Raw genomic sequence first — 1,147,654 nt, 5'->3', positions numbered from 1 at the left:
GTGGATCCAGAGGATCAGATAAGACATGCTTCGGGCGAAGATGGCCTTGCGTTGCCCCGTCGCCTGGGTCGGATATGCGAGGACAATAACAGAGACACAAGGTAAGTTTATTGATTTTGTCATGTAAAAACGGAAATCAGATTCATTGGAGTGTTCGTAAGTTAACAGCTATCGTTGCTTTGATAAAGCCAAGTCACGCTTACCCTTGCAGTTGCCTGATGTTGACCGCCTTCTGGGGACTCATAGCGTGATTGTTGCCGCCCACTTTGAGATATGTACGTGAACTCTTAGGTTACACTTTAATAACGACTATCTTTCCCTAAGCCATGGCTATAGTCTGCCGGTTTTTGGGTTAATAATCCACCTGCAGCTATTCATCTGTCCATTGTAACCCCCCTCGCCTAATTATTCTGCTTAATCCCTCTAATTATATCTTGAGTGATATATATAACTAGTCAGGTCATAAGTATTGTCACACAGTAAAAACTTTTCTTTTAGAATGCTGGCCACAAAAAAGTTTATTGAATTCGAATTTCGAATTGTTCATGAAAATAAAAATGTATACTTTTAGAATTTTACTCATTTTTAAATATGGAGTGGACGCTTAAAGAAGACCGTGTTGCAGTTATTGCGTTGCATCGTTGCGGTTACGCGCCAATTCAAATTTTTAACATACTGAAAATTTTTAATATAACCAAAAGATTCGTTTATCGTACCATCAAACGATACAATGAAGACTCTAGTGTAGATGATAGGTCAAGAAGTGGTCGCCCTCGGTCTGTTAGGACTCCAGCCGTGATAAAAGCTGTGAAGGCGCGAATTCAAAGAAATCCCAAACGTAAGCAGAAACTGTTGGCCCTTCAGATGGGGTTAAGCAGAACCACGGTGAAAAGGGTGTTAAATGAAGACTTAGGGCTTCGGGCATATCGAAGAAAAACAGGACATCGTTTGAATGCTCGTCTAATGGACCTGAGACTGAAGAGATGCCGCGCTTTGTTGAAGCGGTACGCGGGAAAAAAATATCAGGAAATTCTTTTTTCGGATGAAAATTTTTTTACCGTAGAACAGAGCTACAACAAACAAAATGATAGGGTGTACGCACACAGTAGTGAAGAAGCGAGCAACCGTATTCCGCGTGTCCAACGAAGTCATTTTCCATCCTCGCTCATGGTATGGTTGGGAGTTTCTTATTGGGGCTTAACAGAGGTACATTTTTGTGAGAAAGGTGTAAAAACGAATGCAGTTGTGTATCAAAATACAGTCCTGACGAACCTTGTGGAACCTGTTTCTCATATCGTGTTCAATAATAGGCACTGGGTATTCCAACAAGATTCGGCGCCAGCTCATAGAGCGAAGAGCACACAAGACTGGCTGGCGGCGAGTGAAATCGACTTCATCCGGCACGAAGACTGGCCCTCCTCTAGTCCAGATTTGAATCCGTTAGATTACAAGATATGGCAACACTTGGAGGAAAAGGCGTGCTCAAAGCCTCATCCAATTTGGAGTCACTCAAGACATCGTTGATTAAGGCAGCCGCCGATATTGACATGGACCTCGTTCGTGCTGCGATAGACGACTGGCCGCGCAGATTGAAGGCCTGTATTCAAAATCACGGAGGTCATTTTGAATAAACTTTAGTGTCATAAGAATCTATGTTTTGTTAAGTTCATTTTGGTATATGAATGGTTACATAATGAATAAACTTGTTTCAATTATTTTACATTAAACATGTGACAGAATTTATTACCTGACTAGGTATATATAGCGACACGTATATTTAGGCCGTGTCCTGATTGGATCTGAGTGTTTGACGTCAGAGGTCTTCATATGATAATAATCTATAGGGCCAGTAATGAGAAGATACGGATGTGCGATACCGGCTTCCTTGATCCACTTTTCAATCATCAGTAGGCGCTTCTTTAATCTCTCATTCGCGTTCTTGTCTTAAGTAATTGCTTCGATGGATAGATAAGTCCAGAGTCTTTACTGGTTGGTAGCACCATCGGTAACAGCTTCAGGTGAGCCTTGAACTTGTTTCCTCATCTTCGATACTAAATTTTGCTATACATAAAAAAGTAATTCGAAACTGAAGTGAAGCTTAAATTAGAAATCTATAGTAATAACTTTATTTTGAAGATCAATTCTCAACGCTATTTTAATATTAAATAAAATAAATAACAAAAAAATAGTTTATATTTGTAATACAAAAGAGTCATTTCCAACTGTAATATGACGCTTTGGAGTAACCAGATGATGACCGAGCTTTGCTTGGTTTTTTTTTATAACGCCATCTTGTTGTGTCTTTAAAGCGGTTAGTTGCCCTCAATTAAGAAAAATAGTATTATTATTCGCCAATAGATGTCGGGAAGAGTTGATTATTGAAAACACGAATAAAACAACATTTTCTGAAAATAAATCGTAGCTAGATCGGTTTATCGCCCCCGAAACCCCCTGTATACTAAATTTTATGAAAATCGTTGGAGCCGTTTCCGAGATTCAGATTATATATATATTAATATACAAGAATTGCTCGTTTAAAGGTATAAGATAAATAGTAAAACGTATTGAGAAGACTCTTTGGTGCATAAAAACAGTCCCTGAAAAGAAATGGTGTTCCATTTAAGCAATTTAAAGTCTAATCAATCAGGTTATGGTTACAAATGAACATAAGTTTTTTTTTGCAACGGGGAAAGTAAAACAGCTGAGACTAATAACTAAAATCACGGTTACGTATGATAATATTATCATGAACATAACTATGTACGTGTGGATACTGTTTTCTCAAAATGCACAACGATATTTTAACATTTTTGCGCTTCATTAAAATTTAAAAGTTAAGCTTCTGTGTGTACAGGTAGCAACTACGGACTGCAGATATAACCCGGAACATTTTAATACCATTGTTATACTTCACAAGTGGAGTCATAACAGTTGATCCCGATTTTATTGCAGTTTCAGATGCAATATGCGCACTAAGTACTTTTCACATGAGTGTACTTTCCATTGCAGGTAGCGCGGATTCACAATGTCCCCTTCAATTAATATGTTGTTTTATAGAGGTTTTAACTTAAGTATATTCAGTGAATCGGCTCTATTGGATACCATTTTTCGAGTTACTGGATAAACTTTATTGATGTTTTAAAATCATACCGTTTCTTCTTATTACGTGGACTGATGAATGAACTCACGGCGCACCTGATGTTAGGTGGTTACTGGAACCCGTAGACATCACAACATGAATGCCAACACCGACCTTGATACATGTGGTCAAAATCTCAATTTTGTAACAGCTAAAGTAAAGTAACACAGGTTTTCTAAGTATATTTTTAGAGGTTTTGTACCCTTGTACTACAACGCTTATTTGTACTCGTAATGACGTAATGACAATCGTCACGCTTAAAGGTCTTGACCTGGTTTATCATTAAAGTACTGACTTCCTTTTAGTTTTAAATATTAAATTAATTTAGTAGGTAGTGGATTTGTTAACTTTTGTATTTTAATTTTATGACCGAACACAAGTCAATTCGAGTTACAATTAATATTAACAATTTAATAGAAATCTGAATTTTTCAGTGACAAAGAACTGCGATTTTTAAATACAATTTCTTAGAATATTGATTATTTTGTACAGTTTTCTCAGTGCAATGTACTCAACCAATACTTCATAAAGCTACATTGTGAAGAAGCGAAAGTAAAAGAAAATAATCGGGAACAGGTGTCAAAGAATCCTTTTATATCGCTCCCGACCACGCTCGCCAATGGGTAGTCGTAAAAACTTACCACTTCATCGAGTGGGTTCCCTGAATCGGGGGAGAGTCGGGCGCGATCGGGAAACTTCGGGTAAGCTCGGAACGTTTGGGCGGGAGGAAGAAAATTCAGTATCGAAGCACCGCGCGCAAGGATTGTCGTCTCTGTGTTTCATTTCCGATACTGTGCAACATCGTCAACTGAGTTCATTGTTTAATTTTTTTTGATAGTGATTTTTTTCTGTTTCAGTACTCACGTGTGGTTTATTTGTGTTTATAGTGAAATTGAGTTGTGAACAAAATTAATTTAACTTCAACGAAAGCGATGTTAGGGTGTCCCATTAAAAGTGCGACACTCACTGAGGTAAGAGGATAAGGTTCACAAATTAAATTAAGAATGTAAAATTTTACTTACTCGTACTAAAAGTAGGTTCTGAGACTATTCAAATGAAATTCCTTCAACTATACTACACCATAAAACTTACATTAAACTGTTGGCAATATATGACATCCCCAATGCTAAAGTCGTAGCATTTTACCAATTTTGTATAATAGTATTACTGGTTGTAATTAATTATCTTCAACATAATTAATGTCATAAGTATCTTCAGAAAAAGAATTTACATTTTTCACAAAAGAAAATCCTAAGGCATATTTTTTGTTTTACACGCGGTAAAAGAACTTCAAAGGGATTTTATTCCATAGAATATACATATTTTGAGTTAACTTACAATTTTATAATCCCCAAATGCTTTATGAGATTCGACAAAATAATTAATAGGGCAATACCTTTTTTTTTAGGTCGATACATATTTTTCTTTGACATTCCTCGAAGTTGCCTGAGGATCAAAAGACTAAGTAAATATTATTTCAGTAGCTTATTTGTGACTTTGATGTCTTTAAATATTATTGATGATTATGTTTATACATATGTACTTATTACTAGGTAGCTTTACGGACTACATAGATTCATCCATGCGAAATCACGAGTAGGTGCTTAAGAATACGAGGATTGAGTAGAAAATTAATAATATATGTGAGAGTATGTTTTGTTGTTGCTTAGATAGATGGACCAGCTCACGGAACACCTCGTGTTAAGTGATTACCGGAGCCCATAGACATCTATAACGTAAATGGCGCCACCCACCTCGAGACATGAGTTCTAAGGTCTCACTTGTTTTACAGTATAACGGCTGCCCCACCCTTCAACCGAAACGCATTACTGCTTCACGGCAGAAATAGGCAGGGCGGTGGTACCTAACCGTGCGGACTCACAAGACGTTCTACCGCCAGTAGTTACGCAAATTACAATTTATCGTGTTTGATATTTATTTTACACGATGTTATTCTTTCACCGTGGAAGTCAATCGTGAACATTTATTTGTTAGGTTCGTATTCCGCATGTGTAATCCGTGTTAGGATTTTTTCCATTTAGTGATAAACATTGTTACATTTATATTTTATAAACTTAAAATATATTACGGTTCACCGTGGTGATTGTCTTGCTTAAACGTAAGCTCTCATACATCTCGAACTTAGTGTATGATAAAACTGTACAAATTTGAAATTAAAATTCATTTGTGTATGTACTTTTTTGTTTAAAATAAGGTACAATAGACTGTTTAATTAGTAATACGTGAATAATAAAGGTCCCGCCCTGCCCAGTATTTTATACGGCAGCCCCATTCATGGCTTGATGAATGCGTTGTTACTTGTTTTGTTAATCTTTAAGGTCGACAATAACAAAGATCATTGGTCCCTTTCAGCAAAAAATTCCTTCGGATAATTTAAATTTATTCAATTCGGTAAACGACGGTGTTGGCTTTTTTTGATCTATTAATTATTGTAGGTATACACTAAATATTTATAGTCTTTCAAGATACGAAATACTTCCAATTACTTCCCGTTAATCTCATCATGAACAATACTTTATTACAATCCATCAAACTTATCAAATAGCTAATAGCTATGCTAGCTATGTTATGTTAGCTAGCTAATGAATCAATGTAACATTAACCCGACTGCTTTAAAAGTAAGAGTAAAAAGCGAAAAACAAGCTTTGTCAGAAATAAGGTATAGGAGGCGGGAACAAGTAAATAAATTAAATATATTTATGTGTAACGCTTGCGTTCGAACACAATTATTTAAACCATTAGTTTGTATCCGCTGCAATATTTTTAGGAATCTTTTTGTATAATTTAATTAAAAAAAGATATGTTCACCTTTCTAGATAGATAACGATCTCTCGGCTCAACTAGTCTTATTAGTGGTTATAGGGACAATTCTATATATATTTGAACATATCTTTTGGAATAATGTGGTTTGCGAATTCTTCATTTATGTTGTATTACTAAAAAGAAAAAAAAAACTTTTTTTTTAATTGAGAATCTGTTTCAAATATTTCGTCTCTTCGGTAACAAGCATTGCAATCGAGTGATTTCTGCATTAATAGCCGTGCCACGTAGTAAACGTCGTATAGCAACTGAACTGTAATGCCTTCGAGGCAGCGACTGCTAATTGGAAGCTCTGCACTGTTGCAGTGGCGTTGTGTTCTCCTTGTCAATTTGTACAAACGATCACTTCGACTATAAATCAAAGGTTGTATCTATATACATATATATATATATATATATATATAAGAATTGCTGTTTGTTAGTCTCGCTAAAACTCGAGAACGCCTGGACCGATTTGGCTAATTTTGGTCTTAAATTATTTGTGGAAGTCCAGAGAAGGTTTAAAAGGTAGATAAATACGAAAATGCTCAGAATTAAAAAAATAACAAATTTGTTTTCCCTTTCACGTGTCCCCCGTCGGACGGATTCCTTTTGTTTGTTTTAAGTTTATTCTATACAAAAGCTTAGGCCTTTTATTTATCGATTGAGGCACTACAAAGTCTGCCGGGTCAGCTAGTTCGAAATAAAAACAAACGATTTTATCTCTTTCTGTTGCTTTATTAATGGATCGCAAACTTTAACGTTGCCTTTTCAGTATTAAGTAATCATCGAGTTCGTCATCGTTTTTGCAATTCGAAATTGCGCGGACGGAGGAGTATGAAACTTCCCAAACTTAAAGAGAATATAGAAAAGGAGTGCAGAATGCTAATATTTTCTTTAAATTATGCATTAAAAATACATTAAATCAATATAGGAAACATTACACACACTATCATGTATTTGACACACACACGCATATATAACATATTGTTTTGTTTATTGTCAATATCTGTGGACAAATTGAGAATATATTATTTATTTATTTTTTCTATAGCGTACTCTTGGAGAAATCTGTAATTACAGAAATAAAGTCTTTAACGATAAAACCATAATGATAGTCTAACTTATAGTTTTAATCAATGATTATAGTCGGATTTCGACTACTGAGGGACCACTAGAAACATGAAAATCGTCGCTAGTTACCTTGAAGTATTATGTTGAAACATTATAATTATATAATTTTGTTGTTATTCTATGTGAGATGAAAACACGACCCACCTGGTATCAAGCGGTTACTGAGTAGGTAAGCGACTACAGTAGCGTATAGAGACAACAATGTGAATGTCACCACTTACTATGATACTAATGATGTTTAGGTGTCAAATTGTGTTTTAAAATGACCTTGGACCCTTCGAACCGGAAAACATGAATGCTTGTGGCATAAATAGGTAGAATGGTAGAGCATGGATGGTTGTTCAGAGTACCTACATTTTATAATCATACCAGTAAGTATCCGAATTTATGTAATTTTTGGGTTTTATTTTACACAATGTTGTTTCTTGATCGTAAATGTCATTTGAAAACACGTACTAGATGTCTCGACACCTATTGGGCGATTGATTCTTAGATTTAACCTAATATATAAATAAAAATGCATACTTCTGATACATCCTCATTTGTTTGAGATAATAAAAATTGCTCAATCAATCAATAGCTTTTGTGCAACATCAAATTGTTATGCTTAATATAGAATGCGGTGAACCCTGTTGTTACTAACCAAGAGTAATGTAAGTTGTCAGGGATCAAATCCTGTGGCAGGTACCAATTTATCTCACTCAATACGTAGCTAAGTAAGTACCGTGTTCAAGGCCGCCATCTACAATAACGGAAATAATACTGTATAACATTTTATGATCAAATCAAACTAGCAATGTATATAATTTCGGAATCTAACTTTATTTGTACTGAGTGCTTCTTCAGTTATGCCTTAGCGCGTTTTGCTTTCAAAAATCCAGTTAAATGCGGTTTTTTTAAATACTTACGTTCATAGAGTGTTAGAAGGCTCAAGTCCTGGACAAAATTTAAGCCCATGCATATTACCTGAAACTAAATAATTTCTAAATATATCGTTGACTGTAAGAGGCGTATGGTTCATATGAACGCTTTCTTGTCTGGTATTGTTTGTTATCCTTCTGAGATTTTCTCCCGTCTATTTGGAACTCGCTCTCGACATACAAAACTGACTTTTCTGATCTACTTATAGTTATTTCATGAAGAATGATTGCCGCCTGACCTTTGCAAACCTTAACAAGGGTTACCGGGACAAGGTTTCGCTTGTGCTACGTTTGTTGATATAAATGAAACATTTGTTCTAGATTCTTCCATCTATTTTATGAGAGATCACTTCAAAATTGTTGGTTTGGCTCGCTTGCCTTTGCTATTTTGATTAGTTTTGTATGTACTTACCTAAATAATCAACAGCTGAACACGAAACTCGTAATATGCGTGGAATCGTAGCAAAGTTCACACAATCAATTCCGTTCGAAATGGAGTGAATTTCAACTGGAAAATTGTGTTTCGAAACATACTATTATAGTATATGCCAAAATCGAAGCACGCTAATTTGATAAGTTATTGAACAAACGTCCAAGCTACGTAACCCGATGCATATTTCATGGAGTTTTATTGGGACGTTCTGAAGTTGTGAATGCACGGTCATGTACCTACGTTTATTGGCTACAATCGTCTTCTTGAAAACTGTCCACTGAATTCGAAACTGGGAATCGATTTTACGTAAACTGTAGGTACGAAAGGCTTGTAAGTGAAATTTGCAGTTATTAGCATTGTACCATACGGATGTATACAGGGTAAGGACTAAATTAGTAGATGAGCACTAAGCATCAATCAAATCTTTTTTATTTTCAACTTTTTAATTACTTTCAATTTGGAATACGTATATTATTTTAAAAACTTCTTTAGATTTTTCGCCACTTTACATATTTTTTCCTGTTCATTATTTAATTATTATTACAATATGGAATGGGTTGATAAAGAAAATAGGATTGCAGTGATCGCCTTGCACAAAGTGGGTGTGGAGCCATCGGTCAAATTCCAGACACTTCAAAAGCTTGGTATCAGTCGTATATTCGTATATATTATCAACAAATACAACAACACTTCGTCTGCTGTTAGAACTACAAAGGTTGTTAATGCTGTTAAAGTCAGAATTCGTCGAAACCCCATTAGGAGGCAAAAATCTTTTTGCGAGAAATGAAGATTCCCGCTAGGACTCTGTCACGTATTATAAAACAAGACCTGAAGCTCGGTGCTTATCGTCGATATACAGAACATGCCCTAAATCAATCTTTACAATTAAAGAGAGTGGATCGATCAAAATGCCTTCTGTCGCGATATGCAGGTGAAAGGTACAGAAATATCCTTTTTACCGATAAAGTGTACGCTCACAGTTCCAAAGAAGCTGCTCAAGTGGTCCGAAAGGTACAACGTGGTCATCATCCTGCGTCAGTGATGGGTTGGTGGGGCGTGTCTTATCAAGGAGTCATAGAACTACATTCTTGTGAAAAAGGAGTGAAAACTTCAGCCAAAGTGTATCAAGATACAATTTTGGATCATTGTGAAACCTCTCAGTAGTACGCTTTTTAAAAATATACCGTGGGCTTTCCAGCAGGACTCTGCATCTGGTCACAAGCCACGAACTACCCAAGCCTGGCTTGAAACCAATGTTCCGAACTTTATAAGAGCTGAAGACTGACCCTAGCCCAGACTAGCCCAGACCTCAACCCTTTAGATTTCGTATTAAAGTCAGTTTTAGAGGACATGTCCTGCTCTAAACGACACGGCGATATTGAGTCTCTTAAAAAATCTTTGGAGCAAGCAATGGCAAAATTTCCCTTGGAAATAGTGCATAAATCCATAAATTCGTGGCCAAACAGATTAAAGGCCTGTATAAAAGCCAAAGGTGGCCATTTCGAATAGAACATATTTTAATTTTTTGCTGTAACTTTAATAAATATATAGGTATAAATTTTAATAATATTACATTACTTCATTAAAAAAAGTATTTTCATTTGTAACAGAACTTATGGCTGGACTAGATATTTTACTGGTGGGCGACTTGTGAGCCCGCACCGGAGCCATTCGCCATCACAAAGCAAAATCCCCACCCACTTTGAAACCTCATGTCTAAATCTCAATTGTCTATAACGGCTGTCCAACCTTTCAAAAAGGGAACGCGTGTCTGCTTCAGAAATAGACATGGTATTGATATAATTATGCTAGGTATTTATGTTCGTAGGTACATTCTAATTGTTCACCGCCTGTTAGCAATGTAATTCGTCATTGTCGTTTACAACCGACGTTTTTGTCGGACTTGCTAGTGGTTTTAAATGTTTTAAATAAACATTATTTTGCAATTCCCGAATAAAGTTTAGATTATTAGACCCAAATACATTTTCCTACGTTAGATCGAGTTCACCTATGTGTTACTCTCGTGCTCTTGTATAATAACAATTATTAACAGCCTACATTTATCGGCTCGATTTATTTATAGAGTTACGTTTTCGAATACTGTTTACTTAATGCTTGACAGACTCGTTAAATTAGTCGAAATAATATTGACACTTCGAAAATTGTAAAGTTAAAAACTCGCGCTCGTTTTTGGATTAAACATTATTGACACAGGTACATTTGATTCGCTTAAACGATAAAATATGAAATACGGTACTTAACCGAATAAGTAGGTAGATACTTTAAGTTAGTAGTAGTAGTAGTAGTAGTACTTTAAGTTAGGAGTAAGTAGATAGATACTTTTTTAGATATTTTAAGTTACTTTTAAAATATGTTTCTTTAAAAACTATTATAGTATTAAATTATATCTTTGATCTTTATTAATCAGTCACACTACTATCATAAATAATATTAAAGATAAAAAAAAAACATTAAGTTTTGTCATCTAGGGTAGACCGATATTGGTCAGTTTCAGATTGCAATACCGCATAACTCTATGTAAATTGGGATCGCGGATTAAAAAAATGCCACCCAATTCCCATGTTCGCGGTTACAGATTTCTTTATTCACGGATCTAATCAGCACATCGGTACATATACATTGTTAACAAGGATTCCAATATGTAGGTGGGCTGTGAGCTCGTCCACCCATCTAAGCAATAAAAAAAAAAAATCCAACCGAATATCCTTTGTAAACGCGCTTTTCCATATTAACGATTTCAGTATTCGCGGCATATTTACGCAACGTATACCCCGCGAACCTAGCATTTACTGTACTATCTAAATCTATGAATTTTGTTATTAGTTCTTCAAAATTTTCTCGAAAGCAACTGCTATGTTCCGATTTTGGTACGGTTCTCTCGAATGCATCGCATTAATGCAAATTATTTCAAATAAAACTTTTCATTTACTACTAGTGATTTTTTTATTTGTTATCTATTTTTCATTGTATTAGAATATGGCCCGCCTCGATGGTGAGAGGGCATTATCATTCGTGAACCTCGTAATGCCATGGCCGTATCTAAGCCGGTGTAGGCAAGGTATGAATCATGATATTACGCCGAAGATTGCCATAAATCTCATTTGAAGAAATTTATGTCATAGTGCTCAGGAAACGTCATTGCAGTTATTCCACAGCCGGATGGTACGTGGCAAAAACGATAACGGACATGAAGTCGTCGCTGTCTGAAAGATAAGACGTCCGGTGTATTCGTATCAAGCAACCTCACTATGCCGGTGTTCATATTCCGCAAGCAGGAATCTGTTGTTTTTAGATACTACGTACTTGACATATATTTATGATCGACTTCCACGATGCGGGAATAAAATCTAACCAGCGAAGTTTACAAACGTAAAGAATATGCTTCATTAATCGTGGTACGGCGCATTGAGAGCCCGCATGGGTAAGTACTATCCTGACTGTCTAAGCAGTCATACGATTTGAAGGGTAATAATAATAATAATAAATAATAATAAATATTTAATAACAATCACGCCACGTTAACTGGTCCCGTGCTAAGTTCGTAAAGAACTTGTGTTACAGGTACCAGATAACGGAAATAAATGTAAGATTTTTATTATACACGTACATATATTTAATATACATCCATAAACCTGGAAAAGACATTTATATTTATCATACAAATATCTTCCCTTGGCGGGATTCGAACCCGCGACCCCCTTGTGTAGTGACCATGTCACTTACCACTACACCAGACGATCGTTGAGGGTAGCCTCATGGTGAACGTAGGCATTCGCGTTGTAAGTGTTGACGGACTCTGCTGACCATTTTCGGGCGTGTATGATATACCATAATAAAAATTAATACACATTCACTAATTGAGCCGCAAATGTTTGCCTACATACAAATCTATGTTACTGCAAATTTTCGCAGTGCTACGATCCGTAAAATTGTCTTCTTGGCAATCGTACGTGAACACTGAACATTTCGCGAGGCCTTAATCGCTGTAAATAAATGTATTAATGTGTACTAAAAACGCTTTATAAATATACAAATATATTTATATTGGTGTAGTGAAGTTTAAAAATAGTCCAAAGTGCAATAGCTAGTCATCTGCCGAGTAGCTGGCCAGTTCGTTAGTCACTAAGGGGATTATCGTCGCTCGGCCGGACTCGACTTCCGTGACATGTTAACACATACATTTGTGTACGGCAGCCACTACGCTTGTACCATTTGGCACGTGATTCAACATACACCAACCTGCCGCAAACGTAACACATTCGATAAGTTATACATGTACCGCAAAACAACATTCATTTCTGGTACCATCGTACTAAGTTAAATACGATATTGATAATGGTTTTTGGGAAATATATTTACTTGTAATTTTAGCATATTTTTTTCGATGACAATATTGTTACGTGAAAATGTGCATCTTTGATATAAATTATAATTATTATTTCGAATTTTCTTAACTTACAAACAAAGGAGCTAGTGCCTAGCTTGTAAGTGAAGTCAATGGGCACTGGAATGTTGTCCGGTCACCGTCCTCGCCGAACCCGTCGTTTCCGACGAAGAGCTCGGCGAGTAAATTAACCCATAGATACAGTCCACTGAGTTTCTCTCCAAATCTTCTCAGTAGGTCGCGTTTCTGATCCGCTTGTAGATTCATGGAAGCACTGCTCTTTCTACGGCCAGTGTTAGCAACACCTCTGGTTTGAGCCCACCTACGCGCTAGGGTAACGCTGATATAGCCTCTCAAGGCTATCAGCATAGGTAGGAAAAAAAGGAATGTTGAATGTCCCCCGCCTCCGAATTGTTGTAAAAATCGCAACGATATACAGAGGAATAAATGCTACACTCCTTTCAAATTAAGTTATTTTAATTGGGTAGATGTTTCAGACGCGAGTTCTAAGTCTGGATTGTATTGTATTACGGTTGTTCCATTCTTCAAGTCGGAGTGCATGAGTGTGTTGCGACATAAATAATTAGCATCGTGGTACCTACTAATACGAACTTCCTAAGATCTTGCGAGTTAAATTTGGTTACTTTTTTTTACTTTTGGTTACTTGGTGGTTTGGTTTGTTACTTTTGGTTATTTGGTCCTTCACCGTGGAAGTCAATTGTAAGCATTTGTTAGATACGTATTCCATTAGAAAAATTGGTACCTGCTTGCGACATTCGAATACCGGCACAGTTGCGTCGCTTGATATGAATGCACCGGGCGCATAGGATAATGAAAGCCTGAAAAATCATGAAGACTTTTTAAAACTATTATTATTATGATCCCATAAACTAAATGGAAGATAACAATGTGGACTATAATGTTCTCTTTTAAGAGATTTTCATAGCTAATGCTTGTGATTGTAAAATTATAACAAATTCATAAAACTTTATCATTTTTCCACACACATTTCCTACATAAAGTCAATGATTGGGAAAACGCACTAAGGATACAGGGCTTTATCCAATATTAATCCTGTACCTAAAAGCTATGTCTCGATGGAATATTGAATAATAAAAATACCGTAACCTTTTCCAGATATGTATGGGAAGATAATAGTTTTTACGAATAGCGTATGTTTTCGGATGTGGGTCGATGTGTGTTAAGCTACAGTCCGAGAGAAATATAGTCTAACGTTGGGGAAAAGACGGATTTAATTAATTCGAATTGGTCAATATAATCATTACAATAAGAGTATTTCTTATTTCATAAATGTCTTTATTATCAAACTACCTACTAATGAATAACATCTGACGTAATTCACTGAGGGTACAACGTTATCGACAAGATAAATTGATCCGAGCCCTTAATTTATTAAGAATATCATGCCACTCAAGACAGGACAGAATCTAATTATGACTTTCGTAAATTTTAATCTTCATCATTCTTCAAATTAATGAGCCGAGGAAAAGTTAATAACTTCAATATCGTGTTAAGGAAATTTGTGTTTTTTAATAAAAATACTTACTTTTGATAGTACTTCTAAATCCGGATAATTATCCGGATATCCACTTTCGATAATAAAATATTTTGTATATTATAAATAGCTTTTATAGAAATAAATGAAAAGCATTGTAGCTATTGTTTTTAAACTTCTTTATCACATGGAGCTTACGCTGGAAAAGTCGGCGTTGACAGAAACAACTGTTTAGATAGAACAAAAGGCCTAACTGGGCCACTTACACTGTCTCGCGTCGCTCTACTTTACCTTAGTACGAGTCTATAAGTTACTAGAAATACTTCAGTCCACGCAACTCAGTAGATATTAATGATAAGTTACATAAGTTTTTTCTTCGGTGTTCGCGAGTCTTAGACGTAATTAAAACTACTTTTACGCAATATTAAGCCGCTTAAAAACCGCGTTATTAAATCGTAAAATATGTTTTAATTAAATCACATAAGTGTAGTTCTTACTTTTAGTGAAGTACAACTTATAAAGTAGAAACCAGAAATTCAATTACAATAACCACAGGATTTTTTATAAATTAAAAGATTTTCACTTACACTTATTGCAAAAATACATAAAACTATAGTATAGTATTTTTGTTTGCAATAAAATATATTTCATCGAAGTAAAAAAAACCATATTCCGTTCAAAAATAAATTTTACTACGTCGCAGTCATTATACTCAGCATCAAAAAAGGACATGTGGTTGAGCTATAAAATTTTATGGTATGTCTCAGCATATTAGCTCATGGCTTGGTTTTTTTTTATCACAAAAAAAATGAATTGCAAATCTTCTTCGAGCCTTACGAGTATTGCTCAGAAACAATTAGTTTTTGTACAAATTGAACTTGCTTTTAACGACTGGTAATATTACGTTGTTTTCTTGAAATTGTTTGTGCTATTATAGTCAAAACATTAATTTTAAATCATTCGTGGTCACCGAACATTAAACAGCAATAAAAATTCGAGAAAGCAATACGTAATAAAATATCCCAACTCGAAACGACGCTCAATTATGGTGTAATAAATTTATATTAACGACAGTTAAAATAGTTGTACGAATACGGTGTAGTTCGATTTGTGCCTTATACTCGTAGTAAAGGATTGGTATTGTTTGAAATGTTGAGAAATGACGAACTTTAGATTTGGCTTACAGTCGCCCTCAATATTTTGCTTATTTATACAGCGAACAGGTAACGTGCTTACATACGTTTGTATTGATTCGGCCTTCGAATACCGCTTTTGTATCGATTGACTACCAATGGCTTTGAAATATTAAATTCGTTTAAGTAGTATATGAAGTTTTCATGAGATGTGAGGTAATTCAACGTTAATTTCGGTTTAGTACATTGTTTAGCGGTTCGTATTGACAATGTATTTTATTAGTATTTGATAAGTTTCCAAATTGAAGCAGCTGGATGCGACGCATTAATTACCTTCCGGACATTATTAAAATTATAGGTAAGTACTTCAGTATCGATAGAAGATGTTCGCTACTGAAGTATCTATAATTGAAGTTAAAGTAAATTTAACTGTGTTGATATCACGTTACATGTTCCACGCAACTACACATTATTTAGACTAGGAGAGTAATTGTATTTGAAATGTAATTTTATGTTGAGATGTGTTCCAGTAAACAGGGATGTGAGAATACATATTGTAAGAGATCTCGAGCTACGTTCTAAGAAAATGGTTCACGATGCCTAAAAAAACAAAAATAGGTTTTCTATTAGTTGTTCACAAAATCGATTAGCATTTTTATTGACAGAATTATAAGGCTCAGAGCCATTGTAAGAGAGAATAAAGAACACATATTTTCCCAACAACCTTGTTTGGCATTACCAAAGCGCTTAAATGTTTACCAAGGAAAACGTGTAGCAAGTTTAAAAGACACGTAGCGGAAAGGTTTGAAATAGAAATTAAGCATTATTAGCATTCAGTGGTTCAATTTGATGGCAACACCAAAATGGTTTAAAAAAGTTACTTCTGACAACTGCTGTCAAGCTGACTTCCGCTCGAACGATGTTCTGTTTAAGATGTGGTATCCCAGCAATCAAACCAAACGGCCAACCAAAAGAAGAATAGCAGTTCAAACGGAGTTCCCAACATATTCAATAAGTACACAGACTGCTTTGAAAAATTGATTGATAATATTGATTTTATGTTCCAATATATTTTTCAATAGAGAAAATTATGAGACGTTTGTTTGCGGGCGGTAAGCAATATCGACGAAATTAATAAAAGACATGGTCATAAAAGGATTTTATGGAATTTTGTATGATAGTGGCTTGGGTTTCTGGTAAGGGTAAAAGCTATAAATTATTCGGCCACAACATGATACCCCCGGGGCAAACTTTCTGCAACATAATCTTTTGGGAGTTCACCGTTAGATTTAAAAGAAACTTTTGTTAGTATTTTTCGAAAAAGTATTTTTCCATTTATAGGAAGAAAAAAACTGTTTTGGTTTTCAAATGATTGGAAATAGCACTCAAATTATGCGCCGTATGATTAGAGGTGCAGTGGTGCAGTCTAGATTTAGTTATTTCACTTACACCTAAATTAAATGCAAAATCGGCATAGAATAGTGCTTCAGCAACTTCAAACTAGCTAAATTATATACATAATAATATGACTACGTAAACGCAAACAATATCATTTGCGTAATTACTGGTACGAATAAGTAGTAGGGTGTTTTGTGAGCCCATTTAGGTAGGTATTACCACCCTGCCTATTTCTGCCGCTAAGCAGTAATCGGCCCGGTTTGAGCGATTAGACATTCTTTAATATAAAGTGCCATCGAAACATAGACCTCAAGTCAGAACATGTACGGGTTCCGGTGGTTATTTAGCATCATTTGTGCTGTCAGCTTGTTGACTTTACAATTTGAGAATAAACTACGCTTATTAGTAATTTCCGCCCATCACCACGTAAACAAGTAATAGTTTCAGAATTTCCTATATAGAAGTTTACCTTTCCCTAATGACAAGTCATAGAGTTTTTGATTGTTTAGGCGGATGTTTTTGACAGTTCGTTTGTCTGAGCGGAAGTAAGGTATTTGAGTTGATATACAGTTGGAATTGCTATGATTCTTCTTGGTTGGTGTTCGTGTATTTTCAAATAGGTTCATGGTAAGTTTTCTCGTAGGTAGGTTTTGTATATTATATAACTAACGCAGTGACTAACGCAGTACGCTAGTATTTTGTATAGCTAACGCAATATTTAGATACTTTTTTGGTCGGAGTTTCATATTTAAAATTTGTTTTGATGTTTGTTGCCAAAGAATGTCTGTCTTTTTTCAAAATCATCATTAATCCAAAGTAATTCACTACTAACCGTGGGTATTGTAGATATGTACGTGAATAGTCGAAAGTCAAATAATAAGGTCTATATTTGACTACTGGTAAAATGTGTTAATAGGCACGCACCGCACGGGTAACTACCACTTTCCAGCCTATTTCTATCGCAAAACAGTCAAGTGTCAAATGTTGTCAACAGACAGCTATTTTATAATAACGGTAAGCAGTGGTTTGGCGAAGACCCTGGCATTGCTGACGTTTGCTGACGTCTGCTGGCAAGAAAAAATAATATTTATGCTGCGACCTCATTACTCTAGGTGGCTAGCGGCATTGACATTTTGATGTCTATGAGCTCTTGTTAGAGACCAGCAGATTTAATTAGTGAAGTTTAATTTCATACAGATTTAATGATAAATATGGTATATTTAATATTAAATGATACAAGTATTATAGCTGAAAGCATTTCTCATGCTTTACTTGCATTAATCTGTAAATCATAATAAAAATAGTTTTTTTTTTTACGAAATCGGGCCGTGGAAACCAGAGCGGAGCGCAGCCATCGTTTTAAATATTAAAAGTATTTGCATTACAATTCATTGTGTTTGTGCAAACTTACTCAGGATTCCGTACTCTGTTTTTTAAGTTTTTCCTTCATATTAATGGATTATTCGTGATGGTAAAGTGATGTTGTTGTATTCTTTCTGACAATTTTTATTTATTTATTAAGTTGCACCAACGAAGTGATCATCAATACAAAACATTGAACAATTGACAAAAGTTCATGGCAGATGTCACCTCATTTATAGGTGCAATCGACAGTGCATTAACAACAAAAATAAAAAATTATATAACTAAGATTTCTTTACAGGTGATTAATTGCTTAAGATTAATTTATATTTAATTGGGAAATGATGATAGGGAGTTTATTAAAACGTATCAATCAAATTTAATCTTTGCATTATTATGGCTCTATTTTAAATTTGGGGACTGCTAATACGATGATTTATATTTTTAATCAATGAAACATCTTTTGCATTTGATGAAATTCAATTTCCTAGTCTTTACCTAATGATCGATATTCGACCATAATCACTGACATTTCAAGATTTAGATTAATTTAACAGACGGTTAGAATGATGACGGTAGACGATTTAACAGATTAACGGTATTTTCCGTTTTATTATTGAAAATTAAAAAAATCTGATTACTTCCAAAGAGATAAAGAATATTCTGAAGTATTTCTTTCCTTTCTATGGTATAACTAATTTATGTGTATTATCTATGTATTATCTATGGTATTTCTTACCTTCTCGTTTCATTATATTTTTCATTAGATCGTAGTTAAACTAATCAAAATCAATTTTTAAGGGATTCATCTTTGGGAATAACGACAATCTTCCACGGGTGTACATTTCTCGGTAGACCGACGGTCCTTATGTTATGGTTTGGAGCTTGTGTAGATGCAAGCTTATCTTGAAACTATCTTGTGTTTCTACGAAAGCTGCCCGTTACGCCCTCTACAATACCAAAAAAAAATGTGTATTGGGTATTGTAAATTACATAACCAACGAAATTGTTTGATATCGTCGGCTAAATTTTGATGAAATAGGTACTTTGGTAAGGTACTCCGATGACGGGTAATAACTGAGATTAATTACACGTGTTGTCACAAGACGCTAATGTTGTCAGCGGATTATATGGCTTCCCTTTGACAAGGGTCAGCCGGCCCTGTTTGTTCGAACTTTCTGAAACAATAACTAGAACCCGTTTAAAACAACTTTTAGCTGGATTATGATTCCAATGAAGGAATGTTTTTGTGGGCGGGGCCGAAACACCCATCGAAACTTTTTTAATTTCCACCCAAGACGAAGCGCTTTGATGAAAGTTTTATCATGTGAACTCGCAACAAATTCTTATCGAGTTGAGTTGCACATATTCAACTTTCAGCTTGCCGTGAAATGTTCGAGTTTCTCGATAATTATTTTACTTTCGAGTAGGGAGTCTTGTGAAAACAATTGAATACAGGCGAACGATGAAACGGTACCTTCAAGTGATTCGTGACGAGAATCAATTACGGCCGTTTTTCTCGTTCGTTTTGCTCTAATGCAAAGTCATCGTAGCTTAGAAACAGCATCCAAAATTCTGATAAAATTACGCGGGTAGCATAATAATGAATTGCCGACCGGTACTTTTTATGATATCCTTTAATTTTGACCTTTGAAATTTAAATTATTCGTGAATTCCGGATGGAGTTTTTTAAAATATTTGCTCAGTCAGTTTTCTCGCTAAGTTTCGGCTCTTCATTTAACTAGATCTTTTAAGGGAGCCTCTGAAAATGTGTCCCGAAGGATTATTTAATAATTTTAGTTATAATTAATGAAGTGTAGCCCAGTTAGTTACAGTTCTATGATTAAGGAGCTACGTTTCCGTCAAAGCGATTCCCATTACTGGACAAAGTTTTTAACAAGGATCTTTGACGAAATACGTTTTACAGGAAAGTTTTTGAGGACAATATTTTCCAAGAGACCTTTACAGTATTAAATTAAAAAGTTTACAATTGTCGCAACCGTTCCTATTACGCAAGTTTTTACTCTGAAGAATCAAATGCAAATCAGGATTACTGTTTTAATGAGTAAAATAGTGGGAATATAATATATATATATTATTGCTTAGATGGGTGGACGAGCTCACAGCCCATCTGGTGCTAAGTGGTTACTGGAGCCCTACATCTATATATGATAGACATCTACAACGTAAATGCGCCACCCACCTTGAGATAAAAGTTCTAAGGTCTCAGTATAGTTACAACGGCTGCCCTACCTTTCAAACCGAAACGCATTACTGCTTCACGGCAGAAATAGGCAAGGCGGCGGTCCCTACCTGTGCGGACTCAAGAGGTTCTACCACCAGTAAATTAGTTAAGGTACGCAAACAAACTCCTTATGCATATAATGTTAAGAGCTTACTCAAACTCAGCCACATAACTACGTGGATAACAAAATTGAAGTCTAAATTGCATTGACCCGACGTCTGTTATATTCTTCAAGTTGGTGATACCCGTCATTGTGGACTTCTAGTCTGCCCTGCCCTATACCGTATCAGTACATAAGAATTTACTGGATAATACATTAAAAAGTCAGGTATGACAATAGATGAGAATATTTTGCTAATATTTCTAGGACGCCTAATGGCATACTTTAAAAATCCTGCTTAAAGTCCTTTGACCTGATTTTTACATTTATGCTGTTACTTAAATTTCGTTATTTTATGAAATAACCCTGAGTACTTTATGTTCCTTCTCAGGACCGCTTTGTAGGTTACCTCAATGAAAAACAAAAAATAAATGGGACGAGAATACGAACCGAGCCAAATAATCAGTTGAAATATTTGAAATCTACGAATATAAATTGTGACGTTGAGTATTTCACGCGAAATCCGTTAAGGGTTTTCAAACTGACAGACACCCTTGAGTACAAACTTGTTGGGCCCTCCCAGCTTGCGGTGAGCACTGAGGTCACGGCGTGCGACTCGAAAATGCCGTATCGCAGACTAGCGTGGTTCCATAGTTTAGAAGATAATTTCAAACACTAGTGAAAGTCTTTTCCGTATCTATCTATCTATCTATCTATATATATAAAAATGAATTGCTGTTCGTTAGCCTCGCTAAAACTCGAGAACGGCCTGACCGATTTGGCTAATTTTGGTCTTGAATTATTCGTGGAAGTCCAGGGAAGGTTTAAAATGTGAGAAAATATAAAAAAGCTCGGAATTATATAAAAACAAACAATTTTGTTTTTCCTTGGATGTGTCCCCTTGATGTGTCTTTTATTTATCGATTGAGGCACTACGGAGTGTGCCGGGTCAGCTAGTACGTAATAAAAAAAATGTGAGCCGTCACGGGACGCCTGGCAGATGTGAAACATCGACATTATTTTGTAAAAGTAATATACAAAAAAAAACAGATTGGATTATGGTGGAGATACAGAAAAAAACAGATACAAACAGGAACTAAATATTTCATAATGATAAAATAAAATATTACGAAAAAATAATTTGTTTTCAAGTAAAACACAGGTTGTGTGTACTGTAGTAAACAACACTGTATACACTACGGAGTATACACTATAGGTATCCGAGCTCAGTGTAGCGAGAGAGATCGCTTAGCGCCGAATCGAGTGGGAGAGAATCGCACAGTCGATTGCGCATGGCGACGCGTCGCCACGGCATGCGTCGCCACGCCAGAAATCGGTTTTACGTGCGGCTATAGATGTTTCACATCAAAAATGTGTTGTTGAAATGCCATAATCTATACTAATATTATAAAGCTGAAGAGTTTGTTTGAACGCGCTAATCTCAGGAACTACTGGTCCGATTTGAAAAATTATTTCAGTGTTAGATAGCCCATTTATCGAGGAAGGCTATATAACATCATGCCAAGACCAATACAAGCGGAGCACCAATAAAGAATGATTCAAAATCGGGGTTTTAATCCCTTTTGAGAACTTCCACTGCGTGCGCTGCGGAAACGGTTAAAGTTTCGCTAAAGTAATGTATTGGGGGAATTGTTCCCCTTTAAAAGATCTAAAAAAAAGGCCGCGATATATCTATATGTTAAGGTTAGCTCACTATAACGTTTTTAGGCTAACCAAATTTTGTTCTAAAATAAAGCATTATTTGTGAACTATTCCACGCGGACGAAGTCGCGGGCAAAAGCTCGTACATATATATTTTTTGCCAAGTGGCAGCTAATTACGATCTAAGATCTTCAGAGTGGTCGACGTATAAAGAAGAAATTAACAGCATGCAAAGTACTCGTAAAGTTCGGAAATTTAATTTCACGCAAATTACTTCTAGGTAGGTGAAATAATTTTTCGGACTAAATTATAATTACGACATATTACATTTTTATTTGGATTCTACACAAGACATGATATTTCTCCTCGTCTTTTTATTTCATACATATATAGTATTATAACAAATAAAGTTTATATTAGGTTGCGGAACAAGCTTTTTCGTATTTTATAAGTAAAAATTTGCAAAAAATTCTCTTTGGTTGTATTTTTGTTATCTGGCTGGTTTTGATACCATCAAACAGATCAAATTTTGAAAACAGAAAAACGTAATAACGGTTATCTATCAGTTTTTTATTGCTTTCGTTGGACGAGCGTACGAGCCACCTGATGTGAAGTGGTTACCAGAGCCCATAGACGTGCAATCCTCAACTACTTAGAGAAAGTTCTCAGTTTTATTGGTAATATATAACGGCTTCTTACCTTTCAAAACCGAAACGTATTACTGTTTCATAGGAGGAATAGGCAGGGTGGTGGTAGTACCTACCCGTACGAACTCACAAGACGCCCTACCATCAGTAACTACGCAAATTATATTTTAACATTTATTAATTTTTTTAATAAATTTTTATTAATAAATTCTTCTATTGTTTCAATAGAAAAAAATATACCTGGTTGCGGGATTCGAATACCGGTACCGAGTTCGATACGAATGCACCAGGCGTCTTACCTTTCATGCCGCGATGACTTTATGTCCGCCAAAATTAGTCAATCTACGAATATCTACGAATAATAATACAATCGATTCTGAATCTAATTAGTTGATCTGTTATGGATAATATTAATAGGATATTTTTAAAAGTGAAGAAGGATAGGCATAAGAGTATAATAGTTACAGTATACCAGAAGATCTAGGGGTGACTACAACACAGTTGAAGAAGTCTGGGTATATGTATATCTGGTGGTAGGACCTCTTGTGAGTCCGCGCGGGTAGGCACCACCACCCCGACTATTTCTGCTGTGAAGTAGCAATGCGTTTCGGTTTGAAGGGTGGGGCAGCCGTTGTAACTATACAGAGACCTTAGAACTTATATATCAAGGTGTGTGGCGCGTTTACGTTGTACATGTCTATTGGTTCCAGTAACCACCTAACACCAGGTGGGCTGTAAGCACACATCTAGGCAATAAAACCAAAAGCTCGATATATATACGAGTATGTGTGCGAGACGAGCTCACTGACAAAAACCGAATGAAGAGCTGGTGCACTACCGGGGTTAGGACGCTGGAGTTTCAAGGAAACCGGCTGAAGGAGCCGACCCTCACTGTTGGCTGGGGTCCATGCCGTCTCATCTACGATCACGAAATAACTATAGCCAAACCCGGTATAACTCGAAATTAAGTGATTCTGTGGATATCGTGGGAGTAAAAGGGCATCGATTATTATATTATGAACTTTAAGCACCAAGAAAAACCATCGATTCTGAAAGAGCTAATCAAACTCAAAGTCTAATTAAAAATGACAACGAGCTATAAAAATGGCAAATGTATATTTATCATTAAAAAAGTGTAAATAAACTATGATAAAATTTCTTGATTTTGAACAACAGATACAACAGTGCGTTTTACTCGATCAATAAAAATATATCCGTATTTTTTAACATATCCCTATATTATGATGATTATAAGCATTTAAGCAACTTATCGAAGTGTTTACTTATTCAAGGTTTTATAAGACCATGTTCGCTGTTTCTTTGCCAACTCTAAAGCTAAAATGAATGTCATAGTATTGCTATGAACTACTATGAAGCATTTGAAGTTATAGTAAGATGCTCAATACTGCAAGAAAAACGCTTTGTTACAACTACTAAATACATGAAATACCGAAAGTCATTTGTTTAAATAACTTGCGGTCTAATATCGTGCCTTGATGTGTTTTATTGTTTGATAACGTGTCTTCAAAATGTAGTAATACACAAGACATTCACATAAACGGCTTGGAAAAGTATAAAACATGAAAATATAAATAGACATACCTAGTAATATTTAAATGTAAATAGCTCACTGAGTCTCCTGGCTAAGAAAGTCAAAGTGAATTTTGGCTTCCTGTCTCCACACCGATCTGTGGGCTGTAAAGCGAGTAATAGCGGGAGAGGGACTAAGATCGGGAGGTATTTTTGTGGGATTCCTAAAAGACATTCATGGTTAATATTTCTGCTTTCAAGAAAGCTTTGCTTCTAAATTGAAAGAAAAATGTTCAGTTACTTTTAATACTTAAACTATTCGCTTGAATTACCTTTCTTTTCGGTAGGCAGCGGCTTGGCTCTGCCCCTGGCATTGCTGAAGTCCATGGGCGACGGTAACCACTCACCATCAGGCGGGCCGTATACTCGTCTGCCTACAAGGGCAATAAATAAAAAATCTTAACCGGTAGTGTTATTTAAATACTCGTCTCATGTTTGAAAGTCAATCTTTTAGTTTACCCAAATGTTGTAAAATTACCTTGTATTATGTAAAACATCCACGATAATAGCAAATATAAAAACTTGGTGTCTGTGCCGAATGGGTGCACATGAAAACCAGAGCTGAATACACATACATATGTATGCATAAATATACATACATAGGACAAGTCGTCAGCAGACCGAGAGCGAGCAGCCGCGCGCAACCTTTCGTACACAACCTTCTGCTCTGAAAAATATTGCAAGGGTTTTATTTCCCGCGGTTTTTGTGGAATTCATGCCAAAGAGAAAGTTCAAGAAACAACGCTGATTTGTTTACAGATTCATTGATTTATTTTGGTTTCTAAATTTTAAAGTGACCCGAAATTGATTATTAGTTAATAGCTCGTGGTATGTGGATACTGATGGTACAGAATACGTGGTACTTGTCTCTGTAATCACAATGAGATACAGCATGTACCATATACTTTAAGATAGTCGTAGTGATATAATAAAAAGATAGCATAAAGTAATTTAATATAAGAATAAAAAATCACGTCTAGAATATTCTACGAGGTTTAAATAAATTTGTTAAAAAAAAACATTAAATTCCGAATTCATTAACGACTGATTATTTTTAAAACACCAATCTTAGATAACTTTAGTATGGCAACAAATCTATTGGAATGCAAGTTTTATTTTAAATTTTTTCGAGGAAATCATCATATTTGTTTGAACATTTCTTACGTTATAAATTAACACTTTAAGATAGAATTTAATTTCGTCTTGTTTAAGAATAGTAAGATTTACAGTTTTACAAAACTTGCAACAAAGAGTGGAGAGGCCGCGGCAGCACGCAATCGCGTGATAACGAAAGGGCACACTGCAATTACACGCCGAATGACCCGAACTCATTCCGCACGCAAATGTCGCCGTTAAAGCGAAGACCTCAAATTGGTGTGTAAAAATAAAACAGATAGGCACATGTGCGAAAGCGTTTCTTAATGCCTTGCTTCGTACCGTAGTACACTTGTTTTTATGAGAATTGAGATGAGGAATGCATAGGAATACTCACAATCACACAAAGCCCAATGGAAAGGATCATGTAGGAATTGTCTCGTGAGATCGATACAGGATTGAGGAGATTGGCAAGAAAAAAATAATATTATATAGTCATTTTTACTAATGTATTTTTGACTAATAAATGAATATTAACTTCAAAGAGCTTCTCAACCCCTAAAGTTAGAGCATTACAAAGGTTTTTAAAAGGACTTTTTCTTTAATGATTTGTGTCTTTTTATTATTTTACCTTTAAAAGTTAAGACTTTTGAATTTGATTGAAATTTTAAAACATTTGTAGCATTTTTGTCTGACTGGTAGGTATACTTACTGTCCGACATAATTTTAAAAGTGTTTGATGATAAAGATAATTTTGTGAGAGCTTTTCAATTCGAAAATAATTTATATACGTATATAGTCTACTAAAGATCTACTCTAGACAATGAGAGAAAGATGAGATATCCTGTCCGGAAGTAAAAAAAATATATGTAGGGAAATGGCTATAGTAATCACAATTACGTAGCGTCACTACATTAGTCACTAGTTAATTTATGATTTAATAATTATAAGGGTGGTAAACTCAACATCATCAACTTAAGCGACACGCAAAATACATAATTTTATTTATTGGTGAAAATTTTTTGAGTATTGACCAACATTTATAAAAGAATGTCGTTGCAGTCGTCGTGGCCTAAAGGATAAGACGTCCGGTGCATTCGTGTTGAAGCGATGCACCGGTGTTCGAATCCCGCAGGCGGGTACCAATTTTTCTAATGAAATATGTACTCAACAAATGTTCACGATTGACTTCCACGGTGAAGGAATAACATCGTGTAATAAAAATCAAACCCGCAAAATTATAATTTGCGTAATTACTGGTGGTAGGACCTCTTGTGAGTCCGCGCGGATAGGTACCACCGCCCTGCTTATTTCTGCCGTGAAGCAGTAATGCGTTTCGGTTTGAAGGGTGGGGTAGCCGTTGTAACTATACTGAGACTTTAGAACTTGTATCTCAAGGTGGGTGGCGCGTCTACGCTGTAGATGTCTATGGGCTCCAGTAACCACTTAACATCAGGTGGGCTGTGAGCTCGTCCACCCATCTAAGCAATAAAAAAAAAAAAAAAAAAAAAAAAAAAAAAAAAAAAAAAAAAAAAAAAAAAATGTCTGAAATCAGCGATGATTTGTTTCATTATTGAAGACTGTTAAAGGGTGGCTTAGCAATATTTTGTTTAAAAGGCTTACAAATCATCGGTCCATTAACATTATGAAGGATGTAGTTAAGCTTCTTAACAACACCTTGGAATGGCTTATTCATTAAAATTCACAGCAAGGTCCACACAGGCGTGGCTGGACCGTTGCTGGCTATACTTGTATATGACTCGAGAAAATCTGTACCGTGTTCCATGTGATTAGCAGTGGCTACTTTCTATAGAAAAAAATACCTGTTCCAATTGACAAATAGGCATCAAGTAGTAAAATCAACAGAGGATAATTCTAGAGGAGAAGTAGGTTCATATTTTGTTAAAATGCTAGATTTATTATTTTAGAAAGATATGTAACACCCAAAACAATATTTTTCTTCTAATTTATAGAAAGACTTACAACGAGGTAGAAGTTTTTAACTATTTTAACACGAAATAAAACTACCTTTTGTGTTTTAACGAATTGTAACACCAATTGCTCCGAAAATATTCTAGTCAGCCGTTAGGAAAGACGATTCTCGATCCCAGAATAATTTTGACAATACAACCACCCAATCTCACGAGATAACCGCCTAAATTCGCTGTATCCTCAATTTAACCAATGCAATATTGTTTTCTCAGAAAATTCTTAAGATCCCCTACGGATGCGTCGTTTTATTGTTTAAAAATCACAATTTCTAAGAATACGAAACACTTTCTGCAGATTACCTCGCCAACGGCTTCAATTATAGCCTTTACCTAAATACTGTTTACTGTTAGCTCAGTTTAACTCAGTCAGTCAGCTTTTTAATTTTCGTCTATACCGCATCTTTTCTAATGTTGGATGATCAGCCTAGTATTTTATTATAAAACTAGCTAGCCCGGCAGACTTCATAGTGCCTCAATCGATAAATAAAAGTCTTAAACTTTTGTATAAAATAAACTTAAAACAAAGAAAAGGAATCCGTCCGACGGGGGACACATCAAAGAAAAAACAAAATTGTTATTTTTATTTAATTCCGGACATTTTCATATTTATCTACCTTTTAAGCCTTCTCTGGACTTCCACAAATAATTCAAGACCAAAATTAGCCAAATCGGTCCAGCCGTTCTCGAGTTTTAGCGAGACTAACGAACAGCAATTCATTTTTATATGTATAGATATATCCATTTAAGTCTCATTAAATTTTGACTTAGACAAAAAAACGTTTTTGGCATAAACTTACGTTGTAATATCTTAACGTGTAAGGAAAAGACAATAAGTATCAGGAAGTCAGTCTTAAATTCGATACAGAATTAAGTGGTAATTTTGGTTCCAGGTTTCACGGTGTCGCCGCAAGCCGAGAGCATTAAGTATTTGAGGTGAGCTTGCAATTTGATGTTATTTATTTATACTAAAGTTGGCTGAAATTAACTTTGCGAAATAAGCACCATTATTAAACGATATGATTATAATTTAGAGACTAAATAATCTCAAACAGTTTAACATATTTTTATTATTTGAACAGTATTTATACTACCTCAGTCATTTACCTTACCTTTTACCTTACCTTTTACTATTACCTTAGTCAGTTACCTTACTCACAGCCCACCTGGTGTTAAGTGGTTACCGGAGCCCATAGACATCTACAACATAATAGCCACCACCCACCTTGAGATATGAGTTCTAAGGTCTCAGTATAGTTACAACGGCTGACCTTTAAACCGAAACGCTTTACTGCTTCACGGCAGAAATAGGCAGGGTGGTGGTACCTACTGGTGCGGACTCACAAGAGGTCCTATCGCCAGTAAAAATGTATGGTAAGTAATGACTGCAAGTATAATCCTAGAAATTGTGGAGTAACGAGAAAAGGGTCTTTTACACGGTCGAACAAGCTCAAGACCCATTGGTCCTACCTAACCAGAACTTATAGATATTACAATGAGAATTCCACCATTATAGTGAAAGTATTTCGTAAAGGTGTGTTAAGTAAAGTAATGAAATGCACATTAGAAAATAGTACGTGCTTAAGGAATTTGAACACCGACATTGTCGCATCGCTCGATACGAACACACCGGGAGTCTTATCCACGACAACTCCCTTACATCTTGTACACTTAACATTTAACCTTGTACCAGTAAGTTTTAGGACCCGAGATGAACAATAGATAAACCTTAGATTAATGATTGCTCTCCTTATATCCTTTATCCTTTTTGAGTTGTTTGTATTTGAAAAACGCTTTAAAAATAATATCCCTTTTAATATTAGAAAATTTAACATTTTATATTTTTTATGTCTAAATCACTAGTTCGTTTCGTTTCCGTGAAACTTATTCTTTATCTTTTATACCATTAACACAGATTAAATTGGCTAAAAAGATTAATGTTCTTTTCAAACTATATATAACACGGAGCAAGAAAGAATATATGTATTTACTAAAATTCATCGGATACTAAAAACTTAATAACTTAGCGTTCTTACTCATTCTATGATATACATACCACACGAAGTCAAATAAAAAAAATACAGGTGGTTTAAAGGATGGGATTTTTTTGTCCATTTAATGAATGTATCATAAGATGCATTTTTAATACAGATTGGGGCATATTATGTGTTTGATAAAATTTCATGATAAATTCAAATATTAATTATCAAAGACGAAAGATGATGAAGAAATACAATACCGATAATCCGATCTTCATGGAAACTCATTTACTTTAAATGAACAAGACAAGATAAATGAGTAACGTAGGGCCGAGGACGCCTACCTCGTTGAAATAAAATAAATGCGTAGTTCGTCTTCTCTGAATTAATAGTTTAATTAAAGTGTAAATATCTGTCGATAACTGTAGTGCTCTATACGACTGGGCTCTGAATTGTCTAACTAGTGATGGATGTGCAATTACATGAACACAATGTTAATTTCGGTGTTGTCAGCGGAATTATTAACTAAAAATAAACCTAGCTCGAATATACTCGTATGCATATGATCGTACAAAACGAGTGTTTTGGAATAATTTCCAAAATAAAGTATCGTGTATAATAATTCCACCTGTGTCTCATGTAAGTAATAATAGAATCAATCGCGACATGAATTATAGAATTTGAAAAGACCTCAACCGACTTAGCTTTTTTTTTCGTTTTGTAATCACCTTGACGTGACTTACTTAAGCTCACTCAGAAGCTCTATGAATAGACTTTTTTGTAAATCGTCACAATCATGCTCATTTTGCTTTGAAATTCAACTTAATTTTAACATTTGCCAAGAAGAAATAAAACATTCGCATTTTCTTTGGAGGCAGGTCTTTAAAAGGCTGAAACGCGAAAACGTAGTCGTAAATAATTGGGACATTTAACCCCGGGACATATTCAATGGGAAGTTTAGCACACAAATGAAGTATTCTGAAGGCTTTTGTGCACAAAATGATTGAGTTGCTTCGTGGCCTCGAATAAAATATTACGCCATTTTGTGCAAAAAATTATTTAATACGCTTTAATATTTACGCACTAATTATGAAAAAATCATTGAGAATCGGTTTTTAAAAATTATTATTTAAAGTTGTCAATTGAGTTATCAAAGGAGACTGAAACGATTACATACATTTTTGGGCCCGAATGTAACGTGATGAAACTAATATGAATTAATAGATTCAGATTTATCAGTACCTTGCTGAAAATTATAAAAGTTTTCTCAATCTGAGAGCCGAGTTAATAAAGATTTAGTAAAAGTTAGGTTATGTTACAATCTCTTTAAAAGAGCTGAATAATAACTTATTTAAGCATAAGTAAATGTTTATTATATCCATTGGATACTCTTTTATATGTCATATTATGAATGAATATCAATGATATATGGAATATGGAATTGCTATCCCACAATTCACACAGCGATCCATAATTTCAACAGTATCCAATGCAACAATTTCAAGTCAAACGTGTGAGCGATCTTCAGTGTCCAGTGCAGAAGCAATTGTCGTACAAGGCTGGCAGAGTTGGAATCCGTAATAATAAAGCAGTGATCGTTGAAAATATAAAAACAGCCTGATAGATACACACTCAAAATGCGTCGAAGATACAAAACGAGTAGAGCAGAAAAAACCAACAAGCGCCAAAAAATAATTATATAATCTATGAACAAACGTCATGTCAGCTTACTGTCAAAGCTGTCATCAAAAATACAATCGATTTTAATCGATTTGAAATCGATAATCATATTACTTTGTTAGGTAATAATAGACTTTTTCTTCATTTATGTATATAATCGCAATTAAATCCGGCGCATACCGCACTTGTATACAACAAGTATAAATCGCTCATTACTTTGCATTAATTACCTAGCGCAATGTTTTTCTTTTTATAATCCTGTAATCGATTAATTAAATCGATCACACCGTTATACCGTCAAAAACTAACTTTCTCATTTTTCTCCGGTCCCAGAAAGAGGATTGAGGTGATTCTTTATATTCTTATATAAAAAAATATGACAAATTTTTTAGACTACATTCCAAGTTATTACATTTTTGGCCCACGATTTTCCGTCTCCTTTCTTAAACTTAATTTATCAAAATAAGTAACTCACATTTTTAATGACTTACGTTTGTTTGTTCGTTTTTGCCTCTTCGTGCTCGTGTCAAAAAGTTTTGTATTTGCGCTTTTAGACAGACGATCATGACCCACCTGATGGTAAGTTGTTACCGTCGCTCACGGTTATCAACAATGCCTAGCCAAGCCACCGTCTAATGTTTTTGTTGGTATTACTTTGAAAGCGAATAAAAAACTCTTTGTTAATTTTTATTAAATCGATTTTTTTTTAACTTAGGAATTTAATATTTTACATTGAAGAAAATCATTGCCAAGTGAGCATGATGGCAATTTTTTTTAAGGGATTTTATGACCTGGTAACTAAGATCTTTAAATCATGTCTTATTTTAACTTATATTCTTATTTTTATGAAAAATGATAATATGGAATGAAATGAAATGAGATGAGATGAGATGATATGGGATGAAATGTAATCTCAGTAAAATGGTGGTCATATACTGAGATTTTTTCAGTAGACTTTTTGAGGATCGCGGGAAGTTAGGTTCAGCGGCTTTGTTTCGTTTTTCCACGTTTGTACACTTTCACAGATATTAAACAGTTAATAAACCGCCATTGTTTCACATTTAAACCCGAAGAAACAGAAATCACACAACTTCATTCCTCGCGTTCCCGCCAAAGAGTCCCATGATGGCCATTACATACCTAATGTAATAATGATGGAATAAACGATTATTAACTAGATAACGAGTATTATTAGAGACCTAATTATTGGAGGTATGGTAATTATTATTGATGAAGTCGTCGAACTCTTAGTCGTGAACCAATCCGTAGACACAACTCACTAAGTTTCTCGCCGGATCTTCTCTGTTGGTCGCGATTCCGACCTGTGTACTTAGTGCGAGTTTTTTAACGTTTTCGGCAGTGTCATATGCCTTTGAAAAGTTTATCGGCTGCCGTATACCCGACTTCTTCAAGAAAGGCCTTAAAAAATTACCACTGCCCTGGCAGAGATGTGTCGATACCATGGGTACATATTGTGACGGATAGAAATACAAAATATTTGTTAAAAAACGGCTTTCAACTGTCTGTATGCTAAACGACAACATCATAGGCAAATACCTAATTTTTATGTCAATAAGTATTACTAATCTGAGTAACCATTTACATATATTAATTTATTTGAATTTACGACAGAGAAAATTTAAGGTTTCATTTGTAAAAAACTCTCGTGTGTGTCTGTCACTCAAATCACTATGATAAAAATTAAAAAATATACTACTAATATACTACTGTACCAATAATATAAACACTATATACTTACTAAATATATATCACATTTTATACTGTAAGGTATTATTATGTAATACATCCGAGGGACTACGTGTATACTCGTATAGCCTGTATTCCATTTTACATATATGGCAAGCTGTGTTCGAACTCGATTACATTTTTTAGATTGTTAGAGTAAACTAATTATTAAGGTTTTCAAACTATTAATTACTATTAGTAATTGTGATGATAGCATAAAAGTTCAGAGTTTGTCTTTATTTTTCACAGGTGGAACAACCAGGGTATGACGTCCAAAGGTGAAGACGATCGCTGCACTGCGGGGTGAACAGGCAGTTGGCATGTGGGTTCTAGTGATGCTCGCCCTAGCGGCGGTAGCCACAGCCGATTGCCCACGTCACTGCGAATGCAAGTGGCGCAGCGGCAAAGAATCCGCACTATGTGCACGCGCCGGACTCTCATCTATCCCTCCACGACTAGACCCGACCACGCAATTGCTAGATCTCTCAGAAAATCGACTACCGACTCTACGTGATGATGTCTTTGCCTCAGCGGGACTTCTTAATCTTCAACGTCTTTATCTTCCTTCATGCAGCGTCCGAACTATACGTCAATATGCCTTCCGCGCTCTAGTGAATCTCGTTGAGTTAGATTTATCTCGAAACCGACTTGATTCAGTGCCATCACACACATTTGATTCCATACCCGAACTACGTGAGCTAAAACTGAGTGGTAATCCAATAGCAAAGATTTTAGATGAATCATTCACTTCATTACCACATTTGGTACGCCTCAGTCTTAGTTCTTGTAAGGTTGCTGAAATAGAGCTCCGGGGATTTACTGGTTTGGAGTCGTCTTTAGAATATTTGGAGCTTAGCCGGAATAAGCTACAGGTTCTACATGTTGCAGTACTAGCATCGTTACGATCTTTGAAAGGATTAGAATTGGCAAATAATCCTTGGGAATGTACTTGTGCATTGAGACCTCTACGTGATTGGATGATTACAAAAAATGTACCAGCAACTGTGGTGCCAGAATGTGCATTGCCTCCCCGATTAATGTCGCATTCTTGGGATAGATTGGACTTGGAAGACTTTGCGTGTCAACCAGTGGTCAGTGCTTTTTCAAGTAACTTGAAAGGAGTGGAAGGGGAACAAGTTGTATTAGTGTGTCAAGTAAAAGGAGTACCAGCACCGAGAGTTCGCTGGGTACGTGCTGGTCGATTACTGGCAAACACTACTTCTAATGTCAATTCTGGTAGAGCTTTTATGTTACGTAGTGAAGGTCATACGAGTAATTTAACAATAGTATCTGCTGATATTCAAGATGCTGGATCGTATACTTGTAGTGCCGAAAATCGGGCAGGAAAGGCTGAACTTACTTTGAATTTAGTCATAGAGAAAAAACTGGAAAAAACAGCATTTTCTATCTTTAATGTAATTGTAGGCCTAATTGGATTTATTGGCCTTCTATTAGTTATATTAACAACAGTAATGTACGTGATGGGTTTTTATAAAAAAAGACAAGTGGATCGATGGGATCAACAAATTGTAACAACGAGTCATCGTGACGATACATATGAGAAAATTGAAGCTGGTATAAAAAATATAGTCGAAGTACCAAAGATACTACCTAATGACAACAATCGTAAAAGAGGCGATTATAGAAACGTTCCATCACACGACCCAGAAGATGAATTAGAAGGATATCTGCGAGGCGATTTGCAAGAGGAAAGGGAATGTGCGATATCTCCACCTATTGAACCAAATTGGCGAAGATCAGATTTTGAACAAATAACAAGAAAAGTTAACGTAGAACAAGATTTACACATACCTCAATATAGCGAATACAATTTACGGTAAGATACGCGATTTATATTGTCTTTCTGATTCGGAATTTTTTTGTCATAATTTTACGATAGTATTTATTTCACTTGTAAAGTAATGTTAACGATTTAATTTGTTGGCAATCTATTACCAATTCCCGCAATATTAAAATATTAAATACACTATCGTTTTTTTTTAATATTTTGTCGCGGCAAAGGCAGACAAACTCATGGCCAATCTACTATATAATAAGAGGTCAGAGTCCTAAATGTAATAAAAAAAATTATTGCTTAGATGTGTGGACGAGCTAACAGCCCACCTGCTGTTAAGTGGTTACTGGAGCCCATAGACATCTACAAAGTAATTGTACCACCCACCTTAAGATATAAGTTTTAAGGTCTCAAGTATAGTTACAACGGTTGTCCCACCCTTCAAACCAGAACGCATAACTGTTTCGCAGCAAAAGCAGATAGAAGTGCGGTACTCCTGGATGGTAAGACTATTGTAAGCCTAGGGGGCTGTACATCATCGTACCTATTTATCGCGAAGCATTTGTGCGTGAAAAATTAATAATTTCCGTAATTACCTGTAAAATACATTTACAAATAATGGGGGCCCACGTAGGTGATAAATAAGCGTTGTAAGGTCCTTTGAAACAAATGAATTCATTTCACTACATTCATTCATTTACAATCAAAAACCATTTTTAAATTCAAATAATGTGTTGTCCTCAGATGTGACGCAACCCCAGAATCGATCCAAAGCTCAAATTCAGCAGGAATAATGAATCCGCATTTAGAAATCCTGCCGGACAATAAGAGATTTAACAATAATTCGAAACCTTGTCATCGTTCGAGACCCCGGGATCGTTTGGACAACGACCTCTCCGGTAGCGACAGTGAAAAAAACTATCCTGATCTAATAGAAATGAGTACTTTGGGTACCTCAAGCTATTTGCAAAGCGAGATGAAGCACGATCCCTATCATTTTTACACAATTCCTCGAAGAAAAGAGGGCGACAGTCGAAGTCCACTTCTCAATAGTCGTAGAAATAGTTCTGGTGGAGATTCTGCATCTTTTCTTGATAGGTGTTATGAAAAGTCACGACGATCATCGGGTAGGCGGTCTAATAGTTTTTTAGATCTTTCTACCGGTGGAAGCCGAGTAAGGCGTAATCCAAGCCTTCCCGCTTCGCCTTCAAGGGAGCAACCGACTGTTCCGTCCGCGACGCCCTTGCTAGACCTATCTGGGCTTCGAGACTACTCTCGCGCAGGTCAGACGTTGGACGATTTTGATTTTAGAGCATCACAATTGGAGAAATTTTTAGAGGAGTACAGAGCTCTACGCGAACAATTATCTAGAATGAAAGAAACTCGCGAAAATTTACAAAGGACAAGGGCTGCAGAAAATGATGAATTACGGTCGATTTTAAAAGGAAAACCAAGTATAGCTGTCACTGAAACATCTTCCTCGGTCGCCTTAGCAGATGCAGCATCGCCACTCGCTCTCAGCCCCACAGAATACAAGACACAACAGCAGAGGCCGGAGTGGCTAACGACCTTACTATATCGAAACTAATAGAGCTTTTGTTATAAAAATAAGTTTTGTATGTGATATTTGGTGAGATCGGTGGATTTATAAAATTAAACTGCATTAGTGAGTGCTGTATAAAATGATAAAATTCGGAACTAAAACATTAGTTCATTCATTAAATGACTGTTAATAGAATATAAAATTGTAAATACAATTTCGGAAGTGATATCTATGATCAAACATAATAATTAAGTTATTGTTTATAGACAAGGTGCAAAATGCATTCTTTCAATGTTGAATTAAAATATATCAACTTCAAATAATATTTTTTGTCTAATTATTTTCTTAGGGCATTTTCGAAATATAATAGATCTATTCAAAGTTTTCTGGAATTGTAGGAATCTAAAAAAAATGTATTAGGACTCATTAAAAACGTATAAGGTGATCTACGTCTCAAAAAGCGGGGACAACGATATTTCACGTGACCGAAGTGAGGAAAATGGATTTCAAAGCTAACGTAAAAAGTTTATGTAACAGCCGCCAAGCTCGTTAGTGTGTAGGGTTGAAGGGGATGCGAGCTTTACGCCTGAAAGAACCTCCAAATATTAAACTTGATTCCAATGTCACATTTTGATGGATTTGATTTATCATGTCATTTAAAACGTATCTATAACAGTTATTAAATCAAATAAATAAGCCAGGTTTAGATGAGCTTACAGCCAGATTCATGTTAGCCGGTATATGGATCTTAGTCATTAGGTCGGCATCCGAATGATAATAATATAAGAATAACTGGTTTAGGTATTAGCCTTTTGTTTCCATGCCAATGTTGTTCTTCATATGTAACCATTTTCACTAACCATTACTTGAGCCATAAGTTTTCTACCTAGGTATGATTTAGATTTTGGCAAATTATATTATTAGTATCAGAATATAATGTATCTACACGTATATCTATTGAGAGCAACTTTATAAAGATACCAGCAATGACATTTAATATATTTTTTACTTCTATCCTTTTTCAATAAAGAGCTAGGACAGTAATTACACTGTAAAATGTAGTTCATAGTTGTGTAGTTTTTATTAAATTTTTTATTACCTAGATGGGTGGACGAGCTCACAGCCCACCTGATGTTAAGTGGTTACTGGAGCCCATAGACATCTACCACGTAAATGCGCCAACCACCTTGAGAAATAAGCTGTAAGTTCTCAGTATAGTTACAACGACTGCCCTACCCTTCAAACCGAAACGCATTACTGCTTCGCTGCAGAAATAGGCGGAGTAGTGGTACCTACCCGTGCGGGCTCACAAGAGGTCCTACCACCAGTAATATTAGGTACCTACCACAACTCGTCGCCGTGAAGTGTCAGAACCATGACGCTCCGCAGCCATCAGTCTGTTCCGCTCTGCACGACGAGGATACGGCACAGCGACTACCATGAAGAGCAGGCCACGAGCATATGCTCCAATGTGTCTTAAGTTTTATTCGCAGTAGTGATATTCTGCCATCGGTTCAGTTCCGACCCGTGCTATCCCGATTAACCATAGATCAGCAACTGCACCATTTGGAAAACTACAGATCCAGTGTGGACTGCCTAGATTGGACATTCGGCGCTTAAACCACGCTTGGATGGGTATGCGCTTCACCTCGGACGTAGGTTTTATCTTGTCATTAATAATTAGATGCAGCCCCTCACTTTAAACTGAGTTTCGATGCCCGTAGCCTTCTGTGGTTTAAAAGCTTCCTTGGAAGCTTTTTCCTTAACAACAATTTAGGGACCTTTGAGGAGTTCCCATGCAAGTAGCTTTGCTATCCAATCTAGGATAAGCGTATATTTAAACGGTGAGTCCACTTTAGTAGGTTTTATTTTTAAATATGAGACTTGCCTTCACGCTTTGAAGTTTGACATTGTCAGATTAATCGAGAACATCGTACGTCCTGAATTTAGATCATGACCTCTTTGAAAATAGACATTTTTTTTGAAAAGAACATTTTGTTTTAACGCCGAAAGTTAATTAATTAATGGTAATTAGGCCTCCTGTATTCCTGGAGTGGACGTGGCAACAATGACGGCATATTTCATAGATTCTCAGTCTCCTCTAGCTATTAACATCTTGAAAAGAGAGGCGTGGACATTTTTTTATGTTAATCGTGACTATCTGAGTAGCTCCCTAAACGAAGACACCCGGATGTGCCGGTGACAGCGTTTACGTTGTAGCTGTCTATGGGCTCCGGTAACCACTTCAGACCAGGTGGACTGTGCATTCGTCCACCAATATCAAGGTAATAAAAAAACCCTTTTCTCCAAATGTATTTTTTTATAGTAATAGTGTCATAATATTATGAACATTCAAATAGGTTACAATATTTTAAATTAACGACATAAATAAATTGATAAAACAAAACTAATTACATCTAAGTCTACGCGGAATAATTCCCAAAGACATTCATCCCACGACGTAGATTGCATTAAAAGTAATTGTTTGTCCACTTTGCTTATTAATTTTAATGGACTTTCAACACGAGAAGATTGGTTTAAATTAGATGAAAGAGTTGTTCTAGTCATCAAATTCAATAGAATTCCGAAGGGTTAAAGTACCTAAGGGATTTTTGCTTATGTAGGTATAAATTGTAAATATAAGGTAACAAACTTCTTCAATTAAGTTTTCAATATTAGAATCAATGAAACTAATTCTTTACTATGAAATGTATAATAAGTAATAAGGAAATCAAAATTAACATTTTCACAGTAATGTTTAAATTCTCGACTGAATTTCACATTGTGAACTTTAGGGCTAAGTGAACGTTCATTTCTGTTTCCCAAATTTATGAGTTGGTCGTATGTGACTACGTGACAGAGGCGACAGTAACTCAATTTCTGGCCTTTCGTAGCCAGCACTATGGCACTACATTTCTCCATTTTCAAAGGACGGATTTAGATGGAATCCTACACGCTTTAACCATCGCACCCGGCACGGAGGGATGTTTCGTAATAACGTGGGTGGAAATTTAAATACCAATGACTTTTGTATGTAGATATAATTAACAGATGTGGCAATTAGAACAACATATTAATATTACCGCGAACTTTGATATTACATGGCGTAGAAGATTCCGAGTTCTAAGAACATTTATCTAGTTGGCGGTTTTATTACAATTACACTTGAATTTTTAACTCAGATAGAAAATATACAGAAGCGGCCTACATTAATATAAGATCGCCGTATTTACAATCAGATTTTATTCCAATACTTTCTCAGTGCATTTACGAAATTTCTGCAAACGACATATTTTTAAGAAAAGTTAATATACAGGTTTAGTTTACAACATTTATTAATGTTGAGTGCACCGTGAACAATTATTAGCTAAACAAATATTTATTAGCTAAGGTCATGGTCGGACACAAGCAGATTTTCGGCTCACGTGGTTTTAAGCGATTATCGAAGTCCATAAACATCGCACCAAGAATGTCAGTGAAGTTTGAACTGTTTTGCATTAGCGCCTATCTCACTTTTAATACTCAACTAGGTGGAGGATAGTACAGATAAAATCCTGCTATCTAATACTTACTACTAAGAAACATTTTCAAATAATTTTGGCGATCAAATACAAAAGAATGCAATAATTAAAACAGGCAGTTTAGCGCTACACTATAACTGTTGGATCTAAATAACGAAACCAATAGACAATACGAGTTTGCAATTACAGCTGTCCAAACGAATTGTGTGCTCGCCAATAAAAACGATACTTTTATTGTTGTTGTAAATTGCCTTTCCGTTGTCGAGACAGTGTCGTCGCTCCCCGCGTCCTAGTCTATAACTTCACGTTGACACAATGTTATTGTCCAGTAAATCTGGCATTGCTAAGACATCATGCTGATAATTTTTTTTGCTCGTTGTTTCATCTATACTATATTACTATAATAGTATTAGTATAATATTATAAAGAGGAAAAATTTGTTTGTTTGTTGGTATTGAATAGGCTCCGAAACTACTGAACCGATTTGAAAAATTCTTTCACTGCTTGGAAGCTACACTATTCCTGAGTGACTTTTTTGAAACAAATTAGGGATCCTTACTAAAACTCCAATAATGTAACCCAAGGTGTAAAAAGATTACCTAAAATATTCTTTACATCGCGTGCCCTGCGAAAACTATTGACGATAGAATAAAATAACGTACTACGTCTTTGTAGAACACATTATTATTTACAAAAAGTGTCGCGACAGCATATGTCTAACTATTATAGTTATGCCGCAATAAGTGTTCTTTTATTTAAAAAAATAAAACCACGTCAAATATTGGTGAAATTTTTGTTAAAGACCCGAGCGGAGCCGGAGCGGGTCGCTAGTTATTTATATACATAACTATTTATGTAGAGACCCCAGGCTGCAGTCTCAAATTGTGGTGAACATAGAAGTCCTGGCGACCATTTCTGGCTGGAACGCATAATTGCTTTGCGATAAGAAGCTGATATCTACCCCTAATAGGAATTATTGAACAATTAACAGAGTAATGTAAGGTTTAAGTCATCAAAGTATTAAATTTTATAATGAAATACGTACTTAACAAATGTTCACGAATGACTTCCACGCTGAAGAAATGCTTTTCGGTTTGAAGGGTGATGAAGCAGTTGTTTTACTATGAAAACACAGAGACTTAGAACTCATATTTCAAGACGGCTGATAGTTATTACGTTATATAAGAAAAAAAAAAACTTTATTTTTATTTTTTTATTGCTTAGGTGGGTAGACGAGATCACGGCCCACGTGGTGTTAAGCGGCTACCGGAGCCCATAGACATCCGCAACTTAAATGCTGCCACCTACCTTGAGATATGAGTTCAAAGGTCTCAGTTTTTACAGTACGTGGGTTGCTCCACCCTTCAATCCGAAACGCATTACTGCTTCACGGCTGAAATAGGCAGGGAGGTGGTACCTACCCGTGCGGACTCACAAAATGTCCTACCACCAGTAATTACGCAAATTATAATTTTGCAGGTCTGATTTTTATTACAGGATGTTATTTCTTCACTGTGGAAGTCAATCTTGAACATTTGTTAAGTACGTATATCGTTAGAAAAACTGGTACTTGCCAGTAACATTTGAACACCGGTGCATCGCTAGATATGAATGTACCGGACGTCTTAACCTTTAAGCCACGACGACCAAAATGCTTAAATCATCATGTATTTTATTTAAAGTTGTAAATCTATTTGTACAACTGATTTGCTTACCAAGAAGGTTCAATTTCGTAATTTGAATCTGAATTTCGTAGATTTTCAGGAATCTGAAGATGTGTTTGAAAGCAATTTAGATAAGGGTAAGTACACAGAATATATGCAAGGTCAGTTTGTAAAATTCAAAACAAGCATGACGTTCAATTGTGAATTCAATGTTATTGGTACGAGTCCGGTCATCTTAAGTGTTTATAATACTTTCTCAGCATCTTTACATTATAACCTAGTGTCTCTTTCTAATTGATCGTCCCTTTTTTTTGATTCTTCAATCTTGGTGGTAAATCATGCTTTGAATTTACATGTGCGATACTTGTCTAGTTCCTGTTTCTGCCGTCAGCACATCATGCGTAGCCGTTTCAAGAGTAAGATCTAGGGTCTAGACGCATGTTGTTTCCGGTTTTTTTTTGTTTCAGATTAACAACAAAAGGTTTTTGTTGATACCACTAAGCCTTGCAGCATCGTTTACGTTGTGGTGTGTACTCAAATTCACAAAATATTTCTGAAGATTCCAGTTGTACCGCGTCTGAACACGCATACGTTCATAGTTCACTGGCGATATGCTGAATGTATTTATTGCGATTTGTAAAAATGTTTGAACGTAAAAAAATCTATCGAGCTAATCCTCTTGGATTTGTTATACTGAACAATTAATCTTGGATTTATTTCTGAAATCGTCGTTAAAAATCTTATTATCGGAAATTTAATTCAAAACTCAATTAGCCGTACCAACCTAGGACATTTAATTTAACGGTCTTGTACACGAAAAAGATATAGAGAAGTTAATAATGTAGTTACCAGTCTTCTAGTTCAAATTCTGAAAAGGAAAACGAAAAGAAAAAGAACATTAGAGATAAAGCGTTCATGAAAAACGCTGTGAAAAAGATTATAGTTAGCCACTGAATTTAATTTATCTCTCGCTCAAGCGACTGCTGTAAAGCTATAAACAATTATTATATTTGACCTTTTCCGATAGTCTAGTTTCTTTTTATATTAAAGCCAATCCTATAGGAGTAACGTTATATGGAAATATCGATACTTTGACGGGCAAATGCGTAGCCCATCGGAGGCTCCCATCTTAAATCGTTGAAACCTTTTTCCTTTTATCACAAGTTAACATAAATATATGATTTGTTTTGTAATTTTTCTTTAGAGGTAATTAAAGTCGTAGCGATTTGTTGGGATAGCGTAATGTTTCATTAAAATCAAGAGTATGTTTTTATTTTACTGTTTAATGTGATAATGAATTCACGGCCCAGCACTAGGACACTGGGGCGGCCCAGGGACGGCCCACGACTAGGACAAATTTTCAGCTATATTAGAATAAAGGCGATATCACTCTTCATGTACACGTACGATCTCTTCGCATGCGATCTTTTTGAACATTTGTTCCAAGAAGGATCTTTGGTTCTCTCTGTATTTTATGTCGCTTGTTCCACGGGAAATTCTCTGGGAAAATGCTTCTGACGTAAAATGTTCTTGTCATCTCCATTTTACAACCACCCTACCGGTGCAGAGTTTATCTTTGTTTCTTAGAGCCGCCGAGTTCATCATCTACATTGCGTTTTCTAAAACTGTATTAATCGTGGTAGTGCGCGCGAATATATTCCTGAAAATCGAAACAATACGTTGTACTAATTAAACTAAGGATGAATGCGTTAAAAAAAAAAGTATATCAAAGCTACAGCGGTTTATATCGAATCAAAATTTACGATCTCTTATACTCAATTTGTTTGCTTTCATAGGATTTCTTGGGAGGTGTGGTGCAGTGGTTTCCCCTTGCCTTCTGCACCGCAGTGATGTTGTGTAAATAGTTAGTACGCCCTGCTGCCGACGCCTAGATATCCGGTTTAAGTAGAGATTACCGGACCCCCTTTTTATCTCCCGTCGGCTTGTCGACCTAGCTGATGGTACAAATAGCCACGAAGGGCTTTCAGGGACACGATCTTCAGCAATGAAGTATTCGACTAAGAAGAAAAGAGAAGAGAGTACTCAATTTAATTATATGTAAACCTAAACATAAATCCCTTGAAGATGTATCTACTGATTTACTGAAATCATTGGAGGAATTTTTTATTGCTTAGATAGGTGTACAAGCTCATGGCCCACTTGGTGTTGAGTGGTTACCGGAGTCCATAGATATCTACAACGTAAATTCCGCCACACCTTGGGACATGAGTTCTAAGGTCTCACTTGTAAAAGTACATAGTACTATCACATATGGTGGGGCTAATAAAAATAATTTTGTTAGTGCTGTTATCTAAATTCAATATTATACCCGGCATCTACCTCTCTTCCTCCTATACCCTATAAGTTACGGACGCTTCTAAGTTATTGTATTTCCATTTCGTTTTCATTATACAGGATTAGTCTTGTTTCCGAAGCAAATTTGTATTTTTTCTCTCGCTGTTCCACATTTCATAATCTAATTCTTGTTTATTAATATATTTTTATTACATAGACGGGTAAACAAACTCACGGCCCATCCAATGTTAGGTGGACGGTAGCCCATGGACGTCAAAACGTGAATGCCGCCACCCACATTGACACATAAGGTCTAAGTCTCCATGGTATAGTATGACAGTTCTTATTTGACGGGTGAGACAACAGTTGTCTCACCCGTCAAATAAGAACGCGTTAGTGGAGGTACCACCTCTCCGCGCTTATAAGACTACCAGAGATAGTAAAGGTTATTATTTAAAGTGACATTTATGTTAATACAAAGTTTTGATATTAGTTCTCTGGTGTATTGCAAATATCAAATTATAATAAGATAGTAATGTATAGATATATATTCGTATATAACAGTAATAAACGTACGGGTAAGCAAGGAAAGTAATTAATCAAATTATTACGGCTCGAGAGATAATTATTGTCCTTCCCCTTGATGGGATAGATTTGTGCTCGATCGCTTCCAATCATTTGAAATGGTATGAATGCGGATATTTGATCACAATTATCTTAAGATACGAACTATATTGAATTTCATTAATAGTTATAATATAGGAGGAATTCTAATAAAACATAATTAGTACACGTCCCAGAATTGCGCCACGTCATTTTCGCACTACTATAGTGCAATTGGGATAAGTTTTTACTTATCAGTACTTCCAATCAGGTACAAAATTAAAGCAGAATAAAAAAAAAAATGTTTTTAAAAATATATAATGGTGTTGATCTTTAACTAAGCAAATATTTTACTTAGGTTTTTTTTAATTATCTCCAAAAAAATATACGTCTAAACATCTTAAATTAAAATTCCTAAATTAAAGTCTGCTTCAATCTCCGCAGATCTCTATTTCTGACTGTGTAACTCCTACCAGTGAATTTATCGGCTTCTTATTAATTCCTTTAATAAAATATAATTTTCGCTTAACACTATTTTTCTTCCCAACAACATTATCTGTCCATCTGTCCATCATTGGAGTTCAGGAGTTGTGAGGTCTTTCATTGTTACTATTCTAAGATAATTAATAACTTAATCTAAGAGTTGCAAGTAAACTTATTATTATGTGTGTTTATTATGTGTGTAAGTATATTAGTATGTATTGTATGTAAGTATGTATATTGGTATATATTATATTATGTAAACGGTATATATCTGTTTATTATATGTATATATTTTCTATAGTAATGTATTGTCTATGGTACACCGCAACATACCTGCTATATTTTTATATTTTACAGAATTTCTGTAAATTAAACGGTTGTCTGGAAGAGATCGCTTTTAGCGATAAGACCGCCTATTGTAAATATGTGTTATTGACTGTTTTTTTTCTTGAATGTAAATTGTGTTGGTGTGCAATAAACTGTATTCTCTCTCTCTCTCTCTCTCTCCCTCTCTCTCTAAACTTAAGAATACACTATTTGTGTTATATACTCCTATATACGGAATACTATATTTACGGAAAGGAAAAACAAATACCACAGTTTGATTATGTAATTCGATGGGAAGAATTCAATTAAAAGTAAGATACTGAAGATGAAACCAAACTCATGATCGTGATCCCGATGAATCTTGAAAATATAAAACGGTTCCAAGAACGAAAGAAAGCTTACCAACAATGACTCGATTGGTTTGCCAGACCCTTTGATCAATGATTGGAAATATCCTTTATTATTATTATAATTTTAAGATCTTACGATAGGAATATTGGGAACATAAGACAATACATTTAAAACGTATGTATTTACAATGGATTTTATTCTTTGGACAATTTTTATTTCGATTTTTGAAATATTTGATTAGACTAATGCTAAGAATACTAAAACTTTTTTAGAGCCTAATTTATTTAATTAACTAAAAAGTATTAATTAAAATTTGTGAATGTTAATTTAATTTTAAGCGTCCATAGCCTAAGTGAGACATTCGGTGTAATCTTATCTAGCGAGGGATGCGATGGATGCCACGGCTTGGATCCAGAGATAGGGCCTTTTGTTCTTAGTTAACACGACCGGAAATGTGCACACGAACGACTTCCATTATCAAGCAATCATATCTTGTAATTCAAACCTATAAATTTGATAAAACTAGGTGATTTTTAATGGCAGGCCTTGCTATCAGCCCGGACGCTTTTGTATTACCGGTTTATCTATTTTTTTGTCACAAAGCAGTCATGTTTTCCGATTTAATGGGTAAGATAATTAGGTTTTTAATTTTTATTAAAACAATGAATTTGAGACCTTAAACTTAGCACCAGCAGAGCTTTGAGCTCGTGTTTGACAATAAAAAAAAACAGCCAACCTCATTGGAACACTGGGTGACTAGTGATTGTAAGAATTAACGTTTCATATAGCCCTGCTTGAAATCTTAGGTACTTGTCGCAGTGCCGCCTGCGACTGACGTTATGAAAGAGGATTGCAACATGCAAACGAGTTCTACAAAATTCTCATAACTTGAACGCTCTTAAAATGTTTCTAGTTTGTAACGTGCAAACGGAATAAAGACTTTCTAAAATGTATATGTTTTTATTTCCTGAAAATGTGTAGATCGAACGTTATAGTAAAATCTTTTTTGGTTGTTCAAACGATTTGGGGATGTAGCGTAGCCGTTTCGGCAATTGTGCAATCATGGTCAGTTTTTTTTTCACTGCCTTATCGTTGGTAGCTTAAGGGGCTATTTCAACTACGTGCGGACCGGATAGTCAACGCAACATTTCACGGCCTTCGCTCTTGATGCTACAGAAGGACGGCATAAAATTTCAGAACTCTACGTATTCTTAACAGATATTTTACGTTTTCAATAGTACTGTACTTAAATAGTAAAGAGTAATTCATTCGAATAGAAAAGATTCACTCTGGTACAAAACGATAGACTTTTTGTAGGTGTTTCCAAAATATTATGTTTGTTTATTATGAATTCTATTCTATTCTATTAGCTCACAAACGTCTACCTCAAACTATGGTATTTGTGATGAGAAGATTTTACGTAGCTTTCCGAACGCTGCCCATCCGAGCTGGATACGACAATTGATCTATTGTTCGAAGTTGGACCTACCTAGTAGGACAGTTTGTCCCAGGTAAATAAACTCGTCAACAACTTCGAGCGTAGAGCTTCCGATCTTTACTTATTTCGAATATTACCTGCATTATAAAATCTAGCGTTTCTGCACGTAGCAATCGATTGGCACGCCCTAAATTTTATGTAACCAGTATTCAGTTTAGTAGTTCTAATAATTTCCAGCTTATCTAGTAGGGTGAGTAATTGTAAACACTATACTACGAATAACTAAAATAATTCATTAGCTATAATAAAATATGTGTGAAACATGAGTTTAAGCAATGCTATATTTGGATAACTTTTCAATTAAATACGTTTCGTGATTCGCGTCACCGTGAAATTCTCTGGTCAGTTGATTGAAATGTTTTTATCGATTTTCCATGATCGCAAATGGAAGTCGATCGTATCCTTCGTGTTCTTTTGCGCAGAACAAAGGAGTTCATTTGAAACTATCGTAAATAGAATTGACAGTGGTATCATTTTTTTTCGAGAAAGAAGTAAATCCGGCCGCAAGGGTCGCCGCTGTCATTTCTTCGGCCACAAACCGACCGCGCGCCACTCCGGCCGCTCGTTTAGCGAAATGACGGACGGACCTTTTTTATCTTGCCCAACCGCAATTTGTTGCTGGCGATCTCCGTTTGCGATACACGGCCTCGCTTTCGTACCTGATACCATGTAAATTGGTATTCTATAAAAATTTCGCTCTTTTGGTATTATTGATTTCATAATTTTTTTTTTTTTTTTTTTTTATTGCTTAGCTGTGTGGACGAGCTCACAGCCCACCTGATGTTAAGTGGTTACTGGAGCCCATAGACATCTACAACGTAAATGCGCCACACACCTTGAGATATATAGTTCTAAGGTCTCAGTATAGTCACAACGGCTGCCCCACCCTTCAAACCGAAACGCATTACTGCTTCACGGCAGAAATAGGCGGGGCGGTGGTACCTACCCGTGCGGACTCACAAGAGGTCCTACCACCAGTAATTACGCAAATTATAATTTTGCGGGTTTTCATTTTTATTACACGATGTTATTCCTTCACCGTGGAAGTCAATCGTGAACATTTGTTGAGTACGTATTTCATTAGAAAAATTGGTACCCGCCTGCGGGATTCGAACACCGGTGCATCGCTTCAACACGAATGCACCGGACGTCTTATCCGTTAGGCCACGACGACTTCTAATAAAGTATCTCATAAAGTATCATAATGGGATTTCTCGTTAACGATATGGCACTATCACAATAAGAATATTTTCTGTAAAATTAAAATATATGATTTTGTGTGAATTTTCATGTACACAACTAATAATTTGTTACTTTTCACTTCTGCACAAAGGTTGTTTAAGCCTACGTAAACATACTTAAATAACATTGAGCTTCTCATAGGTACCAAACACGATGCACCATAAGACGACAGCTTACTCACAAAAAGTATCTTGGGTGAATTGGAATTTGCATAACTATTTTTAGAATAATAGACAGAGTATTTAATACAATTTTAAAGTTTAGTCTAGAGTGTACGTAAGTAACCTAAGGATTACTTTTGAGCAACCCACAACCGTTATTTTAAATTCACTGACTTTATGATTTTATATCTTAAGATGGCCTATGGTATAATATTCTTGAGTATGTGTTATGTCGCTTAACGTAGGCTGTGTTCAGTCCATGCGAATGGAAATTGATTTCTTGTCTAGATATCAACGCCATTATCCATTAGGATGGTTTTTAAGAGGAGTTATTAAAATATGAAGTGTAGTTTTTGAGTTTTCTGCTTTGATCTTGTGCTCTGTTTGGAAATATTTGATATAGTTACGCCGACAGAGGCCGTTTTTCTTTTTAATCGTTTCACTCTTGACAGAGCGGTTGTGATTATCAGATTTTAAGCGTCTCACGATGTCCACCATTTTCCCTGCTCGAGTCAATTTTCTCATTTAACAGATCTTCCACTATAGTCTTAATTTAGTTGTTTCACGTTGCTAGACCAGAGGTCAGAAGAAGCTTCAGGCACCTTGAGGTGCAAATAAAGTCTAGTGCCGACGGCAAGAGGCAACCACTGCAACTGTTATTACTATCCCTATGAAAAATTGTTATGGAGGTAAATAGAGACAGTTATATAGTCTTTAAAAACCTATTCTTTTTTTTTATAGCTTAGATGTGTGGACGAGCCCACCTGGTTTTAAGTGGTTACTGGAGCCCATAGACATCTACAACGTAAAATGCGCCACACACCTTGAGATATAGTTCTAATAGTTACAACGGCTGCCCCACCCTTCAAACTGAAACGCATTACTGCTTCACGGCAGAAATAGGCGGGGCGGTGGTACCTACCCGTGCGGACTCACAAGAGGTCCTACCACCAGTAAAAATATAAATATTCTTCAAGTTTCTTGCTACATGTATTTCCTCTTAATATCAATACACTCATCCGATCTTTCACTGCAATACAATTATATGAGAAGCTAAAATTAATTTTCATTTGAAGTATTTCTTCTGCATTAAATGCATCGAACACAATTTTTATACCAAATTATATGAGGTCGCTGTCTTCCAAAATAAAATTGAGTTCTAAAACGTGCGATCGTTTCAAAAATTCAAACAATGCTTTTGGTAAAGCAAAGATGAGAAATTTTATTGTTTTCAATTTTAACGCAACATTGTTTATTTAAAAGTCACGTATGAGTCAGTTTCCATATTATATTCCGAATAGCTGTAGTTTGAACGGATAAAAATGTATCATCATCGGTATTGTGAAAAAAATTAAGGCAATTCGTCTCTCTCTCTCTGGTATTTTTAAGACCATGCAAAGCGAACAAACCTTGTCCTTTCCTCTCATAAGCGTAGGAAACACCAATGTAAATAAATAAATGATCAGAAACCATTTCAGACTCGGTCTTCAGGCCGCAAACTAGGATTCTTTGTATTACGAGAAACGTATACATACGTATACATAAAGAGGACCTATACATACAGTTACATACAGTTATTATATATACCTTAATCTTATATAATATAAGAGCAAACGGACTATCACATGAATATTTGGCCAAAGTGAGAATCCAACTTACGACCCTTGACTACGGTTTCCGCGCTTTGGAATTGAGTAAGTGAAATTAGAAGTCATTGCGGCCTAAAAGACAAGACGCCTGGCGTGCTCGTATCGAGTGATGCGATTACGCCCCTGTTTACGTCTCGCAGCTAAGTATCGATTTTTCCATTGAAATACGTAGCTCACTTTTGTTCACGGATCAATTTCACATTGAAAAAATTACATCGTATAGTAAAAATCAAACACGCAAAAACTATAATTTACATACTATATTATTGAGATAAAGGCCTCAAATTGCAAAGTGGGTCGTTTGCATTCACGTAATGATGTCCCGCGTATGTCATAAAAATGATCTTAGAAAGTTCAGTTTTAAATTCACGGTCTGATAATCGAATGGATGCGCTTTTTATTCAAGTCTTTAAGTAGGGTAAATAAAAGATAGTGCTACACAAGAAATTCACCAAAACACCGGTTTTCTAGATAAAAATTAACGTAACTTAAAAATAATTATCAGGGTTAATGAGTACTTATCGTAATTTTCAGTGTGTAGGATATGCACTACCATGATTTATGTTATAAATATATCTGACAAAAGAACGTTGACCTAAAAGTAAATAGAATTGAATCAAAACAAAATTTGTACCGTTCACAGAGATTGTTAATCTATAATAATATTATAAAGCTGAAGAGTTTGTTTATTTGAAAGCGCTAATCTCAGGAACTACTGGTCCGATTTCAGAAATTATTTCAGTGTTACATAGCCCATTTATTGAGGAAGGCTATATGACATCACGGTAAGGCCAATACAAGTGGAGCACCAATAAAGAATGCTTCAAAATATGGGGCTTAAATAGCTCCTAAACATTCTATAATTCAAAAATATTTTAACTTTTTACGTAAATGAAGTGGGGGCAAAATTTTGCGTTATGCCAAAGTAACTATTCCACGCGGACGAAGTTGCGGGCAAAATGTAGTAAATAATAAAACGAGACTGGTATGCTTTCAAGTAGGTCCCTCTGTCCCCTTTAAAATAACTGTCGTTACCGACAATAGCAGCCGTCTGTGGTCGCGACTTTCTTAGCGGTGAACTTTTTCAATTCATGTCATGTTTCATATTATTTTCCGCAAAAAGCAGATCTTTTGACTTAACAAAGAAATTTCTGAACGCCTAAACTTGCTAGCGCGGTATCGAGCCGACGCGATGTGTTTCAATAAAATAAAAGTTTGCGTTGCTGTGTACGTACGTACTCTTTTTATTTTCTTGCAAGTCATAAGCTTTGTAACTTAGAAAATTGCTCGAGTATCTACTTGCTTTCATTCCGTAGAGATTGAAAATAAATCGGTTTATTGTGAAAATATGAAATGAGTTTGTGAAATCATAAATTGAGTTCGATATTATTAATATTTTTTGTTGATGAGAAATTACGTAATTGGTTTCGGAGTTAAAAATGTTTGGCAATCTAAATAATTGTTATGTATTATTTTCTAAGCACCACGGGTCACTGGACCAGAGTTTATCTGGAATAATGTCTCATTCATTTATCCCCAGCGAATTTCCAGATATAGTATTTTGAGATTAACGTACGACCTTACAATGTAGCCTCAGAGGTAGTCAAATTCATGGAATTGCTGATCCACAAACGGCTTTGACACCTCAAAAGCAGATGGACTGCATTTCCGTGTGCCATAGAATATAGTATACAGACCAAGGAATCTAAGTATTAAATTATTATTTCTTTTGCCTTATAAGCAGACGATCATACGGCCCACCTGATGGTGAGTGGTTACCGTCGCTCATGGACGTCAGTAATGCCAGGGGCAGAGCCAAGCCGTTGCCTACCGTTTAATACTAAAAATGTGGAACGCTTCACGATTTTGCGTGTCATCCTTCTCTGTATCGTTCCAATTTTAATATATGTACTGCCGAAGCAAGTACAAAAAATTAAACTTAAATTCAACTTTTATTTCTAAATTAAACTTTAAAAATTAAACTTAAATCGGATGTTTGATTATTTAAAAATCGTTGCTTTTCAGCTGTGATTTGGTTTACGGCCACAGTTCGCTCGCTATTGAATCCAACTCGAACAAAACAATGAACAACTTAGTTCTAAACTGAAAACAGTTGAATCGAATATCCGAATCCTCGTGCAACTACATTTACGTTTGTCGAATAACGAAATACAACTTAGTTTTTTAGTTTGTAGTTTTCAATTTGGTTTAAAAGCGTTAGTAAGTGTCTATACTGATTTTTGTTTATACTGTGACGTGATTATATAATAAATATTAACCTAAAGATTACAATTATAAAAATGTATCATTTAATGCATTAGATCCCGATCATTTAACATTTATTCATTCAGAAGATCCCTGTGGAATGAAATCACTTCGATACGAGCGCTAGAGACGTACTTCTCTAGACATAATTTAAAAAAAAACAGTCTTAACTAGTAGTTGCAGCTTGGTAATGTTTCTGGCATGGGAATATACAATTACTATTAAATGTCTGAGAATTAAAAGGCTTGCTCGATTTTTGGCTACTTAAGAAACCTAATTTTACTATCTTGACCATATGCGTTAGATAAAGATAAAGATAAGGAAGCCTTTATTAACAACCTTAATTCATATTTATTTATTTATTTTTAATTTATTACACTTCATGTAAAATTTACATTGGCGGACTTAATACCTAAGGCATTCTCTACCAGTCAACCAAAGGTAGTGCAAAGTGAATAGTGGTAGGTGCAATGAAATTTATATTAATTTACAAATACATACACACAAAAAAAAGTATATACATACATATATACACAATCACATATACATGCATACACAAATACATACATACATACACACTTACATATTTAGGTACATACTATTCATTTTTTTCTTTCTTTTCATTTGACATCGGCTAAGATTGTTTTGCGTTATACGATCTTAATTGGATGGATGGTGTGACAGTATCGATTAATTACTTTTCAAACTGAAACTTTAGATTACCTGGATATAGACGGGAACATACTCGCGCGGGTATGCAATTTGCCCCTTCCTAACATAGAAAAGAGAATATCAGGAATTAAGGAAATTAAGTAGAATATAATTTTAGTATACTACTGCTTACTTTGCGATAGGCAGCGGCTTGGCTCTGCCCCTGGCATTGCTGAAGTCCATGGGCGACGGTAACCATCACCATCAGGTGGGCCGTATGCTCGTCTGCCTACAAAGACAATAAAAAAAAAAAGGTCTATAGAAAAAATCGTATTTCCTATCACTAAAATGGTCTGTGTATATAACACCGACTAGACTTGAGATATTAAAACTATTTTTTCACCATACGTCGCTGCTAATAAGATAAACATCCTTTATTAGAGAGAGCTTTATTATATACCAAAACACAATTTACATTAAAAAAACAGTCAAAAAACAGATATATTATTATACAGTCAAAACCGTTTACTGCGACATCGTTTAGAACAACATGCCGGTTATAATAACCTAGAACAAAGGTCCCGGCTGAATGCCATATGACCGCCTTATTAAAAATATTGCTTTATACGACATTGGTAATAACGACATACCTCATAAAACGACCACATTTAACTAATATTACGGAGAATTAGATCTGTTAGAACGACCGGCTAAGCTGTATTGTAAACAATTTCAATAGGTATCCACATTTGTCTTCAATGGCTTTTAAAATCAAGAAAGAAAACAATAGGATTTAGTTTAGTGTAGGTTCTTTTCTAATTCTTAGAAACAAAACACGTGCATGCGGTAGTCAAATCCTGCTTCTTCATATCTCTTCAGTTAGTTTGTTACTTATCTATACACAAGACGCACCAAAACTTTGTGGAGTTATTCGTGAAACTTTCAAAATGTCGCAAAGAAAAAGAAAACATATTAACATTGAAGAAAAATCGCGTATTATGTAAATATATTTTTCCAATAATTCCCTATCGATTTCTTTTTATACTTGCACGATACACATTAAACATCACCGGTTGTTACGACTATCGGTTTTTACGACTGAATATGAGCAGTCCCTTCGATGTCGTTATAACAGATTTTGACTGTATACTGCTTTTCCTTCTCCAATTTATATATTGATTATTATTGATATGTGCTCAGAGCTAGAACTGGGCAGTACCATCAGTTTATTATTTACTTCTAATACCAATATAATTTTTCAACTCGATCATCTTAATTAGGAAAGTACCAATTGCCTCGGTACATCTAAGGTTTTGACTAAATGTTTCGAAGTACACGGCGGAATTTAACATCGCACCCGATGTTGCAGTGACATTGTATTGATATTTTGAATTGAATAAAATCTGAAAGCACCTGAGTGATATACAAACATTAGGGCAAGAACAGCTGTTCAGTGTCTATACTGTCAATGTGAAAAAAAAAAAAGAATAACCTAACGCTTTTTAAAATACAAAAGAGTGAAGAGAAAGCCGGGAAATTCCTCCTATGTTTCCTCAAGCGTTTCTCATACAACGTAAACAGTGGAACGGGAGTCAATTTTCAAAAACGGCATCGTTAAAAATAGTGGGATGCTAGTAACAGTGCTGAAGGGAACTCATTACCGAACTCCTTGAGGTACTATTTCGGGTGAATGGGAAGGCGGCGTGGTGAGATAGCGCGCTTATGAGCGATATGACGACAAACGAAGTGCACCTTCCCGCCCCACACCCGCGAGCTTCGCGCAACTCATCACGGTACATTCAACGGGATCCTTGATCCTTACAGTTCCACGATTCTGTGATGTCGGTAGCTATATTCTTGTTTTTTAAATTTTAACTTAATTAAAATTATTCGTTAACCATTAAAAGAATTTACTGGACATAAAAGATTTCAAAGCATTCTTTAAATGTAATGTTGTTTTAACTTAGCTTGAATTTCAAAACTTGTTGATTAAAACATCACATGATTATCAAAAAATAACACAAAAAGCAAAGGTGGTTAAAAATATATTAGTTATCTCCCTTCGCAATTTTAATCTATTTGCTTTTCATTTATTATCATTAACATTTGTCTATGTATTGTATCTATGTATTTGTAAATATCTTAATATTTGTAAAAGGCAATTAACGATCATTTCATCACTTTCATTTCTAAGTAATATAATTATAGTTGTTTCAAATATGATGAAAAATATTTTACTCTTTGTTAAAGGAAACAGGATGGCTTCGACGACACAAAGAAAACACCACAGACGTCTAAGTTGATATTAGATTGAAAATTCAATATGACTTTAGAAACTGATCGGTTATTTGAATGTGACACGTTATTTCGACTCTAGAGACTAATGCTTTATAATGCAAGCCTGCTTCTTCTAGTTGAAGTGATCTTTTTTATACTATGGTATTTTAACCCGTCGCTTGCGACGAAGGGCTCGACGAGTAAATTAACCCATAGACACAGCCTGAGTTTCTCGACGGATCTTCTCAGTGGGTCGCGTTTCCGGTCCGATGGTAGATTCTGCGAAGCACTGCTCTTGCTAGGGCCAGTGTCAGCAACGCCCCCGGTTTGAGCCCCGTGAGCTCACCTACTAGCTCGGCGAATCTAGAATAACCGCTCGAGGCTACTAGAATAGGCAGGAAAAAAAAGATTCCATTTTAATAGTACAAACATAATGTCACACGTAGGATTTTAATCAGGCTCTTATTACTCCCAATAAATACAATATCATGAAATCTAATAAAATTATGTTTATTTAATATCTAATTACATGAGAGTCCCGGAAATTTATAAAAAAAAAAACATAAATTTACAAAACACTCGTTCAATCTCGAATCTTTTTGCCTCGTGCTTACGACGTTGGTTGTCTTCGAATATAACATTAGTAAAATATTCCGATTTCTTTCTTTTACGAAGTTGAACGAAAAACAGATAGGATTTTGAGATTACAACGGAAGTCGAACAAATGCAACAAAACAAAAGACGACTACGCATTCATTACAAACGTATATATTTTTCAAATGAGCCGAAAAAGGAGAATGGACTTGAACAAAAAAATATTAGGTTCCGTGTCGAGAGTAACGAACACTGTTTAATTTTAGAGAAAAGGGATATTCAAAATAGGAACCGTCGGTTTGCGGTCGGGAGAAAATAGAGCGAGGAACAAATTGCAGCCCGACTAAGATAAAAAGGGCCCGTCATTTTGTTAAACGACTCAGAGTACGACCCGGGGCAAATAACGTAGGAGCCGGATCCACTTCGATACTATACAGACTTGAGCAAAAACTGCTCAATTAGCTAATTATTCTCATTAATTGAAATAAATTTTATTTCGAAGGTTTGACATAGTTTTTTTGTTTTAAGTAAAATCGAATTGCTTGATTCGAATTTGAGATAAGTTTCCTTAAAACAGTCTATTAACATTACTGTTCATTTATTTAAAATTTGATTTCGTATTGTGGTGATGATATTGTGGGTCATTTTTATGACGTATATTGGGTGATAATTTTATTTGAGCCATTTTAAAAATATCTGCATAATTCACCGTAAAATTTACGTAGAAGCATAATTTGTGAATTGAAGAGCACGGCTGCTCAATGAAACAATGGTAAAGCCGTAAAGCTCTGTTGTGAACAAATACTATTCAGAACATTTGAGTTTCAAGGACTCATTAACTGTTATCACAACAAACAGTCGCACAACTTCGCATCCGAGCGAAGAGATGTATGAAAAGCTCTTTCATCGCGCACACTCTTTGTCTGCCCCCGAATTCATGTGTAAACTGTCAGGACGGAGACAAGCTCTGATCAAGTGTCTGTATTTGCAATAAAAAACTGTAACTCAGACCCGTATTTATTATACACTGGTACTACTGAAGAGTTCATCGAGCACTCCATCATTATGTATTAATAATAGTCTTACATCAAAACTAAGTCAGCATACACTCTATCTTACTTCTTTCCAATTCTTAATCTTTCCAACTTGACAGCGATTTTTTTTTTTTTTGTAGCTGTGGATTTTATTGATAGCTACGGATTTTTATTATTTAGTTCTATAAAAAGCCAGATATATTATGATCAATGATCACAGCCAAAATTCGACAAATAATTTGGAGTTTTACAATTTTGATTCATTTGCTTAGAGCACTTTTTTTGAAGATTTGAAGATTAAGAGGAGAATTGATTAGTAAAAATAGCCCATAGATATTATATCTATTAATAAACTCCCGCCAAGTGATTACGCTCTCGGTTGACCCAATTATACTGAGGATTTTATCTCATCGATTGGCAATAATCGATCGTGTGCTTAGCACTTAAGGTTGTTGTTGTCTTGTTTCAAATACTATGATGATAATAATATTTATTTTTTAATCTAGTAAGATAAATAATGACAATAAGCAATTTTGATAAAAGTTCACTTGATCAAATAACCTCATTCGATTAATAAAAAAGTAATCTACTAAAATGTTTGGAAAAAAAACCAAAATCTTAATTAAAGTAACAGAAGATCGTATCTGTTAATACTTACAAGGATGTCGATCCATTTCCATTGACAAATTACTTGAGCTCCGATAGTTAGAAATAAAGAAAGAAAATGTACATTACGTAGATTAAGTAGCATTTTAGGTAATTTGTGGCTCTCACAAAAAAATTGTTAGTGCGTGACCGATTGTGTTGATGGCCAGTGCTTTTTCTTGAGAGCGAACCGAAAATTCATTGAACAGGTAACATTTAAAGTATAATTGCACAAGTCTCCAGTACTAAGTGAGATAACTAGACATCTTTTGAACGTATAATGTTGAAAGGTAATCAATACTGGAAACATTTTTATTGACGGTTATTGATTGTTCTGGCCTTTGTATCTCATAATCAAATGAAAATGTATTAGACATTTTTCATTTCATTATGAACTACATTTTATGGTTTCAAATCGATCTTATTAGTCTTACGTAAAATTAATAATTTAAGTGTAATTAATCTAATTTCAATTAGCTTTTTGTGGAAGATATTTCTTTACGAAGATATTTCTTCTTTATGTACGGCGAATTTTTTTCTTAGTCCTGCCTATTTTATTTTAGTAAGCTAGAGAAATACGTAAACACAATTTTTACTGCTAATTTCAATACTACAAAGTTTCTTTTAATAAATTAAACTATATTAAATAAAAATAAAAAAAAATTATTCGACGTAAAAACTACGATTTAATTCTATGATCACAATTACATAACACCATAGAGAAAATAATAGAATAAAGATCATCAAAGTATCCTAAATTTATCTTATAGTTTCATTTATATATGTTTCAGCTACAGAACTTGGAATTCGTTTAAACGTGTCAGTTAATAAATGAGATGGCTCAGCTGTTTCTTTGGAGAAAACGTTTTCAACACCTCGAAAGAGGAATTACTAACGCGATTACAAAGTAATGCGTGCAGATACTCGTGCAGTCTTTGTGAGACTTCGTTGTCTTGTTCACGACTTGAAATATAATTTTCATCTTGCATATTTCATCTAAACGTTTTGTTTTTAATTATTATTGGCGCAGACTGCAGACTGCTCATGGGCTATTTTTTTTAGACAATAATCAGCGTATAAACATCGCAACACAAAATGCTGATATTTGTTTTTTTACTCTGATTTGTATTTAAATGTAATTTGTAATATCTTCTTCCTTGTTGGATACTCATGGCAGAGTAGTCATGGCTGTCGATGGACAGGGTTGCGTCTCGTCGTCGCCTCTCGTATCCAAAGCAGCCGCAAGTCGAGCGATGTTCCTCCATTGGAGGCGACTATTGGCATCGCGAGCACTTATTTTATTGCTTAGATGGGTGGACGAGATCACAGCCCACCTGGTGTTAAGTGGGTAAATGCTCCACCCACCTTGAGATAAATAAGTTCTAAGGTCTCAGGTATAGTTACAACGACTGCCCCACCCTTCAAACCGAAACGCATTACTGCTTCACGGCAGAAATAGGCAGGGTGGTGGTACCCACTTGCGCGGACTCACAAGAGGTCCTGCCACCAGTAACTGCGATGGCTTTCGTATTGCTGGTGATGAGGTCAATCCAGCGCGTGACGCATCGACCTCGAGGTCTTCTGCCTTCTACACAGCCCTGTATGACAAGTCTCTCCATTGAATCTTCCTTTCTGGAGATGTGTCCAAAGAACTTGAGAATTCGTAGCTGAAACAACGAGAGTCTACTTTGTATACGAAGTTCTTTGAGAATGGAAATGTTGGTTCGAAACGCTGTCCACGGAATTTTCAGCAGTCGTCTCCAACACCACATTTCCAAGGCATCGATTTTCCGGCGATCCTGTAATTTTAGCGACCATGTTTTAGCCCTATATAGAAGGATTCGAAATACCAGACATCTCATTAGTCGAACCTTTGTATTCTTGGTTATAAGTCTGTCTCTCCATATCTTCTTTAATCGCTCTACCGCTGATCGTGTGATAGCGCATCGACGCTGTGTTATGTTAAAGCTATTTAAGCCTACTAAATTTAAAATGTATTCTAAATTACAGACGCAGTGTAATTTCCATGATGCAAAAAACGGGTAAAGAGGCACAAGAAGAACAGCATTTCGTAGAATTAAGAAGTTGACTTAAAATTAAACAGACAAAAGTGGACAGACAACGTGCAATAAAAAACATGTCTTAAGTAAAAGCCATAGGGAATATAGTTTAGAAAATAAGAAAGATAGAAAAAAAGACCACTAGCACTACTTACGGAAAATGGGAAGTGACGGTAGTTTAACTAGAGTTGTATACCCCTTTCTTATGATATATTAATCGGCCATTACCGGGCAGGCGAATCTAATCCTAATCTAATCCCTTGATCTGATTTTTTAACATAACGAATACCCGATGTTTAAATTTCTATAAGTCGTTGTTAACATATGTGTATTTGAGAATCCAATCTTCAACCGTATGTTCTGAAATTCTGGTCACAATACAACGAAGCCAAATTTTTTTGGAAGTTTTAAAAATATATCCTTAAAGCGTGATTTTATCTTGCGTGAGAGGCATGGCGGTGGTGGGTGGGACGAGACGGGAATGTCATAATCAAGTGCTCGTGGTGCAGCATAACAAACAGCTCAGTTAATTTACGAGTTCCGATTCTTATGACAGGCACATTAAAAGATCCTCGCGAGAGAGACTCTCGGTAATTTAAATTAATTAACAGAACGAGTGCACAAATTGTTTTCGTTTCAATTTATTTTCGGAGCGGTGACGGGAAACTCGAAACTTCGAAATTAATTAACAACAGATTGTACACATGCTATAATTGTTGTCATGTGAATATTATGTTAGTTTTTATGCAATGCAGCTTTTTTTTTTATTGCTTAGATGGGTGGACGAGCTCACAGCCCACCCAGTGTTAAGTGGTTACTGGAGCCCATAGACATCCACAACGTAATTGCGCCACCCACCTTGAGATATAAGTTCTAAGGTCTCAGTATAGTTACAACGGCTGCCCCACCCTTCAAACCGAAACGCATTACTGCTTCATGGCAGAAATAGGCAGGGCGGTGGTACCCACCCGCGCGGACTCGCAAGAGGTCCTACCACCAGTGACAAGCTTCTCTTAATAAACGTTTTAACAAAATCTAGAAATTCACAATTTACTGTTTTTCTTATAGAATTAAAATTGATGCCATGATTGAGATCTTCAAAATATTAAAATAAATGAGAAACTGTTCGCGCCGTATTTAGCAATGGAAATTATTGTGCACGTTACTTGGAATAAGCGTTATTTCGAATAAAAGATGTGTTGCATTTTTTTTTATAAAGGGGATCTTGTGTTCTATGTATCATAATGACAACTTATTTTATTAATAGCCAAGACGGGAAGATCCCTACATACGTCCGTCATTCATCTGAGGAATATCATAAACATCGCAAGATCATTATCACTACCCATCTTTAGAAAGAAGCCAAGTTTTAATTGCATTGCAATATCTATGTACACCAGCCTATCTAAATACATAGCGAACTAATAAATTGTTACAGTATTTTGTGAATGTTATATTATATATCTTATATCTTATATCTTAATGTGAATAGCGGTATATATATGTTTACTTTCTTTAGAATTCGGCTATTTCAATGAGCGACAACAGCTTTATTGAAAACTAGCGGCCCGATCCTTTTCCGCTCGGGTCTTTAACAAAAATTTCAAATATATTTGACTTTTTTTGATTTTTTTAAATAAATGAACACTTATTGTGGCATAGCTATAATAGTTAGACATTTATTATGCTGTAGCGACACTTTTTGTAAATAATAATGTGTTCTACAAAGGCGTAGTACATTATTTTATTCTATCATGAATAGTTTTCGCAGGGCACGCGATGTATAAAATATTTTAGGTATTTTTTTACACCTTGGGTTACATTATTGGAGTTTTAGCAAGGATCCCTAATTTTTTCAAAAAAGATTATTTTTTTTTTTTTTTTTTTTTTTTATTTAAGGTCGCTTTTTAACAACTAGGGTCATTAACGACCACAGTTTACAGTATCATTTTAAGTTACATTGACTTCGACATCATACTAAATTATACAAACCAATGATCTTTAAAAAACTAAGGGTCTGCTTATACCCATCTTGAGTCAGACAGTCTGTTAAATTATCAGGGAGTTTACAAAATTGTCTTTCTATATCATATGCTTTACATTCAATTAACAAGTGTACCACAGTTTGATCCAAACCACACTTACATTTGTTTTTATCTGTTTTGGTAATAAGATGTATGTGAGTTAAATTTGTGTGTCCAATCCGCAATCTTGTAAGAACCACTTGGTCTTTTCTTTTAGTTAAGGAAAAGGAAAGCTTATCAAAAATTGAATTTCTAATTTTAAATAAAAATGATGTGTTCTCAAATTTCCAGTGATGATCCCAAAGAGTTTTAATTTTGAACTTGAGATGTTTTTGAACATCTGATGCAGTGGAAATGATTAGCTGTACCTCTTCAAAATCACTTGTTGCATTTTTGGCTTCCTGGTCAGCCTTTTCATTACCGGCTATTCCTTGGTGACTTGGAATCCAGATAATTTCAAATTTGTAACCATCTTTTAATAGATCTACCATTTTTTGTTTAATTTCTAAAATAAGATTATTTAAGTTGTTTAGGTTTTTTAACGCTGTCAAACATGATTTCGAATCAGTGTATATTATGTATTTGTCTGTATTAGGTTGACTGTGTATTAATTCTAAGGCCTTAAGGATAGCTATTCCCTCACAACTGAATATAGAATTAAAATTTACTAGTCTATACCTGTAGTAATTATTAGCAGATACTACTGAACAACCTGAATGTCCATCTTTTACAGAACCATCTGTGTAATAAATTTTGTAACCTCTATATCTATCATTAATTTCACAAAATAAGTTTTTATATATACACTGAGGGGTATCACCTTTTTTATAGTTGGCTAATTCAAGGTTAACTGGCAATTCTAAGTTTTCCCATGAACCAGAAGTAAGTAGTTTTTTTGTAAATAATTTTGGAATTTTAAGATTCAATTCATCTAAGTATTTGACTGCTCTGATTCGTAAGGGTTGAGGTAAATTAGGTTTGAGTTCATATTCAGTGTCAACTGCTGTTACTTTAGTGTAATAATGGTAGGTGGGATTTTCAGGTTGAGTTAATATATTTGTTACATATGTAAGTATAAGTTGTTTCCTTCTCAATTCTAATGGCATTTCACCAGCTTCAACTAGGATACATTTAATGGGGCTTGTTCTAAAACCACCAATACTTAGACGAAGAGCAGTATTTTGGATACTTTCTAAGGAATTTAGTGTTCGTTTTTTGGCGGAATCATAAATAATGCAGCCATAATCTATTTTCTGCCTGATCAGAGTACGATATAATATATTAATTAAGCAACTTTTTTCTGACCCCCATCCAGTGGATGATAAGGACTTTATTATGTTTAGTCTTTTATAACATTCTGATTTAAGGTTATTTATGTGTGTATTCCATGACAGTTTTTTATCAAATATCAAACCTAAAATTTTTAAATTGCTTACTTCTTTAATACTATGATTATTTAAGGTTAATTGTGTGTTTCTAAATACTTTTCTTTTATTTGTAAATATCATAAATTCCGTTTTTGTTTTAGAAAATTTAAATCCAACTCTTTCTGACCATTCCTGTAAATTATTAAGTGTATTTTGAATAAGCTTCAAGGTAGGGCATAATGTTCCGCCACTACAAATTATTGTAAGGTCATCGGCAAATAGGAAACCCTTCACTGGTTTTTCAATATTATTAAGAACGTCATTTATGGCCACTAAAAATAAAATAACACTTAGTACTGAACCTTGGGGTAGTCCATTTTCTATAGGGACAGGATCAGACATGTAGTCGTTAATTCTGACTTTCATCGTTCTACTTGAGAGAAAGTTCCTGATAAAAGCTAAAGTATTGCCAACAATGTTAATATTCTGTAATAACTTCAGAACTCTGTGCTTCCACACCATTTCATATGCCTTTTCGATATCTAAGGCTACTACCACTGAATAATTACTATTTGCAAAACTATCGAGTATTTCACTTTCAATATTGATCAAATAGTCAGTTGTTGATCTGTATTGCCGAAAACCATACTGAAACGCTGAAAGATATTTATTGGTTTCCACATACCACCTGATTCTTTTGCTGATTATTTTTTCCAGTATTTTACACATATTGCATGTCAAAGATATGGGTCTATAGCTGGATTGCAAACTTGGTATTTTGCCTGGTTTTAAAATTGGAATAACCAAAGCTTCTCTCCAACTGTCTGGGAATACTTGTTTTTTATATACAAAATTATAAAGTTGAAGTAAATATTCTAAAGCCCTCGCAGGTAAATGCTTAATTATAATGTTTGGTATATTATCTGGTCCAGGGCTGGAGTTTTTGGATTGAGTAATTACTTGTATCAATTCATGTAACGTTATGTCATCATTAATTGGGTTAGAGTTTTCAGTAATATTAAAGTTTGAATATGTCTCTTGATAGTTTTTGTTATCAAGGAATTTTGGATCATAATTTTCAGAGCTAGAATTTGTAGCAAATGTTTTCGCCAATAAGTTAGAAATTTCCACAGGATTAGATGTAAATGATCCACTATTTTTTTCTAGAACTATATTATTAAATTTAGTGTTTCGATGACTAAGTTTTTGTATCTTTTTCCATATATCACCCACAAGAGTATTATTATTTATAGATGAGACCCAATTTTCCCAAAATTTTTTTCTATTTTCTTTAACTAGTCTTCTGCAATAAGCTCGTTTTTTTTTATAATCAATTTTGTAATTTGAATTAGGTTCATTTCTGGCATATCGCTTAAACAGTTTAAATGCTTTTTTAGTTTCTTTAGTTGCAGTTTTACATTCATCTGTCCACCAAGGTAAGTTATTTTTTCTTAATATCCCGAACGTTTTAGGTATAGATTTTTGTGCTGCTTTAAGAATAACTTCAGTAAATTTTTCAAGGTATTCATTGACAGAATATTTAGGCGTATCTATATTTAAAGCAGGTAATTCTGTAATATATTCATTAATCTCTTCACTAAACATAATCCAATTGGCTTTATCAGTCTTCCATTTTTGTGGTACTTTAATACTTTCTGGGACATTATCATTAGAGATTTGAGATTTAATTAAAATTGGAAAATGGTCACTATCATATAAATCATCTAAGGCATTCCATTCAAAATATGACATTATATTTTGTGAAGCCATTGAGAGGTCTATATTACTAGTGCGACCAGTATTACTATCAAAATGGGTGGGTTGTCCATTATTTAATAAAGCAACATTATCATTTTCATCGAGCCATTCTGCTATTATTTTACCTCTACTATCACATTTGTTCGAGCCCCAATAAAAATGATGGCTGTTAAAATCACCTAAAATTATATAGGGTTTTGGTAGTTGCTCAATGAGCTTATTAAATTCTTGTTTATCTAATCGATGACTATTCGGTATATATATGTTACACATTGTAATTGAAAATGGAAATTTAATTTTTATTGCTATTGCTTCAAGGTTTGTGTTTAATTTTATTTCCTCAGGAATTGTATGAGGTTTAATATAAATGACTACTCCACCACTAGCCCTACCACTCTGTGTTCGATTTCTATAAAACTTTTCATATCCTGACATAAAAGCGCAATAGTTGGAGCTAAAATTAGTTTCTTGAAAACAGATACATGTTGGCCATGTATGATTTACCAATAATTTAATATTTTCAAGTCTCTTGAAATAGCCATTGATATTCCACTGCAAAATATCCATTCTAATCAGATATAGAAATTTATATTAATTATTTTAGTATATAGTTTGTTATAGTGTGTATAAATATATATTGTTGTTGTGTGTATAAATTATTTCCTATTTGTGTGAAAATAAAGTTTTTTATTCGTCTCTGTCTGACATCAAGATAGGGTTAGGGTTTAGCAATTCATGTAGTTTCCTAGATAGGCGTGAACATCTATTTTTCAAACTTTTGTTCATTTTACTATGTAGTTTGTTGCACATTTTTATGAGATCTTTAACATTATCTGTATATGAAAATACTAATTCTCTAACATTTTGTTTTCCACTTGAGTTTTCTAATAAACTGATAAATTGGTCTAAATTGATAGGGAAGGAATTTTCTTTAATTAAATCTGTCATATTTTCACGAATATTGTCCCAAATTTCCTCATTAGTCCGGGTGTCAGTTTTCTTTAATTTTTTTTGTGTTTTCTTGTTTATGTCAACATTATCTTCTATTGAGATAATGCTTCCTGTTTCATCAGTCTCAAATTCCATCTTATCTGATTCATCATTTTGTAGTTCTTCATTGATTCCAGTTTTTGAAGATTCGGTTATGGTAGGTGAGTGAATTCGTTTTTTTCCTTTTAATGGGGTCGGTAAGGAGAAACCTTGTAATTCATTGAAAGATTCAGTTATTTCATTGTCAGTTTCTTTTTCTAAGTTTTGTTCATTTTGTGTGCAATTCTTGGCTAAATGACCTAATGAATTACAAGAAAAACATTTCAAAGCATCGGTAGAAGTATAAATCCAATAGTTGGTTCCTTCGAATGTTACTTGAAAAGATTCTGGCAGGTGAATTTCGTCCTCGGGACTAATAAAAAGTTGTCGCCTAAAACTCAAAATGTGTGAGAAGCCTGGGTCACTCACACCAATTTTCATGAAGGTTATATATAGGTGACATAATCTTTATGCGTAGTTCTTCAAATTTTTGTTCTATAATATGATTAGGAATGACTGGACAGACGTTAGATAGGACGATTCTTTTATTTCTTGTAATTAACGGTTTTATTTCGAGTGCGTTGGATTTTATGTTAACTTTTACTTTTTTATCGATTAAGTTGTCGGCCGTTTTCTTAGAGTCTAAATAAATGCATATTCTAGCATTCGATATGCGTGATATAAAACGAATGTTTGCGGCTGGTGTTATAGCTGATAAGGCAACAAGATACTCTTTAAGGGTTATTCCGTCAATAGAATCCAATATTATGGCTTGATCTTTTTTTGGAAAACATGTTGAAGACGTTACGTTGGCATAACTTGATGGTTTGGGTGTTGATGGCATCATTGTGGGTTGTGACGTTGTTGGTTTTTGGGACGTTGGGTGACTAAACATTATTTTTGTAGGGGCTCCTGTTTCCAGGAGTAGCCCTATTTAAATACACTATGATCACAATTAATGTAGGGTACTTCACTAACTCGTAAGTAGACAAAACACGACTCCGACTGAACGACGTGCGGCACGCGCATCCACTGTGACTACTCGAATGAGACTGTGAAAAAAAGATTATTATAGCCTATGCCACTCGGGAATCTTGTAGCTTCCAAACAGTGAAAGAATTTTTCAATTCGGTTCAGTAGTTTCGGTGCCTATTCAATACAAACAAACATACAAATCTTTCCTGTTTATAATATTAGTAGAGTATAGATGTGGTATCATGAGAAAATAAAATATGTTTATAATATAATAACAGTTTAATAAAATAAACTTATCAGATTACATTTAGCTAAGCGCAGTAGTGTATTTGTTTTTAAAATTTCCATTCATTAAGACACATCAATATCTAGACATGGTAAAATCCATTGTGTATATTGAACAAAAGTAAAATACAAGTGAAAATACAAAGGGAATAATTAAATAAGAGTAATTGCAAGAACTTCTTCTTTATAATTTCTTCCTCATACTTGAAACGTGTATGTAACCTATTATTTGCATGAAATAAAAGGCTTATTATTATTATTATGTTGTATTCAACACTGCCACGCCTGGGAAGACGGCAGGACACACTCCGGCGAGGTGGGCAACAATCGGCCGGAGCGTTAGGGACTATTGGGAGAGAAACCGGCGAACTATACGGGCATTGTCGAGCAAGACTGCTTTTTGCATTTGGGCCACCACCGACTTTTTGTTGAGACCAAGCCTCTCGAGATGTTTTGAGAGGCTTTTAGGGACCAAACCATTCACCGACACAACTACCGGGATTATTTCTGTAGATACCACCCTCCACATGTCGGTCACCTCGTGCGCCAGGTCCAAATATTTGGTCTTTTTATCTGCCTCGGCCCGCACGAGGTTCTCGTCGTAGGGGATGGTGATATCCACCAGAAATACCCGAGACTCCGTCTGGTCCATCAGCACGATATCAGGCTTATTCGCAAGAATAGTCCTGTCCGTAATGATGGGCCGGTCCCAGTAGAGCTTGGCACGGTTGTTTTCGAGTACAGCGTCCGGCTGGTACTTATAATACGGTAGCCTCTGTTCGATGAGGCCATACTTAAGGGCGAGCTCTTGGTGGAGGATTCTGGCTGCTTGGTTATGTCTGTGCAAGTACTCAGTGTTAGCAAGCATAGAACAACCAGAGGTGACATGTCTGAGGGATTCACCCGGTCGGCGGCATAATCGACAGATGTCAGCTGTCCCATCCCTCAGAATGTGCTTCCTATAGTTGTTCGTCTTGATAACCTGATCCTGTATTGCACAGACAAAACCTGTATTATTATTATTATTATTATAATTGCAAGGACAGCATGGATTTAAAAAAATCTCTATGTCTGATTATTCGCGCATATTTCGGCAGCTATGTCCTTGCTGGTTTTCCATGTAGTTTCCACAGGTACAAGGCGGATATTAGCTTGGGGCAGAGTTGTTTCATAAAAATTGGAGGCTGAAAAAATCTTCATTGAAATGTTTTGGAATTTACTTTAATTTACATGTTAAGGTTTTATAAAAAATACAAATTTGAATACAAGAGTTTTAATTCTCCTGTAAATGACGTTGGGTATGACCAAACCACTGACTAATTTTGATAAAATTTCAAATGAAAACATAGAACCCTTCAAAAAAATTTTTATTGCTTAGATGGGTGGACCAGCTCACAGCCCACCTAATGTTAAGTGGTTACTGGAGCACATAGACGTCTACAATGTAAATACCGCCACCCACCTTGAGATATGAGTTCTAAGGATCAGTACAGTTACAACGGCTGCCCCACCCTGCAAACCGAAACGCATTACTGCTTCACGGCAAAAATAGGTGGAGTGGTGGTACCTGCCCGTGCGGACTCACAAGAGGTCCTCCCACCAGTAAAATATAGACTACTTTTTATCTCAGCTCTCCTCTCGATTTTCCGCCGATACAAAGTACCTATATAAATAAAGTATAAAAATAGAAGTGTCAATGATGGACTATTATTTATGACAGCCACCTTATCGACTTGTAATAATCGCGATAATACTCGTACATATATGTGCCGCAGAAACGCGCGTTGACAATAATAAATAGAGGCGTCAAATAAAAGAGTGACTCGGTGCTCTTCAAATGTAAATCTCTCTCGTTGTAACGGGTCGACTTACTGAAAAATAAGACGCGGGTCGGCGAGATTGTCGCTTCTTATTTTGGTTGACTCGAAAAACTTTTGAGGTGACGCTCCGGAACCTTCTGTAGGATTTGCTAGGTGTTTATATGTTGCTCTCAGAGGGACAGACAATAGATTCACGACTACGTACTAGACAAGACTTAGTTTCAGAGAGACTTGAAGCTCTTTCAAATGCATACAAATATTTTCTCAGTTTTCATGGAGGAAATTGATATTGCTGTTACGATAACAATGCTCTTGCAGCTTGAAAGGTTCAGTACATTTTCTGCAGTCGCCTGACATTTTATAAATTGAATTCGATACGTTGACTACATATGTAACAGCTGACATATCTATCTACCTATCGATCTATTTTTAAACATCAAAAATTTCTTCTTCCGTTAATAATACCGAGATGATGTGGTTTTTTAATGATTTGAGTTCAACAAGATTCATTTTTTACCGACTTGATAAAAATAATAATTGTTTTATGGGTGTTGTATATTATTACTATACTATACTTATATTATTACTATATATTTATTTTGTTTATATTTACTACGATTTTTACATGGAATTTTATTCTAAGTCGTCGTCGTGGCCTAAAGGATAAGACGTCCGGTGCATTCGTGTTGAAGCGATGCACCGGTGTTCGAATCCCGCAGGCGGGTACCAATTTTTCTAATGAAATACGTACTCAACAAATGTTGACGATTGACTTCCACGGTGAAGGAATAACATCGTGTAATAAAAACCAAACCCGCAAAATTATAATTTGCGTAATCACTGGTGGTAGGACCTCTTGTGAGTCCGCACGGGTAGGTACCACCACCCCGCCTATTTCCGCCGTGAAGCAGTAATGCGTTTCGGTTCGAAGGGTGGGGTAGCCGTTGTAACTATACTGAGACCTTAGAACTTATATCTCGAGGTGGGTGGCGCATTTACGTTGTAGATGTCTATGGGCTCCAGTAACCACTTAACACCAGGTGGGCTGTGAGCTCGTCCATCCATCTAAGCAATAAAAAAAAAAAAAAAAAAAAATATCTCGTTTCATAATTTAACATAAATTTACTACGACAATATTATTATTCTATAGGTGATCCGATTTTGATGAATCTTTTCTATTTCAAAGCTGGTAATTTGTCAAGGTCTGACCAATAGTTTTTGTTGAATTCTTCTTTCTTTCTTTCTTTTTTTCTTTTATGTAGAAATTGTGAGTTTGTATTATTTTTATCAAATAACTAGTGAATACTGATTGGAATATTGAAATATCCGTTAATTTTATAATAGTATTAGTATCTAAATATTGTAATTGGCTTTTCGCTTGTTAGCAAATGAGCCTCGAAAGAGTACCCCTTTACACTAATAATGGAAATACTAGAGTAAAAGTTTTAAACCAACATCGCTTATTTTAGGGCATTTATGTGTTTTTTTACTGGTGGTAGGACCTCTGGTGAGTCCGCGCGTGTGGGTACCACCACTCTGCCTATTTCAGCCGTGAAGCAGTAATGCGTTTCGGTTTGAAGGGTGGGGCAGCCGTTGTAACTATACTTGAGATCTTAGAACTTATATCTCAAGATGGGTGGCGCATTTACGTTGTGAATGCCTATTGGCTCCAGTAGCCACTTAACACCAGGTGGGCTGTGAGCACGTCCACCCCTCTAAGCAATAAAAAAAATGTTGAATATTTTAATATGATATAATTTAATGAAATGTTCTCATTTGTCGAAGAATCAGCAAAGCTAGCGTAGTTTCGTTACAATGTTACGACAAAGCGAAAATACCTGTCTATTGACATTCGTTCACGGAACTAACAAGGGAAATGCATTTATCGATACTGATCTGGATTCGAACGTAAATATATGTAGGAAAGTGCCTTGACATATTATTCCGATAATACACATTACAAATAAAGCCACAATATCGCATTGACACTAACGATAAAGAATTTTACTTTAAGAATAATATTATGTAAGTATTATACTGAATATTGAATATTTTAAGGGAGTATACAAACAGTACACTTGATATATCGAAGTGTATTAAATTTATGTTCGAGACAGCAAATTGTCGATTTAAATCGTCATGCCTATTTCTGTCGTACAGTAGTAACATACTGTATTCCGACCTGGAGAGTGGGACATCAATTATTCTTATGTAGACTTAAACTTAATGTCTCAAGGTAGGTCAACGTTAAACACCAACTGAACTAGTTCCTCTACAGATGTATACACAGATAAATAAATTCTAAGCACTAAAATAAATCAACTGATTGATTATTATCGAAAGAGATTTGATTCGATTCTATACGAATCTGGGTTAATTCTATATCTTCGGTAATACAAGAATATTTTTTCTAGTTCTAGTAATCTTTGATATAAATTAAGATGATTTAAAGTAATTTGCAAATTTTATGCATGATGATGATATATTAACAGAGTTTTTCTCTGTTTCGTCTCTGTATTGAATTAGTATTCCGAGTCTGTGGTAAAGTTATGATCATTTAAAAGAACCTATGAAAGCCTACTTGAATAAAATAATGTTTTTGGCAATATGAGGCTTCAGATAATGGTAATATCGTTAACAGAGTCGCGGAAAACAAGAATAAAAGCATTAAAATTTATATAATAGAACAAGACACATAGTCAACAAAAGGCTTCGTAACTGTCTCTAGAGCTTGTGAAAGTTTGCAATTATTTAAGACTGTGAAACTTTCGGGCACCTGGCTTCCAAGTAATCTCGTTCGTTTATTGTTTAGAACAGTGCAAAGTGGAACATAATACTAGTGTTTACTAGGACGTTACACCGGATCGTCCGATAGATAAGTCTCAGAGAGTAGTTATCGGACCGCAAGGGCAGTAAAAGCTAATTGGTGGGGAGGCAGTTACGAGCAGAACGTTAACGCGGCCTGGGATTGGGGAAATTAACCACTTCCGAGCGACCCAATTGGTAGACTATGATTACTTTGTAATTTGTGACGGGCTTTCGCGATTTGTGGCGTATTTCGGTTTTAGTTCCAAAACTGTCTATGTTTAAAATAAATTCGGTGTAGGCTTGTTTGTTTATCGTGTTCTATGTCTGTACGTTTGTTTGATAAAGCAACTTTATTTGTCATTGAGAAACGTTTTGTGGTAAATCCCTATCAAACAAACCACGGGCAAACAAGTCGTTATCGGAAATGTATTTAATATATTATTATATAATATTTCAAATTGCATGCGTGGCTGGCATTAACTGGTAAACTATAAAAACTACATATAATATAATATAATATAATATAATAAGATAATGAGTGATTGGATTTGATTAAGCTGTTTGAAAATGATCGATCGAATTTTGATCAATCAAAATGTGGTTTCTAAACCATATTTTAACCAACCATCATTCTAATGATGATTTCGAAACTTAGATTTAAGGTTATGCCCGGTTACGTACGTTAAATTCTAACCAGCAAACCGACAAAAGTACAAAAACTAATTTTGATGGTCTGTTATGTAAGATTGTAAAAAATTAATTTATGTATAATGGACATATTTATATCAAAAATAATCTTAGTTGAAGCAGCTCGAGGAAATATTCATACCTTCTTGTAGCATTTGAATCCCGTAATCGATACGTGCACATCGAGCATCTCTCCAATTAGGCCACGGCGACGTTTTGTTGCTCTTTATTTTTATTAGTATTGCGTATTATGGCTTAGACACCCGCCTACGCAATACTAGGAACGAGCTCACAAGCCATCCAGTGTACAAACAGCCCCAATACTTCAAATTGGAAGGAAAACCGTTTCGCAGCAGAAATGATCAAGGTAATGATGCTTAATTGTGGTGGCTTATAATACGCCTTACCGCCAGTGGTTACGTTTTTGTTTTTCGGGTTTATTTTTTATTACATCTTTTTATTCCTCCATTGTGGAAGTCATTAATGTCAGTCACACATAATAAATTTTTATTTTGTTAGAAAATTTGATAGATATTGATATAGAATACAGTTATAGTCGCATTGTTTGCTTCAAATATACCAGGTGGGTGTCAAATTCTTTACCACGACGACTTCACTGTTCGCTTCATTCCAATTTAATACAGTGAACTTAAGATAATATTTACATTTACATTATATAGATAAGTACATACAAATATTTACATGCATTTGATAATGTATCTTTGAAACATTAGGTATAAAATATAAAGTTAAATCAGATAAAGAAACTTCTTGGCATTCAAAATTAAACCTTGAATTAATTTTGCTTAGTCATAGTATTTTTCTTGTGGTAAAAATATATATTTACTATTTTAAAAGTCAATTGACTTTCACACATCGCATTTACAACAAATGCTTGTTACAATGAGTAACTTGTACATTAAATGAGAAAAATCATTATAAAAACAATTCTCTTTTTTAATAAAATCACCTCTGTTGTGTTCTCACTATTTTTACTTTCTAGTAAATCTAGAAGACGAGAAGACCTATTTTAAAGTCTTAAAAGATTGATTCGACTCGTGAAAATGTATAAGCATCTATATTATAAATAATACAAACATGGCGACCTTCCATTTACATGAAACAGATGACAAAGGAATGCGTATAAAGTACATTTCCATCTTGTTAGGTAGCAACAAAGTGGAATTATTCAAGAAATACCAAATGAGTTAGAGGGACTCAGGACCACTCGATTGTGCCAGAGTAAGATCGAACGAGAGTCCGGGTCTTTTTATAGTCTACATTATTGAGCTATAAACCATAAAGGCCTCTGGGTTTATAAAGGCTAAAACAAAACACAAGGCGACCGCATATTTCTTGTTTATTCACTCCGAAGTACATTATGTTCCGCAATGAACTGGAGTGAGATTTTTACGGAGCACCTTTTAATTTTCTCTGTCAGAGTGAGTGTGTACAAGAAGGGAATTTAATATTGACAAATGGAACTACGTGAAATAAATGAATGAATTATCTTCAATTCCCTGGTCCTGGGTCCTGCCTTGAAAATAGGTAAGGATAGGCCGGTCGTATGCACCGGGCACTCTCGGCTTCTAGGCTTCCCCGTCGAGGACGGTAATCCTCAGGGGTCGGTCCTTGGCCCTCTCCTGTGGAACATTGATTACGACTGGGTTATTACTGAGCGTATTTTTCCACGCGGGCGATACCTTGATCGTGCCCGGGGTAAAGACTTACGCGAGTCTGCCCATCTTTCCTGTGCGTGGTGGCGTTGGTCACCGTTAGGACCCGTAGGCTAGATCGAAGGCTGTTTTATCAAGTGTTACCCACAGGGTAACACTTAAATCTCAGGTCCTGTCGTTTCACGGGGCTCGAAGAGCGCCGCCTTGGGGGCCACCTCATGATCGGAAGTGTCCGCGTCGAAATCGAGACGACCGGGTTGCGGTTCTTAGATTTCGTGCTGGACGATCGTTAAAGTTTCCGCGCTCAGTACAAAAAATGGTTCCTCGACTGATGGCGCCCACCGGCTCGATAAGTCGGCTGTTACCGAACCGTTGGGGCGGGCCGCTGTACAGTGGAGACTTCTTTGTTGACGATCGCCTCGATGACCCGTCGGTCGGGCGTCCTCGGGGTAGTGCCTCGAGTAGTGTGCCTAGTTGTAGTGTTAGCTGCGAAAAATCTCCTACGCTGCACGGGATCAGACCCTGAGCGGAGATCGGACGTTGGGTGAAAGAGTGCAGGAGGAGTCGTTTGAAGGGTAGGGTTCTAAAAATATCCCTGGGCCCGCGGTCTGCTCCCAACATCTGTAGACCGTCAAGTCCCACGTACCCCGTGTTTCCCCTAGGCACCGACACCTCGAAAGAGGTTCGGCCCCCTGTCCAAAAAAATCCATTCTTTCGATCAACCCATTTTCTACACTGGAGGAAGGATAGTATTCGAGATAAGTTGAATTCTTAAGTACATTTCAAATAACATCTCAATCTTAACTTTAAGTAATTTTATATGTAGCCGTATCCGTTTTTCACTTTATACAAGTATACTTGAACATCCAATATACTTATTGGATGTACTTGTCTTCAATTTTCATTTCATACGATTTCTAGAAGTAAAACAGGCAGGGTTTCTATTTCCGATTCTTATCAAGACTACTTATTGAGATTTTCAAAAACCTTATAAAAGTTGTCTGACTTTTCGTGAAAATTGTGAACTTAAAATGGAATAAAAGAAAAAGCGAATTTTATATAATAATATATAAGTTTACCTATATTTAGTACCTATTAGAATTTCTGATGTCCCAGGACAACGGTAATCCCTTCATAACATATATCCTGCACTTCATGCTTGATAGATAAAAAATCTTCAAATGTTCGAAATTAATTTGCTGCAGCTGCCGAAACTTGTTGCACTACAAAAAAAAAAACTAAACATGTGGTAAAGTGTGATCTAAATTCGTTCCAGATACCATTATTTTTTCTGTTTCTGAAATCATGGATTTCAATTTAAAGGATTGTTGTTATTCGAAAATTTATTGAAACTTCGAAAACTTAGTTCACCGGGTTAGTTGCATTTATTTCACCGCTGTCCATGGGCCCCTGCAAAAGAACGGTTTTCTTTTTGGTTTTATGATCTATTTATTTTTTACTAACAAAGTTATCACAATATACTCAAAATGAGTAAATGGTACATTATATAGACCAAGTGTGTTCAGAAGTACCGAACAAATAAAAAGAGATTCCACTGTAATGTAATTTAAATTCTTATACACATAACGAATTTTGTATTCCCGTAGGTGCGATACAATTACGATTCTTTAGTATGATTAAAACTCTTTGATGGTATCAGCCGTCCGCCAGGGTCCGGTCTAATTCGCTTCGGGTGTTAACGATGTCAATTATTTTCACCGTTTGAGAGGCGAGCTCAATAAAATTGTAATATTGAAATACGTAAATAGAATAAAGGGAATTACTGATTTTGATTCAACTTTCAATTGAGATGAAACGGCCTCCGTAATATTATATTGTTATGAAATATTTTATTTTGTATTATTTTTATATTATATTTAACTAATAGGTTAGGGGAAAAGTCTTTTCGCATTATAGTATGTATGAACTTGTAATAAAATCTCTTTGGCTATACTTTTTGTGTCTGGCTGGTTATGGTATCATTAAAAGTTTAGATTTTAAAGAAGATAATTCCAAATTCAAATTAGGAAAACGTGTGATTTTTATTTATTTTTCGTATTAATAATCATTAAAAATTTAAATATTAATAATATACATAAATCAAAATCATATTTCGTTTATGCGCTCATATTCTTAAACGTTTTAAATTTCCAGTTTCATTTTTATTTAACTACCATGCATTTGTTTACTGAGTTGCAGTACAAAAATAATTGAACAAAATGAAATATCTTGTTAAGATTCGATTTGAGAAATGGTTTGTTTGTAGTCGTCGGTCTATCGGTTTCGGACTTTAGGCCATAGCTGAATTATGTTGAAGTAGAACAGATTACAGATACAACGATACAGATACGATACAGATTACAACGTCTGCTCTACCCTTCAAACCGAAACGCATTACTGCTTCACGGCAGAAATAGGCAGGGTGGTGGTACCTACCCGTACGGATTCATAAGAGGTTCTACAACCAGTAATAAGACATATAGACAGACAATACTCCACCGAAGCGACGAGCGGAATTTGACGCATTAAGAGCGAAGTAGATCGGCTCAGTGGAACGCCTTGTGGTACAATACGTGGTTGAAGGTTCAAGACCGCGCGGCCTTTACCGAGAGAAAAATGTTGAAAATATATGTTATATTTCAATAAAACGCTTTAATAAGCTTTTCCCGCCGACCCGGATACCTTTCTTCAATCACTTTAAGATCCTGACGGAACTGCTCTTCTGTCTTTTTTTATTTATTTTTATTGCCCTTATAGGCAAACGAGCATACGGCCCACCTGATGGTTTCCAAAGCCGGATGTTTTTTTGTTTTTTTTTTGCTTAGGTGGTACGTAGCAAAAAGGTCTCTGGATTGTGTCGTGGAGGAACGCAGTGGCTCCAAGTTGTACGGACGAACTGTACTCCGATGGCGGGTGATGCGATGGCTATTTTCCTCACCTAAATTATACGAAAATTTAACCAGAAGATAGCGGAGATAATATAACTCGATACTTGTATTTACTCCCAGAGTCTGAAAGTCTGTCAGCATATTTTGCACAATTTTATGATTTTGCGCTATAAGATTACGTAGGAAATTTTCGACTAACAACACAAAAAATTTCCAAGATTCATTTTCCGGAATGATGATAACTTTAATAAAATCTGTATCTTTCATTAACTGCCGTATTTGAGGACCATCAAATATTCCACCTTTCAATTTTTTCTTAGTAGGGCTTCGAAAATATTTTAAAAATAATTAAAGCCATCTCTTTCCTTGTCTAACGCTTCGATAAATTACTTTATCATTCCTAAATTGATATGTAACGGTGGAAGTAATATAATTTTGACTCTGTATGCCAACGACTCCCTAATTACATTGGCTTTACTGACCGTTAAAAAAATCTTACAGATCAAACAAACATCTTGTTTTCAATGAAGATGCTTAGCTCTACGGTCTCACATACAAATGAAGCAAAGGTATTTCGTGTATCCACTTAGTTGATTGAGTAATTAAAATAACAAAATAAATAATACAATAAATTTTATTACTAACAAACTAAAGAAGGTGCGACAAAAACAATATAAAATTAATACAGTATCTCCACAATAAACATAGATGAATAACAAATTAGCTTTTGTTAACACAACATTAAATAGCTTTAGGTATGTACGCAAACTATCTTGGTTTTCATAATAACGCTCTTTTTATTTTCTTTATTTTTCTTTCAGGCATTATTAGAGTTCTAGACGTTGGACATTTTCCGGATGCGAACTGCAAGCGGAGCGAAGTAATAACAGACGAACTCTTCCGAAGACAGCAAAAAGTCAACATTCAACTTTGAGCAAATCTATCAAAAGACGTAATGAACTTTTTTTAGCTGTTAGTCCATTTTTTTTGCAACTTTACTTTTTTTATATTGCAAGCGACGGTCCTCTGCTGGAGTATCGGGGAGCCGTGATCAGAATCCGCAACAACTAAGTTTATTAAGCCGTGGGTTTCGTAACTACTCGAGTCGCTTCGAAATTCCCTCGATGGGTCGTCAATATGAATATTATTTTTAGAAGTTTTCAGATATTTTTTTATTTAAATTTCCTCACTGAATTGTGACTTTGAGTTTTGTTTCAAATTCCTCTAATTGCACTGAACTTCAGTAATTGGTTTTGAAATAATCTATCAAAAACTAATTAGGGAGAACTTAGATTGCTGCGTATTCAACAAATAAGTGTTTGTGATATTTCCGCAATAGTTACTACAAGTCTGGCCCAGTTTCACTGTGCAGAAATATCATTGTTTGGCATTCCGTTGGTTTCTATTCGCTTGGTCATTGTAATTATTTATCACATTGAAATGAAACTTGAAACAGCTCACTTTTGATCGTACTTGTTACATTTTGAGTTAGGTACGTGTTAAGTATTCTAACATATTATAATATATATGTCGTGGATAACGATTTTTAGTAATATTAAGACGGTGGTTTTGATTATTATTTTAAATGATGAAATGTTGTTTTGATAAATATCACAAAATGAAGGGTAGACTCCGTAACGCCACAGTATAAAATGGCGGTACGTGGACAGAGTCGTGGCATTCCGTGTCAGACAGTCATTCCGTCCGTCTCAGTCAGTGAGTCTCTGACAGTCAGTCAGTCAGTCGGTCTGTCGGTATGTGGAACGAAACTGTCGGTTTACCCTGTCATTGTGAAAGTTGTGTGTGTTGAGTTTCAATAATTATTATTCAAAAGGTTTTATTGACTTTTTTATAAACTGAGTTCAACCACGATACGAGTGATGACGGAACCTACCGCTCAGCCATCCCTGACGTGTGCCAACATATATAATAAACGCAAAATAGTTAGAAATATTTTAAATGTCACAGTGCAACGTGGGATGCTTAAACTGATATTTAATATCTGATATATTATGATGAAATTAAGCTAATAGAGTATGCTGATACGACGGCCAAGCAATGTGTTAAAAGCTAATTTTAAATACGTCGTAATGAGTTTCAAATACACTATTGTCATTATCAATACATATGTAGGTACATAATATGTATATCCTAACTTGATAGCGATACCAATTGCTCGTTGGATGAATAAAATAATTTTAAAAATCATCTAATCAACTAAGAGCATTTTTCATCCATTTGACACTAGAATATTAAGGCTGGCTTGAAATCAAGGTCTATAGTTTTTTTTTGTTTGGTTGTCATTCGTCGGGTGGTCGCAGATGGTGCACCATGCACAGACAGTTTCGTGTACCGAAGCGACAATTTAAACATCCGCAAACTTCTAAACTTTTGGCGTCCTTACAGAAATAATGTGAAAACTTTATCTTGTTTTGATCACCAGTGCCATGCGCTAGTCTTATGTTATGGTTTGTTTGTTGCTCTTGTGCGAAGTTAAGAAATTTTAAGATAATATTTTAAAATTCAATCGTTTATTTGAAACAATCCATAAGAAAAGGATATTTCTTCTCAACAAAAAAAAAAAGGCCCGTGTGATAAAAGGTTTCGGAAGAGGCACTCGTTTCGTAGACCCGGATGTTGGAAACGGATATGTGTGTGAAAGCAAGAGGCAAAGCCTCTTCAACCTTAAATTATAAAGGATTCGAAAAAAGCGTTTTATTACGTTTTATAAAACATCCTTTTTTATTACAGTCGACTAAATCAAGAGCATAGGCATAGAACATAGGGCAACATAAATGCTAGCGTGGTTCTTGTATATGTGTTTTTGCTATGGATGTCCGTTCTTGACAGCACCTTAAAAATCAGAACTTGAGCTTTACGAATAAAAATATATTTTAAAACAGACCGGAAGGACGTAGAGAGTAAGGAAGGGCACTCCGTAGAAATGACTTCGCAATCAACACGACGATTTACACCGCAGCTATTTAGTGCCCGTTAGAGGATGGTCGCCATCCAGTCGGACAATGATCTTCTGCAGTTTCGGCTCCCCCCAGAGGGTCACTACGGCATTGAGGATTAAGCCCACAGCAGTCCAAAGTGTTGGCCCCTGAATAAAGTTAGTAGACATTAAATAGTAAGTAGTAACTACTTTGCATATAATCTAAGTGCAAACGCTCGTATGAACAAGAGGAAGATCATTTCACTTTCGCGCTCTCGACTTGCTAGCCTTATCCCCGCACGTGATGTTATGATGTGTGACGTCATCAAATTTACTTTCTCTTCTTAGAGTTCTTAGACCCTGTCTATTTTAGTCGAACACAAACTACTGTATAGATTTGTTTTTTTTTTTCTATGTTTCACTAAAATGTCTATATTAGTCTGATTTTCAAGTGAGCATGAACTGGAGAATGTGAAATATGATGCGAAATGGGCTAAAACGTTTCTTTGAAAGCACAGTCGTTAGAAATCAAAGGAGTCGCAGTAACTATGCTTAACCAACCGATAATTCAGGAAAAAAAATTCACCCATTTTAAATTCGAAATAACTGAAGAAGGGATGTAAAGCGTTGACTTTATTTTATTCAGGTCAGTTCCTGGCCTTTGGTAAATGGGCCTGTAGCTGTTCTTTTTTATGTAACTCTTGTTAAGTAAAAATGTTGCTTTTGAGGATTCCGGTATTCAAAAGGATAAAATCGGAAACCTCTAAAGGTCATTTTGGTGTCCATTGGTTTGTCTATTCGTCAAAGTCGTCGTAGCCTAAAGACTAAGAAGACGTTTACAACCCATGCCGGTGTTCAAATGCCGCAGGAAAGTATTAATTTTTTCAATGAAAAACGTACTTAACTCATGTTCACGAATGACTTTCACGATAAAGTACGCAGCAGCGGTAAAAAAGCAGTAATGCGTTTTGGTTTGTAGGGTGGGGCAGCCGTTGTAACTATACTTGAGACCTTAGAACTTATATCTCAAGGTGGGTGGCGCATTTGCGTTGTAAATGTCTATGGGCTCCAGTAACCACTTAACACCAGGTGGGCTGTGAGCTCATCCAATCATCTAAGCAATAAAAAAAAAATCAAAGCCCTTTTTCTCAAGAACAGACAAAAGGTGTGTACAGTTGTAATAAGTACTAAGTTGTACGGCAGAAGGAAGTCATGATAATTTGAAACTTCTCAGCAAGACTATATAATCGAACTAAATTTTTTCACTAATTTATAGGTAAAATCTATGAGATATTTTCCGTCGACATTGCGTCATTGACATTGGAAAAACACAAGTTAGCATTTAAGCACACCTAAACCAACGCGGCAAGTAAGCACAAGTAGAGTGAAAATTCGGAAAATATATTATTTTTATGACGAAGAAAAATAACAATTTTATTTAATAATCTTTTGTTTGTCGATAAAACGTTAATTACTGCGTAGAAAATGTATAGGGGATTAATTTTTTTCGACAACAAAGACTGGTTTATTTCTCCGACGTGCACAATTAGAATGGCCAAATCGCGTTGTCGCCGTACTTTTTGTATTTAAATTGAAAAGAATTATTTTATATGAAACTAGTAGTTATTATTATTTACACAAAATAAATTCCTTCGGTGTTGAAAACTGTTATTATCTTATTCATTCTTCTTTATTTTTTTGGCTCCGGCACGGTTTGTACACTAGCCAGCGTCGAGTAATAAGATTTTTATAATTAGCCGTTATAATTATTTACAGTTTATGAATAATAAAAAAAGAAGGAAACTGTTTATCTTCATCATCATCATCATCATCATCATCATGAACAGCCCACAGTCGTCCGCTGCTGGACATAGGCCTCTCCCAATCTACACCACTGAGCCCGGTCTGCGGCTCTTCTCACCCACTTCTTGCCGGCCACCGTGCGGAGGTCATCGCACCATCTATAATCTATTATCTTGGCTATTATTAATATCAATGTAAGTATGAATTAAATTAGCAGCGTGGGACGGTATAAATAAATTAGGTTGAGAAAGTAATTTGATTAATAATTAACTATGCAAATGAAAATATGAAGTGATAATATGAAACATGGCATCAAATGAAATTAAATGAGATGAGTTGATATGGGATGAAATACCTATATAATCTCAGTAAAATGGTGGTCATGTACTGAGGTTTTTTCAGTGAACTTGAACGAAGCCCTGCTCTTGCTAGGGTCAGTTTTTGTAATTTTCTCAAGTTGAGCTCATAAGTTCAGCTATCGGTTCGCGCATAGTTGGAATAGCCCTTTAGGTAAGGTACCCAACGATTAGGTAGGGTAAAGAAACGAAAGAATAAGGAAGACATTGATCTTGGAACGAAGTTCCTTATAAGACAATGCAGAGGGGTACCCTAATCGGGAAAAAACATCCGTAACGTAAGATTTTTATCCAGCTCTAGCATATTTTTGTATTAGCATATATATTTTGTTGGAATTATAAGATACGTTGTTTTCGAGGTTGTTCAATTGGCTATGTAACAAACATAATGTTGTATTCATATTCCCAAAATATCTGAATAGTGAAAATAGCATTTGCAGATTTGTAGGTTATTTATTTTATTTATCATACATGTTCCATAACCTTGCGAATTCCACGCCTCTTCTATCGCTTAAGTTGATTGTTGAGCAGTTGTGTGAATAGTTTTTTTTTTATTGCTTAGATGGGTGGACGATCTCACAGCCCACCTGGTGTTAAGTGGTTACTGGAGCCCATAGACATCTACAACGTAAATGCGCCACCCACCTTGAGATAAGTTGTAAGGTCTCAGTATAGTTACAACGGCTGCCCCACCCTTCAAACCGAAACGCATACTGCTTCACGGCAGAAATAGGCAGGGTGGTGGTACCTACCCGTGCGGACTCACAAGAGGTCCTGACACCAGTGATTACGCAAATTATAATTTTGCAGGTTTGATTTTTATTACACGATGTTATTCCTTCACCGTGGCAGTCAATCGTGAATATTTGTTAAGTACGTATTTCATTAGAAAAATTGGTACCCGCCTGCGGGATTCGAACACGGTTACATCGCTAGATACGAATGCACCGGATGTATTATCTTTTAGGCCACGACGACGTTTTAACTAGAATAGTTTATAATTAATACAAAAATTATAAAACCCTTAACCTAAAAACTTGTAAGTAACTTATAAGTAACCGTACTTATATACCCCATTTGTTGTGTGTTTTAATGTTAGTACAGTATAGTATTTTAATCATTCGTGCTTATTTATTAAAGTTAATAGTAAAAATCCTGTTAATGATTTGCTTAACATAGCTACATATTCTGGGCGAAATTTATTATAATCAACTTTTTCCCAGAGACAGCATCAGGTTGTCCTCTGAATTTATCCTAAAATAACTTTGAAGTTCAAAATTTTGTAACCAATACCCTAAAAATTAAACTATTTTCTGGTCCGTATAGAATTTATTTGATAATAATTTTATGTGGAATTTTTTTTCCGAAAAGAATTGCTTTTGGATCCGTAAAACGAAGAGTGTTTTGGTATCTATAAAAAGTTCATTGTTGATCATCGTTATCCTTTTTAAAGTATACAGTTTTACGGATACCGTCTTCATTAATCTAAAATGTTTTCATTTAGTGAGATGAGATAATTTTCAAAAAAATATATTTTAGTATTTTTTTTATTGTATATCTATTTAATATTTTCGGTAGGTGTTTTCGAAACCCAAGTATGAGAATAGGGTTGGCGTTCCGCCAGCGTAATCATCGCTGAGTAATAGCTAAGTATTTGCTGAGCGTTTGTATTGCCGCCAACTAAATTCGCACACATTTGTTTACTGTAATTAACATCTTATGTAGATGTTTCAATAAAAACTACAAAAAATATACCTAGTCAGGTCATAAGTATTGTCACACAGTAAAAACTTTTCTTTTAGAATGCTGGCTACAAAAAAGTTTATTGAATTCGAATTTCGAATTGTTCATGAAAATAAAAATGTATACTTTTAGAATTTTACTCATTTTTAAATATGGAGTGGACGCTTAAAGAAGACCGTGTTGCAGTTATTGCGTTGCATCGTTGCGGTTTGAAACGGGTCTCTTAATAATAATGAAATGATAATACTTAATAATACTTTCTATGTATGTATGACTATTCTATATCTATCTAATTCTATTCATTTTCATTTGTATTCGTTCGAGAAAATACCATATTATATGCTTAGATAGCGCCTAAAATTAATTAATAGGCTCTATTATATTTTATAACCAGTTATTTTCAAAACTGTTAATTATTTACTTAATCTATTAAATTACTGCAACCGATGTCAAAATCTGATACACTAGTTCAAAATCTGTGATAGTTAAATATGTTATAGTAAAATATAAAAAAAAATTGTTAAATAGATATTAAAGTTAAATTTTACCATATTTTTTTTTGTACTGACGCCTTTAAATAGAATCGAGTTTTAAGCAGTACAATAAATCCAAATTAAGCTTCACATTAAATAAATGTGAATCTAATTAAAACAAATACAAAAATTGATCCATCTAGTGACATTATGTAAATTTGTAGGAACCTATAAAGCCGTTGTCATATTAATTATCCTCGATCTTATACGCACGATGGATGAGAGCTAGTTATACCTACACCATGTGATAAGATGGATTAATGGGAATGCTTTTATATAAACAGAAAGCCCAATTGAGGGTCCACATTAAGGGAAATGCGTCAACCCGTGTCAAATGAACGCAAGCAAGTGACCGTTTTAACGATATCAACATTAAGCCTTCTTCATAATTCAGTATTATTCGTTCGAATTATACTAATCTGATTGATTTTGCTACATTATTTAGAGGTTTAATTTAAGTAATTAGTATAATCATTACTGCACAAATTAGTAGCAGTACATATATTAGTCCAGTATTCTTTAAAAAATTACAGATATTGTGTCAATAAATCTAAAACATTACATGTGTATTAATTAGCCGAGACACACCTACTTCTATTGCATCATATAACAATTTAGTATTTCAGATCCTGTACAAATTTGTGATTTAATATAACTAAATACTTGCTGAGTAAAAATCGATAGTATAATTTTTAAATGCTGATACATTCGAGTAGATATTCTTTTTGGTCTATTAATTAATTAAATTACCGTTGGAGCTAATTGTTAATACTGAACTTTTCATATTCATCAAAAAATATGTCGGACTCTGGTGTCTCTGCAGAAAAAGAGAAAGAAGAGGAAGACTGACATCCTCCTCCTCCAATTTCTCCCGGGAGACTTTGCCTTGAAAAAGGTGCGCGAGTCCATAGGTGCCCCATAGAACCGACTACCGATTAAGCCCCATCGAGCTCCACCACACCAGCTAGAGGAAACCTACGGTATCGCATAGTGCGTGCCGAAAGTCCGACTTCGCCGGTACCCGACCTGATGATAGAACGGGGTTTCATCCCCGGGAAAATCCCGAATTTCGTCGTCTTGGGAAACACACCGTGAGCCACACCGTGAGAAACACACAGGAGCCATCTTGTAATAATTACATTACAGAAATAGTCAGGGTGGTAGTACACGCGTTCCGATTTGAAGGGTGGGGCAGTCGTTATACTGTAGAAACTGAGACTTAGAACTCATGCCTTAAGATGGGCGGAGGCAATGAAGCGGTTGATGTTAGCAATAAAAATAATAATTTCGTGTTATTGCTTTTTAAATAGATACATTTGTTATAGGAATACCTACCATACATCTAATATGTATATTATAAAATAGAATTTTATCAATATCTTTACATTTGAAGTTTTTCTGTGTTTATTGCTAAAGTACATTGTTCTTTATCTATACTAATACTAATAATATTATAAAGAGGAAAGATTTGTTTGTTTGTTTGTATTGAATAGGCTCCGAAACTACTAAGCCGATTTGAAAAATTCTTTCACTGTTTTAAGCTACGCTATTCCCGAGTGACATAGGCTATAATCTTTTTTGAAAAAAATTAGGGATCCTTACTAAAATTCCAACAATGTAACCCAAGGTGTAAAAAAATTACCTAAAATATTCGTTACATCGCGTGACCTGCGAAAGCTATTGATGATAGAATAAAATTATGTACTACGACTTTGTAGAACACATTATTATTTACAAAAAGTGTCGCGACAGCATATGTCTTACAATTATAGTTATGCCGCAACAAGTGTTTTTTTATTTAAAAAAATAAAACAACGTAAAATATCGTTGAAAATTTTATTGAAGACCCGAGTGGAGCCGTAGCGGGCCGCTAGTATAACATAAATAGCGACTTTTCTTTAGATTTTTGAAAACCAGTTGACGGGTAGGAATCGCAATTAGCAATTTCACAAAACTATTGAGTTAGAGTCGGCTTGAACATGAAATCTTTTATGGTGCGGTTGAGGGTTAGGCTCTCGGTTCGATTTCAATGGTTCTATTAAATACGTACGTAATTGGGGTGTTCCGAATCTCAAAACGCATTTGATTCGCTAGCACTGCAATCGATGTATAGAATTGCAATTTCTCGATGTTATTTTAGAACGATTTGTTTTTATTTGGAAGTGTTTTGGCAGTTTGTTTGTATCGGTACCAATGTGATAATCATAAATTTATGTCGAATGTTCTTAATTTAATCTCAAGTATGATTACTACATTAAAAAAGCTGAAGAAGGTTTTTTGTCACGATAATTTTTCCAATTTTTTAACTCTAAGTGGCTCTCTTTTAAACTTGCAAAAATTTCACTTAAATCAAATAGCCTTTCACCCGTCGATGTGTATTTTAAAGACATAGAAAAAGTAAAATTATTAGAATATATTTTCTTCGGTTTTCGCCAGTCATAGACCTAACTAAAACTGATTTATTATTACAATTACTATTTATTCTCGAGTTTTTTATTATCATTATACCTAATAATATAATATTATATTTCGGACGTTTCAAATATTTATACAGTTTTCGTGGTCACGAAGAACTGAGCCAAAACATAGGAAATAATTTAATGATAATAAAAAAAACGCGAGATTAAGTCTTAATAGTAGTTGTAAGTAGTATAAAAATATCAGTTATTGTTCAATTCATGAAAACGAAGTATTTTCTTCTTTACTTTGGTCAAAACAGGGGTCCACATATAACTTTTTTTGTTGTTGTTATTAAAACGCCTTAATCATATCTTAGATATTGGCTAATCACTGAATCAATTAGCTTAAGGAAGACAAATGCAAGTCTAAATCGGACTGCTGTACAGATAATTGATTTCCATCTATTGTAATAGGTTACTGTCATATATAATGTGAAATCAGCCTAATAGATAGTGAGTCTATTAATTGTGGCATAGTTTGAAATATTAAAAATGTTTAGTTGTAGAGTACATAACCGATAGATTGTAAATATGTTGCCAGTTATGGCATGGTGTGGTTCATATGTTGTATAACAAAGTGGATGGCGGCATTTTGTAGTGATGTCTATGGGCTCCGATAATCGCTTAATACCAGGAGGGCTGTGAGCTCGACCATCCGTGTAAACGATAAAAAAAGTTTCACGAAAAAGCGAAATGAGAAAGATTATTCAATTACATGGAAACGAGTTGGTAGGTACGCATGAAATATTTTTTATTTATTTTTTCAAGTAAATGTGACTAAAGCGCGTGTCAACATATATAGAATTTATAGTCAGGGAATTCAGTGATGATCTGATTTTAGAAAAATATTTAAATTAATTTTCAGTTTAAAAAAAAAATTCTTTAGACATTTACACGCTTTACATATTATCTATTAATTTTCAATTTATTCTCAATTGCTTTGCATCCGCGATAGGATTAAATGTCAATATACATATTTGAAGTCTTTAAAAATTGGCAGTTTTCATGCCGGCCTTATGGTACTTTTCCAAGCGGCACCTAGACATTAGAATAACAGTATAAATGAATGTCTACCTAAATCAGCAATATTATAAAAAAAAATTTCTTTTTTGGATTTTTGAACAAACCTATACGAGTTCTTATTCGCTATAGTTGCTAGTAGCTATAGCTAACACATGCTATGCTGATGAGTCGTTTTTTTAATAATTGTAATGTCTGGTTTTACAATAATAATAATCGGTTGTGTTGTTTCTTATGTTTAATTTTCTACGAATGTGCACGCTAATTATGTGAAAATTACAAGGACAAGGAGAATATGACAGGCGATGGAAAAGTAGAAATATCTTTTTCTTAATATATGGTCGTTGCTATTACATGTTCATTGCTTAAGCAAGTCGTTGATCACATAGAGGCATGTAAAATATTTCTAATAGCTTAAAACGAAACACAGATAGATTAATAGACATAGATAGAGATCATAATGTAGAATTGGGATCGTTGCGCATAAAATTAAACTATTCCAATGTTTCGGTTTTACTGTTCTCTTATTATAATTAATTCTAATTATTATTAAAATTAAAAATTAACTGACCACTTTATTCACCTTGCTAATTTTATCATCCTCGCCATCTTGTTTTTCTTCTTTCATTCTCTTTTCCCTTTCTTACCGTTTTCTCTCATTCACACTCCACACTCTTTTCATACCAATTCCGTTCTTACCGATCTTACAATAATAATATTACATACTATACACTCGGATTCGCCACTAAGGGTTGTTCGTGTCATATGTTCCAATTTTGTGGAAAAGGCTGCTGACATTGAAACATCTTTATTTCCCAATAGGAAGGTTGTGCGTACACTTTATATCTTGGACCACACTGTGAAGTACCCGTTTTATAGATTCGCTCATAGTTTTGATCTAAAACGTAAATGTACAATTTATTTCTTCCATCTACTTGAAGTAACGCTAATATTATAATAATCTACTACACTTAGTTATACCAATATTAATATTTGCTCTCAATAAATAATGCTAGTTTCTTGCTTTATTGAGTTATTATTATTAGATGTGATAGTTTTACAATAAAGTGCTCTAAATTCAATATCTAGTTTCCAGATATTTACTACTATTAGCATTAGCGAACTAGCACAACAACCCCAATACTTTAGTATTAGAATTTCTGAATCTATTAGAATTTGAGGAGGTATATTTAAGGATATAAGGCGGTTGCTACCAAGTTAATGCGTAAAAACGACCTATACGTGGTATTTTTCGAGACAGTTTTATTGAAAAATTGTGTTATATTCTAACATTTTAGATTCTTACTTGTTATCACAGATTGTTACAAAAACATTTATTGCATACTAACAGGTGAATATAAAAATTTAAAGCACTTTCGCTCACTGTTTTCCCTATCGAAATATTATCGTGTGTAAGTTTACGACATTGCTCGTGTTGAGCATAACCACAGAGCAAATTATATTTAAGCATATACAATATATATTTTTAAATATTATCATGAGCATGGGCAAGCGTCATCCCAGCTTGCTTTCCCATTAATGCGATGGGAAAACAAGCTCACATCCAATATGATAATACATAGGTTTGAAAGACATGCCGTTATAAAAAAAAAAGTTATTATAGCATAAATATTTTAATTTACCTCACTATGCAACCTAAGTACTGTACATGGTGAATGATTTGGCAAAACACATCCTCAAGCCAGTAGCTCAATATTAAAAACTTTTTCGGTCTACTTTCGTGTTTACTTGTCATTTATTGTTATATAAGTGTGTTTAGTGACGTTGTAGTGAATACATAATTTCGTGTAGTTTTTTTGATATTTGATGTTTTACGATCTAAATATTAATTCTGTAATTAATGTAATTCTGTAATTAATTCATAATTACATAATTAATATTGTCAATTTAGCATCTAGAGACAGCGTTATCAGCTAAGTAAGCGGATATTTCATTAGACTCTAGAGCTATCTTCTAGCGCAACAAGGGCGTAGAATAGAAAGCCTATATTTTATTCAATAACTATTTACTATGTAATGGAAAATTAAATGGGTACGTTTAATTATTTACTATGTACCTAATGGAAAATTTAATGGATACTTTAGTATTAGAATAAACATAATTCTTCGAAGAACAACAGTAGTCCCATGCATGTTGCGGCAGTAATTTCAAGATTAAATACTTAATATGTACATATATAAACGGCCGTGTAGCTACTGCAAGTAACATTTGCTCAGCTTAGTTGGAGACATTTGTAGATTTTTCGATTTGCCGCTACACAGGCGGGTGGCGCGATTGATTGACTTTCCGATGCGAAGACGTAACGTTTCCCATTTATATGAAGATATCACAAGTTCCTATAAGAAAAATTGTCACGGGCGTTTCGAATTTTTTCCAATAAGGCCAAAACTTTATTACTTAGAAGTACTATATAATAAAATTATAATAAATAATGTAACATTAATTTCTATTTCAAATCATGACCTCAGTCATTTCTTTATACATATTTCTATCTGACAGCTTTATTAGGCACATTGAAACTAAATTTCATAGTGCTTACGTGAAGATATCTATTATTTATACATTGACTAGCGACCCGCCCTCGCTTCGCTTCGGAAACTGTAATTTATTATTGATTTCTCCACTATTTAATGGATGTTATTATACATATAAAGCTTCCTCTTCAATCACTCTATCTATTAAAAAAAATCGCATTAAAATCCGATGCATAGTTTTAAATATTTAAGCATACATAGGGACAGACAGATATAGATAGGGACAGAGAAAGCAACTTTGTTTTATACTATGTAGTGATTAATCATCAAACATCACAGAAGTATCCATGGAAAAATCATAGAAGAAAATTATTCTAGAATAAAGTTTGAAGTCAAAGATAGACCATAAAATTATTATACGTTTGAGATTCATTTTGAATGCATCGCAAGTCCGCTAATTACGAGCGCGGACAGTCGCGTTCCTTCGAGTTTTAATGAATGCGAGAGAATTCAATATTCGTACATTCTATTTTGCTGAGAATTTAAATTCATATCGCGTTCTAGTGGGACGGCAAACGGTAAGTATTTGCCGGAGTTTGTACAAGTTACTATATTCGTTGTAAAATGACAACGAACATGTGTGTCAGATGTTTAACGATGTGCCCGCAAAAACTAAACAAAGTTTCAACTCAGTCGACACGAACACAAACAAATTTAATAAACCTAAAATATTTTTCACATAAAGGAGATTCATCTTCGAATTTGAACGGAACAATAGTGCTACAGTAATGTGAACGGAAAACAATATTTCTATACTAATATTATAAAGAGGAAAGATTTGTTTGTTTGTTTGTTTCGAATAGGCTCCGAAACTACTGGACCGATTTGAAAAATTCTTTTTCCATTAGAAGCCGACATTGTCCCTGATGATAATAGGCTACTTTTTAAAAAAAATTTAAATTTTTTTTTTGGATTCATGTCTATTTTAATGTTTCCGAAGCGAAGCGAGGGCGGGTCGCTAGTATTTTATAAACTAAGTACTTAAATACTTGTTGTCAAATGATATCATTATTCGTGAATAGGCAATGTTGCACGGTGGTAGTTACAGTACGCGCGAATCAATGTATTTTATTTGAGCAACATTATATGTGACGCAAAAAATGAATTTACAAGTTAGACAAAATGTTTAACTTTTATTATTATGTATATCGGCACCCCTGTTATTTAGTTACCTAATATGGTTAGTTTTAACTGTTTCCTAAACGTTAAAACTGTTGGATAACTGTTTTATAAGTCCAACGCACGTCAACAATCGCTTATGACGATATTCAGGAAAATTAATGAACAAACTACCCACAGTGTTCTACTATACGAATTACATTTGTCGCACAACACATTCCGATTCCAACAGCCGAACGGTGTGGAGCTCTCGGTTGTTGTTCACTTGAATCTTATACCTTTAAACGAGCAATTCTTGTATATATATATAGTCTGAATCTCGGAAACGGCTCCAAGGATTTTCATAAAATTTAGTATACAGGAGATTTCGGGGGCGATAAAGCGATACAGCTACGTTTTAGTTTCAGAAAATGTTTTTTTATTCGTGTTTTCAATAATCAACTCTTCCCGACATCTATTGGCGAATAATAATACTATTTTTCTTAATTGAGGGCAACTAATCGCTTTAAAGACACAACAAGATCTAGTTGTAATAAATGGAATTCATTGGAAAAAAGTTTTAATAACTATCACTATGGAAGGCAAGGGCAATAATAAAGAGAATGGTATCTGAGAGGCTGACGTAATCATTTTAAAAACGCTATGGAACCTGCCTCTGCGTCATGTACGTTTATGAATCGGTGCTTAAGTATATCTTATATCTCTATTAAGTCATTAACTTATAGTAGTGGTACACAATATTTACAAAACCTAAAAGGCTTACTATCGTTTTATATACAACTTCATATGTTATCGTTTAAGATGCATACTATAATAATATAGCATGTAGCATTTAGGATTTTGCAGCTCATAGCGCTTGCTATAAACGTTCGATATTTTAGCACGACTACAAAAGTTCTTAACACGTAGAACCATTAGGATCGAGCACGACACATTGTAAAACACGTACACATACATGTATACACCTACATAACATTCATATGTGTATTTTGCTTCACGTATTGCAGGATAAAAATCTGATTTACTGTATTGTGTATGTCAACAATATGATATGATTTAAAAAAAACATTACATTGAACATCTATTAAATATTATGCATACAAGAAAACAAACACAAGAAGATATAATAAAAAATATAGGGATACATTATGGTACATAGAAAAATACGAAAATATATTTTATTACACCACCACTGACGTACACAGCATTAGTTTTACGTTTTCAGGGATAAAATTTGATACGTACTATTTTAAGCTCAATTTTTTCCAAAGTATACATTAATTACATACAAGTATACATACATTAATTACTTCAGTCGTTATCTACCATTATAATGGATTTAAAAATAGTGCCAGTACATATTATAAGCCTATAGAAAAATTAGTAAATAGATAGCTATTTTATTGCTATCATTTTTAGGATCGGATAATTTAGACAAAGGAATCGAACGATTTTTGTAGTTCGTAAACATTATGTCTATCTATCTAAATATTAGTTGCAACAGAATAAAGGCTTATATATATGTTATACAATACGATAACAATTTTTAATGGATTTTCGTAGATTAGAATTACAACATTAATTTAAAGGACTAATACCTTACCTTACCAATACCTAATTATAAAACTGACTAACTTTTATAAGCACCTTCGCTCGAGTTAATCTAGAAATAACAATTTTTATTCTTAAGTTTTTTTTTGTTTATTCTCTGTATAAAAGCGTCATTATTTGGAATTAGCCTCTTAGGCTACCATCGAATAGGTAGAAAAAAAACTCTCTTTAGAACTGCTGCGCAAATCGTCCCTTTGCCCCCAAAAAAAATCGTCCCTTAATCAATATAATTATTATTAATATATTAACATTTTATAAACCTTGCGATTTAGGGCCAAAAAACACTTACAACTTATCTATTTTAAAATGAAATTCCTATCTCCATAATTCGATCGATTCGAAAACTGATAAAACTTTCCATCCCGTTTTCATCCTCATTACGCCGGAAAAAAGGGTCCGAACCGAACCGAAAACTTTTATCCGCTTTAAATTTCAAGGACGACCAGTATAATATATTGCTTTTTTTTGTCACTGATTTAAAATTCGCCTTACCGAGTTCAGTGCGATGGCAAGTTTCAGTCTATGATTATATCGAGATTTATCTGGCCAATTGATCAATTTCAACCAGGTCAACCGCCTTTGCTAAGCCTCCAGTACGGATGGACTGCACGCGGACGGCATTAGGAGGTAGAACTGTAATAGAAACGAGGTATTAGGATAATTTCAAACAATTCATGAGAGCGCTATCTATGGAAGATATGGTACAAATACAGTATCAAGTATAATATAATCTGTAGAGGTACTTAAATAACAAAGTATGGTCAACATTTATTTTTATTGAATAGATAGACGGACGATCTCACAGCCCACCTGGTGTTAAATGGTTACCAGAGTCCATAGACATCTACAACGTAAATGCGCCATCCACCTCGAGATATAAGTTCTAAAGTCTCAGTATAGTTACAACGGTTACCCCACCCTTCAAACCGAAACGCATTACTGTTTCACTTCAGAAATAAGCAGAGTGGTGGTGGTGGTGATGGTAGCTACCCGTGCGGACTCACAAGGGGTCCTACCCCCAGTGATTACGCAGATTATGATTTTGCGGGTTTGATTTCACCAAACCGAATGAACATTACCGTTCACTTCCCATTCTATATGAATGGCCAGACTGCTGTCTTTAATGCTCCCAAAAACACACATAACCCTTGAACGCTAGCAATATACACAGTTAGAGAGAACCTTATGAATAAATCTTAAATTACCATTCAACTTCACTTAACGATAAGTGAAGATGACGAATAACGAATAAGTTTTCTAAAATAACAACGAACATCGCACGCTAACTACAGATAAAACGTGGTAAAATTATGAAGTTCCCTTTAAGAAATCCCCTTTAAATTCGAGAGCACAAATCGACGGCAAAAAATGGATTTAATGCTGTAAAGGGCAAGGAAATTGAAAATTGTGCCACGGAATATGAGGCCATTACTAAGGAAATGAGCTACGTGAATATGTTTTAAAATTTGTTACTCAACCGGTCTATGCGAGAATTCCCACCTGTGCTGTGTCTTTGTTACTTACCATTATGCTTGTACTAATCTTAAGTGGTAACCGTAATTACTCTATACAGGTGTGTGCCATTTTCAAAGCTATTATTCTGTTTGCCTTAGTACCAATACATGACCACAGACAAATTTTGCCTTCTTGCCTATTTCTACGGCGAAACTGTTAAGTTTTTTTTTTACTAGCGAAGAACGATATAACGGGTACTGCTCAAAATTAACATTATTTTTAAACATCGGGAAGACAGAATGAGTAATAAAACATAAAAACATTGGCAGAATCCATTTACTAAGTTTTTTTTATTTTTTTTTATTGCTTGGATGGGTGGACAAACTCGCGGCCCACCTGATGTTACCGGATGGTGTTTACCGGAGCCCATAGATATTTACATAGACATCTACAACGTAAATGCCGCCACCTACCTTGAGATATGAGTTCTAAGAGTTTTAACAGTACAACGGCTACCCCACCCTTCAAACCGAAACGTATTACTGCTTCAAGGCAGAAATAGACAGGGCGGTAGTACCTACGTTAAATTTATAAAAGAATAAATGGACACCTATTTCTCTCTTTGTCTTTGCATTTAATTAAGACAGACGTAGAGCGGAACGCAAGCGAAAGCAGCCGAGACGGGTTGACGTTTCGGTCTTCCCATGTCCATTGAGGAGATTAAAAACATCCTCTGCAAAAATGATATTTAAGCGGTCGCTGTGACTAAATTAACTATAGATGGATCGTCCATAAAATTATTTATTTCTCATCACGAAGTAAATCGCCTTTCAACCATTTTTGGATTCCAAAAACTTTACTCATAAATTGACCGTTTCAATTGCAAATTATGTGCGACCTATTATGAAGTGCCACAAATCAGATAATTCAATTACTTGGGAGGTACTCGGCGGTAAACATAATAAAGAGAAAGCTAATTCGCTTAGCTCACAATTATTACGAGCCGAGATAAGCCACCGTTTAAATTTACTATTCGAAGATAAAACATTTCCTCTTCAGGAATTAGGAAACTTTTTTGCAAGTGGGCAGATGGCGGGCGGTGAGCTTGTTATGAATAAATTTGCCTAATGGAATGAGATTCGATTAAGTAGGTATCTATTACCGCCCGCATTCCCTATTAGGCACGTCATCACAACGAAGTTTGCTCTCAAAATCGATATTTGAGTGAGTCACTTAAGGCGTCGTCGAGTTAACTTTCTTGTGGTTGGCAAAGAAAAAAAAAAGTATGGATAAAAAATTAGATTTGACTCTGGGTTTTATCCACAACACAACTGACAATTTAATCAATCGCATAAGGCGTTACACTCTAGTCAAGGATCGTGGAATCTAGAATAGTATGATGTAAATGACGAAATTTATAACCTACTAGCCGTACTCGCCCGCTTCGTTGGACATTTAAAATTAACATTATTATTTATTGTCATTATTATTAAGGAGTCCAACACTCAAATAGGTATTAGCCTATCCATTAAGTACATGTATTTTCTAAATGGTTACCAAGTTTCAAGTCAATCGGATGCATGGTTCAGTAGTTACCACGGAACAACGGATATACCTATATATATTAGTATAGATGTTCAATATCAATTAGCTAACTTCAAAAACGATATATGAGTCTGAAATTTCATATTTTAGCGATTAACGCGATTATTGCGAAACCTGAACAACGTTACAAAGTTTCAACGAATATTTAAATGCTATTGTTAGATTGTTCATTGAAGTTGCGTTTTAGTAAAATTACCTATTGTTGCCGATTGTTCATGAAATGCCGTGACCGTAATATCGTAAGCGATTTGATGGTGTGCCACACCAGGACGTCCTAATGAGAAAAGTTGGATCGTCTCCGTGATCCTCAGAAACAATGCCAACACTCAACAATTTCCTGACACTGGACAATCAATTCAAAAGCTTTTTGAGCGTACGACGTTTGCGAACTTTTGTGTTTACGAAGCGCAGATTTTTTACGAAAAACGTCTCAAAATAATTTATCGTCTTTTGATAATAGCGTGAATAGCATAAGCTAAAACCATTTTTGTGTTCCGAATGAAGAAAAAATACAGGAACAATGGTGGTGTTTTTTTACACTTTTTCACGTTGCATTTTTTTTTTAATTCAGAACACACACGGAAAATAATCGGAAATAAGGCATATCGTCATATAGCGAAAGATGTATTAGACAGATGTAAATGCTCTGGGGCCGCAAATGGAGTAAGTTTGAATAAATAAAGCCCTACAAAAAATTATTTTTAAATTTTTATTCAATTTTTTTAAGTCATTCATACAAAGCCTTGAACAAACCTAAGAAATAGTCAAATTATTTGAGACCTAAAGCCTCAGGGTGGAAGGAAGGAAATGACGTTGTCGCGTCTATGGGCTAGGGTTACCGATACCAGTAACTATGACAGTAGCCATAACGTGATCTCATCGAAAACAAAACGAAAATTACCGGTAATAAGTTTGGTGTAATTTTTGAAGTGAAACTTCTTTAGGCGCATGAGGGTAAAATTTTACAGAAGTCACGCAGGTATGCAACGGAAGTGACATCAAACTACTATTGAAATTAAGTACTTGTCAAAATATGTCAGTAGTAGTAGTTGTTGTATTTTTCCAACTGGAAAGGCAAATGTATCATACCATACAGCCTAATATTTTATAATTTTTTTGTGAAAAATGTTAATAGGAATTGAAATGAAATGAAAAGAATTTAGAACATTAATCAAATAGCATGAAATTAAATTAGTCAATTTAATTGGCAAAATATTAGTCATTTACAATTTAGAAATCTAAACATAATGTGACTGTCAACACTGAGGTTTGATTTTGACATTTGACAGACTTTTGGCGGGAACATATTTTCCTTTTTCCTGCTTTTTCCCTTCCTCTAAGTCTCGGAAATCTAAAATTTTCTAAAATATAATCTAAAATAAAAATAAATCTAAAATATAAGCAAGACTTATAAATTAGTTTGCCAAGAAAGTTTCACTTCTGACATGTGTACTTTGTACGCACGCACATTTTTTAAGCATGTGAAAGCTATTTTTATAAAATTACGAAAAGTTAGTCAAATTGTTCTAGTGGTAAGTACCATAATTATCAGTTACCAACTACGATAATGATTCTCGCTCAGATGTAGTTATTTCTGGAACCCGTGGTATAGGACAGATTTTAGCCTAGGACTTTACATAACTTTAGATTTCTTTTTCCTAATAATAATTCTCAAAACATTTCATTGAGACGCTTTAAAGATTCCTTTAAGAAATGTTAAGTGAACTTTCTTATGTAAAAGACAAGTACATTTATCTAATTTCATTCTTTCCTTTTATATTTCGAAGCGGGTGCCGGGGGAGTTTGTTTACTTGTTTACAAAAGACCATACAGAGCGTCGTGTTTGCCTTTGTTCCCGTAATTACATTGTTACTTTCACACCGCACCTGTCGCCGTCAAATACTGCTGACAAATTTTCACATTATAAGCTTAGAACTTGTTCAAAAGAACAATTAAGAACTTCAACTAACGGCTTTTCCGTACGTTGTAAATCTTTTCCGAACTGTTTGAGTGTGAAGAAGAAGTTTTATTAAGTTACTGTACATTAAGCGTGGTACTAAACAAATAGTTTGTTTGAAAGTGAGTCTGATTCGTTGAACACCATTCTATCAGAATTCCTCTTAAGATTTCTTTTCTTAAATAGTGAAAATGAACAAACGAATCAACTATTAAGTTGACTTCTCAATTGGTTAAAGATTGTCTCGCCCTTCGAACCGGAACAATGATTGGTTCGCTGCAGAAATATCAAGATTGTGGTACTCACCCATGGGGATACACAATACGCTCTGCCGCTACAAGAAATGCAAATTTGTTAATTTTGCGTGGTTTTATTTATATTAAGTTCTTGTTTCGCGAAAAAAGCTAATCGGCTTAGATTTGAAATAACGACAAAGTTGCATTATTCGAAAGCTTACTAGATTGTTGTGATATTATCGATATTATTATTCACTACTTAGTTAGTAGTAAAAGTTAGTTTGGTCAGAACGACGAAATCAGTAGTAAGAAGTAACCCGGGGGCACTAAAAATTAGAATAAGAAGATTGAATAATGAAAGCGCGTTTTGCGGTAGGAAGTCAGATTTTTGCATCTATTAGTCAGGGTTCGCAAGATGCCCTTCCAATACCTAAGCTTGGAATTAGTGACATATCTGAGAGCATTAGATCTATGGATTTCAGAATGATAGCAATAGCAGCTTAAGGAAATCAAGGGCATGTCCGCTACCTTTTGTTGAATAACCGGGCAGGCTATTATTGAAACATTCTGGTTACTAGATAATTTTTCCAATTTGTTGGATCAATATTCGATCCCAGATAATATTTATTCGTAAATATGTAAATAAAACTTTAATTTGAAATTACAATTGGATTATGAAATTCATTGCATTGTATTGAGTACGATTGTGGCGCGATAGGTTAATTAAATTTTATAATTAGTCTCCGTATATCCATCCTCCATAGTGTAGCGGTTTGGTATATTATAGTTACGATTTAACATCACACAGTGGCCACCACCAATGTGAAATGTTAGTGTAATTACTATAAAATTAGGCCTATATTTTTGTTTGTTTATGCGTAGCTTTAGTTGCTTTAAACCACATAGCGAATTTTTCGGAATTTTTTATTATCAATTATGTAATTAATTCCTGGTAAAATCTGTATGCATATTATATATTTCAAAGGATGTAGAGAAAAGTCGATGTTTGTTCTTGATAGCGTATAAATAAATTTAATATTTTAAGGTGCGTTTTACACGCCAGACGAGTGGAGCACAAATTCGTGTAGTTTTTTCCCCTACTTACTTATTCGCAAGTAGCCTAAGCCTCCAGCTACGCCCGGACGGCTAGGTGAGCTCACGGGCTTAACCTGAGAGAATTTGCTAACACTAGCCCTAGCAAGAGCAGTTCTTCGCAGAGTCTACCACCGGATCGGAATCGCGACCCACTGAGAAGTTCCGGCGAGGAACTCAGTGGCCTGTGTCTATGGGTCAGTTCGCTCGTCGAACTCAAGGGCTCAACCTGAAAGAGTTTGGTAATACCAGACCTAATAAGAATCTACTACTCGATCGGAAACGCAACCCATTGGGAAGATCGTTATCGACGAGTTCGACAAGGACAGCGACCGGTGCTTGAGAGACTTAAAAGCACCGAGAGTTAATCCAGGGGATCCGACTAGACGTGTTTCGGGTGACGACGGCGGCTCTGCGTTGCCCCGTCGCGATCGGACAAGTTCGTGTAGTGTTGAACCGACCACGCCTCGAACGACCGCGCTTCGAGCGTTTGGTTCGACTGTGTTCCACCTACTGTTGGTTTTTTGATGAACAAAAAGGGATTTGCATCGTGCTGGCTCTACGCTCGTGCTCGTGCTTGGAGACAGACGTAGCTAATCGCTCGAGTATCGTGGGTACGTGGGCAGAAAATGTTCGTTTGCAATTGGTTGGATTATATCAAAATTATCCAAAATTATTGGAAACAAATCAAGACGATTACTTTAAGCTCTTAAAGTCAACAAAGTCATCAAATTGACTAAATCTGTCTTTATGTAAAATTTCAGAACCTTAGCTTCTTAGCCTCTTAGCTTTTATTACTGATATTGGCTATAAAAAAAAAAAATTTGATTATATTTGTAATTAGTAGTAAGTATTCTATGACAAAATTTTGCATCCTTGGAAATTACTGAATGGCTAATGATGAAATCATAGAAGTATATAAATTAATTTTCGACACACGAAAACTGAGCATGATGCTCCTAACATATTTTCGCCACTAAATTGGGTATATTTAGTTCAATATAGTTAATCTAGGTGTTTCTGTAAAATATGCTAAAGCTCAGATGCAAAACCGGGACACTCGCTAGTATTTATATAAATTAGTGTCCGCCTAGTGGTCGGAATTCGACCAAAATCGATAATACTGTTACTCGACGATTAGTGTTCATTTTGTGCATTAAATTTTTGTTTCGTTTTATTATCTTATTGACATTATTTCTTGTATACGTAAGGGAAACACTTTGACAAATAGACGAGAAAAGGGCACTGTTTTGTCTTTGCCTATTTATAAATAGATAGGCAACATCAATGTGAGTTGTCAGTTTTTGCCAAAGAAGTGGTCCCTTGTCAAAATAAAGTCGTTTCGCTGACACAGTGCACAATTTTTCTTACACGCTGGATTACAAACATAAATAAGATTTGATAATATATTATTGTAACTATTTCTATAGATTAAAGTTCCTTTTTCTCTGGTATTTTTTAGTTTATTTATTAGTTTTTGTCGTCAAGGATGATTCAGGGGTTATTCGCCGCCATTTAAATATTGTATTACCGTCTTATTTTTATTAAAATATTTGTTGGCATTAAACCATTTGTAATTAACAGAAAGAATTGACTGTATCTTGAGGTGTAGCTGTTTATTTAACTTAGAGTTATATTCATAGTAGTCCTATAAAATATTCTATTAACCTAACAAATTTTAATAGTGAAGACGGTTGACACTTATCTAACACCTGGGATCCTCTTTTAGTAAGTTGGTAATTCATCACAGTTATTATTGTTTCAGTCTCCGAACTGGATAGAACTTTTTAAGGAATCATAATAGTAATTATTTTGATCCACAGTACCTACAGATAGTAGTAGTGAAATGGAAAAGAAGGAGTTGGAAAAGAAGGACTTTTTTCCCCTATCTATTCCAGCTATGCCCGGACGGGTAGGTGAGCTCACGGGATCAACTACAAAGAATTTACTAACACTAGCCCTAGCAAGAGCAGTGCTTCGCAGAATCTATCACTGGATCGGAATCGCGACCCATTGAGAAGATTTGGGGAGAATCTCAATAAGTTGTGTCTATGTCTTAGTTCGGTGTTCGAAATCTGTAGACTACAAGCACCGATAGTGGATCCGGACGATCCGACAAGACATGATTCGGCCGACAGCGATTTTACGTTACTAGTTTTTTGTTATAAATTTCCATTAGAAGATGCATATCAACCTTAATAGACTCACAGAAAATAACTGGGATCTAAGCCTAAACTTCATAGGCGCGTATATCTATATTATAAATTATATTATATCTATATTATAAACTAACAAATGCGATCCCCAAATATTAATACTCCCTTTCTTAATATAGCTACTATAGTTTATCCTTTAGCGGACATCAATAAGCCGAGAGCCCGTGAGTTATTCCACTCGCGTAACAAAGAAATTCTGTAACAACAACGAAATCACTTATTTGCTGATCGGATATTGAAGAAATAATACAATTGTTATTATGGTAAATGTATGCTGGCGTTTGCGCTTTGTTCAATTTGATATGTGAAATTAATTAGAATAAATTTTGATCAAATATAAATATGATCATTCGTTCTCTGTGGAAAGTTGTTTGTGCATTTGATGCGTTGTTTAACAATAGGATTGAGACATTAATCTTATATTGTTTTGGGAATTCACACGTCCAAGCTGTTAAAGCCAGGTGACAAATGAGTTGGATTGGACTAGCAATTGAAAAATTAAGGCATTTTGAGGCAGAAAGGGAAAGCGATTGCAATTATTATTTAAGTTGTTTCAAGATTAAAAACTGTCAATTTTCGGATCATAATAGAGTGAAGTTGGAAAATCATCACCCGTAAATTCCTTTTTGGGTGAAGTTAAATATTCAAAATACAGAAGGCTGTTTTAAGGGGATATTCAGTACATCGATAAGGGTACTGTGGCCTACGGGACCCTCGAGATTACTATTATTCCAACACCAAGGCCAAGATTAAATTTAATGAAAATTCATTCTGAGTCTGGATGTTTTAGCGGTCGGCGACAAGGAATTTTGAAATATGAACATTTTAATTAGTACAAATCGCTTTCAATCTTGCTAGCTTGAAAGTAAAACTTTAACCATTGATCTGGTTTCTTAGTTCTTGTAGACTGGCAACGCACTGACGTAGCATTTAGATCAAACCAAAACGAGTTTTTGCTTATGCAATTAGGCGCTTTTAAGTCCTCATTACTTTACGACTAATTCGGAATACGGTTTCAGCTTGCTAAGAATCGGCATCGGTGTTGATGTGATGAACGAAACTATCATAGTTTCGTTCATCACATCAACACCACATCACACAAAAATTACGAAATATTGTTAAATGTGTAATACATACAGTTAAGACTACTTGAAAAACAAACGTCTGCATCTGTCGCCGAGAATTGATCAAAGACCTGTTCATTTTTTGACAGTATTTTAGGTATTTTACTTCACTGTTTTAATTTATTTTTATATATTTGTTATAATATAGTTTTTAAATTACTTTATTGATTACAGTCTGCTCATTATATCGTAAGTAATAGTATTACAATAATACTTAAACACCATCACGGATATATACATATGTACATATTAAGATTAAATACGCAATTTTGTAAGCCAGTTTAGCATTTTAGTTTCTTTTAGTTACTTAAAAATTACAAAAATAAAAATACAATAATTATAAAATTATAATTGAAATTCATGCATTACTACATATAGCGTTTTCACGCATAGCTCTCAAACTAAAAGTCCCGATCACTCTTACTAAAATGTTGTTTAAATGGCTGAATTTTTATCATGGTATCTTTGTGTAGTGTAAAATTATTAAGGTCTTAAATTTACAACTGTCTTTACTGAATCGTGTTTCGGTTACACCTTCACTACATAGTATAAAACAAAGTCGCTTTCTCTGTCCCTATACCGGTCACCGTTCTCGTCGAAACCGGTCACCGTTCTCGTCGAACCCGTCGCTTGCGACGAAGGGCTCGACGAGTAAATTAACTCTCAGACACAGCCCACTGAGTTTCTCGCCGGATCTTCTCAGTGGGTCGCGTTTCCGATCCGGTGGTAGATTCTGCGAAGCACGACTCTTGCTAGGGTTCGTGTTAGCAACATCATCAGGTTTGAGCCCCGTGAGCTCACCTACTAAAGTTAGGGTTACGCTGAAATAGCCGCTAGGGCTATCACCTTAGGTAGGAAAAAAAAAAAAAAAAAAAAAAAATGTCCCTATATCTGTCTGTCCCTATATATGCTTATATCTTTAAAACTACGCAACGGATTTTGATGCGGTTTTTTAATAGATAGAGAGATTGAAGAGGAAGGTTTATATGTATAATAACATCCATTAAATAGTGAAGAAATCAATAATAAATTACAGTTTCCGAAGCGAAGCGAGGCCGGGTCGCTAGTTTAATATAAAAATACATTTCCAAGGGACTAATGAATTATTTATAAACATTAATTATTTCGGACATAGCTAGTTCTAAATAAAAATTTACAGTTGCGTTAATTAAAAAAACTTTATCATGTTACCTACCCAATAACGAAAGGGGAGAGCATGCATTCGCATAGTCACGTGCTTAGAACATGACAACTTCGTTGAAATCACCGTAAAGGTATTTACCAAACATTTCATTAGCATAGATAGGAAATTTCGTGATAATTAATAGTCTCTGCTACTTTGAGAAATGAGGGTTACGTCTGACCACTTCATTCTCGTTTGACAAGATTAATGGAATGATGCCACGCAAGCAACAATGTTCCAAATTAATATTTTTAAGTAATCATTCAAACATATCATTCGTATTTACTAAGAATGAGATTTCGACACCAGCTTTAATTCAACATACAAGACCGGCACTCATTCTCTTTATTTAAAACTTTTAATTATTAAGCTGTTACTAAAAATTTTTATCCGTCTGGAACTATGATTTAATAATCGACTATACGCGAGATATTATATTTTTGGGAATACTGTAACTAAAACTTGTAGCTTATGACGGTTAAAATCAATGTAAAAACTTTTCTATTTTACAAAATGCAAGCAATAGGTACTACGTGCTGCATACCTACATATCAATGTTGATACGATGTGAAGTTAATTTTCATATCGTTAACTAAAATGACCACACTAACCGGAGATCGTTTAACCCGATTACCTGGACATTGTTTCTATTAAAAACTTTTGTAATAACAGAGTTCTGTACTGGTTAGGAATAGTGACTTATCAAGACTTTCTCTCTGTACTACAATCAATTTGTCTACAGCGCTGGTATATTAACTGAATCAACTCTTCATTGGCGGTAGTTCTCTTGGTGGTAGGCAGAAGAGATGAAGCATTTTTTATTAAGCTCTTTGAGGTATTTGATGCAATCTATAGGAACATAAGTGCGGCACTAATCAGACACAGCATCAACACTGTCATGGTTAGCTGGATTGAAAATATGCTAAACTTGAAAGGGTTATGTTCTAGGTCTTATTATCCGCGGACAATGGATCCAATGTATTACTGATCTCGAAAAGGAAGAGCATTGTCACCTCTTCTATACGGAATGGGAGTAAGCGACCTCATCACTACCCTCAACGCAAAACACTGCTGATATTGATCTTCGTTAACTACATTAACTGTGAGCTAGCTACCTCAACGCTGCAAAAAATGAAAAATAGGATATAGCATTTTAGTGGTGGTAGGGCATCCTGTGAACCCGTACGGGTAGGTACAGCCACTTTGCTTATTTCTGCCGTGAAGCGTGATGCGTTTCCATTTAAAGAATGGGGCAGCCGTTGTACTGTAAAAACTGTGACCTTAAAACTCACTTATCAATTACCGCCACACTTACGCTGCCACTTAACACCAGGTGGGCGTGAGCTCGTCCACCCCATGAGTAATATTTTTTTTATTTTCACAATAGACTTTGCACGTTCACCTAACCTAATTTATGAATATTGCTTTTCGCTTATGTTGAGTTGATAAAACTGCTTTACTGTTTCAAGAGTGCTTCTTTAACACCATTTGTGCTGAAATGAGCATGAGTTGTATTCGACCACAATCGTCTACCGGTAACATATATTGAATAACTTAAAACTAATAATAACAAAGCGTTAGACGCGTAACTGCTTCTCCGATTTTCGTAAACGTACATAGTATATGCACAAGAAACAACAATCTTTTAATAATGTAGGTAACGACATCAAGTGTTGTTACCGCAGTGAAAAGCCTTTGTTTTGTTAATTACTAGGCCGGGGGCCAGACAGCACCTGCTTTTACCGCACCAAAATAAACTGCCGGACTAAATTTTCCGTATTCAAATTAAAAGATACATCTGACTAACAGTGACTTCCCGTTTTAAATGGAATTTCGAATTCATGTGCACTTGCGGCTTTTACCCAAATTCACATTATTTCTTTGAATAACTGGGAATGTATTTCAACCGTAAGCAACATATATTTTAAACGTAATTGGAGGATATTGTACCTTTTTTTTCTTGCGTTTCAGCGTTACGGAGTCTCATGAAAATTTTCTTGAGATACCGATATTATCTTTTTTATTTATAATCACGACTGAAATCATTTACGCCGTGTTTTGCTGAATACATTTTTTTCCTACCTATTCGATGGTAGCCTATGGACGGGTAGGTGAGTTGGCTCAACCTGAAAGAATTTGCTAACACCAGACCTAGTAAGAGCAATGCTTTGCAGAATCCACTTCTCGATCGGAAATGAAACCCATTCAGAAGATCGTAATCGACGAGTTCGACGAGGATAGCGACCGTTGCTTGAAGGACCTAAAAGCACCGAGAGTGCATCCGGGAAATCCAAACCATGTTTCGAGCGACGGTGGCTTTGCGTTGTCCCGTCGCCTGTGTCAGATATGTAATTAGCGCAGGCCACGTTAGAAGGTTATCGTGTCGCGCCGCTTTGTCGAAGTAGCTTTCTGATGCTACCTTTAGATACTTACGCATCTGTGGTAAATTTAGATACTCGTGAAGGTAGACATTCCTCTGAACGCGCTAATTTGAATAACACTTAAGTAAATCTTTAATTATGTGCCCATGCCCATTTTCTATTTATTTATATTTTTCACGCATTTTTGATATTTTTCAATTCAAACTCTCGTAATGTAATATATTTATAAAAATATAATCTAATATATAAAATTCTCGTGTCACAGTTTTCGTTGCCATACTCCTCCGAAACGGCTTGACCGATTTTGATGAAATTTTTTGTGCTTATCCGGTATCTAAGATAATCGGCCAACATTTATTTTTCATCACCCTAAATGTTAGGGGTAGTCCACCCCTAATTTTTTTTTTTTTTGTATACAAAATTTTTAATTTCTATTTTTTTATGATACAACATACAAAAATACATACAATCCTCAATTTTCACCCTTCTACGATCAACCCTTATTTTTTAATAGCCATTTTAGTAATTTAATCATTTTTCCTCTCCGGTCGAAAACTGATCAATCGTCATTTAATTAGTTATCCCCGCCAGATGTCTACAGGTGTCACTTCTGACCCAGTAAACAGCACGGAGTAGGGATGAGAACGAACCGGTCTCCTTTCTTTCTCACTCCCTACACAGTTGTCGGCCATCATTATTCGGTCAAGCCGTTTCGGAGGAGTATGGCAACGAAAACTGTGACACGAGAATTTTATATATTAGATTATCACTTTTAATAAATGAAAACAATTAATGTTTGGTGTTTTGTTATTTTTAAACAACATTCCCTCATCGTTCACAGCGCTCCAGGCCTTTTTCACTCATATTCCACATCCTTATACACTTCCAATAAGTTAGTAATTTTTTTTCTACACTAGAAATTCTCTAGAAATCTTATATATGGCAAGACAACGTTTGCCGGGTCAGCTAGTGTATGTATAAAACTCTCGTAATATGTATATTTTCAAAATAGCTTTATAATATTACGCTAAGTATTGTAATTTTATTAACTGTTTAAATAATAAATTTAGGTATTAATAATACTATATATTTATTTTTTGTTTACTTAAACGAGGTAGTTTGAGTGCGCAGTGAAATAATATTCTGTATTTTTAAAACGGTTTAAAAAAAGTCATAAGTTTTTATATAATGCCGTAAATACTACACAGAGCAGTTGAAGGTGGTGGAGGTTTTTGCCTTGCATGCAATGTATCAGGAACAAAAATTTAGCATACGTAAAATTACTTACTATAATCACACGTTATTTGTGCTTAATTTCAAACATATAAAGTGTTTTTCGTTCACTTAAAAATAGAAGTTGCATGATTATAGCAAAATTTGCATAAAGATTTTTTTTACTAGTGTCCCGCCCTCGCTTCACTTCGGAAATTGTAATTTATTATTGATTTCTCCACTATTTAATGGATGTTATTATACATATAAACCTTCCTCTTCAATAACTCTACCTATTAAAAAAACCGCATCAAAATCCGTTGCGTAGTTTTAAAGATTTAAGCATACATAGGGATAGATATAGAGACAGAGAAAGCGACTTTGTTTTATACTATGTAGTGATTGCTTAGATTGGTGGACGAGCTCACAGTTCACCTGGTATTAAGTGGTTACTGGAGCCCATAGACATCTACAACGTAAATGCGCCACCCACCTTGATATATAAGTTCTAAGGTCTCACTCAGTATAGTTATAGTTAGTTGCTTGAAGATATGAAATGGCAAGTAGCCATGCAGATAGCAATGCAGGTTCTGTTTAGTAAAAACCAAAAGTTATATGTCCGCAATTCAAAAAGCCTTAAAGATTTCAAAAGAATTCACGTTAACGCCTTTCGTCTTGTCCAAGGAGGAGCGTGCGCTATCACCGGTGGAAGCGCGTCAAGTGTACGCTCTTACACCGTCCTTCCTCGCGAAACGACTTCCCTAATAAAACTACGTGCTAACATTTCTAATCACAAACATTCGTTCAAGACATTTAATATAGCGATGTTCATTTGTTTATTGACGAGGCTCAGCATCGACCCACTTAATCATTGGTCAGTTTACAACATAGGCTTTAAAAGACTTGATTATTTTTTATCCTACCTAAGCCTTGAGAGGCAATTTCAGCGTAACCGTAACTAGGCGCGCTCACGGGGCTCGAACCGGAGTGATGCTAACACTGACCCTAGCAAGAGCAGTGCTTCACAGAATCTACCACCGGATCGGAAACGCGACCCACTGAGAAGATCCGGCGAGAAACTCAGTGGGCTGTGTCTATGGGTTAATTCGCTCGTCGAGACCTTCATCGCATGCGACGGGTTCGGCGAGGACGGTGACCGGTGCTTTGAGGTACCACAAGTACGTTGAAAACCTCACACGGTTCACGGGTGAACCTCATGGCCCGGACGGTTCAATAATACAAGGTGATCACCGTAGCCTGAATGAAAATACTCAATTTTTCATTTAGCGTTCAACGTGTTAAAAATGTTTCATTCGATCATGTAAATGCAATGAAAGAGATTTGTCTCTCGGTTTCGCTCTCTTTTAATTTGGATATTAAAAACATTACATTAAGAGCTATTTTTATAGATCAGATCAGATGGACAGATGGCATTGGCTATGAATATTCATACGATGGGATGGATAAAAATAATAGGGATCAATATTATTATTTAGCACTAAAAAAATAGTTGAGGTCAACGAACTTACGAAATATCGATTTGTATACCTGTATTTACGAAACATTATTATTTAAGCATCCATGCTTAATCAAACTGCCTTATCCTCCCCTTTAGAGATTATGAAATTCAAAAATACCCAACTAGTAATATTTCCATCTAATTTTCATATCCACTAGTAATCAGACAGCCATCGTACTATTTAAAGGTTATTTAATATGTAAGATAAATTTAGACAGTTCTGTATAAAAGTTGAAACCGCAAAAGAGTGATGATTTGCGTAAAGCTCATATAGGTATCACCAACATACATCTTTATGTAGGGAAGCAGTTACGATTCGAAGGGCGATCGATCGGGTCGTTTTTTATAAGATTTCAACACTATATCTCAAAATGGGTGATGGCTTTCATATTCTATTATTGTCTATGGTTTCGAGAAACCACTAAACTTTGAATATAATAAAAATAAAGCGTTTAGTAAGAACGTAATACACAATAGTGTGTATACATGTAAGGTAGACAACAATAACTATAAACCCACCCTCGCTCAAGCTCCCCACGCACTTCAGACACAAAAGTCCCGGCTAATATTCCACACGAACATACTCAGAACTGTCTCTAGAAACTCTGGAAAGAGATCGCATACCACGACCCCATCAATAATTGCATTTTAATTTTTTCACTTTATCATTCACATATTTTAATCAGAAGCTATTTAATCAGAATCATTAATTTTTTTATATATATTTTTTACCTATGCAATTTCCTCGTATTGCAAAATTATATTGTTTCAATATTCTCGAGATATGTTTTTTAAAGATATTCAAGAGGCGCGTAAGAGTTCCTCGGTAAGGTGTTTAGGCTGCGGTGCGGCTAAGGTGTTTAGGTATTAGGTGTGATACCCACCTGTGTTGGCTCACGAAGCGACTTACCATCACTCGTACAATATTTCGTGCATTATATATAAATACTAAAATTTGCTAAATAAAAGCAACGCTTTAGTAATAGCCAAATAATTAATTTAGCTCTATCATTTTCTTTTCAACCATTTTCCGATTCAGTTCAGCAAGTTGATTTCAGGGAAAAACTGTCAATTTACGTAATTACATTATTAAACATTTTTAATCATTTCAAGGCACGAATGAAACATGAAAAGCGCATTTCCTAAAGAAAATTTTCATAAACTTCGCAATAGCAAAAGAAACAGTCCAGACCTACAGTTTACCTATTTACTGAAACCAAGATGCAAATACAGAGAGCGCAGACATTACTGTAACTGTTTTTGTGGAGTTTTTTTCGTTTATTAATCCGCAGTAGTTTTCTGCATCTGTTTTGTTTTCACATCGCAATTGTAATTGTATGACCAACAAACTGCGATCTTAACTGTCTATAGCTTGTTCACAAACCGAGCGTACTTAACAATTTGGATTAAAATAAAAAAAATACTTAACTTGCTGCTTCATTAATATATTGACGGGTCGATGCATAAATATCTCCGGTTGCCATAATTCGAGCACTTTCCACGATATTGAGTATCATATTTTATACGAAAATTAAAATAAAACAAACATAAATCCATCCGATATGTGAAAAGGTCGTATTTCGTGGAGTCTTCCGATCTAATAAAACGAAGGCCGACGATGTGGGAATTACAGAGCGGGTATTAACCACATTATCACGGGCATATACGACGGTGGTCTGTTTATCGAACCTTAATCCGGGGGTCTTTCGGCCGTTTGTCCAGATTTCTTTGGTAACTAATTAACTTTCAGTCGATCGCAACAAGTCAAAGCTTGGGGTTCGCAAATCTTTAAATGGTACAAATCTGTAGGTCGGTTAGTGAGTAAACAAAAATATATCGTCAGTGCAGCTACTAAGACAGTAAATACAATGGCTGTACATTTCTTTTTGTCTTAATTAATAGCAGGAGTAATTCAAGGATTGATAACGAGGTAGACCATGTGACTATGAAAACGTAACCTTTTCAAAATGTCGGAAATAATAGAATAACAATAAAAAATGGAAGGTTAAACCATAATAGTAGTTTCGAAATGTCGAAAATAATAGAATAACAATAAAAAATGGGAGGTTAAGCGATATAAGTAGTTTTAAGTAATTATGTATTACAATTTAGCAAATTTACATAAAAAAACATTTATTGTTTTCATGTGAAGAAGTATAAAAATTAACAAACGAAGACAACACAAACAAATTATGTTAGAAAATAAAGTTTGTGTTGTACCTTTATATCGTTACCAACATAGTATTAGTTTACGTAGAGTTTTCCAAAAGCGACAACAGGATATTAATGAAATAAAAATCAAATTTCATCTTGAAAAATGTTCTCGAATTTGTTGTTTCCATTATTGTGAAGCTGTAAATACGATGAGAAGAATAATTAACCAATTGAAAATTGTGTCAAATATCTCTGACCTGCTTATTTCTGTATAAAACGTTCACTCAATCCAATTTCAGGGGTAAGGTCGTCTTGTGAGCCTTCACGGCACCACCACCCTGGCCGTTTCTGCCGTGAAGCAGTAATGCCTTTCGGTCTGATGGGCGGAGCAGTCGTTGTACTGTAAAAAACTGAGAGTTAAAACTCATGTCTTAAACTGAGTAGCGGTATTTACATTGTTAATGTCTGTGGACTTACCGCTTAAGACCAGGTGGACCGTGAGCTCGTCCAACTGTTTAAGCAATAAAAAATATTTACAACCTTTATAGCAAGAGAATTAAGGCTTTGTCCTAAGTTTTTTAATATTTGTGGCTTCGTATTCTGTCAGCTACTGTATACAGACCGTTAGCTAATATTTAATATTTTAACCGCGAATTTTCCCCATCAATCGTCTATTATATCTCGATGATTCCGTCTCTCGTAATGGACATACACTCAATTAGGTTTTATTGCCCGAGCGCCGTTCAATTTAACGCCTAACATCGACCACACTCCACCGAGGCACCTATTTATTTTTATTGACGACGAAAACACACAAAACATTTCGTTCTCGCTCGCGATCAGCTTTTTATTTATTTTATTCAATTTTCATTTTTATTTATTTTCGCTTTGCTTCGGGACAAATTCCATTCTGGCTGGCATTTCAGGAGCGGAGGATTTGTATAGAGTTAAATTTTTTAAGTAAATCGCTGTAATGTTTGGTTGTTAAATCAAATTTATCATACGAAGGGTTGGTGCGTGCTACTTATGTGTTACTTATTGTTACGCAGAGAGTAAGTTATCTGTTTAAAAAATAGAAAAGGATATAATGAATTGTAATGGGCAACAAACAAGCTTAGCAAATTGTATAATTAAAAGCTTATCACTAAGGGCAGTTTTTTTTTGTGTGACCACAATACGTAGCCCACATGGGTACAAGATTAAAACGATAGAAAGAGCAGGCGAACTGGTCGTGGTCTACAGAATAAGACGCATTGTGTATTCGTATTGAATAAGAGGACTAAGCTGGTCTGCAAATCCCGGAGGATGGTATTATAGATACAAAGTTTTCTAATGAAATACGTAGGTACCTACTTAATATTTACAGATGACTTCCTCGATAAAAAAAAACATCGTGTAATAAAAATCTGGTACTGAATTGTTAATAAGGTAAAGTTCTATGAGCAACTTCTCTATGATTGTCTGTGCGAACTAATATGTCGCGGGCCCTTAGTTACGCTGTAAAGGTATGATGTTAATTTAAAATTGTAAAATATATAGGCTAAACTGTTTCTAATTATGCACGTCCTAACATGAATACTGATCATAGAGCATCTAGTCGCCGCACGGATAAGTAGTATCTGTTCTATTTTTATAGCGATGGGTTGGCACAGTTTTATAGGTATCTATACTAATATTATAAAGAGGAAAGATTTGTTTGTTTGTTTGTTTCGAATAGGCTCCGAAACTACTGGACCGATTTGAAAAATTCTTTTTCCATTAGAAGCCGACATTGTCCCTGATGAACATAGGCTATTTTTTTTAAATTTTTTTTTTTTTGCTTTCATGTTTCCGAAGCGAAGCGAGGGCGGGTCGCTAGTTAATAATATAATAGGTATTATAGGTATTAATTAAGACTTACACCACAAGTCTTAACATGTTATGGTAGCGTTCACGTTGTGAAGTCTATGGACTCAGATAACCGCTTGACAACAAATGATCCACGGCCTACCCATCAATACAAAAAAAAAAACTTTTGTATTAAAACTCACGTTCTGATGTCTATGGACTCCAATAATCGTTTGAAAATAGGTGGTCCTAGGTCCGTCAATACATATTCGAAAGAAAAAAAGCAGGCTTTTTTAGATCTACTTTTTATTATTACAATAATTTTACTATCGTAATAGAATAGTTTCATCGCGAATATATGTGTGTATTTATTATCAGTCCTCCGTAGCATTGCCAATGCTGTAATGCTTGTGATTTAATTTATTGAAAAATTTACGAAACAGTACAGGATAACCACAAGTTATACTGTGCCTACAGTTTCTGAACAGGTTATGTAAATGCTAATAAAAATACGGTGATGTTATCGTATTTTTATAAGGACGGAATTTCTTACTAAAGAAATAGATGAAATTTCTACTAATATTCCAACCAAGTAAATTCAAATGTTTAAGTCTTCTCCTAAAATCACATACAGCAAGCTGATTTCAATTAATTTCCTATTTGGTATTTTTTTTTTTTTTTTTTTTTTTTTTTTTTTATGATTGACGGATTACTGGTGGCCCGGAGGCCTTTCCAGTTTCACCAGGACAGGTGGGCGAGCAAAGGCTCAGCCAGAGGGGTGGGATTTGCTAACAGCTACCCGAGCGCCTCCGAAGGAGACCTAACAGCTCAAGAGCAGCTGCTTCGCGAATGAATCTACTACCGGATCGGAATCGCGACCCGCTGAGAAGATCCGGCGAGAAACTCAGCGAGCTGATTCATGGGTTAGGTTGCACGGCGAACTCTTTGTCGAGTTCGACGAGTACGGTTACCGAGGTCTCTAAGCCTGTTCCTAGAGCTGAAGGCGTCTAGTGCGAAGGTTACTGGATCTGATGGATCCGTAAGGACGTGTCTAGGGCGTCGACGGTGACTGGCTCCTGCATGATCAGGATTCGGGGAGTAGTCAGCGGCGGCTACGATAAGGCGATTATCATGACGCATAGCCTTATCGAAGTACCGTTCCGACGCTGACTTCATGTATTTCTGTATAGATTCGAGGCCCAGGTCGTCGTGTAGGTCAATGTTCCTCACGAACCACGGAGCTCCGACGGCTAACCTGCAAAAGCGGGATTGTAGAGATTGAAGGGTGTCTATGTGCGTGCGGGCCGCGTGAGCGAACACCACACTCGCGTAAGTCATGACGGGCCTTATGCAAGTTTTGTAAAGTGTCACCTTGTTCCGAAGGGACATTTTACTCCGCTTACAAATCATGGGGTAGAGTCTACCGAGAATAAACGCGGCACGGTCACGGACTGATTTTATATGCGGGCGGAATGTCATCGATGCATCCAGGGTAACGCCCAGGTACTTGACCTTCCTGGCCCAGGGTATGGATTGACTAAAGAGAGTAATCGGGGGTGTGAGATTCCTCCTCCTAATACGGGAGGAAATCCGTGTGGAGCTTCCCCTCTGAAAGAGCACCGCAGTACTTTTCGCTGGGTTGATGTCTATGCGCCATTTTCGGAACCACTGTCCTAGGGCTAGGGCTGCGCTCTGAAGCTTCTTCGCGATTAGGGACTTGTTTCTACTGGAATAGTAAACAGTCGTGTCGTCGGCGAATAAAGCTAAATGGGTCGGCGGCGACCGGGGAATATCGTTAACGAATAAGCTAAATAGGAGGGGTGAGAGGACAGAGCCTTGCGGGACTCCAGCTGTGAGAGGTCGTAGGGAGGAGCGGGTTCCCTCGACTCGATATCGAAAAGAGCGGTTCGACAAGAAGTCCCGTATGATGAGCACGAGACTATCCGGCACACCCATGTTGAATAGTTTGAAAATCAAACCGTTGTGCCAGACTTTGTCGAACGCTTTTGCGACGTCGAAGAAGAGAGCTCCCGTGTATAACGGTTTTGGTCGATTAAGCCCCACAAGAATGTGCTCCGTGAGGCGGTGCACCTGTTGAACGCATGAGTGATTTGTACGGAATCCGAATTGTTCATCGATGAGAATGCCCTTGGATGAGACGAAGTCTCTGAGGCGTTTGTAGAGCAGACGCTCATACAGTTTGCCTAGAGACATGAGGAGGCTAATCGGGCGGTAGCTCGTCGGATGATTTTTTGGTTTACCGGGTTTATGTATGCCGATAACGTCCGCTTCTTTCCACACCGCGGGAAAGATACAGTTCGCCATAGCGGCATTGAAAATAGATGCCAACATCACGATGAGTTGGACGGGTAGAAGTTTAATAACGCGGTTGGATATACCGTCGGAACCGGGAGCCTTGCGAGGACGTAGGTCTTTGATCAAGTCTTTAACTTCCATCGGGGTGACGGGTGGTAACACATCAGAGGGTGGCAAGGAGGCTCTGCGTTCTACCTCACTGCCTACTAATTCTACATGCACAGGGTCCACGGATTGAGTGCTGGGCGTGCACTGGGTTTGCAATGTATCGGCCAGCAGCTCTGCTTTTTCGTCATCATCGAACGCCGTGAGTCGGCCTGAGGGGCCTACGAGGGGGGGCATAGTTACTACCGTATCCGATTTGAGAGTACGAGCTAAGCGGTAGTAAGACCTTTGGGAGGGCGCGAGTCCTTCTAAGAAATCAGACCATCTGGCATCTCGGACTTCGGCGATGCGAGACTTTACGTCGCGTTGTAGGGCACGCATTCGAATACGATTTTCCGCGGTAGGATACCTGTCGTAGGCGCGTATCGAGGCGTTCTTAGCTCTAAGGAGTTCCCTAATATCGTCGGACAATTTGAAGCGGTGAAGGAAGTCCTCCGCTACAACTTGTTTCGATGACCTATCTAATGTCGAGGTGATGTGTGACGTTAAGATGTCTATGGCTTCAGCGGTATCCTGAGGAGACGGGGTAGAGTCCGGGCTAAACGGTGGCGATGGTGGATCAGATTCAGCCAGGCTGATGCCCAGCGTGTGCCAATCCACCACAGTCCTCGTGACGGGAACGGAATCGGGAGCGCGACCGAGCTTCATAACGACGGGACGGTGGTCTGAATCTAACTCTGAAACTACTTCGATCGAGTGTAAGCGCAAAGTTACGTTTTTTAATAACGCTATGTCGAGTATATCCGGGCGATGCGCGATATTTAGCGGGTAGTGAGTTGGGATTAGCGGAGCGACGATATCGAAGGCGAGATCATCGACTAACGCGTCAAGCCGCCTGCCATTCGGGGTTGTGGTGTGTGAGTTCCACCTAATGTGTTTACAATTTAGGTCGCCCGCCAGAATGACAGAGCTCCCCATGCCGAGCAGCGCCTCGATATCACTGCTTAGAACGATCTTATCCGGTGGAAGATAAACGGACGCGATAACGATCGGCGCGTGTCCCGTCAGTGAGATTCGGCACACTGATGCTTCGATATTAGCGAGCGCGGGAGGATCGAGTGGGACGCAATGCAGGGCTCTTCTATAGTAAATGACGGTACCACCACCACGAGCAGAGAGCCTGTCGTTCCTGACCATGTTATAGTTCGCGATTTTAGGGTCACGGCGCGCGGGCTTAAGTAGGGTCTCCTGCACTAAAAAGATATCAATTTGATGGTCACGCAAAAAGTCAGAAACCTGATCACGCTGATTTGCGAGACCGTAAGCGTTAAAAAATCCTATCGTTACGGATAGGGGCTTTATTCTACTTATATACGCCATTGATTACCGGCGGAGAGAGGGGAGGACGTACGTATTTAATGACGCGTATACGTCGGCGTATTCTTGCACAACGGCGATAAAGTGTTGTGCAGTGGAGGCAGAGCGAATGGCGTCGCCCAAAGCGTTAACGCGCTCAAAGTTGATCGACTGAAAGAAGTCGATCGCTAAAGCGAGATTGTCGGACGCGGTCGGAGGGCAAGTCGCGGGAGAGGGACGAGTCGCGGGGGCGGGACGAATCGCGGAGGAGGGAGTTGTAGCCGTGTTCATGTACGGCAGCGGTTTCGCCCAGGCCGAGACACTGGGCACCGGCGCCGGAACGAACGCTGGCTTAGCCTGCGACACAGAGGGTGCCGAGGCTTTGATGTCTGGGCCGGAAGCTCGGAGGCGGTTTTGGCGGGCGACGCGGCGATTTATTTTCGGGGCTCGGGGGCATCCGCGGTAATTTGCGGGGTGACCCTGTGTTCGACACAGGACGCAGCTAGGCGGTTCTGTCGCGGTTTTTTGATCGCGAGTGCATAGGGCCGTGGCGTGATCGCCTAAGCACTTGACGCATCGGGGGCGCGCGTGACAGTTACGGGAAGAATGCCCGTATAATTGGCAGTTATGGCACTGGCTAGGTGTGCCTTTCTTGTGTGGGGTTTCGACTGCGATTCCGGAAAGGCTACAGACCGTTCGGATGTTGAATATTTGCTTACCCTCGGGGGTAGGCTGGAGGGCGACGAGAACCATATTATATGGCTCCCTTCCGCGGCCTGTGTGCATGCGGTGTACGGAGTTAACCGGTAGGCCTTGTTCGAGAAGGTCGGCCTTGACGAGCTCGGCATCCAACTCTTTAGGGATGCCACGTATAACGGCACGGAGTTCGCGCTCCTCCTGGAGCGTATATGTGTGGAAACTTATACGCTCCTTACGGAGGTAAGAAGAGAGGGCCCTATGGTCGTCGGATGTTCGAACCTTAATTTGAATGCCGTTCGCAAGGTTACGGGCATTCGTAAAATTGATATTTTTGGCCTTAAGGGCCAGGGAAACTCGTTCCCAAGCTGCCTTCTCTTGAAGGATTACCGGGGGAGGGGTCTGGGCTTTATTTTGTGCCACCGGACGCGGCGACGGAGTGGCACGGGCTGGAGGCGCAACGGGAGTCTGAGGGCGGGGGCGCGACGCGTTCGCGGCTTTGCTAATTTTAGCGGCCGCGGGAGCTCGAGACTCCGCGGCACGCTTCTTACCCTTTTGCACCAGGGTGAATCCATCCGTCGATGAGGCGGGAGTGAGGTCGACCTCCATCTCCGAGTCAGAGTCGGAGGACGAGGAGGCGGGCGCAGGTGACCTACGAGTAGGTGTTTTGGACGGCGCGACGGAGGCCGCGGATGATCGCGCTGCTGGAACGGTGACCACGGCGGACGACGCAGCAGTTTTACTCGCCAGTATAGGCGACGCGGGAACGGCAGGCACGACGGAGGCTGCGGTGCTCGATGCAGAAGCTTTGCACGCAGGTACAGGCGACGATATTTGGTATCTAGCTCTCTAAACAATATGAAGTCTAAGAAATTAAAATACTCTATTCAAAAATCATAAAATTCGAAGAAGCTTTTTTAATTTTTATAGGAGAAACATCAAAATGAAGTGCTTGTACTTTATTATAAAAGTAGCGTCCCTCTTACAGTGTTTTTTTGCTACCGTAATTACAAGGCTACGGTACTTGATCGGTCCGTCACCCCGATGGAAGTTAAAGACTTGATCAAAGACCTACGTCCTCGCAAGGCTCCCGGTTCCGACGGTATATCCAACCGCGTTATTAAACTTCTACCCGTCCAACTCATCGTGATGTTGGCATCTATTTTTAATGCCGCTATGGCGAACTGTATCTTTCCCGCGGTGTGGAAAGAAGAGGACGTTATCGGCATACATAAACCCGGTAAACCAAAAAATCATCTGACGAGCTACCGCCCGATTAGCCTCCTCATGTCTCTAGGCAAACTATATGAGCGTCTGCTCTACAAACGCCTCAAAGACTTCGTCTCATCCAAGGGCATTCTCATCGATGAACAATTCGGATTCCGTACAAATCACTCATGCGTTCAACAGGTGCACCGCCTCACGGAGCACATTCTTGTGGGGCTTAATCGACCAAAACCGTTATACACGGGAGCTCTCTTCTTCGACGTCGCAAAAGCGTTCGACAAAGTCTGGCACAACGGTTTGATTTTCAAACTATTCAACATGGGCGTGCCGGATAGTCTCGTGCTCATCATACGGGACTTCTTGTCGAACCGCTCTTTTCGATATCGAGTCGAGGGAACCCGCTCCTCCCCACGATCTCTCACAGCTGGAGTCCCGCAAGGCTCTGTCCTCTCACCCCTCCTATTTAGCTTATTCGTCAACGATATTCCCCGGTCGCCGCCGACCCAGTTAGTTTATTCGCCGACGACACGACTGTTTACTATTCCAGTAGAAACAAGTCCCTAATTGCGAAGAAGCTTCAGAGCGCAGCCCTAGCCCTAGTACAGTGGTTCCGAAAATGGCGCATAGACATCAACCCAGCGAAAAGTACTGCGGTTATATTTCAGAGGGGAAGCTCCACACGGATTTCCTCCCGGATTAGGAGGAGGAATCTCACTCCCCCGATTACTCTCTTTAGACAACCCATACCCTGGGCCAGGATGGTCAAGTACCTGTGCGTTACCCTGGATGCATCGATGACATTCCGCCCGCATATAAAATCAGTCCGTGACCGTGCCGCGTTTATTCTTGGTAGACTCTACCCCATGATCTGTAAGCGGAGTAAAATGTCCCTTCGGAACAAGGTGACACTTTACAAAACTTGCATAAGGCCTGTCATGACTTACGCGAGTGTGGTGTTCGCTCACGCGGCCCGCACACACATAGACACCCAATCTCAACAATCCCGCTTTTGCAGGTTAGCCGTCGGAGCTCCGTGTTTCGTGAGGAACGTTGACCTACACGACAACCTGGGCCTCGAATCTATCCAGAAATACATGAAGTCAGCGTCGGAACGGTACTTCGATAAGGCTATGCGTCATGATAATCGCCTTATCGTTGCCGCCGCTGACTACTCCCCGAATCCTGATCACGCAGGAGCCAGTCACCGTCAACGCCCTAGACACGTCCTTACGGATCCATCAGATCCAATAACCTTTGCATTAGACGCCTTCAGCTCTAACACTAGGAGCAGGCTTAGGGACCCCGGTAACCGTACTCGTCGAACTCGACAAAGAGTTCGCCGTGCAACCTAACCCATGAATCAGCTCGCTGAGTTTCTCGCCGGATCTTCTCAGCGGGTCGCGATTCCGATCCGGTAGTAGATTCATTCGCGAAGCAGCTGCTCTTGAGCTGTTAGGTCTCCTTCGAAGGCGCTCGGGTAGCTGTTAGCAAATCCCACCCCTCCTGGCTGAGCCTTTGCTCGCCCACCTGTCCTGGTGAAACTGGAAAGGCCTCCGGGCCACCAGTAATCCTTCAATCAGAAAAAAAAAAAAAACTTGATCGGTTTTGATTTTAGTGCATAATTTGTTGATAATAATATTTTTACCATAATTACAGTGTAACAGAGGGCCTAGCGTTGCTAGGGCAATCATATCATATCATCGTGTCACCCTGCAAATTATATTTGTATTAAATCATTTCTATCTTAACAGTTGGTCTAACTACTAGCTCATGGCTTATCCGATAGTGGATGCTAGAATCTAGAAATATCAAAACGTGAATGCCACCAACCTTAAAATACAAGGCGGAAGTCATTTTTATGTTGTACTGTCCCATGAAATCAAAATATCTGAATAATTCGTGGCAGAAAATAAGGATAGTGTACTTATCCATACGGACTTACAATACGGCCCACTACAATCGATTAAGCAAAATTACAAATTCTGCAGGATTGACTTTTACTGTATGAATATTTTTAATATGGTTAGGTAATATTATTTTATGTAAGAACACATGTGTATCTGATTATACAATGACATCCCGTTTTCTTTACTGGTGGTAGGACCTCTTGTGAGTCCGCACGGGTAGGTACCACCACCCCGCCTATTTCTGCCGTGAAGCAGTAATGCGTTTCGGTTTGAAGGGCGGGGCAGCCGTTGTAACTATACTGAGACCTTAGAACTTATATCTCAAGGTGTGTGGCGCATTTACGTTGTAGATGCCTATGGGTTCCAGTAACCACTTAACACCAGGTGGGCTGTGAGCTCGTCCACACATCCAGGCAATAAAAAAAAAATGCTTACGAGACTTATATTTGTACAATAATTTCTCTAGAGATGCTTGTTTTTTGTGTTTATTATATTATAATTATATATTATAATGTAATTATTAATCAATTATAATATGTACATACATTTTCTACATGTCAAATAAAATATTGACATTTAAGGCATATAGAATATATGAAATAAGGAATAATGAAATAAATATAGTTGTATTTTTAGTATGCTAGCTACTACAAATGTGGAAATTGGATTAAAAGTGAAACAATCTAAGGATAATCAAAATATTGCAATATAAGATAAATAATATTATAACACTATAATTAGCTACGAATACGGAACGACGGTACTCGATTGTAATCGATGAACTTTCCTAATAAATGTTCGATCGATCATTTGAAATGGTTCCACTGTTAGATAAGTGAATAGTTCTGAGAAGGCGTTTGTGCTCGCCACATCTAGCTAAGTGATTATTGTCCCGCAGGTGCAGTTCTGTTTAATTAATCTACTTTGGACACCGTTTGAATATTATATATGCGTAGTTTAATAGTGCTGTTATCTTCTGTCCTGAATTACAATATATAAAATATATTACTATAATAGTTTAGATTATTTGTAATAGTATTATCATGCAATAGTTCGTTATATTATTATTTAGAATCCATCATTCCCGTCTGTATCATGTTTCATTAAAATTCAAGCATGTTTCTGATATCTGTGATACCATCAAGTTCAACTGACGAAGACGCTAGAAGTATAATCCTATTGATACCAATAAACTCAGAGAATTTAGAGACTTTGGATCTTTCATTACAAATACTGTTTACGATACATTTCGTTTCTTGTTTTTTACTGTATTGAATCGGCCATTGACGCTCCCTTGTGATCATCGCTAAGCTTATTAAGTTTATTAAATTTATTAAAATGACTGGTGGTAGGACCTCTTGTGAGTCCGCGCGGATAGGTACCACCACCACCCTACCTATTTCTGTCGTGAGGCAGTAATGCGTTTTGGTTTAAAGGATGGGGCAGCCGTTGTAACTATACTTGAGACCTTAGAACTTATACCTCAAGGTGGGTGGTACATTTACGTTGTAGATGTCTATGGGCTCCAGTAACCACTTAACACCAAGTAGGCTGTGAGCTCGTCCAACCATCTAAGCAATAAAAAAATATAGCAATTTTCAAAACTACTCGCGTTGATGAAACTATATTGACAAAAACTATCCCTGAAGTTCTAAAAATAAGCGTACAAGTTTCAATTCAACGGATTAATGCCTTAGCAACAAAACATAGAGGATAAACATAAAAATAAACATTAATTTTATATGTGTACGTAGATTACTTATTATCTTTATCTTCCCGTGGGAGATCTCATCACATTATTGTAGACGAATATTCATTAGGAATATTTGAAAAGCAGATATTTACTTTTATTTTCGATTTCCATAACTGACTTTTATATTATCTGGGGACATAAAGAACAAATATTTTTTTTAACAGTTATGTATTACACAATCAATTGATTTTATTTTTATATTGTCGATTTGTGTGTTTACGCTGAAATCGTTTTCAAACAGCCACATTACCATTATTGTTAAACGTTTTTCGTGTTTCTTTTGGCCGTTCATGAGTATTTCTTTTGTTCGATTTTGTAACAGAACCTACTACGAATAATATAATAAGTAATTTATGATAATTGTATCCTAAAAATATGTTGGTTTATACAAATGTATATTCGTTCGTTGACCTTGAACTTTGAAATCAAAAATTTTTAGTTACAATATTTTCGAATACTATTAATAAAAGTATTTTTACCGAATAATACATTCTTACTATACTAGGTCTTTAAAAAAAATCTATAATCTAAATACTGAATTATAACTACTGAACCATTCATCCGATTGACTTGAAACTTGGTATCCATGTAGAAAATACATGTACTTAATGGATAGGCTAATATTTATATAAATGTTGGACTCTCTAATAATAATGACAAAAAATAATAATGTTAATTTTAGATGCCCAGCGAAGCGGGCGATTAGGGCTAGTAATGATATAAATCTATAAATTTAGAATGTTTAACAAGTGAACAAAGAACTTTAATGTTAGTTTAACAAAAACACAAACATGCTAACGGTAAATTAAATTGAATTCGTGAGACACACGAACAGATATAAAACAAAAAAAAACAAAAACTTAAAAACATACATTTTATATATTTGAATAGGAACACAATACATACATACGCCACGTCTACAATTCACTGTAGGTCCATTGTGACGCTTCTCTACGTGCTTCCGACTGGCGTGCACCGCCACAATGGAAATTGATATGTGTACGCAATCTGCACGCATATGTAACAATATACTGTACTCATAAAAACGTGATCATTATTTTAGGAAAATATTGTTGGAGTGTTCTGATATTTTTTTTGTAATTTATACGATTTTTCTGGTTAATAAATGTGCTACGTATGAATTTATTGAAAATGTACCTGATAAATAAATGTTAATGTAACTACATTGCATTTAATGTTCAGTTCAGTTTTGTATAAATCGTAGCGTATTATTTTTTCTTAATTTGTCGTGCCCAATTCGTTGTTATCATTTACAATTTTTCGTTTATCGTAAATAAATGATAACCCACAAACACAATTAATAATTACTTAATCAATAATGAATTTAATTACTATTATTCGGTTGCTCAACGCTGGTTTTGTGCGCCGTTCAATCTCTGGATTAAAGTTAGTGTGGAAGCCGAGATCAAAATAGCAGTCCTTCAGGAAACTTTAGTAAGTAAACTTCTGTTTTGAATACCTTATAACTTTAGAACATTGCGCTATGTGCTGTTATTCACCAGTGAATTCCGGTCACGTTGTTCTGTATGTGATTAATGCAAAATATATGAAGTAGACTCAATTGTTAAAACGACTCTGTGACACCCAATGAATCTTAATGTCATATATTTGTATCGCTTCGCTTCGGAAACATTAAATTTTATTATTGATAGCTGAGTCCCGCGATGTTACCTGCGATTATTGTCGTACCGCGGATGACGCCGCGGGGCGAAGCTAGTCTAAAAAAGTAGCCTAAGTTACTCCTTATATCATCAGCTACCTATCAGTGAAAGTCTCGTCAAAATCGGTCCAGCCCTTCCAGAGATTAGCCGGAAAAAACAGACAGACAGACAAAAACTGTAAAAAATGTTATTTTGGTGTATGTACCGTATATATATTCATAGGTTTTTTTTTTTCCTACCTCAGCTGATAGCCTTGAGAGGTTATTTCAGCGGAACCATAACTAGTAGGTGAGCTCACGGGGCTCAAACCTGACGACTTTGCTAACACGAACCCTAGCAAGAGCCGTGCTTCGCAGAATCTACCACCGGATCGGAAAAAAAGCGGTTATTTCAATACTACAAACAGACACCCTAATTTTATTTATATGTATAGATTATCGATCAGTTAGGATCAGGCTTAAATTACGTACTACAAACGCTTCTTTAGTTGTCATATACATATTTTTGGGTGTTAGATGTATAAATTAAACATATTAACTTTATTCACACTCTGATTTAATGTGCCAATTTTACATTGACGCGTCTTATTCAACTACCCCTCCTCGACTGCTTGCATTCACTTTTAAATGTCTCACCCGACCACAGAACACTATTACTTCTAGCGAACACCCGGGTATCCGCTCTTGACCGGTCACGTGGCTTAGTCACGTGACTTTAAAATCAATCAATTGAGCAACTAATAAACAATAATATTTTAATGGTTTTGCGACATAAGCTTCATCTATCTATCTATAAGTATATATAAAAATGAATTGTTGTTCGTTAGTCTCGCTAAAACTCGAGAACGGCTGGACCGATTTGGCTAATTTTGGTCTTGAATTATTTGTGGAAGTCCAGAGAAGGTTTAAAAGGTAAAGATAAATATGAAAATGCTAGGAATTAAATAAAAATAACAATTTTGTTTTCCTTTTGATGTGTCCCCCATCGGACGGATTCCTTGTCCGGATTGTGTTTGTTTTATTTTATACAAAAGTTTAGGTCTTTTATTTGTCGATTGAGGCACTACGAAGTCCGCCGGGTCAGCTAGTATTTAATAATAATTCTTCAAATCTACAGGATCCTATATAATCACAGTAAGATAAATAATCATAAGCCTTACAATATTTTACCAGAACAGCATCCGTATTTGATCAGATAAATAATTTTTGAGCAAATACGTATATTGTCAACACGGTACTCGTCGCGTAAGTATCGTATTATGTTTCGCTCGGCTTACATCGGAATTGTTCGTATCCCATCTAAGAGTTCTTGCAGCTTACAACTCAATTTCCTTTGGCAAATCCTGGATCAGGAGAGATACGCTTCAGCTATTTTATGAATACATCAGGGTGCATGCACAAGACGTGCCTAATCAACTTTCTGATACATATTCAGTTAAGCTGAGCATCTGTTTTGTCTTTTAAATAAGGCCGTGAAAAGATACGATTTGAATTTTTTCAGTATTATTTTCTTCGTAACGTATTTTCATTTATCTCATTTTGAATTTTATTCAAGAAATGCGGTAAATTTAGTTTTAATAACGCCAACGTTGCTGGAATACACGAATTAATTGTTAAAAGACCAGATCTTTTAACAATTAATTACAGTGCAGTGTTACCTTATTGCCAAACGAAAACCAATTTAAAACGAAAAATGTATTTTGTTTTGTGTTTTTTTTAGATATTCGCACGACGATTACTGAATAGTTTCCATGCAGTCCTCAAGAAATCGGTATGATCTTTCTGTAGTGCTTAAACTGTATCGATAAATCGTATTACTTCTTAAAGCAGTTACGTTGGGCAGAGCCGTATAAAAAAGTTGAATAAATAAATTGGAGTATTGGAGTGGGGGGAAAATTTTGATATCCGTAAATTTCGGGAGAGCTTTAACAATTTTTTTCACAAAACAATTTATTACAAGCATCAGTTGATTAACCTTTACGTCACATGTAGAAATTCAATAAGTTTATCAAAGCATGGCACCCTTTATATCAATTTATTCAGAAAAAAGGGTATTGTGTAATTATTTAGAATAAAATAAGCTATCGGGGGTAACGTCCCCACAGGGGGCTTATGAAACGAAGCCCTTGCTCGTGATAAATTAATAGCCTAAAAATAACCTTGAATACAAACAACTGCAACACTATTTAAAGGGTTATTATGTTTGTTGGTATATAGCAAGAACATGGCAGTGCTATGATACTAATGCCAAATAAGGAATATTATTATCCTTAGATAAAACGAAGCACTCGAACGTAACAGCTAAGCTTAGTAACGTGAAGGCACTAGATAAAAATTATACTGAGCCTCACGACTTAATGTATAAAGCTAGTTATTTCTTATTTTATTTATTAAGGTTTTCAAGTAAAATATACGAACGAAGAAAATGTGGCATTTCCTTCGGCTTTCGCGATTTGTAAACATAATTAAATCTATGTTTAATACGTACTTTTGGTTACACATTTACTTACACATTGTCATCAGCTTTGGAAATAAAATCGCTGAGTACACAATTCTTGTGCTAGGCCCTCAGTGTAATTAATAAATTATAGTTCAGTTGTTTTTTTTTATTACCCTTGTAGGCAGACGAGCATACGGCCTACCTGATGGTGAGTGGTTACCGTCGCCTATGGACTTCAGCAATGCCAGGGGCAGAGCCAAGCCACTGCCTACATTCTACACGTCACTCTCAACGTAATGGTGCAAAAAATCTAATAATATTCTTTTTTCTGGTGGTAGGACCACTTGTGAGTCCACGCGGGTAGGTACCACCGCCCTGCCTATTTCTGCCGTGAAGCAGTAATGCGTTTCGGTTTGAAGGGTAGGGCAGCCGTTGTAACTATACTGAGACTTTAGAACTTGTATCTCAAGGTGGGTGGCGCGTCTACGTTGTAGATGTCTATGGGCTCCAGTAACCACTTAACACCAGGTAGGCTGTGAGCTCGTCTACCCATTTAAGCAATAAAAAAAAAACGTGTAATATTTTGAATTACGAAATAAATCAATTTGTATTACATACTGTGAACAATTAAATCATTTTCTTTTGTTTTAAAAAGACAATAATTCTGTATAACAGCCCGGTTTAATCTCACTTGTTTTTTTTAATTGTCATTACATTATTTCCGCCGTTTCGAACGCTTTGCAGTTCTCGTGGTCATGGGCGACATTGAAAACGTGAGATTTAACCGTAAAATTAGTTTTAGTTGTATGAACCTACAATGCACAGACGGGCTCCAAACTAGTTCGTGTAACCTGTATCTCAAGCAAGTTGAATTACGGCTAATCCATTTAAATGTCATTACTGCTCGTACTAAGCACTGAAGAATGTGTGCATATTATATTTACACTTAAATAAGTAATATGTTCTTAAGTTGTTTTTGACGTGACAACGTCTTATAATTCGATGGAGCCGGCTGCACGCACGAAAAAACATTTTTTTTTATTGCCTTTGTAGGCAGACGGGCATACGGCCCACCTGATGGTGAGTGGTTACCGTCGCCCATGGACTTCAGCAATGCCAGGGGCAGAGCCAAGCCGCTGCCTACCGACTCATTGAGGCGTTCCATTTAAGGCTTGAAGTGCAAGCGAGAGCGTGCAACGAGCGGCAAAGAGGCACAATCGGCCTCCGCGTTCGGCAGGGTTCGACATCTGTCTCTCTCCTACTTGAGTGAGCGATGCATCCACGTAGACAGCTGCTATACAATAATACATTTACAATGACATGTTTTCGTCAAGTATGAAGTTCAGTGAAAAGTGAATGTGGTGTCAATTGTCCATACAAAATATCTATCAAACAAATAAAATTAAAATTTTCTTTTGAAAAATGAAACCATTCCATCAGTATTTTCTTATGACGTTGTCACGTTCAACTATCGTCAGTAAACTGACTTTACAGACAACCGATTATTTATCATTTGTTTCCTGTCCATTTGTGCACGATAATCGTACCTATTTAATTAAATAAATACTCGTAATATATTCTTCTGTCGATTATTTCATTGTTTTTTGCTTCTTTAAAACCGTGCTTGATAATCTCCACGCTGAGTATTTGGATGTTAGTTTTTAATACTTGAAATAAACTGAAATATTCCTCAAAGTAAAATTAATTAAATGGAATGAAAATTTAAATCGTGTAGATGACAGATTTGTGATTTATTAGAAAACAGGAAAAATAAATTATTTTTCCATAGTAAAATTATCATAACCTTATTTCCTTATCCCTTCGAATCTCTGGAGAGTAAAGTGAGCTCGGTCCACCCACCCACATTTCTGCCGCTACATCTTTTATATGTTCTAGCTAAAAAGCCTGAATAATGTAACGTTTTTTTTTCTTTTCCTACCTATGCTGATAGCCTTGAGAGGCTATGTCAGCCTTACCAGACGAGTGAGCTCACGGGCCTCAAGCCTGGCGAAGTTGGTAACACTGACCCTAGCAAGAGCAGTACTTCGCAGAATCTACCACCGGATCGGAAACGCGATCCACTGAGAAGATCCGGCGAGAAACTCAGTGGGCTGTGTCTGTGGGTTAGAATTTAACGTAATACTAGGCTGAACTAAAAGTATCGGGAATGGAATATTTCCACTGTTCCTGTCATATTAAAATATTTTTAATTGAAAACTCCTTGGTTTTAAAAATCGAATATTATTTATTTATTTAAAAAAAGATTCTTGGTCTTGTCACGAGGTTTTGTCAAACTTGTTTAGTCGTTGAGAAAATTGAATTGACTCGAGAAAATTCAAGAGCGATGATTTATTATGACTTTCGAAGTGGTTTAACACAAAAACAGTGTGTTGACCGGATGATTTCTGCATTTGGTGATGAAGCCCCATCCAAAACCACAATTTATCGCTGGTTTGCTGAGTTTCAACGTGAACGTGTCAAGCTCAGTGATGGCCCCGTCAAGGTCGTCCAAAAACTGCAGTCACCCAAGAAAACGTTGATGCTGTGCGTAAGCTGATTGAGGAAGATCGACATGTGACATACCGCGAAATTCAGGCAACTTTAGACATTGGCATGAGTCAAATACAAATAATCTTGCATGAACAATTAGGTGTAAAAAAGTTGTTTTCCCGATGGATACCACATTCGCTCTGTGAAGAGCAAAAAGCGGCTCGCGTTACTTGGTGCGTCAGAACTCTCAAAAGATTCCACGCAGGATCCTCAAATGCTGTATACAACATTGTATCAGGTAACGAATCCTGGATATACGCGTACGAACCCGAAACAAAAAACCAGTCACGAGTTTGGGTGTTCGAAAATGAGTTAAAGCCAACAAAAATTGATCGTTTACGGAGTGTTGCAAAAAAAATGATGGCCACGTTTGTCTCCAAAACCGGCCATGTTACGACTATTCCTCTTGAGGGACAAAGAACGGTTAATGCAGAATGGTATGCTAGCATTTGTTTGCCACAGGTCGTTTTTGAACTCCGTAAAGAGAACTGCAACCGCCGCATCATCCTCCATCACGACAATGCGAGTTCTCACACCGCGCACAGAACAAAAGAGTTTTTAGAGCAAGAAAACATAGAATGATTAGACCATCCGCCGTACAGCCCCGACCAAAGCTCTAATGATTTCTATACTTTCCCTAAAATAAATAATAAATTGCGTGGACAGAGATTTTCATCACCTGAAGAAGCTGTGGATGCCTACAAAACGGCCATTTTGGAGACCTCAACTTCCGAATGGAATGGTTGCTTCAATGATTGGTTCCATCGTATGGAAAAATGTGTCAAATTTCGCGGAGAATACTTCGAAAAGCAATAAATACATTTTTAAATAGTAATGTTGTGTCACTTCGTTAATTCCCGAAATTTTCAGTGCCGCCCTCGTATGAGCACAATTGCATTAAAACTAACAACCAAATTTATTTTTTTAATTTTGTTTTGTAAACGTAATTAATTCAATTTCAAACGACCACAACCAAAAAGTGAACCCATTTTTTTTACGTTCAGTCAAATATTTTTTACTAAAGTAGTTTGAACTTAGTAATTATAACATAATGCACATTACTAAAAAAAATGTCAAAAATTTTAATCAAAAATACAATAAAGTATGACCCGCCATTAAAAGTTGATTCATAAAAACTTTAATGATGTCATAAATTTAATGCGTCTTTACGTCTTTACATCTCAGTTTTGTGACCCACTTATTATAAAACTTCCTCGTACTGTGTTCTTTTTTTGTACAATAAAGCCACAAAACGATTTTATACTCAATCTTTGATAGTAAAATTTGTTGAAACTCTGCCAGTCAGGTACTAGAGAACATCGCACAAAGCTAATGTCCTCGCTTGCTTTTCCACGTGCTTTAAATGCCTTGCTATACTTATACGTAAACGGGTGGGACTATCAATTTTCTAACCTGTCAAAGGTACTTGTCGTTTTCGCAAATTCCTGTTTTTAACACCTGCAATATAAAACAGATGCATTGAAGATAGCTGAAGGAATCCTGTTAATTATATCGCAACGAAATTTTTAAAGCATGACAAAAAAATTACAAGTGTAATTTTCGATACATACAACCATCTAATCTATATATATAAAAATGAATTGCTGTTCGTTAGTCTAAAACTTGAGAACGGCTGGACCGATTTGGCTAATTTTGGTCTTGAATTATTTGTGGAGTCCAGAGAAAGTTTAAAAGGTAGATAAATATGAAAATTCTCGGAATTAAATAAATAAAAAACAATTTTGTTTTTCCCTTGATGTGTCCCCTGTCGGACAGATTCCTTTTGTTTGTTTTAAGTTTATTTTATACAAAAGTTTATGTCTTTTATTTATCGATTGAGGCACTACGAAGTCTGCCGGGTCAGCTAGTCACTATATAAACATTTCATTAATTAATAACAAAAAAACAGTCATCATGTTCGAGATCAGTTCTAATACACGTTGAATTTTATACATTTTAATTCTCAAAGCCCATAGAGCGCTACGCAAACTTCATTCAGCCCTTCATTTCCATGTTAGAAGCCCGAGCCAATCTAACTTGTAATTAAATCGGTTTTAATAGCATACGAGTAAGACAGAGCAATGATTATGTCACCCGTCGTTACCAAAATGGCGGTGGTCGTCATTAAGCCGAAGTGCCCTCGTTTAGGTCCGCGGCGCGTAAACACCGGAGGAAGGAAGACCCGCTAAAAGCTTCGGGTGCCGTTGCAGCTTGCAAATTAGCCACGCTCTCTGAATAAAACACGTGAGCACGAGCTAAGAGATTACTTCCTACCGTACCATACGTTTGCATACGAATGTTATGACGAATGTGATTCGGTAATGTTTTCCCTCTTGAAACTAATGGTCTTACTTACGCGATTTGATTTCAGTCGAATATGCTCCCCGAAAGTATTGGGAGTCAGTCATATGAAAAGGATTTGCTTAATTTTGATCATGCATATTTTCAAGTTCATTTTTACTGGTGGTAGGAACTCTGTGAGTCCGCGCGGGTAGGTACCACCACCCTGCCTATTTTTGCCGTGAAGCAGTAATGCGCTTCGGATTGAAGGGCGGGGCAGCCGTTGTAACTATGCTGAGACCTTAGAACTTATATCTCAAGGTGGGTGGCGCATTTACGTTGTAGATGTCTATGGGCTCCAGTAACCACTTAAAACCAGGTGGGCTGTGAGCTCGTCCACTCATATAAGCAATAAAAAAAAGCATCAGTGCGCACCGCATGTGTTCAATTTGAATATAATGAATTTTGAAAATATTTTTGAAGAAATCTATATATTAATACATGAAGCAAAAACTTTGTATCCCTTTTTACGAAAATTACACGGATGGAGGAGTATGAAATTTTCCACACTTATAGAGAATGTAGAGAAGAAGTGCACAATTTTAATATTTTTTTAAAATAATGGATAAAAGATACATTAGATAACAATAAAGAAAACATTACACACACTACATACCATGTATTTGACGCACACACGCATTCATACTATTTATTTATTGTCAAACTTTTGTTCTTGACGTCTGTTGTCAAATTCAGAATAGATTAAATATTGTCTGTCTTTATTAATATTTTTTATAGTGTAGTCTTGGCAAAATTTGTGATTATAAAGGTATAAAATACAATCATAATAGTATACAAACTTACAATTTCAATTAATTATAGTCGAATTTCGACTACTGCGGGACCTCTAGTAATATAATGAATGTACATGAAAAGAACGGTAAGTCCCTTAACATCAGGTGCACTGTGAACTCGTCTGCATATCTACAGAAACACAAACCATGAACGCTAAAAGTTTTTGGCTGCAAATATTTGTAAAAAAAAAAGGTTTTGTAGCTTTATCCGGCTTCTGTTCTCAAAGCGAGGTAAAAATACGTATGAGTTTTATCACTAATCTTGAACATAAACACGAAAAGTTCTATCTGAAACATGCTAACATTTTATGGGTGATGCTTGAATGAAACAGCAGACAAACAAAAAATATTTACATTGTCACGAAAGTGACTTAAACACCGTTTTGTAATATTTTTTTTGTTAATGTAATAACAATCATCATTAAGTAATCAAGTTTTGATCGGCTCCGATAATCATATGATACCGGATGAGGTGTCAATAAAAAATTGTCACAGGATAATAAGAACATTTCCAAAAACTAGCAATGGTCACAGCGAAATCTAGTCCTAGAATAAATGGTATGATAAGATACTTTTTTAATATTTTCAGTGCCTAAGCTTTATCAACTTTCCTAGCTAGACGTTCCTAAGCCTTTCAGAAGACATATTGAATTTATTCCACAATTATATTTGTTTCAATGAAAAAGTTACCTTAAATTTCAGTGGCCCACGTAACGACGTCTAGGTGCCGCAAAAAAAGTAATCTGCTAAATTGACCATACATCCCGGGATACACTTTAATGAAAGAATAAGCTTAAGTTCGACGACAGAGCGGCTGAGCGAAAGCCTGATGGCCTCAATTGTGTGAGAAAATAAGGAAGCTAGAAATAAATAACAGGATATTAGAAGATAGTGTTGTGGGTGTATACAATCAATTCTGCTTTGGTGTATTACGGACTGTTTTAATCTATAAGAGGCAGAGCACCTGGTAATCGATTTGGGTCGCTATAACGAGATCTCTTTCGTAATTTACTATTTATAAACCGTATTTGTAACCTCAATATAGATATTCTAGAGAAAATCGGATATCAGAGACAGCAAAAATTAAGCTCAATTTTATTTGTCAACGAGATGAGACAATTCTGACAATTCATGCTAGATACATAGAGGAAGTGTAAAAGTAGCTCCGATAATTAACAAATTAAAAAGCGGACGATTAGCATGGTATGGACATGTGATGCGTAAAGAGAAGATGCATGTGACTAAGAGACGTATGGAAGTGGTAGTGCAAGGTAGAGGAGGAAGAGGTCGACCGAAGAAGACATGGATGGAGTGTGTGAATGATGATTTGAGAGAGACAGGAGTGAGTGTAGAGATAACGGCAGATAGAAGAGAATGGAATAGAAAAACTCGCTGTGCCGACCTCACCTAGTGAGATAAGGCGGAGAAAAAGAATAAGATGAGAATTGTCTTAGTATAAAGTCTACTATATTATTACCCTTAAATTGAAATCACAAAACAAACACAAACACACTTTTGAACTATTTTATTTGGGATATTTTATAGTTGTCAATTCACGTCTTTAACTTCATAGTTTCGATTACGTTTGTACTTAAGTCGCTCCATTCGAAGATATTCTTTACAGCTGCTTTATACGGCTTTTCTTTATGTCGACGTTCTTTAAAACTTTTTCCTCGAAGGGCGAGTTTTACGCCATATCAAATGTTCCGGAGATCATAAATACGCTTCCGAAAGCATTGCCGAACACTCACGAACACTGCGGGTTAGGGTTTCAAAGAAATATTATTTCTGAAAGGATGACCAATAAATTTGATCTAAAAAGTATGTATTCAAAAATACTTGTTTTTCAACTCTGTAAAATTTACAGAACCCATTAATAGAACCGTACGTAGACACTTATACGTATGAATATATTTCTGAATTAAAAATTAAAAATTAAATGTTTTTTTTGAAACAGGCAACAGCCTATAGCTGTGAAGAAATAAACTTAACTGGAGCTGGAAGAAGTCTACGTTACTGAGCCCTAGGCAAGGATCTTTCTTTGTTTGTGTGTTTAGATGTTTTTGTTTACGAGCTACGGCCTATCCGATGGGCCCTTTTGCATAGCAACCATGTCAGGGTCGCAACCCAGCCAATTCTTTATCTAAATAAGAAATAGTAGCAAAAACGGTATCGACAAATCATATATTTTATCTAAATGCTACATCAAAATCGTAAACAAGACTTTAAGTGACTACTCACCATCAGATTCGGCGTATTCCTCAGCGGTTCGTTCGATTGTTACGAAACTCGGTATAGTTATTATGGATATTCCAGGAAAGGTTTCTATCATAATACCGTTAACGTACAATAGGTGACGCCCGAGTAATTTCAATAAATCGATGTTTTTGTGGTTGTTTCGATCCATGTTTTTGAAACGGGAAAACCCACTTACGAAACAAGAACACCCGGAATAATAATATGATTAACAAGAATGTGTACATTATGTATTAGAGAAATTCAAATCTATAATTATTATAAAATCATAAATTGTAGCAGCATATAACATTACATTTGTAACGATTATTTTCAGATGAGCGGTAGGTACGTCTAATAATGCATAGTAATGCATACGTAGATTTATTTACAAGTTTATGAACTCTCTGAAAACTTCAAATGTACTAAAGGTGATTCTGCTTGGATTGCGGACTCGTAGGAGAGTAAAGCAGTACAAAAACACAATAAAACTTATATTAACAGAGCTCAGGGAAATAACCCGTTGGTGTGAAACGCCTAACTTCTACCGAGCGTGATAATATTTTAAAGCCTTAAGTATTTTTTTTTAATATTTTGCTGGCTACATAGCATTTAAAGAATACCTTTTAGTGTTGCATTCTCGACTTTTGATATTACATCTTTATGTTGTATTTTAGTACTCTATTTACTACAAGCGTGAACTCATTATTGTGTACGCGACTTAAAATTGAAATACCTACTTGTCAAGCGGTTTGAGTAAACAACACTAAATGTCAAACATCGCGCTTAAAACCGCATCAAAATTAGTTCAGCCGTTGTCGAGGTTTACGTTCATAACGTCATACACACAATGTGTTCCAGAAATTTTATTCTAAAACGCTTAAAAATTTATTATAGATCTAGTAATGAGATAAAGTAGAAGGCGGAAATAAAAACGAAACAACTAATAAATGTAATAAATAGCTGGGAACAAATCACGCACGGTCATCCGGATCAAAATTAGAATTCTCTACATTATTAGTACCAGAGACTGACAATATATGTAGTACTTATATACATTTAAATATATTTGACGGAGTAACTAGGATTAGCGGAAATGAAGGATGTAATGGAGGTGCAGGTTTTTTTTTTATTGCTTAGATGAGTGGACGAGCTCACAGCCTACCTGGTTTTAAGTGGTTACTGGAGCCCATAGACATCTACAACGTAAATGCGCCACCCACCTTGAGATATAAGGTCTAAGGTCTCATGTTTTAGTTACAGCGGCTACCCCACCCTTCAAACCGAAACGCATTACTGCTTCACGGCAGAAATAGGCAGGGCGGTGTTACCCACCCGCGCGGACTCACAAGAGGTCCTACCACCAGTAAAAGGATCGGCGGTGTTTTTAAAAGGTGTAACATCAGCATTGCTAACATTCTCGTAAAGTTCTCGGAGGTTCTAGCAGGGTCTCGGAGAGCCTTCTCTAAGGTTTAACGGAGTGACTTGTGACGTCAGCGACTGGCGCCACGTTGTTTTTACAAATGAGTTCATAAGTCATGAATTCTCTTGAATACTGTCTTAAACAATTGTTTACTTGCGTAACATTTAGGAAGCAGTTAACTTTATAACGTTAATAAACATCCAGACAAAGAGCAAATGAACCTGTTCGTCATGCGAATGTTTGCCCGATGTGGGGATGGAACCCACGACCCTCGGTGCGACAATTACGAGCGCTAATTACTGCACCACCGAGTCAGTTACAAATGTATAAAGTGCGTGCATATAACATACTATTAGCCTTAAAAAAACTTATACGGGTTACTTGAAAGCCTTTTTTCGAACAACAACAATTAAGATGCGACGACATTCTGAAATCATTACAAATAAATAAATAAATAAATAAATATTTACTAACAGTCACGCCACGTTAACTGGTCCCGTGATAAGTTCGTAAAGAACTTGTGTTACAGGTACCAGATAACGGAAATAAATATAAGATTTTTATTATACACATACACATATTTAATATACATCCATAGCCCTGGAAAAGACATTTATATTTATCATACAAATATGTTCCCTTAGCGGGCTTCGAACCCGCGACCCCCTTGTGTAGTGACCATGTCACTTACCACTACACCAGACGGCCGTTTAAATGAAAATGTAGCGGCAGGTCTTGCACGATGTTGAACAAGACATCGGGGTACAATGTGGCGAGAGATTTACAGCCGACAAACTTAGACGTCGCTAAGGGACCGCCCTCAGAAATGCAGACAAGACACGTTCAACTTTGTATGTCATTAAACTCAGGTCGGAAATTAAGTTCTTTAAAAAAAAACTGATACAGACTTCCTCACCTTAACCTGTATTATTTCATTAATGATAACTGTTAAACTAAAAACAGATGGTGATTTCTGCACTCCTTCATATATAGCTGGAAAATAAGTGTTTGAGGACTTGGCTCTTACCAATACCAAGATTTCACTTTAGGCAGATCTACTAATGTCAGCTAATGTAGACACCGGACTAAACGTGACTTTTATTAGTTATAGCAAAGGCGTGCATTACGTCAGTTAACTAATAAAAACTTAGTTAAGAATTTAATTAATGAGCCTTCGATTTGCCTTGAAGGTTCCGTCGGCCGGGCGTCCTTGGGGTGAGCTGCGCCGTCTGGTGGTAGTGGTGACCGCGGTAGCCCCCTTACCTCATCCGGGCCTGACCTCGGAGGGGATCGGACGCTTGGCCGAAGAGTGCAGGGGAGTCGTTTAGTGGGTAGGGTCCTAAAAACATCCTTGGGCCCGCGGTCTCGCAGTCGCGGACCAGTCCCACATACCCCGCGCGCTCCCTAGGCGCGGTGACCTCGTAGGAGGTTCGGCCCCAGGCCCGAAAAAAAAAGGAATTTAATTAATATAAAAATAAAATGTAATTTATTCGGCTTACGCGAACAGTAGACATAATTAAAACTATTATAATTTTATTTATGTTACATCATTGTACTGTTACGGTTTAATTCGAATATAAAATGGAAATGTATTCGAAACCTCGAATATAATATTATAACGAGAATAAAGTAGTTTAAATTATAAAAAATATGGAATGAGCTAATAAGAGTTACATTTTTTTAGGCGGATTACGAGGCGTTGCCGTTTTGTGTTCCCGCATGATGTTGCTATGGAATTTGCATCGTATAATATACCGTTCACCACAATGTACGAACGAAATAGTGCAATCTAGTCTACTTACTCTAGCTCTAGTCTAGCACGAAATGGAAACGCTTTCAAAGCTTCATTTCATAAATAATGATGTCGACGTAAATGATTATTGTATTGCTAACGTTTTTCATTGCACAGTCAGGTCGCCGAGTAATATATTGTACAGTGTGTTAGTTTCAAAAAATTGTAAACATATAGCTCGGTTTCTCTTAATAACTATTTAAGAAAAAAAAAACTTCATTTTAGCTGTTTAAAACACGACGACTTTGCATTTCCCAAGAGGAGAAGCTAAACCTAAATCCCAGCGTTATAAGCGTAAACATTTCTCCGTAAAGGGTTTTTAAAGGAAATTAAATGGTCATACCCACTTAAACCGAGTGGCTTGCAGCATAGACGTTGCAATTCTACCAAATAAGGCTCATTACAGAATGTTCATTTGATAGTGCCATTTAATTTCATTATATTATTAAATCCAGCGTAATGGACCTTCAGTATACATACAAGCTTCAAATAGGCTTCTATTTTAATGAAACTAATTTTAATACTTACGATTTTATACCGGGTGTATTATTTTTATTTTATAATTTCCATACTAAGTGATAGACGTCAATGATTACCAAAACTACATAAAATATACTAGTAAATCGTCGAAATTGTAAAAGTCGTTTTAGCTATTTATTAGCCTTTCGAAAAAAACGATATTAAATTAATCAGTATGTTTACAATTAAAACATATAATTTTTTCCATTCATATGGCGAACCATATTTTACTGTTCAGATTCTGTGGCTTACTTTAAAATTCACCATGATTGATCGCACTTAGAAGGCACTTTGCCTGACTATGCACGGCAAAGTCTGAAACAAGCTTTATAAACGTTAGTTGTTTTGGCTATCATCCAACTGCTTGTTAAGGAAACTAGAGAATTTCGTGAGCCCCCATTGTTTCTTGTTTTGTACATAAAGGCTCGACAGTCATACTGAACTTCGTGACTGGAGTTGATAGATTTGTAATTAATTCAAAAAATATGTGTATATTTGACTAAGCAAACAAAAAATAGATGTTTGTCATCTTGGTATTCTGTATGTGGTATTTTTTGGTAGTTTTTACAATGGCCGAACATATAATGTGCTAGATGACAAGTTTGGGTCTAAATCAAATTGGGTAGATAAATGGTTATGTTACGATTACAAAAAAAATCGAGATTGGAGACGGATGTCTCTCTGTATGCACTTTGTCTTATATTTCATGGGGAGTACTGACAATTTTTTTTGAAATAATGGCATCATCCCTTTTTATCATTGTATTATCTATCTGGGCAGAAACCAACCTAAAACTAACTTAATTTTAAGGTATTATTTACCATGTACCGTCCTGTGTTCTCTAATGAGCTCCTCTCTACATTCTTCCCTTAGCTCTAGTTCATGACCTATTTTAAATCAGTATTACAAAGTCCTCGGCGGTTGGTAGCTGTTTGTTTGTTGCACATGCCCATATTTGTTCATAATACATTCTTAAATACTAAGTGTATAATATATGTTCAAAGGTATAGGTAATGTCTAGTTTATGGCAACTTGACAAGCGCTGTCACAGTCATAATATTAGCAGTTCTCTTAAAACCTCGGCTCCCCACTACGGTGTATTTACGCTCATGAAAAGAAAAAAGAAAAAAAAACAAATAATTCATAATAAAATAATACGGATGTTTTTTCGTTTACGGATTTTCGACATGACATGTGACTCTCCCTCTGCAATTACTTTTAGGTTTGGACCCATCGGTCGCAAAAGGCGAGCGCTATATTTATCACACTTCGTCTTCCGTCCATTACCACGTTTGGCCTCTCGGGACGTTTACACAGGGACTCATTCATTTCACTGCACGTGTTTTTTTTTGTACTATATACTTGTTTTTATGTTGATTACTATTTTATGTATATTTTTTTTGGTATAGTTTTTTTGGAGTTTACTCCTTTAGAATCGATTTACATATATAGGCCCGGGGTATGAAAATTATGGGGACCAAAATCGTACTAGCATGTCACACGAAATGCGTTATGCGCCTGATTGGCTCCTGATTGCGTGATGCGTGCGCGCGCCAATCAAAATCGTACTAGCATGTCACACGAAATGCGTTATGCGCCTGATTGGCTCCTGATTGCGTGATGCGTGCGCGCGCCAATCAGGAGCCAACGCGCGGCCGCGTTATTGCAGGTGACGCCGGGCTGCTGCGCCGGCAGTCCGCCACAAAGCCTCGTACTGATCGCGCGTTTCTCTCATTATTGTATTTTCATATATTTGTTAGTCGTTTGTTTTGTGTCTCGTTAATTTGTTAATAATCTGTAGTGTATCGTGTTGTCGTAATATAGAACTATTTCTCGTATTGTTTCGTTTAATTTTTTATATCCAGTAAACTCCAGTCGTGCGTCGGAGCGGACACACACACTTTTTTTCTACCTATATAACATATCTATCAATTTGTAAATTATTATCTGTATGCATGTTTTTCGTAAGTATGTATCCCTAATGTATTCATGATACTTATGAAACTTGGTACAGTTGTTGTTGGCACCTCGGGAAAAGTTGGGATTTTGGTATTATCAACGAATGATAAATTTTACGAGAATAATTTCAAGAAATCAATATTTATCATACAATTTATTCTGTCACAGCGAAAAGTGAATATATTTTCCTAATAATTTATAATAATTATTATATTAAAAAACTATCTGTTCTGGATGTAATAGAATACTGGCTATTTCAATTTATTCTACGTTAAATTTTAAATGACAATAAATTCAATTACCAAATAAATTATGTAATTATGGAAACCTAAAAATGACCACAAACTACGTGTGGTACGTCTTTGTGAACTTACACTTTTTAATTCTCATTTGATATGCCAAGCTAGAACAAACGTAGCTACGGCCAACAAAGAAAAACTCGACCCGACCCGATGCGACGTCGTTAGTGGCACCGATGCTTTATGACCCTGTTCATTCGGATCCAGAGAAATTCTAATAAGACAAGATTTTACTAGAGACGGATCCTTCTTTGATTGAATCTCCCTTTACAAGCAGGGGACCGATCGATTCGTTCGACAAATTTGAATTTTATTTCAATCGTGGAAACGTTTATTTGCAAGCCTGAATTTGGTTAGAGTATAACATGCTAAAGTTTAATGGACTCATGTTAATTAAGCTCTGGGTTTTGTGTTCAGAAACTTATTGGCCTTTTGTGATATTGACAAAGGCGATGAAAAGTTTATTTTAAGTTCATCTGTTTTCATGTTTGTGAAACATTTAGTAAATTCTGAAATGTTTAGACAAATATCGGGACTGTTTAATATTTATTCAAATCAGACAATCACGGGAATATGACCTTTTTTACTTGAATAGAAAATCCGACAAAAATGCAATGAAATGAAACAGCGCCGTGGTTTATGCAAAGCATAACGAAGTTAAGAAGTATAGTTTGAGCGAACCAAATAGGCAAGGAAAGACAAAGTTAGAATGTTTTGTAGAGTTTTGTAGAAATCTATTTGAGGTTTTCTTGCGCGTATTTCGACACTGGGAAGATGACAAAATCTGCTGATTTGGAATGGTAACTATGTCTGGCATAATTTGTTAATGTGATGATATAGCAAGGACAAGGATAAACCTCTGGATTAATGGTTACGAAGACCAAGATTTCTGTAGGTTTTATCTCCAAGCGCTATGGTGGTCTCATTGAAGGCGGTATTTGTAGATGACGAGATAGTGTCCCACGGGTTGAAGGATCGGGCCATTGCTAGCCCAGTACCTAAAATCTAAAACAGATAGATGTATTGTATCGTATTGGAAACATAATACATTTTTGTTTAATCTCAGTTGTGTGGACTAATAAAATACATACAATATATTATTCAGCCACTTTCGCTTAAAATTTTCTAACCCTGACCAATTTTTGTCGAAGTAGCTTCACTTGAGCAATTAAGAACACGGTATCCGGTTCTGAAACTTTACCGGTAGGACGAACAACCAGGGACAACGACCGCAAAGAAAACTATTAAGACAGTACTGCCTTTACCTGGCAGAACTAATACAACGTTATCCGCTCCGCTGCTATCTCGAGGCAGGCTATCTTGAAAAGACATCCTAGGAAATAAAAAAAACCTGTTATTACTTTCGTTATTTGTTTTTACTAATGAATTTTCCAGTTAACTTTTTTTTTTTTTATGTTAATGCTGGTTGGTTTTCAACAATGAAAACAGAACAATAAAGAAGCGAATTCACTCATAAGAAATACTAGAAACTCAGATAATGATATATTCAAATTAACCAAATATGAATTTGTTATAATCAAGAAATTAAATTATCTATAGCTCAAGTCAAAGCACGATTTTCATTTAAAAACGTTCTCCCTCAAAGCTAGAACACGATAAAGGGGGAATAGAAATTCGATTTGTTGAAATTGACGCGGTTTACGGGAAAATATAACATGGAAATGTAAGCGAATACCAGTCAATACAATCATGTATTCAATTTGTGTAAGGATTACTTTTACTGTGTCGTCTTGCATTTTATTTGGTCCGTAAGTTTACCGTAGCTGTACGAAATTATTTTGGGATTTTTTAATGTAGCGAACGGATGTTTTGCAATATCGATTGCCTTGTTGTGGATGAGCTGATGATCTCAGAGCTTCCCTAGTGCTAAGTGGGTACCTTCGGTATTGACTGGCTGGATCCAGCCCAGAAATGAATGTTCATTATAGTTAATGTTTTCATGCAGATATTATTTGACTTATTGTAAATCACTGTCATTGTGTGTTTAGAATTAAAAAATTAAAAATTTCGCATTTTATATCTAAGTATAAAATGTTTTGATGAAAATTTTCAACTTGAGGTTGGAAAGTGCAAAAGATATATCTCACAGTGTCCCGCCCATTCCGCTTCGGCTTCCTATCCTGGCTTTGTCGCACAAAGCATTAAATCTCACGGAGTCTCCTCAAAAGTAGTTTTCCCACAAATTTTAATAATCTGCTGAATCTTTAAATTTCATTTTGCACCAACACGAGAACCAGTAACAAATATAAGCAAAATATCCTAAGATTTTTTTCCAATAGGTTAAACATTGCATTAAAATTCTATTGTTGTTGAAAACTCAACATTTTGATACTTCTGTTCGAAATAAAAATACCTTTTATACCTAATTAAATTATTGTTACATTTCAATCCTGTATTTGTTTTAACAATAAATCAGTAATACTCTAATCTAGCCTTATGATTCTCCAAATACATGGTATTCACGTATTTAAGTTTCCTAGCGTACTACCTGTTTACACGTTAAGGGTACAAGCCAAAAATCAGTACGAACCTGTGGAAATATATAATATTAGAACGCATTAACATTTTCCATACGGTCGATGTAATATATACGTCTTCAGTAAATTCCACGGAACAGCGTCCGGATCCGACGTGGGTTAATTAGGTTTCATTGTTATAATTGGAGGAACATGGACAGACACCATATCCTCGCATTACGAACTCTATTTATTTATTATCAGTGCCCAGAAAGGGTATTGTTTTCTTCGAGCAAATAACATTTTTCGCTAATGCGTTGTGCAAGTTCGCGGGCTACGTAGTCGGTTGTGTCGTGGGAAGGACGAGTAGCGATAATTTTCACGAAAATGGCCGCCTTGTCGACAGCAGTGCCTCTGGTACGAGCCCGGATGAAATAATAACCACATTATGATTTTAGACAGGCCACCGCTTAAAGTGGTTTAAGGTGACGCAAAGTGAGGGCCTGGCTTTGTGCCGCCGTGAAAAATGTAATCAGGATGTCCTCCCTCTCTTGTTTCGTTAATTTATTTTTTCCCAAGGTAAACGAAACTACTTCTTTTGTTTCGTTTTCGATATACCTTTTTCGCGTTGGGATCACTTCCATAATATTTCATGCGCGTTAATCGTGTTTCTATATTTCTTTGTATTTTCATCTTTATTATCGCATTTATCAAGTTCTTAAAAACGATGGAATGCTGATAAATCAATACTTCACTCAATCAATTTTCAATTCATGTAAATTTATTGCAAAGGTGCTTGGTCGAAACTCACCGAATGTTTCAATGTATTAATTAATCTGTCAGTACAATGCCCTAAACCTTAAACTAATATTCCATTAAACATATAAAACAACCAAACCTATCATTTGGAAACAGATAAACATAGGCAGATATTCCCAGTAATTCCATGAACTTCTTCGAGTACCACACAATTACATGACCGACGACTCGAAATCTACTTAGGTATAGACACGGTAGGGTGAATAATGTCACCTAGTTACAATGTTTTACTGGTGTGAGGAGCTCTTGTGAATCCGCTCGGGTAGGTACCACCACCCTGCCTATTTCTGCCGCGATTAATGCGTTTCGGTTTAAAAGGTGGAACAGCCGTTGTAACTATACTGTTACTGCCCGATTAGCCTCCTCATGTCTCTAGTCAAGCTGTATGAGCGTCTGCTCTACAAACGCCTCAGAGACTTCGTCTTATCCAAGGGCATTCTTATCGATGAACAATTTGGATCCGTGCAAATCGCTCATGCGTACAACTGGGGCACCGCCTCACGGAGCACATTCTGCTAGGGCTTAACCGACCCATTATACACGGGAGCCTTTTTCTTCGACGTCGCAAAAGCATTCGACATAGTTTAGCACAACGGTTTGATTTTCAAACTTTTCAACATGGGCGTGCCGGACAGTCTCATGCTCATCATATGGGACTTTTTGTCGAACCGCTCTTTTCGATATCGAGTCGAGTCGAACGCTCGCCGCTCCTATTTAGTATATTTACTAACGACATTCTCCGGTCGCCGCCGACCCAGTTAGCCTTATTCGCCGACTACACAACCGCTTAGGTACTACTCGAGTAGAAACAAGTCCCTAATTGCGAGGAAACTCCAGAGCGCAGCCGTAGCCTTAGGACAGTGGTTCCGAAAATGGCGTATAGACATCAACGCAGCGAAAAGCACTGCGGCGCTATTTCAAAGGGGAAACTCCACACGGATTTCCTCTCGGATTAGGAGGAGAAATCTCACACCCCCGATTACCCTCTTCAACCAACCCAAAACCTGGGCCAGGAACGTCAAGTACCTGGGTGTCACCCTGGATTCCGCCCCTATATAAATTCCGTAATATTCTTCCGTCATATTCCATAATAATTCCGCATTTACGTTGTGTATGTCTATGGGCTTCGGTAACCAATTAACACCAGGTGGGCTGTGAGCTCATCTAACCGTCTAAGAAAAAAATAATAAAAAAACCCAGCATTAGATACCAAATGGAGGTTTGAATACTATCCAGCTTATACTGATATCCAGCTTTTCAAATTTCCAAATTAACTATACTTTGGAACTTACCCGGGCCGGACTTATGCCGAACACATCGCGCATTGCACGGTTTGTATTTGGTACATAGCACACACCTATTTAAGAATCCCTATTTAAATACTATGTCGTCATAGATGCGTAGGTTAAAGAAACTACTTTTCAGATATCGTGAAGGGTCATTAAACTTTCGGATGCCATTTAAAAGTCAGTGAAAGCGACCAGTTCAAAAATAAATCTTTTACAATGTTAGGAATTTATTCAATGTTTTGAAAACATTTAGTATTATTGTTACGCGCTGGGGTTCGGGATAAATAAAATTCTTCCGAATTACAAGTTAACACTGTATTCAACACTTAGAACACTTAAAACACTTCACTACACTTTAAAATTCTCAATTCGCTTCTTTCGCTTCGAGTAGTTGCGATTGCTGACTGACTGCGTGCCATCCCTGCGACGCTTTTATAGTCGATACCACATCCCTAGAATTGTCGAGAATATTCCACACATCTCTAGTATTGTGTTTCCGCTATCTGACAATAGATGGCGTTACACTTCTCGAGCGTTCTAGGTGCTACTAGATCCTTCCATATTCGTTCGACTATTCGGCTATAGATGGCGTTACTCTTACAGGCGTAACATTATACACATTCGCTTTCATCAAGATTGCTTACTCTGTATACTATTTTTAAAGTCATATTAAAATTTATATCTACATAATTTAAAAACATAATTTCATTATATATATTATTACCTGTTTGATTAATCAGGACGTATGTAAATAAAATTGTGGCGAAAGTAAAAGCACTTCTAAAATAACGAACGGTCATGACGATAATTGCCAATCTGTGTAACTGTTAATAAAGTAATTAATGATAAAACAACACTTAGCAAGATAGGAATAAAGTTTAATAATAATAATTAAAAAAAAAAACATTGTAGATATTTAATCAAACAAAGAGGAAATGAAAGCTTTCACTGGTTACAAATTATAGAAATTATCCATAAAATTTTGACGGGGGCCTGCTCGAGTACGGAGATACCATCACATCGGTGTTGTTAAAGTAACAAAGAAATTAATTTCCTTCGTCTCGGCTTTCAGAAGTAATTATTTGAAAACAGATTGCGCCTGTCACTAGAGGAGGAGGAGCCGTGTGCTTACAGATCTGTAGCACTTATTCCGTTTTCGTCAAATCATTTACTGGTCGAGTCTTGTTTATTTTTCCTTTCCGTCCTTGAAGAACTGCAAAGCCTAAATAAATAGGAGACTGAAAATAATTCTGACACACGGGTTTGCTTAGGGCGAATCAATCGAAACAAGTCCTGACGAGTACACTTGGATTGTACATTTGCATTAATAAAATTGTTATTAAGTTCTTCAAGTTATTATTTAAGTTTGTTTTTCTTATTATTATTAGCCAACATACTAATGTCTATTATTAATGTTATGAAAAATAACAAGATTACTAAATATTTGTTTAAATCAAAATTAATATTAAAATGTTACGCGTAATAAAAACGCGCACATTTTGTTCGGTGAGATCTTTGTCAAATTGAAAAGTTTTATTTTATAAGAGCGCACACAGCTTCGGTAAACTTGAAAGGCGGAACAACAAAATTAATTACGTTTTCGTAACAGTGAATGCATGTGTTTTAGATTGAGAATAAATCAAAATTCAAACCGAGAAAATAATAATAACAGAGAAGAGCTGTGACTAAATAAACTAAGGAAAAATTTCGACTTAGTTATTCGATATTACGATATTCTTAAACAGTAATCACAGAATCTTTTTTTTCTGCCTACCAAAGCTGATATCCTTGAGAGGCTATTTATTTCAGCGTAACCTTAACTAGTAGGTGAGCTGACGGGGCTCAAACCGGAGTGGTGCTAACACTGACCCTAGCAAGAACAGTGCTTCGCAGAATCTACCACCGGATCGGAAACGCGACCCACTGAGAAGATCCGGCGAGAAACTCAGTGGGCTGTGTCTATGGGTCAATTCGCTCGTCGAGCACTTCGTCGCAAGCGACGGGTTCGACGAGGACGGTGACCGGCCACAGAATCATACTCTTATAGCTAAACATGAAAAGGTTTTGGGGTAAAAATTTTTATTCATTTTAGTAAAAACAAAAAAAAAAAACCACAAATCTACAATAGTTCAATAAGGCATAGTTTATAACACTACTGAATATTGCCGTTCACGTAAATAACATAAATCTGTTAACTTTTCAAGCGCCACGGCGGCGTGCGTTGCTTCACAACAGTTCAATCAATACAAAAATACAGGATCGTAGATGTTGGTTGATAAAACAAATATTTCATTTTAAACATTTTCATGTCACTACAAATTTGGGGGTTCGCTATGATTACTTGTAGCTACTATTATTATTAAAAAAAGATGAAGATACTTGCACCAAAGATGACAGACAGCAGTAGCAGATTCTCAAATGAATACAAAACTGCAGTTTCCTCCAACAGCAATTGCATAGGGAAACTGAAAATGGAGCCTAATTAAAATTCAAGCACCTCATACACAAAATAGACTCGTAGCCTTTTCATAAAACTCGAAGTTACTTTCTTAACTTTTCACTTAGAACGCCACCGGTTTCCATCGCGTTCATGAATTACATAATACATACATTATATAGTTAGTTGAACGAGAATAAAGGCTTTCGGTTATATTGTTACGGTATTTCTAGCTAGCTCTATTACTCAGTAGTAAGGAAAGTTTCTTTGGATTTCCTAATTTCAAATAAGTTTAATATTATTATGATTTCAAATGTACAACACTAAGTTTTCGCTATTGTTTTCATCGTACTTTCAAAGATTAAACAAAACCCATGTTGTCTTGAGCTGTATGTGTTTTTATTGCAATTTATATGTTAACGAGCTCACGGCCCACCTGGTGTTAGATGGTTACTGGAAACCATAGACGTCAGCGGTTTTTTATGCTTTCAAACACGAAGGAACGAATGCTTCGCAGTAGAAATGCAGTACAATGCGGCACTTATATCTCTATGCTACGTTTTTTTTATTGCTTATATAGATGAACGAGTTCACAGCCGACCTGGTGTTAAGTGGTTAATGGAGCCCATAGACATCTACAACGTAAATGCGCCACCCGCCTTGATATATAACTTCTAAAGTTTCAGTATAGTTACAACGGCTGCCCCACCCTTCAAACCGAAATGCATTACTGCTTCACGGCAGAAATGGGCAGGGTGGTGGTACCTACCCGCGCGGACTCACAACATATCCTACCACCAGTAAAGAACCTGTAACCTATGAAATACGTCCTATTATCAGTATCGTATTTATTTAGAATTTGTTTTGAACACACAAACCAAACCAAGTTTGTATTTAATCATTGTGAACCGTAAGTCGTCTAACTTTAAGAATGTATATTTTTAAAGATTATTGCAGGAACTTGGATAATAATAAACGTGTGAAGAAGTAGGCGCTTATTGACAACGTTACTTTACTAAGTTACTTAAATACTTATCACTGTAGTAGTGATACTTATCGTGTGTATATCTTAGTGTGTAGTAAATACTTATCACTGTAGCAGTGATAAGTATTACGCCGACCGATCCTATATTACGCCGACGAAATCTTATTCAACCACTATAGAGCCTTGGAAATTTCTACCGCACGTCTCAAAGTGTATGACAGCATTCAGGTTGTATCTTTATGTGTTGTATATTGATGTGGGTATCTGTCTATCCGTCTAGAACATAAAAAAGGGAGACACGTGGACACCACGTCGTAACCTCAACAATAAGATTAAATGACCGGCGTACTATCAAACGATGTGACTATGCCGACTATATACAAATTCCAGAGTATCAAGGTAACAGGTACCAAGTTTCATTTTAATGCAACATGTAAATAATGTTAACGACTTGAACGACGAAGATAGAACATTATGCAATAAAATTCAAACCCGCATAAATTGAAATCTGCGTAATTACTGGTGGAATGGGCATCTTGTGAGCCCACACGGGTAAATATCGTCACCCTGCCTATTTCTTCCTATAGGCAGTCATTTGAAACTTTTGAAAGGAATCATCATGTCTCAAGGTGGTTAGCGACATTCACGCTGTGAATCCGGTAACCACTTAACACCAGGTGAGCCGTGAGCTCGTTCACATGTTCATGGAGTAAATAAATAAAAATCGGGATTCCGCGAGATCGTTGATCCCGTGGGATAGCTGATTTTAATTAAAATACATTGCGCTACTTCACAATAACGGTAACAAGAAATCTATATATATAAAAATGAATTGCTGTTCGTTAGTCTCGCTAAAACTCGACAGCGGCTGGACCGATTTGACTAATTTTGGTTTTGAATTATTTGTGGAAGTCCAGAGAAGGTTTAAAAGGTAGATAAATATCAAAATGCTCGGAAATAAATAAATTAAAAAAATTAGTTTTTCCTTTGATGTCCCCCCCGTCAGACGGATTCCTTTTGTTTGTTTTAAGTTTATTTTATATTTTACAAAGTTTAGTTCTTTTATTTATCGATTGAGGCACTACGAAGTCTGCCGGGTCAGCTAGTACACTTATATATAAATATACCTTTAAAGGTTCGCGCGTCAGGAATGAACTACTAATGTTTTCAGAAATTTAACGGTCAATACTTTTAAGAATATTTTAAAATACTTATTACGTATTCAACAAAATATTTACTCGTAAATACTTATTGGAAGTTGGGCTCCGGTAACTGTCATTACCTTACCATCAACTTAATATAAATTAAGTGCAGAAAAAAGTCAACTATGACAGTAAGCGGAAATTCTTATTCTAAGTATTTACGAGAGAAATACCTAGAGAAGAGAGCCGATTAAACAAAGAAAATATCGCTTTAAACCTCTAGATATTAGATCGAAGTCTTCATTTTATTATTCCTACAAGCTGGAATGGACAACCTCTCGAGAAATAGACAGGGCGGCATACCGATCGCTGCGAGCTCACGACACGAATACCACCGATTTACGTAAAAAATATAGCAATAACAATTAGAAATAGCTCGTTATTAAACAACGGATGTAACTAGTACTATATTTTAGTTTTACTACGATAATTCATTCACCACCAGACAAATGAAATACGACATAACATCACAAAGAAACAGAAAATCGTACTGTTCCTAAAATGAACCAAGAAAACCTCATAATTTATCATTGTACCTTTTATTAAGTTCTAAAATGTAAAAGTATTGTGATTCATATTCCGTTGAATATGCAAGAAATGAAGAATATTCATAGCCGGCTCGTTAGCGGGGTCGCCTGTATTTACGGAAAGTAATATTAAATGGCAAAGCTTTCATATTTAGTTCAATTTAACACTGTGTTTTGTAATTGAGAGAAATTTAACGTAGTCGTAATATATGTATGAAAGCCATATCAAATGATATTACTAATTTATTTTCATTTAAGATAATAATATGTTCTATAAATATTGAGATATTAACTGAGATTTTGTTAACAGTTTGATTATGTCGATAATTAAAATGGAACGAAAACAATATCTATTTCAAATTGCCTTCAAATAACACTTTTTATTAAGCCGGGGATTCTATTAGCTTCTGTACAACTGAGATATTTTGGAATTTATAAGAGTCATTGGTCAAATGGCTAAAAATGATTTACTAACTGAAAATTTTTACCTTCTTGAAGCACAGGCTTTGTAATATGGCGTATGTGGATAAGTCCCACTTTACTCTGATTTGTGTGACAGCACAAGTACCGATATATTTTTTCATCAACGTTATTTATATCTGCAACTTAGTTTTATAGCGTCTTTGGTTACACAAAGTGCTCGAAGCGTCTTGTAGGGGTTTTGAAAAAATACAATCATATGTTATGGCGTTTTCGTGTAACGGTACGTACGCCTTGTGACGTTTCAGATGTATACGATAAAGTATTGTGAAGGTACGTTCCTTCATGGGTGCTTTGATAAATACCGGTTACGGTAAGAAGACGCTGTTCAACCGGATGTACGTTCTGTTCCATCTGTAACAAATGTAAGCTTGTATATTACAAGGAAAAATCTTTTTACGAACAGAAACGGTTGCCAAGGAAAGAAAAAAAACAACGTAACATCACTATTTGCGGAGGAAACGAGAAAATTACGTCGTCATTGCGAAAAATAAATAGTTACAACAGCCATTTCTTAACCAAATTGAACACCTCGTCAAATTGTGAAGCACAAGAACTGTGTGACCCGACGGAAGCCCGACTACTAAATTGTCGTAAACAACAAATTTTAGTGTAATCTAAACAACAGTGATAGAACATTTACGACCTACGGAACTGATCGCAATATCAACGTTATCAGATTCTCGATCCGAGATGAGCTTTGTGCCCGTAACTACGTTCCGGTTCGGGGGACAGGAAACCCTCTGAAATTACACTCATGAATGATGAAAGTCACATTCATATCTGCTCATTCGTACTTATACTCGTAGTTTGAAAGTGTATATATCTGTGATTTCAGAAACATTTGTACCATATTGAACTCAATACTGTCCCTTTATTACTTATCTATCTGTTTGTTTGCTCAGGATAACGTCCGAAGCGAGTGAACTGATTTATACGTTACTTTGGTCGCCTGGTAGTATGTTTTATATTTAATAGATAATAAGATTTATAAGAATTTTATACTTTTAAAACGTAACACGCGATAAAAAATTCAAGTCTGTTAGTAGGACAACATTTAAACATGGTGTATGCCCATGGTGTATGCTTCGAGTAAGCCCAGTCATACAAAAGCAATTTCAATAAATTACACTGAATCACTCTTAATATTGGCAATCCAAAATACGTATCCACGTCCCATGTCATTTACAGAAACGGTCAATCTTAAATCACGAATAATTAATTTCATTTATTTTATTGTCTGCGAACAAATCGTAGTTTACTTCCAATTTATGTGATCGACACATTTTTATATAAATCAGAACGGGTTAGGGAAAAAAAACTAAAAGTACTGTTATTTTCTTCACTGAACTTTTTCCTAAGATATTTTATTTTGTTAACAAATTCATTAATTGATTGAATCAGCAAATTTTAAAAACCCCCCGTAGCAAGTCTCGCGGTCCTTTCAATTTGCAAAATTAATTTTATTTATATTATTTTTATATTTTGAAATTGAGACTTATCTAAAACTGAGTAGTGTACTAGAAAATTCTTTTAATTTACTTTTTTACCTACATTTTCCGATAAGAGTTTGTGTTTTTATCTCCGATATTTAAGAATTTTTTGGCGCTTTGTTGTACTTTGTTGTCTTAGAAAAAAAACAAAGCATCCATTATTCCTAATGACCTTACATAAATAAACAATCGTGAACAAAATAACATTTCGAATTTGGGAAGATTTTTTTTAATTTGTTATAAAAATATTTTTTTATCAGTACATTCATTAAGCTACTCCAAAATCATTAAATAATAACAGAATAAGTTTGTGGGGTTTTGATGATATTCAGTGATGTATGGAAATTGTATGGAAACGTCATATAAAAAAAAATACATGTATGCAATTCACACGTGGTAGAAGTGAAACCTTCCAAAATTAAAATACAATTATCCTAAACGTCTTAAGTATATGTAAAATTTTGTCATTAGTAAATAATTGTAAGGTAGCGCCCTCTGTGAATTGATATTTTAATTTCACGTATAATCCTAAATTAAAATTCACTACAAGAGCTTTCATACACACGTTAGTATTAAAAAATCTCACAGATGACGCTGTATTAAATAGTATGTATATTTCTGTCTCATTCTTTGCTGGCTTCATCCTACACATTTTTGTATTTGTGTCTCTTACCTGTCGTTTTTTCCGTTGCATCCGGTTTGAAATCACAACGATTCTAAAGAAGTTTTCACTTCAATATATTCAAATAGATACATTATTATAATAAATATGTGTTCGGGTTTGTAGGGTAGCACAACTATTAACAATATGCAGCATTTATATTTTGATGCTTGCCGGGTCAGGCGTTGGAGTTGAGTTATAAAATAAAATCAAGAAACTACTCATACAGGTTTGTGATAAAGAGCTACTTACTGGTAATTAGTCCAAGGTGCTTTAGATTGCATTTTTTATTTATTCTGATAATTGTTTTTATATAAATAATTGAAATATGTCCTCGGAGCTATTTACTTATGTATGTATAATATTTTCTATATCCATTATTGCGAGATGAGTAAAGGAAAAATTTGGATCTGGACAAAAGAATAATTCAAAACCTCTGAATATGCGATCATTTTAGCTTCGCTTAACATACGTATCTGATTGATGGAAATCTTGTGGAAAAAGCTGCCGATGAATCCAATAAATGACAATGGACATTGAGAAATTCACTGAATGTCAAACGTCACGAAATATTTGGAATCTTTTCAATACCACATAATAAATAGCTTTCTGTCTGGACCGGGGGGACTACATTTTATATGGCGTAGTAGTCCGATACCTGTTTGTAACAGTGGGATAAAGGTATCTCATATTCTTCGTCAAAATCGATTCAGTAGTTTGGACGTGAGCGACGATAGTTTTGTTCAACATTCGATTTTAACGAAACAAAATTCTATTCCATATTCAATTCCAAATTCGTGTCAGTGAAAACGTGAAAATATGTTCAATAGTTCCGGAGATGAGCGGAAACAAACAAACAAACAAACAAACAAACAGACAGACATAAAGTAATAATAGAAATCGGCTGTTTTCGTTCTATTTTTCTTATTTAATTTATTAATTTACAAACACACCGCATTCTATTCATTTATTGTTTACTAGCGACCCGCCCTCGCTTCGCTTCGGAAAATGTAATTTATTATTGATTTCTCCACTATTTAATGGATGTTATTATACATATAAACCTTCCTCTTCAATCACTCTATCTATTAAAAAAAACCGCATCAAAATCTGTTGCGTAGTTTTAAAGATTTAAGCATACGTAAGGACAGAGAAAGCGACTTTGTTTTATACTATGTAGTGATGCGTCTTGATTTATTAAGTGAATTTTAAAGAAGGATTACGAAATAAAATTTGGAAGCCATGTCTTAAAATGGATCACAGGATTTATGTTGTGACTGATGTCTGTGAGCTCCGGTAACCACTTAAAGTTAGGTGAGCCACCCATATAATGCAATAAAAAGCCTCTCTCACAAATTGGAATCGTTGAGGAAATGAAGTCGCTAAAGTAGCAATTTATTCACAGACTTTTTCGCAGCGCAGTTCAGTTCCGATCGCAACGCTGTTGAGCCCGGACGCGTTTTCCTGAATAATTGTCGCTGCTGTCGCGATTGTGTGTCTAGTTTGCACGACATCGTCGTTGTCGCTTTGATCGCGACTTTGTTTTGCATTCCGGACGCTCTGTCGCTGGCATCGCGACCTTGATTCAGAAAAGCGTAATTCGAGTTCGTAGTTCTGCAATCGAAAACGACAATTTCATATTATCACCAAAACATCCAATCCATTGTCATTATTATTTTTATTTATCTATCATTTTAAAAAAACAGTCTCTTTCGAGACTAACCCCCACTGCGATCACCGCTTGTTGTGGCACTCACAACCCAGTGGGGCCCCCACCTTCCCAAACTCTCCACCCCAATCCCAGCTGACTGCCGTTTTCACGGCATAGGCATCCCCCCCCTGCAAATCACTGCTGGCTGGTACAGCGCAGGGGGTATAAATCCCACTCAGGGGACTCGCCTTTCGGCGAGTTTGCTTAAGTCCCGGGGACGCCCCCCCCGGGCACACACTCACCATGAGTGACGCCAATGGCGCGCTCTTCTTTAAGTTCGTCCGCGACGTCTGTCCGGACATAATCGCGAAGTTCGAAGCTTACAAGGCCGGCCTTGACGCGCCGGCACTCCGCGACTCTCCTTTGTCGCCCCCCGCGCCGGTACCTCGCGACTCGCCGATGTCGCCCCCCACCCCCGCGCCTGCGTCGATCGCGTCTTGCGCGTCATCAAGCTCCGGCTCCGACTCCGAGTCGGAAATGGAGTACGAGTCCGCCGCGAGTCCCCAACCGGGAACCTCGGAAGGGTTCACCACCGTCGCGCGCGGGAAAAAACGCGCCCGCGCCGTGGAACCGTCCGCGGCGCCAAAACAACCGAAGGCCGCGAACGCGTCGCGGCCTAAAGTCGTGGTCTCACCCGACTCCCCTCGCCGCGCAACCCCGTCGCCGCGCCCCGGGCCCGCGCCCGTCCGAAAAGTTCCCGCGCCGCCGCCGGTCATCCTGCGGGAAAAATCTTCTTGGGATCGCGTTTCCCTGGCCCTTAAGGCCAACAAGATAAATGTACTCCATGCGAGGAATATTCCGCATGGAATACAAATCAAAGTAGAGTCATCCGACGACCATAGGTCCTTGACAGCATACCTCCGCAAGGAACGCATAGGGTATCATACCTATGCGCTCCAGGAGGAGCGCGAACTCCGCGTCGTAGTACGCGGAGTCCCGAAAGAGCTCGACGTCGAGCAAATCAAAAATGACCTGGTAGGTCAGTCCTACCCCGTCATAAGCGTGCACCGGATGCACAGCGGGCGCGATAAATTCGCGTATGATATGGTGCTCGTAGCACTAGAAGCCACACCGGAGGGCAAGAAAATTGCCTCATGTCTCCGCACCGTGTGCGGCCTATCGGGGGTCACCGTAGAGGCCCCCTATAAACGCGGCACTCCCGGGCAGTGCCACCGTTGCCAGTTATATGGCCACTCCGCGCGTAACTGCAACGCGCGACCGCGTTGCGTGAAATGTTTAGAAGATCACGCGACCACCGATTGCTCGCGCGTGAAAGAGACCGCGACGGAGCCGCCGAGCTGTGTACTCTGCCGCAAGCAGGGACACACGGCCAACTACCGTGGATGCCCCAAGGCTCCACGGAAGCGCCCGGCAAACGCGCCCCCTAAAACCGCTGGCCCAAAGACTTCGGCGCCCCGCGCGCCGAAACCGGCTTTCGTACCGGCTCCGGTGCCCACCGTCTCCGCGTGGGCGAAACCGTTGCCGTTCACGAAGGCAGGAACGACACCGGCACCCCAACCGCGGTACGCGCCGCAACCTCTACTCGCGCCGCGCCCCGCCCCCGCGCCCGCGCCCGGTCCCGCGCCTCGCCCCGGCCCCGCGCACTCAAACGATTTTACCATTATTCGCGACTACATCGCCGCGATAAACATAGACCGCATGCGTGCGTTCGCCGACGCCATGCGCAGAGCGGTCACGGCCGAAGACCGCCTAAACGCGACGTTCGAGTACATCGACGTCATCGAGTCCGTCCAGCGCACGCTGGTTTGATTACCGGTAATCAATGGCGTGCAACGGTAGGGAAAAACCGCGTTCCATAAAGTTAGCATTTTATAATGCTAACGGACTCGCGCGTCAGCGCGATCAAGTATATGAGTTTCTCCGCGATAATCTCATCGACATCCTTCTGGTGCAGGAGACCTTCCTAAAGCCCTCGCGTCGCGACCCCAAAGTCGCGAATTACGTCATGGTTAGGAATGACAGACTCTCCGCCCGCAAGGGCGGGACTGTCATTTACTATAGGAGGGCCCTGCACTGCGTCCCTCTCGATACTCCCTCGCTCTTACATATCGAGGCGTCAGTGTGCCGCATCGCGCTGACGGGACACCAGCCGATCGTCATCGCATCCGTTTATCTCCCCCCTGACAAACCCCTCCTGAGCAGTGACCTCGAGACACTGTTCGGTATGGGGGACGCGGTCATCCTGGCAGGCGATTTAAATTGCCACCACACTAGGTGGAACTGCCATCGCACGAATGTGAACGGTAGGCGTCTCGACGCGTTCATAGACGACCTCACATTCGAAGTATTCAACCCCCCGACCCCCACGTGCTATCCGTACAACGCCGCGCGTCGTCCGAGCACAATAGATCTGGCACTGCTGAGGAACGTAACTCTGCGCTTGCGCTCCATCGAGGCAATGTCAGAACTCGACTCAGACCACCGACCTGTCGTCATGCAGCTCGGTCGCCCACTCAACCGCGAACCAGATACGAGGACCATGGTGGATTGGAAGAAGCTGGGCACGTGCTTAGCTGACACCGCTCCACCAATCCTCCCTTGCGGCCCGGATTCAACTCCATCCCCCGAGGACACCGTCGAATCCATAAATATCTTCACTGATCACGTCTCAACGGCGATCACAAGATCTTCAAAGCAAGTTGATGTGGAGGACTGCTTCCACCGCATCAGACTTTCCCCCGATCTTAGGGACCTCGTTAGAGTTAGGAACGCGGCAATCCGGGCCTACGATCGATATCCCACGGATTCAAACCGGACTCGGATGCGTCGCTTACAGCGGGAGGTCAAATCCCGCTTGAGCGACGCCCGAAACGAAAACTGGGATAGTTATTTAAAAGAACTCGCGCCCACTCACCAAGCATACTGGCAACTAGCTAGGACCCTCAAGGCCGAAACTATAGCCACTATGCCGCCTCTCGTACGCCCCTCAGGCCAATCACCGGCTTACGATGACGATGACAAGGCAGAGTTGCTGGCCGATGCACTGCAAGAGCAGTGCACCACCAGCACTCAACACGCGGACCCCGAACACACCGAGTTCGTCGACAGGGAGGTCGAGCGCAGAGCTTCCCTGCCGCCCTCGGACGCGTTACCCCCCATTACCACTTCCGAGGTTAAGGAGGCGATCGATAGCCTACAACCACGGAAAGCTCCCGGCTCCGACGGCATCCGCAACCGCGCGCTTAAATTGTTACCAGCCCAACTGATAACGATGATGGCCACCATATTAAATGCTGCTATGACGAACTGCATCTTTCCCGCGGCGTGGAAAGAAGCGGACGTTATCGGCATACACAAGCCGGGCAAACCGAAGAACGAAACCGCGAGTTACCGCCCCATCAGTCTCCTCCCGGCGATAGGCAAACTTTACGAACGACTCCTTCGTAAACGCCTCTGGGACTTCGTATCCGCGAATAAAATTCTTATAGACGAGCAGTTTGGATTCCGCGCCAGACACTCGTGCGTCCATCAAGTGCACCGCCTCACGGAGCACATCTTACTAGGGCTGAACAGGCGGAAACCCATTCCGACAGGAGCCCTCTTCTTCGATATAGCGAAGGCGTTCGATAAAGTCTGGCACAACGGTTTGATATACAAACTGTATAACATGGGAGTGCCAGACAGACTCGTGCTCATCATACGAGACTACTTGTCGAACCGTTCGTTCCGATATCGAGTCGAGGGAACGCGTTCCCGGCCCCGTCACGTCACAGCCGGAGTCCCGCAAGGCTCCGCCCTCTCCCCGTTACTATTTAGTTTGTATATCAATGATATACCCCGGTCTCCGGAGACCCATCTGGCGCTCTTCGCCGATGACACCGCCATCTACTACTCGTGTAGGAAGAAGGCGTTGCTTCATCGACGACTTCAGACCGCAGCTACCACCATGGGACAGTGGTTCCGGAAGTGGCGCATCGACATTAACCCCACGAAAAGCACAGCGGTGCTCTTCAAAAGGGGTCGCCCTCCGAACACCACGCTGAGCATCCCCCTCCCGACTAGGCGCGTCAACACCCCCGCCCCCGCCGTTCGCCCAATCACGATGTTCGACCAGCCCATACCGTGGGCCCCGAAGGTCAAATATTTAGGCGTCACCCTCGACAGTAGGATGACATTCCGCCCCCACATCAAGACGGTACGCGACCGTGCCGCCTTCATTCTAGGACGTCTCTACCCGATGATATGTAGGCGAAGTAAAATGTCCCTTAGAAATAAGGTGACACTCTACAAAACTTGCATACGCCCCGTCATGACCTATGCAAGTGTAGTGTTCGCTCACGCGGCCCGCATACACTTAAAATCCTTTCAAATTATTCAATCCCGTTTTTGCAGGATAGCCGTCGGAGCCCCGTGGTTCGTCAGGAACGTCGACCTCCATGACGACCTGGACTTAGAGTCCATCAGTAAGTATCTTCAGTCGGCGTCCATGCGCCACTTCGATAAAGCGGCACGACACGAGAACCCTCTCATCGTGGCCGCCGGTAACTACATTCCCGATCCTGCGGACAGAATGGAAAGCAGTCGACGTCGCCCTAAACACGTCATCTCGGATCCTCCTGATCCACTAACGGTGCTTTTAGGTACTTCAAGCACCGGTCACCGTTCTCGTCGAACCCGTCGCTTGCGACGAAGGGCTCGACGAGTAAATTAACTCTCAGACACAGCCCACTGAGTTTCTCGCCGGATCTTCTCAGTGGGTCGCGTTTCCGATCCGGTGGTAGATTCTGCGAAGCACGACTCTTGCTAGGGTTCGTGTTAGCAACATCGTCAGGTTTGAGCCCCGTGAGCTCACCTACTAAAGTTAAGGCTACGCTGAAATAGCCGCTAGGGCTATCAGCTTAGGTAGGAAAAAAAAAAAAAAAAAAAAGACTTTTTCACTAGCTGTATAGATGTATGGAAATGTTGTCAAAATTGTTAGGTACCGTAATACTGAAAAGTATGACAGCCATATATAGCCCTTAAAACTTATTAAAAAATTGAATGCACTGATAGAGTTTTTTTTATTGCTTAGATGGGGGCCGAGCTCACAGCCCACCTGATGTTAAGTGGTTACTGGAGCCCATAGACATCTACAACGTAAATGCGCCACCCACCTTGAGATATAAGTTGTAAGGTCTAAGTATAGTTACAACGGCTGCCCCACCCTTCAAACCGAAACGCATTACTGCTTCACGGCAGAAATAGGCACGGCGGTGGTACCTACCCGCGCGGACTCACAACAGGTCCTACCACCAGTAATTACGCAAATTATAATTTTGCGGGTTTCACTTTTATTACACGATGTTATTCCTTCACCGTGGAAGTCAATCGTAAACATTTGTTGAGTACGTATTTCATTAGAAATATTGGTACCCGCCTGCGGGATTCGAACACCGGTGCATCGCTTCAACAATGCACCAGACATCTTATCTTTTAGGGCACGACGACTTCGTTTATTTAGATACGTAATTGATTGAATCTTTATAATTTTGTTTTGTTTTTCTAAGTAGGTGATATATGACGCAAAAATGTAATTGTATCCGATTAATGAATCAAATTAACCTCTAAAATATAATTTATAAGAATTTGAATTCCTGCTAATTATCTCACTTCGGAAAACATGTGCTTGGACACTTGCATTATACAATGCGCTGCGCACATAGCTTTGTGGTTTGTGTTAATTAAAATTAATATTTATTCTTAATCACAGTACGTAATGAGAGTCAGGCAACACGTAGCAGAAATTAGACTACTATTATTAATTAATAAATGGTAAAAACTAGTATCAATAAAATACTGAAATGTAAGAAGTTACGGATTTAATACAATTATTCCTATTAATATTTAATAATAATTATTATATTACATTGTGTTTTTGTATGTATATTTATGAATATATGATTGGACACCGCGTGTAATTCGTTTCCAAATGATTCTTTTCCACCTGATGGTTGTCTGGAAGAGATCGCTCGTAGCGAAAAGACCGCCAATTGTACTTTTTTTATTTTTTGGTGTGGGTACAATAAAGAATACTCTCTCTCTCTCTAATATGCTATATATTAACAAAGTCGGCATCAGAATCGGCCGTTTAGTGACTGTGCATTTCTCTTAAGATCAAACGAGGCGAGTGCTCACATGTACATCTTAAGAAATTTTATTAAGAATGGTTCAAACTCGCAAAAAAATGTCGCTTAAAAAAGTCCACCAAAGAAAATTATAATAAAAGTATGTTATAAATTTTTCCGCATCGTGAATGTTACTTTTCAAGAGAAATGTAAATTTACGAACGTAAGTTCATATTCACAGTTTCAATCTCCGTTCCTCTTATGAGCAAGCAAAGACTAGGATTGAGCTGGTAAATTCACGTGGTTGTACAGCAAAAAAAGTGAAAAAGAAATACAAAAGGCACAATCCAGCAATATTTCAACTGCTGATTCACAACATAATTTGAACGCTATGCTCTGGAGCTTAAAGGTCACCGTAGCTTTTATTTTATGTTAGCAAAAACGTTCGTGAGCTTCATTTGGGCAAAGGGAGGTCAAACACTTAAACTCCGGAGATACAAGATTGCAGACGAGTTGAAGCAAACGAAGCAAGCCTTATGAATCGCTTTCGTGCATGCGAAGGGGAATTTTGAGGGCCGCCATGTAATAAACCTACTCCTTTTTTGTGATGTAGGTACAATGTGTAATCGCGAAAGTCAGTATCACATTCTGCGGTATTACACTCAACGTTTTATGTACTCGGTGAACGTGTATCGCATTTTACTTACAACGCTACTAAAAAAAACTGTCTTGATTATTTTGTAACATGTTTTTTTTTTATTGCTTACATGGGTGGACGAGCTCACAGCTCACCTGGTGTTAAGTGGTTATTGGAGCCCATAGACAACACGCAAATGCACCACCCATCTTGAGATATAAGTTCTAAGGTCTCAAGTACAGTTACAACGGCTACCCCACCCTTCAAACCGAAACGCATTACCTACTGCTTCACGGCAGAAATAGGCAGGGTGGTGGTACCCACCAGCGCGGACTCTCAAGAGGTCCTACCACCAGTGATTACGCAAATTATAATTTTGCGGGTTTGATTTTTATTACACGATGTTATTCCTTCACCGTGGAAGTCAATCGTGAACATTTGTTGTGTACGTATTTCATTAGAAAAATTGGTACCCGCCTGCGCGGACTATCAAGAGTTCCTACCACCAGTAAACATCTTGCACACAATACATCGTGCTAATATTTTTACGTAGCCACTAATATTATGAATAACAGCTAATATTATGAATAGTTCAAGTATCTACATACAACAGACACAAGTCCTTGTTTCCACTCGATTTATTCACTTTGAACGAGAATTTGAACTGTGAACTGTTAGCACAGGTATCTTGTTTTGAGACCTATAATTGGAATGCTAGATGTATTCGAATACAGGAAATTCATTGTAATATTAATTACTTAGATGGGTGGGCGAGCTCATTGCTCACCTGGTGTTAAGCGGTTACGAAAGCCCATAGACATCAACAAAAGTAACGCCACCCACCTTAAGACATGAGTTCTAGGTCTTAGTTTTTACAGTAGAACGGCTGCCGCACCAATTAAACTAAAACGCATTACTGCATCACGGTAGAAATAGGCAGGGTTTTGGTACCTATCCGTGCGGGTCACAAGATGCCCTACCACCAGTAAAAAATCAGACGATGTACTCAGATATTAAATATAGTTTATTTTGTAAACATGAAAAACAACTTCAAAGGTAGCGTATTGGTATATTGGCTCACTTGAAACAGAAAAGAAAAGCGTGTGAACAAACAAGCTTTTTCCAGTCGGAAAGGCGTTGACGAGACGCATCACCTATTTCTAAAGGAGCGCAAATAAACGCACCTTCAGAGTGCGTCTGAATCGACACATACCTTCAACCCCCACTCTATCAACAGAACTACACAGAAGAGACGGTCTCTATAATGAACATTTCCCAAGCGTGAAAGCTTATTACATTCTATAGTAAATTTAAAATATATTATTATAGCATAATACAAAACATATGGCTACATTTTAAAGAACCAAATTGACGAATCAATAGTCTTTAATTAAAGTTCGGAACATAATAATTATAATCTTCGTTAATTAACAATATCTAAGTCGTATAAACTAATCATAGAAACACGGATTATTCACATTAATGCTCAAGTTATAATTGAGATTCCGTTACGAAAACATCTTTTGCTGCTTCGATCGTGGAACATTTAATAATCTGAATAAATCTCATCAACCGGTAGATATTCATGGGAACGTTTCTAATTACCACGACCGGGTGCCGGCGGTTGATTTTGCCACATCATCAAAGGGTTTGCAAGTGACATCGGTCGTGTATAAAACTCTTTTTATGTATCTCAAACAGACAAGTAAATTGACGTTACTGTATTGCAGCTTTATAAGATACATATATCGGTACTTATATGAGTATAAAACCAATGCTTTCATGTACAGTGGTTTCTTTTTGCTAAGCAACTTATCTGTTTTTTAATAAAATACATTTCAAGTTTGTTTTTAATGCCCTTGTAGACAGCGGTAGGCAGCGGCTTGGTTCTGCCCCTGGCATTGCTGAAGTTCATGGGCGACGGTAACCACTCACCATCAGGTGGGCCGTATGCTCGTCTGCCTACAAGGGCAATAAAAAAAAGTCGAGCTAACGGGCCACCTGATAGTGAGTGGTTACCGTCACTCATGGACGTCAGTAATGCCAAGGTCATCATAGCCTAGCCGCTGCTTATTGCTAAGTACTCTCCACAAGCCTCGTTTGAAGTTGGACATGTCATAGCGCTCGCATAACACCATCAACGGGAAATCTTTCCGAAGCCAGATGGTGTGTGGCAGACAAGATCTTTGGAAACGCAGTGTGGATGAACGCAGGGAGTCTAGGTAGTAAGGATGGACCCTGTTCTAGTGGCAAGCGGTGCTAGGACTCACGGCATTTTCTACATAAACTTGCCTTTGCCCTCCAAATGACTCCCATATTTGATATTGTTTGAAATGTCTACCCCAAGTATCCAAATACTCTTAGAAGATTACAGATTGCAGCTACTTCTTACAATTCTGACACTATGACAAAGGGGCCCTTCTTCGTATTGAACGTTCAAGTTTTTTATAGTTACTATAGGCCAATGAGGATACGGCGTAACTATTGACCAGTCACCATCACCCTGGACTGCTGTAAGCACTGCCAAGTATCTGACTACTGAAGAGCAGTAGTAGCGTTAAAAAAGAAACTTATATCGTTATTCTTGTTCATAATTTATACCACCTGCATATGGCAGTATTTTATGACATGTATAAAATTTAAGCTATGACACCTTAAGTTTTAGTGAGTTCCTGTGTAAATTGTAAGACTTCGAGAACTTTGAAGTGCGATAAAAACGTATATGGCAGTTTCTATGTTCTTAATTCATTTAAACATTGCGCAATAACTGTTTAATTTTCTTCAAGTGAGTTTAGTTACATTTTACTAGAGTATAATATCATCAATTTAAAGAAATTCTATTGTTTCTTAAAATTCAGAATGGTGTTTTAAATACTATATTAAATTGTTTTTCTTAAGCAGGGTAGACTACAACATGGCTTTACTCCGTAAATTACCAACCTCCCATGCGTGACCGTGAATCTATAATGGCGATAAAAAAACTTAATAAGTAATTTTATTTAAAACTAGTTTTATTTTGCGAAAGTAAATTTACTGCACATCTGAAATTATCAACAAATTGAGGAATGTCCTTAAAATATGTTTAAAGACTTATCAGACTAATTAGTCTCCTTAATTAGTTTGCTCACGAGCAAAGTTCACGAACGAAGCGCTCTAAATCTAGCTTCTGAACGAACATTAATCGCTTGCAGAGCAATTGCTAGTTTGTCTGATTAATAAAATATCTCGCTTCATCCCCAGTTTTGTCTCCCGGCGTCCCGCACTCGTAACAACAGCTTTGAGATTTTCTACTCTAAAAGCTTAGCGGAGGGCATGATGGATTTGCGGTAATAATAGAGAAGACGGTGACTGATAATGACTCCTGCAGTCTCTACAAACAAACAACTACGTGCAATTAGAAACTACTATTTAAAATTATAAGCTTTACTTGCTTTTATTCTTTCACCCTCACATCCTTTATGAACACAATTTGTTATGTTCACCAAGCGTCTTAACTATTAAGACATTGATTTCCTCGCTTCTGCCCAATGTGCTAAGAGGATTACACGCCGGCCGTGGTCCTGAGAAACAATATTTGCTAATTTGCCTGTCATGCCACTTGTAGAATGGACTTGTCGTGGCGTGCCACACACTAAGTCCCGAGCCCTTTGGCTTCACGATACCATGGAGAGCCGTCATGATAATCGCCTTATCGTTGCCGCCGCTGACTACTCCCAGAAACCTGATCACGGAGGAGCCAGTCACCGTCGACGCCCTTACGGATCCATCAGATCTAATAACCCTTACATTAGATGCCTTCAGCTCTAACACCAGGAGCCAGCTTAGGGAGGGACCCCGGTAACCGTACTCGTCGAGCTCGACAAAGAGTTCGACGTGCAACTAACCCATGCATCAGCCCGATGATTTTCTGGCCGGATCTTCTCAGCGGGTCGCGATTTCGGTCCGGTAGTAGATTCAACTGCGAAGCAGCTGCTCTTAAGTTGTTAGGTCTCCTTTGGAGGCGCTCAGACAGCTGTTAGCTGTTACCCCTCCTGGCTGAGCCTTTGGTCGTCCACCTGTCCTGGCGAAGCTGGAAAGGCCTCTGGGCCACATTCGGAAGTCGGTAACGAGTAAAAGCTGCTAATCATCATTCGATTGGCAACGACAAATCATAGTGAGTGATGCACCACTTCTGTGAGTACATGATCTTGCAAGTGAAGAGAGCGGTCTTCTTTCAGCATCAATCCATCAAACAAAACAAACTAGTATCCAAGTTCCTTTGCTTATAATTGAAGAGAGAATATCATTCTGATTACATTGCGCAGTCTGTTCTATGTATTTATATTTTTTGCATTGCCGCGCTCGACTTTTTTATTTAGTAATCTGTGACGTTAGTAGTGTGTGTAGTTAGCTCTTGTTTTCATGTTGTTTTCAAATATACTTTTTTGTCGTACTGTTAACATTTAAATTTAGCCTATTTTTCCGCTGTTTGGAAAATTGCTGTAACATGTCATAGTGTGTTATAAGAGATTGCTGTACATGCCTGTAATACAGGCTTACATACCAGTACTTAATTTTATACATGTTAAATTTAAGCTTGAATGTTTTGTGTGTATTGCTGTTGGTGTGTCTAAATAAATAAATAAATAAATAAATCCATCGAGCCAGGGACCGAGATAGGGATCTAGCCCGAATCATAGCTCCGTAAGTTTTCCGCGTTCACTCCGTAAGCCACTTTGGGGTCTGCCAAAGCAGACCGCACTGCCCAAGCAACAATAGGGTATCCCGAGTTGACAGTGTCATCAAGACGGGCTTCGAATAACCCACCGATGAGATGTCTGGCGTTCGTGGTGCTACCAATTGCTAGTCCAACGTCAAATGGAGACAGAGTGGTGGGGAAACAGTGACGGTTTCGCGGGAAACGCGTTACTTTCCCACAATTTGCATCAGCTGAATTTTATCTAAATGCGAGGCTCAGCCGTAGGTAGGTTTATAAAGACATGTGTTTTAGCTACTACTAAATAAGTAAATAAATAAATAAAAACATGAACAACTATGGTACAGAATATTTCTCGTAGGCAATAAATAGCAAATTAATAATTCAAGTGTGCTCAAAGACGTGGCAATTAATTTGTCAACCGTTGAACAACGTAATCATAATTACAACGTTAACGTTTGCTTGAGCGTTTATCGAATCTACAATCGAATGCTTATTCAGCTTTCGTTTGGGAAATTAGGCCGGTGCGATGGAGGCAGGCGGCATGGCGGCACCCTCGAGAGTTTTGCAAATAAATACCACGGTCCTTGAATAAACACGACCCGTGATTGCACGAATATATTATCTGTAGGTTTAGCTTGTACACGGAAACTGGGAACAGCACCACTACCAAAGATATTCTAATTCCTGGCTGACTGAATAAATTGTAGCCGGTATGATTGTATCTTGTTAGATATCATGCTTTTAATGTTATTTGTTTGAGTGCAGTTAAATTTAGTACGATTCGCGAGTTACTAATTATTGTATAGTAATTGCGTAAATTTTAATAGAGTATTTGTTTATTTACAATTTCTTCTTATTTATTAGTTGTTTATATCTTCTTAATTATATGTTTTTATCAATTGTCTTACAATTTCTATTTAAAGGATTTCGAAGATTTTGCTGATATTTTTAAATCATAGAAACATTTGGTTTTGATTCTTGAAGTTTTAACAGTAAAAAAAAACACAAAGCAAACTTAAGCAATCGTCAGAATCATAAATTTGAATGAATTCAACCGTCGCCATTCTTTTTAATGGTTGCCAAACGACTTTTGTATAAATGAATAGGAGTTTTCAATTAAAATGGAAAATTGAATGTAATCCTGTTTGATAGCTTAGTGGCGAAACAGGGATACTGTAAGCGCGGCGATGACAAAAGACTGCAATTAAATTCGGGATCTAAAAGCAGTTAAACCGATTTCGTAAAACTTTTAGGTTCTACTTGTAATCAAACATCGTGTCATTACGAAGGGATAACCGAATTTAACCACGCAATTTGCGTTCGAGCCCTCGTTCGGACTGATTGAGTATTTGTCTGCTAAAATATTTTATGCAGAGAATTTCTCGAGTGTGTCGACTGTCGAGAATTGAAATTATTATCTAAACCAGTTATACGTTTGGTGGTTCTTACTTGGATTTTCGTTTTTGAAATTGTTTCAGAGTGATTTTCGGCTCTCTAGATTTATCTCCAATTAAGCGACGTAATCCTAAGATTTGTGTTATTATTGTTAATGAAACTTTGCTATCCAATTTCTTGGAACTCTTTTGAAAAAAATGAAATACACCCGTATAGGACAGGTTTATCTCGGCTGCGATCCTAACTAGTTATAAGGAAATCGATGTTAAACGAGGGCTCCTGTAATAGTCTTCAAAAGTACACACGCGCATTAAGTATTCTCGTACATTGCACACTCATGTGGCTAATGGTATCCTTCGGGGTGTATCCTGTTATCCAGACGACTTGGGACCAGTATATCCTAAACTTTACCCGAAACCATTTTGCAATATTAATGTACTCTACGTGGTAATATTACGAATCTCTCTATCTATAACATAACTTGAAAGTGGATATATTAAGATAATGTAATCATGTTTCTAATAATTAATCATTAATGTTCTAGCTACTCTACATTCTAATTCACTATATTCCTATCTTAATTGCCAGCCTTATTTAAAATACATCTAGTTTAAGCCTGAAATGTATGATTAATCTTGTCTTGAAATTTTATCTAATCCGCTTACTGAGTAAGCAGCTAGCTAGATAAAAACACGTAAATAATCCAGAGTTGCACAAAATTAAACTAAAAAATAATCCGGGGCGAATAAAGATTACAAAACCAGGCTTGTTAGTCATTCGTGCGGCCACACTTCCCAGTAGTCTCACACTGTAATATCCGCTTCGTGTTATTAATTTATGACCGACACAGAAAATAAAAATCTCTTGCATTTTAGATTGACTCGGTGGCGCAATAGTTAGCGATTCCGATTGTTGCGCCAAAGGTCATGGGTTCGATTTCCACGTCGGGAAAACTTACGAGTCATGAACAGGGTTTTTTTTACACTTTGTCTAGATGTTTATTATCAATATATTTGTACGTTTAAACGTATAAAAGTATGTATATTAGTTTCTAGTTCCCATAATACAGGGAATCCTAATTTGGGGCTGGATGACTATGCGTGACTTGTTCCCGATAAAAAAAAAGACGTGTGGCACTCGGGGACTGCCGCGGTAAAGCTATTGCAAAGCATTTTTTATCAACTTATGCAATTACAATTAGACAATAATAATTTAATATTAAAACACTAATAAAAATAAAACCAGGCTATATTTATAAACATTAACAAAAGCAAACTTTAACTGTCCCCTTCACACTCATAAGCTAGACCACGTGAGAGAGAGATGGGCAGACTTTTCATGATGCCTATGCAGTGCGACGTCACGCCGCGCGCTTATTCACAAATACTACACCAGCGCAACGTGTGATTGTGTTGAACGCGAGCTACATAGTAGGCGTAGTGGTGGTGTCAGGTTATTTTCGTTACGGAATTTCTTGATTCAATCGCCGCGCTGAAGGCCCGCGATAGAAGCTATGCAACAGCTTAAAAATTACATTAAGTAAAATGGCACGAGCTTTATTCGAATTAATTTTTTTTTTGTTTACTTTTGATTAACATCTTTTTTGTCACAAATTATCGTGTGTATAGTTGGTAAAACAAAATGTCGTTTCTCGGTTGGGCTTATAGTTTCTTTAGTATTATTCAGTAAAACGTCTTAATACTAAAGGAAATACATTTTTGTTATAGCTTTGAGATGGTCTGAGGATCTTATATTATGACACATAGAAGCGAGTCCGGCCGGAGATTGATCAGATGAAATTATGGTAATGTGATACTGGCTTACTCGAGGGGAGTTACGACTTCGATTTCTTTTTTTTTTTATTGTTTAGATGGTTGAACGAGCTCACAGCCCACCCGGTGTTGAATGGTTACGGGAGCCCATAGACATCTACAACGTAAATGCGCCACCCACCTTTAGATATAAGTTCTAAGGTCTCAAGTATAGTTACAACAGCTGCCTCACCCTTCAAACCGAAACGCATTACTGCTTCACGGCAGAAATAGGTGGGGTGGTGGTACCTACCCGCGCGGACTCATTATATTACTTTCTAACTTTTAGTTAGAGCCAAATACGTATATGGTAGTTTTTTTAGCATATAAATAGGAACGAAAGAATGTTTGAAAATATAAAAGTAAAAATAAATGTGTTTGCATATATTAGCGTTCATGACCATTTTTAATTAAATTTAATTAATTAATATTTTTATTGCCTAAATAAGAAAGAACTCAAAACTCATTTGGTGTTAAATTGTGACCGAATCACACATACATCATAACCTTGGGTCATGAGGTAAAAGTCTTAACTGAACTATATAAAGACCGTGGTGGGAAGGGAAGAGACCCTTCGGAACCATGAATATCGACTTCGAGGTAGAAATAGGCAGGATGGTGGAACTTAGCCGTGCGGGTCTCAAACTACGCTCTACCCCGATTAATTGCGGAAATGTATGTATTTTGCTTTGATTTTTATAACACGATATTGTTCCTTCATCGTCTTTCGCTTCGAACATCTGTTAAGTAAGTTTCCCTAGAAAAATTGTTATCTGCCTGCGGGGCTTGAACACAGCCTTAGCCGAATCACTTGACGCCAGTACCCCGGGCGTCTTATCAAATTATGTTACCGTTGTCTCACCTTGTAACTGTTAAGTAAGATTAAATATTTAACTAATTCCGGTCCTGTTTGGGGAATCTAAATAAGATTTCTCATTAAGAAGGTCATTCAACTTTTAAAATATATATTTTTTGCACTACATGGGCTGGTGTTAAAATGCTGAACTGACCACACTTAGTGGAATTAACACAATAAGATAGATCTTAATGCGATCTTTGCCATATTAGCATAGTCCCAGTCATAGACATCAGCAATGTCGAGGCCACAGCTGAATTACTGCCTACCGCTGAATAGATTTATCGAATCTCATTTTAAGAGGAATATGTTATAGTGATCAAAGACCGTGCTAGGGAATTCATAACAGAGTAGGGTGGTGCGTTACTTTTTGGGATGGACCGCTTACGGATAGCCCGATAGTCTTGCCGCTTAAGCATGATGCGTTGGCGAGTCCGCGGTCTTAGCGGGCAACGTGAATGTGCGTAGCAAATATTACATCACGAGATGTATTTTAGATCTACGCGGCGGTCCCAGGTGGTAATGATCTGCTCCGGTGCCGGATGATGTTACAATAATAAGTAATTAAAGCTATACCCGAAATTATTCCGCAATTGGACGCATTCGAAATATTTTTGTGAATTCCAGTCATATTTTAGATGCTGTTATCTGTTACGTTATGTTACATTCTATGTTACGTTTTGTTATGTTCTAACGAACTGGTAAACATTTCGATGGAACGTCGGAAGTGATTTGTCTTACGCTAACTTAATCAGTCGTATAAAACTGTTGTTAGCTACCTTTTTGCCGCAAAGCAGTAACATATTCCGATTTCAAGGCTGGGGCAACCGTTGTACTATAGAACTGAGACTTAAAAATTATTTCTCGATGTGGGCAGCGGCATTTACATTGTAGAGGTATATGGGCTCCGGTAACCTCTCGACAACAGGTCGGCTGTGAGTTCGTTCATATGTCTAAGCAAAATAAAAAAACATACAAATACACCTAGCTAAATAATGTATGTAAATATAATTTATAAAGTTGGAAATGAATGTAAATGCGTTCGCTAGATGCCACATTAAGCACAAATAAAGAGCTTTCTCGCTTTCATTTGAAATTATTATTCTTGAGAAGCTTTTCGTTTGTAGTGCGAATGAAGGGAATGCTTTTGTTTACCCGTTTTCAAATTACAGATGAGGAAATTGAGAATAAGTTAATGGCTATAGTTAATTTGAAATCAAATAGCAACACCATTCAAGTTTTGTTGTTAAAAGGCTCATCTCGTAAGCGATAAAAAAAAACAAAATTAATTTTCCTTTTTTTATTTAATCGTTAACCATTTATCTGAATCGGAGGCATCCTGCTTATTACCTAAGACTTAGCTGGTGTAAACGAGTTACCAAATTGCAATGTCAATTCTGGTATTCGCCTTGAGACATTATACCGAATTCTCATTTCTATTATATACTGTCTGATGAACTCATCTTTGTTTAATACTTCACTATTAAATTTTATTGCCTTTTGTTTCACTTTATTTCACTTTTACACTAAACACAATATTGCAAATTACCCGAGTACAACAATGGCGGAGAATTTTAGGTGCGTGAGAGCAGACGCAGACACTAACGCGCATGTGCACTTGTACCCAGGGAGAAAAAATTACACTCTCTTCCCTGTACAGCGGGACGAAAATCGAACTTTCGGCGTCGGTAAGAGAAAAAAAGGTATGATTACATAGCTGCAGAAATTTACAGGAGGATGGTACCTATCGCCCAATACCTACACTAGATCATTAAGGACACACTAGTTTATATAACAATCGAAAAAAGCAAAAAGCAAAACTACAGACGAATCCCTATAAAATCTTTTATCTATACGTAGATCTGACCTTAAACTCCTCATATGTATTCCTGAAAATATATTGGATATTCGGTAGTCATACTGACAAAATTAAATCGTTCGGGACTGTTCGGCGTGAATGATTGTCGCGTAATAAATGATCAGCACTCGACATGCTCGCTTTGTGGATACACGTGACCGAACAATGAACACCCGTGCGAAAATAACCAACTTATGTAGATATGAATCGATTCGAACAGTTTGTGTGACGCTGAAAATTCAATTATTTCGTTCGCAGCGGCTATTACGATGACACACATTCCTTTTTTACGGATATTAAATCAAATAGTTAGCTACTACTATAATTTTCCAATAAAGTGAGAGCCGTAATTTTCGCTATCGTTTTTAAGCGTGTGTTTTTTTTTTTTTTGGTCAGGAGGAAATCGCCGGACTTCCGCCCTCCACTGTGGATGGAGGGCGGGGCATGTCAGAGTCGAACTGACTAAAACCTCCTGTCGCTCAACAACCAACGTCCAAACCTCGCATGAGACAGAACTCATGAAGAGGCAGAGGGGGGAAAGTGAAGCGTTTAGTGCGGAGCACATCTCTCCCATCACCCTCCCCCTCGGGACGCCGGACCGGCGGTCGTCGGCGCCACGACCACCAGCCCTCTCGGTCGGCAGGCTATCCGAAGCCCGCCTAGATGGCGCCGGTTAGAGTGAGCTATCCTACGGAATACCCCGCTGGACCAGAACCAGCGTGAGTCGAGGATAGCCGGCCTTCCATCACCCGGATGCTCTTGCGTAAAACGCGTGCAGAGCAGCTTGCACGTCATCTTCTTAGGCCCCCCTCGCCGGTCCCCAGACCTACATGTGAGGGGGACCCGAAACACTTAGAGGGCCAGGGCTTGGGCGAGATCCACCTCCCTGGCCCCCGCTCGACGGCGGCGGGATTGTGCGTCTCTCACGCGCCCCGCCGCCTCCTTCTGCGAGATGGTGCACTCGCAGAAGTCGAGCATCGCCTTCCACGACTCGTCGTCGCCGAGCATCGATGCCACAACACTCGGCAACGACAAGTCGTTTCCTGTTTTTGCGACGAGGACACGGCACCACCCCTCCCATGCGGGGCAGGCAACGAGCGTGTGCTCCGCCGTGTCCAAGTCGCAACCACAATGGTGGCACTCTGCCGTCGGCTCGGCTCCGATCCGGTGCAGGAACTCACCGAAGCAACCATGCCCAGTGAGCACCTGCGTGAGCCGGAAAGTGAGGCGTCCTCTGTCACGATTCACCCAATCCACAAGGACCGGGCGAATCGCCTCGACGGTCCTACGACCGGCCGAAGGATCAGCCAGCCGTCTGGACCATGACTCCAGCACGGAAAGCGTGTGTGTGAGGTATTTTTTTGACAGTTCAGAAGAAAAATGATGACAAATTAAAACAATTATTTATGAGCGTCTCAATATTTTATTCTAAACTTTTACTACCTCTCCGATCTTTTGAACTCGGTTTGTAATAATGTGAACAAAAAAAAAAATCTTATACAACACAGTACTGTTCTTTAAAGTGGAATAATTTCCGATAGCTTGCCTCCCTCCCTCGCGATGTAATTATACCAAAGAAATTGAGCGCTTAAGAGAAAACAGGAAAAAAATACCCTCATGTGCTGCTGGCTTTGTGTACTCGTTTTGAGTTTTATCTTGTTTTAATTGAAACAAGAGGTGGGAAACTTATTTTAATAACTTTGAGCTCTTAACTTAGTTTTTATCTTTCTTTTCTTTAACAACACGCGCTACTTGTACTGAATCTGTCTAGTCTAGTAACTTTGTTAATTAATTTATTTTTCATCTAAATTATATACTACCATTAAATAATAAAGAGGATCTAGATTATAGGCATGTCATCAGTTAGATATGACAGTATTTTTGTATTTAAAAATAATAATTTTTATTATGTATTTTATTTTTGAAGTCGTCGTGGCCTAAAGGATAAGACGTCCAGTGCATTCGTATGTAGCAATGCAACGGTGTTCAAATCCCGCAGGCGGGTACCAATTTTACTAATGAAATACGTACTCAACAAATGTTCACGATTGACTTCCACGGTGAAGGAATAACATCGTGTAATAAAAACCAAACCCGCAAAATTATAATTTGCGTAATCACTTGTGGTAGGACCTCTTGTGAGTCCTCACGGGTAGGTACCACCACCCCGCCTATTTCCGCCGTGAAGCAGTAATGCGTTTCGGTTCGAAGGGTGGGGTAGCCGTTGTAACTATACTGAGACCTTACAACTTATCTCGAGGTGGGTGGCGCATTGGTAGAATAGGTGAACGTTAGCCATATTACGAAGATGTCATTATACTCTGTAATAAAATTTTCGCCAACTTAATTCGCCCATACGCGAGTGTACTCGTACAATGTAATTTTTATTATTTGTTATATGAGACCTTTTTCGTTCTGATACATTCAGACTAGAGCATTCTTTTAATATTCTGAATCAACACCTCAACTGAAAAATAAAGGTAGTCTCAGGTAAGTTTGTCTTATTCATTTATAAGCCAGAAATACAATTTTACTGGGCATGTAATAGATACGGTAATAACGCTTATTTATAAGTTTGCCTGATTACTTTTCGTAGCATTATTCCTTTACTGTGGAAATCACCCTAGTCAGGTACATAATTAATGGGAACATGTAATTCGTATCTACTTAATCTACGCAGAGATTCATTCTTTATTTGAGAGTTTTGCTTTATTGCTTGGCCCAACAAATATTTGTAAAAATATATATACCTAGTCAGGTCATAAATTCTGTCACATGCTTAATGTAAAATAATTGAAACAAGTTTATTCATTATGTAACCATTCATATACCAAAATGAACTTAACAAAACATAGATTCTTATGACACTAAAGTTTATTCAAAATGACTCCGTGATTTTGAATACAGGCCTTCAATCTGCGCGGCCAGTCGTCTATCGCAGCACGAACGAGGTCCATGTCAATATCGGCGGCTGCCTTAATCAAGGATGTCTTGAGTGACTCCAAATTGGGATGAGGCTTTGAGCACGCCTTTTCCTCCAAGTGTTGCCATATCTTGTAATCTAACGGATTCAAATCTGGACTGGAGGAGGGCCAGTCTTCGTGCCGGATGAAGTCGATTTCACGCGCCGCCAGCCAGTCTTGTGTGCTCTTCGCTCTATGAACTGGCGCCGAATCTTGTTGGAATACCCAGTGCCTGTTATTGAACATGGTATGAGAAACAGGTTCCACAAGTTTCGTCAGGACTGTATTTTGATACACAACTGCATTCATTTTTACACCTTTCTCATAAAAATGTACCTCTGTTAAGCCCCAATAAGAAACTCCCAACCATACCACGAGCGAGGATGGAAAATGACCTCGTTGGACACGCGGAATACGGTTGCTCACTTCTTCACTACTGTATGCGTACACCTTATCATTTTGTTTGTTGTAGCTCTCTTCTACGGTAAAAATTTTTTCATCCGAAAAAAGAATTTCTCGATATTTTTTTCCCGCGTACCGCTTCAACAAAGCGCGGCATCTCTTCAGTCTCAGGTCCATTAGACGAGCATTCAAACGATGTCCTGTTTTTCTTCGATATGCCCGAAGCCCTAAGTCTTCATTTAACACCCTTTTCACCGTGGTTCTGCTTAACCCCATCTGAAGGGCCAACAGTTTCTGCTTACGTTTGGGATTTCTTTGAATTCGCGCCTTCACAGCTTTTATCACTGATGGAGTCCTAACAGACCGAGGGCGACCACTTCTTGACCTGTCATCTACACTAGAGTCTTCATTGTATCGTTTGATGGTACGATAAACGAATATTATGGTTATATTCAAAATTTTCAGTATGTTAAAAATTTGAATTGGCGCGTAACCGCAACGATGCAACGCAATAACTGCAACACGGTCTTCTTTAAGCGTCCACTCCATATTTAAAAATGAGTAAAATTCTAAAAGTATACATTTTTATTTTCATGAACAATTCGAAATTCGAATTCAATAAACTTTTTTGTGGCCAGCATTCTAAAAGAAAAGTTTTTACTGTGTGACAATACTTATGACCTGACTAGTTATGTCGGATTGAACTCTTCCCGATCATTGTGTCCTCGTGGTTAGTCATTTGTAGTTTAGACTCGAAATAAGAACTCAAATAATAGCAGACTAGAAACACTGGGATCTCAGAGTTGCGTGCGATCGCAATGGTGCCTCCAAAGAGAATGCTTTCTCTCTCAAATTACTGTCTAGTCATCCCACCGTTATAGACTAACTCTTCAAATTCAACTCGTCATCCACAGATTCACTGACCCTTGGCATGCGTCATTGTCTATTGAACGAGTTAATAACAAGTCTACCCATAAACAATTACGATCGCAGCGCCATCTCCGCTTCCACCCAGGTAATTAACCTGACGTTTCCAATCTAATATATCACACGTATTTCCACTGATGCTCCGACATATATGTTTAGTGGCAGTAGCTTGTACGGTGGCCACTAACGATCAAGTGATATAATATTTCGGTCTTTGATAAATGAACAACAACAAAAAATTGAAAACACGGAGTCTTATTTCTGGGTAAGGTACGTGGTGAATCCCTGTGGCTACAACGGCAGTAAAAATGATAATAATGAATGTTCACGTTTCAATGACGCATATAATTCTTCATTGTGTAATATATTCACTCATCTAGGTCGGCAGAACTGCGAGAAGCTAGAGTAGCAAAAGTTACAAATTGGTTTATTACGGATAACAGGACAGAGTTGCCATGATTTAGTGCGAAGTTGGATGATTTGAGATGCACAGTAAACACAGCCGCTCGCTCTCATCTTGAGTTATAATTTTCACTTAACTCCTTCGAGATGAGCACACGAAAACTTCGTTTATAACAACTACAACAAATCTTAAGTTTTGTCTCGTTATCTTATACCTAGCTACGATTTTTTTTTTAGAAAATGTTTTTTTTTCGTGTTTTCAATAATCAACCATATCGATAATTAACTTTATGACTCTTCCCGACATCTATTGGGGAATAATAATACTATTTTTCTTAATTGAGCGCAACTAACTGCTTTAAAGATACAACAAGATTACGTTATAAAAAAAAATACCGAGTAAAGCTCGGTCATCATCTAGTTTATTTTAACTAGCGTTTGCCCGTTGGCCGAAGTTTGACCATAACCATTGACATATTCATTTTATGTATTACATTTCTGTTTTCTCTTTTAATTGTTTGATGGATGGTAAATTGGTTACTAAACAAAAAACCAAAAGGACAAAGTATTGAAATGTTTTGTCTTGCGTATGTATATTAAGTAGAAACGTATTAAATTGCGTATTAAAACATAACAGAGATTTTATGGTTTTTATAACGACGCTTGCACCTGAATGTAAGTATTGTACTTTTTGACGAAGCATGTTGCGGATAATAACATGTACTTTTAGGTTAAGAATATTGTGTTCTTTTTTTTTATAATAAATAAATTGATTTTATGGTTTAATCTCGCTTTTATTTTATACATATTACATTTCGGACGTTACAAAAACTTTGTACATAATTTACGACTTCCGAGCTTTCGAATATACACTTTGTAGTTTGACGTAGGTCATATGATTTTACACGATTAGAGTCTCTGGGACTATTCTTCAGAAGATACGCGTATCTTTATTAAAAGTTCTCCGAGCTGTGGTTGTTACGGCCGTTTTTTTTCCAATTTCTCTGCGTAGTGTAATATCACTATCTTACTTTTCTTTCTATCTTTATTTCTAATTCAATCGCCTCACTGGTGGAGTGGTTTTCTTTTTTTCTTTCTTTTATTGCTGAGATGCGTAGACGAGCTCACAGCCCACCTGGTGTTAAGTGGTTACTGGAGCCCATGGACATCTACAACGTAAATGCGCCACCCACCTTGAGATACAAGTTCTAAGGTCTCAAGTATAGTTACAACGACTGCTCCACCCTTCAAACCGAAACGCATTTACTGCTTCACGGCCGAAATAGGCAGGGTGGTGGTATCAGACTCACGAGGTCTAACCACCAGTAACGTGACCCCTGACATCTGTAACAAGGGAACCGGGTTCGGTTTCCTATCGGATAGTTTATGTCATAGGCCACTTCAATGAAACCGCACTTTTTTTTTTCCTACCTAAGCTGGTAGCCTTGAGAGGCTATTCCAGCGTAACCTTAACTAGTAGGTGAGCTCACGGGGCTCAAACCTGACGACGTTGCTAACACGAACCCTAGCAAGAGCCGTGCTTCGCAGAATCTACCACCGGATCGGAAACGCGACCCACTGAGAAGATCCGGCGAGAAACTTAGTGGGCTGTGTCTGAGGGTTAATTTACTCGTCGAGCCCTTCGTCGCAAGCGACGGGTTTGACGAGAACGGTGACCGGTGCTTGAAGTACCTAAAAGCACCGTTAGTGGATTGGGAGGATCCGAAATGACGTGTTTTGGCGACGAAACGCACAAGAGTTCGTGCATAGAGCTCGAAAAAAATAAATAGAATAAGAATCGGATTCTGTGTTTGCTTATTTTTCTCAGGTTACTAGAAAAATGCAAGCGTTAAAAAATGTCATGATTATGTGTGTTCTAAAAACGACGCATTAGTAGTATCGCGGCCAGTGACAGTCTCAAATATTTTAAGATTTCAGTTTAAAGTGTAAGAAAACAGTTATTGATAACCGTTTAAAGTCGTCAATGTGGAATCACAAATATTTCGAACAATTTTATTTTATAATCCTTTAAATAATTTTGCGTAAAATTGGGAAGTGCCTTGTTTAGTTACTTATCAACAAATTGTAATTTCAAAAGGGCACCAGAGCTTGATGGCACTCATCGCCGACATCAAATATTCTGTTAAACTTCGTTTTCCACCTGCTTGCGACTAAGTGAAATTAATTTATTCTGTTTTTGTCCTCGTCGAAAGTACATGGAATGTCCAAATTATTTAATGCTTTTAATTTTTTGTTTTGTGTATTCTCGAAATCGGCACAAAGAGTTGTGAAACTGTAATTTGAATAAGACTTTCAAGTTTTTCAAGAGAGGTCAAGCCCTTCTTATCTAGCCCTTTTAAATTTTAATTGAATCTTTGCCATGAAACATAGATCTTATTTGTTATTATTGTGCAAAATGCTAAAAAAAATAGTAAATCATTTTATATATCACTCCAAGAATATAAGCTTATATCTTTAATTAATTGAAATTATATATCAAGAGCGAGGGATGAAGTCTCCCGCAAACGTGTATAAGCCTCATATCGTTTCACACAGGAACATACAAGATGGGAAATATCTTATTCACTCTGATGTTTAACATATAAATTGCTATCAATTTTTTTGATTTATATTTGAGCGGCTGACTCTGAGAGATAAGACGGTGATCCAAGAATCGCTCTCTCGTGCTTTTATTGCCTTAATGCGGACTGGTATCCGACGAAATGGTAAAAAGCGATTATTTAAAATCTCTTTAATACCGAGCATAAATCACAAACGATGAGCATTTTCATACCAGGGCTAAAGATGAATTATATATCCTAATCTGTTTGTGTATCTCTTTTTGGTATATGGATTCGTTCAGAGCTTAGATCAGTGCGTGCGGTTGGACAGTGCAACAGAAAAAATTCTTAACAATTTTGTTGCTGCATTTTGTCTCAATTCCCAATCTTCATGCACTATCATTATCATCATCATCGTCATTAGCCCACAGACGTTCACTGCTGGATATAGGTCTCCCCCAAGGTTCGCCACAATGACCAGTCCTTGCTTCCAGCGCAGCTTGCATCCAGCGGATTCCCGCGACCTTTAGCGAGTCGTCGGTCAACCTTATCAGAGTTCAACCACCCCACGCTGTGTATTCCGGTGCGCGATCACCACTTGAGAGCTTTTCGGCCCTAAGTATAAGAACAAAAAATTATGTAAGTTTTATAACATTATATGTCAATATAATCTAACTAGTCAAAACTAATTTTATATTACAATCTATAAAAATAGTATACGTTAAGTCATGACCTATGCAAGTGTAGTGATCGCTCATGCAACCCGCATGCGCTTAAACTCTCTCCAGGTCATGCAATTGCGTTTTTGCAGGATAGCCGTCGAAGCAATGTTATACGTGAAAAATGTCGATCTTCACGACAACTTAAATTTAAAATCGATACGTTACGGATTCAAGCAACAGTCATCGTCCTCGTCGAATTCTTCAATTTTTAATTTTTATTATTTTTATTGCTTAGATGGGTGGACGAGCTCACAGCCCACCTGGTGTTAAGTGGTTACTGGAGCCCATAGACATCTACAACGATAAGGCGCCACCCTACCTTGAGATATAAGTTCTAAGGTTCTAAGGTCAAGTATAGTTACAACGGCTGCCCCACCCTTCAAACCGAAACGCATTACTGCTTCACGGCAGAAACAGACAGGGTGGTACCTGCCCGCGCGGACTCACAAGAGGTCCTACCACCAGTGTTCAATTATGAAGAAGAGTTTGATGAACGAACTAACCGACAGCCACAACCCACTGAGTTTCTCGCCGGGTCTTCTCAGTGGGTCGCGATTCCGATTCGGTGGTAGATTCTGCGAAGCACTGCTCGCGCTAGAGATAATATTAGCAAACTCCCTGTTTGATCACCGTGAACTCTATGTATCAGCCATAGCGTAACTGGAATAGTTAAACTACCAGAAGATAGTTAGGATAAAGACTTTTGTATTCTTTGAAGACTTGACTATTTTAAAATAAAGCCATTTCGAATTATAAATAACTATTTTAATAGATTTTAGTACACTAGATAAGTGGTTGAGAACTGGAATGATTTGATGTGTCTCTGATAGGATTTAAAGGTAGGTATGCAACATTTTTGCACTTGCACCGGAATCTCCTATAAGTAGTACCTTAGTTGAGTAAACATGAATCAGAAAAAATAGGAATAGTTAATTAGTCGGTATCAAGGGTTTTCCAAAAATATGTACCCGCAGCTCTCGGCCCAGGATTTCGTTAAGATAACTCGAGTGATGGACGTCCGCATAAATTGCAGTAACTGTCACGTCGAGAACAAAGTATAGATACGGACTTGAACAATTCCCTGTTGTACGAGTAGTACTTCAAAGAAACTGCGTTGAAAATATTAAGAAGGTTTTTTTTTATATTATTTCAAACCGTATCTGTCAGATTAGTTTCATATTTCTGAAGTTTTTTAATTCGTTATGATTCACTTTTGAGAGAAACTATGTTTTCAAATTTTAATTTTTGGTACATACAAAGTATAATTAAGTATAATTAAAATTTATTTATTTAGTCAGTTTTCGTGTCCATGATTTATATGATTTTTGTTATGGAAGCAGTTAGACTATTGTCTTGTAAAATAATTCAAAACTCTATCTAAGTTCATGACTTTTTTCATGACTCGTTTCATGACTTTCATAAACTTTTTGTCAGTTCCGCTCTGGCAAAAACACTGGGCGACGCACGCATTACTCATCAAGCGAGGGTAGGAGCAGGACGTTCTCTCGAAGTGTGTCCGATAAAGTTATTTATGTAATCTAAATACAGCGAAGCTTAAGTGAAATTGTAGTTATAACGGAAGTTTCATTCAAAAGTGTTTAGATTTTCGGTGAAAGCCTATATTTAATAGTGGTTGTCAATTAAGGTCGTGGTTAATAAAAAATTGCACTGTTGTCGAAACTAAATCAACAGAAATAAAATCAACTGCCTAGGATAAAAAGAAGTAGTCCTAATTTACCCTGCACAATTTAACGAACATCCATAAAAATATTATGATTATTATTTATTACCAGCTGACCCGGCAGACTTCGTAATGCTTCAATCGATAAACAAAAGACTTAAGCTTTTGTATAAAATAAACTTAAAACAAACAAAAGGGGGACACATCAAAGGAAACACAAAATGTTATTATTTTTATTGAATTCCGAGCATTTTCATATTTTTCTATCTTTTAAACCTTCTCTGGACTAACACAAATAATCCAAGACCAAAATTAGCCGAATCGGTCCAGCCGTTCTCGAGTTTTAGCGAGACTAACGAACAGCAATTCATTTTTATGTACATAGATAGATTATTATTATTCCTTATTCCCTTACGTACCTTATATAACCCTTAACTGCTAATCATAACATTACCGTCTTCAGGATGTGAGGACGATCTCACGCTCCAGTTTGTATTAAGCGGATAATGGATCTCGAATAATTAAATATGTGATTATTTCGAGGCAGGAATGGACAAAGTGATAATGCACACCGATGCTGTTTCGTATTACAAATAAGGTGTATGGTATCGGCAAAAATAACCGCCGGTCTAAAATTGATAACGACTTATTGTGTGTCAGAATACATGGCAAAAAAAAACAAAAAAAAAAACATATTGTTGACGGCACCGGCGTACGGTGCTTTGTTCGTTTGACGATTAATTTGTTTCCAAAAAGCAATTATTCACAGTGAAAAATATTCTATAGAAGAAAAGTGTTTGTGTTGGGTTGTGCTTGAAACGGGATACACGTGGACCTATGCGACGATATGTCAGAAGGACTTAAACAAATAACACAATTACGTTGTAGATGTCTATGGGCTCCAGTAACCACTTAACATCAGGTGGGCTGTGAGCTCGTCAATCCACCTAAGCAATAAAAAAAAATAACATACCTCATATTAATATAGGATTCCGTTGATATTTAAATGAAAAGCTATTTTAAAAACTCAATTATAGGTTAGGTACCACCGCCCTGTCTATTTCTGCCGTGAAGCAGTAATAATGCGTTTCGGTTAGAAGGGTAGGGCAGCCGTTGTAACTATACTGAGATCTTAGAACTTATATCTCAAGGTGGGTGGCGCATTTACGTTGTAGATGTCCATGGGCTCCAGTAACCACTTAACCATCAGTAACCATCTAAGCAATAAATAAATAAAAAACTCATGTCTCAAGGTGGGTATACTATATGTTCTAGGTGACTATGGGCTTCGGTAAACACTTACCGGGAGCCGTAAGCTCGTCCATACATATAAACATTAAAAAAAGAATAAAATGTTGTTTAGAACTAGAGGTGGTAGAATTAAAATTTCCACCAAGACGCAAAATAGGCGACAGGAAGTTGAGTAACCACCCCGTTTTCAAAATATCTAAACAACTGTATTTATGTGATAAAATTAATAAGAAACATTAAGTGTCGTTCGTCTCTAAATTGCTGTTTATTAATAGGAATTCTGTACCCAGCGCATTCGAGTGCCGCTCTGGCCAGGGTCAAAACCTCCGGCCTCCGGAGACCCATCTAGCGCTCTTCGCCGATGACACTGCTATCTACTACTCGTGTAGGAAGAAGTCGTTATTGCATCGGCGACCCCAGACCGCAGCAACCCCCATTTGATAGTGGTTCCGGAAGTGGGGCGCATCGACATCAACCCTACGAAAAGCACAGCGATACTCTTCAAAATGGGTCGCTCTCCGAATACCACTTCGAGCATCCTACTCCTAACTAGGCGCGTAAACACCTCCGCCATTCGCCTCATCATCATGTACGACCAATCCATACCGTGGGCCCCGAAGGTCAAATACTTAGGTGTCATCCTCGACAGAGGGATGACATTCCGCCCCCATATAAAAACGATACGCGACGAGCCGCATTCATACTAGGATGCCTCTATCCGAAGATTTGCAAGCGAAGTAAATTGTCCCTTAGAAATAAGGTGACACTCTACAAAACTTGCATACACCCCGTCTTGACCTACGCAACTGTAGTGTTCACTCACGCGGCCCGTACTATCTTAAAAACCCCTTCAAACCCTTCAATCCCGTTTTTGCAGGATGGCCGTCGGAGCCCCGTGGTTTGTCAGGAACGTCGACTTGCACGACGACCTGGACCTAGAGCCCATCAGTAAGTATCTAAAGTCGGCATTAACGCGCCACACCACACGAGAATCCTCTCATCGTGGCCGCAGGTAACAACGTAGCCGATCCTGCGGACCAAATGGTAAACAGTCGACGTCGCCTATCCACTAACGGTGCTTTTAGGTACCCCAAGCACCGGTCAGTTTCTCGCGCGATCTTCTCAGTGGGTCGCATTTTTTATAACATCGTCAGGTTTGAGCCCCGTGAGCTCACCTACTAGCCCGGCGAAAAAAAGAAAGAAAAAGGTCAAAACAACGTGTAAGCATGTGATTTGATTTACTTTCACTAACGAGATTGGTGGAACAGGGATTTCCTAAAGTAGGTTAAGAACACGTTAGAGGTCGGCAACCTTTTGAATCGGAAGAGTCAAGAATTATAATTTACAAAATTTCAAAGTTTTTCAAAAGCTACAAAAATTTTACTTGCCAACGGTAAATAGTACTTGCATAATTTTTTTTTCCATAATAAACACGAATCTAATTTATTCATGAGAAAAATATCTATTTATTATTATATAAGTTGTGTTTTTTACATCAAATCAGATAATATATTATTATATATGGTATTATTAGATAATCACCGATTATTTAAGTAAAAAATGAAAACAAACATTTGCTACAACAATGGGCTTAAAGATAGAAATGGTGCCCAATCCTCGTTAGTCGATTCAGAACAATTTTTGGTGGGCCGTATGCTCGTCTGCCTACAAGGGCAATAAAAAAAAAAAAAATATTGTCAAATACTACTTTATAATCACAGATTTCGCCAAAACTACGCTATAGAAAAATAATATTAAAGACAAACAATATGTACTATTATATTCTCAATTTAACCACAGACTTCAAGAGTATTTTCTTATTTTTTATTTATTTCTTAGATGGGTGGACGAGCTCGCAGCCCACCTGGTGTTAAGTTGTTACTGGAGCCCATAGACATCTACGACGTAAATGCGCCACCCATCTTGAGATATAAGTTCTGAAGTCTCAAGTATAGTTACAACGGCTGCCCCACCCTTCAAACCGACACGCATTACTGCTTCACGGCAGAAAAGGCGGTGTAGTGACACCTACCCGCGCGGACTCACAAGAGGTCCTACCAACAGTTATTACGCAAATTAAAACTTGCGGGTTTGATTTTTATTACACGATGTTATTCCTTCACCGTGAAAGTCAATCGAGAACATTTATTGAGTACGTATTTCATTAGAAAAATTGGTACCCGCCTGGGATTCGAACAGCATCGATCAACATGAATGCAACGGACGTCTTATCCTTTAGGCCACGACGACGTTCAATATTCACATACAACAGACCCTAGTCCTTATCTCCGCTCGATTTATTCACTTTGAACGAGAATTTGAACTGTGAACTGTAAGCACAGGTGACCTATAATTGGAATGCTGGATGCATTCGAATACAATATCCATTTTTTACAATTTAGTTTATTTCACACTCCTATTAAAATTTTAAACAAACTTACTTTTTAGTTAATCATGCTAGTTATTGCGAAGCGGCGGTATTTATGCGTGTGTGTGTGTCAAATACATGATAGTGTGTGCAATGTTTTTGTATTGATTTAATGTATTTTTAATGCATAATTTAAAAAAACATCAACATTCTGCAATCTGTACTTCTTCCCTATATTCTCTATAAGTGTTATAAAATTTCATACTCCTGTCCTCCGTCTGCGCAATTTTCGTAAAAAGGGGTACAAAGTTTTTGCTTCACCTATTAATATATAGATACTCGTATCGTCCGATTATTAAAAGCCTACCTGAAATTCTTAATTTAGCCGTGCAATATTAATGATTAGACCATTAATCAAAATTGTTTTTAATGTTAAGATTTTAGATTACTTTTATATATAATAAGTTGACGCGACGGCGGCTGCGGTACGTCGAAAAACCTCATGGGTGAAGATCACGACCCCTGCCCAAAAAAAAAGGTCATCAATACGAATTTTGATAATTACTGGTGTTAGGACCTCTTGTGAGTCCGCGCGGGTAGGTACCACCGCCCTGCCTATTTCTGCCGTGAAGCAATAATGCGTTTCGGTTTGAAGGGTGGGGCAGCCGTTGTAACTATACTGAGACCTTAGAACTTATATCTCGAGGTGGGTGGCGCATTTACGTTGTAGATGTCTATGGGCTCCAGTAACCACTTAACACCAGGTGGGCTGTGAGCTCGTCCACGCATCTAAGCAATAAAAAAAAAAAAAAAATTAAAATAAAAGTTAACCACTCATACATCAAATAACAGAACGACGAAAAGTTTCACAGTCACGGTTTAAGGCAATCGTAAATTGTTACAAAGAAAACCGGTAAAAGTTTGAGAGTAACAACAGCGCATTGTTTGAAACGAGGAAGATATTGATTCAATTGTCGACGACATCGAGATCGCAAACGAATTGTTTTTGTGGAACTATTGTTCTCCGGGACAATAGTAGTAAACGGTGTTTCCATTCGAGTGAGATATCATTTCAGAGGTAGCCGGCGAGACGCGTAAGTGTAAACACGGGGGCGCTACAGGAAGGTATTTGTCGTGCAGCCTTGTCGCTCTTTCCTTTCATCGTCGTGATTAATGACACGTTATTTTTCATTGAAACAGCTGCTGCGTATTTTTTCTACTTTCAAGTCTTCTGTTCCATGACGTGGACCTATTAGTCACGCTCTGAATACATCTCGATGTGAATTTTCAAACTTATTTTTCACTTCGCCTTCGACACCGCCGGATATTAGTACGCGTTCAGTTCGGAAATCGTCAAATAAAACGTTTTTTTTTATCTATTCAAACGTATGATGAAACTATTTAATTAAAAAACGAAAAGCTATTTATTATTAAACGCAGTACTAGCAATAAAGTTCACAATCGCGCGATCAAAAATTATATTTATGATCGGTGATGCTACACGCAATGTTTTAGCTAGTTTACATTTTGTTTTGTTGTATATGATGAGTGAACGAACTCACAGCCTACCTAGCGTAAAATGTTTACCGAAGTCATAGACATTACAGCGTCAATGCCACCTTGAGACATGAAGTCGAAGATTCAATTCTATTGGTCGTAATGGCTGTTCCTCTTTTCTAATTGGAACGCATTGGACTGGTTTGCGGCAAAAATAGGCAGGATGTTGGTACCTATTCGTGTGGACTTACAACACACCCTATAGCTATACTGAATAATACTGAGAAAACGCTACTGCCTGTTTTCCGATGAAACTTTTAGTCATCTTTTATTACATCCACGGAAAAATATGAAATAGGAAATTCAATTAAAATGAGTTAAGAGACTACAATAGATAGGTACAATAGATCACAGTCTTACACGATGTTAGAGGGAGGGCTTTTAATTACGGCTTCAAAATTTGACAGAGCGAATAAAAACCGATTTCCATTCCATTACTCCTATTACAAATCGAAATGAGGTTAACAAAAATTTTCGCCAAAAAACACAACTGAACACAAAAAGTGTTTTTTAAAAAATTACAATATTTCCTTTTCCATTCATCGATACGATTCAAGCACGGAAATAACAAAACGTTTACCTTTATTAAAATCTACGTCTGTTAATTTGTATGAGCATCGATAGGTTGACGGGGATGGCTGATGATGGCCGCTGGCGACATTTTCTTTCATTTCCGCTTTACGAGGAAGTTTTCGACTCTTCCTGGCCTTAATGGACTCAAGCGATTTTCGGTACATATAAAATGAGAATTTCAAATCGTTTTCGAAGATTATGAAACGGCTTGTTCTATAGAATTGTAAAACGACGTTTCTTTGAGATGATTTTAAACTCGACAATACACGAACTACTGCTTAGACCAATTTGCTTGCGATTCCAAAATACGAATGATCACCATCAGTTTAATATGAACTCTAGATTGGAAGCGTTAATCAGCTGTTATCTCATAAAATTTAGATTTCAACTCACATCTTAAGGTGGTATTCACATTGTGATGTGTGTAAATGGGCTCTATAACCACTCCACATAGATAAGCAGTGAGATCGTCACTCTGTGTGAAGTCAAAAATAGTTATACAAGAGAATCGTGTTAACTATTTATATCCATGCATAACAATATACGGGCCAGGCTTTCGCTGGCTCAAGCTGCTATTGTCATCGTCTGTCAATAATAATGGTATGCTCATTCAAGAGTCACAGACGGTCAAGAATTTACGACAGTATTATCCATTAATAAGATCATTGTTCAGACATTCACAGAGTTAATAATATAGAATTCTGGCAGCTATTTGCCACCGGCACGACTAGGTAAACAGTCCCCTAGCTCTAATTTCACAAATTGCTGCGGTAGAAACGCGCCCTTAATATATTGAGGGAGCCTTTGCCCCGCCATAAAAAGGGCTCACTCAAATCTCCGGAGACCTAATTGTAGATATGTACTTAATAAGTTTTTCTCCCTGCCGTCAAAGGATAGAGATGTGCAAATGAAGAAATAAATTAAGGCTTAAATTGTTTAAAACAAATTTATTTAACGAAATATTCTAAATTACATTTAACGGATAATATTTAGTCATTATAATTGGATGAGGCTGCATAGGATTGATTAACATCGGTACAATATGGTGGAAGCTGTTACCATGAATCTGATTGCAAACGTAATTGCCGTAGTTAATTAGATACAGTCATCAATAAGGTATTTCATTAACTACGCTATGAAACAGACAAATTTACATTACCTACGATTGATTTTACAACAACCACCACTAGAAAAAATAGCATTTTCCACCATATTTCAGGCAAGTTTATATTATATGTGAAGTCATATTATACAGGATAAGCTAAAAACAGAGACCAAATTTGACGATATGATAAATTTAAATCTCACTAACGATGATCAAATAAAATGGTAATTTGTAAATCTTCATGTGACTTGTAATCATGTTATATTATCTGTATTTGATTTTTCCCCATCACAAAATATAACGTTTTTGAACTTTATGTTTTCGTGATTTTTATACAGAGTTGCGTTCATATAAAAAGCGCATCTCACAAACGAGTCCACATAATTGCAAGATTGAGATTTAATTTAATGTCATTTTACAAACTAAACGACAAGCATGCAAAGAGTGTGCGATCACTGAATTTGTTAAACCTACAAAAATACTTGAATTAGTCACTTGACAAGAACGAAGATGAGATCATTACTTGGCGTACAGAATAAAGTTTTTGGTTGAAATTGTGCATTCAATTAAAATATTCCTTGAAACCTTACTTTTAATCATATTTCACTTATGAGGATCGAATAAATTATATTCTTATTGTGGCAGATAATATTCTGACTATGGTATCGAGCCGCAAAACGTAATACAATCTTACAAGTAACTAATCAAACCACTAAAAAAATGCTTGCGTTCAAAACGAGAAAAAATAATAATATTTAATCAACATACAAAAACCAATGAAATAAATCCGTTTAAAATGAATCCAGAATGATTTTAACACAAAGTAATTACGTAAACGGCGTGTAGATTTAGTCGTAAACAACTCCGAACATTATTGGTACGATTGTATGTGGATGTTTTTGTTTCCACAAAAACTTTGTGAAAGCTAACAAAGCTAACTGCCAGAAACGAAAATTAGATTTGAATTCCCATAGATTGAAGTTGAGAGTAACGAACAATTATGAATTCTGTAAACAAAGTTGAATAATTAACTTACTTTTGGATAAATAACCTAACCCTCTGTTATCGTTCCATTCGTGTCTTTTTGTTACTGTTTTGTCGAATGTTAGGTTATAATTTTTTTTTTTTACTGGTGGTAGGACCTATTATGAGTCCGCGCGGGTAGGTACCACCGCCCTGCCTATTTCTGCCGTGAAGCAGTAATGCGTTTCGGTTTGAAGGGTGGGCAGCCGTTGTAACTATACTTGAGACCTAAGAACTTATATCTCAAGGTGGGGGGCGCATTTACGTCGTAGATGTCTGTGAGCTCCAGTAACCACTTAACACCAGGTGGGCTGTGAGCTCGTCCACCCAAAAAAAGAAAAGAAGAGTATTTTCGGCGATGACAGCGACGACGTCAACGTAGACCTCATCGCGGGTCGTCGTACCATCCTTCTGGTGTCAGCGCGCTAAAAGCAGTCGAGAATCGCCTACCGGGACTGCCTGCTTACCTGTGCGAATTGCTCAGTCCGAGAGGAGTGCACGGATCGCATTAATGGTCCGTCGCCCGTAGGTGGGGTCCGAGAGGCGGCGAGACCACGCCTCAAGCATAGCACGCCGCGATTGACACTTCCGCGTGGCTCCCCCCTGGAACAGAGATCGCATCACCACGCTTACTCCACGGCGAGCGCCACTGCTTCCAGGTCCCAGGGAGGCGTCTTGGCGAGCACACACCTAGCCTCGAACGAGACAGTGACCCTCGAACCGACCTGACCGCAATCGCGCGCTACGGACGTCGCAAGGCCACGACGTTATCGCGGGTCAGGGCGTGATACCACACGGAAGCCCCGTATAGTACCATCGACCGTACCACCCCCGTGTAGAGGCGGCAAATCACCGCGGCGAGCCCCCCGACGTTCGTCAACAGCCGACTCAGCGAGCCAGCGGCCGCCATCAGTCGGGGACCTTTTTTTTTACTCTTGCCTGGAACGCATGACTTCGCGGAAGAGTAATTAACAGAATTCTTCTACCTACTTTTGGTTCCCTACAATTTGCACTACCGTGAGTTTAGTTTTTGCGTTTATGATTTTGCATACTACGAGTAAATGCATTATCCTGTTAGATACTGTTATCGGATGTTTTAAATTCCGTTTTAAGATTCTAATCACTATTATTTTCTATAATCCTGTGTTGTTTTAAATATGAGCTGTGTTATAAATCGTACGGACAGAGCAATTCGAGTGGATTAGAATGTAATTGGTCCTGTAATTTGGCCGCATTGCGTTAAATTAAGTTTGAATTATTGGCCAAACGTTTATTAATTTAGACTTGACATGTTATTTATGGTAATTGCCGGCGCAGTTGTCCGTTTTGGACGCTGGATTTGGTTTGATCTGATTGCTTTCAAATCACGTACAAACTTAAACGTAAGTCAAGTACTTGGTGATCTGTCTACTGAATTTAAATGAAGACACTCAAATTTACTTATTGAGAACTGTTTCATTGTTATTTCTCAGTTAGCGGAGCTATATTTTATTAAGTTCACTGATCTGAATGTAACCAAGCAAGGGCATAAAATTGGCATTAAGAATAATGATCAAATGACCTCAGACCTTTTTTTTGCATTTACGCGTGCTTATAGTAAAGTACGTGTAGCTGATAGCCAAGGAAATGATGTATAATTTTCGAAATAACTAATAAATTCATTTGTTATTTATTTAATATATTTTTGTACACACAGCTCTTAGAAAAAAATACGACAATTTAATAAAGTCGACATTCATGTTTATTTATGAAATAATGTATTGAAAAAGAATAAACCAAGTCGAAGCGTTCATTTCTACCATACGCATACGGCTAATCAAACTACAAAACCCACAAACGGGTACATTTCGACAAGTGATACGACTGTATAATGTTTCATTGCCAAGAGGGTATATAAATTGGCCTTATCGCAGCCAAGTATAACGGGAGCTCCATACATTTAGGGCTGACAGCAGTCCGTGTCTCAGTCTAGTGGTTAGCAAACCAAATCACGCAATATGAACTGCATTCGTGAATAAGCCGAGATTCATAATGCATAATTCCGTTGTCTTCCATCTACCATAAATAAACACTGCTTATACTCACAGGTACAGTTTAGGTTAAATTTTAATAAAGTCAACAGTGGATTTGAATGCAAACAGTCGATGTAAATTGTCAAAAACCTATTCGCGTGTGGTAAGCCCGTACGGGTAGGTACCATCGACTTGAGTATATCTGAAGGATGGGACAAAAGGTTGTTATCGGTATTAATATTGTAATTTCCATTAGCTTCAGTAATAATAGGTTGGGGAAAAAGTCTTTTCGCATTATAGTGTGTATGAACTTGTAATAAAATCTCTTTGACTATACTATTTGTGTCTGGCTGGTTTTGGTATCATTAAAACTTTTAAATTTTAAAGAAGATAATTCCAAATTCAAATTAGGAAAATGTCTAATTTTTATTTATTTTTCGTATTGTCAAGATTAGTGAATCTAATGAAGAAATTCGATACATTTTAAAATTTTACTACAAAAGAGGTAAAAATGCAACCACGCCACGAAAAAATGTTCGATGTTTATGGACCTAGTGCAGTGTCTGTAAGAGTAGCACAAATTTGGTTTAAGCGTTTTCGGTCGCTCTATTACCGATAAAATGGATGCCATTTTTGAAAAAGTGGAGCAAGATCGGCATATCAGTAGTTAAAACGTAGCTGAAGAACTGGAAATTGAACACAAAACAGTTTTGGCGCCTTTAAAAAAACTGGGTACACAAAAAATCTCGATATTTGGGTACCTCACGAGCTCACTGAAAGAAACCTAAAGAACCGTGTACTTATTTGTGATTCTTTTTTACGACGTAAAGAAACCGAACCATTTTGAAGAAGCTGATAACTGATGATGAAAAGTAGATCACAAGAACGTGCGAAAAAGGTCGTGGTCAAAGGCCGGTCAGGCTTCACAGACTGTGGCGAAACCCGGGCTAGCTCGCAACAAGGTGATGCTGTGTGTGTGGTGGGATTGGAAGGGCATTATTCATTACGAGCTGTTACCACCAGGCAGGACCATCGATGACATGAACTGTACTGCAAACAACTGATGAGATTAAAGCAAGAAATTGAGAGAAAGCGGCCGGAATTAATCAACAAATGGGGTGTGGGTTTTCATCTTGATAAGTCTAGAGCTCACACATCTTTAGCCACTCAGCAACAATTAAGAAAGCTTGGCTGGGAGGTGTTAATGCATTCGCCGTACAGTCCTGACCTTGCACCTTCAGATTTCCACCTGTTTCGGTCTCTTCAGAACTCTTTAGGCAGTGTCAGATTAACATCACGAGAGGACTGCCAAAACCAATTGTCGCAGTATTTTGATCAGAAGCCCCAAAATTTCTATAGCAATGGGATCATGTCCCTACCTACAAGATGGCAAAAAGTTATCGAACAAAATGGTACCTACATACTTTAGTTAAATGTAAATAAAGTATATTAAAAAATGCGAAGAAGCTTTTTCCCCAACCTATTACAACTCACAGCTTACCCGGTGTTAAGTGGTTACCCACCTTGATACATGAATTCTAAGGCTCACTTTTACAGTCCAACGGCTGCCCCATCCTTCAAACCGAAACGCATTACTGCTTCACAGCTGAAAAAAAATTGGGTGGTGGTGCAAGACACCCTGCTACTAGTAATTATGCAAATTATGTTTTTTGCGTGTTTGGTTTTTATTATGCACTGTTATTCCTTCATTGTGCAAATCATTCGTGAACATTTGCCAAGCAATTAGTTCATTAGAGAAATTGGTAGCTGCCTGCAGAATTCGAACATCGGCACAGTCGCATCACTCGATACGTACAATAAGTAGACATATACTGTTTACATATAATATGAAATAAGTACTAAAAACACTAAGTTGCTCTTCTAGATCTAAGATATTAAATCTTAAGTTGTTATGTTGATAAATATTAGATTGTTGATAGAATACTTACATAGTTAAGCAAATTCGTGATTTAAAAAAATATGGCTCATAAAGCAATTTCAACAATAACATAATTTAACAGGTAACTTTTATGTATCACGGCGACCACGTAGAACTCTTGCAAGAGCCTAGAGATTTTTCTTTGAGGCTATACCCGCGCCGCCCTGACCGATCGTAGTCGCTAGAGCGAGATCAAACGAAATGGAGCGAGTATTCACTCAGTAAATTTCGCTTAAGCAGTGCTTACACTTTCTTTTCAAACGAAGTTCTAAACTTTCCTTCTATTTTATTTATCAATCTTTGTACGACTAGATAATTTCGATGGAAAATCCTAGATAACAAGAATTTACATTTGCGAAGACAACCTCAGTGCCAAAATATTAAAACAGGGGTAAAGAGCTTATTATATGTATAAGCTTTATAATATTTATAAATTTTTAAACTATGAAGTTTGTTTGTGGATGTAGTAAATGCCTACCATTCTTTTTTTCTACTAGTCATGTATAAAACATAATACATTTTCATGAATAACTTATGTGAAGAAGGAACAACAACATATACTTAAAAATATGTTTTATTTTATTTGCATAATCTCTGGTAGTTAGAAAATTTGTGGGGCTGCACAGGAGACACTACCGTTTTGCATATTTATGTCGCAAAGGCGTTATGTACTTCGGTTAGTAGGGTAGGGTCACTATAGTGATTATTCCAATTCAGTTAAGATTTATGTCAACGTTTGTAAAATGGCTGACGTGTCCTAGATTAACTGAAAATGAATTGCTTTTCAATTCTAAAACTTAGACTATAAAGATTTAGCGAAAAATAAGATTATGAAGAATATAAATATCATGTTTCTCCACACCAAACAAAATTATACTTAGTCTGGCCATAAATACTGTTACAATTAAAAATAAACAAAATATTACGCTTGGTATTAGTAAAATTTTTGTGTACCGGGCTATTAATAGGTGCAATGAGACCTCCTCTGCTTGTGACAGAAAAAGATCTGGCCGTCCACGTAGTGTTCGTACGAAAAAGGTGGTCAAAGCAGTAAGGGAAAGAATTCGAAGAAATCCTGTCCGAAAGCAAAAGATTTTATCTTGGGAGATGAAGATAGTACCTAGAACCATGTCGCGTATTTTAAAAGATGAGTTAGGACTTGCAGCCTATAAGAGACATACTGGTAATTTCATAACTGATTATTTAAAAGAGAATAGGGTGGTAAAATCGAAACAACTACTGAAGCGGTACGCAAAGGGAGGTCATAGAAAATTTTTGTTTACGGATGAAAATTTTTTTACAATTGAGCAACATTTTAACAAACAAAATGACCGCATTTATGCTCAAAGCTCTAAGGAAGCTTCCCAATTAGTCGACAGAGTGCAATGTGGGCACTATCCGACTTCAGTAATGGTTTAGTGGGGTATTAGCTATGAAGGAGTGACTGAGCCATACTTTTGTGAAAAAGGTATCAAAACATCGGCACAAGTGTATTAAGATACCATTCTTGAGAAGGTAGTGAAGCCCCTTAACAACACCATGTTCAATAACCAAGAATAGTCCTTCCAGCAAGACTCGGCGCCAGGTCATAAAGCTCGGTCTACGCAGTCTTGGTTGGAAACGAATGTTTCGGACTTCATCAGAGCTGAAGACTGACCGTCGTCTAGTCTCGATCTTAATCCGTTGGATTATGATTTAGGTCAGTTTTAGAGAGTACGGCTTGCTCTAAACGCTATGATAATTTGGAGTCCCTAAAACAATCCGTACGATTGGCAGTGAAAAATTTTCCCATGGAAAGAGTGCGTGCTTCTATTGATAACTGGCCTCAACGTTTAAAGGACTGTATTGCACCCAATGGAAACCACTTCGAATAAGCTTTTTATACTTTAAATTGTTTTATATTTATGTATTAAACTAACACACTGTAAAAGTAATAAATGTTATTTGCAATAGATTTTTTTTTCCTTTGTCTCAGTATTTATGGCAAGACTAGGTATATACTGCGTTATATTTCGTAATTTATTAATTCTCAGGTGAAGCTAATTCAGAGGCACCTTTTAATGAAAACAAATACTGTGTTTAATCTTATATTGATAAGCATAACTTTTAAATATTTTAAACGAATAATCCTTTGTTTCATTCATTGGTGAAGTTTGAATTCTCAACTTCCGCAAAATTACCATTACCATTCCATACCATTATCCTACCAATACCATTATTTCATAAAATTGACGCTAATAAAAAAAAAAAGAGTAATTCATGAATTTAGGGAAATATTGCGGATCAAGCAGAGATAAGCCTGAATAGCGTAATATGTGTAGGTATACTTTTACCAACAATTCTGAACCGGTATCAGATTTGTACATCAAGGTATAATAGATTACGTGACATGGATGTGAGTAGGTATCAGATATTGAACTTCGCAAAACTGTTTGCTCCGAACAACTATACATATTACGCAAACAAAATATTTTCTCAGGTTTACCAGGTTGTAGACGTGATTAATAACACTTTTCGGGTTTAAGATCACGTATATTTTAAGATGTTTTGATTACTTTGTCGTTCAAATAATCACGAACTACTAAGGTTTTAGTTTCAAATTTAGTATTTAAACATCGTGTATATCGGGTGGGTGGTCTTCTAAGATTTACAAAAGTTACTATTGATGTTTGAGGAAGGCAGGGAACGAACGATATTCTGAGTATGTTCGACATTAATTAATGTGAAATCCTTTTTTCTGTAGATTCGCAGACAAGCTATTAGACCATTTTGTATTAACGGAACCCATAGGTATCAAACTTTATCAAGGGCAGTAAAAAAAAAGAAAAAAAAAGAAAGCGAAACAAAATGCTGGGACTTGCCAAACTTTTCAGATGGACCCTGGAAAAAAGTTCTCTGTACACATGTATGTATGTACATAAGTCCAAAATAGATTGAATCTGAAATGATATTGAAAAGTCTATGATAAATCACAACTAAAATATACCGACAAAGTTGTTCATATTTCAGTTTGAGTCTAGACGATAAGTCTACTTCAAAGGCTAGACCAATATGACGGATTAAGGTAGTCGATTTCCGATCAATGTATGTTATAAGTATTCTTTGCTAATATAAATTTTTATTTCAATAGTACATTTCTCTAAATAGAATTTGTTTGACAAATATTTAGTTTGAAAAGACTCCGTTTGAGCCATTTCCCTGGCAAGCTTGATCGCAATCTTAATCATATCCGTTCAAATACGTTCCGAGTTTAGTAAACGTAATCATTGAATTAAAGCTGTGCCGTAAGCATGTCGGGGGCAAGAACATATAACTCAGAAGTGGAGTGCGACTCGCGGCCCATAACATTCAATCGTCCGCACGGAGGGAGAATTTTGATGACCTCAAGGAAAACTTTCCGTCAGGGAACACTCTGTATAAATCCGGGGAGTCATGTCGGGATTTCCTAAATCGCCTTTTTTATTTATTGCCGCGCTAGTACAGTAGGCAACCGTTTACGTACTGACGTCGTGTTACGGGGTACGTGATAGTATTTTGTTGGACGGGAGATATACGAGCGAGCGTTCGTCTCAATTTCTCGTGAGTCTCTCAGGTCTGATGTGTTCAGTTTACTCACGTGAACATTAACGTTTTATGTTTACATCCGTCACGGGCGTTCTCGAATAACGTACGTCTTCATCTGTCTTGTAAAAGTTAATAAAATGAACGTTTTGTGAATTGAAATTTCGTTAATAAAAGTTTATGTTCGTGTGAATGAAGCCGTACCAGACAAGCACCACGATTAAGCATTACGTGAACCATGGGCTAGCCATATTAGATAGAGAAGCAATAACCGTTGGGCTAAGCGTGTTCTTGAGTGGAGATCGCGAATTAGCAAATGTAGTGCAGGACGCCCTCATTTTTACGAGCCCCTAAACATCACATCGTAAATGCCGCCACCTACCTTGAGATATGAGTTCTAAAATCTCAGTGTAGTTACAACGGCTACCCCACCCTTCGAACCGAAACGCATTACTGCTTCACGGCGGAAATAGGCGGGGTGGTGGTACCTACCCGTGCGGACTCACAAGAGGTCCTACCACCAGTGATTACGCAAATTATAATTTTGCAGGTTTGGTTTTTATTACACGATGTTATTCCTTCACGGTGGAAGTCAATCGTGAACATTTATTAAGTACGTATTTTATTAGAAAAATTGAACGTCTTATCCTTTAGGCCGCGACGACTTACAGCACTCACCATGGAGGGTGACTGGTAAGAGCCGGATGAGAGTAGCCTAGGATCGTGCTCAGTGGTCTGCAATTGGAGAGACCCACGTCCAGCAGTGGACTGCTATAGGCTGATGATGATGATGATCCATGAGCTCGTATACTGAACCGGTATGAACGGAACAAAAAATTTAAAGACCATGGATACCCTTACAAAGCATACAGAGCGTCTCCAGAGATTATCTTTTCTACCAGACCTACAGCATGGTGCTCTGGAATGAACTCTCTTTGACACCTCCTCAGTGGTGTAGCATATCCCGCTGAGTTTAAATGAAAGTATTGTATAGTTGTCCTTGCTTATCCTGTATACATTGGCAGAGAGTTCTTACAATTGTAAGAACTCATCTCTGCCAAGGAGGAAATGCTAGTTTTCCTTAAACGATAGTAAAATTACAATAATAATAAACTTTAGATAATTAAAAAATGTGTAAGAAACGATTCTATCTACATAGTTACTTGAAAAAAACCGAGTAAATAAATTTAGTGCCTAAAAATATGCGTAGATGGTAAGCTGTGTAAACAAAAATAAATTACTAACTCAATATTTGTAAAAGGTAATAAGGTAAACAAAATTCAAGTCATGTGCCTAATCGGTGTACCCGGACGACCATTTCGCAAAACGATTTCATTTAACATACTTTTTCTTTGTTTGGGAGAACTTCACACTACAATATTGTGTTGATGGACGGGCTTATACAACATTTATTTCAAGCTAAATCTCACTAATTGAATACAGTTAACCATAACTGTTTTAATATACGGTACAACTAACAATAGTTATTTGATCTTAAAGCGGCCAGATAATCTTTCAACAGAGAGAATCCTACCTCTTTCACTTCTCGTAACCCAAATTTCCTGCCGATTTCTATCTTAACAACCGGTGACAGGGCACTGATTGATTGGTCGTGATAGCTCTAGCAAAAAAGTACTGCAGCGAAATAAAGATGCGTCAAATTATGAAGGGTACAATAGTGTTTTTACCGACTTAGGCTTGAGTCTCTAGTTCCAAGGTGGCCGGTAACATTCTGGTTAGCATTCCATCTAGACAGTGCGATAATATGATATAAGCTAGCAAAAAAAAAACCAATTCCAATATTTGAAGCACGCATAAAATAAAATAAAAAATTCTAAAGGCAATAATTTAGCTTCGCCTTTCACAGCGCTATGCTTGTAAAGCATATTGAAGACCTATTCAGGAATGTTGTAAAAAAGATTTGCATCGAATACCGTTATTGTAATTACTCAGTGCAAACTAGTGCGAGACTCGAGATATTCATTGCTTTTACTAGCATTAGATTAATTCTCCTCACCTCGACGGATTTGAGGAAGGCGGTTGGCCCCGGTAGTAAGCTTCGCTACAGCGCGTCCTTCCGGCTTGCTCTCGACTACTCCCACGTGCCTCTTACGACCTTCCATCTTATTTATTATAATATTATACAGACACTTTTAGTGCAACTGCCATTATGTCACCTTCATTTACATAGTACATGTGAGTTCAGTTACCTGATTATCATTCTAAAGTCTCTATTACGACGACGATGTGTCCATTACTTGAACAAAACGATTCATAGAAAGAAAATATTTTTTGAAGAGTACGTACTTTGTATTTAAATACTGCGTTTCTCTTTTAGCCTTTGCGACGGTACTCGTTCTATAAATGAGCGTGAACGTTCAAAGTAAAAATTATTTAAATATCGAGAAAAGTTAAGGGGCAAATGGGGAATGTTCGGTCTTTGAAATCTCTTAATGGACGTAAACGACATCGTGAGTACAAACCGACGTTTGTCACATCACTAATGGTGCGGAAAATCGCAAAAGTCCCGCTCTCCAACAACGTCTGAGTTAAAATCGATAAATTGAAAACGAATAGCGCATAATATATTAACCACACTCGAATTCGTACGGAGATTTTATATTATGTGATTTATACGAGCTGCATCTGAAAGGGAAACAAATTGTCACGACAGAATCAAATGTAAAGTTTAAGACTCTAATTCTATCAAGAAACAACAGCAAGTGGTTTCCTTAATAAAACCGTTTGAAAATGACTGTTACCTAATTGACTATTTTAAATGATATTAGTCTATTTATTAATGTTTAATGTGTAACATTGATTTTTCCGGTTCCGGTACTCGTATCATACATGTCATAGTATTGTCGCTCCGAAAATAATCGCACAAATAAATAGATACAAGGCAAGGTTCGTTAAAAATTACTATTAAATGTGAGTACGAAGGTGCCGCGAAGTGTTGAAATTAGTCACCGCCACACAACTATTGGATTTGACAAAAACACGGACGAAAACAAACCAACAGTATTTGGAGGTTAGAATATTGTTATAACCAGAAAGTACACACACTAACGTAAAACTACTGAGATCCTGTCAAAGTCACCTCGTACGCAACTATCAACGTCAGTTCAGTGCTGCCAAGGCTATAATCTAAAATAACCTTAAATAATACGTTCCATTCCACGCAAAAATGGATGAACAATTTGAACTATTCTTCGAAAAAATTAAAACTGAAATGAAGAACCAATCAGATTCTATAACAAGTACTATTATGGAAAAAATTGGTGAAAAATTAGAACCTGTGATAGAAGAAAACAAAAAATTAAGAATTAAAGTTGAGCTTTTGGAAAAAAAGATAGAAACTTTAGAGAGAGACAAAAAAAACAACAATATAATAGTCCACGGGCTGAAAGAGGGAGAAAAGACTACAGAGCAACTGCTTAAAAATACTAAGGAAGTATTTTTGAAAACATTAAATATAAATATTCAAGATTGTGAAATAAACAAGATTTATCGTATAGGGAAAGAAATCAAAGGTAACAAACCTAGGCCGACACTCTTATCCTTTGTTAGTGGATTGAAAAAAAACGAGATATTAAGGAATAAGAAGAAGTCGAAGGAAATAACATTCACAGAAGACTACTCTAAAGATATTTTAGAAAAGAGGAAAGCACTAATACCACAATTAACAGAAGAAAGAAATAAAGGCAAAATCGCTTACCTAAAATACGATCAACTCATAGTAAAGGAAAAATCAAACACATATTATGAGAAAAGAAAAAGGGAGGTATCTACTTCTCCGCAATACTCTCAGCCAAAAAAACAACAAATTTCATCTTCATCGAAGGAGATAGTGAACGTATATGACATGATGAGAGCTAGGTCCAACTCTCTTACCTCTACAACCTGTTCAAGAGACAAAAAATCATAGCAATTGGATATCGGCGAACGGAATCAAAAAACAATCTGTAAACAACTTTACAAATCAATAATAGCAAACAACCCTCCCCCAAGCCGGCTGGTCCCCGTGGGGGAAAAAGACCACAACCCTCCAGCAAAAATTAACATTAATAATACAACTAATGCAACCAAAACAACTGGCATAACAAAATCACTACAACCAACCCTCAAAATTGGAACATTAAATGTAAGATCACTAGCTACAACAAAAAGCTTTATAGAACTAACGTATATGTTGCAACAAATAAAAATCGATATACTTGGCTTAGCAGAAGTTAGAAGAATGGGGTATGCAATTGAAGAACATGAAAATTATATATTTTGTTACAAAGGTGAAACACTCGGCCAATATGGAGTTGGATTTTTAATAAACAAAAAACACAAGAATAACATTGTCAGTTTTTCAGCGTTCTCAGAACGAGTCGCTCTATTGAAAATAAAATGCAACAACCAACTGCTTTCAATAATACAAGTATATGCACCCACTGAAAAAGCTACAGATGAGGAGATCAACTCGTTCTACACAACTCTACAGATAGCGCATAGTCACACAGGAGAAAGCGTATTCTTAATCGGTGATTTTAATGCAAAAGTTGGCCAACTGAAAACTGAAGACAGTGAAAACTTTGTTATGGGAAAATTCGGTTACGGAAATAGAAATGAAAGAGGAGAAAAACTAATTCAATACGCACTGGAACATAAGCTGTCAATTATGAACTCCTTTTTTAAGGCTCGAAAAAACCGCAAATGGACTTGGCTCTCCCCTTGTGGTAAAATAAAAAATGAAATTGACTTTATACTGTCAAACCACCCCAAAAGGATTAGAAACATAGAAGTACTACATGGCTTTGGATTCAGATCTGACCATCGTTTAGTTAGAGCTACGTACACGTTAGAACAAGGTAAGAAGAGCAGAACATCATTTAATGCACAACCTAAGCTACTAAGGACAAATGAGGATACATCTTCATACTTAAAAAACCTTGAGATCAATATACGTCAACTGGAAACATACCAAGAAGAAGATATTCAACCTTTTTACAACAAACTAGCTAACATCATCAATACTAGCCTTGCTTGCAGATCAAAAAATAAAGAACAAAAAATGATTAATAAAATACTTAGCGAGTCTACAAAAACTTTTCTCACAAGACGAACGGAACTGCTAAAAATAAAACAAAAAACGAAAGAAATGAAGGAAGAACTAAGCACACTATTTAAAACTACAAGTAAGGCAATAGATAAAGACTACAAAGAATATAGACATAAAATCATTGAAAATAACGTAAACGAATACAGAAGTACGAAAAAAGCCTATAAGAAATTGAGCACACACAAAAATTGGATTCAGAACTTAAAATCTAAATCAGAAGAAACGAAAACCAGAAATGATATCATGAACTGCGCCACAAACTTCTACAGAGAATTATATTCCGAATCGATTTCTTGTATTACTACAGTCGAAGCAGCAATAGCAAACTCTCAAAACACGAATGAATTGCCACCAGTAGATGAGAAGGAAGTCATAAAACATATCAGCAAACTTAGACCACATAAAAGCCCTGGTCCTGACGGCATACAAAATGAAGCACTGAAAGCTGGCGCTATCCTACTAAGTCGGCCACTTATGTATTTATTCAACAAGGTTCTGAACATAGGCCAAGTACCGATTCAATGGAAAAGATCTGATATAATCCTTATATACAAGAAAGGAGACCCTCAAGACATATCTAACTACCGCCCGATTAGTCTTCTTTCAAGTGTATACAAACTGTTCACGTCAATACTACAAAGCCGGCTGAGCCCGCAGATAGATAACTATCAGCCAGTAGAACAAGCAGGGTTTCGTTCTGGATTTTCTACAACGGATCATATACAAGTTTTACAACAAGTAATGGAGAAATACAAGGAATTCAACAAGCCACTTTACATTGCTTTCATTGACTACGCCAAAGCGTTTGATACGATCTCTCATGATGCTATTTGGGAAGCGCTGAATAAATGCTACATAAACGAAAACTATGTAAGAGTACTGAAAGACATTTACGAAGGTAGCGTAAGCCAAGTCAAACTGGAGACGCGAGGTCCTGATATACCGATCCGTAGAGGCGTAAGACAAGGAGACCCTCTCTCACCTAAGCTGTTCATAATTGTACTACAACACGTTTTTGATAATCTTAACTGGCAGGCGGAAGGGATTAGAATTAACAAAGATCGGCTTACACACCTCAGATTCGCAGACGATATTGTCTTATTTTCTGAAACAAGCAAAGGATTAGAAAGAATGATAACAAGTTTAAATGAAGAAAGCGAAAAGGTGGGCCTCAAAATGAACGAAAATAAAACAAAAATAGTTACTAATGATTATATTAACGCCATATACTTGAAAGGAAAGCCGCTTGAATATGTGAGCAATTACATATACCTGGGAAAACAACTATCATTCGATGACAAAAATGAAGAACTAGAGGTGGAGCGGCGTATCAACATGAGTTGGAAAAAGTTTTGGTCCCTGAAGGAAATCTTGAAAGGGGAATTCCCCCTTTACCTAAAGAAAATTGTGTTGGATACCTGTGTCCTACCTACTCTTACATACGGATGCCAAACGTGGACATTCAGCACCAAAACAAAAAATAAACTAATAACATGTCAAAAAGCAATGGAAAGAAGCGTACTAAAAATAAGAAAAATACAAAAAGTAAAAAGCGAAAAAATTAGACAAAAAACTAAAGTTATAGATGCCTTACAATATGCTTTAAAACAGAAATGGCAGTGGGCAGGACATATAGCAAGACGCACAGACAAAAGATGGACATTACAGACAACTATGTGGAAAGGACCAAAAGGAAAAAGAAGAAGAGGGCGCCCTAGAAAAAGATGGATAGACGATATAAAAACGATAGCAGGAAGCGATTGGATAAGGAAAGCCATGGACAAAGGGATTTGGAAGAAGCTGGAGGAGGCCTTTACCCGAGAAGGGGTTCCGATCATTGATACAGGAGAAAGCAACGTTAGCGAAGAAAAGAAAATTAAAGAAATTCTACCCTAGTATATTTAGATATTAAATCGCATGTAATACATTATCATTATGGATTGGAAATAAACAGGCTTTATTATTATTATTATTATTATTATTAATGTGTAACATTTATTAATTAATTAGTCTATTTATTAGTCTATTTATTAATGATACAGGGTGGCCCATAAGTCCTTTGATATGAAAAAAAATTATTAAAATAAAACTAATTACATTATGAATTAAATTTTTATTTACATAAAAAGCTTAAAAAACGGGAATTATTTTTTGAAAATAACATCTCCTAAATGTAATCCGTTGCGATCACGGCACTCTTGCAAACGACGTCTAAAATTGTCGATGACTGCGCGGCACGTCACTGCTGAAATGCTTGTCATTTCTCTGCGGATGTTTTCTTTTAGGGCCTCAATTGACCGCGGGTTTGTGTCGTATACTTTAGCCTTAAGGTAGCCCCACAAAAAAAAATCCATCGGGGTCAGATCTGGACTACGTGGAGGCCAGGAAATGTCTCCTCTCTTAGAGATAACTTTGCCAGGAAAAAGTTGACGGATAACGGGCATAGCAGTGTTAGAGGTGTGAGAAGTGGCCCCATCCTGTTGAAACCACGTCCTGGCATTAAAGCCTGAAAAGTTTTGCAATTCTGGTATGAAAAACTCTTCGATCATAGCCACATATCGCTTACGAGTTGACTGTGTCGGATTTTCGCGAATAGACTGTGTCACTGTGTCTATGTTTTGTTCCGTACGTGACGTCCTTGGGCGACCCAACCGCGGTTTATCTAACGTCGAACCGATCTCCTCGAACTTAGCAACCCAGTTCTTAATCGTTTGAAGAGTTGGAGTGTCGTCAAAGTTGTGTAAACCTTTGTGTTCTCGAAATTTACGCCGCGCAACGGTTGCCGAATTGTCGTTTTTATAAAACTCGCGCACACAAAACGCACGGTCCGCTCCGGTAAAACGCTCCATCGCGACTAAATTCCCAGAAACCGAAGTTACTCCCCCCGCTTCCCCTGCACCGCTCACGCGCGCCCTGTTCGTTTTATTCAAATTTTACTTTTCAAAGGACTTATGGGCCACCCTGTATTAGTCTAATATGCTTTTTTTACTGTTTTTTTAATGTAAATTGCGTTTTGGTGTGCAATAAAGTGTATTCTCTCTTTCTCTCTCTCTCTATTATATTATTTCATAAATATTCCATTTATCGAAACAAGTACAAAAAAAAGGTTGAGAATCACTGCTGTACTGGTACGAACTTACAACACAATTTGCGGGTAGGCACCTCAATCCTGGTTATTTTTACCTTGAAGCAATCATGCGTACCAGTTTGAAAAATACGACCGTTATTACAATCCATACATACGCTCATTTCGATTTTAATAACTGGGCATTAGCAAACCGATACTATGAGATATTTCATAAATTTAAAACCACAAACTATTTGTTTCTAGTTGTTTTATTTCCAAGAGATTATTGTGCTTGAAAGTAAATTTTCCACAAGAAGTTTTTTAACTAAATATTAAAGTTTTCATATTTGAATGTTCTCATTGAGACATACGAGCGTATAATATTATATTTTCACTCGAATTATATTTTAACTGATTAAAGTATACGTAATAACATTAAATAATAGTAAAGCTTAAAGAAAAAACAAATTTCACATTTGATTTCCCGAAAACGTTAAAATCATTTAGCAGATTTGTTTTTTATTAAAATAGAAAAATACTTTTGAATTACTTTGTAAGCCTTGTAATATCGTTCAAATATTCAAAAGAAAATCTTTGTACACACGAAAAAACGAGTTTCGGGTTCTTTAAAAATCGTGTCAGTTCACCCGTGGCAAAATGCGTAAACATAATTTATACAACTGTAGCCTTGACAAAATCGTATACATTCATACCACAAAAGCGTAGGGAACGCTAAGATTATACGCCTGATTAAATATTTTCGCTCCAATGCAAATAAAGGCAGTACCTATGGAGGAAAATATTCCCGCGAACATTTCGATATCACGCACATGGCGTACACTGACATGTACGCTTATATTTCGCATTTGATTTAGATGTTTATCTCAGATTCTGTTTCAATGTACCGTGACTTCCGATAGCAAAGTATAGTTCATGGATCCAATGCTAAGCTTAGGTCACGTGGATTCAATTCTAGAGGCCAAAAGCCTTTATCCTTTGACACTGTGAACGATTTGAAAAAAATGCTAATTGATATTCTGGAGCGAAAAAGGCAGTTTAAAAATTTTAAAGCTCGCTTACGCCGGCCGTAAGTCTTAAATCCACGTGAATTATAAATGGGTCACGTTTCGGATGGATAAGCACTACCTACGGTTCTAATTTGAATAAAATTTATCAAAGCAACATGAATGCAAGAGGTGACCCAAATACGTGACATCTCGTGTAAAAAACGTAGGTGAGACTTATTAATGTCGCATTATTCTGTCCGAAAAACCTCGTTGGCAAAAACTGGACCTTTCTGGCTGTCCAAATGACAACATTAAACTGAACGAAGAATTTCGCAGGTCAGGCTTGCTTGAAATCTCATGTGTTGACTTTAGTCACATCTGATGTGCTCATTCGTTTTAATAGTACTTATTGTAAATCTTGTGCCCTCTGGTCATTAGGTAAATCCTTGGCTGTTCTAACTTTTGAAATTAAGTGAATACGCTCCTAGTTTAAAGCAAAAAAAAGCACCCGCATAGACAATAAGCCGTTAAAATTATATTTTTAATGCTCTTCATTCTGGTCAGGATATCAAGCGGTCTTGAAGTTGGAGCAAAATATATTGAAAAATTCCGTCAAACTTTCTATAATATTCACTTAGAATACTGTATTTTTTTTGTTTATAATATTTTAATCATTAAACGATTAAAATGACTCGGCTGTTTACAAGAAGGAATTCTAGTACACGCAGCTATGCAACCAATGACATTCGATAATAAAGACTATTATCCTTCCCAAGAACGCAGTGAGGGAACCCAACGTTAACAGGAAGGAAGTTATGACGCAACTGCCTACTGTATTGAACAAAATTGCTTACTCAACCCTTACAGGGTTGCCGTAATAATTTTTCATGAATTCGTGAAACAATCAACGATTTGATGTGATTTATTGTTTTAATCACAAGCAATAATTAGCCATAATTACTTCCAAGTTTTTTACATCCCAACTGATTCTCATCGATGTTATGCCGAGACGCTTACTGTTTAATCCTGATTTAAGAGAGGTTTCAGTTGTATTCGTCAATTAAAATTCTGTAACGTTTATATCTACTCTATTGTCTATATAATATACTCTAAAATATTGGACAATTCAGCTACAGAAACGAATAATATGACGATATATAAACTCAGTGAAAGTGATGCCCTAAAGTTTTGCCCTAAACATTGTCGAGTTTTCGGGGCTGACTAGTTTTTTTATCGCTATCTTGAGACTTGTGGTTAAAAAATAAGCTGAATAACAGTTACGGCTATCTTCCTCTTCAATGCAGCAAGCATTATTTATCGCCAGAAAATGGCGCTGACGAATAACCAGCTCCAAATTAGTTTTCAATTTGAACGCTTCATCGGTATAATTATTGGTGACTACCACGCCCGGGTTTTGTTAAGGTTGGAATGAATTGAGTTGCTATTTTTTTCCTACTTTATCATTGGTAACCACCTTGAGATACAAGTTCTAAGGTCTCAAGTATAGTTACAACGGCTACCCCACCCTTCGAACCGAAACGCATTGCTGCTTCACGGCGGAAATAGGCGGAGTGTTGGTACCTACCCGTGCGGACTCCGAAGAGGTCCTACCACCAGTGAAAACAACGGACAAGACAACGGAATAAACGACAGTACACCCTATGTTTTGTGCACTGTGCTAGCCGAGTATAAAATAATTGGCAACATCCTTCGTTCAGACCGTGACTGTATTTGTACGGAAATTGCAGACACATAAATATCTTTCAACCCTCCTAGAGTTTCGTTTGAAGAGTAAAAGCTGATATGTTACTGGTTTCAGCCCGATATCCAGAGATGAATGGAGACGGAACACGTTCACGGCATCATGTTTGATGATCCTGATGCCACTCTGTTCACGTGACAAATGCTTGAATCTCGGTATTGACATTCTCAAGATAACTTTGCATTTATGCAAAGTCCGAACAATTACATTCGGATCGTCCGTCTAACGAGTAATTTCACCCGCTCAGTCGAAGAGATTCCCTGTGTCGTTTACCTATCAAAGGAGCTTGTAAAAATACGTTTTTACGGGGATATTGAATGTGGGGTTAATAATTTTTGATTGTCCGCATTATAACTATAAATACGACTACTAATATTATACGGTAACAGAAAAAAATAAATTAAAATTTTTGCGGCCCTTGGAATGCTGATCTCTGCATATCTGTAAATTTTACGGCCATGGATTGACAACATGTGCATTACGAACTCTTTTGTTCATTATAATAATTATCGTGAGCAATCAGTAAAGCCATTCATTCTGAAGCCGCACTTAATACAAAAAAGGTCCAGTCAACACGTATTTACCTAAATAACTATTTATGAATGATCATCATTCTAGATGTTTAATAGTGCCCGATTTACAACATCGGTAAGTTTGTCATAACGTGTTTGTATATTTATATTTTACTATGTTACAATACTACTTACACTACTTACGTTTTTCATAGTTAATATTATGAAAGAAAATGGGCAAAAATATTGTCATACATAAAACTATTGCTTTCTGTCGCGTAGATTAAATTTATTCCATCAATATCACAAAGTATTAGTACCCCTACCAATATTCATGAAATGAGCGATGAGACCGTTATTTCATTACTATTTGGTACTCTGACATAAATTACCATAAAATAGATACAATAGCGATGAAGCTAAGCGTTACAAAGATCTTATTGTCCGGCTCACAATACTGGTCGATGATATACGTCGATGAAAAATATCTCCGCTCAGCCGAAATGAGGGTCCCAAGAATAGGCAGGATTAGGAATGAATAGGTACGTACATAAAAGAATAGTTTGAAAATGTCCGTGCTGACTTGTCGAAAACCCGTCTATAAATACAGGAAAATATTTGAAATTGTAAGTACATTTAGGTTATAATATGGAGGTGAACCTTCCAACCTTCTCGAGCACCCAATGTACGTTCAAGATGATGACGGAAAAACGAATCAAATATAAAAACAAACAGGACGCGTGTTGTAAGTGACAAGCTGTACGGCAATCGTAAAAGAATCTTTGTTCAGTGTTGGATATATTTTGTGAAGTAGCATTTTCCGCGCTTCACTGACATCGAACAAAATATCCGGGGAAAACACTTGTGAAGCGGAGAGGCAAAATCTTCAACATCGTTATCTAACCTCTCGCTAGATTACGTGAAGTACCAACATAAGGAACGGACTTCCCGGGGAAAATTTAACAGTCTAAATGTTTGTTTGTTTATTTAATAACAGAATTAAGCTTGTCTTGTAAGCTATTAACATACAAAATTTTAACTTTCGTAACAATTATGATAAATCTGTATTTCACTGAATTTTCTTTGCTTACTCATCTAGCTTCTGTGTTTATAATGAAGTAAAAAAGAAGTTGAATGTCTGCTGACATATACGCATTTTTTTAATAAGGCATAAATCTTCTAGATTACGATAAAACTGTACGATACGTCACGATATTGAAGGACGGCTTTATAAAAATGCTTGATTACGTCAGCCCTATCGTAGCATGGATCGGTCTCGAGCTCAAAATTTCGTAGAGGCATAAATCTACGGCACGGGTACGCATCGTATTCGCCCGTCGATTATCACGCGGGAAGCGATTTCAGCCGTCGACACGCACAAGCTACGAGCGATAGCGATCGCGAGTTAACTGATCCATTGACGTCACAGTATACTTTACAACGCAGACATCATGTCTTCATGAGAAAATAAAAATGTAAGAGACGATAAAATGTAAGTAGTACTTACGGGTTGATACGGCACAGGATAATTTACGTAGGCGACATAAATGTTTTTCAAGGCATATACAGAATGTTTTTAAAGTTTATCAACACAGTACGAAATTAATATTTGGAATGAAAATATAATGTGTGACTGTGCCTACGTTTTTTTTGGTCAGGAGGAAATCACCGGACTTCCGCCCTCCACTGGGGATGGAAGGCTGGGCATGTCAGAGTCGAACTGACTAAAGCCTCCTGTCGCTCAACAACCAACGTCCGAATCTCGCATGAGACAGAACTCATAAAAAGGCAACGGGGGGAAAGTAGAGTTTTTAGTGCGGCGCACATTTCTCTCATCACCCTCCCCCTCGAGACGCCGGTCCTCTCGATAATGATCTACGTAATACATAATCCGTTCAGCTTAATGGTCTAACTCGGTGGTGCAGAAGCTAGCGGCCCTGACTGTTGCGCCGAAGTTCGTGGGTTCAATACCCACATCGAGCAAATATTGATTGTGTGATGAACAGTTTGTTTGCTCTTTGTCTGGGTGTTTATTATCTATATATGTATTTATTTAAACATATGCATATAAGTATGTTTATCAGTCTCTGATGCCCACAACAATAGTCCTAAATTGAGGCCGGATCACCGTGCGTGATTTGTTCCCAGTTATTTATGTATTTATTTATTATATTTAAAAGTGGATTTAAGTAAGCTCCTAACAAAAAAATCAATTTGTTCTGTGGATGATTCTTGACATAATTATTTCATTATCTTCCTTACTCTTTCCCTTTAAAACAGATAAAATTCTATTAAAAATGATATTGAAAAATATAGTTATTGTACTATTTTCGCATTATGTGCAGTGTGATTAAAGTAAAAAAAATATTGGATCAACGCCTAATACCCTCGGGAGTTTTCTTTATATCAAAATTGTAAGGTGCACTGAATATGAACAATAACTGTCTATTTAAAGCTTAAATTACGTCCTCTTTATTTTAGCCTTAATTTTTTTTTAGAAAAGAATATATTAGACTACAATTCACGTTTTTACTGACTTATTTGCGCCATCGAGAAATCGGTCCATCTAGTATTCATTAATTTTCGTACTAATTCAGACTAAGAATAAGAAATTTATGAAAACCTTGAAACATGAGGTCTAGGTCTCAATAGTATTGAAATAACTGAGATATCAGAGATAGACAGGATGTTAATATGGCCCGTGCGGGCTTACAATACATTCCACGATGAATTGATCCCGATAAACAATAATATTATACATTGATTTAGCACTGTAATGGTGCTGCTGCTCATTCTCCGGCGAAACCTTCAACCGCCATTTACGAGACCGACAGGATAAGACAAGCTTATTGTAGGTAATAACTTTAGTTTTATTGAAGACTAGCTGACCCGGTAGACTTCGTAGTGCTTCAATCGATTTTGTATAAAATAAACTTAAAAAAAAACAAAAGGAATCCGTACGACAGGGGACACATCAAAGAAAAAACAATTTGTTTGTTTTTATATAATTCCGAGCATTTTCATATTTATTCACCTTTTAAACCTTCTCTAGACTTCCACGAATAATTCAAGACCAAAATTAGCCAAATCGGTCCAGCCGTTCTCGAGTTTTAACGAGACTAACGAACAGCAATTCAATTTTATATATAGATAAAGATCTAAGGTGAAAATAATTTCATGGAAATTAGTAAGAAAATCTATGCCGCTAAAGCTTATCGCTTGTGGCAAATCGATTCCGACGCGACGGCGTCGCCGCGTCTGTAATACTCTCTCTAGCCTCTAGGTAATCGGATAGCGGCTTTCAGCGAAATTTTTGCTGTCTATTTATAAATTGTTCATGAGTTTTCGAATCACAGTTTGGTAGAATTATGTATATATAGCGTTAAGGGACATCGCAAGCTAAACGAGACACGGGGAGCGTTCTGTTGCGATTTTAGTATTTTTTATATTTCTCCAGGATAGATTAATGAACTTAAAGGGTGATCGCAAGCATGGAACTAATGAGGCAACAGAATTTTAGACGAAAGGACGACATGTCACGAGCCTTGGTTTTAATTTATTCTATTTAGTCTGTCATGTGGCCCTCGTATTTCCTTCACAGTGATAAATTATGCCGTCGGACATATGATGACCCATTAACAACATACGAAAGGCAACTAGTTAGTTGAAAGAATTGAGTAGCATAATTATTATTGCCTCTTACTTGATTTCAGTGTAACATGCGTGCACAATAAAATGTAATATCATAATTCAAGCATGTATATGTCGATTAAAAGATAACCTGTTTAGAGCAATTCTAAACATGAAGTTTGTATAACTATTTTTTGAATTTTGATATAGAATAATAATTTTGACAACACAGTAATTGTAAGTCAATCAACAATTCAGGTCGTACGTGCACGTGTTGTAACTACATTAAAATAAAATTAAAATAACCTTCTCTCTGAATATATCGAATTATTGAAGCGACCAGCACAAATAACAGTCCACGCTCTACACAAACCAAGGTTTTTTGACTAATATATCAAAACGAATAAAACTAAGTAGTAAAATTTAATCTAAAGAGCAAATACAATTAATACGACTAATATTATTAATTAAGGAAGAAAACATTTATACCTAGACTGTGTGAACTAACTTACAAAAAAAAAACGATTCCACTGCCTTGTCATACAACCATCAATGTATTTAAAACAAAAAGTAATAAATCAATGTACGAAACAAAATAAGTAATAAAGTGGCGTAAAGATAAATACGAAGGTACTTAGCGACGTACAATCTTACCTACTCGTAACAAAGTTGATAAGCAACTTTCTGTAAGCTTATTACATAGTCACGTTTGACAAATTCACTTAGATTCTGGTACTGACGCGCGCTTCCGGCAACTTTCAACTCCGTTAGTCACAGCCGAGTTTCAAACTGATGTAAGGAAGATTGTAAACAAGGCGGAAATAGGTTTTACCTTGTGATGAATCGATACAAACTTCCCTTTGTGAACATCCCAACAGGAAAACCTGTAATGTTAATAATTCTGATAAATTTAACGTCACGTTTGATGAATTCGTCAACGTATGCTAAATACATTTCTATGTGTATGTAGTACTTATTATCTTTACTTGAAGGAGGATTGTGTTAATCCAGTTTAGTGTTGAATGTCGATTAAACTAAGTTAGCTATGTATCATTTAGTTTTGCTAAACAAAGATTAAGCAAAAATGATGGCGTACTTAATAAAACGGCTAAACATGATAACGCAATTAACAGTACGTTTTGATTTTCATTTTTTAATTTTAGTATTAAAAATAATGGCTTACCTAGAAAATCTAAGCATACACGCATTACCGCAGCTTACTACATACACCGCTGTTTAGAAAATTATATAAACGTCCACTTACGATGTTATTAATTTGTTTATATCTCCTAAGTTTTAAATGAAATCAAAGACGAATTAATAAAAACACATTTACCTTCAACCAAGTGCTACTTTAAATGTATTATCATCGTATCACGATCGAGAACGTGTACTACTACATTGCTTTTTTCTGTTATGAAGAATTCATGCCTTCTAGTTTGAAGGACGGACTTCAATTGTACCGTATCTCAAAGAGCCTGGTAGTCTTTTTTATGAATGTGGGTTTACCGGTGGCTCAGAGGTCTTTCCAGTTTCACCAGAACAGGTGAGTGAGCAAGGGCTCAGCCAGGAGGGGTGGGATTTGCTAACAGCTGCCCGAGCGCCTCCAAAGAAGACCTAGCAACTCAAGAGCAAATCGCGACCCGCTGAGCTATGGCGATCAATAATTAATAGCACATGGGCCGTGAGCTCGTTTACCGGCTACAGAAATAATAATAAAAACGAATATCAAATTATATTTATTATCTGAAGATGATGCAAACTTATTTTGGAAAATAAATTCAATATTCTCATAATAAAATTCTAATAAATTAGCTACTGCATGGAATCCTATCAATATATTAGGAAACTGAGTATTTTGTTAGATTCACTATTAAGGTTAACATGAACGTAAGTTCTGGCATTAAAGCAAATTTCCATCTACATAGTTCACGTGATCTTTTATGCGGCCTGGCCACATTGAATCATGTTCATTGGACGTCCTATTCACATACAGCGCAGTTAAAGCGATCCGTGATTGCTTACGTATACACACACACATATACTCTGAAATGCAAATCGTAGCCGCTGAATCGCACCAATTTTATTCGTAGACCATAACCGCTCTGATTCAGCTGTATACGTACATATTAATTCTGTTAGCCATTTTCAACTGATTGTTATGCAGCAAAACCGAAAACGCGCTGTAATTAGAAATGAAACTGATATCATTATATTGTTGGTTAACGTTGTGTTGTTGTGGGTGTTTCCGTGTGAAATACGAGCTAACTAAATTGTTCCGTGCGGAGGAAATTTAGTTTTGGGGGGGGGGGTACACATGTAGACCAGACAACCCGTGGTGTTAAGGGGTTATCGACAGTCACAGAAATTACAACGAACAACAACACAGAAATTATATTTTTATACGTTTAAATCCTAAAGTTAAGTTAAGTCGTAGTGTCACGTGATGCTTGTCCATTAATGGGAATCCCCTTCTACGATTTCGATGTGAATTTCCACACAAATTGAAAGAAGCGCTCATAATTTTGAAACACATCTCTGGAGTCTTCATTGAAACATAAAATCGAGTCAGACCTGACTTTTAGTCATAACAAAAACAAAGAGAGTAAATAAAAGCAATTTCGTTAAAATCCGTTACAATCTGTACGTGAACTGTTTACAAAAACATCGTTTTGTTCACTCAACCCACGTTGAGATTTTTGAAGAAAAATTAAATTTGTGAAATGTAGCGTTTTTTTATTTATTTATTTCAATAACACGAAATCTCAGTTTTATAAACAACCCATTTGTAGTAGAGTTTTAAATTACTTGTTTATTTATTTTCTTCATAATGGTCTATCAGATGATAAGAGGCATCATCATCGGCAATGCATGTTATCCATTGTCAAGAGCACAAAATCATTGCTGATTATCCGTCACAGCGTTCGCGGAACATCTTGAACAGAAGCTCATAGATGGTTAATACCACCACCCTACCTATATCTTTGGAGGGTGGGACATCTGTTACAAAAAAACATACGCTTCGATCACATCTCTCAACTCTCAACGACTCCGCTAACCCCTTAACAACAGGTGGGCTAGCTCGGTCAGTCATCTACTGAAAAACTTGCGGCTAGTATGTATTATGGTATATAAAAAGCAAAATTTCTTTCGGCACTATCTTTTCTATGGACCGGGGTATATAGAATACACATTATATATACACAAAACATATACCACAAAACGCATTGGTAGTACATTAGACTAATACAGTTAAATAACTAGAAGAAGGCAGAATATTTTCTCAAGAGATAATAATTTCCTGACTGCACTGTGACTATTATTAATTGCACGAAAACAGACGAAGACTTTCCAAAATGAAATCTTTTATATTTAAAATAATCAAGAAGAAGTCTTGCAAATCTGCAGAGTGAATCTCAAGGAATACTTTGGAGTTTGAATACTTTCAAGGAATATATTTGATAAACTTATTGCGTGAAATTGATATGTGTAAGAGGGGAGTGAGCGCAGAAATGGTGTATGATAATGGAGAATGGAAGGAGAAAATATTTTGCGCCGACCCCAGTTGACTGGGAGAAGGGCAAGAAAATGATGATTTAATAAACTTATGCTATCATTTTCAGTTGAGCGCCTGAAACAAAAAGTTGTCATTCTTCTTACAGAGATTTTTCAGTCTGGAGCTATAACTGCTGATTACTTGGGACACTGACACCACCAGAACCTGTTTTTTATATAGCGTTTTTGGAACGAAGTTCCTTATGGGACGATGCGGAGGGGAACCTCTAACCGGGAAAAAACGTCCGTAACGTAAGATTTTTATTATTTATGCATGGTCTTAGTATGATGGCTATACAGTGTCTAATGTATAGTCTACTTGATGAGGGTTATTATTATTATTCGTTTAAATAGCTGTTTCTTTATATATTATTGTTTTATATTTTTTATAAATCATTGTGAACAAAATAAAGTTGTGTTTTGTTTTTATTTTGATCAATAAAAAAATCGTAATAAAAAATTTTTATCCAACAAATAATTTTCTTTAAACCTCGAATAGAACTTGAAATTGATATTTTTATAATAAGGAACTTTGTTCCTATCCGGTGTCCCACGACACCACACTTCTTTTTTTTTTTTAAATATACTTTACTATATCTAAAAGAATGTTTAATTAATCAGATTTGTAAAAAAACATTATAATAAATAACAATAGCAATTTTATTTAACCAATTTATAAAATTTAGCTAATATTTACACAAAAATTTGATGTTTAAAATATTTAACAACAGCAACACTTATTTTTAGGTGACAAACAAAAATTACAATATATTTTACCTACATTCCGTAGACAATCAATCTTAAATAATAGCAGCAGAGCATTTTAGATTTCAAAATAATTGTTTAGAATTGTGCGAGTAACCATGTCTATTTATCTTATTCTATAATATTTTATTTTACTTATTCGTCCTCTTTAATAATATAAATTTAGGATGCTGTTCTTTTTTTTTGTTGCCTAAAGTTGTGGACGAGCTCACAGCCCACCTGGTGTTAAGTGGTTACTGGAACCCATAGACCCATATAAGTTCTAAGGTGTCAGTATAGTTACAACGGCTGCCCTTTCAAACCGAAACGCATTACTGCTTCACGGCAGAAATAGGCGGGGCGGCGGCACCTACCCGTGCAGACTCACAAGAGGTCCTACCACCATTGTTTGCAAGATTTTGTCAATAACTTTACATATAAATTTAAAAAAAAACCAAGTACAGAAAACATGTTATACAATATTATTGTATTTTAATTCTGGGTTATATACTTATAGTATACTAAGGCTTAACACAACCCGACCTAAGAGTTCAAGAGATTTTAATCCGTAGCTCAACTCTAAACAACTTTAAGAAACAAAATTAAGTATTCCTCTACAAGAGAAACGGGATCACAATTAATCTTGTCATTTTACTCTCGAAATAATAGCAAATTTAAGAAAAATAAAACTGATTTGTTTTAAATTAACTAACCGATGCCACATTACTGATTAACTTAAAATAGTCTGCTGGGCAATTATCACAAACAGTGGGCAATTTCGTTTTGCATAGAAAACCAGATGCACTATTTTACCTAAGCGGTGAACATATCAATGTATCAATGCTCCACGGTGTTTCCCGAGCGCTATGACATGTCCCTCTTCAAACGGGGCTTGTGGAGAGTATTAAGCAGTTAGCAGCGGCTTGGCTCTGCTCCTGGCATTGCTGAAGTCCATGGGCGACGGTAACCACTTACTATCAGGTGGGCCGTACGCTCGTCTGCCTACAAAGGCAATAAAAAAAATTATATTTCAATAAATATCAATGTAATATTCTAATTTTGCAGTAGTTTTAAAACGTACAAATAGGTTTAGTCAAAATACTAATTTAATAACTTTAAATTTATTACAAACCAGCGGCTCGCTCCGGCTCCGCTCGGGTCTTTAACAAAAATTTCAACGATATTTGACGATGTTTTGTTTTTTTAAATAAAAGAACACTTATTGCGGCATAACTTTTAGTTAGAAATATGCTGTCGCGACACTTTTTGTAAATAATAATGTGTTCTACAAAGTAGTTATTCATTATTTTATTCTATCATCAATAGTTTTCGCAGGGCACCCGATGTAAAGAATATTTTAGGTAATTTTTTTACACCTTGGGTTACATTATTGGAGTTTTAGTAAGGATCCTTAATCATTTTCAACATTTCAATATTATAGCCTATGCCACTCGGGAATAGTGTAGCTTCCAAACAGTGCAAGAATTTTTCAAATCAGTTCAGTAGTTTCGGAGCCTATTCAATACAAACAAACAAACAAATCTTTCCTCTTTATAATATTAGTATAGATTAAAACTTAATAGGCTAGATTTCAATATATATTTTTTTTAATTGTACTAGATTAATGCTTATCTATATCGATAGGCAGATCTGCTGACATGTCACTTGGAGCTGTCTTTTAACACGTTGACTGCCACATAGGTCACCGGTGCCCTACGCGGCGCACTGAAGTAATAATGACGATTTCTCTCTTCGATCTACATACTAAAGCGCCGGAATGTCTAGTAGTCTCTGAGAATGACGAATCCGCAGATACTAAGAATAAATCTATTTTTTAAAAGACCTAAAAGTCTAAAACATACACTAACAAACAAAAGAAGGCAAAGTTAGGTAATCCAGGCCCTTGGTAACAGAAATCGACGTTATTACTTCAGCGCGTCGCGTAGGGCACCGGTGACCTCCACGGCAGTCAAAGGGTTAATAACCATAACACCACTCACCACCTTTTCTAGTTTTTATGATTTCCTAACTTTAGCGGAACGAGCTCGTGATCTACCTAGTGTTAACTAGCCACTGACCGCCAAAGATGTCATTATACCTCTTACAAAACTTAAGACATAATAGACGCGGTTGTATTGGAAAAGTTTATTTATTTATTTCAATCCACTGATAGACGAATTCACCGCCCGACTGGTATTAAGCCATAGATAGATATATACTTAATATGGTTCCTATAGTACTTAGGAATTACCACGTTAATCCCGCCAGCTTAAGACGCTAGATTGAACTATGAATTATCTATATATTAATACGTGAAGCAAAAACTTTGTATCTCTTTTTACGAAAATTGCGCGGACGGAGGAATATGAAATTTTCCACACTTATAGAGAATATAGAGAAGAAGTGCACAATGCTAATATTTTTTTTAAATAATGCATAAAAGATACATTAAATCAATAAAGAAAACATTACACACACTACATACCATGTATTTGACGCAGACACGCATGTATACTATTTATTGTCAAACTTTTGTTCTTGACCTCTGTTGTGAAATTGAGATTAAATATTGTTTGTCTTTGTTAATATTTTTATAGTATAGTCTTGGTGAAATTTGTGATTATAGAAGTATAAAATACAATCATAATAGTGTACAAACTTACAAATTCCAATTAATTATAGTCGAATTTCGACTACCGCGGGACCTCTAGTCTATATATTAATACGTGAAGCAAAAACTTTGTATCCCTTTTTACGAAAATTGCGCGGACGGAGGAGTATGAAATTTTCCACACTTATAGAGAATATAGAGAAGAAGTGCACAATGCTAATATTTTTTTTAAATAATGCATAAGATATATATTAAATCAAGAAAGAAAATATTACGCACACTACATATCATGTATTTGACGCACACACGCATGCATACTATTTATTGTCAAACTTTTGTTCTTGACGTCTGTTGTCAAATTAAGATTAAATATTGTTTGTCTTTGTTAATATTTTTATAGTGTAGTCTTGGCGAAATTTGTGATTATAGAAGTATCTAATACAATCATAACAGTGTACAAACTTACAATTCCAATTAATTATAGTCGAATTTCGACTACTGCGGGACCTCTAGTAATGTATATTAATACACAATATAAATTAATACATTAAACGTTTCATTTCAGATATCTAACTGCTAATTAAAATAGATAAGCAAAAAAATTGCCAACCTAAAGAAAGAGGTATTCGTATGTGGCTAATATATAACGGTCTTCGTCTCTCTCCGCCATCTTATCCTTAATCCAATATAAATAAATATTTACTAACAATCACGCCACGTTAACTGGTCCCGTGCTAAGTTCGTAAAGAACTTGTGTTACAAGTACCAAATAACGGAAATAAATATACTATTTTTATTATACACATACATATATTTAATATACACCCATAACCCTGGAAATACATTTATATTTATCATACAAATATCTTCCCTTGGCGGGATTCGAACCCGCGACCCCTTGTGTAGTGACCATGTCACTTACCACTACACCAGACGGCCGTGTAAAATATGATGGAATCACCTCAATGTGTTTCCTTATTGTAGTGGGATGTCGCCTACACTTTACAACTGGTCCCTTGCTCAGGTCAACCGTACCGCCTGTGTGATTAGTTAAAATCAAAACGATAAGATGTGATACATATTCCCTTTCGCAACTTTTGACTGGTGGTAGGATCTCTTGTGAGTCCGCGCGGATAGGTACCACCGCTGTGCCTATTTCTGTCGTGAAGCAGTAATGCGTTTCGGTTTGAAGGCTGGGGCAGCCGTTGTAACTATACTTGAGACCTTAGAACTTATATCTCAAGGTGGGTGGCGCATTTACGGGCCTGTGCACACCACGTTTTTTTTAAACGCGCTTTAGAAACACGCGGCCACGGCGCGCTTTTATCCTACAGAGCGTATCGCGTCTGTATCGCTAAAAACGCGCGTCGACAGCGCGTTTAAAAAACATGGTGTGCACAGGCCCTAAGTTGTAGATGTCTATGGTCTCCAGTAACCACTTAATACCAGGTGGGCTGTGAGCTCGTCCACCCATATAAGCAATAAATAAAACAAAAAGATTTTATTCGACGCAATATTACGTTTATTAATAAAAACATTACATAAGAGCTGGAATAAACAGTAAAGTTTTGGTCGTCGTTATTACAATTATTTCGAAAATATCCAATGTCCGAGTAACGATACGAAATCGTAGCTTCAAATTCTCGAATACTATAAAATCCCGATGAAACTTTTGGTGTATTGAATCCAGCGAGCACTCGAGTTAATTCATTAAATTACTCTCGGGAACTTTGGAGAATTTACGGATTTTTTCTCTGATAAATTTTAATTCACTTGAAAGATAAAAGAATAATAGAATAAAAGGAAATAGAATCAATTATTACATTCGCTTTATCAGATTTTTTTATAGAAGTTATATATTATAGCGGGTTTTGAGCAGGAACTATTTTTAACAGTTTCTGTATTGTTTTAATAGACAGACTGGTTAACGGTTCACAGCCCTCCTACTCCTCCCTCCATATTAAGTGGTTACCATTGCCCATACTAGTATAGAAATGCTAGCCATCAATACGTAATAATGGTAGAGCGTATTTCAGACACTCACAGATAAGTCTCGCTTTTCTGACTTCTACTACAGTCATGCATTACGATCTGGGTATTTTGTTCCCAACTTATCCGCCTAAGGGCCTAAGAGGCTATTTCAGGCTATTCCTAGACGTGTGAGAACAAGACAGCCGTGATACGATTTAATTGAGACCTTAATCTCATTTCTCAACGCAACGTTGCAAGGTATATGAGCTCTGGTAAACACTTACCACCAGGCGAACCGCGAGCACGATCACTTATCTAAGCAATCAACAAATAAATAAACATCTCTTTGGAACACTAAGACTTTAACCAATCATTAATTAATTAGTAGTGAAGTTTTTGAAGTCGTCGTGGCCTAAAGGATAAGACGTCCGGTGCATTCGTATCTAGCGATGCAACCGGTGTTCGAATCCCGCAGGCGGGTATCAATTTTTCTAATGAAATACGTACTCAACAAATGTTCACGATTGACTTCCACGGTGAAGGAATAACATCGTGTAATAAAAACCAAACCCGCAAAATTATAATTTGCGTAAACACTGGTGGTAGGACCTCTTGGGAGTCTGCGCGGGTAGGTACCACCACCCCGCCTATTTCCACCGTGAAGCAGAAATGCGTTTCGGTTCGAAGTGTGGGGTAGCCGTTGTAACTATACTGAGACCTTAGAACTTATATCTCGAGGTGGGTGGCGCATTTACGTTGTAGATGTCTATGGGCTCCAGTAACCACTTAACACCCGGTGGGCTGTGAGCTCGTCCATCCACCTAAGCAATAAAAAAAAAAAAAAATTACTCAAAAACGCATTTGCCTTGATATTATTATACAGAGTACGTATAGCAGAGCATATTTGTTTAAAAGTTTCATAATTTTCTTGAAAGATCTATTTTGAAACAGATATAGCGATACTCCACAATCTGACATTAATTTTGTTAGATACGAGGGATACGCGAGTGAAACACTTGGCTGCTATTAACACACTGTCCTATATTTGTTGTAATACCCCGTATGCGTAGGCACACGCACACATACTTAACATTCCTCCCCTTAGCTTAGATATAATATGTACATAACTACTCTAAACAAAACAAAAGATTATACTAAACTTAAAAAGAAACTTATACTAAAAAAACTGCTTATAGTTAACCCTAGGCCGATTGCGTTTATTCCGTGATGTAAACTCAGGTCTGCTGGCGTTTTGTCGTGCGGGTATGCCATCAGAGCCTTCTTCCCATCCTCGTCGCCACTGTTAGATACGAGGGATACGCGAGTGAAACACTTGGCTGCTATTAACACACTGTCCTATATTTGTTGTAATACCCCGTATGCGTAGGCACACGCACACATACTCAACAAATTTTAATTTATACTGAATTTTACATTAAAAACTATTCGTTGTTAGAGTAATAAGTCCAGTCTAATAATAGTATACGCAACGACTTGAACATCTAAAAAGTACTAAGTAATTACAAAAATTCAATTTCAGTAAGAACGCGCACCAGATGTACAAGATATATCTTTCGTATTTTCTATAAATGAAACTATCCATAAAGCAGATCACAAAAGAAATATAAATCGTACCATTTTGCTAACAAATGCGGGTAAGCGATGTTCCAATCTTATGTTTGTTCTGACATTCTGGATAACGGCAGTTTTTCTTTATTGTTCAACGCCATAATGTCATACCATGATATTAAATATCGTCTATTTGTTTCCCCTAAGGTTTTTGCTGGAGAATAATAAACTATGAAACGTTATATGTACTATACGTCCTTATTGTTTTATTCAATGAAAATTACATGGCCTTAAAAATATTCTCGTGAAATAAAACCTCTATTTCTTTCATCGAATTATTTGTACTTCAGATTTTACATGCTTATAATATATAAAGAAATAGTTAAATAAAAAATCAAATCAAATATTTCAAATGCTTAAATATTATTTTTTAATTCTAAAATGTTTGGTGGGTACACATTCATACTTTTTAATGAAATTATTTAGTATTGCGTCAACGGTTAAGATATTATTCGGAATCATTCAGGATAATTCATGAATCCTCATATTTGAATCGTAAGCACAACATCAAACGGATTTACCGTATTATGTATTAGTATAATATAATAATATCTGAGAAATATCAGATAATTGTATTTGAGATATAATTTGAAATAGATATATCTTTTGCAAAGGTCGCGCATTTATATGTACACGTGTTTATTTTTTGTTGGTTTCTCAAAGCTCGACATTTAAACTGTAATTGTTATTAATTGCTTAAATAATAGTCTGGCCATAAATATGTACTGTTACATAAAACTTTTCTTTTTTTCAACTTTTTCATTATTTTGAATTTGGAACACGTATATTATATTAAAAAATGTGTGCGTGTACTAGTGTACACACGTAAGAAGTGAAACTTGTTTATGGCCTTATTTTTCGAAAAATGATCTACATGCAACTTTCTAGAAATTGGTTAAATAAAGTTAAATTAGATAAAGTTTAAACAAAAGGATTTTATTATCATAGACATGAATACAAAAAAGTTAAATTAGATAAAGTTTAAACAAAAGGATTTTATTATCATAGACATGAATACAAAACAGATGGCGCGTAACGGAAAAATGTGACGCGTAACCGAAAAATGTGACGGTAAATTTTTTTCCAACGCCGATAAGGAAGTTTCACTTCAAAAACTTCTTTCGATTTTGCGCCATTTCACTGTTATGTGTGGTTATTATCAAATTAAAATATGGAAGGGGGGTTAAAGAAAATAGGATTGCAGTGATCGCCTTGCACAAAGTGGGTATGGAGCCGTCGGTCATATTTCAGGTACTTGAAAAGCTTGGTATCAACCGTATGTTCGTATATCGTACTATCAACATAATAATATACAACAACACTTCGTCTGTCGAAGACCAGAAAAGATCGGGGCGGCCGCGTACTGTTAGAACTACAAAGCTGTTAAAACCAGAATTCGTCGAAACCTCATGAGGAAGCAAAAAATCTTATCGCGAGAAATGAAGATTACCGCTAGGACTCTGTCGTGTATTATAAAACAAGACCTGAAGCTTGGTGCTTATCTTCGATATAACGGACATGCCCTAAATATATCTTTACAATTAAAGAGAATGGGTCGATCAAAACGCTTTCTGTAAGATACGCAGGTGAAAGGCACAGAAATATCCTTTCCTTTTCTTATCCTTTCCTCATCCTTAAAAACTTTCACGATTGAAGAACACTACAATAAGCAAAATGATAAATTGTACGCTCACAGTTCTAAAGAAGCCGCTCAAGTGGTGGGAAAAGTACAACGTGGTCATCATCCTGCGCCAGTGATGGTTTGGTGGGGCGTGTCTTATCAATGAGTCAGAAAACTACATTTTTGTGAAAAAGGAGTGATCAGGATACCGTCTTGGTTCATGTTGTGAAACTTCTGAGCAATACACTTTTTAAAAATGTTCCGTGGGCTTTCCAGCAAGACTGCACCTGGTCACAAGGCACGAACTACCCAAGCCTGGCTTGAAACCAATGCTCCGGACTTTATAAGAGCTGAAGACTGGCCCTCATCTAGCCCAGACCTCAGCCCTTTAGACTTCATATTATGTTCAGTTTTAGAGGACATGGCCTGCTATATAAGCGGCACGGCAACATTGAGTCTCTTAAAAAAATCTTTGGAGTAAGCAGTGGCAAATTTTGCCATAGAAATAGTGCGTAAATCCATAGAGTCGTTGCCAAACAGATTAAAGGCCTGTATAAAAGCCAAAGGTGGCCATTTTGAATAGAATATTTTATTATTTATTTGCTGAGACTTTAATAAATATGTAGGTATAAATTTTAATAATATTACATTACTTCATTTTTTTAAATACGTTTTCATTTGTAATAGAACTTATGGCTGGATTAGGTATATTGTATAAATTTCTCATCAAATCCACTAGTATTTAAAAAGTTAAAAATAAATATTTTGAAAATGTGATATTTATTGTGATAGTTATCCTTTCGTGCCAAAATGTACATATATCTGGGCTTGTAATGAAAACTAACCTACTTTTTTTACGTTTCTAAAAACAACTCATTCAGCACACGCTCTATGTTAAATTAAACAGTTATAATTTTCATTGTGTTTTGTATGATATACGTGTTCACTTGTACAAAAAATCGAAGCCCGACACATCATTTTAATATCATTAATATCACATGTAACAATCATGATTTTGAATTATTTATAATTCATTAAACCCATAAAATTTATTTTAAACCTAATAAATAAACCCATAAAATTTAGCTTGTAACTCTCAACTAAGTTACAACCCATAAAATCTAGATAGGTTACAACATTAACTTGTTTCCAAGTAAAACGGTCTTAATTACACAGCTCTTAGAACAAAGATTACACACGTAAAAGTTTAGTCGCTGTCAGGCATAACTACGTAACTAATTTGCAAATACAACGATTTGAAAACATCAGATACTCAAACCGACCTAATTAAACATCCTTTAAAATGTATTAGGTATCTGTAACTATAAGGGTAAAATAAACAAAGGAATCCACGATGATGAGTAGGTGTTTTCTCAATGTATCTTTCAGATAATAATCGATATATATATAAATGAATTGCTGTTCGTTAGTCTCGCTAGAACTCGAGAGCGGCTGGACCGATATGGCTAATTTTTGTCTTAAATAATTAGTGGAAGTACAGAAAAGAATTAAAAGGTTAGATAATTATGAAAATGCTCCAAATTAAATAAAAAATAACAATTTTGTTTTTCCTTTGATGTGTCCCCCGTCGGACGGATTCCTTTTGGTTGTTTATAGTTAGATATGCTTAGTTTATTTTATACAAAAGTTTAGGTCTTTTATTGATCGATTGAGGCACAACGAAGTTTGCTAATCGATAATATATTTAGGGTTCATATTTACTGTGCTTTGCAGAAAAAAAAAATGCCAGAGTTGTTCTACTTGCAATATACTATCACTAGCGAATAAGATAGGATCGCAAATGCTTCTGAATTCAGGGAATCATGAAAGTAGGTAGTAGGAAAACTGTTGATTGCTTTTGATAGGGCAATATTTGCATACCAGTAACTTACGTTTACTAACTGGTCATTATAGACCCTCTGATCCTGGGCCAATTTGATCAAATGCAAAATAAAAATTACGTCAAACTAGACCACATATGTATACAATTGATAAATTAGCCATAAAGATTTGTGATCAGGTCTTATACTGTAGTACTTTTTATAACTTTTAGAGTTTAATCCCGCCCATGGCCACAGAAATTGCAAAGTGTTGGAAATTAAGCGATCAAACTTGTTTCCATTAAACTGTACTAGGATAAAAACATAAAGTGTAATTCCTGTTTTCATTATGCTGAGCCTTTTTTCAATACGAGCTATTTCATTAATTTTTCCAATTACAGAGATTTTCTCGTTGTCAATTTGCAAAACAACGAAGTAAACATTTGCTAGAAATTTTCAAAAAAAACCTATAAAAGTTTGGTTGAAAATTTTCTCAGCGAAGTTACTGATTGCAAATTTGAGTGAAGAATTTGTAGCGCTTTTCGTGATGTGGGTAACGCGTTATGCGTAACAGAGGGAAAATGATTGATGTGGGTAGTTAAAGTAGATCTTTTCGATTTTTTACTGTCAATATGTATTTAGCTAACCCATAAATATGCATGTATGTATTTTTATTTTTTATGGCTTAGGTGGGTGGACGAGCTCACGGCTTACCGGGTGCTAAGTGGTTACCGGAGCCCATAGACTTTTACAACGAAAATGCTGCCACCTACCTTGAGATAAGAGTTCTAAGGTCTCCGTTTTTAAAGTAAAACGGCTGTCCCACTCTTCAAACCGAAACGCTTTACTGCTTCACGGCAGAAATAGGCAGGGTGGTGGTACCTACCCGTGCGAACTCACAAGACGTCCTATCACCAGTAATTACGCAAATTATAATTTTGCATGTTTGATTTTTATTAGACGGTGCTATTCTTTCACCATAGAAGTCAACCGTGAACATTTGTTAAGTACTTATTTCATTACTAAAATTGGTACCTGTCTGCGGGATTCGAGCACCGATAATCGCTAACTAGATACGAATGCACCGGACGTCTTATCCTTTAGGCAGCGAGGACTTCAAATTAGGTGTATACAAACAAATATAAAGTACTAGCTAAAGTTCAATTTTATTATCATACTGTTTTTTTTTTGTAGGAATTGCTTTTATTGAAGTGAAACTTCCTTATCGGCGTTGGAAAAAAATTTACCGTCACATTTTTCGGTTACGCGTCACATTTTTCCGTTACGCGCCATCTGTTTTGTATTCATGTCTATGATAATAAAATCCTTTTGTTTAAACTTTATCTAATTTAACTTTTTTGTATTCATGTCTATGATAATAAAATCCTTTTGTTTAAACTTTATCTAATTTAACTTTATTTAACCAATTTCTAGAAAGTTGCATGTAGATCATTTTTCGAAAAATAAGGCCATAAACAAGTTTCACTTCTTACGTGTGTACACTAGTACACGCACACATTTTTGAAGTGAAACTTCCTTATCGGCGTTGGAAAAAAATTTACCGTCACATTTTTCGGTTACGCGTCACATTTTTCCGTTACGCGCCATCTGTTTTGTATTCATGTCTATGATAATAAAATCCTTTTGTTTAAACTTTATCTAATTTAACTTTTTTGTATTCATGTCTATGATAATAAAATCCTTTTGTTTAAACTTTATCTAATTTAACTTTATTTAACCAATTTCTAGAAAGTTGCATGTAGATCATTTTTCGAAAAATAAGGCCATAAACAAGTTTCACTTCTTACGTGTGTACACTAGTACACGCACACATTTTTTTGTATTTAGTATTCCAAACAAATTTCCATTTAACTAACAGCACAGGCTTATCTGAAACAAGAAAAATAAATTTCAAAAATATAGATAATATATACCATTAACTAGGTTATAAAAAAGTTATCTTTGTGACGTAAAACCCACCGTTAAAACAGAGAACAAAAACGAACTATTAGTTAATGCGTTATAATAATAGTGATGTGTTGATACCATAAAATGAGTGCCATTAAAATTCTTGGAAAATATTTAACCGTTGTCAGTAGCGCCATCTGCTAGTCGATGTGTCCAACATTTCAATTCAACGCGTGTGTAACCTAAAAAGATTCACTCATATTTGAACCCTCAAGAATGTTCTGTTTCGCAATTTTTCTACTTTGTACAAGAAGATATTGGGAATCAAGAAGACGATCGCAGCGCGCGTATAGCATCATTTATTGATTGTGGACCAACGAGCGCAGTCGGAGCCCTGAAACTTACCTAGCTACTACTACTAGCCCTACTTTAAGACAAATATTTTTTTTGTATGGAAACTAGCGACATCTTGTAGCGGACGCCCCTAAACTTATGTGTTGTTAAAGTTAAGGTATTTAATTAGTGTATAACTAAACACAGAAAATAAAATAATTATAAATCATACATATTTATTTGCTAAAGACAAATCGACTAAATTTTATCAATTTGTGGTTTCTAAAAATTTACAAAATCCTTCATTAAAAATATAATAAAGGATAAGTAATATGTTACTGCCATCTACAGGAGTAATGAGAAACTAATTGAAGCGAAACCGTCTAGTGGCCGACGCCCGTAATCAATAATATTGGATGCTCAAGTTGCTTATCTATAACTAACTTATGTGTATTATCTATGAGCGCAGTTTTAAATAACAACAATTATCACGAACTTTGTTGCGTATTGATCATGTAAATAAAAAATACCAAAAAAAATATTCCTACTATAAACTGAAAAAGATACTTATTACATAATCCAAAAAACATATTGAATCTCATTTGATAGTCGATTAAAATTATTTTAAAACCTAAACATGAAGTAATTGAAGTACCTCGTATTTTTTACTTTACTCATCCGCGAAGTAGTCATGCTTTCCGTTTGGAAGGATGGAACAGTCGTCGGCGCTATTATCGCGCTCACTATTTTAAAGGAAGCAGATACAACTGGCAGAAACGTGACTAAATATTACTAACTGATTTCATCCTTAACAAAAGATGGCGCTACACGTAACAACCCCTCGCCTCTATTTTGTGATTCGAAGAAATATTTTTGTATGAATTTATTGATCCAGACTTAGTGGTTTAATATTTGAGACGCTATCATTCTACAATTTGGTAGTTTTATCTTGGCAGGTTCGATATAGGTAGTAATTAAGCAATAATTATGCACATAAAGTGTGATCACGAACGACTTTCATAATAAGAATTCTGTCGTTAATTTTATTTTAAAAATAAATGCCAATTTTAAGTCGACAATTTAATGAATTTGTTTTTAATTTTTGTCACCTTGTAATTATTAATTGAGAATCAGAACAGGCAATCCATAAAGAATTTCGGTAATAATAGTTGATAATTTGATATTCATTATATTATATTTAATACAGTACACCTATCTGTATTTGGAAGAAATCAACCTGGGTAGAAGAAACAAATATGGCTAACAATATTTTAATTCATTTAAACTCAATAGCACAACCATAAGAAAGAATCATTAACACATACAAGGTTCAGGTCGCTGTTAAGATCTTAGTCTCACGATAAAGCTCTACAAAAATCAATGAATTTTATTATAGCTACACCAGTGGACTTTACAAGTCAAGCGCTAGAGCGCTTTTTGGCACGATAATGAGGAATACTCAGATTTTGCAGCAAGCAATGTGGATAAATATTACTTTCAATTATTTTAATTAAAGATGATATATATTGCTCGCGCTACTCTATTCTTCGCCTATTTTATTGCGTTGATTGAAATTTTATGATCTTGTTAAGTCAAATTAGGTAGGTATATATTTTCTGGAGAAAGAATACAACTGCCTATTTTTGGTATTTCATTCGCGCTACCACGTATTGTCATGTGATTTTCCAACATTCTCTCCAGGATTTATACGGATAAACTCTAAATAGACCACTTAATATTCAAATTTATTAAACTGCTAAGAATATAACCGTGCATTACTGCACAAGCGAACCCAAAGTCTGTTACTCACTAAATTTTTCAACAAACTCCTTTCTATTGAAACTTTTCCAGATATGTAGAATACAATAGCAGATAAACTCGACATAAACAAGTATATGTTTTTTATTTATTTATTGCCTTTGTAGGCAGACGAGCATACGGCCCGCCTGATGGTAAGTGGTCACCGTCGCTCATGGACGTCAGCAATGCCAGGGGCAAAGCCAAGCCGCTGCCTACAAAAATGCTGATATCATTTTAAAGGTTTTTTTTAATCGTATACTTTTCATGAGTTATTTATTAACGCTTTCATCGATCGAAAGCGACTCCAATATGGCTACGAACGAGAACGGCGCTGTGTTTGGTTAGTTTCTCGCGTTTACCGCTACGTCACGGTTGTTCTCGCTGAAAATCGGAAAACACATTGCCCTGTGTTTCAATTTTGTACCGTGATGGAACTAAACGATTTTACACGCATCGTTTTCATATAGTGGTGATTAATTGGTGAGTCTTAGCCTTTATATATGTAGACAAACAAGTGTTAATTATAAAGTATTCACTACTCATACTTTTAAACTTCGTACGACGGTAAATTTGCTTCCCCCTAAAATTCAGATAAAACAACGTATTGATTGAAACTGTACGAAGAAAATGTCGTATCGATCGAATTAGTACACTATAGAATGGGACTTGATTATCATACGCCCACACTTTGAATGCTCTGTATTGCTCACAGAACACTATTACTTCTAGCGAAGGTATTGCTTTGCTTTACCGTTCTTCTGATTCTTTGTATACGGCTCCCAACATTAGCTTAAAATGACAAAATCCAATGCTAACACATTGTAAAACAATTCCACGTACAACTAATAATTATTACTAGGACGGTTTTATTAGAACAATAGGTGAAGCCCCTGTAAATTCCAATTTCTTCTATTATTATCCCTTCGTAATTGCAAGCCGGTTGAAGCCCTGCTTACTTTGGCAGTCGTAAAATTAATATCACTACGGTACTGGTACATAGTAAAAGCTGAAAAGTTTATAAATAATTACTAAGCCTTTATAGGGCCTTTTTGCGGGATAAATGTGTTCTCACAAACATTAACTTATGAGTTCTGGGTAGGGGCGATAATAAAAGTAAAATAATCTACGACAAAAGCAATATTTTGTCATCATTATGAAATTCAATTAGGCCTCCTGTATCTGACCTTTGCGAGAAAATCGATTAATATAATAAATTTTTAAATAGAATTCTTTAAATTATAATATAATTGTAAGTATAAAAACCTCGTGTGCACTAATTCTGCAGGTAACTTGATATCATCAAATTACATTTCCAAAAAAGCCGGGTTTTCGATATTTACGGTAACATCTGCATAGTAAAACACATGATAGATATCATTTCTCATTGGATACAACTACATACATGTTCTTATATACTTTCATCTTTACTCATTTTCCAAATTTTCATGAAAATTATTAGAACTCTTAAGTTACAATATAAATTATGGATGCGAAAATTTTTCCGCATTAGTCCAGGGCAAGTCAATTTGGTCTATGATCCTTTAAATATCCAAACGTTCTCCGAATTGAGATCTATGACTGGAAAAACAAATATCTACGAATTAACTCGGACAGGGCTACTGCTCGGAATTTTCTCGACTTAATGTCTGTCATAGGGTTGAAATACATGCCACACGCTTAACTAAAAAAGCTTTATCGAAATACTTTCTCAATAACAAGAATAAATCCCTTAAATATGCTAAATTTTGCATGCTTAGGAGATGTATTCTGTTAATTGATAACATAAATTAAAAAAACCACAAAATTAATTAATTATTATTTTAAATACTAAATAGATTTCGACTAACTAAATCAGGAATAAAAAAATGAAGCTTTTTTATTTTAATTAAGCTAAAATTAAATTATCTAAAATGATATTTTACATAAATATCCAAATTCAAACAACAAACTAATTTTTAATAACAAAAAATAATATTAATTGTGGCCATGGCACTGTTCTTGATTTGTTATCTTGTTCAGTTAATACCTACTGCTATCTCGCCCACGAATAAAATAAATAAAGCGCGCCTTCTGTATTATCATTTAATACATTATTTTGTGTAGACCACCCGTAGTTGGCTTAGTATCTTTTATGTAACAATAAGGTGACCTTTGCGTATTATTATCAGTTAATTTGTTCAGGAATAGTTTTGGAGATATTTTAAATACCAGCGCGTACACAATCAAATAGTGTGGAGCGCACAATTATGACTCATTTATATATATCTCAATATTTTTGTGTGAGGATTTTAATTGTTTGCACAGCATAAGTCGTTGTAGTGTTAATGATTCTTTTTGAATAGTAAATATGTTCCCATATTATATATAATGCAAATTTGCAGATAAACAATACGCTTTCTCACCCCCAATTTGACGCCAGAGGACGTTAATACTAGATAATTTATTAAAATATGCCAGAGTGCCTTCTTTCGTCATCTTTGATGAATATAAAAGTCGTTCTGACATTACAAGTAAGACTTCAATCTCATGTCATACGGTAGGTGCCGGAATTCATGTTATGTTTTCTATCTGCTCCGACATACATATAGCATCGTTGGAACCTCTGGATCTGCGGAGGGACTTTGGTTCCCTCTATATTTTGTACCGTATGTTCCATGGGGTGTGCTCTGAGGAATTGTTTGAGATGATACCATCATCTCGTTTTTACCATTGCACCGCCCGCCATCGGAGTAGAGTTCATCCATACTACCTAGAGCCTCTGCGTTCATCCACAGTGCGTTTCCAGAGATCTTTTTGCCACGTACCATCCAGCTTTGGAATGAGCTCCCCTCCACGCTGTTTCCCGAGCGCTATGACATGTCCTTCTTCAAACGAGGCTTGTGAAGAGTATTAAACGGTAGGCAGCGGCTGGACTCTGCCCCTAGCATTGCTGACGTCCATGAGCGACGGTAACCACTTACCATCACGTGGGCCGTATGCTCGTGTGCCTATACGGAAATAAAAATAAAAATAAAAAAAGCAAGCCCATCTCTTATCTAGTGCAATAAACATAAAAAAAATCTTATACTATTTTTTCGTAAAAAACTTACTACTACTTAGAATAAGGTTCAAACTACATACTCCATAATGTTATACGTAAGAATTTTCTTTTCCTAGACATCGTTTTATTGAATAAGGGTGCTGAATAATAATGTGTGTATTTCAGTAGCTCGACTCGTGACCTTTAATTGCTATTCTTAGACAAACCATATTTTGCAGCTGAAATGTGATAGTGGAATAAAGGAGGAGGTATTTTTTTTTGTTGCTTAGATGGGTGGACGAGCTTACAGCCTACCTGAGTTAAGTTAAGTGGTTACTGGAGCCCATGCACATCTACGACGTAAATGCGCCACCCACCTTGAGATATAAGTTCTAAGATCTCAGTATAGTTACAACGGCTGCCCCACCCTTCAAACCGAAACGCATTACTGCTTCACGGCTGAAATAGGCAGAGCGGTGGTACCTACCCGCGCGGACTCACAAGAGTCCTACCACCAGTAATCACGCAAATTATAATTTTGCGGGTTTCACTTTTATTACACGATGTATGTATATCTTCTAAATTAACCGGAGAACGTCAGCTAAATTTTAGATTTAATTAATTCACAAAGCGTACGTACTAAAATCCCTTGTAAATAGAATTATTTTAAAAATAATTTTAATATTTTGATATGTTAGAGAAAGGCAACACCATAACCTATTTTCGTTACAGCTAAAAATTTATGAAATTTCAACGGAAATCCAATAGTGAAACTTTCAACCGCACAATGTGAAACTTTTTTGCAAGCACGAATTTCTGTTAGACATAAAGCACAATATAAATTCCTACATTTTCTATGTATCCCACGCTCCGACGCATTTACATTTTGTACAATATAATGAAAACAAACGAGAAACATGCGCAAACAATATCGATACATGCGCAGCTGCATTTATAACACAATGACACATGAACTAAGCCCCTATTTATATAAATAGTTGGAACGAATGTAAACTAGGGCTTTATTTAATGAATAGTTGTACAAAGTTTGAAGAAACATAAATTTAAATTATTTATATACAGAAATTGATGAGGGTCAAGGACTCGGTACTGATTTCACAACTAAATATAGTCCAGGACTAGATTCCTTACAGTTAGTACAGAATAGTAGATTTAGAAGGGATTCCCGATTGCTTCGGTTTAACGTCTAGCCGAACTGTACTAACTTCTAGTACTAGACCTAGTGCTCCAAGAGTAGTAAATGACATAAGGATTTAACAACGAATATTGAGCTCGCTAGCTAATAGCTACCGCACTATTTTTCTTTGTAGTCGTAAAGACTACCAATTCCCAGCTGCTGGGTTATCTTGAAGGTGGTCAGCTGATCGATAACCGACAAATCTATTACTATTGCGTTAATTCAGAAAGAAACTTCCTTGTATATTAATTTGTCGCAAAATTTGGAAAAATTACAACATATTAATAATATAATATATACATATCAATAATTTTGGTGACAGTTGTTTTGATCATTAACATTGACAATAAACAAGATTCGATGCCTATCTCCAAGCTTTTTATTCTGCATATCAATGAAGCGTTATACGTTTAAAGCAGTCCACTTTGAAAAAGCGGCACGACATGAGAACCCTCTTGTCGTGGCCGCTGGAGAAACTTCATACCCGATCCTGTAGACCGAATGGTAAACAGTCGACGTCGCCCAAAACACGTCCTTACGGATCCTCCCGATCCCTTAACGCACCGTTTTAGGTACCACAAGCACCGGTCACCGGCAACCGAAGGGTTCGACGAAGGGCTCGACGAGCGAATTAACCCACAGACACAACCCACTGAGTTTCTCGCCGGATCTTCTCAATGGGTCGCGTTTCCGATCCGGTGGTAGATTCTGCGAAGTACTGCTCTTGCTAGGGTCAGTTAATACTTAATAGATTAATGCTAACGCATCACTCCGGCTTGAACCCCGTGAGCTCACCTACTAGTTAAGGTTACGCTGAAATAGCCTTTCAAGGCTATCATCAGCATAGGTAGGAAAAAAACAGCAGTCGTCGTCATTCATTCCTATATGAATGATGCTTTGTATTCCTACATGATACACCAGTTATCACACTAGTCCTCATACAAAAAAACATGATTCTGGGAATAGAATTACGGGGACGAAACTTTGGGAAGAATTTTCAAAGCATACGTTTTGGCGTACTCATGGATCTGCTATATCCATATAAATCCACCAAGAAAGACTCGATTGTTGACAACACCGATCTCATGAGTCCGTCAGAACCTTCACCTTCAGACAAACTTTAAATATTCAGTTCTGTCCTGCATTTTCCTTCTCTACTTTATATTTTAAATGAGTTTGTAGACAATCCTCAGCATTAAGTTGCCGTGTAGCTTTGGCACTAGCATTGCCAACTTCCATGAGCGACGAAAAAAACAATAACTTATTGCGCAATTAGCTTATCTGCCTCCATTAGTAATTAAGTGGATGATGAAGTGGAAAATTTAATAACCGAAAATCGACTTGATCAACACGAGTTCGAATTATTGTAAGTTTCAAGTTGCTCAATTTAAAAGAAGAAATCTTTTACGAGCTGTCCCTCGCTAATACCATCGCCATCAGCAAAGAGCAAGGAAGCTCCAAAAACTTTATTATCAGAATGCTTCATTATCAGAAGCCAACCAATGGTACCTACTTGAACTACGCTTGTTATAAATAAAGTAGTCAAAAGAGTTACTCATGACAATACATACAAACTTTTAGAAGATGCTGCTGCATCTAATGGCCTCAGGAGTAAATGAAATTTGTTATTTTTTAATTTATGAAATAAACCAAATCTTCCAATAATTCTATATTCTTCAAAAACTGCTTAAAATAAATAAGAATAATTAATATTAAATATATTGTTCGTGAAATTAGACACCGTCCTCGTCGAACCCGTCGCTTGCGACGAAGGGCTCGATGAGCGAATTAACCCATAGACACGGCCCACTGAGTTTCTCACCGGATCTTCTCAGTGGGTCGCGTTTCCGATCCCGTGGTAGATTCTGCGAAGCACTGCTCTTGCTAGGGCCAGTGTTAGCAACACTCCGGTTTGAGCCCCGTGAGCTCACCTACACACGCTAGAGTGAAGCTGAAATAGCCTCTCAAGGCTATCAGCATAGGTAGAACAAAAAAAAACAATTATTTATTCAATCTTAATTAACAATAATATATTTGTTCAACCTTTTTTTTCTCAATGAGCACCATTTCATTTTGCTTTCTGTAGGACTAGTTTCTAATACAGGGTCGACTAAAGTTACTTGATCGATATTATTGGATATGTGCCAAGATTTTGCCAATAACTACTTTTTTTCATCTCACAACTCTGACAATTTAGATTGTATTCACTAGTTGGGTTAAGTAAAGTAACAAATACGAGAAATAATATTTAATAAGACTAGTGGTATCAACGTATTCGATGTTGCCACACTATCTTTTCCGAGGCGGTTTTAGTAGTAGCAGGGACATCGTCCTGAATCCTGGAGTTTGACGGGCTTGCTACGATTACCAGGGGCGACCAGGGGGTCATTCAAACGCCCAATCTCAGCTGCCTGCATTGCAAACACGTCCAGGTGACTGAGTGACTCTTTAGCGACTCTTTGGCCAATGTCTGGACTGTCAATGAGAATAACCGGGTCACTAGAGGAATTGCGACCGAGGATTACGATTGATGATAGTGCTGACTAAGCATGGTTGCTTCGGAAAGTACCTGGACCGGATAGAAGTTGAACCAACCGTAGAATTCCATCACTATGAATGCGGACACTGTAGAGCAAAAAGATATAAGGGACGGCTCTGTGTCATCGTCGTAAGAAAAATGTCGATTTGGGTCGTGACGGTAGTGCAAGATGTATGCGAGTACAGGGGGATATAGCTAGTCCGACTCCAACATTCCCTGCCTATTGGCCCCTAATGTATCGATTTGAATCAAGCGTATTACCTTGACCTGATAAAAAGGCCCAACCGCGGTTTTGCTGACAGTAAATTTATTGCCTAAAAGGAATTAAACGCATTTTCCCGGTATTAAAAACACACATATGATCATAGATGCTGGGCTGGTTCCGCTTGACGTTAAGTTGCTCTCAGACCCAATACTCATCAGAACGTAAATGCCGCATGAAATAGGAGGACGAAGTTTCAAAAGTCGCTCCAAACTAGAATGCTTGACGGCTTTGCGTCAGAAATAGGCAAGATCATGGCACCTAGTAGTGCGGTGTATATATACCAATATAATAACACCCTATCACCGTATTTTTTAATAGGTTGAATGTTTGATTTTAATGACACGATGTTATTTCTTGCAAGAACCCCAACCTGTAAAGTAGTAAGATAATGAAGCTTAAAATACCACTTCTATATCAAAAAAATGTGTGCGTGTACTAGTGTACACACGTAAGAAGTGAAACTTGTTTATGGCCTTATTTTTCGAAAAATGATCTACATGCAACTTTCTAGAAATTGGTTAAATAAAGTTAAATTAGATAAAGTTTAAACAAAAGGATTTTATTATCATAGACATGAATACAAAAAAGTTAAATTAGATAAAGTTTAAACAAAAGGATTTTATTATCATAGACATGAATACAAAACAGATGGCGCGTAATCACGCCACGGCCCTCTGCGCTCGCGACCAAAAAACCGCGACGGAACCGCCTAGCTGCGTCCTGTGTCGAACACAGGGTCACCCCGCGAATTACCGTGGTTGCCCCCGAGCCCCTAAAATAAATCGCCGCGTCGCCCGCCAAAACCGCCTCCGAGCTTCCGGCCCAGACATCAAAGCCTCGGCACCCTCTGCGTCGCAGGCTAAGCCAGCGTTCGTTCCGGCGGCGGTGCCCAGTGTCTCGGCCTGGGCAAAACCGCTGCCGTACACGAACACGGCTACAACTCCCTCCTCCGCGATTCGTCCCGCCCCCGCGACTCGTCCCTCTCCCGCGACTTGCCCTCCGACCGCGTCCGACAATCTCGCTTTAGCGATCGACTTCTTTCAGTCGATCAACTTTGAGCGCGTTAACGCTTTGGGCGACGCCATTCGCGCTGCCTCCACTGCACAACACTTTATCGCCGTTGTGCAGGAATACGCCGACGTATACGCGTCATTAAATACGTACGTCCTCCCCTCACTCCGCCGGTAATCAATGGCGTATATAAGTAGAATAAAGCCCCTATCCGTAACGATAGGATTTTTTAACGCTTACGGTCTCGCAAATCAACGTGATCAGGTTTCTGACTTTTTGCGTGACCACCAAATTGATATCTTTTTAGTGCAGGAGACCCTACTTAAGCCCGCGCGCCGTGACCCTAAAATCGCGAACTATAACATGGTCAGGAACGACAGGCTCTCTGCCCGTGGTGGTGGTACCGTCATTTACTATAGAAGAGCCCTGCATTGCGTCCCGCTCGATCCTCCCGCGCTCGCTAATATCGAAGCATCAGTGTGCCGAATCTCACTGACGGGACACGCGCCGATCGTTATCGCGTCCGTTTATCTTCCACCGGATAAGATCGTTCTAAGCAGTGACATCGAGGCGCTGCTCGGTATGGGGAGCTCTGTCATTCTGGCGGGCGACCTAAATTGTAAACACATCAGGTGGAACTCACACACCACAACCCCGAATGGCAGGCGGCTTGACGCGTTAGTCGATGATCTCGCCTTCGATATCGTCGCTCCGCTAACCCCGACTCACTACCCGCTAAATATCGCGCATCGCCCGGATATACTCGACATAGCGTTATTAAAAAACGTAACTCTGCGCTTACACTCGATCGAAGTAGTTTCAGAGTTAGATTCAGACCACCGTCCCGTCGTTATGAAGCTCGGTCGCGCTCCCGATTCCGTTCCCGTCACGAGGACTGTGGTGGATTGGCACACGCTGGGCATCAGCCTGGCTGAATCTGATCCACCATCGCTCCCGTTTAACCTGGACTCTATCCCGTCTCCTCAGGATACCGCTGAAGCCATAGACATCTTAACGTCACACATCACCTCGACATTAGATAGGTCATCGAAACAAGTTGTAGCGGAGGACTTCCTTCACCGCTTCAAATTGTCCGACGATATTAGGGAACTCCTTAGAGCTAAGAACGCCTCGATACGCGCCTACGACAGGTATCCTACCGCGGAAAATCGTATTCGAATGCGTGCCCTACAACGCGACGTAAAGTCTCGCATCGCCGAAGTCCGAGATGCCAGATGGTCTGATTTCTTAGAAGGACTCGCGCCCTCCCAAAGGTCTTACTACCGCTTAGCTCGTACTCTCAAATCGGATACGGTAGTAACTATGCCCCCCCTCGTAGGCCCCTCAGGCCGACTCGCGGCGTTCGATGATGACGAAAAAGCAGAGCTGCTGGCCGATACATTGCAAACCCAGTGCACGCCCAGCACTCAATCCGTGGACCCTGTTCATGTAGAATCAGTAGACAGTGAGGTAGAACGCAGAGCCTCCTTGCCACCATCGGATGCGTTACCACCCGTCACCCCGATAGAAGTTAAAGACTTGATCAAAGACCTACGTCCTCGCAAGGCTCCCGGTTCCGACTGTATATCTAACCGCGTTATTAAACTTCTACCCGTCCAACTCATCGTGATGTTGGCATCTATTTTCAATGCCGCTATGGCGAACTGTATCTTTCCCGCGGTGTGGAAAGAAGCGGACGTTATCGGCATACATAAACCCGGTAAACCAAAAAATCATCCGACGAGCTACCGCCCGATTAGCCTCCTCATGTCTCTAGGCAAACTGTATGAGCGTCTGCTCTACAAACGCCTCAGAGACTTCGTCTCATCCAAGGGCATTCTTATCGATGAACAATTCGGATTCCGTACAAATCACTCATGCGTTCAACAGGTGCACCGCCTCACGGAGCACATTCTTGTGGGGCTTAATCGACCAAAACCGTTATACACGGGAGCTCTCTTCTTCGACGTCGCAAAAGCGTTCGACAAAGTCTGGCACAATGGTTTGATTTTCAAACTATTCAACATGGGCGTGCCGGATAGTCTCGTGCTCATCATACGGGACTTCTTGTCGAACCGCTCTTTTCGATATCGAGTCGAGGGAACCCGCTCCTCCCCACGACCTCTCACAGCTGGAGTCCCGCAAGGCTCTGTCCTCTCACCCCTCCTATTTAGCTTATTCGTCAACGATATTCCCCGGTCGCCGCCGACCCATTTAGCTTTATTCGCCGACGACACGACTGTTTACTATTCTAGTAGAAATAAGTCCCTAATCGCGAAGAAGCTTCAGAGCGCAGCCCTAGCCCTAGGACAGTGGTTCCGAAAATGGCGCATAGACATCAACCCAGCGAAAAGTACTGCGGTGCTATTTCAGAGGGGAAGCTCCACACGGATTTCCTCCCGGATTAGGAGGAGGAATCTCACACCCCCGATTACTCTCTTTAGACAACCCATACCCTGGGCCAGGAAGGTCAAGTACCTGGGCGTTACCCTGGATGCATCGATGACATTCCGCCCGCATATAAAATCAGTCCGTGACCGTGCCGCGTTTATTCTCGGTAGACTCTACCCCATGATCTGTAAGCGGAGTAAAATGTCCCTTCGGAACAAGGTGACACTTTACAAAACTTGCATAAGGCCCGTCATGACTTACGCGAGTGTGGTGTTCGCTCACGCGGCCCGCACACACATAGACACCCTCCAATCCCTACAATCCCGCTTTTGCAGGTTAGCTGTCGGGGCTCCGTGGTTCGTGAGGAACGTTGACCTACACGACGACCTGGGCCTCGAATCAATTCGGAAATACATGAAGTCAGCGTCGGAACGATACTTCGATAAGGCTATGCGTCATGATAATCGCCTTATCGTTGCCGCCGCTGACTACTCCCCGAATCCTGATCATGCAGGAGCCAGTCACCGTCGACGCCCTAGACACGTCCTTACGGATCCATCAGATCCAATAACCTTTGCATTAGATGCCTTCAGCTCTAATACTAGGGGCAGGCTTAGGGACCCCGGTAACCGTACTCGTCGAACTCGACAAAGAGGTCGACGTGCAACCTAACCCATGCATCAGCCCGCTGAGTTTCTCGCCGGATCTTCTCAGCGGGTCGCGATTCCGATCCGGTAGTAGATTCATTCGCGAAACAATTGCTCTTGAGTTGTTAGGTCTCCTTCGGAGGCGCTCGGGCAGTTGTTAGCAAATCCCACCCCTCTTGGCTGAGCCTTTGCTCGCCCACCTGTCCTGGTGAAACTGGAAAGGCCTTCGGGCCACCAGTAAAGTTTCAATCATAAAAAAAAAAAAAAAAAAAGATGGCGCGTAACGGAAAAAAGTGACGCGTAACCGAAAAATGTGACGGTAAATTTTTTTCCAACGCCGATAAGGAAGTTTCACTTCAATAAAACACAAAAAGGATTGACAGCAATGACCTTTGTACTTAGAAAAATATAGCAGTCAAGTCACGTGGTCTGGGTAGGGTGACCATGCATGATGATAAGACCGAAGAGAGACAACACCGAACATTATTTTAGCTCATAATTAATTAAGAAGCTCATTAACTGTGATTCACATTAGTGCTCCGTATTAAGCTTAGGTAGCTTTTGATTTCAGTTTTGGTCAAAATTTTGCTTCAGTTCACGATTAAAAAGTTACTTAACATAATTTTTATGTGAAATACTGAAATTTCATTTGCTAGTAATTTGTATTATAATGTTTTTTGTTCTGTGAAAAAATCTTATTTTCACATACGGCCACCTAAAATACATCTCAAGATATAACTTATAATAATGTGGGTCGAAGGTTGTGAAGGTAGTCGTTTACTTTATGCCAGGGACGTCGAAATAGGTCATAAACACATAATGAAATATCTTATTATGAACTTCTACTAAACGACCCTTAGTTTAGGTAGGCAACGCTACTGTTATTTGTTTTTATATATGAACAGAATACATATTAAGACGTGCAATATACAGTAGGTATGCCACACCTACCAACCAAAAGCCAAAACGCCTATTTATGGATTAGCACAATTTAAAAAAAATTGATATCTTTATTCGATCATCTGTTGTGAAGATTGTGTTGATCCGTTCTGAAAAGTCCTCATGATTCCTTTACAATAATCTGTAAAATTTACGATTTTTCTTTGAGAGTCAACCTTATTTATTCCTAAAACATTTTCACACGCCTTCCGATTTACGGTTTGAGTCTCTCCACGCTCGAAGTAATAACACAAATTACATTACTAACAGCCACATGAAAACTTGAAGATTTCCCTCTCTTTTCAAAGGCTCTAATTCAATTCAAAATTCTTTTATATAAGGTGACAGTGATTACCGTGACCTCATTATTTTATCAACTTAATTTATACTTATGCCACCTCAAGTCACTTTACTTACATACAACACAGTCAAATCTCAAGACGAAGAAGCTAGTGACTCTGCTACTTCACTGTCATTACTCGTTTGGAGTCATTGATAGACTTAAAATTAGATTGATATGACACCCCATTGTTCTCGTTCAGATGCGACAAGGCGCCGCCAGACGCCCACGTAAGTGCTTCAGCGCCCAGAACTTTAATATCGATAGAAATTTGATATTATTTTAATACGACACGTATAGAACTAATGTACATCCATAATAACAGTATGTTCTCCTCAAAAACCTTCTCCTTCTCGAATTTTAACTAACCCGACCTTGATTTAAAATTGATTGGTAGTATTGGGAGATCTGGCACGGTCGAATACCACTTACTATACTATGAGTATCACTATATTAATTACATTTGATTGACCTATGGACTCAGATAACTAATTTACACCAAGGGCTTTAATGAGCTTTGAGATCGCCTGTCTACCTGAAAAATCACAATAAATAAATTCCATAAACTTTACTAATGACGTGAGCTTACGCTTTTTTTACAATAAAATCATTTTTTCCTACACTATTTTTAATTCAAATTTATTAAAATTTATTTTCTATTTTTTAGTTGGATTTTCTATAAAAGCTATTTTGTTAGTTTATAAACTATTATTTATTTTTCAATTTTTAGTTGAATTTCAATTTTTTTAATTTTTTTTAAATATTGAATTGTCATCGGTCCTTACTAAGTATACCAAACTTCGAGTTAATCCGACATTTTAAAGGGGGTCAAAATCGTGTTCAAAGATTCCGTTACATACTAACAACATACATACGTCTGAAGCTAATAAAAACGTATTAAAATTGAAGGAAATAGTGATTGAAATAATGTGATGAAAAAAATAGTGATTCAAATTTGAATGAGATAGCCGCCGAACTTACAATGTCTCACGAGTCAATCCGTACCATTTTAAATAATCACTTGGGTATAAAACACAATGCAGCTCGGCTAGTCCCAAAAGATCTGAATTCTCCAACAACTCAATCGCATGCGAGTCTCTGAGAACATGCTAGAAGGAGTCAATTCTGACCTGACATTTATAAACGCTTTATTACTGGTGACGAGACATGGGTTTACTAGTTTGACGTCTAAACTAGTCAAAAAGTTTCAGAGTGGCGCCTTCCAACTGAACCGACACCGAAACAACCACGCCAAAGTCGATCAAAAGTCAAAGTCATGATGAAAGTTTTCTTTGACTATCCCGGTGTAGTACAATCGGAAGGTCAAACGGTAAATAAATAATATTATGCTCATTCGCAAATTTGACGAAAAAACCCGAGAAAAGTGCCCGAATTCTTAGGTTTTGCACCACGATAAAGTGCCTTCGCACAAGGTCGTCATTGTGAACGAATTTTTGACCAAGAACTCAACAAATACCGCCGAGCAACCACTTTATTCACCAAATATGGCTCCAGTCGACTTCATTCGTTTTCCTAAACTCAAATAACCACTTCGTAGCACCTGTTTTCATTCGGTCGAAGACATAAAGGAAAGTACGCGGTGAGAAATGATTGACATACAACACACGTCATTAAAATGATTGTGAATGTAGAGCGTCCTTTCATTAAAATACTATGTATGGTGTAGTACCTATTTATTTACCCTAGCAGTACTGACTTTGTTATTTTGTTACTTACTTACTAAGAGGTTGAGGTCTGAGATTGTACAAAGAGTGAAATAGGGGGACTGGTTCCTAGAGGCGAAATAAATTGCTTTGTCTGGCCTATACATAACTTAATCGATTTGCCCAGTCCTTAGGAACTGTGTGAATCACGACTGAAAGTCTTCCAAACGATGCGGATATTGACACAGCGCGATTGCATCGGAATATACCTGTACCGGATCGTAGTTAACCCAGAGGCAAAGTGCCATCACTGTGGATCTACTCCGTATAGACGGGATGGTGCCGTGTCTTCGTCACACAAATCATCAACGATATGTCGTAGCAGGCCATCAAAAACTAGAGAGACGTTTTCGAATTGTTATTAATATGAAAAAGATTTAAGTAGTATTCTTTTGCCTTAAGGTTTAATCAGTAGAGCAATCAAAATAATTTAATCACGGCATTAATAACCGCCTTCTGAATCTTATAGTTAGGCCTTGACTGCTATACGCGGGTATACATTTTATTATATCATTCATTGTTCTGCTTCGATTTTCGGTCTAGCCTTATTTCTTTGCTCTGTTCTTGTTGCGTGCATTAACATTATCGAAAAAGTAGGAAATCCTAACTCGGGGTCATTGAATGTGTCTATCATAAACAATAAATAAATCTCGTTCAAGTAGTTTATAAATTGATAGCTATCGATAACGTGTAACAGCGTTTCTAATCTACTCAATATAAAAGTAAAATTTATTGTAAGTTCTCTGTATGGTAAAAAAAATGACGTCGTAGATAAAAGCCATAAGAGCGTCGTTGCAAAGAAATTCAAGGACTCAAGGTGATGTTGAGATTTTTGCCGCATGCAATGTCGATGGGCGCGTTGAGTACGTTCAACCATTAACGTTTGAAGCGAAATCGTCAATGTACGCAACGAGTGACGTAAACTTCGTGACTTGGCCAAGAACTAAAAACGGCAGGCATCGCATCGCGCAGCGGTAATCGATCGGATGCGCGCGCACCCCCACATCCAGGCTTCACTAAAGGCCCGAGAGCCCACTTCAATTTAACATTCCAAAGAAATGAACGAAACTCGTTCAGATACAGCCTAAATAGAAGCCGTTAGGTACGTGGTGGTACGGATTATACCCAGGTCAGTGAAGAATTTCAGTGTCGCCAGTTCTTTCATTTCACCACACTCGATTAGGGCGACGTTTGTCTCCGATATTATATCAATTTTATTTTATTTTGTTCTACAATTTAGGTGAGTATGTAGGTTTCCAGGCTAAGGCAAATTGAAATCACAAGTAGAACGAATTTCGATAATTTTTCATCAGCTTCCAAGTAGATAACGGAAAATTGAAGCGTTAGCTGTTGAGCACTTCTGTTACCTAATACAAAAAATCGCGTTTCTGCTTATATCTAAAGAAAATCTTCATTTAGTATTTTATAATACTAATACTGTTTCAAAACTGTAGCTATATACGTGTTTATTAGTGTAAAAAAGTGGAAAACGTTGGTTCAATAATCTTACTAGAAAAAATATATATGTATATTGCTACATGTGATTTTATAAAACTAAAAGTCTAATCAATTATCTATTTGATGTTACTTTTTTCGTTGAAAGTACAGTCTAAATTAATTTCACTTATTTTTATTCGGCACAGATATTATGTAGGTTTATGTATGTAATATATGTATTTAGATTATAAATAGAATCGTTTCGATTATAATTTAATATGATGGAAACATAACAAAGTGATTGTGAGGTTTTTAGATGAGCGTACCATAACACCCATATACTGTAAGCAAAAAGGTATCCACTAATTCTCATGACCAACCCAAATGGGCAACATAAGTAGCATTTATCCACTGACTGCACTGCCGCTTTAAGACAGTCTTGTCCTACCGTCCTTCAAGTTCACACATAATCAATTACGAATATACTATTTTTGAGGGTTCCAATGGTTGATTTTTTTGTGATTATTATTAAATCTATGAAATTTAATATATAAAACCCGTTTCTACGATTAATCAATTTTCAAGTTTTTAAATCAGTTTTTTTTAAAGCTCCGTATCCGTCTAACAGTACCTATTATTTACTACCAGTCACCGTTTATCATGGACTTTGTTCTAGCCAGGAGCAAGGTCAAGTTACTGTTAACTGCTGAGGACTTTCCCACGTCCTTTTTTAAAGTTGGACATATTTATATGTTATGACTACCCAACGACAATCTTGAGACATTCAAAATTAATAATTATTCTAGGCAGCAACATGTCACCGGCTCTGGGCACGGTGCTGCGATGGCGCCGCGAAGCCGGCCCTCCAGAGGCCGTCGTCGAGGATGTTAAAGAGACAAGTCCACGCCCAGAAAATACTAGTCAGTATAAAATTGATTGCATAAATACACCACTAATTATGGCAATATAAAAATACAGGCAGTAAATTCCAAAACATAATATATATCACTGAATTTATTTTATCAACTATCCTGTAGGTACTTAGATTTTATTTTAAACACTAGTTAATTCCAAAGATTTTTTGCTATTGATACCGAGCAATAATGGGACTACAAACCCATGTAATAATACGACAAAGATCTTTGGTTGAATGTCGCCAACGTATTAAATATCTCAGCGCAGGCCCAAAATTAACTTAAGCAGGACTACGATGGATGTACCGCTGCTTCCTTGAACATATACTGTGGACCTTACTGCTTAATATATAGCACTCACACACTGTGTTAAAGAAGGCTTTCTTTCTCCTCCTCACATTATCTACCACCACACTACGATAGTATAGAATTCGAGAAGTCAAATAATATGTTTTATTGTGTTATAGTGGCATTTTTTGTTTTGTACAACGCTGATATTACATCTGATTATTACAGCCGAATCCGTGATGACTCCATTAGCATCAACTACAATGGCTCCAACTCAAGCGTCTATAGGTGAACAAGCTGCGAACCTAGCGCGGGGAATGAATTTGGAGACGTGGCAGCTGGTCGCCATTCTTGTGGGTAAGAATGAACATTATTATTACATTCAAATTTAGCGAATAATATTTTATGTAAACTTCGTCTTAGTATATAAGTCCAATATCTAATGACTATGAATCTATTGTTTCAATACTTACAGTAAAAATTTGTATGTAAACTTCTTTACACAGGTGTCGGTGTGGTGATTCTGGGGATATGTTTCTGCTGCATCAGGAGATGTTTCCGAAAGCGACGCTCCAAGGATGGCAAGAAAGGGATGAAGGGTGTCGATCTAAAATCCGTCCAGCTGTTGGGTTCAGCATACAAAGAAAAGGTAATGTCTTCAAAACAGCTGCAGGAACATTTAAATTTTAATGTTAATATTTATTACATGCGAGCGTGACAAAAAAAGAATTCTGAAGGATTACTAAGGAGCTACATTCTTGTAGTAGCTACTGTGTAGTAGCTTGACTTACAAATAGTTGAAATGACTTTTAAAAGTCCGTTAAATGGTAAGGTCATTCGAGGCCAAACTATTATCGTGTATGGTTATGAACAAATGTTTTATTTTAAGAACAATGATATTCATGTGAAATTTGCCGCGGGACTTGCATGTAGGTTCAGCCTGATATGGAGGAGCTCACGGAAAACGCTGAGGAACCCGACGATGGTGATTCCAAAAAAGAGGAACAAAAGCTCGGAAAACTTCAGTACAAGGTACGTTACAAGATTCTAGTTATAGGACACGATGGAGGATGAAGACCCATTGGCCGTGGTATGGTGTACTTTGTTACATAACCTTCTATGTTGCCTCTTCGCATACCTACACCGTAACATTTTTTTAAATCATGGGTTACTTTAGTTTTTGTTGTATTATTATTTTTTATACATTAATATTTAAAACCCATGTAGGTACCTCATTCTCCATCTCGTTTAGAATCATCAATTATAATACGTTATAAAGTGATCAATATTTTAAATATACTTTTTTAATATAGACATTCCACGAATTTACGTTAATCATTTCATCATACAGTGATAAACTTAACAATTGGGAGATCGTTTTCCAATCAAACAAAAGACTTTAACTCCAATTTTTATAAAATTTCACAGCTGGAATATGACTTCAACAGTAACAGTTTGTCAGTGACCGTAATCCAGGCTGAGGACTTACCGGCCTTGGACATGGGCGGAACATCTGACCCTTACGTGAAAGTATATCTTCTTCCGGATAAGAAGAAGAAATTCGAAACTAAAGTTCACCGAAAAACATTGAGCCCTGTTTTCAATGAGACGTTCGTGTTCAAGGTAATGATACGCACAATATAGTTTATGGGCTGTGTAATTTTTTAATTCAGTTTAATTCATCATACTTTTCTATAGAACGTGCCATACGCTGACGCAATGAACAAGACCCTTGTATTCGCCATTTTCGATTTTGATCGCTTCTCCAAACACGATCAAATCGGTGAGGTGAAGGTACCATTATGTCAAGTGGATTTGGCACAGACAATCGAGGAATGGCGTGAGCTTCAGAGTGTTGAAGGTGAAGGAGGTCAGGTACGGTTACAGGCACATATCGAGTTTCAGAACAATAACAATCGCTTAATCCCATAGGACGCGCAAATCATATGTCAGGTAACTGATGAATACAATTTGTAAATTCACCTTTGGGTTTAACATTAGCACAGAAGCTAATGACCAGTACAAATGCTTTACCAAACTATGTATTTAAATAATATATTCCGTATTATGAATTTTTTAGCAGTATTACATGCACAATTTTGGAGTGGATTAACTAATAAAAGGATTTTTTATTGATTTCATGCATGAACACAAAAAGTGTCACCAATATTATTTTTTGTAGGGAATAAAACATTTCATGAACGAATGTTGCAACAAAACAGAATTGGTATGTTAACATTTAACGTTAACAGTTACACCCAGGTCACATCAACAGAGAGATGACATAAAATTTTATTACGAACAAAGAATGTACACAATAAACGAAATGTAAACAAAGAATTTTACAACAAACAACAAAATCAATTCAAATCTCAATATAAACTGCGATAAACAACTTTATCTTTTTTCTTAGCTTAGGCTAGACTGACAAAACACATATTGTTTGATTTACACGATACGATATGATACTTTTACGAGTTTTATTTTCTGATTTATCTATTTCGTTTGTGTTTTGGCAGAAAAGCGTTGTTTTTTTTAAATAACAGTCATTCTTTAAAAGAATATGAACGAAATAGCAGGCTGCGCTTAAGTATGAGGACACAGGAATATTTTTTTCCATATTCATTGAAAGAATGATTTAATTTTTAAATTTTACTGCACTTTATAAAAGAGGGACTTTGACAATCATCATTGCATTTTTCAATAGTTTTTTTTAAGGAACATTAAGAAATAAACGTTGTGTTATGAGTTTTAATTTGCTTTGTAAGGTCAAGGCACCTCAAGTTGGATGGACCGTCATTTATTTTTCTGGTAACATTAATTTCGACGGCAAAAATGAATTTACTTGGTTTTTCTCTTTTTCTCCATATTTTCTCTGCTCTGCTTGGCTGTGTTTGATTGTGTCCTGAACAATCTTGCATGCCGCTTCAAAAACGAAATGATCATTCACGTAAGTATTATTTTGAGACGCATCAAATTTTTACATATTTCGAAATCGATGTAGGTACGAAAATTGTTTGAAAAGAATTGTATATTGGTATACCTAATACGCAGCATATATCACATATACATATAAAGCAATTCGACAACAATAATTTCAACAATTAGCAAATTATCAAAGCTCAAGAAATAAATAGGTCGTAAAGAATAAATGTGTATATAAGTTATTTTCGAATCAAAAACCTCTTTATTAGAGAAAATTCTTCACCTGAAACCTAAAATCACCTTCGTATACCATTTCGTTTTGTGTTGTTTTTTATTTTATTTTGAACATCCACCACCACTTATTATTAATTTTAACGGCGGCTGGGGAATGTGCATGTTCGTAATATTCTGCTCCTATTGTATTCTCTGATTTGCCATTTCGAATTTGTTGATTCAACCGAGAAAGGGCAAATCAGAGCGCACTGCACTGTATGTCTAATTGGCTATTTTTTCTTTCTTTCTTTCAAAAACATACATTGGTTCGTGCGTTTTAAAATTCAAATAAAATATTTTCTTCGAATCTGTACATTGACATCTTACTCTCTAAGCAATGATTATTTATATTAGTATTTACATTTCCATTTTTACAATCAATCACATTATTAATCCGTTTTAGTGTGTTACAGATGTACTCGTGACAAGATTTAGAAGAAGCGAAATATGCTCATTGAACCAATGTATTTTCTCTGTGTCTAATTTATTGTACAATAATGTAGGTTTACTTAGCGTCTATGAGTTAGAATATTTTTATGGGAACATTCCAATAAAGTTCCACTTCATTCTGTCTAAATACAAAAATCTACAATATTGTCCGTACTTTGTGATTGTTATTTAGATTGCTTTATTTTTAATTAAATAAATTAGACCATACCTTTATGATGTTATATTTTCTATATGTATCTATACAATCTATGCGGTAGACATATTATTTAGAGACACCACCACAAAAAGGATCCAAGTGCTTCCTTATGTTATAGAATTTTAATTTATTAAACATATTTAGTGTCTGAACCATATTGAAGCGAATCATTTGGATATTCTGTGAATTCAACCAATTACATGCCTAAACTAATTTTGTATGTTGTGTGTGTGCATTCTATCAGATGATTGCGATCTGTTACTTAAATGGTGAGTCTGTTCGCAGACTAGGTTCTATTAAAATAAATAAATAGGGCTCGCAAGTGTTACGCCATAGGTTTTAAACGTGTAACATCTTTAAGGTAAGCTGGCATAGGAGGTACCTGTTTGGTATTAGTGATCTGAGCTGGGTGTCACAAAAAAGAAAATTGGCTTCATTTTTGCAACAGATCGTAATAGTATTAAAACCCTATCTTATTTCAATTATTTTTACTTAACAGTCTGTGCTTCATTTTAATTTTGGTAAACAAACTTTTTTTTTTTACTGAACCAAATTATTTTTATCTGTTCGTTTAGCGTTTTTAATAAAAGAATTTACTTTACGTTCATGTGTTAGATGAAGTTACTTAAACTTACTTATGTGCTAAAACGTTATATGTAACGCAATGAAATTGTTCGTCAAATGTGTGTATGACTAGATGCAAACCAATTTAAAGCTAACCTCTAACCTATTTTCATTTGGCATAAAGTTTTCTTGGTAACTTTTAACACAACAATATTACGCGAAACATAGACGTTGTGAAAACTATATGCCGATGAACGGATAACCATGAAAATGCTTATGAGACACGGAGCTAATATTGTTTTAATTTATTTTCTTCGTTTAATCTGATTTTAAATATCCCGACCGCCCTGCCCTAAGCCGCGTTATCTATATCCGTATTTTTATATTCTATTAATGCTTATTTATCCGTTTTTCTGGACGCTATTTTATCCTAATAAAACACTTTTCCTCTATTCCACACTCACATCCAAATATAACAAACAATATATCGTTGTTGGTTAGTCGTTACCTAATATTCAATTTCCACTGACATCACTGATAGATGATATTCGTTGTTGCTGTCAAGAATTCACATTCGCAAATGACACCCATAAATTTTAATTATAATATAATAATTTATTTAATTAATTACGTATTATTTCATGTTTTATTAACTGTACATCCGCAGGACAACAAGCTGGGAGACATTTGTTTCTCATTGCGTTACGTACCTACGGCTGGAAAACTAACTGTTGTCATACTGGAAGCCAAGAATCTAAAGAAAATGGACGTCGGTGGTCTCTCAGGTAACTTTCGCGTCAGCCTAATGTTTTGGAAACACAAAACTGCTGTAAACTCATAACTTGAACACACATTAAACTTTTAACGTAATTTGTATTTTCACAGGATTTTATAAGTATCTACAATCTGTGTTTGGATGTTTGTATTTGTTTTATAACAGCTTTTATTAAAGGTGACTAAGGTTTCATAAATGGGGTAAAATCGATACTGAAATTTATTTATCAACTAAAAAAAAAACACATTGCATGTTTATCATTTTATATACCTATTGTATTTACATAGAACAGATTCTGCCACAGTCACCACAGCTAACTCTTCCAATCTGACTAATAATTTACTTCCTTTCTATTTAGCTACACATATTATATTAATATTATGTATGTAGGTACCTATTTTTTACATTTCATTAATGTATTTTTGTCATTAACTTTACATATCGAAAACATTATTTACGAAATTAATACATAGTTATACATTCTCACAAAATTCTCTCATTTACATTTTTGCTTTAAACTTTCACACTCCAAGAAATGCCAGCTTCTAAATGTAGATAATGTATGATCAGGCCTTATATACTTAATATATTAAAACATTCGCCTAATATAACGTTCTAAGAATTTTATGTTTAATAATTGGGAATTGGTACTTGCGTGCTAAATCCATTGTTTCACCTTTAGAACGTATACGGAATTCGTATCATTCCTGAATTTGAAAATAAAGTCGGAGTTACTTTAAGTCATAAATATCAAAAATATAAATTGCCTTTTCTTTTCATGTGTCGCCGATGCTTCATACGACTACAGATCCGTACGTAAAGATTGCACTTATGCAAAACGGCAAACGTCTGAAGAAGAAGAAAACAAGCATCAAGAAATGCACGCTGAATCCCTATTACAACGAGTCATTTACTTTTGAAGTACCATTCGAACAAATACAGGTGCGAGCCGAGATTGCAAGCTATAACGCGCTGCTTGAACAACACAGAACACTCACTTGCATGAGTAACCTGTGCTGGACAAGTGTTTTAAGAGAAATGAAAAACATAGAAAACAAAAAAAAAACAAAAAAACCACGGGCATACTTTTAAATATTGTTGCCTTCTATATAAAATATATATAGCAATGCATACGTTTTTCATTTTGTCTTCAGTGCGTAATTCGATGTTGTGTACGAAATTGTTGTATGCGTAAAGTAACGTAACACCACTTGCATCCGTGTCTATCCCATTCCTATTAGACCCTTTGCATCGGTTCGCTTGATGTACTTACGCTTTTTCGAAACTGTATCATTTTGATTTGTTTTGAATATTGATTTTAGTCAATGAAACAACAATAAATTGCTTGATTGAACAATCGGAAGCAACAATCAATCAATAACACAAGTATTAGATTAATGTTAAACTTACTAATTTGCCTCTTATACTGTGCAATCCAATGATAAGTCAGTTGGGTACACTTTTTAGTATATTATTTTTATTTCACGATTAATTGAGGAATAACTACAAGAATCGTGTTTTCCGTATATTCTATATAATATATCCTGGGAAAGTTTTCACTGTTGTGTCTTGTTTGTGTTAGTTTAATGTTACGGCTTTAAATGTTTTCTAGAATAAATTATATTTCTATCTGTCCACCAAATCAACTAAATGTCCATCACCCTTCAGTCCTTAAGTCAGGTTATATTTTTTTATTTTTCATTATATCAAATGTTAACCTTTATAAATAACCAACGGTTTTTTATAAAGATTTACATTTGCTGGTGTAATTTAAAAAAATACTTGACTAGATTCATTCCTTGTTCCTAAAAAGTAAAGTGGTGTCTGAATCTCCCCTCGTGACTGCATTTTATTTTGGTGACTTCAAACTGTAATTACTTATGGTTCAAGGAATCCAGTCCTATTTCTTCTTCAGCTTTTAGATTTTACTGTATGCGTTTAGCGGTTAAATCATTTCATTAATTTTCGCACAAAATTAGCATGATATAGAATGTTCTCACGCTTTCCGTCAATATCTTGGTTGCATGAAAACTGTATGGCCTAAACATAGTTTATACTTAAAATAAGATTATTTCTTAACATTCCGTAGTAGCGAAAAATTTCATATATCAAATGTTAATTTGATTATTTTGAATCGAATCTCTGCTGTCAACTAGGTAACACCTATCTTATAGCTAGGATCTTAAATTATAACCCCAATTTACGACTCATGATCTATTTATTTATTTATTTATAATATAATAGCTAATAAAATTATCAGAAGGTAGAATTCTGAATAGTATTCTGAATATATATTATATATTAGGTATTATACCAACCTACCAATCTGGCTTATGTATTTCTCTAAAATCACCTAAAAATTAGCCTTAACTTTTATCATTCTTAGTGTCATTTTAAAAGTAGAGCTTTACACTGAAAATGACATAGGTTTATTCTTTCCTATTAATGAATAACATTGCACCAATAATGTTCACTATCGCATTGGATTGTGTATAATGAATCGCAGCTGAATAATACATTATGTTAGCTTCAAACAATTTTAACGAATAATGGCACAGAACACATCATGTTATTTAGCGATATCATTACAATTTTTGGGGCATTCATACCGAAGAATTTTTACGCTAATAAAAATGTTTGGGTATTAACTATTTTAATGATTCTTCAGAAAGTGAATCTAGTAATCACCGTGGTGGATTATGATCGTATTGGCACATCGGAGCCTATTGGCAAAGTTGTGCTTGGTTACAACGCGTCGGGAACTGAACTACGCCACTGGTCCGACATGCTGGCCAGCCCGCGACGCCCCATCGCTCAGTGGCACACCCTTAAGGATCCCGATGATGGAGAAAAGAAGGACTAAAGACAAATACAAATCAAAGTATGCCTTAATGAATAAATTAAATATCAAGATAACTATGTCTAATCGCTTTTCTTTGACCTTTAAATTTCTGGAAAAAAATGTTTCAGGACAAGCCTCAAGAACAACATCAGAGTGAAGACAAGAAGACAATTAGATATAATTTACTGTTTATTGTGAATTCTTGTGTTCTGTGCGCTAGTAGATACTCTATTTAACCAGACATTTCATTAAAGCTTCTTCGATGTATCGATACCAACATTATGAAAGGAATCGTATGCCTTTGTGGCTTCTTAGAAAAATTTTAGTGTAAAAAATGCTATAATTATCGTTAACCGAAGATGAAACTAATAATAGAATGCACAGGTAGGTATACAGTAAAATATTAAAGGCAAACACCAAAAATGTTCTCATTTCATTAGTTTCAGAATATCAACATTGAATAAAAAGCGCGTACGCTCCAATAAATTTCGGTTGTCTAATTTGGCATGTAAATACCTACTACATTAAATCTCAATTCTGGTCTAGTAAAATATTTTCATTAGTATATACAACGTAATTCTACATACCTACCTAAATACTCATTACGGTTAGTTAGTAAACGGTTGTGTACAAATTGGATACTTTTATTTATAGCTTAAAAATTCCTAAATTTCTTAGGAAAACGTTGCAATGTTTGAACAAACTATATAAATTAGCGTTTGTAGCGTCGTATGTGATCGTACCAACATATAATAAATGTAATATTAAAATATTTATGTAACCAAAAAAATCGTCTAATAAATAACGGTAATCTATATATTATGTAAATAAGTTGAATCCTGTTAAAGTTATTACATTCTATTTTACTATTGTAAGTGTTATAGTGTTGATACCTTTTTATTATTGTAGGAAATAATGCTCCTCCACAGAAGAGAATGTTTTTGTGATCAATAATTAATTATTTACCTTTGTTAAGATTATTTAATAATTTCCAATATTACTCTCTTCTTGTGAGGAACAAAGGGCCTATTGCATAGGTACGTAATTTAATAAAATTATTTATCAACTAGACATGACATTGTTTTAAGTTTATATTAAATACCATAGGAAAGTATTTGTCACTTTTTAAGTTCACATTTTATCATTCACTACTTTAATTGTTATAATTTTATTATGTACCTATAGTCTATACCTATCTATTGTTTTGAGTGTGCGCGTGTGTGTGTTAGAAGTTGAAATTAATAACCTACGTTCATAGATAATAGTGATAATACACTTAATATTCGACCTACATTTACATTGTATCATCGAATCTAGTCAGTTAAATTTTGACTAAAAATTAAAATAACATTATATTTATTCAAAGCTCATCAATGAAAACATTCTATGATTAAATTAACGGTGATGAGAATAAAAATACCTACCTACTTTTATTGAAAAATTATGTAACTACATAAACCTCTACCTCTTAATAAATAGAAAATGCAGTTTAGTAAGGTCGTTGAAATCCTCCAAAGTTTGTGTGCATTAATGGATTACGTGTTATGACAAATGTATCTTAGCTAAAGCTTGACTGTTGTTAATCTCAAAGTTCGTGTTAATGTATAATATAATATAATCACATGTTAAAACTCACGATCGCATAACATATTATTCTTAGGAGAGACTAGAAATATCGGGAGACGGGCTTCAACTATTTAGAAGTGCACCAACACGAATGTAGGCATAGAACTCCTTGTGGTTCAAATACAATATTTAACGAATTAAAATAAAATAATATATTAATGAATACAACATAGATATATAAAATATATATTTATTATTATTTATTTAAATGCAACACATTAACAAGCCGCAACATTAAAAATAAAATTATTGTATAAATCTATTAAGTGCGGGTATAAAGGCTTAGGTTTTTAACTTTGATTTTGAAACTCTTTCGAAAATTATACTCTAACATCTTTTTTTTCACTTTATAGTACTATAAATATATTATAAATTCTGCCTATGATTTTGTAAAGTCCTATTGCGAATACCTACCTGAACTAATTTTTAAATATATGAAAAAGATCAGATTAAAACAGTGAATCAACAACTCATAGATGTATTTTCTTTTGTATAGCACTTGGAGACGTACTGTGGTGCTGCGTCAGTTCAATTAAAAATATGAATCTTCCAGACTCAAGGTAGTATCTTATATACCTTCAAAATGCTTTTAATTAAAAAATCTCAAGACGGTTAAATCAGTTTTGTCCATGTATGATGCATCGTATAAAAGGGTCATTTAAATAATGTAACAACTTCAGATTGTAATAAATATGGCTTTTTACAGCCTTTACAATTAGTAAAGACATAAAGTAAAGATGTTTTTAGCCATCCTCACTTTACACTACCCTCCTCAAGCCACAAACAATGGCACCTTATTGTTATACAAATTAGTACCACGATACCAAACACTACAGTAAACTGTATAAAAATAAATTTACAATATTTCATTAAATTCCTTTATTTAAATTATCAAGTTTTTTTTAAAGTCAAACATAAATTTAATTTAATTTGAATCACTTAAATCTCGTAGACTTTAGTTTACATAATTACTATTTTAAAAATTTATCAGTTTCCTTACCATTTTTTTAACTAATTTGTTTTATATTATCTCAATACATACTCTGTTATATAATCCAAGATTATCAATGACTTAGAAACAATTTTTTTATTTTTTTAGTTTTTAGAATAATTAGCAGGTATGATATAAATATGTATCGATATTTTAAAAAAATGTAGGAGTCTTTAAAATGTAGAAAATTAGATATGCTTTTTCAATTATAATATCAGGGTTACTGTTTCTTTGGCCATATTATGCACTGGTAAAATGATACTTATTACTTTACTATCACACAATTGTTGTCATAAACATAATGTATATAAACTTATCACTAAAATTGATTGATAAAGTTGTCATATCATATGCCATTTAAATGGAAATCATTGATAATCATTATCTTGTTTACAAAATTTATTATGAAATTTCATTGAAAAACACATATGTTTTATTTTAATATTAGAATGATTTAGTTTAAGAATTTATTAAATAATGAATTATGTAACTATGAAACATGTCTATAATACATTATGACATAGATTTTGTGTTTAATTTTTAAATCACAGTATAGTCCCAACATTATTAATCCAAAGTAATATATACTTATGTACTAAGAATTTAGTTATTATTTTCTCATAAGAATTATTGTTAAATACAATAACCTATTCTAAGGTACAATCTTACTATTATATACATATTTCAAACATTTTAAATTTACAAGCAACTCTACATTCTATACTATAATTATGTCAAATATTACTTTGCTTTGACATTGATAAAAATGATTTAAATTATAATTTGAAACGAATTTTATAGCATATTATTATACAGGTCTTATAAAATAATCAAAGAGTGGCATCTGTATTTTTTTTTTTTTTTTTATTGCCTTTGTAGGCAGACGGGCATACGGCCCACCTGATGGTGAGTGGTTACCGTCGCATATTAAAACATAAAATTATTCTAATACTACAACTTGATTTAAAATATTTTGATATATTTTTTTTGAAACTTAGATTTCTTAACGTTTATTATTCTTATTTTTTTAGTTACCAAGTGTCAGTGATTATGTGTTTAGTTATCGTCATAATATCGTCTCTTCATTGCTCTGTACTTCTTCAACTTATATAGTGCTTCAATTTCTTTAACAACAAACTCACCATGTTTTACCATTATTTGTATTTTTTGTGGATCAGTTTCTTCACTATTCTTGCTAAATACTTTATGAAGCCTTTTTCTAAACAAGTCGAAACCTTGAGGCCAATCTCGACCCAGATAGAGGAGCTAAACAAAAAAATAAATAATGTGAGACACTTTCAATATAAACTTTTTAAAAGTATAAGTATTTGGAGAGCATACCGTTTTATAAAGATTCAAAACCGCTTTTCTATGTGGCTGGGCCATGATGTATATTTTGCTCTTTTAAAATGTTATTCAAAGATAAGAGTTCATAGTCCATACACGAATCCAATTTGTCAAAATTAAAAACACAAATACCTATGTTTTCTGACGTTTCAATACAGCGATTTGTCAGACGCGTACTACAAATTAATAACTTTTCTTTTACGTTTTCTGACTCTGTCAATCAATAGTTTCCTTGTGTAGAATAAAAGAGATAAATAGATACATATGTACATCGGTACCTTTAGCTATTTTTATTTTCAAACCATTTTCAAACAAATGTCACACCACATGACAGTAGCACTTCCATTTTCCAATAGGAAAGGCGAAGGTATCGCACCATACAGCTTAATATTTGATATTTTCTTGTTTTGAAAACAATATAGAGTAAATTATTATACATTTGTATTATTACGACAAAGAATAATATGTTTGATTGAGGTAATGTTGATTTATTTGAGACTGGTCAATTGGAAATTAAATAAAATGAGATCTAATCTTTCATATTATTCCATCCATTCCAATCCATACCACTTCCAGCATCCCACTCCCTAATAGGCCCGTTAACACCTCCACCGTTAGCCCCGTCACTCTCTTTGGCCAGCCCATACCGTGGGCCCCGCAGGACAAATACCTAGGCTTCACCCTCGACAGAGGGATGACATTCCGTCCCCACATTAAAACGGTACGCGACCGTGCCGCCTTCATATTAGAACGTCCGTACCCTATGCTATGCAAGCGAAGCAAACTGTCCCTCCGTAATAAGGTAACTCTCTACAAAACTTGCATACGCCCCGTCATGACGTATGCAAGCGTAATGTTCGCTCACGCGGCCCGCACCAACTTAAAGCCCCTTCAGGTTATTCAATCCCGATTCTGCAGGATAGCCGTCAGAGCACCATGGTTCCTGAGGAACGTGGATCTCCACGATGACCTGCTCGACTCTGTCAGTAAATATCTACAGTCGGCATCATTGCGTCATTTCGAGAAGGCGGCACGACATGAGAACCCTCTCATCGTGGCCGCTGGAAACTACATACCCGACCTAGTAGACCGAATGGTAAACCGTCGACGTCGCCCAAAGCACGTCATTACGGATCCCCCTGACCCATTAACGTTACTTTTAGGCACCACAAGCACCGGTCATCGTCCTCGTCGAACCCGTCGCTTGCGACGAAGGGCTCGACGAACGAATTAACCCACAAACACAACCCACTGAGTTTCACGCCGGATCTTCTCAGTGGGTTTCCGATCCGGTGGTAGATTCTGCGAAACACTGCTCTTGCTAGGGTCAGTGTTAGCAACTCTCCGGTTTGAGCCCCGTGAGCTCACCTACAAACGTTAGGGCGAAGCTGAAATAGCCTCTCAAGGCTATCAGCATAGGTAGGGAAAAAAAACCAATCCATTTTATTTCATCTTTAAAATAAAATCTCAGTAAAATGGTGGAAATTTATTGAAATTCGAGTACATTTTGTAGAAAAAGTCTGTATGGATTCAAACGCGTATTTGAATTCATACAGGTGTGCAAAGGTGTACAGGTTTCGTCTAACGTGCGTGCGTATCGCGTTTGTATCGCTACAAAAGCGCGTCGACGGCGCGTTTAAAAAACGCGGTGTGCACAGGCCCTAAGGTAGCGAAAATCATAGATTATACAGTAATCGAATTACTTTGGTAACCAAGGAAACCAAATTGTGTTTTCTACAATATTGTGTGATTACAATAATAATACCTATAATATTTATTGAACAGATTTTACTACGTTATGTCCGAAGAGCAACAAGAACACAATGAAGAAGGTAACTTCTACAAAATTTGCAAAGTTCACGCTACACCAAATATAAAATTATCTAATAGCACTGATAAATATTTATTTTTATTTATTTATTGCATAGATAGGTGGACGAGCTCACGGCTTACCTGGTGTTAAGTGGTTACTGGAGCCCAAAGACATCAAAAACGTAACTGCCGCCACCCTCCTTGATAAATGAGTGCCAGTCTCAGTACAGTTACAACGGCTGCCCCACCCTCCAAACCGAAACGCATTACTGCTTCACGGCAGAAATAGACAGGGTGGTGGTACCTACAGTGCGGACTCACAAGAGGTCCTACCACTAGTATTATATTCTATATAATTATAGTTTTAGTCTCATGACCGCTGGCAATGTAATCTTATAGTATTCTTTTTTGGCATAGACTGGTGCACGATATCTGTGCCGACCTGGTGCTGAGTAGTTATCAGAGCCCTTTGACAAAAAGGCCAATGCCTTAACTCATCTTAAACATGAGATCTAAGTCTCGACTATATATTTTTTTTTTTATTTTTTTTTTATTGCTTAGATGGGTGGACGAGCTCACAGCCCACCTGGTGTTAAGTGGTTACTGGAGCCCATAGACATCTACAACGTAAATGCGCCACCCACCTTGAGATATAAGTTCTAAGGTCTCAGTATAGTTACAACGGCTACCCCACCCTTCAAACCGAAACGCATTACTGCTTCACGGCAGAAATAGGCAGGGCGGTGGTACCTACCCGTGCGAACTCACAAGAGGTCCTACCACCAGTGATTATACAAATTATAATTTTGCGGGTGTGATTTTTATTACACGATGTTATTCCTTCACCGTGGAAGTCAATCGTGAACATTTGTTAAGTACGTATTTCATTCGAAAAATTGGTACCCACCTGCGGGATTCGAACACCGGTGCATCGCAACAACGAATGCACCGGACGTCTTATCCTTTAGGCCACGACGACTTCAAAGTACAATGACAGATATTGAAACCGGGAATAACCAGGGTGGTGGTACTTAAATGTACTGATGTATTAAACCGATTCTCATAGACACAGAGCCCACTAAGTTTTTCGCCGAATCTTGTCAGTGCGCCGCGATTCCGGTCACTGCTCTTGCTAGGGCTAGTGTTAGCAAATTCTCTCAGGTTGACGGCTGTGGGCTCACCTACCCGTCCGCGCGAAGCTAGAATAGCCCCTTAGCTACAAGCGAATAGGTATAAAAAAAACGATATTTCGGAGCCTAATTCTGAAAATCAATACGTACGCACGGCTACGTAAATAAATATGATCGGAAAATTATATCGTAAGTCAAAATAACAATCTTAAATCCTTCACTGCTATTATTTAACGATTGACTTGGTAGTAGTTAGGACCTTTGTCTGCTGAACTGAGTGTAGCGAGTCTATTTCCACATCGAGCTAACATTCGTACTACAAACGGGTTTCTTGGCTCTATTTCGGTGGTTAATAGCTATTTAATATGTATAAATTTATATGTATCTATGTATTTACTTCAGTCTCGGGTGATTATGGTACAAGAAATCCTAGTTTAGGGTTAGATGATCGTATGTAGCTTGCCCCCGGCTATTAAAAATATATATTTAAAATATGTATTTAATATAGAAGGAGAAGAAGAAGAAGAAATACCAATTTCACAACCAGCAATCGAAGAAATAGAGGAAGAGCAAGTCGAAGAAGAGTCAATATTGACAGAGTATGATTCCGAAGATTTTGTTTCTGGCGCAGTTACCACTCTAGATTCAACATTACCAGCCGATTTATTTGAATTCAAGTATCCTTTATACTGCTACTGAAATAATGAAACTAAAAAACTATTATTTTTTTCTTTTTTTTTTATTGCTTAGATGGGTGACCACCTGATGTTGTGGTTAGCGAAGTTCATTGACATCACAAATCCCGCCACCGAGCTTGAGGTATGAGGGCTAAGTCTCAGTTGTATAAAGGGTATCCCATCCATCAAACTGGAAGACATGATTACTTCGCCGCCGGAATAGACAGGGTGGTGGTGTCTACTTGTGCCGTCTCATAATATACCCTACCAAATCCCGCCCAAGTTGACTTCTAATGCATGTTTGTGTGGGTGAATTTTTGGATGGGTGCATGTTATGACATGTTTTATTATATATCAGAACCTTTTAAATGATTAATCATGTTTGTGAGGGTATATTCTTTAACATCGATCTAGGCATTCATACGGCTATAACTGTCGCAAATATTTCAATTTATGCGCTTGCGACGACACTGTCGTTTGCTGGTCTGCTGGGAGTATTATCACTTTCATGGATGTCAGTACTAAACAAACGTGGTTCCGTAGAAGTACAACTGGTGGTTCCGTCGGAAATATTACGGTAATTGTATAATTTACGATACTTAACTAAAAAAACTTTAGACGAGAATCAAACAAGTACAAAACTAAACAATAAGCCAGGAAATTAAATTCTTCTACCCTACAGTTTAAGTAAATTTCGACTAAGCAATTAAAAAGACATTCCATTTTTATTTTATCTTTAAAGTCCTACAGAAAAGATCCCAATTATCGGATAGCAATAGCTGAAGGCAGGGAGGGACACCAGGACCCTCTGATACTCCTTTATACCTGGCCGCAGATGGAAATAGACGCTGTACTTCGCGACGGTACTACTAACGCATACTCTATAATGGATTTTAGGTAAAACAAAAAACTATTATAATCGTATAACACGTTTAAAAAAATTATAGTTAATTATTATCATTTACGAAACAGTCCAGATGGCGAACTTCTGGCATCAGTGGGTAAAGAACCGGATTATAATTTGACGATTTGGAATTGGAAACGTCATAAAATTTTATTGCGTACCAGCGCCTTTACGTTCGATGTTAATTCTGTAATGTTTTCACCATATTGCCCTGGTCAACTCACAACTGCAGGTCAGATGAACAAATAAGTTAAAATAATTTCTTCATTATCACAACGACATATCAGTCAAAATCGTTTACATTTTTTTTTTATTGCTTAGATGGGTGGACGAACTCACAGCCCACCTGGTGTTAAGTGGTTACTGGAGCCCATAGACATCCACAACGCAAATGCGCCACCCATTTTGAGATACAAGCTCTAAGGTCTCAAGTATAGATACAACGGCTGCCCCACCCTTCAAACCGAAACGCATTACTGCTTCACGGCAGAAATAGGCAGGGTGGTGGTACCCACCCGCGCGGACTCACAAGAGGTCCTACCACCAGTAAAAAATTTAACATGCATTAAATTTTCTTTCTTAAATGCATACATTTTATTGTTATTTATACATATATATATTTATACATTTATTGCGGTCTACTTAAAGGAAGCTTATGGTTATTCTCAGATGTCCTTATGCTGTTTACCGCCATCATAGCGGTACGACTATGTAATTACTAGTGTAATTGCTAGAGATCTCGTACGAATTGCATCTTATGTAATTTTGTTGCAAAGTTGTAAAAAATTTCGGATATGGTGAGATGGTTCACGTTACGAGACGCTACGGGCTCCGGTAACCAATTAAAATCAGGAGAGCCTACAAAGAAATCCTTAGTGGTTCAGTAGCATAATTATTACTTTTACCAAAGTAGAGTAGTATTAAACATTGCTGGATTTGCCTAAGTGCCTAATGGTATGCTCAAATGTGTTTATTTTAGGGGCGGCTCACATAAAATTTTGGAAAATGGCACAAACATTTACTGGACTGAAACTGAAAGGGGAACTTGGTAGATTCGGTAAAACGGAAATTTGCGATGTGCTTGGAGTTTATCCAATGCCTGATGAAAAGGTTTGATTTATATATGGTTTTATTTATAAAATAGGTACATTATAAAAATGCATTGCATAATTATTTTTGTAATTTGCAGGTACTATCTGGATGCGAGTGGGGTAATGTTTTGGTGTGGGAAGCAGGACTAGTAAAGTTAGAAGTTACTCAGCGTGGAAGGAAAAGTTGCCATTCGGCACCAGTGGTATGTTTTAATAGTACTTTTTTTTTTGTACCATAACACCTGAAGTGCGAAATGAGGTCTTATTCGCCTTATACGTTTCTCCCATTCGAAGGGCTAAGAAAAATATAGACTTCTTTGTCGTCAATAGGTCATAATTTGAATTTGATTTAGCGCAGGAGCGAGATGAGAATATACCTAAAGTGTCCTATAAAGTGTCTGCTGTGAATGTTTTAATGTAAGGTTTTACAATTTATCTCTTTATCTTTTTGTTAAAAAGATCCAATTTATGCTGAGCTCTGCTGGCGATGAAGTTACGACTGTTTCCCGTGATGGCTGCGTGAGGGCTTGGTATTGGGATACAGTGGAGCAAGCCGACCCACCAGAGGATGACCCTTATGTAGAGCTCAATCCTGTCGCTGAAACCTGCGTAATTCTCTATTTTATTTATATGCCTACTTATATTTAAGTTTTTAAATAATATTAACTTAAAATTAATTTTTAGGTTCCAAGCTGTCAAATCATGTGTTTAAAACATCAAAAAGATATGTTTTGGTATGCACAGGTAAGAAAGCAATGCTTAAAATCAATACCCAATCTAGGCATAAATATTGGTACAATAAAAAACATTTAATTTAAGTTTGGGACCTGTTGTTCAATCGTTTGTACCAGTCTCTGGGTTTTAATTATCTTCACACTAATATGTATCAACTGTACTATTCAAATGGAGTGGGGAAAAAAAAATAAAGTACTTCTTCAAATCAAAGCAATCTAACAAGAGAATACGACTTTAAAATTTAAAAAATTTAATTTGAAGATTTTAACAGGTAGAATGTACGAATTTATTTTTATAGCTCTACAAAAGTGTTACATTTAGTTAGTCTGTAGGGTCTGAAGCTATGCCATATATTTGTGAAAAAAGTATATAAAGATTGTCCCGTATGTATCTAACCTCTTAACAACACCATGCTCCTTAATCAAGAAGGACTTCTTAGCAGAGCTCAGCACCGAGCGGTCGACTAAGTTCGATCGACACAAGTTCCCCTGGAAAAAAACTCCACCTTAATCTGCTTTATGACATATTTTAAAGAATATAGTATTTTTTCAAGCGCGATGAGTACTTTGTGTCTAAAACATTTGGTAATATTGGCATTGACAAAAAATCCCACGAAGAAAGTGTATGATTCAAATGATAACTAGCCTTAAGGTTTAAACAAAAAAATCATGGTTTCCTTGTAACAATACCGAAGGCACAATTAAGTGTATTAATATGAACTTCAAAGTAATTCTTCTTTTACATTTGAAGGACGGCAATGGTGGAATTTGGACTGTTGAGCTAGAGATAGATAAAATAGAATGCGATCACCAAAAAGTCATGACCTGTCACGCCGGTGGTGTAGTTGCCATGGCAGCTTTGAGGACACATCCAATTTTAATCACGGCTGGTGAAGATGGAGCTTTGCACGCATATTGCACAGAGACTTACGCGTTGTTGGCTCGTTTCCAGTTTCCGACACCTATTACATGTATGCTGTATCCACCAGAAGAGGTAAAATGAGATATTTCATAATCTTATCTCTATTAACATGCTTATTAAATTTACTAATTTTATATAAATGACGATAGCTTGATGGAAACAGGCCTGGTCGAAACGAATGTATCCCCTCGACTAAACCTAGCTTCGAATCTTCTGATCTGTATTGTTTATAAACACTCGTTCTTATGCACCTAACCCAACTTATTCACGAATTAGTTCCTAGATGACGTAATGACATCGACGTATAATAACCAAACGCTTCAATTTTGTAAACTTGCGTTAAATCTAGGTCTAGAGCATTCCAAAAGTAGAACGAAAGAGGGTAGTTGACTTTTATCTCAGCGACAATTTTTTTTAAACCAGTTTATAAAAAACCAACAGCATAATTTGCAACTGGCACATTAGAATTGGCAAGTTTAATTTTCGAATACATATTTAGATTCGTATTTGTTACATTCAAGGTGGATGAAACTTCGCGGATCTTAATAGTAGGCTTCACGGATGGGATAATGCGGCATTTATTACTTCACCCAGAACATTTACTATCGCGTTCTAGTATAGTAGAATTGAAGGTGGATTCTACACTTACAATTCACAGCGAAGATAGAGAAACCGACGTAGTGGATTTGATTTCGGTACTTATACAATTCATATCTTTTTTTTTCTAAAATATCCTAAATTTATATTGACTAATTTTCGTTACAGCCTAGTATTAATTGATTAAACAGTTAAGGAAATGAATTTACTTAATTCTGCATAACTTTTCGAAAAACTTTTAGCTCAGTCACACTGAAATGGCACAACATAATATTGTCTTTTTCTAACTCTATTCAAAAGTTCATAAAAGTACATAAATGTATGGAAGTGATATAAATAAGCCACGTAACTTTTAGTCAGCTAAGCTAGCCCCCAATTTACACAAAATATTATTTATTGAAAAGTAAAATTTTTGGAAATATTTTGCCTCATGTTGTTCGTACACTCTTCCTATTTGTGAAAATATAATTACATTAAAATAACTTACAGTTTATTCTCGCATTTCCTATTTTCATACTATTATTTCAGACATTTCGAGTACTCTACAGTTTTTGTTGTCACGAACGACTAAGATGCATAGACCTAGGTTTCATACTTCAGTGCTAAGATGTTTGTAATTCTTTAAATTGTAATTATTGTGCTAACTACCGTCTATGCTTAGTTAGAATAGTTAACGCGAGCTTAAAACGTAATAGTAGTTTTGATTATGTCTGCGGATCGCAAATACAAATCAAAACATACTAATCTTACATCACTAAGATTACATTATCAGGAATTTTTTAAAGTTAACAGGTAGCAGATAACAGTTTAATTTAACAGTACCTAATAAAATTTTAGCTTAAACCAAAATAATATTGCGTTTCTAGCTATGGAAGCCTCATTCAAAAGCCATAACACAGATAACGATAAATGAGCAACATACATTACTGGTAACATGTGGACAGGATTGTACTATATTCATGTATAAACTTGAAGCAGGAATTCCTTTTAAATTACAAAGACTCGGATTTATTGAAACTCCAAACAATATCGCCTACATGACATGGAAACCCGAAGAGGTAATTCAAATCCCCTATCGATTCGATTCAAATGAAAATGTTCGGTATCGGTTTTGTGAAATTTAATCTTGATTAAAATGTATTTTCGTCGTCACAACTTCGCTTCAAATCGTCACAACTTCGCCACCGGTTCGCAGTCCATTTTCATAACTGAGAAGATTCGGCAAAATATAATCATTGAATTTTACTAAAACTATATTAGACATTTCATCAGATTTGCTATTTCATTTTGTAGGAACGTGTATTACTTTTATGTGGTCAAGTTGGTTTCATTATGGAAGCAGTGCTACCTGACGTGAACGTTAACAAATACAGTGACATAACCACATTCAAACTAAATTTCGTATCTTTCAAAGAGACTCTTGTCAAAAAACACTTGTAAGTAATATTGTTTGTATGGCTCTAAAAGCATGTTCGTTTTAGCTTTCAAAATTAGGCAGGTAACAAACAGGTCTCTATGCAGTTTTCCTAAAAATCATCCGATGTAAACCACCATTTAAAATGTGAGACGAAAATTTAAATTTTACAAATCTTATTTTTAAGACCTCCTCTTCCAACGCATTTTCAATTGCACATTAAACGCAATTAAATATCAGATAACACGCTGTGTCAATAGTTTTCTGTGACGTAGAGCATTACAGTGTAATTATATAATTATACCTAGTCAGGTCATAAGTATTGTCACACAGTAAAAACTTTTCTTTTAGAATGCTGGCCACAAAAATTTTTGTTGAATTCGAATTTCGAATTGTTCATGAAAATAAAAATGTATACTTTTAGAATTTTACTCATTTTTAAATATGGAGTGGACGCTTAAAGAAGACCGTGTTGCAGTTATTGCGTTGCATCGTTGCGGTTACGCGCCAATTCAAATTTTTAACATACTGAAAATTTTGAATATAACCAAAAGATTCGTTTATCGTACCATCAAACGATACAATGAAGACTCTAGTGTAGATGACAGGTCAAGAAGTGATCGCCCTCGGTCTGTTAGGACTCCAGCAGTGATAAAAGCTGTGAAGGCGCGAATTCAAAGAAATCCCAAACGTAAGCAGAAACTGTTGGCCCTTCAGATGGGGTTAAGCAGAACCACGGTGAAAAGGGTGTTAAATGAAGACTTAGGGCTTCGGGCATATCGAAGAAAAACAGGGCATCGTTTGAATGCTCCTCTAATGGACCTGAGACTGAAGAGATGCCGCGCTTTGTTGAAGCGGTACGCGGGAAAAAAATATCGGGAAATTCTTTTTTCGGATGAAAAAATTTTTACCGTAGAAGAGAGCTACAACAAACAAAATGATAAGGTGTACGCACACAGTAGTGAAGAAGCGAGCAACCGTATTCCACGTGTCCAACGAGGTCATTTTCCATCCTCGCTCATGGTATGGTTGGGAGTTTCTTATTGGGGCTTAACAGAGGTACATTTTTGTGAGAAAGGTGTAAAAACGAATGCAGTTGTGTATCAAAATACAGTCCTAACGAACCTTGTGGAACCTGTTTCTCATACCATGTTCAATAACAGGCACTGGGTATTCCAACAAGATTCGGCGCCAGCTCATAGAGCGAAGAGCACACAAGACTGGCTGGCGGCGCGTGAAATCGACTTCATCCGGCACGAAGACTGGCCCTCCTCCAGTCCAGTCCAATCCGTTAGATTACAAGATATGGCAACACTTGGAGGAAAAGGCGTGCTCAAACCCTCATCCCAATTTGGAGTCACTCAAGACATCCTTGATTAAGGCAGCCGCCGATATTGACATGGACCTCGTTCGTGCTGCGATAGACGACTGGCCGCGCAGATTGAAGGCCTGTATTCAAATCATGGAGGTCATTTTGAATAAACTTTAGTGTCATAAGAATCTATGTTTTGTTAAGTTCATTTTGGTATATGAATGGTTACATAATGAATAGACTTGTTTCAATTATTTTACATTAAACATGTGACAGAATTTATGACCTGACTAGGTATAATATATAGACCAGACCCGAAAATCTGTCAGGCTCACTAACTACTAGAAACTAACTACTAAGAGGCGATGAAAAATATGTCAGCCTCAGTTTGTTTTGTATACATAGGCATTTAATTACTTCTATTTAGGCGTTAGAATAATTTCCCTAACACCTAAGTTCATACGTATGAAGCTAAGTGTAAGTGAAAGATCTAAAAATCTAAAAGCATGTTTGTGGTGCATGTGTAAAAGCATTTGTTGAAACAAATTAATTCGGTAACAGTATGCGTAACCGCCCTTTCCCCGCTGAAGAAGATCTTGCCAGTCTTGACGAAGAAGCTCTCAAAGCGAAAGAAGAAGCTGAAAAAGATGACGATGACGAAGAAGAATGGATCGGAGAAATAGAACTCAGTGCGTATTCAATCGAAGATTTGCAATATTCTAAATGTATTTTATTTTATTATGGTGCTTTAAGTAATAATAGTAAATAAAAAAGCAATTCTATTATATAAAAGTATGCTTAAATTCAAAAAGGTTGACAAAGTAAATTTAAAAATTTTAGTGGAAAGCGAAAGTATGCTTGGAACGACTGTGACTTGGGCGAAATATTCCGAGGAAGGTGTATGGGTAATTCAAAAAGGGACCGGAGCATTGTTATTAGTGAATCCTGGCGTTAACAAAATTTTCAAGTACGGTCCAATTCCAGGGGCATGGTGCGATGATATAACGACTTTGAAGTTCATGTAAGTATGTTTTGTTTTGGAAGTATGGCGTCACATACCCTTTTTAGTTAAAGATATGTTTTTATAACTTATATGAATAAACGAATTCTGGCTTGTCCTTAACTGAACTCTTAATTGCTTCGTATGCTAGCCTCACGGGCGAAAATTTACCTTACGGTAGGTACATATATCTCTTATTGTATGCATTAAAATTTAGATGTGATGGTCGATACCTGCTTCTTGGTACGAATACTGGTTACATTCGTGTTGTAAGAATGCCGACCGAAGACGAAGACACTCCGGAACGTCACTACATGACTTGGATGATGGCTCAACAGAAAATGCTGAAAAAACTCAAAGGCAGGCGGTTGGCAAAAGAAGAGGTGTGCAAATAAACTATCATACTTAGTATTTTTTTTATTACACTTCATAAATAGACGACTTCATAGGCAACCTGGAGTAAAATGAAGCTGAATTGTATTGTGTAACGGCTGCTCTACCCTTAAAATCAGAACACGACTCCTTCGTGTCATAAATAAGGATTTAACTATGCAGTGGTGATACCTACTTTTTTTATGAGTGTAGGATTACTGGTGGCCCGGAGGCCTTTTCAGTTTCACCAGGACAGGTGGGCAACCCTACATGTCTGCGTCACAATACGCCCTCCACCAGTATGACTTAAGCCCCCTATGAAAGTCTTCAATGAGCAGTAAAATCGGATAATAATGGAAACCGTTTTGTTTGGAAAAGTTTTATTTTATGCTGACCGATCGCTACAAACTTCACAAGAGCACCCGCTGGGCCAACCCGAAGACTTTCTGAAAATGTAATTGAAATTGGTCCAACGGTTTCGAGATCTATAAGGAACATACACATACACGTACACACATCAACGTATATTTATAATAACTAGGATTATATTAAATAATAAATAGGATGTATTCATATAATTAAAGACGAAAACCAATTTAATGGACATGATAATATGTACGAAAACTGATTAATTTCATTGTAAAAATGTTTGTGTTACAGCCTCAACCAACACCTCGTTTAGATTTCACAGATAATTACTACTTGCCTATGCATGATAGATACACAGGTGCTATCACCTGTTTCGAGTTTAGTGCCGATGGAAAGTAAGTTTTTATTTATTTATTACATCAATTGTATCACCATACTTTGAGTTTATGAAACCACCTATACATTAACATTATTTTCTATCTTTCCTTAGTTATTTATATTCAAGTGGCACTGATGGAAATATTTTCGTGTACACAGTAAATTTTCCAGAACCACTGATAGAACAATCGAAAACACCACTAATACCGGAATTACCTGTAAGTCATTTTGATTTTATTATTATATTTTTTGCGCTGAAATCATGTTTTTATTTATTTAAACTTAAGTTAAATGTAAATACAGTATACGTTATTGCTTAAAAATTATATGACATGCCTAAAATGAGCATGGACCCCAAAACAGGTAGTCGTGTAACTGCTTGTCCGTAAGAAATACGTTTTCACGTATTTCTTCAAATTAATTCAAACTAAGCATTCGATTTTGGTTATGGCTAAGAGTTATTGGGAATACATAATAAATACATTCAGAGAATTATTTCGGTTTTGTAGAAAATTACAAAGATAAAAGAACCTAGTACAGCGGACGGTGAATTAATGTCTCATGAAGAATTGAAACAAAAGGAAGAATATGATAAAATGATGGCTATAGCAAATGCTCATAAAAAGCGTGTCAGAGATCATCTGGCCGAACTTACTGCCGAGTATAATAAACTAATTAAAGCGTAAGTATGGGGATAGGGGCGAATAGCAAACCTTGAGAAAATTTAACCTTTATTCATTATGTGATAATTGTTTATACTGTGAGATAATCATTGACTTCAGTTTTGAATTTGCGTAGTATCTTGTGATAGGCATGGACAAATACTGACAGTCTAGCTATTCCGGCCGTGGAATTCGGTTTGAAAGATGCCCGTTATGCAATTTAATTGAGACTTCGGCTTCGTATCCCAAGGTGATCAGGAAAGTTTGTAATATTGTAATATATGGAATCAAATAATCATTTAATACCAGTTTGCTTGTTTACCCAACTAGAGCCAAAAATAATAATAAACCTTCTATGTCAACTGTATAAAGACGAATTAATACAAGCTAGGAAAAACAGGTGCTATGTTCAAATAATTATTTGACAGAAACCGCAATTTACCGGCATCCCAACAAATCGACGTAACTCTCGACCCACGTCCTCTAGAAGTACAAGAAAAGGAGCTAGATGAAGCAAAAGCATTGACTAGGAGAAAACTCGCTCATCAACTTGAAGCTTCAGACTTGGCACTTCACAAGATGTACTCCAGGAATATTATACAAGTGGACGTGTTCCCTTTCACTTTAAAAGCTATCAGGTCAGCATTTGGTTTCCATTTTAATAGTAGAACACATTAAAAAATTGATATAGAACATAATTCAGCGAAAAATTCGCAGCAGCGCTTTCTGAATACTATACCGACTTACTACGAATGCCAACCGGCACTTACTAGTGATACTTGCCTATTTTTATAGAAAAGCAGTAATAGACTTCATCTCTCAAGGCGGATGGTATTAATAACATTACGATATTTATTATGTGACCATTTAAGATCTAGTGAGCTCAAATTTTTTAAACTTTCATTAATTTCATTATGATTTCGTTTACAATGTTTTTTTATTAATTCAGAGATCCAAAAGTAATGATTAGACCGCTACGACAGAAGAATTTATCAAAAGAATTTCAAAAGCAACTCGACGAGGTACACGAAAAAATGGCTGAGGCTGCATTACGTGGAAGGTAAGTAAATATAATATGATATTGTTTGACTCTCTGATTAATTGCAAAGCTCCCATTAATTTTTTTTTGACAATTACACATGCTGCTAAAGGGATATGAATTTATTGGAAATGGTAGAGGTTCAACTGAAGTAAGTTACCAATATTTTTCACTGCTTTTAATTTCACAATTTTATTTAAATGTTTTTTTTTTTGTATTTGTAAAGTTCAACAGATCTTGCAAATATTCGAAGGGCTCGTTTCAAAATTGTTGTTGCTCCTAGTGCATTGTAGAAATCAAAGATTTCAATAGACGAAGTGTCGGCCAACTGCTTGCCCAACACCAAAAAAATTAAGATAAAATTAGAGATATCTACGAAACCACTTTTGGCGTAATATTTCTTTACTTGAACAAGATTTAATATTAGAGTCTGGAGCAAGGTACAAAGAAGAAACGAAAAAATTACACACCAATGCTTTATTAGAGGTATCTATATATTAATACGGGAAGCAAAAACTTTGTACCCCTTTTAGGAAAATTGCGCGGACGGAGGAGTATGAAATTTCCCACACTTAGAGAGAATATAGAGAAGGAGTGCAGAATGCTAATATTTTTTTTAAATTATGCATTAATAATACATGAATTTGCTTTCTCGGATTGGCAGAACGTCAGTGCGGGCGTTCCCCAAGGTGGTGTTCTTTCTCCTCTTCTGTTTTCTGTGTTTATAAACTCTGTCACTAGGCTTATATCTTCTAAATTCCACCTCTACGCAGACGATCTCCAGCTATATTGCCACTTCTCGGAGCCTGAAGTTGAATCGGCTATTGCTGCGATGAACAGTGATCTGAAGTCTATCAGTGAATGGGCAAAAGCCTACGGTCTGCACATTAATCCGGGAAAATCACAGGCTATCATTATAGGGGGTAAACAATTGCGCAGTAGACTCAGCGATCCTATACTCCCCCCAATTTATTTGGATGGGACTCAAATAACTCTAACCGATTCAGTTAAAAACCTGGGTGTTATTGTAGATCGACATCTTTCGTGGAGTTCTCACGTTGCTGAGATTAGTAGGAAGGTGCACTTTGCCTTGCACTCGTTGAGATGTCTGCAGGGCTTCTTACCTCAGCATACAAAAATATCTCTCGTCCAAGCTCTCATTCTACCCATAATTGATTACGCCGATGCCTGCTACTTGGATGCCACTGAGGAGCTCTCAAACAAGCTTGAGAGGATGCAAAATCTATGTATCCGTTTTATATACAATCTCAGAAAATTCGATCATGTTTCTCATTTTCGCAAAGAACTTAAATGGCTCCCTATACGCCTTCGTAGGAATACTCGAATATTATGTCTCCTATTCAATATCCTACATAAGCCCACTTCTCCCTTATATTTACGTGAGCGATTCTCTTTCATTCGTTCTCCTGATGCTCCCTGCAGGTCCAACCAACGTTCTGTTTTGTTATTCCCTTCCCACAAAACCAATTTCTATTCTCACTCCTTTACTGTGCACGCGGTCAGACTGTGGAATTCGTTGCCGGCTGACATCCGAGTTTGCAAGTCTGTTTCTGTTTTTAAATACAAGGTCAAACAATTTTATCTATCATCAACCGAATGATCATGGTTCTATACTCTTCGCATATACGAGTGTTACTGTGTTACTTATAATATTTGCTATGTGTATGTGCTATAATTCTCATGTTGTATTTGTTATTTTAGTTATGTGTTATTTGTTCTACACACACTTATCACTTTTTATTATTATTCTCATTATCCTCTCGCAGGTCTGCTGGAAGAGATTTCTCAAAGAAATAAGCAGTGCCTTTGTACATAATTTTCCTATTACTCTGTACTGTGTCTTGTTTTCTGTGTGTACATAAATAAATAAATAAATAAATAAATAAATGAAATCAATACCAAAAACATTACACACACTACCATGTATTTGACACACGCACATACATATATATTATATACTATGTTTATTGTCAAACTTTAGTTATTGTTCAGTCTGTGGTCAAATAGAGAATTGGTTAAAGTTGTTTATCTTTAATATTATTTGCCTATAGTGAAGGTATGGCAAAATCTGTTATTATAGAACCTTAATAATGTTCAAACTTATACTTTTAATTAATTATAGTCGAATTTCGCAATCCCCCCGGGAACACTAGTTTTTGTAAAAAAAAAATTGTTATCGTTAATAGACGTGCAGAGTCAACATCACGTCGTGTAGCAGCCAGAAAAACATCGTGGGCTCCTCCCAGAGTCGCTTCATTTTTATTGGGCCTTCCTGCCCATCCTCCGCATGTCCTGAAAAAAGCACTTCGAAACTACTATCAACGATTGAACAATCATCATCTACAATTTATCGAAGTAATTAATCTGTTACATCTTTTGTTTTATTTATAGATGTATTTAGGTACATTATTTTTTTATTAACAAAATATACTGATGATAGGCATATTGTAGATATATAAGATATCACAATCACACTAGTATTTACTATCAAAGTGGAAGAAATCAGATCGCGAGGACGCAGTCCAATGCGTTAGTCTGACCAGCTCCGCCCAGCCCTCGATTCCACCGTCTACGAGGCAAATTGTGAGGACGAAACTCATTAATTGAGATGGTCACGACTCTCAGACACAAGGAGTATGACTGAGGAAGAAGAAAAAGCCATCATTCTTGGCGCTTCGATATGAAATATGGGACAGGCGTTATACAAATCAATTTGGACTTCGATTTAATGTATCAAGGTGAATCGCGGCAGTTCCATTGACAGGTTGCAATTGTTAAAATAACCTTTGAGTTTTTCAGTCAGTCTCGAACTATTTAATGCGTTTCAGTGGCAGGAACATCTATCCCGTAAGCCCGATCCACTAGCAATGCCTCCCGGTGCCGCTGAAGCTTTAAAAGAAGCTGAAGCAACCATCGGCAATAGACTGCTCAAGACCGAACCAGACTACGTCGCTCCGCCAGGACACAATACGCAATTACGTGTCTGTCTAGCCAGGAAAGAGGTCTATAAACATTAAACATCTAGACTAGCGTTCGTGTAATCAAAATTCGACCATAATCACTGACACCTCAAATCAAATCAAATCAAATTTTATTAACTAAAACACGGTTTACAAAGTTGTTAATAGTTATTTTATAGAACAGCGTGCTTCTACCAGGTCGGCGTGAAAATATTATTCAAAATTATTTATCTCAAGATTTAGATTATTTTCTACATATTATTATATTACATTTTATCTTTTGGTAACTTTTTGTAAATAAAATTGGCATAATTAAAAATAAAAATGAAATCACTAAAGCTCATAAATGGCTTGTAAAAGAAACGATTGACTGCTTTGTCTATAATCTAAAGAAACAGTCTGTAGGTAATATATCTTGTTTACATTGTTAACACGTTGTTTGTTAAAATGTCATCGAAATTCATTTTAAAACCGTCATCGTCTAAAGGGTAAGATGCCCAGTGTACCTTACTCGCATCGAGCTACGCAATTATGTCCGTGTTCAAATCACGAAGGCAACTTTTCTAAGAAAATACGTAGGTACTTGACACAATTTTATTGTTCACGAACGACTTCCGCGATAAAGTAATAACATCTGGTAAAAAACAATCAAACCGCAATTTTTATAAATTTAGCGGCGTAACATTTGCATTGTAATGTCTATGGACTTCGGTACCATTTATCATGAGACGCACCGAGAACTGATGTACCCATCGGATGCAAAAAAATAAGAATGTCAAAATTATAGTTGAAAAAAATGTGTGCTAATTTAACTTCATTAAATTTAAATCTATTTACGCTAGTGCTAATTTAATTGCTGCTAATTTTTTTTAATTATTATTATTTATTTGTGCTAATTTAATTTTTTACGCTAGATCTACGATACCAAAAGAGCTTTTAACGATAAAGTACTCGAATTACGTCAGCATAAAGTGCGTCTCGTTTCTCGAATGAAAGAGATTGGTGAACGTCTACTAGAAATTAAAGCTGAAATTCCAACGAAACTCGCTAAATCACCACCCCATATACCACAAATCGACGAGGATTTGGAGTTTCCTGAAAAGAATCTTGAGGTATGAACCAATTATCTTAAAAATCAGGGTGATGGCAGTATTAAATTTGTGCATGTACCTACTCCGATAAGACATCTAATAACGCAATTGCAAATAAAACGCAATATAATAGACACCAAAGTATATTTTTATAATCATTTAAACAACTAATATAAATATTTATCATTTTTAATAATCGCATTATCTGTCCTCCCTTCAAACCGGAAAGCATGATTGCTTCGCAGCAGAAATAGTTTTGTACTTATTGCTCTCAAATAATACAGCAGCCTTCTAAATTAAGTAAATCTGTAATTAAGTAATTTAATAGGGCTCTGTTATATGGGTTTAAACAATACTAATTAATAAATAGATTAAACCAGAACCGGTCCAAGTCACGTCGAGAGCTACGACGGTTAAGAAAACCCAAGAACGAAGGAAATCTACACTGTTTCCACAGCCCAGGATCAGACAACCGAGAGTTGCAAGATTCATACCGATTACAGGTTGCGTAACTTTTTTTTTAACGTTTAAATATATTTTTTAACTAAGTACAATTTATAACCAAAAACTTCAAATCCAAAATTGAATCTCCTCCGAAAACACTATCGATTTTCCTAAGCCAGTTATTTATTTGTTTAATAAGAATCCCGTCCACTTGCCGCTTCTTGGGAACTACTAAAGCCAAAGCCAGATCAAGAATCATCGGCCATCGAGATTGAAATTCGTGAACGACGTATAGCCAGGTAAAGTTTTGTCACTGAAAAATAGACCTTATGGACACTGTGCAGTGTTTAGAGTGCCATGATATAATTTACAGACACCTTTATGAACAAGACATGCTGCTCGCCGACGCCGAAGTGGCCGTACAACAGTTCGATTCACGTTTGAGGCAACTTCAACGGGAACGTATTCGTGTACAGGTAAAAAATTAAAAAAATATTCCGGAATAGTTTTTTTCTATATGTACTGTCAGTATGGTCAGTGAAAAATGGTTTCAAAAAATAAGTTGGGGCTCAAAATGCCAAAGGAAATGTTTGTTTTTTCGAACATTTCAGGAGAAAGATCAATTGTTGGAGTTACATTTGTACCAACTTCACAGAGAAATGAATGTACTTAATCGTTTTGAAGCACACGAGGACAGATTGGCTGAAAGGGTTTTCTCAAAATTAATGCAGGTAATGTCGATCGACAAAATTGGTTTATTTTTGCTTCAAAGCACTCGCATGTTGTATTGTTTAGAAATGCAATTTGAATCTCCGTTTAAATATCTTTTCATCGTCATCTTTATAGAGAAGTACGTTTATCTTTATTAATTTATGTTTAACTAAGCTTAATTAATCTACATTTTAATTTCATTCGTTTTAATGCACTGCTAGTTTTCAATAGTTAGGCATGAAAGCCATCGCCGATCTTAAATCACTTGCTTTATCAAAGAAACGAGAAGGTATCACCCCCAGTACAAATCGTATTTTCATCGGACAATAGGTACGGAGTGTCCAAGACCAAATCACTGAATGCGAACATCGGATCGAAGAACATGAAACAGAAAAAGAGAGTTTGGATTTTGCTTGTCAAGAGCTGCAGCGGCAGTTTAAAAGATTGGTCCAAGATAACAAGTTTGCTGATTTTCTGCGAAGGATTTTTAAGAAAAAATACCGTCCACCGCGTGACCGAGACGACGATGGTACTTTTCCCTTAGCGCTATTACTATTTTAAAAATCACTGTATAAACGAAAACTTTAACTCGTGTGTATTTTTGGTGTCAGTTAAGAAACGACATCGAATTTGTTTGTTTGTTGTTTTTCTGACCTAGCGTTACTATTTTTACGTGCCGAAACCGTTGAATTGATTTTGAAACGGAATTTCCAATTCCCGGAAAAGAAGGCTACCTCTTATTCTATTGGTGAAAAAATTTCTCCGCCCTATGAACTATAAAGCTTAGTCACGCAGATGAGGCTACGGGTAGAAAGCTAATAATACATTGTTTGAATAACCTACAATATTTTCTTCAGCTTTTGCGTAGTCGTAGGCATAATTAATATTACTTTTGCGGTTTAATCTTTCAATTTTTGAGTTTTCATGGTCAGGACTGAATACATGATACAATGATAAAAAAAACACGCGAGATTAAACCGTCAAAGTAGTTTTAATTATAATTGTAGCCTAATTAGATAAATAATAATTGGTTTAATTAAAACAATCGAATGAGAAGACTTTGTTCTTAATTCCGTAGAATCATCAGAATCAGAATCTTCTTCGTCGTCAAGCGAAGAAGAAGAAGAAGAAGGTAGTATGGACAGTCGAGATATCGGACCTATTCGACTGGACCCTAACGTATGTCCCGAAGGATGCGACCAAGAAATTTACGATAAAACTTACGACTTGAGAAACACAAGGTCAGCAGTCTGTTGGAATTAATTTATGTTTATGATTATTTCATTTATTTTATTATTGATTATTAATGTTGATTTAACATCCTTAGGATTTTGTATTTTATTAGATTAGATTAAAGATTTATTCGATTTTATTAGATTAGTGATATAGCCGTTTGTTTTCTATTTAAACAAAGACTTAGCGCAATAGTATATGTGATTAGATGAAGTGACTATAGAGGAGTCGAAACCTTCGTCGTTCATACAGGAACATAATGGTACCAGGAGTGCGAAACAGGGCGATGCTTTTTGTGCTACTAACACGTCAAGACTTTCTCGTTGGTTCCCGAACAGAACTAAATTGTGGCCTTAAGCCGCGACGAAGCTTAAGAGACCGCGAGGACGTAAAGTTGAACCTGTTAACAGAAAAACACCGATGTATTTTCGTTATATATTCGACAAACTATTACTATAAATCATACTGAACCGATTTCGATGAATCTCTTTGTGCAGATAAGCTAATGATTTTGCTTAAAACTAGTATTATATTAGTTTTTCCTCACTATTACTGGTGGTAGGATTTCTTGAGAGTTCGCACGGGTAGGTACCACCACACCGCCTATTTCTGCCGTGAAGCAGTAATGCGTTTCGGTTTGAAGGGTGGGGCAGCCGTTGTAACTATACTTGAGACCTTAGAACTTATATCTCAAGGTGGGTGGCGCATTTACGTTGTAGATGTCTATGGGCTCCAGTAACCACTTAACACCAGGTGGACTGTGAACTCGTCCACTCATCTCAGTAATAAAAAAAATCAATTTGAGTCAAATACTATGGCAATTAAAATCATTTTTCACAACCAAATACCCTCAGTACTAAGGCATCTTCCTCTTGAATTTAATATAACTGTATTCATTCTAAACCTATATTTTTAGCCATCCAATATGTTATCAGGTTAAAGCCTCTAATTAAAAGAATATTTTTTGATAAGTAAAATTCTAATAGTCTTACTACCAAACAGACATAAACACGAACAAGAAATGATTGAACAGAGCCGTTTTGTGGAGATGCTTCGCAAGGATATCGACGCGCACAATAAAGTTAAACGCAAACTTTCTACGCAATTAGATAAAAGGAAGAATGAATTGAAAGAATTCATGGTAAATAAGTATTGAAATATTTTGTAGCTTAACGAACGTTTTTAAAATTACGCATGCTACCATAGAAGACAAATCAGCGACTACTGAGTAACGGTTGCTAACAATCATCAATTGCAGTTACCTAAATATTTACATTTCTACCAGGGTATAATTATATTTATATTAATTAGATCAATGTAATAATAAAATATAATATTAATTAAATTCACTGACGTTTCGAAAAATAGTTTTACTAGAATTTCATACTTTCTCAGTTGAAATATTAATTTGCAGTTTTTTCGGAAGCTGATTTTGACGTATGAGCAATCAGTGTAGAAGCAACGTTAGCATGTTACTAATCCCGAACGCAAATTATGATCTTTACAAAGATTCATAAAAAAATACTGCTCTGTCAACCAGTCTCGAACCCACAACCTGTTTACTTAAGTATAAAGACTGCGCGTTGTGGCCTATTTCTAGGAACGTTGGATGATGACAATTTCGTAGTAAATGGTTCAAAAAGCCACGCAATGCAGATATTGGAATAATTCCTTACTACTCTATTTTAAAATAAAACTGACTTAGCCCTACTTTTTTCTATAATAGACGGTACTGCAAAAACATCTCGATTTTGATTTTTTCATCAGATAACAATGAAAAAATGAAATAACTGATTAAAGCCGATATAAAACTATTGTTGCATATTGTTGTTGTAGTCTTAGGGTACCTACATAGGGCCCTCCAAGGTCGTGTACACTTCACCCTAAAACAGCATCTAATGACTAATTTTTTTCATGACTAAAACTATGTTCTTCAGTTGGAGAAACAGAGCTGCATGAACGATGTAGACCAAGTGGTGGTGCTTCGGTACGATCAGATCAGAGCTTCGGCGATACGCAACAGCGAGGGGCCGGAGGGTCTCTCTCAAACGGTTGTATTCCCTGAACAAATGCTGACAAGACTACGGAAGAGAGTTTTGGAGCTACAAGACGAGATCAAACAACAGAAGCAGCGACAGAAGTAACTTATTTTTATTAGCAACATTTTGATTCAGGACTTTAGCTACACTTGAAAACATATTTTTTTTCTAATACATTCTAATACATTCAGTCATTAACCATTATACCTAACCGATCGCTTAACTGATTGTTAAATTAATTCCTCACTGATGAAATACATTAACCACTGTGTACTTTTATTTGGAAAATAATCGTTTAGCGCTATGATACTTAACGGTCTACCACCATAAAGTAAGTAAAGTAAGTTCGGTTGGAAAAATAAGAAGACCTAATAAATAGTACTTCAACAGGCGCCTGATTACGAAATTGTACCTCCTATTTATCCACCAAATCAAATCAAATCAAATCAAATCAAAAAAAAATTATTCAACATAAATGAATTATATTATATGAATTATGATGAATACATACTTGTTGAACGTCAAAAAGAACTTCCGCCAATTCACAAAAAACTAGCCTCCGTCCTGAGAAGAACTGGCAACAAACTCAGCGGGCATGTCTTTTTTTTTAATATTAGATTATTATTTTTTTCTTAATTCTCACCTGTACTATAAATCTCTATACTCAACTACTATATCTTAAGTTTATATCAATTTTAGAATCAATCGAACCCATTTGTTCCGCATGAATATCGATCTTCGTGAAATGGAAGCTAAAGCTAAGGACTTGCGTGATAAAATGAGAGATGTTCTAACAAAGAAATTGGGGAAGCCTCGTAAAGTCGATCGTATTTTAGACGACTTGCTGAGACAGATGGCTAGGAGGCATAAGTTCTCTGCCGCTTTGGGGACAACACCACAAATGCTGGCTCAATTACGGAAGTGGAGGGTAGGTGGATAGAATACAATTGCCAGTAGTTTACGTGTACGGAACGGGTTAATTACGGTTCACAGAAATCTAGGTACAATAATTAGAATTATGTACTCAAAACTACTTCCTTCCTTATTATCTAAGCGGCATCCTCTTATCGTGAAACGAAAAACCAAAGTCAAAGAAACTGCCAGACCTAGGACGCTGTTAGTTCTTTCTGGGTACAAAGAAATGGGATAGTCAACTTATTTACTAAACATTAGACGGTAGTTAATAGTTTCGTTGCTTATTCGAGTTAATGAACTCACAGCCCACCTGGTGTCAAGTAATTACTGAAGCCCATAGACATTAAAACGCAAATGCTGCCGCCCACTTTAGAAATGGGTCCTAAGTCTTTCACCCTTGAAATCGGAACGCATAGCTGTTTCACGGCAAAAGTAGACAGGGTGATTCAATTCACATGTTGACCAATAATCACTAATTAGGACAATGACTGATCGTTGTGTATTCAAAATTCAGAATTTGAAACATGTTTTTAGGTAAATTAACAGAATGATCTCAATATTAATTTCTAAGTATGGAATGCATATTAACAATATGATAGGCAGCGGCTTGCCCTTGTCATTGCTGAAGTCCATGGGCGACGGTGAACACTCACCATCAGGTGGGCCGTACGCTCGCCTGTCTACTAGAGCAATAAAAAAATAGAAAATATTAAACATGTATCATTACATGTTTTTATTTAAATTTACATTTCATGTGCCAATTTAATTGACATAGTAAATTGTATAATATAGTATACATTTTTCAACCAATTTAGATATTTTCTGCATCACCCCTGGTCGACAGATAAAGAATGTCTTAGCCAGTATTCCGCCAATGTGAATGCAATGTAATAAATAGAATAAAAAAACTTAGTATTCTGTTACCATGATAACTGTGAGATGTTCGAATTAACACAATCGAATCCATTATTTAAATTTCTGTGGAGAATTAGCGTTGTAACTATTTACTAGAAAATCCGTCCATGTACCTACACGTAACGTATTGAGATAAACGTTGAATAATTTTATACCACAATGATAATAGAGTTTAATTTCTCGTTAAAATAAATAAATCTAGGAGCGACATAGTGAGCTCGAGAAGAAATATCTGCAGTCCGTTGAACGTTACTCGGAGCGTCTGCGTTTGGCTGCAGCGCTTCAAGCCGATGTCTTACCACAAAAGGTAAATAAATTTAAATCCCAAACCATTTCTTGTGGCATACGATAATGCAAAACATCGCTTTATGCGCAATCACGTCTCGATTATTATTAGCTCGGTATGTACATAAGTTTGTATGCAACCGGTGATTTCAATACGTCATATAACTTGACAATTTGCACACGCATCACGGACCCAAGACGATACAATACTTTTATAATTTCGCTGTAATACACTGATCAGTATCAACAAAATATAAAAAATATGAAATCAATTGTTTTTAGTTTAATTTTATTAAACTGTAATACGTAATATATTGATTCGTTCATCCTTTAAGTGTCGCGTGATTACCCTTAGATTATATTTTTATTATAAATCGATCATTTAAACATTTCCTAATAATGAGCTCATTTATATCCATACACAAACAGTATAAGATAAACGACTTTGTTTATTGATGATAGATACATTTTTTGATTTGAGATTTTAATTTTTTTCGCACTTAATGTATCAATATTACTGTTTTAATTAGCTACCGGAGTTTATAGACATCATAAACCTGAAGTCTCAATTGTACGGTATTAAGGCTGTGCCACGCTTCAAAGTGGAACTATTTCGCGGCATAAAAAGGCAAGACGGCATGGCACCTACCTATACAGGTGACAATATCTACCACCAAAGAGCCAAGAAAAACAATGCTCTAACTCAATCTGATTATTAATGCACATACTCGAAAGAAACATTAATATATGTATATAATATATTTACGTCACATTGCGTAGGTGATTCCATATTTTATGTGTTTGTTTACAGCCTTTTAAAGACCCAACAGAAATGGCTGGAGGTTATAAGCCGGCACAGTACAAAAGGGACGTGGTCCGTCTGCGCATCATACGTTCAGAGCAACTCCAACAAATACATGTAATAATATTTTTTTTGACTTAAAACCTGTACAATAATATATCGTAGCTGGTCGATATTTATTATTTACCTTCTACCGTTCCATGTATTTAAGTATATACTAAAAGGACTGTTATTATGGTCAGGCTCTTCGAGAGGAAATTAAAAGACTGCGTCTGAAACCATTGTCCCAGCCAACGCCACCACCCACGGTGACGTCACCGGAGAGCGATCGTTCTCACATCAATCTATTTTTAGTTCCGCGATCTACGAAGCCTCGACATAAATATTTTCCAACGTAAGTGTTTTTGATAAATGCTGTGTAGCGTAATTACTAAAACGTAACATTGATGTATATGATTGGTTTTTTTTATATTTTTTTTATTGCCCTTGTAGGCAGACGAGCATGCGGCCCACCTGATGGTGAGTGATTACCGCCGCCCATGGACTTCAGCAATGCCAGGGGCAGAGCCAAGCCGCTGCCTACCGCTTAATACTCTCCACAAGCCTCGTTTGAAGAAGGACATGTCATAGCGCTCGGGAAACACCGTGGAGGGAAGCTCATTCCATAGCCGGATGGCACGTGGCAAAAAAGACCTCTGGAAACGCACTGTGGATGACCGCAGTGGCTCCAGGTAGTATGGATGAACTCTACTCCGGTGGCGGGCGGTGCGATGGTAAAAACGAGATGCCGGTATCATCTCGAACAATTCCTCAGTAATTTGTAAAATTGTAATGTTTATTGCCTCCAGTTATAAGAGTTTGTATTTATGCGAGTACAATTTTTCAGCACGCCTCTCGGCTCCCAAATGAAGTCAATCTATGATATAAACGTGATGAAACTCTTGTACGACTGTTTGGACGCCATGAGAGTGACGCGCGATGACGCCGACGAACTTCTCCAAGAGCTAACTTCTGAGCTACCTGAAGTTATATCAGGGTCTGTTCAAGAAAATTTACATTAAGTTTCAAAAGTTGATGAAATTCATATTCCTTATTTCGTTTGCAAACACATATAAAGTCGCATTTCTAAAAATACCATTCCGTACTCAAATTAGGCAATTAATAATAATACAGTATTTATTAAATAAAAGTCAATTCTAATTGTATTACTTTGTGTGTAGTATTTGAATACGGTTGATATTTAAATCATACAAAGCCTTATTTTTGTTAACTAGCCAGAAAAATATTGGCTAACTAAATAAAAGTTATGCCAAATCTCTAGTTGTAATGCCAATTATCTTACAGATAAGACCTGATATTTCTTTCGATCCAATAATGTCGTCGCCCCTTATTTACTTACACGTGTCACTTTCTAAACGAATCCATACATTGTATAGTCTCAAAAATTTATTTTTCTTTGAATTCAAGAACGAAATCCCGTTTTGAAGTGGTCGATAAGTTGTTGAGAAAGTGGCTTGTGAAGTACGGCGGAGATCCTGGCCAATACAAGAAACAGACTAGAGCATTTGACGCGCTCGCTGCACTGGCCGATCGCCTTATTAGACAACATGTACGTACACACATTTGACTCTATTTCCACACCGTTCCAATAGATCCTCCCATGTAATATGCACAGTCGAGTTAAATTGGCTTCTAGCTACAACGTTTTTTTTCATTACTTAAATAAGCAAATAAACCTTTAAACTATTCATTGGTTTTTACGAAAACTACTTAGAAGCAAAACGGTAATCTTAACTTTTTCGTAGTACAATAAATACCTGATACATATAATGTGGTCACCATGGTCCTGAATACCTTGAAGCGCTCGGACAGCTGTTAGCAAATCCCACCCCTGCTGGCTGAGCCTTTGCTCGCCCACCTGTCCTGGTGAAACTAGAAAGGCATCTGGGTCAGCAATAATCTCACAATTAAAAAAAAAGAGAATTAATTGAACTAATTTGAGAATTAAGAATGGACCAGTCTTCCAGTTTTCTTTATGGTCTAATATAAATATAATTTTCGCTTTTTTAATTCGCTTTCCCACCCCAAGTATTTTTTTCCGACGACCTCAGGTACTGTTATAAGTTTTTCTAAGACATCAACGTCTCCCCGAGTAACATGACCAAGCTCGCCGAACATTCGTATCCGTGCTGCCAAATAAGACAGTATTGAGTAAAAAATTCTGTGTGAAGGAGCCATTAAGTATCAGAGCATGTAAACATACCTCTTGGCACAGCTCTCCATCAAGCCAAAGACTGCATTAAGGTACGATTCTGAAGAAGTATAAAATCATTATTATAGGTAGAAACCATGGAAGGTGCAAACTTAAAATCTCAACAAGTGATGGAATCTCTCGAGATGGCCTTGCGGGACGTTTCCGATGCGGTTCAACCTTTACACTCACGACTCGGACCGGTCCTTGCCGCTCTGTTTCATAATGCAGAAACAGCTGATCTTGGTATGTGGATATGGAAATAGATTTTGTTTTTTGGGTACGAGAAGGGATTTTTTTTTGGGTCATGTTATTATAAAAATACTAGTCTAAAACCTTAATGAAAGCTTATTCGCGTAAAATTTATTTAAAGAAGAATACACTATGCTGTTCAAATATCCCGGACACTAAATCATTGATTTTGCCTTTTTTTTGTTTTAGCATCACGCGAAAGTCACTAAGTCGATTTCTCATCTATAATGTTATGAACGCATATTTGTCACAATCAAAGTTCACCAATTTAAAGTCCAAATCGCGTGTACGAAATTATAAATTAGATATCAAATTTCTGTGATGAGGAACTTTGAGACAACACGATTTTTTTTTATTGCTTAGATGGGTGGACGATCTCACAGCCCACCTGGTGTTAAGTGGTTACTGGATCCCATAGATATCCACAACGTAAATGCGCCACCCACCTTGAGATATAAGTTCTAAGGTCTCAAGTATCGTTTACAACGGCTGCCCCACCCTTCAAACCGAAACGCATTACTGCTTCACGGCAGAAATAGGCAGGGTGGTGGTACCCACTCGCGCGGACTCACAGGTACTTACGCATATATAATTTGCGTAATTACTCACCAGTAATTACGCAAATTATAATTTTTGCGGGTTTCATTTTTATTACACGATGTTATTCCTTCACCGTGGAAGTCAATCGTGAACATTTGTTGAGTACGTATTTCATTAGAAAAATTTGTACCCGCCTGCGGGGTTCGAACACCGGTGCATCGCTCAACACGAATGCACCGGACGTCTTATCTGTTAGGCCACAACGACTTCTAATCTTCTTCGACTTCTGATATCAAAAGATTTAGACAGAATAATAAAAATTTGCCATTTATTTCAGAAATGACCTATTAATTAATATTTCGTGCTTAATACCTTTTAGAATTATCCTTTTGTTTAAATGTTTATCGATTCTTGTGATGTAAAAATTTTAATACGTGTACAAGAACACACATTTTCAATCAAGAAATATTATTTTTAAAATATTTTAGAAAGCACTCTCTATTTACCTATCAAATTGCATTCCATTTACAGAAACGGAAGAAACAATGACGTCATTAGTTAATTCACTAGTGGATGACCAACATTCTCTTACCGCTGAATCTATCGATAAAATTGATACATTTAAAGTTGTGGAAGATATTAAAGGTACGATTGTCTCCTTACCTTAAAATTGAATTACCGAATTTTATATTAACCACTAGACTTGCCCCGCGGTTTAATATTTTTTTTCATGAATTTCCTGTCTATTTTTAGATACATTCTTATGTAAAACCCTATAAGTTAATCGCCCTTGTAACCTTCTGCAACGTCAAACTGCTCTAAGTATGTAAATTAAGCTCTTAATTTTTATTAGTGCAGCTCTTGTTGAAAATATTTATTCAAATAGTACTGGGAAAACAAAAAAAATGTTAAAGTATTCATGAAATATGTTATTACTAAATTTCGTTTATAATAATGACAAAATATAATTAAACGGATTTAGCTTTTTTTTCTTACCCCTTAATAAATAATCGAATACCTAAGAAGGTAACAAACAAATTAAAACTATCATGGTGATTTAAAACTATCTACCAGAATGTGGCGTACAAGTGCCTGATGAAGAATTACAACAAATCGTCACGCTTGCAACGGAATGCTTGCGAGCTCAAATTATGGACAGCGAAGAAGCAGCTAAACTTGAAAAAGATGTCGAAAGGGCTTTGGTAAAGTTTAATAATTTATTTCTTTCGGCGATAGTAAACATAACTAAGAAATTCTTTTTCACGCATTTTTTTTTTTTTTTTTTATAACAACTAATAGGCAAACGAGCAAGACGGGTCACCTGATGGTAATTGATTCACCGCCGCCCACGGTACATAGAATAGTATTAATAATTTCTGAAACTATTCTTAAGTGGAGTCACTCATCTATCGAGTTTTAACTCGGGCAGTCTTTTTTTTTTACATATTTGGACAGTGGACCTCCCCTCATTATCTGACTGCATAGACTTCACAGCGTGAATATAAAACACATACTATCGTAATTTCCAATGCGTTAGGTGGATAACATTCTTCTGTGTTGGGGAGGAATTTTTATGGTAAGCAGTATATTTAAACTTTGTAGAACTCTTTGGAATGATACCGATTTCGCCTTTACAATGGTAGGTACCACTCGCCGTCGCCGTAGAATTGCGTCGAATTGGTAACGCATTGTGCGTTCAAAGGTCTAGTTTTAAGGTAGTAGGTAATTGGCCAGGCTGTGCTTCGGGAATTTTTAGTGCTAGCCAAGTACCATTAACAGGTAGGTATGCTCGTGGCTTGTCTTCGAAAGCTATAAAGAATGGAATGATTTAATAATAATCGCAATGAAATTGCGCAATGATTGTTCTAACCTCCAAACCGCACTGTATGACAGCTTTGTGGCTGAAATAGTTGCCATGATGGTACCTACATGTGCCAATTTCCAACACTGACGCCGGTAAAATATATGCCTTTTTGTTAAATTCAAACTTCAGTGACAATTTTTGCTTAAAATTAATTGGTAGTTAACAAATTTTTAAGACCATTCTAAAACCTTGTTTATAGAAGGACATAGGAGTTTGAGTGCTGTACTAAGTAAACACTGTAAGCGCATTAATTACCTACAGAGCCGATTGTACGCGCCAAAAATGATCTCAATTGTAATGTAATAAGCGTAACAATTCCATTTAGTAGTACCTAATGAACTCTGCTCTGAGACCGGGTGATGTGATGTAAAAAAGACATGACGTATCATTCTGAATAATTTTTTAGACTCCATATGGAATACACGTCACAATTGACAAAGAGATCCAAAATCTAAAAACCAAATTTAAGCTAAATGAAGTCGGAACTTAATATTATTTTATATACTTTTGTTTATAGAAAAACCTTACCGCAAAAAAACGAACTACAGATCATCAAGAATCCTTCGAAATCATCTCGGAGACAGCAGAGGATCGTTTCTCAAATAAAAACGTTTAATAATACTCTTACATTGTTAGTAGTTATTTTATTTAATAAATAAATTTTACTGAAACCTTCCGTATTTCATTTATGGCAGAGATCAATACTGCGCAAAAATTGTACATTCATACCTTTTTGACGTTTATGACGAAATGTAAGCAATAACTTCCACTAAATAACGTCAAGTAATATACAGAAACGCTCCCGTTATGTTTTGTTAAAACTATATTTAATAACTACATAAATAGAAAAAGACTACTAAATGTTATATTTTTTGTCTTCAGTGGGACTTCCACCTGCAAGTGGGAGGCGGTAGCCCGGCTATATTCAGTCTAATTGATTAAAGCCTGCTTTACGACCCGCGATTGAACTTCAAACGGGTCAGACAGGCGCGAACGAGTTAAAGCATTTAGGGCGGAGCCACGTTCATCAAGCCCTCCCGGCCGGCACTTTTTACTGGTGATAGGACCTCTTGTGAGTCCGTGCGGGTGGGTACCACCGCCCTGCCTATTTCTGCCGTGAAGCAGTAATGCGTTTCGGTTTGAAGGGTGGGGCAGCCATTGTAACTATACTGATATCTTAGAACTTATATCTCAAGGTGGGTGGCGCATTTACGTTGCAGATGTCCATGGGTTCCAGTAACCACTTAACACCAGGTGGGCTGTGAGCTCGTCCACCCATCTAAGCAATAAAAAAAAAAACACTCAGAATACCATGCTAGGACAGAACCAGCGAGGGTCAAGGAGCACAAAAGTCTTTTGGGATTTCTCTCGTCGGTGCACAAACCCGAAATACTTAAGAGACCTGCACTTTAAAAAATTGTGCGCTGTCCAACTTTTCAAACGTACAATTTTGTTTTATTTACATACTACTTGGGAATCAAAAGAATTGCATCCGATCCAGGTGACGAGGCAACACAAAGCCGACATCTCCCGAAACATGAATTTCGATTTTTTTAGGCTTCTCAAGCACTGGTCACCATCCACGAACGAACTAAGCCATAGACTGAACCCACTGAGTACTTAATACCCACCACTTGTGTTTCTCGCCGGATCTTCTCAGGGGGTCCCGATTCCGATGTCCCCGTTCCGATTATAGCTGAAATAGTGATACAATAGTTGGGATACAATAGAATGAAATCAAATAGTACGAGGCGAGATGAGATGAAATGAAATTATGTTCCATTATGGCGGACACTAAGTCCAACAACGTTATTACATTTTCAAAACTTGAGCAGTAAGCACGTTCATAGTAACCCCTAGTAACTAGCAAAATTTATCGAGGTGTCAAATCTAGAAATTAAAACTGTATTTATCTACTATCTATACTTCTATACTAATATATAAATCTACAGTGGTTTTTACGGATGTTCCGTTATAACTACTGAACCATGCATCCGATTGACTTGAAACTTGGCATCCATGTAGAAAATACTTACATATACTTAATAGATAGGATGTTAATTTTAAATGCCCAACGAAGCGAGCGAGTATCTAGTCGAAGTATATATGTAATGAAGTTTCATAAAATATCTTTAAACAAGCAATTATTGTCTAAGTAAAATTGTTAGTAAGTTTTGGTGAGCCAAATATTCGGGGGGAGATGAAGGCTCGGAGGCTCGGATGGCTCGGGCATGTAGTACATATGGAGCAGGATCGGGCTGTGAAACGGGTGTACGCGGGTGTACCGGAGGGACGCCGCCCCGTAGGGAGTCCCAAGTACCGCTGTGGAAGGAAATTTACGAGAGCTCCAAGCGTAGGACTGGCAAGGTGTTACGCAGCGCCGGGATGAATGGCAAAGTTTATTGTCGGAGGCCAAGACCCACTTCGGGGTCATAGCGCCAGCTACTGAGCAGTAATAGTAATTGATTTTCTACAATCACAGCACGGTAAGCTACGGTGACAGACAGTTATATTACACTGAGTTTACTGGCAGCCCTAGAGCCATATTTAATCTGTGTATTGGAACTTTTTGGCGGGAACGCGAGGAACGAAGTACGGTAGTTTGATTTTTTTTATTTTGTCTATTTCGTGTTTCTTCAGGTTTAAATATTGCTGTTATAACGGTGATTTAATAGCTGTTTAGTATCTTTGAAAGTGCACAAATGTGGGAAAATGAAACAAAGCCGCTGGACGTATCTTCTCGGGATCTTCCAAAAAGTTTACTAAAAAAATCTAAGTAAATGACCATCATTTTACTGAGACATTTAATTTCATCGCAGTTGATTAATGTCTCAAATTAATCATCTTCATTTTATTTCCCTCCATATTATCATTTTTCATAAAAATAAGAATTTAAATTAAAATAAGACATGACCTAAACGTCTTAGTTACCAGGTCATAAAATCCCTTCAAAAGAAAAACATGATCTGTGTATTCTTTCATTCAAGAAATGTAATTTGTACAATATTATTTTTGTGTTTTAAACGTTTTGGTTAATATTAGTCACGTATTAACTAGTACCTGTCATAAAAGTGCACCAAAACATTCGGGAAAGAATCAAAATGAGCAATCATGTAACTTAGCTCTAATAATTGTAACAATCGTATAATTTAATTTGTTGAAATTCATCAAAAATATCCTTATTTATGAAATTGTATCAAATTAAAACCCATAAATTCCCAAACAAGTTGCGGTCCAATTCCGAACGAATAAGCAGAAAAGAATTCAAGTGCTTTTAAAATGAAGTAGGTAGTCTTATACAAAAAAATATGCCATGTATGCTCCAGACCAGAGAAGAAAGGAAACGAGAGATGTTATATATCGCAGCAATTCGAGCCTTGACTTGATATACACCGAGCATTCCACCGGAAACGGCTTAAGACGTGAATATGGAAGTCACGGATCTATCGACGTGATAGGTGGAGCAAACGACAGATTTCCAGCAATGGTTCATAATTACAATGGAATATCAACGCCTGAAAAGCATCCAGGCTTAACCAAAGCGAATGAGCGCTTTACTGAAGTGAACAGCGATCATGCAGACGGACCCACGCCCCGTTCAAGTGCCAGTCCCAAAACTAGACTGAAACTAAACAAACTGTGGGGTGCAGCCTCTGGAACCCGACCACAACTCGATGAAGTATCAGTCTCAAGTGTTACAGATGTTTCTAAAAGGAAGCAATTTGCTCACTATGACTGTCAATCATTAATGACTAATTTGAATTATGCTGCTAAAGTCCGTGGTGAACTACTTAGTCGTAGACGCAACACAACTACTGGTGCATCTGCTGCATCTGCAACCAGAGGACTTCCATCAGGTGAAGATGCTTTAGGAGACACAGGGGATGGTAGATCAAATGAGCTACTTGAGAGTTGTCCGTACTTCAGGAACGAGCTAGGAGGTAAATTTTATATTATTTTCTTAAAATACTAAATTGAGTACAATAATACCTATTATAATTATAATTTCTGTGGTCTGTTATTGCTAATAGCTAAAAAAAAACATTAAACTTTTACTAATAACTACAGATCAATGAGCTGTGATAGAAATGCCCATTCCTCACAAACTTTCACCTCCATAATGAAATAAAAAATACATGTGATGTTTGGTAAATAGTATGGATGATCATTTTAAGACATTTAAAAATAATTTGTTTAATAATAGTAAAACCCATATTTGAAACCAGATTAAACAAGTAGTAATGACAAAATTATTGTGAACTACTTCATCTAAACACAATTTTCTGCATTAAAACATTTTATGTCATATTGACAGTATATTAATATACTAGCGACACGCCCTTGCTTCGCTTTGGAAACATTAAATTTTATTATTGATGAGTCCTGCAGTGAAGCCGCGGGGCGAAGCTAGTCTTAAAAAAAGTAGCCTAAGTTACTCCTTATATCATCAGCTACCTATCAGTGAAAATCTCATCAAAATCGGTCCAGACATTCCAGAAATTAGCTGGAATATACAGACAGACAAAAATTGTAAAAAATGTTATTTTGGTGTATATACTGTATATATATTCATATGCATGTAGTAAAAAGCGGTTATTTCAATATTACAAACAGACACTTCAATTTTATTTATATGTATAGATACTGTAGTGAGAGCAGATGGAGTTGTAGAAATTATTAAAAACACTGCTAAATTTGTCATATGAAATGCTGTAAATTTGTGGCTTTTACAACTTTTTCCTTGAATTATATGAACACTCAGAAATTTGAATGGTCATCGTGGTAAAATAAAGTAATATCTAAATATTCATGAGCACTGTTTTCCTTGTTTTCTATATTGATACAATTTTAATAACTACAGCTGTAAACATTGTACTTAGATTACTAATCAAAGCAACAACTAAAGAATATTTGCATTTATTGCAAGCAGTCCAAGGAAAACTATCATCCTAAAGTTCATTTCATTCATAGCTTAAATACATAGCCAACTGACTTAACTTTAATATTGTTGAACATAGAGCTTCTTTAAAACTATGTTTTAAACTCGAAATAAAATGATGTAATTTAAAATGTTACAATAATAAACAGTGCACACAACTAGTACTGTACTCTAGTTGTATCTATTGTTTGGACTGCGAATAAGGTGACATGAAAATTCCTTTCTCACATCTACATTGTTCTCAGAGTAATTATGTATTTATGAGTAATGGGTAAAAACATTATATTAATTGCCTTATCTTGTTACTTATAAAGAAATGTTACATTAAGACTATTTCATAAATATAAATTATATACAATTCTAAGAATTTTTGCAACATTTTTACTAAATATGTTATGCAATGCGGTTTGTAATCAATACTATGCTAGTAAGTTAATAAGCTAAGTATTTGTTAGTAAAATACTTTTTGACCTCTACAGGTTGTCCAATATCTACTACTAACATTATTATAGTTGTAATCTCAAGGCTGTTCAGCCTAATAAAATAAATAAAGTTGTTTTGGCTTGCTTAAATGTCAGAATCAATCAATTACAGAATATATTTTGGTGACAAAATAATGTAATAATGAAAATATTTTGAATGATAAACCTTTAATGGCCGTCTGGTGTAGTGGTAAGTGACATGGTCACTACACAAGGGGGTCGCGGGTTCGAATCCCGCCAAGAAAAGATATTTGTATGATAAATATAAAAATATATTTTCCAGGGTTATGGATGTATATTAAATATATGTATGTGTATAATAAAAATATTACATTTATTTCCGTTATCTGGTACCTGTAACACAAGTTCTTTACGAACTTACCACGGGACCAGTTAACGTGGCGTGATTGTTAGTAAATATTTATTTATTTTTTAACTCTTAAAATTAATTCTGTAATTTAAACATTAATTGATAATATTCACCGCTTTTGGTCCACCTATTGATTTAAAAGTAGGTGCTCCTACACTGCCACAGCCCACAGTAAGCCCTTTAAAATGTTTTTTATTTATTAATGCTTAGATGGGTAGACGAGTTCACAGCCCTCCTGGTGTTAAGTGGTTACTGGAGTCCATAGACATCTACAACGTAAATGCGCTCACCCACCTTGAGATATAAGTTCTAAGGTCTCAGTATATTTACAACGGCTGCCCCACCCTTCAAGCCGAAACGCATTACTGCTTCACGGCAGAAATAGGCGGGGTGGTGGTACCTACCCGTGCGGCCTCACAAGAGAACCTATCACCAGTAATTACGCAAATTAAATTTTTTGCGGTTTTGATTTTTTTTAGACGATGTTATTCCTTTGCCGTGAAAGTCAATCGTGAATATTTGTTAAGTACGTCTTTCATCAGAAAAAATGGTACCTCGCACCGGCACAGTTGTGTTACTAGATACGAATGCACTATCCTTAAGGCGATGACCATAAGACAATATTAATCAACAACTTTTTAATTTCTTGAATGCTATATACAACTATAAATATTATGTACCTTAATACCTGCAATTTTATTTTATGATATTTATTCATCAAGTTGTCTTCTGACATAGGCTTTCTCTAGTCTATTAATTTTTTCTTTACCTTTGCTTAAATCCCTGACAATGAGTTGGGATTATGTTATGTCTACACCACTCAATTTAAAAATTATCAAACATGATTAAAAGAAACGATTAAATATACTTAGTCTGGCCATAAATACTGTTACAAAGGAAAACAAAAAAATCTATGGCAAATAACATTTATTACTTTTACAATGTGTTAGTTTAATACATAAATATAAAACAATTTAAAGTATAAAAAGCTTATTTGAAGTGGTCTCCATTAACTGTAATACAGTCCTGTAAACGTTGCGGCCAGCTATCAATAGAAGCACGCACTCTTTCCAAGGAAAAATTTTTCATTGCTAATCGTACGGATTGTTTTAGGGACTCCAAATTATCATGGCGTTTAGAGCAAGCCATACTCTCTAAAACTGATCATAAATCATAATCCAGCAGATTAAGATCGGGACTAGACGACGGCCAGTCTTCAGCTCTGATGAAGTCCGAAACGTTCGTTTCCAACCAAGACTGCATAGACCGAGCTTTATGACCTGTCGCCGAATCTTGCTGGAAGGACCATTCTTGATTATTGAACATGGTGTTGTTAAGGGGCTTCAGTACCTTCTCAAGAATGGTATCTTGATACACTTGTGCCGATGTTTCGATACCTTTTTCACAAAAGTATGGCCCAGTCACTCCTTCATAGCTAATACCCCACCAAACCATCACTGAAGTCGGATAGTGCCCACGTTGCACTCTGTCGCCTAATTGGGAAGCTTCCTTAAAGCTTTGAGCATAAATACGGTCATTTTATTTGTTAAAATGTTGCTCAACTGTAAAAATGTTCTCATCCGTAAACAAAATTTCTATGACCTCCCTTTGCGTACCGCTTCAGTAGTTGTTTCGATTTTACCACCCTATTCTCTTTTAAATTATCAGTTAAGAAATGACCAGTAAGTACGTCTCTTATAGGCTGCAAGTCCTAAGTCATCTTTTAAAATACGCGACATGGTTCTAGGTGCTATCTTCATCTCCCGAGATAAAATCTTTTGCTTTCGGACAGGATTTCTTCGAATTCTTTCCCTTACTGCTTTGACTACCTTTTTCGTACGAACACTACGTGGACGGCCAGATCTTTTTCTGTCACAAACAGAGGAGGTCTCATTGCACCCCTATTAATAGCCCAGTACACAAACATTTTACTAATACCAAGCGTATGGAGAGTTTTAAAAATTGCATTTGGCTCCATACCTACTTTGTGTAATGCAATCACAGCGATTCGGTTCTCTTTATCACCCCACTCCATTTTAATATCGCAAAATATTGTACAATGTATTGGCGCCAAAATGAGAAAACTCAATGAGCAATCATATAAAAATGACAGATTCCAAATTCAAATGTAATATTTTGTTTATTTTTAATTGTAACAGTATTTATGGCCAGACTAAGTATAATTATTATTAATAAACATAGTAATGTACCAAAACAGAGATTATCGCGATTACGATTAAGTACTTACAAAATTTAAAGAAAAAACATTATTTTGAATTAGTAATTTGTAAAACGTTCGACTTTAATCGCATCAACAATAATTAAATATTTTTATTAGGGGAAGAAGAACGATGTGTGTCATTATGTTGGCGTACTGCACGTGGAGCTATCATAGGACAGGCGGGTGGTTGGCATCGGCCACGGACGTCGTACGGTATTTCAATGCTGGAGTTCCCACCGGGTCATTCACATTGGCGAAACGGCTGCCCTTTCGTTAGGTCAATGGCACCACTTCCAATCGAAAGTCAAGATCTAGGTGCTTTATACTATCGAAACTATTTCTACAACCAACGTAAGTATCCCGTAATTCTAATGTTCAGTTTGTAAGATGAGACATCTGTTATAATATAGAAAAGAAAAAAAAACACGACCTTATGTCTTAATTTAGGTAGGGGAATTAACTTTGTGTTACTGTATTCGTGGTCTCTCGCGAACTACTAGTGCTATTCTTCCACATTTGAATAATGTACCAACTGCAATTTCACTGTCTATAAAACTATTTCTTGTCATCTACTTTTCCTTGCACACAGAAAATGGTTTTCTGAGTGAAGTCAATCCTGATGTCTGTCGTCATGTGAGATCACATAATAAGCCTAAGCATAATAACACCTTAATCCTTAATGTATCCCAAAAATGATTCCAACATAATAAAAGTTCAATTCCAAATTGCAATGTATTAATTGGCAACTGGATGGTTTATGTAACTGTAATTTTGTGAATCAATGAATCAAATTAACGTCTTGCAGCCAAATTTAAACAAGTGAAAATAAACTTTCTAGTTATGCAAATAAATTTTATTTTAAATATTTACATTTTCATAAAAAAAAAAAAATATTATTAACGAGTGTAGACCAATGCTATACCTATTGAAATTTAAATCCTCAGCGCACCAGAACTGGTTCGGAATGGATGACATCCTCGGACCAGTAGCAGTTTCCATAAAGAAAGAACGTGTTGAATTACGACGTGGCAACACAGACGCATCGACGCCCCTATCCCAACTCGTATGGCAATACCGCCTACTCATACGGACTTCCGAATTGCTCACCTTACGCGGATCCATACTCGAAGATGCTTTAATAAATATTAAACAAACAAACAGCGCTTCTTATAACACAAAAGAAGTTTTGGAATATGTTGCGCCGGAGTTACAACTTAACTGCCTAAGGTTTTTGATCTATTTTAAAATAATCGTATTTCCAAATAATCCAATTAAATATCCAAATTTAAAAAATCATCCCTTTTCAGACTGGGGATCTCAAACAGAGGTGCAGAAGAGCAACTATTACGATTAGACGAACAATGCGTAACACGACATTATAAAGTAGGAGTTATGTACTGCAAAAGTGGCCAATCAACTGAAGAAGAAATGTATAACAACCAGGAAGCTGGCCCAGCATTTGTTGAATTCCTTCAAATGTTGGGGCAAACCGTTAGATTGAAAGATTTCGACAAGTACAAGGCTGGCTTAGACAATAAAACTGATTCGACCGGGCTGTATTCTGTGTTCAGTACTTATCAAAGCTGCGACATTATGTTTCACGTGTCAACGATGCTTCCCTACACACCGAATAACAGACAGCAACTGTTAAGAAAACGACATATCGGAAACGATATCGTAACTATAGTATTTCAGGAGCCCGGCGCCGCCCCGTTCACTCCGCGCAATATTCGTTCACAGTTTCAACATGTCTTTATAGTTGTCCGAGCAATAGATCCATGTACGGACCACACTCACTACAGTATAGCTGTTAGTCGTGCTAAAGAAGTGCCTTTATTTGGCCCCCCGATAAAAGACGGTGCTGTTTATCCCAAAGGAGAAGCCTTTACCGATTTGCTTTTAAGTAAGGTAAGTAATAAAAAAATATAAAAAGACTTTGTATTTTTCGTAACTTATAAAAAGTTATCAAATCGTTATTTTAAAATACAAAGTATGGATATGTTCATTTTTAGGTAATAAATGGCGAAAATGCTGCAATACAATCACCAAAGTTTAGTACAATGGCAACACGTACTCGCCAAGAGTATCTAAAAGACCTTGCGAAGAATTACATCACAGCTACCACAGTTGAAACCGGTCAAAAGTTTTGTAAGTACATTCTACGTAATAAAAAAAAAAAATAATTAAAAGCATAAGAAAACAAATTAGAATTTAATATGTATCTAAATTTTTTCAGCATTATTCTCATCATTGCTAATGAAAAGTGGAAGTAATTCCGCGAACAGCACGATGGTAGCTCGCGTGGATAACTGTACTAACGACGTTCTGGTGGGCGGTGCGCTTTGCTTTCATGTAAGTCGTCCTCTTGGGTTAAAATAATGGTAAAAAATGCGTTTTAACTAGTATATAATTAATATAAATGAGTAAATTGTAAAAATCAGTACAGTTTTAAGTGATTTTGTGTTTATCAAAACCATCTTAGCTAAGATTGTAAACAAATCATAAACATTTAATATGCCCTAAATTTTCAAAATATTTTTGTCAGTTCAGAAATGAAAAGTTATGAGATACATAGTTATTTTTTTGTAGAGTTACTTTTGCCTCTCGCAAAATAATTTGTGCGGGATATACAGAATGTTTCATCAAAAGTGGGTTCTGTTTAGTATACTGTATTTAGTATACTCCATTAACACATTGTAAGAGGACTCTGGTCAATATATAAAATCTAATGAACTGCCTACTTGTAGCAATCGTGTAATAAAAATCAAACCCGCAAAATTATAATTTGCGTAATTACTGGTGGTAGGACCTCTTGTGAGTACGCGCGGGTAGGTACCACCACGCTGCCTGTTTCAACCGTGAAGCAGTAATGCGTTTCGGTTTGAAGGGTGGGGCAGCCGTTGTAACTATACTGAGACCTTAGAACTTATATCTCAAGAAGGGCGGCGCATTTGCGTTGTAGATGTCTATGGGCTCCAGTAACCACTTAACACCTGGAGGCTGTGAGCTCGTCCACCCATCTAAGCAATAAAAAAAATACAAATATATTTCAATCATACTTTTGTTACCGTGGGGAAAATTAAATGAAATAATGAATTTACTATGTTTAAATTTGCGTTAATTTTCTTATTTTTATTTATAGCGGCTTTTTGCACTTAATTTTGTTCTTTTTGATATTTTCAATTATGTATTTCATATTTTTAACCGTATTGATGAATAAAGAAAGCCGTTTAATTGTTCAGGTTCATGTGCAAGATGAAGGTGCTGGTGGAACATTAGTAGAATGTATAATGGGAATTTCGGCTGATACTATAGTGTTTGTTGAAGATTTAAATCGACAAATTATCCTAGTTTTGCCAACTGCTTCGCTGCTTGGTAAGAATTTGAGTATTAAAATTTCCATACATCGAAACGAACATCAATATAAGCAATTTTTAACAAAGATCATTAACTTGGATATAGGGGTTTCCACACCACAGTTATTAGAAATTTCAAAGTACTAATTCGTGACTGTCATACAAATGAAGTCGTCGTGGCCTTAAGGATAAGACGTCCGGTGCATTCGTATCGAGCAATGCAACGGTGTTCGAATACCGCAGGCGGCTTTTTCTTACATACTTAACAAATGTTCACGATTGACTTGCACAACATCGTGTAATAAAAATCAAACCCGCAAAATTATAATTTGTATAATAACTGGTGGTAGGACATCTTGCGAGTCGGCACGGGTAGATACCACCACCCTGCCTATTTCTGCCGTTAAGTAATAATGCGTTTCGGTTTGAAGAGTGGGGCAGTCATTGTTCTGTAAAAACAGACCTTACAATTCGTATCTCAAGGCAAGGCAGGCAGGTGGCGGCATTTACGTTGTAAATGTCTATGGGCTCCGTTAACCACTTAATATCAGGTGGGCCGTGAGCTCGTCCACACATCTAAGCAATAAAAAATATATACTTGCAAATATAGACACATATAGACATGATCTATACACGGTGACTGAACCTGTTTCAAATTGTCAGACTAAAAAGTTTTAATGGTCGTTTTCAATGAAAAAAATGAAACAATTGGAATTAATTAAGGTTATTTTCCAGGTTGGGTGGTGAGCAGCGGCTGGGTCCGCGTGTACTACCATCGCGGTGAGAGCGTGCGCGTGCAGGGCTGCTCCGACCCGCTGCTGCGGAGACTGGCCAGCGTCGCGCCGCCGCACGCGCATGCGCTCTCCGAGATCACGCTGGAGAGAGGAGCCGCTGCACAACTTGGTCTCTAACATTATTTACATTACTTGTTGTAGGACCTCTTGTGAGTCCGCGCGGGTAGGTTCCATCACCCTGCCTATTTCTGCCGTGAAGCAGTAATGCGTTTCGGTTTGAAGTGTGGGGCAGCCGTTGTAACTATACTAGAGGCCTTAGAAATTATATCTCAAGGTGGGTGGCGCATTTACGTTGTATATGTCTATGAGCTTCAGTAGCCATTTAACACCAGGCGGGCTGTGAGCTCGTCCACCCATCAAAGCAATAAAAAAAACCTGCTTAAATAGAAATCCACAGACAAAAGTAATATAAGACAACTATTGGTGATTATCATCAACATAATAGTAAAAGATAACTCAATAACTGTTTAAATGTTGTATAGTTTTTTTTCGTGCAACTGGCAGCTCTGAATTTAGACACTTGTCAGCTACGGCTATTCCAATTATTATAAATAGAAAGTTGCATAAAGAACGCATTATCATTGTGCCTGCCAATTCCTGCCAACGCCTTCACAATTAAGAGTTTTTTTTTAAGGGATTTTATGACCTGGTAACTAAGACCTTTAAGTCATGTCTTATTTTAATTTATATTCTTATTTTTATGAAAAATGATACTAAGGAGTGAAATCAATTGAAATGAAGATGATTAATTTGTGACATTAATCAACTGGGATGAAATTAAATGAAATGAGATGAGATAATATGGGATGAAATATAACTTCAGTAAAATGGTAGACATTTACTGAGATTTTTTCAGTGGACTTTTCAGAGGATCCCGAGAAGTTACGTCCAGTAGCTTTGTTTCATTTACCCACATTTGTGCATTTTCATCGATATTAAACACTTAATAAACCACCATTATTACACATTTAAACCTGAAGAAACACTAAATAGACAAAATAAAACAAATAGCACAACTCCACTCCTCGCGTTCCCGCCAAAAAGCCTCCACAATTAAGTAAAGATATGCTGAGTTGCCAACTTCGTGGTATATTTGGTCGAAAAAAAAACAGCCTTCGCCTCGCAAACCGCCGGCCTATACGAAAGTGTTACCGAGATCCCGTAAAACATCAATTCAGCATAGTTCATAGGAAATTTTAATAATATTAATTAATGTTAATAATTATGCCTGTTTGAACTAAAAAAAATCTTTGTTATCGAAAACTCTATAGCTTTACATAAACGTTAAAAACAAATCACAAAGTCGGAGTTTTTTTTTTGATCAACTAATATTATGATAAGCTTTATTTGTGATTAATTTTCAGGTTTCCATGTCCAACCAGATGGCTTAGTGACGGCAGTCGAAGGCGGAGGGTGTGCAGATAGAGCTGGCATACGTCGCGGCGCCCGGCTGCTGGAGGTGTGCCGCGCCGCTGTTGTAGCGCTCAACCATGATCAACTCGTAGATCTGCTCAAAACATCTGACCCGGTCACTGTGAGTCCGCACGGTCCCGCTTAACACGCACAACTAACTAGCTATGAGACAGAAAGCAATATTTAACGGCACATATTCGAGTGATAATTCGCGGAATAAATTATTTCTGGTTGACCGATCTAATGTAGCTAATCTTAAAATAACACTTGAAACTCTGTAAGTAACTCTAATGTTACAGGCATATTATTATGATGAGGTCCGCTGTTTTATGTTTTCTATTAGTGAAGAGTTGTATTATAATATCCATTTGTCACAATAATACGTCAAGATACGTATGACGCGTTACGTTTCTGATGCGAGATATATTAATACGAACATATCGAGGGGTGAAAGGCTACTTGGTTTAAGTGACTTTTCGCTTGACACACGAAATTTATCTTTGTAATTAAAGGTCTTATTTGGTATCTATTAGCATCAACAATTCGATGTTTTTAAATGACCTTCAATTATGTTTACATCTATACTAATATATAGAACTACAGTGGTTTTTACGGATGCTCCGTTATAACTACTGAACCATGCATCCGATTGACTTGAAACTTGGTATCCATGTAGAAAATACATGTTATTAATGGATAGGCTAATATTTATATGAGTCTGGACTTCCTACACCAGTTGCGGGGGCGTTAATGATAAGAATCTTTGTGGGGGTGAGATATTATAATGTTAATTTTAAATGCCCAGCAAAGCGGGTACCCGTCCGCTAGTCATTCAATATAGCTGAAAAAGTTTTTTTTTAAATAATATTTTTACCAAATTTTAAACATTAAATGGTTCTCCTGTTGAAAAATGCCGCATAAACCAAATAGCGTTTCACCGCTCGATGTAAATGAATGTCGCAGGTGCGAGTAACGTTCGCGTCGGGTCTGAAGTGTCAGTGCGAGACCGGCGGCGAGGAGTGGGCGGCGCAGGCGCGGGCCGACGCGCAGCAGCCGGCGCGCGGCCGCCGGGCCTACGAGCGCGGCCACTCGCCGCCCAGATCCGACAGTTCCGGATACGGCACAGGTCCGACACCTATTCACATGTACTCCTACTTAAAAAAGGCTAGCATTAAAATACTACGACTTTTATGAACAAACAGGGGACCAATTGGACGTGGGTCTCATTCAGATTGTAATAGCTTAGTTTCGATAACCGATAGTCGATAGTCGAAAAATCATCTGCATTAAAAAAAGTATGCGAAGAATAAATATAATATTTTTTTTCCTATCTATTCTAGTAATCTCAAGGGGTTATTCTAGATTCACCGAGCTAAGTAGGTGAGCTCACAGGGCTCAAACCAGGAGTATTGCTAACACTGGCCCTAGTAAGAGCAGCGCTTCGCAAAATCGACCACCGGATCGGAAACGCGACCCACAGAAGATTTGGCGAGAAACTCAGTGGGCTGTGTCTATGGGTCTGATTCTAATTTACTCGTCGAGCCCTTCGTCGCAAGCGATGGGTTCGCTTGAGGTACCTAAAAGCAACGTTAATGGATCACGAGGATCCGTAATGAGGCTATCAATGGCAGTATTGCTTAAGTATATAATTTCAAAATCAGAAATTTTGATGTTTAATAATAAATATACTGCAGGAGGATCGGGTCGCAGCGGTCGACGGTCGCCGGACGGTGTGCGGCGCCGCTCGCATGACGACTCGTCGCCGCGCCACTCTCGGCAGAAACGCTCCTCCGCTAATACCAGCTCGCTTACGGTAACTAAACACCTTATTACATACAATACCGCTACTGTTAATTAAGCAGTAACTAGTTGAAATGCCCAAAACAACTTAGAGCAGCTGAAAAAACGAATGAAAGCTGCAACTAGGGTTATCACCTTTTTTAATACGCTTTTATTAGCTTCAGATATATGTATGTATGTTTGTAACGGAATCTTTGAACATGATTTTGACCCCCTTCAAAACATCGGACTAACTCGAAATTCGGCATAATAATTATTTTAAAAAAAATTGAAAAAATTGAAATTCAACAAAAAAAATTAAAAAGTAATAGTTTAAAAAAACTAACAAAATACGCTTACTTTTATTTTATAATAAAATCATTTTTTCTTACACTATTTTTAATTCAAATTTATTAAAATTTCTTTTCTGTGTTTTACTTGGATTTTCTTTAAAAGCCTATTTTTAGTTTTTTTAATACTATTATTTATTTATTTTTTCTGCATTATCGATTATCTAATAACAGGAGGAACTGATGCGGCTGATGGACGCGGAGCTGGGGCCGGGGCGCCTGGAGAGCAGCGCGGCGCCGCTCCCGCTGCCCGACGCCACCGCGCTCGACTGGGCCGCGCTCGTGCACACCGCCACGCGCGCCATGCTGCAGGTACCTTACACTCATCTGCTTCTTGTTCATCTAACCAATCAGCGTTTATAATTTGACGAACTTATACCTTTCTACTGCTGGTAGGACCTCTTGTGAGTCCGCGCGTGTGGGTACCACCACCCTGCCTATTTCTGCCGTAAAGCAGTAATGCGTTTCGGTTTGAATGCTGGGGCAGCCGTTATAACTATACTTAGGACCTTAGAACTAATATCTCAACGTGGGTGGCGCATTTACGTTGTGGATGTCTATGGGCTCCAGTAACCACTTAACACCAGGTGGGCTGCGAGCTCGTCCACCCATCTAAGCAATAAAAAAAAAACGGTGCGATATCGTAACAATGCTACCACGTAAGTGTACTAATAATATTTCTAACTATCCGCGTTCCCATCATACGAACTCAAATAATCCATACTACCTGGAGCCACTGCGTTCATCCACAGTGCGTTTCCAGAGATCATTTTTGCCACGTACCATCCGGCTTTGGAATGAGCTCCCCTCCACGGTGTTTCCCGAGCGCTTTGATATGTTCTTCTTCAAACGAGGCTTGTGGAGAGTACTTAACGGTAGGCAGTGACTTGACTCTGCCCCTGGCATTGCTGAAGTCCATAGGCAATGGTAACCACTTACCATCAGGTGGGCCATATGCTCGTCTGCCTACAAGAGCAATAATTTTGTTTTAATTATTAAATGTTTTGCAAGATGTCTTACTTAAAACAAAGTTAGAAAAACAACTCGACATTAAATACTAGCAATCAGCCCTACATAACCTTGAAATTAATATAGATTTCCTTACAGATCTGCGAAGAACATCAATATCCATCAATAGATAATACTGATCCTGCTTTGGAAGCTCTCAGCACGGAACCTATAAACGATTCCTGGTCTGACGTCACACAAGTGAGTTCGTTTGGAATGTATTTTTCGATAGGAAACTTTTACTAGTAGATATGAGATAGAATAAAATAAAGATAATCTCAGTAAAAGGGTGTCTATGTGGTGGCGGTACGGTACAAAACTGTACACTCATCATCATCTCAGCCTATCCACTGTCCATTGCTGAACATAGGCATATCTAATTGATGTACAATGCGGCATTAAACATAAAACAGTACATTAACAAAAAAAAATCACACAACTTCGCTTCTCACGTCCCCCAATAAGTCTTCGAAAACAATACTATTGTTGAAAAGGCGAAAACCATTCTGAGCTCTGTATACAGGGTGTATTAGAATTATTTTCAAGAACAAATACAGTGAAGCTTAATCAGTGAAGAGTAAAAACAGAAGTGTTCTCTCGTGATTTTTGTTTATTACTTTTAAAGCCTAAATATTTCAATTCTTTATAACATCAAGAAAACAAGGTAACCTTAGGGGCCCGTTAAATAACGATGTTAATAACAGAATTCAAATTACGGTTTTGTTGGAAATTTTTCTTACGTTCCAAGTAGCCATGTTATTGAACAAGACGCATTGTTCGTGAAGATCTTTAAAACACCTAATTCGGCTTGTTGTGTTTGTAGGTGAGTCCGCAGCCGACGGCGAGTGCGGGCGCGGGCACGCCGAGTGCGTGCGCGTGTGCGTGCGGGCTGGCGTCGCGCGTGGCGGCGCTGGAGGCGGACCACGCCGCCGCGCAACGCCACCGCCACCAGCTCGAGGACGAGGTCATTATGAACACTACATACAGTCTGTTCTAAAAATGCTCATCATCATTATCCTGCCCTTTTCCCAGTCACCTGGGGTCGGCGCAACATGTTTTCTCCTTCCATACTCTTCTATCATATACCATTTCTTCGCTCACTCCCCTCCTACCCATATCGTCTTTCACACAATCCATCCATTTCTTCTTAGGTCTACCTCTTCCTCTAAATCCTTCCACATTCATAGTTAACACTCTCTTAACAACCTCATTTTCATTTCGTCTCATCACATGTCCGTACCATCCCAAACGTGCACTCCTCAGCTTCTCTGTCACAGGTGCCACTTTCAGACTTCCTCTAACATATTCATTTTCACTCACATTTTCACTGTTCTAAAAATGCTGCTAGTAGAAATCCATCCAGATCGTTCGGAACATCTTTTGTTTACTTCACTGTACTCGTCTTCACGTATTATTGCCATTCATTGCAGTAGATGGGCAGCTCGTCTACGATCGCACTGAAGGGAAGAGATTAACGAAGCTCTTAGTCGTCAATAAACTTATCAACCAATTGAATTCATAATATCGACTTTATAACTGTAATATTCGCTTCGAAATGAAAAAAAAAATAGAAATTTATATTGTTTGTCACTAAATCGAAAAGGTCGCTAAACTAATTTCAAATTTCTTCAATTGAATTGTCAGTGTGTTATTGATTCGTGATTATATACCTACCAACGAATCTAAAAATAAACTTGTAGTTAATAGCCCAAAGACTGAAAGTCTAGAACGATTCAGGCAACTACTTATTTCGGGAAAATGCAATGTATTTCATTGACCTTTCATTATAACTTTAACGAAGGTGAAACCGCGAAGCACGTCTAGTAACAAATAGAATAGCTCGATGAAGTCTTAAGAGACCGTTTAATCTTGTATTGCTTATACAAAATTATGAATACAGGTACGTCGTCTCCGTCGGCACAACGCGAGACTGCGCGAGGAGTCTGCTCGGGCCGTGCTGCAACTGCGCCACTTCACGCAATGGTTGAAGAGGACAGTCGACAGACAATAACCCATACATCGAATCCTGAACAAGGGATTACATCTCATAAGCAAAAGGTTCGTTTAATCTATCAATATGTTTAAGGGAACGTACTGAAAATTTTATTTTACATATAGTATAGTACATACAGTAGCAGTAAACTCAACCCAATTTCAGTATAAAATCGTTATTTTTTAACTCACTAATTATTATGGATAGCCAGTGAATGATATAAATGTAATGAACAAAACAAAATAGCAAACATGTAAAATTTAAGAGTAATTTTTGAAGTGAAACTTCTTTAGGTGCGTTGAGAGTTAAATTTAAGTCGCGACAGATTCGTTATGACCAGAGAGAAAAGATACAATTTAGTGCGAGCGAGAGTGAAAAAATAGACAGAGCGTCTCACGAACTAGTCGCGACCGTCGAGAGAGAGAAAGGAAAAGCGAGCTAGGTCGTTTCCCTTGTACACAACATTCCCTATTACAAGAGATATTTGATTTAAGAATAAAAATGAAGAAAACCACAATACTAGACACCGCAAAAGAAGTTTCACTTCTTTCTCGTGTACCAAGTTGCACGCGCACAATTTTGTTTTTGAGTCCTCTACAATAATGTTGTAACTCGATAAAACAACAGAAGATAATGTGCTCTGTTAAAAACATAATGATGTCTATTGCTCTTATTAGAGTGGTTACAACCTTTGCAGTTCGCATCGTTAATGAACACAGCCGAGCGCGGCTGTTGACCTTTTGTCGAGTTTTGTACAGTTGACATTGCGGACATATGCCCTAAAATTTTAATATCCACAATCATCTATATGTATATGTACGGTGAAAAGATAAGAATAGATAAGATTATGGTCATTCAGAATTCAATTATCATTAAAGTATTTATACAAACAATAAGAGTGACTAATAAAAAAAACAATAGATTAAGAACCAAAATATTTAAGATTAATACCATCGATTTAAGGCTATTCACATGATAGTAATCAAATTTTATTAGTTAATTAAAATGAAAATCAAATTAATTGTATTTCGGATTATAATACGTCAAATCCCTTTTATCGCAATATCCACGTTGTCTAATATTATCGTATATATTTTTGATATAATTCCATAGTAATAACAAGTGTTTTTGTTGAAGAATCTAGAACATAAAAATAACGCAAAACAAAATATTTCTGTGTGAAATATCCTCCTAAATTATTTTTATATCAACGTTGAATTCAGAAATTAAAATACATAAAATTTATAAATTTTACGTCAAGTTCACGCTCAAGTCACTAGTCGCAGTGATGTCCGCATGGGGGCTCGCAACGCCCATGGTATTGTCGTTGTTAATATTCAACTACGCTGTCCGTGGTACCATCCATCTGTCATCTTAAGGAGTAAAATAATTAAAATAAAACCGTTTAACTGTTTCTGAAGTTGGGTTGAATTGATCTTTAGTACACTATTTTTATTTTATAAGTATACAAATAAATGAATTTAAAGAAAACCTTATGAACATACTGAATCGATTAAATGAACATTATGAGATGGTGGTGAGATGGAGATTGAGTTACAGATAATAGATAATAAGGTTGTGAATTTCAACCTCATAATGCTACTTATATTTCAATTATAGTTGAAATTTACAGCAATCGCAAACGCTATTCGTAAATACGTATGACCCTTAAAACACCAAGCGATGAAAATTAATCTTATGAAATAAATAATATAATAATTATATATATATAATAATTATACATATTTATATAGTACGAGACGATGTTTCTGCGCTATGTCTTATGAATTCTGTGCCTTTCGTGCTTCTAGTGAAGCTTTTGTGTTTGCGTAGAATTTAAAAACGTTTTGAACAACAATATAATGTGTTGAAATAATATTGTTTGTACATTTGTTTGTTATCGATGCATTGCTAAGTAGGAATTGTATGGTTATTATCTCAACTGGCTTATACCGGAATACCGGAAGATGAAATATGAATATCGCCGATTCGACAAAATTGTACCAATAATCACGTTTGCGTGTCTCATACGTCAAAGGTCACCTGTCAGCTGTCAACAACTAACCATCGAGAAATGGGACGGAGTTGAAATTTGGTCTTTTTATACCGGGATGCCGGTAGGTGAAATATGAATATCGCCATAGGTCAAATTCGACAAAACTGTACCGATAATCCCGTTTGCGTGTCTCTTACGTCAGCTGTCAACAACTAACCATCGAGACATGGGACGGGGTTAGAATTTCGTCTTTTTGGCGGGAACACGAGGAACGAAGTAGTTTGAATATTTTTATTTTGTCTATTTCGTGTTTCTTCAGGTTTAAATATATAATAACGGTGGTTTATTAACTGTTTAGTGAAAGTGCACTAATAAGGGAAAGTGATGCAAAGCCTCCGGACGTAACTTCTCGGGATCCTCCAAAAAGTCCCTTGAAAAGTCTCAGTAAATCTCATTTCATTTAATATCATGCCAATTGATTAAGTTTCTTTCCTTTTTTTTAATTCATAAACTGTAAATAATGAAAACAGCGAATTATAAAAATCTTATTACTCGACGCTGGCTAATGCATAAACCGTGCTGGAGCCAAAAAATAAAGAAGAAGACATGGCACGGCTCCGACCAAAACTTTCACTTAAAACGGTTAAATAAAAAAAAAAGTGTGTGTGTCCGCTCCGACGCACGACTGGAGTTTACTGGATATAAAAAATTAAACGAAACAATACGAGAAATAGTTCTATATTACGACAACACGATACACTACAGATTATTAACAAATTAACGAGACACAAAACAAACGACTAACAAATATATGAAAATACAATAATGAGAGAAACGCGCGATCAGTACGAGGCTTTGTGGCGGACTGCCGGCGCAGCAGCCCGGCGTCACCTGCAATAACGCGGCCGCGCGTTGGCTCCTGATTGGCGCCAACGAGCCAATCAGGCGCATAACGCATTTCGTGTGACATGCTAGTACGATTTTGATTGGCGCGCGCACGCATCACGCAATCAGGAGCCAATCAGGCGCATAACGCATTTCGTGTGACATGCTAGTACGATTTTGGTCCCCATAATTTTCATACCCCGGGCCTATATATGTAAATCGATTCTAAAGGAGTAAACTCCAAAAAAGTATCTGACCGATACGTGACCTTTTGACGTTTGAACATTGCGTCTATACCAACCTTTTTTGATACACATCGACGCCACAGTATAATACATTTGGAATATTATTCAAATCTAAATCTTCGTCGTACATCCATATTCTGTATTTAAGTTTTTTCTAAAATAATTCATAAAGGTAATGAATACTTCAACGTGAGTATCACAATAGGAGCTTCATTCTTAAGGATCATGCATTAAATAAACTGCTAAAATTTTTCAGATTTCAATTGTTAAGATTTATTTATTTATTTATCCATATAATTTAACGGTACATGCATCGATGTGTTAAATAATTTAGAATAATTAAGTAAGGATTTAAATCTGTAAGGTGAACACCAATTAGCGTAGGATAAAATTAAAGTAAAAAACTTGATTTCTTAACATGTGAGGTGTTGAATATATAGCAGTGTGGCTTCTTAAAAATAAGGAAAGGGCATATAAATACCTATGGCTTTGATTAGTGTTTGCTTAGACAATTAACCGTCATTTAAAACATCGGCACTTAAAATCGCATAAATTTGTTTTTTATTATCCACTGTCAAAACATTGCTGAGGACAACGTTTATCCGCAGTAGGGAATAATATTTTTTGTAATATATATAGTAGTGTTGGTGTGCTCTATAATATTTAAACGCGAAAATATTTAATTTGAAACCCTGAAAACTTTTGTTTTCTGAACGCCACGTTGTCAAACGAATTTTTAATCTAAAAGCCTGTGAAACAATACAATCAGTGCAGAATTACAATAAACTGATAAAATGTTGTGCAAAAAAATCCTTCTAAATATCAAAATGATTTTCTATATATTATTATTTTCATTCTGAAATATATTTGCAGTACCTCAGTAAGTACATGCTCTGAATATAAATATTTTGTAACTTACTTTAAGAAACTCTTTCGTCTTGGTTGTATTATTGTAACTGTAAATATGAGTCTCAAAATTTTAGTTAATTCTGAAAGCTTTATTAGAAAGTTAGTTAGTTTTCTCTCTCGATTGAATAAGCGACGTGCTCTGGAAACTTTGTGTTGCTAATCGGAGTAGCGACGAGACAGACTTATTAGTATTATCAATAATTATCAATAAGTAATTAACATAATAATTTCTTATCTGTCACATAAAAAGATAGATAAAAAAAAAGTAAAAATTAATATAAATGTTTAATGGTTTGTTATTCAATATTTTGAGACGATTTAAGCGATAGCTACTGAGAAATCGCCAAAATCGTTTACCCAAATTAAAACTATCATAAATTTACAATACTTTTTTTACCGCTTAAAAAGGTAAACATTTATGTGTGAGGTCTTAGTAAATTTGAACTAGATTACTTGACTCAATTTTGTAATTATTTTTAAAGTCCGATAGCAAAATTCAAAATTTGTAAACACATAATTCATGCACATACCGGTTTATGACGTCACATGACGAATGCAATTGCGGGCGGACGTGTGAGAGGTAATCGAAATTCTGCTTTCACATATGAATGTTTTTTTAAACGCTTAAGCTGCCTCGTGTATTTTTTTATTTATTATTTATGTACTCGATCGATTTACATAATAATTATCGTATTTAGCTGATAAATACAGCTTTAAAATAAATCAGTCAAAAGCAAAAAAACAACTACCAAAATATTTTTGCGCATAATCCGGACGTGTGACTGCCGATATGAATCTACGAAAGGCAAGCTATTTGTTAAAAATAATGAAATGCTTTAACTTATAACTTATTATAATTTCTCGGTATAAGTAATTTAATAGTGACTTTTTTTTTGTAATGCATAATTTTCTTATAAATAATTTATTCTCTAATCAAATTTTCGATTTTTTTTTTATATTTGGCTAAGTTGTATGTCGTATTAAAATTCAGTTAAAAATAAAATTTCATTTATATTTAGTTAATGTACCAAAAGTAATTTATTGTACTTATTAATAAGTCTAAACAATGTTGACATGTTCCTGTTGTTAACTTTTTTTTTTAAATCAAAAACATTTCAATTTTAATATAAAATAGTGGTCAGAAGTGACAACGCTCTAAATCTTAATTTTGGTGATGGGGGTAGATGTTGAATAAAATAAAATGTATAATACACACAATAGCTTAGAACATAATTTAAACTACTTTTACGTTTTGTTGTTACGGACGAAAATTTATTGTAAAGTAATCGAAACTTCGGAAACGTAAAGACAAAATTATACTTTAAAAGTAGTTTTAATTATTATCTCTATAATTCGCGAAAACCGCGGAAAATGCCTTCGAACATCTCTACCATTAAAATGCAAATACATACTGAAATATTCTCAATGCGTGCCCAGTCAGTCATCTTTACACATATTTTATATTTATAATAATCACGTTACACACTTAATTTCGATACATATTATTTTCAAAAATTGTTGTTTAACTATACATGTTTTAAAATATTGCACACGATCAAATACGAAATAGGATATTCTATACGATATTACCTGCGGGCTCCTCTCGTCAAACATTTTATATAGATCTAATGTCGTTTCAATATACCAGTTTAAATGTAACTGAACCTTATATTGACTAACCAGAGAAAGCACAATAAACTATAGAAAAACTACATATTTATATTAATTATGATCAAATTAACAAACATAAAAAAACAACATGTCTCTTTAACCTTAACTTCGTAAGCTGCTAATTAAACTATAAATTGTATAGCAACGTTTATTTTAAAAATTTTAATAAAAAAAATCTCCCACCATGTTTCTTAGAATACTTTTCTTTAATAATGAATATTAGATTAGTTTAAATTTAAATAGTAATATTTGTTTTGTCTTTTCAGCTTGTCCAAATTTTTATGAATTTTTAAAAGTACAATATTTTTTTACAATTTTTACAAAAAATAAAATATTAGCATGTTTCTCTCCAACTCCCATATAATGCATCACATAGAAACAAAATATCAAAATCGTTAATTAAAAAAACTTCAAGTGAAAATTTACCCGTTTTCTTTTCGATTCAATTATAATTAAATGATAGCTCTGAGTTTGTGTTTCGTTAACTAAATGATTAAATATCATGACGGTTATATATTATCAATTGAACACAAACTTCACAAACAAAGTACCTACATAAAATATGTATTTATAATTATATTTGGGCAAGCTTTATAATTAAGAACAAAATTGTTACGTAACCAAAGTAATTACTGTTAACCTCCGTTTTGTACTTGGGTTTTTGTAGCAAGTTCGATATACTTTAAATATTATCGAATACATTCCAATAAATTACCTGTAAACCAGAACAGAGTTTTATTTATACCGCATGTAGCTATATGTACTCATAAATGTCAGGGGATAATTGAGTCGTCTATTATCAAAGGTGGCAATCTGTGCATTTGGACAAAAAAAATTTATTGATATTTCAATACAGATTGATTTGAATATAATCGTCTCCTTCAAAGAATACGGTTCAAAACCTGCATTAAATAAAGGTTAATACTTAACCTGTTATTTATCTAAGATGTCGTTCAGAAGAGTTTTGTGACTGCCAATGGAATACAAAGTCAATAATTCGTTTTTCTGATTTACCAATAATTATCCACAAGTCACATTGCCGGCTTTGATACTAGTCGACTCAATTGTAAGAGCCGTTAATTAGTAATATACAAGTATACAAGTCGGATTGTAAACTGTCAATAAATTGTGAATGGCCAAAAAAGAGGGAGAGAAAGAGTCGTGGCCTAAAGGATAAGACGTCCGGTGCATTCGTGTTGAGCGATGCACCGGTGTTCGAATCTCAGGCGGGTACCAATTTTTCTAATGAAATACGTACTCAACAAATGTTCTCGATTGACTTCCACGGTGAAGGAATAACATCGTGCAATAAAAATCAAACCCGCAAATTTAAATTTGCGTAATTACTGGGTAGGACCTCTTGTGAGTCCGCTGCCGTGAAGCAGTAATGTGTTTCGATTTGAAGGTTGGGGCAAATTCAAATTCAAATTCAAAATCATTTATTTCAACTTAGATGTCAGTATAATACACTTGTTGAATGTCAAAATTAAATAACAATGTTAACTCTACCACCGGTTCCAAAAAAAGCCACAGTCCTGAGAAGAACCGGCGAAACAAACTCAGCGGGCTTTTTTTTTGTTTTTTCTCAAATATTTTCTTTTTTTTTTAAATAAGTAACAATATTTGCAATAAAGGAAAAAACAAGTCAAAAAATACAATTACAAAATAATAATAATAATTAAAAATTAAAAGGCCAGGAGCGAACGCCTCATTCCCACGTAGTGCTATCCAGTAGATAATCCTTAACTTTATAATATGCCCTGTTGCACAAACGTTCCTTGACAGTTTTCTTAAATCTATGAACAGGTAGTAATTGAACGTTTAATGGGATCTTGTTGAAAAGTTGTACACCCAGCCCCCTAAAAGATTTGGCTTATTTTCTTAATTCGAGCCGCCGACAGCCATTGTAACTATACTTGAGACCTTAGAACTTATATATCAAGGTGGGTGGCGCATTTACGTCATAGATGTCTATGGGCTCCATTAACCACTTAACACCAGGTGTGCTGTGAGCTCGTTCACCCAACCAAGCAATAAAAAAAAGAGAATATTATACTTTATTGACACCAGAATATAACTATCATTGAAAATAGGCAGTATTAGCGCTAAGAGCGATCTCAACCGCAGAACCGTTTTCCCTACAGATATTCTGAACAGATACAGCAGGGAAGTCGCATTGTTCTATTATAACCTTTGCACTCGAGGCCTTTTTCGCTGGCGCGAACCAGCAACTCGAGACAGTTTCGGCCAAATGAGATAAACATTTTACAGGTACTTTAATTTTACTTATACAGATTTTTATCTCATTTAAAGGTACATTACGTATACATCAGGTTTTATGGGAGTCTAAAGCACCTGGGACGACTGCTAGAAGTTTGAGTTGCTTTTCTTGTACCTATGTGTATCTCAAGTCCATGCTTACATGGAAAACATCAAGGATTTATAGACTTCATTAAAGATCCAGAGCTAAAAGAATCGCAACCACCTATTGTAACAAAGGTTTTACCCCAATCCAAGAGGATTACAGTTTTTTCTGACATTAGTTTTAATGTAAATAATTTGCGGGTTTCTAGGAAACGGCGTTTTGCAGATGATATGCCACTTGGAAATTAAAAAATTTGTGCTTTAGTCAAAACATTTTATTTTATTCCCCTTTGCTTAATTTCATTCCCGTTCCGTACGTAAAATTTTAGTGGCTTATTACTCCATAAGTAATTTAAAGAATGAAGTGGCTCATAGATAGTGTTACATATATTTTAATCTAGAACACGACAGATAAATAAATTTAGGTTAAATAGAAGTTTTTTTTATTCGACATTTTATTGCGTGATATGAGAATCACTGAGTTGCCCCACATAATGAATTTGACTATTATTTACACTACTAGTTCGACCAGCCCCATGGGTACAGGGTAGCGGGGAGATACGTGCTTCACGCGAGACGCATCCGCTTGCTTCCAGTCTGCCTTGGACGAGTTTTGTCTTTGTTCGTCTGATTTTGTTGACAATTGTTCAACTATGAATGTTCAATTATTTTTAAATTTTACATACAAACTATCCTTAGCTCCAACACTGTGTTTGTAGCACAGATGACCAAAGAATTTAAAGGGTGCATATGGAGAAACCCAGCGCCAGTATAGTATCACATGAACTTCTTGGAATCACTAAACGCAGCTCTGATGTCAAAAGACTACCAGAGCGAGTATTTGCCGACACAGAAAATCGAGAGATCATAATAGGGAACTAAACTATTCAATGGAGAATAGCAGCAGTGTTCTGTGTGCTTAATGCGAGTTTTTTAACGATCTGGATCACGTAAAAGTTATCTCAAAATTGTATGATATTGGAACGTTTGCCTACGTTTGCCCCTAGGAGCGCTGGTCCAACTGCATACAAATTTCAGTTAATTTTTGCGCTATCGAGAACGTTAAAAAACTCGCACTAAGCACACTGAATACACTAGTGTGCTACGTACGCCCGACGGCGTTTATGGTAGAATGTAATTTGTAAGGCCGCAAGAGTAGGTACCTCAATCCTGCCTTTTCTGCCGGGAAGCGTACTGTCCGGTTTGAAAATTGGGATAGCCGTTACATGTACAATGCAATTGAGACTTCGGCCACATATTGAAGGTGGATAGCACGTTGTTGTTTCTTTGGCTCTTTTAATCATTTAACACCAGTTGGTCTATGAGATGTATTACTAACGTACTCAATAAAATTGAAAATAAATAAATACTGAACCACTCAAGTCACATATTTTTAGGGTTATAAAAATGAAACATTTAAATATTTTTCGATCTTTTTTTACTAAAGTCTAAATTTAACTCCAGTAATCACAGAATAATTATAGTAATTACATAAGTAGATATATTATTATATAACAAACTTAACGACAGCATGACAAGGTGACAAAATATAAAACCTAACTTTGATCATACTATATTATTAAGTACATAGAAATACCTAAACTAATGACGTACACAAGTACTATACGTGGGATGCAATAACAGATATATGTGTATGTTGCTTAAAACAATTCGAATTTACCCAGCATGAACATATTATGTACCTATTTATTAATTGGGCACGGAAATGATTCCATGAAATTCCAGTCTCAACAAAGCGAATTTTCTCTATTTTAAATAGATCTCCGATGATTTCTAATTTACGAGGTAGATCAATGTAGATATCTAATGATGGTGACGTTGGCCAAATTCTACATTTAAGCGTTGGTTGCTATCCAGTCGGTGAAGCGGGAAACGCGAGCGTTGACTCCGGGATAGAAAGGATCGGCACATCTGTAGCCCCAGGAGGTGACACCGACAAGAATGTCTCCTTGGTGAGCGAGGGGGCCACCGGAGTCACCTTGGCAGGCGTCCTTGCCTCCGACGTTGAGGATACCAGCGCATAACATGTTCTCAGTGATATCTGGCCAGTTTTCGAAACCGGGCCGAGTCTTCAAGAAAGCGTAACGTTCCACGCAGAGTTGATGGTTGATGATATTTACATCCACATGCTGCAGTTGCTGAGGAGATGGGCCGCCATGCTGTTGAAATGATTAGAAGCGTATTTTTAATCTGTACGGTTTGGCAAACACCTTTTGAATATGAATACCGCAAAGCAATCATTCATTCTGGCTTGAAGGTTAAGATAGTCGGTAGTTCAGTGAAATTGAGGCTTCAATCTAGTATTTTTTTATTACGTTCATGAGTGAACGGGCCAACAGCGCACATCTAAACAGATGTGAAGTTGGTAAGGTACAATTTTACTTGCGAACAGTAATTCACATTACGAAGTACATATATATATGGCAACCGGTAACCGCTCAAAGCCCGAGTTAACCATTAGCTGCTCAACTACGCAACTCATTAAATGCTAACAAAATGCGCGCCAAATCAAATCACATTTACCGTTGTTAAACAACAAGACTTACCGAGAGAGCTCCCCATCCGATAGCAGTGACCACGGCACCATCGGGAACATTATAGTTAGCTCCTGCGATACGAACAGGCTGGATACTGCTCGAATAAACGGCGGGGTTGGACAACCGAATGATAGCAATATCGTTGTCAAGAGTTCGGTGAATGTACTGTGGATGCAGGACAATTTCTCTCACAGCGTGGGTGGTACCACCCGATGAAGCCAGAGAGGTTCCGAGTAGAACACGCCACTGACTAGGACGATCGCCACTGTAAATTTTCACATTGAAAGTTTCAAGATTAATACTTTTATTAATTTTTTTATTGCTTAGTTGGTTGGACGAGCTCACGGCCCACTTGGTGTTAAGTGGTTACTCGTGCCCATAGACATCTACAACGTAAATTCCGCCACCTACCTTGAGATATATAAGTTCTAAGGTCTCAGTATAGTTACAACGGCTGTCCCACCCTTCAAACCGAAACGCATTACAGCTTCACGGCAGAAATAAGCAAGGTGGTGGTACCTACCCGTGCGAGCTCACAAGAGGTCCTACCACCAGTAAATACTTAAATAATCTGAAACTTTACACTTTTATAATATGTTATTTAGACTAAAGTTTATCTGACAGAGGCCTACCAAATTCAATACATATATTTATAAAGAAGTTAAAATAAGTAGGTTTTTTTATTGTATTACTACGCAGTGTACGTACTTCATGAAAAGTTTTTATCTTATGCGAGTACCTATTGTATTGAATGACGGTCAGCCAACAAATCTAGAGTTAAATACATATCTACTTCGTATCGTGTTGTCTTCGTCACGTATTGTCCTTACAGCATCATAGGATAGCCAACGAAACCCTCTCAGATACTAGCGTATGTACTCGTATAATAATAGTATTTAAGTTAAGTAGCTTTTGTTCCGGTAAGGGGGCGAGGGGCATTGTGAGCCCGCCCGGGAGGTACTACCATTCTGTCTATTAGTACCGTAAAGCAGTCCTGCATTCCGGTTTAAAGAGTGAGACAGACGTTAAACATTACAGTTAAGGCATCCAACTCAAGTCCAAAGGTGGATGCCGGTGTTATGTCCTTGGGATCCAGGCTACACTGATGGGTCGTGAACTCACCTACCCGTCTACTGTAAAAAACAGGTCTTACATGAAACAATGGGAAGCGGAGACGACAGTGTTTCTTGTAACGAGAGATCCGCCACAACCCAGTCCCCAAAAAACACCCCACCAGAGGAACTGCATGTTTGCCATGTAAGGATACGTCTCCACCGTTGTAGGAGAACCACCCACGATACGTGTGACACTTCTTGGCACCGCTATATGTAACAAGAAATGCTGTTAAATCTAATTACGATCATTTGTCTTAAATCAACGTGTAAATACAGTGAGCCTTTATGTACAATTATTGGATCTAAGCGATTAGTATCTGCAGTGTGAATTTAATTATTTTTTTAACACCACACGATTAAAAAACACTTTGCAATAATATATGAGACATCCTGTTTATGAAAAATGGGTTAAGTAGTGCCTAGCAATTTTTTTACCACAACGTAATTTTAACCGCATCATATCACAATCTTCATTGCAAATATTAAAATTTTATAAAAAAATAATTTCTACGTGATTATTAAATCTGACTTAAATTACTTATGACGTGATTTTAATATTATTTAGTTATTTTAGGTTTATTTATATTTATTATTTAGTTATAAAAAGTTAAAAGAGAACAAATTAAATTGAATACCTAATGAAAATAAAAATTAAACTTATAACTTACCAACAGCGGCGCCAATGAGAGCCAAAAGTATGATAGTACGCATTCTGGAAGTACGATAGTAGATGCCTGTTATATTTTCATCAAAGGCCCTTTTATACTAAACTTTATCACTTATCCAAGCGGTCATCTAATTTTCATTAATAGATAACGGAACGGATAAAGACGTTCGCCCTAAAACATGGCAAGCCATATTATATTTGTTATTGACGTTACTTTTCATAAAGTCAGTTTCTGAAATTGCTGGGCATTGGCTGTAACGTTTGTAGGTGAAATACCTATTAGTAATATTTTGACTGTTTTGTGGAAATATTTAACAGTGAGATATCATATTTTGAGGTATTCGTTAAAGATGAAGAAGAAATCTAGTTCAAACAATAATCAATTTTATGCAAGACCTAATAATAACTGGCGAGGAGACATTTCGATCAATCGCGATACCACTAATAGCTTTCAATGAAGTCAAGTAGTTAGAGAAGAAGAAAGGAGACAGAGAAAAAAATCTTATGACACAACTCTTCCTTCCCTTCCTCCTTTTTTGCATTATTGCACTGAAAAAAAAAACAGTTAAAACAAAAACAAAAATGTTGGTTGATTTAATACTTTATTCAATATCTGGTGTGCCCTCCTCGTTTTCTAATGCACTCTTCAAGCATGCATGGTACACTCTCCACAAGGTATACCAATGTTTCTAGAGGGATTTATTCCCTGCTTCATTTCAGCACGTTGATTAGCTGTATTTCATTGTACACGGGTTGGTTTGTGCTTCGTACACTGCGTACACAGTGAATCCCACATGTTTCCCATGAGATTTAGGTCCGGACTCTGGGCCAGGGCAACATCTGTATACCAACCAGCCTTCTCTAGAGCCTCTCTGGTAGCCCTAGCTTTATGAGCGCGAGCATTATCATGCATCAAATGGAATTTTGTACCGATTCTCTGTGCATACAGGACCACATGGGGTAACACACAAGTCTCCATTTTTCAGTACATTCGAGTACATACAAATCGTATTGAGTTTCAGTTCATTTCAGAGTCATTCGTATTGAGCGATGTGACTTTTATGTGTTTGAACAAGCACCAGGTGTCTTATCATTTAAACCACGATAACTTTAGGGGTATGAGAACAATTCTACAACTGATGTCGATTTGTCGATAGATATATTTCTCAAAATATCACTATTGTGTATACAATAGTGATATTTTGAAGAGTCATACGAATAACGATTCCTTTTATTTCCAAAGAACAGGTGTGCAAATGAGGAAATTAACAAACAGTTATTTACTATAATCTGATTACTTACATAAATTTTCCAACTACAATTTTAATAATGAGTCTAATTATTTATCTAGTGTATTAAGTATTAGTGAGTTTAATCTGAGATAGTGTTAGATATATTTATTTAAGTTTATTAATTAGTGAAACGAAATGGTTTGATAAGATTTTCGTGGGTTTCCCGAATTCACGCAACTAATAAATAACCACAGTATGGTTATTGCACCCAGAAAATAATGGAAAGTGTATCTCGAGTCAATCTTAAATTATTACAAGTTTTATAAATTAAATTATTAAAAATTAAATTATTAATCAAGTTTCGGTTTTTCAAAGGGAGCCTTTAATTTTCTTTTAATAAGCAAGAATGAATAATATAGTAAAATTATCTTATTTAAAAAAGACCATCACCATATGTTATTTTATGCTATTCTTCATCTATTTGACAGTACTCGTAAAAGAGCACCAGTTCTAATAAGGATAATAAAGATAAGGTCTCAATAAGGATAATATAACTATTTAAATTATTTACATTACATTACATCTACAAACCTGATATTATCTATTCTGCCATATTTATAGTGCCTATTTTAATTATGATGAAAGTGTATGAATACATAGAAGTTTCTTTAATTCGAATTGAGGTGCCCCTTGGCAAACAAGGTAAAGTACCTTATTTAAGCATGGACTAAAATCCAGTCGATAAATTGAGAAACACGAATGTTGACTCCTGGTTGCAATGGATCGCTGCATCTGTAACCCCAAGAGATGATACCGACGAGATTGACTCGTTGGTGAGCCAGAGGCCCGTCGGAATCACCTTGGCAGGCGTCCTTGCCTCCAACGACGACGATACGAACGCACAACATGCTGTCAGTGACATCGGGAAAGTGTTCGAAACCAAACTCTTCAGGAGAACATAACGGTCAGCGCAGAGACTTTAGTTAATTATATTTACATCCACATGTCACAATTCCGCAGAAGATGGCCTGCTCTCTGTGTATTCTTAGCTGTTTATCTCACATGGTGGCGAGGTCAGTTTTCCTTATTTTACTCCTGCACCTCGCCCTGTCTTCGACATCATCGTCAGTAAAATAGCATTCCCTCTTGTCCTTTAGCACTATATATTTTCACCTTGTCCTGCGTGTTCCGTTAGGTCTTCGTACGGTGAGGTCGAGCAGCAGTGCCAAATTTCCTACGTAGTCAGTCAGGTGGCCTCCTTTTTGCGTGACCATACCATCCCAGCCTACTCTCCTGCATTTTGTCAGCGATGTCACACACATCGAGACTTCCACGCACGTACTCATTGCGGATTTTACAGAGCCTATATTGACTATACTGAGACCTTAGAACTATATCTCAAGGTGTGTGGCGCATTTACGTTGTAGATGTCTATGGGCTCCAGTAACCACTTAACATCAGGTGGGCTGTGAGCTCGTCCACACAGCTAAGCCATAAAAAAAAAAAAAGAGCCTGGTCACGCCGCACATCCACCTCAGCATATTTATTTCAGCAACTTGGATGGTATGTACTTTCCTTTGGGTTGCCGCCCGTGTTTCGCTGCCGTACATAAGAACTGGCCTTTTTTTACCTTTGAGAGATTACTGGGGGCCCAGAGGCCTTTCCAGTTTTACCAAGGCAGGTGGGAGAGCAAGGGCTCGGCCAGGGTGGGATTTGCTAATAGCTACCCGAGCGCCTCCAAAGGAGATCAAACAACTCAAGAGTAGCTGCTTTGCGAATGAATCTACTACCGGATCGGAATCGCGACCCGCTGAGAAGATCCAGCGAGAAACTCAGCGGGCTGATGTTTAGGTTAGGTTGCACGTCGAACTCTTTGCCGAGTTCGACGAGTACGGTTACCAGGGTCCCTACTCCTAGTGTTAGAGCTAAAGGTGTAATGCAAGGGTTATAAGATCTGTATCTGTAGATAGTTATGTTGGCCTTCTGGGCGGCTAAGTTATTATCTATGAGGGTGGCAATAGACCGTTATTTTTCTGCATAGACTACATATTTCACGTAGACCCACAAAAAGTAGTCAAGCGGTGGAATTTCACGCGACCTCAATGGTCAGTTGATGTCGCCACCACACAAGAAAGAAGAAGCCTTCGAATTTCTCATCCAATAATTTTAATGTTTGCAGTGCTGTATGGCAAAAGGCGCCGTCCTGTGATCGTTGGGTTTTAGCTCTTGGGTTAATTGAACTTTGTATGACTAAAAACCCAAACCTCTGTGTAAAAACCCAAATCTGTAAGGCTAAAAATCAAAATTCGCCGAGTTGATGTCGTAGAAAGACTTGCGCACGACGCGGAATGCACTATCTGGGGTTTCCTCGCACACTGTCCCGAAAGGCAATAATATTCTCTTCAATGTTGGGTTTCTTTGACATACAGGACAGGTACTGCTTCATCGATCAACGAGCCGGTTGTCTCAATTTTTTTTTTTATAAAACGGCAGATTGTGGACTCTGCAGGACGGCCATGAACGCCATAAATTGGACGCAATGCACGGAAAATTAGGCGAACAGAGGACTCTTCTTCTTCTTTCTTTCCCATTACCCTCTGCTGGGGTGTAGGGCTCGAATCAAATCCTTCCATTTACATCGGTCTTAGGCAGTCTAACTCCTCCCACGTCATGCCCAAGACGCCTAGCTCCTGCTCCACCGAGCGACGCCAAGTTGTTCTGGGACGGTCTCTCTTCCTTTTGCCAGACACTTTCCAGGTCAGTGCTCTCTTGGATAGGTGGTTGAATAGAGCACTGATTTTGATAATAAATTTTACCAATTTTTACGCGTTATTGATGCGTGTAGCGTTCCATGATTTAGTGTTTCTTCAGGTTTAAATGTGTAATAACGGTGGTTTATTAACCGTTTAGTATCTGTGAAAGTGCACAAATGTGGGAAAATTAAAAATTCGCTGAGCCGCTGAACGTAACTTCTCGGGTTCCTTCAAAAAGTCCACTGAAAAAATATAAGTAAATGACCACCATTTTACTGAGATTATATTTCATCCCATATCATCTCATCTCATTTCATCTAATTTCATCCCAGTCGATTAATGTCTCAAATTAATCATCTTCATTTCATTTCATTTCACTCCTTATTATCATTATTAATAAAAATAAGATTAAAATTTAAAATAGGACTTGACCTCAATGTCGTAGTAACCAGGTCATAAAATCCCTTAAAAAATGTATTAAGTGTATAATCTATGATTAAACTAATCTGTGATAGTAACTAATTTACTAATCTGTGCATAAAACATTAAAATTTTGTTTTGATTTCTTTTCAAATTGTGAAATTAGTAGGTAGTACTTACCTATCTAGGAATAAATGTGTTTTGATGTTTCATAATAAAATACCTATATTTGCTCTAAAATATCTGGCAATTAAAGTCAATGTTTAGTTTATTACCGTGATTGATTCTTGTAATAAAATGGGTTAGTATAAAAATATTGACGTTTATTCTTTTATTCTCCGCTTCCTTGCCTTCTCTTCTTGCACGATTATTATTAATATTTCTTATTGCCCAGCTCATATTACCTTATTATCTCCCTCAATGTTGTCCAGTGTTAAACATTTCCAAGTGAAGAACCATTGGCTCTAACGCTTAAAGATATCAATTTGGTACACTGGGGAACCTTGCTCGAGGAACTGCCAATTCTAGCTGATTGATATTATGGTCAAATCAACCTGACATTAACCTTTCATAGTCAAGAATACTCATAATACACTGTAGGTACCATGTTAATATATCGAGGGCTGAAAGGCTATTTGCTCTAAGCTATATTTCCAATAATACGCGACATTTATCTTTGTAATGGTCTGTTTTATTAGGTACTAGCTGACCCGGCAGACTTCGTAGTACCTCAATCGATATATAAAAGACCTAAACTTTTGTACAAAATAAACCTAAAACAAACAAAAGGAAGCCGTCGGATGGGGGACACATCAAACTAAAAACAAAATTGTTATTTTTATTTAATTCCGAGAATTTTACTATTTATATACCTTTTAAACCTTCTCTGGATTTCTACAAATAATTCAAGACCAAAATTAGCCAAATCGGTCCAGCCGTTCTCGAGTTTTAGCGAGACTAACGAACAGCAATTCATTTTTATATATAGATGAGCATAAAAAAATTTGATGTTTTAATTGAACTTCAATTTAGTCTATTCAAGGAAGTCTATTCAATTCTGAAGGAAGTTTGTTTTTGGGATAATATTTGTTCCAAATTTTAAACTTAATGGCCCTCCTGTAAAGTTGCAAAATGTCCCTTAAAACAAATAGCATTTTACCCCTCAATATGATAAATTATTTAAGAAATTCATATTGTTAAATTTGTATAAATTGTAATTTTATTTTTATTTCTTAATATATTTCCAGATACATATAGCATGAAGGTGGGAAATCAAAGACCTCAAAAAGAAATTTACATAATTGAAATAAAACCAAGTTTATCTGGTACATACCCACAGTTTATAGACTCACAAGGCATTCCTCTACAGATTTTACAAAACGTAAATATTGGTTATAATAATTGTAGTCTACTGGGAAAATAAAAGTATCTTAGTTGATCATTCAACTGCTAAAAACTTTAAAAGATTAAATATTCATGAAACTGAATGATTGCTTTATGTTTTTTTTTAAAACAGCAATCACAACAGATCAACATAAATTAATTAGTCCTTTTCACATAAGAATCTACTTTTAACTAATAAGAAAATGTTAAAAAAATTTCAGACCCCCCTACATGTAGTAACAAAAGACGATCAATACTCATCAATTCCATCAATAAGTTATAAGTCTCAAGACCAGATGAATGTTACTCTTGGTGAGTTAAAAATGAATTTAATTTGGAAAGCCCACAGCATTGTAAATTATGAAAAAAAAATGGAGCTGTTCATTCTATAGGTTTCTATAGTTCATTAGATTTGACTTGTGATTTTAATATCCATTTTTAATTTAAACAAGGAAATTTACAATTATGTTATGTTAGATATCCTACCTACCATAAAAAGCAAGAAGTGTATGTGTGTAGTGACAATTTGAATATTGTTGTCCAATACTACTGTCATTAAAATCACAAATTTATATTTAAAACTTACAGGACTAGATCACATACAAGTCAGAGGATAAAATCTCAATAAATATTTGCTAACATGCGACCTATTACAAGTATTTTTTAATACTCCAAATTATGCACATATTATACTATAATTATAAAAAACTGGTAAACTTAGTATAGTGGTTACTAAAGACCTTATACTTTTATGTATTCAGCAGATACACTGTTGGCTCGTAATTTTCTGAAAACACATTATTGTGAATGATCCAATAGGCATACATAGAGGCATAAATAATAATCGTAAGTAACGCTGATAGTGGGGCAGTAACCAAATTTTATTCCAATTTACAAACACCTTGCATGATGAAGAAATAACTTTTAATAAAATCAAACCTATTTCTCATGGCATTGCTTAGGCACATTTAAGCTGCCCATTTTATTATCTATAAGTATGATACTTAGATGTTTATGATTTTTTGTCTACTTAACATGAAGTTAACAAAAAGCATGTTGACTCGCTTGCAGCATTAAATTAAGTTCAAACATACAACAGTTTTTAGGATAAATTTAACTAAAATTATAATCTAAAGTTGAGATCTCCATAAATTATTTAACCACATTTGAATCTGTACAAAGAAAGCTTTGTAAGAACCTCTTAGGAGAAAGTTGTTATAAATGAAAAATAAAATCACCAAAAAAAATGTGTGTTCTTTTAGCGAATGAAACGTCAGACAAAGCTTCAGAGATTGATGATAACTTTCAAGCTTTAACTACTGAAACACTGAGAATCGAAGCACCAACTGTTTTCACATGTATTCCTATGAGTAACATAGTAAAGCAAAGACAAATGGAAGACAAAACTAAAATAACACAGGACTATGGTAAGACACTGATATATGAAAATGTGATAAATAAAATTTTCATTAAATATCTATTTAATTCTTTCAAACATCTTTGAAAAACATCTGTTTAGTAAAATAAAAGGACTATACGAGTATGTGTAATTCTAGTATAGTATTTGATCACATTTTGCTACAGTGCATATACCTGACAAACCTGTGCTACAGAGAGCAATTGCAGTACTACCATCAACACTACAGCTACGAAGAGGTATTGTTACACCTCGTAAGCTACTTCCACCTCGGGTGCGATTTGGACCTATACAAGGTAATTATAAAATATATACATATACATAGTAAGCCCCAACCATTTAACATTTCACTTTGATCTATTAAATGGATATGAGATTTAGGGATTTTTAAAAAATTGTAATAAAAAATTTTCACACTACTGATATTTACTGTATTTGTCAAAATGAATTTAAATTATAATTGAATCATGGCAGGAATCATAAAGTTGGAAAGATGATGAATAAATCGACATTTTAAAAATGCTTTGCCTATAAATCTAATCTGTGTTATTGTAACTACAGGTATAAAGAGGATAATATCTCCAAATGAAGTGAATGATCTAAAAACCAAAGCAGCTTTAAACAAGACACCACTATATTTGTTGAAAGAAAATAATCAAACCATACATTTAGATGTATCAGATAAAGGTAAGGTCAATGATATCTAGATTAATCATTGCTGACTGTAACTAAGGCAACTTAACCAACTAATTTTTTAATTTGATATATCCTAGACTGGACATCTACTTCACGGTCCATAAGGTATTAAATGATTACAGGGTTCCATAAAAGTAACGTAAATGCCGTGACCCAATTTAAGTCATGAGGTCTAAGTCTCAGATGTACAGTATAACGGCTATCCTACTGAATAATAGTTAGGATGGTGGTAGCTACCCGTGAGGGTTTAAAATATACCCAACCACCAGTTACCAAAATTATAATACTTGCATGTTTGATTTCTATTGCACACATTATGGATGTCATTCTTAAACATGTGATAAGTTAAAGTACGTATTCATCACTAAATGGTGGTACCTGTGGGATTTCAACACGGGCACAGTAGTATCGCCTTATATTAGTACAATGGTCATCGCGGCATAGTATCGCTCTGTGAAGCACTGCTCTTGGTAGGACTAGTGTTAGCAACGTCGCCAGGTTAGAGCCCCGTAAGCTTATCTACTCGCTTGGAGGAATTTAACATAACCCCTCGAGGTTACTAAAATAAGAAGCAAAAAAAAATGAAAAAAGAATTGTATCGTGTAGGACACAAAGCTTTCACTAGTCTTAGAAACTACATTCGCGAGGCAGCTGCTTTTAAGTTGCTGGGTCTCCTTCGGAGCCTTTGTTCGCCCACCTGTCCTGGTGAAACTGGAAAGGCCTCAGGGCCACCAGTAATTCTTCAACACAAAAAAAAAACATATTATTTACCTTATGAAAACAAATTACTTTACAGATAAAGCCAACTGGCTTTGTTTACTCCCTTTGGGTGAACAAGATACAGCAAACGTGTGGATATATGAAGACGATGGTGAATTATACGGTATAACCACGCACGTCATACCAACACGAAATGCACTGTCTTTGGGTTATAGTAAGGCGTATTGTGATGAACATAAGTTCGCAGATGCAATGCCAGTGAAGGATCTAGATGAAGGTAACTTTTATTTATTTTAAACTATACTAATAAAGGCCTTTCAAATATGGCCTCTTTAAAATAGAAGATACACTTAATTTTTACTTTTTAATGAAACATTCTTGCATCTGTATAGAGTATTTTATTTATCATTTTTTATAAAACCCTTTTACATGTCAATTTTCTTCATCTTTCATTTTGGTATTAATCTTTCATTCTTCCTTGTCGTTTTTGTCTACCTCCAAATGGTTTGAATTCTTTCTACCTAGATATGCTAGTAGTTTTTCTTTTGTTAATATTCTCATAATTCTGTGGCTGCTTTATGAAACGATGAGTACATTGACTGAAAAACAAAACGATTCTAACTATCGTAGTAGAATATAAAAGTCTTAAAAAATGGTTGCCCTTTGAGACGTTTACTCTTACACGAAGGGTGGCTGCCAGCGGTTTTTTTCGGGAATGGTTCCAATGCAGCCTGTACCTATCGACATAAACTTTGTTAGAAATACGATCAACGATGGGATCACATAGATCCAGCCGTTTAACAAAAATATATTAAAATCTATCGAGAAACAGAGTTTATACGACGACTTAAATCCTGTGCAAAGACTTGCGGGAAATAAATACATAGCTATTTAAGGTCCGTTCACACAGACCAGCTCGAAGAGCATCGGCCCGCTTTTTTCTTTTCACACAGATCGGATCGTATAGGTTTGAAATTGGCCGGAGCACTGCCGCCAACTATTTCACACTCCGTAGAGAAAGAGCGCACAATTCGAGCCGGTCGGCTTATTATTTCACACGCAGCGCGTTCAATCATTCTTAATGACAAAAAAAGTGCACATGCAAAAATAAACTTTACTACAATTACCCAAAACTCTGTTTCCAACGTGATAAAAATCTGCTCTCCTCTCCGAGCCGGTCTGTGCGAACGGGTCCTTACTCTCCACCGAGTAATGCAATCAGTCATATCATAGAACATTATTAAAAGACTAAAGTGTGTATTAACACAAAAAAAAAAATGCAACACCAGTCAATACCTTTATTGTCTCATATATATATTTTAGTACGTTTCAATTATGTTTATTCGTAAGCGCATATGAAAGGATTTTTATAGAATACGCAGCAGCGTCTAAAGAGCAATGGTGGTGTTACGAATGTCGTAAACAGATGACATCGGCGACTTCACTACAACGACACATGCAAGCCCATCACCATGTGAGTAAATACGTAAATCTGATTCAAACTAGTGAGGTGAATTCCAATAACAAAGGAATTCTAATAAGAATTGTTAATTAAATTAAAATGATAATTGTTTACATACCATATCTGCAAAGGATACATCGCTTAAAATTATTTTGAACAGAATTGAGAGCGAATCGATGATGGTTTCGTTCCTTTCCCTCCTATATCAATACGTACTAGACGACGACCGAGCTTTGCTCGGTTTTTTTTTTTGATAACGCCATCTTGTTGTGTCTTTAGAGCGGTTAGTTGCCCTCAATTAAGAAAAATAGTATTATTATTCGCCAATAGATGTCGGGAAGAGTTGATTATGGAAAACATGAAAAAACAACATTTTCTGAAAATAAATCGTAGCTAGATCGATTTATCGCCCCCTATCGTATACTAAATTTTAGGAAAATCGTTGGAGCCGTTTCCGAGATTCAGATTATATATATATTAATATACAAGAATTGCTCGTTTAAAGGTATAAGATAAGATAAGATTATTCATTTCTATATCTATCTCATCGGACATTGAGAATAAAATATTATCACAAAGTTTACTATTGAATCGTGCGTATCAAATTGTGCGATCTCGAGAAATAGTGAATATTGAGTGTGAGACTAATTAATGATTTGAAATTGAAAAATTAAAAAATAAGAAAAAAGGAGCCACTCCAGAAAAAGTAGTGCTGGAAATATTATAACGAAACAGACCTTCGGTGAGTTCCTACCAGATTACCTATTATCCTATCGATTGCGCTCTAAATGTAATTTAAAACAAAACTAAAGAACCAAGTCCAAACTACTTTTACTTTTTAATAATTCGTCTTATTAAAACCAATGTTTCGAATAGTTCACGTTGTTCATGGTCACGGACTTCTTGCCCAGTTGTGCTGGCCTAACTCCCTGAGTTACCAGCTTAAGTAGGAGAAACAAAAAAAAATACTGAAAAGACTGAAATGTTTTTCGTCGACTTTGTGCTAACTACCGTTGAATTTTCTATACAGGCTATTTAAAAAAAATTATAAATCTAATTTAGTATAGGCAACCTTCCTATAAGACCGTAGATACGTTCCTACAAAGTCCCGTGTTGTGCGAAATTAAATGAGATATTATTTTTTCATTAATTCAGTTAAAAAAAAGAGTATTTTTTTTTAATGAAACATCTCAACTATGCCTGTACGTACTTTTTTACCTATTATATATAAAAAGTAAGCAGTAAAATTTCGGTTATTGTCATATATTATTTCTTCATAGTGCTGTAATTTTCGAAATAATTTTAAACGAAAATCTTGTTATGATGTTGTGGAAGTACCGTGTTGTACTATAAGAGGGCTTTGGTGAATTTTTCTTTTCATGTTAGAGTGGAACCGTGTTGTAAAATAACGTGTTATAGAATGGTTAGCTGTATTCGATATATTAAACTTATCATTGAATCTTTATTTTTGACAAATGGTAATGATTTTTCTCTTGAATCACAAAATCACAACTCACCATAGACATGGAATTGTAGATTCGTTTATATTGTAAGTTCGTGTTTATTTTGGCCACAAATGACGTCAAATTCGATTTCGAGTTACGTATTAATTGTAGAAAAACTTTTTGTAGGAAGAAAAAGCGATTCCTCAGAAACGTTATCGATGTCGTAATTGTACTCGAAGCTTTTGCAGGCTGTTCACGTAAGCTGCTTTAATTTTATTCATCAGATAGTTTAATGTTGAATCAACTGGTAGTCTGAACTTCGTAAAACTAGAATTGAACTTTTACGCATACAAAAAAAAACGTGTTTTCCTTTACGATAAGGTTCAGGCATGTCTCCCATCATCAAAATTTGTTTTATTATTTCAGATTAAAGCGGCATTTAGCACAGCATTGCCTAAAGAAAGATTTCATGTAAGTCTTCTTAAAATACAATATCGTATTTAATAGACAAAATATTACCGTAACTAATAGTTAAGCTGCATACTTATGATCTCATTACAGAACACAAGAAAAGCTAAACAATTCGGAACAGAATTTGACTGATTCTAGTCACAACTTCTCTCAAACTCTTGACGACAATAGAACACCGTCAGATGAAAGTTTTCAAAATTACACGAACGGTCTGGATTTCTCAACGAATCTTTTCGACGATCGCATGGCCGGTCTCGATATATCAAACTCCAGGCCCGAAACTGAATACAATCCTTATTCGCTCGACGATAGAGTCGATAATCTTTTGACTAGTCAACTCGATTTTCCGAATACCATGCAACAGAATGAAATTAATAACGAGGTACGTAATATATGTACGTATATAATTAAAAAAATATTATTATAGGACTTTTTGGCGGGAGCGTGAGAAGTGAAGTTGTGTGATTTGTTTTATTTTGTTTATTTAGTGCTTCTTCAGGTTTAAATGTGTAATAACGGTGGTTTATTAACTGTTTCATATCTGTGAAAATGCACAAATGTGGGAAAATGAAACAAAGCCACTGGACGTAACTTCTCGGGATCCTCCAAAAAGTCCACTGAAAAAATCTCAGTAAATGACCACCGTTTTGCTCAGATTATATTTCATCTCATATTATCCCATTTCATTTAATTTCATCCCAGTTGATTAATTTCTCAAATTACTCATCTTCATTTCATTTTATTTCATTTTACTCCATATTATGATTTTTCATAAAAATAAGAATATAAATTAAAATAAGACATGACCTAAAGCTCTTAGTTAGCAGGTCATAAAATCCGTTTAAAAATAAAAATTATTATAGATATAGCTTAATAATATTAAACATTTAAACGTTTAAGAAACACTTCATTATTACATTTCAGAATATACCAGTACATGAGACAAAGACTCTAGTTTCGTGTACCGTTTGCAATAAAGATGTTGAAAAGGAGAACAAACGAGTGCATTTAAAGTAAGTTCTTTTTTTAAATGCTTTTGTAGGCAGACTGCTGCTCAGTTAATGGTGAGTGGTCGCCGTCGACCGTCAGCAATATTAGGAAACATCCGCCGATACTCAGATAGCTACTTAATAGTTACTATACTGAGATCTTAGAACTTATATCACAAGGTGGGTGGCGCATTTACGTTCTAGATATCTATGGGCTCCAGTAACCACTTAATACCGGGTGGGCTGTGAGCTCATCCACCCATCTAGCAAAAAAAAAACATAAAATAGCCAGTGTCATTATATTTGCAAATGCTCACAATTGACAAGCTACAAGTATTTATTTTAAAATTACAGAGAGTGTCGAAGGAGTTCATTAAGATGCGAATGCGGCAGAGTCTTCAAGAGTAAAATTAGTCTAGCAGAACACATTCACTCGGACCACACTTCGAAGATAACTGACAATACGGTAAACACAAAATAAACTTTTCAAAACGGACTCGATCAATGTTTTTTTTTTATTGCTTAGATAGGTAGACGAGCTCACAGCCCAAATGGTGTTAAGTGGTTACTAGAGCCCATAGACCTCTACAACGTAAATGCGCCACCCACCTTAAGATATAAGTTCTTAGGTCTTAGTATAGTTACAACGGCTGCCCCACCCTTCAAACCGAAACGCATTACTGCTTCACGGCAGAAATAGGCAGGGTGGTGGTGGCTACCCGCGCGAACTCACAAGAGGTCCTACCACCAGTAATTCCGCAAATTGTAATTTTGTGGGTTTGATTTTTGTTACACGATGTTATTCCTTCACCGTGGAAGTCAATCGTGAACATTTGTTGATTATGTATTTCATTAGAAAAATTGGTACCCGCCTGCGGGATTTCAACACCGGTGCATCGGTCGATCTAATACACCGGACGTCTTATCCTTTAGGCCACAACGACGACATAACATGTAATAAATAGAATTGAAAATTCGACCTCATGTCTCGTGGTTGATGGTGGAATTAATTTTGTAAAATCTATGGGTTCCAGTAATCGCTTTGGGCTGTGAGCTCGTTCATCTACGAAATTAATAAATTTACTTAATTAGGCGATGTTGTTTTAAAAAAAAAACTTTTTATAATAATATATCGGAGCTTCCGAATCACGGTCACCCATCGGTGTAATTATGACTTAATAATACAAAATTTTAACACAAAATCAACTTCAAAGAAAATAAAATGAGAATACCGTCGAAGTTAGTTAAATAGAAAGTATTGTGTATAATTCAAATAACTACTAGTCAGATTTAAATTCAATTAAAATGGGACCACACGAGATGCACCAACTTTCAAATAAATAACAAATTATTAAAATCAATTCACCTAGGAGGAAAGTCTGAGATTCTGACGGACGGTTCTCTGAGATCTTGAGGAAGTTCTGAATTTCACAAAAAGTAAAGTCCAATTGAGAACCACCCCCTTTTTTGAGGCCGGTTAAAATCTTTATACCGTTTATTTTTAACATCAACCTACTGACACACCACCAAAGTACTTTCTATAGTTACAATCTCTGAATTGTCAATAAAACATGTACAAAACCCAAAGCATAAAATACAAATAAACAAATATGGATGAAATTAATTATATATATTTTTTATAGGAACTCAAATTAGCACCGGTCTCAACAAATGAATATAATTATACTTGTGAAGTATGTGAACAAAAATTCAAGGTAAATTAATTTAAGCCTAACATTGGGAACAGCTTGGGAGTATAAACTTTAAAACAAAATAAAAGTAAAACGAATAACTGAGAAATCGCTAAACATGCAGAAATAAAAGTAAATATTGACAAATATAGAAACGACGGATGATACGCGTGGATAGTAGAATAAGAGAGAGAGAGAGACGCTATATAGAGGGATAAGAGTAAGAGGAAAAAAGTAGAACTTCCTTCTTCTTTGAATCGGGTAAAAATCCACAGATTGGGCACATTTCACTTTTTATTTATTTATTACTTAGATGGTTGGACGAGCTCACATCCCACCTGGTGTTAAGTGGTTACTGGAGCCCATAGACATCTACAACGTAAATGCGTCACCCACCTTGAATTATAAGTTCTAAGATCTCAGTATAGTTACAACGGCTGCCCCACCCTTCAAACCAAAACGCATTACTGCTTCACGGCAGAAATAGGCGGGGCGGTGGTACCCACCCGCGCTGACTCACAAGAGGTCCTATCACCAGTAAATTATTCACTATAATTCCATTAATGTACCTAACAAGAGATGTGTTTACGGCTGCTCACGATTTGTTTATGGGCTCAATGTAATGGTTACGCTGATACTGCTTGTTCGTGTCTTTGTAAAATAATAAAGGAAGATGAAGAATAGAAAATTCTTCATTGAAACAGAAATAATAACAATGTACTGGTATGCAACACACACAAGCCTATGATAACGTTAATACAATTAAGTGCTTCATGTTTATTTGTTGATTTTTTTTATTGCTTAGATCAGTGGACGAGATCACGGCTCACCTGGTGTGAGGTCTTTACCGGAGTCCATAGACATCTACAACGCCTCAAGCCACCCACCTTGAGACAAAAGTTCTAAGACCTCAGTTTTAACAGTACGGTACAATGGCTGCCTCATCCTTGAAACCGAAACGCAATACTGTTTCAAGGCACAAATAGGCATGGTTGTGGTACCTACCCGTGCGGACTCACAAGACGTCCTACCACCAGTAAATGTATTAGTATGATTGCCATATAATTTGATTTTATTATTTCACCAGCGTCGAGGCATATTGGTTAACCATTTGTGGCGCGTTCACAATATATCCGATTCTAAAGTGCCTTTGGAGAAACGCGTGCGCCATTTCCCGTGCGTGGTGTGCCCCAAAGTGTACGGAACCGCCGCGAAGAGGAACCAACACGTGCGGGTGCATCATCCAGGTGATTGTTTTCCCAAATACTATAAGCTGGAAAACAGGTACAGAAAATATAAAGAAAAAAAAATTTTTTTCTTTGTCTCTGCCTTATCCCCACTAGGTAGGTAGGGTCGACATAGCGAATTTTTAATTCCATTCTTCTCTATAGTTTTTTCTTTTATAGGTGACCCTGATTCATTTTCATAAGTCTTCTAATCCCCTCTTTGGTATAATTAGTAATACGAACTGTACATATTAGGTATATATTAAATGAAAAAACCCTCGGTATTTTCATAAAGAAATGTACATCTAATAATAATGTTATTAACGATTGAATGAAACACCATTAGGAGCGTTTCATCGTGATGACGCCCACAGAAGTCTGCTGGATTTAGGCCACTCCGATTTTTTTTCCTACCTAGCTGAGAGCCTTGAGAGGCTATTTCAGCGTAACCTTAACTAGTAGGTGAGCTCACGGGGCTCAAACCTGAACCTCTCCGAATGTTCGCCATAATGACCGGTCCTGCGTAGTCCGCATACAGTGGATTCCCGCCATCTTTAACAGGTCGAGGTCGTCCGTCCTCCTAGTTGGAGGTCTACCCACTATTCGCCTATTAGCGTTTACGGCACTCAGAGTACTAGCACTACGGTTTTATTACAAACAGCACAATAGATAAACTGCTGAAATGACTTCGTCCTCTTTAAGACGTATTCCTCATATCCGAGTATCATGACAACCGCCTTACAGAAGCTTCTTCTTAATAATTATGCTGCATCATCCCCTGTACTCTGTAAGGTGTCCAATGATATCACCATCGGACCTATGTGTCGAGCTGGAACATCTTGCCATCGACCGTGGTTTTTTGTCCGTATCAATGTGGCCAAAATTTTCGAGTTTACGTGGATATATTCATTTAAGACAGGTGGTGGGAAATCTAGACGTGCTCCGGAGTTGATTTGACATGAATATGTTTGTCTAAGATATCCTCAACGTTGTTCTATATAACCATCACATCACTGAGTGTTTTCTAATTAAACCTTTTCGTTTCGTGTTGACCTGCCTATTTCTGCCGTGAAGCAGTAATGCGTTTCGGTTTGAAGGGTGGGGCAGCCGTTGTAATTATACTTGAGACCTTAGATCTTATATCTCAAGGTAGGTGGCGCATTTACGTCGTAGATATCTACGGGCTCCAGTAACCACTTAACACCAGGTAGACTGTGAGCTCGTCCACCCATTTAAGCAATAAAAAAACAAGATTTTTTTTAAGTGCCAATAAAGAAGCCAGTTTAAACGGATATGCAGGCGCTGAAAAAATTCCAGCGCAGTCAATAGAAGGCGGCGTCCGCGTGTACGAGCCGGCCCAGTGCTCGTTCTGTCCGCGCCAGTACGCCACGCGGGCCAAGATGCTGCAACACGCCAGACTACACCATCCACATCTGGTACCAACGGAGACCCTTACCTACTTAAAACTTCAATAAAAATACGTTACCAGAATCCCGTTTATTTACTGTACTGTGATTGTATTTTCAGATGAAACGACGTGTCGAAGAGAAATAAATTATGTACTTATTTTATTGGAATATCCCACAAAACGAATAAAATATGGTGTCCGTATGGTTGTTTTATTGGAAGTTTTTGTTATACCTAATTAGTGATAACCCTAAATAATTCTATGAAATTAAATTGTAGAAGTGTAATACCGAAATACCGAATCGAATAAAACTCGAACCAAACAAACTACAACGAACGTATTTTGCCTTAACAAGTCTACAGTGTGAATTTCTAGAGACAGACCACTGCTGCGGGGCTCTATTGGGTATATTATCGTACCTACTCTATAGGTTTACAAAATTTTGTTTCGGTTTATATTAGCAGAGCAGATCTTTTTTTTTATTTCATACGCATACGCATGTCTAGCGCTGAAGACTCCAGAACAGCAGAGTACGTGGCAAAAGATATTCATGAAACTCACTGGGCAAACGCAATGACTCCAGGATCTTGAAAAGGATATGACTGGGTCATCTCTATTTTATAAACAATTATTTTAAAATACAATTAAAACTTCGCTCTCATGTCTCAAGGTGGGTACTGCATTCACTCTAATGAATGAAGTCTAAAATTGTCGCCAGGTACATACGTCGTGTTCATCCATTTACGCAATAAATAAAATATTAGGTGACCACTAGTAAATAAAAATAAATACTAAATTGGAATAAAACTATTAAATCTAACAATAATTTTGATAGCATTTCCTCTTGTAGTAAGTGAATTTCCAATCCACTAGTTCCACATATCCATGTTCGTTCGGAGCCAGTATCTTCGTTAAATGTTTAGTAATAATATTAAGAAACTAGCCGTACTCGCCCGCTTCGCTGGGCATTTAAAATTAACATTATTATTTATTGTCATTATTATTAGGGAGTCCAACACTCATACAAATATTAGCCTAACCATTAAGTTTTTTTACATGGATACCAAGTTTCAAGTCAATCGGATGCATGGTTCAGTAGTTATAACGGAACATCCGTAAAAACCACTGTAGATTTATATAATTATAGTATTAGTATCGATTATTCGTGTTCTGCTGGGCATGTCAAAAGTTTTTATTTTATTTCCTTCAAAATAGAACAAACTTTATAACTGGTTATTACTATCTATAATTCAATAACATGCTTCGAAGAATCTTGCAATATCTGTATTACTACTTATCTTTCGGCTACGTATACCTATATGTACATATGAATTAATGTGCTGAACTCTTCGGAATGCCGATAACATAATAAATACCCCGATTCTATCCACCAGTATAAGCAGAGTTTATGTTTACGATGTCTATTTCTTTCCACCATGCTACTGAACCCAATAGTGTGAAAGGGATGTAAATTGTCAATTGAAACTGGTTTTTTGAAACATCGTTTGTATGAGACGTAGGTCAGTTTAGTATTTACTTTGTTTTGCCACGTTATTAATTAAATAAGTGGGTTTGTCATTACAGTGACAGTGTTTTGTGTCTGTGAAACTTATGTAGGTTCTGAGTAAGTCCTAGTTATTGATTTTATGACAAAATGTCAAGAACCAGCAGTTTTTTAATCCCTCTAATACACATTTGAAGAAATCGAAAAATTTTGCAAAAAAAATAATGAAATGCCTTAATTGTGTTAGTAAAATGGATTACGACGTTGTAGAAGGTAAAATCCCTAGGGATCTTTTAGAATACGATTTCGCAGAGGACGCAATGGATTTTGAGGTTAGTACGAATAATAATACTCACAAATAAGATAGGTATTGTTGAAAATTCAAAAAAACAACAAATTGTTTCATATTAGAAACTTTGACAAAAATATGAAACTTTTTCATTTTTTCATATTTAGATTTAAATAGTTATTAATTTGTTGAAGTTTAGCGACTGACATTTCTAATTCCTACTACCTACTTGAAATGTAGATCTACGATCTACTCACTCGTCACTTCTATCTTATTTAATTATTTATGGTAGGCGGTCACTGTCAGCGCGAATTACAAGTTTTTTTACTTAATTATCTGTAGTTTAGTAGTAGTGTACGTTCGTATGTACTGGTAGCCTTAAATAAAATCATGTTACATAGCAATAAATGAAAATAATGAATTTATCATATAAATTTATTTCGTTTAAATTTACCATTATTAAAAGTTTTATCGCCTATCCCTAAACTATAGCCATATTCTTAAATACTAATTTAATACTGTTCGTTAATATTAAAAAATATTATGTGTAATAACTATGCATTTGACATAGTAAGTTTGTTCATGTTATATTGAGTTTACGAACATGGCAAATTAAATTAGCTTTTCGTGCCCATTTCACTATCACTATCAGTACTCTAAGAATTACGTACAAAAATTTAGGCAATTGCTTGTTTACACTAGAAATATTCAGATAGACATCAACTCGATTCTTTGCTAAATCACATACGCTGTTTGTACAAACGTTTGTTTACAACTGTTAATACAATCATCCTTGCATTCATGTAAAACGTGTTGAACCGCAATATATTATTATCGCTGATAATAATGCAGTATCACATAGCACTGCCACCTCACCGTCTCAATAGACAGGATAAATCCCGCCTAATAACGGTTCATAAAAATAATCAAACATACACTACCTGACCTACATAGGTACAAAGCTTAGTATTTAGCTACTACGATAAGTTAATATTTACATACACTATTTTACACTTATTTAAAACCGACACCAAGACGTATTAAATAACACTAATAGATGTTAGTTCGTGTTAGTTTATCGCTGCGCTAGTTTTTGTAGTGGTCGACCGAGGGCATACGCCAAACATGCAAGACGGCGGCGGTGGTGGCGTGGCGTGCTCACGGATATTTTAGTTGGTGTGACAACCGTTCCGCGATAAACAGGCTCGTCTGTCATTTTATAACACCGTGCTATTACCGACGCAACTTTGTAAACAATCGCTATGGTCTGCCAAGGCAAGTGCGGTTGTGGTGCATTATGTAGACGTTTATTTTGCCGTGAAAAACAGCCTCCACCCGACAGTGACCATGAAGAAATGCCTTTCACATTGGTAAAAATAATGATTACATCAAACAGAAGCTAAAATTACTCTTGAAAGAATGATTACATTTTAATGTTTATGACTAATGATACGTACGTGTCAATTCAATTTTTTATTTATTGAATATCGGCAGTGAATAATGTTATAATAAAAATTATTAGATACAACGGCATTCTGTTTGCTGAAATATGATGATTCGATTAAATTATTATACCTACAAAATGGTAAGGAAAAAATTATAAAAGCTGATTGTAGTTTATTTCTGCGCTTACCTTGAAAATCAGTAAGTAGGTGATATTATGAGTAGGTACCCGATTTCTACAATCGGTGCTGTTTTTTTTTTCTTCTAAAGTAAAGATATACAGAGATAAGAAATCTTAACTCTTAACAAATAAAGATAATTCTCTATTATTAAAATGTAGGTTATTACTTATAATCTAGAAATTATTTAAGGTCAATTATTTTCATCTATCACTTCCATTCTATTTTATACATACATTTACCTATACCAATTTTTCAGTGAAAAGTTTTGCCTCTTTATTAGATATTTTATGTGGCTTATTTACTTGAAGACATAAATAATCAACCATCTAGTTCCCCTTAGATGTAGATTCATTAGCTATCACAATCCAGCTCAGTGCTCAGCCACTCAGACGTTATATATTGATCGCTTAGGGCAGACAGTTAATATAAAGGCACTGTAGGTCTATATATACGTAGCAAATGAGGAACGACTACCTACACGTGTACCTATAGGATTATCTTAGAACATCTACTATGTACCTACATAATGATTAGTAAGCAATAATAATACTTTGCTACCATAACGTAAAATAATAAAAACAACATTCATTTGCTAAGACAAGCATAAATATGTACAACATTTCAGTACCTAGTTTAAAATTTCGTCAACCCTCGCAACGCCAATGCAAAGGCTTTGATAGATATTAAACTTTGAAGTAATATGAAAAGTAATATAGACACAGACAAAGTAATATAATATGTAGATAGATGAAAGCCCCGGCCATTTGATAATTTTGTTAAATATATGTGTGACACATTTTTATATTTATAAAGTGGAAATTAATTCTAAATTGTGTCGCTTTTGTATCCCGCATTTTCTCTGCTTCGTTTCGCAAGTCTCTTGAGTGTGGTAGAGCGCATTCATTATTAGGATACAGCTTGAAATTAAACTGTACACTGGACGTACATATTTTCGTAGTTGCGAATCTTGACCGTATAATACTGAGACCACCAAGTTTTCTAATTTCCTCTGTGTAAGCGACTTTAATAATTCCTCCAGTAAAAGTACTGGAGGAATTATTATATTAGGGGATTATTATTATAGGGTATATTTTTATAGTACGTTTACGTAACGTATTTGTCGCAGAAAGGGGTGGCATGAGCGGGAGGCAGATAATTCGCCTCTCCCCTTGATTCGATACTGTTAGACCGAGGCTTACTCAATAGTTCCTGCTTCTGCAAGAGGTAGCCCTCTCTTGATGATCCGGTTCGGAGCGACTTGTGAAGTAGAGGCATCGCAGCGCAAAATTGATAGTAAAGAGCGACCGGTTGGTGGTATACGACGTTTAATTCAGATATCCTAGAACAGCAGCGGCGCCACTGGGAGAGCCTAAAGTATAGCCGTGGAGTCGTTTTTATCGGCTACTTCGTCGGTCAGGCTCTTGGGATAGCCTCGCGTCTGGTTGCAATGCTAATCGCGTTTGCCTCCTAAACCTACCTGCCTCGATTCTGTCCCGAGCGGGCTCGGATGCTCGCGTAGACTTCAGAAGAGTCGTTTTCTGGACCCCTTAAATTATCATCTATACTAATATATAAATCTACAGTGGTTTTTACGGATGTTCCGTTATAACAAGTGAACCATGCATCCGATTGACTTGAAACTCGGTATCCATGTAGAAAATACATGTAATGATAGGCTAATATTTATATGAGTGTTGAACTCCCTAATAATAATGACAATAAATAATAATGTTAAGTTTAAATGCGCAGCGAAGCGGGCGAGTACGGCTAGTCTTCTATAAAACCAAATTTCAATGACAGCCTGCTCTAATATCTACCAGTACTATTAATACGTTCATTTTGAGGAGTTACTTGATAAAGTAAGTACAATTTAACTCCGTGAGTACCCTTGTCCCTTACTATTTTTATTCACTGCCCATAAACCTACTTACTTGCACGCAATCTTGGGTTCGGTCTTATCGATTAATTTAGACATGCGATACTTAGTATTTGTTAAACTAAGCTTGTCAATGTGATTTTTGAAAAAGTAAGTAAGTAAATATTATGTGTTGTATGTTGTTTATAGCCACATAAACTAGTAGGTATCTATATTATGCAATATTTACAAACGAACATTATTTAAAGTGTCCTACTGTGGCTTTGGATTATTTAATCTCAATTTACACCGGAATTAAAACAAAACATTCTTTTTATTCTGTTTGTGCTGATTAATCTCCAAAGCGGCTAAACTAATTTTAACAGTGCTTTTGTTGACTGACAGTGAAATTCTCAAATCTTGTTAAAACACCATTTTATCTAATACTTTTAGGGTCGGGATAAAGTACTCACGGCATTTATGGGCTCCAACATGGCTCCAAACTCAATAAAAATAATACGATTTACTGTTACCAGTATTTCAGTTTGACATATTTTAATTTCATATCATATGTTATATGTTTACACTGGTCTTTTTACTAATGTGACTCAGTGGCCTGAGATTTTTTTATTCTTCACACGTTGCAGAACCGTCTTATAGATAGTTATAGACTGGCCATGGCACCAATTAAAGCAAGTCGTGGTTTGATGATCTCATACTGTTTGCTGGAAGTGATTCAGAGGTTACACGTTAATGGTAATGAACTCGTGATTAGTTTGATAATTATTTAATAAAGGAAATACACAGTTAATTATTATTTTATGGGGAATTTTGAATTGCTCCTCTATTTAAAATTCAAGCAAACTAAATCTCCCAACTAATAATCCACTGCATATCAGATAAATGACAGCGTAACAAGTTAACTACTTGATTACCTAAACATATTTTATTAAAGCACGTATAAAATGAATCAAAATCAGATGGCCTTTTTTATCTAATTTACGACAAACAACGAAAATCTAGCTGAAACCACTAATATGTAGATTTTAAGACAAAATTACTCACCGTACTTATAACAAAAATACTGATTTGCACCCTAAATTAACCATCTTACATCGGAATTTCCAAAATCATTTTCTAAAACTGCATAACAAATAATGATGTTTACATTATCAAATTACATTCCACGAATTTACTACTCGTGTAGCTAAAATCCCAAGCACCCAACTTTATTTCTTTTTGTTCTTCTGAACCTCTTTCGTTCTTTTGAACTTCTGAACGAAAACAAGATTTCCAAATGTTGTTTGAAGCTCTTCGCAACAGCGCTTTATCCCTTTACACATACTCTTTATAACCAAAAGCATTAATTTGCGACGCGGCTATGAGCATAAAAATGCATTTAAAGAAGTATTTGGTGAAAAATGTACTGTAAAAATGTGCTGGGCCCATGCAAAAAAAATTATTATGACCAATGTAGACAAAATTAAAAGCAAAAAAAGGAGAAAACTTTATTACATACAGGATATTGATGTGTTACACACTGCTACATCTCCAGATATGTTCAAGTCTGCATTAGCAGCTTTTCTGATAAAGTATACCGACCAAAGAGACTTCATAATTTACTTCAAAAAAGAGTGGGTATGTTAAAATCCGAATTGGTATCTTGGCTCTTCAAAAGGATCTCCTGTTACAAATAATTCTCTTGAGTCATTTAACAGATCTATTAAAGATTCCCACACTCTTCGAGAACGTTTTCCATTATCCAGATTTTTGTTTTTGTCTTAGATATGGTGAAAGAATGGTCAGAAACCTATCAATTGAAATCATTTTCAAACTCTCCTTCGATGGAGCTCAAAGATTGCACCGCGGGCTACCAATGGGCGAAGTCAGACCGAAAAGTAGTGGTCTTAAAGTCAGATTCCGTTAAAAAGACCTACTTGATTGCAAGTTCAGGAGCATTAACCGTTCAGTTTGGATAAGACTGGAGTTCTTTCGACGAATATAAACAAGCTGCTTTCGCATATTGGACGGTTGTACTGCCCATAAACATAGATCAATGGAATAATGGTGACTGAAATTGTCCGTATTTTTTCAAACACTACATTTGCAAACATTTCATCGGACTTGATAACAGGTTGAAATATGTGACAACACCTGTAGAAACTAAAAACATACCCATCGGCATAAAACGAAAACGCGGACGTCCAACAAAAGCAAAACCTGCTCTAATCATACATTAAGAAGATTTATTTTATGTCGTAATTAAAAAGATAAAAAAAAAACTGAGTTACCTTACTGTTTTTCAATTGTTAGTGTATATTAAGATTGCACTTAGTTGATTTTTTGTGCACTTTAATTGGATAAACATGAGCGATTAACTGGTGTTTCATTTAGAATAACTCATGTTCTTAACATTTTAATAGGTGACGGATTTAAAAAAAAAATTAGATATTTTGTTGCACATACAGAATTATTAGTTTTACTTTTAGTTAACAAATAGTCATTCAGTAAAACAGTTTAACTTTAAAGATCAAACAGTATATTAGATTTGATTTATTTGATGAGCAAATTTAGTGTGCAATTCAGTATTTTTGGTGGTAATTGTCGAATATTTGAATAGGAAAAATCGCGTTTACAGTTGTAGGATTAAATACTACCCTTATTTTATATCTATGAAATTTTGATGTAGTTTGAGTAAATTAATTTATGTTACTATTTTATGATTGTAAGTGTAATGAGATGCAGAAAATGTGGGGAATAGTGTACTTTTCACCTTAGGATTAGAGGCAGTAATCTTTTTCGATATTGAAACACCACGCTCCATCCGTCACACGATTTGAACTAGCAAACGTTTCACTGAAACTCAAGGCTGTTACTATCGTAATGAACTAGATTGTAAATTTTCTATCGTTCAAAGAATTTACGTTAATTAAAGAATAATGATTAGATAATATTTTTGGCTGATTGTAGGTAAGTTTTAAGGTTCTTTCGACCAACCGATACGAAACTACTTGCCTGAGTTATAATTATACTAAGCCGTATATAAGTATTATTGCTATCATACTTATAAATCCAGTTGTAATTATCATTATCATATATGTATGTATTAACGGTTTTACATAAAATCTAACATAGTTTTGTAAGTCGAACCAGAATCCGGGAGTTGTGGTCTCTTGAAAATTATTACATACTAGCTGACCCGACAGACTTCGTAGTGCGTACTCGAATCCTGATCACGCAGGAGCAAGTCACCGTCGTCGCCCTAGACACGTCCTTGCGGATCCATCAGATCTGATAACTCTTGCATTAGATACCTTCAGCTCTAACACTAGGAGCAGGCTGAGGAACCCCGGTAACCGTACTCGTCGAACTCGACAAAGAGGCCGACGTGCAACCTAACCCATGCATCAGCCCGCTGAATTTCTCACCGGATCTTCTCAGTGGGTCGCGATTCCGATCCGGTAGTAGATTCATTCGCGAAGCAATTGCTCTTGAGTTGTTAGGTCTCCTTCGGAGGCGCTCGGGCAGTTAGCAAATCCCACCCCTCCTGGCTGAGCCTTTGCTCGCCCACCTGTCCTGGTGAAGCTGGAAAGGCCTCCGGGCCACCAGTAATCTTTCCATCATAAAAAAAAAACTTCGTAGTGCCTCAATCAATAATGTATAAAATAAACTTAAAACAAACAAAAGGAAACCGTCCGACAGGGGACACATCAAAGGAAAAACAAAATTGTTATTTTTATTTAATTCCGAACATTTTCATATTTATCTAAACTTTTAAACCTTCTCTGGACTCACGAATAATTCAAGACCAAAATTAGCCAAATCGGTCCAGCCGTTCTCGAGTTTTAGCGAGACTAACGAACAGCAATTCATTTTTTTATATATAGATAGATTATTATTATTACGAACGAGTGCATTCATTACCATCAATCGTAATATATGTTCTTACATAAATGTTTCTGCTTCTGTCGTTTTAAAGCTGTTTTACGCTCTCCAACCGAAACGACATGTGTGCTTAGTGGCAAACGTAGGCAAACATTCCAACTCCATACAAATTTGTGTTAACTTTTACGCTATCGAGGACGTTAGAACACTCGCACTAAGTACACTGTTGTCTTATTAAACTAGACGACAGCATTCACACTTTGTTACTTTGTTAAACTACGGTAACTATTTAACAACGGGGAAGACGGAGGACCTTTCTAAAAATATACATTCGGAATGTAAAATTAATTTGATAGCGTCGTCTATAGACAATAGCAATAATTTATTAACTTAAACCAGACTACAAAGGGAGTCTGGTGTAAGTTAATATAATAAATTTTATTATTCTATGGTGCCCATCTAACATTATTTACGATACTTCTTGTTGCAGTGCCAATTGGCGGAATCTCAGGACGTAAATTTTACGCAAACCTTGTCAGAGCCCTTGACTATCGGCTCGCATATTATTTGTACTGGAACGCCGAGCGAAGACATACCATGGTAAAAAAAAAACTGTCACTTATTACATACAAGCTTTTGCCCGCTACTCCGTCCGCATGGATTAGTAACTTTGGCATAACGCTAAATTTTACCCCCCCACTTCATTTACGTAGAAAGTGAAAATATTTTTTAATTATATATTAGAATGTTAAGGAAGCTATTTAAACCCAATTTTGAAACATTTTTTATTGGTGCTGCATTTGTATTGATCTTACCGTAATGTTATATAGCCTTCCTCAATAAATGGGCTATCTAACACTGAAAGAATTTTTCAAATCGGACCAGTAGTTCCTGAGATTAGCGCGTTCAAACAAACAAACTCTTCCGCTTTATAATATTAGTAAGTAAAGTAAGTTTAGATTGATTTACGAGAAACTGTCAAATGAAATATGCTCTTTCATACAGATTTATCCGCTTTCATTACTTTCTTAAGTTTGAGCAGGTTTTGTACTATAAGTACTGAATGATAGTAAATTTATTAGGTTCGCAATAAACATAGGAAGTGAAGAATTAGAGGCGGGTCGTTCGGACATCTCTGTGCATTTTAATGTGCGACAACCACAGTGTTACGTAGTGAGGAACACACGTCGCCGCGGGAAATGGGGTCCTGAAGAAACAACGGCATACAGGTACCTAACACTAATTAATGAATTTATTTTTATCGTACATGATTCGATATCGACATCGATTGCGTCATAGACTTTCAGATTTTATTAGATTAGGTACAACAGATTTCTACAAGCCATATTCATAATCGATTATTTTAAATTTCGAAAATCTGCAAGATAAGATAATTTTTTCATGAACCTTATTTCATCTGCATTACAATGTCATGTCTTTCGGCTGCAGACATGTTGTAGGGTGCAGTGTGAGTTTGTTGTTCAAAGATTATTATGCTTAAAAATGTTTAATGTTATGACTGAACCCGGGTGACGCGGCTGTTGATTGTGCACTGACGATTTGTGGAAATAAAGTTAACGCGTCACGCGAATTATCCTGTTAAAAGTGTTCGGTAATACATCATCGAACACATATTATGCAGATGATTGTGGTACGCCGAGATACTTACTGTTAGAAGTATCATGTTTCTCTTTTTACTATACCATTTGTGTAGGCTAAATCTTGTTCACGTTCTAAGCATTATAACTGAGTTTTGTTACGGTGGCGAACAGTGCAATAAAAATATCACGCCGGAATCACCCTAAATAATTCCTCAGAGCTCGTCCCGTAGAACGATACCAAATAATAAGAGAACCGTAGTCTCTCCGAAGACTCGGAGTTTCCAAACAATCCTAGAGGCATTTGTCATGAAAGTAATGGAAAAAAACCAAATCACATTACGCAGAATTTTACAAAGCACTTACTTAAATTAAAATATGTTGGTTACTTGTGCAGGCTATACCCGTTCAAAGTGAACAAGCAATTTACGATAGAAATAGTAGTAGATGAAACTGAAACACTATGGGCTGTTGACGGAGACCACTACTGCAGTTACGTGCACAGGAATCCGAGTCCCTTTACAGCTCGCTGGATCGAAGTCACAGGAATCCGAGACGCATTCTTGAAAATATCTAAAACTGACAATTATCCAACATTAGCACCCGAAAGGCCGGAGGTGGGTAAATAAAGTTATAACTTATCTGCTAACTTTAACACTTATGTGTATATAATATAATAAAATAATCATCATTATCCTGCCCTTCTCCCAGTCACCTGGGGTCGGCGCAACATGTTTTCTCTTTCCATACTCTTCTATCATATACCATTTCTTCGCTCACTCCCGTCTTAGCCATATCATTTTTCAGGCAATCCATCGATTTCTTCGTAGGACTACCTCTTCCGCTATATCCTTCCATATTCATAGTTAACATTCTCTTACCAACCTGATTTTCATTTCGTCTCATCACATGTCCATACCATCCCAAACGCGCACTTCTCAGCTTCTCTGTCACAGCTGCCACTTTCAGACTTCCTCTAGCATATAATAAAATAATATAATAAATAATAATATAAGTATAAAATTAATAACTAAAATACTTAGGACGGCGCGATGCTTTGGAGCTTATTTCGGCCAAATCGAGTAATATTTCCATGAGAATACAATTGATTGCATATCAGTTTTTAATATATTGTTTAGTGTGCTCTAAGAAACAAAGGGTTAATATGTATATATTTCTAACTGAAGGCTGTCGGGGCACAAAAAGCGTTAAATTATTGCTTTTTTATTACAGTACGAGCTCGTGGCGTAATGTTAAGTTGCCAGAGTCTATAAACATTAATAAATTACACGCCGTCACCCACTCCGATACACGAGTTCTAAGTTTAAGTATAACGGCTGCCCTACCTTTCAAACCGAAACCCATTACTGAAATTACAGAAATAGGCAGGGTACCACCACCTACTCGTGCGAACTCACAAGACAACCTATCATCGGTAAAATTAGTAAACCTCAAGGTTTCAGTCGTCATCTTTAGTAATTGTAGTGATTTTTATCTGTGGTAAGTTAGGCTTTAGCGAAAATCAGAAATTAACACACGTCATACTACTTCGATACATATACATATATTTTTATCTTTATTTTTATCTTTTACAGATCTCTCTAACAACCAGCATAGATAATCCTCCAGAAACAGAGCAACCAGTTTGGAAACCAAATCTCATAGCTAAGATAACGAAAGGAGTACCTGAAGGTTATCAACTTGTTATCACTGGAAGGTTCGTTACTACAGAATGGTATAAAATACAGTAATAGTACATTGTGCACCAAGGAAGAAAAGTAGGACATTTCTTCCCGCGTGTAAAATTGCCAAACAAATTGGCAAACACGCAGGATGAGATGTCCTACTTTATTCCCGCGGTGCACATACTATTTTTTCTCCTACCAGGCCGAAAGTTCGTAGAATACCGATAGTCATAAAAAAACAATTTAACTGTTTTTAAATTTTTAAATAAACTACTACTAATTGAGGAAAAAAGGTCTTTATTAGCGGGGTATATTTTCCGTTAATATGCCACGAATACAGGAACGGTAAATATGGAAAATGCGTTTACAAAAGCTATTCGGTTGGATACCTACATATGTACATATTGGAATCCTATTTATCAATGTGTATGTGATGTGCCGATTAGATTCGCGAAAGAAGAAAAAATTTGCCGCAAATGTAGGAATTGGGTCGCACTTTTTTAATCCGCGAATAGTGAAAACGCGAGTGAGGGAAGCGCGAATAAGTAGCTTTAAATGTAATAATATCAATCGCTTTTGAGCGAAATAGGACAATAAAAACCAAAAGTATAATAACGTTAGAAAAAAATCTTTCACAAACACTTATTTTCACATTGTGCTTATTTATACTGTAAAAGAATTAAATTGTATTTCATTTAGAACAAGTATTGTTAAAATTTAAATGAAAGTTTAAATTTTCATTCGTAGAACTGTAATTTTTTAACAGACTGTAAGAGGACGATCCAATTTTATTGTATGAGTTGCCATAGACATCTACAACGTAAATGCGCCACCCACCTTGAGATATAAGTTCTAAGGTCTCAAGTATAGTTACAATGGCTACCCCACTCTTCAAGCCGAAACGCATTACTGCTTCACGGCAGAAATAGGCAGGGTGGTGGTACCTACCCGTGCGGATTCACAAGAGGTCCCTACCACCAGTATCGAAATCGAACGGTCATATTAATACGCCTGATGTTAGGCGATCAACGCTCTTTATGAAGGTTATTTTCTACTATCCTCGGCTACCGAGTTCCAAACAGGCCGCACGTGTATGATCACTGGCCAAAAAAAAAAGAAAAAAAAACTAACGCAAGCACAGGGTACTGAACAAATTTTTATTAGTCGGCATTAATAACAGGCTCCGACCAATGCTACATTCTTTCGCGATCGACCTCATGGACGGCGCCCGCGAGTGGCCGCTGCCGAACATTCATCTACACGTCAACGTCCGAGCGCACGTAGAGTCGCAACGGGATCGGCAACTTGTCGTGCTCAACGCCTGGCTCGGTGCTTGGGGCATGGAGAGGAGACAACGCACCGCCAGACTTATTCCTGGAACATTGGTGCGTTTCAACTTCAACAGCTATTCATCCATTATCAGATGATACTCATTTTGGATTCATAATGAGTATCGTCGATACTTGATACTATATCGTCGATACTTGATACTATATCGTCGATACTTGATACTATATCGTCGATACACGATACTATATCGTCGATATTCGATACTATATCGTCGATATTCGATACTATATCGTCGCTACTCGATACTATATCGTCGATACTCGATACTATGTCGCCGATACTCGATACTATATCGTTGATACTTACGATGTCAAAGCAATTTCGACCACTTTCAGACGGGCGGCTCTACAGTGTAAACTTTTTAATATATAACGCTGTGCTTTCCAACCTGGGGCCCAAGCCCCACAAGGCAGCAATTTGATAATTAAGCGGGGGCAATCGCACTAAATTAATATAGAAAATCTGTATTAAATTAGAATGTAAAAAAAATATAGAAATGTCAAAACATGATTAAAACGGCTGAGTTGTTCATTTTATTATAGGTACTTACAATTCGTTCGTTATTTTTCCAGACTACATTTCAAATTGTCCGCGGTCCGACTGAATGGTCTATATACGCTGACGATATGCTAATCGGCGAGTTAGAGCATCGCGCTTCACCAGGAGGCGTGAAGGCACTGCGCGTCAGGGGCGACCTCTACCCGCAGAGAATCTTTCTATGTCCGGCTACCAGCACACCGATAAGAGACTGAAAAATATCTAAAACAAAAATTACAGTAGTTTTAATAATATTTCATATAACGCGCTGTAATTTGGAGAACAGTGGCTTCGAATTCTGTAAATAAAATTCAGCAATTAAGACCGTATCAATTACATTTTGTTATTTCTAATAATAATAAAATATAAAGAAGAGAACCATGACTGATCGTAGGTACTTTGTAAATTAATTACTGGATTTTAAATAAATTATGACCTATGCCTCGAAAAATTTAGTTTTTTTTAAATGTAATTTAATATTAAGTAACATATTTATTGTTTACACATTAAATAATACTAATGAAAAAATTAAAGGATAACAATATGCTTTATTTCAAAATACAATCGTTAATAAAGACTGTATAATAATATTTTATTTTTATGCCTTTTTTTTGCTTACCTGCTGCCTTTAAAGGTTTTAAAGGTTTTAGCTTCATCGTATGTGTAGACGAGTTGCAGTGGGCCTGCCATAAATTTATTGACTTAGTATTATTAGAACTCAGTCATCCAGTGACTTTTCCAATAATGTTTCCCAACTCAAATCTTGTTGTAATAACTAAGAATGAAAATAAATAAATAAAACGTCCAAATCAGTCGAAAGGAGCATGTTGCAATGATTTTTAAAACAATTGTATTAGGTAGTTTAAATCTATTTCACGAAATGTTTCAATGTGATTTTCAAGAAACATCAAGACGTCCGATTAACTTTTAAAAAACACCTGAAGAACCAGTATAAATAAAATAAAAATGGTTCAGTTAGTCAATCAATACATGTATTTCAATATATTTTTTAAATCTGTTATCAGTAAGCCCCTTGCCTATCAAAAAGATCAGAAACTTAACATCAGTAAGCATCAGTCGCAGATCTACGGTAAAACGATGAAGATAAAACCTATATAATTTGTTTGGTAGTCTATAATTTTACCAAAATCCAAACAATGGGTGATTGATGTAGGTACCTACTGATTTTTTTTATGAGTGAAGAGCGTTCTGTCACGCTTTTCAAGAAAGAAAAATGTATTTAGGTAATTTCATTAATTTTCATTCCCGAATGTTACCTAATTGCGTTCCATTTTATTTTTGGTTTAACGGACAAGTTCTTTTGTGACCATAGCTTTATACCGTACTCATATTCGCACGAATACGCAAACCCGCAAGTGTAGGACGACATTTGCAAATGATTACCTATGCAAAGTTTTCGCGCAATCGTGTTTTTCAAGCTGTGTCGGTTTTTCAACGGACATCAAAGCACGCGAACCGCGATTATTCGTGTAGTCTCCCACACATTCGTGTGACCAGTTGCGCCCACGATTGCGAAGGTAACGGATGTTTCGCCATTTTCATAATTCGTGACGTCTACTGTGTAGCGTACCTTAATCATGGATTGGAACAACACTAAGGTGATGGAGTTCATTGAACTCCTGCAAAATGAATCGACCATATGGGACCCTCAAAAGAAATCCCATAAAAACAGAATGGTTAACAGCCAAGGGACGCCTGGGAAAGAATTAAAAACTCCCTTTCTCTTCAATGTGCGATTGGTGAATTAAAAAAGAAGAGAAATTCGTGAGACATTCGTAAACAAGTGTGGGAGGAAGCGCAAACGGGTTCGCAAATTGAGTACCGAACCCATTTGCACAGCCGCTAAGTTTGCGAATGAATGTATGACAGCCCTTCACATGCGCGCTTCACATGTACGAATATTTGCGCGCATGTGTGACCGGCATTAAATGTTTAAGCTATATGATTCTTGCCTGTGTAATTGCCAGATTAAGAGCCCGCGCACACAGAGAGCGGTCAGAGTTCTGCGTTCTAGTGACCGTTGACCGCCCAAGAGTTATATTTTAGGTACCGTACCTACGTAATGTAGGTATGAAATAAAAATAATTTTTTTAAGGGATTTTATGACCTAGTTACTGAGACCTTTAAGCCATGTCTTGAAAAATGATATTATAGAGTGAAATGAAATGAAGATGATTAATTTGAGACATTAACCAACTGGGATGAAATTAAATGAAATGAGATGAGATAATATGGGATGAAATATAACTTCAGTAAAATGGTAGACATTTACTGAGATTTTTTCAGTGGACTTTTCGGAGGATCCCGAGAAGTTACGTCCAGGAGCTTTGTTTCATTTACCCACATCTGTGCACTTTCACAGATATTAAACAGTTGATAAACCACCATTATTACACATTTAAACCCAAAGAAACACTAAATAGACAAAATAAAACAAATCACACCACTTCACTCCTCGCGTTCCCGCCAAAAAGTCCCATGAAATAAATTTTTTTTTTTTTTTTAAGAGATTTTATGACCTGGTAACTAAGACCTTTAAGTCATGTCTTATTTTACTTTATATTCTTAATTTTATGAAAAATGATAATATGGAGTGAAATGAAATGAAGATGATTAATTTGAGACATTAATCAACTGGGATGAATTTAATGAAATGAGATGATATGGGATGAAATATAATCGCAGTAAAATGGTGGTCATTTACTGAGATTTTTTCAGTGGACTTTTTGGAGGAACCCGAGAAGTTACGTCCAGCAGCTTTGTTTCATTTTCCCACATTTGTGCACTTTCACAGATATTAAACAGTTAATAAACCACCATTATTACACATTTAAACCTGAAGAAACACTAAATAGACAAAATAAAACAAATCACACAACTTCACTCCTCGCGTTCCCGCCAAAAAGTCCATGAAATAAAAAGAACATTTAAGAGTCACAGATTAAGCCATTGAACTTTTCGATTCACTGATAATGTCAAATTTGTCATATTTCTACTTGCGACAAACGTCCAACGTCAAACCAAAATGCACCAATTCAAATGTCCCAACTACCCGCACCAATTAAATATTTTAATTTAGCGAATCATTTAGGAATTTTAGACAAATTCTTAAATTCCATCGAATAGAAAAAATCTGACAATTTTTCGACTCTACCAACACAAACAGTTGTTTTTGCCACAGTCAAAATAACTAATAATCAATGCGACCTGTTTTTTTACTTCATATATTTGACCTTCTCAAGGTGACCGATATCAAAGGAAAGCTGTGAGTTGCTAGTGACTAGTGAAATTCGACAGGACTCAGTGAGCGGACGGGTGCTTGCGATTATTTTACTTTAAATTTCCTTAAACAAGATGAGCGTACAGACTGACGCGGAAAAGCGTAAACAGATATCTGTCAGAGGAATTGTTGCTGTCGAAAATGTGACTGAAGTAAAGAAGGCGTTCAATCGTCATGTCCATTACACTTTAGTGAAAGATCGAAATGTTGCGACCCCGCGGGATTACTATTTTGCTCTCGCACACACCGTGAAAGATCATCTTGTCTCCAGGTGGATTCGTACTCAACAATACTATTATGAAAATGATCCTAAGGTATGAAGTATGTGTTATGTATCTTGAAATTTTTCCTCGAGTCACAATGTCTTATCCTCCAGTCGTACTATCGTGTGACCATCTCACAAAAAAGAAAAAAAAAAGAAAAAAAAACCTCATTTTACTTGTTAACAAAAAGAATTAACAGGTATTGTTTTATCGCGTTGAATAGTGAATGAGCTCACAGCACACCTAGTATTAAGTAGATATTGGTGCCCATCGATGTCCCAATGTAAATGCCAAACTGGACTATATGACTGCTTCATAGCAGATGTAATTAGGTCAGTTGTACTTATGTGAGCGGACCAAGATTATGCCCTTCTGCAGTACACAAATTATAATTTATATAGTTTTGATTCTTACTACATAATGTCACTGTTTCATCATGGAAGTTATTTCTCACCATTTTGAAACTCTTTGTCTATTGTTTGGAACCTCAAGGTCTATGGTAGGACTTCAGCTTTCTCTCTATTTGTACAATATGTTCCATAGAGCGTGTTCTGGGGAATTGTTTGTGATGATCCTATTACCTAATTTTTACCATCACTCCACCTACCACTGGTGCAGAATAGTCATCCATAATACCTGAAACATCCATCCATCCACATCCAAAAGTACATCCACAGTGGGTTTCCAGAGATGTTTTCTGTGCGCTATGCAACTTTGGAATGAATTTCCCTTCTTGGTGTGTCCTGGGGGCTACGACATGTCTTTCTTCAAATGATGCTTCTGGACAGTGTTCAGTAGTAGTGGCTTTCCTCTGCCCCTGGAATAGCTTACATCCAGGAGCGACAGTAACCACTCACCAACAGGTGCTTGACCAATACAAGGGCAAAAATAAAAATATCTGTTGTTAAAATTGTAGAATTTCATACCATTCAAACAATGTTTATACAGAGAGTCTACTATTTGTCCTTGGAGTACTATATGGGGCGTTCTCTTCAAAATACCATGATCAACCTTGGCATCCAAGGTACTGTTGACGAAGCATTATACCAACTTGGTCTGGATATTGAAGAATTAGAAGAACTTGAGGAAGATGCTGGTCTGGGAAATGGAGGTCTTGGACGCTTAGCAGCTTGTTTCCTAGACTCTATGGCGACATTAGGTCTTGCTGCGTATGGATATGGTGTGTACTATTGACAAAAGAAAATTGTTTAGTGTATTATTTAAGTAAAACAAAAATAAAAAAATAAAAAATTGAAGCAAAAGTGACCTTACACCAATTAAAGCTACCTCAAGAATGGAGTGGAATTTGCATGATGTTAATTTGTTTGGATAAAGGGTTGAAATTTGTAAAGTAGTATTATAATTATTTTATTATTACATTAAGAAATGCATATCGAGAAGCATATAGACCTGCATTACACAGCTACACAACATTAAAAATTGTGAAGCTGTTTAATATAGTTAATACATCAGAAAAAAAATGCAGTTGGAGACATGAAAAAAAACAAAATAGATCTTAGAATTCATGTTATCAGATATAAAACTGGTTCTGTTTCTTGCCTTGTAAATGAATAGTAATTCAGCTTGGTGCAAACTAATTTCAGGGTACTCGGGATACTGGCTTGTCGCCAATCATTGAAATGCAAATTAAATTGAACTATTTAAACATAAGTACTTGTGGTCTCAAACATAACTTTCAATTTAGTATATCATTCGAATCATAGATTCACCAGGTAGAAGGTTCTTATAAATAATTAAATGAATTTAAAAATTTACTAAATGTAGAAAAATGTAATCTAATCTTCCATAAGTTTGATTCCTTATCTCAAATTAGGTTGAAGGTAGGAAAATTAATTAAATTTTGTATTTTAATAGGTATAAGGTACGAATATGGTATATTTGCTCAAAAAATTGAAAACGGAGAACAACAGGAAGAGCCTGATGATTGGTTACGTTTCGGAAACCCCTGGGAGAAGGCAAGACCTGAGTTCATGCTGCCAGTTAACTTCTATGGTAGTGTAGTTGACACACCCGATGGAAAAAAATGGATTGATACACAGGTTAAATATTTATAAACTTAGAACATAGGGTTACTTTTTGTTTTGTATCTTTATACTATTTCATATGCAACAATATTTGCTGTTATATGAGTTAAGAATACATCAATCAATGGTAGTCGTTAATAATGCACCAATTCAGATCTTGAAGAAGATTTGAAGTGGGAACATCTTATCACTTCTATTGCACTAAAGGCTGTCACAACTAAAGCTTGTAAATAAAAATGTCCATAAATCATCCCTATTATTGACACTTGCTCTATCATTAAATTTAGGAGGTTCATTTTTGAGCAGATTTATATATTTTCTGTCATTCTATATCATATTTTAGAAAACAAATTCAGTTCCATTTCTAATTCCGGAATTCAGGCCTCTTTAAAATTTATTTTGACAACTACTAAGCGATGTTTCGGTACATTCATAGCTTGATGGATAAGAGGCCCATGTTAATGGGTTCACGAAAGTGAACCAAAACCAATATTGGATTAGTCCAATATATAATTAATTACTGATAAGCACTTAAAAACTGAAAAAGTATACCCTAGCCCATTATCATAATACGTAATTACCTCCAAACAATGTCAATAGGATTATCTTAAAAATTACTAAATAAAATGATATTAATTAGAAACTATTCAGTATATTATATTATCATGTGACCTCTTTAGAAAAATAGTTCAGACTGTTAAATTATGTGTACTTGTGCTACTCATTCTATTAAATATTAGATTTCTCTGACCATTAATAATATTTTTGGCAGGTGGTATTTGCAATGCCATACGATAACCCTATTCCTGGTTATAACAATAATGTTGTGAATACATTGCGACTGTGGTCGGCGAAGAGCCCCATTGATTTCAATCTTAAATTTTGTAAGTATGTAATTTTTTTTTGTGACCTCTGATCACTCACTCTGTATAATAATATAGATGATATCAATGAGCCATCTTTTTTCAGTCAATTCTGGTGATTATATTCAAGCTGTATTGGATCGCAACGTTGCCGAAAACATATCGCGTGTTTTGTATCCCAACGACAACTTCTTCGAAGGCAAAGAGTTGCGTTTGCGCCAAGAATACTTCATGTGTGCTGCCACGCTCCAGGATATTATCAGACGGTACAAAGCATCTAAGTTCGGATGCCGAGATGCCGTTAGAACTTCGTTTGAACATTTACCTGAAAAAGTAGCCATCCAATTAAATGACACTCATCCGGCTCTGGCTATACCTGAATTTTTGAGAATCTTAGTCGACATTGAAAAGGTTCCCTATGAACAAGCTTGGGACTTAGTTGTTAAATGTTGTGCATACACCAACCACACAGTCCTGCCTGAGGCTCTCGAAAGATGGCCATGCTCGATGCTGGAAAATGTTCTGCCGAGACATATGCAATTGATTTACCATATCAACTTTTTACATTTGCAAGAGGTGCAAAAGCGTTGGCCCGGCGACATGGATCGTTTGCGCAGAATGTCCTTGATTGAAGAAGAAGGTGAAAAACGCGTCAATATGGCTAATTTATCTATTGTCGGCTCTCACGCTGTCAATGGTGTAGCAGCCATTCACTCCGAAATCTTAAAAGCCACTATTTTCCGCGACTTTTTCGAAATGTGGCCTGATAAATTCCAAAATAAGACTAACGGCATCACTCCCCGGCGTTGGTTGCTCCTCTGCAACCCTGGCTTATCTGATCTCATCTGCGACAAGATCGGAGAAGATTGGATCGTCCATTTGGAGAAGTTGAAGGAGCTGAAGCGCTGGGCTAAGGACCCGGCTTTCCAGCGCGCCGTTATGAAAGTGAAGCAAGAGAATAAACTCAAGCTGGCGGCCCTTATTGAAAGGGATACCGGAGTTAAAATTAATCCCGCGTCGATGTTCGATGTCCAAGTGAAGCGCATCCACGAGTACAAACGTCAGTTACTGAATATTTTGCACGTGATCACGCTTTACAACCGCATCAAGCGCGACCCCAGCGCGTCTTTCACGCCGAGGACTGTTATGATCGGTGGCAAAGCCGCTCCTGGATACTTCATCGCCAAACAAATTATCGCTTTAGCCTGTGCAGTTGGAAATACTGTAAGTAACTTAGCCATATGTTTCATTACTTAATCCTATTATTATATAAAATACTGGATGGAAATGCATATCCCCCCAAACCAACAACAAATACTCGTAGACCAAAATCCCGCAAACATCAGACTTGCGTCATAATATAAACATTGAAAAGTGTCACTTTATGTAGGTAGGGTAGGGAGCATCTCTATCTTTATAAACTACTCTAGTATCTGAGAAAACCACCACAGAGTATTTGGACTTAATCGTCAAAGGCTTATTACCGATCAATGTTCTCGTATTTGCTTAACAAAAGTTGTTTTGAACAGGTGAACAACGACCCAGACGTAGGTGACAAGTTGAAGCTGATATTCCTCGAGAACTATCGGGTGACCTTGGCAGAGCGTATCATCCCGGCATCGGATTTGAGCGAACAGGTAAGCCATTAACAGTAATCGTTTTAGAAATTTTACGAATAACGTTTGTATCCGAGGAATTATAATCTAACTTCTTTCTTTTCCACAAACTTTGTTCGTCCAATGGTTGTCTGTCTGACCATCATCTTTAGCGATAAGAGTGTTAAAATTATTTTTTATAACTTATCTATACTTATATAATTTTTCTGTTCTGATTTTTTTTCTTTTCAGATTTCAACAGCAGGAACTGAGGCATCCGGCACCGGCAATATGAAGTTTATGCTAAATGGAGCGTTAACTATTGGCACCATGGACGGAGCCAACGTTGAAATGGCCGAAGAAGCTGGTGAAGAGAACTTTTTCATTTTCGGAATGAGAGTTGACGATGTCGAAGCACTGAAACAGCGCGGGTGGGTACTTTTCTATTTCATGACTAGCTGAACCGGCAGACTTCGTAGTGCCTCAATCGATAAATAAAAGACCTAAACTTTTGTATAAAATAAACTTAAAACAAACAAAAGGAATCCGTCCGACGGGGGACACATCAAAGGAAAAACAAAATTGTTATTTTTTTTTAATTCCGGGCAAATTCATATTTATTTAAACCCTCTCTGGACTTCCACAAATCACTCAAGACCAAAATTAGCCAAATCGGTCCAGCCGTTCTCGAGTTTTAGCGAGACTAACGAACAGCAATTCATTTTTGTATATACCTAGTCAGGTCATAAGTATTGTCACACAGTAAAAACTTTTCTTTTAGAATGCTGGCCACAAAAAAGTTTATTGAATTCGAATTTCGAATTGTTCATGAAAATAAAAATGTATACTTTTAGAATTTTACTCATTTTTAAATATGGAGTGGACGCTTAAAGCAGACCGTGTTGCAGTTATTGCGTTGCATCGTTGCGGTTACGCGCCAATTCAAATTTTTAACATACTGAAAAATTTGAATTTAACCAAGAGATTCGTTTATCGTACCATCAAACGATACAATGAAGACTCTAGTGTAGGTGACAGGTCAAGAAGTGGTCGCCCTCGGTCTGTTAGGACTCCAGCAGTGATAAAAGCTGTGAAGGCGCGAATTCAAAGAAATCCCAAACGCAAGCAGAAACTGTTGGCCCTTCAGATGGGGTTAAGCAGAACCACGGTGAAAAGGGTGTTAAATGAAGACTTAGGGCTTCGGGCATATCGGAGAAAAACAGGACATCGTTTGAATGCTCGTCTAATGGACCTGAGACTGAAGAGATGCCGCGCTTTGTTGAAGCGGTACGCGGGAAAAAAATATCGGGAAATTCATTTTTCGGATGAAAAATTTTTTATCGTAGAAGAGAGCTACAACAAACAAAATGATAAGGTGTATGCACACAGTAGTGAAGAAGCGAGCAACCATATTCCGCGTGTCCAACGAGGTCATTTTCCATCCTCGCTCATGGTATGGTTGGGAGTTTCTTATTGGGGCTTGACAGAGGTACATTTTTGTGAGAAAGGTGTAAAAACGAATGCAGTTGTGTATCAAAATACAGTCCTGACGAACCTTGTGGAACCTGTTTCTCATACCATGTTCAATAACAGGCACTGGGTATTCCAACAAGATTCGGCGCCAGCTCATAGAGCGAAGAGCACACAAGACTGGCTGGCGGCGCGTGAAATCGACTTCATCCGGCACGAAGACTGGCCCTCCTCCAGTCCAGATTTGAATCCGTTAGATTACAAGATATGGCAACACTTGGAGGAAAACCTGACTAGGTATAGACTTACTTAGGTTTCAAAATGATTAGTGTGAGATGGAGCAGAGCATTTCTCTTGCTGAATCTTCAGTCTTCATTTACACAAACTGTTAAGTGAACTAAATTCACGATCGAATCGAAATGTCTCGAAAACGATTTAACATGACTGAAAAAATAAGAAACAATCGAAAAATTAAATTGTACTAATAAATTTGCACTGCACATTGCATAATTGCAAACATAATGGCGCTCGAAATCCACGACCTGGAAGAAATACAGAGTTGATTACCTGATATAGTTTACTGTTCGTTCTATGGTTTCTACATCCTGTATGTTGATTGTTTTTAATACGCGTTTATTAGCTTCAGACGTATGTATGTTAGTAGGTAAGTTTGTAACGGAATCTTTGAACATGATTTTGACCCCCTTCAAAACGTCGGATTAACTCGAAATTTGGTATACTTATTAAGGATCGATGACAATTTAATATTTAAAAAACAAACTGAAAAAGAAAAAAAATGAAAAAAAATAAAATAAACTTAAACCAAAATATGAAAAAAAAAATTGTTTAAAAAAACTAACAAAATACGCTTTTATAGGAAATCCATCTAAAAAGCGTGGGGTGCATGATATCACTAGTTATAAATATTTTATGAACAGATATGAGCAGGAGGGTTATTTTGATAATATCCTGAAAAGCACCCCACGCTTTTATTACAATAAAATCATTTTTTCTTACACAATTTTGAATTCAAATTTATTAAAATTTATTTTCTATTTTCTAGATGGATTTTCTATAAAAGCGTATTTTGCTAGTTTCATTAAACTATTATTTATTTATCTCCTAATTTGAGTTTAAAACGAACAATTAATTAAACTACAGGTACAACGCATACGAGTACTACGAGCGCAACCCGGAGCTGCGGCAGTGCGTGGAGCAGATCCGCAGCGGGTTCTTCTCGACGGGCGAGCCCGGCAAGTTCGCGCACGTCGCCGACGTGCTGCTGCACCACGACCGCTTCCTGCACCTCGCCGACTACGACGCTTACGTCGAGGCCCAGCAGAAAGTCGCCGACGTATACCAGGTAATGAACTGAGTTAATAAGACCTCTTTCGACATCCGGTAGTGGTACCACAATCTTTATAGCTACAGGGAGCGCTCGAAAAGTTTCCATGAATACAAATTTATTTTTTATTAGTACGACAATTTTCAAAAAATGGACTACGTCTATTTTTTTTTTTTATTGCTAATTTTGTGGACAAGCTCACAGCGCACCTGGTGTTAAGTGGTTACTGGAGCCATAGACATCTACGTAAATGCGCCACCCACCTTGAGATATAAGTTCTAAGGTCTCAGTATAGTTACAACGGCTGTCCCACCCTACAAGCCGAAATGCTTCGCAGCAAAAATAGGCGTATCGAAGTAACGACAGACACATGCTTCAACCCTGCTAATCGTAGTTTTTTAGACCATGATTGTGTCAGGGTTGACATTCATGTGCATGTTGCCGCTATACAAACTTACCAAACATCTCCCATTTTACTGAGAATCTTTTAAAGATCTTTTTTTTTTTACCTATGCTGATAGCCTTGAGAGACCATATCAGCTTCACCCTAGCTTGTAGGTGAGCTCTCGGAGCTCAAACTGGAGGTGTTGCTAACACTGGCCCTAGCAAGAGCAGAGCTTCGCAGAATCTACCACCGGATCGGAAACGCGACCCACTGAGAAGATCCGGCGAGAAACTCAGTGGGCTGTGTCTGAGAGTTAATTTACTCGTCGAGCCCTTCGTCGCAAGCGACAGGTTCGACGAGAACGATGACCGGTGCTTGAGGTACTTGAAAGCATCGTTAATAGATCGTGAGGATCTTTAATGACGTGTTTAGGGCGACGTCGACTGTTTACCATTCGGTCCACAAGATCGGGTATGTAATTTCCGGCGGCCACGACAAGGGGGTTTTCGTGTCGTGTCGCCTTCTCAAAGTGATGCATTTAAAAATAACTTTATATCGAGGTGTATAGTCGCTGTCTTTTACTCCACTTCCTCGGCCACAGTATAACATTTATCTATCCTTCTCTACGTCATATATTTCTTCTCGCTCGTGTCACGAAATTTACTAAAACATGACCTAAGAAGCTTTACTGCAATGTTTTTCTTTTTTTTTTTTAATCATTTGTCATTATAATGTGACCAGGACCAGACAAAATGGGCGGAGATGGTGATCGAGAACATCGCGTCGTCTGGCAAGTTCTCGTCTGACCGCACCATCACGGAGTACGCCCGCGAAATCTGGGGCGTGGAGCCCACCTGGGACAAGCTGCCCGCCCCGCACGAGACCGCTTAGATACACCTCGCGTATGTTATTCACTTTCATAAACGATGCGGTTTTATTTTTTCGTAGTTATGACTCGAAGAATTGTATCTGAAAATTTTTTGGAGATTAAATGTAGCGTTGTCTTGTAGTCGCCACAGATCAGTATGTATGTACATATGTAGTGTTAAATTGTACTTTAAACTCGCAGCTTGTTAACTTAAAAAAAAATATATATTTTTAATCAATACTTTTTTAAGTTAAAAACGGATGGATTACTGAAATGTATTTACTAATTATTCTTTGTTTGATACATACACCTTCATTGATTTGTTTCCATTTCATCCATGCAAACATTAAATAAAACCATTTTTTTATAATACGATATTGACAAATTGAGGTTTACAAGAATACATCTGTAGTGTTCTTTTTTAATTCTCTTTTTTTCTTAAGATATATAAATAAAGTAATTGTTTTTGCTTTATATAGAAAAGCGTAGAGGAAACGAAAGAATTAACAAAATATGATGTTGTCAACTTGAGTGGCTCAATGATATCTGTGTGCCCGCCCTTACAGTCTCTAACGGAATTGCAGAAACATCACAGATGAATGAGCTCTAAATATTTATCAAGTTTAGTGTGTTAAGGGCCTATGGATAAATGTTAAAAATATAATACAAACAATTTTCTCGTTGGATCGTTCGTTGAAGTTTTATACAATTTTTTTTATACTAATTTAAGACAATAATTTTTTTATTACATTTATGAATTATTTGAATGTGCCATAAGGGATTTTCACCAAATAGAATTAGAAGTGTAATGTAAAATTTTCGACTTTTTGTAGTTCGTTAATGAGATAGGACATCTAATAATATGTCAGCATCTCATTATAGTTTTATTGGAAATAAATCATAATATACATATATTTAACAGTATTTTATTTACGAAAAGAATTCTTACATAATATTTTTATATGAATATAAAAAAAAAACACCAATGAAATAACTTAATATTATGGGTATTTTGTTGTGCTAGAGAATATTGTCGGCGAATAAATGCTACTTCGGCCTGTTTAAATATTTCTGATCAAAAATTCTGTCATGAAATATCAAAATTCTTCTTTATAAGACACCACTGAAACCCATTCTTGTTTATGGCTCAGAGACATAGGTACTCAGCAAAAAGGATGAGAACCGTCTACTAGTGTTCGAGCGTAAGATCCTAAGACGGAGATTCGGTGCTGTGCAGGAAAATGAGATATGGAGGACGCGCTATAACCACGAGTTGTATGATATTTACAAGTATCCTAATCATATAAAAACTATAAAAATTAGACGCCGACGACGGGCAGGACATGTAGCTCTAATGGAGGAGACCAGAATGCCAAGAGAACTACTATATGGCAAACCAGAGGGCCGCGTAAGTCGTGGCAGGCCCAAACTCCGATGGTTAGATGGCGTAGAGCACGACCTCAAAGTTATCGGTGATAAGAACTGGAAGGAGAAAGCCCTGAACAGAGCAGCCTGGAGAGACATACTGGACCAGGCTAAGGCCCACCCTGGGCTGTAAGGCCCAAGATAATGATGATGATTTTGTTGTGCATAGTAAATAAAATAGAAATATTTTTTAATTAAATTTAAAAATGACTATTATTATTCAGACTTTTTTTTATTGCTTAGATTAGCCCACCTGGTGTTAAGTGGTTACTGGAACCCATAGACACCCACAACGTAAATGCGCCACCCACCTTGGGATATAAGTTCTAAGGTCTCGAGTAAGTTACAACGGCTGCCCCACCCTTCAAACCGAAACGAATTACTGCTTCACGGCAGAAATAGGCAGGGTGGTGGTACCTACCCGTGCGGACTCACAAGAGGTCCTACCACCAGTAATTACGCAAATTATAATTTTGCGGGTTTGATTTTTGTTACATGATGTTATTCCTTCACCGTGGAAGTCAATTGTGAATATTTGTTGAGTACGTATTTCATTAGGAAAATTGGTACCCGCCTGCGGGATTTGAACGCCGGTGCATCGCTCGATACTAATGCACCGGACGTCTTATCCTTTAGGCCACGACGACTTCAAGTTTTATTATAGGTACGCAAACAGGCATCCAGATTTTGATGAGCTTTCGGAAGTTAGAGAAATGAAACCGTTCATTTCCATTCTCTTCGTTAACTGTGATTCGGTGAGAAGCGTCCTAAATGGATAGTTGTTAATTTGTGCCAGAGACTAAACTTTGAACAAATTTTTTTCATATTAAAAACTGTATTTTGGGTCACGAAAAAGACACTGCATGGTGATATTAGTTTTCGCAAGGGATTGCGGTACTAGCTACTCAAATTATATTGCCTCTATCGACCTCAACAATTCTATCCCTAGTATAAAACGCTTATCTAAGTGGTGAAACATATTAGATGTTAAATTCGTTTTGTGAACTTACTACTATTTAGGTAGTATATAACTATTAATTTTTAATACCACACCATATGGATTTTTATTGGTCTTGTAGGCAGACGAATATGTAGCCCACCTGATAGTAAGCGTTTGCCGTCGCCAATGGACGTCAGCAATGCCAGAGTTGGAACAACGCCGCTGCCTAAAATGTACAATGGATCTATTCCGTCTTCCTAAAGTACATAACTTCATCTGTTCAGGCCTAAACCAGCATAAACTGGATTATTTTATTTGGCAAACTTTTATCTTCGACACCGAGAAAGCCCCCTTCGAAAACTGAATGACATACTACCCATCTGTAGACATACTGACATCAGCCTTACAGTAGAGGAGTTTTCTCCCAATAATTGCAGAGTGAATCAGTTACAAGATCCGCTTGTACGTGTGGCTTCACAACACAGTACCAAGTGAGGGCTCTCACTAGAACTTTCAGTTTATTGCAACCCATACTGAGTTATTTCATACACATTGATTTGGTGGTAGAGTCAACTCTCTTCTTTTTCTCCACCTTATCCCACTATCAGCCGTCATCTCAACACTCACTCCTCTCTCTCTCTCTCTCTCATATCGTCATTCACACACTCCATCCATGTCTTCTTCGGTCGACCACTTCTCCCTCTACCTTGCACTACCATTTCCTTACATCTCCTAGTCACATGCACCTTCTCTCTACGCATCACGTACATGGACATGCTAACCGTCCGCTCTTTAATTTTTTAATTACCGGGGCTACTTTCACACTTCACCTCTGATAGAGTTCCTGTGGTAGAGTCAACTCTATATTTATATTTTTTTTAAAGCTAGCTACAATACATTGGAAATGATAAATGGGGCTGAGGTTGTTATCACATTATGACAATGCTCTTTTCAATAAAGAGAAAAATAAAATTGACATCCAGCCTTAAAAAATCTGTAGCTAAAGTAACGTTCGTGGTAGACATAGAAATAGATCTATTCATAATAAAATACACCCACGTACGTTCGACACACAGGCTTAATAACGTATTTCCTGCGCGCGCACCAAATCCCCGAGTCCTGTGACCCTCGCCAAAATATCGGTTCCAAGCTACGTCTCTGCCAGGACCGCGCTGTAGTCCTATTCGTTAAAAGAGAACAGATATATAGAGCCCGTCCTTTTCATGAGACGAGTGTCATTGGCCGTTTATACAAATTCATATCAAGCCTACTCATACCGATCTTGTAGCTTAGGCGAGTCGGTTGTTGCCGCTCGTCTCTCCGCGCGTGTTGTGGTTTATGTGTTGTGGGTGCTGTGCAAACCCATCGCTGATTCTACGCAGGTACGTTTCTGAGCTTTCTTTGTATGCAATGTGCCCTCTTCATTCAACTTTTGTGTAGGAATTCCTTGATTGCAAAAAATGCCGGCCCGACGAATGCGCGGCCGCGATCGATAACGATGTTGTCTTGACCGGGGTGAATATAAGCGCCAGTAATGTCTACACTAGATTTATGTACTCTTTATATTTCCGTATTATGTTGAAATAAAATTTCATACATATACATAATAAAATTATATCGTAACATACTTCAGTGCGTTTTTCTCCCTAAAACCGACCACCTGCACTGAGCTATTTGGACTTAGCTAGGGGCGTTACATTTATTTAAATTTGGGAGTGTTTAGTAGTACTATTTAGAGAAATTTGGTATCGTAATTTTTTAATTTCGAAAAATGATTATTCACTAATTTCAACATTAAACATTAAAATACCAACGCGGTATTTCGAAGGATATGATGAAAATGCTTGTTATTGCATTTCGCATCTAAATCGTCGCTTCCGATTATAACAAAAAAAGAAGCATGTATAAGTTGACGGTGTCAAATATTACTTATTTATTGACAAAAATAGATAAGATTAAAGGTATGTGTTAATGATTATTACACATAACGTGTAGCGCGGAGACGATACCTAGATTTTATAGAACTATGTATATCAAATAAAAATCAATAAAGATAAACCCCACAAAAGTAGAGCAGAAATATGCAAATAAAGACTCATACGCATTTCGAGGAAGTTCGTCCAAAAAAAGAAAAAAACTGATCATAATGCTTATTAAATAATTACACTAAAATTAAACTACTTCATATATTATTTAGGGTTGTTACATACTGTAAATCTTGAGATTAATTGAATATTGCTTAGGAAAATATTTCAAAAGATGTTTTGTCCTCGTAGTTATAACAGCGTGGGTTTAGAATGTGTTGCACAAACGATGTCCAAATAAAACACCTTCCTACTAATTCCTACATGGAATAATTAATGTCAAAATTACGTTTGACACGGGGAAATACTTGTTTTGGGCCTGTCCAACTCACGACAGGTGCAAAGCATTTAACAGAAGACGGGACGACTTTTTTTACGGCAGGTAGAGCAAAGCTTAAACCAATCCGACTCTATCCGGTGCGAAATTCAATCACACGAATACTTTCACGACCGTAGAGGTGAATTATTCAACCTAACCACAGATTTATTAATAGCTAGCTATCAAGGAAACCAATAATTCGATATATGATAAGACTAAATCATGGTATATGGTATGGACCATTTTAGGTAGTTCAGTAATAACATTTAATTCAAGAGGTTTTCACGAATGTGTTGATAATTTAAACAAAGTATAATAAGACTAAATCATGGTATACGATATGGACCATTTTAGGTAGTTTAGTAATAACATTCAATTCAAGAGGTTTTCACGAAAGTGTTGATAATTTAAACAAAGTACCTATGACATGAATATGAATTTATCTATTTAAAATAGAGCTACGAATAGAGTTCTTGTGTGTACTATAACACAGTGACGTGTGTCATACTCATTCATTAAAGTTTTGTGACGTCATCGCTTACAATTTACTCATAGCGTCAATGCAAACCGCAGAAACTGTCAAATGAAACATGGCTCCTGTGAAGTCGTTGAATAGTTCATACATACGGCTATAGTTTTACAGTACCTACCTATTCAATTGATGCGCAGTTAGTACGGGAGGGGGGAGGGCATAGACCCAAGCTAGAGTTGGGGAGGCTACGAGACGCGTTCCCAATCTCCGCATCTACGTCGTTGAATTGAGGGGGTGGGGGTCACAGCTATTGCAGCAGACAGCTTGGGGGCGATACGATCGACAGCGGGATGAATTGAACGCAACGACTCATGTCTTTAACAGATTTGAAAGACCAGTGTGGATAATAATAGATACATAGTACCTACAATATTTTGGATTTCGTTTAAGTTTTTTTCCAAAGTTTTTTTGGAATTTTTTTTAACATTGAATAATTTTAAATTGTAAATCAAAACGAACACCAACGCTACCACTATAAATAACCACCTCTAACACACTAAATAAATTCATTCAAAAATATTAAATGTATCTCGGTATTATTCAACGTATCTAAGCTGCAAAAAGCACAGAGACAGAGATTAATATCTGTTAGATACCAGCTGACCCGGCCTCAATCGATAAATAAAAGACCTAAACTTTATTTAATTCCGAGAATTATCATATTTATCTACGTTTTAAACCTTCTCTGGACTTCGACAAATAATTCAAGACCCAAATTAGCAAAGTCGGTGCAGCCCCGTTCGTTTTTATATATATAGAAGAAGAAGATAGAAGATAGAAGAAGAAGATAGATTAATTTAGTAGATATTTAGATATTATATATTATCTAAGTATACGTATTCAGTTAATTATGTTATGTATGTACGTATATTTTACTACAGCGTACCCGTTCTGTAAGTTCGTTAAATCTAAACACGAACGTCGCGTGCCCATTTCTGGATAATGGAGCCCGAAATAATCTTCCGTCACTCATGAACGTACGAGGCTATGTGAAACATGTACTGAATCGTACGTACTTCACACTTCTTAATTTTGTACGCATTTTGATATGTATTTTCCGATTATTTTCTTTTATAAAAACTATTTTCACGAAGTTATTTTCTAAATAATATATTTTTTATACTCAACAATCTACTTTTCTTTTAAGTATCTACAAATAAAATTATAATACAACATTGTTAACGCTAAAGACTTCACATATACTATATAGGGAAACTATGCATTACGGTCCAATGGTTCATTATTGAGTATGTGAAAGAACTGGCGACAAACGCCGAATACCAAAATAAAAGTTTAATGCCCTTTCAAAATCCGTTGCACTCCGTTTTTAGTCACTAAGTAATTTCAATGAGTACAGCTTCCGGTCTTAAAATTCAAAACGCTAAAAACTTCTATACCACCGCGTGGATGAGTGATCGCAACCATAGCACATGTCCGTAGGACGTACGTTCTAGAAATACAACTACAGTATAAACCTTGGTTTGTTTTAAATTAGACTTTAATGAGAAATGGTACAACATATTGAAATAAAATTAAGCCGCTCCTACCAAATCACTGAACCCGTAGTCTTAAAGCCGGTGTTCCTGTCAAAAACTTTAGATAAATCCTCGTTTTTCAAGAATAGCTAATAGCCAATCGTAATCTGTAAGAGAGATAAATTAACGTTTTTGGTTTTGTTTCAGATTCGGGCAAAGCCCGGCCGCATTGCGGCCTATTCGACTCTTTTGTCTCAGTGATTTTCTTATTTGAAGTTTATAAGTGAATCAAGTGAATAGTGAAGTGTCGTGCTAGTGATATGGCTACTACGATTTTCACCGCCCTCGTGGCGCTGGCCGCTTTAGGTAAGCTAATTGAACATTGAGTATTAAAATTAACAATTATGCTGATTTCAGACTACGCTATAGTGCCATATAGTATAGCAGCTTATACTTAGCCAATAATATACATTACAGTACAGAGTGACCGTGTCCATAACAATGTATGGTGTGCGATATTGCTGTGCTATGAGCTATATACTATATGCTATTATATTATAGCATAGTCTGAAAGCGGCTTAACGAATAACAGAGAAATAATGTTGAAAAAATCAACAGGACACAATGCTCAAGGGTAAGCTTCCTAGAGTGACGTCACGGGTCGATACAGCCCGGGCTGCCACGGAGCAACGTTTTCACGTCACGATCCATAGTACACACGATCCCCTGAGCAACCACTCATATCCGGCTATTATAAATGTCTTCTGAATGAATCTTATTCTAATAATAAAAGTATCTATACAAAAAAATAATCTTACATCGTCTAAGTATATGACACATAAAATTACATTCCATTATAGTGAGATGTACCTATATGTATAAGTTAGTTGTACAGGAAACTGCGCCAATTCATTAATAACACAAATCCAATTACAGTGTAGTTAGTAATTGCATTGTAATATTTATTATAGTGATCACGTGCGTGTTGTGACTATTGTATACGCACTATTCTAATAATAAAACTATCTTACAAAAAAAGAATCTTATATCGTCTAAGCATATGACACATAAAATTATATTCCATTATAGTGAGATTTACCTATATGTATAAGTTAGTTGTACAGGAAACTGCGCCAATTCATTAATAACACAAATCCAGTTACAGTGTAGTTAGTAATTGCATTGTAATATTTATTATAGTGATCACGTGAGTGTTGTGACTATTGTATACGCAACGCAAACGTATATTTTAATTTTTTTAATTTTTCGTTTAATTAAAAAACTAGCACTGATGTTATTAGAAATTGAAACATTTCAATTCATTATATTTAAATCAGTTCAGATTCGTTTAATTGTTCGAAACATTGAAAACAATGTTTAAATTACGTGAATTACGTGAATTTTTTACGTATTTACTACTTACTCCCATCAGTGTAAATCTGGGTTTTAGCCAGGTTTCACAGCTGCGATCACGAAAATAATCAGAACGACGAGATTCAGATAACACGAGAGTAAGCAATGAAAATAAAATAAAAATAGAGTCATAGTAATTTTGATTCCGACATCCTTACCCGAAAAGCGGGAGACAATGAAAGCTAAAAAAATATTTAGCCAGTATCTAAGAAACGTTGCAGTCCAGAACAGTCCTATTGCAGTCAATTACCATGCACCCCGGATAATTTGAAAAGTGGAAACTACAAACTTTTATAAATAAATTCAAAGTTTTAATTATAAAGTAAAAACATGCTATACTTCAAGGTCAGAACGCATTCTGCTTAGCGGCAAAATAGGATATGTCTTACTGTCGTATGTACATCTTTTTAGATTGAATGTTATGAATTAGGGTGGAACAACTGTTATTTTATTTAACAGACTTCATTCTCGTATCTGGTGGCGGTGATGGCAACACTTACGATGAAATCTATGAACACTGCAACTCGTTACCTATCATGTAAAAAAGGATGTGTGGTGTCGTGGGACACCGGATAGGAACGAAGTTCCTTATTATAAAAATATTAATTTTAAGTTCTATTCGAGATATAAAGAAAATAATTATTCGGGTAAACATTTTTTATTATGATTTTTTTATTGATAACAAAAAAAACTACTTTACAGAGTTATCAACTTTATTTTATTCACAATGAACAAATATATAATAAAAATATGTTATTTTTTGTACGTTCAGTTATGTCGTACACTATTTTTTGTTACCGCAAACCCCACACTTTTGTTTTAAAATATGTATAGTAAAATGGGAAATGCTTTTCTAAAAGCATTTTTATTGAATACTACCATGTTATTGTAGGGTTTGAAGTCGACTTTGCCACAAAAAAATATTGAAAAATTCTTAATCTTCAATATTGAAAAATTCTTAATCTTCAACTTTACGAAATATTCTCTTTATGTAGTATATTCGTAGTACCGTGTGACGCAATTTCAAATATAGTACTGTTAAATTTTAAGAATTAGCTACCAGCAATAGGAGCGGGCGCGGCTCTTCGTCTTGGGTGTTTATCCAATTGAAAGAACCGGGCGAGTGATTCGTTCTAATGATTCTACTCAGAATACCAATATGTCTGCTACGATCTCAAAAGAGAAAATATTATTTCATAATAAAACAAAAAACCTGTTTATATTCACAATTCTTATACATTACTAAAACGCGAATTTTTCATTGGAGTAAATTGACCTCGAACACTAAAGCTGGTTTGTTTTGTGATCGTTTGTAACAACTTAAATCAATGATGTCAGCAAGTTCATTTAAATTGTTGACTACTTCACAAAAAAAAATACATTAATACTAAATGTTCATATTCATTTGTATAACGATATAGTATTATAGTTTTTTTTTTTTTATTGCTTAGATGGTTGGACGAGCTCACAGCCCACCTGGTGTTAAATGGTTACTGGAGCCCATAGACATCTACAACGTAAATGCGCCACACACCTTGAGATATAGTTCTAAGGTCTCAGTATAGTCACAACGGCTGCCCCACTCTTCGAACCGAAACGCATTACTGCTTCACGGCAGAAATAGGCAGGATGGTGGTACCCACCCGCGCGGACTCACAAGAGGTCCTAGCACCAGTAATTACGCAAATTATAATTTTGCGGGTTTCATTTTTATTACACGATGTTATTCCTTCACCGTGGAAGTCAATCGTGAACATTTGTTGAGTACGTATTTCATTAGAAAAATTGGTACCCGCCTGCGGGATTCGAACACCGGTGCATCACTCAACACGAATGCACCGGACGTATTATCCGTTAGGCCACGACGACTTCAAAATCAATGTTTCAGATTCAGTGTTTTTTTTTTGTTTTTTTTTATTGCTTACATGTGTGGACGAGCTCACAGCCCACCTGGTGTTAAGTGGTTACTGGAGCCCATAGACATCTACAACGTAAATGCGCCACACACCTTGAGATATAGTTCTAAGGTCTCAGTATAGTCACAACGGCTGCCCCACCCTTCAAACCGAAACGCATTACTGCTTCACGGCAGAAATAGGCGGGGCGGTGGTACCTACCCGTGCGGACTCACAAGAGGTCCTACCACCAGTAATTACGCAAATTATAATTTTGCGGGTTTGATTTTTATTGCACGATGTTATTCCTTCACCGTGGAAGTCAATCGTGAACATTTGTTGAGTACGTATTTCATTAGAAAAATTGGTACCCGCCAGCGAGATTCGAACACCAGTGCATCGCTCGATACGAATGCACCGGACGTCTTATCCTTTAGGCCACGACGACTTCAAAATAAATCAAACCATAGACACAGTCCACTGTGTTTCTCGTCAGATTTTCTTAGTGGGTTGCGATTCCGATCTGGTGGTAGATTCTTTGAACAACTGCCCTTGATTGAGCTTTTGTTAGCAAATACTCTTAGTTTGTGCCCGTGAGCACACCTACCTGTCCACGCGAACCTGAAATAGTCTCTTAAGTTACCAGCAAACAGGTAGAAAAAAAATTATCATCCGATCGGGTGTGTAATTAAAAAAGTCCAATCTTTTTTGGTCACATTGGGTCACAAAAATATAAATTTGGTTGCTTGCACCGACTTATTCTAGTAAGCTTACTTAAAACAGTAGAATGGCGTGTCGTCGCCAACTCGTTCGGACGAAGGTCATGGCCATGAGTCAACCGCTGAGTACATCAACACTAGCTGCAAATCGCGAACCATACTTTAAGCTTAAATTTTTTGAAACATAGTCTAATGAAATGTGAAATTTTGGATTTCTGTTTAGAGACCGAATCAGAGCAAGCATGGCCGCTACATTTACATATAAATTATATTTACGTGCTGAGTTATTGTCTATACACGAATAAGAATCCGTGATTACAAAACGCCATGAGTCACGAATTAACAGTATAGTAATCAGTAAGAACTTCTACATAAATTTAAATCAATCATAAAATATTTTTGTTGACCGTTTGCACGAAACCATGCAGTACAGATGCCTCACGAACAAATGCTTGTATTTTAATAAACCGTGAACTATCTATATATTAATACGTGAAGCAAAAACTTTGTATCCCTTTTTACGAAAATTACGCGGACGGAGGAGTATGAAATTTTCCACACTTATAGAGAATATAGAGAAGAAGTGCACAATACTAATATTTTTTTTAAAATAATGCATAAAAGATACATTAAATCAATAAAGAAAACATTACACACACTACATACCGTGTATTTGACGCACACACGCATGCATACTATTTATTGTCAAACTTTTGTTCTTGACGTCTGTTGTCAAATTGAGAATAGATTAAATATTGTTTGTCTTGGTAATATTTTTTTATAGTGTAGTCTTGGCGAAATTTGTGATTATAGAAGTATAAAATACAATCATAATAGTGTACAAACTTACAATTCCAATTAATTATAGTCGAATTTCGACTACTGCGGGACCTCTAGTTTATTTAGATTTTTGTATTTTTGTAAGCACCGAATATTATGTAGTGAATAATAAAATAAGGCAAACCTTACAAAGGAATTACATCCCAACGGGACCCGAAGTATCTTTTACTGCTGATTAATGTATCTAATTTTAGAACGTTATACAAAACAATTTCGTGCACAATAAATTGAGCAGATGTCAGGAGATGGGAGCATGTTTGTTAGTCTTGTTATTCGAACAGCCTTGGTATCTCTGGTATGCGATTACACACTGAACCTACTCCTTGCACGACCGTATTATCTGGAGTCGTGTTATGCAATGAATGTACAAACAAGAACCATCGGTGCCCGTTTCTGAATAATAATATTATGAGACGTAGGATACAATCAAAACCGTGCGTGCAAAGACCCGCTAAATTATAAGAAAATAAAACCTCTTTAAATTTATGGAAACTACTGTTTACTGGTACCACCCCGCGTATTGCCGCGAAGAAATATTGCGTTTAGATTTAAAGTATTGAAAAGCGCTGTACTATAAAATTGAAACATAGACATGACACGTTATGGGCAAAGGCATTTACATTGTGACCTATATGGGCTCTGATAAACAGTTAAGCCTGGATGGGACGTGATCTTGTTCATCTATCTAAACAATAACATAAAAAAATGCATTACAATAAAAATATGCAAATCAATCATACAAAAATAGAATTAAAGTTTTAAATTACTTGAATGCCGATACAAAAAGACGGCAGATCAATAGCTATTAATAGTTCGACACCCATCTCGGCTATAAGCTTGTTTCGCCATATGAGCTAAAAACCACATAACGTTAAAAAAAGACGCACAATGTGTTAGGTACTTTGATTAATTGTTATTAATATTAGAGTCCATGTATGTATGTTTCTTATCCGTAACGGCTCGACCGATTTCGATGAAATTTTCAGGAATTCTACAAATTGGCCTAGCGGATGATACAATGCAGTTGAGTTGCGGACAAGAGTCAAATCAAACATCGGCCCCCAAAACTGGTTGATTTTCACTAATTGTCGATAATCGAAAATGTAAAATCTCACATCAAATAACTTAACATAAAATTCTAAAATTACAATACACATAATCGGTTTTACACTTTTTTTAGTTATTATATGAAGGTGCTAGTGCATTTGTTGAATGTTATAAAATAGAGATAAGAATGAATGATAATAAACTTACTTAACGGTAGCGGGTGAGAATCTGGAATTTTATTAGTTCAACGACCGCTTCCAATCGTAGTTCATAGTTTAGAAGCGTTCGTGGCCTAATAACAAAGACGTCCGGACTATTGGTATCAATTAGGTGACATAGGCATGTTTCCGGTAACTTCAGGAGCATTTTTCTACTTAAATTTACTTAACCTTACTAAACTATCACGTATGTAGATATTAACCACTTTCAGAACCTGGTCCCTAGTTTGTTGGCGGTGGCCGGCGCGTTAAGCCGGCTTCTCCCCAACATTGGGGGGCCTGACCAGGTGACGCGCCGTCTCTGTACGGGGGTGGTGCGATCAATGGCCCTATACGGGGCGCCCGTGTGAGGCCAGTCCCTGGCCGTGGGGGTGGCGAAGCTGCTGCAACGGCCGCAACGCACCATCGCGATCAGGGTCATCCGTGGTTATCACATCATCTCCTTTGAGGCGGCGTGTGTATTGGCTGGGACGCCGCCTTGGGTTTTGGAAGCGGAGGCGCTCGCCGCTGACTATAAGTGGCGGGCTGACCTTCATGCCCGGGGCGTGGCGCGTCTCAGCCCCAGTGTGATCAGAGCGCGGAGGGCCCAATCTCGGCGGTCCGTGCTAGAGTCATGGTCCAGACGGCTGGCTAATCCTTCGGCTGATCGTAGGACCGTCGAGGCGATTCGCCCGGTCCTTGTGGATTGGGTGAATCGTGACAGAGGACGCCTCACTTTCCGGCTCACGCAGGTGCTCACTGGGCATGGTTGTTTCGATGAGTTCCTGCACCGGCTCACAGCCGAGCCGACGGCAGAGTGCCACCATTGTGGTTGCGACTTGGACACGGCAGAGCATACGCTCGTCGCCTGCCCCGCATGGAAGGGGTGGCGCCGTGTCCTCGTCGCAAAAATAGGAACAGACTTGTCGTTGCCGAGTGTTGTGGCATCGATGCTCGGCGACGACGAGTCGTGGAAAGCGATGCTCGACTTTTGCGAGTGCACCATCTCGCAGAAGGAGGCGGCGGGGCGCGTGAGAGACGCGCAATCCCGCCGCCGTCGAGCGGGGGCCAGGGAGGTGGATCTCGCCCAAGCCCTGGCCCTCTTAAGTGTTTCGGGTTCCCCTCACATGTCGGTCTGGGGACCGGCGAGGGGCGCCTAAGAAGACGACGTGCAAGCGGCTCTGCACGCGTTTTACGCAAGAGCATCCGGGTGATGGAAGGCCGGCCATCCTCGACCCACGCTGGTTCTGGCCCAGCGGGGTATTCCGTAGGGTAACCCACTCTAACCGGCGCCATCTAGGCGGGCTTCGGACAGTCTGCCGACCGAAAGGGCTGGTGGTCGTGGCACCGACGACCGCCAATCCGGCGTCCCGAAGGGGAGGGTGATGGGAGAGATGTGCTCCGCACTAAACGCTTCACTTTCCCCCCTTTGCCTTTTCATGAGTTCTGTCTCATGCGAGATTTGGACGTCGGTTGTTGAGCGACAGGAGGTTTTAGTCAGTTCGACTCTGACATACCCCGCCCGCCATCCCCAGAGAAGGCCGGAAGTCCGGTGATTTTCTCCTGGCCAAAAAAAAAATGTAGGTATTAATTACAGTGACACACACACACACACACACACATCTTTCTATAAAATGAATGTCACAAAATCTATGGACTCGTAGGTATACTTCCTACTGATAGGGTAGTTGTAAACCAGCATGAACATTTACTACCTACTTCCTGCGTTTTAAGCTTTCATGCCTTCTAGTTTACAAGAAAAGAAAGTCTTATAATTACAAAAGAACCATATTTTATGTAATGCAATAAGTAGGTACTTCGACCAGATAACCTACAGTGGTCGTATTAACACTAAACTCTAGTTCACTCACTTCACTCAAAACATCTTAAACGAAATCAAATTCAAATAGTCCTGTAGTTGTTTATACCCATGCCATAAACGCCATTTAGTTAACGTTGCAACTATAAAATCCACTAAGCTATACCGAAGTTTAAATTATCCAAGAAATTTTAAACAATGGATAATTTAATTAAAACTGTTTTTACGGCTTAAACACGCGTTATCAATCACACGGTAGTTAGCAAAATATTTAAATATCGACCAATACCACCTCAATCGTGCGTGACCACGAAAACTGTACAGTATTTAAAACTTCGAAAATAATAAAAATAAAATTTGAATCGTTTGATTTCACTGTCAAAATAGTTTTAATTATTTAGACGACATTTTTTTTTAAATACCTTTTCGAAAAGTCAGACGGAAATACTAAAAATACAGCACAAACAAAACATCATAATGCGCTTTTGTTACACTAAACCGCACCGTCTGCAAATATTATAGCAACGCAGCGTAACCTTGTAATAAAATACAGCAATCTAAAACAAATGATTATCAATCAGCCTTTTTGTCAACACATTGACCTAATTTCCAACTGTTGTATAATTTGTAAAATTACGGAAAAGCATTCACTGGTTCATGAACTAATTATAATATACTAGAATTAAAGACAAACAATTTTAATTTATTTTCAATTTGACCACATGCTTCAACAATAAACAAAAGAGTATATAAGCGTGTTTGTCAAATACATAGTAGTGTGTATTGTGTTTTCTTTTATTGATTTAATGTATTTTTTATGAATAATAATAAAAAATTGCATGGTGCATTCCTTCTCTATATCCTCTATAAGTGTGGAAAATTCCATACTCCTCCGTCCGCGCAAGTTTAGGCGCAAAAAAGGGGTAGGTACAAAGTTTTTTCTTCGCATATTAATATATAGATTACGGGAATTAAATGTTTTAAATACGTTCGTAAATCGTTGATGACTTTCAGGCTCACAAAGAATATTTAAATAGAAGTGAAAAAAGACAAATTATTGGGAATTGTTTGTGATATTGAATAATTTAATAAAATAAGCTACTTAATTATCGTACCGTACGTACCTTATCGTAGTGACATTCGTACTCGAAAAATGTAACGTAATTACTTACCTTTATTCACACAGCTCCCGCATGGCGAATCCGACATATTCGCCCCTAAAAGACAAAGGAGGCAAAACACATTTTAATTTCTGACGGAGCATGTTGCGGTTCATAACATGTACTTTTAGGTTAGGAATATTGTGTTCTTTTTTTTATAATAAATGAGCGATCATATAAAAATTTTAATTTAAGTTTTAATGGTCGTATTGTACAAAAATTCAGAAAATAATTATTTGAGTAGAGTTTTTTTCGTCTACCTATTGTTAGTAACCTTGAGGGGTAATGCTAGCTTCACCGGATGTGTAGATGAGCTCACGGGGGTCAGCCTGGAGATAAAGAGAGAAATGTAAGTTGATAGGAGTCGTGTAATGTATTGAAGTCGGAATACTGATATTCAAGCTCCATTGAGTTTACTTCCGGCATACTCTATCGTGTTAAAACCCTTTTTACTTACAATTATTATTATTATTCATACAGATATACAATAAAAGTTCGTATGCCAAAACAGGCGACCAAATTAAACCAAATGAGAGCAATTTGCAAAAATGCAGCGCTCAAATACATTTTGTTTTCTACTTTTGGAATTTTGATCATGTGTCGAGAGCCGTTATTCTTTCCATCTATTATTCAACATGGAATAGAAGCCTTCGTCCGAATACCTATGTTTTAAACATTTCCAACACTATTACCGAAAGGCTACGACCGTAACAATACACTTGCATACCCGTGCTCGTAAGACCATGAATAATTCACTAAAACATTTTAAGCAGGTAATTCAGTTCAAGTTAAGACCGCGTAATTCGTTCATCTTTCAAAAAGACGGTAATTGTCAAATCTACATATTTAACTTTTGAAATTAGTTGAAGTTAAGGAATTCGGTTTCTTGCGTCGTATTGACAATTTATCAATTTATCAATAGCACAAAACGAACATAACAAACAAACCGAGAACTAATATCAATATCGATTTGCATAATGTTATTGTCTAATTAGTGGGACAGTCACACATATAATAAACACAACATTAACGAATGCAAGATATTATAATTAAAGGCTTGGTTAATAGCTTAACTCAACAAGTCTGGTTGATCGTCTGTCTAACTACTGGGGTCTGGGTTCAATATACAGTCTTCATTATCTTAATATCAGTTGTATTTGTTCTTATATCGTGTATATATATTTCTGGCACCAAGTGTAGCAGAGCAGAGTAAGACAAAATCCTAACATGGGGCAATTGAATATGGAATATTATCTCTGAGTGTTCGCATCGTATGACAGTGCTGAGATATGACCTCTTTGAATAGATGAACCCACAATAAATTGTCTGGTTTATCGTGTCCAACCATCACCTTGCTGCCAATGTAGTGTCACTTAGTTGTCAGCCCCTACCAATCTAGCACATTACCAACCACCCGTGAACGTTAGATATTAGATTCAGCCGGGATGGTAACGCATTGTAGGAATCGATCAGGGATCGATCACGCTAGGGTAGGATCACACTGGGATCGATCACGATAGGGTAGGATCACACTGGGATCGACCAGTCGACTAGACCACAATAACTACTCTGCCCTACAAACTGGAAATAAGTACTAATTACTTCGTGGGTAAAACAGAATGAATAGAGATACCCTGTGCGGCCTTACAACATACGCCGCTACTTAATAATAGAAATAGGGGACTAGCAATAGTAGCAATCAGAGAGCAAGATAGAAAATTAATTACTCGTTTTCTTTTATTAGGAAGACAACTAATAAAAATATAATATTACCTAGCAATATAATACTAAAATAAAATAAATAACCTAATAAAAATAAAAGGACTGCATTATACGTTCTCTCAGATAACTATTATAATGGACATCTGATAAGCAAATAATAGCAGTAGCTCAAAAAGGCCAAGATCGTAAGGTCACTAATTTCTTGAGTATGTGCTAAAAACATTTTTTTGGAACCTGATGTTTTTGTTATCTTGCAAAGAAAAATTTTGTTTTTCTAGTAGGTAGAATAAGGGATTTTTGTTTTGCGCATTGTAATCATCCAACATCATCTGCCATAGTATGAGTAAACATGAGATTAAACCGCAAAAAATGTTTGTGATCAAAGTATTAACGAAGTGCTCGAAACCGTAATAACGTTTATCAAATCAGGTTGATGCCGATTAGCATTGACCTACCATAGGTATAGTCTTTATCAGGAATATTATCAATCAGCTGGTGACGCTATCTTTTTATTAACAGATAAACGTAAACGTTTGTGAGTATCTATGTTTACTGTATATACATTCTAATCATGCTTTTTATTGTTAAAGCACTTAGACGAGCTCACGGAATATCTGGTGTTAGCTAGTTACCGGATCCCATAGACGCGAAATACCCATTTCGATAAAGCGGCACGACACGAGAATCCTCTCATCGTGGCCGCCAATAACAACATTGCCGATCCTGCGGACCAAATAGTAAGCAGTCGACGTCGCCCAAAACACGTTATCTCGGATCCTCCCGATCCACTAACGGTGCTTTTAGGTACCCCAGGCACCGGTCATCGTTCTCGTCGAACCCATCGCTTGCGACGAAGGGCTCGGCGAGTAAATTAACCTACAGCCCACTGAGTTTCTCACCGGATCTTCGCAGTGGGTTGCGTTTCCGATCCGGCGGTAGATTCTGTGAAGCACTGCTCTTGCTAGGGCCAGTGTTAGCAACACTCCCGGTTTGAACCCCGTGAGCTTACCTACACGTCAAGGAGAAGCTGAAATAGCCTCTCAAGGCTATCAGCATAGGCAGGAAAAAAACCCATAGACACGAAATACTTTCGGGTCCCCTCACATGTCGTTCTGGGGTCCGGCGAGGGGGGCCTAAGAAGACGACGTGCAAGCTGCTCTGCACGCGTTTTACGCAAGAGAGGTGATGGAAGGCCGGCTATCCTCGACCCACGCTGGTTCTGGCCCAGCGGGTATTCCATAGGGTAACCCACTCTAACCGGCGCCATCTAGGCGGGCTTCGGACAGTCTGCCGACCGAGAGGGCTGGTGGTCGTGGCGCCGACGACCGCCAGTACGGCGTCCCGAGGGGGTGGGTGATGGGAGAGATGTGCTCCGCCCTAAACGCTTCACTTTCCCCCCTTTGCCTTTTCATGAGTTCTGTCTCATGCGAGGTTTGAACGTTGGTTGTTGAACGACAGAAGGTTTTAGTCAGACTCTGACATACCCGTCCGCCGACTCTGACATACTCCGCCCGCCATCCCCAGGGAAGGGCGGAAGTCCGGCGATTTCCACCTGAGCAAAAAAAAAAAAAAGACACGAAGAACTACATACGGGGTCGATCGGACTTTTATAAATGCATTAAACTTCGCTTTCTGTTATTTGGTAATGATACAGAATTCTGAAAACGATTTTTTATTTTATATTAAAGCTACAACTCGTTTAAGGCACTGGGATTATGAACTTCCTGCCGTCATAGCTTTAAGCTCAACCACTACTTTCGTATACCTATACGCATGGAACAATCCGTGAGACGTGTATAAGTGTAATCACAGTTAGTTAGCAGCCTGTCGGGAATTCATTAACATCGATGTTAATGACTTGACTGTGTAAATTGATTTATTCTTATACCTATATCATGTACAACTGTCTTGATTGTCTGTATATGAATTTGATATTAAAATAATTGTAATACTTGAGATTTTTCTATTTCTAAAAGACTATAATGGCATTTGTAACTTGTTATATTCTATAAGTAAATAATAAATAAGTAATAGGAAATAATTAGGGGCTGGATGCAGATGTTAATGTAAATATATAGTAAGGCTGGAGAGTTCGTGTGCGTGTTGATCTATGGAAATAGTTTAAATGGTACATATGTAGTTACATAGTAATGTAGTCCCATTTGAAAAAACCGTATTGCTTTAGCTAATCTCTTTATTGAGAAAAGCTATATAGCTTCAGTTTGTCGTTTATCTTCATTTACGATGAGTAAAGAATCCATCTAGAATCATCCGGCTAAAAATATGATTATAATAGTTTAATCCCGACGAAAGTTTAGGTACTTACGTGTTTCAGGGATTTTAGTAATTTTTTCCCTACCTATTCTAGTAATCTCGAGGGGTTATATTAGATTCACCGGGCGAATAGGTGAGCTCATGGGGCTCTAATCTGACGAATTTGCTAACGCTAGCCCTAGGGAGAGCAGTGCTTCGCAGAATCTACCACCGGATCGGTAACGCGACCCACTGAGGAGATCGGGCGAGAAACTAAATGGGCATTTTAGTTAAAGAATGTCTGTTAAATAAATCGTAGCTGCTCAGGTTGTGATGTGCAGCACATCTGTCGCGGGTTCGGCCAATCAGAGAAGAGCGCGCACGCAGCTGTCGCGAGCACGTAACCGTCGCCGTCGGTCGGAGCTAGTTCTTATTTCCTTTATTGTTATTTTTTGTATTCGAAACTCCCATTTTCTTCTCGGATGCGGGTATGCATTGCTGTGATAATTCTTTTAAACTTTCATGTCTGCACCTTCTATTGATTTTTTGTTTTGTTTTTCTTTTTATTTACGTCTAATATTGTAATAAAAAGCTTTATACTAAATTACCAAAAGGGTTCATTTGCAACAACAGGAAAAAAAACTCAAACAGTCACTGGTGGTAGGACCTCTTGTGAGTCCGCGCGGGTAGGTATCACCATCCTACCTATTTCTGCCGTGAAGCAGTAATGCGTTTCGGTTTGAAGAGTGGGACAGCAGTTGTAACTATACTGAGATCATAGAACTTATATCTCAAGGTGGGTGGCGCATTTACGCTGTAGACGTCTATGGGCTTCAGTAATCACTTAACACCAGGTGGGCTGTGAGTTCGTCCACCCATCAAAGCAATAAAAAAAATTATATACATTTTTTTTCATTTGATCGTCTGTTGGGTAAAACACTTATTATTATCCAAAAAATCGCTTAAGGCTAGTGTAATTTTTAATAAAATAATATATGAAAACACAAGTAATATTTAACTTCGTGGTCGTTCGTGGTCAAAGAAAGCAGCTGCAAGGTAATGACGGTACCTAATAATAACATCAATTAACGTTAAGTAACTTACTTGATCTTGTGAACTGTCAAGCCGACTGGGATTGCAAGACGTGCTTTTAATTTTGAACCTATTCTTAACTCGGTAAGGTGTATTTTCAAAAACTCATATCTATTTCTATTGGAGTTCGTAACCCTCGCTTGTCCTGTATTACTTTACCGAGCTCTGCGGCTGCGCTCATAATGAACTAGGTCAAGCTCTTATAACTAGTGGGGCTTGGGAGTTAGTTACGTGTCTCGCGATTTTAAATTACCTACATATTGATATAAATATGTCGGAAGCTGTTTTAATTTAAATTGATACTGTATTATATTTATTTTAGAATTCAAAATATATTTTCTTCAAACAATGATTTTACACCCATCACTCGTTGAATCGTTTACGCATTTTATTTATTTAATTTACTTCAGATTTTACATCCATATTACACTTCATTACACTGCATTAACATTTCATTTATACTAGAATTAAATAAAAATAATAACTACAATCTCGACTAAAACAAAAACAATAATAATAATAATAAAAACATAATTTACAATCATGTTTTTTTTTAATAAGTAAAATAATAGCATAGAAAATTGATCTCGGTTTTTGTAGTTTGCATGAAGAGCAAAGTAAATGTCGGCGGTTGTTTCCAAAATATGAAAATAAATACTGGGTCGCATAAGGCTTTCGTGCTCTGTGCTCAGATATTTATTCTGCATTTTACTAACATGTTATCTATGACTGACGTGCATGGCTATGCGGGTGATCATAGCTGGAGCCTGAAGCTAAAATGCTGTAGAGTAGACAGCGATGCGGTTAAAACTTATATTATAGTAGTAGGGGTTGATTGTACCCATGATACAGGCGATATTTATAAGTGATGGATAGATATGTACCATACATCAAGTAATCCAAACGTATACGCTAGATAAACAATTAAAATGGTAGCGTAAAGGAACATTTACGTAAAATTATATACAGTCTATGTACCAACTTTTATTTGATAATCGTAATCATAGAGTCCTGCATACGAACAAAGTACCTATTACCTATTATCATATATAGGTAATACCAGAAACAAAACCAAGCTGCTGCCTAGTTTGTACCTGTTTTATTCAACACATCTTTAGTCCCCGCTAGATTCTGCTTGTAGGAGGAAATGCTATAGCACTAAGGAAATACTTAGGAAGGGAGTACTTTGTACTGAGGGGGGATTACAGACATTATAGACGAAAACCGCTAAAAAATGATTGGCGACAACAAACGCACGTATTGCGTCTATTTGCAATAGATACTAGGGACAGTAGGCCAAAGTTTAACTCTATATACTTAATAACATAATAACTAAATGATTTGTCTCATTGGCGTTCATAGACATAACAATTAAAATATACCTTTATTCATACATAAATCATCGGATACTACCATAAAGATGAATCTAACCTTATTCTAAAATACTTTAGGATGTTTGAGCTATATACAACCAGTCAGCCTAAAGTATACACATATACATACAATACTTGTCCTTCTTACCTTGTTACCTTTTTACCTTTTTATTAGCTGAATTGCGCGGATTAACGTGAAAAATGGCGTCGATGTTTCTATAGTATAAGCCATCATGCCCTTTAGACGATATTACGGGCCTGAAATAGAATGGTAATATCATCAAGTGGGCTCACAAATCAGTTTTTTTTTATTTGCACTCTGTATATTATATAGTTATTACGTGTTCAATTAAATTGAGAACGTTCCCAGAACAAGAACATTAATCGCATAATTCGCATATCATGATTCTCACAACGGACTTATATTTTTTATTATATAGTACATAATATTATACATATAAAATGCATATTCGTACTGTACCGTACCTTATGTGTCATTCCTGTCTCGTGCCTATAGTAGGTAAAGACTTCGATCAACAGTTACTATTTTTGATAAAGTTGGTAAAGAGGATAAATATTAAATTTTAAGTAAAAAAGAACATCCATTTCCTTTTCTCTGTGTGTAAATTAAATGATAATACATATCGTTTTACAATTTCAGGGTCAGTGCTATGCGAGGATGAAACCATAGGCCCGATATTTATGAAGGAACCCCCGAATCGAGTAGACTTCAGCAATACGACCGGTGCGACTGTTGAATGTGCTGCCCGTGGTTCTCCGACCCCCGACATCATCTGGGTGCGAGCTGATGGTACTACCGTAGGAGATGTCCCTGGATTGCGTCAGGTATGTGTCTTTTTTTTATTGCTTAGATAAGTGCACGAGCTCACAGCCCACCTGGTATTCAGGGGTTACTGGAGCCCATAGACATCTACGACGTAAATGCGCCACCCACCTTGAGATATCAGCTCTAAGGTCTCAGTATAGTTACAACGGCTGCCCCGCCCTTTAAACCGAAACGCATTACTGTTTCACGGCAGAAATAGGCAGGGCGGTGGTACCTACCCACGTGGACTCACAAGAGGTCCTACCACCAGTAAAGTCTGTTTTTATTATTACTTACATTATTACATTACTTACATCCGTATGTGTTTTTTTAACACTTCCCTTTTTGCGTGATATACCGGAATGTACCAATTAAATCTACACTTTCACTTGCCAGGTCTTGCCAAATGGAAACTTGTTGTTCCCGCCATTCCGTGCCAAAGATTACCGCCAGGAAGTACACGCTCAGGTCTATGCTTGTCTCGCACGCAACCCTGTAGGAACTATACTGTCGCGTGATGTCAATGTCCGAGCGGGTAAGCTTCCCTCAAGTATCTATACTAATATATAAATCTACAGTGGTTTTTACGGATGATCCGTTATAACTACTGAACCATGCATCCGATTGACTTACAACTTGGTATCCATGTAGAAAATACATGTACTTAATTAATAAGCTAATATTTATATGAGTGTTGGACTCCGTACACCAGTTGTGGGGGCGTTAATGATGAGAATCTTTGTGGGGGTGAGAAATAATAATGTTAAATACCCAGCCAAGCGGATGGATACAGTTAGTATTTTATAAAAGCGAACATTAATAATATTTGTATTACTTGAAATGATCAAGTAGAAAGTAAAATATGTATAGCTGTTTACATTTAATTCACGAAGTTACAATCCTAAAAATTCTAGTTGAAAGTAAATTATGCATAAGAAAGATTGATGAGTCAACTACGTATTTAATTACCAATACCGATTATTACAGTACTGATCATACACCATAATAATATCAGCGTCATTATTTGTTTACCTAGTCTTGTCATTGCCACGCCATAACTATCTCTTCTTCGAAGCTCAAGTTTAAAAAGTATCTTAATTATTAGGCAGCGGTCATCTGTGCCCATGGCTTGAATGACGTTCGCTAGGAAAGATACCCACTTTTCATTGGGTGGACTTTAAATTCGCCTGCCTTTGTTGGCAATGAAAATACAAAAAAAAAAATTACACGGGTACTAAGTTAAGAGTTTTACTTGCTAAATGTCAAATATTTGAATAGTGTTGTGCTCTCATTAAAACCATTCATTTATCTAATAAGGCGTGCTTTGTATGAATGGAAGGACGTAAGTGGTTTATTGGTCATTATAGGGCGCTGCCCTTCACGACCGTTAGTGAAAAAGGTCAATTAATTGAACAGTCATTCAATTCGGTTTGAAGATATCGTATAAAGATGAAACAGTTAACATGATTGGTACATAAGTGTACATAATCATTTCACCGTTGTCCACCTCACATTAACATTAATTTAAATGCTTCATGTTCATACAATAAGTTATACGAATGTATCATGATTGACAACCCTAATGTGTTATGTTTATGAAATTTTTACATCAATATTTTTATTATTATTTGGTCAGTATTAATTTCATATTTAATAATTTACGTCTAAGTGGTCGCACAGCAATACGATACCGACGTCAACAAGGAATACGTAATATTGGGGAACAGTATCTTGCTTAAATGTCAAGTTCCTTCCTTCGTGGCTGATTTTACTGAAGTTCTATCCTGGCATACGGACCATAACGAAGATTTTTTTCCCGGAGAAAACTACGGTTAATTCTGCATAAGTTTCCAGTCTTTTAACCTTACATCCTTCCTAACTCCAGAGTAAATGTTTTTCTTCAGTGGTCCAACAGCAATACGAGTCAGAAGTAAATAATGAATATGTTATTCGTGGAAACTCTGCGATATTGAAATGCTCAATTCCATCATTCGTGGCGGACTTCGTTACGGTTTTATCTTGGCATGACGACACCGGAAATACATTTACTATTGAAGAATCTAAGGAAGGCGAGGGTACCGGACACAAAACTACAAAGAACTTTTAACCCACACCTTTTCCCAAAATCCTCTCTCGTTATAAATTCACGGTTGTGCTTCCCTTTTGCAGTTGTTACACAATATTATGAATCTGAAGTAGTATCAGAATATGTCATACGAGGAAATGCTGCAGTACTCAAGTGTAACATACCGTCTTTTGTTAGTGATTTTGTTAAAGTCGAAGCTTGGATTGATACCGACGGTGGAGAATACCTACATACTGACAATATTGGTATTCAGTTACACAATATGTAGCTTAAAAATCCAAAAAAATCCTATCCCGCAATTACACTAAATGTTCAGTACTATATGTTGTCACGAAATCCTTTGCAGTCGTAAATCAGTTCTACGAAGCTGAAATTTTAAAAGAGTATGTTATTCGAGGAAATGCCGCCGTCCTAAAATGTTCTATTCCTTCTTTTGTGGCCGATTTTGTGAAGGTAGACGCTTGGTTAGACGAAGAAGGAACTGTTTTCACTCCCACTGAAAATCTCGGTACCTACACAATAAATTCAAACGTAACATATTTTCCATAGCTATCTATTCCTACTCCTAAGACCAATCGATCCCATATACATCCTTGTTATTATTCAACAGTCGTATCGCAGAATTACGTGACCGAAGCCGAAAATGAGTACGTGATTAGAGGCAACGCAGCTATTGTTCATTGCAAGATTCCATCATTTGTCAGTGACTTCGTCTATGTAGAATCTTGGTTAATGGACGATGGTGAAATACTTACAGAAAACAATACCAAGATAGCGAAGGGTATTCAGTGTATTGATAGAAAATAATGATATTACCGTAATCCCAATCCGAAAATCCTTTTACGTAGATAAAAAAATTGTTTTGTGATATTTGCGTAGTGGTATCACAGCCCTTTGAAGCCGAAGCCGATAACGAATATGTAATTAGAGGGAACTCTGCTATTATGAAATGCGAAGTGCCCAGTTACGTCTCTGACTTTGTTTATGTCGAGATGTGGATGGACAGCGAGGGTGGCACTTATCAGCCCGGTGGAGATGTTGGTAATTGGCATCTAAAGTACGTTACCTTGTCCTTAAACTCCTTTTTCCTCTGTCGTAGCGGTTCTTCAGACGTATGAAGCTAGAGTAAATGACGAATTTGTTCTCCGCGGCAATACTGCGATACTTAAATGCATCGTACCATCCTTCGTTGCTGACTTCGTCCATGTTGTGGCATGGACCATGGATAATGAAACTGTATCTTCAGAGGAAGATGAAATATCCAGGGCCGATAGTAGAGATCCTAGTTATAAAATGTTGCCGTCCATTATCCTCCCTTGTTCCTAAACACAAATAGATTTTTAAATAAGATGAACGATGTTGGTCCACAGTGGTACAACAGAATTATGAGCCACGTGTAACTGACGAAGACATTTTACGTGGAAATTCCGCGATTATCAAATGTATAATACCGTCGTTTGTTGCCGACTATATTCAAATACTCGAATGGGTACAGAGCGAAGAATCTATTTCTGTTCCGAATACAAATTCTTTCTCATTCAACAGCTCTGACGGAAATTACGGTAATCGCCATACACGCATACATGGCTGTAGTTGTTCCTATCCACAGTCCAAATCCTAATAGGGTCATCGAGCATTTTGTGTTTCTAAAAATACATCGTAACCGTTTCAGCTGTTAATCAATTCTATGAATCGCAAGTATACGACATATACGTGATCCGTGGTAATGCTGCTGTGTTTAAATGTCATATCCCGTCTTTCGTTTCTGACCACGTGCAAGTAGTTTCTTGGCATGATACTAAAGGAGGAGAGTACTTGCAAATTGATGAAAACGGTATATTTAGTAAAGCTGAGAAGTACTTTAAAAAATCCTAATTTTCCTCTCCACATTATTTCATTATGATGACAAACAATATAATAGTTAAGTAATAACTGAGTTAAACTATATTCAATGTTGTTTTAGTCGTATCACAAGCGTACACAATCCATTTAGTCGAAGAGAACGTATTACGAGGAAATGCTGTCATTGTAAAATGTCTCATTCCAAGTTTCGTCACAGAATATGTTTTCGTGGCTTCGTGGATAATTTCGGAAGATGATAATAAAATTGAAATTACAAATAACGAATCATTAAATAAAGAGGGTATTTTTTTTATATCGTCGATTATGTCGTCTAAATTTCCCAGTCCTTACCCTTTTGTCGCAATCGGAATCTAGCACGCATTTTATAAATTTACAGTAGTCACACAAGCCTACACGGTCAATCTTATGGAAGAAAGTGTTTTGCGTGGGAATGCTGTTGTTCTGAAATGTCATATTTCGACATTTGTAACAGAGTATGTTAGTGTGTCGTCTTGGATTGTGTCAGAAGAAGACAAGAACGATTTAGAAATCAAAGCAGAACCTAACGATATGGGTACTATTTCTGATAAATAACGAGCAAAATTAACACAGTATCCAGTTTCCCTTCCTTTCAGAAATGTAGCAATAAAATTAAAGATTTATGTTTAGTATTTTTTTTATTGTTGTATAAAAAATATTATTATACTTAAAAACGATATGTATTTCAGCCGTATCTCAGGCTTATACCGTAAACCTAATGGAAGAAAACGTGCTTCGCGGTAATTCGGCTGTACTAAAATGTCATATACCTAGTTTTGTCTCGGAATACGTGACTGTGACATCCTGGACTATATCGGAAAAAAACTATCCAGATATCGAGATAAGCTCGAACGGGTCGTCTAATTTAGGTATCCGATGGAAGGTTGTTACTCGTCCCACCAAAACCCATTCCTTAAACCTGCAAATTTGAGTGCTCTGAATCTGTTTCAGTGGTATCGCAGTCTTATACTGTCAACCTATGGGAAGAGAATGTTTTGCGGGGAAACGCTGCTATATTGAAATGTCAAATACCAAGCTTTGCCACCGAATATGTAACGGTTACTTCTTGGATTATCTCCCAGAATGATGTTGTAGAAACTGAAATTAATATAGAGTCTGAATTCACATTAGGTATTTTGAAAATAAAAACAAATATGACCTTTCCCTTTTACGTCCCTTCAATTTTGTTTCATACATTTTATAAATATCACAGTTTAGTATTATTGGCCTTTTATTATTATTTTCCAAGTAAAAACCGGGTATATTTGACAGTTCTTGGCCAATATTTCAGTAATATCTCAAGAATACGACGTCAAATTTTGGGAAGAATATGTTTTGCGGGGAAATGCCGCTATCCTGAAGTGTCAAGTTCCTAGTTTTGTATCTGAATATGTCTCAGTTTCTTCTTGGATTATTTCTGAAGATCAAAAAGAGCAAGAAATAAAAATTAATGAAACTCTAAATTTAGGTATAACAATGATAAAAATTAAAATGAATTGAGTCCTTTCCTTATAATCCTTTTGGCAACGGTTAAAGAATTTTTTTAGATCAGATTGTTTCTTCTTCAAGACTTGTATATGTATCTTAAAAATAACTATATATTTTATCAGATTGCGTTTCTTCATGAATACATATACAATTTACCTCCAAATATCACACGTTGAGCGATCATCCAGCAAATACTGTATTGTTTCAGTGGTGTCACAGTCATATGCTGTCAATTTAATGGAAGAATACGTCCTTAGAGGGAATAGTGCTATACTTAAATGTCATATTCCGAGCTTCGTTTCCGAGTATGTCTCAGTTATATCATGGATTGTCAGTGAAGGTGAAGAACAACTAGAACTTGATTCTAACGAAGCGCACGGTACGAACTATCTATAATTTTGGTCTTTCAGATTTGGCTTTTTTCAGCCTTATCTCTATTGTTTTAAGATTTCGGATTGCTCAAATTTTTTCTCATCAAATGGTTAGGTGACTATTAGGTGAATGCTCCTATGATGGGTTCCCGTGTTTCCATGGGCCTCACGGCCTACCTTAATCCTTTTTCCCACTTCCTTAGGCTAATGCATGCTATACGATTTATAAGTAAATAGCAACCTTATGTTGCATTTCATTAAAATTTTGGTCTATTGCTTTAATTTATTTGCTGAATATATTCAAGCGAGAAAGAACATATTCATAAACGATAATAACTATTTTCAGACGGAAAATATTTGGTACTCCCATCTGGAGAGTTACACATTCGTGATGTCGGACCTGAAGACGGATATAAATCTTACCAATGTCGGACAAAGCATAGACTGACTGGAGAAACTAGATTGTCAGCTACTAAGGGGCGACTTGTCATTACTGGTGAGTTTAATTTATCAAAAAAAAAAAACGAATTAAGTACGCCGTCAATTCATGTTAATGCAGTAAAAATGAATCACTTAATGAATAGGATACCCAAAAACGTATCGCTATTTAATTATATACAGCCAAGTATGCGATATAATATTTTTGATTATTAATAGCAAAGGAAAGGAACTTTTCGGAAGTCAAGTAAATGAAAAAAAAAACATTACACGTGCCTAAACATCCGCGCTTGAGATCCGCCCTACAATATCAGTGATTACACAAATCCTTCATTGTAGAAGTAATTCATGAATATGCATTAAATATTTATGTATTTCTTTACAAAAATTCGTCCATGCTTGCAGTATTTGAGCACCGGTATACAGTCATATAACTCGATACGAGTCTTATCCTTTAGGCTACAAGGACTTGACTTAGTGGACCGGCTTTCGAAGCATTGAGATCCCTGTACCAAGTCGTGTAGTCACGATTAGTATAGTCTTCAAGAGACAGAGATATCTCTGTTTTCTTCCTCCATACTGATCCATTTCCGCCGAGCGGGTGACAGAAGGAAAGGTTTCTCTCACCTTATTCCCGCGACGCTATAAAGCTGCTTAATATAAGTGGAGAAAGAAGCTATTAAATTATTCACTACAAATTTGTACCTACATATTAAAATAAGGATACCGCGGGCCTTCATATGGGTATTCTCTTCAAAAAAGTGTTGTGATTTTAAATGAAAACTATATGAATTGATTGCTACTTAACAATGATCTGAAAATTAGGTAAATTAATGAATCAATAGTTTGTGTAACTTCTTGAAATATGCACATCCGTATTACTTATTCACTTATCAAATGACAATTAACTCAAAACTCAAAAGAGAGCATTAAACTCAAAAGAAATGCATATTTTAAGAAATTAATCAAATCCTATTTAACATAGAGGAATTCGTTAATTTTAATTAATACAGAATAGCATTTTCTCTACTATATTTTCTATGAGCACGAATGAATTTAGTTGTAATTTAAAAATAAAGGGCGTTTCAGCTGCCGTTGAAATATAAATAGAAAAATATACCTTATAATATCAATAAAGAGAATATTCTGTATTAACTTTTCTATGTTTACGCTTACTTTATTTCTGAACAAAAATCTGTAATCATTTTACTATAAATATGTTTTTTAAAACTTACGCGACATATTAGAAATTCAAAATTTGTTACCAATCAATTATATAAATGAATCGATAAAGTGATTACAGAATTTTTTAACTTTGTGAATATCTGAGTACATTTTAAAATCACTTGCCTGAATGTTGGGATAGGGTACCCTGCAGAGCTTTGATTTATAGACAATGCCATGAAAATTTGGAGAAATATAGGGGCTATACAGGTTTCTTTTTCGCAATCTTATGGTCCTCAACTACGTTCGTAAATTCGCCTTCTCCCAACATGCGCAGAACCTGTGGGTCGGGTGCCTCCAAAGTTCCCTAATGCACAAACTACCAGTGGCTTCCAGTTTAGTGAATCTACTAACCTCGCCCTGCTATGCTCAGCTCAGGCCTTTCCCGCACCTATGTACCGGTAAGATTAATTTTATTAACGTCGTTTTGCGTCATTCCTCAGAGCCGATAGGGCGCGTTCCACCTAAATTGTCGACAACTCAAGTGGGTGCAATGTTTGTTACTACATCTGGCGCCCCATTTAATTTACAATGTCCTGCACAGGCATTCCCTGTCCCATTGTTCAGGTAACCATTACTTTTACTTATTGTTCAATCTTTGTAGAACCTGTTGGCCGTGTACCTCCTAAATTTGCATCAGTATTAACCGGGACTATGTTCGAAGTTAAGAAATTTAATTCATACGCATTGCAGTGTCCTGCACAGGCATTCCCCACCCCTTTGTTCAGGTAACTACACTAAATACGATTCCCACTACATAAAACATATTGTGATATCCCTTTAGAACCCGTTGGACGTGTTCCACCTAAATTCGCTTCAGTTGTGATGGGAACTATTATCGCAGTCAAGAAAAGCATAAGATTTGAATTGCAATGCCCAGCGCAAGCTTTCCCTATTCCAATTTTCAGGTAATATTTTTTATGTGTCGCTTAATTAAAATGGATCGAAAATATCAAACTGTAAGTGTGAAAAAGGCGCAGCATTATTTACGAGTTTCTTTTCTACAGAACCTATGGGAAAAGTATCGCCAAAATTTCCATCCTTAGAAAAAAGTAGACTTTTCAATTTTGATTCTCAACAAAGTTTGTCAGTTTTATGTCCTGCTCAGTCTTTTCCACCACCAATGTTTAGGTAAGATTCAACGGGTTTATAGATATAATTTCAATCATAAAGAAAAGTTTTGTTTCATAGAGCCATTGGGAAGAGTACCACCAAAATTTCCAACAGGGGACATAAGTAGAACTTTCGTAGAAAAAGTAAGAAATGGATTATGTCTACTTTGTACAGCTCAAGGGTTCCCTGCTCCTGCATTTAGGTACATTATTCCATTGCACTATCATTTCTTTATATGAAAATTTTCAAAAACAGAACCTATGGGCAAAGTTTCACCGAAGTTTCCTTCCATGGAAACAGGACGCAGCTTTACTTTTAACTCTGATTCTTGTGTCACAATGCTCTGTCCTGCACAAGCGTTCCCGTCACCAATGTTCAGGTACACTTATTTATAAATCTTCTCTTTAGAGCCTGTGGGACGTGTACCACCAAAATTTCCTTCAATGGATAGCTCGAGAAGTTTCAGCAGTATGATAAAAGCTGATTTAACGATACTGTGTCCTGCGCAAGCATTCCCGGTCCCACTATTCAGGTAAATTCCGGAGAAAAATCTAACGTCAGTTTTTATCTTTAGAGCCAGTCGGTCGTGTTTCGCCAAAATTTACGACAACTGATAAAAGTCGGGCATTTGATGCTGTGAGTGGTGAAAACGTAACCATTTTATGCCCCGCCCAAGCTTACCCCGCCCCAGCCTTCAGGTACATAGATCAATTGATAAATAGATTTTAACTCAAAAAATGTTTCATAGAACCCGTCGGTACAGCTGCACCGAAAGTTGCAACAAAAGTTATTGATATCACCGAAGTGTCGTTGAACAACACCGTAACTTTTTTATGCCCAGCTCAGGCATTCCCCGTTCCAATATTCAGGTAAATACAGATTATACGCTAGTCGCAATATAATTTCCAAACATTATAATATGTTTTCCATGATCTTCAGAGCCTGTGGGACGTGTCCCACCGAAGTTTCCAACAATGGATAATGTTAGAGGTTTTAATGCTATGATAAAAGATAGCCTAACGCTGATATGTCCTGCTCAAGCTTTTCCTGTACCTTTATTCAGGTAATTCTAATATAATTCAAAATGATTGACCTGTTCAAATTTTCCTTTTAGAACCAATAAATAGTGCTCCACCGAAAGTCCCAACAAAAACCATCGAATTTGTTCAATTTCACTTAAATAACAGTATAACGTTGCTTTGCTTGGCACAAGCATATCCAGTGCCAATATTTAGGTAAGTTCTGTCATATTTAAATAAATCGTAGGCATTTGTTTTAGAACCAGTCGGTCTGAAAGCCCCTACATTTTCTACTGATTTTAAATTGGCATGGTATGAAAAGCACGTTAAACAGGGTTTTGCGTTACTTTGCCCATCGCAGGGATTCCCCGCTCCTATATTCAGGTATCTAAGTTTCAATTGTTTTTAGAACCGATCGGCTCCAAAAGTCCTTCATTTCCAAGCGGTTCCAAGCTGGCGTCGTTTCAAATTGGTTTAGACGAGAATTTCGCTTTATTATGTTCGGCACAAGGCTTTCCTGTTCCTTTCTTTAGGTGAGATTAAAACGTTTAACATTATTTCCATGCCTTTCAGAGCCCGTCGGTTTTAAATCACCATCATTTTCTACTGATGATAAACTAGCATGGTTTGTGCGACGCGTAGGAGAAAATCTTGCATTATTTTGTCCAGCTCAAGGGCATCCTATTCCCACATTCAGGTACTTGAAATAAATTCGATAAAAAAATAAATGTGATTTTAGAACCGATTGGATCGAAGTCACCCGCTTTCTCTACTGATAACAAATTTTCATGGTATTTGAGAGGTGTTGGCCAAAGCTTAAGCATCATGTGTCCGGCTCAAGGTTTTCCAGTCCCTTTGTTCAGGTGATTAAATTAATGTTTTCCAATTATAGAACCTGTTGGCTCGAAATCCCCTACATTTTCGAACGATGTACAATTTTCTGGCATTATCCGTAAAACTTATCAGGACTTTGCTATGCTATGCCAAGCCCAAGCATTTCCTGTCCCTTTATTCAGGTAAGCGTATGTGGTAATAATACTATCTTCTCAAAACCGCAGAACCTATAGGCTCGAAAGCACCATCCTTTTCGATGGAATTTAAAAGTACGACTCTGACAAAATTTGTGAATCAAGGAGTGGTTCTCTTATGCCAAGCTCAAGCTCATCCAACACCACTTTTCAAGTGAGTTGATTATTGTCGAATATTTTTTTCGCTCAGAACCTATCACTGCGAGGGCGCCAGCCTTTCCCAATTCAGCCACGTACAATTACAATATTGAAGCTGCATCTGGTGGCTCAATGTTGTGTCAGGCCCAAGGGTACCCTGAGCCCGTATTCAGGTATGTTAATAAAAAAAACATCATTTTGTAGAAACGGTCGCAGCAAAGGCTCCATCTTTTTCTACTGATTCTAAAGGAAGTATATTTGTTAGAGATGTCGGACAAGGTTTTGCATTACTCTGTCAGGCGCAAGCATCCCCAGTTCCCATATTTCGGTAAGTCATAATAATACACGATTATTTTCTACAGAGCCAGTGGGTTCTAAGCCCCCAACATTCTCTACTGATTTTACGCTATCTGCAGTAAAGAGGTATAAGGGTCAGAATTTTGCTATGTTATGTCAAGCACAGGCGTTTCCCACTCCAATTTTCAGGCAAGTAACTATCTTTATATACAGATAAGGATTATCCGTACATTGGTTTCCACAGAACCGGTGGGCTCGAAGGCTCCTTCGTTTTCGTCTGACTCAGCTCTTTCGTCCATTAAAAGACAAGAGAATCAAAGTTTTGCTTTACTTTGTCAAGCACAAGCTTTTCCAGTCCCATTATTCAGGCAAGTTACGTTTTTATTACAACATATGTTTTAGAGCCCGCTGGCGCAAAATCACCGACATTCTCGACTGAATCGATAGGAAGTGTTTTCCGCAAACGTGCTGGGCAAGGATTTGCTCTTCTCTGTCAGGCTCAAAGCTATCCCGCTCCTATATTCAGGCAAGTTTATTTGTTTTACTACAGAACCTGTCGGCTACAAAGCTCCAACCTTCTCCACGGATGCACGTAGTTCCACTTTTATTCGAACAATCGGTCAACATTTTGGATTATTGTGTCAAGCACAAGCTTTTCCCGTTCCAATATTCAGGCAAGTTTTCTTTGTCAAGTAGTTATAAATGGCCCGTTTTTATTAACATTATTTATCTATTAAGGTCATTGAGTAGAGCGTTTTGTTTCGATTTAGAACCAATAGCAAGTGCTGCTCCAAGTATTACGGCAACACCAAAAGCTACCGTTACCTACCCTCAACAAATATCTTTGGCGCTGACATGCCCTGCACAAGGATATCCTGTACCTTTATCAAGGTGCGTTGATCAATACTAAGAACTAAAATGTGTTAAGGGTTATAGTTACGTCTATTATTAAATACAATCTTGTAAAGGCATTTTTCTTAACCTGACTTTTGACCTGACCGACCGTGCCAGTCCGATCGCTTAAGTTTCTTCTCGGAAAAATAGCCATATTTTCATTTGTGAGGAAAGTTTAGTTCTTGTAAGGAGGAAATCTGCCATTACAGAACCCACCAATAAGATTAGGCCCAGGAAAGCGTCTTCGAAAAATTTCGAAGGTTGGGAAGTTTTTGTTGTTCCTCAGCGAGACGTCGCGTACCTTACTTGCCAGGTTGCTGCTTATCCGGTGCCCAGTTTTAGGTGAGTTCAGAATGTAGTTTAAAGTTTAAATTACAGAACCATCTGGTAGAACTGGACCAAAAGTAACAGGAGACGGGCTCAACCGGCAAATAGGTCAACATGGCGAAAGTCTTGCTCTCCTATGTGACGCTCAAGCTTTTCCAGCTCCTTTGATGAGGTACGACTTCTCCCGTCGGCCGGCCGTTAGGTTCTCACGCATTCATTTTTCACGTAGACACACCATCATCATCCCAATCCAATGTACTGATATGCATTGTTATTGCAGTCTGTTGCGGCGGCCGCACCGCCCACATGTCACATGAAGGCGTGATGAAACGCGGCCGGCCGCGCTTCCGTATTACGGTCCACAGCCAAAGTAACGATTGAGCGGAGTTAGACACCTGTTGGTAAGTGTCAGGGTGTTCTTGCTTTATTTCAGACGCTTTAATCTTTACTTTGAGCTTCTCGTGAATCGGTCTGTACTTAGTACATACAATCACTTTGCCTCGTAAGAAACTTTACAATGGGTAACGTCAGGTAACTTAGAAATTGGTATTCAAAATATATTTAGCAAATTGCAAGCTTTTTGATTTGTTTTATGGTCGTTTTTTGGTGGCTTCCTTCAGTGTTATATTTTCGAAAATTCTTATTGGTTTTGTGTAGTCTTATCGTCGTTTTGTTGAAACTCATATCTTCTAGAGCAAACGGTCAACGCTCCTCAAAGACTATTAAAGTTAAACTTAAGTGACCGAAATGATTTACTTGAAATTCATTAATCGTATTCATGACAAATATAATTTGAACTCTCAATCGATTTGATTCGCCTTGATGAATACTGTTCTGAACGTTTTCTCTTTTGTTACAGATGGTACAAATTCATTGATGGCACAACACGCAAACAACCCGTCACACTTGACGATAGAGTGAAGCAAGTATCTGGAACTCTGATTATCAAAGAGGCAAAAGTTGAAGACTCTGGCAAATACTTGTGTGTCGTCAATAATTCCGTCGGAGGTGAGCAACGAAAAAGACTATTATTTCCAATTCGTTTCACGAGTCTTAACATTATCACTTTTATAATTGTTTTTAAATTAGTAGGTAGTATCCATTTTCACATTTCGATAAATAACCACTACAGTCGTCTGTGACCACGAAACTTATGAAGCATACGTAATACCGGAAATTGTGAAACGGAAGTGAAACTGTAAAAATTTCGTTAAACACAGTAACCGTTTCAATCAATTTGATATGAACTTTCAATGTTTTAGGCGAATCCGTTGAAACCGTTTTAACCGTCACCGCTCCATTGAAAGCAACCGTAGAGCCCGCCACTCAAACGGTAGACTTCGGGAGACCCGCTGTCTTTACTTGCAGATATGAAGGAAACCCCGTCAAAACTATTACATGGCTGAAAGACGGTAAAGATATGAAACACCATGACGCAAGCTTAAGGTGAGTAAATGTCAATATTTAAAAAGCAATACAAAAAAAGAAGAAAAGGAAAGCAAGGTAACAAAATTATATAAAACTTTCAAACTAACTCCTACAGAATTGAATCTGTGAAGAAAGAAGACAAGGGAATGTATCAGTGTTCCATTAGGAACGACCAAGAAAGCGCAAGTGCAAGTGCTGAGCTGAAACTCGGAGGACGATGTGAGATATTTCTTTTCGTTACCAATTTATTAATTACTCTTTGATTGTTTATTTCCACAACCGCGTTGCTTTTATGCTGCAAAGAGATTGATTGCCCTAGATGGCCCTAGACGGCCACATCCTGTCTCAAATAAAAAAGAACCTTGAGACAAGTCTAAGTTTTAATTTGATTGTATATATAAATATATTTTTTATTGCTTAGATAGGTGGACGAACTCACAGCCCACCTGGTGTTAAGTGGTTACTGGAGCCCATGCACATCTACAACGTAAATGCGCCACCCACCTTGAGATATAAGTTCAAAGGTCTCAGTATAGTTACAACGGCTGCCCCACCCTTCAAACCGAAACGCATTACTGCTTCACGGCAGAAATAGGCAGGGTGGTGGTACCTACCGGCGCGGACTCACAAGAGGTCCTACCACCTGTAAAAAAAGCCAGTATAGCCATTATCACACCTTTAAAACAGGAATCGTTTAACTATTGGTAGTTTTTAAGACTAAATTGAAAATGTTTCAGTTGAACCGCCTCAAATCAGGCATAGCTTTGGCGAGCAGACTTTCCGCTCCGGTCCGTCTCTTCGGCTGAAATGTGTAGCGTCCGGGAACCCGACCCCCGACATCGCCTGGCTCTTGGACGGTGAGAAGCTGTCCAGTGGCGAACGACTTCAGATCGGACAATTCGTTACGGCCGACGGCAACGTCGAGTCGCACCTCAACATTTCTTCCGTGCAGACCAACGATGGCGGCCTCTACACCTGCTTCGCTTCGAGCAAGGTGATTGATCATAGTTGGTATTCATCGAACGTCCAACACAAAAACTAATTAAAATTTTATACAATCATTTTTGTTGCCTTACTCGTCAAATGGGAATCGTAACTTGACCATTGTAAATAGGTAAAGGAAGTCTTTGTTACTTGACAAGTTTCAAAAATGTCCTGTCGACGAAATCGGAATAGTGGTAAAACGTACACATGATTAAAAAAAGGTTTTTAAAAAAGTTTAGGTTATTACTTAAATTTTATGTATATTCTTAAGATAATGTAAGGAAATTTTATTTATTAATTTTTGGGTATGTAGATGATTAGTATCTAGATTTAAATATATGTATAAATATATAAATAGTTAGGAGTTACATACTTTCTCAGTACTACTGCCGTATGCGTGAGAGAAAGGGACGCCAGACAGACTGGCACCGTAACGCGTTACGGAAGCGGCTTAAGGAGTTATCACTTCAAAAATTAATTATGTGAAACTTACAGCAAAAACTCTGGGTTGGATATTTTTTTCTTACCTACCTTATCCTAGCGTGTGTGGTGGTGAGCTCAAACCGGAGTGTTGCTGACACTGGCCCTTGCAAAGGCAGTGCTTCGCAGAATCTACCACCGGATCGGAAACACGACCCACTGAGAAGATCCGGCGAGAAACTCAGCGGGCTGTGTCTGTGGGTTAATTTACTCGTCGAGCCCTTCGTCGTAAGCGACGGGTTCGACGAGGACGGTGACCGGTGCTTGAGGTACCTAAAAGCACCATTGGATTTAGTTGGGAATCTTACAGACATTCGGTTAAATATGTCCTCAGGTCGGCAGCACATCCCATTCGGCTCGTGTCAACATCTACGGTCTACCCTTCGTTCGTCCGATGAAGAAGCGTCCCGTCGTCGCCGGAGACACTCTGATCGTGCACTGTCCAGTCGCCGGCTACCCTATCGACTCCATTGTTTGGGAACGTGATGGAAGGTAACTTACTTGGTATTTTTCGGCTGAATGACTCAGTCCTGACCTGCAACTTAATAGGGATGCACGGGGAGCCGATTATGGAAAAGGCTGCAATTTAGAGATATTATAGATCAGTTCGCTATAAGCAGTACATATAGCTTTCTCTTTAATTAAATTTCTCTTGTAGCTTATACATAATATTGCTAAATAATTTCCTATTCTCAAACGTGTGTGCACTGTGACATAAGCTTGTCCCTGGTACAGGGTGTGAGTGGACTGAGTATTAGTTGTTCAATTAACTGTAGTGTTGTAGTATTTTCATATAAATTTAATTTCAAAATTTTGTAATCCGTAGCACTAATAAAAGTAGTTTAAAGGCAATAAGTACAGTAGTAATGCTAGTCACATCGATCTAAAAACACCTGCGAAGGCCTACTTCAATAAAGAACATTTTGATTTTTAATACCTTATTTGTACACAAAAATTAAACAAAAGTCGTAATAGTCAGTATAGTTGGCATACCAACCTTAGTTCTTGGTTCAGTCCGTGCTCGACCACTTGTCCTGGTGAAACTGGAGAGACCTCCGGGCCATGCCGTAATCCTAATAAAAGGTCTTTGACCCCATATATATCGGTAGCTGGTGTATAGACTCTGATACTTAGCGGACCACCAGCAGAGCGGGCAGTTATCTTACGTTTAAAAGTAATATATTCCACTCGCTTGTCAAAAAATGAGTATTTTTCAATTCTCAGAGTCCTCCCGATCAACCGAAAACAGAAAGTATTCCCCAACGGCACCCTTGTTATCGAGAACGTTGAGCGCATGAGCGACGAAGCCACATACACCTGCGTCGCGAAGAACTCGCAGGGATACACGGCTAGAGAAACCCTAGAACTTCAAGTCATGGGTAAGTTTAGAACTATAAATTAAAATCAACTCTTAAAAATTCCTACTAATGCGGTTGAGAGATTGAGCGTTGTTACAGTAAAATAGATCAACAACAATCCTCTGCAACGTTCTTATTCGTACAACGCAGATAAACTATAGGCGCTTTAAAAAAAAAACAATACTATCAAAGGCGCCTTGATCTTAAAAAATATTATAGAAGAAAATTAAAATTATTCAACCACCTACAAAGTACAATAAAAATATTAGAATAATCGGAATAACTGATAATATGTATGAAAAATACCGAAAACTTGAAAGACGTTGTCGTTAAAAGTGTTTTTAAACTGAGTACATGATAAATAAGGCAAATTGAAAACAAACAAAACATGTGTAGAAAAAAAAACGGAATTATAAATGGTTGGTTTGTTGAATATAAAAAAAGAACTTTACCTAAATATTCATCTGAAAGTAAAGATATATTATTTAGAATTGGTATACCTAGAGTACCTACAATAATAAGACTCGGTAAACTTTTGCCGGTAAAGGCAGGATGAGCCGCCATTTATAATTCCATTCTTTGAAAACGGTAGTTGATTCTACCCAATAATAAGATATCCTTTGCACGAACTGCAAAGCTAATTTCATTTGACGTGTGTACTTTTTAATACGAATTTTATATTAAGATACAATAATTATTTTTATCAATGTGCTCAGTTATTTCTATATAATAATGTCATAAATTTTATAAGACTTGTAGGAGGAATTTGATGATACTAAAATATGGAATAGCGACTTCTAGTGTTATGACATTATTATACATCTCTGTATTAATATCAGTTTTATTACAGGAATTCGTTTCAGCTATAAAATTTTAAGTAAACATATTGATTACTTTACGAAATCTTCAGATTTATGCCCGCCAAAGCTACATCGTTAGTCACACACGCCCCTGCACTAATAGCTTTAGACTAGATACAATAAAAAGAGTTTTTACACAGTACCTCCCCAAATCCTACCGTTTGAATTTGGCGAGGAACCGGCCAACGCTGGAGATACGGCTACCTTGACTTGCAGCGTCAGCAAGGGCGATCAACCAGTGAACATTTCATGGATATTTAATGGCCAAGAACTTACAAAGTTCAATAATCTGGGAGTCGTTTTAAGTTCGATTAATAAAAAGACAGCGATAATGAGTATAGATTCAGTAAGTGGCGTACACAGGGGCACATATATCTGTGTGGCAACAAATCGAGCAGGCTCCGCTAATCACAGTGCTGTGCTTGAAGTCAACGGTACACCACATTACTAGCTTACGTTTTTCTAATCCATAACACATGAAATATCCCGATAATGTCCTAAAATACCTTTTATTGCGATTTAATTTTCGTCCCAGTACCACCGCAAATAACGCCCTTCGAATTTGGAGAAGAAATATTGAACGAGGGAGAAACCGCATCCGTGCAATGCGTAATGAGTAAAGGCGATCTACCCGTAAATTTTAAATGGTTATTTAATGGAGAAGAAATCAAACCCCTTAATAACCTTGGAGTCGTTCTTACGACGATTAGCAAGAAAACGTCTATATTAAATATTGAATCTGTGAGATCGGTTCATCGGGGATCCTTTACATGTGAAATAAAAAATCAGGCGGGTCAAACTAATCACACAACAATCCTTAGCATAAACGGTTCGCTTACTTTATACTTCATTCATATCGATTAGAATTATCGTAAGCTTTTTGTGTTAATACAGTTCCGCCTCAAATCTCACCCTTTGAATTCGGTGATGAGCCTTCCAACGCTGGAGATACCGTGTCTGTTCAATGCGTTATGAATAAGGGCGATCTTCCGGCCAATTTTTCATGGAGTTTGAACGGTGGAAAAATTACTGCTAACAATAAATTGGGAATAGCCATAGGGAGCATGAGTCGCAAAATGTCCATACTCAACATTGATTCTGTAAATGGAACGCACCGAGGGTTTTATGCCTGTCACGTGGAAAATATAGCTGGCCAAGTCAATCACAGTGCAGTATTGGAAGTCAATGGTTATTTTAATCCCAAAATCGTAACTTTAAATTCTACATGTTTTTTATTTTAGAGTTAGATAAATTATTATTTTCTCGCAACAGTACTACCCCAAATCCATCCATTTACCTTCGGAGAGGAATCAGCTAATGCAGGAGACACTGTTGGAGTACAATGCATGGTAACAAAAGGAGATACGCCAATTAATATGACATGGCTCTTAAACGGAAAACCAGTCCAACAAATACCAGGCATTACTGTCACCAAGATTGGTCATAAATCTAGCAGTCTATCAATAGATTCAGTAGCATCTATTCACAATGGCGTATATACTTGTTCTGCCACTAACATAGGAGGCCATGCAAATTACTCATCTGAATTGACTGTAAACGGTATCCATTTCTCTTAAAATGAATGTTTTTATACCTTTCGCTAACTTGCTTTTTATATTACAGTTCTTTTTGTATCCCTTTTCCCTATTAAAACAAAACGTAATTTAATATGTATACGAAAATTGATCTGCTGATCATTAATGGATCTTGAATTCTTGTCAGTTGTCCCGCAAGTAACGCCTTTTGATTTCGGAGAAGACATTCTGAATGCAGGAGAAACTGTTTCGTTGACCTGTACAGTCGGAAAGGGAGATTTACCGCTAAACATTTATTGGCAGCTAAATAACCAATCGTTGAATACCGGTAACGGAATTCTAATAAACCGAAATGGAAAGAGAATATCTATGCTGAGCATAGAAAATGTCTTACATGAACACATTGGCAATTACACGTGTATAGCCGAAAATCAAGCCGGTCGTAGTAGTCATAGCGCAACACTTAAAGTTAACGGTATCAATATTTTTCATAATGACTTTAATTATAACGCATTGCTTTATGTTTCACTAAGTTTGATTTTGAATTTTTAAACATTTTTTTCCGAACCTCTTGAAGATAGCCGTTCGCATTTTTAGATTATTGTAAGAATCGTTTCAAGTTCAACATTAAAATACGTTTTTAATTCATATGAAGAGATCACATCTAATGTATTTATTTGTCCTAAAAATATAATCATAGATTTGAAGACTGTTAACTAAAATTTTATTTGAAAATGCTTAAAATTGTTATTTGTACTAGTTGCACCGCAAATACTACCATTCGATTTTGGAACGGAGGCATTGAATGATCAAGAAATGGCAGTAGTGATATGCACAGTGACGAAAGGAGATTTACCTGTAGACATAAAGTGGTTTTTTAATGATGATTTCGTTAGTTCTGGAATCAATGGAATAGTATTAAATAACCATAAGAGAACAAGCCAACTGACAATAGAAACTGTTAGTCATCACAATCAAGGAAATTACACCTGTGTGGTAAAAAATGAAGCTGGTATAACGAACCATACTGCTGCGTTATATGTTAACGGTACATTCTAGCTTTTTCGCCATCCCATTATATTTCACTGTGTATTTTGACATTTACACAAATAACTTCTTTAAACTAGTTCCCTAAATCCTTGCACCCAACAGTCCCTCCCCAGATAATGCCGTTTGAGTTCGGAGCTGAACCAGTAAACGCACAAGAAATGGTTTTGGTTACCTGCACTGTCAGCAAAGGCGATTTGCCTCTGAAAATTAATTGGTATTTCAATGGTGCCAAAATAATATCTGGAGATATTGGAATCAATCTTGTAAACACAAAACGAACCAGCCAACTGAGTATCGAATCAGTGTCTCACCAAAACCAGGGCAATTATACTTGTGTTGTCAAAAATGACGCTGGATTAGTGAACCATACAACTGAGCTTTATGTGAATGGTATTTAATTTACTGTTTCCAAAATGTTTTTCTTTTTTGTGCTTGTTAACTAAAACTTTAAAGTAGTACTTCTATATTTTCTCCTATATCCTTTTGTAACTTTGGCGGGTATTAATGTTATAGAAATTACCCAAGCAAATTAGTCTAAATTATAAAAACAGCTATTTCGAAGGAATCACCAATAAAAATTCGCGTCTTTCAGTGGCACCGATTATAGCTTCATTTGAATTCGACGAATCCGTGTTTTATGGAGAGGGAGTGCAAATAACGTGTCACGTACCAAAAGGAGATAAGCCACTAAATTTTAAGTGGACTTTTAATGGAGGAGATGTGAGTTCGCTATCTGGGGTGAACATAATAAATGTAGGAGACAGGGGTTCAGCTCTAATAATTTCTATGGTGACGGCTGAACATTCTGGCAATTACACATGCACCGCCTCCAATATTGTCGCCAGTGCTAGCCATCACGCTACGCTCAATGTTAAGGGTATTTAATGTCTCCTTACACCAGATGTGGCTTTACGTACGGTTCCATCCAAACAATCCAAACCTATAAATTCCCCTTGAATGTGTTCTTCATTATTGACAATTTTTACAGTGGCACCCATAATATCGCCATTTGAATTTGACGAAGCTGTTTTCTACGGAGAAAGCATACAAATTATGTGTCACATTCCGAAGGGTGACATGCCGTTAGTCCTTACATGGTCATTTCGTAATGAGCCAATTAAGAAAAATGATAATATCGTTATCACAAAAGTAGGGCATCGAAGTGCTATATTATCAATTCCTGCGGCAACTGAGAGACATTCCGGAAATTATACCTGCACTGCTTCTAATACAGTAGCAAGCACGAACCACACAGCCATGTTAAATGTTCAGGGTACATTTTTAATTATGTTTTATTGTGTTCTTATATTTTTTTTATTAAATTTACCCTTGCCAGTTCCTCCACACATCGTTCCATTGGTGACTGAAGAGCTAGTGTTCGCCGGCGAATCAGTACAACTCAATTGTCACGTATCAAAAGGCGACCAACCCCTTACTATCACGTGGAGTTTTCATGGAAAAGAATTGTCTTCTCATCAAGGCATATCTACAATGAAAATAGGCCAACGGACATCACTGTTAACAATATCTAGTGCAACAGCGAGTCACAGTGGCGAATATTCATGTCACGCCTTCAACCACGCTGGCCAGACCGTTCATTCTACTGTTATCAATGTCCACGGTATCCCTATAGTTAGCTAACCCTCTCTAGCACGCTGCACGCTTGGTTCATCAGTATATCTATATTGTTATACGCCTCTTCATTAACAGTATTACCATACATCGTGCCTTTTGAAGCTGACGAATCCGTGTTTGCTGGTGAATCAGTTCAACTAAACTGTCATGTATCGAAGGGCGATATACCTCTTGATATCAAATGGCATTTCCATGGGTTTGAAAACACTTCATCGCATCTCGGCATAATGACCACCAAAATAACAACGCGGACTTCGTTTTTGTCTATCACTGCCGCTACTGCTGGCCACAGTGGCAATTATACTTGCGTCGCAACAAACAGTGCCGGCTCTACTAACCATTCCACTGTCCTTAACGTTCATGGTCAGTTTTTTATTAAATTAAATATAAAGTTTTTCACACAGCGAGTCTTAGCTTCGGATATGTTCACTGAATTAGCATGAGTTCCATGAACATGTCACATAAGCGAAGTGTATGCATATTTGTTTTATCATTTCTTTTTGCTTAATTGAATTAATTTTATTCACACAGTCATACCGAACATTTTGCCTTTCGACGTCGACCAAGCACTGTTTTTTGGAGAATCCGTACAAATGATGTGTCATATATCGAAAGGCGACACTCCGTTGGAAGTTTTTTGGCAGTTTAATGGACAAAAACTTTCTAAAGAACTCGGTACATTCACCAAAGTCGGCGATCGATCCTCCGTTCTGACGTTGCCTTCGGTTACCGGCGCACATAGTGGAAATTATACGTGTATTGCGAAAAATTTCGCTGGAACTGCATCTTACACAACAATTCTTAAAATTATTGGTATCTTACAAACGAGCATATAAAACTAGTTTAATAGTTTGATGTGTACTTTTTTTTATTTGACTATAATGTCTGTATCATTTTTTACCCATTAATCACACAACCTAATTATGTCACCCTTGTTTTCGAATTGAAGTTGTTCCACACATAAATCCGTTCGAAGTGGAGGAGTCAATTTTTGCTGGTGAATCAGTTCACCTCACTTGTCACGTATCGAAAGGAGATAAACCACTTCAAATAACATGGAGTTTCCAAGGCCGTGAAATTTTATACCACAACAATATGGGCATAACGACCACTAAACTAGGAGATAAAGCATCTGTTTTAAGTATTTCGACCGCTATGGGTCAACATAGTGGCAACTATACCTGTTCTGCGAGTAATCGTGCTGGACGAACAAACCATACAGCCATTGTCAACATACACGGTATTATTTTTTAGTTTTGTAAAGGAATTTTATGTTCAGTGAAAGAAGACGGATCCGTCTTCACAGAATGTGTGTCTGTTTAAGATACTGCACGTTTAGACCACTTAGAAAACATTTTTAATTTCGTTTTCAATTAGTTCCTCCCCATATAATGCCGTTCGAGATTGAAGAATCCATATATTATGGCGAATCGGTTCAAATGACATGCCACGTGTCTAAAGGAGATCGACCTCTGACCATTACATGGACATTTGAAGGCAGAGATATACAAAGTCACGTCGGTATTAAAACTATGAAGATGGCAGAGCAAACGTCCTTTTTATCTATTGGCACTGTAACTGGCGAGCACAGTGGAAATTACACTTGTATAGCAAAAAACAAAGCTGGTGAAGATAGATATAGCACAACGTTAAACATAAAGGGTATAGTAGAAAGTATAGCATGATCATACAAGAGATAAAGAATTAACACTTTTTTTTTCTTTTCTTAGTCGTTCCTCATATCAAACCTTTCGAATTGGAAGAAGCAGTTTTTGCCGGAGAATCTGTACATCTCGATTGCCATGTTTCCAAAGGCGACACGCCACTTGAAATATCATGGTACTTCCAAGGAAAGCCTGTAACATACAGAATGGGCGTCAAAACAACGAAACTTAGTGAACGCGTTTCCGTGCTAGATATACAGGCGGCTTCAGATCTAAATAGTGGCAATTATACATGTACAGCTACTAATAGGGCTGGATCATCTAGCCACACCGCTCTACTCAATGTCATTGGTATATAATATTATAGTTCGGGTGCTTGCTTTCTCTTTAGTTCCCCCTGTCGTCCAACCTTTCTCCTTTGGGGAAGTTGCGATGAATTCCGGGCAAGTCATCACTGCTCCCTGTTCTGTCATCGAAGGTGACCATCCACTACAGTTAACATGGTTATTCAATGATGAACCTGTTAAGCCTAGATCCGGAATAACCGTTTTCCAAATTGGAGAAAGAAGTGCCATTCTGAGTATAGGTTCAGTAACGCATGCTCATGCTGGCAACTATACATGTGTTGCAAAAAATGATGCAGGAACTAATTTTCACACTTCAACCTTGAATATAAACGGTGCTTATATATTAAACATTTTTATTTCTGTATTTTTTACGCATCATCAATGTAACTTTCTAAAGTACTTTATGTTTTCCTAAATATCTCTCTATGTCATTTAGTGTAATATTTTTTCAGTACCTCCAAACGTTTTACCATTCACTTTCGGCGAAAAACCCGCGAATTTCGGAGAATACTTGCAAGTGGCGTGCACTATAAATTTCGGCGATCTTCCTTTAACGATCACTTGGAAGTTTAATGGACAAGTAATATCTCAAAGAAACAACGATTACGTCATTACTAATTCTAAAAGAAGTAGCTTGTTGATAGTAGAATCCGTAAACGCAAAACATGCCGGTACTTACACATGTGTCGGAGAAAATCGCGCGGGTCGTAATACATATTCGGCAGACCTTATAGTTTACGGTTAGTCAAATAATTCTAATAGTTCCTTATTTCAACATTATTTTTAAAACGTTTGTTTCAGTTCTTCCTAAGATCGCACCTTTTAACGCTGGACCAGAGCCAGCTTTCCTCGGAGATTATTTCGCGCTTCAATGTATAGTTACCCACGGTGACCTCCCAGTGCGCATCGAATGGACATTCAATAATAAATCAGTGAACTCTGTTCCCGAAATTCGTATTAATACTAACGATCGAAGAAGTAGCGTTCTCACAATAGAATCGGTGGATGCTAAGCACGCCGGCGTTTTTAACTGTACCGCAACAAATGCTGCTGGCGTTGCCTCTCATATCAGCGAATTAATCGTAAGGGGTGCGAACAAACGTTTTCAAATTGTTTTCACCTCTTTTGTTTTTAACCATAAAAATAATAACATTATTATTATTCCAAATGAAATATTTTATTGTCCTAGTTCCGCCGATAATAGCGCCGTTCAGCTTTGGTGAGATTCCATCAAATCCTGGTGATACAGCAGTTGTGAATTGTGTGGCTACTAAGGGTGACATGCCTCTCGACATATCGTGGACTTTCAGCAGCGAAACAATAGATTCAAGTCTCCAAAGAGACATCATGACGATGCCGCTAGGCTCCCGCGCCTCTGTCCTCACTATCAACTCTGTCAACGCAAATCACCAAGGGAACTACACGTGCATCGTAAAAATGGTACTTTCAAGGCCAAGCTTTGAAGGAGAAAGCAGGGGTGACTGCCACCAAAATAGCTCAACGTGCTTCGTTACTTCTAATTGACCCCGCGGGGTGGTCACACAGTGGCTCGTATGCGTGTATCGTACGCAACGCAGCCGGCATGTCCAATTATTCTGCCACTCTCGAAGTTCATGGTATTAACACATGTATAATCTACCCTCCTCGCACGGAAGAGCTTAGCTTAGTTCTGGATATTGATTGTATGCTTTTTCATAGATACGAATTTGTAACTTAAGTAAAAATCTCTCTTCAAATTGTCCGAAAAATTCAATTAATTACATATCAAGAAGAACTAGTAACGTACTTGAAAATTTAAACCGGCTGCGGCTATCATCGAAAATCCCGTCTGTCCTCTCCTGGCGTATTTTTTATTTCTTTCCTTCCAAATCCTTATATTCCTATCTATGCCTTTTTCATTCTTTTGCATTTTCATTTCAATACGCTAATGCTTCGAAAACTAACAAATCTGTAGGAATAATTACTTGTATCTAATTACCTTAACAGTTTTTTTCTCTTCAAAATGAAGCTGTGTAATTATCTCTACAGAAGCTTAATGTTTGGTCGGCAAAGTGCACGTTTAATGCTTTTTATTTTTATTTATTTTTTATTATTTTTTTACTAACTATCTGTTGGTCTTGTATTGCTAATGTTAGTATGTGTTGTTTAATACTAAAAGCTTCCATGACGCTGACATAAATTTCGAAAACTAATTATCAAAATGCTTTCATCGCAATGGAAGCTTGGCAACACTTATAGAAATTTCAATTTGAATTTATATTTACCTAAAAAATATTTAGACCTAAACGAATCAATGATTCTCAGTTATAATTTTCTCCCTTAAATCGTGTCTTGGCTGTGTAAGATATTATGTCTAATAAAAAGTAGTAAACAATAAACCAAAAAAGTATTTATTCACAAATTAAATATAAATTCAATATTGGGAAATTTCTAACATAATTTTGATGAAATAGTGAAACAACAAATGAATGAATCACACAAGTAACAGAAATCTTAATAAATATTGTTTTTTTTTTTCGATAATTCTAAATAATAATACCTTATGAACATTAGTTTAATGGTAATTGTTATATAACTAAACTAAAACTAGGTATATATTTTACAATAACTTATTTATTTCTCATTTAGTGGATCGCTATTTCAATGACAATGATTCCCCAAATATTTTTTCTGATTAAAAAAAAACTATCATTGATTCCATTTACTAAAATTTGACAAAAATATAAATTAAAACTGTGAAATCTTGAATTAAATTGAATTTTGCAAGTAAATAAATCTTGTCAATCGAATAATCAAATATTTACATAGGTTATAGATGTTTGAATAAAATGATTGTATTTTAGTTCCACCACGTTGGATTCTTGAGCCAACTGATAAAGCTTTTGCCCAAGGCTCTGATGCTAAAGTTGAATGTAAAGCCGACGGCTTCCCCAAGCCTCAAGTTACTTGGAAAAGGGCTGAAGGTAAATTAATTTTAACTCTTTAAGCCATATAAACCCTCTATTTGACTTGTTCCATTCTTCGGAAAAAAACACAATGAGATCCTTTTAAACTTTTACTAATTTATCTATTTATTAAATGTATCTTTTTGGCGTAATCTTTACTTTATTAAGGATTCGATTCACATTCAACTGTAATCACAAATTGGGTAATGCAATTTATCCAATGAAAAAAAAATCCATACATAAATATACATTTTTTATTTATGATGATTTTTTTAGGGGATACGCCTGGCGATTACAAAGACCTTAAGCCTAACAACCCAAATGTTAAAGTTGAGGACGGCACATTGACTATTTCAAATATTCAGAAAACAAATGAGGGCTATTATCTTTGCGAAGCCGTTAACGGGATTGGATCCGGATTGTCTGCGTTGATTCTTATTAGCGTACAGGGTAATTAAAGCACAAATTCTCGACGTATTCATATTTTTTAATTTTTTGTTAATTGGCAATAATTTACTTTTTAATATAACTAATTTCAGCACCACCCCAATTCGAGATTAAAATGAGGAATCAGACTGCTCGCAAAAGTGAACCTGCTGTACTTCAGTGCCAAGCTAAAGGAGAGAAGGTACACAATGCATTCATTACGTTTGGAAATTATCTCTATAGCTATTACACGCACAATCTCGATTTTAATTAATTAAATCGACATAATAATATGTAACTTTTAAGCCTATCGGAATCATCTGGAACATGAACAACAAACGTCTCGAACCCAAATCCGACCCAAGATATACCATCCGCGAAGAGATTCTCCTCGGGGGAGTTGTATCTGACCTGAGCATTAGAAGAACTGAACGATCGGACAGTGCGCTGTTTACTTGCGTGGCAACTAACGCTTTCGGTTCGGACGATACCAGCATCAACATGATCATCCAGGGCAAGTTATTACAAGTTCGCGCAAAATAAAACAGAATTATTGTGAAAACCGATTAAGGGAATCTATTAAAGAATTCTAAGGAGAATTAAATAAATATTAACAAACTTTACAGAGGTTCCCGAAGCTCCATATGGTCTAAAAGTCTTGGACAAATCTGGTAGAACAGTACAACTGTCTTGGGCAGCTCCTTATGACGGCAACTCGCCCATAAAGAAGTTCCTTATTGAATACAAACGCGCTAAGGGTAACTGGGAAAAGGATATTGACAGGTGTGATGAAATCTACGTTAATGCATAAAAAAAATAAAGCCCTTAACTTTATTAAGTCAGTTTTGTTTTAGAGTTCTTGTACCAGGGGACGCTACTGAAGCCGGCGTATTTAGTTTGAGACCCGCCACCGCCTACCACATTAGGATCGTCGCCGAAAACGAACTCGGAACTTCAGAGCCTTCAGAAACTGTTACAATCATCACGGCCGAGGAGGCACCCACCGGGCCCCCACAAGACGTTAAGGTTGACGCGGCGGACAAGCACACACTTCGCGTTACCTGGAAACCTCCCGCGCCCCAAGACTGGAATGGTGAACTGCAGGGGTAAGAAGTTCTTTAAGATGTCCTCATTTTACTATCGCGCATCCAAGTCTGGTGGTAGGACCTCTTGTGAGTCCCCGCCTATTTCTGCCGTGAAGCAGTAATGCGTTTCGGTTTGAAGGGTAGGGCAGCCGTTCTAACTATACTTGAGACTTTAGAACTTATGTCTCAAGATGGGTGGCGCATTTACGTTGTAGATGTCTATGTTCTCCAGTAACCACTTAACACCAGGTGAGCTGTGAGCTCGTCCACCCCTCTAAAAAATAAAAAAAGTCAGAGACAGAAGAATTGTATGAAATGAGTCAGAGAGAACTTTATTACTGGTGGGTTGGTTAGTCCATCAATTCATACGAGTCCACTGTGTAGGTTCCACCTTCCTGCCTATTTCTGTCCTGAAGCCTTTCGGTTTGAAGGGTTGGCCAGCTATTGTACAATAGAACTGAGACTTAGATAACTCAAGGTGGTTGGCGGTATTTACATTGTTAATGTCTATGGGCTCGGGTAACCATTAAGGTCAAGTGGTCATAACCTCAACCACCCATCTGAGCAATAAATAAATTAACTATCTTCAGGCTTTTGCATTGGGTAGTTACACAGAAAGCTCAAGAAATTACTTTCAAGTTTTTTTTATAAAAAAACTGTCAATACCAATTGACTATACATAAATAATATTAACATGTTAATTCTATTGTATATCAGGTACTACGTTGGATACAAATTGGCTTCCAGCAACAAATCGTTCGTTTTCGAAACCGTCGACATTTCCAAAGAATCTGGCAAGGAACACCATTTGGACATTCAAAATCTGAAGTATGTTTTCTTGAAGACTGCGAAAGTCAGCAATTCATGATAACTGTAGTGTACTATTAATTTTTACATCTGAATATTTTCCATAGGACCTACACCCAGTACACTGTCGTAGTCCAAGCCTTCAATAAGATGGGATCGGGCCCGGTGTCCGCTGAAGTTCGCGCCTATACCGCCGAAGGTGCCCCGTCTGCTCCCCCTCAAGACGTTTTATGCACCACCCTCACGGCACAAACCATCCGCGTCTCCTGGGTGTCGCCCCCACTGGCTGCTGCCAATGGTCTGATCAAGGCGTACAAAGTGATTTACGGACCCAGCGAAACTTGGTACGGTACGTATCTCCTCGTACGTCAAACTTATATTAAGCAAGTACATTTCGTTTTTTTTCTGGTTTATAGTAATATTATCAATGCTGAATTTATTATAGATGAAAAAACTAAAGACACCAAAAACACGGCCAGTAGCGAAACTATTCTCCACGGACTCAAGAAATTCACTAACTACTCTATGGAAGTGCTTGCGACCACTAACGGCGGAGACGGAGTGCGATCTGTACCCATCCACTGTCAGACTGAACAAGACGGTCAGTATTCTAAATTCTTCTTTACGGTGATATATTGTATCTTTCTCAGTGGCGTATATTAGATGAACCAAAAAAATTATAAACTTTTAGTTAGAAAATTAAATCCTGCAGTGTTTTAACGATAATCAATGACAATCCTAAAAAGGCCAAATTAAGAAACAAACAAAGTCAACGCGTGGTGATGTGGCTTGCACCGCACCTCGCTACCAGTGGCCTTATGTCATAGTCCTATCAGCCGTAGGATAAATACGCTCATGATCTTTCCTGTTGATACACATCCTTATAATACAATAATATACCATTGTATTGTAAAGTACCAATTGTAAACTAGTAATATATGCCAAAAACTATATATTGAAACACAGTCACACAACACATTAGTGGAAATGACCAAACAGTGAATTCTTCGTATCCTAATAGCCTGCTGCGACCTATTCGGGTTTCAAATTCAAGAGGCAAAAATATTCTTAGTAAATACGTACGTAACACTTACGAATGGTTCCCGTGATGAAGCACGTCTAATAATAAATTAAACTCGCAAAACTTATTAAAACCCTTTAATTCCTGGAAGTTGGTTATAAAAACGAAACGCGTTCTTACTCCTGATTGGCTAGTTGGATTAGTCACCGTGCTCCTGATTAATGGAAGTATTCGAGTAATTCTGTTTATAAACCTTGTAGGATTAGACGGATTTTGATACTACCGTTAGTTTTGAAACGGTTTTTTACTCGAATTTATAATTAGCTTAGCTATTTTAACGAAGGAGAACTGATTGAAGACATTTCGTTATAAATCCCATGTAAAGTTTAAGCTTTTCTTTAAAATGATCACATTTGTTCCTTATCGACACAGATAATGTTTCCTAGCAGTGAGTATTCACCTGAGTAAAGACACTGAATAAAACATAATTTATTACCCTAAGTAAGTTTTTTTTGAGCGTCAAAACTTTCAGCCACGGTCCGCCTTATAATAAAGACGCTTAATAAAATCCCTCCCGTTATATCACTTTGTATGACACCGTAACAAGCTTACGTGGATCAATGTATTTTTTTTGAAATTTCTTAAAATAATTTCGTACTGTGTAGTACCCGAGGCCCCGCGTGCCGTCAAAGCTCTTGTAATGGGACAGGATTCTATCCTTGTTTCTTGGAGAGCCCCCGCGCAACCTAACGGAGTTGTCACCCACTACAACGTGTACACGCAAGCACAGAACGCAGAACCTCATCCTAATAAGGTAATTAAATTAAAACATGTGTTAGGAATTCTTTTAAACTTTGCGCCTATCTAAATTATACACTCTATTACTGAACTGGTAATCTTACCAGGACGTTCGCATTTTATGAGTTCCCCATGATGATCACAGATAGTCGGAAGACTGCGGGTAGGATGCTAAGAGCTGACTTATCTGTCTACCCTCTTTTTAGCCAGTTTTTTGGTGCTACCACTGAAACTAATTGTCTCTTTGTTTCCTTTTGATGTCTTTGTTTATTTTGTTTCACGTGCAGTTTCCCTACCTTTTACTTGAAACTGGCATAAAGTTAAAACTATTGCCATAAAAAAAAACTAAATGTCTCACCCCGTAAGTGTATATTCGGGAATTCATGAAATTAGAAAATCGTGGTAGGTATATCTTGTATGTTCTTGTAGCTATAGCTGTAGCTTATTCTGATGACCAACTAGTTTACATTGTGGAGTTGGAGTCCATTGATATCACAACGTGAATCCCGCCACCCACTCACCTTGTGACATGAGGTGAAAATCTCAATCGTATTGTATAACAGTTTTCCCACAGATCAAACCAGAGTATCAGGCTTCGCAGCAGAAATATAATATTAGTACCCATCCGTGCCAGGTTACAATATGCTCTACCACCAACCCGGTTGTCTTTTACATCCACGGGAAGAGACGAGGTGTTGCTATTATAAGCTAATGTATCTTTATATATTTCTATTTTTTATCTATTTATAAAATTCCAGGTACCAGCCAGTCAAACTAGTTACTCCGCAACTGAACTGAAGCCCGGCCGATACGACTTCTGGGTAACCGCTTCAACTATCATCGGCGAAGGACAACCCTCAGCAACCGCCTCTTGCAGCCCCAGCGACAAAGGTTAAATAATAAAATTTTGAATACATATCTAATAGTAACTAATAATAAATACCTACATAATAATCACGCATGGTAAACTGACCCCAATTTCGGATTCCCTGTGTTTTGGAGACCTATAAACAATAAACACCCAGACAAAGAACGAACAAACCTGTTCATCACACGAATGTTTACCCGATGTGGGAATCGAACCCACGACCCTCAGCGCAACAGTCAGAGACGCTAATTACTGCACCACCGAGTCAGTCAACAGTCAAACAGTAGTTTTTAAACTTAAATTGATTCATATTTTTCACAGTACCCGCTAAGATCGCTTCGTTTGACGAATCATTCACCGCGACCTACAAAGAGGATGTGAAGTTGCCTTGTCTTGCTGTCGGTGTGCCGTCCCCTAATATTATCTGGAAGGTAATGTAATAACAAATAATGTATATAATAATAACAAATGTTCATGCTGCATTGGGTTTATATTTTCATCGTACTGGTAATAACCACTCCCTTCATAGAAGAAAAAATACTAAAGGCTTAATGCAATTTTTCTGTGATGCTAGAAACAAATAACATGTCCTATTTTTCTATTACATTTAAATTTATTCTTTCTTACCATAAACATATAAAATGTCTCGAGGTGCAATAATGAATAGTGTACAAAATTAGCTGACACGGGAAGAACAGGCTAAAATTATTCAAATTACATTGCGGGTTCATGAAACAAGGCCTTTCTGCAACGATAAATATTTTAGCATACTAATGTTTTGAAAATAATTGACACCTCAAGATATAAATTAATATTATGTATGTTTTCTTTTATTTTGCTGTAAAACAAATATTGTAGAAAGTAAATTTTTGTAATTACTAAACAAAAAATCGTTAAAACAAACGGAAGTGAAAAACGCTTTTGTGTTTGTTTATTATTTTCAAGATTATTATAGTTTTCTTTGTCGAGTAGTAAATAATTACTTTCTTGGCGGCTTTGTATTCAGTACATACAGAATGCCATAGCTACATCCCACGTACCGGAATTTCATAACAAGTTTTGTTTTTTATATTTGTGTTATTGAAATCATTTCATTTTTTTTATTGCTTAGATCGGTGGTGGTGGTGGTGGTGCTTAGATCGGACGAGCTCACAGCCCACCCGGTCTTAAGTGTTTACTGGAGTCCATAGACATCTCAACGTAAATGTGCCACCCACCTTGAGATATAAGTTCTAAGGTCACAGTATAGTTACAACGGCTGCCCCACCCTTCAAACCGAAACGCATTACTGCTTCACGGCAGAAATAGGCAGGGCGGTAATACCTACCCGGACTCAAGAGGTCCTACCGCCAGTAATTACGCAAATTATAACTTTACGGGTTTGATTTTTATTACACGAAGTCAATCGTGAAGATTTATTTTGTTAAGTACGTATTTCATAAGAAAAATTGGTACTCGCCTGCGGGATCTGAACACCGGTGCATCGCAAGATACGAATGCACCGGACGTCTTATCCTTTAGGCCACGACGACTTCAAGTTCATATATTGAGAATCGGCAAATTCCTCTACGGTATACGGAATCGGTATACGCGCTCTTCTATTTCGTTCTATATTCTAGAAGTATCGACGGTAAGCCCGCTTGTGTAGGTACCGGTATTTTGCTTATACCTGCCACGAACTAATTTTGCATAACAGTTTTTAAGGAAGACAAGTCGTCGTGGCCTAAAGGATAAGACGTCCGGTGCATTCGTAGTGATGCAACGGTGTTCGAATCCCGCAGGCGGGTACCAATTTTTCTAATGAAATACGTACTTAACAATTGTTCACGATTGACTTCCACGGTGAAGGAATAACATCGTGTAATAAAAATCAAACCCGCAAAATTATAATTTTTGTAATTACTGGTGGTAGGACCTCTTGTGAGTCCGCACGGGTAGGTACCACCGCCCCGCCTATTTCTGTCGTGAAGCAGTAATGCGTTTCGGTTTGAAGGATGGGGCAGCCGCTGTAACTATACTGAGACCTTAGAACTTCTATCTCAAGGTGTGTGGCGCATTTACGTTGTAGATGTCTATGGGTTCCAGGAACCACTTAACACCAGGTGGGCTGTGAGCTCGTCCACACATCTAGGCAATAAAAAAAAAGAACGCTGGTACCACTGCCTTTGAAACTTACCTTACGTTTCAAAGTGTATAGCGGCTTCTAGCGGCATATATCGTAACCACTTAACTCCAGAGCGATTCGTCATAAGCTAATCTGTCCGTTGCAGTCGTCAATTTTTTTTTAATCAAATGTTATTTTAGGTCAAAGGTCAACTCTTGGACGCGTCGGAGCGTGTCCGCCAGCTGCCGGAAGGTTCGCTTCAGATCGCCGGGGTGGCTCGCGAGGACGCCGGGGAGTATTCCTGCCACGTCGACAACCAGTTCGGCACCGATACCGTCACCCACACTCTGTCTGTACTCGGTAAGTCCTCAACAGACATCAGGCGAACCGAGTTAATATATTAATACGTGAAGCAAAAACTTTGTACCCCTTTTTACGAAAATTGCGCGGACGGAAGAGTATGAAATTTTCCACATTTATAGAGAATATTGAGAAGCAGTGCAGGATGCTATTTTTTTTGTAATTGTGCATTAATTGTACATTAAATAAATCAATAAAAAAAATTAGACACACCACCATGTGTTTGACACACAGACGTATGCATACCTACTACTTGTTTATTGTTAAACTTTTGTTATTGCTAGTCTGTGGTCAAATTGAGGATAGATTAAATATTATTTGTCTTTATTAATATTTGTCTAAAGTGTCAAAGACTATGGTACTTGTGTAATCACAGATTTCGCCAAGACTACAATGCCGAAGACACACAATGCCGAATTATGCTGAAGCTTAATTGGAACGTGAATTAGTTTTCAAATGCATCAGCAGAGTGCGCTAAGTTCAGAGTTGAAAAAAAAATTGGTTGAAAACTATTTACGGTTATGTTAAGTAATTTGGATGTTGATTATTTCATTACCATTTTTTTACGTTTTGAGTATTTTTTTTAAATGAATTCTAAGAATTATATACTTTTTAATTGAATCATCTATACTTATATATATTTTTTTAGCACAGTTCGAATTAACTTTGATTATTTCCAAGACACTACGACGAAACGAAAGCCTTACAATTTTTTTCAACAAATAATAATATTACTAACGGTAATGTAAACGAAATTTCGATCAATGCCAACTTAAAGAAAAAACAATTGTCAATTTTCTGTCACTGAGTTGGTATCGATTGTGAGTATCACGCGAGAGCATTACTTTTGAGAGTGCTCGATTGTGCGAAGCGTTGCTGTAGTTGGAACATTCAACGTTGAGCATTATGCCGCATAATGCGCTCTATAGTAGAATTATTTTGTCCGTGCAGTTTGGGTAATAAAAAAATCGGAGCGGTGAAGCGAGTATTTCGCTCTCTCTTCCACTCACGAGCCTTATGGACGGGCATAGTGATGCGCATTCTTGTTTTCGATAAGCGTTATCGATAGTGTATTTAGTTTTGTCATTTTGTGGGCTAGTGATAAAAATGAAAAAAAAAACACTAATCCAACACTTACACCACATACCGCCGCAGCAAGTTAACGAGAACGGCAGAAATTAACACTTTGTAACTTTTCGGGATCTATTCTTATTTCAGTGAACAATTTTAACACATTGTTGATAACAACACGTGCAACAAATTATTATGAATAAATTCTGCCGTTTTGATACAAAACAAAGGAGTAGCCATTGTGTCACTAAAGAAATTCAGAGAACGAATGCATAAAAACACATTTCTCTTCGACATAATGTACTATAATTTGCAGGTAAGTACAAATGACTCTTAACATAACAATGTCTCACTACCCTTCGTATACCACCCCGCCGCCGTGTACCTGCCTTCGACGATTTTTTTTTATTATCGATACTGGCGTTGCGCCCGCGCAACATGCTCACCGCCCTAGCCGGGCTATGTTTTATGACCCAAACTGCACGGACAAAATAATTCTACTATAGTGCAGTAATTGGAAAACTACCATTATGTGTAATGAGTGTATTTGTCGCAGCTCCCCCGTTCCCGCCGCAGCTGAGCATCGCGTCGTCGTCCGTGTCGTCCCTGACGCTGCGCCTGAAGCCGTCCGCCGACGTGGACCAGTCCCCCGCCGCCGGCTACACTATCCACTACAAACAGGAGTTCGGAGACTGGGAAACTGTTCAGGTATTTTTATTTTTTAATTCAACAACATCCACAACGTTTCGTTTTTTTTTTATTGCGGCTCGCACGGATTGTGCTTTTGCCATTACTAGAACGTTTTATTGTATACTATAGTGTAGTATTCTCATTATATCTTAGTATTCTTAAAATAAACAAAAATGCAAGAAATAAAATACAAATTACATAGCCCATTTGATCGTTAAGATAAATCTCTTCCAGACAGCCATCGCGTGAACAAGAATGAACGAAAGAACGAATTTAACCGTATTATACAAATTATGATCGACTATAGTCATTGTTCTTATACAATACTATCCTCTTTAGTTTCTAGCTTCAACAATTGTTATAGGACGTGCTGTAATATATAAACATATTATTATAATAGACGCCGTCCTTCTGGATAAATTAGTAAAATAAATTATATGTCCTCTTTGTACGATGGCATAGCCCACACTGGCCCACTTTTGGACACGGCTAATGTGCACTACTAATGTGAGCGTGAATTTTATGGCTATAACTAGCAACAGGCTCGAATAATACGGCACTGTCTTAGAGATTCTCCTTGTGTTTTCTGTAACCTACAGCCATCAGCATATTGTGTGGAATCAGTTTCCTCCAAACTAAAAATAAATTCAATATACCTACATTTAGTTAAAATGTTTTTTTTTTTTGTTGTAAATAAATGACAGATCCCGAGCAGCACCGATACGTACACTCTTGAGAATTTATTCTGCGGATCACGATATCAGCTTTACGTCACAGCTTACAATGGGTGAGTGGTCGGATCTCGGAACTAGAGTTAATCATTTTGTGATTTAATATCAAGGTGTCTCATAACGGACCACGAAGGATGATCGTTTGCCGGAATAGCTCCCTATGCTACTTGGGAATAGATAAGGATAGAAAAAAAAGAACGATACTCGTTCACTCATCAAGGCCCTAATAATAGTATATATATTTATTTATCGTAACCTACCTAAGTTTTGATAGTTTATTTAAAAACAGATGATTTGCTAGCCATAGTATCGATTAGATCAATATTTTGTGTTGCTGCTATGCTACTAACGTATCCGGAGCCGGGGGTTGGGGGGGGGGGGGGATAATCAAAGCTCATATAGAATATTATCCATGCTCACCGAATAAATACGCTCGATAAGAGATTCGCTCTTTAAGGACACACAAAAGTAAATATACCACTAATAAATTACCATTTCACTTTGGCACATCATGATTTTAGTGTTTCGCGAAGCAATTACTCGTTTCCTACACATATCTTATCACTGTAACAAATAATTCACCTTGAGTATCGAAAACAAAATCAAATCGTTTTCTGCTGCGTTTTTAGTATCGGAACTGGCGAGGCTTCGGACGTGGTGATCGCCCGCACGCGCGGCTCCAAGCCCCCCGTGCCCCGCGCCGCCGACTTCATCGAGGTGGCCTCCTCCTCCGTCACCCTGCACCTCAAGCAGTGGCTCGACGGCGGCTGCCCCATGAGCCACTTCGTCGTCGAGAACAAGAAGAAGTAAGTGCGGTCATTCACAAAATCTTCCTGCAGTTATGTAGAACTGGTGGTAGGACCTCTTGTGAATCCGCACGGGTAGGTACCACCATCCTGCCTATTTCTGCAGTAATGCGTTTCGGTTTGAAGGGTGGGGCAGCCGTTGTAACTATGCTGAGACCTTAGAACTTATATCTCAAGGTGAGTGGCGCATTTATGCTGTAGATGTCTATGGGCTCCAGTAACCACTTAATATCAGGTGGGCTGTGAGCTCGTCCATCCTTATAAGCAATAAAAAAAAATGTACAGTACAGACTAATAAACAGGCAAAAACTTTAAACACCATTTTCTACTTTGTTTATCCATCTATTTTTTCTGTTTTATTACACGGACTTGCTTATGATTTAAATTTTTTTATTGGAAATGGTCAATTTTTCCTAAAAAAAGTTATAGTAATTTAAATTTTGAAATATCAGTTATGTGGTCGATTTTCCATATTTGGCGAACACTCCCATTTATAATTTTTTAAAACCTGTATAGCCTGTATCAAATACCAAATAGCTCCTCCAAAATACCTCTGTTTTTCTGTGGGTAAGTTTTAACCTTTTGAAAAAGTCTTAAGCTTCAAAAATTATGTACTTTAATTTTATCGCTACACTAATAATGCTTTATTTCATGTACCAAAAATTTAACATTATAAAAGCGCGCACTACACTACCCTTATTTACACAGTATCTTTTAAAAAATTACTGAGGAACTACTAAAAACTTACTTCAGCCCGTTTAGCTCCAAGTCACAGATTAATTCACGACTGTAACCTGCCCGTATGGGGTATAATATTAAAACCGGTTATCTAGGGGTTACAATATTAAAACCGGTTATATCTTACAGAGGCGCCGCCGAATGGAACCAGATTTCGAACGCCGTGAAGCCAGGAGGAAACTTTGTCGTACTCGGTAAGTACTAACGAAAAAAATAGCTTAGTACACATTTTCGACCTTACGTCAAGGGCTGTACGTTCGAATTTCATTTGCAGACCTGGAACCGGCCACTTGGTACGTGCTTAGGATCACGGCTCACAACAACGCTGGCTTCAATGTGGCTGAATACGAATTCGCGACTCTAACGATGACTGGCGGTTAGTGGCTTATAAGATTTGCTTCGAATCTTAATTAATAGTTAAGATAATTATTAACACGTTGAACGCCAGACCCATGTTTAGCTCAGTGTACCGCGGAGGACAATAAGTGACCGCCATTAAGTTGGGTCAAATAATGATTACATATAGCTATTGTTTCCGTATGTCCCCCACATTATTTTGAGTTATTTCTTGACAATATTTGCAAAAAAACACCCCAAGTAATATATATTTGGGGTGTTTTTTTTGGAGTGCGTGCGGCTCTAGAGGAAAGTACGCCTTTGATACATGGTGTCCGTCATGGCGTTCAACGTCTTAAAACTACTTTTACTTAAAATTTATTTAAGCAAAAACTTAACAACTACTTTTAATGTCGCGTTTGTACTATCATTACATTATTTCCGACGAATCGACTCCGTCATCCGTGACCACGAAAACTGCAGTATTTGGAACGAACACAATGACAATAAAATAGAGAGATTAAACTTTAAGTATAGTTTTAATTAAGTGATGGGTTTTGTTTTTTTAACCTTTTTAACCAAATATACCTTACTGAATTTAACCCATCAAATTCCGCTTAACAACCCTACGTATATTTTGTTTGCCTTGCTAATATCATACTATACGAATGAATATAATTGGTATAGTAAGCAATAAAAAAAAAAAATTGGTATAGTATTTTACACGTACCTGAAATGCATCGCCAATTTCCTTTTTGTTCTGTTTTATTGTGATCGTAAGTACGGAATAACAAGATGGCGGTTTGCATTTCAGGTACGATCGCGCCCGCACGCGACGCGGGGGGCAACGACCTCAGCGCCGAACAGACCCTCAAGATAATACTCTCGCACCTGAACCTTATCGTGCCCGTCGTCGCTGCCATTCTGGTCATCATCATCGCCATCGTAGTGGTGTGCGTCGTCCGGGGCGCCCGGGACCAACATAAAGGTAAACACGTGCGGATTGTTGTTGGTAGGCACCATCGCTCCGCTGCCGGGCAATGCTGACGGCGACAAGGAACTCCCGCCCTGGGTGCGGGCGTGGCTGGAGCCTGAAGTCCTGGTGCCGATCTTGGCCACCATCGTCGTGTTCGTCGTGGGAGTCGTGGTCATCTGTCTCACTCTGGCTCGCAGGAACACTCCCCACCGTCTGCGAGGTCAGAAGGATGCGTATTGTATGTATGGCGGCACCGATCACCGCTTTTCGTTTTATTTAACCATTCTTATATTTTAATCATCAACACATCGATTTTTAAGTCATTGTATTTGTTTAAATTTCATTAAATACTAGTCCTAAATCCGACCCGCTTTACTAGTCGATCTGTGATCCGATCGCTTCCGAACTTCACAGCATCACCCACCACGTCGAACGCCACGTTCCCTTTTGTCGAAATTTGTCTAGCGTTTTTTTTTTATAGCCCTAGCAAGCAGACACGAGCATACGGCCCACCTAATGGTAAGTGGTTACCGTCGCTCATGGACGTCAGTAATGCGAGGAGCAGAGCCAAGCCGCTGCCTACTGCTTAATACTCTCGGAAAGTTTCGGAGTGTATTGAGAATATACATACAGACATCGACTTATACAATGTATAGATTGTATCACGGTTCGTTCTGATAGCGCGTACGCAGTGTGCCGGGGGTCTTAAACACGTCATTACGGATCCTCCCGATCCATTAACAGTGCTTTTGGGTACCTCAAGCACCGGTCACCGTCCTCGCCGAACCCGTCGCTTGCGACGAAGGGCTCGGCGAATAAATTAACCCATAGACACAGCCCACTGAGTTTCTCGCCGGATCTTCTGAGTGAGTCGCGTTTCCGATCCGGTGGTAGATTCTGCGAAGCACTGCTCTTGCTAGGGCCAGTGTTAGCAAAACTTCCCACAGCTGAAATAGCCTTTCAAAGCTATCAGCATGGGTAGGAAGGCGGGCGTCTGTTTGTCGCGGAGTCGCTGTAGGCAGTGTGTGCGTGTGACGCAGATGACGCGGTGTACAACGCGTCGCAGGCGGCGCTGGGCGGCGGCGCGGGCGGCACGCTGGACAAGCGCGGCGGGCTGCGCGACGAGCTGGGCTACATCGCGCCCCCCAACCGCAAGCTGCCCCCCGTGCCCGGCTCCAACTACAACACGTGCGACCGCGTCAAGCGACAGGCCGTCATCAGTGAGTACACCGCACTATGCGCCTTGCATTTTGACAGGTCAAAGATTATTTAAGTGACATTGTTTACAACTTTACAGGACAGGCCATTTAAAGTTTAACATTTGGAATAAATATCATGATAAGAAAAAGCTTCGTCGGCTATTTGAATGGAGTAAACATAATTGGAATTCAATTAAAAACATCAAATCGTTGATACTTAATAGCAAATAAAACGGACCTTTAATTGCGTATTAACCGAAATACCTCTTAAACCAAATAGCCTTTCAACTCTCGATTTGTTGAATCAACCCCGCGACGCCTCTACGTTGATAGTATCGTACCACAGATCTTATAGTGTAAAAAAAAAACTTGATACATAGATATTATTTATATAAGTGGATAGAAAGGTCCTGATTTTGTACTGTAATTCCAATAACTATACGGGCTTCCACGGAATAGATAAATAAGGTTGGAAAGGCCTTTGCTCTAATTTTGTATTAGAACCAGTGTCGCCGCTTCATCCCCACTATTTTAATTTCTACACATACACACACTGTGATTACAAGTATTTCGCACACAACAAAAACACCCACACATAAATCTCAGGACAGATATTCGTTCGCAAACTAGGACAAAACACCCGTAGGCATACACACTCACACACGCAAAAAGGCAATAAAAATGTTCATACACGCTAGTGCTTGATAAAATCGATATTCTTTATCGATAAATTATCTGATGAATGAATGGAGAAAATGAAACATGAAATAAATATTGAAAAAAAAAACTATTTTACTTTTATTAATTACAAATAGTCACTGTCGCTGGAATAAAACGTATTTGTTAAGCAGTTGGCGCTTGCTATTAATTGCGAATGAATTTTTCAAAACTAAGTGTATTCTGATTTTTTTTATGATAAAATCATTTTCAGTAAAATGTTTAGAGCAAATAGTACTCGTCTTTGTCTCCAGTTTCCTCTACCTGTCACGTCAATCCATTGTTCCCTGGCGTTAGGTTCTTTAGGAAACCTAAAATTTTTAATTTACTGCATAAGTCAAATAGCATTTTACTTAGATTTTAATACGTCTTAGACAATATAGTAAATACCCGTAAATTAGAGGTCTACATGTCCCTTTATATTATACCTTCACTTTAATTCAATGATAATAATTCAATAATAATAATACATATTTATTTTACTCAAAATACGTCTCACTAAGAATATACTAGGTATCATTAATTAAATATAAAATAATGCAAAAATTATCCATGTCAAATGTAAATATAGTCGAGAATTCTGTCGATGATTTTATTTCACCACATGGTCACCTCACTATCGACAAACTGCACGGCCAATCAGGGCAAAGGCCGAAATTTCAAAGATTGAAGTGTAGAGAACGCAATGCATGTAGTACATTGGAAGCTGACTTGGTCATTGCGTTCATTGGGCGAGTACACATCGCGCAATGTATGCTATTTATAACTTGCTGCAATAATATTGTTAATGTTTGGAATTTCATAATGCTCAGTATATTTTTATGTTTTAGACAAATAATATTGTAATTAAATGGTAATTTCGACTTACCGATCGAAAGATATACGTCCTCGCTCTATACTTGAGGTCTGATTTTTTGTTTTACAAGTTATAATTGCACAACACGGCACTATAAAGCGGAGATCTGTTCGCCAAAGTAGTCCGAAGCGCACTGAACGCGGTGAATGAAAGAATCGGTCGAGTTATGTTTGTATAATCATAACTGTGGCACGCTTGCCCCGCCTACATTACCATTCCAACCTTATTTATCTATTCCGTGCGGGCTTCTATAGACAATAGAAAGGTTAATGCCGCCTCTCACCATAAGGCGGCGTTAACCCACAGGCTGTCCCACATTACAAACCAGAATGCAAGACTACTTTATAGCAGAAACACTCAACACTATGTGGGGTCACAATACGATATATATTATTAATTTTTATTACACGATGCTTTTTCTTTGTGACAATCATGTGTAAGGACATATTTACTAACTAAAAAAATGTATACCAGACCATTTAGGCCCCATCTTTCAAGTACTCTTAGCGTATTAACCAGTTAGACCATGGATGCAAACAAAGTAATTGTTTTTTAGGGGGAAACTGTGCCAATTATTTGTAGGGTAGGATCGTACAAAAATAAGAACTAGGTTTTCACTCGAAAACTTACTAATTTACATTATTTCGATTTATAAAATGTTAGGTCTCTGCTGGTTACTTTATAAATTATCGTCAGCTTGAAACAATGTGCCTTCTTAAACATTTTCGAAATCATCAAAATTAGTAACAAAATTATATTGTAATTATTTATTTAAAAACATGTAAGGGGATGGTGAACTGCCATGGTGGAGGTAATTAACGAGGTTGGTGTTGTCATTATTATCATTAAGTTCGACATTAAGGTGCTGGATAATCATACCATTAGCTGCAACGTGGCTACAGCAATATATTTTGCAGTTTTTAATGTGACGTTGCATTTATTTTTTTACTTTCGCTCCATCTTAAGCTTTTACATGTACCTTTTTCTCTACGAGCTTTTTTATTGTTTACGACAGTCATCCCTTTGCAAATTCATTTGTTATTTTTACTTTCCCACAATAATATTTTCGATTATTACTTTATGGAAACTCTTGGTAAAACAGAGGCCACGTTTTAAATCACGATTTCATCTCACAGTGCGAAATTAAAACATAGAATTCAAAAATTACATTTAATTAACAGTCAAGATATATAAAATGAAATAGCAACATTTTTAGTAGCAATGAAATATGCACTTATTTCTGGCACAGTACTTACTATCAAGAGTGCCTCTCGTGTCAAAATTGAATTAGCATGTAGCACTATCATATCAGTTTTCCTTTAAGATATATTGTGAAAGTACCGCTGAGTGTATTCACAGGTGCTCATGATTGCCAGCCTGATAGCAATGCTAATAGCACTGATGACGAATACGTTGAACCCTTTGACTGCCATGTAGGTCACCGGTACCCTACGCGGCGCAATGAAGCAATCATGTCGATTTCTGGTCCTATAGCGTCGGAATATCGAGTAGACTCTGGGAGAGGCTAATCCGTCGATACTGGGAATGATGTTTCTAAGTAACCTAAAATACTGAAACATACATTAACAGACAGAAGAAGACAAAGTTAAGCAATCCAGACGTTTAGTAACAGAAATCGACATAATTACTTCAGTGTGCCGCGTAGGGCACCGCTGTGACATACGTGGCAGTCAAAGGGTTAAACAGTGTTCTTGTCTGCCAGCGTGAGATTAGAAAATATATAAATAAATATAGCGTGAGATGAGGTCGCGAGGTGGATGTAGTATAGTAGTAGCGCATGCGTAAGCCGTAACCCGGTAGTGTGGTTCAGTGGGCGCTCACTCGACCTGGGACCCGCGTCGTCACCATTACGAGCGCGTGCGACGTGCCCACCTACGCAGGGCTGGCTCCGGCGACACCATCTCCACAGGTCAGTACTCGGCAGGCTTCAACGGGTATTCCGACTGCTCCACATTCAGTCGAGAATCGCGCTCGGACTGACACAGTTCACGCATATTCACGCCCGTGAATTTGACGTTGCGTTGAATGATGACTAACACAGTTCACGCACATTCACGCCCGTGAATTTGACGTTGCGTTGAATGATGACTAACACAGTTCACGCAAATTCACACCCGTGAATTTGACGTTGCGTTGAATGATGACTAACACCGTTCACGCAAATTCACACCCATGAATTTGACGTTGCGTTGCATTATGTTTGACGTAATTTGGCCGATATCAAACTCGGGAATCGCGCCCGGACTAACACAGTTCACACAAATTCACACCCTGCTCTACGATGTTTGACGTATAGCCGCCAATGAGAAACTCTTACTTCGAGTTTTCGTCTATAGATCGCGCCCTGATTCTCGATTAAAATCTGGAGTGGCCTTAAGATTCTCAGTACAAGTTTCAAGTAAACACCGAACTCATCGATCCGCGTAGAGTTAATTTTGTGTTTCCTTTAACATATTATATCACTAAGAAGTTTATTTAAACCCAATAATAAAGTCTACCTTAAAGCTAAAACAAACCACTCTAAGAAAAATTAATGTGATACTATTTATGTTCGGCTTACTTGAAATAGGTATGTTGGTTTCAATTGCTATGCTTGCTTTGCTATAGTTATTAGTTAAAAACTCATAATGTTAATTTAAAAAAGATTGATTAGAACACAACCTATTGAAATTTATACGAAAAATAACAATATGCTGCGGTTGTAACACGCATTCCACATGTAATATCGTTCGGAAGAAATATTTACCATCTACAGCTTCGTTAAACAAAGGTTACCTAATCAGTCTTTATTTAAAATATCAAGAACTCAAATTAGTTAAATATAAAATAGTCCAGCTCTGGTACATTAAAATTGGATTAACACTGTCTGCCAAATAGTAAGTATAGCATTAGTATAACATTAGTTGGTATTATATTAATTATCTATATATATAACCACTTATAACGTTTATTATATACACATATATATACGTTCGTATTATATTTTTTTATTAAAAACTAACCCAGTTATTTTTTGCTTCTTCATTCATTCAATTTTGAAATTGGATTTACAACGCGAGCTTAATTGTAAACTTCAATAATTTAATATGTGTGTGACGTATGTGCATCAGTGTAAGTAATTTTCAAAACAATTTGGTACTACATATTTTTAATTTGTTTTGTAAAAAACACGATTTATCTTTTACAAAAGTACTCTACTAGTACTAGTCAACGGGCTTATTTAAACAGGCACAGATATAAATTATAATTCATTTAATTAAAATTTAGACTAATAAATAAATCTACGTTAATGGCATTATTAATTAATATCGCAAAGAGTATATCTTGAATTTCTAAAAGAAAGGAGTAGATTGATTCGAAGCCATCACAGGTATGTAAATACTAATTACAACTTTCATTATTTCAGGCATGGAAGATGAAATCTGCCCATACGCCACGTTCCACCTGCTAGGTTTCCGCGAGGAAATGGACCCGAGCAAGGCATTGGCGTTCCCCCATCACCACCCCGCTCACGCCGGCACTCTCGCTCACCCTCACCCTCACCATCCCGCGCACTCACGAGCTGGATCCCAGAGCATGGTAAGTGAGCCTGTATTATAACACGATAATGTTGTAAACAGAAGTTACAATAAACAATTTTCGTGGCTTTTTTTAAATACAGAGCAACCTTAATGTAACGAACTTCCTCGATTTAACAAACTCTTCGCTATCCCCTTAAATTGTCCATAAGAGTCAATGTAAAATACACCTTTACATTGCGAAGATTTCTTGCGAACAACCTCTTTGTAACAAGTTTTCAACTATAAAAAAAGTGTAAATATCTCTAGTTAACGACTTTTATCAACCTTTATATTATAACGTTGCTACCAATATGACCCTAAATCCCATAGTATGTAAATCAGTCTCGATAGGTTTGAGAAAAATTGTTACCTACCTAATTGTTTTTAAATAGAAAATACATACAGTAATTTGATAAAAATGTGTTATCACTTATTAGTAGAAATTGTTCACTCTCTATAACAATATGAGTTCGTAATGTTGAGGTGAATAAAACTATATTTTTTTAACTCGTTATAACAAATGATAGAACAACTTAACCTTAATATAACAAACCTTAGAATTACTTGATATAACGAATTTACTTGTTCCCTTTCGATTTATTATATCGATGTTGCACTGTTTTTAAAGATTAATTGATGCTTTCTATAATACTCACAAACACAACACTACCTAAATATTGCCCTTATCCCATATTGTGTGTGATCGGCGTACCATGTTCCCCTATCATGCTGCATACCTAGATAATAAATGTATATTTACATATGTAAATTTTAAATATGATTGTTAATAAAGTCGTATCTTAATCTTAATAAATCTCAATCGATTCCATAACCATATCGATAATAGTGAAATCGATTGATTTGTAAACATTCGATCAGCCACGCGCCAACAGCCGTTACGCCCGCAAGAACTCGCAAGGGGGACAGAGCGCCATCTACTCCACCGCTCCCGAATATGACGACCCGGCCACCTGCGCTGAAGAGGACCAATACGTAAGCACTTCAACTTGAATATCATATCTTCTATCTTCATATATAAAAATGAATTGCTGTTCGTTTGTCTTGCTAAAACTCGAGAACGGCTGGACCGATTTGGCTAATTTTGGTCCTGAATCATTTGTGGAAGTCCAGAGAAGGTTTAAAAGGTAAACAAATATGGAAATGCTCGGAACTAAATAAAAATAACCATTTTGTTTTTCCTTTGATGTGTCCCCCCCCCCGTTGGACGGATTCCTTTTGTTTGTTTTAAGTTTATTTTATACAAAAGTTTAGGTATTTTATTTACCGATTGAGGCACTACGAAGTCTGCCGGGTCAGCTAGTGCTTAATAAAAGTCTGCTCTAACTCTATGTTTTAGCATCGATTTTTTTGGAAATATGTTTTTCGGGCATCCAAATAAGGTCGTTTTTAAATGGCGTAGAAGACAAACAACCTCATATTTCATCTGCTATAAAATTGTTACTAAAGCTATAAGGGCAATTATATAAACGTCACGATGTGATGCCGTTAGCTACCCAGGACCAAAAAGAACTAAGTCTCAGTTGGATTCGAATAACTTCGATCCTTGTCAAACCGATGTACAAGATGTTCCTACAACATAGCTTTGTGACCGAAATTGGTGAGACAGATACAATTGACGAGTTATTTGTAATTGCTCGCTTGAATTGACTCCTTGGGATTTATAGAGAGAGAGAGAGAGAAGGACGGTCGAAAAATCGATTAATCTTCTATTTTTTTTAATGGAAGCTCTAATGAAAAGTTGATTACATAAAATACATATATAAATTAAAGGTCTCCTAATTTGTATTTGGATACCTGCGATTCGATTTTTTTTGTAGGAAATTTATCATTTTCTAACGATTGAATGAAATTAAAAGCATTAGGTAGGTACATAACATAACCAAACGTATCTTAAATTTACTATAATAGATCGGCTGTATTTAAATTTGGAATGAGACAAAAAATATACCAGAGAGCATACGGATCTGTTTAAATGTGTGTAAATAAATAATGCAGCGAGCCCGCTACTCGCGTCCGATGTACGCGTGCGGCCCGGAATACGACGAGCCCGCCTGTTGCGCCCCCGAGGATGAGCAGTACACCGGCGCATACGGCACGCCCTACTCTGACCACTACGGCTCCCGTCCCAGCATTGGTGAGCCATAGCCTCATGAACCATCAAGTTACCCCACTGTCAGAGTTTGTCATCGCACGACCCGTCTGACCCGCCCGTGCGGGGCATCTACATTGCGTCCCAAAATAGCGTTATTTCCATCCAGTTCTCATATGAACAAACACAACAAGTTTTATAAGTAACATTATTAAAAGAGGTTTCCGAAAAATCCCGTAGAGCTTGCTGATGTCCATGAGCCACTAATGATCAGGACGTTCACTTGCTCGTACACTCGTCTACAAATCTAAGGCAATAATAAAAGTTATATTTAAATATACATACGAGTATTTCAGACAAAAACCTCATTATTTTAAATATCAAATATCAAAAATTTTTTATTAAGAGCTTCAAAAAGTATCTCACTATTTTTGTCATGAGCCGTAAATACATTCGTATGAAAATAGTACCAGACCTTTATAGGGCAAATACTGAGACGATTTCAAACGCAAGAGAGGGACAAGGTGGGAAAGAGACGGAGCGTAAAAACGGTGACGGCTACCGTCACGCTGATGATTAAATGAGACCCTGTCCAGGGTCAGTAGTTCTCCTTGCATCGATAATCCTCAATGCTGAGGGTCGTAACCTCCTCTAACAATTTTCTACTCTATTTTCCTGCGCCATTCCTGCCTATTCTCGGCTGGCATGGATAGCAACGTGGACTGAAGTATTGAGGGTATCTGGTCCGACCAACGCATTGGACCTCTGCCTTTGGGCCTTCTTCGGCATACCTTGCCTGTTAGCTTTTCCAAATTGTCACCTCTCTTTCTGGTGATGTGTCCAAAGAACTCGAAACTCCGCGCGCATATAATAGTAGGGCATCGGAATCTTGGGTCAGTAGTAGTGACAGTGAATTATGTAGGAACAGTGAACCCCGCAGGCACCCGCAAGTGTGGCTCCCCCGAGCCCCCGCCGCCGCCGCCCCGCAACACCAACAACGACAACAACTGCTCCTCCTCCTTCAACGAGAGCAAGGACTCCAACGAGATCTCCGAAGCAGAGTGCGACCAGCCACGAAACTATCCGGGTACGTACTACCGCTCAGTCAGCTTAGAGAAGCCTCCGACATCGCCTCATACTTTATTCCTTACCTTCAATATCATTTTGTCAACATCTCCAAATATAAAACGTCCAAAAAATATTGTAATTTTTTCTGGCCATCTCTGGCTAATTAATTTTTGCTGAAATATAATACAATAAATAAACGTACACCTCTCCAAACTTCAAAATATATATATTGATATCATTTTATTATACAGTGATATATTAAGAATATGAAATTTAATGAGCTACGTTCGCGTAATTACTTGTTTCATTATTTATCCGTATAATAATAACAAATGAAATCAAACATTCTTCTGACAGGTACCCGATCAAATTTGTCATACTTTTTAGACTTGCATTGCGTATAGTGAGCGCATAAGTATCATATTATTATATTATAAGTAGACGCTTTTTACAGATGCACTTAAATTAAGATTACAATAATGTCTATATCATACCGCAAATGATTTACATAAAAGCTTGTAGACATTAAGGTTTTACAAGATTGTGACAGCAGCAATAAGCTATTTGAAGCTTTTATTATTGCACAAATGAATTCAATGACAAAAAGTATGACTAACCTAAGTATACTCATTTTTCATTTTTTCATTCGAACAACACATAGATTTTCTTGTATTGACAAAACGCTAATTGTCTAATTGATACATGCGCCCCCGGGTGTGACCTGAACAGAAGACGGTAACTTTTTTTAGACTTTAATCGTATTATCTATTTGTTTTTAATATTTGTGACTTACAGCATGCAATATTTATGTTCTTTTAACAAAATCAAAATAAGAAATCAGCTTCGAAATCAACTTTCTTTCTAATTGGCTTAATACTTGTAATTTCGTATATTTCTTCAAATTTTTTTTATTTTATATTTTCATCTTGGCAAAATTAAACATAAACTATCTCGAATATATTAAGTGTATAATCTATGATAAACTAAATTAATTATAATGTAATGTTTAAAATGACAAAAATGTTTCTAAATTTAATTTTTCCAAGGCATTCTAAATTCAAATTACTTATTTAAAATTTTACAAATTCATTTTCTAAACGCTTTAATGTGTCTGTGGTATTTTCTATCAAATCGTTTGGTAGATTATAGTTAGTTTGAATAAAATTATTTCGTGAGATAACTACAAACATAAAACATATATGCGAGTTTGAAAATAATACTAGTACTGGTAAAAAACGCTGCGCTGCAACTTGGTGCACGTGAATGAAGTGAAACTTCTTTTTCGATATTGTAGCGTTGTGGTTTTCTTAATTTTTCATCCTTAAATCAGATTGCTCTTATAATAAGGAATGCTGTGTATAAGAAATCCGACATCTTCAACATTTTTATCATAGTACATATTGTAAATTATAGATAGAAAAATAAATACATATATATATTTTTTAAATACTTCATTAAAATATTGGACGCTATTCGTTGTTAACGCTCGCGCTGGCCTGTAACAGGTATACTACGCGTATGCGTTTGAGTGCCACGCATTAACTTTCGCTCTGTCTCTTTCCGTGGCAGCGTTAAAAGTTTAACGCAGCCTTCTTGGAAGTTGCATTAGAAGTTTCACTTCAATCAAGTGTGGAGTTGTGGTTATTACACGAGATAGTTTCTGTTACTAGTCAAGTAGTGGTAGGGCGAGCTCCAGGTCTCACAAGTAGTGTAGAGCGCGTCGTGACTTGTGTGTTGTTACAGTCAGGGCCCACACTGCCAAGGACGGTTTGCACAGCGAGGAAATGAGGAAACTCATTGACAGGTCAGTTCCAAAAGGCCTCTTAAGAGCACTTTACACCCAATTATCGACACTCCAAATAATCCCAAAATCACAATACGCACAGTGTTGTAAGATTTAAAAAAAAAACAATTACTATCACTTATCGGTTCTATAACCTAAAATTAAAGAAATGCATTTTTACAAAAAAAAATACGTAATACTATTGGGTGAATTGCTACACAAATGCCAAACCTTTAACTACCTACTACATTCAGACTATAATTATATAATACCTAAACATTAAATCCAATGTTATGGTTTCGTAGCAAACTTAAGTATAGTGAGTAGTTCACACACAGCCTCTGCGGATGCCGACTCCTTGTGTGTGCGCTAGCAAGAATATATCATAGATCAATTGAAATGCATTTTGTAAACTAGTCGAAGCTCGTAATAAAGCATGTGTTATGTTCTGCATCCGTCGTCTACAGGAAACAGTAAGTCAATGTATGTTGAAACGAAACGTTTTTTTTATATTTATCCCTTTGCCTGGATTTTATGTTTAATATCTAACTTTTGTGGCTAACCCTCATGATCTGTTTTGTTTTATTTCTCTGGATAAAGGATACAACTTTTCTTTTTGCTGTCTGTACCGTTTTTCTACTGTGTTGCCCCGCAACTTGAAGGCATGGCAAGTTTTATTTACAAAACCTATGTTTGTCTGCGCACTGAGCTTTTATTGTTATAATTAAATAATATATTCACAAATATATATAATATTAATTTGACATCCCTAGTGACCCTATTTCGACCTATAAACAACGTTTGAACTAGTAGCTTCTACATTGTAGCATCAAATTTAAGCAAAGTTTGTTGCAATCATTTGTTTGCGTTCTTTACCAAAATTACCTAACCCATTTAATTTGCCGTTTATAACCAGTTTATAAATAAAAGCCTGTTTAAGTTTTTTTAAAAATCACTAAATATACTTAGATTGTAGAAGTGGCAATTAGGTTTGATGTATTTAAAGTAAAATAATGTGTTAACGTGATTATTACAAAAATTACAGACCAGAAGCAGCCACCCCAATCCCCCAGCAAGCAGTCCACGGGCGGGGGGGACTCACAGCCTACGATACTGTGGCAGTGTAATTTGTAAACCGTCACAGTTCCCATGCGACGCGACACACGTTCTACTCTCATTTTTTACATGATTGGTCCATTACCTTCTTGCTGATACTAGTCGATATTATCATATAGCTTTCACCTCATATAACCTGCTTTTTCTAGAAAGTATGCTTTGCTATAGAAGACTTTCATGCTATCAGCAAGATGGTAATCGTAGTGCCAAATCTACCTTTCGTGTGTCGCACTGGTTTATGTTTGTCATTGATTATCCCAACTTAGTTGGCTGGAACTGTATTTCTTAGTTGTAATAATTTCGACGCGCACACTTGTGCCAATTACATATTGTTAGTTTAATTAGTTGACCTAAATAAACATTGCCCAGGCTGAGGTATGTACAAATTAGCACCTTCCCTCTGTAGACATCAACACGTCACCAATTTAGGGTTACCATATGCATCTGAAAATCATGGTTGTGGTAGTTATTTCAAATTTTATATTTGCATAAATATGTAATTAGGTGGCGTGTTTTTTTACCCAACCCAATAGGCTCACACATCCTACGAACCTGGCTGAGGCATATTTATTATAGGATCACTGTGTTGAGTTAACCTGATTAATTTGTCTTATTTGTTTAGCTTAATTTTAATACAGATTGTCAGACTACAAAAGACGGATTTCGGAGTAAAATTTTTTTTCTCGGAATTATACTGATTTCAATTAAGCTCAACATTTAGGTGTTTATGTGATATTTTAATTTTCCCTTTTTATTTGCTAGGTACATACATACTAACGCGATCATTATTTAAATTAATATTATGTACCACAACTTACAGGTTGTTACAATGCTTCCTCTTTAATGTTATATTTCTTGGCGCTTTTTACCATTTACGTTATTGCCAACATGTGTCATTTATTAGTTATATTGTTTTCACTCGCATTTATGCATATACTATTTAGATTAAGATTAGCTATAATTTGATACTATTAATCAACTTTTTTGTCAAAGAAATATGTAATCTGTAGCTAGTTAGTCATTAATGTTACTCAATATGATCATAATATGAAATTAATCAATTTTTAGGATAGTAATCGTAACTGTCACAACAAATAAACGTACTCACAATTATGCAATATGTATATGGACTATAGGACCGGTCCTTATGACACAGAATACATGGAACACAAAAATAAAATTACTGCTGCTACACGGAATTTTAAATACTTTTTCATATTATTATTCTAGCGGTAAGATGTATTTTATGGATTATAATCGTAACTTTCTTCTTCTATTATAAGTCTAGTTGAAAGACATTCGTCTATTTCTAGATGTTTCTCGTAAATGTTACGCAATGTCGTCGAGCATCGCAACGTAGGCTTGTAGTTAGGCTCTCGCTACTTCCTAGTAAACGATATCTTCTCTTAAACTTCCAATTGAACCTTTCGGAATAAGATTTACGAAATTTTAATGTGAATTAAATTGAAATATTCGAATCTGATGTTTTAATTAAATAATATTTATAAAATTAACCTATAGGTATTGATAACGCGCTGGAAATGTGTTTGGAATTAGGTTTTCACTAAATAATGTGAGTTTTGCCCGCTTATCGGAAGTATTACACAGCGATATGGCTACCCGCATCTAATTGTACCAAAGTGTTTGAAATGTGTTTAATAAACTACTTGAGCGTCAAATGAGTTTTGATTTTATATTATAAATTATAGACCCACGGTTAAACGAAATGCGCTTACTCTATCTATTGATCTTTTTGATTTTCTTGTACTAATTTACAACTCCACCAAGCTAAGTTGGCACTTCGCATCGATTAACGTCACACTGCCGATTATGTACGTTCTGAAAGAAGCATTCGCTATGACTTTAAAAATGTAAACAAATGTTTATTAGATTTTACTTTGCATTTATTGTTTTTAACAACATATTATACATAGGTACATTAGAATATATACAAAAAATTGGGATAACTATAATTAAGGAGAATCATCACATAACTTGCTTTTCCTCCAAGAGATATAATTAATTCTTGTATATTTATATACTCGAGGTGGTCGCTCTCCCAGTATTGGCGCTAAAGCCTTCGACGCGGTTCACCTAAAAAATATTTCATGAGAATCCGATTTTTTATAAGCTTGCAGTTACATTGTCGACCTAATTATTAATTTGTACCTATACAATTTATAGTTAAAATGAGACAATAATTTTAATTCATTCGTTGAGGTTAGGGTTAGTTAAAAAAAACTGTTTGATAGGTATGATTGAATTTATAGCGTCCCGCGTTTTTTAATTTCTTTTTCCGACTGGTTTACGTTTTGTCTGCCACCCTCTGTTTCACCAAATTCCATATAATTATATTCGATTAGATTTAGATCGCAATGATAGGGCGGCAGACGCAGAGCTTTGTGGCCGTGTGTATTCAAAAGTTTGTGGAAAAAATATCTTTTTTGTGGTTTGATTCTTAGTATAATTTGATACAATTCCCTCTTGTTAGTATTTTCTTCAAAGGCCAAGTTATGGGCTCGTAGCCATTCTTGCATTTCGCCCTTTACACATTGCACTTGTTGACGCCTTTTCGCTTTGGGTCGAATGGTGGGGTGCGTTGTCAATGACCACAATCCCATTTAATGGCAGGTTTGGTATCACTTTGCTTGACGCCATTTTGTAAAATTCGTTGAACAATAATCCACCATTGACCTGGATTTATATTTTTTAATGCTGCTATCGGTGCTATTTTGCTAGCACTGACTCACTGTATAATGTGAATGTATCCAGGTTTCATCTAGTTACGTAACCGATTATTGTCAACGCCATCGGAGCCATCGGAGCGAGCTCTCCAAGCAGCGATATCGGATTTTTGTATTAAGACCACCCGGGCGTTCTAGCACTTTTTAAATTTGTATCCCAATTGCTCAGTAATACCTAATTCTCGTGTAGTAATAATTAGTAATAATTATATTCTCTCTCTAGTAATAATTATATTCATAATTCAGATCTCGTTTTGCAATCTTGAGAATTTTATTTAAGGTTGGGATTCTTTTCTGACGGTATAAAATGAGTTAATAATAGAGCACAGAGTCGAAACTGTCAAGTATAATTTTTCTAGGACATTGTTTGCGTTTTTTACCTGGTGTCAATAATTTGGGTGGACTTAATTGGGCACTAGTACTTGGACGTGGCGAAGAAGGAGGATGTGGCGAAGAACGTGATGCTGGTAAAGCAGCTGGCTGGGATAATTGTTTGGCCTCATTTTTTATCTTCATTAGCATCCTCTTAGATATGCCGGTTGCGGCACAAGTTCGCTGAATAACTTTATCAACCGGTTAGGTCATCCTAATATTAGCTTTTTCTTCTTCGAAAAACTTCAATACTTTCAGTATTATGTTTCTCCCTTCACTGTGTATTATCTTTCCTTTCGTTTTTGTTGCCCACAACAAACCACTCGAAGTAAAAAAAAATTACGTTAACCGTTCAGTAACAGCATTTCCACAAAACTTAACAAAAAAAGTTCAAAAATTCAAGATTCAACGGATAGAGAGAAGAAAACTCGTATGACGCGTGTCGGCGACAAAGATGCTAACCGATGTGTATTATCTATGGCTAACCATACTAACGCGACAGGGCGCGGGCGATTGCGAGAAGGTGAGTGGGGAAGCGGGCGGGGCGCCGCATTCCAGTGAGGTGCAAACTTAGCTTGGTCGAGTTATACATTTATGATTATCTTCAGCAATACATGATTTATGATCGCGTAGACCAGGGCAGTCCAATCAACATACCTTTTCAGGCTTATTCAATTTAATACAAACGCTGGAGGGCCGCAGAAAAAAATAATTTCAAAAACAATACTTTCCGGGGATTCTCCCAATAATATTAAAATATAGCTTCAATTTTACATGATGTCATTGGAATGAAGTTTTACAAGAATAAAGATAAATTATACCAAATATTGATTAAATGTTTTGACAAAGAAATGCAATATCCAATCTATTTTCTGATAAAAACATGCGTCGGGAGCCGCATGAAAACAAGCCGCGGGTGATATGCAGCCCGCGAGTCGTTGTTTCGACAGCCCTGGTGTAGACAATTTTGGAAAATTGAAGCTCCCGAAGAGACCCTTTTAGTTCAATTTATAAAAACAGTTCAGTTGTAACTTGTATTATGCATGTTAACTTAACGCCAATAATTTGCACTTTGTAAAATGTTACGTATTTAAAAAATATGTTGGTAAGACTCGATTCAGCAACTGGAGACATCCTAAAATAGTGAACATATTAATACACATATATGTCATGTAATATTTGAATAGTTTTTTAAGGGATTTTATGACCTGGTAACTAAGACTTTTAGGTCAAGTCTTATTTTAATTTACATTCATATTTTAATGAAAAATGATAATATGGTGTGAAATAAAATGAAATGAAGATGATTAATTTGAGACATTGATCAACCGGGATGAAATCAAATGAAATGAGATGAGATGATAATGAATGAAATATAATCTCAGTAAAATGGTGGTCATTTACTGAGATTTTTTCAGTAGACTTTTTGGATAATCCCGAGAAGTTACATCCAGCGGCTTTGTTTCATTTTCCCACATTTTTGTACTTCCACAGATATTAAACAGTTAATAAACTACCGTTATTGCATATTTAAACCTGAAGAAACACTAAATAGACAAAATAAAACAAATCACACAACTTCACTCCTCCCGTTCCCGCCAAAAAGTCCAATATTTGAATAGTGACGTAAATAACGTTATAAGACGTCAATAAGACAGCACAGCAAATGAATTAAATTTTTTAAATTGAAAATTTTCATTTTTATTTTTGTGTAATATCATTTTACTATGAGTAGATTAGCAATTATTGTCTACATCCCTGATTTGCTAAACAACGAACCCATTCGAAGCCATAAATCATGTGAAATGCTATCTGTACGAGGTCTCATCGCCAAGTGGTTTTATAAGGAGGGTTAAATGGCAATGGCATGTCAAATTTCATGATGCATTTTATATAGTATTGATTTTAAAAGTTTGTACTAAACTGAAAATTAAGGCAACCGACCCATCTGTTCTTAAGCGCAATTAACCACCGCATATTTACAAGAACTATTGCTGACTACAAAATGATTTTAGGAATAAAGAATGTTCTAATAACTTAATAAATACCTACTCTGTCATCACCAAATTTTAATTCCATAATAGATCATATGGTTTAAATACAAAGAAAAAGTATACTACAGAGAATTGTTTTTATTTATACATAGAGGTAATTAAATAATGATGGTTTAGAGCGAACAGTTCAATCTCATTTTATGTAGCTCGAAAAATTACGCAGATGCAGCCTTCACAATCTCTTCAGCTACTTCTAGAGCAATAGCAGCTTCAGCTTTAGCCTGAAATTTATAAATAGATAATTAGTTAAAGTAAAAGTAGAGTTAAATGAAATAGAAGTATCACAATCCTGTCTTTTCGCTTGCTACCAAGTATTTGTGCTTTCCATTTTAAGAGTGGCAGTGGTGATATTTTTCAAACAAAATCAATTGTTATTAATCAATGATTATAATATCAATTATGATCTTTGTATTGTGATGTGTAAGATTCTGAGTACCCATGAACTCAAGGATAACTTCAGGTTCAGTCATGATAGTGATAAAAAATATGTAAAAATAACAGTTACATTCTTTTGTCTTTTGACTTTTATGTAAAGTTTTTTTTTTTTTTTTAATTTGGAATATTTATATAAAACTTTATTCATACCTTTTCATTAGAAGCAGAATTGAATTCAGACTGTGCTTTACTGAGGGCCTCCTGTGCAGCACTACGGTCAATGCTCTCCAGAGGGTGAGCCTCTTCGGCTAAAACCTGAAATTAAGAATTACATTCAATCAATGTTAAAATAAATAAAAAGTCAATTCTCATCATAATTATTTGAAGACTGTATTAATATCCAATACTTTAAACCTTAACATAACAAATCTATACTCTTTATTCCCAAACACCATTCATACAAGTTTCAGGACAAGTTTAGTGCACTGAATGAGGCATTAAACCTCTAAGCCTGGATAAAAACACAGATAAAGCCTATAATATTCCTTTACAACACAATTAATGTAGATTATAATATACAATATTTTACGAATGTGCACTATTCAGTATCCTTTTAGAGCCTCAAGCATGTATCTAACCTGAAGAAATGCAAAGTAAAAGTAACACTATGAAAGCCCATTGTCTTTAACAGTATTACTTTGGAGTTCTCTTATGCAAGCACTAATGTGGAATGGAAATAACTACCATGGACTACCATACGAGTATACTCGGCATCTTACCTATTAAGTCACGATTTTTTTGGAAATGTTAATACTCCAAGCTAATGTGCACCTTACAGTAGACAATGGATTGCCTGCGCTTTTGACAATAAAGACATTCATTGGATCAGAGACCACCATTAGGCAACAGGTATGCTTTCTACAAAAACAATAAATCTACTCTCCATTGAACATAATTATCTTTCAAAATTTAAAATCATTACCTGAACTGAGGAGTCATCATTTACTGTAATTGTGCCAGACGATACGAAGATTTTATTCTGTTTCCCATCATTTTCAAGAATTGTAACAACACCAGGTCTAAGAACAGCTGTAAATGTAAATAAATTATTATAAGTTTCCAAGTAGTCTTTTCCAAGGGTTCTCAAAGATTCCTAATAAAAATCTCATTATTTAAAGGTAAGCTTATTCCGTACATAGCACTGTTCCTCAAATATATAAGAAAATAAGCTACAAGTCTAAATGGAAAACATTGTTCAATATAAATTATGCAAAATTGCTTGCTGTATTGCGAGTTCGTATTTCATAGATCGGCAAATTAACATAAAAAAGCTAACATCTGACTCCCACATCTAAGACTGCGGATATAGTGCATAAGCTGATTTTTATTAGTTTTTTTGGTGGTTGAAGAATCTCACATGAATGCCTGGACAACATTTCAATTTGTGTATTTTTTTAAAATTACATCATACAATCGTAAAAATATATATTACAATACACTTAATCTAAACTGAGATTTCCTGTTGTTATTAAAACATTTATTAACAATTATATTTGTAAATAAAGCAACTAGACGTGCCTTATGGCTAAAAATGCATACAAAATAATTGTTTCTGCCTCTTCATGATGAATTTTGTACACAAAATAAATTTTATGTAGTTTATTATCACTCACCCAGGGTAGGTACGTGTTTAGGTAAGATACCAAAAGCACCACTAAATGATGGTACATCAATTTGTTTGACAACTTGTTTGTCATAAAAGACCTGGAATACAAAATTAAGTTTACAATTTAATTTGATTAAACGTTCAGTCTAACATAAAAGACAAAATCATTACATCTCTAAATCTATATTGAAAACTTTTAGTTTTGAGATAGCAGTAGGGGGTCACTAATGAAAATAAACTTACCTTATTACCCGCAGCGAAGGTCAATGCCATTTCGTCACCTTTGGGAGCATCTGCATAGTTACGTACTTGAAGCCGACGAGCTACATTTCTGATTACACCACGGAATGCCAGTGCCATTCTAACAGAAACATTAAAATCATTAACTTTAAATCAATCCCCATCAACAATTTATGCCTATATCCAGATTCTAACCTATTTAATACTCTAAAGTATTGATCAGCAGAATCAGACACAATGTATTTTCAACATTAACGACCATTTGAAAATACAATAACAGTATTCAAATCGTCTTGGAAAATCTAAAATTTAATATAAAAACAAGACTAGATTATGTAATAATTTTACAAAATTTTTAGCTTTATTTTAACGGTATATTCAAATAATTATTTACTGGGCCTTTTAATCTAGTGAAATAATTTATAAATCATCTTTGTACCTGATTATCTTTCTTTTCTTATTCAAATTATTACAAATGGAAATTTACTTTCGGCAATTTTCTTTCCGATTTCTGACAGGAGGACTGGGACATACACCATAGATAATCACTTTTTTTAGGGGATTTTATGACCTGATAACTAAGACCTTGAAGTCATACCTTATTTTAATTTATTCTTATTTTTATGAAAAATGATGAAATGAAATGAAGATGATTAATTTGAGACATTGATCAAACAGGATGAAATCAAATCAAATGAGATGAGATGAGATGATATGGGATGAAATATAATCTCAGTAAAATGGTGGTCATTTACTGAGATTTTTTCAGTGGATTTTTTGGAGGATCCCAAGAAGTGACGTCCAGCGGCTTTGTTTCATTTTCCCACATTTGTGCACTTGCACAGGTATTAAACAGTTAATAAACCACGGTTATTACACATTTAAACCTGAAAAAACACTAAATAGACAAAATAAAATAAATCATACAACTTCACTCCTTGCGTTCCCGCCAAAAAGTCCTAGATAATCACTTAAATGTAAGCATAGATAATACACTTATTAAATTAATAGAATTATGGAGGGTGGATGTAAGGATTACCGTCTCTTATGGGAGAAGCTTGAAAAAGTGTCCCTCTTTCAGCACTGAATATCAGTTCAAAAATCCTCCAGAATGGCGCTAGCATAGGCACAGGGTATGATATGAATTGAGTAGTTGTTAACTGATTGAAGTATGCTGAGTTAGGAAATTTAATATATTGAATGACTACAGCATTTAGTGATAGATAGTGTAATATACAAAACCTCACATGCTTACGTAGTCCAAACTAATTTCGTCAATAAAACCCTAAAATTATTGCTGTGGTAAAACGTGGAGACATCGAATGCATTTTCTGATCAGCTTTAAATAAAATACTTTTTGTGATTTTGTAGTGCTTACAGTTCTTTCGTCCTTTTATATTTCTCTATCTTATTCTAATAACTTTCAGCGCCCTATTTTAAAGGACATGGGCCACTCTTCATACATTGCACGGCCCACTAAACGAAGTTCAAGGACAGTAATGAAATTAAGTTTGAATAATAGACTATATATCCCTTTTATTATAAACAAATGAAAATCAATATTGTTCATGGGGATATTGTTTTTTGCAATGTAATGTCTTTTTTATGAAGATTTAATGTGGATTGCTTAAAATATAAATATATTTTACCAATGGCAGCTCCTTCAATATTATCAATGTAGCTTAGTCATGCTAATTTCTTTTTATTTATGATTTTAATTATCCCACCATTAAAATACCCTTAAATTTTATAATAAGTATGTAAAAATGAAATGTTTTTTTCTATAGATATTTCATTCGTGTCCTTGAGAGCACTAGTAGCTGGGCCGAAATGGCCCATGTCCTTTACCCGGTTGCTACAGTACCTTTATTTGGCACATTTTAACGGACACTACACACAGAGACGGTTCTCCTTACCTCTACCTCCATACTTCCGCTTAAGGAGGGTAGAGGCAAGAAACACTATCTTGTTGAAAAAATGTTTACCTATAAACAACAAATTATTTTTGGGAAATTCACCAAAATAGCACTTATGTAGGAAGTGGAAATGATATAAATATAGCAGAGTGGAGTGTGCTGGATTGAAGTGGACTGTGGTAAATAGTATAAGACACTGTTTTTATAATCTTTCCACTTGCTACTATGGCGCCACCTTAATTGGTCCTTTTCAGCGGACGCTTTTACACTGAGATGGTAGTCCTACCCTGTATACTTTCGATTTATACTACCTACCGATGTTCTAGAGCTTAAGCAAAGGAAACTACTAAAACAATAAAGTCCTATCATTAAATTTTAGATAGCCTTTTGCCGTAGTACTATTTACAATAACAATACTAGTTATTAACAATAATAGTTATTAATAAAAAAATATGTTAGATCTTCAGCTGGTACCACTGAAGTATGAAACCTAGCTGTGAATTTGACATTTTAAAAAAATTGACGTCTCCGGGATGACGGATTATTATTTACTACGTAATTCGGAAATTAGAATCCGGCGGGAAAATATTAATTAATAAAATCACACACATTTTACATATTTCAAGAAAGCTGATTACAAATTACTGAAATTGAAGATCTTGTGATTATTAGGTGCGATCAACCTGTAAGGGATTTTGATGTTCCTAATTGTTTTTTTTTAATAAAATGTTAATTGAGGATTTAGATATCAATTTATTATCCCAACTGGTTACGGAGCAAATTGATCAAGTCACTTGCTTGGAATGGTAAATACATGAAATATGAACATGTTACTGGCAATCCCTTTTTTCATTAATTTAATGTGAAATTTCTTTAACCACTACAGCTGTAAGTACTATGTTGCACCTGAAACAGCTTCTTGTGGGCATTCATTATGTCATTTATGTTGGAAAAAAAGACGTACTTGCCCTATTTGTGCTACGCTGCTCGAACGTCGATCTGCAAAATTGAACAGACCTTTACACACCCTGACTGAACATGTACAAAATTTAGGCAATGCATTTGAGAAGCTTTTCAAAACTAAACGTAAGTTAAATTTATAGCTAAATGTCGAAATTCTTACAGGTAAATTGGTTTTGTAAATATTTATTATGGCTTATATATTTCAGTAGATGAATTTACACTGGAAACACCAAAACAACCTGGATTTATAAATGACCCAATTGATAATGTCAAAGAGTGGCTTGCCAGTTCTCAAAACCAGTTCACAAATTCAGCTTTAAACTCAGGACAATCATCACAAGACACAGTCAAGATTGTTAATAAAGAATTGTCCGCAAATGAATTTCAAGTTCATACTAAAGTCAATACTGTGAAAAATTGTTCAGTAGTGGTTCCGGCACCAGCAGCTCAAGATGACTGGGACAAGATTGAAGTTATGCCAGATTCTGATGCATACATAAATAAAGAAAACATTGCAGGCCCAATGGACATTGAGCCATTTTCAATTGAAGACCAAGAATACACTACACAGAACCCTCGCAGAAGTTCCAGAATGAGGGATCTGAATATTAGTAGCAATAATGCTAAAACAGAAAATAACAATGCACTTGCTTTAAAACAAAACAAAGAAACAAATTCTGATATAGAAAAAAATTCCATAGTAGTGAAACAGAATTGGAATAATGTTAAAAGAATGAGAAAAGAATTTAGTAAATTGAACAAAAAAAACAGAAACAAATTAAATGTTTCGATTGAAATGGCTAAGAAAACTCAAATTTCAAATAAACAAGAAAATATAATTGATATGAAAGATATACAGGAATTAAACTGTGAAATTGATGAAAACACTCCAAACATTGAAAGTAAAAAAAAGTGCAATGAATTAAACAAAGGTTGTGATTTGGATGAAAAAAATCAAAATATAGATAAAAGAAGTCCAGAAATTAATATACCTACAGCACTAAATGGCATTGGTGGAAATACTGATAACAGCTCAAGTCAAGTCAATTTTTCACAAGAAATTAGTACAAGTTTAAATACAACAAAAAATTTGTCCAAATCAGAAAAAAAACCTTCATTGAATGAAAAGACAAAAACAACCACAATGCCTTTTCTTAAAAAAAGTTCTCTGTGTCCTCAAAGTCCAAAAAAAAAAGATGAAAATATAAGAACAGTAAATCATGTAATTGATACATCATCAAAAGAAAATACAAATGATGACATAGAAATTTCTATAAAAATAGGTAATACTGTAACTAATATTTTCATTAGAAAAAAAGAAAATGATGTTCAACTAAAAGTTAATACTGACCGTGAAATACAAACTACACTAGGGCCATATGATCTAGTATCTAAAGTACAAAACATAAACCAAGAAAACATACAAAAGTCAACGCAAGAAAATCAAACAACAAAAATAAATACTTTCAAAAAAATACCTGAACAATGCTTAAAAAAATCTGTATCAACTAAGCACAATACTTCTTCAGCCGACACAGCAACAGCCCATTTTGATATCACTGAAAGTGTGGAAAAAGAACTATCAAATATGAATATGGAAAATTTTAAGCAAAATAATAATATCAAGGAGAATCAATCCAATGTAATTGATAAAAATGCAGATATTGAACTTCTTAATGATTTAGATATTTTCAGTGCTTCAATGACTGATAATAATGTAAAACTATTAAGTCAACAAACGAAAATTGGTTCAAAAATATTAACACCAAGAGCACCTCCAAAACTCAAAACACAACAGTCTAATAATAAAAGAATAAGAGAACCAAATGAAGAAGATTTAAAACAAAGTAATAAAAAAACCAAACTGATTTCATGTACAGGTACTTTTGAAACTGCTGTTAACGATAAATCAATGTCTAATCAAAATGATGCTCAAGAAAGTGAACCTATCAACTACGATGTAATTATGGATCAAGTATTTGCAAACATTGATGCTGATATAGAAGATACAAGAAAAATAAAAACTGTCAAAGAAGCTTCCAACTTACTAGAAAAGACTGTAGAAAATCATACAACCGCTACACAAGATCAATTTATTAGTAAAACTCAGAGATCAATTGTGGAATGCTTCACCACTGACAAAACACTGGCCAATTCCCAAACAGTGAATGAAAATAAAAATCAAAAGGATAGTGAAAATATATTTTCTGTTTGTGAAAATCATACTGAATTTCAAAAGACAACCAATAGTGAAGTAAGTGCTTTGAATAGAATTACTTATTTGTTGTTCATGAAATATTTAATTTGAATACTTTAAATATTGTACTGATTACCTCTGTGGTACAGTAGTTACCACCTTTGATTACTAGACTGAGGGTTTTGGGTTCGATTCCCACATCAGGAAAACTTTCCTGTGATGAAAAAGTTTGTTTGCTCGTTGTTGTTGTGTTTAACACGTATAAATGTATATATTTTAAAGTACATAAATAAAATGACAGTTAGTTCCCCTTTTTTATTGTTGTCAGGTGATATCATAAAAATTGCAGACAGACTCATGGCACACCTGGGATTAAGAGGACATAGGCATCCAAATACATATCAGCATAAATGCCATTAGTCAGCTTGAACCATGAAATCAGTCTCAATAGTATTTATTGCATAACTATACCTTTGAAACCAGAATGTGTTACTACTTTCCAATGTGAATATTGTTGGCATCTATTTGACCTTGGAACTTGTAATATACCCACTAAAACTTACACCTATTTCATGTATTTATAAATTTATAAACATAATGATGACTTTATTACAAAAGAATCACTATTTTAGATGCCAGATACAGTACATAAGCACATGGAAGATACACTAACACCTGCCCTGTCTCAAAATGTCAAAACACCACTAGAATGCTTGAAAGCCAGTGACGACGACTGCGACAGTGTTGTGGAAGAGACACCACAAAAGTTTGTATTAATCACTTAATTAAAGTTGCGAATTACCTATATTATGTTAATGTTTAATGCGTATTAATTATTAATTCTGTCATTACAGATGTCACTCGTTCAACAAAGGAAAACAAAAGGAGAATTCAACTGTGAAAGAATGTGATCTTGGAACAGATCTGAAGCAAATCAAAAGTGTTATTAATTTAACAGACACGGCTGAAACTAATGAGAGCAAAGATGTAACCGTGGTTAATACAAATACTAAGAAACAGACCCTTGACACCCCGTTGACTATAAATAAGTTTGTCGATCAAATCAAACACAAGTCCACACCAATGGCAAGAAAGTCTTTAAACTTCGAGAGTGAGCAAATCAATGTTAATGATGATCCAGAACAGACATTTTGTCCTCCAACGGAAGCGCTTCCGGAAAACACCCAGGAAAAAGAATTTATGAAGAAAATTTTCGACAAATCTCAGACCACACAGATAGCAAGAGCTCTGGGTTCCTGTAACTCAATGCTTAATAATAAAGATTTTTGTGTCGCGGGATCTTGTTTGACATCAGCTGAACTTAAAAAACTCAAAGTCCTCTGCTCTGAAAATAAATGGTGCTACGTAGATAAATATACAAATAATTTAACACATTTAGTTGTTGGCGTTGATGAAGAGAAAAAATCACAAAGGTACTAAAATAAATTTATTATTATTATTAACGCAATTTCAAATATTCATTTAGTTAATACACATTAATCTGGCATTTCAGATCTGTTAAATACATGTGTGCTTTGGCGGCAGGCAAATGGATAGTTTCATTTGAGTGGGTGGAAAAGTGCTTGCATCTTAAGAAATATGTCGACGAGGTAAGTATTATCTTATGTAAAATCTTACTATAGCACTATTTGTAGATGTCTATAGCCTCCGGTAACCACTAACACCAGGTGAGCCGTGAGTTAGTCCACACGCTCAAGCAATAAAAAAAAATTGATATAAAATATTTACCATACTATACCCATACTTCCAATTGCTACTTAAAACAGTAGGCAGGCAGCGGCTTGGCTCTGCCCCTGCCGTTGCTGAAGTCCATGGGGGACGGTAACCACTCACCATCAGGTGGGCCGTATGCTCGTCTGCCTACAAGGGCAATAAACAAAAAAAATAACAAGTATATTTCGATACTTAACATTGGAATTACTTATAGGCACCCTATGAAGCTCTGGACAGCACGGGGGAGCCCGGACCGAAGCGGTCGCGTATCTCGAAACGGAAGCTATTCCATGGAATCACATTCTACTGTATGCCGTCATTTACCGTACTAGATCTTCAAACTCTAAAGGTAAACTTAAGTAATAATCTATTAGCTTGGACTAGATAGACAGGTTCCGGTCGGCAGTGTATCGCGTTCCGACCTGGCAGGCTTGTCTTGGCCCAGCGCGGTATCCCGGAACACCAGCGGCATCGCCCGGGAGCCGCGGGGTGGCACTGCGTATCTGGTTTTAGTGTTGACCGCGGGAACCCCCTCCACTTCGATAAAGCGGCACGACACGAGAATCCCCTCATCGTGGCCGCTGGTAACTGCATTCCCGATCCTACGGACAGAATGGGAAGTAGTCGACGTCGCCCCAAACACGTCATTTCGGATCCTCCCGATCAACTAACGGTGCTTTTAGGTACCTCAAGCACCATTCGTTGTTCAACAAGGTCATTGTTCTCGTCGAACCCGTCGCTTGCGACGAAGGGCTCGACGAGTAAATTAACCCTCAGACACAGCCCACTGAGTTTCTTGCCGGATCTTCTTAGTGGGCCGCGTTTCCGAACCGGTGGTAGATTCTGCGAAGCACGGCTCTTGCTAGGGTTCGTGTTAGCAACGTCATTAGGTTTGAGCCCCGTAAGCTCACCTACTAGTTAAGGTTACGCTGAAATAGCCTCTCAAGGCTCTCAGTTTAGGGAAGAAAAAAAAGGGAACGGGTTCTGACCCCGGACGGAGATCGGTTGTCGGGTGTAAGAGCGCAGGGGAGTCGCTTAGTGCGGTAGGGCCCTAAAATTCCTTAGGCACGCGGTCTGCTCCGAACACCTTGCAGATCGTCAAGTCCCACTTACCCCGCGCGCCCCCTAGCGCGGCGCGAGGACCTCGTAGGAGGTTCGGCCCCCAGCCTGGAAAAAAAAAATAGGCAGGTTGGACGAAGAAGAGGTACCGAATCATCACTCAATCGTTGCTTCAATTATATTTTGCTGCATCTAATATATGTATTTTTTTATTGCTTAGATGGCTGCACGAGCTCACAGCCCACCTGGTGTTAAGAGTTACTGGAGCCCATGGACATCTACAACGTAAATGCGCCACCCACCTTGAGATATAAGTTCTAAGGTCTCAGTATAGTTACAACGGCTGCCCCACCTTTCAAACCGTAACGCATTACTGCTTCACGGCAGAAATAAGGGCGGTGGGACCTACCCGTGCGGACTCACAAAAGGTCCTACCACCAGTAATTACGCAAATTATAATTTTGCGGATTTCATATAGAACAACTCTCTCATATCAGTATGAAAACGGACAGCTTTACTCGCATTCGCTATTTCTACACGAACTAGAAAAACTACACTATCAGATTAACAATAATCAAGACGGAATATACACTATCAGAGGCTTATTCAATTTATCTCGGGGTAATTGCGTTTCTTTAATTTCTATCTATCTGTATCTATCTATCTAATTTCTATCTATTATAAATGGCAGAGGCCCGTTACATGTTATTACTGGTACAATTTTTTTTTTTTTGTAATCTATAAATATACCTAGTTTGAAATGTATTCAAGCATGTGCTCGTGAGGTAATAATAATATCAAGAGAAATTAAATGTTAGTAACTGCTGTTAGAGCGTTTGTAAAACTAGCTCCGAATTCCAATTGAGTAATCGTCGAGAATTCAATTCACGTTTCAAAGTCACGTTCGCTTTACCTACTTACCTTGCCTGTCGTATATTATACTTGATCCAGAAATTTAAGAAACTACTAGTTCCAGCCCTACAGGGTGCCTCGAGCTACAGCCCTAATCGGGCTCGTACAGGAGCCAATCACCGGCGACATGTACTTACAGATCCACGAGATCCGTTTACATCATTGCTTCTAGCTCTTAAGGATAGGATCAGGAATCGCACAAGTCACCGTACTTATCGCGCTTGTCGAAAAGATCAATATGAGACCATCATATCAGTGCGCTGAGTTTCTTGCCGGATGTTCTCAGCAGGACACGATTTCAATCCGGTAGCAGATGCATTCGCGAACCAACGATCCGTTGAGTCTCCTGTGGAGGTATTCGAAGATATTTTAGCGAACCATCCGGTCCTGGTTGAGCCCTTGAATTCGCCTATCTATCCTGGCGAAGTTAGAAAAGCCTTCGGGTTATCATCCCAAAAACAAATCTATATTAAACTAGAGCTTCTCTGTCTATCAATACCTAATATTATTTTTCTATCAAGAATGCCAAGGATACAAAGCGAGAATAGTTCGGTTGTTATTAAACTGACAGGGGTTTGAACCCACAGCCTCCTTGAACCACGTTATTTTTTTCCACGCTCAGTGCTTACTAGAGCTCATAGATATCACACCTTGAGCGAAACCAGCAACCATGAGACACGAGGACTAAATCTCAATCATTTGTCGTTTGTAAGATCCGAAGGTTGGGCCCGGCGGCGCCCGACGTAAAGTCGTTGACTGTCGCCTCGAAGACCAGTCGGTCTGATGACCTAGAGATGGCGCCGCGAGTCTGGTTGTAAATTGACCGCGGGAAACCCCCTACTCTGCCTGGATTCTTACCCTGGGCGAACGTTGGGTAAGACGGTGCAAGCTGAGTGGTTTGGTGGGCCCTAAAACATCTACAAACCATGAAGTCCCACATACAGCGCACAGCCCTAAGCGCGAACACAGCGTATGTAGTTCAGCCCCCATTCCGAAAAATCTAAAGTCTAAATCTCAATAGTATAATATAACCGCTGTTCCTCTTTTCGAACCAGAATTTGCAGCAATTTATGGTTTACAGCAGAAATAGTCGTCAGGTCGGTGGTGGTACAATAACCACGCAGGCTCACAAGCCTTTGCAGGCTTAAACCCGGTCATCGTTAAGTAAATTAACCCATAGACACAGCCCACTGAGAAACTGAAATAGCCTCTCAAGGCTATCAGCATAGGTAGGGGAAAACAAAAGGTTTTTAATACTTTTATTTATTTATCCTGATTTGATTTCTATTCTCTATTGTCTCTATTTTTAAGAATAAATATTATGGTTAGAGCGGTACCACTACGGAAACGTATACCCGGGTTGTTGCCAACACGGTACACCATATCGCGATTGGATGTGTGGAGTAACGAGAATGGATAGAATACGGAATGAATATGTTAGAGGAAGTCTGAAAGTGACACCTGTAACAGAGAAGCTGAGAAGTGCGCGTTTGGGATGGTATGGACATGTGATGAGACGAAATGAAAATGATGTTGGTAAGAGAGTGTTAACTATGAATGTGGAAGGATATAAAGGAAGAGGTAGACCTAAGAAGAAATGGATGGATTGCGTGAAAGACGATATGGGTGAGTGAGCGAAGAAATGGTATATGAGTGAAGAGTATGGAAGGAGAAAACATGTTGCGCCGACCCCAGGAGCTGGGAGAAGGGCAGGATAATGATGATTCCAATAAATTTGAATCTTCATTCTCATGCCTTAAGCAGATGGATTTCACATCTGTAGGTGCCAATAACCATTTTAAATCAGATAATTTTTCCTATCGACGCTAATATAATTAAAATAAATTGTAAAGAAAGTATTTCGGTGGACCACAACCTGTATGTAATAGACAATTAATCATATTTGGAAAACGAACTAATCCTAGAAACAGGAAAGCCAAACAGATATCTGAACTGTAATATTTAGTATCAATGTTCATCATGAAACGTGTTATAGAAACACAAACAAATGATAAAGTAAAATTGCGACCTTTATAATTTTCCTGTCATATCTATTTTGATAAAAAATCATTACAATAAAATTCTTAAGAGGATTTAAAACAGGATCTAGAAAAAGCAAAACAAATTGAAACCAATATATTATTTTATTACTAGCATATAATATACACTTGTATGATTATTTTAACATGCTTTTGTTAGCATGTTATGTTTGTTTTGAACGGAATCTTTGAAAGTTAGTTTTTCCGCCTTCATACGTCCGATTGACTTGAAAATGTGGTCACGCATAAAGGTCCTATGACATTACAATAATTTGATAACTTCACCTTAATATATAGTATATTATATAAAGCCTTGACTAGTATCAACAATAAAAACAACAAATAAATTTATTGTTAGTTACTCGCGGACTATCTATCGTATTCTATCGTATGCCAGAAACTTCCAGAAATTCCTTTTTTTTTTCATACCTAAGCTAGCCTTGAGAGGCTATTTCAGCGTAACCTTAACTAGTAGGTGAGCTCGCGGGGCTCAAACCTGACGACGTTGCTAACACGAACCCTAGCAAGAGCCGTGCTTCGCAGAATCTACCACCGGATCGGAAACGCGACCCACTGAGAAGATCCGGCGAGAAATTCCAATAATGACTGTTCGATGTTTCATATAGCACATCGAGGGGTGAAAGACTATTTGGTTTAAGCGACGTTTTTGCAACTTTACAGAATAGCCACTTAAGGTTTAAATTTTGGAAAAAATAATAATAATAAAGAAACTTCTTCAGCTATTTGATTGAAGTAAACTTAATTTAAGTTAAATTAAAAACTTCAAACTGATGATGCTAAAATCAAATAAAACGCGCCTTTAATTACAAAGATAAAGGTCGGTTAAACCAATTAGCCGTTCACCCCCGATTTACTATAAACATAAGCTATAAACAAATATAACACTTATACTATACAGTACATTTTCTAATATTTTAATGCGCAAAAATGTATTGTGCAAAAGTAACAAAGATTACATTTCATATGAATCATAATAATAATACACATGTTGACGACGATTGTAGTATCTATTAAATGGTGTAATATTGTATGTTATTGCAAATATTGTTGACACGAAGGAACAAAATCATAATAATACCTTCTTTGGTCAGTGTTTTTGTTACACTTATAGGCATACAAGTGTCCGGCTATCTGATGGTGAGTGGTTACCGTCGCTCATGAACGTCAGCAATGCTAGGAACAGAACCAAGCCGCTACCTACCGCGTTGCACGTTGAACCCTACAATGACGTGGCCAATTTTGTTAGTTGTTGTTAGTTTCGTTAGTTGTTGTTGGGGATTGTGTAACAAAATAATAATAAGTTTATACCTATAAAGTTTCCATTTGAAAATAATGATTATTTGAAACGTAATTTGTGTACGGCGTGAGAAGCCTTTGTTTCGAAACAAATGAGATAACCTCTTTGGTCTCGGACTCCAGATCATAAATTGTCATAAAATTAAGAATGAACTATGTGAGACTAAACTACACTAGGCCATTACTAGCTAGGAATAAAAATTGATATTTCAATTGTATTTAACGTATGTAACGGCCGTCTGGTGTAGTGGTAAGTGACATGGTCACTACACAAGGGGTCGCGGGTTCGAATCCCGCCAAGGGAAGATATTTGTATGATAAATATAAATGTCTTTCCAGGGTTATGGGTGTATATAAAATATATGTATGTGTATAATAAAAATCTTACATTTATTTCCGTTAGTTGGTACCTGTAACACAAGTTCTTTACGAACTTATCACGGAACCAGTTAACGTGGCGTGATTGTTAGTAAATATTTATATTTATTTACTTTGAAAATTTTGTGGCTGTCTGAGGATTATTGAATTACGAACAATCGCCCAATTACACCGAGTATTTTATGAACAAGCCAAGAGTGCTTCAATCTATTTAACCATGTAAACTCGTGGTAAGGTAAAATAGTGTAAACAATAACTGATATTTAGAATTAGTTCAAACATTGGTATACGGATACTTTTTACAAAGACTTAGGTATTTACTCAATTATTCCTTTTCTACAGAGCATGCTGGAAGCCGCAGGTGGCCGTGTCGTGACTGATCCGAAATATGTTCGTATTAGTAAGGACGCACCTGGTCCCGCCTTACTACTTGCCGAGCCCGAGAATACGCAAGAGGATCGTTTCATATGTCAGTACCTAATAGATTATGACCGAGCTTTGCTTGGTCTTTTTTTTTTTTTGTTAACGCCATCTTGTTTTATCTTTAAAGCGGTTAGTTGCCCTCAATTAAGAAAAATAGTATTATTATGCGCCAATAGATGTCGGGAAGAGTTGATTATTGAAAACACGAATAATACAACATTTTCTGAAAATAAATCGTAGCTAGATCGATTTATCGCCCCCGAAATCCCCTGTATACTAAATTTTATGAAAATCGTTGGAGTCGTTTCCGAGATTCAGATTATATATATACAAGAATTGCTCGTTTAAAGGTATAAGAAAGATAAGATACAATAAAATTAACACGTAATTTTTTTATGGATAGTCCAAAGAGGGTTAACATCACGCAAGAGGTCGGTCGTAAAACTCATGTCATATTCCAATGCAGGATGATAAGCCCATAGACACAGCCCACTGTGTTTCTCGTCGGATCTTTTCAGTGGGTCGCGTTTCCGATCCGGTGATAGAATAAGCAAATTCTATTACTAGGGCCAGTGGTAGCAAAACTTCCGGTTTGTGCCCCGTGAGCTTTATATAAATATTTAAGGAAAACCATATCGAGGGGTGAAAGGCTATTTGATTTAAGCTACTTTTTTCTTTGTAATTAAATGTCCTTTTATTTGATATTAGCATCAACAATTCGATGCTTTTAATTGAACTTCAATTAAGTTTACCCTATTGAAATAGCTGAAGAAGTTTTTTTTTGTTACGATATTTTTTGCAAATTTTAACCCGTTAAATGGCTCGTCTGTAAAGTTGCAAAATTGTCGCTTAAACCAAATAGCTTTTTATCATTTATTTAATTATTTATTTTAAAAAAGTACTGCCACATCACAAACATTTAACATTGAAAATAACATAACTAATTAATTTATGGCCTGATGCATGTGACACTAATGGCGTACGTAACATTGGCAATTCATCGGCTCGAAGATTGAATACAATACAAAAAAAAAAAGTACCTTATGAAAATATATCACTCTATGTTCCCCGTAGACAAGTGAATGTACCGATGATGTTTTACAGACCTCGCAATGGAGCAGAGCATCGTACCAGTTAACTACGAGTGGGCGCTAAATTGTCTCGGCAGTTATACTTTGGGGTCAGTTCAAGAACTGTTACTTTGTCCGGCGGCGCTGCTGCCGACGTTGACTTCACAATGGCCTGCTTGTTTAATAGCTCGCGAATATGATGACTAAACTTTTTGAATTACACGGATATCAAATAAAATGTATTTTATAAAAAATTATAAAAAAATTTGATTTATAATCTCACAATATAAATATCACATTCAAAATAATTTAAATAAAAACACACTGTCTATCTTATAATAATATATGTTTATTGTATTTTAATATATACAAAAATGAAAATGAATGTGTTGATTAGTTGTGAATGATGATGATTCTATAATAAATTGTCGATTAAAATTTTATTGTTTGAGTACATTTTAGAATGATGCAGTTTATTTTATCTAAACTTTTGTAATAAATGTTAATTCCAAAAAGTAATTCGAAGTTTTTGATTTTTAAAAGTTATCATGTCTCAATTTTACAAGTGTTACACCACTGTAGTTTCTGAATAGACGGCCAAAATCCAAGGCAACTGAGGCCGAGTCAATGACCTCTAGCTCGCTAATAAAATGAAATTAAAGTGTTTATTGAAGTTGTCTGAAATCACAGATACAATTTACCGACATTATCAAAGATGATAGATGAAAATTTTGAAATCATCCCTAATAGCAGAATAAACCTCAAATATTCCCGATCTTCTCCCTGTTTTTACTTGTTGTAGGGCGCATTGTAATTCTGTACGTGTAAGTACCATCTTTTCGGTCTGAACAGTATGATAGCTTTATTACAATACTACTAAGATTTGCACCTCAGGTCATAAGCTAATAACGTCATTCACTTTATGTCGCCACCCATTTCAAGACATCAAGACTGATTGCTTCACAAATATAATACCTTCTACTGATAACTCGAAAGTACGCTACTACTTAAGTAGATAGACCGATGACAAATCCTGTCGCTTGAAGACAAACTTTAAACAATTTCTTGGGGTTCTTCCATGTATTAGCCTAAATGAATTAACTACACCACCCCGCGGCTTCACCCACGTTAAATTTGTAATCGATAAATAGTTGCTCGTATCATTAACAGCAACATTAATGAAAGTCTTTGACAAGTGTGAGTTGCCAGTGATGACATATAGCACTAAGACGTGGTCGCTCACAATGGGCCTTATCAGAAGGCTCAAGGTCATCCAAAGATCAATGTAGAGTATAGCATTCGGAGTTTCCCTGCGAGAGGAAAAACATAATGAACGGTCGAAGGATTACTTGAACGGTCGTTTCGTTTCGTTTGTCGACTATTTTACTTATATGTATATGAGAACGGTAAATTCGTTCCTTGTCGTCTCGTTTGTGTCCGTCTTTAAGGAAGTCAAAAAATGTACTGCCTACCGCTAGTCACGTCCGCCCTCGTTCCATTTCTCTCTTTATTTTTGAATTCTTGTCAAGTGTCTGTTTTAGTCTGTGTCTAGTCGTTGTAGGTCTTATGTCCTGTCAAAGAGGTTGCACGCCACGAGACATAATAACCGACATATGCCAAAGGATTGCGACGTTGAGGTGGCAGTGGGCAGGGCACATTGCTCTTAAAACAGATGGCCACTGGGGCTGAAAAGTGACGTCTGCGAACCGGAAGACGTAGCGTAGCCCTCCGACTAGTACCGACGACTCGAGATTCGCAGGGATCCGCTGGATGCAAACAGCGCAGGACCGATCGTTGTGGCGAGGTTTGGGGGTGTCCAAGTCCAGCTGTGGACGGACATCAGTGGGCTAATAGATAGATAATATTTACTGGTTCATGAAGTACAATTTGTAGATTCGATACGTAAGTCACAGAACATTAAACACACTGTCTGTAATAACTGTATTTAATTAGTTAGTAAAAGGTTATTAAGACAACTGTAATGAAACGCATAAGTATTCACACGCGCCATGTTTATTATGTAGTGTCATCCCCCGTACATGTCAACCACAGCTTATACCAATAAGTATCTTCACATGACATCTCCCTTTCTTTACTCAAATAAACCTACAAAGTAACCAATTTGAAGTTTTATTTAACTTAGATTCTAACTTAATATAAGACTTGACCCTTTAGCCAACTTGGTTGTTTTACCTGCCTTCCAGACCTTGTTTGCCTTATATCAGTATTTACATTTTCCAAAGTTACTGACTTCCTATTGCTAGTAGTGTCATTAGACTGTATATTGTCATTGTCACTCTCAATATTGTCATTGTCACTGCCAATGCCACTACTACCAATTGAATCTTCTATATCACCACTGTTATAGTCTCTTTGTCTATTAGAAGAGCCTTTGTAAATATTGTATCTATTTCTTTTAATCACTTGTCCTTGCTCTGTTAGAATATTGTATGCTCTATGTTTGTTTTTTTGTATTATTTTCCCCCTAAGATTTTTATTTTTACTATCCCTTATAAACACATTTTGACCCTCTGTAAACTCAATTCCTTTTTGATTATTTCTTCTATCATGATAATATTTGTATTTAATTTGCTTTTTCTGCAAACTATTCCTAACTTTCTTTAATTTATTTTTACCTGGCAAAGAAGATCTGGTAGGTAACAAAGTTACTGTTTGTCTTCCTAAGAGTAACTCATTAGGAGACATGTTAATTTCTGAATCTATAGGTGTGTTGCGATATTCCATCAAGGCCATATAAATATCTTTCTGATCAAAATCACATTTTTTAAACATTTTTTTAACAATCTGAATGTGCCGTTCAACCATACCGTTGGACCTCGCATAATATGGACTAGATTTAACTAACTGAAATCCCCATTCTTTCACAAATTCTTGAAATTCGTAACTATTAAACTGTGATGCATCATCTGTACATAGCTTTGTTGGAATACCCCATCTCGCGAACATCTGCTTTAATGCTAATATGTGACTTTGCGTGGATTGATCCACCATATTTATAATTTCCACATATTTAGTTAAATAATCTACAACCATTAAGTATATATTATTTTTATAGAAGAACATATCAGCTCCTATTATATCCCAGGGTTGTTTCGGTATGTCCCTTAGAATTAGGGTTTCAAATGAATGAGATTTTTGATATTTCAAACATGCTTCACAGTTTCTGATGTGGTCTTCCAGCTCTTTATTCATAAATGGCCAATATAACAATCCTCTTATCTTATTTTTGCATTTTTCTAATCCTAGGTGGTTGTAGTGAATTAAGTTCAATATTTCTTTCCTCAGTGACTTTGGTACAAAAACTGCATTATTTTTAAATATTAACCCATTTGCATAATACAAATCCTCTTTTATAGAATGATAATATTTTAAATCTGTTGGTAATTTTACTTTATCTGGCCATCCCATTTCAATATTTTTTATAATTTTTTGACATTCTTCATCATTTGCAGTTTTTTTTTTAAAATCTTCTAATTTTTGTTCTGTGAATTTTAATCCTTCCGTTATCAAGCAAACATGCAATTCTACATGCTGATCCAAATCTTTATTACATATTTTGTCTGGTAAGCTATTCCTAGACAAGGCGTCAGCTACAAATAATTCTTTTCCTGGTTTATATCTTATTTCCAGGTCATACCCTTGAATTCTCAATCTAAGCCTTTGTAGTCTTAGTGGAGTTTCATTGATTGTTTTTTTAAATATGTATTCTAAAGGCCTATGATCAGATTCAACTATTACATGTTTATCATAAATATATTGATGAAACTTTTCACATCCATATACTATTGCCAACATTTCTTTTTCAATTTGTGCCCATGACTTTTGGCACTCTGTCAAGGTCTTTGACCCATAAGCAACTGGTAAATTATCCTGTAGGAGTACCGCTCCCAACCCTGTGGAGCTACTGTCGACTGAAAGAGTCACTGGTTTGTTGACATCAAAGTATCTGAGCACTGTTGCACTAGTGAGAAATTGTTTTATTTTTTTAAAATCTTCTTTTTGTTTGTCACCCCAAATGTACTCTACGTTTTTTTTTAGCAATTGTCTTAGTGATTCTGTCAATTCTGATGTATTTGGTATAAATTTAGAAATGTATGTTATAATACCCAAGACAGTTTGTAATTCCTTTTTTGTTGTTGGCTCTTTCATGTCCACAATAGCTCGCACTTTTTCTGGGTCTGGCTTAAGGCCCTCACTAGATAGGATATGACCCACATATTTAACCTCTTTTACACCTATGACACATTTCTCTTTATTAAACTTGACCCCAGCCTGCCGAGCCTTTTCTAAAACTTGGAGTAATCTTTCATCATGTGTTTTTTTCGTATCTCCCCATACTAATATTTCATCAACATAAGTTACTACACCTTGTATCTCATTGAAAATTTCTGAATAACACTTAGTAAATACCTCAGGGGCAGAATTCAGGCCAAATGGTAACCGCTTAAAACAATATCTTCCAAATTGACCTGCATTGAACGTTGTTAGCAGTTGACTTTCTTCTGCTAACAAAATCTGATAAAATCCTTTGTTTGCATCTAACACTGAGTAATATTTGGCATCAGGCATGGCTGAAGTAAGTTCCTCAAAGGTAGGTATTTTATGACGTTCTCTAATGATACATTTGTTTATATTTTGTGGATCTAAACACAATCTAATTTTATCTTGACTTTTTTTTACAATCACCATAGAGTTAACCCACTCAGTTGGTTCTTGCACTTTCTTTATTACATCAAGTTGCTCCAACCGATCAAGCTCATTTTTTACTTTATCTACTAATTTAAAAGGAATTTTCCTTGGTGGCTCCACTACAGGTGCACAATTGTCTGTTAATTTAATTTTGTATACATAGTTCAATTTTCCTAAGCCATGAAACAAATCTTTGTATTCACCAATGTCCTGAACTACATATTCCTTTGAAATATTTTCAACTTTGTTTATTAAACCCAACTGCACAGCAGCTTTATAGCTCAGCACATTAGTAGTTTTAAATTTTACCACATAAAAGTCAAGTACATACTTTTTTTTATTGAATTTCACTATAGTTTTAGTCATACCTACTGTTTCTATAGTTGAGCCATCAAAGTTTTTTAATTTTGTACAAGTTTCTGTCATTTTTAAGTCTAGTTTTTTCACTATAGCACTAGTCAAAATATTAACCTGCGATCCTGTATCCACTTTGAACTTCATCTTCTGTCCTCTCACTTTTGCCTCAACGATCCAGTCCTCTGTATCAACCTGGCCCACAGTTACTGACCCCACTACTAATGAGTCATCACTATCATCATCGCTGACATACACAGCACCAACTGTTCTGCACATCTGCATGTAATGTCCATATCGATTACACTTAGCACATCTCCTTCCAAAGGCTGGGCAGGATCGATGAGAATGCACTCCTCCGCATCTTTCACAATTATTATTCTTCAACCTTACTGATCCTTCTGCACTCTTACCTAGATGTTGTTTATTATTAAAACTGGTTTTATTCTGATTAGGCATTCTGCTTCGAGATTCTTGTTTTCTTGTAACAGCTTCAACTGTCTTTTCTGTCATGACTTGAACCTGTTTTGCAGCACTCTCAGCCACTTTACATATTTTCATGCAGCTATCCAATGTTAAGGTCGATTCTTTAAGCAATCTTTCTGTTAATTTGGCATCATTTAAGCCTAATATGATTTGGTCTCTTATTAAGCTTTCTTCTAGGTCTGCAAACCCACAGTCTCCCGCCAATTTTCTCAACGTACAGAAAAATTCATCAAAACTTTCTCCATCTCTTTTTTTTCTGCTGAAGAAGACATGTCTGCTAAAAGTTTCATTTCCGGGTGGCGAACAATATTCATTAAACTTCTGTTTTACTTCCACATAAGATAACTTTTCTTTGTTCTTAAAACCATTGTATATGGTTAGTGCTTCTGCACCTAGGCAGTGCAAATAGATTGCCTTTTTCTGCTTATCTTTAATTTTTTCATCACCTTCCGTCCCGCTAGCAATCATATAAATATCATATTGCTGTGTCCATTTTTGAAAATTTTGTTTCAAGTCGCCCATGAGGCTTAATGGTGGCGGTGGTTTTAACGAATCCATCTTCCGTTTACAACGGTTTACTTCCACTTAGGTTTTTATATTTATCTCAATAAGTTCTTTAAGTCCTCAGCGCCATGTAATAACTGTATTTAATTAGTTAGTAAAAGGTTATTAAGACAACTGTAATGAAACGCATAAGTATTCACACGCGCCATGTTTATTATGTAGTGTCATCCCCCGTACATGTCAACCACAGCTTATACCAATAAGTATCTTCACACATGGAGTTAATAAGTACCTACAACTGGAGTGCTGTCTAATGCCGAGAAATCGGTCTCGAAAGAGAATACTTTTTGGTCGCGGTGTCCTTGTCTAATGTGGTGACCATATAAAATTTATTTATAGGACAAAATTATACACATGCATCAGTTTTAAATTTACCTTAAGTAATTCTGTGTAACCTTATGTAAATACAAAACACGTGCTTGCAACGTTTTATTTATGTAAATTCAATTCTAAACATTGCTTCGTCGTCATGGTGCCTTTTTTCGACGGTTTTTTTTGGAAGTTGCTGCGTTGTCGAAAATCTAGCACTGAGTTTTATTACAAACATCATTACCTCAGTTCTATTACTTAAACTGCCTCAAACTCATGTTTAACGTCCGAATACTCAACCGCGACTTAAATATTATGTTGAACTTAATTACGCAATTCCTACTTTAGTGTACTGGCTAAGTGGGCCGTGCAAATTAATATTTGACACACTGAGTGAGACACTGCAACACACATGGTCTGCGCGTATCGGGTGCTCTTTTCCTACATTCACATCTTCAATTGATTTAAAATTACTTGTATTTTTACTTCTGTGCTATTTTCATGACACGTGTATATTAAGTCTAATAGTTACATTTTAGGAAATAAAACACAATGGGTAATAAAATGAAATGAACTAAAATTCATTTATTTGTTATATGTAGACAATTAAATAACTCTTAAATGACAAGTCAATACACATAACACAATACACATAGTACTTGATCTCTATTTACAAAATATTGGTTATATTATTATTATTAAGTTCAGTAAATTTTCTGTAGTCTTATAATATAACATTTCCTCTATTTTAAGTAAATTCTTTTTTTTCAACGAAATACATAATTTATTTTAATCAATATCTAAGTGGACCATGAGTATCATTAAAATTTCGCAATTTAAATATCAATTCAATTAAAAATCGCAATTTTTCTATACTAATATTATAAAGAGGAAAGATTTGTTTGTTTGTTTGTTTCGAATAGGCTCCGAAGCTACTGGACCGATTTGAAAAATTTTTTTTCCATTAGAAGCCGACATTGTCCCTGATGAACATAGGCTACTTTTTTTAAATTTTTTTTTATGTTATTTTTTGGTTTCGTGTGTGTTTTAATGTTTCCGAAGCGAAGCGAGGGCGGGTCGCTAGTCTTTAATAAATCTAAAATCGACTTTATATTTACAATCACTATTTCGCGACTTTTAAGTTTTTGTTTCAATACCTTAACATCTTGTCGTAATTTTGCTTTTCTCGGGGTATTTTTTATTTCTTGCGTTTGAGTACTTGATTCTTCTTGTTTGACCTTTTTAAAGGACATTTTCCAGAAATTCCAACGTCATATTTACTAGAAGATCCTCCTAGTTCGCTTAACGTCAGGCAAATAATATACATGCTTGCGTGCGACGCTATTCAATACAATAAAAAAAGTTCAAGAAATACCACGTGATGGCTCTTATAATATGAAAAATACATTGCAAAATTATAGTTTTCACGATTGTTTTTTCAAATTTAGTATATGACATAGATTAAGTACAATTTACAAGACAAATGGTATTAAATATTATAATGAGAAAAAATATCTCACATTTTAAAAATATATGCTCACACTAGTAAAAATTTATCAATGAATCTGACATATGGAAGGATATTCCACAAACTGAAGAGGATTCTCGCTTAAAACCACTTACATTAAAAGTGTTCACCATGATTACACGGAAACTTTCACGATTTTCGAAAAAAAACAAGCCACAAGGTGTATCAGTGCCATTTTAACTTCGCACTACAAACGTAAATAGACGCCATTTTTCTTTTAATCCATTCATAGCTCTTTTTCGGTGATGCCAACAATTAATCTGGCTTCCCACCAAATTCAACATGAAAACCATCAGAAATCTACGTACCTACCATTAAATTTTACATTAAACAGAGTGCTTATTAATATAGAACAATATTTTTTTTTGTTAATGAGCTTTATTAATATATGATGTTCTATTAAAAATCAATATATATCATATAATCAATACTTCTTATATAATTTATTTTAATAAATTGTCATCATCAGAAACTAATTTCACCATAACTTTGTACGTTTATTTTGAACCAATTTAATTTTTGACGTTGATGGAAATTTTAAATTGTCGCAACATTTTCTAGTTAAGTTTAAGTCACATCGTTTAAATAATATGTATTTAGATATATTATTGTCATAAAATGTTTAAAATTCTGTAAAGTGGATTGATTTTAACCTTATTAATAATTTTCAACAACGCCCAAGCTACTAAAAAATCCACTAACCACTAAAAGCCATTTTTGATAACTAAGACGGGGGTCCAAATTCCGAGATTTTATGGAAAATCCTCTAAGCTAGCAACACTGCTTTTTGTTTGTAAAGTGTGCGAGAGGGACACCACTACTTAATAATCATTCTCTTTTCAGACCGTTTTTCCTTACATCTTTTGCTATTTAAAAATAAACTTTAAGCCATAGAGATAAAGTATATTTTTAGTTTTTATGTCAAACGAAGTAAGCACTCCAGTTAGAATAGTAACTCTATGTCTTCACATGACACTGTCGTATTAATATAGTATAGATATGCGTTTCGGTTTGAAGGGTGGGGCAGCCGTTGTAACTATACTGAGACCTTAGAACTTATATCTCAAGGTGGGTGGCGCATTTACGTTGTAAATGTCTATGGGCTTCAGTAACCACTTAACACCAGGTGGGCTGTGATCTCGTCCACCCATCTAAGCAATAAAAAAAATACCCGGCGTTCATTTGGTCAACCCATTTATCGTGATTAAAAATCTGCTAAGTACAGGTTATAAACTATCTTTGTACGAAATTTGATTCTTTTGAATCAAAAAATCGAACCGTACAAACATATTTTTGTGATTGATTAACAACACGCAAATGTGTAGACTATGTATTAAATTTTTTCTAACCCTTTTTACCCAGGTACCTACTTCAATATTCAATTGAGAATGTACTATTGTACATTTTTCTAACAACTTTACATATTAAAACCAAAAACAACCATAATTTTCTTAGTTTTTTAGGGTATGGTACCAAAACCATAAACACTACCTTCCTACTACAATCCATGCGCCCAACTTGGTGTGGGTAAGTATTTCTTGTTCTACACGAATTTTTGAGTACCTACATGATAAATCTCATTAATAAAATTTCACACAAGCCTTGAAACATTAAACAATCGATCAATCAATTTACAGAGCTTTACAAAAGCAGTAATTATTCAAAACATGTCGAGTAGTACTTACGTACCTACCTACCTTTTTATCATTAAATCAATGATAGGTGTTATAATAAGCAACCTTATTCGTTTAACCAAGAACACGCTAATCTTAAATTCATTCTTATGGGAATATTCTGAATCTAAAATATACAAATTAATGCTAATTTAATTCTTTATCGGTCGCATTTTGAAGCGCGCGGTTTATTAAATTGTTAAGGAAATTAAGGTGATTAAGTGAAGTAAATTATATATGTAGTTTTGAAATTATACCTTCTACGTTATTAGCTTCATAGAGATTAAAGAAGTATCGACATTTATATAGTCTATTAAGGTAATATAGAACTATATCGTTTTTTGTAAGATAAATAAACAATACATAGTGAGATCACGCGATGGTTAGACCCCACATCGCGTGATCATAGCGGGCTACATCGTGTCGTGGTGGGTTAGCAAGCGAGCGAGTGACGTGGTCAAAATATCGCGCCACATTTCCTCCAATCACCGTATTCGTAGCTCTGCGCCTGCTTAACCGTGAACGACCGCCACATTCAACGTATTCAACGCCAAAAAGGCTGCCAGCTTGATATATTCCTATGAAATTTAAGACTTTTAGCAGTAAAATAGTGGAAATTAACAAATATGTAAACTACAAAATAAATAAGCCTTTTCTAGAAATAAAAGATAAAACATTTGCATACGTTGTTACCAATTAAATATATTTGAGGTGACAATGTCTCAAAGACAGTTTAATAACTTATCTATTAAATTACTTACATAATCAATTTGACGTATGAAGTAGAGTAATGGTAATTTTTTTCCGAACAAATTGTCAAATTCTCCTCCTGGCTTAAAACGAAATATAGTATTTACTGTCTCATACCTACCTCGTTATCTCACCCCTACGAGCCCACTGAGTTTCTTGCCGGATCTTCTCAGTGGGTCGCGTTTTAGATCCGGGGGTAGATTCTGCGAAGCACTGCTCTTGCTAGGGCCAGTGTTAGCAACACTCCGGTTTGAGCCCTGTGAGCGCACCTACACGTTAGGGTGAAGCTGAAATAGCCTCTCAAGACTATCAGCATAGGTAGGAAAAAAACCCTATCTCGTTTACTTACCCCTACTTCGTTATCTCACCCCTACCTCGCAGACTACCTGAGCAGAGGGGGTTGCTCCGAGGCCAGACCCGCGCCCCCGTAGTATTATTTGTTCGAGTATTTACTCCCCGATTTCACTCATCCGACTACTATCATGGTTAGTTACATTAAATTTGTTGTGGTGTAATTATGCGGAAGCTCATTCTAACAAAATATTACCAATAACGGTACCTTAGGTTAATTACCCACCAATCACCGAGTCTATGATAGGAGTGGGTGATATAAATCGTATATAGATTCAATATCTATATATCGCAGCAATATCGTTGAATCCGATATCGCCCCGCACGAAATCTATATATCGATATCAGCCGATACACGATATTGCTCGATGTGATGCGCATCGCCATATCGGACCGATTCGTGAATCGAAATCTATATTTCGATATCAGCCGATACACGATATTGCTCGATGTGATGCGCATCGGCATATCGTACCGATTCGTTAATATCAGCAATATTCGTTTGGTTCGTATCGAATCGGCCAGAGTGAGTGAGCGCACGATAGGGATATCATGTGATGAATGAAACAGAAACAGGCATTATCCATACAATTGTAAACCTTATATTTAAGTCCATATGTCTGTAGATTATTCTTAGCGTATCAGCAGGATACAATTAAGGAAAGAAGTTTCAACTTTCGACCCTAACTTGAATGCAGTATAGCCTATTTGCATCGTTGAATTTAATTTCACGCGCTTTGACCTTGAACTAGAATTTTTGGACAAGTGTTTATAAATACTTAAAAGTTTTTTGTGTTTGATTTTTAAAGTACACATTTTTCTATTTTTAGTTGAATCCAAATAATTGAGTTTATTTCTTGTGTTTGTATTAAACTTTTGAAATCTACACTCTTTTGGTATATTTTGTAATTTTAAATTAAGACACAAAATACTAAAAACTGAAAATAATGTAGCCAGTCCTAAGCCTGGTAAAAGCATGAAGGAAAGTTTTTTTGATATTTTTATTTTCATGTTCTTTTTATTACTTTAAGATCATAATTATAAATTCATATCAGAAAACCAACCGTATAACGTTGACTTCAATCTATATCTACTACGATATTATATCAGCGTATCGTTTCAAATCTCAAATATCATGAATCGAGAAAATCTACTAGCATCCATCAATATATAGATTCAGAAAATATATAGATTCAATATCCGATATTGATCCTCGGTATATAGATACGATTCGATACGCGGCAAAACCGATATTACCCACTCCTAGTCTATGATGAATGAGGACCCACACTGTTCAAAATTGATCCTTAGCCTCGAGGAGGGCATCGTGCCCTCTATTTTGCCCGTTACCATCAGCTGCTCAAGATTGTGACCCTCCTTTCGAGAAATGTATCCAAAGAATTCCAGTATTCTACGAATGCATATTGTGGAAAGTTTAGTTTTAACATTAAGATCCTTTAGGATTGACACATTCGTCTACTGATACATATTTTAAAGAATAAAATTGGTACGTGATACTATTTAAAAAAAAGATAATTAGCAAATCATATTTGTATAAAATTTTAAACTAAAATGTATACTCGAGAATGACTACATACGGACAGAATGTTGCAAAAATATTCCGGAAGGCATGTACGAGAATCTTGTCAAATCTCACCGCAACACTGAATTCGTGCCAATTTCGTACTGCAGACTGCAAAGAGTGCAAATATCATCAGTTTTCTGCCGGACACGTGAGAGTTAATGTGAGCTTATCAGCGTGTGTGCTTGGTGAACAGTGACGCGATTTTTACGTTTAATTATAAATAACACGATATTTACGTATTTAGCTTCAGTATTACTATTTACTAATCGACGAATTGATGTAATTTGTGAATAGTGTATTTTTTTTAAACGGTTAATAAATAGCTACTGGTATAGCGTGGTAAGAATATTTGTTATGCTACATGTACATGCAACACAACAAATATATTCCTTGTACCGGCTTAAAGCTTATTATTCGTACAAAATGTAAACAGCTATTTTTTTACCGGCATTTTAAAACGAAAGTAGAAAGGCTTTGAACCGTTCTTCACTGCGTTAGCGTATATTTTATATCAGTCAATGTTACTGGGAAAATGAAGGTCACTAGGGACAAATTTCATTAATTTTCATGTGCTTGGTAGAAATAAAATGACTGATTTATTCTTTATGCAGCTATGACTACCTATGTTACGCATGGATTTTTTACACTTGTTCGTTAAATTATATATTATTTATTATCGATTTTACTATGGTATGCTTCCTTAAGATAAAGAAAATATTAAGTGCATGGTATGGAACCTAAGTGTGTTTAATTTTATAATTTATAAAATATTTTTAGTTATAAATAATAGGCACTTTCGTATAATTAGGTAGGTAGGTATAATGCTTCGCTAGAAGTAATAGTGTTCTGTGGTATAATGACAAAATGTTTCCTTCATCGGTGATTCATTAATGACAGATCATTCGAAGTTAATTTTATTTAAATATTAATAACTAAGAGATAGTTATAGTTATTAATATTTAAATGTATTTTATATGCCGTATTTAAATGTCTTATATACGATAGTTGGCTATCGAAAGGATACATAGATTAGTCATATTTTGTGTGTAAGGGAATCGGTATTTTAAAAGCACTGCACGCAATGTATGATAAATGTTACGCGGCGGTGGGAGTTCAGCTGCCTTTCCTGTTCAATTACGCATTCAGTAATTAGGAATCTGCTCATGCTGATATGAAAAATACATACTTGACAAACGAATGTAATACCTTTAAGCTTCGAGATCAAAAATGTTTCCCTTATGTGTTCTGTCGAAAATCAATAAAAACAAAATTAGTGACTTCAAAACAATTACTTATCTAATTTATAAGAACAAATTACAATTTAAAATTGTTGGTAATTATTGCAATGATGTAGCAAAAATAATTAATTTTTGTGGCATTTAAATAATTTCAAAAGTTGTTAGATTTTAATTACTTTTGAAATATTTTTTCAAGTTGATCATATTAATTTTACCTGTTTAATTGTCTTTATGTTTTGAACAAGTTTGATGATTCTGGTTGGAACTTGCTTGGGAACTTCAATCAAAATTAAAATAATAAAATAAATTAAATAATAAATTTAATTTAAATGAATAAACTTAATCCGTAGCTCATGTTCATCATAGGCCATAGTATTTATATATTCTGCAGCCTTCAACCTATATAATGACATTTAAATTAAATGCATACCAGTACTATATATGTATACCTACCTTGCTTTGTGCCTTATTTGTATTCTCATTGTTTGTAGAAATAACAGACCAATATGGCGCCCAATGTAAAGGATGCAAATGGTGTTCTCTTTGAAAATGATGCTGATACTCCAGACTTAGGACTGTCCAGCACACCTGTACAGCAAGCCGACAACTACCCAAAGAAACTAGTTTGGAGGAATATAATACTTTTTACATACCTTCATATTGCTGCGTTGTATGGAGGCTACCTTTTCTTATTTCATGCGAAATGGCAAACAGACCTATTTGGTAAATATTTTTGTTAAAGATAATCTTAGCCTACACAATATATTATAGTTTAAATGCTCATCTTGAGATATGAGATGGCAGTTATAATTTCATTAGAATAATAGCTACTCTGACTGCAAAAGAGCTTTTAGAAGCAATATATTACACCAAATTAACTGTGTAGTTCGATTTTTAATACAAAATTATTTCATATAATGAAAATTTTGTTAGCTAAGCACCTACATAATATTTAGAAAAAAATATGCTAGCATATGGAATCAAGATACATGGCATTATCGCAAGCATCAGTTTGTCACTTGAAAAAGATTTCACAAATAATTCTGTAATTAAAATAATGTATACACCAAAAAAAACTAATTAATTTTTCAAACAACCTTTATCTTCCAAAAAATAAAAGTGAAATATATTTTTTCAGCCTATATATTGTATGTAATGTCAGGACTTGGCATCACAGCAGGTGCACATAGATTATGGGCACATAAATCATACAAAGCAAAGTGGCCTCTACGTGTTATCCTTATCATCTTCAATTCCTTGGCTTTTCAGGTGAGAAATTAAGAAATAAAATAAGAAAAAATATTTTAGATGAAAATCCTTTTGTCTTATTTGTAGGTATTGCATAACAATTCATTTTTTTAAGCCTGAGGTGACTTATTAAGGAATGTGGTGATGCTTGTATTGTCTCTCTCGCCCATACTTTTTTTATTGCCAAGATGGTTGGACGAGCTCACGGCGCACCTGATTTTAAGTGGTTACCGGACCCCATAGACATCTACAACGTAAATTCCGCAGACATGAGTTGCAAAGTCTCACTTTTTAACAGTACAACGGCTACCCCGCCCTTCAAACCGAAACGCATTACTGCTTCACGACAGAAATAGGCAGGGTGGTGGTACCTACCTGTGCATATTCAGAAAACGTCCTACCACCAGTAATTACGCAAAATATAATTTTGCGGGTTTGATTGACTTGAAACAAACGCAATAGAAAACTTGAATTATATATATATATATAGAAAGAACGCTTTTATCACACCAGAAAACACTATCCGAGGGCCCCACACGTCCGTTGACTAACCTAGTCCTACTTACTTTACTTAGTTATTTTTTTTATAAAAGATGCGAATAATCTATAGACAATGTTCACATCTTAGATTCTGATGTTGTTGGTTAAATTTATTCAAAATGAAATGAAAGTGATGAAAGAATTGACATTATTAAATTTCCCGCATAAGGTTATTACGAAAAGTCTAATACCCTCTGATAACATAAGCAGATAATATTCAAAGATTAGATAACATTCAAAACAAACATGGCACATTTTGCAGAGACTACAAAAGCCCATTACTTAAAATTACTTACTTTAAAATATCATATTATGCTGTTTTAAAAGAAATCAGTATAACATAAAAGCTTTTTTTTCTTATTTATCTGTATGTATAATGGCATTTTCAACTATGTATCTAATATACAAGTTGTGTCGCTGCAAAAGTACTTCACTATTTGCAAGATATATGTTAAAATGTGTTTATTTTCAGGATTCTGCTTTAGATTGGGCACGTGATCATCGCATGCATCATAAATACTCCGAGACTGATGCCGACCCACATAATGCCACACGAGGTTTCTTTTTCTCTCACATTGGCTGGCTTCTAGTGAGGAAACATCCAGAACTGAAGAGAAAGGGCAAGGGTCTCGACCTAAGTGACTTATATGCTGATCCCATTCTTCGATTCCAGAAAAAGTAATTAATTTATAACACTGTGTTTTGAATTCATTCAATTATTATGACTTATGAAGAAATCGACAGATTTCCATTAGGATATTATAGGCGAGGCTTATTGAACTGAACCGACTAGAATTTCCTATAGCTCAACAATCCGCATCCAAGCCTTCACTGGTCGCCCAATTGGCGGTCCTGAACGCCGGACTTTTGTTTGATTCACTTCTAATTGGAACCATACGGTTCTACTCTCGTGTCTACAAGTGCAGAAGTTACATGATGATGAAAAATATTTAACGGCGAGATTGATGATGATGAATTGATGTCAATTTTCAAGATTATGATTTTACTATTAATATTATAATTTTTTACTGGTGGTAGGACCTCTTGTGAGTCCGCGTGGGGAGGTACCACCGCCTTGCCTATTTCTGCCGTGAAGCAGTAATGCGTTTCGGTTTGAAGGGTAGGGCAGCCGTTGTAACTATACTGAGACCTTAGAACTTATATCCATACCCACCTTGGGTGGCGCATTTACGTTGTAGATGTCCATGGGCTCCAGTAACCACTTAACCCCAGGTGGGCTGTGAGCTCGTCAACCCATAAGCAATAAAAAATATATATATTATATATAAATTGAATAGTTTTGTAAGTTGTATAATATTACTTTTCAATTTGTTTTCTTTCGATTTTCTGATTAAGGTAACAGCGTAGAGTAGTTTTGATATTTCAAGGCATAATTCCAAAAAAAAAACAATAGAAGTCACAGGGGTCGTTTTAATGCATGGTTGAATTTAGTATGCCAACAATGGTCAAAGTGGAGTGTAGCTGTAGTAATTTCACGTGTATACTTATTTGTATGTTATTTTTATATTGCAAATAACATATTTCTTTTACAATTCCAGGTACTATTTAATTCTGATGCCAATCGCTTGCTTCATTTTGCCAACAGTGATTCCGGTGTATTTTTGGAATGAGTCTTGGATTAACGCGTTCTTCGTTGCGACTCTTTTCCGTTATACATTTATTTTGAATGTCACATGGCTAGTGAACTCCGCTGCTCACAAATGGGGTGGAAAACCCTACGACAAGAATATCAAGCCATCCGAGAACATCTCCGTGTCGGTGTTTGCACTCGGCGAGGGATTCCACAACTACCACCACACATTCCCATGGGACTACAAGACAGCGGAACTCGGTAACAACAGATTAAACTTCACCACCAATTTCATCAATTTCTTTGCTAAAATTGGATGGGCATACGATTTGAAAACTGTATCTGACGAGATCATAAAGAACCGTGTGAACCGCACCGGTGATGGCTCTCACTACCTCTGGGGCTGGGGCGATAAAGATCTGGACAAAGAGGAAATAAAGCAAGCCATCCGCATCAATCCTAAGGACAATTGATCATATGGAACAAACGACAGTAGTTGTGTACTAATAACGAATAAATCGGTCTTACGGTTATTTGGATTTAAATTACACAGATTATAATGTACCTTCATTTAGGGTCATCTAAATTGAAAAATAAATAATGCATGTTTCTATTTACATAATAGTTGTATATTTCTAGCCTCTTGTACTGTATTGACGATTTTCACATTCATTATAGTGTTGATTGTCCAAATAGACCTGTGGTAGGCACATGAGTAGAGCTTTGGCACATATTTTGACAATTAGTTGCACTCCTTACAAAAATTACTAGCACTGAATTTTGATTAGTTTGATGTGGTTGAGTGTGAACTGTAATTTGTAGTCTTGGCTGTGTTGATGTTCGTTACCGATGGTAACTACTCGTTCGTCTGTCGTTATAGAAAATTAAAAAAAAAACTTTTCCGTCTATTTATTGTTCCACATGCAAAATGTTCAAACCTTACCCAAACATCATGCCACATTTTGAGACTTAAATGAATTTGAAACTTAGAAATTTGAATGAACACTCTATTTTTCATTGAATTGTTCGTCCCATTTCAAATATATATTAATAATATACAACACGAGGATCTGCTATAATAATTATTTAATACAAATAACAGGGTTGGCGATTTTGTGTTAGTGGAACTTTGTTGCAATAATGTAACTATATCGACTATATTATTACTATTTTAATTACGTAGATACACGAAATTTTTGTACGTAAATTTTTTCATTGACTATGTCAGAATCTTGAACCCAGTTAATTTATAGAAAATTAGTTTTGGCCTTTTTAGCAAAATAAGGTTCTTAACTTTAAACAGCAAGGGAAAATATATAATAATATTTTCTCCCTGCCATACCAAATACTTATGATTGGTTGAATTCTTCCTACCAATTCTTCCTACCTTTCATTCTTGTAATTGAAATGATAACTACTTTTAAATGATAATTTAAAAGTAGCCATTATTTACAGGTTTTAGGTATTTGCTGACAATCAATTTGCCAAATTTATTTCCATTGCTTTTTATTAACAAGAGGCTTTTAACTTTCCAAATTAAACTTCACTATTAGGTATATAATATTGTAGTGACTAAATATAAATGATTAATGTTGTACGAATTCGAGTGACGAAAAAGGAAAATCAGCGGCGTTTGACGTCGAACGCCGAATATAAAATGAGAGAGCAAGAAAAAAAAGTTACAAAAAAACTTTTAAAGTTATTAAATTAAGTTTTTACTGCGATAAAATGTAATTTGCGTTACAAAACATTAGCATTGTAGACCACATAATGTATTTATTTGTTGAAACGTAAACTAGTCTTATTAATTATGTGAGAGAATACAAAATCATTTAACCAATTACGAGTATATCATAAAGTGTCACAGAACGTTATTTTTAAGTTTATATTATGTGGTATATTGGAACGAGAAGGGCACCTACTAGAAATGTCAATAATTATATTATTAAGCGGAAGATCTACTTTTCTTTATGGCCTTTCGTTAAAAGTATGTATGATTTATATAAAATTATAAACTATTGCAATTGCCTATTTGATCGCAGACACTTCGCACGCGGTAGAAGTAAACTTCGCCTAGCAACTGCCCTTGAGGTAGGTCTCCTCCGGAGGTGCTTGAGCAGCTGTTGGCAAATTCCTTTCCTCCTGACTGAGCTCGCACACCTGTCCTGGTGAAATTGGAAAGGCCTCTGGACCAGCAGTAATCCTTCATTCCTATTCCTATAGAATCCTAGGATTCAGCTGCAAGAGAATGAAACCGAAAATTTCCGAAGTTTTTAATTTTTTCTTTTGAATATATTTATGTATTTGGTATCGCTTTTCGAGTGTCATATCCGTTACACAGACTCCTAAATCGTAACAGTGTTAATGAAATTATCACTTAAATAAACAATAATAGGCACATATTAATTGAGATATAAAAAAAAAATGCACATTATTTATGTATGTCTTAGACTTGACGCCTCCATTTTACAAACGCGCAATGAAAATTTTGAGTGAAAACTCAAGTTATAGGAAAGTTTTTATTGCATTAATGGAGGAATGGAGGCGTTCAAAATTGCGATTCGCTGTATGCGATACGTAAGTCGGTCATCGGTTAGTAACAGTATGAAAAGTAACGTGTAATGGACTGACAAGGAAAAAGGAATTGTGATAATGTTTAGAACGGTTAATGGTTAAACCAATTTAATTCTATAAGAGTCTTCAACAAAGCTTGTTGGTTAACTCTATAAGTGTATTTAGTCGCCTTGTATTATTTGGCAAGGTCTCCTGCAACCATATTTGTTAGACAATAATTTTACTAACAAAATTATGATTAAAACCAGAGAACATTTACGGAACGAAATACATTACCATATCTAAAAATACAAGTTTTGTTTTTATAATTTGTTATAAGCCCTAACGTTTTTAAAAGCTATGTACGAAGTGTAATCAATATAATACATAACGTAGAACTTGGTTATTTTTACTCGTATGATAAAAAAATGTTTTTCCGTTTGAAGTTTATTTTAAAAATTCAAGATAAATAGCTATTTTAATATTTTTCGTTTTTGTTTGAAGTTACAGTGTCCACAGGTGAGCACTGCGAATGTTTTAGTTACGCTTTGGTTTAGGAGATGCGTTTAGTTTTGTTCAAACTTTTAAGAGATTTTCATGCAAAATACTGTATGTTGTTTAAACTACTTTAAATTACAACACTATAATAACTGAAATTGGTATTTTAATGTGTATATCCTTTTCATCTATAATCATTTTTGTTACGAGAGTAAGTATTTAACAACTTTTTCTTCGTTCAAAATCAGTTAATATTTTATATGTAACTAGCGACCCGCCCTCGCTTCGCTTCCGAAACTGTAATTTATTATTGACTAGCGGACCCGGCAGACTTCGTAGTAAAGACCTATAGTAAAATTATTTTGTCCGTGCAGTTTGGGTCATAAAAAATCGGAGCGGTGAAGCGAGTATTTCGCTCTCTCTTCCACTCACGAGCCTTATGGACGGGCATAGTGATGCGCATTATTGTTGTCGATAAGCGTTATCGATAGTGTATTTAGTTTTGTCATTTTGTGGGTTAGTGATAAAAATGAAAGAAAAAATCACTAATCGAACATTTACGCCACATATCGCCGCAACAAGTTAACGAGAATGGCAGAAATTAACACTTTGTAACTTTTCGGAATCTATTCTTATTTCAGTGAAATTTTTTAACATATTGTTATAACAACACGTGCAAATATTATTTTGAATAAATTCTGCCGTTTTGATACAAAACAAAGGAGTAGCCATTGTGTCACTAAAGAAATTCAGAGAACAAATGCATAAAAACACATTTCGCGTCGACATAATGTACTATAATTTGCAGGTAAGTACAAATTACTCATAACATAACAATGTCTCACCACCTTTCGTATACCGCCCCGCCGCGGCGCCGCGCCGTGTACTTGCCTTCGATGACTCATTTGTTTTTATCGATAATGGCGTTGCGCCCGCGCAACATGCTCACCACCCTATCCGGGCTATGTTTTATGACCCAAACTGCACGGACAAAATAATTCTACTATAAGCTTTTGTATAAAATAAACTTAAAACAAACAAAAGGAATCCGTCCTATAAGGGATGCATCAAAGGAAATACAAAATTGTTATTTTTCTTTAATTCCGAGCATTTTCATATTTATCTACCTTTTTAAACCTTCTCTGGACTTCTACAAATAATTCAAGACCAAAATTAGCCAAATCGGTCCAGCCGTTCTCGAGTTTTAGCGAGACAATCGAACAGCAATTCATTTTATATATATAGATTTCTCGACTATTTAATGGATGTTATTATACATATAAACCTTCCTTTTCAATCACTCTATCCGTTGCGTAGTTTTATGACTTAAGCATACATAGATATAGGGACAGAGAAAGCGACTTTGTTTTATACTACGAGTTTAAAGTGAAGATAACTCGGTGGTGCAGTACTTAGCGACCCTGACCGATGCGCCGAGGGTCGTGGGTTAACATTCGTGTGGTGATCAAGTTTGCTCTTTTTTGGGTACTTATTATCTATATAATATGTATATATTTAAAGGCATATAAGTATGTACGTCAGTTTCTGGTACCCATCACAAAGGGAATCCTAATTTGTGGCCCGATGACCGTGCCTTATTTGTTTCCAGCTATTTATTTATAAAAAAATATATATTATATAAAATGAAAATAGGAGAAAAAATTGATATCAGACTAATTTAATGAAGTTTTTGTATTGACGTGCACTTACTTAGCAACCAATACGAAAATAAACGAAACCAAGAAAAGAGAGGTTTAGCATAGTCGATAAGTTTAACCCATCGTGGACATAAAAAGTATAGTCACAGTGTGCGACAGAGATAACGCTCTACGAAACCGAAATTAGCCTGTTATTGTCTCTTTCCCAAAGTCGATGTGAAATGTTGCCAGCTACTTTAAATTTGTTCTGGACTGGCGAACTGTAGGTACTTCCTACATACCATAATGGGAAATTTATGAGTTCGAACCATAGTAGATTAATCATCGTCTCGTGTTTTATACTTTAAGCCCCGCACTGATTCAGACGGGTCAGACTATATCAATCAGAGGGTTTCTTGTTGCAAAACTTAGCTGAATCAAGTTAAGTAGTACATAAGTGTATACTAGTTAGCTTATCTTAAACTACATTACATACGATATCATAAACCTTTTCACACACAACACTCAAAAACAGGACTTTTTTCTTTTTATGTGGGTGGACGAGCTCACGGCCCACCTGATGTTAAGTGGTTACCGGAGCCCATAGACATCTACAACGTAAATACCGCCACCTACCTTGAGATAATAGTTCTAAGGTTTCAGTATAGTTACAACGGCTGCCCCACCCTTCAAACCGAAACGCATTATTGCTTCACGGCAGAAATAGGCGGGGTGGTGGTACCTACCCGTGCGGACTCACAAGACGTCCTACCACCAGTAAAGATTTAAAAAAAAATATTAAAAATAAAATTGCCATTTATTTATTGCGTAAATTTATTGTGCATATTTCATATTTTGAACGTCTTTAGCTTTGGTGAGTGTCAGTAATTTAAAATCTTGAATAGGTAATTGAATTTTTAATTACATAACTAAACAATCTTCAGTAATTTAATTTGCAAACGAAGCCATTATATACTTTCTTCGTGAAAAATGTCATGGTCGTCGCATTTATCCGGCAGGCACACGAAAAACTCGAACAGATTCATGATGGGTCCACGTGAAAATGGATTTTGGTATCTTCCTCGTTTGTCCCTCAAGTATGGATATCGTTTGTAATTAAACATTTCGTTTGTGGTTAAGTTCATACAGGCGTGCAGCACCTGTCACAACAAGGAAATTAAATTGATTACCTAGCTAAATCTGTTCTGCGATGTACCTACATTTAGAAGGTTTTAATTAGCAGTATTTTAGTTCTGTCCCTATCACGGGTGACGTTGATGAGCATCGGAAACCACTCGCCATCAGGTGGGCCATATGCACGTCTGCATACAAGGGCAATACAAAGATTTAATATTTTTCTGTTCAGGATTTGAAAGGTTTTTAACATTTTTATTGCATTGATGAGTGAACGAGCTCACTCGGCCCAACTGTGAGCTTAGTGCGAGTTTTTTAACGTTCTCGATAGCGTAAAAGTTAACTCCAATTTGTATGGATTTGGAACGTTTACCTACGTTTGCCGCTAGGGACGCTGTTCCAACTGCATACAAAGAGTTAACTTTTACGCTATCGAGAACGTTAAAAGCTCATACTAAGCGCACTGGTGTTAAGCTGTTACCGAAATTCATAGATATAACAAACGTTAATGCTGACACACCTCAAGACAGTATCGCGTCAGAAATAGGATGTTGTCTATCCGAGGGTTCCAACAAAGCGGCTATTGAGATTACTTTAGCTATATGTGTTCCCTAGTAGAGAAATCTAAAGTTAGGATATTTACCGAAGTGCAAGTCAAAATCCAACCGAGGGCACAAAAAGTAATAGCTTCAAGTAGCCCCAGCATATACAGCAGACCGAATCCCTCGAGTAGTAGACAATAACAGGCAAAGTAGATCGACAATGTGCAGTTGATCGCAACGCTCATCACGAACAAGAAGAACCACATTCGATTGCGAACTCCGACACAGTTGTAGATAAACGGGCAGTGATGGTCAAAATACGCTACGCAACGTTTGCAGATGCGACAATGTTTTGCTCTGAAACATTAAATTAAAATTACATTAGAAAATGTTCGATCTGTTTCGATCGATGTTTTTAAGATGGCATTATTTAAAAAAAAAAACTTAAAAGACTAAATAATGAATGTACTTATGATTTCAGATTGCAGTTTATTAAATTAAATTAAATTTAATACCTATTACTAACTAGCCGTACTCGCCCGCTTCGTTGCGCATTTAAAATTAACATTATTATTTATTGTTGATATTATTAGGGAGTCCAACACTCATATAAATATTAGACTATCCATTAAGTACATGTATTTTCTACATGGATACCAAGTTTCAAGTCAATCGGATACATGGTTCAGTAGTTATAACAGAACATCCGTAAAAACCACTGTAGATTTATATGTAGGTATATTAGTATAAGTATATTACTACACTACATTATTCGTTTTACGAAACACATGCATTAACTTTTGTCTTCATACCATACTGAATAAGATGATGATATTACCTATCTATATCCAAAAACGTAAGTTTAAAATTTAAATAGTTATTTAATCAAATAGTTGTAAATGTTACCTCAGAGGTCTTAAGCATCGACACGTATGACACAGTCTTGATAATATAATATTTCTCTTCTTCCATTTATCGTAATAAGGGATTTGTCTTATAGCTCTGTAGTATGTTTCCGAATTCTGCGGCACGTATCCGGGATCACGTCTGTTGGCAATCAACCAACTCATCCACATAATTGCATTCCAATATAGGAAACAATAGTGTGAGAGACGAAGCGTGTTCCATGTCAGCGGAATACACCTAATCACGTACATAGGATAACCCCACAATAAAACTGAGATTAAAAAGAACAACAGTGGCCCTTTAGAATCACCAGCGCCGCCGAACAATAACGCCCATAATTCTGACAGTGGGGGTATCCAATGGGATTTACGTTTCATTTCCTTTTGCAGTAATTTCACAACTTCTGCATGCCTGTGGCTCTGTGCTAGCATTAGCGGTGTTTTTCCATTTTTATCGCGCGGTTCTAACTCAGCCTTTACCTAAAATAATAATTTAAAATTACGCCATTATAATGAAAAAAATTGTTATTCTAAGTCAATGACATTATGGGGTAGCGATTGGTCAGCAATACCAGAGGCACAGCCAAGCTACTGGGTATCATAAACTAGATTATGTGAAAGTATTGCCCTGCAGCTCATTTATATATATTTTTTTACTGGTGGTAGGACCTCTTGTGAGTCCGCACGGGTAGGTACCACCACCCCGCCTATTTCTGCCGTGAAGCAGTAATGCGTTTCGGTTTGAAGGGTGGGGCAGCCCTTGTAACTATACTGAGACCTTAGAACTTATATCTTAAGGTGGCAATGGCGGATCCAGGGGGGGGGGGGTCATGGGGGTCATGACCACCCCCTGAGCTGGTTCCACGATTTAGGTGGACCACTAATTGAATATAATGATTTTATTTATATATTTTGTCACCATTCAGATTTTATGTAACTACATACCTTCAATATTTAATTAACTTAATATAATATAATAACTTTGTATAACGGCAAACGTCTGGGAACGAACGCATCTAAATTTGACTATATGACCCCCTCCTGGCGCCAAAGCTGGATCCGCCCTTGTAAGGTGGGTGGCTCATTTACGTTGTAGATTTGTATGGGCTCCAGTAACCACTTAACACCAGCTGGGCTGTGAGCTCGCCACACAACTAAGCAATAAAAAAAAAGGTTTTCGCAACATATTTTGTAACTCGAACAATGAAACTTTGAAATGAGCATGATTAAGCGCTATCTAATGTGTCCTTGTTCAAACAATAAGAGTGTTTTGCTACCCTCAGTTACACAATTCTGACCGGGATTCGCTGATGTCTATGGGCAGCGGTGTCCACTCTTCTTCAGGTTTGCATGCTCGTTGGCTTTCAGACACATTTCTGAAGGTAAATTATCATAACAATAGGTAGCGTAGTTCAATATATCCACGCTGATTTGACCACCATTGAAGTGTTATTCATTAATTGTCTTATTTTTTAGATTTTGAGATTTATTAATATAGTTAGATTTTAATTTAGTAACTTATAAAAATTATGAACAAAAGTAATTCTTCCTTGATTAATTTACCTTTTCACAGAGTAATCTAACACAAGTTAAGTTTCCCGACAAACATGCTAAATGTAGGGGTGTCGAACCAAAATTATCAGTACAGTGTAATGGAACTCCAGAGTAAATTAAAAGACGAACGACATCTGCATGTCCCTTATATGCCGCCCAATGTAGGGCTGTGTCTCCGTTTATATCAGACAGTCTTGTAGCTGCACCCATTCCTAACAGATAAGCAGCTGTGGCTGTTTTACCATACATGCAAGCTGTCATTAAAGGTGTCAAACCTGAAATATTTTACAAAATATTCATTAAAATATCAAAAAAAATATTAATAAAATGTATCACTGTAATTAACAGTTGTATTCAACCTTTGAAATCTGCAGCATTGACAGCAACACCGGCCTGAAGGAGAACTTGAACGATAGATGCATGTCCTTTGCGGCAAGCCCAGTGTATCGGACGCGGCCCCTATAAAACCGAACTGATAAATACTTAAGATCGTTATAATTGGTATAGGAGAGAGAGAAAGAGAGTATACGTTATTGTATTCTTTTCTTCCTATTCGTACACTCTTGACAGAGTGGTCGTGGTCATACATCAGTCGGATCCTGCGGTACCGATGCTCTTGCGATGCGACGCCATGTGGCACGGTGTTTCGCAGAGATATTATTGTATACAAAATAATAATAAAATGCGCAACATTAAATACAAAAAAATACCTACAATTGACGGTTTTATTGCTAAGAGCGATCTCTTCCGGACTACCATTAGGTGGACAAGAATCATTATATTTATATTCATAGACATTGCAATGCTTATTTTCTACAAATTAAGACTTATTTTAATCTGTAGTTTGTCATACCTGAGTGCCAAGACAGGAAAGATCGACAGGAGCTGATCTTTCCACGAGGTATCGCATGACCGCCACGCTCCCATCAAGCGATGCCCAGTGTGCGGGAGTATAGCCATGCTGGTCCCGAGCATTCAAGACTTCCACTCCAAGTTTTTCAACCAGGCGTTCGATTTCCGATACTTCTCTATAAAATTACGTGATTGATTTTCCCAATTCTTCGTGTCAAGTAAAAGTAAAACAGAAATATGCCAGTCATTGTGTCAAAGTGAATTAACGAGAGTTAATAAGATAATAATTGGGCACTTAGTAATTTTTCTTACCCTGATCGAACCGCCTCAAATATTAGTTGGTGCAAATCGGAGTATTGATTGAAACTCGTGATAGTCCTGGGTGGTGCGACTGGAGCATCCGGCGACATGGGTGAGCCCTGTGGGAGAGATTCCTCTGCGGCCATCGTGCACGGGGGCGGCTGTGGCAGCGCCCACACGCCGCGCGCCGCCCCCGGACTTGGATATACCTGCGCATTACAACATAAATTATTACTTTCAGATACAATTTAATAATAACTCTACGCACAACCAGATAGCTATTGAAAAAAAATTGAAAATTCTCGGGAAAAAAACAAATTCACGACTTACTTCAGTAATTTTGTTTTCGCAATCTTATTACGTACCTTTTTTATATTTATCATTTGGTATAGTGGTGGTTAAAAACGAAAATTTATTAGAAAACTAAAGGAAGGAAACAATACAGTTAGGTAACGCTTAGGAACTGTAATTTATGAGGTGAGGTCTTACCTTGCTACTCACGGCGAGGCCGACGCCCCCCGCTACAGCAGAGTTCTCGCAGTCCGCCACGACCAGCGCCTCTTTACCGAAAATCTATACACGGCTATACAGGCAAGTTTAAATTTTGATTTTTTTTACACAACACAATCCAGCTTAGACTTGCGTGCCACTGAAGCGGTCTAAGTATTGATCGCCTGTTGCTTGGGTTTCGAAAACATGCGCAGTATCTACGAAAGAGCAAAAACTCCGCAAAGTCTGTTTCAATGTATTATTGCATGACGCAGACTTTGACCGTAAATTTCACAGAAGAACCTCTGGTGCTATACATGCTATACATGGTGGTGTGGTATGGCGCTAATTTAGGCGCATTAAAGATCTGTATGATTGGTAAACACAGTGAATTCATCAACTTGACCAATTAATTTTCGATTTGTTATGTGTACTAACCAGATAAAATACACTCGATTTATCTAAAGTCAAACTCGGAATATCAATTATCTTTAATTAAAGTACTAACACCAACCGGGAATAAGCCCTGCTGCAGTCAGACACACTTAGCGCTTGACCGTGATCAGATGAGATAACGCCATTATCGGCTGGGAGTAAGAAAAAGTTCTATCGACAGGGGCCGGGCGGGGCAATTAAATTTTAGAATGGATAAGATTCGTCATGGGCTGTACATTTTTGATGATAATGTCACTAACTCCCTTTAAATAGTAAAGCTATTGTAAAAACACCAAAATTCTACCACCATCTACTAATAAAATGATACCAGGCAACATATTTAGCATTTAAAATGAAAACTTGAATTAACAAGTAGGTAGGCTTATTAAGCGGTCCTACCACCATTAATTACGTAAATTATAATTATTGCGGCTTTGATTTTTATTACACGACTAGCTGTACCCATCCGCTTCGCTGGGCATTTAAAATTAACATGATTATTTCTCACCCCCACAAAGATTCTCATCATTAACGCCCCCGCTACTGGTGTAGGGAGTCCAACACTCATATAAATATTAGCCTATCCATTAAGTACATGTATTTTCTGCATGGATACCAAGTTTCAAGTTAATCGGATGCATGGTTCAGTAGTTATAACAGAATATCCGTAAAAACCACTAGATTTATATATTAGTATAGATATAGATGTCATTCCTTCACTGTAGCAGTCATTCACGTGATTTTATAAAGTAGGTAGGTATATTATTAGCGATGAACCCAATTTTTGTTAGGTCTATTTAAAGTTATGTGACAGTTTCCCAAGTGAAATCTTATTTAGTATCGGCGTGATTCGAACTCGATGAAACAAAAATAAAGCCTTTAGCCTGTGAAAGAATGCAATAACACTTCTGGAAGTTTCATTCTATCGCATGTGAACTGCACACGTTTTTCTTCAATGATTCTTTTAAATAGATAGAGGAATTAGACTCACTTTTTATGACTTACAAAGGCAAATCCCTTCGTTGGTCGAATAGTTTCGGACCCTGAATACTAAACCATTACACCTGGGATTAATTCCCAGTCGGAGTTAAAACATATTTTTATTCAAGGGTATATTTTGGTTTTCGGGGTCTTAATATACATACATGTGTCTTTGATCCCAACCACTGTGTCAGCCCGCTGGACTTCTCAGTCGAAAGCATCCTATGAACGTTTTTAAGGTCCCTAGGTTAAGTCAGCGGATGAAAGATTCCCGGATTCATACAGGGGAAGATGGTTTTTCCCAAAATAAAGAAGTAATCTTTTGAAATCTTAGATTAAAAAACAAGAATTTTAGGTTTTTAAATTACCTATAGTATCCTTTTTTGGAAACTTTCTGCCTCTCCATGATAATAATGCTGTTTGCTTTTTACATGCCTTTGAACTACTTCGAGACGAACTCAAACGTTTGCAAAGTTTGTATTTCAGTAAAACCCATTAAGTTTGTTACAGCCTTTTTCTTACCCAGGCTACCCAGATCTGTACCCCGAGTATAAAGGCATTCCTAATTTCACACAAAGGTACCTATAGGATACGTAGAGGTCGATGCACGGTGATAGTGCAAAATTATATATTTAATTATATAAATCATGATTCACGCTCATACAAATGAATGGCACTCTCAATAATCGCACGTGACGTTGCTTGCTACGCTAGTATGCCTATCGACAGGTATCGATTAGTACATCCATTACTTAGTATTTTGAAGTTCACTAAACTATTTATTTATATCAAATTCTTAGCTATGTATTTATTTTCATTCTAATGCTGAATAATCGCGGTGACACGCGCTATCAAGACTTAGTTTAGCGCAGACGTACTACGTTTAGATGTACATAAGTACATGCAAAGTGACGCATTCTTCTAATGAAGGAAATTTGTTAACATAGTGGTGGCAGCATCTTAGATTTTATTAATTCATTTTTGAATACAGCGCCATCTCGTGTCACTGGAATGCACTGCGCATTTAACTGAAAACTTCAAGGCTTCTAAAATAAAGTGCCGGTAAAACTATCACATGATTAATTGAATTATACATCTTCGTTCGTTACAATGAATATTAAACAAAAATAATTACTTTCAAAATTATGATTTTACAAAAACATATTACACATTTGATTTAAACAATTTCAAAATAAAATTACTTTTCCAATTAAAAATTCTTTTTTAAGACCCAGTCAGCAAATAATACACGAGTTTAAATTGACTAATCGTCTATTACAAAACATTACAGAACATAATTTCAGACCATACAACTAAAAAAAAACAATGTGCAGGACAGAATGAAAGTCATTTTAAAATTATGAAAATGAACTTTAATTCAGCAAATTTTATACTAAATGTATAAATATTATATAATCTAGATTTCGTTTTATTGCCTTAATAGCATATCATGTTATAAAAAGTGTACAACTAAAACTAGTAGCTGATTAAACATTTCAATGTGGCTTATTAATTAGTAAGATCTTGTAAAAGCACTTTCATCAAATTTTTTCATAATATGCTTATATAATAGATAAAAATAATGATCAAAGCAAATAGTTCAAAACTGACATTGAACTTCCAAATAACAAACATATCAATACAAATCTTAAAATCCTAGTAAACTTGAAACATTCAACGAGCTAAATGAATAAATTATTACTCATAAACAAACTTAACAATGTTGATAGCTCAAAGTAACACAATATTTAAATAAGAATCCAACTGACTTTACACGCAGTTGCAGTGTGTGGTGTTGTGTCTTAAAAGTATTCAGTGCGTTGTTTGTTTCAGCCAATTAATTTTATCATAATGTTATTACTTTTGTCTATTTTTATTATTACTGTATCGTTTTTAAAGTCTTTCGTGTCAACATTATCTCTTTTGCGTTTTGAAACTTACAGAGAGAGGTTGACCGTGCAATAGATATCCGTTTAATGCTTGTATTGCCATCGCAGCTTGGTCGTAATTTCTCATTGTAACAAAACCATATCCTTTACTTTTATTAGTCTGATGATCCCTAATAATCTTAACTGAAACAATAGCACCATATGGACCGAAAAGTTGCCAAAGAGTTAACTCTTCTACTTCCAAAGCAATATTATAAATATAAATAGACCATGTATTTGGTGAATTATGTTCACCCACAGCACTAATATGATTAATCCATTGATAAGGCCTCACTATGGTATTTTTTGTAAAAGTATTATTATTATTTTTATGCTTATGAGGATTACTTTTATTAGCATACTTAACTGTTAAGGGATGCAGAAACCCTGGTGGTGTTGACCCATTTATATTTTGAATAGCTCGCTCTGCTTCATACTGATGCTCATATAATACAAAAGCTATGCCAGCGGCAATGCGTGAATTAATTATTCTGCCGAATTGTGCAAATAATCCATGTAAACCTTGCAAGGTCAATTCATTAGGTAGGTTACAAATGTAGAGATTCCAGTCGGCTTCAGGTTTTGTTGGTGGCTTAAGTTCTGGATTAAGTAATGCGTGTGACACTTTGAGAGTCTTATTCTGCATCAGTAGACCGTTGAACGCTTTACGAGCTTTAACTGCATCGTCCGGACGTGTGTACTCGACGAATCCATAGCCTCGATTTGCTATCAACTTACAACTCTCCAATTTGCCCATTGTTGAAAATAAAGAAAACATCATATCCTGGGTCATGACTTCAGGAATGTAATTGACAATGAGTTTGGTAGGCGATTCTTCAGGTCCATATTCATTATTTCCTTGACAATTACCGTCCTGACACGATTCCGACATTTTTTAATTGTTGACGGTGAATGACATTTCACCATTATGTCAGATTTTTTTTCGTTCAAAAACTGGGTTCAACCCAACCCTACCTTTCTGCTCATCTTTTCTAAAAACTATTATAAATTATTTACAAAACTTACATTTATATTTTTAATCCTGAAACTTATTTTATTGTTAATATTTAAAATCCTCAAGGACATTTGTATAGTTATCAAAAAACTTTTTTATTTGGCTGAGGTTGTTTGACTGTACACCATAGCCTACCAAATCATTTAAATTTTTAGACTAAAATTAAATTACAGTCTTAAAGTACCGTAAAATGGGGCGATTAGGGACAAATTCCAACTTTATAAGCAATTTTAAGGTAGTTGTTGATGTATATAATGCTATATCAGGATCAAAATGATTGAGTCTTGGGGGTATCTTTGTTGTCTAATTTAAAATTATGCAACTAGCATTCCAGTTTAAGCAAAAAATGCAAAAATAGGTGTAATCCCTATTTACCCGAAAATTGCGGTTAATTGGGACGAAATGAGAAATTTGCTAGGGTTGGCACTACTTTTATTTTTATATATAGTTTTAATTTATTTATTTATTTAGTTGCACGAACAAAGTGATCATCAATAAAAAAAATTGAAAAACTGACAAAAGTACATGGCAGACATCAGCTCAATTATAGGTGGAATCGACAGTGCTGATATTTCTATCTGGGTTAAGAGATTAGGTGTGTCGGTTATTCCATGGATTAATCAGATGAATGCCCCCACTCTGAACAAATATTAAATATTTTATTATGTATTACTTAGACATTTTTGTCCACCTTGAGATTTCATTGATCTTGTTACATGTCTCTGCAAAATCGACTTACTTATATTAAATTGCTTATCTATTTCAACTAAAGACTTATTCCCAATTTCGCTTCGAATAAACCAGATTTTTACCAACAAATTTAAAAAATATTGTTGTAACTACATAGACAACCCTACAAACCTGTACCTATTTATACTTAGGTCGTTTCCATTTCACGTATTCTCATCCCAATTGACCCCTTTTTCGTTGTTATTTGTACCTAAGACGTCCCCAATATCCCCAAAAACAACAGATTTTTACATGTATTTTTATTTAATTAAATACATTAAAACCAATAACAACTGAGACTTACCTTTAATATATGTGCTGGTTCAAACACTAAATAACGTTTATAAATCATAGTCGTCTTCTATTATTATCAAATAAATAAAAGAGAGTAAAGTTTCTAACACTAAAATAATTACCACCATAGGAAGTTAATTTGAAACGCGATTTTTTATAAGTTAGCAGCTATTATCATGCATATTCAGAGTTGTTTTGTGAATTTTCAACATTCTACTATTAAACTACAAAAAATGAAAGATTTTGCAACGAATATAAAACTTATATTGAGCGTCGAAAGATTTTCCCGGTTTTTTCCCGATTCGCCTCTCAATCCCTAATCGCCCCATTTTACCGGTATATTTTTATGAATGAAAAAACGTTAGTTGTTATGTAGTTTAATGAGCAAATTGAACAACGTTAGTTAATATATGGTTAGCTATAGATTTGAATACATTATAATATTTTGTACCTATTTTAAATTATAATTAGTCTGTAATAGATAGGTGCACGTGATGGCTGATACTCCGCTCATCGTTCTCGTCGAACCCGTCGCTTGCGACGAAGGGCTCGGCAAGTAGATTAACCCACAGACAGCCCACTGTGGGTCGCGTTTCCGATCCGGTGGTAGATTCTGCAAAGCACGGCTCTTGCTAGGGTTCATGTTAGCAACGTCGTTAGGTTTGAGCCCCGTGAGCTCACCTACTAATTCGGCGAATCTAGATTAACCCCTCGAGGTGACTAGAATAGGTAGGAAAAAAAAGGCTGGTACTACTATTGTCTCTATTTTTTTCACAATAAAATAAACTACATATTATTAGTTTAATAAACGCTTACCACCTGAGAAAATGTGAAGCACAAAAAAACCTGGTTGTGGCTTCTCATACTTTTCCAATAAGTCTGCAAGTCGCAGCATTAATAGTATTTTTCTTAAACCGCATCGAAATTTTTGTAGGTTCTTTTGAAGGAATGAACTATGTTTAAATTTTCCGAGATAGAAATGCTGATATGATGTATAAACTATCAGTCAGTCAGTTTACTAGTGGTAGGACCTCTTGTGAGTTCGCGAGGGTAAGTACCACCACCCTGCCTATTTCTGCCGTGAAGCAGTAATACGTTTCGCTTTGAAGGGTGGGGCAGCCGTTGTAACTATACTGAGACCTTAGAACTTATATCTCCAGGTGGGTGGCGCATTTACGTCGTAGATGTTTATGGGCTCCAGTAACCACTTAACACAAGGTGGGCTGTGAGCTCGGCCGCCTATCTAAGCAATAAAAAAAATCGATTTGTAGACCTGTTGATACAAGAAATAACGAACTATCAAAAACACCGTCTAATTTTTTATAAACAGATTTAGGTATCCGACGATGCATGGGTCAGATTGTTATTTAACTGATTATGTCGTTACAAACTTAACACCAATATAATATAAAAAATAAGGATTCTGTTAAAATTAACACTGATAAAAACCAGCATAAAATACCCAATCTAGGTTATAAAACATCTTTTTGCGATATTTCCCCCAAATCTTCTTCAAAGATACAAACTTTTAAATTTAGAATATTCGTATAGTTTCATTCGATTAACATTTTCGTTGGTTTTCACAAGTTTTTATTTATTTATTCCTAGGATGTGTGGACGAGCTCACGGTCGAACCTGCTGTTAATTGGTCACCGGAGTCCATAGACATCAACAACGTAAATGTCGCTACCCACATTGAGACATGAGTTCTAAATCTCAGTTGTTCAGTAGAACGACTGTCCCACTCTTCAACCCGAAATGCATTACTGCTTCACGGCAGAAATAGGCAGGATAGTGGTACCTACCCGTCCGGCCTCACAAGACATCCCATCAAGGGTAATTACGCAAATTATAATTTTGGCGGGTTTGATTTTTATAATTATTATTATTTTATATTAATAACATTAAATGTTATTTTTTCACCGTGGAAGTTATTTGTTAAATACGTACTGCATCAGAAAAATTGGTACTTGCTTTCGGGTTTCGAACATCGGCACAGTCTCATCGTGAAATACGAATGCACCGAGCGTCGTATCCCGCAGGCCACGACTACTCCAAGTAGGTAGTGAACATAATCAAAACTATAGTTACGGGTATATAGTTTATTCTTATTTTATTGTAATACCACAGACGTGCGTCTAATAGCCGACTATAGGTCAACACACCCAAACTCAGATAATTATCCCCGTTACTACCTTTATCTCTCATAGGTCCGGAAGGCAGCCTTTAATTGGTTAAATTCTCTTTTCACTGATTAATAAATACAGGGAACCTTGCACTTTTAGGTATTATTTTTATATTTTCACACAATTCATTTTTTATTTTCTCTACCTATTCACTAGTAGCTTGAGAGGTTATTCCGGTTACGCTCGAACGGGAAGCGGAGCTCACGTGATTTGCTAAAACAGCTCTAGTTCTAGCTTCCCAGACACAATCCATTGTTTTTGTTTTTTATTGCCCTTGTAGGCAGACGAGCGCACGGCCAACCTGATGGTGAGTGGTTACCGTCGCCCATGGACTTCAGCAATGCCAGGGGCAGAGCGAAGCCGCTGCCTACTGCTAATATTTTAAATATATATATTGATATAAAAGCATGTGTATGACATGACATGCATGACTGCATGTTTTTCATTTCAGTAATTCAACAAGAATAACTATGATATATCAAAATTATGTTTTAAACTACTATCATGTACACGTTAATCACTAGATGGCTCCCAGATTTGGGATCAATAACGGAATTGTTTTTTTTTTATTGCATAGATGGCTGGATGAGCTCATAGTCCACCTGGTGTTAAGTGGTTACTGGAGCCCATAGACATCTACAACGTAAATGCGCCACCCACATTGAGATATAAGTTCTAAGGTCTCAGTATACTTACATTATAATTTGATAATTCAATACTAGTGGACAACGTACCTAATGCAATATTTGCGAGAATGTCAAATATTTGATCGAATTTACTAGGAGCATAAAATAAAACAGCATTAATTTTTTAGTGCGTATATTTTTAAAACAAAAGCACAATTGCATTTTCTTTTCACGAGCTTATTATGAAATGACTAAATCGAATTGGTTAACACACATAATTTTGTCTTAATAATATAATATTATTAGCTCATGCCGTCCAATGAACAAACGACAGAATATACATATAATCGTTCTAACTAAAATAAGATATATGTAAGCTTTGATATACAATTATGTAAGCTTAAAATAATTTCAACAGTAACAGGAACGAATTTAGATTTATAAATGCAATTTTAGATTATATCTAAAGAAAACAATATGTTCTCTGAATACTATAACAGTCAGTGTCTAATCTCAACTCGTCAAATATCTTTTTTATATGCGAAAATAAATCCGTCGTTTTATCTTTCACATTTAAAATATTTTTAAAATGTCATATTACTTAGATCTTATTACATATTCAATTTAAATTACTTTATTGTAATTAGAATAAATATTCGGCAAATTTTGTTAAGACAGTCATACTATGATGACATTTAATAAGAAATTCTATATTTAAATACACATAAATAGCAGGCTAATACATAATCTAGCTATAATATTATATCATGACCCATACAATAAAAATGGTTCATACATTATTCTAAATCTTACATTGTACCTCCACAAACGTGGGATTCGGATGTGAAAATGTTATGATTGTGCATTGTAGTTGCAGTCATCGACGTAAGATTTTTCTTACAGTCATAATATTGGACAAAAAACGGTGCGTTATGTGTTTTAGTGTCAAAAATTATTATGCAATCCTATGATATTATGACATTTTATGCAGTTGTTACAAAAGAAATTCAACCAAATTTTCATTTGCCGAGTGTTTAGTTAGAGCCATTAATAATAACCAAATTATTACGAGATCGTCAATTAGACAGAGAATATAAATACAAATGTAGAAACAGCTTCACAATGTGGTTATAATGAACAATTAACGAAGACGTTAGTTAAATAATATGAACTAATAAAATTAATAACAGTAAACCATTAATGTTTTACATTTTATGTAATTATCACATAGTCACGTACTAACAGTAATAAAATAAAATATAAACTTTAATAAAATTAGAATAGTATTATAAAAAATAATAAAAGTAAAACATTTACATTCGCAAAGTATATCACATTATGTTACATAATGTTATTAAACATTTTAAACAGCCAGGTACTAGTTTTTTTTTTTTATCATAATCTTTTTCTATTAATCATATTAAAATCTAAGTCAAAATAATATTATTTAATCTAGTAATAATACATCATAATATTATATATTACTTTATATTTTTTCTTATCATATTCAGAATATTTAATGTTTCATAATAATAATAGCCACAAAAGCAGAACGCTACAAAATTTTATTGTCATGATTATATTCATAATAAATCTTTGGTAGTTAGTTATTCATGTCATTATTCGATTATATAGAATTGTAATAAAATTTAAATAATTTAAGATTTTATTAATATATTCTCTATACTAGTATAAGTACCGAACAGGAAACCTGTTACACCGAAAACAATAATGACGATATCTTTCCAAAATTTCCAATCGTTTTTCCCGAGCTGATCCGGCCAAAACGTCATGATCTCGATCAGTGGTGGAAATATGAGTGCGAGCGCAGAGCTACTGAACGCGCCAACCAATGAAATTATTCCACTCAAGTTCGGAATCATCGCTGCAGCCAAAACTGTGATAAATAGGTTAATGCTAGTACTGTTTGTGTGACAACGACGATTAATATTATACGATAAGCTCAGAACCTGACACCGATTTGTTATACACACTGAAAACGTGTGATTGTACTGTAATTATACTATTTTTTACTAATATGCATGCACTAGCTGTTTTCCGTTTTGTGTTTGTCCGCACGGGTAGGTACCACCACCCTGCCTATTTCTGCCGTGTAGCAGTAATGCGTTTCGGTTTGAAAGGTGGGGCAGCCGTTGTAACTATATTGAGACCTTAGAACTCGTATCTCAAGGTGGGTGGCGCATTTACGTTGTAGATGTCTATGGGCTCCATTAACCTCTTAACACCAGGTGGGGTGTGAGATCGTCCACCCTTCTAAGCAATAAATAAAAAAAAAGATCGGGGGCATAAACTGGTCCGTAGCAATTCAACTTGAATGTTATTATCTATACTCCTCAAAGTTGTGGAAAAGTTTGCCTCGATTGAAATACAATGTTAGTATTATTTCAACAACAAACTTGAACAATGTTTGGGGAGATTACGTTCCACTAATAAATAGATAAGGCACAGGTCAGACGAGGGTACGCTCTCTACACGTAGCGTAATTATCACCAAATATTTTGTCTAGTATAATAATTTATCTGGCGTGTGAACGAGATTGTGTTGTTTTGTCAACGGAAGGTCTGTAATATAGGCCTCTGATATCATCAATTACAACAAAAATTCTCCGATTTTATATGCTGGCCAATGAATTGACATTCAAGTGTGTGTCTCTCTTTTTTTAAACGTGAATAACTAAAAAAATATTATATTACTGTAAAGAAGTAGTACTATAAAAGTAAATAAATTGGAAACGTTCTATTTGCCAATTACATGATACGTGATGAGGTACGTGAGCTTGGTCTGTTCGAACTGCTACCGTTATCGTCAACCTGTTTTCTAACCTATTGTTCTCTCATTACGAAATGTCGCTTTGGAACAAATATTAATGCAATCCTGGCCTTACAAAACGAATTGCGTGTTCGCTTCGACTTAAGAACAGATATGGTAAAATGGATTGAAATGGATGTTATGGATATTAATGTTAAAACCTAGCAAATATTTGTCGGACTACAATTGAAGCTATTCAAAGATATTGTCAATTTTTTTTTTAATTCTTACATATTCGTATATTTTTTTAAATTGGCACGCGATACATCCACCTCTTCGCTATTTAGATCTAGTCTATTAAATTTTATCTATGGTCTTTGAGTACCAGCCCATAAAAACAATAGTTATTGTGTTCCATTTTTTGGTATTTGACTATTAACTCGAGAGACTAGACAATGGAGGAAATATATTATTACGCGGCTTCTTGGTTAGAATCTTTATGATCCATTAATGTTACACATAAATTCTTCACACAAGGTATCACAGTGACAATAAAGGACATATGATTTGAAACTTCAAATTAATAATAATAAAATGGTAATTCTCAACTCTAATATTTCGAGTCTAATTCGCGCGTTTGCCTTTACCCAACATTTATTTTTATATAAAATCTATTTAGTGTTTTTGGATTGGTATATTTAAAAACATTTCGAAATTAGATAACAAAGAAGGTTTAACTTGCACGTATCACAAAGTTTTAACTCTGCTGTTAAATAATTCGTTTTTTTTTTAATTGTAGCGTGTTAAAACTGTATACTTACACGTTATTGAAATTAGGGCGATACGGGTCATCGCCTCGCCGTGCTTTAAAGCATTTTCCGATGAAAGCTTAGATTTCACGTAGGGCCAAACAATGTTCATTGGCACGTAAAATTGAAGGCCGTAAGACAAAAATATAGCAGCTGCCATCACAAAACGAACGCTTTGGGCCAATCTGAAAATGTAGTTATTATGACGATAAGTTTCGCGTGTTTTATCCTTAATATTTTCTAATTATGTTAAAATGTACTGTGTTTGTCAGTAACGCTAAGTATTTTAAGGTACTGATTCTGAATTTTAGATCAGACCTGAAATAAGTCCTCTTTCTTAATGTAATATATTTGAGTTTTGATAAACATTACCGTAAGCCTAAAGCAGTTTGAATTTTATTTATTACTTGTTTTTTACTTGTATTCTTTTCTTTGCAGTTTTTTTCCATACCTAATCTGTAGGTGAGTTCACGGGCTCAACCTGAGAGAGAGGCTAATACCTTCCCTGGCAATGGCAATATTTCGCTGAATCTACTACCGGATCGGAATCGCGGTTCCCTGAGAAGATCCGACGAGAAACTTGTTGTTCTTATCCTATTACATACTACGTCACTGATAACCACATCTAAATTGGTTCAGTCATTCAGTAATTAGCGTTCACAAACAATATTACCTAGTATTATATAATATAAATATTATTATTGAGAGGACGCAGCTACGTCTCTCATCTGAAATATTAATGCCATCGTGTGCTCCACGTGGCCTAATTATGCTCAATCTAACAGAAAAAACTCTTCGCAAATTACTTTCATGACCAGAAAAGTCGTCCTGGTCCTGGCATTGGTATCGAGCGATGCACCGGTGTTCGAATCCCGCTGGTAAGTACTAAAAAATTCTAATGATATACGTACTTAAAAATGTTCACGATTGACTTTACGGTGAAGGAATAACATCGTGTAGTAAAAATTAAACCGGCAAAATTATAATTTGCGTAATTACTGGTGGTAGGACCTCTTGTGAGTCCGCACGGGTAGGTACCACCAATCTACCTATTTCTGCCGTGAAGCAGTAATGCGTTTCGGTTTGAAGGGTTGTAAATATACTGAGACCTTAGCACTCATATCTCAAGGTGGGTGGCGGCATTTACGTTGCAGATGTCTATGGACAACGGTAACTACTTAAACCAGGTGAGTCGTGAGCTAGTTCACTCACTTATGCAATAAAGAAAAGGTATATAAAATTTGAAACTCGTAAAAAATAATCACTCCAAATTTATTTAAGATTCTTTTCAGTTTGAAGTATGTACAAATATTGCTACTATTTCACCCTTGAAGCCGAAATACATAAATACATTTTCTTGCTGAAAATTAGCTGAATGTTTATAGTCCGTGTGCTTCTGATCACAAAATGCCCTATGAGTAAAACGCGCATTTAAACTATAAAACACAAAAGTTATACTCACAAAGTATTCGGTAAATTCAGAGTTATGCTACCTTGGACGCTGTCTCCGTATTTTAAATAACCAAAGAATCCAACTGCGGTGTACAGAGCTGCCACTATGACCATACCCGTGTTCAGAACGCCGTTCCATCCACCAAAGTCTTCAGGAGTTTTCATGTTATTTTCCAGAGGTAATACCTGTGAAAAACCTTAACTTTAATGGATGGTGGATGTAAATATTACGATTATTAAGCTTGAAATGTTCCTTAAACAAACTGTTTACGGCTATGACACATACGATTTCATTATTAAATTTTCCGATCAGGAATTCGGCGGTGGTCCAAAGATATTGAATAAAATTTTGTCCTTAGCACATCCGTTCGTATTTTCGGTATATTCGAATTAAAATGTTTCATTAAGACTAAACCGTAAACTAAAAGTAGTTGTAATTATATCTATAAAGTATACGCTTCGTGAAGACAAAATAAAATATCAAAATCTTTAAATTCGTAAATCCTGATACGGAAACCTAATCAGGAAATACGGTGTGCGTGACCAGTCCACATCTTATTTCATGAATTCCAATTAAATTAATCACGAAAACTCTAGTTTTTCAAAACGCCAAATGATTAAAATAAGCACGATATTAAACTATTATTATTCATTCCTATAACTAGTGAATCCTAATAAAAACTAACTACAATACGTAGCAATCAAACATGGTGGAAGCGTAGTGCATGTTACAGTTCAAAGGAATCATAATATAGTAATTAGCTTATCGAGGTCGATGGAAACTTACCACTCCAATTCCTTCGAACGCATATATTGCTGTACCGAAATACAATGGTAACTGGTGCCATGTGGCTATCGGGTTCACTTCTTTAGAGTGCGGCAAATCTTGAAGAATATAGTAGAACGTGATAGCTAGGCCCCAAGCTGTCATTATGGATGCCACCAGAGACACTGGTGTTAAATATTTTAAATTTTTTACCATAGCTAATGCGACGATTAGCGGAAATAACAGAGTCAGGTACAAATGTACGCTTAGATTTATACGAAATAAATGCATTGTATCTTGAAGGTTAGTAGCGACAAATAAAAAATACACACAGCAAAATCCCAGTTGCGTTATAACGAGAAATATATTGACTAATGCCCTGAAACAACCAATAATTAATGCGTTAATTAAACGTTATTTAAAATGATATAATTTCGACAGCATTTAAGTTGCAAACATCAAATTCGTGCAACATGCAACAGAGTTGTGCTATATCAATAGAACAAAATGTGAGTTGATCATAATTTGGTGCATCACTGCCTAAAATATGCTTATGATTGATATTTATATAAATGTTCAGACAAGCTTATGGCGTAGACCACCGGCCGGGGAACCGGGGTAAATTAAATTTCCCTCAAAATTTCATTTTACCCCAAATTAAACTTGAAAAAAACTTGAAACTTGTAAAAATGAACCTTATGTGAGTAAAAAGTATATATTGAAGTGAAACTTCTTTAGAATCGTTGTGATTTCAAACTCGAAAAAAATCATTTATTACCGTTATGTATTACTAGGTATTACATTGATAAATTGAATAAATGATGTTTAAATAAAAAATTTAGTTATTGTTTTCTTTTCAAAATTATCATGGGGGCTATAATGTGAAAGATGCTAAAAAGCGATTTTATTATTTTTTTTGTTCTTCGCCATAGAGTAATATCAACTACACAAAAATATTTTGGGGTAATAATTAAAAAAGTTCCCCGACCGCTGGCCTAGACAGATACAGATCACTCACTGCCGTCTGGTGTAGTGGTAAGTGACATGGTCACTACACAAGGGGGTCGCGGGTTCGAATCCCGCCAAGGGAAGATATTTGTATGATAAATATAAATGTCTTTCCAGGGTTATGGGTGTATATTAAATATATGTAAGTGTATAATAAAAATATTATATTTATTTCCGGTATCTGGTACTTGTAACACAAGTTCTTTACGAACTTAGCACGGGACCAGTTAACGTGGCGTGATTGTTAGTAAAATATATTTGTATTTGTATTATCTTAATAATACTTAATAATAAACAAGCGCATAAAATGAAACTGCCACTGTTCCAAACTCACTGGTACCAGCGTCCTCCCTATGTCTGTCATGAAGGAATCATGTGTACCGCTCTTTAGGGCGGGATCACCGTTATGTTAATGCAAATTGACACTTCCACCACGTGTTTTAAGTAGGAGGTAGCATCGGAGTTTTAATATTTATAGGATCAGGTAGTAGACTCATGTAATAAAAAAATATGTTTCTTCAAAATATCCAAAACAAAAGATAAAAAGCATTGCAGCAAAATTGATATGGATGTGGTTATGATCGTCGTATTTCATTAATTGGGCAAACTCGAGTTGAATTAGAGGAGTTAAATTATTTACCTAGACTTGTGTTCAAGTAAAAGACCTTCACGCCATTAAGATAATAATAATGTGTTACCTATAGCTAAGTAATGAAATAATTTTAATAGCCTTATTATAATATGTTTGTGTTTGTTTTTTTTTTATTGCTTAGATGGGAGACGAGCTCACAGCCCACCTGGTGTTAAGTAGTTACTGGAGCCCATAGGCATCTACAACGTAAATGCGCCACCCACCTTGAGATATAAGTTCTAAGGTCTCAAGTATAGTTACAACGGCTGCCCCACCCTTCAAACCGAAACGCATCATTGCTTAACGGCAGAAATAGGCAGGGTGGTGGTACCTACCCGTGCGGACTCACAAGAAGTCCTACCACCAGTAATTACGCAAATTATAGTTTTGCGGTTTGATTTTTATTACACGATGTTATTCCTTCACCGTGGAAGTCAATCGTGAACATTTGTTGAGTACGTATTTCATTAGAAAAATTGGTACCCGCCTTTTTTTTCCTACCTAAGCTGGTAGCCTTGAGAGGCTATTCCAGCGTAACCATAACTAGTAGGTGAGCTCACGGGGCTCAAACCTGACGACAATGCTAACACGAACCCTAGCAAGAGCCGTGCTTCGCAGAATCTACCACCGGATCGGAAACGCGACCCACTGAGAAGATCCGGCGAGAAACTCAGTGGGCTGTGTCTGAGGGTTAATTTACTCGTCGAGCCCTTCGTCGCAAGCGACAGGTTCGACGAGAACGGTGACCGGTGCTTGAGGTACCTAAAAGCACCGTTAGTGGATCGGGAGGATCCGAGATGACGTGTTTTGGGCGACGTCGACTGCTTTCCATTCTTTCCACAGGATCGGGAATGACCCGCCTGGGATTCGAAGACCAGTACATCGTTCCACAAGAATGCACCAGACATCATAACCTTTAGGTCACGACTACGTCAATAGTAGAATTATTATTATTATAATAGAATATAATGCATAATAAAATATGTATTATAATAGAATTCTTTTGCTGATTTATTCTAGAAAAAACGATTTAAGCATGAATCCTAGTATTATAAAATGTTTTCTGTTTCTATTTGAACAGCACAATTGAAACAAATAATATGTACGACAAATATAAATGTCATTAAAAATAAATTACTTAAAAAGTGGAAAATTTTGTTCTTTATAAATAAGCAAATGATCAATTGATTTATCAAATAAAAATGTTTACATTTGCTTACTAGTTCAACATTACGATAGTTTTAGGTTCCATCGTTATATAAATTTATTTTATTTAAAATGTACGGTTGTTTAATGACTATTTAAGTCGTTTATTAACCATAATAACTAATTTCTGTGCATACTAGTTCAATCTTATGAAAATATTTATCACAAGGCAATTATTTTGTATAGCTAAACGACAGTAACGGAAATATCAAATTACAGATTATCGATGTAAAACAATTTTGTTGGATTTTTCTGGAAATACATAATATGTTCGAATCAAACAAAACACAATAATGATGATGAGATAAAAAATGCTTTGAGTACACAAGTGACTTTGGCATAAAACATTTGAAACAATAACCAATGTATTGTGTATTGTAAAGAACAATACTAATTGCAATTAACTGCAAACTGTTTCTATTGACTTTTACTTTTACAATGTCAATTAAACGATAGTCGCAGACGACCCATTTTATGATCGCTGTTGTTAGGGCCATTAATTCTATGAGTACTGCTTTTATCACGCTTTCCCCACACCCTTTTCTTTTCATATTTTTCTTTTTTTTTTCTTTTTTCCTACCTATGCTGATAGGCTTGAGAAGCTAATTCAGCTTCGCCCTAACGTGTGTAGGTGAGCTCACAGGGCTCAAACCAGAGTGTTGCTAACACTGACCCTAGCAAGAGCAGTGCTTCGCAGAATCTACCACCGGATCGGAAAGGCGACCCACTGAGAAGATCCGGCGATAAACTCAGTGGGCTGTGTCTATGGGTTAATTCGCTCGTCGGGCCTTTCATCGCAAGCGACGGGTTCGAAGAGGACGGTGACCGGTGCTTGTGGTGCCTAAAAGCACCGTTAATGGATCAGGAGGATCCGTAATGACGTGCGTTAATGGATCAGGAGGATCCGTAATGAGGTGCATTTTTCATACAACTTAAGAGACGACCCTGCTTGTATTGAGCGGTTATTGAAATTCGTACACACCAAATTAATGATGCCCATTTTAATGTTGGGTAATTATCAAGAATTTCGGTAAAAAACTATTTTCAATTTAAAAAATGCCCAACTACTTACACTGCTATTAAAACTTTCATGACAATTAATTGTTACATTTTATTACAGATACTTTCGAAGATAACATTAATCCTCATTCATAAAATGATTTGCGCGTCATTAATGAGATCACGGAGTTAGAACGTTATTCAATTACTTTACAAAATACAGACATGATATGTTTTCACACTGAGTGCCACAATTTCTACAATTCAACAGATTTTACTAAACGATATCTAATTTTATTGTAGAGAAGTTATCTGAAAAACCAGCCTGCTCAATACAATGTAGGTTAAAAGCTAAAGAAAGTAGATCGCTGACGTCATATTTCATTACTATTCCCGTTGTGCCAAGTAATATTAAAACAGCATGTACAATCGATTTGCAGTGACATCACTGGTGGTATTATGTATAGTCCGTGGCAATTTTGAGCCGACCAAGAATATTTTTCTTTTTTTAATTGATTAATTTATTGAATTTCGTTATGTATTGGAATTTTGACATTTCTTAAAATAGAAAATACGAAATGAGTTTATTTAAATGAATCAACGCGTATCATAATTATTAAGAATAAAATATGACTAAATTATTTGAGAATAAAGCAGAAATTGTTGCGTGTCTAGCTGAAAATTATTATCGAGTCTTGCAATCTCTGACTTTAATGACGGAAGATAATATTTCGCGAACCCGAAACTTTAGGTAGCTGATGGGTTTCCTTCCGCTTTATATGAAACTGTTTGACCAAGCAAATTTCTAATTGTGTTAGATTTGCGTGCACTATAAAAAACAAGAGAGGAATATAATTTTTCCGCAAAGAGAAAAATTAACATTGTCTAACCATGTACGTTCGCAAAAAAAAAGGGATAAATTACTATAAATGAGAAGAACCTTTACTTTACTAATTTATGATGTCTTAACATTTAGGTCTCACCATGAAGATTTAAATTTGAAAATAATTTGAAAAATGAATTATTTTATAATAACTTTACTACGTTTATTATGCTTACCTCATTTTCTTTGCATATGGTCGAAATACAATCGGTCCTGACAAAAACGAGTCCTCAATAACTTCGGAGAAGCTCAAAGCTGGTTTTTCACTTCTTATGCATAGTTCATGAGAACACTGTACTAATATGTGCATGCAATGAGTGCACATAGCACCCATAATCAATGTGCAAAATACACCTGAAATATTTTTTTTAAATTAAACACTACTAGATTTAAATTACCTACAGATCCCACATAAATTTATCTGTACTCGAGTTGGATCTGCGATTCATGACTGGACTGGCAATATTTATTCATTGAAGAATGAATCACTGTTAGCTTTTGACATTTTTCTTTGCTTTCTCTTTTTTTGTATTTGTGTTTATTTAATTTCAGAAGATGGAAGTATTTTTTGTTTAAGTATGGTAAAAAAATAATTGAAGTAATACATTTCAAAATAAAACAAGTAGTAGAAGGTAAAATAATCATTATTAGAATACTTTAAAAAATTATGAAGTTAGGTATTCAACTTTTATCAGACAATTTGAATTGAAATTGTGGAGATCATTAAAGCTGGATAAAGAATTTACTGCTGGTAAGTTTGAGGTGTGCTGTGTAATTAAATTTGACTTTATGAATTGGTGCAGGTGACTCTCTCTTCAAACCTCTATTGTAGAATAGTTCATGCTGGAGCCAGATGGTATGTGGCAGTATTGTTCTCCATAAATTGGTCTGGTGGTTCCAGTTAGTAAGAATTAACACTACTCGGGTTGTAGATGGTGCAGTGACAAATAGGAAATTATGGAATTATTTCAAATAGTTGCTCACAGTATGGTATGTATGGTTTAGGTTACAGAGACAGCCTACATATTTTTCATATTACAAAGTAGTGAATTTACATTTTTTTAAACTTTTCTATATATTTGGGGACATCTGATTGAAAATAAATTAAAGTTATGGCCTTATTAATTGTTTAATAGTGAAAGCAATTTTTGATGTCCAAAACATTAGCTTTATTCAATTATTTGTTGTTTTTTACTTTATTACTCCAATATTATGTTTATTACTGCAATAATTTTATTAATTTGCTTGTGGATAATAACTTTTAGGATTTTAGTAGATATTTCAGACTGTTTTAAATACAAATTTATTTTTGTATATAGTTATTTATATTTATAAAAAAGTATGAGTTATAAAGTATCCAATGGTTATTAACATCAGTACCGTGAAGTACCAAAAATAATCCATTATTACCACTAACAACACAGAAAAGCTTGTTTAAATTTAAAATTAGGCTTCCCAATTATAGCGAAAAATTCCCAATATTTCTTTAGAGCTTACTTTCAATATTTTAGGACTGATGTTGTAATTTCCTATTAATATCAATATTTAAAAGTAAACTTACTTTAACTTAATGTATCAATGACTAGTTGCTGGCCATTTGACATAACTGCATCATTTAATCTATATTTATTTATTTCATAAACAGGCAAACAACTTCATAGAAAGCCAAGGTGGTGATTACTAGAGCCCATTAAAATCACAATTTGAATGGCTACTCTAAGAGATGACACCGAAATCTTAATTGGTTTGTATACTTGGCTTTACTTTTAAAACCAAAAGGTGTAACTTCTTTATAGCAGAAATAGGCAATATGGAATTTTATGTTTAGGTTCATAATACACCCTAATACTAGTAAAACTATTTTGGTCTACTCCCACAAGACTAATGAAAAATTTATTAAGGTTTTAATAATACATTTATTTACTGTTTACTGGTGCTAGGACCTCTTGTGAGTCCGCACAGGTAGGTACCACCACCCTGCCTATTTCTGCCGTGAAGCAGTAATGCGTTTCGGTTTGAAGCGTGGGGTAGCCGTTGTAACTTACTTGAGACCTTAGAACTATATCTCAAGGTGGGTGGCGCATTTACGTTGTGGATGTCTATGGGCCCCAGTAACCACTTAACACCAGGTGGGCTGTGAGCTCGTCACCTATCTAAGCAATAAAAAATCGTAATTTTGCTTACCAAAAATAAGTCCCGCATTTTTGAAGGCGTCAGGCATAGCTAGTATCCCCGTTCCTATATTACCTTTAAGAAGATGAATCATTGTATCAAAGTTTGATGTTGGATATTCTAAACACCTTTCTGATGCAGGGCAATAGTCGCCTTTTGTTTTCTCAGTTGAAGGACCATCATCATTTATCACTGGTTCGGTTGATTGTATTTCAATTACATTTTCTGGACTGTTTGGTCCAGTTAGGAGTGGCTGTTTTTCATCGCTCATAGCTTTCAATTTAATTTTAACGTTTTTGTGAAGTAGACACTTTTCATTAATTTTTTATGTTATTTAATTGAATACGAGTAGTCACACCAATGTTTTATGAAATTAATAAACATAAAATTATTCAAATTATTAGTCTCGAGATTGAGAAAAATATATGTAAATTAACGCTGTATTATTAAGAATCAGATTGGCCTATATTCAATATATTAGTCCAAAAAATATAGGTAATACTCTCCTAAGAGAGCATAATATTAATAAGAGTATTTTTTGTTGGAACTAATCGTAATTTTATTATTATATTTTAAGAGCTATAGTTCATGATTTCAGCTCATTGATTGCACTCATTGCACTGGATCGCACTCTCAGCTTTGCTTTGCCTGACTTGTCCTATGAAAATAATTGCGCTCAGCCCATAGATTATACACTTAGCTCAGCCGCTCAGCGCTCACCAAACACCAAATGTAAGTAATGTTTTTCTTAAAGATTTTGTGGCATGGCAACGGGACCTTTAAGTCTAGTCTTTTTTCTTAGATTCTAATAAATGAAAAATGATATGAAACGAAATGAGCTGAATTAATTTGATACTTTAATCAACTGGGATGAAATGAAATGAAACTAGATGAGATGTAACGAAATAAGGTCTCAGTAAAGAACCAGAGAAGGTACGTCCAAGGGATTTGTTTCTTTTTTTCAAATTGGTGCACTTTCACCGATGCTAAGCTGATAATAAACCACAGTTATTACACATTTTAATCCGAAACAACAGTAAATAAACAAAAGGAACAAATTAAATAAATAATTTTAATGTTAAAAAAACTTTTACTAATTAATATTGAGTCTGATTTTCTTTGGTGGATCGTAAAAGTTTGAAGGAATGTATAAAGATTTTTGGAGTTTACTCCTTAAGAATCGATTTACATATATAGGCCCGGGGTATGAAAATTATGGGGACCAAAATCGTACTAGAGAGTATAGCATGTCACACGAAATGCGTTATGCGCCTGATTGGCTCCTGATTGCGTGATGCGTGCGCGCGCCAATCAGGAGCCAACGCGCGGCCGCGTTATCGCAGGTGACGCCGGGCTGCTGCGCCGGCAGTCCGCCACAAAGCCTCGTACTGATCGCGCGTTTCTCTCATTATTGTATTTTCATATATTTGTTAGTCGTTTGTTTTGTGTCTCGTTAATTTGTTAATAATCTGTAGTGTATCGTGTTGTCGTAATATAGAACTATTTCTCGTATTGTTTCGTTTAATTTACCGACATCGTTTTGCTTGTGGCCGGACGCCGTTCGGGTTCGATTCCTGAACGTATCAACTGTTAGTGGGTTGATACCCGAATATAACCCGCTACAAATCATTTATTAATAAAGCTTATTAAATATAAACAATTCCTTCTATCAGTGAATGGACAACTTATATATTAATTGTAAAAGTGAATTATATAGACTTACTTAATTACCGCATCCACGTGTTCCGCAACTCCCGGATCATTCTCACTAGAATACGTAACTTCCATATTTTACTGTATTCAACTGACACAAATTTATATTTATATCCAGTAAACTCCAGTCGTGCGTCGGAACGGACACACACACTTTTTTTTTATTTTATTTTTATTGTTTAGTTGGACGACCTCACAGGCCACCTTGGTTACCGGAGCCCATAGCCATCTACAACGTAAATGCGCCACCCACCTTGAGATATAAGTTCTAAGGTCTCAGTATAATAGTTACTAGTATTTTATCATTGAAAGCATTTATGTGAGAAATTAACTGTGACGTAGACAATACACAAATGGTACACTTAGCCCTTTAAAACTGCAAATAAACTGCACAGCAAGAGCCCATTGCCATTTTGTAATATAAAAAACTTGTGAGCCATCGCAGGACGGTTGGCAGATGTACTACTACTAGTGCGTTGGCGCTATGACCTTCAAAGTGGGTCTTGGCGTCCGAAAATTAGCACCGTCACTCGGACTGACACTTGAAGATCGCAGCATCAGACCAGCGGTACTTGGGCCACCCCACGGGAAGGCGCCTCTCCGGTACATCCGCGTACACCCGCTTCATGGACCAATCCACACTACATGTTTGAGCCACCTGAGCCTTTGCATCCTTATCTTCCCTAGATTAATTTACTCACCAAAAAGTTCCTACACATCTTTGTTTTTCCGAACGTGCCAAACACCGTCATATTTCTGAGCTCTCTCTAGTAGCAACCTCTAACATTCTCACAAGCTTCCGTGAGGTTTCAAAGCTGGTGAGGATTACACAATATAGAGTCGGTCTATCAATACTGTAATAGACCGTAGCAAAATCTACAAAAACCGAATGTACGCTTTATGCGTATTAAAATCTTTTCTCAGTGAGTTTCTCAGTCTCAAGATTTTCGCCTTCGTCATCAAGAAATTGAATGGTTGGTTGGTATGCTTTCTTTACCGATCTGACCTCTTGGTAGAATTTTCGAGCCTCATTCGTTCTTATTAGGCTTTTCTTACACTTGATGATGTCACTCATATGCTCTCGCTTGGCTATTCTAATAACTTGTTTAGTCTTTCTTCGGACTTTCAAATATCCGTCTCGCCATTTATTTTCTTGCCACGAGCATTTTTTTTATAATACGCTTTTTTCGCTCTTCTTCTGAAATAAAAGTCGTTCAAAGTAAAGAAAACTTAATGAGTAAATATTTGTAGAAGAGCATGCTATGAAAGTACAAGTAAATATCACCATTCTGTTAATTTCTGCCAAGGCTACCAGTCAATAGGTAGGGAAAAAAGTACTATTAAACTACTGGTGATCCGGAGGCTTTGCCAGTTTCATCAGCCAGGTGATCTCGTGTGTTCTAATAGAGTTACGATAGCAAAGTAGGTAAGGTAGGTAGTAAGTAGGTGAAGGTAGGTAGGTAATTAAATGGGTACCTAAAATCACATTTCTTCTCTCTGATGATAGATTTTACAATATGAGATACCTTTCGATCCGTAGCAAAAGCATATCGACTGAGAGCAAGTTAAATGTGTCAAGGATTAATCTTTTGGTCTCAGTCAATGACCATCATTATACTGAGATTATATTTCATCCCATATCGTCTCATTTCATTTCATTTCATGCCATGTTTCATATTAATCAACTTCATTTCACTTCATATTACCATTTTTCATATATAAAAGATATAAGTTGGGGAAAAAAGTCTTTTCGCATTATGTGTATGAAGTTGTAATAAAATCTCTTTGGCTATACTATTTGTATCTGGCTGGTTGTGGTATCATTAAAAGTTTAAATTTTAAAGAAGATATTTCTAATTCAAATTAGGAAAATGTGTGATTTTTATTTATTTTTCGTACTGTCAAGGTGAGTGAACCTAATGAAGAAATTCGATACGTTTGAAAATTTTCCTACAAAAAAGGTAAAAATGCAACGCAAGCCGCGAAAAAAATTTGCGATGTTTATGGACCTAGTACAATGTCTTGAGAGTAGCACAAATTTGGTTTAAGCGGTTTCAATCCGGTGATGTCAAAGATGCACGTTGCTATGGCCGCCCTATTACGGATAAAATGGATGCCATTTTTGAAAAAGTGGAGCAAGATCGGTTAGATATCAGTAGTTATGACGTAGCTGAAGAACTGGGAATTGACCACAAAACAGTTTTGGCGCATTTGAAAAAACTGGGTACACAAAAAAGCTCGATATTTGGGTACCTCACGAGTTCATTGAAAGAAACCTAATGAACAATGCACTCATTTGTGATTCTTTATTACGACGTCATGAAACCGAACCATTTATGAAGAAGCTGATAACTGGTGATGAAAAGTGGATCACGTACGACAAGAACGTGGGAAAAAGGTCGTGGTCAAAGGCCGGTCAGGCTTCACAGACTCTGGCGAAACCCGGGTTAACTCGCAACAAGGTGATGCTGTGTGTGTGGTGGGATTGGAAGGGCATTATACATTATGAGCTGTTACCACCAGGCAGGACCATCGATTCTGAACTCAACTGCGAACAACTGATGAGATTAAAGCAAGAAGTTGAGAGAAAGCGGCCGGAATTAATCAACAGAAGGGGTGTGGTTTTTTATCATGATAACGCTAGACCTCGCACAATTTTAGCCACTCAGCAAAAATTAAGAGAGCTTGGCTGGGCATCTGCCGTATAGTCCTGAGCTTGCACCTTCAGATTTTCACCTGTTTCGGTCTCTTCAGAATTCTTAAGCAGTGTCAGGTTAGCATCACGAGAGGATTACCAAAACCAATTGTCGCGGTATTTTGATCAGAAGCCCCAAAATTTCTATAGCAATGGGATCATGTCCCTACCTATAATATGGCAAAAAGTTATCGAACAAAATGATATCTACATACTTTAGTTAAATGTAAATAAACTATATTAAAAAATGTTGTGAATTTTCTTAAAAATGCATAGAAACTTTTATTTTACTTTATTTATATATAAATAAAGTAAAATAAAATTAAATAAAACATTACACTGTATGGTATGACACTTTTACCTTTCCAGTTGGAAAAAAAAAAGTACTAACTATACTCAACTATACTGACAGTGTTGACACTTGACACACTTCTGTTAGCTTTGTTCATTTGTTGAACAAAGTTTAACATAATAATTAATTAAACAAACCTACATACATATAACCATGTAAGTAATTTTTTTAAAGAATGTTAGGTATTAAATTACAAATACAATTTTTTAAAATTTTCTTAGTTGAAAATTAAATGGGGAATGCCGGAAGTAACCAACCCAAAGAATGGCATAAAGATGCTAACAAATCGCCTGATCATGATCAAGGACCTTCATCTCCAGCCAAAGAAGGGGAAGCCTTCACGTTTGATAAAAAGCTAGACGATGATCGAAGTAGTCGAGATGATGACAATAATATAGAAGATGGCGCTCCTTATTATACTAAAGCAGTACCTGAAAGTGATATTGAATACACTGAACAACGTGAGAGATCAAATACTCTCACCGATGGTAGTAAAATAGTCGACGATATTAAAGTATTACCAACAGTTTTCAAATGGGAAGGAGGTGGAAAACAAGTAAGTAAAATATATGTACTGGTGTGGTGACAATTAATTAAAGAAAGTAAACAATATGTATGTATGTATAAGGTTAATGACTAATAACCTGTAAAGCGCAGCTTCTTCGTTGTATCATTATAAGAAAGCTTTATTTGATCATCTATCCTCTCATGAACAAGGTCACAATAGCTGTTTTTGTTTAATAGATAGGTACACAAGCTCATGGCTCGGCTAATGTTTCTGGTGAAGTTGAAGTCTCAATTGTACTGTAAAGCTCCCACTCTTCCAACTGGAATGAATGAATGCTTTGTAGAATTGGGAGGATGACATTACTACTGTCTTGGCTTACAATATGTTTAACTACCAGTAATTATGCATATTATAATTTTAGCAGATCTAATACTGAAATTTGTAAAATGAGAGAATAGGTTACTTGAATATTTTGGAGCTGAAACAAAGGACAACACTTAAAAAAGTATAGTGTAGGAGATGCATCAAAGTCAATATTGCCAATTGCTACTCTGACATGATGACTGTTGACACTGGCATTTTACAAAGATCTATGTTTTCCCCATGTTTTCATCTTGGTGAACTAAATCACCAGGGAGAGATATGTTTTCCTTTAATGGAAAACTTCCCGAATTATATTTCTGAATAGAGGGAATGAAATTTAATTCAGATCAACTCCATAAACAGTTTTGCATGCTCACTGCAAAGAATAGCTAAGTGTCATGTTGCTAATATTCCAAGAAGTGTCTCTATAAACTTTGAGATAACTTTTTGAATATTTTGGTTTTCAAGTAAGTAGAAACGTAAAGCTAAGTTGATTTTGAAATAGTTGTAGAGTCCTCAACTGAGCAAGTAGTAGTTTATGAGTGTTACTTTATGTAAGTTTATCGAAAGACTTGATGTGATGGGCCCTTGGGCCACCATTGGGTTTTATGAAGGGTTTATACTTCACTACTATGATTGTATAGTGTTTTTATGTTGCAGGTATTTATTTCTGGAACATTTACAGATTGGAAAACTATTCCCATGGTAAAATCACATGGTGATTTTGTTACAATAATAGATTTACCAGAAGGTGAACATCAGTACAAATATTTTGTTGATGGAGAATGGAGGCATGATCCTACAGTGGTAATATCAATAATATTTAACACAGCGATATTAGTTTACTAATTCTTATACTAAGTACTTTGTGTTCTATGAATTGTGCAAGCAGTAGCCTCTGCTTTCCCAATTTATATCAAAAGGTTTATTTATTTAATTATTTATACATGAATGTAGACATAAATAGTATGCTACTCACCTGCAGAGGAAAAACCCTAAAAAGCATATGATCAAGGATACATTATATTGTATTCCTTGAAAAAATATGATTTTTCTAATCTGAGGGACCAAAAGTTTCTCGAATATTTAATTGATAAAATTTTAAATCATAGAAATTTTTCAAAAGGTCGATAATGGGGACCAGGTGCAGAATTCAGTAAGTCAAATAATTAAATACCAGTTAGTCATCACAGTATGCTGGAATATTAATCAGATAACACTGATAACCATTTTCTGGTGATTCCCTTAATCCAACTTGGCTTGGTTGATGCTATTCTAGGCCAAACATCAGATAACTGAAATTTTTATTAGATATTCATGGATTTCAGAAAGTAATTGACAATGGAATGGGGTCCAAGAATAATTTAGTAACAGTAAAAATGTCAGATTTTGAGGTATTTCAAGCATTAGCCAAAGACAGTGAGGGTATCCACAGCAGTGCTCAGACTGAATATTCACAGGTAATAGGTTTTTTATTCTCATAAATATAAAAAGTATAAACCTTAACATTAAAGTGTCTAATAAGCAAACAACCTCAATGAATGACTCATGTTTCCTTTCATGCAGATTAAGTGTGCTCTTTATTGTTAGTTACTTGTTGAAAACTTATTGTATAATAATATCTATTTTAATTTTCCTGTTTAATCAATTTTTTCAATTGAATGATAGACCTCGAAACATGTATTTAATCTTATTCTGATAATTTTATTTTGTTAAATTATAATTGTTATAATAAATTTGTTTTTTAAAATTGTTAAATAATAAAAATTATATAATAATAAAAATGGTTTTTTATAATTTTTATAATAAAATTGCTATAATAAATTATAATTGTTATTTAACATGTCAGGAATTATGTTTGTTTCTGATTCACAGGAAATCCCACAGTCCAAACCATGGGAGAAAGTGTCTGGTCCACCAATATTGCCACCACACCTCTTACAGGTTATACTTAACAAGGATACTCCACTTTCTGTAAGTCAATTTTTCAATTATAAACATGACATTAAAGGTTGAAGTGTGCACTTTTAAATATCTTTATTTTTAATTTTCATTAAAATATGGAGTGAATTTAAAGAAATGGACTACATAATTGATTTTCTGAAGATATTCATGATGTGGTGCCTGACAATTATAGTAGTTTTTAATAATAGTTTGTTCAGTCAAGAGTCATTCAATCGACCTATTCAGACGCAGTGTCTTTCTGTGTTTTTCAGTGTGAGCCGACTCTACTTCCGGAGCCTAATCATGTGATGTTAAATCACTTGTATGCTTTGTCAATAAAAGATGGAGTTATGGTACTGTCTGCAACACATCGCTATCGCAAGAAATATGTTACCACTCTTCTATACAAGCCAATTTAATACTTTTGTAGTGGCAAATTTGTTGTTTTTTATCAAGTAGGACTAATGCTTTCCTGTTGTAAAATTATGTTGTTATCGTTTTGTTTTCATGAAATGCAAACATGCAATTAATATATTATTATAATTATAAAAATGCTATTTAATATAAAGATAGTCAGTATTTGTGTAGTTTAGGTAAAAAAAAAAAATTGTGACTTAAGGAAACTTGTTGAAAGTTATGCAACAAAGATGGTATTTTAAATTGGTTTGAAGCTTGTTAGTGTATGGCTTTTTAACTGCAGACATTTTTAATAGTGATTGTTTGTGTAAATCCTTGAAACAAATATTCATTATTTAAACTACTCTTGTTAAATGGATTGCCTAATATGTATTACATATTTTACGACAAAGCGATAAATGATGTGGTATTAGTGTCTTAAAAAAAATATCAAAAAAAACTTAGTTCCGAGCAAAGTGATAAATGCAGTCAAGTATTAATAATTATGTATGTACCTCTTAGTATTAGTAATATCCGGAATATAGGGATGCTGTTTTCAATAAAAAATATTGAAAATATCAATTAAGAAAGAATTTTATAAATCTGCTTAGGAACAACTAAGTTGAAAAAAACCTTTTAAACTAAGTGGTAGGAGTAATTATCAAACAACAAAAGAATTCATATAACGAATCACGACGTCACTGTGATTAACGAGCAGCCGGCATCTAAAATATTTCAATTCGCATACCCAAATAGAGTAAAAAATTAATTACTACGTCATCTAAGTCTAATGTCGGTGGTTTATTAGTTATTAATTTCGTAAAAGTCTGGAGAAGGCAATAAAATGTGGTAATAAAATAAAACTTCCTCATTTTTCATGCCTATTGGGGACGGTATTGCGCTATTTTGAGCGTATTTGTCTTAATAAACAGCGGATGGGCATGTGGTATGTGAGAAACCCCCGCGGTTGGATACTACCATCCTATTTCTGCCAAGCAACCACATGTGCCCGTTTAAAGTACAGGACAACTATCGTATTTATGAAACTCAGATTTTAATTTTGTCTCAAGGCGCATTCACGTTCTGTGTGGTTAGTACCTACGAGTTTTTTAACTTCCCGATTTCGGTTAACTCGAAATTTGTATGAAGTTGGAACAGCGCCCCTAGCGGTAAACGAAGAGAAGCTTTTCAAACTCCTTACAAATTTGAGTCACCTTTTACTGGTATCTTCAATGGCTCCGGTATCTCTTTTAAATAGACTCGTGTACCCACGTCATTTTTTTTATAACTTCTATCTTTTTATAGAACAACACGTGGCAGTTTCATGTCCGAAGGTTTTTGTTTTTTGCACAATATGTCAGTATGCCGAGTAATTTGCTGCTGTATTATAAAGTTAATGAAATTCGCTGATATTCTCGTATTAAAGATAAATCACATTAAATGATTTTATATAAGGCATAAGATCAATTAAAAAAAAATTGCTTATTTACGAGCCACGACTCGTAGGAAATCAATCTGCGAGAGAGATTGACGTCAAATCAAGTGATCAATACCACAAAAAATCGCCCCTTTCAACTTAAGCGTCGGCTTTTTATTTTTACATTCAAATCTAAAAATAAGAAAACAAGAAAATGAGGTGAAATCAGGAGAGCTGAAAAGAAGAATCACAATTAATTTATTTCTAAGATATAGGTACGTTCATTCAACGAAATTTCGACATGGGTGTATTGTTTTCCCTCTGTATTGTGATTGAGAATGTTGCTATAATAGAATTATTTTGTCCGTGCAGTTTGGGTAATAAAAAAATCGGAGCGGTGAAGCGAGTATTTCGCTCTCTCTTCCACTTACGAGCCTTATGGACGGGCATAGTGATGCGCATTCTTGTTTTCGATAAGCGTTATCGATAGTGTATTTAGTTTTGTCATTTTGTGGGTTTGTGATAAAAATGAAAGAAAAAATCACTAATCGAACACTTACACCACATATCGCCGCAGGTAGTTAACGAGAATGGCAGAAATTAACACTTTCTAGCTTTTCGGGATCTATTCTTATTTCAGTGAAAAATTTTAACACATTGTTGATAACAACACGTGCAAATATTATTTTGAATAAATCTGCCGTTTTGATATAAAACAAAGGAGTTGCCATTGTTTCACTAAAGAAATTCAGAGAACGAATGCATAAAAACACATTTCTCTTCGACATAATGTACTATAATTTGCAGGTAAGTACAAATGACTCTTAACATAACAATGTCTCACCACCCTTCGTATACCACCCCGCCGCCGTGTACCTGCCTTCGATGACTCATTTATTTTTATCGATAATGGCGTTGCGCCCGAGCAACATGCTCACCGCCCTAGCCGGGCTATATTTTATGACCCAAACTGCACGGACAAAATAATTCTACTGTAGTTAATTGTATGAAGGGCACGAAGAATTCTTGTCACGGTTTGAATTTGAATTTTTTTTCGAAACCGTAAAGTACTTTTTTATAGCCGACAATCTTAGTATGTTGGGTAGCTGCTACTGCGTTTGCTGTATTTGTTACAGTTACTATAGTTTAATGAGGTTCAGTGCTCTGTGATACACAAATAAAAAAAACGAAATAAAATAAGTTATTTTATTTAAAATATCATTTTTTGGGTATATTAATTTCAAAGCCAGGTCACTTATAATTAATTCATCGGTTAATTAGTTAGGTATTCCGCATAATGTTTTTACCACGACTTAATATGTTTCGACCATTTTACTCGAAGAACAGATCTATCAATGAAATTTGGAAGGCGTAATCTATAAATTGCTACATGACGCTATAGTTTAAGGAAATTACAAAAAAAAACTATGTATCTTTCAAACCCTTTACGCAATAATTTTGAGTAGGTACGATCACTTTCATAGCACTCAGATAAATTTGATTGAAATTGAAAAAATATTGTGATTTTATAAGCGCCTGTAAGCAAAATTAATTATAAAAAGTGCGATTGGATCATTTTCTATTTTCGTATTCTATTAACATCGGGAATAAAAAGGCGGGGGTTAATAGGAAGACATCTTAACAAAAAGTTTAAAAGCTGTTCTAGACAATGCGAATAACCCATCTATTCTGTCTATTAAAGAAAATTACAAAATTAAAATGCTACTAGCTGCAATTATATATATAACAATATTGATTATCGGAGTACCTATGCGAAATTATGTAGACTTCAAGATGGTGTTTTAACTGGCATGCAAGGTGGTTGCCGGTGAGATGATGCAGCTTATACTGCCAAAAACATTGGCATGGACGTACTAAACACTAAGTAGAAAAATGTAACATTAAATGGGACGCCATTGTCGTTATAAAAATATATTAATTTGGGTCTTTAATTTTCAGAGGCGAAAATTAAAGCCGGAATCTTTATAAGCCCTCAAATAAATAAAAAAGGATTGTGATATTTTCCCGGCGGTTTCTTAGCAGAGAGGAAAAAAGGGCCTACGGCGTACTTAGTTCCTTTGAAAATCATGAGCTGAAAATTTGACGAAATGATTTGATTTAGAATTTTTGCACAAGATGTAGAATGTCTCTAAAGATGCGCATGTTACATTCTAATTTAGATAAATTTAAAGATAATATGGTAGCTTATCCGGAAGAACCGTGCAACCTAGCCACAACCCACTGAGTTTTCCCCTTGATCTTCTCGGTGGGTCGCGATAAAGAAGCACTCTCTTACACTCTATGGCTATTAGACTGCGGACTTTTGTTTAAACGCTTCCATCTAGACATAATAGAATACGAGTCTTTTCGAAGGTCAAATACTAAAAACATGATGGGAACTATTTTGGGGGTTAATGAAAGAAATTTCTGTTGAAATATGACAGAATAAATAATAGTTTAAAAAAACTAAAAAACACGCTTTATGTAAAATTCAACTAAAAAATAGAAAATAAATTTAAATTGAAAATAGTGTAAAAAATATACATTTTATTGTAAAAAAAGCGTTGTTATTAGTTGTGTTTTTCCGACAGATTTAAGTAGAATAATTATTATTTCAATAATATCTTAAAAAGCAACCCATAGACATGACCCCATGCTTTTTTTTAAAATAAAATATATTTTTTTTACACTATTATCAATTTGAATTTATTTTCTATTTTAGTTGAATTTTATATAAAGCGTGTTTTTTATTTTTTTTAAACTATTATTTATTTTTAATTTTTTAGTTAATTTTTCTATATAAGTGTATTTTTAAAACTATTAAGTACTTTAACATCAATTCCTGCCTTATCGAGTATAAATAAAAATTATGTAAATTGGCAAAAATCTTATTTTGCAAATTGAATAATGGAATAATCTTATCAAATTAGTGTATTGTCAAAATCTACAAGTTTGAATGAAATCTGGCCGTTTAAAGTGGGTCATAATCGCGTCTTTAAGGAGTCAGTTACAAACATACATACAAGTGAAGCTAATAAAAAGCGTGTAAAAAGCAAAACCGTTGATTTTTATACACTTGAATTCTACTTAAGTTAAAAAAAAAAATTGTCGTTCGTTATTTTCATAAACCATCTCTTAGAACCAAATTTGTTGTATTTTTATGTAGTTGTTTTTTTGCATTATTTTCACACAATGAAATTTAAAACTACTTCTTAGTTTTATTCCTAGCTATAGAAGCAATAAAATGAGGCTATACACAGCCCACGCGCAAAAATGCTGTCTACCAGTGTAATAACAATGCACCACATAGATATTGCTGAGATTTCAGTATCATCTATGTAAATTTTATTGAAAACACTGCTTCCTTTTAAACTAAGAGTGAACCTGGATTTTCATATCATCAAAAACTTATAAATTACAAATAAATAAAAGTCATATCCTAACTTTTACATTATCCTTTGTGTTTAAATACTTGTTTTAATAATTATATGTTATATCATGAAGGGACTTAACATACATCTTTGGCCAAATTTCTTAAAAACTTTAATATCAAGTTATAATCATAGTCAAGTCAACATTGTTGATTATTTTAAATTTATGCTTTTGTATTGTTGAGATCTTTTAACTTGACAATAAAAAGTTTATGATCATTACATCCTTCACATAATTATCCTTTTTAAAAACATAACAAATTAAATATAATCAGTACATATCTTTTGAGATTATTTTCTTATATTCAATAGTTCTTCGAAAGAACTAATCACTGGTGACTTCTAAAAGTGTTGAATCTTTTGCGTCTAACGACTTAGAAACTACATTATTAACTGGATTTTTAAAATACATAACTACAGCCACACTCACTAAACAAATTGAAACAATGGTAAACCATGTAATTGGTATATTAAAAAGTATGTAACACACAACAGCTGTTATTATTAGTTCTAATGCGCTTGCATATGTTTTTAAAATAGAGTTTAATTTTTTTAAGAAGAAACTCGTTACTATCCCTACTATAGCACTATTCACAATTATAAGGATCACAAAGATGTCATATAAAGAATTGAAATCTTCAAATATTGCCCCTAATTCACCTTTCAATAATAATACAATAAAATTACACAGAACTGAGTCTAAATACATAAAAACATTCTGTAAAAATATGTTGACGTGTGATCCTTGTTTCTTCAATAAGTACTCATTAAATGTACCAGCTAAACAAGAACAAAAGTTCTGAAAATTTATTGATAAGAAATAAATATTTAGTACTTGTGACCAAGCGTTGCCATCTTCTTTGGAGTTCACCGTTGATGCATCAAAGTTCTTGATCATGCATCCTATTGTTAAAATTCCCAAGGATATCCATTGTATGAATGTCAAATCTTTCTTAAATAAAAACTAAAAAAAATTTATGAAGTTTATGTTTTCATTATTTTAACAGACAAATTAAGAATTAAACAGCTACAATATAACCAATTACCTGAAAAAGTAATGCTGTCAGAACAACCCTGAACTGAAGTAGAATATAATACGAAGTAGGATCATAATGTGATAAGTTGATAAATGCCAAATTGTTATAAAAGCAATATAACAAAGAAGGAATGAAATATAACAACAACAAATTATAATTTATTGCGATTGCTTTGAAAATGTGTGGTTTGTTTCTGAAAAATAATAATTATTATTATTGAAGTCTTCATGATTGAAAGATTATGTAATTAAAACAGAATGTAAAAGACCAAAATAATATTATCAATTAAGCCTTTAAATAGGATTTAGTTTTAATAACAATAATACCTCTGAATACCTGTGAATAAGAGTTAATTGCACTCGAAATTTTCATTATGTTTATGAAGCAGGTACTAAAGTTTTTATTAGATATATTGCAAAGAAAAATCAAAAAGCTACTTACTCCCTCCCTAGAGTGTATAAGATAGCAGAAACTATTAGTTTTAGTAATTCTGACAAGAATACAACTAGGGTTGTATTATAATCATAGCCTCCATTTTCTGTTTTTGATGCAGTTACAAATACACCTGAAAATTTTATTTTCATGACCAAAAAGCTCATTCTAGAAATCGTGAATATATTTATTCTATTTGCCTTAACAGTTATGATAAGGCTCGATTTATATGAAACTATTAAATTTTATTGGACATGATTCCTTGACTAGTTAAGCAAAAATATTAAAGTATTAAAGGTGGATTCAATGCTGATGTATTTTGGAACGATCAAAGCTAAGCCTAAACAGATTTTTTCGGTTATTTTTAAACATACCTTGAAATACAAATAAAATTATATACAGAGCAAAAATGATAAAACCCTGCTTATTAGGGAATAAATTTTCGCATCGTTTCATTTTCTCTGTAGGTACTACCTAAAATATATATATTAGTATTAATCAGTGTTGCTCGTAGTTCTTTCTATCCTTCATTTAAATTTGGTACAACATAAATAAGGTCAGTCGTTTAATTCCGACCATAGAAAATACACATTACTACACAGGGTGGGTAGATATTTCATAGATATTTTTTTTGTACAATTTTTCCTTATTAGGAAAGGCAAAGGGATCTAAGCCCATACAGCCACCTTCCATAGATAATTACACTTAATATTTGGAATAATCTTTAATATGTAGGTACATACCAGTATATGTATATACCAGTAGGTACATACCGTACCTACCTAATAGATTTATGGTACCTATTGATGAGAAAATTGACAGTTGCCTGACAAACAATTGTCAGTTATCACGCCATCATCCATGACAGGAGCAAAAGGAATATAGCCTAAATGCCCAAATCTTCTGGAATAAAGACCAAACACTTGCCCTTCCTGACTGAGCCCTTGCTCGCCCACCTGTCCTGGTGTAACTGCACAATCCTGCGGGCCACCAGCAATCATAAAAAAACTAAGCCACTGTTGGTTTATTGAAAAGTGAATTATACCAGAATACGAAAAGCTTTTAGTAAAAAAAGAAATTTATTAGGGTATAATGGACTTTTTGGAAGAGTCCGAGGTACCTTCACAGGTAGGTACTTAGCGATCATTAAGTTACCATTATGACACATTTGAATCTATAAAAAAAACTAAATTCATAGTACTATGAGCCCACTGTCACTTCAACCTCGCAATCTTTCGGCCTATCCTAGCTATCGTGTTTTTAAGTCGAGTCTACTACCTAACTAGAAATAACTTGATAGGTTCTTAATTTTACGGCAAAATGGTGAGAGAAATGGAAAGTGGACATGTTTATAAAAATAATAAAAGAATAACAAAAATAATAAAAAAAAGGGTGCGTGTACTTACGCGCGTAAGAAGTTATACTTTATTTATATATATATATATATTTTTTTTTAATTTTAAATAGTTAATAATAAATACTTAACGTTAATAATTTAATAATATTTAGTATGAATTATATTAAATAATAAAATTAAAATGTGGTGTCGTGGGACACCAGGTAGGAACGAAGTTCCTTCGGCTAATGTAGAATCGACACGATTTGCAAAAAAAAAATCGTGCTCAATTTTATGTTGGTTTTCTTGATTTTTCTCTTAAATTTTGCTGATTAGTTTTTATTTAAGTACAGGAAAATATTTAGGAAATTCAGTATTTTAGGAAATAATAAATTACGTAAAATAAAAATAAAATCGTAATTCAAATTATCAATTAAAATAACAAAATATGTCTCTTTATTTTTGTTTGACAACATAAAATTACATAGAAATAGAAATAATTACAAAATAGAGAGAGAAGGGATGAGAGAACGAAAAGAAAGAGGGAGAAAGAGAAAGGTATTATACACTACTCGCTTGTGTATACGACTGTCGCGCCTGTGCACGTCTCATTTAACGGTTTTTTTTCACGGATTTTTTCCACGCACTTTTTTCCACGGATTTTTTCTTACGGTTTTACTATCATTTTTTTTTCAGTTCGGTCGCGCAGCAAAATCCCTATCCCCTCCAAGCCTGCCGTAAGGAACTTCGTTCCAATAATTTTGTCATTTAAATTACTAAATAATACATACGGATTGTTAACCTCAATTATATGGGAGCACTTAGGAAGGTTGATGAGCACAGTTTTTTCACAAATAGCAAATAGCAATAGCAAAAAGTGCCATGTCTCAACTTGATAGCATCTGGTCCGATAGAAACATCTCCATAAAAACCAAGCGTAAACTTGTAACAAGTTTTGTGTTTTCTATTTTCTTATATGGGGCGGAGACATGGACTCTGAAGAAGGCTGATCGAAGTCGGATCGACGCGTTTGAGATGTGGTGCTGGAGGAAACTGCTGCGGGTTCCCTGGACGGCGCATCGGACAAACGCATCAATCTTGGAAGAACTAGGCGTCTCCTTAAGACTCTCCACCATTTGCCTACGTAGGATTTTAGAGTTTTTCGGTTACGTTGCGAGGAAAAAGGGTGACAATCTCGAAAGACTTCTCATCACCGCCAAAGTGGGAGGAAAGAGGCCTAGGGGGCGTAGTCCCATGCGCTGGTCCGATCAGATTAAGACGACTTTGGAATCCAGCATCAATGTCGCTATCCGCCGCGCGGAGGACAGAAGTGAATGGAAATAGTCCTAACAAAAGTGCTCAGTAAAGGTCACGACCCTCAGAACTGAGGAATACGACGCACGGAGGAGGAATTAGTATAGAATTAGTATTATAATTCAGACGCACATATAAAATTCGCACTTGTTAATGAAAACAAAATGAAAACACGTGTTTTAAATGTAGAAACTCAAAGCATGTGGATAAATATTATAAATATAAATACACAGTGAACAGAGGCGGCGTGCGTGCCAACATGCGCCACTAACAGAGATTCCATTTCTGTTTTGTTGGTAGAATTTTTTACGAGTGTGCATGCGCGAAAGTTCACCTGCGGCTATGTTCAGACTCGCCAAGTTACGTCGGTCGTATTGTAATGAGCGATTTAGGGGCAACTTCATTTCTGTTAATTTTGTGTCACGGTGCGCGCGCATCGTAAAATTTCACTCTCATCAATTTTTCATAACGCGCCTAAAGAGGTATAACTTCAATTAACCTTAATAACCGAAAAATGGTTACAGTTTGACCAAATTTCTAGTTTTTTCTTAAATGCCCAATTTTCCAAACTGCATGGGATAGATTTTTTTCTGACTTTTCTCATGAAATTCTGTCATCCCGTTTCCAGTGAGTTCTGGGACACCCTGTATTAAGTGTTACATATCTACGATCATCAAAAACACTATGTTGGCTGTAATGGAAATCGAACTGCGGAGTCTTGATTTGTCTGATGTTGTTTTTTATTTATCAAATATTATGGCAGATTTATAACTAACGTCAGTGCACTGTCGAGTCAGTGCTGACCTGGCACTGCCATCGTGTAAATTGATTTCAAGTCAGTACTGTCTGAAAACACGGACAATAAAAGCAGCTGACCGAAACAGACTTGATGCTTTTGAAATGTGTTGTTGGCGCCGCTTATTAAGGATTCTATGGACAGCCTACCGCACGAACATCTCGGTCCTACAACAGCTTAAAATGGAGAATGCTCAACGCCTGTCTACCACCTGTCTGCAACGCATAATGCACTACTTTGGCCACGTTGCCCGCAGAGGTGTAGATAACTTGGAACGTTTGATGGTCACTGGAAAAGTAGAAGGAAAACGTCCTAGAGGCCGGAGCCCCAAACGTTGGTCCGACCAGATCTCCGAGCAAACCAGCGGACCATTTAGCGCTGCACTACACCAGGCAACTGACCGGAACCGATGGAGGCTGGTAGTCGACAAGCTGAAACGGAGTCACGATCCTCAGTAACGAGACAGCGATGGAGAAGAAGAAATAACAGTACTGTCTTCAATATTTCCGCTTCATATTTTTCGGCGTCAGTCCGCCCCCCCCACCACCCACGCCAGCGCTACTGACACCGTGTAAATGCCGAAGTCAGTCGCTGCCGCTTTATTGTACGGGGACCACGCTGCATTGCACCACATCACAAAATGGCACGAAAAGTAAACATCACGGAGAACTTAAAGATTATTCAACTATACCACGATAATGAATGCCTGTAGGATAATAAATCACAAAATTATAGAAATAAAGAAATGCGTGCAACAGCATTAAAGAATATTGGCTAGCAAGGCGTCTCTCATAAATGTGTCTTGATGTTGAATAGAACTTGATAACAATATAAGCAAATCATCAAAGTTTTTTGCGCTATTCTCAAAGGCAGTTTGTATTCCCCAGGACCTTCAATTCTTAACAACAGAGCTAAGCCTCCAGTTTGATCTCTGTCATCTATCCATTTTCTTACCCAAAATCGCTTCTTTTTAGATATTTCTTCTAGCATACCAGTTAGTTCTTGCATCATCACAAAGGTACATTTTCTCAACAAATTATTAACTCTGATTTTTTGCTGTTTTCGAGAACTCATTTTTCCGCACTGACTTTACAAAGGTATGTACACCTTATGAAATATCTTCGACTACTGACGAAGTACTGATTGGGTTAGTTTTGGGCGCCAGCACTGACGTTAGTTACTGACTCTATATAAATCTGCCTTCTAGTGTGTACTGGTAAAATGGGGCGATTAGGGACAAATTCCAACTTTATGACCAATTTTAAGGTAGTTGTTGATGTATATAATGCTATATCAGGATCAAAATGATTGAGTCTTGGGGGCATCTTTGTTGTCCAATTTAAAACTATGCAACTAGCATTCCAGTTTAAGCAAAAAAAGCAAAAATATGTGTAATCCCTATTTACCCGGAAATTGCGGTTAATTGGGACGAAATGAGAAATTTTCTAGGGTGGGCACTACTTGGTTTTAATTTATTTATTTATTTAGTTGCACCAACAAAGTGATCATCAATAAAAAACATTGAAAAACGGACACTGAACAAATATTAAATATTTTATTATGTATTACTTAGACATTTTTGTCCACCTTGAGATTTCATTGTTCTTATTACATGTCTGTGCAAAATTGACTTACTTATATTAAATTGCTTAGCTATTTCAACTAAAGACTTATTCCCAATTTGGCAATTTCCCAATTGCTGTTTTTAATATTAAGGGATAATATCTGCACTCTTTGATACGTACACGCGAGGCATATCCAAAAATAGAAAACAATACGTAACTGATAATATAAATATTTACCAAACAATAAAATAACACATTGATAATTTTGAATAAAAGTTCTAAACAAAAACATCATGAATAAAAAAGATTTTTACCAACAAATCTAAAAAATATTGTTGTAACTACATAGACAACCCTAGAAACCTGTACCTATTTATATTTAGGTCGTTTCCATTTCACGTATTCTCATCCCAATTGATCCCTTTTTCGTTGTTATTTGTACCTAAAACGTCCCCAATATCCCCAGAAACAACAGATTTTTACATGTATTTTTATTTTATCAAATACATTAAAACCAATAACAACTGAGACTTATTTTTAATATACATGATGGTTCAAACACTAAATAACGTTTATAAATCACAGTCGTCTTCTATTATTATCAAATAAATAAAAGAGAGCAAAGTTTCTAGCACTAAAATAATTACCACCACAGGAAGTTAATTTGAAACGCGATTTTTTATAAGTTAGCAGCTATTATCATGCATATTCAGAGTTGTTTTGTAAACTTTCAACATTCTACTATTAAACTACAAAAAAATGGAAGATTTTGCAACGAATATAAAACTAATAATGAGCGTCGAAAGATTTTCTCGGTTTTTTCCCGATTCGCCTCTCAATCCCTAATCGTTCCATTTTACGGTACTGTGTTATCTCGAGGTTTGTATGTATTGTATACATACTGCATAGATAACATATTTGATAGGCTAACTTAAAATTACTAAAATTTGCAAAACTAAATTTCAATATTTACGAAATTGTTTTGATGTATTTTTCGCACGATTTGGAGCTCCATTGTGTTGTAGTTATCAACTAATTTAAATTTGTCGTGTCAAACGAAACAAATGGCAGGAGACGACGATGATACTTGGTAAGGAAATATTTTAGTTTTAATTTACTTATAATTCGGGATATTTGCTCATGAGAATTATTTGATCTTGTATCGTTTGATCTTAGTCCTCATAGATGAGGGCTAAGATTACTTCAGATACTACTAGTACAGTTTTGAGCATTTATCAGTATTTCACTATTGTCAAGGACGTCGTTTTGTTAATTATTTCATGACCATGTTTGCACATTGCAGTATACTTGCATAGGTAATTGTGTGAGATATCGTTAGCAATTATATATATAAATAGCGATTATACGTTATCGTCACCCTTGGAAAAATAATTGTAGTAAATTCTCATAAAAAATGCCATTCCTTCTACAATATTATATTTAATGTAAAATTTACTTCTTGGCACTAATAATTTTAAAAAAACTATTTTAGGTTGATAGAACTAGAGTCTGCTCTTCTCGATGGATGTACCGCACAAGAAATTAATGCATTAACGAAAGGAAAAAAAATACCTGTTAGCTTACGTCCTGATGTGTGGTTGTTATGTTTGAATTGTCAAGATGCTGGAAACCAATTGCTTTTGTTTGATGAGATATTTGACTTACCTAATCAGAATGAATTAAGAGATGATGTAAAAAAGTTTGTTGAAAAACTTGGCAATGAAGAAGATGATAAATTAGCAGTTATATCTGATGTTGAGTCAATAATCACATTTTATTGCAAATCGAAGAACACAACTTACACTTCAAACAATGGTTGGATTGATATTTTATTACCTTTGTTAAGTTTGAAGCTACCACGGTCAGATACTTATAATTTGTTTGAAAGGATTTTAAAATTGTATACACCAAAGGGCTGTTCAAAAAATGGAGTACCTTGCCATATATTAAGGTTGATACTTCAATACCATGATCCAGAACTTTGTTCATTTTTGGATACAAAAAGAATCACTCCAGAACAGTATTGTTCACCATGGTTGAAGTCATTATTTGCTGGTACATGTAGTTTGGATGTAGCTTTATACATGTGGGATTTGTATTTTCAAAGGTCAGATCCGTTCTTCATATTTTTTCTATGCTTAATTATGATCATTAATGCCAGAGAACAATTACTACAGATGAAAAATGATGATAAAACAGCCATTATACAAATTCTTACCAATATGCCTGCAGATTTGGAAGCAAATGATGTTTCGGATTTCTGTTCATTGGCTCATTACTACTCATTAAAAACACCTCAGTCTTTCAGAGATGATGTCTTAGAGGTCTTATTTTCAGAAAGTGAATTGGAAATAAATTCAAGACTGTACTCACAAGCTTTATGTCTGCCTGTAGCAGTTCATGAATTAATTGAAAGTGCAACATTAGAATTGGCAAATTCAGATAGTGTGAAATTCTTTTTAGTTGATTGTCGACCAACAGATCAATATAATGCAGGTCATTTATCCACCGCATTTCATCTAGATTGTAATTTGATGTTGCAAGAACCTGCAGCTTTTAATACAGCCGTGCAAGGACTATTAAATGCTCAAAGACAAGCCTTAGCTGCTGGATCACTTGCTGCTGGAGAACATCTATGTTTTGTCGGATCAGGTAGAACTGAAGAAGATAGTTATGCTCATATGGTGGTTGCATCATTTCTGAAGAGAAATACTAAACATGTTTCTATGCTTGATGGTGGCTTTGTGGCAATTCATGATTATTTTGGGCCTCATATGACAGATTGCCTAGAGGAACACAATGCATCAGCATGTCTTGTTTGTGTTCCAAATAATACCTCTGTTGGAATGAGTAAAAACGTAGCCAGTGCAACCAAAACTAGTGAGAATATGATTACTAAACAATTGTTTAGCAAATTGTCATCTGCCATGAAAGCTAAAAGTCAAGAAGTCAAAGGGAAATTGATAGAGTACATAGTTAACCCAAATTCCACATACAATAATAGTGAATGGCATGTGTCTGCAAATGATAGAAAAGAGCAAAGGTATAGAAATGTACCACCTGTATTTAGCATAAATGATGAAGATGAAGACTCACGGTCTGATAGTTTACGTCATGATCTTACACTTTCTGATTCTATCGAAGAAATAGTTAATGTGCAGTCGTTTCTTAAGGAACCAAATACTATTGATAATTTTCAATGCCAGGAAGTATTACTTAATGGATATATGCATGATTCTTATATAGTTGTAACAGAAACACACTTAATTGTTTTACGTGACATTCCAAATAAACGAGGCCTAGCAAAGATTATGTCTAGGAGACCTCTCTCTACTATAGTTAAAATAACAGCTAAGAAGAGGCATCCAGAATTAATTACATTTAAGTATGGTATTCCAGATGGTGATAATTTACTAATTAAAGATATGGATAGATTTCTTATTCCAAATGCCTCTGTAGCTACTAAAGTTGTATCAAATCAAATTGTACAACAGTTGGATAACAAATTACAGTGAACTATTAACATTTTCATATTGACTTAGTTCTGAGAAGTAGCTTATTTGCTACAAGTATAATGCAGATGCTTATCTAAGGACTAAGAATTATTTAAAAAAAAAACAACTATCATGTTAACTTGTATACATAGCCCTATCGGAATAAAATGATAAATGTTGTAATAATAGTAACTGCAGGTTTGTTTGCGATTAGTGGCAGTAAAAGCGCATTTATTTGTTGTAAATACAAAGAAATTAGCCTAAGAAATTTCAGGAATTTTAAAGTATTTTATTTCTTGAGTAATTTAAAACATTTGTCAGATTTTAATGAAATTATAGCAAAATAAGTGATTTTAATACTTGATCTTAAACTGAATTGGGGCTGCCAGTAGACTCAACTTACTTTAACTTCAGAGTCCCTGAAATTATACAATAAACATACACATTATAAACAGTAGATCAAAATTATCAATACTTATAAACTGTTTGATTGTCATTTTTATTATGAAAAGTTTGATCTCTGGATTGTTTGTTTTAATTACGTCTGCAAGTGGTTGGAATAGCACGGTTAAATGTAAGCAAAGTAATATTACATGATATTTTACATTCATTTCAATAAAACACAGCCTAACAAGCCCTGCTGTAAACTGGGTAATAGACATACCCGTCAGTACACCCTATAAATGGTGAGTTGATGTCCATTTTCACTCGCATATAACCATTATACCTATGTACTTATGTGCTGAGTTTATCGGTTGTAATTGTACCGTTCCTGAAAGCGAAGTCTGGTCGTAGTAGTAGTATTTGCTGCTATGATAACTTTAGGAGTTCATGCACCTAAAATTTCACGCAACATACCTACCGTTTAAGTACCACAATTAATTAAGATCTTCGAAAATAAGATGTCACGTATACGGTTTTTTGTGGGTGTTGCTGGAAGCTCGGAGAAAATATTTTTTTGTCCAAAGATGATCCTCACAAATCTTTGTGAACCCGTATTAATAGAAACATCAGTATATCTGGTGAATTCGCCTATTTCATCGGGATGCGCAGGCTCAATCGTCTCTTACCGCGATCCCTAAATTCCCATAGCTTCAATCTATGTACTTACTATATACATAAGTATGTAAAAATAAGTTGACCAGCATGAAATGTAAACTTTAGAGGACTGTTATTTTATAGTTTCAATTTCATCGAATTATGCTGATAAGGTCTAAATTATTTTAATAAATGACATCATATTAATATATTTTTTTCTAAAAAGGATTTTCTTCAAATGTGTATCAATAAAAATATTTAACTTGTTCACCGAAGAACCCGCGAGGCTGGAGCAGCCCCTTTTCAATGTTTAATATCATAAAAATAATCCTAAACTTCCCTTACCCATTTTATCTACGCACGTCTATTAAATTCTCAAGTTTATAACTAGTACATCTATCAGCTACTTAGCACTTAGTCAGCATTGTAGCTTTACTTTTAATGAGATTTAGCTGATGTGTTAAGTCGTAGACACTAACGAAGTTTGGGTTTACATACATTGTATAAACAATCTTTACAATACCCACGTCATAAAGATTAATAAGTAGGATGTAGACACTATCGACTAAATATTTTCTTGGAAGTGTCTAAATTAAATAGACTAACCTAGTCTGCATATTTCCTTTTTAGGTTTATTTAAATATGTAGGTATTATAATTGTACAATGACGAACGTGCCTATTTGTTAAAAAAGAAATTTTATGTGTGTTATGTAAATGTGATAAAAATAAATTAAATTTGTTTTCTGAATTGAGTGTATACTTTGTGAATCCATTTTTAACAAGGGAAAAAATGAAACCCTCAATCTTGACTTTAACGAACATTTTTCTCAGAGATGTGTTGGTAAAGTTGACTAAGTATCGAGTATCTGTGAGCGGCAGGAGGCTGTGAGCGGCAGGAGTTTTTATTGAGGTTCAACTCCAACATACCGGATTTTCTCCTGTGGAAAAAAAATAATCGAGTATCGATGAAATTAATATCAAACATTGTCCCTTGAAGAAATACTAAGAAAAATTTTATAAATCATAATTCAATCGTGAAAATTATTCTACAACCTTAATTTTAGGTACATCAACCATGGTATTTTCGATGGAGTATCTCGGACTTTTTCTTTTCTATAGATACCTCCGCCGGTCGTTCTAATCATAAATCCGACAATACCTTACATTTGATTACATACCATAAGTACAGTCTCCAATTGAATATGCAATTTCGAAAAGGGCACATCTCTGAAAATGTAAACTGTCAGGAAATTTTCACTGGTGGTAGGACCTCTTGGGAGTCCGCACGGGTAGGTACCACCGCCCCGCCTATTTCCGCCGTGAAGCAGTAATGCGTTTCGGTTCGAAGGGTGGGGTAGCCGTTGTAACTATACTGAGACCTTAGAACTTATATCTCGAGGTGGGTGGCGCGTTTACGTTGTAGATGTCTATGGGCTCCAGTAACCACTTAACACCAGGTGGGCTGTGAGCTCGTCCACAAATCTAAGCAATAAAAAAAAATGTAAAATCCAAGCTTCAAAATCAACATAAAAGAAAAAGTCCTTCGATATTTTCATATTGCCACATTCGGAAACTAGCTCATCAATATACGGTAATATGATCCATCGTTGACGTACCCCTCAGACAGCCCACTGAGTTTCTTGCCGGATCTTCTCAGTGGGTCGCGTTTCCGATCCGGTGGTAGATTCTGCGAAGCACTGCTCTTGCTAGGGTCAGTGTTAGCAACTCTCCGGTTGAGCCCCGCGAGCTCACCTACAAACGTTAGGGTGAAGCTGAAATAGCCTCTCAAGGCTATCAGCATAGGTAGGGAAAAAAAAAATAAGGTACCTATCCGCTTCGCAGTTTTATGTTTACTGCATTCCTTTTGAAATGAGCTTTTCTCTGAATTGCGTCTCCTATAATTCTACTACGCCTGGGTATCTATAATTATACTTCTATAGTTCAAGAACTCGTGTAGACGATACTGCAGTCGCTCTCACAGTACCTAATAGTTCTACCTATCAAAGTTATTACAAAAAATGCTTACCTTTTGTTAATTTCTAAATGGAATTTTCCATATTCAGGGAATTTCACGACTACCTACATTTTAACATTTTGGAAAACAAATATGTTAGAAATCGAAGTTTATTGAAAATTTGACCACATTGATATATTTTGCTAACACAAGCTTTATTAGTGCAATCAGCATAATCAGTGTTCTAGTTAATTTAGTTAATTACGTAAGTACAATGAATTATCTTTTCTTTTTACATATAAAATATCATTGCGTAAGTATCAATAGATAGTAACTATAGTTTGCAAAATTCTATGTTTCACTTTTGACAATAGGAAAGGTTCTCGCACGTTTGATTTCAATATTGGTTACATTCAAAAATTTAAATTACGACATATTTTAAAATGATAAATAAAAGAGCGATAAATTAACATACTTTAATATAATATTATCACACATTACTAATAGCATTACTTACTAACTAGATGTAGGTACGCCAACACGGTTGTTTCTTATATTTGGTTTAGGTAAATACATTATAGATAAAGGGAACATGAAATCATATATAAAATAAACATCCCGTGAAGATAAAAATTAGTTTAAAAACAAGTAACTTATGAAATATTATTTTAGAGCTGGGAACAGTAGGTGTGTAGTGGAAATTTCTGGAACAACCTGTCTGGATACGGGCCTACACCGTATCCTGCGTGCTTTTATTTTATTTTATAATAATTATTCCCCACAGTCACATTTAAAGGATTCTAAAAGGAACTTATTGATGGGCTATGTAAATATTTGTCTGATACTGACCTTAGAAAATCTTTTCTGTCAAGGATTAACTTGATCTTTTTAAGCGGACTTAACTCATTACAGTCATGGTATTTTATATTTTTATAATAAAACTGAAAGCTAGATATACCTAATATATAACTAAGATACTTGAATCAGTACTCATTTTGTTTTTGGGTCAATTTGTTCGGAATAATTAAAAGTAGGTCAAGATTTTTTGAAAAATCAATTTTCGTAGGCAAGTAGCTAATAAAAACATTCAGTGTTATTTCTACAATCCAAATTTTTTTTGATGCAGGTCATGCAAAAAGCCTACTGTAAGTATATGTGAATAATGTTCTGAAAAGTTAGGAAACTGTTGAGAAATTTGCACATTTTAAGCATTTTTTAAAAGTATCAACACACATTTCTTCGTGCGTTAAGATTGGACTCAATTCTAAAGATTGAATAATACTAGGTATGTTATTTTGTAACTACGATCATTTATTAAATCAATTTCATTATTCAAACTTTCTTTCCAAACATGTGTGCGAGACTAGTTACCTATTCTTTTACTTACCTATTATCTCTGATAATAGTGCCTTTTTATTTTTTTTAATTTAATTGAATCAAATATTTTATAGTACATACTCATTTGTAAGGATTACTGTAATATGTGTTTTCTTCATTAAACATCTTCAAACTCACACTAAGATAAAATGAAACAACAAAGTCCAATCTTAAATCCTTAAGAACTTTGGGCAAGGCACAAACAAACACAAGATTTTGTATATAGATGATATCTTATACCTTTAAACGAGCAATATAATCTGAATCTCCGAAACGGCTCCAACGATTTTCATAAAATTTCGTATACAGGGGATTTCGGGGGCGATAAATCGATCTAGCTACGATTTATTTTCAGAAAATGATGTTTTATTCGTGTTTTCAATAATCAACTCTTCCCGACATCTGTTGGCGAATAATAGTACTATTTTTCTTAATTGAGGGCAACTAACCGTTTTAAAGACACAACAAGATGGCGTTATCAAAAAAAAAACCGAGCAAAGCTCATCGGTCATCATCTAGTTATATTTAATCAGCTAATGAATTTACAATGACAATTTCTTTTTGCTTATATAAAAAAATCTAAATTTCTGACATATTGTTTGTGGAAGAATACTTAGCATAGATCAGATCTTTTTTCCAAAATCAAACGAAGGAATATTAGTCCCAACTAGAAAATTGATTTTTCATGAATTTACTAACGGCTAAAACAGTCCCAAAACTCCATTTAGAGTTTGTTCACAGGCTAAAAAAATTTGAAAAATTAACCCGCTGTATACTTTTTAAGTATAATTTTATTATAATTAAAACTTTATTAACTATATATGGGACACATTACTTTAAGTCTTCATAGTGATATGTATTTGTTTAACAGAAATGTTAGAGAGCCTTTATTAAACATACCGTGGATTAACATATAACTATGCATTATATCAACTATGTGCTCTAAGGCATTATTCTTATCTTACCTTTTTAATTTAAAACTAATTTTGTGGGTCAGATAGCATTTATCTTTGTTTCTCACCGTCGTAACGATCACGAGAAAGAAAGACATAAATATCGTAAATTTACTGCATCGTTATTAAAATTATAATGAAGATTCTATGTATAATTTTAAATATATTTTTTACTTAAACATGTCTAACTACAGACTGCTCATGGCCTAACTAAGTATCTACTAGATCCCATTGAAATCACAAATATGAATACCATCGCCCACTTTCAGATATGTATAAGGTTGAAATATATTCTATAGTCTCAGTAATTTTATTCAGTAAAATTTGAAATATCATAATATTTCAATAGTACATAGTTTTAAACTATTTGTTGGTTAGTTTTCATAATTACATTTTATATTTACATTAAATTAATTTTAATAAGGAATTATCTAGACAGATTCTGAATACAATGTTTTTAAGCTTTACCTACGTAATTCGGTACCCTAATACCATTAGGTAATATGTATGTAATTATATTTACTACAAAGTCCCATAGATTCAGACATTATCCAAAATATTTATTAAAAGCTTAAATAGCAACTAGGTTACGTTATAGGAATTTCATTGGAAATTGAAAGTTCGTAGTAGAATAAAAACAAATAGTTTAGTAGTAGTTTAAGAAATGTTATTGTACGATTTATTTTTAGAATTAAATGTGTTATAGACAGTATACAGGGTGTAAATAAACCGTTTCCGAACCGAAGCAAGTATAAAATAGTAGCCCTAAACGGAAAATATTATTTTCCATTGCTACACTGACAACCAAAACTGTTAATTAACATTTTCTCGCCAGTTTTTCAATTGATTTTCTTTTTTTATTATTGATTGAAGAGTTTATGAACAATAAAAGAATGGGAAAAGTCAGCCTTTCACACCTCACTTTTGCAAGAAAACTGGAAATTTTGAGTTGTCATTAATGTTCAATTTCGGGCAACGAGGCGAACACTACCGATTTATACTAAACAAGAAAAACATATAAAATCGCTTGATAAGCTAAGGGAAAAGTACTGAACTACTATTTTTTGTTCCTGTTTATATTTTTCAAGAGTTCTGTTATACTTATTTATTTGGGTCACACCAACAGTATGAAACAGTGATAATAAATTACATAGTCTAACTAATCATAGAACTAAGATACACGTATTAATAAAATTTCGTTTTTTCAAGAATGTACATGTCTATTATATTATATTGCGTGTTCTGTTATTTTGCGTGTAAAATAAAAAAACATGTTTTTGTTATTGTCGTGACAGGAATCATAAGTGCTCCCCCCACCTAACTTCATTTTCAGGAATGCTCCGAAAACACCTTCTAAAATGTATGGGCTCACTATAGAAATTGAGAGGCCAGTTTTTACTTTATAAGTAGGACTTCATACGAGTATTATCCATGCCCAATATGAACCGAAGGCACAAGAGGCAAAAAAAGTAAGGTCCTCTCGATTTCAAATCGACACTCTATGTTACTAGATAGGTATACTAATTTTAAATAAATTAATGTGACGTATTCCGATGTTGTATGCTAAGAGCAGGAACGGTTAATACTCTAAGTTTGAACCTACGAGTTATGAAAGTAATAAAATTGTGATATTCTCGCTATGTATTTACAATCAACAGAAATACTATTCTGAGTATAACGGATGGATAGTTAATTACAAGTAAAAAAAATTAATATTGATAAGAATTGAAGAAGTCTCCCAAAAAAGATTGTGACTACTGTTTTTTTTATTCCTTTCTTTTTTCTTTTTTTTGTATTAAATTGAGTTTAACAATCTCACCATTTGCTTATTTGTTTGATTTCACCCAAAACCTTCAGGAGCAATTATCATTGAAAGCTTTACGTTCGAAATCTTGTGAATATATTTAAAACTGTAACTTATAATAAAAATAAGACATTTTTTTTATAATCTGTATATTCAAGCAATATAAGTATCAAAAGTAATCACTCAATCATCGAGCTGAGTTTCCGTTTCAAGTGAATTCACTGTCTACTCAATTTTTTACGGAAACTGATTAGATTATTTTTTTATTAAACTTTTATTAAAACTTTAATGAATTAAAACTTTTAAAATATTATAGTACCCATGTCCATAATTTATATTTTCATCTATTCCATGATTAGGTCAAATTGTTTCTTGTGTTGCGTCTCATCACTACCGAACGCATTTGATAATTTATTTAACGCAGAAGTTCAGTATAATAAATAAAAAACAATGAAATGAATTCTGTAGAGTTGAATCTGATTTTAAATTAAAGGTTTTCAAAACGATCATCTAAAATTCTCTAGAAGTCGTATTATCGTTTTAATTAAGACAAATTATTTAGCAGTTGCCTGTATACTTACATATTGTTGGCATATGTTGATAATTAATCTTTGTTATTGTTCCGGCAATTAATATTGGCACTTCAGTTAATGTTTCTAATATTATCTTTCGACCTACATAGGTGCCCCGCCAATCGTTTTAATAAATTCCTAACTTTATTTCTCTTACTCAGCGATAGATAGCCACAGCGAAGCGTGGCGGATTTTATTATTTACAAGTGCGTGTTAGAAGTTTGATTTAAATACATAATACAATAACCACAGTTAAAAGATACATTTAACGAGTAACTTAGGTTATTTATAAATGAACATTTATTATTTATCACAGCCCGTTTAATAAACTTAAATTATAATGTATTATCAAGCGATTTTTAACAAGCAAATACACATGATGTATAGTACAGAATACGGCCTTTGTGCGCCAGAAGTGTTGTACTCTGCTATTGTGATGTTTGTTGTTGGCTGGATGTACGTTGAGGGCTTGATAACATCCACTAGAACAAAAAAAAAACAAGACTTCTTCTTCTTCTTTATTTTTTTTTTTTTTTTATTTTTGGCTCTGGCACGTTTTGTGCATTAGCCAGCGTCAAGTAATAACGTTTTTATAATTCGCCGTTTTATTTATTTACAGTTTATAAATAATAAAAAACGAAGGAAACTTATCGCAACAAAACATAAATGATTTAGAACGAATTGAATTTACAAAAAAAATCAGAATAATTATATAACAGGGAAAATAAATCAAAATTATAGTTTAATGTTATTATTTAAAATAAACCTACTTAAAATACTATATACAAGGGGATTAAAATCTCGAAGAAGTAAAGAAATATTAGTAGGAAGGGGAACAGAGAGAGATACTAAAGAAGTATATAAGGAAGAATGATCATATAAAGAACAAGAAAAGAAAATATGATTCAGGTCACAATAACTCTCGCCACACTCACAGGCGGTACTAGTTACGATACCAAGTTTGTGCAAATGAACTGGAAGGCTGTTATGTCCCAGACGCATACGAATTATAGTAGAAGTGGCGGTTTTACCAAACGACAATTTGGCAAACCATGGCTTCCTGGGAACGGAAGACTGTATAGCATACAAGAAACGACCCTTAATCCGGCCGCTCTCTTCCCAACACATATTCCACGATTTGTGGAGGCATATGCCGGGCAAAGCAGCAAGATCATGGCCAAAATTCTTGTACGGGTATACGTCACCGGTCACAGTAGCACTGTTGGCCAAACTGTCAGCTTTCACATTTCCAGATATGCCACAGTGACTAGGTACCCAACAAAATGATACTAAATAGTTGTGTGATTGGCAGTGCAACAGCTTTCTCTTACATTCAAATATTACATGAAAAAAAGGGTTAAGTTTTAGTGAAAATTTTGCTAAGCTCTGTAATGCACTTAAGGAATCAGTAAATACAACGGTTTTTTTTAGTTTGAAAGACAGCACATATTCAAGAGCTTTTAATAGTCCAAAACATTCACCGGTAAAGACCGATGATTCCGGAGGTAATTTAATTTTCTGAACTATGTTGTACTGTTTGTGATACACTCCAACACCAACACACCCACTGGAGTGTTTAGATGCATCTGTATAAATTTGATGCCAGTTAGGCCATTTACTATTGACATTGCAATTAAAATTTTCATTGGCATTAAAATCAGATTTTTCAATGCCAAGAGAAAAGCAAATCACTGGAGAAAGTAAGAGAGAATCATAAGAAGCGCCAAATAAAGGAAGCACCTGAAAAGAATGAGTTGGGGCTTGTAATTGTTTGAATTTCAGGAAACTTTTTAACAGACAAGGTAAAGGTTTATGTGAAGAGGGTACTTTTTTAGAAAGAAACTCTAGTTTCGAAATGAGGGGATGATTATGGAACGGAACAATTCTAAAAATGAATCTATCGGACAGATATTGACGTCTTAAGTTTAAAGGAGGGTCACAACATTCTATTTGCAGAGCATTAACCGGACTCGATTTCATGGCACCAGAAACAATCCTCAAAGCCCTAGACTGTATGAGATCTAGTTTTCTAAAGCCAGCCACATTACCTGGGTCTAAGAAAAAGGTCCCAAAATCCAGTACACTTCTAATGACAGCATTATACACCAACCTCAGTGTAGCCGGGTGAGCACCCCACCAAACCCCACCGAGACATCTCAGCATGTTCAAGTTTCGCTCACATTTACTAACCACAAATTCGCAGTGTGGTTGACCCGTTAGTTTAGAATCAAGAATAGCTCCTAAGAACTTAACTTGATTCCTAATGGGTAATATATCCCCATCATATGTTATATTAAGTGAGCAAGGAGTACGGGATTTGGTGAAAAGTACAACAGTACTTTTTGAGGGAGACAGATCAAGGCCATTTGCATCCATCCAAATTTTTAGCAAAGATAAAGAGGAGGAAACATATCGTTCAGCAGTACTTACAGACATATCAGAGGCATAAATAACCAAGTCATCGGCATACTGTAATAAACTTGCTGAATCTCCGACTGAACCTTCTAGATCATATGTATAAATATTGTACAATAAAGGACTCAGAACAGACCCCTGTGGCAAACCTCTCCATACCAGCCTACTAGGCTTATAAGGGCCGCCAACATCTAAAATAATTTTCCTCTCCGAAAGAAGATTTACAATGGAATTAGTTAAAAAATAGGGAACCTTTAATTTATCTAATTTACTTTTTAGAATATGTAATAGAACGTTATCATAAGCCGAATTAATATCCAAAAAAGCAGCAACTACTGACTTTTTATCTGAGAAAGCATTACGAATATCCGTAACTAATATGCCTAAATTGTCCCCCACACTTTTACCTTTTCGAAATCCAAACTGAGTTTGGGACAGATATTCGTTATTTTCTATATACCATTCAAGCCGATTTTTAATTAAATGTTCAACAACTTTTGTGATCACCGATGACAAAACTATCGGACGATATGATTTGATATCAGATTGTACCTTAGACGGCTTTAAAAATGGCAATACTATTTGACTTCGCCATGACGGTGGAATGTCACCTGTCAGTAAAATTTTATTTATTAAATTTAAAAAGTAATTTAATCCTTTTTCGCCAAGGTGAGACAAAAAGGAATATGGAATCCCATCTTCCCCTGGAGCACTGTCTTTGACGTGATTTAATACACCTTTTAACTCCACTAACGTAAAAGTTAGATTTAGAGAAGAAGGGGCATCAGAGTTATATTGCTTATAAGACAGGATAGGATCGTTGAGTGGAGCAGAAGGAGGAGCCAAACGATCAAGGAATTGATCTGCTAATTCTATAGGCAGCAACAATGCGTTAGAAGGATTGACAGCTGATCTAAATCTTTTGATATTTCGCCATATGACAGTAGCATGTGTTTCAGGTGATATATTGCTACAAAATTTCCTCCACCCGTCAAATTTCTTTTTTTTAAATAGTTTTCTAACCTCTTTCATTATAGTCATTAATGCCTCGTAGTTTTTCATAGACATATTATTGCGATAATTACGCTCTGCTGCCTTGCGTTTCTTTATAGCATTGGTACATTCTTCATCCCACCACGGTGGAGATGACAACTTATTACTGCGCGGCTTTTTCTTTGGAAAAACATTATCAGCCGATTCTAACAAAATAGCTTTGAAATAATTATTATCTATGACATTAACTTCTGAGCAATTATTAATTTTCTCTTCTATTAATAACGTGTATTGACTCCATTTAGAGTCTATGATTTTGTGTTTGAGGCGAGAGTTTTGAATACACATTGTATCCTTTTTTTTACAGGGAAATGAAATGATTATGGGATAGTGATCACTATTATAAGTGGAACACAAAGTAGACCAAGATAGAGAAGATGCTAACTGGGGAGTACAAATGGACAGGTCAATGGCACTAATTACTTCACCAGGCTTTGTGAGGCGAGTAGGAGAACCCGAGTTTAAAATGCACAGGCTATACATGTCTAAGATATCTAATAATTCATAACCATAACTATTAGATACTGAACTACCCCAAGATGTGTGATGAGAGTTGAAATCACCCAGAATCATGAAAGGCCGAGGAAGAACTGAAATTAAGTTTTTAATTTCATTGAAGATTTGCAAGGAGGGATGAGGGACATAGATAGAGACAAAACAGATACCATCAACAATAGCTGCAATGACAGAAAAGCAGTTACTATGTGAAGGGAGAGGGAAGGAAGAAAAGGTGCTAGAGTTTCTGATGAGTAGGCATACACCACCATATCCATCAGCCCTGTCTTCTCTTAAGCACGAATAACCAGGGATTTTGAATACAAAATCTGGCTTTAGCCAGGTTTCAGATAGAGAAAATATAAAAGGATTAAAAGTATTTATAATATGTATAATTTCATGCTTTTTGTTTATAATACTGCGGCAATTCCATTGAACTAACTTGTCCATGTTGGCCATTATTAATATTAGTATAAGTACGAATTAAATTAGCAGCGTGGGACGGTATAGATAAATTGGGTTCAGAAAGTAATTTGATCAATATAGTAATTAACTCTGCTATTGTCTGTTGTGAATTTGCATTAGACGAGGATGGTAATGCACATCCATTAGAAGGCTCTGGCATATTGTAGTCCCTTACAAGAGACTCATGTGCTACATGATCAAAACCTTTACTGTGTTGAGGAGGAGTTCTGGGTTTAGTGAAGACTGTTTTTTTATAAGATATTGTACGTGAGGATGGTGAACCAGGCAATACTGTATTTCCACCAGGAACAGATTTAGTTGGGAGAGAGGATACAATATCAGCAAATGATTTAGAAATGGGGGGATGTAATTTTGATGCTTCAATATAGGATAAGCTATTCTCTGCCATTGTTACTTTAATATCTGTTTGTCTCACGTACTCTGGACACTTTTTGCTCGAAGCAAAGTGCAGCCCAGAACATAAGCAGCAAGATACACAGTCTTCCTCCACATTACAAGTATCTCCAGTGTGGCCCTGACCACACTTGAAGCACCTGGGCTTTGACCTACATTGGACCTTGGTGTGCCCAAAGCGGCAACAATTAAAGCACTGGATGGTTGGGTATATATACAATTTAACAGGCATAGAATTATAACACATAAATACACGTTTGGGCAAAACTTGTCCATCAAATGTAAACACGACTGTTTGCGAAGGTTTCCATGTGGGTGTGTTGTTTATCATGACTTTATAGTTTAGTCTTCTAATTTTCAGAATTTCCCCACACCCAATGGGTACATTAGTGTTCTGCATAATATCTTCAGGGGACCACTCAGTTGGGACTCCCCTAACTAAACCCATCCTCGTAATGTTAAAAGTTGGGATAAAAGCCTTCATGTTGTTTGTAGCTAAGCAGTTTGAAGTGACAAAGCTGTTAGCGTCTGTATAATTATTAAAAGAAAGTGTCATTTTATTTCGGCCAATACGTTTCAAACTTCCATTAACAATATTTTTGAAAAAATTTTTTTTTAAAAATCTGCCAAACACAACTGGGTGTAATGTTGTACCATCATCATCAGCAGACTGTATTTTCTGCACGTGTACCACAAACGGGCCGTGGTCATTGGCATCATAACTAGCCCTACCAATTTGTGTGGAGGCTTTATGAGACATATCAGTGGGAGGAACGGGCTTTGAAGATGTATCAGTGCAAGGACCAGGTGCAGGCAAATCAATAGTGCTCTCAGTAAATTCGTCTTTGCATTGACAGTCCGATTGTTTAAATGTTTCTGTATTATTTTTTCTTTTCCTTTTGTTACAATTTTTACAAATTTTGTGGAGCTGGTTACGCTTCAGCTTCCTTTTAGACACCAAAGAGCAGTCAGAATCCATTCCGGATTCGTTGGAGATTGTGACAAATGCAACCGCGGGGGGCGCTGTGCCCCCCGGGTCCGGAGGCTCGTTCATATAAATATAAAAAACTTACCCCAACTCGAAGAAAAAAAGAATAAAATACAAAAAAATTTAAATAATAATAAAAATTACAAATATATACAAGTTTTAACTATTCTGATCACTTAATAGATTAAAAAAAAATATTTTTCAACAAATTCAAACAAAAACCGCGCCCGCCAAATTCAAAGGTTTCCCGCGTTTTTCAAACAAGACTTAAACAACAAAAGTGAAGCTTAAAGCTTTCATGAGCAGATTTGGAATGAGCTCCCCTCCACGGTGTTTCCCGAGCGCTATGACATGTCCTTCTTCAAACGAGGCTTGTGGAGAGTATTAAACGGTAGGCAGCGGCTTGGCTCTGCCTCTGGCATTGCTGAAGTCCATGGGCGACGGTAACCACTGACCATCAGACGGGCCGTTGCTCGTTTACCTACAAGGGCAATAAAAAAAAAAAAAAAAGATAATATTATTTTACTTATTTATAACAAGAAGCCACCATACTTTTCAGTCTGAAGGGTGGGATAGCCGTTATATAACACAATTGAGATACTTATTATCTGAAAGTTGATGACGGTACTTAGGATGTGATATTTACTAGCATCGAAAACCGCTTACCACCAGGTGGGCTATGAGCTGGCCTTTCCATCGAGAGAAATGAAAAAGAACGCGTCTAAAATCTAGTTTAAAAAATCGAATGGAGTATTTGAATATACTTGCTATTTGTTTAATTTTTTGTTTATTTTTTTATTGCCTAGATGAGTGGACGAGCTCACAGCCCACCTGGTGTTAAATGGTTACCGGAGCCCATAGTCATCTACATCGTAAATGTCGCCACCTACCTTGAGATATGAGTTCTAAGGTTTCAGTTTTTACATAACAGCGGCTGCCCTATCCTTCTAATCGAAACGAATTACTGCTTCACGGCAGAAATAGGCAGAGTAGTAGTAATTACCTACCCGTGCGGACTCGCAAGACGTTCTACCACCAGTAATTACACAAATTATATTTGTAGCAAACCGACCGGTACGTCACTCTCGCGGCCGTATGCCCGCTCGCTATACATAGTTAGCATCTATGTCAATCTTTTCAACAGTGTATAATCTATGTTCCGGGCGCTTCCGTTTTGAGTGTGAATAGCGTGCGCCCGCGTCTAAATGTAATTATTGTTTAAAATTGAAAATTGTTTGTGATAAAGGAAGATTAAAATTCGAAATTCGATATTGGTGACTAACCCATAGTTTTAAATACCCCTGAGATCTACCCCTCACTATATCTGGCTGCCCAACGTTTCCTAATTTTTTTCTTGCTTGGACTAACAAAATGGCGCGCACGCTTTTGTGAAAATTTTGCTAACTATTGTATGCTGTTGGTGCTTAATTGTAAAGAATGCCTTTAACTAGAAATCAAGATCGCCAGCAACGTCGCGAAGACGACGTTATTCCTGCTGCAGATGCAAATGCCAACGAAAATCACGAGGAGCATGATAGCCCCCATGATCGCCCCCACGCCGAATCACGTAGCAACAATTCTACGTTCAACTTGGATGATGTTTCAGCGTTGATGGCCTCGCTGCAACGTTCGCAGGCCGAAACATTTAAGAACATTATGTCGTACGTGATGGAACAAAGATCGTCGACTCCGGCACCTCCGCCGATGCCCCCAGTGAACGTAGATGGTACCTTGGCGCGTTGCAGAGCTTCTTTCAGCGGTGCACCTGGTGAATCTGTTGAGGCCTTTATAGATGCAATTGAAAGCTATACAGAATGCGTTCAAGTATCTGACGCTAACATCATACGAGGCCTAGCCATGCTTTTGTCTGCTGATGCAGCTACGTGGTGGCTAGGATTAAAGCATCACATCTCCACTTGGAACGAAGCCAAAGAAAATTTAATATATGCATATGGCACCCGCCTTCCACCACATAGAATATATTTGGAAATATTTGCTTCCCCGCAGGATAAAGAAAACACAGACAAGTTTGTTGCTCGTATTCGTGCGCTTATGGCAAAGCTACCGCGGGATGATATTACTGAAAAAGTACAACTTGATATGATATACGGGTTGCTTCATAATAGAATACGCACAAGATTGCGCCGTGAAGAAATCACATCTTTCAATTCATTATTAAACCATGCTCGGAATATAGAAGATTCGATAGAGGAGACTCAATCGAGACCAGTGTCGTCCACTAGTGGTGTGCGTTCGATCCGTGCCCAGCCGGCCCAGGCTGCGAGTCGGCCTGAACCGTGCGCCGCTCGTGTGAGTGCCCCGGCGCCGCGCGCGCGCTTTCCAAACTCCGCCGCGGCCGTCGTGCCCGCCACCGCTGTGCCTGTCGCTGTCGCCCAGCCTGCCGCTGCCACGCCTGTCGCTGCTGTGCCAGGTTCTGCAGAGCAATTCGTGACCACGAAGAAACAGCGTCCAGTGTGCTCCTACTGCAAACGGTTTGGACATGCACGGGAACAGTGCCGTAAGTTAAACAACCGAGGTGAGCAAAGTCAATCTAACTTTTCCGAGGGTGTGCAAAATGACAATAATGCGTTTTATAGTGTTCAGTGTAATGTTAATAATACTAACACAATTAGTTCTAATTTACCTGTTCAGAATGCAATGTATGATGTTAAGCAGCATGACAAAAATAATTTTCTGAGTAATTTTGAATGTCAAAATTTTTGTAACCGGGATGCAAATATTAATTATGCTACCATTAACAGAGGCCCTACTTCCAGAAAATCTTATTTTCATGCCTGTAATGATTCTGTGTCAAAGAATATTAACTGTAATTGCACTAGTAATAATGAGATGCCAACCTTTTGTGATTCTCATGTTTTATATAATCAGGATGTTCGGACAAAGTGTAAAAATTTAAATATTTGTTATAACCAGGGAACTAGACCTAAATGTAAGAACTCAATTTTACCTTATAATCAAATAATTGAACCAAATTGTAATAATTTAAAATTTTCAACTAACCATGACTGTGACACAAAAGGCAGTAAGTGTAATTTTGGAAAAATTAACGAATGTGTGGAAATTGATAATTGTTTGAATTTTAATTATTGTACATGTGAGGGAAGTGTTGTAGCGTCCGTGTACGACCGTGAGAGTGATGATAGGTATTTGCATTTACGGCCTATTTTCAAAATTCAAGTTCTCGGTAAACAGGGTACTGCACTTATAGATACAGCAGCTAAGCATTGTATTGCTGGTCACACACTGTATGCTCTCCTTCTGCATAAGGGTCACCCTCTTACTCCCTCCACTAGGCGAGTCAAACTTGCTGATGGGCATGTTCGGAATATGGATGTATTGACAACCATATTACCAGTGAGGTTAGAACACATAGTGATTAACATTCCATTTATAATCTTCCCTGATTCTAATGATAATGAAACTCTATTAGGTATTGATTTTATTAATGCTGCCAAAGTTATTATTGATTTTCATCGTCATGAATGGTATTTTAGTACTGATGCTAAGGTGCATTATAAATTACTTTTTGAACCTATGTCTCGTGGTGTGTGCACAGCTTCTGCTAACATGCTTCGGGATGATGAAGGCATGCACTTGCAATCAGCTGAGCGCCAAGCATTGTCTGAGTTCCTTATTCGGCATGAAAGTATTTTTACAGCAGGGGGAGGTCCGACAACATTCATAGAACATTGCATAGACACCGGAGATCACCCCCCGATAGCTGTGCCGCCCTATCGCCTTAACCCTTCCAAGAAGGAGACGATGAAGAATGAAATAGAGAAGATGCTGGCAGATGACATCATTGAAGAGTGCGAATCCGCCTGGTGCTCTCCTGCATTGATGATACCGAAGTCCAATGGTAATGTAAGATTCTGCGTGGATTACAGGCGCTTAAATGAAGTAACCAAATCGGATACTTACCCACTCCCACGCATTGATGATCTTCTCCAGAGTACGAAGAAGAATTGTTACATGACCACAATAGACCTTCGTTCTTCATATTGGCAAGTTATGGTCCGAGAAGCAGACAGAGACAAAACAGCTTTTGTCTGCCCCCTAGGCACTTACCGTTTTAAAAGAATGCCGTTCGGCTTGAAGAATGCGCCGGCGACTTTCCAAAGGCTTATTGATCGTCTACGCTCCTGTGCTGCTTTGAAGGATGTTACAGTACTTGCTTATCTAGACGATTTGTTAATTATTTCAGAAGGATTCCAGCAACACCTACAAGACCTGGAAGCTGTTTTTAGACGTCTGTCTGAATTTAAACTTCACGTAAACAGAGAGAAGTGCACTTTTGCCAAAGAAAGGGTCCGTTATCTGGGCCACGTCATCACTCCAGACGGTGTGTCTCCTGACCCTGAGAAGGTCAGTGCTGTCCTTAATATGCTGGAACCATCTAACCTAAAACATTTAAAAACTTTTCTCCAAACATGCTCTTGGTTCAGGAAGTTTATTCCAAACTTTTCAAAGATAGCAGAACCGCTTACTCGACTAACCAAGAAGAATTACACATGGAGCTGGGGACCTGAACAAACACAGGCATTCAAAGAATTGAAGCGTCTGCTGACCACGGCGCCCGTACTTGTTCAAGCGAATTTTAAACAACCCTTAGTACTGCGTACCGATGCGAGCAACTATGCACTTGGCGCAGTTTTAGCTCAAGGGGAAGGCAAGGACGAAAGACCTATCGAGTATGCTAGCCGCCTACTCACCGCAGCGGAGCGCAACTACTCTACTACAGAACGGGAAGCGCTTGCTGTAGTCTGGGCCGTGGAGCGTTTCAGGCCATACCTCGACGGCCAACCAATTATTATAGGCAGTGACCACCAACCCTTGCGTTGGTTGCTTTCTTTAAAGTCTCCTGCTGGTAGGTTGGTCCGTTGGGCGCTTAAACTCCAAGAATTTGACATTAGATTCGAGTACACCCCAGGAAAAGCTAACGTTGTCGCTGACACGTTAAGTAGACCGATCTGTTCCAACGAAACACAAAATAACTGCGGCATCTGTTCTGTCATTTGCGACCTGCCCACCAAGTCACCTACCCAGTTACGTCAAGACCAGTTGACTGATCCGGAAATACAGAAGATCGTCACAGAACTGGAAGGAGTGGATGAACTTGCTGCTAAAAGATGGTCAGAAAGAGGATTTCTAATGGAACAAGGTGTTTTATATCGACTTAATCCGGATTCTGATGCCGAGGCTCCACAATTAGTCATTCCTGCCCATCAAGTGACCGACATTCTCAAAGAGCTTCACGATGCCCCTACCGCTGGACATGCAGGAATTGACCGGACTTACCAACAAGTCTCACGTCTGTTCTACTTCACAGGAATGAGAAGAATCATAACCGACTATGTAAAGGCATGTATCCATTGTCAACGCTATAAGGCTGCTAATACCAAGCCTCCAGGTCTATTGCAGACGCCGGTGATGAACCAGCGCAACGAGGTCTTGGCAGTTGATCTTTTCGGCCCGTTGCCACCTGGAAAACAGGGGGAGCGTTGGATCTTGCTTATAGAAGATACTGCTACGAGGTGGACAGAACTTTTCCCATTGAAGGAAGCTACTGCTGAGGCGTGTGCACATGTCCTCATAGAGGAGTATTTTATGAGATTTGGTCTTCCACGCCGACTAGTTTCTGATAATGGCGTACAATTTATTTCGGCAGTCATGCGTCAATGCATGTCCATCCTGGGGATAAAGCAAAACCTTATCCCTCTCTATCACCCAGAAGCAAACCCCGCCGAACGTAAAAACAGAGATTTTAAGACTTTATTAGCACAACTCGTGGAATGTGACCACACTTCCTGGCCAAACATGTTACCAGTGATTCGATTCGCTCTTAATAACGCTAAATGTCGCACCACAGGTATGTCACCTGCTTACTTGTCATTTGGCAGAGAGATGAGGTCCCCCACAGAAGTCGCCCATGACCTTCGTGCTGTTCTAGACAAAGATAACTTTGTTCCCCAAATAACTCCCTATCTCAGGAAATTTGTTAACTCCTTTTCAGCGGTGCGCGAACGTGTAGAGACGCTTCAAGATAAAGCTAAAGGGTATGCTGATCGTTCGAGACGGCCCATTGAAACATTCAACGAAGGTGACATGGTTCTCATCAAATCACATGTCCTCAGTAAGAGCGCTAATGGCCTTACTTCTAAGTTTGTTCCAAAACGCGATGGTCCGTATCGCATCGTTAAAAAGGTCAGCCCTACTACTTACCACGTCGCGCATGTTGACAAACCTGATGAAGTTTTAGGGAAATATCATGTGAACGATCTCACTCTATACCGTGAGAATCAGAGTGATGCTCTTCCGCGGCCGGTGATGCCTAAAAAGAAACGTGGTCGTCCCCCAAATAATGTTAAAACAGATTCTCGAGTTCCAGGGCATATGACGACACGGCATGCTGAACCATGTGCTGAAGCTCCACGTCTTTCTCCCGCAGCTGGTGGTATGGTTGGTCTTGCGCCTGTCCCTCAGCCCAGTAGTAATGAGATGCTAGTCCAGGAGCGAGGGCGTCCTCCAGGACTAGAGGGGGAGTATGTAGCAAACCGACCGGTACGTCACTCTCGCGGCCGTATGCCCGCTCGCTATACATAGTTAGCATCTATGTCAATCTTTTCAACAGTGTATAATCTATGTTCCGGGCGCTTCCGTTTTGAGTGTGAATAGCGTGCGCCCGCGTCTAAATGTAATTATTGTTTAAAATTGAAAATTGTTTGTGATAAAGGAAGATTAAAATTCGAAATTCGATATTGGTGACTAACCCATAGTTTTAAATACCCCTGAGATCTACCCCTCACTATATATTATAATTTTGCAGGTTTGATTTTTATTACCCGATGTTATTCCTTCACCGTGGAAGTCAATAGTGAACATTTGTTAAGAACGTATTTCATTTCGCTAGATACGAATGCATCGGACGTCTTATCTTTTAGGCCACGACGACTATAAAATTTAATAGAACATAAAAATGAATATAAGAATTTCCTTTCCTCGAGATCAGAATGTTACGACTTGAATTTTTTATTGCGTGTTGCATTCTTTTCAAAGTTTGTAACTCTCTCTAATTCTAAACACTGAGCTGGCAAAATCACTCGGTGTGATAAAACAATTGTAACCTCAAAACTATTATAACGATAAATGACTAAGATAACGATAAATCAGTTTTATCTTATCAATGAAATTTTAAAACACTTTCCGAACAAATTTTTTATTTGTAGATGTTGTAATTCTTCATTTAGTTCACATTCAAGGAACAATGTTTGCTTTGGAGAGGGCCAGATATGTGTTATTTGAATCTATTAATCTATATAATTATCTATATACTGTGGCTCCCTGTCATTTAGATGGTACAGGGTGGCCCATAAGTCCTTTGATATGAAAAAAAATGTATTAAAATAAAACTAATTACATTATGAATTAAATTTTTATTTACATAAAAAGCTTAAAAAACGGGAATTATTTTTTGAAAATAACATCTCCTAAATGTAATCCGTTGCGATCACGGCACTCTTGCAAACGACGTCTAAAATTGTCGATGACTGCGCGGCACGTCACTGCTGAAATGCTTGTCATTTCTCTGCGGATGTTTTCTTTTAGGGCCTCAATTGACCGCGGGTTTGTGTCGTATACTTTAGCCTTAAGGTAGCCCCACAAAAAAAAATCCATCGGGGTCAGATCTGGACTACGTGGAGGCCAGGAAATGTCTCCTCTCTTAGAGATAACTTTGCCAGGAAAAAGTTGACGGATAACGGGCATAGCAGTGTTAGAGGTGTGAGAAGTGGCCCCATCCTGTTGAAACCACGTCCTGGCATTAAAGCCTGAAAAGTTTTGCAATTCTGGTATGAAAAACTCTTCGATCATAGCCACATATCGCTCCGACGTAACAGTAACTGCGCGCCCTCTGCCATCCTCAAAGAAGTAAGGCCCTAGGATACCATGGGCTGACATAGCGGCCCAAACAGTCACTTTCGGACTATGTAAGGGCTTGTGATGCTTAAGTTTTGGATTGATGGGGCTCCAATAGCGGCAATTTTGTTTACTAACATGCCCGTTAAGATGGAAATGAGCCTCGTCAGAGAACATTATGTTATTGAAGGAAGTAAACCGATTCAACATTTCATTCGCATAATTTTGTCTTTGAATACCGTCAGTTTCCTTTAATTCTTGAACCAACTGAATTTTGTAAGGGTGCATATGTAAATCTTTCTTCAAAATCCGTTGTAACGATGTCCTGGATACGTTTAATGCTCTGGCGCGCTTACGAGTTGACTGTGTCGGATTTTCGCGAATAGACTGTGTCACTGTGTCTATGTTTTGTTCCGTACGTGACGTCCTTGGGCGATCCAACCGCGGTTTATCTAACGTCGAACCGGTCTCCTCGAACTTAGCAACCCAGTTCTTAATCGTTTGAAGAGTTGGAGTGTCGTCAAAGTTGTGTAAACCTTTGTGTTCTCGAAATTTACGCCGCGCAACGGTTGCCGAATTGTCGTTTTTATAAAACTCGCGCACACAAAACGCACGGTCCGCTCCGGTAAAACGCTCCATCGCGACTAAATTCCCAAAAACCGAAGTTACTCCCCCCGCTTCCCCTGCACCGCTCACGCGCGCCCTGTTCGTTTTATTCAAATTTTACTTTTCAAAGGACTTATGGGCCACCCTGTACTTCGTCCCGCCCCGGTTCAGCTGCAGCTTCAGCAGAAATTACAAAAAAGCGGAAGTATTCGGGTTTGGGGTCTTCTTATTCTTTTTTGCCTTTCGCGGTTGAGACGATGGGCCCTTGGGGCCCTGAAGCAAAGAAATTTTTTACAGAAATCTCCAAACGCTTGAAGGAGGTTACACATGATGCTAAGGCTGGCTGGTACTTTGCACAGAGAGTGAGTCTGGCTGTCCAACGAGGCAACGTAGCCAGTATCTTGGGGACTGTGCCTCCTTCAAGCGCGTTGGAAGATCTGTTCTACTGTGTGGGTTGAGTTATGTTAAATTATTTTGATTTGACTTTTTTTTTGAATCTATTAATCAGAATTTTACTACAATATATAATTCCATAATCTACGGATGTTAAGGTTTAATGGAAATGATGATATTTTCAACTAGCTTTTGCCCGCGACTCCGTCCGCGTGGAATAGTGAATTTGGCATAACGCTAAATTTTACCCCCACTTCATTTACGTAGAAAGTGAAACAAAATTTGAATTATAGAATGTTAAGGAGCTATTTAAACCCCTATATTGAAACATTCTTTATTGGTGCTCCAATTGTATTGATCTTACCGTGATGTTATATTATAGCCTTCCTCAATAAATGGGTTATCTAATACTGAAAGATTTTTTCAAATCGGACCATTAGTTCCTGAGATTAGCGCGTTCAAACAAACAAACTCTTCAACGGAGAGTCAAATCTGGATCTACCAGAAACTGCCTTCATAGTTTTATATTGCTAAACTTTAAATTGCGTCTGGAACCGCTGCGTTCATCGACAGTGCGTTTCCAGAGGTCTTTTTTTTTGCCACGTACCATCCGGCTATGGAATGAGCTCCCCTCCACGGTGTTTCCTGAGCGCTATGACATGTCCTTCTTTAAAAGAGGCTTGTGGAGAGTATTAAACGGTAGGCAGCGGCTTGGCTCTGCCCCTGGCATTGCTGAAGTCCATGTGCGACGGTAACCACTCACCATCAGGTGGGCCGTATGCTCGTCTGCCTACAAGGGCAATAAAAAAATTTATAAAAAAGTATATTTTAACTAGAACGAGTGGGTGATTGGGCTTGAGGACTCAGCCGAGGAGTTGAAGAAGGAGGTTTGTTAACCACTAGCTGAGCGTCCCTTAATCGGCTATCAGTTCGAGGTCAGCTCGGTGATGTTCCCACCACCAAATTGGCATAATAACTTACTGGGAAGATCCAGCGAGAGGCTTAGCTGGCTGCCGCATCGAACTCTTCGGCGAACATGTCGCACTGTGATTTGGCTGCTGCTAGCGTTAGAACTACTACTTTACTGGTGGTAGGACCTCATGTGAGTCCGCACAGGTAGGTACCACCACCGCGCCTATTTCTGCCGTGAAGCAGTAATGCGTTTCGGCTTGAAGGGTGGGGCAGCCGTTGTAACTATATTGAGACCTTACAACTTATATCTTAGATGGGTGGCGCATTTACGTTGTAAATGTCTATGGGCTCCAGTAACCACTTAACACCAGGTGGGCTGTGAGCTCGTCCACCCATCTAAGCAATAAAAAAAGCAGCATCCATCAGCACTGAGAGTGGATCAGGCGCATTACATGTTACATTGCTGTCGTGAAGTATTATTCTGGCATCGTCTATATACTTACGGATGAGTTCGAGATCTAGAACGTCTTGAAGATCTACATTCGTCGTGTGCCATGTTGCTTTAAAGTCTAATCTACGGAAGCGAGATTGAAGACTTTGGAGGGAGATAAGGTGGGTGCGAGCCGCATGAACGAATATCTCACTTGCATAAGTGATTTGACGTTATGACATGATATTGAAATCTTAATTATAGGTAATAACTTAAGGTAATAATGGCAAACAAGAAAATGCTTTGTATCAAAAATTAATCAGTATAGTTTTTTCTCCTCCCTATGCTGATAGCCTTGAGAGGCTATTTCAGCTTCACCCTAACGTGTAGGTGAGCTCACGAGGCTCAAACCGGAAGTGTTGCTAACACTGGTCCTAGCAAGAGCAGTGCTTCGCAGAATCTACCACCAAATCGGAAACGCGACCCACTGAGAAGATCCGGCGAGAAACTCAGTGGGCTTCAGTGTGGTATTCACCTATTTAAAACAATATAATTTGAAAAGAAACTTACCAATAACAGTGTCATTTCGGACGTCTGCGAACTTATCATCGATGCTGCGGAATTCAGGTATAGTACTGACGCATGTAATTTCAAGCCTTCCCGTTGCCACTAATTGCAGTTCCGATATGGTCACATATAAATCTCGTCGCGAGGGCTTTCGAATTTTGTGCCTGCTGGATGTCGAGTGGAGCATGTTTGTTTCGTCTCGTTCTTTTATTTCGCCAATCTGGAATTCATAGATTTTTTTTAAAATTCTTTAGTCGCATTCCATTTCAATTTGGTGGTCACTGGAAAGGTCGAGGGCAAGCGACCAAGAGGCATGAACCCGACCCGTTGGATGGACCAGATTCGTGCAGTCCTGGATACCACAGTGCACGATGCTCTGCACTCAGCTGCAGATAGGAACAGATGGCGGTGCATTATAAAATACAAAATGTTTCAAGGCCATGACCACGACCCTCAGTAATGAGGAAACCGACGCAAGGAGGAGGAGGAGAGTCGCATTCCAAATTTGTGAAGTATATTTGATGTTTTTTTTTAATTGTACTTGGTAATTATAATTCAAGGATAGATTCTACATACATATTAACTTCTTCACGTAGGCGCTGGGCCGTGCACGTACCAACAAAATGGTTAATTTACATAAAAGTAATTTCCTTTAGCTTAGTCATACAACGGCCGTACATACTTACTGAAAGCGTTTTATTTGCGTGTCGCGTTCCAGAAATAACATAGCACATGCATTGTGTGACATAATAGATAAGAAATTATATTGTATCACTGTTATCTTGTTGAACTTTCTCATACATACAGTTAGTTACTTGTATTTGTGTCAGTATGAAATTGGTATTGATTTGAGAAGCTTAATTTACTGGTGGTAGGACCTCTTGTGAGTCCGCACGGGTAGGTACCACCACCTCGCCTATTTCTGCCATGAAGCAGTAATGCGTTTCGGTTTAAAGTGTAGGGCAGCCGTTGTAACTATACTGAGACCTTAGAACTAATATCTCAAGGTGTGTGGCGCATGTACGTTGTAGATGTCTATGGGTTCCAGTAACCACTTAACACCAGGTGGGCTGTGAGCTCGTCCACACAACTATGCAATAAAAAAAACAAATAAAAAAAAACAATGTTTGAAATAAGTCGCTCTAACCGGATTAATACATATTTAAGTAATTACCTAAATTAATTATGTACATGACCTAAGATTATGCGGTGCAAAGGCATCGGTGGATCAGGGTCCATTTTACCATACAGAAAAATTGAGCGTGTCTGTTTATTCAAAATAGTCAAGTAAAACCAATTTAAGGCCTTACGCAAAACTTCGGCGTTTCCTGATTAAATTTCCGTATCAGGAATTCTGGCAACCTACGTAACTTTCATAAATACGCACAGGAGAGTAAATTAAAATATGGTTCACCATTTCTGAGACCTTTAAAATGTATGTATGTACGTATGTATATGAAGGCTGAGTTTGAAGGTGTTTTTACAATTTTTATTATCACAGAAATAGTTTGTAAATTCAATTATGTGCTTACCTCGTCAACAGGGTTATCCTTGTGATTGCAGCCGGGAGGGCGGGTGGCGATATGTGAAGCATGCGTTAGAGCTACTAATGGAGGTGGTGTACTGTTTGATTCAAAAGTTCGTTGTAACCCGCGACGGCCGCTGCGTTCGCCCATTGGTACCCGAAACTTGTGAGAATGGGCGACAATTCCGTCCATCTGAAACATCATAACTAATATTTCAAAAGATTGCCAACGATACTCAGGTCAAATTTCTTATAACTTCTGTTATTATTTCCTGTTACTGCCCCAACGATACTTTTGAACAAGTTTTATTATTTTATGTCGATTATAATATTTCATAATAATTGTTTTGTTTTTCTTCAATGTTACCCTACTTTGTACTATTTTCGAAATTGAGGTACGATAAAATTGTATTTGAGAATTGCAAGAAAACTGTAAATTAAATTTATTTTTGTCATTGAAAAAAAATTATTTATGAATACGAAGTATTATTATTAAGAATTTTATTTAATATGAATTAATTATTTTATGAATATGAATGATATGATTAGTATTTCAGAATGAGTGAACAATAAAAGACTTAATTGTGTTTTCTGTGATATAATAAGAAAACAATATTTAGAGCCCTTATTATATGTAATCAATCTCTTTTAAAATTAAACAGTAAAGAGTAGGTATAAACTATATAAAACTGAAACCTTTTTTTTCCGAATGACATACTTTACTCCATGACACCGAATGACACTGAAGAAAAATCCTTTTTAAAAACTAAGTAGTTTTAAATAATTAAGGTTTTTCTTTGCATGAATTTAGGAAATATTTTAACAGGTAGAAAGATTGCTTAGACGATGAATCATAAGATTTGATCGTGTTAATTTGATTACCTTCTTCCCATTGATGAACCAGGTTATATGGGGCGCTGGGAGGGCGGGGGCTGTTGTACAGTTAGCTCGTAACGTCTCCCCTGAACTTAGGTAGCGAGTCGGGAAGTCGATACGTGGGTGATGCTTCTGTGGATCTGTTGGGTATTAGAGTAGAGTAGGACGAGAGTAGGTATTAATATAAGAACTAAAAGTTTTTACACCGGATAACAAGATTCTATTAGAAATTAAATTTGCTTGTGGATTTAATTGTGGTTTATTTTTATAATTAGTGTATGTTATATATCCTACATAGTTACGATATACACGATTGTTTAAATCACGCTCTAATAGCAAGCGGATTTAAAAAGTAACACAAGTAACAGTAAGTAAAACATATGATTTTTAACCTCGTAATCTTGGTATATATTAGATCAAAGTATAAAATTATTGCATTGTTACTGGTCGTTTTACGTCTGTAAATTTCAAAATAAAGCGGATATCTTCAAGTTGGTGAAAATTCCGTTGAAAGTTTTCAGTACACAGATACACTCTATTGTAAAAGCGTTGATAAAGCTGATTCTGTTTGCAGTAATAAGAAGAAATAGCATAGTATCATCGTATTCATAGTCATGATAGCCTGGGCATTAGAAGTCATATTTGCGAGTAAGTAGGTATTGCGTATTATTATTTTAAAACAAGTTTTTTCACATACAACTAAATTTTCTTATGTCGAGTTATAAAAATAATCCGCCATTTCTACCAGTGAGTTGATTTCATATTCTACAAAATTCTTAATTCAAACTCTGTTTTTATATTTATTCCAAATTCCTCACCGTTCATAACAAAATATACTTTACGATTTGTTACAATAACATTCTGTTTACAAGAATCAAATCAACAAAAGGTAAAATAGCTGCAAAAAACTACCGGATATTATCATCCATTAGCTAATTTCCTGAAATTGGGGAGGCTGATTGAACTTTTAACCTACTGTTACAATGTTGACATTTTGTCAGTGATTGTGAAAATCAATAGAAAGTTGTTGTGATAAAATTAAATTCACAAAAGTACGAATATGGTTTTAAAATTTGATATGTGATTTTGCCGTTTTTTTGTGACGTACGAACGAGCTCACGGTCCACTTGGTGTTAAGTGGTTACCGGAGCCCATCAATCTCCACCATAAGGTAAGTGCCGCCACCCGTCTTGAGATATGAGTTCTAAGTCTCAGTTCTTCTATAGTGCAACGTCTGCTTTTTCTTCAAGTCGGACCGCATTACTGCCCCGCGGCAGAAATGGTCATAGCGGTACCTACCCGTGCGGGGTCACAAAACGCCCTACCACTTGTAAGTCATGCGACTGCACACACCTTGTAACGTAAGGCTCATGGCTTAATTGTACTGTAAAATGGCTGTCACTCTATCGTTTTCTGACTTAATTTTCTGTTTCTTTAAAAGCGACTATAAACGTTGAAACTATTGGTATACTTTGATTTTCTTCTGAATAATGTTATATATTGTTTTTTTTCTATAATGAACCTATTATCTTTAACATTATTTTCAATTTATCTTCTTGTACAAAAAGTTTTTTGTTTAGATAGATAATATTGGAATTATATTGGTTGAAAATTGGAGGGTATGTGTATTCTTTCTTGGAAATGAAACATCGCAGCCGTAGGCGTGGGGCTAGAGATAGATTTATTTTCTCTTTGCAACAATCCGATTCTTTCGGATCGGGGTTGAAGGACAATGGCCGCCTTGGTGCCACTGGTCGAACGTTCCATTTCATAATACACTGTGGTTTTGATTCAGCGGGTTTTTTCAGAGATGCATGTGGCACTGTGTGCTCAAGTTCGGCTATCCAAGTCCCGTAGCCGAAGACGATGTCGACTGCCATTTCATTGTCAAATGGTTAGACAGGTTTTAGCCATTTTCTTTCCTTGACATTTACCAGTTCGGTCTTGGCGAATATCGGACGGTAGCATTTTAATAAATGGGCCTTTTAGGAAATTTTCAATGAAATCTTATTGCATTGACAAATAAAATAAGCAAGTTTTAGTCGTGTCATCATGAAATTTTTATTTCGCTATTAAAATATCATGTGATGTTGGATCCAGGCCCTGAAGGAAGGTACGCTGGCGAAAACAGACGGGAAACCTAATTCGCAGCCGTCCCTTGCCACGAATGAGCTAACACCAATGAGCCATTCTTTTCCTTGGTGGTTAATAGTTAATGGGCCTCCAGAATCTCCTCGGCAAATACCAACACCGCCAACTCCACTAGTGCAGATGTTAGAATCCAAAACTACATTACCGTAATAGCCACGGCAGGTTTCTAAGGATATAGTTTGTAGAAAAACATTTCTCGCCATCGTGTTTGTCGTAGGATTTATAACATCAGAATATCTTCCATATCCAGCTGCAACGGCCCACATGCCTGCCTTGTCAGTGCTTAGAAGCGAATCAGTGGCTAATGGAATTGGCTGTACCGCATGGTTGAATATTATACGACGGGGTAAGTACAGCATTGCAATGTCATTTGCAAACGTTCTGAAGTCGTATTGATGATGAACTGCAATGGAAGACGCTTGAATCCTTAAGCCACCATGGAACAGGAATGGGGTTCCCAGTACGACAGTGAAACGTACTGCACGATTTCTTCCATCGAACCAGCAATGAGCTGCAGTTAAGATGCTGGCAGGGGTAAGGATCGATCCGCCGCACGCGGCCGGTGATTGCAATTCATTAATATCAATCAGTAGACCTGCCAAATATGGATGGTAATTGATTGGCGCAATAGCTCCCCCAACGATGCGCTGCATAAATATTTGGTGTTGTTCCGCTTGCTTAATCTTTGCAGCCGTTTTAATGCCAACTTTTTCGAGCCATCCTACAAATTCTTCGTTGGCGCTACTTTCACTACTTGTGTAGGTCACAAAGCACAAAATGAAAAACACTAGCGAACGCATCGTTGATGGTTAATAATGTGGGAGCTGTTTCGGTATTTATATTTGTAACATTTTTTCTAATCTATAATTAAATTTTCAACTTAACGATTATTTTGTTAATCTGATACGAATTTTTAATAACCGGTCATAAAAATGCATTAACAAAGTTTTACTAATGAGTGATAAGTAATTTTATTTATGTTGGTTATCATCTACTACGCACCGTAGCTAATCTTTTGGGATTAAAAATCAATTTTATGGATATGCCTGGCTTTTGTTTTCAAAAATCTTATTTTATAACTAGATAGTTTTAAGTAAATAATCCACACCTTATCGATGATTTCAAATGATTGGGAAAAACCATATAATAAACTAAAATATTTTTCTGGAATTTCTTATTCAGGGTAACTTATTTATATGTATACTTAGTCTGGCCATAAATACTGTTACAAAGGAAAACAAAAAAAATTCTATGGCAAATAACATTTATTACTTTTACAGTGTGTTAGTTTAATACATAAATATAAAACAATTTAAAGTATAAAAAGCTTATTCGAAGTGGTCTCCATTGGCTGCAATACAGTCCTTTAAAGGTTGAGGCCAGTTATCAATAGAAGCACGCACTCTTTCCATGGGAAAAATTTTCACTGTCAATAGTACGGATTGTTTTAGGGACTCCAAATTATCATGGCGTATCAACCAAGACTGCGAAACTGCGAAGACCGAGCTTTATGATCTGGCGCCGAGTCTTGCTGGAAGGACCATTCTTGATTATTGAACATGGTGTTCTTAAGGGGCTTCACTACCTTCTCAAGAATGGTATCTTGATACACTTGTGCCGATGTTTTGATACCTTTTTCACAAAATTATGGCTCAGTCACTCCTTCATAGCTAATACCCCACCAAACCATCACTGAAGTCGGATAGTGCCCACGTTGCACTCTGTCGACTAATTGGGAAGCTTTCTTAGAGCTTTGAGCATAAATACGGTCATTTTGTTTGTTAAAATGTTGCTCAATTGTAAAAAATTTCTCATCCGTAAATAAAATTTTTCTATGACCTTCTTTTGCGTACCGCTTTAGTAGTTGTTTCGATTTTACAACCCTATTCTCTTTTAAATTATCAGTTAAGAAATGACCAGTACGTCTCTTATAGGCTGCAAGTCCTAAGTCATCTTTTAAAATACGCGACATGGTTCTAGGTGCTATCTTCATCTCCCGAGATTTTGCTTTCGGACAGGATTTCTTCGAATTCTTTCCCTTACTGCTTTGACCACCGTTTTCGTACGAACACTTCGTGGACGACCAGATCTTTTTCTGTCACAAATAGAGGAGGTCTCATTGCACCTATTAATAGCCCGGTACACAAATTTTCGACGGGAACATGAGAAAACCTAATAAAACAATTACCTATTAAAAGAACCGCAAAGGTCTTTGCCGACATTTTTTGTCGACTCATGTAAACCTAAGATTAACTTAATTTTTAATGAAAGAGAATTCAGCGTATCCGTATTGAGTAATGTAACTATAGTGACGAGACTAGATGCCGAGTTTTATAATAAACTTGACGGTAAGTACATTTTTTTTAGATTATCCGTATCAAACACATCAGTGACTTCCACGGGAAACAAAGTAATTGTTAATCACAGTTTGATTTTTTTTTCAAATTTAATAAACCGCTGCCGGTTAGTTAATTTGCCGGTGCTATGATTTCTGGTAATCCACCATCGGGAATATATTGAATTCATCGGTATATTGTACCACTTTTATATCTTTCTGCCAAGCTGTTATGCGTTCCTGTTATAACAGCAGGATAGTCTTGATACAAAGCGAGGTCTCGAGGTAGGTAGTAGGTAATTCACATTGGGGCGTCGATGACCTCTAGTAATTATTTTTTTACCAAGTCGGCCGTGAGCACGTTGGTACAGTTACAACAAATAAATATATTTTGGCATGATGGACTGATTCTATTATTGAATACCAAAAAGTAAATTCCTGCTGTTTTGAATAGTTTTTGATTGAGATTTTACTCATTTTCACAAATACTATAACTGCAATTCAAACTCAATTTTTATAATGCTATCTGTGGGATTTGCAACCGTCCGAATTTAGCTAAGCCACGAGCTCGTCCGGGCATTTACATGAAAATAGAAATTTGCATATAATTATACCAGGCAAGAATAGAAATCCCCTCCGAATTCTGGCCCCTTAACTGTTTTGGGTCCCCTCTGTATACCAGTTTGAGAACAAGCGAGCCAGATTCAAGACTACTAGTAAGCTTCTTTATCCTATCTACTAGTAAGATTCTCTATTGCGACGAGCGTACGACCAGGAGTCATATGCCCGTACCTCTGACCTAAGCTGATTCTCATTTTTTTGTTTGTTGCAGTTGTAGTTGTTCAAGGACATTAGCAATGCACAGCCAAATGCCATTGCCTACTGTTGAGGACTATCCTCAAACTTAATTCGAAAAACGAAATGTTGTAGCGATCGGAGAGCAGCGGGAGTTCATTCGAGAGTCGAATGGAATGTTTCAAAAATGTCTCTAAAAATACACTGTGGATAAATACTCCTCTTTGTCTTTACTTTATCCCACTAGGTGGGGTTGGCACAGCGAATTTTTCTACTCCATTCTCTTCTATCAGCCGTCATCTCAACACTTACTCCTCTCTCTCTCATATCGTCATTCACATACTTTGTCCATGTCTTTTTCGGTCGACCTCTTCCCCCTCTACCTTGCACTACCATTTTCATACATCTCCTAGTCACATGCATCTCCTCTTTACGCATCCCATGTCCATATCCTGTTAACCGTACTGATTCTGTAAGTACTGGTTCTACCGTACATAGCTCGAACGAGCTGCTGGTATTTCTTTTCCCTTTTCCCTGGCACTCCTTTTATTTTCATGCTCCACCACAAAAACTCACGGAGAATCTTATCGTACACTTTTTCCAAATCAACAAATACCTTCTTGTTTTTTTTATATGCTGTCTTCAACTTCTCTTTCGTAACCAAATCTGGGGAATCTGCGTTCTGACATTTTTTAAAGGTTTTTTCTTTTCTTTACGCGCTTTTTGAACGTTGTTGCTCTACTACCACCAGGTCTATTTATCTTTAATTTTTAATTTTCTTTCCCGATGACATCACACACACGATGACTTTTTGCCACATTCCATATGTACTCAGCCATTTCATTCCAATATTCGTTCACCGTTCGTCCACTCAAAAACAGCAGTGGTAAAAAAGAGATAAAAGGGCTGTCTTGAACAATTTTTAGAGCACTTTCTGTGAAACTTGGGAATGACATAAAACGCAGAGAGAACCGAAGTCTCTTTGTAAATCCAGCGGGGAATCTCGATGTATTGGTAGCGCCGTCTAGGCTGGCATCGGATACCCCGCCGACCAAGTGGCCCCGTGTTAGTGACGGCAATGCTCGCCGGCTCGGTATATACATATTATTATAATGGGAGCAGGGTGACGGGGAAACATACGGTTCACGCGAAACGGGTCACCTTGACTTCGGCTTGCATCGGATGAGTTCTGTTTCATCCAGGCCAAAGTGACAAAATACAACATAATAAATTACCGAAGTAGTGTTTAGTTCACAAGTAAACATTTATAAAATTAAAATTCTTGTTTTAGATTAGTTTCATGTACCTATTTGATAATGTGAATGTCATTTTATAATGTCATGTCTGCATTGTGACAAACAGAAAGAAAAAAAAATACTTACGAAAAACAGTGAGTTGTTTTCCACTGGACGCTTTAGTGTATATAGGGGTGTCAAGTGATACCTCACAAGAGTAGCTTCCGCTTGCGGCAAAGTCCAAATTTTGAAGAATTATTGAGTTTTCCGTCGCTAAAGCAATCTGAAAAAATTTAAATGTGAAATAGCATTAAGTTGGTCACCATAGGTTTTAGTATAAGAAATTTGTAGTATAAAGAAAAATAGAATTCAATTAATTTTCCATTTTTTGATAAATTATGAATTCTTTCTAAACGTTTCTGCTTCTGCTTGTAAGTTATGCTTGGATAAACGATAAAATTAATAACCTGATAACCTAAACATTTTTACAAATCTCACAGAACGAATCGAGTTAGGTAAATATATTTTGCTTACACTGTCGCGAGTTATAAACAATATTCGAATGTTTTTTATAAAATGTATATATTTTTAACTATTTATTTCTAGAAAACGAATAAATAAAATAAATAGAAAAACAATTGTGTGTATTTAAAAAAAACATTACCAACCTATTTTTTTCTTATGTAGGATAACGCAGCTGGCGTTTAAAAAATAAGTCGTAAATAATTTATAATTTTATCTACCACCTTTTTAATTTAAGGGGCTTAAATTATCAGAAATGCAAGTCCAACACATGTTAGGCTGTCGACCGATAAGGTGATTTTCACAAAGGAATTTGTTTTGTTTGTCTATACAATACAATATTTTTTTAAAGTACTATATAGGTAGACGACGAGCTACCGGCCCATCTGATGATATCTTAAGTTACCGGAGCCCATACAAAATGCCATAGAATCAGTTCTTTTCACCTATCTGATGCCACGAGGTTGAAATTTTAAGTAAAAAAATTTGCACCCGGAGAAAATTAAACATGTCTGTATTGAATTTTCACTTTCTAACAATTCTACTTGACTTGTTTGTTGATCGTTAACTTTATTATGATGTGTCTTATAAAAGATCAACTAATCCAAAAGACGCACATTTTCAAAAGAAATAATTTAAATTTATAGGTACTTCACATTTTATTTTGTTTTCGTTGATTTATGGGTAAGGCAGGCCGTTGTAGGTATTGTACCAGTATATGCTATTAAATGCATAGAGTTATATAATATTTATAATATATCTATGTACTCCTGTTCTATTCTATGTTCTACCCTTAATAGTTCTACTCTTAATAGTAAATTTCATTGCACCTACCACTATTCACTCTGCACTACCTTTGGTTGACTGGTAGAGAATGCCTTAGGCATTAAGTCCGCCAATGTAAATTTTACATGAAGTGTAATAAATTAATAAATAAATAGTCGCTTGGCCTCTAGACTTGATGAGTTCCAGCCCCCGGAACAAGGTAGGTTCCGCAAAGGCTACAGGGTACTGTACCACGTAGACCACATCGACACGATGAGACAGGCTATTTAGAAGATTGAAGAATACAATCGTCATCTGTGTCATATAAGTTTCAATTGTTTCATTTGAAAATGTGCGTCTTTTGGATTCCTTGATCTCCTATAAGATACATACATACTTAAGTTAACGATCAAGAAGTCAAGTAGAATTGTTTGAAAGTGACAATTAAATACGGACATTTTTAATTTTCTTCCGGGTGCAAAATATTTTTGATGTTGCTAATTAATGCTACTTCCTGTTTCTTAATTCAAAGAAGACACGTTCAAACCAGAGTAATTAAATTTTCCAAATTATGTTTCAGGTAAAAAGACTTCATGTTTTTAAATTCACTAGCGAAGTGTATACGGGAATTTTAAGACCAGAGGAAAAATATGGCTCGTTTGAGATAATCTTCAGTAGTCATGTTGAGTGTGGTCTAGTTTTAAATCCTCTTGCTACCTATTAATTTACTATGTCAATTTACAAGTCACACGGTAACAAGTCGTCGTCGCCTAAAGGAAAGACGCCCGGTTCAATCGTATCAAGCGAGGCATCGAATCCCGCAGGCAGGTACCAATTTTTCTAATGAAATATGTACTTAACAATTGTTCACGATTGACGTCCACGGTTAAGGAATAACATCGTGTAATAAAAATCCAACCCGCAAAATTATAATTTGGGTAATTACTGGTGGTAGGACATCTTGAGTCCGCACGGATAGGTATCATCACCATGCCTATTTCTACTGTGAAGCAGTAATGCGTTTCGGTTTAAGGGTAGGGCAGCCGTTGTACTGTTAAAACTGAGACTTAGAACTTATGTTTTTTTTTAATTGCTTAGATGGATGGACGAGCTCACAGCCCACCTGGTGTTAAGTGGTTACTGGAGCCCGTAGACATCTACAACGTAAATGCGCCACCCAACTCGAAACATAAGTTCTACGGTCTCAGTATAGCTACAATGGCTACCCCACCCCTTGAACCGAATTTACTGCTTACCGCATTACTGCTTCACGGCGGAAATAGGCGGGGTGGTGGTACCTACCCGTGCGACTCCCAAGAGGTCCTACCACCAGTTTCGAGGTGGGTGGCGGCATTTACGTTGTAGGTGTCTATGGGCTCCGGTAACAATTTAACACTAGGTGGGCCGTGAGCTCGCACACCCTTAACGCAATAAAAATAATAATTAATTTCTGGCGTGAAGTGACCGTAAGATGTGGTATGTCAATTTATTAGAAACTGGTTTTTATGATACGTTGTGTGTATGTATGCTAAGATATGGTTTTATGGATTCATTATGATATTCGGTTACTCTTGGCAGAGCAGTCGTGGTCATATGAGATCCTTGTTTAATATAGCCTTGACAGCAGTTCTCCATAATACGCGAACTGAGGATTGGTGCACGTACTCGTTAAGTGGGGTTTAAATTTAGTTTAGTGGTAAGGGTTTTTACTTGATCAGTCCAGCCGTGGGCAGAACACTAGCCAGATGGTCAGATCTAGTAAGAGAAGCACTTGATGGTAGTCTGTACCATGCAGTTCATGTTACCCATGATCGAGCACAGTGGAAGAACGTCACATGTGGTCGCGATCCTCAGTAGTGAGGGAACGATATAGAAGAGAGTCCAGTGCATAGGGCTTCATCCACGAGGTCTTTTACCGTTGACCCTACCCTGAACAACAAGTTTCTCGATAAACTTTAAATAAATTACAAAGACTTCGTGAACCACAATAAGGAACGACTTTTAATGATTTAAAAAAAATCTTCTATTTAAACAATTGATTGGTGTGAAGTCTTTCAAAATTTTAAGTAGCTAGATAATAACATTTCTCGGTATGACCTGGAAGTCGGGTCGACCTGTTACGCCCTCCTATAGCGAAATGAGCGTTTGGCATGCAATGCTATGCAAGACCAACTACCTAACCAAATCATTAAATGCACTTTTGAACAAACCATAGTGGTTTCATGGCTGTTAAAATTAATTTCAAAGTTGCCTCTGCCAATCTACATACGTCTATAAATGTATTGAAGTTTTAAAGGCACGGGAGAAGTGGCTTAAGGTTATTTCTCATAAACTAGAGGTCCCGCAGTAGTCAAAATTCGACTATAATCAATTGGAATTGTAAGTTTGTACACTACTATGATTGTATTTTATACTTCTATAATCATAAATTTCGCCAAAACTACACTATAAAAAATACTAACAAAGACAAACAATATTTAATCTATTCTCAATTTGACAACAGACGCCAAGAACAAAAGTTTGACAATAAATAGTATGCATGCGTGTGTGCATCAAATACATGGTATGTAGTGTGTGTAATGTTTTCTTTATTGATTTAATGTATCTTTTATGCATTATTTTAAAAAAATATTAGCATTGTGCACTTCTTCTCTATATTTTCTATAAGTGTGGAAAATTTCATACTCCTCCGTCCGTGCAATTTTCGTAAAAAGGGATACAAAGTTTTTGCTTCACGTATTAATATATAGATAAATATTTTAAACGTAATTAAAACTACTTTTTAACTGTTTGATCTCGCGTTTTTTTTACTGTCACTATATTAATAGGTTGGGGAAAAGTTACTTCGCATTTTTTAAGAAAATTCATAACATTTTTTAGTATAGTTTATTTACATTTAACTAAAGTATGTAGGTACCATTTTATTCGATAACTTTTTGCCACCTAGTAAATAGGTACATGATCCCATTGATAAAGATATTTTGGGGCTTCTGACCAAAATACCGCGACAATTGGGTATTATTTTCAACATTTGGAATACTACAATACAGTTTTCGTTTGAATAACAATAACTAAGCACAATATTCATATACGATTCAAATTCAAAATGTCTACGACTCGCCTAAAGCCTTCGATCAACAATAGTAGTATAGGTATATAGTTGTTGATCGAAGCCTAAAACCGAACAAAATACTATATTTTATACGGACAAAGAAATATTTTGATCACTTGAAATTGTCTTAATTACCGAGCATTGGGTTCGGCAGCCGAAATAATTTTACCTATAATTATAAACCCGCAAAACTAGACATACAACCTGGGAGCTTGTTAAGGAAATTTTTCTTAAGACTAGATTTTGGAAACGTTCCTTATGTAAAATTTACTTCTTAAACTTAGTCAAATGCGTTATAGTCAGGACGCATGGGTGATGTTTTCTTATTAGATTTGCGAATGAATATTGTGAATGTTATGTTCCTTCTAAAATTGACCATTCTAAGCTTATGAATTCGTATTCTATTTGTAGCACGTCTTGGGACCCATTATAGCTAGGTACTACATCCATGCCCATTAACCGTGAAGCAGGAATGTGTTTCGCTTTCAAGGATGGGGCAGCGGTTGTATACTATCTTGTCGCTGCCGACCGTCGTCGATATGATGCTCGGCAGCGACGAGTCGTGGTAGGTGATGCTCGACTTCTATGGGTCCATAATCTGGCAGAAGGAGGCGGCCGAACCGGAGAAAAAGAGCTGTTCTTTCCTTTCCGCGCCGTACCGGGCCTTCGGGCCGGGGGTCGGAGGAAGGCGTTCGTCCATCTCCGGTCCGGGTAAGGGGGCAGTCTCCTCCCGTTGATGGTCATGGTGTGACCTGAGGGGGTAGAGGCTGCGCCGCAAGCTACAATAACTCTAGCGCGCTGGTATCAGGAGGATGGGACGACTTGTCGGCGGCTACCATCCGCGTTGCCGTCGTTGTTGTCGTCACCGAACATACTGTGGAAGAGCAACCCGGTCGGCGGTGTATCGCGTTCCGTCCCGCCAGGCTAATTCTGATTGAGTGGGGTATCTTGGAACACCAGCGACATCGCACAGGCGGCCTGTTGGGCCACCGTACCGCGGAGAGCGGCGTCGTTGGTCGTTGCCGATCGCCTGGACGACCCGTTGGTCGGGCGTCCTTGGGGTAGCGCCGCGAGTCTGGTTGTTGTTGTTGTCCTGTTGACGGCGGGACCCCCCTACTCTGACCGGGTTCTGACCCCGGTCGGAGATCGTACGTCGGGTATGAGAGTGCAAGTTGGAGCCGTTTGGTCCGGTGGGGCCCTAAAAATTATTCTTGGGCCCATGGTCGGCTTCTAACACCTGCAGACCGTCAAGTCTCACATAGCTTGCGTGCCCCCTAGGCACGGATGCCGCATAGATTCGGCCTCCTGCCCGAAAAAAAAGCGGTTGTACCATAAAACTGACTTACAACTTATGTCCCAAGGTTTGTGGCGGCATTTACTTTGTTAATACCTATGGGCTTCGGTAATCAGTGATCACCTGGTAGGCAGTGAGTTCGTCTAAGCATTAAAAAAAATTTGAGTTTCAAACACGGAACACTTAATCCTGAAGTACCCTGGACTGAAGTACCATTTTTAGGCACCGCCTTTTTTTGTTCGTATTTACTATCGCTACTAAAGTTTTTTGTTCTGGGAAACAGTTGCCGCACATTGGTATATTTCAAAATTGATTGTAACACTGTTTTTGTTAAATTAGAGCATGCAACGTTTAATTCATTAGTGCCTACACAATTAAGCAGCAAGCTTGCGAATAGGCGTCTCTGGTAAACTTGTCCGTAAGGTAACCACAATGTTTATGTTTCAAATTTCTATTTCAGATTAAATTATGTGTAGGAAGAATATTGTATTTGAAATTGTATATTTCTTGCTAGTAGACAATATTCTATTGAAGATACTTTCAGCAAAGTTTTATCTTTTGTTCAACTCTTTAAAGTTATTATGTTTCGTTTAAATTACCACCAGCCGTATTTCCACTTAAAACTTTAAACTGAAACGGAAAACACAACGTACAACCGGCCGAGAAGTGCCGGGAAGTGAAGTGAACAAAACGGTTTCAAACACCGCTTCAAGTGTGGGTACCCTGGAGGTAATACTGACCCGGAAAATTAACTCAACCCGGGGCGTTAGTCGGCCCCGAGTCCCACTGCGTTTGTAAATTTTCAGTCGTGTTCATATTTAAGAAATTTCGTTCGAGTAGCTCGCTGCTTTCTCATTAGTTTGACGATGCGAAACGAAATTTGTCGATCGACGTGCACGCTCTATTGTGTTTTTATATTTAACTAGCTGATCCGGCAGACTTCGTAGTGCCTCAATCTATATAAATAAATAAAATAAACTTCAAACAAACAAAAGGAATCCGTCCGACGGGGGACACATCAAAGGAAAAACAAAATTGTTTGTTTTTATATAATTGCGAGCATTTTCGTATTTTTTCATCTTTTAAACCTTCTCTGGACTTCCACGAATAATTCAAGACAAAAATTTGCCAAATCGGTTCAGCCGTTCTCGAGTTTTAGCGATACTAACGAACAGCAATTCATTTTTATATATATAGATAGATAGAAGATAGAAGATAGATTAATAATATTAAAAGTCGTCGTGCCTTAAAGGATAAGACGTCCGGTGCATTCGGTTTGAGCGATGCACCGGTGTTCGGATCTCAGGTGGGGGTACCAATTTTTCTAATGAAATACGTACTCAACAAATGTTCACGATTGACTTCCAAGGTGAAGGAATAACATCGTGTAATAAAAATCTAACCCGCAAAATTATAATTTCCGTAATTACTGGTGGTAGGACCTCTTGTGAGTCCGTACGGATAGGTACCACCACCCTGCCTATTTCTGCTGTGAAGTAGTAATGCGTTTCGGTTTGAAGGGTGGGACAACCATTGTAACTATCTGAGACCTTAGAACTTATATCTCAAGGTGAGTGGCGCATTTACGTTGTAGATGTCTATGGGCTCAAGTAACCACTTAACACCAGGTGGGCTGTGAGATCGGACGATCCAGCTAAGCAAGAAAAAAAAATTTGTTTAATTCCGAACTTAGTTTTCAGTGATGGCATAGTATTTTATAGCTCCTCAAGAGTTGTAATTATTATTGAAGCTTTATAGCCTTATTTAATTTCTAACATTTTTTTGTTGATTGCTCAAATACTCAAAATTTATAATCAGTTATTTTGAAAACTTTGGAAATCTCATTTCATTTTTTAATCAAAATAATTGATATTATCTTAGTTTAGCGATCGTTATTCTACTATATATGCTCGTATGTGTTCTATTTTGCTCGCTGTGTGTCTTTTATGTCTAATTTTATGTGTTTTATTTCATAGACAGAGCTATCATCATTTTCGGTTTAGTCACTTTCGTCAATGTTATTAATTCCACGGCAATAACAATCTAAGAATCTTTTCAGCTATCTTCCAAGCAATGTGATTATTAGATCTAACCTTAACTTATCTAGATATACTCAGAAGCAGACACCTCTCGGGAATACATAATCATTCATTGAACGTGTTCCCGCCTACTGCGAAAGAGATTAATAGGCATTTAAACAAGTTTTTCTTACAAGCGCTGCGTCGGCAATTTAAACGCTAATCGTATTATGATAATGTAGATTATTAGAGCAACAAAAATAAAATAAGATTTTCGAACCAACCAAAATAAAGACGAATCTAAAATATTTTAAAAACAAGTTGCAGACGTTAATTTTTATAGTAAACGAATCAGTAATTTACGATCGTAATCGTAGCCTTCATATAAAACTGTATCGTAATAAAGGTGTACGTTGTACTTACGTTGTACATGTGTGTTTTATACATAATTCAACAGGGAAGCATACGTTTTACGTTGGGGAAAGAGGATTTATATATATGTATTCTTTTACGGCCCACACTGGCTATGATGACGTAAATGCGGTGGCTCTTCTATTTTAAATGTAGAAATATTTTGTGTATGTTATAATTTCGTTCACATGTTAAGTAAAAAAACATATCTAGTGGTGGTAGAACGTATTGTAAGCCTGCGTGGCACCATCACCATCATCATTCTGTCTATTTCTGTCGCGAAGCAGTCGTACGCTCTGGTTTGAACGGTGGGAACCGTGGTGAGTTTATCTCTCTGTATATAAAAATGAATTGCTGTTCGTTAGTCTCGCTAAAACTCGAGAACGGCTGGACCGATTTGGCTAATTTTGGTCTTGAATTATTTGTGGAAGTCCATAGAAGGTTTAAAAGGTAGATAAATATGAAAATGCTCGGAATTAAATAAAAATAACAATTTTGTTTTTCCTTTGATGCGTCCCCTGTCGGTCTTTTAGTTATCGATTGAGGCACTACGAATTATGCCGGGTCAGCTAGTTATAAAATACAATAGCGACTTTGATCACATATTTCAAGGCGGCCTTAACTTTGTGATGTCTATAGATTTCGGTAAGCACTCAATGCCAGATCGACTGTGATCTCATTTTATCTACTGGGTAAAAAATTAAGAAGTATTCTTCTAGTTTAAAATCTGGTACTATTGCCCTGTTATATGTTACGGAAGAAGTTTAACATAGAAAAGTGTACGAGAAGTACCTGAGCGTGTTGTTACACGGGCTACTGATAAAATTGTTGATGACCATAGTCATCACTTACTGCTGGCTCGAAAGAGATCTTAGGAAAAGACTACTTGATCTGTGTTATCGATACGAAACAAGAATAACGTGAACCCCAACAGATGAAATAGTCATTCTAGGCGACTTTGTAGTTTAGTACATGCTCGCAGTATAAAATATTGGACCAAAAGTTTTACAGCCGGCTGCCATCTGACACTAAGGTTGGACTTGCGAAAACGTTTTTTCTGAAGCCTGAACAGAAAAACATTTTGACAATATTCTTTTTCGGAAATTGCCTTAATACGCAATAAAGTAGCGTTATTATTATTAGGTCCGGACCTAAATGATACAATGTACCTATTTATATTTTGTATTTTATCGCGTTAGGGTATTTTTACGCGAGACAACAAACAAACACATAGACAACCCACATAATACTCGGATCGGGAAAACAAAATTATCTAATCTGCACATAAATTTTTAAGCAGTTTGGTAATAGTGTTGATTTTTTTTTTATTGTCCTGGTAAGCAGACGTGCATACGGTCGCAGCATATCGGTATACGGAGCATATCGCTAGAATTATAAAACGTTAATTATGCTTGAGCATTTAAGAAAAAATATATTATGCACTTACATTGAGTACAGCACCGGGTGTTGTAAAGTTTCTGTACGGCGGTTTCCTGTCTCGTATGTATTGGAAGATCTTTGTTCCGTGACGTAGGAAGACCACTTTGTCAAGCAGGTGAGCTGGAACGTCGTGAACGCAGCGTAATCGGACCGATCCTCCCCGCGCCGCCCAACGCTCCATCTGAAGTTCTACGCGGACTTCCGTGTGACCACGCACTGTAAAATTACCTTAGGTTAGTTTTTTTTATATCGATATTGCAATATGTTTTTCATTTTTATTTTATTTTTATTGCTTAGATGGATGGACGATCTCACAGCCCACCTGGTGTTAAGTGGTTACTGGAGCCCATAGATATGTACAACGTTAATGCGCCACCCACCCTGAGATACAAGTTCCAAGGTCTCAAGTATAGTTACAACGGCTGCCCCACCCTTCAAACCGGAACGCATTACTGCTTCACGGCAGAAATAGGCAGGGTGGTGGTACCTACCCGCGCGGACTCACTAGAGGGTCCTACCGCCAGTAATTACACAAATTATCATTTTGTGGGTTTTGATGTTTATTACACGATGTTATTCCTTCAACGTGGAAGTCAATCGTGAACATTTGTTGAGTACGTATTTCATTACAAAAATTGGTACCCGCCTGAGATTCGAACACCGGTGCATCGCTCAACACGAATGCACCGGACGTCTTATCCTTTAGGCCACGACGACTACAAAACGATATACGGGCGAACAGTGAGTTCAGCGCGTTACATTCGGTGTTAAGTAGTTATCTGAGCTTATAGCCATCAAAAACGTAAATGCTGCCGCCCACCTTGAGATTTCAGTCCTAATTCCAGTTTTATGGTGTAACAACTGGCCCATTCTTCAAACCGGAATTTATTGCTGATTGAGGCAAAAATAGGTAAGATGGTTACCTACCCGTGCGGGCTCACAAGACGCCCTACCATCTGTAAATACGAAACTTTAAAATTCTGCATAGGCGATTTCTAAATCTTCTAAGATTTAGAATAGATTTTTGTTTTAGATTTGCGTTTAATTTATTTGTTTTATAATAATATCCGATGTTTCGAAAAAAAAGACAGTAGTCATGTCACAGGTGTTTTGTTTGTTCTGTGTGCTAAGAATCGTAAACTTGAGCAAATAGTTTATCATAATTTCGTAGTTGACTTGGCAGACTTTGTCCTGTTTCATATCAAAAAGAAACATTATTGTATTTGTTTGATATCGTTCATTTTGTTGATTTTGCGAGCATCTTTTTTAATTTTTCTTTTTTTTTACTTTTAATTTCATTTTTTTTAAAACACTCGAATCGGTCATTAGCTAAGAATGTTCATTGTTTAATGATTTAACTGAACCGAATTTTCGCAAGCCACCTCCGATTTCGTGAATATTTAAATTTACAATTGATTCATATGATATAATTTGCCAAAGATATTCTAAATAAGTACAAAATTATGTAGTTTTTTGCGGTTAGTCCTTGTCCTATCCGTTTCCGAGTCCTTTATCTGATTGAGACGCGGTCGATTGTCTGGGAATTATTACTTTTAAATAAGATACACAAAAAACTTTTCCAATGTTTCCATTTCTTCGGAAACTGAAAGAGCTAGCAGTCGCTTCAGGTCTGACAGCTTGATCTACTTGTTGTTTTATCTTCACTGTAAGGGTTTCTAGTAAAGTTGTTAGATAAGCGCCAACCATCTTTCCGAAAGGGGTTTTTGTTTATGTGACCTCGCGTACTATTTTACACTAAGATAATAAACTTGTTCTTGTTAAATAAAGTTTTGGTTCGAAGAATAAAACTGCCTGTTTTTTGGTCTTGTTTCCTTTTTTCTCAATGCTTATGTCGAACTACTATTATTATACCTATGTAGACTTGTAACATATTTTGATTTTTAACGTCAAACTATAGTGTGCCTTTTCCAGTTATATTACCTCTATTGAGCTCTATTTAGGGAGATTTTTTAAGAATATCACATGAATCTATATGTGTCAACTATCAAATAGGGTGTTTCTATAGAAATGATGGTGACATATTGTAAGAATTGGTGATCTCTGACAGTAACGTTTTTCTTAACGAGATATCAAAGACTTTTATGGATATTGTAAGAAAATGTTTTTCATATGGTCTTAATAATTTTGATGAAAGCTTCTTAACAGTATCCTTCTTGCGGGCTTATAAAGCTCATCATGAATGAGACCGTAATAAAAGACGTTCCAAATATTTATTTCGCTGATGTTGCTCGCAATTCACGTAATGTGGATTATTCAATTAAAAATGAACAGATCTGCGGAATCTACGATCGTAAATAAAGCGGGGCGCAAAGGTCAGCTAATGTTGCAATACATTGCGTGTTCGCAATGTACACTTAACAAAGCAATAGATATTTATGCGCGGTTTAATAAGAGAACATAATTTTCAGTTCGTTTTTTTATTTTATTTTTATTGCTTAGATGAGTGGACGAGCTCACAGCCCACCTGGTGTTAAGTGGTTACTGGAGCCCATAGACATCTACAACGTAAATGCGCCACCCACCTTGAGATATAAGTTCTAAGGTCTCAATTATAGTTACAACGGCTGCCCCACCCTTCAAACCGAAACGCATTACTGCTTCACGGCAGAAATAGGCAGGGTGGTGGTACCTACCCGTGCGGATTCACAAGAGGTCCTACCACCAGTAATTACGCAAATTATAATTTTGCGGGTTTCATTTTTATTACACGATGTTATTCCTTCACCGTGGAAATCAATCGTGAACATTTGTTGAGTACGTATTTCATTAGAAAAATTGGTACCCGCCTGCGGGATTCGAACACCGGTGCATCGCTCAACACGAATGCACCGGACATCTTATCCGTTAGGCCACGACGACTTCATAATCGTTTATCGTTTATCGAGTACTGGTTTATTTACACTTTAAATATAATAGTAGTAAGTATAATCATATTTTTGGTAAGTTTTCGAATGCCATTTCTTATTGCAAAATATTTTTAACGTACATAAATGTATTTAATACATAACCTAAACACGCTTATTTTTTGTTTCCTGATATCCCGTAAAACTTCTTACTATCCCGAGTGTAACTTTCTCTTTGTATGATGCTTACGAATTTATTGGGGTGTAAGTAATGTTTTGGTGGCGGCTTCCTAGCCTCGAAGGTACAATCTGTTTCGATACCGAAATTCACTGGACATCGTGCCCATTCGTTTCTTTCTGATTTATGAGTTTCTCTCTATCCTTTTTCCTCAAGTACCTACACCGAAAGCAATCTCTATGAACGAAACTGAATTAAAATTGTTCTCACACAAAACATGTTGAAATAAAATAGCCTTTGATTTTATTTTGTTAGATTACCATTTTGCTATTGATGTTATTAAGCTTTGTTAATTTTTTTGTCGAATTCTTAATCGGTATGATTTAATTTTGATCATTTGTCAATTGTCAATTGGAGTTTTTTTTTTGATATTGTACATCGTGGCGAATTGTAGATATTTCTCGGCGGGTCGCTCGGTCGCCGATTTTGCCTCTACTCTCGGAATGAAACACTATGGCCTTTATAGGCTTTGTCACATTTTTTCAGAAATTGCGTTGGGTCGGTCGGATAAAGAAAATATACTTTCACTACGTTCACCCCTATCTATCTACTATTTGATTGTCAAATTTATTTTTGTAATCCAATGCTATTGTTACTGGTTATTTCTTGATTTATTAGCTTTTACACGTGACTTCACTCACGTTAATGTAAAAAAAATATATATCCCTGTGGAATAGTGTTTTTTTCTTGGTGAAAAATACCATATGTCATATTTTGTGCATACAAAATTTCATGACGATCAATGAAATAATGAGGACGTGAAAGCGTAATAAATCAAGCAAATTTACTCTCTCTCATGTATAAAATTGCTATGGAAACATCCATGTTTCCATAGCAATTTTATATTTTTATGCCCAATCCATTGGGCATAGAAATCTATAAGTTGAATTAATTAAATCTACTTTGAACAACATATAAAGTTTGACAATAGCTGAAAATAAAATGAAAATCTGTCAACGCTATGCAGGTAGTTCCGAAGTGTCATTTTTCGCCAGATCTCAACAGACGATTAACTACTTTAATGTTTAACTTCATTGTTTTATTATCATTAAGTTATTTTCGACGTTTCTACTACTTACCAGTATTATAGTACAGTATTCGAATGACGTCAGTCGTCCATGACCATCGCGTTTGAGGCCGTGGAAATAAAACAATATAATGACATTAAAAATACGACATTAAACAGCATACAGGTCTTAGTTCTGTCTATGACTCACGAAAAACCGAAGATAATACTATTGTATAATGATATTGAAATAAAATGTTTATTTAAATGTAATGGCGTCGGTCGCGAAAAGCCTCACTCACATCCTTTTTACTTTCTTGCGTGCCATAAACTATTCCCCTCAGTTTTATGCTAGGCACGTTTAATGATTTTCACGGTCGTATACAATTACTACAATTGGAATGCCAAGCTTCTACGACTAATGGAAAGTTAATACAATTTTGTATTTAATTAAAACTAAATCGTAATTAATGTTAGATTTGGTAATGTTTTATGTAATTCGTAAACCACCCGTGTCGTAAATATAAATCGTAATATATAATATAAATCCTGTTAATTCAAGATTTTGGACGGATTTATTGACCTTAATTTTTTTTTTTGTGAATTGTTATATTTACACATATGTACTTATTACTTTATCGTAATGAAAGCTGCAGAGTGAAGAAAATACACTTTATTTCAAGATATTAGTAGGTATGTATTGTAGCGAACGGTTTCTTGTTTATATTTTGGGTTTTGATGAGGAACATTTTATATTACAATAAAAAAAATAATAATAAAAAAAAATTATAAAATAATAATAATAATAATAAATAAATAAATAAGACGCACATCTCGTAGCTGAGAGTTTATTATTGACAACCATTGATAAAACAAAAAGAAACTTATAAAAATATGTACTTATGACAATTGTTTCTTTGCAATTAAACTTTTTACGGGCGTTCCGAACATATTAATATATGTTTCTGATTGATGTAATCATTAAGATTTATGTAGTAATAATCAAACAGAACAGTTTTCAAATTTCGCTTTGAAAGTAGCAAGTCTTAAAATGTAAATTTTCTTTATACAAAATTTGCTATGCGCATAAACGCATTAAAGTTGCATTTGGTCAACATGCGCATGCATAGAACCAGCGGAAAGTTCATGGAACATGGAACGTGCGACTGTCGGATTTAGACAATACAACTGCATAATGGATGTATTTGTTTGTGACTGAATTCAGAATAATCGGCTTTCCTTTCAATCCTCTCCGTTTTTAAATTCCAGTGGGTATTTTGGATTTGGGTTTTGTTACTAACATATTAAATTTTAACTGTTGGTATAACGTATTGTGCAAGTGAATTTATATATTTGTATTTTTATTTATGTTTTTTTTCTTTCATAAATCTTTTAGCATTTCTGCAAAATATATGAAAATAAGCTCAACACTAAAAAGGTTAAGTAGTGGGACATCCGTTATATAATATAATTGAGACTTTTATCTCATATCTCAAGATTTTGTGTGCGGATCTCGGTAATCACAAATATTTCAATCAAATTTATTTGACTTTATGCAGGGCTATTCGGAATGCCGATTGATATTCACAATGATTTGGATCCACTCGGTCTATAAAGAGACTTTAGAGCACTCTGTGTTTTGCACCGCATGTTCCATCGGGAGTGCTCTAAATAATTGCTTGAGATGATATCAGCTTCTGCCTTTTTGCAGTCGCACTGTACGTAACTGGAGCAAAGATAATTCCTATTACATAGAACTGATGCGTTCATCGATAGAGCGTTTTAAGTTATCATTCTTATCTTCCCCGAGATCTTTGATACGGCCCTTTTCAAACGAAGCTTGAAAAGAATTCTCAGCTTGGCTGTGCCCGACATTGTTACTGTACAGCAGTGAGCCGTCTACTCATTTTCTTAATTTAGCCATTTAAGAAAAAGATTGTTCGTCGACCTAGTGGAATTAATAAAATTAGAATTATGCTGAATTCAGAATATAAATACTTAATACAACTAGGAGCTATGAAACTGTTTGAAAGACTACGATTAGGTGGAATACAAAAAAAAACACGATTGATGGGGACACGTAAAGTACAGATTAAACGTGAAATAACTCTCATGCACGTTTAATTTTGAATCAGATATTTGTGATAAACGATGTGAATACGTGAACAGGCGGACCATGACAAATCTGCGGTCTGTCCGTGTAACGGACCAGTTAGGTAACTGTCCTTTTAGCCGATTTTAGTAATTAGTATGAAAACGGATCTATTATAAACTCGATTCTAAAAAAAAAGCATGACTCTTGGTCTTGGTTGTTTCTTTTTGTATTTTGCTTAGAAGGGTGAACTAACTCATTAGATGATTACCGGGGCTCATTGTGGTCACAATGTGAATGCTACCTTGAGAAATGAGCTTTAAGTCTCAATTGTATAACGCTTGCTAGATACTTCGAAACGGAAGGCATTAAATCTTTGCCACACGCAATTACCCATTAGACAAATTATAATTTTTGCGGGTTTGATTTGTTTTACACGATGTTTGTCATTCGTGAACACGTGTTAAGTACGTATTACACTAGATAAATTAATACCTCCGTGCTGAAGTCATGGTCCAGGCGGCTGGCTGATCCTTCGTCTGGTCGTAAGACTGTCGAGGCGATTGGCCCAGTCCTTGTTGACTCGGTGAATCGTGACAGAGGACGCCTCACATTCCGGCTCACGCAGGTACTCACTGGGCATGGTTGCTTCGGTGGGTTCCTGCACCGGATCAGAGCCGAGCCGACGGCAGATTGCCACCATTGTGGTTGCGACTTGGACACGGCAGAGCATACGCTCGTTGCCTGCCCCGCATGGGAGGGGTGGCGCCGTGTCCTGGTCGCAAAAATAGGAAACGACTTGTCGTTGCCGAGTGTTGTGGCATCGATGCTCGGCGACGACGAGTCGTGGAAGGCGATGCTCGACTTCTGCGAGTGCACCATCTTGCAGAAGGAGGCGGCGGGGCGCGTGAGAGACGCACAAGCCCGCCGCCGTCGAGCGGGGGTCAGGGGGGCAGATCTCGCCCAAGCCTTGGCCCCCTAAGTATTTCGGGTCCCCTTCACATGTCGGCTTGGGGACCGGCGAAGGGGGCCTAAGAAGACGACGTGCAATCTGCTCTGCACGCGTTTTACGCAAGAGCATCCGGGTGATGGAAGGCCGGCTATCCTCGACCCACGCTGGTTTTGACCCAGCTGGGTATTCCGTAGGATAACCCACTCTATCCGGCGCCATCTAGGCGGGCTCCGGATAGCCTGCCGACCGAGAGAGCTGGTGGTCGTGGCGCTGACGACCGCCCGTCCAGCGTCCCGAAGGGGAGGGTGATGGGAGAGATGTGCTCCGCACTAAGCGCTTCACTTTCCCCCCTTTGCCTTTTCATGAGTTCTGTCTCATGCGAGGTTTGGACGTTGGTTGTTGAGCGACAGGAGGTTTTAGTCAGTTCGACTCCGACATGCCCCGCCCTCCATTCCCCAGTGGAGGGCGGAAGTTCGGCGATTTCCTCCTGACCAAAAAAAAAAAAACAAGATAAATTAATACCTATCAGCGGGATTAGAGTAACAGCCTATTTGTATCACTGGATACACTCGTATGCGAAGCGTCTTATTCTATAGATCAGATTCCATAATCATCGTTATAATTTAACTACGAACAACTTTCATATGAATTAAAATTGTCATGAAATAGGTAGTGCGGTGGTATATTGTTGGCATGGGTAGAACTTATTTCTACCGCACAGATAGTAACTGTAATTAATTCATAAACATCGACCTCACATAATATTACAAGTTGACATTCATGTTGTGGTGTGTATAGTTTCTTTGACCTTTTTAAATCAGGTTGGTTTCGAGCTCATCTGCTCGGCCTATTAATATTTTATTATTATTAGCTTGTATAGGCAACTTCCTAAAAAATATACCTATGTAACGGGATTTTTCTACATAATATTCATCATCTTCAAGACGTGTGATTAATTTGAAAATTGGTACATTTACCTAGGACCGTTGTAATACAATAAATTTACTTTGACCTAAATAAATAAAGTGATTTAATTAATTTATTCAGTTCAGTTTCTAGCTATTAAAGCAGTTAAAGTGTGTTTTTTTGTTTGTTTTAAAACTACATATAAGGGGCGAAATATAAAAGAAAACTCATCAACATTTCATAGTCTATATTAACTTTATGATTGTTTATTTTTGCAATTCCGCCTAGACACCGTTCGCGAAAATTAAAACTTTATAGCGCTTTTATGATTGCACAGCTCTAGCTCTGTTATTTGTGTAGGTAGCACTTTCCCGAGATATTTCGCTGTTAAATTTAGATAGATTTATATTTCCATTGCTGCAGAGGTGGCAACAGTCGAAACCGCTTTAAACTGCTTTTAATTTTCGACTTTTAAGACTTAAATATCGGCTGTCGTGTTCCATTTGAATTAGTGAATTGAATTTATTAATTGAAGTCAGTTAAAGGTGTATGAAAGGGAAAGCTTGTTGGAAACCCAACAAAATTGGTATAAAACCTTTTTTATTGTTGTGGTTGTGGTTTCTGACATTACATTTGAATTTGAATTTTGGAATGTCTTAGTTTTGCCATTCTCTTTTATCCGTGCTATTGTACGCGAATTATACGTGCAATCCTCGCGAGTTTATTTATCAAGTTCCTTGCCCATCCTAATCATACAGTCCACTACAAAGCTTATTTATAAAAATTAACTTTCAGCAATGTTTGTAAGAAAATAAAATTCTACAACAAAATAGGAATGGGACTCCATCTTACATTGATGTTAACTCTCGAAGGGTTCTACAAAATGTACGTTTCCTTTAACCTTTGGCCATCAATACCGCACCTCTACTCATTCACTGGTCGTAGTTACTGTGGATACGTAGATAGGTCTGATTCGACCCATTTTACTGAGCTCATTTATAATTTAAGACCGATGTCTCTCGCCTCTGGGTTAGACCGACCATTCGCCTCAGGATTAGTCTTAGGAAACCCCAGTAGGTTAGTGAGATTGTTTGCATGACTTCAGGATTATTTCCTCTATAGGTTAATTATCTGCTTTAGTGTAAATATTGCGGGTTTAATTACTAATGAAATAAAAAAATTATTACTTGTATGGATATCTGCACTTTCGTAGATATCCATGCGATTTCAATTTCGTGAAACAATTCTACTCATTATTTTACTACACAATTTTATAAATTACTTTAAGGTTTTTACTTTAGAACGAAAACTTTTTGGATCAAATTGAAGTGAAAAAAAGGACATTATTCAAAATTAGAATTCGCTTCGCTTAGTTCGTTTTAGGTTATGTTTCGATTCTTGAATTGGATTATTCTGGAAACAGTAGAGTACATAGATTATACACTTAATATATTTTTAGAGTATGAACCACAAGTGCTGTTATAGGTCATTGATGGCACGTTTATATGGATTAGTGACGTAGTTAATAGGTTTTGTAAATCAATAAAACATCATATGTATTTTATATTAGCAATAACCGTATGACAAACGTGCTAAAGCAGGTGGCTCCATATACAATATGATACCCACGAGGGCAATAGGTATGCTACCCTTTCGCAGCGGATAAACCTTTCCACAAAAAAAATATATTTTACATCAAAAATAAAAAATTCGGTCTGAAACATTAATAATATTTCATATAAAATTGTAAAGTCGTCGTGGCCTAAAGAACAAGACTTTTGGTGCGTTCGTATGTAACGATGCATCAGTGTTCGAATCCCGCCGGCAGGTACCAATTTTTCACATGAAATACGTACTTAACTTAAAGTTCACGATTGACTTCCACGGTGAAGGAATAACATTGTGTAATAAAAATCAGAACCGCAAAATTATAGTTTCCGTAATTACTGGTGGTAGGACGTCTTGTGAGTCTGCATGGGTAAAGGCCACCCTGCCTATTTATGCCGTGAAGTAGTAATGCAGCAGCAGTAAAGTGAGACCTTACAAACTCATGTCTCAAGAGGGGGTGGCATTTACGTTGTAGATGTCTATGGGCTCCGGTAACCACTTAACATTAGGTGAGCCGTGAGCTCGTCCAACCATCGAAAGCAATAAAAAATCATCTTTCGTTGAATTAAATTTCAATGACGACTTTTTTTTATTAAATACTACAAGTTTTATCTATTGACACTTAGAAGTAAATAGAAAAAAAAATTGTTAGAATTTTGTTTAAACGAAAAAGTATAAAATGTAACTATTTAATGCATTTTTATATTAGCGAGCATTGATTAATATCACTGAGCATCTATGTAAGAAACAAACAGCGAATTATTTCTCGAAAATGAAAAGAAATCTATCCATAAATAAAGAGTAATACAATAATTGGTATATTTGCCGCAAAACAGAATTTCATTTTAGTTTGAAAGATATTATGTGATGTTGAAGGTTGTTATATTATAGAACTGAGACTTATAATTCATATCTGGTGGTAGGACCTCTTGGGAGTCGGCACGGGTAGGTACCACCACCCCGCCTATTTCCGCCGTGAAGCAGCAATGCGTTTCGGTTCGAAGGGTGGGGTAGCCTTTGTAACTATACTTGAGACCTTAGAACTTGTATCTCGCGGTGGGTGGCGCATTAACGTTGTAGATGTCTATGGGCTCCAGTAACCATTTAACACCAGGTGGGCTGTGAGCTCGTCCATCCAAGCAATAAAAAAAAATCTGCGTCATTATGTAACGTTGTTGATGTCTATGCGTTATTGTAATTTAAGATCAGACGGGCCGTCAGCCCGCTCACCCGTTCAAGCAATAAAAACAATTTTATATGTATCAAATAAATCTGACCGAAATTTTATATTTTCACGGAACGTTTTTTTTTATTATTATTTCATTATCCGAAAAGCTAACGCCTGACGAATTTACTGTAGTGGTTTGACATGAGAATGTCACTGCCTACAAAACTTTGAGTATAAACAACTACGAGAACTATCATTGACTAATATACATACTATATATACGTTAAGTAACTTTATATTTATACTATTTATTGTAAGCAACCAAAAATAAAGACAAATGGAAAAGTCTGGAGGAGGCCTTCACCCTCACCTAAGAGGGGTTCTTGCATGCCTGCACGCTAAATTAATATAATCTTTTTTATATCTTTTACTATAATTTTATGAACTTAAGCGATCCGACTAATATTAAATACACTATATTAAGAATTCTATTATACTTAGTATCTATTATTATTAATGTATTATTAACAATTTGTATAAGTTTTGTAATGTCACTTTTTTTTTAAATGCAACAAATAAAAGGCTTTTTGTTTTTTTTTTTTTTATTATCGTAAGCAGACGAATGAGTCAGGAAACAAGATTAGTGCATTACAAAATATTACCTTTTAATTGTATGTTATGAACTTCTCATAATGTTATATGTTGCGAACTTCCTATATATATACTTATAAGTAATTTCAAAATCTATTATTCATTTAAACATTTCCTCAAGTCTTCGAAAAGTGGAGAACGTACATTTTTATGTTCATTGTTCTTCGTATCAAGTGGTGTTATTTTTGGGAGGTGTCGTCGAAATCCCTGAAGAATCTGTCCATTAGGATGTCTCGAAATTGAGGAAATACTTAAATGAAAAGAAGACACTTATCATTTTTTTTTTATACTCTCCGTCGTAAAATTGTGTTATTCAATTAGGAATTTTGATGAATTCGGGTTTGATGTATGTAGGTTCTTCTTGAATGGCCAATAACACTGCTTTAGGTAACATAGTACGTTCAAGTAGTAAGGAGTTCAATTTGTGAGTGATTTACATAGAAACACGTTTCATAGAGTAGCAGTAGGCGGTGGCTTGATGATATTCCTAATATTGCTGATGTCCATGAGCTACGTTGAAAAAAATAATACAAATATATTTTTCCGAATTAATATTTTAATATGCAGAATTTATTAGAACAGCTTTTATCTAGATTTACTTAACAGTTGATCACCTAAATATTTCAATATTTTAAGTATTGTTTTTTTTTTATTAGTTATTTTAAACACAAACTAAGATATTTGAAAGTATTTTAATGTAAAAATAATTATCACCTTGTGTGATAATTATTTTAAAAATAATTATCACCTTGTGTGATAATTATTTTATGGCCATTCGTTTCAAACTTCTTAACATATTGAAATATACTTTGGTATGCTTAAATGACTTTCATATTGCAAACAAAAACTGTATACGCTATTGAGTAGTTTGGTTTAAGTTAAATAATAACACACAATAGGTTTAATAAAGGTAAAAGTTTACAAGCATAGCATATTCATAGCATATTTTTAGAGGTTTTTATTACTGAATTAAAATAAAATGAAACCTAGCGTAGTCTCAAAACTAAATCCTAATTTGAAAATATACTTAAACCTTTCCTTTATTATTATTCTCTATCCCTAAATATTTTCGCATTAAAAACCTTTGAAATGACAACAATTGTTGAATTTCAATTGTACGGTTTTAATCTGTAAATAATTTAAACAGGTCGAATAACTTCAGTAGCTTTACGACTGCACATTACATTATTTTGGGAACTCTCTGAATTAACAATGGGACGAGTATAAGCTTTTCGTGTTTGGGAATCTAAAGCCATGTTTACTCGTTCAAAACACACTCCATTATTTGACTTCGAACCCGAAGAACAGGATAATTTTAACTATTGAATACTATTAACAGATTTATTCACTTATTAGAAATATGCAGGTAGGTTTTTCCCTCATAATTCTAGAAAACAGTAACAATTTTATATAAATATACTAGCTGACCCGGCAGACTTCGTAGTGCCTCAATCGATAAATAAAAGACGTAAACTTTTGTATAAAATAAATTTACAACAAACAAAAGGAATTCGTCCGACGAGGGACACATCAAAGGGAAAACAAAATTGTTATTTTATTTAATTCCGAGCATTTTCATATAAGACTTCCACAAATAATTCAAGACCAAAAATAGCCAAATCGGTCTAGCCGTTCTCGAGTTTTAGCGAGACTAACGAACAGGAATTCATTTTTATGTATACAGATTGGGTAATATATTGTAATATTTCAAGGTAGGTAATAAAAATGCAAACTTTGTCGACTTCGTCGTTGCAAATAGCGTCTTGGACGCAAATCAGTTAGACAGGGCTAGTGGGCGGAATACGTGATCGGATACAGGGAGCGCCGTTGCGATACCATCTTCTCAGGCCCCGACATATACAAACGAGTATCATGATATGCTGGCTTATGTTATAGTTTTAAGGAACCTATCCTTTTGCTTTGAGTCAGCTTGGTCTGTAATGGAACTACATAAAAAATCACAACTCTTGTTAGTATCATTTGTTTTGTCATTTCCTTTCACCCTTTTTTTATAATTAGAGGTTAAGCTGTTTTTGGGTTAGTGTTTAAGTGATTTTTGTAAGTGAAACTTAAGTTCACTAAATATGCTTTTAATTGAAAAACAATTTTTAGTCGTCAATGTTATTACATACACATTACTATCAATTGTCATAACAATATCAGCGAACATAAGCTGTTTGCTAAAAGTTTCTAGAATTCTGAGGATTATCCGTTTTCAAATATACAGTGCTCAGTGTCCGAGAATAGTTCTAATGAAGTGAAATGCAAGTAAATTTTAGAAATACAAAAATAAGATTCTTAAAAATAGTTAAGCATTTTGTGTTAACTAATCGTAAAAAGTAAGTTAAATAATATATTATACGTTCAAAATGATGTGTATGAAGAATAATATTGTGATTGGATATACTTTTGAGTCACTGCACGAAAATTATGAGGCAAACAGTTTTTATTAGTATTTAATTTTTCGTTAAAATGTATAAGTTTTAATTAGTAACTGTATTCAGTGATTTAGTTGATTCACTGGCATTGTTGATGTTCACGGACGACGTGAACCCTCATCTTTAAGACATTTTTTTTAAGTCGACCATGTCAATTAAATAATTCTTCGTTTTTTTTTATTGCTTAGATGGGTGGACGAGCTCACAGCCCACCTGGTGTTAAGTGGTTACTGGAGCCCATAGACATCTACAACGTAAATGCGCCACCCACCTTGAGATATAAGTTTTCAAGTCTCAAGCATAGTTACAGCGGCCGCCCCGCCCTACAAACCGAAACGCATTACTGCTTCACGGCAGAAATAGGCAAGGTGGTGGTACCCACCCGCGCGGACTCACAAGTGTTCCTACCACCAGGCTGGTTACCCCGGTGAAGTAAATCACGCTATTGTATTGAAATTTTTGTTTGTCATCGGTATTTGATGCGTGTCTAAATTTTTAAGTCGGTGCCAGATTTCGTTACAAAAACAGACATATATAAGTCAAACTAATATAAGCGTGTTAAAACATAGGCAGCGGTATATCATAATTATGTGTGATTTTACGGTAAAATATTGTGAAAGCACAGCTTTTAGCCCAATACTTTTTTCGTGACACCCAACAATTTGCGTTGTACAAAGAAGTATAATTGTTCTCATTAATCCTCAGAATTACGGCTAGGTATTTAGTTACTAAGTAATAGTTTCTGAAATATTATCAGAAAATATTTTTGAATAATTGTGAACGATAAACATGACATGAATTATGATTACGTAAAAGAATTAAGAAAACATTTTTAGAAAAAATTATACAGATCTAGAAATTAATCTTCTAAAAACAATAATAATCGAATACACAACATCATTTTAAATGCATGTTCGAAGATACCAAATTAAAAATTTACAAAAAAGAAACTATTATCTGCAAGCCGTTATAACAATCCACTTATATTTGAACTTTAATCCTGTGTTTCATGGTGGTGGCGATCTACAAGTTCTGATGCCTATAAATTCTGGTAACCATTTGAGATCAGGTGTGCTTTGAATCTGCCTTCCGATCAACGCTAAGAAAAGGAAAAAGATAAATCTGAAGAATCCGTTTCATACAGCGTCAGCTAAGCATGTCTGAATTCTCTAATAAAGTATCGGTGTGTTCTATACAAATTCAACAGAAGTATTTTGCAGTTTCTTAGGCCGTTAAGATATCATTGACGACTTACAATTTTAAATTATCGTCAACTATATTTTTTCTTCTTTTATTGCTTTTGTAGGCACGAGCCTACGGCCCACCTGATGATGAGTGTTTACCGTCGCCCATAGACTTCAGGAATGCTAGGGGCAGAGCCAAGCCGCTGCCTACTGCTAATCTGTGACCAAGGGCACATTTACGAAAAACATGTAGCTATTATACATAATATATACTCTTAAAAATAATGTGATCTGTAAAGCTATGTTTTTGGTATAAGAATGTAGGTAGTCATTTATAATGTAGAATACTTTACAAGGTATATCGATTCAATAATGTCACTCGACTGTGTATTAAGATCCAAAAAATATGTTTATAAAGAACGAAATTAAGATCCATACGTCTCAAAAAAAAAACCCCATCAAAAATAATTTCATCATTGATCATCTCTGTAAAAGAATGCTATTACTTGATGCAATTAATTAGAGCTGGTTCTTAACCCCTTACACCTTATTGGAAGGCTGGGCTATTATTTTTAATGGGCGGACCATTTATCATCTTTTATGAAAAACGCTACCCCCTTTAGCGTTCCTTTATACCTTAACAATTGCGCGTAGCTTAACTTGTGATTGTTAGGGTTATGTAACCTGTAATTATGAACCATTATGTGGGTAGTTGTAAAACGATTCCAGTGGCTGCGGTGCGAAAATGTGAAATTAATGAGTTTTACCAAACGTTGCCGTCTGAATGAGGTCCGCATGTTTGAATTAAAGGAATATTAGGCAACTTGAACTAATTTTCTGCGGCCATTTGTTATTTGAACTTTCATATATACATTCACACTACAGAACTATGAGGCATATTAAGGACGTTTACACGAAAATAAGCCGGTTAATAATAATACTTTCTTACTTTGTAGTGAACGCTGCCACTATCCAAAATAATAAGAATTACAATGGATTTAAATTACAATCATATGGCGAACTGCGAACGTATGATGGCGAAATCATAGTTGGAGTTCTGACCTTCTGGTCTGAGGAACTATTTTCTTAACAGATCTTTGATATTCAGATGTGATCCTCAACCTGAACCTATTGTTGGGACTTCCTGTTGATCAATCAGCACATATAACTCTCGCCAGTGAGAAAATTGAATAGTGCATCAACGAACTACAGAGTGAGTCCTAAAACTTATCCTTTTCCGAGTCCCAAACATATCTAAATTCAAAACATATATTTTGCTTAAGTTATTTAATTTCCTAATTATATACATCTTAGAATTCCCGGTGAACCCATGCAAACCCTTCATGATACAATCATAACGTTTTATTTATAAAACGGGCTTTATAATATTGAATGAATTCAACCAAGTACCTAATCCGACATTGGTACGCAATCAATCATAAAAAACAAAACGAATGAAAAGACGACATTTTTCCATGAAACTTGTGACATTTTAGGAAGAAAATTACCTAGAAAACATTTTCTATTTCAGTCAGCTCTTGTTGGTGTGATTTTTTTGGAATTTGGACTTTATTTCTCGATGATGTTAAAGGATTGAGCGACTTATAATCAAACAGTAATCGATGCGTTAATTGTTCTCTAGGCAATATTATTGATTGTCCCACTCTTTTATGGTTATAAGCTTTTACATTTCGTTTATTTCGTTAACGTTTTTACTGGTGGTAGGACCTCTTGTGAGTCCGCGCGGGTAGGTACCACCTATTTCTGCCGTAAAGCAGTAATGCGTTTCGGTTTGAAGGGCGGGGCAGCCGCTGTAACTATACTTGAGACTTGAGAGCTTAAATCTCAAGGTGGGTGGCGCATTTACGTTGTAGACGTCTATGGGCTCCAGTAACCACTTAACACCAGGTGGTATGTGAGCTCGTCCACCCAAATAAGCTATATAAAAAAAAACATGTAACTTTTAACAAACCAGAGTAAACGTTTCAATAATTCTTAATTTCATTTCACCGGTTACAAAATTTTTAAATTGTTCGTTGAATTTAAATTCGCTATAGTTTCGACCACAGAATTTAGATTGCAATCCGCTCGTTGCTCTTTGGAATATAAATACCAGTCAGAAAATTAAGTTGGAGTTTCAAATATTCGTTGAATGGAGATAAATTTTGCTGCCGGCTGCTGGCTGAAGCTCGGAAAGCATGATTCATAATTTTACGGGAGCGGTTGTAGATACTTGTATTTTCTTACAATATTTCTTTTTTCAGTTTATTGTCGATATTTTATATATTTAGGCACTTAGATCATAAATATTATGTTTCTTATTTTAGTGTTTTAGCATTTTCATTACTACTACTATACACAAAGTAACGCAAATGTAACAAAACAAATTATTTTTTGAGACTTTTGCCGATATTGTTGAATTGGGAAAATACTAGAAAAAGAAAAATCAACAATTTCCGTTATTCATGATGTCATAAAATCTGAATTTGAATGTCGATGACATAAATTAGGTTATTTTTAACTTAATTTTTTTTTTTCGATCATTTTGGTTTGTTCACTGGAACCCTCTTCGTGTTAGTCATGCCCGGCTGCGTCCACATGTCTGTACTTGATTGCTCGGACTGCGCAAACACTGCACTAAGTTAAACACCGACCAACGTTAGCTTGATTCTCGTGTTTAGAGCTTAAGCCTCATTTGTACTGTGAACTACGTTTAGGTGGGTTCTAGTTATGTTGGTAACAAAGTTTAGTGCATTAGCATTCAGAGTGAGAGAATATGTTTGTCTGGACATAGTTTGATTCGATTTACAATACGATGTTCCGTCTCATAACCTTCCAATAATAGATTCGCATAATGTAAACCTTTAATAAAGTTTCAAATTAGTTTTTTTTTTTTTCCTACCTAAGCTGATAGCCTTGAGAGGCTATATCAGCGTAACCCTAACTTTTGTAGGTGAGCTCACGGGGCTCAAATCTGATGACGTTGCTAACACGGACCCTAGCAAGAGCCGTGCTTCGCAGAATCTACCACCGGATTGGAAACGCGACCCACTGAGAAGATCCGGCGAGAAACTCAGTGGGCTTCAAATTAGATTTTTATGTTATTGCCTTTTTATCAAAAAAACCTGCTAACATAATTCAAATTACGCCGGCGTGAAACTGAAGTATATTTTTTATCATGAGGGAGATTTTATAACCGTTTCAATGTATTTTATTCCGCAGAGGTACAAGGTAGATTTAAATGTCGGCTTCCTGGTCGTTTGGATTCCGGATTAAACATTAAACCCACCATAAAGATTACGAAACGACTATTGAACCCGACGAACAATGATAGATAACTTTACAGCTTCCTAGTACTACAAATACTGAAGAATTGGTTTCGTGTAGATTTGATAATTATTTAAAATTAATTATATTGATCACTGACGTTTGAAATATTGTGTTTTACTATAAATAACAAAATCTCAATAATTTATAATGATTGATTGCTCTATGGTAGAAAAAGGCAAAATGATGAGGAACGTGTCGGCTCGCATACATGCGTTCTAATGAAGGTTGGCCATTGCAGTATACTAGTATAATACTCAGAGAACGCTACTACCGATTCTCCATTTAATCACTTTTACAACACCCACGGTAACAAGAGATGGAGTGGTGGTATTCTAGGCATAAATCTCACAGTCAACATTTATGATAAATTGACAACAATTTAATTCATTTAACTAAATCGTGAGCAATAATAAATGTTCACGATATTTTATGTTAAATTCACTGCGCAACAAATTAATGTATAACTGAGTCGTCTATTATCAAAGGTGGCAATCTGTGCATTTGGACAAAAAAATGTTATTGATATGTCAATACAGATTGATTTGAATATAATCGTCTCCTTCAAAGAATACGGTTCAAAACCTGCATTAAATAAAGGTTAATAGTTAACCTGTTATTTATCTAAGATGTCGTTCCGAAGAGTTTTGTGACTGCCAATGGAATACAAAGTCAATAATTCGTTTTTCTGATTTACCAATATTGTTCAAGTCAGATTGCCGGCTTTGATAATAGACGACTCAACTGTAGTTTACAAACCTAAAGTTTCTTCTTCAAACACACAGTACATCGACTAAACAGTGTAGTCGTGTCGTGCGTTTGTCACGATTTTACTGAGAACAACTCGTTTAGTTGCTGAGTTGTGCGTACAATGTCATTAAGCTAAATTCTGAATTCAACAAATAGTCACATCTGTCAGACAGGCATCGTAGTCTGATGACTGGACTAAGCGGTGTTGATTAGAAGCGTATGTACCTATGTTAGAATACATCGTGTAGCTACTCGATTGTTATGCAACAGAATAATCAAGCGAAAAATGGATTTCTTTGTTTTTTTTTGTTGTTACACAGTTGTAATGTTATAGTACTCTCATCGGTTTTAACGAGTCGTAGACATAATTATAGTAAATTTTACGGATTAATGTCGAGTTTTCTATTGTATATTATTGCCGATTTTTCGAATACTACAAAGTTTTCATCGTCAGGCGGCTGCCAGTGACTACAGAAATAAGAATAAAATATAATAATCATCTAATAATAATATAATAATAAGAAATAGAGAAACGCGAGATTAAATGATAAAAGTTTTTAGTTTTCATGAAACTATGCTCTTGATATTATGAGCACCGTTTTTATGTACAACGAAGTACATATTTATATTGGAGATTCCGAATTTTTGGGCAGGCGTCTGGCCTTAAAACTAGCTAATGTACTCGTTTGATAAACATTCAAAATGCTAAGCAATTAATTAAAAAAAAGCTTCTACATTCTGGCCTTTTTTTGTTTTGACTATTATTGTTTTGACTGATTTGTTTTGACTTTGACTATTATTTTCTATTCGAATTATACTTTTCAATAAGTTTCATATTACTACAAAAATAGATATTTTTCTAGAAAAAAATGGATGTATTTTGTTTGTTAAAATGTTAGGGTCAAATACGTAAGAAAAAGGTCGGTGTCGTGTTTGAATGTCCTGGGAATACAAGGCGTAGGTTAGGTATACGTGAATATACGAAATATAAAATATAAATTATACTGGTGGTAGGACCTCTTGTGAGTCCGCGCGGGTAGGAAATAGGCAGGGTGGTGGTACCCTGCCTATTTCCGCCGTGAAGCAGTAATGCGTTTCGGTTTGAAGAGTGGGGTAGCCGTTATAACTATACTTGAGCCCTTAGAACTTACATCTCAAGGTGGGTGGCGCATTTACGTTTTGATGTCTATGGGTTCCAGTAACCACTTAATACCACGTGGGCCGTGAGCTCGTCCACCCATTTAAGCAATAAAAAAAAATATGCAAGAAAAAAAAAACATCTTATTAGAAATTGCTTAACACCACAATTATACATACATACACATATCTTGGGTCATCGCACCTGCGTTGCCAACGTTGCCAATACTTTACACCTTTACTTAGCAATTTCAATTATTTAATATAATACAATAAATTACAAAACAATATTAAATTTGTAACATCAGAAAAATAATATTTCAAAACCAATTTAACATAAAAAAGTAAATTAATCCTTGGAGTTATTTGGAAAATTTCTGCATCTCCTCGTAGCTAATTGTGTCGTTAAAATACATGCGGTTCAAAGTAATTCGTGGACGGTTGTTTACATAAAAGGGATTTCCAAACGAGTTTACTGTGGTCAAGCTGTTAGTGAATACGAATAATTAATGACTGGCCACCTAACATTGGCTTCGTTAGGACATGGATCCGTCATTTAGTAAGATTTACTTTGATTACATTTTATCTTTTGATTATGTGCGGGAAAGTGTTTTATATTTAAATATTTTTTTTGTGTAGATCGTAATCAATTCTATTTAATTTAGAAAATTTTCCGCGTTACGTCACTGATTATTATAGGACGTATTACAAATCGGTACAGGTACCACAATCCTGTCTATTAATACCGAGAAGTAGTCCTTTTCGTTTTACATTTTAACCTTCGACTATGAAGTTGCGTTACATAATTTTTGTTCCAGTATACAGTAGTCATTTATAACCAGTTGAGTCATGAGCTCGTTCATCCACCATAATTGCAATAAAAATAACTATCTTCGTGGGGGATACGGCCAAACTAAGCTTAATTTAATGTTGCAATAAATGAGTTAACGGACGATGTTATACAAAAAGTGTCTCGAATGATGCAAGTAAGAATAACGATATAAATAATTCACGGGCGAGTATTTCGTAGCGATCCAGATGACGCGACAACAATTATTATTAGTGCCGCCCCGGACTTTTTCGGATCCTATCGATGCACTCTTAGCGCTTGTAGACATTCTAAGCATGGATCATCCATCGTTCTCGTAATACTCTTCGAACGCAACGTTCGACGTACGAACCGGAGTGATATGGGAGTGCTCATAATGAGTACCCCCATGGGACTGAGCTGTCCACACTCTTCCTTTCCCCCCACATCGTTGGGGTGCCCCCTTATGGGGACCCATTTCCCAACCCCGTTGGGTGGACCACTCCCCCGTCTGGGGAGTGTTTAAATCGGTCCCTCCCCGCGATGGTCTTCCCCTTTTGGGGAGCCCAGAACGGGTGAGCGCCAACTAGTGCCGCGGCTCCTCTGGTTTGTAGAGGTGGGGCCGCGGCATGGGGCCGGTGGCGGGCCCCACGGTTGCTGTCCGTTGTCCCTGTATGTATATAGTAGTTTAGTTAGCTTTAGTTTAGTTGTAGTTAGATGTAGTTAGACAGTAAGGAAAAAAAAAATAGCATTAGGAAGCAGAGGACAGCAGCCGGCGCCGGGGTGTCACCGCCGCGGGCATCGAGCCGTCACCAGACTGCCCATCGTATTATATATAAGTATATATAGATGTAAATTGCCGCCGAACACGCAGCGAACAGCGTACCTATCCCAAAATCCTCCCTGCAGCATTTCACCCCTGCCCTATGTGGCAGGGAGCTTCGTCCCGGGCAGTGGGGTTTGCCCCGAGGCCCGTTCCGTGCCCCCGAAAGGGGGTACGACGACCCTTCTTCTTCTTCTTCTTCGACGTACGATTTAATTCATAGACATTTTTTTCATTTTTCTTATCTAATCACAGGAAGCCTAAGGCGCTATTCCACCTGTGCTCGAACTGGTAGGTGAGCTCACGGTTCAACCTGAGAGAATTTGTTAACGCTAGCCACTAGTTAACATGAGCTAGATGGGTCGCTTGTCGACGATTTCAACGACGGTGACCGGTGCTTGAAGAGCCTAAAATCACCGAGAGTGGATCCGGGAGATCTGACAAGACATGGTTTGGACGACGGCGGCTTTGCGTTGCCCCGTTGCCTGGGTCAGATATGACAACCAATAAACATAACTGAGTTTCTTACCGAATCTTCACAGTGGGTTGCTATTCCGACCTGTTGGTAGATTCAGAAGCGCAGTTCTTGCTAATGCAAATGTTTGCAATTTCATTCATGCTGAGCCTTGTGAGCTGGCCCACTAATCATGGTGAAGTTAGAGTACATCTTAGAGGCCACTGGCAGATAGGTAGGTAAAAAAATAATCGTACAGTTAGCTCCTTCAACGTTTAGATGATAAAACTGGCGTGAGTTGGGCTATACTGTTTCGATGGGTCCCGAGGTCAAAATACTGTTTCACTCTGGAAATATTTATATCTTGCCGTAAATATATTCGAAATTAATACAACGCCGTACCGGACTTCCGTCTGATCTGTCAGTTCATTCCTCGCTTACTCAGCAACCTTTTGTTCAGATGATTAATTGTAATTGTGATAAACGCCACGGTGCCACAGGTTAAACATATCACGCGATGATCCTATCAACAGATTTCAAATCAAATATTAAGTCATTAACAACGAAATTGCTGTTTAGTATACAGAAATTTAAATTCATTTCTTATAAATATATATATTTTATTTCTATCGTGCACCCTTGGTATTGATGTATCTCTGTCAACGCATTTTCAATGCCCTTCTTGAAGAAGTCAGTCAAGTCAACAATGTCTTTGAAGGCATTTTGTACTGCCTCTCGGACTTGACTTTTTTCCTGCCAAAAACATGTCCAAATTTTGGAAAAATTGTGACTGACTGAAAGTGAGTACTTTCGATGCAAAACTTCCAACCCCAGCTCTTGCAGCTTTGAGAGCGACTGTTATGTCAGTCAAGGTCGAGTGCGGTCGTGTAGAAGCAAAGGGGACAAGCGATTAATCAAGGCTGGTCGGAGATTCGTGAGTTATTCCATCATTGTCTCCCGAGAGTAATGTTGGCATCATTTGGTAAGGTGCTGTGCTGAATTTTGCCGGTATTAGACCACCAAATAGTGACCATGACTTTTTTAAGGGGTATGTTTTCGTTTGGGCATTGTCTAGGTGCTGAAACAGGGTTTAACCAACACGACGACGGCTTAAAATTACGAAAAAAGAATCAATGTTTCATCGAAAGTGACGATGCAACATATTATTTGAAAAATAAAGTTTTTTCGTCTCCTTGATCCGCTCACAAGAGTTTGGCAAGAGTAAATTTTATTAGAAATAAATATTATTTGAAATAAAATTGATAAAATAGTACTGCTGTATTCTTGTGCGAAATCGATTTGATATAAAATTTCAAAGAAAGATATATTTACATTTCACTTACTTCGAATTGATACAGCTATTGATACTGAAAAGTTATTATTAAGAACTGAATTTTGTTTGGTAAACGAAATGGTTTTTTTGGAAAAACAAAATCAGAGTTGTTAATAAACATATTACAACAAACATTTTTTTATTGTGAGTATATAAAGGTTTTTGAGTGAGATAACGCAAGGGAAAATCGCTTTCAGGAAATAGACTATTTTCCTAACTCAAATTACGTTTTTCTTATATTTGTCATGTTACTCGGCGTAGTATGTCGGCTGCCTCACCCTTTAAACTGAAATGTATTACTGCTTCACGGCAGCATTAGGCAGGGCTGTTTGACCTAGCTTTGCATAGCCACAAGATGCCCTACCACCCGTAGGTAAATATGCAAGTTATAATTTTTGCGGGTGCGATTTTTATAACACGATGTTATTCCTTCACCGAAATCATTCGTGGGCATTTTTTGAATATAATGTAATATTTCATTAGAAAAATTTGGTATCCGCCTGCGAATCTGTTATATTTATTACGAATCTTTTATAAGATGGTTCCCGATTCGCTTACCATCCATTATATACATTCTTAACACGATTTAATTAGCTTACGAATGTAATAGAATTTTGAAATCCATTTTCATTGACTTTAAGACGTCCGAATAACTTGAAAATGTATACACGCATCAAAGACCGACCACAGTACAATATTTTTTTAGCTTTGATGTGACATCTTAATCAGTATTGACAGAAAAAAAATACTACCACATTTTTATATGTATTTTGCATTTGCTATTAAACTTATAGTTGACGTTTACGCGTGAGATATGTAGGTTCACCACACTAGCCACACTGATAAGTAAATCTCAATTATCACATAAACTGAAGAATTCACTTTATTATCAAGATATAGAGTACAATTCTCATCGTTAGTAAAAAGCAACACACACGAAAGCGTGCTCGTTTTTATGAGGATCTTGCAATTTTTTACGCAAAATGTTTTGGTGTTCTCGTTCATTTGGACATCCATTCGTGAAGTGGGCCAAGCGTGTGCGCTCATAAATAAGAAATGTCGTGTAGCTCCGTCAGAATTTTATGTTTCACGTATTTGCTGGATGTGCTGCTTCAAGAGGCACAGAACAAGTTTCTGAAGAGACTGAGAGCTCTGGACTTAATGAGCGCTTGGATGAGCGCAGTTTTGCATAAGTTGGCTAACCGAATTCTGTTTGTTTTCTTTGAAAATATTCTTGTTTTTCTACGTTTTTTGAACGATTTAAATGTAATTTTCTAAGGACTACAAGTTTAACTTTGGCTGGTAGTGATTTAAAATTAGAATTGTCATATATTTTCGATGCTTTCTTATTATTTCTTTTGCTACCGGAATCCATATATATACTCACTCAATAAGGTAAATGTCACTATCCATCTTGAGGCAGGATTTATAATATATTTTTTACGCTTGTTGGTTTTTGGCGATAGTATCAACCACCCTTATATTTTTATAAAGGTTACCGTTAACAAAGACGAAGAATTATATTAAACTTCAGTAAAATTAAAATATGCTTAATTCAAACGCTAAAGCCTGCATATTTCAGCTTGATCTGACCTTTAGTCCGAGGGTTAATCCGTCACTCTTTCGAGTCTAACTTCGAAGAGGGTCAAAGACTGATGCCTCGGTTAATTTATTAACAGTCCTTACGCTTAGCGAGTAGGCTTATGTATACATTGAATCGTTACGTCAGATCAGCAAAATAAAGATGTGTTGTTATTGTTCATCTTACGTACACACTTCTGATGATATTTTTATTTTACGAGCTATTTTTATTTTGTAGTAATTCATAAATTGATCTAATTTTTACATTAAATATAAGTTTCTTATAAAATTCTTTAAATTATACCTTTTAATTATACCTATTATTCGTTCTAATAATATCCCGAGTAACTATTCGTATAAACGTAGATAGGTATGATATTATGTGGTAACAAAGTAATCCCTAGGAACTCGTAGCTCAGAGTATGTCATTCAGAAAATGTCAGTCTTCCTGAACGTTCGGGGAATATACTTTTGTAGATCTTCCAAAGTTATTGAGTGCTCTTACAATAAAACAATGAAAGACGAATTTTTTATGTATATTCCTCTAGTATATAAAAATAGTGTATGCATATCTAAATCTGAATTGTAGTGTTTAACGGCAATGTATGATTGATTTGCAGGAGGAAAAACTAGGATGATGGTACATGTATCATCCACGGTTCAAGACACCCAACGACTAATGAAATGTTCAGTGATATGACGGAATAACCTAGCTGCTTTTGATATAAAACAGCAACTTTTTTCCCACAGGGCCGTCCACGTGGACTACAATTTTTATCGCATAGGGAGAGACCGAACTCAGCAGCGGGATCAATGGTTGTCTGTTTTATTTCCTACGGTTCAAACTATTTTCATTCGCGCCAAATCGATCCAGCGACTTGGGCGTGAAAACGTAACCAATTAATTTCATATTTATAAACTATTCGTATCCGCGATTTTGCTGACGTGGATTTCAGTAGATGCTTGGAAATGTATTTTTTTTTTTTTTTTTTTTTTTATTGCCCTTGTAGGCAGACGAGCATACGGCCCACCTGATGGTGAGTGGTTACCGTCGCCCATGGACTTCAGCAATGCCAGGGGCAGAGCCAAGCCGCTGCCTATCGCTTAATACTCTCCACAAGCCTCTTTTAAAGAAGGACATGTCATAGCGCTCGGGAAACACCGTGGAGGGGAGCTCATTCCATAGCCGGATGGTACGTGGCAGAAAAGACCTCTGGAAACGCACTGTCGATGACCGCAGTGGCTCCAGGTAGTATGGATGAACTCTACTCCGGTGGCGGGCGGTGCGATGGTAAAAACGAGATGCCGGTATCATCTCGAACAATTCCTCAGAGCACTCCCCATGGAACATTCGGTACAAAATACAGAGGGAACCGAAGTCCCTCCGAAGACCCAAAGGTTCCAAACGTTCCGCGAGAATGGGATTATCGACGATTCGAACGGCCCTCCTCTGTATGGAGTCAAATGGAAGAAGCTGGTATTTGGGAGCCCCGGCCCAGAGATGGGAACAGTACTCCACGCGAGGCCGGACTTGTGCTTTATAAAGCAAAAGTCTTTGTCCAGGCGTGAAATACCGCTTCGCTCTGTTGAGGACTCCCAGCATTTTGCACCCCCACCTTGGCTTTGCCTTCCAAATGACTCCGAAATTGGACATCACTCGAAATGTCGACCCCAAGTATCCCGATGCTCGCGGAAGGTTGCAGGGATACTCCTTGGAATTGCGGCGCCATGACAAAGGGGTCCTTCTTCGCAGTGAACGCGCAAACTTGTGTCTTCAACGGGTTGAATTGAACTAAGTTCGATTCACCCCACTCGGAGACTCGCCCCAGAGCGTTCTCCACTTCAGACACAAGTTTTGATCGTCTCTCTTGCACCACGCTCCGAGAAAGACTCTGATGGCCGATATATCGCGCATCCCCCGTGCTGTCATCCGCATAGCAATGCATGCCATCAATAGACAGCATGTCATTGATATACAGGATGAAAAGCGTGGGGGAGAGCACCGAACCTTGTGGAACGCCAGCATTAATGGTCATGGTATCAGAACAATCACCGTCTACAACGACCGTGATGCTCCGCCCATCCAGAAAGTTAGCGATCCACTTGCAGAGACCCTCGGGGATTCCGTAAGATGGTAGCTTCGACAGAAGCGCCTTATGCCAGACCCTGTCGAAGGCCTTCGCGATATCAAGGCTCACAGCAAGAGCCTCGCCCTTGCTCTCCAAGGCTTCAGCCCACCTGTGAGTAAGGTATACAAGAAGATCGCCAGCTGAACGACCGTGACGGAAACCGTACTGTCGGTCACTGATCAGCTGGCGATCTTCAAGATACTTCAGGAGTTGTGTGTTTATTATTCGCTCCATCACCTTGGAAAGCAAGGAAGTTATCGCGATAGGCCTATAGCTCGATGGGTCCGACTGGTCACCCTTCTTGGGGATAGGGTGGACGTGGGCGGTCTTCCATGAAGACGGAACCCTGTTAGTGCAATAAGAGAGGCGATACAAACGCGTTAGCGGAGGCGTCAGCTCAGGGGCGCACTTTTTCAGAACCACTGCGGGGATGCCGTCTGGCCCACTCGACTTATGGACGTCCAGGAGTCGGAGCTCCCGCCTGACTGCACACTGTGTGAAGCAGATATCCGGCAGGGAGCTATCACACCGGGGGATGTTCGGTGGTGTGGCACCCCCGTCGTCCACAGTCGAGTTCGAGGCGAAGAGTTTGACCAGAAGGTCAGCCTTCTCTTTCGCGCTGTGGGCCAGAGTGTCATCGGACTTGCGCAGTGGTGGGAGACTAGACCTGCAAAAGTTTCCTTCTGCAGCTTTGGTGAGCGACCAAAAAGCACGGCTCCCAGAGGGATAGCTCTTTAGTCGCTCGCCAACTCTAGCAACGTGCTCCGACTTCGCCTTGGCAATTACCTTCTTGTAGGACCTGGAGGCGGCGTTATATTTCCGCCTTTCCTCTGAGATGTTAGGATCCCGACGCCTCCTGGCATCATCCCATGCCACGTATGCGAACCGCTTGAGGTGTGCAGCATCCCTGCTGGCATTGTTATACCAGGGTCTGCTGCGACCCCCAACGGGCACTTCAGAAGAGGGAACAAACAATTCCATCCCCTGGAGCACCACGTCTTTAAGACGGTCCGCACAGACGTCAGGATCAGCAGAGGAAAAGCAGAACCACCCCCATGGGTAGGATGCGTAAAATTCACGCAATCCATCCCAATCTGCTGACATATACCGCCAAACTCTTCGATACTCGGTCGTCGTTCGACGACCAGGACGAGAGAGTGGTACGGCAGCACGGATAAGGCAGTGATCGGACGATCCAAGCGGAGCGTCGACCACCACACTGTATCCGGCCGGATCCGTGGTCAGCAGAAGGTCCAACAGAGAAGGCTCGTGCCCCTCGATATCTGGGACACGGGTGGGCTGTGTCACCAGCTGGGAGAAGCCGTAGGCCAAGGCGAAATCGTAGGCAGTCCGACCCGGGAGGTCAGTGGTTCTGGACCCCAACCACTCTTGGTGGTGAGCGTTAAAGTCTCCAAGAATCACCACCTCCACAGATGGGTACTGCTCAAGCACGCGGTTAGTCCCCTCTTGCACATGCTCTATCAGAGCTGCACCTGCATCACTGCTGTGGGACCTGTACAGGCACGCGTAGACTCGGGTACAACCCCCGTGATCTACGCGCAGCCACAAGAGGGACAGGTCCCGTTGTTCGAGGCCTCGTAGACGGCGACAACAAACATCAGCCCGGACGAATACACACACCCCGGCTTTACGCAGGAAGTTGTGCTCCAATACGTAGCCGGGGTATTCAAGGTAAGAGGTATCATCCGGAGCAGATATCTGTGTCTCCGTCAGAAACAGTAGGGCAGGCTGCGCCGTCTCAAGGTGGTGGTGTACGGCGTCAAGGTTGCTATGTAGGCCCCTGACATTGCTGAAATCCACATTAAATGTGGAATAGGGGATCGCCGATATAGCCCTTTTTCTTTTTCTTATTTTCATTTTGTTTTTTGGAGAGTGGGATAAGGTGAGGTAGGATGTTCGGAGTGAAAACATGACAACACCTGGATAAAGCGCGGAACATAGTTTGCGGTCGATCACGGGTTCCGTGAGAGTCCGACGCAGGGCATGGAAGGGCCCCCAGTCCACCCTGTGTACGATCGCCGGGATCCACTCCGGTCTCCGACTCCGGCACGACGACCGCACGACAGGATTTTACACCGGTTGGCGGGACAGCTTCCCGGGGCGGAGTTTAGTAGTGACACCCGGGTTCAGGTCCCCTACTGACCGGCGGGCGGCGGCGAACACCGTTTCACTGGGTCTCCCTATACCCCTGTCAAACAATCACGTCCCGCAAGCTCGCGCGCACGTCTGATCCGCATGTTCCAGGTGTCATCAAGATTCACCCCCAACAAGGAAGAGGAAAGGAAAGGAATAAAACTGGCTCTCCAACCCACACACCGGAACACAGCTAGGCTATTTGGCGGCGGACTCTAGTTGGAGGGTGGTCGCCAGCCAGTCGGACTAGTCCTACCACCGATTATGTTTTCGGCTCCCGTTTAGCACCGCCCAGGGGTCACTTGTAGGGAATCGCGGGTTAAACCTACGGAAGCGGGAAGCAATCGACCCCCAAAATGTATTCTAACCATCTAACATAAGATTGCACGATTTAGAAAATTAACAACAATATGTAACTGAGAAGCGCGCGCGCGTAATTTCTAGATTTTCAACATTTTTTTAGAATTGAAAACGTGGTGTTTTCTGTTTTTTTTTTTGTATACTTAGTATACGGCCCTCTTGATAGTAAGTGCTTAACGTCGCTCATAGACGTTAACAACAGGGGTACAACCAAGGTTAATACAACCAAGTCGCTGGCACTGAGTACTATCCGTAAGCCTCGTTTGAGGAAGGACATGTCGTAGCGCTCGGGGAATACCATGGAGGGGAGTTCATTCCAAAGCCGGATGGTACGTGGCAAACAAGATCTCTGGAAACGCAATGTCGATGAACGCAGCGGTTCCAGGCAGTATGGATGAACTTTGCTCCAACGGCGGGAGTTGTGATGGTAAAAAGGAGATAAAGGGATCATTTCGAACAATTCCTCAGAGCACTTTCATGGAACATACGGTATAAAACATAGAGAGAGCCGAAGTCCCTCCGTAGACCCAGAGGCTTTTTTTATTGTCCTTGTAGGGCATGAGAGGGGCAGAGTCAAGCCGCTGCCTACCGCTAAAGCCTTCCGCGAGAACAGTAAGTATTATCGTCAATCCCAACGGCCTATCTCTGTATGGAGTCAAATGGAAGTAGCTGCTTTGGGATTTGGGCCAAATGTCTCAAAAGTAAAACTGAAAAGAATTATTGAAATCTAAACAGTAGTTTTTGCGTGATGAACGTACAACGACACAACTTTATTATTTCATTTACACAGAAGAGCCTATTATGGAATTGTGTTTATGTTCTCCTCTGAAACAATGCGATTAATATTGATCAAGATAGGTACGCGGACTTACGGCGTATTAATAATATTTTTTTGCGAGGTTATGTTTTGGGATATTTTATTCCTGTATTATGAAAAACTGACTGGTATTTATCAGCGGAATTTAAGTCCAGTCACATTACTCAATAACTTAAGCAGCGAAAGAAAGATATTACTTAAACATACATTGAACAGATACTGGTACGTGATTTGATTAGTTTTTTCTTTTCAATGATAAAACCGTTTTGTAAGTTTCATTCGCATTTATTTTAATTGAGCGACCCATTAGGATCATCATTATTGGATAATCAGTCATTCGCGTATTGGGGCGCAAAATGAGGCTGGTGCGACGTAGTGATTATACCCCAATTAATTCTAATACTTCGTTTATGCCTGTAAAATTGGGAGACGCTAGAGACACATTGTAACCCTTTTTTTTTTTTTTTTTTTTTATGATTGAAAGTTTACTGCTGGCCCGAAGGCCTTTCCAGTTTCACCAGGACAGGTGGGCGAGCAAAGGCTCAGCCAAGAGGGGTGGGATTTGCTAACAACTGCCCGAGCGCCTCCGAAGGAGACCTAACAACTCAAGAGCAATTGTTTCGCGAATGAATCTACTACCGGATCGGAATCGCGACCCGCTGAGAAGATCCGGCGAGAAACTCAGCGGGCTGATGCATGGGTTAGGTTGCACGTCGACCTCTTTGTCGAGTTCGACGAGTACGGTTACCGGGGTCCCTAAGCCTGCCCCTAGTATTAGAGCTGAAGGCATCTAATGCAAAGGTTATTGGATCTGATGGATCCGTAAGGACGTGTCTAGGGCGTCGACGGTGACTGGCTCCTGCATGATCAGGATTCGGGGAGTAGTCAGCGGCGGCAACGATAAGGCGATTATCATGACGCATAGCCTTATCGAAGTATCGTTCCGACGCTGACTTCATGTATTTCCGAATTGATTCGAGGCCCAGGTCGTCGTGTAGGTCAACGTTCCTCACGAACCACGGAGCCCCGACAGCTAACCTGCAAAAGCGGGATTGTAGGGATTGGAGGGTGTCTATGTGTGTGCGGGCCGCGTGAGCGAACACCACACTCGCGTAAGTCATGACGGGCCTTATGCAAGTTTTGTAAAGTGTCACCTTGTTCCGAAGGGACATTTTACTCCGCTTACAGATCATGGGGTAGAGTCTACCGAGAATAAACGCGGCACGGTCACGGACTGATTTTATATGCGGGCGGAATGTCATCGATGCATCCAGGGTAACGCCCAGGTACTTGACCTTCCTGGCCCAGGGTATGGGTTGTCTAAAGAGAGTAATCGGGGGTGTGAGATTCCTCCTCCTAATCCGGGAGGAAATCCGTGTGGAGCTTCCCCTCTGAAATAGCACCGCAGTACTTTTCGCTGGGTTGATGTCTATGCGCCATTTTCGGAACCACTGTCCTAGGGCTAGGGCTGCGCTCTGAAGCTTCTTCGCGATTAGGGACTTATTTCTACTAGAATAGTAAACAGTCGTGTCGTCGGCGAATAAAGCTAAATGGGTCGGCGGCGACCGGGGAATATCGTTGACGAATAAGCTAAATAGGAGGGGTGAGAGGACAGAGCCTTGCGGGACTCCAGCTGTGAGAGGTCGTGGGGAGGAGCGGGTTCCCTCGACTCGATATCGAAAAGAGCGGTTCGACAAGAAGTCCCGTATGATGAGCACGAGACTATCCGGCACGCCCATGTTGAATAGTTTGAAAATCAAACCATTGTGCCAGACTTTGTCGAACGCTTTTGCGACGTCGAAGAAGAGAGCTCCCGTGTATAACGGTTTTGGTCGATTAAGCCCCACAAGAATGTGCTCCGTGAGGCGGTGCACCTGTTGAACGCATGAGTGATTTGTACGGAATCCGAATTGTTCATCGATAAGAATGCCCTTGGATGAGACGAAGTCTCTGAGGCGTTTGTAGAGCAGACGCTCATACAGTTTGCCTAGAGACATGAGGAGGCTAATCGGGCGGTAGCTCGTCGGATGATTTTTTGGTTTACCGGGTTTATGTATGCCGATAACGTCCGCTTCTTTCCACACCGCGGGAAAGATACAGTTCGCCATAGCGGCATTGAAAATAGATGCCAACATCACGATGAGTTGGACGGGTAGAAGTTTAATAACGCGGTTGGATATACCGTCGGAACCGGGAGCCTTGCGAGGACGTAGGTCTTTGATCAAGTCTTTAACTTCCATCGGGGTGACGGGTGGTAACGCATCAGAGGGTGGCAAGGAGGCTCTGCGTTCTACCTCACTGTCTACTAATTCTACATGAACAGGGTCCACGGATTGAGTGCTGGGCGTGCACTGGGTTTGCAATGTATCGGCCAGCAGCTCTGCTTTTTCGTCATCATCGAACGCCGCGAGTCGGCCTGAGGGGCCTACGAGGGGGGGCATAGTTACTACCGTATCCGATTTGAGAGTACGAGCTAAGCGGTAGTAAGACCTTTGAGAGGGCGCGAGTCCTTCTAAGAAATCAGACCATCTGGCATCTCGGACTTCGGTGATGCGAGACTTTACGTCGCGTTGTAGGGCACGCATTCGAATACGATTTTCCGCGGTAGGATACCTATCGTACGCACGGATCGAGGCGTTCTTAGCTCTAAGGAGTTCCCTAATATCGTCGGGCAATTTGAAGCGGTGAAGGAAGTCCTCCGCTACAACTTGCTTCGATGACCTATCTAATGTCGAGGTGATGTGTGACGTTACGATGTCTATGGCTTCAGCGGTATCCTGAGGAGACGGGATAGAGTCCGGACTAAACGGAAGCGATGGTGGATCAGATTCAGCCAGGCTGATGCCCAGCGTGTGCCAATCCACCACAGTCCTCGTGACGGGAACGGAATCGGGAGCGCGACCGAGCTTCATAACGACGGGACGGTGGTCTGAATCTAACTCTGAAACTACTTCGATCGAGTGTAAGCGCAGAGTTACGTTTTTTAATAACGCTATGTCGAGTATATCCGGGCGATGCGCGATATTTAGCGGGTAGTGAGTCGGGGTTAGCGGAGCGACGATATCGAAGGCGAGATCATCGACTAACGCGTCAAGCCGCCTGCCATTCGGGGTTGTGGTGTGTGAGTTCCACCTGATGTGTTTACAATTTAGGTCGCCCGCCAGAATGACAGAGCTCCCCATACCGAGCAGCGCCTCGATATCACTGCTTAGAACGATCTTATCCGGTGGAAGATAAACGGACGCGATAACGATCGGCGCGTGTCCCGTCAGTGAGATTCGGCACACTGATGCTTCGATATTAGCGAGCGCGGGAGGATCGAGCGGGACGCAATGCAGGGCTCTTCTATAGTAAATGACGGTACCACCACCACGGGCAGAGAGCCTGTCGTTCCTGACCATGTTATAGTTCGCGATTTTAGGGTCACGGCGCGCGGGCTTAAGTAGGGTCTCCTGCACTAAAAAGATATCAATTTGGTGGTCACGCAAAAAGTCAGAAACCTGATCACGTTGATTTGCGAGACCGTAAGCGTTAAAAAATCCTATCGTTACGGATAGGGGCTTTATTCTACTTATATACGCCATTGATTACCGGCGGAGTGAGGGGAGGACGTACGTATTTAATGACGCGTATACGTCGGCGTATTCCTGCACAACGGCGATAAAGTGTTGTGCAGTGGAGGCAGCGCGAATGGCGTCGCCCAAAGCGTTAACGCGCTCAAAGTTGATCGACTGAAAGAAGTCGATCGCTAAAGCGAGATTGTCGGACGCGGTCGGAGGGCAAGTCGCGGGAGAGGGACGAGTCGCGGGGGCGGGACGAATCGCGGAGGAGGGAGTTGTAGCCGTGTTCGTGTACGGCAGCGGTTTTGCCCAGGCCGAGACACTGGGCACCGCCGCCGGAACGAACGCTGGCTTAGCCTGCGACGCAGAGGGTGCCGAGGCTTTGATGTCTGGGCCAGAAGCTCGGAGGCGGTTTTGGCGGGCGACGCGGCGATTTATTTTAGGGGCTCGGGGGCAACCACGGTAATTCGCGGGGTGACCCTGTGTTCGACACAGGACGCAGCTAGGCGGTTCCGTCGCGGTTTTTTGGTCGCGAGCGCAGAGGGCCGTGGCGTGATCGCCCAAACACTTAACACATCGGGGGCGCGCGTGACAGTTACGGGAAGAGTGCCCGTACAATTGACAGTTATGGCACTGGCTAGGAGTGCCTTTTTTATGGGGGGCTTCGACAGCGATACCAGAGAGCCTACAGACGGTCTGTGTGTTAAAGATTTTCTTACCCTCGGGGGTAGGCTGGAGAGCGACTAGAACCATATTATATGGCTCCCTACCGCGACCGGTGTGCATACGGTGCACAGAATTCACTGGTAGGCCTTGTTCTAACAGGTCGGCTTTTACGAGCTCTACATCTAACTCTTTAGGGATTCCGCGTATTACAACGCGGAGTTCGCGCTCCTCCTGGAGCGTATACGTATGGAAACTTATACGCTCCTTACGGAGGTAAGAAGAGAGGGCCCTATGGTCGTCGGGTGTTTGAACCTTAATTTGAATGCCGTTCGCGAGGTTACGGGCATTCGTGAAATTTATATTTTTGGCCTTAAGGGCCAGGCAAACTCGATCCCAAGCTGCCTTCTCCTGAAGGATAACCGGGGGAGGGGTCTGGGTTTTATTTTGTGCCACCGGACGCGGCGACGGAGTGGCACGGGCTGGGGGCGCAACGGGAGTCTGAGGGCGGGGGCGCGACGCGTTCACGGCTTTGCTAATTTTAGCGGCCGCGGGAGCTCGAGACTCCGCGGCACGCTTCTTACCCTTCTGTACCAGGGTGAATCCATCCGTCGATGAGGCGGGGGCGAGGTCAACCTCCATGTCCGAGTCAGAGTCGGAGCACGAGGAGGCGGGTGCAGGCGACCTACGAGCAAGTGTAGGTGTTTTAGAGGGCGCGACGGAGGCCGCGGATGATCGCTCAGCTGAAACGATGGTCACGGCGGACGACGCAGCAGCTTTTCTCGCCAGTATAGGCGACACGGGAGCGGCAGGCACGACAGAGGCTGCGGTGCTCAATGCAGAAGCTCTGCACGCAGGTACAGGCGACGCAGGAGCAGCGAGCGCGGCGGAGTCCTCGAGAGGGCTCGCAGTGTGATTGGCCTTGAAGGCCAAAAACTCCGAGGCGAGCTGTGGGTGGCGAAGTCGGAGGAATTCCGCGAATACAGCGTCCATGATCGCTGAGTACCCAGGTGGGGCGGCCCCGGGTCTTGAAAACACTCGCCTTGCGGCGAGGCCCCAACTTCTCGGACCTGAGCGGTTCTATTGAACACAGGTGGCAATGCGGCGCGATTACTACAGGACAAAGAAAAAGCACAACAAAACAGAAATTACGAAAAGAAACAAAACAAATAAATACTTGCAGGAAACCACTTTGTCGGCAGATGTACCACGAACACAGAAACAACAAAAGGAAACAAAACAAATAAAAACTTCCAGAAAGAGCACTTAGTCGGCAGATGTACCACAAACACAGGCCGCGCGAACAATGGCCGGGCTAACAAAAGCCGGGCGAACAAAGACCGGGCGATCGAGTGGACGATGAGCACGTCCGCACGTGACGGGTGCCTCTATCGGAATGACATTGTAACCCCTGGTTTTATCGTAGTTCATATCTGTATTTAGGTTATTTTAAATAAATTTTGCGAATTTGGGAGCGTCCACCTTCGTCAACCGTCATCCAGGTATTCAGAGAATATTGAAATAATACGTTTGTTATACTTTGAGGTCTTAATTTAATTCAGAATTAAATTTTGCACACACCTTTTCGAGGATGCAGACAAGGTCACATAGGATACATTACATCTAAAAATAAAGAATATTCTCGGAGGAGATTTTTCTTGGCATTAACGCCAGCGCTGGTAAAAGCTTATACATCATCATTTCATCGAAGGGATCTTAATGTCACAACGCTTACTATTCTTCGAGAGATCGTCCGAGTTTGACATTTTAGATTTTATGCAAGATACTTAAAACGTTTCTATTATATTAATGATTTTCTGAAAAATTTCTTTTAACTCTTTCTTAGGTTTTGCGAGTCATGGAAATAAATAAATAAAATTTTATGGTTTGATTTTCTATATTTTTGTTATTTTTTGTACGGGCGACAAACATACTACAACGGTCTTATTCATAATAAAACGATTTTGATGGTATATTGGTTGGCGGATTTATTTCAACCCCCACGGGTCAGTACTACCATTCTGCCTATATCTGTCGGTAGCGACTTAATAGTAGGTGGCCTGTGAGGTCATTTACCCGTCTGTGAGACGAGATGAGACGTGAAGAGATGATGTCTCATCTATGTGAGATGATGGTGGAAATTCATTAAGACTTCAATGACCTTTGAAAAGAACCCGACAAGCCACATCGAACGATTTTGTATCGTTCTGTCACATTAATACACTTTTACAGATGTTAAGTCGCCATTGTAATAGACGTAAGCCCGAGGAATCGTTAAATTAGAAAATAAAACAACTCATACACATGTCTCCTCGCCTTCCTGCAAAAAAAAAAGATGTGTGGTGTCGTGGGACACCGGATAGGAGGAACGAAGTTCCTTATTATAAAAATCTTAATTTTAAGTTCTATTCGAGGTAAAAAGAAAGTAAATCCGGAGTTTTCGCAACAACCCACACTCATTCGGTAACGTACGAACTTTTTTAGCTATGTCGAACGATTATGAATAACATTGGCAATAAATAGTCTTCTCATAACTGGCTTATAAGAAGTACAAGAGTTTAATTACCAGAACCAATTTCATGATACATATACATATATTTCAGCGGAATGCGTTTCAATATCCGCATTGAATATAAATTGTAACATTTTAGTATTCATATCTTTGCTCCGTTAGCGAGAGTGTACGTAATACATTGCACAAAAACACTTACCCTCCACGGATGATCCGTATAAGAAATTCTCGCGGGAGCCGTATCTTGTACACGGAATGTTCCATGCCTATGCTGTATTATTGTATGTAAAGGGAAAGCATGCAGGGGATGTGCTGTACACCTTGAATGTTCACACAATGTATGTGTGGTAAATTACATAAGCGCTGTATTGCATTTAAATTGTTGTACTTTCTATAAACAGTTCGTTTTTTAATTTAACATTTTACTTCTAATTTTAAGGTCGCATTGTATTTAGTGGAAAAAAAAAAACTAACTAAGTAACTAAGTATAATGAATGTGTATTCATGATCCGAAAACAAAAAACAGTTAAATATAAAATAACTAGCTTAATTTAAAAAGCGAAAAATGATCATTAATTGTCTAATCGAAAATTTTTTTCAGATTTATTTCAAATTACTTCAAAGTAGGTGGAGGTTCTCAATTTGCCTGATTTTTTTTGCCTTTCTTACCTCAAGAAATTACACGATGCTGTTCCTTCATCGGGAAGTCAATCATGAACATTTTTTAAGTACGTATTTCCTTAGAAAATTGGTACATATCTGCGGGATTCGATTTGCACCGGGTGTCTTATCCTTTAGGCCACGACAACTTGAAATGTTTCTTCGTCGAAACTTAACCACTCCTTTGAGGACGTTAATTAAAGAAAAACCGTCTTTAGTACTTACTACTCGGGTCCCAACTCTAGTTGCTCAAGAAGTACTTATCCCCGATTTTGAAATCCTGAGACGTACTTCACTATATTATTATTTTTGAAAAAATAACGAATATCGTTTGGTCTTTAGTTGCATCACGTACGTATTTCAGTCAACCTTGTACCATATTTAACGTGGAATGTGTTCAGGAATAATCAATATTATTATCAATATGATAAATATGATTTTCTATTCTCGACGGTGAGAAGAAAGCACGGCTTCCTTTGTTTTATGTAGTTCGACAATACAATGTGATATATGGGGATATAGCTTGGGACATAAAGTCAAAATCTTAATTATATTCGGCTATCTAAGCCTACAGACCGGACCGCATTATTAATTCGCAATCGAAATAGGCAACTCGATATAACCCATAATTTATAATATGTGCGAGCTTAACTATGATTACTAAAGATTTTAGGCAGTTATGTTGGAAAATGAGTCCTCACCTATTAATAGTTAGTGTGTAATCAGTTGGTAAGTAACCGATAGTCAGAATGGTTGGATGGTAGTGGTTAGTGTGAAACTGATTGTAAATATGCAAGCTACTATTACTATTTTTTTATTACGAGCCAGGCACGAGAGCTAAGCGTTGTGTTTTGGGATTTCGTTAACTGTTAGACACAACGCACTGAGCTTCTCGCCGGATATTCTCAGTGATCGCAGTTCCGAGCCGGTGGTAGATTCAGCGAAGTACTATTCTAAATAGGGCTATTGTTAGCAAGTTCTCTCAAAAGCGAAGCCAAAATATATTACGTATATGAAGACTGATATTCGATCGCTGATATTTTGTTACTAAGAAATCTATTTTACTGACACTGAAGTGAAGATTTATGTATCTTAATGATACTGATTCTTCTTCATTTACCGACAGTAGTTTAATGAACAAGTGGCTCAGACTTTTGGATTCCATGATTTGTTATTAAAAACCATTAGCAGCTGTTTGAGATGGCACGCTCAAGATAAAAATATTAAGTACGAAAACAATACTTTCTCTGAAGTCCTGACAAAGTCGTTCAGTAAACTAACTGGCCGAGCTCTCGGCTCGGTCATTAGTGTGAGCCTGAGTGATGCTGTGATTTACGTACATTTGTACTTTCTTCACTGTGTAAATTACAGCTTTTCCATGTGATTTTCGTTTCACCACAAAGAAACCTCATGAAAGTTTGATTTTCAAGTCAAAATTACGGTTTCATAATGCTCTGAGATAATCGGTGCGAAATACAACAAAACGTGGTCACCACCAAAGGCAAAGAGTTTTTTTAAAATCTGTGTTTTAAAAATTACGTAGTCGCTATACTGGGTTTTAGAAGACCGCTTTCGCAAAAAAAAACAGATGATAGTACTAATTACTGATGGAGTTATTGAGACAACTGTTGTAAATAAGTATTTGTGCGATCGCGCGAGTCTGCACCGTGTCGCGCCCGTGCGTTCGTTGATCCGAGCATCAGTTGTTTTTGATTTTGTGTTTCATTGCTGGTTTTTTTTTTAGTAAAGTAATGTATTTTTTATGAAACTATCGCTTTATTTACCTGTACTAACATGATGGAGCGTGAATAATGTTAATAAACTGTTTTAGGAATATGTGTTTTTTTTAAATTAGGATCGTTTTTTTTCCGTCCTATCATCAAAGGTGTCATTAGTGCTATAGTTTGTCTTAGTTTTCGGTAGCGGTCTTCTAACACCCAGTATAAAGCTCTGGAGTTCTTATTCCAACATATCATTTTGAAAAGAAAATTTACACAAAATCATTTTTCATTGATAACATCATGTATAGATAGATACGATACAAAATTATGTATCGGCCTAATTACCCAAGTACAACCTTGTCCTCGTTATCAGCCTTCAAAAACACCATGGAATCGATTTTAAATATAATTGCTTTATATAGGACTTGAAATACGTACACAAAAAAGGGTAAAAAATAAAAAATGTTATTGGTGTGAAATTGTTCAAATGTTAAATAGACTTGAACAATTTCTGAACTGTGTGTTTGTGGATGCTAGTTTCGCAGCTAAATGAGCCATGTCTCAGGGTAGGCGATGACGTTTCTTTTGTTATATCTATAGGCTCCAGTTATACCTCGTGGACAAAAACATAGCATCCAAATTTCGATCGCATTGTATCACTATTTATTATAGCACACACGATATCCTGAAAAAAAGGAAAACTCATCATATCTTGTCAAGGCGCGTCGACTCTTGCCAATTACGAAACTTCAATAGTATGATGAGTCTCCTTTTTAAATTATCGCATATAATATTCAAATCTGCGCTACTAACGGGAGTTTTGCGGTTTTATAATAACATTAATTCTTCGGTAGGTGAAGTATAGGAACTACCATATTCTAGCTATAAATTGAAGCAGATTGACTCTTATTGTGTTTTTTTCATTAAACATTTTAAGCCGGATGAAAACTTTTTGCAAGTTACAGGAACCCTAGCGGTGAGCATTGATTTTCCAAAATCGCTAACCGAGTATTCTCAAACATTAATAGTTCTCATTTTGTTTTGTTAATTTTTTAATAATAGGCCAATTATTTTTATGTTATTAAAATTAGAACTAATGTGATTGGGTACAATTCAATTTTAATATCTACATATTCGAGGATTCACGATCAATCGATCTCACTGACTCTGACTACACATTTTCGTGGAAGATATTTAATTTTCTGGAACTAGATCCAGATTACAAGCGTTTTTCAGGTACAATGTCTATTAATATTATTATTATTTTTGTTACAATTCCTGAGGCTTCTGACTGCGTAACGTTTATTTATATATCCATTTATGTTTAGAATTAAACTTTAATAGGTGTTAGAGTTATTTATTTATTTATTAATTTGCATCATACTGGTGGTAGGACCTCTTGTGAGTCCGCACGGGTAGGTACCACCGCCCTGCCTATTTCTGCCGTGAAGCAGTAATGCGTTTCGGTTTGAAGGGTGGGGCAGCCGTTGTAACTATACTGAGACCTTATAACTTATATCTCAAGGTGGGTGGCGCATTTACGTTGTAGATGTCTATGGGCTCCAGTAACCACTTAACACCAGGTGGGCTGTGAGCTCGTCCACCCATCTAAGCAATAAAAATAAAAATAAAAACCAACAAAGTGATCATCAATACAAAACATTGACAAATTGACAAAAGTTCATGGCAGATGTCACCTCAATTATAGGCGCAATCGACAGTGCATTAACAACAAAAATAACCAAAAAATCTATAACTAAGATTTGATTACATTTGATTGATTTTTAAGATTAATTTATATTTAATTGGGAACTGATCCGCGACAGATTTTTCCTGTAAGTTGTGAGACAATTAGAAAAAATATATATTTCACTTAAAATTAGTTCAGCGCAATCGGACACTCACACAATCGAGTTAGTACACATAGTAAAAAAACACACTGTTCCACTGTAATCTGTACTAAATCATTCACCTAAATTTACGGCTAAAAGCCAATGGATTTGCTGTCATATTTTTGGCCACAAGTTTTTACGGCAAAACAACAGTTGCCCTCGTACAAAAGCACAGAAAAACAAAAATACAAAACTGTGTCAAGTTTGTACTTACTTGTTATTTCGTCAGTATAAGGTAGACTCAGTCCCCAGGTGCGATAAGGAAACGAGTTAACATTTATATGAAGACATTCGTCCGCCAGCAATAAACGTGAACGTTCCGTGTTGTAAACAACTTATCCGTCTTATATCGGTCGGGGTTTAGCTCTCTGATCAGCTTTTACTGTCGGTTGCCAGTCACGCGATTCAGTAACATGTATAATACAGAAAATCAATCAAACGGTCTCTAGTGCGTCTATTAAAATGAAAATAACACGAAAACACACACACGAAAAGTAGATTATTTCAATAGTCAAGCAGTATAATCTTCAGTGATAATTTGTACGATAAAAATACTTAATTATAACATATAATATATAGTATATTAAACCTCAACGTGCGGGGAAGGATGAACGGTATAAGTCCGCGTGGAAGATCGCCAATTCAGTGGAAAGACAAATCAGAACTAAAGTGGCAGGTCTATAAATGAGTACAGCAGGTTGGCTTCTAGGTGGGAGAGATGGCAGGACATGCGAGACGCGTTAAATCTGCCCTATCTAACAAACATTACACGATCGAACGATTGAGAAAAGATAATAATAAGTCTTTTCGCATTATAGTATGTATGAACTTGTAATAAAATCTCTTTGGCTATACTATTTGTATCTGGCTGGTTTTGGTATCATTAAAAGTTTCAATTTTTAAGAACATAATTCCAAATTCAAATTAGGAAAATGTGTGATTTTTATTTATTCTTCGTACTGTCAAGATGAGTGAATCCAATGAATAAATTCGATACATTTTAAAATTTTACTACAAAAAAAGGAAAAAAAACAACGGAAGCTGCGAAAAAATTTTGGGATGTTTATGGACCTAGTGCTGTGTCTGTGAGAGTAGCACAAATTTGGTTTAAGTATTTTCAATTCGGAAATTTCGATGTCAAAGATGCACGTCGCTCTGGTCGCCCTATTACTGGATAAAATGGATGCCATTTTTGAAAAAGTGGATCAAGATCGGCATATCAGTAGTTACGACGTAGCTGAAGAACTAGGAATTAACCACAAAACAGTTTTGGCGCATTTGAAAAAAACTGGGTACACAAAAAAGCTCGATATTTGGGTATCTCACGAGCTCACTGAAAGAAACCTAATGAACCGTGTAATCATTTGTGATTCTTTATTACGACGTAAGGAAATCGAACAATTTTTGAAGAAGCTGATAGCTGGTGATGAAAAGTGGATCACTTACGACGAGAACGTGCGAAAAAAGTCGTGGTCAAAGGCCGGTCAGGCTTCACAGACTGTGGCGAAACCCTGGTTAACTCGCAACAAGGTGATGCTGGGTGTATGGTGGGATTGGAAGGGAATTATTCATTATGAGCTGTTACCACCAAGAAGTTGAGAGAAAGCGGTCGGAATTAATCAACAGAAAGGGGTGTGGTTTTTCAACATGATAACGCTAGACTTCACACATCTTTAGCCACTCAGCAAAAATTAAGAGATCTTGGCTGGGAGGTGTTAATGCATCCGCCGTATAGTCCTGACATTGCACCTTCAGAATTTCCACCTGTTTCGGTCTTTTAAGATTTCTTTAAGCAGTGTCAAGTTAACATCACGAGAGGACTGCCAAAACCAATTGTCGCGGTATTTTGATCAGAAGCCCCAAAATTTCTATAGCAATGGGATCATATCCCAACCTACAAGATGGCAAAAGTTATCGAACAAAATGGTACCTACATACTTTAGTTAAATGTAAATAAACAATATTAAAAAATGTTGTGAATTTTCTTACAAAATGCGAAGAAACTTTTTCCCCAACCTATTATACAAAATCAATCAAATGGTCTCAAGTGTGTTTATTAACATGGAAGTAAACGAATGACACACGAAAATTAGGTCATTTCAATACTCAACTAATATAACGTAGACTCTAAATTTTTATCATAAACACTTATTGTAAAATTTTAATTGAAGTCAACATGTCCGTGAAGGTTTTTCCTAGTGTCGTCCTACTTTGTAAGCTATCATTTCATTCCGAGATTCTACCTTCGACCCCATTTTCAAACGCTCGTAGAATACGTAATAAGTAAACATTGGTTTGTCTCGTTATTTGTGAGCCTTTCAATAAAATTGTAGATCTCGCAGAATGCAGCACAGCGGCTAATCGAAAACGGGATCAAATCACTTCTTTCCGTTTTCATTTTTAACAAGACAGGAAATTCGAAAAAGTTTGAATAACAATAGGTACCGTTAAACTTTCAGAATCTAATCTGTGCTCTACTGTAAATTGACTGACAAGGATAGTGTACAATGTCCGTAAAACTGTGTTGAGTCCCGCAAGAATGTACGAGTATAAACTTTAGGTAACACAATTCGACCCGACACTTTCGAGAAATTGAAACAGAAGTGTCCTCCGGAGTTCAGTACCCTCATTTTTATTTGATCAAACTGCTGAAAATTGTGCAACTGATTTTACACAATGATGAAATTCATTTGAATTTGCTTCAATTGTTTCTAGTAAGTTGAACATGATTTACACAACAGTTTTTTTGTAATAACGGCTGTTCCTTGCTGGATGTCTTGTTGTTCTCTTCAATGAAACGATTTGGCTCGTATTATTAAAAGATAAAAACTGAAGAACAAATAATAATGAAGTGCAATATGAGTGTAGTAGATAATGTAATCGTTAAAGATGTATATACGTTCGCTCGATGAAGTGAAGCTCGGTTGGTGGGCGAGAATAAAAACTTGTTTGGAGGGGGATTTAGAGATCCTTAACAACGGCTTTTACAGCTTAAATATAGAGTCAGTCCACACAACAAAAATGAAAACAATAACAATGTATTTGAATTTGGACCTTTTTTTAACGCTGGAGAATCCGTTTACGGATTCCCGGTTGAGGGGGGTAACAGATCGGGCTGTGTCGGACTCCGGCGCCTCCAGAGAAGAAGAGGAAGACCGAGGTCCTCTCCTTCTTACTTACCCCATCGAGCTATACCACTCCGGCCTGATTTAGAAATATTTGGATTTAGAATTTGAATTTCAAATTGAATTCTAAATCCAAATATTTCTAACCAATCCAAATAATAAATCCAAACCTACGTTCTCGTATAGATTGTTTTTTTAATTCACACCAATCTTAACTATTCTCGTTATATTGAAAGGAAGTGGAGTGTTCAATAGAAGCGATTGCTGTGATAAATTTACAAAAAGTAAGTAGATTGCAATTTTTGAGACTTTCTATTCGCTTGGTATTAGTTGAACGTTCGTGTAATAGGCTATTTATATGTATAATGAAATATCCTTTCTCTGTGGCAGAAAAAATAAAAATGAAGTCTTATATAATATATTCGTACTAAAAGAAATTGTACTAATACAAAATATACAGAGAAATAAATATGATACACACAACCACGATTTTTTTTCATTTAGAATTATACAACTTATGGCGCACTGGTCATAACTGATAATTTAACAATGAATACGATGTTTATTTACAAATAATTTAAATTTTTATAATAATAAACGGATACTTGTTGATTTTAAGATTATGATCTGCCTCCATTTATTGATATAATGACGCATACGGAAAACAAATTGATATTCAGTAGTAAATATTATATATTTAGTTTTGAAGCATTTTGTTATTTTCTATCTCAATTAAATCATAGATTATTATTATTTATCGTTTCTGTTTGCCAATTAAAGTGACTTGCTATAATATAATTGTAAAGTATAAAAGGTTATCTTTGTTTTTGACATAACTTTTATTAATAACATTTATCATTATACTAATCAAATAATATAAATATGAAACGATATCATTAACGAAACAGTTTGACATTTACATTATAAGTACAATATGTTCTTACTGATTAATATTTGTGTTATTTTATTTGTGATATACTATTTAGTGACCAAAAAGTATAGTTATTGGAGAAACAGAAATGTTTCTCACGAAAAACCAGTGCTTCTTTTGGGAAATTACGGTGACTTAATCCTGCAAAAAAAGAATTTTGGTGAGATGGCCCAAGCGATTTGTCAGAAGTTCCCTGGGGAGCCTGTTGTTGGAGCTTTTTTTGGAACAGAACCGGTTCTTATACCTCAGGACCCTGAAGTCATCAAAACCATATTAACCAAAGATTTCTACTATTTTAATGGAAGAGAAATATCAGAGCATGTTCACAAGGAACTCTTGTCGTACAACTTATTTGCCACGTATGGAGACGAATGGAAAATATTGAGACAAAACCTAACTCCAATTTTTTCTACTGCAAAACTGAAAAGTATGTTTACTCTAATTGAGAAATGTTCAAAATCTTTTCAAAATCTACTGGAAGATGAAACGAAAATATCGAAAGAGCTAGAAGTGAGAACTTTGATGCAGAGGTTTACAATAGAATGTATCGGATCGTGTATTTTTGGAGTAGATACTGACACATTGGGAAATGATAAAATGAATCCATTTAAAGCAGCAGGCAGCCAATTGTCAGACTTTTCGAGGCTTGTTTTTGTTAAAGGGATAGTAAGAGCAATTTGGCCCACTTTATTTTACGCCCTTGGATTTAAAACGTTTACTACTGAATTAGATATTTTCAAAAAACTGGTGAATGCTGTTTTTGCTCAAAGAAAACACAAGCCAACAACAAGGAATGATTTTGTTGACTTAATTTTGACATGGAAGAATAACAATACCATTACCGGAGACAGCATAGGAAGTTTTAAAAATAGCGATAAAACAAAATTTTCAATTGATGTTAATGACGATTTACTTTTAGCTCAGTGCTTAGTATTTTTTGCTGCGGGCTTTGAAACTTCTGCAATGACGTCGAGTTACACTTTACACGAGCTAGCGAAAAATCAAAGAGCTTTAAAGAAAGCCTGCGATGAGGTCGACGCTTATTTATTGCGTCACGGTAACAAGGTCAACTACGATTGTGTCACGGAATTGCCTTATCTCGAGGCATGCATTGAAGAGACTCTTCGTCTATATCCAGTTCTTGGTATAATAACTAGAGAAGTGATGGAAGACTACGTTTTGCTTGATAAAATACATTTAAAGAAAGGAGATCGTATACATGTACCGGTATTTCATCTGCATCATAATCCTGAACATTTTCCGAACCCGGAAGAGTATCGACCGGAGCGATTTTATGGTGAAGAAAAACGTAAGGTGAAGCCGTATACCTATTTACCATTTGGTGAAGGCCCACGAATTTGCATTGGTGAGTTATTCCAATATTTTATAATATGTTGATACTACTTGTAGCTTTGCTACTTTGCGAAATAAATACTTGCCGTGCGTCAACTTTATTCATGTAATTAACACATTGGCTGTGGCAAGTAAAATCATAAACCTTCATCTGTTTCGGCGGGTCGAAATGCGCCCCCAACGGTATTTCCACTAGTGCGTGGCAGGTCTTTCTCACATTCCGATAGAGGCACCCGTCACGTGCGGACGTGCTCATCGACCACTCGATCGCCCGGCCTTTGTTCGCCCGGCTTTTGTTAGCCCGGCCATTGTTCGCGCGGCCTGTGTTCGTGGTACATCTGCCGACCAAGTGTTTTTCCTGGAAGTTTTTATTTGTTTTGTTTCCTTTTGTTATTTCTGTGTTCGTGGTACATCTGCCGACAAACTGTCTTCCTGGAAGTGTTTAATTGTTTCGTTGCTTTTTGTTATTTCCGTTTTGTTGTGTTTTTTCTTTGTCCTGTAGTAATCGTGCCGCATCGCCACCTGTGTTCAATAGAACCGCTCAGGTCCGAGAAGTTGGGGCCTCGCCGCAAGGCGAGTGTTTTCTAAGACCCAGGGTAGCCCCACCTGGGCACGTAGCCATCATGGACGCTGTATTTGCGGAATTTCTCCGGCTTCGCTACCCAAAGCTCACTTCCGAGTTTCAGGCCTTCAAGGCCGATCACACCGCGAGCCCTCTCGTGGACTCCGCCGAGCTCGCTGCTCCTGCGTCGCCTGTACCTGCGTGCAAAGCTTCTGCATCGAGCACCGCAGCCTCCGTCGTGCCTGCCGTTCCCGCGTCGCCTATACTGGCGAGTAAAACTGCTGCGTCGTCCGCCGTGGTCACCGTTCCAGCAGCGCGATCATCCGCGGCCTCCGTCGCGCCCTCCAAAACACCTACTCGTAGGTCACCTGCGCCCGCCTCCTCGTCCTCCGACTCTGACTCGGAGATGGAGGTCGACCTCGCCCCCGCCTCATCGACGGATGGATTCACCCTGGTGCAAAAGGGTAAGAAGCGTGCCGCGGAGTCTCGAGCTCCCGCGGCCGCTAAAATTAGCAAAGCCGCGAACGCGTCGCGCCCCCGCCCTCAGACTCCCGTTGCGCCTCCAGCCCGTGCCACTCCGTCGCCGCGTCCGGTGGCACAAAATAAAACCCAGACCCCTCCCCCGGTAATCCTTCAAGAGAAGGCAGCTTGGGAACGAGTTTCCCTGGCCCTTAAGGCCAAAAATATCAATTTTACGAATGCCCGTAACCTCGCGAACGGCATTCAAATTAAGGTTCGAACACCCGACGACCATAGGGCCCTCTCTTCTTACCTCCGTAAGGAGCGTATAAGTTTCCACACGTATACGCTCCAGGAGGAGCGCGAACTCCGTGCCGTTATACGTGGTATCCCTAAAGAGTTGGATGCCGAGCTCGTCAAGGCCGACCTTCTCGAACAAGGCCTACCGGTTAACTCCGTACACCGCATGCACACAGGCCGCGGAAGGGAGCCATATAATATGGTTCTCGTCGCCCTCCAGCCTACCCCCGAGGGTAAGCAAATATTCAACATCCGAACGGTCTGTAGCCTTTCCGGAATTGCAGTCGAAACCCCACACAAGAAAGGCACACCTAGCCAGTGCCATAACTGCCAATTATACGGGCATTCTTCCCGTAACTGTCACGCGCGCCCCCGATGCGTCAAGTGCTTAGGCGATCACGCCACGGCCCTATGCACTCGCGATCAAAAAACCGCGACGGAACCGCCTAGCTGCGTCCTGTGTCGAACACAGGGTCACCCCGCAAATTACCGCGGATGCCCCCGAGCCCCTAAAATAAATCGCCGCGTCGCCCGCCAAAACCGCCTCCGAGCTTCCGGCCCAGACATCAAAGCCTCGGCACCCTCTGTGTCGCAGGCTAAGCCAGCGTTCGTTTCGGCGCCGGTGCCCAGTGTCTCGGCCTGGGCGAAACCGCTGCCGTACACGAACACGGCTACAACTCCCTCCTCCGCGACTCGTCCCGCCCCCGCGACTCGTCCCTCTCCCGCGACTTGCCCTCCAACTGCGTCCGACAATCTCGCTTTAGCGATCGACTTCTTTCAGTCGATCAACTTTGAGCGCGTTAACGCTTTGGGCGACGCCATTCGCGCTGCCTCCACTGCACAACACTTTATCGCCGTTGTGCAAGAATACGCTGACGTATACGCGTCATTAAATACGTACGTCCTCCCCTCACTCCGCCGGTAATCAATGGCGTATATAAGTAGAGTAAAGCCCCTATCCGTAACGATAGGATTTTTTAACGCTTACGGTCTCGCAAATCAACGTGATCAGGTTTCTGACTTTTTGCGTGACCATCAAATTGATATATTTTTAGTGCAGGAGACCCTACTTAAGCCCGCACGCCGTGACCCTAAAATCGCGAACTATAACATGGTCAGGAACGACAGGCTCTCTGCTCGTGGTGGTGGTACCGTCATTTACTATAGAAGAGCCCTGCATTGCGTCCCGCTCGATCCTCCCGCGCTCGCTAATATCGAAGCATCAGTGTGCCGAATCTCACTGACGGGACACGCGCCGATCGTTATCGCGTCCGTTTATCTTCCACCGGATAAGATCGTTCTAAGCAGTGATATCGAGGCACTGCTCGGCATGGGAAGCTCTGTCATTCTGGCGGGCGACCTAAATTGTAAGCACATCAGGTGGAACTCACACACCACAACCCCGAATGGCAGGCGGCTTGACGCGTTAGTTGATGATCTCGCCTTCGATATCGTCGCTCCGCTAACCCCGACTCACTACCCGCTAAATATCGCGCATCGCCCGGATATACTCGACATAGCGTTATTAAAAAACGTAACTCTGCGCTTACACTCGATCGAAGTAGTTTCAGAGTTAGATTCAGACCACCGTCCCGTCGTTATGAAGCTCGGTCGCGCTCCCGATTCCGTTCCCGTCACGAGGACTGTGGTGGATTGGCACACGCTGGGCGTCAGCCTGGCTGAATCTGATCCACCATCGCTCCCGTTTAGCTCGGACTCTACCCCGTCTCCTCAGGATACCGCTGAAGCCATAGACATCTTAACGTCACACATCACCTCGACATTAGATAGGTCATCGAAACAAGTTGTAGCGGAGGACTTCCTTCACCGCTTCAAATTGTCCGACGATATTAGGGAGCTCCTAAGAGCTAAGAACGCCTCAATACGCGCCTACGACAGGTATCCTACCGCGGAAAATCGTATTCGAATGCGTGCCTTACAACGCGACGTAAAGTCTCGCATCGCCGAAGTCCGAGATGCCAGATGGTCTGATTTCTTAGAAGGACTCGCGCCCTCCCAAAGGTCTTACTACCGCTTAGCTCGTACTCTCAAATCGGATACGGTAGTAACTATGCCCCCCCTCGTAGGCCCCTCAGGCCGACTCGCGGCGTTCGATGATGACGAAAAAGCAGAGCTGCTGGCCGATACATTGCAAACCCAGTGTACACCCAGCACTCAATCCGTGGACCCTGTTCATGTAGAATTAGTAGACAGTGAGGTAGAACGCAGAGCCTCCTTGCCACCCTCGGATGCGTTACCACCCGTCACCCCGATGGAAGTTAAAGACTTGATCAAAGACCTACGTCCTCGCAAGGCTCCCGGTTCCGACGGTATATCCAACCGCGTTATTAAACTTCTACCCGTCCAACTCATCGTGATGTTGGCATCTATTTTCAATGCCGCTATGGCGAACTGTATCTTTCCCGCGGTGTGGAAAGAAGCGGACGTTATCGGCATACATAAACCCGGTAAACCAAAAAATCATCCGACGAGCTACCGCCCGATCAGCCTCCTCATGTCTCTAGGCAAACTGTATGAGCGTCTGCTCTACAAACGTCTCAGAGACTTCGTCTCATCCAAGGGCATTCTCATCGATGAACAATTCGGATTCCGTACAAATCACTCATGCGTTCAACAGGTGCACCGCCTCACGGAGCACATTCTTGTGGGGCTTAATCGACCAAAACCGTTATATACGGGAGCTCTCTTCTTCGACGTCGCAAAAGCGTTCGACAAAGTCTGGCACAACGGTTTGATTTTCAAACTATTCAACATGGGTGTGCCGGATAGTCTCGTGCTCATCATACGGGACTTCTTGTCGAACCGCTCTTTTCGATATCGAGTCGAGGGCACCCGCTCCTCCCCACGACCTCTCACAGCTGGAGTCCCGCAAGGCTCTGTCCTCTCACCCCTCCTATTTAGCTTATTCGTTAACGATATTCCCCGGTCGCCGCCGACCCATCTAGCTTTATTCGCCGACGACACGACTGTTTACTATTCCAGTAGAAACAAGTCCCTAATCGCGAAGAAGCTTCAGAGCGCAGCCTTAGCCCTAGGACAGTGGTTCCGAAAATGGCGCATAGACATCAACCCAGCGAAAAGTACTGCGGTGCTATTTCAGAGGGGAAGCTCCACACGGATTTCCTCCCGTATTAGGAGGAGGAATCTCACACCTCCGATTACTCTCTTTAGTCAATCCATACCCTGGGCCAGGAAGGTCAAGTACCTGGGCGTTACCCTGGATGCATCGATGACATTCCGCCCGCATATAAAATCAGTCCGTGACCGTGCCGCGTTTATTCTCGGTAGACTCTACCCCATGATCTGTAAGCGGAGTAAAATGTCCCTTCGGAACAAGGTGACACTTTACAAAACTTGCATAAGGCCCGTCATGACTTACGCGAGTGTGGTGTTCGCTCACGCGGCCCGCACACACATAGACACCCTTCAATCTCTACAATCCCGCTTTTGCAGGTTAGCCGTCGGAGCTCCGTGGTTCGTGAGGAACGTTGACCTACATGACGACCTGGGCCTCGAATCTATACAGAAATACATGAAGTCAGCGTCGGAACGGTACTTCGATAAGGCTATGCGTCATGATAATTGCCTTATCGTAGCCGCCGCTGACTACTCCCCGAATCCTGATCATGCAGGAGCCAGTCACCGTCGACGCCCTAGACACGTCCTTACGGATCCATCAGATCCAATAACCTTTGCATTAGATGCCTTCAGCTCTAGGAGCAGGCTTAGGGACCTCGGTAACCGTACTCGTCGAACTCGACAAAGAGTTCGCCGTGCAACCTAACCCATGAATCAGCTCGCTGAGTTTCTCACCGGATCTTCTCAGCGGGTCGCGATTCCGATCCGGTAGTAGATTCATTCGCGAAGCAGCTACTCTTGAGTTGTTAGGTCTCCTTCGGAGGCGCTCGGGTAGCTGTTAGCAAATCCCACCCCTCCGCCTTTGCTCGCCCACCTGTCCTGGTGAAACTGGAAAGGCCTCCGGGCCACCAGTAATCATTCAATCATAAAAAAAAAAAAAAAAAAAGGTCTTTCTCAACCGACCAGCACTAGATTAAAATATTAAAACAGTGCGAAAACATACCGATTACAATTTATATGATATAGTTGTCAGTGTTAAACTCTTACAAACACCTGAAATAATCGACCCGCACCAGCGAGTGGGGCATAGTGTTCTTCGTCCGCACCAGTTGAAAGTACCGCGACGGGGTATGGGCCCATATGGGCCGCAGTGAAAGTGCTAACATTAAAAATTCGGTACAATTAGCTACTTTATTTTTAGAGCTATGCTTATCTCTGCATTATTCATAGCAGGGTTTTTATTTTCAGGGATGAGATTTGCAAAAATGCAGTCTATAGCAGGCTTGATAACGATTTTGAAGAAATTCAGGCTGGAACTACCCGAAGGTGCACCTACTAAGATTGAGTTCAAGCCTGAAGCCTTTGTGACTACACCTAAAGATCTAATCAAAATCAAATTTTTGGAACGTGAAGGATGGCAGCAAAGAGTTTTTGTTTAATTTGTATGTTTTCTTTTGAACACGCTTCTATTAGTTTGTTATGTATATTATATTTGTATGTATTACTTGTAACGGAACCTTTGAACGTCATATTTAAAGACTTCAACATATCCGATTAATTTGAAAAATTGTACTCGCATCAAAGACCGATGACAATACAATAATTTTATTTCGCTCTAATTTCTAGACTAGTAGCCTACTAACAGGAAAAAAAATGGTTATTTCAGATTGTTTTTATATGTGTTTTTTTGGTTTTTATACTATATAAATTACTATTAATTCATTGCTGGCTACCATTGTAAATACATACATTGCCAAGTTTGGTATTCCTAATATAAAGTTATCCCAAAGTTTTTTTATCCCAAGCGCGACTGGTGGTAGTACCTCTTGTGGTTACTGGTGGTAGGACCTCTTGTGAGTCCGCACAGGTAGGTACCACCACCCAACCTATTTCTGCTGTGAAGCAGTAATGCGTTTCGGTTTGAAGGGTGAGGCAGCCGTTGTATCTATACTTGAGACCTTGGAACTTGTATCTCAAGGTGGATGGCGCATTTACGTCGTGGATATCTTTGGGCTCCAGTAACCACTTAACACCAGGTGGGCTGTGAGCTCATCCACTCATTTAAGCAATAAAAAAATAAACAAGACATATTTTACCTTATTAAAAAATTTTATTTTCTGAGTTATCTTTTATGTAATTATTGTATAGAAAAGTGAAAAAAAAAACAGAGCTGAATAGTAACAAAGAGATACCTTTGTAAGTATTAATATTTACAGAGCTCATTGAAAGAAGAATTCCGGAACCTTTTCAATTGAATTCAGCATCTGATCATCGTTACATGAGATTCCGTTAGTATTTTCTCTCCTGGGACAACACCGATATTGTATTCGATCATACTTCAATACATTTCAGAGTCATCCTGGTGTAACTCGTGTGATACATAAAAATATTGCCGTCAGAGGTCGTACGAGATACCGTATCCTTATTTAAGAGGCACCAAGCTCCCTATTTTCATTTAAAAATAAATTCAATTTTTCTTTGCTGTGTTAGGTAACAGTAAGTATCTAAGTAAAAAAAAAATTCAACATTTTAATGAACCAATATAAAGTGATCTTCGAAGACACTGATATTTTTATTTCAAATGTGAAACTGTAACTGACCTAAAATCAATGCATCTCATATACATTACTAAAAAATCTATAAATAATAAATAAAAATAAAAAGCCTTTTATTTCTAGCATTTAAAAAAAAAGTGACATTACAAAACTTATACAAATTGTTAATAATAAATTAATAATAATAGATACATACTAATTATAATAGAATTCTTAATATAATGTGTATAATATTAGTCGGATCGTTTAAGTTCATAAAATTATAGTAAAAGATATAAAAAAGCTTATATTAATTTAGCGTGCAGGCATGCAAGAACCCCTTTTATGTGAGGGTGAAGGCCTCCTCCAGACTTTTCCATTTGTCTTTATTTTTGACAACTGTCTTCCAGTTTTTACCAGCGATTTTTATTATATCGTTGTCCCAACGAATCTATGTCCCAAAAATCTATACTGAGATTGAAACATATCTTTTAGTTATTTAATAATCAGAGTAACTTGTTAGAGTTGGGAAAAATGTAAAACGTTTAGTATTCTGAATAAGAATTCCCAGAGGTTTATAATTTGTTCATCAGGTTTCTGAGTACGTTTTGAATATAAACGTCGCTATTATTTATTGATCGATGAAATGACTTAAATTTTAGTGATATAGCTACATATATATATATATATATAATAATTTATTTATTTCTCTCTTAAAGGTATAGTACAAATACAAATGGAAAATTAACCTTATAATTTATTTTGTAAGCCTTTGAAAGAGCTGAATTCGGTACTAGGTTCAAAGACCTGTATTACTGATCTCCAGGCTCCCTCCTTCTTAAGATAGATTAGGTTAGGTTAAGTCGTGAACAGATGCTGCGGACTAGTGTTGAGAGATCATTAGGTGTTATCATTTAAGGTCATTATGCGTGTGTGTCTGTGTGAATGGGTGTGTATATTTGTGTGTGTGTGTGTGAGTGCGTGTATATATGGGCGTGTGCGCGCATGCATGTTGTATTGTGTATGTACGAGTATCTGCATCTATATGTGTTTATTATTACTATTACATAGGTATAAATAATTAACTGGCTCAAAAACAAAAAAGCAGATTACTTCACAGTTTGGAGTAAGTTCTCTGTTGGCTCGTAGTCTAGGTCGTGAAGCCAATTTGTTAGTGCATGTTTCACATGTTTCACATGTTTCGCATATACACCTTAATATGTGGAAGAAAGTTTAAGGATATGTTCACAACTTATCTTGAAACGCTTCGTTGAACTTATTTCTGGATGATACCTTACAAGCTATGAAGATATGAATTATTTAGGTCGACGTTGTTGCCCGTAAACCCAAAAACTTTTATTGTTTTATGTTTTATTTCACTCAATGCCCTCCGATTTGTTATATTTATTTTGCTTTGAAATTTGGTTAATTGTCAGTGACCGAGACGACTTTAAAGATTCCTTGAACATCGTTATCATGACTTAAATGAATGTTCGAAGTTTTTATTTGTTTAATTTCTTTAATCGTTTCAGAAAATAAAGATAAAGTGATAGTTTAAGTATTTACGCATGGACTGTCAAAAAGAAAAGGTCCTGTGTAAATTTCTCCGGTTTTTTTATTATTATTTCGCTTTGTATGCATTTTCAGTAGATAGTTTCAAAATAAACGTAATTAATATTATTCAAGAAATTTCTATAGAAAAATACATTGAACAAACACCAGATATACATTTATTTCTAGCGGATGTGTTATCGCTGTTAATTATATTTTTTCTATACAATAGCAAATTTATGATAACAACGAATTGATAAACTTATTGTGTTTTATTAAAGTTATCAGTAAAAAACATTTCTTATCACTAGGCCGTGAAGAAAAAAAATCTACTAGATTGTACTAGTTAAAAAAAATGTTAATCTTTATGAAAACCAAAATTGTATTTCATAAAAATTTCAGCATACGAGTTCTAGAGTGGAGACTTTGAACCGACAAAGTTAGCTTGGGTCCAGGTGGGGCCACAATATACAAGCGGTGGCCGACAAACTGTGGATTAATGACAGACATTGAAAGAGATATACCACGTCCAGCAGTGGACAAGTCTAACGATGATCATCCTTTAACTGTTACAATGAACAAATCTCTATAATAGCAAGTTTTTTTTTTAACACGCAGCCGCGCTGTTAATAATATTCGTGACAAACCGTTATTACACTGTTATAAATGGTCGATTGAGGTTCTTCTCAACAATTTCATTGATTGTATTAAGATTAGATTGCTGTTTGTTCTGAAAAATAAATATGCGAGTTTGATCACCAAATTAGTCTGACTAAGGAAAAATAAAAATATAATAATATATGTATGTAATAAATTTCTTAGGGTATAAGATATTGATAAATCTATGGCTTATTAAAACTGTAAACGTCTAGCATAAGTATTTATGATATAGATTTAAATTAGTGTTTAATTTAATCCGTTTTGTTTATAAGCTTTCGTGTGAAGTTTCTGATACTGTCGAAGCGCACGGCTAATTGAATTGGGCATATTAATCAACTGTAACTTTGGAGCTCCTGCGTTTCTCGTTATATGATTTTGGCTTCGGTAACCAACCAATCCAAATTCAAATTCAAAATCATTTATTTCAACTTAGATGTCAGTATGACACACTTGTTGAATGTCAAAATACAAATAACAATGTTAACTCTACCACCGGTTCCAAAAAAAGCCACAGTCCTGAGAAGAATCGGCGAAACAAACTCAGTGGGCTTTTTTTTTTGTTTTCTCTCAAATATTTTCTTTTTTTTAACTAATCTAGTATAATTTTAGCTAATCATCATATACATTAATGTCTATGTCGCCATTAACATCTAATATTGATCAAAGATGTTTGAATCGATCAACTTTGGGAACCAGTTGCCCTTCCGCAATAATGGTTGATCCTCATTAGATCCTGTATGTAGATATTTCTGATTGTGTGCATTTTGATTCGGAAAAATGCGTGATGTTGATCCACCAATGTTACCCGGCAATTGTTTAAATTCTAAACTAAATAATTAAATATCTAATAAAAATTTAATGTCTAACCCAAAAATCTTTAAATAATTTCATAAAGACTGGTATTTCTTTGTTCAACAACAAAAATAAGCAGCGTTTTTGTTGCGTGCCGCATTCGGTCATATTTTATTCCCAGACAACCGCTGCTGGCTTCCTTTTGCTCGTTTAATGATTCATTACTGGAGAGAACATAAAAATATGTTCGGTAACATGTAACAATGGCATTGAAATCAAGCAAGCTTTCATTGTGATTTTAAGTTACGAAATCTAAATTAAAATAACATCTGAACTTCTTTTGTTTCTGTCACGAAGCAGTCATTTTGTCTAGTTTGATACTTAATATAAATAAATAATAATAAATAAATAAATATTTACTAACAATCACGCCACGTTAACTGCGTGCTAAGTTCGTAAAGACCTTGTGTTACATGTACCAGATAACGGAAATAAATGTAAGATTTTTATTATACGCATAACATATATTTAATATACATCCATAACCCTGGAAAATATATTTTAAATAAATAAATAAATTATTTAATAAAAATTATATTTATCATACAAACATCTTCTCTTGGTGGGATTCGAACCCGCGACCCCCTTGTGTAGTGACCATGTCAGTTACCACTACACCAGATGGCCGTAAGATAACCAATATTTGATGTTAGGCTTCAAAATTTAACCACATGTTCCGATATGTTCCGGCAACCACATGTTCCGGCAATAGGCAGACCAACTACTCGTAGATATGTGACTGGCAGTGTTCTGTCAATACTTTAATACTACATGACATGCTATATATATTTGGATCTATTTAAATAAGGGCTTATATGTATTCAAAGAAATAAAGAATAGAGGAAATGTTCTGTTGTCATTGGAATAAAACGTAGGGTACGTTCGTTGAATGTTCAAGAAATAATATAATATTATACATTTTTTTTTCTTCTTTTAAACGTACTTATGGTTATTAACACTTTGTTGAAATTTTAGAACCGAAGCGAAACCCTGCTAAGTTTAGAGAGATTTTCCGATAGAAAACTAATTTCTGAAACGCTTAATTGCCTCTGATGGTAGATTAAAACATACATAACCGAATGTAAAGGGCATGGTTATAAAAGTTTGGAAGGAATTTAATTAGGCACTATCACGGACGGGCGGTGGTCGTAATTAACAAGAAACATAACACTTTCTTTGTTTCATCGTGAAAATTAATTTAAAATGTGGTACGTTAACCTCTTTCATTGTAAAGCAATTGTGTATCGCAGATCCTTTGCTACATTATGTATTAAGCACTAATGAAGACTGAACGTATAGTAACTAGGCTAAGAAGCAGTAGAGTGTTCGGAATAGAAACATGTATAAAAACAAGATTTCAGTTGATATGTGGTTTTTACTGGTGGTAGGACCTCTTGTGAGTCCGCACGGGTAGGTACCACCGCCCCGCTTATTTCTGTCGTGAAGCAGTAATGCGTTTCGGTTTGAAGGGTGGGGCAGCCGTTGTAACTATACTGAGACCTTAGAACTTATATCTCGAGGTGTATGGCGCATTTACGTTGTAGATGTCTATGGGTTCCAGTAACCACTTAACACCAGGTGGGCTGTGAGTTCGTCCAGACATCTAGGAAATAAAAAAAAAAAAATGTTAATAATTTTTGTAATTCAAACGAAATGGTGGTTAATTAAGAAAAATACAATCTATTCAACGATTCAACATCACCGATGTCTGAGGTATGTCTTAGTGTTCACCAATATGAGGGTTACATACTCGATTGTCTCCAGAAAGATTCGAAAAGAAATAGTACGCATTATAAAAATATTTTTAACTAGCTTTTGCCCGCGATTTCGTCCGCGTGGAATAGTTCACAAATAATGCTTTATTTTAGAACAAATTTGGTTAGTATAAAAAACGTTATAGTGAGCCAACCTTAACATAATATGCTGTCGCGGACTTTTTTTTGGATCTTTTAAAGGGGAATAATTCTGTCATACATTATTTTAGCGAAACTAATCGTTTCTGCAGCGCACTCAGCGGAAACTCTCAAAAGGGAAAAAACCCCGATTTTGAAACATTCTTTATTGGTGCTAACCTTTTATTGGTCTTAGCGTGATGTTACATAGCCTATAGCCTTCCTCAATAAATGAGCTATCTAACACTGAAAGAATTTTCAAATCGGACCAGCAGTTCCTGAGATTAGCGCGTCCAAACAAACAAACTCTTCAGCTTTATAATATTAGTATATATTAAACTATTTTCAGAGCTTGGGTACAGCATTGCATGTTGAAACATCATGAAAACGCTCACGATAGAGCGGCAGTCATAATATCATGTTAATGCGATGATTACCAAATATATATTATATAGGAATCGATAGACACTTATCAAAACATTTTAATCTACAGAGTGCAGTCGGTACCACGCTTGGTGTTGCTATTTCTTCCAAAGCGTGAAGCTAAAGTTAGTCTAATTTCCTATGAGTATTATTAAAATGATATAAAAGATAAATATAATAATAAAAAATATATATATGAAAGCCATTTTATTTTTTGCAACCAATAGTTAACAATTCAATACATACAATATATATATTTTTTAATATTACTCATTTGCAAGAACCTCTCGAGTGAAGGCCTCCTCCAGAAGATCCTCCAAAAGATAAGTATATGCAACTTTTTTTAAGAAACAGTTCTGTTTCTAAAATTCACCTATAGTAGGTAGTCATCTTTTTTTTTTTTTTTTTTTTTTTTTTTTTTTTTTTTTTTTTTTTTTTTTTTTTATGATTGAAAGTTTACTGGTGGCCCGAAGGCCTTTCCAGTTTCACCAGGACAGGTGGGCGAGCAAAGGCTCAGCCAAGAGGGGTGGGATTTGCTAACAACTGCCCGAGCGCCTCCGAAGGAGACCTAACAACTCAAGAGCAATTGTTTCGCGAATGAATCTACTACCGGATCGGAATCGCGACCCGCTGAGAAGATCCGGCGAGAAACTCAGCGGGCTGATGCATGGGTTAGGTTGCACGTCGACCTCTTTGTCGAGTTCGACGAGTACGGTTACCGGGGTCCCTAAGCCTGCCCCTAGTATTAGAGCTGAAGGCATCTAATGCAAAGGTTATTGGATCTGATGGATCCGTAAGGACGTGTCTAGGGCGTCGACGGTGACTGGCTCCTGCATGATCAGGATTCGGGGAGTAGTCAGCGGCGGCAACGATAAGGCGATTATCATGACGCATAGCCTTATCGAAGTATCGTTCCGACGTTGACTTCATGTATTTCCGAATTGATTCGAGGCCCAGGTCGTCGTGTAGGTCAACGTTCCTCACGAACCACGGAGCCCCGACAGCTAACCTGCAAAAGCGGGATTGTAGGGATTGGAGGGTGTCTATGTGTGTGCGGGCCGCGTGAGCGAACACCACACTCGCGTAAGTCATGACGGGCCTTATGCAAGTTTTGTAAAGTGTCACCTTGTTCCGAAGGGACATTTTACTCCGCTTACAGATCATGGGGTAGAGTCTACCGAGAATAAACGCGGCACGGTCACGGACTGATTTTATATGCGGGCGGAATGTCATCGATGCATCCAGGGTAACGCCCAGGTACTTGACCTTCCTGGCCCAGGGTATGGGTTGTCTAAAGAGAGTAATCGGGGGTGTGAGATTCCTCCTCCTAATCCGGGAGGAAATCCGTGTGGAGCTTCCCCTCTGAAATAGCACCGCAGTACTTTTCGCTGGGTTGATGTCTATGCGCCATTTTCGGAACCACTGTCCTAGGGCTAGGGCTGCGCTCTGAAGCTTCTTCGCGATTAGGGACTTATTTCTACTAGAATAGTAAACAGTCGTGTCGTCGGCGAATAAAGCTAAATGGGTCGGCGGCGACCGGGGAATATCGTTGACGAATAAGCTAAATAGGAGGGGTGAGAGGACAGAGCCTTGCGGGACTCCAGCTGTGAGAGGTCGTGGGGAGGAGCGGGTTCCCTCGACTCGATATCGAAAAGAGCGGTTCGACAAGAAGTCCCGTATGATGAGCACGAGACTATCCGGCACGCCCATGTTGAATAGTTTGAAAATCAAACCATTGTGCCAGACTTTGTCGAACGCTTTTGCGACGTCGAAGAAGAGAGCTCCCGTGTATAACGGTTTTGGTCGATTAAGCCCCACAAGAATGTGCTCCGTGAGGCGGTGCACCTGTTGAACGCATGAGTGATTTGTACGGAATCCGAATTGTTCATCGATAAGAATGCCCTTGGATGAGACGAAGTCTCTGAGGCGTTTGTAGAGCAGACGCTCATACAGTTTGCCTAGAGACATGAGGAGGCTAATCGGGCGGTAGCTCGTCGGATGATTTTTTGGTTTACCGGGTTTATGTATGCCGATAACGTCCGCTTCTTTCCACACCGCGGGAAAGATACAGTTCGCCATAGCGGCATTGAAAATAGATGCCAACATCACGATGAGTTGGATGGGTAGAAGTTTAATAACGCGGTTAGATATACAGTCGGAACCGGGAGCCTTGCGAGGACGTAGGTCTTTGATCAAGTCTTTAACTTCTATCGGGGTGACGGGTGGTAACGCATCCGATGGTGGCAAGGAGGCTCTGCGTTCTACCTCACTGTCTACTAATTCTACATGAACAGGGTCCACGGATTGAGTGCTGGGCGTGCACTGGGTTTGCAATGTATCGGCCAGCAGCTCTGCTTTTTCGTCATCATCGAACGCCGCGAGTCGGCCTGAGCGGCCTACGAGGGGGGGCATAGTTACTACCGTATCCGATTTGAGAGTACGAGCTAAGCGGTAGTAAGACCTTTGGGAGGGCGCGAGTCCTTCTAAGAAATCAGACCATCTGGCATCTCGGACTTCGGCGATGCGAGACTTTACGTCGCGTTGTAGGGCACGCATTCGAATACGATTTTCCGCGGTAGGATACCTGTCGTAGGCGCGTATCGAGGCGTTCTTAGCTCTAAGGAGTTCCCTAATATCGTCGGACAATTTGAAGCGGTGAAGGAAGTCCTCCGCTACAACTTGTTTCGATGACCTATCTAATGTCGAGGTGATGTGTGACGTTAAGATGTCTATGGCTTCAGCGGTATCCCGAGGAGACGGGATAGAGTCCGGGTTAAACGGGAGCGATGGTGGATCAGATTCAGCCAGGCTGATGCCCAGCGTGTGCCAATCCACCACAGTCCTCGTGACGGGAACGGAATCGGGAGCGCGACCGAGCTTCATAACGACGGGACGGTGGTCTGAATCTAACTCTGAAACTACTTCGATCGAGTGTAAGCGCAGAGTTACGTTTTTTTAATAACGCTATGTCGAGTATATCCGGGCGATGCGCGATATTTAGCGGGTAGTGAGTCGGGGTTAGCGGAGCGACGATATCGAAGGCGAGATCATCGACTAACGCGTCAAGCCGCCTGCCATTCGGGGTTGTGGTGTGTGAGTTCCACCTGATGTGTTTACAATTTAGGTCGCCCGCCAGAATGACAGAGCTCCCCATACCGAGCAGCGCCTCGATATCACTGCTTAGAACGATCTTATCCGGTGGAAGATAAACGGACGCGATAACGATCGGCGCGTGTCCCGTCAGTGAGATTCGGCACACTGATGCTTCGATATTAGCGAGCGCGGGAGGATCGAGCGGGACGCAATGCAGGGCTCTTCTATAGTAAATGACGGTACCACCACCACGGGCAGAGAGCCTGTCGTTCCTGACCATGTTATAGTTCGCGATTTTAGGGTCACGGCGCGCGGGCTTAAGTAGGGTCTCCTGCACTAAAAATATATCAATTTGGTGGTCACGCAAAAAGTCAGAAACCTGATCACGTTGATTTGCGAGACCGTAAGCGTTAAAAAATCCTATCGTTACGGATAGGGGCTTTATTCTACTTATATACGCCATTGATTACCGGCGGAGTGAGGGGAGGACGTACGTATTTAATGACGCGTATACGTCGGCGTATTCCTGCACAACGGCGATAAAGTGTTGTGCAGTGGAGGCAGCGCGAATGGCGTCGCCCAAAGCGTTAACGCGCTCAAAGTTGATCGACTGAAAGAAGTCGATCGCTAAAGCGAAATTGTCGGACGCGGTCGGAGGGCAAGTCGCGGGAGAGGGACGAGTCGCGGGGGCGGGACGAATCGCGGAGGAGGGAGTTGTAGCCGTGTTCGTGTACGGCAGCGGTTTTGCCCAGGCCGAGACACTGGGCACCGCCGCCGGAACGAACGCTGGCTTAGCCTGCGACGCAGAGGGTGCTGAGGCTTTGATGTCTGGGCCGGAAGCTCGGAGGCGGTTTTGGCGGGCGACGCGGCGATTTATTTTAGGGGCTCGGGGGCAACCACGGTAATTCGCGGGGTGACCCTGTGTTCGACACAGGACGCAGCTAGGCGGTTCCGTCGCGGTTTTTTGGTCGCGAGCGCAGAGGGCCGTGGCGTGATCGCCCAAACACTTAACACATCGGGGGCGCGCGTGACAGTTACGGGAAGAGTGCCCGTACAATTGACAGTTATGGCACTGGCTAGGAGTGCCTTTTTTATGGGGGGCTTCGACAGCGATACCAGAGAGCCTACAGACGGTCTGTGTGTTAAAGATTTTCTTACCCTCGGGGGTAGGCTGGAGAGCGACTAGAACCATATTATATGGCTCCCTACCGCGACCGGTGTGCATACGGTGCACAGAATTCACTGGTAGGCCTTGTTCTAACAGGTCGGCTTTTACGAGCTCTACATCTAACTCTTTAGGGATTCCGCGTATTACAACGCGGAGTTCGCGCTCCTCCTGGAGCGTATACGTATGGAAACTTATACGCTCCTTACGGAGGTAAGAAGAGAGGGCCCTATGGTCGTCGGGTGTTTGAACCTTAATTTGAATGCCGTTCGCGAGGTTACGGGCATTCGTGAAATTTATATTTTTGGCCTTAAGGGCCAGGCAAACTCGATCCCAAGCTGCCTTCTCCTGAAGGATAACCGGGGGAGGGGTCTGGGTTTTATTTTGTGCCACCGGACGCGGCGACGGAGTGGCACGGGCTGGGGGCGCAACGGGAGTCTGAGGGCGGGGGCGCGACGCGTTCACGGCTTTGCTAATTTTAGCGGCCGCGGGAGCTCGAGACTCCGCGGCACGCTTCTTACCCTTCTGTACCAGGGTGAATCCATCCGTCGATGAGGCGGGGGCGAGGTCGACCTCCATGTCCGAGTCAGAGTCGGAGCACGAGGAGGCGGGTGCAGGCGACCTACGAGCAAGTGTAGGTGTTTTAGAGGGCGCGACGGAGGCCGCGGATGATCGCTCAGCTGAAACGATGGTCACGGCGGACGACGCAGCAGCTTTTCTCGCCAGTATAGGCGACACGGGAGCGGCAGGCACGACAGAGGCTGCGGTGCTCAATGCAGAAGCTCTGCACGCAGGTACAGGCGACGCAGGAGCAGCGAGCGCGGCGGAGTCCTCGAGAGGGCTCGCAGTGTGATTGGCCTTGAAGGCCAAAAACTCCGAGGCGAGCTGTGGGTGGCGAAGTCGGAGGAATTCCGCGAATACAGCGTCCATGATCGCTGAGTACCCAGGTGGGGCGGCCCCGGGTCTTGAAAACACTCGCCTTGCGGCGAGGCCCCAACTTCTCGGACCTGAGCGGTTCTATTGAACACAGGTGGCAATGCGGCGCGATTACTACAGGACAAAGAAAAAGCACAACAAAACAGAAATTACGAAAAGAAACAAAACAAATAAATACTTGCAGGGAACCACTTTGTCGGCAGATGTACCATGAACACAGAAACAACAAAAGGAAACAAAACAAATAAAAACTTCCAGAAAGAGCACTTAGTCGGCAGATGTACCACGAACACAGGCCGCGCGAACAATGGCCGGGCTAACAAAAGCCGGGCGAACAAAGACCGGGCGATCGAGTGGACGATGAGCACGTCCGCACGTGACGGGTGCCTCTATCGGAATGAGGTAGTCATCTGTTGTAAGCTTGTACATATGGTTGCTATCATCCTGCCTATATCTGACTCTATATGTTATGCCTCAAAGTGCATAGAGGTAATCACGAAGTGATATTTATGGTTTCCACTATATTGGCCTGAAACAGAATGGGAAAGTTAACAATATATATATATGTACATAGCAGCACGTTAAATGCTGCAAAATGCAGTCTTGTAACGTATTTTAGATATGATCTGACGTATTTCCTTACACTCTTGTCGTAGTTAGAATTAACAATAGAACTATCTTGTCCAAAATGCACCGTATAAATAATTTATCACCTTCAATTCTATACACTTAAATGATGCAATAGAATTTCTCTGTATTGCATATGGAAAGTACCTACGTATTATGTACTAATATTAAAAATTTTTTTTTTTGAAAATTAGAGTAACAATTTAATAATAGAAGCTGGTAAATGTAATCTTTGGTAAGGTTCAATTTAAACTTTAAAAATCGTTTTTGTCTCGACAAGAGTCAAGGCTAATGGCCTTCTTGGTGTTAGAGAGTGGCAGTGTCCATACACTATAGCGTGAATGTTAATGCCCGCCTTAAGGTTTGAGGTCTAAGGTTCCGTTGTATGGAAATATCGGCTATACTCATAAGGTTCGAAGCTAGACAACGATGTCCTCGCTCATAAGCATCAGTACTGCCAGGGGCAAGATCAAGCCTCTGCCAAACTGAGAAACCTTGTTTGTAGCGGGATATGTCATGTTGCTGAGGAGCTACTGCGAAGGGAAGCTAATTCTAGAAATTTATTGTGGGAAAAAGGCAGTTATTCCAGATAGTGCTGGGGCTGTAAGAGGAACTACGCCCAGATAAACAAGTTTCGGTTCCTGTAGAATTGGCCTTTCCTGGTGAATCTCATGGGGTGATCGGACGGGTCGAGTTCAAGAGCGTGCTATTGGCATTCTAGCTCGCTGCATGGTTGACACGATGAAACGTAAGGAATGACCGGTTGACGCTGTATCGCGTCACCGGCAGGCTTGTTCTGGTCCAATTTTCCAGTACACCAACGGCATCGCCAGGGCTGCCTGACGTGTCACCGACCATTACAGTAATCATCAGTCAGATCAACAATCAGAGTCTTCGATTCACGACCATCGACGATCAGGCTCTTTGGAGTGAGCCACGCTTTTGGTTGCAGTATTAACCCCTTCTACATCTCCCGGGTTCTATCTCGGGGGGGGTTCGGACATCCAGATGAGGGTGAAGTGGAGTTGTTTAGAGGGTGGTTACAACAATCACAGATACTTGGCGCGTCCCCTCAGCGCGTTGATCTCGTGCGGACGTGTGATGGTAACAAGAAGAGGATGGATTTCTCTCGAAATATTCTTCGGAGCAGTATCCACGGAAGATATAAATACTTCATCAATGAAAAAGTAAATTTCGATTTGTAGCAAATTTCGGAAAGGGTTTATGTGAAATTTCTAATCGGCTAACCGTAAGCTATTCGCTCCATGAATTAACAATCTCTGTTTGAAATTTTCAAGGAAATATGTTTATTATTTATGTCTATATTTTGTAGCATTGTACAACTGTAAAGCCGAAAGATATAGACTATTCTCACTTGTGTCTTTCAAAGTAACGTGTTAATTCACGCCAAAAGCTGTCGTGTCTTGCGTGAATTTTAATTTGATTAACGTAATTTAATATGTTTGTTGGATGGAGGCAGTACTGCAGGGCTTATTCAGCCTCACGTGAGTTTGCTAATTGAATTTCTATGTAATATGCACAGTGCCTACATTTTATGTAAGATAACGGCGCTTAAAGTTGTTGTTTGCGCAAAATTTAATCGAAAACACCAGTTTGTTTTTAGTATATAAAATAAAACTGTCAGACTAAGCAAAATATTGTAGCTTTGGTAGTTAAACATTTTGTTACATTTCTAAGTGTTCGCCAATAGTAAATATTCGTGGTCACATTATAACATTTACGTCCATATTTGAATTCTTAATATAAAAAGTAGTGGAATATGCTGCACTATAGTCAAAAGCAGAAGATAATAATTATAATGTGAGAACATGTACATATAAAAGAGAGAAATATCTGCTGATACATGTAATGAAAATTTATTTATTTGTTTATTTATTTCAATCTTCTTACAAATGTGATGTTCGTTCTTGTGTCGTTTATCTGATTGAGTTGAAATATTATGCGGTAATTATAGGCACTTCAAGGAAGGTTTTTACTGAAAGATATATCATCATTGTGAAAAGCATTGCTGTATAGCTTAAACTTAATATAAAAATTGCAACATACATTGTAGATTCCGTTTGACTCAATACAAAAGAGATTTACATATTCGGATTGTTGATAATCCCGGAATTTGACTTTACTTTTCTCTGGGTTTTGTAACGTATATCCCATGGGAAGTGCTCTCAGATCTTCCTGGAGCAACTGTGCTCATTCACAATACGTTTCCAGAGTTTGTGTTATATATATAAAAATGAATTGCTGTTCGTTAGTCTCGCTAAAACTCGAGAACGGCTCTACCGATTTCGTTAATTTTGGTCTTGAATTATTTGTGGAAGTCCAGAGAAGGTTTAAAAGGTAGATAAATATGAAATTGCTCGGAATTAAATAAAAATAACAATTCTCTTTTTCCTTTTTTTTGTTCTAAAATTATTTTATACAAAGTTTTAGGTCTTTTATTTATCGATTGAGGCACTACGAAGTCTGCCGCGTCAGCTAGTCCTGAATGAATTTCCCTTAGCGATGTTTTCTGAGCGCAATGACAATTATACAAAATATTATTAAGTTCACATATAATATGGGTAAGACGTGGACACATGTAGTTCGTAATAAGTATACAAAGTATATTTGATTATATAGAAACTTACCTGTGATAGCGCGTCCCAGTAGTAAAGCGCTGAATAGAATAGAAAGCACGCGGCCGTTGCCTCTGGACATCTGCATCTTGATTGCGTGTCAACAAAACTCACAGGTCAACTGAACAACATTTTCAATAATTTATTAGTCAATACCGAAGCACTTGTCTTTTCACTTATTCATTTCCTGTTCTATATTTTTACGTTGAAAAAATATATGTGAGAAAAAATGTTTCGTATTTTGATATTAATTTATTCTACCTGAGCATTGTATACTTAGTATTTTATTTGTTACTAGCTGACCCGGCAGACTTCGTAGTGCCTCAATCGATAAATAAAAGACCTAAACTTTATTTAATTCCGAGAATTTTCATATTTATCTACCTTTTAAACCTTCTCTGAACTTCGACAAATAATTCAAGACCAAAATTAGCCAAATCGGTCCAGCCGTTCTCGAGTTTTAGCGAGACTAACGAACAACAATAAATTTTTATATAATAATACATAGAAAAGAAGATAGATAGGAATTGATTTCTAAAGCGACGATTAATTTTATTTTGTAACTTTTTTACATTTTGCCAAGTTAATTTTATTACAGAGCCCTATAGTTAAGTGCCGATCTCTTGAGAAGAAACACATCGCTGAGTCTACGCAAAAGTTTGCTCCGAGTCTAATTACATCTGCGGAATCGTTTGCTCTTCCTTCTTTTACGTTGGACAGTAAAAGTTGCTTTCGTCATAAACTGGGGTCAGTAATAAAGTGCTTGCTCTGTTAACCCCAAGTTAAAGTCTAGAGGCGTAGATCCTTGAACAGTTAGTATAGTGGTATAGTGTAAAGAAGTGTAACCAAATTTTAACTGTTGGTTACTTGATCTTTATCTCCTAAAATGTTGCCTATTTTGTAATTTATTATTAACAAACATCTTTTTTCTCTTACTATTCGTTTATTCAAAATTAGAATTGACATGCTAATTGAATTTACTTTCTCTTAATGTTTTACTTTAACGCATTTGCTGCCAACATAGGTATGGTTTTTTCGCATTAAAAGTGTACAATTTCCGAAAATATTCGAAATTGAGTTAATATGCGGAATCATTTGGTATCACCAGTATTTTTTCATTAATACTGTCAAAATAGCGTAGTTAAGTTTTAGTTTTTTTTTTTTAGTTTACCTATATTTTGACTGCTATTAAAGAAATTAATACATAATTTTATCTTACTTTAAAAGACAGATAATGTAACTGGTAAAAAATAAAAAATAAATGTTGCAAAGATGATTAATACAGTACATAATACAGTTTTAATGCGAGAATACGATATATACATAATTAATACATTATATTATTGATAGATAAATTTCCTCAGTGCTTTCGCTGTTCGGTAATCAAGCGGAAACTAATTATGTATACAGTTTGACGTTAGAGGCTAACGTCTAACAAGTAGGTAATTGTTAATTAATACGGCTTTGTCCCTATCGTCCTTTACGTGGGCTGTAAATGTTGGCAAACATGCATGGGCGTGGCTAGGGCTGAACCAACTACGACTCCCAATGGTTTTCTTTCAATTGTACTAATTAGTACATTTAACTAAAAGTAAAGTTTGTTTGAGAAAATTTCGTTTGTTTTTCAGTGGCGGAGTAGAGTTAAAGTAAATTTACGCAGAAGAAAACTCAAAATACAGACTGCGATGTAAAATAGTAAAATGTATTTCCTGTTACTGGGCGGGTACACTACCTATTCTTACTTTTAGGCACCACAAGCACCGGTCACCGTCCTCGTCGAACCCGTCGCTTGCGATGAAGGGCTCGACGAGCGAATTAACCCACAGACACACCCCCTGAGTTTCTCGCCTGATCTTCTCAGTGGGTCGCGTTTCCGATCACGTTAGGGCGAAACTGAAATAGCCTCTCAAGGCTATCAGCATAGGTAGGAAAAAAAAACCTTTTCTTCTGTAAGATGCTCTACTCTAGAGTGGGGCACTTGAGGTCGAGTACTTATTATTTTCTAGAATTAGAAGAAGAAACAGTTAATAATTATTACTTACTTTAATAATTTAATTTAATTTATTACAGGCAGTGTGATTGATGATAACAAGACTTAAACAGACAAGGGTTCGCTTTGTGGACGAATTGCCAAAAACACTGCAAGTTCAAGATTTAAGTTCATTTTATGTATTGCATTTTCTATTTTTTTATTATTTCCTTTGCCGAAATAGTTATTCGACAAACAAAGAAAAAACTATTGACAAATCGAGAAAAATGTACCATTTAAAATATATATCGCCATATTTAAATAGAACAGCTTATAAAACAGTGAAATACCACCGTTTTACCATTACATTGATTCACCAATTATCAATATACATACTTGTTTTTTGAAAATAGGTAGTTTTTTTTTTCAATATCTACTAATATATAAATCTACAGTAGGTTTTACGGATGTTTCGTTATAACTACTGAAACGTGCATCCGATTAACTTGAAACTTGGTATCCATGTAGAAAATACATGTACTTAATGGATACGCTAATATTTATATGAGTGTTGGACTCCCTAAGCCAATTGCGGGGGGTTAATGATGAGAATCCTTGTGGAGGTGAGAAATAATAATGTTAATTTTAAATGCCCAGCGAAGCAAGCGGGTACAGCTAGTATTTATAATAAAATCAAAGAGAAAATGTTTTACATTAAAATCTATTTATAAATAACTTTTGGTGTCCGTGATTTTAGTTGATTTTCGATCATTGGACGAATACAGAGCTATTCATTAAGCAAATACGCATAATAAGCAAGCAAACATCTATTTACGCAAATACTGTCTATTTGTTTTGTTAGATTTCACACATTTCACCTCACAATCATATATCTTATCTATCTAAATTTCAGATTTTTATGTTGATAAAATGTCATTATTAAATTCGGCCAAGAAGATTCAAGGTTGCAGATAAAATTACAACTTTGAAACATTACAGTACCGTGTTATGGTCATCAACAAAATTAAACGAATATTGCGTGACTAAGCAACAAGGCGTTGCCAAAATGTGTGAGGCGACGCCACACGCACGCGTTCTCTTTGTGCTAGAAGGTTTCGGATATCTGATGGGCTCTAGGTGACAACCATTGTATTTCGTTCTCCCATGACGTTGCTCAGATAGCTTTATGATCATTTTGATTTTGACAATGAAATTTATGAGCGTTTTAAGAGTATTTAAGTTTTTAAGGAATATTGCGTTAATGATTCTTTATCGAATTAGTGTATTTCGAAGTTTTTATCTTTTATACTTTATATATAAAGTACTTTTATAATATTCTAGAATTCTAAAATTTCTAGAATCTAAAATTCTTAGATTTGTAATGATTATTTCCGAAAACTGTCTTTTTTATTATTGCATGTAACAGGTATTTATTATAAGGGCATATCTACAGAAATTCCGAAGGGATTTGTAATGCTTCCACGAACAACTTTTACCAAGATTGCGTCATTATCTTGTAGGAATGGGGCAGCTTTCAACGAAACTTTAAAGAATTTTTGATGAACATCAAATGGAATAAAAAATAAGAAGTTATTCATCACATGAACGGATCATAAAGAAAATTTTTAAGTACTTATATCTTCGAGGATTAATTTGGATTTTTTGATGTATCAGTCTGTTTTAGGAAGCATACATTCCAATTTGGCATAGAGTTTTGTAAAAAAAGGTCAGAATTCCGACTTCTTAGTACCTTATATGTAGTCTGCTAGACATTTCCGTGGCATTTTCATTTGTGCCATCTATTTACCAAGTTGATTGAGTTACGACCTCATAATCCGTGCAGTAATCTGTCTTGTTCTGTTGAATTACGTTAGGCGTGTGTGTGTGTTGTGTATTTACCAGTATTTTACGTGTCATTTTAAATTGATTACATTTTTTTACTGACTGCTGCACGGAAACATTTCACGATCTGCGTATGTTGATGTTTTATTCCAAAGGCTCGTGCATGGGAAAATAAAATACCTTTTACCAGAAGGTAGATTTCATTTCTGGACATTTTTTTTTATTAGTGAAAGGGAACGTGGCGTCTATAAACGTCACTGTTCTTTCAGCCCATTTCATGGAAATTCGTCATCTCTGCCTATGTTTATTGGTAATAATAGTTACAACACTGATATTATTAAAATACTGATAGAAGAGCGAAACAATATTATAAAGGATAGGTGTATGATTGTTACTATGTAGAGAATAAGATTCTATTCAGGTGTGAACTGATATCTGTTTTTGCCGAGGACTTCTAAGTTGGCAAAGACTAATTTAGGTTTGGCTTACACATTACTCCTTCACTGAAAGACTCATGAGAATCCAATTTCTAGGATCTCAATTGTCTTGAAAATCTTCAGGAACATTCTTTGGAACGTAAATGCGATTTGTGAGCAATTTTGACGAGTATTCTCTTAATTGGACTCAAGTTTTTATGGCTTTTAGCTGATCCTCGATTGCTTTAGTTTAGACAGACAAACCAGATTCAGACTTTATCCTTTACTTGTGCTTGCGTCTGCTCATGATTCTAGATCAGCAAGAAAAGCTTTACAGGTTTTTATTAATGGGAAAATGCGGCTAATGATTGTATTTAATCCAAAGAACCTTTATGACTCATTTACACCATATGCTTCAATGTTTTGTACTAATATCAACTTGATACCTCTAGCCGTTTTTGAGGATAACGACTTCAATAACAGAAATACAGAAAGTTAATAAATAAGGGTTCCGTTTTTTTTAAAAATTTAATAAATTGTATTCTGGCACTTTCAGAATTTTATAAACGTTGATGATTTGAAATAATTAGAAGAAAAAAAAACTACCAAAACTATTTCCAAGTTATCTATCATATTGCCTTGACTTAAAGCTGGAAACATTTTTTTTCATGCTGAAATAAATACGAAATACACGAGGAAACGTCACGATCACGAAACAGAGGTAAAATATAAGGTCTGAATCACCAATTTTGCCTGAAAGCCATGAGAGAACTAACCTAAACCACAGAATATGACGGAAAAGGCCTTGCCTAAACTAATAGTGTAAATTGCTAAACATACAAGAACTGTCGGAGAGAGACCCTTATACATAGTCATTTTGCAATCATAACACGGGATATAGTGAACCTGTCCACTGTAGGCCACTATCACGGAAAAATAGTATTTCTCTTGGTATTTATTTAACTATCTAGTATAGCTTACGGGTTTCAAGTAAATTGTCGGGAGATTGAAAGACTCAAGCGGACCTCGATTACTGGTAGAACCTCTTGTGAATCTGCATGGGTAAATCTTTAACATTTTCGTTTTTTAATAATTGAATCTTGGTATTGAAACATTTGTAATTGAAAATTAGATTACTGGTGGTAGGACCTCTCGTGAGTCAGCACGGATAGGTACCACCACCCTGTCTATTTCTGCCGTGAAGCAGCGTTTCGGTTTGAATAGTGGGGCAGCTGTTGTAACTATACTGAGACCTTAGAACTTATATCTCAAGGTGCGTAGCGCATTTAGGTTGTAGATGTCTATGGGCTCCGGTAACCACTTAACACCAGGTGGGCTGTGAGCTCTTCCACCAATCTAAGCAATAAAAAAAGGATAAATTATTTACGAGGAATTATATTTATTTCAACGTTACGTATATCTCAAATACACTGTTAGGTTAAAATAGGATTTCATATTATATTTTAGCATTTAATTGAAATACTGGTATATCATATTAAAATATACTTTATCGTTTTCTTTATCATTATAAGTAAACTTTGATTTTTCAAGTAAAAAAAGCCTACGCTTGTTTTGAGCGCTAAAGTTTGAAGAAAAATATAAATCTTATTTTAATGCTCAACTTGAATGTAAGATATTCTGCATATATTCAATAAAATTGAAAACCCCCGCTCAAGTTTACAATAATAGTTTAGGTGGCGTTCAGAGTTTCAATCGTCTGTCAGCTTATCAACTTCTTCCTCTTAGTAAAAGTTTCACACAATGAAAGAAATGTTAAAAGTTATCAAAAAAGCTACTTAAACTTAAACAGCAGTTTTTTTTTTTTATATTTGTATTTTTTTTTAAAATTTATTTGCATTGAAATATTTGAAATTTATTTACAATAAGAAAATATGATATATATTTTTAAACGTCTGAAAATCACATTCCTAATTGATGAAGTACAAGATGTTGTTTTCCCAACAAATCCCATTTTAATTTTAAACGTAATCATGCGTTTCGACACATATTTATTAGTAATTCAGTATATGTGCAAACAAGTCTCAAACCATATAGAACTTATTTTAAAAAGAATAAGTAATGAAATGTGTTGGATTCTTAGAAACATAATATGTATACATGCTTCAGTATCATATATTAGATAAAAATATATTTTTTATTAAGTTCATCTTTCCAATTCTCAATCTTCAGATAAACTTATTATTTACATATTGTATACAATACCATATTGAGTTATTCGTAGAATAATATGTATGAGGTTAGCACTTCAAGTTTATTTGCCCATATCACATGATATCATATCATATGTATGGAGTATTTCAGAATGAATAAACAATAAAATACTTAATTGCGTTTTCTGTTATATCCAAAATAATAAAACAAAACTGAGCTCTCTTTTTAATGAATCAGACTTTACTCCATGACATTGAAAGACACTGTTGAAAAATTCTTTTGAAAACTTAAAATTAATTAGATTAGATTCGATTTTAAAATAATAAAGGTTTTTCTACGGCCGTCTGGTGTAGTGGTAAGTGACATGGTCACTACACAAGGAGGTCGCGGTTTCGAATCCCGCCAAGGGAAGATATCTCTATGATAAATACAAATGTCTTTTCCAGGGTTATGGATGTATATTAAATATGTGTATGTGTATAATAAAAATCTTATATTTATTTCCGTTATCTGGTACCTGTAACACAAGTTCTTTACGAACTTATCACGGGACCAGTTAACGTGGCGTGACTGTTAGTAAATATTTATTTATTTATTTCTTTACATGTGTATATAGAAATTATCCCTGATTTTCTTACGATACTATTTTTTCGTATGTTTTATAACACGCGGTTCGTTAGGATGTTAAATTGAATTGGCAATTATATAAATTTCTGGCAAAATAAAATAATGTTGTATAATTGTCAACTTAGTATGAATCTTCTTCATGCAAAATGATAGTAATCCAAAATATATCTCGAAATAACAAACTAATTTAATGCTAGCACTAGCCGCTAAATTAGTTGGTTATTGAGCTCGACTGTAACGAACTATGAATTTCTATTAATTTATTAAAGAATGATACCGTTGAAGCTTTGTTTAAATGTTTTATTGCTCTAGTCGTGTGAACTATCTTACAACCAACCTGGCGTTAAATGGTGACTAAAATCCACAGACGCCACAAAATGAATGCCGACTTGAAACAGAAAATCGAAGTCTCAATTATACAATTTTTTTAATAGCTGTCTCAACTTTAAAAATTAAAACATCTGGCACCTATACGCAGAAACAGACCGAAAGGGGGTAATTATGAATATTGAATTTTCTGGTGGCTTTTATCGTGGATGTTAAGTCGGTGGGTATTTCTTTATAAAAATTTGTACCTGGATTTGAATACGGTATAGACACGTTGCTTGATATGAGTACACAGGCAATCTTATATTTTTTTTCCTGCTGATAGCCTCGAGTGACTATTTCAGTGTAACCTTAACTAGTAGGTGAGCTCACGGGGCTCAAACCTGACGACGTTGTTAGCATGAACCCGAGCAAGAGCCGTGCTTCGCAAAATCTACCACCGAATCGGAAACGCGACCCACTGAAAAGATCCGGCGAAAAACTCAGTGGGCTGTGTCTGTTAGTGGATCGGAAGGATCTGAAATTACGTGTATTGGGCGACGTCGACTGCTTTCCATTCTGGCCGCAGGATCGGGAATCTTATCCTTTAGGCCACGGAGGGAAGGGAAGGGCACTTAAACATCTTATCCTTTAGGCCATGACAACTTTAGTGTCCTATTATAGAGATTAGTCAATGAATCCTTTTTTATTTACAGTTCATGGACAGTAGTATAATTAATGGTCCACAATACGTAGTTTTAATTGTAAAAACTTAACAAAAGTTTTTTTTAAATCACAAGCGCTAAGCATAATTTAACGAAATCAACTACTGCATAATTAAGTTCGATGTACCTACACGTCTCCCAATAATAGCGTAATTTTATTAGAAGCATGTTGATACAATCTGAAATTCCATCGCTCTACGTGGAGAATTATTGTGCTAGAATATTACCAACGTATTTCGAATAACCGTTGACCTAGTTGTGACATCGTTGGTGCTGTCATTAAATGAAATTACCGGTGTATTCGTGGTTCATGGACATCTCAACTTTTAGTTTAGTTTATTTAGCCTTTTCATTTAAGAATAAAAATTCATCAATTCGTCGTATTGGTTTTTTAAAAAGAAAAGAACTTAGTCTTTAAATAATAAAATCACCAATCGTAATTGTGGCTATCATATGAAGACCTTCATGGAGCTCAATACTATGTTTAATTATTTCGGTATAGTTTACTTTCGGGTGATCTTTGTATAATATTGGACGAGACAAAAATGCAGTCCGAAATCCACGTACTAGGTACCCTCTCAGATTAGATTCAGCGCTCGAAGTTATCTATGACTACTAGTGCTTAGGATTAACTATCTGCTTAAATAGATCTATCTTCGAGAAAGAGGTCAATCGTTAAGTCCGATCCAGCAACGGAAAGCAGCCTGCTCAGCTTCTCGTCCCTAATACATTGTCTTTCAAGACAAAGAAAAGTCTGCGACTGGATTATAGTTGGTTGTAATGACGGCACTGAGTCATTTTCGATAATAGAAAGACTTGATCAAAAGATTTAAAGCCATTTACTCTTTAGGAATATGTTTAGGGTTTATATGTGTAATCGAATCACAAATGAGGAGATCCAATGATTCCGCGGTGGGGCTCTTCAGTGGCGACGAAGAACCAGAGGGCGGAGTCAGGTTAGACCTCTACAAGGTGGACCAGAGACACTGGAATCGTTCGTCGTCGTTGTAGCAAACCATAGAAGAAGCTGATATTCCAAACAGCGGTCGTCCCTATGCTCATGAGGTGATGAATAAAAAATGTTTCTATTTAGCACAAATACTGAACAGGGAGCAGAAATATTATCTCTGCTAATAATGCTAAGCCGTATTTCTTATTGTTAAGATAAAATGTACATTGCCACAAGAATGTTTCAAGTGAACCAATAATATTGTGTTTAATATTCAGTTTTTATTTTACTTTGAATAACCAAAGGTTTTACTGATGGTAGGATCTCTTGTGAGTCCGCGCGGGTAGGTACCACCACCCTGCCTATTTCTGCCGTAAAGCCGTAATGCGTTTCGGTTTGAAGAGTGGGGCAGCCGTTGTAACTATACTTGAGACCTTTGAACTTATATCTCAAGGTAGGCGGCGCATTTACGTTGTGGGTCTCTATGGGCTCCAGTATCCACTTAACACCAGGTGGGCTGTGAGCTCGTCTACTCATCTAAGCAATAAAAAAAAGGTATGAATTATATTATAGGCGTTTCGTGTTTCAAACGAATGTTCCTAATTTTAGAAGATTTATCGGCCAACATGTACGTCTACTACAAAAATAAATTTTATAAATGTATTAAATTAGGTACCTACACTAATTCCTTCACATAAATGAAACAGACTTGAACAATATCCAGCGCACGACTGGCACCGGCACATGTCACATTAGATGACAGTTTCCGGCTGTACTGGTGAATGTGAACGCGCGAAACATAACTTGTAGCTAGCTACCTACCTCACGAAACTCGCATATCGTGAAACATAACGCAAACTCACAAACAAAACACAACCGGGAATGGTAACTACCCACTAGAATTTAGTCGGTCGAAGTTGCCGAAAGCTAATAAAACTTTGTCGAAGCCCCAACGAATGTTGCGTAGTCACTATAAGAACGGGGCATCATGTTATTTGTCATTTGGAATTAAAATTAGTTGACTTCGTAATCTACAACATACCTTCCAGTAATAAAGTGAGTGTGAATGATGAGTTACGAAAATTGAGTTTGGTAAAAATAATTGAAGAACAAGTTGTTTACATTTTAAGTAGATTCTTTTTACAACAAATTTACTTGTGCGCTCTTCAATTCCTAAGGTAGGTATCATATTCGTAATAATAATGTAGTATTTTCCAAAGTTTTCAGGAGTCGTAAACTATAGTCGCGAAATATATATTATTTTATACCCATTGGGAGTAATAAACTACAAAACTAGCGATTTAAATAAAATAGATATCAAGACAAGGAAGCTACATACTTAAAGTATAAAGCCCAAGCAGTTATTGAAAGATCATATTTACCCACAGAAAAAGCAGGCAGAGGACTTACAAACATAGAAATGGTATCCAAAACACAAATTATTAAATTTAGACAATCTTTAAACAATGAATAGGATCATATCATAAAAGTAATAGTTGAACACGATAAACATAGAGATAAACACTCAATACACAAAGATGGTAGAAAGTCTTATTGTTGGCATGGGCCAGTTGGATATGGATATTATTATCATCAATCTTGTATCTACATATTATTATATAAATAAAATCAAAGTCTGTATAGTTATACTATGTTTTTCTTCTATTTGTTCCTAAGCCGTTATTTTTGACACACCAGAGCCGGTTTCTGTGATAGTACCACCAACGTAAGATGGCGAGCGAGTATTTTCAAGGAATCGAAGTTTTTCATACAGTTAATGATAGTGGGAGCGGAACGTGACCGGGTTTCACTAGAGTAAATTAAAATGGATTCGTTGTGAAAAATATTATTGGAGACAGGCTATATATTATTGTAGACTATTAATATTTATTTTTTAAATTGAGTTCATGTATGTAATGTTAACACACGAAATTAGAAAATTAGAATTAATTGTGTTAAGTACATAATCTGACTTAAATAAAATTACGTAAAAAGACTCGAAGCAAGTTATAGTATTTTAATATGAAACTCATTAATTAAAAAAGCTCGCACGGTTGGATTTTAGCATCTGGCTTGTTTGTAGCCAGAAGTGATTATGACTTCGGTTTCTAGGGTACGACAACCAAGGCATTGATTACCCGCTTGATGGTGAGTGATCATATTTGCTCATAGATGTCAGTAATGCGCACAGCGGTATCAACACAGATCAGGCCACCTTTTAAGTCACCTTTGAAGGAGGACAAGTGCAACGTTTGGGAAACATCATAAGGGACTTTACTCCAGATATATTGCGCGTGGTGCTTGCCAGATAATATTTTCTGAAAACATATGTTGCAAAAAGGACGAGCTTTGCTTTGGCCATGGGAGGTAAACAGAAGATGACGGAATCATCTCAAACAATTAATAATTCTTTCAAAAATATTCATAGACGTATACAGGACGAAACACAGATAATAGGATACACTGCGTAGACTCAGAGGTTCCAAGTGATCTGTAAATTGAAAGATTATCGATAATCCGAATGGTTATATATGGAATTAAATGGGAGTTTTGACAGTCGTCGTGGCCTAAAGGATAAGACGTCCGGTGCATTCGTATCGAGCGATGCACCGGTGTTCGAATCCCGCAGGCGGGTACCAATTTTTCTAATGAAATACGTACTTAACAAATGTTCACGATTGACTTCTACGGTGAAGGAATAACATCGTGTAATAAAAATCAAACCCGCAAAATTATAATTTGCGTAATGACTGGTGGTAGGACCTCTTGTGAGTCCGCGCGGGTAGGTACCACCGCCCCGCCTATTTCTGCCGTGAAGCAGTAATGCGTTTCGGTTTGAAGGGTGGGGTAGCCGTTGTGACAATACTGAGACCTTAGAACTATATCTCAAGGTGTGTGGCGCATTTACATTGTAGATGTCTATGGGCTCCAGTAACCACTTAACACCAGGTGGGCTGCGAGCTCGTCCACACATCTAAGCAATAAAAAAAAAAAATAAAAAAAAAAAAGAGTAGCCGGCCTTGCTCACTTGGTCAGATATGCGAAAAACACTATATGCAAGGCTACGGCTGGCGGTAACATCAAATAACCCGTCAACTAATCTACCAAAGCTACTTAATAACTAAGAAAACCTTAATGTTGTTATAGGTATTTCTATATGTGTATGTAAGTAAAAGAAAAATAAATTAAACCACAGGTTTGAAATGGCTTACATACCTTGATGGTCCTTACGTTTTTATCTAGTTACTAGCGACCCGCCCTCGCTTCGCTTCGGAAACATTAAAATACACATGAAACCAAAAAAAAAAAAATTAAAAAGTAATTAAGAAAAGTAGCCTATGTTCATCAGGGACAATGTCGGCTTCTAATGGAAAAAGAATTTTTCAAATCGGTCCAGTAGTTTCGGAGCCTATTCGAAACAAACAAACAAACAAATCTTTCCTCTTTATAATATTAGTATAGAGTATAGATATAGATATAGATTATAGGAAATAGTTATTTCGTAATAGGAGTAAGATAGAATCAGTCTCGGTTTTTATTAATAACTAACTAACACAGAGAAAGTTCTGAACATCAAACGTTTTTCTAATTCAATCCCAAAACTTAAAGGTACGTACACAAAAGTTTGGGGAACCTTTACTGATTCCATCAAAACATACAAGCAAACTCTGAATACAAATTAACGTGGATATTCAAAATTAGATTTGAGTCAAAAAAAGAAATCCAATTCGATGCGCCTTATTCATTCAGGAAATCATTTCGACCTTACAAACAGATTTCTAAAGTCCCGTAAACAATTCATTTAATTGTGTGAAATGATTGGAAAATGTTTTAATTTCATAGCCAGCCGATGTTACATTATTATTTTTTGGAAATTATATGGCGACATTTGTGTTTTTTTATTGCTTAGATGGGTGGACGAGCTTACAGCCCACCTGGTGTTAAGTGGTTACTGGTGCCCATAGACATCCACAACGTAAATGCGCCACCCACCTTGAGATACAAGTTCTAAGGTCTCAAGTATAGTTACAACGGCTGCCCCACCCTTCGAACCGAAACGCATTACTGCTTCACGGCAGAAATAGGCAGGGTGGTGGTACCCACCCGCGCGGACTCACAAGAGGTCCTACCACCAGTAAAAAACTGATTGGTAGCTAACGCTAAACTAATACAAGGAATCGCTAATCAACAATCGCAAACAAGCTGCTATCTCTTTATGAACTTAATCTGTGGTGCTTATGTACATATTACAACATTCAACAAACTAAAAACATTGTTGTATCGTTATACCTACGTACCTACCTGGAACTTGCGATTTTCTATGTCGCGCACGTACGAACTGCGGGACCTCCGAATGAGATTGAAACTAATCTCAGCTTTCAAATTTTCTTGGTATGACTAATTCAATGTTTTTTGTTGTTGTAAAGTAGGTAAATAAAACATAGTAGCGGATAGTTTAAAAAAAAAAAATGGTTAAAAGCGGCTGTCAGCGACGCAGCAGTGTCACTGGCATTGCCGATGTCCATGGCCACTGATTGTCGCGATGCATGCTCCTCTGCCCTCAAAAGCAAGTTAAACACAACTTCTGAGAATTATCTTACAACCTAGCTGAAGTGTAATAGAAACTCGCCAATTAAACTGCTCAATTCCGTGACGGATGAAATTGCATATAAAATTTCAAGATCGCATATTATGTGAGATCAAATAAAAACACAATCAGAGTTGAGCGTGATGATAAAAGTACCAATTTCAATTTATCGGGACCGGGGTGCGCATTAAATGGGCTGCAGAAACGAGCTAACTCGTAACTTGTACATTTATGTCGTATTTCACGTTCTACGTGGTAATGGGTACACGTACGACGTCACGAACCTTCACAAGTATAAGGTGGGTGCTGATATAGCTGTGACAGCTTAAACAGAATTTACTGTAAGAGCGTTGGCGTGCAATTCCACTAAACCAACTCACGCTGTCGCACCGAGAAAACCGCGTCGTACTTGCCCTTGACAAGTAATTTGATGTCATTTTAGTAAGAGCGATGTTCAATCGCGCATTCGGTGTCACGTGTAGCGGGAGTGGTTAAAAAATTAACTTGTACTAGTGGTCCCGCAGTAGTCGAAATTCGATTATAATTAATGAAATTATAAGTTTTAACAATGTTATGGTTCTATTGTTACAGGTTTCGCCAAGACTACACTATAGACTACTCGTAATATTAAAGATAAACAATACTAGCCTATTCTCAATTTGACTACAGACTTTAAGGAATAAAATTTTTTTTAATAAACAAAGAGTATATGTGTATGTGTCAAATACATGGTAGCGTGTGTAATGTTTTCTTTATTGATTTAATGTATTTTTAATCCATAATTTTTAGAAAATATTAGCATTACTTTTTGTCTATATTCTCTATTAGTGTGCAAACATACTCCCCCGTCCGCGCAATTTTTGTAAAAACGGGGTACAAAGTTTTTGCTTCACTTATTAATATAATAACATGTATAATAGACTTCGATGGAGGTGGCACGAAAATACCCGAAAATACTTATTGCACGTTCTAAAAAAAAACAAAAATAATGAAGTTACACTTCAGATATATTGTAAATGAACTCCATTGTTACGAGGTCTTACTTAATTTTATGATAAATTAAGCTATTATTTTTAAAATCATTTCGTACAAAAATTAATTATTTATGGTGCCTGATCATCTCTATATTCTCTGTAAGTGTGAGAAATTTCATACTCCTCCGTCCGCGCAATTTTCGTAAAAAGGGGTACAAAGTTTCTGCTTCACGTATTAATATAAAGATATAAAAATCATATGCGATTCTCGCTCCACTGAACATTCTAAATATAAATGTCCAGTGTTTTTGTTTTAAACTATCGATGTATAGTTGGAAAGTAATTGGTGTAGGGAGGCTTTTCGTTCGTTTTGCTGAAGCTAGGTTCGTTAGCGTCTGCCCGGGCTGTGTGGATGACCGCGCTTTGTTTTTTTCCATTCGACGTCGTTTAATTAAGCTTCTTTAACAGCCACTTACGTATCTATTGGCACGATTTTATTGTTACTCGAATTGTTTTCCCCTTTAGCGAAATTAATCTTTTTGTAACTTATGTTATTAGCTCCATTCCTTCAATCTATCCAGTGATATGTGTACCAGTGTTTATTTATTTTAAAATAATATAAAACTGTCGCCTTAGTCGCACTAAATTAATAATTGCAGGTTTGTTCGTGTTCTGCCACTTTTGTAGATTGAGTTAAAACTTTGTACAGTAGGCTCTCTAGGGAAAGTTTTGGCATACTACCATGAATGTACTATATCATAGAAGGCGTTTCATTTTGCTATAGTCACGGCAGAGTTAGCCGTCGCAGCACCGTGATACGTGACCTTTAATATACATATACAATATTAGTTCGCTGAGTTTCTCAATGAACTTTTTCAGCTGGTCGCGATTCTAATCCAGTGGAAGACGCTTTCGCGAAATAGCTGCCCTTAAGATATAAGGCTAGGCTAAGTCGGGCAGTTTGCAAATCTCACCGCTGCCGTCTTCCATTACTAATAAACCAGCAATTCTTCTAACAATTCTATTCCACATTTCTACCCTTAGTACTTTAGTTTATAACGTTTATATTGCTACATATACTTGTAGTTTGTTTCTCATAATATTAACTTCACCGTGTCATATGAGTTTTATGAAACTAACAATCAAAACAGACTTAAAGTAATGGACTTTTTAATGGTCCAAAGTATCAAAGTTTTATAACAATATAGAATATTGTAAATAAACTATTTCAATAATCCTCAAATAAACAATAGAGTCAAGAAGATAGTTTGTAGTTACACTTAGTATACAAAAGAAACTTCTAGTAATAAAATAGAACACACATATGCTTCCAAATAGTAGATAATCAATTTAAATTTGTCAGAAATATTTTGAGTGCGTTAATGACGTCATCATTTTTGGGTAAGTTCAATTTAGATTTATTTGAAAGTTCACTAGTATTTCACGTTTCTAGCGCAGTATTTCTTTTACTTTCTGGGTCAACGGGGCTCTCTGCAAACGGATGCTACAGATATAGAACAGTTAGTCTCGTTTTAAAATATTCTGCTGCTTAAATTATTGATACTTTGAAGACAAGGGGCCTCTCAGCTCGCTCTTATTGTTCGTGTGACTAGAATATTAAGGATTTGGATACTTACATTACACAAAATGCGTGAATGTACCGACTAAACTATAGGACCGTAGAATTAGTGGATTGTAAAGGATTAATTATTATTATAATTAGACAAATATTATATTATATATATTTAGAATTTAGCGTATATTAACGTAATACTATATTTTAATCAAAAGGATGTTCGGATTTTTTTTTAATTTTTGGATTCTATAAAAAATAACAGGAAATTAATGATTTATTAAATTACTAGCGACCCGCCCTCGCTTCGCTTCCGAAACTGTAATTTATTATTGATTTCTCCATTATTTAATCGATGTTATTATACATATAAACCTTCCTCTTTAATCACTCTATCTATTAAAAAAAACGCATCAAAATCCGTTGCGTAGTTTTAAAGATTTAAGCATACCTACGTAGGGATATAGGGACTGTGAAAGCGACTTTGTTTTATACTATGTAGTGATTATTAAATTATATCGTTTCCAACCATTTTTTTTAATTTTTTTTGTTATTAAATCTAAGCTATACTTTATCACAAAATTAAATTAAGTTAGGTTTTTTTTTTCTAAGACAAGTTTTCAATACTTAGGTAGAATAACGAATAATGATGTTATAAAAAAAACTTTAAGAGCCCACCGCAAATAGTAACAGAATATCGAGATTAAGTTAAATTAATTCACTTTTCGAATATCGAATTTAATTTGCAGTTACGATTATTATTTTTCGCGTCGCGGCAGTTTAGTTGCTCTCAGCACTAAGTATCGTATTTAATTTGTAGTTACGATTTTTTTTTCGCGTCGCGGCAGTTAAGTTGCTCCCCACTTGTTGAGGGTGCAACCTGAGATCCACTGACGACGTTCGCGCGCTCGGCGGAGCGTGAGCGACTGCGCCACCCGCCCATTCATTGAACAACCCCGCTTTAACCCCGTGCTCTCGATTCGATCTCGATTCACATTCATTTTTAATTCAGAAACCACGGGATAGTATTACCGTTAATTACCGTTAAAACTAGTAACTAAAATAAATAATTAGTAATGAATTTCGTGAAGCTTAATTTTGTGATATTAAAAACACATGATCAAGGTATATTCAATTACTATGTGTTCAAAGATGAACTATGTTATTATCGTAGCAAGGTAACAATCTATCGTGTCTCCTCAAAATTTATGTTTGTAACATTGGTATTAAATAAACAATAATTTGAAGAGTTTATTGTTTTTAATCTTATAACGTTGCCAGACTACGTACCAATTCATGGCCCTAACATTTTTTACAATCAATTTCGGTTTTAAACTCGAGATCATCAATGAGCCAATATCTAAAAAATAGTTTTTAGTGACGTAGAAAAAGAGACATTTCGAACCAATTTGCTATGGTAATTAAGTTGTTATAGTCTTTAAATTATTGGAAACACCCACAGATTTTCGTAGCTTATGCTGAAATAGTATCCACCCACGCTAAACAAATGTATGTATAGGAAAGTAATTTGCATGAAATATTTATAAGTATGGATATGAAATTTGTTATATGTATTAGTATTTATTGGACAAACAATTATTTACTGCGGGATGATTTTAGGATGTGTCGAATTTTAAATATATTCGAAGTTCAAATCATAAAATTAAATTATGTTCATTTCATAAGAGGCACGCGTATTTTTTTGCGTGGCTTCCATTGTCTCTGTCAGTTACTCGAAAATTTGTTCTTTTATCACAAACATAACACAAATAAGTAAGAAAAATATTGCTACTGCCCTTGTCATAAATGTCTGCTATGTCATAATATTTAAAGATTTTAATGTAAAAAAAATTGTCAATTAAATAAGATGAAATTTTCGGATAGTATATTCTCCAATAGTAATGCCAGAAAAAAAAACACTTTTTGTAAAATTTGTAAATGAAAACAAAAAGTAATTGCTTTGAATACTTATGAGCGTTGAAATGTGATTTTAAAACACGTAGTTTCTTACGTATAGTTTAAAAGTAAACGGTGTATGTGGGTGTATTTAATAAGCTGCTAATACACGACTGTAGAGGAGAAAAGAACTTTTGCGTAGGTCTGGGTAAGCCCACGCCTTGTTTATATACACATTGTTATTACTATATTTAATTTTCAGTACGCAATATAAAAGTTTGCCTTTCTTCAATTTTGTTTGGAGATTTCAAACAATAAACTTTGAAAATCTTTTTTGAAAACATTTAAAATTAGAATAGAATTAGAATTTATGTTACGTTACTTTTAATATACTGGTGGTAGGGCGTATTGAAAGCTAAAACAGGTAGGTATCATCATTAGTTGAATGGTAAAACAATAATGCATTCAGGTTTGAATAGTAGGACAACCCTAATAATAAAGTTGAGATTTCGATCTTAAGCCTAAAGTTGGTGTTGAAAAGTATTATAAGCCACTGTTCGAGGTTTTTTTTTTAATTTAATTAAATAAATTAATGTTATAATTCTTGATGGTATTTCGAAATGTTTGACAATCAGTATTATACATACAGATGTATAAGATTTGTAATTACAGTTCTCAACCTGCATTTCTTTGTTTATGATAAAAACATTTTTATAATAGAATTAAGATTACTCATAAAACAGTATTCAAGCTTTTATTTTGCTTTGTGGCAAATGCGTAAGCCGCGCGAGCCAAAACCAAACAGAAGAAGAAGACAAGTAGAATGTCGACTTTCTTGATACTTTGATATCAATACTTTGGATTAATACGTTAAAGACGTTATAGATATATTAGTTTAGTTATATATAGAGGGGCAGTCAGTCGTTGTATAAAATATTTTATTTTAACGGACGTATATTATAAACTTGTATGTCTATTGTGATATATTGTATTGTGCATGTGTTTTTTTGTTTATTAAGTGGGTGTATTAACGAGCTCACGGCCTACATGATGTAAATTGGTAATATTATCAATGTCAACCCACCTTGGGACATCAGGTCGAAGTATAAATTTAATGAAAGGCCTCCTTTCTTCAGTGTGTGCGTATCGGTTCTAGTAAATTTATTATAAATGCAAGTGATATCCAGGTAGCAGGTAAATAAGCACGGTTACGAGACATCTTTGACATGCTCTGAGCTTGAAATAGGAACATCAATTAATAGCAGAATGCTAATTGTCTTTTTTTGTCTCTATCTATTCACCGGTAGCCTTTTTTTATTGCTTAAGTGTGTGGACGAGTTCACAGCCCACCTGGTGTTAAGAGGTTACTGGAGCCCATAGACATCTACAACGTAAAATTGCCACCCACCTTGAGATATGTTCTAAGGTCTCACTAGGTAGGTTATAACGGCTGCCTCACCCTTCAAACCAAAACGCAATACTGCTTCATGGCAGATATAGGCGGGGTGGTGGTACCTACCCGTGCGGACTCACAAGAAGTCCTACTACCAGTATCAGAGGTCCTACCACCAGTGAAATACCAATAAGTACCTAAGGGGCTATTCCAGCTACGCCCGAACGTGTAAGTGAGCTCACGGACTCAACCTGAGAGAGTTTGTTAACACTAGCTCTAGAAAGAGTAGTGCTTCGCATAATGTACCATCGGATCGGAATCGCAATATACCGAGAAGATCCGGCCAGAAACTCAGTGGGGCTAATTATCATTAAAGACACTTTGCGTACATGCGTGTAACTTCAAAATGTTTCTTAGGATGCAAGAATTGTTACTGCTGCTGCCAGCTGACATTTGTCCTGGTGAAACTGGAGAGGCATCCGGGCTACCAGTAATTCCTCTCTCCAAAAGAAAAATAGAAGAAGATTGGGCATGATACTCAACATGTTGATTATATTCTTGAGTAAGTTCGAGTATAACGTGAGCTGTGCTTTGTCTGTTGCTACCAGTAGCCTCCAAAGTAAATAGATAAAAAATATTGTAGATACACACACTATGGACCAATTTTGAGAAAGGTTGGGGTGGCTTGAGTAGACTGGAATCGTAGAGCCGTATTTTATATTTTCCGAAAATACTCTTATCATCATATAAGAGCTAGCCTAAACAAACAGTTAATCGAATCGAACGACGCAAAGTCATTTTGAAAGTATTAGCAATATATATTACTAATGAATTTTATTAGCTATTTATTTAAAGCCATGTCAACTTACGAAGTAATGTATAAACTTACAAAGTTACGTTGGTAGAGTAAGTTTAATTAGAAAGACATGAATAAAGTAAACACCAATCTAAGTTTTTTAGTTGAGGCAATAACATAGCACACTGAATACCGTGGCAACTTAATGGATCTCTGTATAGAGGAACCATTAATTTTATTCTTGGGGAAAACATGACACCGCACAAACCCTTCCACACCCATTCCCTAATAACATAATGAAATCAAACGATGCTCGTTGATTTTGTTACAAGTCCCTTAGCCGAAAATAAATCGGATTGTAACAAAAGTACCCTAATCTATGTTGAGCTTCAATCCTTTCTAGTAGGTAAGTAATAAACATTACGGCAACATTTCTTTCTTCAAAGGCGTTTAATTTGTAAGCGTATTCGTTAAAAACATTTTTAAATATAAGGTTAAATCTTTACCGCGCCATATTTTATTTACCAGAATAATAAACAAAAAAATTCATTACAATTAAGTATATGCGTATTATCATTGTCGTGAGCAGGAAGGAATTTAAAACACAGCCTTGTAAAATTAATAATTTGGTTTCATGGCAATAGATATCCTCAAATTAAAAAGCGCCTATTTTTAATAAATACAACTTTATTTCACTTAAATTACCATAAATAAATAATCTAACATTACAATTAAAGTTTAAACGGAAGCATTTGACCATGTTTGTTTTATCATATCAGCGGCTTTTTCAGCAATCATTATTGTAGGTACAGTACTGTGTGCACAAATTGGTTTCGGAATTATACTTGCGTCGACCACTCTAAGACCTTCAATGCCGTACACTCTTAGCTCTGGATCCACAACCGCATAAGAATCGCTAGGTGGACCCATCTTGCATGTTCCTACTTGGTGATGTAAAGATATAACCATGGTTCTGATAGCACATTCCCAATACGGATCTGAGCCAGGCGTATGTTCAGAGCATGATGGATAATCCGCCAGAAACAGACTTGTTCCATACTTTTTAAAAGGCTCCGATTCTCCCAATTTTATTACGTATTTTATAGCTTCCAATAAAGTATCCATGTCTTGACGGTCTTTTAAATAATTTCCGTATAATTTTGGAAAAGAATAAGGACTTGTGTCTCTTAATTCCAGATAACCTGTAGATTTTGGTTGTAAAAGCATTGGAATTGCTGACCACGTGTCCATACCGTTCAAAGAACTGAAAGATTTTACGTATGTTTTATCGGAGATTCGCCAGCTTTTTCTGAAAGCTCCACCTCCATCTACATTGATCGATGTTCCCATGCTTATTAACTCGACATCCGGAACTTGTTCTGGATCCTTTGAAACGGAAGTTTTAATATAACCTAAGGCTTCGATCATTCCAGGAGAAGTTAATAGTCCATCCCCGAATTGAAGCCATTGCATTAAATTTGGCAATGTCGCTACCTTAGGTTCTAAAAGACTAGCATTGCTGGTATTCAATTTGAAAATAACGCCAGGGAAAGCTATATGGTCGTAAAGTGATCTTCCAACTTGTAAATTTGCCAATACAGGTATCCCCAGAGTTTGTAAATGTTCTTGAGGCCCAATACCTGAGAGCATTAGTAACTGCGGAGAAGCTATGGGGCCAGCAGCCAAAATTACTTCTCTGCGGCAACGAACAGTGTACTTAGCGCCATTTTTGAAGTATTCAACGGCATAGGCCCGTTTAGTAAGTGGTTCGATAATCACTTTGCCAGCTCTAGCTTCAGTTAAGATGTGTAAATTCTTTCTCCTCTTATGGGGATGTAGAAATGCTTTGGCGGTACTCAATCGGTGGCCCTTGGTAGTAGTTGTTTGTACATAGCCAAAACCTAATTCATCTGGGGAGTTGTTATTGTAATCAACCGTGGGATGACCAAAGTTTCTTCCGGCTTGCAGAAATGCTTCAACTAAACCGGTTCTGGAAAACAATACAGAAGTGATTAAATTATTCCGAAGCGGCGAACTTTGACTTAATTGTAGTTTTATAGTTGGAATGAATAACTGTTTAAAACTTACTTAAACGGAACATTTTCGACTGTAAGTTCGCCATCTCGTCCTCTATAAGAAGCGTTCTTGTATTTTCTTAACTCTGACCTTTCAGATTTCATGAAATATTTTAGAACTTCGTCATGGGTCCTGATTAAAAAAGTTCAAAAGTCAAAGTTAAAAAGGGTTCTCAGATAGTAGTGACACATAACATCATAATGATAAATAATTGAATTTGATGATATTAAATTGTGAGATTAAAATATGCATATTCTAGGACACGAATTCTAATCCTTATTTTAATAGATATCATAACGGTTCTCAATCGTTTCAAACCAGACTATATTACTGCTTCCCAGATTTCCCAGCAGCAATAGGTGTGGTACCCACCTGAGCAGGGGTAAGGTTGCGTATTTTAGTAAAAAAAAAATTGTAGTTAATTTTCAGTGATGCTTACCATCCGTAATTGCCATCGGCTGCGATTCTATCCCAGTCTTGTGGTCGCCCTCGAGTGTATAACATGAAATCAGTGACACTACTTCCACCTAAAGCTTTTCCTCTCGGCCAGTAGCAGCGCTGTTCATCGCTACCTAAAATATATTTTTGATTAAATGTAGATTATTCATGCTTTCGAGCCATTCTGAAAGGCATCAAAATTTTCATGCAATAAGTCATAGATCCAAAACTGAAATTCTACCACCACGTTGACAGATGATTCTGAAGTTTATTTTGTATGCTTTATGTATTACCAGCTGGGTTTGTTTACGGATTTGTTAAGTTTGTTTTTGCTCTAAATATGTTGTTTGGCTCGCGGCTTAATAGACTTAAAGTAATACTAAAGTTGATAGATACAACAACGTGGATGTCACTACACGCCAAAAAAGATGAGATCGAAGTGTTGCCAATATTGTAAAGCAGTTTTTCCGTCCTTCGAACCGGAATATTAATCTAATTCACGTCAGAAACAGGCAAGATGGTGGCTGGTATGTACTTATGAAAACTAAGATTAATAAAATTTTCATTATCATGTCAAAATAATCTGTATTCGTTTGTAAATAAACATTTTTTTACCTAAGCAAACACCGGATTGGTGTTCCATAGTGTACGGCCACGCGTAATCGGTGAGCTGAAGATACCGCGCTAATGCAGGTATGTCAGATATAAGCATCTCTGGTTTACCAGCTTCAATCACTAATACAGTCGCCTTAGGTTTGTCCTCTGTAAGGCGGGAAGCTAAAACAGACCCCGACGTTCCTCCTCCGACTATGATATAATCATACTCTTCAAGTGGTGTTGTATGTCCTGGAAAATTTAAAGATTGTTTTTTTTATTGCTTAGATGGGCGGATGAGCCACAGCTCACCCGGTGTTAAGTGGTTACTGGAGCCCATAGACATCTACAACGTAAATGCGCCACCCACCTTGAGATATAAGTTCTAAGGTCTCAGTATAGTTACAAACGGCTGCCCCGCACTTCAAACCGAAACGAATTACTGCTTCACGACAAAAATAGGCTGGGTGGTACCTACCCGTGCGAGCTCACAAGAGGCCCTACCACCAGTAGTCAAGGAACTATTTATATTTTTATCAATATTGACAAGATTGAGACTTATATTAGCTGAATGTACCGTATATTTTTAGATAATTAAATTTTACTGAGCTACACTTGTTGTGCTTTAGATCAAATGTTAACTTTCTATTTTTATTTTCTAAAACGCTCTGGTAACCCGTAGTGAACCGAAAACATGTTTTCGTTTGACCCTAGGAGATTATCATAAATTAACATTTATGAGGTATTAATAAAGGGAATAAACATACTAGTAATACTACCTTAAAATTAAGTAGCAAAAACAGAGTTGACAGGCATAAATGCTTTTTTTTTTATTGCTTAGATGGGTGGACGAGCTCACAGCCCACCTGGTGTTAAGTGGTTACTGGAGTCCATAGACATCCACAACGTAAATGCGCCACCCATCTTGAGATATGAATTCTAAGGTCTCAAGTATAGTTACAACGACTGCCCCACCCTTCAAACCGAAACCCATTACTGCTTCACGGCAGAAATAGGCAGGGTGGTGGTACCTTCCTGCGCGGACACACAAGAGGTCCTACCACCAGTCATTACGCAAATTATAATTTTGCGGGTTTGATCTTTATTACACGATGTTATTCCTTCACCGTGGAAGTCAATCGTGAACATCTGATTTCATTACAAAAATTCATGCTTGTTTCATTATGTTCATATTTCGTCAAACGGCTGTTTGAAAATAAGGTAAGTTCATGACTACCGGTCACACACACTCACACAAGACCTCAGCCTCTCGCGTCTCTCGTTTTAATTGTGCCGTATTAAAAACGATATTAAAATATATTAATCTTAATCACAGGATAAAAAAGAAAAGAAGGAGAATTAAAGAAACGTATATCCAAAAATCAGCTGGGCCCAAACTATGGTTTCAAAAAGAAGGAAACGCTTTTCGAAATAAAACGGAATCCGGAGTCATAAAGTTTCCAGATAATAACAATCATCTTTGTGTTTGTAAAAATGTATATTTCAAACAACAGTAGAATGTGGAACGCTGAATTCAAATAGATTGAACTTGTAGCAGTAGCTATAACAGAAGAGAACATGAAATAACAGACACGAATTTGAATAGCACTAACATTGTCAAGATATCTTTGCACAGATATTAATTCCATAAAAAATATTATTTCATTCCGTCGGCACATTAAGCAATAAATACCGCTGGGTGGAAGATATGAAATTCCCTTTATTAAATGGTTTGTCTAAAAATTTACTACATAACTATATGTAAAATTATTCATAGTAACTAGTCAATGTAATATTTATAATTTATCCATTTACCCACGTGTTCTCGTTAGCATTAACCATATCCAGTAATCATGACTAATTTCAAATGATCGCGTTATAAACAATTTGTATGGAAACGTTTGAATCGTACGACGCTTGGTATATAAAATTTGCATCCAATGATGCGATCACGCCAGAGCAAGAAACATGCGGAAAGGTTAAATGTTTCGCAGTTAATGGGTACCCAATATTTGCTCATTTATTTATTTATTTATTTATTCATTCAATCTACTTACAAATTAACAGTATAAACCAAAACATTTGTAAGGCATTAATAATTAGCTTAAGTAATTCCTTACAACAACAATAAATCGCTGCAAACCATCATGGAATATATCCATTTCCGGAGCATAGGCTAGCAAGCCATTGAGTAGCGAGACAGCACGATGCGTCGGGGAGTTAGCGGTGTGCTGCGTACGCGCGTGCGCAGTACTAAGAAGCTGCCGCTGGCGACGCACCCCTCCACACATACATCCGCGCATGTAGCCATCAGGCACATATAGCGACACTGATTCCAGTGCAGTGGAGTTATCAATTTTGTTATGCAATAGCTGATAATAATGCACCATAAGAGTCATCTTCCGTCTCAGCTCAAGAGTATCTAATCCGACCATACCAGTCACATAAAGTGATGGATACAAGAACGGATAGTAGCCATACATTTTCTTGAATAGGAACCTGCAAAATTTTTTGTGTAGTTTTTCCAGCATTAGCTTTTGAACTGCTTCGCGAGGATCCCACACGAGTGCGTTATATTCAAGACTACTTCGCAAATAGGCATCGTACAGCATAAAAATCACACGATGGCCTACAAAGTCGTGCGTCTGACGAATTATGAAACCAAGCAGACCACTACCCCTTTTACAGATATGCTGTATGTGATCTTTAAACGTTAGCTTGGAATCAAAAATAACCCCCAAGTCACGTATAACTGCCACATGATTCAAAATGACTCCAGATATATGGTACGGGAACAACACGGGCGACCGTGACCGGCTGTATGCAACGACCTTGCATTTATTAATATTAAAATGCAAGCGGTTACGCTCTCCCCACTCTGCAACCCGAGTAATGTCGCGCTGCAAAGCATGGCGCTCAGCATCACACCCGACCCCAACGTACAGCTTAAGGTCGTCAGCAAACATAAGACACCTGGTCCGTTCACTAAGAATAAAAGGAAGATCATTTATCATGATTAAAAACTGAGTCGGACCAAGGGTACTACCCTGACTGACCCCTGATCTTGTAAAATAAGTTTTAGATTTGAAGCCCGCCAATTCTACATGCTGAGACCTATCGGAGAGATAAGAAGAAAATAATTTGAGGAGTTTTGGGGTAAATCCGAATGAAGCAAATTTCATCAACAGTAGGTCATTATCGACACGGTCGAAGGCTTTTTCAAAGTCTAAGTACACAGCGTCGACTTGTTTTCCTGCATCCATTTCAGCAGCAACATAGTTTACAAAATTAATATGGTTAGTTGCCGTAGATCTACCAGCTCGAAAACCATGTTGACTGTCAGTCAATTGGTTCCGAATCTGCGCGCTAACATGTTTATTCATAATGGACTCAAATATCTTTGCAAATACTGATAATACTGCGATGGGTCGATAGTTTCTCACATCTGTGCTGTCACCACCCTTGAAGACCGGAGTTACTCTAGTGTGCTTCCACGTAGATGGATATGTGGACATTTGGAGTGCGAGATTATAAATGTGTAGTAGTGGTACACTAAGCACATTCATACAATCCTTAGCCAAAAAGGAAGGGATACGATCTGGACCTGATGCGGAGAACGGCTTAATGCGCTTCACAGCACAGCGCAGGTCTGAACTATCTACAGTCAATAAAGCTACTCGAGCACTGGAACAAAACTGTGATGTTATTGCTGCACTATGCTGGGCCTCAGTTGGATCTAATTTGGGTTCATTGGCTAAGAAAACTGAACTGAAGTAAGTTGCAAATGCATCTGCCGCGTATTGCCCTTCCACAGGTTTTCCCAAGTAATCATAATATTTATTACAATTATGCCTACCTTGTCGCTTATCTTTAATAAACTTCCAAAAAATTTTTGGATTATGACCGATGTCTTTCTCTATGCTCAACAAATATTTTTTATACGCTGTCTCCATCAGATATTTTATTCTACTCCTATAATATTTAAACAATTCTAAATTTACTTCTTTTCCCTCAGCTTTGTACCTTTTGTGATTAAAATGTTTGAGTTTTAAGTTCCGTATTATTTCGGAAGTAAACCAAGTTGGGTATTTATTTGATTGATTTGTTAATATAGAACGTTTGGTCGGCACACAGTAATCGATTATAGAGTATAATTTGTTGTAAAATTTATTAAGAGCGATGTTGACATCCGTCTCAGAAACAATGTCACTCCAATCAATCTCAGCAAAAGACGCATATAGTACATTAATATCAGCTTTACGAAAATTCCATTGGGAGCCGCGATCCAGTACGTAGGCTGAATTGGAAGATAGAGGGACGGGGGGCATGCCAGCGCCGACACAGCTCCGCCTGCTTGGCCATCGCACGGATACTTCAAGCGTCGGATGATAGCAGTCCTCCGGCACGAGAGCACCGATTCCCCGCACAACACAGACACGCTCTCTGTGTAGTCCACTCAAAACGAAATCCAAGATACCTCCATGATGATTTAGAACAGTATTAAATTGCGTTAATTTACAAAAATTTAAGAAATATTCGAATTGCTCGCGTACATAGGTAGACACAGAATTTAAATTGAAATCACCAATAATAACTACTTCCACCGGTGCAAGTTTACAAATAGCATTTTCGATGGTTTGTAACACATGTAAATACTCCATATTATTATAATTAGGTGGTAAGTATACTACACAGCAGAGAAACTTAATATTTTTATAAGTTATTAATACAAATAAAACCTCCTGCGCAGCCGTGAGACCATCAATATTAGTAACACGGCGTGAGGAGAAAGTGTCGCGAACAGCGAGCAAGACACCACCCGCGCCTGCATCGTTAGCACGATCCTGTCGATAGACAGTATATCCCCTAGGGAACAGCTCGCCATCATATACCGAACTAACAAGAAATGTCTCGGTAACAGCTATCAAATGTGCATTCGTATTCAAAAGTGTTTTTTTAAATAAACTTAACTTAGATCTAAGACCGCGTACATTTTGATATAAAATATACACTGAAAACGATTTACCAATATTTTTTGTATTTTTAAATGTCGCTGGGCTTACGAAATCCCCGCCGCCATGGTTTAATGCAAATATCCTCTGGCCAATTTGCCGAAGACATAACCAAACCCTCCATTTTAACGGGAACACTTATTTTGAAGGAGGCGTATTTACCGCGAGGTTTTAGTGACTCGACTATACATACGTCTTCTTTACAAATCTGCGTAAGGTGATCGCGAATGATGTCATCGGTAGTTCCCTCCTTAACAAAATAAAGATGCAAATACTTCCATCTTTCAGCAGCTTCGATGGTCATAGTTCCGGGTGTGGCCGTTCCTTTGAGTACATTAGCTGGTGGACCTCGGGAACGACGCGACTTAACCTCAACCCACTTTTCATTGAGTGTTCCGGATTGAACCTCGGATGTCCCGGATGAGAGCGATAGTTGCGCTTCAGTGACGTTGTGATGGGTAACAGGGGCATCCGATGAAGGTCGATCAAGCGGCTTGTCATGCAAAGTGCAAACGGAATGTGCGGCAGACGTAGGAAATACTGCTGTCGCACTCGTTGTCCCTTTCTTGCGTCCAGATGCCATCGCTGTGATTGCTGACACGGCCCGAGTACGAGCCAATCGAATCGGTACTTTCTGCTTATTTGTTAACGCAGGAACAGAAATATCACTATCTTTGTGGGTACTTGTGTCATCGGCAACAGTAACCGATGTATTTGTTGTCATAGCCAGCACCTCACATTGATTTTTGATGATCGTATTTTGTTCATAAATAACACGCTCTAACCGCTCGACTTTAGTAACCAAATCACTGACCACTTGGTGTAACTCGCGAACAGTTTCTTCAATGCGTAACGAAGCCATTTTCTTATATTTTTTTGAGAAATACGAAAGTCACTATAACACGTCTATACTCGACCGAGTCACCGATCAATAATCATGAAAGAATACCACGATAACATAGTGCAGTATAAATAAAATTCGCGAATTTTTTGTAATTACTGGCAGTAGGCCGTATTGTGAGCCCACACTGTATACTATCGCGTATCTTACTTATGTCTACCGCAAAGCAGTTATGCTTCTCGGCAAGGAGGATCCTAAACTTAGATCTCAAAATGCTAGGATTGACTTTTTGATGCCCACGAGCTGTGGTAACCACCTAACAACAAGTAAGGCACGGGTGCATCTGCCCAGCACATTGAAAGCGCGCCAATTTCAAATACCTTTTGCTCATCACCTTAAATGAGATTAACAATGGGAAAAAGTCCTCGCTTGAAACGCAAATGAACTTTTTCTTTCCTACCTATGCTGATAGCCTCGATCAGCTTCGCAAATGAACAAAAGCGTGTTGATGAATTGGTTAGGTTCGCTCGTCCATAGATAAATCATCTGTATTCCGTTATGGTATTGGTATGCGAGCCTGTACTTTACTGGGAACGCAGAATCAAATGTATTCATAAGTGTCTGTAGATAACTCATGTTGACTTTAAGCGAATTGATATTTTATAATGCTTGAATTTAGTATGAGATTCTTGAGTGTTCAATCGTAGTTGGCTTTGGTAGTAAATTCTAAAGCATTATTTTGTAGTCATTAGTTCTAGATATTTTAGTTTCCATTCATAATTTTTATTAGAAGTTTTGTAGAAGAACATTATGAAAATGAGAATATTATGAGCTTGTGTCTGTGATGTTTATTCTACATAATTATTAAATTTTATGAGTTGGACAATTCTGAAATTGAATTTTAATTGAAAACTGCATTCGAATTTGATCAGTCAAAGTAGAGTTAAGCGTTGTACAAACACCTATGCAAATTGTCAAAATTCTATGTCCACGTTTTATACGAATAAATTACGTATACCCCATTGCCAAAAACAAAAATGTCTGACAGCATCTTGATAGCATTAAAAATTACGACTGTTTTGTATTTTACTAATTTTTAGACTCTGTTTAAGTAGATGTGCTTTTTTAAAAACATGAAGCTAATTCGAACTTTATTAATAAACTAGCCGTACTCGCCCGCTTCGCTGCGCATTTAAAATTAACATTATTAGGTATTTATTGTCATTATTACTAGGGAGTCCAACGCTCATATAAATATTAGCCTATCCATTAAGTACATGTATTTTCTACATGAATACCAAGTTTCAAGTTAATCGGATGCATGGTTCAGTAGTTATAACGGAACATCCGTAAAAACCACTATAGATTTATATATTAGTATAGATGTTCTTGAAAAAATGAATAAAAATGTATTTAAAATTTAAATGCAGAGAGTTTTTTTGATAATTTAAGCACATCATATTTTATTGAACTTTCGAAATTCCTGGCCTGCTTTCCGAAAAATAAAAAAATACGCTCTACTTCAAATACGATAATCCAGTACTTATTTATTATTACTACCAGCATTTATTTTTTGTTAAGAGACTCGGTTATCATTTTTCTGACTAATTCATTAACGCTGTGTGAGAATTAATTTGTTAAAGATTTATATCACTCATTTTGGTATATGAATAGAAGCAGTATTGTTAGAGAAGACCTTGTGACATGGATCCTTTCAGTGATAACATTACAAAGTGGGAAGTTTGCTTCCGTCCGTGAAGATATTAAAAGATAACCTTGTTTTCAATACAATGTTACCCTTTTAAGCTCATCTGAAGCTGATTGGAGTACTTAACAGCATAAGAACAAATGGTATTATGAAGAATAGTGAAGACTCCTCTTTACACTTCTTCACTTATTGTAGCTTATGTGGCAATGTCGCCGTGGCCGAATAGGAAACCAATTTAGTCCGGTATTTGGACACATGTTCATGTTTGGGGTCATTTCAGAACCGATGTACCTATAAGTTCCGCAATTGTTTGAGTTTGTTCAGAAGAAGGTTCAAGGAATACATGATAGTGTAGTCATGAAGAAAAGAGTCTTGGTGAGAGGAATTTTGGATAAGGATTACGGGAGACGTTTGCACGGTTTTTACGAGTATAATGTCGACTAGGTCTCTATTTTTGATAATTTGATAATCTATTGGGACATTGTTGTAGAGAATAGACTTAAAAGAGCCAAAATCAACATAATTGAACCGATATCTGTCATGATTATTCTTCCTATTCGTACACTCTTGACAGAGTGGTCGTGGTCAGTCGGATCCTGCGATACTGATGCTCTCGCGATGTGATGCCGTGTTTGGTAGAGTGAAAGCATTTATGTTGCAGCGGGTCACAGATTTAATGAGGTTGGTCCATCGTGTTAGATCTTCCGCGAGATCTTTTGCCCTCGACTTTCCCTTGAATGTCATGTCACGTCATGATATACCAAATATTAATAGTATGATGCACTTGAAATTTTAGTTTCTTGGTTTTTTGGTTCTTACTGATTTTTTCGAAACCATATCGAACAATAACAAAAATTTAGTGTATAATATACATTTGAAGGATTAAAAAAAAAAATTTGAATCTTAACTATAACTTCATACCAATAGTCAGTGAATAAGGCGTCCAACTAAACTTTAAAAAATCAGCTAAATCGTAATAAAAATCTCAACTCAATAATGCGTGAATAAGTGTTTGTGATACATTTGTAAGGAAATAATGTAATCGAAGTAACAAAACTGATTCGAAAGACGAGTATTTAGAATTTTCAAAATATCATGTTATGGCTGACTTGATGTGAGTAGGCATGACTTTCTTTTTGGTTCGAATATTTTTTTGAGTATTATCACTTCATATTATAAGTCGAGTTCTTTTTATAATTTTAAAGAAAACGCTTTTCAGTTTTCGATTACAACAAAAAAGGAATTTTACGGGATTCCCACCGGGTCAGATAAATGGGATCTGCACAGGCAAGACGGTCTCAGGCTTAAATAATATAATATTGTACGCTTACCTTTAGGCAGAGGATACGAATCTCGTAAAAAGTCGAAAGGATCGTGTGAATTCTTGGGTGAATAGTTGTTGTTTGCCATCGTTTGCATTATCATGTCAACTAAAGGGCTCTGAGGATACGACCACAATAGGAAACGTTTTTGTCGTTCAGTTAGTTTTGAACCTTCACTAGTAGGGTTCACGCCATTTTTTTTAAACGGCTCGGTAAGGTTTCCCGGAAAAGTCCACAAGATTTTGCCGTTTCTATAATTTTGGGAGGGCGATTCGATTTCCTCCAAAACGTTCTCTGTATCGTCAGTAACGGACGTTAAGTCATCAAGTAAATCTATTTTGTATGCGTTATTCACATAAATCAGTTGGTATGCTATGAATATCCACAAAACCGAAAATTTCATTGTTCCTGTAATTAATTATAAGTAATTATATAACAATTAATTAATTTTGAATTATTAACGAATTTGGCAATTTAGCATTTTACTTAATATAAGTAATTAATACAATTAACGTTATTGATTAATTACGACACTATATTTGAAAACTTTTTTTTTTTCAAAATTAATAGCTACAAATAATTAAATAAAGAATCAAACATTTTGTTGTATATGACAATAAAAACTTAAATAGGACATTGAAATAATAATAAACGAAATAAGACTAAAATTACTCACCCATTTTCAAGCTGCAAATACAACAATGGAAAATATATTATTAAAACTATTTATATATTATTCCGATCCCGCGTCCCGTCTCTACTGCGGATCGTCGAGAAGTGTTGTATTCGAATTCTTACTGGATGCTCGTGGCTCGGCCGCGCACTTGAATCTACCGTTACGTTGACATAATGACCAAGATCAAAGTAGTGCTAATACAATCACTTATCATCTGCTTAGCGGCATACGGCATGCCAATTGACAGCCGTGAGTTAGACCCACTGAAAAAAACAATGCAACTCAAATAGAGAGGAGTTTGTTCTCAACAACATCCGAAAGTGTGTTACTAAAAACAAAAATTACCCTTTTTTTCATTTCGTAGGAATTGTTTACCCAAAATGTAATGAAGAATACCTGACGTTTCTATTGCAAATAATCAACAGGAATAGTGTTGCTGTTGTTGTTTTTTTTTTCGCGCAAAATTGATCATATTTAACTTATACCTAATGCCTATGTATTCATTTTAAATGCGATCCACATAGAGCGCATAGCTTCACAATGTATTTCTAGCACAATCTCCACTTCAAGATCCACCTTAATTTCTTTTTCTTAAGCTTTAAAAACCTCTGTCTTATTCTAGGTTCACTGTCAAGGGAGATAGAGATCTTTTGTCTTTGTCTGACGGAAAGCGAAACAGCTATTTTGGATTAATGATTCCTGTCCACTCCCGGCGCGTCTTCTGCCTTGACCCTTAACTATTTTTATCAGTTGAAGCAGTCGACACGTATTATGCCGGAGCACGCCTCAAATAGTCTACTTTTCGGTTATTGATGGTCTTCTTTTCAATTCTCGCGACACACTGACACAGTGAACGACCTCACTCTTGTTAAGTTCGTCGACATCTATTATAGTTATCTTTGGAATCTCATCCGTGCGGTCCATCACTTAAAACTCTGATCAAGCATCATTTGTGAACAATGAACCATAAACTACAAATACATAACTCATGACACAGTGGAAAACAGTTACGTTGAGCAATCAAAACGATAATGCCTATTCATGGCAGTATATTCCGTATGTAAGTCACGTTATACAAACAAAACTAGTGGACTACTTAGTAATTTTATCATAGATGCGTTTGCCGTTTTATCTGAAAAAAAAAAAGTTTTCCGTTAGCGATCAGTTTTTGACTAGTCAGGGTTACCAATGTGTCAAAAGTCACACAGATTTCTTCACCTTAACCAAATCTTTCATTTATGGTACTAGTCATTAAATTATGATGTTTTTTTTTTTAAAGTAACCTGATGTCTTGGATCTAATTACTCAATGTCGACACAAGTGTCAACACTAGGACAGTTGTGACTTCGTGTGACGTTAGGGGGAGTTTATCGGGAGGGGATTACCGTCGGAATTCTCCACCCGCTTGCAGAACCATACTATTAGCTATAATTGTTTTGAATTGGCGCTGTTTTCTTTAATTACAATGATATTTCATTAGAAGAAAAACTTCACGAAACCGATCTAACGTATTATCGTATACCAATTTAGTTTTAATGTAAATAATTTACGAAGCATATTATTATTTATTAGTTTCAATAATTTTTCTTAGGTCAACCTTAATATCTAACAGCTGTTTTGTATAAAATCAATGTAATCCGTTTGTACCTTCTGATCTATTCTGCTTGATAGACACTTGGCAATGCTTGTGAATTTTGATTGAAAGTTCAAGTGTAGTGGCATATAGAATATATGAAGTCATTTATAACGCTGTACTATTATTACATTATTAAAAGAAAAATAAATATAAGCTCATTAACTCAAGAACCTCTCAAAGAACCACTCAAGAACCAAATAGCCTTTCGCCCCTCGACATAATTCCCGTTCGACACATAATATCATCATCATCATCATCATCATTCGCCTTTATCTGTCCACTGCTGAACATAGGCCTTCCCTAATGCCTTCCACAGAATGCGATCCTCCGCCTTCCGCATCCAACGGCTTCCCACCGTGCGCACTAAGTCGTCGGTCCACTGATTGGAGGACCGACGCACGCTCCTGGTACCCATCCGTGGCCTCCATTCGAGGACTATCCTCCGTTAACGTAACGAGAACGTTAACTCGCACTAAGCACATTCACATTCATATTTGTGGACTTCGGCAATAACTTGACAACAGGTGGCTGCTTGACCCTATAGCCATGGACATAAACCAATGTTCAGACGAAGTTATCACCGATGCTCATGGAAATCAGAAATTTAAAACCCTATCTGACCTTTTTCAAACCTCGTTTGAAGAAGAACATGCTATGCCCTATGCTATACGAGTTCATTTAATAACCGGATGGTCTTTGCCGAAAACATCTGGTAACAAACTTTCATGTCCGTAGCAACAACTTAGTGTTTGATAGATAATACGTCCAATTATAAAGTCGCTCTGGTGTCAAACTGTTTTTACCAATATGATTAAAGTAAATATAATATAAATAAATAAATATAAATATTTACTAACAGTCGCGCCACGTTAACTTGTCCCGTGATAAGTTCGGAAAGAACTTGTGTTACAGGTACCAGATAACAGAAATAAATATAAGATTTTTATTATACACATACACATATTTAATATACATCCATAACCCTGGAAAAGACATTTATATTTATTATACAAATATCTTCCCTTGGCGGGATTCGAACCCGCGACCCCCTTCTGTAGTGACCATATCACTTACCACTACACCAGACGGCCGTCTATTATAATTACACAGGTTTTCATCGACAAGCCAAATTGTTTTGTTTTTAAACAAAAACGTTTGACCCGGTAACCTCATATTATATAGATCGAAGCAAGCATTACGTTGGAATTTTAAAACTTCCATTCCTTTGTAGCCTTAGGAGGGTATCGTAAAATTTGTTGGTCGTGTTAAATTTGTTGAAAATTTTGTCTCTTATAGAAATAATAATACTCATAGTGTACAGCGAATATATTATGTACTAGCTGTACCCGTCCGCTTCGCTGGGCATTTAAAATTAACATAATTATTTCTCACCCCCACAAAGTTTCTCATCATTAACGCTCACGCAACTAACTGGCGTGGGGAGTCCAACACTCATATAAATATTAGTCTATCCATTCAGTACATGTATTTTCTACATGGATACCAAGTTTCAAGTCAATCGGATACATGGTTCAGTAGTTATAACGGAACATCCGTAAAAACCACTGTAGATTTATATATTAGTAGAGATTAAAATATAAACGTCACCGACATTCCGAGATGTTTATGCAATACTAGTGCAATAAAAATAACAATTCAAAGTACCTATACTAAGTATGAGATGTTTATCTAGAATGTTTTAAAGACGATTTTAAGTATTTTACAAAATTGCCTTTTTGCATTAAACCAAGCATTAGCTCCAGTCTCAATCTACCTAATGGGATATCGGAAACTAATTTTACTAATTTTATTTCTTCGAATACCTTCAGTGTAGTTGTATTTTCGCTTAGTAAAGGCATTGGAGCGCTGATGTAAATACTAGTATTCATTTGGTTAAGCTTCCGTTTTACTCGCTATAATTAAAAAAAAAAAATTTGAATTAACACAGCAAAAAAAGCTTCTACTGCAAGTTATCTTTATTACATGTATTGATATAATTTGGACAAGAGAAAGCCATGTGCTTCTCGCCGATCCTTCTCAGTGTCAAAGTTATGGCGATTTAAATTTCTAAGCTGCAGAACGTGTATTTGAATATGGATATATTCTAGTCGATAGCGACACAAAATTAAATATGAAGATATATATTATTTGTCTCAAACTCTTTATTATAATTACTCTCAGACTACATTTTATGAGGATAACTCAGAACTTTAAAAAAAACTTGGAATCTTTTTGTAAAAGTTGAAATAACAGCTTATTTTCGTTTGATGTGAATGCACAAGACTAAAGGCTAAAAATAACCATGTACTGAATGTGCAAAACGCACTGTAACGGATGCATAAACCGTTACTCAATTAAAGCACGTCTGAGAACTTTCTAGACTTCTTGTTCGTTCAGCTTAAGGTTGCCATTTTGGAAATTTTAAACCCAAGATTTGAGAATAATTCGAACCAATATCAAATGCAATCTTTATATACTGTTTAATTAAATTCCATGTGAAACAATGCTTAAGAAATTGCTATTTTTTGTTCTTTTCAACAAATTTCTTTCTCTACTCTATTATATTTTTCAATTCTACAAATATTGAGGATATATGTGGTTGAGTAAAGAAAAAACTCAGAAATATGCTTTAAAAACCCATCCCGCTGCTGACTAGAGAGTCAGACATTCATATATAGTCATATATATCAAATAAAAGAAAACTATCAACGACTATCAAAACAGTATATATTATATCATCGGAAAAATGTGGGCTGGCAACATTCATCCAGTTATTTCGCCGCGTCGCGTCGTGAAATGCATCGATATTTAAATGTGATCATGAAGCAGGTATTGACCCCTTAAATAAACTCTTTATGCAGAACACATATGGTTATGTAACGTCGAGATTTGAATACCCAATTAGGTTAATAAAAATTTAACGGGCATCTTTTTTTTAAACTTGACATTATAGACAACCAAAAAGAAAACACGGTAACAAAACAATTGCCGTTTTTCTTTATAACTAGAGGTCCCGGAGTAGTCGAAATTCGACTATAATTAATTGGAATTGTAAGTTTGTACACTATTATGATTTTATTTTATTCTTCTATAATCACAAATTTCGCCAAAACTACACTATAAAAATATTAACAAAGACAAACAATATTTAATCTATTCTCAATTTCACAACAGACGTCAAGAACAAAAGTTTGACAATAAATAGTATGCATGCGTGTGTGCGTCAAATCCTTGGTATGTAGTGTATGTAATGTTTTCTTTATTGATTTAATGTATCTTTTATGCATTATTTAAAAAAAATATTAGCATTGTGCTCTTCTTCTCTATATTCTCTATAAGTGTGGAAAATTTCATACTCCTCCGTCCGCGCAATTTTCGTAAAAAGGGATATAAAGTTTTTGCTTCACGTATTAATATATAGATGTAATAAAACGTTGTAAAATATGAACGGAACCGCATTTATTTTAATGCCGAACTAAGATAAAATGTATTATGGTATTGGTAATTTATAGCTTACTTTTATTTTTATTACAACTGTTTTTCTCAGTTAAACAATATTGGATTGTGAAATTCTGGCCGAAAGTGTTTAGTATTACGGAGCTTATTTTGATGCTTAAATTATTAGTCTAATCAGTTGATATTAATATAATTGATACTATGTTTCTAATGAAGACAAAATCGTTTTAAAAAAAAGGTAGTAGATTTTCAATTCTAAACCGAGTTTTTCAGTTTGGAGAAGCTTATTTTTTGAGAATACTACCATCTGTTGGATGAAATCTGCAACACTGTCATGTTGCTACTGGGTGAAAACAACTGTGAAACAGATGGCAGTTTTACTTCAATCGTAGCGTAATTCAAATGAAAAGTAGGTAGGTATCTTAATTACAATATTTTTCTTTAGTTTTTCTTTTTTTTTTTTTAGATGGGTGGACGAGCTCACAGCCCGCCTGGTGTTAAGTGGTTACCGGAGCCCATAGACATCTACAACGTACATGCGCTACCCAACTTGAGATATAAGTTCTAAGGTCTCAAGTAATTCAAGTATAATTACAGCGGCTACCCCACCCTTCAAACCGAAACGCATTACTGCTTCACGGCAGAAATAGACGAGGTTCCTACCACCAGTAATTACGCAAATTATAATTTTGCGGGTTTGATTTTTATTACACTATTTTATTCCTTCACCGTGGAAGGCAATCGTGAACATTTGTTAAGTACGTATTTCATTTGAATTTTTTTTATCAGTCCGCGGGATTCGAACATCCGTGCATCGCTAGATATGAATGCACCGAACACCTTAACCTTTAGGCCATGATGACTTCGCACTTTCGAATTTCGCACGTTTTAGGGTCTATTGACTCCCATAACTACTTAAGTAGAGCCGTGGAATTATCTGTCAAGTCAAGGACGTAAAAGGTTTCGATGTCAGTGTTTAATTATGTACTAGACGATGATCGAGCTTTGCGCGGTTTTTTTTTTTGATAACGCCATCTTGTTGTGTATTTAAAGCGGTTAGTTGCCCTTAATTAAGAAAAATACTATTATTATTCGCCAATAGATGTCGGGAAGAGTCATAAAGTTGATTATCGATAAATTTTCTGAAAATAAATCGTAGCTAGATAGATTTATCGCCCCCGAAATCCCCTGTATATAAAATTTTATGAAAATCGTTGGAACCATAGGAAGGTATAAGATTTAACAGAAAGCTATTCGTGTCGTTCCATGTCGATTAGAAATAAATGTCATTGAACGTCAATTTAATCGTTCTTCGCTTGTTGATTTGTATCAAAATATTGTCAATAATAATCTATATATTAATACGGGAAGCAAAAATTTTATATACCTTTTTAGGAAAATTGCGCGGACGGAGGAGTATGACATTTTCCACACTTATAGAGAATATAGAGAAGAAGTGCACAATGCTAATATTTTTTTAAAATAATGCATAAAAGATACATTAAATCAATAAAAAAAACATTACACACACTACATACCATGTATTTGACGCACACACGCTTGCATACTAGTTATTGTCAAACTTTTGTTCTTGACGTCTGCTGTCAAATTGAGAATAGATTAAATATTGTTTGTCTTTGTTAATATTTTTATAGTATAGTCTTGGCGAAATTTGTGATTAAAGAAGTATAAAATACAATCACAATAGTGTACAAACTTACAATTCCAATTAATTATAGTCGAATTTCGACTACTGCGGGACCTCTAGTTATTGTAAATGAATGTTTCTCTAGCCACTTTACGTATTATGCATTCAAACCTTTAAATTGTCGAAAGCAATTTTCTTGTCAGTACAATTTCCCGTGAATGTTTCTTGACAGTTTTAAGTAATGAAAAGCTATTCATTGAGTGCATGGTAATGGTTGTTGAAGGATCGTTGCGATGAACATCCTCGGTTTAAATATCATATCATTTCTTTGTTCGTTAGACATTTCTTCAGTAATCGAAGTATTTAAGTGTAAACATGTTAGAGACGTTATCGTATTTCACTGTTTTAAAGAAAATCAATTAATACTACCGCAACGAATGTTTCATTTTAATAATTTTCGTACAGTGTTTGTGTTCATCTCCAATAATATTTCCTGGGAATTACCAAATTCGTATCCAAAAATTGGAGTTTTAATCAACACGTCTTGTGATGGTTGGGAGAAGTTTCAAGAGTTTCAGAACTCACACACGTGGGTTTATTACACAGATAATCTCACCTCGACAATCACAGCTTTATCTACATTTCCTATTGAAATTAATAGCGATGTCACAGTCGTATATAAAGAGAACAGCGCGTATCAAGTATTCGATACTTACAACACAGGAAGAAAAAATAATGGCGTTTTCAATGTTAACTATATCGGTCATATAAATCCTGGTTTGCAAACAAACTTAAAATTTACTACAAGAAACTTAAATGGAGTCACATTAAAATCTACAGTGGTGATTTTGAAAAAAGTGCAATATGAATCTTTTGAGGAATATTTACGAAAGACAGAACAAACTGGATTGGACTCAGTGCATAAACATAAATTCTTTCAACTGTTGCAATATATTAGCGAAATGTACAATATTACGTAAGAGAATTAAGGCTTCAGTTTACTTCTTTTATTTCCCTTTCCTATTGATTGGTAGTCTAGGGTGCTACTCTAACTATGCCCGGACGGCAGATGAGCTCACGGGCTTAACCTGAGAGAATTTGCTTATTAGCTCAATTTGTAGTTTCAATTTCAAAGATGAGACTTAAATCTCAGCTCTCAATGTAGGCAACTAACCTTCTAATATATATATATAATTTTTAATTGAAATGTAATAACCACAAAAATAACTTTTTTTATTTTTTTGTTTATTGCTTAGATTGGTGGACGAGCTCACAGCCCACCTAGTGTTAAGTGGTTACTGGAGCCCATATACATCTCCGACGTAAATGCGCCGCCCACCTTGAGATATAAGTTCTTAGGGCTGAAGTATAATTACAGCGGCTACCCCACCCTTCAAACCGAAACGCATTACTGCTTCACGGCAGAAATAGGTAGGGTGGTGGTACCTACACGTGCAGACTCACAAGAGTTCCTACCACCAGTAAAAAATTTCGCTTTAGTAATAACATGCTATACACTATTTTCACATTTTGATTTATTTTGCGTTTTAGCTATGATCTAATAAGGACAAATACTTGGGGTTATGCACACGACGGAAGAATTGATGGCATGGTTGGAAGTCTGCAGCGTCACGAGGCTGATGTCGGCGGTTCGCCTATATTTTTTAAAACCGACAGAGCTTACGTTGTTGACTATGTTGCTGAAACTTGGCCGTCAAAGTAATCTTCAATGTTTGTTCCACAATCATATTTAATTAATGAAACAAACAAATTTTTCAATTGAATTGTACGATTTCAGACAGAGCTTCATTTTTCGTCACCCAAAGCATCCGACCGGTGTTCATACTGTTTATTCCAGACCACTAAGTAACTCAGTTTGGTATTGTGTAATAGCGTTTTTATTTGTAACTGCTTCGACAGTTTTCTTTATGCTTAAATTTAACATCGACGAGATAGAACGCGCCGAAACATCTCAAAGTCTTGCATTTTTATTTGCTTGGAGCGCGATCTGTCAACAAGGTGAGGTGATATAATTTTATGTGAAATACTAGCGACCTGCCCTCGCTTCGCTTCGGAAACATTAAATTTTATTATTGATAGGAGAGTCCTGCCATGTTGCGCGCGGTACGACAATAACTGCGGGTGACGCCGCGGGGCGAAGCTAGTCTAAAAAAAGCCTAAGTTACTCCTTATAACATCAGCTACCTATTAGTGAAAGTCTCATCAAAATCGGTCTAGCCGTTCCAGAGATTAGCCGGAACAAACAGAGAGACAGACAAAAATTGTAAAAAAATGTTATTTTGGTGTATGTACCGTATAAATATTCATAATATGCATGTAGTAAAAAGCGGTTATTTCAATATTACACACAGACACTCTAATTATATTTATACGTATAGATAATATTATATCGGAATCGCATCGGAGTAAGCCATTTTATTTTCCAGGTATGTCACTCAGACGTAATTCTTTGGCACTAAAAGTTGTCGTTTTCGTTACTTTCGTGTGCTCCATAACATTGTATCAGTACTATAATGCAACTGTAGTTTCAACATTGCTCAAGGAATCTCCGATAACTATACGGACTTTGAAGGATTTACTGCAGAGCGATTTGAAAGTAGGAGTCGAAGATGTCGCCTACGTTAAAGATTATTTTGCGGTTAGTATGTATGTATAAGGAACCTGAAAGTGAAACTGAAACGCTTTTATTAGCTTGACCTGTATCTATTTATCTATGTAACACATCTTTTCTGAATTCGAGACGTCTGATTATCTGGAAAAATTATCATACGTGTCAACGACGAATGGCAATACAATATTTTTATTACTTTGGCCTAATGTAAACAGGATCTGTAGAATAAAAAAAAATTAGTTCTAGTTCGGCTTGCCAATAATACTTTTGATTTTTAAACTATGCAAAATCAATTTAGATTTATATTGTCTCAAACCTTTCATGTTTACTTTTGGTATACATCATCTGATGGACAAGAAACCTTAAAATAAATTCGCCTCAAAAACGATCAAGTACACAGTGAAGAGGCTTTGACTTAGGCCATTTCTATTTAATAATAAGGACTACTGTAGTAGTGTTACTAGTTAGTTATAAGGTTTACTGTAATAATGATATTTTCAAGTTGTTTCCCTACTGGACTCTACTATCTCCTTAGTGCCTATATTGATTACTAATGATAGGGCGTGTCGTTAGCTCGCACGGTTGAGCACCGCGGCCTTGCCTATTTCTCTTTTCTTGGCCTTGAAAAGCAATCATGGATATTATAGATTCTGCGAAGCACGGCTCTTGCTAGGGTTCGTGTTAGCAATATCGTCAGGCTTGAGATCCCTTAGGTTAACCACCTACTAGTAAATTAAGATAGCGTAACCTTATGATCTCTCTAGACCAGTGATTCTCAACCTTTTTTTGTTGCGGCACATATTTAACGATTTCAAAATTTGGCGGCACACAAAAAAAAAAATTATTTACTTACTACAACACATTGCATAAATAGTTTATCAAAAATTTTTAATATACGAAATAAACTAAAATATACTATAAATATTTTTTTGTGGATTTCAATATATATTCACGTTTAAAATATTTTTCTTTTAAAATGATATAATTTAATAATATTAACATTATTATATATTCGCAAAATTTGGCGGCACACTTTTGAAATTTGGCGGCACACAAAAGTGCCGCGGAACAGTGGTTGAGAATCACTGCTCTAGACCATCAGCTTAGGTAGAAAAAAAATGGATTTGAAATTTAAATGATGGCATAGATTTCTCACGATGCTTTGATGCAATCGGGATTTCTTTCTAATCTACAGTAAACACTTTCCCTTCAATGGGTGTTTGTTGTGACTAAAAAGTATTTATGCAAATAAAATTTATTATTACTTTCTTTAAATTTTAGCACACAAAAGATCCGATTGCTATTACAATGTATGAGAAGAAGATCGTCACAGGTAACAATCGTAACTTCTTTGACCCGGAGTACGGCATGTCTTTGGTGAAAAAAGGAGGCTATGCTTTCCACGTGGACACAGTTTATTCATACGGTATCATGAAGAAAACATTCACCGAGAGGGAGATATGTGAGATTCACGACGTAACTATGTATCCACCTCAAAAAATGGGTGCTGTATTGAAAAAAAATTCTCCGTACCGGAATTATTTTGCAATCGGGTAAAAATATATATAGAAAACATATTATTCCTGAATTAATTTATAAGGAAACTTTGGTTGAATTTATTTTTGAATCGCTTCGATAAAATACTTGACATTTTCGTATTTAAAAATGGAATATTGGTATTGAAATATTTGTAATTGAAAATTGGACTACTGGTAGTAGGACCTCTTGTGAGTCCGCACAGGTAGGTACCACCACCCTGCCTATTTCTGCCGTGAAGCAGTAATGCGTTTCGGTTTGAAGGGTGGGGTAGCCGTTGTAATTATACTTCAGTCCTAAGAACTTATATCTCAAGGTGGGCGGCGCATTTACGTCGGATATGTATATGGGCTCCGGTAACCACTTAATACTAGGTGGGCTGTGAGCTCGACCACCCATCTATGCAATAAAAAATAAAATAAAAAAGACATATTAAAAGGCAAAAGGCATATTAAAAGGCAAAAGGCATATTAAAAGGCAAAGGTAAGCCTGCACGGGTAGGTAGCATAATCCTGCCTATATCAACCTCAAAGCAGTCGTGAATTCCGGTTCGAATTATGGGGTAGGCGTTATATAATGCAGTTAGTATTTCGGCCTCATGTAATATATATATATATAGGTGGCTGGCGGCATTAATGTTGTTATGTCTATGGGCTCCCGTAAATAAGTGTTTTTTGCGCTAATACAACTCTTAACCCAAAAACAAGAACTTGAAGCACTAGTCGCTTTTAAGCTTAAATATATCTTTGTTATTTATTTATTTTCGAATAAATGTGGTTTCTTAGTCTTATTTACCTCTACCGCCGCCGCTTTTGAATATATTCACTAGTTAAAAATAAACAATGAAAAATATTTACATTTTTCTTAACCATAGAATTCGCCGGCTATGGGAAACGGGGTTGATGCAGAGGATGAAACACATATGGGACGAACCGAAGCCGCCCTGCGTGCGGACCCAGGACAGCAGCATTTTCTCTGTCTCTATATTAGAATTTTCTACGCCGCTTTTTATTGTTGTGTTTGGCGTGATTGCATCTGTAGTGGTATTGTTGTGTGAAACATTATTTGACACTCTTTTTAATATGAGATGAAAGTATTATAGCTAGTTAAATTTTATGTTATTGGTCACGGTACACGTTGTGCAAAAAATGTAATTAGGCTTTTGATTGTAAAACTTATTAAGAATTCGGTTCGGTTAATTTATTTTTGGGATTTTTTTTAAGAGTATATGTACTTACTTTGCGTTATAAGTCTTCATTCTTTCATAAGATTATGTTACGAGTTTGGGTATTTTAAAATTAATTCAATACAATGTGTGCAAAATGATCGCAAAGTAGTTGTGTGCTTTATTTTTATCTTTGATTATTCTGAGTATCTCAAGACACAATTACGATAAAAAATATATTTAACAATTCCCTTTCAACAAACAAAAAATCGACCAATTTATAAAGTACCTACGCTGGATAGAGTGGTAAAAGATCATCCCACCCAAATTTAGATATGGGATTTACTTCAATCTACACGAATTGTTTGGGTTTGTTTGTTACATGGTATTCGGGATAATTTACTGTGAAACAATATAAGCTTACGACGTTAAATATTAATTAAAAGCTACCTGTTCGCAAAAAGGGTGGATGTTGTACAATCGTAAATGATTAATTTAAGCCGTGAAGTTCCTACTCAGGAGTTTGTAAATATATACGAATATCCTATCTACATTAATAAAACTGTGTGCTTACATCCTCGTTTATTAGTCTTTAATGCATACATATATGGAATATATACTCTCGAATTGCGGAATGATATTTATTAAGCTTAGAAAAATATAACTTTTGATCTGGAACGTTCCGACCATTGCTCGGAACGGCTCAATGAAAGATCGTTTGTGTGTCGTTTCTTATAAAATAGAAATCAGCGGCGTAAATAAATATAAAAAAACACCCTCATAATGTCACCCAAAGGAGTAGATACTTTGAAGGATAATATTTAATTGACGTTTTTATTTTTTTTGCAATTTTTTTCCACTATAATTTTAATAATCAATTCTTTATAGTTACGAAAAATTTAAAAACAGCAGTAAAAGTAGAAGTGAAAGTCTTTGGTTGTAACTTTTAATTTTTTATTAGTGACGTTAGCCGTTCAAAATAATGAAAAATAAATAGGTCAATGATGCCCTAGGAATGATTTCGGAAAAAAACGCCTTACACAAAGTTCAAATAAAACCCCAGCTTGGAATCGACTTTCATAAAATCTCCGAATTAATTAAAATATTTCTTAGGGGTTGAAGAAAGTTTGTAATTTAATAAGAAGCCTTTTAAAACCGTACCTCAGGTAGTTCCGTAAAGATTATATTTATGATTTATATAGCTTCACATTAAAAAAAAGCTTATGGCTAATGGCTTTATTTTTAAAGAAAATAATATAACATAAAATCCTAATAGTTCATAACAGTTAATAAATAAACGGTAGTTCAATTTAAAACAAAATTATATGAAAGTCAGCATTTGCTATCTATACGTCTAGTCATAATAAAATTGGAATAAATAAAAAAAATGTTATGTATTACGAAATTTTCCTCCAACATGGCGCATGAAGCGCATAAGGAATGGCTTGCCATGGCTTGATATAGCTGGCCACTTCTCGCGTGCTTCATGCGGTGGTAGGGTTTGTAAAATGCAACGACTCATTTTACAGGTACCCATAGCTTAGAAGATATTCCGTTGTATTCGCCGTATTAAATGAAGCAACTATGTCCGTCCTGAAATCTTAAAGAAATATAACAGACTATTACTAAGTAAATAGGCACCTCACATACGTTTACGACTACATCGTGCAATAAAAATCAAAACCTTTTAATGAATTATAGAATTTGTGTAATTACTGATTTTAGGGCGTTTTGTGAATCTGCACGAGTAAATACTAAATTAATCTCTAATTCTCACGATAGTTGTGCATAGTAGTTAGAAGGTTAAGAACAACCTTAATTATAATATAATTGGGGCATCGAACTCATATCTAATCATAGGTTTCATTCTGCATTCTCTTTATAACTTTGAGTGTTCTGATTAGCTAATATTATAAGAGTCGGCCTGATTGTTTGTCTATATCGAAAAATGAAAAGCTTAATCCAAAAAGTACGATCTAATTCAAGTATATGATTATGAGCCGGTAATGTATCTAATAAAGTACAATGAAATAAAAAAAAACATACTGCCAGTTGTGACACGCATTAAGTCGTAGTGAGTTTCAACGCACGTACTCTGGTACGTGATCGTCCAGGGTTCCCGCTTTGGCCCATTTCCGCGGCGCGAAGTGCAATTAGGAACTTATCGTCAGAGATACAGAGGCAACTTGGCACTTAGGAGCAGCCGAATATCCATTACGAGAGGAGAAACGACATACAACCTTTAAGCGCTTAACAACGTTACATTATGCGAAGCTCCCTCTGAAATACGTTAAAGGCTTTTTTGTATTCAAAACTGTGCCGAGTGGGTTTCCTGTCTGAGTCGTTTGTATGCATTGAAAAGAAATTATCTTCGGCACTTAAATTTAAGGTTCATGTAAGCGATATATATAGTAAATATATATAGTAAACGACCGTCTGGTGTAGTGGTAAGTGACATGGTCACTACACAAGGGGGTCGCGGGTTCGAATCCCGCCAAGGAAAGATATTTGTATGATAAATATAAATGTCTTTTCCTGGGTTATGGATGTATATTAAATATATGTATGTGTATAATAAAAATCTTACATTTATTTCCGTTATCTGGTACTTGTAACACAAGTTCTTTACGAACTTATCACGGGACCAGTTAACGTGGCGTGATTGTTAGTAAATATTAATTTATTTATTATTATTTATTATATATTTTGTAAAGAACAATTATTGCTCTTTGATCGTTATAGCATCGTTGCTACTGTAAAATATTATTGAAATTAAAACAATGAAATTTTGAATATTTATTCACTACTAGCTGACCCGGCAGACTTCGTAGTGCCTCAATCGATAAATAAAAGACCTAAGCTTTTCATCACATGGACACATGAAAGGAAAAACAAAATTGTTATTTTTATTTAATTCCTAGCATTTTCTTATTTATCTACCTTTTAAACCTTCTCTGGATTTCCACAAATAATTTAAGACCAAAATCAGCCAACTGGTGGTAGGACCTCTTGTGAGTCCGCACGGGTAGGTACCACCGCCCCGCCTATTTCTGTCGTGAAGCAGTAATGCGTTTCGGTTCGAAGGGTGGGGTAGCCGTTGTGACTATACTGAGACCTTAGAACTTATATCTCAAGGTGTGTGGCGCATTTACGTTGTAGATGTCTATGGGCTCCAGTAACCACTTAACACCAGGTGGGCTGTGAGCTCATCCACACATCTAAGCAATAAAAAAAAAATAAGACTAACGAACAGCAATTCATTTTTATATACCTATATAGATTGCTTGAAAATTATTATAATACATATTTTTCATTAATTATTTTATCCGAAAACAACATAAAATGTAATCGATAATTACAAGAGATTTAATCTATTCAGCAAATTAGCTTAGGCCGGAAAGGATTTTGTTACAAACAAGATAGCAGAAAAGTTATTTTAGACGAAGCAATGCTCGTTTCCGTTGAGTCTTTCGTAGCATAGGAATCGTTCTATTAAAATGAACACGGCACAAATAAAAGAAAATCATCTTTATTTTTAGTAATTCATACGAAATATTAACGCTATCAATCACATTTTTAAAATTTTAAATAAATATTACTTGATAAACAATAGTAGCGAACATAGCAGAAATATTCTAGCCGAAGAGGTCGTTGAACTATCTGAAACATAAAATTGTATTGTATAAACAGCAATGTTTTTCAAGTTGAAAACAAAGCTGCCATAATCTACTTATTCGTACCCTCGTTCGCAACTTTTTTCTCCTTGAGGTTGCTTTATTATACACAAAAGAAATAAAAATGCAAGACATTAAATACAAAACAAGTGCAAAGGGCGGTCTTATCGCTAAGAGCGATCTCTTTCAGACAACCATCAGGTGGACAAGAATCACTTTAGGAAACAATTTACATGCGGTGTACCTGACGATTGCAATATACATCATATATGTACATATATACACACACAAATACATATCTTCTTTTCATTTTCATGAAATTTTTCTTTGACATGACATTTTCTTTGTCATGTAGTCTTTTTAATATTTTTACTAACGACATACGCATAAACGCTATGAAGTTATTCGTTTATTCACTTCTTCACAGTACATAAGCATAATTATTCTCAGTTAGTCAAAAACAAACATAGCTTCAATGATATTCAATTCCATGAATTCCCATTCCCGAGAAAAATCTAAATGTAACCGGAAATCTGATACTTGATCTTACCATTACTTTGTCTTTGTTGAGGCCTTCCGATTTCAATAGCAGCTATTTGAGCAGTCGGCATTAAACCTACAGAAATATTTGAATGTAAATTAATCAAATAGATTTCAGCAATGGTTAAATAAAATTAATTTGTATATAATTACTTTATTCTTTATTGTACACACAGTTCATACAATATAATAATTGCGAAAAGTTATAAAATGGTGAGCTTAACTCAACAATTGAGTTATCTACCAATCTACCAGCTAACCGTTCTTAAAGAGGGTGAGCTTTACATAGGTTAATTATACAATCATCCATGGTGTCGGCATTACACCGACACCATGGCTTTATGTAATGACATGACAGCGTCAAACGATCTTCCTAGTTGCAACATAGACCTATATAGCAGGAGACCGATCAGAAAGTGCAGACATAAGATGGAAGTCTCAGCAATGTAACGCTGTTCCTTTCACACTAGAATATTATTACTTCTTAGCAGAAATACGTAGATTGTCATTACTAGTTAATTAAGTGGGTTTTTGTCAGTAAGGAATGTGTGAGTCGGGCGAGTAAATCTTAATTAGTAGCTTAGGGTTTACTTCAGTGAGTTGCAATCATTTTTGATAGAAGACATTAGAGCTTGTTAAGCGATGCTTGAATGATAAGACCTCAGTGTGTTCGTAGATAAATGAATCGCATTCAAATTACTTCTGATTGAGATAGCAAGAAGTTGAAAGGGTACCCCTAATTTTGATTTTAGAATATACATGCTAATATTATTAAAACGAGTCTTCGATATAGCGTTGGTTATTTTCAAATAAAAGTATTGACCTCCGGAACCTACGTGTGTTTGATTAAGTTTGATGAAATGAAGCAACCCAAAAATTTTATGTAAGTGGTCTATTGATTTGTAGATTATTATAAACGAGTCGTCTATTATCAAAGCCGGCAATCTGACTTTTGGACAATGATTGGTAAATCAGAAAAACGAATTATTGACTTTGTATTCCATTGGCAGTCACAAAACTCTTCGGAACGACATCTTAGATAAATAACAGGTTAACTATTAACCTTCATTTAATGCAGGTTTTGAACCGTATTCTTTGAAGGAGACGATTATATTCAAATCAATCTGAATTGACATATCAATAAAAAAAATTTGTCCAAATGCACAGATTGCCACCTTTGATAATAGACGACTCAAACGTGACTATACTGCAGCTACTACAGCAAGCTGTTGCAGAGACCGAGTCACCTTTTAGCTAAATCTTACCCCAAAACCGGGATGAAAACTTGGTCTGAATGGGTTTAGGTATGTTGGGCTACACAAATTACCTGGATAGTATATGGTAGTACGGCTATCAGTGTAGTTGGCTGACGGCAAACTTAATACACAGGTGAACTCTTCCCACGGAGTCATGACGTCATCGTCGTGCACGACTGCTTTTGTTTCAACTGAGTAAAGACCCCATGAATTCATCTTTATCTCGGTAGAAGCTTGTTTTAAGAGCTTACTGAAAAGTACAAACTTGTTTTCAAATTGGCACACGTACTATGCTGTTAGATTTTTGTGGACTAGTGAAGTAGGAGTCAAAATCCGACAACAACAAAAATGGTATACATCTGTTGCAAGATTATTTGTATAGTTATTTAGATTTAAAAAAATGAATGAGTTTACTTAAATGCTTTCTTTAATAAATCAGAACATAGGAGTAAGAAAAAAACCTGTCAATTTTTATAAGTATTAAATCTGAAAAGAAACTTCACATGTTTTCTATTTTGAATCACGTATAAGATTCTGCACGTGAAACACGTAGTCATAACTTTAATTCATTTTACATGTAAGACGTTGAGTGACTGGCAAAGGATGCCTTCCACAATTTGATTTATGGCTGCGAGAACTAGTCTCGCTTGCTTCGATATACTTATAATAATATTAGACTTCCGAAATATTTATTATCATTAGGTAACGTTTATGGTAAATCGACAAAACTTTAGAAAGTTCAATAAGGTCTAATTAATTCACCAAATTTCAAGGTTCAATTATTTCATTTTATTTCATAAAGGATAAGACATCCGGTGCATTCGTATCTAGCGATGCACCGGTATTCGAATCCTGTAGGCGGGTACCAATTTTTCTAATGAAATACGTACTTAACAAATGTTCACGATTGACTTCCACGGTGAAGGAATAACATCGTGTAATAAAAACCAAACCCGAAAAATTAAAATTTGCGTAATTACAGGTGGTAGGACCTCTTGCGAGTCCGCACGGGTAGGTACCACCATCCCGCCTATTTCTGCCGTGAACCAGTAATGCGTTTCGGTTTGAAGGGTGGGGCGGCCGTTGTAACTATACTGAGACCTTAGACTTCTTATCTCAAGATGGGTGGCGGCATTTACATTGTAGTTGTCTATGGGCTCCGGTAACCACTAAACACCAGGTGTTCCGTGAGCTCGTCCAATCATCTAAGCAATAAATTTTTTTTTTTTTTAAATTAAAAGTTTCAGTCTCAAGGCAGTGACATTATAGTCATGGTGCCTATGGGCTTCTATAATAACTTAATATCGCGTGTGCGAAAAAGAAGTGTTGCACAAACAACTCAAAGAAATGAGGTGAAGGTGAATTTTATGAAGTATGAAGTAGATACTTCAACAATATCTAAATTTGTGGTGTTTATCTATAAGGCTGGTTGAAAATTGTGTAAGGAGGAAAGCATACTAATATACCACATAAATTTACGCTTCAGTGAATATCTTACCCGTCTACTGGTACTGAGTTGGATAATTCAATGAAAATCCGGCCGCAAACATCGACAATATGTTCATAGGATAACATGACAATGAAACTATATTGTTTGATGAATGATTTGTGGATGAGTTACAGAAATTTAAGATATTTGGAGCAGATTGGGCAAATGATAACGCCGAAAGATCTGAATGTCTCTGTATTTGGAACTGTTTGTAATATGGGATGTTTATTTAAGGTCATGCAATAAAATACACAATTTTGTAACACATAATACTACAAAACTACCTAATAATGCCAATATAAAATTATACTAACCTTTGTGACATAATATTCATTGTAGGTTTTGGATATAGATCTTCGGCAAAGCAAATTAAACTTACAATGAAGACGTATCGTTTTTCTTGGACGAAATGGAAACTTTTACCCGTGCCTGTTAATTACATCTCGTCTATATTTAATGAAAGAAAGCGACTTAAAATATTATTAGATAATCCAAAACGAAAAACATTCAAAAATCAATTAAATGGAACAACAATAGACTTAATTTATGCCTTGATATTAGTTGATATCATAAAATATTCGAAAACTTACTATAAACTAACATGGATCTTGTTCGTCGGTCTTCCTCAATGAACGTCGACACTACACACGTATAGTTTCCACTTAAATCAGTTGTTGGTCTTATTATTTTCAGTGCTCTATACGCTTGTAACGGCTCATCTAAAAATTTACATATAACTATCGACTTGACTTAAAAGTAGATAAAACAAGCAGATGCATTTTTTATTTTTTTATTTTATTTTTATTGCTTAGATGGGTGGACGAGCTCACAGCCCACCTGGTGTTAAATGGTTAGTGGAGCCCATAGACATGTACAACGTAAATGCGCCACCCACCTTCTAAGTTCTAAGGTCTCAAGTATAGGTAGTTACAAAGGCTGCCCCACCCTTCAAACCGAAACACATTACTGCTTCACGGCAGAAATAAGCAGGGCGGTGGTACCTACCCGCGCGGACTCACAAGAGGTCCTACCACCAGTAATTACACAAATTATAATTTTGCAGGTTTGACTTTTTATTACACGATGTTATTCCTTCACCGTGGAAGTCAATCGTGAACATTTGTTAAGTACATATTTCATTAGAAAAATTGGTACCCGCCTGCGAGATTCGAACACCGGTGCATCGCTCAACACGAATGCACCGGACGTTTTATCCTTTAGGCCACGACGACTTTTACATATATTTAAATCAATGGTTATTCAAACCTGAAATTCGGAAATTCATGTCAACTTTCCCTTTGAGGAGACCTATGACTTGTGGCAACATCGGTGGAATCCACTGGTATACTAGACCAGACGAACCATTGAAGAACCATTTCACTACGAGCCCCGGTCCCGAGGCTGCGCTCATCACGTACTCGCAGTCCAAAATAACCGACTCCGTACCCATTTCCACTAAATAAGGCACTTCTATTCGATTTATGTTCACGGAAACACATTCTGCGAAAAAAAGTTTCATGTAAATTTATTATTACATTTATACTAAGTCGTTTTCAATCAACAATGTACAATATATATGTACATAAAATAAATCAAAATGAAACATCATATAACAGCTAATATTTTGGAATTCAATAGAATGAATAAAATCACATATAATAAATATATCTGAAGCTTATTTATTCCTTCCGATTCTAAGTAATTGACTATCCGAGAGCAGATAAATATGAAGATTTAGTTAATCCTACTCTAAAATAGATTGAAGCTTCTTCTTGGTGAAATGAATGAGATGCAGAATTAGAATTTACAGAGGGAGTCCAATTTGCTATATATTTCCATTAGAGGATACTCGAACGAAGATAACTTTTACGTGTCTATGCTTAAGGAATATCTGACGTATGCACGAAACATAAATGCATTATAGAGTCTAATTTAAACGTAATTATTGCACGAGCATTAGTACGTCCGTTTTAATTATTATAATCATTATGATTGCATGAAATTTATAAATATTATCTATCTTTTTTTTTAAATTAAATTGTATCTTGTACTGCCGTTTCATACTGGTCGAATAATTTACTTTAATTTAAACTAATTTTAAAAAAGCAAGCGTTATTAGCTTATCTCGACATCACAAGAAACCTCCTCAAATTTTTTTTTTTATTGCTTAGATGGCTGGACAAGCTCACAGCCCACCTGGTGTTAAGTGGTTACTGGAGCCCATAGACATACACAACGTAAATGCGCCACCCACCTTGAGATACAAGTTCTAAGGTCTCAAGTATAGTATTAATTATATAATATTAATTATAATATTAATTATTAATGTACAATTATTATTCTAAGGTCTCAATTAAACATTATGTATTAATAATAAAGAAACGGATAAATTTATTTTAGGAGCGTAAATGAGAACTACATCAAAAGTATTACGAACAGATAATGAACAAACCACGGAATTGATTATGACCGACAAACTGACGAAAGGGAATCAGATCTATGCTACTTTTGCGGCACAATATCCGCATTTCATTTTCCGGGAAACGAGTCGGTTCTTTTTGTTAGCTTTGCTTTCAGACATCAATTATCTTCCAGCGTTGCAAATCCTATCTCGCAGGAGTCTTTTAAGTTTCAGTTTAATTACACGCTCGTGCTTCTATTTGCAAAATGTAAATTCCATGTATTCCGTGATCCGTTTTTAGTTTAAAATCACGGAATAGATAAATATGGTTTAAAATACATACAAGCAAAAATCCATGTCAAAAACACACAGCAATCTTTAGACACTTTATTTCGTTTTTTACAGTTTTTTTTTATAGATTCGTTATCACGAATTTTTTTTTTATTTATTTAAAATATATAACTATAGTACGTATTATACCTACATAAAATTTGATTATCATAATTCGCTTTTACAAAAATTGAATATTCTAATTGAACTAAGTTCAATTAGTAAATCTTCACTGTTTTGATAAGTGGTATACCTATTTCGATAAATGTATAATCTATGTAAATAATAGCTACAATAGTTTGTCTTTAGTGGCGTGGCTCATGAATAATGTATTGTTGTCATAGCAGATATGAACTCAGGATGTAGTTATAGGCTTTCAAAGAGATTGAAACCTCTCGATTGGTATTACCATTGTGCATTAGGAAAATATCTCATTAGGCCTAATATCGTAGGATTATACGTTTTTCTGCATTATATAATACAATATACACGGGTAAAAATATACCTTGTAAATTAAATGTAATTTTCACGTCAAATATTTTTGTTCATAAATTTTCGCCAAGCAATTAAAGGCCGGAATGAACCGGTGACGAAAATGAGAATTAACAATATTTAAATAAGGGCAGTGCTGCTTTAACACAAATTAATTTGGAGCCTTTAATCAGTTTTCCGAGATTTCGTTCCTTCATTTAAAACATTTACATTTAAATTGGTGAAGTTTAATTTTGAATTTAAATAGGCCGGGGATAAGTCGTTTTTGTCAGATTATTATATTCTTACGTTGTTTCAGGTTTTACGTGTATAATCATTTTAAAAAGGTAGCTTTCAAATGTTTTAGTAGCATACAAAATCATTTTAATTTTCTACATTAGATGTACATATGTCTAAACTAATTTAATTCAAAACATGCACATCTAAATGAAATAATCGAAATACTTAATATTATAATCTAAATTTATGATAGCAAGAAAATATTCAGTTTCTAAAACTACGGTCTGTTCCATGAAAGAAAAATACAACAATTGATACCAACTTGAGAATAATATGAATAACACTAGTTGTCGCGGGTAGTCCATGCTTAGCGATGGGACATTGTACTTTCTTTACAGAAGTTAACGCGAAGTGCCAAAGTTTCCGCGACCACTGCTCCTTACAGTTCAGAAATAGCAACTGGAAAGTTGTAGGTTGCTTTTGGCTGTAAGAAGGCGCGCATGCGCGAGCTGCCTGTTGAGTTTTGTCTCAATTTTATTATTATGATCATGGTAAATATGAATTTAGTGAAAAGATGTAACAGTTTTAGACAAGCCCATTATAATTTAATAAATATTCACTTGATGGGCATTGGAAATAATTTTGTTCAAAAAATTGTACATTTTTTTCTCGCCTGAAGAATCTTATTGGATTTTTTTACTTGACAATGGGAACAATTAAATAAACAACACTCATTCATGAACCGATTTTAATATTTAATTTATTTTGTAACATTACATCCCTTCCTTTCTTACTTGATTTATTGACTCTTATACAACGGTTAGTAGTTTCTGGTAGTCACAAAATTTGAATTTATACTGGCTTTATACTCTTTTTTTGAAGTAATTAAAATATTTAAATCCGGTAAACAAAACAGCACAAACATCTATATATTTTACACCAGTGAAGATAATACAGAAACATTAATATCTGGCAAATATAGGCAAAGAGATTTCTTATAGATAGGAATTAAATGAATTACACATTATCTCGGGATAATGAAACGTATTCTTAGAAAATGTAAGCCTGACGAAGACGTACACTTGGCTCGCCACAAAATAAGGTAATACAGATTATGTGTACAATTTCCAAAAATACTCGAAATTGAGTTAATATGCGGAATCATTTGGTATCACCAATATTTTTCTCATAAATACAGTCAAAAGAGCGTAGTTTAGGTTTTTTTTTTTAGTTTATCTATGTTTTGACTACTATTAACAAAATTAATACATAATTATATTTTACTATAAAATACAGATAATGTAAATGGTAAAAAATAAAAAATAAATGTTGCAAAGATGATTAATATTAAAAATATCACATGTTAAACCTTTCAAACATTCTCCTGTAAAATTAGTAAGTTTTGAGATTAAGCAGTTTTAATGCGAGAAGACGAATTATCAGTCCAATATTCGTATAACATTTCACTGCTTACACACACCTATTTGTTTCCTAATAGATACAATTTGTAAGACAAGGTTTTCCTATTATAAATCTTATTGTTTGGATGTCGCAAGCACAGCAAAAACCGAGTAACGATGTTTTCAATGAACCAAATGGATCTGGATGAAGCCGGCATTTTTTCTTGCCAATACAATCTGTAATACCAACGTTGGTGAAGCGCCAATTTTTATGAAGTTGGTTCTGGATATAAAACCTAATTCAAATTCCGTGAATAATAAATTGAAGTATTAATTTACATAGCGATGTGTTAGCTAATATATTGTTAGTAAACAAATTATATGTCTACATTTTAGTCGGTCAGTCTTTTTAATCGGTTTTGTCGTCAAGTAAATAAATAAATAAAATAATAAATAAATATTTACTAACAATCACGCCACGTTAACTGGTCCCGTGATAAGTTCGTAAAGAACTTGTGTTACAGGTACCAGATAGCGGATATAAATGTAAGATTTTTATTATACACATACATATATTTAATAGACATCCATAACCCATAACCCATAAAATTAGGTTCACTTTCCAAGTTTCGTTGGAATATGGGAAAGGATATTGTAGGGAATAGATAAGGAATACATTATTGCTTTGCGTCAGAAAAAGGATATCCTACCTATTTCTGACGCGCAGCAATAATGTTTTCCTGTTTGAGGGGTTAGACCATCATTGTTCTATACTATTGGGGCTTAAATCTCAAAACTCAAAGTGGATGATGGCATTCACGATCGGCTACCACTTTACCAAACGGCCCGTAAACTTATTAGCCTGATTATGCTAATTAAAAAAATATATAGCAGTTGTAGAGGAAATTAAGAATAAAAGGTAATTTTAAAAACATGCTTTAATAGCAAACACAACTAAAATCATAACACAGAGTAAACTGCGGGGTGCTTTCTACTGTATTTTAATAATATCTCAATTTTTATAAACAGCTACAAAATGAAATATTCGTGAATTTTGATGTCGTGCACATCGTTTTTTAGAAACAAATTGAAGATTTTATTTTTCGAGTCTTTAGTTCGGTTTGCTTTTGAGTATAATTCTTTTTTGTTTGATTTTTTACATATAATTTATTCCGTATATGGTTTAACGGTAAGGATTTTTCATGTCGATGAACATAACAAAATAATATCGTATATAACAATAAACCAATATGTCTATAAAATTAAAAGGTGCAGTATTTTTTCTCCGGTTGATAAGTAAAGAGATTAATCCAAAATTGTATAATTACTGTAATTCTTTACATAGTATTAAGTATTGAATTATTATCGGTCCATAATATATGTACAAATTTTCATGTTAATTGGATGACTTAAAGTTGGTGAAAATTATCTGGAATAGATTCAATTAAATAGATAGATATATAGATAGATATTTATTTGTCGGCATCACTCTTGACAGAGAGGTCATGGTCATCACTTCAGGTGTTAGTGGCAAACTTCACAACACTCCTCTCTGATGGCCGCCCTCCTCGTACATTCATATAGCGACGATAAGCCATTTAAAAGCTCTCTATCTCATATAGATAGGTACAGGTCAAGCTAATTAAAGCGTGTGGTAATAAGGTGAGGGCTCTATTACTAGACAGGTGGGAAAGCCGTAGCAGCAATGGGAAACATGATATATTTTTTTTAATCCCCTTGTAGGCAGACGAGCATACGGTCCACCTGATGGTGATCGGTTACCGTCGCCCATGGACTTCAGCAATGCCAAAATACTGCTGCCATTTCAGTATTTCTCAGTTAATTGACAGATTACTATCCAATAAAAACTTCTGGTTTGCTTCTTAAGGTAGATGAGTTAGCGGTCTAATGATTGTCGAAAACAGTGCCACGCGTTGTAAATATCTCAAGTTTTTCAAACATAGGTTGAAGCGAGACTGGTCATGGCCCTCGGAGAACACTGTAGAAGGTAGTTAATATCATAGCTGGGTGGTGCGTGGAAAAATCAACGCCTTAAATTGCACTAGTAATGAAAGTAGTAGAGGTGAATGTGACCCAGTGGTGGATGGTCAGGTGACATGGCTGGTCTCAAACAATATCACAGAGCAGCATCAATATGTATGTGGTACAAAGCTTAGAGCATCGAAGAGAGCACTAGTCTTTCTATAGAGCCAGTCTTCAAGCGATCCATGTTGTTCTAATTATCGACAAACCCAAGAAATTAATTCAGAATGGAATCAAATATAAGTGGCTGGTGCTATACGGGAGTCCTAGTCCATAGATGGACGCGGTACTTTAGGTGAGATCGAATGCCTATGCCTTGTTTACGATATTTTGACTTTTCACGTTGTTGAAGATGCTCTTTTCCCATGAAATTTTTTTTTATTGTATATTGTGAATATAAGAATATAAGATGTGAAAGAGCAACCACATTATCGTTCAACTCGTACCCCGCCATCATCATCATCATCATCATCATCAACAGCCCACAGTCGTCCACTGCTGGACATAGGCCTCTCTCAATACCCCGCCATGCCGTACCCAAATGCGAGACCTTACACAATTGTGCTACCAAATTAATTCTTATGAACTAAAGTTGTAACTAGTAATAAACTGGGCCCGATGCAACAAACTCAAAAACAAAGTTATCGTATAATGATATGCTTCTAATTTACGTAAGTGGCATGTAGAATTGAAAGTAGAAATTTCTCATTTTAATATTTTACGAGTTTCGATGGGTTGCGCGACTGACCCGCTTGACCTGGTCGCAGGGTTGATTCCTGTAGCTATGTTAGACCAACGCTACTTGGTTGGAATATGGAAGCAAAAAACTATCTTTCAACAGTAGGTACAATAGTTTCAATTTGAAACACTCAGGCAAATTGTTTTAATAAATTAAAAAGAGTTTAAATTAAAAACCGTTTTAATAAATAAATTAAAATTCCGAAATTTGAAAACGCCCCTTTTTTACAAAAAAAATAGTTTCACCGCTACATTGATCTGAGGGCGATTTCAATAATATTTGTTATTAATTAGTATTTACTCTACTTTTTAGATGACGTTGCAAAAAAAAAAGTGGACTATTTTCTATTCTAAATTAACTATGCAAAGTCAACATATAAATGTACCGAAATTTTGAGGTATCGCTGTATTAGTCAAATGCCGATCATCTCCACCTCACGTGTAATGAAGTAATCAATTTTATATAAATTATGGACATCCCTGATTCTAAGTCCTGAAGTTTACCTTTCAATAATGAAATGCAATGCGAGTAGAAGTTCAATAAAACGATGTTGGAGCCGGTAATTTATGTCCGCATTAGAATGAAAAACGATGGTCAATAAGAATATGGACGGCGGGCAACCTATAAGCTTATAGCCACAAAGGTTGATCACTTCGAATAAACGATTCAACAGGGCTCTGAAGCCGAAAATGGAAGTATGCACGACATTAACACAATCAGAACCCCTCCTGACCGAGCCTTCGCTCGCCCACCTGTCCTGGTGTAGCTGGAAAGGCCTCCGGGCCACCAGTAATCTTTCAATCATAAAAAAAAAACCCAATCAGAACACAGTATGAGTTGACTTCAATACTTGTCTTGATCTTGTCGTGTTAAACATAAATGCTTATCGTTTCAGTAAGTTCGCATTAGTATTTCGTGAGCTATGTATGTATGTGTTACGGTAAATGTACACACTCTTGGGAAATGTACACTTTTACCGGTAAATGTGCACATTTGCCAAAAAGTTAGGTATATGTGAACTGAATATAATCTTTAAGTACATTTCGCGGCAAAAATATGTACTCTTGCCTTCACGTTTTGGTAAATGTATACTCTTTCTTACCTTCATGTTTTAAGAAAAGTTGGAATAGAAATAAATTAATAATGTTGTTTCAGTAAAAAAATATTTATTGAAATAAACATAATACAATCGGCTTTAATAACGAAAATTATTGTAATTAAAAATGTAAATAACAAACAAAACATACTTTTCTTTGCATATTATATAATATGTCGTAGGTTAGGTTGTAGTGGTGCTCATGCGCATGCGCACCACATTACCAGCACTCGCGATTTCGTATTTTGTATGCCATGCTCACATTTACCAAAACGACATGATCATTATGAATTCAATGTATAGTAATCGGCAAACTTCTTGAGCAAATGACCTTGACTGCGCAGAACCGAATTTTAGGTCACTTTGGTGGTGAGGGTGAGGCGCGACGGCAGGGGAAATGTATCGAGCGCGTTATTGGTAGATCAGTCGAACCTTGCGTCCCGCACCGCGCCCTCATTCCGCTTGCTTCCAAAAGTACGCTTGCGTACAGTGGAAAGTCTATCGTTATTAATCGTTAAGTTATTTGTTATAATTGCTTGTGGACTTTGTTGCCATTGCTATTTGTTGAGTGTTTGTTGATTTTTTATAAAACATACACTATGCCGTGACAAACTGGTGTAGTACTTAAAAGAAAGGGTAGAAAATTTGTGTACGACGTATATTGCTTCATTATAAAACAGGGGAAGAATGATATGGAAAAATTAAAACAGACTTCGGAAGCAACAAAAACATCAGTGAGTACTGTTAGGTGCATTATTAACGAAGCTAAAGGCTCTGGCTTGCTCGCAGTGTTTCGGACTCCGGGTAAGAAAAGATCAGGGAAGAAGAAAGTTACCGGAATGGATAGTTTCGTTCAATCTGTAATAAAAAGATGTAATCATAATAACTACATAACAAGCAGCGAAACTCCGTACCGTAGAAAGGCTTCGAAGAATTTAAAGAAGATATAAATTTTAATGGCTCGGAATGAAGCTTACGACGAATTATGAAAGAGCTAGGCTTCAGATGGAAAAAAAGAACAGAAAATAATCGGAAGCTGGTAAATGAAAAAAGTAACATTCGATTACTACGAATCGAATATCTTCAAAAAATAATTAATTATAGACAAAAAAGAAGACCGAATCGACCGAGTTGTAAACTACGCCGATGAGCCCTATGTCGACTCATCACGATGATAGCGACTCGGGTGATGAAAACAGTGATGATGATGATGGTCAAGATTATGATAACGAAAAAAAAATATACAAATACCAGCTTCGCTTTAACTGAACCAAGACCTGGCAACAGCTCTAGTTTTGACTTAATAGAAGGAATATCTATTTTACCACAAGATTAAATTATTACAATTATTAACCTATATGTTTTGTTGATGTTCTAATAAATATATATATAAATACATATGTTGATTTTAATAATTTAATTGCATTATGACGCAGAGTAAGTAATGTTTTTGCACGTGAGTGTACCATGCGCAAACTTACCCCCACTACGTCAACAAATGCTCAAGAAGTTTGCCGGTTATTATACCTTCTTTAAAATTGTAGATGTTAATTAAATGCACTTGGTTCTTGGTTACTTTGGTCATATTGCTCGGCGGCCACCAGACGACCTTGAAAGATTGATTGTGGTGGATTGTGGAGGTAGAAGGGAAAAGACCCGCCGGCCGGCCACCATACCGTTGGTCGGATCTGATAACTGCGCTCACTGGACTCTCTGTTGCGAACGCCCTGAGAGAAGCCGAAAACCGAAGCAAATGGAAGCTGAGGGTACAAAGAGCCACGAAGGGCTTTCAAGGACACAACCTTCAGCAATGAAGTATTCGACTAAGAAGAAGAAGAAGAATTAAATGCACATTACCCAAACAAGGAGGCAAATGTGCACATTTACCGGAAAATGTGTACATTTGCCGCAATATCTACTTTTACCGTACCATATGTATAGCCAAGTGACTGGCGTGCGTCCTTACGCGTCACACTAGGCCCTAACTACCGAACGTCATCTGTTTTTTAATAGTGTGACATAGCATGCAGTGCCAAAATTCTCTTATGTACGTAAAATACGATTTACTAGCAGATATTTTTTTGTGCCCTACTATTTTGTGATATGTCCTATTACTAGTAAATTTTCGTACTTTTTAATTAGGTAAATTGAAAATTATTAGGAAAATCATATTTCATTAAAAAGTTTTGGTAGCATCTATGAACTTTAATTATCAAAATTTTAAATGTAAAATGTAATGTTGATTTGAAAATTGAAATTAAATTCCTGTAGTGTTCTGGAAAATAAATGTTTTCGTTTTGTTAATTTTTCATTAAGCTTCCCTAAAAAAATATTTATTTGACTGAAAATTTCATAAGATTCATCTTGTATTTAAAGTAGATCAAAAATAAGCTTAAGCTTAAGCCGACTAGTGAAGTGAATTTCCTGAAAATATTCATTATAAACAGATTGATTGTAAATGTTTCTTAAATATTTATGTTTTAGGTAGAACTGGAAATCAATTCTACCTGTGCCTACCTGTACATAAATATTCCCGGCAGTATAAAGCCTTTATTTTTATTTCATTCGATTAGCTCTGATACAGTTTAACCATAATATTAATAAGAAAGAATAAACGTAAAGCAGTCATAGTGTTTTGGCAATCGATTAAATTATACTAGAGGTCCCGCAGTAGTTGAAATTCGACTATAATTAATTGTAATTGTAAGTTTGTACACTATTATGATTGTATTTTATACTTCTATAATCACAAATTTCGCCAAGACTACATTATAAGAAATATTAACAAAGACATATAACATACAATATTTAATCTATTCTCAATTTGACAACAGACGTTAAGAACAAGTTTGACAATAAATAGTATGCATGCGTGTGTGCGTCAAATACATGGTATGTAGTGTGTGTAATGTTTTCTTTATTGATTTAATGTATCTTTTATGCATTATTTAAAAAAAAAATAGCATTGTGCATTCCTTCTCTATATTCTCTATAAGTGTGGGAAATTTCATACTCCTCCGTCCGCGCAATTTTCGTAAAAAGGGATACAAAGTTTTTGCTTCACATATTAATATATAGATTTAATTCTAAGCGACCGGTTTAAGCCATTACAATTTCGGTCGTGTCCTTTAATGGTTTCAAACGAAGCTCCATACCGATCGCCTATTCTGCAAAAAAATTGAAAGCTTTAATTTAGCCGGTTGTTAATTCGTGCGCGACCGATTCAAAGGCTCCGACGGCTATTATTAAGAGCGTAAATTGTCAAACAGATGTAGCCAACGACTAGTAATGGTGCGTAAAAAAGCAACGAAAATTGGTGAATATTTCGGACCGTTTCGGATTTAGTTTTGCAAGCTTTACGGATTAACGGCTAACAAACATAGATTCGGCCAATTTATTCATGGATGGGAGCGGAGGGATCAAAATTCATAACAACGGGCATTTTCGCTTTGAAAATATTTTACCAAAATAGAATTTTATTCCATTTATGCAGACAATTAAGCTCTTGTGAAAATACTATATACGAGAGAGCTGTAGATTATCACTAAACAATTATGTACATACTACTATGTGGCCTGGCAGACTAATCGATTTATCAAAGCGTAGATTAAAGTTGCAATTTTGACAGCGTATTCACAAAATAAGCAGAATACCAGCCAGATGGTCAGATCTAGTAAGGGAAGCACTTGGTCGTAGTCTGTGCCATGCTGTCCATGCCACCCATGATCGAACACAGTGGAAGAACGTCACATGTGGTCGCGATCCTCAGCAGTAAGGGAACGATATAGAAAATATAAGTATATTCAAAAGCGAGATTTTCGGATGACTTTCAAAATGTTAAGACTATGTTGTAGATTTATTCAAATCTTTTAAATAGCACAGTACTAAGCTGTGTGTCTTGTTTTCCATCAAGGCGTAGTTTCAGTCGTCATTTAAACGAGTTGGATAGCAGTGCCCGTGGCTTGGTCCTGCCCTGGGGAGTCTACGCGAGTCTCATTCTGATGGACCGGTTTGTTTTGAATTAAAATGTCTTTTCTGCACGCTCCTTTGACGAAACGAGTATGCGAAGTAGAACGAAGTCCCTTGAGACTTGAAAATGGAAACTTGAGGTTCATATCTCGATTTGCTTACGTCGAATTTTAAGTTAGATTTGTCAAAAGCATTTTCTGTAAGCTAGGTGAATGACCTCTAAGACAAACCATCTTCATATAATTAAATTATTGCGGCAGCTGTGGTAAATTTACACCTATATAGGTAGTTGTTTAGTTAAATAAAAAAAAAACATCGTTGCTAAATTTTTCCGAAACTGTTTGTTTGCAAATACCAAAATGACTCCAGTCCGTACTAGAAAATTTAAAATGAAGCTCCCTAAATAAACAACAGCGTTTGTTAAAATGTTTTTTTTTAACGTAGATTACAAAGGCTTCTTCCCCTTACATTTTACGTACTTTATTCTTAAAAGTATGATTTGGCTTGGAAAGTAAAAAAGTGTGTATTGCAAAGTCAAACAGTAGTTTTAAAAATATACATATAAAGTAGAAATAAATTTATAATTGAAAATAAATATATTAGTAAAATGCTCAAAACAATTATCTCTAACATTGTTTCACAACAGACTATCAGAAATAGATAGACTATTGACAGTTTAATTTTGGTAAAAGCTGAATGTAAAAGTCATCATGAATGATTGCATTTTTACCTCTCAATAAAATCAAAATTTCCATTTGGCATGCTCATCGGAGATACCATTTGGCTTTAAGTGCTTTAATGATTTGTGCAAAGATTTCGACTTAGGAATGATTAATTCGTTCTGTATTCAGTGGATCATTATCAAAGATAGAATTCGTAATGAGAAAAGTTTTTATTTGTTTAGGTACTTCCTCCTTTGGAGAGTAATTTTGTATGAACGGCTATTGTTATTGAACATTAGATCAATAACTACAATCTTTTACTATAAGTATTCATAATTAATCCTGTTTGGTACAAAAATATGAAAAGTAATACTAAAAACTATATTTAACTTCCGAAGGTAGACCGGTTCACGATCTAACTGGTGTTGAATTAAGATTTCGACTTCATGTCTTGAGATGAATGACGGCCTCCATTTTATTATATCTACAGAATATGAAATGAGAAATTATCAACGGTGTCCATAAATAAATCCGTCGGCTAAGTTGTGACACGAAGTCTCGATTTTATAAAGTTGAAAGTTACCTCTTAACACATGTCTGCTACTTGATAAGATAGACGGAATAGTAAGAAAATATCCGCGTGGGTAAATACACCTTGTATGGTGCAGTGGAGTGTGCCTGTAGGGATTGGTACAAAACAAAAAAAAATTAATAAGCTATTTTGTGTGTAAATTTAAATATTTATTTCTCATATCACAGTGTTATAAATATAGAAAAATAGGCCTTTTGAAATTCAATTAGTCATAATCCATCTTCTCCCAATCCATATGGAGATTTTCCAGCCGTTATTAAATAATAGTTTCCAGGTTTCCTACAAACAAAAAAACTGCGAATGAATAAAAATGTTTTCCGCTGAATTATATTTAATGTGCCTATAAAATGAACTTATAGTCAATTACTTTGGTCTTTTTTGAATAGTAATAATAACATAATGACCAATTAATAATAATATTATGTTCCATGTCCTCATCCAAACCTTAATCTTTGATTTACACTGCCACCGTCTTGCCTATTTCTGCCGCAAAGCAGTAATACATTCCAGTTCCAGAGTAGGGTAGACACAAGAAAGGTAGGAGAATAAAAATAGACAAAGCTCATCTCAAGGTGGATAATATTCAGGGTGCTTGTAAGCTTGTTCACTCAATTGGTAAGTTAAAAAAAAGTTGTGTTGCTTGATGATTTTAAAGTAGATTTTTTCTCCGAAAACAGGGGATTTTTGGATATAGAATATATATGCAAATAGGGGATATTTGATAATATTTTGGAATACATACAAACAAAGAAGTATCGAACTACCGGATCGGCATCGCGACCCGCTGAGAAGAACCGGCAAGAAACTCAGCGGGCTGATGTAAGGGTTAGGTTACACGTTGAACTCTTTGCCAAGTTTAACGAGCACGGTTACTAGGTTTCTTAAGCCTGCTCCTAGTGTTAGACTTACAAGTGTCTAATAATAGTGTCAGTTCGGATGCTTCCGTAAGGACAAGTCGAGGGCGCCGATGGTTTTTGGCTCCTACTTGAGCCGGAGTCAGGAAGTAGTCAGCGGCGGAAACGATGAAGCGATTATCATGACGACTATGGTGACCTTATCGAAGTACCGTTCCGACGCTAACTTCAGGTGTTTCAAGACCCAGATCGTCGTGTAGGTTGACGTTTCTTGCGAACCACATAAGTGTATTTACTCACGCTACGGGATTATAGGTCTCCAATCCTAAAACGTCAGCATTTCGTTCATCCTTCGAATAATTTTTCCATATCCTAAAGCTTCTAGCGTAACTACCAATCAGAGTTCCACGATATTTGTACGAGTCTATTAGGAGTTGCCAACATCGATGGTGACTGCATAAATCTGAAACATCAGATATGATAAGGGAAGTTTAACTCTGAAATAGGGTTAGAGGTCTTTTTTTATTGCGTATATGGATGGACGATCGCACAGCCAACATGGTGTTAAGTGCCGCCGTAGATGCCGTCACCCACCTTGAGATATGAGTTCTAAGGTCTCAGTATAATTACAACGGCTGCCCCACCCTTCAAACCGAAACGCATTACTGCTTCACGCCAGAAATAGGCAGGGTGGTGGTACTACTGGACGTCTTATCCTTTAAGCCACGACGACTTCGAAACAGAGGAATTTCGAATCGGATCGTAGAGGATACGTTTTTAAAAGCAGAGGAATAGCAAATGTCTTGTATAAAGTAGCTACCGGAGTCCATAGATATGACAAAGTGAATGCCTTAAACCACTTTGTAACATCAGGTCGAAGTCTGAATTGTATTTATTGCATAACGGCTATCCCATCTTACAAAATTGAAACGAATTAACGCATCTATATGCGGTGTGATGGTACTTACAATTGCCGGATAATGCACGGTACCAGCAGAGTATAGCAGCTTTCAGTTAGTTTATTTAAAAAAAATGTAAGCACTTGTCTGGATTAAAACTCCCAAATACCATATATTTATTACGTTCATTTGAAAGAGTTTCAATATGTGGGTATATAACAATACCTGGTCTGATCTAATTATCCCAAACACCGTGTTTTCTGCCATTAGAATGACAGAATTGATAATCTAGTAAATATAGCTATTACCGATCAGCTATTACCATATTTTTATTGTAACTAACAATCATAAATATACTTAGAATATTTTTTCTTTCTTCAAATGTGAAAATGAATATTTATAGATCTATGATATTAAAATATATATCTATTATATTATATAACTAGGGTTTTTTTTGTCTGTTGTTATTGGTGTAAAACTCTGTTAGTTGTTGATATTTCAGGGAATGTTTCTGACATAATACCGTTATCGCGTGCAGGTTTTAAGAGATGTGTCGTATTTGATATTGGTTCGTTGTGTAAAGTTTTATGTTGACTAACCTTCACTGGAGAATCTAGCATACCGACCGGCTGGGCATCCAGGTTGTAAAACTGGCCCACGGTTTCTGTAGTTGGGCCAAAAATTCACAAGGCCAAGCTCTTTACTGCTGCCGTATTTACTCGGATCAGAATGTACTACTGACACGTACCGCGCAGAGTTTGGGTTCAGTTTCATATGAGCAGGTTTCATATCAAACACTGCACTGGATGGATCCAATCCTGTAATCCTACAATGAATCAATATAGATAAGATATTTTCGAATTAAATCAATAGTGTTAGTGGAGTATAAGATATAAAAGAAAATATATTATATTGGTAATGTTTCAGAATTAATCTCAAAGAGTTATTTTTTAGTATAAGTTCTGAGGTATTGTCTCAGAAGATCTCGTTAGATCTTTTTTCTGGTTATTCGTGACCGAATAAACTGTTCTCCTAGCTGTTTCTACCAAATATGCACAAATAACGCTTGAATAATATCCATAGAAATAGGCAGCCTTTAGTTTTTCTGCTGTCCATAAGTCGTATAGGCTCTCTTCATTCTCTGTTGGTTTGGTGCAGAACTTTTATCTACTGTTTTACATGTATGTACTTTAGTCAATACTACGATACGTGTGTAATGCAATTCAACGATCTATTCCTCTTTTTATGTTTAAGTTTAAATCAATTTTAATTCAGTTCAGTTCAATCCGTTTCAAAATATGACGTGATTTCTGAAATGTGCCAAAGTAACTCTATAATAAGGTAGGGTGGTGAAAATTTTAATTAAAACAAAACCTGACATCGGAGTTTAAATTTGACGGATTATAACAACCATTCTGCTTATATTAGTCTTGTTTTTTTTTTTTAATATAACTGTTAACAAATCATGCATGGTCTTCCGGCCTGAAATTAAGATTTTCTGTGTTATTGGTACCTAAAATTAGGATTTTCTCTCTTATGGGGACATACATACTTATATACGTTCAAATATATACATAAATTGATAATAAACACCCAAAGAAGGAGCAAACAAACCTGTTTGTCACACGAATGTTTCTCCGATGTAGAAATCGAACCCACGACCCTCGGCGCAACAGTTAGGGGCGCTAGCTACTGCACTACCGAGTAAGTCAAACGTTTGTCAAGCTGATTAATAATGTTACGCCGGTAAGAGTAACGCCATCTATCGCCGAATAGTCGAAGGAATATCGAAGAATCCAGAATGCTCGAGAATTACAACGCCATCTATTTTCAGATAGCGGAAACTGCTACTAGAAAGGTGTGGAATGTTCTCGATAATTCTAGGGATGAGGTATCGGCTATAAAAGCGTTGTAGAGATGGCACGCAGTCAGTCAGTAATCGGAACTACTCGAAGCGAAATAGCGAACGGATCACCTGAGGCGAAGCGGAACAAGCGAATTGAGAGTTTTAAAGTGTTTATGAAGTGTTTAAGTGTTTTAAGTGTTGAATACAGTTTTTAAGTAGTACTTTGGTAAAATTTTATTTAACCCGAACCCCAGCGCGTAACAATAACTTATCGGATTGTTTACAGGTCTAATAGCTTTTTGTACTAGTTGCGGCACCGGTTTAAGGGTTAATATTTTATTCTATAACAGCACTATACAATATTTGTAGACCTCAATGGCTCAATGGTTATTTTTCACTAACCTATTTACTTTGAACTTACCAAGGTAACTGCACCCCTCTCTCCGAAATCCTATTGCCAGCAATCCCGAAGATATGCGCTCCAAGAGAATGTCCAACTAAGTGGGTCTTTCCCAAATCTAGTCCCGTCTTTGACAAGTTCAACAGAGTTTCCGCAAACTCCGCTCCAACCTGGCGTTGTTAAAACAACTTAATTAGTAGAGTTTCAACGTAGTTTTTGTAACTGACGAAAAGTCAAATTTAGTAACGTCCAAGGCAATTAACTAACTAACAAAATGACGTGTTCGGAATTACAATGACAGGTTCGTTGAAAGTGTTTTCCCTTAAAACAAACACACGCTTTGGATTGTTCGTAACATGTTGTTAACTTTCCATTTGGGGTCCTAACTTAAAACTTCTATTTTATTGTATTGCAATGATTGGTGTTTGTACTCAGACTACCTGAAGTTACCGGTGGTAGTAGTGGCACGAGAGCACACTTTCAATTGTTTGTTGCAGCGGTAGAAAAAGGCAGGAAATTTGCGCGTAGGCTTACCTTCTGTCCTACCTATTACCAATATTTTTTTACTTCCTCAGACTAGCACTTTAGTTGAAAACTATTAAATTAAGAGGATTCTACGGTGGACATGGTCGAAGTCACGCTTCTGTTGTTAATACGGCTACCCTCCCCTTAAAACCCAACCGCGCTAATGATGGCCTACCAACACATACATACACATTTAAATATTTTAGTTTCAACCTACATTAGACATTCTAAATTTTTAAGACTTACTTATTTACAATTAATTTTTAATATCACGTTGCAACGTTTCATATTTTGATTTGAATGTTCATCGAGTGATACTTAATAAAGTTAAATGCCAATACTAACTAACCTTTATTGCGTTTGGTGCGGCCCAATTCAAGTATGAATTCACGAAGCTGGGATACACGTGGGCAGCGAGATGTTGCCAATTCAAAAGTATCACATTACTCTTGCCTTCTTCTATGAAGAAACCGACTACCGAAACTACCGCTAAACCTTCGGGAAAACCTAACGAAACAATATTTATGATGAACTTCTGAAAACTAAAAGAAACCACACGTACTTTTGACAAATTACCTGACACGTCTTCCTTACATTCAAATTTATCATGCGTCTTAAATGTACTTGCAAATAATTTCACAAATACCAGGTTTTTAGAATACTTTTGGGTATTAGTTTTTTAAATGCTGAGACTACGGCACCAAAATATGTGAAATATTTTACTCACCTGTGAAACCGTGAGTGAAAATCACGGTTGGCTTACTGGGATCGTACCAACTGTATGAAAAAATTTTATGAGCTTCTGACAAGGGCCATTCCTTATAATCGCTCCTTGAACTGAAATTTAAAAATAATGGTCCATTGATAGGAATAATTTAAAGCTCTTCATTATAACAACAAATTATGTGGGAACCTTACCCGAAATAATAACGCAATTTTGCGCCATCTTCATTGCTACTGTAACCTGTTTAATTCAATTAGGAATCATTAATCTAATAAAAAGCGATAACTTAGGATTACTGGTGGTAGGACCTCTTGTGAGTCCGCACGGGTAGGTACCACCGCCCTGCCTATTTCTGCCTTGAAGCAGAAATACGTTTCGGTTTGAAGGGTGGGGCAGACGCTGTAACTATACTGAGACCTTCGAGCTTATCAAGGTGGGTGGCGCATTTACGTTGTAGATGTCTATGGGCTCCAGTAGCCACTTAATACCAGGTGGGCTGTGAGCTCATCCACCTATGTAAGCAATAAAAAATTTAATAAAAATAAAAATCGTAAGTTATTTCTAAAACCATAACCAAGTACATTTCTTTAGAGGTACAATTGCCGGTAATAAGTACTTAAAGTTTTAAGTTCTGTATGTTTTGCGTAAATCTATTCTTAATATGGTATACATTGGGTACAGATGCAGAAACTATCGTTTATTTTAGACTATTAGAGTCTTATAAAGTTGTTCAATAAGCCAAGTAAATAAGCTAATATCTAATATTGGAATTGACGACATAATTGTTAAAGGCTTTCACGCAAAAAAATCTTTGCCTAAATAATTTTAAGATCGACTGGTTGTGGTGTTAATTAGCTTAAACCTGTTAGATTCGTAATGTTTGCTAATTTAAAACATTTTCAAACCGCTTTCTCTCTGATAGTTGTAAATTTTGTATTAAAAGAGTTGTTATTCCGTTTTCTAGTTTTTTTTTATTGCTTAAATGGGTGGACGAGCTCACAGTCCACCTGGTGTTAAGTGGTTACGGGAGCCCATAGACATCTACAAATTAAATGCGCCACCCACCTTGAGATATAAGTTCTAAGGCCTTAGTATAGTTACAACAGCTGCCCCACCCTTCAAACCGAAACGCATTACTGCTTCACGGCAGAAATAGGCGGGGTGGTGGTACCTACGCGTTCGGACTCACAAGAGGGCCTTTTCTAAATTATATACATTAAATAAAAGGACCCATACTATATTATCATGACTATGAAACTTCAAATCGGACAAATCAGAAGTGAAGTGCTAGCAACCTCGACGGGCTATACTAGCTTCACCGAACACGATTGTTCACGATTGACTTCCACGGTGAAGGAATAACATCGTGTAGTAAAAATCAAACCCGCAAAAATTATAATTTGCGTAATTACTGGAGGTGCGGTAGGACATCTTGTGAGTCCGCACGGGTATCACCATCCTGCCTATTTCTGCCGTGAAGTAGTAATGCGTTTCGGTTTGAAGAGTGGAGCAGTCGTTGTACTGTAAAACTGAAGCCTGAAAACTCGTTTCTCAAGGTGGGTGGCGGCATTTACGTTGCTAATGTCTATGGGCTCCGGAAACCATTGAGGCCCAACCCATGGGCCGTAAGCTCGGTCAGTCATCTAAACAATGAATTAAAGAAAGGCGAGTTCGCGGGGCTCAACATGAGAGACTTTGTTAACATAAGTGCTAACACAAGACAGCAGCACTTTCTGAATCGACCACCGGATCAGAGCCGAGACCCCCTAAGAAAAACCCGCAAAGTGGGCCATGACACAAGTGTCAATAAATCTACATATTATGAAACTATTTGTCGTTTTGTATGCTGTTCAATCGTTCATACTTCAAGGAAGATTTCCAATACAGAATCGCACGACGTACGACAGACAGTTCGCCCGAAAGTGCTTTCAATGGTTTATTTTTTCTCAAACTATTTCGCTATAGTCACAACGGAGTGTAATCGGGCTTTATTGTAGCCGTTATATCGTATTATTATTATTATTATATCTATAAATATTTATTTTACATAAAATTAGAAATACATAATTCGACGCTTGAAAGGCAAACGTGACTAAGCGACAATGCGTAAACTTTACAGAAGACTAATTTAAAGTTGAAATTAATTTAAAATATACCTGAAAAATACCTGAAAAAAATTCTATTTTAACGAATCTAGCTGTAGGATTGAAATGATTTTAATAGACCTAGAAATATATATTTTTTTGCGCATCGAATATGCTTATTGCCTATAATTTACGTACAAAGCAGTTATTGTCGCTTAGTCACGTTTGCCTTTCAAGCGTCGTATTATCAATTTATTGAACGGCACGCGGTTATCGTAACTAGATAAATTGTAGATCACAATGTGAAAGAAGCCCTACCCGTACTGAACATCATAGATTTTTTGTTTAATTCAAGCAAACCTTGACAGACTTTATCAAATCCTCAAAATCCTCATAAGTTTACAGTCTGAATGCCGTTTTATCACTCAAAAGCTTCGGCAAGAAACTCAGAGTACCTATGAAAACTATAAAATTACAAAGTTTCCTCTACTTTGGATACACCATATAATATACTTATCACATGAATAAAAAATGATAATAAAATGAAAATTTAACTTTTCCTGTTATTACCACTATATTGGTGTTGATAGTAATTGGTGCTATATTAAAATTTTAACCAACCTTGATCGTCCGTGTTCTTGGAAATTGTAGGTCAGCTATTCGACACGTTTACCAGCGTTTTAATAACGTCTAAATCTCCGAAAATACAGTTCAATTATGTTCTCATTAGTTTAAATACGGATAATCGTTTCCGAAGCCAATAGGTCCATAAACTAATGCCCTAAGGTAAACGAAAAATCATATTTCTTTACTAAGATAAGGATAAATTCTTGTGCAGCTAGTCATAGATCGGAAGGTATTTGATAAAAACTTGAAACGCGATAGTAACATTTTATAAGTAATCTTGGATGCTTATTAATCAAGTTCCGAAGAACGACTTCCGAACCCGCTCGGTGGAAGATCTTCCCTAGAGAACGCTGATCCACATTTAATTAGTTTTTAATTGTGTTTCCCTACATCTATAATAATAATAGAAACGGTGCACGTGCAACTTAGTGCACGTGAAAGAAGTGAAACTTCTTTTGCGGTGTGTAGTATTGTGGTTTTCTTAATTTTTTCCGTTTTCATAGAGCCGCATAAAGCGGAGACGGAGAATGCTGTGTATAAGAGAAACGACCTGGATCGCTTTATCCTTTTCTTCTTTTTTTATGAACGAGGGATCACTGGTGGTGCGGAGGCTTTTCCATTTTCACCAGAATAGGTGGGCAAGCACAGGCTCAGCCAGGCGAGGTGGGATTTGCTAAAAGCTGTCCGAGCGGGAGGTAACAACTCAAGGGCAGCAGCTTCACGAATGAATCTACTACTGGATCGGAATCGCGATCCGCTGAGAAGATCATTGTCCTTTCCGTCTATCCACGGTCGAGTGATTCGCGAGATGCTCTGTCTATTTTCTCATTCTCGTTCTTCCTAAATTGTATATTTTCTCTCTAGCCATAACGAATCTGTACCGAGTTAAATTTTACTCTCAACGCGCCTAAAGAAGTTTCACTTCAAAAGTAGCCTGTTATGACCTGATTATAAACGTACTGAATTGTAAATGTAATGAAGTAATTAAAAGCACGAACCAGCTGGGCAGCTTTTTTTGATTTTCCTTTCTGTCTTATTTTTGACAACAGGTGTTTTTTTTTGACAAATTGTCCCTTTTTAAATGAAATGTTAATTTGTAGATTGTTCATTCGGCAATTAATTCTCGAATGCAGTGAAAGCGGGCTAGTTTAAAATGTTTATTAATAGTAGGAAACAATTAATTTAACATTTTAGGGTTTTTTTTTTGTTATAATTTTAACAGTCTACGTACAGTAATTGTTTTAACATGTATATAGTTAATTTGAACTAACAGACGTACCACCTTAAATTGGATAAAATGAAATGCTCATTATTTGTGTCAACATCGTTTTATTTTAACAACTGGAAATGTACTTGTATTTATAAAAAAAGGTCTCTACTAGGTAATATAAGTGATAAAAGTTATTGTACATCCGGTTACAATTTCAAGTCCGGGAATAGTTGAAAAAGTGAAATTCCAGCCAAGAATTGTCGTAAAACAAGAGTAAATATTCAAAGCGGAAACCAAAGTACGCGAGCCGAATTCTAAACGACAAAATTACACTTCAAAACAACCACGTACATGAATCAGGAATGTATGATTTTAAAAACTGTTTAGGTGGCTAAAATGAACTTAGAACTGACAGCCTATTTATTAGTAAAACGAGTGAACAAGCTGTTGCGTTGTAGTGAATGAGAGTGGACTGTATTATTAGTTTGATATTTTTATTAGTTCATAAGTGACAAATTAAAGATATATATAAGAAATATGAAATAGATGTGTCGCCCTTGGCGGCTGGAAATGAAAAGGGTAAGGCGTCATAGCGGACGTCGCTCGTTGACACTTTTGACGTTCCGAATTCAAACACAAGCTCACGGCCCAACTGGTGTTAAAAGGTTATTGGAGTCAGTAGACATTAACAACGTTAATGCCGCAATCCACCATAAGACAAAAGATATAAATCTGTTCTATAGTATAACGGCTGCATCATCCTTCAAACCAGAACGCATTACTGGTTTGCGGCAGAAATAGGCAGGGTGGTAGTACTTAATCGTGCGGGCTCACAAGATCCACTTCTACCAGTCATTTATAATTGTTGTAAAGTGGCTGCTTGCTGCCTATAGATACAAGACTATAAATGCTCTTAAATACTCCCGTTGATAATTTTTGATTAATGCCAGTTGAGATTGAAAAAAAATTGCTATTTCTCAAAACTCCTTTTTTCATAGCTTCTTCATTTATATTCAAAACAAGTGGCAGTTCCAAGTAACGAAAATAAAATATTAAATAACCCTTTATATGTGACCTATTAAGATACGGTGATAATGATATTGCTGGGACAGATAAAATTACTTTTGTAAATAAAATAATAGAATGGATTAGGTTTCTGCTACTTACCATTCCACGAGTGATTATATCCGAAGCTGTGGAGGTATGACGAAGGCAAATGAAGTGTTTCATTTTCATTGTCTAATGTCCAATCTTCGATGTAGGCGCTTGGATCGAAGTAATCCGACGAGTGTACTCGATGACATGACATTAATTGCCATTGACCTTCATAATGTCAGAGAACAAAACGATTAAGAACCTAATATAGACATATTTAATGAAAAGGGTAGGCCAGACGAGCTTTCGGACCCCATCATAGTTATCAGATATATTAATAGACATCAATCACACTATGAATGGACAACACACCTTCGCCGAGTCATTAGATAAAGACTTGGCTACATTGGTATTTAAACAAATATGTCTATTTCTCCCAAAAAGTAGTCATAAGTTCTAGTTTACCCCACCCGGGCTCAAACATTACACTATACAATGAAAACTAAGATCTCATGTATCACGGTGGCTAACGGATTCAGGTGGTGATGTCTATGAGCTTCGGTAACATAGCAACAGTTTGGCTGTTGTGAGCTTGTTTACCTAAAAAAAAATATAATGTCACAATGAATTTCCAAGAAAAATGATCAAAGCAAAGAAGCTGATTAGTTTGGCATTTTTAATCTATTGTATTTGTATATTGACGCATAAGTTTTGCTCGACGGATATTTCAGTTAAATTTAAAGAAAAAATTTACTTTGAAAATGAACCCAGAGATATTCATAATTAGGGTAGATAATACCAACTCACCGCTCCCGACGAGGATAAAGAAGAAGGCGAAGACACCTGCGTTCATTTTGAAGCCTTTTCACTGATTGTCGTTTTGCCAAAGTTGTATTGTGTTTTATAGGAGGTAGTAGCGACGTCCTGTTTGTATCAGTTGCTTCGACAAATTAAAACATTACTTCAATAATTATTATCCATTCTTGTAAATATGAGGAATCCTTCGTAACACTTTTGAGTCAGTTTCGGTGTCAGTGAAAGTGACCTTTAGATGTTTTTGTTAATGACCGACCAGTTTCACTTTCTTTTAAATATAATTTCCGATTAAATTATGTTGAATTTAGATTGGACACAAACTAATTATATAAATTTACATGATTTGAGCAAATGGGTTTGTAATATTTTACATCATTTTCATTTCTTTGATTCCACATACGAAATAGATATGTGTCGTTCGTTCAATTTTAGAGATTCAGATCAGTACTGACCTGTTGACAAAATGATCCGGTTCGTACGACCCGTTCAGTCGAACGAACGACTAAGCGAGACGGGCGCGGGGCGAGACGTGGCAACCCGAAATAACCCGAATGACCGTCGTACTCGTATGGTTCTTTTCTTCTGATTCGTAGGTTTTGTGTTAAACGAGTCGATTTAGTGAACGGCTCATATTTTTTGAAGTGACCCTATTGTTCGCGCGGAATTTGAGACCCGGGTCGTTTGACTCGTTCGTTCGCGAACGACACATATCTAATACGAAATGCACAGAGTCGATCTACACGTGTGCGTTATGCAAACTGAACAATTTGTTTCTATCTTAATCACAAAACTGAAATCCGGTTTGGTTATTGGGCATTTAGTTCGAAAATTCATCGCACACTCGTTTAAGAGGTCATTCGCTTATTTCAGAAAACATCGTCGCGGACATAATGCCGCTTGATTCATTAATCGTTCAGCTATGGTATGAGAATTGATTCAAACATACTACATACTTATTCTAACAAATAATATTCAGGAGGCACACTCGTGATGAAGAAACTCCCTCTCATACAGAGCCGCAATTTATTTCTTTATTTAAATTGCTGGTGACAGATTGTATTTTAATTTGTCGGACATGATTAAAATTGCATTTAGTTTAGTTACGTTTAGACATCACACGACCCTATAATCTGTTCATTTATTAAGTGTATTTTAGTATATTGGTGTGTAAGAAGTAATGTACAATAGCTCTTCATAATGACCTACAATTAGAATCTATACGTACATAAGTATCCGAAGACAGCGTCAGAACGCTTCTTTGGAAAAGCTCTCTTATCGTGGCCGCGTCTCACTACGTGACCATCCAACCATTCACCACCACCTGCCACCATTCCCGTTGAATACGAAGTATTTTGAAGTCGTCGTGGCCTAAAGGATAAGACGTCCGGTGCATTCGTATCGACCGATGCACCGGTGTTCGAATCTCGCTGGCGGGTACCAATTTTTCTAATGAAATACGTACTCAACAAATGTTCACGATTGACTTCCACGGTGAAGGAATAACATCGTGCAATAAAAATTAAACCCGCAAAAATTTTAATTTGCGTAATTACTAGTGGTGGGACCTTTTGTGAGTCCGCATGGGTAGGTACCACCGCCCCGCCTATTTCTGCCGTGAAGCAGTAATGCGTTTCGGTTTGAAGGGTGGGTCAGCCGTTGTGACTATACTGAGACCTTAGAACTATATCTCAAGGTGTGTGGCGCATTTACGTTGTAGATGTCTATGGGCTCCAGTAACCACTTAACACCAGGTGGGCTGTGAGCTCGTCCACACATCTAAGCAATAAAAAAAAAAAAAAAAGAGTTCGAAGTGCAACCTAGCCCATAGACACAACCCACTAAGTTTCTCGCTGGATCTTTGGAGCGGGTCGCGATTCCGATCCGGTGGTAGATTCAACGAAGCACAGCTCATATTAGGCCTAGAGTTAGCAAATTTTCCCAGGTTGAGCCCGTGAGCTCACCTATGCGTCATAGTGTAACTGGTATAGGCCTTTACACCACCAACGATTAGATAGGGAAAAAGTTTGTAAATTATGTACTGATTTACTTTACATAACGACACTTGAAAGGCAAACGTGACTAAGCGATAATGCGTGAACTTTACAGTAGACTAATTCAAAGTTGAAATACCTGAAAAAAAAAAATATTTTAACGAATCTAGCTGTAGGATTGAAATGATTTTAATAGACCTAGAAATATATATGTTTTTGCGCATCGAATATGGTTATTGCCTATCATTTATGTATAAAGCAGTTATTGTCGCTTAGTCACGTTTGCCTTTCAAGCGTCGATATGTGTATATGGGCTTTTTACAATATATCTAAGAGGTGCCCTATTATGGACAAATATATTCTAACCAGTTAATTCAAAGTATGTATCTACACAAGAAGTCAGTTCTCATATAAGGACACGGACAATTATATTTACGTCACGAAGAGAAAGCTTCATATTGAGTATGTCATCCTGCTAGTGATGTCATTGTATTCTTAGTAATCACGGACGTGATATTTTGCCACTGTTTCTCATAATTCTGTAAGACTTATTACGTTTGGAAACGATTTCAAAATCTAAGAAATTAAGCTATAATTAATTGAATTGCCTCCGAATTGTCTAACATTGAATTTTCAAAATGTTCTGGTATGGTAGTTTCACGTTAAAATTAAGTATTTTAAATTATTTCATTACACAAACCATCGACATCCATCAACGTAAGAGGACAGTGATAAATAAAAACCATAAACTGCTTTAACATACTATTTTATTTTATATTAATATCCTTCGTAATCACGTAATATTATTTCGCTTACAACACTTAATTTGGAATGGTATAATATCTTTAACTTAAAAATAAATAAAAATCATAATTACACAGCTGTTCTCGATTATTCATCTTGCAGAATATATTGTGAATGATTTTTAATGCGACAAAGAGTTACACGACTCTTTGGTTTCTCGACTTATTCCATATAACGAGACTTAAAATATTGTAAATTATAAAATAAAAGCGTGTATTTAATTTGAAGAAAGAATATTGTACAAGCTTTTAATTGGCCCTAAGCAAACAGTGTCAAACATGAGACGCTACAATACGGGCCAGAAAATACATTAAACCCTATTATTCTTATAAACGTATTTGTTAATTTTTCATAATTAAAATCGTTATTTTGTACAAAATAATTCAGTGCCAACAACCGCGATAAACTATAATTAAGTTAATATACGAGAACTGAATATAAAAACAAATATAAATACTTACAATGATTCTAGTACTAGGTAAAACATAGATAACGACTTGCTAGTAATCCTAAATGGGACACAGATTATATTTTCACAAGTTTTTTTATTAATACATAATTATATAATAATAATAAACAATTAATATTGCACCAATTAATAAAATTAGAATATAAGTAAGAGGTAAAACAAAGTCGAAGGAAACAGTTAACTTAAGAGTAATTAGAAATAAACATAGTAGAAACTGAGGTGGTATTTAAAGGAGATTTAGAATATAGGACAAGGTTACATTTAAGCTATTTATTCATTGGCGCAATACACAGGTACATAAACGCGTTTCTTCAGTATAATCAGAAACAAATATCAAAATCGAGGCCCGATTACGGGAAAAGCGATCACTTAGAAATAATTAAGCCTGGAATTATTTCAATGTTTCAAGTAACCACGCAAAGATGCATGTTAATAAATAAAATTCAAACAGGAGAATTTGTTGAATTATATATGTTTATATCAACTACTATATTCAAACTATATATATCTAAAAAAATCTTTGTATGTATTGTATGTATGCACATACAAATTCACTTCAAGCTAAATTAAATTGATAGCGTTCCGAAAGAAGCTAGAGAAGCCCATGTTTATCATAAATACTATGTGAGCTCATTATTTGTCAAGTCATTTTACATCATTATTTCAATTTCGAGAATCGACATCCTTCATTCGTCCTTTCATAAATCATCATTACTTTCATCGTTTGGTTTACGTGCAAAACTCTTATAGTTAACAATCCAGTTGGGTCCCAAGTTTTTATTATAACTATGTTACCGAACTGTGAAAAACGAATACGTACTATCCGGCAAGAATACAACCCTCAGGACCTGGCCTAGTCTTTTAGCGGGAATCCGGCCCCCGCAAAACTTGGTAGCATACTACACGCGCAATGGAAGCACGCGGTCACCGACCTCTAGTTGCCTGAATCACAGAACGTTGAACAGAAGCATTGATACGAAGCGCCTTAAGTGAATGTTAGTTCTGGAGACATTCAAGGCAACGCTTCAAATTAGATTTTCCTTTTTTTCATGAACTTGCACAAGTAGAGATCAGTGTCGGCGTTTCAATACTGACGATCGTCGTAAATGTAGATAGCCTCTCCGGCGGACTCCTTTAGCGGGGGCGGGGGCGGTGGGAAGTCGAGATCTCCTGGTCTGAACAGCTTGGATGCGTTGGGCGCCGGGGAGGCGGGCGCCGGCGAGCCACTGGGCGACCCCCCTCCGCGACGCTTCACCCCGCCCGGGGACGACGAAGCGCGGAATGATGACTTCCGAGCTAATCTGATACATTACACAAAATAATTACGATTTTAATAAATACCACGGATATAGCTACGTCGCTATCAGCGATTATGCCTAGAATAGACTTAGGTCTGTTTTCAATTTTGCTCTGAAAATTACACTTTTGCATATGGTCAAGTTTTGATGTCTTATGTCACTTAAGCGTAGATAGCAGTTACCAAAGTCGCCAAGTATATACAATCGACATCGTTGCCCCACTTTGTTAAGGCGGCACGACACGAAAACCCTCTTGTCGTGGCCGAATGGTAAACAGTCGACGTCGCCCTAAACACGTCATTACGGATCTTCCCGATCCATTAACGGTGCTTTTAGGTACCTCAAGCACCGGTGACCGTCCTCGCCGAACCCGTCGCTTGCGACGAAGGGCTCGACGAGTAAATTAACCCATATACATAGCCCACTGAGTTTCTCCTCGAATCTTCTCAGTGGGTCGCGCTTCCGATCCGGTGGTAGATTCTGCGAAGCATTTTTCTTGCTAGGGCCAGTAAATATTCCGGTTTGAGCCCGTGAGCTCACTTACACGTTAGGGTGAAGCTGAAATAGCCTGTCAAGGCTATCAGCATAGGTAGGGAATGAAAAAAAAAAGTTGTCAAGATTGTAAACGAATTTGTTGAACAGGCTCTGGCCCGCAGTGACGTGGACTTATTATATGCAACCGATAATGTTTCGAAGAGTTATATTTAAAAAATCTACAATACGGAACTGGATGGGAGTTACCAATTAAACACTTTTATTACTAAAATCTCATTCATAAATTATCTATTTATTGATTAAGCCAAGAGAGTTTTAAAAGAAATTCACAAACCTAGAGGCGACCTCTTCAGGAGTTTCTTCAATCTCAAGCACCCAGCTTACTGAGTCGTGCTTCTCCACGACACCCTTGACGGCGGGTAACGGAAGAGTGTCAGGCGCGGGGGACACTGCAGGCGAGGGGGGCGAGGGGGGCGGCGGGGAGGTGGACCGCACCGAGTCGCCGGACGACGTGCGCCCGCGAACCGGGGAGCGCTCAATGTAACCCCCGCCCGCTAACAATGACACCACCTAAACAAAAATATTTGTACTGATTAATTTTTGAAGTTCAACTTAAAAAGTTATATATAGTATTTTTATTATAGTACTAGCTGTACCCGCCTGCTTCGCTAGGCATTTAAAATTTACATTATTATTTCTCATCCCCACAAACATTCTCATCATTATAGCCCCCGCAACTGGTATAGGGGGTCCAACACTCATATAAAAAAAAACACTCTAGATTTATATCTATACTAATAACATGTAAATCTACAGTGGTGTTTACGGATGTTCTGTTATAACTACTGAACCATGCATTCGATTGACTTGAAACTTGGTATCCACGTAGAAAATACATGTACTTAATGGATAGGCTAATATTTATATGAGTTTTGGACTTCCTACACCAGTTGCGGGGGCGTTAATGATGAGAATCTTTGTGGGGGTGAGAAATAATAATGTTAATTTTAAATGCCCAGCGAAGCGGACGGGTACAGCTAGTATTAGTATAGATTTACCGAAAAGTGAATAATAAGCAATTTATAGTATGTCTCTCTTCTTCAACCCGTGTCCACCGAATGCTGAGTGTAGGTCTCTTCGAATGCACCCCATTCTCTTCGGTCTCTTGCCTTTCGCATTTCTTACCAACCACTTTGACCAGGTCATCGGTTTACCTCGTTGGCTGTCTGTCCACGTTACGACGTCCAGTACGAGGTCTCCACTGCAGTATTTTTGTGCCCCACCGATTGTCAGTACGTATATTTATTTCAAATTAATTATTAGGCCAAAACCAGAGGCCGGCGACATCTAGCACCACCCTATCTCTTTTTGTGGGTTTTGTAAAATATGATTAAGAGATTCACCGCAGAACAGCTAACTGTGTTCTCTGAGTAAAATACCAGCGTAATGCGATCGACCGCCGGGACTTACAGCGATAGGGCGTATTGGTATTACCACAATACTTCCTATTTCTGCCGTGAAGCAGTCCGGTTTGAAGTGTGGGACAGCCGTTGTACAATATCATTGAGATTTCGATCTCACATCTCAAGGTGGATGATGGTATACATGTTGTGAAGTTTATGGAGCTGAGTATCAGAGCCGGGTCATACAATTACGCAAACAATATAATCGGGATTCGCGTATTCCATTTAATCATTTTACTAATATAGTGAATTTAAGACTGTTTAACAAATATCGTTTACTAACCTGAGATTTCTGTCTGAGCTTGTATCTGAGCTCTTCATTGAGCGCGGCGAGCCTCGACGCGTGGTCCCGGTCACGAGCGGCGGCGTCGCGCAGTCTCCTGTTGTCGTCGCGTAGTCGTTCGACGTCGCGTTGTCTCGCGGCGGCGCGCTCCCGCAGCTCCTCGGCGGCGTGACGCGCGGCGCGCAACTCCCGCTCGGCCGCCGTGCGTCGCTCGCGTTCCGACGCGAGTTCCGCCCGCGTGTCGCGCAGTGAAGCCATCTCGGCCTGCTTCAACTCGATGACGGCTCGCAGCGATCGAACCTGTATAATTTAAAATGAATATGTGTAAAAAATAAGCCCCACTCGACAAGACTACAGAGTTTGCTAAAAATTGCATCCAATTTCACCGTGTTTTTATATAAAAAAATATCAAATTTCACCGTTTTTGTATTGCAAATAAACAGACAGGCTCACTCGGTTTCGTTTGGCTATTACTCAGAAGACATTATAAGGTTAACGAACTGACTATACGTTCTAATTTATACTAATATTATAAAGAGGAAAGATTTGTTTGTTTGTTTGTATTGAATACGCTCCGAAACTACTGAACTGATTTCAAAAATTCTGTTACTGTTTGGAAGTTACACTAATCCTGAATGACATAGGCTATAATCTTTTTTGAAAAAAATTAGATATCCTTACTAAAACTCCAATAATGTAACCCAAGGTTTAAAAAATACCTAAAATCTTATTTACATCGCGTGCCCTGCGAAAACTATTGATGATAGAATAAAATAATGTACTACAACTTTGTAGAACATAGTATTATTTACAAAAAGTGTTGCGATAGCATATATCTAACTATTATAGTTATGCCGCAATAAGTGTTCTTTTATTTAAAAAAATAAAGCAACGTCAAATTTCGTTGAAGTTTTTGTTAAAGACCCGAGCGGAGCCGGAGCGAGCCGCTAGTAGGTAATCATTTTGCAAAAGGGAAAAGCGAAAAAAAAAAAAAATGTGTGTAGTCAAATATATTCGAGGGCTGAAAGGCTATTCGGTTTAAGGGACGTTTTGTTTAATACGCGACATCTTTGTAATTAAAGGTGCGTTTTATTTGGTATTACCATCAACAATTCGATGTTTTTATTTGAACTTCAATTAAGTTTACTCTATTGAAATAGCTGAAGAAGTTTTTTTGATATAATATTTTTTCGAAAAATGTAAACTTTAATTGGCTCTCCGGTAAAGTTGCAAAAATATCGCTTAAACCAAATAGGCTTTCACCTCCGGGTAAGATGACAGTAAATAAAGTCACGTAACATATCATTATTGTGTAGTTGCGTCACCGAGACGACCACGGAGCAAGCGTGCGTGGTTTATGATAAAAACAAATTGCAATATTAACCTCGGCCGCTAATTCATTAGCATCGGTACTTAGTTCCTCTTGTGCGTTTAATCGCAATTCGCAGTCTTCCGCCTCACACGAGACCGGGTCGCAGGCCGCATCGCATGTGTTGTAAGACTTCTCGCACGACGAGTAGGCTGACGTGTCCGGCGATCGATCCGACGACGTGTCGTGAGACTGAGCTTCGCGTTCGAGTTCAGCTCGTGCGGCTTCTAATTGTGCCCGTAGCGTGCGCTCGATTTCACCGTGCGCATGCAATCGCGCTCTGCTTTCTGCGACTTCATGTTTCAGGGATTCGATTGTATCCTGTAACAAAAAAAACAAACCGATATATTAAACGACTCACACACAATTTCGATAATGGAATGGTGTTTATTAGGTCAACAACATCACAACATGATTTTTATTGAACATTCATTTCCCTCTTCATAATTTTATTTTTATTGTTGATTGTTTTTTTTATAAGTTTCTATATGCAGCTTTTTGTTTTTTTTTTTGTTTTCTTTGTCTTAGTTTTAATATTGGCATTAAGCAAGATTAAGCAAGATGTGTTCACACCCAAGAGGGTTAATTCTATAATGTATTATTTTATGTTAATAAATTCAATGTTTATGTGTGCAGATTTTATCCAGTTGTTTTTTTTATGATTGAAGGATTACTGGTGGCCCGGAGGCCTTTCCAGTTTCACCAGGACAGGTGGGCGATAATCTAGTTGTGTGAACTTAATAAAAAAAAAAAAACATTCGATTTTACCTTAAGCCCTTTGATGTCGTTAGCTAGCGCGGCAACCTCCTCCATATGTGTAGCTTGGAGGCGTGCGTTCGCTTCCTCTTTTGACGACACCTCCACTTCCAGCTCTGAGATCTTGCTCAAGCATTCGGCAACTGTAATTTGTTCATTTTAATTTAAATTTTGTAGGTGTTACCAATTTAAACTTGAGATGTAATATTCGTTTTAAAAACTTACTGGTATCGAGGTCTTTCTGAGCTCTTTGCTGGCGATCTCTGTCGGCACGAGCGGCGCTGCTGCGCTCTGCGGCAGCTACACCACGCCATCGCTCGGCTTCTAGACGCCAGTTTCCGCCGTTCAGTGCGTCCAACTGGAAACCAAAGCGGAAACAAACTATACTTGAGATACTCGTTGTAACTATACTTGAGATTTACTGGCGGTAGGACCTCTTGTGAGTCCGCGCGGGTAGGTACTACCATCCTGCTTATTTCTGCCGTAAAGCAGTAATGTGTTTCGGCTTGAAGGGCGGGGCAGCCGTTGCAGCAAGTATAGTTAATACTTGAGACCTTAGAACTTATATCTCAAGGTGGGTGGCTCATTCACGTTGTAGACGTCTATGGGCTCCAGTAACCACTTAACACCAGGTGGGCTGTGAGCTCGTCCAACCATATATGCAATAAAAAAATGTGTGCGTGTACTAGTGTACACACGTAAGAAGTGAAACTTCTTTATGGCCTTATTTTTCGAAAAATGATCTACATGCAACTTTCTAGAAATTGGTTAAATAAAGTTAAATTAGATAAAGTTTAAACAAAAGGATTTTATTATCATAGACATGAATACAAAAAAGTTAAATTAGATAAAGTTTAAACAAAAGGATTTTATTATCATAGACATGAATACAAAAAAGATGGCGCGTAACGGAAAAATGTGACGCGTAACCGAAAAATGTGACGGTAAATTTTTTTCCAACGCCGATAAAGAAGTTTCACTTCAAAAAAAATTTTTATTTCAAAAACGTATACAATTTACACAGTGGTTTATTATTCTGAGGTAAGGTATATAATGTAAGCCTGAATGGGTATGTACCACCGTCCGGCCTACTTCTGTCTCGAAGCAGTCACACAGCACAGTCGCTTCTGTGGCAAGGGTGAAAAAGCTGTTTTTAAATACAAATGAGACTCCAACCCCATATCTCCAGTTAGGTGGCGTATTCATACTGTGATGTCTATAATCTCCTTTACACCATTTGGACTATGAGCTTGTTCATCCGAATACGCCAAATAATAAACAATAAAAACAAAATCATGTGATAAATAAAGTTTCAATAACACCGTGCAAATCTATAATAAAACACAAACATTCGTTACTAACCCGAAACACCAAGTATTGAACTAAGCAGCCCAAAGCTTCAAATCCTTTAGCGGCATGTGCGAGGGCGACGGCTTGATCGTGTTGTGACGGTAGCAATGTAGACACAGGAACTGTTGCCGGCAAAGGCGGTGGCTGAGCGCGGACCGGTTGCGGTGTTTGCGCTCGCTTGCTTCGTGGCCCTACCGCCGCCGTCACCCGCGGTGGCTCTAAAAAAAATATTAAAATTCTTGAGCGGCTTCCTTTTAGCTTTATAAGCTCCAAACAATAATTTCAAATGTTAAAAATTACTCTAAATGTCAATACTGTCGTGATCAAAAGAAAGTTAAGAAGATTTGTTGCAGTTTGTGTTATCAAGTAAATTTTGTTACATATAAAACTAGAAAATATCTATCAGACTGTTAAAACTCCACAATTTTATTCCTGTACATGTCATATAAGCTGTAACGTTTATCGCATTTTTTTTAATTACAATCAATTAATATTGAATCCGTTATAGTTACAAAAGTTTTGTAAAAAGGAGATCTTAAACACGATCTAAAAAAATATGGCGATCTTCAGTGCGGATGTTATCAAAAAAGGGATGAATCGTTGTGTAATAATATAAGGTAAAGGCATTCTAAATTTCGATAATAAAATAGCACAGGCCCTTAGCAATCATCAGACGTCGACTGCGACAAGTGAAATCGGTGGGTGTTTAAACTTCAAATCACGCATCGATAAATTCTTAAAATGTATGACACAATCAGCACTATAGTTGTTGAATAACATTACTAGAAAACCACCAAGATTTTTATATGTACACAGTATTTGTTTGGTTTTATAATATTTTTCCACTTAAAACCAGGTGGGCTGTGAGCTCGTCCACCCATCTAAGCAATAAAAAATTTTTGAAGTGAAAACTTCTTTAGAATCGTTGTGGTTTCAAACCGGACGCAACGGAAAAAACGACAGGTAAGAGACACAAATACAAAAATGTGTAGGATGAATGAGACAGAAATATACATACTATTTAATACAGCGCCATCTGTGAGATTTTTTAATACTAACGTGTGTATGAAAGCTCTTGTAGTGAATTTTAATTTAGGATTATACGTGAAATTAAAATATCAATTCACAATTATTTACTAATGACAAAATTTTACATATACTTAAGACGTTTAGGATAATTGTATTTTAATTTTGGAAGGTTTCACTTCTACCAAGTGTGAATTGCACACATGTTTATTTCAATAAGAAATGTAGTACAAATTTCTGTTGGTTATTTTTACATTTGCAAGAATTCATCTGCGACCTCTTTCTGTCGATACGTCTCTTCGTTCTCGTCTGACCTTACATTACGAACGGCAAAACGCGATTCAAATAAACATCTAAAAACGAATATTAAAAATGAATAACGGTAGACGATACGCCGAAAATAAGCCAAGATCGATTTGGTGGCATTAAAAATATATATATATTTTTATGAATCCGTCCTTTCCCACGCGCTCCATTGAAGATTCTCATTGGTGTTCACGCATCATTACCGCGGCAGCGGTAGACTGCGCCCATTTCCGACATGCGATAATATGTAATATCGAAAAATAAAACATCTCAACTAAGAGCTTTAAAAAAAGAATGTACTTTTTGTTTGAAAAAAGAATTTCATAATTTACCTCATAATTCCTTTCAGGAAGGATAGTTTAGTACTTATATATCAAAATACGTTGTTTGTGAAAAACAAAACTCACGTAAAATGTAAAATAACGTATTACAAATCATTTCCACATTGAAATTATTCGAATACATCATCATATTTCCAAATTAATTATCGTTACTAAAGAATTTATAAGTATGTAGCTAGTGGACGCATGAACTGTAATTATTACGGATGATGTCTCAATAGTAATTTTGTGAATGGACAGAGGGTCAAGCGGCGGGCGGCGCGTGGGCTTCAATTGGGTACCTCATTGTAAGTTCGAATTAACCGTCATTGTATTGTAAGGGCTGGCCATTACATCATTTTACTATTGATCTGATTGACCAGAACTATGATCACAGAAGAACAGTCTTTAATCTAACTACATAAATTAGCGATATCATTGCATATTGACATATTATTGCTTAATAATCGGACAATATTAATGAAATATTCAATATTGCTAGCCCTAAAAGAAAAGTAGTTCAAATCTCAATGGACAATAACAGTTTATACGCCTACGGCTGATTTAAAAAAGACTGAATTATTTAGGTATCATACTCATAAATACGATAGCTAATATACCAAACGACATCCTACTTTATAATATAACTAGCGACCCGCCCTCGCTTCGCTTCGGAAACATTAAAACACACATGAAACCAAAAAAAAAAAAATTTTTTTTTTTAAAAAGTAGCCTATTTTCATCAGGGACAATGTCGGCTTCTAATGGAAAAAGAATTTTTCAAATCGGTCCAGTAGTTTCGGAGCCTATTCGAAACAAACAAACAAACAAATCTTTCCTCTTTATAATATTATTATATTATAAGTATAAGTATAGACTAGCTCACTCGGCAAACGTTGTTTTGCTATATAAATTATTTCTAGGAAAGACAAATAACCAAATAACCTAGATACCGACTGCAGCGCCATCTGCCGGGCTGTTTTGTGAATCTAAACCACGCAAGGTGCCACCCAAACTCATACAAAAAAAATCATTCAAATCGGTCCAGCCGTTTAGGAGGAGTTCAGTGACAAACACGCGCACAGAAGAAATATATATATGAAGATAATCTTTGTTATTTGCGCATTTTATTTCTACTTATTCTACAATGTTGGGTAAAGTTATCGCTATAGCTGTTGTCTAAAAAAAATTGGCACTACGCCATTCTAACAGCATTCGTTCTAGAGTTATCTAAGTGCGAACAAGGCACAAGCAAGCGTTCAATTAGCCGTTTCATAAACGTATATAAATCAGAAATTACTGACTAACTGATGCTTCATTGAAAATTGAGTAGTTTTTTTTATTGCTTAGATTGGTGGACGAGCTCACAGCCCACCTGGTGTTAAGTGGTTACTGGAGCCCATAGACATCCACAACATAAATGCGTAAAAATAATTAGTTCTAAGGTCTCAAGTATAGTTACAACGGGTGCCCCACCCTTCAAACCGAAACGCATTACTGCTTCACGGCAGAAATAGGCAAGCTGACTACGTAAGCTAATTTTAGGCGAACATTTTCTTTTACATATATAGGTTAGTCTATATAGATTAGGTACCTATTAGCATCAAGAAAACCTAATTACATTTCAGTTGATGTAAATAGCCTGAATCACAACATCTAAGTAGTTGATTCGCGCGATCGCTTCAAACTAAACGGTAACAATACTTAACTACAATCACCAGGCACATTATGATGGAGTGACATTACGATGATGGCGTTCTATTCCCGGTTGACTATTATCAGTATTCCGCTTACAGAGTAGGGTAACGGACCCGTATAATCACCGTGCTTTGAATACTTACTACTACTCGGGCAACGTAGTATAATTCGGTTGTAAAATGTTGTTGTATCAATTTCCGCTTAGCCGTACGGAATTTGTATTAAAGCACGTGCTATCTCATTGTTTTGGCCAAAGGACCATTTGTCATGTTTCTGAACGACGTATTTGAATACGATTTACTTCGTGACCTTGCAGTCAATTACCAAACCAGAATAACAAACATCCCAAATCAAACTAAATATGGTGATGGAAATAGTTATTTGTGCAACAAGAGAGCAAAGTTGTTTTTTGTTTCGAGTGCTGATTTTGAGTCCCGAGCAAGCGAAGGATTCTATGATTCAAAGTTAGAATCCTGAGCGTAGTGAGGGACTCAACAGCACGAGATGCAAAAAACTTTGCTCTCTTGTTCAGTGAGAACACATATTACTTAAGAGACATAGAACTGAACAGGAATAGATTGAAATAACTATTTAAAAAAATGTCATTTCTTTATTACAAATATCTTTAAATTTTAGGGTATTACGCGTTTCCGAACGTGTTTTCTTCGTGGTCGAATTCCAAAATCGAATTTCGAATGGGTTTGTTTTTTCACTCGCTTTTTTAAATGCGTGTGAAAGAGACAGAGCACAGTAAAATTCGAATGTTTCAAATTTATGGCTGAACAATGTCAATTCGTGTCACTGAAGATTGAAAAATTAAAAAGCTACTTTAACCCACGCTCGAATCAAAATCGCGTTTTGTTCACTGTTGTCTCGCAGCAAAAGCGACGTGTTTGAGCTACTGAGGTAAAAAACTAATTTCTTTTGGATCTTTAATTTTACTTCTTAACGCGTTTTTTATTTGACTTGGAAAATGGATTGCTCAACAAAAAAAAGTAAAAAAAATTGTAAACACACACATACGATACGTTTTCGTGAAAACTAAATGTCACTAAATTGAAAAATCAATTGTTTATATTTGGATCCATTTAAGCAATTCGAATACAGTTCTACATACATATCATTACTTACACATCTATTTTTGGAATGTATGAACTTTCGCTATAACCCATATGTTTGTCTAGCGTGTCGTGAGATTCACTAATCTAATTTTAGTGGTGTCTGTATGTGTGTCAGGGGGCCGAGACGCATCCCGTCCTATAAAGGTTACCTGCCAAAAGACGCCGTGACACATTTAAATATGGAACGGTATTAACAATATTACTGTTATTGAAAACTGCAAAAAAAATTTTTATTTTTATACTCTAACTCGTTAGACTCATTGACACCAATCCGACTCACTAGTAGTAACAAAGAGGAATAATGAAGAGGAATAAAGAGGAATAATTATGTATAATGAATTCTTAAACGAAATTACTTTCAAAAAATATAAGCTTTTTATTATAATAACTAAAAAACAGTAAACAAAAATAATATATTTATGTGCTAAATTAGGAAAACGTTTTTTTCGTAGTCTTCCGATGTTAAAAAACAGAGTATAAAACGTTTGGCATTAAATTAACGTTAATTAGAAAGCTTGGCTAAAGAAACTATCGGTACCGTGAACAGACTACAAACACTAGTATATGTACCTATACGAAGTCCTTGACAGAAAATGCATTTTTTTTATATCGTGAAGCAAAAACTTATCCCTTTTTATGAAAATTGCGCGGACGGAGAAGTATGAAATTTTCCACACTTATAGAGAATATAGAGAAGAAGTGCACAATGCTAATATTTTTTTTAAATAATGCATAAAAGATACATTAAATCAATAAAGAAAACATTACACACACTACATACCATGTATTTGATGCACACACGCATGCATACTATTTATTGTGAAACTTTTGTTCTTGACGTCTGTTGTCAAATTGAGAATAGATTAAATATTGTTTTTGTTAATATTTTTATAGTATAGTCTTGGCGAAATTTGTGATTATAGAAGTATAAAATACAATCATAATAGTGTACAAACTTACAATTCCAATTAATTATAGTCGAATTTCGACTACTGCGGGACCTCTAGTATACATAAATTGCCGTTTCGTACATATTGCGTACACATGACATTCACCAATTTGTAGTGACCCTGTTCATTCTGTTAGCTCACATACACATTGTACTATTACATACGTACACATGGTAACAAGAATAATTATAAATATGCTATATGTTTTAACATAGAACGTATTTTTATTAGAATAAAAGGAAAGTAGTAGGCAGAGGTGAAAATATTGTCGTGATTATATTTCCTTTGGGCAAAGAGGTTTGACGTATAGTTTACAAGGTTGCGTAGGCAAATTAACTATATCCTCGATCCAAGAAGATCAATAAGAAAGAACATTCTTATTAAGACGTGAAAAGAAAAAAAAATCATAATGGGCACATGTATGTTGTCGCTTGCAAATATCGTTCGCCATTCATTCGAAGTTCTTAAAGATTTAACTGCAAAAAATTTCGTGTTTTGTATTTAAGCTTTTCTTCGATTTTCTATAATTTAATAGCTGAAACTAAGCGAAATTCAACAAAGACTTTCTCTGAAAATACAAATGTGTCATTAAACCCTGTTTTTACGACACAAAACATAAAAAAGCTCTATCTTTATTTTTTATGTTACTATCTATTTTTAACAAAACAAAGAACAGAGATACGAGTCACGTAGGTGCCTCTGTTTGTGCATATTCATTTTAATTGCATTAGTTCTCACGTAAGGCTGTTAATCTGTCATAATGCACAAACGAGTGCTGTAAAGAGTTTTTACTTTTGTTCAGTGCACGTATCGATTAAAAATTATATCCATATTTTTTACCCTATCAATGTCATGTTTCTTTACAAAATACAGCGATTTCTGAGTGCATATTTAGAAATAGTATTTTTTTTTATTGCCTTTGTAGACAGACGAGCGTACGGCCCACCTGATGGTAAGTGGTTACCGTCGCCCATGGACTCAGCAATGCCAGGAGCAGAGCCAAGCCGCTGCCTATTGCTTAATACTCTCCACAAGCCTCGTTTGAAGAAGGATTAAGTATTAAGTATTGGACTTATAAGTAAATATGGATTTGAACCTGTAGTTAAGCGACAGCATTAAATACACGCTTACTAGAAATATCGCCGACGGAAGCCAAAAGTTTAAGGACGTTATTGACGATTTCCTTCTTGAGCATTATTAATCGTTTATCGGTGGACCACCTATTGAGTTCAACTAGTTTCGGCTTTTGATTGCTAGTTGGAAGCAATTATTGCGTAAGTATTATGTTTCTTCTGTTATAGGGAGATTGTTGAGCAAAGTTAAATGTTTATCATAAAATTATAGTTGGGTTTTAAACGTGTCAAAGATTTAATTCTTCCATTTTAATTCTCCCGTTTTAATTCAATTCTGCCTGACATTAACCCTTTTTGGGTTATATCTCCAGTAGTGTATCCATTGCAACGGGCAACATTTCTTTTGGTGTTTCGTTTACTTCATTCGTTTTTGGTTCAATGATAGACATTTGATTATTACAAATATATTTACATAAAAATATAATTTTTTAAATATGACATATTGTCTATGCATACGAATAGAAAGAGTTCATTGTCACAATTACAGTTACACAACTTTTAATGTTTGAATACTTAGTGACTGTGCGACGGATAATAAAATACTCAATTTAAATACTATTTGCTTGGTTGTAGAGTTCGGATGTCTTGACATCACATTTGGCATCAAAATCAACGCCTTGATATTATCTGTGATTTCATTTACTTCGTATCGAAATTAAGTTTGGCAATACTGAGTAAACTATTAGTATCTATGCATATAGACGCTTGAAAGGCAAACGTGACTAAGCGACAATGCGTGAACTTTACAGTAGACTAATTTAAAGTTGAAATACCTGAAAAAAATGCTATTTTAACCAATCTAGCTGTAGGATTGAAATTATTTTAATAGACCTAGAAATATATATTTTTTGCGCATCGAATATGGTTATTGCCTATCATTTATGTACAAAGCAGTTATTGTCGCTTAGTCACGTTTGCCTTTCAAGCGTCGATATATATTTAGTGGATAAGATTATAATGTGTTTATATCGAAGAACGAAATTGAACTTCATCCGTGATATTAGTTTTACCGAGAAACGGGGTAGCAGAATCGTAACATAAATTAAAGTTTAACTCCTCTATTAATTTAGTAATGTGTCAGGTTATATTTATACCGAACGATGACAGCGCAGACGTCTCATCAAACGACCGCCCTCCTGGCATCCGCCAACTTGGCCTAATAAAGTAATATAACTCCGTTTAACTTGAAATATACTTATTAGAAATTTCTTGTTAAAATTAATTCGCTATGTATCTTTTCTGGTATAAATCGAACAGTAAATATCACACGCATATGTGATTTCCCGTTTGTTTTTAATCGGCTACGAGAATTAATGCTACTTTATTTAATTAAATATTAGTAAATTTAAAGTTGTTTTAAGAGTTTTGATAGCTTCATTCAAAAGCTAAATCGTTTAATTTTCAATCATCATATTCATCGTACTGTACTAGATATTTAAAGTTACAAAGCTGTATAAGGAACCGTTGAAAAACAGTATTTAGTTGGTCTAATTGTTATTAATGAAGTAAACTATACAAATACATATGATTATTTCAAAATTACGAAATATCCGCAATAAAACAACAATGTAGTATAGAAATGAAACAATGAACAGACGACTAGCAAGGAACAAAACCATCGTATCTTAACGCGAATCCGTACAAAGACCCAATTAGACACAGTTTCAGTCAAATCATTTAGAATCTTTCAAGTTGAAAGTGTTGGAACTTGACAAACTAACCTTAGGGATCCGTCATACGTAAACACAAATTATTCGTATACAGGGGTTCAGTGACTACGAACAAGAACCTCGTTCGAAGAGATCTCCGGATTAACTAAAAACGGAAAGAAATAACCGGTAACAGTATCCTGACCTTGCATGAAATCGCGTGTAAATATCATATTGACCACGTCCCGCGGTACCATCAGATGTTTATATAAATTAAGTAGTAGTATTAGGCACGCAGAGGCCATAGTTCGAGATTTTGATTATATTCTAATTCTATTGGTGTGTATTTTGTTTTTAAGTGATTTATTATTATTCTCTTTGTACGAATGTATAAAATTTACGATTCAGTAGTGACTATAAATTTTCTATTGTAAAATTTGGTTTACAAAATTTGATCTGATGGTATGGCGAATGAACCTGCACGGGTACGTATTACCTGGATAGCATCCGCTACTACCATTCCGCTCATTTCTGCCGTGAAGCAGTCTTAGGCAGGACGATATAGGCATAGCTTCATTACTGGTGGTAGGACCTCTAGTGAGTCCGCGCGGGTGGGTACCACTACCCTGCCTATTTCTGCCGTGAAGCAGTAATGCGTTTCGGTTTGAAGGGTGGGGCAGCCGTTGTAACTATACTGAGAACTTAGAAGTTTTATCTCAAGGTGGGTGGCGCGTTTACGTTGTAGATGTCTATGGGCTCCAGTAACCACTTAACACCAGGTGGGCTGTGAGCTCGTCCACCCATCTAAGCAATACAAAAAAAAGCTTATCTACCCAATCCATAAAGAAAAGTTAGAATTTCAACACCTTTAATTGAATAATAAAGATTTTTTTTTATTGCCCTTGTAGACAGACGAGCATACGGCCCACCTGATGGTGAGTGGTTACCGTCGCCCATGGACTTCAGCAATGCCAGGGGCAGAGCCAAGCCGCTGCCTACCGTAACACAAGTTCTTTACGAACTTATCACGGGACCAGTTAACGTGGCGTGATTGTTAGTAAATATTTATTATTTATTTATTTATTTATGATATATATCATTTACAACTCTGTACATCCCTACTTCACTATTAGTAATATTCAAGGGCTGTGAATAAAATCGGCCTGCCCATCTATCTCACGAAACGATGTGAAGAGTTGAACAGCGGTTATTCCGATGAACTTAAGATTTGACTTCACCCCTCAAGGCGGGCGGTGGCATCCACGTAAATCTATACATATAAATAAAATTAGAGTGTCTGTTTTGTAATAACCGCTAGTACAGTAGCTAGTATTGAAATAACCGCTTTTTACTACATGCATATGATATTCATATACGGTACATACACCAAAATAACATTTTTTAAAATTTTGTCTGTCTGTCTGTTTGTTCCGGCTAATCTCTGGAACGGCTGGACCGATTTTGATGAGACTTTCACTAATAGGTAGCTGACGATATAAGGAGTAACTTAGGCTACTTTTTTTGACTAGCTTCGCCCCGCGGCGTCACCCGCAGTTATTGTCGTAACGCGCGCAACATGGCGGGCTTCGCCTATCAATAATGAAATTTAATGTTTCCGAAGCGAAGCGAGGGCGGGTCGCTAGTTTGAAATATTTTTGGATGCTTTTAACTTACTGTATTGAGAATTTAGCCAATTAATTTCCAATCCGTTTAAAATGTTGTATGACTGAATTGACGGAATTGTTCGTAAGAATCAATGTTAGACACTGCTTGAGTTTTCATAGAACAATTGAATTAGTGCTCAAAGGCACATCGACACTCGATTATAGTATCAATAATTTTAAAATTATAGATAGAAATGATCTTTTCAACGCATGAGCTGAACAAGTTTGACGTAGTTTCCGGTGTATTTTACAGCGCCTATAAACTTATACAGTTTAACCAACGGAAGTTGTGTTTGCAATGATAAAATTAATAATTACTCGTATTAAAAGACTGATATAAAAATTAACGTCCCATTAATCTAAGTTTTATACTGTGCCCACGTACTGTAATCTTTACTTTATATTAATCGATGCCTGCAATGAACACTACTCTAACTCAAAATTTTGAAATTTTCGTTTTTCACGCAAATCGCTTCACTATTTTAAAAGTATTACAAATTATTATTGATGGGGTTCGAAGCAAGAGTAAATCAGCTAGTTACACAAGAAAAAACCATAAATATATCTGCAATAACAAAGATTTTATCAACTTTTTTCATTTAAACGCTCCTCCTGTAAACCTACGAATTTGGAGTTAGCGTAGTGTTCATTGGAGGCATCGATTTGGCACGAATAGTTGTTATTTACACTAGATACAAAAGGAATCGTTTCCAATAATACAAGATAGTGGTACTAGGCAACCGACACTTAAATGGCCTACATTTTCTAAAACCATTTATTTATTCAAATTAATAATCCACTTTCCTTTTACATATATTATGACTTCATTCGTTCACGGCTTATCGCTATCACTCGCTGTATTTATATGTTTTTTTTGTTCCTAATACATCATTTTGGTGTATTTCCGCTATTTCCGCCGTGAAGCAGTAATGCGTTTCGGTTCGAAGGGTGGGGTAGCCGTTGTAACTATACTGAGACCTTAGAACTTATATCTCGAGGTGGGTGGCGCATTTACGTTGTAGATCTATGGGCTCCAGTAACCACTTAACACCAGGTGGGCTGTGAGCTCGTCCATCCATCTAAGCAATAAAAAAAAAGTACTCTTAATGTACACTATATCAGTGTGAAACGTTTATCTAAGTAAGTCAATTTAATAAAAGTAGTTACAAAAAAAATGTAATTCCAATGTCTCAAGCTCATTGCGACGATCACTAGAAAAATAAATTATGTGCAATTTCCACGTGAACAAACAATTGTAATGCTTTATTAATCTAATATCATTCACGCAATTACAGTCACGAACATCGATTCTTGTATAAATGATTCCTGTTTTAATTTAAAATCTATTTATAGATGTAATTTGCACCAATGCATGCTTACGTTACAAAAATCTTCGGTTATTAAATGTTCTAATAGTCAACGACTTCTTATATTTTAACCAAACCCGAACACTTCAATTATTTTTTATATTATTAGGTATATCATTGTATTTTTTGTTCCATTGCAAAACTTAAGTTTGTTAAATGTATTGTAAATAATATATTGTTAGTAAACCTTGCCCTTATGCAAGTCGATTCAAAACACGTTCCCGTGCTTGAATTTACAAAAATAATTTAATATTATAATAAGTTGGATTAACCTCGAAACCTGTGACGGAGAGGCATTGTGAACGATACCTGGCAATCGTCCAATGTTAATGTAAAAATGTACGAAAAAAAACCCAGCCCAATTGTGTTCACGTAATGGAGAGAAGAGGATAACAAAGAGATAAAGTGATAATAGTGTACTTGACTCTTTTTTAATTGTTAAATATATTAATTTAATCGTAGATTTAAAAAAACAATACCCTGTAGTTTATTGATTTAGTTAAGTATTCAAAAAACAATAGTGACTTTCAAAAAATATTAAGTAAGGTACTGAGTATTCGTGGAAATGTCTAACCTTGTGGAGGGCAAGGTCAGGCGGAAACTTTCACGCCCTACGGTCGTTACCGCCTTGACGACGTTGTCCGTCTGCCAGGAGGTCGTACGCCAAAAGTTGATTTACAATTCAATAACAATCAATTAAAAAAAAAAAAAATTTTAATATCGTATAAGATTCAAACCTTAATCTAATTTAAGCTACGTATAATCGAGTATAAACCTTTTTGTTTATTGCCAATCTTACGTAACCGATTCATTTATATCCTAAGCAGTTCTTTTCTGTTTTAAAAACACATTAAATTAATCAATCACATAATTTAAAATCACCCTTTAGTTTAATTGCAACTAAAGTTAATTGCAAAAAAAAAAACTCTTAATTAGCTCAATTATTTGCTAATAGCTTATTTCATTATATGTATAATAAATAATACTCCAGTAAATTTTCATAATTTTGTTATCCGAAAAACACAAAAGAACAACTATGTCAGTGCAAGTGAGAGTTACTGTCTTCACTAATTAAAGCCTATTAAACAGTGACATAAACTATTATACTCTGCATCCGACGTTCGCTTCATACACTAACCTCGTCCGTCGACAAACATTTGCACGAATAAGTACTCCCTTAAATCATATTGGGTAAGAAAACTTCACGGCACTTGTACACTTCACACATAACACCCATATCGCTTCGCAAATATTGGACCACACATTTGCCAAGGTTCGTACAACGTAAATAGACGTAACAAGGGACGTCCTGAGCGTGCGTTCCGAGTCACGTTACATGTTGAACTGAGTGCCGTGTTCGTAGAGCTATCCTAACGCTCTTCTTCATTGAGTCTGATCAATCTGCTAAAAAACGTATATTACACCATACACACATTATCTTCTCTCTTACAGTGATTAAAAATTTCTTAGTAATTCCAAATAGCTATACTGAAGAAAAAAAAAACCTGTACGTGTTTTATCAGATATTCATCACATATTATTCTTTAATGCAGATAAAGAAAACTACTGTACAGGCTATGAGATTGAAGAACAAAGATTTAAAATTGGTTATCGAATTTCGGAGTGCGACTGATGTAAATTAATTACTTAATTACATTCGAATGGAAATAAAAATACATCGCGAACGCTTCCTGTATACCTTATATGTATGTATGTATGTGTACAATCTACATACACGCATACGCACTTTTCCCTTCAGAAGTGACAGTTCAACGCACCACATCCGTTGATGCCGAGGATTGTTGGAGCACATGAGAGACGTGCACTTTTATTTTTTACGTTACTTATATTTTTACGCATCAAGCTTATTGAATATCTTTGAATTTTCCGTGAGTCTTTTTCAATTTTAATTCATTTGAAATCCTATAGTATTGTTGCAACTGAGATCCTTATCGCACGTTTGTTTACGGACTGAGGGGCTAAACTGAAAAAAGTGTAACAACAATGAAGAACGACAAGAAAAACCGATATCTCTCTGCAATGATTTTTGGGGCACGTCCCGACCACCTAAGAAAATATTATATATTCTATCGATTCAGCTTGCCGTCCATTTTGAGAATATTTATATTATCAAATTACTTTGTATATTCATTGATATTAAATAATAAACTTTTTCGACTCGTTCAATAATTTTATACTAACTGTATAATTTTATTTAATTATTACTGAATACAAACACAAAGACGATATAGCAAGATGACCGCCTTTTTTCTAATTTATTATTTTGCGACTTATCTAAATCTAAATTTGCGGTAATAAAATATATAATGATATTATATTACGGGCTAATATAAATTGCTCTTTGATCAGATTATAAATCATAATATGCGAACTAAAGCTGATAAATCTTCCTGTTCTCAAACGAAACACTCATTAAAGATAATTAAAAAGCGACCTATTTACTTGAGTCTGGTAATCGCGTGCCGCTAATAAGGTATCGGTGTTCTGGACTACAATTAACACATTCTAGTCTAGGCCTGAACGACCGTAGCGGAAACTACTTGTAATGCGTAAAGAATACGTTGCCAAAGGCATCCGTTAGTTCCGTGATGGCTGGGACAAAGTTATGATAGCATTTACCACAAGATTTTCTATCTTAAATCCGAAGTAATAAGTACCAGACATCAAGCAAACAGTAAATTAAATTTGTTCTTCATCTAATGCTATCTCTTTCGTTGGCGTATTCGTAATTATTCGCATAATTTCGAAACAACACTTTAGGCTTTTAAAAATGAGTTGATCTTGTAGTACATAGTTTATTTTGTAAGCGCAACCAAGGATTATACTTGTATATTATTTATATTATATTGTGCACAGCGGGATATTTTGCATAACCTAAGCTTAGTCTATACTTACCGAAGCCTTTACAAAGTTTTCGGTCATAATTAAAATATTCTGTTTAGTTAATGTAAATAAAAAGAAAATTATATATATTAGACTCCAAATAACACAACATAGTTGCCAAATCATTTAAATGGAAACTATACGTGCATCTCGATAATTCTGCTAAAATTAAATTGTCTCAAGTGCTCAGTACTCTTCAAATGAATCAGCACGAATGGTAACCGTTTGTACGTATCAGTACGATTCGGTCGGCAGCTCCCGACTCTACTTATACCGTACACGCCGCTTGGAAAACTCGACTTTCTTTACACTTAGAATGCACGTTAGAGTCATGTAGATACAATCTCTTTGATTCATACGCACTGGCGCGTGATAAACGTTGCGAGCACTTAGCAAACGTATCGTGAAGTTTTAACGCCTGTGCGAATTCAAAAGAAGTTTCAATTAATGATCATAACATATTATATCCACAACCTTCTTCTGTTTTTATTTTTAAAACATCCGAAATATACTTTTCATAGAAACTTTCTAGATTGCTTTAGATGGGCGTACGAGCTGGTACGTAGCGATACTACACGTGAATATCGCCACCCACTATGAGATACCAGTTTCAAAAAGCATTTTTTATTTTATTTTACCTCCCACAAACCCCCACCCGTCAAATGGATTACCATGGATTTCGAAAGCATTATTGTTTCACGGCAGTTTTTTTTATTTTATTTTTTTATTGCCGTATAGGCAGACGAGCATACGGCCCACCTGATGGTGAGTGGTTACCGTCGCTCATGGACGTCAGCAATGCCAGGGGCAGAGCCAAGCCGCTGCCTACCGCTTAATACTCTCCACAAGCCTCGTTTGAAGAAGGACATGTCATAGCGCTGGTACGTGGCAAAAAAGATCTCTGGAAACGCACTGTGGATGAACGTAGTGGCTCTAGGTAGTAAAGCAAAAGCCTTCAAAAAGCCAAAAGTGTCGTACTCACCTCTAATTATGCAAATTCAGAGATTTTGCGTTTTCGTTTCGTTTCGTATGAATAATTGGTACGTATCATCTTACCAACTACGTCACGAAAGTTTGTTAAATTAACTACTTATTTAATAATTTTGCGACTATTTTCACTTTCATTATAAGCATTTAAACTACCAAGTAGTTAGTCATCGACCGTTAGATACATCCTATTTTCGTTTTATGCAATTTTTCCGCACTATTACCCATTGTATGTTAAAACAAGAGATTCTGCTAAGCTCGTCTCTAATCTGATAGTTAATCTAGATCAACATAAATATAACGTGAGATTCCAATTAAAGTCATGTCTTGTGAGACTAAACCAGTAAACGTGGATGGTACCTCGTTTATTTCCCACAATTCGTTTCTAACGCAACAATAATTTGCGTTTATATATATTTTAAATGGTGTATCGTATTTACATGTGTTCTCCTTGTGCAGCATTCTTTACGATACCTAACTTTCCAGATTGTAAACAACGGATTATTTACATTTAAGATAAAATTTATGTACTTGTTTACGGATTTCCATAGTGTATTCGGCAATTGCGTCAGTTTCTCTTTGTTTAATCACATTTGTATACCGAAATATTTTGTGGCCACACGGGTATCAAATATTATGATCGTCATGTCAATATTTTGTTTTATGATGCGGACACAATAGGAGTCTGACGTGTTAACGACAGCCTGTATAGCAGAATAGGTATCTACGTTCTATGGCTCTCTGACGTACACGACTTCAAACCCGCCTATTAAATTTCCAGACGTTTCTAGATTTCACTAGATTTTAACAACTTTACAGATATGTCAAATTTACAACTAACTTTCCCGTGGTCATTAATCGTGAAGACTTACAAAGAAAATTTACCGGAATATGTATTAGTTAAAATTAATGTCAGCTCTTTTCGCTTCGACATTTGGCAGCACCTGAATATCCGTCCCAAGATAGGATTGTTTATGAGGTGAGTATAACGCTTAAAAATAACGCTCGGAAAGATCTTCGAACCGGCGTGGGAAGATTCGAAAGTTATATATATAGTCGAGAAAGAAAATCACGTTCTGTGTTTGATTTCTGAGACTAGTACGTATGCTGATATTGCGACATCAACTAGATAACAAATGATACGCTTGTGGTGAAGACATAATGAGTCCATGTTTCCAACTGAGTTTCATCACTGAGCTTCAACAAACATTTTAGTGACTGCATACATTGCTATCTTTTTATTGTTAAATTAACTGGCACAATTATCTATATATATATATAAAAATGAATTGCTGTTCGTTAGTCTCGCTAAAAGTTGAGAACGGGTGGACCGATTTGGCTAATTTTGGTCTTGAATTATTCGTGGAAGTCTAGAGAAGGTTTAAAAGGTAAAAAAATATGAAAATGTTCGGAATTATATAAAAACAAACAATTTTGTTTTTCCTTTGATTTGTCCCCCGTAGGACGGATTCCTTTTGTTATTGTTTAAGTTTGTTTTATACAAAAGTTTAGGTCTTTTATTTCTCGATTGAGGCACTACGAAGTCTGCTGGGTCAGCTAGTTTAAAAATAGATTTGAATTCTATACCCATTACATCGTGAGTTATGAAATCGTGTGAATTTATTGAAAGATTTCACCTTGAATTTGTTGCAAGTTGTATAAAAATAGCTTTATGAAATTTAATGTTTATCTCCGGTGCCTGCCAGTATGGCGTATTTGTATCATTGCCAATTTTTAGCCAATAGCATATCAGTTGTATGTTTAACAAATGTTTTTTTTTTAATTCGGTACAGTAGTTCTTTCGTGATGCTCAACAAGTAAATAATTTAAAAACAAACAAACAGATATGAAAATAATTATCAAATCAATATTCGATGAAAATAATTATATTGAGGTATGTATATCCCAAACAATAATGATGTTTTGTTTAGCGGATTCGTTTCTCACCCCACATCTCCAACACGTTGATTGATCGAATGATTCAACACGAAGACAAAAAAGTCATTATCATAATATAATATCATTGTCATAGTTACTTTTTTAAAAGAAACTTTGTTCATCGGCGAACCTAGTTGGGTACATAGCTGAATCTTTGACTAAACTAAGTCATAAGCGGAAACTATAGTGATTCGTTTATTAACAATATCAATGATTAATAACCTATAGCTGTGTTCAGAATTCCAAGGTATTAACGCAAACATCTGGGTCAAAATTAGGCTAAGCACTCTATAAAGAATGCATTTGCACATTCAACAGCGGATGTATACAAACACCTAACGGAGTTGGCTCCCCGCGGTCCGTAATTCAAACTAATTCTCATTGAAAATCGAATAAAGGAACTCGTAAATCCAAACAACGCTGAAAACATTTCATTGCCGTAACTTGAATAGGATTTGTTTTCGTACAACATCGCGAGCTTTAGTCAACATCGACTAAATGAACGTAGCCATTTAAAATAAACATAACACTTATAAAGCACGTAAATTTTAGAGAAGATTGATAGCTTGTAGCTATAACGCTTGAAATTTAGCTCAGCTAACTCAGTTAAGTGTCCGTTTAATGTAGACAGGCCACGACATTGACACCAAAGGCTATTTTCTACAAGAGCTTGGACAGTTTGGACGGACAAGTTAGTAACTTTTAATGTTATCAGTTCTAATGTAATGTGTTATAGTATCTAATGTTATCAGTAGTCACAAGGTTTGCCATTCGAAAAACAAGAGTTGCCCGATTTTTTATTTATTGCTTAGATGGGTAGAAGAGCTCACAACCCAAGGTGTTAAGTGGTTACTGGAGCCCATAGATATCTACAACGTAAATGTGCCACCCACCTTGAGATTTAAGTTCTAAGATCTCAGTATAGTTACAACGGCTGCCCCACCCTTCAAACCGAAACGCATTACTGCTTCCCGGCAGAAATAGGCAGGGTGGTGCTACCTACCCGTACGGACTCACAGGAGGTCCTACCACCAGTAAAGAATTGATGCGATACCGAAAATTTAACAGGTGATCTGGCATTTACAATGTACGCTGTACGACATGATTGGGTATAAACTACAATTAACTTAGGTTTGTTTAATTTAAAAATGTGTATCCGCGGATGAATAATTATTTTAGAAATAAAAAACAAAAACAAAAAAGAATATTATAAATTTAGATTCAAATTCAAGACAAAATGTTTCAGATACGGGTGTTTGCATTAGAACGAAATGTCAAAGAAGCGCAGATAATCTGAAGCAACGGGATATTGTAAAAAGGACGAAAACACGACTTCCGATACAAAAAGTGAGTCAATCCCCGCAGCTCTGCTTCTTCGAACTAATGAAATGAACGTAAATAGTCCTATTCTCAACGGAAGGAACCACGCGTCACCGCCGAACCTACAGACTGATGGGTCAATGACAGATTGCGGCGACATTGAGAGGACTGCCTTTCGTGAAATGTGATGTTTCTGAAGTACAGACTTGTTAACTTCGAAGGACGAATGACTATAAATAAATTAATTCGTTTGAGCAAGGATGTAAGAGGGCTCTAAACTAGATATTTAATTGGTTATATAACTTGTTGCAATAAATTTTAATAAAAAATGTAGGCATTATACTTAACACTATCCTTTGTATTACTTATATCTACAGATCATTCTGCCTTGGTAGAAATAAAAACAGTTATAATTTTACTAACAACCTGGTCCAGGATTTAGGGCTCATTGCTATTGATAAGCTTTAGATTTGGTAGGATTGGAGCGAAAGCAAAACGAAATTTATTGTTACAAATACTCAGGCTTAAATTATTAAACGTATTTAATCTATTTATTTTCATTAAGTTATTTAAAAGGTAATAATTTGTTAATGGTCAACAGCTTAGTTACAGTTATGAAAGTTTTATTATTAAATATTTGATTGGTTTTTTTTATCTGTTTTTCATGTTGTTTGATCCAAACGGCGCGGCGCCGCGTCGTCTCTCTGATGATATTGAATTTGTGTAGTTATTGTTAGCACTTTACGGAAGGTTTCTAGCATAGTCTTTGAACCTTCAACTGGTGCGCGAATCGCTTCAATAGATAACTCTAATACACAAATTTAGTTTAACCAGTAATTTTCACCAACTCCAAAACGTTCTATATAGATGAAAATTTGCACACGTATCAAATACCTTTATAAAATATATTTTTTATTATTTTACCCTGATGTTCTGACCAGGACCACCATGAATAAAAGATAGTTCAATAATCAATTAACAAGCGTGTTTTTTTAAAGCATAACTTAAATAACATTATAGTTATTTTAAAAAATTAAGACAAATTAGTTCTAGTTCATTGAGAAGAAATCAGAAGAATACAAAATGTTTACTTCCAATTTTCACGCTGATATTCTCAGTTCGAGTTGCAGTTGTCACTTTTGTCCAATAATTTAGAGAAGTTGAGAGAGGAGACAGCAACAAAATTCTCAGTACCCGCATTTCCTCATAATGTCCCGAAAATGTCCATGAACATCCGCGCCGCTGCTATTATTATTGTGTTATGTTCCAATCTGGCGTCTTGCACAATATTCACACGAAATTTTACATTTTAAATATTGAAAAAAAAAAAAACAAAAAAAGTATTTCAAAATTCAATATCTCATAAATGATTAACCTCAATCAAACTTAATTACAAGACGATAGAGAGTTCCGAATAACATTTAGTAAAACAACAAGTTCGACGCGTTCGAAACAAGTAGCAAGTGTTACGCGTCCATGTTTTTAAGCATCTTACATAATACCTACACTTAAAAGAATAATGAACAACCTATTACATACATAAAGAGGCAGGTCGGGTCATTACGATAAAATCTGCTAATCTGACTACTCCAAAATACAATTCGATGTATTGACACGGCTATCAATCCGACTTTTACTTTTCGCCTTCGATCGAAATTAGATTCATGTTTATTTATTTTTATGTTAATTTGTCCAAGTTATTATTTTACGTAATATGTATGATACAGTACGCTCGTTTACCTTTATTCGAAAGTGCACGTGAGTTTAGAACGTTGACTCCGCATCGTTGCGTCATTATGCCTGATAAAATTTACGTGGAATTAAACGAAACGCCCTCCTCACGGAAATCGCAGTGTAAAAAATATTTAAAAGGAAACTGTCGTCATGTCGCAACAGTTTAATTTTAATTACCTGTTAAATTTTTAAAACTAACTTTCGCTTGTTCGTTTTCCATTCTTTTCGCATCGAATAGTAACTTTATGCGATTATTGTTACCATTTCAAGGAAAATTTCAATCATCACATACGTATTTCATATATTAAGAGCTATTTACCACGGAGCAAGTATCCGTGGAAGTCATTTCTTGTCAAACAGTTCATAATACTTTGTGCAGAACGAATTTGAGCCCTCCGTTTACAGACCTTTTAGACAATAGAATTTTAGCTGAACCCGAAATCGAGAAAAAAATTCTCACCCATGATTCATTTGAATTCAAACGTTATATCAGATATTTTCTTTTCTTTGCCAAATTTTTGCTCTTAACAATACAAACAATTCAAATAAATACCCATATAGATGATGATGTGATCAACAAAATAAAAGGCAAATTTTATTTATTATACCTATGCCCTAACAAATGTACATTATAAATTATACTGTACTTATTTTATGTGATTATACTTGAATATAAATCAGAAGCGTTTCAGTAGTGATGTATTTTATGTTACAATTACTGTTTATTGCATTGATGATGATATTAAACGTAAGTACGTTAAAAATAATTCGTTATTTTGTATCTTTAAAAATTTATCAGATTTTTTTAATGCTTCGACGGGTGAACGAGCTCACGGCCCACAAGATGTTAAGAAGTATTTACCGGAGCCCATAGGCATCAACAACGTTAACATCGCCGCCCAACTTGAGATGAGTTCTAATTCTCCGATTTCTATTCACGCCAGTTAATATTCAATAGATGTAAATATAACTGTTAATTAAAAATAATTTAGGGAGCAATCATTAAAGTGGATATAATAGTGTAGTGTTTGAAACAATTTGATAGGCATGGAAGTTAGGTCAATATATCTATGTCAATTAGCACCAGCGCGATGCACGACTATTCGTGCTCAAAATTAATGCATTTACGCTAAGCAAGCGAGGGAAAACAACGAAACTTCATAGTATTACTCAACCAGTGTTTACTCGAATAACTGACTCAGCACTTCTAAACTTAGGACATAAAGGACTCTTTGATCTAGGGATTATAAATATAACTAAGACCGATTCCCCGAAAAACGTGCTTAATGCTGACACGAGCTTAAGTTATTGTGATGTCTTTGTAATAGTAGATCGTAAGTCGCAAACGTAATATATGTATGCTACATCATGTGTCTCGTGTGTCTGTACATAAATCCGCCCACTGTTGTTCTAAACCTTATCTTAAATGAGGAGCCACAGACACAGCCGATGGGGACAGTGGGTCGCGATTCCGATCCGGTGGTAGATTCTGCGAAGCACTGCTCTATGGATCTAGTCTCAGGGTTAGCATCCGGTTTGAGCCCCGTGAGCTCACCTACTAGCTAAGGTTACGCTGAAATAGCCACTCAAGGCGATCAGCTTAGGTAGGAAAAAAATATAATTAAATCAGAGTATTTTTTCTGTACTTTTCAGTCTTGCTTAAAATATATCACGACTATCCCAGTGTTTAAATCACGCGCGTAAATGCCTTCCGGCTTGAAGCTCAGACCAGTGAACAGCAGCTACAATAGAGCTGCATGGTCGTCGTGGCCTAAAGGATAAGACGTCCGGTGCATTCGTGTTGAGCGATGCACCGGTGTTCGAATCTCAGGCGGGTACAAATTTTACTAACGAAATACGAACTCAACAAATGTTCACGATTAACTTCCACGGTGAAGGAATAACATCGTGTAATAAAAATGAAACCCGCAAAATTATAATTTGCGTAATTACTGGTGGTAGGACCTCTTGTGAGTCTATGCGTACCACCACCACCCTGACTATTTCTGCCGTGAAGCAGTAATGCGTTTCGGTTTGAAGGGTGGGGCAGCCGTTGTAGCTATACTTGAGACCTTAGAACTTATATCTCAAGGTGGGTTTTTTTTAATGGTTTAGATGGGTGGACGAGCTCACAGCCCACCTGGTGTTAAGTGGTTAATATAAAATTTAAAAAAATAAATAAATAAAAAACAATAAGCTCTGATTCCACCTAACTGTAGCTGTGGATTCCAGTACAAAAAGGCGGTACATCAGTATTGAGAGCCCTCACGGTTCGGGTAATGACATACGAGTACACCGGGCGAATTATATTATCCTTTAATTATTATATTGTTTTTGTGACACATAAATTATTAAAATTTCTATTGATAGTACGGTGCATACAATTAGCACTACTAAAACTATAACAACAACGTTTTACTCCAAAAATCCATCCCCAAAAATTTAAATCAAAGCAAAGAGACCTTAAGAAAGCCCAATTGCCGAAACCGACAACCCAGGACAGATCAACCTGGTGCCGTAGAGTGATTAGACCCGAGCCCAGATAACGGGAACAGGGACGGAAGAAGAAGAAGAAGAAGAAAGCAACGAAATACATTGTTGTACATACATATGTACAGCAATGAAATACATTGTTGTACATACATATGTGCAGCAATGAAATACATTTTTGTACATACATATGTACAGCAATGAAATACAATGATGTACATACATATGTGCAGCAATGAAATACATTGTTGTACATACATATGTACAGCAATGAAATACATTGATGTACATACATATATGTACATATCAGTTGTTCTCGGCGACTTGTTTAATTGTATGTATAGATTTCACTAAAATAAACCATTAAAACGTAATCGTGCATTTAACAAACTTCTATTTAATGACATAACATTAGGTACACATTAACGAAAACTTGGTTAATTGACTTTAGAATTACATTTACGGTAGCCAAATCAGTTAACGGGGCAATAAAAGTATATTGCTATTTTACACAACCAAACATAAAAAACCTGAAAACGTGAAGAAGAAAAAAACCTATTCGAACGCATTAGAAAATTTATTACCAAACGAAATGTACCTGCAATAATTCGATAACAAAACAAGAAATACGTGTTCAACTGTATGTACGTATATGTATGTGTTTTTCTTACATATCATTTACCTTTTTAGGTATGCTAAAATACCGGTTATCGTCGACTTATTCCCATTTGATACACCTCTAATGCGTTTTCGGCACTTGAAAACTGGCCAGAAACGATAAAAGGCACATCTGGCCACTTAACTGTCCATATTGATATATTACTTCACTTTAATGTTTGAATTTGCGGCCAAAATTATACACGCTTCCGAGTTCTTTGGAGTTTTTGGGTAATATTTTATTATCGTAATGAATTTATAACGTCTGTTTGCACGTTTCAATGTGCGCATCTAAAAAATCCATATTTCTCTAAACCTGATATTTTTCTCATTTAATGCTACAATTGGGTACGGAATTTTAAGAACTTCTATGTTAAGCTTTAATTTTGAATTCAAAAACAACTAATCAATTTTCGTTATGTTTGTATTGGAAACCATATTTCGAGGAAAACTATTTTTAATGCCTAATAAAAAAAATTGCGAAAACAACAAAAGGCGTAACGAATTTTTGCATAAAATTTGATTTATCTGTGACTAATACCCTTGTAGTGTTTTAAATTTGTTGGTTTTAGTTAATTTTGTATTATATTGAAAAGCATATTGAAATTACAAATTTTTAACTATTTCATTAAAATTTGATTTCGTTTAAAATAGTTCGCGAGTCGATATGATTGTTATGACACTGATATAGATTAAATACACTGTTATTCACACTGCGCTTATCGACGGTGAGTTTTCATAGATTATTTTACTACATCTGGGCTCTGGAATGAACGCCCTCTAAGGTATTTCCACACACACTATAGAATGTCTTTCTTCAATAGAAGTTAGTAAAAAGTCTTTGACAGTAAGCAGCGGCTTGGCTATTATAGCCCTGGGATTGGTAATGATTGACGATAAGCGCCCAAGATCGGGTGAGTCGAAGGCTCGTTCTACCAAAAATACTACGATTTTTTATATGTCATAAGATGAAGTACTCTGTATTGAACCTCATGTCGAGGAATTTTTATATTATTTACGAAAAAAATAAATTAACAGGTTGGTAGCAGTTGACCAAAAATCTAGTAACGATTCAAACCTAGAAAATTCAACCGTTCTGTCCCCGATTTTAACTAACGCTTTTGGATTTTTTAAGCTTTAAACTAGTTTTTTTTTTTATAATAGTAACGTTTAGACGGTTATAAACCGACACAGTCCATCTAATTCTGACTTGCAAATAATTGAAACGGAAACAAAACTTCAGATGCGGTTTTGAATCTAGTACAGTTATTTTTTATAACTATCAAAACAATTTAAACTCTAGGATAATTGTTTTATTTATATTTTTACCTTGCAAGTTGTTGAAATTAATTTTATTCAATAAAATCATTTCAAAATCATACTACCTAATTGTTTTTCTTTTTATTGCGTGTTTGTTTGTAGTTATATTTGAAGCCCAGTATCTACTAGAATGTGTTAAATAACGGTGTCATTGAAATCTCAAGTGAAACAATGAAACAATAGAGTATTAGGTTTTATCAGCCGTGTAGGTCGACCGTGCAGACAATTGTTTGGCAATATGTACTGAGAATATCACGATACGGGTTTTTAATTATAAAAGACAAACTCAATTGCATTGTTCATCTTTTATAAGAGAAAATTTCATAATTTCAAAAGGGTAGAACTGAATATATTTATTTATTCATCAAAAATATGATGCTTAATATTTTAAGATCTGACATTTCGTGAGCTGTAGACTTCATTAATACACATCGAACGGAAATCCATATATTGGAAACATCCAAAATTGTAGATGGAATGTAGTAAAAGTAAGAATTTAATCCTTGAAACTATTTTTAATCAAAATACGTATAATAATTATGCCTATTTCTGCCGTGAAGCAGTAATGCGTTTCGGTTTGAAGGGTGGGGCAGCTGTTGTAACTATACTTGGGATCTTAGAACTTATTCTCAAGGTGGGTGGCGCATTTACGTTGTGGATGTCTATGGGCTCCAGTAACCACTTAACACCAGGTGGGCTGTGAGCTCGTCCATCCACCTAAGCAATAAATAAAAAAATATATATGTTTACGAAGAAACAATATTCACAGTTATAATGAAGTATGAAGTTTTGGCTAATGTAGGGCTTGGATCCATAACTCAGTTCTAAGTTTGTACCACAGTTGCCTATTACTTCGTCAACAATTATGCTTTTTGGTTCGAATAACTTCTAAACTTTGAAAACAACGTGATTAAAGCTTTTATCTCACCATTCAATGTATCCACGCCGTCCAAGTTGTACCTACTTTAGCTTTTGTAACTATAACACATATTGTATTGTCATCAATTATTTATTTATATAACAAAGATGTATCTTCCGCTTTGTCGTAAGTCTTCAGATTTCTCATTCTCCTTTTCAAATAAAACTTTACAACAAAAGCAAATTCCTTACTCGTTTTAATGACAGTGAACTTGATGGGACACGAAGCTTAATAATACAAAAAAAAATCGAGACGAAAAATGCTTTAATTGGTGACGAAGCCGCGAGATGGGCTGAAATGGATGTAAATCTATATAGAGTTCAAAGAGTAACATGAGTGCTAATGGCTTAACAGGAATGTAACAAGATGTAATTTAATCACGTAATTTAAATTTATCTTCAGAACTTCCAAATAATAACGAGAAAACAAGATAGGTATAAATAAATGGTAGCGATAAAACAGGATGTTGGTGAAAATCGAACAAATTGAATTTCTACAGTGTTCCAGAAAATTTCATATTCGCAAGAACTATTATGTTAATATTTATGAATTTATGTACAATATATATATATAATCGAAATAATATAATTCTGTTTTATTTCCAAGAACAATGAAGAAGTAAAGGAAACGATAAATAAGCAGTGGGAGTGTCCGCGCCCATTGGTGAGATTCCCGGAGATGCGCTTTGAATGTTTGGAATAAAGCGGAAGAGATCAGAAGAGTCGATGACAAAAAACTGGAAGTAATCAACTATTCACAACAACTATATTTGGAAATGTTCAAATAATGTCTCTTTTTTTTGTTTATGATGATACAATTTGGAAACTTTTTTTAATTTTCGTCAGCGAGTGTTTCCGCGATCTATTTATAGATGATCTTGGTTATTTAAATAGACCGTCTATTCACACTGCTACTTTTCTTTCACTTAATGTAGTCCATTAAGAACCAACTTTGCAAGGACTAAGCAAATGTTTGGGAAAACTAAATTTGACATTATCATATGACCGATTTATGATAATGACAAATATTTATTGCCTGAAAGTTGTTGCATGTATATGCCATCTTAAGGTGATTTTATACGTAATTTATTTAGTGTTGTAATTTTTTTTGAAAGCTTATTTTAAATCTTTAGCTCATTTATTTTCTCTCTTTCTCTTCCTCTCTAGTAGTTCAAAATTTATATACAATAAACAATACTACTAATAGTCACCAACTAATACTCGAACAGATCATCTGGAATAAATTATATTTATTTCTTTTTTCGGACATTTGATTACGGAACCCAAAAAAATTGATCATTCTGAAAACTATCTCCCACACGGACAATACAAGTAAAGTCTACACGCTTTCTTTCATTCAAAGAATCGGCAAAGCAACCCACGCGAGTGTATTGACACGAATCATACCGGTTTCATAATATAAAGCGGAAATTTCGGACTCTTGATTTGTTATATCACACGTTGCAAACTATCCTATACGCATAATGGACTTGCACGTAAATATGCAGATCGATATAAAATACTTTTAGAAAGTGCTCGAAAGAGAAACGGCCTATATCGTGATAAATTAAAATACGTCAATGTACAAGACATGTTTTTCAGTGTAATAATGTAATTATTTAAGTAATTTCAGTTATTATTTTACATTTTTAACATTTATCACGTCTACTGTTTAAATCATAGATACCACTGGTCGTCTAGCTTTCAAAAGTTGCTGTTAAATGCTTTTAATTATTTTACTGGCAACTTTTGTTTAAACGAATCGGTGACAAAATCTAATATTTTGATGTTATCTGTGCAATATTCTATATGTATTATTTTTTCAAGTCTGACAAATCTGTTATTAAGAATAAATCTGTGATTATTATGTTGTGTATGTAGACTGTATGTCTGTATTTTAAATTTAAATAGTATTATATATTTCTTTTTCTCACAAAAAATGAAATAAACCTAGCACAACACTTTCTATGCCACACTTGGTTAAGCGGTAGGTAATACCTTAGACATTAAGTCCGTAACTATATTCTTGAGCATAAAGTTGAATAAATAAATATGCTTACTTTCAGATTCTCTTCGATAATTTATTTCTTTTCTTCCCGTTATGGATTTTGAACTCTAGTAGTATGTAAACTTTGTAACTTTGAGCCAAATCAAAATGTCTTAAAATTGTGCGTAACCACTTGTAATGTGAAAAAAAGTCGCCTGTCATTAACGGCATTCGCCAATATGATTTAATTTTTAAATAATTTCATAATCTAAAAAAATTGCAATCTCTTCCTTGAATTTCCTATTCATTGTCTTTGAACAGCGATTACATTCGGAACAAGGTAATTTTACATGAAAATTAATGTAGGGAATCATAGTAATGTATTACCAAAATGACACGTTCAATTGTATATAATAAGCATCTCGTTACGATAATACCCATATAATACCCACATGTCATTACTTGGCAAAACTATAGAAAGTCTTCATACAATATTTATTACCGTCGTCGCTTTCACAACTTTGCAGTATTACTTAGCAGCTGAATTGCTTAGTGACTGTTATTGCATTTTCCGCAAATGAAATCACGTCGCTAATTTATAGTGGCCACTGGAGGGGAGCCGACGAAAATCTATGAATGAATGGTAAAATATAAGGTAAAATTTAATAGGTTATTTCAGCCGTGAAGCAGTAATGCATTTCGGTTTGAAGGGTGGGGCAGCCGTTGTAACTATACTTGAGACCTTAGAGCTTATATCTCAAGGTGGGTAGCGGATTTACGTTGTAGATGTCTATGGGCTTCAGTAACCACTTAACACCCGGTGGGCTGTGAGCTCGTCCATCCATCTAAGCAAAAAAAAAGGTTATATGAATACATCATCATAAAGAAGCGTCGTAGAAAGTATAAAAATTAAACAGATTAGATGGTATCAATAAGTAACTAACTACTAAAATGGATTTATTAGATCGTAACACCTACTATACTGCTGTAATTCAAACCGCAGGTTAATGGTTACGGTAATTAAGTTTTTGCACACATTTTAGTTTCTACATTTCTATAAAGATGGTTACTTTGCGAGACACAGTATAGTAATAAGACAGTTATACAATATTCTATCAAAGTATTGACTGTTTTTCAATTTTTAAATGACCGTTTTAAGAAATCTATTCTATATGATTTTTTTCATATCTTGTTCGAATTTTTCCGAACACCAAGCAGTTTACATTTTGCCTCCGTAAAGAGCGTATTTCTTGGTTTTTATTTGTGTGTTACTGAGATAATTGTCTGAATTGTGTAGTAAAGATGGTTTGAACCAACGACGACCGATGAGAGTCGATGCCACCCACGCGGTTCGATTTCGTTTATAAATGGCAATCCATATCCGTTGTATGTATGACAGGCACTTTAATGCATTAATGGCAATAATAACAATTGTCTGCACCTCACAACTGTTCAGGCCGTCATAACATAGCTTTCATCTAATGTAGTACTGACGTGAAATAAAAGACGCATTACAAGCATTCCCACAGTTGAATTTGTTATTAATTATTATTATTTGTATTATTATCATTATATATACTATATTAAATTTTCTCTACTGGAGCTCTAGGCTCGGTTTACTGAGATCCCGCCCCGAGATATATATTATTATTATATTATTGTTTTTTTTTTATTGCTTAGATGGGTGGACGATCTCACATCCCACCTGGTTTTAAGTGGTTATTGGAGCCCATAGATATCTACAACGTAAATGCGCCACATACCTTGAGATATAAGTTCTAAGGTCTCAGTATAGTTACAACGGCTGCCCCACCCTTCAAACCGAAACGCATTACTGCTTCAACGCAGATTTTTTTTTTATTGCTTAGATGAGTGGACGAGCTCACAGCCCACCTGGTGTTAAGTGGTTACTGGAGCCCATTGACATCTACAACGTAAATGCGCCACCCACCTTGAGATATAAGTTCTAAGGTCTCAGTATAGTTACAACGGCTGCCCCACCCTTCAAACCGAAACGCATTACTGCTACACAGCAGAAATAGGCAGGGCGGTGGTACTAACCCTGGCGGACTCACAAGAGGTCCTACCACCAGTAATTATATATGTAAATCTTATATGTATATATTTAAAAATATTTATAACACATAAAACAACTAAACAAACTTGGGATATTTAAGAAAGTTATTTATGTTACCTTTGGATTTTCGATAAACATTAAGTGTCCCCCAGTGGTGCTTCTTAGAGACCTCATTGCTGCAAATGTTCAATTCACTAGTAAAAATCTTATGTTGAAGTAAACTTTTCGTATTCTTTGAGTCCGAGTGAAAAAACGATACGAATTTATGAAGCGGACTCATGACTGTTGATATACTAAATACTAAATCATTAAATATACAAAAAAAATAACGTTATATGTCTCTCAAATTATATAAAAGCATGTCAATGTAGAGCTAGTGTCCGCACACGACTATCTTTTGTTAGTGCACTACACGAACTAAGTATTTTCTAAGTGTTTAACTTAATCTTTTTTCGTTTGTAATTTCACTAATTGCACTTGAGCACGTCACGGAAGTCTGGCCGCGAGTGCAGCAGGTTTTTGTCTCAGGCTGTGTCGGGTTGTTGGGACCGGAGTGCGACACGAACGCGTTGCCCCTGGTTGCTCTTTTACCGATAATCGCGTCACCAGCGCACTTTCATCCAACACGGCAATCAAGCAACGGCTTTTTTTTACGTTCGCTGTTAAATGCTGACGATTCATACGTGGTATTTAGATGTTCAATACTATTTTCTATAAAAACGAGTCATTTTAGGGAAGTTATCTATACTAATATTATCAAGAGGAAAGATTTCTTTGTTTGTTTGTATTGAATAGGCTCCGAAACTACTCAAACGATTTGAAAAATTATTTCACTGTTTGGAAGCTACACTATTCCCGAGTGACATAGGCTATAATATTTTTTGGAAAAAAATAGGGATTCTAACTAAAACTCAAATAATGTAAACCAAGGTGTAAAAAATTACATAAAATATTCTTTACAACGCGTGCCCTGCGAAAACTATTGATGATAGAATAAAATAATGTGCTGCGACTTTATAGAACACATTATTATTTACAAAAAGTGTCGCGAAGCATATGTCTAACTATTATAGTTATGCCGCAATAAGTGTTCTTTTATTTAAAAAAATAAAACAACGTCAAATATCGTTGAAATTTTTGTTAAAGACCCGAGCGGAGCCGGAGCGGGCCGCTTGTGTTTTATAAAAGTGATGATTATGTTATATTAGAAGAATTGGAAGTTAAGTGACAGGTGATGGCAAACGCTATTTTGTTGTAAGTAAATATTGTTCAGGACTCATAGATCAACTGTATCATCAGGGGCTCACAGACGAGAAATCGCAAATACGACATTGGACCCGTCTAGACTATGTACTACGATTTTCTAATTTTGTATTTAAAGTATAGTGTGACGTGATTCCGAAATTATTCAATAGACCGTTTTGTGTGAAAATATACACTTGCATAATTAACATCGTTTGTTACACAATTGAAACGGTTATAAGTCATATGATGCATATATTTTTAATTGTAATACCTTGTGGGTGTCAAAGATTGGCAACATCATGTGAATCCCATTCAATTTTAAATTACAAAACAAGAACTTATGTAAGGTAACAAATACGCTTAAGAAATTATGAGGTTAAGACCGCCAAGTCTTCTTGTGTTTTAAAGTAAAAATGATGCGTAGTTGTCTTATGTCTAATTCGATTACGTCTAATCAAGAATGACCAAAACATTGATCTTTTTTAAAAGAAGAATAGAGAGATTTTATTATTGGAATAATATTTATGGACTGACGAGTGCAAAAAGAGCACACAAAAAGTATATATTTGAGTTTAAAAAATAAAACACTATCAGAGATTTCCAATTGGGTCGATATCGGCCAATTCCACACGCGAAGGATTTTTTATCAATAGGAAAATCTAATGGTACGATTTTTTTAAATAATATAGATCTGCGGGAACAGTTCATTTTGGAAAAGGTGTCTCTTGCCCAAACAAGTTTGGAAATCTGTTCGCTGTTGGAAATCTGTATTTATAATATACTTAAAACGAAAAAAATAATTATTATTTTTGTCTTTGTTAGAGATGGATAGATTTTTCAGGCAACTTGTTTCTTAAAGTATTTTTTGGCAGTTTTGTTTTACCCACTTAAAATTATAGTGAGCACCTATTTAGTTGTATATATGTGTGTATGTGTTTTGTTATTAATGTATGTACCTAATTATTTTAATATTTTATTTTCTCGTCCAAATTTCAATTCCATTTGAATACTCGCTAGGCGTCTATTCGATCTTCGAACCAGACCGCCCGATTACTTCGCGGTAGAAATAATCAGGACGACAGTACCAAAAAGCTTACGAGGCTTACGTCGTAGTCCTGCATATTGGTGGTAGGACGTCTTGTAAGTCCACAAGGCTAGGCACAGTAGGCACCGCCACCCTGCCTATTTCTGTCGGGCTCCGGTAACCTCTTAACACCAAGTGGGCCGTGAGATCTTCCACCCATATAAGCCATGAAAAAAAACCTTACGTGATACCGCAAGCGAAAATATTGACTTCTTCATATATTAAGGGATTAAGGGTCCTATTGGTGGAAATATTATGTAAAGGTTTTGAGGTTAACAAAATTTGTTAATTAGAGGTATTTACACTTATTTGATAGTTGAAAATTCGTTACAAAGAGGTTGTTCGCCAGAAATCTTCGCAATATAAAGGTATCTTTTACATTGACTCTTATGGACAATTCAAGGGGATAACGAAGAATTTGATAAATCGAGGACGTCGTTATATTGAGGTTCGTTATATTAAGGTTGCACTGTTATTCGAATTAAGATTTTCAGCTGGTTTAAATATATTAATTCTGAATGTCAATTTTCCTTTTATTCCTTTTCGCTATTACTATTTAAAAATTACCTCTGTTGAGTTTACCGTTTTAAAAAACATTACATTTTTTTTGTCTTGGACGAGCTCACAGCCTACCTGGTGTTAAGTGGCTACTGGAGCCCATAGATATCAGTTACATTAAGAATTTTAATGAAAATATGTTAGATAAGGATGTATTATTTTTGATGGGTAAGGTTTTGGAGTTTAGAGGAGAGCAGTGATATGATTTGTTTTAACTGAAGCTTTTTAAGAAGGTGAAGGTTTCGTACTAATTACAAACCAAATCGACTGCTCATCATTCGATACGCAGTAAGCTCGATACATAGTCTTGACAAAAACTGACAGATGAGTTAAATTTCATAATGCAATGTCAAATAATTTATAATTTTCACAAAGAGAACTCAGGGAGGCATTTCTTATAATTTTACAAACGTACAAAAGGGACAATTATGCAAAACACCGTATAATACCATAATCCATAAATATATTAAGTACAAAAAAACCATAAATCTATTAAGAATTGAAATTGTCATTTAAATAATGACGTTTCTATATTATTCTAGTTTAGGTTGTGTAAAAGCATTATTTGTAATACGATAAAACGTACTACTAATTATGAATTTCATCACTAACAAAATAAAATTATGAAACTTATTACACATTTTGTTACTGTAAACTAAAATGAAATCCAATTAGGTAGGCACTATACGTTAAGATCGTTGTGTTTGCCTTAAATCTATTTGTAAGAATAAAAGACACCATTTTTTACTAATTTTACTGTGAATTTCTTTCTAGCTGTTTTTTTTAAGTATAGCAACTAGATTTTTGCAATGCCTTTGTTGCCAGTGTTGATTTTAAAAAAAAAACTATTATTAAATATATACATATTGTTATATGAAAAGGATATTATTATGATGCGAAATGAGATGAAGTTGCTAAGTTATACACTAACTTAACAAAACAATTAAGACAACTTTGCTTCTGGCGTTCCCGCCAAAAAGTCCATGTGATTTATTGTGAAACTCTGAATCGTTAAACTTGGAGCATCGCAATTACCTTGATGCAAAATAAAAATAACGTCATCCTAATATTACTTATAAAAACAAAATAAAAATATAAGTCTTATTTTTAGGGCTATCCGCCTAGAATAGCACCACCCAAACTCTTCCTGTGGGTGTCGTACAAAGCGACTAAAGAATTCACCGTATACTGCGATCGCTAACAGACATTTGTAATGGTAATATTGTGGCTTTAGGTGGAACAGCTTTACCTATTTCTGCCGCAAAGCAGTCATGCGTTCTGGTTTGTAGAGTGGAACAACAATACAATAATTGAACCTTCTACTTTATTTGTTAAGGCGGGTTCGGGTTCTGTTGTCTCTAGGATCCAGTTAACACATAACACCAAGTGAGTCATGAGCTCGTTTATCCAACTAAGCAATAAAATGTAATTAATTAAAAAAATGTAGGTTATGCAAAATTAACTTTTTTGGAAATAGGTATTTATTTTACATCACATTTTATCTAATTTTATTGTACATTTTTACAAAAACGAATTGTAAGTAATAAATTTTCTTTTCTGTTCTGTTAATAGCACTGAGAAAAAAACCCGGTCTTTTTAGTTTTAGTCAGTTGGCAAACCGAGTCGAAAATTGTACTTACGTGTCTTTGCCTATTTATTTAATAAAAGCTATCCCTAATCAAAACAAACTTTTTATAAAGAAATAAAAAAGCTTTACATAATAATTAGGTTTATTTAACATAATTTGTCATTAGATATTGGGCACCATGATGGCGACATTCTTTGATTTAAATTGCATTGCATGCATGCATTACATACAGAGAACTCCATTTGAAATTGTGAAGTAGCGCCATCTATCTAGTACAACATGAATGAAATGCCAATCAACACCTTGGAAATTATTTTAGTCCGTAACTAGATGGCAGCACCCACTAAATTAAACAATTCATTTTAATATTTTTGCTAGTTATTTATGATTATTACAAAAATTGCTCTGCAAGTATGAAAACTAATTTGTATTACTCTCACGAAAGTACGTATTGCTTGCATAGACGTATCACTCAAGTTAGTAATTTCTTTATAAACTTACCTTTGCTAGTAGCGAGGGTTGTTGGTCTCTGCGCCGGTACGCGGTGTGGGGTTGATTTTCTCGGCGCAGCCGGAGCAGGTAATGAAACTCGAGGACGCACTGCCACCGGAGACGAAGATAGTTTCTGCACAACACCATTCTTCTTGGCTGCAGTTAAAAGTAAAATATTAGTATTTTTTTGACTGAACTAGAAATAAATCTTAATTATTCGTTGGTATCTCAGAAACGTGGACAACAATATATTTTTTGCAATGTAATCTAACATAAATAATAATAAAAAGCAAATTAGATTTCAGAAATAAATAATCATTGATTTTTGTTGTGCGCTGAGCTGCAGATTTTTACGAATACCGTATGTTCTTTAATTCTGTAGTAAACTTTAATACAATGATTTAAAAAGAAACCAGATGGCGCTAGTGGTTGTTATTTTCTTTGATACAGAAAAATCCGGTAACGGAGTAAACGCATTTGAGACTTATGCTACCAAATTTCGCAATATTTTTCTGTTATCCTAATAATAGACACCGGGAGGCTAAGTCTATTTGTTAAATGGAAGTCGCACAAATCAGTTTCGATCTGACACACTTTTTTAAAGGACAACCTTACAGCCATTGTCTCAGCCCACCTTACTAAGAGAAAGGTTACGCTATGTGTTACGAAACGACTTGCTGTGAGCTCGTTTAATTCTCACTTCGCCGATAAATCGATCATTCGATCGTTTTATGGTACTTTTCAAACTGGTTTGGTTCACTAAAGCACTGTTTTTATATCTTTTTCCCATACATATATAAGCCTAAGGGGCTTTTTCAGCTACGCTATGACGGATAGGCCTCGGCCCAACCTAAGGGAATTTGATAAAACTAGCCTTAGGAAAAGCAGTGCTTCACTGAATCCATCACCGGATCGGAATCGCGACCCACGGAGAAGATCCGGCGAGAAACCCTATCCATTTGATTCCCTAGCCTTTCACACAAAGCCACAGACACCGCAACGTGAATATCAAAACCGCCCTCAAAAACGAACGATCATAACGGAAACCGCACTAAGAGACACTAATCATGTAGCGTTGTCCATGGTACTCTGGTAATAAGGAATTCATCGCGATAGGCCTGTTACTTGGGCGGGTTTGACCCTACTAAGGTAATACGGGTGCTGATTCAAGGACAAGTGTATTTAGAGTTATTGCAAATTCAATTCGGTCCATTCGACTTGTGGTCGGAAGCGGTAATACAAATCGCAGACAGGGCTATCACATCAGCTGTCATATCAAGGCATGTTTGCATAGAATGAATACGAAGTGAATGTCAGCCTTCTTTTTCATACTATTGTGATGGTAATTGCGCAGTGGTGAGAGACCGACAAAAGTTACTACTACCTACCGCTGTGGCGAGCAACAAAAAGATACGCCTCCCAGAGTGATGATAGCTCTGAAGAGGAAATAAGTGGGTGCTTGTCTGATTAAAAAACACAAACAGACAAGCACCCACCGTGTTTCATAGGCATTCCCGATTAAGAATAGCCATTCGACTAAAATTTGAACTTATAATTATGACGTTTCAGATGTCAGTGTCACGACACAAGTGTACTTACTGTACTTTATCTTTTTCAAACGATAGGTATATTACGGACCGTCTTTTCTAGAAAATCAATCACTAATAACGTAGTCTTCATCTTATAGTCGGCAAAATAAAAGCTCTATAGCTAAATTAGTTAGATAGCTCAAGTTACGCGGTACTACTCTATAATGTTAGAGTATTTTACGCATATTGCGTAGGGTGACTCACTCTGTGCGGGTGATGGTTGCGGCGGGGTGGCTGGAGGGCGGGCCGGGGTCGTCGGCGTCGGGACGCTATCCCGCTTCTTACCGTTCCCTGGAATGAATGGAAAATCATTATACTTATGTACCTATAATATTACGTATAACCGACTTGTAGGTTGTAGGTGACTCACTCGTCCCTTTTCTCCGTTAGAAAAGATCGATCGGCATTATTAAAATGAAATAGCTGTAATTACAATTTTCTTAGACCGATTGGGTTTTTTTTTTTTTTATTGCCCTTGTAGGTAGGCGAGCATACGGCCCACCTGATGGTAAGTGGTTACCGTCACCCATGGACTTCAGCAATGCCAGGAGCAGAGCCAAGCCGCTGCCTACCGTAAACAAACAATGGTTATGTAGTATGAACAAATTGATCTACGTGTTTATTACTCCGGTCATGATCAAGATTATATCACAAGATTTAGAAATGAACATATCTAGAAGTGTTATCTCGAGACGATACGGCATGTTACTTTATTATGTACCTAAACTCGGCATTATTTGCACGAACATTTGTTACACAACACTCTATCTTGGCACCGATCTCAGGCGTAAAGAACATGACATCGTGAGAAGAATACAGGATAGCTTTATGAGGATACAAAAACTAGAAATTAATTAACATTATGTGATAATAACTGTGTTTATCAAATATACTATAATCTACTTCTAAGGTTGTTTTATTTAGTTTATGCTTTATTTGTTTTAATTCATGACATTTAAATGGTAATTTTAATAATATTTTAATGATTCTATGTACACATCTGGACTGGTTACTGAAATAAGTTATTATAATTTCATTTCATTTCATTTATAAACAAATTGTTGTGTCCTCTGACCACAACACGACTTTATATCAGATATTTCTGGCTTCTGACATTTGTTCAACTAAATAGTTTAAGGTCAAGTGCCGGAATATAATGAGTGTTTTTTTTAATCAAGAAAATAGTATTTTTTTTACTTTACTACGATTCAACGATCAAAACCAATTTGTTTGTTTGTATTCTTCCTATTTTCAATAACGACAATTGATGTTTAAAAAAAAATCAAATCTGTAAATATTAAACGGTCTTTTAGGTGGTAAGTATTTGAAGTGAATCCATAGGAGATATAAATTTTAGGCCCGGAAGCACCCAGCTTCCGTTGCCCACATTATAATTCTGCATTTTTCTATGTTTTTTGTATTACACTATAGAATGTCGGAAGCTCTATGTCATAATTTCCATTTGAATCAACCATAAAAACGGCTAACGAAGCAGTTTGGTAGTTCGTCAAAATCAAAAATAGCAAATGACATCAAGCTATTTTGGATCCCGACTATTTTTAACTAACCGAAATTCGTGGTCTATTTCGAAAAAAAAAGTCAACACTTTGTAACACGGAAACAAGAATCGCGTCTTTACGACACATTAAGCTACTTACTTTCGACGTCAACAAATATAATCTATATATTAATACGTGAAGCAAAAACTTTGTCCTCCTTTTTACGAAAATTGCGCGGACGTATGAGTATAAAATTTTCCATAGAGAAGGAGTGCAGAATACTAATATTTTTTTGTAAATTATGCATTAAAAATATACCAATAAAAAGGACATTACACAAACTACCACATATTTGACACACACACACACACACATATCTCTTTGTTTATTGTCAAACTTTTGTTATTGCCTAAAGTCCGTGGTCGAATTGAGAATATATTGAATATTGTTTGTCTTTATTAATATTTGTCTATAGTGTAGTCTTGGAGAAAATTGTGATTATAGAAGTATAATACTCTATAACAATAGAATCTTAATAGTGTACAAACTTATAATTTCAATTAATTATAGTCGAACTTCGACTACCAGGGGATCACTAGTAAGTATAATTATACGACCTTTTTAATAAACGATTTATATATTTAATTTATACTAGAACTGTCATGTTTCACCAAGAACTTTAAAGAAAATACTTCCAGCAAGTAATAACGAAGATGTATTAATGATTGTAAAGCTGACTATAATAAATGCTTTAATGAAGCCAATTTACGAGAGAGAAATTTAATTGTCTTATAAAATAATTACATGAACTTCTCTAGAAGGATTTACAAATGAATAACTCTATGATGTAAAAAAGTTTCTGTCTAATGCAAGTTTATGCGTGCACAGGTGCATTATAACATACATGAGAAACAACCTATGAGAAATTTAATAAGGTTATGTCACATTGTTTGTAGATAATTAGTTGCGCCATTCGAAGCTGGCATCGTTAGGACAGTGTTTGACTTTTACATTCTTTGTATGTAAATCATTTCTAGTAGCAAATGAATAAAAAAAAATACATTATATCGAGGGATGAAAGGTTATTTGGTTTAAGTTAAACTTAAAAGAAGAATAGAAGATACTAATCTTCTATATATATAAAAATGAATTGCTGTTCGTTAGTCTCGCTAAAACTCGAGAACGGCTGGACCGATTTGGCTGATTTTGATCTTGAATTATTTGTAGGAGTCCAGAGAAGGTTTAAAAGGTAGATAAATATGAAAATGCTCGGAATATAAATAAAAATAACAATTTTGTTTTCCCTATGATGTGTCCCCCGTCGTACGGATTCCTTTTGTTTGTTTTAAGTTTATTTTATACACAAGCTTAGGTCTTTTATTTATCGATTGAGGCACTACGAAGTCTGCCGGGTCAGCTAGTCAGTAAAAAAGCGCACCTTTAATTACAAAGATAAATGTCGCGTATTAACCGTAATGTCGCTGATTTATTGCATGCATTTAAACAATGAGGTACATCCTATAAAACTTATTTTAACAGCCATCCGATAGCAGGAGTTTTGAGGAATCAATCAATCAATTCATAAACATAAATTGTGTACAGTTTATTATTTATGTCAGTGTATAGCTGGGTAAAAATATATATAACTGTAGCATTGGTAAGAACGGAACATATGAAAAGAGTGTGGAATGGAGCGTTAAGATGTGAGTGGGAGAAAACGGAAAGAACGGGAGAAGAGAACGACAGAGAAAAGGAAGATGGCGAAAACGGTAAAAAATGAGCAAGGCGTACTAAAAGTGTTAATTAATTTTAAATTATTAGTATAACAGAAGATTTTGGAACAGTGGAAGTTTTATTTTATGCGCTGCGATCCCTATTCTACATAACACACAACACATTTCACATTGTTTAAATTTCGAACATTTTGAACTACTCGTATGAGGCGTTCGGGTTTGAAATAGGATGCAGGTCAGATAACACTAATAATCGAAATAGCTGCACGTGTAATTATTGTCATGATTATTAGAGTGGTTGGCTTACTGGCGGTAGGACCTCTTGTGAGTCCGCGCGGGTAGGTACCACCACCCTGCCTATTTCTGCCGTGAAGCAGTAGGTAATGAGTTTCGGTTTGAAGGGTGGGGCAGCCGTTGTAACTATACTTGAGACCTTAGAACTTCTATTTCAAGGTGGGTGGCGCATTTACGTCGTAGATGTCTATGGGCTCTAGTAACCACTTAACACCAGGTGAGCTGTGAGCTCGTCCACCCATCTAAGCAATAAAAAAAATAAGATTTAATTATGGATTGTTTCGATACTACGAGTATATACAAATTTACATGTCTGTTTTGTATCCGTTGAAATTCATTAGCCGTTCGGTCGTCATTCAACCAGCAGTCCCCTTATGTCAACAGATCTGAAAACATCGCGCAGTGAGCCGGAACACATTTCCAGAATGAGACAAAGCTGTCGTGTGTGTATTGTAGGGAATTTTAGAGTAACAATAAATCTTGTGTCGGGATAATATTGCAATTCGTGTTTCGTCTACTAAATTTAATAATATTACGACAAGCTAATCACAATACAATGTGTCGATTTTACTTGTATAAAGTTAAAATGGTATTCTTTTTTTTAATAAATACGGGCATCACCATGTCGGGATAAAACGGTTATTGGAATTGCTACCATAAAGTTTCCTTTCAAACCGGAACCCCAATTTGTTTCACAGTAGAACCAGGCCGGATAGTGACATCGACTCTTTTTTTTTTATGAAAATTTTTCCTACCTAAGCTGGTAGCCTAGAGAGGCTATTCCAGCGGAACCTTAACTAGTAGGTGAGCTCACGGGGCTTAAACCTGACGACGATGCTAACACGAACCCTAGCAAGAGTCGTGTTTCGCAGAATCTACCACCGGATCGGAAACGCGACCCACTGAGAAGATCCGGCGAAAAACTCAGTGGGCTGTGTCCGAGAGTTAATTTACTCGTCGAGCCCTTCGTCGCAAGCGACGCGTTCGACGAGAACGGTGACCGGTGCTTGAAGCACCTAGAAGCGCCGTTAGTGGATCGAGAGGATCCGAGATAACATGTTTTGGGCGACGTCAACTGCTTTCCATTCTTTCCGCAGGATCGGGAATGAGTATCGTGAAGACTTGTTGACTATGCCACCATACTTACTTAGCGGCGCAGGCTCATAAAAAGAAAAAATGCCGATATATTTTTTTTTCTCCTAGATAACACGTCATTAAATTAATGTCTCTTATTAAAAATACAATCTAAACTTATTTAATCTTGTAAGTAAATTAAATTATATGTCCACTGGTGTTTTCGTTATTCATTCTTAAAGCCAAGATATTAACTTTTACATGAATGATTTTTATATTCTTAATGAATTTATGTTACAAAATTTAAAAATTTAAAGAGTTGTGTGTCAATGTCAATATCTGTGTAATAAAATAGACTATTCTTTGAAATTAAAGTCTCTAAGATGTTTTTCATTTCTATGTCGAATCAAATAAGCGGATGCGACAATTGGTGGCAACAAGAAACCCAACAACTAAAATTTCCGTCCATCAAAATCTAATTAGAATCTATTTTTAAAACTCCATCAGCAAGCAGATACAGATGTTGTCAATAATGATGCTAATTTAATGCTAAAAAAAACTAGAAAACTAACTTTGTAATTGAACTGACTTGACCTAATAAAATGGTCAACAGCTCAAGTAACGGCTTCTTGTAAACGATATAATCGTCTGTCTATGTAAGCTAATAAAACACCTGGTTTGTGTTATTCACTCACTCTATACATATACGTTAATTTCACGTAGTTTATACGCGGAAGCTACAACTGATTAACTCACAGATTTCTTATCAGTTTTCCATTGGCCGACACGAGCGCTCCTTAGCTAAATAATGACTTAAATGCTGTTTTTTATTTAATAACTAGCAACCCGCCCTCGCTTCGCTTCGGAAACATTAAATTTTATTATTGATGGATAGCTGAGTCCAGCGATGTTACCCGCGGTTATTGTCGTACCGCGTGTGATGCCGCGGGGCGAAGCGAGTCTAAAAAAAATAGCCTAAGTTACTCCTTATATTATCAGCTACCTATCAGTAAAAGTCTCGTCAAAATCAGTCCAGCCGTTCCAGAGATTATCCGGAAACAGACAGACAAAAAAAATATATATATTTTGGTATATGTACTGTGGTATACATACTTAGGCATTTAGTAAAAAGTAGTTATTTTATTATTACAAACAGACACTCCAATGTTATTTATTAGTATACATAATTTAAATGTGTGACACCTATTTTGAAATTGTACCCGATCAGTCACGTTTCGGAATATAATAGTAATGTTTATACATAATAATATACAGTCGATCACAACTCACCTCTAGCACCAAACGATCCAAAGCGTTCCCGGTTCACAGCTATCTTATATTTCTTGTCATTTGGAACGGGTAGCTTTGATGCATACTTCTCGGAATTAGCTCTGTAAAGCTTCTCTTTGGATCCATGTGCCCCCATCTTCGATTTTGACAAGTTTCACTGCATTGTTATTTTCATAAACTTTTCATAAAGAACTGGCATTTTTATATCGGTCACATAACTACTGTCCTCTTATTGCTTTGTGGGCTATTTAAAGTTTTCACATCTATTCAAATTAATTTTAACTAAAGTATATGTATAATCTTGGTGTCAGTTTTTAAGTTCTGAATACGAATGTAAAGTATTTTCTTCGGTTTTCGCCAGTCATTTACATAATTACAATCACTATGGTATTGTTTATGATTTAATCTAGTTTTTGTTTTATTAATTTTTTTTCGAAACTTGGAAAACTTTTCGCTTTACAAGGTCACGGAAGACGCGCGAAAAAATGTGAAACAAAGCCGTAAAAGTTGTTTCAATTATGTAATGTAAGTATTTCACAGCTCAAGACAAGCCACGGTACAATGTACGCACCTGCTGCTTAACTGTTTCTATAAAGATTATCATCCATTCAAAATTTAAAATCATATAATATAATTATAACGAAACGCACGTGTTCATTTTCGGGCGGTCAACAAAGACCATTCGCTGATATAATTATTGCAACCAAGTCTATTTTCGTTCACGACTCGCTATGAAAGCTCCAGCATAAAATGATCTCCCAATATTCTGAATGTTACTTGTAAATCAACCGCCAAAGGTTTATTTTACATTGGAACGAGGGTCGATGTAAACTGTTCATGTCATACTTAGTGTTACTCTTTGAAAAGGATTTTCTCTTAAGAGCTTCTCAACTTTGTCGTTTGTCACCCATTATTGTAAGTCATGTCGACTTCATACAAAACGCATGTAAACACGTGTCGCTTAAATTATATTGAGAATGACTCTTTACTTCCGAACATTTTAAAAAAAATGCATCGGCTACGTCACAACCACTTAAAGTGAAAATTATCTTACCCGTCAGATATAACGATAAATATTTGTAAAAGTGACTTTTTGTAACTGAATTATTTTATGTATGATTTAATGTTTTTCTCAACTGAATGTATTTTATTCAAACACACACATAGGTATATATTATGTTGTAAATGATGTTTTTTTTTTTTTTCAAATATACCGTTGCAAAATAATTACACGACAAAAGTCTTGATTATGTCTAAGACCGAAAAAACCCAAAGAAAATCATGTAATGTTTTTTTTTATTTTTCACCATAAAGTGTAACCAATATTAACGAAAGTATAATCGGAGTGGTGTAATTGTCGTCGGATTAAATGGAAGAGAAACTAAGGCGACGAAACGGTTCATTTCCTGTACAAGAACACAACTGGCTGTCGAAGTACCAATTAGTTTTTAATTTAATATATATTTATTTAATATTTTCAAGCACGATACACGATATTATCAAGCATTCAGAAAAGCAAACGTCAAACAAGCCAATTGCAAAATTGTAAGTCAAATCAAACTAGGAGTATAACCTATTGTACCGATCAAATCCATTGGCATATAGATAAAATGATAATAAAACATAATTACTTTTACGATTAATAACGGTAGGCAGCGGCTTGGCTATGCCCCTGGTATTGCTGTAGTCCATTAGCGACGCTAATCACTCACCATCAGGTGGGTCGTACGCTCGTCTGTCTACTAGGGAAATAAATTCAAAAAATACTAAGAACATTTTAAAGAACTAGTTAATAAATTGAATAATAATCATTGTATTACTGTGCAAAAACAACGTTATGATTTTAGGTTTATGTTTGTTTATTATACCACTTAGTATGTATGTACATATATAAATGACTAGTCAGTATATCGTTCTGTGGATCACCATGCCCTCGTCTAAATAATACAAACATATTAGTCTCGGATAAATTCAAAGCAATGACAGTGAATCTTTTAACGCTTCCTTAATACGTTTTGTAAGTTGTGTTCGTATACTTTAAAATTAGCTCGAACTTAATTGGCCTCAATTTAGATTCCGGAGCTCAAACATAATTCATCGCACAAACTAAAAACGTCACAGTGATTTTAAAAACAGTTTTTTTTAACACGTTGAGAGCCAAGCTTACAAACCGTGTTTTTTTGATAATTAGACTTTGCATATTTTTTTTGCCTAATTCGTATTCTAATGCTATTTTAATAAAATATAATATGAAATAAATGCATGCTTTGCCAAGATTAATGAGTTAATGAGTTCATTTAAGTGAAACACCGAGGAACAGTTGTATTATTAGTGCAAAACGGCAAGTTGAATATTAATCGTGATTGATGATATGAAAATAATATAAAAAAATTACATAAACCAACTTACACGTATAATAGTTAGCATTAGTCACAGTCCGGGGCAGATGCAATGTTTGCGATTCTCTCGGATTTGATGCTATTTTAGTGAGCATTGCTTTCAGGGTTAAATAACTTGAAGGCGCAGTTGTGTCCTTTACAATTCTAGTGTTTATTTTAAACCGTTCGAATGCTACGAAGTATATTTAGTTCGTGAACATAACTGCATTTAAATGATTCTGTTATTACAATGAAGCACAGAGAAGAACGAAGGCTAAGCAAGCATATTTCTTATTGCTGCGACAATTTTACCAAATGAATATTTCGGAGAAATGAATCCTTTGGAATCTCCAGGTGGACGCAGAAGTTACGACGGTTTCTGTATTTCAACAGTATGTTCCGTGGGGAGTGTATTGAGGAATCCTTCAGAGATTATCTCGTCATCTCCTTTTTACCATCCCCACACCCACTATCGGGGTAGAATTCGTTTCTACTTTAGGGCATCATTTTTGGAACGTACCTACCTACTGGCTCTAGAATGAACCCCCCTTTGATATACCCTTCTGCGGTTAGTAGCGCTTAGTTTGTACGCTGTTGTGTGCTTAGCGTTATTGATGACCATTCGTGACAGTAACCATTTACTACCAGACGGGGCTTAGGTCTGTCATTGAAAGAAAAGAAAAAATGTAAGTCGCTATATTTATAAAAGATTGTTTGCTATTATATTTTTCGCTTCATATTATTTCGTACTTGAATTTTTATTGCGATTTGAGTATTGCGATATTCGCAATCCTAAATTAAATTCGCATCGGTCTCGAGGTCACGGTTATTAAGCTATTGTTTTACGGACAAGCAATAGTCGGTATGCTTTCGGTTCGCTTTGTACAGCAAAACCGTACTTACATACATATATTTACAAAACCAAGAGAGTTGAAAATACGATGATGATAAAAATTTTTAGAAATTTTTAGACATTAGACCTTCGATCAATAATAGTATTAGACATATTTGTAAATTTAGATCACTACACTACTACACTTTGTGTCACATTTTCACAAAGAAACAATTTTTCTTTGTTTTGTTTTTTTCCAACCTCACTTTTTGTCGTATAGCCGCGTTTTATTATGTTTATTCTGTTTCACGGACACAACACATCACAACCAAACGTTTAAGAATCTCGCAATGAGCAGACAATGCCGCCTCTAAACTAATACCCCACTCAAACTGCTCTTTGGTAATATGTATGTTACTTTAAAAATTTGCATCTCAATAATAAAAGTCGCCGCCGTTACATGACCGTTTTGGTTCGGTACCTCAGTAGTGGCTCTTTCATAATTAGTGTAGGCATATTTGAATGTAAATGGATAATCTCAAAAAAAAGTATGTCGCAAATATTGATACACCAGACGTATTGATCCACATCGAAAAATGTAAATTTACATATTATTATGTCAATGAAAGATAGATTTGAATTGAAATTCGATTTATGGATTATTCAGTTGGACGGGAAATTGAGAGCATAGAAAACTTTAAAAACCCAAATCGCGTAAAGGAACGTATCAAAAAACGTTAATAAAAGTTAAATTAATGGTTCGAATTGGTTTTTTTATTTTAATGTATGTTAAGATGTTGTAATGTAGATTAAACGCAGAAAACGATCGTCTAATTTAATTGAGTAAAGGTTCGTAAATAATTAACGACCATACATAATTGTTAATTTAAAATATAATTAATTAAAAGCATTTTCTACCAAAAGTTTCTTTTGGTCACATTTAGGGTTGCTGCAGTTTCATGTTATTGGGAAAAGGTCGTGCAATCCGGTTTTCGCGGTCTAAGTCAGAAAAGCCTCTAGATTTTTTTCGACATCTTCAAGAGTCACAAACTCTTAATTAATTAAACACGTAAACCTTCCTCATGAATCATTGTTGGTGTAAACCCTATCCGCTCGATAGTATTTTAGTATATCACGTCCAGACAGTGATGCAGACGTGGAAGGAGGTTTTGTTTTATACTAGGTAATAATAGGTAATGAATTTCTGAAAAATAACAACAATGTGTAACTTAACCCACAGAAACAACCCACTGAATTACTCGCCGAGTTTTCTCAGTGGCTCGCGATTCCGATCCGGCGGTAGATTCAGCGAAGCACTGCTCTTGCTAGGACAAATATTAGCAACGTTTCTTAAGCTGAGTCCTGTGAGCTCGCCCAGGGCGTCTCGGCGAAGTCCAAATAGCGTATTGAGTCTATTGACGATTAAATAAGCAAAAAAACAACATTTGGGCTGCCCTTCTACCGAGCAGTTAAACTGCTCTATTGAAGATCTTCCTCTTGTCGTAGCCCTCAAACAGATTTATTGCCATGTTAAACCATACAAGTGGTCGTTATACTTCTATAATCAAAAATTTCGCCAAAACTACACTATATAATAGAAAATATTAATATAGACAAACAATATTTAATCTATTCTCAATTTGACCGCAGACGTCAAGAACAAAAGTTTGACAATAAATAAATAGTATGCATGCGAGTGTGCGTCAAATACATTGTAGTGGGTGTAATGTTTTTTTTATTGATTTAATGTATTTTTTAGGCATAATTTAACAAAATATTAACATACTGCACTCCTTCTCTATATTCTCTATAAGTGTGGGAAATTTCATACTCCTCCGTCCGCGCAATTTTCGTAAAAAGGGATACAAAGTTTTTCCTTCACGTATTAATATATAGATAACGAATATTAGTTCACTCAATTCCTATAACCCAATTGATGACTCTCAGACAAAATCAATATAGGATTTCAATATATCTCTTACAAAAAGTTCCATCGTACTTTAGCCGCAATATTTCCATGACGCAACACCACATCATTTACGTTTTCAATTTAGTGTTAATATAATTATTGTTTCGATAAAAAATTATAGTCACACTAGACGAAACACAAATTCCCCACCGAGCCGGAGCTATAAATGAATGATAATGAAATAGTTGGATGTCTTCCCAAGGAGAAAAAAAACGTTATCTTTTGAAACAATAACATGAACGACTTGCGAGCAATAATATTCCAAAATTACGCATCCAAATGCAAATAAAAAAAAAAGTATTGTTAACTTTTGGATTTTGCGAACTTTGATTCACTCTTTTATTTATGTATCTTATAATTACCACGAACATTTTTTTAAATCTTCTAAATGATTCAAATGAGAATTCTGTGTGATAAAACGTAAAAAAACTACTGAGAGCCACCGTGATCACTCGAGCATATATTATGAGAATTACTAAAGGTCAGCTTGAAGAGATCATATCGACTAAAATAACTTCCACGATGATGCCATCGGGACAACAATCAAAGGTACGTAAAATTGCATTTTTTGCAACTTGTACGTGTAGTGACTTGAACAGTTACATACTTAACATAAATTGAGAGTCCGAATCGACTAAATCGAAATCAAATTACGCCGAAAAGATCTATTTATAAAAATTTATGCTAGTACACTTAAAAAAAATGGTGTTGAGACAGTTGTTTACATTTTTTAATTGCTAATATATTTCTATTTATTAATATTGCTGACAGATACTAAATTACGGAACTGTTAAGCTTACCTTGGATCATTAATTCTTAACAATATTCACTCAAATAATATCGCACTATGTAGGTAAGCTATGATGAAAATATGTACACAGTAATATTTATTGGTAAGACGAACTCACCCATTGTATGTATTTCGATACCGGATGTGGCCCGTACCCATCCGCGTTATTAGATCAACTACCTGAACTATGGCAGGAGTTCAGGTATCGGAACCACGAACATAGTTATTAGACCTAGCTTCAGTTGTTTAATAGGGCAGAGAACCCGATCATGCATATAAAGCTCAACCGATACAATATCGGAGGATTGCAACGTTTTACGTTATGTGACAATTTTTCCATAGTTAATAAATGAGGGGAGGAGTATGATTTTTTTTATTTTTTATTGCTTACGTGGATGGACGAGCTCACGGCCCACCTGGTGTTAAGTGGTTACTGGAGCCCATAGACATTTACGACGTAAATGCCGCCACCTACCTTGAGATATGAGTTCTAAGGTCTCAGTTTTTTCAGTACAATGGCTGCCCCACCCTTCAAACCAAATCGCGTTACTGCTTCACGGCAGAAATAGGTAGGGTGGTGATTTCTACCCGTGCGGACTCACAAAACGTTCGACCACCAGTAATACTAACTAATTTTAAAGCATGAATGTGAGTATGGATATAACGATTTCTCAACAAATGAATGAGTAGGTAAACATTGTATGTAATATGTATACATATACTTCAACGTTTTAGACAGTATTGGTATAAATGTGCATCTTGGACTTCAAAATCTGCTCATAGCATTTTTTTTTATTGCTTAGATGGGTGGATGAGCTCACAGGTGTTAAATGGTTACTGGAGCCCATAGACATCTACAACGTAAATGCGCCACCCACCTTGAGATATAAGTTCTAAGGTCTCAAGTATAGTTACAACGGCTGCCCCACCCTTCAAACCGAAACGCATTACTGCTTCACGGCAGAAATAGCCAGGGTAGTGGTACCTACCCGCGCGGACTCACAAGAGGTCCTACCACTACTACGCAAATTATAATTGAACACCATATTATTACATAGCCCAAACTACATTTCCTTTTCGTATAAGCAAAGAGCATTCTACGCACAGAAATCTGAAATGTAAAAACATGCAAACGGTTTAACTTTATTTAAACATGAATGTATTGATTATGCAAATAAGCTAATTGGTTGAGAACGCATTGGTTGTATTGATTAGACCTTCCGACATTCCAAAGACAGATTTGATAGCTACACTATAACCCAGCAACTTATTTATTTTTAAAGTCAACTAACTGTCTACTGCAATGCTCTGTTGTAAATAAATATTGTTCCTAAAGAATTATTTGTTAAATTAATACAATTTCTTGACATGTTTCAGGAAAATGTTTTAAGTTCCTATATTCCTATAATTTTCAGAACCTCCGCAAACCCCCAGGGGTTACAGGATTCATAGACTTCGCTTAAACCCTGACACGCGTGTCAATTGTTTTATTATTTATAATTTTTAATCGTTATACTCTGACAAAAGGCTTGGGCCGTGCACTCGTAGGGTCAAATATAAAAATGCAGCGTAACTGCTATAATTTTGTTTATTTGGTACCTATCCGGACTTAAGACATAGGACATTAAGAGAAAGCAATCAATAATATTGTAAATCAAGACGAAAAGTTATGGACGACGCGTGATAGACTAGACAATGCCCGAAGTCAATCATTTAGTTATTATATTAAAAATAAAATGATGATCCACTAAAGAAAGAGTAGTAATAAAAGTTTAATCACGTGCCTTTGCTAAGCCTTTGAAATGAAGTTAATGTCACTGATGATATATCAGAAGTTTTGTGTAAGTATTATTTAATAAGTGTAAATAAACCCGTTGACATTAGTTATGGTCATGAGGCGTCGCGGCTTCATACCAGGTGCCCGAGTATATTTTACGAAACGCACTAACTCAAACACTTGTGGAATTACGTTTATTCATAATTATTTAGGTCATCGTTCGAGCTACAAGATGGCATGGAGCCGATCACGTAGTTTTTTTTTAAAGTTACACTTAGTTTAAAGCATGCAGGCATAATTACAAGCAATCTATCGCCGGATCTTCTCAGTGGGTCGCGTTTCCGATTCGGTGGTAGATTCTGCGAAGCACGGCTCTTGCTAGGGTTCGTGTTAGCAACGTCGACAGGTTTGAGCCCCGTGAGCTCACCTACTAGTTAAGGGTCTGCTGAAATAGCCTCTCAAGGCTAGCAGCTTAGGTAGGAAAAAAAAAAACAAGCAATGTGACGGCCACAGCGAACACACAATAACGTGAATAGCAAAATTTTAAAGTAGACCATTTATCAAACGAATCAATACTTATCGCTTGTGGCTATTATATAGTTACAACGCGATGAAAATGTAGAAACAAATATATGTGACAATAGAAAGAATAAAAGCCGAAACGAAAACATAAATATAGGATTGGTTATACTTTTACTCTCAAAATAAGGATGACACTAAATTTCAAAATAAACATAATCGAAAACGTATTAATTAGATAATATGCATATATGGCAAGAATATTAAGATTTAGCTTTCCAGAACGGGGTCAATCCTACCTACTTGGTGCAACGTTTTGGCGGAATTTCGTAATACGGTACATAAAACATCAGATCGGCCGACGTGGCTCCTGGCCTGTTGCCAGTTGCAACTAATACTGTGTAAGAAACAACTCATCATAGTTGACCTGTTTTAGAATTTTCAAATTATGGTTAATAATAAACGATAATCATTAAATATTGACTTTGAATTACTGAGTAAACTAATTTCCAAAAGTTTACAATGGACATCATCGAATAAATTTGTGCTGTGGTATGCACCGTTCCACCATCATGTCTCATAATTTTGTTCAATCTATTTGAATAATTAATAAATGATTTAGAATGTTTTTAAGCTAAAACAATATCGCTTCAACATGATTCGTTAAAACATAATAAGTTGGGGAAAAAGTCTATTCGCATTATAGTATGTATGAACTTGTAATAAAATCTCTTTGGTTATACTATTTGTAACTGGCTGGTTTTGGTATCACTAAAAGTTTAAATTTTAAAGAAGATAAGTAGCGGTATTTTGATCAGAAGCCTCAAAAAATATATAGCAATGGGATCATGTCCCTACCAACAAGATGGCAAAAGGTTATCGAAAAAAATTGTACCTACATACTTTAGTTAAATGTAAATAAACTATATTAAAAATTGTTGTAAATTTTCTTAAAAAATGCGAAGAAACTTTTTCCCCAACCTATTACATGGTCAATTGATTATTTTAGAATGTTTTGTGTAATCACTGTCTTAGGATTACAAGAGAGAAAAAAAAGAGTGATACTAACGATCAACCAATCTAGACGTCAGAATATCAAGATTTAAACAGATTGCAAAGTACGGTACCCAAGCGGGATTGAATTAAAACGATTTGGCAACACCTACTCGCACAGAAATAGTTAACTGGATAGCACCCGTCACTCCCTTCTATACGGATTAAATGACATAGACATAGGCACACGAGCAGATTAACATCCGGTCCGTGATTGACTTTGAATGTAAACATACCGTTTTATAGCACCGTACACTTTTATATTGCATGAATAACAAACATAGACAAAACTATAAAGTTGCATTACACGGTCGCTAAACTAGGAAGAGAAGTATAATCATTGACCTCATTAAAGATTAGTACCGCAACTATCTTAAGTAAATATTTACACAGCTTTGGTCACTAACAAGAATCACAAATGAGTTTATACAAGCAACACTGTATCGAACTATTCAGATGTTTTATCTAAATCTATACAAGGCAATGGAAACTAACGGAGAACGATCGAGAGGAGCATAATGATTGAAGTCACGTAACGTTAAATTACTAAGTCATAATGCGTAGTCATTAGTTAGGCGAATCCATGGAATGAACAGAGTACCGAGTTAGATTCATTCGCGTTGCAGCTGGTCTTGAGTAGTTAAGTCTTCTTTGGAGGGGCTAGGTATTAGCAAATCCCACGCCTCCTAGCTGAACCCGTGCTCGCCCACCTGTCCTGGTGAAATTGGAAAGGCCTCCGGGCTCCAGTAATCCTTCCTTCGTAACAAAAAAAAACTGAGCTGTACATTAACTGTTCCAGCGTCCAATCCTGACGAAAAACTACAGTTATTCTCGAAAACATAACTTCATTCTTTACGATTACAACAATTTAATGAATGCAGAACATTTTGTCGTCATTATGAAAATACAGAAAAACGAATAAAATGTGTTATATTTTTTTTGTATTTCAAACTCTATGTTTTAATGTGAATGTTTATAATAATAAAATGAAAATCAGAGAATCAAAAACGAATATAGTAAAAGAAATATCAAAAGAAGAAACAGAAAATGTCCAGACCTATGAATCGTTGCAATGGATATACGAGGACATAATCCAAGGAGAGCGGGTTGATGCCAGGCAGGCGGCTGATCGTAAAACTCATGCCAAATGCAAATAAATTCCTACGCAGCATGATAAGAGGATATGCTGCGCGACCCCACACGATATGATACAGGCCAGAAGATAAAGTATAATTAATGCAGAATGAAAGTATCCATTAATGATATTTAATTTTATTGTTGATGCACATTATCAAGGTTGCGAGATGAGATGACGTATTTATTATACGCCGGGCTCTGCTCTTCTCGTTTGTCCGTTGCTCTGTTTGATTTTTGACGCGATTTAAAGGTTATGAAGTATGAATCTACAGATTTTAATATTGGCACCTAAAGGCACAAATTTAGCATATCTCTCTTGTAGATAGACACATGTCCTACACTCTCTCCACACGTGCGAGTCCCTCCACGAGGCACACTTGCGAGAATGTGTAGAGGCATTTAAAGGCTATGTTCACTCTTCGTAAAAACGTTCAAGTAGTTCTTCTATCAGCATTTTTAATTTTTATCGAATTTCTGATAACAATCTGGCAGCGTCAATGTTATCGGCTTTCTTGTTTAATCTTTATCCCCTTTTGAGCAATTGGCAAAATTGTACTCTTTTCTTGTTATGGAATTAAATTTACTAGTTTTTTTTATAAAATGCTACCCACAAATCCAGTTTATACTTTATTTTTTTTAATTACACACTTACCGAAGGAATAAACAGCGATAGGGGTATTTTTATTTTGTTTTCAGAGAATATAGATGGAGTTGTAGTAATAAATAATAATTATTAAGTCAATAATTTATGTTGAACAATTTTTCTCTACTATTCATTCGAATTTATCATCATCTTCACTAAGTTTATTTACTTTATTACTACTATTACTATTTCAAATACAAATCAAAACTAAGGATGTAACCTAAATAACTTATTATAAATATTTATCTATTAACCTGAAAGATACCTATATATCACTATCTTCGCAATTGCCTAATACTGTACGGACCATGCATTACTTAACTTTTGCATGGTATTGTATGTACTTATGCTTTAGACATACATATATCAAAGAAACTTAAATAAGAGTGTACATATAAAATTAAAGACACTCTTATCGTTCTCGAATCTTAATCTTTTAACTTTCATATGTTTCCCGCGAAACTCTCAACAGCATGTCTTTAACATGCCATCTCAACCAGTTGTGTTGAACGTTGCACGCGATTACCACATAACCATGCCCGCCAGCTATCCTTCGAGTAAAAGTAGTCCTTAGTCGGGACACAAGTAAATGCAGCACATTCGATCCTCAACAATATGTGGTAGGTGAAGGAAACCTGTTCCTTGTTGGAATCACCTGTAACTATCATGCCTTGGGACCGGTTTGTTGCGGTCACAAAACCACAAAAAGGTAACCGTCACACATTCAGCGACCAAATTAATAGTAATGAAATAAGGAAACGAATTTTCTTTGCAACTTCTGTATTCGGTATCTTTTTTATTTGAAAGTAACAAAAGAAATATGTAACGTAAGTGATTTATTTTATTCAATAATTAATGTTACGAATTTGATCACATTGTCAACAAGTAATAAAATAAGGAAACGAATTACCTTTGCAACTTCTGTACTTTTTTTTATTTGAAAGTAACAAAAGAAATATGTAACGTAAGTGATTTATTTTATTCAATAATTAATGTTACGAATTTGATCACATACTCACATTGTGTTCGTATATTACAATCAAACGGTAACAAATCGTTTTTAATGGGCAGCATACAAGAATTTCTAAATTAAAGCACTCTACACTATAACGGGGCGACGCGGTCAAATATTGTAACTATTGTATAAACCTCTCTTGTGTTGGTATACTGTGTATGTATACTATACATGACCCATTAAATTCTTGAATGTCAAATTTTCTGAACTATAATATCGACTTCGATCGGGAATCAAAACTGCGAAGCTAAGTTGACCAACCGAATGTAACGCGCTATGGCGTTAGGTCAGCTTTATCGTCTCTTATACAGTAAGTGATGGGACAGTCAACATGGTTTATATCAGTGACAATAATCGATAAATAACTTGAAAGCATCGAATCTATGTTGAGACGTTCTAAAGACATCACAGCCATTATAGTCGCCGTATTATATGTACCTATGATATTCTTTTTATGACGAATTCGAAATTTTATGCGGTCAAATGCTTCGCCGTCTTCCTGTTCCAACCATTCTATCTGAATTAACAAAGAAACCTACGTTATGTCACTTCGGTCAATCTTGCCTGGAGACTGCCCGACTTCAAACAAATATAGCACAAACAAAAAACCGTATGCTGTTCGTAATTAATACTAACGGTCAATATTCAGTAAAATTACAAATTATAGAATGAGAATAGAAATCTTTTAGTGGGAGACTGTTATAAAGTTGGCAGTAAGCTTAGGTTGAGCGCCGTTCTCGGAACCGTAAAGTATAGACCGCTACTCATTACGTAGCTACTCGTAATGTGTAACAAAAGCATAGAGTGGTAACAAATAGAATGTAATATGAAAAGTGATACTCGAAAATTTAACGACTGTGAAAGTTTGAAATGAAATCAAATCTTGAAACGTAATATGTTTTTTTTTAGTAACGGGAGACTTGTTTTGCTTCACAGTACTCGGTTGTTAAGAGACCAAAAATCGTTTTGAAAATCATTTTTTTAATTAATTATAATTTGCGTAATTACTAGTGGTAGGACTTCTTGTGAGTCCGCACGGGTAGATACCACCACCTTGCCTATTTCTGCCGTGAAGCAGCAATGCTTTTCGGTTTGAAGGGTGGGGAAGTCATTATAACTATACTTGAGACCTTAGAACTTATATCTCGAGGTGGATGGCGCATTTACGTTGTAGATGTCTATGGGCTCCAGTAACCACTTAACACCAGATGGGCTGTAAGCTCGTACACCCACCTAAGCAATAAAAAAAAATTCAATTCAGCTAATATATGATTTCATCTACATCATCATATTTTGTAATACCTACTTCTAATCTATCGATATTCGAAAATAAAAAGTGTTATTTCAAATTCGTGTACCATGTAAAATACGGTGAATTGATTAGCTTTCTTCGCGTACAGTGTAGTTGTTATTCGATAAAATAAAATCGATTTTGAGGCCAATAACATACGGCATAACAATCGTTAATCGTTACCATTATGTCACGCCACGTAAGCTTTCAGGTTTTGGATGAATGTCGTAAATGGATGTAGGTCATGTGTTCTGTATACGTCATAGTTTAACTTGGAACAATTTCTAAAATTTCATTAACAAAAGGAGGGCAACCAGTGAAACTAATTTGAAAGCCTAACTTTTCTAATTATTTCTCAAATAATTTATTGAACAATGTAAGAAAGCCTCGATTATGCTGCTTGTTACTATATTTAGTATTCATTTGTATCTATTAGGTTTTTAGTGTCAAAATGAGCAAAGCTTTTGAGTTCAGCAATCGATTGACCAGTTTGCTAGTCGATTTTGCCGTCACCAGCGACGGGGTCAACGATTCTCGACTCGTCAACAAATCCATCGACGAGAATAACCCGTTACACTGCATCGGCTTCCAGTGGATTTCACTCGCGCACAACACCTAGACTATTTTATAGCACTCTCAGAACCAAATCCTGATATCAAATGTCAAATGACGTGTACAATTGTGATTATCTAAATGCTCTTCTTACGTAAAGCTATTCAGTGGTTGAATTATCATCTTTATATGATTAATCCCAAGATAAATTGGAACCAAAATGAAGTAGATAAAGCCACACATTGCGTCGTGTACACTACAAGGTTTCAAGGATAGTGAAAAAATAGCTGTTCCAAATAACATTTCGTAACGAAAACAGAGATCATTGTGAAATCAATTTAGAATAGAAAAGAAATAGAAACCTTTCATGTGTACAATGTAAGCCATAAAACGTATCACTACACATTTTAACCGCGCTTGTTTACAGCGACTGATGGATCATAGGGAATTTTATTTTCAAACATTGGTTGTGCAAAGCGTCAATACAACAACAACCGTTTATTGTTCTACATAATGAATAACATTTGATGATAAATGATTCGATGTATCGGAGATATTGAGATTTCGTGATATTTGAAAATGAAGTGCAGTTTCCCTTAATTATTTTATTGGATATATTGGTTCCGTCAAAAAGAGGACTCAGTATACTTTTGGATTAAGGATTTTCATCTATTTATACAATCATATCATTTTGCCGTTTTTTCATTTACATTGAGAGTAGTGAAATGTGGCCACTACTGCCAATCAACAGTGCAGTGAGCATTGGCATATTTTAAGGTGACGTTGCCAACCGTAAAATATTCATGAAAAATGTAAAAGAAAAGCGTCTCAGGAAAACAAATTGAGCAGCTCATTCCAGTGTCTCAGTCTTAAGTAGGTTAACAATAATGTACGACAAAACAATAAATTCTTTGAAAAAAGTAGTCTAAGATAAAACTAGTGAACTCTAGAAACGTGTTATACACTCTACAACGGAGATTTCTGTAGGAGACTATAAACACGAGGAAAATAATGTAATACCATGTCACTAATTTTTTTTAATATTAATGAGATCAATGCTTACATTTTCAGTTATTTTAAAAAGGGGTTGGACATAGAAATTAGATTTTTACATTTATTAAATTTATTCAACAATGATATTCGCAACTTTAGAATTAAAGAGACCCATTTCGAAATTTTTGGGTTTGGTCTTTAATTCAAAAATGGACCTAGAACGACCCTTTTCTGCGACTCTTAATGATCAAATGATCAAAAGTAGCTTATAAAGGGACAATGCCGTTCTCTGTCACTCCGTCCCCTTCCTCTACGTTTTTTTCGGTTGAGAACGTTAATCGATGTATTCCCAAAAACACATTTTTTGAGTCGGGTCTTTATAATTCGAAAGACTTCAAACTACGAATGAACTGTAATAACTTTATGATTGTACTTAAACGTACTATTCCACTGGACAAAGGGATTTAGTCAGAATCAGGCCACGTGGAAGTAGGTTAAGATCCTATTGTCTAAAAATAATTTTACTTTAGGTGTTTCTACTTTCAACGGCACCTAAAATTCAATGAATTGTCGTAACTATGTAATATTTATCCATAACGTGGCGTACTAATTTCATGCTTTCCAATCATATTATGTGTATCAATTAACGATTGCTTTTTGCGTGCAGTTACTTTAAAGCAATTGTAGTTATTTTATTAAATGATACAATAAAACCATAGTGAAAGGCGAACGTTTATCACTGTTATTTTTTTTTTTTTCAAACGTTGAGATTGGATTCTTTTTTTTATACGCGAAGATGGATAGATAAGCCAGCCCACCATCCCGAGAATGATTTGAGCGCAACGATGTGAACGCTACCAGCCAATTTAATTTGGAATACATACATGATTGTTTTGTAACCGAAGAGACTTAATATCACTAGTACGTGGGGATCACAAGCACAACCAAGGCCTTGTGTGTGTAACATGGATAACCGCGAAATTTCAAAACAATTTGTAACATATGACCTTATAAGGAAGACCGCTGAGATACACAGAGTACTCGCGTCGATCAATGTGACCATTTCAAGGCTCATATCTTCTTTTAGGTACCATTTTTCCTTTATTACATAGGTACGCCACACACGCACGCAAATAAAGTTCACGATGATGGATAAACAAAAGGCGTGTGGCAAAAAATCAAAGCAAATGCAAATTTAAATTTTTCGTAATTACTATTGGTATGGCCTATTGTTAGTAACCACCTTTCTGCGTATTTCAGTAATTCGTTCAAGGGACAGCAGTAATTGTACAATATAGTTTGAAAATTACCCTATGCGAGTCATATAGGCATATAAGTCTATAGACTCCGGTAACCACTTAATTTATTTTTAATGTTTCGTCGTGTGAGCGTACTCACGGCCCACTTGGTGTTAAATGGTTGTCGGGGCAAAACGACTTTAAGAAAATAAATGCCTCAACCCACGTTGATACACGAGTTCACCCTGAAATCGGAACTCTTTTTTTATTGCTTAGATGGGTGGACGAGCTCACAGCCCACCTGGTGTTAAGTGGCTACTGGAGCCCATAGACATCTATAACGTAAATGTGCCATCCACCTTGAGGTATGAGTTCTAAAGTCTCAAGTATAGTTACGATGGCTGCCCCACCCTTCAAACCGAAACGCAATACTGCTTCACAGCAGAAATAGGCAAGGCGGTGGTACCTACCCGCGCGGACTCACAAGAGGTCGATCCTATCACCAGTAACTCATTACCACTCCGCGTTAGAATTGGGCAGGTGGTACCCGTGCGGACTCACAAAACACCTTACCACCAGTTCGGTGAGTCGGTAGGTCATCCGCTATGCTAATCGTGAACTACCCCCAGTACGCAATATATGCATAAGGGAAACAAGTACGTTTTTGAGTGGCCAAATATGGTGAAAATGCTTCACCTACAAAACAAACTATTAGCTTTTAGAGAAGTGTCGGCTGGTTCACAGCTAACCCGAGTCCCTCAAAGCCGTGGAAACCGAACAATAGTAAACAAGCTAGTTGTTTAAACAATGAGCCATTAAGTGCAGTAAAATCACTTTTTAATCATCAACTAAACACATGGTCGCATGGCTGCACGTCGCACTTTCTATTTAGCCTGTAATTTTTATTGTAACGATATCTAACAATGACTTGTAATAATTATGTAATGACAACACACCTACACGTTGCTGTTTCTTAATCATGTTTGTTGGACACCACAATTTGAGATCGACTGTTTATGATTAATCATTTAATAACTTTTTTTAGGTTTTTACCGAAGCTCATAGACATCTAGAAGAATTTGAATAAAATAGAGTCATTCAACTTGAAGCATGAGGTCGAAGACCTTTTCGGATCTACAACGTGTTCTACAATCAATTATTAATACAAATACTAATAGTATTATTATTTTTATAAATATTTATTTCATATGTTGTTTGTATCATTTACATATTCTAGTAATTTTAGCTTTGTTTTTCTACCTTATCGTTGGAAGCCTAAGGGGCTATTCCAACTACATGCGGATCAGTAGGTGAGCTCACGGGCTCAACCTGAGAGAATGGCTAACACTAGCCCTAGCAAGAGCAGTGTTTCGCTGAATCTACTACCGGATCGGTATCGCGACCCATTGAGAAGAGCCGACGAAAAATTCAGTGGGTTAATTTTAGCCTCACTATTTCCGATTCTTATATTTTTATAATAAAACATATTTGATCATTCTTGTTTTGGAATAGTGTTATAGCTTTCGATAAAATGGAAATCTATAGTTCTTTTGCATAAACAGATATTACGGTCGGCTGGCGCCTCATGCCCCGTAGTTCAATCAGTCTGCGTCATCAATCAATAATATTGGACTATCTTCAACTTAGATACTTATATCAACGATAACACCATCTCAGTAAAAACTTTGATAGAGTGAACGATCAGATAAGTTTTCAAAAAGACAGAATGTAAAATAACATTTATAACTTAATATTAATATGTACATTTATTGTTTGACATTAATATAGTTAATAGACGTTTTTTGACGAAACATGTTGCTGATAACTCTATTTCTGTAATCTGACGAAGCGTGTTGCGGATAATAACATGTACTTTTAGGTTAGGAATATTGTTCTTTTTTTTATAATAAGTTAATAGACTAGAGCACTGTTCCTTCGAATTGCACTGGAACGCGTTTGCGTTACTTTGCGCGGGAAATGTTCATTTCATAGCAACCTGACGGAAAATTTAACTATAAATACCTATGTACATAGTGTGAATTTAAAAATAAAAGTTAATTAAAACAAAATGCAATGCTGGAAACGATTATGAGTTAGGATTTTCTCTAGAAGGAATAGCTGAACAGTATTAGAAAAAAATCGTGTGAAGCTAGCTGGTATACGAGGATTAACAGAGGAGAGTTTTTATCGTAGTATAAAGACCCGGACAACGCAGGATGTTTGCTAAAATAAATACGAAAGTGTGTGGCTGGTTTGTGATTTTACGTACCAAAGACTTTATCCAGTTTACAGTTAGTAATTTGTGGACCAGGGAGCAAAACTTTATTACAGGAAAAGGCACAAAAGAAGTCAATGCACGCAACTTATTTCATTATTTCATTCATTAAGTTTGATGTTTTTTAGAATAAATGAAAATATATTGATCTTATCTAAAAATATATATTATTTTCTATATGTGAACTTACAGACGACAAATATCTCTACTTATTGAAGCAAATACTTAACTTCGAAAAGGAATTTATACTGGACTCTTTAGGTATTGCTAACTACCAACTAGAAGGACAAAGTAATTCACATTCTTTTTGTACTATTTATATATTTTATTTATCTAATTTCTGAGACCTTAGATCCTTTTTCAGTCACTGAATTGAAAAAAAATAAGTATGTTAATTGCATCATACAAAAAGTAAATGCTCGTTTTTTTTTCGGAACGAAGTTCCTTATGGGACGATGCGGAGGGGAACCGGGAAAAAACGTCTGTAACTTAAATTTTTATTATTTATGTATATTCTGAGTATGATGGCTAAGTGTCTAATGTATAGTCTACGTGATAACGGTTATTATTATTATTCATATAAATAGCTGTTCCTTTGTATATTATTATTATATGTTTTTTATAAATCATTGTGAATAAAATAAAGTTGATAACTTTGTAAAGTAGTTTTTTTTTATCAATAAAAAAATCATAACAAAAAATGTATACCCGAATAATTATTTTCTTTATAGGTACCTCGAAAAGAACTTAAAATTAATATTTTTATAATAAGGAACTTCGTGCCTATTCGGTGTCCCACGACACCACACATCTTTTTTAATTTATTCTTCTTGAAGCTAGCAACTAATTTTAGTTACTTTCTTTGCTTTTCTGTATGAAGCAAACATCTATTATTTTCTAAAAAAGACATTTCGCTTGAACTTTCTTTCCCTGTACTCATATTTGACTACGGGTGTAAATAAACCTAATTTAAAACTACTCGGTTAAAATGTTCATGTGATAAAAGTTAAGCGATGTTGAAATGTTTGAGCATGATGACATGACAATGCATAATTGTTTGCTTATAAAATAACATCATGTCTCTAGCTAGTTGTTTGACCAGTTGTTAACTTGATTATAAAGTGAAGGACAGTATAAAGATTTCCCAATAAAATTTTCAAAATCGCAGGCAATTTCAGTAACTTTAGTTGAAAAGTGAAATTTTATTTAATTAATTATTACAAAGATTTTTTTTAAACATTAAAAAAGACATCTGAACTTTTGTATATCCAATAAAAAAAATCACTTAATTAACACAAGTATTTTAAAATAAATAATAATAAACTATTCATTTATAGTTACTAAAAACGCTATCAGAACTTAAAATATGACACCATAGAAAACAAAACTCGAAAGTAACCGTTCACGTGCCGCGCTGCGTTTAATGTCATTATTATCATTACATTTTAATCAATGATTTTGTTTTATTATTTAAAAAGTCAACACTTCACTAACATATGACACATTTTCCCTTAGAAAATGCGGTATGCGGTAAACTATATTATGTGAGGCGAATACATTGATTTTTCGCGTTGCAAGTTAGCTGACGTCACGGACGCGACAGTGTCGGCGCGCGCCGTGCCGCGTCTCACCGGCGACTGGCGAGCTCAACCAGTCAAGAGGAAACGGTAGTTGCCATGCGGTCTTTAACTTGTCTGCTACTTCTGCCAGCTGTAATATTGACCTTCCACATCGATTTGCTCTTCAAGCTTCGCTTAGTTTCAAGTAATTTCAACAAAAAATTCATTTCATTCAAAAAACTAAAAACAATCATAATTTACAACTATTGTCCGCTCCTCTTTCATGATATTACTAGACAATGATAGAAGTCAGCAGAATGTATTTTCTCAAAGTGTGGGTTTATAATGATACAATATATTTTGTTTTTACTTTTGGAATGCTTTCAAATTGGTAAATTATAAGGACGACTTCCGTAATACAAAAGTACGCAATGCAACGTTAAGCTGTAAATATTTAGCGCCTGACAAAAATGTATTAGCACATAATACGCATGTCGATTACGAATTACATATTAATGTTTACAGGGAATCAACTTTTATTTTACTTTCACATTTTTACACATGAAGCGTTCTTACTTTAATCAATATAGTTATATGGATACAAAAGGGGTCCAATACATATGGTTAAGTTTGTTTGTTTATGTATTTATTAAGTGGATCGATGTGTGTGCTCATCACACATTTTTTGTTTTAACAATTACTTTCAGGAACCACTTCCTTAAAAAATACGGTAGAATTACTGGTACATTACTGGCGTTAAATGTTACTCGCGAATGAATCACAATGACATCCCGCCTATTTCTAGCTTATTTCCGTCAAAACAAAGGTTGAAAGTGTGGGGCAGTAGTTATGACTTAGATCTTATGTCTCGGAGGTGTTGCATCAACAAGGCGATGTGCATGACCTCCGTTAACAATATGACATTAGGTGAGCCATCAGCTCGTTTACTCATCAAAGGAATAAAAAAACAATAAAAACTGAAAATCAAGTTTTATAAAATATCAAGCGGAACTAAAAAATTAAATACATTTTAAATTAATTTTGATTTACTATTTTATAATAATTAACCTAGTGCTCGTAGTCGGATTGTTAGGCTAAAGTAATAAAATTATTAAAATTAGTGTAATAAAACTTTCAAATTAATCGGATGTCCTGAAGTTCTTTACAATTACAGATATATGACAGAGCATAATGCGACACAGTGACGCACAATGCCGAATTATGCTGAAGCTTAGCTGAGCATTATGCCGCATAATGCGCTCTTGTGCTGTATTTGGAAAACGGCCTGTATCTGTATCAAACATATAGTATTTAGAGCATAACGCCTTATACTAAAATATAGCAAAATCGTAAGAAATATATTTGCTACGTATTTCCTAGCTAGCAAAAGGACAATTGATTGAAGCAAAGAAATTTAGGTATATATATAATAATAATAATATGTACATACTTCCAATACAGTAATCTACAGAATCAATTTCAAAGGAGCTGGCATTGTACTGTATTAAAGTAATATTTTCATTTTATCGCATCGTTTTCCACGTTCCGTGACGAGTGGTCGCTTATAAATAACAGTAATGTCTAGCGACTGCCAACCACTAAGCCCTTTTCAAACAAAGTTGGAAGAAGGACATATAACAGCGCTCAAGAAGCATAGTTAAGTAAATGAGGAGTTATAAACACACTTACGTACACGCGACTTTGTCTAAATCTGAATATGTAATGTGCGTTGCCAGCCTCAAAGCCTTGCGGTTCTTAATAAAATCGCAATCACTTAAATCGTACACAACCTTCGAATACTACGTATGTGATCATAAATTCTTTCCGGATTCCTACTTCCAAGATACACGTTGTTAATGTTAGAAATATTTTCAAAACCTTATTATTGACAAACGCATAGAGTATTTTAGTGGTATAGCATAAATTCAATAGACAAAATCATTCACAGAAAATACATTGGACCTTGTTGATATTTTATCTGTGACGTCAAGAACCAGAATGGAGTTATTGAAAATAATACATGGAAACTAATTGTATACGTTTTTTTGAACACCGGATATACGACGACACACATAAAAAATAATTAAGTAACCACCGAAACAATTGTCGTAATTAAGGAAGCATTACAGCAACAAATACAGTTCGAGAAACAGACCGGTGTATTATAAATCAAACGATTTCTGTTAATTGTTTTTTGTAAAGCACGTCACAGTTTAGCTATGTGAAACAAAATATGCCACGTTAGTACCAACCACGTAACCTTGAATAGTAGCAGAAACCGTGTATCAAAATACTATTCCGTAGAACTGTTTCCATTGCCGCTTCATACGTACGTCAATAAGTCGTTTTAGAAAATCGGCAATATTGTTATGTAAAATATACTAGTATGGTTTTATTTTGATTAGTTTACTACGCTTACTCTGCCATTATAATTATAACTCTGCCATTGCCGGTCCCAAGCCCGGATGAGAAAAGAGGAGGGTTGGCGTCGGTATGCCACCTACCCGGCCGTAAAAATATAACGCCGAGCAACGGGTGGCGGTCAACTAACCCGCACTAGGGCTTCAGTAGCCCAAAGGAACTAAATCGCCTCTGGAATTCTGCTGTGGAAGGACGCGGGAACCCACCACTAGCAATTTTCCCAAGAAAACCTTTACGTAAGTATTCCGTAAAAGTCCTCAGCACTGAGGATCACGACACATGGAGGAGGACTACGTTTATTTATGTTTCAGCAAACCGAGGGCTCAATGATTAATTGCGCTTTTAACTTTCGTGTACTCTTCCAATACATTTTGAATGTTTGAAATGAGAAGAAAATCTTTAGCAAAAAATACTCACTTAACAGAGGAAAGCGGCTAGTTGTGTGTTTTCCTGTGGGCGTGCTCGTAGCACTGATGTCGCTTTGAGAACTGTGAAGGCTGCTCTTCCCGCTACCATTGGACGAACCCAACTCCATCCGCATGCGCATATGTCTGCTGCTTAAACAAAATCGAATCTTATTGCCAGCTTAAGATAATAATAATAATAAGTCTCAACAAAAAGTCGGTGGTGGCCCAAATGCAAAAAACAGTCTTGCTCGACAATGCCCGTATAGTTCGCCGGTTTCTCTCCCAATAGCCCCTAACGCTCCGGCCCATTGTTGCCCACCTCGCCGGAGTATGTCCTGCCGTCTTCTCAGGCGAGGCAGTGTTTAATACAAATAATAATAGTAATAAGCCTTTTTATTTCTGGTTTTACAATCTTAGGTGGATATAATATTACATTAAACAGCAAATTTGACTTTTGTTACTAAGTCAGCTTAAATTAATATAGTACCTAATTTAAGTACATGTATTAAAATAATTATAAAATTTGGGTAAAGGCCCCCTCCAACTTTATGATAATTACAGTATAACCATTATGGTATTGCGTTGTTGTACTCTCTGTAAACAGGAAGAGAATGCAAACAGCTGAAATTGATTATAAGTTCAAAATAATTAGATTTATTTTCTGATATTCCACTATATATACCATAACATCAGAAGAGCCAAGGACCAACACATGGAGAGTCTCCTGGAGACGCTGGATGAGGATCCGTGGGGGCGACCCTATCACATGGTGCGCAATAAAATGCGCCCATGGGCCCCCCCAATCACGGAGCGTCTCCAGCCTCAGCAGCTGCGGGACATCGTCTCGGCACTGTTCCCGCAGGAGCAGGGGGGATTTGTCGCTCCCGCTATGGGCGCGCCGCCGGAGTACGACGGCGACGCCCCTGCTGAGGTGCCCCATATAACAGGGGCGGAGCTCCGTGTGGCAGTACGCAAAATGTGCGCAAAGGACACTGCACCTGGCCCGGACGGCATCCATGGCCGGGTTTGGGCCTTGGCTCTTGGTGCCCTAGGGGACCGACTCTTGAGGCTTTATAACTCCTGCCTCGAGTCGGGACGGTTTCCTTCATCGTGGAGGACGGGCAGACTTGTGCTGTTGAGAAAGGAGGGGCGCCCGGCGGATACTGCCGCCGGGTACCGTCCCATCGTGTTGTTGGATGAGGTGGGCAAACTGCTGGAACGCATTCTGGCAGCCCGCATCATCCAGCATCTGATCGGGGTGGGACCCGATCTGTCGGCGGAGCAGTATGGCTTCCGAGAGGGCCGCTCAACGGTGGACGCGATCCTTCGCGTGCGGGCCCTCTCGGAGGAGGCCGTCTGTGGGGGTGGGGTGGCCTTGGCGGTGTCGCTCGACATCGCCAATGCGTTTAACACCCTGCCCTGGTCCGTGATAGGGGGGGCGCTGGAAAGACACGGAGTGCCCCTCTACCTTCGCCGGCTGGTCGGCTCCTACTTGGAGGACAGATCGGTCACGTGTACCGGACACGGTGGGGTCGTACATCGGTTCCCGGTCGTGCGCGGTGTTCCACAGGGGTCGGTACTCGGCCCTCTTTTGTGGAATATCGGGTATGACTGGGTGCTGAGGGGTGCCCTCCTCCCGGGCCTAAGCGTAATATGTTACGCAGACGACACGCTGGTCGTGGCCCGGGGAGGGAGCTTTGCTGAGTCTGCTCGTCTTGCCACCGCTGGGGTAGCGCATGTCGTCGGCAAAATCAGGAGATTGGGCCTCGACGTGGCGCTCAGTAAATCCGAGGCCATGTGGTTCCACAGGCCCCGGAGAGTGCCACCTGTCGATGCCCATATCGTGGTTGGAGGCGTCCGGATCGGGGTCGGGGTGCAGTTAAAGTACCTCGGCCTCACTCTGGACAGTCGTTGGGCCTTCCGTGCTCACTTTCAGCACCTGGTCCCTCGTTTGTTGGGGGTGGCCGGCGCGTTAAGCCGGCTTCTTCCCAACATCGGGGGGCCTGACCAGGTGACGCGCCGTCTCTATACGGGGGTGGTGCGGTCAATGGCCTTATACGGGGCACCCGTGTGGGGCCAGTCCCTGGCCGTGGGGGTAGCGAAGTTGCTGCAACGGCCGCAACCCACCATCGCGGTCAGGGTCATCCGTGGTTATCGCACCATCTCTTTTGAGGCGGCGTGTGTACTGGCTGGGACGCCACCTTGGGTCCTGGAGGCGGAGGCGCTCGCCGCTGACTATCAGTGGCGGGCTAACCTTCGTGCCCGGGGCGTGGCGCGTCCCAGCCCCAGTGTGGTCAGAGCGCGGAGGGCCCAATCTCGGCGGTCCGTGCTGGAGTCATGGTCCAGGCGGCTGGCCGATCCTTCGGCTGGTCGTAGGACCGTCGAGGCGATTCGCCCGATTCTTGTGGATTGGGTGAATCGTGACAGAGGACGCCTCACTTTCCGGCTCACGCAGGTGCTCACTGGGCATGGTTGCTTCGGTGAGTTCCTGCACCGGATCGGAGCCGAGCCGACGGCAGAGTGTTACCATTGTGGTTGCGACTTGGACACGGCGGAGCACACGCTCGTTGCCTGCCCCGCATGGGAGGGGTGGCGCCGTGTCCTTGTCGCAAAAATAGGAAACGACTTGTCGTTGCCGAGTGTTGTGGCATCGATGCTCGGCAACGACGAGTCGTGGAAGGCGATGCTCGACTTCTGCGAGTGCACCATCTCGCAGAAGGAGGCGGCAGGGCGCGTGAGAGACGCACAAGCCCGCCGCCGTCGAGCGGGGGCCAGGGAGGCGGATCTCGCCTTAGCCCTGGCCCTCTAAGTGTTTCGGGTCCCCCTCATATGTCGGTCTGGGGCCCGGCGAAGGGGGCCTAAGAAGACGACGTGCAAGCTGCTCTGCACGCGTTTTACGCAAGAGCATCCGGGTGATGGAAGGCCGGCTATCCTCGACCCACGCTGGTTCTGACCCAGCGGGGTATTTCGTAGGATAAACTATTCAAACCGGCGCCATCTAGGCGGGCTTCGGACAGCCTGCCGACCGAGAGGGCTGGTGGTCGTGGCGCCGACGATCGCTGGCCCGGCGTCCCGAGGGGGAGGGTGATGGGAGAGATGTGCTCCGCACTAAACGCTTCACTCTCCTCCCCTTGCCTTTTCATGAGTTCTGTCTCATGCGAGGGTTGGACGTTGGTTGTTGAGCGACAGGAGGTTTTAGTCGGTTCGACTCCGACATGCCCCACCCTCCATCCCCAGTGGAGGGTGGGAGTCCGGCGATTTCCTCCTGACAAAAAAAAAAAAAAAAAAAAAAAAAAATATATACCGTAAAGGTAAAATCGTGTTTTTACCACATAATGCGTTTTTAATTTTTAACCACTGAGATCAGCAATTGATTTTATTACGAGTATAAATAGTAATCATAACGTATGTTTAAAATGTTACCATGTTCTTTTAGCGTAAAATCAAAATAGAATACTAATAGTAGTTAATGAAAACATTTACCTTTTTGGTTTGGTGTTAGCATTCGTTGATTTTGAACTTAACATTCTTGATACACTACAAGAAGTCTGAGAACGTTGCAATGTGAAAGAACAGTCTACTTTAGATTTAATATCTTTAAAAGATTTGATCTTGTAGTCGGTTTTGATTTCCAACGAATTTTTCTTTGAAAAACTCTCCCGTCTATCCGTTTTTTTAGTAGCTTTAGGGCTACTTTGCACGCTGTCAGCGTCGTTCTTTCTACTGGTTAGCATAGTCTTCAGTTTACTGGGCACATCACGTTTCGGCATTTTATATTTTTTTAAGGTGAAACTTCTCTTTTCTTCTTTAGCTTTTTCGTTAGATTTCATTTCTTTCTCATTGTTGATAGAATTTCTTTTGCTTGTATTCTTAGGTGTTTCATCATCAACGGTATTTGATAAATCTAATCCTTGTTCCGTTAAAAGAGTATCTTGAAGTGGTGAAAAATAAAGATCGACTTTTCCGTTACTGAAGTTTTTCTGGCTGCATTCCGAACGCGCTGATGAAGTCGACCCCTCTGGTGACATATCTTCGATAACGTTTAGAAATACGGGAGATGAACGATGATTTTCAAAATCAGTATAAACACCACTTGACTCCATACAGGAGTCATCATTTCTGTTAACGATTAATGGAGGATGAGAACCGTTACCATTCTTCCCCCCGTACAGTGCTCCATCGATTACTTGTGCTCTCCGATCTCCTCGCTGCATGTGATCTTCGAGACCATCAGCGTCACTTTCGGTGAAAAAGTCAGAATCGGTCATAGGATCAGCCCTTCGAGCCACGGGTACATTTTGCCAGTCCATTTCTATTGCATCTTCTCTATTGCACATTGAATTGTCAGCACCTCTACTCACTGGTCTTGACATTTCGCCATCACCTTGATACCCATCCAAACTGGTGATACTTGTTATACTTGTGATGAAACTATTGGAAACTTTTGATGTTTCCATTGACTTCATATATTCGTTTTTACTATCTGAATAGGTTTGTGAATCGTGAACAGTTGAAACAGAAAACTGAGAGTAAGTACTAATTTCACCATTTATTTCTGAACTATCAAGAGGCAAATCTTCAGGAGAGGGTGTTTGTTCTATTCGATTAGAAGTTAAAGCATTTGTCTGCTTAGAGTCCAATGGAATTTCTAATATGTTTTCAGCAATAGAACTGACAGGTTCCAAAATGCTGCTGTGAATTGAAGGCATAAATTCTTCTTCAGCTAAATTTGTTTCTTCGTTTTCTAATAAATTTTCTTTGATGGATAAATTTAGAGTTCTAGGAACTTGTCTTAAAAACTCTTGAGCACAAACAGATTCAACTGGAGAAATATCGAATGGTGAAAGTGAATTATGATCTCCTTCATTTAATATGGTTTCCAAGGTAATAATGGGAGCACGAGATACGTTTATCTTATTATTTACTTCATCTTCAAATCCTTCATTTTGTATTGTCGATGCAGCAGAATTACTTTCAGTCTTATCTGTCGATGGCGAGTCACCGTTATCTGGAGAGCTCTTTAACTGGTTGGTGTCACAGAATATTGGTAGCCCCTCTACAGTTGGAGAAAAAGAATTTTCCAAATAACAAATGTCGTCCATTTGGTCAGGAGTCAATATACCCAAACTATCGTCTAGTGAATTCTCTTCGTTAGCTTTACTTTGTGAATTATCACTGGGACTTAAGTTTGACTCAACATGACGCATTGGTAAATGCGACTTTAGTTGTAAACATAAGTCAGACCTTGAATGGGTATTGAAAGTTTTTTTAACTGGAAAATTAAAATCATTTTCACATGAATATTCAAATTCTCTCATAGGCTTCTCATCAAAATTTAAAACACTTGGAAGTCTATCGGCACTTTTATTTGCAGACCTGTTGAATTTTTGGTTGTTTGGTGAAGAAAAATCGATAGGTTCGAACTTAGGTCCGTCCCACGATAGATCGGAGTTTTCTTTACACGATGTTGATGAGTTTGGTTGAAGATCAAAGAGCAAGCTGTATGGCCCGGATTCTTCATCATCTTTTTTATCAACGAACTGTGTTAGATCATTTAGTATTGCTTTCCGTTTCTTATCAACGTCAAGATCTTGTTTCTTTGTGATTTCGTTTAATTTTTCTCGCAAGTCTAAAATTCTGGGGTTCTGTTCCACTACCTTTTCTAAATTCATGCTCATTTTTGGTATCAGTGAGACATAGTTCTTACAAAAGAGTTGTTCTTTAACATCGTTTTTCGTTTTCGAGTCGGTAGTTCGTAATCGTTCGACAATGTTGGTAGCTCTTGTCGTTTCTACAGATTCTATTGTTTTAACTTTAGAACGGTCGGGATAAAAGCCCCGAAGCTCTAAGGTCCGCAGTTTTCCATTTTTATCAATGGGAATCTGAAATTAAAAACAAAACATCATTGTGCATTGATATAAATCAACATAAAATGTATGTATACACGACACGTATACACGATATTTTTATTTTTGCAATAATCTCTAAGAAAATCGTGAAAGTAGCATTAATAATCACAATGTTAAGGTCCATTATCTTAAGCGCATACACTTTATGATTAAAATTTTCCATTCTTTATTCACATGTAGTTCTTTTTGTTCATTGTTTGTTGTGGTTTATATGTTCTTTTTAAATAGTATTATTTTTCTCGGAATACTTCGCTTCAAATTATAATCACAAGCTTTCTGCTTATTGAAGTGTATGTTTTTAGGAAAACTTAATAGTCTAAAGAATTCAATTAGATAATTTAGTATGACGCTAGTACTGAAGACCACCGAAGGCACATACTAGACTGTATTCATGTTCCATAATATTCGAAATATTTCACTTCAAGTTGTGGAGTTTTTCTGAATATTTTTTGTTCACGTGTTCGTGTATCACGTGCAACGTGATAAATTATAGTAATTTTGTCTATGAAAGTAATATCAGATTCTCTTGTGGTATAACTATTTTCTCAGTTATTCTCTCAAAATACGTAATAAAGTTGCTATTAAATTACGGGTTTACTGATTGATAGATTTAGATTAGATTAGATTTTATTTAGATATGTGGACGACCTGATTGTGTATGTGAGTAGTATCAGTTTTGTGGAATCGGGCAAGCTCCTGTGATGTCTTCACTATATTCCTATAGATTCTAGCAGTTGATCATACAATTATCATTTTATACTTTTCCTACCTATTCGCTGATAAGCTAAGGAAGTATTCTAGCTATGCCCGGACGGCTAGGTGAGCTCATAGGCTCAATCTGAGAGAATTTCCTAATATTAGCCCTAGCAAGAGCAGTGTTTCGCAGAATCTATCACCGGATCGGAATCGCCACCCATTGAGAAGATTAGAAACTCAGCGGACAATTTTATACGTTTAAGTCTTAAAGAATTATTTTTTTATAATTGAATATGCAATTTCGAAAAGGGCACATGTCGCATATTTTGTCAAATACGTTTTTTCATATACATGTAGTTTTGAGGCTTACCTACACCCATTTTATAATCATTCCAGTAATTTTCAATTGCTAATTAACACTAAAATATATCTCAAAAGTTAATATTTTAAATTATACACTGCTTTAGAAAATAATCAGTTTTTTTCATTTCCTGAACATTTTACTTTTTCAGAGAGGTGCTCTTTTCGAAATTGCATATTCAATTGTTTTTATTGCTTAGACGGGTGTCCGAGCTCACGGCCTACCTGCTGTTAAACGGTTACCGGAGTGAATAAACACCACAAAGTGATTTCCAACATTTAGCATGCAATATGAGGTATCTCAATGGTTTAGTTAAGGGGCTATTTGATCCTTCAAAGCGAAATGTACTACTGCTTCGTGGCAGAAACTGGCGTGGTGACATTTAAGCACGCTCATAAGACACCCGAAGACCAGCCATTTTTTTTTGGCGTTAATGTATTCGTCTTGAATAGCCATAAAAAAACCTTTTTTTTATGCCGCCGTGATAGGTTGCTACTTTTTCTTTTTATTATTTGATTCTTTTTTAATTGTTAGTAGTATTATAGTATCGAGTAATTAATGACTGGGGAATCTTGTTAACTTAGTAATAAGCTCCTGAAAATTTAATTTATGGATATGTGTTTTATGTATGTGCACCTATGCGAAACACACCTTCAAACATTCTATCCGCCGAGTGCACACACAACTCCCTGTACCTATTCATCACGGTTCAGAACACATGGTTACGCATGGTGATCATAATGCAAACAGCGTAGGTACGTACCATGGTCAGTAACATGATGTCATATTATACAGACATTATGGATACGTCACATTAAAAATTTAATCACGTCAAATCGATCACATAATAGCAATATTATTATTTACAATTGATTTACATAATCCGTTTGTTTTAAAGGCAATTTTAATGTTCAAGAATGTTTTTGGTAATACGCATTTGCATCAGCATTACTTAAAATGAACTTAGCAAATACTAACGATATTTTTGATCTAAGGATATGTTGTGAGCCCTAAACCGTAATACAAAACAATATAGACCTAAAACCTCATGTCTCAAGGTGGATTTCGACATTCACGTTGTGATACAGAAGTAGTGTAAATAATATCGACTCAATCAATACTGAAGTAAGGAAAGTTTTGTTAAATGTATTATATTTAAATCAATTTACATTGTGTGCAAATGCGTTTTATTTCGCATTCGTTGTTTGAAGGCGTTCGATAACAATTACATTAATACCGATGTATATAATAGTATAATAGTTCCTAGCCATAAATTTATATATTAAAGTATGGATTGAAATATTTCGTATAAATTAATAATATTAAATGTTAAGCCCATGTAAAGATACTTGACTCCCTTTAAGTAGAATTTTGGCGCGCTTGCGGTCTTTGAAAAGCAGTTTGAATAAATGTATAATAACATGTAACGTCAATAAAGCAGCGGTGACCGAGATGAAAATAAATAAAAGTTATAAAATGAACTCTCATGAATAAAACTCTTAGGAAATGAACTCGGTAGGCAGCCTGTGACATTGTTGACTTCCATGAACGACGGTAGCCACTCACCATACTCATTTGTACTATCTACTTAAACTACTATACTCATCTATCTACAACTATGGTAGTCATCGTGGCCTAAAGGATAAGAAGTCCGGTGCATTCGTATCTATCGATGTGCCGGTATTCGAATCCCGCTGGCTAGTACCAATTTTTCTATGAAATACGTACTTAACAAATGTTCACGATTTACTTCCACGGTGAAGGAATAACATTGTGTAGTAAAAATCAAACCCTCAAAATTATAATTTGTTTAATTACTGGAGGTAGGACCTCTTGTGATTCCGCACCGGTATGCCTGCCTATTTCTGCTGTGAAACAGTAATGCGTTTCGGTTTAAAGGGTGGGGCAGCCGTTATAACCATACTGAGACCTTACAACTTATATATCAAGGTGGGTGGCGACATTTATGTGGTAGATGTAAACACTTGACACCAGGTAGGCCGTGAGCTCGTCCACACACCTAAGCAATAAAATAAAGTAATCTATTTAGAATTGTGAACTAAATGACTAAAGAATAGACATAGACATTTAAAATGTAGGAGGGAAAAAGACTTAAATGTTGTTTCTTTGTTTTTACAGGTTAGTCTATTAGTATTAGTTTGGTATATAAATGAAACAAATAAAATAAAATACTTTGTTTTTACAGAACAATATATAGGAATATTATTTGAAATAATAACAAAAAGTACAATTATAAGTTTATAGATCTTATATACCCACATACTGCGAACAGTTTTATTTATTAAAACTCGCAAACCACGGTTCACTCACGTCTTATTTAAAAAAAAACAACTCTATTCTTTCTTTAAACAACTGCTCTGTTATTGAACCTACTTTAAAACGTGACTGTTTATCAGCAGTGCAAATATTTCGTTTGAAATTTTGACGCTTTCTTTCAGCCACAAAGTATTGGAGCACGAAGTCACGAATGCCTTCTTTTTTTTTTCATTATACGAATGGATTCAATGAATCACTACGTATTGTGAAATGGGAGCGATGCTTCTCAGCCTGATTCCTCGTAGAATTGAGGCAACACACAACGAGCTCTCATTTACACTAATTACCGCATTTGACCAAGTCAACAGCAATCGGACAGCGTCAAACAGTTTATGCCTCGATGATATTAAATTCAATGATGTCACCGCCAAACGCTATTTGATTCCATTCTTCACTCATTATGAATATGAAGAGCAAATGCATGTTTTTTTTTTAATTGATTTTTTTAACACTAGCGACCCGCCTTCGCTTCGCTTCGGAAACCGTAATTTATAATTGATTTCTCCACTATTTAATGGATGTTATTATACATATAAAACTTCCTCTTCAATCACTCTATCTATTAAAAAAACCGCATCAAAATCTGTTGCGTAGTTTTAAAGATTTAAGCACACATGTCCCTATATACAGAGAAAGCTACTTTGTTTTATACTATGTTTTGTTTGTAGTGATGTAAATCGAAATTAAAGTTTTCTAGAATCAAATAAATTTATGTATACTTTTACCTAAACGTTTCCACCGTTTTATCTCGATTTCATGATTACGTTGACCTCGTAATGTTTACGTTACGAATATGAATCTCGAACACTTCAATTTCACGATTGCTAGGTCAAAGAATGGTACTGCTCGTCCACCTATTCATCAGGGTATACGACTCCGGGTGTTTCTAGCTACTACTATTGTCCCGCTAAAACAGTACCTTTACCAGTACCAGTACGAATTCCATTCGCCCCCTTAAATGCGTATATAGTAGCCAGACCTAACAGCTACGAGGTACATGATCCTAGTTATTTGTCGTAGGCGGCCGAATTTAATTTGGTGACGCGTGAGCACGTTTGCCCGCGGCAGGCAACAAATCAGATAACAGGAAAATCTCGCTGTGATAGTAATGTTTACACTGGGCTAGAAAAGAAAATGTTCATTGCTATTCTCTCATATTTCATCATTAATTGCTATTCTCACTTACTCATTTCCTGGCCGAGCCCTTGCTCGCCCACCTGCCCTGGTAAAACTAGAAAGGCCTCCGGGACACCAGTAATCTCTCAAACATAAAAAAAAAACTTGCATATTTTTATTTTTCCTACCTATGCTGATAACCTTCAGAGGCTATTTCAGCTTCACCCTAACATGTAGGTGAGCTCACGGGGCTTAAACCAGAAGTGTTGCTAACACTGGCCCTAGCAAGAGCAGTGCTTCGCAGAATCTACCACCGGATCGGAAACGCGACCCACTGAGAAGATCCGGCGAGAAACTCAGTGGGCTGTGTCTAATGTGGGTTAATTCACTCGTCGAGCCCTTCGTCGCAAGCGACGGGTTCGACGAGCACGTTGACCAGTAGCTCATATTAGATAGCCCCCTCTTAAGTTTCTACGCAAACGTCAGACAACCCGTAAGAATCTTAGTCAGAATTCACGAATAGTTCAAAACAAACAACTACGTGTACGCTGTATCTCTCTTTATTACAATCAATGGAAAGACGACGAAACAAACAATTATATTTAAAAATGATAAAACCGATACAGAGTTTTAAATGAGCTGTTATTATCTAAAAATGCATTACGTATCTACTAACCTACAAAACCTGTACAGCGATAATTCAACGACAGTATTAAAATATTTGGTAAATGAAATATGAGTAAACACATTTCTTAATTTATCGTAGATTAAGCTTATCTGTTGGTAGTAATCAGGAATAATGGGATATACAAGAATTCAACGCGAATGCAACGCTAAAGCAAAAATAAAGTATACCTACCTTTCATAGTTCTTCTCACCTTGCGCATTTATTCGCATTGTTAAACGAACGCTAATAAAAATAATTAAAAAATTAACGCTGTAAAAGAGCTCAGATTTGTCTTGTTGGACGTCAATTTAACAGATCCTCAATGCTGAGAAAAATCTGTAAATCAAATCCGGCGAGCGTAATTAATCTTTTCTATTTTACTTTCGATGTGTATTAAACTCGTAAACCTAAAATGTAAATTTAATTTACATAACTTTTCAGAACTCAGCAATTAGGTAACATAATATTATGTATAATCCCTCCGTAAGTCAGAGCCGCCTCACGGTCGTAAGATGATAAAATAATCTTCGCTGCACTATCATTCATAGGCCGTTATCTTAAATCAGTATAAAATATGTTACGTAGCCCTCATAATATTTCTTTTTATCTAGTCTTCGGCAATGCAAGCCAAAATTTGTCACTCAGGTGTTGTATATGGAATATGGAAAATTCTTAATAAAAATTACTATGTTTTGTATACTCTGGGTTCAAAGAATTTGTATAATAACCACAGATGGCTTTTTTTTTGACGCAGAATATTTAAAAGCCCAAATTCCTAAACATCAATACATCATAACAGCAATATCATCACCACCTGTGATGAGGTCTGAGTTTCATGTATTGAGGCTACCAGATAAATTATCAGGTACAATTCACACATGGTTATCTGGCCCCAATTTAGGACTTTCTGCACTACGGGTAACTTAGACCGACATAGATAACTGTATACATTAAACATGTATAGGGATCCGAGCGCATTAAATAAAAGTTCCACTGTTCCAAAATCTTCTGTTAAAATAATAATAATTAAAAAATCAATTAACACTTTTAACACGCCTTGCCCCTTTTTTTTTCTCTGTCATTCTGTCTGTCATTCGTCTTCTCCTTTCTTTCCGTTTTCTCTCACTCACATCGTAACGCTCCGTTCCAAACTCTTTTCATACGTTCCGTTTTTACCAATCCTACATACATATATAAATACACATACATTTATAGAAACAAAACACCGAATGTTTGTCTGATGTGGATATGTTCCGAATCGAACAATCATACGATAATTTCATAGACATTAACTAACTACAGCCACTTATCTGGCCCGTTAAGTTTCCTATGTTGGTTTTACGTGTTTTTTTTTTTACTTTCTGATCAGTAACTACACGCCCTTCGCGATAAGATAACAGAATACCTGAGTATTCTACTGCGGCATTTTTTTAAGATTCGACGCTGTCATTACTATGACATTTGTAAGTTAACCATGCATTTCAATTTAGCAATTTAAAACGCTTCAGACCTGCCCCTTGATAATTATAGCTTTTAAAAAATTAATATTGTTTTAATTCAGTTTTCTTTTTAACATTTAAGTGACATCAGGGGAAAATCGCCAGAATGTATTATGGCTAATCAAATTTGGCGACAAGATACACTTAATTAAAGCCCACCGCTAATAGTTGGTACATAACGTTATTTATTATTGAAAATATGAATGTTATGAAATTATTTCAATGGCAAGGTAGACGGAAGAAGACCACGAGGTAGAGACCCCAGACAATGAACTAACCAGATCCGCACTACTCACGACACCACCGTTCACAATGCTCTACACTCGGCGGTAGAGTGATCCAGAATAAACTCTTGTTGCGGGGAGGTGATCACGACTCTCAGTATTGGGGAAACTGAACCGAGAAAAAGAAGATATGAATATCTCGATCCAGAATTTTTTTTGCCAATTTCCATCTGGCTTTGTAACTCCTTCTGCGGTGTTTCTGTAGTGCTATGACATGTCCTTCTTCAGACGCGGCTTGAGGATACTACGCAGAGGTGGGCAATCCATGAACGACGGTGATCACGCACCATAAGATGGGCCGTATGCCTAAGGAGATAATTAAAATATTACGCATGAAACTGGATTTTCAATAAAATTATCGTGGCGATCTCACTGTGCCGATCAGTTGAGGTTCCAATCCGGTAGGATTTTGTCTTAATAATAACGTAATATCTCAAATATATTCGGCCATTCAGGGCCTGGGTGTAGATAGGCTTAAGGAAGACCCTAGCTAAGAAGATCTTAACCTTACGTAGGTAGTGGTAGAACGTCTTGTGAGCACGCACGGGAGGTATCTTCTTTTCTGACAGAGGTCCGAATTTCGTACGAAGTCTCCGCGTCTAGGGCGCGCGCGGTTTATAAGGGAATTGAGTGTCTACAGCTCTTGGGAGCAGACCGCAGCCCCGAGAATGTTTTTAAAGCCGGTCATAGGGGGTTTCCCGCGCTCAGCACTACAACTCCAGGGGGCCATGAGGTCGTTCACCCAAGTTAGCAATTTACAAAAAAGCTGAACATATTAGAATAAAAAATATCTGTTCCCATTTCAAGTGAGCGACAATATCCACTTATCAACAATGCGACGTACTACAAATTTAACTCACAAACAACAAAACAAAACAACAGAACAGGTAGAACAAAACACACCCAATGTTTTAGAATGTTTTGCGGTAGGCAGCGGCTTGGCTCTGCCCCTGGCATTGCTGAAGTCCATGGGCGACGGTAACCACTCACCATCAGGTGGGCCGTATGCCTACAAAGGCAATAAAAAAAAAAAAAAATAGAAAATACGTACATAACATCAATTAGTAACGAGATCGTGTATAGCCAATCTACAAAATAATTCTCAACAAACTACAGAACAATTTTAGAACGTAAAATCGCGTCATATTCGATAGGGTTAATAATGAAGTAAAAGATAAAATCATTTAAAACGCCAATCGCTACGCACGTTGTTGACCTTAAACGATGATCTAATAAAAGCGGATGATGTTAAATGTATTTAATTCAATCTTCCATAATCTAACTCGAACGAAAAAAACGTGTTTCATTGTGCCAAGGTCAATCAGTACTAAGCAGTCGGTGCGGCTACGCGGTCCTGTGGGAAAATTTCAACGCAGTACTTGAAAATTCTTGCTTAATAAATACATGTACCTCTACGATCGAACGAATGGTCTGTGTGTTTTTTTGGGTGTCAGACATATAAATTAAACAGGCTAACTTTGTTCACACTTTGCTTTAATCTGCCAATTTTACATTGATGCGTTTGGTTCTTGATTTATTCATAATTACTTTGGACTTCTTATACAAATTTTTACACACAACGCTACCGCGATGTAATTTTGTTAGCCTGTGACATCTATTGACGACATTTGTCAACTGTTGAATTTATAACTTAACAATATTTTAATGGTTTGCAATATAAACCTCATATTTAATAATAATTCTTAATATGTACAGGACTCTATATAATCATATAAATAATCAGAAACCTTACACTCTATATAATCATATTAATATAAATAATCATAAACCTTACAGCTCGGCCATCCTACCTAAAGCGAGACCCTTCGCTTTGAGATCAAGAAAAAAAAACAAAATATATATGTTACAAAAAAAATAATAATAATAAATGCAATTAATTATACACTAGGTTTATATATGACGTGTAACATTTTTTTTAAACATTTTTTTTGCTATAAATACTAAGTACATACACATATCTATCGCTAAATCGTTTCCATGGTTTTAAGTTCTATCAAAATAATAATTAAAATAACAATTTCTTTCTTAAGTAACTAAATGTCAAACATAAACTGAGTAATCAAGTATCTAATCACTGTCATCAACACTATAACTAGATTCATCAGATTCTAATTCTCTACAGAACGACATCCAAGGCTGAATCTTATCAATAGATACAACTGCTTCATACCTTCTACCTTTTTTGCGAGTCATTGGTATATCTTCTACCACGAACCTATCATTGGGAAGAACCTTTAGTATACGATAAGGGCCTTGGTACTTAACAGAGAGCTTTTGAGATTTTCCATCGTGCGGAGCCTGCCTTGCTAAGCGTACTAAATCCCCTTCTTGGTACTGCCTCGCTGGTTTCCTATGCTTATTAAAATTGACTGCATCTTTAACTTGTTGCTGTTTTTTTTTTTTTTTTACTAGCCTGTTGTCTGACTTCCGCCAATTCCTCAATGGGAGTCCTATTTAGGGTGTCATTGATTACCGTACTAAGTATGCTTTCCGTTCTATTAATTATGTTAAATCCAAATAGTAGCTCAGAGGGGCTCTTTTGGGTAGTTTTATGTCGAGCTGTGTTCATACCAACCTGTATATCAGTGATGTGGTTGTCCCACGACTTGTCGTCGCCGCCGTGATTGGCTGTCGATAGAGCATCTAAAATCGTTCTATTAAACCTTTCTACTTGCCCGTTTGCTCGAGGCGTTGCAACGGCATTTACAATATGTTTGATCCCGTAAGAGGTCGTAAAATCTTGAAACGCCTTACTGGTGAAACTCGTACCTTTATCTTTTCGATTGGGTGGAGTTCTCCTTCTCGTTTATCACCTGGAGCTTTGTGGTACGCGCACTCAAGGCAGGAGGTAACATACTTCCGGACGAGACGCCGCATTTTCGCGAACCAATAATGGCCTCGGATGCGCTGTAGGGTTCTTTCAAAACCACAATGGCCAACGTCATCGTGGTTCATTTTTAAAATTTGCCAGCGTACACTTTTGGGTACCAGCCATTTTATTTCGTCACCTACCACGCGGTAAACATGGACATTCTTCAGTCTGTAGTTTTTGTGTATGTCCGCTACCTCCGCCGATGAAGGGTCAGAAAGAATCCTTTTGATTTTATTTATCTCGTCATCTGCAGTTTGTACCGTCGTAATCCAGTCCTGTTCGATTTGCTGTATTTGTAAAACATCTAGTACATGTGTTACCTGAGGAAGAATTGACTGGGTTTCTGCTTAGGGCATTCGCGTGTGCCATGCTAACACCAGGCCGGTACTCGATTGTACAGTCGTACTTCTGAAGTTGGACCCACCACCTAGCTATGCGAGGTATCAAGTCACGCTTAGTTAGAGTGGACCTGAGTGCATTGCAATCGGTCAAGATTTTAAATGGTATTCCCACTAAATAAACCCTAAACTGATTGAGAGATGCAATGACCGCCAAAGTTTCGAGCTCGTACGAATGAAACTTGCGTTCGTCAGCGGTAGTTTTCCTGCTGAAGTAGGAAACTGGTTGCAATGCACCATTACAGTTACGCTGCAGTAAAATACCCGCTAGGCCTTCTTTGCAAGCGTCCGTATGTAGCTCGGTTTCGGACTTAGGATCGTATAGAGCTAGCACCGGTCACTCCACCAGAGCGCTTTTAGTGCCTGTGAACGCCTGATCCTGTTCGGCCAACCCCAGTTAGCGTCTTTCTTCAGTAAATCCGTTAACGGTGCAGTTATCGTAACATATCCCTGTATAAACCGTCTGAAGAACCCAGACATACCCAGAAATTGACGCAATTCGTGCTGATTGGTAGGTGTTGGGAATTTTGAGACGGCTTCAGTTTTTTCTTTACTACCTGGGCGGATACCATTAGCACTCACTTCAAACCCTAGAAAGTCTATGACATTCAAAAAGAAATAGCACTTACTTAATTTCAGTGTGAGAACTTCGCCTAGTCTTTGGATGCCTTCCCTAAAATCCTTGGATGGTATCAGTATGTCATCCATGTAGACAACAGCATATTTAATTTGGGCCTCCTTTAATATTTTATGGATTGTCCTTTGGAACACAGATGGTGCATTAACTAGTCCGAAAGGCATGCGGTTGTATTCATACTGCCCATCAAGTGTTACAAAGGCAGTTTTACTACGGGAGGCCTCGGCGACTGGTGTTTGATAGTACCCGGAAGCAAGGTCCAATGACGTAAATAGGGTGTTACCGGATAATAGGTCCAACTGATCCTCGACTCTTGGTAGGGGGTAGTGTTCCTTTTTGGGCTTTCTGTTTAGAGCTCGATAGTCCACATACAATCGTTTCTCACTATTCTTTTTTTTGTACCAGGACTATAGGACTGGCATATGATGAAGATGACTCCCTAGCTCTACCATTATCTACCATCTCCTTAACCATGTCTCTTACTAATTGTCGCTCAGTATGTGACATACGGCATGGGCGATACACGACTGGTTCCGTGTCGTTAAGGTCGATAACCATCTCAGTGATGTTGGTAAACCCAAGGTCCTTGAGCCCACTTGAGAAGCAATCGCTATGCTGAAATAATAACTTTTGTAGTTCTTCGGGCTGCTGTTTTGTTAGCTCAGGATTGCAACTGATCTCTTCATCCAGTCCCCTATCGGTAAGAACGCTACAAGATTGGAAAAAAGGTGTTGGATGCGTATTACGCAGTGCTCGTGTTAAGAGAGTGTCCTTCTTTATACAAACCTTGTTTGACGAGGCATTATAAATTAAAAGCGCTGTGCGGCTGTCTTTTATCTCGTACGTACCGGGAAAAAGATAGTACTCTTTTCCTTCAGCACCCCTTAACGAGCCATGGACGTAGATGCTACCGTTTCCCTGCCCATCAGCATTAACAATTATGGGACGTACAACGTTACCATCTATTTCCGTGTCATCTTCCACTATGAGTCTTATTTTAGTACACGCGAGTCTTTCAAATACGATCTTAGTCGGCGTTTTAGTCATTATAATATCAGGCTTCTCTGTAAAGGAATGTCCAAGTAATGCAGAGTAACTTAGTACATAATCTTCTACTACATATATTTCAATAGTTTTTTTTAACCCTTGAACTTCTACACTCACGGTAGCTACACCTAAAGGGCAAGTCAGGTTTCCTCCTATTCCTCTTAATACCGGCATACCTTCCCTCACATCGATATTCAGGTTCAACTCCTTAGCGGTACTCTGTCTAATTAACGAGCATTGACTCCCTAAATCTACATGACACTTGACCCCTGAGTTGTTAATCTTTATATCCAGTATATATTTATCAATAGCACTATCATCGCCAGTTACATTAGATACTTGTTTTTGTTCATTATTTTTATCTAAGGCCTGACTATCGTCTTTATTAATCGGAGTTTTATTTTTTTAAACAGTTAATCGCCTAATGACCAATCCTCCCGCAGGTCGTACACTTCGCGATAAGTTTTGTACATTTAAAGCTAGGGTGACCTATTTCGTTGCAATTGAAGCAACGGATTCCGTTATTACTAGGGCCCGCCCTGCTCGTGCCAGATTGATTTGTTTTTTTCAGGTTGGCATCGTTAATGGAGTCACGAACTTTGCCTACCTTCACGGTTCTAAAGTATTTGAGCACTTGCTCAGGTTGCTTAAATTGAGCGGCTTGAGCACCCACTTTAACGGCACGATCTTCAACCCCGTACAGCAAACAGTCTACCACTTCCTTGCCATAAATTTTGCAACGATTTAACAAGTTCATTTTCGCATGATAGTAATGTTCAAACGACTCACCGTATCTAACTGTTTTTGCTAACATTTTATGCAATAACTCAGCATAGTTCTCGCTTTGGGGAAAAGATTCTATAAGTTTTTGTTTCCACTCAGTCCATGTAAAATAATAGGCTAGATAAGCCCTGATACCAAGTTTTAGCGACACCAGAAAGCTTGGGCAAGGAATAGTGGATAATTTCCCTGTCTTCCCACCCATATATGTGAGCTCATTCTTCCACTTTCGTCAGCCAAGTAAGGATAGTTTGTTCCTTTGCCATTGGGTCAAATTCGGGGATAACATTTGTGTTGAACGTAAGTTTGGGCTTATCTGAACCTTTTATTTTGTCAAGAATATTCAAGAATTTATCTACTAATACCTTTGTATCTGAACCGTCGTCCTCCTTACCACGCTCAACCTTGCGCGGAAGCTGCGGTGACCCCATATCAGATCCTGAAGAGGAAGACACATGCCGTCTCCTCTGTCCTGTCCTTGTCCTTGTTTTCCATCTCCTTCTTTCGTATTCGTCCCTGTCATCAGAGCCGCTTGATTGTTGCCTGCTCGACCGCTGCTTACGCGATCGTCGTTCACTCGATCGCTTTCCACGCAACCGTTCTCTTCGAATCATCGTGTCCTTGTCCATTTTATCAAATGTTACATATTGCTCTATGCTCGAGCTCCTCCTTCTAATTCTTTCCTGTCGCCCTACATCCTCAACCTCGGATGCTCCATGCTCTATCCTCGAGCACATCCTCCTAATCCTTTCCTGTTGACCTACATCCTTAACCTCGGATGCTCCTTGGTCACTCCCATGTGTTAGTCCTTCCCCTCGACTAAGCACATGGACCCTACATCCTAACCTCGGATGCTCCTTGCTCTATCCGCGAGCTCATCCTCCCAATCCTTCCCTGTTGACCTACACCCTCAGCCTTGGATGCTCCTTGGTCACTCCCATGTGTTAGCCCTTCCCCTCGACTAAGCACATGTGACCTACATCCTCAGCCTCGGATGCTCCTTGGTCATTCCCTATGTGTTAGTCCTTCCCCTCGACTAAGCACATGGGCTCCTTTTATCATTAAGCCACTTCCTCTTACTAGCCGAGCACCAGACCCTTCTCCTCGGCTAGTGTCGTCCTCCACGTCACAGATGATGAGCGTAACTGAAACTCACATTGTGGAGCTTAGAATGATGATAATTATAAACTGCTTTAACCGGGTTTAATAATTGCAAAAAGTAGAATAGGGTAATTTAAATGGCATAATATCGGGTACATTCCGAAAAGCTAGAAGAGGACTCCTCGTGGAACGGGGAACAGAAAAGAAAATAAACTTTATTATGCATGTGCATTCATCGAAAATCATGTATTTCCAAAGACCTGACGCACTCTAATATATTTATGTAAACATTTAAACCAATGCAATAACGAGTGTCGTTAGATTCTAATAGAGCCTATAAAACCCTTAACTTTTTCGTCACCATGTAAATAAAACGGCAGGTGGGTAGAATGAATTTGTTGTTTTAAGTTTAATTACTTATATTAAGTCAAAGTTATAATCGTCATTGATTTCTTCATTGGTTCTTCGTCATTGGTTTATTCAACCCAACGCACATGTGATCATTACGTGGTCGATTGTTCAGTGCGCTTGCACTGATCGGTTACAAGGCAATAATAAAAAATGACTCAGTGCGGGTTTGTATTATGAAGAGGAACAAGACAAAGAAAATTCATATAAAAAAAAAAAAAATCACAACCATCAGAATTTTCAATATCACTGAATCAGATGTAAATAATTAATAATAACTTACGTTTTACCGATCCGTGGGCGTAGTAAGGTTAGTTTTCTAGAGCCTTATTTATCCCGCTTCTGACCTTTTGGGTGTCAGACATATAAATTAAACAGGCTAACTTTGTTCACACTTTGCTTTAATCTGCCAATTTTACATTGATGCGTTTGGTTCTTGATTTATTCATAATTACTTTGGACTTCTTATACAAATTTTTACACACAACGCTACCGCGATGTAATTTTGTTAGCCTGTGACATCTATTGACGACATTTGTCAACTGTTGAATTTATAACTTAACAATATTTTAATGGTTTGCAATATAAACCTCATATTTAATAATAATTCTTAATATGTACAGGACTCTATATAATCATATAAATAATCAGAAACCTTACACTCTATATAATCATATTAATATAAATAATCATAAACCTTACAGTTTAGTGCGAGTTTCTCCCTAGCTGCAAACGAAGGGCAGCTGTTCCAACTTCATACAAATTTGAGTTAACTTTTACGCGATCGAGAAGTTAAAAACTCGCACTAAGCACACTGGTCTTATTTGATTTATTTTAGTATCGAACAACCCACCCGAGTCAGCCACCGGCTCCCAAGTACATCACCAATGCTAGGGTTAAAATGACGATAATTCAATATTATTTTTAATCACGTTTGAAGAAATACATATTTTTATGATACAAAGAAGTCTTGGTGTTTAGGTAACGTTTCTTCAATGCCAAAGACACCAATCTTGACCCATAAGCACATGAAGAAACAGGAGATTGCGACAGAAATTGGCAAAACAGTATCCGTCCGATCAGCCAGTAAAACTTGCGTTTCATATACATTATACAGTAGTACTGAGTGTGCATCCGATAAACCACGTATTTTAAAATTGATAATGTCTCGAATCAATTCTCGTTTTAAAATGATTTCACCTTGAAAAAATTAAAAGTAAAATAATACTGAATTGATTACGGTGGTTTCTGTTTATATTTTATTTCTCTATTTATATTATATTTTTATTTCGTTGATCAATTTTATTCAAGTTGGAATTTTAAATTGTTCAAAACTTTTTTACTAAGAAATCTTTGTTGTTGATAAACTAAAGCTCTACAAATACAAAACCAAACATAATAAAATATTCCACGATCGAGAGACTCACGAGCCCGTATTAAATTTCCGTGACCTGACACGTTGAAAACAATAAAAATAAAAACTATCCAATGAATATCGGACTTGCACAACGAGGGTTTTGTTACCTTATTAAAGGAACTTCAATAAAAGTTACATTTTTAAAAACCACACGTATAAGAGTGGATTTATCTCGAAGGTTAAGGAATACGTGTTCACAATAAAATTAAAGAGTATGTGCCTTCTCTTTTCAAAGGTACGTAGTTCCCTGTTTCCGCTTTAAATAATAGCTACTATATACACTATTACACACACTACTGTATACATATAACAGCTATTGATTGAACGGTTGTTAAATTTATAAGCGATACTGAATCAATTTAATGGTACAGCGAGCTCAAGGAATATGATTTTTTTGGAAAAGGCATTCTTTTTTTTTCCTACCTATGCTGATAGCCTTGAGAGGCTATTTCAGCTTCACCCTAACCTTTATAGGTGAGCTCACGGGGCTCAACCGGAGAGTTGCTAACACTGACCCTAGCAAGAGCAGTGCTTCGCAGAATCTACCACCGGATCGGAAACGCGACCCACTGAGAAGATCCGGCAAGAAACTCAGTGGGCTGTGTCTATGGGTTAGTTCGCTCGGGGTTCGACGAGGACGATGACCGGAGGCATTCTAGTGTTGACTGATATCCCCAACCTGAGTTTTTCGCCGGATCTTTTCAGTGGGCCGCGATTCCGATCCGGTAGTGTTATAGATTCAGCGAAGCACTGCTCTGGCTGGGGCTGGTGTTAGTAATTCAGTTTGAGTCCGCGAGCTCACCTACCGTTTCACGTGAAGTTGGAATAGCACCTAGGCTACCAGTAATTAGGTAGGGGGAAAAACTGATACGTAGTATATTGGAATGCGAACCTCTTCCAGGATGAAGGATTGTAATCGGGTAGAAAAATTAAAACAGGTCATAACATAACTCAGGTCTCTTAGCGGGTGGCGGCATTCATATTGCATATGTTCTCCGGCATGATGCATACGGACTCCGTTAACCACTTAAAGCCAGGTGGGCCGTGAGCACGTTCTACAGTCAAAGGATTAGAAAATCAAATGTGCCTTTCAAAAGACAAAATAGTCGTTATCCTAAAGGATTCATTGCCACAATTCAATCTTCAATTTAAACTTCACTCTGTTGCCTCGAAGGGTGACAATATTCACGATGACATAGGTTCTGATAACGAAAAAAAATTGTACCAACTGCAAAATCAAAAACTTTGAACGATTTTAATTATTTTTACTACTAGGTCATGATGTGCACTTCGCTAACCATATACACCAGGTGGGCAGTGAGCCAGTTCTCCCGTCAACGCATCAAAAAAAAACATAACCTAAGAACCAAAACAGTTGGGAACAATTCCGATCGGCGTCAACCTGGTGACCTAAAGAGAGAAGAAACATAAGACAAACGTAGATGCAATGTTCATGACAATAACCAATTAAGTGTGGTACAATAAAAAATTAACCGTTAGACGGTACAGTCTCTGGGGTCGTGGAATGAGAATAGCATTATTGAGATCAGACGCTGCATTAAGAAAATTAGATTTTTAAATTTAGGTGGCCCGGTGGCCTCTCCAGTTTTACCAGGACATGTGGGCGAAAATTGTAACTGTATACTCGCATTTAGACAAAATAAATAATAAATTATACGTGTAAACGTTATAATGATACACTATCCTATCGATGATATTAACAAGATATTACGAGTACTTCACCACGATCCATCTCAGTATTACCTTACTTGGCCAATTAATTTTCTACTGGACGTATTGTGAGCTCGCTGAGCTAGGTAACAAACACCATTTGAACTATTTCTGCGGCCAATCAGTCATGGGTTTCGGTTTGGAGAATTGGACAATATAAATAGGACTTTCATCTCGTTTTTCGGGTAATCTCTTAAGCTCGACTTTTTTTTTTATTGCTTTGATGGGTGGACGAGCTCAAAGCCCACCTGGCGTTAAGTCGCTACCGGAGCCCATAGACATCTACAACGTAAGTGCACTTCCCAACTTGAGAAATAAGTTATAAGATCTCAAGTATAGTTACAACGGCAGACTATCCTTCAGACCGAAACGCATTACTGCTTCACGACAGAAATAGGCAGAGCGGTGGTACCTACCCGCGCGGACTCACAAGAGGTCCTACCACCAATAAAAAGTTAAGTTGTTCCATTTAAGTTGTTACTGAAAATGGATTAAGTAATTAAGTAGTTGAACTGAAAAACCTTTTTCGTAGTCGATATAATACAAGATTTGTTATTTAAATTCACTGGGTTGGACATGTAAATCTATAATTTTCATACAAGACACCGATTCTAGATCCGAATGGTAGAATTTTAATTGGCAGACCAGCTTGCGCTCCTTTCGTTTGGTTAACTGGCATAGATTATGCAAATACAGGTGTTTAATTCAATAAAAATAAAATACACATATTAACAAGTATCTAATACCTTTACTCATAAAATATAAAACAAATAAATTGATATGAAATTTTTTAAATAGACATAAGTACATAAATTATATGTACGTATACATATTATTACACCATGAATATGTTTTATCTACTCGAATAAGTGAAATAATAGTTTTAGTATAAAATTATTGTGAAACTAGAGAAGCAATATGTAACCTAATGAAGTATTCTTAATTCAAATGTCAATCATGTCGTGTACACACATTTGTTCACTTCTCTTGGTGATTTTCAGCTCTACGCGCATACAAAGAATAATTTTAATTCAATAATGCACCAATTCTTATCATTTTACTTAGTTATCATCCACGTATTTATATTATGTGTTAATAATATAAATCTTTGTAAGAAGGAACATATGTATGATAGTTATGTAGTTAAAAGGTATCGTTGCTGTTAAGCCAAAGGAATATTAATTTTACGTACTCAAAGTTCAAAACGGCGCGTCAGTAATAGTTTCCAGAAATCTATTTAATGTGTTTTCTTAAGCAATTAGCGAAAGTTAAGCGGCGAAGCGTCACGGAATTCACGTAAATCTTCAAATAACTAAACAAATAACTTATATAAGACTATATTTTTCAAATAGCTTTTGATGGCGAGCCTAGTTACAATGTTTTACATATCAACCCTCGATGTCAAAGAACCTTGTTCAGAATCATTGTATTGATTTACGTGGAAAAGAAACTTGGGCAAACTTCGAAATGGAAAGCAATTACACTTTCGCCAACAGTGAGACGCTAGAATACAAAATAAGCTTGAGTTAGCTTTAGGAGAAATTAAGTGTCGTTACTGCAGTACCTACGTTATTTTACAGGTCATTGTGATTTATGTAAAATATTCAAATAATTATAGATTCAATTTTTTTTTTCTTTCTTGTGTCACTATATATATTATTATGTGAAAACATTACCGAACTGGCGATAATGATTAGTCATCATCGCTATCACTTATCCAAACATTACATCATACATAGAAAATGTCACTTATTATTCTTTTAGAAAGCCAGTATTCCAAACAACGCAATGTTATGTCCCCTAATAAATAATCTCGTTATTTGAACGTAGATTATTTTGTACAACAACGTGAATGAAGTCAACGACCTTGTTACGACTAATTTAAGTATTAGTTCAGCAATATTCTCTACGAAACACTCACGATTGTAAGTGGTAAGATTAATGATTGTTGTATAGGTTTTTATAAAGAGACCTATTCTTGTTGCGTTTTATACCTTAATAGATTTCATTCCAATGTTAGCAGGAACTAAAGGTTGAATAATGCAAGGTGTTGCAGTAAATAATTCTTTTTCTATTTTCATATTCTGAAGAATATTACTAAATACTTCTTTAGTTTCTTTCGTCAATTAATTTGTAGGTAATTTTGGGGCGTAAAACATTATTCGTAAGAATTCAATAACGACTAAAATTTTTAATTAGATAGTGTTAATAGTGATCGAAATCATCCTAGAACATATGACTTGAGATCAATCAGAAATATGTTCACATACAAAGGGGGTTAAAAACTTGACACGTAGTACTTTATGGGGTGTATCAGACAAGTAAATTAGAATAAGAGCTACATGCTGTATTTGCAATAAGATCTCAATACAGAATGTAAATTCTATGAGACATCGATGATGCGGAGGTTTCAAATAGACAAAACATTTTTTTCTCCGCCAATCCTGAACGGATGTTGATTAATTTGATTGAAATGATTGTTTCTTGTTTTAATCGATGGGGATTTCGTACGATGTTTGTTTTTTCTCAAATTATAATATTGTTATGGTTTCAGACGAAAATTTAATGGCGCTGCTTAAACTTTTTTCTTACTAGTAGGTAAACTAAATTCCGGGATTAGCGCCATAATATGATAGTCAAAATTACAAGATTACGGAGAACAAATCTTATAAAGTAAAGCTCAGGCAATAATTAATAAAAAAACCTTAGGTTTTCTTTTCAATATTTTTAAAAACAGTTTCAGCAGACAAGTTCACGGTCCACTTTGCCGTAATGTCTAACGTAGCTCATAGACACAACGAATGTGAATACCTTCAAACTCCTTAAGGTATGATGTTAAATTCTCGTACCAGTTGTATTATTTGCAATGTATTTACCGGTTTGACGTATTATCTATCTTGTTATTACAACAGCCACATAATTTATTTACATTAAACTATTCTATGCAAATTCCTAAAAATACGAACGTAAAAATAATTAAATGATCAACAAAGTAGATATTGACTAACATTAAACTCTCTTCCATTTTAATAAGGTCTACATATGTTTCTTTTTAACCATATCGACAGTTTCATCATACACGGTGTTAAATAACATTCAAGGTTAGTTCAATAAGTGTTATAATATCGATTGCCGATTGCTGCAACTTTGATTCCAATCAAACAGATCTAATATAACATTTTTAAATGTATCTCTTATTGTTCATTGAGGGTCCCTATTATAGTAACTCATACCAATTTTGGATTTTATAGAAAAAAACAGTACTATAGACATAGACTCTGGTTTGTCTGCATAGACTAAAGATTTCGCGTAGCCCCACAGAAAGTAGTCGAACGGTGTTAAGTCACACGATCTCGGTGGCCAGCTGATGTCGCCACCACGCGAGATGACGAAGCCTTCGAATTTCTCATTCAATAAATTTAATGTTTTCCGTGCAGTATGGCAAGTGGCGCCTGTTGGAACAACATGTTTGTGAGATCCATACCATCTGTCCTAGGCCACAAAAAGTTTGTTATCGTCGTCCGATATCGGTCACCATTGACAGTCTTTGCGCATCTTCAAAGAAATAAGGGCCGATGATACCGCTGGACAAGCGGCTAAGTATGTGTTCATGCCAAATTTGACAGCTATCACTTTACCAAGATGGCCGCTATGAACTGTCAAATTTGGAGCGTCCCTATTGAAAAACCATACCTATAGGTACATATCTTTTTTAGAGAATTATTCAAACCAAGTGCCGAATGAACTAACCGGTATTCAGTTCTGCTATATTCATGAAAGAATACATTTATAAATCATGTTGAATTCTGGCTAGGTATTGGAAATAATATCTGTGAAACACTTTATGTAGGTACATAAATCTAACCTCAGTTTTAGATTAGATAATTGTTTGGTGTAGTAAAGAATCAGACTCGCTGAATTTTATGTTAAACGCTAACCTTGGAATGAAATTTGAATGATACCGGAAGATTTTAAATGCGTCCTCGTAAGAATTGGTTTCATTTAGTTACAGGCAAAATACAACAACACAAAGGAAGACGCACTAAATGTAGGAAGTGAGTTGATATTCGGAAATCAAAAGTTAACTATTTTTGTTCAAGGCGCTCAGTCTGCTCTTGAGACAGAACTGGCATGCGTAGAGATCTGTAATTAATTCAAGTGCATTATTTAATTTTTTTCATTAATTCAAGAGAGTTTTAACATTTTCCAAAAATAACTTAACAAGGCTTTGTATTTTTTTTAATTATATAGGATGTTGGATATCTAAAAACGACGGTAAAAATGTTCTTATGTTTTTTAGTAAGCACGTGACTTTTTTTCGTAAATGATATATCTCTTTAAATATCTATGGCAGCCTATGGCTGATGGCTGATCTAGCAAAATATGTATTAACTACAATGAAAATTTTCTCATATTTTTTGGAAGGTATTATTGGTGGTTTTTCCAGCTCCACTGGCACAGGTAGGGGCTCAGCCAGGACTATTTCTCATTATCGAGGCAGCGAGAGTTTGTTTTAAAATGAGATAAATATATTTCGAAAACTAAAAAAAAACACAATTAAATAACAAGCCGAACTAAAATTCATACAAAAATTTATTTTATCTTAGTAATCGTAGTCAGGATATACAGTATGTGTAAAACAATTTATATATTATTATTTTTATTGCCCTTGTAGGCAGACGAGCATACGGCCCACCTGATGGCGAGTGGTTACCGTCGCCCGTGGACTGTGTTTGAAATCGATACTCGGAAGAAAAGAGACAAAAATAACTACATACATAATAAATAATAAAATAAATAATAATACAAAGATACTCAGAACAAAAGGAACAAAAATAAATACATGTCAATTTTTTATCTTAAGAACATTAAAACAGTGAAATCTGCGCAAGATTTTGTGCTAGGTATAAAATTATTCCAACACTGAGATACATTCTGCTGTTATAATTGCTAAATTCCTGAAAATCATTTCAAATCAAGTAATTTAGCATTAATGTTACTAAAACTCAACTGCTTGTGTAAATAGCAATTAATTCATCATATAATAAATCTAAATCTCTCTTTTTCAAAATATTTTGAATGTATGTACATATTTATTTCTACCGTATTGTAATTTGAACACATATTTCGGTGCCTACTTTTTTATTTATAAACTTAAAAATCGATCATACGATTCTTATCTTTTAAAATGAGGTTAGAATTATTGATAAGTTTATTATGAATGGACGCAAAATTCGAACTATGTTTAATATCGATCAACTTATTTAGTATAAGTAATATAATCGAACATGTTTTATTTATATGCTACCACAATTAAATTCCACTGTATAAAATAATTCCGAAGACATTGAAAGGTCAGACTTCAAGGACTTTGAGTATACATAATTTACACTTAATATAATCAATAATAAAAATGGAGACAACGATAAGCATTCTTAATGAGTCTGTTTTAATACAAGTGTACGCTTTTATATTTATGACACCCGCTACCGGGGACTAAAGTGAGGCTATGGTTGGTGATCTGGATTATTTTCTTACATTCACAAAATGAGGTTTAAGGGGATTCCGTCCTGGCTTATACACACACTGTTGCAAGTTTTTAATCGTAATTAATATGTTTATTATCTTATAGTTACAATATATCGGCAACTGCACAGTGTACAGGTACAGGTAATCTTTTTATTTTTTTTATTGCTTGGATGGGTGGACGACCTCACAGCCCACCTGGTTTTAAGTGGTTACTGGAGTCTATAGACATCTACAACGTAAATGCGCCACCCACCTTGAGATATAAGTTCTAAGGTCTCAAGTATAATTACAACGGCTGCCCCACCTTTCAAACCGAAACGCATTACTGCTTCACGGCAGAAATAGGCAGGGTGGTGGTACCTACCTGCGCGGACTCACAAGAGGTTCTACCATCAGTAAAAAGTAATCTGGCATTAAGTAGTTAGCGAAGCCAATATATAGTTCGACATGAATGCCGCCGTTCATTTTGAGATGAGATCTTTTAAACCTACAATTCAATTTAAAAAAATTCTGTTCTACCTTTCAGCCTGTGTGTGACTACTGGGTGGTAGAAATGGGCAGGCATCTATTATTGTCTAATGTCTACCCACGCGGGCTTCCAATACACCCTGATACCAGTAATAGGGAACATACTTTACAAAACCTCTGTATTTGATTTTGCACGATGCTATTTCTACATTATGAAATTTTTTCATCAACTTGTTGACGTTAGAATAAAATAGATTCTTGTCGCGTTATGTGAACACCAGTATAGACAAACTTGATATAAGTATCGGGCGTCCTACTCAATAGGTCACGAATGCTTTTCTTATATTACGAAATAGTTTTAAAAGTACATATTTATTCACAGCTACAAGTAATTCAACTGAAGTAAAATTAAGTGTAACTTAAATGAAATTCGTTTTACAAAACTTTTAGTAGCACGTTCTCGTGATGTCGCTTACCATAAATACAATGCTTAAAATGATTTGCAATAAATATTTAAGAGTACCGTCAACTTTAAATACAGACATTTGAAAACTATTAGGAAACGCGGTCAGTAATAGGTAATTGCATGCTAAATTACCGACTTCCCACATGCAACAAATTTTAAAACGCAATCGGTATTTGCCGATACGATGGGCTGTTAAAACAAAAAAGACAGTGATAATACTTGTTCTGAAATCTGGTTTTCGCCAGTTACGAATGTTTTTAAGACCTGTTTTTATTTATTTAAGACTCTTGTTAAAGAGTTCGCGATCCTCAATATTGATTGGTTAATGAAATTACAAACGAAATGTAACTAAACACAAGAAGGTGATTTTGTAAAGCGAATGAATGTTCCCCTTTCGGATGCGTCTTTTCATTCGAGAATTTGGAACAAAAAAGTGTACGGATCCGATGTCAATAACCTAATGTTTTTTGCAATGACTACTTACTTGTTCAAGGTTCATTTTCTTGCTCACACAAAACATTATCTTACGCGCATAAAGACGGATTTTTATTTCAGCGTTATATCTTAAGTAAACAGAGGAACACTATGGCATTCGTGATATGCGATTCAAAGGAATGCAATTAAACAGTGAAAGTTTGAGGTTCTGAAACTTCAAAACGGTTACTTAATTATAAAAAATGATTTGAATAATATTTACACAAGAAAGCACAGTTAATACAGTATAAAGTTTTCACTACGATATTCATTTAAATATATATTTATTGCATCATATTAATTGAGACAATTTACACAATGCATTATTTGTGCATTTCGTTTCAATCTTCTCAAAGCTTTATATTGTTTTAATTAAGTTCTTGTCTTAAGAGATTTGCTCACTAGCTTGTCAGACTTAATTGCTTCATACCTGCTCTTCAATTAACGAAAGAAATATCATAATGTCGGATGACATCATGTGAACTTCGCATTTGTATGCTTTACTAAAAAATTAACAATGGAAATGTTTTGTAGATTTCAGAATTTATAAATGGGGATAGAAATCAATTTGAAACATTGTAGACATATGTGAACGGGTTTCAAAGTACAAGGTACCTACCTGTTCTAAATTTTTTATATCAACGTAATGTAACTTTGCATTGTCAATTTAATTCCAAACGTGAAATATTTAAAGGATAGGCTACAATACAGTTGAAACCACAATCTCACGGCTCTATTTGGTGTCGGTATTTACATTGTGATCTCTATAGACCTCCACTAGCTACTTAGCACCATGACCGAGTGAAATATTTCCGTAAAACAGAAAACCACACAATTTTTTTTCCGACTCAAATGCTTCCCTTTTGTAAAATTAAGATTGTTTTATTATGAACCAAAATACCTACCTTTTTCGTAATTTAATAATCAATATTAATGATAAACAATAAAATACCATGCGTATGTACATAAAAACAATGTACTCGTAAAATTTGCACTCTAGTATTATTTTCTCTACGTCATATCAAAAAAAGTTGTGTAAAATGAGACTAATGTGCTATTTGTCCTCATCTAAATGGCAATTTCACATTTGAAATTCAAATTTCAAATTATAAAATAATTTATCTCGTTTTAAACTATAAACGCATATATGGAACACAAAATACAAAAAATAAATAACAAACTTTCCTTGTGATGGATTACCAACCCAGTAATTAGTATCTTAGTTGTCTGGACCATCGGTATGAGCTACAAATGGAATAAATATTCCAATATGAATATGCACGGTACATCGTCTGTGGCCGTGTGCAGATTCTGCTTAGCAGACTTTTATGAATTATGGTCGAAGCTCTATGCGTCGCCTATCTCTATAGAACTGTGTTAAAATTTACAAAACGACAACTGCAATGATCGCAATTCAATATGCTGACATGTTTTACTTAAGGGTCGTATGTTCCCATCGATCAAATGTAGGTAATTATATTTCCTATTAAACCGCATCAATTACGAAATGTTCAATTCTGTTGTGGGTACAAGTGTGGTTTAAATACCCTCACAAGTAAACTAATATCGTTATGAGATCAGGCTGTGGCTGAGACAAAGAATAATAATGTTAAAAACTAGAGGGTTGATAATTTATGATAGGTACTGTATTCTTCTTACGATCTTTAACATATTTATACTTTTTCACAGAATATCTTTATTTTTAATAATTGTCAAAATTACCAAGATCCCGGATTCGTAAACTTTAAACTTTATGGAAGTATTTTTAAGTCTAGAATAAAAAAAATTTAGATACATTAAATGCTTAATTTCACAAAGATCGTTCCATAATTTTTGATTTACTATAGAAGTATTGAAATATTTAGTCCTTGACAGTGATTCTAAAATAATACAAAATTAAGTTGATTGTCTGCTTGAACATTAACCAATAAGACTCACCTTCGACATTGCGTCAATTGTATTCAGAGAGCTCTGTACACCTTCTCACTCGTCCATTTTCCTTAAAAGCCTTCCGGGCCGTATAGGTAATGTCTTGGTACACACACTGATTAAGCGCGGACGTTATCGCATAGCATCCTCGAGGCGCCGTTTCGCGGCGGAGACCCGATCAATACTGTGACTGTGAGTCGGTATGTAGTTACCGGCGGATAAGGTAAAAAACAGTGTTGTTACGCGTGCGCGCGCAAACTGTTGTTGACTGACATGGCGCATGTGTGTCGATTGGATGGCACGGTCGCACGGCCTGCAAGCACATCTATATACATAGTATTATTGCACAGCCGCAACAAGCTCGGACATCATATCATGGCTTCAATATATTCATCTGCTTTGGGTAGAACTGATGTGGAAGAGACGAACAAAACACACAAGTACTTAATCATACGTACAAACGCTATTCCTGATCATGGAACGGATGCAGTTTAAATGTATACAATCAGGTTTATAGGTAACTCGAAGTCTTGCAAACGACCTGAATATTGATAATGCGTCGTTGAATAATGTCAAAGTACCGGAATATATTCAGTGAATTTTATGTGTGTAAATTCGATAAACTCCACACAACAGTACTTCACCAACCTTAAAAAAAAACTATCACGTAACCATTAAAATTTGCCTATAAAAGTATGAATACATACCTACAATGGAACGCTGTTATTTTGTGTAAGTGATGAAGGCAAAAAAAATACTATTCTATTCGTTATTAAACCTAATAAGACCATATTATTGTTATGAATAACCCTTCTGGGCTTATATCAACTCCTATACTTATTTCATTATTCTTAATACCATATAAATATCTTTAACAGTAAAGAATTATTTTCACTCGATCGTGAAATCATCATGTATTTTATTATTATTACAACCAATTGTTGATATTAATATTACGACCAACATCTTAAGAACTCTCGTTATCCAGTTGGGCTATGGGCCTTGTACGTTCGAGGCTGCGCCCCACGCTACCGTCACTATAGCGCGCTGGCACCAGGAGGATGGGACGACGCGTCTTACTGTGGATGAACAACCCGACCAACAGTGTATCACGTTCCAACTTGGCAGGCTGGTTCTGACCCAACGAGGTACCACAAAACATCGGCGACCCCGTCGCTGTAAGTATGTCCACGCCCTACCGCGGTGACCGGCGTCGTTGGTCGTCGACGATTGCCTCGACGACCTGTCGGTAGGGCGTGATGCCGCGGCCACGAGTCTGGTTGTAGTGTTGACCGCGGAAACCACTTTAACAGGGGTCTGACCCTGGGCGGAGATCCTACGTTGGGTGACAGATTGCAAGGAGTTGTTTGGTGCGGTAGAGCCCTAAAAATATACTTAAGCCCACGGTGTACTCCCAACATCTGCAGACCGTCAAGTCCAACCAGGTGCTCTCTAGGCGCGGATACTTCATTGGAGGTTCGGCCCCTGCCGGAAAAAGGGGCATTGTTTAGATTACATATTACCAGTAAATAAATAAAAGAATAAAAGTCAAAAGGAGGTGTCCCAGCTAATGCTATTTAAAATAGATGCATCGAAGAGCGCTGATTTTTAGTGACTCCCGGTGCACCAACACCAATAAAAAATAGAAGGAAAAAGTAAGGGTGGCTTGGGAAAACTAACGTATGAACACGGCACAAAACCACTAGGTACTAACAATTTTAGTTTACAAAATTTTTAACTTTTATGCTCGGGCTACAATCTGTCAGTAGCCTAAAACGAAACCAAAAGGAAAACAAAGCACTATTATACCATTACGAAAAAGCAACTCAACATTTGCATTTGCAATTATCCCCCAATTTGTATTTGCGTCCCAAATATGTAATAATAAAAGAATGAATTATGTTTAGATAGAGTAGTAATGCAATAATCAAAATTCCCAAGGGTACTTACTACTCTAAGCAGAAACGATCGGACCGGACGTCTTGTATACATCTAATCAATTTTCTTGAAACAATATAATTTACATTTACTTATTGTTTTAATATATTAAGTATATATTAATTATACTTCATTAATAGGAAGCATTGGATAACGTATCCGGTAAAATAAATAAAAAAGATGCTACATTTGGCTTTGTCCACTACCCAAGCCTCAATTGACTGTGGCTCCAGAGTGAGAAACCTCCACATAATTTTCACCATAAAATGAGCCCTTTCTCTATCAGGTCGATCAAAGCTTTTGCCTATCTATCTGTGCCGGTGCAAACAGATCAATAACAGTTTTTCAGTTATTTACTGAACGACCCAATCTTTATTTACTTCGCCAAACATAATGTTGACAACGAATTAACTTTTATGGCTCCTCTTCACAATCGGCCATGATGGGCCAACAAATGATCGGGCGATCATGACGATGATGATGAACTCTCCACACAATCGTGAACGTTCATTTACTGACTGTCTACTGATATGTTAAGACGTCTAGGTATTGATGATGGAAATCGAGGGGATCGCGGCTGTGGCAATATTTTTAGTTAGCTCATATAGTCATTTAGTTATTGTGCGCGAAAAAAGAATCGTGAATACTCTTTTTTTTATTGCCCATAAAGACAGACGAGCATACCTGATAGTGAGTGGTTACCGTTGCCCATGGATTTCAGCAATGCTAGGTGCAGAGCCAAGCCGCTGCCTACCGATAAGGTGGTGGGTTGTGGCTATCAATCGGAACAAAACAAGGTCCACGCAACCATAGTTTTGTAGTCGACACAATTGACACACACTTGAGACAACTATATCCTGACTAATCGGCGATGGTGTGGACGCTCACACAATCATGGGCCATCATTGCTTTGATGTACCGGCAACACGGCGATTGCGCACGATCATACGCGATGATGGCCGATTACAGACATTTATGCCCTCTACACTATCATGAGTTTCTATAATCGCCCATCATGGCCGATCGTGAAGAGGAGCCATTACAATTTTAAAATTCTGATTTAAAAAAATAGAAGAAGTAAAAACGATATAACGTTATAACGGGAAATTTCAATCTTCTCAATAATAACACATAGATGGTTCATAGATGGTGGTAGTCGTCGTGGCCTAAAGGATAAGACGTCCGGTGCATTCGTATCTAGCGATACACCGGTGTTCGAGTCCCAGGCGGATACCAATTTTTCTAATGAAATACGTACTCAACAAATGTTCACGATTGACTTCCACGGTGAAGGAATAAGATCGTGTAATAAAAATCAAACCCGCAAAATTATAATTTGCGTAATTACTAGCGGTAGGACCTCTTGTGAGTCTGCACGGGTAGGTACCAGCACCCCACCTTTTTCTGCCGTAAAGCAGTAATACGTTTAGGTTTGAAGGGTGGGGTAGCCGATGTAGCTATACTGAGACCTTAGAACTTATATCTCAAGGTGAGTGGCGCATTTGCGTTGTAGATGTCTATGGGCTCCAGTAACCACTTAACACCAGGTGAGCTGTGAGCTAGTCCACACATCTAAGTATTAAAATCTTTTTTTTTAAATTTAGGTAGGCAGTGGCTTGGCTCTGCCCCTGGCATTGCTGAAGTCCGTGGGCAACGGTAACCAGTCACTTTCAGGTGGGTCGTATGCTCGTCTGCTTACAAGGGCAATAAAAAAATATATTTATTTCATTCCATAGAATATAGCATTCCAGCATACCTTTGGTCTAAAAAATACGGCACGTATTGTAATTTAAATTTACATATTCACGCTATTCAAAAATTCAATATTGAACAGAATTCAACAAATGTAGTAAGAAAGAAATTGAAAATAAAAGAAATGCTACTTCTTAAAAATGATGAGTTTTAAATTAAATTACATTATGCTTAGACTTATGTTAATAAAGTTTTATTAAGCAATTAAATTTACGTTTAAGTCGAAAAATAAGACAATTCGAACAGTGCTCTTTCTCCCTCAAAAAAGGCAGTTAATTTTCAATTTGACATCACTAAACTTGTCATAAACAACACTTTGTCAAATGTCAGTGGTTTCAATATGTTATTTTATTTTCATATTAACTAGGCATTGATTGTTATTGTAATTTATTGTAGTATTTGCGGATTTGTTAGTCATGTTTTGAACCATACCGCTATTAGTGACCAAAAAGAGGATAATCACTGAAAACTTAACAGAACAATCGAACATCAGAGGCTATTAAATACGACTACAATATGGTATCCTCAGCCCTTACTATTCAAGACATTCTTCCTTTTAGAGCCAACAATAAGAAAGTTGACATGGATGCATTTTTGCCGTTTATTGTTTTGCCATTTCTACTACTTATAGCCACTATATCTCGAACGATTACTATAATAATTATGGTGGTAATTGGTATGGGTGTTTTGTATGTGTATACCAGACCACGACAAAAAAATAGGTCAGTTCTACTTTATTTAAAACTTATACTTTAAACTCATTATTAAAGCATCAAGTGAAAAACTTGTCATTTACATTTGGTATTTTTATTGTTAATTAACACTCAATGTAAAATAGACTACCATTTGCATTGATTTATGCTTGAATGTATATAGACTCTAATAAACATTTAAAATCAATTGTGCCGTGAGTTGTCTCTGAACCATGAACAGCATTAAAAATTGCTCTATGCCTCTATGCAAAAAAGATAAACACAAAATTCATTATAAATAGTGAAACATTTTTCATAAGTACACTTTTAAATGTAATAATCAAATGTCAAATTGAGAATTTAATATAACAGCAAAAACTTTGCAGCTGGGTACAGCTTATTGAAACAGAAAGTATTAACTAATAGTTAAAGATAATGCATAACGTAGGAACAATATTTTATAATTATGAAGTTCAAAAATGTATTTTAAATTACAGATCACCATTTTTCTTCTCTTGGACAATGTCCTCAGCAGTAACTATGTTCCTGGTGTTTGAAATTATAATTCTGGGTCTGCTTGAGGTCACTCAACTGGAGAACTTCATATTTCTGCTATTATTAGCATGCACATGTTACTTTTTTTATAAAATGAAGGCAATCGCAGATTTTGAACTAGCAACTGGTTCTTCGAAAGGCAAAGAATATAGGTATGTATGTGAAGGCAGAAAAACTTAGTAGTATACTAAAATGGAATAGATATAGTGGTAGTAACATAAATAATTAGTCTGTACCAGCAGATATCTCCATTCTATTTATATTGTGTGCTCTAGTTTTAAGAGTGAGTAAACCAGTATACAATACAGTTGACACTTTGACCTCCCTTCGCCAGATAGGTTGATGTAATCACATTGTATTATTTTATGGGCTTTGGGAATTCTTAGCAATTCGTCAGAACATAATATAGTTAAACCATGAAATATTTTTGTTTGATTCATATCCCAGAAGTTGAAATTGTATAATTAAATATTTTTTCAGCCCAGTACTAACTTCTGATTCATACTACTGCCAAGTATGCCAAATAGAAGTCAACGAAAGATTCTTTCATTCAATATGGTATGTAAGAACTATCAATTATTTTCTTTATTATAGAATACCTTTCCAATCTCTTTTGTTCAGACTAAATGAAATGACCTTTAATTTGGAAAAAACTGGGAATTATTAGTTAAATACTCCCCCTCCTCATAATAGACATATTACTATTACTCCACTCTACTACCTCAATATCCACCGCATCATCTATCTAATTTATTTCCTGGTTGGAGTCAGTATCTTAGTTTTTTTTGTTTTTGGCTGTATATGTTTTTGTATGTTTCTAAATCAAATAAATCCTAGAATGGGACCATTGAATGTTCAACACTTATTCCTAATGTTTATTTAAAGGTACAAAAGTTACCAAACCTAAAAAGTCACTGGTTGAGTTAGTACATCAAATCAAGATGATACAAGCTGCCAAATCATTTATTTTCAATACTCTTGACTTTTAGGTGGGACTGTTGTGTTTTGAGGCCTAATTACGTGTATTTCCTAGCTGGTCAGATATGTGCATTTGCAACACTTCTATTTGGAACCAACTTAGGCCTGACGACTGTGTGCCAACCATTCATTTTTTATGGATTAATATTATTGCCGGAGGATTGTAATGATGCATATTATGAGTTTGAGTAAGTTACATATAATATGTTCATATTTAAAATCAATTTAACTTTGTATCTTAGTTACACACCTAAAAGTCTAGTTTGAAGTCACGTCTTCCTAAAATGATAATCGTAAACTGTCGTATCTATTATCATATGCAAATTTCATGTATAGAAGACCAAAATTTGTAAAACATTCATTTTTAAATCTATTACCTACAACTGAAATCTGCCCATGCAGACATTCAGTTAAAAATCTGTTATCTATATATACATACTAGCAAAGTGCCGTTTACTAAGCTTTGCTGTTATATATTTTTTTCTAAATTTCAGCTTATCACTCGGTTTTGTGACCTGTGTGTATGGTGTTGGATACCTTTTTGTTATTGCTTTAGTTCTAATAAGACAACTGCTCATCTATTTACCAAAATACAGTGGTAAGAAAATATTAAAGCATTAATGATTCCCCACCTGCCCTGGTAAAACTGGTAAAGGCCTCCAGGCCACCAGTAATCTCTCAAACGTAAAAAAAGAATTAATGTTAATAATAAATACTTCATATAAATTTAGTTCAATCATGCAAAATATTTGCTATAAGTAAAGTTTACTTAAATATTAACATTAAAAATATCTACAAATTTTTGAGATTGGCGTGTCTCTCAAAGTTGCTTAGAACCAGTATGAACAGTTCATTAGACGGTTTCAAACTGTTTCAAATTTTTTTAATTAATATCGTGATAGAATGTGAGCATGATTGGTTAAATTATTAAACATACTGCTCAATAACCCGAACTGGGATTTCCTTCTGAGTTATTAGTGCTAAAAACATACACATGCTACATAACAGATACAAACACATACCAGACATCTTTAACAAACATACTGACAACAATCTGAAAATGAATATGGACAGTGAGTGGTATATTAGTCAGAGTTACGAATCCCTAGACATGAATCGATAGTTCAACTTCTTTTAACATTCACAATAGAAATAATATGATATACATAACCAACCGACGCGGATGAATGGACCATGCTCATTTAGATTAGAACAATCTACTGATATTTATGGTGTAAAACTAAACACATCAACATGTTGTTTTTTTTTCAGAACCCCAGTGGAGAAAACTTGTGAACGTATTAAACGTGTGAAGTAAACAGAAAATTGAATGTCGTCGTGCCGTCTGAATGTGTTTTAAATCGATTTGGCTTTGGCTATGAATTTAAATGAATAGTTAAAAAATACACTTAAACTATGACATACTCGGAGTTCAGCACTCGGGCAAAATAGGCTCAATATTAACACGTCTATTTTCGGAGAATTACCAGTTTATTATGTTGAAATTTGTAAATCAGGAAAAACAAAACGTAGCATTTCCCAGGCTAAAGTCCTACTTGAGCCGCTGCAGCGCTATCTAGACAATAATTACAGATTCTTTGTTACGTGAAACTACATACAGTGAACACCCTGTCGTATTTAATATAGAAGTTATTAACGTATTTAATACAGAAATTAATATACCCGCAGTTTCCCGGATGTTGTCATTACCACGATAAAACAATACCCGCGTGAAGTTGGAATAGCCCCTTAGGCTAATAACGATTAAGTAGGGGGAAAAAATCAGTACCTATCCGACGTGCTAATTCAGATTTCTATCTCAGCAAATTTTGATCAAAACATAAAGTTTCACATTGAAATAGTTTGTGTATAGCGTCACTAATTAAATCTTAATGAAATGTTTCTATGTTATCTAACATGCATGCATTAACACGTAATATAAAATAATGTTAGGATTATATAAAGAACGAAACATACTATTTAAAATTAGATTTTTTTTTCTCTACATTTTCCGTCTAGGTACTACATTAAAGAAAGTTATATTTTCGATAGCTTTATTCGCGTTCCATGCACCAGTAATTCGCTTATGTTGAAACTTTGTACTATAAGCACTTCAGTGTGCTTAGTGCAAGTTTTTTAACGTTCTCGATTGCGTAAAAGTTAACTCAAATTTGTATGGAGTTGGAACAGCGTCCCTAGCGGCAAACGTTCCAACTCCATACAAATTCTCCGTACAAAAACTCGCACTAAGCACAGATAATAGTATCCGGCGTATATAGTACAAATGGCGGCCAAGTCGTATCGCCAAAAATAAATTAAAAAACGGCTTGTACGAGACGTTCTCGAAGCAGAAAAATGAATAAAAATCTCTCTTAAATTAAACTGAAAACAAGATTGATTAGCAGAGCTAAGTTCAAATACTTATAATTTGAGTTAGTTCGGAACTTTTTAGCAAAGTTGCTAACGGACCGAACCTTACGAGTCGCATACATTTAAATCGTAAATAAGATTCATTTAAAAAAATATGAAATTTGTTAAATCTTGACATATCTTTAATTATCAACTGTTCTTTTAGGAAAAATATACAGTATTTGAAACCATAGATAATACACGTAAATGTTTGAAACTGTGAAAGCGGACCCTGACGAAATGGCACCAGTATTAGATAAAAAATACGTTGTTATTGACGTCTTGATAATGTATGCCAGTGTGAGGCTTTTTAAATCTACTAGTCCTACTAATAATCTTAATAGATGTCAATTCTAATAGTTCTATTAAAATCGTACAACCTTGGTACTATAGAAATCCACAAAATATAATATTCTAGTTTACAAAAAAGTGTTTTAAACGAAGATTTTATGAGATTACTATAGTTTTAAATCAGCTGGAACGTAACATTTACCAAAATAATTAAGAGCAAGTACCTGATAAATACTGTAACAGTAGAACAGTTTAGGCATAATAAGTATTTATTTATTTCATATAAATGTATAAGTTTTTGTTTGATTTAATATAATAATATTAATCGAATAATCATGCCTAATTTAAGACAATAAATGTAAACACTGCAAAACATTTCGATTAACATATTTTATTATTCGATGAAGTTTCTCATGGAACACATATCATAATAAACTATTTCCGAATCATATAAACACTACATTAGGTAAGTATTAGGTTAGTATTACTAAGTATTAGGTTTTACAAATTGTAAATATAATAAATAATATTTCTCTACAAATTTCATACTGAATAACACTTGACTAGAATTATAAATTCTGTCAATCTATCAATGACTGTGACTTTTTTAAATTTTTCCTCTGTTCTTATTGCTTTGTGACACAAAGCCCTTATTTATTTTCTTCATCTCGTTTACTTGTTTGCACTGATTCGGTTAGGGCTTTTTATATTGTAAACAGAGTATTTTAACAGCCTTTTTGCATCCCGTGCCGTTTCGATGGTAACGAACCAACAAAAACCTTGACGTAACAACAATAAATAAAAACTTGCGTCCAGTTCCCATATTACAGAAATAGAACATCAGTAAGTAAGTAAGTAAGTACTCTGTCCTGTCATTCTGTCGCAGGCTAAATTTTATGGATGTATATTTTTGTTACATTTCAGTGTCCCGTTTTCGTTTGATCGAATTTTAATTCCAAAACCATCTCCAAAAAGTCCGTTTTTTACTAATGCATTGATAGAATAATTAATTCATATACTATGTACATACTAGGAATTATTTTATGGCCGATCAAAAATATGAGGCAACAGCTATTATACTACCATTTTAAAAAAAACTATGTGTATACCTACTTAATCTTAAGCAATAAATATGAATAAATATTGGAAGGTATTAATTTACTCGATCGCTTAATATATATTTCCTTTACTATTTTGTTATAAAGACGGAGCAAGAATGCTTGTTCGGGGATTAATTATTAAACCGTATGATTCCTAATATTGTTTTTGTTAACATACCTACCTGATGTCTTCAAGTAACCGCCATAATATTTGCCTAAAAAAGATTTCGGACTCACTGTCTGCTAAAATGTTATTCGTCGTTATCTGAATATTGTCTTAACTGCCGTCTAATTTTCAATAGAAAATAGTTCTTGATATTTACGTTTCTTTCGGAATTTTTTATATTGTAGCAAAAATATAAAATATTACTGACCAATAAAGAACATACACTGAACAGTCTGTTTAATGCGAGTTTTTTAATTTCTCGATCGCGTAAAAGTTAACCCAAATTTGTATGGAGTTGGAACAGCTTCTCTTAATTTGTCGCTAGGGGCGCTGTTTCAACTCCATACAAATTTGAATTAACTTTTACGCGATCGAGAAGTTAAAAAACTCGCATTTCATGGTGTCTACTAGCAAAGATTAAAAAAAGATAATGAAGAACCTCATCAAGTATTTATGTTATTGCTTAACGGACTCCTGGTTAATAATAATATATTAATAAGCCCATTTTATTTCCAATGAGTCGTCTATTATCAAAGGTGGCAATCTTTGCATTTGGACAAAAAAATGTTATTGATATTGATTGATTAATTGATTTGAATATAATCGTCTCCTTCAAAGAATACGGTTCAAAACCTGCATTAAATAAAGGTTAATACTTAACCTGTTATTTATCTAAGATGTCGTTCAGAAGAGTTTTGTGACTGCCAATGGAATACAAAGTCAATAATTCGTTTTTCTGATTTACCAATAATTGTCCAAAAGTCACATTGCCGGCTTTGATAATAGTCGATTCCAATACCGTACAAAAAAAAATTTTTTCTTAAAAAAAATACGAATTTAAAACTTATGTTATAGGAATCTCACTTGGGGTATAGGCCTCCTCCAGCTTACTCCTATTCTTGGCCTTGCTTCTCCATTCTTTTCCTGTTGTTGCTATTACTTCGTCGGCCTCTTCTTTTGCCCATTAGACTCCTGGTTATGGAAATGCAATTTTACGACAAAATAAAACACGAACTATCCAATACTGTTTTTATTAGACTCTGTAAAAATAATATTAATTAAATTACGCCTAAAGCTAACGCTAAGCTAGGCGTTCAACTTTTTTTGACAAGTTAGACATATATATGTTTATATAAAAAGTACCTATAATTAGAGATGGTAGCGTAGACTTTAGTTAGACTTAGTTTCATTATTAAAATAATTGACATAAAACTAGGCAGTCTAGTGACCCTTATTCCAACAATCATGCCCCTTAAGTACCTACTATTTAGTATACTCTATAGTGTAAAGTAAAGTAATTAAGCAATAATTGGTTTAATTGAAATATCGACTATGACAAAAAACGTAGCTACTATTGTGAAATAGTAGATAACTTTAATTTTGATTGCAACACCTTAAAACAGTGAAACAATAAGATAAGGTAATCAGTCAGTCATCCGGCGGAGTGTAATCAGGGACGACTTGTAAAACCTTCTGTCTCCATTTGGCTTTCCTCGCCTCTTGCTCTCTCTTGAGTGCGTTCAAAGCCGGCAACGTACGCCAACATGTAAAAGTCTTAAACAGGAGATTACTGAAATGAAATGTAAACATTGACATTATTAATTACTTGCCTTACTCGCCCGCTTCGCTGCGCATTTAAAATTAACATTATTATTTATTGTCATTATTATTAGGAAGTCCAACTCATATAAATAATAACTCTAACCGATTCAGTTAAAAACCTGGGTGTTATTGTAGATCGACATCTTTCGTGGAGTTCTCACGTTGCTGAGATTAGTAGGAAGGTGCACTTTGCCTTGCACTCGTTGAGATGTCTGCAGGGCTTCTTACCTCAGCATACAAAAATATCTCTCGTCCAAGCTCTCATTCTATCCATAATTGATTACGCCGATGCCTGCTACTTGGATGCCACTGAGGAGCTCTCAAACAAGCTTGAGAGGATGCAAAATCTATGTATCCGTTTTATATACAATCTCAGAAAATTCGATCATGTTTCTCATTTTCGCAAAGAACTTAAATGGCTCCCTATACGCCTTCGTAGGAATACTCGAATATTATGTCTCCTATTCAATATCCTACATAAGCCCACTTCTCCCTTATATTTACGTGAGCGATTCTCTTTCATTCGTTCTCCTGATGCTCCCTGCAGGTCCAACCAACGTTCTGTTTTGTTATTCCCTTCCCACAAAACCAATTTCTATTCTCACTCCTTTACTGTGCACGCGGTCAGACTGTGGAATTCGTTGCCGGCTGACATCCGAGTTTGCAAGTCTGTTTCCGTTTTTAAATACAAGGTCAAACAATTTTATCTATCATCAACCGAATGATCATGGTTCTATACTCTTCGCATATACGAGTGTTACTGTGTTACTTATAATATTTGCTATGTGTATGTGCTATAATTCTCATGTTGTATTTGTTATTTTAGTTATGTGTTCTACACACACTTATCACTTTTTATTATTATTCTCATTATCCTCTCGCAGGTCTGCTGGAAGAGATTTCTCAAAGAAATAAGCAGTGCCTTTGTACATAATTTTCCTATTACTCTGTACTGTGTCTTGTTTTCTGTGTGTACATAAATAAATAAATAAATAAATAAATAAATAAATATTAGCCTATCCATTAAGTACATGTATTTTCTACATTGATACCAAGTTTCAAGTCAATCGGATGCATGGTTCAGTAGTTACAACGGAACATCCGTAAAAAACACTAGATTTATAAATTAGTATAGATAGATAACATTAAATTAGTATAGCATTTTCTTCTGTTTTCGTGAGTCGTAAACGTGATTAAAGCTAGTTGTATAGTTTAATCTCTTGTTTTTGAGCGTATATTTATATATTTGTAATTACTTAGAAAGTACTTACTTATTAGAAGTAACGGGGGACATCTCAGTGTATTAAAAAGTGTTTGCTGAAAGGGAACCAATGGAGATGGCGCCACAGTAGCAAGTGGGCAGATTTAAAAAACAACGCCGTAAACTATTAAAGTAGGATATTATATTAAGAAGGAAAGTAACATTTCCTACTTAAATTGTAATAAAAATGAATAGTTGAGATTTTAAATTAAGCATGCATAGTTTTTAACTAGACAAGTCACGAAAAATATTAAAATTTTCAACCCAGCACCCTTCATTCTATTTAAAACTGCCATATTCATCACATTTCCATTTCCTACACTAACGCTATTTCGATGAGTCTTCCAACAATAACTTAATGTTTACAGGTACTTTTTCAACTTGTCCCATATACAAGACAGTCCTCCTTACTTCTACAGTCTACTGTCCATATATTGAAAAGCCTGTTGTAATGTCAATACGATTTGGGGATGTGTATATGTATGTGTACATATATGTATATGTATTTCACTGGAATGGTACACCGCGCGTAGTTCGTTTCCAAATGATTCTCGTCCACCTGATGGTTGTCTGGAAGAGATCGCTCTTAGCGATAAGACCGCCAATTGTACTTTTTTGTTTTTAATGTATCGCACTGTTTATTTATTTTTTGGTGTACAATAAAGAATACTCTCTCTCTCTCTAAACTATTCTGACCGGAACGCGGCCGGGAGTCTTAGAAGTACCGAAACACGAACATGGTCAAACCGGTCCACAAATACTCTCTGATGCATATACATATTATAATATACTTATTTGAGACATCTTTAGTATTTAGATAACACGTAGTCATCAATGGTTATAATAATAGGTCCCAACTCAATTTATGTAAATTAAACATTGCATTTATTACATTAATGACACTTACCCTCAAACAAATAATTGGATTAAAAAATAACTGGGTTATACACTGATAAAATAATTTCTACAGAGAATGGGCGCAGTGTTCTTTGAGAAATATAACAGCGCACTACGATCGCCAACCCGTGTGCTAAACGTGACGATTATGATACCTCTTCAAGAAATTCAATAATTATCTAGAAAGTTTAAGCCCGACTCATGAGCCATTAAAAGCCGTTATGGCTTTCCAATTTTCTTTTTCTTTTTTTTTTTACTTTTTTAAGTGAACTAGCTCACTGCTATACAGGATATATGAAAAACATAATTATTATTACAACGTAAATGCGACCACCCTCCTTGAAGCATGAGGTCTCAAATCTCAATCATTATATTCTATAATGCTTGCCACACCCTTAAAATTTTACCTTTCATAGTATGCATCAGCTCTTTGAACTTTAATTTCAAACTCCTTTCGTAAAACATTTATTCCTTCTTTAAATTTTCGAAACATAAAATTAGTAACGTAGTAGTCATAGTAATCCACGGCTACTTGCATTTTCAAAACGAATTCATAATGATTCTGTAAACATGACCAGTGATAAAATAAATTACTAAACATATTTCTTAATAATTAAACAATGATTATATAACAATATTAACTATAATATTATATACCTTCTTAAATCCTTCAAAGTATTTTCTTAGTACTTTTTTTCGGTAAAAATTTTGTGCCACATAATTTCTTTCGAAAACCATATCTTCTGTATACCACATGAAATTTAAGAATACGTTTTTCTTTAGTTGGAAATTATAATGTGACTCCGCCATCTCTACGTTGTATCGTTTTATTTCTAATAGCTTTTTTAATGGTCTGATAGCATAATTAACCATTAAATATCTCTCGTAGTGTAGGTCAGCCATCACTCTAAGAGCTCTCATTCTTTCAGTGTATTGCTTCCGTCTAATGCTTTCTATTTTATCCTTTTTTCTTTTTTCACGCAATTCTGTAATCCTCCTAAGTTTTTCTTCTTTATCCATTTCGGCCTTTGATAATTCTTCCTACAGTAAAATTAAATTAATATATAAAAGTTGATATTGTTTTTAACATTATCGGTGTATGATGTTGTTTAATCATTTGTTTTTTAATCATTTTAATCATTTTAATCATTTTAGTTACTAAAATGATTAAAAAACTAATTGGGGATAGATTTTAAGTAACCCAAAAACTAATTGATGTTCGTTGAAGTATGCATCATGGCAGAACTGATATGCTATTTTTTTTATTATCATAAAGGTCCGGAAAAGTTTGTTTGGCGATGAAAAATTATCTACAATCTATTACGTTGGTCGGGGCACTTAATTTGCAATAAAATCTACATAACGTATATTGCATATTATAAGACTAGGTAGTACCTAATCCAGGCATGGTTGCATGAGTTAAATCACGATTTGAGGAATAGTACCTACAACAAGTCACCGGCGAGAACCGACGATTGAGTGCCATCAAGACTTTTGACTCATCTCATTTAACTGCTTTTTGGGTGACCATCGCTCTTCTTAACAATCCTCCGCCGATAAACATTTTGTAAATAGCGAACGCAATTTGAGCACACGGCACCCTTGAACGGTACTCTTTGATGTTCGAGGTGGTTGCACACCTCGCTGCGTGCTTACGACCTTGAAATGAACTACTGCAGAGCCCGACTGATGTGAGCTGTCGCCATCGCTCATGCACGTGCGTACATTCAGGGGACAGCCAAGCGGCTGCCTACTGTTAAATACTCCTGAAGCCTCTTTAGAAATAGCAAATACACAGGTAAGACAAGAGCGAGAAGAATTCATGGAAACACTTTGTGATTGAACACAGAGGTTCCAGATAGCAAGGTTAAACATCGCTTCGGCAGCGGGTGGTCCGTTGATGAAATGAACACGACGGTATCACCTCAAATAGCACCATGGAACATATGGTGCAAAAAAAACAGATATGACCAAACTCCCTCTGTAGCCTCTAATTTTATCTAATATCGAGAATCGGAAGAATTCCTTTCTGTATGGAGTGAAATAAGAATTGACTAGTTCGCCCCGTAAAAAGGTGACCTGTTTCACAGATTTTTTCCCCCTACCTAATCGTCGGTAGCCTATATTTATTCCACAGCGCTAAAAGCAATCGCGAATACGACACTAAGGGCTCATACGCACTACGCCGCTACCCGCAAACCGCTCCGATCGCTCGGAGGTCTGCGGCATTTTTTTTTTGTCTACCTATTCTAGTGCCCTCGAAGGGTCATATTAGATTCACCGAGCGAGTGGGTGAGCTAGCCTGATGACGTTGCTAACACTAGTCCTAGCAAGAGCAGTGCTTCGCAGAATTTACCACCGCATCGAAAACGCGACCCACTGAGAAGATCCGGTGAGAAACTCAGTGGGCTAATTTACACGCCGATCTCTTCGTCGCAGGCGACGGGTTCGACGAGAACAGTGACTGGTGCTTGAGGTGCCTAAAAGCACCGATAGTGGATCGTGAGGATCCGAAATGTCGTGTTTTGGGCGACGTCAACTGTTTGCCATTAGCTCCGCAAGATCGGGTATGTAGCTACCGGCAGCCACAACCAGAGGGTTTTCGTATCGCGCCGCCTTTTCGAAATGGAAGGCCCTAAATTAATGGCGACCATCTGGTTGCTATTCGTATCGTGTGGCTCAATTTGCGGCGGCCAGCAATTGATTGAAACTTACTCCATTATCAATTTTATTAGATAAAATGTTCAATTATAATTGTTCAAACGTAATTATGCTCATTCTAATATATCCGAAAAATTAATCATACTTTTTTAATTTGAAAATTGTTTCAAAATTCTTGCTTTCATCTCGTGTTTGCATAATAACGATGTACCTAGAACTTCTTTATTTTATCTTTTTTAAGTAAATAGTCGTAAATAGGTGCGACTTCTTCCACATTCATCTTTGAGATGAATCGAAATGACCGCAAATAGCAATGGTTCTTCGGTACATTCGCATTGCGGGTGCACAGTGCGTATGAGTTCTAAGAGGCCTTCATCGGTTGGTTACTTACTATAATTTTATTAGCTTAAAGCGAGAATACAGAACCAGACATAAATTCTAAAAAAATGACGTTTTTTTAGGAATCTTAATTTAATAAAATCGATTAGTAAAAAGTAGTTCAATTTTAATGATTTTGTTTTAGGTATATCTCTAAAATCTTTTTTATTTATTTATTGCCCGTGCAGGCAGACGTGCATACGGCCCACCAAGCTGACAATTTTAAGATGTTTTACATCAAACTAAAGACAAATCATAACGCATGATGCCATATGGCTAACCGTTGATTATCAAGGAACCTGACATGTGTAGAAATAGGGATGGGCCGCTGACAATGTTTTAGTTAATGACCTGTTGCTTCAGTCTAATTCTATCTTCTTCCATTTGTTTACGTCTTTCTCGTATCATAGCATGTTTTTCTTCTCTTTCACGTGCTCTTTTCTCCATTCTTTGTAAAAACTGCGGCACCTTTAAACAATGAAGGACCAACGACGATTCTGAAAATAGTAAGCAATATAATTTTGGTACGTGTAGGTAAGGGTAGAAAACTCACCGCTCAACCGCTATTCAATCCAATAATAAACAAATAAATAAGTTTCCATGTTCTTACCATCAACTTCAGGTATCTTTAGTTCGTTGGTCAAACATTTTATTTTAGGCTTTAACTGTCTATCTATTTCGAAATAAGATTTACGAACTTCTTCTCTCATTTCATCGACTGACTGTCGCGAAGCTTCTAGAATTTTGTTGTATTTCAATTCTTCTATAATTCTATTCTGTTCTTCAAGTTTAGCCTTTTGTAAAGCAATTATGTGTTTTTGAACTTTGTACCTGCAATAGTGAAGTTTTAGTTAAACATTTATGTACTTAATTGATTTATGAAAAAGTCAATATAAATAATAATATAACAGTACAATCAGATATGTCTGAACATTGAAGGAAAGAAATAAAGTTGGACAGGATGTAATAGCAATAGAACCGTAAAACAGCGATCTTTAGAGTATTTTTTTTCTGCTTATTTGTTCGCGCATCATAATTTTCACAGGGAGGTTTTAACTAATTTAGTAGGTACATAGTATATATTTAGATGTAAGTAAATTTTTAATGTATTTAATTAGCGATTACTTGGGATAGATTTGGTTCGTTAAAATTGTACGGTAAAAAAAAATCGTCGTATCTCTGTCGATCAGATACGCATTCACGCCCAAATCGTTGAACCGACTTTAACGAAATTGAGTATGGAAATAGGTTGAATCCTGGGAATGCCATCTATTCATTCGAATGCTAAGAACGGTTGACACAATGTAGTCCGCATAAGTAAAGCTGCGGTTGGAAAGCTACTACACAAATAAATATAGATATCTCAAAGCAAAATTATAATATGACACAAACCTTTGTTGATAAGTTTTGTAGTCTTTAACCTGAGACTTTGCTCTACTTGTGTAATCTTTTGCTTGATTAATATTAGATTTTTTCTTCTCTAACTTTTCAAAAAATGTATTTAACGTTTTTTTTCTTTGTTCAACAAAAAAATCTTGTTTTCTTTTGACATAAGTTTTCCATTTTCGGACATATTTCATCGAAAGATACATTTTGCGATTGTTCATTTCTAGCCTAAACGGGACTATTTTCAAAACATTACTGATTTCATTGCAAATGTTCGAAGGTAACGCTAAAGGAACAAAATCTTTAGCAAATTGATTTTGTTTCTCGTTTTCATTATTAAGCAACTTAATTCCAACTCCATCCAGTTCGGGTTTCGAAGACAGTGCCATCATTACTAATAAATTTTCCAAATCCAAATCGTCGACAGCACCAGCGTGATCACATTCATCTGATCATTACTGTCCAAATTAATTTCTGTACTTGAATCGTTATCTGATTGTTTTACGACTTTAAATTTTTCATCGACTTTAAAACCAGCTTTAAATTTTTGTGATTTTAGCCTAGCTATCATTTTAAAATCTTTATCATTTTCTATGATAAGCTCACCAGAATCTTCTGATAAATATTGATCAAAAAAAATTTCATCTTCGATTTCTCTACATGCTTTATCTAACACAAAAGATTTATTAAAAACCTTTCTTAATGTATATAAATCGAAATGTCTTAAAATTAAATTTCTTTTTGCATTCAGTTTCTTGGAACTGTAATTTAACTTTATTATTTCTTTATGACGCCTATTAAAATTAGATTCTTTGGTCTTCTTTATTGGCTTCCTGCAATAAGATTATTTTAATCGGTTACTTGAGTCGACTATTATCAAAGGCGGCAATCTGACTTTTGGACAATGATTGGTAAATCAGAAAAACGAATTATTGACTTGGTATTCCATTGGCAGTCACAAAACTCTTCGGAACGACATCTTAGATAAATAACAGGTTAACTATTAACCTTTATTTAATGCAGGTTTTGAACCGTATTCTTTGAAGGAGACGATTATATTCAAATAAATCTGTATTGACATATCAATAAAAAAATTTTGTCCAAATGTACAGATTGCCGCCTTTGATAATAGACGACTCACTTACTGACCAGAAAACGTACACAATTTTACTGTTATCGCTGTTGATCTTGAGATATCTGTTACTGATGGTAGGACATCTTGTGAGTCCGCACGGGTAGGTACCACTACCCCAAAAAAAAAGATATTGATGGAGTGGTGGTACCAACTTCATCCACAACAGGAATTGGCAGAAGAGTTAGAATTAATTAATTAGATAGAAAATAGAAGACGAAGCAACGGCGGGTCTTAACAGAATGATCTTGATTCCTGCATCAATCTGAGCTCCAGCAAAAGGATTGCCTCCAATAGGTATTTCTAGCTCCTCAGTGTCAGGTTAGGGAATACAAGTCAACGCAAGCTCGCTGACTACGCTTTGTCAAATAGCAAACGAGAACAAAGCAATAAGGGATACATTTAGTACATATGAAAAGAAAGGTATCCCGGCGCCGCAATTTTAAGGAGTAGCCCTAGGATTTTTTTAAGAATATTACGATTCTTTTGGTCGTTGCTTCGTCGTTAAATACGGGAGATATTTAGAAGGCAAAGCCAAACTAGCTTCTGAAATGTAGGAAGTTCTCAAGAGAGCGAATCGGCATAAGGCTATAAAACCTGGACAAAGCTATACAAAACACAAGTCTGGTCTCGCATGGAGTACTAATACCATTGCTGGATCAGGACTCCTAAACACAAAGTGCGTCGGTTTGACTTGATACAGAAGATTACCATTCGGATTATCAATAATCCCAATCTCATCTGGCTTTGTGGTATCATTTTATCTTCCCATGTGTCGTTATAAACTACTAAAGAATTCACCAGAGATTAGGCAACAGCGCTCTCTCTGCACTGCGATTACAGGGTTTGAAACGTGGTTTGAAAATCAGTTTTACAATACAATTGAGACTTATTTATTATACACAGAAATATTACAAGAAGTAACCAATAAATGATATGTGCCAAATAAGCCAAATACGTTTTTTCTTTCAGAAAAGCAAAATCAGTGGAACATTAAGGAAAGCGGAAAAGTGTAAAACAAATCTATATTTTCCGGCACATATGTAAAATAATCTAAACCAGCCTTTAATCATAAGTACCTACAATTGCTCTGAATATTACTTAGGTACGGATTGTAGTATTATTCATTACAAGTTAGTTTACTTCAAAAATCCTAGAAATAATGGTGGAATGGTAATACAAATTTATATATAAATATATTACACCAACCTTTGACTCCCGATTCGACTCCTATTAACCTCAAATCCATTGACCTGGAAGACAACAAATATGACATTAAATATAGGTAAATAAATAAAAATGTCGGCTTCTCGCACTATACATTACTGCATTTACCGTGAAGTACCACTTTGATTTGTTTGTTTTTCTTGTAACATAACTGAGAAATGGGCAGTCACCACAACTGAATGTAGGCACAGTAAAATCATTTTGACACCTACACAGTTCAAGGTAACCATTTTTTGATCTCTTTGAACTTAAGATTTGCCTAATTCTAATAAAATTGATACTTAATAAATAGTAATAAAAAGATAATTAAAGTAGGTAATTTAATCAACTTACATACATGATGTAATAGTTTATTTGTAATTCTCTTCTACTTTGCTTTCTTACCAGTTTTATTTGTGTGTTTACCAAGCTCAGGAGTAAGACTCAAAATTTTATTCTCTTCATTATTGAAAACAACAACGAACAAAACTACATAACTTTAAAATTGCCGCTTTAAACACGTCATACAAACAAATACCAAAGTTTTGTAGAAATTATTGGTCATTTAGTAGGAATTTTGAATCGAAGTCTAAATACATAAGCGTTGTAATAAATTAGACAGGTATATTTATTGAATCGATAAAAAGATTGTTTCCACAACAACATTTGATTTAATCAATAAAATAGAGCAGTGACGAATTTAGACTCGATGCCGCCTTAAGCATTATTTATCGCGCCGCCCTCAATGTTAGAATAAATTTTATTACATAATGTCGATCTAATATTTTTATTTTAAATTTAAAATATTATCATTATTATTTTGTAAACAACAATCTGAGCTCACTTTGAAAAGTGAGACTATCTTTCCTTTCATTTAATTTAATTTTATAGTGAGGGGTAGATCTCAGGGGTATTTAAAACTATGGGTTAGTCACCAATATCGAATTTCGAATTTTAATCTTCCTTTATCACAAACAATTTTCAATTTTAAACAATAATTACATTTAGACGCGGGCGCACGCTATTCACACTCAAAACGGAAGCGCCCGGAACATAGATTATACACTGTTACAAGATTGACATAGATACTAACTATGTATAGCGAGCGGGCATACGGCCGCGAGAGTGACGTACCGGTCGGTTTGCTACATACTCCCCCTCTAGTCCTGGAGGACGCCCTCGCTCCTGGACTAGCATCTCATTACTACTGGGCTGAGGGACAGGCGCAAGACCAACCATACCACCAGCTGCGGGAGAAAGACGTGGAGCTTCAGCACATGGTTCAGCATGCCGTGTCGTCATATGCCCTGGAACTCGAGAATCTGTTTTAACATTATTTGGGGGACGACCACGTTTCTTTTTAGGCATCACCGGCCGCGGAAGAGCATCACTCTGATTCTCACGGTATAGAGTGAGATCGTTCACATGATATTTCCCTAAAACTTCATCAGGTTTGTCAACATGCGCGACGTGGTAAGTAGTAGGGCTGACCTTTTTAACGATGCGATACGGACCATCGCGTTTTGGAACAAACTTAGAAGTAAGGCCTTTAGCGCTCTTACTGAGGACGTGTGATTTGATGAGAACCATGTCACCTTCGTTGAATGTTTCAATGGGCCGTCTCGAACGATCAGCATACCCTTTAGCTTTATCTTGAAGCGTCTCTACACGTTCGCGCACCGCTGAAAAGGAGTTAACAAATTTCCTGAGATAGGGAGTTATTTGGGGAACAAAGTTATCTTTGTCTAGAACAGCACGAAGGTCATGAGTGACTTCTGTGGGGGACCTCATCTCTCTGCCAAATGACAAGTAAGCAGGTGACATACCTGTGGTGCGACATTTAGCGTTATTAAGAGCGAACCGAATCACTGGTAACATGTTTGGCCAGGAAGTGTGGTCACATTCCACGAGTTGTGCTAATAAAGTCTTAAGATCTCTGTTTTTACGTTCGGCGGGGTTTGCTTCTGGGTGATAGAGAGGGATAAGGTTTTGCTTTATCCCCAGGATGGACATGCATTGACGCATGACTGCCGAAATAAATTGTACGCCATTATCAGAAACTAGTCGGCGTGGAAGACCAAATCTCATAAAATACTCCTCTATGAGGACATGTGCACACGCCTCAGCAGTAGCTTCCTTCAATGGGAAAAGTTCTGTCCACCTCGTAGCAGTATCTTCTATTAGCAAGATCCAACGCTCCCCCTGTTTTCCAGGTGGCAACGGGCCGAAAAGATCAACTGCCAAGACCTCGTTGCGCTGGTTCATCACCGGCGTCTGCAATAGACCTGGAGGCTTGGTATTAGCAGCCTTATAGCGTTGACAATGGATACATGCCTTTACATAGTCGGTTATGATTCTTCTCATTCCTGTGAAGTAGAACAGACGTGAGACTTGTTGGTAAGTCCGGTCAATTCCTGCATGTCCAGCGGTAGGGGCATCGTGAAGCTCTTTGAGAACGTCGGTCACTTGATGGGCAGGAATGACTAATTGTGGGGCCTCGGCATCAGAATCCGGATTAAGTCGATATAAAACACCTTGTTCCATTAGAAATCCTCTTTCTGACCATCTTTTAGCAGCAAGTTCATCCACTCCTTCCAGTTCTGTGATGATCTTCTGTATTTCCGGATTAGTCAACTGGTCTTGACGTAACTGGGTAGGTGACTTGCTGGGCAGGTCGCAAATGACAGAACAGATGCCGCAGTTATTTTGTGTTTCGTTGGAACAGATCGGTCTACTTAACGTGTCAGCGACAACGTTAGCTTTTCCTGGGGTGTACTCGAATCTGATGTCAAATTCTTGGAGTTTAAGCGCCCAACGGACCAACCTACCAGCAGGAGACTTTAAAGAAAGCAACCAACGCAAGGGTTGGTGGTCACTGCCTATAATAATTGGTTGGCCGTCGAGGTATGGCCTGAAACGCTCCACGGCCCAGACTACAGCAAGCGCTTCCCGTTCTGTAGTAGAGTAGTTGCGCTCCGCTGCGGTGAGTAGGCGGCTAGCATACTCGATAGGCCTTTCGTCCTTGCCTTCCCCTTGAGCTAAAACTGCGCCAAGTGCATAGTTGCTCGCGTCAGTACGCAGTACTAAGGGTTGTTTAAAATTCGCTTGAACAAGTACGGGCGCCGTGGTCAGCAGACGCTTCAATTCTTTGAATGCCTGTGTTTGTTCAGGTCCCCAGCTCCATGTGTAATTCTTCTTGGTCAGTCGAGTAAGCGGTTCTGCTATCTTTGAAAAGTTTGGAATAAACTTCCTGAACCAAGAGCATGTTTGGAGAAAAGTTCTTAAATGTTTTAGATTAGATGGTTCCAGCATATTAAGAACAGCACTGACCTTCTCAGGGTCAGGAGACACACCGTCTGGAGTGATGACGTGGCCCAGATAACGGACTCTTTCTTTGGCAAAAGTGCACTTCTCTCTGTTTACGTGAAGTTTAAATTCAGACAAACGACTAAAAACAGCTTCCAGATCTTGTAGGTGTTGCTGGAATCCTTCTGAAATAATTAACAAATCGTCTAGATAAGCAAGTACTGTAACATCCTTCAAAGCAGCACAGGAGCGTAGACGATCAATAAGCCTTTGGAAAGTCGCCGGCGCATTCTTCAAGCCGAACGGCATTCTTTTAAAACGGTAAGTGCCTAGGGGACAGACAAAAGCTGTTTTGTCTCTGTCTGCTTCTCGGACCATAACTTGCCAATATGAAGAACGAAGGTCTATTGTGGTCATGTAACAATTCTTCTTTGTATTCTGGAGAAGATCATCAATGCGTGGGAGTGGGTAAGTATCCGATTTGGTTACTTCATTTAAGCGCCTGTAATCCACGCAGAATCTTACATTACCATTGGACTTCGGTATCATCAATGCAGGAGAGCACCAGGCGGATTCGCACTCTTCAATGATGTCATCTGCCAGCATCTTCTCTATTTCATTCTTCATCGTCTCCTTCTTGGAAGGGTTAAGGTGATAGGGCGGCACAGCTATCGGGGGGTGATCTCCGGTGTCTATGCAATGTTCTATGAATGGTGTTGGACCTCCCCCTGCTGTAAAAATACTTTCATGCCGAATAAGGAACTCAGACAATGCTTCGCGCTCAGCTGATTGCAAGTGCATGCCTTCATCATCCCGAAGCATGTTAGTAGAAGCTATGCACACACCACGAGACATAGGTTCAAAAAGTAATTTATAATGCACCTTAGCATCAGTACTAAAATACCATTCATGACGATGAAAATCAATAATAACTTTGGCAGCATTAATAAAATCAATACCCAGTAAAGTTTCATTATCATTAGAATCAGGGAAGATTATAAATGGAATATTAATCACTATGTGTTCTAACCTCACTGGTAATATGGTTGTCAATACATCCATATTCCGAACATGCCCATCAGCAAGTTTGACTCGCCTAGTGGAGGGAGTAAGAGGGTGACCCTTATGCAGAAGGAGAGCATACAGCGTGTGACCAGCAATACAATGCTTAGCTGCTGTATCTATAAGTGCAGTACCCTGTTTACCGAGAACTTGGATTTTGAAAATAGGTCGTAAATGCAAATACCTATCATCACTCTCACGGTCGTACACGGACGCTACAACACTTCCCTCACATGTACAATAATTAAAATTCAAACAATTATCAATTTCCACACATTCGTTAATTTTTCCAAAATTACACTTACTGCCTTTTGTGTCACAGTCATGGTTAGTTGAAAATTTTAAATTATTACAATTTGGTTCAATTATTTGATTATAAGGTAAAATTGAGTTCTTACATTTAGGTCTAGTTCCCTGGTTATAACAAATATTTAAATTTTTACACTTTGTCCGAACATCCTGATTATATAAAACATGAGAATCACAAAAGGTTGGCATCTCATTATTACTAGTGCAATTACAGTTAATATTCTTTGACACAGAATCATTACAGGCATGAAAATAAGATTTTCTGGAAGTAGGGCCTCTGTTAATGGTAGCATAATTAATATTTGCATCCCGGTTACAAAAATTTTGACATTCAAAATTACTCAGAAAATTATTTTTGTCATGCTGCTTAACATCATACATTGCATTCTGAACAGGTAAATTAGAACTAATTGTGTTAGTATTATTAACATTACACTGAACACTATAAAACGCATTATTGTCATTTTGCACACCCTCGGAAAAGTTAGATTGACTTTGCTCACCTCGGTTGTTTAACTTACGGCACTGTTCCCGTGCATGTCCAAACCGTTTGCAGTAGGAGCACACTGGACGCTGTTTCTTCGTGGTCACGAATTGCTCTGCAGAACCTGGCACAGCAGCGGCAGGCGTGGCAACGCTAGGCTGGGCGACAGCGACAGGCACAGCGGTGGCGGGCACGACGGCCGCGGCGGAGTTTGGAAAGCGCGCGCGCGGCGCCGGGGCACTCGCACGAGCGGCGCACGGTTCAGGCCGACTCGCAGCCTGGGCCGGCTGGGCACGGATCGAACGCACACCACTAGTGGACGACACTGGTCTCGATTGAGTCTCCTCTATCGAATCTTCTATATTCCGAGCATGGTTTAATAATGAATTGAAAGATGTGATTTCTTCACGGCGCAATCTTGTGCGTATTCTATTATGAAGCAACCCGTATATCATATCAAGTTGTACTTTTTCAGTAATATCATCCCGCGGTAGCTTTGCCATAAGCGCACGAATACGAGCAACAAACTTGTCTGTGTTTTCGTTATCCTGCGGGGAAGCAAATATTTCCAAATATATTCTATGTGGTGGAAGGCGGGTGCCATATGCATATATTAAATTTTCTTTGGCTTCGTTCCAAGTGGAGATGTGATGCTTTAATCCTAGCCACCACGTAGCTGCGTCAGCAGACAAAAGCATGGCTAGGCCTCGTATGATGTTAGCGTCAGATACTTGAACGCATTCTGTATAACTTTCAATTGCATCTATAAAGGCCTCAACAGATTCACCAGGTGCACCGCTGAAAGAAGCTCTGCAACGCGCCAAGGTACCATCTACGTTCACTGGGGGCATCGGCGGAGGTGCCGGAGTCGACGATCTTTGTTCCATCACGTACGACATAATGTTCTTAAATGTTTCGGCCTGCGAACGTTGCAGCGAGGCCATCAACGCTGAAACATCATCCAGGTTGAACGTAGAATTGTTGCTACGTGATTCGGCGTGGGGGCGATCATGGGGGCTATCATGCTCCTCGTGATTTTCGTTGGCATTTGCATCTGCAGCAGGAATAACGTCGTCTTCGCGACGTTGCTGGCGATCTTGATTTCTAGTTAAAGGCATTATTTACAATTAAGCACCAACAGCATACAATAGTTAGCAAATTTTTCACAAAAGCGTGCGCGCCATTTTGTTAGTCCAAGCAAGAAAAAAATTAGGAAACGTTGGGCAGCCAGATATAGTGAGGGGTAGATCTCAGGGGTATTTAAAACTATGGGTTAGTCACCAATATCGAATTTCGAATTTTAATCTTCCTTTATCACAAACAATTTTCAATTTTAAACAATAATTACATTTAGACGCGGGCGCACGCTATTCACACTCAAAACGGAAGCGCCCGGAACATAGATTATACACTGTTACAAGATTGACATAGATACTAACTATGTATAGCGAGCGGGCATACGGCCGCGAGAGTGACGTACCGGTCGGTTTGCTACAATTTCATTTTATCACTTATCATCGTGGCTTATAGAATAAAGACGTCCTATGCATTCGTGTTGAGCGATGCATCGGTGTTCGAATCTCAGGCGGGTACCATTTTTTCTAATGAAATATGTACTTGACACTTACGGTGAAGGAATAGCATCGTGTAATAAAAATCAAACCCACAAAATTATAAATTGCGTAATTACTGGTGGTAGGACCTCTTGTGAGTCCGCGCGGGTAAGTAACACCACCTTCCCTATTTCTGTTGTGAAGCAGTAATGCGTTACGGTTTGAAAGGTGGGGCAGCCGTTGTAGCTATACTTGAGACCTTAGAACTTATATCTCAAGGTGGGTGGCGCATTTACGTCGTAGATGTCTATGGGCTCCAGTAACTAATTAACACCAAGTGGGCTGTGAACTCGTCCACCCACCTAAGCAATAAAAAAAGGTTTCATATAAAATTTATATAAAAAATTTAAACCTATATAAAAGATTAGACTATATTGATGTCACACCATACAGTCACACCTTTGCCTTTCCAGTTAGAAAAATAAAACTACTACTGTTAAAAGTGTTACATACATGTCAAAAAGGTTTTATTTATATTATGTAGGTACCGTACCCATATATATACTCGAATATATTAAGTGTATAATCTATGACCGTACCTACCTAGGTATTGAGTCAGGAATACCGTAGTTCTTTTACTGATTCAGAAAACTAAATGTATTTGCCTTTACACGATGTTTCTGAAACAAAATATTACTTTCGTATTTCAGCAAAAGTGTGCTTCCTTACCGTTTCAGTACCATTAGTTGCTTTCCTTTGTTGTGTGATAATAACGATGGTTAAAGATTTTGAAGAAGCGAATAATACACACTGTAAAGTGCCAAATATATTTCCCTCAATATCAGCGTCTGTTGGTAACTTCGAACCCCAAAGTACGATATGGAAAACCGCAATTTACATACATGCACCTCTCAGGTTTTACATTATATCGTTGCGATGGAAATATTATAAAAAGGTTATTAGATCCGAATGTTTATTTTTAGTTAATTTAGCTGTAACTCTAAATGTGCTGGAAAACCTGTCCCTACTAGGCTTAACACACTGGACATCTTCTAGCAATTATCGTATGTATATTTTGACATCTACTTTTTAAAATTAGCATTATTTACTATAGTAAAAAGTGATTTTTATTTTTGCAGCATATCATGAATCTTGTTTCAAAACATTCATTGGTGCATCAGTATTCTATATGCTATTAACATGCATTATGCTTTCAAATTGTCGTCGGAGATCTAAGTTAACAAATAAAGAGAAATACTCAGTTAAGTTGAAATGGAGAGCTTTCTCTCTTAATGTTACTTCATTTGCATGTGCAGCAATATTCTTTTTAAGGCACAATAGATTCTGTGAGCCTTATGGTGAGCTTTTTTTCTTTTTTCTATGCTCCTAGATGAAAATGAAGCAATTATAAAATACTTTTTTTTGTTACAGTCTACTCAATGTTTGGTTTTTCGGAGTACATAGTAGTTATGAGCAACATTTTATTCCACTTAACAAGTGTGTACGATCTTCAAATAAAGTTCATTTATTTGACAAAAAGAGGCCTGATAACTGAGTAATAGTAGATCGGGAAAGAGGAAAAGATTATGAGAATATACTACATCAAATAACTTCAAATTGAAACTATTGCAACTTTAATTAGAATATAATTTTAATTTCAACAATTATAATTAATTACAATAATAGAAAACTTATTCAATAATTAGCTTATTCAAACCAATGGTTGAAGGCTGTGAAAAAGGTTGCTAAAGTGCAATTTACATTTTTAATATGTGTTTAGATTGTAGGGAAATGTCACCATGTTCTAGAATAACAATATTTTAATGGAAAACAAAGGAAAGAGTAAATATATAAATACTTTTACAATGAGAAAACCTCATTATAATAAGCTCATTTCCTGTTTCATTAACCAACACCTCGGCATTTAAATTTACTTGAAGTAACCTATTCCTCTTGTTTTTTTATAAAATTTACGAAAGGAAAGCTGACAGTCCCCAAGAGAACAATAGCCCAACAATCCAAACTAAAAAATAAATAAATTACAAACAAGATGAGAATATTGTACTTTAATACAAACTTCACTGTTTTTTCTTGATTTATTTGTAAATTGAGTTTGACATCATTGGCATTTTCTTTCAAAAGCAGCTGTCAATTACTAACAAAATGATGCAGCAATTAATGTCGTACTCTTCCTAAACAGGCATAGTACAAACATCACAATCACTGCATAAATGCAGCACCGCAGTGGTTTTGAACTGTTTAATATTTACTAACATACGGTTGGTACGCCAGCCTGAGAAATGACAATTTTCTTTAGAAAAAAACAGCAATTTAATTTAAAATATTTCATTGGTTCTTAAATTTATTCATCTCAAAAATTAGATGTGTATTGGATTTATGAAATTTTGAAATCAATGATAGATAATCAGCGGACTTAATTTGTTGATAAATAAGTATGGTATCTAATCTAACTTGAACTTATTTCAGGATTTTTAACAAAAATGAATCATTCGAAATGCCTTTAAAAGAACATTAAATTTATTAATTCAGATCCGGTATTATATTTAATAATATTTGATATGAGCAGTTATTAGTTTTATATTTAAAAATAACATAGTACATACCTCTGTTCAATTAAAATGCTTTCTAGAAAATGTAAAATATGAAAATAATCATGTTACAAACTTATTTAAAAGCAAATTTAACAGATTAAAAAAAAAAAAAAAGCTGTACTTATTTGTAAATTCAGTATTTATTTTTGGATTTTAGCACCATTTAGTTTTGAGTAATAAATTTTAAATGCGTATTTTACATTTTATGACCATAAATCTGTTTACTTTTAATAGCCATTATTTAATTTTAGCCATGCCTATTTCAGTCTTTGATTACTTATTGTATAAAAATTCGTTCACAAATATTGTGAAGTGCTAAAAATAAATAATGGATAATAGAACTTCAATGATTAACAAGTGCAGAATTTTTTTTCGATTTCCGCGAGTCATCGACATGTTTAAAATAAAATTTAATCATTCTGATATTATCAATATTTTTTTATATCATTCCTACTGCTATATTAAAACGATGGATGAATTAAGTTGATTTTTGCCTATTTTTATTGAGATACTTAAATATACAAATGTACATTTGAATTAATATGACATACATTCAACTAAGACTGAAATTGTGTTGTAGTTTGGGGATGGTGAACTGATGTCACCCGACTATATATCGCACCTTTGGAATCATAGAAATTCATTTCCAAATTTTTAAATTTCAACTTTAATTCAAAAATGTACTTAGAACGACCCTTTTCAGCGACTACTAATAAAATGTCCAAAAGCAGCATAAAAGGTACAAACTTATCCATCGGTCTCTTTCACTTTGTCCCCTTCCTCAACGTCTTTTCGGTTTGGAAACTTTATTCGATCTTTTCCAAAAAACACATTTTTTGAGTTGGGTTTATAATTCTAAAGGTGCGATATGGTCACTGAACAATTTTAGTTCATAACTAATTTCACTATGATGAATTACGAACAAAAGCGATTGAGCTGTAGCCGTAGACGAACGTATATAATTATGTCAATTTTAAAGATGAATTTTAATTCACTTATAAATTGATTGCCGGTGACTAATTCAGCGTACATTCTGCTAATTACATGAATACTTAGTTTAAAATGTAAATAAAAACGCATGAATAACAATGAAAGTAACAATGTATTTTTATCATGCTGAAAATTGTCGAGATAAAGCGAACTTTTAGGGTGCCATTCCACCGGAGCGGAGAAACGGAGAAATATTAACCAATAAGATTGCACAAAATCATTTTGCAATCTTATGATTTTGATTTTGTGCAATCTTATTGGTTAGTATTTCTCCGTTTCTCCGCTCCGCTCCGGTGGACAGGCAGCCTTAAAATTGTATTGTCGTAGATCCATGCGTGTGCAAATTTTCAAATTAATCGCACGTCTTGAGATCGGTGAAAATAACGTTTAAAAATTACACTACGTGTTACACCAAGCTATTAACAACGTGTTAAAATAACGGCTGCTAAAAAATGTTACTATTTAGTTTAATTTAGGCAATTTTATTTTTCCGATAATCACAAAGTCCATACCGCGTTTATGGTCATTTAAAATTTTTTGGTATGTAAATCTATAAATGTTCGCCATCCCCATTGTAGGTTGTAAATGTGAAATTTAAAAAGCAATGTATATTTTTATTACACCTTTATATGTAATTTATTCGCCATTTTTTATTATTTGGTTCGTAAAAAAATATGTATTTTTTAAATCAATTATCATTATATTAACAGGAATCTGGCTGGTTGTGGTTTAATTCACTAAATATGTGTTCTGAAGTTTTCCATGAAACTATGTACATATTAGTAAATTATAATATTCACTAAGGAAAAATGTGAAGCATATAAAGCTTGTTTTGTAGTTTTTTAAGCTTCACATTTTTTCCTTTTCGAATTCATTTTTCATATTTTATGACATTAACCTAGTCACAAATATGTACAACAATAATAATTATTTAATAAAATAAGTTAAATATCTTGTAACGTAATAAAATTATGTAATAATAACACTTGAACAACTTTCAATTTACAGAGATATTTTGAAAAAAAAAAGACAAATTATCTATTGTATGTACATAATATATGAGTCGACTATTATCAAAGGCGGCAATCTGACTTTTGGACAATGATTGGTAAATCAGAAAAACGAATTATTGACTTTGTATTCCATTGGCAGTCACAAAACTCTTCGGAACGACATCTTAGATAAATAACAGGTTAACTATTAACCTTTATTTAATGCAGGTTTTGAACCGTATTCTTTGAAGGAGACGATTATATTCAAATAAATCTGTATTGACATATCAATAAAAAATTTTTGTCCAAATGTACAGATTGCCGCCTTTGATAATAGACGACTCATATGTCGGGCATTACATGAACTTACATGAGTTATCCAACGAGTAACAGGTTAATTTAGATTATTGAGAGATTCTTAAAAGTTTGCTTGAGAATGAAATATAACAATATATTCAAAAACGGTTATTAGACAAAACATTTAAACCTAATTCTATCAGAGTTATAGAATCTTCATATAAAAATAACAATTATGTACTGAAAATAATAAAGTTACGTTTTCATATTTTAAATTCTTTTTCAATTTTCTCTACAACCATTTCAGCAATCGCAAGTGATGACGTAGCTCCTGGGGATGGAGCATTTCGGCAATGGAGTACTCTACTTCCTATTGCTCCATGTCCAGGTTTCGAATCAAAAACAAAGTCTTCTATTAATGTACCTGTTAAGTATTTATACATTAGGCTAATAGTAAACAATACATAAAGGCAGCTAGTATATTTTTTTTACACCACTCAAACTATTTATAAGCGCCCAATAAAGAAACGAATCTAAAAAGGTGGTGGCGATCATGCGCTCTCACTCTAAACTATTGCTGTCTTTAGTCGCACGGCGCCCACACGGCGGACAGTGGGTCGATACTATGATTTGAGTGACTTAGGGATCAACTTTGTTTTTTAACAAATTTTTTTACGTAGATAGATAGAGCTCGTTAATCTCAATAATAATGGTTTTGGGCAAAAATTACAAAAACTTTATAGTTTGGTCAGAAAAATGTGTTTTGTGATTTTTTTATATGGAGCGGGTCACATTAAATTAAATTCCTGCTAAGTACCGCGAGGTCCCGCTTTGAAACTTTATTTTCCTTATACCTTGTCTAGTCTACTATCATTTGATGCTATGAACATGTGCATAAAGTTGCAACTCTGCCAAATAAATGGATCGAAAAAAATTAATAAACACTGTTAAATTTGATATGGATTAGTAAGTAAAAGCACGTAATGATACCCATAATTACATAATACCTAACAACAATACATTTAGTAGGTCTCTAATTAAGCAATCTCTCTAATTATTAGGATAGTTAACATTATTTAATGAGGATAATTAGTTAAGCAGCCATTACTGGGTAGTAGAAAATATAGTAAGCATTTGTTTATCTCTGGAAGTATAAAGTGACCATGCTTATTATATACTAACTAGTGTTCGTTTATTCGTACTACTACTAACATCTCGTGATTGTCGTTGATCTTGCTGTTTCCGTTATAATTGATAATTTTGTTAACAATTTAGAATTAAGATTTTAAGAGAGCAACTACAGTCGCTGTCTGATAATAAAAAACTCTTTCAATTACTACAAAATCAAATAAACGTGACCGAAGAGAAAAATGTTGAGCTCCAAAATTCTGTACGCAATTTTGTTCAAATATACGTGCAATATGGAAACGAAGTAGTCGCATGTTAGCACAGTTTATAAGAAAAAAATGTGATTGGTTAGAATGTGCAATAAACTGGCCCGAAGGAATGATACCTGAAGCTAACAACACTGCACATGAAAGGCTCGAGATTTCTAATACTGAAGATGTTGAAAATGTACCACCTTCAAATGTACTACAGAAGCCTCGACATCTATTTTTGCACCTCGAAAACATTTTGAAGAATTGAGATCCAGGCAAAAACGAAGACGCATTGAACAAATGTACCAATCGCTTTCGTTATCCCCGGATGAAATGAAAGCTACTACAATTGCTAGGTTGAGAAACACTAGAAATGAAGATGTAGGAGAAATAATGAACCACTTGTCAAATCACCCCGAAGATCTAGAAAAAGTTAAGGAGTGTTTAAGTACAAGTAAAGTGAAAAGTAGTACATATTCTCCCGATGAGGCAATATTAGTTTCACTTAAATTAAGTGGCAGTATATAAACCTAAGAGAAGCAGCAAGTGAAAATGGGTCTGATTTATACCCTTCTTAATATAAAATTAAGCAAGAAAAGACCAAATGTTATCCAGGGAAAGACGAGGTAATTATTACTGAAGAAGGAGCTGCTATTAAAATGCAAGCATTACTAAACTTGGCGCTATATAGGCTTTTAGATGTGATTACTTCGGATTTGGACTCTGCAAGAGAGCTACTGCTTATAAGCAAATAGGCTTTGATAGAGCCCCAGGTCAAAGTAATTATAAACAAAAAACTGAAACAGAGTTTGATGATTCATCTATTTTCATGGTCAGTCTAGTTCCTATAAGGCTTCAGAAATTTGATGGAACAATTGTTTGGGAAAATGACCTACCCTCATCAACTTTTTATTACCGTCCAATAATGTTTAAATTTACAAAAGAAACGCAGTCAACAGTGACAATTATAAAAGCTAGCATAACAGAAGAAATAGAAAGACTCCAGCCATCAAAAATCAAACAAGTTGAAGTTAAGCATCAATTGCACATGATGATAGACGGCAAAATAACCTCATATTTGTCAGAAACATTTTCTGCTGTCTGTGATATTTGCAAAGCAAAACCGTCAGTTTTTTGGAGTGACTTGCTTATCAAAGAGAAAATAATGAAGAAATATTCCAGTATGGAATACCATCTTTACATGCCTGGATAAGATACATGGAGTGCTTACTTCATATCGGTAAATATAATTTTATTACTTCACAATTTTTTCATCGTATGTAGTTTCCTGTGAGATATTTTTTAAATGACACTTTTTTGTTTACGTCTTATCGTTTGGACTTCAAGAAATGGAGTTACAAGGGGCGATGACAAAGAAAAAATAACAACCAGAAAAAGTGCTATACAGCAAGCGTTTAAAAATGCGGTTTACTTATAGATGTTGTCAAGCAAGGAGTAAGAACAACCAATGATGGCAATACTGCCAGAAGATTTTTCAGGGATGCAGAAGAAACAGCCCGCATAAAGGAATACGTAAAGATTTAATAGAGAGGTTTCACGTGATTCTTCTGTTGCATCTGGAGAGCGCGTTTCCAATTTTTCCGAATTTTTTAGATATACTGCAGTATTGTATGTTAATTTATATCCCTGGTATTATATATGCCTTCCAGTATCCATAAATTGTTGGCACATGTCAGTGATATACAATAATGAAGAACTTTGGTGCCATTCGTATAGGTAAACTCTCGGAAGAGGCAGCGGAAGCTCGCAATAAAGATTTTCGGAAATATACAGAGAGTTGTTATTCAAGAATGAGAAGTAGAACGTCGACTAATGAGGATATTTTACAAAATCTTCTTTCCTCTTCTGACCCAAAGATCGAAAGGTGAAACAAAATATATAATATTTAGAGAGATTGCATAATTAGAGACCTACTAAATGTATTGTTGTTAGGTATTATGTAATTATGGGTATCATTACGTGCTTTTACTTACTAATCCATATCAAATTTAACTTAAAAGCACTTACGAAAAAATATATAAAGGTTTTTATTCTATGTATTTATAAATTTTTTTCGATCCATTTATTTGGCAGAGTTGCAACTTTATGCACATGTTCATAGCATCAAATGATAGTAGACTAGACAAGGTATAAGGACAATAAAGTTTCAAAGCGGGACCTCGCGGTACTTAGCAGGAATTTAATTTAATGTGACCCACTCCATACAAAAAAATCACAAAACACATTTTTCTGACCAAACTATAAAGTTTTTGTAATTTTTGCCCAAAACCATTATTATTGAGATTAACGAGCTCTATCTATCTACGTAAAAATTTTTGTTAAAAAACAAAGTTGGTCCCTAAGTCACTAAAATCATAGAATCGACCCACTGTGCGGCGCGTACTACATGCAAAATAAAATACATATCAGTATTTCTGACTTTGTTGTTGAGTTCCAGTTTTTTCACTTTCGAGTTGTGCGACTTTGATGACTGGCAGCTAAAGTGTCTACGCAAGTTGCATGCCAGATGAGACACCTCTCCCTCTGCTAGGGCATAAAGTAAAGTACACACTCATTTGTTTTTTTATATTTTTTTACAATAAACAACTTTTTCTTTCTATCTTTCTTTTTATTTGTTGACCCTATCATTTGTCAGTGCAGGTACATAGATGCCATTTTCGATTCGTTTCTTTATTGGCGCGGCTTATTTAAGAAACAATGAAACTTAATTATCAAAAATGTAATTTTTCGGTTTATTTAATTTGCTTTTTATAATGGTGGTGGACATAACAATATATTTTTTAACAATGACAATGCCACTTAGTACTTCGCACGTTAAAATTACTTCGAGTTTGTAACGAGGGTTATCTATTTATGATATCTTATCGAGGGGTGAAAGGCTAGGTATTTGGTTTAGGCGACATTTCGCTTAATACGCGACATTTATCTTAGTAATTAAAGGTTAAAGGTTTACTTGGTATTAGTATTAACGACTTGAGTTTTTTACTTAAACTTCAATAAAGTTTATCCCTTACAAATAGCTGAAGTTTTGTTGTTATGATATTTTTTTTCAAATTTTAAACTTGAAATGGCTCTCCTGTATAGTTGCATAAATGTCACATAATTAGCCTTTCACTCCTCGATATGAAATTTTTTCTGAAGTTGTGAATATATTTTAGATTAAAAATGTTAACTTTTGCCCTAATAATATACGAAACATTAATTATTTGCGTTGCTACCTTAGGCGTACTACTATTACCATTAGGTGCTTCACTAATGGTTAATGGTTACCGTGGCTCATGGACGTCAGTAATGTCAGTAATGCCAATATATACAGTAGGCGCGCGAGTTCATGTCCATCCTGAGGAATGCGGTAGTGCTGTAACCTAGTTAATTATGGTAATGTCGATAAAAACTACCGGTTTTGTCAACAGCGGTCAATTTGGTTTAATGTAACTTAAGGTAATTTTGCAATTTATGAAGTAAAATAAATGTGATTTTTTTTTATATTTCTAATAGAGAAAAAAATTTAAATTCCAATTCAATCACTATCAAATGAAAAGACAACCGACAGATCAGAGTCGGAATCAGTATGTATCTTTTTTTTATCTGAACTTGTTGGAAGCGGAGTAGTCATGGTTAAATAACACAATAGCGTGAGTGTAAATTTTCGATATGGATAAGCGCGCGTCACAACCGTCAAGGACAACACTCGACGTCAAACAAATGCGGGAAGGCGGGCGAAGGTGGGGCGAGGTGTCCCCCGCGCGTCGCCTCTGGCCCCGATGGACATGAACTCGCGCGCATACAGTATTAGGGGTATATACAAGCTGTTGTTTATCACTATTAATATAAGTTTTTGGCCAAACTCATTGGTTCACATACCATCCTTAGCCATTGCTTGCGCCCTAACACCAGCTGGACCCCTTTCAACATCTGCTGACGTTATTTCCTGTATATACTTCCGAACTTGCATAACTTGTAGAGGTGTTATAGCCGATCTTATCATTTCCTTGATACCAAAACTAGCATATTTCATAGCCATTTTGCGGAATCCGGAAAAACCAATAATTTCTTTAAGTTCCTGCATATTATAATCGCCCCACCTGAGAACAATAGAATCGATGGTAGTAATCAATACTAGTTTAACATATTTATCATTAATTTACAATAACATCGACACAGCCTAATTTTGCGTGTAAAAAATATAAATTTTATTAAATTTATTTCATACTAACAGGAAAAATTACACATTTAAAGCATAACCGTGATAACTGTTAAAATACATAAAAATTATATATGTTGATTATTTTACTGCATTATTAACTTTTGTGATAGTTATTACTCACCTATATCCTTCTTTGCAAAATGCTAAAATCGCATTTGGTCCTACAATAACTCGGCCATCTATTCTTGGTGTTAAATGAACACCCAGAAATGGGAACCTAGGGTCAGGCACAGGGTATATATTGGTTTTGGTCAATTTACTTTTGTTTGGAACCAAATAAAGGTATTCACCTCTAAATGGTATTATTTTGGGTTCTTCTGGACACCCTGTTAAAACTGCCACTTTATCGGAGTGCAGTCCACAGCATGTGAGGACATATTTTGCATTAATAACATTATTTTCTGTATCAATTATTTTTACAGGATACTCAGCAGACTCAGCTTCTATAAATTTCTTTACTTCAAAATTTAGATAGGTTTTGCCACCACATTCAATAAAATCTTTAACATAGGAGTCTGTAACCTGAGCCCAACTAACAATACCCGTATGAGGAGACCATAATGCCTGTAATCCTTTGCAATGTGGTTCAATTTCTTTCATCTCTTTACTATCCATGAGCTGTATATCTTTAACACCATTCTTAAGTCCCCTTTCATATAAATCAAAAAGTCTAGGAACTTCTGATCTCTCTGTTGCCACAATAAGTTTACCACATTTGGAATACTTGATTCCTTTCTGATCAAAATATTTATATGATAAGTTCAGACCTTTGACACACAATTTTGCTTTAAGGGAACCAGGTTTATAATAAATACCTGCATGAATCACGCCACTGTTATTTCCACTTTGGTGGAAGGCAAATCGGTTTTCTTTTTCAACTAAAGCAACCTTTAAATGTGGGTGTTTTAATATTAACTCCCTGGCTGAAGCAGAGCCTACTATGCCTCCTCCAATCACTGCTACATCAAATTGTGAAGTATCACCTGCACCTGCACTGTATCTAGAATAACAGTATTGCAAAATTATAGAAATTTCTGGTAAGAAAAAACTTAAATTATTAACAATACTCTAATGGTCGTTTTATTTTCTTACATAATAATTCTATTCAACATATTATCTCTTTGTATATTGGTATTCATGTTATCTTTAAGAATTATTATTATCGTAATAAATTATAATTGGGTACTGCATGATGACATAGCAATATGACATTTCAGTAGAATCCATATTTTTTTTAATTATTATGAGTAAATTGCTCAACTTCCTATGTGTTGGGGATGGGGGCATATCAGAGTTGAATTGATTAAAACCCCTAGTCACTCGTCAACTAGCGCCCAGGTCTTGAATGAGACAAAACTCATCAACTTGAAGGCATATTTTCCTGCCACCACTGGACACTGAGCCAGGCCTCTCAGAAGCCTGCTTTGATGATGTGACCAACGTGTACCCTCGGAATCCCTTACTACTGAATCATCATCATCGTGTTCCGACCATCGGGATCATCCCCTACAGCTTGAGGACCCATTGAATGAAGTGAGAACCTCACCACGGTACAGAATGAGGCTAAGATACTTCAGCAAAACCCAAACCTTGAAGTGGACACCTCTAACTACGATGTGAGAATTCAAAGGTTGCACTCTTGAGCGGCTCGTGAAACTACAAGACCTGGAACTTTCTAAGCACCCATTGGAGGCCCGGTTTAATACAGCCAAGCATGAGTGCCTCCCCAATAGTGGTTGGGTGAAGTGTTTGGAGTATTTTTTTAACTTTTTCAGGAAGTTCTTGGACATGAGGAGCACTTTGGCTATGCTTTTGAAATTGTCAACACCAGTTTTGACTGAAAACCAGGTGTTATAGACTCTTATGACCTATAAAAATTTTGTACTAAATGATAAAACTTAAGTTTAATGACTTGGTTTAAAATATATTTTATTGGAAGAACTGAGAGAATGAATTGCCTGACTCTTCATCCCTTAATGATGGATCTTTTATGTCAAATATGCTGTATTTTCTGGATTTTAAGTATTTGGAGTCATTTGCAAATTATACATAAATTCTCCAGTATACATCGCAATTGAAACTAAGTTCTTCTGTTTCTAGGCTGGTGGCGGATTCAGGTTGTGATACCTAGAGGCAACAACATAATTCATAGGCCATGGTTCCTAATATCCAACAATATACTAAAAATGACTACATTGTGCATTTAAGTCACACTGAAGGAAGGCTTATGATCTATCCCATAAGTGAATAAGTTCGCTTATAGACGAGATGTTTGGAAAAAGCTAGATTTACCAGAATTGTCTTTAAAAGTACCTTCGTAATGTGCCAGTGGTAACAGGATGACGATAATTAAAATTTAGCAAAAATCGCACGCATTTTTTCGCTATTGCCATTTTTCTCTCTTTCGGTTTTTATTTTCCTATTTTAACTTGTAAGTATCCTAATATTCCCAATTCCATGTAATGTTTACATTTATTGACAAGACAAAATTGACAAATGACAAACCGGTCAAATGGGGTGATTAGGGACAAATTCCAACTTTATGAACAATTTTAAGATAGTTGCTGATGTACCGTAAAATGGGGCGATTAGGGATTGAGAAGCGAATCGGGAAAAAACCGGGAAAATCTTTCAACGCTCAATATTAGTTTTAAATTCGTTGCAAAATCTTCCATTTTTTGTAGTTTAATAGTAGAATGTTGAAAGTTCACAAAACAACTCTGAATATGCATGATAATAGCTGCTAACTTATAAAAAATCGCGTTTCAAATTAACTTCCTGTGATGGTAATTATTTTAGTGCTAGAAACTTTGCTCTCTTTTATTTATTTGATAATAATAGAAGACGACTGTGATTTATAAACGTTATTTAGTGTTTGAACCATCATATATATTAAAGGTAAGTCTCACTTGTTATTGGTTTTAATGTATTTGATAAAATAAAAATACATGTAAAAATCTGATGTTTTGGGGGATATTAGGGACGTCTTAGGTACAAATGACAACGAAAAAGGGGTCAATTGGGATGGGAATACGTGAAATTGGAACGACCTAAGTATAAATAGGTACAGGTTTGTAGGGTTGTCTATGTAGTTATAACAATATTATTTAAATTTGTTGGTAAAAATCTGGTTTATTCATGATGTTTTTTGTCTAGAACTTTTATTTAAAATTATCAATGTGTTATTTTATTGTTTGGTAAATATTTATATTATCAGTTATGTATTGTTTTCTATTTTTAGATATGCCTCGCGTTTACGTATCAAAGAGTGCAAAGCCTTATAAGAGATATGATCCCTTAATATTAAAAACAGCAATAGAAGCCTACCAAGAACGAAGAAATATAAACCGTTTATAAGAAAGCTCACTCGTTCGAATTTAGGTGCTTACTCTCCCATATACAGAATCCTTTGGGACTACAATAATGTCCACGGTAGCGTGGTCTCCGTCAATGTTCATTCGGAGTTGTCCGATTGCGCTGAACTTATTTTAAGTGATGAAATAGATGTTTTTTTTAATTGTCTCACAACTTACAGGACAAATCTGTCGCGGATCATTTCCCAAGTAAATATAAATTAATAATAAGTAAATAAATGTAATCAAGTTTTAGTTATATATATCACTTTGTTGGTGCAACTAAATAAATAAATAAATTAAAACCAAGTAGTGCCAACCCTAGCAAATTTCTCATTTCGTCCCAATTAACCGCAATTTCCGGGTAAATAGGGATTACACCTATTTTTGCTTTTTTTGCTTAAACTGGAATGCTAGTTGCATAGTTTTAAATTGGATAACAAAGATGCCCCCAAGACTCAATAATTTTGATCCTGATATAGCATTATATACATCAACAACTACCTTAAAATTGGTCATAAAGTTGGAAGTTGTCCCTAATCGCCCCATTTTACCGGTATATAATGCTATATCAGGATCAAAATGATTGTCTTTGTTATCCATTCTCCAGTATTCCAGTTTATGCAAAAAAGCAAAAATATGTGTAATCCCTATTTGGCCGAAAATTGCGGTTAATGGGGACAAAATTAGTCTTTAATAGAGAAATTTGCTAGGGTTGGCAGTGCTTGGTTTTATTTTATTTATTTATTTAGTTGCACCAACAAAGTGATCATCATTAAAAAACATTGCAAAACTGACAAAAGTACATGACAGATGTCACCTTATTATAGATGCAAAAAATAAAAAATAAATTAAACTAAAACTTCATTACATTTATTTACTTATAATAAATTTGTATTTACTTGGAAAATATAATAACCAGTGACTGATTTTTCCTGTATTGCTGATTTTTCCTGTAAACCTGTTGTGATTCAATTAGAAAAAACATCTATTTCATCACTTAAAATGAGTTCAGCGCAATCGGACAACTCCGAATTAACATTGACGGAGACCGCACTATCGTGGATATTTTTAAGGGAGAGTAAGCACCTAAATTCGAACGAGTGGGCTTTCTTAAAAGCGATTTATATTTCTTCGTTCTTAGTAAGTACTTAGGGACTGATATTTTTATCTGCGTTAAGAGATTAGGTGTTTCCGTTATTCCATGGATTAATTAGGTGGATACCCCCACTCTGAACAAATATTAAATATTTTATTATGTATTACTTAGAAATTTTTGTCCACCTTGAGATTTCATTGTTCTTGTTAACATGTCTGTGCAAAACCGACTTACTTATGTTAAATTGTTTAGCTATTTCAACTAAAGACCAATTCCTAATTTCATAGGCTTCTATTACTGTTTTTAATATTAAGTGATCATATCTCTTATAAGCATTTGCATTCTTTGATACGTACATGCGAGGCATAGCTAAAAAAAGTAACAACATGTAACTGATAATATAAATATTTGCCAAACAATAACATAACACTGCATTGATAATTTTGAATAAAAGTTCTAGACAAAAATATCATGAATAAACCAGATTCTTACCAACAAATTAAAAAAAATTGATATAACTACACAACCCTACAAACCTGTACCTATTTATACTTAGGTCGTCTCCATTTCACTTATTCACATCCTAATTGACCCCTTTTTCGCTGTTATTTGTACCTTGTACCTGAGACGTCCTCAATATCCCCAAAAACAACAGATTTTTATATGTATTTTTATTTTATCAAATACATTAACACAAATAACAACTAAGACTTACCTTTAATATATATGATGGTTCAAACACTAAATTGCGTTTATAAATCACAGTCGTCTTCTATTATTATAAAATAAATAAAAGAGAGCAAAGTTTCTAGCACTAAAATAATTACCACCACAAGAAGTTAATGCGATTTTTTATAAGTTAGCAGCTATTATCGTGTATATTCAGAGTTGTTTTGTGAACTTTCAACATTCTACTATTAAACTACGAAAAATGGAAGATTTTGCAACGAATATAAAACTAATATTGAGAGACGAAAGATTTTCCTGGTTTTTCCCCCATTCACCTCTCAATCCCTAATCACCCCATTTTACGGAACTCAATAACCCTCCGACTCCACTCCATAGTACTAGTTATATTTTTCCAACTGGAAAAGCAAAAGTTTTTTACCATACACTATACATTTTTTATATTTATATTTAATTTTATATGGAAAATGATAATATGAAGTGAAATGAAATGAAGTTGATTAATATGAAACATGGTATGGGTGAAATATAATCTCAGTAAAATGGTGGTCATTTATTGAAACTTTTTCACTTTTTGGAGAATCCTGAGAAGTTACGTTTTTTTAATGCTTAGTTGAGTGGACGAGCTCACAGCCCACCACACTCATGAATGTTAAGTGGTTACTGGAGCCTATTGGAGTTTGAATATGTAAGTAATGGCAGGCAACACTTGACATATGTAAGGTTACAGTTTTCGAATATTGGAATGCTTATTTAAATGTTTAAAAGACAGATAATTATTGTTTTCTCTTTAATGATGACAAGGACTTCTCATCTAAACACGGACAGTGCAACATCTTAGGGTTTTATAATAATAAAATATTGTAATAGTGTAACAGTGTACAAAGTATTTGTAATATAATTATGTTAACCACTTTTAAATAGTCCCTCACCTACAGAACTCAATCCCCTCAAATTTAACCGTCCAACAGAGCCCATAGACATCTACAACGTAAGTGTGCCACCCTCTTTGATATATAAGTTCTAAAGTCTCAGTATAGTTATAACGGCTGACCCACCCTTCAAACCGAATCGCATTACTGCTTCACGGCAGTAATAGGCAGATACCTACCCATGCGGTCTCAAAAAGGTTTTATTATTTTTTTATTAATCTATTTTTTTGTATTTATTATTATTACACTAAAAGTGTTTTAGTATCCCATATTGGTACACTGTCACAGATACTAAATAGTTAATAAACCACCGTTATTATGCATTTTAAGCCTGAAGAAACACTAAATAGACAAAATAAAACAAATCACCTCACCTCACCTCACCTCACCCACTTCACTTCACCTCACCACAACACCTTAAAATAAGACTTGACCTAAAAGCCTTAGTTACCAGGTCATAAAATTCCTTTAAAACATAGATTAAATAATTAATTTATTCGACTTTAAAAAACAAATTCCGTTGTTGTGATTACAGGGCGACGAGTGTACAATAAAATTAAGTGATATATGAAGTTAGTGTCTTTTATGTGTATTATCTATGAGTTAGTGTCTTTTATGTGTATTATCTATGAGTTAGTGGAATTTTAATTATAAACATGCAATACGGCATAAGTTGGAGTCTCCATAAAAGCGATTTAAGCAGCGGTCTTGCACAGCTACAGTTGGTAAGTCAAAATTTGACTAAATTAACATTTACTTAATTCACTACATTATTCATTATTCTTACTATTCTTATTCATTATATCGTTACTTCATTATTTTCATGTGCAAAAATGAAATTATGTAAATTTAATCATTCATACATAATATACTTATCGTCAATCGGATTATGTTTGGTAGGCTACATAACTAATGTAACTAATACCTACCTAAAATAAATATGCAGTCCGAAGCAGGAATGAAAAATATATTGAATAGCCATCAATGATTTAGTATCTAGATATCTACTATGTAAAAAATTTTAAGTCTGTTTTTAAGAATATTATCATATTTTACCATTACAGAATGAAGAATTCGTTGATATGACACTTGCAGCTGAAGGCCATTTAGTTAAAGTTCATAAAAATATAGTGGCACTTGCTAGTCCATATATTAAGGAAATGATGAAGGCAATTCCATCCCCTCACCCAATTATATTCTTAAATGTGAGTGATTTAAAGATATGTACTTACAAATAATTAGGAAATACCAATAATAAATCTGATTTTTTCTAGAATGTTAGTCATCAAGTATTGAAATACCTATTGGAATACATTTACACAGGAGAAGTACAAGTGCCAAATAATGTGATTAATTCTTTCATTGAAACGGCAAAATCTCTTTGTATAAAAGGAGTTGAACAAATTTGGACTCCAGAAGTAAATAATGATTACAACAAACAAAATGATTGTAGTGAGATATTCAGAGACCCAGTGGAATCGTCAGTTCAGAACGTAAGCTTTTGTAGTCAACAATTACATATTTTGTATTAAAACTATTGCTCATGAATTTTATAGTGTACAAAGTTACAACTAAAATATTATGTAACTGTCTCATTCATAAGGATTCTAATAATAATATTACTAGTTGCCCAAGCAACACACAAAGAAGACCTCCATATTGTTTATGAGCAACAGTGTTCTGCTTTGAAGAGTAGCATATTTATAATTCTGATGGAATTTAGAGGTCATTGTGGTGTAAAGGATAAGATGTGCATACATATCAAACAATAAGACTGCTGGTGTTTTAATCCTGCAGACATATATAATTTTCTGATGAAATACATACTTAATAAATGTTTATGATTGACTTCCATGATGAACTATTACACACTAACGTCTCAGTCTGAAGTCATTTACTAATTATTTGTAAGTTTTAAATATTTTTTTAGTAATTCAAATTTTTTATTTTATTTTAGGATATTCCATCTGGTACCTTAGAAATACAGAAGCTAGAAAGGTATTACTACTAATACTTAACTACAAAATTTTATTTTAGAAATCACTCATATACTGAATGTAAATGTATTGTTACAGTAATGTTGCAGCCCAGATAAGAATCAGTGATAGAAATGTTTTTGAAATAATCCCAGTAACACAAAGTAATGAATTAAGATCAATAACTTCAAACAATATGCAAGCTGACAAAGATTTCAATGCATTTAGCAATAATGAAAATATTAATGAAGAAATTGCTGAATTTGATCTAATTAATATTAGCCAATCAAATTGTGAAAATCCAGTGGATTCACTTAAACAACCAATTAATGAAAGTTTTACGCCTAGCATATGTATAACTTATAATAATGATGGCAACAACCAACCAACTACAGCTGATATTAGTATTTCTGAAATAGTACAGTCAGAGAGAAAGTCATATAGTCCCATAACTGATATATTAAAAGAAAATATCAAGGATATTATCAAAGCGAGAGGTATGTTATGTCCTAGGTGAATATTTTAAATAATACTTAATTAATACCAGAAGCCATGGTTCGGCCGTCTAAAATAAATGAAATTTAGTGAATTCTTTTAAACTGGTTTGATCTGTTAACTATAGGTAGGTCCTGAACTCTATTTGTAATATACGTTTATTTCTGAGTACCACAGCAAAGTATTGATATTAAATAAATATAGCAGTAAATATAGCAGCTATAAAGAATGCTTTGATTGTAATTAAGTAACATTTAGTGAACCAGGATTTTGCTTCGCTGTGACTGTTGCTAAATATAAGAAATCACAATTTGTCAAAACAATTAATGTGCCAATAGTTTTATGTTGTGAAACAGTATGATAAAATTGACTCTTCACTATAATTAATTATTTTTATAGTCCTTATAGGCATTTGATCTACCTGATGATATCATTATTACTTTTGGACATTAACTATACTAAGGGTACAGCTAAGCTACGACTTACATTGTTGAGCCATGTGCTTACATTAGTGATGAAAGGGACTTAAAAATAGTATCCAACTTAACTAAAGAAACGTAAATTTATATGATATAAACAAATGAACAAAAATTAGATTTAAGACACTACTCTGCCATAAAAGATCTTGATGTTGTTTTAGTGAAAAGTGTTGCTGACGACATTGTACCATGAGCTTTGACTTCAGAGCTATAATAATAATATGACTTTGTAAGAAATAAAAAGAAATACATCAGTTTTGGTGTACTTTTTCATCTCTGATGTTTGTATATTATTCACATCCATAATTATATAATATAGTCCTGATTTTGGTAATATCAAACTTTAAAAGTTGATTTTTAAATATAATTTAAAAAACTATTTTTAGCTTTAACACCACTCTACACAATATCAAATAGAGGGTCACTCCAGTTGATGTTGAACCGATACATGTATTGTTGTCACCACCAATCATTCAAAGGTAGAAAGCGGCGATGGCGATGTGTGGATTATCGGACAAAACACTGCAAAGCACTAGTGGACACTGAAGATGAAACTATTACAAGAAGGTAGGCATGTGATTTATACAGCTACTAACCTATCGTGATTCAGTTTGCTTGTATCAGTTGTTTGATGGTGAACCAATATTAATTGAGGCTTACTATTTTTATCTATGGTACATCCAAAAACATTAATTTTGAAAACAATTGCATGCAGGTGCATGTATTATCTGGTGAAAAATACAATCGTAATCGACTCTAAATTATAATACTTCTGCTTATTTTATTTTCTGTACAAAATCATCCTAGTGATCACGGAAATCTGCCTATTTCTGTTGCGAAGCGGCTGTTCGTGTCGTTAAAAAAGGCAGGACAACCATTATAAAAAAATGCAAAACTTTCACCACATATCTCAAGGAGAGAAGGCAGTTGCTATTCACATGATATCTGTGGGCTTCAGTAACTACTGGTCATCAGCTAGGTCGTGATTTCAAGTGCCGATCTAGTCAAGGTGTCCTTAATAAAACGTATGTCTATTCAAATGAAGGTAAGCTTTTAAGCTTGGCCATGTTTATATTATGTCATTAGATTATAACAGATCAATACCAGAAGCATGATTAACGTGAAAATATTATTTCAGGTCAGGCTGCCATAATCATTCATACCATGACAGTAAAATTGTAAAAAAATATAAAAAATGTTATGTTTACACTAAGATAAAAGACGCTGAAGATTCCTGTCTCAAGCATGTAAAAAACTGAAAAATGTTAAGGACCATGTATATTGCTGACGCACTAAACTTCATTATTTGTATAGCAATATGGCTGTTTTGGTAAACATCGGCAAATATTGCGCAACCTACTGCTACTACTTCGTCACAATCCATTCATAGTAGTATTCTGAACAATTTTCCTATTTGCCGATTCTGAACCTCTCAACTTCAAAGATATGAACAAGCGTTTGGACATATGGAGCAGTAAGCAGCAGTTTCGTAGTTGTCTTAACATTGACAGTATGATTGTGATTAAACGAAGAGGATACCTTAATGGCTCCTCTTCACAATCGACCATGATGGGCCAACAAATGATCGTCCATCATCGCCGCCATAATCGGGCAACTCTCCACACAATCGTGAACGTTCATTTACTGACTGCCTACTGATGTGTTAAGACGTCTAGATATCGATGATGGAAATCGAGGAGATCGCGGCCGCGGCAATATTTTTAGTTAGCTCATATAGTCATTTGGTTAATGTGCGCGAAAAAAGAATCGTGAAAACGTTTTTTTTAATTCCCTTGTAGACAGACGAGCATACGGCCCACCTGATGATGAGTGGTTACCGTCGCCCATGGAGATCAGCAATGCTAGGAGCAGAGCCAAGCCGCTGCCTACTTATAATGATAAACAAGATGGAGGAAGAGAAGGTGGTGGGTGGTGGCTATCAATCGGAACAAAACAAGGTCCACGCAACCATAGTTTTGTATTCGACACAATTGACACACACTCGAGGCGACTACATCCTGACTAATCGGCGATGGTGTGGACGCTCACACAATCATGAGCCATCATTCCTTTGATCTACCGACACAACGCCGATTGCGCACGATCATACGCGATGATGCCCGATCGCAGACATTTATACCCTCTACACTATCGTGAATTTTTATAATCGCCCATCATGGCCGATTGTGAAGAGGAACCATAAGATGTGCCGTATTGTAAAGCAATCGCAACATTGTTCCGTTTAGAAACGTGGGGCTATTCGATTAGAAATTTGACAAGGTTTCTGATTTTGATTAGTAATTAAATTATGTCTAATATAAAATGATTAACATTAAATTAAACCACGAAAATAAACTGCAAACCTACAGAATATGTAGGTACTGAATAAGAAGAATAGCCTCCAGATATTCATCTTTCTGTACGAGTATTGTTAACTATATGAAGTGTAAGATTCAGATTAAGTCTTCTACTCTCATATAACAATATTTTTACATAAATAAACATTTGATATAGCGTTTTGTTTGAATTATAGTTTATTCCTTCCATTGCTCTTGTAGGTTAAATGAGCTATACTTTCTTAATTCAATTCAATTCGCATAAAGTGCTGTTATGTACTGTACTTAGTGCGAGTTTTTTAACGTTTTCGATAGCGTAAAAGTTAGCTCATATTTGTATGGAACAGGATCGTTTGTCTACGTTTGCCGTTAGGGGCGCTGTTCCAACTGTATACAAAATTGGGTTGACTTTACGCTATCGAGAACGTTAAAAAACTCGCACTAATCACTCTGATCGCAACTGAGACGAAATATGCTGCCAATAATTATGATAAGACGCTAGATGCTAAGCATAGAATGAAATAAGTAAAGTCGTCGTGGCCGGCCAGATCACCTCTTTGGTCAACCATTACCTACTCGGGGCCGTGAAGGTCAGTTACCTAAAAGTCACACTCGATAGAGGGATGACCTTTTCATAACCCGACCCTCCCGACCTCCGATGGCGGAATAGCTATCAACCGACGTCGCCCGCGACATGTCCTTTCGGATCCTCTCAGTGCTTTTAGGCATTCAAGTTCCGGTCACTTAACTCATAGACACAACCCACTGAATTTCTCGTCGGATAACCTCATTGCGTCCCGATTTTAATCAGGCAGTAAGTAGATTCAGCGAAGCATTACACGTCATCTCGGATCTCTCCCTTTCCCGATCCACTAACGGTGCTGCGTCGTATTCCTCAGTGCTGAGGGTCGTGACTTTTACAGAGCACTTTTGTTAGGACTATGTTCCTCCATTCATTCCTGTCCTCCGCGCAGTGGATAACGACATTAATGCTGGAGTCCAAATTCGTCTTAATCTGATCGGACCAGCGCATGGGACTACGCCCCCTAGGCCTCTTTCCTTTCGCTTTGCCGGTGATGAGAAGTCTTTTGAGATTGTCACCCTTTTTCTTTGCAACGTGACCGAAAAACTATAAAATCCGATGTAGGCAAATGGTGGAGTCTTGTGGAGACGCCTAGTTCTTCCAGGATTGATGCGTTTGTCCGGTGCGCCGTCCAGGGAATCCGCAGCATTTTCCTCCCGCACCACATCTCAAACGCGTCGACCCGACTTCGATCAGCCTTCTTCAGAGTCAGAGTCCATCAAGCTGAGACATGGCACTTTTTGCTATCCCGATACGTCTTCGTATCTCCGGCTCGCGCGATCCAGTATTCGCAACCATGAAGCCCAAGTACCTATATGAATCTTTCCGTTGTTTCAAGATGCAGTGACCCCGTGTGCTCCAGTTTGCTCATGGGGTCTATTACCATCACTTTTGTTTTGGATCGGTTAATTGCAAGACCAAGTTCGAGGCAAATTTTTTCAAGCTTGCTCATGAGAACAGCCATCTCGCTTTCATTAGTCGCGAGGAGAGTGTGTCGTCGGCAACGTATCGGAGGTTGCTCAATTTTGCTCCACCAATTGTAACTCCACCATCCCAGCCTTCACAAGCCCGTCTCATGATATACTCCCCATAGATATTAAAAACGACTGGAGATAATATGCAGCCTTGCCTTACGCCTTTCCTAAATTTAAAGGGAGCAGAGATTGTTTCTTCTACTCTAACAATTCCCTAGTTATTAATTTAACATTAAATTCAATAAATAACATTTATTTAATTTAAGGTTAACTGAAACGTAATCTCTTTAATATTCATAAACAATAAATAAAAGTCATTTTCGATTCAACAAAGTGAAATCTCTAACAACCCAACAAAAACATTGTGACAACCCAGATTTGTCCCTATTCTATCCCTTGTCTTCTGGCCTTGGTCCCTATTCCCCCAATCCATTGTACAGGAAAATATTTTTGCACTGAAGCTATGTCTAATAATCAAACGTAGAATTAAAATGAGTTGAAATGAGTGACACTAAGAAGGCGCTCGATGAGGTAAAATGAGATACCTAGTCTCTCAGTAAATCATAGGAATTGTGAGGTCAATGGATTTTTTGAAAGAACCCGAAAGGGAACGTAGAATTATTTTAATTTATTACCCGACACGTCCGCTTTCACAAAAGCTAAACGGATATTACACCACCATTATTACACCTTTAGATCAGGAACATTATATAAATCAAACAAAAAGAATATTCAACATCTCACACTCTATTAAAAGTATTTTCATAAAAATATTACAGAAAAAATTAAATAAATCGTTTGGGCCGTCCGGCTTCATACTCTTTTAATTAACAGTCAAATCCACATCTGTTTTACGGAAAGTGAGACTTTGTATGGGGAAACCCGAAGAACGAAGCTGTGTGAATCATTTTATTTTGTTCATTTAGTGTTTATTCAGGTTTAAATATGTAGTAACACTAGCTTTTTAATTAAATCTTTAGCATCTGTGTAATAAGAGAAAACCTTTACTCTCTTATTACAATTTAACTAGCTAAAATTAACAGTAAAATTTGCTTTGATTACATTAGGTACATTGACAAATAACGAATAAAACATTGAAAATGACGTTGAATAATAATAAGATTGACAGTGCTTATAAGAAAATGAAACACAGCCGCTGGACGAGATTTCTCGGGTTCTTCCAAATGGTCTCAAAAAACAGCCTTAATTTTATTGTAAGTTTATCTAATTCCGTCTCATCTATTTTCATATAATTTCAGCTCAATTAATTAATGATTTAAAATTTCCTTCACATAAATTTTCGCTCTATAGTATTTCTCATATAACAAAAATTTAAAGCGTAGGCTGTATGGTGTGATACCTTCGTCTTTTCTGTTAGAAAAAGTGACCTACATACTACTTTCAAATTCCAATAGCAAAGTATTTATTTATGTTTCACTACAAACGATCCCTCAAATCCCATAAAATTAAAAATAAATACAATAATGGCACAAGCACAGTTTTCGTTAAGTTGGGATTCATATCAGTCAAGTATTTGCGATGGCTTTAGCACTTTGCAACAGGTAAATTTCCCTGAAAATTTAATGGATTGCATTTGTAGGCAATGTATTGTAGTTTTTTAAAATCTAAGTTTGGTTTTACCTACCAAACGCGATTATTTTTTGATACGAATTGTACCATAAATAAAATTGTTTGATGTGTGTTTTATAAAATTTTCAGAATGGTGAATTTGTCGATATGACTCTTGCTTCTGATGGACGTTTTGTAAAAGTTCATCAAGTGTTACTTGCATTAGCTAGTCCATATTTAAAAGACTTAATAGCTTCAGCACCTTGTCCACATCCTATTATATTTCTTAATGTAAGTATTGTTGAATATTGAATAGTATTTACAACTTGTAAAAGTATCTGCTTTAGTGGTTTCTGAAATAATTATACTTCTTTCTTTTCAAGAAGACTTTCGATTCTCTGAGAAAGGATTCTATAATTAAGTTATCTATGTTATATCGAATATACTATAGAAATTAATATGTCAATTTCAGTTAGCAAACTTAATTTCAGAATGTATCCCACCACACATTATGTTTACTTCTAGAATACATATATACAGGAGAAGTAATTGTCGCAGGTGATTATCTACAACAGTTTATTGAAGCTGCTAAATCACTTCACATAAAAGGCTTACAAAATATTGTGAGTATCTAAGATTGTTTTGTTTAACATTGAAATTATTCAAAATTTCTTATAACACAAGTGTCATAGTATAGAGAATATTACAATACGTTTTATATATTACATAGCCACAACACTAGACATGCCCCACAGTTTCACTAGCGTTTAATTTTCAATTCAAAATGAATGTTGTTTTTTTTACGTATAAAACGTTTTATAACTCTGGTCTGCAAACTATAATTCAATGAGTAGATCGGTTTGTATGTAAGACACAAACCAGTGAATGCACCATTAAATTTGTTAGAATTACCTTGTATTATTGGGTTATGACATTTATCTTGATAAAAAATATAATATGTATTAATTAATGTTATAAACTATGTTCACATTAAATATATAAAAAAATATCTACTAAATCCACACAGCCGTTTCTGTGTTACTAATCAAAATATAAATCCAAAGAATATGTAATAACTCACATTAATATATTTTTATAGATGTACAATTCCTGACAGAAAAACCAAATAAAAAAAATATTTGATAAAATTAACATAGTAATTAAAGAAAATCTGTGGGTTCCAAAATACATGGTAACAATAATTGTATAGTGGATAATATTTTCGGTTTATGTTTTGATGTTTTTAATAGTTTCTTTAGGGCTAGTTGGGCTAGTTGAGTTTCTAATGCACCTGTTGTATTTTAAATAATATTCAAGTTTTTTTTGGTACATTTACCAAGATTAAAATGGAATATTTGTAAATTGAAACAGTAATCTACCAATATTACACTTTTAATTCTGTAACTACCAACACTAGCAAAGTAATATTCAAAGTAAAGAAATCACACGATGTAATTTTTCAGGTTCTGACCAAACAGTTGTTTTGGTTTAAATAATAATACTATTACCATTTCAGTATGAGAATGGTTTCCTTACAAACTAACATTATGATAAAGAATATGATATCTGTGTATAGTATATAACAAGATATATAACAGGACTAAACTCTTGCCTTAAAGAGAACAAAACATTATTCATTATCCAAGCCAAGTGTAAATTCTTGTTGTTTTACTGCTCACCTACCAAACTGCATAGCTGGAATAGCACCTCGAGGCTACCAGCAAAAAGGTAGGGAAAATAGATTAAAAATGTTTTAGTACATGTTTCATATTTTACTCACACGAACTCTGCTAGAACTAGATCAGCTTTAGCTAAGTTGGATATTATATTATCGTTATTCTACAGGTGAGGTGAATTCTTTAAAGTCCAAGTGCAAAATTATTAATGATCTAATTAATAATAGTAGTTAGTGTTAATGATGGTAATTAAGGACAAAATAAAATTATTGTGATTATTTATTTAACTACTGATCTGTTTCCAGGGATTTAAAGGAACCAAAAAGTAGATTGTTACTAAATATGATCAGTAGCAACAGAATATTTAATCTAGTAGTAATAAGTCTTTGATTTCAGGAAGAGTTCTTATAAAATTTGCCCTAATAGAATTACTATGTCAAACTTGATTGAAGTTTTTAATTTGATTGCCAGATTCCAAATGACTTCGAAAATAATGAAGAATTCTATCAGGAACATGATGCAGATGAAACTCCTGATAGAAAAGTTACAAAAGCCTCTTCACATTCAGAAACCATAGACAAAGTAAGCTCCTTGTTTAGTTTTTTAAATTTTCTCGTTGGCCTAGTTCTTTAAATCCATAGTAATCTCTCCCTTTTCAAAGTGGAACGCTAGACTTATAAAGTCATATGCTACATGATATTTTTGATACCTAAAAGCTACATGATAAATTGTCATACAACCTTTCACAGGAGCAAAACTCTTGTTCATCCACCACTGTTAATCCTCATATCATCTGGCTATGAAATGAGCTGATTAACTGAAACGGTGACAGTATTGCTGATGTCCATGAGCGACAGTGACCACTTAACATCAGGTGGGCCGTATGGTAGAATGCTATCATAAGTAATAAAATCAAAGATTGTATAAGGTTTGAATTACATTTTTAACAGGTAACATTGCCCCATATAGAAATACCATCTTTAGCACAGAAAGTGCTTATAAAACACGAAGATTCCAATTTCAGGTACTATATTTTAAAATTATTTCTTTCTAAAGTAACTGTAACTACTAAGTGTTAGACAAAAACGTTCACCTGCAAATCATTGTTCAAACTTTTTTTAACAAACCAACTCATTTTATATAATGATTTTTTTATTTAATTTAATTTTTTTATTTCTTTATTTTTATTTTATAATAATTTTATCACTGGTGGTAGGACCTCTTGGGAGTTCGCACGGTTAGGTACCACCACCCCGCCTATTTCCGCCGTAAAGCAGTAATGCGTTTCGATTCGAAGGGTGGGGTAGCCGTCGTAACTATACTGAGACCTTAGAACTTATATCTCGAGGTGAGTGGCGCATTTACGTTGTAGATGTCTATGGGCTCCAGTAACCACTTAACATCAGGTGGGCTGTAAGCTCGTCCATCCAACTAAGCAATAAATAAAAAAAACAATTTATAATAGACTTTAATTTAAGAAAATAACATCATAAATTGCCCTGAAGAAAATTAAAAGTGAAATGCCTGTAAATTTATTTAATGCGTACACATTAATTACAGTCCAATAAAGGTCAGCTCTGCAGGATCGTTAGTTGTTGGTATTAAAGACGACTTTGATGTCATGGATTATTCAGAAGCTCATAACAGTGATTTCCCACAGGAAGACCATACATCCAAAAAAATTAAAAATAAATTAATAAAATGTGAATGTAAGTAAGAGAATAAAGATGATTGCTAAATTTATAAAAAAAACAAAATGTGTGCAATTCACACGTGGTAGAAGTGAAACCTTCCAAAATTAAAATACAATTATCCTAAACGTCTTAAGTATATGTAAAATTTTGTCATTAGTAAATAATTGTAAGGTAGCGCCCTCTGTGAATTGATATTTTAATTTCACGTATAATCCTAAATTAAAATTCACTACAAGAGCTTTCATACACACGTTAGTATTAAAAAATCTCACAGATGGCGCTGTATTAAATAGTATGTATATTTCTGTCTCATTCTTTGCTGGCTTCATCCTACACATTTTTGTATTTGTGTCTCTTACCTGTCGTTTTTTCCGTTGCATCCGGTTTGAAATCACAACGATTCTAAAGAAGTTTTCAGTTCAAAAAAATACATAAGTAGATTTGTTATGTGTGTTTTGTTGGAAATTACGAAAACTGGAAACGTCGGATAAATAATTAAATGAAAATAATTATTGCGAGACTCAACCGTGAAAGTCATTTAAATTAGATTAAATAATTTGTAAAAATTTGGTGTTTAATAGGCGGGTTTGATTTAAAATATTATTAATGAAACTGTTTTCGAATCTTCATTGAATTTTTGTAAGCAATTAAGTACCGGTTACTTTAAACATGTTAGTGTTTTACTAAAATAAGCATAGCTTATTTCTTTAACCCCATTGTATCTCTAAGTCACTGCGTGCCACCCTACTTCCAATACCGATAAAAAAAATTGCAATCTTGTTACAAATCGATATTACAGTTTAAGTATTACCACAATGGCGTTACTCATCTCGTTGATATTGTCCTCTTAGCGTTATTTAAATCTAAACAGCTTTGTTTATGTTACAGCGGCTTTAAATCTTCAGTATACCGTTTCAATACGAGGGTGTTTGCAAATAATCCTTAATCGTTACATTTACAACTTGAACTCCTCCACGACCAAAAATGGCTTAAAGCGGTGGCGTTGTGTTAACTACAGAGACCAGAAGTGTAGAGCTTTCGTCGTAACCAAAGGAAACATTGTCATAAACAGGTGAATGAATTGTGAGAAAAACATATAATTGATACATTTTATTGCCTACCTAGCTATCTCAAGGGCTTCACCGAACTTGTGGGAGAACTCACGGGGCACAGTGAAAACATTTGCTAGCATTAGCCCCAGTAAAGGTAATCGCTGAATCTATCACCGGATCGGAATCGCCACCCACTGAGAAGATTCGGCGAGAAACTCAGCGGGTTTAATGCACAATGAAAATATGACTACTTCTACTTTTTGTTTGATATTTTTTTCATACGTTCATCGTGACGACCAAGATGGAAATATTTAAATTAAAGCTATTTGTATCTAAATAGATCTATCTATCTAATAAAAAGTATACTTTTTTAAAGTTTAAAAATGTAGCCACATTGAAAATACGTATAATTATAATTAATTCATAAGATTTTGGAGTCCATAACTTTTTTAGTTTTTATTTTTTTATTCGGAAGTTAAAAAAGACTTGTATCGCTTCTCTGATTAAGTAAGAGTCTAAAATATCTTATAATGTTAACATATATTAGACGTTTACAGAAGAACATTAATATAACACTACTCTGACTGGAGGTAAAGCAAATGGGCCCGTATAGGGAGGAACCACCACCATCTACTGTTTGAGGATTAGGACAGCTGTCACACAATTGAGTCTTCAACCTAATGTCTCAATGTCTCTGTCACGCACCCACGTGGTAATTACATAATATCACTGGCTCTGATAATATTTTGCTGCCAGACGGACTATCTTCTGTTTCTCCACCTTACCCCAAAAGAAAATAATTTTTTTTTATTGCTTAGATGTGTGGACGAGCTCACAGCCCACCTAGTGTTAAGTGGTTACTGGAGCCCATAGACATCTACAACGTAAATGCGCCACACACCTTGAGATATAGTTCTAAAGTCTCAGTATTGTCACAACGGCTACCCCGCCCTTCAAACCGAAACGCATTACTGCTTCACGGCACAAATAGGCGGGGCGGTGGTACCTACCCGTGCGGACTCACAAGAGGTCCTAGCACCAGTAATTTTTCTCTTCCATCCTTTTCTATCAGCCGTCAACTCAACACTCACTCCTCTCTCTCATATCGTCATTCACACACTCCATCCATGTCTTCTTCGGTCGACCTCTTCCCCCTCTATCTTGCACTACCATTTCCATAAATCTCCTCTCTATGCATCACATGTTCATACCACGCTAACCGTCCGCTCCTTAATTTGTTGATTACCGGGGCTATTTTCACACTTGCTCTGAAGGGCCAGCTAGACGGGCTATCATCGTCAAGAAATATAAAATAAAAACAGTACTATTACTTCGATAAGATTATTACCTTATTTTTTTATTATTATCTTACTAATTTTATTGCTAGGGCAAATCCGCACAATCACAGTTTCCACGACAAAAAAATTTTGGCTAAAATCGAAAAGAAAGCAGTGTTCTCGGCGATGGACGAAGTTGAGGAATACAAGGAACGTAAGAAATTAAACGAAGAAAAGAGTGAAGATTCCGAAACGACCGTCGAAACCGAACATGTTATGTTGTTAGAGGACGATGAGAAAATTAGTGACAGTTAATAAAAGATAGTTATTGTTGAAATAAAAGTACAAAAAAATCATTTTGTTGTTTATTTAACGAATATCATTAATCAGTTCTGTTAAAACCCCTACAGCTTTTATATTTTCCTAATTAGCACTTTTTATTATTGAATACTATTATTGAATTAGGATTCTGTTGTAATAACAGCAGAAACTAACAGGTAATGTACGAACACAAGCGAAACAGTGTTTTTGTAGGTGAAATGCTTATCTTCTTTCGTGCGTTCTAATCACAGCTAGCTGAGGTAAACTATTGACGCCATTTTAAATGTAAAAAGTTATGCGTCAGAAAAGACTATTTTATGATACGTGATCTGGAAACCCACTGAGTTTCTCGCCGGATCTTCTCAGTGGGTTGTGATTCCGATCCGGTGGTAGATTCAGCGAAGCACTGCTCTTGCTATTGCTAGTGTTAGTAAATTCTCTCAGGTTGTGCCCGAGAGCTCATCTACCCGTCCGGGCGTAGCTGGAATAGGACCTTGCTACCATCACTACCACTGAATAGGTAAGTTAAAAAAATAGTGCTCTAGTTGTCGCGGTCGTTCACACTAATCCCTGCCCACTTGTCCTGGTGAAACTGGAAAGGCCTTCGGGCCACCAGTAATCTTTCAATCATAAAAAAATAAAAAACTATTCCCTGTTTGAAATAGCTTTCTAACTATTAATATTGGTTTTGGCTTCAATAACAGTTCAAATACTTCACAAAAATACAGTACAAAAATATTCAGGTAAACTACAAAAGTCGGCCCTAAATACGTCATTATGGATTCTCCTGATCCATCGAAGTATAGCTCTTGCTAGGGCCAGTGTTAGCAACACTTCCGGTTTGAGAAACTGAAATAACTTTGTTCGGGTAGCTACGATATTCTTTATTTTAAAGCAGATTTATAAAGAATGAGAATATTACTAATAATCTGAATTTGAAATGATAAAACTTCGTTTATATTTGAGTACAGAGTAGAAATAAATTTTTTGAACTGAATTTGCTAAAGATTTATCTGCATTCGTTATAACATGAAAATACTAAAGCGTGTCCAACTAACTAAACAAGATGGCGCCATAGTTAATCCATTTTACTACATTCTAAGGCGTTTAGCTGCCTTTGATTTTATAGGCTTCACATGTACAAATATAAATTATTTTGGAATAACATAGGTACAAGGTGTATGTTATTCCAATTCCAGTTCATACAGGGTGTACGTTATTCCAAAATATTTTTTAAAAGGCTACGAACGATTTTAAAAGATTATTTTTTCAATGCGTTGTCTTGCTTCTGTAATACATCCTATTTATTGCTTTTATGGTGAGTGAACACTTCAAACCTCATTTGTAGAGCGATTTATTATGATGTTCTGTAAACACCATGGAATTGAGTAACTTATAGAACCGGATGGTAAGTGTCAAACATACTTCTGGTGGATCTGTCTTTCCACATTCTATGATGGGACGGTAAAATGGAGATAATGGGATCATCTGAAACAATTTCTAAAAGCACGTTCCGAGGAACGACGGTACAAAAAAGAAAGAACGAATTCCCACAGCAGATCCAGGTTTTCAAACGAAAATTGCGAGCTTGACACGCGACTACTGACCTAAGATCTTGAATAGAGTGAGTTGCAATAACAAAGTGTATACTGGTTTTTGAGATTCTTCTCTATCCTGAGTGAACTTTTGCAACTTTCAAAATTATGTACTATATTCATTATTACTATTAGGGAGGTCGCCGTTTTGGAAAAATATATAGGTCTGGTTTGTGTTTATGTTTGTGTATTTATCTCAGTAAAGTAGGCTATAAAATAGTATTCCGTTCTCTTTTAAATAGGGTGTTATTACATCATTATTTAAAATATAAAAAAAATAATGACTTAACTTAAGTAAACTACGTTTAATTTAAAAAAAATACCGACTTTTCGAATACAGTTTCGTGGTCACGACAGAGGTGTTATTCGTCGACAATGGAATATTGCGATAGCTACAATTTAAGTTTGTATAAAAAAAATAGACATTTACGTTTCCTTACGCTTAGAAAGAACTAACAGTATTTTGAGGTCTAGTTGTAGTATGTCTGCTGGTTCTAGTAGGTACTTCTAGGTCTAGTAGACAAGGCGGTGTCACTGGTGTTCCGCAATACCCCAACGGACCAGAACCAACCTGCGAGGTCGGAACGCGGTAAATCACCAACCGGCTTCACCCCCTTAGGCAGACAGCCTGGACGGTCTGACGAACTGCCGCACCGATACCGTCGTCATTCCAGAGCCTCCGCTTCGCCTCGAAGGCTCCGTCAGTCATACTGTTAAAATGAGCAGCACGTCTGGTTGCAGTATTGACCGCGGTAAACCCCTTACCCCAGCCGGTTTCTGACCTTGGGGAGATCGGACGCTTGGGCGACAGTGCAGGGGAGTCGTTTAGTGCGTAGGGCTCCAAATTCCATCCTTGGGCCCGCTGTTCGCTCCTAACATCTGCGGACCGACCAGTCCCACACGGCGTGCCCATAGGCGCGGCAACCTTGTAGGAGTTTCGACACCCGACCCAAGAAACAAGCTGTTCTAGCTTAAAACATCCTTCACATGCTACAGGCGTTGAGTGTCACAAATACCTTGAGCTCTATGCACAACTAACGACAGATGATCATCACCGGAGTCAGTTATACAATAATGTGAATTTTTTCTACATCATTATTTGTAATACCTAATGATAAATAAATAACAACTTGAATAAATTTAATTAATAAGAGGTAGTCCAAGAAAAGTCCAATTTACATTTTGTGAACTTTATTTTCGTGGAAGTGGTAACAGAAATATTACAGCTGTTATACTATACGATTATTCCGATAATTAAAATAGAGCTCTACACAAAAAAAGAAGGTGCTATCATTGTGAAAACCAATTACAAAATTGGACATAGATACGCTCCAGACCACTTGCAAAATGGCAGAATTCCTTAAACATGACAACAGTTCAGGGTTATTATGACAAACATAAATATTTCTTTTTGTCAATTTCAACTGGACGGCGTGGATCGAAGCTACTCTGCTCACCGTGCTGCTTTGATTTCTGACGTTACTGAACAGTAACAGCAAACTATTTATGAGTTGGCAACATCGAAACTATGGTGTGAATTCTAAAAAGAAACAATTTTGCGGAAACATGGATGGTGCATTGCGATTAACATTTTAATACCAATCACTCGGTTACGTTTTGAAGTCCAAATCCCTCAACGAATTTTGACCAAGCTTAATGGCAAGCAGTTTATCCCCTACTCATCTTTGGAGCTCTCACGGGAAGGACCACCACCCTGCCTATTTCTGCCGTGAAGCAGCAATGCGTTTCGGTTTGCAAGGTGAGGCAACCGTTGTACTACTGTAAAACTGAGAATAGAATTGATGTCTCGAGGATGGGTAGCGACAGTAGCGTTGGCTCCTGTTACCAATTAACACCAGGTGGGCCGAGAGCTCTAAGTAATAAAAAATATGTAACAAGTTCGGTATGACCATGGTTTGAACTCTGGGAATATAGTCTTAACTTTCATTTCACTGCTGAGCAGCACTCTCCACCTACGCGACATAAAATGTAGTTAGTCCACGCGGGCGAAACTGCGCGCCAAAAGCTAGTTTTAACATAAATTATGTTAATAGACTAGATAAGGCGGTGTAGAACGATCGATCTATTTTTGACAAAGCTGTGTTAGCTCTTTGTAACGTCGGACATATTTCAGTAAATATTTTCTGAACGTACATAGACGTAAATGTCTCATTTAAAAATATATTGCGTTAATTATTGGTAAGTTTTATTATTATTAATATTTTGGATGCAGAATCAAACTGTTGGACTCCGTATTGTAAAAGAGTTACCGTTACTCATCGGCATCATTCACGATAGTGCTGCGTTTTCAATCCTAAATTTCAAATGGATTTCTATAACGGCTGTGTATTAATAATAGTAAAGAATTTCAGTTTTTAATTCAAATTCAAGCTTAAGGGAATTAAGTGATTTAAATAACTAGTCAGGCCAACAAGTGTACAGTGAGTGAGTGAGTGTGAAAACACTACACACATTTTCTACCGTATTTTTTGTAATGTTGCAATCCGAATGAAGTTCAGTCAATGCTCAAATCGTCTAGGTGTCTAATGTCTATGAATTTGAGCCTGACTAACGTAATATGGGAATCTGGATTCGATTACCGGTCAGTGTCACGATGCATATATTTCCGGAATCCACAACTGGGAATGATCATAGCATTGAATAATAAAGGAAGTTGCTAATTAAAGGGTGCACGATAAAAACTAAAAATATTGAGTCTTCAGTCTTGTTTAATTTATAGATTTAATCATTTGCGAAATAGCGCAAATGCGTTATGCCAAAAATGTTAAGCACCTATTGAAGTCAGTAGTTATTTTACTATAAACGTTATTTGTAAATGCGACCTTAACGCTCCATTGTACATTTTTTGTTTCATTTATTTTTATTACTTGATGTTGTTTCTTCATAATGGAAATAATTAACAAAGCTAGGCTAGTAATTTGAGTAGGTATTTAGCGATTTTGATAGTTGTCCAACACTACTGCCTGTTTCAATTTTGTACGGTTACCCCTTCACTCTTATTTGATAGATAGGACTACCCCGAAGATAAACTAATATATATATTAAATAAAAATAATACATATCACGTATTCACAGAGTATTGTATGTTTCACGAATAATATTGTGTAATGAAAAACATTCTGGCAGAATAAAAAAAAATCTTACTCTCACGCGTTTCTGCTAAGATCACCATTTGAACACAAGCAATGACAATCATGTAGGTACTATAACATCTTCCACATAAGAACCTTAAAAGCCACGAACCTTCTGCTTAAGATAGTAGTAGATCTTAATTTGCATTATTAATTAAATTGTTGCGCACTGAGTTCAATACCTTTCTTGTTATCGTTGTTTTAAATAGGTCGTGATAAAAATAACCTGATACGTCAATTTAATTGAAATTGAATTAAGTGAAAAATACGTTTTGAAAGTGTATTCTTAGAAAATTAATTGTATGATTCATGAAAAAACGGCCATTCTTTCAGATTTTTTGTTCACAATAAAAATAAAGTAAACTTGAGAAAATAAAATACTTACCTACTGCTTAAATTTTTTTTTCTATTAGTTTTTTCTTTCGTACCATCCATTTTTTTGTATGTATTAGTGGTAGGCAATGGGACTATTTCAGCTTCTTACGGGCACAACTTGAAAGATTTTGTTAACAGTGAGCAAGAGCAGTGCTTCGAAGAATTTACCACCGGATCGGAATCGCGACCCACTGAGAAAATCGGGCTAGAAACTCAGTGGAATGTGCCTATGGGTTAGTTCGCTCGTCGAACTCTTCATCGTAATTGATGAGTTCGATAAGGACGTTTTTTTTCCTACCTATTCTAGTGACCTCGAGGGGTCATACTAGATTCACCGGGCGAGTAGTTGAGCTCACGAGGCTCTAACCTGTGGACGTTGCTACCACTAGCACTAATGACGAGGACGATGACCGGTGCTTGAAGGATCTAAAAGCACCGCGAGTAAATTCGGACGATCCGACAAGACACGTTTCAGACGAGGTCGACGGAATCGACGGCGGCTTTGAATTGCCCCGTCACCTGGGTCGGATATGTATTTAGCAGCGGCTACGATAAGAGGGTTATCGTGTCGCGTCGCTTTGTTGAAGTAATGTTCTGACGCTACCTTAAGATATTTACGTATCTAAATTAAAGTCGTCGTGACGGCCGACATTCCTCACGTACAACGGTGCTTCGGCGGATATCCTGCAGAAACGATGACCTGGAGAGAGACTATGTGCATGCGGGCCGCGTGAGCAAATACTACATTTACATAGGTCATGATACCATGGTTTTTGTAGATAAACAAAAATGGAATACCTTTAACTTCAAGTAATCCGTAATATCGACCGTCGATTTTTATGTAACAATAGATGAACTCATCCAAATTTTTTCTGTGGTAAATACTGCCACGAAAGTGTCGGGAAAAGATCAATAATACACAAAATCTTAGCTATTCATCCAAATTAATTTGATTACCTTCAAAGTATGGTCCCTTAGTAAAGATACAATTACGACAACGAATAATTGAATTATCAAAACATTTTATAACACGTTTTTCGGAATTGAGTTCAGTTCTCGCTACTGTGGCGAGTAGCCATCATAAAAAACGTAAGATAATTGTCAGAGGCCTGAATCTCGCTTACGACATTTTCAAGATAAAGCGCATATATACAAGTTCCAAACAACAACAATCGGACCGTCGGTCTACCGAGCAATATCAGCCGCTCGGTGGAAGATCTTCTCTCTGTCGTTTAAGCCTCCCAAACTACGAATTTGCTTTTTTGCTTCAAGCAAATAAATTGACGACACGACTGTTTACTATTTCAGTAGAAACAAGTCCCTAATCGCGGAGAAGCTTCAGAGCGCAGCCCTAGCCCTAGGACAGTGGTTCCGAAAATGGCGCATAGACATCAACCCAGCGAAAAGTACTGCGGTGCTATTTCAGAGGGGAAGCTCCACACGGATTTCCTCCCGGATTAGGAGGAGGAATCTCACACCCCCGATTACTCTCTTTAGACAGCCCATACCCTGGGCCAGGAAGGTCAAGTACCTGGGCGTTACCCTGGACGCATCGATGACATTCCGCGCGCATATAAAATCAGTCCGTGACCGTGCCGCGTTTATTCTCGGTAGACTCTACCCCATGATCTGTAAGCGGAGTAAAATGTCCCTTCGGAACAAGGTGACACTTTACAAAACTTGCATAAGGCCCGTCATGACTTACGCGAATGTGGTGTTCGCTCACGCGGCCCGCACACACATAGACACCCTCCAATCTCTACAATCCCGCTTTTGCAGGTTAGCCGTCGGAGCTCCGTGGTTCGTGAGGAACGTTGACCTACACGACGACTTAGGCCTCGAATCTATCCAGAAATACATGAAGTCAGCGTCGGAACGGTACTTCGATAAGGCTATGCGTCATGATAATCGCCTTATCGTTGCCGCCGCTGACTACTCCCCGAATCCTGATCACGCAGGAGCCAGTCACCGTCGACGCCCTAGACACGTCCTTACGGATCCATCAGATCCAATAACCTTTGCATTAGACGCCTTCAGCTCTAACACTAGGAGCAGGCTTAGGGACCTCGGTAACCGTACTCGTCGAACTCGACAAAGAGTTCGCCGTGCAACCTAACCCATGAATCAGCTCGCTGAGTTTCTCGCCGGATCTTCTCAGCGGGTCGCGATTCCGATTCGGTAGTAGATTCATTCGCGAAGCAGCTGCTCTTGAGCTGTTAGGTCTCCTTCGGAGGCGCTCGGGTAGCTGTTAGCAAATCCCACCCCTCCTGGCTAAGCCTTTGCTCGCCCACCTGTCCTGGTGAAACTGGAAAGGCCTCCGGGCCACCAGTAATCCCTCAATCATAAAAAAAAAAAAAAAAAAAAAAATTGTCTACAAAAAACTGTATACAATTTTACCCTATCAATAAAAGAAGCTAATTTATACCAATTACCCCGGAGTCAGCAGTTTCTACTATAACTCTTTTATTTTGTAGATTTCAAAACATTTGTTGTGAAGATGTTGAAATTTTTATGGTCTGTATTAATTATAATAGTCACGAGTGTGGAGACGGTTCCAGTGAAGAATCAATATGAATGTTATTTGAAAAAACCGGCAGTTCAAAGATTTAGGGAATACCTACAGATAGATACAAGTAAAGAAGAAAACTTAAGTACGTAAAAAATATTTCATATTTCGATTAGGTTTGGGTGTTTCTCTTGCTAATGATTAAATTACAACAAGAGTATTTTATATTGCTGTGACAGGCAAACAAGCCAAAGGCGTAGTAGATGGTAAGTAATTACCATCGGTCATTGACATACAATGCCAGCCATCTAATAAAGAAATCGCTGACTACTGCGAATTATTTTAAAGTTAGTTTGTAGAAGAACTCGTAGCGTTTGGAGAAAAACGTAAAAAAGCTTAGAATCGCACTGTCGGTCAACGTAGCGGTACCAGGTGGTTGGTATAAACAGCGCTTTCTAGCGGATGGTTTTTTTTTTTATTGCTTAGATGGGTGGACGAGCTCACAGCCCACCTGGTGTTAAGTGGTTACTGGAGCCCATAGACAACTACAATGTAAATGCGCCACCCACCTTGAGATATAAGTTCTAAGGTCTCAGTATAGTTACAACGGCTGCCCCACCCTTCAAGCCGAAACGCATTACTGCTTCACGGCAGAAATAGGGGTGGTGGTACCTACCCGTGCGGACTCATAAGAGGTCCTACCACCGGTGAAAAAATGTGTAATTCTAACCCGATGGTAAATCCTATCTTACATTGTTTGAAATATGCATGTGTCATGTTACACATAATGTTATGTATACAATGTATGTGAGTATATTAAATTGTATTGGCAGTGGAATGACGATAATTTTTTCGTGAAAGTGATATTGTTGCATAAGTTTTATGTATTTGCACAAGACTATATTTTTTTTATCAAGTAATTTAACATTGTTGGTAAGTTACCTAAAATATGAACATTGTGCTCAGTTTATACAAATGTAGGAGCTGTGTACACGTGTACATACAAGCCTCCATAATAATTAGATTTACTTTGTATCCATTTATTTTTAAAGATGGAACAGTTGTTTCGAATACTTCGCGATTCTATTGTATTTTAGGCAATGCTGATGAGTAAGCAATGTAAAATTTTAGGGTTGCCAAACAAAAGTAATTTAAATTTAAAAGAAAGCATGTACCAAGTTTTTTTTTTATCATAATGTAAAACGAGTTCATGGTCTATGTTTTTTGTTTTGTTATAATTTTCAATTTTATTGTATAGACGGGTTAACCAGCTCACAGCCCAGTTGATTACGGGAGCCGATAGGTATCATGTTACGAATGTGTCTTCCCACTTTGAACCACAATATTGAAGTCTCAATTGTAATGAAAAACGGCTATCCTAACCTAAACCTGTAGACATCATGGATTTCTTGGCTAAAATAAACAAGACGCTTATAGTACGCCCTACGATTAGTACCTACCTAATTGCCAGCTTATCATGATGCGCTGCTTTACTACTCAGAGAGCGCTGCTGCCGATTTTCAAGTGAAATCACTAGATGCTTTTTACAAAAATTACGCTAAGGAATGGGGTGATTCTACTCTGAAGTCCAATCGTCTGTTAAATTGTACCCTGATAAAGTCGCATAGCTATATACGAGTACACCCGGCGAGTTATCCATTAGGTCACGTCTTAATTTTTTGAGTTTCCTATTTGTTTTAATATTTTACTATAATTTGATATTTATATAAAAATAAAGATGTCAACAATTTGAATACATACTTTTAGAGTATGCCATCGAATTTTGGAAACGGCAAGCATTGGAAGCAAATCTTCCCTTTAATGTTTATAATCGACCTAATGGAAAACCTGTTGTCGTAATTACCGTTGAAGGAAGAGATCCGACGCTACCGGCCATCATGCTAAACTCTCACATGGACGTTGTGCCTGTTGAAGCGGTAAGAAACTTGAAATCAAATATTATTTTCACGAAAATTCGTCATAAAAATTTCATCGCTCCTACCGCCTAACTTTTAACTATAATACCAAACAGTGTATTCTATTTGTTACTATGGTACAGAATTCGAGGAATCGCATAGATCGTGCATCAATAATGCACGCATCATTAATGACCATTAGTACATTGTGCACCAAGGGAGAAAAGTTGGACATTTCCTCCCGCGTGTAAAATTGCAAACACGCCGGAGGAAATGTCCAACTTTTCTCCCGCGGTGCACATACTATTTTTTCTCCTACCAGGCCGAAAGTTCGTGGAGTACTGAGCCGGGGTCTAAGGACGAAGCCCTGGCCGGGGGTACGGGGGGATGGAGCACCCCCGTGCTCATAAAAAAAACAATTTAACTGTTTTTTTTATTTTTAAATAAACTACTACTAATTGAATAAGAGCTGTCTGATGAACTCATCTTTTATTAATACTTACTTCACTATGAAATTTTATTACCTTTTGTTTATTTCACTTTTACACTAACACAATATTACAAATTACCGGAGCACAACAATAGCGGAGAATTTTAGGTGCGTGAGAGCAGACGTAGACACTAACGCGCATGTGACCTTGTACCCGGGGAGATAAAGTTACACTTTCTTCCCTGTACAGCGGGAGAAAAAGTTACACTTTCTTCCCTGTACAGCGGGACGAAAACCGAACTTTCGGCGTAGGTAGGAGAAAAAATATGTTTGTCAAAAATTTTTCTTTTTGTGGTTTATGCCATGTATCCCATGGGGAGTGTTCGGAAGGTTTCTTTAGAAAAAATCCATCATCTTTATTGACAATCTCACAAGCCTCCACGGAGCAAAGTTCGGCCTTGCTATCTGGAATCGGTGCGCTCTTTGTCATTGCGGTTCAAGAGTCTTATAATGTGCTACTTTTTAGTCAATAGTCTTGCCCCATAACAACCGAGCCGAGAATGAACTTCCCTACACACTATTTCCTTTAACTTACGACATATCCCTCTGGAAACGAAGTTCAAACGAAGTTCAGTTTTTTTTCTTGTCTTGATGGGTGGACGAGCTCACAGCCCACCTGGTGTTAAGTGGTTACTGGAGCCCATAGACACCTACAACGTAAATGCGCCACCCACCTTGAGATATAAGTTTTAAAGTCTTAGTAGAGTTACAACGGCTGCCACCCAATTCAACGAAAGTCAGCGATTTCACTATTCCGATGGTATTGCATCCCTAATCGACTGTAACAACTAAACTTAAACGGCCGTCTGGTGTAGTGGTGACATGGTCACTACACAAGGGGCTCGCGGGTTCGAATCCCGCCAAGGGAAGATATTTGTATGGTAAATATAAATGTCTTTTCCAGGGTTATGGATGTATATTAAACATATGTATGTGTATAATAAAAAAAAATACATTTATTTCCGTTATCTGGTACCTGTAACACAAGTTCCTTACGAACTTATCACGGGAGCAGTTAACGTGGTAAGGTAAAAAAAAAAAAACTTTAGGTGGACTGAATGATCGTAAAGACGTACACAGATTTAAAAACAAACTAATTGCAAATTTAATGATGATAAAAGAGTAGTATATGGATGTAAATGAGAAGACAACGTTTCAATACATTACAGTAGGTAGGTCTACTGTTGAAACTAATATCATTCGTAAAATAGAACTCAATTATAAATATGTATAGTGTTTTATTTCTAGAAACACGATAAATATAGTAACTTAGATGTGTTGTTATCACTCGACATTGACAAAAACAAAGCAAGTTTAAATTATAATAATAACCGTAGATTTACTATGGTGTTTTCATGCTTGTATGTTTTGTGTCAACAGTTCTAAGAGATACAGCGCGCGTCATCGCTGTGTTAAGAAATATTCTATTGTTCGGCTAATACCGAGTGTGAAACTAATAAAATTTCGGAAAAGTATATCGACGCTTGAAAGGCAAACGTGATTAAGCGACAATAACTGCTTTGTACATAAATGATAGGCAATAACCATATTCGAGGCGCAAAAAAAATATATTTCTAGGTCTATTAAAATAATTTCAATCCTACAGCTAGATTCGTTAAAATAGAATTTTTTCAGGTATTTCAACTTTAAATTAGTCTACTGTAAAGTTCACGCATTGTCGCTTAGTCACGTTTGCCTTTCAAGCGTCGATATGTATTATTATAATATGTATTATAAGTATATCGAATATCATTATACTTCCAATATTTAAAAAACAAAAAAAAGTACAATAATTTCAAGAGAATCTAATCGAGAACAGATGTTATTAAGATTTCTCACAATTTAGTTTTTCTGAGTAGTAATAGTAGTAAAAAAGACAAATATTTTTACAATAGAAAATGTTTTTTTTTAAATTCAAGTATTAATGATGGACAATATATTTTTCCGAATTATATTATTAGCACATTGTTATATACCTACAAGAGATTTTGTACATATACATATTAACATAAAATGCTACTCGATTTATGATTTTGGGCTGACTTCCGAGATTCGCCGTAAACTCAATAAGAAGTTTATAATTGAAATCTATAAAGAGTCCTTTATTTTCATTTAGTCTGAATGGTCGCACCCGCCCTTCGCTGCAGTTATGGATGAAAATGGCGACATATTCGCGCGAGGAGCTCAGGATACAAAGGATGTTGGGATACAATATATGGAAGCTGTTAAGAGACTTATTCGTGATAACGTAACGTTGCTGCGCACTATATATCTTACGTTCATGCCCGGTAATTGATGTATATACAATACTTATATACCATAATACGATACTTATTTAATTAGGATTTTCTTTATGTGTTAGAGTATAAGGAATGGTTCTCAAATTTCCTGACGCAATAGAAAATATTAACGAAAAAAAAAACTATATTGTACGCTGCTCGCAATAATTTTTAAGTTTTTAGAAACCAGTTGATAAGAAAGGGTTCAGGGTCATGTACAATGCGCGGTGGAGAGTCAGCTTTCATTAACTTAGACTGCATTTTTCGTTAAAGTATTTCAGCCCTATTGTCTTGAGTATGGTTTTCTAACATCTTGTATACAAATTGTAGCGGTAGCTATAATAGAACAGAAGATTTTCGATAGATGCCTGTCATTTTCAAGAAAAGTTTGCTGATACATCAATTCTGAATAATATCATTTGAACCGTATGTCTACCAAGCAATATCAGTCGCTTGGTGGAAGATCTTCCCATTTGTCGATCTTAACTAATCACCACATCAAAAATAAATAACAGATTCAGAGGAAGATGATCATTGTTACTGGGTGATGAAAATATAATAATAATCGACCCTTGCGTTCGTTAATATCATTGTGCATTTCTTACTTGAAAATATTTCAAAATTTCAGATGAGGAAACTGGTGGGTACAAGGGCATGAAAATGTTTGTAGACACCGCAGAGTTTCAATCTTTAAACATCGGTTTCGCACTAGACGAGGGATTATCATCTACAGACGATACATTGTTTGCAACTTACACAGATCGGAGACCATGGCGTAAGTGATAAAATAGTATATAATACAAAAAAATATATGAATAAAATACTACATTTTCTACTATTACATTGCATTTCCACTATCTACATTTTCATAAGTTTAAAACTAAATTCGCCGTATTTAAGCTGCTTTTTAATTATCAAAGGTGGATGCTGATGAAAAGGGAAATTCTGGCGATTAGAAAAAAACGTTATTCAAGACAACAATATCTTATTTAGGAATTCATTCATTCCTCATCATTTATCGAATCTTCTTTAAATGGAAAGTTCTGAATATTGCGCAACGAATCTTGCGAACGTTAACGTTAGTTTTATTCAAAAGCATATTTTGTGGTGTTTGATATTTTCAGAAATCCAGTTTACTGTTCACGGTGTGGGTGGGCATGGTTATAGTATGCCAGAGAATACCGCAATGGAAAAGGTACCGCCACTATTGCAATTTAATTCAAATAATTATTATCGTATTTGTATCGTGACAGCAATTTTTCGCCACTAGTAAAATCTGCACCGTGCTGGTATCATTGTCAAAATATAATCCTCGTTTGCATTAGTTCCCAATAAGAACGTCGAAAAGAGCAAGTCTCCTGGATGAGATCTAAAACCACATACTAAACTTTCAAGACTCACACCTCAAATTTTAATTTTAGCCCATATTATATGTAGAGACATGAACAACTACATACTGAATGCTAAATATTTTTCACAAAAATACTGACCCGACGGTCCATAAGAACGTTGTTTATTTACAATAATATATAACGAAGACAATTTTGCTCAAATTGGTTCATCTTTTGTTTTGATGTGACCCTTTAAGTTTCTACTCGCGTTTTTTTTTAATTGCTTACTGGTATTAAGTAGTTACTGGAGCCCATAGACACTTACAACGTAAATGCGCCACCCACCTTGAGATATAAGTTCTAAGGCCTCAGTATAGTTACAACGGCTGCCTCATCCTTCAAATCGAAACGCATTACTACTTCACGGCAGAAATAGGCAGGGTGGTGGTACCCACCCGTGCGGGCTCACAAGAGGTTCTACCACCAGTCAAAATCTATGGATCGACTCACATACATACTGCCTGCTTGGGCTACTGCTTGCCCCGGATATCTTTTGAGAGAATCATTATCAAAGTGGAATAGAGTTTTCCTTTAGTTATATTATTATGCAATCGAGACTTCGACATGCGAGAGGCATTCAAAATCAAAACATCGTATTTTAAGGTGGTTCATATGTAAAACAATGGAACGGCTTAGTGTAATTTTGTAATTAAACGAGTCATGTTACATAATATTTCATTGCTTAATACGCAGGTGTATAATTTAATTGACATAATAAGCAAGTATCGAGATACCCAAAGAAATTTATTGGAATCCTTAAATAGCCCCGATGAAGGAAGATACACCAGTGTCAATATAAACATAATTCGTGTAAGTAGTATCCAAAACTGATATAGCTATAAGAATTGAAAATGATTGAAAACTGATCGTGTGTTGCAGACAATTAAGTAAGACTTGCAAATAGTGTTTTTACAATACTAAAAAATATAGCATTTCAGGAATTCTGCTTTCGTCTAAACATCAATTAAGCACCCGAGATCGCATCACGTCTTACGAGTACCATAAAAATACACTAATAGTACAAACATTTAGAAAATATAATTGTTTTAATCACTGTGGGTAGGTAAATCGAATACGTCGTGCCTTTTTTTTAGCTTAGATGAATGGACGAGCTCACAGTCCACCTGGTGTTAATAATAATGAATTAACTTATGTATGATGAAGGGGCTGGTTCGATGGTGTTTTTAAAATGATAACATCGACAATAGTCACTCGTATTTATAGTAGAGTAGTGGGGTAGCTTAGTGATGAATTCTCTTGAATACCGTCTTAAACAGTTGTTTAGGTACATACGTACCATTAAGGAAACAGTTGACTTTTACCTTCTTTTTTTTTTCCGGGCCGGGGCCGAATCTCCTACGAGGTCCCCGCGCCTAGGGGGCGCGCGGGGTATGTGGCACTCAACAATCTGCAAGGTGTTGGGAGCAGACCGCGGGCCCAAGGAATTTTAGGGCCCACCCACTAAACGACTCCCCTGCACTCTTACACACGACGTCCGATCTCCGTCCGGGGTCCAAACCCCGGTCAGAGTAGGGGGGTTCCCGCGTCTACACTACAACCAGACACGCGCCATCCCGAGGACGCCCGACCTACGGGTCGTCGAGGCGATAGTCGACGACCAATGACGTCGGTCTCCGCGGTATGGCGGCCCTACCAGGCCGCCTGGGCGATGCCGCTGGTGTTCCGGGATACCCCGCTGGGCCAGAACCAGCCTGCCGGGTCGGAACGCGATACACCGCCGACCGGGTTGCTCTTCCACAGTATGTTCGGCGACGACAGCGACGACGAAAATGCGGACCGCATCGCAGTCCGCAGCCGCCGACGCGTCGTCCCGTCCTCCTGGTGCCAGTTTTAAGTTAACTAAATTGTCACGTTGCGCTGACATATATTTTACCTTCTGCTTTAAAACTTAGAAATAACAGTTCTTGTAAAGTTACACCAAGCTAAACTGACCTTCATGAAACATGAAAACATCTGTCACAAAACATGAGACAGACGGAAAACAAAACGAATTGTCATACATATCGAATAGATCTGATGACGTGTAATTCTTCAAACGAGTTTTGATGAGAATTTTCAGCAGTAGCAAAGTCAGAACCTTGGTTGTACCTCGGACTTTGATGACGTCCATGAGCGTCAATGACCTGAGTGGTCATTGACGCTTTACATGTGTTTAGAGATACAAATTTTAGAGTAATTATTTTTCCCAATTGCTTTCCAGGGTGGATACGCCACGAATGTTATACCAACGAATTTTACAATAACTATTGATATGAGGTTATCAACGGATGCAAAAATTTCGGATGTTCAAAATATGGTAATTTGAAACATTAAAATTTACAGGTATAAGAAAAAAAAGAAAGAAAAAGATTAATACATATGAAAATAATTTCCTTAGACGAGATAATTTCTAAGTTTAACTGAATCCCTAACCTACATTATTACATTCCTGATCATTTCCAATCAGAAAGTCTAATATTTCATCTAATATGAAAGTGGACAGTGAAAGTGTCCAATTTATGGCAAAAAAATAATTAAATGTAGTCACGTTATGTTGTGGTCATATAACGTGGACTTTACAGTCATCGAATCACTCATCTGAAACTGGACACTTTCCACTCTTTTCTGTATTTATGGAGTTAAAGAGATATGGAATTAGTAAATGCGACGCGAAATGTGTTCACAGGGTTGTCGTTTTGAATTTTCTGAAATGAAAATATACAATGTTTTCTATGAATTCATTTACTCTAGAACCATTTGAACATTTAGGATTGTAAAGTATCAGAAACATATGTATTATTGTACAATTCTCCGGTAATCTGCACGCAAACTTTTTACTAAAAGGCAGGCACTTAGGGTGGATGACGATCATGATACTAATCCCTGTAATCTTAATGCACTATGCCTACGGAATACTGACAATGGGCTTGTCATCAGATACAACAATATAATCAAGAATAACGTACAATCCTCCGTAAGAATATTATTTAAGTTAGATCGTTTAAATTCTTAGGTAAATACCTGGATGGAAAAAGCAGGCAATGATACTGAATTGAGTTTTATTCGGCGTGAAGACTTTTCAGGGGAGACTGATGTAGATGATTCAAATCCATTTTGGGTAGCTTTACGAACTGCTGTGACTAGTATGTGAGTATTTCATTGCATAATTTAAAAAATGCATTTCAAATTAATATTATGCGAATGTTTTTGCATTTTACGCTAATGTAGTTGTTGGATAAAAGTCTATGAGATACCAACTCGCGGATACCTCAAGCAATTGCGCTTTAATTTGCGGTCGGTCTAAACAAGACCATGTATTTTACAGTTGTTCCACATAGTGTTTTTTTAACAACAAGAACAAATACCAATTACTCTAGTACATGAAATTATTCTATATCTTGATGATCTAGTAGATGTAGCCCTAAACACGTCATTACGGAACCTTCCGGTCCATTAACGGTGCTTTTAGGTACCTCAAGCACCGGTAGCCGTCCTCGGCGAACCCGTCGCTTGCGACAAAAGGCTCGACGAGTAAACTAACCCATAGACACACTGAGTTTCTTGCCGGATCTTCTCAGTGGGTCGTGTTTTCGATCCGGTGGTAGATTCTGCGAAGCACTGCTCTTGCTAGGGCCAGTGTTGGCAACACTCCGGTTTGAGCCCCGTGAGCTCACCTACAGCCTTAAGAGGCTATCAGCATAAGTAAGAAAAAAAGTTATGTAGTTGTTGAAATAAGGTGATTATCGTCGAATTAGAAACATTGGCCGAACACTAAATTAATCTTAAAGTAGTCGATTACGAAAGCTTGTAAACAGCTTATTGGACAGAATGTGCTATAAGAAATTACAGTTTGACATTTTTATTTACATAATTTAAACAATACTATTTTTTAAATTTGATGAAATTAGTAAATATTTCGATGTCAAATTCCAAATTTAATTATCCTGTCTAAGTATAAGATAAGAAGACTAAGGTCAGATAAACATTACGCATTCAACAGACTCGGGTTAAATTTTGATGACCCGGAAACGCTAGCCTATTATCTAACAAAGACTACTAACCCAGACCTTGTGATTTCACTAATCAACAAAGCGATCGATGTAACATAACAAGACTATCTATTTCAGGGGTTACAATGTCAAGCCGGTTGTTTGTTTGGCCACGTCTGATATGCTTGTGTTACGGAACAGAGGCGTACAAGCCCTCGGATTCGCCCCGAAGATCCGCACCGTTTCAAGACTTCACGCTAAAAACGAATACCAGAACGTCGTGGTATTTTTGAACGGCATCGATATCTATTACGAAGTAATTAAAAGTATTGCCAATGTTCCCGCTTAGTATTAGATTTTTGTTTACTGTCATTATTTTTTTGTGTGCATGAATGATCTTGACTTTTTGTTGTATACTACAAGGTCTACAAGATAAGACTTATAATAAAACTGAATGTTGGCCACGGCTTTGCCCGCGTGGTCTGGGAAAAATGCGAGTGTAGTTTCTAGTGGGTAGGAGTTTTTTTTTTTATATAAGGTAACATAATATATCAGTGTCCTGACCTAATAATATCAGTTTAACAAAAAAATTCTGTTGCTTCGTTTTGATATGAAAGAAGACAAACATATACGTTTTTTACATTCCATTACATTTGTAATATTACTATGGATTTGCAATATCAGTAAGAATAAATGATTTGTCATATTTGAAATATATTTGTTATAATACCCAATAAAAAACAGAAATATGGATCGCATCGTCTAATTAGATTCTTACAATCGGCTGCTTTGAATCACTTTCCTTAATATTTTGAAATTCCCTTAGCTCATATTCAAACGGTTTATTCAAATGAGTTGGTATATAGGAATTCATTGTATTAAATGAAATGGATGTAAATCGTATTTTACTCTTGAACAAACATTCCGTCGAGCTAAAACGGCTTGATACAAGTAAAGCGGAACTGATTTAATTCGTTGGTAATATCATACGGTTGAGCATTCTTATCTATATCAAAATACTAGCGACCCGCCCTCGCTTCGCTTCGGAAACATTAAAACACACATGAAACCAAAAAAAAAAAAAAGTAGCCTATGTTCATCAGGGACAATGTCGGCTTCTAATGGAAAAAGAATTTTTCAAATCGGTCCAGTAGTTTCGGAGCCTATTCGAAACAAACAAACAAACAAATCTTTCCTCTTTATAATATTAGTATAGATCAATGTGTAAAACAAATTGATAGTTATAGGTTAAATTTCTTAAAATACCGTTTCAGATGTTTGTTTTAAATGTAGATATATGTGTATTACTTAAGGTAAGCGAACACCGGCATTATGAACGTGCATAAGTAGTTAGTTTGATTATCACAGTTGTAAAGTGTAAAATCCAATAAAATAATGAGGATATGTAGTATGAAAGTTGGAAACGGAAAGCATGGGTAAGGGTAACATTAGACAACCTTGATCTGGGATTTGTTCTGATTTATTGAGCACATATACACGAAATAAGAATACGAAGACTCCGAATTTCCGATGTCTTTGACAAAGATATTAATTCCATCGTATAATCAACCCCCATCTAACCCCCGATTCCTTGGTTAAGTGGTCAGCGTCACTAATCTCTTGACCTACGAGTCTTTCGAACATTCTATCATTTACTGGTAGTAGAAGGTCTTGTGAGTCCGCACGGGTAGGCACCACCACCCTGCCTATTTCTGCCGTGATGCAGTAATGCGTATCGGATTGAAGGGCAGGACGACAGTCGTGTACTGTTGAAAGTGAGACCCTTACAACACTGAAGGTGGGTGGCTGCATTTATGTTGTAGATTTCTATGGGCTCCGGTAACTACTTGTTTTTTTTTTTTTATGATTGAAGGATTACTGGTGGCCCGGAGGCCTTTCCAGTTTCACCAGGACAGGTGGGCGAGAACTTGTGGGATATTTAACGACAAAGGGAAGATCTGCCACCGAGTGGGTGATATTGCTCGGGAGACCGACGGTCCGAATATTGTCGTTCGGAACTTGTATATATGCAAGCTTATGTTGAAAATGTCGTAAGCGCGTTTCAGGCATCTGTCAAATATCTTGCGTTGTATGATGACTACCCCCACACCGCTTACACCAGGTGGTCCGTGAGCTCGTCCACCCATTTAAGCAATAAACAAAAAAAAAATCCTATAAACACATACCATTTTTTTTTCATTCTTTATTAGAGCCATACACCTATTAGGTTAAGTCGGCTATAACATACCTACCATTATTATTGTATTTAAATTTGATATAATTTTTGAAAATAAAGTTTTTTTGTCACTACCGAACATTTCTACTTCCGTGTTCGAAGCGCGAAAATCTTAAAACCAACAATAGCCACTTCACAGTAATGGGTGCCTTCCCACCGTACGTGCCGCAACATTTTTAAAAGGACTTTTTCGCGATCTGTCGCTATTGTTTGTGAAGCGTCGCAGTCCGCCGTCGTCCAGTCCAATGAGGATTTGCGAGTTGTCACGCTTTTAGCGAACAAATGAATTCTGTTCAATGATTGGGATTTGTTGAACAAACCGTTTAGCATTGGTTCGCTAATGTTTTTCGAGCGATTCTTTGGGGTTCGTAGTCTATTTGATGATTCGTTTCATTTTATTCTAACTCTTGTCTGACTGGTATATAGATAGGGTATCTGTACTTATACATATATGGTAATATAGTTTTGATGGTTTTTATCAGATACTGTTTAGATACTCTTGGTTAGTAATTTACTCTACAATGATTATCAGTATAAACTTCCATTTAACCGTAGAACAATAGTGTTTGAACGGAATAAAATTTCAAAGAAAAAAATCTGGATAATTGTATTCGAATGTAATGAGTGGGGCGCTGCGGGCGTAGTTGAGCGTTAATTGAAATAAATTGTCACAACTGAATGTTGCCGGTACATAAATCAGAGCGCCTCGGGCGGGCAGCTAAGTGCCTGCTACTAGAGCTTTGCGCCGTACAAAACGTATAGACATGACAGAATCAACTGTTTTATTTTTTATCTACAATTCTTAAAACGCTAAATTTGCTGCAGTATATTGTTACGCGCTGGGGTTCGGGATAAATAAAAATTCTACCGGAGTACAACTTAAAAACTGTATTTAACACTTAGAACACTTAAAACACTTTAAAACTCTCAATTCGCTTCTTCCGCTTCGCTTCAGGTGATCTGTTCGCTGTGTCGCTTCGAATAGTTCCGATTACTGACTGACTGCGTGCCATCCCTGCAACACTTTTATAGTCGATACCTCATCCCTAGAATTATCGAGAATGTTTCACGTCTCTAGTATTGTTTTCCGCTATCTGACAACAGATGGCGTTGTACTTCTCGAGCGTTCTAGGTGCTACTAGATCCTTCGATATATATTTGTTCGACTATTCGGTGATGGATAGCGTTACTCTTATCGGCGAAGCAATATATATTAGCTTATTCTGTAGCTTTATTACAACTTATTCAGTATAACTTCACGGTGTCAATGCTGCTACGCTGCTCTAAGCTTGCCTATGCCGTTAAGTGCATTTTGCGAGAGCTTGATGAGTGTAGCCAGCACATGAGTCGTAGCTGCGAGCATTAGTTTTTTTCCGCTGATAAAAATTAACTCACTAGGTGGACTCGATATGAAATGGAAATTAATTTTATATTTGAATTTTGTTTATATTTTAAAGACAGCCCGTTTGCTTAATATTCTGAATGGTAGATCTTGTATTAAAAAAAAAGTGGTAATGGCAGTTCCTAGTTCCTACACAGGCCCGAAAAAAAAAACCTAGTTCCTAGTAATTGGCCGAAACGGTAATGGCGCATTTAACTAGTTGAACTTCTAACTTTTGATATTCAGGCTCTTCCAATAACCTTACTATATTCTTCTCTCCATTTGTATTTTAGTGAACTCTTTCAAATGGTTAGACCGATTTTTATAGAAAAAATCGTCTGTGTTCCAGTGAATTAAATAATGGTTTAGATTCACAATTCGGTATTGTAAAAAAAAAACAGACCAGAATGTCACAATTTATTAAAAAGTGTACTTAAGCTCGTATAATTTTTAGATATGATACGCGTGTACAGGATAACGTTCGCTAGGAATGTATAAATATATTCTATATACTAGCTGACCCTGCAGACTTCGTAGTGCCTCAATCGATAGGTAAACAAAAGACCTAAAATCCGTCCGACGGGGGACACATCAAAGGATAAACAAAATTGTTTGTTTTTATATAATGCCGATGTTTTTCATATTTATTCACCTTTTGAACCTTCTCTGGACTTCCAAGAATAATTCAAGACCAAAATTAGCCAAATCGGTCCAGCCGTTCTCGAGTTTTAGCTAGACTAACGAACAGCAATTCATTTGTATATATATAAAGATAATATATTTTGGTGTCCTGTCTACGTGATTTAAGGCGCAATACAACAATGACGCTAAGAGACACCGTGAGACGAATTAATTCAGTCGAACGCGGCGAGAGAGCGCAATTTTTACACGTTGCGCTCATTTGTCACCAACTCGCACCCACCCTTGCAGGTGCGTTCCACTCGCAACGCTAAAAGCAACACTCAGATCCGAAAAAAACATGGATGTGGCAAATAGCTTTTGTAAAACATGAAAAAACCGTTGAATTAATCGTTAAATTAATATAAATACTATCGTTGAATTATTAATGTGTAACTTTCACTGGAATGTTACGTAGGTATAGAGATGAAAACAGGTATATTATTATTAAAGTTCTGAATGAATATCCACACACCGGCGTAACTCTATACCTAAATGTCATAAAGCAGATACCTACAATAAAACAAACCGTGTCCAAAGTATCGAAGTTTCGATTATTCGTGTTTCATCAGCCTCTAATGACGCTTAGTGAAGGGTAAAACGTGTTGATATTGAATGAGTTGTCGTTTCATATCCGACAGTTCATTCATGGTTACCGTAAGATAATGGCTAGTGAAGTGCTTTACAAGTTTACCTTATTAATCGTGCAAGAATTGTCAACCAAATATATGAGGAATAATAGTAATATTTTTGGTTTTATCCGATTTTGTTTATTCTTAATTTAGTTGCATATTCTATTCGTCTTATTATTCTAATTTCAAACATAGCTACTACTAGATAATAATAAACCACTAGCTTTTGCCCGCAACTTCGTCCGCATGGAATAGTTACTTTGGGATAACGCTAAATTTTACCACCAACAACATTTACGTAGAAGGTGAATTTTTTTTGTATCATATAATGTTAAAGGGCTATTAAAAGTACCAAAATCACGTTTTTTAACCGACTTCAAAAGAGGAGGTTATCAATTCGACCACCATTTTTTTATCTATGTATGTTCACCGATTTCTCGAGAATGCTGGAACCGATTCTGAGAGTTTATTTTTCTTTTTTTTGTTCGAAAGTGTAGACTTCCCGATTGGTCCTCTAATCGTCAAGATCAGTATCTGACGATGAGATCGTGGAAAAATCAAGAAAAATCCATAAATTTCAAAGCTTATCTTGAAATGATTTAAGTGTTTCTTATTATTCTTCTTATTCTGTTCCGCCACGCACCGACCGGCCGGCGCCTTAGACATAATTATTACGCACTTAGTCATTATTTTGCTACGATGCTATTTTAAAATTGCGATATCTTCTAAGATAGTGATTGAAATCAAATGATGTAACAGGCAAATTTATTTTAAATGAAATACTTGTAGTGAATAACATATTTATTTGGAAAAGGATTAACATCATCTGTATAAAAACACCCACACAAATAATGCTTTATTTTAGAACAAATACGGTTAGCATAAATTAGCTAGCATCATTTAGCACAAACAAGGTATAGTGATCCAATTTTTTTATTGATTTATTCTATTTTTTATGCATAATTTAAGGAAGTATTAACATTCTGCACTCCTTCTCTATATTCTCTATAAGTATGAGAAATTTCATACTCCTCCTACCGCGCAATTTTCGTAAAAAGGGGTACAAAGTTTTTGCTTTACGTATTAATATATAGATATGCTAAAGCTGTAGCTGGGATGTTGGTCAAGAATGGACAGTTCCTTCAGCCCGTTTAATTCGCAAGAGCGTAATATTGAGAGTCTGAACGGATCGGTACCTCAACTCTGCGTGTTTGGGCCGTGAACCAATCACGTGTTCTGCTCTGAATCCACTTCGATAAAGCGGCACCACTTCGATAAAGCGGCACGACACGAGAACCCTCTCATCGTGGCCGCCGGTAACTACATTCCCGATCCTGCGGACAGAATGGAAAGCAGTCGACGTCGCCCAAAACATCTCGGATCCTCCCGATCCACTAACGGTGCTTTTAGGTACTTCAAGCACCGGTCACCGTTCTCGTCGAACCCGTCGCTTGCGACGAAGGGCTCGACGAGTAAATTAACTCTCAGACACAGCCCACTGAGTTTCTCGCCGGATCTTCTCAGTGGGTCGCGTTTCCGATCCGGTGGTAGATTCTGCGAAGCACGACTCTTGCTAGGGTTCGTGTTAGCAACATCGTCAGGTTTGAGCCCCGTGAGCTCACCTACTAAAGTTAGGGTTACGCTGACATAGCCTCTCAAGGCTCTCAGCTTAGGTAGGAAAAAAAAAAAAAAAAAGAAAAGCTCTGAATGTTGGGACAGCCGTCATAATTCACGGTTGAAATTTCATATCTGAATATTGATAGGGGCATTCAGGTTTCTATATGTGAAGCGGTTACTGGAGCCCATAGTCATCAACAACGCAATGCTACACAGAAATAGGTAGAGCGGTGGTACCTATTCGTCCGAGCTTACAAGATGCCGTATTATGGTATTTACTGGACTACAGTATTTGTGTATTTCCTTACCTTTTCTTTTTGCTTAGATGGGTGGACATGTTATTAAGTGGTAACTGGACCCATAGGACTAACCCATAGACATCTACAACGTAAATGCGCCACCCACCTTGACATATAAGTTCTAAAGTCTCAGTATAGTTATACAACGGCAGCCCCACCCTTCGAACCAAAACGTATAGCTGCTTCACGGCGAAATAGTCGAGGTGGTGGTAACTGCAATCCGGACGGACTCACAAGAGGTCCTACCAGTAAAATTAAAAATTACTTGAATTATACTTTGTGATGGTAAAATGAAATTTTACTCATAAAATAATATAATCTGTTTAATAAACACTTAAAATAACGTCCACGTGTTTGTTACCTAAATTTAAATTCTGAAGTGTTTTTGAATTATTGAACACAACCCTTTCTCATTTTGTATCTCGTGCATATGTTTTTTTAACATAACAATCCAAGTAACAAGGCCCACAATAAAATCAAATGTTTGTTTTAAATCCGTGCCAGTTTAAAAAAATATCGGACTCAATGGAAAAAACTTTCCCACGATTTCATTTAGAGTCAAGCTCCAATTATTTTACAATGAGTTTACGGCCCACCTGGTATTAAGTGGTCACCGGAGTCCATAGACATCATCAATGTTAATGACGCAACCCACCTTAAGACAGAAGTTCTAAGTCTCTGTTCTATAAGTACAACGGCAGAAATATACCCGTGCAGGCTCATAAGACGTCCTACCACCAGTAATTACGCAAATTATAAGTTTTGCGGATCTGATTTTTACTACACGATCTTATTCCTTCATCGTGGAAGTAATTGGTGAAAATGAGTTAAATATGTCGAGGGTAGTTATCGTAGAACACAAGATATTTGACAGATGCCCGAATCTCGCTAACGACATTTTTAAGATATATTTGCAAATATAATACAAAAAGTTCCGACAATAGCATCTAGGCCGTCGATGTACCGAGCAACTTCCCGTTCGGTAGAAGTTCATCCCTTTCATTAGTTATCCCCAAAAAGCATGTATTTCGTTACAAAAACGGGTCCTGCATGCGGGATTCGAACACCGGAACAGTCGCATCGTTCAATACGCTTTCACCGGGCGTCTTATCTTTTAGACCACAACGACTGTCATTATGTAGTGAGACGGATCGTGCCGACAAAGATTTTATTAAACATTCATGCACATCAGTTCCAATAACCGTTTAAAATGAATTTATATATTTTTATTTATTGTTAGCATAGAAGTAGAAACACAATCATAATTTGCATCTGTGCTTGAACTAGGTGCTAGAACCTGTACCTCAAGCAGCGGTGCTCCTCGTACAAAGAATACAACAATATTACTTCCGATATTTACACAAAATACAAAACTACTAGACAAAAATTAAGCAGAAATTCATGAATTGCCCAAAAGTGACAATATGTGAGCCTAAAATATTACAATTAACAAAAGTATGTGTTAACGAATCAACGTCACGTGATACATTGATGGCTGTGATTGGCCAACGATGACGTCATATCGCACGAACCAATCACAAAACAGGAAAAGCAACAGTGGCACCAATTGTCAAAATTTAAAATTATTATAACACGAAGAAAAAAGATGGACGCGCATTTCAATTCTGTATTTGTAAATTAATTAAAAATAATATAATGAGTATTTGAAGAAAGTTAAACGCATTTATTCATTTTCTTGGCCACCTCAAGATACATCTAAGAAATAGACGCAACATTTCTATTGGACCTTCAGCACCGGATCATCAATTCAGTTGAACCAGACGCTTACTTGAGAGACGCATCGGCCATTGAAAAGGAAAATTCGGAAAATCTCACCAGCTTCGCAAGATTACAGTGCTTTGGCAAGGCGTGCTAACCAAAATTTGCTAAATTTTTCCCCTTCGCGTATATAGTACTCTGCTTTTTTCAAACCTTTTTTGCTTTTCAAATTGCGTACGTATTTTCACTAATATTGAGCAGCTGTTTTGTTTTATTATTTAAAAACTGTAAGTACACCACCATTTACTTGTTTCCACAATGACTACATCAGATCATAAGGTAGAATTATTGATGAAAGATCTTACAAGAAAACGCGCATCTATTAATTGTCGTTTGACTAACTTTGGAAAATACGTGAATTCATTCGAAGGTGTAGAATTAACTGTTCATCAACGTACCGAGCTAAAACTGCGGATGGCAGGATCGCAAAATTTAATGAATGATTTTAACCTCGTTCAGACTCAAATAGAAGACATTAGTGTTGAAATTGATATAGAAAAACAATTAGAATCGCGTGAAGATTTCGAACAAAAATATTATAATATTCTTGCCCTTGCTGAATGCCTGACCACCGCTGATGAAAATTCAAAAGGTATGATGTCTGAACCACCGATTATAAGTTCCAAAAGCATTAAATTACCCACTATATCTGTCCCCACCTTTGACGGCTTATATGAGCACTGGTTAGAGTTTCGCGATACATTTTTGTCACTGATACATAATAGTGAAACAATTACAGAAATTCAAAAATTTCATTATTTAAAATCGTCTTTGTCCGGTAACGCTAAATCGGTCATAGATTCCATAGAATTCTCTGCTAATAATTATAAAGTTGCTTGGGAACTACTGTTAAATCGATTTGATAATACGAAACTATTAGTACATAACCATGTCAAATCCATGTTTACCATGCAATCGTTGACTAAAGAATCACCAGTGCAATTACGCAGATTAATTTATAATATTTTAAAAAACCTTCGCGCTTTAAAGCTTTTAGGGGAACCTATAGAGTATTGGGATACGTTAATCATTTACATCATTGTCACAAAATTAGATTCCATTACCGAACGGGAATGGGAACAGCATAAGTGTAGTTTAATTACATCAACCAATAACACCAAAACTGTAGTTCAACTAAATGACTTACTTCAGTTTCTTAGAAATAGGGCGGATATTTTGGAAACACTTATAGTATCACACAGTAAAGCAGGCGTATATAGCGCGACAAACAATAATAAAAAGCAATTCAGTAACCAGTTAACATCTAAATTTCATTGCAATATAGTTTCAAATAAACCAAATAATAATAATAAATCACAAGGAAAGAATGCACGTAATTACAGACCCTGTATAATGTGTAATGATTTACATCCGCTATATTCATGTCAAAAGTTTTTGGACCTTAGTGTACAAAATAGATTAAAATTTATCCAAACTAAACAGTTGTGCCCTAATTGCATGCGTCCAGGACATACTGTTGACACCTGTGTGTTCGGGCCGTGTCGAAAATGTGACCAAAAACATAATTCGTTAATTTGCAATGTAATTAAAAATTATGATCATAGTTTTCCTAAAGTTACGTTAGCATCTTGTGAACAATCAGCTATCCCGTCTAATACGAAAGATAACACGAACTCACACTCTTTTCAGGCGCAAACTACTGACACAATTGATAACATGTTTCCAGCGCAACCAGTTTTGATGTCCACAGCTATTGTAGAAATACGTAGCCAGTCGGGTGTTTACCATCAAGCGCGCGCTCTACTCGATAGTGGCAGCGAACGTTCATTCATCACACAAACACTTTGTGACAAATTAAATCCACCAATATTACAGTCCACTCAAGAAATTCACGGTGTAGGTAATACAATAACACAGTGTTCGCAATCCTGTGATATTGAGATCAAATCACGCACTGGTAGTTATGCTGCACGCATTCAGTGTTTAATTCTACCGCAAATAACATCAAACTTACCTATGAAGACATATAACGCTAATTTGTTTACCATACCGGATAACATTGTACTTGCAGATCCGACGTTTTATGATAGTCAGCCGATTGATTTATTAATAGGCGCGGATTTGTTTTGGGAATTAGTTAGAGAAGGTAAAATACGACTTAAAAATGGCCCCTTTCTCCAAAATACGCATCTTGGTTGGATAATCTCGGGCTCATTTCAATCTATTACACGCAAACAAAGACATGTTAGCTGCAATTATACGCAAACCGTTGACAGTGACACATGCTCATTAGATCAATTATTACGAAGTTTTTGGGAAATCGAAGAATTACCAATTAATTTTCCTAAGTTAAGCTACGAGGAGCGCGCCTGTGAGGAGCACTTTATTAAAACAACCTCACGGACGGCCGACGGGCGGTTTAAGGTTCGATTTCCGTTCAAGCACTCTCCGAAGTTACTAGGTGACACGCGCACACAAGCTGAACGTCGTTTTTATGCCTTAGAAAAAAGGTTACAACGCAATCCTACTTACAAACAAATGTATATCAACTTTATACACGAATACATTAACTTAGGCCACATGAGTCTTGTACACAGTTATCAAACACCACATTATTTTTTACCTCATCACGGTGTGTTTCGAGAACATTCCACTACTACAAAGTTGCGTGTAGTCTTCGATGCTAGTATGGCTTCCACTTCGGGGTTATCATTAAATGACTTGCAGATGATCGGTTCAGCTATACAAGGCGATTTAATCGCGATTTTACTTAGATTTCGGGAAAACAGGTATGTAGCTTGCGCAGACATAGAGAAAATGTACCGTCAAGTACTTATAGAAGATGATGAACGAGATTATCAGCTGATCTTGTGGCGAGACGATCCTTCCAAACCACTCATGGTATATCAATTAAATACTGTTACCTATGGTACCGCTTCGGCACCGTTTTTAAGTTGTAGATGTTTAAAACAATTAGCGCAAGAGTGTGAGGTTCCGTATGTGAAAGAAACTATTAATGATAATTTTTACGTGGACGACTTAATTTGCAGTGCAAATAGTATTCAAAGATTAAATCAAATTTGCGAAGGTACTGATAAGGTTTTAAAATCGGCTTGTTTAATTTTACGTAAATGGATTTTTAACTTTGACTGCGCTGATAATGACGATGCGCAAAATGTTACAAAAAAACTCGGCCTAGCAGGAGATAACGTTCAAAACAAAACTTTAGGTATTGGATGGAATAATAAGTTAGATGAATTAATGTTTTACACGCAAATTAAGTATGATGCCAACAACATTATTACGAAACGCATTATTTTATCGGGTGCATCACAAATTTATGACCCCTTAGGTTTAATTAGTCCAGTTATTACTATCGCTAAGATATTATTACAAAAATGTTGGCTGTTGAAACTTAATTGGGATGAACCGGTTCCTTGTGACGTCGCGCAATCATGGGATCGGTTTGTTTCTTGCCTATCATTGTTAAATAACATACACATACCGCGCTATGCTATGTGTATTGAACCCATATGTATAGAACTACATATATTTACAGACGCTTCGCAAACAGCCTATGGTGCTTGCGCTTATATTCGTACTATTGATAAAGATTCAAGCGTTGTTACGCGTTTATTGTGTTCTAAAGGTAAAGTGGCTCCGCTTAAAGCTATAACTATACCTAGGTTGGAACTATGCGGCGCTGTTCTAGGTGCGAGACTATATAAAAAAATTAATGAATCTTTGCGTTCTAATTTCAATAAGGTTGTGTTCTGGACAGACTCAACTATTGTCCTGGGGTGGTTGGGTATGCCGACTAACTTACTGAAATCATATGTTCAAAATAGAACTGCAGAAATTCATTGCTTAACGAAAGATCATCCATGGCGCCATGTATCTGGAAAACAAAACCCAGCTGACCTGGTTTCGCGAGGTATAGGTCTAGATACGCTTAGTACATCATCATTATGGTGGGAAGGCCCTGAATTTTTGAAAGATTCTAATTTTGAGGTACCAAATGTAGTCAATAATAAATATCTAAATGAAGAAGATTTACCTGAACTAAGGTCAAATATTGCTTGTCAAGTAGCTAATTGTAATAATGATAATATTCTATATCCATTTTCTAGATACTCTCAGTTCATAAGAATGAAGCGTGCAGCAGCGTATGTATTGCGTTTTATAAACAATGCGCGTTACAAGAATAGCAAACGGACTGGTTTATTAACATTAAATGAGCTTAATTGTGCTGAAATAATTTTAGTTAAATTTTGTCAACAAGAATCTTTCCCTGATATATACGGATCTTTAGTAAAAAGAGAAAAAATAAAAGCTAGTGCTCAGTTATTAAAATTGAATTTATTTATCGATAATAATCTTTTAATACGCGTCGGTGGACGTATTCAGAATTCACTCGACTTTAGCTACGATAAACGTCATCCTATTTTGTTACATTCTAAACATAATTTTACAGTTTTATTGTTTAAATACGAACACACTCGAATGATGCATGCTGCGCCGCAACTTCTTTTGTATACGTTACGAGAGTCATGGTGGCCTATTGGAGGTCGTAATCTTGCCAAGAAGGTGGTACATAGTTGTATGAAGTGTGCCCGATTGCGCACAGTAACTGTTAATCCCATAATGGGGAATCTGTCTCGAGAACGGCTGCAGCCAGGTTTTCCCTTCTTACGCTGTGGAGTGGATTATGCAGGACCAGTGTTCATTTTAAATCGTAGGGGTAGGGAAGCAAGATTGTAAAAATCGTTGCTTATTTGTTGGCAATGAAGAGGTTCATTTCACGTCGAGGAAAACCTATTGAAATATACTCTGATAACGGGCGCAACTTTGTAGGCGCAATGAATGAATTCGCAAAGTTTTTAAATTGTTGTTCAGATGACATTAAGGCATACGCGATTTCTCAAAATATAAATTTTAGATTGATACCGTGTTATGCTAGTCATTTTGGGGGCTTGTGGGAGGCTGGCGTTAAAAGCTGTAAGTATCATTTGCGGCGTGTGGTTGGCAACGCACACCTTACATTTGAAGAAATGAGCACAGTACTATCGCAGGTTGAAGCTGTCCTCAACTCCCGACCCTTAAACCCTATGTCCTCAGATCCACAGGATTTTCTTCCACTTACCCCAGCTCATTTTTTGGTTGGCCGTCCGCTAACTGCACCTGTACCTGATGACCTTCACGATGTTCCGGCTAGTCGACTTACCAGATACCAGAGAGTTGAACAGATCCGCCAGCACTTCTGGAGCCGCTGGGCCAAAGAATACGTGTCAGAGATGCAAACCAGGAGCAAATGGTACCAACATAAGGGTGAGCTCAAGGAAAACATGTTGGTTCTTATAAAAGATGACAACTTACCGCCATTGAAATGGAGCTTGGGACGAATTATAAAAACATATCCAGGCAAAGACAGCTTGTCACGTGTGGCTGATATTCGCAAAGCGGATGGGATTGTGAGACGGGCATTCTCCAAAATCTGTCCCCTTCCCTTACATGAAGACTGATTACGCACGATAGCAGCTGCTGGGTTCCTGAATGATCACCGCCAATTTTTGGAACCTGGTGCTTCCAAGGCCGGGAGCATGTTAACGAATCAACGTCACGTGATACATTGATGGCTGTGATTGGCCAACGATGACGTCATATCGCACGAACCAATCACAAAACAGGAAAAGCAACAGTGGCACCAATTGTCAAAATTTAAAATTATTATAACACGAAGAAAAAAGATGGACGCGCATTTCAATTCTGTATTTGTAAATTAATTAAAAATAATATAATGAGTATTTGAAGAAAGTTAAACGCATTTATTCATTTTCTTGGCCACCTCAAGATACATCTAAGAAATAGACGCAACAGTATGATATTAAAATGAATGTATTAATGTACCCTCTTTGTGTAATCAGTATGAGCATGATTGAGTGTAAGAGGGTGTGTGTGTGTAGGTTAGGAGTGGGTAATATCGGTTTTGCGGCGTATCGAATCGTATCTATATATCGAGTATCAATATCGGATATTGAATCTATATATTTTCTGAATCTATATATTGATGGATGCTAGTAGATTTTCTCGATTCATGATATTTGAGATTTGAAACGATACGCTGATATAATATCGTAGTAGATATAGATTTAAGTCAACGTTATACGGTTGGTTTTCTGATATCAATTTATAATATGATTTTAAAGTAATAAAAAGAACATGAAAATAAAAATATCAAAAAAACTTTCCTTCATGCTTTTATCAGGCTTAGGACTGGCTACATTATTTTCAGTTTTTAGTATTCTGTGTCTTAATTTAAAATTACAAAATATACCAAAAGAGTGTAGATTTCAAAAGTTTAATACAAACACAAGAAATAAACTCAATTTGGATTCAACTAAAAATAGAAAAATGTATACTTTAAAAATCAAACACAAAAAACTTTTAAGTATTTATAAACACTTGTCCAAAAATTCTAGTTCAAGGTCAAAGCGCGTGAAATTAAATTCAACGATGCAAATAGGCTATACTGCATTCAAGTTAGGGTCGAAAGTTGAAATTTCTTTCCTAAATTGTATCCTGCTGATACGCTAAGAATAATCTACAGACATATGGACTTAAATATAAGGTTTACAATTGTATGGATAATGCCTGTTTCTGTTTCATTCATCACATGATATCCCTATCGTGCGCTCACTCACTCTGGCCGATTCGATACGAACCAAACGAATATTGCTGATATTCACGAATCGGTACGATATGCCGATGCGCATCACATCGAGCAATATCGTGTATCGGCTGATATCGATATATAGATTTCGTGCGGGGCGATATCGGATTCAACGATATTGCTGCGATATATAGATATTGAATCTAAATACGATTTATATCACCCACTCCTAGACTGTAGGTGTGATCAAAAATATTAGAAGTTTTATTAATAAAATTTCAGTGTCCTTATAGTTCAAACTTTGTTGAATTGAATTGTACATACCATGCGCTTTCCTGCACATATATGCACATTAAAAAAAGATCGGTGGTACTGGTGGTGAAACCTCTTGTGAGTCCGTGCGGGTAGGTACCGCCACCCTGCCTATTTCTGCCGTGAAGCAGTAATGCGTTTCGGTTTGAAGAGTAGGGCAGCCGTTGTAACTATACCGAGACCTTAGAACTTAGATCTCAAGGTGGGTGGCGCATTTACGTCTAGATGTCTATGGGCTTGGAGTAACCACTTAACACAAGGTGGGCTGTGTGCTAGTCCACCCATCCACCCATCCAAGCAATAAAAAAAAAAGTTTTTAAACAATGCTTAAATCGCGGTCAAACAATCTTAATCTATTAAAAATACAATTGAATTCAAATGATGATAATTGGATGTGTTGTTACAATTTTAATCGTGAGACGTGCGATCGCCTCGTGCTAGTCACGCGTCAGGGGTGCTAAGTGTGGGGTCGCCGCCACTTGTCCTGACCGGGATTAGGACGCAATGCGCTAAACTAACACACTACATACATCCTCATAATCGTTGTAGCTTTATTGTAAAAATAATAATGGTAAAGCAGCGTTCAGAGATACTTACGTAAACTAATATTTTACTCACTAAACTAATATCACTTTCTAATACTTACTAATTAGACTAATTAAATTAAATTATGAACGTTTTTAATAAATAATTCAATTACAGTCGATTAACCGATCAAGTTCTCATACCATCCTAAAATTACGTATCCCAATACAAAGGTCAGATGTAAACTTTAAAGGATTTTTTAAGGGATTTTATAACCTGGTAACTAAGACCTTTAGGTCATATCTTACTTTTCTAGGAGAAACAAAACGAGCACAGATAATCTATATTAAAATTATACTTATTACAACGAAATCCAATTTTAATCTGTTATCTTTGATAAGTTGAAATCATTACAGACAAATGTCTGTAATAATTTTAACTGATGATTTCACTAATATCGGGTTTTTATGATATCTTTGACAGATTTTTCTGCTGGGTGCTTATGCACTCCAATCTCCAGAAAGTCTTTACCATTTTGGAAATACCTTGCAAAGATATATCATCATATAGGTACTTGGGCTTATACTTTAGCTTTAAAAACCGTTTTTAAAATGCGAAGTTGTGTGTTGTCTAGTCTCAGCGAACATTCAAAATAAAGTTTATATATTATGCATGATTACATCGTCACAGTATCATGTTTAGTAAAATTCGTTTATAATAATGTAAAATAAGTTTAAAATTAAGTTTTTAAAATCTTGCAGTTCTGACGTTTTATGTTTCTATTCGAATACTACGAATTCTACTAAATTTAATAATTGACAGTGAAATACTAATATGTACTAAATTGCATCGTAAAGCTTCTACTACATTTCGAAGCTTGAGGTGTCGTAGAACGGACTCAATCCTAATGTCTACGAGATTCGTAGCCGCTACAGAGTTCGCTTTGTAGCTCTCGATTCGAGGTAACGCGCCGCCCCTTCGCTCAGCCAGCCATCTGATTGGTTCTAACTACCGCCCAGACAATTAGGCGCCCTCTCCCCCTCGTCTAACTTGACATTTTAATATTTACAGTACTGATAGTAATACGATTTCTTTAACTCTATTAGAATGTAAGGCGACTCTGAGTCTGCGACGAAGCCGTATTACAAGATATTTATGTCATTGATTTCAATCGAATATTGGTTTTTGTAAGTTAAAAATTTTAATTTTCATATATTTAATTACCTGTATTTTATACTCATAAAATGACGAATGATATTATAGCTCACTGAAAAATAAAGTTAATTGTTAAATTTATAATGCTCAGTGTTACGTTAAGATCGCTTTACAAAGTAAATCGTCCGTTATGTTTGTACGTAATTCGGTCAGCCACCGATACCCTGACAATGTAGCCTGTGGACTGGGACACAAGATGGGATCACAGCGAACTCACTCGCACAGCTTATCAACGAGTATTGCCGTCTCGCTCTAGGGGTGGGTCTCGATGTAATCAGGGGATGATGTGACTCGCGATCTCCGCAGCTCCAAAGATCACAATTATCGGAGCAGTCTGTCGAAAGCCGCGTCTGTGTGGTGAAGTCACCTATAAAAGTCAACGAAAGTTTCGTGTATGTGGTCACTTGGGTTTTGCCGAAATAAAGTGTACGCTTGGGACAATATATTTTTGAACTATTGCAATGTGTGAGGAATGTGTTCGAATTGTTTCGAGCATATTTGATTAATTGATTGTGATGAAATTTAAGATTTAAAAGGTGTTGTTGTAAGTAACGCGCTGTCTACGTTTTGGGAGAAACACCGGGCGTCAGCCCTGACAGTTCGGAGAATGGGAACAGGTCAGCTGGTTTTGTTTTTGTAAAATCTTTTGTTTTTTCAAATCCGGCGGCTATGGCAACATGTACCTACCTAATTGTTACGTAATTTCATGGCTACGTAGAGATTCATTCGTTATATTTTACGAAATAAATATTTTACCCGGTAATTTAAATTTTTTAATATTTTATATTTTATTTTAATTTGATTACTGGTGGTAGGACCTCTTGTGAGTCCGCACGGGTAGGAAGTAGTAATTCCTTTCGGTTTGAAGGGTGAGGCAGCCGTTGTAAATATACTGAGACCTTAGAACTTATATCTCAAGGTGAGTGGCACATTTACGTTGTAGATGTCTATGGGCTCCAGTAACCACTTAATACCAGGTGGGCTGTGAGCTCGTCCACCCATTTAAGCAATAAAAATATAGTTGGAATAGTTATTTTGGTTTTGAATTAATTAATTAATTTAACTAGGAAACAGGGTAGTAATTTTTTTATGTTTGAGAAGTTACTGGTAGCCCGGAGGCCTTTCCAGTTTAACCAGGGCAAGTGGGCGAGAGTAGTTATCTATTTGTTTTGTGTTGCTTTTGAAATAGCACACTCCGACTGAAATAATTTGTTACCGTTACTTTCATGTTCATGTCATATTTAATAAAACATTTGATTTGATTTTGATTTGATATACTATATTTCAACTTATTGTTAGTCTCAAAATATTTCACATTTCGTTGTATTAAAACTGAAATTAAACCTACGCAATGTAAAATATTTACAGAGGAAAGTGTTGAAGCTTTCCGATATCTGACTGATCACATCACAGCGCTTAAACTGCTCGCACAAAGAAAATAAAAAAAACCATGCATCAGCCTGCTAAGTTTCTCGCCGGATCTTCTCAACGGGTCGCGATTCCAAGCTGATAGTAGATTCATTCGCGAAGTAGCTGCACTTGCACTTGATATTAGATCTCCTTTGGAGGCACTCGAGCAGCTGTTAGCAAATCACATCCTTACTGGCTGAACCTTTGCTCGTTCACCTATCCTGGTGAAACTGGAAAGCGTAAGCCTTTCCAGTTTCCACCAATAATCCTTAATTCCTAAAAAATCTCAGAAAAATTGTGTAACTATGTTGTTATAAGAAAGAAAACAGTAGGTATAAATCAATGAGAGAAAATATACTATAGCTTATGTATTAAAATGATTCCATTTGAGTCAAAGATACAAATACACACATTAAAGGAATCCCAGCAAATTGGATAGGAACTTACCTGCAAGATGGTGGTACTAAACACGAAAGCGGAAGTTTGATACGCTGGTTTGATCGGCATCACAAAATGGTTAAGACTTCTATCTAATTTTATTAGTTTAAATGGGTATTTATGGGCCTATGTATGTGGCCGAGAGCTCACTATTTAAACCTTATTCGATCACGTTCTTGCATATGTAGTTTGGACGGCCTTTTAAAACCTCATGACGTTATTTATTTTGTACACCAATATAAAAAAAAAACTTCTCGTTACAGACCTAATTTTTTTAGGTCTATATTAACCTAACTGCTTGCTGAGCATACGGTCCATTTGAAGTGAAACGGTTACTATTGTAAGACTTAAGTTTCCATCACATCAGTATCTATACCAGCTGTATTTACATACCCTTCAGACCAAAAAGTATGGTTACTTCACTGCTGAAATAGATCGAATGATACATTGAAATAGAAATTAAGGAGCTAGTTGTGGAAATTGTTCAGGAAACTACGTTATTTTTTTTTATCGAACGAGCTTTTTTCCACCTGAGGTAAAAGGGCTGCATATCTTATCACAACGCGATTGCTGTCACCCATCTCGACACGCGAAGTAGATATCTCACTTGTATATTACAACGGCTTTCCACCATTCGAACCGAAACGCGTATATTTTTTTCCTACCTATGCTGATAGCCTTGAGAGGCTATTTCAGCTTCGCCCTAACGTGTAGGTGAGCTCACGGGGCTCAAACCGGAGTGTTGCTAACACTGTCCCTAGCAAGAGCAGTGCTTCGCAGAATCTACCACCGGATCGGAAACGCGACCCACTGAGAAGATCCGGCGAGAAACTCAGTGGGCTGTGTCTGTGGGTTAATTCGCTCGTCGAGCTCTTCGTCGAAAGCGACGGGTTCGACGAGATGAAACGCGTAACTTCGCGCTGAAATAGACAGAATCCTAATACCTACCCATGGGGACTTATAATACACCCTACCGCTAATTAATGTCAGTTCGCAATCACAGTACTCAGACAATGGTGCTTTGGCGTATCCCTTCTCTTCTTATGAAGGGAAAATATATATATGATATAGTAACAGTTTAAAGAGACCAGACTTGCCTATATTTTCTGCAATTTAATACCAAGACAGATAACCATCATACATATCTTCTGATTACGATTGCATTGAGATATTTGTGACTAACCAAATTAATATTATATATTGCTTTTGTAGCTCACAAAACACTACTTCTTTCGTTCTCCCAGTCTTCTATTATTTTGAGCCCATGATTATTAATTCAGGTACCAGGCTGTATATCGGGTACAGGTGATAGGGCTAGTCTTAGCAAATTCTCCCAGGTTGAGGCCTTGAGCTTACTTACCAGCGTAGCTGGAATAGCCCCTTAGACTACCGGCGAAATCAGCTGTTAAGTCCCGAAGACGCGTTTCAGATCTACCTCTTCCGACTGATCTCAAATATGTCTAAAATTTCATTGTACATTTTCGATTCATATCTTCAAATTCAACGATAAAATACAATGAATATTTTTCTACGGGACAGCCACAAACACCTCGACAGATGCAGATTAGTAACGAGTATAATAGTAGAACTGCGCTGCGCCTTATTCGTAATGAAGTGAATTGTTTCAAAGGGTCGTTTAATACCGTCATTGTTAACCGTAACCACACAAATGAGATCTTTGCGATCGACGAGAAGAAACTAAAGTCTTGTAACTTTGCAGTGTCCCGAAACTTGGTTAGTTTCGCACCCCGACTACCGCTCCTACAAAGGGTGCTCATGTATAATCTAATTAAGGTCTTAAGAACTTCCTTCGCATTGTATTCGGACAACTTTGTTTTCGAGCCAAGTATATCAATACATCAGTTTAAGCTGAACGTTAGTGAGAAAGGATGATAGATTTTGATTTAATTATTTTTATTGATAAGGTGACTTTAAAAAAAGTTATTCTTTTTTTTCGGAAATGGGCGTCTAGATTTTGTTTTTATAAAGTTTCATCATTTAAACGCGTACCTTTGGCTACTAAAATTTACAAAATGTTGTTGTAAATTGTAGTTTACAATAACAGTTCACAACATGTTGTTAATTGTAGTTTATCTAAATTAATATTGCTTTTTAATAATGTATAGATAGGTATATACCTATATACGTTATATTTTTTTAAAATACTAAGCTAATTGCACATGTTGCTAATAATCGCATTGAAATTTTAAATTATTAGGTAATGTAGAAATGTGATCGTGGCGCATAAAATAAAACTGTTCCACTGTTGCACTTTTATTCTTCTTTTCCAAAATCTTTTTCATTATATTAATTATAAAATTAAATGACACATTTTTACGCCTTTCTTATTCAATCGTCTTCCCCATCTTGCTTTTTCTCTGTCATTCTCTTTTCCCTTTTTTACCGTTTTCCCTCGCATCTTAACGCTCCGGTTCGCATTCTTTTCATACGTTCTGTTCTTACCAATCCTACATTAATTCAATTTTATACAATATTTCTTGGCATGCTGGCCAATGCGTTATGTTTTATAGATTGTAGATGACACGGCACACAATAGAACTTAACGTGTGCCGTTATATTAACACACGTACTGACAAATAATACAAACTCACAAAACACAACAATTCAAAGACCATTTATCTCATCTTATCATCACTTTGTGCCATATGTAAATCAAATATTTTTAAGAAATTTATTTAATATTCATCTACGGTTAAGAAACTACTCGTACAGTAATTTACAAACATGTACGAATTTCAACCAAATCATATTGTTGGGATAAGTTTAGGGACAAGAAAGTTGATAGTAATGTTATTAGTGGAGAACACATAAACACATTATAACCTATCTGTTTATAGTCGTGAGACAGAGAGCATATTAAAAAATAAATAAATAAAAAGCGAATTATGGACATAAATCGAAAGTAGTAATTTTATCTGTTTTTGAGAGTTATAGACATAATTAAAATTACTTTTACCATCTTTTTCTTTGCATTATACCTGAAACTTAATTGTTATTTTACGTAAATAGCCCAGTATTGAAATGTCAACGAATAATCCCTTAGTCGTATGTAACTGTTCATTATATAATAATAAACGAGAGATTAAATCGAAACATAGTTTTAATAATGTTTGGGAGTCTTAACGATGAAAGGAAAGATCTTCCACCGAGTGGGTGATATTTGCTCGGTAGACCGACGGTCCGAATGTTGTTGTTCGGAACTTGTATATATGCGCTTTATCTTGAAAATGTCGTAAGCGAGATTCAGGCATCTGTCAATTATCTTGCGTTGTATGATGGCTACCCGCCATATCACTCCCCTCCGAGACTGGAAGTCGTGTCGTTTTTAGTTAGCGTTGTCCGTGCTGAGATTAGCTTGCAAGGGCCAGTGCTGCTCGAAGCCTGCGGTGAGTCGAGGCTGAGCTTGAATGCTGCGTGCGTGTCGCCAGTGCTGCTCGAAGTTTGCAGTGAGTCGAAACTGAGCTGAATGCTGCGTGATTGTCGCCAGTGCTGCTCGAAGTCTGCGGTGAGTCGAGACTGAGCTTGAATGTTGCGTGCGTGTCGTGCGTAGTCCATGTAATGCAGAGCTGCCACGCCGGAGATGTGTGACCTCAAGCGTTGATGATCCGGTCGTGGGCTGCGATGAACTGTAGCGGCGTGATGAGGCAGTGAAGTTGCGTGCCGTAGGACCAGGATGCGCGGTGAGTCGGCTGCGATGGTCCTGCTGAGGCTGCGATGCTGGCTTGCTGTGGGACGACTGTCAATGACGTGCTTTTATCTGCGAGAATGCAGGGGATTGTGGTAGCCGAAGTTCTTGATGCGCTGATGATGAATCAGAAGGTTGCGTGTTCACATCTCGTCGCAGGTCACCAGTTTGGGAGGCTTGACGACGAAAGGAAGATCTTCCACCGAGCGGATGATATTGCTCGGTAGACCGACGGTCCGAATGTTGTTGTTCGGAACTTGTATATATGCGCTTTATCTTGAAAATGTCGTAAGCGAGATTCAGGCATCTGTCAATTATCTTGCGTTGTATGATGGCTACCCGCCATAAATGTTTAGCTGCTACTAATGTCAGCACTCTTTACCATAGTTTCTCTTTATGGAATCTCTTTTTCTTCTTCTGCTCGCCCTTGTCCCACTACGTGGGATCGGCGCAGCAAATTCTTTTGTTCTATTCAGGTCTATCATATGCCATCTTTGACCTTACCCCGCATATCCTCTTTTACACGGCATCCAAGTCTTTTTTAGACGCCCCCTCCTCACATTACCATGTCTCTTTATGGAGTCTATTCTTCCTATTTATCCCGCAACCCGCACCCGCTCCGCATAGTTACCTCCTGATGTTTTTGATGATTGGAGCAATTTTATTAAAATCCCTTAAAGGATGCCGTCGTTGAAGCGTAGGACAACCGTATCAGAATGCTATTGGTATTTACAGCTTATACCTTAAGGTGAATGACAGTCGTGAGCACGTTTTCGATGATAAAAACAGTATTTAAGAAAGAAATGGGTAACACACTGGTGGTAGGACCTCTTGGGAATCCGCACGGGTAGGTACCACCACCCCACCTATTTCCGCCGTGAAGCAGTAATGCGTTTCGGTTCGAAGGGTGGGGTAGCCGTTGTAACTATACTGAGACCTTAGAACTTATATCTCGAGGTGGGTGGCGCATTTACGTTGTAGATGTCTATGGGCTCCGGTAACCACTTAACACCAGGTGGGTTGTGAGCTCGTCCACCAATCTAAGCAACAAAAAAAAAACCACAATAACATTCTGTTCGCACACTTCTGCATTCAAAATTAGGTTTCCTTGTTTCCTGAAATGTGCGACACAGTGGAATACTTTGCACTGAACGCAATCTGGAAACCGAACGTGGTATTTCCGTCGCCGCGCCGGGCTTAACAAATCTGTGCCGGATTTAAACGCTAAACAAAACAAGTCAAACAGCCGATAATTTCATAAAATTTAAATTATATTGCTGTATTTTCTTGTTTTTTGAATATTTTCAACTGTGAAGAAAACAATAAACATAATTAAAGACCTAGAGCATGGTAATCTTGGATGCTTTTTTTTTCGGTAAACCTAAAATACAAGTTAAAAAAACACGGTTGCTGTAATACCTAGTAAGTGACCTAGACTTTTTTCTTGTAAATCAAAAACATATTTTCCACGGCAATATATTCATATATAAGATGAATTTGTTAAGGAGAACTAGCTGTACATCGATTTTAATTTAAGTTGAATTAGCGAGTGTTGCAATTCGCACGACTATTTGTAATTTGTAGGGCATTATTTAGAGTTCAGAGCGCGCCCCCCACCACGCATCAATGCTTCACACCTGACACCCTACATGTATAGAACGCTCATAATAAACAGCTTCAAATAATCTATGGTCACTCAGTAGAGATGTTATTTTAACAATTATTCATAAATATTGTTTTACAAACTGTTCGTTGTTTTTTTTAAGCTAGCTGTTTTAATAATCGATATTATGTTTATTCTCGATATGTTTAACATTGTTTCTAGTTCGCGCTGCATTTTCGCACTCTAATAGTTTACAGAATGTTTTCCGAAGCAACTGTAAAGGAGATACATATATTTATTTATAATAACCGTAACCCGCTCAATTGTTTCCTACAGTTTTATTAATTCAAACGATTCAATATTTTTTGCCGTCAGTTTTTTTGTGAAACGTATAGATAGATAGAAAGATATATATTCATTCATATTCACGCTATGATGGTGATCAATTATAAAAAGGTATATTTAATAAATCTATATTAGTGGAATGACGCGTCTAGTTGCCGTAGCCCGCACAATAATTTATGAATGTTGTGTTGCACTGCTAAAGTTAATAATGAAGCCAATAACAATATAATATATCAATGTAGTTTTTTTAGATTTTCATCATATGAATATAGTCTGCTTGAAAGTAATCATAAAATAGCTTAAATAATTTATTCCCAAAAAACGTTCTACGTATGTAGGTAGCGTTTTCTGGGAGAATCCGGAGAGGAAAATTCTTTTGAAACTTAGTAAAGAAAAGGGATAATTACGACACTTCGCGGCTTTTCTTAGAGGCCTCAAAGACGAACGGTAAAGTCGTCTAAGTCCGTTTCAACGAAAAAATAAAAGATCTTTTCTTCAAAAGGATTTACGGCATTAAAGATGGCCCCGCATAACACCGTTTTACTTCGACAACTAAAAGATATAATTCGAAACCATCTTATTTCACTATATACAGAGCAATAGACTATTTAATCTAAAGCATCATAAGCATTTTAAATTTAGTTTGTTTCATCATTTGTGTTTTGGATATTGTGGTTGCAATATTTTCAAAACTTCTTCTCTTTCGTACACTTTTGCGGTAGACAGCGGCTTGGCTCTGCCCTTGGCATTGCTGAAGTCCATGGGCGACGGTAACCACTCACCATCAGGTGGGCCGTATGCTCGTCTGCCTACAAATGGCAATAAAAAAAATAAAAAAAAGCAGTGGTCGTGGTTATGTATGTCTTATTGGTTGGTTGCGGCTTTTGAGAGACTTCTGCATTTCTCTCTTTTTTGTGGCGGTACGTTTGTACACTACTAGAAGCCAATTGTGAAATAGATTGTATCGATTTTTCATGTGGTATGGCGCGATGTTATTTATCATTTTAAAGTTATTAACAGATATTGACTACAAACTAATTTCCATTGAAACAAATTTGTTATTTAAAAAAAACCTTATAGATTAATTTTGTTATAAGACTTTTCGACACTTGATATTGACTTTCTCAAGAACGGGCAGAGATATCCAGTTGAAATAAGCACCAAATATCAAAGTTTACTGATGGACACGCACAATACATGGACAAAACAAACAATTGAATTAAATATCGTTCCAAATCTATTCTTAATCAGCTATTTTCGTAATGGGAATGAGCTATTAACAGCCTGCAGACTATGCCGCGGCAACAATATTTCCTGAGATCTAATTTTAAATGTAAGGATAGTGTATATACAAGACATTCATACCTTGAGATTACAGCATTAAAGCCTGTTCCAGCTTTACTTTAAGCGGTGAGCGAACTCACGGGGCTCAATCTGAGAGTATTTCCTAACATCTGCCCTAGCAAGAGCAGTACTTTACTAAATCTGTCACTGGATCGGAATCGCGATCGAAGATTCGACGATAAACCCACTGGGCTTTGGAGCGTTGCGTAGTCTTGTACCTTATAACTTGCAGCGGAACTTTAAACATGTTAATATATACATACTTATCGTGGATGGGTTCCTAACTGAAATTTTTAAAGTGATAGAATAAAAAGTCATAGAAATAGAAAAAATAGTCAATAATAATTTGTATGTATTTAGTATTTCTTATCAAGCTATACGGTGTAAGAGAAGGCTTCTTGTAAGCGCTACAGAAAGGGGGCGAAGGGGAAGCCTTCAGTAAACGGAACAAAAACACAACGTTATTAGCGAGATTGGTGTAATCTGACTAATCTATTTAGGGAAAGGGTCGTTCTACGGTGCTTAAAAGTGTCAATTATTAGAAAAATAGAGAAAAATATCGTTAGAATAAGCATATTTTCAATTAACGTCAAATACAAACAATTGTAAATAATAAATCAAATAAAGTACGAACAATTGAGTTTATGGGTATTATATATTATTTGTACAGACGATATTTTTTATATGAAAGTACAAAAAAGTTTGGATCAATTTCATTGTACGAGTATATATATATATCTTTGTTTAACTTCATTAATCAAAGCATCGTATCTATGTTTTGTATGCATATCTGTCAGCTTGATAAAAAACATATCAAGAAAAGGCTTACATAAGTCTGTAATTCAGAAATCATTTAATGTTTAATTTTCCCTGGTTAAAGTTGCTTGTGTCATTCTCTGGATCATAAAATAACAAACGGATTATAGGTAGATCTTCTAGTCCAAGTGGACTTACTATCTATTACAAGAGACGTTGCCCTAGTCATGTCGTTTCTTCTTAGTTGTTTGCCCTCTTGGCAGTGTTTGTGGTCATCATTTCGGGTGGTGATGCGCTTCACAAGACATCGCTATTCCTCGCGTACCGCGACCTTTCTTGTGCACTCGTTGACGAGACCATTTAGAGGTGCCTTTATTTGGTCGGTCCATCGTAACGGTGATCCCACGATCCATTAACGGTGCTTTTAGGCACCATAAGCACCGATCACATCCGTCGAACCCGTCGCTTGCGACGAAGGGCTCGACGAGCGAATTAACCCATAGACACAGCCCACTGAGTTTCTCACCGGATCTTCTCAGTGGGTCACGTTTCCGATCCGGTGGTAGATTCTGCGAAGCACTGCTCTTGCTAGGGTCAGTGTTAGCAACACTCGTTAGGGTGAAGCTGAAATAGCTTCTCAAGGCCATCAGCATAGGTAGGAAGGAAAAAAACCGGTGATCTGCCCCGCGGTCTTATAATCAATAATCATGTCGTTTAGCATGATAAAAAGTACCCTATCGCTCGTGAGAAATTTCTCTCGAAAACCTCTCACATTTGTAATAGTACTATGATAATTTTAAATTAATATTCTTCGGTGAAGCAATAATGGTGCGCTGACTTCATAGATTTTATCAATTAGATTTAATATTATTGTCACATAATAAAAATCTCTGATAACCAATTCTAGCAATTTTATGAGACAGTTCATTACAGGGAATGCTGGCGTCGATGCGTACCTACTGATGGGTAGGCGTAATTAATTTAGTAATTAAAAATACATGTACTTTACTTACGTTATTGATGTACATAAATAATTACTGACCAAAACGTTTTAATTTAACAGGAGACAGACTTCTAGATATACCGTGCAACGTGTGTGGAGACAGAAGTTCAGGGAAACATTATGGAATATACAGTTGTGACGGTAAGTGAGACAACGCTTGCATCCACAGGCGGTGAAAAATTCCATAAATTACATAGATTTTAGGGATTAGGGATAATCAATCGCCCTACACTTCGTTCTCTTGAATGTAAAGGGTCAAAAGATTATAAATATAAAATCTTAGCAACTAACGCCATCCATTATTAATAGATTAAAATATAATTTGTGGTCGTACTATCGAACTGGAAACCAAGTTGTGCTATCGTTTTTGCCTTTTTGAATACCTGTTGTATGTATTCTGAATGTTGTGATATTGGCTATTATTATTTATAGTATTTTTTTATGCTTAGACCCACCTGGTTTTAAGTGGTTACTGGAACTCATAGAAATCAACAACGTCAATGCCGCCACCTTCTTTGTGACACGAGTTTTAAGTCTCAGTTTTATAGTACAACGGCTACCCCATCTTTCAAGCCAAATCGTATTACTACTTCGCGGTAGAAATAGGCAGGATGGTGGTACATAGCCGTGCTGGATCACAAGACTAACCCGTACTACCGTAACTTCGTAAACACATAACAAGATTTATGAGGATTTTTGTGTAGTGCGTGAATCCAAAAAATCATTAAAGCCATCTAGTTAATTTTTAGATGGACATGTCTTAGATTTATAAGGCTTATAAAATAAAAATAAACATTTTTAGGTTGCTCCGGTTTCTTCAAGCGGTCTATCCACAGAAATCGTGTGTACACGTGTAAAGCGGGAGGCGAGATGAAGGGAAGATGTCCAGTGGATAAAACACACAGGAATCAGTGCCGAGCGTGCCGTCTCGCGAAATGCTTCCAAGCCAACATGAATAAAGATGGTAATTAAAATACGAAATTTATTTTTATAAATGAAATTAACTTAGATTTGGTTTAATGATATGGTACAGCGTTCGTGACAGATCCACCGAATGTATTCGAATTGAGCGATGTGACTTTCCCGGAATTCGGATCCTAGAGCTATCTGGTCTATTTTTATTAGTACATAAATCTCGTAATCTTGGAATGAAGTCGCTATGGTCAAGAAGATTAGACGCACAGTTTATATGTAAACGATGTATGCCGGGTGCTCCAAAAAGAATTAAATTGTTTAATGGAATAATAAAAAAATCACCGCTAAACTTTTTTCAAAAATATGGAGAAGGTAATGATAGGGCGTGAGCCCGCACCAGTAACTAACATTCTGCCTGTTTCTACCCCCAAGCAATTAGGTATGTGTACAGGTTTGAAGGGCGAGATAGCCTTTATACACTTTTTTGGCTTTTGGCTATTTACATATTGTTAATAATTTATCAGTTAAATATAAACGCTAATCTAGTAGTAAATTGCACTCGCGAGTATTAATATACAACTAGAATTATTATTAAACGCCTTTTAGAAGTTATAGATTAATGTTTCATAATGTGCCTAATAAACTTTGATTGACTGACTCGGTGGTGCAGTAGTTAGCGGCCCTGACTGTTGCGCTGAGGGTCGTGGGTTCGATTCCCACACCGGACAAACATTATGTGATGAACAAGTTTTCAATCCTAAGTTGGAGTCGAATGAGCATGCGTGATTTATTCTCAGTTATTGTTATTATTATTATACATATCTCAGAGCTAATGGATACTAATAGCTTTGGAAAGTGCATACTACATTTGATGCATTAAATGTCGAACCTACTCGCTATCTGCTCATAGAATACTGTGATATTTAAGTTATTCGACATTGCCAACGTGAAATAATATTGAATTAATTTCAACTATATAAATCTAAATCTATACCTACACCTTGAAAACTCATTTCTTTTAAATAGTTAAACGTATAGGTTTGTACTTTTAGCTCTAGTGTTCTAAATATTTTTATCTAGTCTTGTGCATATGAGTACTATTTCTGTTCATTCAAATATGTCTTATTTTCTTCTGAATCTTCAGAGATTAAAATATTATATTTCAAAAGCGTTTCAATGTATTAAATCGCCCTTAATATCAACAGTACCTTTTCCAAATTTCAAAACATGAAAAGAACAGTATCTCTATATACCAATGTATTAAAATCGTCTTATTCAATTGAATGCCTTCACAATGGCCATGTCACGACAATGGCTGAAACTTGTCGCCCATAAGGTAAGATAGTGTTTGCTTTGATCGTATATCGTTCGTCGTCGATCGAGCTCACAGCAGGTTGTTTTGTCCACTGATATTCCCTCAAACATTGAGTGAAATATAGCTTCCCACTGCCCATTTCAATTTGCAACGCAGTTTCCTATTCTATCTGTTATTACCTCATTTTATTTGACCAAAATTGTGTTACCGAAATCGGTTTTCATGTTTTTTTAGCCACAAATACAACTATATTTATTGAAAAAACTTTAAAAAAAATATGGTTATACTAAATATTAAAAATACTTAATTTTACCGTTTTTTTTCCTTACCTATTCGCTGCTAGCTTAAGGGACTATCCAGCTTCACGCGAACGGGTAGGTGAGCTCACGGGCTCAACCTGAGAGAATTTGCTAATACTAGCCCTAGCAAGAGCTGTGTTTCGCAGAATCCACCACTATAAAATAAATTACACTTTGTAGAATACACATGTGTCTCGATCCGGTTGTTCCGAATGTTTTAACTCTCACCTTTTTTTGTTGAATAAAATTTTTCATGTTTCATAAAAGTAAGCAGGCTTAGGGACCCCGGTAACCGTACTCGTCGAACTCGACAAAGAGGTCGACGTGCAACCTAACCCATGCATCAGCCCGCTGTGTTTCTCGCCGGATCTTCTCAGCGGGTCGCGATTCCGATCCGGTAGTAGATTTATTCGGGAAGCAATTGCTCTTGAGTTGTTAGGTCTCCTTCGGAGGCGCTCGGGCAGTTGTTAGCAAATCCCACCCCTCCTGGCTGAGCCTTTGCTCGCCCACCTGTCCTGCTGAAACTGGAAAGGCCTTCGGGCCACCAGTAATCTTCCAATCATAAAAAAAAAGTATTAATTATGTCTACGACTCGCAAAATCGTAGCAAATCCTAAACATATTTGGTATTCAGAATCTCGGTATCATGTTCTTATCTTGTATGCATGTTTGCGTTACCTAAAACACAAGTAGCAAGGCTCCTACGTAGCTAAGTCTTAATCTCCTAAATCCTATCTCACTGGACCTAGTAAGGTAAGAACCTGCCAGTAGATAGAATTTCACGCAAATGCTAGTAGGCACTACTTTCTGCGACGGAGTAATCCCATGTTCCAATTTTGGCAACCAACAATTGACCCTTGTATCTAATTTTCGATGGCAGCCATTCCGGGCAAATGCTTTGCACCAGATGCGCCGACTACTTAGTTAGCATATAAAATAATGTTAAGCTCAAGGTCATGATTTGATACAAAAAAAAATCGAATTGCAATTTGTTGTTTCTTGGCTATCCATTTCTTTGATCTTTCGAATGATCAGGCTCAAATCTAATTCTGTGAAACTAAAACCCCGTGAATATTCATGCGAGGCCCGTGTCGGCCGCAAGTCGGCCTCTCTCACCATGTGACGAAGCCTTTAAGTATCTCCCTATAATATTATCTATATTGCTAGCTTGATGTGCTTTAATCTAGTCTAGGGCTGTAACTGAAACTAGTTTTGTAAATAAACATTTGAAACCCTATAGTATAGTTTACAACCGTATAAAATCATTAAATTACATAATTGTTGGGTTTTTTTAAGTGCCGAAAGATATGTTACCCCGGATAATGTAAGGTTTCTAATGATACCCTATATATCCAAATCCGTTCAGATGTTAAAACTTATGAATAACAAAGAAGCTCACACCCACGCACATGGAAACTTACATCCATATTTTGATAGTTGTGTAGAATTAAAAGGTATAAATAAGGCTTATAGGTAACACATGTTTGACGTTGATGGTAATCTATATACCTAGTCTTGCCATAAATACTGAGACATAACATTTATTGCTTTTACAGTATGTTAGCTTAATACATAAATATAAAACAATTTAAAGTATAAAAAGCTTATTCGAAGTGATCTCTATTGGCTGCAATACAGTCCTTTAAACGTTGAGGCCAGCTATCAATAGAAGCACGCACTCTTTCCATGGGAAAGTTTTTCACTGCCAATCGTACGGATTGTTTTAGGGACTCCAAATTATCATGGGGTTTAGAGCAAGCCGTACTCTCTAAAACTGACCATAAATCATAATCCAGTGGATTAAGATCGGGACTAGACGACGGCCAGTCTTCAGCTCTGATGAAGTCCGAAACGTTCGTTTCCAACCAAGACTGCGTAGCCCGAGCTTTATGACCTGCCGCCGAGTCTTGCTGGAAGGACCATTCTTGATTATTGAACATGGTGTTGTTAAGGGGCTTTACTACCTTCTCAAGAATAGTATCTTGATACACTTGTGCCGATGTTTTGATACCTTTTTCACAAAAGTATGGCTCAGTCACTCCTTCATAGCTAATACCCCACCAAACCATCACTGAAGTCGGATAGTGCGCACGTTGCACTCTGTCGACTAATTGGGAAGCTTCCTTAGAGCTTTGAGCACAAATACGGTCATTTTTTTTGTTAAAATGTTGCTCCATTGTAAAAATTTTCTCATCCGTAAACAAAAAATTTTTATGACCTCCCTTTGCGTACCGCTTCAGTAGTTGTTTCGATTTTATCACCCTATTCTCTTTTAAATTATCAGTTAAGAAATGGCCAGTACGTCTCTTATGGGCTAAGTCATCTTTTAAAATACGCGACATGGTTCTAGGTGCTATCTTCATCTCCCGAGATAAAATCTTTTGCTTTCGGACAGGATTTCTTCGAATTCTTTCCCTTACTGCTTTGACCACCTTTTTCGTACGAACACTACGTGGACGGCCAGATCTTTTTCTGTCACAAACAGAGGAGGTCTCATTGCACCTATTGATAGCCCGGTACACAAACATTTTACTAATACCAAGCGTATGGAGAGTTTTAAAAATTACATTTGGCTCCATACCTACTTTGTGTAATGTAATCACAGCGATTCGGTTCTCTTTATCACCCACTCCATTTTAATATCGCAAAATATTGTACAATGTATTGGCGCCAAAATGAGAAAACTCAATGAGCAATCATATAAAAATGACAGATTCCAAATTCAATTGTAATATTTTGTTTTAAGTGCGTGCTTCTATTGATAACTGGCCTCAACGTTTAAAGGACTGTATTGCAGCCAATGGAGACCACTTCGAATAAGCTTTTTATACTTTAAATTGTTTTATATTTATGTATTAAACTAACACACTTTAAAAGTAATAAATGTTATTTGCAATAGAATTTTTTTTATTTTTAATTGTAAAAGTATTTATGGCCAGACTAAGTATATAAAAATGAATTGCTGTTCGTTAGTCTCGCTAAAACTCGAGAATGGCTGGACCGATTTGGCTAATTTTGATCTTGAATTATTTGTGGAAGTCCAGAGAAGGTTTAAAAGATAGATAAATATGAAAATGCTCAGAATTAAATAAAAATAACAGTCTTGTTTCCTTTTGATGTGTCCCCCCGGATTCCTTTTGTTTGTTTTAAGTTTATTTTATACAAAAGTTTAGGACTTTTATTTATCGATTGAGGCAATACGAAGTCTGCTGGGTCAGCTAGTTGACAATAAAAGTAATGAGAAGAATACAACATACAAATAAAACGTGAAGTTAATTTAATTACCTAATAATTTTTACGTAATGCTTGAGAAAAAAATGTGAACGATTACCTCGCTTATTAGAAGACCTTGAAACTACTATTTCTCTGGTGTGAATAACTAACTTCTTAAGTATTTCAGAAATAAATAATAAAGTACTTCATAAATTTTCAACTCAATCTCAGCAACGATGGGTGACATCGAAATGCGAAAAATAAAACATGACAAAAAATTAAATTTAAATGTTACACAAAGATACAATGGCGTTAAGTCCGCCATTGTATCTTTGTGCATAAAGTTGAATAAATAAATACATAAATAATATAATATTATATATTATTTTGGTCGTGTTAGGACAGCCCTGTGCTGTGCGACAGGCGGGTGACGCGCGAGCTGCGGTCTCGCCGCAGGTGCTCCGTCGCTAATTTATTCACGAGCATCACTTTGTGCCGCCGCGGCCCGGATTACCTTTATATGTTTACTCGCTCGCGTAATTATACGCCCTCACGAAACTTATCCACCGATGTGACGTTACGTACCGACAGACGCGCCTTCCATTTTCGATATCAAACCGCTATTGAGGTTAAATATTAGATGTAAATAATGTTTTTGGGTTAATTTACGCTGAGGAAAAAGGTTTTTTTTTAATGCCCTTGTAGGCAGACGAGCATACGGCCCACCTGATGGTGAGTGGTTACCGTCGCCCATGGACTTCAGCAATTCCAGGGGCAGAGCCAAGCCGCTGCCTACCAGCATTAATACAAGCGTCATATTTGCCGTTTCTTCACATCTTAAATAGTTAGATACTTGCATGAGCTGTTTCCTGTGTGACACAGTTTAACATTTAAGTGCCTTTATCTAACTGGAGTTTTGTTCCCAAACAATTTGGCGGTCGAAAATTGTCAAACAATTTCAAGTTTCGGGCAGGCACTCTCGAATGAAGCATTAAGAATTTATCTATCCGGAATACGACTGTCTCGCTTACCGGCCGCAACCATGCCAGGCGGAATTAACGCTATGATTCAGTGATGTGGGAAACCGACGGAGGTATTACTTCTCTGTCTATAAAATATCTGCTGAAATCACTTGCCCGCCCGTCAGTATAAATATGTATTACTTAAAAACAGCTTTAAATAAGTATCTAAAGCAGTGTGATAAATAAATAACAGCCTCTCATATAAGTAACATGCATTTAATTGGTATCGTATCGTACAATTCATTCTTGTCGTATTGTGGGCCAGCCCTCAAGGTTAAATACATCAGCCTAATTAATAACCCTCGAAAATTAAACCTTAGTCAATAAACGATCGATCGGATACTATACAATTATAACAATACTAACTAACAATTTTAAAATTTAATTCAAAGTCAAGCTATTCAAAGTCGAAATTTCGGGAGATTGCAATTTGAATCATACAAAAATAGTATATCGCTCAGGCAATTGAACAGAAGGTAGCTGCGGCTGCTGATAGCCATTAAGACATTTTGTATCCTATACCTACTGCACTGCTGGAATGAGGTATCAATCAAATAGGATACATGAATTAGTAAATTACATACATTTCATATTAAGCATCCGACGTTATATGAAACCAAGCAAGGATTTTCTCTTCTGCTATGAATGCTCTAAACACATACGAGATAAGAACAAGAAATTCAAAGTAACCTAAAAGCTTAGAACATAATTTAAATTTCCTGATTGTCTTTCAACCAGAATCAATAAAATCGTTCCAAGGGACGTTTCGAAACTCATACATTATAAAGTCTAACGGGCACGGAGCCAATCAGCCAAGTCCAATATCGATGAACAAACATGCCGGATCGATGTTGGCCAGAGAGTAAACACTGTACTCTGAACATCTACATACTTCAAAACAGAGTCTAATATTATATCTAGCAAAAGGATCTAGTTGGAAGGCCCAGTATTGAGCGGACAGTGTGAATTAAAAATTTTAATAAAACTCCGAAAAGGGCATGAGTTAATTTTACTGATTGACTTGTTTAACAATAGTTTTTACCGCTAATCCAATATTTATGAATCTGAATCTATTGTGAAGACTAATCAAAAATTCATCGGCAGTCGGAAAGCGTTCGCCCTTTTTGTGTGCTCAAATATACCAACATAATCCCCAATTTAACTTCATAAAATTAATTTAGAATCGATCAGTTTGCGAGCAAGCCAGTCTGCCTCAATAAATTCACCATACATTTTTTTTTGTTAAAGGCTTTTAAAATTTATTTAAATACTTAATAGTTTTTTGAGAACTTTTATGTTATTTATGTCTACCTGAAACATATTCCTTGTCGTGAAAAGCTAATGATAAGGTATGATAGAAAACTAATATCCTGATCATTGGCAGAGATGAAGTTTTGTAACCGTAACTGTTTCTTTGTTTTCGATATTTTTCTGTAAGACATTAACAAAATTATTCATTTAGTTTAATTACTAATTCAAAATACTTTTTTCGTCATTTCGTAGTTGAATGGAATAACTATTCATGGCATTTCTAATCAAGTATAATGAGATAAAAATTAATATAGCATAAATGATCCGTCATGAAAACTCAGTGTCGCGAAGACGCGTCGCCATCGGCACCGGAGACAAGGGGCAAACTTTTCAATTACAGCCATGTCGTGTTACCCCGCAGCGGGTTAAATTAATTCTCTCCACTTCACAAAAAGATTCACCTTACCCCACTGCGCCCCTGCGGATCGACAGCGGCCACGCTAACCTTTTTCGATTTTTCCCTGGATACAGTCGAGACCCGGCTCGTAACATGTTGACGTTTCGCAATATTTACTTTTAATTTAACGGTTCGCGCGCTACGTACTGATTGTACAAGAGCTTGCTCTCTTCATGTTTTTTTGTTTCAATTCTAACCAAATTAATTACGGAGAAAGGTTAATTTACATACCTGCCTCTATTATTTTTAATGTTCAAACGCAATTAATTTATTAATCATCCGTACTGCGGTTTCTTAACAGCGTTAGTTAATAATAAGTTCGAGCAGATATCATATAAAAACTAGTTACTTGAAACGGGGCTCTAGGATATTAATAATTTATTACGAAACTAAGCCCCCTGTTACGTGTTAGGCGTATCGAAAGCGTATCAGATGAGGATCGGCGCTTTCCGTATGGATCAGTACACGTGTTCAACACCTAGAACACCGGTCACCGCTCTCGCACGACGAAGGGATGCATCGGGTATCGAGGGGAGCGCAATTGTTCTATAATAGCTATTTTAGTAACGCTTGTAAATATTGTTGCATGTTTGTAAAGTAAAGAGCAGTTCTATTGTCTGTTAAGATGGTCCAAGTTTCAAGAATAGGTAAATTATTGTCTTAAAAACACAATTAAAGCATTATCTACTTATCTTTTCTTATATATCATAATTCTTTGTAAGTCCTTATAAAACCATTTTTATTTATTTCTGTAGATTTGTTAGACTTGACAACACCTAGGTATGTCCAAAGTGATATATTTAATATCTATTGAGTACCTACATTGATTGGTAATAAAATTATTTTGAGCATAAAAAACCTACTAGTAACGTGATCTTAATGTTTTGATAGTACTTTGTCAATTGATCCTAAACGAAGAAATTCAAAATCGTTAAATAAGAAGGTCCTATCTTTTATCCGATCATGCGTTTTATTCGGCGCTCGCGTGTTTTCCTGATACATAAACTAAAATATTACCTATATTTTGACAGTGCAAGTGATTCAACCCTCGCCCCAGGGGATGAATCTCACCCGTCTAATTTCATTTTAATGTTGTCCGTGAACAAATTACTGCAATGTCATAACGAATAAAACTAAAATCGTTTAATGGCATAATCTGTTGCACTCTGTTTAGGGTATTTTTTGTTATGTTAGGAGATTCTTAATTAATTTCCGAGGTGTAATGGGCGAGTTAATAGCATTACACATGAAACTATTAGTTGGGTTTTAGTGAATGCTGTTGTCTGTTTTGATTAAATTTTAAATTGATTACGTTTTACAATAAAGATTCATTTAAATATGCATTTAGTGATCCGCTTAGCCGAAATTAATTACCTTTTAAATTAGTCCGGCTATTAAATACAATATACTGCATTCGCACCTAAAACTCTTAAAGTTGAACTATCTCGTTTGTTTTGAGTTAATTTCCAAACTTTTTGATGTATAAAACAAAGTTATTTATAGTGGTGGAATAAAGCGGTACAACGCTTTTCCAACTTGTTCTGAGACTCGACGAACAAAAACCGCGACACCAACTTCAGACCAACTTCGTGAAGAGACGAAGTTTTAACCAAGTTTTGTACGAGTGAATTTAAAACGCAAAGAAGAAATAACTGGAACAGAAAAATATATTATAGATAATTAATTTCACAAAGTCTTCGAAAAAACGAAGATATTAACAAAGTCTACCAATGCGGAAGATGGCAGCTCTACATTGTTGGACATCTATTATACGAGATGTTTGTCCAAGTGCGAACGGACCCCTAGGGTGGAAGGTGAGTAAAAACCTGGATATTTCTCATATTTATGTCGGTGCACTCGAAAATATTCTCTGAGGTTGGTAGTCCTCACTTACTAGCTTTAAAGAGATAAGTTCCGTAGATGTAGTTGCGGTAAGGAGCAAATTCGCACGCAGGTGTTTGAGAGCGTGGGAGGGTGCCCACCTGACGCGCCCCCTCTGCCTCTTCGCTGCCCTCCGCCCTCGGTGGCTCGTTAATGATGATGTGCTCAGCCAGCAGACTATTTCACTTCTGAATACATCTTTCTCACTTTTGATGCTGCATCCCTGTCTGCTGTGGATGTTTACTCGCTTCGTCCCTTTTCGTTTATCGCTCGCCTGGTCGCATCCACCTAGTCAATTCGGCAAACGCGTATCTACTTTGTGTCGGAAATGTAATGGAACAAATGCGGCTGGAATTAACGTCGGAACGAATGTTGGAACACGGGGTCGTTCTCTCTCCACGGATATTTTCCACGCGATGATTTTGATGCCCAGATCTCTGAAGTATTTAATGTTTTTTTTGTGTGATATCCGTAAAACAAAATAATAATGTAGGTAATAAAAATAAAATGGATTTCTAGTAAATGTTTCGATAATTTCATGTTTTCACTTCGTTAGCGTTTTAGTGTTTAGCCATTTAATTTGGAATCTAGGTACCTATACTAAAACCTTAATTTATTTCAACAAGTTTTAGTTTTGTGATTTTTAAATGCACTAATTCAAGTTCATGATGGTTGTAAATTAAGCTTGCTTAACAACAATATATTTTAAAGTTCAAGTCCAAAATAATAAGTTATACGATAAGTTCAGTCTTTAAATAAACAACAGCGGTACTTTCTGCAGTATTTACTATACAAATAAAATATTTGATAGATCTATACAAATAAAAGATTTACTCGTATATAAATCGTTATCGTGTTCACTATCGTCACTGAATTTGTGTCATTACATTTTAAGTGATGCAAAAAATAGATTGTTTAACATCTTGATCCTTGTGAATCGGTAAGGGGTTCGCCTCTTGGCGTCGACAATTGCTGCGTCATGGCCCTTATACTACGAAGCTAACCTTCATCAGACCAGCATTGTTCCGAGATTTGTTAAATTGAAATGTTCGTTAATAAATAAGTATAGTCACATCATATTATAGTGATGTTTTGGAAATGAAACAAGCACAGAAGATAAAGATTAATTCGCGTTCTTGTGCACTTGTAGAATTTGATAAATGTAATTTTAAAGTAACTGAGTCTTGCTGAGCTGAAATGATGAATATAGCTTAAAATTAAATGATGATTTTAATTAGTCATTAATTTCAAATACTTCAATATATAGTCTACTACATCTATTCTCTCTCTATGTTCTATCTTCTTATGTGAGGTTCTCTATTATTTTTTAAGCTACCTAATCGTGGGTAGCCTAAGGGGCTATTCCAGCTAGTCACGCAGGTGAGTTCACGAACTCAACCAGAGAGTTTGCTAATTATGACCTTAGCAAGAGCAGTGCTTTGTTGAATTTACCACCGGATCGTTTCCAGATCGGCTCTCTATTGATTTGAAATATTCCGTTCGACATTGTGCCATGAAGATTTCTTCTGCATTTTCTACGTTGCGAAACGGAGCCTATTATTAGACATTCTTCTTCAATTTTCAATTCGTGTAAATTTGTTTGCTCTTTATTTGGTTGCTTAATATCTATATGTGTATATGTTTAAACGTATATAAGTATGTATATTATATAAGTCTCTGGTTCCCATAGTACAGGGGGTCCTAATTGGGGGCTTAAAAACCGTGTGCGACTTGGGCGAGTTATTATTATTATAATTATTTCGAACTCCAGGTCGACTTTTTCTTTCAGCTTTGTTCACATGTCATTCGATGTTCTGGTTTCCAATTGTTTGACAAAATCAAACAAGAATTTAATTTTTCATCATTATGTACTTATGTTGGAGCGTGGTCCGAACCGGTATGTGTTGACCGTTGAACAGAATTCTTTCTGTCGTCTGTCGTTTTATTCGCTTTTTGTGCAGAGCCCATTACTTAAAAGCGAATATTGCTTAATTAGTGAAATTAAGGACATTTTTGTGTATAATAAATGCGTTTCTGGCTAAGATAGAGTACAAATTATAAGCGATGGCGTCTTGGCGTATGCTGGTCAATAAACCTTTTGACCGCTCACCAATTCGGCTTCGTGAAGCTTTCATAGGGCAAGCGGCGAGCGGCCAGGATTATTGGGTCATTAATCACCTCACACCGCTGTCGACGCGTTGCCTCCTCGTCTACCTAATCCGGTGAGAGATGAGTGTGGTATCGATAACGGGAGTATAACATCACTTCTGAAATTAAAATGAGGAACAAAATGTAAAAATTATCAGTTATTATTCGATTCCTTTTTGATAAATTGTTAAATGTAGTAGGTACGTATTCGTGAAATCACGATAGACAATTTTTGAATTTCATTAAAATGTATTTATTTAACCTCATATATCCTCAAAAGGAATATTGACACTTATCGAATGTCAAAACATTGGTTAGGCTGAATATTATCACAGGTGCCAAGAGTCGTAATCTTATGAAGGATCAGATAAAAAAAGCTCAACAATTCGTCTTATTGTAATACTTGTATGTATACTTTTAAAGGTGGGTGGCGCATTTACGTTGTAGATGACTATGGGCTCCAGTAACCACATAACACTAGGTGGGCTGTGAGCTCGTCCACCCGTCTTAGCAATAAAAAAAATGCACATTTTTTCTCATTTTTAAGTCTTTAGTTTAATTTTTCAATTTTCCACAATAGAAGAATGGTTTTGACAATTTATTAATAAGAAGAAATGACCTGGAGCTAATACATAGGAGGCACTGAAAATTTCGGGAATTAACGAAGTGACACAACATTACTATTTAAAAATGTATTTATTGCTTTTCGAAGTATTCTCCGCGAAATTTGACACATTTTTCCATACGATGGAACCAATCATTGAAGCAACCATTCCATTCGGAAGTTGGGGTCTCCAAAATGGCCGTTTTGTAGGCGTCCACAGCTTCTTCAGGTGATGAAAATCTCTGTCCACGCAATTTATTCTTTATTTTAGGGAAAGTATAGAAATCATTAGGGCTTAGGTCGGGGCTGTACGGCGGATGGTTCAATAATTCTATGTTTTCTTGCTCTAAAAACTCTTTTGTTCTGTGCGCGGTGTGAGAAGTCGCATTGTCGTGATGGAGGATGATGCGGCGGTTGCAGTTCTCTTTAAGGAGTTCAGAAACGACCTGTGGCAAACAAATTCTAGCATACCATTCTGCATTAACCGTTCTTTGTCCCGCAAGAGGAATAGTCGTAACATGGCCGGTTTTGGAGACAAACGTGGCTACCATTTTTTTTGCAACACTCCGTGAACGAACAATTTTTGTTGGCTTTAACTCATTTTTGAACACCCAAACTCGTGACTGGTTTTTTGTTTCGGGTTCGTACGCGTATATCCAGGATTCGTCACCTGTTACAATGTTGTATACAGCATTTGAGGATCCTGCGTGGAATCTTTCGAGAGTTCTGACGCACCAAGTAACGCGAGCCGCTTTTTGCTCTTCACAGAGCGAATGCGGTATCCATCGGGAAAACAACTTTTTTACACCTAATTGTTAATGCAAGATTATTTGTATTTGACTCATGACAATGTCTAAAGTTGCCTGAATTTCGCGGTATGTCACATGTCGATCCTCCTCAATCAGCTTACGCACAGCATCAACGTTTTCTTGGGTGACTGCAGTTTTTGGACGACCTTGACGGGGATCATCACTGAGCTTGACACGTCCACGTTGAAACTCAGCAAACCAGCGATAAATTGTGGTTTTGGATGGGGCTTCATCACCAAATGCAGAAATCATCCGGTCAACACACTGTTTTTGTGTTAAACCACTTCGAAAGTCATAATAAATCATCGCTCTTGAATTTTCTCGAGTCAATTCCATTTTCTCAACGACTAAACAAGTTTGACAAAACCTCGCGACAAGACCGAGAATCTTTTTTTAAATAAATAAATGGTATTCGATTTTTAAAACCAAGGAGTTTTCAATTAAAAAGATTTTAATATGACAGGAACAGTGGAAATATTCCATTCCCGATACTTTTAGTGCAGCCCTCGTATCTCCATCTCAAGTATGTATCGATAATTCATTACGCAAGTGTAGGCTTTACTCCATTAATATATTTTGAACCTTTTACCGATGGTAGCGAAGAATTTATTAGTAGTTTATTATCATTATTTACTTATAAAGGCACAACAACAAGCAGTGAATACAAATTCTTGTATCAACATTGTACAAACAAAAATACTAAAGGTAACTTTTAATAAATAAATAAAAATGAAAATGAAGGTCCACATCACTATGATATCGACCGCATAGTTCCATTTACATTCGCTTAACTAGCGAACCATACTTACCCTGCAAGCGAGAAAAATTAAATCTACTCGAGTGTCCATATAATTTGAATATTGATTGATCTACCATATCTACTATGGATACATAAGACTGAAATTTGACTATAACTATATATACGCGTCTAAATCAATGACAGACTTAGGCTTGATGCCGCCATAAGCCTGTTTATCGCACCTCCCTTGATATTAGAATAAATTTTATTAATTTTGATCTAATATTTTAATTTTAATTTTAAAATAACTTTTTTTTATAAAAAGTCGTATGAACTCATTTTCAAAGCAGACTGTCTTTACTTTTGTTAGCCTCTGAAATTTTGGCATTTCAAAAATTTTGCCGGCTCTCTAGTCATGCCGCCCTAAGCCCGAGCCTCACGGGCCTAGGCGTAAATCCATTACTGGTCTAAATCAATATTCAAGAACACTCGTGATCTCCCAATATATTGCATGTTTCACTTACACATATGTATATATATATTATTACTCTGTATCTTTTGCGTCTTACCCATCAAAGTATGCATAGATTATACACTGATGTATAAATATTAAAGTTAATATGAGGTTTTATTATTAAATATATATATTTACGACAGAGCAGTACTGTTAATTACAGGCACCCAAATAATGCAACCTTTTTTTTTCGGGTCGGGGACCGAACCTCCTACTAGGTCCCCGCGCCTAAGGGGCGCGCGGAATATGTGGGAGGGACTTGACGACCTGCAAGGTGTTGGGAGCAGACCGCGGGCCCAAGGAATTTTAGGGCCCTACCGCACTAAACGACTTCCCTGCACTTTTACACACGACGTCCGATCTCCGTCCGGGGTCAGAACCCGGTCAGAGTAGAGGGGTTCCCGCGGTCAACACGCACCAGACACGCGGCGCCACCCCGAGGACGCCCGACCGACGCGACGGGTCGGAACGCGATACACCGCCGACCGGGTTGTTCTTCCGCAGTATGTTCGGCGACGACAGTAACGACGACAATGCGGACCGCATCGCAGTCCGCAGCCGCCGACGCGTCGTGCCGTCCTCCTGGTGGCAGCGCGCTAGAGTGACGGTAGAGTGCGGCACAGCCTCAACCCCCTTAGGTCGCCCCATGACCATCACAGGAAGGAGACTGCCTCCTCATAGGGCAACCTAACCTAACCCTGGTCTAGAATGTACAGATTTGTTTTGAAGAAGTGAAATAAAATTATTGAACTAGAAACTATAATCATAGGTTCACGCGAGGGACAGCCTTTTATTTTGGATATTTCTGTACCTATTAGTTTTAAATAAACATATCCCTACATCGCTTAAAAGTTAAACTGAAGTCGTAATAAATTAACACACGGATCGAACTTGTGGCCTCGCGGCTTATAAAAACATGTAAGTATTTTTAGTTTGTGTATGAACTACGTTTTTGAAAAACATGTTTTGTTTGCTTTCAATTCGACGGAGCGAGGGGCTTTTTACTGATAGATGTTTGAAGTTAAATCTCCCTTAAACGCTTGAAATGTGATTCAGTGATCGCCTTTTTGAAAGGAGCTTAAGTGACGACTTTATTGTGTCAGCAGTTCCTACTTTGGAAATTATTACTGAATGCCTCTCTCAATAATTTTACAAAATATAATTTTGGCCCCGCGTAAATTTCAACTTCACTGTTGAATCTAATGTTAATAATGTCTACGCTGGCCAAATGAAATTTGATATGTCACAAAAAAAAATCTAGTCACAGCATGCTTTTTTATACAATACAAAATATTAAAGATATTTAATTTGTTTTTATACAAACATTTGAAATGCACCCAAGAAAATACTGCCACATGCTTTCTCAAAATAAAGTAATGTTTCTACAAAACGGGAACTTAGGTAACAACATAAATGACGTTAGTAATTTTGTATTTTATTATTAGTAATAGCTAATCTTTCAATTACACTTGATAATCTTTGATTTACACAAAGACCAAAAGAGCTTTGCCTCCTTAAAATTATTATTTTGTCATAGTGTCTTAAAATAACAAAGTGGGAGTGCTATGATCTAACTGTTAAATATTTTTTGCATAATGCATACCTAAGTACGAGTATATAGATGAGCTAACTCTCGGCTCGTATGCTATTAAGCAATGACCGGAGTCTTCAGACATGACAACGTGAATATCATCACCTATATTTAGTTATATCCTATCCGTATAAATATATATAAATTACAACTTTTGTTTTTCTATCTAATCATTGGTAGCCTAAGGGGCTATTCCAACCGGGCCGGTAGATGAGCTCACGGGCTCAACTAGAGATCGCTAACACTAGCCTTAGCATGAGCAGTGCTTCGCTGGATCTACTACCGGATCGGAATCGCGACCCCCTGAGAAGATCGGGAGAGTAATTCTATCATTGTAAGCTTAAAAAAACCGTATTGCTGTGTTAAGTTAAATTTTCAGTTTACATTTCACCAGCCAAAACTGCTTTTGAATTTTTTTATGCTTTTGAATTATTATATTACTTTTTTTTTTACAATTTTTGTAAATCTGGGCAGTTATTAATACTATTTTAGCCGAAAGTGCGCAACTGTATAATAACTATTTCCGTCCTACTCGAATTGTATAAAATATTGAAAATAAGAACGGAATAGAAACCAAAAATTTGTTGCCTACCTAAAGCGTACAAATAAAATAAAATAAAAAGCTAAAACAGAGGTGAGTGCTCAATACACGGTCCGGTAACACAGCTCGCGATTTAAGCCGCATCGAGTAACCGTAGCGTACGTATCTCGTCGCGGGAACAACAGCGTATGCGCCGCCATGTGCGGACACAATGGCCGCATTCCCATGGAATCAGCCACGATAAGCTGATTGCGTGACGTCACAGTGCCCCGCGCCCCATGCAAGTCCGACATGCAACTAAATACATTTTCGCATCCCCTAAGTTAAGGATTAGTTTTTGTTGAAATTAATTTGCTTTCTATACTCGCTAAATTGATTAAAATTAAGGTGTTGAATTTTTTTTACCTACAATTATAACAACATAATTCCAGAAGTCCAGACATAATTTTACAAATTAAATATTGCATTTTATAACAATTCACGTATAATTTTCGAAATCATTTAAACCTCTCGCTATGTACATTCACATGTTAGCTAAATCTGGTATACATCATACTTCTTCTCTAAAAGACCGAGATAGTGATAAAATTGTGAATAATTCACAGTATAACCCTTCCATTTGGCCACTATCGAGAGGTGCCACTCCGACCCCAATCATAAAGGGTTTGCATCGCGTAAGCGGTTCTCAGTTGCATAATCCTATGTGTTAAACAACTCTGCGCTACATCGATATCGTATAGTGAAATTTGATTCGTGACTTTTCAGCAGAATTCATTGTTGTTCATTACTGTTTTCAACAGTTTTTGACCGCAAATTTTACGGTGATATTATCGATATGCGTAAAGGGAACGTAATTATTTCGTTGTGTAATTAAATTGTTTCACGTTGGCTGATAGAATATTACTATCCTAAACATAGTTAGGTATACTTATAATACGGATTGGTTTAAAATTTTCGCAGCTTTATACACTACAAATACCTACCTACGTACATATTTAACGGGTCTTACCACGATTTTTACACTTAATGAGCTCCCGATATTTCGGCTCTGTTGCAAGCGTCATAATCACGATTAAATTGAAGACTATGGGTATGACATTAGACGCAGATAAACCTGTAGGTATACCCTTCTTTTCGGGCAGGGGGCCAAAAATCCTACGAGGTATTTGCGCCTAGAGGACATGAGGGGTATGGGGGATTTGACGGTCTGCAGATGTTGAGAGCAGACCGCGGGTACAAGTTTAGAGTCCTAACGCACCAAACGACTCCCCTTATACTCTCACACCCGATGTCCGACCTCCGCCCGGGGTTAGAACCCGGTCAGAGTAGGGAGGTTCTCGCGGTCAACACTACAACCAGACTCAAAACCTGCCTATCCTCAGTCAAGTGCGTTTTTGGGTGCTACCGCAGAAACTGTCGGTAGCGTAAGTGTAGGTACCTAGGATCCAGAGGTGATTATAATATGGTTGTATTCTTTTCCTAACAGCAGTCCAACACGAACGTGGCCCTCGTAAGCCTAAGTTGCATGCGGGAGCGTTGAGCTCGCTGCCACCTCCGTCGATGACGCACGCTCACAAACCGCAGGTCCTCAAACTGTCACCGCCCTCGCCGTATGCACCACTGTCACTTCCACAGCCGCTCAACTTTCAAGTGAGTAGGAAATATCTGCTAAAATATCCTAGCATTAAAAAAAATCCAGAATCAATAAATGATATAGGTACCCCTTTTTAATTGACTATTAACTCCAAGGGAAGTCTGTTTTTACCAGTTTTACTGGTGGTAGGACGTCTTATGATTCCGCATGGACAAGTATTACCACCCTGCCTATTTCCGTCGTGAAGTAATAATGCATTTCAGTTTGAAGGGTGAGCCAGCCGTTGTACTGGATATTATTCCAGTCTTCTCTAGCTACTTAGGTATAGGTACTTCTGCTACTTCGTCGTCCATCCATTTATTAAAATCATTTTTACCATATTTATCGACGATTGTGTAGGTATTCGTATTTTGGGGTATTAGTAGAAAGATGTGTTTTGGCCTATGCGGATTGGTAGGTATGTACCTACTACTGATACCTATATTTTAGCCGCGAATAATAATACCTACAAATAGGTATATTTTGATGCGACCTATTTCAGTATAGCTTTTCACTCTGGTAAATGGTACACCGCGATTTCATTTATCTAGTTATGCTTGCATTTTCTCCACGACAATTGGAATTATCATTAGAATAAAAAAAAAACGTTTTAAATATTTCAAATACAACGTAGTAACGAATCGATGTCAGTACCTAGTACATACAATATGTCTACAGTTCAGTTTAAGCGGTATGAACGAGCCGGCTCCGCTCAGCGCGGCCTCGTCGGCTGGGTCTAGCGCCGCTGGCACTGGTGCCTGTAGCCCGTTACCGCTCGTGCCGGACTCGTTCCTACCACCACCGCCTCCTGGACTACTACACATTTTAATGTCTACCGATAAATGTCATGTAAGTCGGCATGACCACAATTATTTGTATCACAGCTGATGGCATTAACTAGAACAGGGCTGTCCAAACTAAGTAGGTACTATTGCGGGCTAATTAAATTTAGTACAAAAGCTGGAGGGCCGTAGAAAAACAATAATCTCAAAAACGAAATACTTTGCTATTTTACTACTTGATAAAACGTTACAAGAATAAAAATAAATTGTACCAAATATTGATCTTTTTTTAGTTTTTTTATTGCTTAGATGAGTGGACGAGTTCACAGCCCACCTGTTGTTAAGTGGTTACTGGACCCCATAGACATCTACAGCGTAAATGCCGCAATTCATCTTGAGATATGACTTCTAAGGTCTCAGTATACCTAATTACAACGGCAGCCCGACCCTTCAAACCGAAACGCATTACTGCTTCATGGCAAAAATAGGTGGGGTGGTGGTATCTACCCGTGCGGACTCACAAGAGGTTTTACTACTGGTTATTATGTGTTTTGACAAAGAATCTATTATCCAAACTATTTATATCGAAAACCATTTTCTGATTAATACATGCGTCGCAAGCCGTTGTCTGGACAACCCTGGTCTAGAATCATCATCCTGGCAATTCAACTAGAAAATGGTTTTAAATTAAAAGCACCTAGCGTATTACGAATTGTACCTACCTACTGAAAAAAAACAATAAATGCCACTTGTCTGCCTTCATCTGGAAAAAAAAACACTGAATTTGAAAACTGTCATTTTACTAGTGGCCTGTATTGAAATGACCGTTAGATACTTAGGCAGACCCTTGACTATCAATGTGAAAATGGATTCAATTCTCCCATAATTTGATAGATAGGTTAGTTGCATTAAACTTAAGGCACATCATATTATCTGAGGATCGATCCGCATGCTACAATTTTAGGTACTTTAAATACTAAGTTAAACAATAGATACTTAATATAAAAACTTAGTGAATGAGTATCAGCGCAAATAATTCAACAATACAGATAAAACTTTATTATTATCTAATTAACATACTTAGTAGGTACCTACCTAATTTGTGTTCTTGAACTCATTATCAAAAATAACATCGATAATTTTTCGATATCAAGGAACTCATGTGGAGTGCCAAGCAACTTCAGCTTCAAGGCGATCCGACGTTATTACGGCCCCCGCCCAGTGCATTTGGTGCTCCTTTAGCCCCAACATGGGAACTTCTGCAGGTAACCTCAACCTAAGCATTTCTATTCTGTAGTTAGGCACCGCGATTCTGTAGGTAGGTAGATATATTTCTACTCACATAGCAACCATGCGTCCTAGTTTAAGGATAGAAAAACCATTATACATACAGCGTTAGATATATAGAGCCGTTATAAATGGATTAAATTTCTCAAATTGTACGGTCGTTTTCACACTGATTTCCATAGATTCCGGGGACCAATTAATACCAAATAGCCGGTTGGACGAGGCATCAAGGGCAATAAAAAATTTACGTTTCTGAAAACAAAACCAGGTTCGAATAGAGACAAGATACATTCGAAAACCGTAGGGAAATTATTCTCTTGCCGGGTGTGGAAACGTTTTTTTTTTTTGCCCTTGTTTGCAGACGAGCATACGGCCTACCGTCACATCTACTTTCTGATTTGTGAAACTGTGTAAATTTTAGAATACCTCATTGAAATCCATATCAACACAAATATTACGAATAGGTATCTAAATTTTGTTTATTAATTACTTAATAATATGTATGTAGATAGCATGTATATTTCTCATTAGAGGGTACAATAACGTGCGGTCAGACTCGGAAGAATACGAATAAGAACAGATTCTGATTAAAATGACAGGAAATCAAGAATTAGTAAAAAGTTAATCAGCCCTAATTAATTAATTTTTCCTAACCTGACTTTAATACTCCATTAATACTAGGTAAACAAAACTAATAAATGTTATTATTACTATATTATTTGTTAGAGAAAAGCTTTGTGAAAAGGTAAGGGGAAGTGCCATGTTCTGCAGTAGGTAGCTTTTTGACTCAAGGGGGCGGTCGCGAGTTTACGATTGGTCGACATTGGGGTGACTTATCGCCTTTACTTGACTTACCCCGCCCAACAGATGTAATGTAAAACGTAATTTAAAACAAGTCCATAAAGTCTACTTTTTAATGCAACTTTAATAAGCCAACGCTTGTTGATGAAACTGCCCACTTTTGTCTGCATTAGTACGAGACATGAAGACAAATCGTTTCACTAGATAGGTACTTCTTCTTGACTGCAGTAGAGTTATCACTGAGACCTAATAAAGAAAATCTCTTGAAAAAATGCAAATGATAATTGGAATATTATTATACAGTAGGCAGCGGCTTGGCTCGGTAGGCAGCGGCTTGGCTCTGCCCCTGGCATTGCTGAAGTCCATGGGCGACGGTAACCACTCACCATCAGGTGGACCGTATGCTCGTCTGCCTACAAGGGCAATAAAAAAAATACAGTATAGAACGAATTACAGTTATGGAAAACTAAGCATAAATACGACTTACATATCGAATACGTTCCTACCTATAGAAAAAAATTGAGAGAGAAGTAACAGTTAGTATCTATAGTTAGTTATTATTGAAATGGGAAATGATAAATCATACATAACGAATTCAGGAAACAAGTGCTCGTCTCTTATTTATGGCGGTCCGGTGGGTGCGGTGCTTGGCGCCATTCCAAGCGTTATCACCGTCAGATCAACTGGTTCTACTTCGAGCGGCATGGAAGGACTTGTTCTTGTTGCACTTGGCGCAGTGGTCGGCTCCTTGGGATCTCGCGCCGTTGTTATCGGCCCCGGCGGCCAGGGCTCGCCTGCCCCCTGACCCGCTCGCGGATTTGGAACTTAATACTTTACAGGTAAGCACTTACAAACGGTTGTTTTATAAATAAATAAATAAATATAAAACATTGGGTTTCAGACCATACTTTGCATAATTATGTTTATATTGTTATGTAGTAGCTATATTTTAATATTACCTATACCAACTGTGATATTTCGTTCGTTCAAGTGCCACAGATATATACCTACCTAGATAAATATAGTCATTTTATAGATTCAAACATTTCAAAAAGTTTTCATAGCCAAAGGAGACGTCTAGCAATAGCAATAACTTTGTGTTCTCAATGTTTCGTAAAATGTATTTATTATTCACATACCTAGGTAGTTATACCTAGGTTGTAATCGTAAGTTATAACTAGGTACCTACACATGTTTTAGTAAAATGCTTTTTTTTGTAGGAGATTTTGTGCCGATTTCGTCAAATAGCACCTGATGGCAGCGAATGTGGGTGCATGAAAGCGATTGTACTATTTTCACCAGGTGTGTTAGGTATTTTATTTTTTTATTACATTAAAATTATTCTTGGAAACGTTTTGTGATTCTGTAATTAATTCTGTACCTATTATTTTCTTTGTTATATGTAGTTGCACACCTACTATTATTATTTAGTCATATAGGTACATTTCTATGTAACTTAATACATAGGTACTTATTACCTACATGCAATACCTAAATAAAAAAATTCAACTTTACCGAAAGAAGTTGTTTTGTAGAAATACAAAAATCGTGACCAGAACCCGTTAAATAGTAGCATGTGTAATTCACCAGACAACTTAGGTAAATGTTGTCAATATTGTGTAGGTAGCTATTCGGCGTCTAGGTCTGTCTATTCCTGTTTCGTAAATGCGTGTGTTTCCAACACGTTTCCAAAGGTAGCTCATAAGACATAAAAGAGTGACAAACGACTAATTTATTTCGATGTGATATTAACATCACAACTTTTAACAAGGTGCTTATCTGATTTTACAGATACAGCCGGACTTAGTGAGACCCAACCAGTCGAAATGCTTCAAGATCAAGCACAATGTATTCTAGCAGATTATGTGCGCACTAGATATACCAGACAACCTACCAGGTAGGATGATACTTCATTGACGATAGACACATTCATTACCCAAAATTTTAATTTGTAAAGCCGTTATTACCTAGTCAAATTATTTTGATTGTTCTTTGGTAGCATTTGTGAAAATAATGCTTATTACATATTAGCATCTACAGGTATCTTCTTTACAATATACCTACCTAATAATACTTAGTCTGGCCATAAATACTGTTACAATTAAAAATAAACAAAATATTACATTTGAATTTGGAATCTGTCATTTTTGTATGATTGCTCATTGAGTTTTCTCATTTTGGCGCCAATACATTGTACACAATATTTTGCGATATTAAAATGGAGTGGGGTGATAAAGAGAACCGAATCGCTGTGATTGCATTACACAAAGTAGGTATGGAGCCAAATGCAATTTTTAAAACTCTCCATACGCTTGGTATTAGTAAAATGTTTGTGTACCGGGTTATTAATAGGTGCAATGAGACCTCCTCTGCTTGTGACAGAAAAAGATCTGGCCGTCCACGTAGTGTTCGCACGAAAAAGGTGGTCAAAGCAGTAAGGGTAAGAATTCGAAGAAATCCTGTCCGAAAGCAAAAGATTTTATCTCGGGAGATGAAGATAGCACCTAGAACCATGTCGCGTATATTTTAAAAGATGACTTAGGACTTGCAGCCTATAAGAGACGTACTGGTCATTTCATAACTGATAATTTAAAAGAGAATAGGGTGGTAAAATCGAAACAACTAGTGAAGCGGTACGCAAAGGGAGGTCATAGAAATTTTTTGTTTACAGATGAGAATTTTTTTACAATTAAGCAACATTTTAACAAACAAAATGACCGTATTTATGCTCAAAGCTCTAAGGAAGCTTCCCAATTAGTCGACAGAGTGCAACGTCGGCACTATCCGACTTCAGTGATGGTTTGGTGGGGTATTAGCTATGAAGGAGTGACTGAGCCATACTTTTGTGAAAAAGGTATCAAAACATCGGCACAAGTGTATCAAAATACCATTCTTGAGAAGGTAGTAAAGCCCCTTAACAACACCATGTTCAATAATCAAGAATGGTCCTTCCAGCAAGACTCGGCAACGTGGGCACTATCCGACTTCAGTGATGGTTTGGTGGGGTATTAGGTACTTAGCTATGAAGGAGTGACTGAGCCATACTATTGTGAAAAAGGTATCAATACATCGGCACAAGTGTATCAAGATATCATTCTTGAGAAGGTAGTGAAGCCCCTTAACAACACCATGTTCAATAATCAAGAATGGTCCTTCCAGCAAGACTCGGCGCCAGTCATAAAGCTCGGTCTACGCAGTCTTGGTTGGAAATGAACGTTTCGGACTTCATCAGAGCTGAAGACTGGCCGTCGTCTAGTCCCGATCTCAATCCGCTGGATTATGATTTATGGTCAGTTTTAGAGAGTAGGTACGGTTTGCTCTAAACGCCATGATAATTTGGAGTCCCTAAAACAATCCGTACGATTGGCAGTGAAAAATTTTCCTGTGGAAAGAGTGCGTGCTTCTATTGATAACTGGCCTCAACGTTTAAAGGACTGTATTGCAGCCAATGGAGACCACTTCGAATAAGCTTTTTATACTTTAAATTGTTTTATATTTATGTATTAAACTAACACACTGTAAAAGTAATAAATGTTATTTGCAATAGAATTTTTTTTCCCTTTGTCTCAGTATTTATGGCAAAAGTAGGTAAATATATTTGTATGCTACCATTAATAATTATCTAACAAATACCTATGTACATGTGTAGGTACATTTGTATTTTGTGAAGTTTTACAATTCTTAGTCAATCTTCATTCAAGAAAAAGCATTTTCAACTGATGGCAGACGTGAGCCTACTTAATGTTAAAAAGATAACTTTATGGACTTTCACAATGCCAAGGGTACAGGGAAGACGCTACCCACGCTCATTGATTATATATAAATACAGAAGCTCCCTTCAAATACAGCATTATTATTACTTTTTAAATTGAAAAACTCCAATGACGCCGCCGTTATTTGAAAATCGTTGTTATAAAAAATGAGATAAACATGTACATAGGTTACAGGCACTACTCTATAGATTTAGCCCGAAAGCGAATGTGATACTTAGAACACTGACGGAAGGTGTAGTAATCACTTTTTCATTTTAAAAGGTTCGGTCGCCTCCTGCTGCTGTTACCGTCGCTCCGCGCTGTGCGAGCGCGTTCCATCGAGCTCCTACTGTTCCGAGACACAGTCGGCGACGTGTCCGTTACCACACTGCTACACGACATGTACCGAATGCAACCGGCACCAGCGCCCCCATTCCACGCTCCTCATCCCCACACGACAACTGAACATTGTTCATCGCCCTAATTAAATATTCATAGGCATGTCGATAAGATTATTATATTCAACACACAAACATAGTAATAACATTTGTTAATAATCTGTGCGCTGAGGTATGGTTCGAGATGATACCGTCATTTCGTTTTTACCATCGTACCGCCCGCCACCGGAGTAGAGTTCATCCATACTACCATCCACTGCGGTCATCCACAGTGCGTTTCCAGAAGCCTTTTTTGCCACATACCATACGGCTATGGAATGAGCTCCCCTCCACGGTGTTTCCCGAGCGCTATGACATGTCCTTCTTCAAACGAGGCTTGTGGAGAGTATTAAGTGGTAGGCAGCGGCTTGACTCTGCCACTGGCATTGCCGAAGTCCATGGGCGACGGTAACCACTCACCATCAGGTGGCCGTGTGCTCGTCTGCCCATAAGGGCAACAAAAAAAATCGAACTCCGCGACGTTATACCATCTAGGTATTCCTGTTCTTTTTTTTTTTATTGCTTAGATGGGTGGACGAGCTCACTGCCCACCTGGTGTTAAGTGGTTACTGGAGCCCATAGACATCCATAACGTAAATGCGCCATCCACCTTGAGACATAAGTTCTAAGGTCTCAGTATAGTTACAACGGCTGCCCCACCCTTCAAACCGAAACGCATTACTGTTTTACGGCAGAAATAGACAGGGCGGTGGTACCCAACCGCGCGGACTCACAAGAGGTCCTACCGCCAGTAATAAGTATTGAGTGTACATGCAGGTCGAAGGTTCGATACTGGCGCGAACCAAGATTATCTTGTAATTGTAATGTGGTCAGTGTTCACGACTGGTCACAGTTGGCAGCCTGTTAGCAATGAACTTTAAATATTTAATGGCAGAGGCGACGCTTACTTTCAAGCTACAAACATCCTCGCCTTTTATAAGTTAAAAATAGAATTTGTCACAAATTGTTAATTAATTTGTAGATATCTCGTTTATACACTGTCTGCAATAACAGTATAATTTCTAATAAAGATAAATAATAGGTAGATATCGGAATAATCAAAAACTTATGTCATAAAAATTAGAAACTTTTCAAAAATTTATTCTAGTCATTCCTCTAAATTATGGAAATTCGTGCTTTATATGAATGAAATATTTAATACTGTTAAGAGAATTGTAAAGTTAAAAATTTTCGTGAAATCAATTTATTTCTAGTCACAATAATATTATAATGTTCTATTTTAGTGTTAATATAAGGTTATAATTATTAAACAAAAAACAAAAAAAAAAACATTGAACTCTTTCTTTTCTTTCTATGAAGACTCCTGGCTGTTTTGTTTAAAATAAAAATCTTATAAGTAAAAATATGTTTATTCACATTGACTTAAATAATAATATGTTAATATATCTAAAGCATTCATTAGCAAGATGTCACAAAATTGCATTTCGAGAGAAAAACCAATACTAGGCAATGTTAACCTTATTCAACGTAATCGTTTCCACTGAACTGAGGTCGACTGAATCGTCTTCCATCGTATTGACCTGGACAGTTGACTTTTCTTCTACCTTTTTTGGTTCAGTCCTGGGAAAATCAAGCTTGGACCATGAGCCAGGTTCGCCCTTTTTCAATTTTATCTCCACTTTAGTACCCAACATAGAAGCAGAACTTCTTTCGATATTGATAACCTGGAAAACGTTTTTTTGTTATGCTGATATTAATGTATGTATTTTGTGTAATATATTAATATGGATCATTACTAGCACTATTTATTTTTTAGGCATTTTAATTTGAAAAGTGCAATGTCAAATTAGTGACAAGTGAATTGTTATTAACATTTTGTTTACATACCCCTCTTAGTTCAAGATCCAATTCAAAGGCTGCATCTCCTTGCTCTCTAAATATCAATTTTATGTTTAGCCGTATAGGGTTTACCTTCACATAGCTCAAGACTGGGTCATATTTCTTAGCATAAACACTAACAATCACGTGTTCTGGTGTCTGATGCCAATCCCAACGACACTGCACTGTACCAGCATTTGAACTCTACAATTAAAAAAAAAAACTAATATTTATTAAATTTTCAATTCCCTTTCTAGATGAACTTGCGGACAAGCTCATGTCCGACTCAGTGTTAAGCAGTGTTTTTTAAAAAATGAGTACAAGTCTGTTGAAGTAACATTCATTCTACTGTTTAAACTGGAATACATAATTAATTATTAATAAGCAGGATAACAGAAAGACTTAAGACTTCTGCTTCTAATGAGTACAACTATTAAATATCTGTATAGGTGAAATTGTCTAATAGTTTATCCACCTAGTCTCTTTATTTTGAAATTATACTTAACTCTAATTTGAAAAAAAATTTGTTTTTTATTCCTACCTATTTGCTGGATTCCTACATATGATTTGGTAGTGGAGCTCACGGGTTTAATCTGAGAGAATTTTCTAACACTAGCCCTAGCAAGAGCAGTGCTTCACAAATTCTACTACCAGATCAGAATTGTAACACAATGAGAAGAACCAGCAAGAAACTCAGTGGGTTGTATGTATAAAACATAACGTTAAGTTTAAGCCCCAGTAGCCTAGCATCAGCTGGGCCAAAAGTTTGTTTGTTTAAATAGAACAATAAAAAATATAGTTGAGACTTTGACATAATCTCAGAAAGTGATCATATCTATATTGGAGCATTTAATTTTATGAACATAATAATCACTTCAATGGTTCATGATATTTTGGTTATCAAGGCACAGACAACAGACTTTTTATTTATTTATTTATACATCAATTACCTCTTTAACCCATTTATGAGCTCCAGTAGTACAGCCTGGTTGATTTAAAAAGGTATTGAAATCTGTGGTTCTTTTTTGGCAGCAAGACCAAAATTTTAGACCTTCATGAAAAATAGGGCACCCAGGGTGATATGTGCACAAAGACTCATTTGTTTGAGGACCTTCAAATGCTGTGTTACAACCACCATTTTTACAACTTGTTCCAATAGCTACATTTCTGTAAAATTACAAGAATGATTTTGAAAAATTTTGATAAATTGTAAATAGCAAAATAATATACAAGGGCTTAATTTTACAATTTAACATTAACATAACAAAAACTCAGTTTTGTGGTTATCAAACATCATCACAGTATTAGTGTTTTGTACAAACAAATAATTTAGTTGATGGTATTATTATTTATTTTGGGTTCAACTTTATTTAAAGTACTAAGAATACTAATATTTGTTTTGGTTTAAAACATCAAGTTTTCAGTTTTCCTTATTTAATTATGTTGAATTTGAATACTATTTATTATAATACGAATGAAGAAGAAATCCGGAATGTACTTAAGTGACAATACAATTGTTGCAACATTAACACAATGTTCAAATCCTGTTGACAGGTACCTGTTTTCCTATCAAAACATACCTGTTCACAAATGTAATCATGTAATAAAATTAAAACCTGCAAAAACTATGATTTGCATTATTATTAATATAGTAAGTATTTGCATAAGTAAGGATAATGCCTCTTTCTGCTGCAAGTCAAGCATTCCGGTTCAAAGGGTGGGAACGTAATTAAAAAATATATGCAAGGATGGTTAAACATACCCATCTTCAGAGACTGGAGTTTTTTGCTCTGTATTTGGCTGAGATTGTTTCAATGATTCAGCTATGTGTGTTTCTAAGAGCACCAGAGGTGTTTCAAAGGGTGGTCTTTGTAACTGTGGACCAGCAACTGGAGCTCTTACTTCAATGATATCCTTTTTTTCCAATTCCTTGTCAAGCCCCTTTTTAACAGGTTCAACAGGTTTCTGCAAATTTAATCATAATATTTGAATAATTTTTCATACAATTGGATTAATTTTGTTTATGGATGTATTTTCTTTTCAATGTAAGAAAACTATATAGCAACACTGGATCTGAGCTTTTCATTGTGATTGTTTTAACTTACCACATTGCTATGTTTGGATAAGGTACACCCTTTTATGTTCAAAAACTCCGTGAAATCAACACTTTTCTTATTACAACATGACCAGCCCTTGTAAGCATCGTGGAATACTGGATGTCCTGGATGGTGGCGACATTCATCTGTAAATTTATAAATTTGTTATAAGTTACTGACATATATTTTTGAGATTTTTTTCAACATTGTTTAAAGTAGTGTATACTTTTCAATATTAAATACGTTTTAGGGTTAGGGAAAAGTCTAGAATACCTTTTTCATTGTCATTTGGGTCAAAAGCTTGGCCACAACCGCGATTATAACATTGCACTAGGTGTTTATCTTCAGGCATATTCGTTATTCAATAGATATTTTACGAACGTAGAAAAAATTACCCCTTTTGCAAATACTCAAATACGGGGTAATACACTGTTCATACAATATGATCGGTCTTAAATTAGAAAATAAATGTGTATCATGTATGTACGTATGTTCAAATAAGTTCTGTTTTTAATTCCGGGATAAAATGACATGCCAAATGCCATGTGTTGCTAGCTTAACGGCTTTCTAACTAAATTATTTTAAAGAAGCAACAAACGGAGCTAATCAAAAAAAAAATATTTAAATAATAATCGCGCCTGGACCTAGTTTCCGTAATTTGATGAATTAAAATTAAAATAAGATGTTAAAATGTAAGTAATAGAGTTTTAAAAATTTCGTTATATTTGTTTATGTTTTATTAACTTTTACTGCCTTACCTATAGTGAGCAGTTCAAAAACTATTAAGGAAAATTCTTAGTTGTATTTTTTTTATTTTCTCACCATTTGAGAAAAAAATTGAGAAAGATGTTGTACGTCACTAGATTAATTAATGATCGGTTATGTATGACCCCAATTTAATAAACTTTTTTTAATGTTTAGTTATGAATATGAAGACTTCGTAGAGAATATGAAGACTGCCTACTTATTTTAGATAAGGAAAAACATAGAAAGGCTTTTATTAAACTTTATGCAAATAGTAATATAAAGTAATTTATATAACTTATTTAGCTTAATTAGAAACAATTTAGTTTCCTTAAATTAATACCTACAGTTTTCTCGAATCCCCGAATTTCATAAGTAGTCCCGAATTTCATAAGTAAAAGAACATCTCATCAAGAACCCTCAAAGTATGTAATTTAGGAAATTTAACAATTTTACGTCAAAGCTAAAATGTGATCTTTTATGACTATTGAAATGATGTACCGGTAAAATGGGGCGATTAGGGGTTGAGAGGCGAATCGGGAAAAAACCGGGAAAATCTTTCGACGCTCAATATAAGTTTTACATTCGTTGCAAAATCTTCCATTTTTTGTAGTTTAATAGTAGAATGTTGAAAGTTCACAAAACAACTCTGAATATGCATGATAATAGCTGCTAACTTATAAAAAATCGCGTTTCAAATTAACTTCCTGTGGTGGTAATTGTTTTAGTGCTAGAAACTTTGCTCTCTTTTATTTATTTGTCATTAATAGAAGACGACTATGATTTATAAACGTTATTTAGTGTTTGAACCAGCATATATATTAAAGGTAAGTCTCAGTTGTTATTGGTTTTAATGTATTTGATTAAATAAAAATACATGTACAAATCTGTTGATTTTGGGGATATTGGGGACGTCTTAGGTATAAATAACAACGAAAAAGGGGTCTATTGGGATGACAATACGTGAAATGGAAACGACCTAAGTTTAAATAGGTACAGGTTTGTAGGGTTGTCTATGTAGTTATAACAATATTTTTTAAATTTGTTGGTAAAAATCTGGTTTATTCGAAGCGAAATTGGGAATAAGTCTTTAGTTGAAATAGATAAGCAATTTAATATAAGTAAGTCGATTTTACAGAGACATGTAACAAGATCAATGAAATCTCAAGGTGGACAAAAATGTCTAAGTAATACATAATAAAATATTTAATATTTGTTCAGAGTGGGGGTATTCATCTGATTAATCCATGGAATAACCGACACACCTAATCTCTTAAGCCAGATAGAAATATCTCAGCACTGTCGATTGCACCTATAATTGAGGTGATGTCTGCTATGTACTTTTGTCAGTTTTTCAATTTTTTTTATTGATGATCACTTTGTTGGTGCAACTAAATAAATAAATTAATTAAAACTATATATAAAAATAAAAGTAGTGCCAACCCTAGCAAATTTCTCATTTCGTCCCAATTAACCGCAATTTTCGGGTAAATAGGGATTACACCTATTTTTGCATTTTTTACTTAAACTGGAATGCTAGTTGCATAATTTTAAATTAGATAACAAAGATGCCCCCAAGACTTAATCATTTTGATCCTGATATAGCATTATATACATCAACAACTACCTTAAAATTGCTCATAAAGTTGGAATTTGTCCCTAATCGCCCCATTTTACGGTACCAATTATTCCTTACTTCAGTGGTTTTATGTAGATTCACAGATAGAAAAGCTGTCATGTCTGTCAATGTCTCTTTACTTTCAAAATTTGTATAGTCTGTACCTACATTTCCTAGTGTTCATGTGGGCGTACAAAATTTTGATGAAAATCAATTCTTAAGAAAAGCTAGGAAATTGTAAAAACTGTACATTTTCATCTCAGTTAATTAAGGCGTTTTTAGAGATTCTCGAATTATTTTATAATTTCATTTTTAAAGCATACTTATAAAAATAAAATAAAATAATAAAACAATGATTTGTGAAATAGTTTCAATACGTTTTACTGGCATAATAATTACTCTCAATACATAGGTAGTTGTTTAAAATGGAAATCGGTACACTTTTTATAAGCGTTCTTCTTATAATGGTGTGATTGTATTATTTGTGAAGTAATTAAAATGAATTTGATGCGCAAATTGCGTGGGGCATCTTCCTCGGCGTCGTCCGAATCTGCCGAGGGCTCAGGTTCCTCATCTCACGTCCAACTTGGACTGATGCACCTGAAGAAGCTATTTGCAGAGTACACACATCCTCAACAACCACTAACAGACGCTGAAAAAGATGATAAACTTTACAATATGCTGCCTCTATTTTGTAAGGTAACTATTAAATGTAAAATAAGTTCATTGTTTGTTATTTCTTCAGTAAAAGTATTACTTTCAAAATTATCCATTAATACTATTTGCTTTAGCTATCCTAAAAAAACCTTCTTAATTAAAATTACTGTAGAAACAGCTTTGTTCCCAATTCCAAAGCACCCTAAAACACATAACATTTTTAGGAAATATGAAGCTATTCCCACACATTTGAAATAATTCAAAGAAAGAAGTATGTATTTAATTATAACAGATTGATTATTATGATAACTTTAGTTTGAATTATGATTATGAAATAAATATTGTGTTTAATTAAATTAAACTCTTGAATGTCTGTGATTTTGTAGGTGATTGGCACCAGTCCATCAAGTGAAATGAATGAAAAATTCTGGGATATATTGTCGTTTTGCCAGCAAGTTTCTAAGCTAATGGTGTCAGAAATTAGAAAGAGGGCCAGTAACCAAAGTACCGAGGCTGCTAGTTGTGCAATTGCAAAGTTCTTAGAGATTGAAAACTCGGAAGAGTCAAGTAATGGCTGGATGTTGTTATCAACACTAAATCTATTGGCAGCTGGAGATCAGTCTCTGATACAGGTAAAAATTACTATCTCTCCTGTAAAATATAATATGTGTGCCATTATGACAAATTACTAGGATTACAACAAAAATATCAATATAAAAAACTTTCACAGCCTTAGTCCAGTTCTTAGTTTTTCATACCTAAGGAAATTCATACCAGTAGTAATTGAATCACCATTGGGAGCCTGGGCATACTTGTTCTTGTCTTTATTATTTTATTGTATGAATGGTTGAACAAGCTTGCCCTTTGGCGTAAACTGACTTTCTGAGCCGATGGACATCATAACATGATGCCACCACCCACATTGAGATATAATATCAAAGTCAATAAAAAAAAGTCAATTGTATCATTTCATATCTGTATATACCCTTAAACAAGAAACTCTTTCAGGTAGTTGAATTTGATTTTTTTTAAATTCATGACTATAAAGCAAATAACTTTGTAATAATCATTTTGTAAGCAAAGCATTTTGTAATAGCTTATATTATAAATAATAAATTTCAAATGTTTGAAAGTATAAGCTTCAGCATGTAGTTCAAGGCAAAAATAAATCTATAAAAAGTGTTTTTTTGTTATTTAAAGGTCATGACCACTGCAGCTATACCATCAACACTAGTAAAATGTTTGTATCTGTTTTTTGATCTTCCTGAGATACCTGAATCAGAGGCTGATGTTCAGGATACTAATAGTGAATTTACACCCAGAGAGAGGAGGATCTTGTTGCAAAAAATATTTGTTCAGGTAAGCACATATTATGTGTTCCGTTTGACGTCCGAAGTCCATTATGAGAGAGTACATCGTATGATTTCCACTGCAGGTCGCTAAATTTGACTACTTCCGTTTCCTAAGTCCCATCTACAGCGCCCTCTATAACGTCTGGAACCGAACCAACAAGCAAAGACAAGCCGCCATATTTGTCATTGTTGCGTCGTTTTTTCCCACGTGCAGTCGTTAATATTTTAAGAAGTTAGTAATTTAAAATGTTATAAGCAACTTTCGAGATTTGAAGTAGAAAGTTTGTTTCAAACAAGTGTTATGATTATCTTCCGTTTCGTGAAACCTCCAAGGCTCTACAATGAGTGACGAGGTTATCGCGCCTTTCAAAGTAAAATTTAAGTGAGGATAGTTCTTCGATTTCTTCGGATATTTCTTCGGGTTCGTCGGAAAATAAAGACTAGGGACCAGCAAGAAAACTTCGAAAAAGTGACTGGTCGCGAGATCTGAATAAAAGGTTTGACTTACTGTCGCAATAATGGGTGAGTCATGTGAATAATATTTTAACTTCGAATCATGCTATTGCTGGTCGTGCACCAGTGGTCCCGCCTTTACACTTGCAAATACCAACATCTTATAATAATAATGTCTGATCTGGTTTCAACTTCCAATCGAAATTAGACAACGACGAATAGTTTTTACGTCTGCCACCAGACCGTCCGTTACCAGAAGCGGGTAGGTTTTGAAATTTGAGCATTTCTATAAAAGAACCAGATATGCAAAGATTTGACTAGCCGACTTGGAACGCGGTGCAGTATTCGGAGGTTCAAAAAAAAAAAAAAATGTTTTCCTGCGTTATCTAATGCTTTTTTGGCACAGAACGAATGCGTTATGCTGCCATACAAAACCTTGCCGACGGGTCAAATTCAGAGAATGTTCAGCTTAATACTTCCGCCTTTTACGAAAAGTTTAAACCGCTATTCGGTAACGATTTCGCCTATAAAAGTTTCTAACGATATCCTTCAAATAATTTTCGGTAAGCGAGCCGAGGTTATACGATAGCGTCGTAGATACCTCATAAAGAAATTAAAGGATAGATATGTCAGGGAAGATATAGAGAAAATATCTTCTTCTTGTGATTATATGTTTAACCCCAACTTATTATTGGCATATATACAGAAAATTGGTGGTATTGATAAATTACAAAAGCGGCACCGTCTGCTACTCGCATCCGGCCCGCATCGCCGGAACCCTCGGCTTGTACTGCCAATGCAAAGCCATGTCGAGGTAGGCCACATTCCAATACATCTAAAGAGGCCGAAAACAGATATTCTGAGCGATGCTGTCTAAATAATTCCTCAGCAAGAAAAACGGGGGGAGGGGGGAACAAGTACAAAGTGGAACGAAAATCAGGAAATAAAAATAAATTACTCAACAGTATTTTCAGGCGGATGTTTAAGACTCTATCGAAACACCTGGACTCGATCCACCAAACGTAATATTGAAATTAATAATAACTTGATGTCAATCAAAATCCAAAATTTAATTCAATAGAGCTTTAGAACCCGCACCCCCGACACCGTCTTTCAGATTTCCTCTTTTCATACTTCCCAAGACCAATAAAAAATCGAACAATTTTCAACCTCAAGGCATTGAACAAGTACATGAAACAGTCTTTTTCACCTTTTCCACCATCGAGTTCCTAAGTTTTATAACAGATTGGAATGTCAAACTGGATTTGAGCCAGGCCTATTATCATCTATCAATGACGTTTCTCGGGATCAGTTATCAGGGTCGTCTACTTCAGATGATATGTCTGCCATTCGGCTTAGCTGCACCACCGCGGATTTTTGCTTCAGTGACAAACTAAATAGCCGAAATACTTCGCCAGAAGGGTCTGCGACTAGTGGTTATGTGCTTGTACACCAGGGCAGAACATCTCCCGCCATCGGAGCAAAGCTTATCCATATTATCTGGAACCACTGCGTTCATTGACAGTGCGTTTCCAGAGGTCTTTTTTGCCACGTACCAGCTGGCTATGGAATGAGCTCCCTCCACGGTGTTTCCCGAGCGCTATGACATGTCCTTCTTCAAACGAGGCTTGTGGATAGAATTAAGCAGTAGGCAGCGGCTTAGCTCTGCCCCTGGCGTTGCTGAAGTCCATCGGCGACTGTAACTATTCACCTTCAGGTGGGCCGTATGCTCGTCTGCCTACAAGAGCAAAAGACTTGTTGAAATCTCAAGTAACTATACTGAGACCTTAGAACTCATACCTCAAGGTGGGTGGCGGCATTTACGCTGTAGATGTCTATGGCCTCCAGTAACCACTTAACACCAGGTAAGCTGTAAACTCGTCCACCCATCTAAGTAACCGGTTATGACACTGACGAGCTTGATAGACTTTCTGGGAATCTTATGGGACACCAAATCCAAGACAAAGTCCCTGCCCAAGAATTTGCTCGTGCGACTTACTGCCGGCGGTTGGAACCTAAAGCAGGCGCAAAGCCTCTTAGGATATCTCAACTTTGCGACTTTCATCACCCAACGGGGAAAGTTGCTTTGCTGAGTCCTTGCAGTACCACAGCAACAAGCTCAGGAGGTATCCTCATTTACCAAAGCAGTATTCGGACGAGGTACGTACAGAGCTGGATTGGTGGTTAGAGAAAGTCAGTCAGAGCACACCAATTCATCCACAGAGAATGGCCACGAACCACGTCATCACCGACGCGTCGGACATTCAGTGGGGAGCCCTTGTAAACAACAGAACAGAATTTTCCTACATAAAGAACGAGGGAGGAACCCGGTCACGATAATTGCTAGATCTGACTGGAAAATTGCTTAACTTAATAGACCACCTCAAAGTTGTACTTCTCCCTCACCACCTACCGGGACTGTACAACACTGAAGCCGATCACCTCTTACGCAATCGCGGCGGCTTGGAGTGGTATCTCGCAGAAAAAGCAACTACTAGGCTATTCAGCCTGTGGGGAACTTGTTCGCGTCTCGGACCGCTCATGGATAAAAAAAAAAAAAAAAAAAAAAAACTATGTTTACCTCTTGTGAGTCCGCGCGAGTAGGTATTTTGCCCTGAAGCAGTGGTGCGTCTCGGTTTGAAAGGTGGGGCAGCCGTTGTAACTATACTTGAGACCTTAGATCTTATATCTCAAGGTGGGTGGCGCATTTACGTTCTAGACGTCTATGGGCTCCAGTGACCACTTAATACCAGGTGAGCTGTGAGCTCGTCCACCCATCAAAGCAAAACTCGAACGCCTGCCTCTACAACGCGTTCAGCAGATCTTGGCATTACTGACTAGCATGGCCGTTTCCGCCGCTCAGTCTGATATCCAGAGTGCTGGACCACCTCAACTCAACCTCAGGTCGGTACATACTAGTGGTACCCAAGTGCAAGAAGCCCCTGTGGAGGCCAGACCTGAAATCACCTGCTCTCAAGCGACTCGAGAAGCTCAGAGATCTGAACATCACTGGTGGACACTGACAATGCTACCGCCAGGCTGTCAGCAATCTACACCTGGAAGCTTGGTTCATTTTGGGTGGGACACGCTGACAGGGACATGGACATCGGCAGGAGAGAGTCTACGATAAGAACATACGCCCCTATTTGGAATAAGGGGTAAGGTTTTGTCAAGAAAATGTATTAATTCTCGTGTACCCGAATTGGAAAATGTAGCTAGATTTCTCTGTTATCTGTATTTATCTCATGGTCTCTCCTACCGGACCATTCTAGTTTATAAGTCTGTTATATAGCGTCCGTTTGTGAAACTCTATCGGATATAAAAAATAGCTTCGAGCCCGACATTGAAACATACTGAAATCTATTTCCTTGACAAAGCCTGCACCTTCTAAATTACTGATATTTGGGTCGAAAACTAATTGATCTTCACACCAACAGTCCAGTTGGACATTCGTGGCTGCTCCTGACCAATTGATCATCGATGCAGTATACTGGCTACGCAATCTAGTGAATATGACACAGCAAACCAGTGGGAATATTTAATCTATTCTTAGCAACTAAAGGCTCCACTAAGCCAGCTACTGCAGCGAGGATTAGTAGTTGGGTAAAAAGTCTTTTTAGGAGACTCAGGTATTCAGGCCTCAGTTGGAAGCTGTAGAGCGGTGGTGAAAACTTTAAACTGGGTAGGAGATTACCAAATTAATGATATTTCAGCTAAAGATAACTGACAACATGAGCATACTTTTAGAAAGTTCTATCAAAAACTTATTATTAATGCATCAAACACTGATATAAATTCTGAGAAATCTTTCTCAGTATTTTCGTCCTAAATCTTATTAGGTCGATTTGAATTAAGTGGGTAATATTATACGGTTACCTTCAATTAATTTAAATTACGTGCTTAATTTAAGCTTTGCTTAATTAAACACAATAAGTCACATTGTTGCTTTTTAATAAAGATTATTTTATTTCAAATACAAGCCACCAGGAGATAACAAACAGTCTCTCATAATGGACTTCGGACGTCAAACGGAACACATAATATAGAAATTTTACCTTCCAATAAAATTTGTATTATGTTTCCTAAGACGTCCGAAGTCCAGATAATGTCTTCCTGGGGCTACATCCATCATTATGAGCCGAACAATGACAAATATGGCGGCTTGTCTTTGCTTGTTGGTTCGGTTCCAGACGTTATAGAGGGCGCTGTAGATGGGACTTAGGAAACGGAAGTAGTCAAATTTAGCGACCTGCAGTGGAAATCATACGATGTACTCTCTCATAATGGACTTCGGACGTCTTAGGAAACATAATACAAATTTTATTGGAAGGTAAAATTTCTATATTATCTTGAAATGCTGTTTGAAACAAAAAAAGACTATTAAAATAATAATTTAAAAAGAACAAAATATTGTCGTGATGTAAATAAAATGAGAAAATTAATATTTATATATGCACTCTTGAATATTAACATTAACATTTAGCAAATTTGAATTAAATAAACATTATTGTTTTATTAATTGGGTATCACTCACTTCCTGCTTGGTTATGTAAAATCATTTCAGATGTTGATTGATTGGTTAATGATATTATGTAACATTTTAGGTACTTGTAAGATTATGCAGCCATCCTTTCCCATGTGAAGAATTAGCGAGAAAGGATGATCTCACCCTCTTATTCTCCGCTATAACATCATGGTGTGCCCCTCATAATATAATGTGGAGAAAGTCAGCAGCTGAAGTGTTAATGACGCTTTCTCGACATGGTCTAACACAATCTGTTGTTCAGTACATTCATAGTAAGTAATAATAAGGTATAGGCATGGGTATAGGTTTAAATTGTAATTTAAAAGTATTTTATATTGTATTGCAATATTACAGATAAAGGTTGTGTTGCATTATGCATTGAAAATATGCAAAGGATACCAGAACTGACACCTCTAGAGGTATGTTGTAGGTTTTCAAGTTAACAACAAGGATCTTTTTTGTAATTGATTGAATTAATTTACATTTTCCAGGTTGTTGAAATGTTTGTGGCTGTATTTTGTTTCCTGAAAGACTCTAGTGAAGTTAGTCAATTACTGTTAGATGATTTTAGATCATGTCAAGGATATTTATTTCTCTCAGAATTCCTTTTAAAGTAAGTAAACAAAGTTTTACTGCCATACCATTCATGTAGAACATTGTCATTACGATACTTTATGAAATTCAAGGCATGGTGTGTTTGTTTGGTTTTTGTTGGTTTATTTTTTGTTTTATTTTTATTTTATCACAGACATGAAACTCAAGATGTACCTGATTATTTAACTTCAGGGTAAGCACTACTCTTACTATGATTATACAGTTAATGTTCAAATCATTCATCAACAGAATTTGCATACATTTCAATAGAGTAAAATGTTTAAAAGTTTACAGAAGTTTTTTCTGAAGTAAATAAATTTACTTTGACAGCCTTATTGCTTTAACTTCTTATTGTTTTCATATTCCTTGTTTTCTTGGTTCTGAAAATAAAAATGAACTGGGTCATATTATATAAATAACCCCATTATCTAGTTTTTATGTTGCTCAAATTTATTTATTTATGGCTTATGGTAAATATTTATATTTATGAGATAGTTTAGATTTTTTTTAATCATCAACAGAGCTATTGTAAAACCAATATGTTGTAAATAAATGATAGACAGAGCGCCCAATACAAGATCAATATTTATTTGAAACTAACAGGCTGGAAGAGGAACGCGTCAGCGGTTCAGAAGCTCGTGCTGCTTTACGAAATCTAGTATTGATGATATCGTCGCTATGCGCCTGCGGATTTTCAGAACTTCGACCGACCCGAGCAAATACTGAACTATTCCAATTACAAGGATTCGTTTTACCGCAGCCCTCTACACCCGGGCAGGCTGTAAGAAATGTGCAGGCTTTTCAGGTAAATATAAATCGTTCCCATCAGGCGTCACGTCAATAGGCAAGTTGGCTTGGCAGGTTAAAAAAGGTTAACTAATATGTGAGTGATTTAATGTGTTACGATGAGACGTTTCACGTTTTGATTTTATGCTAGACAAAGAGTACAGTTTGGGAACCGAATTATGCGATCTGTAGAATTTAATAGTTTTTTTGCGAGTTTAATTGAATCTTCTTTTTGTTGTAATTTTTCTATTCCATTCTCTTCAGCCGTCATCTTAACACTCACTCCTATCTCTCTCTCATATCGTCATTCACACACTCCATCCATGCCTTCTTCGGTCGACCTCTTTCCCCTCTACCTTGCACTACCATTTCCATACATCTCCTAGTCATATGCATCTTCTCTCTATGCATCACATGTCCATACCACTCTAACCGTCCGCTCTTTAATTTCTTAAATACTGGGGACTTCAGTTTTCTATCATCACACCACCCCAGCCATTTGTTCCTTACTACTTAGAACCTAGGTTCTTGCTCGGAAAATATTTCAAATAAGGAATATTTTTGGCGTTACGAGACACTGGAAGAAATTTTATCCGCTGTGTTTGTTCTGACGCGATCTTCAAATCTCCACAACATAAACCTTTCCAAAATACATTTACCTAAAGCAAATACATTTAATATTTTATTGATTGTTGTTTTTTTTGTCTTTTCCAGGTTTTGCAATCAGTTTTCATGAAGTCTAACTCTCCTGCATTGTGTTGCACTATATTGGATGCTATATCAAGTGTTTATCATGCTGACAATGCTAATTATTTTATATTGGAAAATCAAAACACCCTTAGTCAGTTTTCAGAAAGAATTTATACAAAAAATGCAGAAATCCAAGAGAAATTTTTCGAATTGTTAGAATTCATAGTGTTTCAACTAAACTTTGTTCCCTGTAAAGAACTTATATCACTCTCACTTTTGTTGAAAGCCAATAGATCAAGAAGTTGCAGTATTTTGTGTATAAAGACTCTTCTTAACATTTTAAAGTAAGTCAATTACCAAAAAATTAATAATCACAGATTTTGAGATTTCTAAATTTTTGATAAAATTTTATATGATTAAAATCATACTACTAATAATTGAAAATAATAAATATTAATATTTGAAACCCTTACAGACATAATACAATCTTCAAAGATGTTTATCGTGAGGTGGGAATGTTAGAAGTATTTGTAACCTGTCTATCGCGATATGCAGCATATTTAAAAGATAAACAACTTGAAGAAGAAAGTAAAAAGAAAGATTCTGAAGCAATACAACAAGATAATGAATTGAATGAATCTCCTAAAGCTCCTGAAAGAAAGAAAAAAGCCACCAGAACGGACTCATTGATCCGAGATCCTAATATAGACAGTGAAGAGGAAGACTTAGGCTCATTATTAATGGAAGGCTTGACTGCATTATTGAATGCTAATTCTAGTAATTGTAACGTTTTTAGGGATTGTGGAGGTGCAAAATGTGTGCATGGTATGGTTGTCTATGAGTCTTGTCGTAGTAAAGCCTTAGGTAAGTTTAAATTAAAGGCTATAAACATTACCCATTCAGTGAGTGTTCCATTTAATCGTAAGAGGAACGATTTATTTTATAGCAAATTTACTGAATTTGAAATAATTTCTCAAAAGAATATTTTTCATTGAATTAAATTATGTATATAATTTTTTATGATGATATTCTCGGATTACAACTTCATTTTTACTATGTTTAGGTGTCATTAGAGAATTAATAGTGAGTGGGTCCGGTGAGGAAGATATGTCTACGTTGCTTTGTGGCATGCATGCTGCACCTTCGGATGCTTTACATCTCAAACTCCACATCTTGAAGGCTTTGCTAGCTTGTCTAAGAGATTCTCATCGCACTAGGACTATATTTAGAAAGGTAACGTAAAAACTTATGAAGGTTGAATACTCAATGAGAGATAGTCTTTACTGTTTCATAGAAGATAACAACAAACCCATCTGATTAACGCAAACAAAATTCAAATCTGCTTATAATAAAGGAAGTTATTAGTGGCTTAACTTTCCAGCGGTTCTGGGAATATACCGTCCCGTAGTCGCGAGGAGTGATGCGCTCTGCAATAAATACTTCCATAGAGTTCTCTGTCTTCTTGTCCCAAAAAAGTAAATAACCTGCACGCTAGACAGAGCATGGATTATTTTGTATAAACTGACATACCAACAATCGCATTAACTACAGGAAATTAAAAGGTTTATGATGTGATCCACCCTATCACAGAACTCGAAAAGTTTTTAAGAACTTCATTTATCTACTACAATTCTATCATTACAAAATATATGACATATTCGATCAATTATTTTACGAAGTCTCTTTACCTTCATATTTATTTACCACAATATTAATGTGCAGGTCAGTGGATTTGTTTATGTCACAAGTGTCCTGGTGTCGCTCGAAGGCAAGTTAAAAGGAAACGAGATCATGGATCAAGATATGCTTCAGTTGATTCATATAGTATTTTACACCATTTCTACTGCCATGAGATTCGAACCAGCCAATGCGAAATTTTTTCATCACGAGGTATGAATATAAAATTTCGATTGTCTCAATCCTGTCTAATTAAATGACAGTGTTTAAAAAATTATAATTAAAAAAAACTTCCTAATTACAGATTTGTATGACTACACTCAGCGAGACCATTCGTATGTTAGGCTGTTTTACTGAAGACGTAGAGTTACAATATGACACTGAACCCGGAGATCCGGACCTGTATGAAGTATTTCATGAATTGTTCACCGGAAACATATTAGAAATGACGTGAGTAGCCTACATAAACACTGCATAAGGGAATGTAAACAGAAGTTCTCGAAAATCAAGACTATGGTATAACCTGTATTTGTGCTGTTCATTCTTGACTTTAATAATGCTATCGACTTGAAAAAGTTGCGCCTGAAAATTATTTTTTACTGCACGCAATGTAACACGATTAAAAACCAGCTTAGCAATAGATTGCGGGCTCGCGTTCGTGAGCTAAGTTTCCAATTTCTGTGAGCTTGCGTTTCGCTTGCTCGATTTCGTATGAAATTAATAATATTTTTAGTACAATTTGAAATTACCATTCAGACTTCGGGAGAATCTCCATTACACTTAGTAAAAAATAAATTTGTGATGATTTGATAAAAAACCCAATTATTCCTTGAATACCCATTTTTATAGATTTCCCGCATCTGTGCCTGCAGTATTTTCGAATGCGTGCGTGGTTTTACGGTTACTTTACGATGTAGCGTTGGATTCATTCGACAAACCGACTTTCTGTGGATCTCTCAATGTTAAATCACCTAGTTTAACGCGACAGAGCTCTGCAATCAACGAAGTGAGTACATCTAGTCAATATAAAATGCCATAAACTCTGACGTTGTTTGATATAGTGTCATGAAATATTGTTTGTCCTGTTGGTTTGTGTATCTTATATATAATACAGGACCATGTTAACAAAAAAAAACCCGTTATTATTCCAGGGGCTCCCAAACTTATTTTGTCTACTGGCCATTTTGAGAATAAATTATTTTTTAGCGCCCCCATTTTTTCACCTACTTAAACCACTATAGCGAGAGCTCGGTCGGTGTCTAAGAGTTCTCCAAGATGAAAATACAAATCGCTTCCTTAGCCTCTACACAACTTCCCCTTTTTTTCTGCCCCCTTTTACGCCTGCAGCGCCCACAAGTGGGCGTTATCGCCCACTTTGGGAAAGACTGCTCTAGACCTGCATTAATAAGTATCGCCTTGTTCGTTTGAATAAAAATCTTATATTTTTAGAATAAACCAACAGGACGCACGGCGCCCTTAAACTTTTCCACGGGTTCAAATAATGGGGAAGCGTGGATCATACATTCCGGTGTTGTAATAGTATTGGCCAAGCTTCTTCCCGCATTGCCGCGTCCCGCAGAACATGAAACTCATGCTAGGGCCATGAGGGACTATCTCGCGCATGTACTCAAAAGTCTCGTTAGGAGGTACGTTTAACATTGTTTCGGTTTATTAAGTTAAGTATTGAAAATATTAGTATAAATAAATAAAATGAATAATATATTTAAATCGTTTTAAGGCCGTTGACGGGCCTATCTGATATTAAAAGGTTAGAGTTCATAGACATCGCCACATAAACGATAATCATGCCACTTTGAGATGATAATGCCTTTCATCCTAACTGTCAAAATAAAACGCATAAATATTTTGAGGTAGCGCTAAACGGGAAGGCAGAACGTAGTACCCTTGTAAGTGCACAACCTGCTTTGCCACCAGTAAGAGTCTGGCCTAATATCCACGCTGTGGCGCCTTACCATGGAAATTGTATACCTTGTAATTAATAGTTTCAATGTCGTCATTTTTAGACTTTTAATGTCGTTTTAAATATCTCACCGTAACTGTATACAACAATGCACCCATGGCTTAAAAGGAAATGATACTTACCTTATATTCGACCCATAACTGACAAGTCTACATCTGACGGCTAGTCGGATAAGTACAACAGTATTATTGTATATGGCAACAATAGGGTTTTAAATCTCCTAAAAGCTAATTAGTGGCTGTTTTGAATATCGATCCTTAATATTTATGGTGCATTTAAATTTATCATGTAGTTATATTATATAGAAATAAACTTTTTTTTTATTGCTTAGATAGGTGGACGATCGCACGGTCCACCTTGTGTTGAGTGGTTATCGGAGCCCATAGACGTACAACGTAAATGCCGCCACCCACCTTGAGACATGAGTTCCAAGGTCTCACTTTTAACAGTACAACGGCTGCCCCGCCCTTCAAACCAAAATGCATTACTGCTTCACGGTAGAAATAGGCACGGTGGTGGTATTTACCCGTGCGGACTCACAAGAGGTCTTACCACCAGTAATTACGCAAATGATAATTTTGCGGGTTTGGTTTTTATTACACGATGTTATTTCTTTACCGTGGAGGTCAATCGTGAAATATGTTAAGTACGTATTTCATTAGAAAAATTGGTACCCGCCTGCGGGATTCGAACTCCGGCGCATCGCTCAACACGAATGCACCGGACGTCTTATCCTTTAGGCCACGACGACTTCTAAGATGTACTAATGAGTTTTACTGTTTTTAACACAGCGAGCGCAACCAGCAAGTGATGTGCGTGGCCGGGCTGGCGGGCACGGTGCTGCGGGTGTGCGGCGCCGCGCTGCGTTGCGAGCGACACGCGCTGCACTCGCCCGCCATGTACATGCTCGAACGACTCGCCGCGCATTCCTTACGACCTATTGAACTCAGGTATACGCTCTTAATGTTATTGTTTTGTGTAGCTGTCGGTGCCGTGAAGCAGTAATGCGTTTCGGTTTGAGGGGTGGGGCAGCCGTTGTAACTGTGCTTGAGACCTTACAACTTGTGTCTTGGGGTGGGTGGCGCATTTACGTTGTCTATGGGCTCCAGTAACCACTTGACATCGGGTGGGCTGTGAGCTCGCTCACTCACCTAAGCAATAAAAAAAAAAGCAAGAGTAATTGTGGAAATTTGTAAATATTTACAGAATTCGTTGGTATTTTTTATTTAAAAAATAACTAATCGTGGGACTCGTTCGTCATGACTGATGTCTATTAATTTCGATAAATGGACGCTCCAAAAATTCGAATATATCTATGTATACAAGTCGTGGTAGAAGTGAAACATTCAAAAAATTTGGCTTCAAGATAATGAGACGAATGTAAAATTTTTGAGAAGAGGATAATTGTAGGTTTTAGTAATTATCATACTGATACAAAGTTTGATAATTAGTTTTACATTTTATTCGTAAATATTGCATAGGTGTATTCAGAATGTATTAAGTACAAATATTAGGTACGAAGCAGAGCACAAAGAGAACCACGAATATAAGAAACACTGTGTAATGCTTCCTATCTCATTTTCATTCACGTTAAATCTTATGAATTTATGTGTCTGTTTCTTTTTACTGTCGCTTTTTCCTTTTATCGACTTTCAAATCACAACGATGCTAAAAAAAATTTCACTTGAAAAAACTAGTTTAATTAATAACATGCCGCCGCAATGACTTTAACTAAATAAATCTTGATATTTTTCAGAGAATTTTTAAGAATGGGTAATCCACTAAACTGTGTTGCCCCCGAGCAGGGACAAGTTTGCAAACCAGGTGGACCTGTTCCATTGACGAGAATAAAAACGTTGGTTTCCATGACAACACCGAGGGATTACCGGTAAGTTTAAAAAAATAATTAAACTGTAGTTAAACACTTTTTTTAAAGGGACTATGACCTGGTAACTAAGACCTTTAAGTCATGTCTTATTTTAATGTATATTCTTAGTTTTATGAAAAAATTATAATATGGAGTGAAATGAAATGAAATGAAGATAATTAATTTGAGATATTAATCAACTGGGATGAAATTAAATGAAATGAGATGAGATGATATGGGATGAAATATAATATCAGTAAAATTTTGGTCAATTTCTGAGATTTTTTCAGTACACTTTTTGGAGGATCCCGAGAAGCTACGTCCAGCGGCTTTGTTTCATTTTCCCAATATTTGTGCACTTTCACAGATATTAAACAGTTATTAAACCACGGTTATTACACATTTAAACCTGAAGAAACACTAAATAGACAAAACAAAACAAATCACACAACTTCATTCCTCGCGTTCCCGCCAAAAAGTCTAGTTAAACACAGAAAATATGGTCTTTAAATATATTATTCATTCATTGCCAGGTCTCAAAATTCATGTACGCTGCCACCTTTCGTGGAGTTTGATATGTCGGCTGAGGGTTTCGGTTGTTTGTACATGCCCAGTATCGCGCCTCAGTCTGCTAATTTGAACGCTATCGGAACGCAAGATACGGCCACGCTGGGTGGTATAGGTTCAGGTATATATTCAAAATATTCATAAGATTACGAAAATTCATAGGAAATTAGATAACGCGGTGTAAATTTTTTCCAGCTTGTCTCAAAAGTGGCTAATTAAATTAAAACAACTTAATTTTAAGATTGTATAAAAAATTGGAATACTTACAAAGCACTTAATAAAACCGAATATAAGTATTTTAAAAACAAACAAAAAAAAACACGCCTTAATAGCAAAGCTTATTAACTTCATATCGTTTTTTTTATTTTATAGATATTAGTTAAGTTATTAAGAGCGTAGCTTAAAATTTTTGCATTATCATCGGTCTTTATGTCTGAAAATGGCGTTCGAAGATTCTGTACATGAGTCGACTATTATCAAAGGCGGCAATCTGACTTTTGGACAATGATTGGTAAATCAGAAAAACGAATTATTGACTTGTTATTCCATCGGCAGTCACAAAACTCTTCGGAACGACATCTTAGATAATTAACAGGTTAACTATTAACCTTTATTTAATGCAGGTTTTGAACCGTATTCTTTGAAGGAGACGATTATATTCAAATCAATCTGTATTGACATATCAATAAAAAAAATTGTCCAAATGCACAGATTGCCACCTTTGATAATAGACGACTCACATACAAAACAACATACATCTAAGCTATTAATTAATGAATTATTAATTTATTCAATTATTATTTATATTTTTGCAGGTGACAGAGTATTTCCCCCGCAAACGGGTTTGAGTTACTCAACGTGGATATGCGTCGAGAAATACTCCGACCCCCGCTCCGATCCGCACTGCGTTCGTTTGCTGACTTTAGTACGGAACATCAACAACACGCGCGACGAACACCTCGTGTGCCTCACCGTGGTACTGTCGGCCAGGGATAAGGCCATCATTGTATCCACGCAAGAGACCTTAGTGCCGCACAGTAAGTTATGTCAATGTGGTTGTTGTCCTTGTCTCTTCTTTTTTAAGGGATTTTATGACCTGGTAACTAAGAACTTTAGGTCATGTCTTGTTTTAATTTATATTCTTATTTTTATGAAATATGATAATATAGAATGAAATGAAATGAAGATGATTAATTTGAGATATTAATCAACTGGGATGAAATTAAATGAAATGAGATGAGATGATATGGGATGAAATATAATCTCAGTAAAATGGTCGCAGATTGTCGATATTGATCGACTTACAACTGAACGCATAATTGACGCCGCTCGCCTTTTAGTTAACCAGTGGGAGGGTCGAGTTAAAACTAAGGTAGAGTGAATTTTGGAGAAGAGGTAGCAGTCGATACCAGCGTTCAGCTGTACTGGGCGCATTCGGAAAACTTTTGATGACGGTTACGACTATCGTTCATCATAGAAATTTAATATCATTCAACGCCCAATATATTATTAGAGCAGCTAGCTGAAATGTTAACGGTCCGGTCCCAAATGCTATAGAAACTGAGACCAATTTGAGCAGATGTGTTGTAATTCGATACTATCCCCTTTAGACAGATAACATAAGACGAATTGTGTAAATAAATCAGTTGTAAGAGGGTCATATTCAGCAGAGATATGAGACATGAGAGACATGACTGTATTCGTGTAGCAATTTTTCTAATGAAATACGTACCCAACAAATGTTCACAATTGACTTCCACGGTGAAGGAATAACATCGTGTAATAAAAATCAATCCCGCAAATTTATAATTTGCGTAATTACTGGTGGTAGGACGCTTGTGAATCCGCACAGTTAGGTACCACCACCATGGCTATTTCTGCAGTGCAGCAGTAATACGTTTCGGTTTGAAGGGTGGGGCAGCCGTTGTAATTATACTGAACCTGAACCTTAGAACTCATATCTCACGATGGTTGACGTCATTTACGCTGTAGATGTCTATGGGCTCCGGTAAACACACACCAGGCCGTGAGCTTCCACCCACCTAAGCTATAAAAAAATAAAAATAAGCCTAATACAGAAAGGGGTTAATACAGAAATTATTGTTTCGATGATTTTAGATGTAGGAGAATGGGAGCCGGAGGGTTCGGGTGAGTGCGGCGCCCGCGTGTGGTGCCCCGACCTGCAACACGAAGGACAGTGGCATCACCTCGCGCTCGTGCTTAATCGTGCTGTCCTCAAGAATTCCTCTTTTTCCCTTTACTTGGATGGTTAGTTTTGTTTATCTCTGATTAATTATTATGATTAAATTCATTTATTTCAGATAAAATATTAATCCCTATGTTAGTAACAGTGACTTCTTAAAAAATATGTTAGTAAGGACATAGTAACATAACAAAACAAAATAACAACATACATACAATTACAATTAATACAGTTTACAATTACGAGTACATTTTGTGAACCTCTCTACAATGATTGAGAAATTTAGTTGTCTTCTAATTCTTTTTCGGCAAGACAATTGAAACATCATGCATAAATTGAAAATCGCATTTAACTATTATATTATGTAGGTTTATTAGGTATTCATTCGTTACTATCAATCAGCCGAAAAATACGTAGCATTCTAGGATTATTAAATTTCGGCAAAAGGTTAAATAACCATGATTTCAAATTAAAATTGAATTTTTATTTTTGACTAGCGATCTGCCCTCGCTTCGCTTCGGAAACATTAATTTTTTTTATTATTGATAGCTGAGTCTCGCGATGTTACGCGCGGTTATTGTAGTGGCGCGGGTGACGCCGCGAGGCGAAGTTAGTCTAAAAGTAAAACAGTTAGGCCTAAGTTACTTATATCATCAGCTATCTATCAGTGAAAGTCTTGTCAAAATCGGTCCAGCCGTTTCAGATATTAGCCGGAACAAACAGACAAACAAAAATTGTAAAAAATGTTATATTGGTGTATCTATATACGACCCTTTTTTAAATCTGCCTTGAAAAATATTACAAAGCACTCGTCTAATGGTAGGCAGCGGCTTGGATCTGTCCCTGGCATTGCTGACATCTATGAGCGACCACTTACCATCAGGTGGGTCGTATGCACGTATGACTTCAAAGACCATATAAAAAAATTGCAGGTCAGCACATGCACTCCGGGAAGCTGCACTACGTGAGCGCGAACCCCGGGGGCGGCGCCGCCACGCTGTCGGGCGCGTCCAGCGTGTACTGCGTGCTCGGGACGCCCCCGCAGTGGCGGCGCTACTCGCGGCTGCTGTGGCGACAGGGCCCGGCGCTGCTGCTCGAAGACGTGCGTACCATTGTCACAGCATTCCCGATCCCGCGGTCAGAATGGAAAGCAGACGACGTCGCCCCAAACGCGTCATTTCGGATCCTTCCGATCAACTAACGGTGCTTTTAGGTACCTCAAGCACTGGTCATCGTTCTCGATGCTCGACGAGTAAATTAATCCACAGACACAGCCCACTGAGTTTCTCGCCGGACCTTCTCAGTGGGTCGCGTTTCCGATCCGGTGGTAGATTCTGCGAAGCACGGCTCTTGCTAGGGTTCCTGTTAGCAACGTCGTCAGGTTTGAGCCCCGTGAGCTCACCTACTAGTTAAGGTTACGCTGAAATAGCCTCTCAAGGCTGTCAGCCAGGTAGGAACATTTTTTTTTGCATTTCGTGCTGTTGGGTCCCTCACTACTAATTGTAACCTCCCTAACTATTGAGCTCATGTCTTCCTAGCGTTACACAGTAACTAGACATATTGAGGCCAAAATCTGACCCCTTGAAACACAAAGTCGAGGCCAAAAATTAATTGTTGTCTTCATCTCTGTTGACTAACCTATCTCACTATGACCTCATCAATCACAGCTAGACCTGCCATAGTTAATTTTTTATTTATTTGTATCTAATATCATTTAAAGTCTTTTAGAATTTTTGTAAAAACTGGATAATTAACAGTTATTATGAAATAGACTGTCTGTTTATTGTTTAGTCAGTCAGTGGTGTTCCACGGGTATTTTTTATTTGTTAAATAATTGGGTGGACGAGCTCACAGTCCACCTGGTGTTAAGTGGTTACCGGAGCCCATAGATATCTACAACGTACTACACTTATCTCTTCAGATTTTACTTTTTTTAAATAGTATTGAAATTCTTCATATAGATGTCAAGATAATATGGCTGTACATTTTGTATTGACACATACATACATTTCTAGGTACTCACAGCACAGACAGTGTCGGTTATATACCAACTGGGTCCCCATTACGTGGGCACACTGCAAGCTCCACTGCCGCCGGGACAAAACCAAGAACCTCTGACGCCTCTAGTCGCAGAAGAAAAAGTTATTTTCGGAATTAATGCACGAGCGATGTCTCAATTGACCCTCGCGAAGATAAGGAAAGTGTACAGTAAAAACGACAACAAGGCCATCGCAAAGCAACTGGGCATGTCGTCGCACGAAAACGCAACCCCGATACGGATACTCCACAACTCCGCGGGACACCTGATGGGACCCGCCAGATGCTTGGGCGGCACCGTGGTGGGCTATTTGGGAGTCAGAGTATTCTGTTCGAAGCCAGCCGCGATTATGGTAATTATACATCTGACTAAACAAGCACAATGTATTGTTAAATAATATCAAGAGGCAAATGGCTATTTAATGGGTTAAGCGACATTTTTGCAACTTCACAGGAGAGACATTTAAATTTTTTTAAATTTTGGAAAAAATATCAGAACAAAAACACTACTTCAACTATTTGAAAGGAGTAAATTTAATTGAAGTTTATTTAAAAACATCGAATCATTCATACTAATACCAAATAAAATGGACACCTGTAATTACAAAGATAGATGTCGCGTATTAAGTGAAATGTTGCTTAAACCAAATAGCCTTTCAAACTTCGATATATTCTTTGGATACATCTTAGTCTTTGTTGTTAAATAGCTTAAAAAAAAAAGTGTAGGTTGATAATTTCGACTGTATCTATTTATTTGTATTATCTTAAAACTTCTTTAGGTTAACCAATTTTGTTGTATCTTTTTTTTGGAAACTGTTACTTATGTGGTTCCGCTTCACATTTATCAAGATCTGATCGTTAGTTTTTGAGTTGTCCTAAATAATTCATATTTAATTGACTTGGACTGCATTGATAATATTTTAATTTTACTTTTAAAGAAGTTGGTTTTCTTTTTTGTTAAAATTTTATTTAATTTTTTTTCATAGATTGACACGGTGGGCGGTTGTTCAGTGCTGTTGGGCTTGATCGCGATGGCACAAGACGTGGAATGTTTGTACGCCGGCGTTAAAGCGCTAGTGTGCGTCGTTCGATCGAACAAATCGGCTCAAGCCGAAATGGACCGGCGGAAGGGATACCAAACCTTAGCTATGTTATTGAAGAGGAAAAAGCAGCTATTGAATTCTCATATACTCCACCTTGTATTTGGACTGGTCGGAACTGTGGACAGCCAGAAGGAAACATCGTCTATTCCTAATTTGACAGCTTTTCAAGTAAATGTTCTGTTAAAATCCAAATATGAGTTAATTTTGCAAATACAAAAAAAATTCAAAATTAATTTTGTATTTATAATGTTTTAGGATCTCATCTGCGAGCTAGAGGTGTGGCTCGGCGCCCCCGGTGGCCTGATTAAATCGTTACTGGAGCATTTATTAGAACTGGCCACTGAAACGGCTCACAGAACGCACAATTTACGCACAATGAGAGAGCTCCAATTGGTTTCCAAACTTTTATACATAATTAATGACGTAAAAGTCGTCAGCACAAAGAACGTTCTAATACAATTGTTAGCTGCTTTATTAGGGGGGCAGCCCAGACCGAGCGATCTGTTATGCTTGGGACAATTCATGGCATACACTCTACCGCTACCCTCGCAGACTGAAAAGGGATTGAATCCAGTTGAAAGCGACTGCGAGAAAGACTCAGAGGGAGAACAAATTATTTTACGTAATAAATGCTTCAACGTGCTGCACGGCTTATTATTCACGGCGAGGAATCTAGTGAATACGATAGTTTGCGAGGAAATATCACGAGTCTTGGGCATGGATTGGTTGTTGAGTTTTATGCAGGAGAACGTTCATCCGACAACGGTGCTTTGGGCCCTCAGAATTTTAGTAATACTTTGTTCGGGACAAGGACACCAATCTGCAATTATGCAAAGGTAAACAAACGTATTTTTGTCGCTAGCATTTTTTTTTATTGCTTATATTGTTGGACGAGCTCACAGCCCACCTGGTGTTAAGTGGTTACTGGAGCCCATAGACATCTACGACGTTAATGCGCCACCCACCTTGAGATACAAGTTCTAAGACCTTAAGTATAGTTACAACGGCTGCCCCACCCTTCAAACCGAAACGCATTACTGCTTCACAGCAGAAATAGGCGGGGTGCTGGTACCTACTCGTGCGGACTCACAAGAGGTCCTACCACCAGTAATTACGCAAATTATAATTTTGCGGGTTTGATTTTTATTACACGATGTTATTCCTTCATGGTGGAAGTCAATCAAACATTTGTTGAGTACTTATTTCATTAAAAAAATTGGTATCCGCCTGGGTTTCGAACACCGGTGCATCGCTACATACGAATACACCGGACGTCTTATCCTTTAGGCCACGACGACTTCTATTTTTGTCGCTAGCGTCATTCTTGTCACGACGTAATTTTTGGATGTGTTAACTCACAAGATTGTGATTGATTAGGTTCCGCGAAGGAGTGGGTAATGGTGGCTGGTTGCGTCACACAGAGATGATAGCGAGCTCGCAGCAAGCAGGCGTGGTGCTCACGGCCGCCGTCCACTCGCAGTCTCATCTACACGCGTCCTTGCTCCACACCTCGGGATTCACTTTACTCGCATGGTAAGCATGACCAAGCTAAACGGGGATCCGTCGTACCAACACTAGCCGGCAGCATCTATGTCAATTTAGAAATTAATTTTTTGAAATTGGTTTGGCCTTATCGCGATATATTCTTCATAGTCGTGCGGCCTCAAACGAAGCCAACGTACTGTTTTTATGCAGGACGAAATTGGTTTTAAATATCTTAAGAAATAAATAGATTTAATATACATCGAATCCATCGAAACCTATCGAAACGAAACAGCCGTCTTCTACCAGCGCAAACAGACAGCAGAAATTTTTTACATGACTCGGAAACAGCCATACAGACCGGGTCGTGTACAGTTTTATTGTTAACGGTACTGAATAAAACAAATTTTTAGTACCAAATGTCACATCGAGCTATTTAAATACACTATTGAAAACTTTAAAAATCCAGATGATAAATGTTTTGTTAAGTGGTTACTAGAGCGCATAGACAACGTAAATGCGCCACTCATCTTGAGATAGAAGTTCTAAGATCTCAGTATAGTTACAGCTACTAGTAGTAAAGCTACTGATTCACGGATCCATAAAATATTTTTTATTTTATTTTTTTATTGCCTTTGTAGGCAGACGAGCGTACGGCCCACCTGATGGTAAGTGGACTTCAGCAATGCCAGGAGCAGAGCCAAGCCGCTGCCTACCGCTGTCTACTTATCATAACAGATTTGGTTATTATTGAATGTCGCACGTGCAGGTTGATCCTGTCGCACCTGCACATACCGGAGCTGTACTACCTGCTGTTCGGGCTGACGCTGGGGCAGCCGATGCGCGCGGCGTGCTCGGAGCGCGCGGTGTCGGTGGAGCGCGTGTGGGCGGCGGCGTGGGGCGCGGTGGCGCCCGCCCGGCAGTCGTCGGCCGCGCTGGCCGCCCGCATCACGCTGTGCCCCGAGGCCATCGTCATCCTGCTGGGGGCGGTGCGCGCGCTCGTGCACGCCGACCAGCCCGCTCTGCCCGACTGGCTCGTCGACCATCCAGTGCCCATCCTGCAGGTACTTACTAAATTAATATTGCTCATCCTAATGATTTTAATAAAGGATTCTATCTATCTATCTTCTATCTATAGTATAAAAATGAATTGCTGTTCGTTAGTCTCGCTAAAACTCGAGAACGGCTGGACCGATTTGGCTAATTTTGGTCTTAAGTTATTTGTGGAAGTCCAGAGAAGGTTTAAAAGGTAGATAAATATGAAAATGCTCGGAATTAAATAAAAATAACACGTTTGTTTTTCCTTTGATGTGTCCCCCGTCGGACGGAATCCTTTTGTTTATTTTATACAAAAGTTTAGGTCTTTTATTTATCGATTAAGGCACTACGTAGTCTGCCGGGTCATCTACTTTGTTATATTTTTATGTTGTGTTTATGTATCTATATTATTATATTTGTACGTGAATATACGAATATATGATAGTGATTATATATAGATATATTATGTGTAAATTTTATATTATTATCATGATATAATATTGTGTACGTTGTTGTATGTGATGATATAAATATGTATACCGTGTATGTGTGTTGTATATGTATGTAATATTAAAATTATCAATTTTGCTATTTTCGCAATAAGTAATGCACCTACCACAGGACTCTACACCACCCGTTGGTTGACTGGTAAAAAATGCCTTAGGCATTAAGTCCACCATTGTACCTTTGTGCATGAAGCTGAATAAATATATAAATAAAAGAGGTATAGCAATAAAAAGAGTCAAAAGTAGGAGGCATAAAATTTTTTGAAGGAAATTAATAAATTCTTTTTAATTTTTAGGTGTTGTTTTCCCTCTATAACACATTGCCAGACTTCGTGCCTATAATGATGTCAGCTGAAGTCCTTACTGCATTGGCTTCAACGCTGTTCCCTCTTAACTCATCCGATGACATTCATATGCGTAAGTAAATTCTCGAAGTCGAAGCGAAAGGTCACGAATATCCATGATTCAAATTTTCGAATCTAACATTGCGTATTTCAGTTGGTTCTAACGCATTAGATAATTCTAGACAAACTTTTTGAAACTAATCTAATACGTAAAAAAATTATAAAAAACACGAATCCGCAATCTATGTTTTGTAATTACACGGTATTCTAAAAATAATGATAAAAACTGGGTGGTAGGGTGGTGTTGACCTCACACAAGTGCCACTGTTCGGCCTATTTCTACCGCGAAGCAGTCTAGCTCTCCGGAGTGGGTTGTATAGTTGTTAAAAAAAATTACTTCAATCTTATATCTCCAATTTGAGGGCCGTATACACGTCGTTTTCGTTTAGTTCTCGTAAAATGACGTCCCAACCTTTGTAGTTTACTGTTTTTTACATAACAAGCATTGTAACACAAAAAGTAACCGACCCGCAGTAAATATGCGAGTGGTGACACCCACTGCTTCCTATTATATTGCGCGTTTATTAAATAAGAACCAACTAAAATAACTAGGTAAATTTATGAATAATTTAGTAAAATAATAATATTTTCCGTTTACGGTACACTTTGTTTATTTATTTTTTATTGCTTAGTTGGGTGGATGAGCTCACAGCCCACCTGGTGTTAAGTGGTTTCCGGAGTTCATAGACCCCCTAAGACGTAAATGCCACCAACCAGCTCGAGACATGAGTTCTTAGAACTCGATTTTGACAGTACAACGGCTGAGCTCCAGTCATAGACAAAATAAGTGGCGTAAATACGCCACTCACCTTGAGATATAAATTCTAAGGTCTCAGTATAGTTACAACGGCAAAACCGAAACCAAATAACACCACGTGAACCTTGAGCTCGTCCACTCTCATATAAGTAATAAAAAAATATTTGATGAATAGGAACGTGTATTTGTTTCCCGATTAGCGATATGCGAGAGCGGGGAAAGTTCGGGCGCATCGACCCCCGGCTCGGAGAAGGAGGTGGTGATAGCGGGCGCGTCGGCCGCGCTCACACAGCACGCGGTGCGACAGAGCGTCATGGACTTCCTGCGGGTCATAGTATTGGACTCTCTGTCGCTCAACGTCACGGGGAAGACGGCGCCGGTGAGCTATTATTCCTAACGCACCCATACCCATTTTTTTTTGTTTTATCCATCAAGTTTTAATATCACAGTTTTGTTTTGAACAATTTTTAATTCAATTTTTTTTCGAGTCAAATTTAAATTTCTGATTACGTAACAATTGATTTTTTTTTTAGACTAATCTGTTCTCGTATTAATCGTTGACGCATGTTGTAAATTTAGTTTCATAATAACATATCAATAATAATAATAATAATATACGCAACATTGTCCGACAACATTTTCGACTAACAAACTGACAAACAGCCTACCGGTTGGTTTTAGAACGCGGAAAGCGCTGACACAGTGCCCTCTTCAATGTTTTGTACGCCATGTAGCTCCGGCCCGGCGAGATCTTACTTTCATAGCGTAAATATGGGCAATTTTATTATGAAACTAACAAAACTTAACAGTATTAATTAACTGATTAATTATAAAGCTTATTATAAAACTTACCAAACTTAACCATATTAATTGATTGATTGATTCTAAAGCTTATTACGTATCAACTAACACAGAACTAAAGCTTTGTTAACAACATATTATAATGATTTTTTTAAACTAAAATCGTTTTATCTACTGCTCTCAAACTTAAGAAATAGGTCATAGAATGTAATGGGCTTTAAGGGATATTTAAAATGTTGACAATTATTTATTAGATTTTAGGAGCTCGTTCGTTTCCTTTCTTTTCATTTCTACTCACACTGTAAATATGCAAAATGACTTTGATTATAGATCTTTAATGCTTTAGAATACTATTAGATTATTTAAAAAAATGTACAAGTTAAAAAAGTTTTTAGGACATTTGAAAACCAGCATCAGAATTAAGTTTTTCATCAATTCAATATGTCCACATTTCGTTCTTGAAATAAATAATTTTAATTTTTTATTTATTAATGCAGCCTAATATAGTCTTTCACTAGTAGATGGATATATTACACTTAACCTCTTTCTTTGTAAGTTAAGCCATATAATTAATTTTTATTATCCTTTCTTTTATAAAGCACATTATCAGTTTATTTACAAAATGATAATCCGTAATAAGAATAAATTTATTTAGTCAATACTAATTTATTATCGTAAACAATTACATCTATCACTAATATTACATAAGACGACCTACGCATTTGATAACACGAGTTTCATAACAGCATCCGCATATTGTGTATTTTATGATAAATGTATTGTCGTCAGGACGTCCGAATTACAACAACGTCCTGTTTGTTTATTTCTATTTTTTCTTTTGTTGTTTTTTATTCTTCGGGCAAAATGGCTATTAAGCTTTATTGAAAATAACATAAATTTAACTGTAAAACATTTTTCATTACTAATATTAAAATTAAAAAAATGTAAAAATGTTGTGTTAATAACATTAAATTTTGAATATTAATAACAGAATAGTAAATTTATTAAATGCGCACTAAGGTTATAAAGTAAAGAATATGGTCGTCAAAGCTCTATAATTCGAATCACCTTTCAGGTTATTGACCTTGTCTTAGATGCGTCTCCACCGAATTCTACAAGTCAGCAACAAATTGAATATCAGACTGAAGTGTTGACTACTCTGATGGAAAACTTGTTGAATACCGAACTGTTTAGTTCAGAATCTAACATATCGAATGTTTGCTATTTGGCCGCCCGGCTCGTCGATAAGTTATGGCAGGGACAATTGTCGAGGGACCCTCACGAGGTAATTGAAAACGAACAAGAAAAAAATGTTTTTTTTATTTATTTATTTGTATTGCTTTGATGGGTTGACGAGCTCACAGCCCACCTGGTGTTAAATGGTTACTGGAGCCCATAGACATCTACAACGTAAATGCGCCACCCACCTTGAGACATAAGTTCTAAGGTCTCAGTATAGTTACAACGGCTGCCCCACTCTTCAAACCAAAACGAATTACTGCTTCACGGCAGAAATAAGCGGGGTGGTATTACCTACCCGCGCGGACTCTCAAGAGGCCCTACCACCAGTAGGAATTGTAAAAGTATTGTAAAAAGATTGAATGCATTTGAATTGACCACCACTATTTTACAGGTATTCGATTTTATTGTGAAACTGGTAACGCAAGCAAAAAAGAAATCTTCTCTTGTATCACTGGAAGGGCTCCATCATTGTTTGAACAGAACAATACTTTTCTTACTGTCGCGTTCTACTGATTCTATAGCCGATCAGATGTCCGTATTGGAGGCTTTACATAAGCTAACGACGAACAGGTTGGTTTACCGTAGAGTTGATATCGAGAGGTGAAAGGCTATTTGGTTTATGCGACATTTTTGCAACTTTACAGGAGAGCTAGTTAAAATAAAAAATTTGGAATAAATATCATAACAAAAAAACTTCTTCAGCTATTTGAATGGAGTAAACCGAATTGAAGTTTCATTACAAACATCAAACTATTGCGTTGATGCTAATACCAAATAAAACGCTGTTTTAGAATAGAAAGATAAATGTCGTATATTTATTTATTTATTTATTTACGATTACCAACAGGGTTTACAGTAAGACATAAAATAACATTGACATGTATAGAGCAATTGATAACTGCAACTCTAAGTAGAGGCAATCACAGCATGCATTACATTAATATATCAACAGAGATTTAATAATACTAATAATAATAAAAAAAAAACAAAAGAAAGACAACGGCAGTAATACCCGAGGTACTCAGAGCAAGGCTGAGGCTGAGGTTCAACAACAACTTTTTATAGATGTAAAGTTGCAAAAATGTCGCTTAAACCAAATAGCCGTTCACTCCTCGATAAATAAATAGTCTATAGAGGAACTTAAGAGTGAAATGTAGTATTCCCAATGTAACTCGAGTAATGAAAAGACGTGGATGAGAATGGCGGGTAATATCGAACATTGTGGCATTAAAAAGGGAGTCCTATTCCCATCAGTGCGTACGCAAGCAGAGCCATTTGAAAAAAAATAATGCTCCTTTTTTTAAAGGAGAACTTATATCTCAATAAAATGACATATTGTTTAGAATTTTCGAATAAATAATAGCATAACAACATTACAATGACGTGAATGAATCTGTTCTAGATTGTTAATATTTGGGGCGGGAAATCATGAGTTGGAGTTTATCGGTTGCCTGACGTATTGCCTGCTGCAGTTGAGTGCTAACATGAAGATCGCTTTAGATTCGCACATGCGCACCACTTGGCACGTTAACCCCAGCGGAGATCTAGAATCTAGGGATGATAAGTTGACAACTCATCAAGGTATTGTTTAATCTTTGGTAGTATATCTTCATATTAATTCGAAAATCTTTGTAGAACAGAAAAACTTTTTTTTTTCGATAAACAATGATGGTCACTGATAATGTTGAACTAAAATGTTCTCGATACCAAAAATAATTATTATTGATGAATTACAAGTCGATTATTTTATGTTTTTTTTAATTGCTTACTTGGTTGGACGAGATCACGGCTCACCTGGTGTTAAGTGGTTACCGGAGTCCATAGTAAACGACAACGGACAACGTAAATTCTGTCACCCACCTTGAAATGTCACCCTTCAAAGGTGGGTGGTACCTGCCCGTGCGGACTCACAAGAAGTCCTACCACCAGTTTTGTGATTTTAATGCACTCTTCTAATTACACGTCTTTAATATTTACAATTTTTCTGTTAGGACGTAATCTCATGGCGGGTGCGGCTCGTAGAGTGTGGGAGGAGTTATACGTGTGCAAGAAACCTGCTATAGAAGAAGTCTTCAAAATAACATTAGTGTTGCCAGTCGGTAACGCGCACGCTCCCGACCTCACCACGGTCAGGGAACAGCTCAATGAAAGCGCTCACAAGCTGTGGATCAACTACATCGACACCGAAAGAAAAGTAAGCGTAATATATATACGTCTTTTATAATATTAAAAATAAAATATTTATATTCTAAGATTAAAATCATTGTGAAATTTAAGTCATAATTGTAGTGGCAGCGCTTACTAAAACTATAGTTTTCATCCTGATGGATAGTTTAGGCACGATACATCTGTTATTAAGTGGTTACCCATGCCGCTATCTTCTTTGAGGCACGAGGTCCCATTGTATTGTATAATGGCGGTCCAAACCTTCAAATCGGATAACATATTAGCAACGTAGCAGAAATAGCTAGAATAGTTGTATATACTATTATTGTATTATTTAATACGCATAATACAATATGCTAACCCTCAGACACAGCCCACTGAGTTTCTCGCCGGATCTTCTCAGTGGGTCGCGTTTCCGATCCGGTGGTAGATTCTGCGAAACACCGCTCTTGCTAGGGTTCGTGTTAGCATCGTCGTCAGGTTTGAGCCCCGTGAGCTCACCTACTAGTTAAGGTTACGCTGATTTAGCCTCTCTAGCCTCTTACCTTAGGTAGGAAAAAAAAACAATATGCTCCATAATCGTTTTTGTAAACGAAACTATTAGATATCTCAAGGTTAAATATTAATGGGCTATCATTACAACAGGCCGTATACAGAGTACCGTGGGAATTGCACAATCAGATCCAGTCCAAGATACAAAAAGTGACCGGCGGTTTGACCCGGCTTGCGTCCCGTACGAAGGTCAAAAAGGAGGATTCAGCTAAACAACGTCCCACCCCGCCCAGAGACCACGCGCTCGCTTACATGCAGGACCATGTGCAGTTGGTCAGGTGTGTATGCCCTTATTTCAATGGCATGTTTCCTTTTACTGACTTGGACCTGGAATATAATATCTTATAATTTACTCCTAATGTATGTAAAAAATCGATTATTGAGTAATTAAAATATATTACTTTTTTACTTTGTTCTGATCGATCTGACTAACGTTCCACACTTGACTTGATAGTTATGTCGTGATCTGTATTACGAACGATTAATAAACTAATTGTTCTAAACTACACCCGCCGTTTGTAGATTAATGATACAAAGCAGCTATGATGCTCCGCATTAACGCAGTATTTGGAACTAAATTCAATTTTAAAACAAATATAGCGTAACCCTTAGATTAAAAAAATGATGTGTGGTGTCATGGGACACCGGATAGGAACGAAGTTCCTTATTATAAAAATATTAATTTTAAGTTCTATTCGAGGTCTAAAGAAGATAATTATTCGGGTATACATTTTTTATTATGATTTTTTTATTGATAAAAAAAAAAAAACTACTTTATAAAGTTATGAATTTTATTTTATTCACAATGATTTATAAAAAATAAGTAATAATAATATACAAAGAAACAGCTATTTATATTAATAATAATAACCGTCATCACGTAGACTATACATTAGACACTGTATAGCCATCATACTAAGACTATACATAAATAATAAAAATCTTACGTTACGGACGTTTTTTCCCGGTTAGGGTATCCCTCCGCATCGTCCCATAAGGAACTTGTGAATCCGCACGGGTAGGTACCACCACCCCGCCTATTTCCGCCGCGAAGCAGTAATGCGTTTCGGTTCGAAGGGTGGGGTAGCCGTTGTAACTACATATACTGAGACTTTAGAACTTATATCTCGAGGTGGGTGGCGCATTTACGTTGTAGATTTCTATGGGCTCCAGTAACCACTTAACACCAGGTGGGCTGTGAGCTCGTCCACCAATCTAAGCAATAAAAAAAAAAACTTAGTTCAAAAAGGAATTAAAACGTGGTGTCGGTCGTGGGTTGCAGACAGGCGTGGTGCAAGGAGCGTGCGAGCGCGGCCAACACGCGCGCGCACACGACGCGCTACGTGCAGGCGGAGTGGGCGGGCGCGTGGCGGGAGCTCACCCGCGAGCGCGCGCTGTGGGGCCCGCCGCGACCCGCGCCGCTCGACAAGTGGGCGCTCGACTGCACCGAGGGACCCTGCCGCATGCGCAAGATGCTGCGCCGGAACCATCTCTTCTACGCGCACTACCCCTACAGGGCCGACCTCGACAACCCAGATAACGTACGTTTGTAACACACTCATATCGTCTTTTCGCATTAGAAGTGTACAATTTCCAAAAATATATTATATTATATATAAAGACAGATAATGTAACTGGTAAAAAAAAGTTACAAAGATGATTAATATTAAAAATATCACATGTTAAACCTTTAAAACACTCCTGTAAAATTAGTAAGTTTTAAGATTACACAGTTTTGATGCGAGAAGACGATATATTATGCATACTAGGAAACTGTCGAATACGAGCAGACAGTCAAATGTTTGTCCATAGCTATTTGATTGTAACGTGCAAAAATAGTCAATTATTACGTTATAGTCACCCTGTGGTAATCGGTTTGGAAAGAAGAAAAATCATGAATACTGATAAGTTATTATGCGTGACTCAAAAAATTTTTTTTTTCATTTATGTTAAAGCACAACACTATTACCGTTTCGGCTTATTATATCTGATATAACATGCACGTTTCAATTAATTTTATTACAGAAACAATTAAAGTACAAAGTCGCCCAAAGCTTAGACAGCAAGGAATATTACCGCGTGTATCAGCAATGGCGGACGGCCGGCGCTATATTGGACGAGGACGACAGCGTCGAGACACCCGAAATTAACAACTTCGAAGAGCCCGTAGCCAAGTACGTTCATAGACTCACACATACATTTACTGGTGGTAGAACATCTGGTGAGTCCGCACTGGTAGCGGTAGGCAGCGGCTTGGCTCTGCCCCTGGCATTGCTGAAGTCCATGGACGACGGTAACCACTCACTATCAGGTGGGCCGTATGCTCGTCTGCCTACAAGGGCAACAAAATAAAAATGGTAGGTGCCACCTTTGAAGGGTGGGGCAGACGTTGTTAAAAGTGAGACCTTAGAACTCATGTCTCAAGGTGGATGGCGCCGTTTACGTTGTAGATGTCTATGGTGACCATTTAGCAACCAGGTGGGTCGTGAGGTGAGCACGTCCACCCATCTAACCAATAAAAAAAACAATCGAACCGTCAACCGACGTGTTAATAGTACATTCAATTATTCTAGATGACGTTCTATTTCTCCCGTAGCACGAGTCAAACAAACTCAGTGGATGTGGTGGCGAATGAGGACGGGTCGCCTTCCGATTTAGTCAGCAGCGGCGTTGTTAGTCGGGGCACGAACCAAGCCTCTGGAGAAGGTAAATGTTACACAATATTGCCCAAATTAAAGTTCTTTCATATACTTACAGAAACAGCTTAAGAAGTTATAAAATTTATTCTGAATCAAAATAGACAATAATTTTTTTTTTTAATATCATAAATGTAGTCGGAAGTCAATGCAAATATGTATACATTAAGTATAACTCAGAAACTAACGGGTAGATCTTGGTAAAATTTAAAAAGGATTACAGTGAAGTAGAAGCTTTAAAATAAATAAATAAAAACATCATCAGAATTCGTTCACGTAGAAATAAGTACAGTCTCAATAGCACTGAAACATTCAGCCCTTCATACTAGTGATTTGAAGTCAATATGGCTTCGTGCCGGAATTGAGGCACTGACCCGCCATGGCTCTGAACCGCTAATAAATATCATAATTATCTTGTGTTATAGCAAACGAAGATGGCCTAGATAATGAAGACGAAGATGAACAACCAACACCTCCTCCGGATAATCAGACTCTTCTTAGGCTGTTGGAACACCACGAAAAGGTGCAGTACCAGTAAAGTAAAACAGCAACTCTCCGAAAAAAAAAAAAACTATAAATCGCTATTCCAAGACCATTTATGAGATATGTTTTCCAAAAATTGTATCATAATTGGAATACCGTTTCAGAATTGAATGTATTTAAAATTTATTACTCGAATACTGAAAAGGTAACGAAAATCCTGTCTCCAGATTTCACATATGTTCCGCTGCGCAAGAATTCAAGGCTTAGACACGACTGAAGGACTTCTGCTGTTCGGACGTGAGCATTGTTACGTCATCGATGGGTTTACGTTGTTGAAAAATCGAGAAATACGCGACTTGGACAGCTGTCCCGACGATTACGAACCTATACTTCCCAGCCAAGGGATACAGCGGAGCAACCAACGACAGTGCTCTAAATTTTTATATGAAGACATTAGGTAAAAAAATACAATACTGTTAATGCATGTTAATATTCCTTTTTATTAACAAAATTTGATAAAAAACTTGTTAAATTAACTAATTAAATTGAACTAAATAATTTATTATATTAACTAAAATGTGAACCTAACTAAATTTGATAAATAACATGATTGAAGGAAACAGGTGTAAACTAATTTTATTTACACTGTGTCTGTTAATAAAGACCCTAATGTCTGTGATATGAACTTATGGGCGTACACATAGGTTTTTATTTAGTTATAAAATACTCAATAATTATTTTTTTCTATTAATAACGAAAAATTTTATGATAACTTTGTTTTTTAGGGAAGTGCACAAAAGAAGATATTTATTACAACCGATAGCTCTAGAAGTTTTTTCCAGCGATGGAAGAAATTACTTATTGGCTTTCCCCAGGAAAGTTAGAAATAAGGTAAATGTTACTTCAATAGGTACATATTAAATTAACTAGCGACTCGCCCTCGCTTCGTTTTGGAGACTATCATTTATTCTTGATTTTATTGAATTTTCCTTTATATAAATCTGAATGGGGTATTCGTTGTGTAGGTGTACAGCAGGTTCACGGCGCTGGCGACCGGCATGGCGGACAGCGCGGCGGGCTCGGTGGCGGGACAGAAGCGCGGCGTGCCCGTCGAGCAGCCCGCCGGCCTATTCGCCTCGCTCATCGGAGACACCTCCGTCACGCAACGGTGGCTGGTAGGTCATACTCATCCAACTTATCTATTATCTTTTCGTATATGATATTCATGTGCGTGTGTGTGGAGCGCGCGTGCGTGCGTGTGTGCGTGCGTGCGTGCGTGTGTGTGTATGTGTGAGTGAGTGTGACTGTATGTGTGTGTGTGTTGCGATTTTTTTACTGAGGTACCTAAAAATGTTAAAAAAAAAATTAGGTTTGTTACATTTCAAATCAGTAAACTAATAGCAACACGCGCAAACAAATAAATTAAATAAAGAAATATAATACTAAAGCTAGTTTACTAGGTATTAGGACGATATTCTTAAACAAGAAATTGTTTTTGAAATGTAAGATAATAATAAGTGTCAATCTTATAAGATTTTATTGATTTACATACGTTATTACGTGTAAAATATATATATATATGTCGGCGCAAATATGACTATTTACCTACTGATCATCAACTAATTACTCTGTGATAAGAAATTGATGTTAAACGGTCCCTTTTATTGTAATTTCAATACTTTAAAATCTTGTAAACACGCTCACGTGTTTAATACTTGTAAACACGCTGACGTGTACGAAGTCCTATAAATACGGCCGTGCTGTCTAGCGTTTATTCATTCGTGTCCGAGCCGTTGTACTGTACGGATCTCTCTGTAAAGTTGTTACGCTTCTCGTGCAATATACGCAGTTCTCGTGAAGGTTTCTTTTAGTAACCCAAATATGAGTCACCATCAAGAAAGTAATAACCGTGACGTCACACTTTTTAAAAACATTGCTTTTGTATCTACTCCGTTATCAGAAGTGGGATCACATGCCGCCTCCGCTCAGCAACAACCTGAAGCTACATTACAAACAGAACCACACCATGGATTAAATACTACAGGCAATACTGGGAGTCACTTGGAACAGGAACAGGAACAGCCACAATCAGCATTGCTTAACGCACCGATGAGCAGCGTACCGCCACAATTCATCATGCAGATGATGCATGTGATGCAGCAAATGTCGGAACGCTTAAATACACCAGCAGAAACTAAGATACGTATTAATGATATTTACCTACCAACATTTGATCCCGATACTAATGTGGGAGTACGTGAGTGGTGTCAACATATCGACAAAGCCATCGAGACTTATCGACTAAACGACTTTGACATACGTATGAAAGTTGGCAGCCTCCTAAAAGGAAGAGCGGAAATGTGGGTTGACAATTGGATGGTCACTGCAGCTTCGTGGGCTGAGCTGCGCAACAATCTTATCACGACATTCGAGCCAGAAAACCGCTATTCTCGAGACATAGCTCGATTTAGAGAACATGAGTACGACTCGACAAAAGACATTGCGGAGTTCCTGTCACGCGCTTGGATCTTGTGGCGAAGAATCACCAAGGACAAGCTGGGAGACGAACACGCCGTAGAGGCAGTGATTGGATGCATAAATGACGAGCGTTTGCGTATTGAACTACTGAATACCAGGGCAACAACTGTTCCTGAGCTCATCTCAATAGCAACATCCACACGGAAGAAACGTAGTCATCCAAGCTCCAGTTCCACTACATATAATAAACGTCCTCGCTTTTCGGACCATACACCATCTACATCAAGCTGCCGTATTTGTAAAAAGACGAACCACAACACTAACGACTGTAGATTCAAGCCTTCTGAAACTAAACCTGAAGCTAAGAACAATGTGGATTCGAAAACAACAACTGTACCTACCTGTACCTACTGTAAGAAACCAGGCCACACTTACGAAACTTGCTTCAAACGCGAACGTTCACTGACTTCAAACGTGAACGCGTAACGGGTCATAAACTGGCTTAAAGTTAAACAGAGACGGGACGATGAACCACGATCAATAATAGACAGCCTCAGTAATAATAACTCAATAGAAGATTGTGTTTTGGAGGACAATATCCTAAAGAAGAAGCTCAATGACCCCACCTTCGGTCAACAGCTCAGTATAGTCGTTCCCAAGTCCTTTCAATGGAGCATTATTAACTCTTTTCATAATACCCCGGCTGGGAAAATCCGACTTATTGGTTCAACAAAATGAGTTCTACTGTTCAAACATTTGTGGATAACTGTGTCATATGCCGATCATCCTAAGGAAGATCCAGGGCCATTCAAGCCCAATTACACCCGATACAAAAACCGACGGCTGCCTTCCAAGTTATTCATATGGACATAGCAGGGAAGCTGGGTACTCCAGATGATCAGCATACATTAGCGGCTCTAAAACGTGCTGTGCATCTATTTGGTGCACCGGTTCAAATAATAGTCGATGGAGGAAGAGAGTTCTTTGGCGAATTCAAGGAGTACTACGTCAATATTGGAATAAATATCCATGCTATCGCTCCAGAGTTGGAAGGGTCATTGCAACCCTCAAATACATGAAGTCTATAGAATACTGGAAAATGACCGTTATTTGATATCGGTCGAGGACAACCCCGCAAGGTCGCCCAAGATCAGCTACGCCGTGCTCCACAACCTGGTGATCAGTTGACCGTATCGGCGGGAAACTAGTCACTTACTCAGATCCTACTCCAGAACCAACCGAGCCCATTCCATCAACCTCACGTGAAGAACTACAAACACAACCAAATTACGACCTACAGGGTGAAGATGACACATCAGAATAAATCAAGTGGGATCACATGCCGCCTCCGCTCAGCAACATGGAGACCATTTAACCATATCGGCGGAAGAAGACTACCCCCCAGCAACAGCCGATGAGCCTATACATCTACTTCACAAATCAGCATGGTCGAGCAACAAAATCAACACTCAAAGATAAGTTTTTATTTTTGATTACTAAAATTCCACCACATAAGTACCACAGTGTACGCCCACTGCATAAGTACCACAGTGTACGCCCACTGCATAAGTACCACAGTGTACGCCCACTGCATAAGTACCACAGTGTACGCCCACTGCATAAGTACCACAGTGTACGCCCACTGCATAAGTACCACAGTGTACGCCCACTGCATAAGTACCACAGTGTACGCCCACTGCATAAGTACCACAGAGTACGCCCACTGCATAAGTACCACAGAGTACGCCCACTGCATAAGTACCACAGAGTACGCCCACTGCATAAGTACCACAGAGTACGCCCACTGCATAAGTACCACAGAGTACGCCCACTACATAAGTACCAGTGTACGCCACAACATCACACTACACAACATCCTTATCCGAACACCTTAAATAAATCTACGAGAACCGCCGAGAACTCTACGAGAACCGCCGAGAACTCTACGAGAACCGCCGAGAACTCTACGAGAACCGCCGAGAACTCTACGAGAACCGCCGAGAACTCTACGAGAACCGCCGAGAACTTTACGAGAACCGCCGAGAACTTTACGAGAACCGCCGAGAACTTTACGAGAACCGCCGAGAACTTTACGAGAACCGCCGAGAACTCTACGAGAACCGCCGAGAACTCTACGAGAACCGCCGAGAACCCTACTATACCCTCCGAGAATCCTACTATACCCTCCGAGAATCCTACTATACCCTCCGAGAACCCTACTATACCCTCCGAGAATCCTACTATACCCTCCGAGAATCCTACTATACCCTCCGAGAATCCTACTATACCCTCCGAGAATCCTACTATACCCTCCGAGAACCCTGCGATACCCTCCGAGAACCCTACGATACCCTCCGAGAACCCTACGATACCCTCCGAGAACCCTACGATACCCTCCGAGAACCCTACGATACCCTCCGAGAACCCTACGATACCCTCCGAGAACCCTACGATACCCTCCGAGAACCCTACAATCAAATCGCATTAATAAGTCTCAAACCTACATAGTTACAAGTAACGCAAGTATAACAGATGCGCTACTCAGAGAAACTTTTTATTCCTGCAGGTCAATGAGAATCAAAGAAAAACCTACGAGAATCAACGAAGCCGGTGCAGAGCACGCACCGCCTGTCAGTATGGCCGTGTCGGCGCAAATATGACTATTTACCTACTGATCATCAACTAATTACTCTGTGATAAGAAATTGATGTTAAACGGTCCCTTTTATTGTAATTTCAATACTTTAAAATCTTGTAAACACGCTCACGTGTTTAATACTTGTAAACACGCTGACGTGTACGAAGTCCTATAAATACGGCCGTGCTGTCTAGCGTTTATTCATTCGTGTCCGAGCCGTTGTACTGTACGGATCTCTCTGTAAAGTTGTTACGCTTCTCGTGCAATATACGCAGTTCTCGTGAAGTTTTCTTTTAGTAACCCAAATATGAGTCACCATCAAGAAAGTAATAACCGTGACGTCACTAGTGCTGACGTCACACTTTTTAAAAACATTGCTTTTGTATCTACTCCGTTATATATATATATTTATCGAAACACGTAATAGTGATTGCCTTCATTCGTAAGTGTTTGGCGTTAAATTGTCATATCGCTGCCATTATGACGCTACGCGTCGGGTTACGACTATATAAGAGTTTATAAACCTTATACCTTTTTAGTTAATTCTATATAATTTCCAAAAAGTAGTGTAATTCCTTATAAAAACGTGAAAATTAAATTAGAAAAAAAATTGTTACAGAGAGGAGAAATATCAAACTTCCAATATTTAATGCATCTAAATACTCTCGCTGGGAGATCGTACAATGATCTCATGCAATACCCTGTGTTTCCGTGGATTCTTGCCGACTATGATACCTTAGAGCTGGATCTCAACGACCCGGCGACGTTCCGAGATCTTACTAAACCAATGGGAGCACAAAATCCTGAACGATTGGAGCAATTCAGGAAGAGATATAAGGTACGTGTAACTGGTGACTACAGTTCATATTTTATTAGGTCTTTACCTATGTAGTTGCCATAGTAAAATGCTGGTCGTTTCAAACGTAATTTATGTATAGCTGGCAATAAATACTAAATTCAAATGAATTTTATTTCACTATTCTATTTTCACATTATTTCTATTTTCAAATTAGGAATTTTGTTAGTGTTTTGTTTTCACTACCTTTATCTGTTTTTCATTAATATGTCTACGATAAAAATACGAGTTTATAAAACATGATAAACATTACATATACGACACGATTCGCTGTTCTATCATTTCTTAAAAAAAAGCATATCAATGTCATGAAATGAGGTTAGACCATTCTAAGGTTCGAACGATAACTTTCTTTCTTGTGTAATCGGAAAAATCACACCATCGTTTTTTTTTTTATATGTGACTGTCAGCTGATAACGCTATTTTGTTTCTGGCAATAAAAATTATGTTATGAATAAGAAGATTGTTTGTGTTTTCAGGAATGGGACGATCCTCACGGCGAGACGCCTCCGTATCACTACGGCACGCACTACTCTTCCGCCATGATCGTGTGCTCGTACTTAGTGCGTATGGAACCGTTCACGCAACACTTCTTGAGACTTCAAGGCGGCCATTTTGATTTAGCTGACAGGTAAATAAACATAATACAAACTAAAAATATTTGCTCAGTGGTACATATATCGTTACTAATCAATATTGGCTTATTTCAGAATGTTTCATTCGATAAAGGAAGCGTGGAACTCAGCTTCTAAACACAATATGGCCGACGTGAAAGAATTGATTCCAGAATTCTTTTATTTACCAGAGTTTTTAGTCAATTCGAATAATTTTGATCTGGGTAAGTCTATTTAACTATCCATTTATTTGAAACCTTAACCACAGTAATTTATTTAAAAAAAAAAAAGTTTTATTCTTTAACATGAAAACTCAAGATTGAGTTAAATTTAGGATCGATTGTGGTCAGGTTGTAAGCAGTCCGGCGTGGCCTTGGGTGACGTGGTGTTGCCGCCGTGGGCTAAGGGTGATCCTCGCGAGTTCATACGTCTGCACCGCGCCGCGCTGGAGTCTGACTACGTTTCTCACAGACTCCACCACTGGATCGACTTAGTTTTCGGATACAAACAACAAGGACAACCGGCAGTTGACTCATCTAACGTATTCCATCATCTGTTTTACGAAGGAAACGTTGATATTTACAAGTGAGAATCTATAGAATTTATTTGTCAGAAAATAATATCGACGCTTGAAAGGCAAACATGACTAAGCGACAATAACTGCTTTGTACATAAATGATAGGCAATAACCATATTCGATGCGCAAAAAAAAAAAATTTCTAGGTATATTAAATTCACTTCAATCCTACAGCTACTAGCTAGATTCTACTACAGCTGGATTCGTTAAAATTAATTTTGTTTTCAGGTATTTCAACTTTAAATTAGTCTACTGTAAAGTTCACGCATTGTCGCTTAGTCACGTTTGCCTTTCAAGCGTCGATATGGAAATCGATTGTAAAGCATCATCACTTAGTACTTGTATATTTTAATGTGAAAATGTTTGTCTTGTTTCAGTATTGATGATCCCCTTAAAAAGAACGCCACCATTGGCTTCATAAATAACTTTGGACAGATCCCGAAACAGTTGTTCAAAAAGGCTCATCCCAGTAAAAAAATGTCGCAAAGGAGCTCCACGATATTAGATCCTAATAACATAATACCATCTCAAGGTATCACTCCACCTGAAAAATTGTTCTTCCATAATCTAGAAAACCTGAGGCCTTCTTTACAACCAGTAAAAGGTGAGTAACAATTGATCGTTGCTTTTAATATGTTTCTGTCTACTCTATTTAACAAATCTTCGATTTAGTTAATTATAGGCGAATACCCGAAGTCGCACTCCATAGTCAACTATTCCATTAGGACCTGTATTGTTTATAATTCTAAATCCATAACACTTGCATAATAAAGGAATTGTTATTTTATACAGTATGTTATCAATACTGATAATTTATAACGTGAGGATCAAATGACTGACCTCGTCAAGGCAGTTAGTTCCATATACTTACTTACCATGTACTGTGACTTTTGGCAATTCATACTTTTGCTTTTATCTTATCCGCGCTGTCCAAATAACTTTAATAGGTACGAGAAAAATGCACGAATATTATTCTGGCAATACTCGTGGAAAAACACGCGATACTAATGCTCTCACTTCGGAATTAACGGATTTTTGACGTCACAAGTACGAAACCTACCGAAATGTGATGGAAGTTTGGGTGAAAACCGAATACACATAGTAAAATGACTACGTACATAATAATATATCTCTTAAAGTGGCTCAAAGTAAAATGTATAATAGTTAAATTTTTTATTTAGTTTTTATTAGCACAGAAAATATTGTTTGTTACGAATATATTGAATATATTCATATTCATTCATAAATATTGAATATATTCATAAAAATATATTATATTGTTCTATACGATTATTATTTTTATGTTGATAGTTTACAAATGACTGGATAGGTATTTTATAACATTTTAAGTTGAAATAAGTTCTGGAAACATGTTCACTCAATTATAGTAAAAAATAAAAAAATAAAATTAAAATAATTAAAACAAATTATCTTAAAATGTTGGTTCAATTAGACATAAAAATTACCTATAAGATATTGCTGAAATTCTAAAATCAATTATCTCTACACATTCCGCAGAAGTGAAAGGGCCCGTCGGTCAAATATTATATACAGATAAAGCGATCCTAGCAGTAGAACAGAACAAAGTGTTGATGCCTCCCTCGTACAACAAGTACGTGGCTTGGGGCTTCGCTGATCATTCGTTGAGGATTGGGAACTACGACAACGACAAGGCGGTGTTCGTGTGCGAATCTGTGGCGCAGTCCTGTGGGGAAATTGTGGCTTGTGTCTGCCCCTCGGCCAAGACTATCGTGACCGCCGGCACCAGTACCGTGAGTATTTGTCTATAAAGAATAAAAAGCTGTATTCCAAGAGGAATACGTTCTTCATTACTTTGGAGATCAGCGGCTTCGGAACATCAGATATGTCATCATGAATTCAAGACTAATCTATACATCTATACTTCTATACTAATATTATAAAGAGGAAAGATTTGTTTGTTTGTTTCTATTGAATAGGCACCGAAACTACTGAACCGAATTGAAAAATTCTTTCACTGTTTGGAAGCTACACTATTCCCGAGTGACATAAGCTATAATAATCTTTTTAAAAAAAAAATTAGGGTCCTTACTAAAACTCCAATAATGTAACCCAAGGTGTAAAAAAATTTACCTAAAATATTCTTTACATTGCGTGCCCTGCGAAAACTATTCATGATAGAATAAAATAATGTACTACGACTTTGTAGAACACATTATTATTTACAAAAAGTGTCGCGACAACATATGTCTATAGTTACGCCGCAAAGTGTTTTTTTTTTATTTAAAAAAATAAAACATCGTCTAATATAGTTGAAATTTTTGTTAGAGACCCGAGCGGAGCCGGAGCGGGCCGCTTGTTATTTAGATAAATAAGGTCGAAATTGTTCCAATGAATTGTCGTATCGCTTGGACGATGAGATTGATTCTGGTATAAGATCGTGCAGCTTTCTCTGCAATAAAGTTAAATTTTCAAATGTAATTCGTATCAAATTAATCGCAGGTCGTAACGGTGTGGCAGTATTTGGCTCGCCGGCGTCGGCTGTCGGTCAAGGTGTGTCTTTACGGTCACGAGGAGGCCGTGACGTGTCTGGCGGCCAGCCCCGCCTACAACCTGGTGGTGAGCGGCAGCCGGGACGGGCAGGTCATCGTCTGGGACGTCGAACGCGGCTCCTTCATCCGGCAACTGGTGCCCGACAACACGCGCGGCCCGCACCCCCCCGTGTCCGCGCTCGCCATCGACGACTTAACCGTAAGTTTTGTTAATTAAAGGCTTCGTCAAACAGAACGGGTACTTAGCGCTGCGTTTTAACGTCGCGCTCTGTTCATATCACACAAATTTACTAGACGAGCCTAACGCTCCTTGACGCAACGTAACATCCGCCAAATCATAGTGCTATTCGATAGCAATCTGTAAATTTAAAAATATTAAGATACGAGTGATTCAGATGTGGCATTGTATAAGCATGAGTATGTTCTAACTAATTCTATCAATTTTTCGGGCATTATCCAGTATTTTAATACACATTGACTCGGACGCTAAAATTAAATTTGTAAAAAATTACAACGCCTGACGTCAAAGCGTCCTAACGCCGCGACAGAGCTTTTCGTACTTATAGCGCTGGCGTTCTGTTTGACTATAGTAATACAACACATCTCGGCATCATAGCGCGCCGTCAGTTGAGCGTTCTGACGCGTGCTAATTACGCGTTCTGTTTGACGAAGCCTTAAAGCTCACGCAAAGGTTTGGATTCGATGAAACCGTATTGTGTCTGTCTGTTTGTTCCAGGGCGACATAGCCACGTGTCGCGGCAGCTGGTTGTATCTGTGGTCCATCAACGGCACGTTACTGGGCGGCGTGGACACGGCGGGAGGGCGTGAACGGTCGCATCAGATTCTGTGCGTCGCTTTCAGCCAGACCCGGGAGTGGGACCCGCTCAACGTCGTCATCACGGGCTCGTCGGACGGGGTCGTCCGGGTTCGTATACCTATTCAGTCCATATACGTTCACAATGCACAATCCGATAATGTGTGCAACGGTAATTGGTTTTAAATTTGAAGACATGAATGGATAAAGGGGATAATAATATGGTACAATTTGTTAATTTTGAGTAAATAGGCAACAAACTTTTGTTACTTGTACTTTTTCTTCGTAGATAACTCTTTTATGCAATTTCTAAAAAATAGCCTTTGGACCCGTAGTTTTAAGATCCAATATGGTTTATAGGCACATAACTAACTTCACTCATCTAAATCTATTTGATTTCATATCATCAACTAAATCCATTCATTTATTTAATAGTGGTCACCTAGTAGTCGAATTTCGACAATAATTGTTTTATAATTTAAATTATAAGTTTAAACATTATTACGGTTTTGTTGTCAAAGGCTTTACTTTTATAATCACAGATTTCGCCAAGACTACACCATAGACAAATACTATTCTCAATTTGAACACAGGTTTTAACAATAAACAAAAGAGTATATATGCGTACGTGTGTGTCAAATATATTGTAGTGTGTGTAATGTTTTTTTTATTGATTTAATGTATTTTTATGCATAATTAAAAAAAAAGCATTCTGCATTCTATATTCTCCATAAGCATGGGAAATTTCATACTCCTACGTCCGCGTAATTTTCATAAAAAGGGGCACAAAGTTTTTGCTTCACGTATTAATATATAAATTTCGATATGATCGATGACCTAATAAACAACTCAATTAAATATGTTTCATTAGATGTGGTCCATAGACTACATAGCGGATACATCAGAGAGTCAAGCCGATGAAAGCTTAGACTGCGGCGATGTTAGTGTTGACCCTGCCTCGAGCTCTGCTGATGTAGACAAAGGGAAAGAAGAACAAAAATCATCGGAACTGGACACCGAGGAGTTGAGAACAGAGAGTGAGAGAACAATAGACGCTGATGTGAAGATTAATGATCCTCAGCCCATAGAAACTGAGGCAGCTATCAAAAGGGTTGAAGAATTGGTTAAACAGATGAGTCTATCACAAGAAACTGATGGTAAGTTGTAAATTTAATGTTAAACTTAAAAGCTAAATTCTTATAACGACTTGGTGAAACAATTACTTCATAGTTCGATATTAGTTTTAGTACTTTTTAATACGCTTTTGTTAGCTTCAGACGTATATATTCGAAATTTGGTGTACTTATTAAGGACCGATGACAATTCAATATTAAAAAAAGACATTGAAAAATTTGAAATTCAACTAAAAAATGTATCCTTCTGCTTTTCAGGATATTATCAAAATAACCCTTCTGCTCATATCTGTTCATAAAATATTTATAACTACTGATACCATATGCACCCCACGCTTTTTTTTTTAATAAAATATTTTTTCGTACACTATTTTTAATTAAAATTTATTAAAATTTATTTTCTATTTTTTAGTTGGATTTTCTATAAGAGCGTATTTTGTTAGTTTTTTTGAACTATTATTTGTTTTGTTTATTATAGTTAGATAATTAGAAATCTTACTTTTAGGTCGTTTAGTGAAATCAGCATCGGAAAGTTCTCTGTCCGATGCGTGTGAAACTAGTGCAAAGGAGTCCGCTCGCAGACACGACGAGAAAGACATTTGCAGTGACAACGATGAAAGATTTGAACAAAAGGACGAACATATTGTCGATTCTTGTGATGAAATCAAACAGGATTACGACAATGAGAAGGAAGTTGATGATGACAAAGAAAATCTGACACACCGATGTAAGCTTCAGAAGCAAGGAAACGTAATACTGAGGCGGAAGTCAAAGGCGAATCCGTTGTACAGGAAAAGTAAGTAATAAAATTCTAATGATTGTTTTTTATTTTTTATTTTTCTTCTTTGTCTCTACCTTATCTCACTAGGTGAGGTCGGCGAAGCGAATTTTCCTATTCCATTCTCTTCTATCAGCCGTCATCTTACTCTCCCTCAACACTCACCCTCACTTACTCATATCGTCATTCACACACGCCATCCAAGTCTTCTTCGGTCGACCTCTTCCCCTTCTACCTTGCACTACCATTTCCATACATCTCCTAGTCACATGCATCTCCATTCTACACATCAAATGTCTTTTTAATTTTTTACTAGCGACCCCCCTCGCTTCGCTTAAGTAACTGTAATTTATTATTGATAACAGTATTTCTCCACTATTTAATGGATGTTATTATACATATAAACCTTCCTCTTCAATCACTCTATCTATTAAAAAAAAACACATCAAAATCCGTTGCGTATTTTTAAAGATTTAAGCATATATAGGGACAGAGAAAGCGACTTTGTTTTATACTATGTAGTGATTATATTTAAAAAAAGAACTTTTTCATAACGTAATGTTGATAAAATCAAGTAGTTTACTAATAAAATAATAATAATAATAACGATATCAGATGACAGTTTGAAGTGTTTGAGTGGGGAATGTGCCATACTCAACAGGTGGAGGGAGCATCGGCGAATCAAGCGAGTCCAGTTCGATGGAGGTGGCGGGCGCGTCTGGGGAGGGGCGGGAAGAAGGCGGCCTGCGCACCAGCAAGTCCGACACCAGCCTCACGGACTCCTTCGTAGTGCTCTCCGCGCCGCCCTCGCCCTCCCCCGCCCACAAGCCGGCCGCCAGACCAGCGCCCGATATCGGTACTGATTCTGGAACTTTTTTAACTATTTCGTATGTTATTCTCTCTGACTCTGTTTGTATTTTGAACTAATATTCTATAATTGTAAGGTGAATGAAATGGATGAAAGACGATTGCATGCAGCAGAGATGCGAATGTTGCTATGGATGTGTGGAGTAACGAGAATGGATAGAATACGGAATGAATATGTTAGAGGAAGTCTCAAAGTGGCACCTGTTACAGAGAGGCTGAGAAGTGCGTGTTTGGGATGGTATGGACATGTGATGAGACGAAATGAAAATGAGGTTGGTAAGAGAATGTTAACTATGAATGTGGAAGGATATAGAGGAAGAGGTAGACCTAAGAAAAAATGGATGGATTGCGTGAAAGACGATATGGGTAAGAGAAGAGTGAGCAAAGAAATAGTATATGATAAAAGAGTATGGTAGGAGAAAACATGTTGCGCCGACCCCAGGTGGCTGGGAGAAGAGCAGGAGTGTAGTGTAGCTATGTATTATTATTATTACTATATTATAAGTTTGACTTTGTTTATAATAATATTAGATGTAGAATTATTATATTTAAAAATTATGTTGATTTTTAATACTGTCTAGTTTTTGGGACAAACATTCTTTGTATATAGTCAGCAATGACGCACCGTGCGCAAGCGCTACGGGTGGCCCCCGCGCGCGCACTTCACCACCAGTCCGTAAACTGCCTTGCCGTCGGATACTCGTATGATTTTACCTGCTAACCCGCTTCGCAGTGCTTGCACATAGTCTTGCTTAACTTTAGCTTATAGTTGAAGTTTGTTTGTTTCCTCTTCCCCTTCTATGTGTTTGTTCTTAATATAATATTATAAGACAATAAAACTGTGCGGGTGGTTTAATTTGACTAACACTTCATTGGTGACCTCTCATACAGAACGCAATATGAGTGTGGAAAAAACAATTGCAAGTGGCAGTACTCGTCCATCAGGCATACACAGTACACCGAAACATGACACTGTACACTATATTCGCACCACACCTGGACCACCGATTGCAAGCACACCACGTAGACTGGCACCGGACAAATTAAAAATCGCAAAGGCTGAATTTGAGACTATGCTGCAAAATGGTACTTGTCGACCGTCATTATCACCATGGTCTTCACCACTACACCTCGCTCCTAAAAAAGATAATGGATGGCGCCCCTGCGGGGATTATAGGATGCTCAATGCACGCACCATACCAGACCAATACCCCACACGCCATATTCATGATTTCAGTCATAGTCTCGCTGGTTGCAAAGTATTTTCATCGTTGGATTTAGTGAGAGCTTACAATCAGGTGCCCGTCCACCAGGACGATATCGCGAAAACTGCCATCACAACGCCGTTCGGTCTTTATGAATTCCCATACATGACGTTTGGATTACGTAATGCCGGACAGACGTTTCAGCGTTTTGTTGATGAAATGCTTCGGGGCCTAGATTTTACGTACGCCTATATCGATGATCTTTTAATATTTTCTAAGGATGAAGAGGCTCATAAAAAGCACCTGCACCAACTGTTCTCCAGGCTTCAAAAATATGGCATGGTTATCAACACAGGAAAGTGTGTGTTCGGTGTCCCAAAGGTCACATTTTTAGGTTACAGCATTTCTGCTGAGGGCACTAAACCTCTTCCCGCAAAGGTGGAAGCCATTAAGACTTTCCCTGTTCCAAAAACGGTCAGAGAGCTCAGGCGGTTCCTAGGGATGGTAAACTTTTACCGCAGATTTATCCCTGAAGCTGCAGTCCATCAAGCGCCTTTGAATCTCCTCTTGACCGGCTCCGTCAAAGGGTCTCATCCCGTTAATTTCGGAGACAGGGAACATCAAGCCTTTGAAGCCTGCAAAGAAAGCTTATGCAAGGCCGCCATGCTAGCTCATCCGGAATGTAACGCAAAGCTCGCGTTAGTTACGGATGCCTCTGATTCAGCAATAGGCGCAGTCCTCCAGCAGCAAAAGGAAAATTCGTGGCAGCCGTTGGCATTCTTTTCACGGAAATTGAGTTCCACACAGCTCAAGTATTCCCCTTACGACCGTGAACTCTTAGCCATTTATGAGAGTGTGAAATATTTTCGTCACATGGTGGAGGCCCGAGATTTTACCATCTTTACGGACCACAAGCCATTAACGTATGCTTTTCACTCTCGTAAAGAAAATTGCTCACCACGCCAATTCCGACACCTTGATTTTGTCTCACAGTTTACCACACACATACACCATCACCCACACATACATACACTCACACAGATTCACCTGATACTACAGACCCAGTTGTCCTCGATGCCGATGAAGGTGTCATCAGGAGAACTAGATCAGGGCGTAGAGTGAAGTTTCCGCAATATTATCGCCCGTAACCCGGTCTCTGGAGGGGGGTGATGTAGTGTAGCTATGTATTATTATTATTACTATATTATAAGTTTGACTTTGTTTATAATAATATTAGATGTAGAATTATTATATTTAAAAATTATGTTGATTTTTAATACTGTCTAGTTTTTGGGACAAACATTCTTTGTATATAGTCAGCAATGACGCACCGTGCGCAAGCGCTACGGGTGGCCCCCGCGCGCGCACTTCACCACCAGTCCGTAAACTGCCTTGCCGTCGGATACTCGTATGATTTTACCTGCTAACCCGCTTCGCAGTGCTTGCACATAGTCTTGCTTAACTTTAGCTTATAGTTGAAGTTTGTTTGTTTCCTCTTCCCCTTCTATGTGTTTGTTCTTAATATAATATTATAAGACAATAAAACTGTGCGGGTGGTTTAATTTGACTAACACTTCAGGAGAATGATGATTCTATATCGTTAGACACGAGATCGAAATTTTGCCACTGACCACGGTCTAGGAACGATTGTATCAAGAAATAATGGTAGGCAGCGGCTTGGCTCTGCCCCTGGCATTGCTGACGTCCATGAGCGACGGTGACCACTTACCATCAGGTGGACCATATGCTCGTCTGCCTAAAAAGGCAATAAAAAAAAATAGAATAGGGGTGTATTGTGCTGATGTCGGCCTGTGATGCAGAAGGCGAGTGCAACGTGAAGTGGGTCCGGCGCGTGGTGCTGCGCGGCAAGCTCACCATGCACACGGCGTACGAGCGCCGCGACAACGTGAGCCCCGCCGCCGTCACCGCCGCCGCCGCGCCGCGCTCCGGCCGCGGGCTCGCCGTGGGGGACGCGCGCGGACGGGTAAACTATACACCATTATCACTGACTTGTAAATGGGGACTTTATGGCGGGAAAGCAAGGAGTAAAGTTGTGTGATTTGTTTTATTTTGTCTTTTTAGTGTTTCTTCAGGTTTAAATGTGTAATAACGGTGGTTTATCAACTGTTTAATATCTGTGAAAGTGCACAAGTGTGGGAAAATGAAACAAAGCCGCTAGACGTAACCTCTCGGGATTCTCCAAAAAGTCTACTGAAAAAATCCGAGTAAATGACCACCATTTTACTGAGATTATATTTCATCCCATACCATCTCATTTCATTTAATTTCATCCCATTGTTGTTCGCAGTGTAAACGAATGCCATACGATAAATAAATAAATAAATCCCAGTTAATTAAAGTCTCAAATTAATCATCTTCATTTCATTTCACTCCATATTATCATTTTTCATAAAAATAAATATATAAATTAAAATAAGACATGACTTAAAGGTCTTAGATACCAGTGTGCTTAGTGCGAGTTTTGTAACGCTCTCGACAGCGAGCCAGTTTGCTCAAATTTGTATGCAATTGGAACAGCGCCCCTAGCGGCAAACGTACCCGGTGTTATTTTGTGAGTGCGAGTTCATATTAACGTTGTGATCTCGTAACCGAGTAATTTTACCGAAATGAGTACCACGAATGACATTTGTGCGAGTGCGTGTTACAAATTAGTGGGTTTTAACGTTTCGATCGAGTATTTCTTTAGTAGTTCTATTTTTCCAACTAGAGAGGCAAAAGTATCATGCCATAAAGCCTAATCTTTTTTTATGAAAAATGATAATATGGAGTGAAATGGATTTGATTAATTTGAAGCATTAATCAATTGGCATGGAATGAAATGAAATGAGATCAGATAATATGGGATAAAGTATAATCTCTGCAAAATGCTGATTATATACTGAGATTTTTTTCAGTGGACCTTTTCGAAGACTTCGAGAAGCTACGTCCAGCGGTTTTGTTTCATTTTTTTAAATTTTCGCACTTTCACAGATACTAAACAGTTAATAAACCCACGTTACTTTGTTATTGCATAGATGGGTGGACGAGCTCCCGGCCCACCTAATCTTAAGTGGTTACCGGAGCCCATAGACATCTACAACGCAAATGCCGCCTCCCACCTTGAGATATTAGTTCTAAGGTCTCAGTATAGTTACAACGGTTGTCCCACCCTTCAAACCGAAACGCATTACTGCTTCACGGCAAAAATAGGCAGGGTGGTGATACCTACCCGTGCGGACCCACAAGACGTCCTACCACCAGTAATTACAAAAAATAATTTTGCGGGTTTGATTTTTATTACATGATGCTATTCCTTTACAGTGAAAGTCAATCGTAAACATTTGATAAGTACGTATTTCATTAGAAAAATTGATACCCGCCGGCGGGATTAGAACACCGGTGCATTGCAAGATACGAATACACCGGACGCCTTAACCTTTAGGCCAGGACGATCTCAAAATTACACTTATACACGAAGAAATATTAAATACGCATTAACTAAGAAACATTAAATAGACAAAATAAAACAATTCACACAATTTAGCTCCTCGCGGTCCCTCCAAAATGTCTTTTCATCTGTTTTTCCTAGTTGTTCAATTGTAAATGAATAAATCAAAATCAAATCGAGTTTACGTTCTATACGGTGAAAAATGAAGAATTGTGAGTGTGGGTTGAGATTTGCTACTCGCTTCGCAGGGCGTTTATTCACCGAGAGCAGCAATAATATTATTTCTCGTATATTGGTAGCACGTGATGTTTTGGCATTAGACCGTCTAAATGACATACAACGCATTTTAACAGCATTTTAATGGGAACCACCTACTTTCAAAATTATTCGGGTAATGTCACGTGTTCAATACTATTTTGTACCTTTACGGCCTGGCCACGGGGATCGGCGGTGCGAACAGCGAAGCGGTGGACGAGGCGACCATTCGCGCAGCACCGTTTGCAGGCCACGGGTACTCACGTTCGCCGCCGCGACTAGTAAGGAAGTCCGACAGCGAAATGTCTATATCGAAATTATCTCGATATTGCTTACAAATTAATAGTTTTTTTGGTTCAGGACCTATTATTTGGAAAAGATTGTGAAGTACATGATTTGAAGACAGAACTCATGAAAAGGCAAAGGGGGGAAAGTGAAGTGTTTAGTGCGGAGCACATCTCTCCCATCACCCTCCCCCTCGGGACGCCGGACTGGCGGTCGTCGGCGCCACGACCACCAGCCCTCTCGGTCGGCAGGCTATCCGGAGCCCGCCTAGCTAGTATTTCAGCCATTTTTTTTTTATTGCTTAGATGGGTGGACGAGCTCACAGCCCACCTTGTGTTAAGTGGTTACTGGAGCCCATAGACATCCACAACGTAAATGCGCCACCCACCTTGAGATATAAGTTCTAAGGTCTCAAGTATAGTTACAACGGCTGCCCCACCCTTCAAACCGAAACGCATTACTGCTTCACGGCAGAAATAGGCAGGGTGGTAGTACCCACCCTTGGTGGACTCACAAGAGGTCCTACCACCAGTAATTACGCAAATTATAATTTTGAGGATTTCATTTTTATTACACGATGTTATTCCTTCACCGTGGAAATCAATCGTGAACATTTGTTGAGTACGTATTTCATTACAAAAATTGGTACCCGCCTGATATTCGAACACCGGTGCATCGCTCAACACGATTGCACCGGACGTCCGTTAGGCCACGACGACTTTAAAAATATAAAATAAAAAATAAATAAAAAATATAAAAATTTCGGCGTTAATTTTTCGCGGCGAAAACAACTAAACTCATTTAATCACTGTACTATTCGCCGCGACTACCGCTCGACTCCGTGGCTCGCGCCGTCCGTATTCATGCATTTGTTTTGCTCGCCCGCCGCATCGCGCGATTCGCTCGGTACATTTCGCCGGTCGCTTCGCCGGTCGCCGGTGCGCGTGGCTTGTTAGGTACATTTCTATGCGCTTATTTTAGTCGCTAGACGCTTCGCCGTTCGCACCGCGCGAATATTCGTATCGGCGAATGTCCCGTGGCCAGGCTGTTAGAATTAAAGTGGGTCAACCCAAAATTCTTAGTTTCTGGTAAACTTCAATATTGTAATAGAATAATTGTATTTTTTTAGTTTCTCGGTTTAAACACTTTAAGGCATGCCATTTTATTTGAAAAAGACAGAAAGAGTACTTTGTCCTTTTCTAGACTAAAAGAGACTGTTTAATTTTTTAAACTGATAGAATAATATAGAAAAGAATAATAGGATATCCTCTAATCGTCACATTGGACAAAGGTATGGTTTTATCATTTAATTTTTTTTTTTATTGCACTTATAAAACTAATTTAATTTACAATATGTAAATACATATATCTATAACTAATCCGTACTTGTCAAATTCCTCATAAATTGTCAATATTCTTAATAAAATTCCTATTAATAATATACAAGTGCAAATGTTGAGCTGCTTGCCAGAAATGATATAATAGTGTTTTGTTTTTTGTTGTTTTCTTGTAGGCTGCCTGTAATAATCTAAATCTGTGTGAAAGGCAATAAATGATTTTATTATTATCTACTAATGGTAGTCCAGTGGTCGAAATTTGACCATAATTTATTTAAATTTTATGTTTGAACATTATTATAGTTCTATTGTCACCTTTCTATTATCATCATTTCTATAATAATGATTGCTCTATGTCACCAAGGCTACATTATAGAAAAATAATATTAAAGACAAAAAATATTAATCTATTCTCAATTTGACCGCAGATTGATAAATCAATAAACAAAAAAAGTATAAATGCATGTGTGTGTGTGTGTGTGTGTGTCAAATACATGGTAATGTGTGTAAGGTTTTTTTATTCATTTAGTTTATTTTTTTATTGTTTATGCACAATTAAAAAAATTTCATACTTCTCCGTCCGCGCAATTTTCGTAAAAAGGAGTACAACATTTTTGCTTCACGTATTACCTACTTAAAATGTAGGTTCTTAATAATAATACATAAGTGTTTTGAAATATAAAACTAATCTTAAATTTTTTAGTTATACCACTTCCATTATAAGGGTGCTATTTCGTAAACAAACTTTGCCGTAATGGCGTAACCTTTAAAATACACGAAAACTGCCCAGCATAAACATATTTTTTTAGTAACTTTAATAGAAGTATTAGAATTAGAAGTTTATTATAGAATTTATTTAATTGTAATTACATATTTAGACATACTTAACATAATTAATCTTGGAATAGGTAATTATTTCAGCTTTTTTTAATTAAAGAAATTATGTTTTACATAGGTTTAATCATTTAGGTACCCGTTGAACGTTTATAAAATGATTGTATTTACGGTAATAGTGTTGATGATCTTCATTAGGTGGCCCAAATATACTAAAATTATTACGAGCATCCATCCTTATTTATAAATGTGTAAAGAAGCAAAATTATTATTACATTGTTCAAATTTCTATATAATTTATAAATATAAATCTGTACGTATGTACCTGTAAATATGTATATTGCGCGCGCGTGTGTGTGTGTGTGTGCGCGTGTGTATGTGCGCGTGTGTATATATTTCTATAATAGATAGGTACACAGTGTGCAATTCATTTCGAAATTATTCTTGCCCATCTAATGGTTGTCTGGAAGAGATCACTCTTAGCGATAAGACCAAGAAAGAATGTTTCACAATATTTATTCATTTTGTGTACAATAAAGAATACTCTTTCACTGGTGGTAGGACCTCTTGGGAGTCCACACGGGTAGGTAGGTACCACCACCCCGCCTATTTCCGCCGTGAAGCAGTAATGCGTTTCGGTTCGAAGGGTGGGGTAGCCGTTGTAACTATACTGAGACCTTAGAACTTATATCTCGAGGTGGGTGGCGCATTTACGTTGTAGATGTCCATGGGCTCCAGTAACCACTTAACATTAGGTGGGCTGTGAGCTCGTCCATCCATCTAAGCAATAAAAAATAAAAAAACTCTATCTCACTCTCTCTCTCTCATCAAACAACTCTTTAAAAAAAGCAATGATTTAATAAGAATTAAATGAAAAAGCAAAGAATTAATATGTATTTACAACTAGCTAGACGTCTATAAAATTTTCTAACCGAAAAAATATATGTGTATAAACCATTAGAATAGATAAAACCTTAAAAAACAACATTATTATTAAAAACGAAAGAAAAAATCTTGATATTGTATTGGTTTCACGGCAAAATTTTTAGTGACTACTTAACTTGCTTGAAAGTGAAGAAATACTCTCAAAATCCATTAATTTGCAACTCGCACTCGCACATATAATAATCGAGAGCCTCACTTCGGTAAAGCTATTCGATACATGAGACAGCAACATAAACAAACCTTCTCTCTCCCACAAAATGAGATTCATAAGCTTACCACTAGGTGGCACTGATACAACCTCACACAAATTAAACATAACATTAACACCGACTGAGTAATTAAAAAAACTCGCACTAAGCACAGGTACATTACCCATTACCCGACTAATTATAAATATCGTTTGAAAGCTTGGCATTTCAATTAAACGCCTTAAAAAAAACCTTGCGTGCTACCAATATAAAAGAAAAAATTATTGTTTCTCAAGATGAATAAACGTCCTGCAAATCGAGTAACTCGCACTCAGAGCTCCGCACGTTTCACCGTGAAGAGCGTACACTCGATGCGAGTCGTTCGATTCCATTTTTGAAACTCGCACTAAGCCTACAGGTCATAAAATCCCATGTATAAAAAATACTTATAAATTGTATAAATAGAAGGATGTTTCTTATCTCATTTTTAAATTATTTATATACAGTGGCATGTTATATTATGAAAAAATAATTTTGTAAAAATAGTATCGAGAACAGTTCCAAAAGCAACCTATATTTTCTTATCATAAAGATATCTGAGGAAAAAATGGAATGAAATGGCCATTTCGCTTTATATTAATGATTTTGGATTCAAACAATAAAACTTAAATCAAATCAAAAAAAATATTCAACATAAATGAAATTACATACTTGTTGAACGTCAAAAAGAACTACCGCCAATTCACAAAAACTAGCCTCTGTCCTGAGAAGAACTGGCAAGAAACTCAGCGGACATGTCTTTTTTCTTTTTTCTTTTTTTTTAAATAGTACAATAAAGGATGAATAATTGTATTAAATTTAACACTTTACTACGATATTCATCACTGATTCGTTTTGCGGTAAGTTTGTCCAAAAAGCACTTCCACGATCAGTGTTTATTAATGAACTTGTAATATTTTAACTGGGCTTTGCAATTTCTATGTTACAAGGTAACGTCGAATTCACAGATATTCCGTTGGTCTGCGCCGGACATGTCTTCAGCTTCGGGAGCAAAAGGGGGACCTGCTGATCATTGGGTTAGAGACGACACTGCTCCTTATTGCACGCAATGTCAAGTAAGTGCAGAAACTAAATTATCAGTATAATAATTATCATTCAAATATATAGTTACCCTAGTAAAATGTTTCAAATATCTTATATTATAATAATTGGCATAACTTTTTGCTGCATACTATTAATTAACCGAGCAATGAAATATATTTTTTTATATATATAATAATAATATATATAATAAGTAAGCCCCTGTTTCAATTATGAAATAAATTTTATTTATAATAATACAATTTATATATATTAAAAGGTAGGTGTAGGCATTCAAGTTGTGATGTATATGAACTCCAGTAACCACTGAACACGAGATGGGCCGTAATCTCTTTTGCCTATTTAAAGTGTTTTATAAAAATTCACGCGACACAAGGCTCACTAGCCGGACTAAATATTATCTAGTAACTTGCAGCATTTCAAAAGTCAGTACACCAAGAACATATTTATAGTAAATTCCATAGTGAACACTTTGTATAAGCCGCGCCAATAAAGAAACGAATCGAAAATGGCGTCTATGTACCTGCACTGACAGATGGTAGGGTCAACAAATAAAAAGAAAGATAGAAAGAAAAAGTTGTTTATGTAAAAAAATAAAATAAAACAAATGAGAATGTACTTTACTTTACTTTGGTGCCCTAGTAGAGGTGGAGGTGTCTCATATGAGATGCAATTTGCGTAGACACTTTTTCTGCCAGTCATATTATTTACTACACGTGGCACAAAAAAACGATAACAATAACAACGAAATAACGAACAAATGCAACAAATAACAATAGAATTTGAGAGAAAACAGAGCGTGTCGAGACTGAGAACAAAGTCAGAACTGATATTTTTTTGCATGCAGTACGCGCCGTGTGCGAGACTAAAGAGAGCAATAGTTTAGAGTGAGAGCGCGTGATGGCCGCTGCCATTTTAGATTCGTTTCTTTAATGGCGCGGCTTTAGCAAAAAAATGTTATTCTCCTACCGGACCGAAAGTTCGTGGAGTACCGAGCCGGGGTCCAAGGGCGAAGCAATGGCGGGGGGTAAAAAACAAAATAACTGTTTTTTAATTTTTAAATAAACTACTACTAATTGAATAAGAACAGTCTGATGAACTCATCTTTGTTAAGTACTTCACTATTAAATTTTATTGCCTTTTGTTTATTTAACTTTTACACTAAACACAATATTGCAATTTATCCGAGCACAACAATAGCGAAGAATTTTAAGTGCGTGAGAGCAGACGTAGACACTAACGCGCATGTGCACTTGTCAGTACCCAGGGAGGAAAAGTTAGACTTTCTTCCCTGTACAGCGGAAGGAAAACCGAACTTTCGGCGTAGGTAGGAGAAAAAAAATGTTCTTATTGGTCTTAGTACAGTATGATCGTCTATGACAGGTACGTTTCACGGCGCTGGAGCGGCGGCACCACTGTCGCGAGTGCGGCGCCGTGTTCTGCGGGCGCTGCTCGCGGTACGAGGCGCCCGTGCGGCGCCTGCGCGCGCTGCGACCCGTGCGCGTCTGCCAGCGGTGCCACGACAACATACACGGGAAGAAAGAATAACATCACGACACCCGCCTGTCCTACTCCTTCGGTTCGTTCGCTAGGAACGCTTACGTCGAGAGGATTTTGCATAGGCTTTCCGCATCCGATGATAATTGACTGTTCGAGTGGTGACCGTCTCGGTGTTAACATGTAAATCGAGTTTCTAGAATGACGTAAAATAACAATGGCGATCCGTACACGAAGGAACCAGTCACGATCTGGTTCGGTACCTAGTTCAAGATCCGCTAATTCAACTAATATTCAATGAATTTGGCAGCGTACGTATCTGAGTTGCTAATGTATGGTAACTGCATAATATAATTAAAAACTAATTCCGTCAGTCTAGTGGAACGGTTTAGACGACGGGCCTAATGCGTAAAAAAGATTATTGTTAAAGCTTCCTGCGTTTTCTATGTAACATGAATATCTGAAATTATAAAAAAAAAATGAAGCAATGTATACATACATCCTTCATTGTTCGTTCAATGTAGAAAATGATTAATCGTGTCTAGTCAATGTTGAAAAATGAGTACGAGTATTTGTCGTCCTCCTTTCACTTTTCTCGTTCATTTTATTTTTTGTTATGTATCGCATATCACACGTCAAAATATATAAAAAGCTTAAATATATATATAAAAAGATGAATTTTAATCGACTATTGTTTTAGTCCGCTTACAATTCGTAATTTTGCTAACTTTGGCATGGAGGCATGGATAAATTTAAATAACAATGGAAATCAATAATTGAAACCACAATTGCACAGGCTGCATAATTATGAACAGTTTTTTTACTAGTCCGTCGAATTGCTCATTTTGAACCCAAAACTTGCCTTTACATTAGTCACGTGGGTTTTTTATCGATATTAAAGGAAAATTGGCAATAATTTTTTTCTCAAAGGCGTGATTCTCAGCTTATTAGATTCTCATTTATTCTGCCCCTTTTTAAACCGATTGATATTATAATATAATTTATAACAATCGAACCAAAATAGGAGTCGTACATATTTGTATGAAATATTGTCTTAGGCGCGCTTTAGATGTATTGTAATGAAGGTATATTTAATATAATTGTGTTATAGTAAGTCAGTATTATAATGTTTAAGAGAATCAAATACAAATTATATTATTATATTTGCTTAATACTATCACGATCTCAGTGAATTTTTATAAAATGTTATTAAATTGTATTATTTTTGAAGAATAAATAAAATTGTGATATAATTTTAGTTCAAACGTATTTCTATACCATGAATTATTTTCCTATTAAGTTCGATGGGTGAATTTAATTATGATTGATTGCTAGTCCTACTTTATATTAAGAAATTGTAATGCAAAAAAAAACCTATGCAACTTTTATTGTTCTGTGAATACAGGCCTTTTCGGTTCAATAGATCCTATCAATTCAAAACACCATATTTGCATTTAGAATCAACATTCCCTGAAAGATATTTTTTACACTTTGCTGTAATGTCGTTTTATTGGTTTTTTACTACATATACATTTCACTCCGATTTTACGTTAAACATATAATATTTATTATATCCCTCGATGTGCGGCTTTTCGTTGTTTCTGTAGTAAATTAATCAATAAAAAATAATCGATTATAAAATGTTTCAAAGATTAAAGTCGTAATTTTTTAATACATTATAAAGAAACTTTTATGCAAAATTTTCTATATTTGTAAACATCGCATAGGAACTTGAATATTTATTGATGTAACAAAGTAGAATTTAGAAAGTTGCTTATAATTATTGTTTAATGTGGATATAAATAAGGAAAAGTGGATTATAAAATTATATAATAATAATATGTAAGTCGAATGTTTCTTAGTCACCCAGCATTAGTGTATAGATGAATTATTTACAGACAATATAATGTTGTTTAGGTAGTTTGTAGGCACTGAAATTTTATGCCGTTGACTAATGTATTCTTGATATGTACCTATAACAATAAATATATTGGTGCAGATAAATTATTGTATCATTTTTAAACTTTAAAATAAAACATAAAAAAATTTCAACTAAACATTATTTATTAATCTTTATATTTATTTGAACTCTCTTTATCTAAAATATCTACAGAATATGTGTTGATATTTACATACACTTGACAAAGATAGGACCACTGTATAATTTACAAACAACATCCAACAAATAATTTCCGAACAACTTTGCATTTTAAGTACAATTTCTCTAATAGTAAACGCTTCAATAAGCACATAAAAATATATATTAAGAGACATTTAATTTAAATATTAATAAATGTAGTACACACATCTTCACTTCGTATTAACAATTCATAAATCGGTGCAGATAATTTTGGTGCGTTTTATTAGTAAATTCCTCTAAGATGCTAAGGTATCACATTATTTTAATGCAATTGAAAACATTAAATATTTTTAGGTTGATCGAATGAAAAAAGATGCTATATATATATATATATATATATAACATTTAGTAACGAATAAACTGGTAATTGCGCATTAGAATCTCTAAAATTTTGCAAGCATACTAATATTAAGTACTACGTTTTTTTAAAGATTAAGTAATTGTTTAATTCGTAAGTACAAGTGCGATGCAGCAAGGCTAGCTAGTGATATGCGCGATTAATTTACTTATTACTACACAACACATTGTAAAAAATCAATCTGGAATGTACAGAAATTTTTTCGATGTCAATAAAATTGTATTTTTATTTTAAACCGAAAAGCAGAATTATTTATTTTGCATGTGTTTCACAAAAGACTATAATGATTATAGATTAATTTTTTTTTAATCAAGTGACAGAAATTCCTTTACTGCTGTGTAGAAGTAAAACTTGAAAAGATCACAATTCTGCTCACATTTTTCATTCAATAATTTTTTTTATATTGAATTGGGATTTTTTACTAGTGCAACAAAACTTTATATTAAAAGTACCTAAATTAAATCAATGTAAAATAATAACAGAAACGTACAATAAAAAAAATAAAACGAGCAAAACTGAACAAATGATAATGACGACCCGATCACCTATTTTCAGTAAAAAAGTATAAAAACAGATCCTCTAAGGGCAAAGTCATAATCTAAAAATGTACATTTATATAATATATACATTTACAAAATAGAAAATATATCAAAAATCCTAAATCTTGTACATTATGTCGTAGGGATACTGAATTCGTTTGTTATGCACTGTATTCACAATGCTCTAGGCTCAACTAATACTGAACGGACGAAATTAACTAAGTATAAAATTACGATAGTAAGTTACGTATTGGTAAACAGTAAAAAGTGAAGTGTGCAGTAAAAAAGCTGTGCTTAAGTTTGTATATTTATTCAATAAACTACAGTACGTGCAATAAATATGTTTTCCATAGTCGAGTTTTTTTTTGACGATTACTTTGTGTTTTCATGGAATACTTAATACGCAGTTATGCGTTGTCATTAAAACAAGAATTTAAAATTTAATAAATTCGTCATACAGCATACGCGCCCCACGTGAAGCGACACAAGCAGTCATGGCTCGCGCAGGTCTGTTTAAAAACATTATGTATTATATACGTTAGGAATTTTGACCTGGCTTAAAGTTCGTTCCGTGTCCAACTGGACTCAACGCATCAATAAAAGCAGGATTTTCTAATGGCTTACACCAGCAATAATCATTTAAGGCATTAACAACGTAAATATATTGTATAGAGGATGCCAGCCCGGAAACATAGTTTCAGGTTGCGTAAAAATTACGTGCACAAACACCGCTTTAGCTACGAGCAAAGATTAATAAATTCTACGTTGCAAATTTTAGGATACTTTTAGTTTATATCGAACGAAATTAGACACCTTTTTTAACTCGCCAGACAAGTTTTATATTTGCATATCACAACATTACAATGCCACGTCAACGTGTTTTACGCCAAGTACATATGTTGGCAAATCGTCAATGTCAGCTCGAACTCGGCGAGGCCCAAGCCAATAGGACGCTTATTTTTATATATCAATAAATAGAATACTTCCTAAACATCAAAATATATTGAAATATGTATAGATAGCGGATAAGTACGTCAAAGCTATCAATAAACCTTACATTACTTTCTATATTTTGACATTGAATATAGTTTATAAATTTCTTTCTAATTTAGTAGTAATATGTAATTAAGCTTGTTTGTGACGGCTCAAAATCCAATTCTCATGTTTTTGTTTTTTATTTATTTATATTTATAAATTTATATGAATATATATATAATGTAAAGAAATCAGAAATAAAGAATAAAGTCTATAGACTTCATTTACTTTAATTATCGTTTGAGTCAAAATAATTCGTTGAATTGGAGGCAAAAAGTATTATTACTAACCATTCAATGCTGTACATCACGTAGAAAAATAAGTAGTGTTTTTCTTGTATTATCTCAATTAACTCAAATAAGTACATTATATTTTTAGAAATTATGTATTTTTATACATAAAAAAATGTATACAACAACCGTTTCCAAGCCTTTGTAAGCTTTTTCAAATTGGTGTCATTTATCTTCGAGATACAACTATAATAGAAGTAATGTTGTAATGCTCGAACACTTCTCATACTTAAGATTTTTTGTAGCTAAGCTTCAAACTTTGCGTAACGTCAAACTTTCTGTGAAATTATCAGTAATTTAAAAATATTTCAAAGAGTTATAGACGTTGTACATCAAGCCAACATAACATTTAGGTTTCGGGGAATCAACGATATAAACACCACAGAGTCATCATTTAATCGCGATTTTAGTTAACGAGTTGATAGAAAGAGATAAATAATTCCCTCTGCAACAAAGACAATTTCTTTTGGGTATTTGACTACTTTACGAACTACAAACTAATTCTCATAAAATTTCAATAGGTTAAGTAGAAATACATCGATGACGTAACGTCTTTTTTCAACAAACAAACAACTTTATTAGTCTGTTCAGTTCAAGTAATGACATCAAAAGATCTAGGAATTTTGGGTAACATGACCAAATTAGTAATTTAGTTTAATTTGAAAAATAAAATACAGAAATATTACAATGTAAAATACTTTTTAAAGAGACAGTTTGGAAAATATTTTAAAAAGAATCATAAATTTTAAATAGTCAAATACCCTATTCGTATCGATAATCCAAGCAATGCCGATCGATTCGGTACCTAGGTCGATTGATTAGATGGCAGTGGCGTCACTGAGCGGCGCCAAGAAGGGGTTGGTGATGGGCGCGGGGTGGGGGGCGGGGTGCGAGGCGGCGCGGGTGGACAGCGGGGGGGCGCGTGCCACTCGGCCCAGCCACGCGTCCGGAGAGGGCAACGACCCCGCGCCCGGCACCGGCTCCTCCGTCAGCGCGCGCAGGCCCACCGCCAGCTCCTCGCACATCGCAGACACCGCGTCGCCGCTCACGCTCTCCTGCACAACAACAAAACAACCAACTTAATTTTTAAGGGATTTTATGACCTGGTAACTAAGACCTTTAAGTCATGTCTTATTTTAATTTATATTATTATTTTTATGAAAAATGATAGTATGGAGTGAAATGAAGATGATTAATTTGAGACATTAATCAACTGGGATGAAATGAAACGAAATGAGATGAGATGATATGGGATGAAATATAATCTCAGTAAAATGGTGGTCATTCACTGAAATTTTTTCAGTGGACTTTTAGGAGGATCTCGAGAAGTTACGTCCAGCGATTTTTTTTCATTTTCCCACATTTGTGCACTTTCACAGATATTAAACAGTTAATAAACCACCGTTAATACACATTTAAACCTGAAGGAACACTAAATAGACAAAATAAAACAAATCACACAACATCATTTCTCGCGTTCCCACCAAAAAGTCCAACCATCTTAACAAATTGAACCCGGTGCTAATCAGATACGGGGGCTTCCAAACTTATTTTGTCTACTACCCACTTTGAGAATAAATTATTTTTTAGCGCGCCCATTTTTGCTACAGTGGTTTTTAGATACGTGATCTAAAAACCACTGTAGCGAGAGCTCAGTAATTGGTATCTAAGAGTCCTCCTAGGTGAAATTACAAATCGCCTCCCAAGCCTTTACACAATGCCCCCTTTTTTTTGGGTCTGTTACCACCCGCCCTTTAGGCCTGCAGCGCCCACAAGGGGGCGTTACCGCCCACTTTGGGAAAGACTGACATACACGATAGTCTATTCGTACGGTTTAATTAGATGATAGGTATTTTGTTTTATAACGAACCTCAATCGCGGCGATGTCTGGCGGGCTGGAGACGTGCGACGGCAGGGGTGCGGGGGCGGGGGCAGGCGCGGGCGGCAGGGCGCGAGTGGGCGAGCCCAGTCCGGCGCGTTGACGCTCCAAGTTAGAGGGCAGTTCACTGATGCGGAGCGACATCTGGCGCTTGAATGGCGAACTGAAATGTTGCGATAACGTTTCATTTACACAATATCACTGATTGAATAATTATTACAATGACACATTATTATGTATTACTATACTAGCTGTACCCGTCCGCTTCACTGGGCATTTAAAATTAACATTATTATTTCTCACCCCCACAAAGATTGTCATCATTAAAGCCCCCGCAACTGGTGTAGAGAGTCCAACGCTCATATAAATATTAGCCTATCCATTAAGTACATGTATTTTCTGCATGGATACCAAGTGTCAAGTCAATCGGATGCATGGTTTAGTAGTTATAACGGAATATCCGTAAAAACCACTGTAGATTTATATATAAGTATAGAAGTGGGGATTCATTTTCAAAATTCAATATGTTTACTTATGGCAGGACTGACTTTAAGATGGCGCGCATACGTACATCATAGATTATATAATAATTATTGCATAATTCCGGTCTGAGGGTTGAGATTTTTTTTCGGAACCAATTAAAATTTCGACTTGATGCGGTGACTCAAGATACTATCTATATAGTCGTATATAAAAATGAATTGCTGTTCGTTAGTCTCGCTAAAATTCGAGAACGGCTGGACCGATTTGGCTAATTTTGGTCTTAAATTAATTGTGGAATTCCAGAAAAGCTTTAAAAGTTTGATAAATATGAAAATGCCCGGAATTAAACAAAAATAACAATTTTGTTTTTCCTTTGATGTGTCCCCCGTCGGACGGATTCCTTTTGTTTGTTTTAAGTTTATTTTATGCAAAAGTTTACGTCTTTTATTTATCGATTGAGGCACTACGAAGTCTGCCGGGTCAGCTAGTCATCAATACAAGTAACATACCTATTGTTGAGATGCGTGAATCCCCTGAACGAGCCCTGCCGCTCGAGCAGGTGCGGCGCGGCGTGGGGCCGCTCCACCGCGAACGGGTTGTGTGCGGACGCGCGCGCGGGCGCCACCGGCGGCGGCGGCGGCGGCTCCGACTCTGACGCGCGACGGTTCGAAGACGATATTATAACTGGAAATAACATTTTTTTTTTATTGATAAGTGGTTGGATTAGCTCATAGCCCACCTGGTATTAAGTGGTTACTGGAGCCCATAGACATCTACGACGTAAATGCGCCACCCACCTTGAGATATAAGTTCTAAGGTCTCAAGTATAGTTACAACGGCTGCCCCACCCTTCAAACCGAAACGCATTACTGCTTCACGGCAGAAATAGGCAGAGCGGTGGTACCTACCCGCGTGGACTCACAAGAGGTCCTACCACCAGAAATTACGCAATTATAATTTTGCGGGTTCCATTTTTATTACACGATGCTATTCCTTCACCGTGGAAGTCAATCGTGAACATTTGTTGAGTACGTATTTCATTAGAAAAATTGGTACCCGCTTGGGATTCGAACACCAGTGCATCGCTCAATACGAATGCAACGAACGTCTTATCCATTAGGCCACGACGACTTCATTCTATTAAGTGCTTATTGGAGCCCAGATATCACAAACGATTCACTTGATAAATGAGGTTAGAAGACACAATTGTTTTGTTAAAGGGTCTGTTCTACATTCAAAACTGGAACGCATTACTAATTCGCGGCAGAAGTAGGCCACGTTTGTTGACGTCAAGCCTACCCGTATAGGCTCACAATATCTCCTACCACCGGTATGATAGATCCTGTTTTGATGTTTGATATTCTGCACTCTTACCCTTTTAATTTCTAAGTTCTCAAATTTAAATCTTCTGATGATTTACTTGAAAGTATTTGTTTTACAGAGTTTTTTTTTTAAATTCCGTTATCAATGAATAATATATCGAGAGGTGAAAGGCTGTTTTGTTTAAGCGATATTTCGCTTAATATGAGACATTTATCTTTGCAATCAAAGGTGCATTTTATTTTGTTTCGGATGTTTTTAATTGAACTTCAATTAAGTTTGCTCCATTCAAATAGCCGATAGACGTATCTATATGACATTCGTTCCAAATTTTACCTTGAAATGGCTTTCCTGTAAAGTTGCAAAAATGTGGCTTAAATCAAACAGCCCTTCACTCCTCCTCCTCAATAAGTTTACACATATAGTTACACAATGGCAAAGCAGCGTACCCGATTTCCGGAAGGAGCCCTGCCTGGTGAAGGCGTGGCTGGCGGCGTCGATGCTCATGGAGACGGCGCACTCCTTGTCGCGGCGCTGCTTGCGCTCGAGGCAGGCCGCGAAGGCGCAGCCCACCGCGTGCGAGAGCCGCTCGCCGCTGTCGCGCGACGCCAGGAAGCCGTGACACATCCAACGGCGGGTGGTACCGTCGCGACAAATGTAACTGGAATTAAACACGTTACAATTGTTTTTTGGAACGAAGTTCCTTATGGGACGATGCGGAGGGGTACCGTAACCGGGAAAAAACGTCCGTAACGTAAGATTTTTAGTAATGCACACAGTGTACGACTTAACTTTGTAACCCACTACGTCAGCGAGCAATGTATATTACACACATAAAAACATTACTAAAAGTTAGTTTTCCAATTATATTTTCCTGGCTGATCGTATTTTATTACTGATGGTAGGACCTCTTGTGAGTCCGCACGGCTAGGTATTTCCGCTTATTTCCCCGCTTATTTCTGCCGTAAAACAGTAATGCGTTTCGGTTTGAAGGGCGGGGCAGCCGTTGTAACTATACTGAGGCCTTAGAACTTATATCTCAAGGTGGGTGGCGCATTTACATTGTAGATGGCTATGGGCTCCAGTAACCACTTAATACCAGGTGAGCTGTGAGCTCGTCCGCCCATCTAAGCAATAAAAAATAATAATTAACAATCAGTCGCAAAACTGTGTATTTCGTTTTCTGTATGACGTTGTAAATAGAAAACCGAACTAGCGTTATATTTACATAACAGCGATATTCGATGTAGAACACAAATATTTTGTGTCAACACAACATACTGCATGCACCATGCAGTATATGTGCTGATATATCATTTATGTAAACGCGTTGTTTGATGTTACACCTAAAATAACCTTGTGCTAATAATCTAGGGTTCTTTGACCTAGGCATAAAGGCCTTATTCCAATGACGGTTACGAAACAGATATAGGTAAGATCAGACATTTAAAGATCAGTTTTTTAATACGCTTTTATTAGCTTCAGACGTATGTATGTTAGTATGTAACGGAATCTTTGAACATGATTTAGACCCCCTTCAAAACGTCGGGTTAACTCGAAATTTGGTATACTTATTAGGGACCGATGATAATTCAATATTAAAAGAAAATCTCACTAAAAAATAGAAAATAAATCTTAATAAATTTAAATTAAAAATAGTGTAAGATGATTTTCTGGTAAAAGCGTGGGGTGCATAGTATCAGTAGTTATAAATATTTTATGAACAGATATGAGTAGAAGGGTTATTTTGATAATATCCTGAAAAGCACCTTACGCTTTTTTTTACGCTTAGTGGGATTTTCTATAAAAGCGTATTTTGTTAGTTTTTTTTAAACTATAATTTATTTCTTCAATAGTAATATCGCGTGTTGTACTTTTCCCATTTCTGTAACATAAGGGCTCAAAAGATCTATTGTTCTTTGTATTCAAATTTTTTAATTCCGTGAAGCGTCTACGTCGTGCATAAATTCAGATGCGCATCACAATTGCGTCATACACATCAATAATCCGTACTTGGCATTCCGTGGGCGTAATTTAACTATTAAAATACCTTTTATCATTCGGTACCTACGCTTCGCATTAAAAGAAACAGTGATAAACGCAGAATGATATCAAAAAGAGCTATCATTGTACTTCTATATTGTATTGGATTAATTCACAGTCCACCTAGTGTAAAGTTGTTACACGATTCCGGACATAAGAATTGTAAATGCCGCCATCCTCCTCGAGACAAGAGTTTGATAACTCAATTTTATTGTATACCGGCTGTTCGTTCTACTCTCTAAATTAGAACGCGGCAGATAAAGGAAGAATAAAAATAATAAGAATAAAAAAAGAATTACCTAACATACTCGCGCGAGTTCACAATACTCTAGTCTCCACTACCATTTCGAATTTCACGAATTCGAATAGAAAAAAACGTGTCTAAATTTTAGTCTCAAAGTGATATAATATAACTTGAATTGTCATTTTTTTAATGCCTTTGTAGGCAGTCGAGCATACGGCCCACCTGATGGTAAGTGGTTACCGTCACTCATGGACGTCAGCAATGCCAGGAGCAGAACCAAGCCGCTCCATACCAAAATCATCCAAGTATTATAACTAAAATCATACTTGAAAACAAGTTTTATAATGAGGAAAAACGTCTTCCAAGAAAACATTACTCATGTTGAACTCTTGGTATGTTTTTGTAAGAAGTTGACGTAATCATTTTTACTAGTTTATTATTTGTAAATTGTCGTTTAGACTGTTTATTTTATTTTATGAATCTTATGTTTTATCCCTTCCGACAACCTAAGAGAATACGAGGCAAATCATATTTAGTATGCTATCTGCACGCAAACCTTTGCCTGTAGTTAGAACTGTTCTCAAATATTATGTAAGTCAGTTTGCGAATTTAGTTAGAAAATTTAAATTTAGTGTTATTAAATTTTATTATTATAAATTAAATTTAAATTTAATAGCAATCGTAGTTAATAGTAAACATAGTTGTCTATACAATATCGTTAAAATTACAAATAGTTCTAAGAAAAAAAAAGCCTAGCTAAGGAATACTAAGTCATTATACTGTTAACTTGTAAATAAATTCTATAATTTTAAGTTAAAAATTAATGTTAAATCGATCGAGCTCTATCCATTGTCTGACTATAACTAGTGACGTCACCCGGCCACGCTTCGCTGTAATAAATGAGTATCGCTTAGTGTATGAGAGACACGAATTTAATAAAACTACTCACCGTGCGTTTTTAGTACAATATTAAAAACCCTCCATGAATTGCTAAAAGTAACTAACAATTTTGAGTTATTTTTTTTTTATTGCTTAGATGGGTGGACGAACTCACAGCCCACCTATATAGTACAATATTAAAAACCCTCCATGAATTGCTAAAAGTAACTAACAATTTTGAGTTATTTTTTTTTTATTGCTTAGATGGGTGGACGAACTCACAGCCCACCTATAAGTTCTAAGGTTTCAGTATAGTTACAATGGCTGCCCCGCCCTTTAAACCGAAACGCATTACTGCTTCACGGCAGAAATAAGCGGGGTGGTGGTACCTACCTGTCACAAGAGGTCCTACCATCTATGTATATAAAAATGAATTGCTGTTCGTTAGTCTCGCTAAGACCAGAGAACGGCTGGACCGATTTGGCTAATTTTGGTCTTGAATTATTTGTGGAAGTCCAGAGAAGGTTTAAAAGGTAGATAAATATGAAAATGCTTGGAATTAAATAAAAATAACAATTTTGTTTTTCCTTTGATGTGTCCCCCGTCGGACGGATTCCTTTTGTTTGTTTTAAGTTCATTTTATATAAAAGTTTAGGTCTTTTACTTATCGATTGAGGCACTATCTGCCGGGTCAGCTAGTCAGTAATAAAATACGATCAGCCAATAAAATATAATTGGAAAACTAAACGGGATAAACGAAGCCCGTACGCATACATAGGCTGCAAACAAACAAACACTTATTTTTGTGTTTATTAGATAATTTTATGTATCAGTCAAATACCTAAATCCTCGTTCGTGATTTCTGTCGGGCGCGCAGAAGGACACCTTCTCGATGGTCTGATCTACTATCAGTCCTTTTGTTTCTTCTTCCACCACCCTCAGACCGTCGCCGCTCACGTGAAGGACTGCTCTAATTGGACGACGACGTGAATTCTGGAATATGTAAATAAACATTAAAGGACAATGCCCAAAAGTGGGCCAATTTTATGTCAACACTATTTGTAATAAAACAACTTAATTTTAGCTGCAGAAAAAAACAGATTTCTCTTAAACCTGGGTGAGAATATAAAAATCGTTTTCTAAATATGAAACGATATTTCTTTGTCTATCAAATTAAGTTAAAACCATCATGACTCGACAACTTTTTTTAAGGGCTCAAACGCTCTAAGAAAATGGGCATTGTCCTTTGCAGATATTGTTTCTTTAGATCAAAGTACGTTTTAATAAGGATGGGATGATTTGACAGATGCTGTCGGTGGAAGATAGCATTTCAAAACTTATTGACGTAATGAAATGTTGACGAAATTTTATTGCAAATTAATCTATCTATATGTTCTATATGTCTATATGTTCCCTATTGACTCCGAAATGGCTCGTCCAATCCTCGATGAATTTTTCAGGAAATCTTCAGATCGGTCGAACTGTAGTGATCGGACCTTTTTTTTTATCCTACCTAAGCTGATAACCTTGAGAGGCTATATCAGCGGAACCTTAACTAGTAGGTGAGCTCACGGGGCTCAAACCTGACGAGATCGGACCAAAGACAAATCAGAGATAGGCCAACAAAGCGCCCTGGATTTGATTGGTCAGTAATAATTATAAAAGCATCGTACAACCTATTAAATCGATAAACAATTGTTAATGATTTTAAAAGTCACGGTCGCTCGTTTCTCAGTCAATTGAAATTGGAATGTCCTGGTAATACAATGCTGAATTCATTGGTTCTCGTTAACGATCGAAATGGCAAAAAATCTAGTATCGATCTTGTAGGATGTAAATAACCGGTCCGATTCAAGGTCGATCACTTTAAACGGCTATAGATTTTTACTTGCCTTCGCAACTATAGTTTTGAACGTGTCCAATGTAAAAAAATAATTAATTTTTTTTTTAGAAGACTAGACATTATTGTCAGCCAGTTGTTTTCTTTTATTATTTTTTATATGAAAAAAATTGTTAATTAACCTAAAATGTTAGGATATAGGAATGGCGTTATAAATACAGTTGTATCGCGAAGTGAAGAGACGTCATTCCAACATGTCTTGAGATACCAGCCCGTAGACGTATAATAAATAGATTGAAAACAATCTTATTCTTCGAACTGAGTGTTACTAAATGTGTTGTACTGACCCTGAGAACTTTGAGTGCCTCTTCGCAGACCTGCATACCCCGAGACTCGAAGACCTCGACGCAGCCGAGATACTTGACGGGGAAAGTGCAGGTACCGGCACGAACAGCCGCCTCGTCGGCGTGCCATTGGTGCGGCCGCGCTGATTCCGGCGGCGAGCCCTTGCGGCGTCGGAACGACTCGCGGAAGGAACGTCGCAACCGCTCCATGCCAGCACGCGGCGGCGACAGCGCAGCGCCAGCGCGCGCTCGTCTCAGCGAGCTTCGCACTGACGATTTCTGAAAACACATTAGACACTCTTTACCAATCGCAGCGGATAAAGTGGCGGATGAAAGGCGATTGCATGCAGCAGAGATGCGAACGTTGCGATGGATGTGTGGAGTAACGAGAATGGATAGAATACGGAATGAATATGTTAGAGGAAGTCTGAAAGTGGCACCTGTGACAGAGAGGCTGAGAAGTGCGCGTTTGGGATGATATGGACATGTGATGAGACGAAATGAAAATGAGGTTGGTAAGAGAATGTTAACTATGAATGTGGAAGGACATAGAGGAAGAGGTAGACCTAAGAAATGGATGGATTGCGTGAAAGACGATATGGGTAAGAGGGGAGTGAGCGAAGAAATAGGATATAATAGAAGAGTATGGAAGGAGAAAACATGTTGCGCCGACCCCAGGTGACTGGGAGAAGGGCAAGATAATGACCATGATGATACCAATCACAGCAAAATTGAAGTTAATTAATATATAATTTCGTCATATTCTGACGAAAAAACCGTTATATACGAATTTTTGGATTTAAAACATGAAGCTAATCCAGTCGCGAATTAAGGTCAGACGAAGATAAAACGTTACTGTCGATTTTCAAATGCTTAAGGGCACTACGATAGTATCTTTTTGCCTATTATCTAATTTGGCGATGGAGAAACATAGATTTTAATTAATCAAAATAGCGAGGTAGAAATTTAAGTATCAATTTAAATATATTTTTATCAGAATCAGCTTTCGAATCTCTTCGAGTTCACTAGGTAAAGCGGCCTAATAAATCTGAAAAGTTTCTATTTACATACGCTATTAGGAACAGAATGTAATCATTTGCGTAATGGTGATAAATATATTTTACATATTGGTTATTGACAACACGCTCAGCATTCACGACCGTGTTAGGACATTACAAAATCAATAATTTTTTCTATCGAGATTTTGTAAATATATATTTTGGATTAGTCCGAGGCACCTTGTCAAATTATTATCTTATCCGATTGTTGTCATGTGATTATCAAATTTACTGTTTTCAGATTAATCAAGAAACAATAAAGAAATCACGATCGATGTCTACTGTGCCACATGGCTCGTTCCTTGTTGTATAAAACTATTCAGAAATTAAAGATTTTAGTCCGAAGATACAAAGTTACATACATCGTGTTTTTTTTCTTTTGGGAGCTTCGAATAAGAAATACGTAGAGGAAGGCACTCTAGGAATGACAATTTATAGGTTACAACTGATTTGTTAATAATAAGGTAATTTTTTTTAGGCAATGGCTCCACCTTGTCCTCTGATTATATAGGTACACCATCGCCTTGAAAAGCGATGACACCTTGAATTAATTATTTAAAATATTAATTCTTCTTTTTGTTCACCTTATCCCACTAGGTGGGGTTGGCACAGCTAACTTTTCTCTTCCATTCTCTTCTATCAGCCGTCAGCTCAACACTCACTCTTCTCTCTCTCATATCGTAATTCACACACACGCACGCACACTCCATACATGTCTTCTTCGGTCGACCTCTTCCTCCTCTATATTATTAATTGAAATATCACTTAAAATATTATAATATTCCAAATAATTATTTAAAAATGTACTTTTGTTGATTAATTTAATATTTTTGGTTTGTATAATTGTAGACTAGTTTTAGGAATAAAATGATATCTTAGAGATATACTTTGAGCTTTAAATAAGTTATCATGACTCCATCAACATTATGTGTCGGCACACGTCAGTTTCCTGATGTGATTCTTGATCTGATTCGGTATAAGGAATTCCGCATTCAAATGCCTGCACATTTCATTTAAATACAGAATATTTTTGTTTTTTTTTTTATTGCCCTTGTAGGCAGACGAGCATACGGCCCACCTGATGGTGAGTGGTTACCGTCGCCCATGGACTTCAGCAATGCCAGGGGCAGAGCCAAGCCGCTGCCTACCGTTTAATACTCTCCACAAGCCTCGTTTGAAGAAGGACATGTCATAGCGCTCGGGAAACACCGAGCAACCCTTCGATCAATAATACTACTAGATTCGCGATTAGCGCTTCAAAAACGGCCCGAAAAATAAGACCACAAATAAATTTGTGGTCTTATTTCAAATTAGTATGGTCCAATCATAGCCAACACTAAGACGTCAAAACGCTGCAATGCGCGTTCAAAAACTGAGTAAAAAACCACCGTAACACCAAGGTTTTGGAAGGAATATCTTTTTTTGGTAAATTTATATTATTAAGTGTTTTTCATAAAATAATAAACACAATTATATTGTAAATAAAACACAATTTACGAATATTGTAATTGTTTGGCCAATGTTTGCAACAAGGCACCAACTATTGTAACAAACATCACCTATTCTTGGACAGGGAATGCATAGAGTAGTTTTGTTATTTTATAATGTTATTTTTGTTTGTAGATTTCCTAGTAGCCCCTTGTCGCTGTGCACAATGGATATATATTGTCGCGAAAGAAAGAGGAGAAGAAATATAGAACCCTTATAAAAATTCTAGAATTGTTCAATGGTGGTGGCAAATCAATGCAAAAAAAGTATTAAAAAAACTTTATATGTATGTGTAAATATTTTAAGCATATATGCTGAAAAGGATTTGTTTTCTGGGGGAAACGAACACAGCCATAAAATAAGCCTAAATTAAACTGATTATAGAAAAATTCATTGATATAAGATTACATTATATTTGTAAAAAAGAAACCGCTCATATAAAAATGACTTCTAAAAGACAGCTTTATAACAAAGTGAATCTGTTTAAAGGTAATTAAACCTACATTATTGTTTTAATTACTTCTGTATAAAAAATACGTGGAAAACATGTTTCGTGTTTCCTTTCATATTTTTTTTACTTTATTCAATTTAATTTTTTATCACCTATTTGTTGTAATAGCGGCAATGTAAAATATTATCTACTACTTTTTTGAATCGGTCAAAAATAGTTGCGACCATACAAAACAAACCTAAAACAAATATGTATATTCTGCAACTCTATGTCTTTCAATACTTACTGTGTTCTGAGCATTGAAATGTAATACCAAGAACTACATCTAGTTCCACAATACAATAAGCACGAAATTTTAAACAAATATTTTTAACCTTATAAATTAGGCTTTAAGTATCATTTTAGAATAAATATTTTTGTACTGATGACTTTTTATGTTCAAGTGACATTTTAAATTTATTCCATAATATTCTTTTTCTGACGAAAGGACCTAAATACATATATTTTGCAATGGTAATTAAACTTTATGTTTAAGTGTTAAGGTTTATAATAAACTGAAGTCGTTAACATTATTAAACTTTTTTCTAAGAAATGAAGATGTTTTCGTGTCTGCAAACGTGGCCACTGGAGCGTCTTATTTTTGTTCCTGATCCTTAATCTAGTACTATTATTGATCGAAGGAGCAACCGATCATTTTGCGAAGTGATTTAAAAAGTATGATTTGGAAATTGACCTGTATAGCCGATCTGAATATGTTCCGCACTTCATGATCCGTGCTAAGTAACGCGGAAACTCTATTTAAAAATAAATTTATATATGGTTGTAAATTTCATTAAAATTAATTTGTTTTTAAAAATTATAACAGTGATAATAAAATTCCGCGTTTTGAATAAGTAAACAAAATCCACATTAGGGCTTGAACAAAATTAAGAGTATGACAGGTACATATGTGCTTTGTACATTAAAACAGAGTAATCGGCGTGTGACTGATAAATTTATCTATTTCATTAGTTACACGTGTAAGTGGCGAACTCCCATTTAATGTGCAGTCATTGGACATGAACTATTTGTTTTGTTTGGTCATACTTGCGACCTCGTAAAATCAGTAGGCTATGCAAATGAAAATCATTTTTAACTTGACAAACTTTGCTTACACAAGTTAAGTGCTTTTGTTGGATGTACAGTGAAACTTAGGTGCGTCGACGTCATACATTTTCTATTGTTCAGTGTTTGAATCTAAATACAACAATATTATAACGCCATACTATTGTGTATGTGTACTGACCAAAAAGCTTTTTGTACCAATTTGACCCATTTCCCATTTTCAATGCATCTTTTTTAAGCATACTTCGAATGCCTCCTAGTTGCCACGTTTTATTTTTCACCTCTAAGATATAGTAAGGATGTGTAATAAAATAACATAGCATTGCTAGTTTAGTGCTTATTATTTAAATATATTTTAAAAATGTCGTTTAGGTAAGTAAAACGATAGTTAAGAAGTACAATAGCAGTAATGCATTGATGATCACCTAAGCTGATAATTTATACTTTTTCGTAGCTTTTTTTTCACTATTGTAAACAGACAAGCGTACGGTTTTTTTGAAAGTGAGTGCTCGTCGTCGCTTATGGACGTTCAAGTCAAGCCACTTTCAATAAATAGTTTAGCAATTCAAAAAAGAAACTATTACTGGTCGTCTGAATCTTACGATCATACAATAAAATGATGAATACGAAGTATTTTCTCAATGTTGCAAAGGGCCGTCAGTTATCGCAACGATGCGTGAGACGTAACAAGAAACAATGACCGAAACGTCAGCAGAGGTACATGCAATAGTATGACTCAGGTAGAATAACGATTATGAATTTTAAATATATTCAAATAGATAGTTACCATTTTAAGGTCAGCATTCTGTGCTACCTGTGCACGATCCAAAGGTTCGTGTGGTGACGATCCTTGATTCCCCATAGTTAAAACTTTAATGACACTTGCTATTTAAATCACATCAAACTAAACTTGTATGTTTTTACGAGTTCACACCATATTGTTACGTTTTGGAACATTGTATAAAATATTGAATAAAACAACAGTTTAAAACTCTATTCAATACGAAACACGTTGTCACACATAAAAGTAAGTACGCTCTGTCCTCTTTTGATAAAACACTATCCGTAAAAGATAAAAATTTCGACGAAGTTGAAACTGAACAAACATGGCAAATCCTCCAACAAATACTTTACAACTGCGGAATATTACAACCTTGACAACTAATGCTATAAAAAAGCAATTGAATCTCGTTTTGAGTGAGAGGTCTCATCGTCACAGATCTTGTGATGATACCTAAATTTAATTAACGTCAGTCTAAGGCCGTACATTTAACGGATGCGAGTGCAAAATTAATGATCTCTCGATTTTAGAGAGACGCAACTATACTTCCTTCTATTCAATTCATCTAAGATGCGGTAGTGACTGTATCACAAATCGTGTGAAATTCGTTAACAATAATTTAAAAACGAGGGTCAACTTTTCCCACAAACGATGAATAAACGCAGAGAGGCGCATTGAACCCGGCACCCGGTCCGAGGGGTGAGAGGGGCTACGTAGGTAGCTGGGAACGACTGCCGATGCCAGCTGAACGTTATTTTTTCCCACAGCATTGTTCTTTGGACCGTAGCGTGATGGTAGCACTTAAACACTTTTATTTTTATTTTTGACACAACACTATCTTCGATTCAAAATATAGCACTTCATTTCAGCGAATTATGATTGCATAAATTGCGATGAAATTCGGGGGCCAGGCGCGCACGCCGCTCTTGGAGCAGTCCAGCGTAGTGCCGAGAACTGACTGACTGGGTCGCACACAGGCGGTGCGACGTGAATCGCACGAACGAAACCCTGCATCGAAGTCCCCGTCCCGTCTCGCCCCGTGCCCCGCACTCGACCGGTCCTTTGCATTGTCAACATTGACAACCGGTGAGATCATCAGACGAACAGTCAATCTTCGATTCTTACTGGAGGATTGGGCGTGATATTTAAAAATCATCTGAAGCTGTTCGCTTCGTGAATGTTTATATAAAATTGTCAACGGTCGAGGATGAAATATACGGACGAGGACATGGAAGTTGATTTGTGGGAGCTATTTTTGAGAAAACATTTGAAGAGCATGGAATGGCACGTGCGACTGGGACGGACGCAGGTGCAAACGGCGCGTTACTTGATGAACATATGGCTCCCATGCCCCCATACCATACGTCGTTGTTATGAAGTAGAACGTGCCTATCCGTTCAAACAATTTATTTTTAGCGAAAATGAACATCTGCCTTCAACAACACGAGGATAAAGGTAGGAGTTGCATACTGCACTAATTAGTAGATATGCTGTTTTCATATATATTTAATTATTACCCTAATATTGTCTGATACAAAAAAAATCGGTTGTTTCATTATATTTATATATTTTGTACCTTTTGGGTCACCGATAATTATCGTTCAGTTTAAAAGTATTCCGTTTCTGTCCGTATCGTTTCGTTTGTGAGTCATCGGTCACTACATACCAAACACGACTAGTCATTAAAAGCTCAGATTACATAATTAGGTATAATAAACCCTCCCAAGCCGAGAATGAGCAGTGATGAACATTGTTGACGATAAAAAAATATCCATAGTGAGCGAGTGGCAATTCAAAAAACGAATGTTTTTCATTGTGTAAACAAATTAACGGAAATATTGGTTTAAATTTTGCTACCGGAAAACACAATATGCCTTTAGGTGACATATGTGCCTAGAAATTGGTTACAGTAATCTATTCAGTTATAATCAGTATAGGTTACTTCCATATCAAATGGAAGGAGGAGGATGGTGTCGAAATTGTTAGAATACGACTTAATATTATTTATAAATCTTTTATTTTAGGTTTTTTTCTTTTAATATTTAAAAGATAAGATGAAAAACATATTTTTACGTTTACTAGTGACAGTATCTATGTAGCCACAAGATGCGAGATATTTCAATGTATAAATTCATAAATAGACACCAATGTCATTTTCCGTTACGTCGACGCTTTTTTTCTTATTCATTTCCGTAAACAACCAATATTTTTGTAACAAATTAGAAAACTGTAGCTAATTTATTTTCATGTTCTAATTTATCATGTTTGTATTCATCTACATGCCTTTATTTTCGAGAAATCTCTATTTATGCATAAATTTATCCCACGAGGAAAAACAATGAAATATTACAAATTTTAAACTGAACTACAAAACTACGTAATAACATTCAGTAGTATATTAATAAATAATATACACATATATTAAATTTATTAATAATTTGAAAAGTATTCTAATTCTAATAAGTTTTAGAAGAATTCATATTCTTCTAAAAGTTATTCATTTCTGTTTAACATTATTTACACGCAGTGTCTTCATTATTGACGTAGACAGGTATATAATGTTACGAAACCATGACCCATCAGCTGTTAAGCGCTTATCGGAATTTATATACATCAATCAATACGTGAAAATTTAAACAGCGCCGCCCACCACGCGACACATGAGGTTTTCATTCCTTCTTCAAGCGAAGTATGAAAGAATCTCCGGCTTAGCTGCGGTATTGCTGTTGTCCATGGACGCCAGTGACCAACCTCTAAGTAATCCACGTGCTGATCAGTTTCCGGAGGTAACAAAAACACCGTAAAATCGAAAGGTAAAACTGTTTATTATGCTTATGATAACTGCAGGCTGCAGGCTATGTTTGTAAAGTAATTTGGTACTGTGAGAGAATATTATTTGATTTATGATAATTTTATGTGATACCTAATAGTCTGTTCTTTTTTTATTTTTATTGCCCTTGTACACAGACGAGCATTCCGCCCACCTGATGGTGAGTGGTTACCGCCGCCCATGGACTTCAGCAATGCCAGGGGCAGAGCCAAGCCGCTGCCTACCGCTTAATAGTCGTCGTGGTCGTCTTATGAAGTCGTCGTGGCCTAAAGGATAAGACGTCCGGTGCATTCGTGTTGAAGCGATGCACCGGTGTTCGAATCCCGCAGGCGGGTACCAATTTTTCTAATGAAATATGTACTCAACAAATGTTCACGATTGACTTCCACGGTGAAGGAATAACATCGTGTAATAAAAATCAAACCCGCAAAATTATAATTTGCGTAATTACTGGTGGTAGGACCTCTTGTGAGTCCGCGCGGATAGGTACCACCGCCCTGCTTATTTCTGCCGTGAAGCAGTAATGCGTTTCGGTTTGAAGGGTGGGGTAGCCGTTGTAACTATACTGAGACTTTAGAACTTGTATCTCAAGGTGGGTGGCGCGTCTACGTTGTAGATGTCTATGGGCTCCAGTAACCACTTAACATCAGGTGGGCTGTGAGCTCGTCCACCCATCTAAGCAATAAAAAAAAAAAAAAAAAAAAATAATACTCTCCACAAGCCTCGTTTGAAGAAGGACATATCATAGCGCTCGGGAAACACCGTGGAGGGGAGCTCATTCCATAGCCGAATGGTACGTGGCAAAAAAGACCTCTGGAAACGCACTGTGGATGCAGGTAGTATGGATGAACTCTACTCCGGTGGCGGGCGGTGCGATGGTAAAAACGAGAAGATCATAAGTCAAAAGATGCACATAGAGAACCCCAGTCACCTCCAGCAGCTAATAGCACATTCTCATCTTCCATTCATAGTAGTATTGCCATACTAATTTCTTACCAGCCAATTCCAGGCCTACCATCGGTCATAAATAACGATACAGTCAAGATAAAGAGTCATTATTAAGTAATAGGATAATTAACAGTAATCGTTCACGAAATTAATATTTTTAAGTCTACAATCACAGCTGGGAATCATTACCATTATTATTGAAACTATTTCAACGATATTATGCTTTATACTTCACTATTGTATTTTCAAGGACTATCAGATAATTCCCATTTGTTATTACGTGATAATTTACGCCGGGGTAGTGGTGTGTTTAGCACTTGCGCAGGCGCGTGTGGCTCTTACATCAGTCTACACATCTGTCCATATTTTACAGTCCATGTTTACGGAACAGCTTCGCGGCTCGGTGTCTGCTAAATTATCTGGCATTGTACTAAAATACATCGACCAGTATAAAATTTGATGTGGTAAGTCATCATATATTTTCTATCTATTATTCGTTCACCTATAGCTTACTTCTAGTAAATGTTTTGTATTTTTGCACTTCTATTGTATGCGGTGTTGGTTCGAACTGTCTAATAAATATATGTACATTCATATAATTATAAAAAAAGAATGTTTTTTTGTTCGAGATCTATGATTTTAACATGAACATGAATTTTAACATGAATGATTGAACTGAAATTCTGTACAATTAGGGAAATGTTTTTGTAATAATGGGCATTGACGTAAATATGCATTAATTTAAGAAATTATTTATAAATTGTTTAAATACTCACTGTAGTTATTTTTTAGTAATAAACTGAAAATTAATTAAAAATAGCCTTTCAAGGATATGTGATATCAGCAATGGTATAAAGTAGAGCCTGAAAAATAGTGGTTTCCAAAATTTTTTACCTGCGCTATGGCTGTCATTCAACCTTCTATCAATATCACTCGTTCATATAATAAATAATGTATATTTTTATACGAACTAAGTATAATCTCTCTGAAAGCATCTTTGGATTGTTATAAACCGCATTGATATAAAGTCGTAACAGTATTCAATTCATGACTACCTCCATTTTTTTTATTTGAAATTAAAAAAAGTGTTTTGAGGATAACACTCAGATCATACAACACATTTGAGTGCATAGAAGTAATATTTAAAATTTAATAAGTAATAATAATTAGTATTATTACTCTAAGTTTGAGTGGTACACAGAACAGCTAAAGTACCTATCTATTTGAGTAAATGACGTAATTTGAGGACAAGCAAAGATCAAAGATTAATTGAAAATACCGGTAAATAAAGAGTATTTATTGATTTATGTGTTTCAATTCAATTAATATAAATGTATTTGTTAAATATTTTTTATTATTCTAAAGAAAAATATTAACAGAATTATGAACTTTTAGAAACGACATTGCATTTATAATATTAAAATAAGTAGGTATTTTAATATTATAGAATCGCTCTAGTAATCAGAATCGCTTAGGTGTAAAACCTTGACTGATTCGGTCGAGGTTGTAAATCCAATCGCTCGTTGCGTCAATAAATTCTCAGAGAACTTCCAAAAGTTTTTAGATTTGATAAATCACCGGGGGCAGTGACACAGTTCCGTTGTCAGCAACCGTAAATAAATGCCTCCATTATTATTGTCTGTCTGTAATAATTTCCCCAAAATAGTGCCGTTAGGTTCATGACACTTTGAACACAATAGCTGTACCAAAAACGTTACTTAATATAACAAACACAGCATAAAATACCCTTTTTGTAAACCATTGGTGCGAAAATCGATATTAAGTATACCTACCTATGTACTTAGAATACCTACCTACTGAAACGACCTATTTTTATGAAACTTTATTTTCCTAGCACGTGATGAATAGAAAATAGACGTTAATTAGACGTTAGACAATAATTAATCATGATCGTCACGACAAAAATTTTAATAGGTAAAAATATATTTGCACACAAAGCAACGGTTAATCTTTATATGGCGTCGCTTTGATGTGCAATTTATTTTTTATAACGGAAATTGTCCCATCTCTGACCAAGGCTGTCGCGGGTTAACAGCTAGCATGCCAACTTAGACTGGCTTGGTATACTTGAAGCGTAATATATTTTGTGTACGTAACATAACAAGCACGTTTGTAACACAGCGGATGTCATATGCCTGTGACTTGATTGCGAATGTGGTAATCGCTAGAGACCTCAGTCGAAGCAGTTGACAGAAAACTCTTCGATAAGGAGGGTCTTCGTTACTGATATTATAAAAAATATATATAATATTTATGTGTTAAATTCATGTGAACTCAGCCTGATGTTATAGACCCGGGAAAGGGGCCAATTGATATTTGCAAAGTTAATTCATCTACAGCGACTTAAAATTTATCGAAGAATAATTTTCATCAATCTATGCCCAAAAGTATTTGTGCAAAAACTCACGATTCCCAGTCCGGAAGATATTATTCAAGACGGCGCAATACGGGGACGAAGCAATGACAGCTTGGACGATGTTTAGCTGGAGAAGATTGTACAATCGAAGACTTGGTGAAGTGAGCGACGACTCTCATGTTGAATTGCCGGCAGATACAAGACAATTAGTTTATAACGTGTATATGTACTTTAGCAGAAAACCCGGAAGAAGTGCGAAAGTGGTCCTGTCAAAGACAGCTAGTGCTACAATGCTACCGCGTGATATTGTTGCTGAAATCATAAGGGATAAATACCGCGAATGAACAGTAAGCTTTAGAATTTACGCGTGTAACTAAAACAATTTAGATATGTAATTTATTTGTTTTGAATTGACTAGACTTAAATAAAAAATTAGAATTAGAACTTTTGAATTTAGTCTCGTCTCTTCGCATGTAGCCTATCATAGCCCTTTGTAGAAGTGCTAAATTGTTTCTTATTTACTATTTTAAAATTACCATTCACCGAAAATGCTATTCTATAATATTCTATTCTCACGAAATTTTTAACTTAGATGTCCCGTAGTTTATTCTGGGCTACATTATTTATTTACTAATGTAAAGAAGGATTTAAAGATGCGACTTCTATTAAGCAAGAGAGCTCATATAATTTATTTTATTATATAAACATTAAATGAATCACGACAAGAGTTTACAATGTGATTAGAAAAGTATAATAACTACAAAGTTATTATACTTTTTTAGTCACATTCTATCTGTAACTAAAATATTAAAACAATTTAATATTATAGTTTAAGTTTCGCAGACATAATTTTAATTTTAAAGTGTTTTTAAACGTCACATTCCCATTGAAAAAAAGAGCTTTTTAACATATTTGTTAATATGAAAATAATTACTTATATACTATAATAATAAATTATACATTTTATTATATAAAGTTAACCAAATTAAAAATAAACAGCACTGTACAAATCTTGATTAAAATTAAAATACGTTGTTAATAGTTTGGTTTTGAGTCATTCTAACGTACTGTTCTAATGTGGATGCAGAGAGAATGTCTGAGAGGTATTTTTTGGTCGTCTTGGTCCATTTTAGAAATAGCGTAACTTGTTTATTCAAGCTGTCATTGGCCGGTTGAGTGAAACAAGATAATCAGATATGCCGTTTTGTTCTCCGACGCTACATAACAAAGAAGTATGAATTTAATAAAACTAGTGGTCCCGCAGTAGTTGAAATTGGACTATAATTAATTGAAATTATAAGTTTCAACATAATTATGGTTCTATTGTTACAGATTTCGCCAAGACTACACTATAGACAAATACTCGTAATATTAAAAATAAACAATACTAACCTATTCTCAATTTGACTACAGACTATAGGAAATAATAACAGTTTGACAATAAACAAAGAGTATATGTGTGTGTGTCAAATGCATGGTAGTGTGTGTAATGTTTTCTTTATTGATTTAATGTATATTTTATGCAAGGATGGTAGCAATCTCGAGAGGCTCATCGTGACTGGTAAGGTAGGTGGGAAAAGACCTCGGGGGCGCAGCCCAATACGTTGGTCCGACCAGATCCGCACCGCTCTTGATTCCACGTTTCACAACGCCCTCCACACTGCCAGAGACAAGAATGGATGGAGAAGGATCGTGCGTGCGAAGGTGATACAAAAGGGTGGTCACGACCCTCAGCAATGAGGAATACGACGCAAGGAGGAGGATCTTTTATGCATTCTTTTAAAAAATATTAGCATTGTGCACTTCTTCTCTACATTCTCTATAAGTATGGAAAATTTCATACTCCTCCGTCCGCGCAATTTTCGTAAAAAGGGATACAAAGTTTTTTCTTCACGTATTAATATATAGATTTTTGCAGTAAACGCGCGTTGCTAATAAAAAAAAAAACAACCTCGATGGGTGAAAGTTGTAGCTTGTGACGAAATTCGCAAGGTAAACAATAGCTCATATATTTGTTGCTCATATATTCATATATTTGTATATTGTGTATTCTTTTTTACTTTAAAACTTTTTGAAGCACCTAAGATAAAAACAATCCTGCCTAATTCTGTCGCGAAGTCATACGTTTGTTTTGAAGGGTGGGACAGCTGTTATGCAATATAATTTGAGACTTCGCCCTCATGTGTCAAGGTGGGTAGCGGCATTCGACTTGAGAAGTCTATGGGTTCACTTGCAGCAAGCTGGGCCTTCATCTCGTTCACCTATATAAGCAATAAAAAATTATAAAGCCATTTTTGGATATGGCATATTTTTATTTATCTCAAATACTTTTTAAACATACTTTACGAATAATTTCTAAATCGATCCAGTTTTTTTTTTCATTAATTGTAAGTAGTTTGCTCCAACAGTTATTTTCGTATGTAATTACATTTGTTCTGAAGCAACCAGCTCTCGGCTACTGATAAACATTATCTTTGTATTCTCGACTAGACATAGAAACTATAACGGATAACCGTAAACTCCTCCATAGTTTTACAGTATTCTAATGTTCACTCATAACATTTGGAACGGGATCGAACAGCCGTTATTTATGATAATGTACATTAATCACTTACCTACGTGATGTGTATATTTAAATGTGAACAAATATTGAACACAAACACTGAAACTTCCTAACTGTATTATTTTATAATGACACTAATACGTAAAGTGACACAAGGACACGGTGTCAATTAAATAGATAATATGCAGTTGGTTATATTCACTGTTACAGTTCGAACGACATTACGTATTCATATGCACATATGTGGAGTTGAAATTAATCAAAAATAAACACTGCACACGTGCCAAGTTCTCGGTCGGCAACATGTATTCACTACTAATTACACGGCTATACTAACTGTTTCAGGCGCCAACACGTGAACCACCTTCACTCTGATTCACACAGATCAAGACCGCCTGAGAGTTTCAACACCAAAGAAACGGCTGAAGGTCGCTTAGGTGATTCAACAAAAATAGGCAAATTTCCTAGTTCACCTGTATTAACGTATATGTTTAGGGTGCCGCGTATACGACTTCAAAGATCGTTTCAGCGACTAATAAAACATTAATTCTGAAATCGTATTGAAGCAACAAAGCAACGTGTTACGTTTTTCCTTGATATGTATTTAGAGGAAAATAGGTTGCAATCATTAATACGACATTGAAACATTTGGTTCATAATATTCCTATATTGTACGTACTGCATAAATCAACCAAGTTTAATAATACATTACAGAATTCCTGTCTGTACCGGATAAATAGCAATCATTACGAAGACAAAAAATGGAGTATTTTACTTTCCGTATCTGAAAAGCTCAGCTTCTAGAAATAAACTAAAGTTTTTTAAATTCATTCTGCAGCAACATACCAAAAAAAACTGAATAGTTTCATTATATATAAGGTAAATAAAAAAATCACTCTTATAACAATACAAGCTTTTAACTGCGGCTTCGCTCGCTTTAATGTAGAAAAATATTCATCCCCTAGGTATAATACTATTCTGGATGAAGGTACCAACTCTTATTGTTCTTTTCTTTGCCCTTCACAAATTGCATGCAAAATCATTATTGCTGGTGAGACGTATTATGAGCTCGGATGGGTAGATATTATCATTCTGACTATTTCTGCGGCGAAGCAGTCATGTATTCTGGTTTGAAGAGTGGGCCAGCCGCTATACGATATAATAGCGACATCGACCTCATGTCTCAAGGTGAGTGGCGGCACTCTTGCTGTCATGTCCGCCTGCGTACCCACGCACACCGAGTGAGCAGTGAGCTCCTTCACTAATCCAAGCCGAAACAAACAAAAAAATCATGATAATCGGATGAGCAGTTAAGACGTCAAAGCGCAACAATCACACCAACACACTTTCACATTTATAATAGTATGAATTATGTTCTCGTATAGCGGGATTATTCAAACCACTACTAATTCGGTGGGAATAAAAGGGAATTACCAGAATAAATGAGATATTCACAGCCCGATAATTTATAATTGTCTCACGTCAACAACGTATATACCTACAATGAATGTGATGACATACTTTTTTGTTGTGTAAATATTACTAAATGAATTTAATTTACTTCTGGTAAAGAAGCAAGCAGTGATTGGCAAATAAAAGCTTATTACTACTTGTACACGGGTAAATTATAATAATATTGTAGTAGTATTTCGATATTTGGAATCACAAGGGAAATGCAAAAGCATTCGATTCTTTGGGTCTTTCACTTAATAAGAAGTTAGAGCTGATATTAATAAGTATTTGATAGCTAAAGTTTCGACTTAGGAAGGCGCGATGTTAGAGTATTTTTTTCGAGGAATCGAAAAATCGTTATAAAAATTTGATTTGAGTTTTATGGTACGTATTTATTGGAATCAATTACTTCTTCGAGTTCAGGGAATTCCAAGTAAGACGTCATTTATATTTGATTAACTTCGACTTACGGTCTGATTTTTAAATTCGAATTATTTGTACTAAAATGCCTACGCAGCGAAATAACATTTTGCATTCGAGCTGCAAAGTCTAAGTAATTCGAGATATCGAGTATTATGGGGCTTAATGGAAGGGAACGGAAGGAAACGTTTTTTCCCGACTTACTGAGGATTTCGACTTATAGATCCCACGATAACAGTTATTTTGAAATTTTCACAGATTCACAGGACTTCATTCACAAACTACATACGATATACGATTATCCATTGAAAACTTAATGCATATTAAAGAACTGCGATATCACTATGATGTAGGTACCGACATTTTATCCCATTGACACTGGATACTACTATAAAATTCTGTTACTGACACGAAATTTATCTTGATTCGAATTCCGAATCATATTACAGACAATAATTTAGTTTCCTTGTAAGTTTAAAATACTAATTCTATTGCTTGATAAAAGCGATAAGATGTTTTGTGTATCCTACTCCTTGAGTCGCATTTCTCATGTCTGAGGGTCGTGACCATCTCCACCCGTTATGCTTCTCTGAATGAAGTTTGGCCATCTTCCTCTGTTCTCGGTGGTGTGTATGGCATCGTAGACTGTGGTACTGCGGTATCCAGAGTGTTGTCGATTTGGTCGGACCAGCGCATTGGATAGCGGCCACGAGATCTTTTGCCTGAAATCTTGCCAGTTACCATAAACTTTTCAAGATTGTCACTACTCTTTCTGGCAATGTGGCCGAAGATTTCAAATATCCTCTTGACGCAGATGGTAAAGAGCCTGGATTGGATATTGAGCTGTTTTAATATGGATACTTTACCCTGATCCATGTCATTCCATGACATTCGTAGCAACTTCCTCCAGCACTACATCTCGAAGGCATCGATGCGGTGGCGATCAGCTGGTCTCAGAGTCCACGTCTCAGGACCATAGAAAAGGATTAAGAACACCAGAGTCCGGACAAGTCTCATTTTGGTTTTAAGATATATTTTCCTGTTTATCCATGTTCTATGGAGCTGAGACGTGTCTCATGAGATGTCGTCACCCTCACAAGACCCGTTGCCGCAGATGTTAGCGCCCAGATAGATAAAGTCATCCACTTTTTGTAGGTTGAGCGTGCCAGTTAACGCCATTTAGTTACCTCGATCTATCACCATTATCTTGATCTCGGACTTGTTTATGGTGAGGCCTAAGCGGTTGCTTACTCTTTCCGTTTTCTCCATAGCCATCTCGGACTCACTAGCGGCCACTAGAGTTGTGTCATCGGCGCTGCTGCGTACCGAAGTTTGGTGATTTTGGCTCCACCGATACAGTCGTTCAATTTGTGGCATGATATATTCACCGTAGGCATTGAAGAGGATGAGCGAGAGAATACAGCCCTGGCCCTTTCTGAAACAGAATCTATTCTGCTATGTTTTGGTCTATTCCGACTTCGCCTCTACTCCCAGAGTCCGGTGTATTCGTGTTGAGCGATGCACCGTTGTTCGGATCCTAGGAGGATACCAATTTTTCTAATGAAAAAATGTACTTACGTAAGTACGTTTTTGTTCACGATTGACTTCCACGGTGATGGAATATCATCGTGTAATAAAAATCAAACCCACAAAATTATAATTTGCGTAATTACTCGTAGTAGGACCACTTGTGAGTCTGCACGGGTAGGTACCACCACCCTGCCCGTTTCTGTCGTGAAGCAGTAATGTGTTTCAGTTTGAAGGGTGAGGCAGCCGTTGTAACTATACTGAGACCTTAGAACTCATATCTCAGGGTGGGTGGCGGCATTTATGTTGTAGGTGTCTATAGGCTCCTTAGAACTCATATCTCAGGGTGGGTGGCGGCATTTATGTTGTAGGTGTCTATAGGCTCTGGTAACCACTTAACACCAGGTGAGCTGTGAGCTCGTCCATCCATCTATGCAATAAAAAAGGCCTTGAAGATTGGAATTAGGTGTTTTGGGACACCTATCTCGGCCAATAACTTCCACAGAGATCTCTAATGCTGTGTGCATGTCGAAAGCCTTTCTGTAGTCCACATAATATTATAATAGCTCGATGTTTATGTTGTATGTGTAGGTACTAGGACGCGATAAGTGGCCGAAATTCTAATCATTTCAAGGTACTATAGCTGTAATTTATTGAAAAAGTACGAAGGGACGTGAGTTGCTGCTTTTCGCCGCAAATAAGAGTATGATTTTTTCTTTTACAATTAGTTACAATTGTTGTATCTCGCTGCACACAACCTTTTTTCGTTAAGTCGGTGAATTATTTCGTGAACCTACAATTTGATTGATAGATATATACATATATGTCCAATAGCTGCTGCTGCAGAGCAATCTACCAGCTTCATGGCTACTTTAATGTCAATATTTATTTATTGCATAGATTAGTGACAAGAGAACCTGTTTTTAAACGATTGCAGGAGCCCATGGATTTCATGCTTTTCAGTGTATGGAACTATCTTGAAACATGATAGCATAACGACAACCCCATCCTTCAAATGGGAACGCATTACTATCGCAAACAAACTTGAAATGTAGAAAGATATCACCTTTACTTAATTCGAAATTTTAAAAGTATGTGTAACTTTAAAGGCGTCCTGAACGTAATGCCAAGCGTAGAATCAGCTTCAGTTTTAGTCGTGCAGCCTTCACGCTAGCGTGAGTAGGCGTAGGAAACAAATAACTATCGTCTATTTTTTGTTACTAAGAGGCTGTCAATAATAATATGGAAATCATTCAAATCATCATCAATGAAAACATAACAAAGGAGATCAAATTTATTTACTTTACCTATGTATGGAGCGAAACATGACCCCCATTTTATTCTATGTACCATATGGCGGACAAAAGTCGAGGCAATTCGTATCCAAAAGTAATTTTTGAAGACAACCACTACAGCAGACTGGAATGGACTATTTTAACATTCAGAATGGAAACATTTATGAGTGTTTGAGGTGTTAGCGAGCTTGTATGTGCAATATTATATAACCCAAATATAATATGTATGACAAATAAAGTAACTATAATACTATTTTCAGACAGTTTTTATTCAAACATAAGTAATCCCTTATCTTATCTTATATTTTTATTAACACAGCACAACCTTCATTGTGACTGATATTTAAGAAAAATTGGTATCAATAAATGTAGTCAACTAATAAAAAATGTTTAAATCTGTTCACAAATAAAGGAAGTTAAAAGCGTTTTAGTGTTAGTTTTAGACTAGACAGAGAATAAATACATTATACTACTACTGAATAACAATTACAATGTTCATGTGCCACTGAACTATACCAAGATGTACTTAGCGGTAGGCAGCGGCTTGGCTCTGTCCCTGGCATTGCTGAAGTCCATGGGTGACGGTAACCACTCACCATCAGGTGGGCCGTATGCTCGTTTGCCTACAAGGGAAAAAAAAAACATGCCTTATATGAACAGGACTTATGTACCTGCAGCCTCGTGAGCTGGCTCAAATTATTTTGCAAAATTACACTTTTTGTTTAATTGCATTCACCATAAGAACTTTAAAAAAAACATGGTGTTTTCACTTACACTTTTGCACTAAAATATTTTACTCTATAATAAAACTCAAATGATAGAGTTCAGACTCAGATGTATCAGATTTCTCTTGAATAGCTATTGGACTAGGTTCATTTAATCAAAACATGTGTCACATGTTCTATTTATGTTAAATATATTGTTGAAAACATGTTTTGTGTTTGATTCATTTCTCAAAGTAAACAGTGTAATCACAACACATTCTGAATTATACTTACTGCTTGGCCCATGAACTTAATTGCTGATCTATGCAGATGAAAATATTCAATGCTGCATTTTGCAGGGTGAAATAATCTATTAAATCTACCTGTTATTTGCACATGTAGATAAAATTTTGTTGGCAATGACATAATTTATTTGAATTTCAAATCTCAAGAAAAATATACTGAAGTATTATGTTTTGATAAATATACAAAAGGGGAATCATATATTTTTAAGTCTCAGTAAATTTATATTTGTAGTTTGAAAATTTTTGGTACTTGTTTGATAATTACATTTCTCTATTGATAAAATCTACTGATTTTAAGCAAAATCATAATGTTGACACGAAAAAGTAGCAATAGTAAAATTGAATTAAATAAGCTTACTAAGAATGGATTGATAATAGTTTAAAATAAAATTTAAAGTTAGAGAGAGAGAGAAAAGTTAGTTACCATTTTTTTAGCATAATAATTAACCCTTTGCACTCAAAAGGTGACAATTACCACTTTTGTTGGTGTGACAGTCACAATCTTGAATGCAAAGTTTTAACATTATTTTATGACTTCAATAATTTTAATAATTATTTGACTATCATACTTTCTTATTGGTGTTCATGGAAATATTAACATGTGTGTAATTCGAGTTTGTTACTGAAAGTCATTATGGTGACATCACTATAATGAATTAATGACACTGATATTATAAATCTGAAAATTTTGTTTGATACATTTTCATATCTACATAATCAACCGATCTCGATAGAGATTATCAGGTGTGTGTTGTTGCATATTGAATACCATTAATCCAGAAGAAAAATATTATTTCGGAGGCTTTTTTTTATCACAAATGAAACCGCTATTAAGAGCTAATATTTTTATTTATTAAATATACCTATACCATGACATTTCTATCACATTGGCAGCCCATTGCAGCAGAAAAAACATACATCAGCACTACCACCTGTCTTCCTTTTCATATATCCGATCTATCATTTTATTTATTTTTTATAGTTTCAAATTTTTATAACCCCATTTTAATAACATTAAGTGCGAAGATATCTCAATAGATAAATATTTACAGTGATATGTATGTGCAGTGATAAGTTTTGTTACTTACCTAACATATAATGTAATGTAGTTTTAGTCACTTAAATATTATATAAGATCCCGTACAGATCTACTGTTTTGTAGTTTTTATTTAGTATTTTTAATTTTGGCTCTATTAAGGAAAAAGTAAATACAGTTTTTTTTCAGTTATTTTTTAATCCGAACATTTTATGACCACAATACTGATTTTTTTTCCGTTTGCACTTTTGATACTTTGATATTCATGACCATACTGACAATATTTAAAACTATGTATATAACTCGTATTTACAATGTTCACTGAAACAGACATCTAAATCTTGAAAACTGTAAAGCGACCACCCACTCATGGCAAGAATATTAGTTCAAGACTCAAGTCTCAGTCTCCACTCTGCACTGATTTAATTTTACAATTTTTGCCGCAACAGTTAGACAACAGGACAGTATTATTGATTTCTTAGATGAGTGAAAGAAACAAACTGAATCTCTGAAAGGTGAATGTGAACGTATGCTAAAGATCGGAACTTATTAGAAGCATTTCCTCTTGTCTTGTTTTTCTCTCTGACAATCTCTGACAATCTGAGCGAGTTCAAACTAAAGCATAGACAAGGCTATTATTATGCAAAAAAATTAAATTATAAAGCTGAAGAGTTTGTTTGTTTAATATATAGATTTCAAATACCAATTTTGTCACAATCGTTTTTTATTCTACTAATTTGAAAATATTATTCGGTCATCAGGCAATTTTTTTTTCTTTTTTGTGGTGGGCGAGCAAAGACGTAGCTAGGAGGTGGGATTTGCAAACAGCTGCCCGAGCGCCTCCGGAGGAGACCTAGCAACTCAAGAGCAACTGCTTTGCGGTAGTAGAACTCGATGAACGATTTCTACGGGATTATATCGGATCATTAGTGCGTTTGTCAATGTTTGATGACAAGACTCCTACTGTGTTTTTAAAGTTTTTCTTGAAATATGAAAATCACTGGTGTGATGCTAGAACTATATAGTATGCGTACTTTTAAGTAAGTACTTTTATGAAGTCGTCGTGGCCTGAAGGAAGAAGTCGTCGTGGCCTAAAGGATAAGACGTCCGGTGCATTCGTGTGTAGCGATGCACCGGTGTTCGAATCCCGCAGGCGGGTACCAAGTTTTCTAATGAAATACGTACTCAACAAATGTTCACGATTGGCTTCCACGGTGAAGGATCGTCATCGTGTAATAAAAATCAAACCCGCAAAATTATAATTTGCGTAATCACTGGTGGTAGGACCTCTTGGAAGTCCACACGGGTAGGTACCACCACCCCGCCTATTTCCGCCGTGAAGTAGTAATGCGTTTCGGTTCGAAGGGTGGGGTAGCCGTTGTAACTATACTGAGACCTTAGAACTTATATCTCAAAGTGGGTGGCGCATTTACGTTCTAGATGTCTATGGGCTCCAGTAACCACTTAACACCAGGTGGGCTGTGAGCTCGTCCACCCATCTAAACAATAAAAAAAGTTTATATTGGATGTCCTTAAAAATAAAGCTCGACTAGTCGACACAGATAGACTATTAGTGATACTATAAATTAAGTGAAAATGCCGATTTAAAAATCAAACAATCATTAAGTAATCACAAGAGGTTATAAGCTATTTATATATAATATCCAAAGATGCGAAAGGTTCACCTTCGACCATAACTGTACAAACTCAAAATATGTAATTAATAAGAACGTTTTGGGTTGAAAAATACATAAGAAAGTATGTATATTCATAATATATCGAGATCTAAAAAATCTTTTTAATAAAATTATTCCCATAAATATATCGCCTGAATTCGGAGTCTACTACATTTATTTTTTCCAATACCTACATACCTCCAAACTATGTTTATGAATTAGTTTGAGCTGAGCATTACACCACATTTTAAGGAAAGCAGTGGTTCCCTATGATTCCCAAACACTGAACAGGATATATCAGACGACCAATACAGTTTTGGAACGAAGTTCCTTATCGCGCGTTGTGAAAGGGGGCTAGACGGAAAAAATTCTTACGAAAAGTTGTCACGACCCTTTTTAGATCCGTCATTCTGACCAATCAACGTGTAGGCGCTTATCGCGTGACATTGCTCGTATCCGATTGGTCCGCGTAATGAGTACAGTTTCTCGAGATAGCGTTTCAACAACAGTAATTTAGTTCATAGTATTGTTTTTTTCTTCTTCATAATGTCGTAATTTATTATTATAACTTACAAAAAAAAATTACAATTCCTTCACTAATTAATCGAAAGGAACTTCGTTCCATCCGGGTGTCCCTTGACACCTCTGAAGTTTTTTTTTTTATTCCTACCTAAACTGATGGTCTGAGATCATTTCAGCGTAACCTTAATTAGTAGGTGAGCTCACGGGGCTCAAACCTGACGATGTTGCCAACACGAACCCTAGCATGAGCAGTGCTTCGCAGAATCTACCACCGGATCGGAAACGCGACCCACTGAGAAGATCCGGCGAGAAATTCAGTGGGCTGTGTCTGTGGGTTAATTTACTCGCCCAGCGACAGGTTCGACGTTAACGATGACCGGTGCTTGGGGTACCTAAAACACCGTTAGTAGATCGGGAGGATCCGAATCACGCGTTTTTGGCGACGTCGACTGTTTACCATTTAGTCCCCAGGATCGGCTATGTAGTTTCCGGCGGCCATGATGAGAGGAAGTGGCGCATTAATGCCGACTGTAGATACTTACTGATGGACTCTAAGTCCTGGTCGTCGTGCAGGTCGACGTCAGGTTCATCGACATTACGTTCCTGACGAACCACGGCTCCGACGGATATCCTGCAAAATCGGGATTGAATAGTTTGAAGGGGTTTCAAGTTTGTGCGGGCCGCGTGAGCGAACACTACACTTGTGTAGGTTATGACGGGGCGTATGCAAGTTTTGTAGAGTGTCACCTTATTTTTACGGGACAATTTACTTCGCTTGCAAATCATCGGATAGAGACGACGAATACAAAGTCATTACCTTTAGTAGCTTGAATTTGGTGTTGCTAATATCTATCATTAACTATGTCTATTTAAATCAAGCGGGTTGCAGGTCTATAGTGGCAATATAGATTTACAAGTCCAAGTCTCGTATGGTATCATAGATTATACACTTAATATATTATGGTATAACTGCTGTCCTACCGAGTTGAATCACAATTGCTTCAATTCAATTAGTGAGGGGTTGCACAAATTAAGTCAATTAAATACCTAATATCGCGAATAGTACCTTAAATTACTTTGTATAAGTACTTTTTTCATGCAGGTTGCCGAACTTTACACGAGGTACCAAAGTTAAAGCGCGCGCGGAGTATGTAGCACTTGACGGTCTATAGATGTTGGGAACCGTGATTGTTTACGGCTCAACCCACTAAATGACTCCCCATAACCCCTCTGATCCGATGTTCAATCCCACCCGACGCCAGAACCGGGGCAGAGTAATTCAACATCACAATCAAACTCGTGAGACGACTCCTAGGACGCTCGATCGACGGGTCGTTGAGGCGCTCCTCGACCACCAATGAAGCCGGTCTCAAGGGTATGGCAGCCCGTTAGGCCGTTATGGCGATGACACTGGTGTTCCGGGATAACCCGCTGGGTCAGAACCAGCTTGCAGGGTCGAAACGCACCACCCCTCGTGTTACTCTTACGCAGCATTTCAGGGTGTAAAGCTAGCGTGCGGTGCAATCTTAATCCCCTCAGATCACCCTATGATCATCATAGGGATCAGACTGCCTCCATATTTTTCTGGAGCTGGACTAGCATCTTTCTCCAGCCCCCGGCTCAATGGCACAACGCCGAGAAGGAAGAAGAAATAACCCTGTTCTGTTCCTTTGCCTCCTTCTTTTCATAGAAGTAGAGCATTGCCTGCCAAAAAAAAAGTTTCGTATTGTTTTTCGTTTAAAGCTATACCGTACAATGGGGTAAATAGGGACAAAATCGACCTTCAGATTGAATTTTAAAATAGTTCCAATTAAATAGTCACTGCTCAACCAAAGAAATAAGTTGAGTCTTGAACGTACCTAAGTGATAAAAACCGTTACATTATTTTAATTATTCATTTTAAAGAAATAATCGGTAAAATAATGGCCGTCCCAATTTACCCAGCGTCCGGGGTAAATTGACACGGATAAGGGTTAAATTGGGATATTTGTAAGGGTTGTCAACTCGCAGTACTGCGATATATAGGTAGGTGCCATATAATTATTTATAAGGACCGAAATGATGAATACAATCCCTAATTTAAGCACAATACACAACATAGTGTAAATTAAGCTGGTTTCTATTCCGAAGCGATGTGACGTGAATGATAATCAACAATACAATGATCAAAAAAAGTATGTGCATGTTATAATGTAGAAAATTATTATTTAATTTCCTTAAAAATCACAACTCTGAAACAAAATCATAAAATAGAATAAAAAATAGAAAACAAAAGGACTGGAAATGCAATAATACAATTTTATTTAATCAACATTTTCAAAATAATCTTTGAGCAAGAGTAAGATATCAGGTGAATAAGATAAAAAAACAGCTTTATCTGATTACTGCCAATAATAACAAAAATAAAAGAAATTCTTTCTAAGCGAAATAACTAAACTCAATTAATTCACTCACTCATAATTGGATATCTCGGATTTTTAATTAATGTTACATTTAAAATCTGAGGCCTGTTTTTATTTGTGTGTGTTCGTTGTGAATGTTAACAAAATCATGATTCGACGCGTGAATAGATTCTGAAATAACAAAAGTTTTGATTTGTTTGAGTTCTTTTAACTTTTAATTTTTTTTATTGCTATAAAGAACATACGACCGGGCAGATATTACAAGGTAAATGTCGCGAAAAAAAAGTAAATATATATATACTTTTATTTTACCTATAATACTTACATAAACTAACTGATAAACACATTAACCTTCTTTACATAACGCAATTAAGTGATAGTATAGGCTAAAAAATCTATTATAAGATATCAGTGACAACCCTAACAAGCCATTCCTATTTTGTCTTTTGGCGTTCCAATTTTGTGTTTTCTCGTCCCTAATTTTTCCAGTCTCGTTCCAAATTACCCTACATACGTCCCAATTTTCCCCAAAAAGAAAGGAAAAAATATACATTTTTTATTTTGTCGAAATATTGTATTTAAAATAAGAATATTGCAACTTACCGTTTGTTGTGGTATTTCCAGGTGTATTAAAAACTTATATAAACTGTGATCTTATTGAAAAAACAACGATAATATTACTTTCTTTAAAAGTTCTTTAAGCTGTTTTAAAACGCACTTTTCAACCACTATTTTAAATTTAATTTGACGAATTTTTGGGACCAACTTAACTCATGTTTAGTACTTCCATAGTTAACTTGATTTTTCTTCTATACATTGATAAATATTACCTTAAAGAAAATTAGGTAGATTCCGTGCTACAAGTACTTTGAGAATCTTCCGCAGGTTTGTCCCAATTTACCCCAGAATCCCAATTTACCCCATGTCATGGTACCCATGTTTATCTTACCGTATAGTGGGTTAGAATTTAGTATTGATTCATAATTTCTAAGTCCAAGATGTGACAATAACGATCAAAATTCACGATCGTATCCAACTCTACTCAAGTCGAATACGAGAGCAGATTGTCGAGAGCTATCGAAATGTTTTTGTAATCGAAATAGTCCACTTGACTACTTACTCTGCTCTACTAAAAAGTTTAGACGTACGCATAAATCATAGATTTTAAACTTAAAATTCGAGAGAATAGAACACATATTTAAGTGTATAATCGATGACATATTATTTGATTGAGACAGGTCCGTACCACTGAAGTAGGAAACCTACTATATAGGTCTATATTAAGTGTATAATCTATGGGTCTATGGTCCGTACCTAATTTGATACATACAATACGGACCTATCATAAAATATGTGCGTACCGTTTTCATCAATCATCATTGTAAATGTAAAAACTATAAGAAAAGTTGCTTGATAAGATAAAAGCAAAAAAATACATACCTACTCCTACTCCTTTCTAAACTAAATTATACTTACTTAATTAACCAATGGATACCGTTGTGAAAAGCCTCCTAGAAGAAGATGAAGAAGAAAAAAAGGTATTTACATTAAGTAATGTATTTTGTATAAAGATATTGTTCGAAATTGTTTTATTTCTTTGAATTACAATCCATAAAATTTAGGTTATTTATGTAATTAAAAAAAAACATTCAAAAAGCGTGATTTTAAAAATTATAATATCATCTAATGCTGTGTTTCAGGGTCTGGTCATATTTGGTAGAGACATATCAAAAATACCTTGCTTCAGAGAGAGCTTTCTTTATGGTATTGGTACTGGAATTGGATTTGGATTAGCCGCATTTGTGAAAACATCGAAGCCAATGCTAGCACAACACATAGGTGTTGGCACCTTCTCCCTGTCAACACTCTTATACTGGTCCTACTGCAGATACAGGTGGTCACAACAAAGGTTTGACGCACAGTTGTTACAAGATGCCTTAAAAGATAAAATTTTGTATGAAGGCACTGCAGTAGAAAAGGAAATGGAGAAAAAAGGTGTCTTAAAGACTGTATAGTTGATAATAAGCAGACATTTGTATTAAATGTGAATATTTTTTGTATTAAGTTATTGAAAATCAAGTATTTAGCTTCGAAGGACTTTATAAAATGAAGGCTTTTAAATGAATAAAACTGCCATATATTTCTTCATAGGTAAATGTAGATAAAAAGTAGATATAAATAAATAAAGTATTGAGGTTTTAAAATCTAGTTTATGATTGTTATGATGTCCAACTTTCCTATGGGGGCTTGTGAGTGCAAAATAATATATGTGGTCTTGTTGGAGCAAAAGGCAAACAGGAGGTTTTAGACTACTGCATGTCATATGTAGTGGGGCATTCCACAATGAGTTACCAAATGGGTCCACTTTGGTAGAATTCCTATATGCCTTATGGCCCAGCCGATACTTAAGATATTAATCAAGGAGATGTGTAACAAAATAAGTCGATACAGCTAGTGATTAGATTGTAGCATGTATGATTTCAGCGGCAGTATTTAAATACACACATTTAATTGTGTAGTGGGGATATTTATTCTCTTTTTTCATAAAAAGGGGTATTTGCGGGTAGTATAAAACAAACACAGTGAACTAGTGCTTAAGTCTATAATTCAACAAATAAATACCATAAATACGGAATAGATAAATAAGGTTGGAAAGGCCTTTGCTCTAATTTTGTATTAGAACCAGTGTCGCCGCTTCATCCCCACTATTTTAATTTTTACACATACACATACTGTCATTACAAGTATTTCGCACACAACAAAAACTCTCACACATAAATCTCAGGGCAGACATTCGTTCGCAAACTAACACAAAACTCCTGTAGGCATACACACACACGCAAAAAGGCAATAAAAATGTTCATACACGCTAGTGCTTGATAAAACCGATATTCTTTAACGATAAATTATCACGAAACACGAAATAAATATTGAAAAAAAAAAACTATTTTACTTTCATTAATTACAAATAATCACTGTCCCTGGAATAAAACGTATTTGTTAAGCAGTTGGTGCTTGCTATTAATTGCGAATGAATTTTTCAAAACAAAGTCTTTTATGGTAAAATCATTTTCAGTAAAATGTTTAGAGCAAATAGTACTCGTCTTTGTCTCCAGCTTCCTCTACCTGTCACGTCAATCCATTGTTCCCTGGCGTTAGGTTCTTTAGGAAACTTAAAATTTTTAATTTAATGCATAAGTCAAATAGCATTTTACTTATATTTTGATAAATCTTAAACTATATAGTAAATACCCGTGAGAGGTCTACATGTCTCTTTATATTATACCTTTACATTCATTCAATGATAATAATTCAATAATAATAATACATATTTATTTTACTCAAAATACGTCTCACTAAGAATATACTAGGTATCATTAATTAAATATAAAATAATACAAAAATTATCCATGTCAAATGTAAATATAGTCGAGAATTCTGTCGATGATTTTATTTCACCACATGGTCACCTCACTATCAACAAACTAGCGCCGTCCAATCAGGGCAAAGGCCGAAATTTCAAAGATTGAAGTGTAGAGAACGCAATGCATGTGGTACATTGGAAGCGGACTTGGTCATTGCGTGCATTGGGCGAGTACACATCGCGCAATGTATGCTATTTATAACTTGTTGTAATAATATTGTTAATGTTTGGAATTTCATAATGCTCAGTATATTTTTATGTTTTAGACAAATACTATTGTAATTAAATGGTAATTTCGACTTACCGATCGAAAGATATATCTCCTCGCTCTATACTTGAGGTCTGACTTTTTGTTTTACAAGTTATAATTGCACAACACGGCATTATAAAGCGGAGATCTGTTCGCCCAAGTAGTCCGAAGCGGACTAAACGCGGTGAATGAAAGAATCGGTCGAGTTATGTTTGTAGAATCATAACTGTGGCACGCTTGCCCCGCCTAGATTACCATTCCAACCTTATTTATCTATTCCGTGACCATAAATAATAGTTTGTATTTTCTGAATTCTATAATTTGTACTTCTTTATGCATGCAATATTGAAGAAATATTCGTTCCCAACTATGAAACATCTGTTGATTCTCATTAGTTGCAAATGGTAAACAGTCGCCATCGTTTAAAAACGTCACTTCGGATCCTTCCGTTCCAATAGCGGTGCTTAAGGCTTTCCAAGCACTGGACACCGTTCTCATCGAACCCCTTGAATACGACGAAGGAGTCGGTGTGAAAATGAACCCACTGAGACAGCCCACTGGTTTTCTCGCCGGATCTTCTTAGTGTTTTCTCAATTTAGAAGGTTCCAAGAACACTTTACGAAGGCACAGTTCTTTTAATTGAAGCTACAGGAAACCTATGTGAAATTATGAATAGGTATGAGAGCGATTACGAACGCAGTGAGTGATGCTGTTGACGAACTACGGGATTCGGTTTCTAGGCGGAGACAATACAATTTGATATACGGAGCTGGATTGTTCTTGTTGTTGTGTTGAACGTGTTATTTTCGGCATACTAATAAGAAGTATATAAAAGAATACTAAATATATAGCATACTAAATACGGCATACAAAAAGAAAATCATAGCTTAGAGCCGTTGAATATTTTTTTATTGCATACATTGTTACATGAGTCTTCGGCCCACTTGGCTTCTGATGTTAAGTGGGTATCAGAGTCTATAAACATCACAACGTTAACGCCTGCCGGCATCCACAGCTTTGGACGTGAGATCGAATTCTCAGTTGTGTTGTATAACCGTTGTCCCTATCTAAAGAGAAATGCATGACAGCATTAAATAAATTGGCAGCATGCTGTATCAAACCATCCAGGAATAAATATATGGAACGTTTATTTATCTCAAGTTATATTTGAGCGGATGGTTATATAAATATAGTTTCAGCTCGACCAAGCTAAGTTTGCACCTCGCATCGATTACGTCACACTGCCGCTTAGGTATGGTCTGAAAAAAGGATTCGCTATGACTTTAAAAATATAAACATATGTTTGTTAGATTTTACTTTGCATTTATTGTTTTTAACAATATATTATACATAGGTACATTAGAATATTTTTTTGTATTAAGTTTTTATATTAAGACCACCCGGGCATTCTTGCACCTTTTAAATTTGTATCCCAATTGCTCAGTAATAACTTTCTTTTATGTTTCCTTTTCAGGATTATGTTTGTCCCTTCACTGTGTATACTTTTCCTTTCATTTTTAGTGCTCAAAACAATCCTTTCGAAGTAAAAAAAATTTAACGTTAAGCGTTCAGTAACAACATTTCAACAAAAACTTAACAAAAATAGTCCATTAATATAACTAAACTTCAACAAAAAACCTAACAAGAACAATTAAAAAATTTCAAATCAACGGATAGGGAGACGAAAACTCGTATGACGCGTGTCGGCGACAAAGATGCTAACCGTACAGACGCGATAGGGCGATTGCGGGAAGGTGAGCGGGGAAGCGGGCGGAGCGCCGCATTCCAGCGAGATGCAAACTTAGCTTGGTCGAGTTGTATAGTAATTTACTAGTGTTTAAAATAATATATTTTTTCGGGTGTGATTTTAGATATAGTTAGTAATCGGCACTAGTCTCGAGCTGTGACCTTGTCATGCGCAGAAGTTCATTTTTGGGTCTGTTTGGGGGAACGAAACATGGGGGCAGGTCGCAGCGGCCATGCTGATTACGTGATTGGATCTTTCCGTGGCGCGTCACATGCCGTGAGTTGTGATTGGTTCTGTGTTGTGCAGGCGCATCACTGCAGCAAACTATACATTCCTCTTTTTTTATTAGTCACAAATTTTTTTTATCAACCTCATTTAATTTATATTGTTTTTTGTGTTTATCAAATTAGTATTATTATAATATTCTAATGATGTACTATTTTAAACGTTATTCTCAAAATGAAAATATGATTAGATACTGTGCTAGGTAGTAAAGTAGCCAATAATACTGATAAAATAAAAAATAACATCAATTAAATGATTTTCAATTTTTAACTAACAGTAAGCTATCTGTACTTTTACGTTAGCAGCAACAACGTTAGTTGGAGCTTTAAAGCTGTGACCGACCTGATCAAATAAAAAGTCAATTCGATGGCTGCCACTGATTGGAATAAACTGTGCCAAAAAGTGAATAAAATATAAGAGCACTATATTAAAATTGATCATGTGGTAGACACCTTGGTAGTTTCCAATTACAGCACAAGAGCGCATTATGCGGCATAATGCTCAACGTTGAATGTTCCAACTACAGCAACGCTTCGCACAATCGAGCACTCTCAAAAGTACTGCTCTCGCGTGATGCGTGCAATCGATACCGACTCGGTGACAGAAAATTGACAAGTGATTTTTATTTAAGTTGGCATTGATTGAAATTTTGTTTATATTATCGTTCATAATATTATTTAATGTTGAAAAAAATTGTAAGGCTTTCGTTTCGTCATAGTTTCTTAGAAATAATCAATGTTAATTAAAACGGTGCTAACTTAGCGCACTCTGCTGATGCATTTGAAAACTAATTCACGTTCCAATTAAGCTTCAGCATAATTCGGCATTGTGCGTCACTGAGTCGCTTTATGCTCTGTAATTGGAAAACTACCCTTGACTGTAGAATTTATCGAAGATCATAATTAAGATTTGATGGATAGTGTATCACATAGAATGAAGTGCTTAACAATTTATTTATTTATTTCATACCAGCTGTACGGCAGACTTCGTAGTGCCTCAATAGATAAATAAAAGAACGACGGGGACACATCAAAAGAAAAACAAAATTGTTATGTTTATTTCATTCCTAGTACCTACTAGTAATAAATACCTTTTAAACCTTCTCTGGACTTCCACAAATAATTCAAGACCAAAATCGGTTCAGCCGTTCTCGAGTTTTAGCGACACTAACGAACAGCAATTCATTTTTATATATAGAGATATGTTCTAGTATGATTATAACAATATAAGCACATACCTAAATGGGGTTATTTCTGACTACGAGCGAAACCACGGGCAAAACTATTATAAAATTACTAATACATTTTAAAATCTCAAATTGAACGAAGTTAATTTAATTATAATTTTTTTTATTAAATACATGAGTGAACCATTTACCCTATGTGTACGCTGAGCAGACGGCGCCCCACTCTTTTGTCGAGAGCACAAAACTCGCGCCGATTGGTGTATTGGTTTTTTAATTAAAAAAAAAACATTTTATTTTATTTAGATCAGCATCAGTGTGCTTAGTGCGAGTTTTTTAACGTTCTCGATAGCGTAAGAGTTAACGCAATTTTGTATGCAGTTGGAACAGCGCCCCTAACGGCAAACGATCCCATTCCATACAAATATGAGATAACTTTTACCCTATCGAGAACGTTCAAAAACTCGCACTAAGCACACAGATAACGTTTTTGGTCGAAGGGTATCTTATCACCCCGCGGGGGTAGGAAGCAGTAATCCGTTACGGTTTGAAGGGAGGTGTGGCTGCTGTACTATAGAACTCATATCTCAAGGTGAGTGGGGGCATTTGTATTGGTGATGCCTATGGGCTCTGAGAACCACTACACAGATGGTCGTAAGTTTGTTCACCCATCTAAGCAATAAAAGAAATGTGAAAATGTGTTTCTGATAATATAATTATTAAGATATTACGTATGTATATAACAGGCTAACAAGGTTGTTGTTAACTAGATGTTGCATTATTGACACACTTTCCTTTAAATTGAAAGGGTCAAAATAAATGATATTGATAAAATACCTCGAATGTAATACAATTCTTTTAAGCTATAGAAATTAAGGATATCCGGTGTATTCGTAAAGCCGCGTACAGACATCGTGAGGCGTATGTCGTGAATGGTTCGACCCGAACGATACATGCTCAAGCTGAGCACGCAAACCACCACGCACGGTGTTCGTCAGTAGAAAAATGGCTCCTACCTGGCGAGATGTGCTGATTGCAGCTGCGGCCTATTCGTATGACGCGAATGCTCGCTGTGAGCACACGTCCATACAGCCCGGGGCATGCGAGACAAACCATTCGCGACACACGCCTCGCCATGTCTGTACGCGGCTTAAGATGCGATGTCTCGTGATTCGTCGTTCAGCCGTTTAAGTATTGCCATTCAAATTCCTAGACTCCCGCAGCAGCACTACAGATTATACACGTTGTCTGACAGTGATCTTGATGTGTTCATTCGGTATAGACGCAATTAAGTATTCATATTAAATATCTTTTCGAAAAATTCCTACGTAGATGCTAATATTACTTACTAGAAGTGTCGTTCTTTTCAAAATATTGCGATGGATGCGATAAATGAAGTTGTGCCCCGAAACGCTGAAACGGCTTTAGTGTTTTTTGTTAATGGAAAAAAAGTGAGTAGTTTATTCTTATTACAATTATAAATAATAGGTGAAACTGGGAATTTTTGTGATGCAGAGGTATTTTTATCTATTAATGTATTTCAATTTTTTATTATTATTACCTATTGGATTGATCGTTTCAAGTATATAATATCTACTATACTACGAGGCCTGGATTCGATTCCAGCTCTAAGCTAGTATCTGTGAGACTTGGCATTCGTGGTCTTGATGTTATTGTTTTCTCGTATGTGTATTTCCGACAGTCATAACACTTTAAAATGGTTTGAGGCCGTTAGTCGTGGTATTTAGTATAAGTTTATTTATTTTTAAATTCGATTTTTTTTCGATTAAAAAATCGCATTAAAATTGATTATGTTTTTTATTGTTTTTTCTCATTTATGTTAAAAATAATGTATTGCTATTGCATACTCGGTAGCTTTAATTACGATGATTATGATAACTTTATTTATAGATTAAAATCGGTAAAGACATAATAATAATAATCACTTGTGTGATTTGTAATATCCAAAACGTATTAAGTAGGTACCCCATGGTACCCCACCGCCCTGCCTATTTCTGCCGTGAAGCAGTAATGCGTTTCGGTTTGAAGGGCAGCCGTTGTGACTATACTTGAGACTTTAGAACTTATATCTCAAGGTGGGTGGCGCATTTACGTTGTAAATGTCTATGGGCTCCACTAACTACTTAACACCAGATGGGCTGTGAGCTCGTTCAAACATCTAAGCCATAAAAAAATAAAAATTCAACTAGTGTTTTTTGATAATTGGATTTTTGGAGGTAATTATGCAATTGCAATCGATCGTTAATGAGTCGTTGATCAACTAGTTTTTGATGACTTATGTAGAAAATGACGAAATAGGACACCTTGACACTCCACAGACGGGAACATTTTAATTAAAATTTCCCTTATAAAATCATATCTATTAATGTTGTTAGGTATTATCGTAGGCTTTCGTTTTCATGATATAAGTTTATAAATACCTACCCGAATATGTAAAGGGTGTTTGAATTCTTAAAATGAGACATCTGGTCACTTTGTGTTAGTTGTTACTGGAGCCTATGAGCCAACTTAACGTAAAAGCCAGCATTCGTAAAGTCTAGGTTTAAAATGTATTAGTCGGTAGTGCAAGGTAGTGGGGAAGAGGTCGACCCAAGAAGACATGGATGGAGTGTATGAATGACGATACGAGAGAGAGAGGAGTGAGTGTTGAGATGACGGTTGATAGAAGAGAATGGAATAGAAAAATTCGCTGTGCCAACCCCAACTATTGGGATGTGGTGGAGAAAAAGAAGAAAGTTTAAAATTTATAACAACTATTCGTAGCAGAATCATCGAGTCGAAACAAATAATAGGCAGAATGGTTGTATCTATGTACCTATTTACGGTATAGAAGGGGGGGGGGGGGCATTGACCTTGTTGTATTATTCAACTGCCTTCTTTAATTAAAAAAAAACTTGCGTAATAGGCAGCTTATAAAACTCATTATGTAATTGTTTTTTTTTATCTAATGAGCAAGTTTATTCGTTGAGATAAAAATGATACTAGTTGTATTGTGCAATAAAAACTTTTTTTTTAATTATTTGATACTGCGGACACGATTAAAAATGCTTTGAACATTGATTACAACATATTATGTAAATACATAATTTTTAATTAAGAACTTGTTACCTGGCTTTAAGCGGTTAAATAAATCGATATTATAAATAGTTACAGTATGAGCAGATTGCCAAAATGTAAACAAAAAAATTAATAAATAATCCGACACCTACTTTGTGACATGAAGGTCGAAGACATGACTGACTTAAAAATAAAAATAAAAAAAATCGACGTAGGGGAGAGGGGGGTAGCCCCGGCCATTTTTTTGTTTTCGATATTATGACTATATTTATTAAGTAAAATAATAAAAAAAACTATTAAAAATAATCAACATTATATTTATTTAAGATAAATATCGAAAACTCAGACAACAACATAATCCCTCTGTAATTAAAGCCACTTGAAAAAGTAATCAAATTTTGGTATCCCTTAAAGATGGCGGGTAGCTCCGGCCACCCAGGTATTTAAAGATTAATGCGTTTTTTGGCAACACATACATCACAGTAATAGTATACCTACTCAGTGATTTTACCCGCATTTTATTTGTAATTCTTAGGTTCCATTAAAGTTTCGTTTACCTGAACCCAGGCCTTTCGTTGTGATCTACATACTTTATAATTTACATTTTTTTATTTAAAAAACAATATATTTACTTTTTAATGATAGTAAAAAAAAGTTTAAGGTCCATCAGATTCTGGTATTGAGAGATTATGGACACAACACTGATTGACGTCACTCTCATTGAAACATGTGGTCGAGGTCCACGGTTCTTGCATTATCTCTGCATCAACCTTCAAATTGAATGTCTCTCTTCGGGGAAATTTAGTATCTTGATATTTATTACATTTTTCCTCCGATGTGGAAGTTTTTCGTGAGTGGTATAAAGAGAACTTGACATAGACACGGCCGCATCCCTCAATACGAGTATAATATAAATAGTGCGTCATCGCATTTTGTATTGAGGGTATCACGAATAGACATGAAAGTACCTACATTCATACATTAACCGGTTTCTCTGAGTAATGCCACGGTAGCAGCAAGCTCTTGTCTTCATAGCAAATGAGGTCTTTAGTTAATGGCATACAAAAATGAAATATGTTGAAAATGTTGAATTGTTTTTTACTATTTGATGTTCATCACCCAGTAATTCAATTTAAATTGCAAATTAATGAACTATGTAATAAGGCACTAAGTATTTATTGTTTTATAAACTGTTATTATACTACGAGTGCTCAAATATAATATAATTTTGTAAATTGTTGAAGTTCTTATGATCCTATAAGTAGTTACCTACTAATGTTACTGTAGGCAGCGGCTTGGCTTTGCCTCTGGCATTGCTGATGTCCATGATCGATGGAAACCAGTCACCATCAGGTGGGCCGTATGCTCGTCTGCCTAGAAGGGCAATAAAAAAAAAAATATATATTATACCTTTAAACGAGCAATTCTTGCATATATAAATATAATCTGAATCTCGGAAACGGCTCCAACGATTTTTATAAAATTTAGTATACAGGGGATTTCGGGGGCGATAAATCGATCTAGCTACGATTTATTTTCAGAAAATGTTGTTTTATTGTGTTTTCAATAATCAAATTTATTGATAATCAACTTCCCGACATCTATTGGCGAATAATAATACTATTTTTCATAATTTCAACTAACTGCTTTAAAGACACAATAACACTAAAGCTATTTCAGCAGATGGCGTTGTTAAGCCACTTATCAAAAAAAAAACCGAGCAAAGCTCGGTCATTGTCTGTATAGTTACTATCTAGATTAGAAGGTCAATTTTGTAATGTGTTTATAAAAAAATATCTTTGCTATAGGTGATTTTTTTAAAAGTCGTCGTGGCCTAACGGATAAGACTTCCGGTGCATTCGTGTTGAGCGATGCACCGGTGTTCGGATCCCGCAGGCGGGTACCAATTTTTCTAATGAAATACGTACTCAACAAATGTTCACGACTGATTTCCACGGTGAAGGAATAACATCGTGTAATAAAAATGAAACCCGCAAAATTATAATTTGCGTAATTACTGATGGTAGGACCTCTTGTGAGTCCGCACGGGTAGGTACCACCGCCCTGCCTATTTCTGCCGTGAAGCAGTAATGCGTTTCGGTTTGAAGGGTGGGGCAGCCGTTGTAACTATAATTGAGACCTTAGAACTTATATCTCAAGGTGGGTGGCGCATTTACGTTGTAGATGTCTATGGGCTCCAGTAACCACTTAACACCAGGTGGGCTGTGAGATCGTCCACTCATCTAAGCAAAAAAAAAAAAAATTTGTATTCTACGAAGTCTACGAATGCCAAACTGTTCGTTTCCTCAGAACATTCTTCTCAGAACATATCTTTCAATTATAAATAGCTAATTGTTAATTATGTAATAATGGTTAATTAAGTATACCATGACCTTGCCTGTGTCAGTTACTTAATTTTTGATGGTTGATCTTTATTTTTGAGCATTCTTTCGATATCGAACCTGGATTTAGCATTAGCGATTTGTTTGTTATTACCTTGTTCTATCTATTTAGTCTACATTCAAGATTGATCCAAGAGCGATCAATACTGCCACCTGTATTCGATTTCGGGAATGATTCCTTGTTTACCTGGTAGGAAGTAAACTAGTAGTAGGTAATAATGTTCGTGCTAACAGGCGCAAACCCAAGCCATAGTACATACAACAGAATTTTATTTAATTGCGTTCGAAAGCAAACAAGCGTACGGTCCACCTGATATTGAGCGGTTACTGTCGCCCATAGACACCGGCAATGGATTAAGGGGCACAGTTAAGCCGTCGCCTGTCAAGATTCTTTAAGCATCGCTGTTTTTTTTCTTTCTCAAACGTTGTAATATACAATATTTTTTTATTTTTCAGGTCCTGGAATCTAATCCTGATCCGGAATGGACGTTACTCTTCTATTTAAGGAAAAAATTAAAGTTGACCGGCACTAAATATGGATGTGGAGAAGGCGGCTGCGGCGCTTGTACCGTCATGGTTTCGAAATACTTAAAAAATGAAGATCGGATAAAGTATCCTTTAAAAATACACATGGGACATAAAAGGAACGGGCGGAAACCGCTCTTAGTGTCACATATGAGGGGAGAGATAAAGATTTTTTATCATCATAATATTGTCCAGCTTAAAAGAAAAAAAAATTGTCACAAGAATGTTGTATGTGTTATGATTAACTTGGTAAGGTGAGATATGTATACGGCTTTTGATGAAAATCAATAACCAAATTTAAACTTGAAAGTAGGCTATCCGAACAGCTACGCTGTCCCGGGATTATTATTATTATTACTACTGAGTAAATTGGTGTGACATCTTTGATGCTGACTTCATTGTGGGATGATATATATGGAAAATTCAAAAGTTAACTTTATTTTTCAACTTCGCCACAAACTGGGTTGTGTTAACATCTCAGATCTTCAGATTAATAAAGAGTTCATACCTAATAAGACACCCAGGATTCTCTATTCGACTGTACCGTGGTTCATGTCCCCGATTCGTCATTAGGGTACTAAGTAAACACGTGACAACCCCGTTTTCACAAACGATTTCTATGTATTTCTGTTACTGTTTTTCGCTCGAGATCGCTCTTAGCGATAAGACCACCAATTGTACTTTTTTTGTATTTAATGTTTCACATTGCTCATTTTGTTGGTGTTCAATAAATAATACTCTCTCTCTCTCTCTCTCTCTCTCTGTTTTTCTTCTGAGTCGGCATCTTTAGTTTTGAAGGACGAGTCTAGTTTGATGACTGTTATCTCGTTACCCGTAGCACAAATACTCTCCACGTGTCTCTATCTTCAGTCCTATGTGGTTACGTTTATGATGGCATAGGCATGCCGTAATTGATGTTATCAGTTCTGACCACATTACTTTTATAACGAAGACATAACGCACTGAAAATAAATTTGCGAATTCTTAATTTTTGGTAATTTCTGCTATATGAGTCGCCAGTGCACGAACGAGTACATCATTATTTCTATATCTGTTAATAAATTAGGTCTGAGTAAATTAAGATGTGACGCCAAGTAGACCATCTAAGTACCACTAGAACTACATCCATTTTCGATCATCTCGGTATTAAGATCGAACCCCACACCTACTCCTGTACAAAAATACACACCTCTCTAGTACAGTCATGAAAATATGACTTTAAATTGTTATATTTAACAAATATGTATTGTCTCAAAACTTTAATTACTTATATCAAGAATTCAGTCACATCGCGGTTAATGCGTGCCTGATATCTGTATGTGCAATGCATGGGTTAGCAGTCACAACCGTAGAAGGTATCGGTTCCACACAAGATCGATTACATCCTGTCCAAGAGAGAATTGCAAAATCTCACGGATCACAATGCGGCTTTTGCACACCCGGAATAGTCATGTCTATGTATGCTTTGCTCAGAAACAACAACAAAATAGCATATGAAGATATTGAGGGTGCTTTACAAGGCAATTTATGTAGATGCACGGGATATAGGCCTATTATAGAAGGATTCAAAACATTTATGGAGGGTTGGGAAAACGTTTACAGTACGGGGGGAAATATGTGTAAGATGGGAGAGAATTGTTGTCGAATTAAAAAGGAAACCGAACATGATATTTTATTTGATCCTTCGGCTTTTCGGCCGTATGATCCAACACAAGAACCAATATTCCCGCCCGAACTAAAATTGGAGAATGAATATAGTACATCATATCTTGTATTTAGAGGTGAAAATGTGATTTGGCTAAGACCACGAAATTTAAAAGAATTGGTTTTAGTAAAATCAAGGATTCCTGATAGTAAAGTAGTTGTGGGCAATACAGAAATAGGTGTGGAAATGAAATTTAAAAAGAAATTCTATCCTGTATTGATCTCGCCTACTATTATTGGAGAAGTGAATTATTGTAGTATTGAAAATGATGGTATTTTAGTTGGTGCTGCCGTGACATTAACAGAGCTACAAATATTTTTGAAATCTTTCATTGTTGAACATCCTTCAAAAAGTAAAATATTTAAAGCTGTTAATGCTATGTTACACTGGTTCGCCGGCAGTCAAGTAAGGAATGTAGCCTCACTCACAGGAAACATTGTAACGGCAAGCCCTATTTCTGACTTGAACCCAATATTAATGGCTTGTAGTGCAGTACTTAATGTTTATAGCACTACGAATGGGAGCAGGCAAATAACAATCGATGAAAATTTCTTTAAAGGCTACCGAAAGACAATATTAGAAGATGATGAAGTTGTTATTTCCATTAAGTTACCATTTTCAACTAACGATCAATATTTTAAATCCTATAAACAGGCTCGGAGAAGGGATGATGACATATCCATTGTTACTGCTGCATTTAATGTACAATTCGAAGGTAATAAAGTTATAAAATCTAAATTGTGTTATGGTGGTATGGGACCAACCACACTTTTGGCTTCGAAATCTTCAAAGATGCTCCTGGGTAAACATTGGAATCATGAAACCCTATCGACCGTTTTTCACTCTTTATGTGAAGAATTTAACTTGGAATTTTCAGTTCCTGGAGGAATGGCTGAGTATAGAAAGTCATTGTGTCTGAGTTTATTCTTTAAGTTCTATTTAAACGTCAAAGATAAATTAGATATATCAAACGGAGAAAGCTCAACAAGGCCACCTAAATTAAGTTGTGGCGATGAAACTAGAGGAGAGCCGAGTAGCTCTCAATATTTTGAGATACGTAATAGCGGTGAAGTTGATGCACTTGGGAAGCCATTGCCACATGCATCTGCTATGAAACACGCTACTGGAGAAGCTATTTATTGTGATGATTTACCGCGCATCGATGGAGAACTATTTTTAACTCTGGTTTTAAGTTCTGAGTCACATGCTAAAATAAAATCTATTGATACTACTGCTGCTCTGTCGATACCTGGTGTTGTAGCATTCTTTTGTGCTAAAGATTTAGAAGTTGATCGCAACATATGGGGTTCTATAATCAAAGATGAGGAAATATTTTGTAGCACATACGTGACGAGTCGATCTTGTATTGTTGGTGCTATAGTTGCAACCTCTGAAATAGTTGCGAAAAAGGCTAGAGATTTAGTTTCAATAACATACGAACGTCTTCAACCAGTAATAGTCACACTAGAAGATGCAATTGAACACAATTCGTATTTTGAAAACTACCCTCAAACTTTAAGCCAAGGTAACGTTGATGAAGTGTTTTCAAAAACGAAATTCACAGTTGAAGGAAAACAGAGAAGTGGCGCACAAGAACACTTTTATCTAGAGACCATTTCAGCGTACGCCATTAGAAAAGAAGACGAACTGGAGATCATATGTAGTTCACAAAGTCCAAGCGAAATAGCTGTAAGTGCATTTCATATTATCAATTTAAGTTTTGTTCGTATTTTTATTTATTTTCTTAACTGTTTAAATTTTCAGTCATTCGTGTCGCATACACTCGGTATACCTCAGCACAAAGTTATAGCAAAAGTCAAAAGGATTGGAGGTGGCTTTGGCGGAAAAGAAACCAGATCATCTAGCCTTGCATTACCTGTTGCTATCGCTGCATATATACTCAAGAAGCCAGTTAGATCTGTTCTAGATCGAGATGAAGATATTCAAATGTCAGGATACCGACATCCATTTTTGACAAAATACAAAGTAGCTTTTGACGAGAATGGTAAAATTTCCGGTGCTGTTTTTGATGTATTTGCGAACGGAGGGTTTTCAATGGATTTATCTTGTGCTGTAAGTATACGTTATTGGAATGCTTAGAAACAAGACAGACACTTGTTATTTAAATTAATTTTTATTGCATTTCAGTTGATAGAAAGATCGACATTCCATGTAGATAATTGCTATTCTATACCAAACATTAAAATCAACGCATATGTCTGTAAGACTAATTTACCATCCAATACAGCCTTTAGAGGATTTGGAGCTCCACAAGTGATGCTGGCAGCAGAGTCTATGATAAGACAAATAGCTTCGACGTTAGGAAAAAGTTATGAAGAAATCGTTGAAGTGAACATTTACAAAGAAGGATCTGTGACATATTATAATCAACTTCTTACTTATTGCACTTTGTCTAGATGTTGGAATCAATGTATTGACTCTTCGAGATATATAGCCAGGAAAAAAGCCGTTAATGATTTTAACAGGTTGGATGATAAACTTCAATTATATTTTTTTATTTCAAGAAATTGTGATGGTTATCTATATTTTATCCACACTTAATATTATAAATGCGAAAGTAACTCTGATTGTCTGTCGCGCTTTCACGCCTAAACTACTGAGCCGATTTAAATAAAATTTGGTACACAGCTAGTCTAGAGCCTGAGAAAGGACATAGGCTACTTTTTAATGCTTTAATGCTTATAAATGCTTTTAAGTGCTACTTTTTAATGGTTGTAAAAAGGTTGAAAGAGGGGGATGAAACGTTGTATGGAAGTATCGTCATTTTCAGAGCTAAAAGCTTGAAACTAATTTTTTGGGCTGTGGATTCGATATAAATAAATATGACACTAAGATCGAATCTAATCAGAATAACATATAGGCTAAAATTTATAAAAATATAATGTGATTTACCCAAAATATAAACATAAATGTTACGTAAGAAGGAAAAAAATCTGCCATCTGCGAACTATTTTTGCGTGCGCCGCAAAAACCGTTGGAGTTACACGTATGCGAGTATAATGTAAAAGAGAAATGTTTATCTCAAATAGTCCTACAAAAAAGTCCGTGACAGCACCTTTCTATCTTTTATTTGTAAGCCATAATCGCCAAAATAGTGATCCATTAATATAAGAAGAGGAAAGATTAGATTTTTTGTTTGTTACGTTCTTTTTTTATTGTGTTTGTAACTGTCAGAATCAGATATGAATAAAAGAATATTCAATAAGATTAATAATAAATTACAGTTCCGAAACGAAACGAGGCTGGGTCGCTAGCTTATAATAAAATAATTATCTTTTCTCTGAACTTTTAATACTTTCTTAACAGGGTAAATCCAATAAAATTTTTAGAAACGAATTTTAAAACCCTTTTTTCTCAAACAGATCTAACAGATGGAAAAAGAAAGGTATTGCTTTGGTCCCAACAAAATATGGGATATCTTTCCAAACAGACGTCTTAATGCAAGCCGGTGCGTTACTTCTAGTGTATAATGATGGTGCAGTTTTGCTTTCCATCGGGGGCATAGAAATGGGACAAGGTCTCTTCACTAAGATGATACAGATTGCATCTAAAGCATTAGAAATAGAACAGAGCCGAATTCACATTAGTGAAGCTGCTACCGACAAAATACCAAACAGTACAGCCACTGCAGCGAGTATGAGCTCTGACCTATACGGAATGGCGGTTCTAAATGCGTGCAATACTTTGAATCAAAGATTAAAGCCATACAAAACTAAGGACCCCAATGGTAAATGGGAAGACTGGGTTTCTGAAGCGTATGTAGATCGAGTGTGTTTATTTGCAACTGGTTTTTACTCTGCTCCAAAAATAGAATATAACAGAAATACGAACAGCGGTAGATTATTTGAGTATTTCACATATGGAGTGGCGTGCTCTGAGGTGATAATAGATTGTTTGACCGGAGATCACGAGGTACTAAGAACCGATATCGTTATGGACGTGGGCGAGAGTATAAACCCTGCAATCGACATTGGACAAATTGAAGGGGCGTTTATGCAAGGATATGGCTTTCTTACTATGGAAGAAGTTGTTTTTTCGGCAAACGGAGAAACACTTTCTCGTGGCCCTGGTACTTATAAGATACCTACTTTGTCCGATATACCGAAAGAATTCAATGTTTCGCTGCTGAAAGGTGCTCCAAACCCACGTGCAGTATATTCTTCTAAGGTAGGTACTTAACGTAATGGTACTTATTGTTAGAAGTTAATAACTTTATGAAGAAAAAACTAATTGTTAGTCTGTCAATTTATTTAAATTTTCTTTTTGAGGAATACTTTAAATAGGTACCTGATAAAGTATATGTTATACGAGACCATAGTCTAAAATAGTCGGTATTACAATTAGTCCTTCGTGACTCACTGCCGAAGATCAAGAAGCAATCCTCCTGTAGTTCGTATTAATTTTCAATACTGGATCAAGTAGAACTTACCTTAATCAATATCAGCAAAATGCTCTGAATTAGCAGAGCATTTGTATGTACTAACAATGTTTTTTATGTTTTAACAAACTTTTATATATTAACATTTTTTGTATTAACAAAAAAAGTGTGATACAAAAAACGCCCAAAATTACAATGTTTATTTTTGTGTTAATTCATGTTTCAATTGTGCTTTATTTCCAGGCCATCGGGGAGCCACCACTGTTCTTAGCTGCTTCAGTATTCTTCGCCATCAAAGAAGCAATAATGGCCGCTCGCTCGGACAGTGGGGTGCCCGTGGAATTCGAACTGGATGCACCTGCGACTTGTGAACGTATTCGAATGTCATGTGAAGACGACATCACTCTGCAGGTAGTCATAAATTTAGAGTGATTTTTTTATTATTGTTCTTTGATTCACGGATTCGGTAGGTTTATTCTCTTGGGTATTTCGCGGCAGAAATAAGGAGGGTGGTTGTCCTCCCGTGATCGCTTATAATATGTCCTACCATCAGTAAATAGCAGATTTTTACTGTCGCGTTTTGTGTATTTTTAAGACGAACTTACCTTGCGGGTGCTCGGTCTATCGTATTGTAGAGAGAGGAATTTATACGAAGGACGCCAGCGGACTTACGACCTTCGTGTAGGTCCCCTATCAAGGGTTCCTAAAGCGCAGGTGACTCCATCCTCCGCATTCCTCACCCTGACTAATTAAATGTGATGAGAACATTCTAGTGCGGCTTTACATTTTCGTTAAATTATAGAATTCACGGAAATTCTTGACAATGTCTTATAGTAGGTAAAACAGATTTCGTTGGTGTAACTCTTGCTCTCACTTCGACATATAAACTAACAACTTAGTTATCCTTTTTTGGTTAGCCCGTTCGTATAATTATACTATTTATTTAATTTTATTGTGCTTAAATGTAATTGTACATTTGATGTAATCGAACTCGAAAAAAGTGTATAGATTTTATTATCAAGAATCACCGCATCTTGTAGGACCGTTGTCACATTCACATTCCGAATTGTTACGCAAATGAAACCGGATTTTACCTATTTGACCTATCCACGTTGTTTATAAGCGGATCAAACAAAGATAGTTAATTATTATAATAACTTGGATATCGTTATCTTTCCATGCAGGCAGGTATAAATTTTCATATTTCAATTCGTAAAACCCACTTAAAACATGAAAGGTATTGTGTAATAAAATTAAGCCAAAGTAAAATAAAGTAAAAAATGTGTGCTGTAAAAAAAATACTGGTGATGGGGTGAGTTTGCAGGAGCATATTTTAGCTTTTCCTACCGCAAAGTCATCCGATCCGATTTGTAGGATCCGATGATTTATTCTACATAAATCCTATACGGCCTCGAGCTCATGTCTCAAGGTGAGCGAGGACATTCACATTGTGATTTCTATGAGCTACGAATCACTTAACACTAAGCGACAGTGGCCACGTTCATTAGACCGTGTTTTGCCCTAAATACGTCATTACGGATCCTCCCGATCCATTATCGGTGTTTTTAGGTACCTCAAGCACTGCTCACCGTCCTCGCCAAACCCGTCGCTTGCAACGAAGGGCTCGACGAGTCAATTAACCCATAGACACAGCCCAGTGAGTTTCTCGCCGGATCTTCTCAGAGGGTCGCGATTCCGATTCGGTGGTATATTCTGCGAAGCACTGCTCTCGTTAGAGCTAGTGTTAGCAACGACCTTAGGTTAAAGCCCCGTGATCTCAGCTGGCATAGCATTCTAGGTTTACCAGCTTAGGTAGGAAAAGAAACCTGCCTTCGGGATTTGAAAACCGTTGCATCGCTTGATACGACTGCACCGAGCGTCTTATCCTTTAAGGACATAACGACTATCAATTATCTTTTGTGATTTATATCCACTAACCGTGATTACCGCCTTAGTACCCAAATACATTATTTATTTATTTTATTCGTAATCGCTGCAAATTTTATGAAATTGATGTGTGAATATTATCTTAACAATACCATCTTGATATTATAACTGTGAAAATTTGTAAGTTTGTATCTTGCAAACACGACTGAGTGAAGTTATGAAAAATATACCTATATAATTCTTGACTTTGTGACTTTTTGTATTTGATATCTTTATCGCTTGCTCATTTTTATCTATGCAATATGTGTTAAATGTAATATAACTTGGATTAACACATAGGATACTCTTATCATTGTATATGACATGAACCGGGTAACGACGAGTACATAATAATATGCTCAAATAAATACGGCAATGGGTCACTCAGTCCCTGGTTGATTATTTTACGTATTAACGGAATTACGAATAATATAATGACATGTCTTTAATTCTTTCTGAATTACAAATTTATGGGGTTCACCGTGGGGTATGTCAAATAACTGATAAAATTTATTTTACTTTCAGGTTAAGCCAACTGTAAAACGTATTGGAGTTCCGTGGAATGTAATTGCCTAGACTCAAATTCTTCAAATAAATATATATGTTCTATAACTATTAATGTTGTTTTTTATTGAAGAACAAAAACAAATATGTTGTTTTTTCTTCTAGAGTACACAAGTTCAGTTGGTACTGTGTGTAACTTTGTGACTTTTTATATTTAATATCTTTATCGCTTATTCATTTTTATCTCTGCAATGTATGTTCATCGCATCTTCAGCACACCGTGGCATTGGTTTTGTAACCAAAAGAATGTAGTAAAGATAACGTATAAAAAAAAAAAAAAAAAATACTTTTAAAAACTAAAACACGCTTTACCAGCTAACAAATAATCCGTTTCTAGTCGAGTGTGGTCCTATCCGGGTCAGGGTATTAGGCCACGGTAATCAAATTATTGAATTGTCATCGGTCTTTGATACGTATGTAAAGTTAATCTGACATGTTGTTGGTAAAAAAATAGTAAAAAATACGTTATAAAATTCATTCGCTTGTATATTCTGATCAAGCTATTATAACAAAAAACGCGTTAAGTAAGATTATATGTTACTTCTACTTGAATTGAAAAAAATGTTAAAGTACTCACTATAGTTTGCTTAGTGCGAGTTTCTTAACGTTCTCGATAGCGTAAAAGTTAACCCAATTTTGTATGCAGTTGGTACAGCGCCCCTAGCGGCAAACGTAGGCGAACGATTCCATTTCATACCAATATGAGCTAACTTTTACGCTTTCGAGAACGTTAAAAAACTCGCACTAAGCACACAGTTTGTTCAATCGCATCAAATTTGAAGTCAACGTGACCTGAAGGATAAGACGGACCAGTTTTTCTACTGAAATACGTACTCAACAAATGTTCACGATTGACTTCCACGGTGAAGGAATAACATCGTGTAATAAAAATCAAACCCGCAAAATTATAATTTGTGTAATTACTGGTGGTAGGACCTCTTGTGAGTCCGCACGGGTAGGTACCACCACCTGCCACCTGCCTATTTCTGCCGTGAAGCAGTAATGCGTTTCGGTTTGAAGGGTGGGGCAGCCGTAGTTAAAAATGAGAGCTAAGAACTCATGTCTCAAGGTGGGTGGCGGTATTTAGGTTGTAGATGTCTATAGGCTCCGGTAACCACTTAACATCAGGTGGGCTGTGAGCTCGTCCACCTATCTAAGCAATAAAAAAAAAACGTAAGATCTCGTATCTTACGAACGACGGATAGCAAGTATTTTTAAAAATATTTTATTATTTTTATAATTTTATTGCTGTCCGGGGTGGGGGGAACCCTTCACATAAAAACCGAACCGGAATTTTATTTTTATACACGTATTTAATTTTTTACAAGTATAGTTTCTTTGGGTTTATGGTTCGTGAAGGATAATGTTTCCTTGTTCAGAGTGATTTAGATTCTTATGGCGACAGCAAATTTTCGAGGTAAACATTCCTTGGATACTCAGCTTAGAAAAGGGTCAGTTAGAATTAATATTGATCAATAGGTAAAATTAATAATTATAAGGAAGTATTTATTGTACATATTGGGGTATGCAGATTTATGTATTTTAGAAATATTAGTATACTAACAAAAAATAAAGGCAAATTGTTGAATAAATACGTTGCTATGTGAAGCAGATAACAAGTGATTTAAAATTATCGTTCTGTATACGGCAATATACCTAATAGCGGGCGGTGAGGCAGTGACCAAATCATTGACTCTTTTGAGTTCGTTTAGTTCCCTCCCCAGTCTTGTCTTATTTGTGACGGAAGTAAGACGCAGATTATATTCTACTGTTTAATGCATTTTTCTATCGTTTGTGAAACATGGGATTATTGAATGCCGAGGAAGATCCGAATAAAATATGCACCGAACTTGTTTTCTACGTAAATGGTAAAAAGGTAAGCGGTTTTTTTTACTTTATAAATCAATTTGTGCTGAGCAAAATTGAGTTGAAACTCGCTAGTGTATGTATGTTTTTATCTTTAATTAAATTTTAGAAATAAACATCTACAATTAACATTTCATTTCATTCAGTTACATAGCTACGAGCATAAATGCACAAAAGAAATAAATTATTATGTTTGTTACTGTTTAACCTTGATAGTTATGAATAATATTTTCCAGGTTATACGACATAGATGTCGTGCAATTAGCTTCTCTGTTAAATTATCAGAAGAAAAGAGTCTTTTCGATTTCTCTGTGTGCGTCCGATCTTTACTTATTGCTATAAAATCCAGTGTGATGAGTAGGAAGCCCTTGGTATTTTTTTACATTTGAAAACCTGTTATTTTAAATTAATGTTTCGTTATTGCTGCCGAAGACGGACTTGATAGATTCATCTGATAGTGAGGGTCTAGCGTTCTCTTGGACAAAACATCCCACTTTTACACTTTTTTAAGGAAATTAAAAATCGTGTTTCAACCCGAAGTTTCTGTATTAATACAGTTTACATCATAATACATTAAAAAACGTCATTAATGGGCGTTAGTTTTAGAGCAGTGACTGGCAATATTTTTGTAGCATATCAATTACCGTATTGAGATTTTAAGTAAACGCCATTTCTTCGTAACTCTCTAACAGTATCTTTCATAGCGTTTTATAAGCTTTTCACGAGTATAGTATATGAATAAGAGAACATAAAGAGAACAGAACAAGCAGCATATTAAATCGGACAATTGTTGTTAAACACTTCTTTGACTAGGTACATCATTGCGAGCAAGTGGCACCGGCCCTATCTGATCAGGTCGTGAGCTCGTCCGCCTATCTAAGCTATTAAAAAAGTAATTTTTTTCCTATAAACAGAAAAAAGTCACGATTAATTCACATTTATTTCTTTAAATGTTATAAATATTCAAAGACAGTACACGAAAAATTGCATCATAAAACTTTGTTTTTAAGTTTACTTCAATAATATTATTTATCAGAAAACAGGGTCGTCGGTTGATTGATAGGTCTATGATAATATTGACCCGTCGAGCGTACATAAGTCATTACGACGTTTATTTACACAACGTCCCTACTGAAGGATACGGAGTAGATTTACTTAAAATACATCTAACTGAGGAGAAATTAATTTAGTATTGTTTTAACCTACTAATATAATTTCTTGCTGAGTTTGATCTTAACTTGGATTTCATTAACCATTGGATCCGTTAGTTGCGTTATAAAACATTTCTACAAGTTTCGTTAGGTGTGGCGTAATTCTTGATTGCCTTGAATCACCCTGGAGACAAATTAATTGATGTAAATAATTCGCTTCGAAGAAATCAATAGCTATTTCGATTTCAGGTTATAGAATCTAGTCCTGATCCAGAATGGACATTATTATGGTATTTGCGAAAGAAACTTCGACTGACGGGCACAAAATTAGGTTGTGCGGAAGGTGGATGTGGTGCTTGCACTGTTATGGTCTCCAAATATAACCGACAAGAAAATAAAATTATGTATCCTTTACTTTTCGTAGCTTTATTAAATAATCTACATAGATAATGATTACCATATCATAAAAATTTCTAAATATAAAATATTTTTCTATTTATCTGCACTTACATTTCTTTTAGAAAAAATCTATTTTTTTATTGCCCTACAGGCAGACGAGCATACGGCCCACCTGATGGTGAGTGGTTACTGTCGCGCATGGACGTCAGCAATGCCAGGGGCAGAGCCAAGCCGCTGCCTACCGTTTATTACTCTCCACAAGCCTCGTTTGAAGAAGGCAGGACGTGTCATAGCACTCGGGAAATTCTTTTGTTATCATATTTATTTGTACATGCTTTTAACATTGTTTTAATAGGCCTACATAAAATATATGCTATATACTTTCTTAACATTTTACCAGTCATCTGGCAGTAAATGCTTGTCTCGCACCATTATGTGCTATGCACGGTTTGGCTGTGACCACAGTTGAAGGTATCGGATCAACCAAAACTAAGCTGCATCCAGTTCAAGAAAGAATAGCCAAAGCCCACGGATCACAGTGCGGTTTCTGTACGCCTGGAATCGTAATGTCCATGTATACTTTACTGAGAAGCTGTAAAAATATTCAATATTCTGATTTGGAGGTCGCGTTTCAAGGTAATTTATGTAGGTGTACAGGTTATCGCGCCATAATAGAGGGCTACAAAACGTTTATCGAAGATTGGGAGACTCAACGAATTGTCAAGAATGGACCACAGAACGGAACTTGTGCGATGGGGAAAGACTGTTGCAAAAATAAATCGGATAGCTGTGAAGAAGCAGATAGTGAATCACAATATATTTTTGACAAGTCGTCGTTCTTACCGTACGATTCCAGTCAAGAACCAATTTTTCCACCGGAATTGAAATTATCTTCAATATACGATAGTCAGTACGTAATATATCGTGGAAAACAAACAACGTGGTATCGGCCAACTAACATAGAAACAGTTTTATCGTTGAAAGATAAGTTCCCGAATGCAAAAGTGGTAGTGGGAAATAGTGAAGTTGGTGTTGAAGTTAAATTCAAACGTTGTGTTTATCCAATAATAATAATGCCTAATTGCGTTCCCGAATTGAATACTATTACTGAAAATGAGCATGGTTTAACGGTTGGAGCTTCAGTAACACTCAATGACATCGAAAAAACTTTTAGAGAGTATATAAAGAAACTACCACCATACAAAACTAGAGTCTTAACTGCTATAGTAGAAATGTTGAATTGGTTTGCTGGAAAACAAATCAGAAATGTTGCTGCCATTGGCGGGAATGTAATGACGGGCAGTCCAATATCTGATTTGAATCCGATTTTAATGTCTCTCAAGGTGAAACTTAATCTTCTCAGTCAAGAAAACGGCCATCGTACCGTGCTAATGGATGAAACTTTTTTCACTGGGTATAGAAAGAATGTCGTCAAATCAAATGAAATATTACTTTCAATAGAGATACCGTTTTCAACCAAATTTCAATACCTGAAGGCTATTAAGCAAGCGAAAAGAAGAGAGGACGATATATCCATAGTAACTTCAGCTGTTAATGTTGAATTCGAAGAGAACACAAATGTTATAAAATATATAAATTTGGCATTCGGGGGAATGGCTCCCGTAACAAAGATTGCAACAAACACTGGAAATGTGTTAAAAGGGCTTAAATGGAATGAAAACATGTTAGAAAAAGCGTATTCGTTACTGATAGATGAACTGCCATTAGATCCATCGGCACCAGGTGGAAATATACAATTTCGGCGTGCATTGACTATGAGTTTGTTTTTAAAGTCGTATTTGGCTATTGGAAAAGCAATGTCAACTGATTATTTTTACGGAGATCTTATTGAATCGTACTACGGTAGCGGTGCAGATAGTTTTCACGGAAATGTGCCGAAAAGTTCTCAATACTTTGAATTGGTCGGAGAAAAACAGCTTAAAAGTGATGCTGTTGGAAGGCCGATACAGCATATGTCAGCATACAAGCAAGCTACAGGCGAAGCAATATATTGCGATGATATGCCCATTGCAGAAGGTGAGCTATATTTAGCATTTGTTTTGAGTTCAAAAGCTCATGCAAAATTAATATCAGTAGATGCAAAAAAAGCGCTAGCCGAACCTGGTGTTATAGCATTTTATTCAGCAAAAGACTTAACAAAAGAACAAAATAGCATTGGCCCCATATTTCACGATGAAGAATTGTTTGCAAGAGATAAAGTGTTGAGTCAAGGTCAAACTATTGGCGTTATAGTAGCTGTGGATCAAGCGACTGCACAAGCTGCTGCAAGAATGGTTAAAGTTGAATACGAGGAGATACAGCCAATTATCGTTACTATAGAAGACGCTATAAAATATAACTCATTTTATCCACAATTCCCTAAAACAATAAAACGGGGAAATGTAAAAGCCGTGTTTGACGATAAAAATAATATTATAATAGAAGGACAGTGTCGTATGGGAGGTCAAGAACATTTTTATTTGGAGACTCATGCTGCGTTTGCTATTCCAAAGAAAGAAGACGACGAGCTAGAAATATTTTGTTCCAGCCAACATCCCTCAGAGATCGCAGTGAGTTAAATAATATGGAATTTTTTTATTAAAATTTTATACCGGATGTTAGAAGACCGCTTCCGAAAACAAAAACAGACGATAGTACTAATGACACCTTTGCTGATGGGACGGAATAAAAATCGACCCTGTTTAAAAATAAAACATATTTTTATTAATAGCATAAGCATATTTATTATTTATTACGCTCCATCATGTTAGTACAGCTAAATTAAACTATAGTTTGATAAAAATACATTACTTAAAAAAAACCAGCAATGAAACACAAAATCAAAAATAGCTGATCCTCGGATCAACGAACGCACGGGCGTGGCGCGGCGCAGACTCGCGCGATCACACGAATACTTATTTACAACACTTGTCTAAATAATTACATTATGAAAGGTGTCATTAGTACTATCGTCTGTCTTCGTTTTCGGAAGCGGTTTTCTAACACCCAGTATGATAGAGAATATCTGTAACAGTATTATGTTTTTCTAGAAACTGGTTAGTCACATCCTGCACGTACCGATGAATAGAATAGTGGCGAGAGTGAAACGTATGGGTGGTGGTTTTGGTGGAAAAGAGTCACGGGGTATGTTAGTGGCATTACCGGTTGCATTAGCTGCTCATAAACTCAACAGGCCCGTGCGGTGCATGCTCGATAGAGACGAAGATATGCAGATGACGGGCACTAGACATCCATTCCTGATAAAGTATAAAGCAGCGGCAACTAAAGAAGGAAAAATTGTTGGAGCTGTTGTCAATATTTATAACAACGGAGGCTATTCCACTGATCTGTCAGGTCCAGTAAGTACAAAATGAATTTTAAATTTAGTTGATTAATTTGTAATTGTATTGTACTGATGTCTGCAATTTCTTTTAGGTTGTCGAACGAGCAATGTTCCATTTTGAAAATGCTTATTACATCCCAAATTGTGAAGTGACCGGATATGTCTGTAGAACTAATTTACCCTCAAATACGGCTTTTCGAGGCTTCGGAGGTCCCCAAGGAATGTTTGGTGCCGAAAATATGGTTAGAGAGATAGCTCATCGACTGGGAAAATCTCCCGAGGAAATAAGCAGACTAAACTTGTATCGAGAAAATAATACTACACATTATGGACAAGTTCTGACATATTGTACGTTACAAAGATGTTGGGACGAATGTGTACAAAACTGTAATTTAGCAGAAAGAAAATTAAAAATTAAAGAATTCAACAAGTATGTAGTAAAAATCTAATAATATTATACTGAGCTGGTCATAAAATTATGCTTCAAAATAATTATTTCATCAAAATTTAAGTAAAGCTAAGCTTTAGTTACCATGAACGCGAATCTATTGGTATATTATTATTATTTATTAATGTAATTTTCTTACAGACAACATAGATGGAGAAAACGTGGTATTTCGATAATACCAACAAAATTCGGTATCGCTTTTACGGAGAAACTTTTAAACCAAGCTGGTGCATTGGTATTAGTTTATGTTGATGGTTCAGTACTTCTATCACACGGTGGTACTGAGATGGGACAGGGCTTACATACAAAGATGATACAAGTAGCTACTCGGGCTCTTGGTATAGACGTTTCTAAAATTCACATCAGCGAAACAAGTACAGATAAAGTCCCTAATACTTCGGCAACAGCGGCTAGTGCCGGCTCAGATTTGAACGGTATGGCAGTACTAGAGGCTTGCGAGAAAATAATGAAGCGCCTAAAACCGTATATAGATAAGAATCCGGACGGGAAATGGGAAAATTGGGTATCAGCTGCCTATGTCGACCGTGTTAGCTTATCCGCTACCGGCTTCCACGCTACACCGGATATAGGATTCGATTTCAAGACCACTTCGGGAAAACCGTTTAACTATTTCACATACGGTGTTGCTTGCACGGAAGTAGAAATTGATTGTCTTAGCGGTGACCACCAAGTCCTTAGAACGGATATTGTAATGGACCTCGGTGAGAGTATCAATCCAGCGATAGATATTGGCCAGATTGAAGGCGGTTTCATACAAGGCTACGGTTTGTTTACCATAGAAGAATTAATTTATTCACCCACCGGAACTTTATATTCGCGAGGGCCGGGTGCTTACAAAATTCCTGGATTTGGCGATATTCCTCTAGAATTCAACGTTTCATTGTTAAAGGGTGCACCTAACCCTCGAGCAGTATATTCTTCTAAGGTAAGATTTTCAGTTCATAACTCTAGTACTAAAATGAAAAGAACATGTCATATTACAATATTGCGAGAAAACGAGGGCTTCAATATTTATCTAGCATGATTTGCTCGTTGTTCGACTTTAATCTTTTAAAGTAAAAAACAATACACTGATAAGGATAATATATTGTGATAATATTTTTACAACGTGTTGGCGTCCATGATACTATGACAAGGCCTCATGCGGTGCAGTAAATTGCATTTAGTCCGTAGAAAATAAGTTGTTAAAATTAAACAATAAATATAAACAGATCTGAGGAGATTATTTTCGAAATGTAATTAATGTGTCTCTCATATGCATAAATAAATATTTTTATCTAACATCTCCTATGCTCATATACACTTAGAACATGAATTTAGCTTGACCGACTAGCAAAGTACAATTTTGATACTCTCATCCTTAAACTAGTACTAACTACACCATTAAAGATTCACAATAAGTTAAGATTAGATTTAGTTAGTAAAGTCCTATAATTTATAAGCAGAGTTAGCGTTTATTGGACATCGAAAACTATAGGCGAAAGAACGGTAACTGCTTCTGATTAAAAAGTAATAATATGTGTAATAACCTTGTCAATAGTATTCTTTACAATAAATCTAATAAGCTCAAACTCGATAAGTTTACTAGTAGACATTCAAGTTCCATTGCCCACATTCTAGGTTCATCAGCAGACCAGCTCCATTGTACCACCAGAAGTGCACATAATTAGATAAAGATTTGATTGTTATTCATCATATTATTTCCGATTTCATACATACATACAGGTGAAGTTATAATTACGATTTGGGATTTATAATGAACGTTTTAATACGTTTTATAAAACACTTTCACGCTCACTCCTAAGCCATGTTACTTTCACTATAACTCACACTTTTATTTCACTTCTGATCGGTTGTATCGCATAATGTTAAACTTCCACACCACTGGCTGTCATTCACGTTTATATGCATCACATGCAACCTGTACAGAAAGCACTAGAACCTTCTCGAACTTTCCCATAAGCGTACATGACCTAGTCTTTATCGAACCTCATTCGCACTGCGATTTATTTAGTTGATGCTTTAAGTACTTCTGTAATGTTTCGGAGTATTACTATTGCGTTTAAACAAATAATAAATTCGACTATTTTTATGAGAAGATACTTTTCGACAAAGATTTTCGAGACAGTATTTACAAACTAAAACCTCAAATAAATGTTTTCAGGCCGTAGGAGAACCTCCGCTGTTCTTGGCTTCTTCAGCTTATTTTGCGATACATGAAGCCATTAAAGCTGCAAGAGCAGATGCCGGAGTACCGCTCGAGTTCGACATGGAGGCACCAGCAACATCTGCTCGAATTCGAATGGCATGTGAGGACCATATAACGAAGAAAGTGAGTTTTAGGCACTAAAAACATTTTATATTTTTACTTTATTGCGTTATTTGGATAGACGGCTCACAGTCCTCCTGGTGATAACTAGCTACCGGAGCACATAGGCATCAGAAACATGTATTCTGCCTCCCACTCTGAGATATACAATTGCTTAGATGGGTGAACGAGCTCACGGCCCACCCGGTGTTAAGTGGTTACCGGTTACAACGTAAATGCCGTCACCCACCTTGAGATAAGAGTTGTAAAGTCTCAGTATAGTTACAACGGCTGCCCCACGCTTCAAACTGAAACACATTACTGCTTCACGGCAGAAATAGTCAGGGTGGTGGTACCTACCCGTGCGGACTCACAAGAGGTCCTACCAGTAAAATAGACAGGATGGTGGTATCTGGCGATGTGGGCTACTCTGCCACCGGTAGCCTATTTGCATGATGAGCTTAGTTGCCAACTACTTGTAGATTTTGAAAGAGGTAGAAAGTGAGTGTTGCGGCTAATGGTCATTTTAGGGGGTAGTTATTCAAACCGTGCTGTATATGGGATCCTAACCCTAATGCGATAACGAAAATTATTCATGTATTGAGGTGGACCAAGGGTTTGACATAAAATATCTCTGAAGTCTAGTCACTCAGTTCTTCAAACATTTCTAATTTAAAAATCTAAAAAGGTATTTCGAATTCGTAATACAAAAATAACCCAAAAAAATCAAACAAACATAATTCTTTGAACGATAATAGCAAAATAAACCATAAAAATTCTTATATTAATATTCTAAGTCAACGGTTTAACCATAACATTAACCAGTTGAACAAATATTATTTACTCACAATAAAAATTGTTTTTATTTCAGCTTGATAAACCAGATCCAAATAGCTTTGTGCCGTGGAATGTTGTCCCTTAACAAAAGATTGAAAAATTCACTACCTACTCATTCGTATACTATTTGTAAGCTATATTGAAATATATTAAATAGATAATATGTAACGATCTTTTGTTTTATTTACGGGTGCAAAAAAAATCAGCACACCTGATTTTATCGATATATGAATAAGTGTATCTTTCCAAAAGTCGCTTCCCCGGGGGTGTGCGTCGTCGTATGGGAGCGATTCAGTGATTCCAGGGGTGACACTAAACCACAAAAGTCGATTTTTTTTACACTCCCTATGCTAATAGCCTTGATATTTCAGTTTCTCCTTGACGAGTAGGCTAGTTCACGGGCTCAACCTGAGAGGATTTGTTAACACTAGCCCTAGAAAGAGCAATGATTTGCAGAATCTAGCACCGGATCGGAATCGCGACCCACTGAGAAGATCCGGCGAGAAACTCAGTGGGCTGGGTCTTTGGGTTAGTTTGCTCGTCGTGATCGGCGTGTTCGACGAGGACGGTGATCAAGGCTTGATGGGCCTAAAAGCACCCGAGAGTGGATCCGGGGGATCCGACAAGACATGTTTCGGGCGACGGCGGCTTTGCGTTTCTCCGTCACATTGGTCGGATATGTAGTTAGCGGTGGCCACGATAAGAGGATTATTGTGTCCCGTCGCTTCATCGAAGTAGCGTTTTGATGCTATCTAAAGATACTCACGTATCGGTTCTAAACTTATATCGTAATGAAGGTCGAAATCATGTACCACGGTGCTCCAACGGCTATTCCGCAGAAACGGGATTGGAAGACCTTGCTTCAGATGTTCTGACAAAAAATCCGAAGTGGCACCGATAGTAATTTTATTGCTCAATTTCAATACACCATAATATAGCCATTTCAACAACCCACCAATCTTCAAATTTTCTATGAGCTCCGTAAAATACCTGATAGACAAGTAATAAGTTTTTTTTTACCTTTTTTTTTCCAAGCCTTAACCGGAGTAAGTTGCATCTAATGCAGTTTTATTATTCACTTGCCTCACTCGAGGTTATCGCTAGATAAACTAAAGAGGACGCATGTTGTATGATGTCATTTGAAGCCAAATTAAGAGATGAGCTAACTTTGTATCAAACACGTATGAGTTTACTCATATGTGACATCAGGCGTTGTGATTGGTGTTTTACTTGAAGAAATGTTAGAATAATTCTTTATTTTAGTGATTTCAGTATTATAGGAAATTAGTAATGCCATGATTGTTTTAATCTCATTAAGATATCTTAAGATTGCTTTTTGGACTGTATGTATTTACGCAAAGTAAAACCATTGTTTCACGAATTTACAGTCAACGGTTGCTGCAAAATTTAAATATCTCATATGCTCATGAAGAGGACAGTTCAATATTTAGTTTTGAATTTAAATTCCTAGTGGAAATATTATCTTACAAAATTAAAATAGTGTTCGTGATTAATTAAAAAAAAAGAGGCAAATTTCATTATTTTTATTTAAAATCATAACTAATCATAACAACTATTTATATTACGAACTAAAATAACAAGAACCATTGCAAAACTTTTCCTATTAATGACCCTGACGTCGCGAAACATTAATTAATGAAATAGTATAAATTGTTAAGTGGCAATAAATAATTCATAAATATATTGAAATTAAGAGATAGGTGTAGAAAGGTATTGAAAGCTTTGAAGCGTGATCTATTTCTAATATTAAATAATTAAGAGTAATTTAGATAGGATATGAATATTAAAAATAAAAACCGCGAAGTGTGAGGCGTAAATTATGTTAATTTTATTGCAAATAATTGTTTGCGACGATAAAGTCACCAACTTTTTACAATCGCACCGCCCGCCACTAGAGCAGAGTTTCCACGTACTACCTGGGAATACTGCGTTTATCCATAGGGGATCCATGGAGTTAATTTTCGACACGTATAGTTCAGTGTGCTTAGTGCGAGTTTTTTTAACGTTCTCGAAAGCGTAAAAGTTAGCTCATATTTGTATGGAATGGTATCGTTTGCGTACGTTTGCCGCTAGGGGCGCTGTTCCAACTGCATACAAAATTGGGTTAACTTTTACACTATCGAGAACTTTAAAAAACTCGCATAAACACACAGATCCGGCATGAATTTCTCTCCACAATATTCCCCAAAAAGCGAGAACATGTCCTTGTTCCGCCGACATTTGGGGAGAGTATTCAGTGTTGGCAACGGTTTGGCTTTGCCATTGACATTGGTAACGTCAATGAACAACAGTGATCACTCACCCGCATGGTACGCACATCCTCGAAACCAATAAAATTGTTACCATTCAAATATTGTTAAGTAAATAATGGCCTGCTATATTATATCAAATTACATCTATCGTAAAAATAGTACAGTTTTTAATACAGTCTGTTTGGAAGTTAAGCAGTTTTTTTTTTTAATTATTTTCTATTATATCTACAAAGAATATTAAAACACACATCGTCTACGTTTTTCCCATGATATAAAATATACAGAGGATAGATAAATAGAATCATGTCACTAAGCCTATATATGATAAATCAAACTACATATTTATAAAAATTTGAAGTTTTCTAAAATGAGTGATCGTCTCACTCATAATGCGTTATTGGATCTCTTGTGGCCCTGATATAAAATGACTCTCGAAATAAATTCATATTGAAAATAAATAAGACCATATTGTAAATGACAAACACTCTTCGGACGTATTTTTATAACGGGTTTATATAACTCCGATAACCCATTATGAATAAGATGATTGAGCCTAAAAAAATACTATTTATAAATTGTTTAACATAATAGCATTGTTATGTACAGAAGTAAATAATTTAATGAATTACACATACATATTATTCACAATTTTAATTTTAATTTTTGTTATTGTTTATTTATTTTTATGAGTTGTTTGTTTCTACAATGTTGTTTTGTAGAATAAATTAAATGCAAAATAACTTTCCGTTTCAAATGGTGTTAAGACCTTTTGGAATTAAGCGTCAACATCTACATACGCTTGTTCATACCGTTATCAGAAGTACTCTCAAATATAATTTAAATGATTCTGAAACATTAGCCATCTCAGTGAAGAAGCTGTGTAGAGTCGACGAATAAGAAATGCTTAATAACTACAGTAAGTAGCACAGACACAAATAAGAACAAATAAATTATATTTACAGACTAAATTTCTTGATTGTTTTTCTGACGGTACACGCAATTTCTGATTCGTAACGCAGATCCAAAAGTCTTTTTTTGATAACATTTGAACTGGATATTTGGTTACCCATTAGGAACAATTTCAATTTGCAGTACATTAATTACTTTTTATAATATAATACAGAAATGCATAAACTTGTGAATAGTTTTGGGAATTTTTTTTTACTTTTATTGAAGCAAATCTCTAATATTTTTACTGAACCACTTCAATGTTTAAATTTTTATCAAAACCTTTAGTAGTGATTAACAGAAACGAATGTAAATTTTTGTTGTTGTTTATTTCCAGTTTCTTACATAGCGCACCTTTCTTTCTAAGTACTAAAAAACATTTAGATCTCGGTGTTGTTATTGTATGAATACTTTAATAAGTATTTTATTTATCAGATTCCGAGGAACAACCTGAGCCAGAGCTGGGACCTGAAAAGAGTCGACATCAAAATAATTAATTGCTTGACTTACATAAACCAAATTACATATTATTATAATTGAAAAATCAACACATTAGTCCAGTGATGAGCTTATTGCATTATATTTTTATAAATCAATTTAAAAAAAAACGACATTGTATTTTTTATTGGTGGCAGGACCTCTTGCGAGTCCGCACGAGTATGTACCACCGCTCTGCCTATTTCTGCCGTGAAGAAGTAATGTGTTTCGGTTTGAAGAGTGAGGGAGCTCACAGCCACCTGGTGTTAAGTGTTTACCGGAGGCCATAGACATTTACAACGTAAATGCCGCCACCCACCGTGAGATATGTGTTCTAAGGTATCAGTATAGTTACAACGGCTGCCCCACCAGGTCGACCGAAGAAGACATGGATGGAGTGTGCGAATGACGATATGAGAGAAAGAGGAGTCAGTGTTGAGATGACTGCTGATAGAGGAGAATGGAATAGAAAAATTCGCTGTGCCGACCTCACCTAGTGGGATAAGGTGAAAAGGAGAAAGAAGGACAAAAAGAAGAATTAAAAATATCGCCAAGAATATCTATCTTTTTAATACGTTTTTATTAGCTTCAAACGTATGTAAAGGAATCTTTGAACATGATTTTGACCCACTTCAAAACGTCGGATTAACTCGAAATTTGGTATACTTATTAAGGACAGATGACAATTCAATGTATAAAAAAAATTTTGAAAAAATTGAAATTCAATTAAAAAATGGAAAATAAATACTTAATAGTTTAAAAAAACTAACAAAATATCGCTTTTGAAGAAAAATCCGACTAAAAAAGAGAAAATAAATGTTAATAAATTTGAATTAAGAATAGTGTAAGAAATCATGATTTTATTAAAATTTATTTTCTATTTTTTAGTTGAATTTTTCTAAGAAAGCGTATTTCGTTAGTTTTTTTAAACTATTATTTTTTTATTTACGGTTCTAGAGTAGAGTTTGTGGAGTTTACCTGAATGCCTCTGGTATCTGCTCCGTCGCCGCGTGCTCCTTGATGGACTGTCCGAAGGGTATTCGGATTCTGTTTCGGGCGCGTTACGAGACCTTGATCCACAACTACCTTCGTATCTGCAGTCAATCGTTCTATTTTTGAACATGTTCAATTCTGTTAACTCTATCATTTATGTTTCATGGGTATATAATTAATTACATGGGTAAAGTAGCAATATTATCATTATATATTTGTATATTTATAGCTGGCACGCTCAACCTACAAAAAGTGGATGACTTTATCTATCTAGGCGATAATATCTGCAGCAACGGGTCTTGTGAGGGTGACGTCAGACGACCCATAAGCATATCAATGAGCGTCATGTCTCAGCACCATAGAACATGGAGAAATAGGAAAATATCTTTTAAAACCAAAATGAGGCTTGTACGAACTCTGGTGTTCTCAATCCTTCTCTATGGTGCTGAGACGTGGACTCTGAAATCAGCTGATCGCCACCGCATTGATGCCTTTGCGATGTAGTGCTGGAGGAAGATGTTACGATTCCCATGGACAGCATATCAGACTAACGTATCCATATTAAAACAGCTCAATATCTAACCCAGGCTCTTTACCATCTACCTCAAGAGGATATTTGCAATCTTCGGCCACATTGCCAGAAAGAGTGGTGACAATCTTGAAAAGTTAATGGTAACTGGCAAGATTGCAGGCACAAGATCTCGTGGCCGCTATCCAGTGCACTGGTCCGACCAAATCGTCACCACTTTGAATACCGCAGTACCGCAGTCTACAGTCTACGATGCTATACACACCGCCGAGAACAGAGGAAGATGGCGAAACATCACTCAGAGAAGGATGATGAGTGGAGATGGTCACGACCCTCAGACATGAGGAATCCGACGCAGGGAGGAGGATATATTTATAAAAATATTCTTTTTTAACCGATAAGTACACCGAGGCCAATTTCTTTACTGAAATGATTCTTGTCGACTGATGATTGCCGGGAACAGATCGCTCTTAGCGATAAGACCGCCCATTGTAGTTTTGGATTTAATGTTTTGCATTTGTTTTTTTTCTCTACCTAATCGTTGGTAGCCTAAAAGGCTATTGATTCCAAGTTCGCGCGGACGGGTAGGTGAACTCACGGGCCTGATTTGAGAGAATTGCTAACACTAGCCCTAGCAAGAGCTTCGCTAAATCTACTACCGGATCGGAATCGCGACCTACTATGACGAGCCGGCGAGAAACTCAGTGGGTTGTGTCTATGGGCTAGTTTGCATGTCGAACCTTCGTCAGAGTCGACGAGTTCGACAAGGACGTTAACCGGTGCTTGAAGAGCCTAAAATCACCGAGAGTAGATCCGGGGGATCCGACGAGACATATTTTGGGCGACGGCGGCTTTGCTTCGTCCCATCGCGTCGCCTGGCACGGATATGTAGTTAGCGGTGGCCACGATAAGAGGGTTATCGTGCCGCGCTGCTTTTTCAAAGTAGCGTTCCGACGCGTCTCTGAGATATTTACGTATCGGTTCTTTGCATTTGTGTTTTTGTTTTGGTATACAATAAAGGATACTCTAACGTCTATTCGAATCATTATCGTTTCCGGTCGATTATTAGCCGAGTACAAATATACATAATAATATGAATATGAATACCATGAATAATATGAATAACTATCAAACAACATGAATGACTATCAAACAACATAAACAGATTACTAATATAAATTCAGACGTTTGTCTTAGACTATAGCTATACTATAGCTTGGTTCATACGGATTATTCGTATTAATAACATACCTATCTCTGGAACGTCGTCTGCTGGGTCTGGGCGAGTAGGGCGACCGGCGAGGCGGCGGCGAGTAGCGGCTGTCGGGCGAGTACCGCACCGTCTCCGGCGAGTAGCGGCTCTCGGGCGAGTACCGCCTCTGCGGCGAGTACCGCGAGTCCGGCGAGTAGCGTCGATCCCCGTACCTGACAACAAATCGTTTATCTATACTAATATATAGATCTACAGTGGTTTTTACGGATGTTCCGTTATAACTACTGAACCATGCATCCGATTGACTCGAAACTTGGTATCCATGTACAAAATACTTATATGAGTGTTGGACTCCTTAATAATAATGACAATAAATAGGTAATAATGTTAATTTTAAATGCCCAGCGAAGCGGGCGAGTACGGCTAGTTTTTAATAATATTAATAATAATAATAACTTGGAACAAATCACACACGCTCATCCGGCCCCAATTTAGGCTTCCCTGTGTTATGGGTACCAAAGACTGCAATACATATATACTTACAATAATATACTTAGACAAAGAGCAAAGAGACCTGTTCATCACACGAATGTTTGTTAGATGTGGGGTCGAATCCACGACTCTCAGTGCAATAGTTACGGGCGCTAACTACTGCACTACCGAGTCAGTGAGTCAGACAAATCATGACAAATAAAAAAATCAGGCAAACATTGTGCGTCACTAAAACGGCTACAATGACTTCCACTGTAGTTTGGCAAATTTTTTTTTTAAAGTTATTTTTTTAATTTTTCAGGTCTTGTTCTTTTTTTAAATGTAGTTGGCATTTGGCGCTTTGGCGATTTTTAAAAATATCGCCTATCCGTTATGACATAGGTAAAGAGGATACCTATATATAATTTTTTTCCTACCTTTGCTGATAGCCTTGAGAAGCTATTTCAGCTTCTCCTTGACGTGTAGGTGAGCTCACGGGGCTCAAACCGGGAGTGTTACTAACACTGGCCCTAGCAAGAGCAATACTTCGCAGAATCTACCACCGGATCGGAAACGCGATCCACTGGGAAGATTCGGCGAGAAACTCGGTGGGCTGTATCTATGGGTTAATTCGTCGAGCCATTCGTCTAGCGACGGGTTCGACGAGGACAGTGACCGGTGCTTGTGGTACCTAAAAGCACCGTTAATGTATCGGGAGGATCCGTAATGACGTAGGGTGACGTCGACTGTTTACCATTCGGTCCACAGGTTCGGGTATGAGAGGGTATCAGTGCAGACTACCCACCTAGGTTGGAGAGGCGAGGGTAGCCTGCCGAGTGGAGGCGGTCTCGGCAGGGGCGGTAACAGCGGCGGCGGTAGGAACGACAAAGGCGGCAGCGGCGGCGGCAGCAACACCGGGTTCTCGCTCATTTCCAGAGGTGACGCTACTTCTGTAAAAAAAAAACACCATTGTCACATGAGGCCTTTGTAATCTACTCTCTAAAAGAACTAACCTAACCTTACCTATTAAATTAATGTAAATTTTGTGGTTAACAGTATTCATAGACATCGAAACTCTGAATGCCATAATCCATCTTGACACAATGAGGTCGAAGCTTCAATCTTTATTTGGTGTTGTAAAACAGTCCGTATAATTATACGCAGAGGCAAGACTTACAACTAATCTTGCTTTCTTGTACTGTTTTTTTTTTCTAGACCTAAGGTCGAGCTGAGGATAGCATTGCTCTCAGTAGATAATCGAAATCAAAATCAAAGTATCCTTTATTCAATTAAGCCTTTACGGATATTTTCAAATAGTCACAAGTTTATCATCAATTTACAATGAGTACAAATTACAATTGTCTTATTTTTTTATTTAAATGTGATTTCAATGAGAAACTCAGTTGTTTCAACCTATGGATAGCTCTAATTAGCACAGTATTGTTTCGTTAACATCACCAAAAAGCGACTTTCAAAAGGCGTCAATAAATAAAAATAATTGCGTTTGTTGTTCTCTGGCTGGCGGGGATCAGCGCTGGCTCGTCAGCCCAAATTTTTTTTTATTTTTTTTGTTTTATTGCCCTTTTAGGCAGACGAGCCACACGGCCCACCTGATGGTGAGTGGTTACCGTCGCCCATGGACTTCAGCAATGCCAGGGTCAGAGCCAAGCCGCTGCCTACCGTAAATATGGTAAGGGGGGGTTACTGTGATGCGGCGAGAGGGCGCCATCGTGCGCGGTGGCGGCGAGCTTGCGGCGCAGCGCGGCGGCGAGGTCCCGCGCGGCGTCGGCGTCGCGGCGGGCGGCGCGCGCCTCCAGCCACGCCGTGTGCGCGCGCGCCTCCACCTCCCCCACCGCCGCGCGCCGCAGCGACTCCTGCTCCGCCAGCTCGCGGCTCAGCGTGTCGCACTTCTCTCTGCGGATGCACCAACATACTCGATAGCGTCAACTCAAATTTGTATGAAGTTGGAATGTTTGCCTACGTATGCCGCTAGGGGCGCTTTTTTTTCGGGCCAGGGGCCGATCCTCCTACGAGATCCCGCACCCCGGGGTGTGGGGTATGTTGGACTTGACGATCTGCAGATGTTGGGATCAGACTACGGGCCCAAGGATATTTTAGGGGCGTTGTTCCAACTAAGCACACAGAACTTGCATGAACTGTTCACTTGTCCAGGAACGATTTCAAATATAAACCGAACAATGTTAATTAATTTTTAACGTTCAACACCTAACTGATTTTCTCTTGTGTAAGAGCTCCTTAATCACGCTTCCTTCATTCACGTTTTCACTATTCTTGGATTAAAAAAATACGACCCAATTATTATATAATCGGTACATCGGTACAGACACATTGATATAAAAGGATTCCAATATATAGGTATCGATCCGAATATCCTTTGTAAACGTGTCGTCAAATGGGACTAATAAAAAAGTAAAATAGACCTTATTACAACTACACCTAAAGTATATAGTCAAAAACTACAAATTTTTTTCTTACTAAATTGTTTTTTTTAATTTGTCACATAGGAACGTATTCCCTATAATTTCATATATGTAAATTACCATTACATATTCAAGGTTTCTGTATTCGCGTCTGAATATCTACCAAACCTATTCCCCGCGAATAAAGAGCGTTCACTGTTATTTATAGATACGCTATACAACAGATACACACATATTAGTAGTGTTGTTGTACTCACTTGAATCTCTGTAGTTCTTGCTGCAGTAGTTCAATTTTCTCAACGGTGCTAGCAGATTCTCCCTGTTTACTCAGCCACAATGATTCCTTAGTACTCAATTCCCTGTAACACATTAAAATGTTAAAAAAAAAAATCATCAATAAAAACTGATTGAGTATTAATTAAAACTATTATATATTATTTTAATTAAATCTACGTCTTGCTAATATTAAAAACGCTGAAATTAATGAAATGAAGTACACATATAGTTTTATGTCTAATTCGCAACAACTGCGTACTGTAGATTTGTGAACTAAAAATTAATAGCTTCAAACCTTAATTATAATATATGTGAACACAAAGCATTTTGTTTTCTAGAAGACGCTTTAGTGATCAGTATTCAGTCAGTAATTAGTAAAATGACTGCAAATGAGTCCTCAGCAGTAGGTAGTGGCTTTGGATGTCCACGAGCGACGGTAACCAACCGTCTGGTGAATCGTCTTGTCTTTATACAATGATTAGCAACCCGCCTTCGCTTCGCTTCGGAAACTGTCATTTATTATTTATTGATTTCTCCACTATTTAATGGATGTTATTATACATATAAACCTCCCTCTTCAATCACTCTATCTATTAAAAAAAACCGCAACAAAGTCCGTTGCATAGTTTTAAAGATTTAAGCATACATAGGGACAGAGAAAGCGACTTTGTTTTATACTATGTAGTGATAATAACAAAATACATACTTGAGTAGTTCGCTCTCCCGATCTTGGAAATACTTTCCTAGAACTTCAAGTCTAGTGACGGCTTCTGTAGCCTGCTGGTTCGTCGCATGTAATGACTCTTGAGTTTTTTTCAGTTCTTGATCGAGACGAACCCGTTCCTTTTGTTCGACCTACGTGTTAATTTAAAATATTTAATTTTATAAGTAAAAAAGAGTTGTGCATCATGTTTTATTCGCAACACCCTGAAGTTATGTATCAATATCTATATTAATAATATATAAATCTACAGTGGTTTTTACGGATGTTCCGTTATAATTACTGAACCATGCATCTGATTGACTTGAAACTTGGTATCCATGTAGAAAATACATGTACTTGATGGATAAGCTAATATTTATATGAGCGTTGGACTCCCTACACCAGTTGCGGGGACGTTAATGATGAGAATCTTTGTGGGGGTGGGAAATAATAACGTTAATTTTAAATGCCCAGCGAGGCGGGCGGGTACAGCTAGTAATATTATAAATTGTTATTTTTTATGATGATGACATACATTGTAAGCACAATGACTTTGATACTAATCGCTCATCTTACAGATATCTTTAGTTCAATTTATAACATTTTTTTATGCATACACAGGTGATCAAGTTCATGACTCAAAATTAAATTGCTATTCTGATAGCATTCTGATGTCTATGGGCTCTAGCATATTATAGACATCACAACGTGAATTTTGTCTCCACCAAGAGATGTGAGGTCTGTATCTCAATTGTATAGTATAACTGCTGTTCTACATTAATAATTAAAACTGGAACTAACCAGGGTGGGGTTACCACCCAGTGTCAGTTTACAAGATGCCTTACAATGCGTAAACTGATAAGCTGTCAAAAAATAACTGGCATTACCTCATACTTGTTGGCTAAATTATTTCTTTCTACTAAAGCTTTGGATAGTTGGGCTTTGATTTCAGCGTGGTCGATAAGTGAAGCCACATCGACGTTCGATGAGGGATCATGTTTCATTTGCCTTAATGCATCCTGTCAACAAGCACGTGTTATTAATATAAGCTATATAACAAAACACGTCCTTTATGAAAAGGTAAATAGAACGAGATTAGAATCCATAAAAAAAAAAGGGTGAAATATTGAGATCGTATACCATAATTAACAAAAATGGAGGAATTAATTAACAAAAAATTAACAAAAATACAAGAGATCAATATGGATTGGATGGAATGCACATTAGAGTACATACATATTGAGTATTTTTGAAATTATTTGATATCAAGGTTTACTTCTTGATCCATTTCAAATTTTCATACTAATTCTAAAAACTGATAGCTATTGAAGGTAAAATGAAAATATTCAATTGGGACTTAAGTTTTGGTACAAAATGCTACCGTATAAAATGTATGATCTACTAAAAGATACCCCATAATACAAAGCAAATGATACAAAATGCTTACCTTTAAAGCATCTATTTCGTGTTGCAGTAGTTCGTTTTTGTTTTTAGTTTCTGATAACTGTTTGTTCAATTGTTCTATTTCTTTGACCTGTTTTTCTGATTCTTTTAACGTAGTTTCAGCCGATACATATTTTAGTTGGAAGTTATCTCGATCTCGACTTACTGTGATCAATTCCTCTTCAAATGCTTGAGCTTTTCCTGAAAACGTAAATTACAATATTTTATATGGATATGACGCCCAAATGCATGGACTACTATGCCATCCTACCTTTTTAATCGGGAAACAATCATGTGCTCCGTTTTGAAGAGTGGTATTTCTGTGTTACAATACTATTTAAGCTTCCACTGAATGTCTCATGGTATTCACGTTGTGATGTCTATGAGCTCTAACAAACTATTACGGGATCGCAAGCTCGTCCAATTTTTACCATAAAACTTTTTTTTATGTAAACTTTCAAAGCATTAATTTTTACATTAAAGTGGTAATACGTAAGGAGGTATTACCATTGATTTCTGCAATTTGCTCCTCTAAGTTAGCTCTTTCAGCCAAAAGCTCACTGAGAGTATTCTCCACTTCGCTGAGAGTGTTCTGAAGCTCCTCGGCAGTATTTTCGGATACTCGCAACAGTTTTTCATTGTCGTCCAGAGAATGACGTAGCCTATCGTTCTGTGCTTTCATTTCATTGATTTCCTCTTTTAGTGATTGCACCATATCGTCCATGCCAAATGAGTTGTCTTCAATCCCTGCTAATTTCGTCTTAGTAGTCGAAAGCTCCTCTTTTAAAATCTCACACTCCTGAATAAAAAAATAAAAAAATTGTACTAACAACTTACTCGATTTGTTCTAGAACTCGCTTATGCATCCAGAGCAGAAATTTCTTCATGGTATTTTCTATCATGCATATCACACTAACTTTTCCTACTAATCCAAGGTCTGTCTTAATTTACGGCTTTATTTCAAAGACCTTATAATTTCTGTAATCAGGATCCAAAATCGTGTCTTTGTTGTGTATTATACCTATACAATATGTTACATACCATATAAGATGTAAACTTAATATTACTCAAAATTTCGCTTTTAAAAATAACAGTAGTTATTTAAAATAGTTTTAGTTTATTTAGAAACAAAAATATAATGAAATTACATGAACATGATAATATGATGTTCAGTTCCTAATTCTTATATTATTTATGTACTATTGCAAAGTCAATATTTGTCTATTTTACATAAAATTCACTGACCTTAGTAGTAAATAACAAATCTCTTTGCAAAGAATTGATTGTTCCAATAAGCCTACCATCCTGTCTCCTTATGTCGATGTAATAATATCCCAATGTGAACAGAAGAACAGAGCTGGCTGTCGTTAGGAGGAATGTTAACAATCGATTTTTATTTGTGTTACTTTGCCCATCACAGTAGTTTTCTGTATAGCAGGCGTCTCCTGGAAAATTTCGTGGATATTATTGAAATTTTTCATAAAGATTTTTATGGCAGATTACTCAAGAGTTAAACTCCTGTATGCAGCTACTACATGTGCATAAAATGTGAAATTTCGATAGTATTTTAAATTATCAGTTAGTAAGTGTTATTGATGAAAAAAGTTGATAAGGCTTATGTGGCAGTACTTCAGTTGAAGAAACACGTCGATAAGTTTGTTATGCATATGTTTCGAAATTTTGATATGATATCTCAAAAAAAGTTCTTGATAATGTTACGCTATTGTACTATTCTGCTTTTTTATTTAAACTATGTTTATATTCTATTGTAATCATATTTTAAAATAATTCATTAGTGAATTAAATTAGAACAAACTAGTTTGTTTAATCTAATGAATTAAATATGCTGACGCTCTGTGATCATCGGTAATTGAATGACAAACAGAAATTTATTGAAACTACTCGTGTGACACTTTTTATACTTTGATGAAGTTTCATCAAAATGTTGTAGTGAGCAGTTGTAATTAGCAGAATGTATATAGTTCAGCCAGAGGATTTGGGATGATAATAGTCTGTAATCAAGGTGTGCAAACTTCTCGTCTCATGATACTGTTCTTGTGTTCTCATTTTTTTTGGGATTGCAATATCTGTATTTCTTTATTTTTGCACGTAAATACATCTTTTCCACTCCTCGAATTCTATCTAGAATTTTTGTTGCAGGACATGTTTTGAATCTGTATGGATTAAATATCACTTATTTCTCGTATGTGGAGTTACAACCCATTCCCAGTATTTTGATAACACATAGTTTTTCTTGTGAAAGTCACTTGTGAATGTGTGTAAGAAATGAGAAATTGTTGCCTGCCTGTATGATTTGAATTTCAGCATAGTAGCACTGCATGATTCAAGTATGCTGGATCAGTTAGTTGCCTTTCGGCCACTGATGTTTCAAAGCTTATAAATTTATAGTAATCTGGACTATTATATTTACCAACCACTACATAACATAATACTTTGAAAGAGATAATTTTGAAATAACAGTACTTTAATTTCAAAGTTATTTTTATGAGACAGTAATTGGCTAACTTGGGAATCTAGGACTTTAGCAAAAGCAAGATAATTAGAACTATTTAGTTCTATTTACAATTTGAGAAATGCTTATTATTAAAGTGATTATTCATGTATTATTCACTCATTAAATTGTTCAAGTAGCTTTTAATAAAGTTGAACTCACCTGCAGATGTGAAGAGTACTCGAGTTTCTTCATCTATTCCCATCACTGAATAATAACTATGTATTAAGTATTTTATAAAAGAAAATTCTTCAGCATTGTCAGTCTTTGGTTCATCATAGATGCTATCTTCAGTATTATCTGAAATGTCTTGATCATCAGATGATGAGGTCCACATACCAGCTAATGTGTCAAAAATGGAAGCAAACCATCCTTTAGTGGTTTCTTCAGGAAATACCTGGTATTCATCACTAGTTGGTAAATTTGACTCTGCTGTGTTACCATATTCAATATCTACAGGAGTTTCCGTGTAGTAGGAGTGTTTATCACCAACTTCCTGGTTACTTTGCAATTCCTGATTAATGTTTGTGTTCTCATCCATGCCTGAAAATGGTTCTTTTGAACCTTCAGTTGTTGTTTGTATATTTAATTCTGTTGTTAATGGTTGCTCTTCATTTATGGAAATATCGGGTATTGCAGATGTGGATGGATTAAATAGAAGTGGTGACGTTTCTGTAGTGGGATTTTCAAAATGATCTTGTTGATAATTCTCAGTTATGGGATTCAAATATGGAGGAGGTGGTGTTCTTAATTGTTCTGCCACATCAACAAATACATTTTCTTGATTGGGAGCTCTGTCTACATAGGGAGGTATTGATTCCAGTTGTTGTTCCTTTAAGTTCGCATTATGAACAATATTGTTAACATTTTCAACAACTGGAGGTATTTCAGTCATGGCATTATTTGTTTCAAAATATCTTTGTGTTTCAGCTGGATGGGGTGGTGTTCGTATATTTTCGTTTTGATTGTTTAAGACATATTCAGGACTGTGAGATCTATCTACTGAGGGTACCTCCCTTGATTCCAATTGTATTTCCTTCAAATTTATGTTAGGAATTATGTTGTTAGGATTTTCAACAATTGGAGGCATTCCTGTATTGGGGTTATTTATTTCGATATTTCTCTCTGTTACACTAAGAGTAGATGGTATTCCTGTTTCATAGTTTACAACATTATCAGAATTGGGTGATCTATTTACAATGGGCAAAGTTCGTTCGGATTCTATCTCTGTCTTAGTACTAATTGTTTCTGTCAGCCTATTTATTTCACTTTGAGTATTGTCATATAAAATATTAGAAGGGTTTTCCATAAAAGGTGTACTTTTTTCAAAATGATTTTTATTTAATTTTTCGTTTGGGTGATTTTGTTGGTCTAAGAAATTATTTTGTTCTCTGTTTGTCTCTAATGGGAGCTCTGGGTTTTTTTGAACTTGTTCCCCATTTATATTTGGAATATTATTATATAGATTGTTCTGTTGTTGTGTATTTTCTACAGTACTATCTGCTACTGCTTGTTTTGCATGTTTATCACGATCTTCATTTCTATTCATGTTTGAAGGCACTGAAACATTTTGTTCACTTTCTGGGACTTCATCGTTTAGCATTTGATGAATAGTGCCTTCCGTATTAGGGATATTTCCTTCACTGCCACTTCTTGACGAAGATTGAGAGATGGAAATTTGAGGCTCATTATAAACTTCTTTATTGTGAATGTTAGGACTGCTATTTTCTATAATAGGTAAATCATTAACATGCTGCTCATGCCCTTTTTGATTATTATTATACACATTGTTCTGTTGTTGTGTATTTTCTACAGTACTATCTGCTACTGCTTGTTTTGCATGTTTATCACTATCTTCATTTCTATTCATGTTTGAAGGCACTGAAACATTTTGTTCACTTTCTGGGACTTCATCGTTTAGCATTTGATGAATAATGCCTTCTGTATTAGGGATATTTCCTTCACTGCCACTTCTTGATGAAGATTGAGAGATGGAAATTTGAGGCTCATTATAAACTTCTTTATTGTGAACGTTAGGACTACTATTTTCTATAATAGGTAAATCATTAACATGCTGCTCATGCCCTTTTTGAACTGACTTCTCATTCAAAATGTTGTGATCATGAAAATTCTCTTCATTGAATTTTTGTATTGGAACTGTTGTCAATGTTTCACTTGTTTTCTGTAATTCTGCTTCATTCAAATTTACTTGTTTATAGTAGTTCTGATCTTTTGTTTCTGGATTATGAACATTGACATCCTTATGAACATTTAAATGTTGATTTGGTACATTTTCAAATCGAACATTTGTTTCAATTGTATTTTTTTTCTGAATATTCTCTTGTGCTTCTTGAACATTTGGTATTTTTTGTTGAGGAAAATTAGGAGTATCTAAGAGCCTTTTGTTGACTTCTCTAATGTTTTCAAAATCAACATTTTTTGGGTTAATATTGTCAACTGGTTTAATTGTACCTAAATTTTCATTAATTTCATTTGGTAAACTTGATGCAGGTTGTGGTGCTGTATTGATATCTTTGACTGTTGCTTCCGTAGTGTACAGTGTGGTACCCTCGACCACTTCATGGGGTTGTTTAACTTTATCAGGTTGAAAGGAAATTTTTGGTATCAATGACTCTGTTGGCACTACAAATTTTGGATTTTTTTCAAATACTTTTTGTTCCCTTAAAAATTTTGAGTTCACAAAGCCAGCTTTACCTTCAATACTTGCAAACCATAGCTCAGGGTTTGTTCCAGCTGACTTCATAAACACCAGAGCTTCAGCATTATTACGATAGGATATGTGGTCAGGATCCGCACTTGAGTAAGTTATCAAAGTTTTGGCTCTTGAAAGTGGCTCTAAAACGGTCAATTAATGTATTAATAATATTAAAATGCATGCAGAATATACGAATTTCAAGTTGTCATCAAAAATCACTTACTGCTGCATGTTTCATCTAAACAATAAACTTTATCAGGCACTCTACCATATGATGGAGCTATAAATATTAAAACTAAAATAAATTTTATTACAGTCATTTTCTCATTATTCTAATAAATTCATTTAACATTAAATTACAAAACGTTAGGCCACATCATCTGTCAATCTGTTAAAAATTAATGTATAATCTGTGTGTGTGTTTTTTTATTAGGGATTTTATGACCTGGTAACTAAGACTTTTAGGTCAAATCTTAATTTAATTCTAATGAAAACTTTTGTATATGAAAAATGATTTTATGAAATGAAATTAAGTCGATTAATATGAAACATGGCATGGAATGAAATTAAATGAAATTGAAATAAAATGCAATGAACACGAAATGTAATGAAATGAAATGAGATTATATGGGATGAAAGATAATTTTAGTAAAATGGTGGTCATTTACTGAGACTTTTTCACTGTACTTTTTGGAGGATCCCGAGAAGTTACGTTCAGCGGCTTTGTTTCATTTTCCAACATTTGTGCACTTTCACAAATATTAAACAGTTAATAAACCACCGTTATTACACATTTAAACCCGAAGAAACACTAAATACACAAAATAAAACAAATCACACAACTTTACTCTTCGCGTTCCCGCCAAAAGTCAAAATCTGTGTGTTTGTGTGTTTTAGGGATTTTATGACCTGGTAACTAACGTAACGTCTGATGGTCACTGGGAAAGTAGAAGGAAAACGTCCTAGAGGCCGGAGCCCCAAACGTTGGTCCGACCAGATCTCCGAGCAAACCAGCGGACCACTCAGCGCTGCACTACACCAGGCAACTGACCGGAACCGATGGAGGCTGACAGTCGACAAGCTAAAACGGAGTCACGATCCTCAGCAATGAGGGAGCGATGGAGAAGAAGAAGAAGAACTAAGACCTATAAGTCATGTCTTATTTTAATTTATATTCATAATTTTTATGAAAAATTATAATGTTGATGTGACTTCGGCAGTGCACGCATAAAGTCATTTGAGAAGATGTATTTAGAACATATTTTTGAAGTCTGAAACTTTTTTGAGTTAACCGTGATAGGTACTCGGATATTGTCAAAAATTGTTTCTTTTGACAAGAAAAAAAAAACAAATAATCAAAGTATCGTAATTTCGCACTTACAGAAGTATTCGTTTTAAACATAAATTAATACACAGTTGCAGTTTGGAGATGATTTAGCAATAATCACTTCTCACTAAAAAAGTTTGCTAAAAAAATAAAATGTCAACTTCCAATATAACCCTAATAGATTTAAACACACAGTTGCCTTTTGAAATTGGTTAGTACCTGCATTTCTCTACAACTGTCTAAAGAGCAGGTAACGTAACGGTAACATCACTAACATCATTGATTTACTTTAGATGAACGAAAAAGCGTTTTAACCGAATTATGTTCGAATGAAGTAAATCCAGTATGAAATAAAAAATGATTGAGTCTGTATGTAGTTATCTACTGACCTTTATTTTTTTTATTGCTTAGATTGGTTGACGAGCTCACAGCCCACCTAGTGTTAAGTGGTTACTGGAGCCCATAGACATCTACCACTTAAATACCGCCACCTACCTTGAGATATGAGTTCTAAGGTCTCAGTATAGTTACAACGGCTGCTCCACCCTTCAAACCGAAACGCATTACTGCTTCACGGCAGAAATAGGCAAGGTGGTGGTACCTACCCGTGCGGACTCACAAGAGTTCCTACCACCAGTAATTACGCAGATAATAATTTTGCGGGCTTGATTTTTATTACACGATGTTATTCCTTCACCGTGGAAGTCCATCGCGAACATTTGTTAAGTTCGTATTTCATTAGAAATATTGGTACCAGCTTGGGATTCGAACACCGGTGAATCGCTCAACACGAATGCACCGGACGTCTTATCCTTTAGGTCACGACGACTACATGAATGACAAAAACATACTTACCTAAGATATTATGTTTAAAAAATTGCGTATTTTGTTACTCAAGTACTAACTGAGATTTCGACCTCATGTTTCACGGTTGGTACTTACGTTCGTGTGTGGTGTGTTGTGGCTCAGGTAATTTGAATTTGGCCGTGAGTTCGTTCATGCATTTAAACAATAGAAACAAGTAAAAATAGCTTATCTGACATCAACCTAGATATTGTCTTTTACGAAACGTAAGAATCCTGAGAGCTCGTTATCCAGACAATACCTGAAATTATTTGTTGATATTGTGCTATCGCAAAAAAAATTGCACCACCACAGTACGTACGTCGCCTGAAGTGACGCATTCCTACACATATTCTTTAAATCATTCCTTACAAGCCGATGGAAACAGGGTTGGGTGTTTTACGTAGGACGTAACTCCTAAGAGTAAGTACGTAAGAGGGTACCTTTGTGATTCTCATCACAATTTTTATTTCATTGCTTCAGAATTTTAATGGAAAAAACTAATGATGATAAAATTATGTTTTGTACGTAAATCCTACAGATTGAAATCATCCATAAAGCATTGCCGGCATTTTTCAAATTATTTAAAAATCTGTAACTTAATACTTAAATTGATCATCCATAACTGCAAATTACAAGCCTGTAAAACAAGAAATATTCCTAGAACTATTATTTTGTAGATATAATATATTGTTTTTATGTTATCGTGTTACTACTTCCTTAGGTAAATTCATGTAAAAGTTATAAATTATGCCTAGGTTATAAGTGCTGGGTGTTCTTCTTGCAAATATGTTTTATATCAAAATAACAAGTAACAAGCTTGATTATTATTAATTTAATTTATAGATGAGAAGCTTAAATCCGAGCTTTGTTTTGCTGAGACCTTGGTAATAAGCTGTGGTCATTGTGAAGGCGAAAATGAAGCTGAAGATTTATTTTCGGATTCTGAGTCATCTTGCTTTGATGCTACCGAAAGCGAAATATCGGAAGAAGTAAAGGATACAACTCTTTTTGAAACCAAAGATCACATCGAAGAGGATACAAAGGAGGAAGAATTACTCGAAGAAGAAGATGATTTTCATATCTACTTTTTTCCCGATTGTAATAAACCAGCTGTTAAACGAAGTAGTCAAGCTAGTTTAATCACTGTCGATGGTATTCCGAAAATAAATCGAACCTTTAAAATTGACATAAATTGTTCATGTAGTATCGACAAACAAGGACGCTGCAGTTGTTATACAAAATTGCCCTGCAGATGCGGAGCTAAAACAACAGAGGAATGTGCTTGTTCAAAACTCACTGAAATTTGTATTTGTCATGACGGGAAACCACAAACAGAATGCACTTGTAAGGGCAGTAACGTTTGCCTATGTCATCCTGATTTTACAATGCAACCTACTTGTACATGCGATCAAATAGATAAACCGTGTATTTGCCATTCTGATAAGTTTCCCAGCCCTAAATGTACATGTAAATACAAAACGCAAACCTATTCAGAGAAAACGGCCATCAGTGAATGTACTGACGAAGAAGAATCTCAAATAGTTACAAATCTTTCTAATGTTGAAGAGCAATGTGAATGCCAGAAAAAGAAACCGGAGCCCCGATGTATTTGCCGCAAAGGTGAAGATTGTATTTGCAAAGAAGATTCATGTATTTGTGAAATTAAAAAAGTCTGTTCTTGTGAAACTATTTCCAGCCAAGAAGAAATATGTAACTCCGATGACAACAAGTCAATTTGTGCCTGCCCAATCCAAGTAGATTGCACTTGTAATGAAGAACAAGATGATTGTAAATGTTTTCCGGTCAAAGATTGTTCTTGCGGCGATCCTGAGAATTGTAAATGTTTTGTTGCATGCGATTGCATTGATCCTTGTATTTGTGATACTGTACCTAATAAAGAAGTAAAAGAGCTATGCGTGTGTATTGACAAAATGCGAGCTAACAAAAAACCTGATTGTTCTTGTCATTCTAAAACAGAAAAACCTAAAAAACTAAAACGAGTTAGGGCCGGTAAACACGGTTACCGATGGTGTCACGATGTTGATCCTAAACATACGTATTTCGATTACGCATATGACCGTCATGACAAAATTATTTATAAAGAACCATCTGTTGAGAAAATTGAAATATTAGGCCTTCATGACGAAAAAACAAATGAAGATGCTTGTTCAATTCACGGGGTTACTGCTCCACCCTACAAAAAGAAGATTGCGAAAGCCTCTATAGATTGTTGCAGTTCCGTTGGAGGTATGTACATGTATTTTTTTTTATTGCTTAGATGGGTGGACGATCTCACAGCCCACCTGGTGTTAAGTGGTTACTGGAGCCCATAGACATCTACAACGTAAATGCGCCACCCATCTTGAGATATAAGTTCTTAAGGTCTCAAGAATAGTTACAACGGCTGCCCTACCCTTCAAACCGAAACGCACTACTGCTTCATGGCAGAAATAGGCAGGGTGGTGGTACCTACCCACGCAGACTCACAAGAGGTCCTACCACCTTATTTTTGTATTTAAATTATGTAAAGTTTATTTATTTAACAAATTATTTCCTTATATAAAAATTCAGTGATTAAATTAAAATAATGATATCTTAGCAGGTATCTGCGATAGGATAAATATGTAAGTTAAAGTTAAGAAAAATTATCTAAATCATTCCAAAATCATGGCGAAATCGATTAATGCATAAACCGACGATTATTAAACCGAAGAAATCACCCATTCACCTTCACTATTATTACATTCTTAGCTTGGAAGGGTTCTCTACGTTTATTGACAGTGATTAGTTTAAATAAGGCGTAATTAAAACTAGCACAATCGAAATTCCACATAAAATTTGATTACAAAGTTCATTTTTTTAATTTGGAATGCGGAAATTGACAATGGGAACATTTTTTTATTTCTTTTTTATTGATACGATGGCTAGAACGAGCTCATGACCCATATGGTATTAAGTGGTTACGGGAGCCCATAGACATCAACAACGTAAATACTGCCATCCATTACTTTCGCATTGTCGCTTTCTATTAGAAACAGGCCGGGTGGTGGTAAATACCTCTGCGGGCTCACAGGACGCCTTACCACCAGTAATTACGTAAATTATAATTTTTGCGGGCTTAATTTTTATTACACAATTTTATTCTATCATTCAATCAGTTACACAATGATTTTACATAGTGCTTCGTTCACTATCCGCGCCGCCCTCACTGAACGTCGGCATTTATAAGCAAAAAATACAAAGCAAAATAAAATCCGTTGCGTGCGGTGCGTCCGGCGTGGGCCATTGGACGCGTACCTTAAGACCACGACGAATTTAACCATGAACATATGACTGTTTACTTATTAAACTAAATCACATATAATTGATAATATCTTGCATTTAAAGAAATATACAAAATATCAACATAGTGCATTTTTGCTCCTAGTTTTATCGTAATTTTTAGCTAAACGTTAAGAGCCTTTCCTCGTAAAATTTGATAATACTGGTACATAGTACCGACAGTATATAAAGGATCTGTGAAATGTCTGTCAACGACGAATATTTTTTTTACGGTAATTTTCTATGAAACCCTAAAATCAAAACAGCAGACTTAGGATTATTCAGTAATGTAATAATGAATATTTATAATGTTATTTTATTTGTTTCATACCTCATGATTTATATTTTTAGGCGTTAGTATTTGCGTTGAAACGTTAGGAGAAGATAAAGGTAAATTTCTCGTTCAAACGGTATCACATTCATCAAAAGAAGGTGCCAAATGTGGTTCAAAATTGGTGAGCATTTTAGACTGCAATCTTCATACTATGGAAGAAAACAGAACAGAGTAAGACTTTAATTTAGAGTTTTCTTCTCCTTTGTTACGAGTATTGAATTGCTCAATCATGTAATACATTAATTTTAGGCATTTTGCAAGAAAGGGTCTCATAAAAGAACGACGAAGTTACATGGCCATTTGTGAGAGCGGTTACTACAATAAAGTCACACGTATTTGCGGCGACAAGCACGTTGTGAAAAGGTTGTATCACACGTTTGAAGCTGCGCAAGATTTCTTACTTGAGGGTGCTAATATTGTACTACTGCGATATTTTGGACTACGTCGTTATAGAGGAAACGTGAAAACTGAAACGGTATTAATGAATGGTGTAGTCTGCGAAAGCATTTACGTAAGTCTCTAAAAATAAAGTGCATTTATTTTTGTATTTTCTTCGGTTTTCTCGACTCTGAAACATAATTAAAAAGTGATTTCACGGAATACTGAGCGTGACCACGGATACTGTAAAGTATTTCAATTGTTGGAAATCAATGTCAATACAAGGACAATAAAAAAGCGAATTAAATATATATATATTTTTATTGCTTAGATGGGTGGACGAGCTCACAGTCCACCTGGTGTTAAGTGGTTACTGGAGCCCATAGACATCCACAACGTAAATGCGCCACCCACCTTGAAACATAAGTTCTAAGGTCTCAGTATAGTTACAACGGCTGCCCCGCCCTTCAAACCGAAACGCATTACTGCTTCACGGCCGAAATAGGCAGGGTGGTGGTACCTACCCACGCGGACTCACAAGAGGTCCTACCACCAATGTAAAAATTAAACCGTAAAAGTATTTTAGCTTTGATTGTACTTTTTTTTGTATTTGTTATAAGCTCTCCACGAAATTATGGTTTGAAACTGAGCTGAACATGCAAAAGATCCTTAATACTTATGTATATACAATCTGAATATGAATACATGAGTATTCAATTTGTGTATGGCCTTAAATAAATAATACTAACATTATTTGAAAGAACTATTCATCGAGTTTCGAAATAGATAAGGGGTTTGTAAATGATGACTCGGATCGATTTCAGCTGCGTTAGGAATTCCAATATTTGATTTACTAATGAGGCTTTGTTATTTGATCTGATGTCTATGAGGTTAATAAGGGATTAAACGAGATAGATCTCAAATCACGTTACAAATTAATCTTAAATCCTTTAATGGATTATAAATAGTTTGGAATTGTTGTGGTACAAGTGGAACTTAAAGTTTAACGTAAAATATTTATATGAATTTAAGTATATACATATTATATTCTTCTTCTCAGTCGTGTGGTCGTGGTCACCACTTCGGTTGGTGGTGCGCTTCACCAGAAGTCGCCATTCCTCGCGTACCGCAGCCCTTCTTGTGCACCCGTTAACGGGACCGTTTAGAGCTGCCTTTATTTGGTCGGTCCATCGTAACGGTGATCTGCCGCGCGGTCTTGCACCCTCTATCATGCCCTGCACCACAAGACGCTCAACTGAGTCGTCACTCCGCCGCGACACATGCCCGAAGAAAGTGAGAATGGGACCCTGAACGATGGAGGATAGTCGCTGTTTGATGCCGAGTTCCTGTAGAATTGACTGATTCGTTCTGAACTCCGACCACGATATTTGCAGCATTCTTCTCCAGCACCACATTTCGAGAGCATCTATCCTCTTTTTCTCACTTTCTCTCAATGTCCAGTCTCAATGTCATCATGAGTCATTATATTAATGTATTTAAACTGTGTGTTTTAGGTTTGTCAGGGTGTTAGTCAAGCTGTTGTGAACGGGAAACCGCTTTTTGTTGTTAAAGTAGAACGACACATTATTGAACCTAATGGATATGTTCATCAGACCTTAACTGTTCTAACTTTAAGAGGTATGTTTGTTGTTTAGTATTTTGAGTTTATTATAAAAATACCGAAACACGAATAAAATGTTACGTTTGTATCATTTGGTTTTTGGAAATCTGAATTTAAGAGTCGAAAGCGAATGGATTAAAAAAGAAATAAAAAAGAAACAAAAAAGGTTGATATAACCCAGTGAGGGTTATATTAACCTTGACAGGTGAGGTGACCTCAGGCAGGCAGCCAGACGTAACACTCATGCCGTATCACTATGCAGCATGATATGGGACATGCCACATAATGGGTCCTCTTATGAGGTTCCCGTTATATACATTACGGACTGGAAAACAAAAACTTTATATTTAAATACACAGTAATAGAAATAATAATAGAGTTTCTACAAAATTTTACTTGTAATAATCTAAAAAACTTTTAACCCTTTAAGATTTTAATTCACTATGCTTTATTTTGGCTGACAATAATGTTCAAAAAGATTCAGCGATTATCATTAGATACACAGACAGACCCTGTGTTGTTGAGAATCTTTTAATCTGCCCGAAATAGTCTATAATGAATATTGATCGTCAAAATGCACTTGTACAGGCTATACAGTGAGTCACGAATGGGCTGACAATAATTGTATACTACACCTGAATCCACTTCTGCGTGTGGTGCCAGAGAGGGACGAGATCGAGCCTCACGCTCCTTTGCGTGAAAAGTGGCGAGAAGATCTTCAACTTTTATCTGATTACTTGGACTATAAGGTGCTTTAACGATTTGTTGCTGTGGTCATTGACCTTGAAATGCATTTCAGGTTCTTTCTGCTTATTTAAACTACCATACCAAGATACCACACATGGTACAAGTATAGTATGTAGCCTTCTCAGGTCAGCGACCTCTTGGATGAGAGAAGTACATGGGACTTAATGTGATTATTAACAAAGAAACGTTGTAGTAGTAGTTAACCGTCTGTGCTATATGAATAATGCGTCATCACAAGGGAAACATAATATAAGAATACTACTAATATATAAATCTATAGTGGTTTTTACGGATGTTCCGCTATAACCACCGAACCATGCATCCGATTGACTTGAAACTTGTTTTCCATGTAGAAAATACATGTACATAATGGATAGGCTAATATTTATATGAGTGTTGGATTCCCTACACCAAATTGCGGGGGCGTTAATGATGAGAATCTTTGTGGGGGTGAGAAATAATAACGTTAGTTTTAAATGCCCAGCGAAGTGGACGGGTACAGCTAGTAATACTATAATATAAAATATGAAAGTTCAAAATGGCTTTGTAAGAGTTTCGGGTTAGATGATTTTAAAATTTATCTTTACTGTAAAACATTCTAAGTGCTTTTTAAATTAGGATATACAATGGGGTTCACTGTATTTTCAGAGTGCACGGACTTCTGAAGGCGGCCGCTATATAGCTGAGAGTGGCTCGCTCACTAACACCATCCGGGAATATCTGCAAGCACTTCTATTACTTCGTCCCCAGGATGCTTTGCATTTCACGAGACATTACTTTGGTTCTGCTCTATCAGCCCTGGATCTTCCCCATGACGAATATTTCGATGCCGCTTCCAAGCACGTTAGGTATTACTTTTTTGAAGAGTAATTTATTTTCAACCGCCGAGTCCTGAAAACTTGGTTCAAAGGAAATTTATAAAATAATAAAATTTGTACTGTTTATTTTGAATACCTCAAGCGTTTAGCTTAGATATTTTTATGTATATTTGCTAACATTGTATTCTATTGTTACTCAAGTTTTAAATCATCTGTGAATAATTATTGAAATAGTTTAAATAAAACACATCAACACTCAAATTCTGCTTTTTATTTCGTTACTAGAAAAAAAAGATCATGTTTGTATATAAAATGTCTCAGGACACAGCCAGTAATGGAATTATGGAGTGTTTACTTGTGATAGTCCCAATTTAAATAGCCGCTGGAGGAGGTCGGCGGAAAATACTCTACAAATGTAATCGTTCTAATGGACCTGTAATTCTCAAGTGTTGAGAGCAAATAGATTTAGTGGCCTCCATTAAAATAAATGTAGGTGCGAGTACTTAAGGAACAGGTAAGGCGCTTTGGCAGCCTTTACGTGGCTTTGGTTCTTCATTTTAAATTTATTTGCCAGTTTATTGGTACATACGTCATTTTGAAGATTGAATAAAAATATCTAAACTGACCATTGTGGGAAAAAATAGGTTCAATTGGAGTTTAAGACTGATTTTTGTTTATAACGAAACAAGCAAAGGAGAAGAGGACTTAAAAGAAAATGTACGTAGCTCTGATAGTTTGTTTCCTTCAAAACATTAATTAAAGTTACTCCTAAGCCTTCTGTTTTGTTTGTATACGTAATTTTACATAAATGTCCTTTATTATGTGCAATTTTTATTTACATTATATGTGTAGATAAGTTCAGGGTTCACCTCGTGCTTAGTTGTTACCGAAATTGATAAAATTCGTCATGTGCATGTGAGTCCATTGAGACGCGAGGTGGAAATCTCAATTATCTTAATATGAGAGTACTGCAAACGAATGTCTATTATCATTATTTACACAAATATGTAATTGCATTTTGCTGGTCTGAATTTTATTCGTTTTCTTATTGTTTAGATTGCTGAACAGTCTCACGGACCATACGGTGCTATATGGTTATCAACAACGTTAAAGGTACCACCCATCTTGACACGTGAGCTTCCAAGCCGTCGTTGTAGGTCGTCGTGGCCTAAAGGATAAGACGTCCGAATCGTCGACGAATCGAAGACGTCCGATGTTCGAATCCCAGGCGGGTACCAATTTTGTAATGAAATACGTACTCAACAAATAAATAAATAATAAACAAATAAATAAATATCACACCACGTTAACTGGTCCCGTGATAAGTTCGTAAAGAACTTGTGTTACAGGTACCAGATAACGGAAATAAATGTATGTGGGTGACTCACATGTATTTATTTATTTTATAATATTTTATTATAATTACACTACACAACAACACATACATACTTTATTTTATATCAACACATTCATTTATCACACAATCATACAAAACATTATTTACACTAAACAAAATTTAATTCATAAGCAAAGTCGGGCGATAACTGCAGTATAGCGGCGGCGATAATATTTCGCGAGTACATCGGTGCATAGACGAACCGGTCGTCGCATTTTTACCGATCCAACGCCACCAGTCGAAATCTGACTTGCGAGCGCGCATCCCGTATTATCTTTTCTGTTCTACGCCTTTTATAATTTTTGCTTTTTGTTTCGTGTACCGCTTGTGTTGCTTGGACTATCTATTTCTTGTTACTTTCTCCTTCTTTCTTTATATTTGTGTTCGTCTTAAATAAAAACTTTCTTTGTGTCCATTTGTGTTTGCAAAGACTTTATAATACTAAATTAAAATGTAAGATTTTTATTATACACATACATATATTTAAGAGACATCCATAACCCTGGAAAAGACATTTATATTTATCATACAAATACCTTCCCTTGGCGGGATTCGCACCCGCGACCCCCTTGTGTAGTGACCATGTCACTTACCACTACACCAGACGGCCGTTAAATGTTCACGATTGACTTCCACGGTGATGGAATAGTATCGTGTAATAAAAATCAAACCCGCAAAATTATAATTTGCGTAATTACTGGTGGTAGGACCTGTTGTGACTGCGCGCGGGTAGGTACCACCGTCTTACCTATTTCTGCCGTGAAGTAGTAATGCGTTTCGGTCTGAAGGTTAGGGCAGACGTTGTAACTGTACTGAGACCTTATAACTTATATTTTTTTTTTTTTTTTTTTTTTTTTTATTTTTTTTTTTTTATCATTGAAAGATTACTGGTGGCCCGGAGGCCTTTCCAGCTTCACCAGGACAGGTGGGCGAGCAAAGGCTCAGCCAGGAGGGGGGGATTTGCTAACAACTGCCCGAGCGCCTCCGAAGGAGACCTAACAACTCAAGAGCAATTGCTTCGCGTATGAATCTACTACCGGATCGGAATCGCGACCCACTGAGAAGATCCGGCGAGAAACTCAGCGGGCTGATGCATGGGTTAGGTTGCACGTCGACCTCTTTGTCGAGTTCGACGAGTACGGTTACCGAGGTTCCTCAGCCTGCTCCTAGTGTTAGAGCTGAAGGTATCTAATGCAAGAGTTATTGGATCTGATGGATCCGTAAGGACGTGTCTAGGGCGACGACGGTGACTTGCTCCTGCGTGATCAGGATTCGGGGAGTAATCAGCGGCGGCAACGATAAGGCGATTATCATGACGCATAGCCTTATCGAAGTAACGTTCCGACACTAACTTCATGTGTTTGCGGATCGATTCGAGGCCCAGGTCGTCGTGAAGGTCGACGTTCCTCACGAACCACGGAGCCCCGACGGCTAACCTGCAAAAGCGGGATTGCAGGGATTGGAGGGTGTCTATGTGTGTGCGGGCCGCGTGAGCGAACACCACACTCGCGTAAGTCATGACGGGCCTTATGCAAGTTTTGTAAAGTGTCACCTTGTTCCGAAGGGACATTTTACTCCGCTTACAGATCATGGGATAGAGTCTACCGAGAATAAATGCGGCACGGTCACGGACTGTTTTTATATGCGGACGGAATGTCATGGATGCATCCAGGGTTACTCCCAGGTACTTGACCTTCCTGGTCCAGGGTATAGGTTGGCCGAAGAGGGTGATCGGGGGTGTGATATTTCTCCTCCTAATGCGGGAGGAAATAAGCGGAGAGTTTCCCCTTTGAAATAACACTGCTGTGCTTTTCGCTGGGTTGATGTCTATGCGCCATTTTCGGAACCACTGTCCGAGGGTTAACGCTGCACTCTGGAGCTTACTCGCGATTAGGGACTTGTTTCTACTTGAGTAGTAAACGGTTGTGTCGTCAGCGAATAAGGCTAGCTGGGTCGGCGGCGACCGGGGAATATCATTGACAAATAAACTAAATAGGAGCGGAGAAAGAACGGAGCCTTGCGGGACTCCAGCCGTGAGTGGTCGCGGGGAGGAGCGGGTTTCCTCTACTCGATATCGAAAAGAGCGGTTAGACAAGAAGTCCCGTATGATGAGCACGAGACTATCCGGTACGCCCATGTTGAAAAGTTTGAAAATCAAACCGTTGTGCCAGACTTTGTCGAACGCTTTTGCGACGTCGAAGAAGAGGGCTCCCGTGTAGATCGGTTTTGGTCGGTTAAGTCCCACGAGAATGTGCTCCGTGAGGCGGTGCACCTGTTGTACGCATGAGTGATTTGCACGGAATCCGAATTGTTCATCGATGAGAATGCCCTTTGATGAGACGAAGTCTCTGAGGCGTTTGTAGAGCAGACGCTCATACAGTTTGCCTAGAGACATGAGGAGGCTAATCGGGCGGTAGCTCGTCGGATGATTTTTTGGTTTACCGGGTTTATGTATGCCGATAACGTCCGCTTCTTTCCACACCGCGGGAAAGATACAGTTAGCCATAGCGGCATTAAAAATAGATGCCAACATCACGATGAGTTGGACGGGTAAAAGTTTAATAACACGGTTAGATATACCGTCGGAACCGGGAGCTTTGCGAGGACGTAGGTCTTTGATCAAATCTTTAACTTCCATCGGGGTGACGGGTGGTAACGCATCCAAGGGTGGCAAGGAGGCTCTACGTTCTACCTCACTGTCTACTAATTCTACATGAACAGGGTCCACGGATTGAGTGCTGGGCGTGCACTGGGTTTGCAATGTATCGGCCAGCAGCTCTGCTTTTTCGTCATCATCGAATGCCGCGAGTCGGCCCGAGGGGCCTACGAGGGGGGGCATAGCTACTACCGTATCCGATTTGAGAGTACGAGCTAAGCGGTAGTAAGACCTTTGAGAGGGCGCGAGTCCTTCTAAGAAATCAGACCATCTGGCATCTCGGACTTCGGCGATGCGAGACTTTACGTCGCGTTGTAGGGCACGCATTCGAGTACGATTTTCCACGGTAGGATACCTATCGTAAGCGCGGATCGAGGCGTTCTTAGCTCTAAGGAGTTCCCTAATATCGTCAGGCAATTTGAAGCGGTGAAGGAAGTCCTCCGCTACAACTTGCTTCGATGACCTATCTAATGTCGAGGTGATGTGTGACGTTAAGATGTCTATGGCTTCAGCGGTATCCTGAGGAGACGGGGTAGAGTCCGGGCTAAACGGGAGCGATGGTGGATCAGATTCAGCCAGGCTAATGCCCAGCGTGTGCCAATCCACCACTGTCCTCGTGACGGGAACGGAATCAGGAGCGCGACCGAGTTTCAAAATGACGGGACGGTGGTCTGAATCTAACTCTGAAACTACTTCGATCGAGTGTAAGCGCAGAGTAACGTTTTTTAATAACGCTATGTCGAGTATATCCGGGCGATGCGCGATATTTAGCGGGTAGTGAGTCGGGGTTAGCGGAGCGATGATATCGAAGGCGAGATCATCGACTAACGCGTCGAGCCGCCTGCCATTAGGGGTTGTGGTATGTGAGTTCCACCTGATGTGTTTACAATTTAGGTCGCCCGCCAGAATGACAGAGCTTCCCATGCCAAGTAGCGCCTCGATATCACTGCTTAGAACGATCTTATCCGGAGGAAGATAAACGGACGCGATAACGATCGGCGCGTGACCCGTCAGTGAGATTCGGCACACTGATGCTTCGATGTTAGCGAGCGCGGGAGGATCGAGCGGGACGCAATGCAGGGCTCTTCTATAGTAAATGACGGTACCACCACCACGAGCAGTGAGCCTGTCGTTCCTAACCATGTTATAGTTCGCGATTTTAGGGTCGCGACGCGCGGGCTTGAGTAGGGTCTCCTGCACTAAAAAAATGTCAATTTGATGGTCACGCAAAAAATCACAAACCTGATCACGTTGATTTGCGAGACCGTAAGCGTTAAAAAATCCTATCGTTACGGATAAGGGCTTTATTCTACTAATGTACGCCATTGATTACCGGCGGAGTGAGGGGAGGACGTACGTATTTAACGACGCGTATACGTCAGCGTATTCCTGCACAACAGCGATGAAGTGTTGTGCAGTAGAGGCGGCGCGAATGGCGTCACCCAAGGCGTTAACACGCTCAAAGTTGATCGACTGAAAAAAGTCGATCGCTAGAGCGAGATTATCGGACGCGGTCGGAGTGCTGATCGCGGGGGAGGGACGAATCGCGGGGGCGGGACGAATCGCGGAGGGAGGAGCTGCAGCCGTGTTCGTGTACGGCAACGGTTTAGCCCAGGCCGAGCCGCTGGGCACCGGCGCCGGCACGAAGGCAGGCTTAGCCTTCGGCACAGAGGGTACTGAGACTTTGATGTCTGGGCGGGAAGCTCGGAGGCGGTTTTGGCGGGCGACGCGGCGATTTATTTTTGGAGCTCGGGGGCATCCACGGTAGTTCGCGGGGTGACCCTGTGTTCGGCACAGGACGCAGCTAGGTGGTTCGGTGGCGGTTTTCTGGTCGCGAGTACAGAGGGCCGTGGCGTGATCGCCCAAACACTTAACACATCGGGGGCGCGCGTGACAGTTACGGGAAGAGTGCCCGTACAGTTGGCAGTTATGGCACTGACTAGGAGTGCCTTTTTTATGGGGGACTTCGACGGCGATACCGGAGAGCTTACAGACGGTCCGTATGTTAAAAATGTGCTTACCCTCGGGGGTAGGCTGGAGGGCGACTAGAACCATATTGTATGGCTCCCTACCGCGGCCGGTGTGCATGCGGTGCACGGAATTTACTGGTAGGCCTTGTTCTATCAGATCAGCCTTGACGAGATCAGCATCTAGCTCCTTCGGGATTCCACGTATGACAACGCGAAGTTCGCGCTCCTCCTGGAGCGTATAAGTGTGGAAGCTTATACGCTCCTTTCGGAGGTAACTTGAGAGGGCCCTATGGTCGTCGGGTGACGTTACTTTTATTTGAATCCCGTTAGCGAGATTACGGGCGCTGACAAAATTAATATTTTTGGCCTTAAGGGCCAGGGAAACTCGGTCCCAAGCTGCCTTCTCTTGAAGGATTACCGGGGGAGGGGTCTGAGTTTTAGATTGTGCCACTGGACGCGGCGACGGTGTTGCACGGACAGCGGGAGCGACGGGGGTTGGAGGGCGGGGACGCGACGCGTTCGCGGCTTTGCTTACTTTAGCGGCCGCGGAAGCTCGGGCCTCCGCAGCGCGCTTTTTACCTTTTTGGACTACTGTGAATCCATCAGTCGTGGCGGCGGGGGAATGGTCGACCTCCATGTCCGACTCTGAATCGGATGAGGAGGGCGCGGGCGACCTGCGGGTGGGTGTTTTAGCGGGCGCAGTGGACGACGCAGGCACGACGGAGGCTGTGGACGAACGCACGGAAGCAACGTAGGTCGCCGACGAACGCACGGTTGAGGCGGAAGCTGCAACGGTCGACGCAGAAGTTTTGGGCGCGAGTATCGGGGACACGGGATAGGCGGGCGTGATGGAGGCCGCGATGGACGACGCAGGAGCGATGGGAGCGACAGAGACCGCCGGCGAGTTCGCTGCGTGATGGGTCTTGAATTCTAAAAATTCTGCCGATAGCGTTGGGTACCTAAGGCGAAGAAATTCTGCAAACAGATCGACCGTGGACTCCATTATAATAGACGAGTGCCCAGGGGGGGCTGCCCCGGGACTTTAAAAACACACTCGCCTTACGGCGAGGCCCCAAAAATTGTAATAATCGCAATTAATTACGGCACACAGCCGTCCGCTTGCAAACGGGCCACTAAGTTACCGAACGAATTCCTGGAATTTAGGGGTCCGCCCGCTCACAGATGGCGATGCGACGCAATTAGCACAGGTAGTCACTTCCGAGAAAAACACTTGGACGCCAGATGTGCCCCGAACCGAGGTCGGGCAATCGAACGGTCGATGAGCACGTCAGCACGCGACGGGTGCCTGAATCGGAATGAACTTATATCTCAAGATGGGTGGCGGTATTTACGTTATAGATGTCTATGGGCTCCAGTAACCATTTATCATCAGGCGGGCCGTGAGCTCGTGCACCCGTCTAAGCAATAATTTTTTTTGGCTCTAACTGACTTCTTCCTAAACTTAATTATCACTTTGTGGACCCGTTTTTATATGCTAGAAGACATAAAGAAGAATTTGCAGCGAGAACTGAACTCAATTCCGGAAAAAGGGTTTAAAAATGTTTTGCTGATTGAATTATATTTGTTGGCGTAAGTATATCGTTTCTGACGGAGCGTACTTTGAATTTGATAAAATAAATTTGGATGAATAACTAACATTCGGGGTATTATTGATCTTTTCCAGACAATTTCTTAACAGAATAGTGTTATTGAAATAAAATTTTATCAAAATTTCCGTAATTGATTTTTTACCTTGAATCTTAGTCTACAATGCGCTTAGAACAAAACTGCATCTGATATGATTGATTTGTATGTTAGATTTTGTATAAGGTATTCGATATTTATAATGTACGGAAAAATCAAGCGTGATACGAAAAGTTTTGGGTCAAAGATATTATGCATAACCAACCTCCCTCAAATATACGAATGCCTGATCCTGTAGGAAAAAAACTGACTCGAGGAACACCTCGAGACGTGTAAGGAATTAAATTTTTTATTTCTTATATGTAAATGAATTAATTAATAAACATAGACAGGTAGATGATATAACTGAGAAGAAAATGTTTTTCTTACATTTTTCTCAAAGGTAAATTTTAGCTCAAAGGTTAATTTTTTATATATAAACATTAGCATCTGTTTCGTTTTATTATTATTTCATTGACGTCATAACGTAGTGATATCTTTTCTAGTAGTCGGTAATGCAATTTTATGAATATATATAAACGACCCTTTATAATCGCAATTCGTTTGCTTTGTAATGAATCCATTAAAATTGTATTAGAGTTTCGTGTACTTTTAATCAATGAAAGTGATTTTCTCGCAGTTCTGTAAAGTAATAAATTAAAATTTAGTTTATTATTAAGCTCCATCAAGCTAAGTCGGATGAACGTTTGAAGTTTAAATTAACTTGTTAGAACGCGTCTCCGAGCCCTCACAGACCAATACAGTTACAAACAACACGACTAAACTCTTGCCTTGCATACAAATAGGGAACCCTAAAATTATACAGTGTGAGGTGAATACTACATTAGAAGTTTGATCGTACAAGTTTCATATTTTACTTAATCTATATGTTAAAGGACATTTTCAATTAAAATGATACCCTAATTTTTATAAGTACACAAAAGTTTTTATATACCCTAATTCACTACGAGGTAGTCTCTGCTTTCTGTTAAATGTAAATCTGAGGAGAAATGTATTCAGTATTAAAGTACATCCGTCATAATCAGCTTAGAGCGTACATTGTGGTGGAGCCGGTGTGAGATTCGGTTGATGTGGCGTAAAGCTTCTTTAGGTTCTCTTGCAGTTTGTATGTTGGGTCCATGTTAGACGTAAACAGTATTAATGCACCTAGTTTCAATCAGATTTACTTAAATTAATTATGTAATAGATTACATAGATGTATATGTGGGAGCAAAAACGAATAGTTAAGTTATTTAAATGTTAAATTACATTTGGAATATTAGATGATGATTTGTTAAATGCAATTAATTGTAAAACTCGGGCTGCACTCAACTAAGTTTTACTGACGTTTCAAAACTTTAAATGTGGGGTTCTTCGTTTTTTAGAATGTTATATTAAAGTTTGTTTAACTAATTTGTGTCTGGAAACTAATTTAGTACCTGTGCAGTCCTCTCAAATTACAGAGACTACCAGTAAAACCAGAGTACAAAGGGAGTATACATTATGTTGTAATTAAAACTACTTTTACTGAATATCAGCATAAAATTTAAATTCTAACGAAGTTACAGTTCAGTCGTCCGTGATCATGAAAATTGTAAAGTATTCGAAGTGTCGGAAATAAGGTAATAACAACAAAAAAAAAACAAAAAAACCCTAAAAGTAGTTCTAATTTCGTCGAAAAATCACGAAAATCGAAGAAACTACTACTTTGTATTGTGTTTAGTAATTATGGAGTAGCAATAAATCTATCTGTCAGGTAGTTTCTCAAAATCGACGATAGTCAATGGACGTAATTAAAGAAATAAATTCGTATTTCTGATTATTCAAAAAGTAAATTTAGATTGATTAAAATAGTTTTCCCCTATTTGGAAACTGTCATGTATCCCGTTCCACGATTTACAGCATTTAATTGTCAACGTTTTATTGGACAGATGACACGAAGTCTACCGGGAGAAACGGTGACGTGCTACCGCTGAATAGAACATTGCGATGCTCCACAGAGCTTCGGCTGCCATTTCAAAACACATATCGAATTAATTGAGAAGATTCATTTAATTTTAATCGAGACATAAATATATCGGGTTTCAGGTAACGTTAACTAATGGATTAAACATAACAAAAACAAAAATAGCACACGCGAAAAAATCCTCAACGCTGTTTTTTTTTCCTTTCCTTTTCTAGAAACCTCGATGGGTTATGTTAGATTCGCAAAACGAGTAGGTGAGTTCACGGGGCTCTAACCTGAGGAATCCTCAATAGACCTTTTGATTCATCAGCGAAAACTAGGCGAAGAGAATAGAACCACAGCGTGTTACGGTTGCGAATGCCCCGTGTGTTTTCGATTTTTTTTAACTACAGCACGTTGTCCATTTTGAAGGAGGTTGAAGTGCGTTACGTTATTATTTTTTACGTTAGGTAATTACGTTATTTACCGGCTGTACCCCTTTCAAAGCGAAACGTATATTATATTTGTTCCGCAGCAAAAATAGTTAGGACCGTGGAATCTATTCGTAGGTATCGCAGTATGGTTATATCCAATTCAGAGAGCATTGACGGCCACGTTTTCTCTTGAATCAATTAGGCCGTTAATTTTGAAGGAAAATTAAGTAGGAAACCTAGGCCGCTAATGTAGGAGGAAAACTAAATAAAAAATCAAAGTCATTAATTTAACCGCAAAACTAAGTAAAAAATCTCAGGTGTTAACATAGACGGAAAACTAAGGAATAAAACTGGTGCATAAGATGGTGTAGATGCGGTTTAATTTCATTATATTCTTAGCCTTAGGAAGTAATTGTGGCTCTTCAGCACGATCTGAATTAGCATCATCAATTTGCTGTGGCTTAAACTTTCTTGTGGGTACTTTCCCCACGACAATGTAAAAAGGCACGAGGGTATATTTGTACCGTTTTTTACACTTTTACTACTAATTTATATCCCAAGTTCAAGTAATGAAAGGTTAAGGAATCCTTAGATGTAACAACTAAATATTTAATTTAATGTCGCCCAACGTAGTTGTAATCTCTAAAGTTTGTAGAATGTATTATAATAAAAAGTTATATCCTGCAGTAGTGTCGCAAGCTTTGGTATTACTTCTTACATTAAAAACAAGTTTCTCTGTGTCAACCCTCTATGGGTCTCACTCAGCGGACGCTATGAATAATTGAATATCTGCGGTCAAATTAGCAATTTCAACCTTACGAAGACAGAGCATAGTTCAGATTAACCGTCTTTATCGTCTATACAAATTCATTGAACCATAGTGCGTACAATTAGCGCGGAACGCTTACACTAAACCGTTTCTGGTTTTAATTTTTGTGACCAATAATTTAATTAAAATAAAGTGAAATAATTGTATTTAGTATTTTATTATTATCGTTTATATTTTACTGTGATAGAAAAGTCATTTAAGTATCAAAATAGTATTTGGATCAAAGTAAATAATGTAAATCCTATCCGAAAGCAAAATAATACGTCTAATAATTAATAATAATACGGCTATGAAGCCTTTTTGTTGTTGATGTTTAGAGTTTATAGCTTTTAAGAAATTTACGGATCATTCCTTAGTCGATAATTTAAAAATTAATTTATTAAAAATAGGGTGTTAAGAAAGCTTTAAGATAGATTCAATAGCTTCTTGGACGCTATGTGAAGGAAGGATACAAAGCAAATTTTGTTTACTGAGGAGAATCTACAGCAGTTAAAGCAGCAGAATCAAAGTTCTAGTGTAGCTACTCAATTAGTCAATAGGATAAATAGAGAGCATTATGCGGCTTCAGTGACGGTTTCATAGGGTGTTTTGGCTGGTATAGGTATCAAGGCTTTGTGCGATATCAGATCTATCTAGATTCGATTCTTGAGAAAGCGGTTAAACCTCTTAACGACACCGCTTTCTATAACCAAGAACTGTCTCTTCAACAAGATTTAGCTTCAGCTCTTGTTCATAAAGCTCAATCCATACAAGGCTGCCAAGAAATACTATACACCACTTTACAGTATCTTTGAGAGAATTTGAGATGCTCTAAGCATCATGATAATTTGGAATCATTAAAACATTTTACAAGATTGGCAGTACCTAGTAGTTTTTAATGTAGCACATTTTCAATAAAGTGCATATTTTAATTGACAACTAACCGGCCGTAACGTTTCAAGGATTGTGTTAGTACTAATAAAGTCAATTTTGTATGGGCTTAATATTTAAAAAAAACTTTTATAGTAATTTATGCACCAACTTGGTAATCAATATCATATTTAATAAATAAAATGTATTTTCCTTGAAAAGTAGTTATATGGATGTAGCATAGAGGAGAGTGAGATTCGGCATACTTAAAGTTGATGTGTGCCACAAATATTAATCATTATAATTAAATAAAATCGAACATAAAATTTAAATGATGAATTTGGACCACTGGGCTACCCACTTGGACCACTAGTTTGTTTAAATTAAAAATTATGTTAAACCTAAATTATTATTAAATATGTCACATTTTCAGCGAAATCTGATTTGCATATCGCAAATAAAATTTTGTGGTACCGCTTTCGTTCGGAAGCATTAACCAAAATAGCAATAATGTATAAATCGATATTGCAGACATTATTTGAGATTCAATCATAAATATTTATGTTCTTCCAGTCGTATTGCTTCCAATAAAGCGTGGTGCCTCGATAAGTGTATGGAAATTCACAGGCTGGGTGGTAAAGCAGGCGTGTGTCTCGCTGATAAAGGATTTGGGGGATGTTTTTCAACTTTACTATTCTCCAGTTTTGACAGTATTATATGAATTGATTTGAACGGTTTATATCATGTTATTTCAGCATAATAAAGTGAGGTGTTACTGAAATTCGATAAAATAAATGGTAGGAATTTCAGCATGATTAAAGATAGAGATTCTACATTTTGATGTGCTACATTTAAGGTCATGATCGATCATATATATAAATATATTAATGCGCATTTAGCATTAAGTATTCAGGCAGACTTCTGTGTCCTGGGAGCCCAACAGAGAGAAGCGGTACTTCATGCTGGGACGAATACTTTTGCTTTACAAAACACAAGTCCAGCTTCGCGTGGACTTCGGGTTCCACTGCTGGGCCAGGGGTCCCAAATACCAGCTACTTTCATTTAAATTTATACCATTCTAACGTTTGGAACTTATTTATACATATATAGATATGTATGTATGTTTGATGTGTTAAAATTACAAATATGTTGTTTTCAGATTCAGACTATTTCTTTTACTGGAGCTATAAAACCTTGCTTTCTTGCAAAAGTCCAAGATTCTACAGAACAGAAAGTCAACAGAAAGTGCCCTATAGGTTTTTATGAGTGACAAAATTATGGGTATATATTTTTATTGCATCGACTGAGAATGCCTGTGATTTTTACGATTTTCTTCCACCGCAGACCTTAGTATCCGGTACAGATTTGAACTTGATACCTTTAGCCTTTGCTGAGATGAACGGTCTACGTGTTGGAGAGACAGATAGATAAATAGATGAACAACAGTGATTCTGTAAGAGATGCTTTATTTTCTTTTCAGAATCGAAAACCTTAAAATAACGATTTAGTATTAGATATACCTAAACATTACATTTTTATGTTTTATATAGACAAGTATACTATACTTATTCATAATATAATATTTAATAATATATGCAATAATACATAATATAATAAATAGACAAATAGTTTTCCCACCCCTGAAGGAGCTCGGTTTACTTATTAACTGAAAAGATTTTCACATCCGGGGCATTAAATCAAAAATTTATTCCAGGAACCTAGAATTAATTTAAACTTTGCATTTAATCTTGTTGGCTGACGAAAGTTTCGCAAAGTGAGATAAAGTATCACCTAAAACAGTGGCGCGCTGAATATCATCAAAGATAACGCTCTATGCACGGACAGACGGCTCGCTCGTGTAGCAAGCTAATATATGGAGAAAAATGTATATAAATATAAAATAAAAATATATAAAAATATGGTTTTTCATTGCTGTATGTTAAGTGATTAAAGGATTTCATAGAGGTCACGAATAAGGTTGTATTAGATTTTATTGATGGCTGTCTTTCAATTATTGTTACATGTTTTTTTTAAATAATGGAAGTCGTTTTCGAATAGTTGTTAATGTTGTGATAGTACATAAAATAATAATTGTGAATTTTAAACAGATTGTTATCTATGTCGCATTATCAGAAGCGGGTAGGTTTATTAACTAAAAACGCTTTAATTATCACTATCTTCGGGTTTTTATATATTTATTCAATTTTGTTTATAGATTAAGATTTGTATTTTGTATTTACTTGCATATTTTTAGTATTTATTTGTATTTAATCGTATGTAAGTCTATCTTACAGCCGAGGACAGGCGGGAATGGCGCAAGATGATGCAGGAGAAAGTGATTAGAGGAGGCCACGACCCTCAGCACTGAGGATTATCGACGCAAGGAGGAGGAGGAGGAAGTCTATCTTATATTGTATTTATTTTTCACATGTGCATATAAGTATATATTTTTATGTAAGTTTATTAAGATATAGCACCGTCCAGTTCGCTTATTCCTCTCCCTGCAAGGTTGCCTGGAAGAGATCGCTTTCAGCGATAAGGCCGCCAATTTATGTCACCGACTATTATTTGTTTTTATATGCTTACTTTGTACATATGGTGTAAATAAAGTGTTATATTATTATTAAGTTAGATAAGCTAACATTCATTATCGGTTATTAAGTTTAAAATTAGAATATCGAAATGCGATGGTGTATATTTTTAAATGTTTAACTTTTTTCATAATAATTTGTGTTATTACAGGATTTTCTCGTAACTTGCAACTTTATGTAGAATCCTTTTGAGTCACGAGAAATATCTCAACTGACAACAGAATTCTAGTGACTGCTGTCTGCTGTTCTATTATGAGTAGAATCGCTATATCTAAGTTATTAGATCGCGTTCTATTGTGAGATTATCTATAGTAAGCAATATTCACACATAAGTTTCTCCATCTCTGAGCTTGATTTCTGCTTGGCAAAATGTATTATAGATCCAAAGTTACAAATGTGTGGAACATACATAAAAGTTACATGCCTTTATGTATTCCTGAGAATTAGTGAGAATAGCATTTTAGATATACCCTGAATAGTTATGTTATTATTTTCGCTTGTACAGATTTCTCTAAAAGAATACCCAGCATTGTGTAACGATGTTATTTTTTTAAGTTCACAGAAGATTAGAATATAGCAGCCATTTTTGCAAATTCTAGTGAGTGAGAATGATATATTACTGAGGTTTTGTATTTTCACAGTTAACAAAATTTCAACGTGCGAACTGTTTGTTTAGCGACTAATTAGACAAAGTTGGCAAAGTCAAGCGGTACGGGCTCACTTTGGCGACTGGAAGGTAGGGCTTCCGTCGTTCTTCGGGGAACAATTAAATAGAGCCTTTAAATAAATTTCGAATCTTTTGCCTTGAACATATTTATTTATTACACTTCATGTAAAATTTACATTGGCGGACTTAATGCTTAAAGTATTCTCTACCAGTCAACCCAAAGAATTTCAGAGTAAGTAGTGGTAGGTGCAATGAAGTTAAAATTAAATATATTTTATATTATTCCGTGGTTAATAAATCTATTTATTTAGTGTTAATGAAATCAAATGTTATCAATACATAAAGTTTATCACCTCGTTACGATAAAATACTTATATGCTTATTATTCGGGAGATTTGAGGACACGACTTTGAGGTCGAAAGTCAAATTAAGTATTGTCTTAATAATCAAAACACGGTAGGTATGTCTATATGCTGCTTTAAGTTGTACGTATTATTTTAACATAGACACTTAAATTAGAAATTACATTAATATATAATATGTACTTGTATTAAATCATGAGCTTTGATAAATATTCGAAATTTCAGATGGAGAAATAAAATTTACTATAAAACACAAAATTCCTCATTGAAAATGCTTTTGATGAAGTTCCAATGAAAACGTTAAGTTTAATTCGAGCATTTCAATACAAATTCAAATTCCTTACGTTAATTTTAAATATTGATATACGGGATTATTTTTTACGATTAGATTTAGTCAAATGGAAACATTGATTCATCGAATCAAGAATAACGCTATCTTAAAACAAATATCGTACGACATTAAATGACTCAGAATTCTAATATTCTTTCATGATAGTGCAAAGTTAATTCAAAGATTCCAGATCGAGAAATACTGTTAGAGTACAACAGAATATTCCCGATCGTAGATGTTTCCGATGTTATGTTTGCATAGTCCAGAGCTTACAAAGGATGAAAACTATGCAGGTTATCTGAAGTACGCAGTTGACAATGCTTTTGCATTCGCGTAATCTGCGCGCTTTGAATCCAAGAAGCTTTTATTAAGTGAAATATACGAAGGTTCTCTCCTCTCGCACAGCTTGCTGATAACTTTTTTATTGCTTAGATGGGTTAACGAGCTCACGGTCCACCAAGTGTTAAGTGGTTACCGGAGCTCATAGACATCTAGAACATAAATATATTATCAAGGTCAGATAATATTAAGATAAGATCAGAAGATATTATCAAAATAATCCTTCTACTCATATCTGTTCATAAAATATTTATAACTACTGATACCATGCACCCCACGCTTTGATTCAAATTTATTAAAATTTATTTTCTATTTTTTAGTTGGATTTTCTATAAAAGCGTATTTTGTTAGTTTTTTTAAACTATTATTTCTTTTTAATTTTTTAGTTGAATTTCAATATTTTCAATATTTTTTTACAATTTTTTTTAAGTATTGAATTGTCATCGGTCTATAATAAGTATACCAAATTTCGAGTTAATCCTACGTCTTGAAGGGGGTCAAAATCATGTTCAAAGATTCAAACATACATACGTCTGATTTTTTTTTTTTTTTTTTTTTTTTTCCTACCTATGCTGATAGCCTTGAGAGGCTATTTCAGCTTCGCCCTAACGTTAGTAGGTGAGCTCGCGGGGCTCAACCGGAGAGTTGCTAACACTGACCCGACCCACTGAGAAGATCCGGCGAGAAACTCAGTGGGCTGTGTCTATGGGTTAGTTCGCTCGTCGAGGCCTTCGTCGCAAGCGACGGGTTCGACGAGGACGGTGACCGGTGCTTGTGGTGCCTAAAAGCACCGTTAATGGATCAGGAGGATCCGTAATGACGTGCTTTGGGCGACGTCGACGGTTTACCATTCGGTCTACTGGGTCGGGTATGTAATTTCCAGCGGCTACGATGAGAGGGTTCTCATGTCGTGCCGCCTTCTCAAAATGGCGCAGCGATGCCGACTGTAGATACTTACTAAGAGAGTCGAGCTCCAGGTCATCGTGGAGATCCACATTCCTAAGGAACCATGGCGCTCCGACGGCTATCCTGCAGAATCGTGATTGAATAACCTGAAGGGATTTCAAGTGGGTGCGGGCTGCGTGAGCGAACACTACGCTTGCATACGTCATGACGGGGCGTATACAAGTTTTGTAGAGAGTTACCTTATTGCGGAGGGACAGTTTGCTTCGACTACAAAGCATTGGATAGAGTCGTCCTAGAATAAACGCGGCGCGGTCGCGTACCGTTTTTATATGGGGACGGAATGTCATCCCTCTGTCGAGGGTGACGCCTAGATATTTGACCTTCGAGACCCACGGTATGGGCTGGCCAAAGAGAGTGATGGGACTAACGGCGGAGGTGTTTGCGCGCCTACTACGGAGTGGGATGCTCGAAGTGATGTTCGGAGGGCGACCCCTTTTGAAGAGCACCGCTGCGCTTTTCGTGGGGTTGATGTCTATTTGCCACTTCCGGAACCACTGTCCCATGGTGGCTACTGCGATCTGGAGTCGCCGATGAAGCAGCGACATCTTCCTACACGAGTAGTAGATAGCCGTGTCATCGGCGAAGAGCGCTAGATGGGTCTCCTGAGACCGGGGTATATCATTGATATACAAACTAAATAATAACGGGGAGAGCGCGGAGCCTTGCGGGACTCCGGCAGTCAGTTGACGGGGACGAGAACGAGTTCCCTCTACTCGATATCGAAACGAACGGTTCGACAAGAAGTCTCGTATGATGAGCACGAGTCTGTCTGGCACTCCCATGTTGTACAGTTTGTAAATTAAACCGTTGTGCCAGACTTTGTCGAACGCCTTCGCGATGTCGAAGAAGAGGGCGCCGGTCGGGATTTGTTTACGCCTATTTAGTCCTATCAGAATGTGCTCCGTGAGGCGGTGCACTTGTTGTACGCACGAGTGTTTAGAGCGGAATCCGAACTGTTCGTCTATGAGAATTTTGTTCGCGGTAACAAAATCCCAGAGGCGTTTCCTAAGGAGCCGTTCGTAAATTTTTCCTATCGTCGAGAGGAGACTAATCGGACGGTAACTAGAAGTTTCGTTTGTCGGTTTGCCCGGCTTATGTATACCGATAACGTCCGCTTCTTTCCACACCGCGGGAAAGATGCAGTGCGTCATAGCGGCATTTAAAATTGTAGCCAACATTGCTATCAGTTGGACTGGCAAGAGTTTTAGCGCGCGGTTGTGGATGCCGTCGGAGCCGGGTGCCTTCCTAGGTTGGAGGTTGTGGATCGCGTCTCTAACTTCGTCAGTGGTAATGGGGGGTAACGCGTCCGAGGGCGGCAGGGAAGCTCTGCGCTCGACCTCCCTGTCGACTAACTCGGTGTGTTCGGGGTCCGCGTGTTGAGTGCTGGTGGTGCACTGCTCTTGCAGTGCATCGGCCAGCAGCTCAGCCTTGTCATCGTCATCGAATGCCGGTGGTTGGCCTGAAGGGCGTATGAGGGGAGGCATAGTAGCGGTAGTTTCGGATTTGAGAGTCCTAGCTAGTCGCCAGTATGCTTGGTGGGAGGGCGCGAGTTGTTCTAAATAGCTATGCCAATTATCGTTACGCGCGTCGCTTAAGCGGGAGTGGACTTCGCGTTGTAGACGACGCATCTGAATCCGGTTTGAATGCGTGGGAAGACGATCGTAGGCCCGGATTGCCGCGTTCCTAACTCTTAAGAGATTCCTAAGATCGGGGGACAGTCTGATGCGGTGGAAGCTGTCCTCCACATCGACTTCTTTTGAAGATCTAATGATCGCGGAAGAGATGTGATCGGTAATGATGTTTATGGATTCGACGGTGTCCTCGGGGGATGGATTCGAATCCGGGCCGTAAGGGAGGATTGGCGGAGCGGCGTCGGCTAGGCACGTGCCCAGCTTATTCCAATCCACCATGGTCCTCGTAACAGTGACTGGGTTGTGAGGGCGACCGAGCTGCATAACGACAGGTCGGTGGTCTGAGTCGAGCTCTGACATTGCTTCGATGGAACGCAAGCGCAGAGTTACGTTCCTAAGCAATGCCAGGTCTATAGTGCTCGGACGGAGCGCGATGTTATACGGATAACATGTTGGAGTTGGGGGACCGACTATTTCAAAGGTGAGGTCGTATATAAACGCGTCGAGACGCCTACCGTTAACGTTTGTACGATAACGGTTCCACCTAGTGTGGTGGCAATTTAAATCGCCTGCCAGGATGACGGAGTCTCCCATGCCGAACAGTGACTCGATGTCACTGTTCAGGAGGGGCTTGTCCGGGGGGAGATAAACGGATGCGATGACGATCGGCTGGTGTCCCGTCAGCGAGATACGGCACACTGACGCCTCGATATGTAAGAGCGAGGGAGTATCGAGAGGGACAACGTGCAGGGCCCGTCTATAGTAAATGGCAGTCCCGCCTTTGGAGGCGGTGAGTCTGTCATTCCTAACCATGACGTAGTTCGCGACTTTCGGGTCGCGACGCGAGGGCTTCAGACAGGTCTCCTGCACTAACAAGATATCTATAAGATTGTCGCGGAGGAATTCGAAAATTTGATCGCGTTGCCGCGCGAGTCCGTTAGCATTGTAGAATGCTAACGTAAGGGAATACGGTTTTTCTCTACCTTTTTGCGCCATTGATTACCGGTAAAGATTTTATAACGTACGCGACACGGACTCGTAAACGTCCATGTGATCGAAAGCGGCCGCGAGCCGCTGTTCGGGGGTTACCGACCTACGGATAGCGTCAGCGAACGATCGCAGACGGTCGAAGTTCACCGCGGTGACGAAGTCGCGCACGAGCGCGAAGTCGTTGACGGCAGAGGGTTGCGGGAGACGGAACGCGGGCGCGGGGCGAGGTGCGAGCAGGGGCTGGGGCGCGGGGCGTGTCACGAGCGGGGGCGGGGGTGCGGTTTCCGTTCCCGCCTTCGTATACGGCAGCGGTTTTTTCCACGCCGAGACCGTGGGAACTGCAGCCGGCACGAAGGCGGGTTTCGGCACTGAAGGTGCCGAAGTCTTTGGGCCGACGGTTCGCGGAGCCGGGTGGGTTGGACGTTTTCGCGGAGCCCTAGGACATCCACGGTAGTTCGCGGGGTGCCCTTGCTTAAGGCATAGGACACAACTTGGAGGTTCGGTCGCGGTTTCCCTAACTCGCGAACAATCTAATGTGGCGTGATCGCCGAGGCACTTTACGCAGCGGGGGCGCGCGTGGCAATTACGAGCCGAGTGGCCGTAAAGCTGGCATCTGTAGCACTGCCCGGGAGTGCCACGTTTATGGGGGGCTTCGATGGAGACCCCGGATAGGCCGCAAACTGTCGAGAGGCATGAGATTTTCTTTTTTGCCTCCGGGTTTGGCTCCAACGCAACGAGGATCATATTATAGGGCTGCTTGCCCTGCCCACTGTGCATCCGGTGCACGCTAACTAACGGGAGGGACTGAGCGGTCAGATCCTCCTTTATGTAATCAATATCTAACTCCTTGGGGACTCCGCGTATCACTACGCGGAGCTCGCGGTCCTCCTGAAGAGCATAGGTGTGAAAACCTATGTTCTCCTTTCGGAGGTATGAAGAGAGGGCCCTATGGTCGCCCGGCGTTGCGGCCTTTATCTGAATCCCATGCGCGACGTTACGCGCATGGGTGTAATTAATTTTGTTGGCCTGAAGGGCCTGGGACACGCGATTCCACGCTGTTTTCTCTTGAAGTATCAGCGGGGGCGGGGCAGCTACTTTAGGAGCGGGCGCGGGCTTGGGACGCGGCGGCGGGGTTACGCGGCGAGCGGAGTCCGACTCCGGTGTCACGACTACCTGCGGGCGGGAGGCGGTCGCGGATTTGGTCTGTTTCGTCGTGGAGCTCCGGGACTCCACGGCGCGAGTACGCTTTTTGCCGCGCGTTACGGTTTGGAACCCATCCGAAGTTCCAGGCTGAGGGCTTGACGCGGATTCGAAATCCATCTCCGATTCGGTATCGGAGCCTGAACTCGAAACGATCGAGGTCGCGACGGACGAAGCGCGCGATGACGTAAACGACCCGGGCGCGGGGGTGGGGGTAGCGTTAGGCGCTATGTGAGCCGCATCGTGGGAACGTGCGCTCGAACTTGACGCGGCGGCGGGGGGGGCGCGGCGTGCCTCCGAGGCACGGTTGAGAAACGCGGCGACGGACGCGGGGGGGGAGGGATTGCCACGAGCGGCCCTATAGCTTAGATACTCGGCCCTAATTGACGGGTACCTATCCCGGAGGAACCCGACAATGTCCCTAGCACTTTCACTGTCACACACAAAATCTTCGCTCATCTTCGGTCTTCTTGCCCGGGGGGGGCGGCCCCGGGACTTTTGTTGAACTCGCCGAAAGACGAGGCCCCGGATAGGATTTGTAACCCCCCTGTGCTGCAGGACAGCAAGGAGCAGGGGGGGGAATGCCTATGCCGTGAAAACGGCAATCGGCGGGGAAAAGGAAAGGAACCCGCTCGGGCTGTATAATGCTACAGCAGGCAGAATCGCGAGCGGGGGTCTAGTCTTGAAAAAGACTGTTGTTTTGGGAAAGGTTAGGAAATCGCTAGCCTGTGAGTGCCACAGGAAGCCTGATCGTAGCGATTGGTTTTGTCTTGAAAAAGACAGTTGGTAAAGGGTGGGTTCGCGGTTACAACACTTTAGCGCACAAAAATGGACTTCGAGACGCGGATCGCAAGCGACCAACGGATCGGAACGTCCGCACTACCGAATTGTAAGCACGATGTATTCACGGTCACTACACTGTCGAGCACAACTGTGAGTTCAGAGACGCAGCTCGCAAGCGGGCCACGGATCGGAAAGCACGTCCGCGCACGACCGAGTCGTGAGCGAGAATGGATACGTCTGAAGCTAATAAAAGCGTATTTATAAAACGATGTACATTCATTGTGAATGTTGTTCAACAAACAACAAATGTTTATAATTATTCGATTTCACAGCATTATTGCAGGACTATGAGACGTTTACCTTTACCGAGGCTAAGGGCGACAAATTCAAAATATAAGACTTAAATACTACTTCCGTTTTACTCTTAAACTTATTTAATACTATACCAAACGAAACAATATACTGACCGCAAAGAGTATTTCAAAAGTTAAACAAACTGTCGCCGAACGATTCTCCGGGGATTTCGCGAGGGAGTGATTTAATTTTGCAAACGACCACACCCGTCGCTCGTGGGCCGTGAAGTTTCCCTAAAATTAGTTATGTTGTCATAATAACAAGGGTTTTCCACAGTTATACAACACGGTCCGTCGCTTTGGTTGCCAGCAGAAACACAAAGGGTCCAAGCAGATATAAAACGGAGTCTTAGAACGAAAACTTTGCCATTGTTACTGGCTGAGCCATGGGTCGCCGCATTGTTCAAGTTATATTAAAGTGAGAGTTTAATACTTGAAAGGATTACTGTTAGATGTGGTCACAAGGCTATTACAACCTTGGTTGGGGTGCTTTGAGATTGCGGATTAATATTACGTCACGGCCATAAATAAAAAACTTTTGGTTCTTAAGTTAGAATACAAAGAATTTAAATTATTTCATTATAACTATATCAGGGGCCCCCAAACTTATTTTGTCTACTGCCCACTTTGAAAATAAATTATTTTTTACCGCTCCCATTTTTTCACCTACTATAAATCATTATACCGAGAGCTCAGTCGGTGTCTAAGAGTCCTCCTAGATGAACTACCCTACACAACGCCCCCTTTTTTTTCTGGGTCTCTTACCGCCACGCTTTAGGCCTGCAGCGCCCTAAGGGGGCGTTATCGCCTAATTTGGGAAAGGCTGAACTATATAAATTAGTCTTATGTGATAACTCAGTACACCTAATTTAGAAATTGAAAATTTCGTTTCACGTTGGTTTGATTTGAAATACTTATACGATACCTACGATAGGTTACTAAGTCTTCTAATATAATATAATCTGGTGTTTTGAAACGAAAAGTTTTGTATTTATTTTTTTTCTATGCTTTTAATTTGTTACTATTTGAACTTACTGTTCAAGGTGATGTCAAGCTCGAGACAAACCTATTGTTACCTTTTATTATGTTAATTTAAGACGAGCCTGCGCTGTTGGCATTCTAATTTTGTTTTTGTTTTTTATTGCTTAGATGGTTGGACGTGCTCACAGCCCACCTGTTTTTACGTGGTTACTGTAGCCCATAGACATCTACGACGTAAATGCGCCACCCACCTTGAGATATCAGTTCTAAGGTCTCAAGTATAGTTACAACGGCTGCCCCGCCCTTCAAACCGAAACGCATTTCTGCTTCACGGCAGAAATAGGCAGAGTGGTGGTACCCTAACCCACGCGGACTCACAAGAGGTCCTACCACCTTATTTTTTTATTTAAATTATTTATTTAAAGTTTATTTATTTAAAAACTTAACAAATTATTTCATCATATAAAATTTCAGTGATTAAATTAAAACAAAGGTTAATTAAACAAACAAGAGGTCCTACCACCACTAAATAAAGAAAATTTAATTTCTTTTATCTCAATCAACATGATTCAAACGATATTATATAAAACCTAATACATTACTCTTATTTAATATTATTCAAGTCATTCTAGACATAATCGAGTGATGTCGTGGGGAACTATTGAAGAAACCGTTCACATGTTGAGAATCACTCCTGCGGCTTCCTATGATTCAAAGAGGACGATAAATTGGCATCCTTGATGTTTAGGCAAGGGTCGTGTTCAATACAACCGTAAAGGAATGTGTACTCGCCAATGGTCCGTTTGAGTTGAGAGCCTCCTGGAATATCAAATGGCCGTACCGCCGCAGATATTCGAGATATGTTTTGGTAGGTAACTGGGATTTGTAATTATATACAATTCGTAAATTTTGCTTTGATAATATTTATTTTTTTATCGAGAAGATATTTACAACTACACATATTATTTTAATTATTAACACTTTTAAGGATTATGTAGATCCTTTTGAGAATCCGAAAGCTGAAATGTTTGATGGTTTCTACCATATTAAATAATTGTAAAGAAGTAAATCGCATCATAAGTTTTCTTATAGTTAACCTTGAGCCAGACGATAGAATATAACACAGTTAGGAATAGTCTTTGAACATTTGAATAGGAATATCAGTACACATTGTTTTTTTTTCGAAAGTCACGCGGAGAAAAATGGTTCTGAAACACTGCAAGGAGCACTGAAAATATTTTTATTCGGTCAATTCTATATTTGATTTCATTTATCAATCCATATTATAGTAGGAGTGATAGAATTATTCGCGCGAAAATAAAATGACCTTTATAAATTTTCGTAAGTGAAGTAGCCGGTAGGTATAGACTTCCAAGTTTTTCGATACAAACAGGATGACATTGTGGAAAACTTTTATTATCTCCCATTTGTTATTTACGATTGAAAACACTCGGCAACAACACGTCTTACAATATGTTTATAAGTTATATATATAGATAAAATATATGTACATATACATATGTACAGCTTGTTTGAAATGTGGTACATATTTATGGCAAATAGTACAAGTCGATTCCGTAAAAAATATCTTTTGTTTATAAAGACATGTTTCTTTTTGGAAAATGAAACTTATTTATTGCGTCGCTGGACAATCGAGCTCATGGCATAGTTGGTGTTAAATGATAGCGGCCGATAAATTTCACTTCCACTATTTGAGACATAAGGTTGAAACCTGAATATACTTTACTTTACTTATACTATATAAACTTATACATATACATATACTTATACACTTTACTTTTTAGTTCCTTTTTTCTACGATGTTTTTCTTCATCCTGAAAATCATTCGTCAACATGTGCTAAGTGCCCGTTTCATTAGGAAAATTAGTACTCGTCTGTGGTATTTGAATACAAGAATAATTACATTTCTCTCTACGGGTACAACTCTATTTAATAACTATATACTGATATATGCGGTTTCCTAATACGTCGTAGCACTAATCACGATTTTTTTTGTAGGATTGATTTAATTTTTTGATTACACGATATTATTCTTTCTTGTGTAAAATAATTTTGATCTGCGCGACGAATTTTTATCACGGCATATTCTTATGTTTCGATACGAACACGGAGTCTTTTTACCCTTTAGGATATGGGCGCTCAAAAAAACCAGTTGTTGTTGCAAGTCAAGGTAACTTTAATTTATTATAGCTAGCGTTACATCATTATATAACATGGTATGAAAAGTTGAAGAGCACTTGTGTATCTAACGTTGAGCGCTTGTCACAGCCTCGAGCGTAATACAAAGAAAATGTGTGTAGGTACTTTATACCTGTACTACTACTTCGTTAATTAATTTTGGCAAAATAAAACTCTACCTACATTAAGAGAAAATGTTATGAAGTACATTAATCTGAGGGAATTTTCCGTACGTTGCTTTTAGTGTGATGAAAGTTGTTGCGCGAAAGTCCCCCGTGCCGTATAAGTCCATTAAGCAAATGGATAGAACGGAAATGAGAGCTCTTTTAATTTCGTTGTTCATGTAAATATGTGTTATTAATAATGTGACTCTATAATATTTGTCATATCTAGTAATTAATACTTCTATATAATTGAATATGCAATTTCGAAAAGGGCACATCTCTGAAAATATAAAATGTTCAGGAAATGAAAAAAACTGATTATTTTGCATAAAGCAATGTAAAATTTAAAATATTAACTTTTGAGATATATTTTAGTGTTAATTAGCAATTGAAAATTACTGGAATTATTATAAAATGGGTGTAGGTAAGCCTCAAAACTACATGTATAAAAATAATATGAAAAAACGTATTTGACAAAATATGCGACATGTGCCCTTTTCGAAATTGCATATTCAATTAAAACGTCAAAGCTAAAGTAGAGCTGTGTTGTGCATAAACTAGCACAATTTTAATATTCAAAATCTGTAATATAACACTAATCTGTATTGTAATATTATTTGTAGCTTGTAATGTATTGTAGTATAATTTACGTTATACGAACACGTAAAATATAATACGTTTTATATTCAATTCTGTGTTTTTATCACTATCCCGAAGCACGTGGCCACGTACTTAAGCATTATAAATTTCTGAAATAACACTCCTTAATGAAACAAGATATTTGCATTTTTTTCCTGTGGCCAAATCTTGTTTAGGACGAGCTTAATAACTAAGGCTTGGAAGGAAATACCACTTGGAGGTAACTTTTAAATTACGTCTCCGTTCTCCCCTAAGTTATTTACTCCTTATAAGAAAACAAAATATAATTCTACTTTTCAGGTCAAAAGATAATGGCCTTTGATAACATTCTGAAAAAGCTTTCCGCTGTTTTGTTTCTTTTATCTCGAAGTTTACGTGAAGTTCTCCACAAAATTATAACTTGTAAGATTAAATATAGAAGTTTTAATAAATTGTCGAGGGTTAGCCAGGATTAAGTGGATGCATCGAATTTTTCATTTTAATTGCTAATACTGTCTCGGCAGACACTTTGAATTATATTGCAATGTAAATGAGGCAGTGATAAATAGTATACTCTTGGCTGAAGTCTTGAGAATATTTTTAACATTATGGACGTAATCTTCAATAATAGTTCAGCAAGCCTTTTCTGTGTCTTTGGATATAGATAACTCGATTTAAAGAAGAGTTGTGCATAACAAAAGTCAATAAGGTATTTTTGTTTGGTTACGTTTGTAGACGAGTTCGCGGTCCACATGATACTAAGTGGTGACTGGAGCATATAAATACAATTCAAGGTGGATACCGCTACCCACATTGAGACACTCAAGTGGACTGTAAGCTCATTATGGAGAGCTACGAAATAAAAAAAACGACTATATTTTGCATTGTACTTAGAGAAATTATATTATTCAATAAGTAATCCCTTATTCGCAATTTCGATGCCAATATTTAAAAATAAAACCTAATTTTAATATAACTACTGTTTAAATTATCGTCAAATAGAAATAGCCTTTTCATGCTACTAATAAATGAACTGCATGAAATATAATATATACATTTATTGCTAAAACGATATCTAAAAACACAAATTACGCGGATATTTCGCAATTTAACGCCCTGGAGCCAACATAACAAAGGTTATTATGCGAAATCGGTGCCAAAACGCATGCCTCTGTGCGCAGTTTCAGTGCCGGAAATCGTGGGCTTTTATTTACTTGACGCCCGAAACGCAATTGCAATTGTGGTGTGAAATTCCGCATGATAAATTGTCAACTGATTTCGGTTCAATTTGCTAATTAATGTTCGCGAGTGACTTTCAATAGGCATATACATACCTATGTCTGTTGAAAGCCACGTGCATCTGAAATTGAGCTATAGCTGGAACCTTTTGAACCGTAATGGATCGATAATTCATCATCGAGTCAATATCCATAATTCATGCGAATTCATTTTATTATGTAAATACAAATTTGGACAAAAAATCATATCATATTTTAATCAAGTTGTTGCGATGATTTTGATTGCTTTAAATATGTAATGAGCAGTCAATACAAGATGAGCCTAACTATGGCTTGAAGCGCCCTAAAAATTAGGTTTATATTTTTGGCATTAATTAATATAACACATAATCTTGACGTCTGTGAGACTTGGGTTTGATAATGAATCGGCCAGTATCAGATAAGCTTTAACAATTTCGAACGTGGAACGGACTTGTTTTCTTTAGCGAGGACTTCGTTGAATGTTATGAAGGGATAGGCAGTGCTGTCAAGAGCAGGTTGACAAATTGCGAACTTGTTTACCTTGTTGATCTTGATGTTCGCAATATATATTTTCTTAACAAGAACCGTTTTACGACTACCGAATCCGTCTCATGTATTACCCACAATCTATGCCTACTGTCACCTGATAGATTTTCGGAGTTAAATTCGTGATTGGGTTATTTTAAAAGCCTGATGATCTTATTTATGTTTACCTAACGAACTGTCCGAATTCTTCAGCATAAGATAATCAGTGGTGCCCGTACCGCTTGTTACAATTTGAGGATACGTGGGTAGGAATTTTTAGTTTCCTTTAATTATACTTATTGGTTTTAAGAGTATAATATGAATAGTTTTGCATATCAAATTCATTTCTGTAGAAATATGAAGCGTCTTTCGGGTTTCAAGTAATTAGTGATATGCTGCTGCTATCTAAAGGCCAGGTTAAATAGCTTTCCACCAAATAACTTTCCTGTGACAATGCATTGTGGTTGGAATGTTTAGACATTATAAACTCTGATTCAAATAACAAAGATAAGTTAGATTCATTAATAAATTCCTTTTCTTGCAAGCATGATATGGCTCTGGCAGCACATTCAAAGAAACAATGTCATTATTAAAATAAATATGTATATATTTTTATTGCCCTTGTAGGCAGACGAGCATACTGCCGACCTGATGGTGAGTGGTTACCGTCGCCCATGGACTTCAGCAATGCCAGGGGCAGAGCCAAGCCGCTGCCTACCGCTTAATACTCTCCACAAGCCTCGTTTGAAAGAAGGACATGTCATAGCGCTCGGGAAACACCGTGGAGGGGAGCTCATTCCATAGCCGGATGGTACGTGGCAAAAAAGTCCTCTGGTAACGCACCGTGGATGACCACAGTGGCTCCAGGTAGTATGAATGAACTCTACTCCGGTGGCGGCCGGTGCGATGGTAAAAACGAGATGCTGGTATTATCTCGAACAACTCCTCAGAGCACTCCATATGTTTCCATTTTAATAAATAGTCCCATTTTCGTAAGATTTTTCATTTGATTATTTACCATTAACAATATTAATGCTTATTGATTTTTCGATTAAAATCACTAATCCCTCAAAATCCCAATCCCTATCCACAACGTTTACTAAATACTGATGAGGCTTATTACGTAAGCCCATAGGTTTAGGTACCATCGTCAATCCTATTTCTGCCGCAACGTAGTGATGTACTCCGGCTTTAAGGGTGGGGTAGCTGTTATCCAATTCATTTGTTTAGAATTCGTCCACATGCCTTAAGATGGGTGGTGATAGTCACGTGGTAATGTATTTAATGTATCTCTGTAACTACTTTATATCAGATTCATCCATCTGGCAGTAGCAAAATAAAAACGAAAGAGGGTAACGTAAGATCAATAAAATATAAACCAGCAATTTTTAGACTTATTTTCTGTCTGGCTGTGTTTGTTTGTTCTGGTACACCTCCGGTACTGCTGACCGGATTTTTATATGGCTTTCATAGGTAGAAGTATGTTAATTTGGTGTGGAATACTTATAAGCAGAATATCAATAGGATTTTTTAAAATTAAAATCAGATGTCGAAAAAAAGGTTTACGTCATTTCATGATTATTTGAGTTTACTTATATACTATTAAATGTAAAGAATATTATTAATAAAATATATTTAAAGAAAATAGGTTGTCCTACTTCTCTCTCTTGAGCGTGGATCTTCGCCCACGCTACTTACTGAGAAGTTCACGCGGTCGAGGCTGCGGACTGAAAGCTAGTGTACAAATATAGTTCACTTATAGCATCAGCTAATAGTGGTATTAATTTGTTCGGAAGCCGCGCCTGTGTTTCTGTCACCTCATTCCCTAAATTAATGACAAATAGAGCTCCACCCTGCGCCTCTAAATGTCACGGTTCGGTGTTTTCGATAGCTAATTGACTCCGTTAACCCTTTGTTAACGATGACGTTTGTAATGGGCTAGTTAACCGGTAACATGTCACCCTACATACGACGATGAAATATTGACAGATATCCGGTTGCTGGTTTTGTTGGAGATCGCTGTCGCTAATAAGCCAGCGAGAAAGGGAATATCGTTATGTTTTCCAGACAACAAACTATGTATACTTAGTCTGGCCATAAATACTGTTACAATTAAAAATAAACAAAATATTACATTTGAATTTGGAATCTGTCATTTTTATATGATTGCTCATTGAATTTTCTTATTTTGGCGCCAATACATTGTACAATATTTTGCGATATTAAAATGGAGTGGGGTGATAAGAGAACCGAATGGCTGTGATTGCATTACACAAAGTAGGTATGGAGCCAAATGCAATTTTTAAAACTCTCCATACGCTTGGTGTTAGTAAAATGTTTGGGTACCGGGCTATTAATAGGTGCAATGAGACCTCCTCTGCTTGTGACAGAAAAAGATCTGGCCGTCCACGTAGTTTTCGTACGAAAAAGGTGGTCAAAGCAGTAAGGGAAAGAATTCGAAGAAATCCTGTCCGAAAGCAAAAGATTTTATCTCAGGAGATGAAGATAGCACCTAGAACCATGTCGCGTATTTTAAAAGATGACTTAGGACTTGCAGCCTATAAGAGACGTACTGGTAATTTTTTAACTGATGATTTAAAAGAGAATAGGGTGGTAAAATCGAAACAACTACTGAAGCGGTACGCAAAGGGTGGTCATAGAAAAATTTTGTTTACGGATGAGAAGATGATGCTCAAAGCTCTAAGGAAGCTTCCCAATTAGTCGACAAAATGCAACGTGGGCACTATCCGACTTCAGTGATGGTTTGGTGGGGTATTAGCTATGAAGGAGTGACTGGGCCATACTTTTGTAAAAAAGGTATCAAAACATCGGAACAAGTGTATCAAGATACCATTCTTGAGAAGGTAGTGAAGTCCCTTAACAACACCATGTTCAATAATCAAGAATGGTCCTTCCGGCAAGACTCGGCGCCAGGTCATAAAGCTCGGTCTACGCAGTCTTGGTTGGAAACGAACGTTTCGGACTTCATCAGAGCTGAAGACTGGCCGTCGATCTTAATCCCGTCCCGATCTTAATCCGCTGAATTATGATTTATGGTCAGTTTTAGAGAGTACGGCTTGCTCTAAACGTCATGATAATTTAGAGTCCCTAAAACAATCCGTACGATTGGCAGTGAAAATTTTTCCCTTGGAAAGAGTGCGTGCTTCTATTGATAACTGGCCTCAACGTTTAAAGGACTGTATTGCAGCGAATGGAGACCACTTCGAATAGGCTTTTTATACATTAAATTGTTTTATATTTATGTATTAAACTAACACACTGTAAAAGTAATAAATGTTATTTGCCATAGAATTTTTTTTGTTTTCCTTTGTAACAGTATTTATGGCCAGACTAAATATAACATATGTGGTTTGGGAAACGTTACGCTCTTGGTATATTCTACGATGTTTCTGTCGAAATAATTAAATTAAGAATAGAGCGAGAAATGGTTTTGTTTAA

General features: G+C 36.6%; 47 protein-coding genes, 11 long non-coding RNA genes and 1 pseudogene across 162 annotated transcripts; 30 read left to right on the top strand and 29 right to left on the bottom strand.

Annotated features, from left to right (window-relative positions):
* Positions 1-3,353: 3,353 nt before the first annotated feature.
* On the top strand, positions 3,354-36,655 carry LOC101742788 (uncharacterized). The gene is made up of 4 exons (XM_038014492.2): positions 3,354-4,110; positions 28,481-28,523; positions 33,242-34,829; positions 35,532-36,655. The coding sequence occupies exons 3-4, from the start codon at positions 33,313-33,315 to the stop codon at positions 36,373-36,375; spliced, it is 2,361 nt and encodes a 786-aa protein (XP_037870420.1). The 5' UTR covers positions 3,354-4,110; positions 28,481-28,523; positions 33,242-33,312; the 3' UTR covers positions 36,376-36,655.
* Positions 36,656-42,778: 6,123 nt separating this feature from the next.
* LOC134199920 (uncharacterized) lies at positions 42,779-44,071 on the bottom strand. The gene is made up of 2 exons (XR_009974584.1): positions 43,856-44,071; positions 42,779-43,175 (listed from the first exon to the last, which is right to left on the bottom strand). It is a non-coding gene; the product is annotated as an uncharacterized LOC134199920 (long non-coding RNA).
* Positions 44,072-51,966: 7,895 nt separating this feature from the next.
* LOC119629334 (U6 spliceosomal RNA) lies at positions 51,967-52,051 on the bottom strand (annotated as a pseudogene).
* A 78,160-nt stretch (positions 52,052-130,211) lies between these two features.
* On the bottom strand, positions 130,212-133,331 carry LOC101742686 (uncharacterized). Its single transcript, XR_209798.4, has 3 exons — positions 133,195-133,331; positions 132,921-133,090; positions 130,212-130,554 (listed from the first exon to the last, which is right to left on the bottom strand). It is a non-coding gene; the product is annotated as an uncharacterized LOC101742686 (long non-coding RNA).
* Positions 133,332-138,211: 4,880 nt separating this feature from the next.
* LOC101742595 (uncharacterized) lies at positions 138,212-139,214 on the bottom strand. The gene is made up of 2 exons (XR_209797.5): positions 139,021-139,214; positions 138,212-138,514 (listed from the first exon to the last, which is right to left on the bottom strand). It is a non-coding gene; the product is annotated as an uncharacterized LOC101742595 (long non-coding RNA).
* Positions 139,215-188,198: 48,984 nt separating this feature from the next.
* LOC134199847 (uncharacterized) lies at positions 188,199-190,846 on the bottom strand. Its single transcript, XR_009974496.1, has 2 exons — positions 189,862-190,846; positions 188,199-189,378 (listed from the first exon to the last, which is right to left on the bottom strand). It is a non-coding gene; the product is annotated as an uncharacterized LOC134199847 (long non-coding RNA).
* A 9,247-nt stretch (positions 190,847-200,093) lies between these two features.
* LOC119629244 (uncharacterized) lies at positions 200,094-200,834 on the top strand. Its single transcript, XM_038014430.1, has one exon. It carries the CDS (start codon positions 200,094-200,096, stop codon positions 200,832-200,834), a length of 741 nt encoding a protein of 246 aa, XP_037870358.1.
* Positions 200,835-230,087: 29,253 nt separating this feature from the next.
* On the top strand, positions 230,088-257,865 carry Syti (synaptotagmin I). Of its 10 annotated transcripts, none has more exons than XM_062671300.1 (11): positions 230,088-230,466; positions 246,303-246,416; positions 246,927-247,055; positions 247,205-247,347; positions 247,638-247,730; positions 248,127-248,321; positions 248,397-248,573; positions 251,774-251,891; positions 252,690-252,823; positions 254,550-254,762; positions 254,852-257,865. In XM_062671300.1, exons 2-10 carry the CDS (start codon positions 246,311-246,313, stop codon positions 254,742-254,744), a joined length of 1,290 nt encoding a protein of 429 aa, XP_062527284.1. In that variant the 5' UTR covers positions 230,088-230,466; positions 246,303-246,310; the 3' UTR covers positions 254,745-254,762; positions 254,852-257,865. The 10 variants fall into 10 exon arrangements, with proteins under 10 accessions (XP_062527284.1, XP_062527286.1, XP_062527285.1 ...); XM_062671302.1 differs by having other exon boundaries at positions 230,105-230,466; positions 251,783-251,891; XM_062671301.1 differs by having other exon boundaries at positions 230,111-230,466; positions 247,632-247,730; positions 251,783-251,891.
* LOC101736675 (electron transfer flavoprotein regulatory factor 1) lies at positions 257,214-258,824 on the bottom strand. The gene is made up of 2 exons (XM_004929470.3): positions 258,682-258,824; positions 257,214-258,606 (listed from the first exon to the last, which is right to left on the bottom strand). Exons 1-2 carry the CDS (start codon positions 258,724-258,726, stop codon positions 258,397-258,399), a joined length of 255 nt encoding a protein of 84 aa, XP_004929527.1. The 5' UTR covers positions 258,727-258,824; the 3' UTR covers positions 257,214-258,396.
* A 1,559-nt stretch (positions 258,825-260,383) lies between these two features.
* LOC101736102 (cilia- and flagella-associated protein 44) lies at positions 260,384-290,095 on the top strand. The gene is made up of 42 exons (XM_021350142.3): positions 260,384-260,519; positions 262,138-262,306; positions 262,721-262,883; positions 263,049-263,203; positions 263,279-263,442; positions 264,190-264,320; positions 264,400-264,504; positions 264,761-264,910; positions 264,986-265,045; positions 265,787-266,029; positions 266,479-266,652; positions 267,421-267,612; positions 267,848-267,990; positions 269,842-269,969; positions 270,121-270,301; positions 270,498-270,663; positions 271,313-271,416; positions 271,512-271,617; positions 271,909-272,081; positions 272,490-272,699; positions 273,011-273,121; positions 275,308-275,476; positions 275,950-276,123; positions 276,996-277,193; positions 277,543-277,675; positions 277,816-277,915; positions 277,990-278,092; positions 278,228-278,347; positions 278,658-278,856; positions 279,406-279,568; positions 280,563-280,701; positions 281,498-281,700; positions 282,299-282,527; positions 283,632-283,736; positions 284,526-284,633; positions 284,759-284,910; positions 285,403-285,552; positions 285,984-286,125; positions 286,857-287,013; positions 288,091-288,204; positions 288,634-288,761; positions 289,941-290,095. The coding sequence occupies exons 1-42, from the start codon at positions 260,486-260,488 to the stop codon at positions 290,037-290,039; spliced, it is 6,147 nt and encodes a 2,048-aa protein (XP_021205817.2). The 5' UTR covers positions 260,384-260,485; the 3' UTR covers positions 290,040-290,095.
* A 2,285-nt stretch (positions 290,096-292,380) lies between these two features.
* LOC101736540 (signal-induced proliferation-associated 1-like protein 2) lies at positions 292,381-318,379 on the top strand. 3 transcript variants are annotated; one of them, XM_062671494.1, is made up of 16 exons: positions 292,381-293,364; positions 297,553-297,786; positions 298,380-298,662; positions 298,743-299,343; positions 299,448-299,583; positions 299,672-299,787; positions 300,678-300,810; positions 301,527-301,694; positions 302,950-303,119; positions 303,962-304,124; positions 304,693-304,811; positions 305,302-305,439; positions 306,235-306,336; positions 306,959-307,099; positions 308,036-308,193; positions 316,148-318,379. In XM_062671494.1, exons 1-15 carry the CDS (start codon positions 292,737-292,739, stop codon positions 308,144-308,146), a joined length of 3,243 nt encoding a protein of 1,080 aa, XP_062527478.1. In that variant the 5' UTR covers positions 292,381-292,736; the 3' UTR covers positions 308,147-308,193; positions 316,148-318,379. The 3 variants fall into 3 exon arrangements, with proteins under 3 accessions (XP_062527478.1, XP_062527479.1, XP_012548705.1); XM_062671495.1 differs by lacking the exon at positions 316,148-318,379 and adding an exon at positions 315,979-316,080; XM_012693251.4 differs by lacking the exon at positions 316,148-318,379 and having other exon boundaries at positions 308,036-314,562.
* On the bottom strand, positions 317,620-339,873 carry LOC101736414 (trypsin, alkaline C). 2 transcript variants are annotated; one of them, XM_004929468.5, is made up of 5 exons: positions 339,712-339,873; positions 320,540-320,710; positions 319,910-320,078; positions 318,766-319,021; positions 317,620-318,378 (listed from the first exon to the last, which is right to left on the bottom strand). In XM_004929468.5, exons 2-5 carry the CDS (start codon positions 320,580-320,582, stop codon positions 318,055-318,057), a joined length of 792 nt encoding a protein of 263 aa, XP_004929525.1. In that variant the 5' UTR covers positions 320,583-320,710; positions 339,712-339,873; the 3' UTR covers positions 317,620-318,054. The 2 variants fall into 2 exon arrangements, with proteins under 2 accessions (XP_004929525.1, XP_062527481.1); XM_062671497.1 differs by lacking the exon at positions 339,712-339,873 and adding an exon at positions 321,841-321,905.
* On the bottom strand, positions 322,487-323,116 carry LOC119629243 (trypsin-like). The gene is made up of 2 exons (XM_038014429.1): positions 322,944-323,116; positions 322,487-322,679 (listed from the first exon to the last, which is right to left on the bottom strand). Exons 1-2 carry the CDS (start codon positions 323,114-323,116, stop codon positions 322,487-322,489), a joined length of 366 nt encoding a protein of 121 aa, XP_037870357.1.
* Positions 325,021-338,052, top strand: LOC101735754 (PR domain zinc finger protein 10). Of its 3 annotated transcripts, XM_004929464.4 has the most exons (17): positions 325,021-325,244; positions 326,191-326,324; positions 326,548-326,638; positions 327,589-327,753; positions 327,911-328,039; positions 328,305-328,430; positions 329,236-329,436; positions 330,533-330,633; positions 332,253-332,323; positions 332,493-332,537; positions 332,628-332,919; positions 333,462-333,550; positions 333,881-333,992; positions 335,170-335,241; positions 336,305-336,464; positions 337,743-337,879; positions 337,971-338,052. In XM_004929464.4, the coding sequence occupies exons 1-17, from the start codon at positions 325,241-325,243 to the stop codon at positions 337,995-337,997; spliced, it is 1,956 nt and encodes a 651-aa protein (XP_004929521.1). In that variant the 5' UTR covers positions 325,021-325,240; the 3' UTR covers positions 337,998-338,052. The 3 variants fall into 3 exon arrangements, with proteins under 3 accessions (XP_004929521.1, XP_004929520.1, XP_012548674.1); XM_004929463.5 differs by having other exon boundaries at positions 337,743-338,052; XM_012693220.4 differs by lacking the exon at positions 337,971-338,052 and having other exon boundaries at positions 337,708-337,934.
* On the top strand, positions 339,216-352,774 carry LOC101736193 (galectin-9C). 2 transcript variants are annotated; one of them, XM_004929466.5, is made up of 7 exons: positions 339,216-339,687; positions 347,500-347,609; positions 348,092-348,238; positions 349,005-349,224; positions 350,203-350,324; positions 351,473-351,677; positions 352,215-352,774. In XM_004929466.5, the coding sequence occupies exons 1-7, from the start codon at positions 339,580-339,582 to the stop codon at positions 352,392-352,394; spliced, it is 1,092 nt and encodes a 363-aa protein (XP_004929523.1). In that variant the 5' UTR covers positions 339,216-339,579; the 3' UTR covers positions 352,395-352,774. The 2 variants fall into 2 exon arrangements, with proteins under 2 accessions (XP_004929523.1, XP_004929524.1); XM_004929467.5 differs by lacking the exon at positions 339,216-339,687 and adding an exon at positions 340,816-341,014.
* A 2,780-nt stretch (positions 352,775-355,554) lies between these two features.
* Glyp (glycogen phosphorylase) lies at positions 355,555-364,337 on the top strand. The gene is made up of 9 exons (NM_001123339.1): positions 355,555-355,794; positions 356,692-356,923; positions 357,619-357,803; positions 358,561-358,672; positions 358,758-359,875; positions 360,181-360,288; positions 360,499-360,677; positions 362,878-363,079; positions 364,188-364,337. Exons 1-9 carry the CDS (start codon positions 355,555-355,557, stop codon positions 364,335-364,337), a joined length of 2,526 nt encoding a protein of 841 aa, NP_001116811.1.
* Positions 364,338-367,899: 3,562 nt separating this feature from the next.
* On the top strand, positions 367,900-440,961 carry LOC101735614 (cell adhesion molecule Dscam2). Of its 50 annotated transcripts, XM_062671493.1 has the most exons (41): positions 367,901-368,061; positions 371,297-371,455; positions 387,281-387,465; positions 387,842-387,980; positions 389,615-389,776; positions 393,618-393,767; positions 397,326-397,449; positions 400,609-400,757; positions 401,012-401,195; positions 401,293-401,396; positions 401,915-402,171; positions 402,976-403,133; positions 403,866-404,020; positions 406,582-406,869; positions 413,934-414,053; positions 414,312-414,485; positions 414,575-414,663; positions 414,768-414,975; positions 415,088-415,244; positions 415,316-415,567; positions 416,264-416,374; positions 416,461-416,702; positions 416,799-416,954; positions 418,040-418,188; positions 418,931-419,063; positions 419,362-419,471; positions 421,345-421,504; positions 423,132-423,283; positions 423,970-424,052; positions 424,626-424,802; positions 425,670-425,734; positions 425,815-425,916; positions 426,691-426,864; positions 427,893-428,072; positions 431,456-431,554; positions 433,052-433,224; positions 434,085-434,198; positions 435,222-435,360; positions 436,244-436,402; positions 438,127-438,187; positions 439,212-440,961. In XM_062671493.1, the coding sequence occupies exons 2-41, from the start codon at positions 371,410-371,412 to the stop codon at positions 439,291-439,293; spliced, it is 5,922 nt and encodes a 1,973-aa protein (XP_062527477.1). In that variant the 5' UTR covers positions 367,901-368,061; positions 371,297-371,409; the 3' UTR covers positions 439,294-440,961. The 50 variants fall into 50 exon arrangements, with proteins under 50 accessions (XP_062527440.1, XP_062527443.1, XP_062527441.1 ...); XM_062671456.1 differs by lacking the exons at positions 389,615-389,776; positions 397,326-397,449; positions 406,582-406,869; positions 426,691-426,864 and adding exons at positions 392,364-392,543; positions 398,124-398,247; positions 405,000-405,293; positions 426,893-427,090 and having other exon boundaries at positions 367,900-368,061; positions 438,127-440,961; XM_062671459.1 differs by lacking the exons at positions 389,615-389,776; positions 397,326-397,449; positions 406,582-406,869; positions 426,691-426,864 and adding exons at positions 392,102-392,281; positions 396,986-397,109; positions 411,892-412,179; positions 426,893-427,090 and having other exon boundaries at positions 367,900-368,061; positions 438,127-440,961.
* Positions 407,032-413,439, bottom strand: LOC134199846 (uncharacterized). Of its 2 annotated transcripts, none has more exons than XR_009974495.1 (3): positions 413,355-413,439; positions 410,828-410,935; positions 407,032-407,250 (listed from the first exon to the last, which is right to left on the bottom strand). It is a non-coding gene; the product is annotated as an uncharacterized LOC134199846 (long non-coding RNA). The 2 variants fall into 2 exon arrangements; XR_009974494.1 differs by lacking the exon at positions 413,355-413,439 and adding an exon at positions 413,069-413,318.
* A 3,554-nt stretch (positions 440,962-444,515) lies between the features above and the next one.
* Positions 444,516-447,223, bottom strand: LOC100101165 (H+ transporting ATP synthase delta subunit; the record flags this gene model as incomplete). The annotated part of the gene is given in 6 exon segments (NM_001099621.1): positions 444,516-444,673; positions 445,038-445,142; positions 445,810-445,916; positions 446,501-446,591; positions 446,737-446,854; positions 447,173-447,223. Coding segments are annotated over 5 exon segments (486 nt in total).
* A 1,938-nt stretch (positions 447,224-449,161) lies between these two features.
* Positions 449,162-461,260, top strand: LOC101735478 (breast cancer type 1 susceptibility protein homolog). Its single transcript, XM_038014412.2, has 9 exons — positions 449,162-449,455; positions 449,536-449,735; positions 449,819-451,866; positions 452,442-452,575; positions 452,664-453,242; positions 453,323-453,419; positions 453,758-453,892; positions 459,591-459,717; positions 460,776-461,260. Exons 1-9 carry the CDS (start codon positions 449,376-449,378, stop codon positions 460,946-460,948), a joined length of 3,573 nt encoding a protein of 1,190 aa, XP_037870340.1. The 5' UTR covers positions 449,162-449,375; the 3' UTR covers positions 460,949-461,260.
* A 1,497-nt stretch (positions 461,261-462,757) lies between these two features.
* Positions 462,758-466,849, bottom strand: LOC105842115 (uncharacterized protein K02A2.6). The gene is made up of 3 exons (XM_038014428.1): positions 463,246-466,849; positions 462,935-463,131; positions 462,758-462,847 (listed from the first exon to the last, which is right to left on the bottom strand). The coding sequence occupies exons 1-3, from the start codon at positions 466,847-466,849 to the stop codon at positions 462,758-462,760; spliced, it is 3,891 nt and encodes a 1,296-aa protein (XP_037870356.1).
* A 3,634-nt stretch (positions 466,850-470,483) lies between these two features.
* Positions 470,484-480,877, top strand: DESAT4 (fatty acid desaturase). Of its 7 annotated transcripts, none has more exons than XM_062671310.1 (5): positions 470,484-470,683; positions 474,781-475,012; positions 475,428-475,558; positions 476,550-476,755; positions 477,637-480,877. In XM_062671310.1, exons 2-5 carry the CDS (start codon positions 474,796-474,798, stop codon positions 478,139-478,141), a joined length of 1,059 nt encoding a protein of 352 aa, XP_062527294.1. In that variant the 5' UTR covers positions 470,484-470,683; positions 474,781-474,795; the 3' UTR covers positions 478,142-480,877.
* A 2,295-nt stretch (positions 480,878-483,172) lies between these two features.
* Positions 483,173-489,142, bottom strand: LOC101735339 (uncharacterized). Of its 2 annotated transcripts, none has more exons than XM_004929460.5 (8): positions 488,133-489,142; positions 487,656-487,852; positions 487,345-487,519; positions 486,851-486,950; positions 486,501-486,766; positions 484,939-485,417; positions 484,134-484,389; positions 483,173-483,516 (listed from the first exon to the last, which is right to left on the bottom strand). In XM_004929460.5, exons 2-8 carry the CDS (start codon positions 487,787-487,789, stop codon positions 483,325-483,327), a joined length of 1,602 nt encoding a protein of 533 aa, XP_004929517.1. In that variant the 5' UTR covers positions 487,790-487,852; positions 488,133-489,142; the 3' UTR covers positions 483,173-483,324. The 2 variants fall into 2 exon arrangements, with proteins under 2 accessions (XP_004929517.1, XP_062527480.1); XM_062671496.1 differs by having other exon boundaries at positions 488,009-488,140.
* Positions 489,143-490,898: 1,756 nt separating this feature from the next.
* On the bottom strand, positions 490,899-492,380 carry Elav (protein). The gene has a single exon (NM_001098367.2). It carries the CDS (start codon positions 492,366-492,368, stop codon positions 491,463-491,465), a length of 906 nt encoding a protein of 301 aa, NP_001091837.2. The 5' UTR covers positions 492,369-492,380; the 3' UTR covers positions 490,899-491,462.
* A 4,122-nt stretch (positions 492,381-496,502) lies between these two features.
* Positions 496,503-509,754, bottom strand: LOC101747132 (proton-coupled amino acid transporter 2). The gene is made up of 6 exons (XM_004929459.4): positions 509,034-509,754; positions 507,026-507,203; positions 502,144-502,501; positions 501,367-501,542; positions 499,917-500,089; positions 496,503-498,223 (listed from the first exon to the last, which is right to left on the bottom strand). The coding sequence occupies exons 1-6, from the start codon at positions 509,290-509,292 to the stop codon at positions 497,985-497,987; spliced, it is 1,383 nt and encodes a 460-aa protein (XP_004929516.1). The 5' UTR covers positions 509,293-509,754; the 3' UTR covers positions 496,503-497,984.
* A 4,069-nt stretch (positions 509,755-513,823) lies between these two features.
* On the top strand, positions 513,824-519,606 carry LOC100126177 (AMP-activated protein kinase beta subunit). 2 transcript variants are annotated; one of them, XM_012693067.4, is made up of 6 exons: positions 513,824-513,936; positions 514,003-514,337; positions 515,313-515,459; positions 515,981-516,112; positions 516,528-516,626; positions 516,869-519,606. In XM_012693067.4, the coding sequence occupies exons 2-6, from the start codon at positions 514,014-514,016 to the stop codon at positions 517,013-517,015; spliced, it is 849 nt and encodes a 282-aa protein (XP_012548521.1). In that variant the 5' UTR covers positions 513,824-513,936; positions 514,003-514,013; the 3' UTR covers positions 517,016-519,606. The 2 variants fall into 2 exon arrangements, with proteins under 2 accessions (XP_012548521.1, NP_001103403.1); NM_001109933.1 differs by lacking the exon at positions 513,824-513,936 and having other exon boundaries at positions 514,014-514,337; positions 516,869-517,015.
* Positions 519,602-523,929, bottom strand: LOC101746996 (UDP-galactose transporter senju). The gene is made up of 4 exons (XM_021350051.3): positions 523,684-523,929; positions 523,319-523,442; positions 522,887-523,070; positions 519,602-522,804 (listed from the first exon to the last, which is right to left on the bottom strand). The coding sequence occupies exons 1-4, from the start codon at positions 523,763-523,765 to the stop codon at positions 522,166-522,168; spliced, it is 1,029 nt and encodes a 342-aa protein (XP_021205726.2). The 5' UTR covers positions 523,766-523,929; the 3' UTR covers positions 519,602-522,165.
* Positions 523,930-529,196: 5,267 nt separating this feature from the next.
* Positions 529,197-532,339, top strand: LOC101735701 (TBC1 domain family member 23). The gene is made up of 2 exons (XM_038014578.2): positions 529,197-529,410; positions 529,813-532,339. Exons 1-2 carry the CDS (start codon positions 529,385-529,387, stop codon positions 531,833-531,835), a joined length of 2,049 nt encoding a protein of 682 aa, XP_037870506.1. The 5' UTR covers positions 529,197-529,384; the 3' UTR covers positions 531,836-532,339.
* Positions 532,340-535,269: 2,930 nt separating this feature from the next.
* LOC119628328 (uncharacterized) lies at positions 535,270-659,720 on the bottom strand. Of its 3 annotated transcripts, none has more exons than XM_038014579.2 (8): positions 659,471-659,720; positions 642,664-642,843; positions 574,673-574,881; positions 565,251-565,386; positions 558,594-558,727; positions 557,719-557,904; positions 556,190-556,406; positions 535,270-539,995 (listed from the first exon to the last, which is right to left on the bottom strand). In XM_038014579.2, exons 2-8 carry the CDS (start codon positions 642,737-642,739, stop codon positions 539,862-539,864), a joined length of 1,092 nt encoding a protein of 363 aa, XP_037870507.1. In that variant the 5' UTR covers positions 642,740-642,843; positions 659,471-659,720; the 3' UTR covers positions 535,270-539,861. The 3 variants fall into 3 exon arrangements, with proteins under 3 accessions (XP_037870507.1, XP_062527425.1, XP_037870509.2); XM_062671441.1 differs by having other exon boundaries at positions 659,617-659,719; XM_038014581.2 differs by lacking the exon at positions 535,270-539,995 and adding an exon at positions 552,783-553,190 and having other exon boundaries at positions 659,471-659,716.
* On the top strand, positions 546,406-558,053 carry LOC119629284 (uncharacterized). Of its 2 annotated transcripts, none has more exons than XM_062671440.1 (2): positions 546,406-556,698; positions 557,750-558,053. In XM_062671440.1, the coding sequence occupies exon 1, from the start codon at positions 546,781-546,783 to the stop codon at positions 551,965-551,967; it is 5,187 nt and encodes a 1,728-aa protein (XP_062527424.1). In that variant the 5' UTR covers positions 546,406-546,780; the 3' UTR covers positions 551,968-556,698; positions 557,750-558,053. The 2 variants fall into 2 exon arrangements, with proteins under 2 accessions (XP_062527424.1, XP_062527423.1); XM_062671439.1 differs by having other exon boundaries at positions 557,730-558,053.
* Positions 560,440-561,592, bottom strand: LOC692868 (chymotrypsinogen). Its single transcript, NM_001046713.1, has one exon. It carries the CDS (start codon positions 561,536-561,538, stop codon positions 560,660-560,662), a length of 879 nt encoding a protein of 292 aa, NP_001040178.1. The 5' UTR covers positions 561,539-561,592; the 3' UTR covers positions 560,440-560,659.
* On the bottom strand, positions 561,986-565,237 carry LOC134199845 (uncharacterized). Its single transcript, XR_009974493.1, has 2 exons — positions 564,485-565,237; positions 561,986-562,910 (listed from the first exon to the last, which is right to left on the bottom strand). It is a non-coding gene; the product is annotated as an uncharacterized LOC134199845 (long non-coding RNA).
* Positions 620,468-632,725, top strand: Cyp6ae9 (cytochrome P450 CYP6AE9). 2 transcript variants are annotated; one of them, XM_062671298.1, is made up of 3 exons: positions 620,468-621,875; positions 627,531-627,724; positions 630,770-632,725. In XM_062671298.1, the coding sequence occupies exons 1-2, from the start codon at positions 620,513-620,515 to the stop codon at positions 627,719-627,721; spliced, it is 1,554 nt and encodes a 517-aa protein (XP_062527282.1). In that variant the 5' UTR covers positions 620,468-620,512; the 3' UTR covers positions 627,722-627,724; positions 630,770-632,725.
* A 3,826-nt stretch (positions 659,721-663,546) lies between the features above and the next one.
* Positions 663,547-675,802, bottom strand: LOC101746860 (glucose dehydrogenase [FAD, quinone]). The gene is made up of 6 exons (XM_004929457.5): positions 675,545-675,802; positions 674,878-675,276; positions 666,007-666,237; positions 665,393-665,525; positions 664,966-665,085; positions 663,547-664,867 (listed from the first exon to the last, which is right to left on the bottom strand). Exons 1-6 carry the CDS (start codon positions 675,546-675,548, stop codon positions 663,616-663,618), a joined length of 2,139 nt encoding a protein of 712 aa, XP_004929514.1. The 5' UTR covers positions 675,549-675,802; the 3' UTR covers positions 663,547-663,615.
* Positions 675,803-682,471: 6,669 nt separating this feature from the next.
* On the top strand, positions 682,472-688,197 carry LOC101747081 (ionotropic receptor 75a). Its single transcript, XM_021350175.3, has 6 exons — positions 682,472-683,260; positions 683,836-684,003; positions 684,083-684,303; positions 684,732-684,943; positions 686,198-686,469; positions 687,327-688,197. The coding sequence occupies exons 1-6, from the start codon at positions 682,578-682,580 to the stop codon at positions 687,541-687,543; spliced, it is 1,773 nt and encodes a 590-aa protein (XP_021205850.1). The 5' UTR covers positions 682,472-682,577; the 3' UTR covers positions 687,544-688,197.
* Positions 688,198-691,130: 2,933 nt separating this feature from the next.
* LOC110385785 (uncharacterized) lies at positions 691,131-698,499 on the bottom strand. Of its 3 annotated transcripts, XM_021350177.3 has the most exons (7): positions 698,341-698,499; positions 695,843-696,076; positions 695,167-695,295; positions 694,891-695,005; positions 693,159-693,337; positions 691,842-691,907; positions 691,131-691,277 (listed from the first exon to the last, which is right to left on the bottom strand). In XM_021350177.3, the coding sequence occupies exons 1-7, from the start codon at positions 698,381-698,383 to the stop codon at positions 691,213-691,215; spliced, it is 831 nt and encodes a 276-aa protein (XP_021205852.2). In that variant the 5' UTR covers positions 698,384-698,499; the 3' UTR covers positions 691,131-691,212. The 3 variants fall into 3 exon arrangements, 1 of the variants encoding a protein (XP_021205852.2); XR_009974491.1 differs by lacking the exons at positions 691,842-691,907; positions 693,159-693,337; positions 694,891-695,005; ... (1 more) ...; positions 695,843-696,076; positions 698,341-698,499 and adding an exon at positions 691,358-691,832; XR_009974492.1 differs by lacking the exons at positions 691,842-691,907; positions 693,159-693,337; positions 694,891-695,005; ... (1 more) ...; positions 695,843-696,076; positions 698,341-698,499 and adding an exon at positions 691,536-691,832.
* Positions 698,500-708,646: 10,147 nt separating this feature from the next.
* Positions 708,647-721,397, bottom strand: LOC101746721 (phospholipase A1). Of its 2 annotated transcripts, none has more exons than XM_062671438.1 (9): positions 719,591-721,397; positions 718,856-719,011; positions 713,962-714,007; positions 713,771-713,880; positions 713,393-713,550; positions 712,540-712,688; positions 710,872-711,098; positions 709,674-709,836; positions 708,647-708,813 (listed from the first exon to the last, which is right to left on the bottom strand). In XM_062671438.1, the coding sequence occupies exons 1-9, from the start codon at positions 719,634-719,636 to the stop codon at positions 708,729-708,731; spliced, it is 1,140 nt and encodes a 379-aa protein (XP_062527422.1). In that variant the 5' UTR covers positions 719,637-721,397; the 3' UTR covers positions 708,647-708,728. The 2 variants fall into 2 exon arrangements, with proteins under 2 accessions (XP_062527422.1, XP_004929513.1); XM_004929456.5 differs by having other exon boundaries at positions 708,647-708,798.
* A 943-nt stretch (positions 721,398-722,340) lies between these two features.
* On the bottom strand, positions 722,341-827,540 carry LOC101746579 (uncharacterized). Of its 2 annotated transcripts, none has more exons than XM_021350052.3 (12): positions 826,895-827,540; positions 798,222-800,620; positions 794,749-794,888; positions 766,204-766,290; positions 764,420-764,566; positions 729,890-730,095; positions 728,753-728,885; positions 728,540-728,670; positions 727,787-728,092; positions 726,403-726,702; positions 724,991-725,226; positions 722,341-724,164 (listed from the first exon to the last, which is right to left on the bottom strand). In XM_021350052.3, the coding sequence occupies exons 1-12, from the start codon at positions 826,901-826,903 to the stop codon at positions 723,948-723,950; spliced, it is 4,311 nt and encodes a 1,436-aa protein (XP_021205727.1). In that variant the 5' UTR covers positions 826,904-827,540; the 3' UTR covers positions 722,341-723,947. The 2 variants fall into 2 exon arrangements, with proteins under 2 accessions (XP_021205727.1, XP_012548696.1); XM_012693242.4 differs by having other exon boundaries at positions 794,749-794,885.
* LOC105842122 (uncharacterized) lies at positions 733,939-756,164 on the top strand. 8 transcript variants are annotated; one of them, XR_009974487.1, is made up of 6 exons: positions 733,975-734,133; positions 745,822-745,981; positions 746,796-746,896; positions 747,568-747,631; positions 748,187-748,287; positions 755,987-756,164. It is a non-coding gene; the product is annotated as an uncharacterized LOC105842122 (long non-coding RNA). The 8 variants fall into 8 exon arrangements; XR_002431005.3 differs by lacking the exons at positions 747,568-747,631; positions 755,987-756,164 and having other exon boundaries at positions 733,939-734,133; positions 748,187-748,612; XR_001139891.4 differs by lacking the exons at positions 746,796-746,896; positions 755,987-756,164 and having other exon boundaries at positions 748,187-748,612.
* LOC134199844 (uncharacterized) lies at positions 772,126-792,330 on the bottom strand. The gene is made up of 2 exons (XR_009974490.1): positions 791,751-792,330; positions 772,126-772,271 (listed from the first exon to the last, which is right to left on the bottom strand). It is a non-coding gene; the product is annotated as an uncharacterized LOC134199844 (long non-coding RNA).
* On the bottom strand, positions 811,822-815,568 carry LOC134199843 (uncharacterized). Its single transcript, XM_062671436.1, has 2 exons — positions 815,155-815,568; positions 811,822-814,507 (listed from the first exon to the last, which is right to left on the bottom strand). The coding sequence occupies exon 2, from the start codon at positions 812,754-812,756 to the stop codon at positions 811,920-811,922; it is 837 nt and encodes a 278-aa protein (XP_062527420.1). The 5' UTR covers positions 812,757-814,507; positions 815,155-815,568; the 3' UTR covers positions 811,822-811,919.
* Positions 827,541-830,879: 3,339 nt separating the features above from the next.
* On the top strand, positions 830,880-836,758 carry LOC101746205 (palmitoyltransferase ZDHHC23). 3 transcript variants are annotated; one of them, XM_062671437.1, is made up of 6 exons: positions 830,881-831,094; positions 831,765-831,974; positions 832,303-832,380; positions 832,812-832,988; positions 833,295-833,398; positions 834,073-836,758. In XM_062671437.1, exons 2-6 carry the CDS (start codon positions 831,790-831,792, stop codon positions 834,111-834,113), a joined length of 585 nt encoding a protein of 194 aa, XP_062527421.1. In that variant the 5' UTR covers positions 830,881-831,094; positions 831,765-831,789; the 3' UTR covers positions 834,114-836,758. The 3 variants fall into 3 exon arrangements, with proteins under 3 accessions (XP_037870316.1, XP_062527421.1, XP_004929510.2); XM_004929453.5 differs by having other exon boundaries at positions 830,882-831,297; XM_038014388.2 differs by lacking the exon at positions 833,295-833,398 and having other exon boundaries at positions 830,880-831,297.
* Positions 836,759-837,781: 1,023 nt separating this feature from the next.
* On the bottom strand, positions 837,782-848,085 carry LOC101746060 (coiled-coil domain-containing protein 191). 5 transcript variants are annotated; one of them, XM_021350055.3, is made up of 8 exons: positions 847,644-848,085; positions 847,293-847,336; positions 844,958-845,784; positions 844,176-844,396; positions 843,917-844,062; positions 841,184-841,567; positions 840,934-841,088; positions 837,782-838,336 (listed from the first exon to the last, which is right to left on the bottom strand). In XM_021350055.3, exons 3-8 carry the CDS (start codon positions 845,341-845,343, stop codon positions 838,195-838,197), a joined length of 1,434 nt encoding a protein of 477 aa, XP_021205730.1. In that variant the 5' UTR covers positions 845,344-845,784; positions 847,293-847,336; positions 847,644-848,085; the 3' UTR covers positions 837,782-838,194. The 5 variants fall into 5 exon arrangements, with proteins under 5 accessions (XP_021205730.1, XP_021205731.1, XP_021205728.1 ...); XM_021350056.3 differs by having other exon boundaries at positions 847,695-848,085; XM_021350053.3 differs by lacking the exon at positions 847,644-848,085 and adding an exon at positions 847,419-847,614.
* A 6,456-nt stretch (positions 848,086-854,541) lies between these two features.
* On the top strand, positions 854,542-859,169 carry LOC101745918 (post-GPI attachment to proteins factor 2). 2 transcript variants are annotated; one of them, XM_038014466.2, is made up of 4 exons: positions 854,542-854,875; positions 854,987-855,067; positions 855,143-855,361; positions 855,435-859,169. In XM_038014466.2, exons 1-4 carry the CDS (start codon positions 854,659-854,661, stop codon positions 855,560-855,562), a joined length of 645 nt encoding a protein of 214 aa, XP_037870394.1. In that variant the 5' UTR covers positions 854,542-854,658; the 3' UTR covers positions 855,563-859,169. The 2 variants fall into 2 exon arrangements, with proteins under 2 accessions (XP_037870394.1, XP_062527417.1); XM_062671433.1 differs by having other exon boundaries at positions 854,546-855,067.
* Positions 855,637-867,012, bottom strand: LOC101745774 (L-2-hydroxyglutarate dehydrogenase, mitochondrial). Its single transcript, XM_004929450.5, has 4 exons — positions 866,815-867,012; positions 864,623-865,501; positions 864,159-864,379; positions 855,637-859,318 (listed from the first exon to the last, which is right to left on the bottom strand). Exons 1-4 carry the CDS (start codon positions 866,892-866,894, stop codon positions 859,158-859,160), a joined length of 1,341 nt encoding a protein of 446 aa, XP_004929507.1. The 5' UTR covers positions 866,895-867,012; the 3' UTR covers positions 855,637-859,157.
* Positions 865,426-866,872, top strand: LOC134199842 (uncharacterized). Its single transcript, XR_009974486.1, has 2 exons — positions 865,426-865,538; positions 866,602-866,872. It is a non-coding gene; the product is annotated as an uncharacterized LOC134199842 (long non-coding RNA).
* A 4,029-nt stretch (positions 867,013-871,041) lies between the features above and the next one.
* On the top strand, positions 871,042-876,036 carry LOC101745624 (protein abrupt). Of its 3 annotated transcripts, none has more exons than XM_062671431.1 (8): positions 871,042-871,181; positions 871,212-871,297; positions 871,637-871,777; positions 871,847-872,065; positions 872,530-872,570; positions 872,648-873,045; positions 873,909-874,089; positions 874,661-876,036. In XM_062671431.1, the coding sequence occupies exons 2-8, from the start codon at positions 871,229-871,231 to the stop codon at positions 874,779-874,781; spliced, it is 1,170 nt and encodes a 389-aa protein (XP_062527415.1). In that variant the 5' UTR covers positions 871,042-871,181; positions 871,212-871,228; the 3' UTR covers positions 874,782-876,036. The 3 variants fall into 3 exon arrangements, with proteins under 3 accessions (XP_062527415.1, XP_062527416.1, XP_037870430.1); XM_038014502.2 differs by having other exon boundaries at positions 871,067-871,297; positions 874,661-874,784; positions 874,974-876,036; XM_062671432.1 differs by lacking the exon at positions 871,637-871,777 and having other exon boundaries at positions 871,065-871,297.
* A 2,744-nt stretch (positions 876,037-878,780) lies between these two features.
* On the top strand, positions 878,781-905,007 carry LOC101746807 (uncharacterized). The gene is made up of 18 exons (XM_038014427.2): positions 878,781-878,977; positions 879,135-879,275; positions 879,476-879,607; positions 881,132-881,242; positions 881,611-881,684; positions 882,221-882,369; positions 883,243-883,426; positions 884,794-884,995; positions 887,219-887,351; positions 892,601-892,777; positions 894,400-894,569; positions 897,155-897,326; positions 897,946-898,092; positions 898,442-898,512; positions 899,402-899,518; positions 900,930-901,025; positions 901,722-901,855; positions 902,836-905,007. The coding sequence occupies exons 1-18, from the start codon at positions 878,900-878,902 to the stop codon at positions 903,044-903,046; spliced, it is 2,499 nt and encodes an 832-aa protein (XP_037870355.1). The 5' UTR covers positions 878,781-878,899; the 3' UTR covers positions 903,047-905,007.
* Positions 905,008-920,050: 15,043 nt separating this feature from the next.
* On the top strand, positions 920,051-957,894 carry LOC101746668 (protein dissatisfaction). Its single transcript, XM_021350069.3, has 10 exons — positions 920,051-920,619; positions 930,668-930,748; positions 931,410-931,571; positions 949,392-949,555; positions 950,217-950,387; positions 951,475-951,585; positions 953,008-953,247; positions 953,629-953,710; positions 954,200-954,305; positions 956,443-957,894. Exons 1-10 carry the CDS (start codon positions 920,610-920,612, stop codon positions 956,642-956,644), a joined length of 1,329 nt encoding a protein of 442 aa, XP_021205744.2. The 5' UTR covers positions 920,051-920,609; the 3' UTR covers positions 956,645-957,894.
* Positions 957,895-957,948: 54 nt separating this feature from the next.
* LOC101745486 (cysteine and histidine-rich domain-containing protein morgana) lies at positions 957,949-961,103 on the bottom strand. The gene is made up of 6 exons (XM_004929448.4): positions 960,806-961,103; positions 960,542-960,678; positions 960,199-960,401; positions 959,387-959,603; positions 958,446-958,640; positions 957,949-958,282 (listed from the first exon to the last, which is right to left on the bottom strand). Exons 1-6 carry the CDS (start codon positions 960,882-960,884, stop codon positions 958,061-958,063), a joined length of 1,053 nt encoding a protein of 350 aa, XP_004929505.1. The 5' UTR covers positions 960,885-961,103; the 3' UTR covers positions 957,949-958,060.
* A 1,947-nt stretch (positions 961,104-963,050) lies between these two features.
* Positions 963,051-1,021,897, top strand: LOC101746532 (WD repeat and FYVE domain-containing protein 3). 4 transcript variants are annotated; one of them, XM_038014474.2, is made up of 55 exons: positions 963,051-963,593; positions 963,938-964,183; positions 964,752-964,910; positions 969,961-970,153; positions 970,236-970,300; positions 970,373-970,494; positions 970,630-970,668; positions 971,079-971,280; positions 971,976-972,295; positions 972,427-972,815; positions 973,015-973,184; positions 973,674-973,841; positions 973,933-974,078; positions 974,478-974,634; positions 975,078-975,274; positions 976,401-976,559; positions 977,366-977,497; positions 978,010-978,164; positions 978,859-979,080; positions 980,162-980,311; positions 981,179-981,348; positions 982,262-982,636; positions 983,270-983,554; positions 983,642-984,222; positions 984,764-984,919; positions 985,638-985,932; positions 986,709-986,829; positions 987,774-987,952; positions 988,255-988,338; positions 989,450-989,659; positions 990,008-990,186; positions 991,019-991,197; positions 991,608-991,810; positions 992,428-992,612; positions 993,617-993,875; positions 994,360-994,508; positions 994,931-995,040; positions 995,456-995,553; positions 995,741-995,970; positions 996,299-996,404; positions 996,539-996,688; positions 1,001,248-1,001,466; positions 1,001,964-1,002,115; positions 1,002,195-1,002,322; positions 1,002,449-1,002,683; positions 1,003,053-1,003,279; positions 1,004,194-1,004,447; positions 1,005,157-1,005,405; positions 1,005,943-1,006,131; positions 1,006,892-1,007,177; positions 1,007,659-1,007,949; positions 1,008,593-1,008,787; positions 1,011,824-1,011,987; positions 1,018,303-1,018,410; positions 1,019,780-1,021,897. In XM_038014474.2, exons 1-55 carry the CDS (start codon positions 963,393-963,395, stop codon positions 1,019,942-1,019,944), a joined length of 10,758 nt encoding a protein of 3,585 aa, XP_037870402.1. In that variant the 5' UTR covers positions 963,051-963,392; the 3' UTR covers positions 1,019,945-1,021,897. The 4 variants fall into 4 exon arrangements, with proteins under 4 accessions (XP_037870402.1, XP_062527414.1, XP_037870404.1 ...); XM_062671430.1 differs by having other exon boundaries at positions 963,064-963,593; positions 1,011,827-1,011,987; XM_038014476.2 differs by lacking the exon at positions 988,255-988,338 and having other exon boundaries at positions 963,064-963,593.
* Positions 1,021,898-1,021,939: 42 nt separating this feature from the next.
* LOC101745094 (protein numb) lies at positions 1,021,940-1,054,227 on the bottom strand. Of its 2 annotated transcripts, none has more exons than XM_004929447.5 (7): positions 1,053,679-1,054,227; positions 1,033,291-1,033,566; positions 1,031,945-1,032,096; positions 1,028,387-1,028,598; positions 1,027,127-1,027,301; positions 1,026,126-1,026,297; positions 1,021,940-1,025,310 (listed from the first exon to the last, which is right to left on the bottom strand). In XM_004929447.5, the coding sequence occupies exons 2-7, from the start codon at positions 1,033,495-1,033,497 to the stop codon at positions 1,025,074-1,025,076; spliced, it is 1,155 nt and encodes a 384-aa protein (XP_004929504.1). In that variant the 5' UTR covers positions 1,033,498-1,033,566; positions 1,053,679-1,054,227; the 3' UTR covers positions 1,021,940-1,025,073. The 2 variants fall into 2 exon arrangements, with proteins under 2 accessions (XP_004929504.1, XP_004929503.1); XM_004929446.5 differs by lacking the exon at positions 1,053,679-1,054,227 and adding an exon at positions 1,038,176-1,038,341.
* LOC134199841 (uncharacterized) lies at positions 1,035,379-1,036,726 on the top strand. Its single transcript, XR_009974485.1, has 2 exons — positions 1,035,379-1,035,770; positions 1,035,969-1,036,726. It is a non-coding gene; the product is annotated as an uncharacterized LOC134199841 (long non-coding RNA).
* LOC134199840 (uncharacterized) lies at positions 1,039,245-1,051,834 on the top strand. 3 transcript variants are annotated; one of them, XR_009974484.1, is made up of 3 exons: positions 1,039,245-1,039,624; positions 1,040,810-1,047,324; positions 1,047,602-1,051,834. It is a non-coding gene; the product is annotated as an uncharacterized LOC134199840 (long non-coding RNA). The 3 variants fall into 3 exon arrangements; XR_009974483.1 differs by having other exon boundaries at positions 1,040,810-1,047,766; positions 1,051,224-1,051,834; XR_009974482.1 differs by having other exon boundaries at positions 1,040,810-1,047,766; positions 1,049,018-1,051,834.
* A 5,460-nt stretch (positions 1,054,228-1,059,687) lies between the features above and the next one.
* LOC100141456 (uncharacterized) lies at positions 1,059,688-1,060,430 on the top strand. The gene is given in 2 exon segments (NM_001114934.2): positions 1,059,688-1,059,764; positions 1,059,927-1,060,430. Coding segments are annotated over 2 exon segments (366 nt in total). The 5' UTR covers positions 1,059,688-1,059,713; the 3' UTR covers positions 1,060,242-1,060,430.
* Positions 1,060,431-1,066,333: 5,903 nt separating this feature from the next.
* Xdh2 (xanthine dehydrogenase 2) lies at positions 1,066,334-1,079,796 on the top strand. Its single transcript, NM_001043868.2, is given in 8 exon segments — positions 1,066,334-1,066,566; positions 1,071,052-1,071,206; positions 1,072,405-1,074,514; positions 1,074,590-1,074,898; positions 1,074,974-1,075,311; positions 1,076,209-1,077,013; positions 1,077,468-1,077,635; positions 1,079,676-1,079,796. Coding segments are annotated over 8 exon segments (4,008 nt in total). The 5' UTR covers positions 1,066,334-1,066,494; the 3' UTR covers positions 1,079,727-1,079,796.
* Positions 1,079,797-1,081,410: 1,614 nt separating this feature from the next.
* Xdh1 (xanthine dehydrogenase 1) lies at positions 1,081,411-1,090,258 on the top strand. The gene is given in 10 exon segments (NM_001043860.1): positions 1,081,411-1,081,590; positions 1,082,981-1,083,135; positions 1,083,531-1,085,700; positions 1,086,181-1,086,489; positions 1,086,566-1,086,903; positions 1,087,063-1,087,794; positions 1,087,797-1,087,806; positions 1,087,808-1,087,867; positions 1,089,107-1,089,274; positions 1,090,122-1,090,258. Coding segments are annotated over 10 exon segments (4,068 nt in total). The 5' UTR covers positions 1,081,411-1,081,515; the 3' UTR covers positions 1,090,173-1,090,258.
* Positions 1,090,259-1,093,620: 3,362 nt separating this feature from the next.
* On the bottom strand, positions 1,093,621-1,107,485 carry Ser (Bm8 interacting protein; the record flags this gene model as incomplete). The annotated part of the gene is given in 14 exon segments (NM_001190840.1): positions 1,093,621-1,093,776; positions 1,094,764-1,094,879; positions 1,096,559-1,096,732; positions 1,097,797-1,097,941; positions 1,098,697-1,098,905; positions 1,099,690-1,099,791; positions 1,100,415-1,100,563; positions 1,101,299-1,101,430; positions 1,101,859-1,102,055; positions 1,102,362-1,102,653; positions 1,103,100-1,103,299; positions 1,104,529-1,105,947; positions 1,106,266-1,107,222; positions 1,107,306-1,107,485. Coding segments are annotated over 14 exon segments (4,233 nt in total). The 3' UTR covers positions 1,093,621-1,093,732.
* An 893-nt stretch (positions 1,107,486-1,108,378) lies between these two features.
* On the top strand, positions 1,108,379-1,116,735 carry LOC101744949 (uncharacterized). 2 transcript variants are annotated; one of them, XM_004929445.4, is made up of 7 exons: positions 1,108,379-1,108,620; positions 1,110,099-1,111,502; positions 1,112,928-1,113,081; positions 1,113,160-1,113,421; positions 1,114,803-1,114,926; positions 1,115,498-1,115,658; positions 1,116,305-1,116,735. In XM_004929445.4, exons 1-7 carry the CDS (start codon positions 1,108,563-1,108,565, stop codon positions 1,116,524-1,116,526), a joined length of 2,385 nt encoding a protein of 794 aa, XP_004929502.1. In that variant the 5' UTR covers positions 1,108,379-1,108,562; the 3' UTR covers positions 1,116,527-1,116,735. The 2 variants fall into 2 exon arrangements, with proteins under 2 accessions (XP_004929502.1, XP_062527413.1); XM_062671429.1 differs by lacking the exon at positions 1,108,379-1,108,620 and adding an exon at positions 1,109,534-1,109,675.
* Positions 1,116,736-1,147,654: the final 30,919 nt, after the last annotated feature.

The sequence above is a fragment of the Bombyx mori genome, chromosome 12 (genome assembly GCF_030269925.1).
Source record: "Bombyx mori chromosome 12, ASM3026992v2".
In the NCBI taxonomy this organism is placed as follows: Eukaryota; Metazoa; Arthropoda; class Insecta; order Lepidoptera; family Bombycidae; genus Bombyx; species Bombyx mori.
The sequence above is the reverse complement of the archived record's forward strand: the minus strand, read 5'-3'. Positions and strand labels throughout refer to the sequence as shown.

Coding starts and splice junctions, on each gene's coding strand:
- LOC101745624 (XM_062671431.1), top strand. CDS start 871,229: ATGCAATACGGCATAAGTTGGAGTCTCCATAAAAGCGATTTAAGCAGC. Junction 871,298..871,636: donor GTCTTGCACAGCTACAGTTG/GTAAGTCAAAAT, acceptor TTACCATTACAG/AATGAAGAATTCGTTGATAT. Junction 872,571..872,647: donor GAAATACAGAAGCTAGAAAG/GTATTACTACTA, acceptor GTATTGTTACAG/TAATGTTGCAGCCCAGATAA.
- LOC134199843 (XM_062671436.1), bottom strand. CDS start 812,756: ATGCCGGTATTAAGAGGAATAGGAGGAAACCTGACTTGCCCTTTAGGT.
- LOC105842115 (XM_038014428.1), bottom strand. CDS start 466,849: ATGGATTCGTTAAAACCACCGCCACCATTAAGCCTCATGGGCGACTTG. Junction 463,132..463,245: donor AAATGTGTTTATAAGGGATA/GTAAAAATAAAA, acceptor ATATTTACAAAG/GCTCTTCTAATAGACAAAGA. Junction 462,848..462,934: donor AAACAAGGTCTGGAAGGCAG/GTAAAACAACCA, acceptor GTTACTTTGTAG/GTTTATTTGAGTAAAGAAAG.
- LOC101747132 (XM_004929459.4), bottom strand. CDS start 509,292: ATGAGCGATGAAAAACAGCCACTCCTAACTGGACCAAACAGTCCAGAA. Junction 507,204..509,033: donor AAATGCGGGACTTATTTTTG/GTAAGCAAAATT, acceptor AAAATATTTCAG/GTGTATTTTGCACATTGATT. Junction 501,543..502,143: donor CGTTCGAAGGAATTGGAGTG/GTAAGTTTCCAT, acceptor GGTTTTTCACAG/GTATTACCTCTGGAAAATAA.
- LOC101745918 (XM_062671433.1), top strand. CDS start 854,659: ATGTATTTGCCTTTACACGATGTTTCTGAAACAAAATATTACTTTCGT. Junction 855,068..855,142: donor GACATCTTCTAGCAATTATC/GTATGTATATTT, acceptor TTATTTTTGCAG/CATATCATGAATCTTGTTTC. Junction 855,362..855,434: donor TAGATTCTGTGAGCCTTATG/GTGAGCTTTTTT, acceptor TTTTTGTTACAG/TCTACTCAATGTTTGGTTTT.
- LOC101736193 (XM_004929466.5), top strand. CDS start 339,580: ATGAAATGCCTTAATTGTGTTAGTAAAATGGATTACGACGTTGTAGAA. Junction 347,610..348,091: donor CCGAGCGAAGACATACCATG/GTAAAAAAAAAA, acceptor TAAATTTATTAG/GTTCGCAATAAACATAGGAA. Junction 350,325..351,472: donor CAACTTGTTATCACTGGAAG/GTTCGTTACTAC, acceptor CATTAATAACAG/GCTCCGACCAATGCTACATT.
- LOC101742788 (XM_038014492.2), top strand. CDS start 33,313: ATGTGGGTTCTAGTGATGCTCGCCCTAGCGGCGGTAGCCACAGCCGAT. Junction 34,830..35,531: donor TATAGCGAATACAATTTACG/GTAAGATACGCG, acceptor TGTTGTCCTCAG/ATGTGACGCAACCCCAGAAT.
- LOC101735339 (XM_062671496.1), bottom strand. Junction 487,520..487,655: donor TTTGAGGCGGTTCGATCAGG/GTAAGAAAAATT, acceptor GTAATTTTATAG/AGAAGTATCGGAAATCGAAC. Junction 485,418..486,500: donor TTAGATTACTCTGTGAAAAG/GTAAATTAATCA, acceptor TTATTATTTTAG/GTAAAGGCTGAGTTAGAACC.
- DESAT4 (XM_062671310.1), top strand. CDS start 474,796: ATGGCGCCCAATGTAAAGGATGCAAATGGTGTTCTCTTTGAAAATGAT. Junction 475,013..475,427: donor ATGGCAAACAGACCTATTTG/GTAAATATTTTT, acceptor ATATTTTTTCAG/CCTATATATTGTATGTAATG. Junction 476,756..477,636: donor ATTCTTCGATTCCAGAAAAA/GTAATTAATTTA, acceptor TTACAATTCCAG/GTACTATTTAATTCTGATGC.
- LOC101746060 (XM_021350055.3), bottom strand. CDS start 845,343: ATGATGGCACTGTCTTCGAAACCCGAACTGGATGGAGTTGGAATTAAG. Junction 841,568..843,916: donor GAATTAGACTGAAGCAACAG/GTCATTAACTAA, acceptor ATTTTACTGTAG/GAAGAATTATCAAAGGCCGA. Junction 838,337..840,933: donor GCTGATGCATACTATGAAAG/GTAAAATTTTAA, acceptor ATTTCATTTCAG/TAATCTCCTGTTTAAGACTT.
- LOC119629243 (XM_038014429.1), bottom strand. CDS start 323,116: ATGAGTACGTGCGTGGAAGTCTCGATGTGTGTGACATCGCTGACAAAA. Junction 322,680..322,943: donor AACGGAACACGCAGGACAAG/GTGAAAATATAT, acceptor TGTCACTGACAG/CATGTTGTGCGTTCGTATCG.
- LOC101746532 (XM_038014474.2), top strand. CDS start 963,393: ATGAATTTGATGCGCAAATTGCGTGGGGCATCTTCCTCGGCGTCGTCC. Junction 981,349..982,261: donor CGGCGCTGCTGCTCGAAGAC/GTGCGTACCATT, acceptor ATACATTTCTAG/GTACTCACAGCACAGACAGT. Junction 1,011,988..1,018,302: donor TGGGGGACGCGCGCGGACGG/GTAAACTATACA, acceptor TCGAATTCACAG/ATATTCCGTTGGTCTGCGCC.
- LOC101745486 (XM_004929448.4), bottom strand. CDS start 960,884: ATGCCTGAAGATAAACACCTAGTGCAATGTTATAATCGCGGTTGTGGC. Junction 960,679..960,805: donor CCCAAATGACAATGAAAAAG/GTATTCTAGACT, acceptor ATAAATTTACAG/ATGAATGTCGCCACCATCCA. Junction 959,604..960,198: donor ACTCCAGTCTCTGAAGATGG/GTATGTTTAACC, acceptor GTAATTTTACAG/AAATGTAGCTATTGGAACAA.
- LOC101746721 (XM_062671438.1), bottom strand. CDS start 719,636: ATGAACGCAGGTGTCTTCGCCTTCTTCTTTATCCTCGTCGGGAGCG. Junction 714,008..718,855: donor ATATAATCACTCGTGGAATG/GTAAGTAGCAGA, acceptor TGAATTAAACAG/GTTACAGTAGCAATGAAGAT. Junction 708,814..709,673: donor GAGACCTATAATCCCGTAGC/GTGAGTAAATAC, acceptor ATTCATTCGCAG/TTTTTTTGTTTGTAGGAAAC.
- Cyp6ae9 (XM_062671298.1), top strand. CDS start 620,513: ATGTTCTTACTGATTAATATTTGTGTTATTTTATTTGTGATATACTAT. Junction 621,876..627,530: donor AGGCCCACGAATTTGCATTG/GTGAGTTATTCC, acceptor TTTTATTTTCAG/GGATGAGATTTGCAAAAATG.
- Glyp (NM_001123339.1), top strand. CDS start 355,555: ATGAGCGTACAGACTGACGCGGAAAAGCGTAAACAGATATCTGTCAGA. Junction 355,795..356,691: donor ATTATGAAAATGATCCTAAG/GTATGAAGTATG, acceptor ATGTTTATACAG/AGAGTCTACTATTTGTCCTT. Junction 358,673..358,757: donor TGATTTCAATCTTAAATTTT/GTAAGTATGTAA, acceptor ATCTTTTTTCAG/TCAATTCTGGTGATTATATT.
- LOC101735478 (XM_038014412.2), top strand. CDS start 449,376: ATGTTAATTGAGGATTTAGATATCAATTTATTATCCCAACTGGTTACG. Junction 451,867..452,441: donor AAAAGACAACCAATAGTGAA/GTAAGTGCTTTG, acceptor TCACTATTTTAG/ATGCCAGATACAGTACATAA. Junction 453,893..459,590: donor TAGATCTTCAAACTCTAAAG/GTAAACTTAAGT, acceptor CCTTTTCTACAG/AGCATGCTGGAAGCCGCAGG.
- LOC101736414 (XM_004929468.5), bottom strand. CDS start 320,582: ATGCGTACTATCATACTTTTGGCTCTCATTGGCGCCGCTGTTG. Junction 320,079..320,539: donor TCTCATTGGCGCCGCTGTTG/GTAAGTTATAAG, acceptor TGTTACATATAG/CGGTGCCAAGAAGTGTCACA. Junction 318,379..318,765: donor TCGGATGGGGAGCTCTCTCG/GTAAGTCTTGTT, acceptor TCATTTCAACAG/CATGGCGGCCCATCTCCTCA.
- LOC101746807 (XM_038014427.2), top strand. CDS start 878,900: ATGGCACAAGCACAGTTTTCGTTAAGTTGGGATTCATATCAGTCAAGT. Junction 878,978..879,134: donor GCTTTAGCACTTTGCAACAG/GTAAATTTCCCT, acceptor TAAAATTTTCAG/AATGGTGAATTTGTCGATAT. Junction 894,570..897,154: donor ACGTTGTGCCTGTTGAAGCG/GTAAGAAACTTG, acceptor ATTTTCATTTAG/TCTGAATGGTCGCACCCGCC.
- LOC101735701 (XM_038014578.2), top strand. CDS start 529,385: ATGGCAGGAGACGACGATGATACTTG. Junction 529,411..529,812: donor GGAGACGACGATGATACTTG/GTAAGGAAATAT, acceptor AAACTATTTTAG/GTTGATAGAACTAGAGTCTG.
- LOC101744949 (XM_004929445.4), top strand. CDS start 1,108,563: ATGTCAACTTCCAATATAACCCTAATAGATTTAAACACACAGTTGCCT. Junction 1,111,503..1,112,927: donor TTGTTGCAGTTCCGTTGGAG/GTATGTACATGT, acceptor TTATATTTTTAG/GCGTTAGTATTTGCGTTGAA. Junction 1,114,927..1,115,497: donor AACTGTTCTAACTTTAAGAG/GTATGTTTGTTG, acceptor GCACTTGTACAG/GCTATACAGTGAGTCACGAA.
- LOC101736102 (XM_021350142.3), top strand. CDS start 260,486: ATGTCCGAAGAGCAACAAGAACACAATGAAGAAG. Junction 271,618..271,908: donor CACTAATACCGGAATTACCT/GTAAGTCATTTT, acceptor TCGGTTTTGTAG/AAAATTACAAAGATAAAAGA. Junction 278,857..279,405: donor GCGTGACCGAGACGACGATG/GTACTTTTCCCT, acceptor TTAATTCCGTAG/AATCATCAGAATCAGAATCT.
- LOC101736540 (XM_062671494.1), top strand. CDS start 292,737: ATGTATGCTCCAGACCAGAGAAGAAAGGAAACGAGAGATGTTATATAT. Junction 297,787..298,379: donor AAACTATTTCTACAACCAAC/GTAAGTATCCCG, acceptor TTAAATCCTCAG/CGCACCAGAACTGGTTCGGA. Junction 304,812..305,301: donor CTAATACCAGCTCGCTTACG/GTAACTAAACAC, acceptor ATCTAATAACAG/GAGGAACTGATGCGGCTGAT.
- LOC101746668 (XM_021350069.3), top strand. Junction 951,586..953,007: donor CAACATGGGAACTTCTGCAG/GTAACCTCAACC, acceptor TAACGAATTCAG/GAAACAAGTGCTCGTCTCTT. Junction 953,711..954,199: donor GATTGTACTATTTTCACCAG/GTGTGTTAGGTA, acceptor CTGATTTTACAG/ATACAGCCGGACTTAGTGAG.
- Elav (NM_001098367.2), bottom strand. CDS start 492,368: ATGTCGGAATCGTGTCAGGACGGTAATTGTCAAGGAAATAATGAATAT.
- LOC119628328 (XM_038014581.2), bottom strand. CDS start 642,739: ATGCAGATGTCCAGAGGCAACGGCCGCGTGCTTTCTATTCTATTCAGC. Junction 565,387..574,672: donor CACCCGGTGCTGTACTCAAT/GTAAGTGCATAA, acceptor AAATTTTTTCAG/ATTGCTTTAGCGACGGAAAA. Junction 553,191..556,189: donor CCGAAATGACACTGTTATTG/GTAAGTTTCTTT, acceptor AAAACTTTTCAG/GCTTTAATGCCAGGACGTGG.
- LOC692868 (NM_001046713.1), bottom strand. CDS start 561,538: ATGCGTTCGCTAGTGTTTTTCATTTTGTGCTTTGTGACCTACACAAGT.
- LOC101747081 (XM_021350175.3), top strand. CDS start 682,578: ATGAACATCCTCGGTTTAAATATCATATCATTTCTTTGTTCGTTAGAC. Junction 683,261..683,835: donor AGCGAAATGTACAATATTAC/GTAAGAGAATTA, acceptor TTTGCGTTTTAG/CTATGATCTAATAAGGACAA. Junction 684,304..684,731: donor GAGCGCGATCTGTCAACAAG/GTGAGGTGATAT, acceptor TTTATTTTCCAG/GTATGTCACTCAGACGTAAT.
- LOC110385785 (XM_021350177.3), bottom strand. CDS start 698,383: ATGGACTACCCGCGACAACTAGTGTTATTCATATTATTCTCAA. Junction 695,006..695,166: donor AAGATCCATGTTAGTTTATA/GTAAGTTTTCGA, acceptor TGTAATTAACAG/GCACGGGTAAAAGTTTCCAT. Junction 691,278..691,841: donor TCAACAAAGACAAAGTAATG/GTAAGATCAAGT, acceptor TTTATGTTTCAG/ATAGTTCAACGACCTCTTCG.
- LOC119629244 (XM_038014430.1), top strand. CDS start 200,094: ATGGATGAACAATTTGAACTATTCTTCGAAAAAATTAAAACTGAAATG.
- LOC101745774 (XM_004929450.5), bottom strand. CDS start 866,894: ATGGCAATAGCGAAAAAATGCGTGCGATTTTTGCTAAATTTTAATTAT. Junction 865,502..866,814: donor ACCACTGGCACATTACGAAG/GTACTTTTAAAG, acceptor CTGTTATTCTAG/ATACAGTGCAGGTGCAGGTG. Junction 864,380..864,622: donor TTTTGCAAAGAAGGATATAG/GTGAGTAATAAC, acceptor TATTGTTCTCAG/GTGGGGCGATTATAATATGC.
- LOC100126177 (XM_012693067.4), top strand. CDS start 514,014: ATGGGGAATGCCGGAAGTAACCAACCCAAAGAATGGCATAAAGATGCT. Junction 514,338..515,312: donor GGGAAGGAGGTGGAAAACAA/GTAAGTAAAATA, acceptor TTTATGTTGCAG/GTATTTATTTCTGGAACATT. Junction 516,627..516,868: donor ACAAGGATACTCCACTTTCT/GTAAGTCAATTT, acceptor TGTGTTTTTCAG/TGTGAGCCGACTCTACTTCC.
- LOC101746579 (XM_021350052.3), bottom strand. Junction 764,567..766,203: donor GCAACCATCACCCGCACAGA/GTGAGTCACCCT, acceptor TTTTAACTGCAG/CCAAGAAGAATGGTGTTGTG. Junction 725,227..726,402: donor AGCTCAGACAGAAATCTCAG/GTTAGTAAACGA, acceptor ATTTTTGTTTAG/GTGGTGTCATTGTTAGCGGG.
- LOC101746860 (XM_004929457.5), bottom strand. Junction 666,238..674,877: donor TTCGTATCCTCTGCCTAAAG/GTAAGCGTACAA, acceptor TAAATTTTCCAG/GACATACAACACCACTTGAA. Junction 665,086..665,392: donor GCCGATGGCAATTACGGATG/GTAAGCATCACT, acceptor TTTTTTAATCAG/GACCCATGACGAAGTTCTAA.
- LOC101736675 (XM_004929470.3), bottom strand. CDS start 258,726: ATGGCCCAGCCACATAGAAAAGCGGTTTTGAATCTTTATAAAACG. Junction 258,607..258,681: donor TTTTGAATCTTTATAAAACG/GTATGCTCTCCA, acceptor TTTTTTGTTTAG/CTCCTCTATCTGGGTCGAGA.
- Syti (XM_012693079.4), top strand. CDS start 246,311: ATGTCACCGGCTCTGGGCACGGTGCTGCGATGGCGCCGCGAAGCCGGC. Junction 247,056..247,204: donor GCTGGTCGCCATTCTTGTGG/GTAAGAATGAAC, acceptor TTCTTTACACAG/GTGTCGGTGTGGTGATTCTG. Junction 247,348..247,631: donor GTTCAGCATACAAAGAAAAG/GTAATGTCTTCA, acceptor ACTTGCATGTAG/GTTCAGCCTGATATGGAGGA.
- LOC101746996 (XM_021350051.3), bottom strand. CDS start 523,765: ATGAAACGATGCGAAAATTTATTCCCTAATAAGCAGGGTTTTATCATT. Junction 523,443..523,683: donor AATTTTATTTGTATTTCAAG/GTATGTTTAAAA, acceptor TAAAATTTTCAG/GTGTATTTGTAACTGCATCA. Junction 523,071..523,318: donor TTATACACTCTAGGGAGGGA/GTAAGTAGCTTT, acceptor ATTATTTTTCAG/AAACAAACCACACATTTTCA.
- LOC119629284 (XM_062671440.1), top strand. CDS start 546,781: ATGCCTTTAACTAGAAATCAAGATCGCCAGCAACGTCGCGAAGACGAC.
- LOC101745094 (XM_004929446.5), bottom strand. CDS start 1,038,250: ATGGGGAATCAAGGATCGTCACCACACGAACCTTTGGATCGTGCACAG. Junction 1,027,302..1,028,386: donor GGGCTCCTTCCGGAAATCGG/GTACGCTGCTTT, acceptor TGTTATTTCCAG/TTATAATATCGTCTTCGAAC. Junction 1,026,298..1,027,126: donor TTCACGCATCTCAACAATAG/GTATGTTACTTG, acceptor GCAACATTTCAG/TTCGCCATTCAAGCGCCAGA.
- LOC101735614 (XM_062671443.1), top strand. CDS start 371,410: ATGGCTACTACGATTTTCACCGCCCTCGTGGCGCTGGCCGCTTTAG. Junction 419,064..419,361: donor TTGCAGCCCCAGCGACAAAG/GTTAAATAATAA, acceptor TATTTTTCACAG/TACCCGCTAAGATCGCTTCG. Junction 428,073..431,455: donor CAAGCGACAGGCCGTCATCA/GTGAGTACACCG, acceptor AGTGTGGTTCAG/TGGGCGCTCACTCGACCTGG.
- LOC101746205 (XM_004929453.5), top strand. CDS start 831,092: ATGGTATCCTCAGCCCTTACTATTCAAGACATTCTTCCTTTTAGAGCC. Junction 831,298..831,764: donor AGACCACGACAAAAAAATAG/GTCAGTTCTACT, acceptor TTTAAATTACAG/ATCACCATTTTTCTTCTCTT. Junction 832,381..832,811: donor AGATTCTTTCATTCAATATG/GTATGTAAGAAC, acceptor CTTGACTTTTAG/GTGGGACTGTTGTGTTTTGA.
- LOC101735754 (XM_004929463.5), top strand. Junction 326,325..326,547: donor CTCTACAGATTTTACAAAAC/GTAAATATTGGT, acceptor AAAAAATTTCAG/ACCCCCCTACATGTAGTAAC. Junction 332,920..333,461: donor AGAATGAAATTAATAACGAG/GTACGTAATATA, acceptor ATTACATTTCAG/AATATACCAGTACATGAGAC.